Source organism: Ictidomys tridecemlineatus, chromosome 9, assembly GCF_052094955.1.
Source record: "Ictidomys tridecemlineatus isolate mIctTri1 chromosome 9, mIctTri1.hap1, whole genome shotgun sequence".
In the NCBI taxonomy this organism is placed as follows: domain Eukaryota; kingdom Metazoa; phylum Chordata; class Mammalia; order Rodentia; family Sciuridae; genus Ictidomys; species Ictidomys tridecemlineatus.
In genome coordinates, this window is record NC_135485.1 from 52,426,424 (window position 1) to 53,513,539 (window position 1,087,116).

The following is a 1,087,116-nucleotide window of genomic DNA, read 5'->3' on the forward strand; positions in this document are numbered from 1 at the left end:
TCACATCTGGGATATGGGTGTGGCCGATTCAGGAAGCTCCAGGGGATTAGACATGAGTTAGCATTGCTCACCCTGACTAGTGGCTGATGAAGAGTTCAGAATTATAGGGGAACAGCCACACAGAGGGGAGGGGGCTGGAAAACCTAAGATGACTAGTGTCATTGACCAGATATACAGAAGGATGATTTTCACTAAAATATAAAAATTATGTGGTAAAAACCTTTTAAACCTACAGGAAAGTGACAGGCAATTTTTGTGGTTGTAAAGTATATTCTACATGACCTGTAAAGTCTTCCTGTTCAACTTAAGCCATAGGCTGAAAATTAAAATGTCTAAAGAAGATTAATGATCGATCAAAATAGAAAATGAAAAACAATACTGCTCTTAGAAGAAACTGAATCATTTGCCATTAAATCTAAATAATTCTTTTAATAAAAAAAGACACTGTTTCCACTCATTTCATTTTTACAAAATTCAACTCTATTAGATCCATATCCAATTCCAGCTCCCAAAAATAACATAGAAAAAAAGCATATTCTATATTCTAGAATGTGCTTTAAAGTGGTATGTCTGTGTGTATGTGTGTGTTCACACATGTGTGCATGTATGTTAAGGGAAGATGGGAGAAGAAAACTGAGGACTTGAATAAGATTTCTTTATCTGAAAGTACCTTGAAGTGTCAAAAGAAGATCCCCAATCCTGGCAACACTACGGAAGTATCCCAGTGAACCAAGAAAAAATAAAAGTGAATATGGAAAGCTAGAGAGATTTTACATAGCATAAACAGCAGTACTGAATATCCCATGGGAAAAATAAGAATCACGCGAAAGATGTTCAAATTATGAAACTGATAAAAACAGAAATTGTTCTAATTGGCACAATGCTCTGTAAATGTAGGACAGAATCTTTTAAGAAAATAGATCAAAAAGCAAATTTTACCTTACAATTTAACTTCCTTCTTCAGTTTTCTTTTCAGTCAGTGGTACTTACTGTGATGAGTCCTTGGAGTCAGTGGTGGCCCTGAAGACTTCAGCCGTAACACTAGAAAGATAAACAAGTCTAAGGACAGATCCAACACAGCAGTCAGTGATAGCAGTCAGCGACTCCACAGGCAGTTACAATTTCAAGATTTCAAGAGTTTGAACTACACACATACACACACACACACACACACACACACACACACTAGGGCCCTACTGTCTCCACAGCTGGCAGAACCAGGAAGCCTGGGAAAGGAAATGGAGGAGGGTGGTGACCAGAAGTCAGCTCAGGCCAAATTTGATTAGATTTTAATTCCCCCACAGGATACAAAGGGTCTGAGAGAAACTCAGCTGGAAAACACATGAAGGGTGTGTCAGTGGATCAAAATGTTTTGCCTCACTACTAAGAATGTCTTGTAAATAATTTCTATTTTGATGAAAACTGTTTGTGCCGTACATTTATGTTTCATCTAAAAGAAACATGAGTTTCCAATATGCTGGAAAGATCAAGTGTACCAAATTTACACTGAAGATGAAAATTTATTTGTTTACTTGGAGAACGAAAACAGAGATCCCATGGTGCTTTTTGTCACCCTAATTATTTCCATAACCTCTCAACTTTTTATTTTTATTTTATTTATTTTTTTTAGTGTTGACTGACTCATAGAAACAGAGAAGGAGTAAAGTAGAAGCTAGTAGTGTGTGTAAAGGGGGGAAATTTGGGGCCCAGAAATATACTCTTGTCTTCCACTACTTCAGGTACCTATAAGTTTCCTTTTAGTTCAGTTGCTGAAAGGAATTCTTTGGTTAATGGCATTCAACATAGATTTAGCTACAATGACAAGCACCAAGCCATTGCCAAGTAATTAAACTTAGGTAGGCCCAGGGAAGTCAGGAAGCCCTGAAATGTCTTTTATATCAGCAATTTTATTTACAGATTCTTAAGAAAAAAATTTCAAGGGTGTTTTGTTTTTAAAAGACATTGCCAATTTATTCATAATTATTTGGGGATATTTAGAATACATTTTCCAAAATTTCTTTACATACTCTTTTATAACCAAAAAAAAAATAATGTATTGTAATATACACACTGATTTTAAGCTGAATTTTGCTATTATTGTAAAAAATTATGTTACTTTGGAATAATTTTTAAAAGTAAAATTATTAAACCAAGTGAAATATACTTGGAGAAATCTGTACTAATTTAAATTCACATCAGTGGAATATCAACATACCTTTATCCATCACAGTGATCAATATTTGATAAATGTGAATTTGTGGTGGTGTATGATCTTAAAAATTTTTTTCATCAAATTGTTTTAGATGGCTTTTTAAAGTTACATTCAAGCTGGATTGACTTATATTATTTTAATAGTACTTTTTAGGGAGTATGGAGAAAGCTGCTATTAGTCCATTCTTGTTTACTACTGAAACATATATGTTATTGTGATAGCCATGTGTACATGAAAGACTTTTATATTTTTTCTTCTGTTAATGGAATATCTCCCCAAGTTGCCATTTTCCTTTTATTTTTTTCATAGACTGTTACATGCAATGAGAGCCTGATATTAAGGAGAAATTTTAGTTTTTGTTATTTCTTTTTTAATAAAACAAATTTTTGTAAGAAAGGAACTATTTCTTAATGCTTTTATGAAATTGTATTCTTAAGGCAAATTTAAAGCAATAGCAATGCATGTTTGCTGGTTGTATCTGCATTGGTGAGGAAAAGGGCTCTAAATTTTAGTCACATAAAACTTTAATTATCATCATGCATACTTTTCACCCCATGATTTTTGCATATTTTTATATAAGACCCTGAGTAGATAACCTACTAATAATGAATGGATGGTCTAAATATTTTAAAGAGCAGGAAAAAAAGGAGTGTAAAGTAGAAAGAAGCCTTGAATCTGGAAATGCTATTTTTGTTATATTTAACTCAAGGCAAATCAATGATTTGCCTTGAGTTAAATATATACAAAAAAAAATCAGATTTGGGATTTTTTTTTCCTAGTTGTTGTTTATATTTTGAGTACATTTGGATTATTTTTCTGATCAAGTCACACACATTTTCAAGTCAGCATATGCAAGTTCTCAAATTTCTGTACAAGCAGCTTCTGCATGTCTCTCTCTCTCTCTCTCTCTGTGTGTGTGTGTGTGTGTGTGTGTGTGTGTGTGTGTGTGTGTAGTTACTCTTCTTATGAATATGTGAGTCCAAAAAAGAAGCAGTCTCTTACGCAATATTTGGCTCCATGAAATTTACTGAGTTCAGGGAAATCTGTTTCCTCCTGTGATAGAAATAATGGTGAGTCATGTCTTCTGAAGACAGAAGAAATTCGTCTTTGAAATTTCTTCTGTCTTCATGCCTCATCTACCTCAGAAGGCAGGGATTAGGATGGAGATGAATCTTCTTCCCTTTCAGAAGTTTGGCAGCAATCAGAGATGTCACCAGAATGCTTTTCCTCACATTCCTTTTCACAACCGCAGAGGTCCCTCATCTGCATAGTGACATCCTTGTATGCCTCAGTCTTCTTTAATGAGGAAGAAGGATGGCAAGAGTACAGGAATATTATTAGAATAATAAACAATGGATGTCTCCCAACCAAACTGTAGATCTTGTGGAAGGCTGGCTTTTTAGCTGCTGAGGAAAGAAGCCTTGTCTGAGGAGTTTGTGTTTTATATATTTGTGTGGCCTCTCATCCCTGGAAAAGGAAATAAAGTCCGTTAAACAATGCCCACCTATGCACAAGTTTCCATCCCACCTATACATACCCCATCCCACCCCAACATACATGCTTCTCTCTCTCTCTCTCTCTCTCTCTCTCTCTCTCTCTCTCTCTCTCTCTCTCTCTGTCTCTCTCATACATCAAATCCTTTTCTAGGCCCCAAAACAGGGGAAGAGATTTCTACTTTTAGGAACCAGATCAAGACAAATTCTGACTCAAAATGCAAGGCAGGCAGCCCCTTCTTGTTCTCCTTTGGGTGTTGGACACCTGCTCCTCATTCTAGGAAGAGGAAAGAAGCAAGTAAAAACCCAAGCTGGGTCTTTCTTCAAACTAGCAGCTTTGGCAAAGGTGAGTGTCTCCCTCCACCATCTATACTTCTGCCTGTGGCTGCTGCCTCCTAACAAAGAATGTGATGTGTCATGGGTCTGAGATCTCATATGCTGCATCAGGAAAGCACAAATTATGATACTCTTTATTATCATAGGAGTTGTGCTTCGACCTTCCCAACCTTTACCCCATCATTCCTCCCTCCCTGGGCTCTGCAGCTTTGGAGAACCTCTGATCCTCATCTAATCTCAACCTGATGAAGTGGGTAGTAGGGCAAGGGTTCCTATTCAATACATTGCTAGGGAGAAGTTTGAAAAAGCAAGTATTCAGTGGTGTAGGTCTTACATTGTGAAGGTCTTTGTATAAATATTAATAAATAAAATACAATGTAACCATTAAAAAAAATCTTTAGAAATTAAAACTTCATGGCTGAACAAGTCTTTAGAATATTTTTCTACTCTCTTACCTCTATCTAACTTCTGGATTTTTACCCAAAGTGTTTTGGCAGATAATTATATTCACTTATTCTTTTATAAGAAGTTATATTCATAATACTTTTGAGAACTTTTATTTTCACAAGTGGATAATGTAAACACATCAAGGAATGACTAGTCTTAAATGGTTGGTTTTAACTATTTGATATAAAAATAAATAATAGCTTGGGAGTAGCCCAGTGATATAGCACTAGTATACCATGCATAAGGCCCTGGGTTTGATCCCCTGAACCACAAGAAATAAACAAACAAATAATAAATAAAACCTTTCTTGGAGGAAATGCATATTTTTTTCTTTTGAAAGATAAAATATGATTATATTTTGGTTTTACTAAAATTAAGGTGATGCTATACATTATAGCTATTGACCTTTCCAAAGTTTATATTAAGTGTCTTGAGATCCAGGATTAAGATTTGTTTATTTTTTAAGAAATGAAGAAATGAGTTTAGAATTAATTTCACATCACCTGGCTGTAGTACAGTATTATAAGAGACATAGTTGGTTTAATATACACCCTGAAAATAACTCCATATGGTCATAAAATAATAAAGAATTTTAGCTAGGAAATAAACACAGAACAAGGAGTCAAACCTCTGCCCAAACAGCTGGGAGGCATATTTGCTATTCTTGGTATCGTTTTGAATCTTTCCTGAAGAGCTGTAAACTTTATGAGCTAGGATGAGTAGATTGAAAATCCACAAGGGTCAAAGCAGAGAAAACAGGATGATGCATTTCACTCACCCCTCACCCATGCAAGACATTCACGAGTCTTTCTTTCCAATGTATGCTCAACCACCCTTTATGTTTCCAGAACTTAATTTTTAAATCACTTTCACTTTCCCATTTGTGCTACTTTTTGCCAATCATATTAGAGATTAAGGTTTGAACATCAGAACTAAAGAAAGTTTCTATCTTGTTCTTTGTTACTTTGCTATTATAACTTGGCAAATATTCCTTAACTTCTTTAATATCAATTTCTACTTTGTAATATGTTGATTTAGAGTCAGGACAAAGTAGGATTTTACATGAAAGAATTGTCTAGCTTTTCTTTGATTTCTGCTTAGGCAGTAAATATCCCAAGGTATTACCTAGGAGTTTCTTATATGTACACACACACACACACACACACACTCACAATCATGTTTTGTCACTATATTCATTGAATATTTTACACATTTTATAAAAGTATATAATCACTATAATGGCCTTATTAAACATTATGTATTAGTAGATTATTAGTTTGCTGAATTAATATCACAAGAAAAGTGACTACTCCTACATTGAAACATTATAGGACAGCTACTTTGAGCAATCACCAACAATCTTAACCTTAGATATATATTTCTTATTTGTTCATTTAAGTTTTAACAAGTGACATGTGATTATACTTCAGATGACATCTGGGCAACTGTCTTATCATTTGTGATAAGACAGGTAATATGAGATAAATGTGAGACACTTAGAGTAAAACTACTACATTTTCTAATAAAGTTTATGAAGATGCATTCAAATGAACATTTCAGATAAGCATTAAAATGAACAGTTCATTCAATTGAACATTTCAGACAATTGATATGAATTTTTGACTGAGTACTATAAATGAACAATATTTAATATTTTAATGCCAACAGTGATATTTTGATTGAGATTAATTTTAACACTTGTTGGTGTAGTTCTGTCTTCTGAATGAAAATGCTGGCTATCTGTTCTAAAATTTACCTGCATATATTTGAGGAAAAGAATAGAAAATGTCTGAAATGAAAGGTTATGGAAAATCCAGGATGTGTGGTTACTAAAATTTATAATTTTCTTTTCCTTTTTGTTGAATGCTATGTTTAAAGCTGCACCACTCATATCTGAATGGGATTCATGGTTTAAAGTTTCATGACAGTTATTTTCTTTATTATAAAAGAACAAGTCATTTAGTTGTATTATATAACAGAACTCATTACTTTATAAATTAGAAAAATCATTTAAATTATTTGTGATGCATTATTTCCATCAGTAGAATACTCACAATTATTAAGAGTATCTGCAATGTAAAGAGAAGCAAAGGACACCTCCAGACCTAGGTAAGTCAAATGGAGAACTGAATACAGATTTTTAACAAGTTCAAAAAATTCAATTCATGCCATCTAATACAGATTCCTTCATTATTAAATCTCTACTGTGTACATCTGCCACAATCAAGTAAAATAAAAATAGCATGAAAAAATAGTGTTGCAGTTTTACTTACAGTTTATTAAAGCAAAAAAAATTGTTGTTTAAAATGAATGTCTTAGGGGGTTGGGGTTGTAGTTAAATGGTAGAGTGCTTGCCTAGCACCTGTGAGGCACTGGGTTTGATCCTCAGCACCACATAAAAATAAAAATAAATAAACTAAAAGTATATGTTTATCTAAAGCTAAATAAAGAAACATTGTATTCTACAAATAATTCATTGTCTTCCTAACAAACTTCTGCAATTTACATGATAATATTCTCAATAGTTATAGGCAGAATAGGCAGGGGTAAATGCAGGCTCATTAACAATGATGCCTTAAAAGCAAAAGCACATATGATGTTCCAATGCCAAAAAAAGATCTTTGGGGCATACAATATGCTGTTATTATAATAGTTGAAATATGGATTATAATTTGGTCATTGAGTGAATCTGAGATTTTATTAAAGCATTGCACAATTAAGTATTTTAATTTGCTTGCTAATTGGCAGTGTAATTTTCTTATTGTTAAAAACAATAAAGACAGCTTTCTTTAAAAAATTTTTTTAACCTGGAAGAATAAGTTTTCTATTCAATTATTGAATTTGAATAGATGAGCACAGTTAAATAAATCAAAGATAATGGAAAATATGACCGACAAAAATTATCTTTATATGACTGGTAGATAATTCTAATATTCTAAGCAGCCAGTAGAGAGAGTCTAAATTATTTTTGGAATTTTTTACATAAAATATGGCACTCTAAAATTTTAGAATTTGATGCAAACAATATTTTTGTTTTCTTCACAAACTACACTTTTGAAATAGGTAGTACATCTGATTCCATGTTGGAGAAACCCTTACATGATTTGCCTGAGAGGCATTTGTTTAAGGATGAAAAAAGTATATGTAACTGAGAACAAATAAATATTAAGCCTTGCCCAAGGAAAGAAGGAAAAGATTTAGTTTCTCTGACTTAAAAAACTTGGTCTCAATTTTATAGCATGGATATATTCTTTCCCTTTGGAACAATTTGAATGAAGATTGTTCTTTTTTTCTTCCTAGGAACTCAATATCTTTAATAAGCTTACATTAACTCTTTCTTCTGATAGGATATCAATAGATAAACCATTAGCTTACTACTTCACACATAATTGAATAACATTCAGCCATTAATGTAACATGACCAGGTGCCAACAGGTATTCTTCTCCTGTACTTGTTATTCTACAAACAACATCTAAAATTTCAAATACTGAGAAAAATATTTGACTCATCTTGCCCTCACATACAAGACATAAAAAAGGAATTGTTTACATACAAACACAATCTTTAAAGAAGTCAGACAATGAAGCCCAGAGTAATTAGAAAATAAATTCCATACAGTTATCATGTGAAACATGAGATAGGCTAAGGCTCCACAACTGTGACTGTCATCATCAGAACAAGAGATATTTTATCTTTTTATCTTTAGAAGAGAATATCTTGCTTTTATTTCCTGAGTAGACTAACTGAGCACTCAAGACACCACTTTACCCAAATATGACAGGAAAAGAAATAGGAACATCCTAAAGATCTGCCTTGACTTTGTGACTTTTGAGTAAGATAATAACTTATTTTTTTTTCTCTCTCTCTCTCTCAGTCCTCTCTTCCCATTTTGAAAAGACTATATGAGTGGGTTATTTTCAATATTCTGGGAATTCTAGGTCTTGAGACAGAGAGGCTAGCAGGATCTATGTCTGAGATCCTGGCCCAAAGGGACGAATAAAAACAAACCACAGAGGCATGGCTGAACATTGGGTTTGAAGGCTGGGCCCCCTACAACAAGTGGCTCTTCCCTTGCAGTAAGTCTCTTTTCATTGGTGGGTATTGGGGGCTTACTTATGGTTTTCTGCCTCACTGAGGTAGCTAAGGGAGACAGTTATAGAGGTGACTCATGGCCTATCAAATCTCCTTCAGCATCTTGAGATAGATGCTATATTGCTTATTGGAACAGAACTTAGTAATGTTGAAGCTAGGGCACGAGGCCTGTGGACCATGTAGGTGTAGAGCAGCACAGGGAATGCTCCTGCACACCTAGTTCCATGATGTGATCACTTTTGTTCAGCCAAAGTCCACAAAACTTCAGTCATACTCAACAGTCACATCTCACAATGTGCCACTCAAAATAAGTCTTCCACTCAACCCAGTAGTGTGGCGGAAGTTCCCTACTTGGTGAAGTTGTTGAGTATGTGACCTTTCATCCAAACGTAGTACCTGAATGTGAGTAGAGTCTCACATCCTGCACTCATAGCAACTCCCCTGTTGACTGGTGACAAGGGCAGTAATGCAGCTAGAATGATTATTTCTGTCTTGGTATTAGGAAGGTTGAGCCAAATGACAGATTTTCTAGGTACTCATTAACCAGTTCATGGGCAGGCAGTTGATGTCAGACAGAAGCATGTAAAGAATGCTAATGCAGTTTGTGGAATTAGGGAGTAGGTTCTCAGGGTAGAACTAACCTTTTATTACACTTGTGATATGGTAGCCTGCATTGTGCTAGTAAAGGTAGGGTTGGATCCCCATGTTTAATAGGTAGAAGACCAGTCTAATGGATTCCTCCCAGTGCTCTCAAATGATCTCCAGCATTTAGATCCTGACTATGGAATGTTGAGCTACCAGGGTGATATCCACATTGTCTGTAGCAGGCTCATACTTATTCTGTAGGAAGTACGTTGGGTTCTGTGCATGGTGAACTCAAGGACTAGAAAATTTTTTCATAGACCCTCTGCTATTCTTCCTTCTCTAAACCAGCACCTAGCACTTTGTTACTTTCCTTAAGCAGGAATTAGAAATAGAAAGGAGTAGAATCCAAGCATTTCACCACAGGGAATATAGATGTCTTAGATTATGGCAATGCAGTACCAACAAAATTAGAAAATATAGAATTGATTTACTGTAGAATTTTTTTTTTTAAATTCCCATTTCTACAACTCAGGAAATCTTTGGCCTTTAGAGTAATTGTATCACTAGGTCTAGGACAATCAAATGTATGGGTTTCTCCAAAGATAAGGGACACGAGCTTTTATGGATCCACTTTTGCTTTTTTTCAGCGAATCTTTAGCCACTTTCCAAACTCATTCACTGTTTCTTCATCTATTTCTGTAACATTGTTCACTTGGGGTAGAATCATCTTCAATATCTCTTCTGTTAAGCAAAAATCCTCTTTCTTATATACAATTCAAGTGTTCTCCATCTCTGAACTCTTTAAACACCACCATCACCCTGTTTTGCCCTTGGCCACACCAGAGTCAATCAAAATCAATGTATCAATTTCTGTGTTTATTGTTTTAATATTTGTCTGTTGAAACTAAAAGGATTATGAATCATTTAATAGAAGGGCATACGCTTCTGTATATCCCTTGGGGTTAGAGTCAAGTGAGTCATGTGCACAGATAGTTGAGTACCCAGTAACTAGCTAGTACCTTTCATTTCAGGGGTCCCCCTCTGCATGCTCTTTTATAAAGACTTAGCACTCCTTTAAACGGCTTCATGGCTTATTTTATTTGACAATTTTTTAAATTTCAAGTTGTAATTACTATCATTTGCTCAAAACTTCTTTCTATTAAATTAAGTTTAAGTCATTTTAAGACAATTAAGTATAAGAAATTTAATAAACTCTAGATAGGGCAAAGGAAAAAAGGGGAGGGAGGGGAAGAGACGGGGCATAGGGGTAGAAAAAATGGTGGAATGTGATGGTCATCGTTACCCTAAGTACATGTAAGAAGACACAAATGATGTGACTCTACATTGTGTACCACCAGAGACATGAAAAATTGTGCCCTATGTGTGTAATATGAATTGTAATACATTCTGTTGTCTTATATAACAAATTAAAATTAAAAAAAGAAATAAGAAAAAAAAAGAAAAAAAGAAATTTAAGATAATTATAAATTTCAAAAAAAAAATTGTCCTTTTTTTTGTACCAGGGATTGAATTCAGGAGCACTTAACCACTGAGCCACATCCCAAGCCACATCTTTTTTCTTTTTCTTTTTTTTCTTTTTCTTTTCTTTCTTTTTTTTTTTTTTGAGACAGAGTCTTAAAGTTGCTCAAGACCTTCCTAAGTTGCTGAAGCTAGGTTTGAACTTGCCATACTCTTGCCTCAACCTCCTGAGCTGCTGAGATTATAGATATGCACCACCAAATCTTGCTAAATTTTAAGAAATGTTAAAATAATTCACATGAAATTATACAAAGATTTGAAGTTCCTTTTACCAGAATTTCTTCTATGATAAACTATAAACAACTTACAAAACTATAGTATAATATCAAAACAAGAATATTATTAAAGTTAAAATATAGACTTACTCAATCACTACAGGATCCCTTGTGTTGTCTTTTTATAGCTCTACTTACTCTCCTCTAGTTACTTCATCAAATCCTGGCAGCCATTAATTAGTTCTTCATCAGAAAGTTTGCCATTTCAAGAATGTTATATAATAGAATCATATAGTATTTTACATTTTGGGATTTGTTTTTCTCATCAATATAATTTCCTGGAGATGCATCAAGATTGTTGTATATAAGCAGAACTCTTGATTGTTCAAAAGTGAGTCTTGGAATGGTTGATAGCAGAAGGGTCCATATTATAACAAATGTGGTCATATCTGGTCCAGAAGCCAATGAAAGAGAAGAGGTCTGACTGAAATATGATTCTTGTAGATATTCTTTGAGATGACCAAAATCTTGTTTAATATAGTAGACAAAAGAATGGTCAGTTCTAGGAATAATTTGAATAAATAGCCCCAAATGAAAATTTATCAAGCTGTGTACTTTAGTAGTCATGAAATTTTCTCTCTTAATGCTATATTTAAACAAATATATTCATTAAAATAAAAACCCAAGATGTATTCATAAATATTTACTGTTGTGTATAATTTATAGATTATAAATCTATGAACAATTCCATGTGATGTAGAAATCATAATTAATTTTCTGTATTATGAATTATAAATTATTTCTAGTTTTGTAATCTATAAATTATATGTAGTTATAAATATGATTGATTTTATATATTATAAATCTATAAAATAATGTATTTATATATTGAAATATATACATTTAGTTATAAGTATAAATATGATTCATTTTAGAAATATATAATTGCCAATCCATATTTGCAAATTATTGTTATGTGAAATATAAAGAAGCAGTCTTAGTATTATTTGCATATCAGTTGTTTGAAAGTATTTGAACAGTGATTAACAGGATTTAGCATGACAGAAAATATGACAAAGTCTCAGGGGTTGGGCATTGGATAAAATCCTTATCTCCTCATTGTTCACTGGTGCATTTTGATCTTAGAAATATAGTGGCTACATTGTTATTTTTGCCATGAATTATCCAAGGGTTCCAAACTCTCATCTAGTATTTCTGAATAATTAGTGAAAAGAAATTGTAACACAAGAATTATTTTTCTTTAAAATGTGCTACTTTGCAGTTATTCTTTCAAAATGAAGAAGGGAAGTTGAACAGGTATCAGACGTTTTTTCAAATCAAGAAGACTGTATGTTTTCAACTTTTCAACACTTATAAGGATAAAAATTAACAAACAACATTATAAATGGGGAATCATAAGGGTTATTTACAATTAAATCTAAAACTGTCTAAGCATTAATACCATTTTATGGTTTGATATATTTATATGGCTATGTGGCTCTCTCAATTCATGTATTCCTAAAATCTCCAATGAGATAACAAATGAATCCCAGTTAGTCAGACTGTTTTATTGCCAGTGAGTAAAATGGTGTAATTATTTTTATATGTATTTATGAAATTTTTCCATCTAACATCTCAATAAATCAGAAACAATAGGAGGTGGAGTCAAGTTTTCAGATGTTCCCTTCATTTATCTGTCTCTTTTTCTCATTTACGTTACCAAAAAATTGAACTAGAAAATTTCAAAATCCTTTCCAGCTCTTTCATATCCAAACTTATGACTGGATTATGCCATAAGGCTAATGATGTTTTAAAATGTTAATAATTCAAGACCAAAAATTTCTATAATCTTGCTCCTTTAATTTCTAAGTATCAGCTAACTAGTAATATATGTGATTCTATGTTGTATCAAACATTAAATTATCTTTATATAATGATAACACTGTTTAAATCTTGAAGAATTCCACATATTAAAAAAACTATGGCTAGGCACAGTGGCTCACATCTGTAATCTCAGAGGCTCAGGAGGCTGGGCAGGAGGATCCTGTGTTCAAAGCTAGGCTAAGCAACTTAGTGAGACCTTATTTTTAAATAAAATATCAAATAGGGCTGGGGATATGGCTCAGTGGCCAAGTGCTCCTGAGTTCAATCTCTGGTACATCCCCCCAACACACAAAAAAAACATCTATGCTATATCAAAATCTTCTCTATGTAGATATTATCTTTGGGTAGAAAGGAATATACTATGTTAATGGCACAACCAAATTCTGACTTTTCTGCTATAGACCCTTACAATTCAGCTGTCCAACTTCTTTCTGTTTTTCACTGTGACTCTGCTACACATCACAAAAAAAATAGGAGAATTTACTCCTATAGTGACAAGGACCATCCAGAAAAAATACCATATTTCATTTCAGTAACTGCAATATATGGCATTCTGTTTATATTTCTCTATATCGCCGTGGTTATATATCAAATCAAAAATTTTACTGATCTAAGAAAAAAATTAAAGAATCTCTAAATTCTTCTGTCAAAAACACCTGAGGTAATCAACAGAAATATTGCGTAGTTTCTAAAACAAAAAGTGTTATTTTTACTCCTTTTCCCTTCTCATTCTTGTCAATTGTGAACATAGACATATGTTGTGTGTATATTTTTGTGTGTGTGTGGTGTACAATCTGATTAAAATAATCACAGAATTAATATTCATAAATTAAGTAAAACCAGGGGTATTAAAGAGACTATGTAATAATGATAGCACATACTTCTGAGTAGAATGGGTGGAAGAAGCAGCTCACTTCAGTGAGACTATTGGTTCATACATTTCCTGTTAAGATAAAAAGGATTACTAGGCATTGAAGAGAATTTCAGAGAAAAATGTTCAACTTTTCTGGAGGATGAAAAAGTGAAACAAAGGGAACCTAAAAGTTTCATTTATGGTGATCAGTGTTCCATCCACAAATAGAAGACACTAGATCCCGATTAGGCATAGTGAATCAAGTCACTTTGACTTCTATGGTAGTGTATCTTACAGTCCTTTGAGAAATGGATCTAAAGTATATGAGGATCTGTTGAGGGCCACAGAAAAGTCAAGATGGTACCTGGCACTTTGCCAGGAGGAGTGGTTTGAGAAGTAACGCCAGTGAGCCATTAAGATGATGGAGATTCCTTAATGACTGACTGCTGTATCTAGATGATGTTAATTAAGTCAAGCTGTGTGTAATTATTAAGATGCTGAGGCTTCCTTAATGACTAATTGATGTATCTAGATGATGTTAATTGAAACAAGCTGTGTATAATGAGTTAGGTATAAATACCTCTGCTGTCCTACAATAAAGTGGCTCCTGCTGTTTCAATCTTCACAAGTTGCTTGTCATCCCCCCCATTCATCCCCCCTGTTTATGTTGCCCAGCCAGACTGTGACAAGGATATGGTCTACTTAAGTGCCTGTAGGATTCAGTAATCAGATTATTGAGTCAACACTAAAACCAATTATAGTTCATAGAAGAAAATTATCTTCCTAACTATTCTCATTGTTTTCCTCTTTAGCAAAGCTGTTCAACAGTTCCCAAATTGAATAACCAGAGGTAGTAACTAAAAATTTTTATGTAAATTAATCAATTTATTCAACTATGAACACAACATTTTTCTTTTGTTTATTTAATTGATTTTATTTTTTTAAATACATGACAGCAGAATGCATTACAATTCTTATTACACATGTAAAGCACAATTTTTCATATCTTTTTTCAAAAGTGATAAACACGTTTGCACCTTTGAATTGGCTCCAAACATTAGAATATCTTAGGCCCCTCTTTTAGTCCTTTCTTGTGGTCATTTCCTTTCTGCTTGTCCCTAAAACTTCCATATTCTGTCACTGACAACTATAGAAACAAGGAAAAAGGTGAGCTAATCCAATGAACATTCTGTGGCCTGATCTGGCTCAGGCTTAAGCCAGAATTCATTAAGGAAAGACATACCTAAATTCCTAAGTATAAGGTAACACATTTTCATCTTCTATGGTTAAAATTGTGGTCCATGAAATTTTGATTGAAAAACGAAATGACATTTTAGCTATTTTATATGTTTTGGGAAAGTTTGCTCCCATAATTTTTGAAAACAAGATTTAAAAGAGCACATATATACTTATTAAAAACTTTTAGTTCAAGGAGATAATTAACTTTAAACTCTAATAACAAAACTAACAAGCCTCCAATGTATTAACAACTTTAAGACAAGATCTCATCAGCTTGTGAAGGAAGAGAGAATCAACCAAATCCACCAGAAAGCATGTGGTTAAGCTATTTGTAACCACAAAGTTTTTACTATGTCAGAAAAAAAAAATCAACTTTAAAAGAGAATTTTCACATTATATTGCTAATATAATGGCATCTTTCAAATATTACTTAATGGTTTCCTGCTTTTAAATATATCCCCCAATACTGGAAACAAATAATATGTACTCAGTGTCTGGCTTGCCTCTTTAAAGCCTTATCTCAGCAAGGACAAGTACTTCTGGTCTTAAACAGTTTGGGCTTAGTGACCTGTTCAGAGAGCAGTGTTAAGCAGTGAAAAAACAAAGAGGCTTTGCCAAAAACAAGCTTTTTTTTTTTTTTTTTTTATATCCACACGTCTACATCAATCATTTGTTTATTTACTAATGGAAGGCTTTGTTCTCACGCACTGTTTGTGATTTGGGCAGATTAGAATTGCCTTGACTCTGGGCTGTCTCCCAGGATTTGTTGCGTCTTTGAAATAATATTTATAATTTTAAAAGAAGGTCAGTAGCCAATATAAAAAATTTATTTAAAACTTTTTCCTTTAAGGATGAAGGTAGAAATATAAAGGAAAGTTGATTTTAGAGTATTTATTAATTAGAACAATTGATTATGTGCTGAAATAAACTGAAGAATAAATTGAATGAGAGTTTCAACTCTATTCTTTCTCTCTGTTCATCTATCACTTGGTGAATCAGAAGACTATCCTAAGTAGATCTAAAAAATTGTTGATTCTTATTCAGTCATTTTATATTCTCCTTTCTGAGGTTACATATTGAATACAGAAATTATTTGATTTTGTAAATAAAATATTTGAACATTGAAAGGCATATGAATAGTCTATGTATTTTAGCACATACAAGCATATATTAAAATAGGTTAATATTAAATTTAATAAATATTGTATTTAATATATTCTAATATATACAATATATTCTAGAATATATGTATCCAAATCACTCAAACATACACATATGCAGATATAATTTTAAAAATTTTCATTTGAATTTTAAAAGGTAAACAAAACAATAACAAATTTTTCTCTCCAACTGAGCGCTATAGAATAAGAAGGGAAATTGAAGATCAGTAATCTTAAGATCAGTGACTTTACAAATATGGATTATTATCTCATCATCTAGTATAGACAAATGAAAAGTACTTGCCAAATTTGGGATAAGTGGAGATCATAAGGTCATAGGGTTAGGCCTCAAGATCTCCAAGTCAGACCGCTGCTCAATGCTGCCTCCAGAAAAAGGGAAAACCTTGAATATCCACTAGCTCTCTGCTGAAGAAATCCAGCTCCTTGTCCACTTTGAAAACCTAGATTTTACACAAAGTATAGCATACAAAAAATTAAAATAGTTACTATTGAAAAGTATTATTTGTATGTATATTTGACAGTAACCAATCAGAGTACTGAGTATTATTAGTCAGTGAAATATAAAAAAAAGTGAGATCTTACACAATTCTTTTTATAAATAGTGTTCAGACATTGCATAATTTCAGCATTTTTCATTTGTGCACTGATGCTAATTACTGAGACAGATTTCTGGGATATATGTTACAGTTACTGAAGTTTGGGATCAGGAGGAAAAGCTCTTAACTGCAGTGTTCAAAGTTTATTGTAGGGAGAGCTTGAACAAGCCCCATAACTCTTGGATATTCTTACTTGTACAACCAAGCATGGCCTAAATTAGAACATAACTTCCTTAAATTATAGATTGGAATACTAAATTCTTTTTTCTAAATTATTTAGAACAGGCCACAGGGGTGAGAGAAATGTATGTGTGAGATGGCAAGGTCTAACAAAGGAATTAAATGACAGAAAGGACAAGGTAATAAAATCTTAAAGGATGTAAAATCTTAGAGATACATAAGACATCTTGCCATAATGAAATTGTTTAGCATTAACTTGTGATGTATGATGTTATTTAATATTCTCAGTAAGGCTATAAATGAAGGTTTTTTCTTTTAACAATCAGGTAGAAGTGGAAGAATAAAATAAAGCTGAAGTCCTATTTCAAAACATGCTCCTCCACTCTGAAATTTAGCATGAACTGAGTGGTTAGTTTTATTTGCATAAAGTTTTAGTTCAAACTTCTAGCAAAACAGAAACTATCAAAAAAAAGATCTAAGGCTCTATATTAGTCACTTCTACCCTATCTCATTTAATATATACTTTTAAATAGTTTATGTATAAGTTATTTCACAATTTCTAATTGAAGTTCATTCTATAGCATGATAAAAATACATTATCAAAAGTAATTCAGCTTTATAAAACAGAAAACATAAATTTATGTAGTCTCCAGATTTTTTTTTATGTTCCCCAAACTGTCACCAGTCAAAGCTATTACCACATGGGGACAAGAGCGTGGGCTCCATTGCTGGATCCTTATACTCCACCAATCTTGGAGTCATATTGGTAGGAAAGTCAGTTTTATTCAAAGCCTACTATAGGTTTTTTGTCTCACATATGTGAAGAATGAGACCCATGGACAATGGAGGGTGAAAGTAAAGTAGCAGAATTTATTTTGAAATAGAAAGAAAGTGAACTCCCACAATGGAGGGGTCCTGAGTGGGCTGCTGTTGAGTAGCTGCTGTTTAAGGGTTTATATGATGTTGATGGAAGTGACCTTTAAAGCTATTGGCTCAAGACTAATTTTAGAGAGGGGAGTTGGAGTTTCTATATATAATCAGAATGAGACACTTGGTGATCATGCACCCATGTGCAACCAGGAAGTTAATCATGTGATGAACAAGGCCTTGATCACCTGCCATCTGGCTTACCTGATACTTTTCAGTGAATGTGGGCTTGCAGAGATAAGAAATATAGAATTGTTGCATCAAGGTTTTTGCCATGTCTAGCATATCATTTCTGGCTCCTGCTTTCACTTCTGAGGAATATAGAAGAAATTTTAATGTTTCAAATTTCCATATTCATCTTTGGAAAACTAAAGGGACCACTGCCCATCAACCTACAGTTATCACTCAGTACTTCATTCAGCTATGAAAGGATTAAAACAGCAAGTGGATTAATCCACTGATGAGGTCAGAGACTTCATGATTGACTAAAAGCCCCACCTCTGAACCTTGATACTTTGTGGATCATACTTTCAAACATAAGATCTGGGGAAGACATTTCAGATCTAAACCATAAAACAGATAGAATATCTACTTCTATGGGTCTTATAATATAGTGTAGCATTTAATAAACAAAGTTAGAATGGATAGTGTATCATATAGAAATAAAAACTATGAAAAAATAAAACGTGGTAAAGGATAACAACTCAAGAGTTAAATGGTAAGGGAAAAATAATAATAGCTACAATTCATGTATAAAGGATGAATAAATGAATGTCCACACCGATATATGGAGATTCTTTGGAAAACTGGAAATGGAACCATCATTTTACCCAGCTATCCTACTCCTCAGTTTATACCCAGAGGACTTAGAAACAGCATACTTTAAATGTTTATTTGCAGATAAATGGATGGAGTTGGAGAAGATCATGCTAAGCAAAGTAAGCCAATCCCCGAAAGCAAAGGCTAAATATTCTCTCTGATAAGTGGATGCTAATCCATAATAGGATGGGGGGCATGGGACAAGTGGAAGAACATTGGATTGGGCAAAGGGGAGGGAAGGAGGAGAGAGGTCATGGGGATAGGAAAGATGGTGGAATGAGACGGATATCATTGCCCTAGGTACATGTATGATTACACTAATAGTGTGACCCTACTTCATGTACAACCAGAGAAATGAAAAGTTGTGCTCCATTTGTGGACAATGAGTCGAAGAATTTTCTGCTGTCATCTATAACTGATTAGAACAAATTTTTTAAAATGTTAAAAGAAGATAAATGTTTTCCTCAGACAACCCTCTTCTCTGAAAATGTCTCTTGAATTGCAACTTCCTCTGGAGGATAACTAGAAGGTCTCAGAGACAATTGGACATTCTATATGTTACTAATAATCAATATTAATCTATATTAATCTGAACAAAAACTATGAATTCTTCTACTCCTTGATGAGTTAAAATAAACAATGCTGTGTTTCAAGGTATTTTGTGCCTTAATCATAAAAAAATATGATGTTAATCTGATGAGAATCAATACATTGTTCTCCTAAAAAGTTGTATTTTGATCCACAACAGATCCTTGATTTGGAATGGATTTTTATTAGCCCTTTTAATATACATAAAAGCTAATGTACTCCAATGATAGGGATGAGTATTTGTGCTGCATTTCTGAGCCATATATTGGGAGAGTGAGAAGCAGAGAAGCAGAATTTAGGTCCAGTTTTCCATAAAACAACACTATCAGGGGAGCAACTTATTTTAAATTTTTGCATTTTACTTGTCTAAAACATTAGGAAATATACAAAATGGTCATCCAATTTGTTAAACTTCTTTATTATACAACTTTAAATAAAATTAATGCTTTCTGATTAATAGGTCACAATAGCAGGAAAAAATGAAAGAAAAAGCAGTGGATACAATACATTTTTATTGCTGGAAAAGTCCATCTGGACGCCACTAGTTAAAATGATTTTATAAAAAAAATCAAAGTTTATACTTATAAAAGCAAAATTTTATAAACTTAAAAGTAATGTAAACATTATCCTTTGTTTTTCAAGAACCCTTCATTAGTTCATCATTGTGACAAATAACCTAACTACATTACTAGTGACTACTGCTGGTTTGTTGTTGTATACCTAGAAATAGGACATATTCTTTTCCCACACACTCTATATTCTAATAAAAAATCTTAATTTACATAAGATTATCAAATCTCCATCAGGGAAATGCCAATCAAAACTGTAATGAAATATTATCTCACTCCAGTTAGAATGGCTATTAAATGAATAAAGAGATACAAACACATATAAACACACACATGCACACATGCATACATACCCAAATTAAATGTTTTTCAGCTAAAATAAAGAATGAAATTCTGTCATTTTCAGCAAAATGGATGGGTCTCAAGGACATTATGCTATGTGAGATAAGCCAAACATAGAGAAAGATAAATACTACACCATCTCTTTCATATACAGAAATGAAAAATTTGACCTGTATGTAGAATAGTGGTTACTAGAGGTTGGGAGTGAGGTAAGGAGGAAGAATGAAAGAAGACTGAATAATGGGTACTAAAACACAGAGAGAAATTATAAATTCTGGTGTTTCAGAGCCCAGTGGAACTACAGCTCATGATGATCTATTATATATTTTAGGAAGATTCAGAAGAAAATTTTGAGATAGGTATTATCTATCCTTATTTTACTGAAGAAGAAACTAAAGCTTGGAGAAGTTTATGAACATTTCTCAAAGTCCAGTAGTCTGTAAGTACAACAATGAAAAATCAAAAACTCTGGAAAACATCTGTTTTAGTTTCCTTTACTTAACTAGTAGTTCATTTTCTTTTAAAAAAACATAATATAAAAAAATTAGCCATTGACATCAACTTTGGTCAAATAATAGAGATCTTAACATTTTTAGTTTTTGTCTACTAAATAATTTGTGTTAAATTATATAATGACTGTTGACTGAGCAGATTATTTTGGAAAAAATTGATTTTGACTTATCAATCAGTTTCATTTTAAAACAAATTTTAATTAGATTCTTTATGTTAATGTGCTGATCTAGCGTATATAAACATTACAATTTCTTTCATTTGGATTTGGTTCTGATTTTTTAGTTTCAAGCTGTGTATGCTTGTAGTTTAAGCATCAATGTGTGTATATATCTATACAAATGAATTCAATATCATTGTACATCTTAAATCTTTCTGTAAATTTAAACTGTTGTATATTAGTATTGTGTAGAATCTCCCTCTACATTTACATTTCTATCAGTTTTTCTCAGAATTTTAACACACAGGGCTGGGGATGTGGCTCCAGAGGTAGCGCGCTGGCCTGGCATACTTGCAGCCCGGGTTCGATCCTCAGCACCACATACAAACAAAGATGTTGTGTCCGCCAAAAACTAAAAAAATAAATATTAAAATTCTCTCTCTCTCTCTCTCTCTCTCTCTCTCTAAAAAAATTCTCTCTTTAAAAAAAAGAATTTTAACACACATAGTTCATGTACTGTAGTAAAAAATTTACTAAATAACCAAAATATTTTACAATTGCAAATAAAGAAGTTTTCAATAACAAATGTATCTACCTAACTTCTATCCAACACATTGTTTGGGGAAATCTATAGAAACATGCAAAAGCAGACTTTTTCAGTTTTTTCATTGCCTAGATAATGTTTTCACATTCTCAAACACAGATTTTTTTGAACTTATCCTGGCAGGGAAATGTACAAGGATAGTCCTCTAAAATGAACAGAAATACTGAGAAAATAGAAGAATAATAGCCTTTACAATTAATTTTATTGTTACAAACCTACAAATTAGTAGAGCAGACTACTTCAATGCAATTTTAATTATGGAAAATAATCCTGTATCTTTAGGATCAAAAATCTGGAGGTAAGAATTTGCAAATATTTCCCTTGTGCAGTGAAACATCCATATTATAATTTTTTGTTGTTTTTTATTCTGTAATTTTCACTTGTTGAAAATTATTCAAAAGCAAACTTGATAAATTACAAATGCTTGCCTTGAGGAACTAGGAATCTAGATGTAGTTTCTGATGCAATTAATTGATGAAAGTCCCTTTTTGTATGTTGCTTTAGTCAATAACAATTAATTTGTTTTATGTAATTTGGAAGGCAAAAAGTGAAGTCTAATGAGCGGTATGAAACCATTGACTAAGTAAGCTGTATAAAGTGCTGCTGGTTTAAGCATGGAAGGCTGAAGGGAAAATCACATGGTTCTTGGTTGCAGTGGTAAATAGAATAAAACAAAGAGCCCATGGAAGTACACCAAGCTTAGCATCTGGAAATACTACTATTAAATAGCCCTGTTTAGTAAATTCACACTCTTCATTTTCATGTGTTTCTTATTTCAACTGTAAGAGCAAAGCAAAACACAGATGCTCTCTTATGGTTCTAGTACTCCTATTAGAAACCTCCAATTAAATGCAATTTGTCTGCACCACTAAGACTGCATGTGCAAGTAGAAGAGCCAAGAGAATGTTACCTGTGAGGGACAAAGGGGAAAAGGAAGAGCAGCCAAGGAAAATTGGAGCACATTCTGTTCCTTAAGCAAAGCCTGCACCATCTAGAGTCAAGTTGCTCTATCATCTTTCTTAATCTCCTGTAATTCTAATAACATCTATTTCAAAATATAAAGAACTGACCTGAGGTTCTTTTCACTTTCTATATGACTGAGATATTTCTACAGTGATTCCCTGTTATTTCTAAGTTTAAAATTGAATTACAACAAGAAAAAAATTTAAAAATTTCCAAATTTGTCAATCTGTACTATAATGGAATTTGAAGCTGAATACTTCCATTTAACAAAACATGAAAATGCAATTATTTTGTCATCATTCTCTCTGAATATCCCAAACAAACTTTTTCTTTTTTGTTTTTGTTTTGTTTTGTTTTTTGTTTTTGACTGCAGTGGAGAGATCTTTGCCAGAAGCTGCGAATGAATTACAGGTCTCTTTGAACCATCCTAGGCAGAGGTTGAAACCCTTCCAGTATCTCCCAGAGTGAGACTACTCAGACCCTGGTGGCCAGTTGTTAAAAAGGAGTTCTGAGTATCACAGAATTTACTGGTTCAAATAGCCTTGGGTTCAAATGCCAGCTGTAGGGGGTGGGGGAATGGGAGATATGGGCATCTCAACAGCCTTAAGATGCCAGCTGGCCAGAGGCAGGAGACATATGAGTGTGAGCTGATAAGCTTTTAACTCCACTGTTCCTGGAGTGAACAATAAATCCCTTTGAATTTTTTGCCTATAAAATAAAGTACTTGGAGTCCCTCTCTCTGTTAGAGATCAGATCCCCACCAGGGTTGATCCATCCACTGGCCCTCTCTTTCTCTTCTATATTTGTGTATTTGTCTTTATTTCCAATCCCCTCATCAGCCCTAGTTTGGGGAAACTGAGAAAAAGTTATGAGAGATCTTGATTAAGATATTTTCTTAATGTGTTTTAGGGAAGAAACCAAGAAACAAGCTGAATTTCATGTTGTTATATAACTATAGTACAGAAAAAGCAATTGAAGGGAATTAAATAATTTCAAAGATTAATCTAATAAAGAAGGAATAATTATTTCTAGATTGCCTCCCCATGTGCCTTGCAGCCAGAAGAGGCTCCTCACACTTTCAACTTGATGCACATCTGTCTCTTGCAGATTGAAAATTTATGTTCTAAAAAGTTACAGCAGTTAGGGATTAACAGGTGTAAATTCACTAGTCCTAACTGTAGTAAAATGTCATTTCAAAAAGAGGGAAACTAGGAGATCATATCCTTCCAGCTAATTTGACTAAGGGATGCAGCTCATTTGATTTGCTTTTGTAGGAAAGAGGCAGGAAAATAATCAAGTTGATTTTACTCTCTTCTCTTGGAAATAAGAGGACCCAGGATTCTGATGGTCTAATGTGTACACACCAGTCTCCCAGAGTAAAGAATGGGATGTAAGAAGGTGAAGGGTGTGTTTTAAGAGGGTAAACTAAAAATATTTATCATAATATATGTAAATGATTTTTCAGAGGGTCTACTTTCTCAAACTCTAATTGTTCTTGACAGTTTGGGTAAAAGACATTTTAAAACTGTTTTTGGAAGAAAAAAATTTACAAATTTGCAGAATGTGTGTATGGTTGTGTGTTTGTGTGTGTGTGTGTGTGTGTGTGTGTCTGTGTCTGTGTATGTCTGGGCACACAGCATATAGAGACCAAAAACAAAACTGAAACAAATTCAAATAAATGTTCTGGTCTAAAGCTGAATTGTAATGGAAAAAAAAATATGTGTTTTTGATAAAATGTATCATACTAGCAGATTTCATTGACACTTGTCTGACTGGTACAAAACTGAATCTGAGGACAACAAGACATAGATTCCTGGTTTCTTCTGTTACACAAGTTTGGCAGTATGTATGTACAATGGATTTTTTTTTGTTTTTTTGTTTTGTTTTGTTTTGTTTTTGAAGGGCAGGTTACCGGGGCTTGAACTCAGGGACACTTGAGGGCTGAGCCACATCTCTAGTTCTGCTTTTTGTATTATATTTAGAGACAGAGTCTCCATTAGTTGCTGAGTGCCTCACTTTTGCTGAGGTTGGCTTTGAACTTCTAATCCTCCTGCATCAGCCTCTGAAACTGCTGGGATTACAGATGTGTGCCACCATGCTCAGATCAATGGATTGTTTTTTAAGGTGTGAAATTTTATGGTTTTGCTATGATCCAGGACTCTCAGATGATTCTAATACTTTGGGCCAAACATCAGCAATGTCAAAGACCTTAATGTGATCACTATGTGATAAATTCACCATCTCACAAGAAGAAACCAAGGAACTAATATGTACTGCATCAGAGGGTTAAAAAAAAAAAAGAATGAAAATGAGTAGCACTTGAACTCTTGAAAGCCAGTTCTTCCTCCAGGGTATCATATAGATAGCAAAAGCTCTGATTTGAAAGTCTACAAGATGGTAAGAGAAAAACAGGAAAGTTGATTATAATAATGTTGGCAAATATGCACTATAATTCCTTTGGACTATGGGAGGAGTATTCCCTCTCAGTTCAGTGACTTGAGACTTGACAGTATATTTGGTCAATGAAATGAGAGCAAAAGTGAGAACATGTCAATGATGCTCTAAGAGGAATTGAAATTTTCTGTTCCTTTCTATGTCTTGCAAATAAGCATTCACCTCAAAGATGCTGCTCCTTCAGCCTGGATCCTGGAATTAAAAGCTTAAGTATCAGTCACAACCTGTCTAAAGGCTGGAACCATGTGTCAGCCACAAAGTAACAAGAAGAGGGAATAAATAACCTTTGTTGCTGGAGGTAATGAGCGATTTGAAATATTTTTATTTCTTCAGAAGAGCTGAATAATAACAATCCCTTTTCACAGACAAAACCTTTCCTAAAATAATCACTAAATTGGAGATGTGGGTAATCTTTTACCTATGAGTAGCTGTAACTAAAATATGTATAATAAATCTTCCTCCTTCCAGACAACTTTGTTCCTGAGATTCAGAAATTGGCAGAAATGTACTGGACAATATTGCTATATTCCATTTTGGGGTTTTTGTTTTTGTTTTTTTAGGAGTTAATAAAAATGTACATAAATAACATTTTCTTTGCTAAGTAAGTAAGGAATTTCTAAAGTTCCTGTGAATAACAGAGGGGTACCCATATGCCTTGGTTGTCATTGATTTATTCATTCATTTGTTTATTCATCAAATATTATGACTACTTACTATGTACATATTCTGTTTTATGCACTTGTCAGTAAATAAGAACAAATTCACTGTCTTTGGGAGGCTTCATTTTATTTGGTTGAAGAGAAAGAGAAAATAAATGTGATCATCAGTCACCTGGTTAAGCTAGATTCTAATAGGTTTTTGTATCTTCATCTTGTATTTTTCTCTTTGTAAATGATTAGCATTTTTTAGAGAAACACAGATAATCTCTGCAAATGTACTATTTCACATTGAATTCATTATATTATCACAGGGTAGCAAATTACCTTAAAATACTTAAAGCAACAACTATTTATCATCTCACAGATTTCTAATGTTTAGGAATCTGAAAGTGTTTTAGGAGGGTAGCAATGACTCAAGGTCTTTCATGAGATTGTATTCAAATTATTTGTTGGTGCTCTAGTCATTGGAAGGCTTGAGGATTTGCTTGCAAAATGTTGCACTTGCTTGGTTGTTGGTAGAATGCCTTCGGGTCCATGTCAGCTGTTTGCCATATGCCAAGATCCTCTCCAGAGGGCTACTGAATATTTGCATAATACATTGGCTTTATTCATTTCTTTACAATCAATGCTTTTTCTTTTATTATTTACGTGGTTAGAAATTCTAGCACTGAGCTGAATAAGAATAATCCATCCTTGACTTGCTCCTGAACTTAATGGTAAAGAACTGAGTCTTTCACAATTAAGTATAATGTTAGTTGTACCTTTTTGTAGATATTCTTGTATTGGGTTGATGTAATTCCTATGTATTCCAATTTCTTGAGAATATTTACCAACATTGAGTGTTGGATTTTAGCGAATCCTTTCTCTAAAACACTTAATATTATATTGCAGAGTCTTTAGGATATTGCTGCAGAGTCTGTATGATATCCTCTGTTTCCATTATTAATTTTGGTGATTAGCATCTTTTATATTTCATCTTTGTCAGTCTTGCTAGAGGTTTATCAATGTTGTTAAATTTTTTGAGAACTTGTTTTGCTTTGTTAATTTTCTCTCTTGTTCTTGTTTTCCTGTATCCAGTTTCATTAGTTTATGGATTTTTTTTAAATTTTCATTGTTTCCTTCCATTTATTTGGGGCTTATTTCACATTCGAGAACTAATAAAAAAATTTTTAAATCTCAGGTCAAAATACAGAAGAAACAGAAATACAGAGAGTAGAATCTTGCTCTTCCCATGAACATTTTTTTATTTCTAAAAGTCATCTGAGAAGTTTAGTTAGAGCATTTGAGAATCCTGTGGGATAACAAAGATAAAAGCTGGATTTCAGGTGCTACCAAGGACTAGAATGGGAATAGGAGGGTCTTTTGTGATCTCTGTTTTTTATTAAAACTTGATGACATTAGACCTCAGAAATTAAGTGCAAATCAATCAATCTTCCTTCCTTCCTTCCTTCCTTCCTTCCTTCCTTCCTTCCTTCCTTCCTTCCTTCCTTCCTTTTTTTTTTCTTTCCCTCTTCCTTTCCCTTGAAGATGATGCCATGATGCAGGGATGTGTTCCTGGGGCTTATCAGACAAAAGTATGCCTGGGGGATTTGAATGTAATGTGGAGTCCAGAGGTCACATAGGCAGCAGGACAGAGGAGGTGGTCAGCATGGTCAGTTAATTGGGTTACACACAAGGTAGGAATTAAGCAAACAGGTAGTATCTTAAGGACAATGGGAACCACATGCACAAGTTATGAAAATGAGAAGATTAGGTAAAACTACTTAGATTTTGGATTATATTGGAATTATATGTATCAGTTTAAACCTGTATTTTTACAGTATATGTGGATAAACTTAGAAATTGTGTGTGTGCATGTGTATCTGTGGGGGAGAGAGAAGCAGAGAAAAATGTAGCTGTCTACTAAGATGGTCTAGAAGCAATGATAGCCTACTAACAATGAGCACACAATGAACTCAGGTCATGATTTCTAAATGTTATTTTCCACTAAAATAAATTTTAATTTCTTAAAAAAAACAACAGATTCCAGGGCTGGGACAACAAAATACATGATCAGCCACAAAACAAGTTCCCATACAATTATAGCAAAACATCAAAAGGTAGCAAGAATGTGGGCAAAAAGGTACACTTATTCATTGCTAGTAAGACTGAAAATTGGTGCAACCACTCTGAAAAACAGTATGGAGATTCCTCAGAAAACTTAAAAGTCTTAGAACCACCATTTGATCCAGTTATCCCACTCTTTGGTAAATACTCAAAGGACTTAAAATCAGTATACTGCAGTGACATAGCCACATCATTGTTTATAGAAGTTCAATTCACAATAGCTAAGCTATGAAACCAACATAGGTCCCCTTCAACAGATGAATGGATAAAGAAAATGTAGTACATATACACAATATAATAGTACTCAACCATAAAAAAATGACTTAGCTGGGCATAATGGCACATGCCTGAAATCCCAGCAGCTCAGGAGGCTGAGGCAGGAGGATCATGAGTTCAAAGCCAACCTCAGCAATTTCTCAAGGCCCTAAGCAACTCAGCGAGACCCTATCTCTAAATAAAATATAAAAAGAGCTGGGATTGTAGCTCAGTGATTAAACATCTCTGGGTTCAATCCTTGGTATCACCCCTCCCTCCCCGCAAAAAAGAATGACTTTATGACTTTTGCCAGTAAATGAATAGATCTGGAGACTCTCATGCTAAGTGAAATAAACTTATCCCAAAAAACAAAGATCGAATATTCTCTCTGATATACAGATGCTATTCATACAACAAGGGAAAAATAGAAGTTCATTGGATGAGACAAAGAGGAATGAAGGGAAGGGAGGAAGAATGGGAATAGAAAAGATAGTAGAATGAATTGGACATAACTTTCCTAAGTTCATATAAAAGTATACTACCAGTGAAATTGCACATCATGTACAACCACAAGAATGGAATCCTAATTAGAATAAGTTATAGTACTTGTATATATAATGTGTCAGAAAACATTTTACTGTCCTGTGTGTGTGTGTGTGTGTGTGTGTGTGTGTGTGTATATATATATATGAGAGAGAGAGAGAATAAAGAAAATCAAAAGGACCCAAAGCCAGTATTTAGAGACTCCCATTGGCCAGTTGTGAATACTTTTCCCGTTTGGATTTGTCTGATGTTCAATAACATTAGACAGAAGTAGAAATAAGAAACGGTCACATCCTTGGCATTTTGGCAGACATAGATCATCTAAGAGAATGAGATTACTTATTAAACCATTAAATAGTTTTTCAACCATATCTCATTAAGACTTTAAGATTTATGTTTTTGGCTATATACATTACTTTAAGTCAGTGATATAAATTAAGGGGAATTAAGTTACATCAATATAATTTAAGCCAGCAAGACTATTACTGTGCCCAATTTATAAGCAAAAACGCTAAACTAAAATTGAGAATAAATCAATGAGAGTAAATGATTTGACAGATTGTTCAGTCAGCAATGCAGTCCTCTGTTCTTTATGCCACACCAACACTTGCAATATTAGATAAAAAGAGAAAAAAGTATAGGTGGTTCTATTTAAGTGCATATTTATCTCAGGAAAATATAACTTCTACCAATAGGTTTTATTTCACATATAAAATGAAACACCATTGGATCAGCAATTAGGAATATGAAGTTCTACCTTTTGGGGTAAATTATTTTGGACCTAAATTTTCTTCCCACTAAATAAGCTGTGTCAGATCTACAGTTTCCGGTAGGTCTGATACTCAATGTTGCAAGAGCAGGTATGTAAAAATAAACTTCAGCATCTGTGGTTTTCCACTTAGTTCCCCAGGTACATAATAAATGCCAGCAAAGAAGGGTGCTTTTGAATGACCACTGTTACTGGTTATAATTCGGCTTACTGATCTCTTAATCAAGTCTCTCCATTTCCAAACAATTTAAAAGAAATCTAGTTTATTATTATTCTCATTTTAAAGTTCTTTGATAAAAATATTCAATTGTTGCTAAGCAAAAGTGAACTTTATTTTATATCAAAGCTATCTTTAGTTATACTATACTTTTCCAATTTCATTTACAAGTTTATCTAATTCTCTTTTCCTATTAGCTTAATAAATCTTTTGCCACCATATGTATGAATTTAATTCTGAATTTTCACCCCAAGTCTTTTTTTCTCCTATTCCTTCTTTCTTAAATGTCCTCTGTATCTCAAAATACTATCCATATTTTACAGCTTAGGTCTAGGTTCTCATGAGTCTTTTTTTCCTCACCCATTATGGAAAATAATACTGATCTCTCTTTCTCTAAATTCCTACTAGTTCACATCATCTCTATTTTGCCAGACCTTTTTAACACCCCCAATTTTTCACTACACATTTTCTCCTTTCTATCTTTAAAGAAAATCAAGTTCTTCCTTGAAGATGCAGCTTTTCTCTGCACCTTTCTCTAAAGTTATTAGTTCGCTCACAATCCACACGTGGAATTGTAATCTATCTTTAAAATTCTACTCTTGAAAGAGTGATAGTCAAATAATTCCCACCTCTCTTCTGATGCCTTTCTGAGTTTGTGGTCATTCCTTTGTTAAAGATTTTAACTACTACCTTCTGCTGTTATTCTCCTTTCCAAATCATTTTATCGTCCTGTGGTCCTTTTATTATATTGATGCAAGAGCCATCTGATTCACTAAGTTCATGGGCCATTGGTTTTTATTTTTATTTTCCTTCAGCCAATCATTTAATAAGAAAATCTTGAATTTTACCATTACCCTCAAGTTTCACTTTTGAAGCTCTGTACTGAAACTTGGTGTTTTACTCTAAGAAGGCCCTTCTTCTCCCTTGTTCCTCATAAGTCACTTAATATTCCCCCTCAAAACACTCCATTGCCCCAAATCTATTGGCCTTGAATATTTTTCTTATGATTAGCCTCTCCTTTTTGGTCATTTGAATTAGTAGACAAAGTAAAAATGATCTTTTCTCATCAATCACTGATGTGGACAGGCATCATCCAATGTTTAGGGTCTGACTAGCACAAAAATGGTGAGGGGAAGATGAATTCTCTCTCTTACTCTTTTCTTCATCTGGAACATCAGGGTTCCTGTTTCTCAGATCTTCAGATCCAGAACTTACATGAACAGATCCTCATTTTCCCTTTCCTTATATCCCATTCTCTCTGGCCTTTGGACTTGTACTGGGAGTTGTACTCTGTTCTGGCTTAGATATGTGGTGTCCCCCCAAAAGTTCATGTATGAGACAATTCAAGAGGTGAAATGGAGCTTTCTGTCTATCAACTGAGACCTCTGGAACTGAGAGCCAAATAAACTTTTCCTTCTCTTAAATTGTTCATCTTTTGGTCACTCTCAGCTTGCCTACTTCTCAAACTTTCAGATTCAAATTTTATTACTCTACCAGTTTCTTCTTTCTATAGCTTGCAGAGGAAATATGATGGGACTGTTCAGCCTTGGTAATCACATGAATCAGTTCCCATTTTCTATTAATCCTATGAATCATTGCTTGTTCATGTTGAGACTATTAATTCTGTTTTTCTGGAGAACCCAGATGAAACAGTCCTCAAATATCTAATCTTCAAACATAGATTATGTGTACAAAATCACAGAATGTTCTTTGTGTGTATTGCCACCATTAGATCAGAATGTTCCACTTAGTAGGTACTCTCTTATCTTCATTCCCTAAACTCAGAAGAGACAAACAGTGTAAGAAAGAAATGTTTCTTGTTATAAGTAATCTTTATAAATTTTGTTATTTGGGCCTAAATGCTGACCCAAAACTAGGGGGGTCCTGAAAAATAAGGCTATTTGTTTTAAACCTTCCTTACTCAATATCCAAATTAAAGCTCTCTCTTTCTGGGAACTGCCACATAGGACATGAGCGCCCCCTAGCGTCAAGTGATGGAAATGTGGAAACTGGCTTCCCTGCATGCAGAAGCAGGTAGATTCCCATCTCTGCTCAGCGGAGTAGTAAGGCTTTGGGAGTGGGCATTACCCAATGGGAGTGGGCTGCCTTCTTGTTTCTCTGTAATATTACCCTTTACTTTTTTTGGATGCAATGTTGTAGAAAACAGTGACAGTGACTGGGAGACCAATGTCTGGTTCCCTGATGACTTCATGGCTGTGGCATACTTGGTGACTGGGAAAGTTTCTGTGCAAAGGCACAGGTTGCCTGATTGCTATAGAGATGTCCTCCATGGTAGTCTTATCAGCTTCAACCTTATTTTCAGGCATGGCAGCTCCTGAGAATGAAGGAACTTCCTTCCTAAGAGTACCACAATTTTTCACCAGTTCCAGTTCTGCTGCTCCTGAATCTACCGGCAAATTAGTAACTTTAAGCAGTGGACTTTCTTGAGAGCTACACAATGCTCCTAATATTGCACATTGCAACTTAGAATGTAACTAAGGAAATAGCTGCATACTGTTGCTAACTGTGTAACTTTCATAAATACAAAGAATAATTCTTGCATAGTCTTTAATCCAATTTAGAGACATGTATAATAAAGATTGTTGGTGTAATTCTTAAGACCTGCTTCTCCACCAGAGAACAGTGTTCCACCTGACCTTAGCTGTTTTATCTTCAAAATCTGTGTGTGTGTGACTCTTAATTTTTTCTAATCTCCCATTGCCTCTTGCCGGAACCTGCTAGTTTGGCCACACTGATTGTGATGTGGCAGAATGTTCTATCGAATGGCTTTTCTCAATAAATAGGGCTCCAGAACGTGTTCCTTTATCTCTCTTGTCTGCCTCTCTTGCTTCCCTTGTGGGAGCTGGGGCTTAGGAGCCGTCACCTAAAGACCCCAAGAAAAGGTACTTTCTGCATTTGTGTGATTATTTGATAGTCAGCCCAGTTCACTTGGAGTGACCCTGACTGATTTAGTAGCAGGTCTCGACAATCTCAGAATCCCTTGCAGAGTTCTAAGAAGACTTACAGGTGTCCTGATGAAGATGATTCCCTCAATTCCATCTAAGCATAGCTAGCCATGCAATTATTCACCTCAGGGCAGTCTACCTTGCCCCAGATGGCTACTCTCATCTGTTTTTGTTTCTAAAGGAAAATATATGAACTTATTCATGCATATTCAGAAGGCCCAGTATGGGGGGGGGGGAGTACAAATTTTCAAAGAATGTTGATTGTATTTTATACTTTCCAATATCTCTCTTTTTTTTTTTTTTTTTTTTAGTATTCGGTGGACACAACATCTTTGTTTGTATGTGGTGCTGAGGATCGAACCCAGGCCGCACGCATGCAGGGCGAGTGCGCTACCGCTTGAGCCACATCTCCAGCCCAAAGTTTATTTATATGCGGTGCTGAGAATCGAACCCAGAACCTCACACATTGTAGGCAAGCGCCTTACCACTAAGCCACAACCCCAGTCCCTCTAATAGCTCTTTTAATATAATTATTTGAAGATCATATTATTGCCTGGCAATGATGAGAGGTGGGAGGGAAAGGGAGAAGGCAGGGAATGAGCAAGGATGGTAGAATGTGATGGACATCATTATCCAAAGAACATGTATGATGGTGTTAACATACTTTATATACAGAGATATGAAAAATTGTGGCATATATATATATACACATATATATATTACTATATATATAACAATAAGAATTGTAATGCAAAAAATACATGTATAAAGACATGAATTGGAGTGAATATACTTTGTATACAACTAGAGATATGAAAAATTGTGCTCTATATGTGTAATAAGAATTGTAATGCATTCTGCTGTCATGTATTTAAAAAAATAAAATCAATTAAATAAAAAAGAAGATTCCTGTGGGTTTTCTGTGTAAAAAATCAACCTCAAAATTTACTAGAATAAAAGAGCTATGTTATAATACTTACAATTTATGAGAGTTAGTAATATCCAAGGTACTATAAAAATGACATATCTGTACATGACAATGTGTGAATCTATTGCTGGGATGGGTCACGTGGCTGGAAATGACTAGAACAATGCTTCACAGGGTAAATATATTTGGGACCTTAGTTCCTGCATTCACTGGAGCCAGAAAATCTAAGATCCTCCTTCAAGCTCATTTTCAGTTTTAGTTTGAGATGAATGAAACACCGAGATGAGAACTAGCCAGCATCAGTCTCTTTCCACAAAGCCTCTTTGGGTTGCACACTTTAGGTTTCTGAGTAGGATAGACTCTAACAAGTTATAAGAGTCTCACATCAAAATTGTGACACTTCTTATGATCTAGCCTCAGAAAGCATACAGTATTATCTCTCAATTCTAATTGTCCAAAATGAGTCACAGGCCCATGGCTAACCAGAATGTTGATTTGTTGTGGCACCATTTTTGGAGATTAGTTACCTTACACCCTTAGGCCAAACTTTAAACTAGATGACCTTCTAGGAAATCCCTGAGCCTAATATTCTACAACCCTACAAGTTTTCTGGTATTTTGTCCAGGGCAAGTACAGAAATTTTTCATGACATTATTTCTATAATAAACATAGTTGATTTACATATTTACTATAAAGTTTATTCTACCAATTCTGTGGATCAATAAAGTGTCTTGTTATCTTCCAAAATCAGTATATTATTGAAATTTCCTAAGAGATAGAAGTAAATTTCAACCAGAGATATGAAGAACTATGCAGTATATGTGTATCATAATGCAAAACAGTACATGTATAAAGACACAAATTAGCATGAATACATTTTATATACAAAGATATGAAAAAATGTGCTCTATATGTGTAATAAGAATTGAAATGCATTCTGCTGTCGTGTATTTATATAAAATAAGATCAATTAAATTAAAAAAAATAAACAAGATTCCTGTGGGTTTTCTGGGTATAACATCAACCTCAAAATTTACTGGAATAAAAGAGCTATGTTATAATACTTACAATTTCTGAGAGTTAGTAATATCCAAGGTACTATAGAAATGACACATCTGTACATGACAATGTTTAAATATATTGCTGATATGACTCAAATGGCTGGAAATGAAACTTAAAACATACCTGTAAGCCACTCTTAATTTTTAAACTTTTCTAAGTAGCATGAGAACCCTACTTAGTAATAAGAATTGTAATGCATTCCAATGTCATTTATTTTTAAAAATTGTAAAAATAGATAAAAAATTTAAAAAGAAGTAAATTTCTAGAGTAAAGGGTACATTTTTTCACTTTGTATGAATGTGCCAATGTGTCAGCAGTGGCCTTGGCTGGCTGTAAGCTTTGTGAGCCAAATGACACTGAAAGTTCAGTCCCTAAAGGTTTTTCAATTGTGGGAACACAGTTTTGAGAAAACAGGAAAAATATGTTTTATTAATTTGTTGGTAAATGAGAAAAGCAGCAGACTAAGATTACAAAGGCTGCAATTCTGCCAGGGATAGCAAAAGGTATTTAAAAGGGGAATACAAACTCTGGACTTCAAGTGTAATTATTATCAGTACATACAACTAATGTCCAAATGATGGCCTTGAGAGAGAGCTCTGCCCTAAGAACCACTGACATAGTAACCTGCCTGAATTTCTTTACTCTTGTGTTCCTTGAGCTAAAGGACAGATAACTTGGCCTAGGATGGGAAGCATGTTCATCATGTTTCCCCTATGTTGGTGGAGGGGAAGAGGCAGAGGAGGAAGAAAAATAGAGGGAAAATATTGTCATTGTAAAAATAAGCCACCTGTGATGAAGCAGCAAAAGTTTATACTTAGAGCATGAAATGGCCTCCCATTATATTTTCTTACTATTGACAGCGTGGTGTTATTAACTCATATATCTCCTACAAGCAACCATTAATGTATTTGTCAAAACAGCTAAACCACATGACAAAAAGATGTCCCTGCTTCCTTTGTGTGATGGCTACCATTGCTATTTACCACAAGAGGTTAAAATTTCACTCTAGGGTCACACTGTGTCTATTCCTTGCCAATTCTGGTCCAGAGGTGGTTACTGGCTGACTACTGGGAGGATGGTGAGATACCAACTTGAACATCAACTTTATAACTATGACCACCTTAAATTTGGAGACCCCATTGCCAGCAGATTTTAATATGCCAGTACAACATGGTGATTGACTCTAACTGGGGTCCCACTGTCAATTGTTCCTGGGGTCATGTTGTAGCTTTTTCATTCAGAAACTTCTGGAGTGCCTCAATCCCTTCCCTTTGATGCCACTTCTGTCAAAATGGTCTTTTAATGGGTAGTGGTCCCTTCGCATTCTTTTCTTTGGGCTTCTTTGAGGATCCTTTTATTGGGGCTGTCAACAAAACATGTGTTGGCTTTAGATTTTGTTTCTTCTGGGCTTTATACAACTTACAGGAAATATCAACTCAGAGTAAGGTGTTTAAGTCAATTTTCCCCTTTACCTGCTAAAGTTTTTCTTTCAGTGTCCAAGGTATTCTGCCCAGTGAAGGTCATTTTGACCATATGGGAATTTTTAGGGGCTCCTGAGTCTTCATCAGTGTATTTTCTTTGTCCCTGGTAGATTGGCTCAAAATATTTGGAGGGGTCCTCACACTACTTAGGAAAGTTTAAAAATTAGAAGTTGCTTACAGGCATGCCTTAAATTTTATTCTTCGATTGTTGAGTTTGTCTCTGCAGAAACTAGCATCCAAGATACAAGTTCTTTCACATGTAGGAACTCCAGAAGGCCCTTGTCCCTCCTGGACTTTACTGGAAGAACATAGGGTACCACCCAGAAGTGTCTGTTGGTGGGCAGGAAGTGGGAGAGCACAGCATTCAGGGCTCAATTAGGTATTTAAGTGGCAAGTTCAGAAAGAGGGTTGCAAAGGAGACTTGCCTTTTTGTCTTCTACTATCCTTGTGCACTGGAGGCTGTGTCTTTGTCTACACTATTATCTTAGCTCCTGTTTAGGCTGTTTAGGCTCTTCATTAGTTAACTGCACCAATGACTGAATATACAGAATCTCTTTCTGTTTTTGTGTTCATAGGTGAAATAATTAGATGATGATAGCTATAATGTAATCAGGGTATTAATTCATTTGATGTATTAATAATATAAATGAGTTGCTGAATAGTAACTATAGGCAAGTGGGTCATGGCTAGAAGAAGTATAGAGCACCAGGAGCATGTCTTTGCGGTTTATATTTTGTCCCTGGCTCCTTGCTCTTAATCTTTGTGCTAGCCAGCTGCAACGATCTGAGCAGCTTTCTCTAACCATGCTCTTCCACTATAATGATGTGCCTTACTTTGTGCTCAGAGCGATGGAGCCAGATGACCATGGATTCAACTTCTGAAACTAAACCCCAAATAAACTTTTTCTCCTCTAAGTTATCTTTGTCAGCTATCTTGGTCAGAGCAATGAAAAGTTAATCAAAACATCTCCAAAGCATAAACCATCTTTAGAAGCTGCTGTAGTGCCTCAATCCCCCCCCCCTTTTTAAGTAGGATGCCACCTCTGTCAAAATTGTCCAACCTGAGGTAGATTTATCTCATCATCTAAGCCCTAAGCAGTGGACTCTCAACAAGCTCACCAGCCATCTTGCATCCTTGGCATGGATTTCTTGAAGTGCTGGACCAGCCCAAGAAGTCCAGAGGAGAGGCTGATCTTGGGTCCCATCTGGTCACCACCAATTCAATACTGAAAACTTGGTCTTTGTCCCCAGTGCCAGTTCAATAATGACAACAGGGCTTTGAGAATAAAGGAAAAGATGTATTACTTGCTAGGGAATGAGAAAAGCAATGGACAAAGGTCACACAAGGCTCAATTCTAACTGCCGGGGGTGGGGGGGGATGCTTCTTAAAGGGGAATGTGAAGACTGTAAATAAAAAGTATGGGCTTCAAGTATAATTATTATGAATAGATATAATTTATGTTCAAATTGTGGCGTTGAGAGAGCTCTATCTTAAGAAGCACTGACATCAGTAACCAGGCCTAGATTTCTTTACTCTTGTGTTTATTGAGCTGTTCACTGAACAGATAAGTTGTTCTACGATGGCAAGAATGCTAATCTTGTATTCCCTAAATGTATGGAGGGGGAGAGACAAAGAAAGGAGAAAAGAAAGAAAAAAAATGTTCATTTAAAAATAAGACACCTGTGGTCAAGCAGCAAGGTTTATAGCATGAAGTGGAATCCCCTTATACAAAAAGTGAACTTTTAACAGATCAAAGAAAATTTAGACATTCGAGTGAATGTTTGTTCTTGTTGCCTGGTAATCAACTGTCCATTTCATAGAGAGGAACAGAAATTTTAATCTCAGACACAGCAATACAAGGATAGAAAAGAAATCTTGACATAAAAAGCACTAATTCATTGAACTTGAGCTTTGAGCAAGCAGTCTTAAGAACACAGTCTATTAAACACGTTTCTAGCCTCTGTGAATTTGCTACTTTAATATCTGTCTTATGGGCATATGCCAGACTCATCTTGTTCTAGGCCACTTGGATAATATTCCTGAGTCATTTAATCTTGGCCTCCTCCCTCCTTTAGCACCACTTTCTCCTCAGAAGAGTCCTCAGGTTATATGTCAACACTGCTGGGGTCAGAGAAAGCTAGTTAAGGTATATTCCCTTCTGTAAGATAATTGCACTCCAAGGAAAATTATTACTTTATTATCTTATAAAATTCTATTGTCAGAAATGAGAACAAATTCTAATATTCCACATCCATGCAGACAAAGAGGTTCAGTAATTGTCTTTAGCATTCTGGGCTCTATTGCGTTAGGAGCTTCCTTGTACTTTTGTATTTGAAAACACAAATAGATTTTTTTCCAACCCCAAGAAAACATCACCTACCAAGGAGCATGGATTTGAGCATGATTTGGGAATCCATGCCCAGAGAGTGGCATGAATAGCATGATAAATGTGAGTAAAGAGCTGTAATGAGAAAGTGGGACAACTTTTCATGAAAACATTTTTAAAAACTTGTGAATAGCCTAAAAGTTGTTCTAAAAGGTTTGTATTGATAAGTGATACAGGCTATAGGATACTTGCCTTATTGGATCTAATCATTCTGTCCTTTCTAGCTCACAGGCTACCACTGACCAGAAGAAGGAATTGTAGTAGTTTCCATCAGTAAATGAATCTGGCAATCTTTCTTTTCATTTTCTTCAGGAAAAAGCAAGGAGCAAATTTATATTCATAGTCTAATAAGAAATAAAGGAATTTGCACATAATAAAAAAAATTTCTAATTTTAATTAGATTTAAAGTTCAATCTCTTTAACTTTGACCCTTACTCCCTACATTTAATTGATTGCAAAGTTTTATTAAAATAACTCTTGCTATGAATACAAATTTCTGTTGTTTTATCATTACAACTCTCTTCTTCCCTTCTATCTTGCCTTTTTCAATAACCTTTAAACTACTCTTCTTGTCCCAATTACTCTCCATTCCAATCTATCCTGCAGAATTTGCTTATTTACTTTATAATCAAACACATCTAGGGGTCCCTTGAATATCTCAAATTGCATATTATCTGGTGAAACAAATGCCAAGGACTTTTAGTGTCCATCTCTTTGCTATAATTAACCATTTATCTTATATTATTCTAATATGTTATCCCCAACTTTTTCCAAAATGATTCTTCTAAAGAGTTTCTTATTTACTCCACCTTTACAATCTATAATAGCTGAATGCTATTCCCTTGTTGTGTTCGAAAATCCATTCAATTATTTGAGGTCACCTGTTAGACATATCCCACTATGACTTCTATTAGGAAATAATTTCTTTCAAAACAACATATGTTTGTAGATCTCTTAAATATATTTATATTTTATCATTAAATTTCTATATCCTCTCTTCTGTGAAATAAATACTTATTCCATATCTATTGTGTGCTAAAAACATTGCAAACTGGGTACTACCAATAGTAAATAAAAACCACAGATTTCTGCCTTTTTGAACCTCTAGACTAAAACTGAGACAGGCATACAACAAATAATGGCCTTATTAACATATGTCATGATATAACATGGGAAGGATGCTGTGTTTGGAAGTATATTACAGGGTACATTAAAATAATCTAGTAGGGGCTAGGGCTATTGCTTAGTGGTGGAGCACTTGCCTGGCATGTGTGAGACACTGGGTTTCGATCCTTAGCACTACATTTAAAAAAATAAACAAATAAAATAAAGGCATTCTGTCCATTAAAAAATATTTTTTAAAAATAATCTAGGAATTATATACTAATGCACAGATAAAGAAGTTGGTTCCACAGAACAATAAAAACTTTTTCTAGGATATCAGCCCATATAATTACAAATGAAGAACAGATCTGAATAGCTTAGAATTTGGTGTTCTGAGGTAAGTTGGGCTCTGCCAGGTACTTCAGAATTTAAACTAGATATGGGAATAACAACATCAGATAAATGTTTCAAAAGATATAATGAACCTATACTTAGAAGACTCTAAAAACTCCACCAGAAAACTTCTAGAACTCATAAATGAATTCAGCAAAGTATCAGGATATAAAAATAAAACCCATAAGTTAATCATTATCCTATATTCCAGTGATGAATCTGCTGCAAGAAAAATTTGAAAAACTATCCCATTAATAATAGCCTCAAAAAATTTGGCAATAAATCTAACAAAAGAGGTGAAAGATCTCTACAATGAATACTATAAAACACTAAAGAAATTGAAGAAGACCTTAGAAATTGGAAAGACTCCCCTCCCCGATGTGAGGCAAAGCAATGCTTATAAATGAAGCAGGAGGCATCACAATACCAGATCTTATATTATATTACAGAAATACAGTAACAGAAAAAGCATGGCACCAAAACAGGCATGAAGACCAATGGAAAAGAATAGAAAACACAGAGACAGACCCACATAAATACAACTATCTCATGTTAGACAAAGACGCCAGAAACATACATTGGAGATAAAGACAGTCTCTAAAAAATGGTACTGGGAAAACTGGAAATTCATATGTAGTAGAATGAAATTTAATCCTTATCTCTCACCCTGTACAAAATTCAACTCAAAGTGGATCTAAGACCTAAGAATTATACCAGAACCCTTGAAGTTGCTAGAAGAAAATGTAGTCCTAACATTCCAACATATCATCTCAGGAACTCACTTCCTTAACAAGACTCCTAAGCACAAGCAAAATCAAACATCAATAAAAGAAAGAGCATCAAATTAAAAAGCTTCTTCACAGCAAAAGAAACAATGACGAGTGTGAAGAGAGAGCCTACAGAATGGGAGAAACCTTTGACATCTGCATGTCAGGGCATTAATATCCAGGATGTTCAAAGAAATATAAAAAACTTAACAACCTCCACCCCCCAAAATTAATAAGTGGACAAAGGAACTAAACAAATACTTCTCAAAAGAAGAAATATCACCAATCAACAAATATATGAAAACAATTTCAACATCTCTAGCAATTACAGAAATGCAAATTAAAACTAGACTGAGATTTTATTTCACTCCAATCAGATAGTAATTATTAAGAATACAAATAACAATAAATATTGGGGAGGATATGCAGAAAATACTCATACTTTGTTGGTGGAACTGCAAATTGGTGCAACCACTCTGAAAAACAGAATGGAAATTTCTCAAAAAACTAGGCATGGAACCACCATTTGATACAGCTATCCTACTCCTTGATATATATATATATATATATATATATACAAAAGATTTTAAATCAGCATACTACAGTGACATAGTGACATCAATGTTATAGTACCACACTATACAATAGCTAAGCTATGGAACAGACCTAGGTGGCCTTCAACAGATATATAAATAAGGAAAATGTGGCATATATAAACAATGAAGTATTACTCAACCATAAAGAAGAATGAAATTATGGCTTTTGTTGATAAATGGATGTAATTGGAGAATATCATGCTAAATGAAATAAGCCAATCTCCCCAAAACCAAAGGTCAAATATTTTCTCTTATATGTGAAAGCTAACCCACAGTAAAGATGGTAGTGGTGGATGGAAGAACAAAAGTTCAGGGCAGTAAATAAAAGGGAATGAAGGGTAAGGAGAAGAATACAATGAATCTGACATAATTTTCCTATGCACACTATGAATATTCCACTCTGAATCTCACTATCATGTAAATCCACAAAAAAATTAATTTTAAAAGGGTAAATGGCAAAAAGATCATTAGAGGGAAGGGAGCAGAGCTGGGAAGAGGGAAGAGGAAGGAGAAGTACTGGGATCTGAGTTAGAACAAGATATATTCCATGGTTGTATAATCATGTCAAAATAGATCCTACTGATATGTATAACACAAAGAGCCAATAATTTTAAAAAATAGAATAAGTCTGCCAGATACAAAGAATGTCTCTCCTAGAAAAGAACATTGTAATACAAGGTAAAAATCAAATGTGGACTGAGGGAAGACTTTCTTTGAAAGAGTTGTTTCTAGAAGGGAGGGGTTTGGGGAAGAGAGACCATTGCAATAATGGGAGGTGGACTATGGCACCAGAAGGAACATTATAACTATAAGAAACCATGAGCAGAACATCCAAGAATTATGGGATAATATTAAAAGACCAAACTTAAGAGTCATTGGGATACAGGAAGGCACAAAGCTCCAAACCAAAAGAATAAACAATCTATTCAGTGAAATAATATGAGAAAACTTCCCAGACTTGAAGAATGAGACAGAATCCAAAATCCTAGAAGCCTACAGGACGCCGAATGTGCAAAATCACAAGAGATCCACACCTAGACACATTATAATGAAAATGTCCAACATACAGAATAAGGAGAGAATTTTAAAAGCTACAAGAGAAAGGAAGCAAATTACATTTAGGGGTAAACCAATCAGGATAACAGCTGATCTCTCAACACAGACTCTGAAAGCTAGAAAATCCTGGAATAACATATTTCAAATACTAAAAGAAAATGGGTTCCAACCAAGAATCGTGTATCTGGCGAAATTAAGCTTCAGGATGGAAGATGAAATTAAAACCTTCCATGATAAACAAAAGTTAAAAGAATTTGCAGCTAGAAAACCATCTCTTCAAAAAATCCTTGGCAAAACACTACAGGAAGAGGAAATGGAAAACAACAATGAAAACCAACAGTGGGAGGTAGGACAATAAAGGGGGGAAAATAATCAAAGAGGAAAACAAATCAGGTTTAATAGCATTAATAAATAAATATGGCTGGAAGAATAAACCATAACTCAATAATAACCCTAAATGTTAATGGCTTAAACTCACCAATTAAGAGACACAGGCTAGTTGAATGGATCACAAAACAAGACCCAACAATATGCTGCCTACAGGAGACGCATTTGATAGGAAAAGATATACATAGACTGAAGGTGAAAGATTGGGAAAAATCATATCACTCATATGGACTGCAGAAACAAGCAGGAATGTCCATACTCATATCAAATAAAATAGTTAATCAAAAGGGATAAAGAGGGACACTACATACTGCTCAAGGGAATCATACACCAACAAGACATAACAATCATAAATATATATGCCCCAAACAACGGTGCTGCTATGTTCATCAAGCAAACTCTTCTCAAGTTCAAGAGTCTAATAGACCACCATACAATAATCATGGGAGACTTCAACACACCTCTCTCACCACTGGACAGATCTTCCAAACAAAAGTTGAATAAGGAAACTATAGAACTCAATAACACAATTAACAACCTAGACTTAATTGACATATATAGAATATACCACCCAACATCAAGCAGTTACACTTTTTTCTCAGCAGCACAAGGATCCTTCTCAAAAATAGATCATATATTATGTCACAGGGCAACTCTTAGACAATATAAAGGAGTAGAGATAATACCATGCATCTTATCTGATCATAATGGAATGAAACTGAAAATCAACGATAAAAGAAGGAAGGAAAAATCATGCATCACTTGGAGAATGAACAATAGGTTACTGAATGATCAATGGATTTTAGAAGACATCAAGGAGGAAATTAAAAAATTTTTAGAGTTAAATGAAAACACAGACACAACATATTAGAATCTATGGGACACATCGAAAGCAGTTCTAAGAGGAAAATTCATTGCTTGGAGTTCATTCCTTAAAAAAAGAAAAAACCAACAAATAAATGATCTCATACTTCATCTCAAGATCCTAGAAAAAGTAGAGCAAAACAACAGCAAAAGAAGTAGAAGGCAAGAAATAATTAAAATCAGAGCTGAAATTAATGAAATCGAAACAAAAGAAACAATTGAAAAAATTGACAAAACTAAAAGTTGGTTCTTTGAAAAGATCAGCAAACATTTTAAGAATTAGGTAGAAGATTGTTTTGTTTTCCAAGTTTTTGTTTTGTTTCGTTTCTGTTTTTGTTTTTTACAAAGGAGTATAGAGGTAGAAAGAAGCATACCCAGAAAAGCAGGAAGAAAGTGGAGCCTGGAGGGTCAGTAATCAGAGAATGTCCCTCTCCCAGGCCAGCTGTTCAGGAAGATTGGTTTGGTGGTTCAAGGTGAGGGTTGAACAAACTTCAAGGTTCTAGGATAAGATCAGAATCTGCTATTGTCTATTGTTTTGTTTTGCTTTGTGCAGCAATGCTTGGAATCCAACTCACTTCCTGCAGTCAGGGCAAGTACTTTACCATTGAGCTACACTTTCAACCCTAAGGAGAGGATCTGAACAAAAGGTTAGTTAATAAGTATTTTTGCTCCTATTAACAATTGGGGACAAGCAATTCAATCATTTACTAAGCAAAGAATGGGAAGTGGGGGGTTTGTGTCCATCTGCCTATGATAAAGGTAGATAAGCAGGTCATCTGGAAGTTTTATCTAAGGAATATGGAGAATAAATAAGATTTCTTTGCCATTACATGTCATTTTCTGGAACATGAAGGGGTGAATGGGTTTCTTGATGTTTGATGTTTTCCAGAAGCACCGGGAATACACAAAATTCAATTTTCCCAAAAATATGACACAACTGTAAATGTATTAAGATAGTAAATCAAATATCTGTCATCTCTTCCCCTTGAACCCCTTGTTGCTCTTCCAAGTGTACTGAGCAGCATGGAAGAGAGGATGAGGCCAGACCTGGTAGGCATCCTGCATGGTCTACTTATACGAGCTCAGTGACTCATAGTTAGTTCTTTTTTGTTGTTGTTGTTGTTTTTTAAGATGTTGATGGGCCTTTATTTTATTAATTTATTTATATATAGTGCTTATAATAGAACCCATTGTCTCACACATGTGAGGCAAGGACTCTACCACTGAGCCATAACTTCAGTCCTTCATAGTTTGTCGGGGCGCCATGCACACAAGGTAAGCACGCTCTCCACCCCCAGCCTTGAGTAACAGGAGGTATTGGACTGGCACCCCAGGCCAAATGCTGTTTAAAGCAAGTGGCCTTACCTTTGCTGTTGTTTTCCATGTCTGCAATTAAAAGATAAATCCCCAAAATTAAACTTCTGGGTCAAAATATATAATTTTTTAAAAATTGATAAGTATTGGTTACTTGTCTTTCTCAGGAGTAAAAATAACTTGTTATCACTATTTAGAACTTTGTGGCAATCTGATAGAAAAATGGTACCTGCACAGTTTTATTAACTGTTACAGTGAGAGAGGCTGAACTTTTCTATTCATATGTTTATAAGCCATTTGCATTTCTTTGTCTTAATTTAGTTTTTTATTTCCTTTGTTCAGTTTCTTATTCAGGTGTTGATCTTCCCCTAATCAATTTTTTTGAGTTATGCTATGAACTAGAAGGAGTGGAAAAATAGCTTACTTGTAAAGCCCTTGCCTAACATGTATGAGACCCAGGATTTGAACCCCAGAACTCAAAAAAAAAAAGTAGAATAAAAATTCAACTATTTTCTTCTGTTTGTCATTTACCTTTTAACTCTCTTTCTCATTCTTTTTTAATTCAAATTCTCTAAATTTATGTAATCAAATTTATCTAATATTTTATGTTCTGGGATCATGAGCACTTACAAAAGTCTTCCCTAGTTCCAATTTACTCAAAACAAAATCAAACAAGTAAACAGAAAACCTGGATGACAAACTAGTAAGAATGCTGTCCCACTCTAAAGGGTTTGTATAAAAATAGTTCAATAGCCAGATCATTTACAGAGATTCAGGCTAGATTAAAGGAAGTGATAAGGAACATGAGTCATCCACGAATTGCTTCTTCTGCTCGGAAAGGAAAAGAAGAAAGATGTTTCTGGAACCCAGTGAAAGCTGAAGACAGGGTCATCTTGAAGGAGGTTAAGCATGGCTATTCTTATTGACATCTAGAGGACCTTAAAATCAGCATGGGCTGATTCTAATTAAAATACAAAACAAAACCTTGGATTTATTCTTTTTCTCCCTTAGGAAGAAGTGTGATCTTTATAAGTTTGTGACTGCCTATGAGAAATTACATTCTTTCAACACTCAAGTCTTGGTTTTCATCCTTCTCTAGGTTTCATGACTTTTTCGTAAAAGTTGTGCAGGATATCAGCTATATGGTAAAGATATTTGAGCTTTGTTCTGCTTATTGTGTTGTTATTACTATTGCTTTTACAAATGGTTATTGTTCTGCAATATCTTCTCTAATAAGTTCAACAGTTAACTGAAAGACATTGCACTGGGAGTCACATTTCTCTTTTCCCTCCAGGACCCTGGGCTACTATGTGGTCACCCATGAGCTCTCTTTACTTCTTTTCTATCACATTTGGCAAATCTCAACTAATGCAAGCAAAGTGACACCAAAATGTCTGATTTACTCCATATTTATACTTTAATTTTAAAGTATATGAATGGTTATTGTAAAAAAATCTATAGAAACCAAAAATATTCCTCTAATATATGAAATGTAAAGAAACATCCATTCTCGTTCCTAGAAATAATCACTCATTTAAGTTTTATTCTTTCATGGCCTATATTTTTTTTCTAAATAGCCTCAAGTACATGGTCAAAAAAGAAGGCATATGAATAAATAAAAACCAGTCAAACTTTGCATATTTAGGCTTCTGCTTAAATCTTACTGTCTAGCAAGGTTTAGAGAGAGTTGGATTCCATGTCACTAAAAAAGTGACATTTTATATAAATATAAGCTCCTTCACAATTTTTTCATATTAATTATTTTATTTTTATCCACATGGTACATGTCTAACCAAATAAGTGAAATAATTTACTGTTGAAGATTTTTGGTCACCTAAAGATTTTGTGTCACCAGAATATTCTGAGGCATTAGATCTAGTTGGCAGTACAGGAGAATGCTGCCCTCTAGGGGCACATATAAATATATACAGCTAGGTTGTCCTAGCAATGTTTGTTCATTTTTGGATTTCAGGCTTGGAGCACAATAGAAATCAGATGTAATCAGAAAGTTTAAAGACAGTTAATTCTATTCACTTTATGATCTTTTAAAATATTATGTGAGATTGCATCACAATTTTATTTTTATTCAAATTATATTTAAATTAATATAGATTAAGAACATGGCGGCTGGCGTGGAGAGATCAGGCCTCCGACCTCTTTAGCTATGTGAGCATAGGGAATAGTAAACAACCTAAATTCTGTTTGCTCAGGATCACTAGGCAATGCTGAGCTGACGTGGATGTGGGGTGAACAGTCTGGGCCTCTCAGAACACACACTGAGCCCAGATAGGCTGAATTCAAGCTCCCGTTCGCCTGCTTCCCGAAGACAAACAGCTGTGACTCAGCACTAATCCATCCAGCTGAAACAACTGGTCAGCCCTTCTGATCCTACGGACGTAAATGCCAACTGAGCCTTCATAGGCAGTGGCCACAGGATTGAAACGGGGCTTGGGAGAGACAGTCGGGACCCACCCGTTGCATTGGTCACCCGGCAAAGGGAAAGGAACTGTCACCATTTGCAAGAGATACCAGGATGGCAGAGAACTGACATCAGACTGCGGCGGAGGAGATACCTTCATTGAAACCTGCGGCTACAGGTGTGTAATTCCCTAGTCTTCCCTCTCCATACATGAGGGAAACCTTAAGGGTCCCTCCCAGCTCCCCCAGACCTAGGGAATCAGACGTGGCACAGGACCTGTGGCACAGAACTACCGCTCCCACCAGAGCTGACAGCTGAGGTCTCTTGCACCAGCTACGGGGGCGTGGCTACCGGAGGGCAAGTAAAATTCCCTGAGGATTCTCAGCCCCAAGCTCTACAAACTTAGGGTGTGAGGGAAAGGCAAACTGGGAGAGTGTGCCCAATCGTCCATGAAAACAGGGCTCCCAGGAGCAGCCTGGCTAGAGGAAAGGTGGGGGAGTGACTAGACACAAGAGGAGGCCCTAGGCACTCAGAATTGGAGACTCGCCCATTCTGGGAGGAGGAGCTGCTGCACAGTGATTGGTTCCCGCCTATTGACAGGAGAAACTTGGCCTGGTGGGCACAGCGCCACCTACTAGAAGAGAAGTTAATCAAACTCTAAGACTGCATTTATTAGGTTTTTTTTTTTCTTTTTTCTTTTCTGTTTTTTTTTTTATTTGGGTTTTTTCTTTCATTTTTATTTTTCTTTCCTGTTGATTTTTTAAATTTTTTTTACAATTTTTTTTAATTTTTTCTTCTAATTTTAATTTTAATTTTTTTTATTATTTTTTAAATTTTTTTTCTTTTTTTATTTCCTATTTTTTTTCTTCTTTTGTCTTTTCATTTCTTTTCAATTTTCTTATCCCCCCTTCCTTGAATTCTACCTGCTCACTCTCATTCTCTTTAGTGACTTCTTCCCTTCCCTTCTAATACCTTTCCTCCCAAGCATCAAATAAATTTATAGGAGTAAACAGTAACTCAGCAGTCAAACAGAAGAAGAAGTAACATGAGCAGCTTCAAAAAGCAAGGAAGAAAAGGAGTACAAACAATGCAGGACAGCCTAAATATTCAGGAGGACCTAGAGTCAGAAAAATGGTCATATAAAGAACTCAAGGAACACCTTAGACAGATGGAATGGAACCTTAAAGAGGATACAAAACAGCAAATTCAAGCAGCGAAAGAACACATTGAGAATGAATTACATAAACAGATAAAAGAAGAAGTTAAGCATCTTTATCAGGAGATAGAGATTATAAAAAATAATCAAACAATAATTCTAGAAATGAAGGAAACAATAAACCAAATTAAAAACTCAATTGAGAGTATCACTAACAGAGTGGAGCAAGTAAAAGCCAGGACGTCAGATAATGAAGACAAAATATATCATCTTGAAAAGGGTCTAGCCAACTCAGAAAGGCTGATAAAAAATCATGAGAAAAACATCCAAGAGTTATGGGATAACATAAAAAAAACTTACGAGTCATCGGGATAGAAGAAGGTACAGAGATTCAAACCAAGGGAATGAGTAACCTGCTGAATGAAATAATTACAGAAAACTTTCCAAAAATAAAAAAGGAAACAGATATACAAATTGAAGATGCATACAGGTCACCGAGCACACAAAATCACAGTAGAACAACGCCAAGATACATTGTTATGAAGATATCCAATATACAGAACAAAGAGAAAATATTAAAAGCTACAAGAGAAAGGAGACAGATTACTTTCAGGGATAAACCAATAAGGTTAACAACGGATTTTTTATCACAGATGCTGAAAGCAAGAAGGTCATGGAACAATATATATCAAACACTGAAAGACAATGGATGCCAACCAAGAATTCTGTATCCAGAAAAATTAAGCTTCAGGTATGGCAACGAAATAAAAATCTTTCATGATAAACAAAAGTTTTAAAAGAATTTGCAGCCAGAAAACAGGCATTGCAAAGCATTTTGAGCAAAACACTACACGAGGAAGAAATGAAAAACAATAACCAAAACCATCAGTGGGAAGAGCCTCGGTAAAGACAGAGGGAAAGGGGAAAGGTAATCATGGAGAAACAAACTAAATTTTTTAGAAAAAAGGATAAATAATCAAGCATGGCTGGAAGTACAAACCATATATCAATAGTAACTCTAAATGTTAATGGCTTAAACTCTCCAATAAAGCGACATAGGCTGGTATCATGGATTAAAAAAACAAATCCAACAATATGCTGCCTCCAGGAGACACATCTGATTGGAAAAGACATACACAGGCTGAAGGTGAAAGGATAGGAAAAAATATATCACGCACACGGTCCTCGTAAGCAAGCATGGGTGGCCATACTCATATCGAATAAAATCGAATTCAAGACGAAGTTAATCAAAAGGGATGAAGAAGGACATTATATACTGTTAAAAGGAAACATTCACCAACAAGATATAAAAATTATCAATATTTATGCACCAAATAATGGTGTTGCGACATTCATAAAACAAATTCTCCTGAAGTTCAAGAATCAATAGACTACATCACAATAATTATGGGTGACTTCAACACACCTCTCTTACCATTGGACAGATCCTCCAAGCAAAAGTTGAATAAAGAAACTATAGAACTCAATACCACAATCAATAACCTAGACTTAACTGACATATATAGAATATATCAACCATCATCAAATGGATATACTTTTTTCTCAGCAACACATGGATCCTTCTCAAAAATAGACCATATATTATGCCATAGGGCAACCCTCAGTAAATATAAAGGGGTGGAGATAATACCATGCATTCTATCTGATCATAATGGAATGAAACTGGAAATCAATGATAAAAGAAGGAAGGAAAAATCCTACATCACATGGAAAATGAACAATATGTTACTGAATGATCAATGGGTTACAGAAGACATAAAGGAGGAAATCAAAAAATTCTTAGAGATAAATGAAAATACAGACACAACATATCGAAATCTATGGGACACAATGAAAGCAGTTTTAAGAGGAAAATTCATCGCCCGGTGGTCATTCCTCAGAAAAAGAAAAAGCAACAAATAAATGAGCTCACACTTCATCTCAAAGCCCTAGAAAAGGAAGAGCAAAAGAACAGCAAAATTAGCAGAAGGCAAGAAATAATTAAAATCAGAGTGGAAATCCATGAAATTGAAACAAAAGAAAATATTGAAAAAATTAACAAAACTAAAAGTTGGTTCTTCGAAAAAATAAATAAGATTGACAGACCTTTAGCCATGCTAACGAAGAGGAGAGAGAACTCAAATTACTAACATACAGGATGAAAAAGGCAATATCACAACAGATGCTATAAAAATACAGAAGACAATTAGAAATTATTTTCAAAACCTATATTCAAATAAAATAGAAGAAAGTGAAGACATCGATAAATTTCTTAAGTCATATGATTTGCCCAGACTGAGTCAGGAGGATACACACAATTTGAACAGACCAATATTAATGGATGAAATTGAAGAAGCCATCAAAAGACTACCAACCAAGAAAAGCCCAGGACCGGATGGGTATACATCGGAATTTTACAAAACCTTTAAAGAAGAATTAATACCAATATTTTTCAAGTTATTTCAGGAAATAGAAAAAAAGGGAGCTCTTCCAAATTCATTCTATGAGGCCAACATCTCCCTGATTCCAAAACCAGACAAAGACACCTCAAAGAAAGAAAACTACAGACCAATATCTCTAATGAACCTAGATGCAAAAATCCTCAATAAAATTCTGGCGAATCAAATACAAAAACACATCAAAAAAATTGTGCACCATGATCAAGTAGGATTCATCCCTGGTATGCAAGGCTGGTTCAATATACGGAAATCAATAAATGTTATTCACCACATCAATAGACTTAAAGATAAGAACCATATGATCATCTCAATAGATGCAGAGAAAGCATTTGACAAAGTACAGCATCCCTTTATGTTCAAAACACTTGAAAAACTAGGGATAACAGGAACGTACCTTGACATTGTAAAAGCTATCTATGCTAAGTCTCAGGCTAGCATCATTCTGAATGGACAAAAGTTGAAGGCATTCCCTCTAAAATCTGGAACAAGACAGGGATGCCCTCTATCACCACTTCTATTCAATATAGTTCTGGAAACACTGGCCAGAGCAATTAGACAGACGAAAGAAATTAAAGGCTTAAAAATAGGAAAAGAAGGACTTAAATTATCACTATTTACAGATGACATGATTCTATACCTAGAAGACCCAAAAGGGTCTACCAAGAAACTACTAGAACTAATAAATAAATTCAGCAAAGTGGCAGGATATAAAATCAACACGCATAAATCAAAGGCATTTCTGTATATCAGTGACAAAACTTCTGAAACGAAAATGAGGAAAAACAATCCATTCACAATATCCTCCAAAAAAATAAAATACTTGGAAATCAACCTAACAAAAGAGGTGAAAGATTTATACAATGAAAACTACAGAACCCTAAAGAGAGAAGTAGAAGAAGATCTTAGAAGATGGAAAAATATACCCTGTTCATGGATAGGCAGAACTAACATTATCAAAATGGCGATATTACCAAAAGTTCTCTATAGGTTTAATGCAATGCCAATCAAAATCCCAATGGCATTTCTTGTAGAAATAGATAAAGCAATCATGAAATTCATATGGAAAAATAAAATACCCAGAATAGCAAAAGCAATTCTAAGCAGGAAGTGTGAATCAGGCGGTATAGCGATACCAGATTTCAAACTATATTACAGAGCAATAGTGACAAAAACTGCATGGTACTGGTACCAAAACAGGCGGGTGGACCAATGGTATAGAATAGAGGACACAGAGACTAACCCACAAAGTTACAACTATCTTATATTTGATAAAGGGGCTAAAAGCAAGCAATGGAGGAAGGATAGCATCTTCAACAAATGGTGTTGGGAAAACTGGAAATCCAAATGCAACAAAATGAAACTGAATCCCTTTCTCTCGCCATGCACAAAAGTTAACTCAAAATGGATCAAGAAGCTTGATATCAAATCGGAGACTCTGTGTCTGATAGAAGAAAAAGTTGGCTCCTATCTACATATTGTGGGGTCAGGCTCCAAATTCCTTAATTGGACACCCATAGCACAAGAGTTAATAACAAGAATCAACAAATGGGACTTACTTAAACTAAAAAGTTTGTTCTCAGCAAGAGAAACAATAAGAGAGGTAAATAGGGAGCCTACATCCTGGGAACAAATTTTTACTCCTCACACTTCAGATAGAGCCCTAATATGCAGAGTATACAAAGAACTCAAAAAATTAGACAATAAGATAACAAATAACCCAATCAACAAATGGGCCAAGGACCTGAACAGTCACTTCTCAGAGGAGGATATACAATAAATCAACAAGTACATGAAAAAATGCTCACCATCTCTAGCAGTCAGAGAAATGCAAATCAAAACCACCCTAAGATACCATCTCACTCCAGTAAGATTGGCAGCCACTATGAAGTCAAACAACAAGTGCTGGCGAGGATGCGGAGAAAAGGGTACACTTGTGCATTGCTGGTGGGACTGCAAATTGGTGAGGCCAATTTGGAAAGAAGTTTGGAGATTCCTGGGAAAGCTGGGAATGGAACCACCATTTGACCCTGCTATTGCCCTTCTTGGACTATTCCCTGAAGACTTTAAAAGAGCATGCTACAGGGATACTGCCACATCGATGTTCATAGCAGCACAATTCACAATAGCCAGACTGTGGAACCAACCCAGATGCCCTTCAATAGATGAATGGATTAAAAAAATGTGGCATTTATACACCATGGAATATTACGCAGCACTAAAAAATGACAAAATCATGGAATTTGCAGGGAAATGGATGGCACTAGAGCAGATTATGCTTAGTGAAGCTAGCCAATCCATAAAAAAACAAATACCAAAAATCTTCTTTGATATAACGAGAGCAACTATGAACAGAGTAGGAAGAGCAGAAAAAAAAATGATTAACTTTAAACAGAGATATGAGATGGGAGGGAAAGGGAGAGAAAAGGGAAATTGCATGGAAATGAAGGGAGACCCTCATTGCTATACAAAATTACATATAAGAGGTTGTGAGGGGAATGGGAAAATAAACAAGGAGAGAAATGAATTACAGTAGATGGGGTAGAGAGAGAAGATGGGAGGGGAGGGGAGGGGGGATAGTAGGGGATAGGAAAGGTAGCTGAATACAACAGTTACTAATAGGGCGTTATGTAAAATTGTGGATGTGTAACTGATGTGATTCTGCAATCTGCATTTGGGGTAAAAATTGGGAGTTCATAACCCACTTGAATCTAATGTATGAAATATGATATGTCAAGAGCTTTGTAATGTTGTGAACAACCAATAAAAAAATAAAATTAAAAAAAATAAATAAAAATAAAAATAAATTAATATAGATTAAATAAACATTTTGTTAACACCTAAGTGCCAAGTAATTGAGCACACCCACTTCAGTGAGAGGTAGGCCTCACCTTTGAGCAGCTCACACTACAATATCACTGCCATAAAGTGTCACACTGCATATGATAGCAAAGCAAAAGAAAGTAAATGTCTGCTCTTGGCTCCCCCTATCCTTGACTAATTTGAGATAAAGATTTTCATCTATGGTGGTATTATTCCCTGCAGTACTAGAAATAAACTTGAGCTTGGTAGAATAAAAGAGAGACTTAAAAAGTAGTTTTCTAATCATAAGGTTATTCTTTAGAAAGCCTCCTTATTCACCATGCTACAGCTTCTTCATTAATGTCAAAAGTGCATCAATCCATACTATCACATGCGTGATTTGTTTCAGAGAACAAATTAAATGACAATATTTTCACTTTATTAATATTGCATCTGTTTATCAAGAGCACAATAGGTACAAAATATGGTAGTACATAAAAACAAATATCAATTACAATCTGTTGGGTTGAGACAGATGGTAAGGAAACAACAATACATTTAGCATGTCAAATAATGTTGAATTATCATTTTTTAAAATAAAGCAGGATGCTGGAAAAGAAAATAAGTTTATTTTAAATATCATGGTCAGGAAAGTCCTAAGAAAGACACATTTGAGTAGAAATCTGAATAAATGGGTAAGCTGTAAAGCTATTGTGAGGAAGAGAATTTCACATACACACAAAAAAAAGGCAGACAAGTTACAAATGTCCCAAGTCAAGGACATACCTTGTGTGTTTGGAAAAAAAGCAAGGAGGTTACTCTTGTTGGAGGATACAAAAAAGGAAAGATGGAAGAGATGAAATAATGTGATAAAAATAAACAAATCACAAGGGGTTTGCAGGCCACTGTAATTTCTATGTGTTTTTCTTTCCTTGAAAAATGCATCACAGGGTTATAAGCAGACAAATGAGAGATCAAACCTCTATTTTCCAAAAATATTTATCCTGGAAACAATGCTGAAAATAAAGGTGATATTGGAGGTGGAGGCAAGGGTAAAAGCAGAAAGAATGCTTGGGAGTTTTTTCCACTGTACAGGTAATGGACAATACTAACCTAAGTAAAATGAAAGTAATGATATGGATAGACCCAACAGGATCTCCTTATGAATGGGGAATTGTGAGAGAGAAAACTAAAGGATGACTCCAAAACTTTGGGCTGAGCAATTCAAAGAATGCTTCAGTTGCAGTTCATCTACTTGGAATAGAAGTTTCATGAAGGAGAGGACAAGAGTATAAAATGTTTCTCAAAGATTCATATGTTCAAGGCTTTGTCCCCAGTTTATTGAACTATTGGGAGATGGTAGAAACTTTGCAAGGTTGGAAGAAGTTGGGTCATTTCAGGATATTGGGACATCAGCCTCTACCTCTTTCTTTGCTTTTGGAAACCATGAAGTTGATAGACCTCCTGCACTATTGCTTCTGCCATGATGTATTATCTTACCATAGGCCTGAAGTAATAGAGACAAACATCCATGAATTGAACCCATGAAACTATAAGCCAAAATAAACTTTTTCTCCATTTGTCTTGACACAATGACAGAAAGATTACCAAACACAGGAAATTGGTACCAAGAACCAAAGTCATTATTATGACTATACCCGACAGTATGGTTCTGAACCCTTTAGAATTGGTTTCAGGAAGAATTTGAAAATTTGAGGGAAGCATACTGTGTGCTGTAAGTGGAGCATAAAAGGCCATTCTGATGAGAGCTCAGGAGATTAGAATGCTGATGAAAGAAAGATAATAAATATTATACACATGAGGTTTCAGATAGAAATATTCACTCTTTTAGAATTACACTAGATGACATTCACATTATATCCTGGTAAAAAACAAAACTCATCTATATTTTGTCTATGCTCTGAGAATTTTTAGAAGGCTGAATTTAAGGGTGATGGACTAATTAATTTGGTGGATTAATCTGCATTCAGGCTGTGTTATGGGTATTACTGGTTGCTTTTAGAAAAATTTACAGTGAGAATCAGGAGCAAAACGAAGAGCAGAAAAATAAGGAAAACTTGTAATTTGGTCATGAAAAGAGCATATTTGAAGTTGTGGATAATAAGAGTACAAAATTAGCTAGGTACCGTGGTGCACACCTATAATCCCAGCTGCTAGGAAGGCTGAGGCAGGAGGATTGCATGTTCAAAGCCAGCCTCAGCCAGTTAGCAAGGCCCTAAGCAAATCAGTGAGACACTATCTCTAAACGAAATATAAAAAAGGATTGGGGATGTGGTTTAGTGTTTGGATACCCCTGAGTTCAATCCCTGGTACCAAAAAAAAAGTGCAAGATTAGCACCCTTAAAAAGAAGCCAAGTGTTTTTGACCTGTACAACAAGGAATATTCCACTAGAGCATCTCAGGACCCCAATTTTTTACTTTACTTTTACACTCATTTCAAATACTTTCTTTTGAGACAAGAGCCCTTCAGTGCCCCACCTACACAGGCCTACCTAGGGAATTAGTTCTCTGGGATATGTTTCCCATGTTGAGTCTCCCCTGCAACTTTCCTCATAATTACTTTTACCATTATTAGTTTGTAGCTTTTTAATTTATCTTTTACTTTTGCTCTTTTCCTTGTTAGTTTTAATCATATTTATAGGTTTGGTTTGTTTCTGTGTTGTCATTGTTACCATGGTTCATTTTCTCCTTTTTGAATAGTACTAGTGATCATGTCCTCGAGACAATGTTAATCATTTAGAAGTATTAAGAAATATCCATTCCAACAGATGTTCCATTCTCAAAAGAAAAAAGAGAGAGATTTATAAAAATACAAGGCAATGTGGCACCTTTAAAAGTTCACAACTTTTTATTAACTTATTTCAAGGATATTAAAATGAATAAAATGCTGGGCAAAGTATTCAAAAGGTTGATTTTATAAATAATCAATTAAGAGGTAACAAATAAACTTCTGAATTAAGGTAGGCAATACAGGATTTGAGAGAACCTCAAAAATAACAAATACCTGTTAATAAACCCTTAATAAGCAGGAGAAAACATCTATAATAAAACTTATGAAAGGAGATGTTGGGAGCTGGCGACCGCACCCTGAAAATGGCGCTGGTTTCCTGCTTCTGCTTCTTTAGCAGTTAGAGTTGTTAGAGGTAAACAACTCCTTGTAAGGCTGTGGGGCTGGGCTCTGGCCTGCTTCCGCTGCGCTGTACCTATTAGACTTTTCCACGTGGTGCTAGTTCATTGGCGGGGCTGGGTACTTAAGCTAGGGCAGACCGACCGCTCGCATTCTTTCCTGTTTTCTTATCATGCTTCAAGGGTCCTGAATAAACTGCTGAAAGAAGAATCCTGTGTCGTGTTTCCCTTGCTGGCGAGGGGTCGTGACAAGGAGAAAAAAACAGGGGAAAGAAACTAAAGAGGCCATTAGAAGATGGAAAGATCCCATGTTCATGGATTAGCATAATTAAAAATATGAAATTATCTATACTATTAGAAGCCATGTACACATTCAATGCAATACTCATGAGAATACTAATGACGTTCTTCACAGAACTAGGAAGAACAACAATTTTAATTCACATGGAAGCCAAAAGACCTTGAATAATACAAGCAATCTTCAGCAAAATGTACAGTGCAGAAGACATTACAAAACCTAGTGTCAAAATATAATGGTGAACCACTGTAACAGAAAGAATAAGGTATTGGCATATAAATAAAGAGGTAGACCATAGTTAGAGAACTGAGGACTCAGAAATAAACCTACATATCTATTGCTATCTGGTTGAAGATAAAGGTGCAAAAAACTTATATTGGAGAAAAGATAGCCTTTTTAACAAATGCTTCTTGGAAAACCTGTACACCCACATTTAGAAGATTGAAACTAAATCTCTCTCCTCCTGTATAAAAGTCAATTCAAAATGGATAACAAATCTTAATGCAATACCTGAAATTTTGAAACAACTGAGGGAAAACAATTCTATATATGGGTATAGGTTATGAATTCCTGAATAGGACTCTAATAGTTCAGGTAACAATAGCAAGAATTGACAAATGAAATTAAATCACATTAAAAAACTTCTGCACAGCAAAAGAAACAATCAGCACAGTGAAAAGACAGTCTAGAAAATGTGAGAAAATCTTTGCCAACTATTTATCTTCAAATGTCCCAAATATATAAAGAACTTAAAAAATTTAATACCAAACTACATGAAATCCAATCAATAAGTGGGTAAATGAGCTGAACAGATACAGAAGTGCAAGTGACAGATAAATATAAGAAAAAGATGCTCAACATCTCTACCCATCAGGAAACTACAAATCAAAACTATATTGAAATTCTATCTCATCCTTCAGAATGGCTATTATCAAGAAAACAAAAATCAACAAATGCTGGTGAGGATACAGTGAAAAAAGGAACTCTTGGTGGGACTGTAAATTAATGCAACCACTATAGAAAACAGTACTGAAGTTCCTCAATAAACTACAAACAGTACGGCCATATGATCCAGCTATCCCACTTCTAGGTATATATCCTAAGTAAATTAAATTAGCATACAATACATAACTGGTATACTCTTATTTATTGCAGTAGTATTCACAACATCCAAGATGTGGAATCAATCTATGTGTCCATCAACAAATGAATGGATAAAGAAAGATGGAGTCTTATTTAGGCATAATGAATAAAATCACTTCATTTGCAGCATAGATAGAACTGGAGGAGATTATATTAAGTAAAATAAGTCACTCACAAAAATACAAGTATCACATGTTCTCTCACACATGTGGGAACTAGAAGAAAAAAAAATCTTGACCTGAAAGTAGACTGGTGATTCTTAGAGACTGAGAAATGTGCAGAGGATGAGGAGCAATAGTAGAAGAAGGCATTGGATATGATCAACATGTGTTATAAGTACATGTGGAAATATTACACTGAATTACAACAATATGTAGAATTAATATGTGCTAATAAAACATATTATATAGTATTTGCTATTTTTTTGGAGAAATTATTGTTAATCTTTTTCCATGTAGGAAAGCTAAGTTTTAGTTTAAATTATTAGTGTCTATGGTTACAAAGACAGCAAGTGAAGATTTTAATGCAAGTTTTCATCATTCTAAAGCTATTGATTTGGGAAGAATACATTTATATTTTTCTAATACATTGATTCTACTCATTCTACAGTTAACAAGATACTTTTAGAAATGTGTAATTCGATGCAATATCAACTGCTCAAATACAGTGGGTGAACAGCATATATTTGTCCTTCACCACATCTATCACAGTTCCTTATATTTAGCAAGTTTTGAAATATTTATCAAATTAATCATTACATAAATTTGTTTTTAATTGACAAAATTTCATTTTGGTATCTTTTTGGTATCATACCTTCATTATTCTTCTCAAATCTCTAAACACTTCTTGCAACCATAATAACAACATAGTTCAGAATTACATTGGTTAGGAAAAAAAATAGAAAAAAATTGCAGAGATCATAGTCAATAAATCCCTCATTGTCCTATCTACTAACAAACTTTATACACTTCTGGGTACATGCATTAAACTTGCCATTTCTTTCTATTCTGTAAAAGAGGCATTTCTTTTCCCATTAAAGGCCAGTCCTATGACTTGTGCTTTGACACTCCCTACTGCTTTGTTAGGGCAGACTGAATGTAGTGTGCTACCCTAGATGAGGCCTTAGGACAGAAGAAGGACATGATACAAAAATTAGGAAAATTTAAATACATTATGGACTTTAATTAATAATAATAAATCAATATTGGCTCATTAATTATAACAAATAACCTATACTAATATGAAATATTAGTAAAAAGGAAAACTGAATGTGGATGTAATATGGGATCTTCTTCCCATTTTGAAATTTCTCTGTAAGTACAAAAATATCTATTAAAAAATAAATGATGAGATAATGATTCAATCTAAAAGTTTGGATAAAGAATAATGTATCAGGATAAATACAAAGTATACAGAACTCAATATTAGAAACAGGAGCAAAAAAACAATTGGAAAAAAGAATAGATAAAATAGTTATGATTTTAAAAACTAAAAACTAAAATTGAATAAATTCAGGTAAAATGGGTTAAAGGAAAAGTAAGGAACATTTAAAATATATTGGAAATGATAAAAGTGATTTATAAAACAGGTGTTATAGACATTTATGAACACATTTGTCAATAAATTAAAAATATATAAAATGGAGATAATGTGGGTAAAATATAATTCTAATCAATAATTACTTCAAAGGAAAAATTAGAAAACACTGTTTTGATTATACTTCATTAACAAATATTAAGAGATTTGGCAAATAATATTACAAGTATTAAGAGACTTGGCAAATAATCCTCTGACCTTTAAAGAAATTAAATAAGTAATTTACTAACTTAAATATCAAATCAAAATGTTTCTATAGGAAATGTCTATTCAATATTGGAAAACATAGGTAACGTTTTATAATTTCTGAATGTTAAAAGTGATATTCTCATTGGTTCCAGTAGGAGGAGGTAAAACCTAAGGATTTTAAATGAAGCCCACAAGAACATTGAAACTCAGACTTCAGGATTTAATTACCAATATTTTTATGAGATGCACTCTAAGCTTAAGAGTACAAAGTTTTCTTGATAATTGCCAATCTGACTGGAATGAGATGAAATCTTAGGGTAGTTTTGATTTGCATTTCATATATTTGTTTATTGATTTTATATCATCTTGTGAGAAGTGTCTGTTCAGTTCCTTAGCCCATGTATTGATTTGGTTATTTATTTATTTATTTATTCATGGTGTTAAGTTTTTTGAGTTCTTTATATATCCTGGAGATTAGTGTTCTATCTGTTGTGCTAGGGTCATACTTAACCTCATACTGGCACTCCCTTAACTTCAAGCAATTCATACCAAATGGTACTGGAGAATAGACACCCAAAGCTTTACCACTTCAATCAGCAAAGAGGTAGAGCCCTCAGTGATCATATTCACCAATGTCAAATCCAGTACACTTGATTCTTCATGTTTACTCTATTTCTATTGTAATATTTTAAGACTGCATCTGATTGGAGGAATCTAGGTCACAAACCTCACTGAAATAGCAAGGGAGACTCAGAAGATACATTTTTAGGCTGCAACTTTGAGAAGAGAAGGAATTATACCATAGAAAATGCCCCAAATATAGGAATGGTGATTCAAAGATGTTGAACCTCCCTCAATCACATACACACATGCACAGCAAACATTTGCTAAAATGTTCACAAGAAACCTCTGACAATTCAACATATAAGGAATGGTGCGGAAGGAGGGCTATCTAAGGAGATCAAAGATAGAGTAGGAAAACCAGCAAAGATGCTTTATTAGAGATGGTGTAAGGAGAGAGTACTCATTGAAAATAGGAGTGTCAATAAATCAAATTTTGCAGAGAAATTTAATAGAAAAGAGTTTGAGGAGTATCCATTGGGAAACAGCAGAAACAAGTCATTAGTGTTCCTAGAATCAGAAGTTTTTCCCAGGCAGAAAGCATATTATAGTACACTAGTGAGTGAATGGGAGGTAAGAATGTAAAGAGAAAAATTGTTGAAAATTATTTCAAAAAATAAACTGATAAGAAGATGTAGTAGTATCATATGAGGTTAAGGAAGTTATTTTTCATATGTCACAACTTCAACATGTTGCATGGACCATTAGAGACAGAAAGGTTGGAAATACTGAGTGAAGAAGATAACCCTCATAGAGCAAAGTCTGTTTTGTGGTACCCAGGACACTGGAGGAATTGACTTAGAGAAATGGGAGGTGGGGCTCATTATTCTGAGAATGGAAAGAAAGGAAAGACAAACTTGCAGGTTTTATGGAAGTAACAGTAAGGGCAGTGAGGTTTTGTGGAGTAGAGAGCATTTGGAATAGCAGAATGGAAAATAGGAAATACATTTCTTTTTTTATGAGCAACATGTATGGTTCAAATAATTATGGAACTCATGAATATGTAGAGATAAAAATTTGCATGATTTTGTGATTTTCTTTGATGGGATTCAGTAGTCTAATTGTTGGGGCAGATAATTCAGAAATGTATCCAATAGGCACTATTCTTTATTATGCATTACTGTGTACATTTCAAAAGGTACCCTTAGTTGCCCTTTTCCAAACATGATAAAATAATGATTATCTTTCATATGAAAACACTTCAACTCCTTGGAGCAACTTTTAGAGAAGGTGACAAATGGAGTTTGAAATATTGATCTATTGTCACAATTGATGTACTTCCCTGTTTAAATGCTATATTGTTGACCTACATCTCATTCTTGTGTTCATACAACTCTTATTTACTGTCCACTTTGTTAGGCAAGGTGCAGTTAATCTCTTTCAGGAACTTACAACTCAATCCTGGGGAAAAAAATAAGTAAATTACCAACCTAAGTGAGAAAATGTGACAAGGACAGGCACGAAAAATATTTAGAAGAGACACCTGCTCAGACATCAAGGACTGTTTAGAATCAAATAGAAAATGTTTGTGAACTTAGTTCAGCCTAAAATACTAAGGGATAAATATAGATAAATTTGCCAAATGATGTTTTTAACCATGAGAGCCTGATATATCAACAATATTAGCAAATTAGAAGTAGAATATAATATATTAATAGATTATAATTTGATTAGATGATTTTCTAGTCCATTTTTTTTTCAAATTCACCAGTGATTTGAAATCTCAAATATAAACAACACAGGCAAAACAATTACAGGCTGCTTAAAGATGAAAATACAGATAATCTATGGATTAAAAGACTGGTTTGTTCTTTTTTCATATTTAGTTGGTTAATTATGTCTGAAGGAAGATACACTGGAAATCTTATGTCATGGAAATCTTCCCAGTAATGAATTTCCTGGGGCTAAGTTTACTTTAAACTAATTGACAATGAATTCAAAACCTTTCTAGGAAGAAGGTTTCTTTGTTTTCTGAACATTTTATCTGTAATATCTTAATTCCCTCATGTGCATTTTAGCACTTTTTATTATTTCAAGTCCATGTATAACTACATGTGAAAGACATAAATTATTGTAATCACCTTTTCCTTATTTAGAATTAACAAGTCTTTTAAACATAGAACTCACACAATTATAAAAATAAATATCTATAAATTTAATATGCTCAGAAATTATAAAGAAATTAATTCCATCCTGCTCTTTGGAATAATGACCACATTTGAATACTATAATTAAGTGAGGATAGCTGAAATCAGAAATAAAAACAAATTTGCAGGTTTTATGGAAGTAACAATAAGGGCAGCTCTAGAAAGTCTGGTACAACAATGCAATGTGTAATAATCTTTATGTTATTTAGTTATCTCTAAAGTGCTACTCAATTACCATTCTTCTTTCTTTGCAGTGTTGAGAACCTATTTACTGGGATGTATTGCCAGGCACATTTTTTTTACTATTTATGGTACATTAGTGGACACCCTTGTAAAGATCATATGGTACTAATATTATAGAGAAGCATTGGCAGAATCTGAATTATTAACCAATAAATTAAATTTATGTGTTAGGACCACGTGTGGTGGTGCACACCTACAATTCCAGAGACTTGGGAAACCAGCCTGGACAATGTAGAGAGATGCTGTCTCAAAATAAATAAATAAATAAACACATAAATCAGGCCGATGGTATACATCAGTGGGAAAGAGCCTCTGGATTCAACCTCTCAGTGCCAGAAAAGAAAAGAAAAATTATGCATTAGGTTAGACTATCATCCAAATATTAGACAGTTACTAAGAAAAGAGAGAGAGAGAGAGAGAGAGAGAGAGAGAGAGAGAGAGAGAGAGATATGAGAGAGAGAGAGATGAGAGGGGAGGGAGAGGAGAAGAGGAAAGAAGAGAGGAGATGAAGGAGAACAAGGAAAGAGAAAAAGAAAAACAGAAAAAAATTAAAAAGAAAAGGAAAGAGAGGAGAAGGCAGCTAAGGTAGGTTGATTTATTGAGAACCCAGGTGAGGTCTATTATGATGATTTATTACAGAGCTGTGAAAACTCATTGTGATGTAACTCATTGTGATGGTGAAGTAAGTTGCTTATCACTTGGTGTTTGTTAAATGGCAAATATAATTAGCTTTCTTTGCTATAATTTATTTATACTTAAATATAAATTTATAATTTGTACTTTCATTTAAGTGAGTAAATTTTAAATTTTTTTTCTTAAACAAGTATAAATAATATTTTCTTATTTAATATTTTCATATTTTCCACATGGACTCATACTTCAAAGGTTATTCATTTTACTTGTTTTTTTCCAATTAAAATGAATTACTGCATTTGAAGTGTTTTGTATATTTTTAATTTGGCACCAAAGACCTATTCCTGCCTATATACTATGATCTTTATATACCACAGGAAATTGATACCTCTTCAGAATATTGCTGAGGATTTCTAAACATTTTCAATCATTTTAAAGTATTGCTCCTGATTTATCTTGATTACCACAAAATTATAATTTCTCACAGTCATGAAATAATATAGCCTCTAGTCCATACCGGATGATGGAAATGTAAACATCTATAGTATTTGTAACTCTAGCTCTGTTGTCCATCTCACATCTGTGTTATAATATAGCCAAAGAACAATCTCTTCTTATCTCTTGACTTATAACTATTTTTCCTACTGGGGAGTCATCATGGCCTATGCATTATTGATGATAAACCTGAGTGACATTAATTAAATATCATAAATATTTGCAATCAAATATATACGACTTATTGATTATTCAGGCTACTGATTATTTCACTTATTAGCACAAATTAATTGAGGCATTTCTGTTTAGGTAGAATTTATATTGCATAAATCCTTAAACTTCTACTTTGTAGATGGGTCTGTCAATGGCTTTTAAGGATGTGGCATGTGTACATATCTTATTGCCTACAAATTAAGATGAAAGATCCAAATTCTAATTCCCCATTATATTTCACAGGAAAACACTTCGAATGCTTTTATATAGTCAGCATAACCCAATAGACAACCTAACCCCTCTCCTAGTAGTGTGAATCTTGACAGAATAACCCCAAAGTAACAAGTTTCAGTAGTTTACCTCAGCTCAAACCATTCCACCTAGACACCTTTGCTGTACTACCTTATACTCCTAAGAGCTACACTGATCATATAATGTTAAAATATTATTCATTAGTTTTGCATCTTTCTTTCCAATAACATTTTGTTCAAGATAGTCTGCCTGGTTTTAATGGCCCACAACTAAAAACCCTAGAACTTGTGATGTTAGAAATGTCCCTGGATTTCTTGTTCTCTAATAAATATGTTGGGGAAATTTAGATGCTTAAAGGAAAATGATGACTATGAACCTGATTCTGAGTAAAATGCATATGTCTCAAGTTCAGTATGTTTCTAATCTTTTTCTGACCACTTAGGAGACAGCATCGTAACACCACCACTGCTGTGGAGTGATAAATGAGGCCCCCAGAAAGCTAGCTAGTCCCTTTCACCATGTGAGAATGCAGCAAGAAATGCACCATCTTTGTGAAATGGGACCATACCAGACATCACACCAATTGGCGCCTTGATCTTAGAATTCCCAGCTTCCAGAACCAGGAGAATAAAACCTATTTTGCTTATAAATGACAAAGCCCATAGTATTTTGTCATAACAGTCTGAAGACTTTAAGTTGCCCAGGACCTCCTACTACAAAACACTCCCCCAAATCACCTGAACCAGGCACTATCTTCTGCTTACCAGTATTTCAAAATTTCTTCCTTCCTAACAAATTCTAGGTATCCTTTGTTTCTCACCAGCACAGTCTTATCTCTTCTAGGTTATCTATTCTGAAAAACAAAGAAGTGTTTTAGTATTACTGGTATGGAAAATTATGACTTTTTTTTAGAGATACACACAAGAGTTTATTTGTCAGAGCTGATGTTTTGATACTGGCTGAAATACAATATCTTTACCAAAACTCAGGATTAAAACAAATGAAGTTATGATTGTCAGGGTAGCCCTTGTTGTATCACATAAGCATAACTGTCTAGGATTGACTGGGCTTTTTTGAAAAGCAAATGTCAGAGCCCTCCATGGATTTCACAATGGTCCAAATGTTTTTATATCGGTAGACCCCTTTATTCAAAATTCTGGAAGAAATAAAGTTGCAAAATTAATCTACATAACTGATAGTGAGTGGAAAATTAAAAACTATAAATCAACCAAATGTATGTCGGAGTAAGAAGGGAAAATAACAACAAAAGAAGGTTTTAAAAAATAAAGGAAAGCCTTTTCAAGAAAGTAAGTCCATAGCCTGTTTCATTCCTTCTTTTTATTCTTCTTTGTTCATTTTATTCCCCTATTTTATTTGTTTGCTAATTTCTATTCTACATTTTAGAAATTTTTCTTTCTTATTTTTGTTAATATTAACATATGAAATGATAAAATCCAAAGGTGATAGATTTCCCAAAACTTTCTGATTAGAATATGGAATCATTATAAATAAAACTGGAAGTCTTGATCAATAACAAGATTTTTTTAAAATATATATTTAAAATATTATAAACTGTCAGACAATTCTGGCTTGTAGATGCCTATCCTGACAGTTTCTTAAGCCAGTTTTATTTTGAAACATCCTTTCCCAAGTCATAATTTGGAACTGTTATGTCAATACCCCACAAATACTAGTAGAAATTTTATGAAAATTATCATTTTTCAATATAAGACTTTAGCTAACAAAAAAAGATCTTTAGTATTCCTTTCAGGTGATGCCTTAAGTCTTGGTTTTCTCTTTCTCTCTCATTACTTTCCTCTTGTTTATATATTTTTTTTCTTTTTCCCCCAGGTTTATTCATCAGACAAAGGTTTGACCTCACTTCTGATGGTCAAACCATGAGAATTTCCTGGCATTCATCTCATTCCATATTTTCCCAAAAGCAAGAGCCCAAAACTAGATAAGTAAACTTGCTTGACCTAAAATAATTCCCATTGAAATGGATACAGAAGTATTCTCTAATTTCTCTGGACCTCAGTATCAGAAACTTCAAAGTGTCTGTGCTTTCACTCTATTGGCAAGCTCACGAGATAGCCTGCCATAGTTACAAGGATGCATGCAGCATGAGATGCATAGACCAAGGCAAAGAACTGTAGTATTCACAGAAACAGATGTAGACAGAGTAATAGCATTGGCACCTACTCTCTGAGACAAAAGACATTCTCTAACTGTTTGGATATTTTATAATTAAATCCCCTGGGTTTGGAAAAAATAATTTTCCTTCAATAAAAATAATTTTATTGAAGAAATATGATATTTTTAGTCCCCTAAAAGGATTCTCCATTTATTGTGTCAACTCAGTAGATAAAATAATATAGTTATGTAATTAAATAGTATGCTTAATATCTAAGAAAATACACACAGAAATAAAAACAGTATGTAACAAAATTTAGATTTGTTTGTGTAAACGTTGAAGTATCAGCACCAAATCTTCCATAACACTGAAAGTGTGAGGGTGTCTCATGAAAATGGAAGGGAGATAAGCAAAATAGAGGAAGGAGATGAGGGGAAGGGAGGAAAGAAGGGAAAAAGAAAATAGTGGGGAATGTTATTGACCAAATTACACTGTTATATTGTATGCATGTATGAATAGGTAACAACAAGTCCCACCATTATATGAAATTAAATGCACCAATAAAAATATGGAAAAAAGGAAAGACAGGATATGAAATAATTCAAGAGCAGTCACTGACAATGTATACTCAGAAAATGTTCAATCTTGCCTCTAATAAAAAATACTATACACTATTAATAGAATATAATTTTCTGTCTATAAGTTATGAAATATGAAGCAAGTAAATAAATATAAAATCAGATCAAAATAATTAATATAAATCTATTGGCCAAAATGGTACTTTCAAACATCATTTCTAATCTTATAAATGGGAAAAAATATCTTAAGGGTAATTTGAAATATTATTTAAATATCAGAAATGCTTGAGTTCTTTAATACAGAAATTTCCCTTTCCTTCTCCAAAAGTGCATAAAAAGACAATAATATAAAGTAAAGTAAAAATTGTGTACATATTTGCATGTTGAAGAAGAAAACAAGCAATCAAAAACAAACTCCCAATATGATATAAATGTCATTTTAATGGTGACTAATTACTGCTATAACAGTAAGATGAAATGTTATGTAATCATTCAATAAGATTATCTAAACCATGGTTTATCATCTGTCGTTCATAGACTTTCTTCTTGTTCCCTGGAAAAGAAAGAGGCAATCCTTTACTGGGGAGACAGTAGTTCAACTCAAAAAGTCTATATTTACCCTTTTTTATGTTTTGAACTTTGAAGAACAAGATTAATTGTTTGCAATTTATTGAAAATCATTACTTTATAAAAATAACTATGAGAAATTGATATAACAAAAAGTGAAACAAGGCAGTTTACTGAATCATGTAATATACTAAGCCAAAATACTTAAGGATATATGTCATATTTTCATTAATGATCATTTTTCCTTGTGTGATGAGTTAATACATAATTTTTACCAGTACATATTGTCTTATTTATTTTTAAAATGTTGTACATATTTTACTAATAATGAAACTCAAATCTATACTTGTTCCACCATAAGTAAAAGCATTTAACTCAAAATTTATTCCTTTCTTTATACATTGAATATAGGCAACTTCTAAAACTAACGTTAGTATTTTATCCATCTATTTGGTTATTAAAATTTAAATACTAAAACACAAAAATATTATAAAGTCATTTGGCAGACTCCCTGCCCAACTCTTTGTAAGTTTTCTGAACTGTAATGTTAAAAATAAAGCACTGTGCTTAAGAGATGGGGCCATGGAATTAACGAGCCTGATACAAATCCAGCTTAGTTATTTTTGCATCTACCTAGGAAAAAACATTTAATCTTTACTTTCTTCATCTCTAAGTCTGTAATAATAGTATTTACTTCTGAGGGTTGCGGTGAGAAAATCCTTATAATGAGAAAGGGCTTAAAATGCTAACAAAACGTCTGAGCACCTGGATCATTTTAAGTGCTTGATAAATGCCAGCGCTTTCTGTTGGGAACATCTAATTGCATTAAAGGGTTGGCACTATGATAAACAGTACTTTGTTGTGAGTGCCCTTCCTTGTCTCAGCTGAGTGCTTGAAAACAGGGGAAATGAGGCCAGAATCATGACAAGTGAATGGTTGAATCAAGGAAAGACCTAACCCAAATATTCTCTTCAGAGATCTATCTTCTAAGCAGAGGAAGAGGAAGGCCCCGAAGGTACCTCAGTTGGAACAACCCACCATCAGAATTATTTGAAAAAACAAGAGGAAGTTATGATATCCTGGAAATAACTGGGGTCAGAAGGCATGGGGTAGGGGTAAAGAACACCACACCTCAGAGATTCGGCTCAAGGCCTGAGGAGAGAGTGCCAACTTTTCAGGCTCATTTTAAGAAGGCAAATTTCCAATTCTTAAGGTCAGGCTCAAGTCCTTTTCATACTCTATGGTCTTCCATGTTCTGCTTTTTGACTATGTCACTCAGCTTTCCCCTACTAGCTCTATGGTAAAGTCGCCTCAAATCACTGCCTTTAGCAGAACTTCCAGCCTCCGTGTATGATCCTTTCCCTCTTTCCTCACTTCTTCACTTCACACCCTCCTACTCATATTTCAAGACTCTTTTCTGTATTTTCATGTTAAGAATAGCACTTCCTCTTTTGTAAGCCCCGAGTTTTATTATTACTCAATAAACACAGCACCTTTCAAAATGTTGAATTTATTAATTTGCTGATTTGTTACCCCAAATTAGGGTTTTGATTTTATGTCTCCAAACACCTGCCATTAACATTTCCCTCATCTGTGCATTCCTCTTCTTAATTCTCAGTATTTTCAAATTTTACCCAAACACCAAGTTTCTTTAAATTCCTGGCCTCCTCCTCCCATCATATGCTATCTGCATTCTGAACTTCTATGCATTGCTTCTTATGTAGGCTACTTAGAAATTAAATCCTCAAGTAACTCTTAGTTGTTAAATTTTTTTATGAATTCCCATGTGCCTCTGTAAAATTTTTCTACTATATTACATTCTTCTTTTCTGTAACTTCAAATCACCAGCCATGTACAAAAGAATACTGGCCTGCTATTGCCTCTTCCAAATTCACCTTCTCCACTTCTGAAATAGTCTGGATTCACAGGTTATTTATGGTCCCTTTCACTGTGCTCATTAAAATTTCATTCATTGCTAATAACCCCTTTCATCTCTTTTGCTTCCAAGAAAGACCAAAATTTGAAACTTGATATCCCTAACAAAACCATCCCATATTATAGCCATCTTTGGTGGGGGAAGATGTCCCTTCTGTTTCCACTTCTATATAGAGATCAGAGAAGGGGAAGGAATTTCATTATACTTTCACTTTGGCTTCCTGATTATCATTTTGTACCAAGTTCATTCAAGTGGACTTCTGGCCTGGAAGACTCTGTCATTCCATAATTAGCTCCTCTTTCCAGGCTCACTGCTACTATACAGAATCATTCAGGGTCTTTACTGATATCCTGATCAGAGGTTTTTTTCTTCATCCCATTTTCAAAATTGTCAAGGACTTGGCTCTCTCAATGCTCACAGAAAGTGCCCCATCAAATTGCTGATCACTCTTATGAACATAACCTACACATACTTGTTAAGCTTCTTATTGCCATTATTGAGAACCACTAAATCTTTAAATATTTTCACACCTAAAGTTCCCTTTCTGATCAAATATTTAGTTTCAGATATTTCATTTTTATATGACTTCCAGTCACTTTCTATTAAAGTTTACTTATGTAAAAAACTTCTTTTTTTATTTGTTCTTTTTAGATATACATGACCGGAGAGTATATTTTGATCTATATATACAGGGAGTACAACTTATCCTAAATAGGATTCCATTCTTGTGGTTGTACATGGTGTGAATTTCACTGTGGTGTATTTATATATGAACATAGGAAATTTATGTCTGATTCATTTTACTTTTTTTCTATTCTATCCCTCTTCCTTCCCTTCATTCCCTTTTGTCTAATCCACTGAACTTGATTCACCTCCCCTTTTCGTGTGTTAGCATGCACATATCAGAGAGAATATTAACCTTTGTTTTCTTGGGGATTGGCTTATTTCACTCAGCATGATAGTCTCTAGATCCATTCTTTTACCAGCAAAATTCATAGTCATTTGTTTTTATGGATGAGTAATATTCCATTGTGCATATATACCACTTTTTCTTTATCCATTCTTCTGTTGAAGGGCATCTAGGTTGGTTCCATAACATTGATATTTGGAGTTGAGCTGCAATAAATATAATGTGGCTGCACCACTGTGATATGATAATTGTAACTCCTTTGTACATATACCTAGGTGTGGTATAACTATGTCAAAGGGTGGTTCCATTCCTAGTTTTTTGAGGAAGCTCCATACTGCTTTCCAAGTTGGTTGCACCGATTTGTAGTTCCACTGGCAACATATAAGTGTACCCTTTTCCCCATATACTCCAAACACTTATTGTTATTTGTATTCTTGATAATTGCGATTTTAACTGGAGTGAGATGAAATCTCAGTCCAATTTTAATTTGCATTTCTGTAATTGCTAGAAATATTGAATATATTTTCATATATTTGTTGTCCGGTCATATTTCTTCTTCTGTGAAATGCCTGTTCAGTTTCTTTGTCAATTTATTCCTTGGGTTATTTTGGGTTTTGTTTTCCTAGAGTTCTTTATATATCCTAGAGATTAGTGCTGTATCTGAGGTGCAGGCGGCAAAGATTTTCCCCATTTGGTAGGCTCTCTCTTCATGCTCTTAATTATCTTCTTTGCTGTGAAGAAGCTTTTTAGTTTGATACCATTCCATTTATTGATTCTTAATTTATTGCACTTTAGGAGTCTTGTTGAGGTCATTTCCTAAGCTGACCAGCTGGAAAGGTCAGCCTATGTTTTCTTCTAGTAGGCAAAGGGTCTGGAGAGTAATGCCTTCATCCTTGATGCACTTTGAATTGATTTTTGTACAGGGTAAAAGATAGGGGTTAAAATTCTGCTATTTATGGATTTCCAGTTTTCCCAGCATATTTGTTGGAGAAGCTACCATTTGTCCAATGTATGTTTATGGTGTCTCTAACATGAGATAACTGTACTATCTGTATCTAGTATCTGGCATCTGTAACTGACAGATACAAGAGTCTGTCCCTTGATCTTCTATTCCATTTGTATTCATGCCTGTTTTGTTGCCAATGCCATGCTCTTATTTTTACTATAGCTTTGTAGCATAATTTAGAGTCTGGTATCATGGTTCTTCCTGCTTCACTTTTCTCACTAAGGATTTCTTTTTCTATTTGGGACCTCTTATTTTTCCAAATAAATTTCATGACTCCTTTTTCTATTTATATGAAGAGTGTCATTGGAATTTTAATAGGAATTGTATTAAATCTGTATCGCACTTCTGGTAGTATGACCATTTTGACAAATTTAATTCTGCCTATTCAAGAACACGGAAGGTCTTTTCATCCTCAGCCTTCTTCAAGCCTTCTTCAATTTCATTTTTTAGTGTTGTTCTGTTGTTTTCTTTAATAAAAAAAAATGAAATTTATTTTTTAGTTGTATTTGGACACAGTACCTTCATTTTATTTATTTATTTTTATGTGGTGCTGAGTATCGAACCCAGGGCCTAGCACATGCTAGGCACTCTGCCACTGAGCCACAAGCCCAGCCCTGTAGTTTTCATTGTAGAAGTCTTTCATCTCTTTTGTTAGATTGATTCCCAAGGGAATCTTTTCCTTTCCATTTTTTTATACTTTTGGGATAGTCTTCCTAATGTCTCTTTCTGTAGATTCATAACTGGAATAAATAAATTGATTATGTGTGTTAATTTCTTTTGTTAAGAGAGAGAAAATTTTTTAATATTTTTTAGTTTTTGGTCGACACAACATCTTTAGTTTATTTTTTATTTTTTTTTAAGAGAGAGAGAATTTTAATATTTATTTTTTAGTTATCAGCGGACACAACATCTTTGTTTGTATGTGGTGCTGAGGATCCAACCCGGGCTGCACGCATGCCAGGTGAGCACGCTACTGCTTGAGTCACATCCCCAGCCCCTTTAGTTTATTTTTATATGGTTCTGAGGATTGAACCCAGTGCCCCACACATGCCAGGAGAGCGTGCTACTGCTTGAGCCACATCCCCAGCCCATGTGTGTGTTAATTTTATATTCTGCTAATTTGCTGAATTTTATTTTGAATTCTAAATATTTTCTGATAGAATTTTTTTGATCTTTAAAAAAATGTCATCAGAAAATAGTGATAGTTTGAGTTCTTCTTTTCCTATTTGTATCCCTTTAATTTCTTTCTTTTGTCTAAATGCTCTGGCTGGAGTTTCAAGGACTGTGTTGAATAGATGTGGTGAAAGAAGTCATCCCTGCCTTGCTCCAGTTTTTAGGGGGAATGCTTTCAATTCTTCTCCATTTGGAATAATGGAGGCCATGGATTTAAAGCAGTTAGTTTTACAATGTTAAAGCATGGTCCTATTATCCCTAGTTTTTCCAGTGTTCTAAACATGAATGGTTGCTGTGTTTTGTCAAATTATTTTTTAGTATGTTAAGTAGTACGGGCTTTCTAGTTGTGAATTCTTTTAACTTTTGTTTATCATAGAAGGTTTTTATTTTTTCACCAATTTTGAAGCTTAATTTTGCTGGGTATAGTGTTCTTGGTTGGCTTCCTTTTTTTTTTTTCTCAGAGGTTGGTATATATTATTTTAAGACTTCCTAGTTTTTAGGGTCTGCATTGAGAAATCAGCTGTGATTCAGATTGGTTTCCCTCTAAATGCTACCAGTCATTTTTCATAGCAACATTTAAAGTTCTGTCCTTATTCTGTATGTTGGATATTTTCAGAATAATGGGACGTGGTGTGGGTCTGTTGTAATTTTGTGTCTTGTAAGCCTCCTTTATTAGGTTTTCCTTTTCATTCTTAAATTTGGGAAGTTTTCATTGAAAATTTTGTGCATGCTTTGTTTGGGTTTTTTTTTTTTTTTCCTCGTCTGATAAATCTTACATTTGGTCTTGTCATATTATCCCATATTTCTTGAATGTACGGATCATGGTCCCTTAACATATTTTCTCATGTTAAACCTTAATTTATTTTTAAGATTATTTTGTTTCCATTGCCTAAGTCTCTTTTCTTTCAGGAAATCTAACCTGCTGCTGATGTTTTTCATTGAATTTTTAATTTGGTTTATTAATTTCTTCATTTGGAATATTTCTGTCTGATTTATTTTCAGAATATCTATCTCTTTATTGTAGGTATTTTTCACTTCCTGTATTTTTTTCTCTGATTTTACTCCTTACATTGTTCTTTACCTCACAGATCAGTTTAATTATGAACTTTCTAAAATTCTCTGAAATTCCTTCCACTGTGTTGTCAATTGATTCTGTTATTGAATTATTTTGCTTTGTTTTGGGGAGTTTGTTCCCTTGTTTGTTTGTTTTTTATGTTGTTTGTGTGTCTAGCCACCTAAAATTTGGATCTGAGGCAGAAGAGTTTTTACCCTGTAGACTTATAATGTTCCTGAATGTTTCTAATATCTCACAATTTGGGGAAAGACAGATAGTAACAACCACCAATGCAATCAATATACAATATTAGATCAAATAGCTCCTGCTATGACCTCTACAGTGTTAATTGTCACAGTAAACAGAGATGATGTCATTAGTTATTGCCCACAGTAAGAATAATAAGTTTGCAGAAGAGTTTACAATTTGAAATTGTGAACAGGAAGAGAATAGAAAAGATGTAGGATGTGATGATTACAAGGATTGGGAAGAGAAAATAGAAGTAAATAATTAAAGGAGAAGTGAATGAGAGAATAAAGTTTGGCTGTTAATAGAAGAAAACAGAGAAACCAAATAAATAGAACAAGAAAAGTGAGAGAATCAAGTATACATAATAGAAACTTTAAAATACAATATAATAAAATAATAAAAAAATTTAAATACACTACTAAAAATCATAGCCTTTAAACCACCAAGTATGGAAAATCTCTGCCTTCAAAAAAATGCTACAAATGAGAAAAAAGAGAAAAATATGTATATGTTTAAGCATCCATGAACCATTCAGCTCACAATTAAATAAAGAAAAGAAAAAAAGTTATTGTTTTTCATGTAAAGTTAAAGAAGTTTTTCCATAGGAGTTTAAAGAATTCTCAGCTTCCCTTCTCAGAGTGTTGGGTAGAGTGGGCTGGAGTGTGATGTCTGCCCCACCCTCTGGGTGGGGATTGATGAAATGTTCTGTCAGACAAAATCCCATAGGCCCAGCTCCTGGAAGCAGTGTTTAGGCCTAGGTAGGCTCCAGGTTCTCGATTGAATGGGTGAAGATTTTAAATCAGCACAGTTCCAGGGCTTAGCAGTTGCTAGTCCATGCTGGGAGACTGTTTCCCCCCAGTAATCTCCCCTGTGTCCTAGTTATGAGGTGGAGGAGCCAATCCTTTGGTACCCCCCATGACACAAGGACCCCACATATCCTTGTCTCTCTGGTTCAGGGAGAACTAAGTGTACTCCAAACTCACTCACTCCTGCCTTAGCCCTTTCACGTTTCCTCCTGGGAACTCCTCTCCCAGCTATTCTGCAAGTGGCCAGACTCAAGGGAGATGGAGGTAGCCAATCTGTATTCTCCTCTGTAAACCCTTCTCCAAATTGGTTTACTCCTGATCACTAAGGCATGCTCTATGCCATGTAGCGTGAGTTTGTCAGGTCTTTATTTTGAAACCAGCTTGAGTTTGCCAGGAATCAGCTCTCACAGCTGCCAGTCCACAGGACATGGCTGGAAAATGGACCCTTCCTCTATTTTCTGCAGGCAGCCATGAGAGATGAGGCTTTCTTCTTGTATAACAATAGTGTGGAGCATACCTTTCAGGTTAGTCTGGCAGTGTTTTTGATCTCTGGTCTCTCTATACCCAGACAGTCCACAGGCCTCATAAAATATGGGTTTCTTTAATTCCCTTATCCCTTCACTTTGCTCTTGAGGAGGGGTTCCACTCCACTGGCACTGAAGGAAGTAATAGTGGCTTGAGGTATTTCTTCCTTATTATATTTTATCCAGTCTCCTGAGTTTATAATCTGCTTTGAATGTCCAGTGTTAATATACAGTGAAGTCCCCTTTTTTTCACCCATCTTGCTGAGAAGCTGCCTATATGCTTTATTGTTTTCATGCCACAGAGCAGTCAGGAAAGTGATCTCCTCTACTACGCCATCTTGAAGCATGGAAGAATTTTTAAAAATTATTATTGGTATTGTTAAGGTAACTAAAAGAAAAAGTGAATTATAAGATTATATTTGGATAATGTGAGATTTAGGAAATCACATATCTAAAAATCTGTGGACATCTGCAAAAATATTGTGAAGTTTTGTTTTTAGCAATCCAGTAACACTTTTTATTCTACTAGTTCTTCTTACACTAATACTTCCACTTAATGGTTTAAATATGTTCAACTTATATGTAGGACAAGCATTTCTCATTCTTTAAGATTTACTTTCTCTAACAACTATCCAAAACTATGTTACCTTGCATAGGCAAGTACTCTCAATAAGAGAAATAGTAGAAGAGCATAAACTCTGATGTTGGGAGAGCCAATTTATTATTTGTTAGCTGGTGCGTAGCTAACAAAATTAATTTACCGAAGTTTTGGAAAGTTTGATTTCCCTATGTATAAAAGAGAAATTAACACTTTCTTTCCTCATATTACACACATGTCGAAAAGGGAATAACTATAAGGCTTCAAACATTATAAAGGACCTTATTGATTAATCAATAAATAAATATATTCCATATTATCCTGCTAATAAATGGTTTATTAATTATTCTGGCACATTGTGTTTTTATTAATAATCTCTGTTATATGGATGATATCCCCTTAATATTGTTGTTAAATAAGGATACACAATGATTTTACCCAGGAAAGTATATCAATTATAAAAACTATATTCTGGTAAACCAGAAGAAGATATATGATTGATAAAAATCTCTTTATGTATAAAATCACACCATCTTTCATAAAGAACTTATTATAATAAAATAAATAGAATTTAGTTACCAGACTTAAATTTTGATCAAATTTTTAGGGGTGCATTGGGGAGTGGGAAGATTAATAGAAACAGGAGAGTGGTGACGTAAATATTATGTAGACAAATAATTGTGGGAATATCCTCCCTACAATGAATATTTAGAACTGGGTAAAGAAATATTTTATTTTTGCCACTGTTATGAAGTTAAATAATTTTATGAAAATATTATTCATAATTTTAAAAATATCTATTTTTGCTATAAGTGCTATATGTTTCTACAATTTTCATGTTCTTTTAGGTATTTTATAATAGTATTTTATATTTAAAAAACTCTTGCTATTGGGTGAGATTAAAAGGGAAAACTATCATTTTCAGAAAAAAAGAATAGACTCAGAAAGTCAAGGATTGTATGTTTTCTCTTATATGTGGAAGGTAGGGAAAAAATGGAGAAAAGGAGAGGAACTGTCATGAAAATAGAAGAGATAAGAGGGAGAGGGAGAAAAGTGAGAAGTACTGGAGAATGAAATTATGTCCCAAAGACCATCAAGAATTCTCATTTGAACACTTGTTAAGAATGCAGAATCTCAGGATGTACCTTGTCTAAATCTGTATCTGAGAATTAACAAGAGCCTGATGAATTTATAAGTGCATTAAAGATTGAGAAGGACTGTTTTAATCACTATTCTTTGAAAACATCAGAGAGTATAAAATTTCATCAAATCAAAATTCAAGAGTTATCCTTTCTACTCCCCTCTTATTTTCAATGCTAAACCTTCTTTGGTGGTCTCTTATGAATTTGTCTTTATCCTTCCACATGTCTTCAAGTTATATACAAATATAAATGTTTAACTCATAAATTGTCAAAGTTTCTAAATCCATGAAGCAGCAAAATAGTCTAGGAGCTAAATAGCATTTGAATTCATATACTAATAATAGAAAATTTGAAATCTCCACTTTATTTCGGGTACTCTTCTAAATGTGTGATCTCACTGGATGTGTATATTACTGAACATAAGGAAACACTGAGTCACTGCAATTTACCCAATATTACACAGCTATTCAGTGAGAGTAAGGAGTTAAACTTACAGCTTGACCCAGAAAAGCCTTGTCTTGTAATCACAACATTATACTATCTTAGACTGTGTGCTTTATTGTAGATCTCCACAGCCCTATTAACACAGCATCGCAAATTTTTAAAACAATTATCTAAATGCAAAGTTGAAATTAAGCATATGTCCTTTATATTGATGCTATCATACATGTATCTGAGATAAAACATTCCTGGAAACAGTTCTACTTCCCATTCTATCAGTTATTGGGTGCCAAGGTTCTATTTGTACAATAATTTGTACAATACCACAAAGCAGTTACTAAGTATCCATTGTCAACCCTCTCTTAGGTTCCAAGTAATATGTAGATTTCTAGAGAAAATAACAACAAAAAAATCTTTCACATGTCTCACTGTTTCAGGAGCTGCTTGTTGCATAATAAAAGAACATTTTCCTGGAAGACAGAACCATTTTTAGCCAAATGTCCTAGGAATGCCATAACAAATTACCTTTGAAATGTCTGACTCTAAGTTATGGACTGCTTCATACAAAATGAATTCCCCAAAGCAGGTTTAATATGGAGCAGAATTACATAACAGTGTACATAACATTGCATACTAAAATCTGCCTCTTGACATCTGAATATTTTTCCAAAAAATCTATCTACCACTAAAGAAAGTTTTCTTTCTTTTTGTACTAATGGATTTTCTAATGAGTACAAAATAAAACCTATAACTTTTCAATATCTAAAAGCTGGAAAACAGAGTTTTCTACTTAGCTGTCCCTTATCAATATGTTTCCACTTTTGTTTGGAGAATCTGATGAATTTCTAAAAGCAGTTGTGTGTTAAGACTAAAGGTGATCATGGCCTTGTTTTTCTGATTTATGTTCATTTCTCCATTATAATTAATAAAAGCCAATGTTTCATTATCAAAAGCATTCATTGTTGACTAATCATATGTTCAGCCTAAATATGACCTAATTCACTAGAAATTGATATTGACACTTAGGTAATAATTTTATTTTTCTTTAGTCATAGAAAAAAGGCTCAGCTGATCACAAATGTCTTAAATATATGCTTCAAGTTTGAGCTTTGTTAATGGTTGGAACTGATCAACTTTAAATGATTAAAACAAATAGAAAATTATTAAGATAAAGCAACTACATCTTAGTGAAAATCTTGCAGGATTTCACAAATCAACATTGAATGTACAAAACTAGGTTTTTACAAATAATAATGATCAGTTATATTGTACAATGACAAGTGTTTAAAAAATCACACAGATTTAATTAGTCTTGTTCAACAGTCAACTCAGACAAAGTAGAGAGATAATCCTTATCCTTATGAGATAAGGGATAGAGAAACCTGGATTTTAAATACATGAGTAGATATAAATTATCTAAGAGGTGGTTTGTCATATGATGTAGATAAGACATGTTAAAAAATCTGTCACCCTTTGATATGTGACTTTTTATTATAAATTCCATCTAAGAGGCCTTGTCTAGTCTCAGCTGTTCATGGGTACTCCCGAGGCCCTGTTTAAATGTCTATTTTTGGGCTATTTGTTACTGGTAAAAATTATTTGCTTCTTACATGTTAATTACCCCTATAACATTAGAATGGGCATTTTCTCTTACTCAACTTTTATAACCCAAATTCCTTGTTCAGGTTTTCCATCTCTCTGAAAGGATATATGAATAAAAAATGAATAAACAAATGAGGATACAGTAAATTTTCAAAGTCCATGATTCTGAGCTGGGAGTAAAATAAACCAACCATCCTGGGTACATACCAAAGACAAAATAAAAGCAGGGTATTAAGGCAGCAGATGGTTCTTGTTGTCAGCCCCTTGAGTGAATCAAATAGAAAACACGGTAAGTTGTTGAAATTGATGTGAATCAGTCAAAAAAAGACTATCCATTTTTTAATTTATTTTTTATTTTTATAAGACAGCAGAATGCAGTACCATTCTTATTACACATATAAAGCAACAATTTTTCATATCTCTGGTTATATACACAGTATATTCACACCAATTCGTGTCTTCATACCTATACTTTGGATAATAATGATCATCACATCCACCATCATTAATATCCCCATGCCTCCTCCCTTCCCCTCCAATACCTCTGCCCTATTATAGAGTTTGTTTATTCTAAAGAGAACTTCAACATGAAAATCCACAAACTCTTCCGATCCTCATTGTGAAGATCCTGAATCACTCTGAAGTTTCATTTAACACAGAAAAAGGCTCCTGAGATGACTGTGAATAGGTTATAAATGATATTATGATTTTTTATAATTTGAAATGATGGGTATTAGTCCTAGCAAAGTAACAATCAATGAAAATAATTCTTTTAAATGCATTCTATGTATGGCTAGTTTCTTCAGCATACAACTTTTTTCTAAAATGTACCTTGGTAGTTCTAGAAGTAAAAATGGGGATTAAAGAAAGGGAGTTTCATATTTTATCCTTTATTTGTTTTTTAATAGATGGAAAATTAGAAGTATGAATGCAATTTTGAGTAATAATTCATTTTAGTTGAATAATGGAAAAAGATAAAAAAGAGTGGATACTATCATAAACTATATTCATAAAATAGAACAAATAGCAAGTCTTATAATGAAGTTAAAATACCATCAAAATTTATAAGGAAGTTATATTTCCTTCTTAGAGAAAAGGATCATAGAACATATAATAAAAGTTACTTTATAAAGTAATTAATCAAATTAATCAAAGAATAGCAGAAAATGCATTTTATTAAAAGGTAAAATAAATAATAATACATTTAATGGCCCAGCACCTTATTAAAATTCAAAAATTTATAATCTGGTACATGCCTGTGTTCTCAGCCATTTAAGAGGTTGCAGAAGGAGTATTGCAAGTTTCAGGTCAGCCTGGCTAAATTAATGAGACTATGTCTCAAAATAAAAGTAAAAGGGGATGGAGAAATAGCTCAGAGGCAGAGCACCACTGGATTCAATCCCCAAGCACCACCAAATAAATAAATAAATTTGAAAATTTATGAAGACTCATTTTTGTCTCAAGAAATTCCTTTATAGGAATTAGATTTTTCAAAAAATATAAAAGAAATTATATTGACACATTAGTCTTTTGACCATTCAACATAAAATTATATTCCTACATAATAATCATATATCTGCACATTTTTGTATTTTAATTTTTAATAATACCACATTTCCTGTATAATCTGTTATCATCACATGAATCATTCCCTTATTGAAAACTTTTCTAAGAATTTCCTGGGAGAGGAATGGGGCAGAAAGTTCATTTCCTACTTGAGAAAATTTTTAGAATTTCAATCAGCCTATTGGTTGCACCAAAACCACAAAATTAGCATTTTACTAATCCCTGGGTTTAAATAGCTGTGAAGCCAACACATCTGCCATCATCTTGATCATCAATCCAGCTTGCTTCTTCCCATTCTTGGGTTCAAGGTATTGTATCTACATGTAGTAAAATTGTTATGATTTCACACTATCTAATCTCTCTCCCACTCTTTTAAGATATAAAACTTTTCTATGTTTGCAAAAGTATTAATATATAACATGATGGCAGTTTAAAAATGTACATGCAACTATTGATGCTATCTTAGAGCTTTAAGTGGGATACCAATAAATTTTTATAAAAAAATCATTTTCTGATAATTTTGTAATGAGAATATATACATTGAAAAACTAGATACATAATAACGATAGACTCTTGAGGTAATAAAAATTGAATTTATTTCCAATTATATGGAAAACTGCTATGCAAAATATTTTCTGGCCTTGATAATTATCACAGACCATTTGAAAAGAATACTGAAGACATTTTTGTTCCATATGATTTGGTTAATAATCTATAATGTGTATCAGTAAAACTATAGATATTGATAATTACTTTTATAAAGATAATAAAAATTGCACATTTATAAGAATACAAATAGACATATAGTAAATAAATTGGAGTTTAAAATAAGTCTTTCTTAAAGCATTTAGATTCTTTACTTTGTATAAGATATGCTAGCTGTCTTTTTTTGACTAGGGTATGAACAAATTGCATGTGTAATTTGACTTTTCACTCTAATGTTTCTGGAATCCATTTCCTCAGGATGTGTGAATGTTAGTATTTTGGGGGTTCTTTCAATTTGATAGAATTCTAGAACTCAACATGATAAGACATCTAGATCTATAACCTATCCAATTCAATCATCTTCACATATTAATGTGTTAGATGTGCAATGCAGCAAAACATAAAGTGATGATTAGATCCTTTTAAAAATTAATTGATAGAACTTAATGCTTTCTACATAATGAACTGACAGCATTTTTTTTCACAAAGATTCAAGGAGCAGGATGCTCTCAAATAGATTTAAAAGAGAAACACATTTTCAAAATTTTTCAGATAACAAATGCAAATTTTCAATGTGTTTTAATTTTTTCCCACTTCAGCAAATATTATAATCTAAGAAGAAAGCTTTTTATTAAACTATTTACTCTTGATGCTTCCTTATTCCTCTAAGGAAACCATATCACTACATTAAGTAGTGTTTTAAAGCATTAGTAATAAAGTGTAGGTAAGAAACTGTATATCTAAACAATATAAAAGAATAAAGATAACAAAACCAATACATTTTTACTTGGAGTAAATTTTATACAAATACCACTTTTCAAATACACTTATTTTATCAGAATTTGCCCTTATGTTGTAAAACAAGTTTGTTTGTTTTCATGGAACAAAATTCATTAATGTAAGACCTAATTTTTTCTTTCTTCTCTCTCTTTCTCTTAGAGGCCTTGGCAACCATGAAGCTTCTCATCCTCACCTGCCTTGTGGCTGCTACTCTTGCCAGGCCTGTAAGTACAATGGAAAATTAAGAAGGTTCTACATTCTTGTTAGGGTTGAACTGATATCCCATCAAACATGAGACACTGAGAATGATTATCTTGAAGCATGGGATTAACTCTGACTAGCTGGTATTGATGTTAGAAATATCATAATGCTTCCCATTTTGATCTTCAGATGTAGTTCATCCAAAGTCTTAACTCCAAATTAAATGTCTGAGCTGAAATATAAGCACAATATAATAAAAATTGAAATTAAAAAGTAAGAAAAGGAATAAGGTATCACATAACATAATAAACAGCATAAAAGGAGGATGTTAATAGGTATTCAATATTTCTTTACCAAATATAACATAAAATCACATGTTCCATTATACCCTCTTTTGATATGGTTTGTGTCATATTTTTCAAGAGATACAGTACAGTTATTCCAAACAAAGGTATTTGTTTATGACACCATTTAACTAACCATAAGTTTTGATTTCCACAGTCAAAATGCAGATTGAGATAAAGTGTTAAAACATTTGATGATAGAAATAAAATTTAAAGACTAGAAAAGCATAGATTTTGTCCCTGAGTTTGTATAATGCTTTAAAATGACATTTAGAATGTGATTTTATATTCAATAGAAGTAGTTCAGAATTTTTAATTGTTTTCTCAATTCTTTGCCATATTCTGAAAAAGGAAATGATTAATTAGCTTGTTAGTAAAATAATTCTGATTTTTTTCCTCCTTGATATCAGCAAAACTTGATCTGACAGTTTTTTCTATTAAATTAAGCACTTTTCTTAAACAGCAACGTTAAAATTCATAATATTACATGTATTGTTATGTCATTATTATCATTTTTATTACTTTTTGTTTGTGCATTACAATTCTTGCATTGTTTTTTTTTTTCACAGAAATTTCCTCTTAGACAACCAGAACTCTTCCAAGTAAGTAGACTTCACTCTAATCATGGCACTATGCCTTTTTGCTGAAGTCTCCTTTCTTCAGTTCAACTACTAACAGATACAATATTATTTATTCTCATACAACTTCTTAAAGAGTTGAGAGGACATGCATATATATAAACTTTTGAACTAATAAAAATCTTATAATTATTTAAGAGAAATAGTTAATTAACCAGAATGTTAACATGATTCAGTCTAATGTATTCTTGTTTCTACCTCTTTTACATGAACTCAAATATTTGATGTATAATGTATAATTTAGTCTCATTTAACACAAAATTTTGAAATAATTTCCTTTTTCATGCCCTACTGCAAGAGGCATCCACTCTCTCCAGTAACTGAACAAGTCTCATGTATTATTTTTGCTTTTTTTTTTTTTTTTGCAGAATCAAGTAGACAGCAGAGAGGTAAGCCATTTGTATATTCAAAGATACCTTTCCCTTACCTCTTTCAGTTAGCCATAACAAGTATTGAATGTTTTATTCATTTTAATTTAATTTAATTTAATTTTTTTAAAGAGAGAGTGAGAGAAAGAGGGGGACAGAGAGAGAGAGAGAATTTTAATATTTATTTATTTTTTCTTAGTTCTGGGAGGACACAACATCTTCGTTTGTATGTGGTGCTGAGGATCGAACCTGGGCCACACGCACGCTAGGCGAGCGCACTACCGCTTGAGCCACATCCCCAGCCCCTTTAATTTTATTTTTACCTTTAATACTCAAGTATCTGAATTATTCCCCCTCAATTCTATTTTGATGAAATCTCTATCCAATATCTTCTTTAGATATTTGGTAAATATGGACTCATTAAATCTATAGACTTCAAGAAGAAGCCATTTAAGGTGTTTTCTTTAGATTTAAAAATTACATTAAATGAAAATACAGGGGCTCAGGTTGTGACTTAGTGGTAGAATACTTATCTAATATGTGTAAGACCCTGGGTAAAATATCCTGCATTGCACAAAACACAAACAAAATTGTTGATTTTTTTTCCTCTAAGAAATCTACTGGTTTATCAAATTAAATGGAGCACTTGTGTTCAAATGGAAAAAAAAATGTTCATTTTTTTTTAGTATGCTTATTTTTTTCACATATTAATGGGATGCCATGTAATGTTTTAATGCATGGAATTGTTTATCACTTTTATAATTCACAATTTAATTTCTATAGGAAATTCTTAAAGAAAGAAAGCTTCACAGACTTTTTGAGGCAAGTATTATGTTAAAATACAAACACTCTGCTAAGAAAATTACTTTCACTTTTACAAATACTTTTATCACTTGAATTGACCAATTCAAAATTTTACTAAAGAGCTGACATAAATTTTAATTTACACCTAAATTGTGTTTCTTTCTAAAACATTTGTAATGTGCTTTACATGACCTACATGGAAATGTGTGATTTCCATAGTCAATGGACTATTTCTTCACTTTTGGTAATACTCCATATGTGTTGTGATTTTCTATAATTTTGTAACTGAGTTGTTAAATAGAAGAATTTCAAATTTTAGTTCAAAGTGATTATTTTAAAAATTTGATGGGTAACCCAACTTTGTCAAATGCATTTTAACATAATCATTCTTTTTTTTTTTTTTTGATAGACTACACCAGAACTCAGAGAGGTAAGAAGGACTCCCCAGGAAATACTCCAGAATTGAAATAGGGAAGCAAGTATTAACATCAAGAGACCTCAAAGTTGTGCTTAAGGAAAATGAAATGCAAAAATAACAAACCTGAGTGGAACAAATTTTAAAATATTTTAAATGTACAGTTACATACTGACAGCTCAAGCAAAGAAAGCATAACAAAGAAACATGGTTAGCAATAATATAATGAGAAATAGTAGAACGATGATTTTTTTTTTCATTTGCAGCATCATAATGTGAGGTACTTTCTTATAGGTTCTCATTAATTGATGTCCTTTTTCACTAGTATTGTTTCTCTCTTGTTTTCTATCCATATGTCCATAAGGAATATGTCAATGAACTGAACATGGTAAGATACATTAATAAAATTTAAGCTATTTTTAAAATATGCCATTTTAAATATGTTTTATAAGCTCTACTTCATTGATTTTTAACAGAGAGAACTTCTAAAAGAAAAACAGAGTGATGAAATCAAGGTATCAGTTTTTCTTAAAATAATGTGGCAAAATTATATAATCTTGAATTAGGAAAAATATTTATTTGGAATTTTTTTTCTCTCTGCTACTTACCCTTTCTTTGAACATCTTAAGTCACTCATTAAAATGACTAATGAATTTAGTTGAAAGTTCTAAAGACTACTGATTTTATTGGCATAACCATCTCTGTGATAAGACAAGGAATTAATAAGAATGAATAATAAACAAATAAAGGCAATCATGGCCCAGTCAATTGTTTGCAATTATCCCCAAGGTTGAAGGAATATTTAATTAATCAAAGGGATTATATAAAGCAATTTATAACTCAAGAATATTTTACATAGTCACAACTAATTTTTTAAATTGATTTTCTTACATCTGAATTGTCTTCTACTTTTAAAAATTAACATAGTATTGATAGAGCATACAATATTTAAAATTTATGAAATTAAAAACATATCTTTTTGACTGAGTGTCTTTTTGTGGCAAGTAAACACAGATGAGTTTTCTCAGGTAAGAGCTTTTGTTTAAAAACCATGGAATCCAATAGGAGAAAAAGAAACACATAATAACAAGTGTTTCCTTTAAATACCTACCCAAAGTACACAAATAATTCTCTAAAACAAAAGAGACAAATATCTCTAATTCAAAGAAATACAAGATGTACTGTATCATGTGTTGGCTAGAAGTAGTAACAGCAATATTTTGAACTTAAGTTCTGTGGATAATGGCACCACTTTTTATACGATTGTGGTCATGACGACTGAGGACAACATACTAGGGAAGAAAATGCATCTTTCTCAAGTATGTCTACACCACTGAACCAATGCTCTCCTTTTCTCTGGTGCACTTTTATTTACGATATCATCTTTAATCCAGTCAGTGCTTTTCCTTAATTTCCAGTAACTAAGTTAAAAAAAAAAGTTACACTGATTAAAGAAAAATTTTATCTTGTTAGTATAGTTCTTGCATTGAACTACCACAGGGTGGAGGAATTCAACTTGGTTTTTCTTAAACTCTAAAATGCAAATTAGGGAAGTGTATCTTTCAGTTAGCTCAGGCCAAAGTAGGTAGGCTTTTTTGTTTTACTTATCTAAGAGATAAGTAAATATCTTTCAGATATTGCCTCTGATTTCTATTCTCTTTGTCCTCAATTTTATTTGGTAATTTTGCATTTGACTATTTGTCATGAAAATTAAATTAATTCTCTTTTTTTTTTCCCCAAGGAACACATCATGGCAGATGCTGAGGTAAGACACTCTCATTCTAATGAACTATACACTTACATATCAAACATAGCATGTGAGGTATACTTCATTTTAGAAAGCTATCTCCTCAAACAATGTAAGAAATTGAATTTTGCACTGTTTGACTTATTAAACTTCTCTAACACAGGTATTGTGTCCCAAAACATACCATGTCATGCCAAACAAAGTAGGAAGAAGGACTTTAAGCCATTTAAATAACAATCAGTGAAAACATTGTTTACTAAAATGAACAGTAAAAAGCAAAGCATGTACAGAAGTTTAAAAATAAGACTCCAACAGAGCCCTGCTCTTATAACAGGTCAAAAGTTTACTCTTCCCACTGTTGCAGTTATCTTGGGCAGAAAGAATCTATTGCAGCAATTATCTATGATCAATGGGCTATCAATGCTCTAAAACATGGGAGAAAATACCTTTTTGTCTATTATCCATAGCTAATAAAATTTCCTTGGAGATAAACAGTCAATTGAATATTACACTCAATCCCTTAAAGTACATTTTTAGGAAGAAAATTATACATATATATATATATATATATATATATATATATATATATATATATATAAACATACTTAATTTAGAAGAAAGAGGAAATATTTCAAAGGGTGGATGTTTTCAAAATCTAATATAATTATAATTCTATCTTGAGATTGTTTGTTGTAATTAGTGATTCTGTTTTATTCATATCAAAGCAGCTTCAAGATGAGATGAGATTAAGTACAACCCAGTAACCAGCTTATTATGGCCTTTTTTTCAAGGTTTCCTTTTTTTAATCATAAAAAGATATGTAAATTTTGCATTCTGTAGAATAATATATCTATGTTTGTTTTATTAAGTAAAATATAATATTTTTAAGATTTTAAGTTCCTGGGAAAGTTATTAAATTTCCCCTCCCCATCCCACAATATTCCCTCCCCCCCAAAAAAAAGCATTACTGTGTGGTCTTAAATCTTTTCACACATCTTATTTTAATTCTGATATTCTGAGGGATAAGCAATCCCTATGATGGTATAGAACTAAGTTTTCTTCCGAATATATAAATCCAAGGTGGGGTCATAACATTGCTATCTTTTTTTTTTTTAGCAGAAAGAGGTCAGCAGCAGTGCATCAGAAGAGGTAAAATGATTTTGATATTAATTCAGAGTCCCAATTAATTAGAAGACATTTATGTAAAGTTGCTAATATGAACTTAAGTATCCTATATTGTCTCACCATATCAGGCAATATGTTTGTGGTATTATCCTAATTTTCATATGTAATTATCAACTCAAAAATTTAAAATGTAATAAAGCAACTGTTTGTCAAAGAAATTTACAGATTTATTTCTGGGCAAACAATACTTTCTGGCCAGCTATGATGTCCTGTTTTTGTTGTTGTTGTTGTGTGCTTGTTTTTCTTCTTTTTCCTTCCCAGATTTAGTTAGAACCCAATCTTATCATTAAAACTTCCGGCAATGATTATACTCCTAAACCAATGATGTATTTTGTTTTATATCCTGAGTATAAATATCTGATTCTAGATTAATACAATATTGCAGTCCTCCAACTACTGTCCACTCTTTGCCCCTTCATAGAGAACAAAGATGGAGGACCTAGCTGAAAACGAGGTTCCTTCTTTGACTTTGGAAAAAGAATTTTATCCCCCCCAAATAAAATAAGACAAAAAGAAAACTAGCCCAACAGGGTTGGGGAGGTTCTCTTAACTCAGTATGATGTTTACTTTCCATCTGCTTCCAGCATTCTGCATAACATACTGGTGAAAGCAGTGAGAAAGGGAAAGTCAGCTTGGATATAATCTCAGTCCTTCTGGAATGTGGGGCTAAAATCACTTTAGAATTATTACCTAAAATGTGAATTAATGTCATAGTATTAAAGTTTTATTTATTTTTTAATTTTTCTAAAGGAAGTTGTTTCCAATATCACCGAGGTGAGATTTGTTTGTTAAATTTGAAATATATTCCCCCAAAATTCTGTTGTTCAAAATAAGTCAAAAACTCACTTAACCTCTGCATATAAATTTTTTAGCAGAAAGAAATCCCAAGGGAAGCCATGCTCAACCAATACAATCTGGTAATACTTCATTTAATTTTTATTGAAAGCAAAAATTCCAAGGAATAAGTAAGAATGTTGTACTGATAAATCCTTTCTCCTTAATATCTTTTAGAATTTCATCCATAGTAAGTAGTCTGATGTACTTTTGATATTTATTCATTTCCCACAAAAAATAAAACCAATAATTTTCTTATCCCAAGTATATAGTTCTGTCATTTGAGGGTTTTTTTTATTATTTTATAGTCAACTTTTGAGTCTGAATAATGAAACATATAAGTTGGAGCCTATCAAGTTGGTCAGACTGGAGTTTGACTTGAAGATCTACATGAAATATTACATGGTTTTCTTATTCACCATAAGTCTATGACTTAAATTCTTAAAATGACGGAGATAATAAGAGATACTAAATGATATAAAGCAATTATTATAATTCATGGCAAATAGTAAACTCAATAAGCATTAGCTAGTGTTAGAAGTACCATTAACTTGGTTCATCTAGTACTCTGATTTAATTTGGACAAAGATTTTTCACAGTCAGAAAAAAAAAATTCCCCATTTTATTTATAATTCTGGTTTAAGACAAACTGTAAGTAGAATTGTCTGATACCCAGATTTATATTTGACTTCATTGTAATAAGTTTTTTAAAAAATTTGAAAGTAGTTTCTCTAATGCTTTAAAAAAGGAACAACTAAATTAGTTCAATTTATTTGTGGTAGAAATAGCCTTTTAGTAGGATTAATAGTTCCTTCTTCTTTACTCCTGGGAAAGTGCATTTTGGAATTCATTGCCTAAAAATGATGGGTCTGAATTGCGTGATATCCAAGAAATTGAAAAAAACAATTTCCTTTTAAAACAGGAACAGCTTCTCAGACTGATCAAATACAACCAACCTCAGATGGTAATATTTTCTTTATTATAATGCAAAATCATATCATATTTTAGAGTTAAAATAAATTAAATTTTAATTGGATATACTTTTAATATGTTTCCACTTTTCCTAAGAAATTATTTACTCAGGCCTTGACCTTTATTAATCAATAAATTATATTGACTGGGAAAGCTTGTTCTTTATATTTATGCCTGAATTCAAGTTGTATATCATAACCTTAATTACTAACTAGGGAGAAATTTATTTTTCTTTCATTCTATGTCAAATCCTTATGTAGCCTCCATAATTATACATTATATTCACGAATTTATCATGATGTTTATTTCCCTAAACTTAGTGCTAATTAAATGTCACATAAATAGACATAGCTATGAAATAGCTTATCTGTGAAAGCATAGACATGTCAAATAAGCTTTCCAGTTGAAGAAACAGTGTAGATTCTAGGGAAGTAATCAGGAATACTAAATTCTAGAATTGCTTTTATCAAAATTATCACAACCCTCTCATCACTAATTTCATGAAGTTTTTAACTTAGGAGGACAATTTTCCTTTCTTTTCTTTTGGCTACTAAATTTTTTTTTTTTTTACTGGTTGTTCAGCACATTACAAAGCTCATGAAATATCATCTTTCATACATTTGATTCAAGTGGGCAGCACTAAAAAATGACAAAATCATGGAATATTTTTTATTTAATTAAGACTTTAGGGAAAAGACTAGATCCCAGTTTAGCAAAATTGCATTTTTCACATTTGCCTTCTATTATCAATTGAGAAAGATGAAAGTCAATAATGGATTTAATTTGGACCTAAATTGTTACTCCAGTTTCAGTTTTTAAGTTGCTCATGTTTAAAATAAAATCCAAGTAAATTTAAATATATCAATATACTATAAGAATTTATCATTTCTCTTCTCAAAAATTAACTGAATAATATATTTTAGTACCTTAACTGCACTAACATTAGGCTATCCAATCCACATTTCTTGAACTACACTAGTCTTGCTCACAATTTTATAGTATTTCATAGTTGTGACCCAGTACTTGAAATAGTCTTTGAGTGAATGTAGATGACCTAGTAAATGTTGGTTACTCATAAACAGAATGACTATTCTAAAAGAAACAATTTGTTTTTTTTTTCCTTAGAATGTGGTCCATGCCCAGGTAAGATTACTTACTATATCTAAAATATATTAGTGTTCCTTTCACATTTTTTATAGCATATGCTTTTTTTAATAAACAGAAATACATTCCAAGAGAGAAAGCGGTCTACTACCCAAATATGGTAATATTTTCTTTTAAATTTGCCAAAGTTCAAAATTTATGGAATAATAATAACCAGCAATGCAGAATATAGTCTTAGACAGTTGACAGGTTATTTTTCTCCCAGAGAATCAACCTTATACATTCTTTAATTTTCCAAACCACAATGAGTTTGGCTTTTAGCTATTTTTATAGTTAAAAAATATTTTGGTGGTTTTTTTTATAATTCTATGATAGACTATATCCTGGTGCATTGTAAAATTAATGTGTCCTACCAGAAGATGTTTAAGTAAATGTATTCCATTTTATACAGGAGCAATTTCGCAGAATGAATGTACACAACCAAATCCTAGAGGTAATATTTCCCTTAATATGAGATAATCATATACTGATAAGTTTAAATATGTGTGCTTTTAAATAGCCTCCCACTCTTGAAGAAATTCTTTCTTCTCAAACATTTTTTCTCATTTCCTACTATTCAAATCATATAATGTTAATTAATCTGAGTGACAAGAACTACTTAGTCACTGTTCTTTGGAATGGGAACTGCTTGCAGCTATGTGTCTCTCAGCTGATAAAGGCAATACATTTGTAATGATGAGCAATATAAAGTATTCATCTCCAGGGTTACATTAATTTATTTTTGAACATGTTCCTTAGTTTTATAGTTTCATATTCATAAATTTGTCTGATTTTTAAATTTGACATATTTATAAATCTCACATTCAGTTAAAATTTTTCTCCTGTAAGCAGCACATATTGGAGATTTACTAGATTTGCTAGAATTTATCTTGACAGATTATCTCTGTCAAAATACTCTGAGCCTCTATTTTCTCATCTGTGAAGTGATTTGTCACTAACACAGAATAGACGCTGTTTCTTCCCCTCCCATACCTACCATTGATTCCACAGAGTTCTTGGGGCTTCTAATTTCATCACGGTAATAGCCAGTTACTCTGAAGCAGGTATTGCCATAACAGCTTATATTCTGTGAATAACTCGGTCAGTTTCATAGCATTCATGGGGCTGTCTAACCAGTACTCACCATTTCATAAACTTTGAAAGACGACTGAGGATTTTTTATGTGTCTTAGAAGAAAAAATGGCTCTACATAATCAAAATGCAATTGGCAAAATTAATGTTATTTACCAAATCTCTAACATTTAAAAAAATATTTCAAATAAGTTGTTTCTTCAGTCTTTGAAGCTTTATTCAGTCTTAAAAAGCAAATTTCTTTTTCTCTCCAGAAACAGCCCATGAGAGTTGCAAATGAGGTAAATCAATGTTTTTATGCATGCATGTGTGTGTATATATTAGTGTGTGTGTGTGTTTTAATACTGCTCTAAATACATGAGCAGTCAGTTCAAAAACAAAAACAGAACAAAACAAACAAAAAATAATGAATGGTGTCTATACTTGAGCTCAGTGGTAGAGCACTTGCCTGGCATCTACAAAACCCTAGGTTCAAACCCAGAATCACTACTGGGAAAAAAAAAGAAAAAGAAAAAAATGAAACTAGTGAACCACTGAACCATTAACTAGTGCTTTAGAAATATTTCTTATCTACAGACCAGTGTTTGTCTCTCCAGTATTATTGCTAACATTGCTATAGGAGATCAATTTTAACAAAGAACAATGAAAGGATAATTCTTTGTCCATCCCTGAGTGAAGATAGCTTCAGGCCATTCAATATCAAAATTGAGATCAAAATCTCAATTTGATGTTGCCTTTGTCCAGATTTGAACTTTTATTGTAGTACTGTGTAGTGAAAACACCTTGGTTTTAAATCTCGATTCTGACATTTTCTAATTATATGACATTGAACACATTGTGTATCCTCTTTGATCCTTGGTTTCTTATTTCTTATCTGTCTCTCTATTCAATCCCTTTCCCCAAACTCCCATATCCTGTTGTTTCAATGGTGTGTGTGTGTGTGTGTGTGTGTGTGTATGTGTGTGTGCTTTTAATGGTAGTAGCTGTGCGTTCAACTCAGTGACTCTGGGCCATTGAAGATTTAATTTATATATTTTATGACATGTTAATAAAAAGCATGTTATAAAAAGCATGTAAGAAAGCCATGGAGTTTTTTTCTACTTGAATATGATTAGGGGATAACTGTTCCCTAAGATTCAAAAGTTTGAAGTTATCGATTGATTTTTATGATAATGATTCTTCAATGTGCATCAAATTTTATCCTCCATTCCTTCTGAAATACTCCGATCACATTCACTGAGTAAAGTAAAAGCAAAATGACAGCAATTATTCACTTCGTTTGAGTGCCAAAGAGTGTACTGGTTTCAACTTTCCATGTGATTCTTTAAAACAAGAGTGTGGTAATTGTATATGTGCTTTTTTTCTTTTTAATGATGGTTTTTGGTAGCAATAATTTTGTCTCTCATTGTGTTCAATTGGATGTAAATCAAAAAACTGACTTTTTCTCCCTCTGTTAAGGAACTGGCCCAGTTCTATGTTGAGGTGAGTTGACTTTATTATATTTAAATTTATTTTATCTAAATATATTTTTTTTGTACTGGGAATTGAACCCAGGAGTGCTTAACCACTAAGCCACATCCCCAGCCCTTTCTTACATTTTAATTTTGAGACAAGGTCTCAATGATTTGCTTAGGGCTTCACTAAGTTGCTGAGGCTGGCTTTAATCCTCCTGCCTTAGGTTCCTAAACCACTGAGATTATAAGCATGAAATTCAGATGTCATGTTTGTTTTAATTTTGTATAGGTGTTCCCAGCAAAATATGAAATGAATTCTGCTTTTTATCTAATTATATCAAAGTAAACATATCTTTTACCTAAATGTGTAGATAATTATGTGTTTTAACATAGAAACAATTAAATGAAATGCCATAATGAATCAACAGAGGCAGCTATTCAGAAAGAAAAAATGATGTTTTGGTCCCTGAACTCTAGTTTTGGGAACAACATTATTCTAATAATTACTGAAATATATTTTTCCTGTTTCTGGCATTACTGAAAGTCTGCCGTGTTGACCCTGTGTGCGAGACCTTTATTCTTACCTCAGCGTCTTAAAGGAAAATTAATGTGTAGATCTCAAAGACAAAACAAAACAAAAGCCTTACTGGTGCAAATGCCCTGAATTTATAAACTAAGTAACAAGAAAATTCATGCTACTACTTTCTTCTGGTAATTGGACCTATGTGAGTATTGCAGATTCTTAGAGTTCAACATTAAATAGAGACCTTAAAGCAGTGATGAAATGATTCAATTTTTCAGAGTTTCAAAGCAACCATTGTAATGCACAGTTGCTTTTCATTTGTCTTTCTCTCTAGCCTCTCCAACAGTTCTACCAGCTTAACACCTATCCCTTTGCTGCTTGGTACTATCCTGTACAAATGCAGGACATTCCTCTCCTACCCTTCTTCCCCATCTTTGGACCCATTGCCTCTGAGAATGTTGAAAAAACTGTTATGCCAGTGTGGTGGTAAGTTCAGTAAAATTACCAGTTTTGGTGTTCCACAATAGGAAAAAAATATAGCTTAGAGAACATTCCATGAGGAAAGATCTAGAATGAACATTGCAAATAAATACTTAATGCATAGTACTAGCATTACCTGAAATAGAATATTGCCAATGCTTTCTGGCATCTGGGGCTCATATTCATTTCTTAGTAACATATGGAGGCAATGTTTTATCCATTCTGGGAGAAAAGTTCATTCTAATGAAGGTAGGGGAAAAAAACTCCCCAAATCAAAAATATGAAGACTTCTGACATGAAAATCAACATCATCCTCCTGTCAATTTTACTAATCCTAAATACTTTTCTTTTAGTTAGATATATGCTAATTATAAAAATGCTATGTAGAGGCATCCAGTTTGTGCATCCAGTAGTTCTAAATTCAAGACTTGACCAATTTTGCTTATTTGAACTTATTTGACAGTGCTTATTCTTTATAATCTTAAAGATGATCAAATGTAATATTCTTTGTTAAGTGTACTTATGGGAAAATATGTGGATAAGTAGTAGTCACTTTTTTAGTAGAATTTTATTGTTGATTGCCTTCATTATATGATTTTAACAATTTTTTTTTCCAGAAGAATTAAGTCAATTCTCAGGACTCCACAATTTTGGAAATTGGTAAGTTTGGAAGTTACATATATAACCCAACCCTTGATCCTACTTCCATTTGAAAGATTTTTTTATAGTGATAATTTATTTAAATAACAACCTAAAAGCACCTAATTTTAACAAATATAACCCATATTGGAAATTCCTATACAAGTATGGTGTGGATGCTACTAATTTTCCATGAGTATGGATGTTTCTGTCTTTGAAACTGGTAAAACCCATAGTGGGATTCTATTCTTAATGATCACTGTGATAGAAATCCATAGCAAGTCATAGAGTGGATTCAAGTGGTTTCCTTTTAACTAAAGTTGAGAAGGTCCACAGATGTGTTTTGATAACCTTCATATACTATACCAGAGACTCTAATGTGTGTGTGTGTGTGTGTGTGTGTGTGTGTGTGTGTGTGTGTGTTCCCTTTCCAATGGGTAGAATTCCTTCCAATGGGTCACATGAAGGAAAATGATAAAATTCTGAACTATGTGGAAGCAGTATCTTTGAATCATCTTGTCATACATTCTATGATACTACAAAAGTTAGTAGTACTACTTAGTAATATATTTTCTTCAATTCTTACAATCAAGAGCTATGCATATGTATGTCAGTAATACAAAAATAAAAATAACATTGTTATCTGATGTAATATGTATTATATTGTAGTTTTTCTTACTCACAAAATTATTCAATATAACTAACCTTATATTTCTATTTCTATTCACAGATGTGACTGAGATTTCCATTCTCTGAATTTCTTCTGTCTACCATGTGAAACCAACTGATCCAAAAGCTTTGGCTGCTATTTTAGAATAGAAAAACGCTGTTTTTAGGGCAATATTTCTTGAGTCATCTACTGTATTTTAGATAGCAATATCAGCCTTTCCTTAAGTTTCTCTAAACAGTTTATTGTCCAAATTCCAATTGAGTCATGACAATATGGAGGGTAACTAATCAGAGAATATTACAGTCTTTACTAAGTTGCTATGATCGAAATTTTGTTTTAAAAGTTTTTGAATTGTTTCTTCTGCAAGTAGCATCATTTCCAATAATTGTCTGCAGTCACTGAGATTTTCTCTTTCTTCTTTTCAATAAATTACAACTTAAGGCACAATCCATGTTTTCTGTCATTATTCCTTTCAGCAAGAATTTTTATAATTCTGTCAAGAATCTTCATGCGTGTGTGACATTTTGTTTTTGCTGATATTTATAACACTCTCAATCATATTTAATGAATATTTTAAAAAATATTCACCTCTGACTCATGCTGGAGTATTATGAAAGGCATTTGTAAACTAGGTCCAAGATATTTCATTTAATGACAACTTTTATAAAGTATCTCTCATATGGACATAGTTACAGTTGCAGAAAGGAGTAGCACTGTGGCAGTTTTGGCAAACTGGTCATTTGAACAACCAGGTTATGCAATTTATTTATGCCATCTAAGTTTACTGTGTCAAATCAACTTGATTAAATCTAAGTGTATGGCTAGAGAGATAGACGCTTTCAAATAGGGCAACTAAAAAAAAAATAGTAAGCTGGTTTCTGTGGTAAACTGTTCAGTGCTACCAACAAGGAGCTATTTCTCAAAATGGCAATTTTGTTAGTTGCTCTCATATCATCAAATTCCCAGGTAATATGTACCTTACACTAAGTTACCCACATAACCAGCCTGTCCTGAAATTTTAATGAGCTACTGGATCTACCAGATCACAGTATATTCGTGACAAAGACTCTTTCACTATAACTTAGATAATTTATATAATTTCCAGCTGTTCAGCATCTGTGTTAGTCAGCTGTTTGTCATTGTGACCAAATTACCTGACAAGAACATCTCAGAGGATAAAAAGTTTATTGGGGCTCATGGCTTCAGAAGTTCAGTCCATGGTGGACTGACTTCTTTGCTTTGGGCCTGAATTGAGACAGAACATCATGGCAGAAGAGCATTGTGTAGGATATCTGTTGAGATATTGGAAGCCAGGAAGCAGAAAGTCAGAAAGCATAAAGCACAGGAGCAATATATAATCCTCAAAGGCATGTTCCAGTGCCTTACTTCCTCCAGGTATATTACTTGGTAATACATTAAAATTATTAATCCATCAAATGGATTAATCCACTTATTAGGTCACACATCTCATAAACTAATCATTTTGCCTCTGAACTTTCCTGGATTACCTAACACATGAGCTTTTCAGGGGCTCCCTCATACTACCAAATAGATATAAAATACCTAAATATATGTTTTTGCCTTAAGATAAAAAAATTGAGTGTTGGGTTTCTTGATTTTTCTCTTACAAAGAGAAACAATTTGCTTTTCAATCTGGAGATGTTTTACTCAGAATATCGAACCTGCAGAAAATTAATGGAGGAGGAATTTCCTTGTGTCTATATAAAATGTGTCTCTCAGGTTCTGCATCTTGTTATTTTCCAAGGCACTTATGGTATTTGGTACTTTCATGAATCCTATAGGAATGAAGTCATAAACTTTATAGATGCATGATTAACCATGGGATGCTAAGAAAGTCGTGCTTTCTGCAAACTAAATTACAGTGTAAGACTAGAGTAGACTTTCCTTTGAAAATGTTCAATGAAGAGGAGGCTTCTATTTGTAAGACAAAAACAATTTAGTTTCTGGCACTATTTTATTCAATTTTTTCTTTATTTTTATAAGAATGAAGACAATGAATTTATGAGATTACTATCTGTAAAGCAAGTACCAAGAATATAACTGAAAATTACCACATTTAAAATATTACCTTTAATATGTATCGCTGCCTCATTAAACTTACATGATCTTTTGTTATTCTCTGAGAAGCAATTGGAAATAGAATAATATTATGAGATGATTCACAACCATTTCATCTGTTCTCTTTAACATTCATCATAATTTCCCCAGAAATGTAGTGTGCTTTTAATTTATTGCTTTAATATAATAGAAAATACATTAATTATTTATTATCTTTTTCTCCCTCGTTATTTCATACATCAGGAAAACAATATAAACATTAGATTAGTTTCTATAAACATTTAAGCTGGGAATTTATTATAAATAGTTTATACTCTATGTGATTTAAAAAGATTTACAGGACCTGAGCCTGTAGCTCAGTGGGAGAACATTTGCCTAGAATATGTGAGGCAATGGGTACAGTTCTCAGCACCACATAATAAAATAGATAAAATAAAGGCATGTTGTCCATCTACACCTACAAAAAACAAAATGGGACTTATGGGAGAAATTAGAAACGTGTATTGGCATATAAAATCTCTCAATTTTTACATATGGTGAATTTTTTTTAAATTCCATATGTAGCCAAAATATGGAAGAAAAAAAAAACATATGTAGCCTCTTTTTCCTCAAAAAACCTGAAATTCATTGGCTATATTCAGCTCATATGACACCAATCTATGTATCCTCTGCTGTAAATTAAATGAAGAATTCTATTGAGTTTTTAAATTACTACTTAGAATATACATCTAGATTGAAAACTTGTTACAGTGAAGCAACAGTGTGAAATGGAAAATTAAGTTAGTCATCAAAGAAAATAAACAAAATAATATGATTTCATCATGAAAAGAAGCGCAATGGGAAGAATTTCAGAAGCAATTCTGGGGGTTAGATATTCTCTAATACTTTCATATCTTCCAGTAGGCTAGACTTAATGATTGGGATCCCACTTTCCTTAGTTTCACAGGAGATCTACCAAAGCTGTGAATTCTGATGTCATTTTAATTGCTAGGGACATAGGTTGGTTTTCAACATTTTTTTCTCCAAGCCTTCGACTACTTTTTAATCCACTGGATCATTGTCAAAGAACGAAAACATACCTTGTCATGTTGAAATAGTTCTTAAAATTCTATCAGTATGTGTCCTGTATTTGGAATTGAAGCCCAATCTCTCTCCTTCTCTGCACAATCCCATTATGTGATACTATACCTGTAATAATTCTGAACAAAGTCTTCCTTTACTAACAAGTTTCATTGATTTTTTTCTTTAACAACTTATATCGAAGAATAGAACTATTCACAAGATATGCAGATGTTTATTTTTAACAAAGACTGACGTGTATCCAAGATATTTGTGCCTACTTACGTTTACATTCAGTAGTTGCCAAGCATTTTTCTGTGTGAATGCGTGTATGTGCATGTGTGTGCGTGCGCATGCCTACACTCACAGATGTGTTTGATTTTGCATTGCTTTTTTTTTTTTGATATTGCCAATTCTTTTCATTTTAGCCCATCTGGTGGTCTTGGTATTATATAGTAGCTGTAATTTTATTTTTCTGTGAACTGGTGATATTGAACATATTTTCATACATTTAATGGCCATCAGGATATCCTCTCTTTTTTTTGATGAAATTACTAAAAGCATAAAGACTTAAGCAGACTAACTTATTTCAACAGAATGTAAGTCTGGTGATAAATCCAGAAAACCCCTATAGGACTAGCTCATACTATTGGATTAGCCTATAAACTATTATAATGGTTATCTTTCTTACTGACTTGGGGTTCTGTGTATATTTTATATAATATATTGCATGGCTGGAGTTGTGGCTAATATCTTCTCCCTGTCTCTGGTTTGTCTTCTCATCCTTTTAAGGGCTTCTTGTGATGAACAGACATTTTTAATGAAGAACAATAATTAATATTTTAAACCAAAATGATATATTTTCCAATGTCATCTTCTAGAAATTATATTATTTTACCATTCTTAATTTGTTGTCTACTTTGCACTAATTTTTGTGGAAGCATTGAAACTTAATATATCCATAGGGATATCCAAAATGACATCTTAATCCACTCAATTTAACTCAAAGATGATAAGGTTCAAAACTGAGTTTCAATGAAAGTGATCTATTTTGGGTTCAAGTTTACTCTAAACATACTTCTTCAGTGACTCAACAAAAATCCTGAGAGTTTTACAAGTACCCTTCATCCTTGGGAGACTTGACATCCAGCCTCTTAGTTTTGCTCTAGTACTTACCAAAACCTTTATTTTAATAAAGATATCCATCCTGAACTTCTTTGGGGGGAGGTTTACTTCTTCTCTTGGATCTTGGTCTTATAAATATTTTCTGTCTTGCTAGATCTCCAAAGTTTTTCAAAAGATATTTTTAAACATTTAATTCATATTTTCCCATTTCTATTACCCTAAGGATTGGTTAAAATCATCCAGTCTACATTTTGTGAGATAAAAATCCATCTGAAAATAAGTTGTGAGAAAATCTTCTTTTCTATTTATTTCTTACATTTATTACTTATATTTAAGAAAATTGACCCTTACCTCTCAATTTCAAATACGCATACCATTACATTGCAAATAACACTAAAAATCTTAGTAATGAACTTGATAAGAAAGTATTGTTAATTCTTTTTATTATTTTATTTTGAAATAATAATAGATTCTCAACAATTATGAAGACATGTGTTTGCAAATACATGGAAATATGTTATGTGTATCTTATGAGATTGGCTTTCTTAGCATAATTTCCTTGAGATTCTTCCAGGTTATATTTATAAATAGTTCATTTCTTTTTATGTCAAGTGGTATCCTATGGTATGGATAATTTGTTCAACAACTGATCCATTGAAGTACCTCTGGGTACTTCCTAGTTTAGGACTACTCTGAATAAAGGTATGGTGGATAGGTGCATACAAATTTCCATAGGAAAGTTTTCATTTATCTGGGAAAATTGTCCATTTGTATAATTGTTGAATTGAATGGCAATAGCATTCCTCAGTATCTACAAATGTTTTTCAGACTGTATATATTCTTTAACATTCCCTCCAACCACACATCTGTGATTCACTTTCTCTGCATTATCACCAGCATTTGTGTTACCATATTTCATTTCTGCAAATTAGGAATAAAGAGAAACTTCCGTATTCCCATGACGAACATCTATATAAAAACCTACAACTAACATCAAACTTAATGGTGAAATAGTGAAGATTTATCCTCTAAGTTTGGGAATAGACAAGGGTGTCTACTCTCACAACTCATTTAGTAATAGAGCACTAGAAGTTTTAGACAGCTTGAAAAGCTGAGAAAAATAAATATAAGTTTTATAAATTACCTCTATTTATAGAAAAGATGATTGTCTAGATAGAAGACTCTAAGGAATCTATGAAACTATTATTGAACTAATAAGTGAATTTGGTAAGTTTGTAAGATAAAATATCAACAATCAAAATTTAAAAAACAACAACAAAATTTGTAACTACTCTGAAGAAGAAGAAATACTTAAGTATAAATCTTAAAACAAGTATAGTATCTATATGTGAAATTACAAAACACTAATGGAAGAAATCTAGAAACATCTAAATGATTAAATAGACTACTGGGTTCATGAGTTAAAAGATTCAATATAATAAGATACCAACTATTTCTAGATTGATGTTTATATTTGGTACAATTTCATTTTTTTTCCATGGGCGTAAACAAACTTGTTCTAAAATTAACATTGGAAAAGGAAAGTCCCTTGACTAGCCAAAGGAATTTTCAAAGAAAGAAATATTGGAGCAATCATTCTTCCAAATGTGAAGATTTATTTATTTATCTTCATAATAATGAAGATAACATGTCACAAGTAGAGGCATAGTCACATACATCAATGGAAATGATGAAGAATCTAGATATAGACCCATATAAATGTACACAATATAATTTTGAAAAGATGAAAAACAAACTCAACAGAATGGAGACAGACTTATCAACAAATGGTGTTGGAGCAATTGGACTTCCAGAGGCAAAAGCATAAGCCTCAATCTAAACCTTATAACTTATACAATGATTAACTTAAGATGGATTGACATAAAACTTGTAGACAAACAGAAGAAAGTCTTCATGAGGGAATAATAGGCAGAATCCTTTGAACCAAAACTCATGGTAAGAGGGAATTTGATAAATTCAACTTTTCAAAATTAAAAATATGCTGTAAGAGAATGAAAAGACAAATCACTGGCTTTGAAAACATATCTGTAAACCATACATTTGAAAAAAAGACATCTAGAATACATTAAAAGAGCTAAAAACTCAACATTAAAAAAAATCTATTAAAAATGGTCAAAAGCCAAAATCAAAGTTTTTAACCTAAGATGATATATACTTGGCAAATAAACATATAAAAAGAAGTTCAACATAATTAACCACTAGATCATGACACAAAATTATCATGAGCTATCACTGCAAACTTTTATAACAAAATTTTATTCTGATTGCTGGGTAAGAAAGAGGGGTGATTGTAATTCATTTAGGAAGCCATTTTAGCAGTAGAGAAATAGAAGATAATGAAGAATCCATATAAATATTAATTTTGGACGAGTGAAACTTTGGAAAGGTCAATACACATTTCCTAGTTGAGACATAGTGATAAAGTGAATGTGAAGGCAGTAACAAAGTACCACAAACAAAATGGCTTCAAATAATAGAAATTCATTTTTTTCACTATTCTGGAGGTTGGAAGCTCATGTTTACTCTAAAAGGTCTAGGAGAAAATCTATCCCATGCCCTTCCCTTAACTTCTGGTATTGCCAGCAACATCTGGCATTCCTTGGAGATAGGTGCATCACTCCAATTTCTGCCTCTATTGCACATAATATTCTTTCTCATTTTGTCTCTGTCTTCTCCTCTCTTCATAAGGTTAACAGTCACACTGAATTAAGGGTCCCTTCTACTTTAATATGATCTCATCTTACTTAATTATATCTGCAACGAACTGCTTTCCAAATAAGTTCATATTCTGAGGTCCCAGAAGGACCAGAATTTAGTTGTGTAAGTGATATAACCCAGTATAAGGATTGAAGAAAAGAAAGGACAGCACAATGACTTCTAAGTTTTTAGTTTGTATGTCAGAGTAGATTGTAGGGCCAGTTTTTGATGGAAAAGATTTAGGGAAGAGCAAGTGGGAAATGGACACAGTGAAGAGTTGTGATTTTCTATGCCAGTTATCGAGATATTAATCAGATACTTAGGTGTGGAGATAGGAAGGCAGTTAGTGCATGAGTTTGGAGCTTACAAAAGACCTAAGTGGGAGATATGTATTTGAAAGCCCTCAGCCTAAAGATATATTTTAAGTTGAGAAACTGAACAAGTTCAGCCTGGGTAAGGCTAATATCCAGATTACTCCAAAGCCTTGAAGCTTTGGAAAAGAGGGAAATGAAAGAGGAAGATTGAGAAGTGGAAGGCTGGAAGTTCATGTTCACTCTCAAAGGTCTAGGAGAAAGTCTATCCCAGAGAGTTAAGAGAGAAAACAAGGGTTTATAATATTAAAGGCTTCAAATGAAGACACATATAATATTTCAGGGAAGAGATGATCAGCTATACCAAATTCTATTGGTGGATTGAATAAAATGAACACAAATGAGCAAGATGAAAATTGTTGGTAACTTTGAAACACAGTTGTTTCAAAGGGGGATGTAATTTAAGAGAATAAATGAGATTATGAAAACAGAACCTAAAGAATTGGAGGCTCAGTGTTAAAGACAAATTGTTATCTTTGAAGATGGCAGTATTACAGCATAAATAGCATTTGCAATATGCTTATGCTGTAATAAGGAAATGAAAACATTGGGGAGATAGGAAGATGAAATTGTTTTCAGAAATGAGTCATTGCACAAATTTAGGAGAATGGAATCAAATGTATAAGAGAAGGAGCTGGTAAAGAAAGAGAGTTCATCACATAAAATGATTACTCCAGAGTTACTTCTCTGGAAATTTACGCCATGTAAACCAGCTCATCTGATTATGAAAGAACACTTGTTTGCTAGTGTTCCTGTTTGATAGTGTTGATAGTGTTAGTGGTGTCAGCATTGTGGAGCCACAAAGTATACCCATCATCCACTATGCAGTGTAATCTGTTACTAGTGTGTTTATGAAAACTTTAAGTCCTTTGCACCGAGTATTTTAAAGTTCTGAAACTGAGTACTTCTCCACAACATCAATAGCTACCATGTGATGGAGTTTGAAAACATTTTACATTTGAAGCACTTTTTTTAGGGTGATGACAAAATTTATCACCTAATGATGAATGCTTTTGAGAGTGAAAGGTACAGATATAATAACTACATATGGAAAATAGGTATAAATCAAGACTTTATAAGAACAAGTGGGGAATGCATCATCCTACATTTTCCTCCTCTTTTCAGATCCTTTAATAATCAATTCAAGATATTCAAATCAAATTCAAAACATTATCCAATAATTATTTGAACACCACTAATAGCCTAAAGTTAACATTAAAGACATATAAGGTATGGAAGATTATAATAAAAACAAGACAACTTAAATATGCCTAAAGGATCAATTTATTGAAATGACTGGAAAGGAAATAGGTTCTTGAAGACATATTGGTAAATCCAATCCCAGAAACTATTCTTATATACATTTTTGACATGTTTAGAGTATTTCCAACTCAACATTGAACTTACAATTTGGAAATTGCAAAGAGTTCATGAGTCTAATTCAAACTAAACCAATGACATAAAATGCATAAAATAAAAAGAATACAGTTTCATTTTTTCCAGGTAGTTCCATTCAAAAATATATATTTGGTAGCATGATACAAAGAAAAGATGTCTTGTTTCCAGTCTCAGTCAATTCTGTGGAATAGAGAACAAATATAGAATTAATTCTGTCATATGATAAAGCTGTTTACTTTTCCCCATTTGTATTAGTGTGACTAATTTTAAAAAAAAGAAATTATGCATTTCATTGAACCTTTCCATGGAGGCACACAAAGTTTGGATCAGATCAAATATAAGCTCACTAGGAATGTTTTAATAAGATGTCTAAGCTATCATGATCACAAAATGCTTTGTATCTAAGAATCTCAAACAGAATTTTATCTCCCCTTTTTAACACACATACCTAGACCAATAATTTTATTTTGACTTGTGAATTAAAAGAAACAGAGAGTTTTAAGCAAACTAAATACAAAGTTTATGAACCTGGAATAACAATGGAAGTTTTCCTTTAATAAAAGCTCAAATATATTTACATAAAAGTGAAAGAAAATCTATTTTATGGTTTTCTTAAATATGATGGTAATCAAATCTCAGGATATAGACCCTTGAAAACAAGTCAGTCAAATCTATCAATAACACATAAGGAAAATTAAAATTTTTTTGAAATTTTTCATGTTTCAGGTCAGTGGATAAGAGTAAACAGTTGAAAACAAAATGATAATTAGTAAGTAAGTTAACATGTTGATAGAATTTTTCACTATCTGTAGGAGAATGAAATAGAAAAAATAATCAACTATAAAATGAATTGGATAATCTCCAAACTTTTCAAACTTACCAAAAATAAGGAGCCGCTAACTTTGAAATCTTCTTAGACCTTGAAAGTAAACAAATAATGAATAAATAAATATATCACTTATCTTTTGACAAAAACAATTGCCTTAAGAATGTTCTAAACAATTAAATAAGCATCTCAAACTTTTCCCCTCATGTACAGATGGCAGAAATAAGGCATGATCTACGGCATATTGGGAATGCATGTCCATGAGGAAAACATTGAAAATAATTAGCTTTATTTTGCCAACCTCAATCAAACTATCAATTTTAATTTTGATTTTGGTAAGTCTTAATGCTCTTTAAATCAGAATTCTTATTTGCATGTGATAGAACATGCCTTCACTTCCAGTGACCTGGGAGGCTGATACAGGACAAGAGCAAGTTCAAGACGAACCTCAGTAAGTTAGCAAAAACTTGTCTCAAAAGAAAAATAAATAAATGAAAAGTCTATGGATGCATCTTAGTGCTATAGTGCCTCTGAGGTTCTGTCCCTAGAACTGCCAAAAAAGAAAAAAAAAGATATTGAATTTCTTAACAGACAAATTGATTCAGAATCCCTGCAATCTTTTCTTTCAACACAGTCTATTCTACTTAGACAATCAGAACAACTTAAGCAGACTCTATGTGGGTATGCCTAGGCATTGGAATTGTGAGAGGGTGGCTCTAGGTGATTCTATTGTAGAGAATCACTGATCTAAATTATAACTTTATATCTTTGTTCTTTCATTCTCTAGAAGTGCATATTCTAGAACTTCCCTCAACTTATTCTACCATCATATATACATCAGGAGAGAAATGGCAAAGTAAGTAAGTATGGACTTACAGTAACAGGGTTGGAAACTGGGACAAGTGGGTTAGTCACAGGGTAGAGTGGGCGAGTAGGCTGGAACAGAAGATCTTGGTATTCCAGAAAGGCTTGGACAGGCATGTCTCTCTGGGGAATGGGCACTACTTGCTGGGGAACAGGTGTGATTTTGGATTGAGGGATAGGCGCCTGGGGCTGAGGAAGAACTATGGGAATCTGAGGAAAAGCCTGGGGGACCTGGGGGATCTGGGGGACCTGGGGGATCTGGGGGATCTGGGGCACCACAGGCTGAAGCTGAGGCAGAAGGAGGTGCTGGTTTTGGAGGTCAGTGAGATGTGGGATTTGAGGGACAAATGAGGTTAGCTCTGTTGGTGATTTCAGGAAGGGCATGAGCTTAAGCTTAGAAAGAATGGTCTCTTTAGTTTTGGGGACTTCTGCTATCTCAGGCTGAAGGAGAGACAGCATCATAGGCAGCTGAGAGAGAGTCAGGACGTTCTGGGGAAGGAGGGTGTAAGGCATGAGCTGAGCATAAGGAAGTTGTGGCTGGGCAATGGGGTGGATTTTTTCTTGGCTTTTATCCTGAAAAAAAGAAGAAGAATCTTTCAGTCCATGATTTAACCATAACTGTCATTTACAATCTATGGGAAAACTACAATTGAGTGAAGACAATAAAAGAAAGATTTTCACTTATGTCACTTAAGAAATCATTTTGGCTCATGTAAAGAAAATGGGTAAAATGTTCCTTAAGAGATTTCTTCTTAAACTCCTCGAATTTGGGGTAGATCTGTGGTCCAAACTGAAATCAATATTTAGGAATTTTCTTGGATTTTTTACCTTTTCCTTAGTAATCAGGATAGTTGTAATTTATGTGCTTTGTTCTTTATAGAGCGCTGACTTTTCAACCTAAATATGCTAGCAACACACCAAATTATTTTCATATAATGAAGAGACATCAATTTTTAAAGACTTAGAAGGACAACTTGTGTATTTATTTTCACTTTCTTTTTATGAAAAGTCAGTCCTTATTTATGGCTAGATTCAGGGACTCATTTAACACTGGCCAAATTCTAGCATTACTTCTTTAGGTAAAAGGTAGTATAATTGACTCTTTAAAGTGCATTTATTTTTAAATTTTAATTGGTTTTAGAAAATATTTTGTATGATAACCAAAGCTTCTAATAATAAAACAGGAAGTGGAAATATTACAGTTAGGTAAATGTATTAACTGTAGAATTTTGTTATTCAAAAAATTCTTGATTTTTAAGCAAGATCTGCTACTTAATTAACTGGATTATGTGGTCACAGTGTGCACTCAATTCTTCTGGACCTCACTTCTCTCATTTTTAATGGAAATATCCTTAAGAATGTCATCATGCAGCCAATAAATATTGTAGTACAAGTGACAAAATCTTAATGTCAAATCATTGAATATTCAAGGCAAATCAGCTCATCAATACATCTGGGTAGATATTCTTAACAATATTCTCCATCTACACATGAAGAAAATGAAATACAAAGAAATTTGTGGCCAAGGTTATGTCTGAGAAACAGACTTACAACTTGTTGACTTTATTCTGTTTCATCATCATAACATCATAGTTCCCAGTTTGGAGGTGTTTTTACTAATTTGAATTTATTAAACAGATATAACATTAATACTATCATTAGATAGTTAATCTCTATTCTAGAAATTGATTATGCATTTAAAAAGCACATTGATAACATGGAAAATATATTTAACTTTGCCATTGTTTAATTTCTTATATTGATTGGTAGGTACGTGGCATTTACTTTGCAATTCTTAAATTGAACATATACATTATGAATATTTTCATGGATTATGTTTATTTTATTTATTATAATAATATTAGAAACAAAGTCATGAAAATTTACCTGTCTTTGCAGCAGTTCCACATGCTTAACCTTCTCAAGCTTCTCCTAAAAGAAATCATGCATTTAAATTTCATAATCTATGAAATTCTAACAGGAAATCATGAAAATAAGTACAGTTAAATATGAATATTTTACTTTAGAAAAATAAAAAAATTAAAAATCAGATTTAGTTTTGATTAATAATTCTTAGTTTTCAATATATATCAGAAAGTAAAGGCTTCAATAGGTTAATAGAGACACTTTCACTTGCTAATGTCTTTATGTTAGGATAATGACTGCATCTTTTATATTTAGATCATATTATGAAGCCTCTCATATCAAAAAAAAAGCCTGTCATATAAAAAAGTCGGATGAATATAGTCAAGAGAGAAAAGAAAATTGTTGATCATTGTGCAAAAATAAGCTTCTAATAGATGTTAATTTCTCTCTACAATCATGGTCCTTTTACTGATAACAAATGATGTCTAAAACACCATCTGATTATAAGAGGGGAAAAACTAATTGAAAACACAGCAAAACAGCACTTGGTGCATTATACTAGTCATTATTAATTCACTTGTTAATGTGTTCAATTTCAAATAAACTATAAGAAATCAATACACCCCCTAAAATTCTCAAGACTTTGTGAAGAGACAATATAAATTGTCAACACCACTTACTAAACAGATGACAACATTTTCAAGAGTGGTGCAAGGACAAATGTCCACCTGACTCTCTTGAGTAGATTAAGCTCTCACCAAATCCCACTGGCTTTTATTTATCAAAGTGACAACTCTAAGAAAAAAATGTGTCCTAAACATGTTTGCTTACCCACTACACTGCAAGCTCTTGGTCTCATTGACGTCCTAATCTTTAGTTTGTATCATAGCTCCTAATCAGTGTCTGATGCACAGAAATCACTCAATCAATGTTAAAAGTGAATGAGGTCAGAGTAGAGAAAGCTCAAGACAGACAACAGACCTGTATGATCCATAGGAAATGGGATGGGGAGGCAGTGACACAATTTCAATTAGGAAGCCCACTTAGAAAGTTCTAGAGTACTAAATTCTCCAGGAATTTTTTTCTGTCTTTCAACATATATAAAGGGAATTTACATCAGAATTTGCATGTCATATGTGGCTACATTAGCATAATTACTGTGATGTAACACAATACAAGGCACAGGATTTTATAGTTCTGCAATTGGAAATTGCCTCTGAAAATCATTCTTACCTCACTGCTTGAAGTCTGTAAAGAAAAAGAAAAAGAAAAAGAAAAGATCAGCATTAAATCTACTAGATCATCAGAAAATGTTTTTATTTTATGGATGGAAAAAATGTTTTCAAAAAAAACTTACCTCAGTGGATACACTGAGTTCTTCCTTCTATAAAGAAAAGTAACAAGTCCAGTTAGTGTCTGTAGATAATTCATTATTATACATTTACTCTTTCTATGCACTTTATATAGCATTCTTTTAAAAAGTTGGAGAAAGCTTTTTAAAATTTGCATGTCTTTGTACAGACATTAAAAGTAAACTTTTTATTATGTTTCATATTTAGTAAATATAAATTGGTATATTTCTCTATCACCTGAATTAAGAATAGATTTGGGAAGGATAACAGAATGTAGTTAATTTAATTTCTATTAAATACTTTTTGTTATGATTATGAGTATTCTTATGATTATGATTATGATTATTGCCTATATTCTGTCCTCTGGTAGTCTTTGGATAAATTCAATAAGAATTTGACCCACTTCTCTACTGCAAGAGACGTATATATTTGAACAGTTTAATAAGATATGTTTATATAATTTATGCATGCATAAAATTGTGTAATTCTACAAGTTATTTGCTCTTTTTCTTTCTTTCTTTTTTTGTCTTGTTTTGTTACTAAGTATTTGTTTGCTTTTCCTTTAGCTACAGGGGGACGTTGGAGTAGAAAACATTTGTCCCAGGTTTGAGACCCCACAGGAAAATTGAAAAAGTAGATAAGAGTGAATGATTTTCATAGACACCAAAACAAAATAACAAAAAAGCTGAAAATTCCATTATTTCTATGCTAACATTATTAGTGATATTATTTTCTACATTAGGAAGATCAACCCCTATATGTTAGTTTTTTAGGAATTTTCTCTGTACATACCTCCCTTGCAAGAGCAAGAGCCACAAGGCAGGCAAGGATAAGGACCTTCATGGCTACCACGTCCTGTGAATGGGGAAATGAGAGATGGCAATAGATTAGTCAATCAGATATAATTTGTTATTTAGGTAGAGTTACTTTTCCTTTAAAAAATAAAAAAAATATAATACCATGCTTTCCTTTTAAGGAAAAATACTATTGGAAATTCTATCATTGAACTAGTAAAAAATCTACTTTGGCTTCCTACACCTAAATATTAAATTCAATCCATTCAGATTTTTTAGCTCATGGATCTCCAGTCTTTTTATATTTAAGTTCACTCAGAGTGTTATATTTTGAGTTTTTAAATGTATAAAAATATATAAAATTTACAGAAAGATTTATTTGTTCATTTGCTATGAAATATTTACTTAGCACTTTAATTGCCAGACACTGTCTAGGTACTGGGAATAGAGCAAATCGCAAACTTGATAGAGCTTCAATTCTACTGAGAAGTACTCATTTCTACTGCTGAATAATTTTTATGTTTATTTTTCTTCTACTTAATAATGCCATTAACATTTAGTTTAATCACACCTTCTCAGGTCCAATAAGACTATTGTTTTCATTGTAGCAGGTTTTGTTTGTTTGTTTTTGTTACACTCTTCAGATAGATGCATTCTTGTGCAAATAGATTTGTTTCTTCTTCATTCATACTCACTATGCAATCTTGATCCTTACATATCTAATGTATCTTCTCCTGTGTGTCACAGGACACTGGAGATAATACATTATTTTACCTCTTTTTGTATAAAATGTGCTCATTAATATATTGATGATTGATCCAAAGGTCAAATTCTATTGCCCACTCTCAATGCCAACACTACCTCTTCTTATGAAATAAATCTTAACATTATTTATCAAATAAACTAAATGGCCTTTGTGCTTGATTTTTTTGTATTTCATATAACGAATTCCAAAAAACAATTTTTATGTCATAATATAATTTAACAGTTTTTATTTTCAGATTTTTAAGCTAAACATCTTAACTAAAACAGCTCATGAAATAAATGTTTCTAATTGTCTGCAAAACATTCTCTCCAATATTTGAAGACTGAAAATAATTCTTCCAGTGCAAAAATATATTTTCATATTTTTCTAATAGATTTTATATAATTCTGAATTAATTTTACCTTTCCTAAAGTCTCAAAAAAATTTCAAAATAATTTCAATTGTCAAAGTTCAAAAAAGTATGTAATACTCCATTATAGACTATGGTATGGAGAGTGTATCCCATTGCATTTATATATTTTATTCTCAATATTTTGTATATCAGGTTTTTAAGTCAGAATTCTATTATTCACTGAAATTATATAAGCTACTTTTCTTTCATTCATTTTCTTGCAAAATAGGACACTTTCTTTTTAGCTTACTTATTTTAATTTTACTATTTTAATATTGTTTCGAAATATGGTAGGCTAGATGATAAACTGTGAAGTTGAAGGTACTGGACAAGTTTGATGATTATGCTCTTCTTCTATAATGATGTTTATAAATATTTAAAGTATTGCATGTTCCTAAACCGCTAACTTCATTTCTTGACTCAATATGCTAACTCTATAAACTATTAGACAAGAGCTTTCCCAATAAATATTCATTGCCTCATAATATATTTAAATATATTTGGTTTTACAGCTGTGATATGTTGAATCAAATTGGAAGAATTAATTAAGAAACCAGTCATTAATGGGCTCTCAATACTATTAACTATTCTTATATTAAAGATATATGCTATCTTTAGTGTATATACAAGTGTGTATATATACATGTATACATAAAATATGTATCCACTTAGTGTGAATTACATTTTCTTGGACTCATGAAACCTATAGAGCCATTATAGTCTTTCTAGGCATTCCATCATTTCTAAAATAAATGTTAAAAATAGCTTCAGCACTACCTTAAATACCTTTATTTCCAAAACTGTACTCAATTACTTTATTTCTTTCCAAAGAACAACCTAGTGTGCAATAAATAATAAGGAAGGTATACTCAAAATTTATAGCTGAATTTCTTACCTTTTTCCAAAGTGGAGGATAGGAAGTGAAGGTGAAGCTGGGTAGATGATGGTCTATCTGCTTTTGTAGCTCTATATATACTGAATTTAATAACATGCTAATTTTGTGGTTTGAAATGAATTCAACATTGAGCTTCAATTCTAAGAAATTTGCATGATTAGAAAGTGATTTCTGTCCAGTATCTGTCCCCAGAAATTCTGGGGAGCATTGTAACAAAGGGGTAATTCACAAGCTGATAAAGGAAACTTGTCCAGGAAATGCAATTGCTCACTAACAATGACTGGAGCAGAGTGACACTCTGCCATAGTCCCCAAGTTATTGTGGGCACCATTAGATGTCTTAGGGTCTAATGGGGACATAAGATCACAATCATGGGGCAGTTTTACATGAACAAAATAGATACACAGGGCTTCACAAAGACCACAATTTCATGTTAACTTGAGCAGTTAGTGCTTTGTACTGCTGTGAAGTAACTAACAAGTCTATGGTGAGAGCTTAGTCAGGTAGGGAAAACTTTTTATCACCCAGGGGGACTTGACTTAGAAAAAAATATATAATTCAATTCAAGCCAATAGTTTGTTTACAAAAGAAAAAAATATACCTTCCCCTGTAGTGAGCAAATCAGAAACATGGATGGCTGGTATAGGCAAAATCCCCAGTAAAACTGTCATAGAAATTTTGCAAAATTTCATGAGGTCAATTCACCTGAAAAATATTGATTATATTTTCTATTTTAGGTTTAATCATTAAAATAATAATCATGGCTATCTTTTCCTTAGTATTAACCCTATACTGGGTCCTAAGTATTTCATAGATCAATATTTGTATCTTTCCCAAAACAACATAAGTTAGCTCTTTTTTACTTAATAGCAAAAGTAACATTCTCAAAATCATATTCTTTGTTAATAAACAAGATACATTTACATCCAGATGTGTCTAAGTCCCATAAACCATGTCTTACTTTCTGAAATTTTGTTATTAAAGTTAGCTGCCAATGTAGAATTTTGGCTTCAATGTGCAAAACTTAATTATGGCTAGTAGAGAAATGGGACATCTGTGTTATATGTAAGCAGGGGAGTTTGTCATTAAAGAGCTGCTGCTTTAGTTATAACTTAAATTACAAGTCTCATTTTGAGATGTGATTGAACTGCAATTCAGTAGTTTGATTAAAGTGAATAGATACACTTGAAGCAATGTAAAAACTGCAAGGTTACATAGAAGATGTAGAGTACAACTTAATATTGTAGATAATTGATGCAGTTATAACTTGGATACCTGTGAATTTCAAGTATGTAGGGTGACAAAATTCACCAGATACAGAAAAACATTAGACATTCGAAATAAAAAAAGGATTATGTAGTGTTTTGTATTTTATGTCTTTGTGTCCATCATCAAAGGTAATAGTTGTATGATGTTATTATAGTAGTTGAGTATAGGCATTTGGATGCCCTCAGTTAGGGAGATGGTGGTGGACATCTTGCACAACAGAAAGGCAAACATTAAAATAGAAGGAATTTGAAAACTTAGGAAAATTAATGAATTAACTATGTCAGTTATGCCAGCATGATTAAAAAGTTAACCATGTCATAAAACAAGATATGCAAAGGTAAAATTGTGAAGAGGGTAATAAATTAATCTTGTATGTGATCAGTTTGAGTTATCCAAGCTGAGGTATTGTAAATTAAATTTTATATTCAAGGGAGAAGTAAAAAGTATAATTGAGGGAGTAAATAAATGTCCCTAGGGAAAGACAAATAAGAAAAGAAATCATCTAAGAATAAAATTCAAGTATGCACAGGAGAAAACAGAGTATCAACAAAAGTGTACAGTCTCACACTTTCTTCTCCTTGATTCTTTGCATTGCTAGAAGAAGCAAGTGGGGTCAAAAGTAGCAATGAGTCAAGATGTGCAGCACATGACATTGTCAATTCAACTATTGAAATGTACTCTAAATGATTAAAAATTAATTTGTGAAAAATTAAATGTAATGCATGTATCCTGTTCTTCTGAAAAATTTAGAGTAAGAATTATAGACCATGAGACCATTTGGATAGGGACAACTGGAATCATAGGAAGGTGACTTTAAGATACGGAAGACTTATAACTTAAAGAGGTCAATAGAGAAACAGTTGAAACACAATAAAGGAGTGGGAATAAATCAATGGTAGGAATTTCTCCAGTAACACCAGAGCTGTAGTAAAATAAATAAGACCTTGATAACATGTACCAGTTTTCCAAAGAAAAGAGAAAATGAGGGAAAGATGAGTAAATATAATGCATATTTTGAGATATAAGGTAGAGAAACTGAAGTTAAATGGTCTTAATTTTGTGATTATTCAGAAAATGGGTTTCTCACCTGAAATTTGGGGAAGTAGTTATTAGTTTTGTGATCTCTAAGTGAAAAAGCCAGACACAAAACAGAAAAAGCACTGCATTATCTCACTTATGTATACAATCTGAAAAAGGCTGAATGCATAAAAACAGAGTAGAATGACGGTTATCAAGGTTTAGCCGGGGGAAGGATGTGAAGATACAAAGTCACAATTTTATGAATTAGTAGTCTAGAGATCTAATGTACAGCATGAATACTACAGTCAATTATATATTACTGTATCATGGAAAGTTTCTGAGAATAGAATTTTGGTCCCCTTACCTCCAGGGGAAAAATGATGACTGTGTGAGATACTTTTTATGTTAATAGGTTTGACTATAGCTATCATTTCACCATGTATGCCTGTATGTATCAATGTGTATTTCACTGCATATGTGTGGGTTTGTATGCCTTAAATATGCAAATTAAAATACTACTATTTTTATATTTTGGGTGAATATAAAAATAAAATAAACTGAAAGATTCAAAAGCACCAGTTATGAACTATATGAAACTAGATACCAGTTTTGTTTTTACCCAAGTAGATGTATGACAAGATGATTTAGTAACATACCAGAATACTAAAAATGAATTTGAATAACCAGAGATTGATACTTTTTTTAAGCAAAGAGTAGGCCTATTGAGAATGAACAGTCTTAAGAGGTACAAGATTTAAGCTCTTTATTACATAGAAATTTTGACATTAGAAATAAAAGAATTTCTTGACAATGAATAGATCCTAGAGATAACATGTGTGAAAACTGTTGAAAATAGGTGAGCATGAAAGTTGTCTGTGCTTTATCAGGCATTTCCTAGTTGCCAGAATGCAGCAATTAAAGAAAGTCAAGGAGGTCAAACAAAACTTTGATGGGAAAACAGATAGGAGAAACTACTTGTTGGGAAAAGTAATGCATATTTTAATAAATCTATGATAAGGTAAATGGGCAGAAGGGAAATAGCTAGCTCATGTTAGGTGATGGATAGGGGAAGAGAAGAAAGTCTCCACAAAGCCACAAGTCCTGAGCTGAATCTCAATGCCTGATGAAGAGTCTGACCCATGGAGGAAGAGAATTCTGCACTACAAGGAAGGATAGATGGGAGCCATGGATGTGAGAAACAGGCAACTACAACTACATCAGACTGTAACTCTGGGCCATGAAGTACAAGAAGGAGCAGTTGGATGTGAGAACAGAGAAAGATAAAAAGGCCCAGCAAGGATGGGTAAAGCACACCATGCTCCAAAGGCACATGTGTGGTGTTCTCTGCACAGTGGGGATCTGTGGAAGGTTTAGAAAGGAAAGTAGCATTTAGATAATGACTACTTCTAAAGAACAAATGACACTGGTATGGTTTTATTAAAACAGGACTGTCTAGATTTTGGGAGCCTGCTTTTTCCAGTGAGTAAATGTTTTTCCCTTAAGAACAGAAGATGGTGGCAAAAAAACTGAAGTCCAGAGGGAAACAAGGTCTTAGCTGGCATACCACAGTACAGGGTGACAGAGGCCTTGCTTTATGAACATTTACAAAAACAGGCTCCAAGTTTCTTTGCCTCTTTAGTGATTGATGTTCATAAAAGTTTTTAGCTACCTATATGTGATGCTACTCATACTCATAACACTCTCCTTTATTCACTGCCTATAACAGATACATGTCCTTTCAAAGTAAGAAAGCATAATATAGGCCTAATTGGTTATTCTTATTCATACTGTACCTTGCATTCATGCATGACAGATCTGAGGGGAACTGGGACATTCTAAGTTGTCATATACATTTTATATTGCATTAAAAACCCAAGTTAATGTTTAATGCATATTAGAATTGCTCATCTGATATGCGTTCTAGAAAAATATTCATCCTTAGCCAGGAGGAAGCCAGAAGGAAGCCAGGAAAAGAAATGATGGAATGGCTCCAATGTCCTAAGTCAGTTGGGAAAGGCCCTGGCTGCCCAATGTGCCTTTGTGCTTTAGCTCTTGGTTGCCAAGGCCACAGGCAACAAAGTAGGATTTCTAAGAAAATGAACAAAAGCAAACCTCCCTTACCCACCCAACATTTCCTTTTTATTTCTTAGCACAATGCTTTACATATTGTGCAATAAATACATCATTTCCTTGGGACTCTTACCAATTTTGAATTACATTCATCAGGATCCTTACAGATTTGATCGAGACAGAAAGTAGGCAAAACTATGATGAAGGAAAGCACTAACAATACACTAGACTAAGAAACATGCCCAGAGAAGAATTGAAGAGCCAGAGACTTATGATATAACCAAGTGCCAGGAACCAGAAAAGCCTCAAAACACAATGGAAGGTAAGGGGCTAAGTGCCATGTGTAGCAAGCCCACCTTTCAAAACTTAAGAGTTACCATTTGCAGTAGTGTAAAATGAGAATTGCACAAACAGAAATTCGATGACTGCCCAGATGAGAAGCAAGATGTAATCAATGCAAGATTCCTAGAACTATTTGTCATCAGTAGAATTTGTTCAGCTAAAGCTCTTTCCAATATTGAGTGATAGATCTGATATATACATGCATGAGATTTGAGTCAAACATAAAGGTAATAGTTGAACTGCATAAATAATATAAAGAAGAGAACAGATAGGAAAACAAGGTATGGAGTAATATAAAGGCAACAAAAATATTCAGAAAACAAAATCCAGAAGAGACCCTGGATATCATTCCATATGTTCTTCAACAGATATTGTAGAAAAAGGGGTAGAATTTAGACCTAAAAATTTACATTATTTCCCCAAGATACTATACTATTTAGAGATGGTGCTGGTACATTGAGAATGTGGCTCGGTAGTAAAGCATTTGCCAAGTCTGAGCAAATCCTTGAGTTCAATCCCCAATACAGCCACAGACATAGTGATGGTAGAAAATTCTGTCTCTTGAATAATATCTAAGAAACTGTTTATTAACTTCACCAAAATATAGAGGTAATGAAAGAAAATAAAATAAACAAATTGTATTTATTTATGTGATTCATCAAATTTATATATAGTATAACATATAATAAAGTTACAAATTATTATATGGAGAGGATACCTAGCACAGTAACCCTATATAAATGGAATATATTAATTCTTTCCATGATATTATGTAAATAGAGTAAAATGGCATCCTATTAGAAGTGTAGCCATGAAAATTGAATTCTAAAAGTAATCAAGAATCTTGGGCTGGGATGTAGCTCAGTGGTAGAGCACTTGTCTTGGATGGGTAAGGCACCGGGTTTCATCCTCAGCTCCACATAAATAAATGAATAAATAAATAAATAAATAAATAAATAAAATACACTGTGGGGGGAAAAGTAATCAAAAATCCTAGAAAAGCAAAAGTGTTTTCTATGTGGGCATCATGGAAGCATAAAGCCTGAGATGCTGATGCACAGGACACGTTTTCATCAGATCTCAATCACTCTTACTTTACTTACAATGACAAATAATTCTGATACATTTCTGGAGCACATACTACATGCTAAACTAAGATTTGTCAACTTGGCTCTACTGGCATTTCAAGCAGGAGATTTATTGCGAGGTTTGTCTTAATCACTGTGGGATACTTGTGAGACACTCTAGCTTCTACTACCAGGGCTCCACTAGCACAAGCATTGCCATTAGAACCAAAAATGTGTTGAGGAAATTCCCCTGTTCCCTGGTGTCAGGGGATCTCCAGAGCTACTACACTAGATGACATAGAAGACCACACAATGATAAAAATATGAAGATGATCTTGTTCCTGCTAATAAATTATAAATATGGAATAACATAATGGTATGTTCTGTGATTTCAGCACACTACAATCTTAATATCAAGCTTCCTAATCTACTTTGCAATAGCCCCTTCAATTTCCCAAAAAGAATTTTATTTGACCCTACCAGAACTCAGCTCCTTCCAATGATTTATCATTTTCTCACTTCCCTTATTATTAAGGGTTCCCTTTTTCTGACTTAGAATTTTATGGTAATCATTGTTACACACCTTGTTTTATACACTCCACTTGCCAAGACTCCTATTAAATATTCAAAGCAATAATACTCCTTGCTCCATCTTCATGTTAAACATGAAGACATGTAATTAACCCATTAGATACAGAGGATTTTCTTCTTATTGTACTGAGAAATTAGAGCAATCTGAAATTTTGAAAGTTTGCTTACTCTTCTCTTCCACACCTACATCTTTTCTCTGTATTGTCTCTGCCACACATGAGGACGTATTTCTTCTTTCAGCAGAACTAAACACTATACTTGCACAGAAGAAACCAACCTCTCCACTCCTGCCTTCACCAACTGGTGGACACTGCCTTGCATTGCATTGTCCTTTTTTCCTCTGTGTAATCTATCATGAACCTAAATATTGTAAAAAGAAACTCCTCATTTTCATCATTTTTCCTTGGTAATATTTCCCCATTTCTCTCTAACCCTTTGAAAGAGTGGTAAAAATAATTCTTTCAAAGTTCCCCATACTTGATATCTCCAATTTCTTTCATGCAATTTTTTTCTTCTAACTAGATTTTCACATCTACCACACCACAAAATTCTTGTCAAGGCCCAAACTTGCATAGGCTTTCTAAATCTAAAAATTATTTTTGATATTTCTCTTACTTATCCTATCACCAACATTTGACACAATGACATTTTTTCACTCAGTCATCCTTCTTTTCCTATACCTCTGGCTGTTCTTTCTCAGACTCATTGGTAATTTCTCCTCATCTCTGAAATATGTGATGAAAAAGTAGTGTAGAAAGATCTGTTTCTGGACTTCTCTTTTCTGCCTATATTAACTTCCCTACTGAGTTATCCAAGATCATGTTTTAAATTATCATGAGTTTATGACTTCCAAATTTATATCCAAATCTATTCTCTACCCTGAATTCTATACTTCTGTATCCAGTGGGTTAATTACATGTCTTCTTAGAGGACTTAGTAATTTCAAAGTTCACATATCCAACATGAGTTTCTTACCACCCCTCAAAACCTGGCCCTCTTATAATCCTTGCCTTTTAGTCATTTGAGCAAGAGCCCTGTGGTTCTATCCTATTCCTCTTTATCACACCACTCATCTGATCTATTAGCAGATAGGTTTGGCTCCATTTTCAAATGATATCCAAATCTGACACTTTCATCATCTTCACTACCACTCCATGGTTCAAGTTACCATTAACTATTGTTTGGATTATAGGAGTGGTCTCCTAACTTGTTTCACTGATTCTTCCTTTCAGGTTATCTTTAAATAACAATTCAGAGTGTTGCTCTTGAATGCAGTTTATAATCTCTCATGTTTCTCTTCTCCACATACAAGCCTCCAAGATTAAAATTCAAAGCCATTGAAATGACCTAAAGTACCTCACATGGTCACACCACCTTTCACTCCTCTAAACTCATGTTCTGTACTTTCTTTCTGTTCCTCTGAGAACTCTGGCCTTTTTGCTTTCCTTCCTTGAGTACAGACAGTAGGCAAGCTGCCACTTGGGAACTATCCATTTGCTGTTTCTTCACTGTGAAATTCTTTTCCTGGATTAAAAACATGATCCACTCCCCTTCTTCCCTCAGGTCTTTACTCACCTTTTCCATGAGGCTTTCCCTAGGCATGTTACACAACACTCCTGACATTTCCTCTCTCATTTCCTTTACATATTTTTCATACTAATGCATAATTTAGCCTATAATACAGTTCAATACTATATTTTTTGCCTCATTTTATCATGTTTTTGACTACCACTCTCCAGTTGTTTGTGTGTTCAATGTCTGTAATGCATATGAGAATGTAAATTTTTTGAGGGCTATGGACCAAGAGCCTAATATATTTGGCTAAGTTTCTATAAGTTCATATTGTTTATTTACTTTATTAAATAATTTAAGTAAATTTTTATGATACTGGGAATTAAACCCAAGGTCTCATGCATGCTAGGCAAAAGATCTATCACTGAGCTATACTCTCAGCCCCAAATAACTATGTTTTGAATGATTGAATGAATGTATAAATTAATTTATGTGATTGGCTAAAATAGTATCAATGTCAATACTCTGCTACTGAATGCACTGAGTGAACATGGTCTATACCTTTTAATATTCATATTTCAACTTATTCTTGGATAATATGTAGAATTCAATAGTCAGAAACTATAATAAATGACATGATTTTTCAGAAGGTATATGAGGAAAGATGTGAAATCATTAAAATATAGGCTATTTAACAAAAAACAGTTGTAGATGAGGCATAGAGAAAAGCAAGGGGTGAGGCCAAGTTATTTCCCAGGAATACCACTGAAAAAACCTTTTGAATGTTCTAACTGATACCTTGGGTTATACTCTGTGGATGATAGAAAGCTATCAAAATGTTTTTATCTTCTAAAATGATTTTTCACATATGTTTTTAAAATAACTAAGAATAGTCTGGCTAATAAATTAGAAAAAGTCAAAGAAGAAGTAGAAAAACCAATCAGGAAACAAAATACAATTAGACAGGATAGTGATAATAATATCAAGGAGGAAAAATTCAGCTGAATGCAGAATTCAAGCTGCAGAATACACAAATGTGCGTGTGTGTGTGTGTATTTTTTACTGTGCTTCTGATAATAAAGATTAAGAGATAATTTGACCTAGCTTTAGAGAGAGTTATGGGATGGTATTTATAGTGTAGAAAGGGGAAAATGGATAATTTGTCTATGCTAAAAAAGACCAGGGGAGATTAAGTAAAGATACCAGAGAGAAGAAGAGTAACAAGCTTGGAAGATGCATTAAGGATAGATCTACGGAAAGCCAATGACTGATGAGAGGGGAACCTCTGATGGTTCAAGGAATGAGCAAGTATGATTAGCAATCCCCAAGCTAATTCATAAGGATGCAAAGGGGAAGACAGATTTCTTGTCTTCAAGAGACAGATATTTTTGAATAGGTCCCTTAAAAAACAGATTTATGGACAGGATCAAAGGATATATACATATCAAAACAATAAAAAATTGCACTTTTAGCAAAAAAAATCCATATAACTTTAAACTAATCAGTGACTACAAATAGCATATATAATGGTTAATCTTTAATGCTTCTGAGAATTGTAACACATGGCATACATTTTATAAATCCTTCTGTACAAAAGTGTATTTTTAAAAAACATATTAATGGTTTAAAGTTAACTTTTGTGGCCTATGCCTGTAATCCCAGAGACTTGAGAGGCTGAGGCAGGAGAATCATGTTCAAAGCTAGTCTCAAAACTTAGCTAGGCCTTAAGCAACTCAGTGAGACACTATCTTTAAATACATTAGAGCGCTGAGGAAGTGGCTCAGTGGTTAAGTTCAAAAAAAAAAAAATGACCAGAGTTGATTATATACTGCTTCTTGTACCTTAAGCTTGTACTATCTAGGAAGCCACCATCCATACTTCATCTGACCATGTTCATATCCAGCTCTATGTTACTCAATTAAGTCATTTGCCTGGCTATTTAAATTTGTGCTTTCTAATTTATTATGTAACAATATTATTATATAATTTGTTTTTAAATGTTGTAAATGGTACATATGAATAGAATTGGTAGCCAGAGAAAAAGAGAAAGAAAGAGAGAGAGAGAGAGAGTCACCATCTTACAGATACAAAAAGTAAACACAAAGATATTTTCTCAATGTACAGCGCTAATACATAGTGGAACTGGGTTCTATTATGTCATTGTTATTCAGGAATACAAAGTTTTGTATTCAATAGATGTTGCCAAACTCTTAGGCTCTTTATTCATTATTTCTATTTTTAAATGAAGAAATAATAATTGTACCTATCTATATGGTATAATGTGGTATTTCAATATATTCTACTTTAAGATCAAATTAGAATACTAGCATATCCATCACTGCCAACATTTATTATTTCCTCTATGGTGAGAACATTCAAAAACCTCTCTTCTAGTTATACTGAAGTTGCATTATGACTAACTATAGCCACCCTATTTATTATGCAGTAGAACACCAGAATTTATTCCTCCTGTCTCACTGCAATTTTGTACTCATTGACCAACTGACACATGGTCAGTGTGCCAATGTCGTTTTCATATTATCTTTGAAAAAAATAAACAAAAATAAAATAGCTCACCATGTTTTAAATTTTTTATTAAGTGGGGGAAAAACAGGTCTATATATGGAGCTGGGATTTTTTTTCAAGTTCACATCTAACACTATTTTGAGGTAATTTTAAATATAAGGATTATCACTAATCTCTTTCTTGTTGAATTTCTCTGGAAATAAGGTATAATATTTTTTTTCTTTCACTTTAAAACAATAACTAAGCTGACAACTGTCATTTCACTTGAAATTATTTGTAAAAAAATATATATCTTCATGGAATAATTCCAATCTTTTGCAAATAGGTTGGTTTTCATTGTAAGGCAGGTTTCTACAAGACATCCATCATGTCCACAACATCAGCCTTGCACATTTCCCAGCATACAGTAGCAACCCAATACTATCCTTTTTTAAATGATATATAGAGAGAATTTTTTAATATTTATTTTTCATTTTTCGGTGTACACACCATCTTTATTTTATTTTTATGTGGTGCTGAGGATCAAACCCAGCGCCACGCACATGCCAGGCAAGCATGTTACAGCTTGAGCCACATCCCCAGCCCCCAATACTATCCTTTTTAACTGATACATGCAAATTATACATTTTTATCGAGTATCCATGTGTGTTTCCATGCAGACATACATTGTGTAATATTCAAATGGAGTAAACTTATCTATGTCCTTGAACAATTATCATCTTTTTAAGGTGAAAAGATTCAAATTTCTTTCTTCTAGTTTAATAAAGAAACACATATAATGTATTATCATTATGTATAGTTACTCTACTGTACAACAGAACACTAGAGATTAATTTTCTTATCTATCTTAGCGTAATATGTAAAAATTATTTAGCAAAGCAAAACCTAGACCAGACATTTAAGTACTTTTATTTCCACATCTTCTAGTTTGCCCTAGGCATGGGGCATAAACACATTTAATTCTGTTTGCAAAAAAAAAAAAATCCCTCTGAATAAATAATAATTTTCAACAAGATAGATTCTGAACAATGAAATAGTATGATCCACTTTGATTGAGATTAATTTGATTTTACTCAATTCCTTTTTTCCAAGCTGCATATGGAAAAGTATGTAGTTAATAGTATGTGTTGATTTCCATGAGAACTCATATCCTTCCACCTCATGTTTCTCACATTTAAAGTGAAATGTCTCCAGGAGTTTAGTACTACACATCTCTCACAGGATATTGATATTCATAATTGGGAATTTGATCTATTCTTTGAGTCTTAGGGGCTCATGTTACTCATCAGAAGCCATGTGTTAAATAATATTAGACAAAAATAAAATGTTTTTACTATTCCTAGGAAAATTGGTATAAAAATTCCTTTGCTTATTACTGGTTGGATAATTCATTACTAGGAACAGAATATTAGATGGGTGTCCCATAATATCTGGAGGCCTCCAGATCACCAGTGTGATCTGGATCCCTCGTGTTTTCCCCAGTCCATGGGAAACACCTAGAGGGAGGTTGGTCTCTTGGGTAGTAGAAGAGTGGTCAGAGGGTAGATAAGATATCTTGGCTATTTAGTAAGACATGATATGCACAACTGCTAGTGGCAGCTGTCTGGCTATTTCAAGAGTCCCTGGAAGACCAAGGTGTGTAGTACCTTTCAGCAAGGGGGAAAGAGGATCCAGGCTGGCTGAGCTCTCTCTCCAGGGAAATGCAACAGGGTGGTAACCTGCTCACTCCCCAGATGGGTTAAGGAATTGTAAGGACCACAGGCCTCTCCAGCAGTGAATGCTTTGCCTCAGGTGCCTCTGGCTTAAATGGGGACTGCCAGGGACTTTCTGATTACTCTTTCCCTGATGAATGGGGTCTTTTTTGGTTCAGGGTAGTCCTGGAGACAAAAGGGTCAGAGCCGCCTGTGTCTACCCCTTTTTGTGGCCACCTTGTATCTCTATGATCTAAATCAGTGCTACCAGATACCTATTGCAGTAGGTACTCTGTTTCATAGCTTCATTAAAATTGGTGTTATTTTCTCTTTTCTGGCTTTGTTTTGAGTGAAGCACACCAGGCATATCTACTCAGGCACATTTTTTATTTACCATATCATTTGATGTATCATTTCACTGTGATATCCCCCAAATTCTGCTTCCAATCACAGAAAATGGAGGATAAAAATGACACCAAATAAAAAGATACAAAAGAAGGAATGCAGGCAGGATTGGATAAAAATATTACTGAAGATCATTGCAGTTTTAAGAGACCATTAGTACATTATAAGTCAAGAGTGAGATGGCAGGACTCTATGAAAATTGAAAGTAAAAATTTTCTCTTCTCATTGGGTGTGATGGCACACTTCTTTTTCTTTTGTGTATATGTAGGAAAAGAATAGGCATATGTTACATCTACTATATTAACTATTCTCATTTAAATAAAAAAATCTGCATCCAATTCCGTATATCAACCTATAGCCTTACACTCATGCTGAGGAACCACAGAGATGTCCTAATATACCAAATTTATGAAACATTTATCTCTAGTCATGTAATAGTCAAATGAATAAAACAATTTACTTCTTTTGGACATAAAATTGAATCCATTTGGAACTACTATTTTAAGTATTCAATCTCACTCTTCTATGAAGGAATCTATGGCTCATTGGATCTCTAACTCTCTCCCTCCTGTTTTAAGATTCAAGGTGACCCTCCTGTTTGTTCAAAGACATTTTTGCTCTGTACTTTGTTTTTCATTTCCTCCATCACTTTTAAAGAATTGTTTTTATGAAGATCTTCTTGGAACTGGGGATATAGTTCAGGGAAATAGTTCTTGTTTAGCATGCTCAAAGCCCCAGAAAAAGAATATATTCTTCCCAATGAAGATTATGATGGTATAAATAATTATAATGCCTAATGTTTATATATAAGCAATTCCTATTTGCAGCATCCCTTATACACATTCTCATTTAATCCTACTCCAACTACTATGATAACGCTTTCCAGATGAGAAAACTGTAGTTTGATGACATTGAGAAATTTCAAAGCTCACTGAAGTCTTTATTTGTGGGCAATTAACTTTTCCTTCTTGAAATTTTGTCTCCTTGACTTCCACAATATACAAATTGCCTGGAAATGTTCTTCTCATCTACTATTCTTTTCCTTCTCTGAGATTGTCATGAACTTCTCTATTTTTTCTCACATATTACATTAAAAATACAGGGCATCTGCTTAGCCTACTGCTCTTTTGATTTGACACATCTTTTTTTGTACTATATATTCTATTGTCGAAGTTTGAATAAACTCAATAAGCTAAATTCCAAATCTAGACTTGTATTGTGCACACTCCTCTCTGCAGTTGAAATTCACACAATAAATTTCTGTTCCTGTACTTGCCTTAACTTTGTTTCAGGGGCTTATAGAATAAGCCTATGAAGGTCCGAAATATAGCCTGTCCCTGCTCTGTGCCAAAGAAATTCTATGGTTATCTAAGAGACAGTCACATATTTTTTCATATTGTCAGCTGCAAGACTTTTCAGTCATTCAAATAGATATATGGCATCCTGTTAAAAAATAAACAGGATGGATATTTGTCACAAATACAGAAGAAAGAGTAGGAGAGGAAAGTCCAGCACAAATATCAGTGGACTTCCTAATGTGATAACACTGGAAATATCTAATGTGATATTTCCCTTGTAAATGAACACCATGGCATTTTCAAAGACCGCAGTGTTGGTTATAGATAATAAGGTATCTGTTTTACTTAATTATAAAATGTCAAACACATTGTAATCCATCAGTCTTCTAAAATAATCTGCTGTCCCTGAGAATGGGATTATCATTAACACAAGAGGTTACTTCTGTTTTTATAGGACACTATTCTCATTTCTCACTGTCATAAGCAATCCCTGTCCTTCCAAAATTTGAAGGAGAAAATGAAGGAATCAATGCCTACATTCCAACTTAGATATACTTGATGTAAGTTTTCAGGATTTTATTGAGACTACTTGTCCTCTGGGAGGATCTTATTACTTGGAAGTGCCATGGGAGCATTAGTGTGTTTGTTCATTATTCCATAGATCTATAATAACAATGGTTAAATGAATGAATGAAGGAATGAATGAAAGTTTAGGATGGAGGGAAGGAAAAAAGAAGGAAAGGAATCAATGGGGACTTTAAATATGACTACAGTAAGGTTTATTCTTTAAAATCAGACATATTTATATAGTCACTGAACTCTGTTTATCTTTTGTTACATTGAAAATTACTAGATATTTAATTGGCATTCATATGAGAAGGAACCATAGATCTAGGATGATTAGGTCACATAAACAAAAAAGCAGGAATAACTTTAATTCAATGTGTTTCAAATTAATTTATTTAAGGAAACAATTTATTGTATGTTATCTTGAAGAAATATTGGTAAATACAATCCCAGAAACTATTCTTATATACATTTTTTGACATGTTTAGAGTATTTCCAATTCAACATTGAACTTACAATTTGGAAATTGCAAAGAGTTCATGAGTCTAATTCAAACTAAACCAATGACATAAAATGCATAAAATAAAAAGAATACAGTTTTATTTTTTCCAGGTAGTTGCATTCCAAAATATGTAATATTTGGTAACATGATTCAAAGAAAAGATGTCTTATTTCCAGTCTCAGTCAATTCTGTGGAATAGAGAACAAATATAGAATTAATTCTGTTATATGATAAAGCTGTTAACTTTTCCCCATTTGTATTGGTGTGACTAATTAAAAAAAAAAGAAATTGTGCATTTCATTGAAACTTTCCATGGAGGCACACAAAGTACGGATCACATCAAATATCAGCTCACTAGGAATGTTTTAATAAGATGTCTAACCTATCATGATCACAAAAGGCTTTGTATCTAAGAATCTCAAGCAGAATTTTCTCTCCCCTTTTGAACACCCATACCTAGACCAATAATTTTATTTTGACTTGTGAATTAAAAGAAACAGAGAGTTTTAAGCAAACTAAATACAAAGTTTATGAAACTTAACCTGGAATAACAATGGAATTTTTCCTTTAATAAAAGCTCAAATGAATTTACATAAAAGTGAAAGAAAATCTATTTTATGGTTTTCTTAAAAATGATGGAAATCAAATCTCAGGATATAGACCCTTGAAAACAAGTCAGTCAAATCTATCAATAACACATAAGGAAAATTAAAATTCTCTTGAAATTTTTCATGTTTCAAGTCAATGGATAATAGTAAACAGTTGACAACAAAATGATAATTAGTAAGTAAGTTAACATGTTGATGGAATTTTCCACTATCTGTAGGAGAATGAAATAGAAAAAATAATCAACTATAAAAGGAATTGGTCTAATCTCCAAACTTCTCAAACTTACGAAAAAAATGAGGAGCCGCTAACTTTGAAATCTTCTTAGACCTTGAAAGTAAACAAATAATAAATAAATAAATATATCACTTATCTTTCAACAAAAACAATTGCCTTAAGAAATAATTAAATAAGCATCTCAAATTTTTCCCCTCATCTACAGATGGCAAAAATAAGGCATGATCTATGGCATGTTGGGAATGCATGTTCATGAGGAAAACATTGAAAACTCTTGAAAATAATTAGCTTTCTTTTGACAAGCTCAATCAAATTATCAATTTTAATTTTTATTTTGATAAGTCTTAACATTCTTTAAATCAGAATTCTTATTTGCATGTGGTAAAACATGCCTGCACTTCCAGTGACCTGGGAGGCTGATGTAGAGGAAGAGCAAGTTTGAGACCAGCCTCAGTAAGTTAGCAAGAACTTGTCTCAAAAGAAAAATAAATAAATGGAAAGTCTATGGATGTATCTCAGTGCTATAGTGCCTCTGAGGATCATTCCCTAGAACTGCCAAAAAAAGAAAAAAAAAATGAAATCGAAACTCTTAAGAGAACAACTAATCCAGAATCCCTGCAATCGTTTCTTTCCAACACAGTCTATTCTACTTAGACAATCAGAACAACTTAAGCAGACTCTATGTGGGTATGCCTAGGCATTGGAATTGTGAGAGGGTGGCTCTAGGTGATTCTATTGTAGAGAATCACTGATCTAAATTATAACTTTATATCTTTGTTCTTTCATTCTCTAGAAGTGCATATTCTAGAACTTCCCTCAACTTATTCTACCATCATATATACATCAGGAGAGAAATGGCAAAGTAAGTAAGTATGGACTTACAGTAACAGGGTTGGAAACTGGGACAAGTGGGTTAGTCACAGGGTAGAGTGGGCGAGTAGGCTGGAACAGAAGATCTTGGTATTCCAGAAAGGCTTGGACAGGCATGTCTCTCTGGGGAATGGGCACTACTTGCTGGGGAACAGGTGTGATTTTGGATTGAGGGATAGGCGCCTGGGGCTGAGGAAGAACTATGGGAATCTGAGGAAAAGCCTGGGGGACCTGGGGGATCTGGGGGACCTGGGGGATCTGGGGGATCTGGGGCACCACAGGCTGAAGCTGAGGCAGAAGGAGGTGCTGGTTTTGGAGGTCAGTGAGATGTGGGATTTGAGGGACAAATGAGGTTAGCTCTGTTGGTGATTTCAGGAAGGGCATGAGCTTAAGCTTAGAAAGAATGGTCTCTTTAGTTTTGGGGACTTCTGCTATCTCAGGCTGAAGGAGAGACAGCATCATAGGCAGCTGAGAGAGAGTCAGGACATTCTGGGGAAGGAGGGTGTAAGGCATGAGCTGAGCATAAGGAAGTTGTGGCTGGGCAATGGGGTGGATTTTTTCTTGGCATTCATTCTGAAAAAAGAAGAAGAATCTTTCAGTCCATGATTTAACCATAACTGTCATTTACAATCAATTAATCTATTGGAAAACTACAATTGAGTGAAGACAATAAAAGAAAGATTTCACTTATGTCACTTAAGAAATCATTTTGGCTCATGTGAAGAAAAATGAGTAAAATGTTCCTTAAGAAATTTCTTCTTAAACTCCTCAATTTTTTGGTGGATCTGTGGTCCAAACTGAAATCAATGTTTAGGAATTTTCTTGGATTTTTTTGACCTTTCCTTAGTTATCAGGATAGTTGTAATTTATATGCTATGGTCTTTATAGAGCACTGACTTTTCAACCTAAATATGCTAGCAACACACCAAATTATTTTCATATAATGAAGAGACATCAATTTTAAAACACTTAGAGGGACAACTTGTGTATTTATTTTTAAATTTTAATTGGTTTTAGAAAATATTTTGTGTGATAACCAAACCTTCTAATAATAAAACAGGAAGTGAAAATATTGCAGTTAGATAAGTGTATGAATTATAGAATTTTGTTATTCCAAATATTCTTAATTTTTAAGCAAGCTCTGCTACTTAATTAACTGGATAATGTATTCACATAGTGTGCACTTAATTCTTCTGTACCTCACTTCTCTTATTTGTAATGGAAATACCCTTAAGAATGTCATCATGCAGCCAATAAATATTTTAGTACAATTGACAAAATCTTAATGTCAAATCATTGAATATTCATGGCTAATCAGCTCATCAATACATCAGGGTAGATATTCTTAAGAATATTCTCCATCTACACATGAAGAAAATGAAATACAAAGAAACTTGTGGCCAAGGTTATGTCTGAGAAACAGACTTACACCTTGTCACCTTTATTTTCTTTCATCATCATAACATCTTCAGATTAAGAAAGGAACATAGTTCCCAGTTTGGAGGCTTTTGTACTAATTTGAATTTGTTAAAACAGATATACCATTAGTAATATCATTAGATAGTTAATCTCTATTCTAGAAATTGATTATGCATTTAAAAAGCACATTTTTGACTTGGAAAATATATTTAACTTTGCCATTTTTTAATTTCTTATATTGATTGATAGGTACATGACATTTACTTTGCAATTCATTAAATTTAACATATACATTATGAATATTTTCATGGATTATGTTTTATAATAATATTGGAAACATAGTCATCATGAAAATTTACCTGTCTTTCCATCTGTTCCTCATGCTTAACCTTCTCAAGCTTCTCCTAAAAACAAATCATGCATTTAAAATGCTATTATCTATGAAATTCTAACAGGAAATCATGAAAATAAGTACAATTATATATGTAGATTTTATCTTGATATGTGTAATAGATTCCTTTAGAAAAATAAAAAAATTAAAATCAGATTTAGTTTTGATTAATAATTCTTAGTTTTCAATATATATCAGAAATTAAAGGCTTCAATAGGTTAATAGAGACACTTTCACTTGCTAATGTCCTTAAGTTAGGATAATGACTGCAACTTTTATATTTAGACCATTCTATAAAACCTCTCATATTAAAAAAAAAAAGCCTGTCATATAAAAAAGTCAGATGAATGGATGAATGTAGTCAAGAGAGAAAAACAATTGATGAACACTGTATAAAATAAGCTTCTAATGGAAGCTAATTTCTCTGTACAATCATGGTCCTTTTACTGATAACAAATGATGTCTAAAACACCATCTGATTATAAGAGGGATAAAATTAATTGAAAACACAGCATAACAGCACTTGGTGCATTATACTAGTCATTATTAATTCACTTGTTAATGTGTTCAATTTCAAATAAACTATAAGAAATCAATACACCCCCTAAAATTCTCAAGACTTTGTGAAGAGACACTATATATTGTCATACCACTTACTAAACAGATGACAACATTTTCAAGAGTAGTGCAAGGACAAATGTCCACCTGACTCTCTTGAGTAGATTAAGCTCTCACCAAATCCCACTGGCTTTTATTTATCAAAGTGACAACTCTAAGAAAAAAAAATGTGTCCTAAACATGTTTGCTTACCCACTACACTGCAAACACTTGGTTTCATTGACATCCTAATCTTTAGTTTGTATCATAGCTCCTAATCAGTGTCTGATGCACAGAAATCACTCAATCAATGTTAAAAGTGAATGAGGTCAGAGTAGAGAAAGCTCAAGACAGACAACAGACCTGTATGATCCATAGAAAATGGGATGGGGAAGCAGTGACACAATTTCAATTAGGAAGCCCACTTAGAAAGTTCTAGAGTACTAAATTCTCCAGGCATTTATTCTGTCTTTTAACATACATCAGAATTTGCATGTCATATGTGACTACATTAGCATAATTACTGTGATAATTATGCTAATGTAGTCACAATACAAGGCACAGGATTTTATAGTTCTACAACTGGAAATTGCCTCTAAAAATCATTCTTACCTCACTGCTTGAAGTCTGTAAAGAAAAAGAAAAAGAAAAAGAAAAAATCAGCCTTAAATCTACTAGATCATCAGAAAATGTTATTATTTTATGGAAGGAAAAAAATGTTTTAAAAAATACTTACCTCAGTGGACACAACAAGTTCTTCGTTCTATAAAGAAAAGTAATAAGTCCATTTTAGTGTCTGTAGCTAATTCATTATTACACATTTACATTTTTTATGCACTTTATATAGCACTCTTTTAAAAAGTTGGAAAAAGCTTTTTAAAAAGTTGCATGTCTTTGTACAGACATTAAAAGTGTAATTTTCATTATGTTTAATATTTAGTAAATGTAAATTGGTATATTTCTCTGTCACCTGAATTAAGAATAGACTTGGGATGAATAACAGAAATGTAATTATTTTAATTTCTATTAAATATTTTTGTTATGATTGTGAGTATACTTATGATTATGATTATGATTATTGCCTATATTCTGTCCCCTGGTTGTCTTTGTATAAATACACATAGAATTTGGCCCACTTCTCTACAGCAAGAGACACATATGTGTCAACAGTTATTAATAAGATACATTTATATAATTTATTCATGCATAAAATTGTGTAATACTACATAGTTATTTGTTGTTTTTCTTTCTTTCTTTTTTTCTTTCTTTTTGTCTTGTTTTGTTACTAAGTATTTGTTTGCTTTTCCTTTAGCTACAGGGGGACATTGGAGTAGAAAGCATTTGTCCCAGGTTTGAGACCCCATAGGAAAATTGAAAAAGTAGGTAAAAGTAAATGATTTTCATAGACCCCAAAACAAAAAAGCTGAAAATTCCATTATTTGTATGCTAACATTATTGGTAATAATATTTTCTACATTAGGAAGATCAACCTCTATATCTTAATTTTTTAAGAATTTTCTCTGTACATACCTCCCTTGCAAGAGCAAGAGCCACAAGGCAGGCAAGGACAAGGACCTTCATGGCTACCACGTCCTGTGAATGGGGAAATGAGAGATGGTGATAAATTATTCAGTCAGACATATTTTGTTATTTAGGTAGAGTTACTTTTCCTTTAAAAAATAATATAATAACATTCTTTCATTTTAAGGAAAAATACTATTAGAAGTTCTATCCTGTAACTAGTAAAAAATCTACTCTGGCTTTCTACTCCTAAATATTAAATTCAATCTATTCAGATTTTCAGCTCATGGATCTCCAGTCTTTTTATATTTAAGTTCACTCAGAGTGTTATATTTTTGGTTTTTAAATGTAAAAAAATATAAAAAATTACAGAAAGATTTATTTGTTCATTTTCTATGAAATATTTACTTAGCACTTTGATTGCCAGACACTGTCTAGTTACTGGGTAGAGAGCAAATCGCAACCCTGATAGAGTCTCAATTCGACTGCAGAGTACTCAGTTTTACTGCTGAATAATTTTTATTTTTATTTTTCTTCTACTGAATAGATGCCATTAACATTTAGTTTAATCACACCTTCTCAGGTCCAATAAGACTGTTGTTTTCATTGTAGCAGGTTTTGTTTATTTGTTTGTTTGTTTTGTTATACTCTCCAGGTTGATGCTTTTTTGGACAAATATATTTGTTTCTTCTTCATTCATACTCAATATGCAGTCTTGATCCTTACATATCTAATATATCTTCTCCTGTGTGTCCCAGGACATTGGAGATAATGCATTATTTTACATCTTTTCTGTATAAAATGTGCTCATTGATATATTGATGATTGATCCAAAGGTCAAATTCTATTGCCCACTCCCAATGCCAACACTACCTCTTCTTATGAAATAAATCTTAACATTATTTATTAAATATACTAAATGGCCGTTGTGCTTGATTTTCTTGTATTTCATATAACGAATTCCAAAAAATAATTTTTATGTCATAATATCATTTGACAGTTTTTTATTTTCAGATTTTCAAACTAAATGTTTTAACTAAAAACAGTTCATGAAAAAAATGTTTCTAATTTTCTCAAAAACATTCTCTCCAATATTTGAAAACTGAAAATAATTCTGCCAGTGAAAAAATATATTTTTAGATTTTTCTAACAGATGTTATATAATTCTCAATTAATTTTACCTTGCCTAAAGTCTCAAAAAATTTCAAAATAATTTTAATTGTCAGAGTTCAAAAAAGTATGTAATACCATTATAGATTACAATATGAAGAGTGTATCACATTGCATTTATATATTTTATTCTCAACATTTGTATGTCAGGTTTTTAAGTCAGAATTCTATTATTCACTGAAATTATATAAGCTAACTTTCTTTCATTCATTTTCTTACACAGTAGGACATTTTCTTTTTAGTGTACTAATTTTAATGTTACTATTTTAATATTGTTTCGAAATATGGTAGGCTAGATGATAAACTGCGAAGTTGAAGGTACTGGACAAGTTTGATGACTATGCTCTTCTTCTATAATGATGTTTATTAATATTTAAAGTATTACATGTTCCCAAACTACTACCTTCATTTCTTGACTCAATATGCTAACTCTATAAACTATTAGACAAGAGCTTTCCCAATAAATATTCATTGCCTCATAATATATTTAAATATATTTGTTTTTACAGCTGTGATATGTTGAATCAAATTGGAAGAATTAATTAGGGAACTAGTCATTAATCAGCTCTTAATAATATTAACTATCCTTATACTAAAGATATACGTTATCTTTAGTGTGTATACATGTGTGTATATATACATGTATACATAAAGTATGTATCCACTTAGTGTGAATTACATTTTCTTGGACTCATGAAACCTACAGATCCATTATAGTCTTTCTAAGCATTTCATCATTTGTAAAATAAATGTTAAAAATAGCTTCAGCACTACCTTAAATACCTTTATTTCCAAAACTGTACTTTAATCAATTACTTTCTTTCCAAAGAACAACCTAGTGTGCAATAAATAATAAAGAGGGTATACTCAAACTGAATTTCTTACCTTTTTCCAAAGTGGAGGATAGGAAGTGAAGGTGAAGCTGGGTAGATGATGGTCTATCTTCTTTTGTAGCTCTATATATACTGAATTTGATGATATGCTAATTTTGTGGTTTGAAATGAATTCAACATTGAGCTTCAATTCTAAGAAGTTTGCATGATTAGAAAGTGATTTCTGTTCAGTGTCTGTCCCCAGAATTTCTGGGGAGCATTATAACAAAGGAATAATTCACAAGCTGATAAAGGAAACTTGTCCAGGAAATGCAATTGCTCACTAACAATGAGTGGAGCACAGTGATACTCTGCCATAGACCCCAAGTTACTATGGGCATCATTAGATGTCTTAGGGTCTAATAGGGACTTAAGATCACAGTCATGGGGCAGTTTTACATGAACAACATAGATACACAGGGCTTCACAAAGACCACAATTTCATGTTAACTTGAGCAGTTAGTGCTTTGTACTGCTGTTTAGTAACTAACAAGTCTATGGTGAGAGCTTAGTCAGGTGGGGAAAACTGTTTAGCACCCAGGGACACTTGACTTAGGAAAAAATATATAATACAATTCAAGCCAATACTTTTTAACAAAAGAAAAAAATATACCTTCCTCTGTAGTAAACAAATCAGAGAAATATGGATGGATGGTATACACAAAATCCTCAGTAAAACTGTCATAGAAATTTTGCAAAATTTCATGAGATCAATTCATCTGAAAAATATTGATTATATTTTCTATTTTGGATTTAATAATTAAAATAATAATCATGGCTAGCTTTCCTCAGTCTTAACCCTATACTGCGTCCTAAGTATTTTGTAGGTCAATATTTGTATCTTTCCCAAAACAGCATAAGTTAGCTCCTTTTTACTTAACAGCAAAAGTTTAAGTAACATTCTCAAAATCATATTTTTTGTTAATAAACAAGATACCATTAACATGCTGATGTGTCTAAGTCCCATAAATCATGTTTTACCTTCTGAAATTTTGTTATTAAAGTTAGCTGTCAATGTAGAATTTTGGCTTCAATGTGCAAAACTTAATTATGGCTAGTAGAGAAACAGAGTATCTGTGTTACATGTAAGCAGGAGTTTGTCGTTAAAGAGCTGCTACTTTAGTTATAACTTAAATTACAAGTCTCATTTTGAGATGTGATTGAATGGCAATTCAGTACTTTGATTAAAGGAAATAGATACACTTGAAGCAATGTAAAAACTGTAAGGTTACATAGAAGATGTAGAGTACAACTTATTATTGCAGATAATTGATGCAGTTATAAATTGAATACCTGTGAATTTCAAGTATGTAGGGTGACAAAATTCACCAGATACAGAAAAGTATTAGACATTCGAAATAAAAAAAAGGATTATGTAATGTTTTGTATTTTATGGCTTTGTGTCCATCATCAAAGGTGATATTGTATGATGTTATTATAGTAGTAGAGTATAGGCATTTGGATGCCCTCAGTTAGGGAGATGGTGCTGGACATCTTGCACAACAGAAAGGCAAACAGAAAATAGAAGGAATTTGAAAACGTAGGAAAATTAATGAATTAACTATGACAGTTATGTGAGGATGATTAAAAAGTTAACCATGTCATAAAACAAGTTATGAAAATGTAAAATTGTAATGAGGATACTAAATTAATCTTGTATGTGATCAGTTTGAGTTATCCAAGCTGAAGTATTGTAAATTAAATTTTATATTCAAGGGAGAAGTCAAAAGTATAATTGAGGAAATTATTTTACCTCAAGGGAGTAAATAAATCTCCCTAGGGAAAAAAATTAAGAAAGGAAATCATCTAAGAATAAAATTCAAGTATGCACAGGAGAAAATAGAATATCAACAAGAGAGTACAAAGTCAGTCTCTTACTCTCTTCTCCTTGATCCTTTGCATTGCTAGAAGAAGCAACTGGCGTCAAAAGTGGCAATGATTCAAGATGTGCAGCAGGTTATGTGTACAATCTAAAAAAGGCTGAATATATAAAAAACGGAGTAGAATAATGGTTATCAAGGTTTAGTTGGGGGAAAGATGTGGAGATACAAAGTCGCAATTTTATGAATGAGTAGGTCTAGAGATCTAATGTACAGCATGAAGACTACAGTCAATTATATATTACTGTATCATGGAAAGTTTCTGAGAATAGAATTTAGGTCCCCTTACCTCAAGGGGAAACATGATGACTGTGTAAGATAATTTTCATGTTAATTGGTTTGACTATAGCTATCATTTCACCATGTATGCCTGTGTGTATCAATGTGTATTTCACTGCATATGTGTGTGTTGTATGCTTTAAATATGTACAATTAAAATACTACTATTTTTACATTTTGGTGAATATAAAAATAAAATAAATTGAAAGATTCAAAAGCACCAGTTATGAACTATATGAAACTAGATACCAGTTTTGTTATTACCCAAGTAGATGTATGACAAGATGATTTAGTAACATACCTGAATACTAAAAAAGAATATGAATAACCAGAGATTGTTACTTTTTTTAAGCAAAGAGTAGGCCTATTGAGAATGAATGGTTACAAGAGGTACAAGATTGAAGCTATTTATTACATAGAAATTTTGAATTTATAAATAAAATAATTTCTTGACAATGAATAGATCCTAGAGACACCAAGTGTGAAAACTGTTGAAAATAGGTGAGCATGAAAGTTGTCTGTACTTTGTCAGGCATTTCCTAGCTGCCCAGGATGCAGCAATTAAGGAAAGTCAAGGAGGTCAAACAAAACTTTGATGGGAAAACAGGAGAACCTCCTTGTTGGGAAAAGTAACATATATTTTAATAAATCTATGATAAGGTAAATGGGCAGAAGGGAAATAGCTAGCTCATGTTAGGTGATGGATAGGGGAAGAGAAGAAAGTCTCCACAAAGCCACAAGTCCTGAGCTGAATCTCAATGCCTGATGAAGAGTCTGACCCATGGAGGAAGAGAATTCTGCACTACAAGGAAGGATAGATGGGAGCCTTGGATGTGAGAAACAGGCAACTACAACTACATCAGACTGTAACTCTGGGCCATGAAGTACAAGAAGGAGCAGTTGGATGTGAGAACAGAGAAAGATAAAAAGGCCCAGCAAGGATGGGTAAAGCACACCATGCTCCAAAGGCACATGTGTGGTGTTCTCTGCACAGTGGGGATCTGTGGAAGGTTTAGGAAGGAAAGTAGCATTTAGATAATGACTACTTCTAAAGAACAAATGACACTGGTATGGTTTTATTAAAACAGGACTGTCTAGATTTGGGGAGCCTGCTTTTTTCAGTGAGTAAATGTTTTTCCCTTAAGAACAGAAGATGGTGGCAAGAAAACTGAAGTCCAGAGGGAAACAAGGTCTTAGCTGGCATACCACAGTACAGGGTGACAGAGGCCTTGCTTTATGAACATTTACAAAAACAGGCTCCAAGTTTCTTTGCCTCTTTAGTGATTGACGTTCATAAAAGTTTTTAGCTGCCTATATGTGATGCTACTCATACTCATAACACTCTCCTTTATTCACTGCCTATAACAGATACATGTCCTTTCAAAGTAAGAAAGCATAATATAGGCCTAATTGGTTATTCTTATTCATACTTAACCTTGCATTCATGCATGACAGATCTGAGGGGAACTGGGACATTCTAAGTTGACATATACATTTTATATTGCTTTGAAAACCCAAGTTAATGTTTAATGCATATTAAAATTGCTCATCTGATATGCTTTCTAGGAGAATATTCATCCTTAGCCAGGTGGAAGCCAGGAGGAAGCCAGGAAAAGAAATAATGGAATGGCTCCAATGTCCTAAGTCAGTTGCTTTAGCTCTAGGTTGCCAGAGCCACAAGCAAAAAAGTAGGATTTCTAAGAAAATGAACAAAAGCAAACATTTCCTTTTCATTTCACAGCAGAATGCTGACATATTGTGCAATAAATACACCATTTCCTTGGGATTCTTACCAATTTTGAATTACATTCATCAGGATCCTTACAGATAGGATTGGGACAGAAAATTAGGCAAAACTATGATCAAGGAAAGCACTAAAAAACCACTAGACTAAGAAACATGCCCAGGGAAGAATTGAAGTGCCAGAGACTTATGATATAACCAAGTGCCAGGAACCAAGTAAGCCTCAAAACACAATGGTAGGTAAGGGGCTAAGTGCCATGTGTAACAAGCCCAGCTTTCAAAACTTTAATAAGAGTTACCATTTCCAGGAGTGTAAAATAAGAATTGCACAGAATGAAATTCTATGACTGCCCAGATGAGAAGCAAGATATAATCAATGCAAAGATATCCTAGAACTATTTGTCATCAGTATAATTTGTTCAGCTGAATCTCTTTCCAATATTGAGTGATAGATCTGATATATACATTCATGAGATTTGAGTCAAACATAAAGGTAATAGTTGAAGCTGCATAAATAATATTAGGAAGAGAACAGATAAGAAAACAAGGTAAGGAGTAATATAAAGGCAACAAAAATATTCAGAAAACTAAATCCAGAAGAGATGCTGGATAGCATCCATATGTTGTTCAACAGATATTGTAGAAAAGGGGGTAGAATTTAGACCTGAAAATTTACATTATTTGCCCAAGACACTATAGCTATTTAGAGATGGTGCTGGTACACTGAGGATGTGGCTCAGTGGTAGAGCACTTACCAAGTCTGAGCAAAGCCTTGAGTTCAATCCCCAATACAGCCACAGACATAGTGATAATAGAAACCTCTATCTCTTGAATAATATCCAAGGAACGGTTTATTAGCTTCACCAAACTACAGAGGTAATGAAATAAAATAAAATAAGCAAATTATATTGATTTATGTGATGCACAAAATTTATATATAGTATAACATATAATAAAATGACAAAATATTATATGGAGAGGGATAGATAGCTTAGTAACCCTTACAGAAATGAATTATATTAATCATTTCCATGATATTATGTAAATAGAGTAAATGGCATCCTATCAGAAGTGTAACTATGAAAATTGATTCCTAAAAATAATCAAGAATCCTGGGGTGGGGTTGTAGCTCAGTGGTAGAGCACTTGTCTCGCATGCGTGAAGCACTGGGTTCAATCCTCAGCACCACATAAATAAATAAATAAATAAATAAATAAATAAATAAATAAATGATAAAATATATTGTGGGGAAAAAAAGTAATCAAGAATCCTAGAAAAGCAAATGTGTTTTCTAAGTGGGCATCATGGAAGCCTAAAGCCTGAGATAGTGACGCACAGGAGACGTTTTCATCAGATCTCAATCACTCTTACTTTACATACAATTACAAATAATTCTGGATACATTTCTGGAGTACATACTACATGCTAAACTAAGATTTGTCAACCTTGGCTCTACTGGCATTTCAGGTAGGAGGTTTATTGCGAGGTTTGTCTTATTCATTGTGGGATACTTGTGAGCAAATCTGGCTTCTACCACAGGGTTCCACTAGCTCCAGCATACGCTTTGTCATTAGAATAAAAAATGCATTGAGGAAATTTCTATGTTCCCTGGTGTCAGGGGATCTCCAGAGCAACTGCACTAGATGATATAGAAGACCACACAATGATAAAAATATGAATATGATCATGTTCCTGCTAATAAATTATAAATATGGAATAACATAATGGTATGTTCTGTGATTTCAGCACACTACAATCTTAATATCAAGCTTCCTAATCTACTTTGCAATAGCCCCTTCAATTTCCCAAAAAAGAATTTTATTTGACCCCACCAGACTCAGCTCCTTCCAATGATTTATCATTTTCTCACTGCCCTTATTATTAAGGGTCCCCTTTTTCTCACTTAGAATTTTATGGTAATCATTGTTACACACCTTGTTTTATATACTCCACTTGCCAAGACTCCTATTAAATATTCAAAGCAATAATACTCCTTACTCCATCTTCATGTTAAACAACAGAGGATTTTGCTTCTTATTTTACTGAGAAATTAGAGTAATCTGAAATTTTGAAAGTTTGCTTACTCTTCTCTTCCGCACCTACATCTTTTCTCTGTATTGTCTCTGCCACACATGAGGACGTATTTCTTCTTTCAGCAGAGCCAAACACTATACTTGCACAGAAGAAACCAACCTCTCCACTTCCGCCTTCACCAACTGGTGGACACTGCCTTGCATTGCATTGTCCTTTTTTCCTCTGTATAATCTATCATGAACCTACACATTGTAAAAAGATACTCCTCCTTTTCATCACTTTTCCTTGGTAATACTTCCCCATTTCTCTCTAACCCTTTGAAGGAGTGGTAAAAATAATTCCTTCAAAGTTCCCCATACTTGATATCTCCAATTTCTTTCATGCAATTTTTTTTCTTCTAATTAGATTTTCATATCTACCACACCACAAAATTCTTGTCAAGGCCCAAACTGGCATATGCTTTTCGAAATCTAAAAATCATTTTTTATATTTCTCTTACTTATCCTATCACCAACATTTGACACAATGACATTTTTTTTAACTCAGTCCTCCTTCTTTTCCTATACCTCTGGTTGTTCTTTCTCAGCCTCATTGGTAATTTCTCCTCATCTCTGAAATATGTGAGGAAAAGTAGAGTAGAAATATCACTTTCTGGACTTTTCTTTTCTGCCTATATTAACTTCCCTATTGAGTTATCCAAGATCATGTTTTAAATTATCATGAGTTCATGACTTCCAAATTTATATCCAAATCTATCCTCTACCCTGAATTCTATACTTCTGTATCCAATGGGTTAATTACATGTCTTCTTAGAGGACTTAGTAATTTCAAAGTTCACATATCCAACATGAGTTTCTTACCACCCCTCAAAACCTGGCCCTCTTATAATCCTTGCCTTTTAGTCATTTGAGCAAGAGCCCTGTGGTTCTATCCTATTCCTCTTTATCACACCACTCATCTGATCTATTAGCAGATAGGTTTGGCTCCATTTTCAAATGATATCCAAATCTGACACTTTCATCATCTTCACTACCACTCCATGGTTCAAGTTACCATTAACTATTGTTTGGATTATAGGAGTGGTCTCCTAACTTGTTTCACTGATTCTTCCTTTCAGGTTATCTTTAAATAACAATTCAGAGTGTTGCTCTTGAATGCAGTTTATAATCTCTAATGTTTCTCTTCTCCACATACAAGCCTCCAAGATTAAAATTCAAAGCCATTGAAATGACCTAAAGTACCTCACATGGTCACACCACCTTTCACTCCTCTAAACTCATGTTCTGTACTTTCTTTCTGTTCCTCTGAGAACTCTGGCCTTTTTGCTTTCCTTCCTTGTGTATAGATAGTAGGCAAGCTGCCACTTGGGAACTATCCATTTGCTGTTTCCTCACTGTGAAATTCTTTTCTTGGATTAAAAACATGATCCACTCCCCTTCTTCCCTCAGGTCTTTACTCACCTTTTCCTTGAGGCTTTCCCTAGGCATGTTACACAACACTCCTGACATTTCCTCTCTCATTTCCTTTACATGTTTTTCATACTGATGGATAATTTAGCCTATAATACAGTCCAATACTATATTTTTGTCTCATTTTATCATATTTTTGACTACCTTTCTTCAGTTGTTTGTGTGTACCATGTCTGTAATGTGTATGAGAATGTAAATTTTTTGAGGGTTGTGGACCAAGAGCCTAATATATTTGGCTAAGTTTCTATACGTTCATATTGTTTATTTACTTTATTAACTAAATTTGAGTAACTTTTTATGGTACTGGGAATTAAACCCAAGGTCTCATGCATGCAAGGCAAAAGCTCTATCACTGAGCTATACTTTCAGCCCTAAATCACTATGTTTTGAATGAGTGAATGAATGTATGAATTAATTTATATGATTGGATAAAATAGAATCAATGTCAGTATTCTGCTACTGAACACACTGAGTGGACATGGACTATATATATCTTTTTATGTTCACATTTCAACTTATTCTTGGATAATATGTAGATATTATATTCTTGGATAATATCTAGTCAGAGACTATAAAAGAAGACATGCTTTTTCAGAAGGTATATGGGTAAAGATGTGAAATCAGAAAAATATAGTCTATTTACCAAAAAAAAGTTGTGGATGAGGCATAAAGAAAAGCAAGAAGTGAGGCCAAAGGTATTTCCTAGGAATACCACTGAAAAAACCTTTTGAATGTTCTACTGATTCCTTGGATTATACTCTGTGGATGATAGAAAGCCATCAAAATGTTTTTATCTTCTAAAATGACTTGTCACATAAGATTTTGAAAAATAATTAAGAATAGTCTGGCTAATAAATTAGAAAAAGTCAAAAAATATGTAGGAAAACCAATCAGGAAACAAAGTACAATTAGACAGGAAAGTGATTAAATAAAGATACCAGAGAGAAGAAGAGTAACAAGCTTGGAAGAGGCATTAAGGGTAGATCTACTGAAAGCCAATGACTGATGAGAGGGGAATCTCCTGATGGTTAGAGGAATTAGCAAGTATGATTAGCAAGCCCCAAGCTAATTCATAGGGATGCAAAGGGGAAGACAGATGTCTTGTCTTCAGGAGACAGAGATTTATGGACAGGATCAAAGGATATATAAACATCAAAACAATAAAAATTGCAGTTTTAGTAAGAATAATTCCATATCAATTAAGCTAATTGGTAACTACAAATGGCATATATAATGGTTAATCTTTAATGCTTCTGAGAGTTGTAACACAATGCATACAGTTTATAAATCCTTCTGTACAAAAATGTATTTTTAAAAAAATATTAATGGTTTAAAGTTAACTTTCGTGGCCTATGCCTGTAATCCCAGAGACTTGAGAGGCTGAGGCAGGAGAATCATGTTCAAAGCTAGTCTCAGAAGCTAGGCCTTAAGCAACTCAGTGAGACACTGTCTTTAAATACAAAAGAGGGCTGGGGATGTGGCTCAGTAGTTAAGTTCAAAAAAAAAAAAATGACCAGAGCTGAATATATACTGCTTCTTCTACCTTAACCTTGTACTATCTAGGAAGCCACCATCCATACTTCATCTGACCATGTTCATATCCAGCTCTATGTTACTCAATTAAGTCATTTGCCTGGATAGTCAAATTTCTGCTTTCTAATTTATTATGTAACATTATTTTTATATAGATTGTTTTTAAATGTTGTAAATGGTACATATAAATAGAACTGGTAGCCAGAGAAAAAGAAAGAAAGAGAGGGAGAGAGAGAATCACCATCTTACAGATACAAAAACTAAACCCAAAGATTATTTTCTCAATGTACAGTATTAATACATAGTGGAACTGGGTTCTATTATGTCATTGTTATTCAGGAATACAAAGTTTTGTATTCAGTAGATGTTGCCAAACTCTTAGGCTCTTCGTTCATTAGTTCTATTTTTAAATGAAGAAATAATAATTGTATCTATCTATATTACTTTAAGATCAAATTAGAATACTAGCATATCCATCTCTGCCAACATTTATTATTTCTCTGTGATGAGAACATTCAAAAACCTCTCTTCTAAATGATTAACTACAACCACCCTATTATGCTGAAGAACACCAGAATTTATTCCTCCTGTCTCACTGCAATTTTGTACTCATTGACCAACCTCAGTTGACACACAGTCAGTGTGCCAAAGATCCTTTTCATATTATCTTCCCCCTCCCCCCCCCAAAAAAAAAAACTAAATAAAAATGAAATAGCTCAAGATGTTTTAAATTTGTAAGTAAGTAATGGGAAAACAGGTCTATATATGGAGCTGGGATTATTTTTGTCAAGTTCACATCTACCACTATTTTGAGGTAATTTTAAATATAAGGATTATCACTAATCTCTTTCTTGTTGAATTTCTCTGGAAATAAGGTACAATGATTTTTTGTTTCACTTTAAAACAATAACAAAGCTGACAACTGTTATTTCAATTAAAATAATTTGTAAAAACTATATCTTCATGGAAAAATTCCAATCTTTTGCAAATAGGTCAGTTTTCATTGTAAGGCAGGTTTCCACAGGACAGTGATCATGTCCACATTAGCCTTGCACATTTCCCAGCAAACAGTAGCAACCCAATACTATCCTTTTTAACTGATACATGCAAATTATACATTTTTATGGAGTACCCATGTGATGTTTCCATGCACACATACATTGTGTAATGTTCAAATGGAGTAAACTTTTCTATGTCCTTGAAAAATTATCTTTTTTAAGGTGAAAAGATTCAAATTTCTGTCTTCTAGTTTAATAAAGAAACATATATAATATGTTATCATTACATATAGTTACTCTACTGTACAACAGAACACTAGAGCTAAATTTCCTTATCTATCTTAGCATAATATGTAAAAATTATATAGCAAAGCAAATCCTAGACCAGACATTTAAATATTTATATTCCCACATCTTCTAGTTTGCCCTAGGCATGGGGCATAAGCACATATTAATTCTGTTTGGTGAAAACAAACAAACAAAAAACATTGTCCTTCTGAATAAATAATAATTTCAACAAGATAGATTCTGAACAATGAAATAGTATAATCTACTTTAAAGATTGAGATTTAATTTGAAATTACTAAATTCCTTTTTTCCAAGCCGCATATGGAAAAGTATGTTGTTAACAGTATGTGTTGATTTCCATGAGAACTCATATCCTTCTACCTCATATTTCTCACATTTAAAGTGAAAGGACTCCAGGAGTTTAGTACTACACATCTTTCACAGGAAATTTCTATTCATAATTGGGAATTTGATTTAACTCCTTGAGTCTTAGGGGCTCATGTTACTCATCAGAAGCCATGTGGTAAATGATATTAGACAAAAAGAAACTGTTTTTACTATTCTCAGGAAAATTGGTATAAAAATTCTCTTGCTTACTACTGGTTGGATAATTCATTAAGAACAGAATATTAGATGGGTGTCCCTTATTATCTGGAGGCCTCTATAAACATACCTAAGGGAGGATCCCCAGTGTTTTCCCCAGTCCATGGAAAACACCTAGAGGGAGGTTGGTCTCTTGGGTAGTAGGAGAGTGGTTAGAAGGGTATATAAGGTATCTTGGCTGTTTATCAAGACAAGTTCTGCACAACTGCTAGTGGCAGCTGTCTGGCTATTTCAAGAGTCCCTGGAAGACCAAGGTGTGTAGTACCTTTCAGCAAGGGGGAAAGAGGATCCATGCTGGCTGAGCTCTCTCTCCAGGGAAATACAACAGGGTGGTATCCTGCTCACTCCCCAGATGGGTTAAGGAACTGTAAGGACCACAGGCCTCTCCAGCAGTGAATGCTTTGCCTCAGGTGCCTCTGGCTTAAATGGGGACTGCCAGGGACTTTCTGATTACTCTTTCCCTGATGAATGGGGTCTTTTTGGTTCAGGGTAGTCCTGGAGACAAAAGGGTCAGAGCCGCCTGTGTCTACCCCTTTTTGTGGCCACCTTGTATCTCTATGATCTGAATCAATGCTACCAGATTCCCATTGCATTAGGTACTCTGTTTCACAGCTTCTTTAAAATTGGTGTTATTTTCTCTTTTCTGCTTTGTTTTGAGTGAACCACACCAGGCATATCTACTCAGGCACATTTTTTATTTACCATATTATTTGATGAATCATATCAATATGATATCCCCCAAATTCTGCTTCCAACCACAGAAAATGGAGGATAAAAATGACACCAAATAAAAAGATACAAAAGAAGGAATGCAGGTAGGATTGGATAAACATATTACTGAAGATCATTGCAGTTTTAAGAGACCATTAGTACATTATAAGTCAAGAGTGAGATGGCATGACTCCATGAAAATTGAAAGTAAAAATTTTCTGTTCTCACTGGGTATGATGACACACACCTATAATCCTAGCAGCTTGGGAAATTGAAAGTAAAAAGTTTCTGTTCTCACTGGGTGTGATGGCACACACCTATTCCTAGCAGCTCTTGATCCTCAGCAGGAGGATCAAGAGTTCAAACTCAGTCTCAACAAAAGTGAGGCACTAAACAACTCAGTGAGACTCGGTCTCTAAATAAAAATACAAAATAGGGCTTGGGATGTTACTCAGTAGCTGAGTGCCCCTGCATTCAATCCACAGTAAGACACCGCCCCCGCCCTCAAATTTTTCTCTTCTACATAATATTAAAGGATTGGCAGGTAGCACCGTGGAGAAAATGTAACTATTAAGGAGATTTAAACACATTGGTGTAAACACATTATTAAGAACATTGGAGTAATTTATTGAAGTGGTTGACTGTAATCAGTGGTCCCACATGTTTTATTGAACCAGAAAACTGTCAATAAATAGTAAATATCTAAATATTTTAATATTTTATGTCAATGTCTCGGCTTGGCACTGAATCAGGAGTCACCACACACCTTGTAGATTCAAACAGCAATCCTTTATTCTCGAACTCACACTGGCCTCTACACAAACATGTTCTGGGGAAATCCAAGTTCTGCCCCCAATTCACCTACTCCAGGAGGCTTTTTTCCAAATCCCATTCTTTCTCATGAGAACACAGCGGGAACTCAGGCAGCAGGCATGCCCTACTCCCAGCAGGAATAACCTTCAACCTGCAATTTCCCTAAACCCGGATTATCTTAAACCGGGAACGCCCTAAACTTGTCTTAAACCCGGATACTTCCTAAAACCTGCAGGATACACCCTAATCCTGGATCCACCCTGGTCCTTGAGCAGGGTCACCTTTCTCAAAGACACATGCAATGTCCAAGGCAAGTCCATTTAACATGGGGTACGCTGGCAAGGAAATATCGATGCGTCATTCCTACTTGGCAATGGCCCTCAGCATCTTTATCATTTTTTTCTTTTTTTTTTTTTGCTGACTAGAAATTGAACCTAGGAGTTCTTAACAACTGAGCCACACCTCAAGCTTTTCTTATTATTCACTTTGATACAGGGTTTCACTAAGTTTCTTAGTGTCTTGTTTAGTTGCTGAGGCTGGCCTCCAGTAGCATTTCTCCAGCTTCAACCTCCCAAAAAGCTGAGATTATAGGTGTGCACCACCCTTTACTAGGCTAACCATTTTTTTTTAATAAAAAGTGAAAACCTATCTAAAAGTTTGAAATACACTCATATAACTGATAGCTAAGGTCCTACCTTCCTTCTTTAGTCATCTAATCTTTTAAATACACTCACCTGCTGGGTGTGATTACTCACATCTGTAATGTAATATCTGTAATGCCAGGGACTCAGTAAGCTGAAACAGGAGGATCACAAGTGTGAGGTCAGTCTCAACAACTTGGCAAGACCCAGTCTCAAATTAAAAAATACAAATTTCCTGGGCTGTAGCTTAGTGATAAAGAACTCTAGGTTTTCTGGGGCTGGAGTTGTGGTTCAGTGCTTTGCCGCAACAAGTGAATAAATCTCACTCCAGGTGCATTGGGCTGGCATTAAATAACCACATAGACACAGAAAGTACCATTATCTTGGGGTTCATTGACAGCTCCTCTGCCCAGGCTCCCACAAGGGAGGCAAGAGAGGCAGGCAAAAAAGAGAGAAAGAACATGCCTGAAATCCTATTTATTGAGAAGACACTTGAGAAAATTCCACCCAAATGAGGCAAGGGATTGGATTTCAGAGGGGTGTAGCCCATTCCCATTGGGTGACTCCCATTCCCAGAGCTGTCATTCCTTGCTGATGGAAGGTGAGGTCCACCTGCTTTGGAATTGATAGGGGAAGCCAGTTTTATACCTTCATTGCTCAAGGCTAAGGGGATGTACTCAGCTCCTACATGCTCAGCACCTGTTCATGGCAGCCTTTGACAGTACTTACCTAGCATGTGTGAGGCACTGGGTTCTATCCTCAGTACCCACATGAAATAAATAAATAAAATAAAGGTATTGTGTCTATCTACAATTAAAGAAATATTTTTAAAAAGAAACTCTAGGTTCATTTTCAGTACCAAAAAAAAGATAAAATTTTCTTAAACCTACAATTCTCTCTTTCTTTTGTGTATATGCAGGAAAAGTATAGGCATATGTTACATCTACCATATTAACTATTCTCATATAATTAAAAAATCTGCATCCATTTCCATATATCAATCTATAGCCTTATGCTGATGCTGAGGAACCACAGAGATATCCTAATACATCAAGCTTATGAAACATTTATCTCTAGTCATGTAATATTCAAATGAAGTAAATTCATTTGGACATAAAATTGAATATATTTGGTACTACTATTTTAAGGTATTCAATCTCACTCTTCTATGACCGAATCTATGGCTCATTGGATCTCTAACTCTCTCCCTCCTGTTTTAAGATTCCAGGTGACTCTCATGTTTGTTCAAAGACATTTTTGCTCTGTACCTTGTTTTTCATTTCCTCCATCACTTTGAAAGAATTGTTTTTGTGAGAATCTTTCTGGAATGGGGGATATAGTTCAGTGAAACTTTTCTTGCTTAGCATGCTCAAGGCCCAGAAAAAGAAAATGTTCTTCCCAATGAAGATTATGATGGCAAAAATAATAATTATAATGTCTAATGTTTATATATAAGCAATTCCTATTTGCAGCATCCCTTATACACATTCTCATTTAATCCTACTCCAACTACTATGATAACACTTTCCAGAGGAGAAAACTGTAGTTTGACGACATTGAGCAACTTCAAAGCTCACTGCAGTCTTTATTTGTGGGCAATTAACTTTTCCTTCTTGAAATTTTGTCTCCTTGACTTGCACAATATACAAATTGCCTAGAAATGTTCTTCTCATCTACTATTCTTTTCCTTCTCTGAGATTTTTCATGAACTTCTCTATTTTTTCTCACATATTACATTAAAAATACAGGACATCTGCTTAGGCTACTGTTCTTTTGACTTGACATATATTTTTTGTACTATATATTCTATTGTCAAAGTTTGAATAAACTCAACAAGCTAAATTCCAAATCTAGACTTGTATTGTGCACACTCCTCTCTGCAGTTGAAACTCACACAATAAATTTCTGTTCCTGTACTTGCCTTAACTTTGTTTCAGGGGCTTATAAAATAAGCCCATGAAGATCAGAAACATAGCCTGTCACTGTGTATGCTCTGTGCCAAAGAAAATCTATGGCTATCTAGTAGACAGTCACATATTTTTCCATATTGTCAGCTGCAAGACTTTTAAGTCATTCAAATAGATACATGGCATCCTGTTAAAAAATAAACAGGATGGATATTTGTCACAAATACAGAAGAAAGAGTAGGGGAGGAAAGTCCAGCACAAATATCAGTGGACTTCCTAATGTGATAACACTGGAAATTGTGGTGAGCTGTTCCTGCGGACTGTGGTCGCCATTACATGATGGCGCTGGCTCCGTTGTGGTCTGTGAAGGACAACTCCATATCAAAGAGAGTTGGCGTGTTCCCAGCTCCTTATCAGAGAAAGTTGGCGTGTCATTTTCTAGCACCCTGTGAGAAGGGTACACGTGGCAGCTTTGCATTGGGGTTCGCGGTGCTTTATTAAGGCTGGGAGGGGCATCCGAGGGAGAGTAGAAGAATTATTAGAAGAATATCAAGGGCCTGAATAAACTGCTGAAAGAAGATTCCTGAGTCGCGTCTTCCTTGCGGGCAAGGGGGGTCGCGACAGGAAATATCTAATGTGATATTTCCCTTGGCATTTTCAAAGACCGCAGTGTTGGTTATAGATAATAAGGTATCTGTTTTACTTAATTATAAAATGTCAAACACATTGTAATCCATCAGTCTTCTAAAATAATCTGCTGTTCCTGAGAATGGGACTATACTTAACACAAGAAGATATTTCTGTTTTAATAGGGCACTATTCTCATTTCTCACTGTCATAAGCAATTCTTGCCCTTCCAAAATTTGAAGGAGAAAATGAAGGAATCAATGCCTACATTGTGGTATTCCAACTTAGGTATACTTGACGTAAGTTTTCAGGATTTTATTGAATCTGCTTGTTCTCTGGGAGGATCTTTTTGCTTGGTCTTTGCTTTGATCTTTAGTGCCATAAGAGCATTAGTGTGCTTGTTCATTACACCATAGATCTATAATAACAATGGTTAAAATTCTGGTTAAATGAATTAATAAAGAAATGGATGAAAGTTAAGGATGGAGGGAAGGAAAAGAAGGAAGAAAAGGAATCAATGGGGACTTTCAATATGACTACAGTAAGGTTTATACTTTAAAATCAGACATATTTCTATAGTCACTGAACTCTATTTATCTTTTGTACCATTGAAAATTACTAGACATTTAATTGGCTTTCAAATGAGAAGGAACCATAGATCTAGGATGATTAGGTCACATAACAAAAAAGCAGGAATAACCTTAATCCAATATGTTCCAAATTAATTTAAGGAAACATTTTATTGTATGTTATCCAGAGAATACAATAATTTTCAATAGTGCTCTACCAATAAGCATAAATGATTCATCTAATAAATGTTGTTTTAAGTATATTTATATAATTATAAATCATAAGTTCTGTTTATAAAATCAAGTCTAAAGACACATAATGCATTATATCAAATTGCCAACTTTATAGTTCACAGAGATTCACCTGAGATGTCAGTCAATGCATGTCCCTAGTGCACCCCAGGACTCAGATTTATCAAGGTTGGAAGGAGGGATCAAGAGTTTCCATTTCAAACATGTTCCGTCCTTGTGCTGATTCTGACCATGTGCTGTACCACATTCTGAATAAAAGTGAATTTATCCAAACATTACAAATGATTTTCCAACATTCAGTTCTGAGAAGAAGGATTATTCAACTAGTACCAAGAAAGTGAATGTTATTTAAATTTTCTTACAAATACAGTGAATACTTTTTTCTTTTCTTGAATTGTAATCATATAAACATATGGCTTCTGTCTTCTCTTGAGGAACATGAATCCCTAAAGACTCAATAGAAATTGCATTCCCAGTTGCTGTGTTAGATATATGATACTAAACTCCTGTGTTCACAATATGTTTGAGAACAGTTTTATCACAGAAGATTCCAAAATTACTGAATTTCAACAAATGTTTGCATCTAGTGTATGACTTCAAACATTCTCTAGTGAATGGAATAAGGTAAAAGTACATTTTAAATATAGATCTATAGGAAACCCATTTGAGATCAATAATTACTCAAATTCTTTCATACTGGCTATTATTTATTGCAGAACAGGTAAAATTTTGGTAAATGGTTGACTAACATTTTTGGCATAGCATCTTTACTAGATATCTGATATTTACTTTCTGAATCAAGACTGTTATATTAAATTTAGTGGTTGAATTCAGATTAAGTCGGAAAACAGACCTGGTTGTCTTTTGCCAAATATGTGGCACAATAGTGTCCAAGTTTTAAGTAAATTTTTAGGGTTAGTTTTTCTCCTGACTAAGCAATTTTAATAAGCTTTTCACAAACAGTTTTTAGCATGGAAAACAGATTTATTATTTCTTAAAATTAATACATTTTAGCAGACACTTTGTATTACCTATTCATTTTCTTGATATTTCTCCCATTTTATCTAGAAGTTGCCATAAAGGAAAATTTTGCTTATGTTTGTCATAATTTTTTTTAAGTTATAATTTTCAAACTTCTTAACTATAAACAAATGTATTTACATCCTTCTATGTTCAGTATATCTACTCATCCCTCCTCTATATATTTACCTGTCTGCCTATCTTTCTACTTATATATATGCAACATATGGGTTTCAAATATATATGTACATATGTACACATATATATGTTTACTTTAAATCCTCTCTGATCATCTGTCTTAATAATTACATGAATATAATTAAATTTCTCAAAATAATTTTGTGTATTTTTCCTGTCACTTCTTTTCAGTATGATTTTTCTCTTAATAATATTTTTAATATTCTAATTCTCACGATAGAAACATGGGTCATTTTCTATGACTTTACTATAAAGCCAGTCCCTATGACTTATTGTCCTACTTTGTAAATATATCTTTTTATTATGCCTTCTTAAATCTACCCCTCATGACATTATGTAAGTCCCTATGTATCGTACCAGTCTAACTGGTCATCCTATCTCTAACTCTTTCCCTGCTCACAGGCTGAAATATTTGCTTTTGACATGGTATCTTGTCTTTCAGTTTTGTCTCTTTGCAGACTTCCAAAATGTCATTTTCCTTATCCTGAATAAACTGAGTAAACTATAACTTTTTCTTGACCTTAATTTTCAGTTCTCTTCGTCTACTTCAGAAGTTCACTTGTGTATTTTTGTAACACTTTAGTTTTTTTTTTTTCACATCACAACACTCCTCTATACTCAAAAAATATCTGAGCCAATCACTATGTTCTGTGACATCAGGCCATGTATTTATTTATCTTTGAATTTCTAATATGTTTTGAAGCCCAGTTTGGTTGATATATGTTTCTGTGTGTGTGTGTGTGTGTGTGTGTGTGTGTGTGTGTGTGTGAATGCAGGAATGAAGGCTATTATTATGTATTCTCACTGTGCTTTCAGGCCAATATGAAGTTCCTCATTTTGGCTTCTCCTGGCTCTTATCATTTCCATGATCATCAGAAATTGGGAAGAATATGTTCTCCTTAATTATCAACAGGATACAAACCTCTAGGTTTTGAGACATTACAAAAATTTGAAAAAAGAACAAAGTCCATTACGTAACCCAGTTTTGCAGTACATCCAAAGAGGAATTCTCAAGTTGTTTCACACGCAGCCCATCTGCTCAAGTTCAAACACTCATTCCAGCCTTGCTCAAATAAAGCTTTTGTTTTTCATCCTTAAATAAGCAGTAAGTCTACCAAAGTTCCACTGCCCAGCTTCTGTTTTCTTTCAGTGGTCTGTGTCACTGAGAAATACTTTACTCACCTGGATGGAACTCTTAGTCTTTGTCCTCCTCCTTTTCTTCCTTCTCTTTTTCTTTATGTCTAGTGAATGGGAAACTTGCCAACAAAAACTAATAATACTTCAAATAACCCACTAATTCTATGATTATTTTAGACAACACGTTGCTTCTGAGAGTATCATTTATTACATTATGTTACAAAAGAATAGATTAGAAAAAAAATCTAAGATTGATGCAAAAAGACATAATAGCAGACTCTATCAGCCTATCATATATTTGAATAGAAATAGTTTTGAGTTACTTTTAAAAATTCATGTAAAATGTAAAATTTTACTTTTAATTTCAATTTCCCATCTATGGTAATTAATTTTTTTCTCTATTTCACACATTTAAGACTATGGGCTGAAGTGAATAGGTATTTCAATATACTAAATTGGCTACAGAAAATCTTCATTCCACTCATTTTAAAATGCTGTAAATAAAAATAAAAAACTTTGTGTTTCATGTGCTAAGATTTTGCCTTCAATTTGTTACAATTATAATTGCAGTAAATGGTGCATTTCATGCTCAACTTTGAGTTATAAAATTAAAATATTAACTAAATTCTTATTTTGTTTTTCCTCCAGAAAGCTGATTCATATGGAGGGTAAGATACATTCACTTGTTGGAAAACTGTATAATCAAACATGTATGGGGTTTTTGATTTTTGTTATTTTTAAATAAACATTTTAAGAATAAAGACAGACACCATGTGAATATTACTTTATTTTGTACAGTCCAAAATATATTTTATCCTGATATAGAATTCTATAAGAAGAAACAATACTTATGTCTAAAATATGTGTACATTATGAATGATTAATATGCACATTGATTTCATTAATTTATAATGCATTTGAGTATCTTGTGCAATTGTTGGATGCACATATAAATTAGCTCCAGAACTAAACTATCATCATCTGATAAATAATTGCCTTGGAGTAAATTATTTATCATATAAATAATTTTAAACATATTTAAAGTTGTAGTTCTATTAAATATAAGATATGCCTAATAAAGAGTAGAGGCAGGGAATGACATATATGATACATTAAGTTTCTACCTACTAATATTTTTAGGATTATAAATTTAATAGATTTAACTAAACATGGTAATTAAGAAAGTAAATTTAAATTTTGACATTTATCTAAATATGTATCTCAATTCTTTTAAATGTATTTTATGTTAAATGACACAGTAATTGCACATTCAAATGGAATATAAAATAACGTTTTTTTGTTTTTGGAATGGAATGTTGCTATGTTGCTCCAGCAGGTTTCAAACTCCTGGTTTCAAGCAAACTTCAGTCTGAGCCTGCCAAATGGCTAGGACTACAGATCAGATGTACCACACCAGTCTCATGTATATAATATGTAATAACCAGATCAGATTAACTGGCGTATCTATCACCTCATGATTTTTTTTTCTTATACAGGAACATTCAAAATTTTCTCTACAAGCTATTTTGAAATACCTAATTATTTATTGTCAACCATAAATATTTTAACATACTATTGAGTCAAAAGTGTGCACTGCACATCTGTACCCAATAAGTATCCTTTCTCCATCTCTGCCTCTCCGACACCCACACCCTTCCCAGTTTCTGGTAATGAGTATTCTCAATGCTATTTCCCTAAGATTAACTTTTTAGCTTTTACATATAATTGAGAACATGAAGTATTTGACTCTCTGTCCCTGACTTATTGCACTTAACATAATGTCCTTCAATTCCATTCATGTGTCTGCAAATACCAGAAATTTATTCTTTATTTATAGTTGGAAATATTACATTGTGTATGTACACCACATTTTCTTTATGCATTCACCGATCAATGAACACTTAAGGTGATTTCAGAATCAACTACACCACTATTGATAGCACTGTAATAAACATGCACATGTAGATGTCTTGTCAGTATACTCTTTCAATTCTGTTGAACATATACGCTTCAGTGGGATACATGGAAAATGTGGCTGTTCTATTTCTAAATTTTTGAAGAAACTTCTAACTGTTTCCATAATGGCTAAATTCACTTACATTCTCACAAATAGTGTGTGAGAGTCCTGCTTTTATCACATTCTTATCAGCATTTGTTCATTGTTTTTTAGACCAGTCATTCTAACATGAGTGAGATGCCATTTGATTTGAATTTGTCTGATGTTTACTGATGATAATTTGTTCACATATTTGTTAGCAATTTAAATACCTTGTTTTTAGAAATGTCTTTTCAGGTCATTCATATATTCTTAAATCAGATTATTTGCTATTTTGCTGTTGTTTGAGCCCCTTACATATTATGGAAGTTAATACCTTGTCAGGTAAAGACTTTGAAACTACTTCCTATTCTGTGAGTTGTCTCTTATTTCTTTTCATTATTTACTTCAAATTCGTTTCCTATAGATTATTACTTAAAATGTACTTATGCCTTATTCCACTGATTTTAGAATATTTTAAGTCATAAGATATATGTAAACATTTTCTGAAATTCCAAAAACTCTGGGATATTGTCTGATAAAATTATTCTCATATTTAAAGTAAAATGACCCTAGGTGTTTAGTACTAAATATCTAATACTGTACCTGATAGTAATGTTTGGTAATTTAATTTTATTCCTTTATGTCTTTGGTGTTCATAATAATTCATTTAAAAAGTCAGCCTTTTACGTTAGTAAAAGATCTTACTGTTAGTATTTATAAGAACAAGTTTAGGGCATTATTTTAAGTTTCCATAACATTGTCACATAAATGGTGTTTTAATCAGCTTTTTTTTTGTTGTGACTAAAAGAAAAATTGTAGAGGAGGAAAAATTTATTTGGAGGCTCACAGTTTCAGAGGTCTCGGTCCATGGACAGCAAGCTTCATCCCTAGGGGCTCTAGGTAAGGCAGAATATCATAGCAGAAGAGTATGGCAGAGGGAAGTGGCTCACATGATAATCAGTAAGCAGAAAGAGAGACTCTACTTCCCAGATACAAAATATATACCCCCAAACTACACCCCCAGTGCCCCACCTCCTACAACCACAATCTACTTGCCTTCAATTACCACCCAGTTAATCCCATCAGATGATTAATTCACTGATGGGGTTAAGGATTTTCCAACTCAATCATTTCTCCTCTGAACTGTCTTGCATTGTCTCACACATGAGCTTTTGAGGAACACCTCACATCCAAACCATATCAAATGACATTATTTAGAAAAACATATATGTGTGTTTCAATGTTAAATAGTCCAGCCCCTTAGTAAAATCTCTCACTGGCTAAAATCAATTAAAAACAAATTTTAAATTCCTTCATAAAAAAGACCCACGTTAGAATCTGAACATGATTTCAGGGACTCAGTTTCCTTCAGCTGATCTCAGAAATCATTGTACAAAACAAATAATGCAGAATGTGGAGAGAGCATGCATCTTCTTCCATGTTTGGCAGAAACTCCCACAGTTTTCTTATTTCTTCAACCATATATCTGAAATGAACTATTGTGATAACTGGTATTAAATATAATGTAAATTTTAAATTAAATGTAGATAATAAAATAATTTAACTTCTCTTTTTAGAAATGTATGTATTCTAGTGTTAAACTTACTTTTCAAATTACTATATTCTCATCAGTAAAATTTCCCTTCACCTTTTCATTGCCCTTTCTGCATTTAAAGCAGAACTCTTGTTCTGCAAAATTTATACTATGTAAGAGTTCAACTTTTCTACCTTATATATTCAATCTTCTTACTCCTATTTTGCTTGTCATTTAGCATATAAAAACCTTTTTATCATTTTTAATTTTTTATCATTGCATTTATTTGGAAATATTTTCTAAGCCTCTTAAATAAAAATGTATATATGTATCTGAAGATCTATTTATCTAATTCCTTATCTACCCATCCATGTATCTTTATCTACACATATGTATAAAAAGACTACTTAATTTCAACACATAAATAAAATAAAATTTAATTTCTCATAGTAATCACAAATACTTTCTTCGTTACTTCATTTCAATTTGAGTTTTTTATTAACAATGACATGGATATTTTAATTCTCAAAGAAAAACTTATATTTGAATATAAGAAATTACATGTACAAAGCCAACTTTTTACTCATCTTAACAGTGTCATTAAGCATTAATAACAAGCTAGTTTATCATCTCCCGATGACTTTGCCTTCAGTCTATGTAATCATAACTGCAACAAATAATGCATTTGACATTCAACCTTCAATTACAAAATTAAGATGTTAACTATTTTCTTGTTCTCTTTTTTACTAAGAAAGGTAAGATACTTTCATTCTCTATGAAACTTATTAGTCAAATATGTATTGAATTTTTAATTCTTAAAAAAGTTTCACAAAAATACCTTTAGTATAGAAACAAAAACTATGAAATAGTTTAATAATGTTGCACACTCCAAATATATTTTCTTCTCTGAGTATCTAATGTGTAAAAGGAATCAATACTTATTTTTAGTGTATCTATACCACATATGGCTAAAGTATACAATAAAATTGCATTTGTTTATGATTCACTGGTGCTTTTACCAAGACCCATAGATCTTCTGTAGTTATTTAGATGGATACTAACAATGCCATCCTAAAGAAGCCAACATTACTTCCTAACTTAATTGTCTTTGTCTGATAAATAATTTCTTGACCTAATCAATTGTTGAAATTCTAATTTTATTACTTATAACTTATGTCTAAAAGAGTATTATGCATGTCTACATACTTAACGTGGTGTGTTTCAAGCCTTCTTATTTTCTTAGGCTTTAAAGTCACAATGTTAAATTGACCATGTTAAATAAGATCAAATTTTTTTATTTATGTCACATTTTTCATAATTATTATTATGTGATTATTCTCTCTTGAAATGTTTGGCATGCCATATCAAAGTGAAAGGATCTCAAAAATTCTTATTACTACCATAATAAACAGAGGAATAAAAATAACACCAAATAAAACAGATACAGAGGAGAGTGAAGGATAATAGATTAACTGACTATTAAAGAATGTAGGAGTTTTAGGAAGTCAGTAAGATCACTGAACATCAAAAATAAAAACGGGCAATTCTATTTAAATTGGAAATATTGAATTTCCCTGTCCCTGTGATATGCAAAGATACGCAAAATTGTAGCTTGGATGAAATATTATGAAGTAGATTTAAAGTTCATCTGAAATGTTTGGTGGTAATCAGTGGTTCTGCATATTATAAAATAATAAAATTACCAATAAAGAGTAAAAATGTAAATGTTTTATCATATTTACATTTTTCAATGTTTTCCTCATAGAAATGAAAACTTATTTTAGAATTTGAGAACAAAAAAATGTTGCTGAATCATAAGCTTTTATCATCATAAACATTCTGTTTTTAATGGAAATTATTGTGAAATACATGAATAGGCTTTTTTTCAAATCTCTGTAATTTGTTCATTTTTGTGCATTTGAAAAATAAGTTTCCCTAAATATATACTTTACAGGATATCTATGATTGCCACAACTTCCATCATTTTTTTTTTCTCTCATCTGGTGATGGTGGCACACCTGGAATCTCAGCAGCTCTGGAGGCTGAGGCAGGAGGGTCACAAGTTCAAAATCAGCCTCAGCAATGGCAAGGTGCTAAGCAACTCAATGAGACCCTGTCTCTTAATAAAATACTAAATAAGGCTGGGGATGTGGCTCAGTGGTTGAGTACCCCTGAATTCAATCCCCAGTACCCCCTCATTGTTTCTCTATGCATATCATAACTCAGTAACCACAGGAAATGACTAAAGGGGAAGTTGAGTCTAGTGACATATTTTGTTTCCAGATGTATTAGTGCTGACAGTTGGAAGAAGAAAAAAAAATCAATTCATCAAACTAAATGTAACCTCACTTTAAAACTGTCTAATATATATCTACAGTAATATATTATTTACCTAAATCCTTCTGATAATCAGTTTCTGCTCTGCTCAGACTGAGACAGTGTGTTGTGAGGAGGGAATACCTGTGTTTGTGCCTGACCTGACAACAACTACTCATGACCTTGAACTATTCTGAATCCACTATAAATCTCAATATTATCATCAACAAACTAGGTATTATGATACCTAATGACCTTGTACAATTGATGAGACTAATGCAAGACGTGGTATATAAAACCATGATGAGAATGGTGTATGGGACTACCGCCCATCCTGCCACTGGAGCTGTGCCTGGATGTTGCTTAAAATTTTTCTCCTGAAATATCTTTGCAGAAGCTACAGAAGCTGTAAAAGCATAATCCGGGGACTTGTGAGAAATTCAGAGAGTAAAGTCACATTGAGAACAGTGGGGTCAGAATCTGCATTTTAAAAATATCCACCATGTGATTTGTAAGACAAGAACATTGAGAGGCCACAGCAAACAAAATTCAAATAAACAACTAGAAGAAGGAAAACTAATATTATACCAATGTGTTAGTGAGCTTTCCATCACTGGGATAAAATACGTGAGAAACAATGTAGGAGAAAAAGATTATTTGGCTCATCTTTCAGAGGTCTCAGCCTGTCATCAACTGGCTCCTAGGCAGAAACATTGTAGCCATAGAGCATCACAGGAAGCTGCCCACATCATGGCCATCAAGAACAGAGGGAAGGACTGAAAGAGAGTGCAAGGAAGGGGCCAAGAACAAGATTCACCCTTTCTAGGGCACCTCTCCAGTAACTTTCTTCCAACAAGTCACCACACTGACCATTTCTACCACTTCCAATAAAAATTTCAAATATAAATTCCTCAGTGAATTAATCTTTTGATGACATCAGAGACCTCATGATGCAATCTCTTTTCCAAAGCACCACTCTGAATACTTGTTTCTAATGAAGATTGTGATAATGAAAATCACAAGGACAATACCTAAATTTATATTTGAGCAATACCTATCTGCAGTGTAATTTCTACACATTCCCATTTAACCCAGATTTAACTAATACGGTAACAGTTTTCCAGAGACAACTGCAGTTTCATGACTGAAGCAACCTCCAAGTAGACTGCAACATTTGCTCATGGGCACTCAGTTTTCCTTCATGAAATTTCATCCCCTTTGTTTCCACAGTACACACCTTGACTGGTAATTTTCTTCTCTTCAGTTTTTCTTTCCTACTCACAGATTTTCATCATCTTCTCTATATGCTCCCACACATTACATTGGAGTGATATAGAAGATCTATCCTCAGCCTACGTCTTCTAAGGACTTGACACGTCAGTCCTGTAAAATCTCTATTTTCATAGTTTTGAATGCAATCAATAAGCTGACAAGTTCTTAAGTTATAGAACTAGCATGCACATGCTTTTCCCTAATTTAAACATATGTAATTAATCTGTTCCTGGATTTTGGTTTCCATAGTTACCTCAACCTTGTCTGCTTCATCACAGTTATACAGTTAGACCCTAACAATTAGGTACCCAGTTTGACACTGTAATGTAGTGTTAAAGGGGTTCTAGACAGTTACACACTTTTCAATATGGTGAACTCAGTATTTTTAAATAATTAAAACATATACATACATCATTTTCATTTTTTAGTTAAAAAGTAATTAGGGTGAGTTTTGGTGATGGACTGCACCACACTTTCATTAGAAGCTTAAATATTGGGGAGGGAAAGAAAACGTAGAATATGAAGTTTCAGGACAAACATCACTCTAAATATCCATTCTTGAGAAGCATCCTTAAAGCACCTATGAAACCCACACCTCTGATATGCCCCTGGGCCTTCAATGATATTTCCTTTTTAAATGAACACCAGGGCATATTCATAGGCTATGGCAGTTGGTATTTTCACATTTTTTTTCTTGTTTAGTCCAGCTAAAGATTTGTCAATTTTGTTAACCTTTTCAAAAGTCTCCTTTTCTTTCATTATGCATTATGTTAATTTTAGTCTCAATTTCAATTATTTCTCTTCTTTCTGTTAATTCTCTCCTGCTACTAATTTGGGGTTTGATTTGTCTTTGTTTTCTTGTTTATTCAGCTCCTTTGTAGGTAGTTTATTGAAATGTTTCTCTGTTTTGACATAGACACTTACTGCTATAAACTTGCATCTTAGTATGGATTTTGCTGCATTAGAGGTTTAAGTATGATGTGTTTTATTTTTTCTTTTCGATTTTGTTTCTTTTGTTTATATTGATTTTGTAAGAGTATTTTATTATCTTCTTCTTCTTCTTCTCTCTCTCTCTCTCTCTCTCTCTCTCTCTCTCTGTCTCTCTCTCTCTCTCTATCTCTCTCGATAGCAAGGGGTAATGGGATTTGAACTCAGGGGTATTCCACCACTGACCCACATCCCCAAACCTATTTTGTATTTTATGGATAAACAGGGTCTCACTGAGTTGCTTAGTGACTTAGTGACTTTTGTTGTTATTCTTTTCTTATCCATTTAGTCTGTATAAAATATTTAATTGGGAATTTGATCTGTTTATGCTTAAGATAATTTCTTTTTCTGAGGCTGGCTTTGAACTCATGATCTTCCTGCCTCAACCTGTAGATCTGGGATTATAGTTGTGCACCACTGTGCCCCACTCATTTTTTCATTTGTTTTCCAACAGAATGTTTTTTACTTCCCATGTATTTGTACTATTTCTAAAGCCTCTCTTACCATTAATTTTATTATCTTCAGAGAAGATGCCTGCTATGATTTTAACCTTTTTGAATTTTTAAGAATAGTTTTCATTCTAAGATGGCCTTTCCTGGAAAACATTCTATTTGCTGAGGACAAAAATGTATATTCTGTCGTTGTTAGATGAAACCTGTGCATTGTAATGTCTCATTGGCCATATATGTCTGTGAAGTCCATTTTATCTACAGTATCATTTTATTCCAGTTTTTCTTTGCTGACTTTGAATTGTCTTTGTCTTCTTTCCATTCATGAAAGATAGATAATTGACATACTGGATTATTATTTTATTAAAGTCTACCTGTCTTTTAGATCTAATAATGTTTGATTTAAACAGTTGGGAACTCTCTGGTGTGGTTAAAGAATATTTACAATTATTATTTCCCTTTGTTGAATTGACCCCAATATCATTATTGTGTGTCCATTTGGTCTCTTGTTATAGTTCTTGACTTAATGTTTATTTTATCTGAAATATTTATAACTACTCTGGCAAGTTTTTTGTTTCCAATGTCCTGGTGAAACGTTTTCTATCCTCTCACATTTAATATTTGGTTGTCTTTCTAACCAAAGAGAATTTCTTATAAACAGCATGTCATTGCTTTTGTTTCTGGGTTGTTGTTTTTTTTCTTTATGTGTGTGTGTTTGTGTATTTTGTTGTTATTCTTTTCTTATCCATTTAGTCTGTATAAAATATTTAATTGGGAATTTGATCTGTTTATGCTTAAGATAATTGCAGATAAATAGAGACATACTCTGTCATTCTGTTGATTAGTTTTATATTCTTTGTTGTCTTGCTCCTCTCTCATTTATCTTGGTCACTTTATCTTTTGTGTTTTTTTCCAGAATTTATTGCTAGGGAGTTACTGTGTTCCCTTAGAGTCATCATGTCACCTTGCTTTTCATGCTTTTTGCATCCTTATTTAGTATTTCTCTCTCTAGTGGCTCATTTTCCTCTACCAATTTTTTAGAGTATCTTTTGTAACAAAGGACTTTTTGCTGCTAATATGTCCTAGGAGATTGTTTGGATATATTGTGTTGGCTTTGGTCAAGATGGATGCATTAGTATTGATTCTGCATAACTTTTTTAAAATCAATAATTCATGTTGGTAGTAAGCTGTGCATCTCAACACTTAGACTGTAGGAAATTTGGAATTACAGTGCTAGGTGAGATGCAGCTCATACAGCGTAGGGCAGGGTGCAGTGGCAACTCTGCACAGTATACACAGTAGTGAATGTGAGATGCCCACAGGTTTTTAACTGGTTGATAAATGTATGGTGCAATGTCTAAGGCTTGTGCAAAGACCATGCAATACCAGGGGACCCAACATGAGTATCCACCAATGTATGAGATCTTAATTGTTGACTTCACAGGACCCCAGAGCCCAACTCAAGAAGTATTGCCAAATTGCTTCTTGTAATACAATGTGGATGGTCATGGGTAAAGGTCTTCTCAGGGCCTCAGTAAATATAGCTTCTAAGAATGGGATGCCCAGCTGCTTCTTGGGACCAAAGGAAGGAGGAGGGATATTTGATACTACTTGGGGACATCAATGTGGGTAAAGAAAATCAGGAAATCTAGCTGACTTCTTCCCAGTGTCATGGATATGTGGGCAAAGCCAACAGGTTATGATACCTAACAGTGTAATAGATGAAAGTGAGTGGCAAGACTGCCTGATTATTTCATGGAGAATCAGATTCTGTTTGCTTCCAGAGATGTGAAAATATGGATAGGACTACCACTCAAAGTGGTAGTCCTTAATTTTGGGGAAGGTAGGCAGGATTGCTTGCCTCTTTAGTAAATCTAAATTAGCAGTTTCTGGGGGTACCTGACTTATTAATCCCACAGCCCAGCAGTGTCTGGACTCCCCATACTTCTCCTCACACTGAAGGTGGGCTACAGGTTTTGACTCTTGAAATCTAATTTAAAATGAATACCTTTTATCTTTTATATTCCAAATATATTATTAATAGAGGTTTGTAATACAGATCAAATAATTTTGAAATCATTTTCAAGGATATGAACTAGTCAGTATTTTTGTTTTGTTCATTATTTGATGTCTAGATGTCTAGATGTTGTATATTGGTTTCCTCTCAGAATATACTGTTTAAAATATCACATAAATAAATGAAATATTAACAGTTTGACCAGTTATTTAATTAAATGACATTAACTAAAAGAACCTTCCTCATTTTAGAAAATATAATTTTAATTGTGTTTGGTTGTTATTAGTTACAGTGCTGAGGATTAAGCCCAGGGCCTGATAAATTACTAGTCAAGTTCTCCACCACCAGGCTAGACCCTCAGGCCCAGAAAACAGTTTCATTACTTTAAAAAAAAAAATATATATATATATGTATTGTTTTAGTTAAGTTGGACACAATACCTTTATTTTATTTTTATGTGGTACTGAGGATCAAACCCAGCACTGTGCATGTGCTAGGCGAGCACTCTACTTTTGAGCCCCAATCCCAGCCCAGCATTTCTTGTTCTTAATAGGTTTCATTATATTCATAGGCATGAGTTCATATTTATATATATTTTCATTTCTGTTTTCCATTCCACATTGTATGTGCCATGGTAAATAAATGCAAAAAATAGAAGTTAGGAAATGTTTACTGATTCTCCCTACTTCTTCAGAGAACTAAATAAAAATGAAGTGCCACACCCTTGCCTGCCTTCTATGTGCGGCTCTTGTAAAATGTGTATGTCTAAGAGACTGCTCAGCATCTTCATCATGACTTAAAGAGAAAATATCAGAACTTTTCACTATCAATATATGATAAGTGGTTTTATGAGGAATAGTGATTATATTTTAAGTCTGCTATCCTGAAGTATTAACTAGCAATTAAAGACAACTTTTTAGATTGTTAAAGTGCACCAACACCACTCCATTCTTGAAACATCTTTACTGTGGTTTTGGAGTTTCGGTTTTAGTTACATATGGAAAAGTATGCATTTTACTCTGTGTGTTGTTTGGCTTGAAAACTCACATTTCTTTGGCAGGCTAAATTCATCATGGTTTACCAAAACAATGTTAGTTTCATCATACTTAATAACAACAGTTCTGAATCCCTAATGTTTAGCTTGAAGACTAAATATGTAAAGAATATATGACTTTGCATTAGGAAAGACTGGCCAGGAGTTGTAACTGCAATTTACTAGCTCTGTTGCCGAGTGCAAAATACCTAAATTTGTCTGAGTTTCATTTTCTCTTCATATATTAGGAAGTAATATTAATTATAAAAAATAACATTATGAAAATGTTGTATACATTTCAAAAAATATGAGTGTAATTTTTCAACATATCATTTTCATTATTTCCTCAAAAAATATTACAGACATATCTTATTGTTTGTTCATTAATCTACAGAGAAAAAGAGCTCAGCTCTCCCCACTCTCACTCTCTCTCTCTCTCACACACACACACACTGCAGTTTGTCACTCAGTCTCCTCACAATTTCTAATAGTGCTCAGAGCCTTTGACAACTCATCATTCTATATCTCAAGCATGTATTTTGAAAGATTTGAGCACATCCTTAAATTTTTACCCAAGTGAAGATTAATTTCAGAAAATGAATTTATTATATAAAAATGAGGTAAAGTGGAGAAGAGTTCAGTGCATTCTAGCTGCTATATGAATGTCATAAACCTGTGTCTTACAAACAATAGAAATGCAATTCTCACAGTTCTGGAAGTTAATGATGGCCACTTGCATTTTTCATAAGTGCCCAATTATTTTCAGTCTCCTCACGTAGTAAAAGATGCAGAAACTTCTCTGGGATCGCATTTATAAGGCCACAAGTCTCATGCATGAAGGCCCTGCCCTTATGATTTAATCACCACCCAAAGGTTCCACTTGCAAGCACCATCATCTGGGGTATTTATTTGAACAGATGAATTTTTAAGCACCATCATTTGGGGCATTTATTTGAACAGATGATTTGAACATAGCATTCTGAAGCTTCTCCCTTTGACTGTTATATTTGAATTATTTCATGCCAATAATTAGCTTCCATCCTTTCTGTTTACGAAATGTGTTTACTCAGTAAAGCAAAAGAAATGATGAACATTATTTGATGATGGAGATGGAACACAACTTTTTTTCACCAGTTTCTAAGAAATCTAGGATAATACTAGATTATGTTGAATACTCATATCAGGGAAAATCATTTTAGATTTCACTTTTTACTTCTTTTTGCCTGAAAGAAGATATCAGCTAATTGATATGAATTAAAACTTAATTTATAAAACCAAATGACATGTTTTTCCTCTCAAATGCTTACTATTAAATATAATATCTATCAATAACTTTAGAAACACTTATATACATCCCATTCATTATTTGAATATGCAATAAGTATATTGTTTTTATTGAAAAGCTTGAGTGCCCAAAGAATTACAAACAATAAGAAACACAGTAAAAAGAATAGGATTTGCTCCAAAGATAGAAGTATCACATGTTTAATTTCTAGAACACGAGGAAAGTTTTGCAAATGAACCCACTTAAGTAAAGTTTTGTAAAGGTCATTTTCCAAATAAAAATAAAAACAAACAGGAATTTTACTTGCTCTTGTAAATCAACGAAATTTATAACACTTGTTATTTTTAATTTCTGTATAGAAGAAACTAAAATTCCTTTTATTTCTCAAGGTAAGGAACATTGTTAGCAGTACAACATTCTGGAGTCTAGTGTCTTGTAGTTCATTTTGTACACCCAATCCTCAATTGTTACAGTGTGCAATAGATTTGGAAAAAAATACACCAATAATATGTACCAGTTTCCATTGGGGTATTGTCAGCAACTTCAAAAATTTTGCTCATGTCTTTCTGGACATCACTGAGTAGTGGTGAAAAATATGAAATTACAATAAGTTTACTGTGAAGATTGACTTGTCTTTTATTTGAAATTCTAGTATTCAAACAGAGTGCTGTACAGTGAACATATATAGCTGAGCACATAAGAGTCTGTGACCTAAGAACTTTTTTCTTCCAGTTAGAAGTTGCTCCACTTACTTTTGGAAATAATGTCATATGTATGTATTTATATAATTCATAATACAAGTATAAAATCTTATGTATATATACACACAGGAAAGCAGCCATATGGATGAGCACCATAGGAAAGGAAGTCCCAGGAATAGTTCAGAAAACTGCAGTAGGGAGCATACCTAAGGGCTTCCAGAACCCAAGATCTCATAATTAGTAAATTTTTAGAAAAATTCACCTATACTCAGATCTATTAGATTCCAGTGTTCATAGTAACATTGCATATTTGAGGCAAGTTGCCTTTGTTACTTTTTTTTTTGCTGTTGTAACAAAGTACCAGAAAAAAAAACAGATTTGTTATGTCAAACCTGTAGGTCATATGTTGAAAATGGATGCTTTCAGAATAAAATTTGCACTCATTTCTAGAAGCTATAGAGGAGAATCTACTTTCCATTCTTTTCTAACTTCTGTAGGCTCCTTGAGATTTTTGCTCAGTGCCTGACTTCTTCATTTTCCAACCACTGATGACTACTTGAATTTTTCTTATTATCACATGACTCTCATCCTTCTGCCTTCCTCTTCCACTATGAAGAGTTTTTGTGATTACAATATTCTCACCTGCCTAGTCTCAACTTAAGATGATTAGCAACATTAATTCTATCTCCAAACGTAATTCCCTTTTTCATTATAACTTGACATATTCACAGATTTTAGGAATTAGAATGTGAATGTCTTTGAGGGTTGAGAAATACTTAGTCTACCTAAAACACTTCCTTATAATACAAAATATTTGCAACTGGTAGACCTAAGATCTGGCCTGTACTAGAAGGGAATGCCTTGCCAGTCCTAAGAGTTGAGATGACCCTATATTGTCCAAAGATATTTTGTCACTGCTTCTTGTATTTATTTCCTCCATTATTCTTAGAGATTTTTTTTTATTCAGGAATTTCTAATGAACAGTATGATGACTAAACCATAATGATAATACCTAAAGTTTACATTTGAATGATTCTTATCTGTAACGTAACATATGCATTCCCATTTAATTTGGATCCAATATTATGATAACACCTTCCAGATCAGAAAAGTGTGGTTTTGTGATGATAAGCAAACTTTAAGGTTACAGCATAATTAGTTTATGGGAATTAAGCTTTCTTTCTTGGTGTTTCATTCTCTTTGCTTCCATGATAAAACCATTAACCAGATATTGTCTTCCCTTTGGCTATTCTCTTCCTCCTCAGAGATTTTCCTGGACATATCTATTTTTTCTCACATAGTATATTGTGTATCCTCAGCCTACTTCCCTTCTGAATGAAACATCATGTACAATGTCTTCTATGTTCAGAGTGCTGAATACAATCAATAGACTGGTAAGTTCCAAAGCTGCAGCTCTAGTATGCATGTTTTGCTTCCCAGTATCAACTCATGCAATTAACTCACTTCTGCATTTCTGTACTATAATTGCCTTCAGCCTGTCTATTTAATCTATTATGTAGTTACCCCTTGAAGAACTGGAATACAGCTCATCACTGTGCCTCCAGTGCCAAAGAGGTTTTATGATATCCATTACGCAGTCACATGTTGTTTAATATTGTCAGTTGCTGTATTTTCTTTTTGATAATTCAAGAAGATAAATACTGTTGGTTTTAATTTTAGTTAAAATAAATATGATAGACTATGGTAACAGACTACACACAATACTTTGATCATAGGCAAATATAGGAGGAGAAGGAGGATGTGATGGAGGAGCATTCGGCACAAACATCACTCCAAATACCAAACTTGAGTAGCATTGCTAAAGCATCTATGTCATACCACACTTGTGATAGACCCAGGAACATTTATTGATATTTCCATGAACACCATGGCATTCTCAAAGACCATACTGGCATTTATATATGATCAGATATCTATTTCCCTTACTTACAATATATCAGATATGTTCTGGTCTATCAATCTAAATCCTTCTACTGTAACTGATATTAAAATCATAAGTAGCCCAGGGTTTTCCTTCGGTTTATAACCCACTGTTCCTGTTTCCCACTGTCTTATAGAATCCTTGTTCCTAAACTGCTGAATCAGAAAAGGAGAAAAATAATATGTACCATTTGACCTTCCAAACTCAGGTTCCATCATTTTAGTTTTATTGTAGCTTCAAACATGTTAACTTCCACTTGTAGCCTGGTAGAATATGGTTCTTTGGTGGTTCCTTGGAGCATGATGTTGGTAGTTTGCAAAGTCATGAATATCACAGGTCTAGTGCAATAGTGGCTAATAATTCTGGTTACAGGAATTAATGAAAAATAAGTGAAAGCAGAAAGTTATGGATTGAGAGAAAATAAAATGAAGGGAAATAATCATTTAATACATTCAAAATCACTAAAATCAGGTTCATCTTTAAAAATCAGTCATATTTTAATACTTAGTAAACCTTATATATGTTTTGTTCCACTGAACATATATTAGAGATTCATTTGGTTTTGCACAATAATATAAAAGAGCATGTGTCTAGGATGATTATACCACATGAAAAGTCATTTTAATTGAATTTGACTGTATTAATTTATTTAAGAACACATTTAAATTTATTGTATATCAACTGGGGAATATCCCTAATTCTCAATCTCAAGACACATAATGCATTGATTATATGGTTTCTCCAACTTTGTAGTTCACAATCAGTCACCAGGACATGAGTTCAAATGTGTGTTCCTAGTGCAGCCTCCGGAATTCAATCCATCAAATTTGGAAAAAAGGATCAAGAATACTCGACCAGTGTAATTCCACACCATGCTCAACCACAAGAATGAGATCCTAATCAGAATAAGTTACACTCTGTGTATGTAGTTATGTCAAAATATATTCTACTATAATGTATATCTAAAAATAACAAAACAAGCTAAATAAGATGAAATAAGAAAATATCTTCATGTTGTGGAGATAAAGAAAAAATTATTAAATAGCACAATGATCACTAAAATTTAAGTAATTTGCTGGTAAATTGGACTATATTAAATTAAGAACTTTTGTTCATCAAATGTCACTATCAGAAGAGAACAAATTTAGCCACAGAGAAAAAGCTACTTGCAACACATGTAAAAGATGGTCTTCTGTTCACAATATATAAAAAGTTTTTTCAATCCCATAAAAATATATACAGATAACTCAATATATCTTCTTTACAAAAGATATTATCCAAATAAATAATAGCCTATGAGAGGTGCTTAGCCTAATTAAAAATTAGAGAAACACTAATTGAAAAAAATTCTACCCATGTATTATCAATTCCAGCCCTGGCATATCCCCAGAGAAATTCAAGTATGTGTATATAAAAAGACATTTTCAAGAATGCATACAGCAATGTTTTTTGTAACAACAACAAATTTGAAGCAACTCCAATGTAGAAATTGTGGTGCACTCATTCAGTGAGATACTCTACAGCAATATTGATTGAAAAAAAAAATCTCAGAAACATACAACAGAAATAAATTCTGCAAACATTACTTTGAGCACAGAAATTCAATACAAGAGAACACATACTATGTGACTTCAATTATATAAAGACAGGAATAAGAAAAACTAAACTACATATTTGGAAGTCCACATAGCAATGAAATAGTGAGGAAATATTGTGTGAAGGGGAACTAACTTTAAAGATGATGAAAATGTCTGATTGGTTATAGTAATGGATTATAATGAGCAGTGTTCTTATGATATGTAAACTCTTTTATGTGTGCTATAATTTATATTTTCTAATTTAGCAATTGTTGGTGGGATTGCACATTATTACAACCATTATGGAAATCAGTATGGAGGTTTCTCAAAACACTAGGAATGAAAGCATATGACTCACTTATACCACTTCTTGTTATATGTGCTAAAGAATTAAAGTCATCATACTATAGTCATACATGCATACCCATGTTTATAGCGATACAATTCACAATAGCCTAATCATTAAACCAGCCTAGGATGAAAGGAAAAACAAAAAGTGTTATATGTTTATATGTATATATACACACACAGTAGAGTTTCATTCAACCATAAAAGAGAATGAAATTTCAGGAAAATGGAAGGTACTAGGAGCATAATGTTAGATCAAATACACCAAACTCAGAAAATCAAGGGTTGTACATTTCATCTCATGTGCAGAAGGTAGAAAAAAAATTGAGGGAATTTCCCGACAAGAGAAGCCAGAGGAATAGAATAGAGGAGAGGACCAGGAAGTTGGAGGAAAAAGGGAACGGGAAAATATTGGGGAATAATGAAACAGATCAAAATATATTATTATATTGTATGCATGTACAAATATATAAGAATGAATCCCACTATTATACATAATTGTAATGCACTAATACAAAATTCAGCAATGCCCTAAAACAAAAAACAAAAAATAGAATTTGCATTTCAAAGAAACTCCCAATTGCACTTATTCTGATGATCACATGTGTGACAGTCTTATTTAAAATGTCCTGTGCTATATAGTTTATCAAAATATTACCAATGATTTTCTGATATAATTTCTGAGAACAAGAAATTATCTAATCATCAGCAAGTAAGTGGATTTTTGCATAATTTTTCCTATGAATACTGTGAATATTTTCTTCTTTGTTCACTGTAATCATGTAAACACACAGACTCTGCTGAGGAACATGAGTCCTTTAGGAAGCAAAATTAGTAAATTAAATTTCCAATCATAAGCACGCAGTTACTGTGTGAAATATATGGAACACAGTGCCTAGGGTCACTGTCTACATTAGAACAGTTTTATCATATAACATCCCTAATTACTGAATTTCAGCAAATATTTGCATCTAGTGCATGACTTTAAGTTTTCTAAAATGAATAGAATAAGGTAAAAGTTTTAAACAATGATCTGTAGGAAACACACTTGAGATCAGTAATGACTCAAATTCTGCCATATTGTTTATGATTTATTACAGAACAGGTAAAATATTGGAAAATGGTAATTAACATTATTGGCATAGAATCTTGCCATCGTGGAATACATTTGTTGAAACAGAGAACATGATGATCTACCAAAACAGTTTTCATTATTTCAATCATTTTGTGCTCTGTTTGCTCCAGAATGTGTTTCCCATTGTCTTCTCCTCACAAACCTCCACTAACAGAGGGATTAACCTTTGTTGGGTCCATTTGTTTCTTGATCACTTGGTTTTCATGAACTTCTATTATAAAATCGCATTGTTAAATTGATGTTAGAATCCATAGAGACAGATTTCCGGTATTATTTTGAGTTTCCTTCTCATAGTGACCTCATACTGACATTATTTAGGAAAACAAAGGTGGCATTTCAGTGTCTTTAAATGCAGCAGCTCTCTAGGGAAGCACATCATCTCTTCAGCTCAGGTTCCACTCAGCTCTCCTGACTCTTGAGTCTCATCTTGTATACAGGTAGTGTATTTATGTACAAGGTAACACGAGGTCTCAGTTGAATCTTTTCAAACTAAAATCAAATACAAATAATCATGTGTATCATCTACTGATGATTTTTCATAAAGAAACAATTAAGGATTTGATGATTCCATGTCAGGATCTGAAGGTAAGTTGACTCAATTCCTCTGTGCTGACCTCAGCAAACATTGTACCAAGTGAGTGAGGTGGAATGAGAACCTGTGTGTTCCTTTTCCCTCTTTGGTAGGTTACTCAGAGTCTCCTTATTTTCTTGATTAGATATATCATGTTCACTTTCTCAATAATGACTTTGATATGTGCCTTAGAGAGTAATTTTAAAGTTGATAGGAATATAATGTAAGTTCTTCTTTTTTAAATGTTTTTGTCCATGTTGTAAGTAAGTTTTTCAGTTATTGTATTCCATCAGTGAATATTTTCCTTCATCTTTACATAGCCCTTTTCTGCATTGAAACAGATCTGTAATTCTTTAAAGTTAACACTATATAATAGACTTCTCTGTGTTTTATATTTGTTTTCTTTATATTTTGTATTTCATTTGCCATTTTCCATAAAATGATATTTTTTTACGATTTCAAATTTTTGTCATTGTGTTTTTTGGGAAATATGTTCTCAAACTCCTTAAATTATGTATCAGCATATACTTATAGATGTATATCTATACATCTGTTTATTTATGCATCTGTCCATCTTCTTCCATCTATACATAGAAAAAACACTTAGTTTTAATCTTCCCTTGATCCCCCATTTAAATTAACATGTGAATAATTTCCAGTCTCTCAAAGTAGCTGAAAATACTTTTTTTTAATACTTATTTTCAGTTTGAGTTTTCTCTTAACAATATCTTCAGTGGTCTAATTCTCAAGAAGGAAAACTGATTTGTCTTCAGTGACTCTAATATATTGCCAGTCCCTGTTGTTTATCGTGCTACTTTCTAAATTTTTTATATTTGCCTTTATAACCATCCATCATGGCATTATCAAAATTCACATAGTCTCACCACCATAGAAATGGTCTTCTTGCATCCAGTTCTGGCCTCCTCACCTGCTGCACTATTTGCACTTTGGCCTGGTATCCTCTTTCACATACTCTTATTTCATTTGTCTCCCCCAAAAGTCTCTACTCATCCATAATTAACTCAAATTTTACTCTTCTTGACTTTAATACTGTGATTATATTTGTCTATTTAAAATGTTAACTCGTGCTTTTATAGTCATTTAATGTTTTTATATCAGATTACACTTTTTTAGTCATCAGTGTTCCCTCCAATCCCTGTGTTCTTGATGTTGGGCCATGTGTTTCAAATTCAGAAATCTCTAGAATGTTTCTCAGTGCTTTGAAGCACAGTGGGAATGATAAATGCTTTTTACATGAGTGCAAGAATGAAGAGTTAACTGATTCTCACTTGTGCTTTCATAGGACCCAGACCAACATGAGGTTCCTGGTCTTTGCTTTTCTCCTGGCTCTCATGGTTTCCATGATTGTAAGTATGTCAGGCAATTGTGAAGAACGTGACTATTCAATGCTTCTGAATTATTCCTTGTGTTGTGAACTATTAAATCGCATTGATCAGAGTCTGACTTTATAAAATGAGTATTTTTATATGTCCAGATTCTTTGAATTAAGCTATTTAACTTAACTAAGGACATAAAATAAATCTTCAATATATCATCCCAGGCACTCAAATCAAATTGCTTTATATGAAGGCAAAAATATTTAAAAGTGTTCCAGAAATGGTGAAATGGAGAGCTCAAGTGAAGTGTAGGATATAAATCTCTAGGTGATATGGAGTCAGAAGATTTTTATCAAAGTCCATTAAAATGTAACACAATTTTGTAGAACATCAAAAGAGGAATTTTCAAGTTTTTACTCACATAGCCTATCTGCTCAGGTTCAGAGTCATTCCCCATCCTTGGAAATAAAATAAAGCCACTGTTTTACATCCTTAAATTAGCTGTAGATCTACCAAAGGTGCACCGCCCAGCTGTGTTGTCATTTACTGCTCTGTGACTCTGATAAATACCTATATCTGATAAAGTTGTCTTCGTATTCTTCCTCCTCCTCCTTTCCTCACCTCTTCTTTTTCACATAGTGACTGTGTACATGTTCTCTAAAAAATATATCAGTCACTAGTTCTATGGATGTTATAGACAATAAATTGCTTATGAGACCCATATTTATCACAATTTTTTAAAAAGGATATTTGAGTCAAAAATAAACCTCAAGAAAAATAGAGAGAGAAAGAATGATATACTCTATCAACCATTCAAATATTTGAATATTAGTAGATTTTGAGTCATGCAGAATATCTATATTAAAAATCCAAAGTTTCATTTTCAATTTTCATCTAATATCTGTGGTGATGAAATGTTTCTCTATTTCAAACACTTAGGAAATATGGACTAAAGTAAATAGATATTTGGATATAATAAATTAATTATAGAGAAAGTGTAGTTTACACTCCTTTTAAAATAGAAAGGTTAATGTATCATCTACTCAAAAATTTACCTTCATTCTGTTTAATTATTCTTGTGGCAAACAGGACATTTCTATATTAAATCTAGAATTATAAAATTAAGATGTTAGCTAATTCCTCATTTTCTTTACTTCCTAGGGAGCTGATTCATCTGACGAGGTAAGATAGTTTCAATTACTGGAACATTTTACACTACAGCATGTATTCTATTTATTTATTTATTTATTTGTTTGTTTGTTTATTTATTATATTGGGGATTGAACCCAGATTTGCTTTACTAGTGAGCCACACCACCAATCCTTTTTAAATTTTTTTTAAAGAGATAGTGAGAGAGAGAGAATTTTTAATATTTATTTTACAGTTTTTTCAGTGGACACAGCATCTTTATTATTTTATTTTATGTGGTGCTGAGGATCGAACCCAGTGCCCCACACACATGCCAGGTGAGTGTATTACCACTTGAGCCACATCCCCAGCCCAATTTTTGAGAGGGAAAAACTTAGTTGCTTAGGGTCTAAGTTGTGAGTTTGGTCTCAAATTTGTGATCTTCCTGCTTCTGCCTCCTCAGTTTTGGGGTTTACTGGTGTGTGCCAGTAACTGATGAGCATCCTCATCCTCATTCCTCATCTGGTTCATAAATTCAATTTTAACCTTTTTCTTTTTTCCCACCTTTTACAGAAACATCATAATCATAGAGGCAACCACCATGTAAGTATTTCCCTGCTATTTTTGCAGAATCCAAATATATTTTCTCCTGAGTGTCTATTCAATAAAAAGAATCACCTCTCCCTGAAATACGTGTATATCATAAAGATTATTGTAAATGCAGACTTTGTTCAATTATTACTCATTGGAAACCATCCAAGTATTTTGCGTATTAATTTAGATGGGCACACATAATGCAACTCTAAAGAAGCCAGTCATTCTCCTGGAATTTAACTCTCTTTATCTAATAGTTCTCTTTAAATAAAGACTAGTTAAAGTTCTCATTCTATGAAATTTACAATTTGCTTAATGAAGACTAGAGGGATATAACAACATATAGAAAGTGGTGAATTTCTGCCTTCTGATATTTCGAGGGTTATAAATTTAAAAGTTTAAACTGGCTACATTAAATGAGATAAAAAATTTTTATTGTCATTTATCTTTATATGTAGTTTCAATGACTCATAGTTTTTCTTGTTTTTTTAAATTTTTAATTGACATTAAGTAATTATACATATATAAGGGATACAACATTATTTTGTTTACTTCTTATTTTATGTTTTGCGACTGAGTCTTTCTGTGTTGCCCAGGCAGATCAAAAGCTCCTTAGCTGAGCAATCTTCTGGCCTCAGCCTTCTGACTAGGTGGCACTGTTGACACAGCCAGGAGTTCTGCCACCATGTGAACTTTCAACACATGTGTATACTGGGTAATGATCATACAAGGCAATTTAGCACTTCTTGTTTAGGGGACATTAATTTTTCTATTGTAGCAATTTTTAAACATGTAATTATTTGGTTTTAACCATAATTATTCTACCCTTTCCATTGCAAATCTGTACCCTTAACCATCCTTTTTCTGTCTTTCTATATCCCATATTATTCCCAAGCTCTGCTATGCTCATTTTTATTCCTTAAGTAAGATCAAATTTTTTAGCTTCCACATACAAGTAATAGATGCAGTTCAATTCTGTTCCTGGCTTTTTCGTCATGTCCTTTAGTTCTATCTATGTTTTTACACATAACAGAATTTTATTACTTGTTTATGGCTATTCTGGGGTGTGTGTGTGTGTGTGTGTGTGTGTGTGTGTGTGTGTGTGTGTGTATTCTTTTTCCATTCATCCATTGATGAACACATAGGCTGATCTAGATATAGAATATGGTGAGTCATAATCTACTAAAGATGTCAGTATTGATGTCTCTTTGGCATATTGATTTTAATTCCTTTGCATTATACCCTTTAGTGTGATAGCTAGAACATATGTGTGTTATGTTTCCAGATTTCTGAGGAACCATTGTACTGTTTTTCATAATGGTTTACTAAAATACATTCCCATCAGCAACGAACAAGAGTCCTCCTTTCCCCACCAGTATTTGTTTTTGTGCTTTTGAGAGTAGCCGTTCTAACCAGAAAGAAATGACATTAACTTCTGGTTTTGATATGAATTTCTCTAATCTTAGTTATGAAAATTTTTAATATATTGCAATTTGCATATTCAATTTTGAGAATTGTCTATTCTATTTATTCACCAATTTTTCTTCAGATTACATACTTTTTGCTGTTATTTAGTTCCTTATGTAGTCCAGAAATACTGTATCAGATGAATATTTTGCAAATATTTTCTCCTGTTAGGTAGGTTGTTCTTCATTATGTTGATTTATTTCCTTGGTTCTTCAAAATATATTACTTAGATGTAATTCTTTTCATCAACATAACTTTTATTACCTGTACTTTTAGATAGCCATACCACTATCCTGCAGCATTTCCACTATAATTTCTTTGAGCATATATTTGAAGCTTAAGTTTAGTTCTATGATGAGATTATGGATCTAGTTTCTTCTACATTTTCGTAAAGAGTTTTTCAACCAACATTCATTGAAGAGATTGTCCTAGGGGCTGAGGAGGTGGCTCAGTGGTAGAGCGCTTGCCATGTAAGAGGCACAGGGTTTAATTCTCAGCACTTCCTACAAATAAATAAAATAAAGGTCCATTGACAACTAAAAAAATATTTAAAAAAAAAGAGAGAGAGAGAGAGAGATTGTCCTACCTCCAATACATTTTCTTCCTGCCTTTGTCAAACATCAGCTTGCCACAAATATGTGGATTTGTTTCTGGGTTCTTTGTTCTTTCCACTGGTTTACACAGTTTTATTATGGCAATATCATGCTGTTTATGTTACTATCAGTATGTTTTAAACTCAAGTATTATAATGTCTCTGGCTTTACTTTTAATTTTATTCATTTGTTTGCTTATTTACATATTTTGCTCAAGTTTGCTTTCAATATTTGTGGCCTATTGTGTTGCATTATAAATTTTCTGATTGCATTTACTAGATCTGTGAAGAACGTTGTTGGTATTTTAATAAGAAATTTCATGGAATCTGTTTTGTTTTATTTTGTTCTTATTCTAATCAACCCATCTAAAGCAATTGTTAATTTAATCTCTATATTCAAGATTATGACTGACAGACATATGCTCTCATTCTGTTAATTTGTTTCTGATAGTTCATATTCTTTCTTCCTTATCCCAGTTACATTTCTTTGGTAACTGTTATCGGAGAGTTATGGTATTTCTTGGAAAGCCTCATGTCATCTTTCTGGGCAGAGCTACCCAATTTTTATCTAAGTACCTCTACAGATCAAACTGCTCAGTGTTGACCACCAAGCTATTTCCCTGATTAATGGTAATACCCGGGAAACATCTCTTGGCTGCTTAGCAAGACTGAAGGACTAGGGAACTGCTGGAGTGGGAGCTCAATTGCTTGCATAAATTCTTGGAAGGGTAGAGGTTTCAATATGGTAACTTTCATCGAAGGCTGGGTGGAAGAGTAGAAGGTTGGCTAGGCTCCCTTCTCCAGTCAAAACAAGAATGTTGTAACCTATTATCTCCCAATTGAATTGAGGATCTTTGAGGACCATAATGTTTTGTACCAGTGAATGTCCTAGCTCGGGTGACTCTGTCATGATCACAGACTGCCAGGGGACTCAGGTTTACTCTTTCCCTAATGAGTGAAGTCTTTAGTTCAGTGTTGATCTCACGAAATGTGAACGTAGAAGCTATGTGTGTTCTTTCCTTTGTAAGCCAAAATTACCTCTGTGATATGAAAAAATTCTACCATATGCCATGGCACTTGACACTCTGCCCCAAACATTTCATTGAAGTAGGTGTTATGGTTTCTTTTTTTTTTTTAATTGGTTTTCTTTTGTGGAGTGAATTGCTTCAGGCACGTGTAGTCATACATCTTTCTGAAGTCAATGTCTGATATTATGTGATTGGTCATGTCAACTCAATATTTCCAAATATCTCTTTATTCAATTATAAAATAGAGGAATAAAAATGACACCACAAAAAAAGTTTAGATGGAGCTTGAGGATATTTGGTTAATAGATTATGAAAGAGTATAATAGAATTAAAAACAGTAAATTCATTAGAATTAAAGAGGGAGGTGGAGGAATTCTGCAGAAGTAAGAAGCAGGACATTTCTCCTTTCTGAAATATTTATTGATTTGGCAAGGGACTAGGTTGGAGACAATATCATAAAGGAGATGTAATACCTGGAATAGTTGATGGTAATCATTAGTTCCACAACATTGTCAGTAAACAGGTCATATTAATGCTTTGACATTTTAAATGTTGTTTTTAAAAAAGAGAGAGAGAAAGAAAACCTAATGGAATTGTGAAAATACAACCGTGTAATGGATATATAATTTCTTATTGGTATTCATCATTAATCTTTACATGACCATTATTTTGAAAAAGTTTTACTAACATTGTCTCAAATATCTCATTTTTTTCTTCCATTCATATGCAGAAAAGGCCTCACAGAGATCTGAGCTCAGAAGACTCACCATTCCTACCATATCCAGAAAATATACATCCCAATTCACATTCCCAAGAATATTACCCTCATCCTCAGTAATGACTAACTTTAATTAAAGGGGTAAGCTGAGTCTTAGGACTTTGTTTTAATTTTCCTGAAGTATCAATGCTGACAGATAAAATAAAAAACACAACCCAGTTAAGAAGTGTAGCTTGGTAAAGCTCTTCTGAATACTTCTGAAAGGAAGTATGTGTTCTGCTCTGGTTAAGAGACTGAGTTGTAGGGAGGAGGATAGCTGGGTTTGTCCTGGTCTTTTAAAACTAGTCTCCTGACCCCGAAGGATTCTAATTGCTTCCTAAGCATCAGATCTGTCATCAACCAAATAAGAATTATAATAATATTTAAATAGTAGAACTGGTGAGACTGTCAAAAACACTCAAAAGCTCTTAACCCAATGAAGCAACTTTATATAAGAGGTCCCTGAAGTCAATTAATTCCATGCTCTGTCCTATTTCAAATTCTCGAAATATATGGCTCCCAACCTCATTATTTGACCTAGTTGTTCCAACATTTGATTTACTTCTTTATAACACAGCATGCATAGTAAACTTCAAGGTCCCCATATTTACTATCTCAGTCCTTACAGGCAAGGAGGAGACCCCAATGTTCCCTTCCAGTAGCAGGAAACACTGAGAGTAGATCCTATCCTGCCTCCACAGTGGTGTCAGAATGGACTTTGAGTACACAAGTATCTGTTGAGTGGCAATTATAACTACTGGCTGACCTGCCAAGAGAGCTGTCCTGGATGCTGTTGCAAACTGTTCCTCCTAAAATACAATCTTTGAAGTTGCTGCAGAAGCCGCATTTTACCGATATCCCTACACGATTCTTTACACAATCAGTGTGAGAATTAAGGAATTCAAATGATCAATTATGATGAACAAAAAGAGAGGACTCCCAAGATGGTATAGAAAGTTAATCCATTTGCTTTGTAGAATGTTTCCTATTTTATCTTTTTAGATGACCTATTAAAGTATACAAATTCAAAGAAAGATTAAATAAATACAAATTCTGCCAGATTTGTGGAGTTAGAAAAGGAATTTCACAGAATTTAAACATACAATGATCCATAGAATTTCAATAGTTAAATTGCATTTGTTTAGTTTTTGTTTTTTTGTTGTTCCTTTTTCATTTAAACTTTCTGTTGCCACTGGTGAAGTGGAAAAGAGTCAACATGACCCTGTTGGCTTAAGATAATGACACAAGCAAGGATATGTTAGAATATTATAGGGCTAAATAAATAATGTGTAAGTTATGTTTAAGGATGAAATGAACTAAGATAGTGATAGACCTAAGAAATTTTTAAAATATAAAACCTGGACGATAGCTTAAATATATTCAGATCTTTATTTAACAATATTCAATTGTCATCTTTGTGAGATATTCTTTTGGGCAATGGGTTTCACTCTATAAAATTATCTAATAATTGCTACTCAGCACTATATAAGTATATAAATGTTAAAATAGCTTTGTAAATTTTAGGGATAATATATAATTTTCTTTTCCTGTACAGGTTTGACAAGAAAATCCAGCTAATACATGAGGTTTTTCTCATCCCTGGTATCACAACATATTCCCTCCAGCTGTTGACAGAATGATCAAACACACAATGTGAAACTCTGAAAAGGAAAAAAAAAATACATGATTTAGTGTACTTTCTACACTTTATGACACTTGCCTTTCTAATTAATGTTTAATGAGACAGTTTCAATTCCAAACTGTTAAGCTGACTTCCCTAGTGATTCTGACTAACATAAATCCATTTCTTTTATCAAAGCAATAAATTTGGAGCATTAAATCTAATGTGTATGGTGTTTATTTCCATTTTAATAATTATAGGCTAAATTGACAAAACCATTATATTAATCACTCCCTTTTCCCAGTTTTAGTAGCAATGAAGAACTTTATATAAGAGATCCCTGAAGTCAATTAATTCCATGGTCTCTCTTATTTCAAATCCTCCAAATATATGGCCCCCAACCTCAACTACATTATTTGACCCATTATTCCAACATTTGATTTCTTTCTAACACAGCACGCATAGTGAACTTCCAAGGTCCTCACATTTACTATCTCAGTCCCTACAGGCAAGGAGAGGACCCCAAGGTCTCCTTCCAGTAGCAGGAAGCACTGAGAGCAGACCCTCTCCTGCCTTCATCACTGGTGTCAGAATGGACTTTCAGTACACAAGTGACAATAATTGGCAGCCACTTTCTACATAATACAGGCAGAACACAGAATAATATATAAAAGCCTGCTTTTGTGCAGTTTTGCTTTATATTTGAGAGAAGTGAACAGGTAAAATTATACATAGTTTATCAGGTAGTGATATGGGAGTTTAATGAGTAAAAGGAAAGACAAGGACACAGGCAAGATGCTCCATTTTCTGGTATAATGGTTGTTATGATCTGGATATGAGGTGTCCCCCAGAAGCTCATGTGTGAGGCAATGCAAGGTAAAAATGATTGGGTTATAAGAGCTTAAACTAATTAGTGCACTGATCAGTTTATAGGAAATAACTGCTGGTAACTCTAAGCAGGTAGGTTGTGACTGGAAGTGGCGGGTCACTCTGGTGTGCCTTTGGAGTATATGTATTATCCCTGTGGCCTTGTCTGAGCTGCTTTCCTTTGCCACACCCTTACACCATGATGTTCTGTCTCATCTAGCCCCTAAATCAGTGGAGCTAGCCATCTGTGGATTGAGATCTCTGAAACCACGAACACCAAATGAATTTCTTACTATAAAGTTCTTCTTGCTGAGCTTTTGGTCGTGGCAACAAAAAAGCTGATGCAACACTGACATTTTTTAAAGGATATAAATTTAGCATGTGAGTGAGCTTGGAGAAAGAAAATTCCACACAGAGCTAGATGCAATGGCACATGCCTGTAATCCCAGTGGCTTGGAAGGCTGAGGTAGGAAGATTGTGGGTTCAAAGCCAGCCTCAGCAACTTTACAAGGCCCCAAGAAACTCAGCAAAATCCTGTTTCAAAATAAAATATATAAAAGGTGTAGTGATTTGACTCAGTGATTGAGTGCCCCTCGATACAATCATTGGTACCAAAAAGAAAAAAAAAGAAAAAGAAAAATGCATGCAGAAGAGCAAGAACAAATGCAAATTAATTATAGTGAAAATTATTAATTCTGATGGTAAAATAATGAAAATGCTTAGTGTTTATATTTACATAAGTCCTATTTCAAAATGTGATTTACCAACATTATTTTATTTTATTTTGTTGGTACCAGGAATTGAACTCAGAGACACTCAACAACTGAGCCACATCCCCAGTCCCAGTTTGTATTTCTATTTAGACAGAGAGTCTCATTGAGTTGCTTAGCATCTCACAGTTGCTGAGGCTGGCTTTAAACTTGTGATCCTCCTGTCTCAGCCTCCTTAGTCACTGAGATTACAGGCATCCACCACCATGCCTGGCTCACATTCTTTTTTAATACTGCTACTCCTATGGCAACAGCTTCCAGATGAGAAATCTGCAGTTTAATGACATTAAGCTACATTCACTTCCAATGTAGCATTTGCTCATGGGCATTAAGTTTTCCTTATTGAAACTTCCATTTGGCTTCCACAATATACAAATTACCTGGAAATTCTCTTCTTTTTTCCTACTCTTTTCCCTCTCAGAGATTTAAATGGGTTTCTTGATATTCTTCACAGGAGGAGAAGGAAAATTCACCAGAAATCTGCACTAAAACTATCCCTTCCTTGGTTGCATCCTTAAGTCACAAATTTAATTTCACCCCTGTGGTACAGCAGTAGCTGTTTGGTGATCTTTCCATTGTAGTAAAGTTGATGTCATTTTCCAAGACCATGACATTTAGTGATAGAGATTAAGATATCTGCTCTACTTAATGATAGAATGTGAAGTAATGGTCTCAGCCATCAATTTTGTTCCTGGAGTAAAATGGTAACTCACACAAGGACTGTGTATTCACTTTTCCCATTTCCCATTTTCATACTTAATCTCTGTGTTTCCTAACATCTTGTAGCAGGAAGTATGAGCAAAAAAAAAATCCCCATTTTCTTGGTGTTCCAACCTAAATATGCTCTAGTTAAGTTTAACTCGAAGCCAAAGCATAATAATTTAATATTCAAAGCTAGATTCAGCAACTTAGGCCCTAAGCCATTATTAGTAAGACCCTAGCTTAAAATAAAAAATGAAAAGGGCTGGGGTGTAATTCAGGCTATATGATTCTGGGTTCAATCCCTGGCACCACAAAGAAAAATAAGTTTACTTCAGTGTTTAAATGTGTATGTTACCATTATCATGGGTTTTTTGTTGTTGTTGTTGTTTGTTTGTTTGTTTGTTTGTTTTATTTTAATGTGGTAAGATGCTGTTCTTTGTAGTGTCTTTGGAGCACTGTTGTATACTAGGCCATGAATATCAGAGATCTATTACAACAGTGCTCTATGAAGTTCATAAATGAATTAGTGAAGAATTAGTGAAGAATGAGAGAAGAAAGTAAAACATGGAAGTTAAGAAAGAACTTGACTTCTTGATTCTACTTCTACAGGACTGCCTGTTTTTCTTGGAAAGCATAAGAATAAGAAACTTTTCAGCATCTCTGTTCTGATTTCAAGACAGGGAATTTGGCAGGGGGGATTTTTTTCTATCAACAGATGACATGTGAGCAACACTGACTATATCCTAAATCTGATTTAGAACTAGTGAGCAGCAATTAAAGACAACATAACTACTTCCTTTTCAGAACATTAAAGTATGCTAATTCTATTGTATTCTTAAAATGTTTTTGCTCCTGTGTTGGAGTTGAAATTTTAGTTAATGAGAAAAAATATGCATTATACACTATGTGTTGATTTACATAAGAACCCATGTTCCTTTGGCAAGCTACATACATTATGGTTTGTCAAAATAATGTCATTGTTTCATCATACTTTTAACAACATTTCAGAGTCCTTGATGGTTAGACACAAAACAGCAATATGTAACAAACATGCAGCTGTGTACATGGAAGATCTTGATGCGGATTCTAACTTTGAAATTTAATAGCTCTGTTGCCTAATGAAAAAATACCTCAAATTGAGTTTTATGTTTGCATCAGATGTGAGAAACTAATAATAAGAAACTAATAATTATAGCAAATATTGAGTATTTAAGTAGATGAAGATTGGAAAGTGTTATGTGCATTTAAAAACTGTTTTAGTATAATATTTTAGTATTTTTGTTATTCTACTCAAAGAATATTACGGGCATATCTTAGAAAGTCTTTCTTTTTTAAATTTTTTTTATTAGCTGCACATGACTTTACAATGATCTTGACAATTCATACATTTGAATCAAATGGGGTATAATTTCTCATTTTTCTGATTGTACAGGTTGCAGAATCACATTGGTCATATAGTCACACACACACACACACACACACATATATATACAGCAATAATAATGTCTAGGAAGTCTTTCTTAATCTACAGAGTAAAAGAAAGTAAAACTTGTCACTCAAACTCCTCACAAGTTTTTAATGGTGCTCAGAGCTTTTGGTATGTTGTCATTCTATGCCTTAAGCACACATTTTGTAAGATCTGAGCACTTTCTTAAATTTTTAACCAATCAAAACTTGGAATTTTATTTCCTATATTAAAAAATTGGGTAAAAATGAAAAAATATCAGTGATTGATTTTTGACATCAATCAGTTTATCTATTTCCTGTCCCAGTCTATTCTAGTTGCTATGAAAGGAATGCCATAAAGCCGGTAGCTTCTTAGAAAAAACAGAAATCTCAGCTACTGAGGGCCACCTTCCTTTTCCTAAATTCCCAATATTTCCCTTGTGCTAACATAATCAAAAATGCACCTCTATGGTGTCTTTTACAAGCCATGAATCTTATACACAAGGGCTCCACCCTCATGATCCAGTCACCTCTAAAGGTCACACTTGCAATGCCACAATTTTGGGGATTAAATTTAAATATACGAAATTCCAAGGGATATAATATTCACTCTGAAATATCTCCCTTTTACTCTGTTATATTTTAACCCTTCTATCTTTCCTCTCAATAATTGGCCTCCATTATTTCTGTTCATGGAATGCTTTTTCATGCTAAATAAAAGGAAATAACTGAAATTTTTAAGATGAGAGAAACTGAATACCATTTTTGCATTAGTTTTTAAAAAGTTAAGAATAATTTTAGGTTATATCAAATATTCATATCAGGAATATAAATTTAACCTTAAATTTTTACTTCTATCTAAGATATGATAATTAAAAAATGCCATTAATTACAACTTAATTTTTAAAACTAGATAATATATTTATCCTCTCAGAAACTTAAGGTTATATCTAAAACACTTCATTTTTTGGCATGTTTACACATATATACCATTCTATATTCAAATATGTGACAGATATTTTATTTTTAATAAAAACTAAGTGCTCAAATAGTTTCACAAAGTAGAAAATTCAGTAAAACTTACTCCAAGTATAAAATTATTGAATATTTGTATTATAGAATGAACCCACATCAACTAACTTTCAGACAAGTTTACAATGGTCCTTTCTCACCAAACAAAATAAAAAACAAATTTACCTGTCCTTGTAAATGAACCAAAATTTAAATGTCTATCTAAAAGAAGGTAAAACTCCACCTCTCCAGTGAAGTAAGGAACATTGTTTTTAGTACAGCATTCTGGAACCAAGTAACACGTATTTCATTTTGTGAAGTCAAACCTTCAACATCATACTGTGCAGAAAATTTGGGGACAATACACCAAAGTTACATATATCAGATTATATAAAAGTTAAATATACCAGATTAAGCTGATGTACTTTAAGGATTTTCAGAAATTCCCCATCTGATTTGTACAGAACTAAATAGTAGTATCAAAAGACAAAATTGGAGCTTTAAAGATCAAACTGTCTATTTACTTATAGTTATTTAACCAGGCAACATTTCATTCATTCATAAACAGAATAAGTCGATTGAGCATGACAGAAGAGTTATTTTTTTGTATGGCGTTGTTAAGGAAACAACAATAGAAAAGAACATATTAGTTTACACCACATTTCTTGAAATTACTTTTCTTGGAAGTGTTACAACAGAAGGACTTCCTTATTATACTAATATTGAATGGCTCCTTTCCAATAGTTGTTGTGAGTCTCCTGATTTCAGGAAAAACTGGTCTGCCTGGGGTCTACTTGCTTCCTTGCAGTTTCAGTTTAAGTATTGTGGCACTTCACGTGGCAAGCTCAATTTTGGTTTGGACTGTTGAGGCCTAGTGGACAAACTCAGTCCAAAACAATGGCCTCCAGTGAAATTTGTTAAGTAGCAGTAATATCATCACTCCAACTGTGATGAAAGACCTTGTGAACATTGACAGAGGATATTCTGAAAAAAGAATCTATAACTGTCTTGTTCTGTTGAAGAGCTAATCTCAAGATTACTAAAGGGTTTGCCTTACTTTCTTGCCAGATATTTCTTCCCTTGTGAAAATAGAGAAGCAACTTGAGGGAGAATAAAATATTTCCTTATATGACTTATGCTGATTTTTTTTGTAATAGCCATAATTATTGCCATCATAACTGAGTCTGAGAAAATAATGAGTCTGTTATCCAAAATATTCCATGTTTAACAGGTAAAAATTGACCATGATCAAGTTTACCCTGTCATTCCAGTAAAGAATTTTATCTGCTATTACCTCATAATGACTATGGTTCTGTGCTTGTCATAGTCAGCTTTCTGCTGCTGTGACAAATGCCTGAAGCAATCAATTTATAAGGAAGAAAGGCTTATTTTAACTCACAGTTTCAGAGGTATCAGTCCATAGTCACTGGGTTTCATGCTTTGGATCTATGATTGCTCAGTAAATTATAGCAATGCACATAACAGCAGAACTTTTCATATAATGGCACCTGGAAACAAACAGAGAGACATACTGGAAGGGTTCTGGGTCCCCATTATTCTCTTCAAGGATACAGCCTCAGATATCTTACTTCCTTCCACCAGGTCTCAATATTTGAAAAATCCTTATGACTTGACTTCATGTTTTCTCTTTATCATTTGACATGTTCATTAAATATAGAATTTAAGAAATGATATGCAACTATTATGGATGGATAGCATACTGCCTATTCGCTATGTGCTGTACCAAGTGAGAAATGTTATAGAAACACTTATGAGCTAAACACCCAGAAAAGAAATATGAGAAGGATTTGGTGGTGACACAAAACTTAAAGGAGAATGACTACAAACTTGCCTGAAATCTTAATGGATGATTGCAAATGGAGTATGAAGGATGATGTTTAAGGGAAATCCTGAATAAATATGCAGGGTCTTTATGGGGCAATCAGTAGGTAAAAGAACAGGATCACCAAAACACTGAGTTTTAATTTTATCTTAAGGATATGTCCTCTTTAGTTACCAGAGGCTCTTTTTGTAGCAAAATAGGAAAATTAGTAAATAAAGATTTTAATTAGATCAAACTATTTAAATTTAGAATGTAGTAGGACATTCCAATGACTACAAAACTGCTGGAGAAAAATAAACTATTTAGCATTCTCCAATAAATATTTTATATTTTAGTCAGCTTTGTGTCATTGTGACCCAAAGACTAAACAAGAACAAATCAGAAGAGGAAAAGGTTATTCGGGCTTATGGTATCAGAGGCTCATTCAATGGTCAGCCAACCCCATAACTCTGGGCCAGAGTTGAACACAGCATCATGGCAGAAGGTTGTGGTGGAGCAAAGCAGATCATTTCACAACAGCTAAGAAATAGAGAGAGTTTTATTCATCAGAGACAAAATATACCATAACTAAAATAATCTAAAAGTAACCACCAAATTAATTCATTCAAGTGGATGAATCCACCCAATAGGTTACCATTCTCATAACCTAACAATTTCATCTCTGAACATTCTTGCATTTTGGGGGATAACACATATCCAAAGCATAACATTTGCTGAAATAAGTAAACAATTCCCATTGGTTGTATAAACATAAGCTTTCTTTTCGTACAATAAATGAAGCCTACAGATGATTTTTTAAGTTACTCTGATACTTACATAACAAGTATATATATACTTTGTGAAATACTCTATTAGCACTCACAAATATTCACAAACATTATCTATAAACAGCTACTTTTCAGCAACCCAGAATGTAAATGTATTTACAGAATTATAAATTTAAGAAATAATCTGTTATATTCATTTTATAAACAGATCAAACTGGATTTACTCTTGCTTTATATCATATCATTACTACTACCCCATTTTGGTTAAATGACCAAAAAGATAATGTGGAATGAAAGAAAAACAATGACTTAGTGTACTTGATGTATTTCCTTGTAATTCCTTCCTAATTGAGCGTTGGTTAAAGAGCTCACAATGCCAAGATTTTCTCTGTGCTGTTTCTAAGTAATATGAATTTATTTTTCCTCAAAGCATTAAATTTTAACTGCATTCATATGTGTATGTTTTTATTTATGTTTTCCATATTAAAAGACTAATATGGAAAACATAAATAAAGACTAAATTGACATCATCATTCTTTTGACCACTTCTTTTTCCCTGTTAGAGAACACTGAAACAATTTTCTATGAAGTCTATTACCTCTTTTAGTAGTTGTCATAGTAAAGTTATATGCATTTTTGGTATATAAGGTGATGTCTCAATACAAATATACATTGTGTAATGTTTAAATCAGGGTAAACTTTATATTTTCAAACATGTGTTATTTATTTGCAGTGAAATACTCAAAACACTTTCTTCTTCTCCTCCTCCCTCCTCCCTCCTCCTCCTCCTCCTCCTCCTCCTCCCTCCTCCTCCTCCTCCCTCCTCTTCCTCCTCCTCCTCCCTCCTCCTCCTCCTACTCATCCCTCCTCCTCTTCCTTCTCCTTTTTCTCCTCCTCCTTCTTCTTTTGAAATATATAGTCATTGTCTATAGTCACCTACAGTAGTCACTTAGAATACTGGAACTAATTTATTTTAAATATAAGTTAGTATATATTGACCAAACTTCAACTGTTCCTTCTTCCTACTTTCCCCAAGAAGTCAATTAATTGCATATTTAACCTGTCATTTTCATGCATCTCCAAATATCTCATATTTCCCAGAAGATTACCTTGATGTCATTTCCCAGAAGTAGGCAGGTATTGAGTACATAAAGCTTATAATGTCCCCAAGTGATGTCTGCAGAGATGTCTTTCAAGAAGTTGAGTGACACTACCTATCACTACCCCAATCTTGATGTTGCAGACATAGCAAGGGATAAGAGACAAAAGTCCTCCTTCAGGAAGTTTACAAAGTAATGAAGGGAAGTAAACAGTACTTATTATCTCAGACAGGATATTGTACTTAATAAATAAAAGAGAGGTCAAGGTATAGAGAAAATTTTTAGTCAGATGGTAAAGAATAATGACTCTGGTTTAGTTGCATTTTAGGAAGGACATTAATTTAGTACAGAAATGAGTATGGAAAACAAAATCCTAAACACAAGTGGAAATTTGCTGTGGTAGAAATATGTTTTCTGCATTGGAGAAAACTCAATGAGACCAGCAAAGAAAGATAAGAAAAGAAGTGGATAAAATAAATTATTACATAGAAAAAGTATATGCATATCATTAAAGCCATGTAGGTGAGGTTTATATTTTGGATTGAGATGGAAATTGTTGAACAAAGACATAATTTCATTTATAATTTGTAAGGTCTACAAAGGTTAAGGAACAGGGTACCATTACACTGTCCTCACAGAAACAACTAGGCTCTACATTTTTCCATGCCATTGCATGCTAACTATTTATTTCTTATTTTATTTCATTTTTTTTCCAATTCAGGACTTCATATTGTTCTTTCAATAAATATTTGCAATACCTTCAAGAAATTGAAGGAAACTTGGGATTTAAATAACCCTATTTGCTAAACGTTTAATCCTAAAAAATTCTTACATATATTTATATTTCTCCTCTGCTGAGCACAGTCAAATGTTCAGGATAAAAAGTCACTGAAAGTGTACTGATACACCATTAACTTTACAAAACATCCAAATTTCCTCAAGCAGTAATCAACTCCAGAAAACACTCTACCTATTTTCGACCAGAAATTGAGTCTACTTGGTATGACTATTTAAACCTCCCAGTCTCATTCTTCTGTGAAGGGAATCTATGTCTCTTCTTATTTGTAACTCTCTTGAGTTTTATGCGTGTCTTCCAAAGATATTTTCTCACCTTTCTTCCTATTTCATTTCCTCCATCATTCTTCTTAGAGAAATCATTACTTTAAGATGTGATTTTTTTAAGGTGTTGGTGAATTTTATTTATTTATTTTTACTAGCTACACATGACAGTACAATGATCTTGATAATTGATACATTTGAATCAAATGGGGTATAATTTCTCATTTTTCTGATTGTACAGGTTGCAGAATCTTAAGATATGATTTTTAATGAGAATTATTAAGATAAAAACATTACTGATAATATCTACTGATTACATTTGAGCAATTTCTATTTGAAACATGATAGGTACACATTCTTATTTAGTTCAATTCCAACTAACATAACACTACTCAGAAAGAAACTGTAGTTCCATGAGGTCAAGCAACCTCCAAGTTCACTACAACATTTGTTTGTGAACTTTAAGCCTTCCTTCTTGAAATTTTATCTCTTTGGTTTCCATAATATAAAAATTACATGGAAATTCTATCCTTTTCTTTCTCACATTTCTCTATTTTCTGTCACATATTACATCAGAGTAATTTAGGGGATCTGTCCTCAGCCTACTTTTTTTTTCTTCTAAATCTATAGTTACTTCATTATCTGTTCTATTTGCATAGTTTTGAAGGCAATCATTGAATTGGCAAGTCCAAAAACTATTGCATGTATGTACTTCTCCCAAGTTTAAATTCCTATGCTGAACTCTCAAATTTCTCTGTGTGATTTCACAAGTCATACAGTAAGCCCCTAAAATCAAGAACAGATATTGTCACTTTGTGACAATCTCTAGTACCAAAGAGGCTCTATGATACTTAGTAGGCAGTCACTCTTGTTACATGTTTGTTAGTTCTAGCATTTCTCATTTTAGATATTTTAGAATCTAGCATTTTTAGTTAAATAGTAAACACAATGTATTTTATAACATGATTTGGCATTACAAAAAAAATGAAGGAACAGGATAAGGAGAAGGAAGAAGAAAGATCTATTTAAATAACACTGTTACTCTCTTAAGCCATCAATATAAGGCAACAACAGTGATAATGTGACTCTTTTCTTGATATTGCTTTGTAAGTGAAGGCCACAGCGCTAACAAAGAACACTGTGTTAGACATAGTAAGATATCTGTTTTGCTTAATTATAAAATGTCAGGACATGATCTCAGCCATCAGTCCTCAACACTGACCTTTTGTTCTTGGAAAGTGGGACAATAACTCACACAGAAAGGTTACGTTTGTGTTTCTATTCTACTATTCCTGCTTCCCAATGTCATAGATAATCCCTGCAGTTCCGAACTTGTTGAAGCAGAAAAATGAATAAAAGAGTGCCTACATTAGGGCTTTGGAGCATAAATATAAAGAATTAAGATAAACTGTAGTGTTTAAATGTGTTTTTTGTTTTTATTTATTCCTGATAGATGCTGTTGTTTGATGATGTCTATGGAGCTTTAGTTTGTTTGTTGTTCACTAGGCCTGAACCCTCACAGATCTATCACAACACTAATAATGCTGGCCAAATGAATTAGTGAATAAATAAATGAGGGTAAAAAATAAGGAAGGGAGAAAGAAACAAATGAAGTGCAGCATCAGCCAACATTTTCAAAAGTACTAAAATGGGGCTTCATTTTTAAATTATATTTCAATAACTGCTGAACACTCTATCTTTTGTCTATTGAAAATGTACTAGAAATTGAATTCATTTTGCATATAATCAGAAACTATGTGTCTACAGTGCTTGAAAATCACATGACAATTTAACAAGAATAATTAACTCAAAATTCACTGGAATTATTTCATCTTAATAAAGCATTCATATTGTATTAACCAGAGAATGATTATAATATCAAAAGGGCTTCTAAATACAGATTCACCCAATAATGTATTCTTCCCTAAAACATTAGAAATGAAATAAAACCACAAGCTTATTGTAAGATATCTTGTGGTATCAATTTGAAACATACAATGAGAATGGATAAATTGTTGCTATAATTTTACGGTTCACAAGATTCTTGCTAAATTGTAGATTCCTGGTATGCCCTCAGGTTATAATTCAGCTAGTTTTGAAAGAGAAAATAAGAATTTGCATTTCACACAAGCTCCCAGATGGGGCTGTTCTGCTGTTCCCATGAGAAAATGCACTAGGATATACAATTTACTTTAAGTTTACAATTATCCAAAATTCAGTTCTAAGAACAATGACATTAACCTGAAGCAAGTCAGTGGATTTGCCTCAGAATACACTGAAAACAATTTTTTTTCCTTTTGTATAATGTAATATTGTAAACACATGGACCTCTGACAAATATAAACCCATGAAGACTAAAAGGAAGTGAATTCCTCATCATTAAGTAGAAGTTACTGACTGAGATATATTGTACCAAGCTCTTCAGTTCATTTCACTTTAATATCAGCACTATTTTGTCATACACTACCTAAAACATTGCTGAAGTTTTGCAAAGTTATTGCATCTATGCTATGACTTAAAATATTATATAGTCATTGGAATAAAGTTACAGTACAACTCAAATATTAATCTGTGGGAAACACAGTTGAGATAAATAAAAACTTCAGTTTTGTCATATCATTAGCATTATCTATTAGAAAAGAGGTAAAATTTTGGAAGGGCTATGAATAACCTTTTTGGCATATAGTGCACCACTTTGGACATGCCTCTGCTGAACCAGCTAACATGATCTCACAGGTGAAAGCAATGTGATGATCAGTAATACTCTTCATTCCTACACTTAGGCAAAAGCATTTATTCATCACTCCATTCCCCAAAGCATGAGAAAACATATTAGAGATGCAAACACAATTGAAACACATGGCCTGACATCACAGAACTTAGAGATTGGCTGGGAATAAGGATGAGTACAGAGGACAGCTTTGCTATGAAAACACCAAAGTGCCACAAAATACATAAAGTAAACTTCTTATAAGATGGCCAGGAAGGGAGCACTGAAGTAAAAATCAGCAAAGTTTGACTTGATTTATTCTGGATGAATAAAAAGGCATAAAGAGACTGCAAAGAACAAAACTAAGAGATGATAGCATGCCAAGTACAAATAGGTCTGTATGAAAGGAAGACAGAATAGGAAATAGCATGACCATTTAGATGTTTTTGTGAGAGTATAGGGGCTTAAATGATTCCATTAAACATGTCATTCATGCTTTAAAAGTATAAAGGAATATTTGCAAAGTAGGATGATAAGACATAGGGAGTAACTTAATAATTAAGTTACTAAAAATGAACCAGATTTTTTTCTCAAGAATCCCAACATTAATGATATTGTATAATGAAAACTCAAATTAAACAGAATGACAGGAAAATATTTGTAGCTACTTGTAGAAATTGTAATTTATTTATTACTTTGAAAACAGGGGAGCAAGGTGAAGATTAAAATTGTCTTCTACTTACAGGTAGCTCAATAACTAATTAGATAAATAGGTAATTAGATAAATGGTTAGATATATAGATAGATATAGGTTTACGTACATATATTTAAGGGATTTGAAAAACTATTTCTGAAAGAACACAGTGGTAAAATTTGAAATGGCAAAAAGTTTCTTTTATGCCAAATGACAAGTGAAATGAAAATGAAATAAAGTGAGTGAGACAGAGAAGTCTGTTATTTAGTGTTAATTCTGCAGAATAATATAATGTTGTCAGCATTTAAATAGGAAAGAAAAGGTGAGGAAAATGCTTACTGATGGGAACACATAACTTTGAAGAACTTACTTAAACTATTGACATTTGTTTCTTTACATATTCTGGAAACTAATTCCCTCTCAGATGAATTCCTTGCAAATATTCTCTACCATTGTACAGGTTTTCTCTTCACTCTACGGATTATTTCCTTGGCTTTTCAGAAGTGCTTATCTAGATTGATGTTATCCTATGTTTTAACTTTGTTTTTTTTTTCCTGTGTGTTTGGGGTAAAATCTAAAATTTTTGCTCACATCAACGTCCTGAAACATTTCCAGGCATTTTCCTCCAGTAGTTTCATAGTCTTGGATACATTTTGAGTTGATGTTTGTATATAGTGAGAGATAGGGGTCTAGTTGCTTCTGCATGTGCATTTCCAGTTTTTTTGGCACTGTTTATTGAAGAGACTATCTTTCTATACTATATGTTCTCCCTGCCTTTATCAAGAATCAGCTGGCATAAATACCTGGACTTATTTGTGGGTTGTCTTAAGTTTTCCTTGGGTCTTGTATCTGTTCCCATGCCAATACACTGCTACTGTTTCTTGCAGGCAGCATATTATTGGGGTTAGGTATTCTCAGTGCAGTTTTTTTCCTTCTAAAATATTTAGCCAGACTAAAATTTTTAATTTGGAAATTTAATCTGTTCATAATGTTAGTGGTTATTATAGATATGTAAAGTTATATTCTGGCATGTTCTTAATTTGACTCTGACTGCTGTGTGTATGCTTGCTTCTTTTTTTATCCTCTGGTTAATCTGTGGCACAATTTATCTATCTCCTTCCCTTTGCAATCTGTTGTGAAAGAGCACAAAGAATCCCAACAGGCACATTCAGTCAGTCAATCATCTTATTGATATCAATGTCTCTGATTATTTGATGTGTCTTATTAATGAATGTCTCAAAATTCTCCTTGCTACCATTGAAAAGAAAGGAATGAATGGCACCAAATTAAAAGTTAAAGACAAAGTATGGTGGTCCACACTTGTAATCCCATCTATGTGGGAAGCTGACGCAAGAGGATTACAAGTTTAAGTCCAGCCTAGGCAACGTAGCAAGATTTTGTCTCAAAACAAACTTTTGGGTTGTGATATAGCTCAGTGCTACAGAGCTTTCCTAGCACATATTCGATGTCCAGTAACTCTCTCTCTCTCTCTCTCTCTCTCTCTCTCTCTCTCTCTCTCTCTCTCACACACACACACACACACACACACATACAAGACCATTAATAAGAACAATGGAAAAAGAACAATAGATTAAAAAAATATTAAATAACATAGAAGGTTTTTTTCTTTCTCCTTTTTTGCTCTCAATTCTGTAGATTAAAGTCAGGCCCTTGGGCATGCTAAGCAAGCACTCTACCACTGAGCTACATGCATAAGGCCATGGAATATAGTACTTATTATGCATCACAAGTGAGATGGATTGAATGCAAGTTAATAGGAAATTCTACCCCATGTAATTTCAAGGAATGGCCAATATTAGCTTGGAGTTAATATTATAAAGATATTTAAAGCCCATTTGGAGAAGTTGGCTACAATATGTGGCCCCACATGTATTATTGAATCACAAAATTGTCAATAAATATTAAATATATAAATACTTTATCATTTTACCCTCTTTTAAACATTCTTCTTATGCAAGGTGCAAATTACAATCATGTAATTGCTATATAATGTCAGCTAACCTTTTAATGAAACTTATTGTAAAATATTTATACTGATATGGTCTTAGTGGTCTCTGTTTTTTCTTTCTTTTGTTTATATGCATACAATGTCCCCAATATATTCCATATGAATCATATTTATTGAACCCATTAAACCCACAAAATCCATTTACATAGCCTTACCCTATGTCTCCACATACATAGGACATGGTAAGAGAGGTAAGCTGGGTCTAATTCTGATGACACATACATTTTTTTTCTTTCCAAAAGTCTCATTGCTAAAAGTTAGAGGAAGAGAAAAAAACAAGTCATCTAATCAAATTCAGCCCCATTTTAAGAAATGTGTGATGGCTTGGTGCACTGGTACATGCCTGTAATCCCAGCAACTTGGGTGACTAAGGCAGGAGGATCAGATCACAAATTCAAGATCAGCCTCAGGGACTTAACAAGGCCCTAAGCAACTTAACAAGGTTCTGTCTCAAAACAAAATGGGGATGTGACTCAGTGGGTAAGCTCCTCAGGATTCAGTCCCCCATATAGAGAGAGAGAGAGAGAGAGAGAGAGAGAGAGAGAGAGAGAGAGAGAGAGAGAGAGAGAAGAGAGAGAGAGAGAGAGAGAGAAGAAAGAAAGAAAGAAAGAAAGAAAGAAAGAAAGAAAGAAAGAAAGAAAGAAAGAAAGGAAGGAAGAAAGAAAGATAGATAGATTTGATGAACCTCTTCTGAAGTGTATTTGTTTATCTAACTGCTTCTGAGAAAAAGTTTTCACTCTGCTCTAATTAAGAGTCTGGGATATGGGGAGAATAACACCTGAATCTGTGTCTTAGGTTAACACTAGTCTTCTGGTCTTCAAGCATTACAAGTCCTTTCTAAAACTCACTTCAGTAATCTACAAAATAGGTAGTAAAATAACAATCACTATGTAGAATTGATGAGAATTTTAAAAGACATATCACTTAATAGAATTGTGAATAATTATGACTGCAGGCTTCCCTGTCACTAGAGCTCTCTCCATTCTATCACCCTTCCTACAAAACAATCTTTGGTTTAGATGCACCATCAACATCTAGGGACCTGTGAGAAACCGAGGCTACAAAACCATATCCAGACCTATGGAATCAGAATTAGTATTTTAACAATATCCATATATGATTTATAACATGATGTCTTGGATGCCTTGCATTAAGGAATTCTAATGAGCAATTAAAATACAAAGCAATAACATAATACCAGAAAGAAAATATAGAAATACTATAATTTACTCTTTAGAAAATCATTTTTGCCAATTTAGACACCATATCCAACAATTTAAATTCAATGAAAGATTAAAAATTTTGCCAAAAAATACAGAAGTATTTTTGGAAATAAAAGAGAAATATCACAAAATACAAACTACTCTATAGAAATTCAATTGTTTTAAAATGCATTTAGATGTTTTATTCAAATTGAATATTATTTGTCAGTATTGAATGGAGATCTATATAAATGATCTCTAGGCATTAGGTACTAGTTGAAAATGTATAATCAAGGAAGTATAATTTGAATATTATATTACTTGGTGGGCACAAACATGTAAGAAATATCTAGGCTATATGTAAGGGAGGATTGAAATAGATTAGTGATAGTTTCAAAAATTAATATTGCAAAATGTGAAGGTTAATTTAAATTTACTCAGATTCTAATAATTATTTAATTGATAACTTCATGAGATACTATTTTAAAATCATCTATTAATTGCTACTCTGCACCAGATTGGGATATAAATGTATCATAGCATAATAAATTTTAGAGATTATCTGTTATTTTCTCTTTTCATATAGATTTAACTTGAAAATCTAGTTACTTCATGTGTTTTCTCATACATTATATCACATCATACTTCTATCATGCTTCAGTAGAATGACCAATACCACAATGTGGAGTTCAGAAATACCATAAGTTAGTGTATTCTCTGCATTTTATGATGACTGTCTTTCTAATTAATTTGTGATTAAACAGTTTTGAACCATTAAACTTATTTTACTAATGATTCTGAGTAACAAAACACATTTCTATTGTGAAAACAATAAATTACAATCAAAATCATATGCACACGTTTTTTATTTCTATTTTCATATTTACAGGTTATATTGACAACCCTTCCTTTAATCACTTTATTTTCACACTTTGGATAGCAATGAAGCAAGTTGATGAGAGGTCCTTAATGTCAGTTAATTCCAATTTACTCTATCATATTTTATATATACCAAATATATGTTCTGCAGTCTCAATTAGATTATTTGACAGATTTATGGCAACATTTGATTTGATTCTTTTTTAAACTTGTTTTAGCTTCTATCCTAAACCTCAATCCCTACATTTCCAATCTCAGTCCCCACAGATGAGAAGTAACCCCGATTCCCACTTTCCAACATCAGGTACATAGACACAGACCCTAAAATGCCTCCATCAATGTGCTCAGCAATAACTTGCACTCCACTAGGGCTTATTAAGTGCTACTAACTGTAGCAGATACAGTAAGAAGTAAAACATAAAAGTTTGCCTTTATGGAATTTTCATGGTATTTGAGAAAAGCAGAAAGAAGAATAAAAACAGTGTCATAGGCAGTGCAAAATACACTTAAGAAGTGAAAGAAAGGTCAAGGGCAGAGGCAATTTTACAAGGATGAGACAAGAATAGCCTGATTGATAAAATAATATTTTTAAACGGATACAAATTTAGTATATGAGCGAACATAGGGAAAGAACATTTCAAGCAGGAGGAGAAAGTGTAAGTTATATAATGGTCATGACATTCAAGGAAATTTTCTTGGACCAGTATATCGAGAGAAGGCATGCAGTAGCTAAAACTAAATTTCAAAAAAAGTGGTTTCCAAATCTTTGCAGGTGAAGTAGATCTGCGGTTAAATGGGCATCATTAAGGAAGGACATAATTTTCAAACAACAGTAAGTGTTGGCAAGGATGTAGAGAAAAAGGTACACTCATACACTGATGGTGAAACTGCAAACTGGTGCAGCCAGTATGGAAAGCAGTATGGAGATTTCTTGGAAAATTTGGAGTGGAACCACCATTTGACTCAGCTATCCCTCTTCTCAGTCTACCCAAAGGACTTCAAAACAGCATACTCCAGGGACACAGCCACATCAATGTTTATAGCAGCACAAATCACTATAGCTAAACCGTGGAACCAACCTAGATGCCCTTCAGTAGATGAATGGATTAAAAAATGTGACATTTATGCACAATGGAATATTACTCAGCAATAAAAGAATAAAATCATGGCATTTGCAGGTAAATGGAGTTAGTGAAGATAATGCTAAGTGAAGTTAGCCAATCAAAAAAAATGCTGAATGTTTTCTTTGATATAAGGAGGCTGATTCATAGTGGATAGAGAGTGGGAGCATGGGAGGAATAGAGGAACTCTAGGTAGAAATGGTGGAACATAATGATCATTATTATCCAAAATACATGTATGAAGAATTGAATTGGATGTCAACATACTTTATATATAAACAGAGATATGAAAAAAATGTGGTATATTTGTTTGATAAAAATTGTAATGCAAAAAAATCACAAAGTACATTTATATAGGCATGAATTGGCATGAACATACTCTATATAGAAATATATGAAAAAAATCAACTCTATATATGTAATAAGAATTGTAATTCATTCCACTGTGTATATTTAAAAAAATAAAATCAATAAAGCTGAAAAAAATCAATAGTGAAAAGGAGAATCACCATCTAATTAGGAAATAGTAAAATTGTCCTCCCTGTAACATGTGAAAATTAGTAGAATGTTAGCTTGACAGTGATGTTATAAGGGAGATTAAAGATTATCTACAAGCCAGCATGTTAGCTATATGCCTATAATCCCTGCCACTTGAGAGGCTGAGACAGGAAGATCCTATATTCAAGGCTAGCCTGCATATATATATATATATATATATATGACTGAGGATATAGCTCAGTTAAAGAATACCCCTAGGTTCAATCTCCAGTCCCATTAAATTAATTTATCCATTAATTAATAAAGAAAGTTCACTTGTAGTGGTTGGCTGTAATTACTGGTTCAGCATGTATTATAAAACCACAGAACTGTCAATAAGCAGTAAAAATGTTAATGCTTTATCATTTTAACATTATTTTCCTTATAGAAAAGTGAATGTCTAACTAAAATTTTGAGAACACAAACCTATGAATATATTTCTATCTATTTTAACAACCTAAACTTTTAACAAGAGCAATTGTGAAATAGGTTCAACCAACACTTTCTAAATTCTCTGTAATGTTTTTTTTTCTTTTTTTGTATGTATGCATAGAAAGTGTCCCCTAAATTTATAGGCTAAACAAGATTGCCATAATGTCAATAAAAATATTTTCCTGTGCATATCCAAAAGGGAAACTGGGTTGACTGACATATTTTTCAATTTAAAAAGGTCACAAAAGATTTCCTTTTCTGAGTAACTTGTATCCCTATTATCAAAATTATTTCAGGCCTGCATTTATCTGACAGATAACAGATTGTTTATAGTGGAATGTAACATATCCTAGGAGGGCAACAGGTAAATTACTTTTCAAAGGTGAAACCGTGTAGTGGGGTCATTTTATAGAATTTTTTCCTTAATCTCATTCTCCCTCCACTAACATCTGTCTGTCCCCCATCAAAATGGCTAATTTGAAGAACTGCTTCATGCTTGATACTTTCATGGAACAGAAAAATGGTATATGAGTAAAGATCACTTTCCATTTTAATATTTTATGATTCCTTAAATAAATTTGAATGAAAAAAAAGACATTGAGAAACAGTAAATATAAGCTGAAATAAAATAATTGTTCTATAATAATGATATAGATTTAATACTTCTATTTATTCTCCATCTAATTTTCTGAAACATAATATACATGCAATGGCATTCATGAGAAAGATATTGTATAGAAGGAGGAATCAAACGTTTCCACAAAAAAAGATCAATTTATATCTTAGCTCCTAAAATGATCCTGGTTTTATTTAGCACAACACATGTCCTATATGACCAAGGTTCTCATATATCCTTATCTCAGTACTTTCAGGCAAGATGTCCTCCTATGTTACTTTACACCTTAGACAGACACTGACAGCAAAAATTCTCATAGCCTCTATTAGTAGTGTTATGAGTGACTTTCAATCAACATGCGTATTGAATGACACTAGCTGCTGGGCACCATTCTACCTGCTACACATACTTAGCAAGGAAAGGAGAAACAGAAGCATTTTCAACCTGATAGTCACAAGACACAATTTTCAACCGGATAGTCAAGAACAGCTTCCCTGGTGTAGTGACATTTTAGAACGGATATGAATTTAGCATATGAAGAAGCATGGAGCAATACTATGTCAAGCAGAAGAAAGAGCAAATGCAATTTCATTGTGATAGGAATGTGTTTCTTGCATGTGGGGAAACTTCCGGGAGTTCAGCTTAGGTAGGGAAAGAAGGACTCGGACAGAGATAAATTACGTCACAAAAGAAAGTGAAATACACCTTTAAAACTGTGCCAGAAAGTTTAGTCTTTGAATTGAGATGGACACACTTAAGAACATGATTTAGTTTATATTTTGGAAGGGAGGCAAAGATACATTTCCTTTGACCCTACAGAAACTTCAAGGCCCTCAAGATTTCTAAAACCTTTTATGAAACCTATTATTTTTCTATTTAATGCCATTTTCTTCTAAACCAGGACTTGTGTTCATTATCCAATATGCATTTTCAATAAATGCAACAAATTCAGTGACCCTTGAATTTCACCGTGTTTAATAAATTCTCCCTCTGAGAATCTTTAAATTTCCTACAGTGCTGTTCAACCAAGAAAACTCAAATCTATAGGATAAAAATCTGCATTTTATGTTTTTTCTAGGTGTAGAGTACAATGTTGCTTACCAAATTTTCTCCTATAAATCTCACATTTTCCTTATAATAAACTGTGCTATTGTTACAGAGCTGAGGTCTGCTAGAAAACTGAGGTGGCATGGAGACTCCCCTTCACACTCCAGGAAGATTCCAGGCATGTCGCTCAGAGTAACAAGCTTAAGTTTATTGGAAGGAACAGGAAAGTGAGAAAGGGGACATTCTCAAGGAAGAAGTGTAGGTCCTCTCAGAGAGTAGAGGGACAGCGTGCCGTGCCTTTCCTGCCCTCTCTCTAGTTTTATTGTGGGTCCCAGGGAAATTTCCAAAGAGTCCTGCCCAGGTCTTCTCTTGAATTTCTATTGACAACAGGATGACATTAGACTTTCAAGTTCCCCATTGCCATGACAACTATAGTTCACTTTGGACCATACTGACCTGTTCTGATTAGAACTTGTTCTTAGAGATTTTATGGTTGGGGCAATTGTCCTTATCTTCCTGAGTGCTAGAAACTGATCTGTGAATGGGTCACGAAAGTACCCACCATACATATTTCAGGGTCACTTGTGTTCTTCTCATCAGCATTTCAGGCCTTCATTTCTCCGGCAGCTAAGAGGTTATTTCTGAGTAATGTGACATCTACTATTGATATAAGTCAAGGCTGCAGGTAAATTGCTTTTTAAAAGTAAAAGCATGTGGGGGATCATGACATTGGGTCTGTCATTCCCTTAACCTTATGTCGCCACCACTCATGTCTCTCTGTTACCTATTTCATCATTTACAAGGTTGTCCCCTATAGAACAGGAGCACAGCTTGCCACTGCAATCTAGTGCCAAAAAAGTTCTATGATGCACAACAGTTACATGTTCTTCAATATCGTCAGCTGGAGTGTATTTCTTTCCAATAATTTAAGTAGATATACCATTAGATTTGTTTTTCAGTTAACTAAGATGAATTTTGGCAACAATTTGCACCAGGCTTTCATCATAGGCTAGACATGGTAAAAGGCAGGGTGGAGGAGGAACATTCATAACAAATATCACGCTAAATAACCATTCTTGAGTAGCATATTTAAAGCACCTATGAAATACTACACCTATGATATACCAATAGACCTTCAATGATATTTCCCTTGTAAATGAACACCATGGCATTTTCAAAGACCACGGTTTGGTTACAGATAATAAAATACCTACTTTACTTCATTATATAATATCAGACACATTCCTATCTATCGGTTGTCTAAGATGACCTATACTGTTCCTGAGGTTAAGACTATGAACTAGAGCAGGAGTTTCCTTTTATAATGTACTATTTCTGTTTCCCACTGTCATATACTGTCCCTGTTCTTCTTATACTGTCAAAGTAGAAACATGAGGGTAATACTGCCTAGATTTTGGTGTTCTAATATCAATGATTTAAGATAATTGTAGCTTCAAATAATTTTTATCCTCAATTTGTTGGCTGGTTAAAATGTTGTCCTTTAGTGGTGCCTTGAAGCATTAGTGCTTAGTTACTAGGCCATGAATACCACAGATTCACCACAATGGTAACTAACCCTGCTATTGAAATGAATTAACAAGATAAAATGGAAGGAGGAAAGTTAAAAACAGAGAGAAGGAATGGTGAAAAAAGGAAGCAACTGGTTAATATTTTGAAAATGACTAAAGCTGGATTTATTTTTAAAAATTCAACATATTTTAATACTTACTGAACCCGGAATATCTTTTGTTCCATTGAGAATATACTCGATATATTTTTTTACTTTGCATATGACAAGAGAACATGTAACTAGGGTGATTATATGAAAAAAAAACAAGAATAATTTTAATCAAATTTGTTCTGAACTAATTTATTTTTAAAAAACATTTAAATTTCAGTGTTATGCAGGAAATAATTGTTATATTCTGTGTGTCAGTTCTAATATGGCATAAAAGATTCATTTAATAAACATTTCTCTATAAAATTTTAAGCAAAGTTAAAACATAAGTCCTATCTATGTAATCAAGTCTAAAAACACATGATGTGTGGATTATGGCATTTCTCCAACTTTATAGTTCACAGAGAATTACCTGGAGATATTCAAATGCACACTCTCAAGAATCTGACTCATCAAGCTGGAAAAGAGGGACAAATAATTTGCATTTTAAACAGGCTCCTTGGTTGTGCTGATTCTGATGATCCACTGTGCCACATTTGAGTAAAAATGCAGGAATTTATGTAATTTATCTACATATTACAAATGACTTTCTGACAGTTTTGAGAACAAATAATTATCCAACCAGTAACAAGCAAGTAAATATTTATAAACGTATCTAAGGAATACAGTGATTTTTTTGTGTCTATTATAATCAAGTAGACAAGGTTTCCATTAAGGAACATGAGTACCTAAACACTCAATGAAAGGAATTTCATTCCCAGTCATAAGTACCCAGTTATTATGTAAGATATATGATACTAAGCACCTAGGGTCACTATATATATGAGAACAGTTTTCTCATAGAATATCCCAAAATTACTGAATTTCAGTAAATATTTGAATCTAGCATATGACTTCAAGTATTCTAAAGTGAATGGAATAAGGTAAAAATATATTTTAAATAATGATCTATAGGAAATACATTTGAGATCAGTAATGACTCAACTCCTGTCTATTGGTTATTACATATTACAGAACGGGTAAAATATTGGTAAATGGTAGCTAACATTCTTGGCATAGAATGGGATATCTTGGAAGTGATTTTGTTGAAACAGATTACATAATGATTTACAGAAATAGTTTTCATCATTTCAATCATTTCTGAGCTTGCTTTACTCCAGAATGCATTTCCCACATCTTCACCTCCCAAGCCTCTAATAACAGAAGGATTAACTTTTGATGGGTCCATTTGTTTCCGGGTCACTTGGTTTTTACAAACTTCTATTGTAAAATCACAATGAGTTCATACAGACAGATTTTTGGACATTATTTTTAGTTTCCTTAATATGATCTCATCCTGACATTATTTAGAAAACAAAGGTGGTATTTCAGTGAGTTTAAATACACCAGTTTTCTAGGGGAGCAAGCACATCACCCCTTGAGTTCACCTTGGCCTCAGTGTCTCTGACGCTTCAGTCTCATATGTGTACAGGTAATATATTCATATAGTGTTTCAGTTGAATATGATATTTCAGTTGAATTTCTTCTTACTAAAATCATTTTTAAAAGCATTATTATGATGTGTGTTACCTACCAATATTTTTTCATAAAGAAGCAATTAAAAATTTGATGAGCCCATGGCAAAATCTGAATGTGAGTCTAGGACCTCAGAAATTGTTGTACAAAGTGAATGATGATGAATATGGTGGGTGAGTTTCTTTTCCCTATTTGGTGGGAATTGCCAATCTTCTTATCTTTTTGACTGGATATCTGATACAGACTTTCTGAATAATGACTTTTATATTATATTTAACAGTAAAATTCAAAGTTGGCACAAGTTCTCCCTTTCCGATATATGTATTTTGTTCATACTTTAAGTAACTTTTTCATAGTTAGTTTATTCCCATCAGTGAATACTTTACATCAGCTTTTCACAGCCTTTTTCAACATTGAACCAGATTTTTAAAATTCCCTAAAATTAACATTTTATTTGTATGTGTATGTATCATTTGTAGTTTGCCATAAGACACTTCTTTGCAATTTCATATTTTTATTATTTTTGTTCTTTGGGAAACAGCTCCTCATACTCCTCAAATATAAATTTATGTATGGACATTCATCTGTCCTCTAAATCTTTTTATAGGTAGATAGATAGATCTATCTATCTATCATCTGTCTAGCAATCTAACTCTCTGCTGGTTTGTCTATCTATCTAAATAGTAGAAGAATACTTATGTTTAATCATTCCTTCATCCTCAATTTTTACAAAATAAATGAATAAACTTCAGTTTCTCAAAGTACTTAAAAGCATTTTTCCTTTTAAATTTGATTTTTCTCTGAACAATAGATTTAACATTCTAGTTCTCAAGAAAGACACTCGGCTCCTTTCCAATGGCTTTATGTCCAATGGCTTATCATCCTACTTTCTAGATGCTTATTTATACTTTTGTACTCATCTGTAATGGTATTATAGAAGTCCTTGTAATCCTCAATAATCTATATGGTCGTTCTATGGCCAAACAGCCCTTCTTATATGCTGACAAATTTACGTTTTGGCCTGTTTTTTTTTTCTCTTAGATTCATTTATTTTGCATCTCCCAAAATGCCTATTACTCATCCATAATCAATTCAAAATTTACATCTCTTTATTTCATCTTCCCATTCTTTCAAATATCCATTTATGTTTTTTTAGTTATAAATAGACACAATAATTTTATTTTATTTATTTATTTTTATATGGTGCTGAGTATCAAACCCAGTATCTCATATGTGTGAGGCAAGTGCTCTGCCACTGAGCCACAATCAGAGCCCTCATTTATATTTTATAGTACTTTAATGTTTTCATATCAGAGCACACATTTTAGACATCAGTATTCCCTCCAACTCCTTTCCTCTGTGTAGGGCAATGCATTTCAATTGTCTTGAATCTCTAGGCTACTTCCCAGAGTTTTGGAGCACAGTGAGATCAAAAATGCTTTTTGCATGAGTGCAGGAATGAAGAGTTCAGTGATTCTCACTTGTGCTTTCGCAGGACTCAGACCAATATGAGGTTCCTGGTCTTTGCCTTTCTCCTGGCTCTCATGGTTTCCATGATTGTAAGTATGTCAGGCAATTGTGAAGGATGTGTTCTCAGTAACTATCCCAGATTCTGCCTTATTCCCTGATTTCTGGCCTATCATATTGCACTTATCGGAATCTGATTTTATGAATTTTAATGATTGTACATGTTCGTATTGCTTGAATACGTTTGTGTAAATTTACTAAGGACATCATCTCAGGCACTCAGATACAATTAATACAATTAGCTTTATGTTTAAAAACATTTAAAGTTGTTACAGAAATAGTGAAACTGAGAGCTTATAATATACACGGAAGTATAAGATATAGATCTTTCCAGGTCATATGAAATTAGTAAAGTTTTATAAATGAACAAAGTCCATTAAAATATAGCCTGATGCTTTCAATATGTCAAGAGAATTTTCAAGTCAATTTTTGTACAGTCTATCTGCTCAAGTTTACAAACACTTATTCCTGCCTTGCAAAAATGAAGCTGCTGTTTTTCACCTTTAAATAAGCTGCAGTTCTACCAGCTTGCTTTCACTTACTGCTCTGTATTACAAAGAACGTCCTTCACATCTCTGGAGGTGTTTCTTGATATTCTTCTTCTTTCTTTCTCCTCTTCCTTCCTCTCCTTTACATCTGATGATGAAAATGAAGTTCCAAAAATAATAATATTACTAAAATAGCACACTAATTCTATGAGTATTTTAGACAACAAATTACTTATGAGAACATCATTTATTACATTTTATCACAAAATAATAGAAGGGAAAAAATAAAATATTAAGAAGAATAGAGAAAGGTAGAATGGTAGACTCTATTATTCAATAAAATATTTGAATGTTAACAACATTTAAGCTAATTATGAATTATTCTTACATAAATAATCCAAAATTTTACTTAATAATCCAATTTTCACCTCCCATCTGTGGTCATAAATTTTTTCTCCATTTCACACATATAATATGGACAGAAGCAAATAGTCATTTGAATATATAAAGAAATTATGAAATGCCTAGGTTTCTCTCCTTTTAAAATAGCAAATTTAGTGTTTCAATCATTCAATATTTTGCCTTCATTATGTTTATTATAATTGTGGCAAATGGTGCATTTTATTTGAGAATTTTTATTTGAGAATATCTTGAATTATAAAATTAAGATGTTAATGTATTTCTTATTTCTTTTTCCAGAGTGCTGATCATTCTAAAGAGGTAAGATATGTACAATCCTGGAAAACTCTATAATCAAACATATATTGAATTTTAATATACCATTTTTATTTTTACAGAGGCGAGACAGACATCGTAATTATGTAAGTATTCCTCTGGTAATTTTGTAACTTTATATATTTTCTCCTAGTTATCTATTATATGGGAAAAAAACAATACATTCCTTTGAAATGAATGTTCATCATAAATGATCAATGAACACACTGATTTCATTTGTTGATGATGAACTGGAAAAAGACCTACACATCTTGTGTGATGATTCAGATGGAAATTTAGTAGCATTACTCTGAAAAATCCCATTTTTACCTTGTAACTAAACAATTTTTGTCTGATAAAAATTGCCTTGAAGTATAAACTAATTGTAGTGCTAATTATATCAAATATAAGATATACCTAATGAAGAATAAAGACAGATAGTGACATAAAATATATGATTTTTTATCTTTTGAGTTTTAGAGAGTTATAAATTTAATAGGCTAAACTAAATATATTAAATAAAATAGAAAATTTTATTTATTTTACATTTATCTTGATATGTAGTTTCAATTCTAATTATTTTACTATAGCTTTATTTTTTATTCACATAGTAAATATACATGTAAATAGGATACAATGAAACTTTTAAAAAAATTATATAGAGTCTTTTTATCTTACTGAGGATGATCTCAAGCTCCTGGGCTGGCTGATATTCTCACATCAGTCTCCTGAGTAGATGGGACTGTACACAGAGCTACTAGGTCCAGCTAAATATGACTTTTCATTGCATATGTGTAATGTGCAATGATCAAATCAGGGTAACTTGTATATCTGTTACCTCAGATGTTTATCATTTCTTGTGTAGAGAACATTCAAAATTTTTCTACAGTAGCAATTTTGAAATGTTTAATTATGAGTTGTTGACCATAGTTATCCTATTATATAATGGAACATAAGAATTTCTTTCACTCATTCAATTGCAACCCTGTACCCATTAACCATCCTTTTTCCATCTCCTCCTCCCTACACAATTCCCACTCTGTGGTAACCACTATTATCATCTCTGTTTCTTTAACATCAACATTTTAGCTTCACATATAAGTGGCAGATGCAGTATTAGTCTCTCTATTTCTGGCTTTTTCATTAGGTCCTTCAGTTTCCCTGTATGTTGTTACAAATGACAGAATTTCCTATTTATGTTTGGAAAATATTCCATTGTGTATGTACACCCATTTTCTATATCCATTTATCCACTGATGAACACCTAGTTAATTCTAGATCTTGAATATTGTGAATAGTACTCCACTGTACCAAGAAGTGTAGATGTCTCTTTCACATACTGTTTTCAATGTCTTTGTATATATGTTCAGTAGTGGGATAGCTGGAATATATGGGTGTTCTATTCCTAGTGTTTTGAGGCATTTCTAGGCTGCTTTCCACAATGTTTTTACTGAGTTACATTTCCTTCAGTAATTTAATGAGTCCCTCTTTCCTCATCAGCACCTGTTCTTTACATTTTTTAGATAGTTGTTCTGACCAGAACGAGATGATATGTAAGTGTGGCTTTAATATGAAAGTTCCTGAGGATTAGTGACGTTGAACATTTTTTAATATTCTTGTTATTAATTTATATGTCATGTTTTCAAAAATACCTGTTGAGGCCACTTACACATTTTAAAAAAAAATCAGGTTAAGTGCATTTCACTAGTTTTAGTTCCTAACATGTTCTGGAAATTGAAAAACAAATATGCTTTCTGCGGGTTGACTTTTCCTTCTGTTGATTATCCCCTTGGCTTTTCAAAAAATATTTTGTATATGGATGTAACTGTGCACAACAACTTTGCTTTTGTTTTAAGTCATTAATCAACTTTTAATTGATTTTTTGTAGATAATGATATATAGGGGTCTAGTTTCTTTCTTCTTCATATGCATAGTGAGATTTTCAGGCCATAATTATTAAGGAGACTTTCCTTTCTGTACTACATTTTCTTCCTTCCTTTGTCAAATATTAAAATATCAGTTTGCCATGAATATTCAGATTTACTTCTGTGTTTTCTATTCTTCTCCAATTTTTTTTCTGTATTTTTATGCCAGTATCATGATGCTCATGTTACTATCCGTACATTTTTAACCCAGGTATTATAATGCCTCCAGCTTTGATTTTGTTGTTCTCATTGTTTTTATTTGTTTGTTCAAGTTTGCTTTGTCTGTTTTGTGGCTCCTTGTGAACTGTGTAATTGTATTTTCTTGTTCTGTGAATAATGTCATAGATATTTTGATAAATTACATGGAATCTGTTTTGTTGTGTTTGGTTCTTAATCTATTCAGCCATCTAAAACGTTTGAGAATTTAATCTCTACTTGAAGATATGACAGAGAGATAGACATACACTGTCATTCTGTTAATTTGTTTCTGATAGTTCTTTATGCCCTTTTCCCTTTTTCGTCTCTTGTTCATTTGTGAAATTCATTTATTTACTTTGCTTTGGGATCTGTTGTTAGAGGGTTATTGTGTTCCTTTGGAAACATGCTATTACCTTAATTTTTCATGTTTCTTGCATCTCCACGTTAGTATTTCTACATCTGGTAGGTTATTTGTTTTTACTAATTTTATAGAGTATCCTTCATAGTGAAAGACTTTCTGCTATTGATGTGTCCTCCTATACTATTCAAAGATCGGCAAGGTAGTGCCTTGGAGGTAATATAAAAAAGATTCATTGCCCACTTTAAGTTGTTGGCTGTAATCAATGATCCCATAAGTATTATTGAACCAAAACATTTTTAGTAACAGTATATGTAAATGCTTTATCACTTTATCTTTCTAAAACTTTTTCATATAAAAAAGTTAAAACCTACACAAAAGTTTGAAAACATAATCATATAATGGACATATAAGGCCTTAATGATTTAAATCATGTAGACTTCAATGACAATTATTGAAAAGTACTTGCATTAATGTTTCAAATCTCATTTCTCTTCCATGTATATGCAGGGACGGTATGGCAGGGATCTGGTACAAGACTCACCATCATTACCATCATATCCAGAGAGTGCACAATCGGATTCATTTTCCCAGGAATTTCCTTACCTTCCTCCTCAGTAACCACTTAGATGATAAAGAGGTGAGCTGGGTCCTATGAGATAGATAGATGGATATGTAAATAGATAGATAGATACTTTTTAAACTTTCTGTGTCAATACTTACAGCTATAAGAGAATACAAAAATTAGACTTAAAATTGTTTTTCTTTTTTTAAAAAATATCCAGTTAAAAAGCTCTTCTGAAGTTGATTCATCTATCTAAATGCTTCTGAGAGGAAACATCTGTTCTGCTTCTGGCTAAGAATCTGGTTAGGGGTAGGGAGTGTCAGGATAGTGGCCTGACAACCACTGGTCTGCTGACCTCAAAGGATTCTGAATACTTCCTAAAACTCAGCTCGGCCATTAACCAAATAGGGATTATAATAATACATAATCATTGTCTGAGATTGTGGCTCAGTGGTAGAGCACTTACCTACCGTGTGTGAGGCACTGGGTTCAATTCTCAGCACCACATATAAATTAATAAATATATAATTATTATTATATATATATAATAAATTAATAAATAAAGGTTCATCAACAACTAAAAAATTTTTAAAATAATTATAATACATAATCACCATATAGAATTAGTGAAACTATTAAAAGACATACCACACAAAAGATTATGGCTACATAATACAGCCATTAGAGCTGTCCTGGATGCTGTTTCAAACTTCTCCCCCTAAAATTTAATATCTGGAGCAGCTGCACAAGCACCATTTGCAGACTTGTGACAAATTTAGAACATGAAGCCACATTTAGACCTTAGGAGTAAGAATCTTAATAATATCCCCTTATGATTCATAACCCAATAAATATGAAAGTCTTACATTAAGAAATCTAGGGAGCAATTATGACAGCAATTATGACACCCCCCAAAAAAAGAATACAAACAAGAAGTTATAGAAATATTGTTTTAATTTTTAGAAAATCAATTTTACCTCTTTAGATTCCACTTCAAATGTGCCAAATTCAATGAAAGATTAAATGTTTAAATATAAATTACATTCATATTTTTACAGATAAGAGAGAAATGTCACAGAATTAAACTATGAAACACTCCATAGCATTGCTTTTCTTTTTAATTGCATTGGAATATTATTTTTAAGTGATCTCCTATTGTCTTTAATGAAAGTGAAGAATTTGAACATTCGGCATTAGGTAGCAGCTGAAGATATTTATTCAGTAAAAGAAATATTAGAATATTATTTGGGGTAGAGAAATATAAAAGAAATGTCTAAGATATATGTTAGGGTGTAATGAAATATGTTGGCAATAAACCTAAACAAAGTTCAATTGTAGAAGTTGGATGATATCTTCAATTTCTTCATATTTTTACTTAATAATATTTCATTGTCATTTCTGTATGAGATATACTTTTGGACACTCGATTATACTCACTAAACTCATCTATATGTTGCTAGTCTACACCAGGCCAAATAAAATTGTTATTAAAGTATTATGAATTATAGAGATAATCTGTTATTTTCTATTTCTTCACAGGTTTGACTCGAAAATGCAATTACTACATGTGCTTTCTCCCTGATATCACAGTAAGCTCCCATCATGTGTTGGTAAATTATCAAAAAAGCTACAAAACCATGATGTAGTATATTTTCTTCATCATACTTACCTTTCTAATTAATGTTCAATCAGACAGTTTCAAATTATTAATCTGGTAATGCTCATGATTCTGTGTAACAAAAATTAATTTCTTTTCTCAAATCAATAAATTTCAAGCATCATCTTATATGTATGGTCTTCATTTATGCTTTCATATTTACTTTAATCACTTCCTTTTCCTCATTTGGGTAACACCAAAGCAACTTTAGATAAGAGGTCCTTGAAGTCAATTAATTCCATGTAGTCTGTCACATTTCACATTCTCCAAATATTTGCTCCCCAACCTCAAGTATATTATTTAACTTAGTTATTCAAATATTCAATCTACTCATTCATATTTTTTTCTACTGCATGTATCCTAAATCTCCATGTACTTTACACATTCTGTCTCAGTCCTTAAATGCAAGAAGATAACACCAGAATCCCCTTCCAGCAGAATGGCCACACTGAGAACAGACTCTACTACTTCCATCAGTGCTGTCAGAAAGGAATTTCACTCCTCGAGTGTTTGTTCAGTGACAGTCACTAGCTACAGGCAGAGCCTGAATATAAAACAAAATTCTGCTTTCATGGAGTTTGCTTTATGTTTGAGTAAAGTGGATGGGAATAAATTACTATGTTAGGAAGTGATATGTGTGCTTAAAACTAGAAGGAAAGGCAGAGGCACAGAGACAGTTTTACATAAAATGGCATATTTTCTAGTATAGTGACATGTTTGAGAGCATATGGATTTAGGATTGAGCAAGCATAAAGAAAGAAACTTTCATGCAAAAGCAAGAGAAAGTGCAAATTCGTTGTGGTAGAAATTACTTTGCTGAATTTAGGAAAACTTCAAGAAGAACAGAACAGGTAGAGATGTCAAGAAGTTGACAAAAATAATTTAGGTTTCATAAAAAGGGGTGTGCTGATAATTAAAGTTCTGTAGATGAAGTACAGATTGTGGGTAAGATGGACACCACTGGAGAAGGACATGATTTCATTAGTATTTTGGAAAGTAGGCAGGAGTTGAAGGAATTTTACTTACATTTTAGCTTACATAAACCTCAAGATCCTTAATATCTCCATATTGTTTCATGCTAACTACTCATTATTTATCTCACCTCTTTTTGGATAATCAAAGCCTTTATTTCGTCACTCAATAATACTTAAAATAACTGCAATCAATCACTAAACATCAATGAATCCATCTTCAAGTTTCCTATGGTCTATACCGTCTAGGTGTGACATCCTCCCTATTTTTACACAGCTCCTCTCACAAAGAAAGACAAATCTACAAGCAAATACTCATTTCATATTTTCTAAATGAGGAATACAACATTGCTTACAAAATCTTTCCTTGTATTTGGTCCTACACCTACACCTCTCATTCTTTTCCTCCAAAAAGTTGAGATAATACGTCATTAATTAGGTGAAGCAGCTAACACATCTGACTCAGCAGTCAACTCCAGAAAACAATCAACTTTGGACAATGATATATGTCTTTTTGGTATGAACACTTTAAGCTCCCAGTCCATTATGTTGTATAGAAATCTTCTATACAAAACTTCTCTCTCCTTGCATTCATGAGCACTAAGATGATACTCACGTGGTCCAAAAACATTTTCTAATTGATCTTTTGTTTTTCATTTTCTATATCATTCTTACAGAATTTTTTCATGAGGATCATCTTTCCAATGAAGACTATAAGGAGACAAATTAAAATCGTAATGCTAAAAATGACAATGATGACACTTAAAGTTTATACTTGAGCCATGTCCACTTGCAGTTTGATTTATACACATTCTCATTTAATACTGCTATACCTATCATGATAACACCTTCCAGATAATAAAACTGCAGTTTTATGACTTTAAGCAAAATACAAGTTCACTGCAACATTTGTTTGTAGGCATTAAACTTTTCCTCTTGAAATTTCATCTACTTGGCTTCCATAATATTAATATTAATTGCTTCGAAATTCTCTTCTCCTCTGCCATTCTTTTTCTTCTCAGAAATTTCCATGGGCTTCTTAATATCCTTTCACAATTTCATCAATGCTATCTGTAGGATTTATCCTAGGTTTATTAATCTGAATTTACACATCATTCCTGGATGATCAATAATCTGGTAAATTCCAAATCAGCAGCTGCAGAGTGAACCTTCTTCTCCCATTTTAAGTTCTTATCATTAACTTTCTCTTAGATTTCTCTCTGTGGTTACCTTTACCCTAGCCTGTTTCACCAATTATTCAGGAGGTTCTTCAAGAGATGGAATAGAGCTAGTCACCATGTATCAACAATGCCAAACAGTTTTGATATTATCTAAGACAGTCACATGTTATCTGTTACATTATTTTTCATTTTTGAAATTCTAGAAGGAAAATGAGATTGTTTTTCATTAAGTAAATAAATGTCATAGAATTTTTCATAAACTGTTCCCAGAAAATAACCATATTTTTCAATGGGGCTCCTACAACATAATGTATAAGATTTACTTAATAATTATTTCCTTAAAATATCTGATCCAAATTTAAACTACAGGTTTAGTTATGGCATTAGTTGAAAAGATAGGCAACGCATTTATAGTCCATTATGTGGTTACTTACTTCAACTTTAGAGCACACAAAAAAAATCACCTGAAGACATTGTTAAAATGCATTTTCCTGATGCATTTCTAGGTTTTGATTCAGCAAGTTTGGAAAGGAAGACTAGGAATTTGCATTTCGAACATGCTCCCAGGTTGTACTGCCTGGTATTCTCTTTCCCATGGGTCACAATCAGGTTATGTAACTTGCCTGAAGGTTACAAATGATTATTTGATATTCATTTCTGAGAATATTGACTGTTGGAAGGATGAGTATTTTTACACACATATGCTTTGATATATAGTTAAAAACTATATGTTTTTTTTTCTTTTTGTCTAATATCATGTTGACCCACGACTTACATTGAGGAAACTAAACCCCTAAAAAATTAAAGAAAGTAAATTAAATTTCTAATAGAGTTTCCTAATAACTACGTGACGACATATAATGTATTAGTCATATTTAAGTTTAATTATGAGAATGTTTTATCAGCTGCCACAGATGTCCCTTCTGGCCCTGACGTCATTTCTCTGGGCACAGTCAAGATACCTTCAACCCTATCTCCAAGGTCACTGCCAATGACAAACGGAGGTCTCATGTCCAATCAGCTGCAGCCTACACCACTACACCACTACTGCCATCACAGCTGCCTCTGATGCCACTGCTGCCACCTCAACATCGCCCAGAAGTCGTCTTTCTGGGTGCTGCTGCCCTTGCAGCTGCAACCACTCGCTGCTGCCACAGAAAACACCGCTGCCCCAGCCCCAACTGATGGCAACACCACTTCTGATTCCCAGAGATTGCCAGGTGATGCTGCCCCGACAGCTGCAGCCACTGCTGCTGCTGACCAGCTGCCTGCTGCCAACGACTGCCACTACTCCCGCTACCACCACAGCCTAGAGGACTGCTGCAGGAGACACTCCAGGTTTGGTTGCATGTAGCTGCATGCATTTTGGCACACCAGCCAGGGCCCAGGGGCCAGTGCCAGCAGGTTTACCAAAGCCTCTCTCTGGGGACTCCAGCTGAGACCTGCAGGTCCATTGTAGGGATGCCTGCAGGTTTGGAGGTTCCTGAGATCCTCCTGCTGTGAGTGCTGGTGGCCCCTGTCTTGTTGCTGCATCTGGGGTTGCTCCTTTACATGAGTGTAATCCTGGTGGTCTCTCTGCAAGTAGAACCAGCATTGAGATCTTGGGACTGCAGCATGGTGGAGCTTGAGGTATCTGAAGCTCAGATCTGTGGGATAGTGACTGGGTCTGCGAAGGCTGATCTGGGTCTGGTGATCCTGAGAGACATCAGAGACAGAGCTGAGAAACTTTTGAACACTGATGGAGATAGTTCAACTTTCCAGAGATATTTATTTTATTTTATTTTATTTTTGATTTGTTAATATCACTACCATATTTGGAACAGGATGTTTTTTATGCATCAGTGTGTGGAGGACAATGATATATGACTGGTGTTTTGAATTTTTGTTGTATTCTTATGTCTTTAATTTTTTCTCTTTGCTCATATTCTTCCTCTCTCTTCCTCTGTTTTCTTGGATTTTCTTTCCAACATTTCTTCAACCAACAGCCAATCTCTGTTGGCACTTCTTCCACACTTCCTCTGAATTTTTGCTTCTATCTTCCCTCTTCTGCCTAGGAAACATCACGTACTGTGCTACCTCTGTTCTCTCATCCACTATTTGAAATTTTAAACCATTTTAACAAATTTTCTGTTTATACTATACATAGTTATTGAATTCATCATTTTGGTTTAATGTGAGAAAGCAGTAGATGCCTTAGTGGGAGCTATTAGCTTTAAGGCTACACACACACTGGGTGATATTGATATTGGTCTCACCATTAAAGGTGAGGGACACTATAGGTCTACAGGGTAGAATTTGTGCTGCCTTAGGTCCATCCTTCTAGAAAGGAAAACACACAAAAAAAAAATGAAAAACAAGGGAATAAAGCACCCCAAACAAACCAAGATTCTTCAACAACAAAAGTCACTGACAACACAGTAGAAGAAATCTCCAAGAAGGAGTTCAAATGTTCATAGTTAAATTGATCTGTGAAGTACAGGATAGTATAAGGAGTGAAGTCAAAGAAAAGATACAGGAAGTGAAAGATCACTTCAATAAAGACTTAAAGAGTGTGGGAAAAAAAACAAGCAGAAATTCTCAAAATGAAGAACTCAGTAAACCAAATTATAAATTTAACAGAAAGCATCACCAACAGACTAGACCACTTGAAAGACAGAACTTCAGACAATAAAGACAAAATATATAATCTTGAAAGTAAAATTGACCATGCATATATCCCTAGTTTTTCTAGCATTGTGAACATGAAGGGATGCTGTATTTTATCAAATGCTTTGTCTGCATCTATTGAGATGATCATATATCAGAAACATACCTCAACACTGTAAAAGGTATCTTAAATATATATATATATATATATATATATATAATAATGATGTAAAAAGCCAACATCATTCTAAATGGAGAAAAATTGAAAACATTCCCTCTAAAAACTGGAACGACAATAATCTCCTTTTTCACCACTTCTACTTAACAAAGTTCTTGTAACGATAGCCAGATCAATAAGATAGATGAAAGAAATTAAAAAGATATGGATAGGAAAAGAAGAACTCAAATTATCACTATTTGCAGATGATATGATTCTATACATAGAAGACCCAAAACATTTCACCAGAAATCTCCTAGAACTAATAAATGAATTCAGCAAAGTAGCTGGATATAAAGTCAACACTCATAAATCAAAGGCATTTCTGTACAACAGTGACAAATCCTCATAAAGAGAAACTAGGAAAACCACCCCATTTACAATAGCCTCAAAAAAATGAAATACTTGGGAATAAACTCAATAAAAAAGGTGAAAGACCTTTTTTTTATTGGTTGTTCACAACATTACAAAGCTCTAGACATATCATATTTCATACATTGGATTGTAGTGGGTTATGAACTCCCAATTTTACCCCAAATGCAGATTGCAGAATCATGTCGGTTACACATCCACAATTTTACATAATGCCCTATTAGTAACTGTTGTATTCTGCTACCTTTGCTATCCCCTACTATCCCCCCTCCCCTTCCCTCACATCTTCTCTCTCTACCCCATCTACTGTAATTCATTTCTCTCCTTGTTTATTTTCCCATTCCCCTCACAACCTCTTATATGTAATTTTGTATAGCAATGAGGGTCTCCCTTCATTTCCATGCAATTTCCCTTTTCTCTCCCTTTCCCACCCATCTCATGTTTCTGTTTAATGTTAATCTTTTCTTCCTGCTCTTCCTCCCTGCTCTGTTCATAGTTGTTCTCATTATATCAAAGAAGACATTTGGTATTTGTTTTTTAGGGATTGGCTAGCTTCACTAAGCATAATCTGCTCTAGTGCCATCCATTTCCCTGCAAATTCCATGATTTTGTCATTTTTAAGTGCTGCGTAATATTCCATAGTGTATAAATGCCACATTTTTTTTTATCCATTTATCTATTGAAGGGCATCTGGGTTGGTTCCATAGTCTAGCTATTGTGAATTGTGCTGCTATGAACATCGATGTGGCAGTATCCCTGTAGCATGCTCTTTTAAAGTCTTCAGGGAATAGTCCAAGAAGGGCAATAGCAGGGTCAAATGGTGGTTCCATTCCCAGCTTTCCCAGGAATCTCCATACTGCTTTCAGATAGAGCCCTAATATCCAGAGTATACAAAGAACTCAAAAAATTAGACAATAAGATAACAAATAACCCAATAAACAAATGGGCCAAGGACCTGAACAGACACTTCTCAGAGGAGGATATACAATCAGTCAACAAGTACATGAAAAAATGCTTACCATCTCTAGCAGTCAGAGAAATGCAAATCAAAACCACCCTAAGATACCATCTCACTCCAGTAAGATTGGCAGCCACTATGAAGTCAAACAACAACAAGTGCTGGCGAGGATGTAGAGAAAAGGGTACACTTGTACATTGCTGGTGGGACTGCAAATTGGTGCCGCCAATTTGGAAAGCAGTATGGAGATTCCTGGGTGAAAGACCTTTACAATGGAAACTTCAGCATGCTAAAGAAATTAAAGAAAACCTTAGAAGATGGAAAGATCTACCTTTTTCTTGGATAGGCAGAATTAATATTGTCAAAATACTACCAAAAGCACTATACACATTCAATGCAATCCCAATCAAAATCCCAATGTAACCGATGTGATTCTGCAATTTGTATTTGGGGTAAAAATGGGAGTTCATAACCCACTTGATTCAAATGTATGAAAGATGATATGTCATGAGCTTTGTAATGTTTTGAAAAACCAATAAAAAAAAATCCCAATGACATTTCTCAGAGAAATAGAAAAAGCAGTCATGAAAATCATCTGGAAAAATAAGAGACCCAGAATAGCCAAAGCAATACTTAGCAAGAAGACAGAAGCTGGTGGCATTTCTATTCTAGATCCTGAAACTATACTACAGAGCAAGTAGCAAAATCAGCATGGTATTGGCACCAAAATAGACCTATAGATCATAGTACAGAATAGAAGACACAGAGACTAACCCACATACCTACAGTTATCTTATATTGGACAATGGCACCAGAAATGTAGATTGGAGAAAAGATAGTCTCTTCAACAAACCGTGCTGGGAAAACTGGAAATCCACATGTAAGAAAATGAAATTAAACCTCTATCTCTCACCATGCACAAAACTCAACTCAAAGTGGTTCAAGAACCTAGGAATTAGACCAGAGACCTTGTGGCCTAATAGAAGAAAAAGTAGGCCCAAATCTCCATCATGTCAGATTAGGCCCCAACTTTCTTAATAAGACTCCAGAAGTTCAAGAATTCAAACCAAGGATCAATAAATGGGATAGATTCAAACTAAAAAGCTTCTTCTCAGCAAAAGAAAGAATCAGTGAGGTGAATAGAGAGTGTACAGAATGGGAGCAAATCCTTACCACAAGCACATTAGATAGAGCAATAATCTCTAGGATATATAAAGCACTCAAAAACCTAAACACTAAAAAAAAAAAAAAATCAATAAACAGACCAAGGAACTGAAGAGATACTTCTCAGAAGAGAATATACAATTAATCAACAAACCTATGAAAAAATGTTCATCATCACTAGCAATTATAGAAATGCAAATCAAAACCAATCTAAGATTTCATCTCACTCCAGTCAGAATGACAGTTATCAAAAATACAAACAACAGTAATTGCTGTTTACCATTATGTATATAACATAGAAATGTTGCAAAAGTAGCTTTCAATTTTTCATTTTCCAGCCTTTGTGTTATTTTTATCATACATTTTATTTCTACATATTGAAGCTCAGAGAAAACATTAATTTTTTAAACAAAGTCAAATTTTAAAAAGTTTCATACATATATAATTTATATTTCCCCCACATATATATCATTTCTAATTTGCTTTCTTTGAGTAGATTTGGATTTCATTTTCTTTCTGCATGAAGGAATTGCATTAATTTTATGTCATGCAATACAATATTGAAAGATATTCTTTCAGTTTTGTGATTCTGAAAAAGTTATTTTTTCTTTACTTTAAAAATACTTTTTCATTGGTTATAAAATGTTTGACATTATTTTTCTTTCAGTTCTTGATTTTTATTTTTAAAATTAACATTAATTGTACATATTAATGAGGTTCAATGTAAAATTTCAACAAATATATACATTATGCATAATATTCAAGTCAGATGCTAATTAGCATTTCTTTCTTATAATTTCTTAAATTTTGGATTCCTCAAACTCCTTTCTTCTACAACTTCATAAAATACATAATAGATTATTGTGAACACTAGTAATTCCACTGGTTCTAGAAAATGAGAACTTATTCCTTCTAACTGTTTTTGCTACTCATTATCCAACCTCCCTTTATGCCTCCATTACCACCGCACTTTAGTAATTACTATTCTACATTCAGATTGACTTTTTTTTTTTAGCTTCCACGTTTAAGAGAGAGCATTTTTTATCTTTCTGAGTATGACTTATTTCACTTAACCTAAGATTTCCAGTACCATCTCTTTTGCTGCAGCTGGCAGGATTTCATTCTTTATGGATGAAAAAAAAAAAAACCATTGGTATATACACCAAGTTTTCTTTCTCAATTTATGCATTGATGGTTGACAACTTTGAATCTATACCTTAGCTATTATGAATGGTGTCACAATAAACATAGGTGTGCAGCTATCTCTTGGGCATGTTGGCTTTATTTCCTTTGAATATATTGGATATATGCACAGAAGTGAGAAAAGCTGGAACTATATTTTTTTGAGGAATTTTCATACTGTTCTCCATAGCTGTACTAATTTATATTCTCATCAATGATGTATGGAGCTGCTTTTCTCCTCATTTTCACCAACACTTGTTGTTTGTTTTGTTTCTTTGATAATAGCCATTCTAATTGGGGTGAAGTGGTAGTTTTGATTTGTATTTCCCTGGTGGCTAATGATATTGATCATTTTTTCATATATTTGTTTGCCCTTTTTTGTTTTGTTTTTGGAAGTGTCTATTAAGACCATTTGATCAAGTTTTAATTAAATTACTTGTTCCTTGTGGACATTTTTTAAGGTCCTAAGGTATTCTGGATAATAATCCTTCATCAGACAAATAGCTGGCAAATATTTTCTCCTATTCTTCAGGTTGTCTCTTTACTCTGTCAATTATTTCCTTTGCTATACAGAGCTTCTTAGTTTGATATAATTCTTTTTTAAATTTAATTTTTGCTTTTATTTCTTGTGCTTTGGGGATGGTATATAAAGCATTGCCTATAAAGATATTTTAAAGTTTTTTTCCCTAGTTTTCTTCTAGCAATTTCATAGTTTCAGATCTTACAGTTAAGTTTTTGGTCCATTTTCAGTGATTTGATACATGGTGAGAAGGATCAACATAATGAACTTTCTCATATCTTCTAAAAATGGATATCAAACACCATTTTTGAAGAGGCTGACCTTTCTCTGATATTTTTTAGCACCTATTTCTCCACTGTCTTCTGACTAATATTTTTATAATATCAAATCAGCTATCATTCACATATTTACTATTCTGTATATAACCATGTTTATTTTTCCTCTGGCTACTTGTAAATGTTCTCTTTATCACTGCTCATAAGCAATTTGTTTATGATGTACTTAGTTTTATTCATGTTCTTGTACTTGCCTAGTTTTCCTAATTTTAGAATTTTTTAAAGTTTTTTTAACCCTTCTTCTTCACCTTCAGTAAAAATTACATATGTCTTCTATTTGAGATTGTCCCACATATGTTGCACACTTTATTGTCAGTGAAGCATTATTTAGTTTTGTTTCATTCTTATTTTGATAGGTTTAATGCTGTATTTTCAAGTTCCCTAATCTTCTTTTCCTCATTATCTAGTAGGATGTTAATCCAATCCAGTGTACTTTTCACTTCAGATTTTATATTTTCAAATATAATATTCATTTTCCCTATTTAAACACATAATAATTATTAAGATAATTTTAATACCCTGTTTACAAATTCTATCATTAGTCCATTTACGTTGATTGACTATGGTTTCATTATAAACCATGTTTTCATTTTTGTTCCATGCCTAGTAATTTTTTAAATTATGTAGAAAGCATTGAGATTTTGTCTTTTTTGGGTACTGGATGTTTTTTTACTTAATTTAAATGTTATGGATTTGTTCTATGGATAATAATGAAGTTACTTTTGAATTCTTTTGCATTTTAGAGACTTTTAAGGCTTATTAGGCAATCGAGAGTACAGAGCCTTTTCACTTAGAACTAAACTTAACCTACTACTAACGCAAAACTTTTCCAAGTACTCCAACAATGGTGCATGTATTCCACCTGCATGCCACTCTCCTGTGTCAGCACAGTCTTTTCAAGTCCTCTTTCAGCTTCAGAAATTATACATCCTACTGCTTTCTAATATTCTTTCCCAAGCTTCATGGATTTTCTCCACATTTAGCTAATCAAAACTCTGTAGAATTTTATCTCAACCTTGAATAGGTCTCCAGAATTCTTTCTCTGAGTGATTTTCTCCTATCTGAAATTTACTTTACTTCAATGTTCTGGGTTAACTTTACACACTTGCCTCTACTAATTTCAATTATATCTTCCCAAGAGAATCACCTAGATAACCTACTCTCTTGATTCTTCAGGGTTTTTTGCTTGTTTGTTTATTTGTTTGGTTTGGTTTGAGTTGGATTTTTTTTTTAAGTTAGAAAATATCAAGGCTTTAAATTTTTTCTCATAAATAAGACTGCTTGTTGGATAAGTAAGACCGATGTTCAAAGTTCTAATGATTAAAGATTTTCCTACTTTGGGTACATACAATAATGCAAAAGAAATGACACAAAGGGGGTTGAGGTATATAATGCTATTTATGTTCACATAAAAAAATAAACACATAACCTAAATAAACAAGAATAGAATGGATTTAATTAATCCTGGGAATTCACTCAGGGAAAAGGCAATAGGACTTTAAATCAATCAGTAGGGGTACTGTACACAATAATAAGTCCTAAAAGGTTGAGGCCCCTGCTCCTTCTTAGCACTCTCACATGTGAGGTACACCAGTACAGAACCCACAGAGCTGGTAGTCAGCAGCAGGGACTCTACTGTCCACTGAAATTAAGCAGGCAAAGTCCTAAAAGGCCAAATAACCTGGGTGTTCTACATGCAGCAGTTTCATTTATGTAACTTGACAACACAATCAGCATCCATCCTCTGCACAGAAATAGCAAAAGGCTTAAAAGGGTACAATGTGAAGGCAAGGAGGCCTCAAAGTTTGTATCTCATGGAAATGCTCATTAAGTTGCCTGGATCTCAAGCTTGAGCAATGCAAAGTCCCATGCATAGAACCTTATGAGGTGTTCTCCACAAATCCTGGGTTGCTCTGTGACTGACACCCACTTGTCTTCAGAGCTAAAGAGAGGTAAATCCAGATAGGAGATACCACTCTAAGACTGGGTACGGATGGGGAGCTGACCCAGCAATCAGCTCACAATGTCTGTGTACTCTCTGTACTTGCATTTATCATTGTGTCTTTGAACTAGCATTGGATCTGGCTTGCAGCCTTATTGCTAGAAGCTGAGCACGGAAACTGGACTTCACTGTGCAGAGCAGCATTATGGAAGAGATCACAGAAGTTCCAAAGAACTCAAAAGTCCATAAACATATTTTCAAACACAGCAATCATCTCTGTTGTCACTATAGAGAATACCACAAAGAAATGTTACAAGAGGCTAGTGAGGGATTGTGAAAACACACCCTATACAATTTCTCTCAACAGCAATATCAGCAGCAGGTCAATGAGAGATCCTAGATTCAGCTGACTTTGTAGTTTACTTCTTTGCTGGCTGATCTGAGTTTCCAAACTAATACCTCAAGAAGCAATCTAAGGTGAATCTGTCACTACAGACTCACTGGTCCACTCAATAAATATGGTTTTCCTCCATAGGCTTCTTTTTCCACTTGTATAGCTGCTACAGTTGGTCAGAGGACAGGAAGAAGGACATCTTGGCCATTGCGCTACCATCCTGTTCTTCCTGGTATCCCAGGTATATCAGCAGCTGGTGTTTCAGGGATTGATGAAAGGATCCATATAGGGGTTGAACATGATTGTCTTGTCCCTTTGCATATCAGGAAAAGAACCAACACAGTGTCATTCTCATACCAAAAGCTGCCATGGTCCACACATCAGTGAACATGACTTCTGGAAGACAGTGATGGTCTTCCTCCTGCACTGACAATATAGCCAGGATGTTTTTCTAAAAGTACAGCCCTTGTTTACATGAAAGAACCACTTTTTTTTTTGCATTGAGTAAGAACATGTCACATAGTCATCAGTGGAAAAGTCAATGGTGTGAAGAGATTAGTCCTCTAGAGGGACCATGAATTGAAAGTCTCTGACTTATGGTTGCAATATGCCTCATAGAAAAAAGAGTAAGTCATCTCTGGGAGGATGGGCAGCAGAGCCTGCGATGACACACCATCAGTCATCAGTAAAGAGACAACATTCCATGTGCTCACCATTGGTAAGGTGCTGAAGGACAAAACAGATCAAAAGAGCCACCCAAGAAGACTGCTGGTCATTGCCATTGGACAGGATCCCCTCCCCATCCCACTTATATCTTTATAGTAAGTAGGTCCTCTATCCCTGCAAGTCCTGGCATTTACAGATTTCAATAGATGGCTGGCCATAAGAGAAAAGTAATAAAGCAGTGTCCATGGCATAGGAAACAGGGTGCTTTTCAACGTTGACAGTTGTGAAGTTGGAGAGGACTCCGGTGGACACGTACCTGGTGCCACTGGTTACCTACCTTCCTGAACTGATCCTTCATCATTCCAAGCAGTGAATGACATTTTGGTTTTGAAGTTCTCAAAATGTATTATTGGAAACATGATGATCTATTATCACATCTCTTTCAGGTTCAGCTAGTGGGTGGAAGGCAAGGGACACCCCACCTTGCTCTGTGTCCTCCTCCTCCCACCTCCTCATTACTCTCTTTAGGCCCCATATTCCTCAGCAGCCATGTGTAAATTCTTTCCAGATAATAAGCTTAAATACCCTTGTATTCATTTTGTTTTTTCCCTTTCTCCCAGGGATCACTCTTCTGCATTTCTTGCTTAGTAATATCTGAACATTTTCTTATCATATATTTTGTTATTCTTGTAATTCTTTAAAGTAACAGAGAAAATCCATTTTTCATATGTTATCAGGACTGAGGCTAAAATCCAGAGTAAATGGATTTTGAAGTCCTCATATTTCTTCTAAAAGTCCTCTATTATCTGATCCATTTGCTACTCTGACTTCAGGTCCACAAAATTTCTCACTCTACCTACAATGTCCTGTTTGTTATTTTTAAAAAATATTCCATACATGTTCTCATTACAAGTTCTCCAATGCCCTCTATCTGCCTATTCATTTCCTCATTTCCTTTACTTTTTTGTTCTTCTGCTCAAGGAGGGTTTTCTGGCCATAATCTAGTGTTGACTCTCTATCCCTACCAAGACTTTCTATCCCCCTTTTCCAATTTGGTTTTCTCCTTAGTACTTGTCACTAGCTACATATATAACTTGTCATCTTTGTTATGTCTCCCTTCTATATACTTTGCATAAAGTCAGGAACAAAAGAATTTTTCTTTTGTTCCTGACTTTATGCAAAGTATATAGAAGAGTTCCTAGGATATATTAGGAACTCAATGATTTTTACATCAAACAGTTTTATATTAGCATATACCTACACAAAATTTTATGCATTCTTTTTATTAAGTACATAGTGAATTGGACACAATATAAGGAACTGTGTTTGTATGAGATGCACAAGATATTTTTGTAGTTGTGTTCAAATTGCAAAATAATCTTAAAGGGCACATAGGAATTTATCATGCATTCCTTGTAAGAATGTGAAAGGACATTCAGAGCAAAGATAAAGATTTACAGAGATGTGAGATTATTGATGTGTTCAGGAAAGTGTGATTGAGGCAATAAGAGTAGCAGGAAATGAGATCACAAATAGTATGCTGTGCAAAACTTGATAATGGGAAAGTAGGAAATTAAAAAACACTATCTTGAATCAAAAAACTACTTCATGGAACAAGTGAATCTGAACTCATATTACAGATAACCATTATAATACTACAACCTCCTTCTTTCCTGTTATCATGTTCTAAATCAAACTTTGCTAAAGTACTCCTTGGAATCCATGGAACAAAAATTGGAAAGAAAATTTCTAATCATACTGACTTCTCAGAATTTAAATGAAATTTTAGGTACTTGAAACCACAAAATTACCATATCATAAAGGAACAAGGTTTAAATAGTTAAGTAATCCACAATCGATCATCCCACTGCCTCATCTTCTTGTCTTCCATTGGGGAAACAAGGTAACTTTTACATTTTCTTTCTCTTATACATGTACTTATGAAAAATATTTCAAAATTGTTGACATCTTCTGCACAATAAAAATAAAAATATTTGTAAAGATGTTAATGCCAGTGTATTATAAATTGCTTCATAAATCTTCTTTTAATTAATATAAGGTTGTGATTCATCTTCTATGTTTTTAAATATAGTTAATATATAGACCCTGGGGATTTCATTGTGATTGTCTCATGAAGTGCTCAGGTTTTATTTTGAAGGTGAGACCAAGATACTAAGGTTTCTAGAAATCTTGCAACTGCTTACTTTGTTTATGTTTCCTGAACCTCCTTATCATCTAAAAATTAGAGAATAAAATATTTACACAGCGACATACATGGTTATTCTGAAAATTACAGATAAGATTATGAAAAATCTAGCACAGTGATTGCCATCTATCAGTTGCTTAATAACGACAGCTATTTGAAATTTTCTTCCATGTCAAATTAATTCTCATTAAGAAGTAATATTTTCCATGTTTTAATTTGCTACACATAGGTAAGATATGACCTCTAAGTATAATTGATTAGAAAAATGTTAACTTCAGATAATGAATGAAAGGCAATAAAATATATCTGAAAAACTTAAAGCTTTGCTATTGTAAAATATCCTATGTATATAATATGGATGAAAATATGATTTTAATCTTTACAGAGTAAGTGAATATATTGTCAACATTATGTCGTTATTATTCAGTATAAAGATGAGATGTTTTATGCCAAAGAATTTGGAAACTATGGTAAAAATTATAATATACAAATATCAAGGCAGATAATTGAGTTCCTATATGTATTCACCCTCTATATTCACATGGATGTTAATCACAAAAAAAATTTAGGTATAGCTTGGGTAAAAAATAAAAATATTCTTTGTGAATTTTAAATATGCATATTATAAGGAATAAAATATATCAAAATTACGTTAGAATACCTTTATTTCTATTTTAATCATCTGTAGGTGGTCAAAAGGTCTGTAGACTTATAGCCATAGAATTAGAGGTCAATCTATCTGGAAAGTGATTTCAGAGATTATAACTAAGGTCACTTTTGTTAGATGTATTAAATGAGGCCTGGTGGAACTCAGGGGCTTGCTTAAGCTTCAGCAGTCACAAGGAAGCCTGATTCCACCAGGGTATTGTTTCCACCTGCACCTCTCTACAATTTGTAAGGGAACCTGGCTGCATGTCTTGACTCACCAAAAAAAAATGATATTGAAAGGAGTTCTGGTTGAATTTTATCTTTATGATAATCATTCATCACAAAATGCCCATCAGTGAAGATTAATCCTAGTAACTGACTATATCTGAATGGACCTTCCACATTTTAGCAAGGATGACTTAAAATTATGCCCTTTAGATGGGAAAAGTCTCTTTTGAAATAAACTATGATATTCATATCTGTAGTCATGAAATTCTCAAAACTATTTCCTGTTATTAACAAATTCATTGCCCTTTTCTCATCATTGAGTAGAAATATAATAATAGATAAATTAGTAACAGACGTAAATAAATAATATATAATTTCCAGAAGATAAAAATATATTCTAGATATTCTGTATGTTTCTGCAGGACCAAGTAGCCATGAAGTTTTTCATCTTTGCCTGCCTGTTGGCTGTTGCTCTGGCAAAGCATGTAAGTATATGGGGATACAAGGTTTTTAAATTTAAATCTATAAAAAGAGTGTGAAGTTTTTACTACATGAAAAGGATACGAACATTGGAAGTGATGAACAGAGACCAAGTGTGTGCCTTGTAATCTGTGATCAATGATAACATGCTCTGCCTACACAGAATATGAAGGTTAACAATTATTCTACAAAGCGTCTTTGCTGTAATGTTGTAGAGGTTAAAAATATAAGAAAAATAGGAAGAAGGAAGAATAGATAACTTATCCTCCATGATATGTTGTAATATAGTTCAGAACTTTCTGGAAAAACCATTCTCACTTCTCATCATGTTCCTAAGGTTTAAGATAGCTCTATCCCAAAGCCAACTGTCAAAGAAATCCAAATTCCAATGAATTTACCCAAGACACAGTGTTTTAAAATTTTATTGCCATTAGACAATAAAATTGCAGAGAAAGAGATCCACCTTGGCATTGCAGTCAATAAGTCATAAATTTGTGTTTGGTTTTTTTTTAATTATGTAGGAGATAAAGCCCTGCTTCTCCAGTGAGGTAAAGCACTAATTATGAAGACAGATGCTAACAACTAATAGTACAAAACAAGTCTCTGGTTTATCTCATTCCCAATAGTCATTTAATGATTGTGACATTAGTACAAAAATAATGGTGAGCACTCTAGATACTACACATTCAATTCCAATCCTTCTGGAATAAGGACTCATACACATCTGCAACTATATTTGGCATTGATTTCTGGATATGTTTGTACCCACACATACATAACAGATACCCAGATCTCTTCAGGTGTCACCCAAAGAATTGGTTGTTCTCTTGATATGTATTTTATATAAAAATCAAAGATAAAAGAAAACAAATATATGCAGAGGACAATTAAAATTTTTCCTTCCATCTTTGTTGTTGACATTTGCAAAAATGTGTGATGGGTTCTCACATAAAAACATTGACAGTACAGAAAAAGCTATTTTACTAGAAAGTAATGAGTTAATTATCCATGAGAGTAAAAGTTTGGCAATGTAGTCAAAGGTTAAGTATTTTATTCTGAATTATTGTATAATGGGTATGAAATAATGCTTTTTTGAATAGCGCCAAAAACCACAAATAAGGAATCAAAACTTATTATCAATTTCTTCTTCCAAGGAATCTGCCAGCATTGAGCAAGAAGTAAGTCATAACTTCATATGTTAAATATATTTTAAAATAATTTATCATTTTATATAGCTGGAAAAATGAATGTCATTTATTATTTCAGAAGTGTAAGAAGGACAGAAATGTGATCTTCCAAGCAAATCAGGTAAAATTGATCTATTTATGCCTTTGTGATGATTACTGAGATGTATTTTATGTCCCTTAAGAGTTATTTTTCCATTACCCATGTGAGTATTATTTTTTAATCTCTCTTAAATAGGTGATTTTTATTGTCTTAACTGCTGTGAAATAATATGAAAGATCTCAGAAAAACATATTTATATTTCATTTGTGACCATGTTTTCAAAGTGTCACCCATCTGAAAGAATTTTTACTTTTTTCAGTTGTAAATAGACACAATACCTTTATTTTGTTTATTTATTTTTATGTGGTGCTGATGATCAAACCCAGAGCTTCACACATGTGAGGCAAGCGTTGTACCACTGAACCACAACCCCATTGTATTCAATGTCAAAAGGAATTCTTATTAATGGGCCCTCATTTCGCCTTCATTCTGAACTTTTTAAACTACCATTTTATATTTTCTAAGCATTACTTTATGCCAAAAAATGCTATTCAGGAATTATAGGAAATTATAAATAAAGTCCTCTTTTATTTATAAATAAAATCCTCTTGAATCAGGATTTTAATTACCCCCAATTTTTTGGTTTTATTTTTATTTTCATTTATTTTTTTATTGGTTGTTCAAAACATTACAGAGCTCTTGACATATCGTATTTCATACATTAGATTCAAGAGGGTTATGAACTCCCATTTTTTACCCCAAATACAGATTGAAGAATAACATCAGTTACTCATCCAAAAGAAAAAAAAAAAAAACAAGAGAGTGAATTAAATTACAGCAGATGGGGTAGAGAGAGAAGATGGGAGGGGAGGGGAAGGGGGATAGTAGAGGATAGGAAAGGTAGCAGAATACTACAGTTACTAATATGGCATTATATAAAAATGTGGATGTGTAACCCCCAATTTTTTTTTAATTCCAGTAGGCATGCTACCTTGATTTCAAGTCTGATCATATTGTGTTCTATAAGTCTAGTTGAAATTAGCATAGATGAAAGTGTATTCAATGTCAAAGAAATTTGAAAACGAGGAAGGAAACAGGCACTTGCCCTTCCTAATTCAATGAACAATTCAATTGAAAAATATTAATTTGTCTATGAACCAACTAACCCACTAAATACCTCCCCTAAGTTTCCACAAAAACAGAGATTAAGTCATTTTGTGACTTTAATTATTTACATTGTTATTAAATATTTTTATTAAAATTTTCTCTTTTAAGCTTAAGTAAATTTGTTTTTTAAACAGGGAATACGGCCCACAAAATTCCTCCCTCATAGTACTTACATTTCAATTCACCATTCCCAACATGTTTCTTTCCAAATGAAATTTTTTATATAATTATACATACCCACAAAAAATGAATTATTATGCTTCTCTCTCTGGTAGATGGATTTTATCTTTATATTCAGTAGACTACATTTAAAAACAATGATATAAAGATATGTCTGATTCTTTTTAAACCAGGAAGCAACAAGCAAGATAGATGAAATGGTAAGATGCTTTTATTAATCTTAACATCATTAGATTGACAGCATTTATGCTTAATTTTAAAGATTAATAGTATCCCTCTTTTACTATACCAGAAACTAATACTTTAACCCTTAAAAATTATAATTTTACTCCAACTGCATTAGTTTTATTCCAAGTTTTCCCTTACTCTCACAATGGAGATACTGCCTTTGAAATAACAGATAATGCTTGCTTCTCCCATTTATGTTTCAAAGGTGATAAATAATTAGTACCTATAAAGCTTGATTTTAATGTTTTTATTTAAACCCTTTTGTTGAAGTTCCATATTAATTAATGATTAGGTAGATAATTAATATGGAACATACATAAAGCAGGTACCACTGATATTTGAGGAACACTGTTGAGGATTCCATTTCTTCTTCTTACCAATTTTTTTAATTTTTGTTTTTATTTTTGAAGGTATCATCCAGCAGTTCATCTAGTGAGGTAAGATATTATTTCCTTTGAAATCAAAAAACTTCTTTCAAGAAATAGCAGCTTTCCAATACTGTTCTACATAATGTGATGATCCCTAGCAAATACACATCTGAATATTTAGGGAAGAAATGGGAACAACTTGCAAATGAATCAAAACCATATTGGGGAGACTTAAGTTGACTATGTTCAGAAGAAACATCATTTATTCTACCTCTTATATTATATTATGTATCTGACTCCATAGGAAATTGAATTTTAAATCAAGTCTGAGCGAAATCAAAGGATTGTCATTTGCCTTAAGCATAGCTTTACATTGGAAATCTTAATGTTATTTAGAGGCGAGGTTCTCAAACAAGAGAGTGTTCCTTGATAAGTAGCATCAGCAGCACTTTCTAAAAAAACTAAGAGAAAAAATCTTGGGCCCTATGGGAAAACTTACAGAATGAGAAACTCTGGATTGGGGCTAAGCAATCTATTTTAGCAAGGCTTCAGATGGTACGGATACACATTAATCTTTGAGAAACATTTTTCTAGAAAGTTAAAAAGAGTTTGGGTTAGAAATTAATCAGATTACAAATACCTGAAACATCTCTGTTGATAGAAATAGGTTGCAAGGGAGTCTTGAAGAGCTGGCAGCAGCAGCATGGATCATGTGACCATGAGAAACACGTAAATTCTTCATAGTCAGTACCTTAGGAAGCATACCTCAGTTTCACCAATTTAAGTCTCACTTTACCAAGTCGGGTCTATATTGTTTCTCTCTTTTATTTATTTTTTGTTTGGGGTCGGGAGCAGTGTAACTTGGCCTTACTCCGTAAGACACAAGAAATTCTCTAAATAATTAAAATTTATAAACTTTTATTCACTTTTTATTCAAAAAGTAAATATATTTAACTCATGCTGTTATTTTGGCAGAAAGAGAATGACAAAGAGACCAAGTTTTAATAAATATTTAACTTACTTAATTATTAATAAATGACTTAATATCTTACTCCTAGCGGGGTAAACTGAATGTTTTTTTTTAATTGTCTCTAATTTTCTTGTAAAATTATTTAATGATAACTACTGCTATGCATTCAAGTAAAGCTACTTCTCATCTTGTTCCTTTAGGAATCTGCTGACATTGTCACTGAAGTAAGTAATCACAATTCAATTAAATTAATATCACTAGTAATATATTTGCTTTCTATTTCTCTTACATGTGCTTTGTTTTTAACAGAAAAAGGAGCAGTCTGAGGAAGAAAATGTCTACCTAAAACAGCTGGTAAGTTTTTTATGCAATTTATTACTTCAAATAAAACAATATATTTTACAATTCTTTCTCTTCAAGATGATCACATCATTTCTTCTCAATAAAAATATTTAGCACCAATTTTATGATAAAATTACTTTTCACTATTACGACTATGACATGAAAATGTAGTCTTAATAAATAATAATGAAAAGAGCATTTTTTGAAAAAAAATCCAACTAAACTTAGAAGAGTTACAAATCTCAGAAAACTATGTAAGTAATTTATTTGAGCCTCTACTGTTTTATCATACAATCACATAATTAGTCACTCAGCTTCTTTTTCCTCAATAAAAATTTCATGAGATACTTTTATTCATTTTTTATTCAAAGTTTTCACAAAATAATAGGACTCAGCTTCTTTTTAAAGTAGCAATAAGAATTGATTAGTTAAGGTCAAAAGCTACTAAGTGCTCTCATTCTAAGCCCTATGAAGTCATGTTACCTAGCTGCTGTGGACAAGAGAAAAGTGCAGTACAAGAAAGAATGAGACTTCAAAGTCAGGTAATTTCATTTCTGACTTCAGCTCCCCTTTGAGAAACATTTTTTTAGAACGTTAAACAGAGTTTGGGTTAGAAACTTAATCTCTTTAAAACTATGTTTTCCTTAAATGAAAATGAAGCTAGTAATAATATTTCTGCAGGCTTTATAGGGTGATGTCAGAAGACATACATTAATTATATAACAGAAATCTCAAAAAATGCATGAAAAGATAGCAATTATTATTAAATTTACATATATGCAGAAAATGTATTCTAAATCTTTTAAAACAGAGATAGCTTCATATTGAGTAGTTCAAAACAAAAACTCTAAAATAAAACTGTTGTACAGAAAACTAATTTCCCTATAGTTTTTTTTTCATTTTTTCCCTAAATTCTAATCAAATTCTCTTCTTGTACCACTGTCTAGCCAACATTTATGCCCAATTCTAAAAACATGTTGATATTCTACACACCAACTTACTTATCCATCTGTTTGAAGTAGAAGCAAAAATGAAAGCCATTTTAGATGATTCCATAATTATTACTACCATAACTGATGGTCAAGAAGCCATTGCCAAATCAAAGTAGGAGCACACTATAATATTTATTCAGCTGGACACACATGACAGGTGCTATACAAATCATTTGTCATGTCTTTCATACAAGACTTCAAGGTAAATGACGCTCATGAGAGGTCAACAACTAGCTCAGGGGAAGGAGAATATAAATTGAATTATCCCTCAGTCTAAGCACCAGCCTTCTTCATCCAGACATGGGAAAAAAATTGACAAAGTCAGATGAATTTCAATGTAATTCTCCACTTCTTTTCTTATACATTATTTTGTTTTTATACTTATTAAAAACCTTACTTCACTAGAATCCTAAATTATCCAGATGATTTGCTTCAATTCTGAAGTTCACTTTATTCATATTTATAGTGAATTTTATATTAAAAATGTCTTTTATTTGGTCAATTTGGCATAATTTAACTATTATCTAAATAAAAAATTTATTTGATTTTTTCCAGATATGCTCTGATCATATTTGGTACTCATAAGTACATTTCTTTCCTTCTAGAACAAAATCAAACAATTTTACCAGCAAGCTTACTACCCCCAATACCGTCAGGTTTATCGTCATCAGCAGAGAGTTTTGAACCCATGGAATAGCTTTAAGAAAAATGTCAATCGTGTTGTTTCCATTCCGGTGAGATGTTCATTTTTATTATTTTTTTTAAATAAGTTAACTAGAAGAAAAATATCCAGTCAGTATCAATGTAGATAGTAAAGCAAATTTCAATAACATTTTCTAAAACAAACTTTAAAGCAAACCTATTAGAAAGAACTAACAGTAATTACAATGTTTTCAACTGTCCTAAATATTCACTTATATGTCTTTGACTTGATTCTGACAGCAAGTCTCTGAAGTAGATAGCAGTAAAGAATATCATCTCCATTTTTAAAAAGGAACTTAAATTTTTAAAAACTGAGATCAGTTGCCAAAGTTTTAGTTAATATCTCCCTTTAATCTTATAGAGCCTTTGGGCTTAAGGAACTCTTTCAAACATGAGGAACAAGTTCTAGAGGAGGAAATAGAACATGGGGTCTAAATTACAACTTGAGATTTGGGTTCAGAATACTAAAGATTGGGTTCCACATTCACTAAAAGCCTAAGTGACCTTGGGCACATGATCTTCCCCTTTCTGTGCTTCCTATTTATTGGATATGAATGGCTTTCCTAGGTACCCCTTAGAAATTAAGGAACCACTATCATTAAAGGAAATATGCTTATACTGTTAGTTTGAGCATTAGATGACTAAGGAATATTATAAAAGTCAAAGTCTGTTTTCATCAAAAATAGAAAAGTAAGTAATCACAATTCAATTAAATTAATATCACTAGTAATATATTTGCTTTTTATTTCTCTTACATGTGCTTTGCTTTTTAACAGAAAAAGGAGCAGTCTGAGGAAGAAAATGTCTACCTAAAACAGCTGGTAAGTTTTTTATTCAATTTATTACTTCAAATAAAACAATATATTTTACAATTCTTTCTCTTCAAGATGATCACATCATTTCTTCTCAATAAAAATATTTAGCACCAATTTTATGATAAAATTACTTTTTACTATTACGACTATGACATGAAAATGTAGTCTTAATAAATAATAATGAAAACAGCATTTTTTGAAAAAAAAATCCAAATAAACTTAGAAGAGTTACAAATCTCAGAAAACTATGTAAGTGATTTACTTGAGCCTCCACTGTTTTATCATATAATCACATAATTAGTCACTCAGCTTCTTTTTCTCAATAAAAATTTCATGAGATACTTTTATTCATTTTTTATTCAAAGTCTTCACAAAATAACAGGACTCAGCTTCTTTTTAAAGTAGCAATAAGAATTGATTAGAGGGCATCCCTGTCTTGTTCCAGATTTTAGAGGGAATGCCTTCAACTTTTGTCCATTCAGAATGATGCTAGCCTGGGGCTTAGCATAGATAGCTTTTACAATGTCAAGGTACATTCCTGTTATCCCTAGTTTTTCAAGTGTTTTGAACATAAAGGGATGCTGTACTTTGTCGAATGCTTTCTCTGCATCTATTGAGATGATCATATGGTTCTTATCTTTAAGTCTATTGATGTGGTGAATAACATTTATTGATTTCCGTATATTGAACCAACCTTGCATACCAGGGATGAATCCTACTTGATCATGGTGCACAATTTTTTTGATGTGTTTTTGTATTCGATTCGCCAGAATTTTATTGAGGATTTTTCCATCTAGGTTCATTAGAGATATTGGTCTGTAGTTTTCTTTCTTTGAGGTGTCTTTGTCTGGTTTCGGAATCAGGGTGATGTTGGCCTCATAAAATGAATTTGGAAGAGCTCCCTCTTTTTCTATTTCCTGAAATAACTTGAAAAGTATTGGTATTAATTCTTCTTTAAAGGTTTTGTAAAACTCCGCTGTATACCCATCTGGTCCTGGGCTTTTCTTGGTTGGTAGTCTTTTGATTGCTTCTTCAATTTCATCCATTGATATTGGTCTGTTCAAATTGTGTGTATCCTCCTGACTCAGTCTGGGCAAATCATATGACTTAAGAAATTTATCGATGTCTTCACTATCTTCTATTTTATTGGAATATAGGTTTTCAAAATAATTTCTAATTGTCTTCTGTATTTCTGTAGCATCTGTTGTGATATTGCCTTTTTCATCCCGTATGTTAGTAATTTGAGTTCTCTCTCTTCTTCTCTTTGTTAGCATGGCTAAAGTTCTGTCGATCTTATTTATTTTTTCAAAGAACCAACTTTTAGTTTTGTTAATTTTTTCAATAGTTTCTTTTGTTTCAATTTCATTAATTTCCGCTCTGATTTTAATTATTTCTTGCCTTCTGCTACATTTGCTGTTGTTTTGCTCTTCCTTTTCTAGGGCTTTGAGATGAAGTGTGAGCTCATTTATTTGTTGGTTTTTTCTTTTTTTGAGGAATGACCACCAGGCGATGAATTTTCCTCTTAAAACTGCTTTCATTGTGTCCCATAGATTCCGATATGTTGTGTCTGTATTTTCATTTATCTCTAAGAATTTTTTGATTTCCTCCTTTATGTCTTCTGTAACCCATTGATCATTCAGTAACATATTGTTCATTTTCCATGTGATGTAGGATTTTACCTTCCTTCTTTTATCATTGATTTCCAGTTTCATTCCATTATGATCAGATAAAATGCATGGTATTATCTCCATCCCTTTATATTTACTGAGGGTTGCCCTGTGGCATAATATATGGTCTATTTTTGAGAAGGATCCATGTGCTGCTGAGAAAAAAGTATATCCATTTGATGATGGTTGATATATTCTATATATGTCAGTTAAGTCTAGGTTATTGATTGTGGTATTGAGTTCTACACAATGGAATACTATGCAGCAATAAAAAATGACAAAATCATAGAATTTGCAGGAAAATGGATGGCACTAGAGCAGATTATGCTTAGTGAAGCTAGTAAATCCCTAAAAAACAAATACCAAATGTCTTCTTTGATATTATGAGAGCAACTATGAACAGAGCAAGGAGGAAGACCAGGAAGAAAAGACTAACATTTAACAGAGTCATGAAATGGGAGGGAAAGGGAGAGAAAAGGGAAATTGCATGGAAATGAAGGGAGACCCTCATTGCTATACAATATTACATATAAGAGGTTGTGAGGGGAATGGGAAAATAAACAAGGAGAGTAATGAATTACAGTAGATGGGGTAGAGAGAGAAGAAGGGAGGGGAGGGGAGGGGGGATAGTAGGGGATAGGAAAGGTAGCAGAATACAACAATTACTAATTGTTGGGCATTATGTAAAATTGTGGATGTGTAACCGACGTGATTCTGCAATCTGCATTTGGGGTAAAATTGGGAGTTCATAACCCACTTCAATCTAATGTATGAAATATGATATGTCAAGAGCTTTGTAATGTTGTGAACAACCAATAAAAAAAATAAAAAATTATAAAAAATAATAATAAAAAAAAAGAATTGATTAGTTAAGGCCAAATGCTACTAAGTGCTCTCATTCTAAGCCCTATGAGGTCATGTTACCTGGCTGCTATGGACAAGAGAAATGTGCAGTACAAGAAAGAATGAGACTTCAAAGTCAGGTGATTTCATTTCCGACTTCAGGTCCCCAAGATCTTACTTAATCTCTTTAAAGCTATGTTTTCCTTAATTGAAAATGAAGCTAGTAATAATATTTCTGCAGGATTTATAGGGTGATGTCAGAAGACATACATAAATTATATAACAGAAATCTCAAAAAAATGCATGAAAAGATAGCAATTATTATTAAATTTACATATATGCAGAAAATGAATTATAAATCTTTTAAAACAGAGATAGCTTCATATTGAGTTGTTCAAAACAAAAACTCTAAAATAAAACTGTTGTACAGAAAATTAATTTCCCAATATTTTTTTCATTTTTTCCCTAAATTCTAACCAAACTCTCTTCTTATACCACTGTCCAGCCAACATTTATGCCCAATTCTAAAAACATGTTGATATTCTACACACCAACTTACTTATCCATCTGTATGAAGTAGAAGCCAAAAATGAAATTGCCATTTTAGGTGATTCCATAATTATTACTACCATAACTGATGGTCAAGAAGCCATTGCTAAATCAAAGTAGGAGCACACTATAATATTTATTCATCTGGACACACATGACAGGTGCTATGCAAATCGTTTGTCATGTCTTTCATACAAGACTTCAAGGTAAATGATGCTCATGAGAGGTCAACAATTAGCCCAGAGGAAGAAGAACATAAATTGAATTATCCCTCAGTCTGAGCACCAGCATTCTTCAACCAGATATGGGGAAAAAAATGACAAAGTGAGATGAGTTTCAACGTAATTCTTCACTTCTTTTCTTATACATTATTTTGTTTTTACACTTATTAAAAACCTTACTTCACTAGAATCCTAAATTATCCAGATGATTTGCTTCAATTCTGAAGTTCACTTTATTCATATTTATAGTGAATTTTATATTAAAAATGTCTTTTATTTGGTCAATTTGGTATAATTTAACTATTATCTAAATAAAAATTTAATTCATTTGATTTTGTCCAGATATGCTCTGATCATATTCGGTACTCATAAGTATTGAGATATTTCTTTCCTTCTAGAACAAAATCAATTTTATTATGTCCAGAAGATGGCAGAGTTGAGAATCAATGACTATAGATTAACTAGTGGATCTCAGCTCTTAATTAATAAAGGAAGTGGTGACCCTGTCATAAACAGGGTAAACAAGTCAGTTAACTATCCTTCATGTTTTATGAATTATATTCACTGGTGGTGAAATGCATACATTTTAGTTTTTATTCCTGGGGATTCATTTCCCTTCCAGGCAAATCCTGAAGCAGCATGAGCAAGGTCCACAGCTAAAATGGTAAATTTCAAAGTTAGCCTCTAAATCCGCATAGAATTTCACCATTTTGCTAATAATCATCTGAAATATTTAATAATTAAGAATGCATGAAAGTAATGAAATTAGTAAGCAAAAGTCTGGACTGACTTATAATTAGACCACTATTTGCAAAACAATTCTGTAATATTTATGAACATTATTTTCTTGTAAGAGGAGTAATTACAACTTCAATACATGATATAGGTAAGTAAGTGATTTTTTGATAAACAAAGAAACTATATGAAGTTATGTCAACATCATGAGAATTTAATGTTATATATATATGAAAAAGCCTAAGTAATTTTAGTGTAAATAAAATAAAAGTTACTGCATGCTAATTCCAACCCAGACCCAAAAAGTAAAATCTCAGAGTTTTGCTACTTCATTTATCTCTTAAAAAAAAAAAGAGAGAGAGAGAAGAGGCTAGGATTGTGGCTCAGCAGTAAAGTGCTCGCCTAGCATGTGTGAGGCCCTGAGTTTGATCCTCAGCACCACATAAAAATAAATAAAATAAAGGTATTGTGTCCACTTACAAATAAAAAAATATATTTTAAAAAAAGAGAAGATAGTTCAGTGATCAATTGTACGTATAGAACATTAGTTTCTTCTTTGATTGTACTAGTCTTAACCAACCTCTTCCTTAACTTTTTGTTCTGTACATGACCTCTATCACATCTTTTAATAAAATACTTTTATTTAACTAACAGTAAATTCCAGTTACTTGAAAGTAGCTAATATATTATTATTTTGCTATATTTATATTTTAAGTCAATTAATTATATCAAAAATGCTTGTTCAAAGCTTCTCTTTACTAGATACTAGAAGATATGTGCAGGATATTATTGTTTTCAGCATGTATTATAAAACAATGCATATTTCCTTATCAGAAAATATATAATATCTTAAAATATTGTGATACTCTTTAGCTGGTTTCCATATACAGTATTTTATATTTTTAAATGCAACAACTTAAAAATCTGTAACCTAACAGGTAATCCAGCTCTTAAATATAAGGGATATATTGTTAATCCCATAATTTTTGTCACATACAGAATCACATATTATTGCTATCATTGGAAAATATGAGATTTTGCAAAGAAAGCTCAGATTCAGATAAATTGTCCATGGAAAACAATGCATATTCCAGGTGGTTATTTGATTAAGCCCTAAAATTGAAACTTTTTTTTTTTTTTACATATAGAAAAAAGAGGAACACTCCTCCACAGAGGTAAGGTACTTTCACATGAAAATAAAATCTTTGCATCCAGTACCAGATATTAAATTCTGTATAAGACTGTCTTTAAATGATTTTATGCTTAAGGTTAGAGTAATAGAATTAGAGAACGTGGAAATTTAAAAATGTAGCAATGTTAAATGTAGTCATTTTAGGGGAGCAGCCTAAAACTGTAACAAAGTTAGCAGAATTATATTTGTGACCACCAGACACTAGCAAAAATGTTCAATACCATCTCCTTTACTGGAAGTCACTGAATAATCATATTACTTTAGGAGTCATGATGTCTGTTTTAGATTATATAAACTGACCAAGAGGGTCCCTTCTATGCTTCCAAAAAAGTAAGAACTTGAGTTCATACATTTAGTGCTAATTTCCAGAAATCTTCCTATCAATGCTTCAGAATACATGTCTAAAGGCATCCTGAATGTTACTTAAAAATTTGGCTAATTTTGTTGGGTTTTATTTTCCTTCTAAAACACCAAAAACAGCATGGTAGGAAACAACATTTGAAAAATATGTAATTATTTTTTTTCTCCTAAGGAACCTACCAGAATCTCCCAAGAGGTAAGTCCTAACTAATACAATTAAATAAATTTTAAGGAGTTTTAAAAATGTCATACATAATAAGCATTGTTTACTTGATTATATGCAGTACTTAATTGATGAACTAAATTCTGTTTTCCTGCTATGAGAAATGGAGATTTTATTATTTAGCAGTTTTAATTCTTATTAATTCCCAGAATTTTAAAATGTATTGTTACTCTAGCTGCTTAATTGTGTAAATATTTACCAAATATTTTTATGATATTTACTCTAACAGAAATTTTATATAAATCCCAAAACATATATATGTATGAATACTTTATTACAGAAATACCTATTTAATGAACTTGTAATAAACACAGTATTATTTAAATTCTTCTTTAATATATATAATAAGTTAAACTTATCAATATATTCATTTAAGAAGCATGCATTTAGCAAGTACTAATTCCCTTACATGATTCTATATCTTGAGGATTCAAAAATACATAAAAAGGCAAAATCACACTCCATGTTACATTCCATTAAAGTCATGAATATGTGTTTTTTTCTTTGGATAACTCAGTTATAATTTGAGCAATAAAAATAAACTAGTTATTATTTTTCTCAATTTTTTTTCTTGCTACATCCAAGAATAAAATCTGTCTTATCAATAAAGTGGAAACAATAAACAATGTTTTTAACTCGTGTATTCTTTGTTTAAGGAAACCTTAAAGAAGATTGTTGATTTGGTAAGGGTGTTTATTTATATACAACTATATTTGATTTAAAATTTAATGGGAAGAAGAAGCATGCTTACAAACTTCTTTTAATAAATAAAGAGATCAGTTTCACTGCATAAAAGCACAATTTTTATTAGGCCCCTTGACTACATTTTTCTTAATTGTTCTTAATTCTCTCAGTTAATGATTTCCATCTTCATATACATCTTGTCTACGTTTTACACTATTTTAACAAAAAATATGGAAATTTTAATTTTTTGAAGAAAAAATACATTTTTGCTGTCCCATTTTGTCCATTAGAATGATGATCTTGTTGATAAAGCCAAAAGTTCAATCACACTATTGTTTTTTGAAAAAAGTTTCCAAATTCAATTAACTTGGTCTTCGTATTTTTATTCTTTTTATTGTTCTTTTTATTTATCAAGGACACTTCTAGCAGCTCATCTTGTGAGGCTGGATAAATGACACTTTGTTTTAAGTTAAAGACTCAACTAATCCATCAAGAAATAACACGTTTTCTACTGCAATAATTTTTAGAAAATTAATAGCTGCCAGTTTTTAACAAAGTCACATCAAAACATATAATAAAAATAACAGAAATACTATGGATAATACATATTTACAAACTTATAACTCAAGTAATTGAATATATATACATGTATATAAAATCATAACTTTCTTCCCATGAAATATGGGAATAATTTCAAAATAAATTATTATTATTGCTGTGGTATGAATTTCTTTAAAAATAAATAAGGATCTATTTTTTAAGAAAAATACTTTTGAGCAATTATTGATTGATTCTGGAACACATGCAAATCTCAGAAATGTGTTTTAATTTCAAATGGACTAGATGAGATTACCCATAGAACACAACTGCATTCTTACTTCTCTTGAATACTATGATATGACTTAATTTCTCAAATTGTTTTAAGGTGTTTAAAGGGACTATTTTCAAACCAAAGGCAATTCTGTAACCAGCTCTTTGGTCCAAAGACATATGTGTCTCAGTAAAAAAGACATAGGTTTGTAGTCAGGCAATTTATATTCCAACTCCAGGTGTCCACTGCCTTTTCTATCTATGACGTTGTTTATTGAGTATTTTTACATGTCCATTTATTTCCCCATGAAAAACAAACTGAACCCATCTCAGAGCCTTGGTATTTGTGGAAATAATTATTTGTTATATATTTACCTTTTAAAATATAAGTAGTGCCTATTAAACACTTACCTTGTGCCAGGTCATGCCAGGTGCTCTGTATACATCACCTTTTTAAATTTTTTAAATATAACTGGTTTTTATTTATTCTTTTTAGTTATACAATACATTAGGATTCATTTCAACATAATTATAAAAGCATGGAATATAATACCTCTAATTCCATTCCCAGTACTCCCTGGGTTCCCTGCCTTCTACTCTATTGATCTTTTTGCTATTTACTTATAAGTTGTTTTTTTTAAATTAGTGCCTTATGGATATACATAATGGTGAAATTCCCTGTGGTATATTCATATATGTTCTGTGACATTTTTAAGTACTTAATTCCTGTTAACTACAGTATCTTCAACTGAAAAATGAATATAGTAACACTATTAATTCTAAAGACTTTTTGTAATGATCATTTCAGATAATATGCAAAGTCTACAACAGAATGCTGGGAATACAATGAATGTATTATTAGCATAGGCATTGTTATCATCATTAGGCTATACACTCTAGAAATTTCCTCTAAAACTTTTATACTAGAAGCAATATTTTCTTCACTGAAACCACAGTCCTCCCACATAAAAAGCTACCTTGCTTGGGAAAGTTCTGATTTCTGTGAAGACCTTTATGTTTTGTCAGAGTGTCTCCAAAAGCAGTCTACCATTGTATCCATTACTTGCCATCCATTGCCATGAAGCCACTTAACAGTCATTCCCTGGGGGTTCAAAAATATCTTTCCACTCACAAAAACTGAAAATTCAACTGTAGGAAGTTAGAAGTTTAATTTTGTATTTATCTCCTACAATAATCTATGATAAGGTAAATGAAACAGACTGTTAAAAAAGCTTAAACATGAGGGAAACACCTTGTACATATATTATGTGACAGGGACTACTCAGAATGCTCTCTGATTATTAACTACTAGAATTCTGCAATGTAAATGATGCTTAGAAAGATGAAGCAACTGCATCAGAGTCATTCCAGAGAGGGAAATCATAAGAAATTATGCTGAACTTCTCTGGTCCTAAAGATCAGTATGGTAAAATAAATGATAAAAGGATACACTTATCTTGCTTATTCAAAAAAAATTTTTTTTCTCACCTTCTTACATACACATTTGCTTTTTCTTTTCCTCTTAGAAATTTTTATATGAGTGCCTGAATTAACTAGAGAATTTCTTGAACTTTATAGTCACCCTACAATATAGAAAGGTTTACAGTGACTTTTATATTAGTAAACTGCTTTCATTAGGACCTACTTGGAAATTGCCTAAGTACCTAAAGTTATACTTAATTTGATTCTGTATAGATTTCTTATGAACCCTGGAGGACATTTAATGTGAAGTTACTGTTAATAATTGTATTTCTTTGCAGATGAAGATCAACCAATTTCCCACATTCGCCATCCCCAACTATTTCCAGATTATTCATCCACAGCGGATAGCTGTAAATTCTTGGGCTCACATTAAGAACATTGCCTACCCATATATTCCCATTGTGGTATGTTTGCCTTTTTTTTTTGCTTTTAAAATATTTTTTTTATTGGTTGTTCAAAACCTTACAAAGCTCTTGACATATCATACTTCGAACAATAGTTTCAAGTGAGTTATGAACTCCCAATTTTTACCCCAAATACAGATTGCAGAATCACATAGGTTACACATTCACATTTTTACATAATGCCATACTAGTGTTTGCCTTTTTTAAATCATAAAATAAAATTGTAATTATTATCTTTTATAAAAACAAAAACATGATGTAAAGAAATGAAATAAAATAATCCCACATTCTCACATAAAAATCAATTCAAATTGAAATAAATATGTCAAGGCCAGTAATGAAATAGAAAATATATGCTTCAAATATAATGATATATATAATCATAGCAATGGTGACAGAGAATTGTACTTATATTGGAATTTAATTTCCTAAATATCTTGTTAAATATGGAGTTCATGTATATATATATATATATATCCCCTAGATGATTCAAGTGACACACAAATATCTTTAGTGAGTTAAAATATCTCACAATTTATTTTTCTTTCAGAGGAACTTCTAACATTCTTGAACTAACAGCTGCTTCTTGAACTTAGGTAAGTCCCTTTAGGCCTGGATATTGAGTATCAATTCAAACAGGATTTTCAGCTGAAAAGACAACACTAAAGAAAAATCACATTTAAAAAATTTAGTTAAACTTTTAAGTCATAGTTTGATTTGTGAGATATTTTAACTTTTTCTATGAACTTTGATTCACAGATGGAAGGTATCTGTGTAATTTGCACATGTGAGCTTTTTATAAATGTTTAAAAGCAAATTACAAAAAAATTTCTTTTGTGGATAGATGTGTCCAGGCAACAAAAAGGTTCTGAGAAGAAATCTCCCTAAACATGGGTGGCCAAACTGGTTCATTCTTGACAGTTTCCTTTCACCTTACACCCCCTCCCAAACTCAAATTTTTATTTTTGTTAGGGAATGCTATGTGTGCATATCTCTGTATAATTTAATCCTATCTTTCATTTGGGTCTCCTGATAATAGAAAGGGGTCAGCAAATTTTCCAGATTATTAAGTTGAGAAAAATCATCAGAATCACTAAGGATGAAAGCTGAGATTTAAGTTTCATAAATCACAATATTCACTTTAATGGTATTTAGTCTTTCATTATTTTGCAATTGCTTATCATGGATCCAACAATATAAAACACTGAAATAATGACCCAACCTTCCTTAACCTCAGTTCTAGGAGAAATAAATTTACAAAGAAGTTTACTAGGTGCAATATTAGAATTACAAGCATAATATTGTAGTAGAAAGAAAAAGTTAATTGATTAAGGCCTGAACCAATAGTAAAACCAGAAGTAAACAAAGCAAAGGATGTCAGAATACTTTAAGACAAAAGTAAATGAAATTGGCAAAATATTTATGAAACTAAACTATAATAAAAAGGTTTTACTTTTGAAGAGTTTTGGTAAATTTTTGTGAAAGGACATTTTGCTAAACATAATTATTTGACAAATAATTAGTCCAAATAAGTCAAGAAATCATCAATTATTTTAGAAATTAACTATATTTTATGCCTAGTAAACTACTTAGAAATTAAGAATAATTAAAATGTTCAGTTCAACATTTTCTCAGAATTATATTTTCATTTAGTAGAATTATTAAATAGATAATTATTAAATAGATATAATACTGTATAGAATTAAGCTATTTAACCATAATTTAGTCACTTGTGAAACAAATTCTTAGTAACAACTCATTTGGTACTAGAAACCATTAATTAGTGATAACTATAAGTAATTACATTAGATCTGCCTATGTGTTTGATGTAGATGTATATTATATACATAAATATGTCTAAGAATTTTATATCTACATATTCCAGAATATACATTTTAGATAACCTAATATGTCCTCTTTATTCATAGATTTGACCAGAAAAATCATTTCTATATAGTTTTCTCATCTATCACATCATCTCCTACTATCAACATTTCTTGATGTGCTTGTTGAAAAGACAACAATATTGAGCTACAAGAAGTTTGTGTGGAATATCTTCTATATTGTTAATATTGTTTTTGGTTTATGTTGGATATGTCAGACCTGGATTGTGTGTTTATATTAACTGTACTGATGATTAATTGAGGTCTTTTCATCACTATCTCTGAGATATAGAACACAATAATGTTGCCAAAATATTAAAATATCAAATGCACTTTTAGCTGTGTGGTCTTTCTTCTATTGCTTAGACATAAAGACCAGGTCACTATTACTAGAATAACCTGTTCTCTAACAACTAATTTTACTTAACTTTGAAACTGGCTTGGATAGCACAAAAATAACTTTGTATATATTTGGGGTCCTTAGTTGCAAGTGTGCCTCTCATGCCTGATGTACTTGAATGCTACATATTTGGAGGCCTCAACCATAACTTACACTCTCAGCACCATTGAGGCAACTTCCACCAGAGTTTCAAGTCTCAAATCACAACCTATGCTTACAGATGGTAACACACAATATCACACCATAAGAAGAAGATCTAATGAGTACTGAAACATTTAGAGGCCATCTATCAAGGGTTTAGACTACTTTCAACAAACATTGAGCAGGCATTATTCTAGATGTCATATAATACAACTATGATATGCCAGGTATATTTCTAGATGCTTTATACTGGAAAACCAAACAAAGACCCTACTCTTTTATAAATGGGGTTTACATTTTAATCATTGGAGGAAAAGAACAAACAGGAAAAGAAGCAATACAGGAGTGCCATGTGATGATAACCACACTAAAGAATAGGCAATGGGAGGGTATTTTAGATAGCATCATCAAGAAAGACAATGGTGGCAGGTCAGAGTTTGAGCAGAGAAGTGAAATAATGTGTGAAAGAGAGGAATACAATTCCAATAGAAGACACAGTAAAAGCAAACTCACTGAGGCAAGTCCTCGAATACTGTGAAGGAAAAGTGCCAAAGAGTTGAGCACTGAGAGAACACCAGGGGACATCAGATAGAGCACTAATCTCTAGGGTATATAAAGAACTCAAAAAGCTAAGCACCGAAAAAAACAAATAACCCTATCAATAAATGGGCCAAGGACCTGAACAGACACTTCTCAAAACAGGATAACAACCAATCAACAAATATATGAAAAAATGTTCATTATCTCTAGCAACTAGAGAAATGCAAATCAAAACTACTCTAAGATATCATCTCACTCCAGTCAGAATGGCAGCTATTATGATATAAACAACAATGAGTGTTGGCGAGAATGTGGGGGAAAAGGCACACTCATATATTCCTGGTGAGACTGCAAATTGGTGCAGCCAATATGGAAAGCAGTATAGAGATTCCTTGGAAAACTGGGAATGGAACCACCATTTGACCCAACTATCCTCTCCTCGGTCTACACCCAAAGGACTTAAAAACAGCATACTACAGGGACACGGCCACATCAGTGTTTATAGCAGCACCATTCACAATAGCTAAACTGTGGAGCCAACCTAGATGCCCTTCAGTAGATGAGTGGATTAAAAAATATGTGGCATATATACACAATGGAGTATTACTCAGCAAGAAAAGAAAAGAAAATCATGGCATTTGCAGATAAATGGATGGAGTTGGAGAAGATAATGCTAAGTGAAGTTAGCCAATCCCAAACAAACAAATGCCGAATCTTTTCTCTGGTATAAGGAGGCTGATTCATAGTGGGGTAGGGAGGGGGAGCATTGGAGGAATAAACAAACTCTAGAAAGGCAGAGGGGTTAGAGGGAAAGGGAGGGGATAGGAGCTAGCAAGGATGGTGGAATGTGATAGACATCAGTTTCCAAAGTACATGTATGAAGACATGAATAAGTGTGAAATACTTTATATACAATCAGAGATATGAAAAATTGTGCTGTATATGTATAATAAGAATTGTAGTACATTCTGCTGTCATTTATTTTTTTTTAAATCAATAAAAAAATCATCAAGGATATCAGCCCCCCAGTCTGATCCTTCATGACTTATTTCTAAGTATGAGCATTGCTCCTGTCCTCAGCCACCATCTCTTCCACTTTTCACTCCCTAAGAAAGCTCTTCCTTTTCTTCATTATTACTCCTTTCACCACAGTCACTTATAGCATTAATGACCCTGACACATAAAATTTGCTGAGTAATTTTCAGGTGCAGTGTGACCAATATTCTATTGTCTCCATTCATTCTCACAGTCACTAATAATCACACAGTGGAGGCTATTGTAACTTATCCCAAGAGCACTACTGTATTTGGTCCTTTGTTAGAGTCTTAACAGCAAAGTAATGCTTACAATTCTCTTTCCTTGACTACTTCTTCCACACATGTTGAATTCACTGGTTTTTGTTTGTTTTGTTTTATAACATAGATGTTCTGTAGGGTTCTCACCTCATCATTTTTCTTTTCTATTTTTTTTTCTGACTGTAGCTATTTTTTTCCTATCCTTTTTTCAATTTAAAAATTGTAACCAGGTGTAGTGGTACACACCTGTATTCCCAGAGACTCTGGAGGCTGAGACAAAAGGATAGAAGGTTCAAGTCCAATCTCAGCAACTTAATAAGATTTAGCAATTCAGTGAGATTTTCTCAAAATAAAAAATAAAAAGGGCTGCAGATGTAGCTCAGTGTTAAAGCTACAAATCTTTAGGTATGATCCTGAATATTTACCTACCTATTTGGACTAACATACCACTTCCCTCTTAGATATTTCAATTTTTATATTTCACAAATTAAAATATAATCACCTTGAGTAACATTTCACTTGAATTCCTCTTACACAGAATGCATCCCTGTGAACTCACTTCATTATAAATTTTCAGGTTTATATTTTTATTATAATAAAATAAAAGAGGAATATATTATTCTAAATAGATGTTTTTTGCAGATAATAAAATAGTCTTTTAGGAATTGAGCTCTCTTCTAGGACTCTCTAGGTTCCCACTTTAATCATTAGTGTAGGTTGACAGTAAGAGATGATTTTCTACTCATTGAAGTAATTTTTAAAAATTAAAATACAAAGTTAGAATAAAATCTTGGCAATATTGCATTCTGTGGCACCATCCTTATAAAACTGCAATAGCTCTTCATTATGTATTTGTCTTTCTAACCAAAATAATGTTTCAGTTTCCAAGACATGGATTGGGTCATCAATCCCAGGCTCCCTTCTCCTTACCCCACTATGAATCAGCCTCCTTTTCCCCTTGTTGCAAAACAGCAGGACATGTTCCTCCCCGTATGTCTGCTAAAGCCAACTTTTCATGGAATATGAGATTTGGAAAAAAAAAAAAAACAGAAAGTATTCCGTTTACTATTATGCTTCTTGTTTCTGGCTGTGGATCATACTCTCACATTTTTATAGTGTGAATTAAAAAGAAGGAATAAATAATAATCTCTATTTTTAAAATAGGAATCTAGCTACATTCGAAATTGGCCATTAAACTTTTTCTTTTATAGAATAACAGTTCTTTGGAACTTCAATTCCCAAATGCCTCTTAGTGTCTTTGTTTTTATATTAGTTTCTATCCAAAAATATCACAAAATCTACATATGATGTATTTCCTTGAATAATGTTTGAGGACATATATTTCCTTGAGAGCAAAGTTATTAAATCATACTTATTAAGATGCTGATTTTTGGAAAGAGGTATATCTATTTTATTGTTATAAAGGAAAAATAATGAGCCGGGCATGGTGGCCCATGCCTGTCATCCCAGAGGCTCTGGAGGCTGAGGCAGGAGGAACGAGTGTTCAAAGTCAGCTTCAGCAAAAGCGAGGCACTAAACAACTCAGTTAGACCCTGTCTCTAAATAAAATACAAAATAGGGCCGGGAGGAGGCTCAATGGGGGAGTGCCCCTGAGTTCAATCCCCAGTATCCTCCCCAAAAAAGAAAGAAAATGAAATAGCAAAGTGTAAGTACTAATTTTAATAAAGTTATTCCCCTTATCAGCCCTGAACAATTGCAAGGGTGCTCCTTATACGCCTGAAAACCACAAAAGGGACGTTTGGGGGTCTAGCCAATACAAGCCAAGTCAGGTTAGAGAAGCGGAAGAGTGCAGTCAGGAGGCGGAATGCTTAGCCAGTCACAATTAGCCCAGTCACCCCAGTTACAGAAACAATGCCCCATTAGGTAGTTCCATATTCTTAATGGTTTCTATAGCAAAAGGAAAAGAACAATTTGCCCCAATCATGACCTTTCTATTTGGCATGGTTTTTACAAAATGGAGTTACTAAACAAAATGGAGTCACTTTGGCTTGAATATCACACTACAAGCAATGGAGATGCTTATGGAGAGAACTGAGTTTAATGATGTTAGCATTAAATGCTTTTACTCCGTAGAAGTAAAAATGGTGGCAGTGTAAGGGCAAACACAAATTAAAATTTAAAAGCTTAAATGTTCCTTGAAGGGAAAAAAAGACCTCTCCTTTTTCTTAGAACATTTAATTTAAAAATCTTATACGTTCTTTCTCTTTCTTTGAAATAATGTCAATCTTTGTGTGTGAGTGCACATGCAAATACATGAACCACCTAAACATTTTACCATTGTGAGCTACAATAGCAACCTTATTAAAAGCCAAACAAGACTCTTTCCAGCTTTACAAGAATAACTTTCTCAAGGATCTAAAAGCCATCACTGGAAATGCAATTATCAAGGAACATAGTACATATCTCCTAGTTTTTGTGAGAAGATGGGAACTTAACTTTGGCCATCTGCTTCCTTCCATGTTGCAAGACCTACCTTTAGTGATAAAGATATGAGAAGTTTATTTTTCCTTTGGCTCAATCCAACACTTTAGCAAAGATGATCACCCAATTACCAAATGAATTGGGATGAACTATGTGTGAAAAAATGGTGTCTTCAAATGGTGTCTTATTGAGGAATAGTTATCGTTTATCTTAAGAACATGTATGTAAACAGTTGTGTCTACCTGGCTCTGTATAAAGGTGAGATTTCTTTGCTTTTTTTTTTAAGGCAAAATCTTACTAAATTGCATAGGCTGGTTTTGAATCTACTTCAACCTCCCAATTCACAGGGACTTTGGACATGCACCATGATGCCTGATTGAGATTTCTTCTTGTCCTCTCAATTTGCTTAGTGAGTTGCCTCTGATGGATTTTATATTCTGACTTAAAGCTCATTGAATAAGAATCTGTTTCCTTTCTCTTATGGTTTTATGGAGAGGTTTCTGGAGTGACAAAAGATTTTGTTTTTATTTTACTTCCCCAACAACGGACAATTTTTAAAAATTTGAGATAGAGAAGGAAGCAAGCAACCAAATAAACAAAAAATATTCTCATTAAAAAAATGTGATCTGTTATATGTTTGACCACTCCATGAAAAAGTTGATGACTCTCTATGATTAAGAGATGGGTTCTAGAAGGAAAAAGAATCAGTTGTTCATCTTGTCTTTGATAGCTACTAGCTTAAAGATATTGACCAATAACTTATTCTCTTAAACCTTCATCTCCTCATTGAGAAAAATGGGCATAATATACTTAATCATATCATCAGATGGGTAAGAATATTAAAAACTTTAGTACATATAAACCTTTAATCAGAATTGTGTATAATAGCAGTTTTGGGATGCTCTGCCTCTAACTGTCCATGGACATTATTTAAAGGCTTCTGTCTAAAAGGTAGTGAGTTGTTAGAGCAGCAGCACCAATACCATCCCAACAGGGAGCATATTGAAGACTCAGAGTCTGAAATCACATCCAGACCTATTGAATCAGGATCTACGTTTAACAGGGATCCCTACATAATTCATACACAAGAAAGGTAGAGAAGTCTTTTCCTAAAGTGTTCTATGCAGAAATAAAAAATGGAAATTCTCAGAAAAACATAGTCACCTGCCATTTCTGTAGTGTGCTTATTGGTTTCCTTGGCTCACAGAAATTTTGGAATCTAGTTAAATAGAGGATTATAGCAGAAAGACTTTCAAATATAAATGCCAAGTAGGCTGATATTTAGAACTGAACCTCAGTTGAGAAGTGAAGCTTATAAATATCTGGTATATATGTATTCATTAACTATGTATTCAAATACTTATTGTAACAGTTTGAGCAGCTTCCATATAACTCATTCACAGCTATGGTGCTTAAAAACATGGGGGAAAGTTTTTTGAATGAATTAAAGAAGAACAGTTTTGATTCATGCTATGTTTAAGTGAGGTTTATTCCTGGGACATCAATATGTTTCATCATTTTTAAAAAAACAATAAATTTGGTTCAACACATTAGCAGAATGAAGAATGAAACTCATTTAGTTATCTCAATAGATGTGGAAAATACATTTGGCAAAATTCAAAATCTTTTCACAATAAAACCGTCAAGAAGTTATGTCTAAAAGGAATATAACTCAACACAATAAAAGTTACATATACCGAGGCCACAGCTAACATTATACTCAACATTGAAAAGTTAAAAGACTTTCGCCTGAGATCAGGAACAGACCAGAATGATCATCCTCATCACCGTTCCTCAGTGTAGTATGGGAAGCCCTAAAGAGAGCAATTAAGAGGAAATGGAAATAAAAGGTGCCCTCCAAGCAGAAAACTAAGGAAAAAATCTTGTCACACTTCTCACGGTTTGCAGATGACATGATCTTGTTTATAAGAAACATAAAGGCGACCCCCACCCCGCAAAAAAAAATTTACAGAATGAATAAACAAACTCAGTAAAATTTCAGGCTGCAAAATCACTATACAAATATCAGATATGTCTCCATACACAAACAACGAACTATCTAAAAAATAGATTAGGAAGACAATCCCATGTATAATAGCACCAAAAATGATCAAACATTTAAAGGATTTGTCTGGAAGGTTTAATGACCTCAATAATTTCCACAAAGGAAAAAGGAACATTATATTTTATTACTGAATGCAAGAGGAAGGCTTGATTGCTATCAGAATATACAGTTAATCTGAATGCAAACTTTCATAAAACATATTTTCATAAAACATGTTCTTAATGAATTTACAGGTAATAAAAGTAAGAATGAAAATATGTATCCTAAAATTCTCTGACCATTTTAATAAGCAATGGAAAATGTATACAATTTTCACAATTTATTTTTAAAACTATTACTATAACATCTTGCAGATGAGAAAATTACAGAAGAAAGACATTAATTTGCCCCTGACAACTCTATTTTATTCAATAATGTTGTTTTTCTGCTTGGTGATTCTCCTTATACAACTTTGATTACATTTTATCCTTCAGGTATTTTCATGGACCCTCTTCTTTCTTATATATAACATTAATGTTCTGTATTATTCTGACTCCACTACATTTCTTACCTGACTAGATTTGGGTGACAAGTTTGAGGTGGAAGGGCATTTGAGTTTGTTTTCTCTATGAATTAAGGAACAATTTTTAAGATATGGTTGTAATATTCTTCGAGGAGGATAACAAATGTGCTGAGATAATACAATAATTTAGTTTCTTAAATGCACACAACACTTTCCAATCCTTACCTACCATAATATTCAACATTTTCTATAAACATTAGTTTCTCACATCTGATCCAAAAATAAAACTCAATTTGGGGCTACAGCACTTGCCTAGCATGTGAGGCATTGAGTGCAATCCTCAACACCACATAAAAATAAGTAAATAAGATAAAAGTATGTGTCCATCTACATTAACAACAACAACAACAAAATACATAACTCAATTTGAGGTAGTTTTCACTAGACAACAGAGATATTAACTTGCAAATTTTCCTGTCAAGATATCCATGTACACAGCTGTATGTCTGTTGCAGATTGCTGTTTTGCAACTACCCATCAAGGACACTGAATTATTGTTAAAACTATTATGAAACTAGGACATTATTTTGACAAACCATGATGTATGTAGCTTGCCAATATAACATGAGTTCTCAAGAAAATCAGCACATAGTGTATAATGCATATTTTTCCATATTAAACTATAACTCCAATTCCAGAACAACAGCAGCAATATTTTAAGAACACAGTGGAATTAGCACACTTTAATTCTCTGAAAAGAAAGTAGTTATGTTGTCTTTAGTTGCTGCTCACTAGTTCAGGATAACAGACTTTCTTTGAGTATAATCAGTGTTCCTAACATGTATTCTGTTAATAGAAAATAATCCCAAGATTTTTTCTCTTGAGATCAAAGCAAACACGATGAAAGCTCCTTATGTTTATGCTTTCCAAGAAAAACTCGCAGAAGGGAAGCAGGGATGAGAAGCTTCATGTTAATTTATTTCTGTGGAAGTAGAATCAGGAACTCAAGAGTTTTCTTCCATTGTATGTTTCACTTTTCTTCCATTTCTTCATTCTCCACTAATTCATTTACTGAACTTTATGGGGGCACTGTTGTAATAGATCTCTGATATTCATGGCCTTCTAAACAACAATGCTCCAAAGACACTACAAAGAACAGCATCCTACCAACATAAAAAAATGAAAATGTTAATTATATATATTTAAACACAGAAGTAAACTTTTTATATTTCCTTTGGTACCAGGATGGAACTCAGCTGCACTTAACCACGGAGCCACATCCCAGCCCTTTTCACTTTTTGAGAAAGGATCTCACTTAGTGACTTAGGGTCTATGTTGCCAATGCTGTATTTGAATGTAAAGTTATCCTGCCTCGGCCATGAATTAAACTTAACTAGTGTATATTTAGGTGGGAACAACAAAATAGTGGGAGATTTTTTCCTTTGGCTCATACTTCCTGCTATAAGATGTTAGAAAATACAGTTATGAATGTGGGAAACAAGAAAAATGAACTATAAACAGAAATATGCTTCTTATGGTTGTTACAATTTTACTCCAGGATAAAATCTGTGGCTGAGAACATTACTTCACATTTTATAATTAAGTAAAGCAGATATCTTAACCTCTATCACTAAATGTCATGCTCTTAGAAAGTGCCGTCAACTTTACTAGAATAGATAGATCACCAAACAGCTACTGCTGTACCACAGAGGTGTCATTAAATTGGTAGCTTAAGGATGCAACCCAGGAAGAAATTATGTTTGTGCTGATTTCCACTGAACTTCCCTTCTCCTGTGTTTCTCCTCCTCTTACTGTTCCTTCATTGTGTCTGTGATTAAAAGCAGGTGCAGTGCATTAACATTCTGCAATCATTATTTGATTTTTGTTACAATTCTGTACATGACATGTATGAATAAATATGTGACATGTCTCTTAGATGACAAAGGCACTGGTGAACCCTGGTAACTAGTTCTATTCCTTCTCTTAAAGGACCTTCTGTACAACTGGAGAACAGGCAAGGATAAAGGCAGCTGCAGAGAGAAATCAAAGAGAAAGTTGATTATGAGTTTCAATTGGCAGAAGGTTCAACTTGGAGCTGCTGATTTGGGACTTCCCAGATTGTTGATCAGCCAGGAATGTTGACCTAGGGCAGATCCCATAAACAACATTGACGTAGTTGTGAAAGAATATCAAGAAACCCTCTGAAAATCTCTGAGAAGAAAAGAGTAGGAGAAAAGAAGAGAATTTCCAGATAATTTGTATGTTAAGGAAGCCAAAGGGGTGAAATTTCAACAAGGAAAACATAATGCCAGTGAGCAAATGTTAAATTAAATGTGGAGGTTGCTCAATGTCATTACTGCAGATATCTCATCACAGGTGTAGTCATATTAAAGAAAAATGTGTACAAATTACATTTCCAATAAAAATACTCAGATATGAATAATAAAGCATGATCATTATTTTAACCATTAAAACCATAATTTAATTTTTGCCATTAAAGTCTTCACAGTAAATTTTTTCTCTTTTACTTGGAATTGAGCACACAGGTATTGTGCCACTGAACTACATTCGCAGCCCATTTTCTTCTTATTATTTATTTTTATTTTGAGACAAGGTTTTGCTACATTGCCCAGTCTGACCTGAAATTTTCCATCTTCCTGCTTCAGCCCCCTGCAACGCTGGTGTGCACCATCACACCCAGCTTGGAAAGAACATCTTCCTAAAGCAATTCTTCAATAATTATGGGGAAAAAATGAAACAATATTTTTGGACAATATGAGTGTCATGTCATTAACAATGGAAGTCAAGAATTTGAAGTTAAAAGACAAGAATTATTCTTAAAGGGTGGAACTGGAAAGATTTTTGTAATCATACCAAGTGAAAAACATCATTTTTAAAGTTGGTTGTTCCTGGAATTGACTATTGGCTGAGATGTGTTAACTGTTTCACACAATTGATGATGTATTATCAAAACTCTTTGTGGGAAAAGGGTGAGAGATGAAGATGTGGGTCCAAATAAGAGGAAAGATTTTGTAAGCTATGTTGTATTCTTCATTTAGAAAACAGAAATGGACATTTGCCGGTAGATCTGAATTTCCCTGAGAGAGGAGCCATGTAACAATATGTACAATGTCAAGCCTGGAGAATGTGCCCATGGGAACTCGTAAAGTCTGAAGTTCAACGGATTGGTTAAAATTATTTAAATTATGTATTGAATGAAGAAATAAAGGGCTTTGTTATCCAAAAAGAAGTGAAATGAGGAATGAGTGGTTAGCATGAAAATATATGGGAATATTAAGTTCTTGTGTGTTATGTAAGGCCAAAGTATAAGTAAAACTCCTTCAAACCCTGCATTCCTTCAAAAATATAAACGAAGTCATGTTCTTTTCCAGTGGTTTCCATCTTACCCAAATCTGTACTTCATCTACAGAACTTTAATAACCTGCACAATCCTTTTATTAAAAATAAGTTAATTTTTATTGCCTTTATATTTCTCTCCTCTCTCTCTCTCTCTCTCTCTCTCTCTCTCTCTCTCTCTCTCTCTCTCTCTCTCTCTCTCTCTCATAGTGCTGGTAATTAAACTCAGGGCAATTGAACTTACTAGGCAAGTACTCTTCCAGCCCCCAAAATTTATTCACAGCAAAAGAAAAAAATCAAGAACATGTAAATGAATGCTACAGATGAGAGAAAATCTTTACCACCATTATCTCAGATAAGTCATTAATTTCAGTATATACAAAGAACTCAAAAAAACTTAACACCAGAAAAATAAGTAACCCAACCAATAAATTTAAAAAGGAACAAAACAAACACTTCACAGAAGAAGAAATACTAATGTTCAAAGAATATATGAAAAAAGTTCAATATCTCTAGCAATGCAAATTAAAATACACTGAGATTCCATCTCACTCCACTCAGAATGACAATTATCAAGAATATAAATACTAATGAATGTTGGCAAGGATGTGGGGAAAAAGGTATTCTCATACATCAGTGGTGGATTGCAAATTGATCCAACCAGATTGCAAAGGAGTATGAAAATGCCTTTGAACTGATTGGAATGCAACCACCATTTGACCCAGTTACCCCACTTCTCTTTCTATACCCAAAGGACTTAAAAACAGCATACTAAAGTAACACACCTACATCCATATTTATAGCAGTTCAACTCACAATAGCCAAGCTATGGAAACAACTGAGGTGTCCTTCATGAATGAATGGATAAAGTAAATGTGGTATATATATATACACAATGGAAAGTTACTCCACCATAAAAAAGAATGAATTATGGCATTTTTCAGTAAATGAATTGTACTGGAATATCATGCTGAGTGAAAGAATCCCAGAAAACCAAAGGCCAAATATTCTCTCTGATTTGTAGAGTCTAGCCCAAAGTAAGGGAGTTTGGCAGGGGGATGATAGAAATAGATTGGCAAAATCTTACTAAATTGCATAGGCTGGTTTTGAATCTACTTCAACCTCCCAATTCACAGGGACTTTGGACATGCACCACGATGCCTGATTGAGATTTCACCCCTGCAGAAGGTTATGGTCCTTAAAGATCCTAAATCCTATCAGGGAGATAGTAGGTTATAGCATCCTTGCTTTGACTACAGAAGAGAACAGCTAACCTTGTACTCTGCACCCAGCCTTCTGATGAAAGGTTCCATGTTGCCACCCTATCCTTCCAAGAATTTATGGAAGCAATAAGACTCTCCCTCCATTAATTCCACAGTCGTTAAGCCTTGCTAAGCAGCCAAGAGATGCTGCCTCTTCCCATTGATCATGGAAATACCTGGGAGGTCAACACTAAGCAGCTTGTTCTGCAAAGGCACTAATATAAAAATTGGGCAGCCCTGTGCAGCAAGATAACAGATGCTTCCAAGAAATGCAATAACTCTTCAAGCAATGGGTTCCAAAGAAAAGTAAATAGGAGGGAATAAGGAACATAGAATATGAACTATCAAAAACAAATTAACAGAATGAGAGCATGTGTCTGTCAGTCATATTTGTGAATATAGATTAAATTCTCAACTGCTTTAGATGAATTGAATAGAATAAGAACAAAATAAGGCAAAACAGATTCCATGCAATTCCTTATAAAAATGCCAGTGACATTCTTCACAGAACTAGAAAATACGATCAGAAAATCATAATGGAACCCCAAAAGACCCCAATTATCCAAAGCAAAAGTGAGCAAAATACACAAGTAAATACATAAATAATAAGTAAATAATATAAAAAAGATAAAGCCAGAGACATTACAATACCTGAGTTCAAAACATTCTAATAATAACATAAACAGCATTATATTGGCATAAGGAGGCTATCAGAACAAAGGGCAGAACAAAGAACCTAGAAACATAGCCAGATATTCATGGCAAGCTGATGTTGGACAAAGACAGGAAAAAAACTATGGAAAGTAGAACAATCTCTTCAATAAATGTTGGTTGGAAAACTATGTACGAATGTGCAGAAGAAACTAGACCCATACCTCTCATTGTATGACTCAGAATAGATTGAAGACCTAAACTTAATCCTTAAATCTATGAAACTACTAGAAGAAAGCATAGTGGAAATGCTTCAAAATACTGGTCTGGGAACCTAAAAGCATAGGCTACAAAAGCAATGTTGATAAACATTGCCATAAAATATATACACCTAAATAATATATCTTTGAATAGCCAAAGAATTAATCAACACAATGAACAGGCAACCTGCCTAATAGGAGAAAATATTTGCAAAGTATTCATCTGTATTTCCAGACTATGTAAGGAACTAAATAACAGCAAAAAGTATGCAATCTGATAAAAAATAATAACAATAATTGGAGAATAACAGGAAGAGACATTTCTCAAACAAGATATCCAAATTTTAAAAAATACATTAAAAAATGTTCAACATAGTTAAGATCAGAGAAATTCATATCAAAACCAAATATTAATAACACTTCTCTCTAGATAAAATGGCTGCTCTCAAAAACAACCAAAAAAAATTGGCCTGGTGTGGTGGCACATGCCTATAATTCCAGTGGCTCTGGAGGCTGAGAAAGAAGGATCCAGTGTTTAAAGTCAGCCTCAGCAGAAGGGAAACACTAAGCAACTCAGTGAGACCCTGTTTCCAAATAAAATATAAAATAGGGCTGGGGATGTAGCTCAGTGTTTGAGTGCCCCTAAGTTAAATGCCCAGTACTCTCCGCCGCCCCCAAAGAAAAACAGGTGCTGCTACGGAAAAGAGGATTCTTGTTCAATGCAGATAAGAATGTATTTTAGTATAACCATTATGGAAAACAGTGCAGAGGTTCCTCAAAAATCTGGAAATAGAACACCCATATGTTCCAGCTATCACACTAGTGGGTATATGCAAAGGAACCAAAACCAATATGCTAAAGAGACATCTGCACTGACATCTTTCATGGAGTGTGATTCACAATATTCCATATCTAGAATCAGCTCACGTGCTCATCAATAGATGAAAGGATAAAGAAAATATGTATATATACACAATGGAATATTTTCTAGCTTAATAAACAAATAATGAAAATCTGTCTTGCATAAAAATATAAAGGGAACTGAAGGACATGATGAAAAAACCAGGAACAGAGAGAAACATTCTGCATCTGTCACTTACATGTGGAAGCTAAACATTTTATCCTATCTTAGGCAATAAAAATGAGAATAATGTTTAACAGAGCTTCAGATCAGTAAGAGAGATGGAAATATGAAAACAGGATGGTTAACTGTACAGGTTTGCAATGGAATGAGTAGAACAGCTATAGTTAAAAACAGATATTTCAAAATTGCTTTGAAAGAAAAATTTTAATGTTCCCTAAACCAGAAGTACTATATGTCTTGGCTGATAAATATATCAGTCACCCTGTCTGATCATTACCCATATATATATAAAGGTCATATAAAGCAACAATGGTGGCTGTGCCTACAGTGCCACCTGGTCAGAAGGCTGAGGTAGGAGGATCATTTGAACCAGGAGCTTTAAATCTGCCTGGGCAACATACAAAGACCCAATTGTAAACATAAAAAGAGAAGAATGGAAAAACCATGTTGTATCCCTTTTATATGTATAATTACTAGGTGTAAAATCAAAATCAAAAGCATTTAAAACAAAGGGTCATGGGGACTACAGTTAAATGTTAAATAATGAAAATTTTAAATCATTTAATATTGTTAGTTTATAATAATAAATAATATATAATAGTATATAATAGTAAATAATAATAAATTTATAACCCCCAAATCATCAGAAGGTAGAAATTCACTACTTTCTATATGTCATTATACTTCTCTATTCTTCATTAAGCACATCTCGAATTTCATAGAATTTAAACCATTTATTACTTCAAGAAAACTATCAAATAAAAATAGTTAAATTCCAGGTGAATGTTTGGCTTCTTTTGATTAGCATTATGTGTGTCCATCTAAATTAATATCCAAGATACTTGGATGTGGACTAGGGTTGTAGCTCAGCAGGAGAGCACTTGCCTCGGATGTGTGAAGCCCTGTGTTGGATCCCCAGCATCACATATAAATAAATATATAAATAAATATAATATATATTTATATATTTTATATAAATATATATTTAATATATATTATATATATTTATATACTCCATATATATTTTATACATTATATATTTTATATATATTTAATATATATTATATATTTATATATTATATATGTATATATGTGTATACATATTATACATACATAATATATTTTAATATATTTCATGTATATTATATATGAAATATATATTTCAAAAATATTATATATGTATTTCATGTATTTATATATATTTATATAAAAATGATGAAGTATTTTTTAAAAAATATTTGGATCATTTCCAACGTGTAATAAATTAATGAAATCTGCATTTACATTACTTAGTCACAATATACACACATTTCAAAGAAATGTGGTTCTTTTTATGGAAGAGACACTAGGGAGAAAATATATTTGGACTTTGCAAAATTACCAGGGGAATACTTACATAGTGGCTGCCTCTGAGACTATGATGTCTCTGTAAAATGAGGAGGGGGGAAGAAAGTAAAAGATTAAAACTGAAATTATGAGCCAGATGAGCTAGATGTGGTGCACATGTATAACCCTGACAGCTGCGGAGGCAGAGGCAGAAAGATCACAAGTTTGAGACCAGACTCACCACTTAGACCCTAAGTAAGTTTTGTGAGACTCTCAAAAATTGAAAAGAACTGGGGGTGTAGCTCAGTAGTACAGCAAACTAGGGTTAAATCCCCAGTATAATAAATAAATAAACAAATAAATAAATATCATACATGCTGTAGTAAAATATTTTCAGTAATTGGAACTATCTTACCCCATCAGATGGATCAGCTCCCTAGGAAGAAAAGAAAAGGAGGAATTAGCTAACATCTCAATTTTATTAATCTAGATTTAATATAGAAAGGCATAATTTCTCACAATAATGATTAAGCAGAATGAAGGTAAAATTTTGAGTAGATGATAAACTCACCTTGTTATTTTTGTTCAATGTAATTTTAAAAGGAGCATAAACTAAGCTTTTGCTATAATTAGTTTATTATATCCAAATACCTATTTTACTTTAGCCCATATTTCCAATGTATGTGAAATGGAGAAACATTATAGCACCATAGATATGAGATGAAAATTGAAAATGAAATTTTAATATAGATAATCTACATGTAACTCAAAACCTACTTGTATTCAAATATTTGAATGGCTGATAGAGTCTGCTATTATGATTTTCTCTGTTTTTCTTAGATTTTAATTTTTCCTCTTCTGTCCTTTTTTAAAAATTTTGATAAATGGTGGTCTCATAAGCAACTTGTTGCCCAAAAAATCCATAGAACTAGTGACTGATGTCTTTTTTAGAGGCCATGCTACTTGTCACTAAGTAAAAAGAGGAGAGGAAAGGAGGAGGAATTAGAATATGAAGACAGATGTCTCTAGGTGCAGGACTTTCTCAGTGACACAGAGCAGTAAATCACAACACAGCTGGGCACTGGAACCTTGGTAGATCTACAGCTTATTTAAGGAAGAAAAGCAGCAGCTTCATTATATTTTATTTCCAAGGCTGGGAATGAGTGTTTGTGAACTTGAGCAGATAGGCTATGTGAAAAATGACTTGAAAATTCCTCTTTTGACATATTACAAAATTGGGTTAGATTTTAATGGACTTTGATCAAACTCTTCTGACTCCATATCACCTAGAGATTTATAGCCTACACTTCACTTGAGCTCTCTGTTTCACCATTTCTGGAACACTTTTAAATATTTTTGCCTTTATATAAAGCAATTTGATTTGAGTGCCTTGAATAATACATTGAAGATTTATTCTATGTCCTTAGTAAAGTTCAATTGCTTAATTCAAAGAATCTGGACATATAAAAATACTCATTTTATAAAGTCGGACTCTGATCAATGCAATGTAATAGTTCACAACACAAGGAATAATTCAGAAGCATTGAATAGTCACTGAGAACACATCCTTCACAATTGCCTAACATACTTACAATCATGGAAACCATGAGAGCCAGGAGAAAGGCAAAGACCAAGAATCTCATATTGTTCTGAGTCCTATAAAAGCACAAGTGAGAATCAGATAATTCTTCATTCCCGCACTCATGTAAAAAGCATTTAGCATTTCCACTGTGCTTCAAAGCATTGAGAAACATTCTAGAGATACCTGACACATGGTTGAAACACATGGCCCGACATCACAGAAGGATTGGAGGGAACTCTGACAACTAACAGGGTGTGCTCTGATATGAAAATATTAAATTACTATAAAAGCACATGAGTTAATATTTTAAATAGACAAAGATAATCAGAGTAAAATTTGAGTTGATTATGGATGAGTAGAGACTTTTGGGGAGACTGATATGAAATAAGAATACATGAAAGAGGATACCAGGCCAAAGTGCAAATAGTGCAGCAGGTGAGGAGGCCAGAACTGGATACAAGAAGACCATTTCTATGGTGGTGAGACTATGTGAATTTTGATAATACCATGATGGATGGTTATGAAGGCATAATATAAAAAATTTAGAAAGTAGCACGATAAACAACAGGGACTGGCATTATAATAGAGTCACTGAAGACAAATCAGTTTTCTTTCTTGAGAATTAGACCACTGAAAATATTGTTAAGAGAAACCTCTAACTGAAAATAGGTACAGAAAAAAAAGTATTTTCAGCTACTTTGAGAAACTGGAATTTATTCCCATGTTAATTTAAATGGGGGATCAAGGGAAGGTTAAAACTAAGTGTTTTTTATACATATAGATGAAAGAAGATGGACAGATGCATAAATAAACAGATGTATAGATATACATCTATAAGATAAGTATATACTGATACATAATTTAAGGAGTTTGAGAACATATTTTCCAAAAAACACAATGACAAAAATTTGAAATCATAAAAAATATTATTTTATGGAAAATGGAAAATAAAATAGAAAATATAAAGAAAACAAATATAAAACACAGAGAAGTCTATTATATAGTGTTAATTTTAAAGAATTACAGATCTGTTTCAATGCAGAAAAGGGCTATGTAAAGATGAAGGAAAATATTCACTGATGGAATACAATAACTGAAAAACTTACAACATGGAAAAAACATACATTTAAAAATGAAGAACTTACATTATATTCTTATCAACTTTAAAATTACTCTATAAGTAACATATCAAAGTCATTATTGAGAAAGTGAACATGATATATTTAGTCAAGAAAATAAGGAGACTCTGAGTAACCTACCAAACAGGGAAAAGGAACACACAAGTTCTCATTCCACCTCATTCACTTTGTACAAAGTTTGCTGAGGTCAGAGGAATTGAGTCTTGAACTCACCTTCAGATCCTGACATGGAATCATCAAATCCTTAATTGTTTCTTTATGAAAACTTATCAATATATGATACACATGATTATTTGTATTTGATTTTAGTTTGAAAAGATTCAACTGAGACCTCGTGTTACCTTGTACATAAATACACTACCTGTATACAAGATGAGACTCAAGAGTCAGGAGAGCTGAGTGGAAGCTGAGCTGAAGAGATGATGTGCTTCCCTAGAGAGCTGGTGCATTTAAAGACACTGAAATGCCACCTTTGTTTTCCTAAATAATGTCAGTATGAGATCACTATGAGAAGGAAACTCAAAATAATGCCGGAAATCTGTCTCTATGGATTCTAACATCAATTTAACAATGTGGTTTTACAATAGAAGTTCATGAAAACCAAGTCACCAGGAAACAAAATGACCCAACAAAGGTTAATCCCTCTATTAGTGGAGGTTTGTGAGGAGAAGACAATGGGAAACACATTCTGGAGCAAACAGAGCACAAAATGGTTGAAATGATGAAAACTGTTTGGGTAGATCATCATGTTCTCTGTTTCAACAAATGTACTTCCAAGATGGCAAGATTCTATGCCAATAATATTAGTTACCATTTACTAATATTTTACCTGTTCTGTAATAAATCATAAACAATATGGCAGAGTTTGAGTCATTACTAATCTCAATTGTGTTTCCTACAGATCATTGTTTGAAACTTTTACCTTATTCTATTCATTTTAGAAAACTTAAAGTCATGCACTAGATGCAAATATTTGCTGAAATTCAGTAATTAGGGGATAATCTATGATAAAACTGTTCTCATGTAAACAGTGACCCAAGGCACTATGTGCCATATACTTCACATAGTAACGGGGTGCTTATGATTGGAAATTTAATTTACTAATTTTGCATCCACAGGGACTCATGTCCCTCAGCAGAATCTGTGTGTTTACATGATTACAGTGAACAAAGGAGAAAATATTCACAGTATTCATAGGAAAAATTATGCAAAAATCCACTTACTTGCTGCTGATTAGTTAATTTCTTGTTCTCAGAAATGATATCAGAAAATCATTGGTAATATTTTGATAAACTATATAGCACAGGACATTTTAACTCAGATTGTCACACATGTGATCACCAGAATAAGTGCCAAATGGGAGTTTGTTTGAAATACAAATTCTGGTTTTTGTTTTTTTGTTTTAGTGCATTGCTGAATTTCTTTGTTTTTTGTTTTTTTGTTTTAGTGCATTGCTGAATTTTTTATTGGTGCATTACAATTATGTGTAATAGTGGGATTCATTCTTATATATTTGTACATGCATACGATATAATAATATATTTTGATCTGTTTCATTGTTCCCCAATATTTCATTGTTTCCCTTTTTCCTCCAACTTCCTGGTCCTCTTCCTCCATTCTATTCATCTCCCTTCTCTTGTCAGGAAATTCCCCCAATTTTTTTTTTCAATCTTCTCTCTACCTTCTGCATATGAGATGAAATGTACATCCCTTGGCTTTCTGAGTTTGATGTATTTCATCTAACATAATGCTCTTAGTACCATCCATTTTCCTGAAATTTCATTCTCTTTTATGGTTGAATGAAACTCTACTGTGTATATATATAAAACACATTTTATTTTTTCTTTCATCCATTGATGGACACCTAGGCTGGTTTAATGATTAGGCTATTGTGAATTGTGCTTCTATAAACATGGGTATGCATGTATGACCATAGTATGCTGACTTTAATTCTTTAGCACAGATAACACGTAGTGGTATAAATGAGTCATATGCTTTCATTCCTAGTCTTTTGAGAAACCTCCATACTGATTTCCATAATGGTTGTAATAATGTAAAATCCCACAAACAATTGCTGAATTTAAAAATATAAAATATAGCACACATAAAAGAGTGTAGATATCATAAGCACACTGCTCATTATAATGTATTACTATAACCAATGGGACATTTTCATCATCTCCAAACTTAGGTTCCCTTCACAGAATATTCCCTCACTATTTCTTTACTATGTGGGCTTCCAAACCTGTAGTTTAGTTTTTCTTATTCCTGTATTTATATAAGTGAAGTCACATACTATGTGTTCTCTTGTATTGAATTTCTATGCTCAAAGTAATGTTTGGAAAATTACTGTTGTATGTTTCTGAGATTTTTTTTTTTCAGTCACTATTGCTATAGAGTATCTCACTGAATGGTGTGCATCACAATTTCTACTGTGAGTACATTGGAGTTGCTTCAAATTTGGTGTTGTTACAAATAACATTGCTATACGCATTCTTGAAAATGTCTTTTTATACACAAATACTTGAATTTCTCTGGGGATATGCTGGGTCTGGAATTGATAATTCATGGGTAGATGTTTTTTTTTTTTCAATTTGTGTTTCCCTAATTTTTAATTAGGCTAAGCTCCTCTCATAGGCTATTAGTTTTTTGGATAATATATTTTGTAAAGAAGATATATTGAGTTGTCTGTATATATTTTGTGGGATTGAAAAACTTTTATATATTGTGGACAGACCATCCTTTACATGTGTTGCAAGTAACTTTTTCTCTGTGGCTAACTTTGTTCTCTTCTTTTTTTTTTAAGAGAGAGAGAGAGAGAGAGAGAGAGAGAGAGAATTTTTAATATTTATTTTTCAGTTCTCGGTGGACACAACATCTTTGTTGGTATGTGGTGCTGAGGATCGAACCCGGGCCACACGCATGCCAGGCGAGCGCGCTACCGCCTGAGCCACATCCCCAGCCCACTTTGTTCTCTTCTGATAATGACATTTGATGAACAAAAGTTCTTAATTTAATATAGTCCACTTTACCAACAAATTACTTAAATTTTAGTGATCATTGTGCTATTTAATAATTTTTTCTTTGTCTCCACAACATGAAGATATTTTCTTATTTCATATTATTTAGCTTTGTTATTTTTAATATACATGACAGTAGAATATATTTTGACATACATGGAGTATAACTTATTCTAATTAGGATCTCATTCTTGTGGTTGAGCATGATGTGAAATTACACTGGTCGAGTATTCTTGATCCTTTTTTCCAAATTTGATGGATTGAACTTCTGAGGCTGCCCTAGGAACACACATTTGAACTCATGTCCTGGTGATTGATTGTGAACTACAAAGTTGGAGAAACCAAATAATCAATGCATTATGTGTCTTGAGATTGAGAATTAGGGATATTCCCCAGTTGATATACAATAAATTTAAATGTTTTCTTAAATAAATTAATTAATGCAGTCAAATTCAATTAAAATGACTTTTCGTGTGGTATAATCATCCTTGACACATGCTCTTTTTCATTATTGTGCAAAACCAAATGAATCTCTAATATATGTTCAGTGGAACAAAAAGATATATAAGGTCTACTAAGTATTAAAATATGACTGATTTTTTTTCAAAGAAAACAGTTTATTAAAGACAATGTTCAGCTGGGTTGTAGTTCCTGCCTGCAACGCCAACACTTGGCCCAGGTTGGAGGATGTCCAGTGCAGGGAGCCACCTTCCCAAGCAGATCTCAGCAATGGATAAGGCTCTGGCAGTTCCCCACAATCCCAGTCTCCCTTGGGGGCCCTTTGGAAAGGGGGAATCAAAGGCACAGGGAACCTAGGCAACACTGAAAGTCTGTAACTCTCTGAATTCCTCTGTAGCTGAGGGTTAGGATTGGACACTTCTCCAATTGGAACATGAATGTCAAACCTACTGGCCACCAGAAATTAGGCATACTGAAAATGGCCTAGAGTTAAGGGTACCCAGTAATAATGCCTCTAGGGGAAACCACATTCCCATTTCACCCCTGCACATCCTCTTTAGTGGGCATCCTAGTAGCCTAATAGGGTCCATGAGACCAGGGTTCTCTACCACCACTGGCGACTCAATATGCTAGTCTTATCTTCATGTGAACAATTAGCTGAGGCCAGGGTGGGCATGCTCAAGGCTATAATCCCCAGAGGACGGCAGCAATAGTAGGCGAGCCTGGACAATTAGGCCAGACTGTCTCCAAGGGCTGGGATGTGGCTCAGTGATTAACAACACTGGGTTCAATTGCAGGAACCAAAGGAAGAAGAATTAGCTTACTCTGGGGGCATGAAGTCTTACTGAGGGCTGGATGAAGGTGCAGAAGTCGCAGACATCAAGAAGTGTGGCTGTGGCAGGTCAAAAGGCACACTGGCTCCCGGGAGTCCACCTCAGACAGCAATATGACTGATTTTTAAAGATGAACCTGATTTTAGTGATTTTGAACGAGTTAAATGACTGCCTCCCTTCATTTTATTTTCTCTCAATCCGTAACTTTCCTCTTTCACTTATGTTTCATTAATTCCTGTAACCAGAATTATTAGCTACTGTTGCAACAGACCTGTGATATTCACAGCTTTGCAAACCAACATGGTGCTCCAAGGATCCACCAAACAACCATATCCTACCAGGTTACAAGTGGAAGTTAAAATATTTGAAGCTACCATAAAACTAAAATGATGGAACCTGAGTTTGGAAGGTCAAAGGGTACATATTATTTTTCTCCTTTTCTGATTCAACAGTTTAGGAACAAGGATTCTATATGACAGTGGGAAACAGGAACAATGGGTTATAAACCAAAGGAAAACCCTGCGCTATTTATGATTTTAATGTCAGTCACAGTAGTAGGATATTTTAGATTGATGGGCCAGAACATATCTGATATATTATAAGTAAGGGAAAGAGATATCTGATCATCTATAAAGGCCAGCATGGTCTTTGAAAATGCCATGGTGTTCACGGAAATATCATTAAAGGTTCAGGGGTCTATCACAAGTGTGGTATTACATAGATGCTTTAGCAATGCTACCCAAGTTTGGTATTTGGAGTGATGTTTGTGCCGAATCCTCCTCCATCACATCCTCCTTCTCCTCCTATATTTGCCTATGATCAAAGCATTTTGTGTAGTCTGTTACCACAGTCCCTCATATTTATTTTAACTAAAATTAAAACCAACAGTATTTATCTCCTTGAGTTATCAAAAGGAAAACACAGCAACTGACTATATTAAACAACATGTGACTGTGTAATGGATATCATAAAACCTCTTTGGCACTGGAGGCACAGTGATGAGCTGCATTCCAGATCTTCAAGTGTTAAACAAATAATAGATTAAATAGACAGGCTGAAGGCAATTATACTACAGAAATGCAGAAATGAGTTAATTGCATAAGTTGATACTGGGGAGCAGAACATGCATACTAGAGCTGCAGCTTTGGAACTTACCAGCATATTGATTGTATTCAGCACTCTGAACATAGAAGACATCATACATGATGTTTCATTCAGAAGGGAAGTAGGCTGAGGATACATCCTTCATAACACCATAATATACTATGAGAGAGAAAATGAAGATATCCAGGAAAATCTATGAAGAGGAAGAGAATAGCCAAAAGGAAGACAATATCTTGTTAATGTTTTTATCATGGAAGCAAAGAGAATGAAACATCAAGAAAGAAAGCTTAATTCCCATAAGCTAATTCTGCTGTGACCTTAAAGTTTGTTTATCATCATGAAACTGCACTTTTCTCATCTGGAAGGTGTTATCATAATATTGGGTCCAAATTAAATGGGAATGCATATGTTATGTTACAAATGAGAATTGCTCAAATGTAAACTTTAGATATTATCATTATGGTTTAGTCATCATACTGTTCATTAGAAATTCCTGAATAAAAAAAAATCTCTAAGAATAATGGAGGAAATAAATGCAAAAATCAGTTAGAAAATACTTTGAACAATACAGGGGTCATCTCAACTCTTAGGACTGGCAAAGCATTCCCTTCTAGTACAGGCCAGATCTTAGGTCTACCAGTTACAAATATTTTATATTATAAGGAAGTGTTTCAGGCAGACTAAGTATTTCTCAAACCTCAAAGACATTCATATTCTAATTCCTAAAATTTGTGAATATGTCAAGTTATAAGGCAAAATAATTAAGGTTGGAGATGGAATTAATGTTGCCAATCATCTGAAATTGAGATTAGGCAGGTGAGCATATTGTAATCACAAAAACTCTTCAAAGTGGAAAAGGAAGGCAAAAGGATGAGAGTTATGTGATATGAAAAAAATTCAAGCAGTCATCAATGGTTAGAAAATGAAGAAGTCAGGCACTGAGCTAAAAAACTCAAGGATCCTCTAGAAGTTAGAAAAGAATGAAAAGTAGATTCTCCTCTATAGTTTCCAGAAATGCAGCTTTGTGGCTCCTTAATTCTATCCTGAAAGCATTCATTTTCAACATATGACCTACAAGTTTGACACAACAAATCTGTTTTGTTTCTGGTAATTTGTCACGACAGCAAAAAAAAAAAAAAAAAAAAAAAGTGAAACAGGCAATTTGGCTCAAATATGCAGTGTTACTATGGACTTTGGAATCTAATAGATCTGAGCATAGGTGAATTTCTCTAAAAGTTTACTAATTATGAGACCTTGGGCTCTGGAAGCCCTTAGGGTATGCCCCCTACTACAGTTTTCTGAACTATTCCTGAGACTTCCTTTCCTATGGTGCTCATCCATATGGCTGCTTTCCTGTGTGTGTATATATACATATGATTTTATATTTGTATTATGAATTATACAAATACATACATATGACATTATTTCCAAAAACAAGTGGAGCAACTTCTAACTGTAAGAAAAAGTTCTTAAGTCACAGACTCTTATGTGCTCAGCCATATTTGTTCACTACATAGCGCTATGTTTCAATTCTAGAGTTTCAAATAAAAGACAAGTCAATATTCACAGTAAACTTATTGTAATTTCATATTTTGACACCACTACTTAGTGATGTCCAGAAAAACATGAGCAAAATTTTTGAAGTTGCTGACAATACCCCAACATACACTGGTACACATTTTAGGTGTATTTCTTTCCAAATCTATTGCACACTATAACAGTTGAGGATTGGGTTGTACAAAATGGACTACTAAACACTAGACTCCACAATGTTGTACTGCTAACAATGTTCCTTGCCTGGAGAAAGAAAAGGAATTTTAGCTTCTTCTATACAGAAATTAAAAATAACAAGTGTTATAATTTTGGTTGATTTACAAGACCAAGTAAAATTCCTATTTGTTTTTATTTTTATTTGGAAAATGACCTTTACAAAACTTTACTTATGTGGGTTCATTTGCAAAACTTTCCTCGTGTTCTAGAAATTAAACATGTGATAGTTCTATCTTTGGAGCAAATCCTGTTCTCTTTACTGTGTTTCTTACTGTTTGCAAGTCTTTGGGCACTCAAGCTTTTTAATAAAATCAATACACTTATTGTATATTCTAATAATGAATGAGATGTATATAAGTGTTTCTAAAGATATTGAAAGATATTATATTTAATAGTAAGTATTTGAGAGGAAAAATATGTCATATGGTTTTATATATTAAGTTTTAATTCATATCAATTAGCTGGTGTCTTCTCTCAAGCAAAAAGAAGTAAAAATTGAAAGCTGAAGTGATTTTCCCTGATATGAGTATTCAAGATAATCTAGTATTATCCTAGATTTCTTAGAAACTGATGACAAATATAGGGTTCCATCTCCATCATCAAATGATGTTCATCATTTCTTTTATTTTGCTGAGTAAACACATTTTGTGAACAGAAAGGATGGAAGCTAATCATTGGCATGAAATGATTCAAGTATAACAGTCAAAGGGAGAAGCTTCAGAATGCTATGTTCCTTAAAAATTCATCTATTCAAATAAATGCCCCAGATGATGAGGCTTGCAAGTGGAACCTTTGGGTGATGATTAAATCATAAGGGCTGGGTCTTCATGCATGAGACTTGTGGCCTTATAAAAGCGATCCCAGAGAAGTGTCTGCATCTTCTACTATGTGAAGAGACTGAAAATAATTGGGCACTTATGAAAAATGCAAGTGGCCCTCACTAACTTCCAGAACTGTGAGAAGTGCATTTCTGTTGTTTCTAAGACACAGGTTTATGACATTCTTATAGCAGCTAGAATGCACTGGGACAGGAAATAGGCAAATTTAACTCTTCTAATTTTACTTCATTTTTATATAAAAAATTATTTTCTGAAATTAATCACTTGGTTAAAACTTTAAGGATGTGCCCAAATCTTTCAAAATACATGCTTGAGATATAGAATGATGAGCTGTCAAAGGCTCTGAGCATTATTAGAACGTGTGAGACAACTGAGTGACAAATTACAGTGTGTGTGTGTGTGTGTGTGTGTGTGTGAGAGAGAGAGAGAGAGAGAGAGAGAGAGAGAGAGAGGAGAGTTGAGCTGCTTTTCTCTGTAGATTAATGAAAAAACAATCAAATATGCCTGTAACAATTTTTGAGGAAGATAATTAAAATGATATGTGGAAAAATTACCCATATATTTTTGAAATATATACAACACTTTCATAATGTTCACTAAATACTCAATATTTTGTGTAATTAGTATTAGTTCCTCATATTTGAAGAGAAAATGAAACTCAGACAAGTTTATGTATTTTACACTTGGCACCAGAGCTATTAAATTGCAGTTACAACTTCTGGCCAGTCTTTCCTAATGCAAGGTCATATGTTCGTTTAGTTCGTTTAGTCGTGTGGCTAATCATTAGGGATTCAGAACTATTGTTATTAAGTATGATGAAAGTAACATTGCTTTGGTAAACCATGATGTATGAAGCCTGCCAAAGAAATGTGAGTTCTCAAGTCAAACAACACACAGAGTAAAATGCACACTTTTCCATATGTAACTAAAACCCAAACTCCAAAACCACAGTAAAGATGTTTCAAGAACGGAGTGGTTTTGGTGCACTTTAACAATCCGAAAAGTTGTCTTAAATTACTAGTTAATACTTCAGGATAACAGACTTAAAATATAATCACTATTCCTCATAAAACCACATTTAACATTTGTTGATAGTGAAAAGTTCTGATATTTTCTCTTTAAGTCGTGATGAAGATGCTTAGCAGTCTCTTAGACATAGACATTTTACAAGAGCCGCACATAGAAGGCAGGCAAGGGTGTGGCACTTCATTTTTTGTTTTTTTAGTTCTCTGAGAAGTAGGAAGAATCAGTAAACATTTCCTAAATTCTATATTTTTTTGCATTTATTTACCATGTCACATACAATAGGAAAAGAGCAATTAAAATATGTAGAAACATAAATTCATGCCTATGAATCCAATGAAACCCATTAAGAACAAGTAATGTTGGACTGGAGTTGGGGCTGAAGAATAGGGAGCTCACCTAGTGTGTACTCAGTGCTGGGTTCAATCCTCAGCACCACATAAAAATAAAATAAAGGTATTCTGTCCAACTGCAACTAAAACAAAATATTTAAAAAATGAAAAAGTAATGAAACTGTTTTCTGGGCCTGAGGGTCCAGGTTGGTGGTAGAACACTTGACTAGTATTTATCAGGCCGTGGGCTTAATCCCCAGCACTGTAACTAATAACAACCAAACACAATTATAATCATGTTTTCTAATATGAGGAAGGTTCTTTTAGTTGATGTCATTAAATAGCTTGTCTCTGGATAGGGCAAAAGGAAAAGGGGAGGGAGAAAAGGGAGGGAGTATTGGGGTAGGAAAGACAGTGGAATGAGATAACATCATTTCCCTAAGTACATGTACGAAGACACAAATGGTGGGACTCTGCTTTGTGTACAACCAGAGATATAAAAAATTGTGCTCTATATGTGTGATATGAATTGTAATGCATTCTTCTGTCATATATATAAAATTTAAAAATATGGAAGTAAAAAAAATAACTTGTCAAACTGCAAATATTTCATTTGTTTATTTATGTGACACTTTAACCAGTATATTCTGAGAATCAGCCAATACACAACATAATTCTAGGTATCAACTAATAAACAAAACCAAAATACTGACTAATTCATATTCTTGAAAATGATTTCAAAATTCTTTGATCTGTATTACAAATATGTTAATAATATATTCAGAATGTAAAAGATAACAGGTGTTTGTTTACAATTAGATTTCAAGAGAGTTGAAACCTGTAGCCCGCCTTCAGTGTGAAGAGAATATGGGGATTCAAGACACTGCTGGCCTGTGGGAGTCCTGCCTGCTCCTTCTCAACCCAGACCAGCTGTTGAAATGTGAACAGACCTCTGAATACTGCTGCCCTCATTTGAAATTAATGAAAGACTTGGTATATTTCTAAAGTTTCCTCCATGTTGAATAGTAACCATCAGTAAGTGATGTGAGCCTTAAAGAAGATTCAGTGATTCCTGAGGCAAAACAATACCTTGTCACCAACTCTCAACTTCCTTTTAACAGATTATTGAAGAACAAAATAGAGGAAAAAATAAAAATCAAAGTCATCTCAACTTTAAGATCGAAGCCATGAGAGACAGCGTGCTTCCCATGGAAATGTCACATTTGATTTTTAAGAAATGCTGAATATAGGATCACATTATGGAAGCTGAAAACAAAATGGACCCAACCTGTCTTTATAACTACCTAATCAGGTGATTTTATAATAGATTTGTGAACATCAAGATAGCAAGAAGCAAATACACCTATCAAAGGTTAATTACTTTGTTAATCTAGGCTTGGAAAAGACTGTAAATTCTTGATGAGTAAACCATGCACAGATATGGCTAAAATGCATAAAAACTATCTGTAGAACACTATCTACTGCTTCAAGAAATGCACAGTGAAGACGGTTGGACTCTATACCAATAATATTACTTACTTTCTTACCAAGGATTTCTCTATTCTCCAATAAAAACTCACAGCTACAATGGCAAAATTGGAGCCATTATTTCAAATTCTTTTCCAAAAGACTACTATATGAATTGAAGGTTGTCTTATTCCATTGACTTCAAATATTGAGGAAATGAAGTAGTTTTAAAATTTTGCAAATATTTTGGTCATTTATATGTTAAAAATTTTTCATATTTAAAGTGAAATGACTTACGACCTTTGTATTATAAGTCTCACATAGTAGCTGGGTACATATGATTGAGAATTTAATTTTCTTTCTTTGAGTTTTTAGGAACACATATTCTTCAATGGAAGCTTGTGTTAACATACTTCCATTAGGCAACAGAAAAGCAGTTTTCATTACGTTCCTAGGCAAATTTGTGTTAAAATCAAACTGCTTTTTAGAGTCAATGTTTTCATAATGAAATACCAGAAAATCACTTGTAACCTTTGATAAGTTGTATAATCTAATTCTTGATTACTCAGAGTATAACATGCGGGACCTGGTGTATGGGTACCATTGAGGAGCCTGTCTAAATGAAAATTCTTAGTGCCTCTGAATGTACCAGGAACCAATATTAAACAATATCATTTTTCTCCTTTCCCTCCCTTCCTCCCTGACCTAGTTTTCTTCTCTCTATTCCTCTGATCTTTCTATTTATTTCTACTTTTTGTTTAATTAGTGTCTTGTATATATGCATGAAGGCACGATTCACTGTGGCATCTTCACAGAGGAAAGTTAGGTCTGAGTCATTCCACCATTGTTCCCTTTTCCTGTCACTCCTCCCTCCCACAAGTCCCCTTACTCTAGTTCACTGATCTCTATTCTATTTTCATGTAGTTCCACCACCCTTTTTCCTCCTCCCTCTCCTCTCTTCCTTTTTCTTTCTCTTCTTCCTCCTCCTCCTCTTTCCCTTCCCCTTCTCCTTCTGCTATCCCCTTCCTCTCTTTTTCTTTCTTTTCCTATTTTAGCCTAGCTTTCACATATTAGAGAAAACATTCACACTCTGACTTTCTAGATCTGGCTAATTCTATGTAGCATGATGGTCTCAAGTTCTACCTGTTTTCCACCAAATGCCATAAATGGATCCCTCTTCATGACTTCATTATGTACATATGTCACATTTTCTTTACCTATTCTCCATTGAGGGGCATCTAGGCTGGTTTCATAGCTTGGTTATTATGAATGGTCCTGCTATAAACATTGATGTGGCTGCATCCCTGTAGTATGTTATGCTCAATTTAGATCTTTAGAATAAATATTGAGGAGTAAAATAGCTGGGTCTTTTGATGGTTCCATTCTTAGGTTTTTGAGAAATCTCCATAATACTTTCCAGAGTGTTCACACTAATTTGCAGTTCCACCAACAATGTATGTGTGGGCCCCCACCCCATTCCCACCACCATTTATTATTATTTTTATTCTTGATAATTACCATTCTGACTGGAATGAGATAAAATTTTAGTGCAGTTCTCATTTGCATTTATCCGATTGTTAAGGATATCAAATGCTTTTTCACATAATTTCTGTTTATTCTTTTGAGAAGTGTGTGTTCAGGTCTTTTGCCCTTTTGTTAATTGGTTATTTATTTTTTGTGTTAATATTTTTTAATTCTTTATATATTCTGGATATCAGAGGAGCAAGTGGCAAACATATTCTCCCATTCTGTAACCTCTCTCTTCATTCTTTCCATTGTTTCCTTTGCTATGAAGAAGATTTTTAATTTGATGATGTCTGACTTACTGAGTTTTGGGTTTATTTCTTGTGCTTTGGGAGTCATGTTAAGAAAGTCAACACCTGTGGAAATATGTTGGAGTGTCAAGCCTACATTGTCTTCTAGCATTTGTAGGGTTTCTGGTCGAATTCCTAAATATTTGATCCACTTTAGGTTGACTTTTGCACAGGGTGAGTGTGAGAAGTCTATTTTCATTCTTTCCCACATGAATATCCAAGTTTCCTAACACCAGTTGTTAAAAGGTCTATCTTTTCTCCAAGATACGTTTTTGGCAACTTTGTCTGGTATCAGATGACTGTGTCTGTGTGGGTTTGTCCTTTTGTTTTCTGTTTCATTTCATTGGTATTTATGTCTGCTTTCATGCCAGTATCATGTGTTTTTGTTTCTATAGCTATACAGTATAATTTGAGGTCTGGTATTGTGATACCTCTAGCATTGTTATTGTTGCTCAATATTGCTTTGTCTATTCTTATTCTCATATTTTTCAAATGAATTTTAAAACTTCTTTTATCATTCTGTGAGGACTATCAGTCATATTGTGATGCTGATTGCATTGAATCTATATAACAGTTTCGGTAGAATGGCCATTTTGACAATATTGATTCTGCCTTCCAAAAAAATGGGAGATCTTTTCATCTTTTAGGTCTTCCTCAATTTCTTTTCAATGTTCTATGGTTTTTATTATACTGGTCCTTCACCTCCTTGATTAGATTCTTCCTCAAGTATTTTTTTTGAGGTTATGGTGAATGGAATAGTTTTCCTAATTTGTCCTTTACCTGATTTATTATTGTAATATAGGAAATCAGTTGATTTATGTATGTTTATCTTGGTCTTGCCACTTTAATAAATTTGCTTATCAGCTGTTGAAGTATTCTGGTAGATTTTTTTGAATCTTCTAAATATAATATCATGTCATCAGAAATCAGAGATAATTTAACTTTTTCTTTTCCTACTTATATCCTTTTACTCTTTTCCTTTCCTGATTGCTCTGTTGTTTTAAGGACCATGCTGAAAAGGAATGGTGAAAGTGGACATCCTTGTCTTGTTCCTGTTTTTAGTTTTTGGCTGTTCAGTTTGATGTTAGCTTTGTGTTTATCATGGATACCCTTTACCATGTTAAACAATACCTTAAAATAAATTTTTTCGTATTTTCAGATTGGAGTAACCACATAATAACCCTTAAAAGCATGATTTGCCTTTTGATCCCATGCCATACAAAAACCAGTGGTTTGATTTTGCATCAAATTTTTAAGAACATAATATTATGTGAATCTTCTATGTCATGTTGTAGGAAAATTATGGTTATTCTTTTGGTAATATACAATACAATAAATGCTTTAGGAAGGCACATATGTAATATTAATCAAACTGATTTAATGATTCTTGGGGTAATTCCATGTGTCTTCAAAGCTTTATAGGTACATAGTCTCTTCTCATACACAAAGTCAATCTCTAGTATATTTACAATGTGAAAAAATGTACATAGGTTTCACTAACTATTGATATATGTCTGATATAAAAATGAAAATTGCATTAGTTATTTAAAAGTGTCAAATTATATGGTCTTCTTTCTCACCCTCCTTCACTTTCTTCACTCATTTATTTCTTCACTAATTCATTTAATGAACATGATGAGGCACTGTTGTGATAGATCTGTAATATTCATGGCACAGTGAACAACAAGCAAACTCATGCTCCAAAGACACTACCCCACAACATCCTATCAGATAAGAAAAATGGTGAGGATGTTTATATTCACATTTAAACATCATAATAAAACTTAGCTCCTCTGTATTTTGGTTGAAACACCAAAACGTGGACACTATTACTTTAATATTTCCTGCATCACCTGTTAGGAACTGCAGGTTTGTGCATAATAGCAGGAAAGAGGAGTAGTGGACTATAAATACAGGTAAGGAATCTTTGTGGGGGGAGTTACAGTCTCATACAGGAACAAAAGTTCATTTTAGAAGATTGGTGGTCAAGAAATTACTTGACATCTTAGAAGTTAATAAAACAGATATCTTATTCTCAATCACTAATTACCATGTTCTTTGAAAATATCACATAATTTCTTATGCAAGATAAATATCACCAAAACCTACTGCTATATCAGAGGTGTGTCATTAAATTGGTATCTTAATGGTGTACCCAGGCAGTTACAAATATGGAAACTGTGACTGGTTATAAGATCTATAGAATTTTCTTGGCATTGGAGCTTCATCATGAGAAGCAGGATTTCTTCTCTTAATTTTTTTTTAATTTTTATTACAAGTACTAGCATATATTAACTATACAAAATGGGTTTTTCTGTGATATTTTCATAAATGCACATAATACATTTGATTGTGTTCACCATTATTATTGGTTTAAATCTACCACAAAGAAATCTGTGCAAATAGAGAAGATAATGAGAAATGATGTATAGATTCAGAAAAGCAGTAGGCTAAGAACATGTCCCCCATATAACTGCAATGAAGTATGTAATAGAAAATAGAGAAGTCTATGAAAATTTGTGAGAAGAAAAATAATATTGGACGAAAAGATAATTTCATGGAAATTGTATATTCTGGACACAAAGGGAATAAAATTTCAATAAGCAAAGTTTTATGTTCATGAACAGATGTTGCATGGATCTTTTAACTTCTTTAATGCCACAAATCAGTTTTCTATTATGGAAGGTATTATCAAAAAGTCTGCACTAGATTAAGTGAAAATGTATATGAATTACATTGCATGTGGAAATTGCTCAGCTACAAACATTAGGTATTATTATCAATTTTTATATCAGGTTTTAATGTTTTACCCTTATAGTCTTCATTGGAAAAAATGTCTTTATAAAAGAATTCTCTAAGAATGATGAAGAAATGAAAAGCAAAGAGCAATGAGAAAAAATATCTCTTAAAGAGTTAGAAATTATATAGAGATAGTTTCCTTTATTAAAAAGAGAGAGAGATAAAGCGAGAGAGAGAGAGAGAGAGAGAGAGAGACTTAAAGTAGTCATAACAAATGCATACAATTCTTTAGCCAAAATAGGTAGCTTGCTTTCTGGTTTTGACTAATGAGCAGAATGAGTTCGATGCTTTAGAAAATTAATGATGAATTACCACAGGTCATTAGAGGGAAAGGGTAAGAGGTACAGGACTAAATATAAGAAAAGTTTGTATAAAAATTTGCATTCTTTTTAAAGAAAAATGAAATGAACATTTGCCTATAAATATGTTTTCTTCTTGTGAGGATTACTATAAGAATATATAAAGATTTCTAGCAATGACACTTGGGCCTGTAGAGTTACTTAAATCCTCATGTTCACCAGATTTGCTGCAATTATTGTTTAGTATATATTAAATGAAGAAATGAATTCCTGTGTAAAAATACGATTAAATAAATTAAGATAAGTACTGTAAAAGGGTATGAAAATAATAGGGGCCTAGAGGTTTATTTAAGGACAAAGGATCTTTTTTAAAACCCTTTCCTTCCTTCTAAAATATAAATCAAATGCTGTCTTTATCAAAGGATATTTATCTCAATCCAAATGTAAACTTCACCCACAAATCTTTGATGATCTGCGAATCCCTTTTTTGTGATTTAATTTATTTTTAGCCACTTTTCTCTCATCTATGAAGGTCTCTTTGAAGTTTCCCTAAATTCAGCAAACATTTTTCTACCAATTTTCACTTGCTCTTGCTTCACTTGAAATTTTCTTTCTTCATCTTCACTCATGTTCTCAATTCACATTCTAAAATGTTAGCATGCCAGAGAGGCTGTCATTTACCATCTTATGTAAAACTGGATCGAGTGTCCTTGAACTTCCTTTTACTTGTGAAACACACATAACTTAGCCTGAGACCCTGTGTGTTATTGGCTTACTTCTTGTCTACTTCCCTCAGGTACAATGTAAACTGCAGGGAGGCAGGCTTTTGTGTCTTCTTTGCATTCCCTATGACATCCTCAATAGTACCTGACAGCTAGTATTCTCAAACACTTTGCTAACTTTGTTGATGAAGAGAGTTTGTGTTCTCAGGTGCCATTGATTGGGGGTTACCTTCTTGCCTGTAGGTCAGTCCCTACTGACCTAGAAAGTGTGATGTTTAGGAAATGCACTATGGAAAACTTGAAAAAAAAAAAAAGGAACAAATCAGATGTTGACATAAATTGGTCAAGTAATCCAGTTACATTTGGGGATCATGTTTCTGGATGTTATGAAACATTAAGGCTAAATTGGACTTAATTGACTTGAACGCTGTATTGTATAAAGTTGTTTCAGTGTTACTCAAAGCAGAAAAACGAAATGATGAAAGAAATGGTTATATCAATTTAGACTCTAAATATTCGTAATGAAATAAAGAATGCACACATAAGGATACACTTGAAATTTATTGCTTTAAGAAAGAAAATGGATTTGTGTTACTCAGAATCATTAGTGAAATCAGCTTGACAATTTGAAATTGAGACTGTCTAATCAAACATTAGGTATCAGAAAGGCAGGTATCAGAAATGCAGAAAATACATGGTTATTGTCTTTATGTATTCCACATTGTGTTTTTAATCACTCTATGAAAAGTTGATAGAAGTATGAAGTGAGATGAAGGATGGAAAATGCATACAGCAACTGGATTTTCGTATCAAACCTGTACAAAAAAATAAAGGAGTAGATTATAATTTTAATGTTATTATAATTTATATTTGGCCTTGCACAGAGTAGCATTATAAATAATTTCAGTTAATATAATCCAGTGATCAAAAGAATAGCTCACACAGATGATATAGTTAAATAATTTTAAGTACCTGAAACAATGTAAATTATCATCATCTTCTACAATTTAAATTTCTTTTATGTCTATCACTAATCTATTGTATTCCACCCTCTAAATACCCTAGACATTTTATTTGTATTTATTTACCTAAAATAATATTCTATTGTACCTTTTATTGAATTAATATTTTCAAGCTTTAAATAATGCCTAGATGATCATGTTCAGATCTTTCACTCTATTAATAGCTATGGGGAACTCAACTGGAATAAAATCTCCAAAAGCACTTAAAATGATTAAAGTAGTATTCCAATGACCTATGGAAATACATCATCAATTTTCTGAGCATTCCAACTCATTCTGCTCATTGGTCAAAACCAAGAAGCAACCTACCTGTTTTGGCTAAAGAATTAAATGCATTTGTTATGACCTTTAAGTTTCTCTTTCTCTCTCTCTCTCTCTCTCTCTCTCTCTCTCTCTCTCTCTCTCTCTCTCTCTCTCTCTCTTCTATAAAGGAAACTGTCTCATATAATTTCAATAAATGTTTGAATTCTGTGAAATTCCACTTTTATCTGAAAAATATTCTTGAATTTCATAATGAAATACTTTTCGTAACGTAGCATTGGGACTGTTGTGTTTCAATAGTTAAAACTGGAATTCTATAAATAATTTGATAACATTTCTACATCTTGTTGATAATCTTTTATTGGTAATTGCTCATTAGAATACCTTAATGCAAGACCTCTTGAACTTATTGTGTAATGAATCATATACTGATATGCTAAAATTCAGATTCTGACAGTATAGGTTTTGATGTGGCTACTTTCTTTAATTCTAACAAGTTCCTACTGGTGCTTGTGCAGCTGCTCTAAAGATTACATTTTAGGAGGGAAAGTTTGAAACAGCACTCAGGATAGCTCTACCGGTAGGGTAGTCTGTAGTTGTGGCAGGGCAGCATGTAGTTATATACAACACAATCTGATCGAAGGTTTTGGGTGGTATATAATATAATAGTCTCACCAATTCTATATAGTGGTTAAATATTATTTTTATATGCTGAAATTGAGATTTAGAGGGCTATGGGTGTGGCTCAGTTATACAGTGCTTGCCTGGCATGCTTGCAGTCATAGATTCAATTCCCAGTACCAGGAGAAAAAAATAAAAAAGAGGAACAAAAGAATTGGGTTTAGAGAAGATTGGGAATGACCAGGATACAAACACAGGTATCCCCTTACTTAGAGCCCAGCTTCTTAAATAGAGAAGAAACAATTATTTTTCCCAAAACTATTTAGATAGATAAGTATATTTCATAAGAGCTACATCAGTTACATACAGTTCTTAAACTGATTTGATGACCTATCAAATCCCTTATTGGATTTGATTTGATGACTTTATTTTGTTTTCTTTTTTTAACACTCAGAATTTATATTTCCAGAAAGTTAAAAAAGAAGATGATGATGATGATGATGATGATGATGAAGTCACTAGACTCAGCTTACCTCTTTAATCAAGTCCTATGGTTACCAAGCAACAAGTTAAGGATATTCCACAGGGTTACGATATGGATATGGATTTGGATTTGGATATGGGTTAAATCCTTGGTATGGTAAGAATCCTGGGTTTGATCCATATGGATATTTCTGAAATTTCCGCTGCATATTCACAAAAGAAAGAGAAAATTAGATTTGAGAGAAGTTACTACAAATGTCTCACAATGTCACAAAAAGATTAGATAACTATAAGTCCTAAGAAAGTAAATATCAATTGCATGATTGTGTTTTCAAACTCTTAGTTTTGATTTCACTTTTTAAAAATAAGAAAAATGTTTAAAAGAAGATAAAATGATAAAGCACTTACATATTAACTCCTTATTGACAATTTAGTGATTAGACAATACGTTCCAGACCACTGATTAGAGTCAACCACTTTAAATGAGATTTCAATCTGTTATCATATTGCCTCTAAGCTAATACTTTGCCAATCCTTGAATATTACAGGGAGGAGGAATTTCCTACTTCCAACTTCAATAGAATCATGCCACTTCCCTTGGTAATCTATAGCAAATTTTGGACTCTTGAAATTTTCATATGTTTAATATTCTTTGTATAGAACATTCCTTATCCTTCCTTTTGTAAGTTTTTAGGGTGTCATTTTATTGCTATTTTTGTATGTTAAGATGGAGAATTTGGGGGATATCGTGTTCATATAACACATCAAATAAATGGGACACCAATAAGGTGACAGACTGACTGATTTGATGCTCCATGTTCCTTGTGTCTTCACTCCACAACAAAGGATCAAATAATCCCCACCCATTTTAATAAAGTTTTGAAGCAGATTATCAAGTGCAATGGAAATATGGGAGCATTTTTACAAATCATAGAGATACATGTCAGCTCATAAAGAGAAGGGCACATGTATAGCATCCACCTCTTGTCTCTTGAGAAAACCTTGAATGAAGAAAGACTTTAGTGAGCAAGGAAAGAGGAAGAAGGAGGCCCCTGACTGTCACCACTCATGTTGGTACCCCCAGAAACTAATTTAGATTTACTAAAGAGACAAGCAATCCTGCCTAACTTCCCTCAAATTAGGGTCTACCACTTTGAGCAGCTTAGTCCAGAGAAATCCCCAGAAAAGAATGGAGTGGCCCTGCCCATATTTTCACATCTCTGGAAGCAAACAGAATCCACTACCCTGATTCCTCATGAAGTAACCAGGCAGTCTTGCCACCCACTATCAACCATAGGTATCCTACTCCATTGGTTTGGTCTACATATCCATGATCCTGGGAAGTAGTCAGGCAGGTTTTCTGACTTTCTTGGCCCATATTAATGTCCCCAACTAGTATCAAATATCCCTCATCCTGTTCTGGTCCCAAGAAGCAGCTGGGCATCCCACTCTCAGAAGCTATTCTTACTGAGGCCATGAGAACACCTTTACCCATGACCATCCACCTTGTATCACAAGAAGCAATTTGGGAATACTTGTTGAGTTGTACTCTGAGGTCCTATGAAGTCAACAATTAAGATCTCATACATTGATGGATGCCTATATTGGATCCCCTGGTACTGCATGGTCTTTGCACAAGCCTTAGACATAACACCATACCTTTATTAACCAATTAAAACTTATGGGCATCTCACATTCACTACTGTGTACACTGTGCAAAGAGTTGCCAGTGAACCTTGCCCTACTCTGCATGAGCTGCATCTCACCTAGCACTGTAATTCCAAAATTTTCTGTAGTCTAAGTGTTGAGATGCAAAGAGATATCACCAACATGAATTATAGATATAAAAAAAATTAGATAGATACTACATTAATGCATCCAGCTGGACCAAAGCCAACACAATATATCCAACCAACCTCCTAGGATATATTATCAACAAAATGTTCTTTATTACAAAAGACACTCTAAAAATTGGTAGAGGAAAATGAGCCACTAGATAGAGAAATATCAAATAAGGATGCAGGAAGCATGAAAAGGCAAGGTGATGTGATGACTTTAAAGGAACACAGTATCTCTCTAGCAATCAGTTCTGGAAAAAAATGAAATAGATGAACTGACTAAGCTAAACAAGAGAGGAGCAAGACAGCAAAGAGTATATCAAACTATTAAGAAAACTAATCAACAAAATGACAAAGTATGTCTTTATTTATCTGTAATTACCTTAAGCATAAACAGACCAAATTCCCAAATAACACATATTATAGAGACTAAATGGATAAGAAAATAAGAACAAACACACACACAAACACACACACACACACACACACACAAACACACACAAATACACACACAAAAAACCCAGAAACAATAGCAATGATATTCTGTTTAAAAGAAACTCTCTTTGGTTATAAAGACAACCAAAGATTAAATGTGAAAGGATAGAAAGTGTTTCACCAGTACATTGTAAACAAAAAACTTGCCAGAGTAGTTATAAATATTTCAGTTTAAATAAACTTTAAGTCAAGAACTATAACAAGAGACCAAATGGTCACTATATAATGATATTGAGGTCAATTCAACAAAGAGAAATAATAATAATTGTAAATATCCATTAACCACACTACGGAGTTCCCAACTGCATAAGTCAAACATTATTAAATCTAAAAGACAGAAAGACATTAATAAAATAATAATCTGGGATATCAAAAATCTATTTTCATGAATGGAAAGAAGACAAGGACAAACAAAGTCAGCAAAGAAACACTGGAATAAAATGATAATGTAGACCAAATTGACTTAACTGGACATATTTGGTCAAAGAGACATTGTAAAATATTTTATGCAACAACAACAACAGAATATACATTTTTGTCCTCAGCAAATAGAGTATTCTCCAGAATAGGACATGTTAGAATGAAAAAAATTCTCAAAAATTCAAAAAGGTTAAAATCATAGCAGGCATCTTCTCTAAAGTAAATGAAATTAATAGCAAGAGAGGCTTTAGAAATAGTAAAAATGCATGGGAAATAAATAACATTGTGTTGAAAGACAAAGAGAGAATTAAATGAGAAAATGAGTGGGGCACAATGGTTCACACCTACAAGCCCAGCTCTGGAGGTTGAGGCAGGAAAAGCCAGACTCAGCAAAAGCAAGGCACTAAGCAACTCAGTGAGACCGTGTCTCTAAATAATATACAAAATGTTGTTGGGGTGTGGTTCAGTGTTCGAGTGCCCCTGAGTTTAATTCCCAATACCCCTTGCTGCCGGAAAAAAAAAAAAAGAGAGAGGGAGGGATGAAATACTGTTATAAAATTAATATAAAACAAAACAAACAAACCAAACAAAATCAGAAAGAAAAAATAAAACATACCATACTTAAACATCTAGGACAGCAAAATCAATACTAAGATGCAAGTTTATAGCATTAAATGTGTATGTCAAAACAGAAAAAGATTTCAATAAGCTATATACAAAGGAACTGAATAAACAAGAAAGCAAAGACAAACCAAACCCAAAATTAGTAGCAGGAAAGAATTAACAGAGAGAAGAGAAATAATTGAACTTGAGACTAAAATTAACACATAAATGATGAAAGAAAAGGAGACTTTTTGAAAAGATTAACAAAATTGACAAATCTTTAGCTGGACTAAACAAGAAAAAAGAAGCAAGATCCAAATAAATAAAATCACAAATGAAAAAGGCAGTATTAGAACTGATACTGTCAGGAAAGGAAGGGGGGGAGGGAAAGGAGAGATACTTAATAAGATTGATCAAATTACATAGGTGCATGTATGAATATGGCATAATGAATTCTATTATTATGTATAATTATAATGCACCAATAAAAATGTGAATGGCCTTTCTAGATATTTCTCAGAAAAGGGTACACAAATTGCTAACTTGTATATGAAAAACAATGTTCAACATCATTAATCTCAGGGAAATCAAACCCAAACCATACTTAGATGTCATCTCACTCTGGTTTGAATGAGAAAGAAAGAAAGAAAGAAAGAAAGAGAGAGAGAGAGAGAGAGAGAGAGAGAGAGAGAGAGAGAGAGAGAGAGAGAGAGAGAGAGAGAGAAAGAAAGAAAGAAAGAAAGAAAGAAAGAAAGAAAGAAAGAAAGAAAGAAAGAAAGAAAGAAAGAAAGAAAGAAAGAAAGAAAGAGAAAAGAAAAAAGGAAGGAAGGAAGGAAGAAAGACCACACCAAAAATACAAAGAATAACAACTGCTGGTGTGGAAAGACGGACTCTTTATAGTGATGATGGAAATATAACTCAGTAAAGCCATTATGGAAAACACCATAGAAATTCCTCAAAAGTCTAATTACTCCAGTACTGAATATATATCTAAAGAAATTAAATTCAGTATGCCAAAGAGACATTTACACTCCTGTGTTTAGGGAAGCACTTTTCACAATACTCAAGATCCAGAATCAACCTAGGTGTTCATTGATAGATAAGTGCATAAATAAAATACAGTATATACACAGAGTGGAATATTTTCTAGTCATAAACAAATAACGAAATTCTGTCAGTTGTAACATAGAGGGAAATGCAGGACAATGAAAATTTTTGAACAGAGAGACTATTAGGGCATCTGTTACTTATATGTGGAGCTGAATCCTTGACTTAAATAAATAAAGATGAGAATATTGGTTACTGGAGCCTGGGAATGATGTGGGGGAGAAGGAGATGGAGAAAGGATGGTTAATGAGTACAAGGTTGCAATTGAATAGGTGAAAGAAATTCTTATGCTCCATTGCAAGCTACTATGGCTAATAATAAATCATTAAATATTTCAAAATTGCTGCTGTAGAAAATTCTGAATGTTCCCTACACAAGAAAGTGATAAACATCTGAAGTGACAGATACTTCAATTTTCTGAAAAGTCGAATTTAGCTGTGCCTGGTAGCTGTGCCTATAGTCCCACATAGTCAGGAGACTAAGATGGGAATATGGACCAGCCCAGGAGCTTGAGATTAGCCTGAACACAGAAAAACTTGGTAAAAAAGGAAATTTGATTATATTGTATCCTGTTTACATGTATGTTTACTGTGTGTAAATTAATAAAATATATTTAAAATAGTCATTGAGACTACATGTTAAGATAAAGGTCAAATAAGTGAAATTTTCTTATTTAAAATATTTAGCTTAACCTATTAAATTTATATTCCTAAAAATGTGAGTTGGTGCAAAATTACCACATCATATGTGTCAAAATTAGCCTTTAGCCTTTATTCTTCATTAGGTATGTCTTATATTTAATATAATTAGGACTACAATTATTCTGTGCTTTATCAGACAAAGATAGGTTAGTCCCAAGGGAATAATGGGATTGTTTTAGAATAGCATTATGAGTTTATATTGGAATTATTATGCAGATATTGGGATCTTTTTTAAATAATAAATAAATAAATAAATGTGTACATTAGTCATTCATATTTCAGACAGAAACACTGTTTCTTTCCATAGACTAAGGAGGAATACTTACAAGGAATTTTTCTCGTCTCTTGAATCGTTTCTATGAAAATAAAACAAAATATGTTAAAAATTCAATACAGTTTGATTACATAGTTTTCCAGTGATGACATCTCTTACCTCCTCAGAAGAATCAGCACTCTGCGGGGGGAACAAGAAATTAATTAATATTTTAATTTTATAATTCAAGATTGATTATAAAATGACTACTTGCCACAATTACAATTAAACAGAAGGAAAGCAAAACTTTGAGTAGATGATACACTACTACTTTTATTATTTTAAAATTAATTATTACATAATTAATTTGTTATAGTCATGTACCTATTCTCTTCCATCCATATTTCTTAAATGTGTGATATGGAGAAAAACTTTCTTGAGCATAGATAGGAAACAAAAGTTGAAAGTGACATTTTTGATTTTTTTAATATGGATAATTTGTAAGTAGCTCACAAGCTATTTAGATCCAAATACTTGGATAATAGAGTATACCATTATCCCTCTCTCTATTCTTCTTATTATTTTATTCCTCCTTATGTCATTTTGCAATGAAAAGTGACAAATGCTGGTCTCATAAGCAATTTGTTGTCTAAAACACTCATAGAATTACTGTGTCACTGGAAGTAATATTATTTGTGACTTAATTCTCAGTCACTATGTAAAATGAAGAGGAGAGGATGGCATGAGGAGGAAGATTAATATGAAGACCTCTGTTGAATAAAGATTTCCAGGAATTTTATAAGCTATTAGTATCATTAATTCTGAAACACTTTAAGTGTTTTTATTTTTATATAAAGCTAATTACATTTGAATACATAAGATGATATATTGGAAATTTATTCTATGGCCTTAGTAAACTTTTATAGCTTATTTCAAGGAGTCTAAACCTATGAAAACATTAAATTTCTAAAGTCACATTCTGATGATTGCTAATATAGTTCAGCACACATAAAGCAAGACAGAATCTTTGGAAAGTTACTGAAAACACATTCTTCACAATTTTCTGATACACTTACTATCATGGAAACCATGAGAGCCAGGAGAAAGGCCAAGACCAGGAACCTCATATTGGCTGAGTCCTATGAAAGCACAAGTGAGAATCAGTGAACTGTTTATTCCTGCACTCACACAAAAAGCATTCATTCTTCACACTATACCACAAAGCTTTGGAAAATCCTAGAGAAACAAAGATGATTAAAACACAATGTCAGATATTACAAAACCTAGGGATTGGAAATACTGATGAGCAAAGAGGTGTGCTCTGAAAACACTGAGAACTACACAAACAAATAAGTATTGTAATAGGGGAAAAGAATGAGACATTAAAATAAAAAAGTTGACAAACTGCTATACAGTGTTAATTTTAAACAATAACAGATTTGATTCAATGTAGAAAAAGGCTATAAAAATATGATGTAAATTATTTACTAAGGGGATAAACTACTTTGAAAAGTTTACTTAAAGTATGGACATGATATATACATTGCGTAAGGGAACTTATGCTATTTTCCTACCAACTTTGGATTTAAACCTTAAATATGATATAAAAGTCACTATTTGAAAAGTAAATATCAGATATCTCATCAATAAAACAAAAGACTCTGGTAATTCCCACCAAATAAGGAAAAGGAACATGCCAATCCTTTTTCTACACATTCAATTTGTACAATGATTGATGAGGTCAGCTCTGAGGAATCGAGATTCTGAATTCACCTTCACATCCTGACCTGGGATCATCAAATCTTTTATTACTTCTCTATGAAAAATTATCAATAGATAATATGTATCATAATAAATGATTATTAATTAATTTTAGTAAGAAAGGGATAGACTGATACATCATGTTACATTGTTCCTGAATACATTACCTGTACCAAAACTGAGACTGAAGAGTCAAAGAAGCTGCAGAGGCTGAGCAGAAGAGACTGTGATGTAGTCCCCTAGAGGGCTGGTGTATTTAAACACACTGAAATATCACCTTTGTTTTTCTAAATAATGTCAGGATCCAGGAAACTAGAAAGAATGCCCACAATCTGTCTCTACAACTCTAACATCAATTTAATAATGTGATTTTTACTGGAGAATATTGTGAAGGCTATGTGACCGGAAAACAAATAGACCCATCAAATGCTGAGCTCTCTGTCAGTGGAGGCTTGTGAGGAGAAGACAGTGGGAAACACATTCTGGATTTCACGAAGCATAGAAATGATTGAAACGAGGAAAATTGTTTTGGTGGATCCTCAAGTGTTTTGTCCCAACAAATGCAATTTAAGCTTGTATCATGCCAAAAATGTTATTCACCATTTTATCAATATTTGACCTGTTCTGTAATAAATTGATGTAATTAACCTGACTTAATCAGAGCCATTGTTATGTTCAAATGTGTTTCCTCCAGATCATTATTTAAAATATACTTTTGCCTTATTCCATTTACTTGAATACTTGAAGTCAGAAACTAGGTGCAAACAGTTGATGAAATTCAGTAATTTCTAGATATCCTATGACAAAACTCTTCCCATGTTTATTATGACTCTAAGAACTTAGTGCTATATTTTTCTCACAGCAACTGGGTATTTATGAGTGGGAGTTTAATTTCCTTCTATATAGTCTGTAGGAACTCATTTTCCTCCATCAAAGCCATGTCTTTATATTTTTTAGACACGGAAAAAAATTCACTGCATTCACTAGGTACTTTGTATAAATATCCACTTTGCTTGCTATTGGATAATTAATTCCTTGTTCTCAAAACTGAATATTAGAAAATCTTTTGTGAAATCTAGATAAATTATATAGCCTTATGCATTTTTACTCAGAATGTGGTACAGTGCATCAGAAAAATCAGCACAACCTGTAGCATTATTTCTTTCTTTGAAATAAAAATTCCTGGTTCCTCTTTCCCAGTTTGATGAGTCAGGTTTGAGTATGCATTTGAATATCTCAAGGTGATTCTCTGAACTCTAAAGTTGGATAGATAATATAAACAATGCATTTTTGTCTTTAGATTTGATTTCATAAGGAGAAATTAGATTAACTTTATATTAAGATTTTTTTAAACAATGTTTATTAAATGAATTTTCTATGCAATAGTGGAGCTGACACATTGAGAATTAGGATTACTTTGGGTTGAAAAAAATGAAAAGTTTTCTTATGTAATTTCAGAACAAATTTCCTAAAATTATTGTATTTTGTTATGTGATCCAATCATTTTATGTACATGTTCATTGTTGCATGAAAAGTGAAACAAATCTTGAGTGTGTTGTGCATAAAACAAAGATTCATGGGGTTCAGTAACTATTCAAGTATGTCTGAATTTTTTAAATAAACCCCTGTTAATTTATTTTAAAAGTACTGATTGTTTTTCTTCTTTCCTTCTTTCTGTCCTTAATTTTCTTCTCTGATTTACTCTTTGTTAATTTATTCCACCAGCATGATTAGCCACCATCATGGTGGATCTACAGTATTCACATCAAGTACACAAGATAATAATGCTTCAAGGATCACCAAACAACTTCCCACAAGTTAACAAATGCAGGTTAAAAGATGTTGAGCTGGTGAAGTGACGGGCTCCTATAATCCTAGGCCCTCAGGAGGCTGAGACAGGAATATTGTGTGTTCAAAGCCAGCCTCAGCAAAAGTGAGGTGCCTAGCAACTCAGTGAGATCCTGTCTCTTAAAAAGATACAAAAATGGTCTGGGTATCAATTCTTTTTTATCCCTCAAATAAAGCATTTCATTTTTGTATTTGTTCTAATTAGTTACACATGATAGAAGAATACATTTTGATTCATTGTATACAAATGGAGCACACCTTTTCCTTTCTCTGGTTGTAAATGATATAGAGTCACACCACATGTGCAGTCATACAAGTACCTAGGGTCATGATGTCTCTCTCATTCCACCATCTCTACTACCCTCATGTTCCCTCCTCTCCCCTTTATCCAACCAAAATTCCTCCATTCTTCCTATGCCGTTTGAAAATAAAAAATAGTGAATGAAAGTGAAAAAAAATGGTCTGGGGATGTGACTCAGTGGTCAAGTTCAATCTCCAGTACAAAATCTCCAGTACAAAAAAAAAAAAAAGGTTGAATCCACAATTAAACTTAAATCATTGATATTGAATTGGAACACCAAAATATGGGCATTGTTCCCTCATTACTTTCTGCTTCAACAATTTAAAAAGAGAAGGGTCAGTGTACAGCAGTGTGAAACAGCTGCAGTGCACTGTAAACAAAGAAGGAAACTTATGTGCTATAGTCCTATACTCAGGAACAGTACAGATAATTGTGGAAGACTGATGGACCATAACACGTCTGATATTACATAATTGAGCAGGTCAAATGCCTTATTATCTATAAACAACATGATGGTCTTTGAAAATATCAAGTGCCATAGCCTGTGAAATGCCATGGTGTTCATTTAAAAGGAAAATATCAGTGAAGGCCCATGGGCATATCAGACATGCTGCATTTCATAGGTGCTTTTAGGATCCTACTCAAGAATGAATATTTAGAGATATTTTTGTCCACTTCCTCTTCCTCTTCCAAAACACACCTTATTTACTTTTTAACTAAAAAATGCTCATGATGTATGTATACGTTTGAATTATCAAAAAATACTGCAGTTGACCATATTGAAGAGTGTGTGACTATCTAGAACCCCTTTAACACTACATTACAGTGGCAAGCTGGGTATCTTATCTTTAGGGGCTAGCTGTATAACAGATGAAGCATACAAGGTTGAGGTAACTACAGAAACAGAAATCCAGGAACAGATTAATTACATATATTTAAATTAGGGAAGAGAGTGAGCATGCTAGTTCTATAACTTAACAACTTGTCAGATTATTGATTGTATTCAAAACTCTGAAAATAGAGATTTTACAGGACAGATGTGTCAAGTCCTTAGAAGACATAGGCTGAGGATAGATTCTATATCACTCCAATGTAATGAGAGAGAGAAAATAGAGAAGTTGATGAAAATCTCTGAGTAGGAAAGAATAACTGAAAAGAAGAATATTTCCAGTTAAGGTGTGTATTATAGAAACAAAGGGGATGAAATTTCATGAAGCTTAGTGCCCATAAGCAAATGTTGCAGTCTACTTGGAGGTTACTTAAGTCATGAAACTGCAGTTGTCTCTGGAAAACTGTTACCATATTAGTTAAATCTGGGTTAAATGGGAATGTGTAGAAATTACACTGCAAATAGGTATTGCTCAAATATAAATTTAGGTATTGTCCTTGTGATTTTCATTATCACAATCTTCATTAGAAGCAAGTATTCAGAGGTGGTGCTTTGGGAAAGAGATTGCATCATGAGGTCTCTGATCTCATCAACAGATTAATCCATTGAGGGATTTATATTTAATGGTGTTATTGGAAGTGGTAGAAATGGTCAGTGTGGTGACTAGTTGGAAGGTTACTGGAGATGTGTCTTGGAAAGGGTGAATCTTGTTCTTGGCCCCTTCCTTGCACTCTCTTTCAGTCCTTCCCTCTGTTCTTGATGGCCATGATGTGGGCAGCTTCCTGTGATGCTCTATGGCTACAATGTTTCTGCCTAGGAGCCAGTTGATGACAGGCTGAGACCTCTGAAAGATGAGCCAAATAATCTTTTTCTCCTACATTGTTTCTCACGTATTTTATCCCAGTGATGGAAAGCTCACTAACACATTGGTATAATATTAGTTTTCCTTCTTCTAGTTGTTTATTTGAATTTTGTTTGCTGTGGCCTCTCAATGTTCTTGTCTTACAAATCACATGGGGGATATTTTTAAAATGCAGATTCTGACCCCACTGTTCTCAATGTGACTTTACTCTCTGAATTTCTCACAAGTCCCCAGATTATGCTCTTACAGCTTCTGTAGCTTCTGCAAAGATATTTCAGGAGGAAAAGTTTTAAGCAACATCCAGGCACAGCTCCAGTGGCGGGATGGGTTGAAGTCCCATACACCATTCTGATCATGGTTTTATATACCACGTCTTGTAATAGACTCCTCAATTCTACAAGGTCATTAGGTATCATAATACCTAGTTTGTTGATGATAAGATTGAGATTTATAGTGGATTCAGAATAGTTCAAGGTCATGAGTAGTTGTTGTCAGGTCAGGCACAAACACATGTATTCCCTCCTCACAACATAGCGTCTCAGCCAGAGCAGAGCAGAAACTGATTCTCAGAAGGATTTAGATAAATAATTGTATTATTGTAGGTATATATTAGACTGTTTTAAAATGAGGTTATATTTAGTTTGATGGATTGATTATTTTTTCTTTTTCCAACTGTCAGCACTAATACATCTGGAAACAAAATGTGTCTCTAGACTCAACTTCTCCTTTAGTCATTTCCTGTGGTTACTGAGTTATGATATGCATAGAGAAACAATGGAAGGGTACTAGGGATTGAATTCAGGGGCACTCAACCACTGAGCCACATCCCCAGCCCTATTTAGTATTTTATTAAGAAGCAGGGTCTCATGGAATTGCTTAGCACCTTGCCATTGCTGCAGCTAGCTTTGAACTTGTTACCCTCCTGCGTCAGCCTCCAGAGCTGCTGAGATTACAGGTTTATGCCACCAGGACCAGCTGAGAGAAAAAAATAAAATGATGGAAGTTGGGGCAATCATAGATATCCTGTAAAGTATATATTTAGGAAAACTTTTTCTTCAAATGCACAATAATGAGAAAATTACAGAGAATTGAAAAAAATGCCTATTCATGTATTTCACAATAATTTCCATTAAAAACAGAATATTAATGATGATAAAAACTTATGAATCAGCAGCATTATTTTGTTCTCAAATTTTAAAATAAGTTTTCATTTCTATGAGGAAAACATTTAAAAATGTAAATATGTTACATTTACGTTTTTACTGTTTATTGATAATTTTGTAGTTTTATAACATGCAGAACCACTGATTACCACCAAACATTTCAGATGAACTTTAAATCTACTTCATAATATTGTGTCCAAGCTACAATTTTGCCAATCTTTGAATAACACAGGGACAGGGAAATTCAATATTTCCAATTTAAATAGAATTGTCCATTTGCATTTTTGATGTACAGTGATTTTACTGACTCCTAAAACTCCTACATTCTTTAATATTCAGTTAGTATATTATCCTTCATTCCTCCTCTATATCTGTTTTATTTGGTGTAATTTTTATTCCTCTGTTTATTATGGCAGTAAGAAGAATTTTTGAGATCCTTTCACATTGATATGGCATGCCAAAAATTTCAAGACAGAATAATAGCTATTATGAAAAATTTGACATAAATAAAAATTTGATCTTATTTAACATGGTCAGTTTAACATTGTGACTTTAAAGTCTGAAAAATAAGAAGGCTTGAAACATATCCTGTTAAATATGTAGACATGCATAATACTCTTTTAGGCATAAGTTATAATTTTAAAAAATTAGAATTTCAACAATTGATTAGGTCAAGAAATTATTATTTCTAACTGGCACTGTTAGTTAAAGTTAGGAAGTTATGTTGGTTTCTTTAGGACGGTATTGTCAATAGCAATCTAAAAAAGTACAGTAGATCCATGGATCTTGGTGAAAGCACCAGTGAATCATAAACAAATGTAATCAGTGTATACTTTAGCCATTCATGATATGGATACATTTCAAAAATAAGTGTTAATTCCTTTAACACATCAGATACGCAGAGAAAAAAATATATTTGGATTTTACAACATTATTAAAATATTTCATGGTATTTGTTTTTGTACCAAAGGTATTTTTGTAAAAAAATTTCAAGAATTAAAAATTCAATATATATATGTAGATATAGATACATGGATGGATAGATAGATAAGGGATTAGATAAATAGATCTTTAGATACATGTATACATTTTTATTTAAGAGGCTTAGAAAATATTTCCAAAATAATGCAATGATAAAAATTAGAAAAAAATTAGAAATGATAAAAAAATTTTTATATGCCAAATGACAAGAATAAGAAAATTAAATAGGTAAGGTAGAAAAGTTGAACTTATAATAAGAGTATGAATTTTTCATACTTTAAAGGCAGTAAGGGCAATGAAAAGGTGAAGGGAAATTTTACTGATGAGAATATAGCAACTTAAAAAAGTCAGTTTAACACTATAATACATACATTTCTAAAAAGAGAACTTAGGTTATTTTATTATTTACATTGAACTTCAAATTTAAGTTATATTTAATACCAGTTATTACAGTAGTGCATGTCAGACATATGGTTGAGGAAATAAGAAAACTGTGGGAATTTCTGCCAAACAGGGAAGAAGATGTATGCTCTCTCCACATTCTGCATTATTTGTTCTGTACAGTGATTACTGAGATCAGCTGAAGGGAACTGAGTCCCTGAAATCAAGTTCAGATCCTAATCCTAACATGGGGTCTTTTTTATGAAAGAATTTAAAATTTGATTTTTAATTGATTTTATCAAGTGAAAGATTTGACTAAGGGGCTGGAATATTTAACATTGAAATACCACATATGTGTTTTTATAATTAATGTCATTTAATCAATCACCTGATGGGATTAATTGGGTGGTAATTGAAGGCAGGTAGGTTGGGGTTAGAGAAGGTGGAGCACTGAGGGTATAGTTTTGGGGTATATATTTTGTATCTGGCAAGTAGAGTCTCTCTTTCTGCTTTCTGATTATCATGTGAGCCACTTCCCTCTGATATACTCTTCTGCCATAATGTAAATGGTAAATGCCTTACTTGGAGCCCCAAGGGATGGAGCTGGCTGTCCATGTACTATACCTCTGAAACTTTGAACCCTCAAATAAACTTTTCCTCCTCTACAATTGTTCTGGTTGGGTCTTTAAATCACAGCAAAGAAAAAGCTGATAAAACACTATTTATGTGATAATTTTATGGAAACTTAAAATAATGCCCTAAACTTGTCCTTATAAATACTAACAGTAAACATAATAGGCTAACTTTTTTATAAATTATCATGAACACAAAATAAGCAAGGAACAAATATACCCATCAAATGTTAATTTTCTTTTAATCCAGGCATGGGTAAAGAAGACAAAAGGAAATGGATGACGTAGTAAGCCAAGCACAGAATCATTGCATGATAAAAAATAATTTGTAGAACACCATCTACTCTATTTCAACAAATGCACATCCAAGATGGTATGGTTCTATGCCAAAAATGTTATTAACATCTTAACAGCATTTTACTTGTTCTCTACTAAATAATGGCAACTAGTATACCAACATTGGAGTCATTATTTACTTCAAATTTGTTTTCTATAGATTATTACTTAAGATGTGCTTTTGCCTTATTCCACTGATTTTAGAATATTTTAAATCATAAGATACATGTAAACATTTTATGAAATTTCATAAACTCTGGGATATTTTCTGATAATATTATAATTCTCATATTGAAATTCAATTCTCATATTGAATATTATTATTCTCATACTTAAAGTAAAATGACCCTAGATTTTTAGTACTAAATATCTCACACTGTACCTGGATAGTTATGTTTGTGCACTTAATTTTCTTCCTTAAAGTCTTTGGAGTCTCATGTTCCTCAGAGGAAGACATATGTTAAGATTTTCCAGTTAGGCATAGAAAAATATCAATTTTCCACCAATAAAAATGTTTGTCAAAAAAAAAGAAAAATAACAATTTTCACTATATTCCTAGGCAAATTTATGTTAAGAATCCACTTGTTTGCCACAGTCAATGTTCTCAAAATTAAATACCAGGAAATCATTTGAAACCTTTGATAAGTTATACATCTGAGTGCAGGTATACTTAAGAGTGTGGCAAATGGGATCAAGATAATGTAGGTCATAGGGAAGCCAGTGTGAAATGCAAATTCTTAGTGCCCATTTCCAAACATGCTGCATGCTGAACACAGCCTTGAGATGCACCTAAATCTGCATTAACAATATCTGAAAGTGATTCTTTTTGTATTATAAAAGTAAAACATTCACAAAATAAACCTTTAAACAGAATATCTAGGGTTTTTATAAATATGATACCATAAATAAACCAATGGTTTACTTTTGTATCCAGAGAATAAGGAAATAATTATTAGGTAAATATTCTGTACTATGTTATAGTAATCCTGTTAAAAATTAAGGTCATTCCTGGATGATATACAATACAATAAAATGTTTCATTAAGGAAAATATATAATTTTACTCAAATTCTACTTAATCATTCTTGTGCTTAGGTCATGTGATTTCTACCACAGTGAGTTTGCAGTCCTTTCTTCTGCTTTGGAATTTTCATTTTTCTACTTCACTCACATTCGGAAGTCATATACTTTCTAAAATATCACTACAGTAGAAAGGGTATGTGAAATTGTCTCTAGGCCCTTGACCTTCATTTTGTTAAGCAGACATCACTGCTTGAGATATTATTATACATTACTTATTTACTTTGTGTCTATTTCTCTCAAGTACAATGTAAACTCTTTGCAGGCTGGAATTTTCTATTTTATTCCTTGCTATATCTGCAACATGAAGAATGGTGCCTGACAGTAAATCTGACTCAATTAGCACTTCTTTAAAGTCATTGCTGTCACCACCAATAACGGACATTGGCACTCTGTATATATGTGTTCCTTACTCCTGTGATAGGAAATGGAGATTTTTTTTTCTTTCCTTAGGGATTGACCTAAAGAATTTTAAGACCTCAGAACTTTAGGATATGTTATATGGCAAACTTTAAAAAGGAGTAAATCAAATGTTGAAATAAGCTGACTACATAATTCAGTTGAGCAGTTGATATTGGAGACTATATATTTGGAAAATATAAAATTAAATTATTTTGAGGTCCTATTATGTAAAGTTATTTCAGTGCTATCCAAACTGGGAAGAAAGGGATTAAAGGAATGGTTACATCAATTTAGCCTGTGAATATGAAAACAGCTGTAAAGAACATGCACAGAAGAATGTGTTTTACATATTGCTTTTAGAAAAGAAATGGGTATCTCTTACCCAGAATCATTAGCCAATCAGTTTAATAGTTTAAAATTGAAACAGTCTAATCAAAATTAATTCTAAAGGGAGATATGACAAAGTACAGAGAATACACTAAATCATGATCTTTATTTTTTCATTTTGTATTTTTGACTATCCTACCAACTCTTCATGAAAGGAAATGTTGAAATAAGTTCACTACATAATTCAGTTGAGCAGTTTTTCCATACTTCCATATGAAGTATGGAAAAAATATATGTAGTGACTGGATTTTCAAGTTAAGTCTATACAGGAAAAGAAAATAATGAATTATCTCTGAAATTGAAAGGATATACAACTATATTTACTTTGGTTTGGTTCATAGTACCAATTTATGGATAATTTCAGTGTATATAATCCAGTGTCAAAAAGGAATCTCACACAGATAAGGAAATTTAATAACTGTTCAATAAATACTTGAATAAATGTGTTATCAGACATCTTATACAATATAAATATTTTTATGTCTATCACCAACCTATCACATTCATTCTGTAAATGTAACACCTACATTTTATTCATATTTCTCTTCAAAATAATATTTTAAATATATTCTTCCTTGATAAATATCTTCAATTATATTAATTCCTATAGGATCATGTTCAGACTCTTCTGCATCATTAGTAATAGATAATTTTGTTGGAATAAAATCTCAAAGTGCATTTAAAACATTTTATTTGTGAAATAAAACTAAAGTATCTAGAAATAAATCCAGGTATTCCCAAAAAGCTCCTTTTTGAAAAAGCAGGAAAAACAAGTAATGAAGAAAGGACAATATCTTCAATTGATGCTACCAGGAAAATTTCATAGCCATATGCAGAAGAAAGAAATTAGATTCCTGTCTTTCCCAGTATATAAAAATGAACTGAAAATGAATCAAATTCATAAACTGTCACATCAAGACTGTGAAATTACTATAAGAAAGCAATAAGGAAAACATGTTAGAACGTTGATCTGAGCAATTTTATTTTTGTTTGTTTTTGTTTTCCATGGTTAAGTATATTTATTTATTTATTTATTTATTTATTTATTTATTTAGAACACTGGAACAGTACAGTATATACACACATAAGCCATCCAACATATATAACATTGGGAAATATGATATACATTTGTACATTACACAATATACAAAGAAGTGACTTTCATGACCTGTTCGACAATTAATTTGAAGGAAAGAAGTAAAACACTTGAAACAAACAGTGCCTTACATTTTTGACAGTATGTTGCCAGTTTTACATGACATGGCTTGTTTTGACATCAGTTGCTCTTGCCCTTTGAGAATCATACAGCTTCTCAGGTCCTGGGGAGGAAGATTACCTCTAGATAGGGAATAGGGGTGGGAGGGAAAGGGAGGGAGAAAGGGAATAGCAAGGATGATGGAAGGAGATAGTCATCATTATACAAAATACATGTATGAAGATGTGAATTTGGCGTCAACAATTTTATTTTTGCATATGACCCCAAAAGCATAGAATGATGCCTGACAGCAAATCTCCCTCAATCAGTACTTATTTAGTTAAAATTATTTCTGTCACCACAGATGAAGGACACTGGCATTTCTTATGTAAGTGTTCCTTATTCCTGTGATAGAACATGGAGATTTTTTGGCAGAAAGTGAAGTTAACAAGTAGGATAACATCAATTTTAAAAAGCTTCTGCACAGTCAAACAAATAATGAAAAGAAATAAGAGACAACCCAGAGAATGACAGAAAGTAGTTGCAAAGTATTTGCCTGACAGGATATTAACTTCCATAATATGTAAGGAGTACAAACAATAGCAAAATAGCAAATAATGTGATTTAAGAATATATGAATGACATGGATAGATATTTCTAAAAACAGTGTATATAAATTGCTAACAAACGTGAAAAAATTCTCAGAAAAATTCAAATCAAATGGCATCTCACTCATGTTAGAATGGCTTGTCTCCAAAACAAAGAACAAATGCCCTGAGAATGTGACCAAAGCAGGACTCTCACACACTGTTTGTGGGAATGTAAGTAAATGCAGCCATTGTGAAAACAGAAGTTTCTTCAACAATTTAGAAATAAAACATCCACATTTTCCAGGTATCCCACCGAAGGGTATATGTTCAAAGGAATTGAAAGAGTATGCTGACAAGACATCTACGTGTGCATGCTTATTACAGCTCCATCCATAGTGGCTTAGTTGATTCTGGAATCAGCCTAGGTGTTCATTGATAGATGAATGGATAAAGAAAATGTGGTGTACATACACATGTAATATTTACAAGTATAAATAAGGAATAAAATTATGGTATTTGCAGACACATGAATGGAATTGAAGGACATTATGTTAAGTGCAATAAATCAGGGACAGAGAGACAAATACTTCATGTTCTCAATTATACGTGAAAGCTAAAAAGTTAATCTTATGTAAATAGCACTGAGAATACTCACTACCAGAGCCTAGGAATAGTGTGGGTGTGAGAGAGGAAGAGATGGAGAAACTATACTTATTGGGTACAGGGGTGCAGTTGGAAGGGTTGAATACTTTCTTTGGCTCAATAGTATGTTGAAATATTTATGGTTGACAATAAATAATTAAGTATTTTAAAATAACTTGTAGAGAAAATTTTGAATGTTCTTGTATAAGAATAAATATATATGAAGTGATAGATCTGCCAGTTAATCTGATCTGGTTATTACATATTATATATGTGAAGCTGGTATGGTACATCTGATCTGTAGTCCCAACCATTTGGAAGCCTGAGACTGGAAGTTTGATTGAACCCAAGAGTTTGAAACCTGCTAGAGCAATATAACAAAATCCTATTCCAAAAACATAAAAAAGTACTTTTACATCCCATTTAAATGTGCAATTACTATATCATTTAATATAAAAATACATTTTAAATAATTAAGATACATATTTGGACAAATACCAAAAATTTTAATTTATGTTCTTAATTATCATGGTTCATTAAACCTGTTAACTTTGTAATCTTAAAAATATTAGAATGTAGAAATTTAATGTATCATACATGTCATTCCCTGCCTCAACTCTTTATTAGGCATATCTTATATTTAATAGAATTACAACTTAAAATATCATTTGCTCCAAGGCAATTATTTATCAGATGAAGATAGGTTAGTTCTAGAGCTAATTTAGATGTGTATCCAACTATTGCACAAGATACTCAGTTCTTTCTCCAATTCATTATAAATTAATAAAATCAATGTGCATATTAATCATTCATGAAGTACACACATTCAGACAGAAGTATTATTTTTTTCTTATAGAATTATCAAGAGAAAATATATTTTTGGACTGTGCAAAATTATCAAGGGAATATTTACATAATGTCTGACTTTATTCTTAAAATGTTTATTAAAAAATAAAAAAATTAAAAATTCAATAAATGTTTGATTATACAGTTTTCCACAAATGAATGTATCTTACTCTCCATATGAATCATCTCTATGGGGGAATAAAAGAAAATAAGAAATTAGTTATATTTTAATTTTATAATTTTAAAATTTGTTAACATTTAATTTTATAATTTGAATATAAAATGCACCATTTATTGCAATTATAATTGTAACAAATTCAAGGCAAAATCTTAGCAGATGAACATTAAGTTGGTTATTTTTATTTACAGCATTTTAAAAGGGAGTGGAATGAATGATTTTTCTGTAGCTAATTTACTATATTCAAATACCTATTCAATTCAGCCCACACTTCTTAAATGTGTGAAATAGAGAAAAAATTCATTACCATAGATGGGAGATTAAAATTAAAAATAAAATTTTATATTTTATACAGATTTTTAAAAGTAGCTCAAAAACTACTTATATTAAAATATATGATAGGCTGATAGAGTCTACCATTATTTCTTTTTGTATCATCCTTAGATTTTTTTCCTAATCTATTCTTTAGTAACATAATGTAATAAATGGTACTCTCAGAAGCAATGTGTTGTCTAAAATAACCATAGAATTAGTGAGTTATTTGAAGTATTATTAGTTTTTGTTGGCAAGTTTCCCATAGTTTCACTAGACATAAAGTAAAAAAGAAGAAAAGGAAGAGGACAAAGAACAAGAGTTCCATCGTGGTGAATAAAGTCTTTCTCAGCAACATAGACAAATGAAGGAAAACAGAAGATGGGCAGTGGAACTCTGGTAGATTTACAGCTTATTTAAGGATAAAAAATAGCAGCTTTATTTGAGCAAGGCTGAAATGAGTGTGAACTTGAGCAGATAGGCTGTGTGTGAAACAACTTGAGAATTCCTCTTTGGATGTACTGCAAAACTGGTTTACTTTAATGGACTTTGTTCTTTTTCAAATTCTTCTAATTTCTTATAACCTAGAGGTTTGTATCCTATTGATAATTAATCAGAATATATTGTTCACAATTTTTGATGATCATGGAAATGATAAGAGCCAGGAGAAGCCAAGATGAGGAACTTCATATTGGCCTGAGTCCTATGAAAGCACAGTGAGAATGAGTAATACTAGCCTTCACTCCTGCATTCACACAAAAAAATATTTATCAATCCTACTGTTCTCTAAAACATATTAGAGATTCAAAGATAAATAAATATGTGGCCCAATGTCACAGAACATAGTGATTGGCTCAGCATATTTTTTAATATAGAGGATGTGAATGAAACTAAAGTGTTACAAGAATGCACAAGTGAACTTCTGAAGTAGATGCAGAGAATTGGAACTTAAGGTCAAGAAAAAGTACAGTTTACTCAGTTTACTCAGGATAAGGAAAATGACATTTTGGAAGACTACAAAGAGACAAAACTGAGAGATAGGATACTATATCAAAAGCAAATATTTCAGCATGTGAGCAGGGCAAGAGTTAGAAATAGGATGACCAGTTAGACCGGTATGATACATAGGGACATACATAATGTCATGAGGGGTAGATTTAAGAAGGCACAATATAAAGATATATTTAGAAAGTAGGACAGTAACTCATAAGGACTGGCTTTATAGTAAAGCCACAGAAAATGACCCGTGTTTCTATCTTAAGAATTAGAACATTAAAAATATTATTAAGAGAAAAATCAGATTGAAAAGAAGTAACAGGAAAAATACATGTAATTATTTTGATAAATTTAATTATATTCATGTATTTACTAAAATAGATGAACAGAAAAGATTTAAAGTAAGCATATGTGTGTGTGTGTGTGTATGTATATATATATGTTCATATATATATGAAACACATACAAAATCCTCATCCTATCAGGCTACAAGTGGAAGTTAAAATGTTTGAAGCTACAGTAACACTAAAATGAAGGAACTTGAGTTTGGAAGGTCAAAGTATGCATATTTTTTCCTTCCTTTTCTGATTCAACAGTTTAGGAACAGGGATTGTATATGACAGGGAGAAACAGGAACAGTGGGTTATAGACTAAAGGGAAACCTTGGGCTACTTATAATATCAGTCACAGTAGTAGGATATTTTAGATTGATGGACCAGAACATACCTGATACAAGTAAAGGAAACAAATATCTGATCATCTATAAATGCCAGCATGGTCTTTGAGAATGCCATGGTGTTCATTCTCACAGAAATATCATTAAAGGTTCATGGTTTTATCACAAGTGTGGTATTACATAGATGCTTTAGCAATGCTACTCAAGTATGGTATTTGGAATGATGTTTGTGCCGAATCCTCCTTCATCACATCCTCTTTCTCCTCCTATATTTGCCTATGATCAAAGCATTGTGTGTAATCTGTTACCACAGTCCATCATATTCATTTTAAATAAAATTAAAACCAACAGTATTTATCTCCTTGAATTATCAAAAGGAAACACAGCAGCTCACAATACTGAAGAGGCACAGTGATGAGCAATATTCCAGATATTCAGAGGGCAACTGCATAATAGATTATTAAATAGACAGGCTTAAGGCAATTATAGTACAGAAATGCAGAAGTGAGTTAATTACATGAATTGATACTGGGAAGTAGAACATGCATACTAGATAGAGCTGCAGCTTTGGAACTTACCAGAATATTGATTATATTCAGCACTCTGAACATAGAAGACATTGTACATGAAAGATGTTTCATTCAGAAGGGAAATAGGCTGAGGACACATCCTCCATATCACCACAATATACTATGTGAGAGAAAATAGAGATGTCCACGAAAAATCTGTGAGGAGAAAGAGAATAGCCAAAGGTAAGACAATATCTTGTTAATATTTTAACATGGAAGAAAAGAGAATTAAACATCAAGAAGGAAAGCCTAATTCCCATAAGCTAATTCTGCTGTGACCTTGAAGTTTGCTTATCATCATGAAACCTCACATTTCTCATCTGGAAGGTGTTATCATAATATTGGATCCAAATTAAATGGGAATGCATATGTTATGTTACAAATGAGAATTGCTCAAATGAAAACTTTAGGTATTATCATTATGATTTAATCATTATACTGTTCAGTAGAAATTCCTGAATAAAAAAATCTCTAAGAATAATGGAGGAAAAAAATACAAGAAGCAGTGAGAAAATATCTTTGGACAATACAGAGGTCATCTCAACTCTTAGGACTGGCAAGTCATTCCCTTCTAGTACAAGCCAGATCTTAGGTCTACCAGTTGCAAATATTTTGTATTAAAAGGAAGTGTTTTAGTTAAACTAAGTATTTCTCAACCCTCAAAGACATTCACATTCTAATTCCTAAAATCTGTGAATATGTCAAGTTGTAAGGCAAAAAGGAATTAAGATTGGAGATGGAATTAATTTTGTTAATGATCTGAAATTGAGATTAGGCTGGTGAGCATATTGTAATCACAAAAACTCTCCAAAGTGGAAGAGGAAGGCAGAAGGATAAGAGTCATGTGATATGAGAAAAATTCAAGCAGTCATCAATGGTTGGAAAATGAAGAATTCAGGCACTGAGCTAATCTCAAGGAGCCTCCAGAAGTAGAAAAGAATGGAAAGTAGATTCTCCTCTATAGCTTCTAGAAATGAGTGCAGCCCTGAGGTACCAAATTTTATTCTGAAAGCATCCATTTTCAACATATGACCTACAGGTTTAACATAAAAAATCTGTTTTGTTTCTGGTACTTTGTTACAACAGCAAAAGGAAAGTAACACAGGCAACTTGCCTCAAATGTCCAGTGTTACCATGAACACTGGAATCTAATAGATCTGAGAATAGGTGAATTTTTATAAAAGTTTACTAATTATGAGATCTTGGGCTCCGGAAGCCCTAAGAGTATGCCCCCTACTGCAGTTTTCTGTACTATTCCTAAGACTTCCTTTCCTGTGGGGCTCATCCATATGGCTACTTTCCTGTGTTTGTATATATACATATAATTTTATACTTGTATTATAACTTATATAAATTATATAATTATATAAATACATACATATGACATTGTTCCCAAAAGTAAGTGGAACAACTTCTAAGAAAAAGTTCTTAGGTCACAGACTCGTATGTGCTCAGCATATGTGTTCACTATACAGCACTCTGTCTGAACTCTAGAGTGATTGGGGAGAGTTGAGCTCTTTTTCTCTGTAGATTAATGAACAAACAATAAGATGTGCCTGTAAAATTTTTTGAGGAAGATAATGAAAATGATATGATGATAAATGATAAATTGCATTTATATAATAGTTTTTTTAAATGTACATAACACGTTCATAATGTTCACTAAATACTCAATATTTTGTGTAATTAATATTAGTTTCTCATATATAAAGAGAAAATGAAATTAATTGCTTCTTAATAGTTCAGGATGATGGACTTAAAATATAATCACTATGGCTCATATAACCACTATTATCATCTGTTAGTAGAAAAAACTGATATTTTCTCTCTTTAAGTCAGGATGAAGATGCTGAGGAGTCTCTTATACATGTTTTGCAAGAACAGCAAGTAGAAGGCAGACAAGGGTGTTTCATGTTTATTTAGTTCTAAGTAAAGTAGGGAGAATCAGTAAAACGTTTTCTAACTTCTATATTTTTAAATTTATGTATTTTGTCACTGAACTATTAAGTAGCAAATAAAGACAAATTTTTCAGATCATTAAGGTGCACCAAAGCTACTGTGTTCTTGAAATATCTTTTGTGTTGGAGTTGGAGTTTTAGTTTTACATATGGAAAAGTGTACATTTTACTCTGTGTGTTGATTGGCTTGAGAACTTACATTTCTTTGGTAGGCTAAATCCATCATGGTTTACCAAAGCAATGTCAGTTTCATCATACTTAATAACAATAGTTCTGAATCTCTAATGTTGAGCCAGAGGACTAAAAATGTAACACACATATGACTTTGCATTAGGAAAGACTGGCCAGGAGTTGTAACTGCAATTTACTAGCTCTGTTCGCTAATACAAAATACCTAAGTTTCATTTTCTCTGCCATATCCCTTGTTGATTTTTTAATTTTACTTCTCTGGTTTAGTAGTCTCAATGAAAAAGTCAGTTCCTAAGCCAAAAGATGGGGAATGTTGGTTCTACATATTCTCCTCACAGTTGTAGGGTTTCTGATCTAATTCCTAGGTCTTTGATCCACATCAAGTTGAGTAATACGCAGGGTAAGAGATGGGTTGAAATTTCATAATCCTACATATAGATTTCCAGTTTCCTCATTTTTATTCACACAAAGTATTTACAATCTAATTTTCAAATATTTATTTCTCATTTCAGCAAAAGATTATTATAGGAGACATTGCAACATAAACATTATATAGAAAAAGAGAATATACAATTTTATATTGCCAACTTGAGGGAAACATTTTCATCTGGAAAATAAGAGTTAAACTGAAGAACTCAGGGTCTAATATCATTAAGTATGATATAATTCAGGATTCTAATGATATTTTTTAATTCAATCTTATTAATTAATAATTTTATTTTTATTTATATATGACAGCAGAATGCATTACAATTCTTCTTATACATATAGAATACAATTTTTCATATCTATGGTTGTATATAAAGTATATTCACACCAATTCATGTCTTCATACACTTACTTTGGATAATAATCATCATCACATTCCACTATCATTTTTTAACTCCATGCCCCCTCCCTTCCCTTCCAACCCCTCTGCCCTATCTAGAGTTCATCTATTCCTCCCATGCTCCCTCTCCCTATCCCACTATGAATCAGCCTCTTTATATCAAAGAAAACATTCTGCATTTGTTTTTTTTGGGGGGGCGGGGGATTGGCTAAATTCACTTAGTATTATCTTCTCTAACTCCATCCATTTACCTGCAAATGCCATGATTTTATTCTCTTTTATTGCTGAGTAATACTCCATTGTGTATATATACCACATTTTTTTATCCATTCGTCTATTGAAGGGCATGTAGGTTGGTTTCACTGTGAAAACAGCTATTGTGAATTGTACTGCTATAAACATTGATGTGACTGTGTCCCTATAGTATGCTGTTTTTAAGTCCTTTGGGTATAGACCGAGGAGAGGAATAGCTGGGTCAAATAATGGTTCTATTCCCAATATTCCCAGAAATCTCCATACTGCTTTCCATGTTGGCTGCACCAATTTGCAGTCCCACCAGTGGTGTATGAGTGTGCCTGTTTCCCCACATTCTTGCCAACACTTTTTGTTGTTTATATGCATAATAGCTGCCATTCTGACTGAAGTGAGATGAAATCTTAAGTGGTTTTGATTTGCATTTCTCTAATTGCTAGTGATGATGAACATTTTTCATATATTTATCCTTTATCAGTGGTGACAGCAATGACTTTAACTAAATAAGTACTGACTGAGATTTGCTGTAAGGCACCGTTCTATGCTTTTGGGGTTATATGCAAAAATAAAATTGCTCAGATCAATGTCCTAACATGTTTTCCTATTGCTTTCTTCTAGTAATTTGGTTGGAATTTCTGAAGCAATATTTTAGATCTCAAAGCAATTTTAGAAACTCTGTCATGAACATTTATTAAAGAGACCAGAAAGAGATCCCTGCTCCACTGAGGCCTCAAAAGAAGCCGTGAGAACTCCAAGACCCTTCATTCAGAAGATCCAGACTGGTGGGCCTGTATATATCTGAAAAGTTTGCTCTGTAACCTGGCAAGATATCCACAGTATGGCTTACTGCTTGGATAATTTTCCAAAACATTAGAGAAGAAAATAAAAAGAAATATTTCTACCTCTGAAAGAATTTACTGAGGCTCAGAAGTCATATTGACCCTGAGGTAAGAGGCAAGAAGAAGTCAGGTCCCTCAAGGAAACCTGTCCATGTTCAGCAAAGGGGCATCGGGACAGCACCTGCGCTGGCCTCAGGAAGGTAGGAATTTCACATGGGAATGTAAAGGAGAGAGAGACTGGTGTCCAGATTTGTTGTTCACATCTCTTGAAAGAACACAGATTCTCAGAATTCAGTTCCTCTCTGTATAAAGAAGCACCTGAATTAGTTGGGTTTTTTTTCTTTCTCTTTTTTTCCTCAAGTTTTCATTCTTCTCAATTTCTAAAGTTAGCAATGTGACATTTTCCCTTACCGCTAATATACTTAAGTCATGATTTATTTAATAGTTTTCTTAAAATTTCTCTTAAAAAATCAGTTATCGTTAATAATGTGTTATATATAATCTCACTCAACTCACAGGTTTGATTATATATTTATTTTTAAATAAACACAAAAATATTCAAGTAGGTTGCCTTTCATTATTTGCTGCATAAATTAACTGTATTAATTAATTTATTACTTATTTAAAACATATATTTAGCACACACTATGTCCTCATATTTTTATATCTTAGAGATATAAGAGTAATTAAAAGAAGAAATACAAATGAATTTTTATTTATTTTTATTTATAAATGAAGGATTTTTATATGCACACCCAAGAGAAAATAATGTATAAACAATAGAGTGAAAACAATGTGTCTAATTCTTTTGTTTCTTTAAGGAAATTCCAAAGAAGAATATTGATATGGTAAAGTATTATTTTTATATAAAGCTTATTTGACTCGTATTTCTAAAAGCTAATAAAGTATTAATGCTCTTGAAATATTTCTCTTCTAATAATATACTTTAATAATATAAAGATAATTAATATTTTAACTGATACATAATTATACATATTTAAGGGGTGACATTCCAATACATATATACCTTGTGCAGTAATCAGAGTAATTGCATACTAATATTTCATATTACTTAAAAATGTGATTTCTTTCCACCCTTTAACTGTGGTTCTCTTAACTGACTTTAACAGCTTCAGTTATGACCTTTCATGTAAGAAAGACCTTTCCACAAGAGTCTAAGTTTCACATTTTTTCCAATGTTTCTTCTTTTGAAAAGAAAAACAGAATTTTATCATTTCTTAATCTGGGAATTTAAATCATTTGGTTTCTTTATACTAGTACCCCTAAAATATAAGAAAGGCCTTTAGTTCTACAGATATTAAGAATAGAATGCAGAAAATTCGATTTCGCATATCCCCAAGTCTTTATTATTATTACTATTTTTTTATTTGTCAAGGAATCTTCTAGTAGTTCATCTAGAGGGGTAAATGATACTTTCAAAATTAAATAATCAGCCAGTTTAGGGAATTTTGCTACTGTGTTTTCTTAATTGAGTAATTACTTTAATTAAGTGTTGCTAATTTTTACCAGAGATATAGATATATAGATATAGATATAGATACACACAATGAAAATTTTTAAAAAATTCTTGTAAGAAATACACATAGATGCAGTCAGGATCTGACTGTCTTCATAGCCAACAGTAACTGTTTTATGCCATTCCCTAAGATTATGAATAGCTGAATATTGACTCCTTGGAAACATGTATTTTTAAAGCAATCCAAATCCACATCACTACTCTCTAAATTGCCTTAATTATATCTATGCCCAGCACCTTCTCTCCTACAGTTATAATACTGGACTGAGTTATAAGTTGTGGATATCACAGTTGCAAGAAACACCTGTTGAAAAAGGAACACAATTGGGAAATGTCCTGGGAGAAGGTACTGCATGAAGGATGACCCCAGTCTTGTGCCTTGGGGCACAGCCCAAGGTCTTCCTCCTTGGTGCCTTGGGGATCATTCCTTACCTTTCCCTTCCATCTTTGTGAATAAAAGACAATGGTCTTCCAAGAAAAGTCATGCAGGCTTGGCCAAACACCACAACAAGCATCATTAGTTTTTCTCTTCTTTCTCCCCGAATCGCTTCAGCCTACACTTCATAGGAATTTGACATTTTATGAAGAAAGTGGATAAATAAAAATTTTTTAATGTAATAATTTTTAGTCAAGTACAATTATGCTAACAAACAGCATGCTCTGACAATAAATATTTAAACTCATTTAATACATAATACTTTCCCATAAAATTAGAACTTTGTTCTCTGGTAGTACTGACATGACCTTGAATAATCAAAATAATTATCTCTAACTCTCTTCTATAGTGATACAGAGAAAATTACTGGTGGATTATAAGACGAAAGCTGATTTTCTTTTTCTTCCCTAAGGAATCAACTGAAGTACTTATTGGCATGATTTTCATTAAATAAAATTAACTAAATATTATCCCATAACATTCTATCTGACACTAAGGATCAGGGTTTTCTATCAGACATGAAAAAAAAAAATCACAACCTGACAACATATATTAGTAAATCAGGAAATGATCTTCTTGCCTTTTTACATGATCTTTTTCATTTTATCTTTTTTTTCTACTTGAGCACTTGGTCTTAGGGTGTGAATAAACCAAAGGAATCTCTCAATTCCACTTCATTCTATGAATATAGAATAGAGTTAATTTTGTGTGAATAAACTTCCTTTCAGTTAGTCCCGTTTGATATCACTTAGAATGTATCCAAATAAAACTTCAATTAATATGCTTATACATGGGTCTGTTCTGACACATGGGATATTGGAACATTTACTTACATATTTTCCTAGAACAAAATGAAATATTATTTTCAGAAGGTCACCTGTCTCCAATACCCAAAAGTTGTTTACCAACATCAGAAAACCATGAACCCATGGACTCATTAATACAAATGCTTACCAAATCAAATTATCCCCATTCTGGTGAGTGTTCTCTAATTTTATTTATTTATTTATTTATTTATTTATTTATTTATTTATTTTTATTTTTTGGTGTTGAATATTAAACCCAGGGGTGCTTAGCCACTGAGCCACATTCTCAGCCCACATATATGTATATAATTTGGGTATCACTGAGTTGCTTAGGGGCTCACTAAATTGCTGGGACTGGCTTTGAACTCGAAATCCTCCTTCCTCAGCCATCTGAGCTGCTGGGATTACAGGCTTACACCACTGCACCCAGCTCTTTCTATTTTTAATTTAAAAATTTATTAACTTTTGTGTTAAATATAAGCTGAGGAAATGAAATAAATAGATAAAATTCCAACAAGTTCTCATGTACAAACTGAAACAAAATTAAAGTTTCTATACTAGAAATTAAATTGGAAGTCATATAATATAATACATCTACAATAATGATAATACTAGCAGGATGTGTGATGCATATCTGTATTCCAGTGACTCAGGAGGATCACAAGTTCAAACACAGACTCTTTACTTTAGGAGGAATACCCTGTTTCAAGATAAAAATAAAACAGCTCAGAATGTAGCCCAGTGGTAGAGGGTCCCTGGATTCAAGTTCTACTACCACAAAAAGAAAAAAAAATGATAAACTTTATTTACATTGGATTTTGTTTGCTTATAATATTTAATTTTTTCCTATTGAAATTCTCAGAGATAGGTCAAATTAAAGAATATTATCTCCAATTCACAAAGCATCTGAAATCCTAAAAATAGCTAGAACAACCTCTAATTAACATTTATACTGTAATTTATGAGAAAAAATCGATATAGGAAACATTTTCTCTAACAAAAGGAGAAAATGAGAGGAGATTAAACCCATAGAATTGGCAATTTAATATTCATAATAAGGAATTTAGAATCAGAAGACTTCATATAAATTTAACATTTGATTTTAGTCAGATTTCTCAGAATTTTCTTATAATTTAGTTTTTTTAGATATGCATACAGCATTTGAAGATATCTTCCATTTTATTAGAGAAAATAAGAATCTAGTACTGGTGGTTTGTATATAAGATGCCAAAAGAAAATCATAAATATTTTCATGGAGAAATAACTATTTTTTGTTTGTACCTTATTATAAAGAGTTGTTTAAAGTAAAATGTGTTCTTTTTTGGACTTTTAAGAGATGATTTGATCAACTGTTTCTACTTCATTTTTATGAGTACACCCATAGGCCTAGAATTTAAGCAATAATTTCAATGGGATTCTTACATGAAGAAAGTGATCTTAAATAATATTATTAGATAATGTACTTTCAACTTTAATGATATCATATTTTATCTTATGGTTAAATTTTGCTTGTACTTTTTTGACTCACAAATGCAAGTTATCAGTGTGTAATATGCATGTATGTGTAATTTACAAACTTAATTACAGTAAATTTTTTTTATAGCTAGTTATCCATTCAGCCAGAAACAATGGCTCTGGATGGAAATCATCACATGACAATGTTCACAGACATTTTCTTGTCATATGTAGTTGAGTCAGGAAGTTCAGACTCAGCATTTTGACTTGAAAATGTATGACATCAAGAGAGTTTCAGGCACAATTAAAGTCATTTTAAAACAAATTACTTGCATCATTTACTCTGAAGTAAAAAAACACCATTTTTTTTAATGCATAAAACCTTCTTTTTCCTAGTTTCTCTCTTTGACATTTTAATCAATGGATTTATATTCATAATGGAGACTTGAATAAATTCTAGCACACATCAGTGTTGCTTGTTCCTTGTGTAATCACATTTTACTTGGCTAATGTCCTAGCAGAATTCAGGTTCCCTCTTATCCCAAAATTCTATCTCAGTTCACCTTCTTTTATCTTTTTATATGTTTTGAATATACATTTGCAACATGAAAAGTACATTTCAAAAACACTTGTTGGGAGTGTAGCTCAGTGTTAGAGCACTAGCCTAGCATGCTCAGGGTTCTGGGCTTGATTCATAACTCCACCATAAAGAATAAAAGAACAGTAATAGTAACAATAACAATAATTTATTGAGGGTGTACGATTTACCAATCACAATTCTAAGCCCTTTGCCTATATAACTAACTTAATGTTTACAACAAACCTGTGACAAGTTAATACTATCAATTGATCCAAGATAAGGAATCAGAGGCCCAATGGAGGTTAAATAAATTGTTCACAGTAACTCTCAGAAAGCAGACAATCCAAAAATCAAACACAGATTTCTAGTTCTAGGGTCAAACCACTACTGATACCAAATCATACCCAAAGCCAGGTTGGGGACAGAGGGGCGTTGAGAGGCAATTTTTTTAACTTTAGATGCAGTGTGACAAACTTGATTTGCTTTTTCTTGTCATTTTGGCCCTCCTAATGATGCAAAAGGGTCAGACAACAAATAATTTCAAGTGATTTAAAAAAACATAACTATTATAGATAAGAGCTAAAAATAGTTATATTTTATAAATGGCAATATTTTATTTACTGTCATTATTCATGTTTACTCTACATTTTCTTTAAAATTTACCATGTGTCTCATGATGTGTGTGACTAGAGAGATACAAAATTAATAGACTGAACTTAACCGTTTTTAATCCCTGTTCCAGAGGGAGACACAGAAAGGTTAATACAGTGTACTAAATGCTAAGATAGAAGTAGCAGAAGGACATGGTAGCACAAGGTCAGGTGATGAACCAGAGAACTAGTATAAGAAAAAAAAAAAAAGCACTGAATTGACCGAAAATTAGAAAAGAAACAGAGAAAACCAAACCATGTACAATGGATTTTGAAAACTTTATTTTTAAAATTATTTCTTGAAACATAATCTCCAAATCATTTTATTATAATCTAGATTCCAACTAGATCAAAAAGTTTTAAAATACAAGAATAATAATATTTTGTATGACTAATAAGCTCTTTGGAAAATAAGAATAATTAAAACATTCCTTCAAAATTGACTTAAAATGTAAATACCATTCAATAAATGCATAGAAATGTTCTTTTGTATGTAACATTGAAGAATATATTAACTTTTATTCATTATTTTGTTCAGATTTGTCTAACCAGAAAACAGTGTCTCTTTATAATTCATAGATCTCATTGAGTCTTTTAAGCATAAACACAAATAGGTATTAAAATCCTTCTCTGTGTCAAATACCCACTCAAGCACCAGAAAATTAAATTAACTAGTAATAGTTCTAAATAATAAATTCACTTAAAAAACTATACCATACTAGGATGAATGAGTGTACATGTGTTCTGTATAAAAATAAACATTATCTTCCGGAATACAAATTCAGTATTGCCCTTTTTTTAGGTTTGCCTAGAAAATATATCTGCTACAGTTTTCCTTTCTACCATATTACTTCATTTTTTGATTTATATTTGAACAAATCTGTTGATAAAACAGAAATATTGAGCAGAATATCTTCCATATTTCTTATATTATTATTCTTAGTTCAAGTTGAACATGTTGGGTCTGTGCTATGGTTTCATATGTTCTGAGTGTATGACTTTTTAATATGTTTTCAGCACTCTGTAGTATAGAACCACATTACTGTACTTTTCCCCCAAAAGTAAAATGTTCAGTGTATTCTTTGGTGTGTAATAATAATTTCCATTGCTTATACTGACTCACAAGGCTTGTGATGCTAATACAATGAGAACTTCAACAAGGAACTTTTAACAAATTTTCACTACCATCAAAATAACTTTGTACACTTTTAGGGCTCTTCAGTTTAACTCCTCATTAACTGATAATCTTGACCATTACAAATTATGTTCTCCTACAACAGCTGGTTTAGCAGTACTGTTCAGCTGTTATTTTACCATATCTCTGATTTATTCATGCTTAAATTTGCCACAGCACTAATCCAAAACCTTCTCCTAAGCCTTTCTCTCTCATTCCACATTATCACATTAAAGTAGGGAGTCAGACATTAAGAACATAACCCTCTTAAGCCCCAGCCTCTCCACTAATGGTGTCACCACATAAGAAAGAGAAAAAGCAAACAATTAAATGTATGTATGAGTTATAAAGAAAAAATATAAGGGGGTACAAATGTCCAAAGAAGATAAGAGGGTTGGGGAAAACTGTAGGAAAATTCATAAGGGAGAGAGGGATAAGAACGTGAGTTATTTGAGCTTGGAAATTTTTGTGAAGAATTTGGCTGTGATGGGAAGGTATTAGTGGGGTTTTATAGGTAAGTAACACTAAATGTAATGCCTTTGAACAGTGAAAAGACAAAATTTAAAGATTTTATCTTTGACTCCATAAGATCTCCCAGTCCTTTAACTCTCCTATTCCAATTCTATCCAAACCCTCTTAGCCTGGCTTCCTTTCTTAAAGAGCTTCAACACTGAAAGACCTTTGAGGAGGGGAGGACATATGGTATATAGCTTGTAGAAGTAGAACAGGGAGAAGCTAAGAGAATTCTTCTTTGTCTTCATAGAACCTTCAGTCCCTTAACACTCTGATTGTACTACATTCTCTCTATTCGCTCTACAGGGCACACTTCCCTTGGACTTCATCCTTGACTAAATATTATCTTGATTGTTCGTATAACTCCCCTGCCCTTCTACTTTTAACCAACCTTACCTGGAAAACACTTGACCATGTGAGACTGAATTTAAGTCTACTACCACTCTAAGCAGCTGAATCTTAAAGTAAGTTTATGTTTATCCCTGGGTTACTAAGGATATCTGATCAAAACTACTTGGTGGTATTAGAGTTAGCTGTCTTAACTGTCCTTAAGCTTCAAACATTTATCTCACCAGACAACAACTTCCCTTTCTACTTTATCCATCTACCTTCTGGTGTGACATGTAAATAACTTGATCTAAATCTGAATATAACTTGAACTCTCTACTTCAAGTTTCAAAGGATATATGGTCTTTGAAGCTCATAGCTTTTTAGAAATATTTTAAAATTTCTTCTGTGTTCTATCCTTTTTATTGATGTTCATTTTGGCAAAACTAATGATAATGATTATACTACCTAAAACTGACCAAGTTCCATTGTTCAGGGTATGTTATATATATATATGTCTAAATTAACCTTACCACTATTAAAATTACTACTAATATTACTAATATAGCTATTAATATTATACCTTGTAGAAGAGAAATTACAGAAACAAAATGCCCTTCCTCAAGGGTATTATCCTATTTGGCTCTTTTAATTAAAACTGACTTCTTGGTAGTTCTTATAATTTTCTGATATTTTTATGGATTCCTAGATATTTTTCATAAATTCCTCTTCTTTCTCATATAAAAACCAGGTAGGAACCTGACCTCAGCCACCACTTATCTAACTTTAAACATGTTTCTTATAGGATTATATCCACTTTAATCATTTAAAATCAATTTTTAACTATTCAGATTAACCTCTAAATTTCTACCCCATCCAAAGTTCGATTGTCTCCTGAATGTAATATAAATTGAGGAATAAGTATAAGAATTTTGAGTACTGAATCTCCAGTACTCAAAACATTATCTAATATTTAGATAAATTCTCAGGTTGTACCTATATATTTTATGTATTTCATTATAGCAAATTAAATTGGAAGATAGCATCTACATAGCTCTTTTTTGCCATCAGTAAATAAGCATCAAGGATTTGTCAGACACCTAGGTTTAAGATTATCTCATTGGTATAGATGAGGGGGGCTAAAGATTTTTCCTATGATTGAAGGAGACTTAGAAAATATTAAAACATAAAACACATTATAAAAATTCAACCATGGGTTGCAGATTTATGGCAACATATTTAGTAATACATATTTGTGGAATATTTATCTTGTGAACTAAGCCCATTGACATTTTCCAGAGCATAGCAGTCATTTGTGGATGAAAAATGTCCTTTTTTCATTACTACAAAAAGGCAGTATATATCTATCTGGTCCATCAGTCATAAAAGCTGATATTTACAGAGTATGAGATTGCACCTAACAAAATAGGTTACTCATGTCCATATCATGTGTTCTTCAACTGTTAACATAATCCACAGTTTTTCATCATGTTATTAGGATTTATTCATATCATTTTTAAGATTCCATTCTGAAAAAAAAAAGGATCAACTAAGTTTAAATGCAGCTTATCAACTTCTTCATTTTCAGAAGGGAATATTTGGGCGATCTGAATTTCAAATACCCTGTATTAATTTTGTCCCTAGATTCCTTTTATCCACAAGAGGACATTTCTCTTGTATCCAGGGCCTTTTGTAGTACCCTGCAGTCATTGTTTCATCAACTAAGGAGGGCAGAGAGTGAAGGAACAGAGAGAGAGAAGAAGGTGAGGTAGAGAGAAAGAGAGAGAGAGAGAGAGAGAGAGAGAGAGAGAGAGAGAGAGAGAGAGAGAGAGAAGGAGAGAGAGAGAGAGAGAGGTATGTAAAAGGAAGAAAAAGGAAGGAAAATTCTTGGCCATTATTTCTTTAAAATTTCTTATGTGTTCTCTTGTGCACACGTGTCCTGCACCCCATCTCTCTTAGGATTACAATTATACATATATTAGACTATATTAGAACATATACTGTTTTTCAAGTTGTAATTTCTGTGATATCATCAGCTTCTGATTCTTTCCTGGGCTATGTTGAATATGATGAGCCATTTTCTCTGTTAGTGAACTTTTTAATTTCTAGCATTTCTATCTGGTTCTTTTGCTTTACATCTCTGTGCTAAAATGATCTCTGTAATCTTTCTTGTATACATTTAACACCAGAATCTTCCATATACTAATCAAGGTTATTTTAATACCCTTTTTGAGAGTTACAACATCTGTGTTAACAACCAACACTTCTGACTATTGCTTTTGTTTGTTTGTTTTGGGTGGTACTAGGAATTGACTCAGACACATTCTACCACTGAACTACATTCCCAGCCCCATTTTAAAATATTTATATCTTGACACAGAGTCTTGCAAGTTTCTCAAGCTCAGCTCAAACTTGCAATATTTCTGCCTCAGCCTCCTCAGTGACTAGGATTAACAGGTATATATATGCCACCATGCCCAGCAAACTAGTGCTTTTTTTAATCTTCAAACATTCCCTTCTTGCTTTTATGTATTTTTATAATTTTTGTTGAATGACAGGTACAAGTTTTAGTTCAATAGATAATAAGGTAAATGTGTTTACGCTTGAACATAATTACACTTTTTCTTCTGAGATATCATTAGTGTGGAAAATTGTGTTATTTTAGTCCACATGAGAGCAAAGGTGGACCACCCCTTGGAAAAATGGAGTACTCTCACCCCTGAAAAACACTACAGCCACTGTTACAATGCAAGAATATCAAGCTAAATCATTTCATATTACTCCAATGTATGACTTGGGCACTTCCAGCCAGTTCTTGTTTTATCATCATTTCTTATTTGTTACATATTATGAGGTATATTAGGTTGTCAATAATAAATTCAAAGTATATAAGAGTTATTTCAATTTTTAATATTTATTCATAGTAGGTAATTCATGTTTATAGCACAAATACAGGAAAGGAAGCCAAGCTATTGTCTAAAGAAGATATATTTATTATTCCATTATATTATATGCTTAATATAAGATGAAATAAAGCATAAATTTTTTTATCACCCTTTCCTACTGATGCCAAAATACATTCAAGTAATGAATATTTGCAAAGTGTATTTAGGAATTAAGTTTAAGATACTTATCTCTTTCTATTATGCTATGGAACTAACTTCCCTTGTTTAATTGTTCTATCAAATGAAGTAGTAATTCACACCCAAATTAATGGGCTTTTAATTATTTTTTCATATTTTATACTGATTATAAAATAGAAAAATAATCCTTTTGTTTTTAAAGGCCATTTTATAAATATACCTGGAAGAAAGAAAGTGAGACATATTTTTCAAATCAAGACTTAGGACTTCCTTCCTTCCTACCCTGGAAACAAGGTATCCTCTTTTCATATAAAGATGCTCTTGTGTTTTGTTGTTGGTTTTTTTTGTTTTTTTTTTTTTTTTTTTTTATTCTCTGCTTGATCTCAGTAAGACTCTAATAAGGTACCTATAAATTCAAGATGTATTTATATTCTCTTCAGGTTTGGAGATGTTGGAACACAGGGTATTGTGAATATCTAATATGAAACTGCCATTTCAATACTGCATAGGAAGAGACTTACCAAAGGAATTTTTGCCTCTAGTTTAGGCTGGACTTAGGCATTGGCAAAAAAACTAGAAAAACAGGCTTATCCTATTTAGAAAGTTATATGTTCTTCTGAAGAACTGTTCAATAGGGTCAAGTAAGCCCTTCTCTCTTTAGACTCTACTTGAGAAAAAAAACATACTGAGGAAAAGGGAAGGCAAAACTTCTGCTATGTGAATGAGACATAAATGTTTTCTTCTTTCTAGAGGGTTCTAAAGTTAGATGTCACAAGTGACATATAGGTAGATGATAAATAAATTGAGAGGCTGTGCAACACTGTCAGAAGATTTTTAAATGTCAAAAAAATCTGAGATTTTTTTCATTTCTGAAATTTTTAAGAACTCAAATTATAATTCTAGAATTCTTCATTATTAGTATTCTTAATAAAACATCTCTTGTTGAGCATTTATATTTTTCACATTTTGACATTCTAAATAATGTCAACTATGTCCAGTGTACACTTTTTGTAAAAATAGAGATATTTTATGCGTTTGAAGAAGGGAGAAGCTATACAGTTTAATATAGAGATTGGTTTTGTGTTCCCTAAAGAAAATTGAACACAACCTAGATACACACCTAAATATATGCCTGCTACTTTTACTCTTCAGAGACAAACAAAAGGTTTGGCCATCAAAGACCTAAAGTTTAACGCCACAGGGCATGCTAGCAAACAGTTTCAGACTAGAAATTTTTCCAAGTAGCTGATACCAATCTCACATTGAAGCCATAACAATAAATTCCAATAAAGCTCCCACAGAATGGCGACTTTTAAACAATTTTAGTTCCAGCTAAACCTTCCAAGACAAATTAATGACAAAATATGCCACTTTGTAACTGAGTTAACTTTGTAACTGAGTTTAACTTCTACTTAAAGACAGTTAGTTAGAAGTCATTTAATTGTTAAAGGAAAGTTACTGGAAAAAAATTTTTTTGGCGTTAGTGTCATTCCTGTTAGGTCATACTCACAGTAGTTAAATAGTAGGACCCAATTTCTGTTAAGGGTCTTCCTCATCAAACTAATGAAACCAAGTATTCTTTTGATTGTTTCTCTTTATCAGAGAAATAATTATAATATATATTCATATTTTCTGAAGCAACAAGTTTATAATCTTCCTGTTCATAGGGCCAATCAAAATGAAGCTGCTTCTTTGGGTTTGCATCGTGTGCGTTGCTTTTGCAAGGAAGGTAAGTAAAATGGACTTTTACAATCATACCAATGGTGTAACTATGAAATAATCATTGGAAAAGATTCATGCTAAAGATAAAATTATTGCCCTGTTTATTAAAAAAGCAGAGAAACATATTGATGAGCATGTGGTTTGTTGTATCATAGTCTTCGAAGGAAATTTTAAAAACCAAAATAATGACAGTTACAAAAACTAGAGCAACCACAAGGATAAGAGTTAAGTAATATAGGTGTCTGGAGGAGGAAAGAACTACAGAGAACCAGAATCCCATGTAGACAACTTTAGCAGAGTTTTATATCTTATAATTATAGAATGCTGAATTGGGACTTCTCTGGCAGAGAAGTTCCACTGCTAGAGGTACTTGTGCCAAGTCACACAGGATACTTGATGGGATAAAAGCAAATGAATATAAAGACCTGCAGTGTAATATAAATAGATAAAACTCTAGAGTCAAGATTATTTGAGGGCAAATTCTTAATCCTAGCCAGTGAGCAGTTAGTGTGCCGAACACCCTCTTTGAGAAAATAATAACACCTTCCCCCAAATAATTGTTTTGAATAATTATGTAAAGTGCTTAGCAGAGGACCTAGGATATAGTAGGAAATGATACACTACTATTATTTTGTCCAAATTTAAAATATTGTTCTACTTCCTAAAATTACCTGAATCAAGCTTTAACTCTTAAAATGGTAAATGATGAATTTACTATTCTCTCTCTGTCTCCTTCATACACACACACACACACACACACACACACACACACACACACACACACAAGCAAAATTAGATAAATAAGAGCTGAATGATCTTTCATATGATGAAAATTTATGTACACATAGGATATTACACACTAAAATTCATCTGGCCAAAACGAAACTTCCTGATATATGATGATGATGATGGTGATGATAAATAATTCATACTGATGATTACTATCTCAAAGAAACTATAATAATTATAAGGTTTTGCAAATTTCTTCATTAATAAATAAATCTGGGTACAGAATTTTCAAATAAATAACCCTACTAAACTTCTTTTTTTCAGAAGCGTTTTCCCTTCAATAAGGTAAATCTTTTTCATTTAAACATAAATATGTCTATTTTTACTTTAGACTTTGTTTTTTTGTTGTTGTTGTGTTGTTGTTTTAATTTTTTTTCAGTTGTTGATAGACATTTATTTTCATTTATTTATTTTTATGTGATGCTGAGGATTCAACCCAGTGCCTCACACATGCTAGGCAAGCGCTCTACCACTGACCCACAACCCCAGCCCATAGACTTTGTTTTATATTTAACAATTCTCTAATTACTTGACAATGTAATTTAATCACTGCTAATGATATTGAAATAGTACTTATATTTATCTTTTCTGATTTGATGGAAAATATTTACTAAATATAAATATACATGTCCTGAATATACTTATCAGCAGTTCTTTATTTCTTTTCAATGACCAGAAGCATTAAATAAATGCAATAATTTTGTGGTATAATAAAATGTTTGCTTTGCCCCGAGTTTCTTTGATGCCTGTCATATTTATCACAAGGTAGTTGAACAAACTACATAATGTATCCAGCCAGACTTTTCTTGCATGAGCTGTAGTCATTCTGAATGTAAGTAGAAATCTAATGAAAAAATGTCTTTCGGTGCTGTTTAATTTAAAACAATCATTGTTTTCTTTGTTTTAGAAATCTTTCTCATCCTCATCCAGTGAAGAGGTAAAATATATTCATATTTATTTATATCTAAGGATACTGAAATGTATCTTACATTATTCATTTTTTCTTTAAAATGGATTTTTTTATCAAATAATGTTCAGTGATTCAGATTATTATATTTTTCCTTGAAAAGCAAAGAATTTATTTAGGAACCTATTCATTTCTTTTCCTCTGATGGGCACATTTAAAAACACAAACAGAAATATAAACATATTTATATTTAAACATTCTATAACTTCTTATTTATACTGATATCCTGTCTAATTTTATTGCCTGTTTATTAGAATAAATACTTAAAAGTCAAATTTAATTATATAATAAAGTTTTACATTTCTAAAAGTATAGAAAAAGAAAGCAGTATGTTCCAACAAATACAAAAAGTGAGTCTGTTTATAAATTGCATCTATTATTGACAAGTAAACTTGGAATACATGTAAAAAAATAACTCCATAACACTAACATAAGTATACAAGAAATATTAATGTTGTTTATCATACTTTGAATTGATATTTATCAAAATTTAAATTTTCTTGAATTTTAATTGAGCTATACAGTAAGCAAAGACTCTGGGAGTAGCCTTCCCAGGAAAAACTGATAAATTTATGAAAAGAAATAAAACTTCATGAATATAGGCCAAGAAACATAATTTTAAAATGTAAAATTTTATAAAATTTTGTGGCTTTGAAACTCCCTATCTCACACATGTGTAAGAGACAAACCTGGAACAACCAGAGGCTGATATGGAGTTCTTACCAAAAGAAGTCATTTGAAATGTGATGATAAATTTATGAATAATGTTAATAAGGTAGTCATTTAAAATGCAAATTCCACAGGGACAATTCTGTATGAAAAGCCAATTGTATATCATCCACATGTTATGGGCCTACTCCCTTGATAACAAATTGAGAAGCCTGACTTGAAGTGAATGTGAATGGACACTTTGATGAAGGGGGAAAGGAGTTCAGAGATACAAATCTGAATTTGGGGACAAAGGGACCCTTGTCCCTAGAACAACAATAAAGGGGTGAAGAAATGAAGGCTTTGGGAGACAACTTTAGAGACGTTGGGCTAATGAGGACAGTACATGGGGTAGCGCAGAGAAGGCCTGGAAGCACCAATCCTACCTCCTTATATCAACTCTGTAGCATACATAAACATCTCTTAGTTTTGCCCAGGTCTACACTGGCATAATCTGCAGTCTATAACACTCTTATTTGTCTAAACACAAAATACTTTTCCCTCAATTTGGGTTTGTTCAATTTTTTTAAGTAATTATTATAAGTTACATTCAAAACTTATGAAAAGACTAAATTTGAATTCTTCTTTTAAAAAATCATTACTTATATAATATTACAGCCATAACATAAGTAATGAAAAGATAGAACATAAAGTTACTTATCATTTACTTCTTTGCTTCTTCCTTAGGATGTCAGTAGCTATGGCTACCCACTTAATCCATCTCTGGATATTCCTTATGGCTCACCAAATGATGATTTCCCAACTCGTCGTTTGCCTACTCTTTCCTACCCTCAAATGAATAGTGGAATGAATAGTGGCCCCAAATACCCTGTAGCTGACTCTGAATCAGGGCAATCTCCATATCCTTGGGTTCAGTCTGCTTCTGGCTCTCCCTATGTGTACCAAGTCCCTAGTTATTCCCCACCTCAAATGAACGCTCCTGAAGCTCCCGCTGCGGCTGGTCCTTGGGCTCCCTCTGCTGCTGCTCCTCTGGTTCCTCACCATTATCCTCCTCCACCTCCTCCTCCTCCTCCACCTCCTCCTCCTCCACCACCTCCACCTCCTCCTCCTTCTCCTCCTAGGGCATTTCCCTTTTCCCGTCCTTTAAGTATGTCTGCAGCATCTGCAGAACCATCTGGTCTATCTTTTGAATCTGAGGCAGTTTCATCTATGCCTGTAGCAGCTGAGCCTGCTGCAGAGTCACTTTCTTCAGAGTTGACTGCAGATACTCTTTCTTCAGTTGAGCCCGGTGAAGTCACAGATGCCCAGACTGCTGCAGCCAAACATGCTGCAGCCAAACATGCTGCATCCCTGTCTCTTGCAGTCAAACAGTCTGAAGTCCAGTCTGCAGCCAAACAGGCTGCCTCCCAGTCTGCTGCAGTTAAATATGTTGCATCCCGGCCTGCTGATGTCCCGTCGACTGCAACTGAACTTACTGGTGCAGCTATGCCTGACACCCAGTCGGCTTCAGCCAAATCTGATGGAGCTGAACGTGCTGTAGGCCATTCTGCTTCAGCCAAACCTGGTGGTAATAAGCCTATTCTAGACAAACCTGATATCTCAGAATCTCAACCCTCTCCTCTTGACCAGGTGGGTTGCCGGTACCTCACCACTGGAATGCATGAGATTTGTAGGAGAAGAAACACAACCTCCCCATAAGCAAACATTTAGAGAAGGTTTATTGAAATACAATTGACATATGCCAAACTGAGGGTACTAAAAGAGTACACTTTGATAGGTTTTGACACATGTATACATCCACAAAATCACTACCAGGATAATGAACAGCCAGAAATTTTGCCCATTCCTTTGTAATCCTAGGTTCCCCTTTCTCCCATTCTTGATTTGTTTTTGTTTGTTCATTTTGGCTTGGATTTGGTTTGAATTTTATGTAGGTGGAATAATACTGTAAGAATTCCTTTATTTCTGGCTTCATTTATTTTAGATAATACCATGAAGATGTGTAAACCAATAGTAGGGTTTGTTTGTTGGTTTTTTTTGGTGGGGGGGTTGTTTGTTTGTTTGCATATTATGATTTTATTATATAGACAGAACATAATTTTTTTACCCACTCTTCTATTGATGAACATTTTGGCTTCCAAATCGGAACTACTTATTTATGACTGTGTCAGCTTAATTCATTATAATGGTAAATGAAAGTGGCTAGATATTATCCCTTTTTCCTAATATTAAGGGAAAACATTAATTTTTCTCATATATGCACACAGACATATATTCAACATGTAATATACAATACATATGTAAGTTCTGGAAATTCTCCTCGGCTAGTGTATACCTCCTCCTCCTAGGGTTTACCTCCTTTGCTTCCAGTCTCTTAATAATCACCATCCCACTGAGATCCTGAAAGAGTCTTCCTCTTCCTATTTTTGTACATATTGTACTTGTTTGTTTCAGGCAAGAGAGTTAATATAGTTTCTGTTACTTACCTTGGCCACAAGCAAAGATTTTTAAACTTTTTTAAAAGCAGTTGTTTAAAAAGCCCTGTGTCCCTATATCTTGTTAGATATTTATTAGGTTATTTTATAAAAAGCAAATGTGATTTAAAACTGCACAGAAGGTACTCAAAACCCAGGAACAGACTGGAAAAAAAATAAAAGCTTAAATACATCAGTAAGTAGTACACAGTACACTCACCACTACATGAATATATCTAGTACTTATTTCCTAGAAGAAGATAGGAACTGTCCTTAAAGATAATCATCAAGGGATAAAATTAAATGTGTGGTTTTTTTGCATCTAGTTCAGATAAATATAAAGAGCTAGGCATATTCTCCATTGCTCCACACAATAAACATGCTAATTTGATAAACCTCTTCCACATAAGTACTTTTCATCTCCCAGGATATAACGATAGTCCCTGCTTCATTTGAGAGTAGAAGGGACATGTTAAAAAGTGAGAATAAGTTGAAGCAGGACATGATCAGAAGGGACCTTGAAACAGTTAAATGCCCTGGACTTCACCCTGTAGCCAAAGGAACTTATTAAGGAACTTCATTGGGGGGAGTGATTTGACAGATTCTCTGCTTTAGAAAGCAACTCTGGTGGCAGTATGTTTTAAAAAGATGAGTTTATAAACTTATAAGTAGGACACAACTTCTTAGAATGATTATTTAGAAAATATAGGCCAGAACTATTCAATGAAGTATATTTTGCTGTGTATAAAAAAATCTTTCTCTTTTTTTTTTCCTTTAGAGAAATGACAATTTCGACAGAAATGAGTAACATGCATTTGTTTCTGTAAGTCAAACATGATAATGAGATTTAGAAATCATAGTTTAAGTAGACCAAATCTCATCATCTGAAACTACTTTTGAATATATTTTTACTACATGAAAATGAGAAAGTGGGCTATGGAGAAGTGCTTAGCAGTCTACCACCCCAGAATTCTGAAATTATGAACTCAAGTCCTATGTAAAGAACTCAGGTTACTTTGGGAAAACTAGAAAAGTTCCTTCCTAAATTGATCCAAATTGATCCTGACTTAAATACTTTGAAATAACAGTGGTCAAAATAGGAAGAAATTTCCATAAGCAGAGAGGGAATTAAACTGTGGTTAGGAAGAGGCATTGTTGGCTTAAAGTTCTCACAAGTCATTATGTACAATGTCTACTCAGCCACCAGTCTTCCCACATTGAGAACCACTGTTTAGGAATCAAACAATTTAGACCTGAAGTTTCCCATTATCCACCAAATCCACCACCCTCTATACACCCCACATTACTCCCCAACATATATTTTCCTAGGAAGAAAGGCACTGACCAAAAGCTCAGCTGGATTCATTCCATCTTAGTCATCTGATGAGGAAATAAGCAAGATATTTGGTTACCTTAATTTCAAGTTCTCATTCCTTCAGCCTTTCCCAAAACTGTTATAATTTTACTGTTCTAAATACTCAGTAGACAGGAAAATGACAAGACTTATTTGATTGTCATCCAAATCAAAAACTCTACTGAAACAACATCAATGGCTCAAGTGGAATTGAAAAACAAATGTGAGGGCAATTATTATTGCTAGTGGTGCTTCTTAGTTGTAGCCATTGCCAGGGCCATTAAAAAGTTTCAGTTTTTATTGGAAATTCTGACTACTGTTTATTATTTTGGTTTTATTTATTTTACTGGTATGACAGATGAAAGGTTGGTTAGTGAATTATGTCAAGATATTGATACATATAATAATTTTATATATTCAGTATTTGTTGTATTTCTTACCATACTAATTATGTAATTTATAATAGGTAAAGAGAAAAGATACTATTTTCTGGAAATGTCTCCCTATTAAAACAGAAAAAGAATGGTGCTTGAAATCATTCAATATCAATAAACAGTGATGATATGAAAAAGTACCCACATTAAAAATCCTGTATAATATGGATATATTCATGGAAGGAAATAAATTATAACATTGAATTAATATTGCATTTGAAAATGAATTGCTATTAGAATAACATTGTTACAGGAATGTATAACTGTGGTAAGAATGCATAGTATTTATAAAAAGAAGAGAATCTTCCCTTAAATGTGTATTTATGGCATGGATTTTTACATGACTGTTATATAAAGTTCTTTAAAATAATCATAAACACAGAATAACAACTTTGCTATAAATGCAAGTGTTTTGACAATATAGTATATAAAACTAATATGTTGTTTTTCTCTTTCAGAGACTGGTGCAGAAATCAATGAAATCTAAAAAAAAAAAACTTTTTCAATTTCATTCTGTTATATTAAAATTCAGTCTTACCATATTCATTGATTTGTGATGGTTTTTCATTGGATCTAACTCATACTGAAAATAATATTCATGGTATACTTTTTTCCAATTTAAAATATAAAAAGCATATTTCATAAATATGAAATAATAATGGTCATAAATTTAAACATATTCTAAGTGCCTTTCTTTTGAACACTGTCTAAAAGTATGACACAAATCGGCTTTTATTTTTGTTTCCATATTCTTTTTCCTGCAAATAGAAGGTAAAGAAAAGATCACCTTAATTCATGATTTTTCCATCTCCTCCTTTCCAAAATGTTTCGTCAGCTTTTCAAAAAATCTATTATCAACTCACACAGCACTTTATAGTGCTAGGAGCTATTCTAAGCTCCTTACAAATATTAACTCATTAAGTCCTTATGATATGACCTTATTAAGTATAATATTATTCTCGTTTTAAAGAATAGAAATCCAAGTATAACAGAAAAGACAAATTAATTGCCAAAGAGTGAGAGGCAGAATGAGAAAACATACCAAGAGAATGGGGACTCAGTTCAAACTGTATTGGAAGATGAAGATGAAGCCAACTAACAGGAAGTTAAACATTGTGGTTATGGTGGTTGCAACAAATTACCACAAAGTTGATGACTTTGAAGAGCAGAAATTTATTCTCTCTCCATTCTGGGAGTCAGAAGTCCAAAATCAATTTTACTGGGCTGAAACCACAGTGTTGGCCTGGTTGTGCTCCCTTGATAGGCCTTGAAGGAGCCTCACCTCTTGGAGGTGTCTGCAGCTGCTGACTTCCCTTGTTTCTGCCCACCCTTCCCTTACTTAATAGGCAGATCCCAATGGAACACAGAAGAGAGCTGAGAAAAACTAGACTGGTGAATACATAGACAGTCTCTCCACAACTCCCCTTGCTAGTTCACATACCTCCATTTCACTCTTCCTCCCCAATGTCACTTTCTTGTCAACTATGACAAAATTCAGGATTCAGACTGTCTGCCAAGTCAGAATGTGACATTTCCTATTCCTGAAAATTGAGATAAAAGACAAGGTATCTGCCCACTGCACTCACTTTACAATGATAAAACTCAAAACAGAATAACCAAAATAAACAATTTAGAAACAGTCATGGCCATACAGAGCAATTCTACAAATCTCACTAAACACAGGAAAGACTTGAGATGGGAAAGGTTCATTTTTCTACAGATAGAAAAACATACTACATCCATTGTTTTCTTCAGTCATTTATCTAAATTCCTTGTTTCATCTTTAGTCTTTCAATGACTACCTTCTGCTGTGAGATGAAGGAACCACAGGAAGTAATTGCTTTACAGAAAACAAAAGGATAATTTCAAGGATCCAGGGGCTGGGAGAAATGGGGACATGTTGCCAAAGGGTATGAACTTATTGTTATAAGATGATTAAGTTCTGGAAGTCTAACGCGCAGCCTGGTGACTCTCATTAATTTTCATACACTTGAACTTTGCATAGACCTTAAATTTAGTCAGCACAAGGGGGAATAAAAGCAACTATGTTCACTGAAGGATATGTCAATAACCTTGATTGTGGCCATCACTTAACAATCTGTGCTTGTGTAAATATCACATAGTACACTTTGAAGATATACAGGTTTAGTTTGGTTTGGTTATTTCATCCAACTCAGACCATTTCATTTACTATCATCCTAATTGTAAAACTCTTCTCACATGTTGAATCATGGGTCCCATTTGTTACCTAACAAACATACTACATCTTTCCATGAAACTGTAGAAAATTGTCAGGTATTTTTAAGCCAACCATTGTGTTCCTTTATAAATACTCTTCTTTTTCAAGGTAAGTCTATGAATTCCTGCATCTTCTTTCCCATGGTGTAATTTCTAGTCTCTTCAAATTCTCATAACTTTTGTTTTGTTCTTTTAGTGATCAGTGAGTTTAACTTCTCACAGTCATTTCACGTCTTCATATTTCATTTCCCAAGGAACTATCTTCAAAAAAAATGTTGGGAAACAAAGCAAGTATCCTTATTTCCTTGTTTATTCAGATGCAGTAAGAGGATCGAGAGTTTCAATTAACCAGAGTGCAAAGAAGGTTGGTAACAGTTATGTAACTCTGTTCTATTCTTTCTTCTTTGTAGTGTGCATTTGCAGGTGTGTTTATTTGTGTGTAGGGATGTGTGTGTGTGTGTGTGCAATTTGATACAAATAAAAATAAATAGGGTCTGTTCAGTCATTACTATATAAGGAATTCTGCCTACTTGGTTATAGGAGAGGGAAAGTGATTATAGATTATCTGATAAGTACATTCACTTTAGGAATTTTCATGAAGTATCTAAAGAAAATTACCTATGGGTTCTATAAAGACAAATAATAAAAGTAATTGGTCCTTGAATTTAGTGGTGCCTAGTCATCATCTCTTAGCTTTAAATAATATGAGAAATAGATAAATCTTTATGAATAATGATTAAAATCCACTGAGAATTTTGTTGTTGTTGTTGTTAAGTAGTAGAGGCTAGATTAAGGAGAGTATTTTATCCCCTACCCTGATTTGGTCCTTTAGGTATCAGGTGGCAGACAACGTGTGTACTCAGATAAGCCAGCAGCTCTCAGGGAAGAAGTTGTAGAATACAACCTTTACTGTTTCTGTGTGATACCTGTTATCAGCTGCATATGATGAGGCATAACAGGAATAAATAAATTTAGGAAAGAACTCCTTGTTTTACTAGTATACATAAAAGTGAATAGAATAATTGCAGAATATTGGAAATTCACAGGTTGACTTCTTATTCACCCCAAACAATAAAATTATTTAAAAGACTGAGCAATGAAGGCCAAATAGATTATTTTAGTTGGATAAAGTCACTCAGGGGAAAGATCTGATTATTGATGTTATTTTACCATATATTATTTTCTGAAACCCTCATTGAACCCACCAGTGAGGTAAGAGACAGCAGCAAATAGGGACAGAAAATTATTTTCAGAACAGGATTTGGGTACAGTTACTGATAATGTGAAACTGATTGGAGCCACCTTCATCAAATCCTACCGTATTTTTATTGAAGTAAGTTGTAGAAGAAATCTTGAGCCCAAACCAAATTAGATCCTGTTATTGAAACTTAAATAACCTCAGAGGTGGTCTAATTCCTGTAGGAGTGTCCACTGCATATTTTCTGTTGTCAAAATTTTTTCTCTGTATTAAAATCGTTAGGTCATTTAAAAGGAAATAAGTAGCTAGGCACAGTGACACGTCTGTAATCCCAGCAGCTCAGGGGCTGAGGCAGGAGGATTATGAGTTCAAAGCCAGCTTCACCAAATTAGCAGGCCCTAAGCAACTCAAAGATCTTGTCTCTTAATAAAAGATAAAAAAAGGGCTGGGGATGTGGCTTAGTGGTTAAGAACCCCTGGGTTCAATCCCTGGTACCAAACTAAATAAATAAATACATAGATAGATATAAGCCACCACTTATATTATAAAAGATTTGGTATAGTGCAACTGCTCAAAATCATTTCTCCATATTAAAATATTTTAAGTCATTTATAATGACATAAGTCACCACGTATAAATAAAATAAAAATGAAGGCTATTTTCACACAAATAGTAAATATATATAATTAAATGCCTTCACCGAGTTTCAACTCTTTGACACAAATTATGTTTATATGACACAATCAAAACTCTGAAATTATTTTTTTTGGAAAAGGAATGAATATTAAAATGAATTAATTGTTTAATTTTAAAAGTTAATTACATTAATTAAATATTAAATTGTAATGTTATCATTTTTTTGACTTGGAGAAAAGTTTTTTGGGTTTTTTTTTTTTTTTTTGAGTATTCTCTCGAGAACTGAGACACTGGGACTATAGTTTAGTGGTTGATCACATGGTATGAGCAAGGCCCAGGTTCAATCCTCACCACTAAAAAAAGAAAAGGCAAAGTATTTCTCTTGAAATAGTCTATAAATATTTCATTATCAATTAACATTGAATGTTGCATTTAAGATTTTATAAATGCATTGACTAGTTTTTCTTATTTTAATATTTTTATTTCAAAATACAAGTAGAATCTCTTTTCTTTGAACAAAAAAATGGCTTTACGAAAAAAATTATTAAAGTAATTTTGTCAAAATGTCTGTTAATTTAAACTACATAGTCTTAAAAACTTCTCAATTTTAAAAATATTGGCAAGCAGCAATTTGGAATGATCTATATGCATTTTCACTCTGAGGGAGTTTCTTTAATAAAACCTTACAAAATTCACAATTTTCTGTTATGTACATGAGAATTTATTTAACATATTATTAAAATTTGTGATCAGAACCACTTTTTGATAGAATAAATTATGATCTCTATGGTTTTTATCTTTTCAATTAGCTCCACAGATTTGTAACACCTATAACTAAAAACGAAGGAGAATTCAAATGCTCTAAAAAAAAACTAATCTGAAAAATGAATAATAAAAGTATATTTAAATATTACATGTATTTCCCCAAATTTTCTGTTTTTGTTGTTGTTATTGTTTTTTGTTTTGTTTTTATACCAAGAATTGAACCCAGGGGTACTTAACTACTAAGCCACGTCTCCAGCCCTCTTTTTTGGGGGGTGGGGGACGGCTACAAGGTCTTGCTAAATTGTGTAGGGCCTTACTAAGTTGTTAAGGCTGGCCTCAAACTTGTGATCCTCCTACCTCAACCTCCTGAACCACTGGGATTATAAGCATGGGCCATCACACATGGCCCCAAATGTTTTCACTCACAAAGCCCAGAATTAAATACAAAAAATAAAGGCATTTTCTGGTGCTTTCCTTAATTTAGTACCTCCATATTTTTACAACATAACTTTTGCTTTATAGCCCAACAGCTCATACTATTTGGAAGTAAATGTGAGATTTTCATGGTAAACTTTGCCACTTTTGGGATAGGGATGCTACAGGTAGTAGGTAGTATGTCTTTTTCTGTTACATCATTACCCAACACAGACAAAGCAGTAAAATCCTATAAACACACTCAGTATTTCACTTTTAAAAGAATCAGAATATAAAATCACTATAATAGCATTAAAAATGTTCAAAAGGGTCAGACGTATTTTCCAAAGCTATTCCTTGGAAAATCTGCATTGCCTTTCCAAGGACAATTCATAAATATCTTCAATCCCTTAGAGGAAAATTCTTCACACTAATGACATTTTTTTAAACATACCAGTTTAATACCCTAAGATCCATCCAATGCAACAGAACATGCTAGAGGGGATGGTGGTGTTAGATGTGTAAGATTTCTCAGTAGACAGATCCTTTCAGTAAAGTTCTTCTCCCACAGTCTTCCTGAACAGTTAATTCACATCCAAGAAAGTTCAAGGTAGGAGTTTTTATCCTATCTGCCCATTACCCAGGACAAATCTATAAAGACTTCTGAGGAAGAAATATTTTTTCTTTTTTTTATTTGTTCTCTTTAGAAATACATGGCAGTAGCGTGTATTTTGACATATTATACATACATCAAGTATAACTTATTCTAATTAGGAGCCCATTTTGGTAGTCATACCTGATATAGGGTTTCACTGGTATTATATTCATATCTCAACCTAGGAAAGTATGTCTGATTCATTCTACTATCTTTTCTATACCCATCCCCTCTCCTTTTCCTTCATTTAAAGACTCCATAAACATATATTAGAAAAAAGATAGCCTCTTCAATAAATGGTGCTGGAGAAAATGGAAATCTACACGTAGTAGAATGAAATTGAACCCCTATCTCTTACCCTGAACAAAACTAAATTCCAAATAGATCGAAGGCCTATGCATTAGACCAGAGAACCTGTGCCTACTAGAAGAAAATGTAGTCCCAACTCTCCATCATGCTAGCTCAGGAACCAACTTCCTCAACAAGACTCATAAAGCTCAAGAAGTAAAATCAAAAACCAATAAATGGGATTGTATCAACCTAAAAAGTTTTTTTATAGCAAAGGAAACAATCAAGAATGTAAAGAGAGCCTACAGAATGAGAGAAAATCTTTGCCTACTGTACCTCCGATAGAGAAATAATCTCCAGGATATACATAAAACTCAAAAAATTTAACACCAAAAAAGTAATAATAATCCAGTCAATAAATGGGCAAAGAACCTGAACAGATACTTCACAAAGAAGAAATGTGAATTTCCAACAAATATATGAAAAAAATTTCCATATCTCTAGCAATTAGAGAAATGAAAATCAAAACTACACTGAGATTCCATCTCACTCCAATCAGAATGGCAAAAAAATCAAGAATACAAGTAACAATAAATGTTGGCAAGAATGTGGGGAAAAATGTACACTCATACATTGCTGGTGAAACTACAAATTGGTGTAACCACTAGGGAAAGTTGTAAGGAGATTCTTCAGAAAAATTGGAATAGAATCACCATTTGACCCAATTATCCCACTCCATGGTATATTCCTAAAAGATTTAGAGTCAGCATACTACAGTGACACAGCCACATCAATGTTCATAGATGCTCAATTCACAATAGCTAAGCTATGGAACCAAAATAGGTGCCTTTCAACAGATGAATGGATAAAGAAAATGTGCTATATATGCACAATGGAATATTACTCAGCCATTTAAAATGAATTTATGACTTTTGCTGGTAAATGAATCGATCTGGAGACTATTATGCTAAGCTAAATAAGCCAATTCCCCCAAAACCAAAGCCTGAATGCTAACATACAACAAGGAGTGAGGTGAATACAAGTTCACTGGATTAGACAAAGGGGAATGAAGGGAAGAGATGGGGAAGGGAGGAAGAAAGACAATAGAATGATTCAGACATAATGATTCAGACATATTCAGACATATGAATACTCAACTAGTATAACTCCACATTATGTATGACCACAAGAATGGAATCCTGATTAGAATAAGTTGTGTTTCTGTTGGAATAACTTTCAGTCACAGCTAGCAGCTCCAAGCAGCTCAGAAGTGCTTGAAATGTCCACTTTGGTTCAGGGCTGACAGGAGGGCCTGCAGGATGGGGTGAAACCACATCCTCAGCACTTGTGGTTAGCATTGCCAAACTGCCCAGCCAAGAAACTGAGAGTCAGGGGCTTCAGGGCATGAAACCCCTGACTCAGTAAGGGCTAAAGACCCTTCCAGATTGCTTTCCACCATGACATCAATATTTACAGTTTCTGCACAGTAAGGTTACATTAGCCAGAAGATTATTGGCTTATGGATATTGTCTTGCTTACGTATGATTGACAGGCATGCTCCACTCGAACCCTGTAACAGTTGTATGCATTCCAAAAATAAACTGAAGTGGGTCTCCAGCCAGTTCACTCAACACACAGCTCCTGGAGTCAGTGTGTTGATTCTGCATCTCTACCCCGCCCCCACCTCCCGAAAAGGTAGCCGGGCAACTAATTGATCACACCAGGAACATGACAGGAACCTATGCATGTTTCGTGTATGTATAATATGTGCAAATACACTCTACTCTCGTGTATCTAAAAGGAAGGGAGGGGAAGTTTCCTTTGCCTGCCAAAAGCTTATTTTCAGAAGTTACAACAACAACAACAACAACAAAGATTGAAATTATAAAACCAGAAGAACTTGAGTTTTGTTTTTATGATCCTTTTTACATTCTATAAATGCAACTCTAATATTATTGGTGTCTTTCATTTTACAGATATAGAATCAGAAATCAAAAAAATCTATATAAAAATTGTTCTCTCTTAAAATTCCATTTATAATTATACATGAAGTCATATATATTTTTACTTCTCTTCTTTAGTTGACTTAACTACTGAATTAATGACCATATATATGGATTTTTCAAGAAAAAAATATCTATTATATAACCATGAAAGATTAGAATTTAAAATGTACGAGGGCAATGAACTTTCTTGAAATAAATCTACTTCATTAAAAAATGTATAAGTTATTTTAATTAATCTTGATCTTTCCTTTCTTAAACCTTCTTCATGAGAGAGTGCAGGAAATATCAGGAGAGGAAGGAGTCATCCAGGGTGATCCTCCACACTCCCCTGAGCCCAAACCACATTTCCCCTATAGTGGAAGGGCAGGATCATCTTGGAGGTGGTCGAAAGTAAATAAGGAGCTTGACTTCATTTCCTGTCCACCTTCCTCCCACTCATGACTAGTATTTTCTATTCCTCAAGTTTCACCTCTCCCTTATCCATTTCTGCCACTGCATCCCACTAAGGTGCCTTTTCTCTGTCACTTGGATGTCTTGCTTGCCATCCCTTGCAACATCCTAGTTGCTCTTAATCTGATCTTAAAACACAAATTGACTGGAATATTTAAAATATTGAAATACAATATTCTTTTGGATTTCACACTCAATTTTGCTGTCAAATTTATAAGGACTTGTATTTTATTGATAATATTTGATAAGGTCTGAGATCTTATTTAGAGGACTTGCATATTCTGACACTTTGTTGAATTCTCTTTATTGCTATTTTTATGATATTTTATTGAATTGTAATCTACACAAAAAGTAGACAACTTACAATGTTGTAGTTCAATGAAATATTACAAAGAAGTCATTTTATCATTGGAATAAAATCTGAATGGCTCCCCTCTGGACTCCTGAAGACACGCATCTGTACTGTCTACTCACTCCTGTATCCCAGTAAATAAAACACTATTGGTCTAGTTGCTAAGAACAAAAACAATGAGGTCTTCCTTTGCTGTGACACACGACTAAATCAGTGCTGTGGTCACTCCAGGTGAATTGGGCTGGCACTAAATAACACACAGAGACACAGAAAATACCTTTTTATTGGGGGTTCAGTGATGGCTCCTCTGCCCCAGCTCCCACAAGGGAGGCAAGAGAGGCAAGTGAAAGAGAGGGTGAGCACACCTGAAACCCCATTTATTGAGGAGTAGATACTTGAGAAAGTTCCATCCAAATGAGGCAAGGAATTGGGTTAGCCCAGTCCCACTGGGTGACACCCACTCCCAGAGCTGTAAGCTAGCGAAAGCCAGTTCCACACCTTCATTGCTCAAGGCTAAGGGTACTGCTCAGCTCCTAAGTGCTCAGTTCCTGTTCATTGCGGACCCCAACATTCCTTGACTCATTTCTTTGTCACATGCCACACAGGAAATCATTTGTCAATTGTAATAGCCCTACCTTCCAAATATTTCCAGAATTGTCCATATCATCATCTACATTGCAAGAGCCTTGTTCAAAACCACTCTCATTCTCATCTGAATTTTACACTTGCCCCCAAGCTGAACCTCTTGCTTCCATTATTCCTCATTTTGAGTCTATTCTCAACATTATGGCAAAACTGATATTTTCAGAGTTTTAGCTACATTTTGTCACTCTTCTGCTTGAAACCTTCTATGAGCTCTCTGTATCAAAATAAAAGTTAAAGTCCCTTTATGTGTTGGCTCCTAAAATCTGGCTATATCTCCTAGTATTATCCCTTATTCCTTCTACTTATACTGGCCTCCTCTCTATTCTTTGGAAAAACTGGATATATCCTCATATCAAAGCTTTTTCACACCTGCAGTTTTTCCTCTGCCTGAAATGCTCATGTTCTACAATGTTTGCATCCTCACGTTCTCTAGATGTTCATTTATATGCAGAATTACCATATTTAGCAAAAATAAACAATGAACAAGATATCCAGCTCAATTTTAACTTCAAGTTAAGTAATAAATAGTTTTAAGATGAGATTGTCCCATTTAATATTTGGAACTTACATGTACCAAAAAAAATCATTAACCTTTTATCTGAAACTGGCTGAAATTCTTCAGGAAGAATGAATAAAAACTAACTTCTTCACTTTATCTGTTCTAGTTAAAATAACCCATTAATTACTTAAATAGAGTAGACACGATTTATGTGGTATCACTGTCCTCATGCCTGGATCCAGGTAAATCAGAAATACTTACAGAACAATTTTTGCACAAGGCCTATTTATATTTATATTTGATTTTGTTAACACTCTTGACACTCTCGCTTTCAGTTTCTCCATCGTGCCCCCTCTGGTACACAACTGTGCTCAACTACATTTACTTCAACCACTATCCTTGTTTGCACTATTATAGTTGTAGGTTATACAGTTTTCTTCAACAAAGGAGAGGATACAAAATTTTTCGGAAATAAAAAAAAGAATTAATGTCTGAAATTATTGTGAAAGATTAATGTTTCCTATGAAAATCTGCTCATAATAAATTTTTTAAATTGTAGTTCAATTAAGTGAACTCAGTTTTTCTACAAAGAAAGGAGTGGGTCCTGAGAGCAAACTACAGAGAAAGACTGCGATTAGCAGGTTTTAATGTGGGTAAAATTTTCAAGTAATTATGGAAAGGAGAAGTTGATCCATTCTGATGAATTCAATGGAAAAGAAGAACAATGCACAGGAAGAAAGAGAAGCAAATATGATGTTTGAAAACCCATGACTTTCCTTCAAATTTGTTACTACATTTTCATGGGCACAAAGCGATTGTCACATGAAAATATATGAAAAATGTTTTATATTGTCTAATTTGAATCCCTGCAGTTTCTCTGGTGGCTCTGGTTGTAATTCCTTTCTTTTGAAGAAAGAAAATAGTCCCCAGCAGTGACTCAAGAAAAATCTCAAAATCAGCTCTCCTACTCCCCCACTAGGAGGAGGCTGCTATGACAAGGAGTCCAAATCACCACTTGGTGCAATGTAGTTCCAAATACTGATAGTACCAGAAATACTATTTTAGTCAGGCCAAAATATCTTAATTCTTTTTTTTTTATTGTTGGTTGTTCAAAACATTACATAGTTAATTCTTTAACCTATACACAGAAATCAATTTTCCAGACATGTAATTGTCTTAATTATATCCCTGAGATTTCCCATAAATCCTTCATACACTTCAAATCTAGACACAATAATCAAAATTCTTGACCTTTAGTTTCCTAATTTGGAATAAAACTCCCTTATCTCAGGAAAGTTGTTCTTTAACTCCAACAATTTAATAGGTCAGGAAGATGATAATACACAAAAGGCAATCTTCAATAATTTATCAGCTCCAAAAATAATTATGAAAGGTCAAAGGGTGTTGTTAGTGTTCCCAGGCTAACAAGCCTGTTTCTTCTACTCCAAAACATGTTCACTCTCTTCTATTTTAGTCCCGTCTAATCCTGGTCTTTCAAAGTTACCTTAACAATATGAGGGATATTTTGCAAGGCTCCTTTTTGTCCCTCCTGGTACAGCCTGTACTTCCAACCCTAACCTCCTAAGATTCTAAACCCCTAGCATTTCTTCATGTTAAGTAAATGCTTACATATTCCTTTTCAAGTAAAGAAAGCACTTGATCAGACCAAAAACTTGAATATAAAAAAAATACAGATATCAAAAGCTCTGATAAAAATGAAATCTCACTTTTCTAGGGGAAATTCTGGCAACACTGAGAAGATGATAAACAGAACAGATGGATGGAAAAAAAAAATCCGATGCTTGAAATTGCCAAGCCACCTGAACAATGAGCGAAAGGACTGTTCAGTTTTGCCTTTGGGTATGAACACAGGTGGCTGGCCTCTGATCTGTCTTTTTAAGCCCGAGTGTACCAATAATGACATTGTCTATGAGATACTTTGAGGAAGCCTTTGGGTTGATCTGGGGTAGTTCCAGTTCTCCTGGCTTTTCTTCCTATCTTTATTTCCTTTGGCATTTCTCTGGTTGACAAACAAGGTGCCCCTGTTCCTGTGTATGAATGTCTTCATTGATTTCTGCTGTCACACTTATTTTCCTGGCACTAAACAAAACATTAATCCCTGGTATATGTCTTGGGTGAATTTGTCCTTTGTTGCTGTAAGTGATTTAGTAATCCTTTTCCTTTTTAGTGGAAATTCTGCTGAAGCTGAATACACCTCTTAATGTTTTCACATGACTGGAGGGTCACTCTGTAAGCTTCTGGGTTGGCACTGAATTTTCTTCTGGCATTTAACATTCTAAATATAAAAAAAGAAAAAGCACACAAGTATGCTTAGATTTTTAACTATTCACCCTGCAAAGGATATCACTCTATTGCTTTATCTTTCCAGTAGTCTTATATATTGACATTACTGAATTATAAACAGCAAAAAACAAATAGCAGCTATTCCTCAAATGTTAAATTGTATAGATTTCCATAGAGACAGAACCCTCTGACAGAAGCAGTTTGTATATTTTCTGATTTTTCACAGAAAAAGCATTTTATGTTCATCTACGTTTATGAAAAACAGTAAGCATTATCTGGTTTATCCAACATCCTATCAACATTTGTATCTGAGTCCTGAAATCTACAGACTTTCAGATTTCTTCAACATATCTAGCTGGCTAAGATTAAGTTTAAATTATCTACAGTTTTGGGAGATGTATTTCCTATGGCATGGATCCACATATGTGAAATGTACATGAAAATTGTAGTTCATTTTTTTTTTAATTAGAAAAAAAGCATAATACTAAATGTGGTGGGGCAGGGGGCGGGGGGGACACCAAATTAAGTATCTAATGCAGAGAGCGCCCTCATGTGGTAGTGCACCAAAAAGCGTTTGGAAACATTGACAAAGATATTTAAACTGCTCTATCTATGGACAATAGTTCTATGGTATCATGGAGCCCATAGTGTGCCCATTGCAGCCATTAAAATTGATTTGTCCTAAAAGTCCAGTTTTTTACTAAAAGTAAAAAATTTCAGTATAACTTTGTAAGTAACTACATACGGTCAGTGATGATAGGCACTTAGGATAAAAAAATTAGTGCTTTTAGTTAGCTACAAAACCATTCAGGAAAAACATCCAAAGTAATCAGATTCAGCAAGAACTAGTAAGACTCATTTGTTTAAGTCTCTTATTTCATTCACTTATTTTATTTAAATTTTAATATTTCTATGTGAAAATCTTGTCAAACAGAAAGAAAAAAAAGTCCTGCTACTGTAGCACATTACCAACAATATATTTTCTTTCTCATACACACATGTGTGCACATACACACATGTAGATCATTCTCATTAAGAACACCCAACAACATTTATTCTACCTTCACCCAAACAAGCAATATTTACAAATGGAATCAAATGGTTTCTGCATATTTCAGGAACCTGAAGATGTTGCATCCCAAACTAAAATTATTGACAAAATATGTCTACCCTGTATTCATTAGTGGATTCCCTCAAGTAGCTGATAGAGTTTTAAGGGTTAAGTTGTAAGCAAACATCATAAGGGGCTTTAGCATTGAGCTCACTATTTCATCAATGAGGTGCAAATAAGTGTGGAGATGTCAATAACAGAGTAACAAGACTTGAAGTTCAAAGGAATACTGTTTGGTCACTGAATAGAGTAAGTGTTACAAAAACTGAGTCCCTTGCATTACGAACTACCAGGAATTGAGAAGTTAAAATGAATGAATTGGGAATATTGCAGCATTAGTAATAATGAAGTTAGAGCTTCCTTTTAATCAGTACTCACTGTGTGTCAGATAATATACAAAGTCCTTCCTAGAATGTATTTTAAATTTCACAATACTCCCACAAAGCAAATACTATTAATTAATTTTAACTATTAATTAATTAAACTACTAAATTTAATTTTTTGTGGTGCTGGGGATTAAACCCACAGCCTTATGCATGCAAGGCAAACACTCTACCAACTGAGCTATATTCCCAGCCCCTTAAATATAATTTTAAAGATAACCAAAACAGTCCCTGAAGAGGTTAGGTATCTCGGCAGAAGAATCATAGGAAAAATATCACAAAACTAGGATGTTCCGGTGCCAATGAAATTTACTGCCCCCACTGGAAAGTAAGATTGGAGGAAAAAAATCTCAGGAAAGGGCTTTAGTACAAAAAAGGGGAAAAGTAATTTGTTTGGAATATAAGGAAGGATTAAGGCCAGGGAAAATTAAAAGCAGAAACAGGAAAACTTACTGAGATCAATGATTTATTTTTTTTTAACTTTATGTAAATCAGATACTATTATTCCCTGGGTCTAATCTCCAGGTCTGTATAACTGACTTTTAGAATTGGAAAAATCCTTATCCTATGAAATAAGTGGTCTCAGAGCTTAATAGTAGAAAAAGGCAGTGTCAGAAACAAAACAGAGGTTGGGTCCATGCCTTGACACACATTTCAGTGGAGTGTTTCCTTTGCAGTCACCTTGCTGAAGTCTGTCTAGAGACACTGCTTTAAGAGTGCTCTTGCAAAAATAAAAATCTGACAATAATAATGCAGTAACAATTCAAAAATCCCAGTGCTTGAAACTATAAGGTTTATGTCTTCCTTACACTATACTTTCACTGTGAGTCTATTTAATATCTTGTTCCACATTGTTCTCTGGGGAATTCAGTTGAGGAACTCAAGTTGATGGAAAAGTGATCATCTGAAACATTTCCAGGGCTCACAGCAAAAAAGAGAGAGAGAGAGAGAGAGAGAGAGAGAGAGAGAGAGAGAGAGAGAGCGCATGGGGCATTATTTTAAAGTTTCTGATCAGAAGTGGCAACTGCTGTTTCTTGCTCATATTTAACTAAAGCAAGTCAATTCAAGGGCTAAACATTAAAACTTAAATGTGCCCAAGAGGAGGAATGGAAATATTTGGTAGTCATTACTAATAATGGCTGACACATTTATTTCCTTGTTTAATTGACAGAAGCCAGCTGACAATGAGATAAAATTGAATTATCTCAATTTGTCGAAGGAAACCCTGTGATGTAGACCTCTACCTGCTGTACCTTATCTCCTATTGATTTATCATGGGTGTTCTATATGTTAATTATCTTGAATTAGTAATTATCCCTCAAATTGTCAAGTATGTACATTTGCACATGATGTACATACTTGAAGTGTGCTTGTAGTTTTCTTACCACCTATGTCTTATTGATGCAAACCTGCTTTTTCTTCAGGGTCCAGTTTGGGGACTTTCTGCACTACCAAATTTTATCAGATAACTACTTCCTCCATCCATACAGACCATGGCCTTATCCTTCTTCAACCCTCATCAGAGAGCATCACACTCACTGCTTATGAGTAATTCTCACTTATTATGTTGTGAGTGCTCTGCATGCAGAATTTCCAGATCATTGCTAGTAATAAATAATATTTGGCTGAATAAATAAATCCATCTGCATTTTAATAGAGGATACCAAGGTTTTCAGGTTTAGTAAATAGATAATAATAAGCCAAGAAGATCTGAAAAAATCAAAATGGAATAGCAGGAAGATAGGCATATGGGCTGCAGGTTTATTATTTTGTTTTGTTTTCTGTTACTTATAAAGCTAACATTTCTTTCTACATAATTTTTAAAATTTAACTTGGTGATTAAATTGGATGAGAAATTGGAGTGGAGGGGTATATATATATATGAATCACTTTAGAGGCTCTTTCAAATTCCATGAGGATGTCTCCTTGGAAGATCAAAGTGGATAAAGTTTCCCCTAAAATAACTTAATGAGAACCATTACTGTGCTGAGCAATGTGTTTTCTCATTTGGTGGTTTTGCTCTTCATAGATAACCTGATAGTATATAATTTGTCCCATTTTACAGGGGAAGAAATAGGTTCTGTGAAGTTAGAACTTGCCCAGAGTCACATGCCTAGTAAATACCTGAAATGGGATCCAGATCCAAGACTTTTTGATGGTGAACCCTTACTATCAGTACGCCATCTAAACAATAAATCATAGGTGGATGTTGTGAAGCATCTATGTACAAATGTATCACATGTATGCATCTGTGGGAATTGATATTCTAATGAGTCACCCTAACCTAGGTTCCATCAGAAGTCTTCTAACAATTTTTTTTTTCTAAATTGCCTTTATAAGTTGGAAACTTCAAACTTTTCCACTTACGCAGATAAAGGTTTAGAACTCACACTTTTTACTGAAGCCTTACTTCCTAAGAAGCTTCCATTTTTCCAGTGTTGAATCTATGCTCATCCTGGTGCTGTGTGGTTGTTACACATCCAAAGTCTCATGACCATCACATCTTCCTAGAACTGAACTCATCATTTGGATATATTTCTTTGAATTTTTTAGTACTTTGAATATTTAAAGAAAAAAAAACATACAATGTTTTCCAGAAACTTCTTCTACCATCAATTTCATAATATCACAAGGTAACTGCCAGAAGTTTCTCAAATACATCCTCTGAATATACACAATTAGTTCTGGGCCTGGTCTTCACAATTATTCTTTTCTGAACTCAAATTGTATCCATCTGTGCCAAAAGAATTTTTATCAGAAGGCTCATTTAATCTTTGAATCTAAAAAATAGTTCCTTAAAGTATCTATCAAATATAAAATGAAAAAAAAATTGTTTGGACCATTTGATTCTACAATCCTTCACAGACAGGTTTTATAGGAAAATATTAAAAGCATTTCCAAAACTTGTACTTAGAATAGAGATTTTACTCCTTTATTCCAACTTGCAGTGATATCCTGGGCTTTGAATTTGTGTGAAGGCTGCAAGCAAGTGCAAGTTGCTATTTTAACATTAAAAACACCCAATGAGCATACTTTACAGGAGCAAATAGTTAACATGACTACTTAGTGAATTTTGTGTTATACAGAAATCAGGATGAGTAATAACTGATGAAAGAGTGCCAAGTAGTCGGGCTATTCTTGACCTTGCAGACAAACAGACGAACATGTTGCCTCAAAATTATTTCCTACACGTTATTTCATTCCTCTTGGTTTTTAGGAGAGTCATTTCAACCTAACCTAAGCCTTATTCAAAGTCTAGGCTTAGACAAATAAACCATCCTCAGACATTTCATAAATCATTACATAATGTTTTTTTTCATTTCATTTTCATTTCATTTCATTGTAACTAGTCTCCTCTACAGAGACTAGTTGCCATTAGTGAATCTCAATGGTTAACACTTTTTGGTCCACTCGTACCTTCTAATTAGAACATATTTAATAACATTTCAAATTGATTTATCTCCAAAACACAACTTCTTTTCTTCTTCACCTAGTGAATAACTGCATAAGAAAATTATCTTTTCTAGTTTATTGTAGAGTAGGCATCTCAATAAAAGAGATATTTAAATAATAATGTATCAATAAAGGTTAAACATTTTAACTCATGTATGGATATTACAACAATTAAAGAAAAATACATTGTTAATATTGTAGGTTTATATCCATTAGAGCCAAAAAAAATATTTGACTCACTGAGTAACTTTTTTAAACAATGCACATGTTTGAAAATACAAATATGAAGATTATGGAATAGACCCTTTAAAATTAAATGTTTCAGGAAAGTATGATTTTCAAAAAGAAGACTTTGGAGTTAGACTTAATTCAGTTCAGACTCTGCCACTGGACCAAATTAACCACACAATCTTAGGAGGATATTTTAATCTTAGTGAGCCATATGTTCCTCACCTGTAAAATGGGAATATAAACATCATATCTAAATTTCAAAGTTGTGGTAAGGATTAGTAAAATTTTTATGTAAATGAAACATTTATAAAATACTTGGTACTATCTGCCTGTTAGGTAAACAATATATGATTTCTGTTCTACTTAACATTATCATTCAAATATGTTGCTGAGGGTGATGCTTCATAGGTGCATACAAGTAATTGCCTGTGTCTAGAATACATGCAGACATGTCCCATACATGAAACAACAGAGAATGTGAGAGTAATAATATTCTCTGGAAGATAATAGTACATACATTGAAAAACTTTGACGATGTTTCCAATGTAGTCATAAATTTGATGGAAAAAAGAAAGTGGGACACTGCAAGTACCTTCATTGTTATACAAAATTACATATAAGAGGAAGTGAGGGGAAAGGGAAAAAAACAAGGGGGAGAAATGAATTACAGTAGAGGGGGTAGAGAGAGAAGAGGGGAGGGGAGGGGAGGGGAGGGGGGATAGTAGAGGATAGGAAAGGCAGCAGAATACAACAGACACCAGAATGGCAATATGTAAAACAGTGGATGTTTAACCGATGTGATTCTGCAATCTGTATACGGGGTAAAAATGGGAGTTCATAACCCACTTGAATCAAATGTATGAAATATGATATGTCAAGAACTATGTAATGTTTTGAACAACCAATAATAAAAATTAAAAAAAAGAAAACAAATAATTGTAGTTATAGCTATATAGATAAACTTCCTATTGGTTCTATCTCTCTGAAGAACTGTACATAACAGCACTAATAACACATATTTTTTAAATCAAAAAAAAAATTCACAGGAAATTTTAATTGGATATAAACAAATTGGCAATTTTTTAAAAAATCTGACTGCTGAATCCAAAATACCAATTGTAACAGATACTTTATTTTACATCATGAAAATAAAATATTGGTGTTTTCACGGTGTTTTTATATTTTTATTAGCAGTGCCAATGAGGAAAGTTGTCTGTGGCACTAGTTTCTTAGTTCTCGGCTTTTGTTGTTTTAAGTGATTGTTTTTGCAGGTGGAAAAACCTCTTAGAAAAGTAATAGAGAAAATCAAAGTTCTTCCACTAAAATATGACCTGAACAATAAGCACTATTATGAGGTGACCTTCATGGTTGTTAATCTCAGTTTAGGGCACTTATGTTGTTGTCTAAAACAATCTGATTTTTTTCCCTCATATCAGACTGTGTTTCTTAAAGATCTTAAAGAAGCAGAGATAAATTATCTAGCTTGGTACCTCTGTCTTAGAAAAGTTCCCAAAGATCTAACATGAGTCACAGAAAATCTAGAAATTGGGAGATACTGAATACATGTTAAAGAAATATATCATTCAAGAGATCTGGGAAATCTACAACAAAAGATGAGAAAGACATGTTAATCAAAAGAGTCAAGAAATTCATTTAATTATTCTCAGAAATGCACAAAAAATTATCCAATATCTTGGTCCTTTGTAAATCCATAAAATACAATGTTGAAATAAGTACTTCTTTTGGAAAGAGACTTATGTTCTATTCTGAGCTCTACCAGTAAAGAACTATACCACCTTGGGAAAATTACTTAACCTCCCTGAGTCACAGTATAATGCTATTTTGCAGATGCTTATGAGAATTAATGGAAAAAAATGCATTCAGAAAACTTATCCAAGAACCTAATATATGACACTAAACAAGTGTTAGATTCACACAATTCCAAATACCTACATCCTCACCACAATCATGGTGGTGAGTATTATATAAGAAATATCATGTAATATATTGTGACCAGGGCAACAATGCTATATCATTTGGGTGATTTTAGCATTAACCATTATTATTTGTGTGATTCTAGCATTATCCATTGTGTAAAGGTAATGATATGCTCTAGAAGATAATAGCACACACATTGAAAAACTTTGATGCTGTTTCCAATGTAGTCATAAATTTGATGGCAAAAAGAAAGTGGGACACAGCAAGTAATATCTTACTATAGCTTAAGATTCAATACCCCAGGCAAGGGGGTATGTGTCTTAAGTGCTCAGCTACTTGGGAAACTGAGGCAGGAGAATCAGTAAAGCCCAGGAGTTAGAGGCCAACCTGGGCAATGTAGCAAGACTGTCTGTTAAAGAAAAAAATACATTCAGGAATTTTTAAAGTTCATTGTTAAACAATAAATTTAAATCAGCCTTAGTGGAAGTATTTACGCTATAAAGATTGGGATGCTTAAAATCAGGGGCCTTTATCAAATGAAATATATATATTTATGTATATGTAAATAAATAGAAGAAAAACCAGAAGTTTAAAGGAAGTGGAAGAGGGCGAGGGAAGAGGGAAGACAAAGGAAAGTACCTGGGAATGAAATGGAGCAAATTAGGCTGTGTGCATATGTGAATATGTTACAATGAAACCCACAATTAGTGTAATTATAATGTGCTAATAAAAACAAAAACTAATTTAAATTTTAAAAAGCACCATTGATTAAAAAATAAGTTCATGTAGAAAAAATTAACATGCAGTGTCCCCCAAAGACTCACATGTTTAAGATTTGCTCCCCAAAGCAGCTGTGTTCCTTGAACATGTGAGTCTCTGGGGGACACTTCATATCCAAACTGTAACAGTGAGTACCTTAAATTGAAATTCCCCCAGAAGCCGACTGAAGTGGAGATTAACATGCAGGACATTGATGAAGGGTCCTTGGAATTAACTCCCTTTGAAGAGAATGGAATGAAGCAAGAATAGGCAAAGGGAGAAGTCAAGCTTCTGTATATTCAGCAGAGTTCAGTCAGCTCCACAGGGAATTCTGGAGTTGGAAGAGTGACACACCAGAACCTTAATAGATCAGGTAGCGGATACTCACTGGCTGAAGAAGGGAGAATACTCTTGGAGGAGGCAGGGGAGGCAATTCCTGAAAAGGCTGCCTGACAGCAACACTCCCCAAAGCTTGGGCATAGTCCTTGAGTCTTCAATGGGCCTCTGGTGGGCACATAACAGTGTCTGCTGCAAAGACTGGTAGAGAATTGTGAAGAAGATGGAGAAATTAAAAATGGCAGATTCCAGCACTAATTCCAGAAGACAAAATGCTGTGAATATGGATAACCAACTGACCAATGCAAATGACAGAAATACCCTCACAGCAAAAGCAGCAGAATGACAGACTAGATCTAGCCACTTGTAGCTCTTTTACCCATACTTGTCCCCATAATATGAGTTTCTTAAACTGAGTGACTCCGAGCTTACAGCTCGGAGCATTATTCATAGCATTATTTTTCATAATACTGTATTTAATTTCTACTACATTTGATGCTGCTGACAATATAACTACATTTCTATCCTTTCCTCAACATTCAGATTTTACATTGTCTTATTTTCCAAGCAACAAATATCTATGTTTCCCCTTTTATTGTTCAAATAGCAAGTGGGGGAAATGTAATGTTTTTTTAAAAAATGCTGAAGTGTGGATTAAGATCTTCCAAATACAGAAAAATGTAATTACAAATTTCCACTCTTTCTTATAGAATTCCTCACATAAATACCAGAAATGAGGTCACAGATTCTATCACAGAGAAGCATTTAGATCAAGCTAGATGTATAATCTTTTTTGGAATATAAAGGATATATTAATAATGCATTAACAATTCTGATGCATTATAACGTGTCTATATGAAAAAATGGGTTTCTAGAAATAAGATAAATCATATTACGCAGTACAAAATATTTCTTGTCAAATATTCAAATAACTCAAAATTGCCATTGCTGTTAGTAATATTAATCTCATTATGTAAAATGGTGTCTTTGAATTTATAAGTCAGAACAATTATCATCTAGTTATTCAACAAACATCTGAGTGCTTATAATGGGACAAGTACCAGGGATACAGCAATGAACAAAACAAATATTCTGTTCTAACAAAGTTATATTCTAGTGGTGGAAAGTAAAATATGAAAACAAATAAATATGAATAATACTAAAAGAATAAATAAACAAATAAGTAAGCTAATGGATCCATTATAAATCAGTGACACATACTTTGCAGAGAATTAGGATAAGATAACATGACAGAGGTGTCGCTCTAGGTTGGGCAGTCTGGGAATATGAACTGTGATCCCCATGACAAAGTCATGTCAGGCACAGGAACAGTAAGTGGAAAGTCCTTGAGGCAGCAAGAAATTCATCACGTTCCACACTCAGAAAGAAAGCCAGCATGGCTGGAGCCTAAGAAACAAGAAGAGGAGTGAGAAGTCAAGTGGGAGAATAAAAAGAGGACCAGATCACTGAGGGCTTTTAAACCTGGTAGAAAGATGAAGAGGGGGGAAAATGGAAAAGAGGGGAAGGAAGAAGAGTAATGGGAGGGAGAAATAAAGGAGAGAGGTGGGGAAGGAGACAAAAGGAAGGCAAAATTGTTTTTTGTTTGGTTTTAGCAATAGAATCAAATATCATGGCTATCAGAAAATATAACCTCTTGTTAAAGAGATAGGTTTCAAGTACCAAAATAGGGGCACACTAGAATTCTAGGGGAGAACTAAGGCAGACTGACCTCCAGGTCCCACTGGGTTCCACTGAAAATTCACAAGAAAGTCCCATGACTAGATGGGTCTGAGAAGGAGAAGAATACCAGAAATTAGCCAAACATTGTGCATTCCCTCTCTCGTGACACCAATCTAAAAAAGTTGACTTACTAGAACTGTAAGATTTTAGTTGAAATAAAGTTGACTACGGTTTTGTTTTGTTTTTCTGGACATTGTAAGTATAGAAACAGGATTGAGGGCAAACTAATCACAGGCCCAAAAGCAAACATGCAAAACAGGTCTGAAATTCACTAAATAAATAGATAGATATATAGATAGATGATAAATACCACAAAAGCATTTCAGGCCAGGGGATAAAAGAGGAGATTTTCAGAGAAGGTTGTAATTGACATATCGTCAAGCCAGGACAGCTACTCCAAACAGACTGTGCCTTCCATTAAATGCTCTGCTTGCCACACTTAAGGGATCCACAAGCAGTGCTAAGAGCCATAGCTGAGTAGGAATGATGCCTGGCATTTTTGGTTGAAAGATGACGCCAGCAAGCCATTGAGATGATAATGATTATGTTAAGATGTGCATTCAATTGGATATTAGACCCCTGCTGTCCGCCTAGGCCTGCTACTTTGGAGCTCTCCCGGGGATTCCCGGAGAGTTCCCATTGGTTGGGGAAGTGCAGTAGGAGGGATTTCCGGAGGAGGGATTTCCTGTTGGTGTGGTGTGTCCTGGGAGAAGGCCGCATAGGTGGCATTCACGGGAGTTTTGGAAATAAAGTTTGTTCCTGCTTAAGTGGCTCCTGATTTTGTGCCCAGCCAGACTGCGGCATTTGGTGGCCCATATGGGGAACACCGGAATCTTGGGGGTAAGTGAAATTGCTTGCCCCTGAGGGAGATCGAGAGAATAGGTGACCATTTCAAAAAACAATGTGTTCTTGTTTTGATTTATTTTGTTTTTGTTTCAAGCTGCCTATCCCTAGAACTTTCTCAGGCAAACTGGGAAAAATGGTTGGCTCAAGGTTTGAAGTTGTTCGGCCCTGAGGAAGAGAAAATTGATACAATGATTTTTTGTTCCGCTTTTGTTTCATTTTGCTTCAGTTTTGTTTTGAGTTATCTGTTTGAGTTGCGTTATCCTTGTAGCAGAAATATGGGGTTGTGACTCAATTTGGCTATTGCTGGCCTCTCTCAAGTCCTCAGAAACTCATGGGTCCTTCTGTAAAAGGAAAAAAAAAAGCATAATACTTTACTTTTCTTAATATCTGTATTGTTAAAAATGCTACTCCTAGAAAAACACCTGAGAGTCATAATTTACATGCAAATATCTACAAAATCCTAAGTAAAATAAAACTAGATTAATATAATCAAGATAGAAACATTTATCTAGAGTGTATAATCTTTTTTTTTAAAGAGAGAGTGAGAGAGGAGAGAGAGAGAGAGAGAGAGAATTTTTAATATTTATTTTTTAGTCCTCGGCGGACACAACATCTTTGTTGGTATGTGGTACTGAGGATCGAACCCGGGCCGCACACATGCCAGATGAGCGCGCTACCACTTGAGCCACATCCCCAGCCCTAGAGTGTATAATCTTAGTGAACTTGTGATAATTAATGTCCAGTACTCACAATCTCAAACTGATGAGGGTACTTTAGTAAAGTCTCATAGTAGTTAAGCATAAACACCCATGTAATAGAAGAATTTAGGTTGAAAGCTTGCTTATCTAATCTCTCGTTTACTGTATTAGTTATTAATGAAATAATTCTTGACCCCAAACCTATTGACCTCATTGAGTTGAGATTCACAGTTCATCTCTGGCAATATTTAAGAACATTTTTATCATTTTTTTTAAGTTTTTAATTTTCTTTATCATGATACTATGTCACTTCCTTTCAAGTTATGTATCTTAATACCTTAGAAATACTACTTGATTAAGAATCAAGAGACCTGAATTCTAACCATAATTCTGGTACTTTTTTGATTATGGAAAAATAATAATTTCCATGGAGGTAGAAACTACATATATTATTATTAATACCAAGTTTTCAATGCCTAACAGAGATATGAGCTGGCACAATAACCATTTGTTGCATGAATAAATAAATGAGTGGAGTCATTTAACCTCCCGTTCCTCAGTTTTCTCATGGAAACAGAGGTGATATATGTATCTTGCCTATACAAGTGATATATGTTATCAGAAGCTCCTGGGAATCCGTTTATATACAAGAAAATTGTTTTTATTATAAGCAGTGCTAAAATTTAAATTCAATTATCATGATTCACCTAATATTGGTCTATTTTACAATGTATCCTATAAGTCTTTTAATTTTTTTTTAGGATAAAGGGGAAAAAAGCAAATGTAACATTTTGAAAGGATTAACATAAGCCATTACTGTTTACTCTTTGTCATTTTTTGTTATTGGAACAGAGCCAAGATACGATAATTTCACGAGTACATAATTCAACGGTCACATGTTCTTGGTATTATAATATGTCTTTGTACTTTTATTTGAATGAAATTTTATCTAGTTCTGCTAATCAAACTAAAACAAAATGATGCAGTGTTGGTGAGTGTATCTGGCTCAGGATTTCCTCATCTTGAACCCTGCACCTTACTCCATACAGAATGACATTACTCTAGATATGTCCCACTTGTTTTTCCTCTCCTGAATCTAATCACTTATTTTTAACAAAAATCAGTGAAATACCTAGTGAGTCACAAACAGAGGCAAGGAAAAATGAGTAAAGTCAACATAGTTTAATGAGAGAAACAGAGACATACCATATGCACATTATAATGTGATGAGAATTAACCCAGAGCTCCTTGTTATGTCCCCTACCACCCAGAAATAATAACCCTGCCTCTAATGACACAGGAACTTGGAAGCTATCAGATGTGGCATTCGAGGAAGTTTTGGAAATAAAGCCTATTCTTTTCCACATTGTTATATAAATGGAGAGTTTCAATTGCTTTTCTTTAATGAAAAATAAAAGCAAAAAAGAAAACAGTGACAGAATCCTGCCAGTTACCTTCAGTTTGAAGAATGTAGCTAAATGAAACTATTCATCATCAGGATATTTTTAAATTTACTGTGTTTTGGCTCCAGAACATAGTCCTGACCTGCTGAGTTCTTGGCCATGATGACTTTCTGGCTCAGTAATGGGGTCAGCTGCCTCAGACCCTACAGAATGCAAAAGGAAATCTCAAGAGACTGACAATACTCAAAATAGAACAGGTCACTTATTGCAAATATTAACATCATCAAGTAATATTAAATCTTCTGCCTAGTTCACCCACTCAATGAACCTGCTGTACTTTACAGTCAATAATTTGTCATGTCACCAAGCTTTAGTTAATTTTGCCATCAACATCTAGGGTGTTCTAACTATTTAATTCAGAAAGACAATTTTCACAAATTTGGGGAAAGTTCCTTTCTAACAGATATAAAATCCTAGTGGTAACTTCTCTTTTTTAGTAAAGAAAAAAGGTCTTGTTGTTTTAAATAATGTTTTGGTTGCTTGTGAGGTTTCTTTTGACTAGATAAATAACAAGTGGTATAATCATTTTAGTATGAGTGAGTCCACAAAATTTAAGTCTCTAAGAAAGTCACATTTATTGAAAGGCAATAACTTTTTACTACATTTTAAGACTACTATTAATTGTTCAAGTTTAAATTAGCTAAATAACTCTTTCATAATGGAAACTGAGAATACATTATCACAACACTTGTGATCATGGACTGCCTGTTAGAGTGGAATCAATATCAACAGCAACCAAAAAAATAATGAACTTTTAAGAAGAAAATTTAAATGATATTATACAGGTAGTAGTATTTAGTAATATTTTGAATGTTAGTTATATTTAACAAAGGGAATTTTTAAAAAATACAAAACATTGATTTGCAGTATTTTTTAGTACTTCATATTTAATTTATTCAAAGCAACACAATCTTGTGTGGACATAAATTTCATAGACATACAGAAATTTAGCAAATGTTTATGGCTTTATTCCATAAGGGAAGAGAGATGTACTAGTATTTTCAAAATCAAATCTAAATGAAACTAACTTATATTCACTTAGCCCAGTGTTGAAACTGTGAAGAATCTTGAGTGCCACAAACTACACTTTGGAATTTCTGTTTCTTAGACCTGTGACCTCTGTTTTATAATTCTGTATTTTACTCCAAAAATAAAAATATTCACCCATTTATCATTGAATTTAATAAAGAACTTCAGGTTATTCAATTAGATACTCATTTTAAAAATGGTAAGAGGAGTAGAATAAACTCATTCTTAAAGAGTTAGTCATAACCAAGGAAAATCCAGGTGTGATCACAGGAAAACATTTCTCGGGGATAATTTAAGAGCATTACTAAAAGTGTGGGAAGCCGTACCCCACCTGGATGATGAGGAAAGGGATGATTAGCTGAGCCATTGTCTGAAGCCCACTGAATCACTGGTTCCTTTTAAAAATGATTGGCTCTTTTTTCCTAAAGATGGGTTTTAAATTTTAAGAGAAATTTCAACCATCAGAGCTGAGAGAGAAAAAGAACACAGATCTTGAATGGTTCTAAATTTCTTAAGCCAGGAGTAAGGTAAGATATGAAATCTTTGCTTTCATAACTTTCAGAACCAAACTCAGTGAATTATGCTCTGAGAGATTACCAAAGTCACCCTGAACTCTTGGTTAGGTCAGTGATTTGAGCTATGTCAGGAGCTTTTTAATAAGGACCAGTTAGTTGATCCCAGTCATGGGCATCCCAAGTTCTGATAGACACAATCCCCCAGTGTAAATCGGCAAAAGGACGAGATCGTCTTGTTCACTAACTCATTCAACTACATCATATGCCACCAGCTGAGTCTGTTGGTCAAGCAAACAATGTTGGTTTCTATAAGAAGTTGATTTGAGAGAGAAGAAAGAGTTCTGTTATAAATATTTATTTTTATATTTTAAATCCTAAGATGTAATACTGAAGAATGTGCACAACTGTTCCTCTGATTGAACAATTTTATGTAATTATTTTGTCATGACTTTATTTTTGTCATGATTTTTAAGGAAAGAATTTTTAAAATTAAGTATTATAATTCATTTTCTAGGTATAATCATCTGAAAATGAAAATTATAATTTTTCTTGGACTCTTGGGAGTTACATTTTCAGCCCCGGTAAGTGTCTCATTTTACTCTTGATCTCAGAGTGTAAACCTATGGCTATCCCTTATTTTACCTTTTTTTTTTTCTATTCTTAGCTTATCCCACAACGCCTTTTGTCTGCGAGCAATAGCAATGAGGTTAGTTTCAGTAACAATATCTCCTGCATTTTTTTTCATAAAACCTCAGTGGGAAGAGATAAAAGTCTTCTTTCAATTTAGCCTACATCCATCCACTAGCAAGAGCATATCCAAATAAATTCCAAACTTAGTGTTTGCTACATACAGAAACTTGCCTATAAAATAAGCTTTGCCCCCACCTTTGTTTAATTATGAGTTCTTCAAAGGCAGAGACAATATCCTCTACATATTTTGTTCTAATAGCAGTTAATTCAAATGTTGATATACAAAATGACTATTTAAACCACTGAACTGGGATAAAATTGTGTAATCTCATATACAGCAGAGATGACGTTATTAAATCCCAACTTGTTGTTTTCAACTCTAACCTAATAGCTGTGATTCAAGCACATAAGTTTTGTGGAAATTACATCTGACTTCTAACAGGGAACTGGTCAACCAACTCTGACTTGTACTGTATTTGTAGTAAACATTGTTATTAATCATTTTACCACGTATAGTAATCTTTTCATATTTTCTTTCCTTTTCTAGTTACTTCTGAATCTGAATAATGGTCAGTTTTTGCCACTACAGCTTCAGGTATCTCCATCTCAATTATCAGTTTAAGGAAAACATTTTCCTCTGCTCGACATTTTGTATGAGAACAAAATGACATATTCTGATTCCACGAAATTTCCATTTTAGAAGTTATAAATTTGCTCCACATATTATTTTCTATTTGTTTGTTTTGTTTTGTACCAGGGATTGAACCCAGGGGCACGTAACCACTGAGCCACATCCCTCTGCCCCTTTTTTATGTTTTTTTGTTTTGTTTTGCTTTTTTGTTTCTAATTTTGAGACAGGATCTCCCTAAGTCACTCAGGGCCTCACTAAGTTTCTCAGGCTGGCTTTGAACTTGCTGTCCTCCTGCCTCAAGTTACTGAGATTACAGGAGTGCACCACTGGACCCAGCTAGTTCTATATATTCTAATTTTATTTGAAGATTAAAGTAAAAAACTGTAATCTAACTAGCATTTTTTTGAGAACTTCTTATATGCCAGGCACTAGTTATCCTACTATAAGATAGTTTAATTAACTATTTTACACAAAGTCATATCCACCTAACTAATGAGAAAGGAGGAAAAATCAAGATGTGAAACCAGTCTAGCAAGTACAGAAATGGCACTCTTTTATCTCCCTCTTTCTGCTCCATATTTCTCATGACCACTAAAAATGGAACACTGTTTCTGTGGCTCATGAGTCAAGATGTTGTCCTTTTGGTATAGCAGCATTGAAAATATAGAAATTGTTTAGATTTTGTTTTTTCTTGCTTGTGACTGATTTTAAATTCTTTTTGATCTAAAAGAGATGTTCTTTCTTTCTTTGGTACGATCCCAGGGCCCATTTAATTCATGGATCCCCCCCTTCTCTGGCATTCTACAACAGCAGCAGCAGGCTGGAATTCCAGGACAGCCGCAGCTCTCACTGTCAACTCTAGACCAGTTTGCTGGACTATCCCCAAATCAGATACTTTTCCCCAGACAAGTCGGTTTTGCCCAAGGAGCTCAAGCTGGCCAGCTGGGCCCCTCACAGCCTCAAGCACCGCCACAGACCCAGCAGGGCCCTAATCTTGTAAGTTGGGCCAATGTTCTTGTCCTAAGAAAAGAAAAGTGCACATGGAATGTGACTATGAAAATGAATCAGCTTTTGGAATAAAGCAGAAGAGATCTAGTCAAGAATTTTTTCATAAAACTCTGAAAGTTCTTCCTTATATTCTTTGATTTTTAACACACACATAAAAATATTATTATTATTATTATTATTATTATTATTATTATTATTATTATTATTATGTTAAAATCAGCTATTCTGGATATAACCAGAAATCAAAAGCATCACAAGTTTTAGAGAAGATAATTAGGAAAATTTCATTTTAAAAAGACAAATTTTGTTAATGATAGTTAATACGATAAGTCATCCTTTTTTGGTAGATACTTGGTAATGCAAATGATAAAAATTATATGGCTAGATCTGTAAATAGAAACTTGAAATTTTTAAGTAACAAAATTTAGTTTTTTTATACGGCTTTTTTTTTTTTTTTTTTTTTTAGCAGATGATGCCCTATGTATTTCCCTTCAAAATGCCTCAAGAACAAGCACAGGTGAGTGAAGAGAATACCATTACTAATACCACAGGTGGCTACTTATACCCTCCACTATGTTTTTTTTTTTTTATTCCGTAGCTCTCTGATAGCCAGGTTATAGACACTCACACCATGGTATCATTCTGTCTAAATACAACCATTGTTGAACTGGCATTATTCTGTTGATGATGGGCTCACTTTGCAAGTTAAGAACAGGCAGCTTAAAAGAATCTCTAGGGTCCCTGAATTCTCAGGAGATTGCTATATTGGAGATAAAGAAACTCACTAAGCCACAGGGGATGCTCTCTCTGCATCTAAAGTACTGGCATTTAAGAGTAAATGAAAAAGAAATCCAGGGGATGAATGCACAATTCTAAGTGTTGTTGCAGAAACGAGATGCATTCATATTTCTAGTTCTCCTAGAGCAGAGCTACAAAAACACACACCTACTAAACTGATAATATATGGTATGATGTAGAGATAAGAAACATTTTTCTATATTATTGGTAATTAAATTCTGCTGAAAACATATTCGGGTCCTCACATGCAGGATTTCCAGTTTGACTCAATATTATAATCACTGAGTTCCACTGAATAAGAGAAATTTTTTAAATGAATGTAAACTAATAGAATAATTATATTAATATGGAAAACTCTATCAGTGTTAGCATAATTTATAATACTGGAGTTCAAAGAAACAGGACTATAGATAAATTATATCATTCACCAGTGGAGGACTAATCTTTTTACCAAAAGTTACACTACTTGGCTCTTCTGTAATTACAATTATGTGACTTTGTCTCACCCCATTCCCATTGCAAAACAGAACTTAATTCTAGACATTATCTCATTCTATGTCAGAAGCACTTAGAGTCAAATATGTGACTAGTACAACTATTTCATTTCAAAGATCAGGAAAGTTAATCTTAATGAGATTCAATTTACAATCCCAATGAAGTAAATAGCTGAGTTGGAATGTAATTCTCCACCCTTTTTTTAACCACTAAACCTGTGGCTCATCACCCTAATTTTACATCAAAATCACTGGTGATAATTCTGAAAAGTACAAATGCCCAAACCCTATCATAGACTTTAATAAATCAAAACCTGCAATTAGAAGACAAACATGTTTATCTTCCAAAATGCTCAATTAGGGGATTTTGATTCTTAGCATGGATTAAGAACCACTTTACAAAATATACTCCTCTGGAACCACCATTGCTTATTGCTCTGAAATTTCATGTCTAATATAATCACTTATTTAATGATGCAAAGAAACAAAATAGAAGCTTTATGCATGTACTGTGATATGCATGAAGAAGAATAAGTGGAAGCTGATACATGATAAGGTGGGTGATGGGTATTTTGCTACTTGTCTATTGTTGGATTTTTTTAATATCATGAATGCATATGAATTATTTTAATAAAGTGGCAATTGTTACATTTTCTAATAATTTAATAAAGAATAATTGTTTTCACTCATATGGTAGGATTTTTAATATCATGTCCTATAGAATGATGATTCTCAAAAATATTAGGAAAATGTAGCATAGGTTATCCTCCTCTTGGGTATTCGCAAAGTAATTTGTGTTTAAAGTTTTTAAGATATACTTTTATTTTAAAAAGGCCTCTCTTAACTTGTTGAATCTGCTATATCCTGAATTGTTTTATTAAGTAATCTTAAAAATAAAGTTCAATATTATGTGTGATTTAAGTTTCAATCTTGAGGAGAACTGGTTTATCTATTCTTTTATTCATACCTAATAATATGAAACTGCTGTACATAAAACCACTTTAAAATAATATTGACATTAGAAGATTAAAAGTATGACATATGATGATCTAATGGAATCTCTTATATGCTTCTGTGATTATAAATAGATGCTTCAATACTATCCGGTGTACATGCTCCTATCCTGGGAACAACCTCAACAAACAGTCACTCAGTCACCCCAACAAACAGGGCAACAAAAATTTGAGGAACAGGTACTGAGAGTGTTTTACTTATTTTTATTTTTTTCAACTTTATTTATTTATGTATGTATTTTTCAGTGCTGGGAATTGAACCCAGGGCCTACTGCATGTGAGGCAAGCATTCTACCACTAAGCTACATCCTAAGACTTATCTGACTAGTTCTACCTGAGAATATACAGATTAAGGCAAATTCTCAGAGAAAAAGCAACAATCAAATGCAAATAATCAACAGCTTGACCTGGTAGATAAAAGAGGAGATATATATAGAGAGAGAGATATATATAGATATATATATATACATACACATACATATATATATGAATTCTAAATGAATGGATTCTAAATGAATTAAGTCAGTGAATGAACTCTAATAAAACCAGAGGCCAAAAGCTGAATCACCTCTGAAAATGAAGTTTTCTTACTTTAAAATCTGCTAGCATCCACCTTTATCTATATATATGCATCATATAGTTATTACTTAAAATAATAAAATAAAAATAATAGCAATCTTGAAATATCTCTTGACCACTAGATCTTGAGTTAAAATAAGATATAAATATATTTAATTTTGTGAGCCTACAGTGAACATTCAGAATTACACTGTAAATTTGGGTGGCCCATGCATAACTAGTATTCTTTTAATCAAAACAGAAATATCTTTTTTAATAGTTTAATTACCACTTTAAAATTTGTCATCACAAATTACAGAAAACTGAAAATTATACTTTAAATAACTGTTGATACTAATTCTAATTCAATCATGTTACTTTAAAGAGAGTTTCTATCCTAGAAATAATATAGTATTAAAAGGATTCTTGTTAATTTAATAATTGTTACCAACTGAAACACGAAGTTTTTAAAAAAGCATTTAATTAATATAAAAAATGTAATCTTAATAATTTATCACAAACTTGTAACAAAAATCATTAGTAAAACTAATGCATGTTTCAAAAATCCAACAGATACCATTCTATACTCAATTTGAATATATTCCACAACAAGAAGAACCTGTGAGTAGATGATATCTTTCTTTTTAAAAAATCCTTTGAAACCATTTGCTTAATTATTTATTAAATATATAACTGTCTTTCAGCTAAATATCACCAGGAACACTTCTCTAGTTGAACAAAATTGGAATTATCCACACATTGCTAATGAGGCGAACACACAGGAGACCCATGGGTTATCTTCATAGGAAGTTGTGAGCATGAACTCACAGGACTTGGATTTATATTAGATGTCTGGGAGAGAGTTCAGAGTTTGTTCTGAAGTGGGTATAGTCAAGAAGTTCTTTGATTACTACTTTCAGGATTCCTACCCAGAAGGCAGGATAATATAGCCAAGGCAAAGATTGTAATTGGTAAATGAGCAACAGTCATAGTATTTTCCAGGCTGTGAGGACACATGTACTTTTGTGACTTGCACAGTAACCTTGCAAGACTAGGAAGTTGTCTTGTTTTTCTAATTTCATCAAGTGCAGAGACAACCTTTTCTGGTGTTGGTGTCCTGAGACTGTTTGTGCTCATCAAGAGAATACCAGGTCCTAGCAAGAATGTCAGAAAGCAGAGCTTCCAGAAGTGAGGCAGAACTGGGTATCCAGCTAGGGCTCTGATATAAGCACTTACATCTCTCTTTCTCAAAACTAAACTCCTTGCTACACTTTTAAGAAAATAATTAAAGAAGTTGGGAGCATTTAAATGCTTTGGCCGAATAAGTACCACAGTTTAGACTTTTTAAAACTTTCTGGTTTTTCAGGGTGTACCAGGAGGACAACAGCAATTGGCTCTTGATACCCTCTTAGGCACAGCTCCTGAAACTATTGTGATGGTAAGACTCTTGACCACACTTTGCTAACAACTGGAAATCAACAACTGATGATTTGTAGGTTCCTTCACTAATGTTTGTTTCAATATAAACTTTATTATATTTCCATCAACAATTATTGGTTCTTCTTCTATAATCTTTTGCTAGTCAGGATTCAATTCAGTCCGTTCCTCAAATATAATCTATTCCAGTCACTTTTGTTTACCCTTATTTAAAAGCAGTATCAAGAGACCATATTTGTAGACTATATATATTCATAATCTTGCTAAAAATAATTTATGATACGGAAAACCAATAAAGGCCTTATTTATTGCTTTTTAACTCAACCTGTGGCTTTATATTCTTCCCAATTTTGATGTCCTACTTGAACCTACAACCATTTTGTTTTCATTCTCTTTCTATAGCCAGGAGGAGGAGTGCTACCATATTTACAGAAAGAAGTGATAAAATTTAGACATGACAGTGCAGGAGCTTTCATGCCTTCCACCTCACCAACACCCAGCAACACCAAGGCTTTTGCTTCTGCTCTAAATCCAACTATTGCCTCAGTGCTTCCAGAAGAGAAGGTAGGGTATCCAAAGATTCATTTAACATGAGAAATTTCTGTGTAATGGAAAACATAAAGCTAGTACTTCATTTGCAGACTCAGGCATGAAAATAACAATAAAACAGGAAGTGATATTGGCCAAATTATATGGTTATATTTTGTTCACATGCAAATATGCAACAACATATCCATCATTATGTACAACTATAGTGCACAAATAAAAAATATGACAAAAACAATATAATCAATACTATAGTAGAGTATATGGTCTTGAAGCCTCAATAAGGTGTCAATCAATCACTTCTGACTAACAGTTAATCAATTAATCAGACTGTAATTTAATTTTAATTTAATATGAGCTTCTTATGGAATTCCTTTTTCTCACTAGGCCAAGACTGATAACCTAAGAGAACCATAAGATGTTGTTGTAAGCATTCAGAAATTTTGGGTAGGTATTTGCCAAAAGTCATTCATCAAAAAAACTAATAAAAAATTCTTAACAAAATGATTATTGAAAAAAAAATCTAGTGTTTATTTCTACCTACAAAAACATAATAATTATGAGACTTTTAACAATTTTTAAAAATTAATATTGACTCCTGACTTATTGAATTAGTTTTCCCACTTCATTTCACTTTGCAAGCTAAGCATTTTAATAATGCAAATATATCCATATTAGCTTGAAGTAAAACAAAATCTCAAAATAATAAAGAAATTTCATAACAACCAGGAAATTTCAATTTTGATGTCCTTAGCAAACCATAATTGATTAATTGCCTGTCTCAATGAGCTTGGTTGGCTGTTATAGCTACAGTGGGAGTTTGATAGAAGGGCAGCAGTGGAATGACACTAAAAATTAAAAATACACATGAAAAATCCAACTATTTGACCCAAAATGAAAAACAAAAGATAAATATTTTGAAATCTCCTTCCTGCTGCCTGTGAGTCTCTTCTGATCCCTCCTTTCATGAAAAAAAAATATTCAGCATTCAGATAAAAAAATAGTACCATCAGGAGTGAGTACTATCCACATCTCTTTAAGAAGCCTTCTCATTAAGGTACTACTTTGCACAATACAAGTCAGTTTATTTAGTCAGAAATACTAAAGAGATTTCAGTACAGCTTGACTTTGCTTAATGTGAAATCAATACCAATGTAAGTAAAGCTTTCTAGTTCTTTAATAAGCAATTTACAAACATCTAGAAAAATTTACACAAACCATTCTAATGATACCAACATGCTCTTCTACCTTATTTTACAGAGAAAAAGATGCAGCAGTGTCCTGGATGTCAATTTAGACTATTAGCTTCCTCAATGCTAGTATCAGTGCTTTGAAATGTGCAAAATATCTTCACTCTTCTCCTGAATTTGTCCTACTTACAAATGGTATTGTAGTATTTAAATATGTTATTCAATTATGCAGTAAGTTCTATATTCACAAAACTTGATTTCTTTTCAAATATTCTATCATTACAAAATCTGAAGTATAATAACATGAAGAACAAAGCTAATATCTTTAAATCAATTGGAAAAATTGTATTAATAAAGGATGACTCTGGAAATTTGTATTATCCATGAGAATAAAGATATACTGTCAATTGATTTGTGATGGGTGTGGTGATTGAGACTGATGAAATTAAATATGTCCCTAGCTTTCATATGTCATTACCTCTCTATTTCTTCCTGAACACATTCAGTTAGCTTTCTTCTGTTGCTTTCCTTATGAAAACCAAATTTATTTGGTGACAGATGTTGTAATATAACACATCTTCATAGAGAAATAGATATCCTCTTCCAAAAGGATAAATTCCCAGGAAGCTATAGGCTTAGTCTGCCTAGGCAGCATTCTGTAGAGAAGAGAGCACTGATTTGGGGTTTCATCAGATTTTTCCTTGAACCTTTAAGTTTCTTAAACAATCTTAGATCTCTCAGGTATAAATTAGATATAAAAATACTTAACTTTCCCTATTTCTGAAAGAACTACTTGAAATAGCTAAAGATTAACTGGATGACTAATAAAACATTATTTCTGGATGGTTCTATGAGGATGTTTGGAAGATAAGAGTATTCAAATCAGTAGACAGTGTAAAGATCACCCTTACAACTGTGAGCAGGCATCATGTAATCTAAGGGCTTGACTAGAACAAAAAGGTAGAGGAAAGCAAATTTACACTTTCTGCTTGAGCTAGGGCAAGAATTTTCTCATACTGTTAAACATTGGCATACCCAGTTCTCCGTCTTCAGTCTGGGACCAGGATGTACTTTGGGTGTGGACTAGTACTTCCCAGCCAGCTTTCCTGGGCCTTGGATTTGCAGAGGGCAGATTGTTAATCTTAGCTTGCATAATTCCATTCTATAAGCCAATAGTTTTCTATGTATTCATATTTATATAATTACTTCTGTCTCTCTGGAGAACATTTTTTAAAATATATGGAGAGTATATAAATACAATGTCAATTATATAAGGGCATTAAATAAGTATGACATAAATAAAATATTAATAATAAACTCTCAGAAGCTTATCAAGAATAAATATTTTATTGAAAAAAATAACATCAAACGAAATATGTTGAACTCATTTATTTATTCCAGGCAATATTAACAGACCATTATCACCCTGGAAAATTCTAAGTGATCCAGTTGAATCACTCAAAGATCGAAAATAAACTACTAATCTTTGTTCTATACCAATCTGTTACAGAAACATGTTGAGTTCTGTTCAAGTATTCATCTGTAAAAATCAGGTTTGAATACCTGAATATTAGAATCACTGTCAATTAAATGTTCTTTGTTTCCAAAATATTTTATGAAAGAGCTTTAAATTCTATCATTTTGGCTACTAAAAGTAGGAAGACAAGAGGTGAAGCTCATGGAAACAGCATCAGAATACCTGCAACGAACTATGGTATTCGTTTGTCTTAACCCTGTCAACCCACCTCTCTCCCAGCCGAGATTAAAACAAAGCAGAAGCACTTATATTTTGAAAAGGTTATGACCAGAAAAATTCTATGTAGAATAATTTTTCTAAAAATCAACTTTGCTTTTACTTCAAAGGGGAATGAAGGGAAAGGAGGGAGGGTGGGAATGGGAAAGACAGTAGAATGAATCAGACATAACTTTCCTATGTGCATACATGAATACATGACCAGTGTAATGCTACATCACGTACTACCATAAGAATAGGAAGTTATACTCCATGTATGTATGATATGTCAAAATACACTCTATTGTCATGTATATCTAAAAATCACAAAATAAATAAATAAATACGTAAATAAAATACATTGCCTTCACTTTGTAATTCACAATAAAGTTTCAAAACTTTCCCTATCCACCTTTTTCCACTGGATTCTTCCTATCTAAATGTATTTTAACAGCATTAGTTCTAGACTGTAATACAGAATCCATGTATGACCTCACCTCCAGTATTACATCTGTTATTGAATTAAAATGGAGAGGAGATGTGAAGAATCCCCAAGAAGACAAAGTCATGTAGGCCTCATGATGACTTAATCTTGCTTGATTTGCAATCACAAGCCAAACAACTTGAGCTATTTTTTTTTATTAATGCTTATATTAAAGCAAAACAGAAATTCAGAAATCAATCAGAAGCACCAACAAACACAGAGTGAGTATGCAACGGGATAGACCAAATAAGGCAACTGTGTGTTGGTAACTAATGTTTTTGCTTTAACTCTGAGACATTGAAAAGTAGATCCTCCCCCTTGTGATTCCTCAGAGAAGCTCCCAGATCACTTATGGTTTGGAGCTACCCAATTAATTCATTAATTGCTATTCACTAAAATAAACTCTTAAAAGTTGTATGGTGCTTCCATTTAACTTTTTAACACATCCATATCCAATCTTTCATCATAACCTAATAATACTTTAAATCTATAAATGAATTGTACAGTTTGACAAGTCTAAATAAATATATATACCTTATAATAACCACCCCATCAAAAGAGAACAATTCTAACACCCCATAAATTTCTTCCTGCTCTTTTCTGGTCAATCTAATCTCCTTACTCTTATTTTAAGCAATTTCTTCTTTTATTTCTATCAAAATATGTTAACTTTGCCTATTTTATTTAAATCACACCCTATGCATTTCTTTGGTCCTGGTTTCTTCTACTCAACTTAATGCCTCTGTGATTCACTCACGCTTTTGCTTCAATGTCAATATTATATTGTAGGACTATATATCACATTTTTAATCCATTCTTTTATTCTGGAACATTTGTGGTATTTCTGTTACTGAAAAGCATGAATTAAGCTGCTATGAATATTTATGTACACCTCTGTTTGTAAATATGTGTTTTCATATCATAAGATAAGTATATGTAAGTATAATTTTAAATATGTGTCAGTGTAGCTGTACCATCTGCAACATGGTAAACATGTATTAAAAATTCTACTTCCTCCACCTTCTAGCCAACATTGATAATTGTTTGCCTTTTTTAAAAAAAAAATATTTTCCTGAATTCCTTTCCTGCTACACATCACTTAAATGATAATCTTTGCAGTTTGACCTCAGTTCTGTTTTTTTCTCTCTTTCAAAAACCACTGCATGAACATTTCTATTGTGACTTTAATAGCATTTATAAGGAATCATTGACTCCTAAATCTGAACCTCAGCATACTTGTAGTCTAATATATTAAATACTGTAGTTAAGATTCTGCCTTTAATTTTAGCTATTTTAATGAATAGAAAGAGAAGTCAATGACTTTTAATTTGCATTTGCTTAATGACTAATTATGTTACTTTATTGTCAATGCTTACAATTGGCCTTTTGTACATCTGTGTGTGTGTGTGTGTGTGTGTGTGTGTGTGTGTGTGTGTGTGTGTGTAGTGTGCTGGGGTTTGAACCCAGGGCCTCTCATATGCTGAGCAAGAGCTCTACCACTGAGTTACACCCCTTAGTCCCCAAATATCTTTTTTGAAACTTTTTTATCCCCACATTTTTGTAGATAAAATTTTCTGGTCATAAAATTCTTTTCTTCCCATACCTTAGAGATGTCATTACATTATCTTCTGGCTTCCACTCCTCTACTGGTTTGGATGAAGTTTCCCTGTACAACACAATGTGTCTTTTTTTCCTTAGTTGTTTTAAGCCTTCATGTATCTTTGGTGTTCAGCAGTTTGACTACAATAGACAAATTAGGTGTGGTTACCACTGTATGAATCCTATTTACACTGAACTTCCTGGATTTGTATGTTGGTTTTGATCAAATTTAGAAAAGTTTCCTTGTGATTCTTTTACTTGTTTTTTTTACTTGTTCCATTTTTTCTCTTCTCCACTCTCAAACTCCAGTTGCATTTATATTAGATAACTTGATATTTTTCCTCAGATCATCGAGACTTTGCTAATTTATTTTTCTTGAGTGTGTCAGTTTGGAAAATTTCCATTGACCCTCAAATTCATTAATACTTTCTTTATTATATTCATACTGCTATTTAATATCATCTACTGGGTTTCATATTCTGTATTTTTTTATTTTAATTCTATGAGTTCCATTTGATTTTTTAAATAGTTTTCTAATCTCTCCAGAAATTTCCATATTCTTCATTCAATGTATTAATCTTATATTCTGTCAACATTTAAACATGTTTATCCTAGTTGTTTTAAGGTTTTTGTCTGCTGATTTCAGTGTCTAGATTTTGAGTCTGTTTCTATTGACTTTTACTTCTGAGCATAGACACATTTCCTTATTTCTTTCACATATCTTTTTTGTTGTTGTTTCTTTTTTCAACTGTGGGTTAACATTGTAAATGACAAAACAGAAACTCTGAATTCTACCATTTTCCTCCAAAGAGTGTCCCTCTACATTGATTTTGTAGTGGATTTTTTGTTTTTGTTTGTTTGTATTGTTGTTTATTACTTATGTGTTTATATATTTATTTCACACTAGTCCTTAGTACTAGGGCAAAACTCAGTCCTATCAATATGGGCTTTGACCTGTGGGTTTCTGTTCTGGTACTCCAGTGGAAAGCCAGGGTGTCTATCAACCTAAGTTGGTAGAACTCTAACCTTGGTCTCTAGAGCAAAAGAAAACTGCTGAAATCTCTGTTTGGCCTTTTCAGATTTTTAACTGTTGTAAAACCCTGGGATTCTTAATATCTCACCATCCTCATGCATGGTTTGGAAGTCCATCAGTATTTGGGTGAAGAGTATACTCAAACTTTAAGGCTCCCACTTCAGAGTTTTTCTTCTTTATGGGACTTATCCCTTTAGCTTTTCCCAAACTTTCTCCTCCAATGCCTCAGGTTAAATGACTGGCTTCCTTCCTGTAGGATAGCTGTCCCCACACCCAGCATGTGGGGAATGCCTATGAAGGCAGTCAAACAGATGTGGCTCTCAACCTTATCACAAGAGCCTAATTTTCATGGGGTTTTGCCTACATTTGATCATTGTGTCTTCAAACTGTTGTTTTATCTTTCGTTCATTTATAGTTGCTACCAAGATAAAGTTCAGCGCAGTATAAGCCTCTTTATCACTGTCAGAGGACTCGGATCTGTATTCTTAGTGTTTTTATAGACACCAGGCTTTCCACTGGAATACCAGAAAGGAACCCACAGGTCAAAGCCCACATTGATAGGACTGAGTTTTGTCCTAGTACTAAGGACTAATGTGAAATGATTATATAAACAAGTAAGTAACAAACAACAACACAAACAAACAAAATCCACTACAAAATCAATGTAGAGGAACACTCTTGAATGGCCTTCTCTTCATTTTCACTGTCACCAGTTTCCTGAAGGTCACCATCATCTTTCAGGAGGATTAATAGACAACACCTACAAATGTGACAGACTAACAGAGTGATTGTTCGAAAAATGGAAGCCTGATTATGTCCCCACCTTGCTTCAAACTACCCAATACCTTCCCATTGACCTCTGTTTAAATGTCAAACTCCTTTACCTGGCTTAAAAAGTCCATCATCATTTGGTCCTAATGATACGTACATGCCCTTCATCATTGTACTCCTGCCGATGTCAACTCTTGTCTTTCATGGAAAAAGTCATGTACTTCTGATCTTTAAAATTTCAGTTTCTTTTTCCTCTTTTTATAACATTTTCCTAATCCTTTTAATTTGTCTAAAACCTTATAAACTTTTAGATCTTAATTTCTGTGCATTCTATGGTGAATACCATAAAATTTCCTCAGTCATTTCACACACAAAAAATATATATTCTTAATATTTTTTGTCTAATAAGCTATAGGCAAATTTTCCTGATTGCCATTATATAGTGCCTTGCACATAATTAAGGCAACATAAATACTTTAAAAATTACCAAAAGTAATCTGCTTTGGAAATTATCTAATTCTCCCATTTCATAACTTGAATGGCAAAGGCCCAAAACTGAGCAGCCCTATTTCTCTCAAAAAAAGAAAAATAAGATATGAAAATGCTACAGATACGCTTTGTATATAAGTCAAATTCTATTAGCAACTTTGCTTATTCTTTATATCTTGAAAATAAAAAAGTTAATATTTTCCTTCTAAGATGCCCCATTATGATAAAAATCATTTTATGGCTAGTTTCAAAACTTTTCTTATCCCAGTCAAAATGCATCCTATTTTTTAATTTAACTGCTTAGAGTATTTAAAATTAAAAGACTATATAATATATGTGTTTTGTTCAACTGAGTCTGAATGAAACCTCTTGTACAGAAAAACAATTTTTAAATAATGGATTATAAAGTTATGTAACCCCACTATGATTCACTAAGTGCATTTTTCCCTAATTCATTTCATGTTCCTTATGCTGTGGTTAGGATCTGACTAATTCTGAATTTAGTCACATAGTTTATTAGATTTCTAATCCTATGTTCTTAACTAGCTAAGCCCACTTTATTCATCTATAAAATAGAGATACTTTATAGTTTATCCCACAGGGCTATTGTGTGTGCTTACGTGTATGTATACAGTATTATTATGTATGTAGAGAAATTCACATAAAGCATTTGTCAGTTTTTAGCACATAAACTTTTTGGAAATGTTACCTTAAATAATACAAAGCTAACACATCATTTTCTAATTGCAAGGACCTTTATGATTTAGCTTAACTGGAATCTTTGTAAATCCAGAAATCTTACATTTTGATAATTCAAAGACAAAAATAAGGGTATAAAAACTTGAGATTCTGGACCATGATATGGAGATCAGATGTATACCTGAAGGAGACTATCAATTCAAGTACAAAACTTTTAATATTGATGCACTGTCATATAAAAACATCATTTTTGTTTTATTGTTAAAGCTAAAATTGTTAAAATTGTTAAAGCTAGGTGGAAAAGGGGGAGGGGAAATTTTGTAATTTAATGCTGAATAAGTGAGTGGTTATCAAAGGTCAAGAGACTTGTCCAAGTTAAATCAGCTGGTAGGTAGAAGGACATGATTCATACAAGGAAGGATGAGTATACAGGCCTTTTCCTAAACCTCTGCAAGAGGAGCTGAGAAATTTCTATTCAGAAGTCACAGGAGACTGTCTACAGAGCACCATGTAGTCAGACATGGTAGCAGTCCTGTAGACTGTGTTTATTTTAAAGTATTTATCTTCTTTTTAAACATTTCAGAAAATAATATATAATTTGTGTGTATATATATATATGTATACATATGTGTATACATATATATATATATACACATATATATGTGTATATATATATATATTATGATAGTACATAAAAGGAGGTGTTTAAAGAAATTATATGTTTTTGCAGAAGGAGATAGAAGTTCTATGTTAAACTACATACATTATGTTTTAATCTATGTCAAATATCATAATTTTTGTCTTTTAAACCATTTAATTATACATCAAATTATTAATAAAATTTGTTATAAAATTATACTGGTAAAATCATGTTATGTGTGGGGAGAAGGTAACAAACAGGGCTTTTCAGCTGCTGGCCTTTGGGCTATCAAGTATAACTGATAAAGAACATCAGGGAGGTCAAAACAGATGTTGAGCAGCTTAATTCATACACTGAATATGTATTTATTAAGCATATACTTGATGCCAATGTAAGCCGGACCCATTCCATCAAAAAGGGAGGTGAACATGGGCTTATCTGGTAGCAGCTCTAGAACTTTGTCATAGTAAACCTAAGTGAAAGAACTTTGAAACCATTTCCCTTTTTAATAATTGGTAGCCAAGTAGCCAAGGAATTGAAGAATTGACATTCACTGAGATTCTATGACATTCACACAAAAGGGTTCTAATTATTTGGCAGGAATTTACAGCCACTAAATTCACTTCTAGTTGTATGTATAATGTCTGGAGAGACTTTGAAGAGCATGCAATCTCATCACAGATTTTTACAATAAAAATTTCCCCCTTAGTACTGACAAAGAAGCCAACCTAGTCAAAGTTAAGATCATGTCTCATGATTTTCAGAGAAGACAGTGATGATTGTTTAAAAAATACCCATGTACTGAATTTCTACAAACTATCCAGGCCACTGATGTAGAATAAGATATTTATGCTCTCTTCTTGAGGTGAGAATCAGTTAATCTACTGCTAAAGCCCAACACACTGTGGTTTACAATGTACATTTCCCCAAATACTAATTCTAATCCATTAATGATAGTAGGGCTTTTTTACTTGGTTTATTGCTAAAACTTTCCAGCAAGTATTCTCATTCCTGTATCACCAACTCTAAAAGTATTATCGTTGAAAGGACAGAGAGAGGTAATCTAACCAATTCCATTGGCTACACAAAACTTCCTTTTGCAGTAATCAGTCAGTGGTCACCCAGCCTCTTCTTGACTATCCACAGAGAGGGGTGTTTTTACTCTTTAAGTAGTTTTTCCTTATAGAGCATTTTAGCATCTTGTCATATTAATTTTTGCCTCTGCCATCTAAGACCCATAAAATAAGCTTATGACTTCTTTATTTGACAATGTTTCCAACTCCTTTCATATGAAGCCACTCAAACCCTTTTGTCCAGGGAAAATGTCTTAGCTGCATGGATTGTACTTGTCTTTCAAAAACAAACATTTGCTGAAGACTTGGAGAGTGAACTGAGCATGCATCATCCATTACCTGGATCCTTCCTCATTTAGAATCTAATAGCAAAGAGAAAGACTTCAGAAACTAGTTTTCCCAATATTTTGAGTTTTTAAGCTTCAAATGTATAAGGATAATACACCAAATAACTAAATACATTCACCTAGATTGACCAGTCATTAATATCATGCCAACTTTTGATTTTTATTTCTTTATATTTTGAAGTAAATTTTGTGAGTCCCCTACTAGAATTTAGAATAAATAAATTAGGATGAAAAAGAGTAGAACACAATAGCACATACCTCAAAGTAAAATGGCATAGAGCATTTCAGCCTGTTCCTCTTGTAGCCAGATATGAACTGTTTTATAAAACTCTTGTATCAGGTGTGTGTATATGTGTGTGTGTGTGTGGGTGTGGGTGTGTTATAACATATGGGTTTTTGGTTTTGTTTTTGTTGTTGCTGCTTTATAAGAGCTTTATAGTTATACATAGTAGTTGGGTTCATCCTGACAAACTCATAAATGTATGGAATTCAATTTTGGTTCATGGTTTTCCGTATTCCCTCCCCCTTTGTGGTGACCATTTTTAAAACTTTGAAAGCCACTTTAGAAGAATCATTACAATCTTACCAAGAAAGATAGATTGGTATTGTGAATGTGCTGCCACTAATCGATCTTTCTCAGTAAGATTGTAATGATTCTTCTAATAGAACCAACCTAGAGGCCCTTCAGTAGAGGAATAGATTTTTTTAAATGTGGTATATATACATGATGGAATATTACTCAGCAATAAAATAGAGTGATATCATGACATTTGCAAGTAAATGGATGGAGCTGGAGAACATAATGCTAAGTGAAGTTAGCCAAAAAACAAATGCCTAATGTCTTCTCTGATATAAGGAGGCTGATCCATAGTGAGGTTGGGAGGGGAAGCATGGGAAGATTAGATGAATTCTAGATAGGGCAAAGAGATGAGAGGGGAAAGGAAGGAAATGGGGGTAAAAAAGATGGTGGAATGAGATGGATATCATACCCTAAGTAAACATATGAAGACACAAACAGTGTGAATATACTTTGTATACAACTAGAGATATGAAAAATTGTGATCTATATGTATAATATGAATTGTAATGCATTCTGCTGTCATATATAACAAATTTGAATAAAAAAATTTAAAAAGGGGAAAGCACTTGAGTCAGGGAATTCGACTAAAGAGCTAGTATAAAGTCCAGGTGAGAACAAGGAAATCAACTAAGAAAAGAGCAATGAGGATGAAGAAATTGACCAAGACTCTAGAGAAAGGGAAAATTTAAAGGCCCTTTGATGTGGAGGAAAGCACAAGGGAAGAACATGGTGGTCTCAGATCTCTTGCTTGGATAACTGAGTGACGGTTGATCACCAGGGAAGGGAATAAATTAAAATGAGGAGCAGATTTGAAGATAAAAATATTAAGTTTAGTTTTGAATTGGTTTAATTTGATGATCCCATCATACATCCAAATGGATTTTGACATTAGATAAATGACTGTGGGTGCCAGGAAAAGAGTTTTATCCGCAGGCATAGTTCAGGGAGTCAGAACTAGATTATATTACTTGGTGCAAGTGAAGACTAAGAAGATAAAAGTTCAAGTATAGTTAATTGAGGAAAAAGAATCAGCAGGCATTAGGGTTGCTATTAGAAGAAAAAGAACAGGAAATAGTGGCTTTAAGACGAAAAGAAAGAGAAAAATAGGTTTCCTGGATGAAAATAATTGCCATGATTGAACGTCAAAAGAAACAAAACAAGAGAGGACAGAAAAGCATTTCTGGCTTCACAATTAAGCAGTGATTGGCAACATTTTAGGGTAACTTTAGGTAAGTAAAGAAACCAAAACACAAGTTTTAGCAAAGGAGGCAAATAGTATGCTACATACACACACACACACACACACACACACACACACACACCTGTCATCCCTAGCCCAGGAGAAATCAACTCTGATCCCAGAGTAGTTCAAATGAAAACCAATATATAATACTAGAGTCATTAAATTAGGTTACTGATGAAATTGGTTCTCTTTAAGTCACTGAGATATGGTTAGATGTTAATTTATAGGTAAGGAAATTCTAATGTTTTTTCAGGGTTTGTGCGGATTTTCTAACCTCTTCAGTGACAGGATGATGCCCTGGGTAAGAGTGTGGAATTGAGAAGCAAATTGCTGGTCTTCGATAGTCTACATCAGTACACTAGTTATACTTCCTTAAACCAACTACTAATATCCTCAACTTCTCAGTATCTTTATCTGTACAATGGAATTATTTGATAATTATGCTTATAGAAAGCTAATTTAAGAAATTTAATTTTATTAAATTTCTCAGTGTATAAAATAGCTGCAATACTCCAGTACCAATAACTTAGCATTCCTCATAACAGCACCAGAGAGAAGAAACTGAGTTTTGAGGATGAAATAACATTTTATATATATATCACTGTGTTCGTGCAGTGATATGCTTCAAATATACAAGATATATAAAATATGAAAATAAAACCACAAAAGGATGTATTTCATAGTTACTCAGCTAGTTTCCACGAAACTGCAAATGTCAGTTATTCCCCAACTTCAACACGTCGCAATAGTGGATGATTCAACTGAGCAATAACTGATCCCAGGGGAGTGGCCTTCAAGCCACAGATCTCTATTTTATTAAATTTCTCAGTGTATAAAATAGCTAGAATACTCCAGTACCAATAACTTAGCATTCCTCATAACAGCACCAGAGAGAAGAAACTGAGTGACAAGTCTGAGGTAAGAAATGTTTTCAGTATCATTGTAAACTAAGATTATCTATATCTTCCATAGATATATATACACATATATACAGATATATAGATATATTTCTAAAAGCTGTTAAATTATTGAAACTATCATGTAATGGTTGCTTAAATTTGTAAACTTAGTAATTAGACAAAAATTTTTTGAGTATTTGCTTGCAAAACTTTTTTAAAATTGCATTCTGCTACAGTAGATTCATATTTTAGAGTGACCATAAATGAATCTTTGCAGGAGTGGGTGCTAATGTTTGGCGGCAGGGCAGGGTGGAGATTGAGGTTTACAGAGCCTCAAGGTCATCGTTTAAAATTTTATGGACTTCAAGTCAGCAAAGAAGAATACACACTCCTACGGATTATGTATGAACAATTACTGATTTATTTGTAACTTCCTGTTTTATCTTTAAAATGTATACAATATTTGTACTCCATTCTATTTTTATTTCAACATAATTTTCCTCCTAAGACTGGCATGCAATTGATGCCTCAGGACAATGGATCTGATTTATACAGAGCATCATTCATTCTCTTGCACACAGCAATATACTGCTGTGGCTTGAGAAGTAGAAAAACACAAGGAGCTTGCTGATAATTATGCTATGTCCTGACCAAAAGACACAATCTGAAAATGTCTGTGCTGTTGTTTATTTGCTTAACATGGTTTTGAATAGTTCTTGAATTCAATTAAAAATCATTATATTGTAATGGACCCTCTTGAATTCTGTTTTCTCCAAAACTATTTCTTCTAATCTGCCTCTTCCCTCTTCTGTGTGCTCTCAATGTTTTGTAATTTCTGTGTATAACATACATGACACTTTTCTGTACATTTTAAAAGTATTTATATGTCTTTTCTTCTAGTTTCCTGTTAAAGAAATCATGCTTTATCATATAGCCTTGATAGTGCCTAGCACTTTGCACATAGAAAATAGGATATGTGTGTGGATGTATCTGTGAGAGTGTGTGTGTGTGATTTTTACTGTTAATTTTCTATTTTACTGTTAATTTTCAATATGCCTATAGAAAGCTAAATTTAGAAAGAATTTTAAAGTCTTACTTTGTAAAAATACTTACATAATGATATTTTTAATTCTACTTAAGATTTTGATTTCTATAATCAAAAAAGAATTCAAAACTTTGCTACTTTTTCTTTTATATTTTATCCTTCTTTCTCATATATATATGTGTGTGTGTATATATGTGCACACACCTATATATGAAATATTGAGAAATAATGAAATCTTCCTAGAATCTCCATTAATCATCTCAAAGCCACCCCAAAATAATGAGAATGACATGAGAAATGAACATTTTCTCAATGTAAAATATTAGTTTCTATATTCTTTGGAAAATTTTATAATATACTGACCAATAACTGTATTAAATAATGTCTACAAAACAGAGAATTTTTCAAATACTCTATATACCCAAGTCTAGAATAATGTATCATAATCGTTTATGAATAAATGCTTTGTAAATAAATAAATGACCAACTTCAGGAGCATCTCTAGGCAACCCCCTTTCCACTTTTATTGCCTTCCCCAAACCTCCTATATATTCTCCTCCTATATGTTCTACTACATACACACCAAAGCAGAGCATCAGTCACTAATGATAACATCCCACAAAGAAAAGTGCCCATTATATTCCAAAACAAGTAATATACAAATATTTATTGTATTAGTGACAAAAATTTTAAAATAAAATATGTTTTATCTTTTAATGTTTATTACATGATGTAATTATTAAAGTATAATTATTAAAGTTTTATTTACCTCAGTTTTCTCAAATGCTTATTAATGCTATAACTGATGCATTATAATAATGTGTGCAATAGAATAAGAATTCTAAATGAAAATGAAAATAGAGAAAAGTGCTTTGCCCTTTAGGCAAAGATAGTTCCTTTTATAAAAAAAATTTTTGTAGTTATTGATGAACACACAATACCTTTATCTTACTTATTTACTTTTATGTGGTGGTGAGGATCAAACCCAGTGCCTCACATGTGCTAGGCAAGCACTCTACGACTGAGTTACCACCCCATCCCAAGGGAAAGATACTTCTGAACAGCATTGATTTAAGAGCATTGCCTAAAATTGATACAAATTATTCTGTCACCTAAATTAATTTCATGGACATTATTTTATATAAAATGTTGTTTTCAACTTCCTAGGATAACTAAATAACTGCTTACCCCCACCATAAAGCTTTTTGAGTAAACAAAAGCATTATTTCATTCCAGAAATTTTGTTAAGCAATTACAGAGAAGTATTATTCTTAAATAATGTTTTTAATTTTTAAAAGAATTAATGTAATGTAATTGTCAAACTGCAAAGAGTATTCAATTTTATCTAAAAAAATTATTCGTCTGTACTAGATCTGTATCTTATGCATTTGTGTTAACATTTAATATTTTTTCTGACCTCCAAGATATTTCTGAATAAGATGAAAGCTCTCATTCTCATTCTCATCACCGCCATCGTGGCAATAGCTGTTGGTGTCCCGGTAAATATCACTTCTGCATTCTAGAATATTTATGTACTTTTTATTCTAATTCATGAATTAGTTGTTTTTTTCTCCATATAATGTACTATACTTTATAAAGACATATAAAATGTACACATTTATCATTGTATTACAGAAAACATTATCAATCATATACTATTCAGTGCATAACTCAATAAAATCTTCATAAAGTGGTAAATTTGAGCTATTTAAAATATGTATTAACATTTTAGTTTTCACAATATTTTCTGAACAAAAAAATTCTAAGTTTTGTTTTGTTTTTTGTTTTTTTTTTTTTTTTTTTTTTTGGTAAATGGACTTTATATAACAGTACTAGTACAAACTCAAATTATTTCTCTCTTAAGTAGGTGTAAAGTCTTGTGTGTGTGTTTTCATCAGCATGAGTTGAATTAATTTCACTGTTTGAATTTTAGGTTCCTCAAGACCAGGAACGAGAAAAACGAAGTGTAAGTCAATTTTCCTCTTCTTTACCTATAGGCTTTCTGTGTGAAATAGTTATAACTTTAGCTAAAGGTATTCATATATTCAAACCTCCAAAACTTTACTGAGATTCTTAAATACTTTTGGGTATTAGCACTAGACAGAGGTTTAGACACTTCAGGGATTTTATCTCTGCTTTTGCAAGGAGAAATGTCTTCACATCCCATTCACCAGTGATATCCATATTGAAACATCACTCACTCTGTGATGAGCTGGTTTGTATTTTACTCAAATTATCTACCCTAATAAAGACATATGACTGGGGCTGGGATTGTGGCTCAGTGGTAGAGCGCCCCCTTAGCATGGGCGGGACCCGGGTTCAATCCTCAGCACCATATAAAAATAAAGGCATTGTGTTGTGTCCATCTACACCTAAAATATATATATTTTTTTTTTAAAAAAAAAAGACAAATGACTGTCCATGCTTCCCCTCTGCTTTAGTTCTACAATGCTCATTCCAGAAAAGGGTTTAAAAAATTAAAATGAGAATTAGTACATATGGATGTGTTGTCAGCTTTCTGTTACTATAGCAAATACCTGAGATAAATTGACTTAAAAAGAGGAAATATTTATTTTGGCTCAAGGTTTTGGAGCTTTCAATCCATGACAGATAGGTCTCATTGCTTTGAGCCTATAGGTGGCACAATACATTGGGATGAGACATGTGACAAAGAAAGCCTGTTCACTTTATGGGGACCAAGTACCGAAGAGAGCAAGGAAGAGACTGGCACAGACTCCTTCAAGAGCCACTCCCCAATTACCTAAAGCCTTCCACTAGGTTCCACCTCTTAAAAGTTTCTACCAACTTCTAACAGCATCAAGTTGAGGACTAAACCTCTAACATGGGGCCTTTGAGGACCCTTCAAATCTCACCTGCAGCAGTGGACCAACTTTGGTGATCCTACTAGTGGCAAACTCACTGAAAGATTGTTTTAGTCTAAACAGTTTAAAAAAAATGTTTAATAGAATTTGAAGAGAGTCTTATTTGGAGACTTGTTTAAATTTGTGGAAATCCTGTTACCTAAAAAGCATGTTTTTAAGGTAAAAATTATCAACAAAGTGTTAAGAATACAGAAATTGGTATGGATATGGACAGATATGGAGAGAGGGGTGGGGGCAAAGAAGTGAAACACAGAAAGAGAGATCATTTTTAATACGTTTTGGGTAAAAATCTAGTATGATATGAAGACAAAGAGAGAAAAAGTAAGGCATGTCAATACCTTCTCATCTTGACCTTAGAGATGTAAAAGAGATTATAAAAAGAGTTTATTTGAAATATAAAGATGTAGAAACATGGTTATCTCAATAATTTTCTAAAATAACGCAAATTAATCAAATCCCTATTCATAGTACAAATAGAAGAGGTAAATGATCTTTAGACATTTTAAATTATTTTTTTAAGAATGAAGACCCACATGCTAAAGAGCCATTCTATTTCTTCTCTTTGAAAGAGTAAAACAAGCCTTTTTCTTTCTTTCAACAGGTCAGTGATAGCGATGAATTATCTGTGCAGTTTTATGAGCCCCCTTATGAATATCCATTTGGCACATATCCTTCATTCCCAAATCAAGCATATCCATGGCCTAGATATTGTTTATTTCCTGTCCCGATACCTCTGTCTGACCCTCTGTCTACCCCTCCTCCTAATAGAAATTAAATGAGAGAAAAGTCTTCACAGTGCAACTTAAGATGAAATAAGTGGTAAGTATGCATATCACAAACATTTCGCTATTGTCGTTATTTGTTGTTTATGGATAACAATACATTATTCCATGAAAAAAAAATGATACAAGAGTGCCAGTAAGTCCCATTAAGTTCCCATTCTTTCAATGTTTTCTTCTGGTAGGAATTGTTGGCATTCCCTTTCAGAGGTCCATGTGTCTCCATGATCTAAACGGCATACCAGTTTAAATTCCTCATTCACTGTGATGTAATAGAAACAAGCCCTTTCTTAATTAAATATCTTTAATTTTTTTAACATTTTCTATGATGATCAACAACTGTATACCTTGAACTGAATCAGAGGGGTAAAAAAAGAAAAACTCTAATCCGGTATAGATCATAATAGATGCATTCATGATCTACCTTAGAATTGTCTGGGTAGACAGTGTTTCTCATTCCTTAGAAAATTATGTATCTTTTCTAATACTAAAACCCTAGTCCTATCCTTTGAGTGTGGCATTATAATAAAATCCTAAAGGCTGAGTGTTGCATCTGTAACAGAAGACCATCATTTCAGCCTACCAAAAACAAAGCAGATGGCCTGTCAAATACTGGATGAATTGAGAGAGCTGAACTTTACTGTACTGAAGTTTACATTAGAACCCATAGGAAGGACTGTTTTAGGAAACAACTTTCAGCTGATACATGCTATTAAAAGTTCTGACTTTTTTTCCTGCATATACTCATTCTTCTTGATCAGAAAGCTCCCTGGTTTTCTGAACTACCTATACTTTCAGGCCACTATTTGTAATTAAAATGCAAAAAGCTTACAAGTCCCCTAGAAAATAACCCACTGGGATTAATAAGCATATGTTTGTCATTTATTACAGGTACTGTAAAATGGAATATGAGCCACTTCCTTGAAGAATCTATATTCCTGTTATAACAGAAAAATAAATGTAATGTAGTAGCACATAATATTCTCTGGTCAGTGGTTTTCTTTAGTTAACATAAAAGAGAAGATCCTGGCTTCTTAATTTCTAAATGTGTATTAAAAACATAAACTATAAAATTTAACAGATTTAAATAAATATATCTTGATCACTTGACTAAAATCAATCAGCCCTGGAAATAGTCTAAATGAAAGTCTATTTAGCACCTTATGTTTGATAGTTGCACTGTATTGACATGAGCCTGAGGTTTATTGAATTTAATTCAAAAACATTTGAATAATTAGGTCTGTACTCTACGTGGTGTATTAAGCCTGATCTGTTCGTAAAGGATATTATAAACGAAGAAGAACTATCTTTAACTTCAAGAAACAGATAATGGACAAGATCCTTAAAATAGCATTTATATCATGCTTACGGGTTGCAAAGTGCTTTGTTAAGTTATATCACCAAATCTTCACGTAAGCTCTTTAAAGAAATAGTATTTAATTTATGAGAAAATTGAAGACCATGGTAGCCCTATGGATCTATATGGTATGGTCAGAGACATAGCATATAGCAGGAAAAAAATGCAAAACCAGGTCTATCCAACTGCCATGCCTTAGTTTCAGCAGCACTCTGATGAATTCTGATTCTAGCACTCTGAGATGGCAATTTCAAACTACTAGTTAGGTATTTTTTCCCTTTTTATGGGGAGGGGAAAAAAGTTGAACTTTATTTCTAATGTTTTGCAATTGCCCTAGAAGGGTTTTCCCCCTGCAATATAGACCTGTTTCCTCTGCATGGCAATCAAGGTGTTCACCATACTAACCTTGAGCTTATTTTCAAACTCCTCTGCCTTCATTCCAGATCCTCTTCTGTCCCCAGTACAGACATGCCAGGACATTATCATCCCTATGACCCATAGGGACATAGTTATGGCCCACATAGTTATGCCTCTGCTTATGGTGCTTTCTCCTGGTGAAGGGCCCATTCCTCTGTTGACTATTGAGATCCAAGTTTTTTTTTTTTGGTGCTGGAGATCAAACCCAGGACCCTGCACATGCTAGGCAGGCACTTTACCACTGACCTACACCCCAGCCCTCAAAGTTACCTTTCACCACTCAATCAAATGTTATCTTCTCTGACAAACTCTCTTATCTCTCCAAATAGAATCACCTCATTTTGACCTTCTCCCCTGGTATTTTATCTGGTATTTTTTTTTCTACTCTTTGTGAATCTTACTTATCTTTAAATAAAATAATTAATTTACATTTTTGTATCCTTTGTAAGTTTCTGGAATATTACAACAATATAACTATTGCCCAATAGTTGGCACTACTCCCTAGTACTTAGCAAAGTTAAAGGTATTCAGTGAATGTTTGATGGAATATTAATAAATCTTCAAATCTCTAATTTTCAAAAAAGAAAGTTTTTCATATCTCTGACATATATCAACACATAAGTGAGTAAAAGTTTCCTTATTTCAAGGAAAGTATCTTAAAATTAATATTCAAATGTTTACAATTCTATTCTACACAATTATAACATTGGCACCACCAATTGGGTAATTTTATGGCTACACATACTTGGCTGTAGAAATTGTAAGACACATAAAATATCAAGTCATGAATAAAATTCTTTGTCCCAAGACAATACAAGCATTATAATAATACGTATGCATATGTCTTAACATTTTTGTCAACTCTGAGAAAACCAGGCTCAGATGTTTTCAGTTTGACAAGTATTTATCTTCTTCCATGCAGATAAATACACATAGCAAACTTTTGTGAACTTTACAGAGGAATAATGTTCCTGGTCATGAGTTCCCACAAATCTCATGATGAACCCTTGAAAAGTAAAACCCTGAACAAGGAAAAGATAGCACGTGATGATGAAAATAAACTGTCCTGCAGTAATGGCAAAAGTCACCCAGCAATATTCTACTTGCATAATAAGCCTTTGTTTGTGTTACAATGGCTGCCTTTGACTCCATGAGTTAATTATCAGGAAATTTGACAATTCTCTTTGAACAAAGGTTACCGTTTTCCACCACAAGATTAAATTGTTCGCAGGTGAGACCTTTAGCATCAAGGATGGAAATTCTGCCATCATTCCTGCATAAACTGGCTAAAAACCAAGGCTAGTCTAATAAGCCACGAGGCATGACTTAGTAGGAAAACCACTGTCTCTCTTCGTCATTTTCAGGAGTTTACAGGTTCATCAAATATTTGAATAATGATTCCTTGACGCTAAAGTCAGTGATCCCAGTTAAAATTATGAAAGAGACAGCAAGAGGACCAAACAGTCCTCGACATAATACAGTACATTAATTTTATAGGGTTTGTTTTCCAGCCTTTCAGCTAATGGGTTAAAAGTTTTTTACTGGATGACCAGAGAAAGGCAGGCTAGAGAAAATAAAACCGAGAGCCCAGAGATGTGGGCAATCAGAGCCCTCTGGGGCCCAAAACGAATGCTGACTACTCTGAACCATGGGAGGACCAACTTTGCAAGCAATTTGTTCTCTTCCCTGTTTTTTTTTTTCCTTAAAAATCTTTGCTGAATATCTTTAAGTTGCAGATTAGACTTTTTATTTTTATCTCATCTCATATTATGTCACTCTAACTTTCTTGGAAAGAAAAGAACCTTGTCGTTTACTTTTAACTACTGGATTTGTGAAGCAAATATACTCTATTAAAATTAACCAGCTATTCCTTCAGTGAATTGGGGCCACATCTTTCATGTTTCAGACATCTTTGATTATTGTATTGGTAAGATAATTTCCCAATAAAGCTGCCAATCAAACCTCCATTTTCTTTTATAATTCAATGTTGGCTAATGGGTATAGGCCCACTAAAGCACTGTTTCCCAAAATATGCTTTTTGGAATACTGCTCTCACAGATGGCTCCCAAATATTCATCCTCAAAGTATTTCTTTTGAAGAGTTTTGGTCTACATAAATATAGTAACATTTTGGAAAAATACCTTAAAGAGTCATTTAAGTTTCCCAAACTAAATGACCATAGAATAATTCCCACATCATCTAAAACAGTTGATAAAATTAGTGTATCCCTGAACTAAATTATTTTATAATGTTTCTACAGAGATACTAGGTATCATTTCATGTAGAGTTTTTATATTAATAATTGAAAGAGGCCTTCATGGGAAAAGAAAAATATAGTTATACTGTTTGGTTAGTACCCTGAAGGAAGAACCCACATGTCCTCCATATCATCTTTCATATTCATTAAAAAACTGAATAGTCACTCCCAGAGTAGCTACAGACAACATAACAGACCACCAGAGATACCAAAAATCCATCTATGCTCAAAACTCTTATATAAAAGTGATATAGTATTTGCATATAACCTATGCACACCCTTCCATATACATTAAAGCATCGCAAGATTACTGATATCTTATACAATATAAATACTATGTAAACAGTTGTCACACTATAATTTTTACAGAATAATGATAGGGGGAAAGTCTGCACATGTTCAGAACAGCCAGGCATCACAGGCCTAATTTGCAGTAAATGAAGGAGATGGTGAGATGCTCTAATAACAAGAACTGGAGAGGGACTGAGAATCTGTGCAACCCCTTCACATTGACTCAGTGTAGTGCTAAGAAGTAGGCAAGTTCAAGTTTTGCTCTTTGAAACTTTCTGAAGTCTTTTTTCCCAGGTATTTTTATTTGAAGCTTGGTTGAGTCCACAAATGCTGAACTAGAAAATACAAAGGGTCTCTTAAATTGGTTTTGTGTCAGTCATCGTGCTAAAATCTGAAGATTTGGACAAAAAGATTTATTTTTCCCCTTTAATAGTATGACAATCTAACAGGGATATGTATATAATTTCATGTATATAATTTGTATATATGTATATAAAATGTATATAATTTCAGTAAGTGTAATAAGTGTTCCAATAAATTATTTGCAATGTAATTTCAAAAGATAAAGAAAAGGCGGCAGAGGGGAAACTAGCTCTGCCTACCTAAATTAGAAAATTATGCTCAGATGATTTTGAACTGAACTTTATTGACAGGTTGACAAGCAATATATATTTACTTAATAAATAAACTCTGTATTCAATAAATTGTTTGTTTTAGGGTGCTGAGTACTGAATCCAGGGTCCCAGGCATGCTAGAAAAGTGCTCAACCACTTAGCTACACCTCCAGCCATCAATATTTATTTTTAATGACTTTTAACTTCATTGGACAAAGTTTTTAAAAAGAGTTGAAGTTGGGAATAAAATACTTTAGACACTATTTCTAATAAATGGATAAAGTTCTCTTAACCTTAGAAATAGTCTCCATTATGAGAAGCAAAAGGGAAGGAATTCAATCTCTTTCTTTTCCTTGGTAAGTTCTAACATTTCTATTAATTTTTCATACAGATATAGAGATCAAATACCACCTGATGAGTAATTTCAGCTACTAACTATATCCAGAGGTGGTATTTCTCTAGAATTCTATGTTAATTCAGTCATGACCAGGCCAAGTTGAAACTTCTGGCCAAATATAGTGGGTCAAACAAGACAGCTGGAGGCAACTAACAGCAATTAGAACAGGGTGAAGAGCAAGGCATTGACATAATTGTCCTGTTCTCCATTCAGCTTAAGACAGTTTCTAGATCCCCTTCATAATGCAAGACTTTAGTTTGGAAATGAAATAAGAGCAGAGGGGCACACTGAATTCTAGTTGAAGTCACTTTGGATGGGAGTTCAGCTGAAGTTCAGCTTCCCCAACAGCCAAGGGAAGATCAGTTCTAATGCTCTCAGAGAAAAATTGATTCCAGAAAACTTCATCTCTTAACCACAAACACTAGTACATCTATAAAGTAAATTAGAATTCCTGGGGAAATAGCTAAAATGCCTGCCCCCAGTAGAAGCTCTTTTTTATCGGCTTCTAGCTTCATCCAGAAAAAAGAACTGATTCAAAAACGTTCATCTTGCACAAAAACTATACAGGTAATTGTTAACTATGTAGCTTTTCAGGGACATTTCCCCCCCCCCCAAAATTCTGACTCAACAGTGTGGGCTAAGGCAGGAATTTGTTCAAACAATATTTTAGTGTCCAGTATGCACCACACATATTGTAATGGTTTGGAAAACTTAGTTTCTATTATAAGAAGAAAGAAAACTAAGTAAATATATATTAGCAAAAAGTTCATATTGCGATATGAAGAAAATAAAAGATAAAATAAGGGAATGCCAAAGGAGAAGTGACTATTTTAAGAGTGCCAAAGAAAGCTACTCTAAAAAGGAAAGATTTTACCTGAAACCTAAATAATGAAAAGGACATTAATGAGAAGAACTAGTGCAAGAACATTCCAGGAACCGAGTAGAAATAGGAAGTTCCTGGTTCAGGAAAGAGTTTGGCACATTCAAGGAAAAGAAAGGTCATCAAAGCTGGCAAATAGTGAAAGAAAAAAGCAGCTCAAGATTAGGTAAGAAGGATCAAGATAAAATCACAAAGAAATTTATAGTCCCTGGTAAGGAGTTTGGAATATATTCCAAGTCCCATAGGAAGGCATTGAAATATTTTAAGCAAAAAAAAAAATCGTATCATATATATGTTCAAAAAAGAAAATTTTTATAAATGTGTGAAGAATTATTGTAAAGTGATTAAGAGTAAAAATAGACCAAAAAGGGAAGTACTGGGTTGATCCAGGTGTGAGACACCAGTGGTTGGAACTAGGGAAATAAAAAGGCAAGATTAGAAAACAGTGGCAAATTCATGGTTTATAAGGCTTATAACTCTTCTAATGGTTTATTGGGGGAAAGAGACAAAAGTCTAGTCAAGGGATTTTCTTCTGAGCCATTAGAAATATCGTAGCACTATTAAGAAAGCAGAAAAGAAACTAGTAGAAGACTAGTTTAGGAATGGAATGTGTTTGGAAATTAAAGATTTTATTTTGTTCATGATAAGTTCAGAGTATCTATTTTACATACCAATGGAGATGTTAAAGTAGCTGTTAGAGACCTGGACCTGAAGTTCTTTTGAAGTAGACGGCAAGCTGATGGTATTTAAGTCAATAGGAATGGATTAAGTCACAGAACAAATAATGAAGATTAAGGAAGAAAAAAGTAGAGGGATGATGGACTTAGAAAGAATCCTTGAAAGTTTTCCCAACTCAGAGTCTGAGAAAAATAAAATGAACTAAAAGAGGAGTTAAGAGCCACTAGTGATTTGTGAAGGAGACTTTGTAAGCAATGAAGACTAACCACCATGCCAAAAGCTGCTAGAAGATTGAAAGGAGGATATAAGCCTTAACTCTAAAGTGGGCTACATGAAGATCTTCATTGACTTGGCTGTCAATTTTGATTGATGTTGGAGGAATGAAAGACCTATTGGAATGAATATAGGGCAGAGTTAAGACAGTTTTCAGACCATCTTGGATAATGTATATGTAAATTGAATTTTTTTCTTGTTTATCCCTTGCCTTTTATTTGTGTCTTTATAATGGCTCCATAAGTCCTGGGATCCTAAAAATTACTAACGCCTGAAGTTATGAATGCACTGATGCTAAAGTCATAATGATATGCATAGATCCAGAAGCCATCTATGTCTTCTTCCAGCCTCAAAACAGTCACCTCTGTAAGTGTTCAGGAGAAAGCACTATCTCTTTAAATGTTCTCTGCAAGCAGAGATTGTGGCCATTATATTCCCCAAAACATCTTATTTACAATTAGAACTGTATATTGTGTATATTGCTGATTTAAGGGAATCAGCTACAGAAGAGCAAAATTTTGATATTCTATTTTGCTATATTGCTCACAACATTTTTAGAGACTTACACTATTTTTCCATGACTCACATATAGCAAAGATTTCTGAAGTATATGGATTTCTATGAGTTTCTGCCAATGTTCTGATGACTTACTAATTAAACATAGAAAACTATATTAGTTATTTATATTGCAACTACTGCTTCAAACATCTCACTTTAAGAACACAATAGAGTGTTGAGATCATCCTGGTACTGAGGTGGCAGAGAAATAAAATCAAACAAAAAAATAAAACTACATGGATATGAATATCTTCAAAGAAGGGAAAATAGATTATACATCACTAGTTATCAGGATTATAAACACTAATTATCAGGACCTAAACAAAAAGGAAGCCCTGCTAGTTCTCTTCCCATAATCCAAAGAGTTTGGGGGAGCAGGCTTTGCATCCTAAAAGGAATATGTCACAAGACCAAGACTGGTGATTTTTTTTTTCAAAAATCCTTAGTATTGGAGTCTTGTTCTGGGAGATGTAAAAGCTGGGAGTTCTTATCCTTTTTAAAATTTTCTTTATAAAACACTAGAACATTTGGGTAGCTCCATTTTGGAGTTTGCTTAGTTCATCTCAAAACTCAAGCTTTGTTCACTCAAAACTTTATTTAGTGCTTGTGGATTACCTTAGATCAAAATGTACAAAGAATATCTAATGTCATTAATATTCATGTAAATATTTGACAATGAACATTGCAAGAACAGGGATGTTTGCTTGCTTTTCTAACTTATCCCTTATGCCTCAAACATTACTTGAAATAATATATGTTTTGCAAAGTTTTGCAAAGACCCTACAAAAGCCAGATTGGTGTTGGAGGTGGATGGCTAATCCTGCTTTAGAAATGCTTTTTCTCTTAGTTGTGGGGGAAGGATTCCTACATTTCCAGCTGTTCTTGAAATGAATACATGTTTCTACTAAAGCAGCATTATTACAGTTTTAATATCTTTGGAACTTGGAAATTTGATAATTAAACACTCAGCTTAAAATTATTCCTAACTTAATCACTGAGAAATCACATATAGAATAGAATACCTTTACAATTTGGGAACTGATCATACTAAGTCTTCCAACTCTCACTTGACCGGGAAAACAGGGTAACTAAACAGCTGAGATGATGGCTGGTCTTGCTACTTTCACAGTATGTTTAGTGATTTCAAAACTTTGCCATCTCTCCCCAAAGGGCGAAAAACAACTTTCTGAGAAACAGAAAGTCTCAACTTACTCTGAATAAGCTGAAAAAGTATTATAGGATTCAGAACAATGTTCTCAATTTTCTAAGCCAGAATCAGTTCCAAGAAATAGAGAGGAACCCAGAAATATCTACAATGATGATAATATTTCTTATTTATATTCTGGCAGTTCTACATCAATTCCTATAAACACCTCAGTCTGCTAATGTCTTCACAGCCAAAGTAAAATCATAGCTAAAATTACTTCCAGAAAAAAGAAAATACTCTTTCCTAAATTTTTATGAAGACTACTTGTTTAGCTACATTTTACCAAACCATTCAACCTATCAGCAGCTTTATGATCTGTACTACAAATCAGAAGAAGTTTTCCAAGAAATTGAACAATTATCCCCAATTCAATAAGTTAATATTGTACATCCTAAATGGTTCACATACATTACTGAAATTTAAATGTAAAAAAAATTTATTATAAGAGCTTAACCAATTAGGATGTATTAAATGCTTATATCATAATCATACTGAAGAATAGATATCATAGTTCAAATGCAAATGACTCTCCCACTTTGTATTAAGACTTCATATACAGATTTAATTTGTAAAAATTGTACTCTTTGGCATGAAAGAGACAGTTTTCTCATTTTTAAAAAACAATAGTAATAATTCTGAAAGGAAAAATACAAACCATAGCCCATACTAAAAGTAGGGTCACTTGAAATTCAGTTTCTTTGACTTAAAAAAGAAAAAAGAAATTAAAATATGAAAGTATGTGGCTAGCTGTTTTTCGTTTTAACAATAGCTTTAAATTTAATTAGGCAAGATTAGTTAATAATACAATTAGTACTTTAAACAATCCTATATTTTATAAAGGATAAGATTATTTAATAAGATATGAATAGTCTTTTTTTTTTAAGCTTTGTGACTGACAACTCTATTTCCCCCTCTGCGTTTCATTAGCTAAGATTGACCTAAAGATGACCCTGCTGTCGTCAGATCTTCCCATTTTGTCATCATCTCATTGGGTAGAAAGTAGGAGGGAAATAGAATGGACTCAAGGTACTAATACCCTATAATTAGTCTTCGGTTATTTATCTTGGGCTTCTCTACAACCAAGAAGCCAAGGAAGACCTTACTGCCAAGCAAGACCTGACAGAAACAAGCAAAGGTAATTGTTCTAAACAGCTCAGAGTGATTCTCCACAGTAGTTAGTTGGGTCATCACCGAGTTATTTTTGAATGACATTCTCTTCCTTTTAGTCTTTATTGCTATGTTTGAATGTGTCCAAGCATTACTTCAACATTAATTTCTAACATAAACCCTCGTTTTTTTAATGGTGTTATGATTAAATTAATTTTAACTTTACTTTGGCTCAAGGTTTGATACTGGCTAAATTAGAGAAGACATCATGAATTCTAAATAAGAACATGCTTGAGACAATAAACCTATTGCTACAAACAGAGAGTCAAGTCAGGAAGATGGACCTCTGATAATAATCCTCATTGATCCACTAATTACCTTTGAATTTTGTTTCTACCCAAAGTCATAATTTTGTTATAGTATAATTATGTTTTAAAGTTATGTGTTTCATGTGCTCATGGAAGTTGAATAATTCTATAATTCCACAAACTATATCTTCTTTCCAAGTGATGAGGGCAAGTTCAAGTACTTGCTGGTTCAAGTACCTAAAATGTAAAGCATATTATCTCTGATTTCTATTTATGCTAAAAAGGGAGGAACTATTATCATTTTATAGAATGTTCTCTTTTGTATGTGTGGTATTTTATGTGAATTGAGAAGTCGTCTATGATTTATGAGAGAAAGATTATTTTTTAGTCAAGAATTTTCAAAGGCAAATAGAATCTGATCCGATTCCTTTTCTTTACCTGGGGCTTTAATTCTGTGACTTTTCTAAGGCTCACTTTGCAGTGACTCAAGTTTATTTAAGTATGGCAATAACAATAGTTGCAGCAAATGTACTTAATATTTACTTCACAAATATAATGTGAACCTAAAAGTTTAGATGTGACATTACTGTCTAAAATACAATTTATTAAAATTAAGAAGCAAATGTGACACTGTATCCTTTAAATTTTTTTTATTTGTTCTAATTAATTATACATGAATACAGAATGCATTTTTACATATCATACATAAATGGAGTGTAACTTCTCGTTATTTTGTCCACGATGTAGAATTATACAAGTCCTGTAATCATATACACACATAGGGTAATAAGGTCTGATTCATTCCACTGTCCTTCCCACCCTCATACTCCCTTCCCTCCCTTCCCTCTCCTGTCTCTAATCCTAATTACCTCTATTCTTTCCTAGCTCTCCCCCCTTATCGTGAATAAGTTTCAGCATATCAGAAAAAAATACAGGCCCTTGGTTCTTTGGGATTGGCTTATTTCACTTAGCATGATATTCTCCGCCTCTACCCATTTGCCAGTCAATGCCATAATTTCATTCTTCTTTAAGGCTGAGTAATATTCAGTTATATATATATAACTGAATATTATAGATATATATATCACATTTTGTTTACCCATTTATCTGTTGAAGGGCACCCAGGTTGGTTTCATAGTTTTGCTATTGTGAAATGAGCTGCTGTAAACATTGATGTGGATGCATCATTATAGTTTAGTATGCTGCTTTTAAGTCCTTTGAGTATAACTGGATCCTCTTTTATTTAAAATAAATAAATAAATAAGCTATTTTGTTTCCTTAAACATTTCAGTCAGTCACTGAAGTTGTCCTATCTATACTTATTAAAACAGTGAAATTAATCATATCACTTAGGTTTACTAGAGAAGTAGATTTAGATTATGATGAGTGCATTTTCACATCTTCCCACTCCTCTTCCATCCTATGTACTTTATGTACATTGATCATAGATCACCAAATTTTAAAAATCACTAAGATCAAACTCTTATGTTACAGGTAAGTAATGCAAAGTCTGGGAAAGGGAAATGAATTGACTGTGGTTACACAAGTAGGGATGAGACCTGGACTAGAATTCAGTCCTCTGAAGGAGTGTATAGTCTTATTAGTGTCTAGTCCAAAAACAAATGTTTTCCATTATTTACTAAGTAGTGCCTCATGCTTTAACCAGCGTTTAAGATCTCTACTTTTTCTGCTCTAAACTTTCTTCCCAACGTTGTCTTTCCCTTATCCTAACACTTCAATCAAAATGTCCATGGATATTTTCAAGGATTTCTCCTTTACCTGAAGTGTGTTCTTCCCCATTAAACTCCCCATAGGCAAGTTCCATCTATATGTCATCTGCACAAAGACTTTGCTGCTTCTCTCAACTGAAACTTTCTGTCAGGAGAAACTGTCTTTGTGGCATTTTATGTGTCAGCTCTCATCCCTAAAGAGAATGTTATTTTTTAGCAACATTGATATCAGTTTCACCTTGATAATCTCAATATTCGGCAGAGGACTTCATTCTTATTAGTTCTCAGAATATACTAAATGAACAGATGACTGAACTTGTAATAATGCTTTTATTAATATTATCAAAATTAAATTCAAAATTTTTTCCTCTAAGTTTAGAGTTTCTAATACTCTTAATAAAATAGAATTTCCACTTTGGCTAAATCTACCTACAAAATCAGGCTCTTTTTTCCTTAAAGCAAAGCAAAGCAAGCATTATATCAAATCATTTCTAAATTGTTATTAATAGATATTTTTAATATTTTATTTTTTAGGTGCAACAATGAAAGCTTTACTTCTGATTGTGAATGTTGTGGCACTAACCCTGCCTCTCTTGGTGAGTTAATTTAATTTAACCAAGAATATTTTATTTAAGGGTTAAATTTCTAAATACACTTATACCCCATAGAATAAAATACCTCCATGCTAGATATTTTAATATTTATTTCTATCATAAAAGTAATGTTCTAGATACCCATTTAGTTACCATAGTTTAAAAATCCCACTTAATCATGTATAAAAAAAGGCTTTCAAATTTTTATGCTATAAAAATATATATTCTGGGAAAATAATACTGAAAATATTTTAAAATTATAAAATGCTCTAAAGACAATTTATAAAGAACAAATACAGAAATAGAGTCATATATCTTCAATTGTTCTAATTAAATTCCCACTTCTCCCAGACTCCATTCTCCTTAGGTACTAAATCCTTAAATATCAGAGGTTTGGCTAAGCTTCTTTACTGAGACCTTGACACTCTGTCTCTAGCATTCAAATCATTATCTTGAGTTATACTCCACTCATGATGTCAACTAGCAGGCTCCTTCCCAAGGACACAGGACCATAAACAGTTCTAAGGTTGGCCAATGCCATTTTGAACTGCATGATATGTTTAACAGTAGGCAAAAAAATGGTTCTGCTTCTCTTTTGATATTTTAAAATTGTTTTTATTGTTGCTTTGGCTATTGCTCTGTTTTATTTTCATGTTCATTCAGGAATTTCAAACACTATATTTGCCACCAGCAAGAACAAAGAAGGAAGCATAGCTAATATTATAGCTGCTCAGTTAAGATTGTAAAAATTTTGGAGTTCTTCCTTCATTTATTACTAAATTTAGGCTTGCTTTAAGTTAAGCTCTTTTAAATAAATTTGTTATGTAAATTCTTTTTTTTTAATACTAAAGAATGAACCCAGAGGCACTTAAATACTGAGCAGATTCTCAGCTCTTTTTATTTTTATGTTTTTATTCTTTATTTTATTTTTTGGCACCATGGATTGAACTCAGGGGCCCACAGCCTCTGAGTCACATCCTCATCCCTATTTTGTGTTTTGTTTTGTTTTGTTTTTTGTTTTTGTTTTTTCTTAAGAGACAGAGTCTCACTGAGTTGCTTAGCCCATCGCTATTGCTGAGGCTGGCTTGCAACCCTCCTGTCTCAGCCTCCCAAACCTCTGGGATTACAGGCATGCACCACTGCACCTGGCTTTATTTTTTCATTTCTAGACAGGGCCTTACTAAGTTGCTTAAGGCCTGGCTTAGTTGCTGAGTTTGGCCTTGACCTTACAATCCTCCAGTCTCAGCTTCCCAAATTGCAGGTGTGCACCACCATGACCAGCTGTTATATAAACTCTTTTAGTTGTGTGTGGGGAGTGTTCCAGGGATTGAACTCATGGGCACTTGATCACTGAGTCACATCCCCAACCCTCTTTTATATTTTATTTAGAGAGAGGGTTTCACTGAGTTAGCACCTCACTTTTGCTGAGGCTGGCTCTGAACTCTCAATCCTCCTGCCTCAGCCTCCAGCGCCACTGAGATTACAGGCATGTGCCATGGCCTGGCTCTGTTATGCAAATTCTTGGAGTCAAAACTACTCTTAAAATTTTTGAATTACTGTGACTTTCACATTTCTTATTATTCCTTTAAATTATGTTTTATAGCTACTTGCATATTAAAAATTTAGGTAATAGGAGTATTCCCTAAATTTCTCCTTTGAATAATAGGAGTTAAAGTTCCAATCATAAAATGAGCCACAATTAACTGCTCTTCGCAGCTTCTCAAGCTATTAGAGCCTACTTTGTGCAAACTGTCCTTTGCATTTCAGAAAGGCTTCAAGCCCTTGGCGCATGCATAAATAATTCAAAAGGAAAATTAAACTTTGTAGATTTTCCATTAAATAAATTTGTTAATTTATTTAAGTTGAGTTATACTCCACTTATGTGCTAAATTAACCCTTCCTCAAAAATAAAAATACTGACATCATACACATTGTGTCTTCAATAAAAAAATATTTTTAAACTAAAACAGAGAATAAGAACAAATAATAATTTTAAAAACTGCCGTGCTTTTTTATTCAATTTCTCATTATTTATTTTTCTGTAACTCCTCAGGCTGCAGACGTACAAGACCAGGAAAAAACAGCAGTAAGTTTATCTTAATTATTTCTGTTAGACACATGAGCTCCAAAATACATTATTCTTCAAAGTTTGATATTCAAATGCTGTCTAAAAACTACATAAGCATTTGATCTCAACAAATAATCTAATGATCTTTTTTTTTAAAAAAAAAAAAAAAACCCTATCACTGCACTTCAGTAAAAGATAATACAAATCCACCTCAGACTTGTTCATCTGAAACTCTTGCTCTTGGTTCCATTACATAGCCCAAATCATGTATTTTTGTCTTTCTTGTGTATGCAGCCACAAGAGAAAACACTCTCAACATTTCACATTGAGAGGACATAGAAACAAAGTAAAACTTAATATCTCTCCTGTCTACATTTTAAGACTTGGGGGAAAGATCTCTCTGTTACCTGCCCTTGAATACTTATATACTTGTATTTGTTTTCCTTTTGTTTCCCAAATATATTTGAATTAATATATTCAAATTTGTTTCCTTTTATGAGAAATATTTGCTTTGCTGTATTGTTTTCTATTCATATAGAAATACAAATTTTTATGTATGCATATAATTTAATGTTCAATTAAAAATTGAAAATTCCTTAGCTCATCTTTTGTGGAGAAAATTAAACTTAAAGAAAAAAAGAATCCAAAGTTTAAATCCAGAAATCCTCCCACATTTTACTATTTTGCTATAATTAGTTTAGAGAAAATAAAGCTTACCATCTCTCAGGCTAAGCTCTAGATAAATAAAATTTGAGCAATTACAAATATGTGGTACAAATATGTACATTAGTGTATATGTGTGTTATCTGTGTTTGTGCATGATATGTCCAAGTTCCCTGTGAGAATTTTCAAGGTGTTGTACTCATAATATCCAGTATTTACTAAGTAATTTCCATATGTATCAAATCTGGGGCAATGTGGTTTGTATTGAGAATTATCTCATCTACTTTGTTTGAAACAAGTATTACTTTTAAATTATTGAAAATAAGATTTTATAATATATAAAATATTGAATTAAAAGGAAGGTGTATATATCCATATCATGTAAAATAATATGATGTTGAATTCCATACTTCAAATGTTGTATCAATATCAAATGATATTATTTCAAAAAATGCTCTACATTCTTCTATAATCATACTTTTCTACATATTTTATTCTTTTTTCAGTGCAACAAAAAAATTGAAAGGTTGTTTAATGAGAAGATAGTCTCATATGTCCCAATTCATTATGTGTTGAATAGGAATCCTCATTTTGAACCTAATTACTATCAACGTACACCAGTTGCATCAATTAATAATCCATATATGATTCATCCATACTCTACAAAAGCATTTGTACATATGTCACATGCCCAGGTTCCCCAATGGCATCTCATGTCAACTATCCCCCATCCTACCATGGTACAACCTCACCCATATCTACACCCATCATTTATGGCAATTCCCCCAAAGAAAATTCAGGATAAAACCACTATCACTGCCAATGATGTTAAAAATACCATTGAGCCTACACCAGTTCCTACTGATGAACCAGCAGTGAGCACCACAGTCATTCCTGCAGCTTTCTCAGAGTTTGTCAACACCCCTGAAACTACCACAGTGCCAGTGACTTCACCAGTTGTATAAAAGAAACAAAATAGAAGATAATATAGGTAAGTGAACAAAATATAAAATGAACAATCCAAACAAGAAGCATGGAACTATCAATACAATTGTAAAATCTAAAATTGTGAGAATGGATAAATTAAGTATGTTATGGGAGCAGGCAAAATAGGATAATTGTAATTTTATTTGGAGGACCTATATCACTATAGCACATCAATTAATAGATTCTGTTCCAACAAAATATAATCACACCTTATAAAATTAAGAATTTGGGAATTTTATTCTCAAATGCTTTTTCTGCCAACTGGAACACTCTTAGAATGTATTAGTTTTATTTCATCACTATTCACAGACAGCTATGACAGTGAGTAAAATACTATATATACTCTGATTTTTTATCTCAAAATTGAATTTTCTCAGATCAAGTTATTTAGAATATGAGTTTTAATTTTTTAATTCGATAACAATGCTCTTGTACTCTAATTTTGAGTATGAATAGATTGAAAGGAAATTATATATTTCCCAAGCACTCTTTATTTCAGATATTATTCCAGGAAGGTTCCATGAAATTAGGAATCACAAATTTCTTCTAAAATAAAATAGGGAATAATTACAATTCTTAGCTTCAAAAACACATAGCTACTAAAAGAATACTTTCATGATATCAAATGTAATATAAAAAGTTACTGCTTATTATTTGGATTGATGAATAAAAATAGAGTCTAAAATAGCTGAAAATTTTTAGGAAGTTATATTAATGAAAAGAAAATTTTATCCAAAGAATTAAATAATTTGGAAATAAAGGTACAAAAGTTTAGAGATTTGCAACAAAGTTTTTCAGTCCATTAAACTGTTTACATGTTTTATACCACACAATGGTCTGTGGTCTGATGGTACTAGCATAAGCCAGAAAAGGCTACTTCTTCAAAAACAACATGAAAATAAATTAATATTTAGTTAATATTTTATTCATCAAACATTATTATTACATAATTAATGTTTTTAATGGAATAATCTTTATTCAATAGTACGTTTCTTCAAAACTCGGGAATCTAGATTCCTGAATTAAAACCACTGTCTACCACTTATAAAGAATCATGTAAAGGACAGTTGTCTATGTAGATAAAGTAAGTAAAGTCCTATTGCCAATTTTAAATATTTAAATTAAAACACTTAATTTGATAAACACTGATACAGTCACAAAAGAAAAATAATGGAAGTTAAATAAAAGTTTACATATGAGAACTGTTAACATACTGTGAACTAATTTTAAACCATCCTTTTTGTAGGTCTTGCTGAAACCGAATGAATACTTCAAACTCTTCTTTAGCCATTTGTCTTCCTTCATTCAAGATAAAATGTGATTTAGATCCTTTTTCTTCTCCCCTTACTTTTTACATTCATGCCATGTTTAATTTTTTTTCGATTCTTGCACAATAAAGTCAATTGAATGCAATTACATGTTTTTACTTTAGAGGAGTTGTGGAGATGCTTCCGGGATCTTTGAAACCTTGACATTCCAAGGCAAATTCAGAATGCATTTGAGTACAGTTTACCCAAGGGCAGAGATCACAGTTTCATCAAGTTCTTAACGTGGTCCATGATCTAATACTGATTTAGAACTGTTCCTCTAGAACGGCACTGAACATTTAAACTAACTGGTACCAGAAAAGAACTAAGCCATGGTATTCCAATCTAGAGAGGACCACAAAGTGACTTTTAGGAACCTTACATTTAAGTGCCCAAATATAAGTCTAGAGCATTCATTCTAAGAGCAAATTTTGGACAAAGGCAAATTACAGATGAACACACTATGAATACATCACAAAATTCCAGGAGTTGATGAAGATTGTAAACATTCAGGATTAGTTTCCTCCAGACTGCAGGTCACAGTTTCACATGTGTCCAAACACAGTTCTTGTCCAAATACACACACACTACCACTACCACCATAAAAGGAAGCTTCTCGATTAGAGGTTCTTATGTATGGGGGGAAAAAAAGATGAATATTCAAAGTCTAAAGATATGACAAGATTTTTCCCTTAAACAAATGCTGCAAGGAAAATAGCAGGTCTATATTTAACACATCATTCCAGGAAAAATATAAATCACTCAGCTCTTACAAAGTGCTTATATGCCATCCATCTAATCTGTTCCTATAATCTTGAACAGATGTGCTATGATTAGAAGTAATTTATGGTCTTTTTTATTTTATTTTTTAATTTGTTATATATATATATATATATGACAGTAGAATGTATTTTGGTATATTATACACATATGGAGTTCAGCTTATTCTAATTCTTGTGGTTGTACACAATACCTTGATAATGTATTCAAATAGAAGGATAGGAAAGTTATGTCTGATTAATTCTACTGTCCTTGCTATTCCCCTCCCTGCTCCCTTCCCTTCATTTCCCTTTGTCTTCTACCTGCTCTCTCACTCATCAAATGCTAAAATTTGAGAGAGATGCATGGTCAGGAATATGGCATGACCCCTAAAAATATTATCAATTTCTGAAAAAGCAAAGTAACATAAGAAAGTGGTAAAATATCTTATTAATTTTAAAAGTGTCACCTACTATATATCAGGTATTACAAAAATTATCTATCATAGAGAAATGAACAACAAAAATACTTAATAATAAGGAATCAATCAGTGGTTATACATATTATATGCTAGTCAATCTTCTATTTGTTTATATGCATTTATTCATTTAAAATGTACTCATGGATTACATGTTGTTGTTATAAAGAGAAATGAAGTAATTTTCCCCAAGTACTATTGAAATCTGAACTTATATAATCCTGCTTTGAAGCCTGTGTTTCTTAAAAACAAACAGTCCAGTGGAACAGAATAAAAAAAAAAAAAAAGAAATAAGCCCAGGCATATACAGTCAACTAATTTTCAACAAGAACACCAAAGGAGAACAGCAGTGAAAAAAACCAGCTTCTTCAGAAATGGTGCTGGGAAAACTGGATATCCATATGCGAAAGAATGAAATTTAACCTGTATCTTATACCATACACAAAAATCAATCCAGAATGAATAAAATACCTAAACATAAGACCTGAAACCACAAAATTCCTAGAATACATTAGGGAAAACTCCTTCACATTGATTTTGGTATCGTCTTTCTGGGTATCACACTAAAAACTCTGGCTGCAAAAGCAAAAATTAATAAATGGAATTTCTGCCACAGCAAAGAAAATAATCAACATAATAAAGAGGAAGTCAGCATATTGGGAGAAAATATTTGTCACATATCTGACAAATGGTTAATATCCAAAATATATAAAGAACAAAACTCAATAGCAGAAAAACAACCTGATTTTTAAAAAAATAGGCAAAGGGCATAAAAGATATTTCTCCAATGAAGACATAAAAGTAGTGGACAAGTATTTGAAAAGATGATTAATATCACTAGCCATCAGGGCGTTGAAAATCAAAACCATAATTGGATATCACCTTGCACACATTAGAACAGCTATTGTCAAAAAGACAAGTGATAAAAAGTACTATCAAGGATATGGCAAAATGAAAACCTTGCACACTGTTGGTTGATGCAATCATGGCGGAAAAAAAAAAGTATGGAGATTCCTAAAACATATAAAATATAGCTGGCTACAGTTGGCACACACTTGTAATCCCAGAATCTCAAGGAGGCTGAAACTGCAAGATCACAAGTAGAGGCCAGCCTCAACAATTTAGGGAGACCTTCAGCAACTTAGGGAGACCCTCTCAAAATACAAAGGTAGAAAGGGCTAGGGATGTAGTTCAGTAGTAAAGCAGTCCTAGATTCAATCCCTGGCACCAGAAAAGAGAGGAGAAGAAGAAGGAAGAAGAAGGAGGAAGAAGAAGGAGGAGGAGGAGGAGGAGGAGGAGGAGGAGGAAGAGGAGGAAGAGGAGGAGAAAAGAAAAGAGAGAGAGTGGGAGGGAAGAAAGAAGTAAAAATAGAACTCTCATACTCCCCGAAAAGCCCTCTGGTGGGCATATGCCCAAAGGAATGAAAGGAACACTGTAAAAATAGCTGTAGCAGTATTATTCACAATAGTCACAACATGCAAACACCCTAAGTGTCCATCAAGGGATGAACTAATAAAGAGTCTATGGGGGCGGGGGGAGAAAGCTGCTATTTTTACATGTAAACAAAATACACTGATGAGTTGCTTATTTTGAACATGAATAAATTACTTGAAACACAAGTGTCCAAACAAGTGGAGGTAATTTGTGATGCATGAGAAATTAAATCTCTAGGATAAAAAATAAATCTGATAGAAGATTCATATGTAGTCATTCACTCATCAGTTACTTGCCCAGGGTTCACTATGTGAAATCAGCATGTTTGCTCCCTACTTTCAGGACCTCAAAGTCCAGGAAATTTTTAACAACCACTTGATTACTCAGTCCTGAAAAATACACATATTGGAAAATCCTAAGTTACTACAGAATTCAGCATTAAGTTATATAGCAAGTATTTATGTAAAACTTTAAGATGTATAAAATGCTTTCACTTGTCAACTTCTTCATCTTCATCAATTATCTCTTAAAGTAATTTACTATTGATCTTCATCTTGTATATGTGGAAACAAGAATGGTAAAAATATGTTTATATGGCATTCCAAGTATCTACAGTCTGCTTCTACCTCATCTTTGAGGTTATATTTACTGATACTTCTTCCCCATACTCTATACTCCAGTAGTAACTGAGTTTGCCAAGTACAGTGGGCAGAGAAAATTTTTGGAGTCATAAAATCTGTGTGATTTTTGAACCTAGGCTATTTATTATTATCTATCAACAATGTGACTTTTGGCAAAATTAGCTGACATCACCCCTTAACCTCTCTGATCCCATCTGTAACAGCGAGATAACAATGTGTACCAACGTTTGTGGAGAAGACTCAATGAAATAATGTATGCATAAGCCATATTTTGGGTGCATTTCACTGTTGTCCTATTTTGCCTAATATAATATGTTGACATATTTTCTCCACGTTTTAAATGCTACAGCACAGTTCTGTCTTCTTATCTATAAGTCTCACATAGCACTAATCAATCTCTTACATATGAAAATTGCTTAAAAGTGTGTTGAATTTTAAATAAAATGACAGCTTAACAATTCATTATCTGAATTTTGTTAACAACGTACTGAAGAACAACAGGTAAGGTAACCAATGAAATGTCCATGTGTAATTTATTTATTTTTATTTGTTTATTTGTTCTTTTTAGTTATACATGAGAGTAGAATGTATTTTGCCATACCATACATATATGGAGTATAACTTCTCACTCTGTGGTTGCACATGAAGTATAGTTACACTGATTGTGTATTCATATATGAACATAGGAAAGTTACATCTGATTCATTCTACTGTCCTTCCCCCTCACGTGTATATTTAAATGCATTTTTTGTGTGCTCATTGATCAAAATACAGCATAATAGATGGCTTCTAAACTCTCCTTTATACCATGTAACCATAATTCTGGCCATGGTTTTCTTGGATCTAGTGGCTATATATTGCAAGTGGATCCACTAGCTAACAAGAATGGATACTTCCATTTTCTCCTCCAGTGAAACTGCTTAATTGCTCTCTGCAGCTGTGCTCCCTTTAATGTAACAAACTTATTTATTCATAGTCAGCAAAAAATAATAAAACAAGCATCTATGCTGAGTAAAACTTTCTATAAACAAATGCTTCTCTCTGCCCAAGATAGTTTCTGGTTATAAGGTGGGTGTCACCTTCAATGCCTGTTTCCAGAAAGAATTGGCTATATTATTCCTTTAATACCCTAAAAGTATAGATTGCTATTTTAAATAAAAGTTCCTTTTTAAAAAATCACTTTTTTATTTATTCTTATAATTAAAAAACTCTAAGTTGTTAACCCTAATAATCACTCTGAATTATGCTCATATTATAAGGCATTTATAAAGGGTGCAGAAAACTCTTATCAGTAAATAATTCCATAATAGTGTTGCTGAATGAGAAGTCTCAATGTATACTAACATAATTATGAATAACATATTCATCCATCACTACATTATTAGTACTGATTCCCATACATATATATGTATATAATAATGTATTTTTGCTAGGGTCCATGAATCAAAATGAAGGTCCCCATCTTAACTATGGTCACCTCACTACCTTATTATTGATAAGTTTTTAGTGCATTTAAACCTGGAATTGTCTTTGCATTTAGAAAAAAGTAAAGGCATCACATCAACTATATGGCAGAAAACCATGTTATAGTAAAACATCTCTGTTTTTGCCCTAGGATAATGCATGCTTTGTTGCTTTAAAAAAATTATTATGCAACAGGCAGACATCTGCTGGAGCTCAGGCTCCAGCACAGGACTGCCTCTTCTGACAAGCAGACCACCCTAGGGGCTCAGGCCCAGCCCAGATTCACCCACACAAACATACCCAGGACCCAGGCCCAGGTACATCCGATTTCACCCCACCAACACCTGGGTGACTTTAACATGCCTCTTTCACCACTGGATAAATCTTCCAAACAAAAGTTTAGCAAATAAACTCTAGAACTCAATAATATAATCAATATCTTAGACTTAACTGACATATATAGAAATATTTCATCCTTAAACAAGCAAATATATTTTCTTCTAAGCAGCATATGGATCCTTCTCTAAGATAGACCATATATTATGCCACAAAGCAACTCTTAGCAAATATAAAAAAGTAGAGATACTACCCTGCATTCTTTCAGATCATAATGGAATGAAATTAGAAATCAATGATAAAAGAAGAAATAAAAGCTACTCGAACACCTGGAGACTAAATACTACATTACTGAATAAACAATTGGTTTCAGAAGACATCAAGGAGAGAATAAAAAAATTTTAGAGGTGAATGAGAACACAGATACAACATATCGAAATCTCTGGGACACTATGAAGGCAGTTCTAAGAGGAAAGTTCATTGCATGGAGTTCATTCCTTAAAAGAAGAAAAAAAGGTCAACAAATAAATGACTTAACATTACATCTCAAAGCCCTAGAAAAAGAAGAAGAAATCCACACTAAAAGCAGTAGAAGACAGGAAATAATTAAAATCAGAGCTGAAATCAATGAAATGAAAACAAAAGAAACAACTGAAAAAATTGACAAAAAAAAAAGTTGGCTCTTTGAAAAAGCAAATAAAATTGACAGACCATTAGCCATGCTAAAAGAGAGAAGGAGGGAGAAAACTCAAATTACTAACATACTTGATGAAAAAGAAAATATCACAACAGACACCACAGGAATACAGAAGATAATTAGAAAATATTTTGAAAACTTGTACTCCAATAAAATAGAAAATATCGAAGGCATCAACAAATTTCTAGAGTCATATGATTTGCCCAAATTGAATCAGGATGATATACAAAATTTAAACAGATCAATTTCAAGCAACAAAATAGAAGATGCCATCAGAAGCCTTCCAACCAAGAAAATCCCAGGACTGGATGGATACACAGCCAAGTTTTACAAGATCTTTAAAGGAGAACTAATACCAATACTCTTCAATTTATTTCAGGAAATAGAAAAAGAGGCAGCACTCCCAAACTCATTCTATGAGACCAATATCACTCTGATTCCAAAACCAGGCAAAAACACATCAAAAAAAGAAAACTTCAGACCAATATCTCTAATGAACATAGATGCAAAAATTCTCAATAAAATTATGGCAAATCGAATACAAAAACATATCAAAAAGATCATGCACCATGATCAAGTGGGATTCATTCCAGTGATGTCAGGGCAGCTCAACATACAGAAATCAATAAATTTAATCCATAACATCAATAGACTTAAAGATAAGAGTCATAAGATCATCTCAATAGATGCAGAAAAAGCATTTGACAAAATACAGCACCTCTTTATGTTCAAAACACTAGAAAAACTTGGGATAACAGGAATATATCTCAACATCATAAAGGCTATCTATGCTAAGCCCCAGGCCAACATCATTCTAAATGGAGAAAAATTGAAAGTACTCCCTCTAAAAACTGGAACAAGACAGGGATGCCCCCTTTCACCAATTTGGTTTAACATACTTCTTGAAACACAGGCCAGAGCAATTAGACAGACTAAAGAAATTAAAGGGATATGGATAAAGTAAACAAGAACTCAAATTAGCACTATTTGTCGATGATATGATTCTATACCTAGAAGACCCAAAACATTCCACCAGAAAACTTCTAGAACTAGTAAATGAATTCAGCAAAGTAGCAGGATACAAAATCAACACCCATAAATCTGTATATCGGTGACAAATCATCTGAAAGGGAAATGAGGAAAACTACCCCCATTTACAATAGCATCAAAAAATAAAATAAAATACTTGGGAATCAACTTAATGAAAGAGATGAAAGTTCTGTACAATGAAACTACAGAATGCTAAAGAAAAAAATAAAGAAGATCTTAGAAAATGGAAAGAGCTACTTTGCTCTTGGATAGGCAGAATTGATATTGTCAAAATGACCATACTACCAAAAAGCACTATACAGACTTAATGCAATTCCAATCAAAATCTCAATGATATTCCTCATAGAAATAGAAAAAGTAGTCATGAAATGCAACTGGAAAAATAAGAGATCCAGAATACCTAAAGTGATCCTTAGCAAGAAGAGTGAAGCAGGTGGCATCACTATACCAGACCTTAAACTATACTACAGAGCAATAGTAACAAAAATAGCATGGTATTGACACCAAAATAGACTTGTAGACCAATGGTATAGAATAGAGGACACAAAGACAAACCTACATAATTACAATTATCTTATATTAGAGAAAGGTGCCAAAAACATACAATGGAGAAAAGATACCTCCTCCTTCAACAAATGATGCTGGGAAAACTGGAAATTCATATAGAACAAAATGAAATTAAACCCCTATCTCTCACCATGCACAAAACTCAATTCTGAGTGGATCAAGGACCTAGGAATTAAACCAAAGACACTGTGTCTATTAGAAGAAAAACTAGCCCAAATCTCCATTATATCAGATTGGGCCCCAACTTCCTTAATAAGACACACCTATTGTGCAAGAATTAATATCAATAATCAATAAATGGGATGGATTCAAATTAAAAAGTTTCTTCTCAGAAAAAGAAACAATCAATGAGATACAGAGCCTACTAATTGGGAATAAATTCTTATCACAGGCATGTCAGATCTAACACTAATCTCTAGAATATGAAGAACTCAAAAACCTTAACACTCCAATCAATAAATGGGTGAAGAAACTGAACAGACAATTCTCAGAAGAAGATAGGCAGTCAATCAACAAATATGTAAAAAAATGTTTTTAATATAGTGTAATTTTTTAAGTATTTTAATTTTTTATTTGTTGTTTCAAGTTACATATGACAGTAGAATGTATCTTCACATATCAAACATACATGAAGTATAACTACCCATTCTTGTGGTTGTGTAGCATATGGAGTTACACTAGTTGTGTATTTATGAACATCAGAAAGTTATTTTCAATTCTTTCTACTATTTTTAAGTACTTTTATATAATCCCAAAGTAATGACAAAATAGACATAGAAGATAAAAAAGGAAATAGGCAGGAGTCAAAATATCTCCATATAAATCTATGAAACACATATTAAAGCAGTTTACTTAATAGTAGACAAAACTATAAGACATCAACGAAATATAGTGTAATTTAATTATGGTAGGGTATAAAAGCAATAAGGAAAGGAAATACTAACCTGACCATACACAGAGGCCTCAAAATATAAGAACCTCTTTTATGTTGAGAGATTTCATCAGATGTTCGACCTAAAAAATAATAATCAACAGAAGATCATATGTTTGAGGCCAGACTGGGCTACTTAGTGAGACCTGTCTCAAGTAAGGGTTGAGGATATAGCTCAGTGGTAGAGAATTTCCCTAGCAAAACACCAGGCCCTGGGTTCAAATCCCAGTTCCATGCTTGTTTGAAAAAAAAAAAGATTTTTCAAACACTCTGATATTAAGTGCAGAGATAAAGTGTTTACGATCTTGGAAGTCAAAGGAATAAGCTGTGGTTTTCAGATTCATTGAGAATACTTAGTTGACTCTTCATTTGATGAGGAAACCAAGAACATGTTCTATTCCTCCTACTTTTATTTTCTTAGGAGAGAGAAAAAAATGGACAACTATGTGATCATTTAGTATTTAAATTTAAATATTCCCTACAGGAGAAATACAGTGACATTTGATATGCATTTGTTCTTTATATTATTTCTCTTAATAACACACACACTTTTACAGAATAGAATCAGAAGTGGCAATTGGGACAACTATATAAGCATGTTATATACCCAGACAGACACAAATTTTCAAGTAAACCTTTTTGGACACATTTGATATGTAAAAACAAACTGAAGTATTGCATTAGGAAAAGTCAATAGTTTACAGGAGACTTACACTACTAACTGACATCTCCATTTCCTGAGATGTTCTATTCTATGGCAAAGGCATTTATGTCTCTTTAGCTCTGTTTTTGGCCTCTAACACTTTTTGTTACATTTATATTTGCTGTGTTTATCATTTAGTGTTTTGGATTTCTTTCAAGAAATATGTGGTATAAATTATTTTGCATATAAAAATAGTTAAGAATTGTTCTGGGGATTATCACAAATAATTTACAAGGAAAAATGTCTGCTAATTCAATTTACGAATTCAAGATACAGATGTACTCAAATATTATCAGTAGCTCATAAAGTAACCTCATTCAGTTGTAACACCTTTATTTCAAAATGGAATAAAATGGGGATCTGGGTAGAGCTCAGTGGTACAGTATTCACCTAGCATGTGCAAGGCCTGGGGTCTGATCCCCAGCTCTGGGCGGGGAAAAAGAAAAGAAAGAAAAAATATAGAAAAACCTTGAAAAAAAACTGAAACCAATGTTTATGCCAGAACTCCTATGAGGAGATGGGATCCATGAAGAAAGCATTAAACCTAAGATATATTTTTATTCCATCCTCTAAATTTCTCTATTTGCTTTAATTTAGTGTACACACTACAGTTGTCCCTCAGAGCACTGCTTTCAGGACCACCTGCAGATACCAAAATCAGCAGATGCTCAAGTCCCTTATATAAAATGGTGTAATATTTGTATATAACCTACAAACATTCTCCTATATACATTAATTTATCTCTAGATTACTTATAATACCTAATATAATGGCAATGCTATATAAGTAGTTTTTATACTCTATAGCAGAAAATGACAAGAAAAGACAGTCTGAACATATTTAGCACAGCTGCAATTTTTTTCTAATATTTTCTACTCGTGAGAGGTGAAAAATTCATGGATATGAAGGAAAAACTGTATACTTTAAATGATATATGTGCATAATTTATAAATAAATGGAGTTTATTTTTAACCAGGAATGGTGAATAGCTAAAAATGTTTAGAGCAAGATTTTACCCTATTTAGCTATACTCACCTTAGAATTCAAATAGGTAGAGTCACTATTTGTTCACTATGATAGGTTAAAAAAATGCTAGATTTCAAATCATTATTTTAAATACTAAATTACATATTTTGCTTCCTTCCCACCAGAGTCATGAGAAAATCATTAGAGGGCTCCCTCTTTAGAGGATTTTAAACATAAACAACATAGCTGATTGATTCTAAAGCTCTCTCTAGTCATCCTCAAAGATTTCAGATTTGGGGTGTTTGAAATCCATCTTATGCTTAGGAACAGTTTAGCTACTTCAGCACAAATTACCCCACAAAGAAGCAAAAGAAATAGAAAAATCATAGTAATATTATAAACTAATATATTTTAATCATGGATAAGAATAAAGATAGCGATGAAAAATGTGGAATAAAAGTATACAGAAAATATACTACTAAAGGAAGGAAGAAAATAAGGAATAATATATTCATTTCAAATTATTTACAATGAGAAATTAAAAACAATCTACTAATTGAACAATGAAAAAGAACCTGTCCTGTGACAGGTATAATCCTGGTACCATTATGAATTATTAAAATATGTTTATAAAGAGTTAATATCTAATAGAATTGAATGTATATGTAACATTTGGGATGTGAAAAATTGGACAATATTGCATAATCAAAGCAATTAAAATTTAAATATAATTAGTTGGCCTACTAAGTCTAAGGAAATTATCAAAGTTATGTGATAAGTGAATTTTTTACAATTTCAATTTTTCGTTTTGTAATTTGCTAGCATGACCATGAGTTACTTTGAGAAAGAGAAGAACCAACATGTAAAATATGTAATATTTGGTAAAAATATGTTAAAAATAACTAGAAGAGGTCTGTCAAGTCAGTAAACAAGAGATCCTTTCCTTTACTGAAGTTGAAGACAATGCGTAATGAAAAATAAGCTAGAGAATATTTCTTATATTCAGAGAATAAACCTCATGATATTTTCAGTGACTGGAAGAGCCACTCTGAGTTACTGACTTTCCAATAACCACAAATATCTTTGAGTTAAAAAAAAAAAAGTAAACTTGGGAGTATGAATAGTGCCAATATATAATTTTCTAAAACACTACATGACTTCACATAAATATATTGCATTCTCTAAAGATTCTAAAATCATCATTCTGGTACTTGAATAAACTGTGGTACTTTGTGTAAATTAAATGCCACCTGAAATTCTTATGCACTGAATTAGAAAAATATTCCATTGAGATGATGCTTTCAGCATGATCATGCTACCCTTGAATATTATCTAATTTTTGTTACTCTGGATCTTGAACACATTCCTCAAGCCATTATAATAAAATCGCATTTCTAATAATCATCATAAAAGCACTTAACGAGTATTCACTACTTAGCTATGTTCCAGGCAATGTGCTAAGCACTTCAGATTGATTTTACCCTTTAATACTTAAAACAAGCCTATGAAAATGAAGAAAGTGAAATCAGGGAAGAGAAACCACAGAGAGAAATGAAATCCCAACAGACTTACTTCCAAGCCTGAGCACTGACACCACTTTATTTCTAAATGTGTCTTTCTACATTAAAATTGCGCCAGGGAATGTGGCTCTTCCATAGTCAGCGGGTGGCCTTGCGGAAAACAGGTGGCAGGCTTCCAGGCTGCAGGGGCTTGGCCGCTGCGTCCTGGGTGGAAGTCCTTCCCGCAGCTACTGTGCTGCCCAGTTCCCCCGCGGGGCTCAGACTGTGCCGCTGCAGTCTCTTTTCTGCCTGGAACATTGTTAATAGAAATGGTCGTCAGTCCTTGATATCCACACATCACACTTCCCTTGTGTAGTACTGAGAAAATACGTGAAGAAATTTGTAATAGCGATCACGAATTCTTTGAAACCAAAATGGCAGTCTCAATTTCAATATCATGTCTGCAGTTAATGTTGCAAAAATGGTTTGAAAAAAGGCCTGGCAAAGAACGTCAGGGACGGACCATGAAAGGGAAACAAATTATAGCACCGCTGCAATTAACCAAAAAATAATTTGCCATTGAAATTCTCCATTGATCAGTGTCACACCAAATAATTTATTGTAATTTTCTATTGGTGTATACAGAAATACTTTTGGATTTTTTGTTTGTTTTTGGTACCAGGAAATGAACCCAGGGGCTCTTAACCACTGAGCCACATCCCCAGCCCTTTTTATTTATTTATTTATTTATTTATTTATTTATTAAATTTTGAGACAGTGCCTTGCTAAGTTGCTTAGGTGGACTCATTTTTAAAAGATACTTTATAGATGAATCACTTGAAGAAATGCCATAAAGGACTTCAAGTATATGTCAATTTACACTACATAACAAAATCTACCTTAATCTTCGACTTCATTTGTCAATATACTTTTATATTTATTTGTGGGAAGGGGCATTATTTCAAGGTTCCCCTGTTCTCCGAACCTTAATAATAGAACATATGAATAGAAACTGATGTTACTTCTGAAACTATTACTTTCATCAACAATAGTAATAACTCTGTAGTACTTATTGTACCTCTACTGAGGTAACTACTTCCCATACATTAAGTCCTTACAGCATTCCTGTGCAATAAGAATCATTGGTATTCCCAATTCACAGAGAAAATCAAGCCTGGAAAAGGTAAATGGTTTGTTTGAGATCACACCACTGATAGGCTGGGGGAGGGGAGGGGGGCGCGCTTGGGGAGGACAGCGACTAAATGACTAAATGCAGGTATGTATGGCTATGTAGTCTGTGGGTCTGACCCCTAACCAGCACTAATGTTCAACCTCAGCGTCCAACTAAAACCACATTCTAATATCAATTTAGGTTTTAAATAGCCTTTTCATTTTATAAAAATAAAATCAGTAAATAAGAATTGTTTCTAATACAGTGACATTGCATCAGAGACTATCTTCCTGGGGAAAAAGGCAAATAACTAGTTCAAGTTTCCATGATTCTTTTATATAGCTCACAGAATGCTTTCAGAATAAAAATAGTAATTAATATTGAATAAATAATGAAAGATTTAACACATTCTGCATTTGAAAAATCTGTTATCATTCGAAAGTCACAAGTTCTTCAATAAATGAGAAATTATTGAAAGTATTAAAACATTTTATTTAGGTGGGTAGGAAGAAGGTAGTGAGGATTAAAAATACATATAAAACACATTATAAGTTGGTTTTCTTTTTCAGGAATGGAAATAAAAGAATTTTATTTTATTTTTTGTTTTATAATTATAAATTATATTGGTATTTCCTAATTTATAAACTTATAAAATAGTAACATATGCACTTAAATATTATAATTTTTGACCTAAACATCTTACAATTCTGAAAGGAGACAAATAAATTATAGATACTGAACTCTCTAAAGGAAATTAGATAAGTACTATAAAATCATAAGGAAATATTTTAAAAATTAATTAGGAATTATTTTTATCTTTCTTTCAGGTCTTGTTCAAACTCAATCAAGCATTTTGTTATTTGATGAATATTTCTCAGTAGCTCCTTATCATCAATTTGAATATGATATATTTTTAGAACCAGGAAACTTTTACCCACATTTTGTCAATGTATTTTTCAAGTTTCTGAAAAGTAATTATCAACCATCAGTATAACTTTCTGAAAGCAAATTAATCTTTGAATGAAGTAAATTTAAATAACTGGGTTAAACTAAAATTATCTTTTTTGTGTCATTTATATTTTAATTTTTAAATATTCTTAGAAGAGTGATTCAAGTTTATTTTGAAATTTTAAAAAATAAAACAAAAAGAGAAAAGCAAAAACAAAATTGTTCTTCTACCCAGAGTGGGGGAAATACTGTTATAGAGCAACAATTTCCATGTCATTAGACAGCATTATGCAGGAAGGCTTCATGTTATTATTGCAGTAAAATATAATATAATATATATATATATGTGTGTGTGTGTGTGTGTGTGTGTACATATATATATATATATATATATATAATTTTTTATAGGGGGCAGGCAGATTTCCCACCCACTCACCCTTTTTTTTTCTTTATTATAAACAGTTCTATGATACACATTGCCAAGACACACAATTCTTTCCATGGGATAAATCCCTAGATGTGAAATAAATGGAGGCAGTACACATTCCATGCACAGATATTTGTCTATAGAGATCTTACAGTGCATTTTATATCCCAACTGTTAATTTGAGAAAGCCCTAAAGGGCCAATAGCAAATGTTAATCTTGGGATGATTGGGCCTGAAACCATCAAACACTTGCTATGAGGCCTTAGTCTGGCAAAGATTAGTTAAAAGGCCATTAAAATTAAGCTAGGAGAGAGATGATGGCTTGGAAGAGGAAGTTGAAAAAGGTAGAATCCTGTATATTTTTTAAAGGATATCAGGAAGGACTAGATATGAAGGGTAAGAGAAAAAGAAGATCACAATAATTATAGCTTTGGGACTGAAAAAAACTCAGAGAATGGAGAAGCCTATAGTATTGATTATAGAGTAAGGAAAATTAGGAGTTCCATTTTGAACTATGGAATTTGTGATGTTTATTTGGTGATTTAAATGGCAATAGCAAGCAAACAGATATGATAGTCTAGACTATAAGGAACAGTTCAAGAACAGTGAGGTTATACATTAAAGAGTTCATTGCATGGAAATGACATTTAAAACTATGAAATCCAGATGCAATCACAACAGAATGATTGTTGATAGAGAACAGGTCAAACACCAAGTCCTAGGACATCCTGACATTAAGAAGCTTCAAAATAAAACCATAAGTTATCATTTTAATTATATTTATTTGCAAAATTAAGTTTGTTCTCTTTAAGAGAGAATCTCTTTGTGTTAACACTGGGAAAAATATTTTTAAAATAAGTAAACATATAATTTTAACAGAAGATAATTTCTTTCACGAACATTGATATCAAGAGGGGGAAGCATTCTTATTTCAGAGACTAGATAACTCAAATCAAAAACTTTTTCTCAGAAAGTTGTTCAACAACAATAAAAAAGAAAAGAAAGTTGCTCAAAAAAAAAAAAAACCTCACTGTTTCTAATGTGTAATGACAAGAATTATTTCACCATAAACCGCCCTTGGGTATGTCCCCATATCTAACTACCAAAACTATAATTTTAAACTTCATGAAGGGAATATAGTGATTATTGTTCTGAAGCAAACGGAAAACTTATTTTGGAAAGAAAGCAAATCACATTATGAATTAAATCAGTGTAGCGGTCTTGAGTGTATGAGGCCTTTATGATTTAAAAATGATGACCTCAAATCTCATGAAAAGCTAGCATTATGTATTGTTCTGCAACTGGCACATTGACTATATGACATTGATTATCCAACAGGTATCCAATTCATAATCCACTTTGAAGAAAAGGTGGAGTAGAAGAATATTGAAAGAAGAAATTTCTCAGTTGAAATATGTTGGACTTACTAAAAGGGGTCTACCAGAAAAAAAGGATCATTCTTTTTCATCTGAATTCTTATTAATAAAGTTATTATTATTAATCAATGTATCTTCAGTACGAGTATAGAACCTAAAAACCAATAGTTATTAAATATTCTTTAATGAATAAAGGGCTTTATTATAATAAATGGTATAAATATGAAATTTAACATTACAATCAATATTTTTCATTGATTGTTTCATTGTTATAATCAATATTTTTCATTTCAATCAATATTTTTCACTTAAGGTAAGCAGTTATTATTTCAATATAGGTTCTAATTTGTTGATCAGATTTGAAAACTACAATGTAGTTTATGTACAAACATTTTAATTTAAAACTAACAATATCCTATATTTCTGGACTGAAAAAAAGTGTTTTCCTTTTTTCACAGATGAGATTAAATGATCTCTCTAAAGTCAAATAGCTACTAAGTGGCAGATAGGATTTAAACACAGATGTATTCTAAGGATAACTCTGTTTACCATATAAGAACTGCTTTACCATAATTACTACCATGAATTTTCAAATACAGTAATAAATATTTACACCTACATTTCCTTAGGCACAGTGTCTACTATCTGTCTTGGCTTGTAACAGTATACATCTATGTCAAAATGATAATTGACTTAAATAAAAAATAATAATAACCAGGCAAAATAAGCTTCATATAATTGTAAATATACTCAGAAGGCTCTGAAGTAATGGTAAATAAAGTAATTCTCATATTCAACTTCAAATAAAGGACAATAAAATGTTCCTGTATTTTTGGTTAAATAAAACTATTTTTAAGGGCTGGGGATGTGGCTCAAGCGATAGCGTGCTCGCCTGTCATGCATGCGTGCAGCCCGGGTTTAATCCTCAGCACCACATACAAACAAAGATGTCGTGTCCACCGAAAAACTAAAAAATAAATATTTTTTAAAATTCTCTCTCTCTTTAAAAAAAACTATTTTAAGAATGTTTCAATGTATTTTAAGCAGATGAAAGAATTTTTATCTGAAGTTTTTCCTTGAATATTTTCATACATTGATTTGTTCAATACTACAAAAAGATCAAGGGAGTAAATTATGCAAGTACCAAAACACTGCTGTAAAATTTTTGTTTGGAAACTTACAGGAGTTACCAGGACAAGATGAAAGTTTGAACATCTATTGAGTGGATCCTGATTGTTGTCACTTGTTTTGGGTAAAGATTCCGTACACTGGAAACCTAGAATCCCCCAATATTAAGGAATATATGATATAATAAATAGATTTTGAAGTGGAAAAAAATGGTACTGGGATTTAACAAACTGGACTGAGGTAGAAACTTCTTATTAAAGTAATAATTACTTCTTTCTGCATCATAAGAACATGAAGATCTGCTGTTTCTGTGGGTAGAAGATAAAAAGGATTGAACATAAGAATCAAGGTTAAATATTTAGAAAGTTTAAAGGACTAGCAGGACAGAAACACGAAGAAGACTTGAAATATTCTCTCACCAGGTTTGGAGGTCTAAGATTAAATTTGTGAAAGCAGTTAACACAGCTGTGCTTCCTTCCCCTCATTCAAGCATCAAACACTGATGTCCTCCCAGGACTGTTAAGGTTTACGTCTCAAACTTGTTTGCTTGTATTTCATTTGGTTCTGTCTTTAAAACAGAGAGAAATAATCAATTTTTCCACTCAAACATAAAGTACACAGTAGTTTCACCAGCAGGAATAGCCAAACTCACATTACATAACCAGATTATTAATTGCTTTTCTGAGATTGAGACCATTAAGTTTAAGTATTATGTTTTGTTTTTTAATATCTCCTGAAAGACTTATCAAATAATTTTATTATGATTCTTCATAATAAATTAGCATCATATAATTAGCATTATATAATTTTTGTAAGATGGCATAGTTTTCACAATTCCTATATTCTCTATTATTCTTCAACAATATGTGCAAATTCACATAGACACTCTCCATTCTTCAAGTTTGGGCACTTCTTCTTTCGTTTTATAGACAATTGTTTCCACAACATTGTAGCCTCATACAAGGTTTTGACTCAATTGAAAAGCAGTAATTATATTTTTTTGTTATAATTAAGAGTCTTGAATTGACTTCTAAACAAATTACTTCTTAATATATTATCATTTGACCATAATATTAACTTTGAGGTTCATATACTTACATGGCCTTATGATAATAATCTCTTTTCCACTCTATTTGGTCTGTCATATGCATATGATGTAAATATCTTATAATCAATTAGCAACGTAGAGACTAAAAATAAACTGCAAACTTCCTTGGTCACAGTAGAAAAATTTCACCAATTCAAATTGGCTTTGCTAAGCAATTCAAATTGATTTCTCTAAAATAGATTTCAAAACATACTGAATTGCTTAAGAAGGTTTACATCTCAAATTCTATAAGGTTGTTAAAGAGATTGGCCCAGATTCCTTTCATAATCCATTAGCCTGATCACTACTTATTTACAAAAGACAACATTATTTCTTTAACACAACATTTTCATTTTAATTCTGATCCTTAAAACTTCATTACTCTCAATATTAACCATAATAATAAAAGAAATGCTATTTTACATAAATACCAATGAAAATGTCACATGACGATAACAGCTTTTGCAGCAAACTCATCAACTCCTACTTGGCGAATTTCTGCCTCATAAACAATCAGGACCTACAAATCACATTCTCATAAGTCAAAAATCTCTGACAAGGCCAACAGGCCTTGAGAACATTACAACTGATACCCAATCAGTACAATCACTACTATCCCTGGAGTTACTACTAAATTTAGTCACTATCAATAGTTTTATATCCAAAAGCGAACTCTCTGTCATTTACCACAACTAGTTCAACAGCTACTGTAACTTGGGGATCTTGTGCAACAACCAAGGCAAAAGAAAACTATATTTCTCAATGACTGCCACTATAGCATTCATAACATCAGCCACTAACTCTACATCAGCTATTATATGCACAAAATCTGCCTCCACTACAAGTGCCCCAGCATCTGTGACAGCTTTGCAATCATCTTCAGAACTGCTGCTTCCATCACCACAACTTCCATAAACACAGGGGCTAACTCCACAGCCCTCTAACCTCTGCCTCCACCACTGCATCTGATTTTCCAGAGAGGCCTTAGAGGCTGAGGCAAACACAGCAGATGAAACCTTCCTCCTGGCCATAGATGATTCCCCCACTCAAGATGCCTCTCCACATCTGGAGGTACTGCAACACCTTCCACAACCCTAGGGCCAATGTCAAGGCCTCTAAATTGATAATTCAAAGAGGATAAAGCCTTAATTATATGATAGATGCCAGTTACATGTTATTTATTATTACCATTCACAGTACATGTATAATATATCCAAATTAAGTTTGGATAGATTGTGTGAGATTGGAAAAAATTTCTTTTGTTTTTCCACAGAAATATGCAATTGATTCTGATAAATTTACTAAAAAGGCAATCCTCTTTTTTCTTCTTTCTCTTTTGTCACAAATCACAAAATTATGTGTGTGCTTCTCCATTCCACAGATCTAATTGGCTATCTTGTACCAATAGCACACTGTCGTAATCAATATGTAATTACCTTGCCATATGCCCTTTTATTTTCCTGTGTGTGTGTGTGTGTGTGTGAAATTTTTATATACACAAACATATTGTCTTTGTCTTTTTTCATTCCTACTTCCCTAACTAGGACCTCCAATACAATATTTTATAGAAGTGGAAATCAAGCATCTGTTCTTATGCAGCAATAGATAAATAATGCAGAGTTTGAGTCCTGGAATTATGGTGCCACTGTCTCAAATATAGAAATGGCTTTGAAAAAAGTCAGTGAGCAGCAGTTGGAAAGCAATTAAAGAGCATGTTAGAGAAATCCTAAATTTATTTGAACAGACTTTCAGTAGAAATAGAGACTTAAAGGACAGTTGGTCATATGGAAGTGAGGATGCAATCATAAAAACAATTCCATTCTTAGTAGCCTCAAAAAAATGCCTAGGAATAAATCTAACCAAGAAGGTGAAATACTTCTACAATGAAAACTATAGAACACTTAAGAAAGAAATTGAAATAGACACAAGACAATGGAAAGACCTTCCATGTTCACAAATAGGCAGAATTGATATTGTTAATTAATATTATACCTCCAAAAGCAATATACACATTCAATGCAATCCCCAGCAAAACATCAATGACATTCTTACAGAAAAAGAAAAAAATAGTCCTAAAAATACCTTTGGAATAACAAAAGACCCAAAATAGCCAAAGCAATTCTAATCCAAAGTGTAATGATGAAGGCAATGTAATACCTGACTTCAAATTATATGACAAAGCTATAGTAACAAAAACATCATAGTACTGGGATAAAAAACAGACACATAGACCAATGGTACAGAATAGAAGACCCATAGACAAATCTACACATCTACAATCATCTGATCCTTGACAAAGGTGCCAAAAGCATTAGAGAAGAGTCAGCCTCTATAACAAATAGTGCTGGGCAAACTGGTTAACCATATGTAGAAGAAAGAGACTAGAACACAAAAAATCAACTCAAAATGGATAAAATACCTTGGGGTATTAGACCAGAAACTATGAAACTCCTAGAAGAAAATGTATCATCAATGTGCCAGCATGTAAGCATAGGCAATAACTTTCTCAATAGGATCCCTAAAGCTCAGGAAACAATGCCAAAAGTTTATAAATGGGATGGTATCATATTGAAAATATTCTGCACAGCAATGTAAATAATTAAGAATTTTAAGAGAGAAACTACAGAATGGGATTTGAAAATCTTTGCTAGCTACCCTTTTGACAGAGGATTAATATCTTGACTATATAAAGAACTCAAAAAACTTACCAATAAAAACCTCAACTAATAAATGGTCAAATAATTAAGCATTTCTCAAAAAAAAGAAATAGAAATACCCAACACATGTATGAAAATGTTCAACTTCATAAGCAATTAGGAAAATACAAATCAAACTACACTGAGATTTCATCTCACACCTGTCAGAATGGCAGTCATCAAAAATACAAACAGTAATAAATGCTATAGAAAATGTGGAGAAAAATGAACCCTTTTACACTCTTGGTGGAACTGTAAATTAATACAACCACTATAGAAATCAGTACGGAGGTTCCTCAAAAGACTAGGCATGGAACCATCATGTGATCTGGCTATACTAATTCTCAGTATTTATCCTAAAGAATTAAAATCAGCATACTATAGTTCTACTTGCATGCCTAGGTTTATAGCTACACAATTCACAATAGCCAAACTATGAAACCAGCCAACAGATAGATTAATCAAAGAAAATGTGGTATATATGCACAATGGAGTTTTATTCAGCCATAAAGGAAAATGAAATTATGTCATTTTCAAGAAAATAGATGGAACTTGAGACCATTATGTTAAGCAAAATAAGTGAAATTCAGAAGGTCAAGGATCATATGTTTTCCCTCATATGTTGAAGGTAGAGGGAAAAAAGAAAAAGAAAGGTGGAAGTGATCACAAGAAACACAAAGGGAGATCAATAGATTAGAGAAAAAAAACTGGGGATGGGAAGATGTGAGGGATGGGGAAAGTGCTGGGAGGCATATCCACCAAATTATATTGCTATATTGTGTACATGTACTAGTATGTAACAACAAATCCCACCGTTATGTACAACTATAATGCACAATAAAAATGTAGATAAAAAAGAAAGAAGGAAGTGAGAAGCATGTTATTGGGAACTGGAGAAAGTTATATTTGTTCTCTGAAGCTACTGCGATAGCAAAAAAAAAATACATCTAATGAATTGGACGATCTAGCTAAGATCTCCTTAGGTTGAAGGTGTATCTGATTTCTTTCTGCTGCTCACAATGAAATGCAAGAGGACAGAAATAAATAAACTACAAATTGAGAGACAGCCTGTTAGAAGGATACTGGATTTAATTGTTTTGAAAAGTCTCAGCCTCCGAGGACAGCATATTATGCTTAACTTATGAAATGACTTCCAAACATAGTTCAAATTAATGGCACATTCAGGAAAATATGGTCTAGATACAATACCAAAAGTATACCTGTTATATCTGTTAAAGACCTCAGAAAGCTCCAAAGTATTACAAAACCTGTTCCATCACACAAAAAGCCCTTTAAAAAAACTGAATGTGGACTTCAAATATCTTCTGAAACACTAAATCTCCCAGGGAGTTTTAGAATTTGGTCCCTTTGATCTCAGCAGGAATTCAAGGCAGTAAACGTCTTATTTCAACGAGATTTTTAGGTTCCACTTTGATCTAAAGAAGTAAACCCCAAAAGAGATTGATTAGAATGCCATGAAAATTTTGAAAACTGTATCACCTCCAACACTGACAGCTTAAACTGAACAGAACAGAACAGTTGTTCAGGTATAAGAGAAGAATGGACTGGAGCAACTGTCTTAAACAGCCATTATTATTTGCAATTACATTTTAAATTAATAGTCTCAATAATATGGGTGACTGCGAACCCCAACCTCTAAAGCCTGGGATGGAAAAGAGAATTTCAATTTAAAAAAATGTAATTCTGAAATTTTAGTTGCATTAACCATTTTTTCTGGATGTAATTCTAAAAGTGACATCTCTAGAAAGCATTCCTTGTAAAATGTTCCCTATAAAGATTATTATTCTTTACAAAATATATCTGAACTTATCATAGACATCATCAAGACTCTAAATACTTACAGTGATCCTAAAAACTACTTCATTGTTGTTTTACTTTCTGATTCTAATTCATCTAGACGTTGGGCTCCTTTTGCTTTAAAATCTGCATCATTCTCTTATCTGCCTGAGATATAAATAGGCTGACATTTGGCATTTGTTTTTTAGGGATTAGCTAGCTTCACTTAGCATAATCTGCTCTAATGCCATCCATTTCCCTCCAAATTCTATGATTTCGTCATTTTTTAGTCTACCTTAAGTAAAATTCAACATTGTTTAATAAATAGCAAAATAATCCCAAAAATCTATGACTTAAATATGGTGTTTTGGTACTTCAGAAAAAGCATGATACTGAGAGATACATGTTTAAATTCTGACTTATTTATCAATTCAGAAAACATTTAGTGACATGTTATGAACTATTGGGGGAACTATGTTTGCTTGATTCTTGAAAAGACCATAATTTTAAGATTGATTGTGGTAATAATGTTGAGTTAAATAATTATAGATAATTGCAAATGTAAAGCAGAGTAAATACTTCACATTGGAATTAACTGAAATAAAAATAATATTTTTATGGAATTTGAATATACATATATATGTGTATCAAAATAAAGGTATATCTACTTAATACATTTTATTGTTTCTTTTTTAAAAATCAAATTGTATACTTTATTTTTATGTGATGCTGAGAATCGAACTCAGTGCCTCGAAAGTGTCAGGTAAGCATTCTACCAATCTCAGCCCCATGGTATTGTTTCTTAAATGACTCTATACTGACAAATTCCCTTTTTTTATTTTTTTGAATACTGGAGATTGAACTCAGGGGCAATTGACCAATGAACCATATCCCCAGCCCTACTGTATATTTTATTTAGAGACAGGTTCTTATTGAGCTGCTTAGCAGCTTGATTTTTGCTGAGGCTAGCTTTGAACTCACAACCTCCTGCTTCAGCCTTTCAAACCACTGGGATTACAGGCATGCACCACCATGCCTGGCAAATTCCCATCTATTTTTGAATTGCTACTAGCTATTTGGAAATAATTTAAGATTACAGTTTCAATTTATATAACCATTTTTATTCTCCCTTCAAAATATGTATATTTATTTTTCTTTAAAATTTTCTATTACCTAATAATGTTATACTGCCTTGCTTTTTGAAACACTTTATTTTGGGACAAATGGGCAAGCTGATCTCTAATTGTTGAATATGAAATAAAGATTTAAAATAGCTGAAGAAGTACTTCCAAGGTCATGTCAAAATACTCAAGAATTTGACAGGAATATTTACAAGTATATAATATTTTATATAATCTTGTTGGTATAGGCAAATTATTAATAATCCCTTTTCTTCATTTGTCACAGGCTAATGACTACATAATTCATAAAAAAAGCTTGGTCTATGTTCCTAAAACTTTCTAAATTATCATTGAATTCACATTGGAGAAGACATAAATAATTTTAATATTTACATTAAACTTATAAGTTTATATGATTAAAAAGTCCACATTAAGAAATTTCATTACAAACTTGTTCATTAAAAACTCAAATTTCAAGATTATGTAGACAAAAATCCTTAACTTACAACAACCTTTCTAATATATGAATCAAAATGAAAACTATAATTAAAACTCCTAAAATAACATTGAATTTACAAAGGAAAAGATGCTATTGGTGTGAAAAGAGAAAGGAGGAAATTCTTGAGTCAAATCAGTGTAACAGTCATAAATATATATAATTTTGTTAACTTTAAAGTGATTACCTCAGATCTCAGAAAGAATAACATTGCATATTGTTGTTGCACAGTCCTTATTTTGATACTGATTATCAAGCACACACCAGTGATTCAAGCACAGCCAAACCCTGTCTTCTCATCTTCACAAAGTTCTTAGAAGCAAAGGTTGATGGAAAAGGTTGTCCAAGAAAAATACTTGAGTGGAAACCTACTTCTATAGCAACCAGGGATTATGAATCAAAGTCGTTTGTTTCTTTTTGTGTTATTCCTCTCCAGTACATCCTTAGCTCCTCAAGGCAGGAACTGCGCTTGTTATTATCTCTTACTGAATTCACAATGACTACCACAGAGTGATTATTCAATAAATATCTACTGAATAGATAAACAAATATATATCATTTGAAGTTCAATACTGATGAAATTTAAGGTTATATTAAATATACCCATAAAAATGAGTTACTAGAAAAATCTAATGAACAATAGGCTAAATTTTAAGTGTTTTTGCATAGAGCTTTAGAGTTTACAAAGCGTTTCCATGAATATTTTAATTCTGACATCAACTCTTGTTGTTTTATGTGAGTTAATTTAATTATGCTTATATTTTCCTTGACAGAAGAATTGTATAACATTGGTTCATATGTTTTTCCAATTCACACACTTTTCTCATCCTGCCCTCTATACTTAATTATTCATCCAACAGTAACATAATACCTTATGCTTATAGAACACACAATATGATCCTGGTAAATAGTCTCAGAATGAGTCTCATTTTACAAGTGAGAAAACAGCAGGTACTAAGTTCACATAATAATAAAACAACAGACCTAAGCTTTCTGTTCCTAGTTCAGTGCACGTTTTACTAGTCTAAAATTGTCTTAACAAAAATTTTGCATTTTGTTTTGAAGTCATTGGTGATATCTCATGGCTGTACTTGTTCAGAACCAGTGCATTTGTCCTTTGTTCTGGTGTGTAGTTTAACATAGATAAATATGTGAAAATGGTATATAAGTAAGTAAAAAATTAATTAAAAATATTATGTTGAATGAAAATTATCTACATTTTTCATATGTATAGTGACAGGAATTGAAAAAGGATTCAGAATATAGTAAGTATATAAATTAATATATGTTCTTCAAAATTTGGGGGATTCTAAGTCCAAAGAGTTGCAAGGGGATGGTGAAAGTTCAGTAGAATAAGTGTATTTCACACATTTCCATAACATTCAAATTTGAATTTAAAAGCTTAAATATCTTTGACCCAATGGTGGAAATTATTTAAATTATTTACATCCTCCAATTATTTCAATGTTGATCTATTTGATTGTTAAACTTTAGAATATTGAAGCAAACTATAAAAATGTAGTTGACCAAATCCTAAAATATTTGAGGTACTTGAAAATATATAAATTTTTCTATAATTACCAATAAGAAACCAAGTTTCTATAACTACTAATAAGAAAACCTAATTTTCTCAAAATCTGTGATAAACCTAGCCAAAACCCATAGTATTAATTTATAAATTTTTTAACAATGAAATTTCATCCTTATCCCTTCCAAGTAAAAGACTTTGCAATGTTTCTAGAAGAGAAAAATCTCAAAGGGTAAATTCTTCAGGATTAAACTTAATCCATATACACAATTGTTTTTTTCCCCTACCTTAACCAATAGGAGAAGAGTAGGAGGGGCACAAGAAGGCATAATTGCTTTATTAGATGCAAGAATCTTTCAATTACTTCTCCTTACATTTGTGGGAATCAAGTCTTAGAATTACTGATGGGTCATTAAGAAGCAAGTCCTGACCAAGATCCAAAGGAGACTCTCAACTCAAGGTAATTGCATGAATAGTGCCAATTTCTCTAGGGCACATTTACTATTTTTTTGTCTTCTTTTCTGTATTAATGTTTGCTTTCTTAGTCAAGAAGAGGTTAGAGGATATTATGAATTCAATTTTGGACAGGTCAGTTAAAAGTGCAATGGCACAACCAAAGATGCCCACAAAAGAGCTGATATACAAATCTTGGTCAAAAAAATTCAGATGCCATTTCCAACTGACTGCAGGAATAATACCATAGAGTGAAGGAAAGAGAACTAATATTAAAACATTAAAGAAAAAGAGAAAAGAAGGAAATTAAGAAAGAATTTTAAAGAAGTACAAAGCCAGGATAAGAAGAGGGAACAGCTCCTTATTAAACACTAGAGAGAATTTCATCCTGTAAGATAAGCATTATCTCTAACAATAAACATGTCATCAGCTAATTTGATTGGAGTTGTTACAATGTGTAGGTGGGATAAAAAGCCTTAATTCAGTTGTTGCTGTAGAACGTTAAAGTTAAAAAGACTGAGGAAGAAAAGAGTATTACAAACACAAACACACACACACATATACATCCATGATGTATATTAGAAAGATGTGACTAAAAAACAAAACAAAACAAAACAAAAACAGTGAGTGAAGGGCTACAAAGGGCCTTATAAGCCACTTGATGATATTCTATTTATTTATTTAGGTTTAAAATAACAATCAATGGAAAACCAATGAAAGGTTTTAACCAGGAGTCTAGAATAATAGATTCATATTTTATAAGAGCCATAATGACTGTAGTGTTGATTGAAAGCAAGCTTATGAGTCAGTTAAGAAACCATTTTGGTATTCATGAGAACAAAAACTACAATAATTGATCAGCGACACTGTATTCTTCGTCCTATAATCTCTGTCTCCCCAAACAGTACCCAGCACATAACTGTTTGAGGAGTTAAGAAATGGCCCAGAGGAGATATGATCTTAACTTGGATTGGAGGATGCTAGTGGAGACAATAGAAGTGAACTCATTCATAAGGTCTAGGAGGTAAAGTACCTAGAGAGTTCAGTGATTGGTGAAGATCTGGGGAGTCATCACCACTGACTCAGAATTCTGAACTACACCACCAGTCCACTATCATGCCACTCACTGAAATGGGGACGCTGAAAATTTTTCTGTTTCATGTGAAAAGCTCATGTAAATTGATTCAGTTCAGACTCAGATTGAAATACTGTGTTTCAGAGATTTTCTAATGATGATTCTAAACGTTGATCTTTTGCACCAAGGCCAGAGAAACTTAGGGTCCTGCAACCATTCTCACATGCTACTATAGACTTTCTGAAACTCATTATGCTACTTCCCTAGGGTCATTCCTAAGATAGATACAGACTTCTTTTATTTTCCATTTCCTTTCTCAAAATTCTAGGACCAGAAAACCTTTGTTGTACATACCCATCTCAATAATTTGGCACCATAGAAACACTGCATACTTTCCACCCGTAGAACTATCTAGTATTAGATGGAGCAACACTGTATTGTTCAAAATTGTAGTAGCACAGATCAGAAAGACTTAATTATTTAAAAACTTTAATCGTGATGTGTCCATCATCTAACAATGAGTTATCAATAAGCAAAATATTCAATGATCTTTTATAAAATAATTATAGAAGAACATGCATAGAATCTTATGACTAAAATATGTGAACTAGAAGGAAGAAGAGAGTCAAATAATATCACAGAATTTCAAGATTTCATAGAAGCTGTTCTTGTAACATAATAATACATGGGGTATCATTTCCCACATCAGGCTTCCAGAAGCTGAGTTCCATTGAGTTGACCTCTGAAGTCAAATAGCACACCATACACCTTTTTAGAACTCTCTTTATGCTACAATTGATGCAGTTTCCCTTAATGAATGCAGTTTGGGGAGAGGAGGACAAGAAGGATGTGTGTATATGTCTGATATTTATGTGTGCAGTAAGTGGATGATGGATAATTATGAAGATTCCTAGGTATAATTCCTAATCAAAGATAAAATTCTTAGGTGAGAATTTAAACAAAAATACTAATCTCAGAAAACTAAATGGAAATAACTTATTTTTTAAAAGTTATAAAAAATGGTAACTTTAAAATTAGTGTATATTTTAATTTCACATCCACATTTTGAGTTTAACCTAAGAAACATGTTTTTAATTATTCTCTTAAAATTGCCACCAAATTTTTATTTTGTATCCCTTGGATGTTTCTTAAAATATGACAATTCTCTCATTGTCAAGCATTTGGCAAATTATCTCTCTTGTTTTTCATAGGTTCTAAAAGGACAGGATGAAGGCTTCAATGCTAAGTGAACTCCTTCTGACTTTTGCCATTTGTTTTCAGGTAAAATTTTAGAAATATTTGAAAATCAAAGAACAACATAAAATTAAAGACTTACCTAACACTGAGATGGGGCTTAAAATGAGATCAAGGCATTGCGTATTTAAAAACAGGACATACTTGCATAAATAAAAAGAAACAGGAACAATTATCGTTTTCTTCCAACATACATAGAAACATGTCTATTTAAAAATCACCTGGAATTTGAAGAAAAGAAGCAAGGGAAAGGGAGAGATAGACAGAAAATAAAGAAACAGAGAGAGGTAAAAAATCCAAAGAGGGCATGACTATTAGTTAAGAAAGCTAAGGTCTGAGAAAATCTTCAAATAAATTTGGAGGAATAGAACTAAATTTACATTGAAATATTAGAACTTCTTCTTAATGCCCAAGTCCACCCATCACCTCTATTTGAAGAAAGTTTCACTCTGAATGTGCAAGGAAGAGATGAGTTTACTCATTTCTTAAATTTGTTTTTCACTCAACCTCTAGGTTTAATATTCATATTCTTATGATCAAAAGTTGTAATATATTCTTCCACTGAAGACAAGAAAACAATGACAGGGAAGATGGTCTTTTCTATTAATACCTAGAGTAAACAATCACATTTTTTGACCCATTTGACACATGATTTGTGCAACTAGATTTGATTTACTATTCTGAGTAAGCCCTGTGTCTCCAGAATATTATAGCTTTTACATCTCTTGCAGTTAAAAAAAGAAAAACTTCCTTTTCTTTTTATTAAATTACTGACTTCCCTAGCTCCTTATATTTCTTTTTGATCAGTGGACACACTAAACAATTTGTTTAGAACTATAATTACTCTTAGGCTGGAGATGTGGCTCAAGCGGTAGCGTGCCAGACTGGCATGCGTGCTGCCTGGGTTCGATCCTCAGCACCACATACAAACCAAGATGTTGTATCTGCCGAAAACTAAAAAATAAATAATAAAATTCTCTCTTTAAAAAAAAAAAGGAATTATAATTACTCTTGAAATGTCTGTCAGTGTCATTTAGTCTACCATTCTTTATTCCAAAATACGTTCTGCCTTATGTCATCACTATAATTTCCTGGTAGATGTTTGCCCATGGCAATTGATACCCGAGAGAAAAGTTTATAGGCAATAAAACTGAAAGCTGGGGCTGGGGATGTGGCTCAAGTGGTAGCGCCCTCGCCTGGCATGCGTGCAGCCCGGTTCCATCCTCAGCACCACATAAAAACAAAGATGTTGTGTCCGCCGAAAACGAAAAAATATTAAAAAATTCTCTCTCTCTCTCTCTCTCTCTCTCTCTCTCTCTCTCTCTCTCTCTCTCTCTCTCTCTCTCTCTCTCTTAAAAAAACTGAAAGCTTTTATAAGCAATAAAAACCATTGAAATTGATTTTTTTTAATTTTCTGAATTCAGCATCAAATCTCCCTCTTTTGTATAGTTTCTAAATCAGAGTTTAGCTGTAATACTTTCATTGAAATTTGAGTGATGTTTTACTGTGTGGTTCTTGTTAATTTATTAAGAACATGATAGTAATTTTTTACTCCACAGTCTAAATTTAAAATAGGTTTTAATATATTTAATGGAAATATTATACCAAACCAATTAATTTGATTTCCCCAAATTTCATTTTTATAGTTAAATAAAAGGTTTTTTTTAGTAAATATTCAAGTAATTACAAGGTTCTTTGTCTAAACATATTTTGCCCCATTATTTTAATTTTTAAAACTTCATCATATATTGACAATAACATATATCTTTATGGGGTAAAAAGTGATGTTATTATTTATTAATACAACTTGAAATAATAAGTCAAGCTAATTAACATATCACCTCAAATACAATTTTTTGTAGTGCAAGCATTTGAATTTTTTACTCTTAGCAATTTTGAAACGCTAATGTTCTATTATTAACTATATTCATCATGCTGTTCAATAGATCTTAATAAAAAAATAGTTCTTAATAAAACCCCACTTATAATTTTATCTGAGATTTTGTATGTTGGCCATTGTCTCTTGATTTTACTCACCCCCTCACTCCTTATAACCATCAGTGTACTTTCTGATTCTATTAGTTTGATTAATTTGATTCCACAAAAAAGTGAGAATATACAGTATTTGTCTTTCTGTGCCTGAATTGTTTTACTTAGAACAATAGTCTTCAATTCCATCAACATTGTCACAGAGGACAGAACCTTCTTTTTTAAAGCTGAAAACTATTCCACTGGGTACATACACCACATTGCCTTCATCCATTTATCTGTCAATGGGCTCTTAGGTTGATTCCTTAACTTGGCTATTAAAAATAGAAATCAGACATTTCTTCTATTCACCAATTACAAGTCTTTGGGGTAAATGTCCAGAAATGGTACTTCTGGGTCATGTGATAATTCTATTTTTATTCTTATTTTTTGAGGAACCTCAAATAGTTTTCCATAATGACTGTTCTATTTACATTCCCACCACAGTGCACAAGAAATCCTCTGCATCCTCACCAACACTATCTTTCATCTTTTTGATAATGACCATTCTGATAAATTCGAAGTTTATTACAATATGATTTTAATTTGAATTTCCTTAAAGATTAGCAATGTTAAACATTTTATTGCCCACCTATATATCTTCTCAAAAAATGTCTATCCAGGTCACTTGTCCATTTTTTAATTGAGCCGTTTTCTTGTTATTGAGTTGTTTTAGACCCTTATATATTTGAAGATTACCCCCTTCTTGGATGTATGGCTTAGAAATATTTTATCTCAATCTACTGATCATCTTTTCAATCTGCTAATTGTTTCACGGACTACACAGAAACTTTTTAGTGTGATGTAATACCATTTATTTAATCTTTATTTTTATTGTCTGCACTTTGGGGTCAAGTTTAAAATCATTGCCCAGACCAATGTGACATATCTGACCACCTACATTTTCTTATGGTAGTTTTACAGTTTCAGGGCTTACATTTCATTCTTCAATCCATTTTGAATTACATTTTGTATATGAAATAAGAGTGTCATTCCATTCCTCTGTGTGTGGACATACAGTGTCCTCCACATCATTTATTAATGAGACTCCTTTTGCCATTGTGGATTCTTGGAAACTTTAGCAAACATTAATTGAGCATATGCATGGGTTTATTTCTGGGATTTATATCCTGTTGCTTGGTCTCTGGCTCTACTTTTATGCCAGTATCATGATGCTGTCATTGTATTACTTTGTAGTATAATTTCAAATAAAGTTATCTGATGCCATCAAGTTTACTCTTTTTTGTTTATGATTACTTTGTCTATTTGAGCTTTTTTTGTGGATCCACATGAATTTTAAGATTGGTTATCTATTTCTATGAAAAATAACATTGGTATTTTTATAAGGATTTCATTAAGTTTGTAGATTGCTTCAGGCAGTACAGAAATTTTAACAATATGAATTCTTCCGTTGGACAAACATGGAATATCGTTTCATTTTTTTCTGTCTTCTTCAGTTTCTTTCACCAATGTTTACGGTTTTCAGTCCTGTCACCTCCTTGATTAAATTTATCCCTAAGTATTTTTGTAACTGTATATAAATGAGACCACTCTCTTGATTTCTTTTCAAATAGCCAATTGTTAGCATATTGAAATGCTTCTGATTTTTTTATTTTTATTTTTATCCTGTAACTTTTATGTATTCATTATCAGTTTCTAAGAGATTTTTGAGGATCCTTAAGGATTTTCTAAATATAAAGTCATGTCATCAGCAAACAGCAACACTTACTTTTTCTTTCTTTTCTGGCAAGGACTTCCCACCCTACGGTTAATAAAAGTGGTGAGTGTGCATCTTTGTCTTGTTGCAAGTATGAGAGAAAGGCTTTTAATTTTTCCCCATTAAATACAATCATAAATACAGATTTTATCATGTTAAGATACATTTCTTCTATATCAAATTTATTAGTTTGCATATGTTGAATCATCTTTGCATACCAAGGATAAATTCCACTTGATCTTGGTGAATTATTTTTTAATATTTTGTGTAGTTCAGATTGATAGTTGGGGATTTTTTATTTATGTTCATTAGAAATACTGGACCATAATTTTATTGTCTTGTAATATTCTTGTCTGACTTTGATATCAAGTATATCCTAGCCTCCTAAACAATGTTTGGAAGTATTTCCTCTTTGATTTTTTTGGAAGAGCTTGAGAAGTTTGAATACTTGTCCTATAAAGATTTGGTAGAATCCAGAAGTGAAGTCATCAGATTCTGTGATTAACTATTATTTTTTTCTAGAAAATAAAAATATAATAATTTTACAATTTATTTAATGGCAACTGGTAGTCACAAAATTTACCTACTTTGGTTGTAGGGAAATTTATATTTTGTATATGAAATAAGAGTGTCATTCATTCCTGTGTCTGTGGACATACAGTGTCCTCCACATCATTTATTAATGAGACTCCTTTTGCCATTGTGTATTCTTGGAAAATTTAGCAAAAATTAGTTGAGCATATGCATGGATTTATTATGTATTCCTTAGACAAGTCTGCAAATTAGCACTGATAACTTACAAGTTATTGTACCAGCTGTAATGTTATTTTTCTTAAAGTTGATCAAATATAAGCTGACTTGGTTTATTGCTAGCATTTATAAAACCACACATAGGAAAAGAACTAGGTCTCTGGGACAAATGCATGGTCTCAATATGGTGTATGTTTAGCCTGTTCTGATTATCACAAAATCAGAACAGGAAAAATATTCACAGCCCATGCTTTTCTTTGATAGGAGATGTTTTGTTATTAATTCAAATTTTCCTGACTCATTACTGGTCTGTTCAGATTTTCAATTTCTTCATGATGTAGTGTTGGTGATTGTGTGTATCTAGGAATTTATCCATTTCTTCTAGGTTATAAAATCTGTTGTTCATACTGGTCTATGATCTTTCAGCTGTATTCCTGTGGTTTCAGTTGCAATATTTCTTATTTCTCATTTTATTTAGTTGAGTGTCTGTTCTTTTCTTCTTAGACAAGTTAAAGTTTTAGCTATTTTGTTTGTCATTCCAAATAACCAACTCTTTGTTGATTTTTATATTGTTTTCTAGTCTCTATTTATTTCTGTTCAGAAAGAAAAATTTTTATTTTCTTCCTCCTGCTAACTTTGGGCTTAATTTATTGTTTTTCTAAGTCCTTGAGGATTAAATTTTTGTTTAAGATCTTCCTTTTTATGTAGGCATTTATTACTGTAAACTTTTATCTTATAACTGATTTTGCTGCATCCCACAAGTTTTGATAATTTAATCCACTGTGTATTAATTTTTTTGTCTCAAGATATTATTTTAATTTAATTTTCTTCTTAACTTTTTCATTGACCCATTGGTTGTTCAGGGGCATGTTATTTAATTTGCATGTATTTGTGAATTTTCCAAATTGTTCTGATTATGGATTTCTAGTTTTATATCATTGTGGTCAGAAAAGATATTTGATATGATTTTGATTTTCTTAAATTTGCTAAGACTTATTTTGTGGTCTGACATATAATTTTATCTGGGAAAATGTTTCTTGTGTGCTTGAAAAAAATTGTTGTTATTGGATGGAATGTTCCATAATTGTCTATTACATCCATTTGGTCTAAAGTTGTTGTTAAAGTGCAACGATTCCTGATCAGTTTTACATCTTAATGATCTGTCCATTCCTAAAGGTGAGGAATTAAAGTTCCCTACTATTATGGCATTGCAATCTATTGCTCCATCCAGATCTATTAACGTATGCTTTATATGTTTGTATGTTACTATGAGCACACATATATGTTTATAATCATTATATCTTCTTGGTAAATTACTCCTTTTTCATTATATAACCTCCTTTTTGTGTCTATCTTACAGTTTTTAGTGTAAAATCTGTTTTACATAATAAAATTGTAGATATCCATGTTCTTTTGGTTTTCATTTGTGCTTAATATCTTTTACTCATTCCTTCACTTACAGTCTAAAGTGAGGTGAGTTTCTTTTGTAGGCATCACAAAGTTGATTTTTGTATTTTATTTCTGTTTCTTATTCATTCTGTCATTCTATTCCTTTTTATTGGATAATTTAATCCATTTACATTCCAAGTAACTTTTTGATAGGCAAGGATTTATCATGACCATTTTGCTAATTAAGGCAAGGATTTATCATGATCATTTTGCTAATTATTTTCTGGTTGTTCTGTAGATATTATGTTTCTTCCTCTCTTGCTGTCTTGCTTTGTGATTAGATGATTTTCTGTAGTGAAATGCTTTGAATTCTTTCTGTTTTTGTTATGTTCTTCTATTAAATATTCATGATTCTTATTTCCCTGCATTATTGTTTGCCCATTTGAGAAGAAAGCTATCTCTTGTGACATTTACATCCATCTTTAGCAGAGAAAGATCTTCATTATTTATCCTATGGTTCAAAAGGAGCTTGTTGTGGGTTCCCTTGTTGGTTGGGCTACTGTCTTTTCTCTGATGTCAGATGGAGTTGCTAGTACTGGCTAGAAAATCTGCTATCAGGCAGAGTCACTGGCTGGGTACTGTAATAGCCTTCAGTCAGGCTAGTTACAGAATATATTCCATGGCTGGGTGATTCTGCTATTTGGGATCTGCAGTTGTACAGAGCTAAAGGTTGGGGTCTGAAGTTAGTCAGAATCACTGCTTGGGATGGGCAGAGACTATGCTCTGGAGAAATGCATGACTATTTTTGTCTCTCTCTATATATGGGGTCATCAGGTAGGTTTTGGCTGAATGAAGTCTATTTGGCTTTCTAGAAGAATCATGTTTACCCTACAATTCTCCAAAGTACATAGAAGTGAGCAAATCTCTGATTGGATAAGGCCTTAGGGAAGGCTTTTGGGCTGAGCTTAGCTGCTCTTTCTATCCCTTACACTTCTTTGAAATAAGTGGAGACAGACATCTCCCTACCTGGGCAGAGCTTTGAAGTAGCCTTTTGGCCAATGTGAGCCACTCTTTGACCTCCTGGCTTGAGTATAGACCCATTCTTTTCAAAATGCATGAAAGCAAGGATCTGGGTGTGGCGGGGAGCAGGGGTGATGCTTGCAGTGGATTCTGAAGCTGAATGTGGAAACTAACTCTCTAGGGATCCAAAGCAGGTTGAAATCTCCATCATGTTTTGAAAGCAACCAGCTCAATTTTACAAGTGTGCTACACAGTTGGATGGTGTCTGATGAGATGTCATAGCTAGCAGAAAAACAGAGGCAGCACCTAAGAGCCATGTGCTGGCCACTATAAGTTCAAACTCCTTGTTGACCCAAAAAGTGATCTAGCTATGCCCTTAGTACCTGGGCTCCCTATGAAGTGAGGCCAGAACAGCCTACCAGAAAATTCAGTGAAAGCCAGGAAAGTAGGAGACCATTTTTTATCCCCTTTTGAAACTATGTGGGCCCCAGGGAATTTCTCTCTGTTTGACACTGTCAACCTGGGGAAAGGAAAGGGTAGCATGTTCACAGTAAGACTATTATTCTAACACTTTTAATTCAGTTTAGATTAATTTTTGTGGATAATGTGAGTAGCTTAAGGCTTGTTTCCAAGATTTGCCAGTTCATAAATGGTTGGTTGCTAGTTGAACTTTCAGTGGAGGTAAGGCCTGAGATTTTCTATTCCCTCACCTCATTCTATTATGAATTTATATGTCAATTTATTCTAAATTTAAATACACTTAAAACATTTTTCAATTCAAACAGCAGACAAGTACCCTAACTAAAATAAAAATGAAAACCAATAATTGATTTAGTGTCTCACTTGGTGATATCATCTGTTCTTCCACTGCAGTTCAGTGAAAGCCAACAATCAAGGCACCATGCAGAAAAGACAAGCAACCGTCAACCCATCCGAAGCTCACCCATCAGGCCATCACAAAGCAGATCTCCATCTACCCAGTTCATTAGGAAACCTCAAGCCTATTCTCATGCTTCTGACCCAGCTGTCCATAGGTCACCCCTGAGGGCTTCATCATCACTTTTCAATACTCAAAAATCACAGCCTCTACCTGCCAGGGCTGCATCCCTTTCTGTACTGCCAAACAAAGCAGGTGGCCAGTTACCCTCAGATTCTAGAACACCAGGTGAGAAGAAAAAATCTGGCCAATCAACACTTGCTAAGTCAATACCTTCTAAGTTTCAGTTACCACTATCTACAATTAGAGAAGCTCCCCAAATATCTCTACCTAAGAAAAAACCACTAGAAACTTCAAAAAAAACCTTATCTACATCAACCAAAAACCAATCATCTAAGTCCGAAAGGAAACAACCAATTAAATCTAACAGAATTCTTCCTTTAATTGACAAGAAAAACTTAAATCAGGCATCAACAGTTAAATCAATCCCTGAAAAAGCTTTAACCAGAAAGAAAACTCTCAATCAGCAAAATAATGAGATAGCTCCAGTCAAAAAAGGATCTACTGAGACAACATCAATAAGGACAGCTTTCAAAGCCAAAGACAAAAGTCTAACTAAATCCAAAAAGATAACACCTATATCTGCAAAGGAAAACCTCGTTCAGCCAGGAACAGATAAAACAAAAAAGAAAACATCTACAGCTGAAACCAGAATGTTAAAGAAAGCCCAAAACCCCTTTTCTGCACCTGCCAAGAAGCAAGTAAATCAGTCTAAAGCACTTAAAGTAGGTCAGTTACCTACAAAGCCAAAAATATCTGAAACAAGCAGAAAAACTCTGAAAAACCCTACAAAAAATCAACTAACACTTGCCAAACAACCATTCAGTGAAACTAAATCAGGTCCAGAAAGTTCTCCAGCCAAGAAGAAAATCCAAAAGATATCTGTACCTGCCAAAAATCAGCAGAAATTGCCTGTAGCAGGTATAAAGTCTGCAAAAACACATCTTGCAAATACTAAATCTATAAAACCATCCCCACCTCTAACAGCAAATAACAGACTAAGCAAGTCTAAAAATAAACTATCTAAATCTTCTAAGAAGGATAAAAATCAGCTTAAATCCCTTCAAGGGGTAAAAAGACCACCTCCCTTAGCAGACAAATTTGTAAAGCAATCTAAAGAAAGGAAGTCTGCACTTGCCAAAAAGAAATTAGAGTTATCTAAATCAAAAGGATCTAAATCTATTCAGGCTGTAGAGAAAAAGTATACACAAAGGAAAGAGAAACCTTTCCAGAAAATCAAAAAACCATTTCCATCACATTCTCATCCTTCAGTTCCATCTAAATCTCCTTCATGCGGACTTGCTAAATTTCCATTTGATAAAACTAAACATTCTTGTTCATGGCCAAATAAACCTCATAAGTACCCAAGGCCAAATGGCCCACATCTCCATGAACATCCTCACCACCAACCTCACACATCTCATAAACCACCCTGCCATAAGCCAATACCTCAGACAACTCCAACAGGCGTTACAACTAAGCCAACTGACTTAAATGATACCTTGAGTACTGCTGCACCTAGAGTTACTACTAATTTGGTCACTATCACTAGTACTATAGCCAATAGCAAAACATCTATATCAGTTGCCTCAACTAATGCAAGTACCTCTACCACCAAGAGATCAGATGCAACAACCAGCTCACCGGAAACTCTATCTCATGTGACTGCCACCACAACCTTGATATCAGCCACTAACTCAACAATAGGAGCTGCATCCACAGAGCCTGCCTCCATCACAACTGCAGCAGCTTCTGCAGCTACTTCAGCAGGACCTTCGGCAGAACCCACAGTCCAAGTAACTACTGAATTCAGCACCACAGTCTCCATAAATCCAGGGGACATCTCCACAACCCTCCTAGCCTCTGCCTCTGTCACTGCATCTGATTTTACCACAAACGACTTAGAAACTGAGGCAAGCACAACAGTCACCCTCCCAGCCACAGATGATTCCATCACTCAAACTGCTGCTACAACTTCAGCACACACAGGTACCACATCTCCTGTCATCACTGCCACCACTGCTACAGCCACAACCCCCACACCTGTTGGAGCCACAACCCCTTCTACAACCCTAGTGATTGATAACACCTCAAGTGGTACTACCTTATCATCAGCCAGTGCAGCTACACCCCTTGCTTCTACTACCACAGAAATACCTAAAACTTCTACCTCTGCTTCTTCTAGTTCTGTTACAACTGCATCAGTTACCACAACAGCTGCACCAAGTTCTACAACTACTAGTGCAACTGGCACTGCCACCACAGCTGCATCAAGTGCTACAGTCACACCTGCGGATGCAACTACCACCCAAACAGTAGATAACACAACCACTGAGTCAGCCGCTTCCACTACAATACCACTTGATGGGTTCACAAGTGGTACAAGTGACTCCACAATCTCAGAAACAGACTTCACATCCACTGCCAACTCTACCACAACTGATGGATCCTCAACCACAGCATTTCAGGGAACGATTACCCCAACCTCAGGAATAGATACAACCTCCAGTGACACTTCTGCTGCTGCCAACACAACTGTAGTAGTTACTGCCACAACTGAACAACGTACTACCACTTCAACCTTTGTAACTTCTGCCTCTACTGCACAAACTCCTGTCTTGACAAGTCCAGGTGAAAACATCACCCAGGTTTCTACAGCTACAACTCCAGGAGAGGAGGCTTCCACTCAACAAGCAGGTAACACAACCACCACAGAAGCTGCTGCCACTCCACCTAAAGATGCCACAACTTCACCCACTGATGCCACAACCCCTTCAGCCAATTCCACAACCTTAAAAGCAGGAACCACATCTATGGCTGTTACTGCTACAACTGTTTCAGTTACAACTACCACTCCTTGACAGCTACCACTGCAATAGTTGTAACCTTCACAATCAATGAGTCCACACCAACAGTCTCAGGTGGCACGACTATTGCCAGTACCAGAGCACCAGGTACTGCCACAACAATCCCAGTTACTCCTAACTTCACTGCTGAACCTGATTCTTCAACTACTGAAACTACAACTCTAGTGAGAGAACCATGACTGCCATCACCATAAATACAGTCTCAAATACAGCTAAAGCCACTTCCACTGTTACCAGCAGCACATTACCACCTCCTGCCACTACAACTCTAGCCAATAATCTGACAACTTACATTCGCACTACTTCCTCATAGTTAAAACAATGCAAAGGTGCATCTCAATTAACAGATAAATACATTGAAAGAATTAGATAGAGAAATTCAAGCTGGGTGCAGTGGCACATGCATATAATCTCAGAGGTTCAGAAGGCTGAGGCAACAGGACCATGAGTTCAAAGCCAGCCTCAGCAACTTAGCAAAGCCCTAAGCAACTCAGCGAGACCTGTCTCTAAATAAAATATAAAAAATGGCTGGGGATGTGACATAGTGGTTAAGCACCTCTAGCTTCACTCCCTAGTACCAAAAAAAAAAAAAAAAAAAATCAATAGGGCCAAAACACCTTGAACAATGAATAGCTAATTACTTGTAATCTGACTAAATTTTGATTTTGTAATTCTATGAAAGAAGTTATTAATTAATTTCACACAGAAGGATACTGAAGGTAAAGACTATGCTCATATTCAGAATATAGGATAGCAAAACCAAAACTAATCCAAATGCCTTTATGCTTAAGCCAACTCTGAGAAAACGTAGGATTCTAGGTGAGTGTCTCAGAAGATAGTTGAATAGATGGTCAAATCACAGTCACTTGGCTTCTTTTTAAAAATAATGATCACTGAGCTCTACCATTCTAGAATCTGGAACAAGATTTCCAGGTGGTGTGGAGGTATGTGCTGTCTGAAGAAGTAACAAGTGTAAAAACACTGACCCAGAAGTACTTCATTTAGGGAAATTGTCATGTATATAAGCTCAAACATAAGAATGAGTAAGTCACAATCAAGAAATTGTTAAGTAGTTTTTCTTGACTACTCTAAGTCCAGATGAAAATGAGGATATATTTTATTAGTTGTATATAAGAAATAGAATTTAAAAAATTTCATAGACTTGAGATACAATATAATGAAACCTAATGTAGATTATACAACCACAATCTAAAACTCTAGAGCAGAAGGAGAACTCAGTGATAGAGCACTTGCCCGAGGCTCTGGGTTCAATTCTCAGTACCTTAAACAAGCAAAACAACAACAGTAACAATAAAAACAAACAAAAAATCCTCTAAGATAAAAGGAGCAAATCTAAAACTATTTCAGAGACAGGATTGCTGAAATATGTTTTCAAATTGTATTTTAGATTTTTTGTTGTTGTTAAAAGTGAATCAAATCAATCCAAGGTAACCCTAATGATGGACAAGGCCTTCAATCTACCTAAATAGATATGCTTTAATGAAAAAACATGTAATTAGGCATGATTTGCCCTAAAATAGAATTATCTGCTATAAAGAAAGTACAAGAGGGATTCCAAAGGGTTATATAAAATGGAGTATATTAGAAATAGAAATAGAAAATTTAAAACAACTAGACAACATTTATCACACTATAAATTAATTCTCAAGATTTCTTCTAGATTTTATTATTTCTCAACATTAAATTTCTTGCATAATTTTTGTCAGTATTGCCTCAAGCATTTACTGTTAACCTCTCCAGAAATGAAACCATTATAGAAATTCTGCATCTTTTACTTCTTACTTTTTAAAAGTTTGTTCACTTTTACTTTTTCAGCTTTTGTTCAATAAATCATTTTAAAACTTATTTTTTCCTTGTATACATTTTATCAGTCCCCTACATATTTGGAAATGAATTAAAAATATATATACTAGTATATGTAACTTTCATGTTTTCATGTGTCAATTTAAAAAATAAATTCATATGATTGGTTTCGTTAAAAAAAAAGCTCCCAATGATAAGCAATACTTAAACATAAGACTGAACAACAAATTCATATTTCTGGCAACTGTAGACTGATTTCTTCCTGATTCTAAGCCCCTGACTCCCTTTTCTTATAGTATTCCTTTTAAGAACCTAGAATAGTAAATTATTTCCCCACACCTTTGAGATGTATATCTCTTTAAAAAGCTTGTTGTCAGCTTTACAATCCAGGAATGTTTTCCTAAAAAACCTGGGAGCCCAATAACCCTGATCTCCCAGTCTCTTTGAGAGGATAAAAGGAACAACTTCATTAAGCATCAACCAGCAACCACAGATGGCCTAATCACCCAGAATAACATTTGCAGACACAATAAGGCAACATGCTTGACTCCTGTCATTGTTCAACATTCCCACTAACATTATCTCCATTACTATTCCACTAACTCACACAAATGTTGAAAACCCTCCCATCTTTTGTTTCAGGGAAGTTGTCCACAGCAATAGTCTAGAATGAAGACTTACTTAGCTGTTTTACTTTGCCATACCATTTTTGCTTTGATAAAGTAAACATGAGGAAGTCAAAAATTATAAGAAAATGAAATTTGGGTTAAAGCTTCCATCAGCTAAGCTTCATACGATGTCAAAGGAACCAAAAGGATCATAACCTCGAAAATGACCTGAAATGTCTTTCTCAGTTTGTTTACTTTTAAGACTATGGAAATAATATATAAAAATTGTTAAGACTAAGAAATTCTGAATGGAGTAAAATAAATATTATAGATTCTTCACAGAACAAAAAAAGAAAGAAAAGAAAGAGAAAAAGAAAAAAATGAATCCAGGGAAAAAACAGGGAGTCTGAGGCTGCACTAAAGAACATAATTGATCTTGGAAATATAGGAACTTAAATTTTAAAACTCACATTGAAGCCAAAATTAAAGACAAGCAGTTAGCGTAGATAGGTAATCTGGTGAGATGGGGAAAATGGAGGCTTGTTTGGGTCTGGGAAGTTGGAGACCCACCCTGGGAAGCTAGGATGTTAATACCTCCAGAGTGCTTTGATTACCAAGATTACCAGACTGTACTGCCCCTCCCAAAGGTTGTTAACTAAGCACCCCCAGAGCGAACAGGGAGCTGCTAATTAATGCCCTCTGGGCTGCCTCTCCCTCCCTGCCCCAGATCATCCCAGTTTAGCCCTTCCAGCCCACCTGCTTTTCACCTCTTGGCCATCCCACCGGCATCTCTGGGTTTAGTCACTTACATTGGATAAAGAGATAAGGGGAAAGAGGGAAGGATAAAAAAGAAAGTCTAAAATGTATAAAAGGGGCAGGACTGTCTCACTTCTTGGGATACCAGGATACCAGCTATGGCCCCCTTTTCCCTCCCAGGAGAAGTCTGTGTTACTATATATATATATATATTTTTTTTTTTTTTAACAAAACCTGCTTTATATGCTTGCCTCAGCACTTCTCTAATGTTCAAATGTCAACTTTTGAGGAGGCAGAACTCCTCATCAATAATCGGCAGTATTAACATGAGTGCAAAGTATAGGTCACTGGGTCAACTCCAGAAACAATTAAACCTAAGACTCAGCACATAAACCTGGGATCCTAGGAAGCTACATCCTTTAAACAAATTCAAAATCTTTGTAAATAGAAACAGCAAGCAATGTGCTGTACTCACTTGAGCTCTGAAAGATTAAAGAGTAGAGACATAGGGCATTGGTAATGCCTAATTTTCTTCCAATAAAATAATAGATATACTAAAAAAAATAATAGATACATGGGAACAGAGCAACATTTACAGATACAAGGGGTGATAAACTGAAGTGACTCCATTTTTGAGAAACCAGCTTCTACCTCAAGGCCTGTCCAAGGAAGAGAGCATGACCCTGGTCCTTGAAAAAACCCACAGAGCACTCCTAAGCACATACCCACCCTGCTGAGTTGTTTGTCTGTAAATAACAGGAGAGATCTGCACCGCCAGGTGTCCCTGACTCAGTTAGGCCAGGTGAGGACCCATAGCAACCCCCCTAGCAACCTCCAATCAGCTTGAGACAGGGAAAATACCTGGGATGCCAGATGACCTCCCAGTAGTTTATGGTGGTTGATAACGTGTTGGGAAACATGTTTAGCACATACACCCTCGTGGCCTAAACCAATCAGTTCAAATGAATCCCCTTCTTGTACTAACCAATCACCCCTACCCAGCTTGTTCCCACCAGTGAATGTGCTTAATCAATGTGAAGAGTCGTTGTTTGATTTTCCCTCAGTATGGAATGATTTGCTGTGTGATGTTGTGATGCATAGAGGATCCCCCCAAAACCTATAAAATCTCACTGAACAAAGGACAGGGACTGACTCCCTGGGACCCCTACATCGGGAACGGTTGTGAGTCCAGGCTCAAGCTTGCAATAAAGACTCTTGTGTGCTTGCATAGGATTCGGCTCCTGGAGGTCTATTGGGGTCCCAGGAATCTGACATTACAGGGGTACACTTCATTCACTTTTCTATTATAGAAACAAACACATAAGCTTTAAAGACCTGAATGAATCTTCCCCTCAAGCAAGATTTAAGTTATAACTGTCACAGAAAAGTAGGGAACTGAAACTCCAAACCTCAGTTCTTGTGTTCCCATGAAAGAAAATTTAGTCAGACACCAAAAGAACTTTATGATAAGTGAAAATAAAGTAAAAACAAACTGTGTGTGTGTGTGTGTGTGAGAGAGAGAGAGAGAGAGAGAGAGAGAGAGAGAGAGAGAGAGAGAGAGACTGTCTCTGAACAGAGAATGACAAAGGAGACAATGCTGTCTCCAAATGTATCACTGTTGGTTGTTTACCAGGAGAACTGGGGACCACCTTCTGTACTCTTTGCCATTCTGGTGTTTAACTCCTCCTTCATGTTGGGCAGTGGAGTTTTTGACCTGAATTGGTCCTCTCTGAACTGTTAAGGAGGCCATCCTATTTAGGGGGCTTTCATCTACAAGTTAATCCCATGTCAATGTGGGCACTGGGGTCAGCAGCCAGTCAGAAGTTTCCTTAGTGTGCCTGGCTACTAAAGGAATCTTCCTTTCCAGACAGAGACCCTTATAGCCATAATTCCTAGCTTTGATTCCTAGTCATTGGTCCCCATCAGCATCAACAGACCCTATCAAGATTTAATCCCATCAATCCTTTTCTTTTGACTGTATTTTCTCATTAGCAACTTTGCTTCTTTTTATTTCCTCAAATTAACTATCACACATTGCTTTCTCGTCTATTTTGAAAGTAGTTTAAAGTAGACTCTAAAGGAATTTAAAGAACACTTATGACCTTGACATGCATTTCACTGCTCATTGCTCGCTACTACATAACATAACTACACAAGAGGTTCTATTGGACCAAGTGTGACTCAGGGGTCCTCTCTTCACAATTAAATCAACATCAAAGGAATAATGTGATCACCCTGGAGGCTGAAGTATCATTCAGCTTGTCTCTGCATTTAAGGTACTCTCATGGTTACTATTTATAGTTCAGAATAGTAATAGCTGAAAATTTATAAGTGCTTATATGTGCTAAGCACTATATATGTTGATGAAATCTCATTTTATCATAGTAACAACCCTGAAAGGTTTGTTATGCTGTTAAGTTCTTTTTATAGACAAGAAAATTGAAGCCTGGAGGAATTAATGTTTTGCTCAAGGTCAAAGAACTAAGACGTGATGGTTCTAGCATTTATAAATAATTAGAATTAAGTGAAGAGTTAAATACAACTAGTTTATTTGCAGGTAACATCATAGTCCTGGAAAAGTTGTCTCAGAGCTTGTGAAAAAGTTGGAATCCCACCCCACCTCCCCCCCCCACCCCATCAAAAAGAAAGGAGAATATAAACTAAGGCATTTTTAACACATAAACCATAGCAAGCTGGCTCAGAGGATTATACTGGATATGGGATATTTTCACTTTACCAAAGGTCTAAAATAGGCAACTGAATGTAAAATAAAGTTTAGAAAAAGAATAGCATCAGGAAATTGTTACAGAAAAAAATCCACCACTGGAGTCCAAGTGACAATAGGATCTGAATCCACAGGTTTTTTCAATCTTGCCTGAAGAATTTCAAGTGAATTTCAAGTGGTCAGAGGTTATTAGAAGAGAAAGGGAAAAAAAATGGACACTTTCAAGGGAGAAAAAGAGAGAATGGGTCCTGTCAGGGAGGAGGGGGACAGTGCATCTTGTCTCCCCACAAGTTTTACTGGGGGGTCCCAGGAAAGTTTCTGGAGAATCCTTCCTGGATCTACCTTTCAACTTCTGACTCATAGTGGGATTGCACCAAACATTCAAGTCCCCATGGACTTACTCCACAGAGGGGAAATTTTACTGTTTATAATGACATGTTAAAAAGACTGCTGAATATCCAAAGGCAAACTCTGGGTCACCTTGGCCTGTGCTGACTGGTTGGAGTCTTTGGACCTACATTTCTATTGTGGATAAAAGGTTTTTTGCTGAGGAATATAGCAGATCCTGTTAACTTAAGCCAGGACAAGACCAGATGTCCTCAGAAAAATGCTTTTTAACAGAATGCTTTGAGCTAGGTGTGGTAGCTCATGCCTTTAATCTCAGCAGCTTTGGAGGCTGAGGCAGAAGCATCACAGGTTCAAAGCCAGTCTCAGCAAAAGTAAGGTACTAGGCAACTCAGTGAGACCCTGTCTCTAAATAAAATACTAAATAGGGCTGGGGATGTGCTCAGTGGTCAATTGCCCCTGAGTTCAATCCCGAGTACCCCCCATAAAAAAATGGGAGAGAGGGGTCAGCACTTAGGCCCAGTCTATAGAATAAACCCTTTAAATCCATGTTCTCACTTCTCATGTCTGTTTGCTACCTATAAGAAATTTTTACTTAGATTTTAATTTCCTGAAAGTCTGAAAAACCATATGAATTGTCTTTGAATGTGAGAATGTCAAAATCCAAAAGGCTCAAGGGCAAATCAACTGACCCCAGGACCAACTCAAAATAACAAAAGGCAAAAGGTAATCCTTTTCTAGAATGCAAACACACAGGAATTTTTAAATTAAATTCCCATTGTCCACACATGTGAAAAGAAGTATAATAAAAACAACTATTTCTAAATTGTATAAATTCACTTCTAACCCTTGTTGGCAGGGACATTAAAAAGGATGAAGAACAATCATAAGTGCACAATCTGATTTATTTTTCTAAGTAACTAGCTGGCCTCAGAGGAAGAACTAGAACATGGTAAGCGTGCCAGAAGTACCCCTCATGCTCTCTTGCAGTCACGACCTTGGATAAAAGATAAATACCATTCTGATTTCATCACTTCATTCTTGATCTCCAGATCTCCATTTCCATTGATTTGTGAACTACACATACCATGGAAATATCTCAAATGCTGCATGTTTAAAGGGAACATGTTACCTTTATCTCCCTCAGTTTTGTGCCCTTATAATCTCCATCTCTATCATCATTCACCATCTACTCAATTGCCCAAACTGCAAACTTATGTTATTTTGGGGTTTTTTTTAAATGTAATTTCTTTTCATTCAACCTCTTTTTAAAAGCTGCCGCAGTCTGGCTTGGCACAATTCAGGAGCCACTTGTCAAAAGAAACTAACTTTATTTTTAGAACTACAAACGCCAAACAAAACAGCTCCTCAGGGAAAAAACCCTCAGAGCCCAACTGCCACCACCGGCTTCCACAAGCCTCTCACCCCCACACCAGCCTCCCAACCTCCCACAATCCTCTTGCTCTTGAGGCCGATTGGCTGGGTTGCGTGGGCAGAGCCAAAGAAGTCCCCCAATGAGCAGCTCCGTGGAGGAGCCAATCAGCTAGATGTTGCTGGGGCCGCTGTGAGCCAATCATCAGCTGGCAGTCTGAAGGGCAGGGAAACAGCCCAATGAACATCACCGCAGAGGAGCCAATCAGCTAGATGTTGCTGGGGCCGCTGTGAGCCAATCATCAGCTGGCAGTCTGAAGGGCAGGGAAACAGCCCAATGAACATCACCGCAGAGGAGCCAATCAGCTAGATGTTGCTGGGGCCGCTGTGAGCCAATCATCAGCCGGCAGCTGGAAGTTTGCTGGCAGCTGGATCATCAGCCAGCAGCTGGTTGCTGGCAGCTGGAAGTTTGCTGGGGCCCCTTTGGCTGTGGCTCTCAACAAAAGCTTTATTATCTCTGATCTAAATTAGGTGGGTAATATTCTACAAACTAATCTCTCTACTTCTAATTAATCTCATTCTCCTCCTTCTTTTTTTATGGCCAAGAATGTACCACAAGAAGGTAACATGGTTGGAGCAGAGGTAGACAGAAGGAAAGAATAAATGAGCTCTGGGAGCTCCTAGATGACAATATTTTGTAGGGTCTTCAAGACTTCAGCTTTATTTTTAGTGAACCCAATGGTCACTGGATGTTTGGGGCAGGAGAGTGACATAATCTAATATTAAAAGAAATAATGTATCTTCAGAAACAAGAGGCTAGTTAAAATACTACAGCTGTAATCAAGGTGAAAATTGATGGAAGCTTGAATGAGGATGGCAGTAGTGGTAGAGTTAGTAAGAAGTAGTTAGGATTCATTATATTATGAAGGCAGAGCCATCAATATTTGCTCAATGATTGAACATTGAATTTACAGCAGAGTATGCAACAATGAACTCCACTTTTTTTAATCTGAGTAGTTGGATTGACTTTATGCATAAGCTATCATAGATGGGGTATCTTAAACAACAGAAACTTATTTTCTCAGTCTTGAAGGCAAGAAGTTTGAGATCAAGGTGCTAATTGGTTCCATTTCTAGTAAGGACTCTCTCTCTAGTTTATAAACAGCCATGTTCTCACTGTGTCCTTATACAAGTTTTTTTTTTTTAAGCATTGCATTAAAAGGATGATCAGAGTGATATCTCTCCCTCCCTCCCTTTCCTCTCCTCTCCTCTCTTCATCTTATAAGACCATAAAATCTTATACGATCTTATACGATCATAGCCCTATGATTTCATTTAACCTTAATCACCTCCTAAAGGTCATATCTACAAATAAAGTTATGTTATGCTGGGAATTATGGCTTTGGCATAAGAATTTTGGAGTACCATTACTCAGCCCATAGCAGTTTGCCAAAAAATGAAATGGGAAAATCTATGGGAGCATTTTTGTTGGTATTAGGAGCATATCAGAAGTTTTGTTCAGATATGTCATAAACATGTCTATTGAGATCCAACTGCCTCTGATAAATAAAAAGCTTAATGAAGTAGTCTGGAATTTAAGATAAATGTCTGAGCTTTTGGTGGTATTTATATTCAGACATATGTAACTAAATGAAATCACAAAGGGAATGAGTATCAATAGAAAAAAGAAGAAATTCAAAGATAAAATCATGTGTAAAAAATGTCCAACATCGTTAACAATTAGGGATGCAAATCAAAACTACACTGATATTCCATCTCATTCCAGTCAGAATGGCAGCCATTAAGAATATAAACAATAGAGGCTGGGGATGTGGCTCAAACGGTAGCTCGCTCACCTGGCATGCGTGCGGCCAAAGATGTTGTGTTCGCCTATAACTAAAAAATAAATATTAAAATTCTCTCTCTCTCTTTCTCTCTCTCCCTCTCTCCCTCTCTCTTTAAAAAAAAGAATATAAACAATAATAAGTGCTGAAAAGGATGTATAGAAAAAGGAACACATTTACCCTGTTGGTGCAATTGTAAATTAGTACAATCATTAGGAAATTTAGTATGGAGTTTCCTCAAAGGCTAGGCATGGAACCACTATGTAACCCAGCTTTAACCTCCCAAGTATTTATCCTACAAAATTAAAGTCATCATACAAGAGCAATAAATGCATACCCAAGTAAAACAACACAATTCACAATAGCCAAACTGGACTAGGCATCCATCAGCAGAGGATAGATAAAGAAATGGTTGTATATTTGCAAAATAGAATTTTATTCAACTATAAAAATATGAATGTGAAAATATGTTGTTTTCAGGAAAATAGATTGAACTGGAGAAAACACTATGTTAAGCAAAATAAGAAACTCAGTAGGGTCAAGAGTCATAAATTTTCTCTCACATGTGGAAGCTAAAGCAGAAAGAAGAAAAGAAAGTTAGTGGGGATGGGGAGAATTCCATGAAAATCAAAGAAAGATAAGCAGAATAGAGGGAGGAAGGAGGGATGGAAAGGGAAAATATTGAGGAATGATATTCACCAAATATTACTATTATATTATTTACATGTGTGAAAATGTAGCAACAAATCCCAACATTATGTACACCTATATTATACCAATAAAAAAGTATGGAAAAAAAAAACAAGATAAAACCATGGAGTGCTCCAAGTGCATAGAGGAAACGAAGAAGAAGCAATAATAAGTGTGATAAGAATCTAGTGAAACAGGAGGGTGAACAAGAGCACGTGGTAACCTATGCTAGAAATCAAAAGAAAAAAAATGCTTCATGAAGGAAGGTATGATCAACTTTATCAAATGAACTGATAAGTAAAATGAGGTCTTATGGACAGCTTTATTCAACAACATGAAGGCTTGAGCAATCCAAATGAATTGTTAGTGAACAACTAGGGCAGTTTAGGTCAAGTGCTAGAAGCAAATTCTTATGAAAAGAATGAGAAGGAGGAAGTGAACACAAATTTTTTGAATGATTTAATGATAAGAGCAGAAAAATGGGGCCATATCCGAAAGTCAAAAGAAGAGACAAGACTTAAAATAGTTACAGATAAATCCATGTCTTTAGGTTGCAAGAAATAGGCATTGTTAACAATTTAGGCATTGTTAAATTCATGGGGACATAGATCAAAATCTTCAGAAATTGGTGGGAGTTGAAACACATTAGGACAGAACAAAAGATTTGCAGAGCATTTTGGGAAACAGATTATGAAAAATAAGCAGTGACCAAGAGTCTGGTCCTTCTTAAAGAGACTAAAATAAATAAGAATAAGGGGCATAATAAGATTAGTCTTGATGGTCTCAAGGCAGATTATTGTATTGAGTTTAGGGATAGGAAGAGGTTGAAGTCTTAGAGCCTTGAATTCACTTCCATATAGTGAGATTTGGCCCCCTACTGGGGTCAGTCTTACCCTAGCCTAGTGCCTTAGATTCTACCTTGACCCCAATATGCAGAGTGACATTAGAAATGGGAGATTAATTTGAATGAAAGTTCCCAGGGCTTCCTCTAAATCTCTTCTGATCCAACACTTGACCCTAGGTCATAGATGCTAAGATAATTGGTAAAATCAGACATTCCCTCTTCCTAACTTCATTCAGCCCTGAAAAAAACCATTTCCGTGCCATTGTTTATGCCTTTAACTTCCCTAACCTAAATCCATCTCTCAAAATTTACCCAAACTTCAAAGCCAAGAACATTTCCAAAAAGTGTTTTTTTCCTTTTGCTGAAGCTGAACATTTATATTCTTTGATTACATAACCCACAGGTGATATTTTTTTTCTATCTTGTTCTCAATCCTATTACTCAAGATCCTGGTGCTACACTTAAAATTAGAAGGCATTCAATTAATACTTGAATGAATGAATAAATGAATGAACATGATCATAATCATGTACATTCCCTTGCTCTTAGAATAAATTACAATTTGAGGATAAATGGTGTATAGTCTACTTTTCTATTTCCAGAAATACCTTTGACACTCATTAAATAAATGTTGAGTTGATAGGCATTCTTGCCCATTAAACAAACAATGCTGACAAATTTAAGAGATTCCATAAAATAAAACAATCATCTGTAAAATTCAGATTAGAACTATGACAATGGACTTCTCAGAATTACATATAAAAAGGAACACTATAACCTGGTTCCTAATTTGTAGTTCTTCATTCAACATGATTATTTTAGTACATGAAAATGTGCTAATGAACCTACATGAACATAGAAAAGGACAATTTCTGGAAATAGTAAGTAGATCATGCCCTTTCCATATCAAAGCCTATGGAAAAATAAATGAATTGTTTATCTCAGTGAGAGAGGCACAGTGGATCAGGGCTTTGGGGTGTTAAAAAAAAAAAAAGAATTGCAAGATGAAATTTCTGAACATACAAAGCCTTGATTTTACTGTGCCAGATTCATGAAGCGGAAATCTTAGCTATCTTAGAGCTTATAAAGATGAATTTATGCCAGCTAGGGATTCTGCATCTATCGCTGGCGGCTTACTTGAAACAAAAAGACCTGTAAATATCATCCATAATTGAATGAGTATTTCATTCCTAAGTACATTTTGTTGCACTGATTTTCCAAACAATTACTTCAATTCCCTTGAATAGCAAGATTTAACGTCATGGGACGGGTATTTCCAAACTACAAAGAGATAACATTATAATTGTTCAAATCATATCTCATTGCTTTTGATATAAAGATAATTATTATGTACATAAATGCATCAATACTTGGCCTGTTTTAAAGAACAATCCAGTGACGTTCTTGGACATAACTAGAGAGATTTGGTATTTATTCCAATATGTAATAAAAGAATGTCAGCTCCAGAAAAGTATTAAGATGAGCCAAATGATAGAAAAAAATCAAGGAAGCCTAAAAAAACCAAAATGAATGACAAAAATATTTTCCTTTTTATGAATCTTTCTGTGTAGTAAGATTCATATATCAGAACCTTTATTGAATTTCATGGTTACCTTATGTGAAAGAAATATGGAGGTGTAAAAAAAGTAAGTAAATTTTAGGTGTCTTGGAATGAAAGGCATAGCAACGTAATTAAGTTCAGACTGAGAATAAACATTGTCTGATAGAAAGTATTATTGCACCATGCTTTGAATAAAATTATCTGAAAGTCAGTAGCAATTTCAGATTTTTATGGAGATTTTAAAATATGTACCAATGAATAACTCTATAACAAAAGACACAATAGGATAATATATTTTGGTTGATTCCATGTAAATAAATAATTAGCTTCAGAAACGGATTATAACATCTGTATTTGACCAGTATCAACTTTACTGAAGGAAATGGATGCCTGATACATCAATATGGTATTTATATAAATTATATAGAAAAAAATATGTATACAGTAGTTATAGACCACTTTTTAAAATTTCTTGGGGGATAGTAGGGGATAGGAAAGGTAGCAGAATACAACAATTACTAATAGGACATTATGTAAAATTGTGGATATGTAACCCACTTGATTCTGCAATCTGCATTTGGGGTAAAATTGGGAGTTCATAACCCACTACAATCTAATGTATGAAATATGATATGTCAAGAGCTTTGTAATGTTGTGAATAATCAATAAAAAATTTAAAAAAATAAAAATAAAAATAAAATTTCTTTATCTCCCTTTTACAAACATTTTACGACCTTGAAACAAACACAATTCTGTCTTTAAGAAAACCATAGCCTATTAGGGTGAATCCCCATGTAAACTAATAAATGGCAACATGTATAAAATGTTTTTATAGTGAATTAAAATTTGCTGTGGAAGCAGAGAAAGGAACATAAAGAGGAAAATGGCACTAGAACCTAAAGAGTTAATCTTTAGAAGATTTCATAATATTTAAAACAAGAGTGCTGCTCCTTCTGATTTGAAGATAAGCTGATAGGTCCACTCTGTGCCTGAGAGATGTATGCACAAAAGTCAAAAGACACGCCCTTTACTTTCTTTTGTTTTGGGATTAACTCAGAAAAGCAATCACTTTCATGTGAGGCTTTTTCCGTCTCCCACTAAAATAAAGAAGGACAGTCAAGGAGCCTGGGTTTCTTTCTTAGAATGAAACTTTCTCAGCCTGGATTTTGTCTTCATGGATTGCTGCACAAGGCTGATTTTATGAAGAGTTAAGGCTAAAAGACCAGAGAAAGAAAAGACCCCTTGCAAGGTAAATACTGGGTAAATCAAGATATTTGGAAACAAACACCTACTATTTTTATACTCCTGTTATTTAGGGATGTATTTGGATAGATTTTAAACTCCAACTGAATATTGTTTCATTAAGGTGACTTTTGTCTAAATGTCTCTAAGAATATGTAACAAATGGACAATAGTTTTTAACTTAAAAATAAGGGTGAATTTATATGGCAAAGTCCTCACTGAAGCATTTGTCCAAAATGTATTTGTAAGATATATTGTTTATTCCTTGATGCTCTATAAACTACAGAAAATAGCCAAAATTATTTCTATTCTCACTGATTGATTAAAATGATATTGGCCTTTACAAATAGAATGCATCCACATATTATCATTTATAATAATGTACCACAAATACCTAGATATCGTCTATCTTATTTATTAAGCTGGCATCTTAGATAATGTCAATGATAGTAAAATGTAATATAAATTATTTCTAGTTTTTATATCATCATTCATAGTTACTCAATAGGTAAATGTAACAGAGAACAATTTTGTACTTTAGTTCCAGGGAATCAATAGCAAAACAAGATGAAGATCTTAATCCTGACTGTGACCATCTTCAACTTTGTGATTTCCTTCCCAGTAAGTTTCAGTATTTTTTTATAAAAATATTCTTATAGAAGTAAAATTTAGGGACTGGGAATATAGCTCAGTGGAATAGCACTTTCCATTTGCCTAGTATGCATAATACCAAGCACTGTAAATTAAGATAAAGAAACTATATGAAGGTATAAATGGATTTAGATTATCAGCATACATTTAATGCAAGAAAAAACATTTTTTGCTAAACAAAATGTCATTGTATTGTTTTTATATTCTAGTTTCTCTATATAAATTTTCTTCTTTAAAAATTAACCATTTACATAATGAACTGAAGGTAACAAATAGTATAAATGCCCAGTAGTAAAGGATTTGATCGTGCTTCTCTGTACTATTTTATACTGTAAGACTCCTTCCTTACTGAAAGTTTATCATGGGACATATGATTTTGTATTCACAGAGGCTTCTTAACCTGAACATATCAGCTATTCTTTTTTATGGTGATACTGTGTATTTCTAACTTAATTAACTTAACAATCAATAGATAAAGAAGAAAGTAGAGACCTTCAGAATGTTGTTTTACTTGATCAATTCAATGCTGTATATTGATTTTAGGTTTTTAGTATAATATCTGCAAGGGGAACCTCACAAAAAAAATGTTGTACTTCTTTCCCTGTAGTATAATGGGAGTCAGGAGATACAAAATCAAACAAATCAGACTTTCTCTGCCAATCCACCTTTATTCAACCATACAGCAAGTCAACTGTCATCCATCCTAAATTCACCTACAGATGATTCGAATAGCTACTCTGAGTCTACAGATGGAATAACAAGGATCTCTGGTTCTCTTTTAGAAAGAAACCATACAGATATCCATCAAGCTAACTTATATAAATTTGGGGATGATGCACTAAGTAACTCATCAACTAATCTGACTTCATCTAGCTTTGCTTATGTTGAGAAAACAGTAGCCAATTCTCAGGCAGATCCTCCAAAGAACATTGCTTCACCTTCCACACAGGATACTTTTGCTGTTGGTACCACAGTTTCCAGCTCTGCACCTGACTCCCAAAAAACACAGAAAATGATGGCTTTTCCTAAGAAAACCAGATTCTCAGCACCTGTATCCATGACTAACTACCATTACAAGTCTGATTTCACTGATATTCCTCACTTTCAGACAAACTCCAAAACAACCCAGAGACTTGAATCCTTCTTCCCATCCATCAGCAAATCTAAACCATTCTTTGCTTCTCATCCTGTTATATACATCCAAAATGCTGAAGAGGAATTAACTGCCTCAGCAGACGAGGGTATTATTTCTAAATCAAATGCCAACAGCCTCTTTGGAACTGGTCCCACAACTAATGAGGATGAAGCAGGACCAGACAGTATATTCTTTTTTGATAACCTAGAGCTTATGGCAGAAGGCAATACAGCAAAAATTGATGCCACAGCCAATCCAGAAGAAGAGTATATAACGTTCTTTGATATGCCTGGTCTGGAAGACAACATAATTATCATTGATACAGCTTACCAGGAAAGATATGGCAAAACTATGAGCTATGAGCCCAACCTTCCAAAGAAAGACAATTCTTTTGTAGTTGATGCCATTAACCTAAAAAATGGTGGTGGATCTGCAGTTGATGCTCAAATACAAGGCATTTTCTCTGCAAAAACTAGCAATGACTTTGAATCTATACCTATTCTGAATACTTATGACAAGGATGATACAAAATCTATCATGCTTGCCATTGATAATGATGAATCTATTTTCAGTGTCAATTCCATTAATACTACAAACTATTTTCTTAATGCTAGAAAGCATAATGATAGAAATAGTGTTGTTAGCAATTCCACTAAGAGCAAAACCATGGTAGATGGAGCTAAGAGTGAAATGCACGTAGGGAACTTAATTATTTCCAAAACAAATGGCATCACTTCTACAAAGCATTATGATAATCCAAACAACCTGAAGCCAATTACTAACTTTAAAATAACTTGGCCTTCAAAGAAAAATACAATAACCAAAGGCAAAAACACTGTTCAGATGGAAGATATCATAATGTCCAACAATAACAATATTGCTAAAGCAATTGGATCTAAAATAGATAATTCAATAACTAACTATCCTTCTAAAACCCATGCCAATGTACATCTCCAAAATGACTGGGACAATTTTAAGTCTGTTAGCACTGATGAAATTGAGAATGTTATTCCTGTAGTTGAAGAAGTTGCAGATATGGACCAATTTGATGAAAATGTAGAAGTCCTCTTCATTCGGCCAGACACTTCCATAGCAGAAGTTAGCAGAAAATTTTACTCTCTTAACCCTGATTCAGATTATACCCAAGAAGTAGGAAATAAAATCACCCTTCCTTGGGACAACCCTATGTTCAATTTCCTGTTCAAATATAAAATGAAGCCCTTTACCATGGATAGCAAAAGCACCACTAACAACAGAGTTGACCATAGAAACTCCCCCATAATTACTTCAAATGATGCCAAAACCAAAATGGACTTTGAAAGAACTAAAACTAATGTGTTTAAAACAGACAATTTGCAGAATAATATCACCTCTATGGTTTCTATCACTCACCCTGCAGCTGCTAGGTCTGTTTATTTTAGTGAAGACAGTATACCTGACATGACTTCAGCTTCAAAGGTCAGTATTCCTTCTTCAGATCAATATACTTACTCTAGGGATGAAGCCATTAGTCTCTCTACTAATGACAACAATGCTGATGGTGTTGCAGGTCCTAATCCTGAAACAGAGTTTCCTATGAATTACATATACTTTCTTCCATCATCAACCGAATTGTCTGAAACAATGTCCAATGCCCTAAATAACAAAGCTCAAATTTCTTTGCTGAGTAAAGATGACTCTTTGACTGATTCTTGGAAAAAAATATCAAATCCCAGAGCGGAAAATCCTCATCTCACTAATGATGCCATTATACACAATAAAGCATTAGATCCTCTGAACATTCCACAGAAGGCTGCTTTTCCTACAGCTGATTTCATCTCTCCCAGCAATGACCATAATGCTATTGCCAGTGGAGGTAAGGGGAACACAAATACAACTGACATCTCTAAACTAATGATTAATAAGGCAACCACAGCAGAAGGAAGACCCATTGTAGCCAGTACATCCCTGCCTTCAAAGATAGTTGGAATTCTTAATCCAAGCAAACAATTTAGAAGTTTGACAGCCAAAGAAATGGCTAATGAAGAAAAATCAATTCCCTATACAGAAGTAGAGTCTGTAGTGGAGGAAGATGCTGTTGTGCAGATGAAAGAAAACATTCAGTCTACACATAATTTCAATTACTTTGATGCAGAAGTAATTGAAGAAATTGCATTTGAAAGGAATGGGGTTGTTGACACTGTAAATTCCCTTTCCCAGTTTAATACTATACCTACTACTGAAGTAATAAATGAAAGAGATCTTATAACTCCTGGGGAAGAAAATTTTAATATTGTATATGATGTTGCTGATCCTACAAATGACAAAATATACTTCAAGCCAATGGCTACCCAAACAATAGTTAATAGTCTGGGTGAAAGTGTAGGTATGAACCAGAATGTAGAAACTGCTGATGATACTGCATTCCCTCCACCCAGAAAGTCTATCCCCCAAACTGGAAGAACTGATTACTCTATTCTTCCCAACATATATTACAATGCCATCACTAACAATCCACTTATTGTCGCTAAAGAGAATCCAAGTGTTGCCTGGAACACTATCAAAAACAAACTGCCAATTTCCACAGTGGACAATGTTAACCTTGTTGGTCACAGAGATGACTATCAAACCCCTACTGCTATCAGTTCAAGAAATGCTAATAGGCTGGCCAATAAAGGGAAAATAGCTGGGACTGAAATAACAAATTTTCCTCTTGGCATTATGAATGCAGTAGGTAATATTTTCTATGAGGATGAAAATACTGAAGTGGTAACAGACTTGGCTTCAATAACTGCTGCCTCACCAATAAAGACAGGCATTCTTACTATGAATGAAGTTAACACTCTTTACAATAAACCTAATAAACTAGGACATGGCCTTACCATGTCCAGAGAAGATCCTAGTGTGTTTAGAGATGACACTACTGTATCAATTGCTGATTCCGATGCCTTTACAAAATCTGAGTCTCCTTTCAATCATCCTCAAGTAATATACCCAGTTAAAAAGACCTCCTTGGCAGATATTATAATACCTCAAACTTATTTTCATAAGACTACCCCAACAGCTTTGAAAGTAGCTGTCACCACTGACTCTCAAGGAGATGTTGAAACCATGTTTTATATCCCAAGATATGAACTGGAGAACTCTTTCCAGGAAGATGTAATCTTGAACAATGAAGCAGATATCCAGAAAGAGGAAAGCATTATGGCAGAGGAAGAAGATATAGTTGAAGAAAATGTTATGGATTATATTAATGTTATACCTATTACAAGTGATAATATTCCTAAAGGCAATAATGTGGCAGCTAAACATTATTCTACTTATTCTGATGCATATGACTCTACCAGATTCAGAGGAAAAACCAAAGCCAGAACTGACCAACCTGAATTTGAGAATATTGCATCATCCTATGAAGCTGAAGCCTCAAAACCTCTACTTGGAAAATTTATTCCTAAGGTTCAAAGAAAAATGATTATAAAAAATAGTAATAGTGGTTCTGATCATGCTGAATTCTTTGGTGGTGATATTTTTAATCCAATAATGAAAGAAAATATACCGAAAGGATATATCTTTACTCCTGGAAGAGAGTCTACCTTTTCAACACCAGACTTTAGTATACCAACGAAAGATAATATAGATCCTGGTAAAGTTACCAAGGATATAATCAAAACAAATTTAATTACTTCCCTTAATCTGGTTAATGCTGCCAACATACCACCAAATGCTACCATCATTTCACCTAATGTCTCTGCCTTTAAGGAAAGCAGTGAAAATAGTAATACTACCATGCCTAACATAGATGGTGTCCTTCCCATAAAATTGAAGTCCCTATTAATTCCCAATAAAAAAGTACCTAGAACTGAAGTTCCTCTCAATGAAGATGATGATTTTTTACCTGATACAGCAGCGACAACATTGGAGGCATCAGATCTACTGAGTGAACACTATACCATCATTGACCAAAACTGGGAAATTATTAATGAGCAAAATGACAATCAGCCCTTCTCCAATGTTCCTTTTTTTCCTCTGGAAGATCCTACTACTTTTTCAGAAAAACCCATCAGTGTAGCCACTGACACATACACCACTGGAAATGGAGGCATCAATGATAAAAATGACATCATGGCCTTATCTCCTAACATAGTCCTCCAAACTTTAATCCACAAAAAAAGAGGGATAAGTAAAACTTCTGGCTATGATGTAAGTCAAGCAGCTATCAATCCATCTGCAAAGGAAACTGCTACCTCAGGAACTGAGGCTAGCATATTCTTGGGTAAAGAAAAGGCAACTCCAGATGAGGAATCCTCTATTTCTGAAGCTAGTACTCCAGTGAATTTAAGAGGGCTAAATACAATGAAAGTGAACCCTTCCATTTTTAGGCCTGAAGCTATTTTCACTGAACAGAAAACACCTGGAAACTCAAAAGAAACATTTTATCCTGATTCCACAATGAGCACAACAAAGCTGACAGAGATCAGGGATAAGGATTCATTTTCTTCTGAAAATGATAACTTACAGCAGTCTGTCATAAACTCTCACAACAAATTATATCATATGCCCATGAAATCAACTCTTTTTACTACTGATTTTATTAAAAACAGTAATTCTGAACTTGATCCAGCACTGGTTAGAAGAGAGAACAACATTAGAATGACTGGTGACTCTATTATACCGAATGACATAATTGTTCTATCTGACAATGAAATCATTTCACCTGACAATATTATTTTTATTGAAGACATAAGGAACATTATAAATGATAAAGCATATGTAGATTCTGTATCAAAAGATCATCTAACTCAATATAAATTAATTCCTTTTTCAAATGACTTTTTAGCAGATTCAGATATAATTTTATTGGAAAGAGAAAACAATCCAAATAATATAGATCTAACAACCATCGATACTGATGACAGTACTACTGAGTATGTATCAAAGGAAGACACTTTTTATGCTAGAGAAGAAGGAATGAGCCCTACGAGAAAAAAAACTGTCTCTGCTCAAGGTGAAATCTATGGAGGATTTGGAGCTCCTGTTCCCTTCTCCATTGCACATGTTACTGAGAACATATTGAAAGAAAATCCTGGTCAACTGAAATCTAAACAAAAATATCAAGTGCTAATCTCAAGAGAAAGAAACCCTGATTCTGACTATAATGGTTCTTTTCTCCAAGATGATATCACCAAGGACTATAGTAAGTCACCTGACACCATGGCTACTCACTCTTTATCAAATGAAAAGGGGAATTTTTTCCCTACATTTTCAGATGACTTAACTCTGGAGAGGGGAAGCACAAGTACAAAAGACATCATCATTCCCTCTAAAAGCAAATGGATTGAGCTTATCCATGATCCAGACCCAGAATCAACGATACCCATGGGAAAAAGATGGATGTTGTCAAGGGACATCCCTGATCTCACCATGAGCTCAACTCCAATAAAAAACAGAGAACGGATTCATGGGAAAGGCATCTCAATCACCACTTACAATGCCCTGAGGGAAGCCAAAGACACCATGTCACCCAAGTCAGAACATAGTAAAGACAAAACTTTCAAGTCAGAGGGTTACAATTCACAGGATATCATTCTTCCTTCAGTTGCATATGTCAGTCTTGATAGTGAATTTCCCCCTGTTAGTGACAATTCTGAGACTAATAACTTTGGGGATTCAATGTCTTTGCCTGTGAAGTCAACCTACACTTCAGCGGATATCATTGCTCTTTCCCCTGAGAACAGTTATGAAGGGAGTGATTCTATGCCACCTCTTGAAAATAATGATAGGTCCAGAGAATTATCCCTTGTACTAACAACTGAAAGTATCATCCTCATTCCTAAAGCCTTAAACAAGAATTCTGTCCTAATGAGAGAAAACCCTTTGACTGGTTCCTCAAGGTCAAGACCAGTACTAGCAGAGGCAGGAACTAAAAACCTTGATCTCATTAATGAAACTGATATTTCAGAAAATCAAGGCACCAAAATGCAAAAAGACTTTCATTCCCACTCTTTGGACTCAATTATTAATTCCAGAAATTCAGCAACTTTTATCAGAAATTCCACAATTGATAATGATGATTCATCATCCACTGTGGAGAAAGAAACCATTGATATTTCTAAAGTAAAGGTAGATGCTCAACCTCAAGGTACAATCACAAAAATTCTTCCACCCAAACAAATGAACTCTTTCCTTGCTGGAACAAGGGAAATGACTAAACTATCTGTTGCAGAAGACACAAATGCTGATTTCAATATAAGTCACATTACAAATGCAGCCACTCTCATTCCAACATTGGAGACAACACTTCTCTCAACCTCTGAGCCTGGTATTCTCTCCAAAAGGAATAACAGTGAAGGGGAAAACTCTACTTCTGAAGCAGACAATTTTGTTTTAAGAGATTCACATACTTTGAAACACAATTCTTCCATTGGTAAATTTAACATTTCTGCTGGATCTCAAATTCCTCTCAATTTGCAAAGAATCCTTTTATCAGACTCTACCATGTCTCTGGAAAAGACTTTAAAGCCTAATGATAACAACAATTTGGCTTCTCCAAATGAAGACACAGGCACAGAAGGGTTGTTTCATAATGCTCCATCTGAATCATATGACCTAACATGGGAATCAATTCTTTCTCCTTCAGATGTCATATTCGTTAGTTCATCTAAATATCCTGAACTTGATCCGCTTGTCAAAGTGAAGAAAGATACCAACACAAAGACTAATAATCCTTTTGAGGAAAGAAAGAAATCAACACAGAAAGCCATTTCACCTGGTACCAAAAGAATGTTAAATACTATTTTTAACAGAAGATTTGTAGGGAAAGATTTAACCACTGAATATGAGGTAGTTCCTATTATAAAAAATATTTTAGACTTTACCACAGAAGGTAAAAATATTCCAAATAATGAGAATATAATAAGTATTGTGCTTGATGACAGAGATCTTGAGTATGTCACAAATGAACATGTCTTTGAACCACGGGAAGAAAAATATAATCCTGATATTAAAAATACTGCTCTCACTTATGATCCCAAAATAGTTGGAGCTCATCCATCTTACTTAAGTTCTGATGCCTCTGAAAATCTATCTCAAAGAGCCCCAATTGGAATCAAAACTAAGGAAATACTGCAAAATATGATATCTAGAGAAGAACCCACCAGTTCTGGCCTTGGTGCTATGATTTCTAAAAGTTCTACTACCAATTTCAGTTCTAAGGCTCTCAGATCTATGACTCACCCACTAATTTACAAAACAGAGAATGTTCAGAAGTTTATAGATAAAGCAACTCTGGAAAGCAATATACTAGGAGAAGATGATACCATCATTATTCTCCCTAAAGACAAAGGAATAGAGGATACCTTTGTCCCAAATCCAGAAATAATGGTAAGCAAAGTAGAGAGGAGGATGTTCTCAGATGAAACCATTGATCCTATTGTGATCAATCCTCCAATAAAAAATAAGAATCAGTTCTACAGGAAATTCATTTCATCTCCTATTTATAACACTGATATCCAAGATAAAGCAGGAAATACCTTATCATTCAGAATAAAAAATGTTAAAAACACTAATATGGTAGAGATGCCACATTCTCAGGACAGCATTATTCCTTTGGCTGAGTTCAGTGTCACCCCTGATGATGAACTTTCCTTCATCGATGAAGATACTGAAGTTGTAAACAACAGGGCTTCAATCTCTTTTTCACCTATGAATTCAATGCACACTATGGAAGATAACATCATTCTCTCCCCTGAGGGTAATTATGAAGGAAGTGATTCTATGCTGCCTGGAGAAGACAACACTAGGGATAAAGGATCCCTAGATATACAGATTCATGAAAAGCCAAAGCCCATTCCTAATGCCTCAAGGTCTGTGATTTATTCTCTAACTGATCCAAATTGGAAATTTTCACCGGAGTTCTTTGAAGCAGTTCTGGAAAATGATCCTCTAATTGGTGACAATACCATCATCTTTCTCCCTAAAGGCAAAAGAAGGGAGTCCTCACTTGTTCCAGACCCAGAACTAGTGTCAACAAAGGAAGAAAGCAGGATGTTCACAACTTATGCCATTGATCCTGCTTCAATCACCATCCCTATAGAACACATAGACCAACTCAATAGGAAAGGCATCTCCTCTGCTGTTTATAACAATGTTGCCCCAGATATGGCAAAAGCCACCATATCGAACAGATTTGGTGCAAATAAACATAAAACAAACTTGGCAAATACATTCTATTCACAGAACATTGTTCCTTTGGCTGTGTTTAGTGTCATTCCTGATGGTGATCTTCCATTCATCAGCAAAGATACCAATAAGGCAAAAAACAGAGTTTCAATATTTTCCTCATCTACGAATAAGGCAATCAGCACTATGGAAGATTCCAGTGTTCTTTCCAATGAAGGCAGTTATGTAGGAGCTAAGTCTATGTTACCAGAAGAAGACAATGTTGAATCAAAAGGATTCGAATCTCTATTAACATCTGTATTATTCATTCCTAATTCCTTAACTGAAAATCCTGAAACCTCTAGCCTAGTGAAAGATAACTCCTTTTCCAACCCTTCAATAACCATGTCAGAAGCATTAGGAAGAGTAACTGAATATGCCAATGCCAATAATGGAGATAATGTTCCAGAGGAGCAAGTCACAATTCAAACTGACATTCATTCCTATCCCTTGGCCTGGAATGTTTCTCCAATGGGATCCACTTTTTTAGATACTTCCTCAGATGGTGAAGTTGATTCATTTTTCCCTTTAAATGACCCCAATGATTATAAAACCAAGACAGACGAAACATATTTTAAATCTCAAAAAGAAATGACAAAAGCCTACTATCCTACAGAAGAGTTTCAAAATAGTGTCTACAAGACAAGGAAAATAGTTGATCTTTCTGCTCAAGAAGATCCAGCTGCTAGATTTAAACCAAGTCACATTAAAAATACAAAAGTTCTCATTCCAGCTATGGAGAAAACCTTTCTTCCATCAAGTAAGTCCATTCCACTCTCCAACAGTGACAACATGGATGAGGAATTTCATGTTTCTGAAATAGGAAGTTTATTTTCAGAAGAAACAAGTACATTGAATGATGATTCTTTTATTGATGTTACTTCTTCCAAATCTCAAGCACCTCCCAACTTAAAAGGAACCTTTTCAGCTAATTCTATATTAACTCTTCCAGAAGAAGCCAGGCCCAATGATCAAAGATTTCTCTCTCATAATAAAGTCACTAGCACTGGAGAGTCCATTGCAAAAACTCCAATTGGATCGTATGCCCTACAACAAAGGTCAGCAATTCCACCTTCTGATTATACAATATCTATGGGTACTCCCAAATATTCTGAATTTGTTCCTATTTTTACTAGAGGAAAAGATCCCCCAAAAAATATTGATTATAACATTCCATCTAAAGAAGAAGCTATTTCATCTGACCAAGTTATCGTTTTGCCTGTTAGCATTAGCTCCAAAAAAGACACAGCAATCACTTTTAAAGGGAATATATTTGAGTACAAAGATTTTATAGAAAGAGAGATAGCTACTGAGGATGAAATAATTGATCTTACAGACGACATTTCAGAAAAAGTGGATGACATTTCTTCTGTGGGAAAAATCACTCCAGCATATGTAGATCATATAACATCTGAGGACAGTGATTCTGAATATGTCTCAGACAACTATGTTTTTGAGTTAGAGGATAAAGTGAAGAATTTCTTTGTAAAAATGAGTACACCCAGCTATGCCCCCAATTCAAGAAGGTCTAATACACTATATACCACAATTGCTGTTTCAGACGGTCGATTTAAAACAACACCCTCAGAGTTCAAAGCCAAAGGAAATTCCCAAGCTATAATTCCCATGAAAGAAAACAAAAAGGTTGACATTACTTTTGCAAAGTCCAATGCCGAAGTCAATAACAAAGTTCATAGATCCACAAAGCACTCCCAAACTAATGCAAGTAAAAATTTTCTTTCTATATTTTCTGATAAAACATCTGTGGGGAAAGGCACAACAAATGGTGATGACGACACCATTATTCTCTCTGAAAGCTCTGACTTAGGAAACAGAATAATAACCAAGAATTCCATTTTTCAAGGCCTAACCCCCACGGTTAAAAAGAGGACATTCACAACTGATACTCCTAATCATACTATCAAAAATAGTTATAACTTGCTTAAGAAAGACATGTTGCCTACCATTTATGAGATATTTACACCCAGAGAAATAGACACTACCACCTCCAGTATATCTAATCTTGCTGAAGATGAAACAAGTTTAGTTGTAGCATCTGATTCAAGATTTAGTAATTTTCCTTTAGCTCAGTTTTACAGCGATGATATTTTCAACATAGAGGAAAATACAGAAGATGCAATCAACACAGGTCTCACCTCTTTTTCTCCTTTGAGAAAGGTGTCTGCAATTATGCCAGGTGTTCCTGCTAGCTCCATTAAGGACGAAATTGACGTTGGCCATTCAAGTTTTCCATCATCAAAGGGTGCCAGGTCTCTAAGATTTATACCTTTGGAACTACCTGAAACTCCCATTCTAACTGCTAATGCTCCTTCTAAAGAAAGCACAGACTTTAGACTGGAAAAAGGAAACCCATATTATCCTACAACGTTAATAACAGCAGCACCAGAATCTGTGTTTTCAGATTCAGTTTACTTCAATGATGGTGTGGTCTCCACAAGGCAAAATACTAGAAGTCAAATGATCCCAAAGGCTCTCTACTTGATCTATACTCCTTCTCAAGATGATTTCACTGGCTCTTCAGACAACATCAGAGATATTGAACCAAACACATCTGTTACTACTGACATTAGGGATAAATTTTTTTCTGCTGATGCCTCTGATGATCAAAATGCAAACCTCAAAAAAACAATTACCAAGTTTTATACTTTTTTTCCTAATGAACATATTGAACCAAATTTCTATTATACAAAAGAAATAAGTAAAGCCTCTACAATGAAAGACACAACTACTGAATTTGAAGCAAATCACCTCACAGATATATTAAGAAATGATAAAGTTATCAAGATGGAAACAAACCCTCTACAAGACACTGACCTAAATCCTTATCTTGTAAGTAAAAATCCCATTTCTGATGATAAATTGGTCAATAAAGATTATAACAGTGTCTCCAAAGCCATGTATTCAAGCTTTTCCATACCCAAGGATTCTCTCCCAGCTACATCTGTTTCTCACAAAACCAACACCTTGGCTAGGGATTTAAATTTGTTCACAGAAGTAATTTTTATTCCTGCTAGTGAGATATCTTCATCTTATCCAGAGATCATTTCCCTGATGGGAGAAAATTCTCATTTGCAGTTTAATATGGCTAATCTCAGAATACCAAATTCAGAATTTCAAGCTTTGGAAAGTAGGAACATTATTCATGAACCTATTGTGATAGAAAAAATATTACCTAGGTTTCAAGAAATTTCTACTGTAAAACAAACAAACAAGAAGGTTGAAGAAAACACTTTTTTTAGTGCTCATATTCCTCAGTTACAGGCAAACAAAATAAAGGCAAAGGATATTTCCAAGGAATCTACAAATGACAAAGCAGATATGAGGGTCATTACTAACCCTGCTGTAAATACCATCTTCCTTGGAAACAAAGAAGTAGTGACCCCACAGGACAGCAGGACATCCTTTGATTATAATTTCCTTAGTTATACACCCATTCAAATCAATGGAGGGAAAGAAGTAAAAAATATGAATGTTGACATGAGCAATTCTCAAAATGTGATTACTCCTTTCACTGTTTCTGAAGATGAGAATTATTTCATGATTGAAGATATTGAACAGGAAACTTCCTCAGTGACTCTACCATGACTAACCTCCTCAATTAAAGTTAATACTCTATTTCTCCAATAAATTTACAAAATCTGAAGATATATAAATTCTTTCTAAAAAAGGAATTCTAGTCCATAGGTGTTACCTCTTGTCTAACAGTTGATTCTTTTAAAATTACACGTGATCTGTCTTCTGATGAATCTCAAGATATTCACCATACAGAGAAAGACTCAATGGTGGGCATCACTCTGCCTTTAGCATTTTCAAAGTCTATTTCTAAAGATGCTTTTCCTAGTCAAGTATCCCTGAAAAACAAAATGTGTCTTTATGTGTAAATATATTAAGAAATGATTTTCAACAGTTATTGAGAAATTGCCCATTTTTGCTAATGGATTCCACTTTTTCACATAAGAGAGAAAAGAAAGAGTTTTTACCATGAACCTAAAAAAGTTAGTACTTAGATGAAGTCATAACCACATAGCCAAACATCTCAAAATATACAGCAAGGAAGGTAGCTGAGGACCAAGCAAGCTTTTGCTTCAGCAGCCAAAATAAGAAAATATGCACTAAAAGATATGTCAATAGACACTATTTTAATACTTGCCAGAGAAAGGACAAAATATGCCAATTATTGTGATAGATACTCCAAAAACCGACTAAGCCTATCCTCCAACAAAATAAAACTCACCTATGTAATCTTATTCCCTGTCCTTCATTCAGATAATACCTTTAAGGGCAATGATCTATTGGTCAAAAAAAGAGTGTACTATATTCCCTGAAGCTGATGATTCCAGTTTCAACCTAAGAGTGATTGCTAAATTCCTGGAGACCAACCAGTATTTTCATATATACTTCTTTTGTTTTTGTTGTTCTTTTTAGTTATACATGACAGTAGAATGTATTTTGACATATCATAGATACATGGAGTATAACTTCCCATTCTTGTGGTTGTGCATGATGTGGAGTTACACTGGTATGTGTTCATATCATATATATTTCTTATACTTAGATAACATATATTCAATCTGAAATGTCCTTTTTAAGGTCAATGGTTTAGAAAACACAGATAATGATAAAAACATTCCCCTAAAAGAGAAATAACGTGCTTCAATCAATGTGATTTCAACTCATAGTGATACTAGTAAAATCAGAGTTAGCATGACTACAAAATTAATCCTTGAAACGAAAGACTATTTGACAAATTAGTACCAATAAAGATAATATATAATCATTTTATCTGGCATAGCTAACTAGAACTTAAAGCCTCATAAAAGCGAATATTTTGTTCATGATTCCAAGTCTATTCAGTATAACAAATATGGAGTCCTAAAAACGTAACTTGCAGCAGTTAGGCAGCTTATATTTTCATCTTTTTTTCCTTTCTGTGCACAAAGAAATGTTTCCAAAAGGGGGGCCATCAGAGCTGTGTACAGCATGTCTTAATCTTCAATTAAGCTTCACAAATATTAGATGGTGGGAAAAAATTTTAAAACAGAAGTTAAAAAATTCCCCCATTAATTATCCAGTTCAGAGAATGATTTAACCTTGGAACTTCTTCTACTGCCCCTGGAACTGACAGTATTTCAATTTAAAAACAAAGAACCTGTGCTGATTACTAACTTTAGACTTCCTTCCTTGTCCCTGATGCTGACAGCATTTCCTATATCAATAAAGATATTGGAAACCTTAACAGTGATATCCCTTGAAGCAAAAACATTTCCCAAGAAGCTACGCATTGTCTTTAAAATGACAAATGTCCATCTTAAAACCTATTCTGACATTTTTAGAATAAGAATATATCTATGTCAGGCTATCCAGCCAGAGATGAAGATGTAAGTTTTAAGAATGAGACCATTGTAATAAAGACATGCATTTGACCTTGAGACAGAAACTACTACCCTGGCCGATGCTACTGACTTTCTCGTATATGTCTGAAAATTCCATTTCTTCTAACAGAACTGGGAAAAGTCTCATTTTAAAGTGTTAACATTAGACTTCACTCTCCTTTCATCTAAGTAGCTAAATTTTAAGGTTGATAATACAGTGATGATGTCTGACATGATTAACATCATTATAAAAAACACTCCTTATGAAATTTGAGAATATACATCTTAAATAGCTATTTCAAACCCTAATTCTTGATGCTGAGTAAATTTTGAGACATAATACTAACCTTATCAAAAATGAGGTTGAAATAATACTCCATCCAGGAAAATTAAACCTACAAAACTTGACACTTCCATCGTTACATTAAGTCAAGAAGTCAGAAAAGATCCAAATGGGCCCATACCTTATTTTTCATTATTCCTACTGAAAAAAGGTATTGAAATCTCTGCTAACTAATTACCTTCTGCAGCTACACTGTCAAAACTGCCATTTATTTTATTTTATTTTGCACTTAAATACCAAGAATCTCATGGGAAGATGACTTTACCTCAGAAAGACACTCCTACTTACTTGAAAGAGAGGTGACTTTAAGCTGATGCTGATAATTTATGATTCTGAGAGTTTCCCCTACTGACTCTAAACCCACAAAGCACTTGACTACATCTTTTCAAATGACACTAACTATCAGAAGCCATATCCCTTATAAAAAGAATGATATATCCTCAGTTCCCTGAAATTGAAATATTTGGTATAAATTTTGATTTTTTAATCAGAGAAGGCAACATTCTTTTCATTTAACATCAACACTCTTAAAAGTAGATGTCCAATCACAGCAAAGAAACACCTCCAAGGTGAGGCAGTGCCATTGTCCCTGTGGTTGATGCAACAATCACCATGATGACCAACACTTCAATCACCACTCTCCTGGCCAGGGATGCCACTAAGCCCAGGAGAAAGACCTGTGAGAGTGCACAGTGCCACTTCACCCCATGGCTGAGGATGGTTTGCCTAAAATTTATTCTCATCCTCCAACAGAAAGCAGTAAAACATCACCTGAAGCAACCATTTTCTTTGGGGCTGAGAACACTATTCCTAGGTCAGAAACAACTATTACTTCAGAAGGAGACCACATAACTTCAGTAAATGACTATATGCTAGAAAGTGATTTTTCAACAACTACAGTCAACAAACTTATGTCCACTAAGGAAGGATTCATATCAGAAGATGATATTGAGACCCAGACTAAGTCAACAACTCATCTGGAAAAAGAAGTTACTACTCTGACTGGCACTACACACTCCATAGCTAAGGATTCTATTACTGAAAATTTCATTCCAGTGAAAATTGGAAATGTTTCATCCCCAGTCGCTACAGTTTCTTTAATAGATTTTTCTGCCAGCAAGGCAAAAGAAGATATCGTCTTGGCTACCATTAATGCAGAAGGTGAAGATATCTCCATGATTGCCGAAGTCTCTGGCACACTACAGGACAGCACTGCCAGGGTTACTAATACCCCTGAAATAAAAGTTAGCAAGACTAATTCCTCAATCAAATCCAAGGTTCCTTCTGATGGGGCTGTCCCAGTTACTGATTCCTCTATTCCTGAAGATGAAATTTCTCGATCTACTGAAAAAAACTTCACCACCATTCCAGACATAACTGACCTTGCAGAAGAGAACATAACTGAAATTGACCTAATTGCTTCAGAGGATGACCCCAGTTCTTTTACTAAAGTCACTGACTCTGATGAAGAAAAGTTTATTACAGTGTTTGAACTTACTGCCTCTGCTGAAAAAGACAAAGACAACCCAGAAGATAATCTAACTGATGATGAAGAGTCTACTGATGAAGTCAATGTTTGGATAGAGAGAGGCATGGCAAATGAAGCAGAGACCCATTCTGTTTTACTTACTGCTGTTGAATCCAGATATGACTTCATTGTGCCTGCATCAGCTGCTATGAGCTTTTTGGGAGAACCAGCTACTAACAAAACAGAAGATACACCTGAAAATAATACAGTGGAATCTGTCAAGGTCACTGAGTCACTTTCTGGAATTACCCCTGAACTAGATATCACAAACCAAAAAGAAGACACTTCTGCAGATGAAACGGGTGTCTTTAAACTACTAAAAGAAGATCCAGATGAGTTCATGATTTAAAAATAGCAAAAGGGATGCCATGTAGAATTGTGCAATAATCTAGACAACTAGTCTTAACATCTCAGAAGTTTTTCAACAAGCAAAAATCTTAAATGAAAGAATATGGGCATTTCAGGCAAGTATTAGAGTTAGAAAATGCAAGGCTTATGAATAGAGTCACATAGCACAGTATATTTATGGAAATTTAAAGAAATGGCAGTAAACTAGTATTACAAAGTTTGAAGTCTGAGTTATCTAACAGTTATTTATCTCAATAAAAAATGCACTATACTAGCCCTCTAGGTATGAAGAAAGCAAGAAAGGAATTCTCTTCCTGCTATAATTAATTATCCATGCCATTTTAATTAATCCCTAATGTTACATTTTAGAATATGAAGATAATCAAATTAATAGCTCAAAATTACTGTAGTATTAAAAATGTTCTTAAAAAATCTTCTGAAGTGCATATTCTAAACATTTTTCTTCATTAGTAACCCACCAATAATTCTCTTCTATTAAAAATATATTTTCAACCTTGATGATATAACAATTAATGCTATTCAGTAATTAATACCTACATGTAAGATTAAAAAATAAGATAGGGTTCTTATATTGTATGTAAACTAAAACAAAATATTTTGCAAATATGTTCATTTATCCAAAATACTATGTATTAATATATGAATCAATTTAATTTTCTTCCTGTTAAAATGTGTATCCTGAATTTTTGTCAATTTCTTTCAGGTCTTAAACATTGAATATCGTCCTCTTCTTATGCTCTTGATTAGTAATTCAAGGACATATATCTTCATTGTTTTTTGACACAGACTTTCTAAACGGGTCTGTTTTTACTTTGCTAATTTTTCTTCAATAAACCTTTCTGACAGCAACTGATTTATTGTGTCCAAGTGTTTTTGATATTCTTGTACAGAACTCAAATTAGTAGAGGTATAGGGAAAATGAAATATTGTTCATTTAGAAAATATCTTAACAGTAGGCATCATAAATAGAATTATTTTATACAGGTTCATAATTTTATAGTATTAAGAGAGAAAAATTTTAAAAACGATCAAAACACTGAGTGAATAGTAAACATTATATATAGAAGGGGCAGTATAGGAATGTGAACCACTAGGTAGATTATAGATTAAAATAATTATGGTAGTTTGTTAAAACTCATAAATATATCATAACACAAATGTTTATTACATGATATTGTAAACTTTAAAATCATGGGATATTATAGTTAGTCTTGCTCAAACAATCTAATATTTAGGGAAAATGAAATGGAAATGCTTTTTAACCCAATACTCTAAAATTCTTCACAGATCATATGCTTTAATGTGAAAAAAAAAAGTATTTTAAAACAGAAGGAAAGACATCTGTGTATCTATCCAAGTGGGACTGAGAAAACCATGTAAATATATATAAGAAAAGGCAGGAAAAAAATCAATAGATTGAACACACACACAAAAAAACTAATGTAGAATAAAAAAGCAAATAACAGGGGAAATTTTTGAATTATGAGAAGATTTCTATTCTTATTCTATAAATGTTGCTACAAGGAAAGCATAAATTGTCACTAAACATTTGAAAAATATTCAATGGTTATATTCAAAAAGTAAAAACAAAAAACATTGTATACTATTTTAGCCATTCAACAATTGATAATGATCATTTTATTTTTTTTTATTTTTTTTTTATAATGATCATTTTAAATACTCACATTGACTAATTTTCCAACCTTCTTCCAAATTTCTCCAACCTTTCTATAAGGCTAGAATATATGTGAAACAAATATTTAAAATATTTAATTTTGTGTTTTAGCTATTTGATATATTTTACTTCTTAAGAATTTTCCTAAAAATCAGTGATAGTGAAACAATCAACAGTAATTGAGCTCTTTCTTATTACAGGTCAGGCACCACTGCAGTTAAGTTTAGAATAATACTTGATCTTTATGATTACTTTAGCAGAGAAATTATTAAATCCATTAATGAAAAAGAAACTATAAGTCAGACAAAAACGTTTGGAATTCCTCAAGCATTATTGTTAGTATGTAGCAGAGAAAACTTCAAACTCAGAGGGCTTTCCTCCTGAGTCCAAGCACTTTTAAGCACTATATTGGCTTTCAGATTTAATACAATGATGTTGGCAAAAATAATCAAGATTTTAGGGCTGGGTTGTGGCTCAGTGGTAGAGCACTTGCCTAGCACACGTGAGGCCCTGGGTTTGATTCTCAGCACCATATATAAGTAAATAAAATAAACATCTATTGACAACTAAAACACATTTTAAAAAGAATGTGATTTTATATGGGAAAAAATAATGAAAACAATTTATACTCCCAGTAACTTGGAATTGAGTACATGTTTGTCTATCCACATGAAGCCATAGTATGCATCTTTTAAACTATTTCTAATAGAATATTCAAATGGAGGAAATGCTCGTACAATTCAACAAAATTCATATAGTGTTATGTATGTAGTACACATATATAATTACAGAGAATGTTGCCTAGGATGATTACATATAATATCTACATATATTTATTTATATATCATATAATATAGATGATATACTTTATAATAGTATCATAAAGATATATATCTTAATGTGTGGTTTTATGAAGGAAAGACTATAGATGATTTTGTTTCATTCTCTGTGTTTTTATGCATTTTCTATCCAGAATATTAGACATACAGATGGGAGGGTAAATGTCAACACTGTCAACCAAAAAACTCTGACTCCAGCCCATATCTTTTATTCTCTTCTTACACCTAATAAAAATGTTAGCTACCATGTTTTTAATGTTTTATGCTTCAAACATTAAGTATTTTATTCATTTTTTCATTAATAAAACACATATTGTCTTCTAAGCATTTGAAAATCTCAAATGACATGGCCCCTGCCTTTGTGAAAATTAATCTACTGAAAAAGACAAATATTAATGAAATAACCATATGGGAAGAAATGCTGAGCTATAGGTTCTAATGAGTATTACAAAGGAAAATAGTAAGAATTTATAGTTGCACATCTCAAACAAATTTAAGGCCAATGAGGTAAGATTTAGGTGAAAAGACTGAAAAATGTAGATAATTGAAGAAACAACATGTTCAAACCCTTGAAGCTAGAAATTCCTCGAGTTTTTCAAGGAAATGAATACCTATGTCATCAGCTAGAAAATGAATCAAGATGAAGCTGGAAAGGTAGGCAAAAGATTAATCACATGGTGCTTGTTAAATGTCCTGCATCTTATCCATTTGAAAGCTATTAAAGGTTTTAATAATTTTATCCTCAATAGGATCTCAATACTGAGTGTGCTGGCAAGTTAAAAAGCTTTGTTGCTTTATAAACCGCAATCATTCCCTTTCAGGAACTTTGTTTAGAAAAAGAGCTTGGTGTAGTTCCCTTTGAGTGGTGCAGATAATGTCCTGAAGCATTAAATGAACAGTTAAACAATTAGAAAGACAGAAAGGAGAGAAGAACATTATTTTTTTTCCAAAGGGGTGACTAATAATCAATTTTAAATGATATAACTACAAAGTAGAGAGGTATTTTATTTGATTAAATATCCTGAAATTTGATTAAATATCATTAAGATGGTAGGTGTTGAGTATACAATTTTTTACAAGATAAGGAATAGGGGAGCCAGGAGAAACAACTAAAATATGAACTTATAGAATAGATATGAAACAGAGATTTAATTCTCAATTATTCTGACCAGTGATGACCCTAGTAAGGAGATAAGTGTATAGAGTGGATGGTCATTTTAAGCAGTCATATTTTGAAATGACCAAAATGAAACAAAAAGATCAATTGCCCAAGATAAACAAGATAAACAAGATCTGCTCCTCAGATCAGCTTGACCCCAAAGCTCAAGTTCAAAGTCACAATGCTTTGTGTGAAATGTGGAATGACGATTCCTTGCATCCCTTATCACAACCCGGTCTTCTCCATTCCCACTGCCATCCCTTATTTCATCCTCCCTGTCCCGTTGCTGCTAATCTCACCTTGGTCTTGTACCACGCAGATTACTTATGCCCTTCAGCATTCGTCTCTCCTTTAATTCCTTTTACTCACTCCCCACCATCTTCATGATAACATCTATCTCCTTAGGCACACAAGTACCTACATGTTTTCCCTCTGCCTATAACCCACTTGTACTTCTGTCCTCACTTTACTCACTACACTCTATAAGCAGCACTAGTAGAAAGTTCTGTGAGAGTTGGGCTGGGGATGTGGCTCAAGCAGTAGCATGCTAGCTTGGCAAGAGTGATTTAAGTGAGATAGATATACCTCACTCCCAATTCCAACAATAAGCTACCACTGTGGCCCTATGCCCTGCCAGTCATTCAAGAATAAGCACATGAACAAGTCAGAGAAAAGAGAACATGAGGAGGTGTTTGGGTACCAAGATGGAATGTCTGAGTAACTTCAGTCTTAAAACATTTACTGCCTGGTCCTGCTAGAGCCATTCTGGGACCATAAACAAGCAGTTTTCTTTCTTTTTTGCAGTACTAGGAATTGAACCCAGGGGTACTTAATCACAGAGCAACATCTCCAACCTGGTTTTTTATATATATTTTATTTTGAGACAGGGTCTCACTAAGTTGTTTGGGGCCTCACTAAGTTGCTGAGTCTTTTTATATTTCATTTTGAGACAAGGTCTCACTAAGTTGCTTGGGGCCTTACTAAGTTATTGAGGCTAGCTTTGAACTTGCAATTCTGCTGCCTCAGCCTCCCCAGCCACTGGGATTATAGGAGTACACTACTGCTCCCAGCCAAGCAAGCAGTTTCCTTAAGAATGAGCCCAACACTGAAGAAATCATAACCATGAAATATAAATTTAAAATAATAAAGAATGGGAATTCTAGTCACATCATATTTTAAACCTCCTGGCTTATCTACCTAAGGCAATACATTTTCTACTCCCAAAACAAGTTTGGGGTGAGTTTTCTGTTGTTTGAAACCAATCTGTCCTAATAAATAGAAGCCCAAGCTATTTCAAGTTCCTGTGTCTTTCTTCATCATGCTCTCTATCTCTAGAATTCCTTGCAGTCTCATTTGTTAATCATTTCTGAACATTTACTAAGAGCTATTTTTCTAATCACCCCTACTGTCTCCTACTAGATATACTCTTCAGTCATGCCATCTAAGATACTTAGAAGACCTTCTTTGACTTACAGGTTCAAATCATGTTTTCTTTTCTTTACTTTAGAATGGTGTAAAAACACTATACATTCAGTAGAAACAGTACTTTGAACTTATCTTTTCCTTATCTAGTGATGTAAAGTGTAATAGTCTTGCAGTGCTAGGCCATGGCAGGGAACTGCAGGTCCCAGCCATCCATGTAATCACAAGGGTAGCAACCCATACTCCACAGAGCATTGTATTGCTCAACTAGGTAGGGTAGGCGTATTAAATGCATTTTTTTTTTTTGCTTAGTCTTTGAATTTATGGTGAGTATGTCAGGATGTAGTTCCATCATGAGGTGAAGAGCATCTGTGTTAAATTTTCTAAAAGACACTCCCATGTTACAAGATAATACCGTCCACAGTTCCCTCTGACACAATATTATCTCTGATCAAAGTTTCCCTCTGCTCCAGGGAACCCCTTGTTCATAATCCCACTCATCTTTTCCCCATAGCTAGCTTTCCCATGGCTTAACACTCTCCTCTATATCACAAGAAATTCCTAATCATGATAAGAAAAGAACAAAATAAGTTTCAAAGGAAAAGACCCCTAAAGACAAAAAAAAAAAAAATGTTGTCCCATTGAAATTCTCTAGGCACCTGTTCAAGTAGCTAAACTAGATCTACTTGAAAATACATTAATGAACATTTGTAATGTCAGAATACCAAAAATACTGAAGAGATGGGCCAGTATGTTTGTGGGTAAAAACAACAAAGGATTCATCAATTAAATTTTGAGTTTACACTCTTTTTTTCATATACTGCTAGTGTGTTATTTTGGCTTTCTCACAGACAACTCAAACATAACAGAATTCTAAACTGAAATTGGCATTCACTTCCCTCAGTTTTCTCCTTTTCTAGAATTTTTCCATCTCAGTAGAGATGTCCAAGCCAACACTGAAGACTTGCTCTTCACTCCTCTCTCACTCTCTCTAATTCCTCATACCCAATAAATACAGATTTTCTCTTACATATCTTCATTCTCAATATCACAGGAATCCATTTGCTCCCCTTCTAACCAATACTTCTTTATTCTATCAAGCAGGAGTGACAATACAAAATGATCACACCACTTCTATTCCCATGCTCAAAATGCTCCAGTGACTTTCCACCAACTTTAAAGTCCAAAACGTCTGTGATATTTACCAGGTTCTGCTCAATAGAAAGACTGATTACTTATGCCACCTCATGATATGTCGCTCTTGTTTTTTACTCCAAAATCCAAACCTGTGTAGAACTTCTGGTTTCCTTAGAGCATCAAGCTGTATCTTGTCTTGGGATTATCAAATACACTGCACTCAACCTGAAATGTTCCTGAATTCCCACTTCAGAGTTTACACACGTCATTTTCTCAGTTATATCTTCCCTGAACCCTCCACCCAGGAAAGCCCTGCATTCTCCAACTGTGTTGGGCATACTACATGAAACCTTGCCCCATACCTTTTTTTCCCCATTTCCCCCAAATTTCCTGTTATGTTACTTTTCTCAGACTGCCATTACAAAGTACCACAAACTGATTTAAAACAGCAGGAATTTATTCTCTCATTTCTAGATGTTACAAGTCTGAAATCAAGGTGTTAGCAGGGCTATGATCTCTCTGAAGGTTCTAGGGAATAGCCTTTCCTTGACTATTCCTGGCTTCTAATTATTCTGGCAATCCTTGGCACTCTTTGCCTTAAAAGGTAGAACAACAATCTCTGCCTCTACTGGCACTCGATGTTCTCTTTTGTGTCTCTGTAGCCAAATTTCTATTTATAAGGAAACCAGTCATTGGATCTGTCCCAGCCTAACCCAATATGACTACATCTTAACTCAATTACATCTGAAAAGACCTCGTTTCTAAATGCACAGTCACATTGTCAGGCTTCAGAGGTTAGGGGAGCAGCATATTTGAGGAGGGCAAAGGACACTATTCAATCTGCAACACATTTTTAATGCTTATCTTCCCTGTTAGACTGTAAGCTTGTTAATCAGAATGATCACATAATTTATCATTAAAGTCATAACACTTTTAAGACTGAAAACAGGCACTATTAATAAAATAATTAGGATAAAGCAGAGTATCTTAAGTAATGAGAGCCATATGATAACTCCTTGTTCACTGATCAATTCTAAGTTCTTGGAACACCATAAATACTCAACAGATATCTATTAAATGGTTGAAATAAACAAGTGAATGAGAAGTGATTTTTTTCATTTATGAACTTCTCTCAGAGGATGGATAGTATAAACTGGATATTTGATGAATATGAATTTACAAGGCAAGAAGAGGATCTTTGGTTGCAAGCTAAGGGAAGGGAAAGAACAAAGATACAGAAACATAAAAATATTTGGTGTGCTCAATAATTTTGAAGTTAGACTAGGGTACAATGGATCTGAGTAATAATGGTAACAGATATATAAAATTATTAGAAATTTTAAAGCTTTTCAATAAAAATTATATTTTGTATATGAATTTGAATAAATTGTATCAGGCTGTTTCTATTAGGGTTCTTCTGAGAAACAGAACCAAATGGGATACCTAGAGAGAAAAGAAATTCATCCTGGAAACTCAGGTAAGAGTTGATGTGCAATATGAAACTTCCAGAGCAGGCCAGCAGGCCAGGAGCAGACAGCAGTGCAATCTTAAGAGAAACTTTAGTTCCCAAGAAACTTTTGTCTTCGCCCAAAGGCCTTCAACAAATTAGATGAGGTTCACACCCATGTTATAAAAAGGCAACCTACTTAAAGTCAATTGATTGTGAATGTTAATCACATCTATAGAAAAAACAAAATAGAACACCCATAGTAACACTTACACTAGTGACACACCATTGTTTGACCAAACATTGGGACACTGTAACCTAGCTAACTTGACCTAAAATTAACCACATACCATAGAAATTTAAATTTTCACATAACTAGTGGCTAATGTACCTGAACTAATTTCACTGAAATTAATTCATCTACCAGATGACAGAAACACAAAACTCCTAATAAAGAGACTCTTTTGTACAGCTTATTCACTATAATAATTAATCAAAAATTATCTCAACAGAAGTGAAATCTAAGGCTGGGGTTGTAGCTCAGTAGTTGAGTGCTTGCTTACCACGTGTGAGGCCCTAGGTTCAATCCCCAGCAATACATAAAAATAAATAAATAAAATAAAGGTATTGTATCCATCTACAAGAAGAAGAAGGAGGAGGAGGAGGAGGAGGAGGAGGAGCAGGAGCAGGAGAAGTTGTTAAATATACTTAAAAATACCTTGGTGTAGAGGAAAGAAAAAGCTGTGTAGACAAACAAATCTGTGTTCAAATACTGGATTTTGAAGCTATAAGGAAGTCACTTGTTTTTTCAACTCCTTCTGGACATATATATTGTTATCTATGTAAAATCAAATAGATCTGGATCTACATCTTGATTTAATTTTAGTTTGTTCTCATTCTAAGTGGTCATCCTAAAAATTTTTTAAGGCTATGAATAAATTCAAAAGCCAACAACCAAGGAAACATTTGCCTCTTGCCTTCCAATTCACCTTTGGATCAAAAGTCTAGAGGTTCTCTTCAGTTCTTTAATTCATCACAATGTGAGTTAATGCCAAAAGGATATACCATTGTTAACAGCTAACTTGAAAGAAGAGCATTGCAAATCTGATTATCCACCGGTAGGTCTTCCTTGTGATGTTTTCTTATCTTTCTGGTGATGAACACATTTTGATGGAAAGTCAAGTTCACTGACATTGAAGCAAATGTCAGACTTCTACAATGCTCACATTTTGTATTGTTCAATAATTGGCACAATTCTTACAAGAAAATGATGCAAAAATCTTCTGTAATAAGGAATTACTAGGAATCTAGGGATAAAAGTCTATGGTAAGGGGTATCAAAATGATTTGTTAGTCAACATTTTCTCATTTTTATGTCAAAAAACAAAAAAAGATACAATGCCCTGGAAATGCTAGATGTGTAAGTTGAGCTAATTTTATAATCATTAAAATTAACTTTCAGAAATAAAGTATTACACTTTAAAAATCTGAAGATGAAAACAAAAGAAACTGCTATGGTCAAATATTTTCTACCACTTCAGAGTTCACATTAGCATATAATAACAAAGTATTATATCGTAACTGGCAAGTTCATTATGAAATATTCATTAGATTTAGGATTTGTAATTAAGTTGCAATAATTACTATTTTACAATAAAATCTTAGGAAAATTTCTCAAATGAAAAGAAATTGACTCAAAGATCACATCTAAATGCTAAAAAAATTATAAAGCTTTATTCTTTCTGAAGCACATATAATTAGCCATGATGTCTGAGAAAAATGAAAAGGACAAATGTCAACTTTGGAAGATTATACACCTTGTTTCCGGAAATATTTCGGATTAGCCCAAAGCAAATGCTAAAATAATAATAATAATATTTTGCTTAGCAAAACAGAAAGAATAAAGGGGAGGGGGGGAATCCTTTATAAGGCCAGAGCCTGCACTCACTCTCTCTCAGCCTCCAGACTCCATAAACTGAGGTAAGGCTGACACCGTTAGACAAGGAGAAAGTAGTTCCCTTGTTATGGTATCTTTTTAAACTTTTGTAGGTTTAAAAGATGATTTTCTTTAGACTTTGATTATAGCTAGTTTCTAATCAGTTGAATTATTTTAAAATCTCAAATTTTGCTTTTTATTGACTATTAGAGTCCTAATGCATTTGAAAGGAAATAGCATACAGAGAAAAATACAGGAATTTCAGTAAAAATTATAATTAAAAAAAATAGCTTGTCCTCTGAAATCTCAGACCACTTTAAAACAATCTGTAAAAGATATAAATGCATTTTTTAGCTTTATACCTATAAAAGTGAAAATATTCTAAGTGGTAGAAAAATCAGGAAATTATATAGGAAATCACTGGGACTTTTTTTTTTTAATTAGTAGATTGTTTCCATCCCAGTTACCTTTTTATTACCAAGAAAAGGGAAATAAGTACTAAAATATGTCTCATATCTTGCTTGAGATTATGACCATTTCCTATGATGGAAATGTATTTATTAATTTGGCTGAAATTTAAAATTGTCCACTTTATTAAACTAATCACTTTATTTTTTAAAATTACGAAAGTAGGCCTCTGATAGGTTAGGTTAAATAACCAGGATTCAACAATTGCAACTCACCTTTTGAGACTATTGGTCAAGTGGTCTTTCCTTAGAGTCACAAAGGGGTGCCCTATGGAATAAAGCCACGGTTAGTAATTCTTCATCAATTATATTGTTTAGATGCTTTTAATGTTTTACCTTATGATTAAAAATTTTTTTAACCATTTTTCTTCTTTGGGAAAGGAAATAGTTGAATGAATGCTAGCAAAAAAATGATTCATTACTGAAGTATAACATGATTGTAGAATTATGTAGAAAGTATATTTTTATGATAGACTTCAAATAACTACAACTGGAGAGTTGTGAGGATTTTGTATTTTGTTCAGAGAATCTTGCAATAATGATCATAACAAAAGAAAATAAAAGAACTAGCAAGAACAATGAATTTTTAAGACTTATTTGTAGATAATAAAATGATAAAATTAACATAAGATTTTATCTAATGATTAATGATAAAATTAACATAAGAGTCTCATATTTCTAACTATGTGTATTTTAAGGTAAAAATTAATAGTTAAATTTTTCTGTATTTTATGTATATAAAGTCAAAACCCAGGACAGAAGAGTGTTAATAAATATTTTTGGCTTTCATTAAATGTTTAAATTATAAAATCAATAAAACACCATAAAATTTTTTACAACAGAAAATCCATACATAAATTATACACTGTACCACACCCATTTTTATTTTTTATTACATTTCATTTAATATATCTGGATAGTATAAATCCAATATGGTATTTAAACATTTCACTATTTAATATGGTATACAGTAAGCATTTTTTAAATTTCTACAAAGTCTATGTGATTTGTAGTTTTTTGTATTTTTATAATACCAAGTAACACTAGAATGATCTTTATTGGCTTTTGTTTGTTGGCTAATTTGTCAAGTAAAAATTCTAAGACTGAGATTTTTTTAAGTTAAAGTTATAAATATTTTCATCCTTCTTTGCATACCATCACATGGTTTTAAAACAACTAATAGAAACCGTGTGTACAGGATATCAGCTTTACCACATTCTCAATTATATTTTGGGTTTGTCTTCTTAAATAACCTTTTGTTAATTGAAAAATAGCTCAAGTGGTTAGTTAAGATGTGATTTTAACAATGCAAAAAGAACTGACTTTTATCCACATCGTTTTTGCACTTTATGTATTGTTCTGGGATTTACTATTCTTAAACTTTACTTAAATATGTTGGATTCTTGGTATTTTTCTTTTAAATTTGATATTGATTTGTCACAGATATGCTATAGTAGGCACAAACATCATAAAATTTTGGTTAAAACTTTATTTTCTTTTATTGGCTCATCACATGAAGCATCTCTTGCTGCTTGGTCTAGAGGACCCTAAGACGAGATGAAGACTTTGATATTTTTTGCTCTCATCTTTACCTTAACAGCTTCCTTCCGGGTAAATATAAAACACGCTACGTATATGTATTTTGTATTCAGTTTTTAATCATAAAATATATATTTAGCTCATTGTTTTATGCTAATGCAGCTTTATATTACACAAATGCTGTTTTGATTTTATTCTAAAATCTTAATTTAACTTTCTTAATGATCTTCTGTTGGCCTTGGCACATAATATTAATATGCTCCTTTTATTCTCATGTATTAGTTGTCTCTGGAATCCCAAGCATGTGTAAGTATTTACACACTGTAGTGTCCTAAATAGGACACTCAGGTTCAACCTCTACAGTAGTACTCTTTGATAAAATTGTCCTTGGCAAGCTCTCCAAAAAGAAAAATGTGTAAAGTAGAAAATTGATTTGTAAGAAACACTAGGAATAAATTTGCAATCATACAAATAATTTCACATGGATCAAATAAATTTTAAAAACAGACACAATATTAACTTCCAACCAAGATATGCACTTGGTTCTATAATATTGTTAATTTCTTTACTTAAGATCACTCCTAAGATATATTATGTAAAGGGTCAAGGAGACATGATCTAAGATTTATTTTTGAAGCAAACACAATGTAGGATAATTTCACAAGCCACCAGTGTCTTACAGGGACCACTAACTATGGGAATTGCCTCTTCTTCTGTTGCCCCAATGCTAAAAATGCAACAAAGAGTATTTACCATCCTATGAAAAATTTTTATTTAAGAGCTTCTCTGGACCAGCCATTTTCCTCTTCCATAAAATATAAGCTTTTCCTTACATAAAGTCCATAAAAGATGTTAATTCCTTGATGGTCTCCACATTTGGCACCTGAGTGACAAGAAAAAGAAGCCCAAATTTAGCTACTGAGAAACTTGAGACCAGTTGCTAACATGAATGTGGAAGAAGGAACTTTTTTTTAAAGAACTCCAGAAAAATAGATCTCCTTATTTCATGGCTATCTACTCTTTAAACTGTTGAAAATTTCCCCATATATGATGATGAAATTTTTAATTTGTATTCTGTTCTACTCATCCTAGCCTAACTACATTGCATCCTCACAAATAATTTACAATGAGTAGACTTCTCAAAATACCATACATGCCCTGAATCTAATTTTATATTTGTGTTCCCCATCTATTTTAGACTGCTGATGCCCTTAATCAGAGGAGAAGAAAAGTAAGTTTTATTGTATTTCTGGTTTACTCTTCATGTTTTCAGTTATAATCAAAAGCCAGTCATATCAGAGAGACAAAAGGAATAAATATATTCTATTATTCTCAACTTAAAAAAAAATATTAAGGAGAGCCAGAGAGTCAAAGTTTAGAAACTAAATGATTTACCAAAGTATGAGCTTTTCTATTTAGTAGATAGACAGGACACTGATTAGTGCCTAAAGTCATGAGAATACCAGATCTGAGGATTAGAAGTTTCTTCCTCCAATACCCTAAGGCCAATCTGAAAGATATGGCATCAGGGAGTTCTGTGACACAAAGGTAAACAAGAATTAACGTTTCGGGAAGAAGTGGAGTGTCACATTTAGAATCCCAAGGATTAGCCTATACCCGAGAAGATAAGAATGAGGGATCAGGGCCTAATTCAAAATCGAAGGCAATATCATGTTAAAAGTCTGTATGACTGAAGCCAATTAAATCAAAAAGTGTCCATGAAATTGATACAGTAAGATTTGCACAAGACACACATGTGAAATTTCCATGGTGAAGTAAATTTGGGAAATAGTGCATGTCCCTTGGATATGCTAATTATTTATTGACGTATTACACCAGTAATTAAGTCCTGATGTAAAAAAAAAAAATGTGTTTTACTTACTCAAAACCTATCCAGAGTTACTTGATCACTAAAATCATTTCAAAAGAGCATTTATTATGGAACACATTTTGGGAAAAGCTTTAATAATACTACTAGACTTTGAGAACAACAGAAATACAGTCTACTTCCCGTATATTTCACCAAAGATCATAATTGAAAACCTGTGTAAGATGGGCACATTATCTAATTACTTATGGAATAAAGTTAGAATAATCACGTAAATTTAAATGATTGTGTATGTGCACATTTAAAGTCTAATTTCAGTTTATGCATTCTACTTGTATAAAAATAATTTTTTTTTTTTTTGCATTCTGTCTCTGAAGTTCGATTTCAGTTCTGAAGAGAATTTTAAACCACTTACACAAAGAAGTCTTGGGAATCGAAGACATGTATTCCTTCAACAAAACCATAAAGCATCACCAAAATTTAGACCAAATTTTCTAACTTCTGGAATTCCCCCCCATTTCTTTGATTTTTTTGGTTTCCATAGACCCCACCGCCCTCCACGCCCAAATGGCCCTCACCATCCCCATCCTCCACACCACCCACCATGCCCAACTACAGCAGCTCCTGAAGATGTAAAAACTACTCCATTAGCTACTTCTGCAGCTGCAGCTGCTACCACTGCAGCTATACCTGACACTACACCTGTTACTGACACTACTCCGGCTGCTGTGGATGACACTACCCCAGCTGCTGCTGCTGACACTACCCCAGCTGCTGCTGCTGACACTACCCCTGCTGCTGCTGCTGACACTACCCCAGCTGCTGCTGCTGACACTACCCCGGCTGCTGCTGCTGACACTACCCCAGCTGCTGCTGCTGACACTACCCCGGCTGCTGCTGCTGACACTACCCCGGCTGCTGCTGCTGACACTACCCCTGACAATCTGCAACAAAAGCAATAGAAAATTCTACAACTGTCTGAGATCACAAATATATCTCAAGAAGACAAAAGCTAATCAAGGTAAAAAATATATATATATTTTTTCAAAATATTTGCTAACTACATGAGCAAGTTTGAGATGTTTTTAAATAACCAGGGTTTGGGATAGGGGACGGTTGGACACAAAGAGAAGGAAAAACGAATAGTTCATAATCTTCCAGGTGAATTAGAAGCTAGACTAAAGTTGGTCTCTCTGAATATTAGGTCATATCTACAAATCCAGGACTGGCCAATTCCTACAAAAAAAGAGACAGTCAAAGGTTCATCAAATGTGTATGTGTTTTGACCTGTTTCCAGTACAAAAGTATGTTTTATTTTCCTAAAAGGCTTACTTTTAATTAGAGCCTTAGCAAACTAGATTTGTCTCAAAGTTTATTACATCCCACAAAGTGTGCATTTTTCATAAACAATTATCAAGTCTAAAAAGGCTTTAAGAAAAGGAAAAATATTACAGTTATTCTTTAGAATAGAATGTTGAGCAAAATCACAACCTTTAAGAGTTCTCTTGCTATAAACATTGATTGACAAACCCACATCATGATGTCACAATCCATCAGAAAGAAAATGAAGAAATAGAACAATACCATAATCACTCTTGTTTCTGAATATAGGGTCTCTTAATTATGAATATGAATTAACAATGAATATGAAGAATTATCTTTACTATATAACATAAAAATTATGATGATATATGCTAATTGTTGACTAACAATATTTAAGATATTCTTCTTGCATTAAATACTTCTTTTACTGAATCTAATTTAATATGCATCCTAGTCCTGTGAAGCAGATGTCATTGACTTGATTTTAAAGATGAGGAAACAGGCTATGAGGATTTATGTGACTTTCTAAAAATTACAAAGTCATACATGAAAGAGAACAGTTTTCAAATGTACATCTACTTAACTCCAGTGATCAGTTTCAAATGTCCTATCCAGAATTTGGCTATTTTAAAGCAATTGGACAGGGAAGAGCTTCTGTACTTTTAATTGTGGCTTATGTTTTTATGTTTTGTCTTTACAGATCCCAAAAAATGAACATTGATAATCTGTGATCACCCTCTTTCACTGTTTAAACAAAAATATAGGAATGCAGATTCATTTCATTTCTCCTTTAGTCTAACTGCCATGTAAAAACTTTCAAACATAACTTGATTTATGCATTCGATCATGTGTGTATTGGTCTCTTCTTTATTCCTCTGTAGAATGACAGCACTATTATTGGCAACTTCATCCCATCAGGTGATCCTATAACACACAAAGTATGTGTCCAAAAATTATAAAGCTATTAAATTACTTTTCTTTTGATATGGAACAGAAAGGCTTTTATCCATAATCAAATAAATATATATGCAAATACATATATATTTATATAAGTATCTTTATATAAATTATATATACATATACATACATTTGTCCCTCAGTATTCATGAAGAATTGGTTCCAAAACCTCTCACAGATACCAAAATCCACAGACACTCAAGTTTTCTATATATAACAACATAGAATTTGTATAAAAACTGCACTTATCCTCCCACATATTTTAAATCATCTCTAGATTACTTATAATACCCAATACAATGTAAGTGTTATCTAAATCATTGTTGCATTGTTTAGGGAATAATGACAAGGAAAAGAAAGTCTACATATTAAGTACAGACAAAATTTTTTCTGAACATTTTTCATTCAAAAATATGGATCCATGGTTGTAGAACCTGTAGATATGGAGAGATTAATATATATAAAATTATTACCATGCCAAAGCTACAAAAAAGAAGTGCAAATGCAGTCCTACTCCCAAAGAGATCACAGTAATAGGATGTATTTTCAAAATTCATAGGAAGAAAAAACATTAAATTCCTCCAGAGCTGCAGATATTCTTTTATGAATATCTCGAATACTACTTTTTCACCTAAACAGCTATTTTCCACAGACTTTTTAAAAATTTTTTTTAGTTCTGGATGGACATAATATCTTTATTTTGTCTTTATCTGGTACTGAGGATCGAACCCAATGTTTCACAAGTGCAAGGCAAGCACTCTACCCACTGAGCTACAACCCCAGCCCTTCACAAAGGCTCTTTAACTGAAACTTTGTACTGTTCCATGAATCATTTCATCAGGATGTGTTAGATTCATATGTAGCTGGTAAATTAATTTATTCAAATGATGTAGTAAATTTCACCAGGTCTAGGACAAGGAACATTAGAAAACAAATATGTTACTCATTTACTATTCCTCAGAGGTTCAAATGGCAAAAATAAACAGAAATAAGGGAATCAATTCTACGAAAAGGAATCTCTAGTAAATATTATATTCAAGGCACAAATGCACATATAATCATGAGCAAACAAAGGAGGTAGATGTTTATTCCCCTAATAAAAAGAATATTAGGGACAATTATTGGAGACACAGATAATCACTATATTTTGGTATTAAAGAATTAAAAGTGACTCTCATAGCTAATAAGACAATCTAGTGATAAAGGAACAGGCAGTAAAAGTCAAGAATGTGCATAATTATTAACACCAAGATGAAAACTATTAGGATCATTAAAAATGATCCATTTAGTGTAAAATGTTACTGAGGAAACTATTTTTAAAAAGAAATAAATTGATTTCAATAGATAGAAAAGGGTAGGATGACTCATACTGAATGAAAACACATCAAGTACTTGGAGTAGAAAGAGCACATGGCACCTTTACTTGTACATGATCTGCTGTGGATGCAGTTCTTAGAATATCAAGACTCTCCTAGCCCAAGAAACAAAAGTCTTCCATGAATATAGAGCATACCTAGAAAAATGGAGCTAAAAAACAGAAAGAAACATTATAGTTATATATCAAGGGCAAGAATAAGAACTTTGGACTTAATTCTACAAAATAATTAATTAATTAATTAATTAATAAATAAAAGTTTCACTACAGAAGATTATTGTAGAAAATATACCTTACATGTGCCAATAAATAAAAATTTATTTCATACTAAGCTTGACCCTATAATTCCTATTATTACTGACAATCTAGAGATAAGAACACTGTTATATGCAAGCACAAATAGGAGGTGAGTGAAGAGTGGCAATTTACACCTGATTAGTGTATCCCACGTTATTTGCCTCTCTATAAAGTTTAATCTTCAAAAAACTTCTAAAATATCTGGAATTGAGAAACAAATTAAGAATCTAGCCAGGCATGGATACGCATGCCTTTAATCTCAGCAATTTAGGAAGGTTGCAGTGGAAGATCACAAGTTCAAAGTCAGCCTCAGCAACCCAGAGAGACTCTGTCTCTAAATAAAATATAAAAATGGCCTGGGGATGTGGCTTAGTGGTTAAGCACCCCTAGGTTCAATCCTGCCACTCTGCACCCCGCCTCCCCCACCACAAAAGAATTTATTGTGATGGTCAGTCAGCTTTGTGTTCCATTTATCCTTGAGTTTTTTTAAAGAAAAAATTTCATTCAACTAGAATTTCACAAACTTCACCTTAATGTAATTTCTGTTGTCTTTATCAGTAGCAATAGCTCAGAGTACAATTCTCTGTCCAACATAGTTCTTCTGTATAATGATGGGTACAAAGAAAAATAAGAGGAAGAAAGAGGAGAAGAAAGGCAGGGGGAGAAGAACAGAACCAAAGAGAGCAAAGTATGAAGAGGAGAAGGTCAGATAAAGGTGGAATCATGAAGAAAGATAGAAATCATAAAGAAGATAGAAAGAAAGTACTTAGAGGTGAAAGAATTAAGAAACCTTCCATAAAACCCTAGAGGAGAAAAAGGTTTATAAAAGAATGTTATTCTTTTTAAAAGAGGAAGAAGTAGAAAGAAATATGAGAAGCAAATGAATGAAATGTGTGGCAAAATATTTAGATATAAGAGTCTAAGTATTGATCAAATTATAAAAAGGGTGATAAATAAGTAACAACAAGAAGTTTCATATTAAAGAGACCAAAAGAGGAAGCCTGATGGCTTCTAAAAATAATGCAGTTAGGAGAAAAAAAATTATTAGAACTAAAAATTAATTTAGCTGAAAATGAAAAATTGAGCAATTACTTTTTAAAAAACATATTAATAAAACTATATTCCCAGAGAAAGCAGAAAGAATTAGAGTATCTTAAAAAAGATGCTTCTTATGAAAAATAAATAAATAGGACCCTCTCAAACAGAAGCTATTGACTCTTTCTCAACCCTCAAACAAAGGGAGTGAGATAATTATTGTCCTATTGGCTGCTGCGTCCCAACTGCAGCAGATGGTACAAGGGCTGCCAATTATTTATTTATACCTCTCTTATAAAAATAAAATTTTAAATGTAGCCTCAATGCCATAATCTTTGCCTTATGGCTTGGAGGGCCTCTCCATCTCTAAGCAAGAGTATAAATTTCTCACAATGTCATTGTGAATAGTTGTGATTCACTTTGACAATTGAAATGTGGCTTGCTTTGACCACGGAAGTAGTGGGAGGCAAAATGAAATTAGGAATATCAACACACTTGCCTTACTGTATTTGCCTTTAAGCTGTCAAAGGTGTACAACCTTAATAGAGACTGTTTCTTCAATTTGGGTCCTGGAATAAGAAGACAAATGGATCTTCAGAAATATGCTACTAACTGCTGCCAACACCTGACAGGAGAAGAACAAAAGTCTTTGTTAGTCACTAAGGATTTTGCTGTCATTACTGCATCAAAGTCAACTAATACAGAAGCTATTATTCTTCTACAAAACATCTCTGGTTTAAATAAAACCTCTCATTGAGTCACTCCTCTTTCTACATTGTATTGCTCTCAGTCTCTCAGTCTCCAAACTTACTCTTGGAAGAATTTTTTATCTACTATCTTTTTCTGTTTCAAGTGCTACATCATTCTGGGAAATGTCATTAAATGTTCATTAAAACTTTGATCTCTCCACTTTTATTGATTCATCTTGAATGAGCTTTACTTCCCCTTCAGTTACTCAAATAACATGAACCTTCTATCATCACACAGATATACCCCACATAAAAAGTCATATATCAAAACATAATATTATTCTCACATTTCAAGATGTATCACTTAGTTATTCTCACCATATGTTATTTAATGCAATTAAATATTTAATTATTTAGTTATTTAATTTAAATATTTAAATTATTTAATTATTTAAATATTTAGTTATTTAATGCAATTCCTTAACCATCCTTCTATGTCCCAAGATCACTTCAACTTTCTATCTATTGATGGTTCATCAATTCAAATGGTATTTTGCCAATATTTTCTGTTTTCTATTCATTTTTCTTCCCTTACAGTCTATTAACATGATAAAGTCTCAAAAGAACAAGAATCTCCTCTGAGTGTATACAAAATTTACCTTGTGCTGCCAAGCATAAAGGACACAACTTCAGAGACAGACATCAATAATATTTGAGGCCCCCACACTCCTCAGGCTCTCAAATTTGCCTCGCAATTCTACATTTTTCCTACTTTCCCCCTCCAATTTTGTTCATGCAAACATTCTCCATATAACAAACCTCTAAACTCAAAACCATCCACCGGAACTTGAAACATTCCTGATGATTCCTATTCATTTTTCACAGCAGAAATTCCAACTATTGCCAGTTATTTTTTCAATTTGCCTTAGAAATTGCATTTTTGCTATTAACCCATACCACTATGTCTCCCGTCCTAGTATCAGGGTTAAGTATGTACATTCCATCTTTGATTTCATTGCCTTGGTTCACTTCATCTTGAAATCTCTATTCAATTGTATCCCATATGTCTCATTCAAGTTCAACCCTCTTGTCTTAATTACCAGCTTCTTTCTGAACTCTGTACTCAACTTATTCCCATTAATCCAGTCCATCAAAAATACCTACTGACCTAAGTACGGATTCTTAAAGAATTAAAAAATCTAAAAGAATGGAAAAAAATACCTATTGATTACCTTCCTTAAAAATATCTTGATTCTATCTACTTTTTTGTAGCCCCCTTTCCACTATCTACATCCATCTAGATAACTTAAAAAACCTTTTAACAAATCTTCCTTCCCTGAGTTTCACTTGCTACAATCCATACTCCATACTGTTTCAAACCACTGTTTTGACCACTGCTCAGAGTGGTCAAAATTTTAAAATACCCTTTAAAGGAATAAATCTGATTGTTAAAATTAGGTACTATTCTTTCATCTAAACTAGCAGTCCTTAACTGGGGCAATTTTGTCTACCCAGGAGACATTTGGAAATGACTAGGCATTCCTGGTCATCACGATTTGAGGATACTATTGGCATCAAGTGGGTAGAGGCCAGATATCCACAACATAATCCTCCACAACGAAGAACTTCCTGACCAAAATATCAAAGTGCTAAGGTTTAGAAATTATTCTGATCTGGACTACACCTCATGTTGGATTCTTCAAAAATAGGTATTCAGACATTGGAGAAATCATGTTTTTATGAAATTTGAAGAAGTAGGAAACATTCACTACCATTGGCTAACACTGCATTCTCTACCATTCCAACCTCTTTGGACACACTTCCCCACATATTGGTGGACTTTGAATGGCTCTGCTTCATATTCCTAACCTTTGCTACAAGGTAACATAAATTGTATTCTTTTTTCTCAGAGTCAGCTCTCCAAATTATATGTTTCCTGTCTGTCACAGCTACCTCTTTTAATAATGGAGACCACAAGGAGTTATTCAGTTTAATGCTTATCATTTTACCAAGGAGGAAAGTAAAGTTCCAAGAGGTTAATGTACATTCCCTAGGCCACAGTATTAACAGAAGATAAAATCAATTCTGGAATTGAGGTCTTTTCTAGTTCCAGGAATAATATACAGCTCCCCTCACCCCCAAATAGAAAGCTGTAACTTAAGGCACTTGTACTAACTTTTAGGTATTATAAGTGTATAATTCATTACTTTAATAGGCTTTATTTTTAGAGTCTTTCATTATTTTTTAAGTAAATTCTTACTAGTATTTTTATTTCAGTAATAAATCTTATTAAACAAGCCTGACATGATCTTAGCACTAATTTTGCTCCTCTTTGAAGTTCTTTCTTCTCTTAAAAGATGTTATTGTCTTATCTCTAAGATGTTATTGTCTTCCTAATTATGTCTTAGAGTTACTGTATATACTAAGTGAAAAAAATAAATATGACATTAAATAATAAATTCATTACACCAATGTCTAAATTTTTAATATATTTGATGTAGTTTACAAAGAAACTTTTTATACAGATTTTTTTAAGAAAATGAAATTATAACAAGGGAAATGTGTTTTGGAAGTTATGATGAATCCAATAATACTCCCCAAAACACACCTTGAAAGAACTGAATTTGTTTGGGTATATGGTTGGAACTATCAGTCTAGCATTGTTTTTGATTACAGGGCAACTGTATACTTATTTACATTCATAGGCTGGGGACACTTAGGTTATAATCTGAGGACCACTTTCACATTTACTACAGAATAATACACTTCCTGATTAAAATGGGATACTTTCTTATGATTCTCAATGAAAAGGAAAGTTATATCTCTTAAGCACTTATCACAATTACATTTTATGAACATTGTGAATTCTTTATCTGATTTCATCGTTCTCTTAGCTTTGGCTTTTGAAAACACCTGGTAAAATGTATAGCTAACTTCCAAAAAGTTTTGAACTTTGTCAAATTGAGTCTGAAAGCATCCATACTGAAAACAAATATAGAAATATAAAGATGTAAATATGACTATTAAAATGTGTTTATATAACACAAATATACACACAACACACACACACACACACACACACACACACATATATATACATATAGTCAGAGCTATAGCTTTTCTTCAGTCGTTAACTTCTATTTTTAATCACATCTCATCATTCTAGACTTCTTTAACCCAATAGAATAAGTGTTCTCTCTGAGCCCAATGGAATCATTGACTAATCCCACACAAATTATTTCCACAGAAATTTTAAAGCATAATAAATATTTAAGGTGTCAAAAACCCAGAAACCAAATCACCTACCTCTGAATAATCTATAAGAATATTTATATTCTTTTCATAGGTCCAAAGAATACTATTAATTCTACATTTCAGCAGAAATAAGTGTCATATGATAGGGATGCAAACTTCAAATGTGTTAACTGTATTGCTGGGTTTAATTCTGAGAATTTAACTACATCAGAAAAATATTTTCTATCTGCCACGTAAGTCTATGTACTACAACATGTGACTCTGTCACCTTGAATTTCCTGTGACCAAAGATATTAAATCTTTTAAGTATTTTTTGAGAAAGCATTCAGTCAGGAATGTTTTGGATTTTTGCCTTGGGGGCGGGGGTTGTTTTGTTTTGTTTTGTTTTTGGTAAAAATGTTCTGCATTTGTTTTTATTTATTTATTATTAGTATTAGTACTATTGGTTATTGGTACTGGGGATTGAACCCAGTGGCACTCAACTACTGAGCCAAATCCCCAGCTCTTTTTTATATTTTATTTACAGATAGGGTCTGAGTTCCTTAGGGCCTCCCTAAATTGCTGAGGCTGGCTTTGAACTCCTGCTTCAGCCTTCCAAGCTGCTGGGATTACAGGCCTGTGCCACTATGCCCTTCTCTGCATTTAATTCTTAATTGGTGAAATGTTTCACTGTTATAGATACAGAAAATTATTTTTGTTGTTGCTTTTGTCCCACCAAGTATGGAACCCGGGGGGTGCTATAGCACTGAACTACACTCTCACCCCTTGTTAAATTTTATTTTGAGACAGGGTCTTGTTAAGTTTCTTCCAACTTGTGATCCTCCTGCCTCTTTTAAGTGTCAGCCAGGAATATTTAAAACCATGAGTTAATTAAAGATTAACTTGAATGACTGTTTCTGTTTCTTAACAGATGTGCGCTTCCTGCCATGTGGAATACAGTAAAGGTTAAATAAATATTAGCTATTATTATTGTACAACTTATATAAACTGAAATTTTAGAATCATCTAGCATAGAAAATGTTTTCTCAATGCCTATATTTATCAAAAAATATAAGGCTGTGACTTTCCAGTAGATTTCTAAGTAAAAATTTTTCTGTATAATTTCACCATAATGAAAAATTCATGTCATCATGTTTTTGTTTAAATTTCTCATGTTAATAATGGTAAAGACCACATAACTTTTAAAAACACAGTTGATCTCATCTCTTCATTGACAATTGGAACTTCCTTTAAAAATGTCTATATAAGGGTCTTTTCAATAACCTAAATAGCTTAAGATATTAAGAAATAAAATATAGTTAAGCATGAGAAACAAACTGAATGCTCTCTCACCACAAGATTTTTCTTTTTCACTATTTCCAAAACAGATTAAAATGTTAACCCAAGTACCCATTTTACTCATCCTTTAAACAAATTTGCTCAATGAAGGCAATATTATAAAAAATGTGAGAAATAATGCATAGGATCAGATACAAAATGATAATAAATTTGATTCTTTCACTGAAAAAAAAATGGAAAAAAATAAACCCAGAAGATTCAGCACAGTGATCCAAGCAATCAAGCAACATATTTTAGGTACACTGTATTTTACTGGCTGTGGCACTCTGGGGGAAGAGGAAGAGTCTGTATTTTTAGAAATGTCTATTTTATAGTCATTTATAATTTGAACTCTCATTTTTTCCCATATTCTCTCTAGATCATGTTAGAATTCAATTTAAAAATAATTTTACTCCCCACATAGTTTTTGAGATAAATTAAGAAATAACAAGAATAACACACAATAAAAGATGACCTATTAAAACTGATAGAACAGCTTGTGGCTTTTTCTTTGAAATAAAGAGAAAAAGGCATACAACAGGTTCCAGTTTATTTTCCTGAGACAAAGCAGCATCAAGCACTGTCTATATTTCCTCAGGAAAACCCTAAATATTGAATGGCTGATGCTCCTCAGAAATTGAAAATAAAAAAATAAAAATCTGCAGGAAAAAGACTGCCAAATTGGCAATGATGATTTTCCCATCTTTGAAAAGCATCAACTCAGAAGTTATTTTATCTTCCATCTGGTCTTTCTTTCATTGCCAATGGAAATCTATTGCAACATACTTAAGAATTGGAATTTTTTGACCTTTCTAATTTTCATTTGCTATCTTTCAAAACAAAACTGGCAAGAGTCATTTGGGGCAGAAGTTTAAACAACACTAAGAAGGATCTTCTCACAATGGTAGGTACTTGGAAATAGAAATTAAAGAATTTTCCCTTCATGAATTTTTTCTCAGACTTTTAAATATGGTATTTTAATGGAATTTTTTTACAGAATATTCATTTTCAGCACCAAAAGAATAAGTGCCTTATGCGACATCTTTAGTCCTAAAGTATATTAAATTTTCAAAAGTTCCTATATGTTAGATTAAGCATTCATATGGGACACTTGAAAACAGTTTTCCATTCAAATACACAATCCACTTTTCTCCACTATATCTTAAAGTTCTTTAAACTTCATAATGATATGATATTACTAGATACACTCTAAAAGAGAGAATTGTTTTAAAGCATGTATTTATGATTATTTTCACTTTTGCTTTTTAAACTTATATTTTATTATTATAAAAACATTTCTTAGGAATCAATGCTTAAAGAAATAGCCATCTTAAATATATTAAATTAAATATACAGTGATATTTTGTCCCTAAGATCCTTTTAATATTTGCATTGTCCAGCCAACACACTTGATTAATGGGCAAAGTTGATTGTCAGAGTTGACAAATCTGCACAATGATGCACAGGGTTGCTTTCCCAGAACTCAGGCTATCAGATACTTGAAATACAAATTTTTAGTCAATTGAAAGTAAAAATAACTGGACAACTCTATTTTCTCAGCTGACTTCAGACCACTCACTGTAGAATAAAATAATTTAGTAGAATATTGTTAAAACTATGATACATATTATGTGACTCTTATTATTCTTTGGCTAAACCTAACATAGTGTTGACGTTCCATATTTTTGAGGTGTGCTAAGAAATTAGGTTTATTATATATAAACCATTTTAAAGTTCATATCTCAAACACAAGTGTACAGAAATCTATAAAGTAATGAAACTTCTATTTTTTAAAAGTTCTAAAAATGTAAACAAGTATCCATAACAAAATTGTTACTTCTAACGCCAAAGACTTTACCTCTAAAAGTTTTTATTGTTCAGAACACTTTATGAACAACTCTGACATTATCTCCAGTGTCAGTTTACAAGTCAAAATTAAAAACTACTCCAATGTTTTATAGTCAAATTTAAAAATACTACCAATATTGTTCCACATTAATACTGAATCCAAAATAATATTAGGCAAATTTTTTAAAATCTACTATTATAAGAGGCCTGCACTACATTATATATCATGTGTTGAGACATGTTCCAAATAGTACTTTTTAATTTAAAAAAAAAAGGTACAGCTAATCAGCCATTTTGCCTATTTTTAGGGGCCACCATAAGGATGAAACTATTGTGTTTGATCTTGGGACTTTGAGCTCTTACAGAATGTCACTAGGTAAGTATTGTTAATCATTATCCCATATCTTCATACTTTTCTAAGTAACTAGTACTTAAGATTTCTTTTTACATTAATTATACATCTTTCCTTGTATATTAGCTATCAATCATTGATATAAAAAGACAGTTCTGGTGTTTTAAATTTAAAATCTAACTTAATTTAATAGCCACACATGGCTGATGGATATCATATAGTACTGCTTAGATCTATAACATCAGACTTCATTATACAGATATGCATAAGTAAGTGTAGGTCCCCATGCTCTAGCAATTGTACAAGTAGATAGAGCTCTATAAAATGTAACAGCTAAAACAAAATAGGTGGTTCATGAATTAGCTATGTTTTCATTTACTTTATCTATTACAAATGTAGTATTTCTGACCACAACCAAGACCAAATAAGAGTATAAAATAAAAGGACTAGGGAAGTGCATTTGTCCAAGGATCAAAGACAGTCTCTTCCTGCTGAATCTTGAGACTCTACTAACATCTATATTAACCTATCATTTATAAAACACTAAGAAAGTACCCTTTGAAACACTAAATATCACACAAAATTGCAAGAGATTTAAAAAATGAGCATTTTTAAAGAGTGGAATTCTATTCAAAATACAGATAGATTAATGCCAGTGTTAAGAAGAAGCGCTTAATTCCAGAGTAATTTCTACAAAAAACCTATAAAATCTATTATATCAAATGGGAAAAGATAACTTTTTTCTTCAGAAGACTACTGCTTTCACAAAGAAGACTACATAAAATTACATCACTACAAAATATGAAATAATGCCTCTTAAAAGTGCTTTTGGAAACTTAAAAAGCAAGCCATTCAAATATGACTGGGGTAATCTAACTTTGGCCATTTTACTGAGTGCATTATAGATGTGATATAATTTTCTGTATAAAACATATTACTGACCTGGTCTTAAAGATGATTTTCAATAATTTCATGTCCTCAGAATACAAAAGGAAAATAATTTCTATTTTAAAGTAGCAGTTTGGGATTATCTAAACAACTTTTTTACAAAATAAAGTTGGAAAAAAGAGCTTTCCAAAAATATAAGCAGTTGAACATAAACAGTACAAAAAGAAATAAGACTAGTTACCTGATTCATGATGATTAATAATTAATGATTGTAATTAAAATAGAATGTTCTTTACATATGGGCAAGGTAAGTAATAATACTCAGTCTGTCATCTCTTGAGTGTTTTCTGTTATAGTTTGTTCTCCAAATGCATTACATACATTATCTCATTTAATCCTGAAGTCAAGTCTGACAAAGTCTGACTACTATTACCACATTACAATGTATGTTTAATTTCAAAGTATCCATGTTTTAGCTCTGTTGTTCCTAAGCCAACAAATGTAGAAGATAGCTCTAATTAGAGCCTTTCAAGAACATAGTTTTTCTTCCTAAAAAAGGAATTCATTACTTTGTTCAGTTGTGAAAAAAAGAATTAATCACTGTGATTGGATTAAAACATTAGGAAAATAATAAATATTTTCTGTAAAGACTTTTCATTGAATAATATTCAGATCAATACTGAGAAATCTGTAGGAGGCAAAGTTACTTTCAGTTAATTCTCCACAATGAAAATTATGTGAAATATTTCCCATACTAAGAATTTTTTTCTTAATATTTAAAAATAAAGTCCTGAAATTTCATACATCATAACTAACCTTTGGAATGGTGGCCCTTGGGTCAAATGCCTTCCATAGCCAATGAACTGTCACTAGATGGAGAAGAAAAATATGAGTCCTAGTGACAGAGAAGAATCTCAGCATTTTGTCTATCTCATTGGGAATACCAAGAAAACAGTTATATTACATGTTGATGGCAGGAGCCAGGTTGAAGGGAGAGTGGAATGTGATAAGCCAAGTTGGTAAATTTAGACTACCCTTTCATAGTGCCTTCCTGTGAAGGAAAGAATTGAGAAGAGAGTGATTAAAATAGGATGAGGATGGTTGAAAGTGAACTTTTTAAAAGTAGGAAAATCAACAAAAAACAGCATGGTATTGGCCCCAAAACAGACTGGTAGACCAATGGTACAGAATAGAGTTCACAGAGACTAACCCACAAAATTACAATTATCTTATATTACACAAAGGTGCCAAAAACATGCACTGGAAAAAAGATAGCATCTTCAACAAATGATGCTGAGGAAACTGGAAATCCACATGCAACAAAATGAAATTAAACCCCTATCTCTCACCATGCACAAAACTTAACTCAAAGTGGATCAAGGACCTACAAATTAAACCAGAGACTTTTCGCCCAATAGAAGAAAAATTAGGCCCTAATCTCCATCATGTGGGATTAGGCCCCAACTTCCTTAATAAGACTCCTATAGCATAAGAATTAAAACCAAGAATCAACAAATGATGGAGTCAAACTAAAAAGTTTCTTCTCAGCAAAAGAAACAATCTATGAGGTGAACAGAGAGCCCATATCCTGGGAGCAAATTTTTACCCCTCACATATTAGATAGATAGATAGATAGATAGATAGATAGATAGATAGATAGATATACAAAGATATGATAATCTCTAGGGTATATAAAGAACTCAAAAAGCTAAGCACCAAAATAAACCAAATAACTAGTCAACAAATGGGCCAAGAACCTGAATAGACACTTCTCAGAAGAGGATATACAATCAATCAACAAATACATGAAAAAAAATGCTCATCACCTCGAGCAATCAGAGAAACGCAAATCAAAACTACTCTAAGATATCATTTCACTCCAGTCAGAATGGCAGCTATTATGAAGACAAACAACAATAAGTGTTGGCAAGGATGTGGGGAAAAAGGTACACTCATACATTGCTGGTGGGACTGAAAATTGGTGCAGCCAATATGGAAAGCAGTATAGAGATTCCTTGGAAATCTGGGAATAGAACCAACCACCATTTGACCCAGTTATCGCTCTCCTTGGACTATACCCAAAGGACTTAAAAACAGCACACTACAGAGACACAGCCACATCAATGTTTACAGCAGCACAATTCACAATAGCTAAACTCTGGAACCAACCTAGATGCCTTTCAGTAGATAAATGGATTAAAAAAAAGTGGCACATATACACAATGGAATTTTACTCAGCAATAGAAGAGAATAAAATCATGGCATTTGCAGGTAAATGGATGACATTGAAGAAGATAATGCTAAGTGAAGTTAGTCAATTTCAAAAAAAACAAATGCCGAATGTTTTCTCTGATATGCGGAGGCTGACTCATAGTGGGGTAGGGAGGGGGAGCATGGAAGGACTAGATGAATTTTCAAGATAGGGAAGAGGGATGGGAGGGAAAGGGAGGGGGCAGGGGATTAGCAAGGGCAGTGGAATGTGAACATCATTATCCAAAGTACATGTATGAAGACTCGAATTGGGTGTCAACGTACTTCATGTATAAACAAAGATATGAAAAATTATGGTATATATGTATAGTAAGTATTGTAATGCAAAAAAAAGTACATGTATAAGGCATGAATTGGCGTGAACATACTCTATATACAAAGATATGAAAAACTGTACTCTATATATGTAATAAGAATTGTAATGCATTCCGCTGTCATATATTTAAAAAATAAAATCAATAAACTAAAATAAATAAATTAATTAATTAAATTAAAATAATAAAAATAAAAGTAGGAAAATTGGCAGTTCTTTTTTTACAAATCTCTGTGTCGTTTAGGTAAGAGAGAAGCAAAAACAGGATCAGGAGATAAATCAAAAGGTCTTTACAATAATACAAGTAAAAACAATTTAGGGTATAAGCAACTGAGATGATGAAAAAGCTAAATTAGAATTCAGGGGATAAGGTAAGATTCAGGGGGATAAAATGTGATTGAACATAAGTGACAGTTGTGCATGGCTATTTAAGAGAGGCAGTTCATTTCTAATAGCTTGCAATGTCTTGGTGAAATAGGAGGAAAGCCATTTGGTGGGTATGGAATGTGTCAAAATTAGATAAAGAACTTTGATAAAATTGGGATCAACTTAGAAAATTACAGACCTCCGGGAAAGGATTACACCCAAAAGGATTACAGAGCAGTGTTGAAGGATAGTAAATTTGTAATGGTGTAGTGCTTATGACATCTTCTACACCGTTCAATAATTTGGAAATAGGGCCTGAATAAATGCATGGTTTCGATTAATTCTAAAGCTTGGGATTAGCAAGAATTATGTATCAGATGAACAAATAAATGAAGAAATTGAAGAAACAGTGAGTGAATGTAGTTGGGTGTCCTGTACGAATAATCTGCTCCAAGGAACCTAGACTTATTAGAACAGTAATGTAGGACTTATTCTTTCTTATCCTGTTATTATTTCATACTTTCCTTCTATTTGGCATGCCCCTCCTTGTTTAATATTTTTTAAGCCTTGTTTCAAATGCTACCCTCTCAGTGAGACACTAAAAGTAATCATTGTAAATTCTTAAAGTGTTTCTTTTACTACGTTTCTGCCATTTTTATTTCTAAAAATTACTCTTTATGAAAACCACTGTATTGTTAACAACAAATAGTAGCATACAATATTTATTGAGCACTGTCATAAGCATTATAAATAATTTTTCACAAAAAATCTGTTAATGACTCCAAGAGGTAGGGATTTTTATGAACTTCATTTTCCAGGTAAGGAAAGAGAGCCTCAAAAATGATTATATATGCACACCACCTCTATGTGGCAAAGGCAGAACTAAAATCCTGGTATTTAAATTCCAGAGACACATTCTTCTCCATTTGGACTGTGTTTGTATTATCTTGTTTTGTGACAACTTGGTCTTTAACTTACATAACACACAGCTCCTACATTAACATATTGCCCAAAGTAGATGCTCAATAATGTATTTTATAATTTTTGTATGTGTGTGTTTAAAGACTGGAACAACCCTGAGCTCTTGAATGAAACATGAAAACACATTGCCCCATCCTGTAAGGGCATTTAGTTCCATTTGTAGTTGACTTTTTTGATAGCCACTAAGACAAACACAGGATTTTTCCCATGATGTTTTCTTTCCATAAATATTATCCAGCTTTCATTAAAAGCCTAGGTATTCGGAAAGGAAAGAAAAACTTTTACAGTTTTTGATACTGTCAGACTTCATGACTTAAAAACATGTAAATGGTTTTCTTTTGCCACATAACAAATTATCAAAAATTAGTATCTTTTAAAAAACTCATTTATTATCTCATAGTTTCTTTGGTTCTCACTCTGAGCTTAGCTTAGTTGGGTTCTCTGCTCAGGGATCTCAAAAGGCTGAAAAGGTGTTGACAAGGTTTGTTCCATTCTGTATCTTAGGGTACTCCATTAAGCTTGCATGGCTGTTGGCACAATTCAGGAACTTAGTTGTAGGATATAAGCTCTACCTTCTTGGTGGCCATGAGCCAGAAATCACTCTCAGCTTCTGCAGCTCATCTTCTATTCACTTCCATGTGGTCCTTTTTCCACTACTGGGCAAATTGATTTGAAACTAATTGACCATTTGCTGCAAGCATTGAATTACTGGCTTCTTCTGTGTCTGATATTGAAGAACTTGTTTTAAAAGGGACAAATGAAAAGATCAGGTCAGTAGATGCTAGTGGGGAGAAGAGACCTTGAGGGCCATCTAAGAATTCTACCTGCCTCAGAAAGTCTATGCCCTAATGCTTGAACTTTAAAATATCAAATTTAAAATTGTTTATTTCCTTTACCAAGAGCCTGGTGAGGGTCATGGAGGACCCAGGAGACCATATCCACCTAGATCACTGCCTCCTCTTTTATCCACAACTTTCTCCTTTTGGACTAGGACCTGTTCAACAAGCCCTTCCTCTTTATGGTTCTGGGAGAATTCCACCCTTCCATCACTCTCCTCCTTATGGCTCAGGGAGACTTCTAGTACCTGGTCCAGGTTATCAACCCATCTTTCTAACCAAGAACCTATCCACCTGGACCTCCATTGCCCCCTGAAAAATCCCCAGCTTTTCTTCCTTTCCTACTCTTGGACCCAAACTACAAACAACTATAGCAACAGGTGCCAATAACACCATAACTACTTCTTCTACTACCCCAAATGCAAGTTTCAACACTACTTCTCAGAGAATTTGGAATAAAATCATTTTTATTTTTGGATAAGGATGAGATGTTCCCAAAGCTTTGAGCATTTGGGGGAAACAATCTGAAAAAAAAAAATAAAAAGCAACCTCCACAAACAGATATATCAACAAAGTGAAAATAAAGAGTTGTGAAATACTATGACACTTCTACTGTTGTCATGAGAGCTACAACTTTGTCCCTTGTTGTGTCATTCAAATGAAAATTGATGCTTCCAGAATCCTCATAACATTAAGAGAAAGAAATAATTAGGGGAAAATACAATGAGGTACCTGGGCTTGCAGTTTAGGGTTATGAAGAAAGAACAGGCAAAAAGATGTCCTCTTCATTGCCAGCCATCAAACAATTACAAAGCCTAAAATAACATGAATAAATGTTAAATCTAAATAATCTTAACCCTCCCCACACATGCCCCATGAAAATTCCTGAGTACTGTCTAATAATTATATTTGGCCTTCCACATCCCATGGGTTCTGCCTCCATGGATTAAACCAAGATTTCATTGAAAATATTCAAGAAAAATATCACATCTATACCAAACATGTACATATTTTTTTTCATTGCTATTTTCTAAATAATAAAATTTAAAAACTATACCACTTTACATTGATATAGGTATTATAAGAGATGATTTAACAGAAGGATGTGCACATACAAATACTACACCATTTATATAAGGGACTTGAGCATCCACAGATTGTTATATTCATGGGTCCTGGAATCAATCACCTATGGACACCAGAGGATGGCTTTAAATGAGCTGTTAAATTATAGAGAGAAATACTTTCATAGCAAATCTAAATATCTCAATGAGATATGTATTATTTGACTTCAATATAAAAAATTATTTTTCAAGCTAAGGAGAGTATAATGCTTTCAAATACTGATTTTTTCCAAGTTTCTATTGCTTCTATTAGTTGAGGTTTTAAGCAAAATTATTATAACTATTTATCAAATGACCTCATTATATCATGAAAATTCTATCCCTCCATTTTTGACTGAAGTATAGAACAACATTTTTCTTCTAATTTCCCATATTTCCATCAAACCAAACACATATGAATTAAAACCTCTTAAAGATACTTAAAGCCCAAATTTGTTTATATGTACTTTATGCTCTCTTTCATTCCATATATATCTTTCTGAAAGCATATCATGAACAGGGATTTTACTAGTAATTGAATAGAGAGTAATAATAATGAAAGGCAATTAGGTAACTTCCTTATGGAATTTACATTTTAGTATTACATTCTGTAAAAAATCAGATGCACATAAATTAAACTTATGTAAGGAGTCCTTTGAAAAATGATAAGGAAGGTATAGTAAGACAATGAATAGTGATGATTGGATGTTTCATTTGACATAATTAGAGAGAAATTCTCGCTTAAGTGATACAGGAGGAAGACCTGAAGAATGTTTACAAGCAAGATACTAAATGCTCTAGAGAGAGAATATTCAAGGAGTAGCAGTCACACATGTAAAGATCTAAAGTAGCAAGAGATTTCTGGGGAGGAGGATCCTAAGAATGTTGATGTGGCCCACATTCAGTGAGAAAAGAGGAGAGTGGAAGGAGAGAACCATGAAGATGGAAGATAAAGAACTCATCATAAAACGCTTTGGATTTTAAAATTTATTCTAAATGTTTTGAGGAGTAGTTGCATCTTTAAATTAGAGGAAAACATTATTTATTAACATTTTTCAAAATTTCATAAGTCTTGCTGCTCTATGGACAACAAACTGTTAGAAGAGCAAGAGTGAAAGGTATTTCAAGAACCCTGATGAGAGAGACAGTGGCTTGGACAGAGATGGGATTAGTGGAGACAGGGGAAAGGGGTCAGATGCAGGATACAGTCTTAAAAAATATATCCCAAAGTATTTGATGAAGGATTGGCCTTAGGATTTGATGAAAACAAAAATCTAGAAAAATTCTGATACTGTTGGCCTAAGTCATGGTGTGAATAATTTAGTCATGGTGTGAATCATTTAGTGAGAGAGGAAAGCCTGGAGAAGGATCAGGATGCAAGGGTTGGGAATATCTTAAGTTCTGCACTGGACATGCTAAGTTTTAACTCCATATTTAACTTCTATATTATTTTATATGGCTTTCATAAGACATTCTCACAAACAGCAGCTTAAAACAATACAAATTTATTATCTCACATAGATAGATCTCAATAGATCGGATTTTAGAAGTCCAGGTAACAGCATGACTCTGTTAATTTCTCTGCTTAGAGTCTCTCAAGGCTAAAATCAAGATATTAGTAGGACTATATTTCATTTTCGAGGGTATAGGAAGGAATCTGTTTTAAGACTCTTCTCTCCTACATATCCCTTCCTCCTAATTCTTCTACCACATCTCTGATGCTAGTAAAAGAAATTATCTATTTTTAAGACAAATTTCTAAAACCTGATTATTTTATAAAAGATAGACTAGACAGAGTTAAAATACAGTGTTGGTAATGATAATATCTAAGAAATTACTATGAGTGTGGTTGGGATAAAAGAAAACAGTATTGGACCTTGAAATCCAAATGTTGGAAGTCAGGGAATTGAGAAGTCATGACATTGGGTGAATAATTTACAGGGATGTTGAAGTCATCCAAAAGAGACAAATGAAAGAGCAATGAAGAAGACATGTATACAATTATGAGTGAATTAAAAGAATATAAAAAGTAAATTTTTGAAAGTTCTTGATATCCCACTAACTATAAATAACATGTCTCTAGGAAATTTTGCTTTCTGCCCTCATCCACATCTAGATCCTTCTGTTCTCATTTAAGAACTCCTCCTCTTTTAACAGCCACTTATCACCTTCATTTCCTTACCTAAGTCACAAACCAATCTCTAGAATATATCCCCATCCTCCTCAGTGAATTTTAAGCTCTGCCCATTATCTTCTTTCTGTGCCTGCTCTAGTCATATCTTCCATACATTAGGCCCCATGTTTTCACCCCCTTAATTCCTAACTTCAGAGTTCTGATCACACCACCTTCCATGACCCACTCAACATTACTTAAACCAATTACAAGAAGACTACTTCCTTGAGTATTAAAACTCCTTCATCTCAAACCTGAAATGCTAGAACCCTCTTCTTTTTTTCCTATCATTTAAAGTTGTCCTCCCCATCCCTTTTTTAAATACCCTTTTCAATCTCACTGTGATCTTGAAGTACTCCTTATTTCCAAGTCTATAATTACTATTTGGAGTTTATTTGCTTTCATTTTCGGCTGACATTATAATGTTGAAAACATATGTAATTACAGATAGGTAATTAAGTAATAATGCTTAGATTGACTACAAAATTTAATAATAATTACTACCAATTATTTTAAGCCTGTTCTGGGTTTGAAACTGATTACAACTACTGATTCAAAAATACAGACAGAAGGATAGATAACGACATAGAAATAAGTCAACTATTCTACAATGTATGAATTACTATTACTACTGCAATTAAGCCAGTTTTGTCCATTCCGTCTCCTCTATATAGTGAGCACTTCAAGACAAAATTTGAGATGATTCATTATTATAAATATGCAAATTAAACGCTCAGGTTTCTCGCAAATGAAAATAAAAGTAGGGCTACAGTTGTGGTTCAGTGATAGAGCACTTGCCTGGCATGTGTAAGGCACTGGGTTCAATTCTCAGCATCACATATAAATAAATAAATAAAGTTCCATTGACAATATAAACATAGAGATATATTTTTTAAAGAAAAGTAAACTTTGAACCTGGATCAGATGACAGTATAAATAAAACCCATGTATTCCCATTCTTCTTATCCTATCACTACATGTCAACTAAGTACATAAGACCTTACCAAGTCTATTCACAAAGATTAAAAAAATGATCTTACCTAGTTTCCTCCTGGGTACTCCTATTTCATTTACTGATATTACTGATATGTAATGCTTACTTCATAATGACAGCCTTCCAAGGGTTATGTTATACTATGATGTCATTCACCTCTACCAATTATAAACAATAGTGATACAATAACACCAAGCTGGATAGGGATTCAGAATATCTTCCATGTAACCAAAAACCCCAAGTTGCACTTGAAGAATCATTAGATAAAGGATCTAAGAAATCTATAAATATCCAGAAAATCCTGCACAATTATATATCAAAGAAACTTTATTGTGAAGAGTTATTTTTGCCAGACACATTGGTGCAAGTCTGTAGTCCCAGCAACTCAGGAGGATGAAACAGCATTATAGCAAGTTTGAGGACAGCTTTGGCAACTTAGTGAGACTCTGTGTCAAAACTTTTAAAAGAATTAATAAATAGAGCAAGAGGTGTAGCTCAGTGGCACAGTGCCCCTGGGCTCAAATCCCCAGTTCTGGAAAAGAAAAAATTCATTTTGAAGAAATCTTAAATCTCTTGGAGATTGAGAATTTAACTACCAAAGGATATCACAAAACACTAGATGTCATAGGAAAATTCATTTCTTCCTCCATTTTCTTCTTGTGGACACATAACTGGACTACATTTCCTAAACTCCTTTGCAACTATATGTAGCCATGTGCTTAATTTCAGCCAATGGAGTAGAAGCAAAAAGTGATATGTTACTTCTGTGAACCATAAAACCCTCTTATGTGTTCCTTCAAGATCTTTTCCCTTCCTGATATTGGAATGACAAGCCCCAGGGAAACCTTTAAATTCATATGTTAAGATAACAACTGCTACCATTCTTGTGCTCAGGATGACTGGGTATAAGCAAGTTTCCCCCAGCTTAACCCTGACAGACTATGATGCCAATAAAATGTTACATGGATAAGAAATTGAGCTGTTTTGAAATATGTTTTGGATATGTGTGTTCCTACAACCTTTTCTATCTAACAAAGAAAACTATACCCTACTTTGAAGTGAACTACGAGATTCACAAAAAATGATGGGGAGAGAGATAGAAAGATTACAAAATGCCTTCACTTTATTTTCAAAATGCTCCTTGGTATTTGGTGGATAATTATAATTGATAATTATTTTATTTTCTGCACCCTGAAAGAGATTATGAAGAGGCGTTATTTCGTATCTTACATCAGGGATTTTTTTTTTCTCCAGGATAAGATTTTTTTTTCCAGGATGAGAAAGAGTTTTGATGAAATACAATTAAATGAGATTAAATAGTCAAGGAATTGATGGAAATAAACAGAATTCATTGGAAAGAGATGAGTGGAATGGAATACACAGAATACAATGCATAACCCCTTGTTCTGATAAATATGTTCATGGGTATGCATAGTGGGCCTTGTTGTTCAATGTATCGCTTACTGTTATTCAACAATCAAAAATATTTAATACTTATCAAGTATATTTTTGAAAAATATTACTTTAATGTTCCATCATTTACTCTATGCTGATTAAAAAGAGGAAAAAGACAGAGAAAGAGCTGATAGATTGAGAAAGTCAAAGGATTCTCTGTGGTACTACTTAATATGTCCATATCCAATAATAAAAATTAAGGGGAACTGCAACAACCAAGACAATGTAGGACCCCTGAGGACTTAGATACTTCAGGACTGAGGGTTTAAGTCAGCCCATTAGGAAAAGAACTTGGGTCAAAGTTAAATCAGTTTGTGTTTTTCCAACGTTTGTGGAAACAGTCTCATTTAGTCATCTTGGATGTGTCAGGGACAATTTTCTAGTATTCCTTCTTACTGGACCAGATCTGGACCAAAAGGACCCATCTTCTACACTCAGAGATATCAGCATCAGCCAAGAAGTTTTGATTTTTCATAGATTTGTTTTTTAGGCTTTTTTTTTTTTTTTGCACTATTGCTTGCCACAGGATCCACCCCGTATCCCTGTTTGCCACAAGCACTTTGATTATCATTGCATATGCTGAGTCATGAGGCCCAAGCTAAACAGCAGCTGGTACTGTGACCTGGCCTTGTTGTGGAATGTCCTCTTTCAATAGTCCTCTCAGAACTTATAGCTTTATGTGTTACTCAGGAAATAGAAATCAGAGGTAGCTCACTCAAATATGAGAATGTTATCTCCAAAATCCAAAAGTCACAATAAGCTCTGTGCCAGAAAATGAAATAACATTTTTAAAGTATTAAAAGAAAGTAACTGGAGCTGGGCATAATGGCACATTCCTGTAATCCCAATGGCTGGGAAGGCTGAGACAGGAAGATTGCAAGTTCAAAGCCACCCTCAGCAACAGTGAGGCACTAAGCAACTCACTGAGACACTCTCTAAATAAAATACAAAATAGGGCTGAGGATGTGGCTCAGGGGTTGAGTTCTCCTTAGTTCCATTCCTGATACCTCCCCCCAAATAAATAACTGGAAACCTAGAATTATATACCCAGCAAAAACATTCCCGCAAAATAAAAATGTTTCAGACCAAAAAAAAAAGAGAGAGAGAGAGAGAGAGTTGACCAACAATAAGAAAAATACCAAAGGAAGACAGTCAGGTAGAAAGAATACAAAATGTAGGAAAAAATGAAAAGAACTGAAAAAGATAATTATGTGGGTAAATCTAAATAAATAATGACTTTTAAAAATATGAAAAAATCTTGTGTAGTTTAATATACATGTAGAACTAGGATTTATTGCAATAATAGCATAAAAGTTGAAAGTGATTAAATTTAGTTAATTGTTATAAGTGCCTTGCATTGTCTTGAAAATGATAAAAATACTAACAAGACAGATTTTGATACATCAAAGATACATGTTTTCATGTCTATATAATAATCAGTGAAATAATAATAAAAGAATATATTGCTAACAAATTAATAGAATAAAATAGGAATAAATCTTACCTTATAAATCCTAAAGAAGGAAAAATAATTAAAAAAATTTAAAAAGTAATGGGAAAGACATAGAAAACAAACAGTAAGGTGATAAATCTAACCACTAAGACACCAGTACCTGATATTTAATGCAATAACATCACATTCTCTAATAAAAACAAAGATATCAGACCTAATTTTTAAACATTATATACTGCCCAAAAGAGAATCTTCTTAAATATAAAGGTAGAATGATTGAAAAGTAAATTATGCCATGCAAACACTATCCAAAAGTAAGCTGGTGTACTATACTAGTAGTAGATGAAAAAATTTAGAGATGGTCTTACTAGAGATAAGAAGACACACTTCATGATATAAAAGGATCAATTGAACAATAAGCAAACAATTTTAAATTTTACACATTATGTACACAGCCTGTACATACATAAGAAAGACTAAAGAAAGAAAAGTGACTACTAAAACAGGGGAACAAACATAAATCAATGACTTTAATACTATTAGGTAAAGATTTATTAAAATATATATCTGCTAAATAATCATACTCACTAACAATGATAAGACTACATCAGCAATTTAAATTTCCTGTAACAAAAGACAATGGTTACTTTAAGTGCTGTATGAAAAAAGGACCCAGTCAAGATCTTGTAAAGACAGGTTTTAGTTAAAATTCTTCTTTGAGTAACAGTTTTTGTTTTTAAAAGAAGTATACTTCCGCCAACTTCCGACACTCTAATCTTTTGTTGGCTATGATCCTTGAGGAAATTATTTCAGTTTTGACAATGTTTATCCTTAAGTTCTGCATAGCCGGTGATCCATTACAAATATAAATCACTTTAAAACACTTGGCTAAAAAATATCAAGTTATCAAAACAATGTACAGCACCAAGCAAGGAAAAAAGTTGTTTCTTTTTCACAAAATGAGCATGTTTAGAGAAAGTAACAATTCAGGACATATGCAATATTAGAAGATCTTCTAGGTCACATAAAGTTACAGGATTGTGCAAAACATAATCAGCAAACTAACAATTGTATGTGAGTTCTAGTTGCCAACTAGTTGTCATTAGCAACAAGGCAAAAAAACTTGGTAGTTTAAGATCAATTCCAACTCAATTTCTTATCATCACCAAAAGTTTTTGGTCATCTTTTATTACACATAAATACAGTTTACCCTTTACTTACTAAAGACTCGTCATACCAGAATATGTTAAAAATTTAATAAGGAATTTCAACTGAGAGACTTCAATGACTAACATGGATCAGGTTTTTCTGTTTTAATTCAACAGAACACCAGAGCAATTCTGTAACATAGAACTATTACTATCTTATTTTGTAAATGTGATGTTATCATTATCTTTTGTAGAACCCAAAATAATCTGACATTTTTATTAGCTTTTTAAATAGTCCAGCTATTCATTAGCTACAAGAAAAATTGTTAAGTAATTTCCATACAGTTAATATTTTAAACAGTTCAAAGCATGATTTTAGTAAAATACATACCTAGAAAAGAAATCTTAAATTAAGATTAAAAATTTATCATTATACCCCATTTATGTATGATAAAGTACATAAATGCATTCTAGTGTCATGTACAACTAATTCAAACAAATTTAAAAATTTATAAAGTAAAAAAAGAAAAGAAACTATCAGAGGCTGTTTCCTATTTCTTAATCTCCCACAAGTAGATATTTCCTGTTATTTTCAAAATTGAGACACTGCATTTATCTCAACTGCCTCATTTTTCTATTCTTCAAAAATCTTTCTTCCCAAGTAAGTTTCTGCTCAGATAAGCCAATTCTCACAGTATTCATGTTAGTTCTGACACATGTGTCTCGAAATGTGGAAACCAAATTCTATACTATTTTACAGCAGTTCTCAAAAGTTTTACTTTGTGACTCTTGGGGTGTTTTTTAAAGTTCTTTTCCCATAACTTCTGACAAATTAGTCTGGGGAAAAGACTGAGAATTGGGATTTTTTTAAAGCTCCCTATATAATTATAATTTTCAATCAAGTTTGAAACCATTGTACAGTAGCATTCAACATGATTCCCAAGGTCTATTAAACAGTGATTGAATCACAGTTCCATCAGTGAAGCTGCCAAATTGGCAACTGCAACTATTATTCTTTGTTTCAGTAAAGATTATCAATACAGAAGTTCACCTTCTTTCAATCTTTCCCTTAACTCCAACAGGAATCCAAACAGCAGTATTTAAAAAGGGAGGTTTTTCTGGTGAAAGTTCTCTTTCTTCTTGAATTTTCAAACTGTGGCTACCTAAACTGAGTATTTGGCAAGAGTAAGGTTAATCAACGGTTTGATTGTTTCAGAGAAGATTCTCCTACTAAGGTAAGTACTTAGAACTATAGATGCAAGGATTTTGACTTTGGAACTCTTTTGTTCATATTCTCAAGCATATCAGTCTCATGACTTTTAATAGAAATAGTCATGTTCTCGAATACTCTCAGATGTGTTTTAAGAAAAAATATCACCAGTAAAGTTTGCCAAATATTTTAAATTTCTGAAAAAAAATCAACATCATTTATGTTGATTGTACAATTTACATCCAATTTCAAAATCTATTGATTTTTTGCTGATATATTTTGATGGTCTCTAAAGTCAATCATGAGTAGAAGAGTCTTAAAGATGTACAAAAAGACATTTCTGTTATTCTCATTTGAGTTGGATTTCTTATGTATTTTTGAGCTGCTTTTAAGATAGAATATTGGATAAAATAATTTTAAGGGGTAACCACAACTATAGAATCAGTAACTCTTTCATTTTGAATGCTAGTACAAATGATAGACACAACACTAACCTAACCCCAAGGCAACCAACCAGCAATGATGATAGATGAACTTTGTTTTACTGAACACAGTGGCCATGTACTTGTGATATATTATTGGAAATTGTAATCAAACTGAAGATAAAATCTTCTCAACACACTGACTGATAATAATTGACTTTGGAGAATTTATTGAAATAAAGATATATATCAGTGCACTAATACTTAAGTAGATTGACGTTAAAGGAAAAACACATATTGCACAATTCTTTTTCTTTCAAATAATAATAATATAGTTATTATACTAAAAAGTTATTTTTCACAATAGTCCTATGATAGGGACAATATCAAGGCAGAAATCTGTAAGTTTGACTAACTTTAAGTAAATACAACAAAAGTATACACAGTTATTTTACTCCAAAATAGTCACCACTAGAGGCAACAGGGATTGTTCAAAATTAATTTTTTATTTTCAAAATGTACTTTGAACAATTGTCTGGGAATTACCTTTCATAGAACAAGGCTATCATTTTATTTTAAGATATAACAAATGTAACAATATTGCTGTGATACATTTTTCCTTTCTGCAAAGTGACAAGCACAACTTTAAAAGGCTGTAGTGCTATTTCTTTATTATATTACATAACTAATATTAGAATATATTCTAAATTTTTATTTTAAATTAAGAAAAATACTATCAATAGATTTGACTAACCATGGAAAATCACTGGCCTTCTTTCAGGAACAGTAAAGGATGAAAAGCTTACCTTCCATCCTGGGCCTGCTGGCTCTTATTTCATGTTTCATGGTAAGTACCCCCAATCTTAAATGTCCTTTGTTTATTTCTTGCTAATCATAATGTCAAATAAAGTTTTGATACCAGTGATCATGTCCTTTATTATATAAAAATACAGTGTTAAGCTGTTGATCATTATGGACTCTTCTTATTTTCCTTTTTCTTTTCATTTACTATCACTAATCTTCTGGTCAGGGATAGTGGACATGAGAAAAGAGTGTACCAAGCATGAGGAAGACAAGGCAAGTAGAATCTAGGGAGTTATATCTTACCTAAAGTCATCTCTTATTTTTTATTTTTCAAAAAAAAAATTATAATCGAGGGACTGGGGTTGTGGCTCAGTGGTAGAATGCTTGCCTGGCATGTGTGAGGCCCTGGTTTGATCTTCAGCACCACATATAAATAAACAAATAAAGTAAAAAACCCATTGGCAACTAAAAAATATTTAAAAAGAAATTATAATCAAACTGACAGGGAAAAAGAACATAAGTTGACTAAATGCTTTAAAATTATAGAAAATGGTAATGTTTAAAGTTGACCCTTCATGATAAGTTTTCTAAAGGACAATATGATATACCAATGCACGGATTAGCGATTATAATAGTTTTTTTTTAAAAAAAATACCTAAACAAATAAAGACTTTAAAATGATAAGTCCTTTCTAATATATTTTTTATGGTTGAAATGTTCCTATGAATTGACTAGAAAGTAGAGGTGTTGTGGGGACAGACGAGGCAAGGCACCAAAGATAGCAAGAAACAGTTTTATTTGGCTGCAGCCAGGTTCAGAGGGCACAGCTTTTGCTGTAATCAGTCAATCAATCCCCAAAACCCTGAGTTCAGGGAGTTTCAGAACTTTATACCCAGCATATAAGGGGAGGAGATGAGAAGTTCACAGTCTGCAAAAGTTTACATAAAAGCAACTTTTTCTTTCACTGTTCTGGGCAAGTTAACACCTTCAAGAACAACTCCCCTATCTTTCTTCCCCCTGCCAGCTGTTACCATGGATGGAGCCCAATTGGTAACTTCCCTTATCTTAGAAATGTAGACATCTCTCTGAAGCTCCAGCTCTAGGCCAGAGGCCTTGTTTACATATTTCTACAAACTACTATACTGGATACATGTTTGGGAAAACAAGTAAAGGGGCATTCAGCACCTGGAGTGCTGATTTCTTCTTGGCCAGTGGCCAAGTAAAATAGAGCAATAGGAAAATAGGAAGCTTAACTACAATGAACTTTTTTGCAGAGACTCTTTTGCTTATAGTCTTAAAATCAATTATGCTGAAGATTTCTAGAGAAACTTAATTAAGATTTTTTTGTGGAGGAGGGGATGGCACTACAGAGTCCTACTCGAGAAACAATAAATCTGAAAAACAAAAAAGTCACTCAAGAAACACTTGTGTTAATTCAAACTTTTGAAAATATTTTTTAAAACACTTGAAAAGTTGGTTAGCTCTATAGCAGATACAAATATATAAATTTTATGTATTTGTAAATACATATATATTTATAATTAATAAAAATATAAATAATATACAAATGTATAATATATTTATATTGTATGTTATATATATCTATAATGTATAAATATATTCCTGATATATATTTATAATATATAAATACATATGAATAATATATAAATTTAGAATATATAAAATATAAATGAATATAAATATATGAATGAATATAAATATATTCTTTTCATAGATATATATGTATATATTGACAAATGATAGATACATAGCAAAAAAAACAAACAAAATAATAGGAATCTCAGTGAAACAATAGTTTTCTTAATGTATACTGGTATTGAAGTAGGTAGAAGTTTCAGAGGGGAGGACTCAGAAATTGTTTCTCTTCTCAATAATAATTGACAATCTACTGCACATTAAGCCTAGTATTAGATGATATAAAAATATCAATGTTCCATTAAATACTGAGATCTTTATAGATGGAGTCTTTATTGCATAGTACCTAACTTAAAGATTATTTCAGAATCAGTCTTTGTTATGCAGTGGACAAATATATATCAATAGATGCTAGCAATGATACAAAAAAGTAGTATTATCATTTTGAGGCATTTGATGAAATTTGTAAAAATATTCTTGGAGAAATTATTTTCTCTAAGTTCAGATGAGACTGCAGTAGAAGAGTATTTTGTTCCATAGGATGTCTATATCAGAAACAATCTGATTCCCTTATTAATAATGCACATTTCCAGACACTTTTCAGGACATGAGGAAAAAAAGAATACCTGGTAATAGGCTTGGTATCCTGCATTCCAGAAATTTCTTAGATATGTTGCATTATAAGACCATTTGAATTGATTTACTCAAAATTAAGTTCTTGTATTATTGTGCTATAGTTGCATAAGATATAGAAAGTCAACTTTTAAGGTAAATTCATCTAAACTTAATGCATCAAATGAAAAAGTCTGTGAATGATTATCAAGTTTATCATATTAGAATAAATACTTTTTGTGGCATTTCCCCACACTTAAGACTTCTCTAGTCATATTAATAAATTTTGGTTCAGACTTAATATGCTAAAAAAAAGGAAAGCTCCAAACTTGAGAAAATTGGGTAAAATGGAATAGTTTTATTCAAAGAGTACTTTTTTTACATAATAAAGGAAATGAGTCTTTTCTTTCTATAACCCTCTGATTCATATTGAAAATGGGCCTTATACAAATATCTTCTAAATTAATGATTTTTTTTCCTAGTAGCCTAAACTGCAAGACAGTTGCAACTTCATTTTTTTTTAGTTTGAAAGGTTGTAAAATTCTGTTTATATAAGAAGGATCTCATGTTCTAATCAGTATGAGTTTAACACATGAATTTTATCAGATTAGATAAAATCTAATAAAATCATATAAATATAAAATCAGATTAAGTACTCTTAAAAGAAAGTAATAATCCCAAAACATAATCTTAAAAATCACTCTAGTAACAACCTCTTATTATATTCATTGACTCACAGGGAGAGATTGTTAGACTAGATCTTTGTAGTTGTTAGCCTAACTCTTTGATGAGTTCTCAGTCTAAATCTTAACAATCTTAGTTGTTGGCATAAATTAAGAAACTTTATCCTACTTGGAATCTAGAACATTCAACATATAAGAAGAATTATCTTTAAGAGATTGGGTATATCTTGGATTTAAGTAGAAAGTAACCACTCATTTATATATTAACAATGTATCAAAGAGACTATAATGTCACCACCAAACCTCACAAAAATCTGGAAAGTCAGGCAAGTATTTATAATTTTCTAATAAATAACACAGAGCCAGATAGGATATAAACTTTCAATAAATAGTAGTTAAATGAAAAAAATGAGTGAATGGGTCGTTGTGTGGTTGACTCCCCAAAATAATGAATAGGTTCATTTATCCTAATATGCCATTTTTTAGAAAATCTGAAGTATGACATGAGCATGGATTATGATCAAGTATAACTCAAAGATAAAGGGATGTGTGCCATGTTTACAAGAGAATGAAGGCAGCACTTTTGCCATCCTCTGCCATTCATTCCTTAAACAGAGAATCCTTTGTGTACAATACAACCTGTGCACTAAGCAGGCTATTATAGTTGAGCTATCAGTGTGGCACTTCATAATTCCTAAGAACAAGAAATATAAGCTTTAAAAACATAAAAAGAGTAAAATAAATTTAAAAATAAAAGATATCAAATAACATATAAAATTAACTATGGTAATAGAATTACTAAGAAGCAAAGTAAAACTTTTAGTCTTCTGAATTAAACTAATTCAGCAGCTATCAAATAACCTAGGCCACTCAGCATTTTTCAAAACTCTATGAACTCTAAATACTCCAACAGGCAGACATACAAATCACTTGAGACTTTATAAAAATGCAGATTCTGATCCAGGAGGTCTGCAGAGATCTCCACTTCTAAGAAGCTTATTATAAATCCTCAAGTGATGCTGATGATGGTACTGGGCAACAAATCACATTTTTTTTACTGGTTATTCAAAACATTACAAAGATTGCAGAATCACATCGGTTACACATCCACATTTTTACATAATGCCATAATAGTAACTGTTGTATTCTGCTACCTTTCCTATCCTCTACTATCCCCCCTCCCCTCCTCTCCTATCTTCTCTCTCTACCGTAATTCATTTCTCTCCTTATTTTTTTCCCATTCCCCTCACAACCTCTTATATGTAATTTTGTATAACAATGAGGGTCTCCTTCCATTTCCATGCAATTTCCCTTTTCTCTCCCTTTCCCTCCCACTTCATATCTCTGTTTAATGTTAATCTTTTCTTCCTGCTCTTCCTCCCTGCTCTGTTCTTGGTTGCTCTCATTATATCAAAGAAGACATTTGGCATTTGTTTTTTAGGGATTGGCTAGCTTCACTTAGCATAATCTGCTCTAATGCCATCCATTTCCCTCCAAATTCCATGATTTTGTCGTTTTTTAGTGCTGCGTAGTACTCCAACAAATCACATTTTTAAGGCCATAAAACCAAAGTGAGAAAAACTGACAACTTCTAAAACTTTTTACGCATTTGTTCAAATGTTGCAATTCCCCTCAAATGTGTCTTATGCTCCTTACCTTGTGAAAGGAAGGAACTGGAAGTCTAAAATTGGGTAAGGAAAATTTGGGCTTATCACCAACTTATGCAAATTCACCATTTATTGAGCATCTGGTATATACCAGGTACCATTCTAGATGTTGTGTGAACAAAGCAGTTACTAGTGCAGAAAAAAAGTTAATAACCCTTATGGACCTTCAGAAAGACAAGCCATAAACAAATCAACTGAGTATGTAATGCAGGAAAGAAAAGAAGAAATGTTTATGGGGTGGGGTGGAATAGGCTGCAATTTTAGATAAGGTAGGCAGACATCAAATGGCATTGGATTAAAGACTTGAAGGAGGAAAAAAAATCATGCAAGCAGTGGAAACAGAAAAGTACCAGCTTCTGAAAGGAGGTAAGCATGAGCAATAAGGAATCTAGTATGGCTGGTATAGAGAGAGAGGGGTCAAAAGGAACAGGAAATGAAATCAGAGAGGGGAGGAGGGTTGAATTTCATAAGATCTCACAAGGCTTTGCAGAGCTCTGGTTTTTATTCTGAGTACTATGCAAAATTTTGGTGCACAAGGTCAATGCACTGCCTTAGAAAAATACAGTCTTTTCACACACATTCACTTTCCATCATTCATAATGGCTTGTGAAAAATAAAACCCCTAAAATATATAAATATTATCTATGAATTTGTTTTTTACCACTTATTGGAGGCATAATACAACTTCTCTGAAGACATAGGATAAATTGGTAACAATAGCCAGAGCAGAAGTTGACAAACTTTTTCTGAAAAGGCTAGTTGGTAAAAATCATAGACTTTGGTGGATCTCATACTCTCTGTAGCAACTGGTCAACTTGGCCAATGCAGCTTGAAAGCAGTCACACACATGCACAAACACACACACACACACAAAAAAAAAAACAGGATGTAACTATGTTCCAATAAAACTTTACCAAAATTGGCAAGTCACATTTGGCCACAACCTTAATATTCCAATTCCAGGATTACAGAGACACATCACAAAGTAAACTAGCATGCAAAAGCTTAACACTTCATAAAATAATCACAAAATTAACTCAATGTTTTTCAAGTGTTTGCAAAAAATAATATTTAATTTTCACTACGTATTTGTACATGCCAAATACTGTGATAGATTCCCTATGTCACTTTCATTCTTTCCCCTAAAGAACTCTGAGATAGATATTGTTACTTTCTGCTTTGTAAAAAAGGAAAGCTAATGTACAGAAAGATTAGATGACTTGCCCAAATTCACATAATTTGTAAAGCAATATACCAGATTTTAACCTGCCCTGACCTGTGCACATACATTCTGCCTTTTCTTTCATTATACTGGATGAACTGAAATCACCCCCATTCTAAGACTAATCTGTTAACTGATACACCAGATCCCACACCTCTTCCTGACACAGAAGTTTTCCTCTTGTAATTATTTACTCTAAGTATCTGACATCAGCATATTTTCCCTTACTTTATTGGTTTTTCCCACAAACACATATATGTGGTGATATCACCTTTTCGTTGATTGGTTGGTTGGTTGGTTGCTTGCTTGCTTGTTTGGTCAGTTGGTTTTAATTTGCCATTAGGCTTACTACACCTTCCACCACTATGGACCATTTAGAAAGAGTTATGTCTGCATATTCTCACATCTTTTCTAGTTTTCTCTTAAATTTACTTTAAACTGACTTTGCTCACATCATTTGAATTAAACCACCTGTATCAAATTATACCCTGAATGGCCATTTCTCATCCGTGTCCTAGTGATATCTAGTGGTATTTTACATGATCATTACTTCCTACTCAAAATTAATTATTTATTTTATTCTAGACCACTTTCCTGATCTTCACTGGTGACTCCCTCTTAGCAACTTTTCTCAATACATCTTCTTTTTCTGACTTGTAAATATCATACAATTTATCTTCTCCACCTATATCAACAAATCCAATTGTTCAGGCCAAATATCTTGAAATCATTCTTGACTCTTTCTATCGACTTCCAGATGAACTCCTTTAGTGAATCCTGCCAGCTCTGCTATAGAACAATTTGAATGACCATTTTTTGCCATTCTCCTGCTATAACTCTAGACCAAGTCATCATCATTTCTCACCTATTCTGCAACCATAGTTGTCTTCCATGGTTTCACTTTTGCCACTGCAGTCCACTCTGCACACAATAACCTGCAAGAACTTTTTACAAAACAATTACTACCACGTTGCTCCTTCCAAATCAAAATCTCCCAATGGTTTTTCATAATATTTAAGATAAGATACAACAGCCTTAGCCCAACCTACAAGACACTGCACAGTCCTCCCACCACCCTTAACTCTCAGGCTTCATCTCTGACCAACAAACACACCAAGTATTTTCCACAGTAAATGCCTCATTGTCTCTTGAACTTGCCAACCTGATTCTTATTTTAAGGTTCTTGATGAGTCTTCTCCTTCTAATGTTCTCTTCAATATCCACATGTTTATAGGTGAGTTTCAATTAGCTTCTTCTCAAACATTCCCTCTTCAGACTCTTTGTCTCAACACCTTTGTAACAGTGTTCATTCTCTATTCCTTACACTATTTTTTTCTTAGTTTATAGTCATTGCTTGATCTCATAAGCCAGTTTCTCTACATATATCACCTTTTGTTTGTTTCTTGTCTGCTTCTCCCCATTAAAATAAAATCTCCATGAAGGCATGGATCTTCTTTAGTTTATAGGTGTATACCCAATGTTCATAATAGGTATTCAACAAACATCTCTTTGAAGGAAAGAAGGGAGGGAAAGAGGAAGAGAGGACAGAGACAGAAGATGAAACCCAGATTTCTCAAATTCCTACATTTGAGTCAATATTCATATACAGTACTCTCATCAAAATGTGTAACTTTTGGCTACCAGTCTTATAAGACTAAAAAGATAGTGCTCACAAAACAGGAATAGTCCTATTTTGGATTGCTATTACCAATCCTGAGCATAAAATGTTGGTTCATTAATTCAGTATTAAAACTGAAGGTGGAACAGAACACTTGAAAACAGAAATAATGTTTATATATCAAAAGCTAACATTTTGTGAAAATTATATAAAATCATCAAACAATGAATCAACGGAGAAAAATAGAATTCACTCACTCCATCTTTATAATAACATTAAAAAACAGTATCATTTTATCTTAGTCAAACTGCTCAAGAATTTATAAACAATGCAACTCAAGAATGTTTAAACAATTAACTTACTGTATATACCACAAACTTTCTAATTATTTATACTTAATTTAAATATATACATATAAAATTTTTATGGACATTTCTGGAAGAAGAGATATTGGGAATGAAGATTCTTCATTGGATATAATCTTTAATTGGTTACAGGTATTCTTAGCAAATTCTCTCCCAATTATTTGTGTCAAAATGCATGCAAGATGAAATATTTTATCACACAGAATACTTGTTATTAAAGCTAATTAAAACTAAAATTCTCTAATATATTTCAAAAAAGTTTGAGAATTTCTCCACTAATTTATTACTAAAATGTCTGTGCTATTTATACTCTTCTCAATACACTAGATTCAAAACAAAGAGGATAATACTAACTATATTTCAGATGTGATGTGAACTACAGGACTAAAATTACCTAGGTGTCAAAGGAGAAAAAAAATTTTAATACCATACTAATAATAAATAAATTAATAAAGTGAAAGGGAAAAAACAAATACATAGTTCTTTGCACTAGTATTATTTTAGTATCAGTTACAATATCTCCTTTCTCATCTCTAATTTTATTTGGGTCTTCTCTCTCTCCTCCTCTATATTTTTCTTTTTCTTGGTCTAACAGTTTGTCAATCTAGTTTATCTTTTTAAAACATAACTTCATTTCATTGATCTTTATATTGTTTTTTAGTATCTTATTTATTGATGCTCTGATCTTTGTTATTTATTTCCTTCTAATTTGGGAGTTTGTTTTCTTGTTTTTCTAGATCCCTTGTATCCATTGTTGTTTATTTGATAGTTTTGCTTCTTTGTATGGGGCTTTATTACTATAAATTTCCCTTAGTACTTTTGATATATCCCATAAGTTTTGGTATATTATGTTTCCATTTTCATTTGTTTCAGGAACTTTTTTAATTTCTCCTTTGTTTTCTTCAAAGACCTACTCTTTGTTAAGTAGCAGTTTGTCAAGGCTCCATAAATGCATAATTTTTTAGGTTTGTTTTTTATTTATTTCCTAGTTTTATTCCACCACAGTCAGAGAAGTTACACGACATGATTTATATTTTTTTAATTTGTTAAGATTAGTTTTGTAGCCTAATATCTGATCAGTTCTGGAGAATGCTCCATATCATGATGGAAAGAATATATATTTTTCAGGTGTTGGATGAAATATTCTTTAAATACCTGTTAAGTACATCTGATCTGTAGTGGAGTTTAATGATTAGTAATTGGTAGTAGAGATTTTCTGAATGATGTGTTGTCCATTGATGAAAGTATGATGTTGAAGATGCCTACTATTATTTTATTAGTTCTCTCCCTTTAGATCTAATGATATTTGCTTTATAAAATTGGATTGTTATATAACTAGGTGCATATATATTTACAATTATTATATATTCTTGTTGAATTGATCCCTTGATCATTACATAATAACCTCTTTATTTCTTTTTACAGTTTTTTTGTAATTTTTTTAGTTGTAGATGGACACAGTAACTTTATTTTATTTATTTATTTATTTATTTATACTCTATATTTGTTTTGTTTTAACTTATATATGATATCAGAATGCATTACAATTCTTATTACACATATAGAGCACAATTTTTCATATCTCTGGTTGTATACATAGTATATTCACACCAATTCGTGTTTTCATACCTGTACTTTGGATAATAATGATCATCACATTCAACCATCATTAATAATCTCATGCCCCCTCCTTTCTTCTCCAACCCCTCTGCCCTATCTAGAGTTGTCTATTCCTCCCATGCTCCCGCTCCCTATCCCACTATGAATCAGCCTCCTTATATCAAAGAAAACACTCGGCATTTGGGTTTTTGGAAATGGCTGACTTCACTTAGCATTATCTTCTCTAATTCCATTCATTTACCTGCAAATGCCATGATTTTATTCTCTTTTATTGCTGAGTAATATTCCATTGTGTATATATGCCACATTTTTTTATCCATTTATCTATTGAAGGGCATCTAGGTTGGCTCCAGAGTTTAGATATTGTGAATTGTGCTGCTTATAACATTGATATGGCTGTGTTCCTGTAGTATGCTGTTTTTAAGACCTTTGGGTATTAACCAAGGAGAAGCTGGCTCAAATCATGGTTCCATTCCCAATTTTCCAAGAAATCTCCATACTGCTTTCCATATTGGCTGCACCAATTTGCAGTCCCACCAGCAATGTAAGAGTGTACCTTTTTCCCCACATCCTTGCCAACACTTATTGTTGTTTGTATGCATAAGAGCTGCCATTCTAACTGGAGTGAGATAAAATCTTAGAGTGGTTTTGATTTGAATTTCTCTAATTGCTAGTGATGATAAACATTTTTTTCATGTATTTGTTGATTGTACATCATCTTCTGAGAAGTGTCTCTTAAGGTCCTTGGCCCATTTATTGGTTGGGTTTTGTTTTGTTTGTTTGTTTGTTTTGTTTTTTGGGTTTTTTGGGGGGGGTTGTTTGTTTGTTTAGTGCTTAGCTTTTTGAGTTCTTTATATGCCCTAGAGATTAGTGCTCTATCTGATGTGTGAAGGGTAAAGATTTGCTCCCAGGATGTAGGCTCTCTATTCACCTCACAGATTGTTTCTTTTGCTGAGAAGAAACTTTTTAGTTTGAGTCCATCCCATTTATTGATTCTTGATTTTAATTCTTGCACCAAAGGAGTCTTATTAAGGAAGTTGGGGCCTAATCCCACATGATGAAGATTAGGACCTACTTTTTCTTCTATTAGACACAGGGTCTCTGGTTGTATTCCTAAGTCCTTGATCCATTTTGAGTTGAGTTTTGTGCATGGTAAGAGATAGGGGTTTAATTTCATTTAATGAAGTGAGTTTCTTGTGGCAGCCGATTATTAGGTCTTGTTTACATTCATTTAGCCAGTCTCTTCATTTTGTTGCATATGGATTTACAGTTTCCCCAGCACCATTTGTTGAAGAGGGTATCTTTTCTCCAATGCATATTCTTGGCACCTTTGTCTGATATAAGATAATTGTAGTTTTGTGGATTAGTCTCTGTGTCCTCTATTCTGTATCATTGGTCTACCAGTCTGTTTTGGTGCCAACACCATGCTGTTTTTGTTACTATTGCTCTTTATTATAGTTTAAGGTCTGTTATAGTGATGCCACCTGTTCCATTCTTCCTGCTAAGGCTTGCTTTAGCTATTCTGGGTCTCTTATTTTTCCAGATGAATTTCATGATTGCTTTTTCTATTTCTATGAGGAATGTCATTGGAATTTTTATTGGAATTGCATTAAATCTGTATGGTGCTTTTGGAAGTATGGTCATTTTGATAATATTAATTCTGCCTATCCAAGAGCAATGTAGATCTTTCCATCTTCTAAAGTCTTCTTTGATTTCTTTCTTTAGTGTGCTGTAGTTTTCATTGTAAAGGTTTTTTAATGTATTTTTATGTGGTGCTAAGGATCAAACCCAGTGAGCTAGTCAACTGCTCCACCACTGAGCTACAACCCCAGCCTCTCTTTTTATAAGTTTTGTTTTTAAGTCTATTTTGTCTGATATAAGACATTTATATCCTGCTTCCTTTGGGTTTCTATTTGCATGAATTGTCTTTTTATACCCTTTCACTTTTAGTCTGTGTTTACTAATGAAGTGAGTTTCTTGTGGCAGCCAATTATTAGGTCTTGTTTACATCCATTTAGCCAGTCTCTCCTTTAATTGAGGAATTTAGTCCATTTTATGCAAAGGTATTATTGGTAACAAAAGTATTGACTTCATCATTTTGTTAAATTTGTGAGTGTGTATGCGTGTATGTGTGTGTGTGTGTTCATGTTGTGTATGTTTTAAGATCCTTTGTTCTATCCTTTTTCTCTTTTTCATCTTTGTGTTTTGCTGGCTTACTATGTTGACATATGTTGACAAGGTTTGATTTTTTTTTCTCTTTCTGTTTTATGTATCTGCTCTTCCAATGAGTTTTAATACTTTCATGTGTTTTCATGATGGTTCTTATCTTCTTCTTTGAGTATGGGATTTCCTTAAGCATCTTTTGTAAAACCAGTCTGATAGTATGAATTCCCTCAGTTTACATTTCTTTTGAAAAGTCTTTATTTCCCCTTCATTTCTAAAGAATTGCTTTTCTATATATAGTCATCTTGGTTGGCAATAATTTTCTTTCAGAACTTAGGGTATATCATCACACACTCTCCTGAATCAAAAGCTTCTGCTTAGAAATCTGCTAAAAGTCTAATAAAGGTATACTTAAATATGACTTAGTGTTACAATTCTTAAAATTCTCTCTTTGTATTATACTTTTGGAAGTTTGACTATCATATGCTCTGGTAAGAATCTTTTCAAGTCATCTTTATTTGTATTCTTATAGGCCTTCTATACCTGAATGTCCATATTTTCTCAAGATCAAGGAGGTTTTCAGCTATTATTTCAAAGAAATAAATCAGATGCAGAAAGACAAATACCATATGTTCTCTGTCATATGTGGATATTATAAATGTCAAACAGAATTTATAGTTTTGATTACTAGATCCTGGGAAGAGTAGGTGAGGGAGAGATTAAAAAAAGGTTAACTAATGGGTACAAGAACACATAATAGAATTTATAAGTTCTAGTATTCTATATAACAATGGGATGACTGTAGTTTAAATACTGAAATATATATCTTATGAATAACTAAAGGAGAGGAGATCAAAGGTTTTAAACATAAGGTAATGATAAGGATGTTGAAATGTCAATTATCAGTACATATTGTATACATATATGGCAATATCACACCATACCCCAAAAACATGTACTATTGTTATGTTAATAGAAAATTTTAAATATTTAAGGTGGAAATATTAACTACTCTTATTATATTATTGTACACTACAGATAGAGTTATAATACTTTACCCTTATTAATTTGTATAATTGAAATAATAATAAAAATGTATTCACAAAAAGTATATATGCTAATATTTGAATTTGAAATGATCAAACTTAGAAACCTTGCTTTTGGGTTTGTTTTTTATCTCTACAGCCCAGTGAGAGTCACAGAGTACACAGTGGACCATATCAATCCAGCAAGCTGCCATCATCTTTTATGTACTACAGGCCAAGAAGGATTTCAGCAGGCTCCCCTCCTTTCAATCACCCAGGATATAGGCGCTTTGGCTCAATGTTCTTTCCTCCTCAACCCCTCCCACCAAAACCCATTAGAAAACCTCACCACTTTCCTGGTTATCCAAATCGACCTTTATACCCAAAACCACCATGTCATCCTTTTCCTGTACATCCTCCTGTTCATCCTCCTTTCCCTAACCCTAAACCCCCAGTAAAAACAACCACCACACCTACCACCACTGCAGAATTCACCACTGCCCCAACAACAACCATCATAGTTTCCACAGAACCCACTACAACAACAGAAGAACCCACAACAACAAAAGAAGAACCCACCACAACAACAGAAGAACCCACCACAACAACAGAAGAACCCACCACAACAACAGAAGAACCCACAACAACAACAGAAGAACCCACCACAACAGAAGAACCCACAACAACAACAGAAGAACCCACAACAACAGAAGAACCCACCACAACAACAGAAGAACCCACCACAACAGCAACCACCATCCTTTACACAGACCCCACCACAACAACAGAAGAACCCACCACAACAACAACAGCAACCACCATCCTTTCCACAGAACCCACCACAACAACAACCACCATCCTTTACACAGAACCCACTACAAAAGAAACCACTGCCTCCTCAACACTACCTACTTACCCAACAACAGAGCCCACCTCCACATTAGCAGCAACTACCACCACAGCATCTACTGAGGATACTACCCCAATTACAACCAGTCCTCCCCCCATCACAACCTCCAATCCAAATACATTCAATTTTAAAAAGTTTTTGGAATACCTTCTTTCTATTTTGAGTCCAAAATGGGAGAAATGACATTTTTCAAACTTCTCTGATTTCTTAGAAGTGAATGTCAATGATTTTGATGAAATCAACCTTGAATCAACTAGTATACCAAATAAAAACAATTTGAGCAATAACATGCATTTACTACTGTCATGATTACCATACTAATTTATATTTTACTACCTACCAACAGCTGATGAGCCAGGTACCCAGAAAGAAACAGATCCTTTTGTATATAGATATAGATGTGTGTGTGTGTGTGTGTGTGTATGTGTGTGTGTCACACAAACATATATATGAAGGGTCAACTTAAAGTGAGTAAGCAGAATTAAATAAATCCAAAAAGGTATTAATATTGAAGCCTTTAAAATCTAGCCATAATGAAGCTGGTAGGTAAGTAGATATGGTGAGGCAAAGAGAACAAATAGTGATACCAGAACCTAAGTGAGAGTAGAAACAGATGAGAAAAAACCACCCCAAATAACCTGTGGATGTGCAAGGATATAACTACTGCCAGAAAATGCAGCACATAGCAGGGAACAAGAAAGAATGTCACCCTACCTCTCTCTTGTCTATTTTATCAGCAAAAATTGACCAAAACCTCATAGACAAGGGAATTTGTCTATTACATTTTGCATGGTAATCCTCCAAGTATGCAGAAGTAATCCGAGAAGAATGGATGGCTAATGAGGAATTATGATAACATAGGTTCACATCATAAGTAGCCTGACTCAACATCATCTAGTCAAATGTTCAGGCAAGGAAAAATATGTGTTTCTAATTTCTTACACATAAAATATTAGAGATGGCTGAAAGATAAATCATATAACCTTTTTATTTCCTTTCACAAAGAGTTTAACATGTTTATAGGGGGAAATAGGTAATAAAATATAAGTAAATGATAATAGTTTAGATATGAGGTTTCTCCCAACACTCTAGCTACCAATATCTATGTTAGTTACCTTTTTGTTGCTGTGACCAAAATACATAACAAGAACAACTTAGAAGAGTAAAAATTTATTTTAGCTCATGGTTCTAGAAGTGTAGTCCATAGTTAGCCAGGTTCATTACTCTGGGAACATGGTGAAGCTGAACATCAAGGCAGAAGGAGCCCCAGGGAAGATAAACCCCTCCAGAGTATGGCCCCAGGCACCTACCTTTTCCAGTCATACCCCACTTGCCTACAGTTACCATTTAGTCCATTCATACAGAATGGACTCATTAGATTACAGCTCTCACCTCTGAACATTTCTACATAAACACAGGAACACAAATACAGGAACAATATAAACTAAAAGAAATGAAACATTAAAATACAAAATTATTTAAATTGAAATAATATATACATAAAGGTGTAAGTACAGATACAAAATAAATGTTAAATAAAATATATTTTAAAACTTTAAAGGTGCTTTAAGTATATGACTATAAATATAAAACATGAGAGAAGTGGGCAAAGCAAGATGGCACAGTAAAACTCTCTAGTGATTATCCCCTTACAGAAACATCAGTTTGAACAATGATCTATATAGAAAAAAATAACTTTACAAGTTCTAAAGAAAGAAATTCAGAAATCAGAATACCTTGGTGTATCACAGATATAAGATTCACTGAAGTTAGTAGGACAGTTTTAAATTACCTTCATCACCTCTCCCAAACTAAAGGCAGCACAATGCGGAGAAAGATGCTTTCTACTTTGGGGAAAGAGAAGGAAGTAAGCACAGGACTCTGCCTTGAACTCCAATACTGGGCCTGCCACAGTAACACTCAGGACAAGGCAGAACCCTGGGCCCCAGACTCTAAGATGGTATTCACCCAAAGTTCATAGCAACAAGCTTTAGACCTACATGGTGAATCTGATCTCTGATATTCTCTACAGCCAGACTGATCTGTCCTGAAAGCTCTCAGCAAAAGTTGGGCCCCAGAAGTCACAAGCTTTAGGCCAATCACTGGGATGTGGGCTCCAGACCAATCCTACCATACCTATCCAGCAGGTTCACACAAGTGGATCCATGCTTTAAGTCCCTGACTCAGGGACCAGGCCAGTGAGTCCCAAGACTCAAGTAGCAACCCCACCCATGGACCACACCAGGAAGCTTTCCTAGAATATCTGAATGGAAAATGAGTGTTGATGAATTTTTGCACACAAAATCAGTCTGAGAAGACTGAAATAGGTACAGACTTCTTCAATTACCCAAACTCCAATCAATGCATGAAAATTAAGGATAATGAAGGAAGAGATGGGACAAGATAGCAGGAATAAGACCTTTAAGCTATTATCTCTCCACAAACACATCATATTTGAATAGCTATTCATACACCAAACTACCGTCACAAAAGCTAATAAAACTAGATTAGAAACTGTGGTAGCTGTTAGTGTTTTAAAAAGGAAGAGGTTCATTGAAGAAAGCAGGAAAGAAGGAATTTCTCACGTTACCTCTACCTCAACTCCAACCAGAAAAGTGTAAAGGTCATGCCTCCCACTTGGGTGAAAGAGAGGGATTTAAATCCAGAATTCAGACTTGAAACCCAGTACCAGGCCCATCACATTGAATCCATTGCTGGGCATCCTACCTCAAGGGGTGTACCTGTGGACTGAGCCATTGGAACTGTGTTAGCCAGATGGCAAAGAATGCTAACATCCCTCCCAAAACTTCACACAGCAGAGTGGGGAGCAAGACCACCCACTGGGGACCAGAACATGAAATCTAACCAGACCTTTTCTTGGAGTTCAGTGCTAGGTCCACTATGGTGAGGCTTAGAACCAGGTAGAAAACAAAGGCTGCTATATTTAAGCCAAAGCTCATAGATAGAGCCTCTAGACCTGACTTGATATTAAGAAGAGACCTTCACACCATTGGTATAGTCTCAAGTTTTGCCCTGCATCATTGCCAGCCTTAAAATGGGCTTGGAACACAAACACTTGAGAGCTTGCCTGCAAGCACACCCATGGGCATATGCACACATATCCCTGTGACTGTGAGATTCAGGGGTAATCCAGCTTATCATCAGCCTTAGCAGCCAAGGAACTACATCTATCACCATCCTTCTCAGGCAGCTCACTTATCCCCATGCCAGTGCTCACAGATGGATACCATAGTCCTGTCCTGACATCAGGCAGAGACTTCAATAGAACAGACCTATTTTTCTAATTGCATTCACTGCCAGCTGCAGCATGGAACTTGGTGCACCCCTGAGATTATGCAGGTCCAAAGTTGCTTACCCAGATATCAACTTTGATGACCTAGTGATGACCTTGATGGTCAAGGAATGCCTCACTAATGCTATCCCAAACTCAGACAGCTTGGTCTAGAAGAAGACACCTTTTGATGGGAGTAGAGCAGGGCAGTAAGAACAGGACTTTGCCTTGGAACTTAGTACCAGTATAGTGATGCCAGATGCTGGGCAGACCCTAATGTTCCCAACCCCAGGCCTGTCTATGTGTGGATCTCTGAAATAGTTCCAACCCTTGGGGGAGATGCAGAGGTCTATCCAATTTCTATCCTGGCCAGCACCTGTTGCAGCAGGTTGGGTATGAGTGCTCTTCAGCAGTAGGTAGCCAATAGCAGTATAGGTCTTAGTCCTACTCTAGTGCTGTGCAAGTTGTGGTGTATGGAGAATGGTGACAGTGAATGGGAGAGCAGTGTCTGAAATTGAGGTCCCTGATGACTTCATGGCTGTGCCATGCTTGGTGCCTGGGAAAGTTTCTGTGAAAAGGTACAGGATGCCTAATTGCTATGGTAATGCCCTCCATGAGAAGGCTCTGTGCTAGAGTCTTATCAGCCTCAACCTTAATCTCTCAGGCAAACAGCTCCCAGGAATAAAGGAACTCTTCTGTTAGAAAATCACAATGTTTCACCAGCTCTGCTGCTCCTTATCTTGCTCCCATAACAGTAACTTTAAACAACAGACTTTCTGGAGAGCTACACAAAGCTCCTAACATTGCACATTGCAACTGTAGTATGTAACTGAGAGATAAACTACATTATATTGCTAACTCTGTAGCTTTCATGAATACAAAGAATAATGCTTGCATAGTCTTTAATCTGATTTATAAGACATATATAATAAAGATAGCTAGCATAATTTTTTAGAACTTCTTCTCCATCAGAGAGCAGCATTCCACCCAATCCTAGCTGTTATCTTCAAAATCTGCATATGTGAGTCTTCATTTTTCTAATCTTCCATCCCTCTTGCAGGAATTTGCTAGTTTGGCCTTGCTGATCACAGCTGTGGGGGCAATGTGCTTAAGTGTTTTAGAGCTTGACAGCATTGGTGGTCAGAGGCAGGGGATAGAAATCTGGGCTGATCTCTCCACAGTAAATCTGCCCAGAGTCAGGCCGAAAGCCATAATGCCCAACCATAGGTTGATGACTGTGAATAAGGCATCTGGGACTGCCCTGGGTCCAGGGAGAGGCTTTCAGGGATCAACTACACTTTGTAGGTATCCCCCGGATTCATTCTGAAAAACACATCAACTACAGATTTAAAAAAAAAAAAAAAAAAAAAAAAACCTGTGCTTGAATCACTCTCTACTGCTCAAATAATAACGACATACCTACAGCAAACTTGTGACAAGCCTGGACTTAGAGTTCCATCTAGTGTTGATATACTGGAAGTAAATACAGTCTCAGAGAAAATAAGCGGCATGCTTAAAATTTCTGGAAAGACTGAAAGAAAGCCAGATTACAAAGACTGGAATAAATAATTCTTTAATGGTCAGATGATGTTGCATACCAACAGGCATCAAGAGCTTTCAGGAAACCATGACCTCACTTAGTGGTCAAAATAAAGTGCTACAACAACAAGATGGTAACTAATATGAGAGGATTCGGAGATTTTGAAACAGCTGTTTTAAGAAAATTCTAGAAGCTTCAAGAAAGCATAGAGAAATGATTTAATACATTAAAAAGAAGCTTAACAGAAAAATGGAAATGATTTTTTTAAAACCAAACAGAAACTCTTGAGATAAAAACTATACCAAGTGAAATTACAAACATCATAGAAGGCATCAATAATAGGACAAATCAAAGAAAAGAGATAATTAGTAAGCTTGATGACAAGCTACTTGAGAATACACAGAGGGAAAAAAAGAAAATAAAATGAAAAAGCTTATGGGAATTCTGGGACATTAAAAGAGAAAATGTTGGACTTTGGGGTTGAAGAGTGACTTGAGAATGCCAAAGGGGTTAGAAAGCTTATTGAAAGAGATACTAACAGAAAACTTCCCAAACCTAAAAGGAAACAAATATCTGGGTACAGAAAGGTCAGAGGTCACCAGTTAGATTTAACCCAAACAAGTCTACTCCAAGACATATAACTTCCAAGGTTTTACAAGCAAGCTCTCTCAGAGGTGAAAGATAAAAATTCTCAAGGCAGCAAGAAAAAAGAAACAACACATAAATTTGTTCCAGTTCACCTGAAAGAAAACATCTGAGCAAAAACCTTTCAGGCCATGAAGAAATGGCATGAGATTTTCACATTACTAAAGGGGGGAAAAGTTACCAATAGAGAATTCTGTGGCCACAAAGCTGTCCTTTAGAAATGAAGAAGGCATACAAACATTCCCAGACAAAACCTGAGTGAGTATTATCTCCACCAAACCTGTCCTTCAAGAAATGCTATAGGGAGTTTTTTAAACAAAAAGAAAGAAACATTAATGAGTAAGAAGGAATAAAACTCACTATTAAGAGTCATTATGCAAATTCAGAATGCCTGATATTATTAACATAATGCATAACCATTCATATTTTTAGTATGAGGACCAAAAACCAAAACAATTAAAAATAATACAACGAAAGTAAAATGTTAAGAAATAGTCAATAATAAGTCTGGGTTGTGGCTCAGTGGTAGAGCATTTGCCTCGGGCTTGTGAGGCCCTGGGTTCAAATCTCAGCACCACATAAAAAATAAAATGAATAAAATAAAGCTATAAAAAAGAAAGAAATAGGCAATATTAAAAACTGCAAAATGGGATATCAAAAATTCAAAATGTGAGGAGGAAAGGAATAAAAATGTAGAGTTTATTAGCATATGTTATTTTTATGATTGTGTTAAGATGCTATCATTTCACATGACTTTGTTATAATCAAAATATAGTTTGGTAAGCATTGATCAAAAATCGAGATAATAAGCCAGGAATCAAATTATGCTGCTAGAGTAAGTCACTTCACCACAAGGAAGACTGCAGAAGAAGAAGGAAAAAAAGAAAGGAATTAAAATGAAACTAGAAAACAAGCTTTTGTAACTTGACTGTAGTAAGATTGTTGCCTATAAATAATTACCTTCAATATAAATAGATTAAATTCTCCAATGAATAAACAGAGTGACAGATTGGAGAAGAGGGAAAGTGACTCAGGACCATAGGGTCTTTGGCTTGTGGGACAGAAAAGAATTTCAGCACACACTTGTCAGAGGCATAGACATAGGGTTCTTTAGGAAAGTAGATACACATTCAAGGGAGAATGAGGGCAATCTCAAGAGAGAGATGCCTTTAGGGGAAGCCAAGGAATATGCATTCAAAGGAAAATATAGGCCATCTCAAGATTGAGAGGTGCACTTTTGGAACTGCCCATCCTTCTTTTAAAGGAAATCTGGTGAAGGATACTTATGGAAATGTATGAAGGAATGATACCAGGTGGTCTAGTCAAACTCCATATCCTTAGGTCTTCACTATCTGACCAGCAGATAGGACTGGAAAGTTCCTTAAATTACATATTGCTCAAAATACCATGTTTCTTTCTTCATTGGGGGATTAGTTAATAGTGCACAGGTAGATTTACAGATTTTCCAGAAATTTGGGAGTAACTGACCTGGGAGAAGATTGAAATGGGGAGTGACAGGTCTGGAAAAGTATGAGGAATTTCTAGATTAAAGTCATATTTCCTTGTTTTTCTTAATATCTCCTTTCAATTTCTTATTTCTTCTATCTTACCTCAGTAATAAAAATTACTCCCTGGCCCTATAGCACAAAGAAAACTAAGACGCACATTCTCTGACTAGTATAGCCTAGCTAAATCTATAGAACATCTGGTTTTGTTTCTTTAAATTGTAGCAACTTCAAGAAATCTGCAAAAGGGCTGCATCTGAACTCTATATACTAATAATGAACAACTAAAAACTGAAATAAAAGATAATATTTGCAACTGAATCCTAAGTATGAAATATTTAGGAATAAATTAAATAGAATAATTTACAAGAGCTGTATATTGAAACTATCAATCACTACTAGTGACATTGAAGAAGATTTGAACAAACGGACACAAATTCAATGTTTAGGAATTGGAAGACCCATGTAGTTAAGATTTGAATTTCTTAATTCATCCTTAAACTAAATGCAAACCTAAAGTCCCAGTATGATTTTTTTAAAGAAATATATTCAAAATTTTCTTTGTAAAGTCAAAGGAATTAAAATAATCAAAATAATTTAATCAGAAAAAGCTAATGTACTTACATTTCCTAATTTAAAACAATATAAAGCTATAGTAATTAACAAAACATGTAACTCTAATAGAGTTCTTTAGTCCATAATAATATAAATAACTCATATAACACAAAAATGAGAAGCAATGCTATAAGGGAAAAGGTGATAAAGATCTGAAAAGATGGGGTTGGGGTTGTGGCTCAGTGGAAAAGTGCTTGCCTAGCACATGTGAGGCACTGGGCTCAATCCTCAGCACCACATATAAATAAATAAATAAAAATAAAGATATTGTGTCCAACTAAAAAAAAATTTAAAAAAAATATCTGAACAGACACTTCATCAAAGATATGTAAAGAACAAACAAAGATTAGAGATATAACTCAGCAGTACAGTGCTTGCCTAGCATGTGTGAGGTCCTGCAGTTTAATTCCCACTACTAAAAAAACAAAAAATAAGCATGTAAAAAATGATTATCATTCATTATAAGTAAAATGTAAATTAAAATTGCAATAGCATCCCATCACACCCATGAAAGTATAATTATTGGCAATACCAAGGAATAACTAGAACTTCCATATACAGCATCTAAGAATGGAAATATATACATTTTTTGTATATATATATTTCCCTTATTTATCTTGTTTATTCTCTCTTCTTTCATTTATATACACTCAATGAGAAGAATGTTTTATTTACTCTATCCTTAATACCTAGAACAAAATAAGTATAGGTTGAAAAAAATGCCTACTTTTCTAGTTCTTCTAGAACTCAGATCTATGACTTGCCCTGGTACACCCACCCTCCTGCTAAATCAAGTCCAGTATACTTTGGAGCTCTGTTAAGATTTACTCTCCTGCTGCTGCCTTCCTGTCAGCCTTCACTTCCAAATGATGTCTGTTCCCTTCTGGATTTTTGTATTGCAGGTTCAGTTATAGAGGGGCCTCCCAATCAACTGGAGCCCTTGGTGTAACTGCTTGTCTATTTTACATCTGCTTGTTGACCATCCTTTCAAATGTCATGCTCTACCTTCCATCCTGGACTACTTCTAAAAAAATGCAACTAGTTTCATCCCCAAGTAATCAGTCTCAGTGAGTATATCAGATCCAAATTCCTACTCCTCATAACCACCCCATCAAGTCATTTAACTGAACCATGCCTGGATATGCCCTAATATATGTTGATACCTAATACATCAACCAAATCTGTTCACTGACACAGAAACTTCACTAAAAAATTCATGAAATATATTTAAGTTACTATTAATCATAAGCTTCTGCTTTTAAAACATTTGTCTAGTTACATTTTCCTCCAATACACAGGCCCGTTTATAAAATTCTTGCATCGTAACTCCACTCTTCTTATTGAGCTTAAAAGATTTTTCATCTAATAAAGCTAAAAGTTTTCCATAACTTCATTGTTCTTGTCCCAAGTCAGTCTGGTTGAGATGTGCCTTCTTAAAATTCAGTTTAGGGGGTTCACTTCAAGTACAAATAAAAGGAGTTAGTTTCCTTGATAAGTACCATAAAATATTGGTTGTTTGCTTCATTCAATTCAAAAAGATTTTTTTTCCCATATGGTGCTATTTTGGAGGTTTTTTTGTTTTTTGTTTGTTTGTTTGTTTGTTTGTTTTTGCATATTTCCCTGCTGGGAGCTCTGTACCAACTTCTCTAGCCAGTTGCATTTTCTACACACCTATAAAAATGTTGTGAGTTAATTTCCACAATCTTGAATTTAAAGTAAGTTCTTGAATGGGTTCCAAAATTAATATGAGTTTCTTCAGTGAGCAGAAACATGGTTGTGGTTACTATAAATTTACGTCCTCGTTGCCATAATTCTGAAATTCTGACATTTAACTGGTTTATAAATAATAGTACCTAACAGTTATTGCAAGTTTACTTTGTGTCAGATACTAAGCATTTAATACTGATTATCCCAGATAATCTTCAAAAAACTCCCCAACTAGATCACATGATCATATATTTATGATGTAAAACTACCTTTGTAATCTTTCTATTTCTCAGATAGAGTGGAATTCACACAGTTTTTTCAGCAATTGCTTAGAAAAATATTCTGATTTTTTTAGATTCTATTATAAAGAAGCTGAAATGAAAAGCAGCTTAAAATATTTATCACACTTCATTATCCCTTTCTAAAAAAATAATTGATGTTTAAGGATAAAATATGTTTCAAGCAAAATTTTTAAATGACTAATCCATATTTTTAAAACATTTTAATCACAGAGATTAATTGACCTTCCTCTTGTGCTCTAAAAGTAAGACTCTACACTTTATAAAAATTAAAAGGATTTAAGAATATACCAGAAAAGTAATGCTGTCAACTACTATAGACTTATGTATGTTAAATGACAAAGTCATAAATATAAATGCTGTTAATCTACTTTTAAACTCAACCTGAGAAATTCTTTTATGGAGAGTACTTAGCACAGACAATCCACTCTTGTGTGTGTCCACCAACTCTGCTAACCACTACAGAATTATATATTTCTTCCCTGCACTTTTTTTTTATTGGTTGTTCACAACATTACAAACTTTCTTATCCTAAGTCTTTCCTCCTATTGTAAATCAAAATGCCATCTTTAAAGTAGACATATAACTTTAGAGGCAGATACGGCAATTACAAAAATAATTGTATTTGCTGCCAATGAAGAAGAACCTTACTCAATAGAAAGACATAGAACTCTCTGTTTACCCTTTAAGATTTGCAAATTAACTTACGCTTTACTGAACCCAAGCCAAGAGGAAATGATACAGGTGAAATCCTGAAATTGAAAAAAGAAAGAGAGAGAAAGGAAAGGTTTTTAAGTTTAAAAAAAAAAAAAAGGTCACTTTAAGAAAATTGAAGCCAGAGGTACACAGCCAATACAAAGTTATAGTGGTAACAAAGAATGACTGACAAGCTGACATAAGTGGGAGAAATGGAAAATACCAAATGAGTCATTTTCCTGGAAAGTACAAACTATTTATCTAACCTTATCCAAATCAACAAACTTAGAGGAAATATTATTAAGATTTCCATATCACCATTATCCATTGTTAGCATAGCTATGTCTGTGTCATATTAGCAAACCTTGCTCCTGTCTTCCAGATGTCCCAAATAAAGACTGAGGGGATAAATTCTGGAGTCAGATAATAAACTCTTTAAAAATAACAGAGTTCTAATAAAGAAATATAAGATTTGCAAATTAACTTACACTTTACTGAACCCAAGCCAAGAGGGAATGATACAGGTGAAATCTTGAAATTGAAATCATCTTTATTAGAAATGAATTCCAGGTTTTTAAGTGGTAATAAAAATAGGTTAGTAACTTCAAGTGTAATATTCAGAATTATACTTTCTTGTATAACCTAAATCACTAATAGCTATGAACTATATGAAAGGATTTTGAAAATGAAAAGGATGTAGGCACATTTAAGATATTAAGACTGATAATATAGTGAAATAAATCATAGGAAATAAAAACCTAAAGAAGACTCATATCCATTTTCTTTTTTCTTTCATATATAGACATAAATTAAATCATATGGTAACTGCCAAGACTAATTAAGGCTGAGACATTTTTCAGGCCAACGTTCTGTTGATAAATTGTCAAGTTCTCCTACCCATAACTCCAAATTATTTCTCAAGCCTGGAAGTGGATTCCATAGACTCTCTCATTCTGCAAAGACCTCAAAACCCCAAAGAAAGTCAACACACAAGTTAGAAATAACAGAACATTTAATTCAAATGTTTCTTTTAAATCTAAATATGGATATCATGAAAGCTGTCTTGATCAACTGAAATAATTTATATTCTCCATATCCTAATAGTACTTTACAGAGGAATTAGAAAACATAAAAGAATCTGAAAAATCCATGGGGCTAAAGGATCAGGTAGGAAGCAGGTTGTCAAAAGCCTTCTACTACAAAGTCTACTGTAACAGACTTTTCAATTAACCAACCAAGCTCTGGTTTTGCCTGAATCAGATATATTTCTTTTTCTTTTAGTTTTTGTTTTTCAACTATCAAGCATTTTGGTGTGGAGGTGATGGGTGTAATGAAGAGAGCAAAAACAGCTGTAATTTTTCTGATCCAGAAAATCAGAACTCAATTTATGGTTTCCTGTGAGGTTATTATGTCATGTCTCACATTACAAAGCCCAGTACTATTTAAAATATGACATAATGGTGATCTGTGGTCTGTAGGCCAGTCATTTCATACATATCATTTCCATATGTCAAGACATATGTGCCCAACTATGAGTCCCTAAAACTCCAAGGGGCCCCAACACTGATGAATAATTAAAAGAATAAATGTTACCCATTATTTAGTGAAAAATAAACCTGAAAGACACTGCATTGAGTTACAATATGCCTAGGCACTTTTATGTTTTTTCCAAGATTTACAAAAATTAATCTGTAAAGCAATATACAGATACAATGCAATCTCCATCCAAATGCCAATCGAATTCCTCACAAAATTAGAAAAAAAAAATTTAAATTCATTTGGAAGAATAAGAGGCCTAGAATAGCCAAAGCAATACTAAGCAAGGAAAGGAAAGCAGGAGGCATCATACTGCCTGATCTGAAATTATATACAGAACTTTAGTGACAGAAACAGCATGGTAATGGCATCAAAATAGATATGAAGACCAAAAGAATACAGCAGAAGACACAGAGACAAATCCACATACGATAGCCATCTGATATTTGACAAAGGTGCCAAAAGTATATCTTGGAGAAAAGAAAGCATTTTTTAACAAATTAGTGCTGAGAAAACTAGATAGGTATATGAAGAAAAATGAAATTAGACCCCTATCTCTCACCCTGCACAAAAGTCAAATTGTAATGGATCAAAGACTTAGGAATTAAACCAGAAACTGTACAACTGCTAAAAGAAAATACAGGATCAACACTCTATCATATAGGTGTTGGCACTGACTTCCTTAACAAAACTCCTAAAGTTCAAGAAATAAAACCAAGAATCAATAAGTGGTGTGCCACTCAACTAAAAATCTTTTACACAGTAAAGGAATAAGAGCATCAGGACAGCCTACAGAATGGAAGAAAATCTTGGCCAACTACTTCTCCAATAGGGGATTGATATCCACATTATACAAAGAACTCAAAAACTTAACACCAAAAAATAATGATAATGATAACCCAGTCAATAAATGGGCAAAAGAACTAAACAGAAACTTCTCAAAAGAAACACAAATGGATGTGTAGCTAATAATTTTTTAAAAAAGAAACACAAATGATCAGTAAGTACATGCAAAATGTTTAACATTTCTAGCAATCAGAGAAATGCAAATCAAAACTACACTAAGAAAGAGTCTAGTCAGAATGGCAATAATCAAGAATATGAACAAAAACAAATGCTGATGAGGTTTGGGGGAAAAGTTTCACTTAAACAATCCTAGTGGGACTGCAGAATATACAACCAATCTTGAAAGGAGTATAGAGATTCCTCAAAAAACTAGGAATGGAGTCACCATCTGAACCAGCTGTACCACTCCTTGGTATTTTCCCAAAAGATCTAAAATCAGCATAATATAGTGTGACAGACACATTAATGTTTATAGCAGCACAATGAGGAGAGGAAAAAGAGCTGTTAATTATTTTTTTAAATATTTATGTTTAACTGTAGTTGGATACAATACCTTTATTTTATTTATTTATTTTTATGTGGTGCAGAGGATTGAACCCAGGGCCTCACATGTGCTAGGCGAACACTCTACCACTGAACCACAACCCCAGCCCAAGACCTGTAATTATTGTGATAGCTAAATTATGGAATCAACTCAAATGTCTGTCAATAGATGATGGATTAAGAAATTGTGATACACACACACACACACACAAACACACACAATGGAATTCTACTCAGACAAAAATAATAATAATGATGAAATTACGGCATGTGCTAGCAAATGGGTAGAAATGGAGAATATCATGCTAAGTGTAATTAGCCAAACTCAGAAACTCAAAGGTTGAATGTTTTCTCTCATCTGCAGAAGATAGAGTACAATAAAGGAAAGGAGGAGGAAAGAGTAGGATAACATAAAGAACCATCAAATATAAATTAATATTTGAGTGAAAGACTAGTGCAACAAAGGAAAGAGAACGGAAGAGGTAAGTAGGGACAGGAGGGAAAAGGGAGAAGGAAAGAGGGTTATCATGAACTGAAATTGATTTCCATGATGTATGAGTTTGTTGGGATGAACCCAATTACTATGTATAACTATAAAGCTCTAATTAAAAAAAAAGAAACATAAATAAAATAAAATAAATTACTCTGTTATTTCCAATTATGAGTTAGGACTGGGTAAAATCACACATTTCTGGAAATCCTATCAATTCTTTCAAATCATTACAAATCATCACTAAATAGTCAATAACAAGGTGATTTGAAAAATTTTTAATGCAACTATATACTCAAAAAAGCTTGCTTTACATCAGTAAAAATTATCTTCCACAATTTTGACTGTAACAAGCACATAGAAAATGAGTATCTATAGTAATTAACAAAAATAAAAAAAGAAATTGGTATTATAACCCCTATCTACTAGCTCAGTTCTTGGCAGTATAACAGCTGATAGTTTCTAATTTACAGGCACTTTGTCAGACCCTCTAAATTATCTAATTTTCTATTCACAATAACTTCATAAAGTAGGTACAACCCCTACTTTTCAAATAGAAAACTGAGGCTCATTAAAGTGAGATAATTTGCTAAATATTACATAGCTACTAATCAAAGAAACAGAGAATCAAACCCAAAGAATAAAACTTCTGAACCTGCTCTTAGAGACCATGTGTGCAAAAGAACAAATGGCGAGATGTAATCATGAAGTGAAATCATAACTTTAAAATTGCAATCCAGGTTGAAAATTTTACATAGGAGAAATTCTTAATTTCCAGTTTCTAATTTTGAAACCTGCATAAAATGGTTCTTAAGTCTTTTTCCTAAAAGTAAGTATTTATATGACAATTTGTCTAGTCATTTAAATTATCAATATCATGGAGAAACAGACATGAAAATGTCTAATATAAAAGAAAGTAACAGTCCTTGGGAGGAGGGGGTTCTTAATTAGAACAAACTGACCAAAAGTATTTTTGGCAAAACTGGGAATTTATGATTAAATTTAAGATTACCATTTGTGTGAATTATTCATATTAGAGGTTGATGGTGCATTATGAAAGTTTTTAGTAATAAATGCTGGAATAAAAGATATTAATTATCATGATTTTTGTAATTTACATTAAAATACTTCAACAAAATAATCCATTCAGAACGTAGAAAACGTTAACAATAGTAACATTTTACTTTGCTCTTTGCCTTTCAGGATGTGTGAATTCAAAAAGTAGTTCAAATTTTTCAAATTTCTCCTATTAAAGAATTTAACGTTTATTTCTCAATTTTAAAGAAATTTTACTTTTACCAGTATTTGACACTGGGTTTTGTTTTGTTTTGTTTTCCTAATTCTCTGACCTTTGCTAATTTGTACTGATTGATAGACGGAAAATGGTGTTCTGTCACATTAACAGTCAGAAGGCAATCACTGTTTACCTAGGCCAAAAGGAAGACTGGAAAATCTGTTCCTGCTCGGAAGCTTGGGCCATGGTTATTGGTATCTCAATTAGTATCATCAATCACTATCATGCTTCTCATCAATCAAGTATATTATTCATTGAGAATCTCCCATTGTCACCATCTTCATCAGGAAGAAGTGGATGTACAAAGGACCACTGTCACCCCCATAAAATCACAACTATTCTTTGTCTTTAAAAGCAAGTTCCTTGATAGAAATGACCTTATCCTAAATCCAATAAATTTCCTAAATCTAAAAAATCGAAACAAGAGAGTTATAAAACCTGAAAATTCTCTTTGCTTTGTCCCTTTTCTTCCAGTTACCATCCTGAAAGGGTCATATGAAGGCAAGGAATTGGATTGAACATCCTGAGGACAAAGTTTCACACAATATCAGGTATGTGGAGATATATTCCAATGTAAAATAAGCCAATTTCAAGTTACATATTTTCATTGAGTAATAACAATAATTGGTCTAATACAGTTATTCCCCTCTCCTCTTGTGAACTGCTAAACTAAGTGATAACAGATCAAACTTGTCTATTAATAGATGAAAATATGATTAATGGGAACATTTTTAAAGGTGACAAGCTGATATGTACACACTGTGCTCATGATCACAATAAGAAAAATAAAAGGTCACATCCTTCCTTTTATCTTTCTTCCTACAACCTATTGCCAAAAGTACAATTATCTTCGGAAGTAGTTATTCAAACAATATTTTAAGACTATACTATGTATTAGATATGATTACATAAAAATTAATAAAACAACATTATCTTGTCCTTTGGGCATTTAAAAAAAAAGGCATCAAATGGCAAAACTTTCAGGAGAATAATGCTTGAAGAAAAGTGTGTTTTATATGGTTTTTTTGTTCTAAGTAATAGCCTCATACCACAGTCAAGAAACATCTTTGCATATAAGAACATTCCAACAAACATTTATAAATCTATGTGTAGTAAGTACCAAATAGTTTATATAGTTCTCTAAACAAGATGATTTCTTGACTCATTATACAAATAAAAAGAAAACTATTTCCTTCTCTTATTGCTAAACTTACTAAGATCCTGACTTTCCTAGGTAATCTCTATTATCAATAGAAAAGATCTATGCTGCAAATTAGTGATAAGAATAATTCTTTTGTCTCTCCTCCAATGCTTCCTCTCTCAAAGAATGCATTTTAGACTTAAAGCAATTTTGCCTCACCACTCTGGAGTAAAAATATATATGTAATTTTAATAATATAAGTCATTTAAGAAAGTTCACCCTTCTTTCACAAAATTATAGCTAACACTGAACCACTTTTCTGCTTTTCCCAAGAGCCAGTAAAAAAAGATGAAAACTATCACTGCTTGTATGCATCTTTGTGCTGAGTGCTTGCTTCCCAGTAAGTATCCACCTCATGTGTCAATAACAAATATTTAGCATGTAGACTTAAGATCATTGTACTGTCATGTGTAACTAATTAAAACAAATTTTTTTTAAAAAAAGAGTTACAGTTAGATAGGACCAAGAAGTTCTAGCATGCTGTTGCACAATGAAGATGACTCTAGATAACAATTATGTACTATTTATTTCAAAAAGCTACAGGGAAGGATTTTGAATGTTTCCACCACAAAGAAATAACAAATGTTTGACGAGACAAATATATTTACCTCAATTTAAACAATAATTGATATATGCATGTATTAAGGTATCAATATTGCATGGTACCCATTAATATGTACATTTTTTCTTATTCTTTCTTTTAATTTTTTTATTTGTTTTAATTAGTTATACATGACAGTAGAATACACTTTGGTACATCATATATAATGGAGTATAATTTCTCATTCTTCTGGTTATACATGATGTAGAATCCCACCCGTCATAGGGTAATAATGTCTGATTCATTCTATTTTCCTTCCTACCCCCATACTCTCTCCCCTCTCATCACTCCCCTCTACCTAATCTAAAGTAACTGTATTCTTCCCTAGCCCCCTCCCCACAATATGTACAATTTTTACATTTTTATGTGTCAGATAAAATAAATAACAAATAAAGTGAAATCAAAGAAATTTTTAAAAAGTGTCGCAGGCAATTTATATGTTCAAAAGCTCAAACTATATTGTTTTCTGTGAAACAAAAGAAAATATTTCATTAAACACAAGTAAACAATTTCATTTCATCAATATCTATAGAGTACCAACTTTATAATGAGTGTGGTAAGCTCTTTCAGCGATGCAGAAAACAGATCTTACAGGCCTTTAGGCCTTGATGTGGAATATGGGGTTTTGATTTAAGTATGTCAGGAAACCTTGGGATGATGCTCCCAGAGTATTACATAACTCAGGATTCTAGGGAGAAAACAGATGGCAGGGGACAAAAATTGAGATCAAGAAACTAGTCAGAAAGATATGGTAGCGGTCCAGATAAAAGACAATGGAGATTTGCACTAACTATCAGCACTTAATATAAAAGATGAGGGTATATTTATATATATATTTTGGCAACTGAGTCTACTATACCTTCTGATGGCTTAGGTATGTGATAAAAGAAAGAAATGAACAAGGAGTCCTCTTTTAGATGTTAAATTAAAAATGGCTATTAGACTTGTATATTAAGATGTCAAGAAGGCACTTGGATATACATTTTATGAATTTCAGAAAGAAATCAAAGGTAAAGTCCATAGTTTAAATATATTTAAAGTTATGAAATCCTACAAGATCACCTAGGGAGAAATCATAGGAATTTTAGAATGGATAAAGAAAATGAAGGAACCACAAAATGGGACAGGAATGTATGGTTTCCAAAACTAAAAGAAGAATACAAAGTGGACCCTGTATTTAGAATCTACAGGGAAAGCAAGATTAAAATTAATAATGATCCCTGGTGATATATTCTACAATAATCTCTCTCTCTCTCTCTCTCTCTCTCTCTCTCTCTCTCTCTCTCTCTCTCTCTCTCTCTCTCTTTGTGTGTATAGTGCTGGGGATTGAACCCAGGGCCTTGTGAATGTGAGGCAAACACTGTCACAATAGATCTATATCTCCAGCCCTAACCATATTTCTCTCTAAGACTATATACTTTTAAGTAGATGAAAACATTTACTGTATGTTTATTTACTGAATAAAGAAGGAAAACCCCAGAATATTATGATGGTAGTAAAAACATAGAGGAGGGAGGGGAGCTGATAGAGTGGGTAAAATTTACTCTTGGATAATCTCATAATTCCCATTTATCACATAATTCTCTCCCCCCACCCAAAACCTTCTTAATCTTTCCCCCTAAATCCTAATGCTCATTTCTGTAATTATAACAGAAAGAGTATTCAACTGAGCTCAGAAAATGTCAAATTAAGCTCATGTCTAAACTGACCATCCAAATTAATCTTCAGCAAATTAAAATCTGTTTATAGAGCTCCAATTTCCCTATGTACAAAATAGTAATAACAAAATATGCTTTACATATAAAAATAATATGATCTCTATTTATATACTAGTTGATAAGGCTATAAGGTCTGAATATGTACAATTATATCCACTTTTTAATAAGTTTACGTTTAATAAGAAACTCCTAGATATCAAATACTTCTATATTAAAAGAAATGGTGGCACTCCAATCAACACAAATCATTATTTTATTGTAGAATTACAAAATCTGGGTTGTTATTTTGAGGAGGCCCTTTCTGGTGCTTCCCACAAATCCAAATATCTAATGAATCATCCTTTTCCCAAGCTCAGGTTAAATAAAACTCTTCAAACTGTCCAAATATCAGAAAGTTTATAGAGAAAGAGTTTCCAAATAACTTGAATATATAAAAAGGTAGCACAGAATTGATTTGTTGAATCCTCAGAACATACAGTGATATAGCAGAAGTGACAGCAACCCACAGCCAAAGATCAGCCCAAAGTTCTAGCAACAAATGACATGTGGAATGATTTCAGAGAGTGGATAATGTGGCTCCTCTTTTCCAGATGCCTCAAAGAAAGATTGAGGGGATATATTCTGGAGTTTGTTAAATATAACATTTAACATGCTGCTTCCTTCTTCACTAGAAATTGATTACAGGTTTTCAAATGGCGATAAAAATAGGCTAGTAACATCAAATGCAGAAATTTAATGTGCTTTCTAGTTTCAAGTATATGTCATCTTGACCTTGCACTCTTCTAGTCCTCTTCCATTCTGATTCTTTTTCTTTCATGACTAATTTTTGCCTCCTTTTCCTTTCTTAGAAGAGTTTGCATTACTCCTATTATTTTAACAATCTGCTGCTTCCTTCTACCAACTCTTTCTGGCTCCAAGTGTCATGTGTCTGTCTCCCTTCCCGCCTCCCTTGACTGCACCCAACTCTCTACTTCCTCTCATTTTCTCCCACTCCTCTGCCATTAAAAGTGCAGTTTGCATACAGAGACATATTCTCTTAACTTAATTTCTCTGGAACTCAGTTTCCTCATCTATATAATAAAGATAATAATAGCATCCACTATGATGTAGCTAAGGAACTAAATAAACTTGCATTTAGAATTGGGCCTGACAAAAAGTAAGTGTTATATATGAGGATTTTTAATAAAAATAAATCACAGATAGCAACAGGCAGTTAAAGATCAATATAGTTAATGTGTTCTTCCTAGCACATTTATACTTACTATAACTGCTGTACACTTCAGTCATCTAAACTCAGAACCTAAGAGACATGCTTTCCCTTATATGCTTTCCCTTCTCAAATTTCCCTAGATTCAATTCAATTAACAAGTTCTATCTATTATGGCTATTTGTAACTAACAATAATAATTGATTAATAATTATTAATATATTTTAAGTAAATCAGTCAAACTGGTTATTTGACATAGGTTCTATAGTAAACTAACATAATTTATAGTATTTTAATTAATTTGTTTTCATCTAAAATTGCCATAGGTATTATTTGGCCATTTTTAGCTGAAACTATTTTACAACATAAGTAAAATATTATTAAATGCTAAGATTTTATTCAAAAAGAAATTTAATAATAAATTTATTTATTAGTCATTATCAATTTTATGCGCTCCTTCATTCAATAAATATCTAGTGAGTATCTGCTGTTTGCCTACCATCCATTGTTCTAGGAATTGGGCATACAGAGATGACAAAACAAAATCCTTCCCTCATGAAGCAGACCATCTGAAAAGAAAATTAACAGCATAAATATTTTAAAGTATTGAGGTCATAGAATGAGACTTGGGTATGAAGTTTAATTTGAATTGTTTCATAAATGAGTAGACAAAGATCTAATCAGATTATGTGACTTATCTAGTCAGTTATTTAAGGGTGGGCACAAGACAGATCCAAACTTTGGCAATGTTTCAAACATGCTCCTCCAAGACCTGGGCATTCTTCTTAGTATCCTTAGTGATCACTTGAAAGGGGGAGAGTGAGCTAGTGAAATGTGAGGCTGAGTGAAATTAGCAAACTAATCACTCGATCTAATCCTAAAACTTCACAAATACTGTTATTCTATGGTCAACAATGAAACTTTAGTTGATAGATCAATGGACTTTTTAACTCTTTGAACTTTCTTTTCTGCAGTTCAGTGAAAGTGGAAGAAAGAATCACAAATCACATCACAAAACACATATTCAACAGTCACCTAACCTTCACAAATTACCACATTGTTCTGGATTACCATCCCACCAGAATCAACTCAGTAAAAAGTATTATGTTCTTCTACACAAGTTATCTAAGTATAGGCCTGCACATTCACATACTAAGTGTTCAGTCAAAAATAACACTGTGGTCAACAATAACAATTCAGAGACCACCACCCAAATACCATCTTTGAATTCCATATCTCCTTCCACCAAAATTACTACCACTTCAGGTGTGAGTCTTCCCACTCAGAATGCTGTTACTACATCTGCAAGAGAAAATATCACGACTGGCTCTTCTGTAACTACACCAACATCACAACCTTCTTCAGCTCTACCAGAGACCACAGCTGCCCCACCTACATCTTTCCCAGCTACAACAACTCCACAACCTTCTTCAGCTCTGCCAGAGACAACAGCTGCCCAACCTACATCATTCCCAACTACATCAACTCCACAACCTTCTTCAGCTCTGCCAGAGACTACAGCTGCCCCACCTACATCTTTCCCAGCTACAACAACACCACAACCTTCTTCAGCTCTGCAAGAGACAACAGCTGCCCAACCTACATCTTTCCCAGCTACAACACCACAACCTTCTTCAGCTTCACCAGAGATAACAGATGTCTCACATGCCACACCTAATTCTTCCCCAGACACTGTTGCACCTGAAACTTCTGAAACTACAGCTGCACCAGACCCCAGACTACTCCGCCAACCACTAGTCAAACTGTTACTGTCACACAACCAACTTCATCTCCCAATAAAAATATATATCTTAAATTTCTTGCAGGCTTACGATATTGGTTTAATAGTATTTTTGATCATTTAGAAAGGATTCAGTAGTACATCATACATTGTGTAGTGTTCTGTCAATTATAAAACATGATTTATGAGTATAGAACTTTCATCTTTAATTTTACCATGAATCCCAAAATGAACTTATAATATCACTTAAATTTCTAAGTATTATCACTAATCCTTGAATCAAACTATTTTTCCACATGACCTATTAATGTCACAAACCACTTCTATCTCATAAACCAATTTCACATCTAGGATTCAAGATCACATTTTAGGACCTACTGAGGGAACAGGAAAATCTTTAGATAAAAAGGACAAATTGTGTAGGTCATCTACCATTCACTCCCCTAAATGTTGGAAACTATCATCATTACTTTGTACCACCAACCATAAATAGATAAAACTCTTTCTACCTGAACAAAACATCTAAATATCAATATATTGATACATATATGATTTATCTTTATATCTATCTTTTATATTTCCATTTATATTCATCTATATATACATAGTTATGTTATTATATTGCCAATTAAGGACTAAATCCTTTACATAATCATTATAAGTTTTAAATAAAATTCCACTCCACAAAATGTGAGCTAGAAAAAGGGAAAGATTTGAAAAGAATGAAAAATGAAATCTGGCAGCCAAGCACAAACCAACACTCCAGCACTTCATTTTTAAGAGCATGTAATTGTTTAAGCCTTATGATTGACACTGACTATATTACATCTAATTTAATTTATATCTAAGGTATTTGATTCTAGCTTCTGTGAACCACAGAAGAGTTTGTTGTATATACACAAGTGACATATAAAAATTCACTATTAATTCAATTAATACACATTAAGTCAATATAAGATGTGCTTGACAGTAGAATTCTTTTTAATTTAGTCACACATTTGAATGTGTTTAAAAGTAAACCTTACTGCCCTAGTGCCAAATTTACAAAATTGTCTCTGGAAATAAACCCTAATTTTAGTTGGCAGAAGAATAAAAATCATATGCTTGGAATATAGGAATAATGTTAACTTGGGACATAGAGTTATTTTTATTTTCTATCACTACAACTAAGAAATCTGGTGATTGTATTTAGAGTTTTTGCTCATTAATAAATACATCACATGGCAATTATTTTCATTGTGTGTATTTGAAAGTTTTTCGTCTTCCTGAGGCTCTGAGACTGGTGAAAAGAGGCCCAAATAAAAATGTACATTCTCGTCAACTCTTCCTCTAATAAGCCAAATGATCTGGGTCCTCAATATCTCTGAATAGCAAGTGTTTTCCATTCTTCAAACAAAGTGGTTAATATAATTACATTAACTTTATTTTAGTTATTTATGCATGTTTTCAATACAAATTTCGTGTTTGTCCTATGCTTTTCAATCCATCGAATAAAGACCTCATACCTCTTGCTTACCTCTGTTCTTTCCAGGATCATTTTGGAGCAGTTTTATGACATTTGGGATTATTTAAAATAAGAATAGCAACTAGTTCTCTCCATGGAAATATTTCTTGGTTTCAGAAATGGCCAAGATATGCCTTCTTGAGGCTGAAGCCTACATCAGTATCAGTATAAACTGAAATATATGAGTTGAAATTCTAAGTATATGGAATGAAATGGAAGTGGAATGGATTGGAATGGAATGGAATAAAGTATTCATCACATTATCCTCAATAAGGACTTTCTACATTACAACAAACATAAAACTCCCTTGCCTTGAGCAATATTAGAGAAAGCAAAGGGAAATTGATTGGTATAAACCTATAACAAAAGTTAATTATTTGGTTTAATGCTTATTACTATTGACTTTTGCATATGATTATCTGTTTTATCAGTATAAAGAGAGGATTAAATAATTATGCAGTTTTATTTTTTACTAATATAGCTTGTGGTTAGTTAGGAAGTAAAATCAGAGAAAATCTAACCCTTGTTGACAAGTGTTTAGAAATTTCACTATTTTTTTATAAAAGAGGATACACAAATCAACACTTTAAAGTTTGTGATGATTTTAATATTCTAGTTGAAGCTGTATAATTTGTCCTTAAGATGGCTAATTTTATTAATAAAATGATGATGTAAAAAACACAGATGCATTTTTCAGGTTCAATTGTTAAACCTGAAAGTATAAGTTGATAATTTTGAGAAAAATTTAGACTCTAATCAATAAATTTCAACTAAAACTTGAGACCCACTAAGGGACGAAAGCAAGATGTACAAAAGGTAATGAAAATGATTCACCATAATTTAATGCTCATAAAGATATTCCTGAAAATTAAAGCTTAAAACCTTCAACTTTAAATACACTGGAATATAGAATGCTTTACTTCTTAATTAACCCACTGAATATCTTTGAAGAAAGAAAAATATGAATCTAGGCACAATATCTTAGTGTTCCATGACTGACAATGAGAAAAGTTTGTATCTTAATCCATTAATGCTGCAATAACAAAATTCTAAGACTGGGTAATATATAAGAATAGATATTTATTTCTCACAGTTTTTGAAGCTAGGAAGCCCAAGATCAAGGCATTGGCAGGTTTGGTGTCTTAGGAGGTTTAGTGGCTGATGAGCTTTCAAGATGGCACTTTGAAGGCAACATTTTCAAGAAGGAATAAACACCGTGTCCTCATATGGTGGAAGGTGGAAGGGCAAAAATGGGTGAACATTGTGTCCTCACATAAAGAAGAGCAAAAGAGAGTGAACCTTCTATTTGGGCTCTAATACATCTATGAGTGTTTGACCCTCATGATTTAACTTTTTATATATTTTTATTAGTACACTACAGTTGTACATAATTGTGGGATTTGTTATTACATATCCTTACATGCACATCATAGACAATATAATTTGGCCAATATCATTCCCCAGTATTTTCCCTTTTCCTCTCCTCCTAACTCCCTCTAGTTCCTTTCCTCTACTCTACTAATCTCCCTCAATTTTCATGAGACCCCCACACACAGATTTCTCTTCCGTTTTTCTCTCTAGCTTTCACATATAAAACATCACTTCACTAATGATGCTGGACATTTTTTCATATGTTGAATATTATTTCATATATTTGTGAGACATTTGACACTGAGTCAATGGGATCAGGTGTTGAAGTATTGTAGGCTATTTGAATAGCTTATTCTCTTGCCTCTTCATATTGTTCGTAAGTCTACACATCTGATGCAATGATTATCACTTCTTTTATGCAAGAGACTATTTAGTGAACTTCTTCCTCTTAAATGCTTCAGGTTGGTTAAATATTCAAGTTTGATACTCCCACTCAATGTGTATCTTCTGCTGTGTCTGGTATCAGTACATTCCAAGATAAGATACTAAACTCTATTAACCACAATCACTTCAGAGAAAATCAATGTATTAATAAACATTGGGGGGGAACCTTATTGAAAATACTTTCCACAGTTCCTCTAATTTAGGTATAAAATTGTAGCAATGTTCTCAAATAGGTTGAGAAAATAATTATTAAAAATAAGTAAAATTACTATTATTCTTCACAGGGGTTGAAAAGGGAGAAGAGAAAAATGAGCCAATAAAGGAAGATAAAAGATATAAAAAAAATACAAACTAATATATATAAGAGTAAAAATGGAGTACTGAAGTAGAAACACATAATGTAAGAGAGAAAAGAAAGACTAAAAAAAGCAAGTGTAAAACTGAGCTAGGAAAACAAAGAATGATTCTAGTTAATACCTAGAATCATTAACTAGAAATTCATTAAATAGGTTGAAGGCTGCATTTTTAATAATAAGAGAACATCTATCAATTCAATACAAAAGGTAATATCTTAAGATTAAAATTGATATTAAAGCTATTTATGACAATCTATGCTGAGGTGGAGGCATCTCTTATTGAGTCTTCCTGATTGAGATTTCCTCAGAATTTGGGACTTATAGAAAGAAGAGGCTAATCACTCCATGCCTTCACCTCTAAGTTTACCTGGATATAGAGGTAGTGATCACACCAGCTTACCACTGATACAATTTCAGGAGGACCCCTCCAATCTTTGGTGGGTCCAAGTACCTACTAGTTTTCTGTTGAGTCAGAAGAGCTGGTCCCGAATTGTTTTTTAGAAGTCAGGTTATTCGCTGTTAGGGATGCAGTCTTTTGTGCCCTCCTGATAGGATAGGGTGTCATTTGGCCCTACTGAATAAAAGCTCCATGTATCCAGTGCTGTCAGATCCATTGTGAGCTCCCCCATGTATACTTCAGAGAATGCGTAGTGTGACAATCTAAAATAGAGGTATTATAGTCTGTTTGATGTGGTGCTGGGTGATCCATGAGAAGGGCTGTGTCCCCTCTAGAATAAATGAGTCATTCGTTGGTGGACTTGTATCTGAACATACAGGGTGGGGACTGGTGTCTGTGGAATGGTCCTCTGTAAGCCACTTTTTGTGGTGTACTGCCAATTGTGTATGTGTGAGATTCTCTGCTGGTTGCTTAGTTTTATTCTTGGGAATTGCCTTCTGTCAGTTGGTACATCTGAATTAGAATTACATTAACTAGCAATTCCAGGATTCACAGCTGTAGCCAATCCTAGAGGTGCTGGGACACATAAGCTACTTTCCTGGTTGCTATGATTTTCTCATCAGCCAGCACTTGTTCCTCAGCCAAGAAGCCCAAGTCTGCGTGCTTGAGGATGCTGCATCTACTGGCTGTTTCTTGTGGGGTGGGATGCAGGGAGTATGGCTATTTCCAACTGCTGAACACTGAGCAAAAATAAAATGTTCCCCTTTGCAGGAGCTTCTTTATAGCAGCATAGAGCTTGGTAGCCATCTGCAGCTGTGGGGGTCTATGAATGCAGGCTTTCTGTGGGTAGAATGTAGTATGGAAGACTCCACCCCAGCTGATATATATTGCCAGGATACCATTCTGTGACTAGGATAGGATGTCATTTGGCCCACCTTTGAGTCCCTATTGCTGGATGGCAGTTGTGAATCACTACGGGCTCACCCACCTCCACTGGAGCTTCTTTGTAGAGGCACTATCTAAGCACTTGGTGGCTGTCTGCAACTGTGGGGCCTGTGAATACAGGCTCACTGTAGGTAGTCTGTGGCTCAAAAAACTCCACCCTGGCTTCTGTGGATCACCAGGACTTTACGTACATTGTGATAAGAGTAAGGTATCAGTTGTCTTCACCTGAGTTTTGACAGAAGTTGTGGAGAGTGCTGAGTTGGGGTTAGTACTCCACAGGAGTAATTTGTTCTTGCATGAGCTTTATCTCACTCCCCTTTACCACAGTGATAGGGAGATGGTAGTAGCCCTCGGCTAATACAGATACCTCTATGAGTTCCTTCTAGGTGTACTGAGACAAGTTTGCACTCTGGTTTTATTTGTTACTAGCTGTAGGTGGGGAAAACCTGTATTGATTTAATTTTTCCTAGGGAGGCTTTCTAGCTATGGATGCTACAAAATGGCTATCTTTCCAGCACAGCTTTCTGCCCACACTTTGGGCTAAACTATGTCGTCTCCTCCACTGTTTTTGCTGTTCTTGTCTTATTTTAACATGTTCTGCTTTTATTTCCAACTGTTGTTAAAGAAGAAAGCTTATAGGCTCTTCTTATCCCTCTTTCTCTCTTTGTTACCCCTGACCCAACCTTATTCTGATCAGAATTCAGGATCAAGGAATTTCATCCTTATTTTTTGCTCAAGTAACCATGTTCCAAGTCCCTCCAAGTTTCAAGCTGTCTGATATTGAGTTTTAAAAGTATTTATTCTGTCACCCACCTCTCTGGTCAGCTGTTCTTTCACTGCTTTATTTCTGGGCTTTGGAAAAATTGAGGGCTGCTGCTTAAATCTACTCCACCATCTTTCAGCTCTCTGTACTTGCTTTCTGAATACTGAGAACCAAATGCCCCACTTACACTTTACTTTTCCCTGGATTAATGGGTGCCCAAACTATGAGTCCAGGCCCAGGAATAAGACTGTAACAAAAACTACTGGGAAGTTCTAGGTGATTGGAGCTGGAGCTGCCAAATTATGAGTTTACAAAGTGGAAAAAAGTTAAGGGCACTTCTATTTGAAATTGGGGGTCTGAACTCAGATCAGTAGTGCAGCTGAAAGGGGATAGAATGGGGAACATATCAAGGTCCCATGGAAAGTAATAACCCTGAAACATCCTACCACAAAGTCTGTGTTACCTTTCCTATATTAAGAAGAATATAAAGGATAAATTAAAGTGTCCCACAAACCTTCCCCCAGCACACAGACAGACTCTCAGAAAAAGAGGTGCAACTCAATCCAGATCAATCCAAAGACTTCATGGGCAGGAGAACTGGCCAGCAGCCCTACCAGACATACGTTTCCACCCCTGATCACAGTAGCAAAGGCATTTTGATGGTTAAGTCTTCTCTGAAACAGACAATGCTCCCCAATTAGATGCTGCCAGTCAAGGAGGAGGCAGAGGTCAGTGTACAGATTCCCCTAACAAGTTTGGCAAGTTTGGGTGGGAGCTGAGAACAAATAAACATCAAGATAATTGTGTCACACAAACTTGCTCATAGCCAGGAGATTCTAAAATCAAAACAGAAACGTCTCCATTTTTAAAATCCCAACAAGAAGAAAACCAAATGTCCTGATGGCTGTTATTGCTTTAGCTGATTTCTATAGTCTTTCCATGTTCTGTTTTTTCCCAAAGTTCTAATTTTGGGTATTTTGTCAATTAATTAGATCCTCTCTCAATACTTCTTTTCTTCTTTTTCACCTCCATTCCCCTACCCTCCTGTTCATCCTTCTTTCTCTTTTCATTTCATCTTGTCTCCCTTCCCTCTCCAAGCTTTTTTCTTATGTTTTCTTTTTCTGTCTCCATTTTCTTCATTTTTTATTCTTTCTTCCAATTCAATTCAGTATATTGTCATTAATGCTTATCTTTTCAGCCCATTACATACATTTCTCATCTATTATATATTCTTTCTCTTTGGTTAATAGAACTGTAAAGATAATTACTAATAACTTTCATAGCATATGTTAACATATGGTTTGGTCCTAAATTATATCTGTTACTGGACATTACTTTCTCTTCTCAAAGTAGTGTGGTGGTTGAAATTAACACTTTGATTACATTGATTGGAAATGTTGAAGCTAAGATATACCTCCAGCCCATGGCTCATTACAAAGAGATACTCATTAAAGGGACCTCACAAAAAATAGAAAGAGGAATCCATCCCAATAGATGCACAGAGGCTAGGAAGATGGCAAAGTGGAACAAGGCAGCAAGTCTCTACTCTTCTGTGGTCCTAAGTCAAAGCACTGAGATAACAACTAATCAGAAAAGTGAGTGACAGAGGGAATAAATTAAGATATAATATTGGAAAGTCAGAGACTTGTTAAGACTTGGAAATTCTGGATATTGGAACAGGGGATTGCCACAAACACAGTCTCTACCAAACATACACATTCAGGAACCTGCTGACAATATGTCCCAGCAGTTGGCATAAACAGTGTAATTCCCAGAAACTGACAGAAGCACCCTATACCCCAGCAGTACCATAAGACCCACAGGCCTTCAGACATGTGTCTCACAGAGTCTAGCCACTGCTGACTGCACTCAGAGTGGGTCAGCCATTACACATGCTCTAGCAGCTAATAGGAGGCATATGAGACCCAGAAGCACCACACATACCACAGAGGTCAGTGACCTGCAAATGCACACATGACAGACATTGGCTACCACCAAATATGCCCAGACACAAGCTAGACTGTTGGGGTTTAAGTGTGCAGAGTTTAGCTCCTTCAGCCTGACTTTTTGCAAGGGCTGTGCCTGTGATTTAGGTCAGCTGAGGTACGCCTCGCTAGGAGGAGGAAAAGTTTTCTTCCCCTTATCGCAAGACACAAGCTTCTGCATGGTTTGGCCTAGAGGAAGAAGCTTCCTGCATACTGGACCTAGGAACAGTACATTTGGGGATTAGATAATGTTTACAAAGAACTTTGGGAGGGTACTTATCAAATGAACAGGAACAATCTGAATTTAGCTCTGTGTACCCGCTGAGACATGATATTTGGGCAATGTAGATGAAATGTTATTGAAGAATTGCTTGCTTTGTTAGAAGAAGAATATAAAAGGAACTTGCAAATAAACCTCAGCATGCAGTTGCAATTGCTGCCTTGGCTCTGCATCCCCTGTGTTCAGGTGATTTCGCTACCCTTACCCAGGGACCTGAACGCACTAGACGTTCACACTAGACATCACATGTGCCCTGGTAGCTGACAGTTGCCATTCAAGCCACAGCAGTTGGGAAAAGTTGTCTGCACCTCAGTAATGCACTATGCCACACAGGCAGCCCATAGAACCATGCTCCAGACACCAATTACCAAAGAACATGCCAACTCAGGCCCACTGATGTGCCTACCCAGCCAGGAGTGACTACACTGAACCTCCCAGACCACTGAGAACCACTAATCCTGGACTGCCACACCTCTGCCATAGGCCATCACATCCCATAAATCCCAAAACCTACTGGAGTTTGGGGTTCTGTTAATTTCTTATAATAATAATTATAGCTGATATATTTGATATACTTATTACCTTCTCATGAAGTTAAGAAGTTTTGCTTTACTTTTATTCTAATCATAAGAAAGTGATGCTTTATTTATCTAGAGTTTTTCAAGTCTGGTCAATCAATCATAGATTGTCAAGGAATCCTATTGTCAATTGTACTTCTGTTGTTTTACTTTCTAATTTACTATAATTTTTTAAGTTTTGATTAGTTATCTTTGAATACAATGTATCAATTCTTAAAACATTTAGCAAATAAAAATATCTAAATTATAAAAAGAAAAGATGTAGAACGGCAGAATGAGTTTTAAAACAAGACCCTAATATGTGTTTCTCCCAAGAAACACACCTCACAGGCAAAGACATTCACAGGCTGAAAATAAAAGGATGAAAAATGATGTTACATTCAAATGGGGACCAAAGTGAAGCTGAAGCAGTTACTTTCATACCAAAGTATATTCTAAGTAAAAATTAATCAGAAAAGACAAAGAAAGTTGTTACATACTAACAAAGTGAACAATTCAACAAGACGAAACAACAATAGTAAATATTTATGCCCCAAATGTTGGTGCACCTAACTACATAAACAAAGCCTACTTGACACAAAACTCAGAGAGATCACAACACAATAATATTCAGTGATTTCAACACACCTCTCTCACCAATAGGTAGGTCATCCAGATATAAAATCAGCAAAGACCTAGAAAATACTATAAATTCAAATGGACTTAACAGGCATCTATAGAATATTTTATCCAACAACATCTGAATACACTTCTTTCACAGCTGCTTGTGAAATTTTCTCCAAAATTGATAATATTTTAGTCCACAAAACAAGTCTTAGCAAATACAAATGAGAATTGATAAAATTTTAGCATGTTATCGGACCATAATGGAATGAAATTAGAAATCAACAGCAAGAAAATCCAGGCATAATGGCATAACTCTGTAATTTCAGTGAGTCAGGCATCTTAGACAGGAGGATTGCAAGTTTGAAGTCAGCCTCAGCCTCTTAGTGAGACCCTCAACAACTTAGCAAGACCCTGCCTCAAAATAATACTGGATATGTATTTCAATGATAAAGTACCCCTGGGTTCAATCCCTAGTATAAGAAAGAAAGAAAGAAAGAAAGAAAGAAAGAAAGGAAGGAAGGAAGGAAGGAAGGAAGGAAGGAAGGAAGGAAGGAAGGAAGGAACCACAAATAAAATACATAAACACATGGATATTGAACAATGTACATTTGAGCAATGATTGGGTCATAAAATAATTGTAATTCTGTTCATAGAGTATCAAATAAGAATAGACATACAACATCTCAGAATCTCTAGGATGCTATGAAGGCCGTTCTGAGAGGAAAATTTAAAGCTACTCTTATGAGTGCCTACATAAGAAAATCATAAAGAAATAAGTAAACAACCTAATGATACATCTCAAGATCCTATAACAATAAGAAAAACAATTAAAAAACTGGTATAAATAAGGAAATATTAAGATTACAGCTAGAAATAAAAATACAAGATCAAAAACAACTCCATCAGAGGACTTATAGATCTTAAAAACACACTCAGCAAATAAGCAGGATACCAAATTAACACATAAAAACCAATAAATTTTGTGTACACCAATAATGAATCCACTGAAAAAGAAATCAGGAAAATAATTTTATTCATAATACCCTCAAAAAATACCTAGAATTAAATATAATGAAGGAGATGAAAGACCTTGTTTCAGTCAGCCTTTTCACTGCTTTGACCAAAAAAAAAAAAAAAAAACAGATAAGAACAATTACAAGAATACAAGTTTATTTGGGGGCTCGTGTTTTTAGAGGTCTTAGTTCATCAATAACCAACTCCATTCCTCAAGGCCTGAGATGAGACAAAACATCATGGCAGAAGTGGATGGCTGAGGAAAGCAGCTAGAAACATATCATCAGGATGCAGCTCACCAAGTCATGCCCCTAATGACCCACCTCCTCTAGCCACATCCTACTTGCCTACAATCACCATTCAGTTAATCCCTATCAGGGGATTAACACACTGATTGGGTTAAGTCTCTCGTAACCCAATCATTTCACCTCTAAAATTTCTTGCATTATTTCCTACATGAGACACCTAATCTATACCATAACATTCCAACTTTGGCCCCCAAATATTCATTCTCATCTCACAACACAAAATACATTTAGTCTATTTCCAAGAGTCCCCATAGTCTTAACAGTTTCAAGATTGAAAGTCTCTACCAAGGCTCAAGACAAATTCTCAGCTTGAGCCCTTGTAAAAAGCAAAAGCAAGATATATATACCCAATATATAAAGGCACAAAGTAAACATTTCCATTCTAAAAGAAATATATAGGGCATAAGAAAGAAAGGATTGGGCCAAAGCAAGACTGAAATCCATCTGGGAAAACTAGTTCAGTGGCTCTAAGCCCAGCGTCTGGAACACATGGCAACATGAGGATTCTCCAAGGGGCTTGTATTGCTTCATCCCTATGGTTTTGCTGGTTGCAGCCCACATGGCCTCTGTGTTGGCTAGTCTGCTTTTCCTGTAGCTTTCCTTGGTAGACTTCCACGTTAGTGGCATTTCTTAATCTCAGGGCTCTCCACTGTAGCTGCAGCTTCCTCCTCACATCTCCATGCACTGCCCACTTAGGGGCTGATTGAAGGAAGTCTGATCTGGGACATTTTTCCTGGCCTCCCTGGCCTTCCTTTGAAATCTTGGTGGAAGTCTCCATGACCCACTAACTCTAGCATACAGCATTCTTGAAGAACCAGCACCATGTGGTTCCTGCCAAGGTCTGCGACAATCTCAAGCAGTATCCAAGCCTCCAGGGACCCTTCCTATAACAGACTCTCAGAGCCTGGGTAGCTGAGCATGCTGAAAAAACTTCCTAGGCCCCTCAGTGCATGCAGTGTGACCCACTGGTCTCTTCTCAAAGGAATTTTTACTTTCATACCCTTGAGCCTGAGATGGGTGTGGTCTTGCCAATTCCTGAGATGCTTCAAGCCATCTTTCTTATCCTCTTTGGACAAAGACTAGCATTTCTTTGGTGACTGTAATGTCTTTAACCACAGATTCCCTAGCCCATTTTATTCACAGTTTTCTAGCTGAAATGCAAGTTTTTAAAATCTTTCTGCTTTGCTTTCTGCTCCTGATTATCACAATAAACTTGGCTAAAAGCCACAAGCAATACCCATAATAACATCTGAATGCTGTTATCACAGGAAAGTAGGGAGCTGAAACTCCAAACCTCAGTTATTGTGTTCTAATGAAAGAAAATTTAAAGTCAGACACCAGTAAAATAAAAGCAAAGTGAGGCTTAACCAAAGAGCACTCTCAAGAGAGAGAGTGGGTCATCTCCCAGCAGAGAATAATAAAGGAAACAAAGCTGTCCCCAAATTTATTAATGTTTGATATTTACCAGGAGAGTTAGGGACCACCTTCTGTACTTTATGCCATTCAGGTGTTTAACTCCTCCTTCACATTAGGAGTTGGAGTTTTTGGTCTTAGTTTGCCCTCTCTGGAACTATTAGGGTGACCATCCTATTTAAGAGGGCTTCACCTACAAGTCAATCCCATGCTAATGTGGGTGCTAGTGTGCAGGTCAGAAGTGCCTGCACTACTAAAGAAATCTTCCTTCCCAGACAATTGGTGACATGTATAGCCATATTCCTAACTTCACATTAACCTCAGTGGATTCTGTCAAGAGTTAGTACCATTAATCCTTCTCTCTTGATGTGATTTCCAACTAGCTCCCTTACTTCTGTTTATTTTCTACAAATTAACTACCACTCTTTGCTTTATTGTCTACTTTGGAATTAGTTTAAAGCTAACCCTAAAGTAATTTAAAGAACACTTATGACCTTACCTGCATTTCACTGCTCATTGCTAGCTACTACCAAACACTGTAATCCCTAGAAATTTCCTTCACCAAATTAAGTTCATCACCTTTAAATTTAGCCTCACTAGGGCTGGGGATGTGGCTCAAGCGGTAGCGCGCTCGCCTGGCATGCGTGCGGCCCAGGTTCGATCCTCAACACCACATACAAACAAAGATGTTGTGTCCACTGAAAACTTAAAAAAAAAAAAAAAAAAGAATATTAAATTTAGCCTCACTGAAAGTCTCAGAACACAGGAAAAAAAAAAAAAAAGGAGACAATTTCTTAGCCAGAACATAACACAAATGGCCTCTAGTCCAATTTCCAATAAAGTCTTCCTCCTCTGGAATTCTTGAGGCCTATCTTTACTGTCAACAGACCTATGGGCATTTTGGTCTTCTGAGTTCCACCCGAATTGTCCATCAAGCTCCACTTACAACAACCTAAAACTTTCTCAGTTTTCATTGCAATACTTTCCAAAATTCCCACAAATTTCAAAAAGCTACAAAAGCTTCTGAACCACATCACATTAGTCACAGCAAAAATCCTACTTCTCAGAACCAATTTCTATTTTAGTAAGCTTATTCTCTACTCTGATCAAAACCAAACCAAAACAAACAAACAAAAAAAGAACAATTTAAGGAGAAAATCTTTATTCTTTATTTTGGGGCCCATGGTTTCAGAGGTCTTAGTCCACAGATAGCCAACTCCATTTCTTAGGGCCTGAAACAAGGCAGACAATCATAGTAGAAGTGTGTGGCTGAGGAATGTATCTGGGAAAATGGCACCAAGAAGCAGAGAGAGACTAAGCTCAACTCACAAAGAAAAAATTTAAAAAAAAACATATCCCAAAGGAATACTACCAGTGACCCACCTCCTCTAGCCACACTGAATGGGTTGATGCTCTTCTACCAATCATTTCACCTCTAAACATGCTTGCCTTATTCCCCACATGAGCTTTTGGGGAACACCTAATATAAACCATAACCGGCTTCTAAATAAAAATTATAGAACACTGAAGAAAGAAATTAAAGAAAATGGAAAGATCTCTCAGTTTCATTGATAGGCAGAATTAATACTGTTATAATAGCCATATTACCAAAAGCAATCTACATATTCAATTAATTTCCCATGAAAATAACAATGACATTCTTCACAAAACTAGAAAAAAAAGTCCTAAAATTCATATGAAAGTATAAAAGATTAAGAATGGCCAAAGCAATACTAAGCAATAGAGTGATGCTAGGGGCAACACAACAACCAATTTCAAATTATACTCCAGAGCTATATGGAAAGGAAAAAGTACTGGCAAATCACCAATGGAATAGAATAGAAAGCAAAATGAAAAACCCATGGAGATTTAGTCATTGTATCCTTAACAAAGTTGACAAAGACATGTTGGAAAAGGGCAGTCTTTTTAACAAATGATGCTGGGAAAACAGGATATCCATATATAGAATAATGAAAATAGACCTCTATTTTCTGACCCTGCACAAAAGTCAACTCAAAGGGGATCAAAGATCTAGGAATTAGGCCAGAAATTTTGCAACTTCTAGAAGAAATATAGGAACAGCCCTCAATATGAAGGCACAGGTTTTGACTTCATTGTTAGAATTCCTAAAGCTCAAAAAATAATACCAAGAATTAATAAATATGATGTCATCAAATTTAAAATCTTCCACACAGCAAAGAAAATGAGAAGGTAAAAAGAGAGTCTACAGAATGGGAGTAAATCTTTGCCAGGTACTCTTCTAACACAAAACTAATATCCAGAATACATAAAGAGCTCAAAAAACTTAACACCAAAAGAAAAAATATCCCAATCAATAAATGGGCAAATGAACTAAGTAGTTCTCAGAAGAAATAAGAATGATCAACAAATACATGAAAAAATGCTCAACATCTCTAGCAATCAGGGAAATGAAAATCAAACCTACCCTGAGATTTCTTCTCATTCCAGTTAGAACATCAATCATTAATAAAACAAGTAATATAAATTCAAGAGAGAATGCAGCATGTAAAGGAATACTTACATACTGTTGTAAACTAGTATAATCACTATGGAAATCAGTGTGGAGCTTCTACAAAAGACTAGAAATGGAACCTCCATATGAATCAATTATACCACTTCTCAGTATTTATCCAAAAGAATTAAAGCCAGTATACTATAGTGATAGATGCATACCCCAAGTTAATAGCAGCAGAACCTCCTTATTTTAAAAAATAACTTTAAATCCTAAAGCCAAAGAAGAAATGACTGATTACACAAAATTCTAAATCTTCTGTAGGATTAGTTAAAAAGAGAGAAAGGAAAAAACAAAGAACAAATAACAAAATGAAAAAAATATATTTTTTTTCCTTGATTTTTGTCATCAAACCTGTGTAAAACTATAGAGAATAAGTTTGTATGGTTTTAAACCATTAAATTTGTGGTAATTTGGTAAAACAATAGAAAACTAATAAAATGTGCCACATACATTCCTCTTATACTTTCTTGGGGATATTAAAAATGGTGACTTTAGGGGAAAATATGATAATTTATCTTCTTTTAGCTATATGTACTCTTTTCACAGCAACCCCATTTTTAAAAATCTATCCTAAAAATATACTTGCATAAGTACAAAATTATATATGCATAAAGTTATTCATTGTTGCTCTTAAAAATGGCAAAAGAATAAGAAATATCCGTGGGATTAGATATAAGGTCTTTGTTGAAATAAACAACAAATTTCATTTGTTATATCCACAAAATGAAATTCTATGTAAGGTATAAAAACAAATGAGGAGGGTCTGGGGCTACTGCTCAGTGGTAGAGTGCCTGCCTAGCACATGTGAGACAGTGGGTTCTATCCTCAGCACCACATAAAAATAAATAAAGGTATTATGTCCTTCTACAATTAAAAAAATTGTTAAAAAATGAGGAAAATCTTGTGTTCTGACTTGGAGAGATCTTCAAGATACATGATTAGGTGGGGAAAAAATCAAGAGATAAAATAATACATACACCACATTTTGCATAAGAGTAGGAAAAAACACATAAGACTATATATGTATATATTTGCTTGTATTTTTAAAAAATATAAATTTCTAGTAATTTTTTAGAAATTAAAAACAGTTAGCCAAACATAAATGAGAAAGGTAGGCGGGTGCATTATAGAAACCAGACATTTCTGTTTATACCTTTGCAAAATAGTTTAATATTTTGAACTATGTCAATACATTATTTATTTTTAAATATATTTTAGTTGAAAATATGATAAACAATAAACATAGCAACTATGTAAATCATAGAGTACATTATGTGGTATAATATATGAGTTTTCCATTGTTAATATAACAAATTATCACAAATTTAATGGTTTAAAACAATACAATATTATTCTCTATAGTTTTGTAGGTCAGAAATTTTACATAGGTCTAATGACTAAAATGAAGGTATTATTAGGGCTGAAGATATTCTGGATCCACTAGGGACAATCATTTCCTTACTTTTTCCAACTTTTAGACAACCACTTTCTCCATCTACAATTCCAGCAATATTGTATCTTTCTACACTTTTCCTCCACAGTCATATTTCCCTCTCTCTTCTGCCTCCCTCTTCCATGTTTTTTTACAGCTTTTTTTCATTTTTAAGAACCCATGTAATTATATTTAGCCCACAAGATAATCCAGAATATTACCTCTATTTTGAGGTTGGGTGATCTTCATCCATCTGCAAACATTTGTTGCGTAACCTAACATATTCGTGGATTCTGGGGATCAAGATGTAGACATCTTTTGGGGGGGGGATGGGGTCATTATTCTGCCTACCACATATATCAAAGGCAATAATTGTATACAAAATGTGGAAAAGAACAGAGTAAATGCTGAAAATATGCTGCAACTTTAGGATGTAAAGATAAACCTCACTAAGAGGATGACATTAGAGAAAGATAGGAAGGAAAAGTTAATCTCACCCATTCTCTTTCTCTTGCTCTTCAAATGAGGCACACTGTGACCTCAAGACCTATGCATAATTTGCTCTATGCCTAGAACTACTTTTTGCCAGATATGGGCATGGATGACTATTTTGCTCAAAGATAGTTTTAAAAGGTGGGAGATATTTTAGTAACCAAGTTTAAATGGATCATATATTTTTTCTTCTCATGTTCCATGGACCAAAATTAGACACAGACCCTTACATGCAAAGATAGTGGTAAATTCAGTTTAGTTGTGTTCTCAGAACCAAAAATGGATTTGGTGAACATCTAGCCAATATTTGTATTTTCTACACAATTCAGTGTGCTTTTGATGGACTTAGGATATATTTATACCTGTATCCCTGACTGTCTGGAAAGCTAATTAAATCCTATGGATATAAAGTTGCCAAAAGCAACTCGGCATTATAGTATTAATGACAGTGAGAATCCAATGAACCAAAAGAATTTACATAGCTTAATCCCTTGACATAAAATTCAGTGGGAGAATATGACTCAAAGAATCACACTGTTCCTCACTAATGAATAAGCATGGAAAAATCTGCTGCCAAACATTATAACTACCATTTCTTTGTGTAAATAAAGATTATCAATGCAGAAGTAACCCTCTTTTCCAACAGAACTTTATCCTATTGCCAACAAACACTGAAGACTATAAGAAGGATGCCTCTTTAAAATCTTTCTTATTTGATTCCACTGCAATCCTGAGAATAAAACAGCAACTCACCACCATCAAATTTCAACAATGTCCTGACCTATGCATGAGAAGATATATACTTTCCATAAAGGTAGGCACTGGAATTCCAAATTTGAGACTTTATAATTCTATTTTAACTCAGATCATTTTATGTAAAAGTCTTGCAATGTTTTATGATTTTTTCTTTTTTTATTTTGAATATAGAGAAGTTTTATCCTGAAAAATAAATTGGAAAAAGAAACTCAGTCTTCAACTTATGGAAGCCAACAAACCAAAAATGAAAAGTACATTTTCTTTTCAGAGATTCAAAAATGCCTAGAAGAATTGCCCCTAGTCACCTGGCAGAGTTACAGGGAAGGAAAAGTCTTAGTGGATAGAACACATTTGAGGATGCTCTGGAGTCAGACTAATAAACATACCTCCATGCATCTACAATAATCATGTTTCCTTCTGCTTTTATTAGAGGTAATCTTACACATGACTCTTATTTTGGACATTGACCTTCTTGTCACAGGAAATTTGCTTTAGAAATTTCTGAATCCCCTGCTGTGCCCAGCAAAAGCCTGCCACAAACAAGTCATGCAAAATATCTCCCAAATAATACAAGCAGCTGGGGATTTGGAAACTGATATCTGAGATGATTATAACATAAGGGCCAATCACTTTACAGCTCTCAAAGTGCTTTCACATTATTCAGTCATTTACTTCCTACAGTGACTCCACAAGAAAAATGTCATTTTTTCATTTTACATATAAGGAAACATTTTAGGTCCTCCCCTAATCCCTACACTGGAGAGTGGAGTGTAGGAAGAGATTGCTGTTCTCTGCTACTATGATAATCTGAACTCTACCAATTCATGAACCAGACCCTCTAAAAATGTATTGTATAGATTCAGGACACATTTCTCTTCTCTGAAACTCTTACATTAGAAACATAAAATTATTCACTTTGTATATTTTTTAAGGAAATATTTTTTTTTTTTGTTTTTTGGCTTTTTTTAATGCAGTGCTTAGGATTGAACCCAGTGCTTCACATGTACCAGGCAAGCACTCTACCACTGAACTACAGCTATAACCTTTTCAAAGAGACAATAAATAATGATTTTTATAATGAGAATCACTTATATCACCTGAACATAGGATAATGATTTTGTTTATTCATGTGTAAGTTCCTATGAAAAACTATGATAATTGTACTGTCTAGGAAAATTTAAAATGTTCTAACCCTAATTTTACCAAAATCCCTTTTATTATTTTTAAAGAAACAATATGAGTATTTATTTATATGGTAGCTTCATTACTTTTTAAAGTGGAGCATTTCTTTTATGTAAAATCCCCAAATGTTTTCTCAGCATCGTTATGCAGAAGGCTTGAGGATTATATATAAAAATGTAATTTTATCAGTTAAATAATTTGAACCTAAATAATGTATCCACGGACGTGGCTAAGAGGGATAACCATCTGACCATTTTTAGGGAATAACAAGAAAGGATGAAAACATTATCACTGATTCTTAGACTTTGAGTTCAAACTTCCAGCTATTGGTAAGTCCTATCAATCACAATCCTTCAACCTTTTTCTTCTATTCAGGCCATCTTTGCAAATTCAGTGATAATTCTTAACTTCTTTTGTGTTCTCTGAACTCTCCAAATACTAGATATTTTGGAAGTCCATTGAAAAGTATTGAATTTTATCCATAACTGAGCTATTGTCACCTGCAATTCAATGTTGCTGTTTGAGTAAAACTTTTATACCCCTACATACTCCCTTTAAGAAGCAAAGGTAGATGTTCACGTTTTAAAAAAAAAAAAAATCATCTTCCTTTGGTGCTAGCTTGATACTCTGCCATGCCTCTTCTCTTACTAGAGTCTTACTGGTCCTATATGATATTGGATGAGAATAATATCACATTGCTTAGAGCTCTCTCAGAGGTTCAGATTAAGCCAAAGTACTATTAACAAAGATCCTCTGACCTACAGTGTAATTTATTTTTGAAATGAGAGTTTGATTGCAATTCTCATTTTCTTTCCCCTTATTTATTTAATAAAAGAGTTTGAGTCCATAATTTGAATATAAGCTTTCCCCTTCGTTCTCAAGTCTGAATGAATCTTCTCTGTGAACATTCATAAATAATTTACATTAATTTATACTGAATCTGGAGAAGTTATAATTTCCACAATTTACAATGATGTATAGGTGACTAGCAGTATGCCATATTCACTTACCATCTTAACATCTAGGCTGACTGGTAGCTGTATTCTTATTATTGACACAAATCCGTCAAGCTATCCCATATCAGTTAAGTATTAGATTTGAAAAATTCTATTTTTTACCAAATAAACACTTGTTTCTCATATTTACAAGGAGCAAACATTTTGGCCAACTTCCATAAGTTTATAAATTACTGTACATTAATAAATGATGTAGAGTTACATTAAAAAAATAACTTACTCTAGAACTAAAGGGAACAACAAAAGCAAAAAAAAAAAAAAAGTGTCTCTTTACCTTAAGTAAAAAGTATCCAATTTGTTGATGAGGCCAAGAGAATCAGAAAAAGATCAAACAATGTAGCAAAATTTAGTTTCTGTGAATTCTGTGAATAAAGTTTCCTTCACAATGAAAGAATGAAGAGTAACTGTTTAGAAAAGTATCTAAATTGAGCAAGAAAGAGACAAATAGAAGCTTGTGACAATAGGAAAGAGGAGAAGAAAAGAGAAGCTCAAAAATTTTAGGTCCATAATTTATTAACACTTCATTATAAAAAAATAGAAGAAAGAATCCTAGAGCCACAGAAGTAGGAAATTCATTGTGCTTCTCATAGAAGCTGAGTGTAGGAACGGTGGTTACCAGAGACTGAGGAGAGTACTGGGGAAGAGGATCTGAGAAAAGATTGATCAAGCTACCTTTACAGTTATAGAAGCAAGAAGTTCTGGTATGCTTTTGCACAGTACAGTGATAGATACCAAAAAGGTATCATAGATTTAAAAAATGTTAGAAGAAAGGATTTTGAAAGCTTTTGCATTAAAAAAATTATAAAATAGGAATATTTGATGATGTGATAAATTATGTATGCCTTAGGTCAGAGATAGCGTTTTTTCTCAAAGGGAAAATATAACATATTTTCCAGAAAAAGTCTGGATCTAATAATGTAAATAGACTGTACACAAGTAAAACTAAACCAAACACTTTATAAAATCAAGATAAAAAGAAAAAATATATATTTTTTTGAACCAGAAAAAGGTAGATATATAGATTCTCATTTCAGTAACCCAGTCCATATTTCCTTTCCCCACAACAAGGACTTGGTGGTAATTCTTTTCCTGGAAGGCTGACCCATACCTTTATTCCTAAAAAGTTAGTGATTTTAACAGTTTGCTATATTAAGGTAAAATATCTACTGATTTTACCTGAAGATATGAGAGGACAAAGAAACATCTAAGGAAAATGTATCTATGAAAGATGTTTAAGTTCTCTAAATCAAAAACTATAAAGTACTATGGAAATAATTAAAAGTCTAAGTGGAAGAACATATATTGTTCATAGATTAAGCTATTCATTACTGTAGCCAGGTATGGGGACCCATGCCCACAATCCCAGAGATTCGGGAACCTGAGGCAGGAGGATCACAAGTTCAAAGCCAGCATCAGCAATTAAGCAAGCCCCAACTTAGTAAGACCCTGTCTGAAAATAAAAAATAAGTAAATAAAAAAAGATTGAAGATGTGGGTAAGCAGCTCTGGGTTCAATCCCTGGTACCAAAAAAAGAAAAGAAAGAAAGTTTAGCGAAATTGCTGTATTAATTTTTAGGACTTATTTTGAAGCCATAGTACTTATAGTACATAATTTTGATAAGAGATAAACAGAAACACCACTGAAATGAAGCAAATGGCCTAGATACAGTCCCACAGATAATGGGACTAATTTATAAGAAATGTGGCATTACAGATTAATGGGGAAATAATGCTCTTTTCAATAGAGATACTAACTTAATTAGATATCCAAGTTGGGGGAAAAAATATAACTCAAATAGATATTATTCCACCTCTCCTCCTCCCAAAAAAAAAAAAATTTAAAAGACTAGTGAATTGTAAATCTCAAAGTAAAAGACAATACACTCTAGTGTCTAGAAAATAACAGGCTATCTTTAAGACTTTGGTTATATTCACATAGCTAATAAATTACATATAAAAAAATTCAACCTCATTTGTAACTGGGAAATGCAAATATAAACCACAATTGAGATACTACTACAGGCTTATAAGAATGGCTAAAAAATACAAAGACTGACAATACCAACTAAAGATTGGAGCAACTGAAATCTTACATACACTATTTCTGGCAGCACAAGTTAGTGAAATTGCTTTAGAAAACTGTATGGATTTCTATACTAATATTGAAGAGATACATGCTAAGAAATCAGGTATGGATATATACTCAATATTAGTATATTTCCCACAAAAACTCATGTACACCTAACAACAACAAATATGTACAAGGATTTTCATGGTGGCATCATTTCTAATGAAACAACACTAGAAACATTCTAATGGTTCATAAAGTACAGAATGGATAAATTTGTGGTGAATTTATAGAAAAGATTAGTTATTCTACAGTGACTTAATAAATTAATTACACTTACACTCAATATGCATACTCTCAAAAACAACATTGCACAAAAGAAGCCAGACATACAAAAAATACTGTTTTATTCTGTTTATATAAAATTCAAAGACAGATCTACACAAATGTTAAAAGTATAATAGTTAACTTTAAGGAGGAAGGAGGGTGAAAACTGGAAAGAAGCCAAGTAGCTTTTGGTGAATGGCAATGGTCTATTTCTTTATGTTGTGGTTATAGAGGTATTTGCCACCATTTTTTTTTAAACTGGGGAGTGAATCCATGGGTGCTTAACCACCGAGGTATTTTTACAGTCTAGAGAAAGCCAAAATACAAAACACAGTACTCCTGCAATTAAAAAGTAGGGCAACTGCTCTTTCATCTTTTTCAAAAGATCCTATTAATAAATTTAGCATTGCTCACCAAAATTCATTTCCACACAGAACACAGAGGTATCATGAGAAAAATGGAGACAAATACATAGAACAAGAGGTCTACCTAGGGAAGCTTGCAAACTAGTTCTAAAACCATCTTCATGCCATGCAATTTGTATTAAAGAACCTGTCTTACCAAATGGATTTTAAAAAGTCCCTCCAAAAATTCCTTCAACCAAGACTGCTTTTCTGTCCAACTAAATTGCTATGAACATTCTAGATTAATCTACCACTCTTTCATTTATTATTTAACCAATTACAGAAGCTTCTTCAATCAACAATGAACCCCATACACACTCATAAGTTACCTCAAAACCAAAAGTTTTGCTGCAGAAGTTACCTGCAGCAACCACTAAAGCTAAAAATGTCATGGCGATGACCCCTGAAGCTGAAACTACCACATTATGACATCAGAACCCAAAGCAACTTCATTTGAAAAATGTGTCAGAAAACAACACAACAATCACATCCAAACTTGAAGTAATCAAACCACCTGTAACTCTTCATCCACCACAGGGACTACCACAGAGTTTGAAAACAGTCTGGCAATCTCTGCTGAATCTCAAACCACTCCAATAATCTCCATTGAATGGATCATCCCTGAACCCCTAATAACCACAGCAATCACCATTGAAATTGAAAACACCCCAGTGACCACCAGGAAAACTGAAACAACACAAGGATCCACCCCAAAAGTCACCAATCTGAAACTGTGGAAAGTACTGCTGAACTCAGATTCATACCTAAGTCAACTTCTAGATCAAAAACCACCCTGGAAAATTGTTGATCTTGAAATGAACACAGAGACTATCACAGAAAGTGAAACCATTCCAATGAATATCACCAAACTCCAAACTACTCAGAAACCACCCACAGACTCAAAACCAGCCCAGAGTCTTCCACTGAACCTGAAACCATCCCAAAAACAATCACCACTAAACTCCAAACTACCTATGAAACTCTACTAGTCCCAAAATCATCCCCAAATTCCTTCAGAACATAAAATCACCCTAAGAACTTTCATTAAATCCCCATTAACAATAGTGAACATGAAACTACTACAACAAACACTACAGAACTTAAAATTTCCCTGGAGAACACCACCATACCTGAATCCATCCCAAAAACAATTGTTAAACATAAAACAGTTTCATACAATACTATCAAATCAGAAGTAACCCATGCTTAACCTGAAATATCCATTCCCCAAGGCACAGTGGCCTCAACCACAACGAAATCAATCCAAACCACTTCTCTAACCATATTTCCTTCTAATACAACAAACACAGCTCAGGCTCTGATTACTTTAACCATCTCTACCACTTCTTTAGCAATTCCATACAGAATAATAACACAACACTTCAATTATGAAATATCAGTTTCCAAAACTCTTTTTCCTTCTTAAAGCATTCCCCAACTTAAATCATTACTATTAAAATTCCTAAGTTAAACATATAAGCCACAAAGTGCTTTCAGTGGAAAGCATCTATAAGTATAAAGGGCAATCTACAATTTCTACTATTACTAGTATACCTAACTATAAATGTTAAGTATTTATCTATTACAATTACTAAAAGAAAAATCACTCAAAACTTAGAATAATATCCCTATTTACTTATTATAGTTACTGACACCAAACTATCTCCCTATAATCTAAAATCTAAACTGAATAACACTGTCCAGAAAGCTAGATATAATCATTTGATGGAAAGTTGTTAGTCTAAATTTTATTATGAGTTATCATTTAAAAATTTAAGCCAGGCATGGTGGTGTACACCTGTAATCCTAGTGGCTCAGGAGGCTGAGACAGGAAGATCTCAGAGTTCAAAGCCAGTCTCAGCAACAACAGGTGCTAAGACTGGCTTTGAACTGGTCTCTCAGTAAGACCCTCTCTCTAAATAAATTACAAAATAGGGCTAAGGGTGTGACTTAGTGGTCAAGTGCCCGTGAGTTCAATTCCTGGTATCCCCCAACCAAAAAAAAAAAAAAAAAAATAGATATTTGAGTCAGCTCCTAGAATAGGAATCACTTAGAAAGAAACTTTTCTGCCCTCCTACGTCCTGGAATGATCTGTTCAGCCTGATGGCTTTAAAATATTCATAAAAAACATGAATTCACTGTTTGAGTACTTTTTTATTTTTTGATTTTCTATGAACTCAATGATAAATAACAAAACCTCTAGCAATTTTTAATAAGATTGGAATGTTCCATTAAGAGTGTAAAAATGGAATATGTTCATGTAGAAAATTTAATGAAAATCTGGAGGCTTTATTCCAATATAATAGAAACTAGTAAAACCAAGAAGTACAGGTTGTTGATAGGCCAAGTTGCATCAATCACAAATAAGGTTTTAATCATCTTTTTTCTCACCAAAACTACTGATATTGTTTTTTTCTAAAGTATTTTTTTATTTGTAGATGGACACAATACCTTTCTTTCTTTATTTATGTTTTATGTGGGGCTGAGGATAGAACCCAGTGCCTCACACATGCCAGGCAAGCACTTTACCACTGAGCCACAACCCCAGCCCTAATATTGGTTTTGCTAAAGTATTTTACAATGCAAATTTTCAATATTTGCAGATGCTATGAAGCAATTATACAAAGCAATTATTAACAAACTCAACCCACAGAATTAAAATATCAAGTGATAAGAGCTTATATTTTTCTCAAAAACACATAATTTTAGTTACTAAAATTGTCTTTATGGGGGCTGGGGATGTGGCTCAAGTGGTAGCCCGCTCGCCTGGCATGCATGCAGCTGGGTTCGATCCTCAGCACCACATACAAAGATGTTGTGTCCACATAAAACTAAAAAATAAATATGAAAAAAATTCCCTCTCTCTCTCTCTCTCTCTCTCTCTCTCTCTCTCTCTCTCTCTCTCTCTCTCTCTCTCTCTCTTTAAAATAAATAAATAAATAAATAAATAAATAAAATTGTCTTTATGAACACTTTCTCACAGATCTTCACCAATTCAAAGAATTCACTGCTAATCATACTGTGGCTTGCTTCCAATCCTCCAAAAGCTAATTTTAAACAATATATCTTTACAGAATAAATGTGATATTGTAAGAAATACTATATTGAAAACTATGTAGTCATTCTTTTCTTTAAATATTTCTGATAGCTAGCTATGCAAATATTAGTTTTAATTGTTCTATAGGAAACAAATACTTTAAAAGAATCCTGTGTACATGTGTACATGTGTGTGCATGCACAAGTATGTGTGTGTGCATGTGCGTGTTTAGGTTGGTAGATTTCAAAAGTATGAGTGAAAGGTATAATAATATTTTCTTTAAATGACAAAAAGTCTTTCTCCAAAATTCTCTGAGCTATTGTAAAAGAATCGATGTAGTAAACTAAATTAAATGTAATAGTTCTAATTCTCAGGGAAATTAACATAAGGAAGAAAATCAAACTTATTGGAATGAAGAGTGATTAGTGTTCGTGGAGGATATTACAAAACTTGATAGGTGGTATTGTATTTCACTATGTGCAAATTACCTATCTGATTTGTGAGACTGAAATAAGATGTTTGTAAAATGCAGTCTGGCACATGGTAGTACTCACCGATATTGAGCTCTCATATTAGTACTCACATGGTACTCATTAAACACTAGTGGCACCCTCTTCTGTTATTACTTAGACAAGTCATGGGTACAGTAACCAGGTCAAAATATATGTTTGTCAGTCCTTTAAGCCTAATTTAAATGAACATATTTTGCACTTTATTCAGATGAACTAAAGTCAATTTTACCTAGAAGGCCTATAAACAATGAAAGTTTTTTAATAAAAATTAAGCTCTTCCTATCCCCAGAAATCCCCCATCTTATCCCCCACAATCATGTTTCTAACACAATATACAAATTTTATCTTATTTTATTTATTACATATCTCTACCTACTAAAATATACTCTTATTATTTAATAATTTCTTATTAAATAATTGACTTTTTTCCCATCTCCACAGAGTAGATTTTAAATATTCTCCCCACAAAAAAGTATGTGAGATAATTATATGCTAGTTTGATATAGTCATTTCACATATATCCATATCAAAATATCATATTTTATACCATAAGTTTATAAATGTTTGTCCATTTAAAATAAATAAAAAATAAAAAATCAGTTTCAATGTAAAGTCAATCATATTTACCCTTCAAGAAAGTAAATTTCAAGAAATAATATGTTTTGTGTTTCTCAAAATATATTCCACAGAAGAGTAGTACAAGACAATAAGTTCTCCAAATAACTTTGAGATATGGTAGAGGAAACACATTCATTTATTCTAGGACTTCTGGGAGGCTTGAACATGCCAAAAAACATTGTGACTCTGCAAGAATTCTTAAAATATACAGCCTCATCCTGAATTTTATTCAACTATGAATTCCTTTTGTTAGAGAACATCCTGTGGTATAAGTAGCTAATGGCTAAAAATGATATTATAATTTATTCACTGAGCTCTTTCCATGCACTAGCACAATAATAGACACCTATCATATTCTCTACCCTCTTGCAATTTGGCTCTGCATAGAGACCCTGAGAAGTGAAATTAGGCAAGCTATTCTTGTAGTTTTTGTGCTCTCGAGCAAAGAACAATCTATAATGAAAGTCTCTAAATAAATCAGGAATCCCAAAATAAGTTTGAGTAGTCTACCTTCATATTTTTTTAGTAAATTGTATGAGTCTAACTTTTAGAGTGAATTCTGTTCACTGCTATGATTCCTAGGAATAGAGGTCCTGAAGAAAAATCAAAGGAGATGGCAGTATCATGCCCAGATTAAAAATAAGATAGGCCAAACTCCCCTCTCTCCTTCACTAAGAATATACAGTAGCTAAACAGTGCCTGACACATAGAAAGAACTCAGTAAACATATACTTGAATTATTGAGTCCAGTTGATCACCATTTACCATGAAGTCTGACCCCTGACAAGAAAGGAACAAATGACTGGAAAATCCACCTCACCACAGGGAGTTTGACAGCATGGCTTTAACAGAGGTACCCTCTAGTGGCAGCTCCACTAAAGTGCGAATTCTGTTTAGTTTGTTTTCTAGGTTATTTTACATATTCATTTATTTTGTTTGAACTGTGACCAAGACTTTTTAAAAGTATAGTTTTATAAAAATCTAAAACCCTGAAGTGTAGAAGTGACAATAAATGCCACAGTGCATCACATGTTAAGTTACTATGACTCAGTAGGTACTTTGATCTCATTTTTTTAACTTACTAACCTACAGTAGCACATAAAAGAATATAGAATATGGACAGTACTAAAATAGAAAAACTACAGTAGCATGCTACACCAGCAAGAGACTTAAACATAACAAAGAGACATTATCCAGACATGATTTCTGAAGATCAGCCACCTGAGAATATAAACAGCAAATCACAGATCCCTAATCTTCCATGGGAAACAGATCAACCCTGGCGACAATGGTGGGGGACAGAGGGTAGCAAATAGTCCTTTACCTCAACAAGGGACCGTGGAGGACAAAGAACATCAGGAAACATCCTCACATAGTTACTATGGAAAAATGGCACAAATTTATCAGATAATTTCCAAAATTGTCCTTAAGGAACACCTTAATATTTTAAATATATTCTCCACTTTACAACAGTGTTTAAGACATATCAGGGACAATACGCATTACCGAATGCTTAGATTTTTTTCTCCACTAAATTATACCTGCACAAGGGAAGATATAGTTTATTTTTTATTTCTGGCTGAAGTTTGAACTCTTTCCACTATACCAATTATCTCATGCATTGTTTCAATAAATATTTATTAAGAGTGTATTGTGCACCAGGCACCAAGATAGCAGTGGAGATGACAGCTCTCCCACTTTCATAACCATTTCATTCTCATCAGGAGAGCAATACAATTTGCAAGTGAATCATACATAATAAGATAATTAGTGGTAATGATTACTGTGAGGGAAATAAGCAGGGTGATATTTTAAAAAGTGATGAAGAACACTTTCTTGGACACTGGAGTGATCTAGAAAAGGCCTCCTTGAGAAGACAATTAAGTCCTGAAGGCTAAAACAAAAACGGGCTAGACAAACTAGGGCCCAAGAATCTCAGACAGAGAAAAATCAGGAACAATGGCCCTAACACGTTTAAGGAAAACAGAAGTCAGCATGGCAAGAACATAATGGGCTAAAGGAAGACTAGTACCAGACAAGGTGTATAGAAACTAAATTACTTTAAGATTTTGTGGACAATAGTAACAAGTTTACATTTTACTCAAAATTCAATAAAAAGCCACTAAAGATTGCAAATAGGTCAAGACATTATCTGATAGACATTTTATATGTGGACTGGGTGGAGAATGAACTGCAGGGAAATCTGAGTAGAAGCAGGGAATTAGTTTTAAAGCCATTACTGGAGCCCATGCATAGATGATGATATCTGGGACCAGGAAGTAAAGGTAAGAGGCAGATTAATTTGAAGGCTACTGCAGCAATTCATCTTAGAGTTAGTGGTGTCTAACACTAGATAAGTGGTTCATAATGAGAGATGATGCTGTTCGGTCTCACTTAGTGGATATTTGGTAATGTCTAGAGACATTTTTGATTGTCACCACTACACGTTTCTGGGGGTAGAGGCCATAAACACTGTAAAACATCTTACAATGCACAACAGTGTTCCCTGCAAAAAAAAAAAAGATACAAGTTCCATAACATCAATGTTGACAAGGTTGAAAAACAATACTTGGAGAAATTTTTTAAAAATCAGAAAAGGAAAACTGGAGAAAAATTGAAAGATGTAAAGTATATATTAGGAGTAGTCCTGACAGGACATGTCAATTACTTATTAGGAGGATTAAATAAAATATAATTCTGAGATATCTGACGTTGTACAGCCGGGTATGGTGGTATGCCTTACCAAGATAGTGAAGATTTGAGAAAAATGCAAGTGCAATCAAGTGTTTGGTTATTCCAGATGACCACCAGATGTCCATATGAAGATGGCTGTTATGCATAAAAGTTTTTAACTTATAGGAAAAATCTGGGGGAAAAAATAAATTGATAATTGTCATCATTTGAATTTTACTTAAAGACTTAGAATTGAGTGCAATCACACAAGAAAGATGTTGAAGAGACAACAAGAAATGAGAAGGGAAGAGAATGAAAAGGATAAGAAATAAAAGACAAAGGAAGAAACCTGAGACTAAACCTTGAGGCACTCAAACTTTTCTAAAGACAAAATAGAAAACTTTCTAGAAAGAATAATCAGAGGCATAAAAGAAAAAAAAAGGAAGAATGTCATGGAAGCCAAGATAGAAAAGACAGTATTTAAAAAAAAAAAAAGTAGTGATTAATGGCACAAATGCCACCAAAAGGTGAACAGAGACCCAAATAGTGTCTATTAGCTCTGACAATTTGGAGATCATCTGTGACCTCAATCAAGAGCAGTTTCAGTGGAATGGTGGAAACTGAAGCTACTGTGAAATGTGTTTATGAGGTGAAGAGTCAAAGAGGAAATTTAGACAACTCCTCTGAAAAAGAATTATGAAATTGGGCACCTATTGCATAGAAATACAGAGTCAAGAGGGTTTTCTTTACTTTTGCTTCTGAATGTGAAGCATGCTGGTGTGTTGATGAAAATGATCCAAAAAAATGAAAAATAACAAAGTCAAGTCCTTAAGGAAGCTAAAAATAACAGAATCGAAAATAAAGGAATTGGGGGTGGTGTTGTAGCTCAGTGGTCAAGTACTTCCCTAACGTGTGAGACACTGGGTTTGATTCTCAGCACAGATATAAATAAATTAATAAATAAAATAAAGGTCCATTAACAATTTAAAAAATATTTTTTAAAAGTAGAGGAATTATAATTAAATAATAAGAAGAACATTTTTTCCACTGTTGCAATGATTTGGATATGAGATGTCCCCTAAAATCTTCTATTAATGCAAGAATATTCAAAAGAGAAATGATTACATCATGAGAGCTATAACCTAATCAGTCCATCCTAGTTTGAGTGGACTGGCTGGTTGTTAACTACAGAAAGGTGGGGCATGGCTAGAGTAGTGGGGGCAGACCCTGGGAGGGTTGTTCTCCCTGTGACACCTCTTTCTCTCTCCTCCCCCTTCCCCCAATCCACCTCATTGCAGCTTCCCTTCCATTCCCCCTTGATATGCTGGGGCCCACAGCAATGGATTCAGCCATTTATAGACTTGAGACCTCTGATAATATTAGCCAAAATAATTTCTGCTCCTCTGAGTTGTTCTTGTTGGGTATTTTGGTCACAGTGATGAAAAGCTAACTAAAACAATTTTAATAAGGAAAGGCTGGGTCCAGGAGCAAGTAGGTTGAGAGGATAAGAGAGTTCTTATATAATGACTTTATTTTTTCAATGTTGCCTCAGGTAAGGAAATCAACTTGGCGGAGAAGGGAAGAGAAAGAGATTTGAGGAGGAACAATCCCAAATAAGGATATCTAGCCAGTTCTATACTCACTTTAAAGCTCTGACTTCTCTACCAAAGATTTTTCAAGGGTCCAAAGTAGTAAAGTCATCCCACTAGAAGCACAACTACCTAAACCATATCACTGTAAACAAGATGCTTAAGGTTACTGGAGATGATCACACAGCAGAAAATCTGGAATTACTCCAGATCACTAGCCTCTTGTTAGCATGTTCACCCACACTCCAAGATTTTTCAGTCTAAAATCTTGGTCTCTTTCCCTTCTTCCCCAACTCTTAGCAAATGAACTTACTTAATACATTGCAGAGTAAACAGAAATCATCAAACTGATTCCTTCAATCTACCATCACCATATCTACAAATATGACTGCCGAACCCATATTTTTCTCTTTTATTCCTGTTACAGTGGCCTAGTCAAAGCCCAATCCCTCCATTTGTGCTCTAAATTCCAAAACACTCTTTCTTCCCAGAGCCTTTATTTCTGCAGATATTCGTCTGTTTTATATGTTTGGTCATACCTTCTCTTTGGGAGGCTCCCCATTATTATTTAAATGTATTCTAGTGTATTCTTATTTTGAAGAAGGAAGAGAGAAAAGGAAATGAGGAAACAGAATTGGGAGGAAGCAGGGGTTGGGGTGGGGAGAAAAGGGAGTAAAAGAAAAAAAATCACCATATCTCCCTTTAGTTATTACCCTATTTTTCAATAATTCAGTTACAAGTCTTGGAAAGGTTGTTTGTCTACTGACATTATATCATCTTCTTTACTTCCTATTCACTATTCAACATACTCTAATTCCATTTTCATCTTCATAATTTCAATTCCTCAATATATCAAGGACCTCTTGTTGCAAATTTAAACAGACACATTTCAGTTGTCCTCTCAGCAGCTCTCCACACTTTGGTCATTTCGTTGTTTTTAAAAAACTTTCTTACTTTTCACCATGTAAAACAACCCTCTTAAAGCTTCTCTTCAGTTGCTATTCCTTCTCAATCTCCCATACTGACTTCTCCACCTCTATCCACATTCTAAAACACTGGACTTCCACAAGACTGAATCTTAGGCTTCATTCATTCTCATTTTCCATCAGAGTTAGTTAACGGACAGCCTCAGTCCTCAATGTCTAGTACAATGTCTGGAAAATATCGAACACTGAATAGATTATTTATTTAAACAACTAATTAGTTACAGGACAAAAACTCAGTTGGGCTTAGGGTAGGAGGAAGAGGACATATTGTTAAAGAGGCCACTAATGCAAGTTCTTAAGCAATTTCTCTCTACTATACATTCACAAGTTCTTCAACCAATTAACATAAATTCTTTATGTTGGACAATTGATCAAGGATCCAATAATTGACACTTGAGCACCTTCTTGACATCTGGTGATTTACAAGTAGGAAGTTGGAGTATTTGGGGTCCTAAATCATGGATCAGATTAAGGAAATTATACATATAAATGATGCATGATCAAGGAAATCATACAAATTATATAGACAAATGGTAGCTTCCTAATTAAATGAGTGTCAAATAAAAACACTACCATCAATTTGTTCACTCAATTTTCTTCTATGACTCAGTGATGGTTTATGATGTTTACACTTCTCTCTTGTCAATTCAGGGACATTCAACAAAGAAAAGCCAGGACAAGATAAGAAATAGTCTTGTCTGATTTTCCTTTTTTCAGTTTAATTTAATTTCAATATAACTCTGACCAAACTCAGCATCTTCCAAAATCAGCAAAATAGACCCACCCTAAAAGTCATACAGAAACACTAGTTCAGCTAAGAACTGGCCCAATACAAAACCAGTGAAGACCAGATAATCAACAAGAACTGTTTCATCCTTAACAGCTATTTCTCAAGATCTAACTCTATACAAACTTATCTCAAATCAATTAATCAGAAAAGACCTTTCTTGTCCAAAGCTCATACAAAGACAGCTCTTCCAGCAGGATCTAGCTCTATGCAGATTCAAATTCATCCCAGACAAACTGATCTACAAGAAATTTGCTTAGCCAAAAAAAGTATTAATCTGGGGACCACCTCTAAACAAACTCCTTTGAAACAAGTCAAAACACGAAGAGCTGCACCATCCAAAATTCATCCCAAAACAGCTGCCTCTAAACAAACTCATCTGAAAGATGTTTCTGGTTGCTAAAGGCTGGTCCAAAAACAGCTATTCAGTTATGATCCAAATCAATATAAAACTACTCAAGAATAATTAAAAATAAAAGAGCCAAACCATCTAAAATGTATCCAAACACAGTTGTTTCATCAGGTGTTGCTGTCAGTCTGAAGCAGGCTCTCCAGAAACTTATATAAAATTCTGCAATCAATTGAAAAGCTCATCTACCAAAATATTTTCCAAAATACAGTATTCACTAAAAAAATCGTAAAACTCAATCTTAAACAAAGCTACCTTTAAAAATATCCTATCATACCAAACTTCATGCAAATCCACAAATCAAAAGACCAGGACAAATCTACTCAAATCAAAATTAAGAGTTTTTAAGGGGTTTTTTTTTTCTTCCAAGGCTTCTCTATATACACACCCAAATTTCTTTTCTTTTTTATGGCAGATTTATTGAGATATGATTCATATGCCATAAAATTCATCTTCTGAAGTGAATAATTCAGTGATTTTTATTACTTTCATAGAGTTGTGCAATGATCGGCATTGACTTCAGAACATTCTCATCACCTCCAAAATAAACCCATGCCTGTTAGTGTTTATTCTCCATTCCCCTTTCTCCTTTCTTTTTTTTTTCTTTTTTTTTTAATTTTTTATTTTTTTATTGGTTGTTCACAACATTACAAAGCTCTTGACATACCATATTTCATACATTAGATTGAAGTGGGTTATGAACTCCCAATTTTACCCCAAATGCAGATTGCAGAATCACGTCGGTTACACATCCACAATTCCTTTCTCCTTTCTTTAGCCTTTAACAACCGCTAATCTATTTTCTATTTCTATATATTTGCCTACTCTGGACGTTTTTTTCCCTATCCCCATGCCCCATCCTCTTTTCTCTCCTCCCTTTGCCCAATCTAGAGTTCCTCCACTCATCCTATGCTCCCACACATCATGGTTTAGCATCCACTTATCAAAGAAAACATTCAGCCTTTGGTTTTTTGGTATTCCTTACTTCACTTAGCATAATATTCTCCAACTCTATTTACCTGCAAATATATCTGCAATATACCTGCAAATACCATGATTTTATTCTTTTTACTGCTGAGTAAAATTCCATTGTGTATATATACCACATTTTCTTTATTCATTCACCTTTTGAAGGGCATCTAGATTGGTTCCACAGTTTGGCTATTGTAAATTGTGCTGTTATAAACATTGATGTGGCTGTATCACAGTAGTATGCTGTTAAGTCCTTTGGGTACAGATCAAGGAGTGGGATAGTTGGATCAAATGGTGGTTCCATTTCAGGTTTCTTAAGGAATTTCCTTACTACTTTCTAGATTAGTTGCACCAATTTGCAATCCCGCCAGAAATGAAATGAGTGCGCCTTTTCTCCCATGTCCCCATCAACAATTATTATTGCTTGTGTTCTTGATAACTGCCATTCTGACTAGAGTGAGATAAAATCTTAGAGTAGTTTTGATTCGCATTTCTCTTATTACTAGAGATGTTGAACATTTTTTCATATATTTGTTGATCGACTGTATATCTTCTTCTGAGAAGTGTCTGATTTCTAAGCTCTGACTCTCAAATCTAAACCAGTGCTACAACTTTCACTATCCCTGCTTGCTACTACTTCTAAAAGCTACTTCTAGCACCACCAACACATCTACAACTCCAGCTTTTACTCTATTCCCATGCAATACCTCCAACCATAAAACAAACAATACCATCCCACAACATCCCAGAAGCTGATACCCTACAATGACATTCAAACAAAAGAATCTCACTAAACCTTACACTGACTCTTCATCTAACTTTGAAATGAAAGAATCTCCTTATAACACCACAGAATCTCATATGACCTTCCATTTGTCTTTGAAACTATATATTTTCCTGATTACTCTTACAAAATTAGAAGTAACCATATGTAAATTAATTCCTTATACTTGAACTATCTCTTTTATCCTTCCCTTCAGTCTCTTCATTTCTTACCCATTTGCAAGATATTTTTCCTTATTTGAAAAATCACATCAAAGCCTATTTTTAATAAGTTTGTACTTCTCATTGAGTTGAAATATTTCTATATAAACAGAGTACAATGTTATCATATTTTATCAAGCTTATTCCTATCACATATGGGAATCTGATAAACTATATCCACATTTCTAATGACATTTATATACTAAACTTGTTCACCTATGACAAGGGCCAACTTGTTCTGGCAAGAAACCTAGACATATTTTCCATATATTCCCTCTGAAACGAAACTTTAAGATATTAGTAAAAGCATGTATAGTTTTATTCTATTTAGTAAAAGTTTAGACACACAAAATTCAATGTTTGTTTGGCATCCACCAAACTACTTCATAGAGAACTGACTCTTCTGTAGTCCAGATGTATGGTCAAATATTTCAAGTATTTATATGAAATTGGAATGCCAAACAATTATAAATTCAGTTCAACTCATACTTATAAATTTATCCCATGCAAAGTATTATGCTAGGAACTATAGGCATTATAATAGCTGATCAAGATACATAATGTTCCTTGAAATTATAATATCTCAAAACATTAACAAAAAATAATAGCATCTATCAAAGTAGAATAAGAGAAATGAGAAAGTCATGGGGCTTCAGGAGAAGAGGAGATTGACCTCAAATGAAGGGAACAAAGAAAGATTTAATGAAGTTGCTGGAATAAAGAAGGATTTTTATCCAAGCACAGTGGCACACACCTGTATTCCCAGCAGGTTGGGAGGCTGAGGCAGGAGGATTGTGAGTTCAAAGCCAGCCTCAGCAATGGCAAGGCACTAAGCAACTCAGTGAGACCCTATCTCTAAATAAAAAATACAAAATAGGGCTGTGGATGTTGCACAGTGATTGAGGGCCCCTGAGTTCAATCCACATTACCAAAAAAGAAAAAAGAAAAAACGATCTGTAATAATGAACTAATGAATAGAAAATTGACAACCAGAGATGAAGATGACTCCAGGCAGAGGGAATACCATGACATGAATAAATGCAGATGAAAATATACTGCAGATATTTTCTTATCTCTTATGTACAGATTCACTTTACCTGCATTACATTATAAGATGGTCAGATATCTGCTTCACTTCCCACAAGAATATCAGCAGGAACTTTGTCATTTTTTCCATTTTATTTATTTTATTTTATCCTAAATTGATAATAATTTTGCAAATGAATGGGGTACATTGTGGTGTTTCTATATGCATATATATTGCGTAGTGATCAAGGTAATTTGTAAATCCATCATCGTAAACATGGATCATTTCTTTAGAGTGGAACATTCAAAACTCTCTTCTAGCTACTTTAAAATGTTTTATTGTTAAAACCAGAACTTATTCCTCCTCAAATTGTAATTTTGTACTGTTGAACAACTTTTTGCTTGTATGTGTTTAGGGATTTTGTCTTATTCACTTTTTTACCCTAGCACCTAAGCCAGGGCCTCACCCAGATATTATAATTTCAATAACTTAAATGTATATTTAATAGATACCATTGAATTAGAGTACATTAGGAAATTCTAGCTAGTATTTCCAATTTTTTTTCTAAATTTATTCAATCAATCACTATAATTAATAGGAATAATGTATCTTGTATCCTTGTGAAATGGAGATTGAGTTGTCAAGTAGTGAAAAGAGATAAGAAAATTTTTCAGTCTGCTTTATCCTTTCATTGCTGAACTGATCCTCTTTAATGAGGATTCACAAAGAGTGTCTTGAGTCTGGGTAATTCTAAATCTTCCTGTATCCACTAGGCATGGTACAATTGGGAAGAGAGTGCATTTGTTGGCTTAAGACATACTAGAAAGCTCAGGAATCACACAAATCACTGGAACATTCCATCAAGATTACTGTAAACCAGACATTCTTAACTTAGATCTTCATAGTAACACTCTCAGAGAATCATGAAACCTCTGTCCTTGTCTGATAAACATTATATTCATAAGTATATGCACATTTTTCTAAGGAAGTGGTACATAGATACATTTTTCAAAAGGGTTCATAACCCAAAGAAACTTAAAACGAAAACTAATAAGAGAATCAAAAACTGCCTAAGACTACAGGGCTAAAAGATGTCACTTATAGTTCATAAAACACTTTATGAATCCTGATATCCTAAGTAATTTTAAAAACAAAAATTATCTCCCTGGTTTTTGCTGATGTATGTTGTTTTGGAATGATTTAAAATTTTTCCTCATTTATAGTATATATTTCTTGACACCAACTCCATAATTATATTGTTGCAAGTTATCTGCTTTCAGACTTAAAATTTCTTGTCTAAGAAATTACTCAGCCTTCTTAATTTTGCTTGTTATTTTGTCCTAATCCCACTGACTGCTCAGTTTCCTGGAGAGGGCATGTCCTGTTCAGCTTGGGGTTGGAGACATGTCTACAGTAGGTAAATACACTCACTGTGAGGTCCCTGAATCACCTGACGCCCAGACAGTTGCAAACAATGTTTCAATTTGAATGAGCTATTCACTAGAACCATACTTTAGACTGGTAATAGAACACAAGTCTCCACACCAAACTCAATTTTGGTCTGTCTCATCATAGCCCAGAAACAACAGTGGCATAAAATTCAACTCTGCTTGTACCAAAAAGAAAAAATAATTTCATAGGAAGACCCTCACTCTACATTCATTTAAAATAAAGCCCAAGAGAAACAGAAAACCAATGTCATAGGCTGTATGTTATACAATGAGGCTGTTTAATATTGAATATCTCCCCCACCCGCAAAGATACACCAAAATGTAAGCTCCACAAGGGCAGGGAATTTTATTCTAAGGAACTGAAATAATAATAGGGAATATAGAGTAGATATGTTAAATGAAAGGTTAAAAAACTAATTGACTGAATTAAGGGGGGTAAAAAACAGAAAACTAACTTACCTGTGGAAGTTCATCAGAACATAAAGTTGCTTCCTTCCCAGCATTTACATTCCATTGCTCCTCTCACTATCAATCTTTACCATGCTATTCTCCATCTCATTAATCATATTTTTTATTTCTTTTTGTTGACATTTATGTTTTCATTAATCATATTCTCCAAATCCATCTAATGATGCATCCCTTTTTTGAACACTTAGATTGTTTTAATATTCATTTTTATTATAAGCAATGTTGCCAGTAAAAATTTTTAAGAATTTCCCAAAGGAAATATCTCCAGGAGTGGAACTGCTTGGTATTTTCAATTTAACAATATACTTCTAAACTTTTTTCCCAAAGTGATCAGACACAGTTACATCTCCTACACCAATGTATAATAGCCCTTAGACTTGCATCTTTACCAACTCTTAGTATTATCAGATTTCTTAATATTGATTAATTAAGTGACTATAAAACATTACCTCTTTGAGGCCCTCATCTGCAAGTTATAGACTAATAATAAGCGCCAAGCAATTCTTTCATATTTTATTTGCCATTTAGGTATACTCTTGCAATGCATCTCTTCTTCAAAGTCCTTGCTCAACTCAATTTTGATCTGTCTCATCATAGCATATACTCTTACCATTTGTTAATCAACATGTGGTTACTGTGTTGTGTTTTGCAATATTATAAATATAGAAGACTCTAAAAAAATTTAAGACAAGGCTTCAAGAACTCTCCATGTAGTTCAAGAGAAATTTCTGGAAATAATGAAGAAGCTATACCAAATAGTATTCAATTTAATGTCAAAATAAGTAATAGAAACAAACCAAAAAAATAGTTTTAACTAGTTAAATCAGATATCTCTCAAACCTTATCTCCCACTGCTTCCCTCACCCCATTTTTTCCCAGTTTCAGGGAACAATAATGTCACTCCATATCTAGACTCTTGATCGGCCTAGATGTCCTATTTGCATTCTTAATAAATTTATTTTTATTCTTCAAAACCCAGCTCAAGGGTGGCCTTCTTGATTAGGCCTTCCCTGCCTTTCTGTCCCAAACCAAATTAACTATTTTCTAATTCACACCTATGCTTACTCCTATTTAAATTCCCACAGATGTTATTACTGTTAGCCTTTGTGTTTCCCTAGAATAAGCGACAGTAATCAAAGTTGATTATGTAAATGAACTGTATAATTTGAGGAAAACTTTGAAAAATGCTTTATCATCTCAATTTACTATTAACAGACACTGAACTGGGGGCGGGGGAACTAGATCTCAGATAGGATTCCATGTGAATCCTCTGATGACACAGATTCATTATTGATTTGGTTTCAGAAATTGTTGAACAGACCCCACCTGCCTCTGTGAAGGCCAGGACCTTGGACATGTGGGGTAGTACTTAGCTGTTGTTTTTATGAAGAAACTCTAATGGACCTCTTGTCTTTGGCGTAGATCATAGTATTTTTTTTCCTCATTTGAATTAAAGCAAACTACTCAACATTTCTAGAAGGCAATATGGTTATGCTTACTGGAATTCAAGATGTACATATCTTTTATTATAATATTTATTGGAATAACATCTACAGAAATAATCCCACATGTGCAAAAAAAGTTGATTTGAGAATGTTCATTATAACACTTTATAATTGTAAAATACAATTTAACTGTCCATTAAAAGGAAAATGTTAAGTAATATAACATAATGATTAAATGAAACTAATCTGTGTATTGACATATAAGCTTTTCTATTATTTCTTAAGTAAACAAGATAAGTTACAGAGCAATATCCAAAAGATAGACTTCATATTTTAAGTGTACAGAGAAACCTATATTTTGGTGTTTGATTTATATATTCATTCTTATATGATAAAACAAATAGCTTTGGGAAATAGTTTGGGAAAGATAGTGGTAAAAAAGGATTTTAATTTTTTTCTGCACTTTTTTAATTACATAAGGGATGTCTCCTTAAAATACCCTCTAGTCATATAGTAGACATTGGGTAATATAATGTCTGTAACTAATAACCCACTTAATGAAGTGTTGGGAAATGAAAGAAACCAAATGATTTCACAGACAGCTAAATCCTGATTGGTCTCTCAAGTTGCCAGTCTCCTAGAGCTGAGTTTAAATTCCTTCTACAAACTCAAGTCATCAAAGGATAAAATTTTTCACCAGAGTAAACTGGAGAAGTAATCTGGATTTTCACTATTTCAGCTTACATTTTTGCCTGGTGAATACAAAGGTAACATTAATTGACCATGATTCAAGTAGAACATTCATTTTTTTAAAGCATAATCTTCTCTTAAAAGAAAAAAATAGATTGAAGGAGTAACACTATTTTGTTCTTATAGGTAGAAATTTGAAACATGAAGACTACGATTCTACTGTTTTGTCTTCTAGGATCAACTCAGTCATTACCAGTAAGTGCAATATGTTTACTTTTATGTACCCACCAGTCTCAGCAGCATCTCTAGTTGCAGACCTTTCTCTCTTCCTGCTCTCCCCAAACCTGCTCTATTTTGTGACCCACTTTTTAGTTTACTGTTTTTATTTTCCAAGGCAAAAGATGATAAATTAATAAGGTGTTGGTACATATTTCAACATATTTGAATTTTAAAAATTCATGTACTATATCATGTAATAAGTTATTATTTGGGCAAAGCAATAGGGTAGAAATGAGGGACAGGGAATGCTTTCAATTTTATCTATCCAAAGTTGATAATTATTTTATATTCCAAAAATAAAGTAAGATTTTCTCAACAACCAGCTATTTGCTCATGACTAAAACAGTTAACTACATGTTCTGATTTTTCTAATTGAAAACACAAGCTATCTAGATTATGTGAACTCTAAAAAGGCTACCAAATCATATAAGACCAAAAGTATTTAATAGAGTGGACAACATTTTCTATTAGAATATTGCATTACAAGCTGTGTTCATGTCTAACGGGCTTTTGAAAGAAAGGACTAGAATTCCACAATTACTCCAGTTGTCCCACATTATTTTGCAGACATAGATATGGGTTGTTGGGATGTATAAGTGGACTTTTCCTTGAAATATCAGAATAAAAGAAAGTATTCTTGGTTGAGGCTCAAGTGCACTTGACATGTCCACAGTCAGACATTGCACTACTTGCTGAATATACAATGGTAAGAAAGACATAATCCCTCATGGTATTCACAGGACTGCAGGTATCAATCAAGTAATTATATTAAGGAAATGTTAATTTATAAATAATTATGAAGGAAATGAATAGGGTGAGCTTGTGGAAGGATGAAACAAACATGAAGGACCAACCTCCCTCTTACTTCATCCATATATACGTACATATGTTCTTGAAAGAAGCTGTCTGTGCAAATTTCATCTTCAAAACAAGGTAAAATAGGAAGTTAATTTTTGAAAACAGATATTTCACTTCACTAAACAAGTTTACCAAAAGCATCTTCAAAATAAAGTCTCTCTTTTATGTTTAAATTACCATACAATTCATAAAAATTCAAGATAAATAAAACTTTGCAGGAATACAGCTCCCATGCAAAATGGACTCAAGAATAGAGTATGGGCAAATGCAGACTGCTATTGGCCAATAATGTGAGATCAGCTAGATAGTTAATGGGTAGGAGATAGAGAGGTGACATTGAAATGTGTGTTAGGTATAGAAACAATATTTATCAAATGAAAAATCGTGACATATGGAAAAGGTATATCTTATTTTATGAAAATGTATTGAATTATAAAGGCATACAAAATGAAACTCAGTGGCAAATGCAAGGAATTAAAACAGCCTAGTGATAATTTTCAGTAGATCAAAAGTTTGAATGCAGGTGACATATGACAATACTACGAGTAGAAAGAGAGGAAATAAGAAGAATCAAAGTCATAGAAAGTGGATGCTGGAGAAAACAAGATTTAATTCTTTCAATAACTATTTTTTGAGTATCTACTGTATGCCCAATACTGATTTATCTGTTTGGGATTATCATTGAATTAAAAAAACAGCCTTTCTAACCTTGCGAAGTTTATATTTTGTCAAGGAAACAGATGGTAAACATCCTGAATCATAGATTACATTCCTATTAAAAGGTAGCAAGCACTGGGGAAAAATCACAGAGCCGAGTTAGATGAAGCAAGCCTATGGGTAGCTGCATGCTGGCAATGCATCAGTTTGCATACACAGAAGGCTGGTCATGGTAATACTCAACAAGAAAGAGCATCCCAGTAAAGACTTAAAGCAAGTGAGAGAGTAAGCCAGTGTCTGGAGGAAGAGCATTCCAGCCAGAGAGAAGAGGTGGAGGTGAGATCCTGGGAAGAAGTGGACTGCACCTACCTGAGAAACACCAAAGAGCCTATATGGATGGAGTAGAGAAAGCAAGAGGAAATGAGGTGGGGCAGAAGATCAGAGAGGCACTAGGGCACCAGAACATGAGGACCTTGTAGCCATTGTAAGGTCTCTGGTTTTTATTCCCTGTGAAATTGGCAGTCATCATAGGCACTAAACAGAGGAATAACAAAAGTAGGCAATCGTTTTCAAAGGGTCACTCCAGTTGCTGGGTTTAATAATAGATTGCAGCAGATGAAAAAAAAATGTTTACAGAATATACATCTTCATAATCTTAACACTGAAAAGAACATCCAAGGACAGGTAATGCTAATTGCTCTTCTTACAACAAAACGGGAAAGTCCAAAGTGAAATCAAGAGTTAGTGGCTGATTGCTCCAGAGTAAACCAAAGAGAGCTATGCAGTGCTAGGGTGCCACTTCTCCCAGCCCTCTGGCCACATTAAGGACAAAGACAGTCTGAGGTCATATGAGTGGAGGAATTTATTTTTTGAGAGCCTATAAGCACAGTGGAGACCCTGATACTAACTCTGCCACTCACTATGTGACCTTGGGCTTCTCTAATCTATAGAATAAAACCATGCAAATAGATCATATGGGTAGCAAGGACATTTTTAATACACTAGGAGAATATACTGGCCAGGAGGGAAAATGAACTTTCATTACAGGATTAACATGTCAGGCACAAGGCAAAGGTGGGAAGCTTTATGAAAATGCAGTAGGATTTATGGCAGTTTAAGTCAAGCATTGGGAAAAAGTAAATATGCACAGAACTAAGATGTAGAGTGTGTATTCCATATCCAACAAAGGAAGATAGAAGCTACGAAAAGAAATGAGAGCCAGGAACAACCTCGCCCTTTCCTCTTCCTCTTTCCCAAGGCCCCAACCACCACCACCACCACCACCACCACCACCTGTTTTGGGTGGTTGTTGTTGCTGCTACTGCTAAGGCTATAGTTAATTTTTTTATTTTGGTTTGGTTTTGTATTTTTTCAGTACTGGGGATTGAACCCAGTGCCCTGCCTTGCGCATGCCATGGTAGGCATGCTATACCACTGAGCCACAGCCCAACCCTCCACATCCTTTTTTTTTAGGTCCTCCACACCCTTTTTGATGCAGCATTTTTCCATTCTAGCATTCTGCTTCTGCCATACACAAAATATTCCAGGGATTAAAACTGTTTCAAAATACATGAAGCTTAAAGACAGACATTTTTATTGGGACAACCTGCTTTCTTCTGGACATAAGTGGATATAAAACCTCAAACACATTCCTGACTTATCAAATATTTGTATTCACAGAAGCAGTTTAATTTGGGACTTGCTCCAACAAAACCAGCTCCAGATCAGGCCTCACAACTAAACCAACAGCAGCCAAATCAGGTAACTGTTTTATAATAGGGAAGATTTATAAACCAACAAAGGAAACATGTTAAGACTGGTGGATTTAAAATCAAGACTTATATAGTCTTATGATTGAACAAAAGAGAGGCTTTTCCTTTGAGAGAAAAAAAAGCCAAAACACTTTTTTTAATATATAAATAAAGAAAGTAAAGTGTTCTCATTCTTTTTCTTTTGCCTGAATAGTTGGTTTAACAACTAACTCTAGTAAACTTTGAAAAGCAATAACAACACCTTTTTACAAAGCTTGGTCATGTATGCCTTTGAGATACTCTGACATGCTGTGTTGAATTTACAAGGATGGCAGAGATCAGGAGGTAATCCATAAAAATAACAGCATGTTTCTTCATGGCTTTCTTAAGTTTTACTCTGTTGATGAGCTGATGCGTTTCTATAGAATCTGTTTCTTCAAAGCATATTTAAACATTTTTGAAAACTCCATGAGCTTGGTTACTGTACTCCCTGGCCCTCCAACTTTTTGACAATATATAAGGGCTCTGCCTTACCTATATATAGACTTTGTGAAATAGTACAGTCAGATAATACTAAAATCTAAAGTTTTTTCTTTAGTCAATGGACATTGTAAAACACTCTAATTAGGAGTCAATCCTTTTCCTTAAGGAATCTGAAGCTTATACAATTTCCAAGACCCTCTTTAAGAAAAAGATTACAAAAATCAATATGTAAAATGAGGTACTGATAAACACCATAAGTGTGAACATAGGACACTTCCAAGGACCAATCCACCTCTGATAGAAGTATAGATTACTTGAAGACATCTACTGTTAACAGAGTAGAAAAAAAAACAGATAATCTCTAGTCTAATACACCAATTTCAATGCCCTCTAGGTCTTCTCTTCTTTAAGTCTAATACCATTAACACAGTTGCTCACACTGGGGGCAGATCTGCAACTGGTAAGTAATCTTTTATGTCATTACCCATTATTCAATAAACATACTACCTAATGTTCAGCATGGAGGAGAGACAAGAACACATGGAAATGTTCATCCATAAGTGAACATACACATACTCACTGTAGATAAATTGTAAAAGAGGAATAAAAGGATAGTCAAAGCATTGGATGCAATCAATGCATTCCAAAAAGATTTTCTTAATAGGAGTCTCCAAAGAAATTGATCTAACTCAAATCTTAGTTCTCCAACTCCTCCAACCTCTTCTGCAAGATTCTTTCTCCATTCCTCCACTATAGAATTCCCCCTTAGAATGTCTGAACACTATGATCACCATTATTACCCCAATAAGAGAAAACTAAAAAGAATAAAAAGATCTTGAGTCCTCTCATAGAATATCTGTAATCTATTCAAGAATAGAAAAATCTTTCCTGATTGATATGGATTTTTTCCAGTGTTCAGATTTAAATAAAGCATTAATTCATGTTCCAGCCAAGATATTTAATTCCAAACCTCTCAATTTTCAAGAGGATAGCAATGAAGGAATTAATTTCTTTAGGAAAAAAATTCTAAGAGCCATTAGTGTTGTAATCAGATGGAGAAAGAAAGGAAAACATCACCTAAATAATTCTCAAATAGATGGAATTAAATGCCAAAGAAAAACTTAATATGGAAAAAGTTAAAAATAGATCTTATAGGTATACTAGCAGACTAAACAAGTCTTTGGATTTCATTTCTTTGTCAAATTACACACACAGTAGAATACTATGTTTATATAGCAAATCCTCCATTTAAATATATATTTACATTTAGTAAATGCATATTAGTTTCCCAAATGTTGGAACTGAAAGAAACACAATAAAAATCTCCTGCATTATCCACAGTTTAATCCTGCTATAGGAATGGCACCTGGTGCCCAAACACTGCCATTGACCCTGGGGGCATTGAATGGACAACAGCAGCTGCAATCACAAGTAAGTTCAAAAACTGGACTTCAGTTCAACATTAGAGAACATTTTCTCTCAGATGAAAGCTTACAGAATTCAAAGAATTTTTTAAGCTTTCTTGAAAAATTGAACAAATAATTTGCGGATGTTATGTTCTACTAAATGTAGAATAGTATTTGATAATTTGATTTTTGTTGAAAACACACCCCTAAAACTGAGAATACTGCCCAATAACCTCCCTAGAACACATTTTCAATGAGTAACAAGAAACCATAAAAAGTTGGGGAATATTGAAGAGTGAAGAATATAAGGTCAAATTGAGAGAAACCAGAATTATTTCTAGCATATTCTGTTTTCTGTTGAATACTTTCCAGATGACCAAGACCATCCCAAAGAAAAACTAAGATATGGGTAAAGTTTTACCTCCATTAAATCTAAATTTTTTTGTTCTCTTTTTTTCCATGCCACCTCAAAAGTCTCCTAGGACTTTTTAGTTACTATATTCTTACCTCCCACTATCATTTGCTTTCAGAAAAAAATTCTGGGATACCCTCTCACACTAAGATAAACATAATGTACTTAAAATATCACTCTCTTTAGAAGCATTCACTTTTAACACTAAACAAAGACAAAATTCTTAATTTCTTGAAATGTCTCTAAACAATTTAATATTCTCTAAAGAAAAATGCAATTGTCTATGGCTGGACTGTTGTTTTGGGACAACTTATTCTTCCCAGCAAGTGATCTCAGCCCCAGGAACCCACCAAATGGTCTAAGTGTTTTGTAGAAACATTGATTATTTATTATGTAAATAATATGTTAATTATAAAAATTGAGAAAATACATACAAGCAAAAAGAAGTAATAAAATTCACCCAAAATCAAACACTATATAGGATATGTCTTTCAAATCCTTATTCAATAGCTATATGTACATTTTTTTAAGAAAACATATTCTTTACCTAATGTTATGTAACCTGATTTTTTCTTCTAAATATATCTTGAATAATTTTCATGCCTTGAAATATTCACTTGTAACTTTATTTATAAATGACTGCTTAATATGCCATTTTATACCAAATTCCATACAGTGAAAACATGGAGGTTTTTCCAAACTTTTTGCTTCTGTAAACAATGCTACAGAGAACATCCTTGTAACTAAGTCTATGATACATCAATGAGTGAGTGTTTCCTTTGGATCTATTCTTAGGAGAGGATTTATGGAACTGAAGACACATAAAATGTCTTCTTAATAAAAATCTTTTTTTTTACCTTTATTTTATTTTTTATGTGGTGCTGAGAATCCAACCCAGGGCCTCCAATGTGCTACATGAGCGCTCTACCGCTAAGCCACAATCCTGGCCCAATAATAGAAATCTTGGTTAAAAAAGCTGAACCTCTGAAAAAGACTTGAAAAACATGCAAATAAAATGTGACTCTCTTTAATACATGATTCTGGTATACTCCATGTTCTGACTACCCAGGTTCAGTTTCAATTGTTGCCCTGCTCTATTTTAACCTTGAAGACAGACTTAGTACAACTTATTCCCCAGATTACATACCCACTTCAGTCAAAGTATTAGTGGGCTCGGTAAATGTTACAAAATTTTCAGTATAAAGTTTGCCATTGCACACTCCCCTGCATGCAGAAATGCAAATCCATCTCCATTCTCTAACAGGACTCTTTAATTTCCCTGATTCTTCTACCAACAAGGGTCCCCATACATGATCTCCTAGGCAGTTCCAGTCTCTCAAAATCCTTCCTTACTTTCTCTGGCACAAAACCTATAACTGTTGGCAGCTCCCAATTATCAAAGAACCAAACTGATCAAGCGTACACTCTAGAGCCCTTTGGAGGACACTATTCAAACCACAGCATCATCCAATGTATAACTTCTACCTTCTAAATGTATTGCTTTAAATGTAAAACAATCTGGGTCTGATCTTATTTTTACACACTACGTAAGTTTCAATTGCCATCTAGCTCTAAGATTCTGTATCTATGATGATACTTAGTAACAAGCATTGGTTAAACAGATATTAAATCCTTTCAAGGAAATTTCAAGATTTATACCATCTACCAGAACTCATTTTTGAATATACATTTTTAATAAATTTTTCCCTTTTTTTCAGATGTTACCAATTATTGTAGCACAACTCGGAGCCCAGGTAAAATTATTTTAGTATGATTTTGTTTTAAATCACCTTGGTATAAAATATTTAACCTCTTTCCAATTCATCAGTCACCATGTTTCTGATTTACTTTTTACTGTATGGCCACTAATAATAAAAGCTAACACTTACTGAGCAAATACATGCCAAATACTGTTCTGAAAAGTACTTTGCATGTGTTATTTCATTTAATATTTAAAACAGCCTCTTAGCCAAGCACGGGATCATACACCTGTATTTCCAGTGACTTGGGAGGCTGAGGCGGGAAAATCCTAAATTTGAGACCACCCTGGCTGAGGAAGACATTGCCTCAAAATAAAAATTAAACAGGGCTTGGAATGTAGTGCAGTGGTAGAACTCCCCTGGGTCCAACCCCCATCCCCCCAAAATAAAAATAAAACCATCTCTGCAGGCATTATTTTTATGTCCAATTTAAAGATAAGTAGAGATAGTAGCAGTTACTAAGCTATAGTTGCACCTATAGTAGCTGATACATCAGATGAGGCAACTAGTCAATCTTCTAAACCAAACTGTTAAAAACGAAATAAATTAATGGGATTAATCTTATTGTTTGTGATTTGGGGGATTTTTTATCTCAAATTTATTTTTTAACTATATATACTTAAAATTTTTTTTTACTTTCTTTCCCATATTCCTATCTACTTTAGTGAAAATAATTCTTGAGATCACTGATAAAATTACAAAGGGCCAGTAGCAATATCAGAATAAGGTGACAGCTTTTACTTCTAAAAACAGAGTCAAATATAAAATTTCTAACAACTCAATCCCATATGTAGGACCATATTCTACAAGAATTATTTGAAATATAGCAAAGGTTTATGTACAATATATTCATCAAAATAGTATAGAGAAAAGTATTGGATATACCTTAAATTTAAGACCCCCTACAAAGAAAAAGGTTAAGCCATGCAACATAAAAGCAAATACTATGTGCCATTCAGAATTATACATATTAAAATTTATTAACAATACAGTTAAGTGATAATTAAGGAATGCTGAAATAAAAGGCAAGAAAGACAGAAAACTGTATAAATGACATAATTTCTATTCTGTAAAAAAAATTGGAAGACATTTGGAAAAAATACCATAAACTGAATGGTGAGAGTATTTTTTTCTCTAATGCTTTCTGTATCTTTAAGTTTCCTCCAATGTATATCTATTACTTACAAAAAATATATAATTTTTAAAATGTAGGTGACCTCACATTATTCAAATAATAAATGTTAGCAGTCCCCATATCATAAGCTGATGTCAATTTTATGATACAGATCACAAAGACAGTTTAACATATTGTGGAAAACAAAATATCTCTTTATAATATTTAAAAGTATTTTGAGTTTTTAAGTTATGATATGTATCTTTATTTATATATATATATATATATATTTGAGTATATTAAACTTTGTCTAATATCTTTTGTTTAAAATTTTGTTTTTAGGGTACTATCCTAAGCTCAGAGGAATTGGTAAAAAAAATTTTTTTTTGTTCAAAACTATCATTCCAAACTCTTTTTACTTCTACCACAATGTTTTCTATCATCTCATATACTCTTTGGCCACAAACCTGAATCTGGGGTATAGTAAACTGAACATTTTTATACACCTTTGAATTATATTATTCTCTCTCTGGGGATTTTATCATCATCTTGCAGCTACTTTTCTGTTATGATGACTTAGTACTGGTCTTTCACACATTGCCATTAGGCTCAGTTCTATGGTTCTCAGAGACCTATTACACATTTTTAACTCTATACTGATCAAAATCTATAATTAAAAAATATTGAAATGAATGCAAATGTAGAATAATATAAATATTTACTTTTTGTATTTTTTAGTTTTATGAGAAGAAAATATTTTCTAGCATCTGATAGTGATAAATACTCTTTCCTATACACACAAGTAATAGGAGGCCTAGGCCTAAATGGCATTCATTTTATATATATTAGGTCTTTTAGTTGTAGATGGACACAATATCTTTATTTTATTTATTTATTTTTATGTGGTGCTGGGATTGAACACAGTGCCTCGTGTGTGAGGCAAATGCTCTACCACTGAGCCACAAACCCAGCCCCTAAATGGCATTCTTAATAACACAAATACACACTAATATCTAGTCATCCATAAATCATGTTTTAAAAAATGACTTGAATCCATATGATATATAAACATGACAATAGAAATAAGAAAGCTAGGCAATATCTGAGAACACAGTTTTTAAATAGTTTTCCTATTATGAAAAAGGTATTCGAGATTTGCTGTTTTTTCCATAAATAATAATCAAGTAATGGGAGTAGTGTCTTATTTTTCCAACACTGATACATGAACTTCCACGTCTACCAGTTATTGGACCTTCTACATGGCAAGCACTTAAGTGGATCCCTTACATACATGGCCTTTAACTCTCACCAAACTACAAAGTCAAGACCTTGGACACAGCTGAAACTGAACCTTAGGTCTAAAAGACAACAAAAGAAAAGAAAAAAAAAAAAAAGACTACATCCAAATCCAAAACCACTTTTCTATCTAAGATTCTGGTGGTTTTCAAACATTTTTTGGTTCAACTCATAGTTAATATTGTGTTTTTATGCCACTCAAACCATATGCACACATACACACAATATTCCTCTAACTGCCCTATGTGGTGGCGCATGCTTATAATCCCAGCAGTTCAGGAAGCTGAGACAGGAGGATTGCAAGTTCAAAGCCAGTCTCAGCAAAAACGAGGCACTGAGCAATTCAGTGAGACTCTGTCTCTAAATAAAATACAAAATATAGCTGGAGATGTGGTTCAGTGGTTGAGTGCCCCTGAATTCAATCCCCAGTACCAAAGGAAAAAAAAATTCCCCTTACTGTATGGAATGTACCATGGTAATTTATAATCTATTCCATTTTATTTTTTAAAAGATGGATGCCACCCACTTTTCTTATTTCAAAGCTGTGGTTGTCATAATTCTCAGTTTAAAAGCTTTTCCAGTGCACTCTACTCCTATATCATCTGGTATAAGTCTAATTCTGATTTCAGTATCTATTAAATCTAAGACAGTATTTCTCAAACTTCAGTCTTGGCCACCAATTCAGGATGACTTTGAGAACCAGTTTAAGATGCAGATTCCTGAGTTCTGCTGAGACTCACTCAATCAGAATCTTTTTAACAGTGGAAAACTTCAAGAGAAGAGTTTCTTCAGTAACCTCAAAAAACACACTAGCAGCTGAATTGAAAGAACCTTAAAAGGATGAAGATGATGTTTGGTGAATCTACCAGAACTAATTTTTCCACTTATTTTTAATTTCCTAAATTACTTTTTTTAAAAAAAAAAACTTTTATTGGCAAAAGAAAGTCTATTTTTAGGTCAATAACAGAGTTATCACCATTATTATTGTATGAGTTTTCTCCTTTAGTATTATCTCCAGATCCACCTGATAATAACAAAGCATATATCATACCTCTTCCTGTGACCAGTTTGATTCTGGTTTTCTCATTCTGAGGAAAATAGAGCACAAACAAAGAACCCCAATAATGAAACCAGCATCCGGCTTGGCTTTGGCAAGAGAGGCATCTTCACTGAGGAATGGCAAATCTTTGTTTTCTTCTCTGACTTTGCCCTCTCCTTCCTACTCACAACTTGCTGCCCTCCAAAGAGACAGGCTCATTGACTAATCATAAAATGTGTTTCTTTTGACTTTGTTTTCTGTTTCTTTTCCTCATTCTAGCCATTGGCCCCACAAATCTTCACAGGCCTTCTCATCCATCCCTTGTTTCCCGGAGGCATCCAGCCCACCAATCAGGCAGGAGCTAATCCAGATGCCCAGGATGGGGTCCTTCCTGCAGGACAAACAGGAGTAAATCCTACCAACCAGGGAACCCCAGCGAGCCACCTTGCAACTCCTACTGGCATAGATGATGATGAGTTTGGAGAGACTACCCCTGCAGGCATCAGAAGGGGCACACAAACTACAGACGAAACCACCACAGAATCACCAAATCGTAAGTTCTCTCATCTTGGAAAATGTCTTCAGCCATGAAAGTCATTCACAGAATGGGAGACAAGAGTTCTTTGTCTTTTTTGACAAATGCAGATTTTGTTTTGTTTTGTTGTTACCAGAGATTGAACCCAGGGCTGCTTAACCAATGAGCAACATCCCCAACCTTTTTTTAAATTTTTTATCTTGAGACAGAGTCTTGTTAATTGCTTAGGGCCTCATTAAATTGCTGAGGCTGGCTTTGAATTTGTAATCCTCCTGCCTCAGCCTCCTTAGCTGCTGGATGATTGTGGATCTTAATAAAATCAGAAATCCCTCTTTACTCAATTAGCATCGGTTCAAGTAATGTGAAGGAATGGTTTTATTGGGCCACCAACACTACGGTATTAACTCTGAAAGAGACATGTAACCTTGGCATGCTGTATTTCCTATGTTAGATTAGAGCCAGAAATATTTGGAAGGAGACAGTGCTCCTTTTTTTCTTGTCTCCTACAACACCCTATCCCCCCCCCCACACACACACACACACAGAAGCCTATACCAGATACACTTTAGTTCATAATGATTGAGTTTCAACTTACTGGTTAGAATGAGACTCAGAACTTCCTAATACACTATTGTAAGCAGCCACTGGTAATAGAGTTAGCACAGTAGATAAACCTAGCTGCATTCCCCTCTGATAAGACTTAAGAAAAGTTGCAAAAATAAGCTCTTCTAGCACCAACTAGAAAAGAAGTGTTAACATGTGGGGATGTCCAGAGTCAAATATCCTTAGATAATATAAGAATGACCTCATATTGACACTCATATTTCTGGAAGAGAATTTGATCTCAAGTAAAAATGTTTAAACTCCATATGCTTTTATCTACCTTTAAGAAGTGTTTTGTTTTCTTCCAGGAATTCATTAAACTGCTTCAAAGTTTTTCAACTAAATATCCTCAAATTTGGTGGTGATATATGTGAATCTTTTTCATTGATCATATTATGGAATAGATTGAAACACAGCGGAGGGTCTCTGAAGAAATTCTCAGTTTACCTGAAAACTTCCTTGGTATTTTAGAAATTATATTAAATATAGAGAATACATTCCTTCTGAATCTTTTTCATTGATCATATAATGGAATAGATTGAGACTCAGCAGAGAGTCTCTGAAGAAATTCTCAGTTTATCTGAAAACTTCCTTAACATTTTAGAAATTATATTAAATGTAGAGAATACATTCCTTCTGAAAAAGATAATTAAATGGATTTATTTGTCTTCAAAATATTATTTTATGCCATTTCAAATCTGGATGATATAGCTATTAAAATATATTTTAAAAACTTACTCTTTTCTTCTTTGAGGACAGAAGATATTGGATGCCTTCAGAAACTGTGCTACCTGAGGACATTTACATGACATTCTATATCTGGGACTTTGGAGTAGGCAGCACTTCTATCAAAGGAGAGGACACTCAACAATATGAGCACAAATTCTAATCTCCTCACAACTACCTAAGGATCCACTCTTCCATAAGAGACACAAATTTAATTTTCAACAAGAAAATTATTTTGTCATCTATAACACAATGTAAACAAATAATTATAAATTATTGCTTGTCCTCAAGCTGCTTTATAGTCAAAGCTAGTGATCATGGCATTTAATGTTTACTTTTGATATATCTGAGAGTGGGAAATGGCATTGACAAAAATAATCACTGAAACAGCCAATCTGATATTCTTGCTTCATCCACCTACTAGGTAGATCTACTTTAAATATAACCCAGAACATTGCAGTTCATCCAGATTGGAAGGAAATGAATGAGGTCAATAAACTATAGCAGAGCCCCCAAAAAGGAAGAGATCAGGTTAATTACATTTCTCACTACATATATTTGGCCACATCAGTATGGAACAAACTTAAATATATACCCATGAAATATATTGCACAGCAAGTTTTTCAGGTAAAGTTTTACTGCTGTTGAAGATATATTATCCACAGTATTTCAGATTTACAGAATCTGAATATTATATATATGAATCATCAAATTTTTCATGGCCAAATGAGAGTAAATTAGGATTCAATCTTCTGCAAATATTTTGCTATTAGTGCTACTACTTTAAAGTGTCATGAAAAGACTTCCTAGAAAAACAATTTCCTATTTAAAAAATTCTGAGGGACTGGAACTGTAGCTCAGTGGTAGAGTGTTTGCCTCGCACATGTGGGGCACTAAGTTTGAGCCTCAGCACCATATAAAAAATAATTTTATAAAACAAAGATATTGTGTGTCCATCTACAACTAAAAAAATATTTTAAAAAATTCTGAGACATTTTTCTTATCTGTAAAATGCAGGCAAAAGTCCTCTTCATGGATATTTCATAAGGTTAGTATGATCAAAATAGATAATACATGAAGATGTTTTGCAAGCTCCAAACCACTATATAAATTCATTTTATTTCCAATATCCTTCAAACCATTTGAGGCTATCTGTCCTTCCAGTTCCACAACTTCTGCCCTAAACTTTTACAACCATATCTCCATGACAGTAGGAACATGCTGTACTTATTTGCTTGGGTATGATTCCCATTCAGACCACCCAAATCAACAGTACTCCAAATGGAGTATGCTACTGGTAAGGGAATCAAGACTTTCCAAGTGCTGTAGGCTGACAGTTTTAAGGACTCAATCTCCATTCTCAACTCCCATACATGTACTTTCCTAAGAAATATCTTCCTGAAAACTTGTACTCCTTTTCTTCCTCTTCCTTCATAGTGACCTTTTCTCCATCTTAAAAGAGATCTATGTCTCATCTTTCACTGACCTGACTGTAGTAGTTTTTTCTGGAATAGAAAACCTCTAGGACATAAAAACTATGACAAATTGGAAATATTTATGATGGTATTAAAATAAGAATGGATAGATTTGGCAACTCAGGTAGTCAGTTTTCAATAAAATTAAATAAGTACCTAATGGAATTATCAGGTAACTATTACAAATAATTTATTATTTTAGTTAGAAATTAAAACTAATAAATTAAAAGTATTTAATTATGAATTCATCTTAAAATATCGAGAATATTTAAATTACTTGTAATTTTTTTTGGCAACTCAGGGGCACTTATCCACTGAGTCACAATCCTAGCCCTTTTTATATTTTATTTAGAGACAGAGTCTCACTAAGTTGTAAGGGCCATTCTAAGTTGCTGAGGCTGGCTTTGAACTCAAAATCTTCCTGCCTCAGCTTCCTAAGCCACTGAGATTACAGGCATGCACCACCCAGTGAAGTAACATGCTTTTCAAATGAAAAATAACTATGTTTTTAAAACAATTTATAAAATGTTTGGTTTCACATATGTAGGTGATGGCAAATTTCGTTCTTAACTAGAGAATGAAAAAAGGAAAATAAAATGTTTCTATTACTACAAAAATAATTTTACCTTGCCAGCCTACCCAAAGGATCTAAAAGACCCTCCAGTGATCCTCATCAAGCTTTGAGAACAACTTTGAACAATGCCACATATATTTATTTTTATTCTCTTCTGGATTATATATATTGAAAAGTCACATGATGATCGTGTGTGTGTGTGTGTGTGTGTGTGTGTGTGTGTATGGCTTCACACACAGACATTTTCTTTGCTTACTATATATTAAAGGTATTGCCCTACAAACATAGTAATTCCAATAAAGTCAGTTTCATTTAATTCCCACCAACAAAAGAAAAAAACTATAGTAAATGTGTAATTATATTGCTGCAATATCAAATATATTCCTAACAGAAGAAATTTTCCTGTTAAATGGGGCATCAATCAAAATTGAAACTCTTGCTTCCAATTTTACTGTCTAATAATTGGCAGAATTTTCCAAAGACTAGTTTCTAGCTTCAAATATTATAAACTCTTTTTCTCTTCCATTCACCACATACTTCTGCTACCAAGCACCATAAGACACAAATTGTTGATGTCTCTGGACTTTCACCTTGGTGTTCCAATACCTGGTACTTTGAAACACTGGGGAGTGATTGAAGTATTCCTGGGAGCCATTTTTAATACTGAAATGGCAGAAACAACTATTCACAAAGCACATAAATATATTCCACGAAACTCAAACTAAAGATGTCTCCAACTCAACCTTTCTTAGGAGGATCCCCAAAATATCTATGGTCATATCAATGTAATTTGACACTAGACAAGGCATTACAAAAAGTAAGTTGTATTGGAAAGAGAGGTCATAAGTATTTGGTAAAGGTATCTTATTTTTTCAAATGCTACAAAATGCAGGATCTGTGAACCCATTGCTAATATGATCTTACAACCTGAAAGAAGCCAATACAAGTAAAGAAAAATGAAGTTTAAGCTTGAATTTTTTTTAGATTCATAATACATTTGTCTCTGCTTCCTTACCTTTATTCAGTTATAGCCATTCAATTTGCCCTTCCTTTCTCTGCATTTGTTTTATTTTTGCAATAATCCTATTTATGTCCTCATTTGAAGGCAATAAGGTCATTCCTTTTTTTAAGTGACAAATTTTGCTTACAGTACTAATCAAAGGAAAATAGCATATTCTGAGAGTATTTTATGTGGAAAAGTATAAAATAATCTTTGGAAAATTAACCCTAATTTATTTGGACATGAAAACTTTGACAAATTGATGTATACCAAAATCTAGAGAAATGCTATCCAATAGAAATGTAATGTAAGCATCATGTAGGTTTAAATTTTTTAGTGACCACATGAAATTAATCCCAATAATATGTTAAATCCAAAATATAATTTTTATATACATACAAAAATTATTAATGATTCATTCTATTTTTTCTTGTTACTAAATCTTTGAAATCTAATGTATATTTCCAATTACATCAGAATTTGAATTAGCTTACATTTCAAGTACTTGATAGCCACATGTGACTAGTGGCTACTGTACTGGAAAGTACTGGTCTAGATTTAAGGAAAGAAGAGCCATAAGATTAAAATTAGTAACCTGGAATACAAACACATAGGTAAAAACTAAAAACCTGAAAAATTCTAATAAAATAAATCAAAGAAGATCCAAATTAATAGAAAAATATTTCATACAAATGAATAGTAGAACTCACTATTATCAAGGGGCTGGGGTTGTAGCTCAGTGGTAAAGTGCTCACCTTGCATGTGGGAGGCACTGGGTTGGATCCTCAGCACCACATAAAAATAAAATAAAGGTATTGTGTCTATCTACAACTAAAAAACTATTTTAAAAAAGAACTCACTATTATCAAGATGTTAGTTTTTCCAAATTTGGTCTAAGGAATCAAGTCAGTCCATTCAACCCAAAGTGGTGATGCACTTCTGGAATCCCAGAGACTAAGGAGGAGGCTGAGACAGAAGGATCACAAGTTTGAGGTCAGCTACAGCAATTTAGCAAGTCTCTGTCTCAAAAATGAGGGATAAAAGGGACTGGGGATATCATTAAATGGGAAAATGTTTAATTCCTACTACCCCACCCAAAAAAAAACACTTTTATTTTGTGACTCTTTACAAACTGGTTCTACAGTTTATATGGCAAGCCAATAAACCAAGAATTGACACTACCCAACTTCATGACTGGCTATAAAACTACAGTAATCAAGAAGGGTGATGTTGGTAAAATAATAATTTTTAAAAATATACTAACGGAATAGAATAGAAAGTCCAAAAATAGATCCACACAAATATAGACAACTGACTTTTGACAAAGGAAGAAAAGCAATTCAGTGGTGAAAGAATAATCACTAGACATTCATATAAAAAAAAAAGAGAGAAGAGGAGCTCTAGACTCTAGACAGACCTTACACCTTTCACCAAAATTAACTCATAATAGCTCATAGAACTGAATGTAAAATGTAAGACCATAAAGCTCCTAGAAGACAAATAGAAGCAATCTAGGTGGCATTGGGTTTGGTGATAACTTTTTAGATGCAATACCAAAAGCACTTCCATAAAAAAAATTAGTAAGTTGAAGTTTATTAAAATGTAAAACTTCTGTCCTGCCTAAGACTGTATTTTAAAAAATGAAAAAAGAAACCATAAACTGGGAGAAAAGTTTTTGCCAAACATATATCTTATAAAGGACTGATATCCAAACATATAAAAAACACATGAAATTCAATAATAAAAAATTAAACGAGCCAATTTTAAAATGGGCAAAGAATCAGCATAGATGGAAAATAAGCATATTTTAAATGTTTACTATTTCCAGGCACACTGGTGTATGCCTGTAACCCCAGCTACTCACAAATTCAAGGGTGGCCTGGGCAAGTTAGCAAGACCCTGTGTCAAAATTAAATAAAAAGGGTTAGAAATGCAATTCAGTAGTAAAGTCTTTGCATAGTATGTGCCAAGTCCTAGGTTCAATCCTCAATACTTTTTAAAAAAATGTTCTCCATCATATGTTCTCATTTCTTAAACTTCTCTCCAACATTCCGCATGAGCTGTGAAATTTGAGTTTCCCTTGCATGAAATGTGCTGGTTCAGAAATAAAGCGAAAAATCACACGACACAGAAATAATTTTGACAAGCAAGGGCAGGATGGCTCTGCAGCCTTAGGGGTCCTGCTTCCACACCAGAAGGGAGAGAGGAAGAAGAGCCTGCATTTGCTTTATATATACAAGGGGATTCAAAGGATTTCAATGGAATGTTCTTTTGCCAAATAAGGTAGGAGAAGGACTGTCCAAGCCCAATGGGTAACGCCCAAGTCCAGAGCTACAAAGCAGCCTCTCTAGCCTAGTGAAAACTGAGGTTACCGCATGCTTTGCAAAACTGAGGTTACTACATGCTTTGCGTAATAAGCCACAAAATGACTTGCTCCAAGGCCGAGTAGAGGCTATTCAAATAGCTCAGGCATGGCTCCCCCAACAAAATGTCAGCAAGGAATTGCAAATTCAAAAATTAATAAGACACTAATACACATCTATTGAAATGACTAAACCCAGAACACTGATAATAATAAATACTAGCAAGGAGGTGGAGCAGCAGAAACTCTTGTTCATTGCTGGTGGGAATGCAATTGGAAGAAATTTGGCAGTTTCTTAAAAAACTAATATACTCCTAACCATACAATCTAACAGTTACATTTCAACCTAAATGAGTTGAAAACTTATATTCACACATAAATCTATACAATGAAGAGCATCTTTATTCATAATTGTCAAAGCTTGAAAACAACCAGGATGTCTTTCAGTAGGTGAATGGATAAACAAACTGCAGCATATCCAGACAACAGAACTATTATTCTGTGATAAAAAGAAATGAGCTGTCAAGTCATGAAAGGATATAAAGTATACTTAAGTGTATACTGGTAAGTGAAAAAAAAATCTGAAAAAAAAAATACATACTGTATGATTCCTGTTAGATGACATTCTAGAATAGACAAAAATATGGTGTTATAGTCTAGAAGTGTCCCCCAAAGGTCATGTGTGAGATAATGCAAGGAAGTTCAGAGTAAAATTATTGGGTTATGAGAGCCTAAACCTAATCAGTGCATTAATCCATGATGGGTATTAATGGGATAGGGAAGGAACAGAGTAGGGTGTGGATTGAGGAAATATGTTACTGGGATGTGCCTTTGGGGTTTATATTTTGTACCTGATGAGCTCTCACTTTGCTTCCTTCTTACCATGTCCTGAGCTACTTTCCTCCTCCACCTCCTTCTGCCTTGATGTTCTGCCTCACCTCAGGCCCAGAGCTATGGAATCAGCTGTCTGTGAACTGAGGCCTCTGAAACCATGAGCCCCAAATAAACTTTTACTCCTCTACATTGTTCTTGTCAGCTCTTTTGGTCACAGAGCAAAAAAAAAGCCGACTAAAACATATAATAATAAAATGATCACTAAGGCCAGAGGTTTGAAGGGAGGGTACAGTATATTGTAATAATAGATATGTTATTATACATTTATTTGTTTGAAAACCCTGTAGAATATATAACACAACACAAAGAGTGACCCCTAATGCAAACCATAGAATTTAATTAATAATAATGTATCAATATGGGATCATTGATTGTAACTGGTATACTAAACTAATGTAAACACTGTTGAGAATAGAATGAACTACAGAGAAAGAAAGAGATGATAAATAGAAAATATCTATAATTCCTCCTCAATGTGTATGTAAGCCTATAACCACTTTAAAAAATTAAATCTATTAATTTTTTTACAGTACACACACAAGTAAGTCAGACATGGTGGCTTACACCTGTAATTCCAGAGACTTGGGGGGCTAAGGCCAGAGGATCAAAATTTCCAGGCCATCCTCCATAACTTAGCAAGACCATGTCTAAAAACAACCAAAAAAAAAAAGGGGGGGGGACTTAGGAAATACTCAGTGGTAAACAGCCCCTATGTTCAATCCCAGAACAAAAAAAAAGTACACACACAAAAAAACTAATAGTTAATATTGGAAATTTTAATCTATACTGTTTGCAAATTGATATGATTTGCTAGAAATCACCTCCCCCTAGTGGCCCTAAGACAGAAAAACTGAAAGAGTAGTAAACTAGATAGATCCAATGAAAAAAAAGCAATACAGGGAGAAAAAAAAACTACTAGAAACAAATCATATCAAATCATAGCAATCCATGAACCCAAGTAATAGGGACTACAAGTAATCAGGAAGAAGGATGACTAAGGATAACATTTAGGAGAGTATATGAGCAAAGTAAAAGAGTAGGTGATACCTATAGTGCCATGGGAGTGACTCAGAAAGAAGGAAACCAAATTCTATAACTCCTTCAAGTGTTTAAGTGTCCCTTAAGTCTGAAGGCTCCCCTGAGTCAGGAAAAGAAGTCACAGTTTAATGGCCATAGACATATATTCATTTTCTCAATGAATTCCTGACAGACCTGACCAGTAGAAATCTGATTTAAGAAACCACATTCACTGGGACTAAGAATATACAAGTTGGACTTTTAATTGTTCATATAATTAAAACTTTAAATTTGCAAAACTAAAGTGGGTAACTATAAGTTACCCAGTATGAAGTGGGTATATGATAGATTTTAGACTAATACATAGACAAATATTTCCAATAATAATTAATTTGAATCAAAAAAATAATTCAACTAAATTTGAATTAAACATCTTTTAAATGTATATTCTCAAGAAAACATTACATGTAAACAAATCTCAATAAGTAGTATACTTATGTCCCAGCTAGAATCTACTAAACATTTTTTAAAAGAGTATAATATTTTATTGAAGAGTCTATATTTTAAAGAGACTGCTAGTTTATTTCAGTGTTCCTAAGCAAGTAAAAACAAAACAATATGAGAAATCATGGAAGGAGGTTAACACACATGAGCTCATTTTCTTTTCAGATATTTGCACTCGCTCCTCATTATCTTTCCAGATGGATAGGCACCATTGGTTTTATGTACATGTTTATGTTGCAAATTACATCCTCAGTACTCTTGAGCACAACCTCCTGAATGACTATATATATTGCTAAAGACTTTTATTATCATTCTATATATTTGTCTTTTATCAGTGCCCTATAGTTCTACATAATATAGGGTTTTTAATATTGGGTTTATTCTGACAAAATCATACATGCACAGAAATTGATTTACTCCCCCTACTTTCCCTTCCCTCCCCACTTCCCTTATTCTCTTTCCTCTACCCTACTGGTATTCCTTTCACTTGTTTATTTATTTTTAATTGGTGTTTTACAGATAAACATAAAGGTGAATTCACTGTCATACATCTATACATGCACATGACATAATTTTGACAAATTGATTCCTCATTTCCTCCCTTTTCCTGTCCCTCCTCCCCCATTCCCTCTCATTTGCCTTCTATTCTACTGATCTTCCCTCTTTTTTTCTAATGTTAATGACTTTTTTAATATCTTTATTTTTATTTGGTGCTGAGGATCGATCCCAGTGCCTCACACGTGTGAGGCGAGCGCTCTCACTCTGAGCCACAATTCCAGCTCCTTCCCTCTATCTTTATGATATCTGATCTCTCACCCTCCACTTTTTCCTTATTTTCTCAAGCTTCTGCATATGAAAAAAAAAACATTCCTTGATTTTATGAGTCTGGCTTATTTTATTTAGTATGATGTCTTCAGTTCCATCCATTTACCAGCAAATGCATAAGTTAAATTTTCTTTATGGATGAGTAAAACTCCATTGTGTATATATACTGTGTTTTCTTAATTCATTCACCTGTTGAGGGTCACCTAGGTTTGACCATAACTTGGCTAATTTGAATTGTGCTGCTATAAACACTGATGTGACTATATCACTATAGAATGCTGATTTTAGTTCTTTTGGATAAATACTGAAGAGTGGGATAGCTGGGTCATATGTTGGTTCCATTCCCAGTTTTTTTGAGTAATCTCCATACTGCTTTCCAGAGTGGCTGACCTAATTTGCAGTCCCACCAACAATCTAAGAATTTCTTTTTCCCCCACATCCTCACCAGCATTTATTAGCATTTGTGTTCTTAATCATTGCCATTCTGACTAAAATGAGATAAAATCTCAAGGTAGTTTTGGTTTATATTTCCCTGACTGTTAGAGATGTTGAACACTTTTTCATTCATTTGTTGGCTATTTGTGCTTCCTCTTTTGAGAAATATCTGCTTAGTTCTACTTTCCATTTATTAATTGGATTACTTGGAGGGTTTTTCAATGCTAAGCTCTTTTATTTCTTTATATATTCTGGATATTAACTACTTGTCAAAAGAGTAGCAGGAAAATATTTCCTCCCATTCTGTAGGCTCTATCCTCATATTCTTGTTTCCTTTGCTGTTTAGAAGCAGCTTTTTAATTTGATACCATCCCATTTGTTGATCCTTGTTTCATTTCTTGAGCTTTAGCAGTCTTATTAAGGAAGTCAGTGTCTACATCAATATGATGGGGTGTTGACCCTTATGTTTTCTTCTAGCAGTTGCAAAGTTTTTGATCTAATTCCAAAGTCTTTGATCCACGTTGATTTGATTTTTGTGCAGGTAAGAAATAGGAATCTGATGTCATTCTCTTAGGTATGTATATTGATTTTCTTTGCACCATTTGTTTAAAAAGCTATCTTTGGGACTAGGGTAGTGGCTCAGTGGTAGAGTACTTTCCCAATATGCATGAGGCACTGGGTTTGATCCCCAGCACCACATAAAAAATAAACAAATAAAATAAAGGTATAAAAAAATCTGTCTTTTCTCCAACATAAGTTATTGGCCTGTTTACCAAGTATCAGAAGACTATATCTAGGTGGGTTTGTCTCTGTGTCTTCAATTCTATTCCATTGGTCTTCATGTCTATTTTGATGCCAATGCAATGCATTTTTGTTATGATATCTCTGTAATACTGCACAATAATTCAGTAGTTTTTCCCTTTGACCCTCCCCATTTCTAGAACATAATAAGTACCCAAAGTAAAAGGTAAGAGAAGGAAGGGAAAGGAAGAGGTTTTAGGAATAACATCAAAATGGAGATAGGATAAGAAGAGGTCTAGTCTAGCCTTGTGAAAGATCTGACTAGCTATAGGCATTCTATCCACAGGATAAAATCCCTTTAATCAACCCCAGCAGTGGGGAATCAGACAAACATGGCAAGTTGCTCTGAAAATCTGGAACAAGAAAGTATGAGGCACTAGATTAAAGGAATTTAGCAGCCATGGAAAAGTCTTAAATTCAAAGGAAAAGGATTTTTTTCCTACAAAGTATAGAGTAATTAATAAATAAATGCAGACTTATTTTCATGAAAATTATAGATCTCTTATCTGTAAATGACCAGTGAGGATGAGTGAGTATGCCTATGCCCCTGAGGACTCTGTGAGTTTAAGAGAGTATTCAGACTGAAGACTGCTCTGTGTATGAGCTTGATCAGCTGACATAAGATTGTTTATTAATGTACTGTCTCTTCTCACCCTCTTCCACTCCAAAGGATGTAGTTGTGGGGATACAGATAAGCAAAACCCATTTACTATGATTGGTACCCACACATTTATCACTACTCAAATCAGACTTTGTGTCAGCAAGCTTCACCCAGTTAATTACCAATCATTTACTCCCTCCACACCCTGTCTGTCCCACATGCTATAATTGTGATCTCATTTGCTTTCAAAAGAATGTCTCACCAGACTAACTTAAGCAAGTTAGGCCAATGAAATCATCAGAAACTTGCTTAGGGAAGCTTTTACACTGCACCAAGTAAGTAGTTACTAGATAAGTCTGCTCAAAGTTATGAGCTTATAGTCTCATATCTGATCAAATCTCAGTCTTTGAAATCATTACAAGAGTAAGCACATTTAAAATTTTTTATCCTGAAAAATTGGTCTGTGTTTTAAATAAGCCCAAAAAAAAGGGGCATAGTAAAGAGTTAGTAGCATACACATGAAATATTCAAAAATGAAATAATCTTCCCTCATGTTCCTCTTTCTGGACTCTATTTTAGTTAATTCCACCATATTCCACATTATTAAAACTCATAATCATCACAAACCTTTATGCTTCCCTCTTCTTCCCATCCCATATAGTCAGATGTCAATCTTCTCCATGTCGGCACTGACGTCCTATTAAAATTATAAAGAACATTTTGTTAAATTGGCTATTTTGAAAAAACTCGGCAAACCCTCTAGTATATTGTTAAGATTAGAATAAAGCCTGGCTGTTATTATTTATTGCATTATAAGTATTACTCTGGTTTTTGGCCCACAAAGGCAAAAGAATTTTACTTTCTGCTTTCACTTTCAAAAAGTATAGGAAAGTTTCAAGACATAGTGCCAGTTAATAACTTGCTCTGTATCCTTAGACAACTTGGCATCTTAGAGCTTATATTTTGAAATCTGGAAAACACTGATGGTAATAATAATTTCTCTGTTGTATAGGAATAAAATGAGATATGAATGTTAAACTGCTTTGCAAAATATTAATCACTATATAATAATTTCTATTCTTTCCATTAATTACAAAGTAAAAATAAGCAAGTTAGACTACATGATAAGTCTAAGATAAAACTCTATTAGTTATGAAGAGAAGTTTCAGAAAGAAATATTCTACAGAAAATGTCAAGAAAGATTCTATAGAACAGAAGTTCATTGAATTAGACAAGGGGAATGAAGGGAAGGAAGGGAAATGAGAATAGGAAAGACAGTAGAATGAATTGGACATTATTTTCTATGTTCATATATGAATGCAAAACCAGTGTAACTCCACATCATTTACCATATAAAAGAATGGGATTATATTCTATGTATATATGATATATGAAAATAGATTCTACTGTCATGTATAACTAAAAAGAACAAAATAAAAATGTTCTACAGAAAACTTAATTTTCATCTCATAAGAACAATGATTTGCAGACCTGACAATGAAGATGTGGCAGCTTACAGCCAAAATTGCTTCTGTATCCTGTAATGAAAGTATCACTTTTTACAAAAGGAAGTCCTAATCATATTTATTTTTTAATTCTTTTTTCATAAAGATATTTAGAGTTGCAGTCATGCTAAGAACTGAATCAAGACAGAGGCATAGTAATTTTTTATTTTGTAGCATAGTTTATGTGTTTTAACTTTATTTGGAAATAATTTTAGACTTACAGAAGCATTAAAAAGATAACATAAGGTCTGGGGCTGTAGCTCAGTGATAGAGCACCTGCCTCGCATGTGTGAGGCAATGGGTTTGATCCTCAGCACTATATAAAAATAAATAAACAAATATTGTGTCCATCTACAACTAAAAAGAAAATTTTTTTTTTTTTAAGAGAGAGTGAGAGAGAGAGGGGGACAGAGAGAGAGAGAGAGAATTTTAACATTTATTTATTTTTTCTTAGTTCTTGGCGGACACAACATCTTTGTTGGTATGTGGTGCTGCTGAGGATCGAACCCGGGCCGCACACATGCTAGGCGAGCGTGCTACCGCTTGAGCCACATCCCCAGCCCCAAAAGAAAATTTTTTAAAAAAGATAATCCAGTGAGTTTCCAAATGTTCTCCAACAAGTTCCCTGCAACGTTAACATTTTACACATAGTGCAGTTATCAAAACTAAGAAATTAACATTAGTACTATTAACTAAATTACATTGTTTTCTGTTCCAGGATCCCACATTTCATTTAGCTGCTGAATGTCGTTAGCCTCCTCCAATTGGTGATAGTTCTTGGGTCTGTCTGCCATTATTTTAATGACCTTGATACTTTTGAAGAGTATTAATCAGTCATTTTGTAGACCATCCCTCAGTTTAGGTTCTTCTGATATTTTCTCATGATTAATTTAAGGACATAGATTTTGAGGATACAACAGAATATGCCTTTATCAGTGCATCATTCAGTGGCAAATAAAATTAATGTCTTATTACAGTGATGCTGAAGTGGTGTCTGCCAGGTTTCTCTAATATATACTTATTATTTTTTTCTTTTGAACTAATAAATATTTCAGGAAGATACTTTTATGCTATGCATATATATTGTTTATGCTTGAAATTCTGACCACTAATGGTAGCATTCATGCATGAATCTTGCCCATAGCAATGAAAACTGTTATATTCTAATAGTGATTTTCTATTTCCCTCTTCCCTTCCATATTATTAATTGGAAATCTTCTGTAAAAAAAAGTTGTCTTTTCCCCAAAAAACGTTTTTTATTTATCACCCATATAATTATTATTCAACTCTTCTCATGTTTTATGATCCAAAAGTCCTAACTGTCTTATAGGGGTTTTACAGAAATTAAATAAGATAAAACATACATTATAAGCATGCAATTATGGGAAGTTCCATTCCTTCCATTACTCATTGCCTAATATCTAGATGACCCCAAGGTCTGAGTAATCCAATTAGCAACCATAATCAATAAATTTTTTGTCATTAGTTAACTTTGCAAACATATAACCATATCAAATAAACTTAAGCTTCTAAGATGAGCAAATAGGCTTCTTATGGCCACGTAGACTCACAGCACTAAGTACAGTATGATATATAGGATCAATCAAAAAAGTGTATCGAGTGAATGGACAACTGGGTATTTGATTTAGGGAAAAGTCCTAAAAGAGGATTGACCTAAATGTTCTTCCTTTGTTTAGGACATTTCCCCTATCCTTTTTTGTATCATCTGCTTCTAAACAGATTTAAATTTCAATGTTAATAGATCTCTATTTCATAGTTCATTCATATCCTGTTTCAACTCTATTGGGTTTTTCATATATTTGCACATTTCATAATTTAAAACAAACAAAGGATAGGAATGAACAACTTTTGTAAAAAGCCAGAAGTGAACAATTAACTATGAAGGAAAAATTTTACCTTAAAAGTTGAACTTTTGTAAGTTCAAATAAAAAGATATATATTACTTCTTCTCAAATTTTAGCATGTGTTCAAATCATCAGAATATCTTATTAAAATTTAGACCCTGATCCAGGAAGGCTGAGAAAGAACCAGAGATTCTGCATTTCTCATAATCTCCAACTGATGATAAACCTGAAAAACCTGGAGACAACACTTTGAATACTCAGACCAATTGTAACCATAATGATGAATTTTAATAAAAATTGCTTGTGTTATATGTAACTAATTCTGTTGTGAATACTACAATCTTTTTTAAAAATAACTTGGTTATGTAGTTTACAACAATGTTTCCCAGCCCTAGTGTATGTTAAAAGTTCCTGGCAAACTTTACAATATATTAATGCCCAGATCCCATTCCAGATCAATTTTTTAAAAATCTTTAGAGGTAAAGCCCACTAATTTAATTTTCAATAAAAAATACAATTAACATTTTATTGAAAAGATAAAGTTGATTATGTAATTAAGAAAATGCATGTATATTAAAAATAAAATGGAAAAATAGTTGAGATGGAATGATAAGATAATTATATAAACTATTATATATAGTATAATTTTTTAATAATTGGTTCATTAATTCAACAGCTTATTTAGTGCCCATGTGTGTAGCTACTATTCTAATAAATACTTGGAATAATTCAGTAAATAATACAAAAATCCCATTTCTTGAGGAACTTAAATCTTAGTATCTAAAAATAAAAGTAGGTACAGCCAATTTGAATCAAGGTTAGTTTGGGGCAATCTTTATTTTCTTCTTTAAACTTTTTGGTAGTTCCATATTTCAAAAACAAAAATGGGTATTTTCCTCCAATATATTATTTACATTGTGCCAAGATTAGTAGCACTCTAAAAGTTATCTTTTATTGATATACTTAAATTGACCTCTTGGCCATTTAAATTCATTTGTTTCCTTTTTGACTCTTGTATTTCTTTTTTTTTTTAAATTTGTTTTAATTAGTTATACATGACAGTAGAATGCATTTATGCACTTTGATATACCATACATAGATAGGATATAATTTCTCATTTTTCTGAGTGTACATGTTGCAGAATCATATTGATCATAATCACATATATTCATACCTTAATAATGTCTGTTTCATTCTACTATCTTTCCTATCTCCACACCCCCTACCCTACCCTCCCATCACTTCCCTCTACCTAATCTAAAGTAACACTTATCTTCCCTAGTACTCCTTCCGTTATTAGCATCTGCATATTAGAGAAAACATTTGGTCTTTGGTTTTGACTCTTGTATTTCTTCAGCTATAAATTTCCCGGGCTTCCCAGTAGGGTCTCTGATCCTAAAATGGATCTTGGCCTCCCTCTACTGGCCAAAAAGATCCTCAGGGGAAGACTGAGAATAGGCCAAGAAAAATCAAAACACAGCCACCTCCAACATACACATTTATTTGTTATTTCATTCAATCAAAGACCTGTACTGAATGCATATTAGGTGCTAGAATATGTACTGAAAACAAAATAATAAGACACATCCTTGTCTTTAAATCACCTGATATTTTTCTCCAGGAAACTACCAAGTCCCAGAGTTCTTGTGCATGGGATTAAAAAAAAAAAAAGTGCCAACTCTACAAGAAAGAGGATTGGTATTTAACTCGGCTATGAAAAGAATGTATGTCTTCATGAATAAAAATGAATACTCTATGCAATAGTTTCTGGAATTTACTGAAACATTTAAACCAAGTTTCCATAAAGTTTACAGGCAGTAAGAAATCTGACACTAAAAAATAGAGAAAAGTGACCCAAGTCATGGATCAGAAGTCATGGGTGAAAATGTAGTCAGATGTACCCTCCAAAATATCAGGTATTTTCTTGATTATTTTATAATTTACACATGATTGAAAGATTCACATCATTGGAAGACCACAAAATTTCACACATTAAAAAAATTGGCAGACACTGTATTATTACTCCTTTCACTATCTAACCAATAGTCATCTATTTATTTGATGTGGGTAACAAACATGATATTCCAGGAATGTCATTCCTACGATGAATATTCCCCACAGTTCCTCACAGTTGATGTTTAACCACAAATGACCATGGCCGATAACAGATTTGAAGGTTGCTTAAGCCTCTAGTAGCAAGCCAGTACCATTTATAAACTCACTATTGTTTTTTTTTAATCCAAGAGGAGTGTTCCTTTTGATATCTATTATGGTATAAAAATTACAGAAACATGAGAAGCTATAAATTTGAGAATCTGGGGGTAAGTTAAGACATCAGAATGTCCCAACAGATCCTCAATACTTTTTAAACAATATCTGCATTTGTATTTGTTTCTGTTGGCTCTACCCAACAGAAGGACCTATCCTTTCCCTTTCAAATCCACTATAATGTGTTAACTTTTACAGTGTAACTTATCCCATGCCTTTTTCATTGCTGTAAAGTAATAGGATCTCATAATATAGATGAGACTCTCATGGGGGCATTTTGGCAACTGTTTGGACACATTTGGCTGTCACAATGATTAGAAGTGAAGTTGACATGTACTGGCAGGGGGTAGTGCTGCTAAATGTAAGTACATAAGGAAATGACAAACAAGGAAGATTTGGCTCATATCCTGCACAACTTTCAAATGCTCCACCAGAAATTCATGTAGGTGAATAAAAAAAATTTGTTTATCTAAGCCTAGTATCTAATTCTTTTTTATCTGTAAAAAATGTGTTTTTACACAATTTAATATACATGAAATGCTTTAAACCTGACTTCCTTTTAACATGAGAAGAATTGCACTTTGCTTTTATTCATACGTTTCCAGGAGCTGTTCACCAGTATGGAAAACGATGTCCCTAAAAGCACCACTCATGGCATTTGAGCCAATAATAGTAAAAATTTGCATCATCACATTTGTAGCTGAGGCAAATATTTTTCAATGAAAATTTAAGACATCATTAGTGTTTGTTGATATACATAATATGCAGTTTTCATATTTTTAATAATTTAATAATTCTATTATTTTCATTTTGTGATGTAAAAAATCTGTTATGAAAATTACAACTTGAAATTATTTGAAGTTGCCTATTTTTTTCAATCAACTTCTATTTTTCAATTTTAGTTCCCAGATCTACTTCAAAATGTCTCTATTTCCCCCTGCACTGCTATTTTGTTTTTCCTTTAATCTCCAAATTCCTATTAAGTGTCAAAGCATATGATCACTTTGGTCCTTTTAGATACTCAAGAAAGAATGTGTACCTCAACATGTGGCTTCAAGATAGAATTTGTTTTCTGGAATATTCTGTCTCATCTCCATCCCACATAAGACATGGAATTATTTTGACACATATGCATAAATAAGGTCCAGTTAATTTGGAAGAATGCCATGCTTCCTTATTTCTCATGTTGATAATCTATAATTTATCTTGACATGGTATCCCTACTGCAATTACAGGTATTTCCCTCCTTCTCTTATCACACAGAGACATGTCTAGTCTACCATTATTTACCTTAGTGATAGTTTGTATTCCAGTGTCCAACGTACCTCTGCTCTTTCATTTTCCTCTACTTACTCAGCATGGCTTTTAATTTTGCTTCTTCTAGGTCCTGTCTTAGTCATTACAAGTAGATGCAAATGTCTATTTCATTTTGGCTACTTGTGTAGTCATGCTTAAGCATTATGTATTGAAATACACAAATCTTTATTACACTTTTCTTTCTCCTTTAAATTATACTAAGGACATTATATTTTGTGTGATGTAATTTAGATTTTAAATTATGTGTGCAGGTAGGCTATGCCATGAATTTAATCTCAGAAAAGGAAATATTTACTCTAAAAAGAGGACTCTGGGTCTGCAAAGAACAGAAAGTGGGTGCTATATGACCAACCCCTACAGCCCTAAAGCGCTTTCTTCCTCCTGTCTGAGCTGTAGACCAATCTGCTTCTCAAAGCTCTTTCAAGATGCTTTACAATTATGTTTTGAAGGTGTTCCTGTCTATGAATTTTCTTTTCTGAAACATCTTGAAAATGTCTCCTTAAAACATGGCTCTATTTGCAATAAGGAATGGGTACCTAATCTTGGACTGCCTTAAACTATAACAGCTGGCTTGCGGTATGTGTGTGTGTTTAGGCATCTCACTACTAGATTGTAAGCTTCTAGAGGTTAAAATTATTTGCCATGACTAATGCCCTACCACTACTCTACAGAAAGTTAGAACTCAATAAAGTCTGGATGAGTACATAACTAACTCCTAGATTTTATGTGGAAGCATAATTCTTGGATCCCTCTACCATACCATTTGACAGACTAAACTTTACATGTCTAACTCTCTCACAAACTGGTATCTTCTTGAGTAAAGGGACCATGATTATTCACCTTTGTAATCACAGCATATGAGCAGACTGACTAGTTAATAGAAATCAGTGAGTATTTATTAATGACTAGAGAAATGCATTAAATTCATAAAGGTTGTTTTTTTTAAGAATGAAAAGTTTATTTGGCACTCAGGGCCTCAGAGGTCTCTGTCTATAGATAGTTCACTCCATTCCTCAGTACCCAAGGTGAGGCAGGACATCATAGTGGAAGAGCATGGTGGAAGAAAGTGGCTACTGACAGAGCAACACAGAAGCAGAGAAAGAACTCTGTTCCACAAGGACAAACATATACCCCAAAGGCATGCCCCCAGGGATCCATCTCATCCAGCCACAACCCACCTACCCACAGTGAGACTACCCCATTAATCCCTGTAGGGGATTAATGCACTAATTAGGTTAAAACTCTCACAACCCAATTGTTTCACCTCCAAATTTCCCTGCACTGTTTCACACATAACATTCTGTCCCTGGCCCCAAAAAGCTTATGCTCATCTCACAATGCAAAATACATTTAGTACATTTCCAAGAGTCCTCATAGTCTTAATAGCTCGAGGATTGCCCAAAAGTCCAAGTCCAAAGCCTCCAAAGAGACTCAAAACAAATTCTCAACATGAACCCCTGTAAAACTCAAAAGCAAGTTATATATATCCAACAAATAAAGGCACAGAGTAAACATTTCTGTTCCAAAAGGGGGAAATAAGGACAAAAAAAAACAAACAAGAAGGGATGGGACCAAACCAAGATCAAAATCTAGCTGAGTAAACAAGTCCTATAGTTCCATGGCCAGCATCCAGAGCACAAGGCACCATGAAGTTCTCTCCAAAGGACTTGTTTTGCTTCGCCCCTATGACTTTGCTGGTTGCAGCCCACATGGCCTCTGTTGGCTTGTCTCTGCTCAATTCCTGTAGCTTTCCTTGGTATGAAGTCCACATTACTGGCATTTCTTAATCTCAGGGGTCTCCACTGCAATTTCTCCATGCATCACCCTCTCAAGGGCTGCTTTCTGGGACACTGACCCTGGGGCACTTTAATTGGCCTCTCAGACCTTCTTTAAAATCTTGGTGGAAGCCTCCAGGAACCCCTAACTTTAGCATTCTGCAATTCTGAAGAACCAGCACCATGTGGTTGATGCCAAGATCTACCACCATCTTGAGTAGTAGCCCAGCCTCCAGGGACCATGGCTATAGCAGCTGCCAAGTGCCTGGGCAGCTGAGCATAGTGAAATAACTTCCTAGGTAACCCTGTGCAAGCAGAGTGCCCCCATGATCTCTTCTCAAAAGAATTTTTACTTTTCCACCCTTGAATCTGAGGCAGGTGTAGCCTTGCCAATTCCTGAGACACCCTCAAGCCATCTTTCCTCTGGTTTCTTGGTTAAGGATTTAACAGCATCTCTTTAGCAGCTATAAAGTCTTCAACAACCACACCTCACTTAGCCCCAGTTTTACTCACTGTGAATCTTTCAGTTCTTTCTGCTTTACTTTCTGCTCCTGATTATCACAATAAACTTGGCTAAAAGCTCCAGGAATGTCCATTTCACTGCCTGAATGCTGTGCCACCTAGAAATTTTGTCCACCAGATTAAGAAGTGCATCACTTTTAAATTAGCCTCACAGAAATCTCAGAATACAACCAAAATGTAGACAACTTCTTAGTCAGAACATAACATTAATGATTTCTAGTCCAATTTCCAAAAGAGTCCTCCTTCTCTGAAATGTCATGAGCCTAGTCTTTGCGGTCCACAGCCCTGTCTGCATTCCTGGTCTTCTGAACTCTCACCAGAATTGCCTATTAAGGTCCACTTACAGTATTCTGAATTTTTTTCAGCTTGCATTGCTAAACTTTCCAAAATTTCTCCCACAAATTCCAAAAATCTTCAAAAGTTTCTGAATCATATGGTTAGGTTAGTTACAGCTGTGACCAAATGACTTGATGAGAACAATTTTAAAGAAGGAAATGTTTATTTGATGCTCAGGGTTTTGAGGTCTCGGCCCATAGACTGCTGGCTCCATTCCTCACAGCTCAAAGTGAGGAAGGATATCATTGCAGAAGAGGGTAGTAGAGGAAAGCCACTTAGGACATGGCCACCAGGAAATAGAGAGAGAGAGCATGAGAGGAATTCTGATGTATGGAGCCAGTTAAACAGGAATGAATGCAATTAAATTCACTGCAGTATAGGAAACCTCAGAATACAGGTTCCTAGAATTTTATCTGATTCACATTATTGCTTTGTTCTGACACCATATTTAATTTTCAATCCTTTTCTCTGGAGAAATTTTCTCTACAATGAAATCATTTTAAAGAGATCTTAAAGGAAAAAAAAAGATTAACTTCATCCTGGAGTTAGAAAGATTTTTATCCTCTTTTTTAAAAAGGAGGAAATGTAGTCAAGGCCTAAATTATGTAGAGTTGAAATTAATCCTAAATATTTGAATGAATTTACTCTCATTTTCCTACATATTACCACAGAATTAGCATGTGCTATTGTTTAAATAACACCTAATGTCTTTTTGTATTTTAATGATAAAATAATTCACACTGAGCTGGGGCTATGGCTCAGTGGAAGCGCACTTGCCTGGCATGTATGAGACACTGGGTTCGATTCTCAGCACCACATGTAAATAAATAAAAAATAAGGTCTATCAACAACTAAAAATTTTTTTAAATAATAATTCATATTCATTATGTTGAAAAAAAGAATATATTCAGATTTAAATCATCCATGATCTACCAAAGATTAACTTTGTTCTGTGTATTTCTTTCCAATTGTTTTTCTATATATCTGAATTCTACGTTTTTACAGAATTAGGATCACATTACATAAATAGGGGGTTTTCCAATTTTTAAATTTTATCAATGTTTTCTTTAAAAACCCTGTTAACATAAGTTCTCAAACTTTTTGGTCTCAGGACCCCTAGCCAACCAAGACTCCAAAGGTTTTCATAAATTAAAACTAAAAACATTTTAACACATATATTAAATTTTAAAATAACAATAAGCCAAATTACATCTTAATATAATTAAAATATTTACATGAAAAATAACATATTTCCCAAAACAAAACAAAAATTGTACAGTAACTTTTTTTCCATTACTAGGCATTAAATGCAGAGCCTCTCACATGATTGGCAAATACTCTACCACTGAGCTACATCCCCAGCAAAACAAAAATTATAGTAGTAATAATTACATTGATTTTGGGTATTTGTAAATCTCATTATTGTCAAACTAAAGTAAAGAGAGCTAAAGCCTCACATCTGTTTCTGCATCCATCTGTTTTTATATTGCATATCATGTAGCCTTTGGGAAACCTTCACTCTGCAATCCTTAAAGAATGAGAGTAAAAAGACCTAAGTAACATCTTACTATTGTTAAAAAACTAATTTTTACCTCCGGACCCCCTGTAGGGTCTTAAGAACCTCCATGTGTTCCCAGACTATACCTGAGAACCACTCGCCCACAGTAGTGGGTGTGAGAAAATGTTAATAGGCCCCTATTTTAAGGGCAGGTTGCATTCCATAGAGTTCCGTATTGGTTTTGTTTCCCAACTAAATGCTACAATGTTGGTCTTGACTATAGTCACGTCACAATCTTGGGAGACAGTTATTTGCAGTAGACTACCATACTTCAGATTCCACAACCACAATGACACAGTAAACAACCAGAGACTTGTCTGGGATGAGTTGAATTGGTTGAAGTGCCAAGGAGGGTCATATATTATTTTTACAATATAGAAATAAAATCTTTATGTTTATCTTGAAAAGAAACTAACAATTCTATAGCTAAAATAAAAATACTAAATGCTATCTGTAATGACTAATGTTGTATATTAAATTGACCAGGCACCACGTTGCTCAGATATCTGGTAAAATATTAATTATTATGAGTATATCTGTAAGGATACTTCTGGATAAGATAAACATTTGAATCAAAGACTGAGTAAAGCAAATTGCCCTTCCCAGTGTGGGTGGTCTTCATCCAATCAATCGAAAGCTTGCACAGAACAAAGCAGCAGACCATCAGAGAACTTCTGTTTGACTACATAAAAACTGGGGCATTAAGTTTTTCTTACTTTCTGACTTCAGCTGAAACATCAGCTGTCCTGGGTCTCAATTCTGCCATCTTGGAGATTAGAGCTACACCACTGGTTCTCCTTCTCCAGCTGGCCAACCACAGATCTTAGACTTTTCATCCTCCATCATAATATGAGTCAATTCTTGATAAAAGATATATATACATAATATATAAAAATATATGTATATAAAAATATATGTGGGTATATGTGTGTGTATTGAGATGTATTACACACACACACACACACACACACACACACACACACACATACACACACATACACATATATCGTCTTATTGTTTCTGTTTCTCTGGAAAATCCTGACCAACATGCCATCTTTAGAAAAAGGCAAGTCATAAGGGCTAGGGATATGGCTCAGTGGTAGAGCACTTTCCTAGCATGCTCAAGGCCCCAAGTTCAATTTCCAGCACCACAAAGGAAAAAAGAAAAGAATAGAAAAAGGCAAGTCATAGAGAACACCACTGGCAGTGTCTAGTCAAACATCACCTCCTGAAGGAGAATTTCCCAGTGAACCAAACCATTTGTAAGGCCATCTGTAACATGTGAAAGATGCAGGAATTTGAAGCTAAGGAACTCCATGTAGTCCAGGCCTGGTGGATAAGTCCATCTCTATCTTGAACTATATATATCCTTCACATAAGCAATATGTCAATCTTTTGATGTCTAATATTTACGTTCAAATAGAATTATATGATTACAATTTCTCTTAAGTCTTTCTCTAGGGAGACATGAGTAATATGATGAGTAGTTTGGCTATATATAATGAGAACTCTGCTGCTCATTATAAACTGCTAAAATTGTCTGATTTTAACTTTTTTAAAAAATATAATGATTGTGTCAAGAAACTTAACCTAAACAATCCAAGAAAAGTATGTAGCAGTTTTAATATACCTGCTAAGACCACTTCCCTTGTAAGAGATTTCTTAATCATGTCTATACCATTTTACTCTGCCTCCCTGGCTACAAATGTCTGGATTAGGGATGCATACTTTACCTGGCCAACAGTCTATGAGATACCCTCACTCAAAAGCTCTGCTCAATACTGGCCTCCTACACAAAATGGTGACTAGTTCAACTAGTTGTGCTCCTCTCTTGGAAGATTCAAACTGGAGACTTAGAAATAGTTGGTAACAACTGAATCATTTAAAATGAAACAGAGAATAGCTGTGTCTCTATACTAGTGGCTGTCAGCAGAGGAGAGAACCACAGTGCCTGCAAAATCATAGAGCTGCTGGCAGACATCACAGCAATTACACAATCTTGGCTGACATCCTGTCTCCATGAAGACTGACAATTCATCTGCCCCTATTTTGCTTTCAAAAATTAAGAAGCATATTTTATTCTTACAGTTTATAATGGTAAAAGCCACAGGTTGTTATGTTAATGGAAAGAATAATTTAGCCACAGTTATCTTGTATGGTATAATGGGAGATAAGGGTAAACTCTTAAGATTTAGAGCATGTATGAAAATCTAAAATGTCTACCCAGACAATAGTAACATATGTGAATAAAGCCACCGAGGTATAAGAAAGTAAAAAAAAAAAAAAAAAAGGACATTTGCCCTGTTGAAGGGAGCATTTCTTCCCAGGTTTGGTCATAGTTATCATTTAGAAGGAGAGATGCTGCTAACCAGAACTTCCAAGTTGTAAATGAGATAATGCATATCAAGTGTTTAGTATGTTCCCAACACCTGTAAGTGCTCATTAATATTAGTTATTATTGGTTTATATCATTTATAATCATTAGCTGTCACATATCTAAAGGAATCATCTGGAGAAATGAACCAACGTGGTAATTTATATTTCATAATTTTTTAGCATGTTTTTATCTCACAAATATTAAAAAGTTTCTAAATGGTGTCTTAACTGATTCATGAAACCCCTAAAATTTAAGATATGCTGACTTTTGGCTTGCTTCTACTAATGATCCATTGGTTTGAAGGAACAAGAGCCTACCCATTTCTTGGTTTTAATGACCTATATTTTCCCTGGATAATTACCCCCAAAGACACCTTCAGACATTGCCTATCAGAAAAAAAAAATGCATATTGGCTAAAATGTGATTTTCAAGTTGGTTTAGGCCTTTAAGAAGAGACTACTAGTTCTGACCAGCTCTTACAAAACAAATCAGTGATTTCTCTTGTCTTTGACAGTTTAAAAACTGAAGTTAACTAAGAAATGAGTGAGGAGACTATCTTCCAAAACAACAAAGTAATGCAATATGCACACAGGCCAAGGACTTTCACATTATTTACAACTCTAGACTTTAGAATGGTAGCAACTGATTTGTTTTGTTGTGTTTGTTTTATAACAAATTGAAGAAGGACTCATCACTAAGATGAAAGTTAATTGTGGACTTCCTTCTATTTTACCAACTTGTACAACTGAACATTCTCAACATATTTAAATCACAAGAAAGTTTCAAATTATATAATGGTGTATTGGGAGAGTCCATTCAAATTCAGTTTCCTGCCTATGAGCAGTATGAGTAGAGCAGAGCATACATGGATTCTGGAGTCAAACTAACCTGGATGCAGATTCTGACATGCTTATCAGATATGTATCTTTAGTAAATTCCTTAATCTGTCTGAACCTGTGTTACCATCTCCAAAGACAGAGACAATAAGTTTGACTTTAAGGCTGATATGAAGATTAAATGAAAACAGAAAAAGTATCTTTCCATTGTATTTTTCAGACACTTAATAAATGGTTACTTTCTCATTTTTATTCCATCATCCTCCAGCACAATGTGAGGATCAATCAAGTTATTCAAACATTTCAGGAGAGAAGGAGAGATGGCATAAATGTCCTTAGATGCAATACTGAAGGACAAGGGTTCTTCCCCCTCACACTGTGAGTTATTGTGCTACCCCTTCATCCCAGGTAGATCTGTTGGAGTAGCTGGAATAGAGATGTCAGTGTTTGTCTACTTGCTACTTATTTAACAAACTTCCCAAGACCTCTTATATGATAGGCACTGAAGATAACTGATAGTAAAATATTCCTCTAACTTCAAGGAGCTCTCATTTCAGGTCATAATAGTATTTCCTAAAGGGTATTCCAAAGGACATCAGTTCCACAAGTAAGCAAATGTTATAAGAAAACTAAGTTTGGGGAAAAGTTTTTATATTTTCTTTACTATAAGGTTTTTCAGAACCAGTAATTTGCTTAGGTCTTAAAATGCAGTGCTCTTTTTGATCACAGGATCTTTTCTTCAAGGAGTATTTCCAGAGGCTAGCAGTATATTTCAGGAATATTTTGGGCAGAGTAGACCTATAGAACTGTGGAAGTTTCCCTATCTAGTGCTCTTGCAAACCCTCTAGGGAGGTGGGTGGGAAGCAGGCCTTTTTTTCCCAGTGTTTGGGTAGTGAATCTCCTTTTCTAATAGGGATCATAATACCTGCCTCCTAGAGTTCTTGGGAAGAATAAATATAATAACATAGGGAAATAAATAGGCCTAGAGTGGAAGTAGAACCTAATAGATAGTCTTCTCTTCCTCCCTTATTTTATGCTAGATTTTATTATATCCTGAAAACCATGGTACAAACAGTCAGAGATAAATATATCCTGCTAGTTGAAAGGGCAAAAGCATATGCTTCATCATCTGTACTTTCTCTATCATTTTGAATGCAGTTTTGTACCTCTTTGCATTTCTGTGTTCCAGCCAGAAATGCTGAGACAACAGAAGAGCAAGTATGTCTTCATCAACTTGTCCAAATAAGAAATTCTGACTGCCATTAAAGAGAAGTAGATCTTATATTTATACATCAATTGGTTCAGAGTCCTACATTTTTACAACCAACCATTACCTTGCTCTATCAAACATTCACTAAAATCCTCCAAACTTTTTCATGGCCAAAAAATTCCAAAAGCGGGGGTGGTGGGGATGATATATGTGATGATATTTAAGCCATCCTTTCATATGTCCTGAAATGCAGTGTCTAAGATTCATAATAGAGATTCCTCAATCATTACTAGAATCCATGTCTGTTAGAAATAGTTCAAGTGTTTTTTTTGTGATAAAGTTAAATCTGAAAAAATAATCAGGAAAAACATAAGCCTTAATAGTACATTTACGGGCTGCGTTGTAGCTCAGTGGTGGAGCTCTTGCCTAGCATATGCAAGGCATTGGGTTCAATTCTCAGCACCACATATAAACAGATAAAATAAAGGTCCATTGATTTGTAGTCAACTTAGGCTAACTTTGAACTTGTGATTCTCCTGCCTCAACCTCCTGAGCCACTAGGATTACAGGTGTGCTCCACCAAACCCAGCACTATTCTAGAAACTTCTATTATTGCTTTTATTGACCTAAAATGGAAGCTTGAAATATTGGCCATTACCCAAAATGACTATACTCTCTTCCCATTTTTCCCTTCTACTCAAGCTTATACATGATATTCCATCAGATTCTTTCCCTGAAATACTTAATACTTATCTATTCAGTCACCAACTATAATTGAATATCTTGTTGAATCTCATCCTTCCTCCAAAGACCAGGTTGCATCTATTCTCCTCACACCTAGCCCAAAAGCCCCAAAGAATTTCTCTACTTCCAAAATTATAAAGCATTCTTTCCTAGAAGTTCCAAATCTCATGACATTTGGAACTGAACTATTGACATTTGGAGCAGAATGTTTTTGTGCAGGGCTGAACACTGGCCTCTATTCACTAGATGCCAGGAGAAAATCCTCTCCATTCTTCCAACCCAGGGCAAATTGTGACAGTTAAAAATCTCTTTCCAATATTTCTTAGATGGCAAATTTTCCCTGTGTGGGCAAAAATATTCCCTAATTTAGAATCACTATCCTGTAGCATTCTTATTTTGAAGGTTAACCCACATGAGTTTACACCTCTGATAATATATGTTTTCTAAGTTATTAATTTATTAGTACTTGTATATTTTATTAATGATTTTTGTATGTATCATCTTTTTGTAAGTATCTAATAAAACCCCTATAGACAAGTGAATTTTCATCTGCATCTGCCAATGACTGATAGGTCCCTGTCTTTAACTTGGTGATTGAATTAATTTTGAAACTGTACATAAGAGAAAAGGCACTGGATCCAGATGCCAGAGTTCTATTGTTCATAAAAGGATAAAATAGAAACTTCTTTATAAAATTCTTATGAGGATTAAATTAATATATGTAAAACATCCAAACTAATACCTACTCATAGTAAATACCATCCAAACATTAGTTGTTACAATACACATAGAACAACAAAAGATACAACTTAGTAGAATTATTTCAATATTACAGGAATGTTTCATAGCATTAAAAAGAATGAAAACTATATCCAAAACATTAAAAGACAGTAAAGAGAATAAAATGTTAAATATCTATAATAAGCAAACTGTCACAACATAGTATATAAATGCCAAATTAATGATAAAAACATTGAAATTCAGATGGACATCTAGATTCAGGAGGCATTCAGCAGCCCAAATAGAGAAGATCAAAGAAGACCCTCTCTATGATACATGGTAATTAAAATGCCTAACACACACACACACACACACACACACACACAGAGAGAGAGAATTTTAAAGCCTCAAGAGAAAAACATCATGCTACATTGAGAAGCAAGCCAATCAAAATTACTTCTGATTTCTCAGCACAAACTCTAAAATCCAAAGGGAATTGGAATGATGTTTCAAGCCCTGAAAAAAATAACTGTCAAACAACATTGCTATATCCAGCAAGGCTATTCTTCAGAATTAAAGAAGAAACAAATACCTTTAAAATAAGCAGAAACTAAATTAATTCATAACTACTAAGCCATCCCTACAGAAAATATTGAGAGAAATAACTATACACAGAAGAAATAAAGAACAAATTCCAGTGTTTGTAAATAGACAAATGTCATCTAAAAGATAGCTAAGCAAATGAGAAAGAGGTCCAAATTAAATATTAAAAATAAATCAAAATACCAGGAATTAATAAACATCTCACTGTAATAATGATGAATGTAAATGACCTCAATTCTCCAATTAAAAGACATAGGCTGGCAGAAGGGATTAATAAACAAGACCAAATATTCTAATCAAACATCCTATGCCTCAAAATACTGACTCATGAAAAATAACTGGCTTCAAAAATGCTAGAAATTAGAAAAAAACAAATATGAATATGTATAAGCATGAACCAGTAAGGTCACAATTAAACAGAGAAAAGGAAAAAAAAAAGATTTCTATGAAAAGTTCAAAAATTGTTTCCATTGTTCCACTGGAGTTCAAAAGATTCTCAGGTCCCTTCTCAGCAGTGTTAAGTGGGTCATCTGGAGTGTGATAATTGCTCCACCCTTGTAGTAGGTTGTTGGAGTAAGAGAGATAAACTTGTAGGCAGAACTCCCGGAAACAGAGTTTAGGCTTAGGTAGGCTCCAGGTTCTTCACTGAATGCTAATTAGTCTGGAGATTTTCCAGTCCACTCTGGAAGACTGCAACCCTGGGTTCCATTTGTGTGGTGGAGGAGCCAATTCTTAGCCTACTCTGTTACCTACAGACTGCATGTTTCCTAGTCTTGGGTTTAGTCTCCAAACTCAATCTCTCCCACCCCTTCCCTTTCAAATTCCAGGAGCATCTCTCCCAGCCCAGCTGGAGGCAGCAAGATTAGGGGATAAGGGGGAGGGCTAGTGGGTTTCCACGACCAGTATTCCCCTATGTAAACCCTTGTCCATATTTGATTTTCTGGTCACTTAGGCACACTCCATGTTGTGCAGTATGTATTTGCCAAGTCTGTATTTTGGGGCAAACTCTGGTTTGCCAGGAATTGGCTGGTCTCCCAGCTGCTGGTCACAATACTGCAGCTACAAAATGGTTCCTCCCTCTGTCCTTCACACACAGTCAGGAAAGATGGGGCACAACACAACACAAGGATGTTGTGCAGAATGCCTTTTAGTCATGCAGTCTCCCTGATCTCTAAATTCTCCATACACTGACACATCTCAGGTCTCCTAAAATTGTGTGTTCCTTTAATTCCCTTATCCTTCCATTTTGCTGGTGGGGGGACTGCTTTGCCTGGTACCTCCTGCAGCAGTGGTGGTACTGGGGATTTGTTCCTTACTTTATTATATCCAATCTCCTGAGTCCCCAATCTGCTTTGAATGTCTAGTATTAAATCCCAATAAAGTCCTCCCCTGTCCTTTTTTTTTTTTTTCACCCACCTTGATGAGAAGCAGCCTGTCTGCTTTCTGGGTTTCCTACCATGGAGCAACCTTCTCTATTCTTTTTTTTTTTTCCATCTAACAACAAACCCTCTCTTGATGCCACTTTCTTCCTTTGGTCCCAATTAGCCTGTCTTTCTAGCAACAATCCTTGAGAGATTTGTCAGAACTAGAAAAACAGTCCTAAGATTCATTTGGGAAAAATAAAAGACCCAGAATAGACAAAACAACTAAGCCAAAAAAGCAAAATCACAATGAACAACTTGAAAATATACTCAGAGCTATAATAACAAAGACTGTATGGTACTAGCATAAAAACACATACACAGAACAATGAAACAAGAGTATAAGAGTCAGAGACAAACCCACATAGGTAGGATAACATGATCCTTAACAACAAATACCAAAAACATACATTGGCAAAAAGAGCCTTTTTAACAAGTGGTGCACAGAAAACTGATTATTCATGTGTCAAAGAATGAGCTATATCCCTCACTAAAGTCAATTCAAAATGTATCAAAGATCTAGGAATTAGACCAGAAACTTTTCAATTACTAGAAGAAAGCATATGGCCAATACTCCAATACAGGCACTGGCAACAACTTCCTCAACAGAACTTCTAAAGCTCAGGAAATCATATCAAAAATTAATAAGTGGCTAGGGAAGAATAGAAGTATTTTGGATGAGCAGAGAGTAAAAGGAGGGAAGGAAATATGGAAGCAGGTGTGATAGTAGAATGAATCAGACATTATTTCCCTATGTTCATATATTATTACACGGCCAATGTAACTCTACATCATGTAGAACCAGAAGAATGAGAAGTTATACTCCATTTATGTATGATGTGTCAAAATGCATTCTATTGTCATGCATAACTAATTAGAACAAATAAAATATAGGAAAAAATAATTAACAAATGGAATCCCATAAATTAAAAAGCTTCTGCACAGCAAAGGAAACTATTAAGAACAGTTAATATTCTTAAGAGAGAATTCTGAAGAGAAAACCTATGGAACAGGAGGAAATATTTGCTAGCTACTCTTCTGACAAGGATTAATATCCAGAATACAAAAAGAACTCAAAAAACTGAACACAAAAAGAAAGCAAATAATCCAATTAATAAATGGGCAAATGAACTAAACAGACATTTCTCAAAAGGAGAAATACAAATGGCCAACAAATATATGAAAAAATATTCAACATATTTAGCAATTATGGAAACACAAATCAAAACTATACTGAGATTTAATGTCATGCCAATCAGAATAGCAGTCATCAAGAATACAAGCAATAATAAATGCTGGAAGGGATGTAGGGAAAAGGAGCACTTTTATACTGTTGAGAGGACTGCAAATTAGTACAACCAGTACAGAAATCAGTATATAAAGGTTCCTCAAAACACTAAGAGTGAAACTACCTTATGATTCAGCTATACCACTCCTTGGTATTTAACATAAAGAATTAAAGTCATACTATATTGATACATGTATATCCATGTTTATACCAGAACAATTCATAATAGCCAAACTATGAAACCAGTTTAGGTGTTCACCAAGAGATGAATGGCTAAAGAAAACATGGTATATATACAAAATGGAGTTTTATTCAGTCATATAGAAGAATGAGCCAAGCACAGGGACACACGTCTATAACCTCAGCAGCTCAGGAGGCTGAGGCAGGAGTATCACGATTTCAAAGCCAGCCTCAGCAAAAGTGAGGTGCTAAGCAACTCAGTGAGACCCTGTCTCTAAATAAAATACAAAACAGATCTGGGGATGTGGCTCAGTGGCCAAGTGCCCCTGAGTTTAATCCCTGGTTACACCACCACCCCCTGCGCCAAAAAAAGAAGAATGAAATTATGTCATTTGCAGGGAAATGGATGGAACTTGAGAACATTATGGTTAAGCTAAGTAAGCCAAACTCCAAAAGCTAAGAGTCATATCTTTTCATTCATATGTGGAAGCTAGAGAAGAAAATAAGAAAGAAATGTGGAAAGGGTGGATCTCATAAAAATCAAAGGGAGATCAGAAGAGAAAGTGGTGTCGGGTAATAGGTAAATACTATGGAACAATCAAATTAGACTGTTATATTGGGTGCCTGGATGATTATGTAACAACAAATCCCACTATTGTATATATTAACAATGCACCAATAAAAATATGGAAAAAACAAATATTTGGAATTCAGAGAAGGGAAAAATCACAGTGGAATAGAATGGTTAGAGAAGGAGTTATAAAAGAGGTAAAATCTAATTAGAACTTTAAGCAATAAGTATTAAGAGGGTAGAAAAGTTGGAAAGACCCACCATGTTCATAGCAGCTTTATTCACAATATCTAAGAATAAGATAGATAGCAATAAGATAGAGAACAATCTAAATGTCTATCAACAGATGAATGGGTAAAGAAAACATGGTATATACATATAATGGGATATTATTCATCCTCAAAAAGAGGGAAGTCCTGCATGGACAACAATGTAGATGAACCTAGAAGACATGCCAACTGAAATAAGCTAGTCACTGAAGAACAAATACTGCATAATTCTACTTATATGAGGTTTCTAAACTAAACACACACAGAAGCAGGAAGTAGAAGGAGGGAAAAACGGATAAAAGTTATGTTATTCATCTACAAGATGAATAAGTTCTAGAGACCTACTGTACAACATACAGTAGGGCCTATAGTTAAGAAAACTATATTGTGCACTATAAAATATGTCAAGAACCAGGTACCATGGAGCACACCTGAAATCCTAGTGACTCAGGAGGTTGAGGAAAGAAGATGGAAAGTTGAAGGCCAGCCTCAGCAACTTAGCAAGACCTTGTCTCAAAAGTAAAATTTTAAAAAGGGCTGGAGAGTGACTCGGTAGTTAAGCACCCCTAGATTCAATTCCAAGTACCACAAAATATGTTTAAATATATTAAGATAGACCTCATGCTAAGTTAATTACAAAAATAAAAAAACGCCCCACAGAATAACACAAGGAAATTTTTGGAGGTGATGGATATGTTTACTGCCTTGTTTGTAATGATGATATCATGAGTATGTATACACTAAACATGTGTTACTTTTTGTACTGATATACTTTTTGTACTTATTTTCTACCTCAATAATCCTTTAAAAAGTCCAATATGAAGTACACTTAGCATACATGTTTCTTTATTTCAACAATAATAATAATTCATGATCAATAGACATCTTCTGCATACTAAATATGTACTTAATATTTATTATTACATTTAAACTTTATTAAACTAATGTTGACATCATAAATCACATTTTACAAATGAAAATATTAAATGTAAGTAACAGAGGGAATTTAAACAGATGTATTCTTAGTCACTCTACTAACATCTTCTGCAGGATCTCCTTGCCCTAGAATTTTTCGTATGAGTTTTTCTGTAGCATATTACATAAGGGGTTTTGTTTGTTGTTCATTTTTGCTGTACTCTGGATGCAAGCATATTATAGCTTTTTATCAGCACTCTGATTGTTCTTCATATAGGTACAGTCATGACCAACATTATTTGTCAGCTGCAGTTATTGCCTCAACAACTATAATGACTAGAAGAAATTAATTTTATACTAATTTCCAATTTTCTTGTAATTAAAATATGATTCATAGAACTTATTAGGATACTTATCAACTTTCCCAAAAACATACAGCTAAATGAAACCAACTCCAACTGATTGCAACAGTCATTATTACTGTATCAATGCACAGTAGCTCACATAAAGTGAGAGAAAAAATTGTAAAGGTAAGTTGAAATGTTAATTTAACTGTCTAATTACAGAGAGTAAATTTTACATGATAGCCTTAAGATCCTTAAAAAGTTTGTGAGTAGGGCAGCGAAGTGCTGAAACCGGTATTTAAGAAAACTTTGCTGTTGGTATGCAAGATATTGGAAGAGAAAAAAAAAATACCAGGTAAACATCTGAAAATGAAGAATACAGGAGTAAGCATGAAGGACTTTTGAAGATAAGAAGAAGCAATATCAACTATGATCTATTGGATATTTTGCTTAAGAGCAAAGTAGAACATATGAATCCTACCAAAACAACTTCATCACTATTCCATAATCATGCTCATAACTTGTAAAACATACACATACCATCATTCCCCATTTTAGCAGTCTCATGGATTCAGCATCAATTTCCATACAGAGGAAATGCCTACCACTGGGTCTCTCCTTTAACTATTCTTGGAGTTCATACCACCTCCTCCCACACACACATACACACACACACACACACACACACACACAACACACACAAACACACACACACACACACACACTTCAGTGTCCTTGTGGCCCCCTGTTTCAAGCAGTTTCTCCCACAAAAAGGACAGTCAACACATGTATTAAGCATCCACTGTTTGGCAACTGTTACATATTCATCATCTCAGTGAATTTTCAAGACAAGCCTGTGGCTATAAATTATTAGCCTTATATTATGAAAAAAGAAACCATGGCTCACAGAGACTAAGGGACTTGATCAAGCAACAGAGTTTGGGGCGAGTGGGGAGAATAACACTTTTATTTCAATAATATCTTACTGTTTACAAAACACACTGATATTATTTCTTTGCATCCTAAAGATAATTTTATTATAAGTGGGAGAAATGGTTTTCCAAGGACAGCTTATTAGATAAACATTATTTGAAGCTATTAGACCTGTACTTGGTTATGGAGATGTCTTTCTTCCAAAATACCAGTTTCCTCCATATTCCCTATAATTGGCAAGATCTCTACTTCCTTAGAGTGTACTGAGTCATCCCTTTAGAAACTGTTCCTTCTGTGCTTAAATCACACCTTTGGAAAGACTAAGAGGGGCAGAGATGTAACAAAAGCAGATGATTTTCTATCTATAGCTACAATATTTTTATCTATTCATGGAGAAAAACCCATCCATGTTGATGTTAACCTTTCAAGAGACCCAAATTTGCCTTATTAATCTGGCTTGATACCAATGCCTAGAAATGGATTTATCTAAAGAGTGAAGTGAGAGTTGTGCCCATTTATCTGATTGGTTCATGGAGAATCTTCTGAATCTTGCTCCCCTCCCCACAAAGAATATGCACTCAAAGCCTTACCCAAAGTGATTATTGCAGAAGGTTGAATTAAAATGTCTTACAAAAGCTTGATTTTCTCGAATCAGTTATCTTTGGATATGAAAATACCTGGAAAATTCTATGGGAAAAAAAACACAACACTTTCATTATCCATCTAATATTTTCACCTTCTCTTTCAAACCCAGAAAGATACTTTAGTGTTTACCTCGAGAGTGAATATCTGTTGGAGGGAAGGAAAGGAGTTACTTTTACCACAATAAACCTGAGTTTGAAACTCCTGAGATTGCTGGCACTGGGTCACTAGCTTTATCTACAGATAAATACTTGCACAAAACAGATAATGGCTTGTTTTGCAACTATTTTACGTATATTTCCCTCAACTCGCCAAAATGATTGTCTTTAAAACCTATGTCCGTTTTTCCCTTGCTGTTTTCCCTGTAATTCAGTTCTCTGAATAAACACAAGGGTTGAGTTACAATTAAAAATAATGAAACCCTACAGGGTCAATGTCCTTGCATGCAATAAAAGGGTGTGGGCTAATTGCAGGAGCAGAGATTTTTTTTTTCCTGCATTTTGCTTCACTTTGATTGGTGGACCACCACTTTAAATAAAGGTTTCTGATCTTCCCTGAATGAGAGGTACAGAGCAAGTCCTAGGCACAGTCCAGAAAAAAAAATTTAATCTTCTTTCCTTAGAACTATCTTGATTAGCATCAACAGGCCCTGAGAACACAGTGAATGTCAGCATCTAAGGTAAAATGTGATTTTATGGTTTCCATATATTTCCTGTAAGTTCTTTTTTCCTATCTTCAGGCAACCTTTTTAAAGAAGATTTATCTTCATTTGTCACTAGATGCTGAATAATAGCTTATTATAATCCATTAGCATGTTTCAGAGAAGACATAACTAATAACTATCCAGCTAAGCAAAAAAAGACTCAACTATAGACCTTTTCTTTTTACTATCTGTGATTATTAGTGACAGTACCTAATTTAGAAAAGTATTAGGAGATAAGCAAATTTATTTATTATTCAGATCTCCACTTATGTAAGAGCAAAGAGCCTTTTGAGCTTACAGAATAAATTTAGAAAGATAATTCATTTTAGGAGGAAAAACTGAATTGGGGGACACATATTCGACTAAAGCCAAAAGAAATTAAAATATTCCATTTACTCTAATTTGACAAAGATAAGTTTTGGCATGCTTATGTAGATAATCTAAACATCAAATGATATATCACATACATCTGCAAATAAAGGTTTATTGAAATTGTATTATAAATGTATTTCAAAATTTGTCCCAAAGTTTAAGCAAACTATAGTTTTCTGTTAATAGTACTTGATAGACCAAGATTTCACATACTGGAAGGGATTTATTTATAATTTGTTTTATGAAATGCAGCACAGAATTTAAAGAATATCCTTAGAGGTCATTCCTAAATTGTCATTTAGATTGTAACTCCATAATAAAGTGTTTAGATATTTTTAATTGCTTGCCAATTCATTCCAGGAACAACTAAATTACAAATCTTTTTGGATATTTTTTTAAAAATTGATTATTTTGGAAGAGCATAGATTCAGATTCACTTTTTTAAATGTCTTTTAGCCATGATGTAAAAATTTACCTTATTTAATTCTCCACCAATTGTGTTTTAGATTTCATTTTTCAAAATGAAAGACTTGATACTGATCCTGTGCCTCCTGGAAATGAGTTTTGCAGTGCCGGTAAGTTTATCTTCTAGAGTATACACTACATGGGTTCCTGATAGTTTGATATCAGGCAACACTGAAATGACATTGGCTAAGAGTCCTTACATGAACTCATTTGATTTAATTCATTGGTATAGATTCTACTGAATCAAAGTCATGCAGCTCACATTTCAGCTTTATTATCAAAATGCAATAAGTCCGTCACATATTTTTTCTATTCCAAACAATACTTAAAATATCCCAAAGACAATTTCTAAGTTTTATTTCATTCATTTGAAGTTAAAAGAATTAGGGGGCATCCACAATACCATGGCACAATTTTGTTATTAACTCCTTGCTATATCATTATGATATTTAATGGAAAGAGAAAATTTCTCTGAAAAAAAGTATACTTCTTCATTTTAAAAAGGACAATATTGGCCAAATTACTTTGGTTACAAAACTAAGCTAGGTAATTCTAGTTAAAGTTAGTAATTAAGTAACAAATTTACCTTTTAGGGGTGAAATTGTGTGACAGAGAGCTGCAATTTCTCAAAACAGGTCGTGGCAATGGGGCTAAGTACATGTCATCTGATCCACACAATCATATAGGGTAAGGATCTCATACAAACATGATCTCTTGGAGCACTAAACTACTTCAGTTAAGCATGCAATTCTGATATGTCAAAGACTTTATTCAGTTGCTATATGCATTAGCAATTACACACAGACTACATGCAATTACATGCACACACCATGCATCCAGCTATGAGGTAGGCACTGGAGACATGAAAATACATTAAGCCACGATCTCTTATCTTGAGGAGCTCATAGTTGGCCTCAAATGAGCTTCAGAATATTTTAATTCCTTGAGAGAAAAGGTTATAACTATTTGGGTTCCTTAAATGTTTTAAAGAGGATGAAAACTAATTATAAGAATGAAAATTTCAATTTCCACAATAAAAGTAGAATTTCTGTCCTATCATGCAAGATGAATTTTAAATGAAAGAAAAATTGAGGTTGCCACCCTCACTTAACTTTATATGGTACCAACATTAGGGTCTACCTCAACTATCTATTACATTGATACTATGAACCTTATCTGATCTATACCTTAATCAATCAGGCCCACTCTGAGGAACAAGACAATTCCTTACAATTGTCCATCAAATCAGATATTCGTCTCCTTTTAATTCCTCATTGAAAATGTATTTTTATTTACATTTATGTAAATATTGTTCCTTAATTCATGCCTTGGAACATATAGAAATATATGTTCCAGAATATACTCATATTTTGTCCTGTAGTTAAACTTATCTGTGTTATTTGTATTCTGACCAATGGGAAGGAAGAAGACTGCACTCTTACAGTCCTCTCAAATTCTGAACAGTCTGCTGTATTATACATACTCATACCCATATATACACAGGTACTCACAATCATTCTTCCTATCTAAACAACTAACCTCCTTCTCTACCCAGAATGTCTGCTACACATTTATAATGTCCAAAACTAAATTATTTAGAAAAACTTTCACCACAACTCAGAAAGTGGGATTTTACTTACATGAAAAAGTAGAGAGTAAAATGATATGGGGTACAATTCCTGAACTTCTTACTTCTAAAGGAAAAAATAATCCCAATATATTTAGTAGACATTCCATAAATATATGTAGTACAAATGAAAGAAAGAAGGCATTCCTTGACACTAGAAATGTAAATATCCAAAGAACTAAAAACTTTAAAAATCCATTTACCCTAATTCCTACTCTTCTATTCTCCATTTTGTGCCCTGGTATTTGCACATATTAATATGTAAAAATATAAGGAAGGCTTAAAAAGGAAATAATTAAATTTTTAAACTAATTTCTGCAAATACATCTATAATTTTAACAACTTTCAAGTGAACATATTGAGTATAATAGCACAGTACCTAGTGCTAGAATGCTTATTATTTAAGGAAAACCAGCCTGGATGTGATTTAAGAATACAAAACACAGATCAACAGGTTGATAGAGTAATCATCCACTAAAGATGATAGAAAACTTCTTAAAGTCCTTTGAATGGGAAGCAAGTTAGGTCTTGCACATGATTTTTCTCAATGCCGTAAACCAAAAACATGGAGGTTTGTTGAAATCACATGAAAATTCAGCTCATGTGTAACCCCTTTGCTTTTTATGTAATATTTTTAAAGAAATTTTGCTTTATCTATCTACTACTATTACTTCTATCTATTTTACTACTCTTTTGTTGCTTTACTTCTTATTGTGTTTAGCTTCAAATCAAATTTTGCTTTTAAAGTAACATAGGAGTAAGCTATGCACAAAAATAAATGATGCATAGGTAGCAAAATTATTAAATATTATGGTAATTTTCCTAAATAACTTAAATTCTTCTTCATTCTGTCCAAAATACCAATTCATTTGAGTAATAAACCAATATGGTGGCCTCTCAGCTAGCCCGTATGTACTGGGGCGATTTTCTATTCCCAACACACATTTAAGAAAGTTTCTAAGAGAACTCAAAATTATTCTTATTTCAATTTAGATGTTTCCTCAGCAACCTGGGGCACCAGGCATGGCACCTGGCATGGCTAGTTTGAGCCTTGAGGTATGTATTACTAGAGTTTGTATATATAATATTTACATTGGCATGTCTCTGATCATGGAGAAACATAATAAACTGTTTTTAGTTTTCCTAGACAGAAGTCTGTGACTGTCATCCCGAGCAGTTCTAGATACATTAGTGAGATTTATTAGAGCTTTATTCTATCATTCTGCAATTTTAAATTTGCAGGTGCTTTAAGCTTTCAAACATAATCTATATGTGAATCAAAGCAATAATTATAATTAATACCTTATATTATGTACACATTAATGTAATTATGACATTAATTAAAACACATTGCTCTATAGTCACAAATGGTTTATATTTAGCCATGCCACTTATAATTTCTTACATAATAAAGTTTTCATGAAGAAAACGTACCTGCACAAATTTCTTTGTTCAAAAAAGTACTAAAATCAGCATACTACAGGAAAACAGCCACATCAATATTTAATAGCTGCAAATTCACAATAGCTAAATTGTGGAGCCAGCCTAGATGCCCTTCAGTGGATGAATGGATAAAAAAAATATGGCATATATACACAATGGAATTTTACTCAGCAATAAAAGAGAATGAAATCATGGCATTTGCAGGTAAATTGATGGCATTAGAGAAGATAATGCTTAGTGAAGTTAGCCAATCCCCCAAAAAAAAATGTCGAATGTTTTCTCTGTTATAAGGAGGCTGATTCATAGTGGGGAAGGGAGGGGGAACATGGCAGGAATAGACGAACTCTAGATAGGGCAGAGGGGTGGAAGGGAAAGGGAGGGGCAGGGAGTTAGCAAAGATGGTGGAAAGTGATAGAAATCATTATCCAAAGTATATGTATGAAGACACAAATTGGTGTCAACATACTTTATATACAACCAGAGATATGAAAAATTGTGTTGTATATGTGTAGTAAGAATTGTAATGTATTTGCTGTCATTTATTTTTTATAAATAAATAGCATTTGCATTGTACTATAATACCACCTGTATAGCCTGTATTTCCCTTACTGCAGTTCTCATAAATAATATTTGGTCTGAATAGACAACCCCCGAAACATAGAAATTTCTGACCATACAATAAAACATTTACAGCTATAAACAGAAAGTTAGGAGTTCATAAATACCACAGTTTCCACAAGGCATTGCAAAATTTCCTTCTTTCATAACAATCTGAGGTCAGCCAGTAGGTATATGGGCTAGACGTTTATCTCACATAGAAGCTCATTTCTTCTCACTTCTCACTTTCAAGTTAAACTCATTATACTCTAAATCTTTTCCCATTAAAAAAGTAAAATTGACTTTTTGTTGATATAGTCACATTCTTAATAATCTATCCAGATGTTTCTTCCAATGTATTTTATACTTATGTTTTTGAAGTCTTTTTTCTTGGGAAAAAGTTGAAGATTGGTTTGCTTTGTTTGGTGTGTCTATTTTTCCAAATTGTTTTTCAAATTGAATGTGTTTAAGATAAAGTAATTTAAGTAGGGGGAAAGATTTAATGAAGCAATACCCTCACAATTACACTTATATTTCAGTTGAATGAGCCATTTTTCCATGTTTAATGTGACCCACACACACACTTAACTGACACTCTTCCTCCTTTAATTAATGATAAAAGCAAGCTCATTTTTTATTAGAATAACAATAATGGCAAATCCACACTTTCACATGTACATCTCTCAGTATGATTTGGGTCTACTCATTTTTTTTATTCAAGTTAACCCATCCCACACTTTATCTTGATAATGTTAAATGTCATGAGAAATCAACTGGGTCAAAAGGCAGAAAATTATAGACATCATTATCCAAAGTACATGTACTAATGTGACAAACACTAATTTTATTTTATTTTTTTACTTAATAGACAATGAGGCAGTTGGGAAGTCTCCAGGGATTGAATGCACTTTCTCAGGTAATCATATTTTCAAAAATTTCTAATTCAGAAATTAGTGGTGGTGATGATGGTGGTAGCAACAGCACCATAATTCAAAAAATTTGCTTATGCATAGATAATATCCTAAATACTGAAAAAACAAATAAGTAACTGAGTTGCCAAAAACAAAATAAGGTGGGTGGCAGGGGAAAACAAACACAATATTGAATTTTCTTTAGTAAAAAAAAAATCCTGGGCTGGGGGTATAGCTTAGTGGTAGAGCATTTGCCTACCACATGGGAGGCACTGGGTTCGATCCTCAGCATCACATAAAAATAAATAAATAAATAAAGGTATTGTGTCCTATCTACAAGTAAAAAAAAAATTAAATCCTTTTTTACATTATCGGTTTTATTATATAGCCCAAAACACATGTGCTTAAAAAGCTGAATCTTAAACAAATTTATAGCAATACTGCAGTCTTACCCAGAATGAAATTTTTGTCTGTTGGAAGAGAGAATTTACATTAACCAATGTTATTTTTACTTTTTATTTGTATTCCATAAGATTGAAATGTAAATATGTTTGTTTTGTTTTTTCTCCATGTTTATAGTTTTCTAGATTTGGCTTTGGGAAATCACTTAATTCTTTGTGGTTGCATGGTCTCCTTCCACCACATTCCTCTCTCCCGTGGCTAAGACCAACAGAACATGAAACTCAACAGGTAAGCATGAGTTTGTTTGAAATTTCAAGCTTTAAAATCTTTCCCCACTTGTCTTCTTTATGTTATATTAGAAATAAGAAAACTAGCAATTTACCATTAATTATTCTAATACCAAATAAAATAAATCTTATAACAACTGTTATTAATTAGGAAATTTAAATTTTCAACCCATTTGCATATGTATTTCACATAGAAAGATAATGGCCTCCAAAATACAAAAGATCTGGGGCTTAGGTTGTGGCTCAGTGGCAGAGCACTTTACTAGCTCATGTAAGGTACTGGGTTCAATCCTCAGCACCACATAAAAATAAATAAAGGCATTGTGTCCATCTACAACTAAGAAAAAAATTTAAAAAATACAAAAGAGCAATGTTAAAATTATTAGCAAGGATAATAGATAAACAATCCTTGGAATTAAAAACAGATTATAGTTTGGACTATTTTCATTTTTAAAAATTATCTAAATATAATTCCCAAAGGCTAATTTCAAATGATGACAAACATCCTTGTTAAAACACAACAAACCCTATAGAAGTCAATAAATATACCAATCTGTTAATCATTATTTGTTGGGTGCCTAACAAGTATAAAGTTAATCAAACTGTGCTTTGGGATAAAAATAAATACATTTTAGAATGACTCCAAGCTTATAACATTTCAAATGTTATGGAAGACAACATATTACAAGGTGCTAAACTGCATTGTAGAAGTAATAAATAGCATGAGAGTTTACACATGTGCAATAGTTGAAGAGGCAAAACAGAGCCAATTATTATTAGACTTCCATGCCAGTTTGAGGAATTTGTAACTAATCTACAAGAAATATGGAGCCACTCAGCACAAGTAATTTCTAAAAGAATCAAACAAACATGGTGGTTTTGACAGTATCTTTTAATTCCAGATGGTCTTCCTCATCAGGAGCATTATAGGACAGTCCACATTTAGTAGTCAATAAATTATGATAATGGTGATTGTTTCTTCACTTGAGTAATTTTTCCAAAATGAACTTCATGATGAAGGTATTTGATGTGTATTTTATTTAGTTAGCTCTTATCTTTTCATTAACTCACAATTTATTAAGTACCTACCATGTGCCAGACACTTGTTAGGAACTAGGTTAATATGTTAAATACAAGAGCTATAAAGATAAAATACATTATTTTTTCTCAGTTACCAGGAGACCAAAGATTTATGACAAATAATTATAATGCAGTGAAAGTAGTAAAATAAAAATACACACAGGTAGTCATAGCACCCAGAGGAGGAAATGAATGATTCATTCCATTAGGAAGTTCAAGTAGCTTTCCATCTCCCAGAGCAATGTTTATCCCAAAGGAGGTAGAAGAAACAAACATACCCAAAATCTCTTCAAATAAAATCAGTTCTGCTTCCTATGTAAATACTGCTTTAAGTCCCCTAACATTCCTTCCAAACAAAAACCACCCAAGTCTTTTGCTGTAGAAATTCTAGGCACCACATCCCTTCCTGACACTCTTTTCAAATTTTTCTACAGTATGAATATTCTTTGCCTGTGCATCCCCCACCTCTCCCATCACAGCCATCCCTGCAGCCTCAACAGTCAGGACTGAAACCTTTCCTCCAGCCCACTGCTGCAACCGCTATCCAGGCAACAGCCCAGAAGGGTGGTCCTCAACCTCCAATGCATCCAAGGCAGCTGCCCCTGCAGGATGGAGAACCGCCAGCAACTGAGCAACAAGTGGCACCAACAGAGAAACCACCAACATCTAAGGTAATTCTTTTCTCTATATTCAGATCAGGATCACCTACTAACCTAATGAAAGAAAACTAGTTAGCTGGCCAATTCTAAAAATCGCAGCCTTCAGAACTAATACACGAAAATATAAATGTTATTGATCAGCCTTTCATTTTGAGGACTATTTTTTAAGTAAAACATAAATATTCATTTGTACCCTTTACCACCAGAGATAAGACACATTCAAAAAATATTCTGTGCTTTTAAAACTTGGCTTCTTAGTTGCAAAAGGTGAAAGTTTTCATAGGATACAGGGCAGCCCAGAGAAGTCCAGGCAATCTACCATCATTTTTTCATTTGTTAGAAAGACAGAGGAGAGGATTAATCCTTCAGCATAACAAGTAGGATCTTACATTATAGCCTCTCTGCAGAGATGAAAACCAAAAGTACAGAAGTACCTTTTAATAAGGTATCTTTTTTAATAGATTTATTTATTTTTGCATTACAATTCTTAATATGCCATTATAACATAATTTATCTTATCTCTGATAAAGTATATTTAATAGAGAAAAAAAGCAATGGACAGAAAAAAAGGAAGATATACCATGTAACTATTATGCTGGAGGTATTTAACATTCTCCCATGTCTCCCTGCCTACAATCTAGAAAGATAGATGTACAACATAAAGGTCATATTATAAAATATATATATGATCATCCCTTTTAATAACTATAAAGATAGATATGATTATCCCTTTTAAGGACAAGATAGACTTAAAGAAATTACAGAATTTGGCCAGGATTACATAAAATCAAAGTGGCAGAGCCAGAAATCAAACCAAGTATGTTCCAATTCCAAAATTCATTACTTTTTATTCTGCAAGATATAGCAAATTCTGGCCAGACACACACACACAATAAAATTTAAAGGAAAAGTGAATTTTAGATCTAGCAAATTGTCCTGCCAGGACACTTGAGTCACATTAGTAAAAGACAATTGTAAATTCTTGGGTCATCCCCTCAAAAGACTAAAAAAAATAAGAGAGAAACATATTTTAAATTGTTTTATTGTAATCGTAAATAAGTGTCTGTTCAGTTTGTTGATTTTGACTGGTAATTTTAATCCTTATCTATGATATAGCTCCTGGTAATGGATTTTGCTGGTCCACAGGTTCCATCAGTAAGTATAGATTTCACTGAAATACTTTCCTAGGAAAAATATATCTGTATTTCAAAAAAAATTTAACGAAATTTTTAATTGTTCCATTTGTCCATAAATATAAAGTATTATAGGTTCTGTTGTTTCCTGAAACGTTAAGTACCAATTCTTCATAGTAATCCATCTGAAAATGTATTTCATATAATTCTTATATATTACTGTAGTGGGATTTGCCTATGTAAATTATTTGTTTTATTTTTATCACTTAAAGTTGTTCCATATAGCCCGTGTGATATCTCGGGGACCACTGCCACAAAACAAACCATCTGCAGTAAGTTTGTTTGTTTTTAAAATATAGCTTCTCTGTTTGCAATTTGATTTGAAAGTTCTTTCCTTGGAAAAAGCATTTTGTGATAACCATTTTATTTTGTGTAGCTTTATCCAGGAATGTTTTACACATCTTATGGAGCAAATCAACTGGTAAGTTCATATTCTATTAAAAGTATATTTAATTAAATATTATCTTGAGAGCTAAAATTATAAAAATCCAGACCTCACACAAGATATTGCAAATAAATATTCTCTAAGTGCCTACATTATCAACTGAAATGGTAAGGAGGCACAGTTCCCTATTTGGATAATTCTGGCCAGACACAACAATTAGCATTAAGGAAAAGTGAATTTTAGATCTGACAAATTGGCTACATTTTTTCAAGAATGACTGGACTTTCTGTTCTGTCCCTGGATACTGCATTAATATTAAGCCTTAAGGAAATGCTAAATGACTTTTAACTTTGTTTTAGTAGATAAGAAGGTAATAAAAGGCAGCTGGTTCATAATATGACGCACTGTTTCTCTTTGAACAGAATGCTCCTACCAGACTTGGCATGATGAGTTCAGAAGAAGTGGACGTAAGTAATGTCTTCTAACTCTTCTTGAAATAGTGACCAAGAAATAACAGTCATAGATGACTAGCTACAAAAGACACTAACCAGGAAAGTAGTCAAAAGATCACAGGACTTAGATTTTTCTACTCCCAAACCAGAAGCTTGACTCTGAAATAGTATCAAAAGATTTCATCGCATTTCCTATAGAGGAATTCCTATGTTTTTAAATTTTTTCTTATAGTTTTAGAAGGACAGCATGCCTTTATTTCTTTGGTTTTTTATGCAGTGCTAAAGATCGAACCCAGTGCCTCACACATGCAAAGCAAGTGCTCTGCCACTGAGCTACAGCCCTTGCCCAGGAATTCCTATATTTTTTAATGATAACCATTCTTGAGTATAGGGTTCTGCCTCATTCTTTGTGTATGATCAGAAAAGACACCTCTCCTGAAAGGGCATCAGCAATGAACTGCAAACACTTTTGTATATGCAGTTCATACACAATCCCTTTATTTCTAGGACTATTTAATCTCCTAAACACTCAATTCAATAGCAGCAAAAAATAATTCAGATCACAAAATTAAAAGATCAAAAAGGAAAAGAAAATTAGCCAAGTTTAAAATTTGATTATTATAAACTTTAAAGTGCCTAAGTCAAGGATAGTATATTCTTATATTCACATCCACATATGAAGAGTACAGTTTAATATTTGAAATCAATAAACCCACACATCTTAACATTTTTTTCTCAGAAATTCCTGTTACATATTTTAACAAAGATAACAAAACAAAAGTTATATTAAATTAACAAGGTATTGTCAACTATATATACTATCAAATTAATAAATATACACAAATGCTATCACTAAAAGAAAACTCACAGCTCAACATTTTTGAGTGCCTTTTGTTTGCTATATGCATAGAAAGATACCATAAATAAGATAAATAAGATTGCTTTTACAGAATGAATAGAAAAGACAAGCACGTGCAGATAATGTGAAATTCCTAGGATAAGGGCAGTCACTGTCTTATTAGGGAAAGAAAGAAGAAGAAAGGAAATATAACTAACCCAGACCAAGGATTCCCACCAAGAGCTGAGACTCAGAACAGAGTCAGAGAAGGCAGAAGTAAAGAGTGTTGAATCTATATAACATGAACACAACTGGCTGCAAATTAAAAATTCAAATTAAGTGCTAATTACCATCTTATACTATCAATCAAGTTATTTATATTCTGACTCATTCCCAAGAGATTTTGTAGTGGCTTATGAAAAACACACAATAAAATAGCCAAAATAAATTGAAGGTAAGATTTAAAGTAAGTCAAAACTGTAAGGAAATGAGAATACAAACATGAGTCACACATTGCTGAACACCACAAACATCCCAGATTACCTTGTAGTAAAGGTAGAAAAGAAACATAAGTTATGGAATTCTATTTTAGTTCCTTCAGACAAATCAAGCTTTTTTAAAAATTATACTTGGTTAGAGGAAAGGAGAGAAGGAAAGAAAAGGAGAAAAAGAAAGAAAAATTCTTACATGGGGCTTCATTCATTTGAGGAATACTTTGAAATGCCATTGACAAGATCTTCCAAAACATTCTTCAACAAACACAGTTACAGATTTCAGTTTTTGTTTGTTTTCTGATGGTTGTAGCCATTTCAGCTGTTTGTTGTTTTCCTAAAATTAAATTCAAACTAACTTTTTCTTTCTTCTGCCCTGTGCCTGCTGCTCTCCTCACCCTCCAGCCAAGCATGGTAAGGAGACTCTATCTACCTTTCATCGAAGTTGCCTTCCCCCACTTAGATATGTGCAGAATCCTTTCTGTTATATTTTAAAGCTAGATCAATGAGAAATATGTTTACACAAAGCTGTCAGCCAGTTCCCTGTTCTCTATCAATTTTTTCCTAAATTCTCAGAGAATATGATCAGGTATAATTGTGTGACATTGCTAATAGAATGTACTAACGGTTTCCTTGATAAATGTTGGTTTTTCCAGGGAGGAAGAGGAGGCCCCATGGGCTATGGAGCCATGTTCCCAGGATTTGGAGGCCTGAGGCACAGCCTTAGGAGAATGTCTCCCAATCCAGCCATGGGTGGAGATTTTACTCTGGAATTTGACTCCCCAGCGGGAACAAAAGGTCCTGAGAAGGGAGAAGGAGAGGCACAAGCCTCCCCCATGCAGGAGGCCAACCCAGCCAATCCAAAAAACCCAGCACTCCTTTCACAGATAGCACCTGGTGCTCATGCAGGACTCCTTGCTTTCCCTAACGACAACATTCCCAACCTGGCAAGGGGCCCTGCAAGGCAGAAAAAGGGACCCCTCGGGGTCACTCCATCAGCTGCTGACCCACTGATGACCCCTGAATTAGCTGAGGTTTATGAAACCTATGGTGATGATGTTACCACACCCCTGGATACAGGAGAAGCAACCATGGATACCACAATGACCCCAGACACTCAGCAAACATCAATGCCAGGAAACAAAGTCCACCAACCCCAGATGGTACATGATGCATGGCGTTTCCACGAGCCCTGAACACCTTGAGATATCAACTACTTTCTGTATGCACAAGCTTCCCAGTTTTGTCCCCACAGTCTACCTTTTTGCTAAAACACTTAATACCTTCTACAGCAAAGGCATTAAACACGCTAAGCATGTATTAATAAACACAAGTGGCTAGAAATAGTGTAGGTTCCCTTCTTGCTTTCATTCTCTTATTGAAATAAAATGTGTTGACTGTCTCTGTGATTTAGAAATACTATTAACAGCAAGTCTAAGAGTCTCAGCATTTGATAATCTTGTTTCTTAACTCTCTTCAGCATTATAGGATTTCTCCTACTAGCATGACACTATTATATCCAGGAAATGCAGCACTGCTTTCTTTTTTCTAAGCAAGAAGCACATAGTCTCAGAATTCAAAGCTGTTTCATTTAAACTTGATTAAATTGGAATGCGTAAAGAACCTCTCCCTGGTATTACTGGGTTTCATACATTGGATTTTAAATTCTTATTTTTAGAGTATTTTATTTAATCTAAAACAATTAGCCTATTTTAAATAAAGATTTTTTTCTCATTGAAAATATGAGGAATTGTATGCTTATTATTTACATATTTGAGTAGTTAAGAAAAGCATACTCATCTCTTACCTTTGCTAGTCATTAATTCATTTTATTCAATTCATTTTTTTTTCAAAGTTTAACTGAATATCTACCTAAGTCCTACACAGTGTGCAAGGCACCAGGCATACAGTCCCTTCCTTCAAAGATAACAAGGGGCATGACCAAAATGTAGATAGAGATTCACAATGTTAATTTAAAAAAACAACCACTCTAAGCCAAGATCAGCTACTTTACATATATTTTCTCACATCAATATTGCAAAATAGATACCCTCAACCCTATAGTACACATTAAAAGTGCTATGAAAAGACCAAGCACAAAGTGCTCTTTGAAATCACAGAGAAGAGACACCTAAACCAGCATAAGTGGCATGGAAGACTAGGAGGAATCAGACAAGTATTCTCAGAACAGTATCAAAAACTGCAGAACAAAGTCTCCAAGAGAAAGAAATACAAGAAAAGACATGAAATGAGTTCAATCCTATGAAATATAATATAGGAAAGGAGGTATAGAAAGTGACCCTTGCTTGTGACAAAGGTCTGATATGTGTATGTATGGAAAATATGCCTAAATTAAGAGATTATAAATCCAGATTTGGTTATCCCTGAAAATTGGCCTCCTATTTTACTCTCTCCACTTTCTACTAAGTTGCCCAACCCATTCTTAGATTCCATGGAACTCAGACTCTCCTCCATTCCCTGATGAAGACTTTAGGAATACAACCAAGGAAAAAGATCCCTGAGATGCTTCCCAACCTGGCATACTTCAGGAACCTTAGCAAGAGCATGTTGCCACAACTTACTGCCTTCCTCTTTTTAGGCAAGGCTCTGTTCTCCCCATGACTAGAGCTAGAAGAGAGATGCAGAAGACAAAAACTCAATTTACCTATCTTGGTGACTCCAGCAAAGGTGAAAAAGCAGGAGAATGACTTCCATAGTAGCCAACAGATACTCACTTAGACCCATTTTAGACTACCAAACAATGTCCAAAAAAAACATGGTAAGAGATATACTGACAGATCTGTGTTCAAACCTAGACATCACATCTGAAAATCGATGAGCCTTTAGATGTGAAACTTAATCTGTGTGTGTGTGAGTGTGTGTGTGTGTGTGTGTGTGTGTGTGTGTGAGAGAGAGAGAGAGAGAGAGAGACAGAGAGACAGAGAGACAGAGAGACAGAGAGACAGAGAGACAGAGAGTGATTTCTACAGTGGGGCTACTATCTGGCTCACAGGGTTAATGTAAGAATAATATGAAATAAAGTACACAGATGAAATTACTGAATCATAACAGTGACCTTCTTTTCCAGCTGATCCATTTCATAGCAAAAATGGATTATTCCCATAATCTAATGAATTTGTGTTTATCCATGAACACTATACACATTGCCCTTTTGGTCCTTCTTTATAATTCATATCATGCATTTGTGAGACCACATGTGCTGGCAAATGTTGTAATATCAAGGGTCAAAATTTGCTTCTGCTATTAGTAGGCTGGGAGCCTAACAGTGGTAAAAGTTCAATCAATTTTGGTGAGGAGTAGTATCATATAGAGCCCTTGAATGATCTCTCTCCCCAACACCACAATCATTTCAAACACTAGCACATTGAACAGACAACAAGGTAGCCAGAGAAAGAGGCTAAATATCACTATCAGAGACATCTTAATTATTGAGCATTCCCTCTAGCAGACATTTTCATGAGAAAAAAAATATCCTCATACAATGTCCCATCCTGAGAGGCCTATACAAATAGACTTTTTTCTGGACCCTCCTTACCACCAATCTTCCAATTTTATTCTTTCCAAATCCCTGGTGACTAATATGGAGTACCCTGATTAAGTATAATTCTGTACCTTAGATCATCTCTCTTTCCACACAAAATTAAAAAACAAGATACACCATTTAAAGTTCTGCCCCTTGAGTACATTGACTTTGCACTTTCAGCTGATTCCACACTACCCAGGCAGAAATTCATGAGACAGGAACACACTCTTTCCTCTCCATAAACTGGTTGCAGGAAGGGTGGCCATATAAGTTATTCTCTACTGGGACATTTTTGACAATGAAAAGAAGTGTCATCAATGATTATGCTGGACAACAAGTATAAACTAGTACTACCTAAGACAAACCTACTATCTGGATATTCTAGTCTCATGAAACTCCTATGACACATGAGTAGATTGAAGAAAAGTCATCAAAATTATAAATAATAAAAAATGTGGAAGTCTGAACAGTTGCTTCTGCGATTTAATTATGCCCTCCAGACCAGGTGTCATATTTATCATTTCCACTGTTGTCATTTATGTTCATTTTTACTATGATTCAATGAATCATATACCAACTAGTCCAAGATGGGTATGTCAGATGGAAAAATCACTTGACCTCCCATTGTCTCTATTCTATTAGAGTCTAATAAAAAAAAAAGCAAGAATTATTTTCACAAAGAAAACCTTACAAGTTCTATGTTGTTATTCTCCTTTCATGGTTTGTCATAGATCCTATACTGCTACAGATACTTCTAACAAATTTGAGCCTTGTGGGCCACAATGCTCAAGTGGTAGGAAAGCTTAGGCTGGATCTTTTTCATGCTTTACGTCCTACTCAAAATTGTCAGCCTTTCAAGTTATACAGTATGTGATATATGTTGTTTTCAAAACACAGAGAAATCCAAGAAGCATTGCATTTCATTTTTTGTATAGGATAATATAAGAAACAACAACTTGCCAACAACTTCCGCTCTCCCAGTATGCCTCAAACTACCCCTAGAAATGCCATCACAGTCCACAGTCCACAGACTTTTACAGTATTTATGTTCCACCCTATGACTTTTTACTCCATGTTAATCAAATCCTGTTGCATTAAGTCTTCAATGCCTGGACAGTCATGAATGTCCTCTGGAATATAAAAATGATCAAGTACCCTCAGGACCATATTAGGACAAACTGCAGGATAGTTGATATAATCCTAAAGCAAAACATTAAAAACTGGTATTGTTTGTATACTTTACAATCAAACTGCTTCTGATTTTTATTGTGGATTGGAATAGAAAAAAAAGCATCTGCCAGATCAATAGATATATACAAATGCCATAGGCTACATTATTTGCTCCAAGAAGGTTACATCTGCAAGTACATCTGCAACTGGCAACACTACCTGATTGAGTTTGAAACATTCCAATTTAATACCTCATAATCCATTTAGCTTTTTACTAGTCAAATAATGAGTTAAATGGGGAAGTGTTAGGACATATTTCACTGTATCTCTCAAGTCTTCCATGTTAACACTAATCTCCACATTTCACCCATAGTACTTACTACATTGTTAGGAACAAAGAAGAAGGAGTATAGTTCCACTTGTTTCTTCCCACTACAGCTTTCATTCAACTGATGAAGGAATCACTGTGGAATCCTGCCAATTAGTAGGTACAACTATTCTTACCATATATTCTGGGACTAGGGAAATTACCACATGATAGATCCACAAGATCCACTGTTAGATGAATAAGAATCAAATTTCCATCAGCACTGTAACGGATTGTTCATCCATTTTTTCTAGAGTCCTGTGACCAACTAATGATCCAAACAGAACACTACTTGTCAAATATCCTGATTATCACTCCATTATAGTTCAGAAAGAACTACGTTATGGGGACTAGTCACCTCTGCTGGGCCAAGAAGTCGGGGACATGTCCTCAGATGCCACATCTCTTCCTTGGCAATAGCCTCACTACCACCCAATTGGTAGATTCATGTGACCTTTTAATAATTGAATAATGTCAAAAAATGATCCAAAATTAAAAGTGACTTCTCTATCAAGCAGTAGAAAAATTTTCATACCACCATCCAGTAGCTGAATTCAGTTTGGGGCAGAAGTATAACAAGTGAAACAGAAAACTGAAGATAAGAAAATCTCACTTTGAAACTATCTTTCTCCTTGACTACTCCTCACCCCCTATCTTTCTACTTGTTTAAATTTTGTTCTGAATTTATAAATAGTGAAGACCAAAGAAATAGAACACACATTTAGGAGCTTTATACTGAAAAATTGCCTTAAAACCTGCTATTCTGTGGGGGTGAAAGTATCAAGTTTCTGTCTGATTCTTTTCTAAAACAAGATTTCTTATATCTTTATCTTTTAAAGATTAAGACAAATATGAGCATATCTGCACATGTTGTGTAAAAGTAACAGCATTGGTGTTTTAAGAGCTTTGTTGAGTGGTTGTTTTGCCACTGGAGTTTACTACTCAGAAGATCTTTTCTAGAGTTTTAATATTATATTTTTGAACTATTACTTGGATGGCACTACTTGTCCATACATGAGGCCAACTGTCTTTCTTGCTATTACCTTGTTATAGTTTGCACTCACTGTACAAATGTCCATGTATTACCTATTTAGGCAGCATCATGGTGCCATTATTCAAGGAAGTTGAATGTGGTGAACATAAATATAGTTCTTTTCCCTGAATCCGATTTTCAAATGTGACAAATACTTTTATGTTTCCCACCCCTTTTGGAAGTGTGTGGTTTAGGGTAAGTTACTGAGGGGACTGAGAGTGACAGCCACATAAAGCAGGGCTTCTTTGTGTTTCATCACAAGGCATATTATCATCCAAACTATTTCAGTACCTTTTTTAACATGAAAATGTCATGTGATATCCAAGTAGTAGATTCAAGGAGTTCAGAAAACAGAGGTTATACTCTAGGATCCTGTCCATGAGGTTGGATGCCTCACCTTGCTGAAAACAGACAATGGGCCTAAATGTCATAGCATGACTCTGTTTCTGTTTGGCTAAATTTTGTAATACTCCAGCCAGTTAAGTCACCTCCAGCCCGCTTTGAAAAATATGGAGAGCACCCACCCCAAAAAAGAAGGTAGATTTGCTGTACCATATGCACCTCAGATAGAGGATTAATCTCCAGGATATACGAAGAACTCAAAAAACTTAACACCAAAAAAATATAACCCAACAAATAAATAGGCTAAGGAACTGAACAGACACTTCAAAGAAGAAATACAATCAATCAACAAATATATGAAAAAATGTTCAACATCTTCAGCAATTAGAGAAACACTAATCAAAACTACTCTAAGATTTCATGTCACTCCAGTCAGAATGGCAATTATCAAGAATACAAGCAACAATAAATGTTGGTAATGATGTGGGGGAAAAGATACACTCATACATTGCTAGTATGAAAAGTATACGGAGAGTCCTCAGAAAACTTGGAAAGGAACCACCATTTGGCCCAGCTATCCTACTCCTTGGTCTATACCCAAAGGACTTAAAATCAGCATTCATCAATGATGCAGCCACATCAATGTTCATAGCAACTCAATTCACAACAGTTGAACTATGGAACCAACCTACGTGCCCTTCAACAGATGAATGGATAAAGAAACTGCAGTATACACAGTGGAATATTACTCAGCTTAAAGAAGAATGAAATCATGGCATTTGTTGGTACATATATGGAACTGAAGAACATCATGCTAAGCAAAATAAAGTCAATCCCAAAGAACCAGAGGCCAAATGTTTTCTCTGATATGTGGATGCTAATTCACAATAAGGTGGGGGTGCAGTGGGCTGCGGGGAGCAGGGGGCTAAGAAACAATAGAGGTACTCTGGGTAGACAGACAGGAGTGAAGAGAGGGGAGAGGGTATGGGAATAGGAAGGATAATAGAATGAATTGGACATTATGACCCTATGTGCATATATGATTACACAACCTGTATAATCCTATACCATGTACAACCAGAAGAATGAGAAGTTATACTCCATTTATGTATGATGTGATAAAATGCTTTCTATTGTCATGTATAACTAATTAGAACAAATTTTTTTAAAAGAAGGTGTATTTGGAGTGAGGTATCCACACAGTTCCTTTTAATAGCTTTTTTTAACAATTAGTCACTATGACCTACAGGAGATTCCTGGCACCAGCCCTCCCTGTTCCACCATGATCCTGTAGACTCTGGTATCTCTAAGGGAGCATATCCTGAAATCACAGGAAACCTTTCTAGTTGGCACAGTTCCTCCCAAAGTCATGATGGAATGAGACAGCATAGTGGAGGTGGCACAGGGAACCACTGACACTGGAATGGTAGATTCCTTTCCTGGAAAGGCTGTGCCTTTCAGGAAAACCCTACCTACAGAGATTAGGGAAGAAAAGAAAGAAGACAAGGAGGAAAAGTTGCAGTTACAAGAGGAAAAATTTCCTTCTTTGAATACAGAAGCTGGCAAACAGAGTCAGTCATACAGACCTATTGGGACCCCTTCTGGAGTGTGGAAACAATCACATAGTGCAAAGCAACCCTCCAAGACATTAGTTTTCAAAAAAGTTTCTAAAGAGAATCCTGTTGCTGCCTTCTCTGCTACATTCACCTCACCAAGATCTCACCATGCAAATGGGAACAAATCATCAAGCATGATTCCAAGGGTCTATGCCTGCACCACCTCTTTCTAAGCCTGATGCACGGAAACCTAACAGACTAGAACCCAAATAAGAATCCCTTTCCTCTAGCCCAAAGTCTGCATTTACCAATCCAATCTGCTCCAAAGCAGTGGTACTAGCTAATGGCATAGTTCTAAGCTTTTCCAAGGAGATTCCCTCCAATATCACCCCTCCAATTAAGATCAGCCTCTCTCATCTGACCAAGTTGACACACAAGACCACCAATAGGAAGAGTGAGTGTCTGAAGACTCAAGGATGACCAGAATGGAGACTTCTCAAAGAAAAGAGGCTGAGGCAAGCTGGAGGATTTAAAGGACAACAGCATATCTGAACCAAAGGAAAATGGACAAGAAGGCTGTCTTTAGAACTGTCTTTCTCTCCATCATGGAAGGGGTATCCTGTCATACTCTCTAAAAGCAGAGCACATGTTATTGAAAGCAATGGGATGGCAGAAATATCCTGAAAATGATGAGAATTTCTTTCCTCTCCCAGAGAATGTGTTTGCAAAGAATGGCTTCTTGCAAAGCTGCAGCTCCAGCCTGCTCTCCCGCTGGAGAAGTACCTATAAAGCAGAGTTTGATGTCTCAGACATAGAAACAAATGAAATATCAGATGACAATGCCCAGAAGTAGACATAATAAAAATGAACATAAATGAAAACCATGGAAATGATAAATATGACACCTGGTCTAGAGGGTATCAGAGTAAATGCCACAGTAAATTTGACCCAGCAAACTTGTCTTGTATGTTTAGGGAAAATACAAAGAAAATGTTCTTTTCCTTTACTTTTTGTTTTGTTGCTGAATACTTCATGTACAAGGAAAATAATCATGTCCCAAAGAAAGAGCAGTAGTTTTGTTTAGCTTTTGTTTTTGTTCTTCATTAGAGTTTGTGTGATGGGAAAGATTTTTTCAATGCACCCACACAGTGTATATAGAGGAGGAGACACTGCAGCAACAGCTTCTACAACCAGTTCTTAGAGTACTCAACCCTGTGCTCAAGCAATCATTGTCAAAGACAAAGTGACTATTGAAGTTATAACTGTATTAAATTAATGCTAATAATTTGGATATTTTGTTTTATTTTGGGCTGCTTGGGTAACTTTAGTCCTTACAAAGCATAGTGGTTTGGGTTTTGTTTTTTTTTTTCCTTTTCCTTTTTGGGTATAGCTGTGAAATATTTGGATATAGGAAATGTTGTGTTATTCTTGCAGCCTTGATAATCAGGGTGCATTGTAAAATATAAACTTTTGTGAGATTTCAAATATTATTCTGACAACATTATCTATAAATTTAAAATATGTGGTTAGCATAAGTCTATTGAGGGGGAAAACTACTATATAAAATGACTAACTTGGAATAAATATTTGCATCAGTTAAAATAAACAAACTCCATCCTATGGCTTCTTATGGTACTTGCATCCTCCTTGTCCTTAAGAGATAAGCCCAACTATCTGACCTCTATTTTTTCTTATCTGTTCCCCACTTTGAAAATCCAAAGAAAATCCTTCATTATACCTGACCACAAAGATTTTTGTTTCTTAATGTTTGGACTAAGGAATATTTTCTGAGCTCTTCTGGAAAGGAAAGGGTGAAGAGCAAATGTGGACTGATTAATACAACATCTCCATGATACCAGAATATCAAGTGCAGCACACCCATCAGCTGTGTGAATAATCTTTGTGGGGGTCGGGGGTAGGTACTAGGGGTTGAATACAGGAGTGCTCTACCACTGAGCTACTTCCCCTGCCCTTTTTCAATATTTTTTTTTTATTTTGAAAGAAGATCTTACTAAGTTTTCTAGGCTGGCCTCAATCTTGTGGTCCTCCTTCCTCAAGCTCCCAAGCAGCTGGGATTTTAGGAATATATCACTAAGCCAGTAAGACAATAATATTTATGATACATATGCACAAATGACACTGGTTTTCCACTTACAGATTTAAAGAAGAGGTTCCTTTTGAAATAAGTTTTTTAATGTTTTTATGAAAGAAAAAATATTAAATAAATAATCTAGGTTGTAACTGGATATGGCAATAACCATAAAGATGACTATGATTGTGCACATAAATAATCTTGGGGAAAACACTAATTTAATTTAATCTTCTCACTTATGATTGAGGAGACCAATGCCAAGACTTTAATAATTCTTTAAACATTCTTATAAATATTATTTTGGAAGATTCTGTATTATGATACATCTGTGACTAAAAACAGTAAGACATAATGGAAATATATTAGTTTAATTGTAGCTTACCCTATGGTTTTCAAACTCCATTTAGTGTTAATATGATATTAAATGAGAGGAAGCAAATACTAAAACTAACCTAGACTTACTGTCTACATTTTATTAGAACTTGAAATATTATATTCAGAAAAATAAGTCTCAAACACATTAAAGCTTTGAGTTTCTAAGTGTGTTCCTCTTCTATCCAAAACTGCTCAGCACTAAAAAGTTGACTATGGTAGACAGCATGTGACATCAACAGACAGCAGTGATGCATTTTACAATGGGGAGCCCAAACCAGAAGTTTAGACAATTTCTTTTTTCCATAAACATTACAGACTTGGAGAAAAGTAGAAACAGCAGCAACCACACTTCATAGAAGCCAGACATTAGAAACAAAAACTTCTAGCTTTGAGAAATGACCATTATCAAGCTGTCTGTCGAAACAACTTTTGCTGATACTTCAGTTCTCTCCCAGTACTTTCATCTTTCCCCTAAGGTTCAGCAGCTTTCTACCCAGAGACCCAGCTAATAACTGGTTTGATAATGACTTAACGATAAGCTGCAGTGAGCACAACAAAGGAAATGAAGGTGAGTTTTTTAGAGTGGATGGGGACTTACATTCTAATTTATTCACAAACTAGAAATGCATGGGTGTTGAGTATGTGTTTTGGGAAAACTAGCATTTAAAACAAGGTCAACCCTGGAGTTATGTGTCTAGCACACTTTGGATATCATTCCTATATGACTGTCTAAGACTTTGCAACCGCCACGAAACAAGGAGGACAGATCCCCAAAAGACAGAAATTTAGCACCTCTATCCTGACAGGCTACTGATATTCCTCCACTCATAGGGAAAAATTGAAGGAAGAAAGAAAGAAAGAAACACTGACAGAGACTGACTTTCTGTTTTGGTTCTCTAAGGCTTTCATTTAGATCTGTCCAATGGCCAAATATACCAAGTCAACTTCTGTCAAGCCAAGTTCACAAAATGTAGTTTTCCCTTTGATGAAAGATTCTTTAAAAAAAAATGTTTTGAATACTTTTCTACAGTTTTGGGATTATTAGTTCCAAGCATATATTTTTGTGAAAGATCCCATGTGGGTTCTGAGGGTTGTTACCTATCTCACTCTCCTGGAAGACATATTTGCTCAGGAAAAATCCAAGTAAATTCTACATACTAAGCACTATTCTAGGCATTATGAAAACAGTAGTTTTTTTTAAATCAAATCTATAATACAATGTGAGGTTATGATAAATTCTGTGGCGAAAACTAAAAAGCACAGTGGGAGAAGAGAGAAGACGAAGAGATGTGGACTGGTCAGGGAGATCTCCTTGAGGAAGTGACATTTGAATGCAATGATTTCAAAACTGAAATATCCTTAAAGAACAGTTAGTCAAACACACACATTTTTTCAAAACCCAATTGCTAAATAACTTTCTTACGGTGGTCTAGAGAGGATAACAAGGCTCACAATTAGAAGTCAGCCTGATGTCTTCCTGACTAAAGCATTTTCAGTCTGGTTTCTGGGCTAACATTTGCCACATACTGAAGTATCTTCTTGGTTTTAGTGTTTTCTGATGGGGAGAAAAATTTTTAATTGACCTGGACTCCATACCTGATTTCATTAGAACTTGAAAATATTCTCTCTTATATAAGCACTAAACAGAAATAAAGCACAGTAGTTTAAATTCAAATTCTGCCTTCACCAACCCGTGGCCCTGTTACTTAATTTTTCTATGCCAAAACAAAACAATAATAATAGAACTCAATACTCAGGGCAAACAGAAGTAATAAACTAAACATGCAAAGAACTTACACCAGTGATTTACATATATGAAGACCTCAATAAGGCCAGGCACTGTGGCACATGCCTATAATCTCAGTGGTTTAGGAGGCTGAGGCTGAAGCAGGAGGATTGTGAGTTCAAAACCAGCCACAGCATTTTAGTGAGGCCCTAAGCAACTCAGCAAGACCCTATCGCTAAATAAAATATTAAAGGGCTGGGATATGGCCCTGGATTCAATACCCAGCACACACACACACACACACACACACACACACACATACACACACACAAAAAAAAAACCTCAATAAATAGAAGGTATTACTGTGCTTTTTCAGAGTTACTTACATTTACACTATTGCCTATTATCCCAATTGTAAAAAAAAGAAAAAGAAAAAAAAGTTCGGTAATATTTTGAAGATTTACTACCCTATTGTTTATCTTGTTTACCTTAGTGTCCCCAAGCCCTACAGTACTGACAAAAATGCATGCTCAATATTTTCTAAGTTAATTAATGATTTAAAATGCACAATTTCTGAAATCATTGGAAAGGAAAACAAAGCTGGTAAAAAAAAAATGTATACTATTAAAAACAACCAGTGGACACTGACTTAAAGCTGTAATTTAGAACTTGATATTTGTTGTCACAAGGCAGAAGTCTGAGCCAGGTGCAGTAGTGCACACCTGTAATCAAAATGGCTTGGGCGGAGCTGGGGATGTGGCTCAGCAGTAGCGCGCTCGCCTGGCATGCGTGTGGCCCGGGTTTGATCCTCAGCACCACATACAAAGATGTTGTGTCCGCCGATAACTAAAAAAAAAATAAAATATTAAAATTTAAAAAAAATAGCTTGGGCGCAAGTTCAAAGCCAACCCCAGCAACTTAGCAAGGCCCTAAGCAACTCAGTAAGATGCTACCTCAAAATAAGTAAATATATATATATTTATTTAAAATATCCCCAACCCTTATATATAAATAAAGGGTTTGGATATTGCTCATTGGTTAAGTGACCCTGGGTTCAATTTCTGGTACCAAAAAAAAAAGGGGGGGGAGAAGTTTGGGTAAGAAGTAACCTAACTTTATTTTATATAACCAGCAAAGTGTGCATGATCCCATACTTCCTGCCCATAACCACTTTTTCTAAGAATTCAATTCAAGTAAGTTTGTGTGATTGGTCTTAATTCATTCAACTAACATATTTTGGAAACTTCTAGGCCCTAGCACTGTGCTAGCCACTAATGATGCCACAAAAATTGGAAACATAAACAACGTGGTAAATGTTACCACCAAGACAGAAAAGCTTGACTGCTGAGAGAGAAGGGGAAAGTTTCATAAAGGGGATTTTTGAGTTGGCTCTTAAATGATGTAGAGAAATGTTCATGTAGAAGAAATGAAGAGAAATTTTAGGTTCAGTAAACCACACATGTGTAGACAGACAAATATGTAGAAAGATCTGAAGAATCTGGAAAGGGAAATGGAGCACTATGACATGAGTGTCAGATATCAGGGAAAATTATGTGGTACTGTGTTGAGAAAAATAGGAGGAAGAAGTGACTTGTATGCCAAGCTAAGAATCATACATTTTTGTTCTATAGCTCCTAGGGAAACTCCAAGGGTGTGATAGAATCATAAATAAATCGGAGAAAATTAACCCAGAAATAACATGGAAGATTGAAGATTGTACCTGGATCAGAAATAGTTAGGCATAAATATAGTTAGAGCTATCTCTGTCATTGTCTTCTTTTTTTTTTTTTAGTCTCTGCCTATCTTCCTGACTCTGTGTATATATGATATTTTCATTATCACTCTTCCTCTCTTGTTGTCTCTGCTTATCTCAGTATTTGGTATACTGAGTCTTCAACATTTAATATAACATCAATTGTTAAGAATTGCTCAAGCTGGGCATGGAGGCACATGCTGAGGCAGGAGGATCGCAAATTCAAAGCAAGCCTCAGCAACTAAGTAACTCAGTGAGAGCCTATCTCTAAATAAAATACAAAATAGGACTGGGGATGTGGTTCAATGGTCAATTGTCCCTGAGTTCAATCCCTAGTACCCAAAAGAAAGGAATTGCTCAAAAGAAGATATCATGTGGTGAAATGCACATTAAATTAAAAGTCAGCATCCTTACTATGACCCTAGCCAGCAGTGGATATGATGGAAAATCAATCATTCTCTCTAGAGCTCAGTTCCTCTTCTTTTTACAATAAAAGAATTGAACTAGATTTTATTTAATTCCACAAATATTTTCTGATCACCTATATTCTAGGTGCAAGGAATATAGTAACAAACAGAACTTCCCTGCCTTTATAGAACTTACATTGTAGTAGAAAAGATAAACAACAAAATTTAAATTAGAAGATATTTGTGAATGGGGGATGAATACGATAGAGAAAAATAAAGCAGGAAAGGGGATTAAGAAGAATGATGAGGTTACATTTTCAATAGGTACGGCCTTGCTGAGAAGGTAGCGTTTGGGTGAAAGACCTGAAGGAGACAAGAGGCATACAGACTTTGGAAGACAAATGGAGACAAGTCCAAAGATCCTAAGAAGCATGCTTAGTATGATCCAGATAGAATAATGAGGCCTATGTGGCTGGAGTAGAGAAGAGATTGAGAATTGTAAGGGCTGAGCCTCAGAGAGATTGGATCTGATCCCAAAGCTTTAACATAGATGGCAATAGGAGCGCCAGTGGGGGAGGGTATGGTCTGACTATGTTTTTAAAGTATCATTGACTGCTGATTTGAGGATAAACTACAGAGGGAAAAGAGGAAGTGGTACTAGTAAGACGGTTAATATTGAACCACAGTGGATGGCCATTTGTAAATTGGCCTCATTCTGGATTTATCTTGACAGAATTTGCCTGAGAATGAGAGAAGAGAGGAATTTAGGATGACCCCAGGGTTTTAGGTGATCAGAACTGGAAAAACAGAGACACATAAGGTCTTTTCTGACTGAGTTTCTGATTTGTAGAAGCTTTTTCTCTTTCTTCATTTTGGAATGTTTTACTTATTTAGAAGTAAGTTATTATATACTACCTCTTTTAAATTCTTTTCTCTCTTCAGAAAGATTTAAAATATAGTAAAATTCTTTTTATAAAATACTGAAAGAAAAATGTCCATTTAAAAAAAATTCAATCTTTTACAGATACTTATCTTTTGAATGCTGAATTGTGCTGTGTTTCCATATTTCCTTTAGATGAGGCTGGTAGGTTCAGAACAATCTTGTCTTGAGAGGAAGACAGAAGAACCAGTTTCCACATGTGTTAAATACCTGTTGTTCAGAGTTGGGGAAAAAAAGATAACACATCTGTAGTATGAAATGTTGGTGTCCAAGGGCACAGGAGGAGACTAACATTCTAAGGGTGGGCTTATGAGAGACATTCCCTACGAATTTGGGTGGTAAATGGTGGAAAGGAGAACCCATATAATACAAAAGCCATAAACAGAGGGTTGTTTCCCATGAATATGGGCCTGTTTAGGAAGAAAGGCTGAACTGCATGCATCATTTGAATGGAGATGTGTCAGTGTATGTGCTAACACTTCTGGAAAAAGTGATTAGACAGTGTCTGGCCAGAAATGATGTCATAGACTCAATAAGCATCAACTTACTCAATTATCCAGTCTGCCATAATTGTTTATGTAAAGTTGGCTTATTCTGCCAGAATGTACTCCATTTCCAATACCAAGAGATTATTTGTTTGTTTTTCAAGGAAAGCAAAGCTTTTCATTTTTTCACTTTCCATGCAATTGGACTTTTAAAATATCTTAATTCATATCAGTATTTGAAACTGAAATTTTATAAACCAATTTCATTTAAGTTCACATCCCACTTCATTTTTTTTAAAAAAATCTTATTGGTTTATATTAATGATAAAGAATAGATTTCATTGTGGCATATTCATATACGCATATAACATAATTTAATGGATTTCACACACCAGTACTTCCCCTTACGCACCTCTCCCCTCTTCAAGTCCTGATCCCCTTCCTCTACCCTAAAGATCTCTCTTCTATTTTCTTTTTTATCAATATTTTGTTTGTGCATTATAATCAAACATAATTGTGGGAATCATTATTACATGTTCATATATGCAAACAATAAAACAATATAATTTGACCAATATCATTCCCTAGTATTTTTCCTGTCACTCACCTCTTCCCTTCCCCTGGTCCCTTTCCTCAATTGATCTCCCTCTTGGTTTTCATGAGACTTCCTCTACCTTTCGTTTCCTTTTTCCTCTCCAGCTTCTACATGTGAGGGAAAACATATGATCCTTGACTTTATTAATTTGGCTTATTTCTCTTTTATTTTCATGAGATCCCCCACTTTTGTTTTGTTTTGTTCTTTTTTCTCTCTAGTTTCCATGTATGAGAGAAAACATATGACACTTGTCTTTCTGAGTTTGGTTTGTTTTGCTCAACATAAAGCTCTCCATTTCCATCCATTTATGCAAATGACACTATTTCTTTCTGTTTTATGACTGAAACTCCATTGTGTATATATACCACATTTTCTTTATTCATTCTTCTGTTGACAGACACCTAGGCTGATTCCACAATTTGGCTATTGGGAATTGTATTGCTGTAAACATGGGACTGTATGTATCTCTAAAGTATTCTGACTTTAATTCTTTTGAAAAGATACCAAGGAATCGTATAACTGGTATAATTTATGTTATTTCCATTTTTAGTTTTTTTGAGAGAACTTCATAGTAACTTCCATAGTAGCTGTACTAATTTACATTTCCACCAATAGTGTATAAGGATACCCTTTTCCTTGCATCCTCACCAGAGTTCATTATCATTTGTATTCTTGCAGACAGCCATTCTAACCAGAGTGAGACAGAATCTCACAGTTTTTAATTTTTATTTCCCTGATTGTTAGAAATGTTGACATGTTTTTCTTGTTGGCCATTTGTACTTCTATTTTTTATATTTTATTTTTTGAGAAGTGTCTTTTTAGTTCACTTTTGCCTGTTTTAGTTTTGGTGTTAAGTTTTTTAAGCTCTTTATAAAGTCTAGATATTAATCTTTTGTTGTTAAAATACCAAAGAATTTCTCCTATTCTGTAGGTTTTTTTTCCCTTCATGCTCTTGTTTCCTTTGCTGTCCAAAAGCTTTTAGTTTGAGGCCATCTCATTTATTGATTCTTGCTATTATTTCCTGAGCAATAGAAATCTTATTGAGAAAGCAGCTCCTATGCCAATATGTTGGAATGCCTCCCCTATGGACAGTACACTTCAATTTTGCAGAGAAGACCTTTGTAGAATACTGGTATCCTGACATGACTAGTAAAACATCTATAGCTCTACTATCTCGATGCAGTGAAATGACTCTTCGAAGGCAGATTTAAGCTCAAATTCCTATTTTATCACTTACCTTGGGCAAGCTATTCAACTTCATTAAGATTCCCTCTAGGGCTTGTGGCTCAGTGGTAGAGTGCTTGCCTCACATGTGTAAATCACTGGGTTCAATTCTCAGCATTAATATAAATAAATGAATAATATAAAGGTACATTAATACTAAAAAATATTTTTTAAGAAAAGATTCCCTCTATCTAATGTTCCTTTTATCACACTTCTAAAATCAAATGGTCTTAGAACAATCATGACATTTTGAGGAAGCTGAGGAGATATATAGTTTAGATATAGTGGAATATATATATATTATTCTCAGTCAAATTCTATATATGGTTAAAATATTGCTAGACATCTCATGTAGGAATGCTTTTCAGGAATTTTCCTCTCTCCTTCTTTATTCTCAGTAACTATTCACTTGGCATGTGACCCAAAGATGTAGGACCAGATGTTATATTGCAATATGAATGTGTCCTTGACAACTGGCACTTATAAACATGTGGGAGGTTAGAGGGAAATGAGGCATAGAATCAGAATAAAGGTGCATCAAGCAATTACAAAAATATTGTTTTTCTGGATTTAGTGGTATTTATACTATTTTTCACCTTTTGAAAATCTGAAAATTGTTGCAATTCCTTATCAGAACAAATATTTACTTTCTTATATAATACTGTATTCTTTTTCTTAAAGAGATCATCTAAAATTTTATTAGTTTAGGCCTCATATAACCTATATCCACTGTTAATTAGGCATCAAATTTAGCTCTGAGTTTCCTAATAATAAGGGTAATAGAGAAAGACAGAATGTCACATGGTTGTTTTATAGCAAAGGAAGAAACAAAGTTATGAAAAAGTGATAAAATATATTATTTCCATGATGAGGTGTCATAACCATGAAACACTTCCTATGAGTCAAGTGCTATTGTAAGCACTCAGTATTTCCTACCTCAAGGCCTATGTTCTTACCAACATTTTCTTCCCAAGGTGAAAAGAGAAGATGGAGAAGAAGATACTCTTGTTTGATTCTGAATTATTTTAAAGCTGATTTTGAACATATATAAGAGATTTTTTTAATTGCTCAGAGCTCCAAGAAGTAAATACTACCTCTGAGGGTGGTCCAAATAAATAACTACCCACCAACAGTTACTCACTGACTTCAATGAGTCACTTTGCTACTTGTAGACAAAATGCTGAATTTAAATTGAATAAAACCTGATAAACTTTATGATCTAGTTTCTTTTTCCTGTGTTCTGTTGGTGTAGGTATTTAGTTGTTCTTTTAAAGGTTTTTTGTTTGTTTATTCTTTTTTCATGAATAAATAAGTACAGTGAGGAGAACACGCTTCAGAAATCATGAGGAAACTTGTCAGTGATGAATAATAAAGCAAATATTGAGAAGCACTAATAAGAACAATAACAAGTAACATTTACTTATCTATTTATTTACCTATAACATTCGTTTGAACTATGTGCTAAGAACTTTGGAGGGATATTGTTTGCTTTTTGTTAGGGTACTGGGGATTGAAACCAGGGGTGCTTTACTACTGACTTATATCCTCTTTTTTACTTTTTATTATGAGACAGAGTCTTGCTAAATTGCTGAGGGCCTCCCTAAATTGCTGAGGCTGGCCTCGAACTGGCAATCCTTCTGCCTCAGTCTCCTGAATTTCTGGGATTACAGGCATGTGCCACTACTCCCATTTTATGTGCTAAGACATTAAAGTGAAGTATCTCATTAAATTATCAACAAACCTATAAAAGGAATTTTGTTATTATCCCCCATTTACAGATGATGAAACTGATTTTAAAATAAGTAAGTTGAAAAAAACAGAATTTGAAGCCCCTACTTAGAAAATTTCCTACCCTAATATCCTGTGAAGGGTGGGCAGACACCTAAGCCAGGGGTTTGTGTGAAGTAGCTGCTCAGCAACTATGGTATAAAATATGATTACTAGCCATTTAGTCCATGAGAGATTAAACTATTCTTCCTCTTCTGTTTATTAGAAGAGTTTCTGATACTTAGGTCCTGAAAATATACTGAATGGTTTCAGAGAGAAGTCAAGGTTGTGGACCCTTTGACATTATTTGGCACCCGTAATGGAAGCCTTAAGTACTACTTAGTCTCAGGCCCTTCACTGAGTGACCCTTCTGTGGCAGAATGCTCTGCTAATAAGCCACAGAACTTTGATCAATACCTGTGCTTAGAAGAGGATCTATTTTCTCTGAGAAGTATGACTTTATTTATTACTTTTAAATCATTAGTAAATCATTAGTAATCATTACAAGGTAATAACGTAAAATCACAAATACCTTCATAGATTGGTCAATCAGATGCTGATACTTATCTACTACTAAATTCAAGGCATTTTACAATATTATTTCATTTATTTAGTATGAGTCTTGATAATGTTACCCCCATTATACTGAACAGGAAAGTAGGTAGTTGGATAATTTGTGAAAAGTTTAAACTCAAGTCTGGTAACTCAAAAACCAGTCTCTTTCTACCATAACTAAAACCAAAAAGTCCAAAAACTTTTCTGTTCTTAGAAACTCACAATCTAAATCAACAAGGGAATGCTAACAATTAGAGGAACAAAAAAAAGGGGGAGAGATCATAGACCCTTGGGGATATGTTTTCTGTTTCATAGCGGGTATGCAGTACATTTACACATAAACAGACTAATTCTTATACAAAATTTCTTGGGTTAACAGATCCCAGGTTGAGAAGCCATGTTTTATGGATAAAACACAAAATGGATCAAGGACTTAAGAATACAACCAGAGACCCTACGTCTAATAGAGGCCCTAAGTAGGCCCTAATCTCCATAATGTGGGATTAGACCCCATCTTCCTTAATAAGACTCCTGTGGCACAAGAATTAAAATCAAGAATCAATAAATGGGATGGATTCAAACTAAAAAGCTTCTTCTCAGCAAAAGAAATAATCTGTGATCTGAATAGAGAGCCTACATCTTGGGAGCAAATCTTTACCCCTCACACATCAGATACAGCACTAATCTCTAGGGTATATAAAGAACTCAAAAAGCTAAGCACCAAAAACAAACAAACAAACAAACAAAACCAAAACAAATAACCCAACCAATAAATGGGCCAAGGACCTGAAGAGACACTTCTCAGAAGATGATGTACATTCAATCAACAAATACATGAAAAAAATGTTCATCATCACTAGCAATTAGAGAAATGCAAATCAAAACCACTCTAAGATTTTATCTCCTTCTAATCAGATTGGCAGCTATTATGCATACAAACAACAAGATGGAGAAGAAGATACTCTTGTTGGCGAAATGTGGGGAAAAAGGTACACTTATACACTGCTGGTGGGACTGCAAATTGGTGCAGCCAATATAGAAAGCAGTATGGAGATTTCTTGGAAAATTGGGAATGGAACCACCATTTGACCCAGCTATCCCTCCTCTTGGTCTATACCCAAAGGACTTAAAAACAGCATACTACAGGGACACAGCCACATCAATGTTTATAGCAGCACCATTCACAATAGCTAAACTGTGGAACCAACCTAGATGCCCTTTAATAAATGAATGGATTTTTTTAAAAAAGCGGCATATATACACAATGGAATATTACTCAGCAATAAAAGAGAACAAAATCATGGCAATTGCAGGTAAATGGATGGAGTTAGAGAAGATAAAGATAAGTGAAGTTAGCCAATCCCAAAAAAACAAATGTTGAATATTTTCTTTGATATAAAGAGGCTGATCATAGTGGGATAGGGAGAGGGAGCATGGGAGGAACAGATGAACCTAGATGGGGCACAGAGGTTGGAGGAGAAGAGAGAGGGCATAGGGTAATTAATCATGGTGGAATGTGATAATCATTACTATCCAAAGTACAGGTATGAAGACACGAATTCGTGTGAATATACTATGTATACAATTAGAGATATGAAAAATTGTGCTCTATATGTGTAATAAAAATTGTAATGCAATCTGCTGTCATATATAAATAAAAAATTTACATAAAAAATACAGATGAAAAACAACAAAGAATATATTTAAAAATTTTTAAAGCTAAGTTAAAAAACATGTTCACCAATGGTTTTAAATTGTTTGGAGACAAAAATAATTTATAAAATAAAAAGCGATGGTTGGAATAAAGGGGGAAAAGTCACAAAGAACTGCTTCAAAACAGTTCTTTAGTTTTTGGGGTTTCATTTTTAAGAAAAAAGCGCTTTGGTTATTTTCTGAATCCAATCCAACAGTGAAAAGTTCACTCACTAATTAGCATGGATTTTAGAAATATGAATTATTTCATGACAACCAATAACTCTTGTGGCAATGGAAACAAAAGTAAATAGAAAAAGCAGGTAACAGTGAGGTTTAATAGCAACTCCCAATAACCTAATGTATGCTAAAGTCAAAATTAAAAATCTAGTTTACATGAATGGTACAGGCATATAGTAGGGTCATCTAGCACCAAAAGTTCCATTCATCTCTAAGAATATACTGTCTCCTAGGTGTCCTACCACTTGCAAATTCATCTCAATGTAAAGTATTATAATTGCTACTCATTTCTACAAAACCAGACAAAGGCAGCCACATACTTGAAGCAGAAACACTTTGAATATCTTGAATACATACAAACTTAAATATTTCTGGCTTAAAAGTGATTGTTCTAGCACAATTTTATTCTTTGTGGTACTAAACTTTGGGAGCAGGACTGCTAAGAAATGCAATATTATTTGGCCCAAAATAATAGACATGGCACTTCTCATGTCTTAGAAGAATAGCACCATATACAAAAAACTGGTTGAACTCACATATACAACATTACCAAGTAGAAACCAGCTTTTGGCATCAAATTCAATTATTCTCAATTTGTAAAATACCAGCATTAAACTAAGCAAGCATCAACATGACAAACATTTTATCTCATGGAACTATAAGGAAACAACAAAGTTCAATAAAGATAGCAAAGTTTGCTTTTGTCAATGGAAAGTATAATTTGACTTATTTAGAAGTGAAATCTTTCTGATGAAAAATCAGAGTGCAGAAAAAAATCCATAACATAACCACTTCAGTGAATTTCTTTGTTCCTCTTTTCATAGGGTTGTACTGTCACGAATAGCTGAGAGTTCACTTGCCATTTTAACCAGTTTTTTAAAAATTCTAAATCAATGACTGAAGTATATTTGACTTTAATAAGAAACTAGGGCCCTGGGGTTGTAACTCAGTGCTAGAGGGCTTGCCAAGCACGTATGAGGCACTGAGTTCAATGCCTAGCACCACATAAAAATAAATAATAAATAAAATAAAGGTATTGTGTCCATCTACAACTAAAAAAAAACATATTTTAAAATGTTTTTTTAGAAAAGAAACTAGGTCCTCATGGTCTTAACATAATACAAATCAAATCAAGTCATTGAGTTATAAATGGATATAACATTGCAGTTCATCCTGATTATATATTAAACAAATTAAATTTAATATTAAACATATTAAATTAAACATATATTAAACATATTATATGTTGTTCTGCCTTCTAGTGATTGCCAGTGATTGATGACAATACTAAATAGTTAATATTCACCTTTGTTCCCCAAATATTTGAATAAATGATGTTTCTATACTTCAAAACCAAATTCACAAGGAAAGCATCTTCTAAATCTTACTACTGTAAGCTCATTTCCCTGAACTGTAATTATATATAATAAGAGACTTGATTTGACAACTCCTGTAATAACATGTGTGATGTGTGTGTATGTGTGTGTGTGTGTGTGTGTGTGTGTGTGTATTACCTTAAACTCTTGTGATGGCAAAACCTTTTTCCTCAAAGCTGATTGGTTATACATGTCTACAACAGTGCTTAAATGTGATCTTGCTATGCCAAGCTTTCTGTGAAGGAGGAATCTTTTTTATTTTAAGCCTTTTGGTACTGAACATGACATATTCATGAAGAATTTTTGTTTTATTATTTAAAAATAAATTTGTCTTGCTCCTTGGATCTCCCTGGCTTCAGCAATTTATTTTCATTTCCACTATAGATCATTAGGAATATATTTCAAAGACAGGCAAACAAAGTTCAAGTAAACGCTTATTTTTTTATATATTGCAGTTTCCAACCGGCATTGGGTGAGTATTAGATATTGTCAACATAAATTTATAGTGCCAAATAATGAACTGAATTCATAGATGTCAACTGATTTCCTTATTGCATTTATGTTGATTGTACCATCATATTTGTAGACTAATCTTCTGATAAAAAATTTAACTCTTTGGTTTATTTGGTATGTTTATCTATGCATTTTCTTCCTAATTATTTAGAACTCCTTTAATATTGTATCTTTATACATTTCCCCCATAAGAAAGTCAAGCTTTGTCAACAATGTACTACAAGTAATCTCAAAAATACAATGCCTATGTCATTTTCTCTCTCATTGAGCTCTCATCTTAATCTTAAAACAACAGACGATTAAGCTTGATTTTGAGGATCCTCTAATAAGGGTGTGATTGGATAAAATGGTTAACATGACATGTGCTTCCTTAGAGGTGAAGCTTTGCTATTGTTTGTTTCTTTGTTCCGCTTGTATATTTGAGTTTCTTTTCATACTTTATCTTTAATTTTTCCAAAAGCTTATGAAAATTTTGGTGAAAAATGTTGCTGCTTCAGTACAGGAATGGAGCCTCTTTTCCTAAGTTATATAACTTGGTGAGTATTTTCACTTATTTTTCCTAATATCTATCTTATGAAACTAGACATTACCAGAAGTATATTTGAGAGCACAAAACACTATTTAATTACATCAGAAAAACCAAAGCATATTGTGTTCACAGACGAAATGGAAAAACTTAAACAGTCATTGTACTTCATAGAAATAAACCACTATCATTTTCAATTCAAAAACTATCATAGACTTCCATCCAATTATGCACTTTTAGAGGTAATGTGGATATTAAGAATCATCTAACATAATACATCAACTTTGCAAAAGAGAAAGTAAGTGGCATTTTATATTAGTAAAATAAAATTCCATATCTTCCTTCATGAGTGTGCAGAACTAGCAAAAACCATTGACAGCTACAACACAGATGAAATGTATGATTGAGAAAAATTAAACAAAGGTTCCCCATATCTTGATTTATTATCTTAGAAACATTTAGAAAGCATCCACTTGTTGTAACTTATACTAAACACAAGTCACAACTGTTACTTATCTAATGAAGAGATAAACTTGCATGTCTGCCTATTTCTTCCTATTTTCCTGACCAGCCCTTGAGCAGAAATGATTTATTATAATAAAAAATAAATTACTTATTATTTATTATTTTAAAAATAATAAAATGAATAATAGAGGAAAGAAGAAAAATAGGATTTTGGAATATTCCAGTTTCATTTGAATATTAATTAACTTCTATATAATGGAATGTTGTTTATAACATCTTAATAATACAAAGTCCTAATGGATACTCATTGAAATTGAAATTATATTTAAAGCGAATGTAGTTGGATATTATTATGCCTTTTTAATCCAATTTAGATCTAGAAATTCAAAACTGTAAATATTCCTATTTTAGGTTACTTCTTAATTTCTAATTTCCATATTTTAATGTTATGAACCGTCTTCCAAAGCATCATTATTCTTTTTCTCTTTCTCACTCTTGCTCTCTCCTATCTTTCCTTTATAATCTGATACTTTGGACAACTTGGAACAGTACTAGGTAATACTGATTTCTTAACATAAGAAAGAGCAGAGACCCCTTGTATTTCTGTACTTTCCTTGACAGATAAGTTGATTGGCAGTTAAATAACTGCAGAGTGCCCTAAGCACAATATTTCACAGTACAAAAATAATATTCAGTTTTGTATTCTAGGTATCAAGTGGAAAAATGAAGATTCTCCTGGTCTTTCTAGGTCTTCTTGGTAATTCTGCTGCTATGCCAGTGAGTATTTTTTTAAATATTAGGCCTTTTCTTTGTGTTCTATTGTTACATAGCTTGGGAATAGCTGTTGGGCTTATTTCAACTAAGGTTCTGCATTTGTCACTGATATTCTCTCAGTTCCAGATGCATATGCCCCGAATGCCCGGATTTAGCAGTAAAAGTGAAGAGGTATGTATGCTCAGTATGAGGGGAAAAGTTTCCCAGGGCCTTATCCTCTTAAGTTCAAAAAAAATAGAGTACTAGCAAAATTTCTCATGAATTATGAAATTCTTATTAAAATTTCTAATGAAAAAGGTAAAGGGAGGAAGCATTGCAAGTATTAAACTCTCAAATCAAGGCTAATTCCCTCCAGCATGATCCTATCTGGTTGCTTCAATATTTCTTTTTAAGTTAAAGATGGATTTATGTTAAAATTTAGTTCATATCAGCTTTTTGGATAATTTTGTTAGCTAGAAAAAGTAGTCACTTGTACCAAAGGTTGTTAGACAGTAGATGCTTAAGCATATAAATATCTTTTATATACACATACAGGGATCACTAACCAAATTCAATGTACATCAAGAAGAAGAATCATCTTATCAGAGAATTATCTTGTTCTCAAATTCTGAACTTCAAATTAAGAGAACAGAACATTTTAAAACAACAAAGTAGACCAGATGTTTATATCTATCATTCTATATTGATTCTTCTGAAAATTCTAACGTAAAATGCCCTAAAAGTTTTTATATATACTCATTTTAAATCTGTGTGTAACTAGTAAAAGACATTATAATTACTGTTCCTTAAAAATCAGAAATTCAACTTGCTTATCAATTGTGAATTAACTAAATAAAACCTTTTCCACATTAATGGATCCCTTTCATTGCAGATGATGCGTTTTGGTCCATTCAACTTTATGAATGCCCCACATGTAAGTTCTTCTTTATAGCATTTCTGAGGATTTCTTGTTTAAATCCAGATAACTACATTATAAGGTTTTACTTAGCTAATAGAGACATTAATAGCTACATACATTTTAATTACCATATAATTGCTATAAAAGTTTCAAAGGGGAAAGTCATTTCATTTGTCCCTCCTTGGTAAATTTTCCTCCTTTTAATTACTATTATTCTCCCATAAATCAAAATCATCCAGTAATTACAAGGGTTCTTCATATAAAAAATTGGTTCTAGGAAAATATCACATATAACATATTCACAATAACAATAAAAATAGCATAATAAAAAATAACATAATAAATATTTTGGGGGTAGTAAATTTTATTTGTATTGTCTTGACAGATAACACTAAAATTGTGAGTTTTTTATTTTATTGAAATAAACGTGGATTATTCTTATCACTGTGCTAATTCTTAGAAAAAACTAGTACATGAATCAAGTGTCAGTTGTATATTTTAGTGTAATTTTCTAACAAACTTGCAAAACAACCCAACATGTCACTTTTGACTTTTGTGGCATGATGATGATGGCCATTGATGGCATGGGGGGGCATGAACTTATCCAGTCATTCTCTCTTGAAGACCTTCACCTAAAATCATCATCATTTTCAATATTCTCTCCCTCAATTTCTCTTTGGTCTAACTTTTTCACATCCTCATTCTTGGTTTTAGTGCCTTCCATCAATAACCTTTGTTTGATTGTATCATATGCATTGTCATATGTAATCATCCAGCAGATAGTAAGAGACTAATTAATGAAGACTGGAGATAGAGACTGGCATTAAATCAGGGAGGAAATCATGGGGATTGATATTGCAAGACTAAAATCAATTCATAAATAATCATTTTCAGATTATAATGACTTTTGCTTTCTTGTTCAACCCTGTAACTGGGGAAATTCTGAAAAAAGCAGCATTAAAGAGTTTCCGTCTATAATCAAGAAATATATGCATCATATAAGGGTGTTTACACAGAATTTTAATTATTTCTGTTTGGGAGTTCTTGTTCTTGTTGTTGTTTTGTCCTTTTTGCTTGTTTTTCTACTTTGCATTATAGTCACACTTACTTTATTTTCTTTTTCCTTTTTGTTCTTTTTATCCTGCTTTATTACAAGTCACACTGGGTTTGAGTTTGATATCAAACTCCCTGAAACCTAACTTGTACACTTCTTTGTTGTTGTTGTTGTTGTTGTTGTTGTTCTAATTAGTTATACATGACAGTAGAATGCATTTCAATTCACTGTACACCAATGGAGCACAACTTTTCATTTCTCTGGTTGTACACGATGTAGATGTACACTCTACATGTGCAGTGATATATGTACCTAGGGTTATAACATTCATCTAATTCCACCAACTTTCCTGTCCCCATGCCTGCTATCCTTCCCTCCCTCCCCTTTGCCCAAAGTTTCTCCATTCTCCCCCATGCCCACCCCTCAACCCCCATTATGGATCAGCATCCACTTATCAGAGAGAACATTCAGCCTTTAGTTTGGGGGATTGGCTTACTTTGCTTAGCATGATAATCTTCAACTCCATCTATTTACCACAATTTTATTCTCTTTTAATGCTAACTAATATTCCATTGTGTATATGTACCACAATTTCTTTATCTGTTCATCTGTTTAAGGGCACCTAGGTTGGTTCCACAGTTTAGCTACTGTGAATTGAGCTGTTATGAACATTGATATGGCTGTGTCACTATAAAGTATGTTGATTTTAAGTCCTTTGAGTATAGACCAAGGAATAGAATAGTTGGGTCAAATGGTAGTTCCATTCCAAGTTTTCTAAGGAATATCCATATTGCTTTCCATAGTGGTTGGAAGAATTGCAGTGCCACCAACAATATATGTGTGTACCTTTTTCTTCACATCCTCGCCAACACTTATTATTGCTTGTATTCTTGATAACTGCCATTCTGACTGGAGTGAGATGAAATCTTAGAGTAGTTTTGATTTGCATTTCTCTAATTACTAGAGAAGTTGAACATTTTTTCATATATTTGTTGATCCACTGTATATTTTCTTCTGAGAAGTGTCTCTAACTTTACACTGCTTACCTGAGTCAGGATTTCAGAGTTAGAAAATTATCAAATTCTGAAATAAACTTCTCATTGAATTCTGAGCTTTGGTTAGTTTGATTTTATAGAGAAGTTCATTTATGTAAAAAAGTTCCTGCTAAAGAGTCTGAAGCTTCCATTGTAGAGCCAAGTTCCATAGAATTTTTAAGCTCCTAGGATGGGTTTTGAAGACTAATATTAGAGGGTAGGGACAGTCTAAATATCAACCCTAATGTGGTTTCACTGTTTTTTGTTACTCTTTCAGATGGCACATATGGGCCTTTATGGAAATGGTTTTCAAATCCCTCAGCCATTTCCACAGTACCAGATGCCCATGTGGCCTCAGCCACAACCCAATGCATGGCAGAATCCCCCAGAACCCCAACACCAGACCAAGACTGATCAAACCCAAGAGACCCAGAAACCCAACCAAACCCAGCCAAAAAATCCACCACAAAAACAGCCTTTAAAGCAGCCACCACAAGCCACAACTCAGGGCAAAGAAGAAACCCAACCTCCTCAGGTAAGGCTCACCCATAAAAAAAATCCCAAATCAAAGTCAGTAAAAGCCATAAAATGTATTTGGAGGTCCATATCATCCCTGAATACACACTTCCTCTGAAACTTAATACAGGTTCTATTATATGTAATATGATATTGAGTTCTGACATTTATCCAAAACTGTCTGAAGAGTCAACTCCAACCTTGTTTGGTTCAAAATTATTCAAATACATTGACTTAAAGAAGATCCTTTTAAAATACAGAGTCAATATGGTATAACAAAAATGGCCTCGAGAGTAAGAGTCAAGAAACAAAGGTTTAAGTTCTACCCCCAAGTTTTATTGGTTTATGATCATGAGAAAGTCACTTTACCTTTATTGACAACTGTTTCCCCATGAATAAACTATATGGTCTGTAAGTCCTTTCTAGATCCACACTTAGATGACCTAAAATACTGCTCTAAAATAAATACTGCTTCTAGTATTTCAGATGACACAAGTGCAGTCCTGAAATAAGACAAGAAGATGTGCAATTGTTTTCTCAAAATCTCAATCAATGGTTTTGGGTCATTTATTATCACAATTATAATACAGGAAATACAAAATTGAATAAAAAGACACCACTGGATTTGAATCCTGGTTTCAATCATTCCCCTGCCATGAGAGTCTGGGCAAGTGACTTACCTTCTATGAGTCTCAGATTCTTAAATAAAATGGAAATAATGAAGTACCTATCTTCCATGGTTATCTGAACATTATATGAGTTTAACAATATATAATGTTAAGCACAGTACTTGAAACATAAAGGTTCAATATAGTAATTATTATTATCTCTGTCCTAAAATAAACACAGTTTAATGCAAAAGGAAATAAAAGTCCCCCAAGATTCAAATGTTCCCCAAGATTCAAATAATAATATTCATTTTAAATTTATTTTTCTCACTTCCACATAACTCTGATTCTTTCTTTCTCTCAAGGCATTCCCACCATTTGGCAATGGACTATTTCCCTATGGCCAACCACCCTGGCCAATTCCACAGGTAAAAAATGTTTTATCTTGACACTAGAAACAAAAAATAATATTAGCAAGTTATATCTTAAATTAATACAAGTTCAGATGCTATAATAGAATGCCACATTCTAATCAATAGAATATGAAACAAAAATTATCACATCTGTAACCATGCAGGAAAATGATAATTTTTGAATGAATTTTTTTTGTTCAGACTAATTAATGGCATGAACACTGCCTAAATCACCAAACAGCTATGACCCCACTTCCTTATGAGATTACAAAACACAATGACTGTCTTCATTTAATGTAATGGGGAAATTGACTATAAACAGAGTTTGAAAAACATAGGGTAAGCTAGGATTAAGCTAAGATCTTGGGGGTGGGTTGTTGCTCAGTGGTAGAGCATTTGCCTAGTGTGTGTGAGGCACTGTGCTCAATCCTCAACACCACATAAAAATAAATAAATAAAATAAAGGTATTGTGTCCATCTACAACTAAAACTACAAGATCTTTTCATCATACCTTAGTGTTTCTAGTCACAGATACATCATAATACAGAACCTTCCAAAATGATATTTATAAGAACACTTAAAGAATTATTAAAGATTTAAAATTATTAAATATTGAAATTATGTCATAGGCATTAAAAATATGGATGGCAAAATAAACTATCTGAATTAAGTTAATAGTAAAGACTAGTTGTCTTTAAAAAAAAAAAAAACCTAAAACAACATCAAGAAATACTTGGTGACTGTACATTCAGCTATACCATGGATTTTTTGTTGTTGTTCACAACTCTAATGGAAAGAGCTTATCAACAAGAACAATTAATTCCAAGGAGTATGAGTTCCTTTCTTTTGTTGTTTTGTTCTACTTTTTGTTTTGTTTTTGATTTTTGCAGTACTAAGATTGAACCCAAAGGTTCTCTATCACTAAGCTACATCCCCAACCTTTTTTATTTTTTATTTTGAGACAGGAACTCCCTAAATTGTCCAGGCTGGTCTTCAATTTGGGATCCTCCTGCCTCAACCTCCTGAGTTGCTAGGATTACAGACATGCCACCACACCCAACTGAGTTCCTTTCCCCCACCCCCTTAAAAAAGCAACTTCCTTTTACTGGCCATAATAAACTAAAAAAATTAAAGCAATTCAAGGTAAAGATTTTTAAAATAGCATGATTCTCATGCCAAAGTAACTATTAATCTCCTTTACATAGAACTTCTTGAAAATCTATCCCCCTACATGGCATATGCCTATAGTCCCAGCTACTTGGGAGGTTAAGGCAGGAGAATTACAACTTCAAGGCCAGCCTGAGTAATTTAATAAGACCCTGTCTGGAAAAAAAAAAAAGAGAGAGAAAGAAAGAAAGTCTATAGGAACCAAACTACTTTTCTAAACCCTCCCACTTTGCAAATCACTGAGCAGAAATTCATCCTCCAAATTTGATTAGGAAAATTGACCCTAAATATGATGTACGCATTCTAAAAATAACATTATTCAATCTCTATTACTAGATGTTCAAATATGAATGTTTAATATCACTCAAATCTCAATTTCAATACCTTTATTTTTCCTCCCTCCCTCTCTCTCTATCTCTCTCCCTCCCTCCCCTCCACAGTCTCCCTCCCCCTTGTGTGGAGTGGTATGTTGGCAAGGTGTGATGAGGGGGTGGAGGTTAGGAATGCTGGAAGTAGCAGGGTGGAGTGATGGCTAACATATGTGGCTATACAAGGTATTTTGAGTAGGATAACTCTTTATAGTTAGTGAGATCTAATGACTCAGAAGCTAAAAGTTCATATTATGAACATCCAATACTGACTTGAGCTAATTTAACGTACCTTCAGTCCTATAAACAAATGGCAGCATAAGGGGGTTTTCTCTTGTATTCCCTGTGTTTTTCACCTTTCAGAGGGTACCGCCACCACGTTATGGACGTCTACCACTCAGCAATGAAGAAGGAGTAAGTTACATTCTCTATTAGAAATTACAGTCTATTAGGTACTATTTTTTAAATATTTTTTAGTTGTAGATGGACACAATACCTTTATTTTATTTTTATGTGGTGCTGAGGATTGAACCCAGTGCCTCATGCATGTGAGGCAAATGCTCCACCACTGAGCCACAACCACAGCCCCAGTCATAACCACAGCCCTAAGGTAATATTTTTTAATCTACATCTAGTAAGAAAGCTCAAATCCAACATATGAACTTTCTATAGCTCACGTTCCCAAATTTAAAAAAAAAAAAAAGTGAAACAAATCGAGTTAGCAGTCTAAGTAAAATGTGACATATCATTTCTCTTCTACATGCATTGAAAGATCTCCCTCACACACTTGCTAAGAAAGCTAATAAGCTCAGACATAATAAACAGAGAAGGAAGTTAAGAGCATCATACAATGTTATTTTCAGAATGGAATTTAATGATCATTTAGATCACTCATTGTATAAATAAACTGAAGTCCAGACAAGATAAATCACGATTTAGTTTTGTCTACTTACTTAGTGGATGAACTGGACCCAGAATCTAAGTCTTTTGATATCCAGTCCAATCTTTTTTTTACTACCTCACACTCTGTCACAGGTAATATTCCAGCACCATGTCATCAAAAATGTCATTTTAGCAGTTATGGCATAAGACCCCACCCCTAGAGCTTATTTCCTCTTTTTCCCTAAATATATGATATGTGCTTAGTGAAATGCAGAACAGTTTGGTGAGGAGAGAGAAAAAGTGTCCTTAAACTAGTTGATAGTGAAGATTATTAAGTCAATGATGATATATATTTAAATATTAGGGCAATGGTTGTAGCTCAATGGAAGAGTGCTTGTCTAGCATGTATGAGACACTAGGTTTGATTCTCAGCACCTCTTATAAATAAATAAAGCTATATCCCCAACTAAAAATTTTTTTTAAAAAATAAAGTAGTTTAAATATTATAAAAACCTAAAATAAAAATGATGCATATAATTACATGCAATCTAACCTAAAAATTGGTACTTCATATTTTCACAAATATAACATGAGAAAATGAAACAGAATAATCCAGGCAATTAGTATAGACATTAAGTCCATATTCTACCAGTTGGGGCCACTGCCACCATCGCCAGAATGATGGGGACTTCTTATCATTCATCTTTCTCATCATCTCTATACACAAATGGGGATAAAAATACTTTTTCTTGGAATTAAATTTGTTTTAAAACAAAAACTAAGTTACCTAAATGCTTCACAAATGTCTAGAAATTTACAGTTTATGATGATTAAATCATTAAATGACCATTTATTACACACTTCCTACTGTGCTAGATACTGGAAAACTAAGATGAGAAATATGTTTCATTCAAAAATTTCACATGGTAAAATCAAGTGGGAGAACCCAGGAATATAAGCAACTGAAATTCAGTGGGATGATTATTATGACAAAAATTGGTATTGCTGTGGATACCTGGCAGTAAAGCCTAATTCTGCCCATGGAAGTCAATACAGACAGTCAAGTTGAGTCCTGAAGGATGAGTCAAGTTTGCCAGAAAGGATAAACGTGTAGGTGGGAGAAGGTTGGATATAAAGAAGCCATGTGCAAAGGCATGAAACATTTATGTTCATAAACAGAACTGAGTTTCCAGAAAACTAATAGTAACAGTGATTTACAATTGCATTAAGTACAAGAAGGAGGAAATGAAGCTGAATGTAATACTTATAGCTCAGACAATCATTAAAAATTATTGTTGTTATTATTATTATTATTATTATTATCATCATCATCATCTTATGTATAACACTTATTATCAATTCCCAAGTTCCAGGCACAGAACTTTATACATTTTGTCTCGTTTGACCCTCATAACAAGCTATAAAGTTGATATTATTTTATTATTATCTCCACATTACAAATGAATAAACTGAGGTAAGTCAAGAGTCATAGTACTAACACTTGTAGAATACAGATGTTAACCCACATCTGTCTACAGCCCCATTTTTTAGCACTAAGCTGTACTGCTTTCTAGTTTATGCTAACGGGTTTATATTTTATCCTGTAAGGTGTAAGGAACTTTAAATACATTTATATTAAAAGAGGAAAGTGGAAGGATTTCCAATGCCCATCCCTAGCCTTCACTACTCTGATAGCAATTAAGAGGCAAGATTAGAGGAAAGTAAGATTACATATAGAGCAGGCATTAAGAAAATCATTAAAACAGTTCAGTAGTACTGGGGATAAAGATGAGACAATATGAAAGTTTAGATTTTCTAGGACTTGGTAGTTAATTGGGGAAATAAGGGTTAGAGCAGAAATCTGGGAACTGGGTTGATTATACTTCTTAAATATAGAATGTTGAAGGAGGTTTTAGAGGAGATGATCCCAGTTCTAGGTATATTCAATTAAAAGTACTTACAAAATCTTTAGTGAAGCAGCCTCGCTGTCTTACCCTCAAGAGAAAGTGTTGTAGGCCTTTGGGGGTTATCAGTATGGATTCCTACTGGAAGTTTTAGCATGCACTCTGCTCCAGGTATGTGTGTAAAACAAGAACATCAGAGTAAGGAGGATAAAGTATAGAACAAAAAAAAATTTTTTTTAACCCTCAGATTTAAAATCTAGGCCTAATGGTCAGAAAGAATACCAGAAAAGAAAACCAAAAATGGGCAGACAGGGTCATGGAAAAAGAAGAATCAAATTTCAAGAAATAAAACACAGCCAATTAAGTTCAGAATGTGGCTGATAAGATTTCCCTATTACACTATAAATTTCCAAGCAACACCATGGTAGGAAACAAAGAATAATTATTGATTTCCATTTCCTTTCCTACAGAATCCTTATTTTGGATATTTTGGATATCATGGCTTTGGAGGTCACCCCCCTTATTATTCAGAAGAGATGTTTGATGATATTGAAAAACCCAAAGAAAAAGATCCTCCTAAAGCTGAGAGCCCACCCGCAGAACCCTCAGCTAATTCAACAGTTACTGAGACTAATTCTACCCAGCCAAATCCTGGAAGAAGTCAAGGTGGAAATGAAACCTTCTCAATAGGAAATAATGCCCCGGTACCCAACACTGGGAGCAACCCTACAGCTCAAAATGGTGTCTTCCCACCCCCTTCAGTTAATGTTTCAGGCCAGGGAGGGCCCAGAAGTCAAATCCCATGGAAACCAAGTCAGCCAAAGATTCATGAAATTTACCCAAATCCTAACATCCGAAATCCTCCTACTGGAAGACAATGGCATCCCACTGGTACTGCCATGGGACACAGACAGTATGGGCCTTTATACCGAAATCAACAAGTTCAACGGGGTCCTCGGTGGAATTCCTTAGCTTGGGAAGGCAAACAAGCAACTCGGCCAGGAAATCCAACTTATCGTAAAGCTTATCCTCCCACTTCAAGAGTCAATTACCCCAATTATGCAGGAAATCCAGCAAATTTCAGAAGAAAGCCTCAGGCGCCAAATAAACACCTTATGGGAACCAATGTCATACCCTTGGGCCCCAAACAGGCTACTGTTGGCCGCAATGAAAAAATTCAAAATCCACAAGAAAAATCATTAGGCCAAAAAGATAGAATGATCAGTCCTACAAAGGATACAGCTGGTGTTTGGAAAACCTCTCAACATTATGGAGTTAATAAACCAAATTATAAATCACCTCGCCCCGAGGACAATATGCTAGGTCCAAATTTTAATTCTATTAATCAACGTGAAAATTCTTATTTTCCAAGAGGAGATTCCAGAAAAGCACCAAGTTCTGATGTACAAACCCAAAGTCAGAATTTGCCCAAAGGTATTGCTTTAGAACCAAGAAGAATCCCATATGAATCAGAAACTAATCAGCCTGAATTAAAGCACAGTACACAACAGCCTGTATACCCTGAGGAAATTCCCTCTACTACAAGAGAACATTTTCCTACTGGAAGAAATACTTGGAGCAACAAAGAAATTCCTCCATACTTTAAGGAAGATCCTGGGAGGCAAGAAGAACATTTGCCACAGCCATCCCAAGGCTCTAGAGGAAGTGTTTTCTACCATGAATATAACCCCTATTATCCCAGGGAAAATTTACCATACATTAGAAGCAATATCTGGGATGAGAGAATTGATTCTCCCAATACTATAAGACAACCAGAAAATCCACGGTACTCTATGAATACTCTAGTCCAGAAAGAGACAGTCCATTACAATGAAGAGGACCCAAGAGATCCAACTGGAGATGAATCTTTTCCAGCACGAAGTAAATGGGGTGAGGAAGAGTTGAGCTTTAAAGGAAGTCCAACAGTGAGGCTCTATGAAGGCGAGCAATATGCTTCAAATCAACCAAAGCAGTATCTTCCCTCTTCCTTAGATAATCCATCAAAACCCAGGGAAGACTTTCCTTATAGTGAATTTTATCCCTGGAGCCCAGAAGAGACTTTTCCATCATATAATCCAGGTCCCACTATATCACCACCTGTGGAGAACAGGGGCTATTATGGTAATAATGCTATTGGAGAAGAAGAAAGCACTTTCTTTCCTTCATGGAACTCCTGGGACCACAGGATTCAACCCCAAGGACAGAAAGAAAGAGAGTCATATTTCAACAGAAATTTCTGGGATCAGGCAACAAATTCACAGAAAGCTAGTCTACCAGACCAGAAACAGAACAATCCCTATTCCAGTAATACCCCAGCCGGGCTTCAGAAAAATCCAACATGGCAAGAAGGTCAGAATTTGAACTATGACATGCAAATTACTAGTTTAAATTCACCAGAGAGACAACATTTGGCTTTCCCAGACTTCATTCCTCAAAGCTACCCATCAGGACAAAAAGAAGCACATTTATTTCACCACAGCCCAAGAGGTTCTTGCTGTGTTAGTGGCTCCACGGGACACAAGGACAATCCACTGGCTCTTCAAGATTACACTTCATCCTACGATCTTGCACCAGGGGAGAACCAAGCCACCAACCCTATGTACACAGAAAGTAGTCTTACTAAGCATACAAGACCTATTGTCTCCCCAACAAACATTCTCCCTGGTCAAAGAAACAGCTCAGAGAAGAAACTGCCTGGGGAAAGCCAAAACACAAGTCCTTTTAGAGAGGATGTGTCCACTCTGAGAAGGAATACACCATGTTCTGTAAAGAATCAACTGGACCAAACAGGAATGATGTCCTCTTCTGAGACCAGCTCTCCTCAATCAAAAAATATACCATGTCTCAAGAATGATCTTGGAGGAGATGGGAACAATATTCTAGAACAAATTTTTGAAGGAAACCAGCTCAATGAAAGATCTGTTGCCCTTACTCCTGAGCAACTTGTTATTGGTACCATTGATGAAGGCTCCAAGCCTGAAGACATTCAAAATGAAGTCCAAGAAAATGAGGGTGAGAGACAGCAACAAAGACCACCTAGCATCCTGCACGTACCATGCTTTGGCTCCAAATTAGCAAAGCTTCACTCTTCCAGCACTGGAACTCCATCTAGCAATGGAAGGCAAGGCCAATTTGATGGGGATCTAACTATACCTACTGAAAATCCTAATACATTGCTTGGGTTAGCTACTGAGGAACCATTTAAGAATATAAATGTAGACCAACTTAATGCAGATGAACACATTCCATTTGAATCCTTTCAAAGAGGGACCAATCCACAGGACCATACACAAGACTGCTTATTACTTCAGGTCTAGGAATTATTTTAATCAAATGTTCTTGGGGAAGGAAAATAACTAATATTCTATACCAATGGTTCACAAACTTCCTCCCCAACCGAGACTTAATTATATGACCCTCTTGGTGATCCTTAAGTTTCTCCCATAAGTAGGAATAGTGGCTCAGGTGAAGTTAATGAGATTGAGCCTCTGGGGATAGTTGGATCCAGCACTTTCACATATTAAGTGCTGACATAAGAAAGAGCATGAAGGTCATGACCACCCCTGCCCTGAAACTTGGAAACCACTTCTCTAGATTTGTTCCTTTTTTTTTTTATGATTCTTTTTTCTCCTTACTTACAAAATTGTCTGGTTTTGCATGTCTGAAAGGCAGATGAACTTTTCATTTTATATATGGAGATCTAAATATCAGTTTAGTTGTGATGCACTCTATATTTCTTTTGTGTGTGTTGGTTTTTGTCGGATTTTTTCCTAGTTAATATTCTTGGCATTTTTTAAATTCCAATGCCTCTCTCTTTACCTTTATCATTTACTTTCTTACCTTTATTCTTTTCTTTCTCCTTCAACCATTCTATATTTACCTTTCTAATTTTTCTTCTCCATCTTTTTCTCTATCACTTCTAACATCCTAAGAAGGCTATCTTTAACCATTATTAGCTTCTTCTTTATGTTCACCTCCTCCATTATATGTTCCTTTCTCTTCACTTTCCTGTCTTGCAATGTATCACTTGCCAATTAATCACTGTTCTCTAACTCCTTTCTTCTCCTCAATTTCTCTTTTTCCTGCTATGTCATTTTCGTATCTTAAGACTGAATGTCACTTCCCCACTTTTTGTATCTAAATTCTACACTAATTTTTTCTTGGCTAAGCCAAATTGTAAGTGTAGGGTATATTTAGGAAATCACAGACACTGATACCTACTTATGTTTTTAACTTTTTATGATCTCTATCAGGTAGTCAGCTCAGTTAGAGAAATATATTCCAGGAGAAGGGAAGACAGGTTAGTTACCAGAACTAGCAGCCTAGGGGAAAGGATTAGAAAAGTAGAGAATGAAGAATGAAAAAATTGTCACTCTGGGACTATGCATCCAGAAAAATAGAGTAAGTTTGCCACACGCCTATCACCAATTTGGAATCTGCAAGATCTATATAGGATATTTCAGAAACACTATCTTATGCAGATAAGACACTAAATGTTTAGTTTTCTTTACTAGTGCAGTATAAGTGGTTACACCAGCATATACTACCACTAACATGCTTATTCTCCATGTCCTTGTAGAATTATTCACAGGCACAGTTTCTTGGTGTTTTGATTAAATAGTGTAAATTATTTTGTAAAGTAGTTATTTCTATATTGCCTTGCTTAGAATACATCTGAGTTTTTAAATTATTATTATAATATATTTGAATTTTACTAAAGGCATTTTGGCCTATTATCTGGATGGTGCTTGTGTAGAGGAATAAAATTCTCAAAATTACCTAGAAAATTAACTTCTAACCCTAAGGAGTTTCTTGGGAAAAAAATTCCCAGAATATATTTCATAAGATCTCCGAAAATTAGGGAAAAACAATGTTAAAATTTCCTGAGAAAAGAAACTTTGCACTTGAAGTACCTAGCACAGTATCTTGACTGTAGAAGGTATCCAGTAAAGATTTTTCCATTGACTGATTTTTTTAATGGTTTTTCAACACTTGCATGAAAACACTGTAGTCTACTTTTCCTGCAGGTGAAATGTACGGGATGCTGAATACGGATACCACATTCTGTAGCTTTATACATTCAGCAACATTTGCTTCATAGAATTACAGATTATGTATGCCATCCACTAGTTGCTAATTCCTCCCCATGTCACTAGTTTTACACTATCAGATATTAAAAAGTCATTAACTTAATCTGTATAAAACTGTCTTTTGAGAATTACACTCTCAAAAAACATTTCACCACTTTTTTAAAACAATTTTTATCTCAATGTGAATACTTTCACTGTGAAATATATTTCATCAAAACATGAGTCACATAGTTATTTTGGTAAATAAGTTGACACATCTACATCTGTAAAGTACTACTGCTTAAGTTATCATCTGAGATGTCTGTAAGGCAAAAATGGAAAAGCACTGCGTGACTAAAAATATCTACTGAATTTGAGAATATACTGTAAAAAGAAGGGGAAGTGTTCCTGTAGAAAATGACTTTATCTCATGTTTCTGCAAGCCTCAATACCAGAACTGAGTTATTTATATTTTAAAAAATTAATCACTGTGTGCCCTAAGTTAGGGTGCACACAGTAAAGATGGAAGGCTCTGAAAACAATCCCCTTGCTCAAGCATCCCCATCCTGCCACTACAGCCCCACTATAATGGTGAGTTTCTACATCTAGCAGTCATCACCTGCTGATTTTAAATGACTGGTTATAACCTTTAGTCGATAAAGTAAATAAAAAGAAGAAGATAATATCAGAGGATTACAAACACAGAAGATAATACAGCAAGACTAATATACACCTTGCCTTATAATGTTTCTGTCACACAGTCTGTGATGGACTTTTCTAGAGGCATTGGTCCTGATGATGAAGAAATCTTTCTCTCTGTCACTCTATGTGAGGTAGGATGATGAAATGTAGGGTTCCACAAAACCTCTGAAATTTAGCCTAGAAATCACTTTCATGGAGATTCTTTCTTTGGCTTTTTGAAGCACCTAGGGATGCAGATAACAGGTCTTACTTTGTTCATTCACAGCGGTCTTAACTTTCCACATCTCTAACAAGAACTTTGAATTATTTATTACTTACTTGCAAATCTTTACCCATCTGTTTCCTCTTTCGTCACTTACTCCTGTCTCCTTCAGTCATGACCATAACAAACCTAAAAAAGACCCATCTTGCCCTTTGGAAACCAAACTTCATTTCTAAGAATCAGAAATAATATACTTAAAATCAACAGGCCTGTCCCTCCTCCACAAAACTATAAAGGTTCAGGGTGACTCAAGCCAACAGCTAATTAAGACTCAGAAGAAAACTGCACTTGATGGAAAATAGAATATCACCATTTCACAAAAGAATATAGTATTTGGTTATACCCACCTGTTCTTCTTTGCCTCTTCAAATCACTCCATTCCAATACCAGTCACTGTACCTTTTTTTCCCTTTGAATTTATAGTTAATGCAATTTAGAAACAATTCATCAGGTAACAATGAAAATTCCAATTCTAGCAGCAGGGAACTCTTCAAATGAAGAAGCAAGGAGGAAGCCAAACTATAATTTGATACAGACAAAAACTGTAAATAGATCAAGGTGACTGGTCACCTCCCCATCCAAAGTTCCCTGCTCTTAAAGTGTCCCCTTTCATCTGCCTGAGCAACTAGAACCCTCCCATTTCTGCATTTCATCAGAGCCTATATATTAATTACCTCCGAACTTATCCAAATAACCATATCTCCTTTCTTTCTGCACTGTATGACACATGTATTTGCTGTAGCTAAATCTGGTAAAAAGATTTTTCTCAAGTGTTGACTAGTATGTAGTATTCCCATATCATCCACTATTCCCTTAAAGAGTGTGTCTAATCATAATGTATTTAGTGAAGGATAACTGCAGATATTTTTGTTGGTAGAGGACCTTGTCAGTACCTTAGTTATTAAAACAAAGTGGCAATTGCCTCCTTTAACTAGGATTTAGGCTGTTTTCTGACAGTGATGCTTTCCATACCAGCATTTCTCATGTTTTAATGTACACATGAATCTTGGTAAAATGCAGATTTTAATTCAGGAAATCTGGAACAGGGTCCACTGTTCTGTAGTATTAACATGCTCCCTGGTGATGATGGCTTAACCTGTTAGTAGATAAAACTTGGCATCGCAAAGTGCTAGGCGGTTTCCCTTAAGTACGTAATAACTGCCCATTTACCAGGGAAGAGACAGAAAGGTCTTGATCACTAAAAAAAACTAAATAGCATCAATTTGAGAGGAAGTGTATAAATGAAGCATAAAGTGAGAAATCTAATAGATAACAAAAAGAAAGAACAGGGTGACCCTCTCTATATTCCTACATCTATGTTATACTTCCTCCTGGCTCTTTGCCTAGCTCATATAGTTCTAGAATTTTCTACTCTCATCTGTGAAAATCCTATTCAGTTAAAATATTTTCCAAGATTATCCCAACCCTAATATCCTAGGTTTCCCTGAAAGTTCACAGTACATCATTTTTATATTTAATTACATTTGTCCTATATCATGTGCTCATTTATTCCTGTTAATTTTGCCTATAGAAGTAGTAGGATAATTTCTAAAAAGTGAGGTCAGTTCTTATTTCTCTTATGTATCACTCATAGCTACCGGCACTGTGCTGGGCACAGAGTAGAGGTTAGGTAAACTTCACCTTCTCTTTAAATACATAGGTAAATAAATAAAATTTTATAATTTCCCCAAAATTAATAATTGAAATACTAAAATTAATAATCACTAACGTTTTTACAATTTAAAATATACACTGTTTGTAGAACATCTAGAAAATACTAAGAAGTAAAGGGAAACAAAATAACATTTGGCCTATTTCCCTCAAGTCATTTCTTATGTATGTGTAAGGTGTTGCTCCTAAAGTCATTCTTTTATGTAATATCCTAATTTATCTCTTTGCATTGTATAAGCAATTTCTATAAGATTAAAAATTTTTTAATTTCATTTTTATTATCTGTAAAATATTCTCAAGTATATCTATATTATCATTCCCTTATGATAACATTAAAGCTACTTATAAACTTTTGCTGTCATAAATAATGTCATGATAAATATCTCTTTACCTCTTTGTCAGTAATTCTGGTTATTTCCTCAGAATTACTAGGGGAAATTGTCTAAAAATGTGTTCAGAAAGGATAATTGAGAGCACTAACTTTTACAGTCTTGAATCCAATCATCAGTTCCCCCTATACTACTTGAAAAACTTTAAGCAAGTTAATTCTCTTCACATTTCAGTTTTATCATTTGTAAAATGAAGATAGTGAATTTTTCATAGGGCAGTAAACATTAGTTAAAAATGCATATACATTGTACTTCATAAATTAGCCACTAGGTGGAAGTGGAAGATTATAATTCCAAAGCCAAGCAACTCCCTACTGCAGCAGAAGCAATTTCTCCAGCTGCACCACAGAACAATTTAATCACCATGTCTGGGGGTAGGATTCAGTAATCTGCTTTAATGAGTCCTCCAAGTTATTCTCATGCCACTTTAAAGCTTTAGGATCACTGATCTAACACATATCTACATTTTTCATTGGTTTGTTGCTTTGGCAGAGACAAAAAACAACTGAAATATAGTAACAACTGCAATTTACACAGTATTATTGACTGCTATTAACAGCTGTACTGTCACATACAAACATACACACATACAAAAATACATGCATACATATGTATTTGTAAAAATCTGCAAGATATTATTTTTATTTCCATTGTTTAAATGAGGAAACAACTTTCAATTGAATTAATTTGCCCAATGTCATTTAGTCTGTATTCCAATTTAGGCCATGGATTTACCCACTAGACTATATAATACACTGCTACTCCAAAACAAAGATCTGGAAGGTCCATTAAAGAGTAATTATTCTATCTCACTGTTCTCAGGTCAAGAAGTATGTGCATGTCTACTTATGAGGTGCATACATCTGTATATTTGTGATTGTACAATTGAAACTATGGTTCATTTTTAATATCAAGTCACATAACACCATTAAAAATGACAATAGTAGGGCTGGATTTGTGGATCAATGATAAAGCATTTGCCTAGCACTTGTGAGGCCCTGGATTCAATTCTCAGCACTACATATAAATAAATAAAATAAAGTTCTATCGATAACTAATTTTTAAAAAAAAATAACAGTCTTAAACTGAAAACTGGGTGTTCGGCTTGGCACAAAGAAGCATTACTCTAATTGCTAATTCATTTTTTTTAATCTGGCTGGTGCTGAGAATGCTCATTGGACAAACGGCTTACTTATAAAGCCTATGCAGATGGGAAAAAAAACACATTTCTTACCAAAGGTACCTACTTTTGCCTGTCTTTTAAAAATATCATCCATTTAATTCAAATTTTAAAAGAGCATATAGAAGCTGGGCATGGGGTGCATGCATGTAATTCCAGCTACTCAGGAGACTGAGGCAGGAGCATCACAAATTCGAGGCCAGCCTGGCAACTCAGAAAGACCCTGTCTCAAAATTTTAAATAATTTTTTTGAAAGGTGGGGTGCTGAGAATGAATCTCAGTGGTAGAGTGCCCCTGGGTGCAATCCCCAGTAAATGCAAAATCAATCAATCACAAAAAGTGCACAAATGATGATAGACTTAAGGACAAGTAAGTGAATTGGGTGCATTAACCTCAAAATGCCACATGAGTTGCATGAAAATGTTACAGAAAACATGACTAAGAACCTCAGCTGATGTTTGTTAAAATATAGGTGAGTAAAGAAATAAATAAAGTATAGGAGAGTGGTTGAGAATTATCATTATCATTTACTAGACAAGTGAACAAGTCAAACTGCTACTTACCCACTGAGTTAGCTTTCTCCTTTACAATATGAAAGTAATATCCCAAAACTTATTATAAGGATTAAATGAGATGACATATATAAATTATTTGGCATGTGAAGAATGCAATGTTAAATATCATCATTAAATCAGATAGATCATAATTAGGTATTATGTTAATTCAAACCCTGCAGATATCAATTGTGAGATAAATTTAAAGGTATAAGAGATCTTATAGGAAAATATCTGTCAGGAAAAATGGGGAGGCAGCATTAACCCTCATTTAGGAGGCATCAGCTACTCTGGATTTTTAATGAATGAGTAAATATTTATAAGGAACTTAGACTGATACTTAATGCTAAATTGTTATTAACTGGGTGATCTTAGAATTTAACTGAACTCCTGGGGCTGGGGCTGGGGCTGGGGCTGGGGCTGGGGCTGGGGCTGGGGCTCAGCGGTAGTGCACTTTCCTGGCATGTGTGAAGCACTGGGTTTAATTCTCAGCACTGCATATAAAAAAATAAAGGTCTATCAACAACTAAAAAAATTTTTTTTTAATTTATCTGAACTTCTGAAAGAAAGAAGACTTGCAGGATTATAAATTTGCCATCCATTTCCATCTAGCATTTAATAAGGTAAAAATGCTAGAATAGGATCATTTATACAAGAATTGACAATGTAATAGCAAAATAATTTCCTATTGTGTACACAGAGAAACTACAGCAAAGATGAAGGGAGAGTAGAAGAACTTCTTAAAAGCAGTATTCCATAAATTCTCATAACATTTTGGAGTCTATTTCTTTGACTTTATCACCTTCTGCCAAATAATTATAATTCTTTATGTACATATACTGTCTCAACACATGTTCTTCATTCATTCAACAAATACATATTTAGAGCCCCTATGTACCAGACAAAGTTCTAGATGCTAGGAACATAAAAATGGGCAACATTAAACTGCCTGCCCTTGTGGAGATTACACTCTAATAGGGGGAAACAGACCAGAAACATGCTAAATAGGTAAACTATATAAGTCTGCTTGAAGGTTATAAATATATGGGAATAATAAATCAAAATAAAAGAACGAGAGGCTTTTCCTAATTAAAATTTTAATTTTTTAAATAGGGTGGCTCTCACAGAGAAGAACTGAGCAGAAATCTAGGGAGTGAGCAATAATGGTGACTCTCTTAAGCTTAATCACCATAGAACATTTTTGTGCAATAGGTTAATAGTCAAAAAATGTTTACTAATTAAATGAAATCCAAAAACTTAGTTGCAACCACATTTTAGATCAAAGTTCAATAAATAATGGATGTATCTTTAGTATATGAAAACTATTATTCCTACTGACAAACCATAGTCCCATCCTTATCCCTAAAGAAAAGCTAAATATCAATATAATCACAATAGAAGTTACCAAAACAACTATCATTATTTTTAAAAAGGAAATAGGGCTTGGGTTGTGGCTCAGTGGTAGAGTGCTTGCCTAGCATGGAGGCACTGGGTTCAATTCTCAGCACCACATATAAATAAATAAATTAAGACCCATGGACAACTAAAAAAAGGAAACAGAAGACTGCCTCTTAGAGAAACTGACTTTTACTAATCACCCATCCACTACTTTAAATAAAGACTCAACATTTACTTTCCACTGAACCCTTAGATAGGTATAACATTTGGCCCTAGCTCTTGCCATAAAGTTTTATGTGCCATGAAGACCTTGCCTTTTTATTAATTGTAGGTGTAAAATCACAAAGCCACCTCAAATATGTACAAATATGAATTCAGTGATTAATGCATCATTACATTGTACTTATACACTAATTGTTCATCAAATTGTATTTAATTCACATATAAGAAAGTTAACACAAATAAATTTTTTTAATATTTATTTTTTAGGTGTAGATGGATACAACACAATGCCTTTATTTTTATGTGGTGTTGAGGATCGAACCTGGGTCCCACCCGTGCTAAGCAAGCACTCTACCGATGAGCCACAATCCCAGCCCCTAAATGTTTTCCAAATAAATTATTTCACACAGGTACATGCTTATGAATCTATTTAATTGTTCAAACTGTACTAGAGAATACATATTTTGGAATACATATTTCATTAAATTCAGTTGCAACACAGATGATTTCTAATGGGAATTTCTTACACTAGTCAGATTGTCAAAAAAATTTTCTTATCAACAAAAGAAAAATTGTTTTACCTCTTGCAAAGTCTATGTGTCATATCAGAACACGTTTTTCTTTTCTTTTTTGGTGGGACTGAGTTGGTACTGAGGGCCTCATGCATGACAGGCAAGCAGTCTGCCACTGAGTCTCATCCCCAGCCTTCAAAATAAATTTTTCAACGATGCATTTAATTATATCACTTTTAGCAATCTTAGAAATAGCAATTTATATTATTTTATAACTGGTTCCAAATAATTGGTTTTCCAATTATTTTTCTACTAAAGGCAATATAAATGACCTCTGTTTACACATGTATTTTCTCTACACAGTGAAACTTTTAAAAAAGAGAATAGGATGTGCAAAAGCTCTGACTCTCCAAGGCAAAGCAAAAACAAAACGAAGCAAAACAAAAACAATGAAAGGCATTTAATTTATGCCTCTTGATTTTTATTTTTAGTCTTCGAGTTTTATTTTCTCCCTTCATCTATTTTTTTATCCTTTCAGAAAAATTATGATAATTGACTGATTTTAATACTTAGAGTTGAGAAGTAATTACCTAATAAAATAACAATGTTATTATTTCAGTTATTTTGAGGGAAAATTGGTTTACATCACCAAAAAAAAATCTTAATTTCAAATTTATTGCCAGTAAATATACTAAATTTCTGGATCAAAATGGAGAGCCTCTCAAGAAGAGTTGTGCAGTCAACAATGACTTAAATTAGTCAGGATAGCAGGAATCTGGAGTCAAAGCTGTTTGTACCATTTTGGTCTTACCACCATATGTAAGTGGGACCATAGCTGTATAGCATTTGTTTCTATCATAAGTGTAGCAGGTCTCTGTAGCACTGTCTTCTTCACAGATATTGCTCTGAGAGGCAGTAACCACCTGATTATCCAGCTCCACTTCTGTGGGATCACATTTTTTACAGCTGAAAAACAAATAGAAGTCCCCATTAAATCCTATCTCAAAATATGTATGACTATGCAGTTTTATCTCAAATCAATTAGTTGTTGCAGCTGACTTCTGATAAAGGATGACTTTTTTCAGACCTAACCAGCTCTACAATACAGAATAGTATGAGATTTTTCAACCTTGATATACAAAAATTAGTTGAAAATAAACAATACATTTAATTATATCTACACCATACAGCAATTTTTACTATGTTAAACTTATTCCCAATTGTATATTTATTTAGATGAATTATTAAGAGTGACAAGAATATTTTTTAAAAACTGTTTGATATTGGATTCTATCATTTCCAAAGAAACATCTGCATGTTAATAAGCTGAAATTCACTTCTTGAACTATTAGGTTACACTGGACATTCCTATATAAATGGAGATAATTTTTTTTAGAATAAATTTATAGGTACTTTTTATATGTGACAAAATTTTATGAAGTTATAATATCTAATAATTAACACATGAAATAATGTATTCAAAATTCAGATTTTCAGAAACATTAACAAGGTAAATTAAAAGTTATTAATTATGAAGGAAAATCTCTTACAGATCAGACAAATGGTACACAAATTTGGTTCTCAACGGTGAGGTAGGATCAGAGATATTCTCCCTGTTGTTGAAAGGAACACTAAAAAAATAAAGGAAAGAAAACAAATCAAAATAATGGAACACCAATATTGCTATTTATGGTAACAGGTATAATTCTAGAACAATACTTATCATGACTTTTAACCACTGTATGGTAATACTATCACTCAGGTTTTGACAATAATTTGCTGTATTTTAAATATTTCCCACTTAAAATAAGCCTCAAAGCAATTCTTCTGTCAACTCTCTTTGCTTACTTGGCAAAATCCTGCTTTTCCTTTAGAACTAAGCTCAAATTTTATTTTGATCTATTTCCCCTCAATATACTTCATTCTTTGTAGTCTCATTAAAGCGCCTATACATTTATTATAACAATTGACGTATAGTCACTTGTCTATAGTTGCTTTCCTAGGCTGTTTAAGTTCTTTAGGCAAAAACACTTTTGTAATCCTAGTGCCTAACTTGATATCTGACATGTGGAATATGTTCAATACTTGTTAAATGAATAGGCAGATATTATTATCCACATTTTAAAGATGTGAAAATTGTAAATGAGATGGGTTAGTAACCTAACCAAATAACGTAGCAAAACTGAAACTTTTCCATGATGCTGTGCCAAAAAAAACTTTAAAGATTATCAACTAGTTCACATTATTTCATTAACTTTATTTTTTTAAATAACAATTAGATTTGAGTTTAATACCAATCAGATTTTTAAAAAGAACAGCAAAGATAGAACAATCTCTACAAAGGAAAGAATTTCTGTCTGGCCTACAGCTATGTTTAAAATGCTGTCGGCCAAAGATGAGGGCTCTGTAGGATGAGTAAATATCACACTGCCAGCGGAGGTATTCAAATAAGTTACAAGCATTATGAAAGCAAATGTTTTGGACACAAGCATACCTAATACAATAATCTGAAAAAAAAAAAACAGGCTTGAAACATTCCTATTTGAGGGTGCTCAAGAGGGCATACAGGCGGGCTTTCCACTATCTAATGCCATCTCTTTTGTGATCCTCCACGCACCTGCCATTTCAAAGGTCATGAAAAGACCATTTAAAAACTAATCATGTGTAGAGCCAATAGATTGTGGACTCTATTGTGTTAGTGACAGCCTCTACACAATCTCAGAACACCAGTTCTTTTCTCTCTTCTGAATAACTTTGGCATTTACAACTACCTCACCTCACCTAGTTACACACCCCATTATGTGACTGAATTAAACCCAGACCAACCCTTACAACAGTAAAGACATTACTGTCTTCTCAGTGAATATGCTAAGCTTTGAAGTACAAATTTTACTTCTACACCAGCCCCTATAAAGACATTAGGTGTTTGAAAAGAGTTTAAATGTGAAACACTGCATTTAGTTTTAGGAACTTGGCTATGAATGAGATCACTATTCATTTAGTAGTTCCCCAAATGAGTTAGAAGAATATGTAAAAAGAAAGGAAGGTCCCTTGGAGACTTGCAATTCTGCAGTAGCACAATACCATCTTCTTTGTTCAAGAAGACTGTAGTTCATTTTCAGAATTCACTCCAGAATCCAGTGATCTTGGGATGTCAGCAAACCCATCAGGGCAAGAGGTACATGAAGTGGAAGAGCACCATGTCCAGGAGCACGAAGAGCCAGAGGTCCAGCCAGTACGAGTGCTTCCTGCCGTGAGCTCAGGGACTGTCACTGCCTCGCGCCACGGCTCAGGAAGCAAGACGCGGGCGGAACCATTTCATTAATTTTAAAATGTTTCACCTACATCATTCCTCCTCATATGTGCCCCATATGAGGGGTACCAAAAGAAACAAAGAAAAATGTGTTTCCTAACTCAATATTTAGCAATACCATCCTCATAGATATCCAAGTCAAAAACCTGGATACCGTCCCCAAATCCTCCTTCCTATCACAGACTATATCTAATCAATCTCACAGTCCAGTTGAATCTACTTTTTTTTGCATATGTGAAAATCCATCCACTTGTCTCTTTTCTCATTATTACTGCCTTTGTTCAGGATACCACCATTGTCCTACATTGTAGTGACACTCTTTTGTCTTGACCCTCCCAATACACTAGTCACATTATTGCCCAAATGGTCTTTCTAAAATAGAAGCCCAATTTTCTTCTCCACCTAACCAATAATATAATCTCCATGGATAACAGGGTATTATTAACATAGCATAGAAGGCATTTCAAAATATGCCCCTAACTCTCCAGCTTTCTCTCTCTCAATGCCACCATGTCCCTCTACATGCCATCATCTATAAACAACTGCTTGCAATTCCACAAACTTAACATGGTTTTCTCATCTCCAAATCTTAACCAGTTAAGCAAGAAACAAACACTAAGTACTTACAGTGTACCTGGTACTATACTAAACATATTACATGATAATCTCATATAATTCTCAAAGCAATCTGTTTCCTTTTCCTGGAATGTTTTGCCCCAACTATCAACCCTCTCATTCCTCATATGTATTTAATCAGTCAACTACCATTCAGCTAATAACCATCAACCATCCCACGACTTACTACCAACACATTCTTCTGCCTTCCACTGTAGCTTCCTCCTGCCAAAGTGGACTGAACGCCTTTCTACAGGGCTCCTATAACATCATATGCCTATTCCTTTCATAGCATTTACACAGGAGTGTTGTAATTGCCTTTTTTGGGGGGCGGGGCAGGTAACCAAGGGACTGAACTCAGAGGCACAAAACCACTAAGCCACATCCCTATTCCTATTGTATTTTATCTAGAGACAGGATCTCACTGAGTTGCTTAGAGTCTCACAGTTGCTGAGGCTGGCTTTGAACCGGCAATCCTCCTGTCTCAGTCTCCAGAGATGCTGGGATTATAGGCATGGGCCACCACGCCTGGCTATAATTGCCTGTTTAAATCATTTATTTAAGGTTTTCCATTAGACTGCAAATTATTTGATAGAATGAATTAGTTTTATATAGATTGTTGTAACCCCAGTACCAACCCATAATATTTGGCATTCATTAAACAATTATTTGTTGAATGAATGAATGTATCTGTTCTTTATTAGATTATAGAGACTCTTATAAATTGTTTTAATAATGAGAAAAGCATGGTCTAAATATTATGAGGGTCTACTCTGAGTCGAACACTGTCCTTTCACAAATTATTATATTTAATCCTCAGAATTCTATATATATGTATAACTAATTTGAGCCTGTTCCTAAACTGCAAAACAGGATAAATGTATGTATAAATAATATATACACATACATGTATGTGTATAAATATACATACATAATGATTCCTTTGTTACAATTTAGGAAATAGGCTCAAATTAGTTAAGTTACTTCCCCCAAAGTCACATTATTGTAGTAAGTGATGGAGTTGGGAATAATGCCATATTTATACATCAATGGTAATATACTTTCAGAAATAAGATTAGGGAAAATCAATATACCTCAGGCAAAGATGCATGAAGTAACTGAATTACCTGATTTCAGTGAACAATATGATAAAAAGAATAATGTTATAAAAAATGATGAATTAGAGAATCATGGAGAGTTATTTGAAAAATGTCTCTGCTGGGTGTGGTGGCACTCTCCAATCCCAGCTACTTGGAAGGCTAAAGAAGCAGGATCACAATTTTGAGGTCAGCCTGTACAACTTAGCAAGAATCTCTCTCAAAATAAAAAATAAAACAGGCTGACATAGTTCAGTGATAGAGCATCGAGCATCCCTGGGTTCAATCCCTAGTATGGCAAAAAATAAATAAATAAATAAATAAATCTTCTTTTCCTTACATATAAGATTAACACTCTTCTTTAACATGGTTTAAATGTCAATGTCATGGATGCAATTCCTTTCAGTTACAAGCCTCTGCAATTGTTCCATCCCTAACAGAATAATGAAAGGGATCTAAGTGATCAAAGAAAACCTGGTATAAGAAGTAATGGCTAGGCCAGACATGGTGGTAGGTGTCTGTAATCCCAGCAACTTGGAAGGCTGAGGCAGAAAGATCAGAAGTTCAAAACCAGCCTTAGCAATTTAGTGAGGTCCTAAGCAAATCAGCAAGACCCTGTTTCTAAATAAAATACAAAAAGGACTGAGGATGTGGCTCAGTGATTAAGCATCCCTGGGTTGAATCTCTGGTACTGAAAAGAGAGAGAGAGAGAGAGAGAGAGAGAGAGAGAGAGAGAGAAGTGATAGCTAAACTAAGATAAACAGTGTAAAGAAGAGTTAACCAGACTGAAAGGGAGGGTAGAAAGAGTTTTTTCAAACAGAGGAACCAGTAAGGTATAAAAACAAGAGAAAAAAAGCTCTATGAATATGAGGAAATAGAGACACTGAAGAACTGCTAGATTTTTTAACATAAAGTAAAAATGGCAATGAATGATCTTGAGAGTTATGCTAAGTTATGAGATTAAGCATAGGAATTTGAAATATGCCCTAATAATAATAATGGAGAAACCATCAAAAGGGTTTTGAGCAGGATAGTGGCAATGATAACTGACACATAGGTTAGATAAATGAATAATAGCAAATATTTTTTAGTGTATGCCAGGAACTATATAAGCTCTAAAAGGAAAAAACTTCTCAATTTATTTTACAATAACACTATGAAGTAAACACTATTTCCCCCTATTTAAAAATGAGAACTCTAAAGCTTAGAGTGGACAAGCAGCTTGTTTATAAAAGCATGCATTTATTACATGACCCAGTCAGCACTTGGAAAAAATATTTTTAACACAGTATACTTTTCCCATGAATTGAATGGGATTGAACACTGTGTTCTTTTTCTATGATAGGTATTTGATGTGGGGGTGGGGAGACTATTAAGGAGTGTTTAATAAGGAAAATTTACTACTGATTGGATCTAATAGGAATCTCATTTCTCAAACATTTTTAGTATTCTTGATATTGAATACAAGCTACGTAACATATAACTCTGCAGTATGTGTAAGGTGAAATGAATACCTAAAGTCCACTCTACAATTGAAGACTGAATCAAATTAGATAATTTGACCACTCTGTTCATCTTAATACAGACATCTGAATAAATGTAAAATACCCAGCTGCCTATATATGGTACAAATAGGGCTTTTAATCGTAAGTTTCAGTTTGAACTGATTAAAGACAATTCAAAGTTCTGATTTAAACTGAAATACAGCATATGTTAATGACTAGATCATTGGCTAGAATTTTATTTAACTGATTTTTTGATTGTCTGGAACACTTTGTTCCTGCCCTCAGCTTCTACAAAACTGCCTCAAGCTCACTAACATGATTCGACCTCATGTAAGGTATTACAAGTCAAAAAAGAAGTAAAGATATAGATATTAATCTAAATAATGCTTAGTAACATAAAATATTTCTGTGTACAACAGAGAAAAAAGCAAATATGGAGTGTCACGTACATAATTCGAATATTTCTCTCCACAATGTCCTCATTAGGATCTTCAGCAGAACGGATGATCCTGGTAGTAACACGAGCACATTTACATTTGTTGTCAGCAAGAACAGTCCTCTCTTCTTCATCTTGGGCTTGAAAGGTAAATACATTGTCAAAAAAATAGAAAACAAAAGTCTGTATATATAGCTTCTATTGAATTCGTTTATATTTCTTGCCTGCAAAAAAATTAACTTTATTGTTAATCAATCCCAGCATTTTCTACTTGCTGTCTTTCCTAATCCTAAACAGCTAAATTGAAGCTCGGTGTGGTAATCCTGTAATCCCAGTGACTCAGTGGATCTCAGTGAGGAAGGAGGATTGCAAGTTCAAAGCCAGCCTCAGCAACTTAATGACACCATAAGCAATTTAGAGAGACCCTGTGTCAAAATAAAAAGGTCCAAGGATGTGGCTTTGTGGTCAAGCACCCATGGGGTCAATCCTCAGTACCAAAACAATAAAATAGTTAAATGGAATCTCACATCACAGTGAAAGAAATCCAAATGTACTCTGAAGGGAATTTTCTCTTTTATCCTTAGATCAATCTATGAGAACCTGAACTAAAAGAATTCTAGTTTTCATGTAATGCTTCTAATAGAAGCACAGGTCTTTGAATGACACAGCCTTATAAAAATCAGGGCTAATAGTTACAAAAAAAACCAAAAACCTAGATTTTTCCCCAAAGTAATTCATTCAATGTAAACAAAAATAGCATTTGTCTTTTGAACCTTATTTAAAATATCACATCCTAAAAAAATAAACATATCCTTACCCTTCCTTCCTCAACTCAAAAAAAAAAATAGTTTGGGGGCTGGGGTTGTAACTTAATGGTAGAACCCTTGCCCAGCACGTGTGAAGCACAAGATTTGAGCCTCAGAAGAACATTAAAAAAATAAAAACTCAGTCTTCATTATTAAAAAAAAAAAAAAGTTTTCTTTTTTTTATTTGGTTGTTTTTTTGCTTAAATTGCATTACAGGTAAGAACAGGCATGTTTTCTCCTAAGATAACCTTATTTCCTAAAACTTTTAAATATTCTCCGCCATAATTTTCCTAAACTAATTATATTCTGTTTACAATAATAATCAGATTATCATGATACAATGATTAAGTCAAATCAAATACATAAAGGTTATATTAGTATTTCTTGTATAAATTATTTTCAAGGATAGAAAATATTCTATGATATTATGATATTAAAGAAAATATTCTATAATATGAATATTCTATACATTTGAAAAATAATTTAGAAAATATTATGAGGTACTAGCCATGCTGTATAATATGGCAGTCTACAGGAAAAAATGAATTAATGAATTAATACACAAATGACCATTAAAAAGGTCCTTAACTCTTGAATGTCAAAATATATAAGCTAAATATCAGACAGAGAAGTCTGATGTTACAGAATAAACAAAGAAAATTTCTTATTTTCTGGATTTGGATCAATTAACAAATATTTAAAGAGTTAAGAATATCATTAATTAATAGTACTAACTTTAAAAATTGTTAAATATCAATTACATTCTTTTTTAAAATATTTTTTAGTTGTAGATGGATACAATACCTTTATTTTATTATTTATTTTTATGTTGTGCCAGGGATCAAACCCAGCACTTCACCCATGCTAGGCAAATACTCTACCACTGAGCCATAACCCCAGCCCCATCTTTATATTCTTATAATTTCAGTTAAGTGGCCTTTAAAAATTCCTCCCAGTATGCCTCAACTAAAAATATGAAAATATTTAGCATATAAATTTTAAGTTATAAAGGCTGTATGATTAGGCTAGATATGATTATAACTGGAAGTCTAATTATTCCTGAAATAATTCCCAGAGCAAAGATCTAATTGCCACATTTCAATCATAATGATAACAGCTATTACAAAAACATTTAAAGATCATTGTTATTTTCCTTATAATTGCTTGAAGTACTCTATAATGCATTATTATCCCATTATTCATAATATTTTAATAAATCTGTCCCAAGTCTGTATGGTATTGGAGAAGAAGCATTACGAAATCAATTCAAGATAGTAATACAAATCTTAATGTTCTAAAAAGAGTAAAATGATTCGGATGATAGCTTCTTCCCTACTTCTGTATCCATAACTCTCAAATTTTTTTTCAATTAAATATAAAAACATTTAATGCCTGACTAAAAACATACATTGAGTCAAGTAAAAGGCTTGACTATTAAATACGAAATTTTAAATGTCCATATTCTATATGGCATGTAATTTATTTCCTTACCAGAAATCAAAGAAGAGATTATCATTACTGTTATTTTATAAAAATATTAGGCAGTCTAATAGATCTACCAGAAAAAGTATAGATACTTTCAATTCATCAACCCTTGGATTTTAACATTCTCTCACAGAAAGACAGTAGTTTTCCTAATAAACCTGTTATTAGGGATTTGCCTTACTTTATTCTAAGAGGGCCTGAGAGACTTAGTAAGTGCTCAATAAATAGTTAAGTTTAATTTAATTCAACTCAAACAAATAAGAAAATACCTATATAACAATGCATTGTAGATAGGACCACATGAGTTTACTAAAAGGTGGTTTCTCTTATGCATGCAGAATAGGGTAGTAGTTAGAAGCATGGACTATTGGGTCAGATTTTACCTATCACTTGCTGCTGTGTGACTCTGGGTTTAAGCTATTTCACTTAAGTTTCAATCACTTCAACTATATGTTGGAACCTAGCCTCATATCGCTATTGTGGAAATCAATGGAATGTGTAAAGCTGTTAGCATAATACAAAAACAGTATTCAATAAGTGATGCTCATTTTATATATAGCTTCATATAGTTTCATATATATACTTATAAGGTATATAAACATGTTTATAAACATATTTTACATGTTCATGTATATATATTATATATGCTTTATTACTAATATTTTATATTTTAAATATTATTTTATTTTAATGCCATTATTAAATATATATATGTATACATATATATATGTACAATGGCTATTCTTAATTACATTTTGGTTATGCTCTGTCTAGAAATAAAAATAGGCTCAGTAAGTGTTAGAATTAAACTGGTCAAATTATGTCATTTCTAATTCATATGCCCTAGATGAAAACAACTTAACATAGTACTTCCATATCCAGAATCTGATCATTTTCTAAGTTGTTTGAAAAGTCAATAAACAAAATACCAGGAGTGCAGCCATCAAGATACCAACCTGTTTTAATGTTAAACATTGTTAAAGGATCATAATATATCTGTAGCCCAGATCTAGGAAAGTTGTTAGAACTAATACCATTCACTCTGAGTAAATAAAATCACAATGTATTCTACGTTGTGCTTATGGTTATCATTACTTCATTTCTCTAGAATATTAAGAGACAATAGGATGAATAATTTTTAAGAATCAGTGTGGACATTCATATGATATCTACAGTTAGCCAAAAAAATGTACATTCTTGTTCTAAAGATTGTAGTAGGCAAACAAGAGAAAAAAGAACAAGAAGAATCACACCAAGTTTCATCTGTATAAATATCACTATCCATATAAAGATTAAAGCATGTTAGAAGAAATTAGCTGGTTATCTGACCAACCAAAACATAAATATAAATCTTCAAATCTGAAAAACAGATGTATAGTATATTTTTCCTTTTAGCTGAGTTTATTATATAAATACTACATACCTGTCACAAGAACAGCCTTAACAAAAATGGCAAGAACTCCCCAGAAAAGCAAATGGTTCTTCATCTTGACTTCACTTCTTTTGCAAAAGTTGAACCAAAAAGTCAGGGTTAAGGTGTGTGTTCTCTAAGGAGTGTGCAAATGATGCTGCTTCTGCTTTCTTAAAATAACACTCCCTGCAACTAACAAACTAAAAACAATCACCACTGCGGTTGAAGTCTGAACTTTAAATGCTCCAGTGGAAAGAAATGTATGATTCATATTAAAACATTTTCTTCTAAGGCATCCCCCCCCCAAAAAAAAAAACCATGATTTGATGCAATCATTTTTATTCTGCACTAATGCTATATAAATGTGTAAACCAAAAACAAATAATAATGTCAAGTTAGGAATCTATTAAAAATGATGTTCAAATAGGGGTCCTCAACTTTATTATCTAGATACATTCATATTAATCTTCAAATCAAATATCTGACGTTTGTTTTAGCTAGAACCATTAAATTAAGGGAAAGGAAGGAAAAAGGATGAAGCAAAGGAATAAATGAAAGTACTTTAAGATCTCCATTCTATTAATGTCAATTTTTCCTACTAGTCTTTAACCAATTTACCAGACTTAAACATCTACGTATATTTTCATATTACTTTCTGTTATTTTATAAGTCCAAACATGTAATTAGAAGGAGAAATTGATGGGCTAGGGCTGTGGCTCATTGGTAGAGTACTTGCTTAGCATGCACAAGGCACTAGGTTCAAGCCTCAGCACCACATAAAGATAAGTAAAATGACAATATTGTGTCCATATATAACTAAAAAATATATTTTAAAAAAGTAGAAGAAATTGTTGAATACTGGATTAATCAATTGCCACATTTTAATTTAATAGCATTAAGGCAGACCTGTTTTCCCATCTAGTAACATCTTTCACAATTGTAAGCTCATGAGATTTTTTTTAATGAGATGCCTCAACAGAAAACTGAATTGTTGAAATATTTGCTTAAATTTTTTCACTTAATTAGCATTAAAAAAAGACCCTGAGCTTTGGGACAGAGCACCCCCTACCTCTATTTCAACATGCTAGAATTTCCTATGCCCTAGGACTGGTTCCAGTAATATATTGGTTACATTTATATGCAACAGCATCAAATCTATCACTTTTGATTCCTGGGGTCTCCTAGAATTGTAAGAGGTAGTAACACTTCGAGATCATAAGTAAGCAAACTGGAAGTCAAAAATGGAGAAGGAGAAATTAAAGGTTAGCATATACTTGCATTCCTTCAAAGAATGTATATTGAATGTCTAGCAAGAACAAAGTGCCAGCCACTGGAACATACAATATTACTCTAACAACAAAATTTATTCTCATTTTATTTCTACTGTCAGTAGGACTTAGAAACTACTTAGGTTTAAGAGAAATATACTGAAATCACATGAACAATTTTCTGTATTAGAAAAACAAACAGAGCCAGTCATGGTGGCACATACCTATAATCCCAGATATTGGGTGGTAGTGGGGGAATAAGGCAGGAGCATCTCAAATTTAAGGCCAGTCTGGGCAACTTAGTAAGACCCTGGTCTCAAAATAAAAATTTTAAAAAGTGTTGGGAATGTAGCTCAGTGGTAGAGCACTTGCTTAGCATGCATGAGGCCCTGGGTTCAATCCTCAGTACCACAAAGACAGAGAAAGACAGAGAGAGAGAGAGAGAGAGAGAGAGAGAGAGAGAGAGAGAGAGAGAGAGAGAGAGAGAGGGAGGGAGGGAGGGAGGGAGGAGAGAGAGAAAGGAACAAATTCAAAAGCACATTATTACTTCAGTTTGTGGTCAGGATGTCAAAGAAGTATAAATCACTCTAAGGGCTCCTTGCCCCTAACTATAGTTTCTAAATAACTGATTTATTCTATAGTCAAAGAGAGAGAGAGAGAGAGAGAGAAACCAAAAATTAAATGCATACTTTTAAAAGTCATTAGTTCCTTGAAAATATATTCAATGCTTGACTTCCTCTCCAAATACCTGGGGACAAATTAAAGCTTCCCTCAAAGTTTTTTTTTTTTTAATAAAAGCAAAGATTATTTAATTCATAATTACTAACCTAAAAAAAGCTCTAGGGCTGGGGTTGTGGCTCAGTGATAGAGCACTTGAGTAGCATGTGCAAGGCCCTGGGTTCAATCCTCAGGACCACATTAAAAAATAATAATAATAAATAAAGGTATTGTGTCAAACTAAAAAATAAATATTTTTTTAAAAAAGAAGAGCTCTATATTTTGTATTTCCATTCTTTTAATTTTACAGTTTTGTATTTCTATTATGTAAAATGTTTTTAAGATAAACTATTTTAATAAAAGAAAGATGTGATAATTTTGTCACCAGAAACGAGTGGCCTATGCAGGCAATATGGGGTTTAGAATCAGTGTTTTACCTCATGTGGTCTACAGATCACCTGCCTAGAATCACTGAATGTATTTGTTAAAATATGGATTTCTTGGCTACTTACATAGTAAGAATTTCTGGAGATCTAGCCTTGGCGTATGTATTTTCAAAAAGCACCCCAGTTGATTCTAATGTACATTAAAGTTTGAAAACTGATGGACAGGAAGCCTGTGGAATAATGGGGAGTGACTAGTAGCTTTAACTATGAAAGAGCAAGATGTTAATAAAGATAACTTAAAAAAATAGGCTCATACTGAAGACAAATTAACTGAGATTTTTATTTACATTTACAATTCTGGAATATAGGTAATTTTTCATATTCTTTTTTAGCATTAACTAAATAATTTATGTCCCAATTTAATTTTTTACATGTATAATATAAACATATATAATTGTTTCTAAATTATCAAGTTAAATTTCATATATATGCATTAGATCTCCTTAACCAATTTAATTTTTAAATCATTTCATCTCCAATATCAATTATGTTCTTCCCACTAAAAAATGCAAAATGTGAATAGCAGGACCCTTTAAATTCAAGTGAATTATGTGAGAACTTAACTACATGTTCTAAATACATCACCAAACAAAGGCTTATTTTTACATTCATATTTAAGATTCATACAATAAGAGACTTTGTGACAGACTCATCTAGAGAAAAGATGTCTTAAGGGTAATTTAGTTACTCCCACTCAAATTTTCTTTCAATTTCCAATATAACAGACATTTTGAGTTCAGAATTTGTTTGAAAACAAATAGCTGGATGCTTCACTCTGGACACAACTTACTATATTTTAGGATATGCAAATCATAATAAGATTTTATTTTCTTGGGACACTGAGAACATACTCCCCTTGTTTTCCTCTTGTCTCATTGGTGACTCCTCAGTCTCTCGGTGAATCTTCATCTGAATATTGAGGGAACCAACAGTTAATTCTCTCCTTTCTTTTTGCTCATCCTCTACCTAATTAATTTGATTTTATCCCATGGCTTTGAATATAGGATATGCTGAGGATTTTCAAATATATAATGCTAGCCTTGACTTTGCCCATGGAGCTTCAGATTCCTGTATCCAACTTTCTATTTAGTATCTCCATCTGACTAGCTAATCAGTCTCTAAAACTTGATTAGGTAAAACAGTTCTCTTGATGACCAATTAACTCTCACAATACTGTTACCGCTGTTGACCGGTGACGAGTCCTTGCTTCCCCGATGTTGAAGAATAACACCAAAGAAGCATGCCGAGGCAAGGTCAGAGTAGAAATTAGAAGTTTATTAAAGGACAGCAGAAAAGACTTCTCCCGGAGGAAGAAGGGGACCCAAGAGGTGGAATCCGTGGAAGTGGGGTTGTTTCCCCTTTTTATAGTTTTGATGATGGAATGTAGGTTTGAAGGGGTGGGACACAGTTGGGCCTAATTATCACCTTTTGGGATGGGATTATCACTTCTCTGGGATGGGCTATTTCCAAATCTGTTGGGGCTGTTGGTTAACACTTCTTTGAGGTGGACTTTGACCTAGGGCCTTTTCGGACTTCATTAACATTCCATGAGTTGTAGTGTTTTCCCTGAGTCATTCCCAGCATGGCCTCCATCTTAGATTTCACTCGATATTATACCCGATTTACCTAACTACACTGGCTACCTAACTTTAAATCTGGCTTCAATACTATACCAATCTCTTTCTATCTCAAATCTTCCGCATCTCAGAAAATGGCACCTCTTTCCCCCTGTTGCTCAAGCCAAAATTGTCTTCTTCAACTCCTTTCTTTTCCTTGCTCCTATATCCCAACTACCATGTTGGCTTTACCTCCAAAGTACATTCCAAATTCACCTGATTGTCTCCCTTTCATTACCACCCGAGTTTAAGCCATCATCCTCTGTCCCAAACTACTATAACAGCCTCTGTAATAAAAAGTAATTTTTCCTTTTCCCATGGTGGGACTAGACACACAGTAAATAAAAATGACTAAGTACCCCAAATTCTAAAGTGAGCCAGACACTCCCTCCAAAAGAAGGAATAGAAAGAAGCAATAGAACTCAACTTCAATTTACTTCCATCAATCACCACCTCAGCACTCCCATACTCTCATCCTGTCATTAGAAAACTAGAGAGAAAAAAGGCAAGTCTCATCAGAAGCTGTTGGCTTTGTAAACAGAGACTCCCTCTCCAAAATCAGGTGAGAAAAGAGTTTAAGAAAATCACTCAGAGATATCAGTAATGCTGAAAGAAGGGGAAATTGAGACATTGTATAGCATAGTAGCTAAGAGAAAGGACCTTGAGCCTGACTAATTGGGTTTATCTCCCAATTTGACCACTCTCTAGCTGTGTGACATGGGACAACCCTTAGAAAAATCACTTAACCGGAGTTCCCCTATCTGTAAAAGAGGAAAATAACAATACATACTTCATAGATTTTGTGAGGGTTCATATGTATTACTACATATGAAGAAGTTAGAACAGATCGAAACATACCATAAGTGCTATGAAAGGATGCACATCATCATCACAAACATCAACATCATCATCAAGTCTGCAACTTTTTGTTGAGTTGCAAAAAATACAAACTCACCTGTAGGTAACACCTGCAATGAAGCTTAGGAAAGCATTCCTGAAAGAGTTTAACATGTCTCATGGCCATGAGAACACGGTTGCAGATATGTAGGAATACAGAAATGGATATATGCTGATGCTACTTAAGGTATGAATGAAAATATTTATAGTATTTTTTTAACTTGGGGTGTTCAGGGGAGGTTAGAACACTTGGAAGAAATGTTAACTTTGTTTGAAATAGGCTAAAGCTGGAAACAATCTAAATGTCTAGAAACAAACTGGATAAACAAATTGTAACATATCCATAGATGAATCTCAAAATAATTATTCTGGGTGAAAGTAGCCAAACAAAAACTTGAAAAGATAGTATCTACTATATATAAAATAATACAAGCAAATCTACAATTGGCAGAAAGCAGGTTGCCAGGGAAGGTAGGGAAACAGAGAGAAGGAATGGAGGAATACAAGGAAATGAACAAACTTTGGGGATGATGGATATGTTCACTACCATGAGGGTAATAAATTCATGGGTGTACACATGTCATAATTTATCAAATTATATAGTTCAAATATGTGCTTTTCATTGTATGTTAATTATAACACAATCAGGCTCTTAAAAAGTTCATATGTTCAGAATTCAATTTTTAAGTAAGATAAGTTTCTCTTGGATGCCCTTTATTAAGTTGAGGAAGTGTCCTTCTATTCCTAATTTGCTGAAAGCTTTTGTCAGAAATGGATATTGGATTTTATATTATTTTCTCTGTTTATGAAAATAACCATATGATCTTCCTTTTTATAGTTTATTAATATGGTGAATTACATTGATTTTTATTTTTTTTTAAACTTTTTTTTATATTTTTAATATTTATTTTTTAGTTCTCGGCGGACACAACATCTTTGTTGGTATGTGGTGCTGAAGATCGAACCCGGGCCGCACGCACTCCAGGCTAGCGCACTACCAGTTGAGCCATATCCCCAGCCCTACATTGATTTTTAAATGTTAAACTGACCTTTCATTCCTGGAATATAAACGTCACTTAATCATGATGTAATAGCCTTTTTATAAATTGCTGGATATGACTTACTAAAATTTTGTATCATAAGGAATATTGATTGGAAATGTTCTTGCAATATCTTTGTATGGCTTTGTTATTATAATAATGTTGGCCCAAAATAATGAGTTTAGAAGTATTTCCTCCCTCCAATTTTCTGGAGAAGTCTGTGTGAAATTATTATTTGGAAGAAATGCCAGGGTTTGGAACTTTCTCTAAGGCAGTAAGTTGGGGCAATAGTAGTGGTCTTTTTAATTTTTTCCTGTCTTAGAAATCTCCACCTTTCGTTATCCAATGTCTTAAAACCCATTTCATAAGTTTTGTCAATTCTTTTAAGTTGTTTCAGGTGGGAGGGTAAATCTTATTTCTTATTCCATGTTATCTGGGACTGAAGGTTGGAGACATGAGTTAAAAGTCAGTTTGAGAAGAAGCTTTTACACTGAGGTAGACTTTTAAAATAGGCTTTATTTTATAGTAGTTGTAGGATCATATCAAATAAATAAAACTCTTAATAGTGGAAAATTGTGGAATCTTAAAATATCATCAAGAGAAAGCAAAGGAAATTTTATTGTAGTAATTTAGAATCAATATAGGGAAGAATATGGTTTCACATTTAAAACTATTCAACTATTAATTACATCAATTTTTCAACCTCACAAATCATCCACTAAGCAAAGTGACCTATTCAAAAGGTAAATCACATCATATCTGACTTAAAATCATCCACTGGCTTCTCATTACATTTTTTTAATATTTATTTTTTAGTTTTAGGTGGACACAATATCTTTATTTTATTTTTATGTGGTGCTAAGAATCGAACCCAGTGCCTCACGCATGCTAGGCGAGTGCGATACCACTTGAGCCACATCCCCAGGCCATCATTACATTTAAAAGAAATTAAAATTCATTATCCTGCCTGATTTCCCACAACTCTCCCTTGCACTGATCATTCCTCAATCTTCTTCTACTCAGGACCTTTCTGCTTTCTAGATCCTCTGCCTGGTACTCTTTCCATATCCTTGCACAGCTGGTTCCTTATTCAAATATCAAGTCAAATGCCATTGCCTTGGAGAGAACTTTTCTGATTGTTATCATCCCAACTAATCACCAGTCACTGATGTATTACATATTTTATCTTTTTTATGGTATATTTAAAATTCTTTTCATGGTGTTTATCATTATTCAAAATTCTAATTCAACTTATTTAGTATCTTATTAGAATGCAAGTTCCTTAAAAATAGAATTGTCTTGTTGCTCACTTCTGTTTCCAAGTACAAGTAAAGGAATATCAAAAAATATATTGATTGAATCAAGGATGGAGAACATATTAATAAGGAATTGAAAGTTCCATCTATGTTTGCGTCCTCTAACAAATATTAATATCTTTTTTAGATAGGCACCATATTGTCAATGTACCTTTTAAAATGTAGTATCTAGATAGGTATACAATAGTCAAGTGTTATCCTACCAGTACAAAATATAGCAAAGTTAAAACATTTGTTCATAAATGCTACTTTTAAAATGATAAAGTCTCTTTTTTTGGTAGTCACGTTATACAACTGGCTTCAATTAAGTATATAATCAACAAAAAACCTCTTTTAAAAAAAAGAGTTTCCATGCTCATGCTGAAAAAAGAAATAGAAGAAGATACCAGAAGGTCGATAGACCTCCATGTTCATAGACAGAAAGAATTAACATTGTTAAAATGGCCATATTACCAAAAGCAATCTACAGATTCAATGTACTCCCCATCAAAATACCAATGATAGTCTTCAGAGAACTAGAAAAAACAATACTAAAATACATATGGAAGAGCAAAAGATGCAGAATAGCCAAAACAATTCTGATCAAAAAGAGCAATGCTGGAGGCATCACAATGCACAATTTCAATTATATTACAGAGCCATAGTATGATATTGGCATAAAACACGTGTAGATATATAAAATAGACTAAAAGACACAGAGACAAGTCCACATAGCTACAGTAACTTGATTCTTGACAAAGAAGCCAAAATTATACATTGAAGAAAAGACAGTCTTTTTAACAAGTGGTTTTGTGAAAACTGAATATCCCTATATAGAATTACATTAAATCCCTATCACTCCGTATAAAAATCAACTTAAAACAGTTCAAAGACCTAGATATAAAACCAAAGACTTTGTAACTGCTAGGGAAAAAAAGGAAAAACACTTCAATATATAGACACAGGCAATGCCTTCCCGACTAGGAACTCTATAACTCAGGAAATTAATAGCAAGAATCAATAAGGGGAAAGGCATCAAATTAAAAAGCTTTTGCACAGCAAAGAAAAAAAACAGTGCAACAAGAAAACCAATAGAATGAGAGAGAATCTTTACCAGCTACTCTTCCAACAGAGAATTAATATCCAGAATATATAAAGAACTCAAAAATCTCAACACACAAAAAAAATGGGCAGATGAATTGAACAGGGACTTCTCAAAGGAAGTACAAATAGCCAAAAATTATATGAAAAAATGTTCAACATCTCTAGCCATCAGGGAAATGCAAATCAAACCTATAATCTGAGCCCAGTCACAATGGCAATCTACAAGCATATCAAAAACAATAAATGCTGGTGATGGTATGGGAAAAAGGAACTCTTATGAACTGTTGGTGGGAATATAAGTTGATAGAGCCACCATGAAAATCAGTATAGAGGCTCCTCAAAAACTACAAATTTAACTACTTATGGTCCTGTTATATTATTCATCAGTATTTATCCAAAAGAATTAAAGACGCATGTATACCCATGTTTACTGCAGCACAATTCACTATAGCCAAATTATGAAATCAGTCTAGGTGTCCTTCAACAGAAGATAAAGATAATGTGGTATATATCCACAATGGAGTTTTATTCAGCCATAAAGAATAATGAATTTATTTCATTAGCAGTAAAATGGATGAAACTGCAAAGCATCATTAAATGAAATAAGCTAGACTCAGAAAATTATCATCTTTTCTCTCTTTTTATATACTTATTTTTTAATTGTAGATGGACACAATACCTTTATTTTATTCATTTAATTTTATGTGGTGCTGAGGATTGAACTCAGGGCCTTGCATGTGTAGGCAAGCACTCTACCACTGAGCCACAGCCCCAGCCCACTCATTTTTTTTTTTTGGTACCAGGGATTGAACCCAGAGGTGCTTAACCACTGAGCCTCATTCCCAGTCCCTTTTTAATATTTTATTTAGAGACAAGGTCTCGCTGAGTTGCTAAGTACCTCACTAATCTGCTAAAAAAACTGGCTTTGAACTCACAATTCTCTTGCCTCTGCCTCCTTAGTTACTGGGATCATATACATGTGCCACCACGTCCAGCCATCTTTTGTCTTAAATGTGCAAGCTAGAGGGACAAAAGAATAGAAGGAAAATCATTATGGTAGAGGAAGAGGAAAAGGGGGAAGGAGGCAAAGATACAAGGATAAACCACAGAGCAAAATTACTCAAATTATGTTCCATGCACATAATGAATATGCCACAATGAAACCCTCTATTCTATATCATTAATATGTACCAATTAAAAATAATAAGTAATAATAAATAAATAATGACATTTAATACTTAAATATTTATCTGGGATTTGGATATAAGATTTAGCATTGGTCCCTACATTTTACCTTGCTAACCTCAGCACAACATTATAACTTATTAGATTCTTCTTTCATCCAGATTCTGAAACTGCACATACTAGTTATTTCTCTCAGCTTCGCAGTATCTGCAAATTTGACATACATGCTATCAGATCCTCATTTAAGTCATTAAGAAAATTAGTAATGTAATGCTTGAGATCGATTTCCATGGCATACATCTAAAGTCCTATATATAAGCTAACAATAATCCATTAATAAGCCCCCCCTTTTTTTGGTACTGGAAATTGAACTCAGGGACACTCAACCACTGAGCTACATCCCTAGCCCTATTCTGTATTTTATTTAGAGAAAGGGTCTCAATACTTAGTACCTCGCTTTTGCTGAGGCTGACTTTGAACCCTGATCCTTCTGCCTTAGCCTCCCAAGCCACTGGGATTACAGGCATGCACCACCACACCCAGCTAAGCACATTTTTTTAGTATAGTAATTTATTTCTTATTTAACTCATATATCCATACTACCACACACTGATATTCCCTATTTCATCCATAACAACAGCATAAACATTTATCATTTTTAAAAAGTCTCTGCTTCAACCTCTATCTTTAATATCATCTAATTTCTCCCCTTAAAAATTTTCTCTAAAATAAAAGATAGAGCATCCTGGCATTTTGTCACATAAACACTTAAAAGATGATGATATTTGTATTGACTTTCTTGGCTTCAAATCTAAGATGTAGCCAATTTTCCTCTTAATGGATTAAGTTCTGCATATAATGTAATAATGCATATTTCTCATTTGTCCTTGAATGTGAAATCAAAAAAAAAAGTTTTGGTAATGAAGAGAATTGCCCAATCAACTCCCCCCCAAAAAATCAGAAAAAAAGTGAAGTCTACCTTAAACCTAAAATTAAATGTCAATCCCTAAATTCCAAGTAATCTAACAGTCTTTTAGATTTTAGAAGTAACTTCTTAGTGTTTCCAAAAGTGCCACAAAAGAATAAATATATATTTGTGTACAAAGCCCTAAATATATTTGAAAGCATCATGGTGTTTATCATAAAGGATAAATGAAATGAGAGTCATCAATCCTGAATCTTTAAAAATTATATTATTTCATTTCCTTAGCATTTTCATGAATAGACTCCAGAATCTCTATTGATTCCAGAGTAGGATAAAAAAGTAGTAATTTTAAAAGACTGTAAAATGTATACTTGACATAAAGATTTTATATCTGAAATAGTTACAGTGTGATACAGAGAAATTTCATGTTTAGTTTTATAAGTAGGAACACATCATCACCTCAGAAACCCAGAATTAATTGACACTCCCACAAGAAAGATATATGGGGGAATTGATTTGAGAGGGTTCTTCCCCAAAATACAGCTTCCCAAATTTGTTAAAGGCTAAAAGAAAAACAAATGAGAAGGAGCCTATGTTGGCTTAGATTACCACAGATTAAATGGTTTAAAACAATACAAATTGATTATATAGAAAGCTCTTTTAAGTCAGAAGTCTGGGTAGGTTAGGCTAATGACTCTACTCCAGTTTTCACTCCAATATGGAAACCAATGTGTCAGGCAACCTGTGATTTTTACCTTCTACATGGACATGGAGCAAGGAAGAAAACTCCACAGACGGAGCAGGGTGTTTTTAGGGATGGGGGAAGCATAGGAGATGACACATGTACTTGTAGAATAACCTTTTTCTATTTAAATTGTACAAATTAAGAATCTATTCTGAATTTTAAAATCAATCTTAGTCATTTTAAAGCTAAAGATAAAGTAAAGGTCTAAATTCCAGTCCTTTTTACTTCCTGCAATACCAAAAGCCATTAAGACTATTTTTTCACAACTGTGTGGAGAAATTTCTTCTAATTGCCTTTTTTCTTAACCCTAAACACTTTGGTTCTTGCATGCAGAGATTACAATATTGACCTTTATCCATTACAGCACATGTAAAACTTATATATAGATATCAGTAGGAAAAAAACTAAATATAAAAAGAATTCAAACCAGGATGAAGAAACTTTATCCCAAATTCTTTAAAAATTAAAAAATTAAGACAAACAAAAAAGCTAATTCTTTTTTTCCAACAGCTTTCCACATAGACTCAGGGCAAAATTTTGTGGTTAAATGTTTATATGGAGAATTGCACCTGCACTGTGGTCTGTTTTTAAATAAACTTGCACCTGCAGTGGCTTTTCATAACTGCTATTTGGGATACTACACGTCAGTTGCTTGACCATCACACAAAGCTATTTCCCCCACCACACTACCTTGTAGACAGGTCTTAATTTTATAAATGGCTTACTCCAAAAATTCAAAATACCTGTTTAGATTTCATGATCATTTCTCTAGAGGCACAATAATAAGCAAGGTTTTCAGGAAACCCCTCAAACAATGAAAACATGAATAGTTCATGAACTTTAACAGTTTGATCCCTCTCTGCTTTAAGGAAACTTCTAATCCATTTTGGGGAGAGGCTTCTACTGTAGTCAAATGTCTGTTTTCTTTTTCCTGTGTATATGATTTGCTAATTCCTGTTTCATAATCTTTTTATTCTGTCAATTTCCTTATTATAAGTTTATCTTTCTTCCACCCAATTCTCATCAAAAATCTTTAATTCTAGTAAGTCCCTGCTTAATGTAATCCCATTTAGTTCATTCCTTTATTCTAATTTCTTCATAATTAATAAATTCATCTGATATCTCCATATACCATTATATACAGATTAGCATATTATTGTACATTTTTATTACTTTTTTCACATGTATTTAATTTTTCTCCTATACCAAATAAATGCTTTCTAGATTCAGAGAAATAATCAGAAAGAACAGTATCAAATGACACCCAAAAAAATGAAATGCAGAGACACCAAAAAGGAACTATAGAACTACCGGTATAGTTCAGTTGATAGACTGTGCCCTAGCATGGTTGAGGCACACACACACACACACACACACACACACACACACACACAAACTTTAAAGACATATTCATCAGGGAAACAAATGATAAAATAAAATTTTTCTTGTTTTAACTGTTCTATTCAGTGTTTACATCCCTTGTAGTGATTTAGCTTGTAGGTGCCCTACTAAATCCATCTTCCTTAATAACAAGGAAAAACTGTAAATTTATGGTGGAAAATACTGGGTCAATTATTTACAAAATGTTGGATGCAACTATAAAGATATGTCTTTTGTCTTAAAGTATTTTATTGGTTCTTTTTAGTTATACATAACATTAGGATTTATTTTGACATAAATATAAAAGCATGGAATATATGTCCCCAGTACTTCCCATTTCTTTTCCCTTTTCCCTCCCCCTATTCCCTTTTCTCTACTGATCTTTCTGATATTTACTTAGCTTTTTTAAAATTAGTGTCTTGTGGATATATATAATAGTGAGATTCACTGTGGTATATTCATACATGTACATAGGAAAGTCAGATCAGATGCATTCTATTGTTCTTCCCTTATCCTGTTCTTCCTCCTTCCCCCTCAATCTGCTTCCTCAACTCCACTGATGTCTTAAGAGACACATGTACTCAGTATTCCTACTCAAAGAAATAAAAAATATTTGTTTTAAACCACCAAGTTTGTGATAAATTATTACAACATCAACAGGAAACATACATCCATCTTTCTGACTCATAATTTCCTTGTATAGTTGGGGCAACCACATATTTTTACTTAAAAGAATTTCTCTTTAACACAAACTAAAATAAAGTTTCCATTAAGGCAAATGTGCAATATGGCCCATGAGGCTAAGGCTGCTTTCCTGACCCTTAATTCAAATGTTTTTTCACTAATTTATTATTTCATTGAACAAGTATACATTGGCATTTACTCTACATGGCAGGGACGCAAGTAAATAAAACATATATGTCCTTCAGATGCAAATACAGTATACTTTGTAATAAATACAGTCTACTCAATAATAAATACATTTTCATGATAATGTGGTATGTTGTGCCACAGAAGTAGAAAGTAGGGGCAGGTAGACAGGGTCAACTCCTCTCAGAGAAAGTGATATCAAAGCTAAGACAGTAGGTTGAGTGAAAATCTGGCAAAAAAAAAAAAAAAGATGAATATGTTCAAGTAGAGACTACAATATCATCCAGATTTTATGTTAATATATACCTACTCTTAGTCACTTAATACAGTGATGTATGCTATGGAAAACTAAAATTTATTTCATCTAGATGTACATTTGGCATTATTATTTTATTTGTTTGCTTTTTTTTTTTTTTGAGGTTGTACTGGGGATTGAACCCAGGGCCTTATGCATACTAGGCAAACACACTTCCACTGAGCTTATCCTCAGCCCCAAATCTATACTTATTATATGATATGGTTGTGGAATAGTAATTTTATAGAGATGACTATAATGTACACCTTATTATTTAATACTTTCACCCAGTTTAATTCATTATCAACTTAAAATAAGTTTTCAAATATAATATCAGAATATTATTAATTATTTACATTTCTCTGAAAACAAACTTCATGCATTCACTGTTATTTTTTTGAGGGGGAGGTGGGGAGAGGATACTGGGATTGAACTAAGAAGCACTCAATCACAAAGCCACATCCCCAGCCCTATTTTGTATTTTATCTAGAGACAGGGTCTCACTGAGTTGCTTACCACCTCACTTTTGATAAGGTTGATTTTGAACTCGAAATCTTCCTTCTAGCCTCCCGAGCCACTGGGATTACAGGCATGGGCCACTGTATCTGGCTTCACTGTTATCTTAAATGTTATATACTAGAACATTAATTATAGTAGTTAGTAATTACAGTATGAAGTAATGTTCTGATATGACAATCAGGATAGACAAAAATACATTGGATGAAAATAAAGTAATTTATAGTAAATAAACAATCTTATCAAAATCAGAGGCAAAAAGCAAGAACTAAATATTCCCAAATTAGAAGGAACAACAAACCAATCTCTGAATAATAACCTCTGATTACACATTATGATTTTTTTGCCTATACTCTGACCATATCTACTACAAACATGATTTCCCAGGCTCCAAAACAGAACACGAAAGGTGCAACATGACTGATGCTCCCTAATTCACCTATTTTATACCATTATACTGGTTAAAAATGATACTATGTCTTTGAATAATCTTAGTAAACCTGAGGGTTCAAATTGTTTCAGTACACACTGAAACAGAAATACATTTGTCTATGGGCCTGACAAGTTTTTCATCGGTGACAACACACAGACTAGTAATAATATAATTCAGAAGTTCAGAAAACCAACCTTAGAGTGAGATATACTTGGTTTTAACCACCAATTATATAACCTTGGGCAAATAACTTCACATTCTTGAGCCTCATATGTAAAAAGAAAATGTTAATGGCACCCTTCTCATAGGTATGTTGTGAGAATGAAATAAGATAATGGACTCAAAGTAATGAGCACAACCTGGCACATAAATAATGCCTGAAAAAATAGTCAAATGTTATTGACTACTGATAACAACTGAAGAAAGCCCAGACACTATTAAAACTTCCGGAGGTGGGCTGGGTTGTGGCTCAGTGGTACAATGTTTGCCTAGCACATGTGAGGCATTGGGTTTGATCCCAAGCACCATGTAAAAAAAAAAAAAAAAAAAAAAAAACACTAAATAAACAAAACAACTAAACATATTTTTTTAAAAAAACTTCTGGAGATAATAAAATTTGAACTAAGTAGACATGAATGCTTTATTCATTTTTATTCAGATGTATTTTTAGTCAATAATTTTTCATAAATTTAATTTCACAATGTTAGAATTCTTAAACTTGAATAGGTAATTACGTATCATTTATTAATCCAAGTCTTTTTAATTTGACACTTGGAGATTGCTATAGTTTGAATCAATGTCCCCCAAAGGCATGTTAAAGGTGTGGTACCCAGCCTGCAGTGCTATTGGGAAGTGGTATATCTTTTAAGAGTTGAGTCTAGTGGGTGCATGCTCATGTGCTTGTTTTAGTCATATTCTATCTATCTATTTCTCTATCTATCTATCTATCTATCTATAGCTCCTGGCCTCTATAAGGTAAGCAGCCAGGCACTGTCTATGTACTCCCCACCATGATATGCTGCCACACCATAGGCCCAAAGGCAATGGAGCCAATTTTATTATGGACTAGAACCTCTGAAACTGGAATTCAAGAAAACCTTTTCTTTTTTAAGTTGATTATCCTAGGTATTTTGTTAGAGTTATTACTGAAAACTAACAAAAAGAAACATAGTCCTATAACTATAGTGGCAAGTATATAACTCTTGGTGTGATAGTTCATATGTGCAAGAAGTCACTTCTGTAAACAATCCAAAATCTTATCTTGTTTGTTTTTAGATAAATATCAAATATGGTCTCATGTTCCAACTGAATTTGAAAAACTGTAAAATATCTCCCTCCCTCCCTCCCTTCCCCACCCACTGTCGTTCAGATTTTTTCCCCAGGCTTCAGACCTTTATATATCCAATTGTCTAAAATATATCTAGACCCTTGAATATCTTCACAGACACCTGTGAAGCATGTACAAAATTTAACTTTCCATATTTGCTACTTGCTTCTAAACTCTTTCCTCCAAAATCTTTCTCTCAGTGGAGAATACATCATCCACTCAGTTTTCCAAGAAAATCTGGGAGTGACTCTAACTCCCATTCCTCATACTTAATCAAATATTAAATCCTATAATATTATCCCACAATCTATGTATTTTCTCATATTCTTATTTTCAGGGTCCTAGTTTAGATATTAAAATTCATCCTTAGATGATTTTTATAGTTTCACAGTAACTTTCAACCTATAAGTTTTCACCTTTTAATCAGTTCTCCTATCTTTCCCCATTTAAAATCCTCCAATGGTTCCCCTTTGTTTTTAGGGTAAAGTCTAATTTATCTCTCAATATCAAAAATACAGATCAAAATCACTTCTGCAAACAGTTTATTAAATACTTGAGTTGTTTTTTAATAACCTCTAATACCTTATTGAAATTTAAGAATTCAATATTTATCTCATTATTTGATCAGTTATTGATCAGTATTTACTACATGTAAGTAACCATATTAGATACTGTAAGTTTTACAGAGAAGAATGGTAATATATCTAGCAGAAAACAAGTATATTAGTCTTAACACTAGAAAATGTTTAAACATGCCTAACATAGGAAGTGTTAAGGGACCATTAAAAGTTATTGGAAGGAAGTATATCAGAGAAGACAGCCTGGAGATAATAATGATTTTAGGTGGAGATTTCAGACCATGTAAGAACTAAGATAGTGGGGCTGGGGTTGTGGCTCAGTGGTAGAGCACTCACCTAGCATGCATGAGGCACTGAAATTCAATCCCCAGCACCAGGTAAATGTAAAATAAAGATATTGTGTCCACCTAAAACTAAAAAGTAAATATTTAAAAAAAAAAAAAAGAATTAAGATGGTGGCAGCCTAAGCAAAGAAAAGACCAAGAGAAAGAAATCTGAAAATGAGAAAAAGAACAATGAATACTTTAGTTTGGCTGGAATGCAGACCTCAAGAAGAATAGTAGTAGGAGAGCAACTGGAAAAATAGTTGCAGGCAAATAAAAGCAGGTCCTGAATGTTAGGCTAAGAGGTAAGGACTTTATTCCATAAAGAATGAGGGGTAACTAAAGAAAAGCTTTTTTACTTAAGAACTTTATCATCAAAGATATAATTCTCATTGGATTAGTAGTTAATATACAAATAATGGTGTCTATAAGTTTCCTCATGATTAAAATAATATATAAAAAATGATTATAGAGGGTTTTTAATATTTATTTTTTAGTTGTAGTTGGACACAATATCTTTATTTTATCTATTCACCTCTGTGTGGTGCTAAGGATCAAACCAGGTCCTCGAACACACTAGGTGAGCACTCTACCACTGAGCTACAACCCCAGCCCCGATTACAGAGTTTTTAATTGGATTAGAGTTTAGAAGAAAATGCAATGTCACAATTTCATTAAATTCTTCATCTTGTAATTAAGAATATCAAGCCAAGTCATTTTTACATAAAAGCTTATAAATGTTCAAATGTTTATCATATATTTCAGTAGAAGTTTCATATCTTATTTCCAAATAACTTTTGTACCTTAAAATAGATACAGCCCCAATTTGCAAAAAGAATCTATTACATACTGGTTTCAGAGTAAGTGGTTTCTGACAGAAATGAAAGCAGATGGCAACTATACTTCATCTCTTCCATTTTCTTTCATACGCCTAAAAATAATTCTTCTTCCTTTTTTGTACCAAGAAATAGTTTAGTAAGTTCCTGTGAATATTCTGTATAAATAGCCATTAGCACCAAAAATACATTTTTCTATTATGACTCTCATATCAAACTACTATTTTTATTATTAATATCTCATAAAATATTCCAAAGGAAAAAAAGCTATTTCTTTTTGACAACTTCAGTCATCCCAACCATTAAGATAAGTCTATAATGCTGGGATAAAAAGTAAATATGCAGCTAGGGTTGTGGCTCAGCAGTAGAGTGCTTGCTTAGCACGTATAAGGCCATGGGTTCGATCCTCAGCACCACATAAAAATAAATAAATAAAACAAGGTATTTTGTGTAACTACAACTAAAAAATAAATATTAAAAAAGTAAATATGCATTCAACTATTATCTTAAATTTACAAGAACTGTATATCAAATATTTCACTTTTAAATGTTACTTTGAAACTTAAAAATTTAAAAACTTGTACTGATAACCATAGAATCTCAAAAGACACTGAACTGTTAACTTACTGCTTTGAAATGCTATATAGTATAGAAACATACACCACATTGAATACAGAGGCATATTTACCTGGACTGGGCTGAGTCTCCACTGTTCCTCCATCCCCACCAGGAAAGAATCATATAATCTAGCATCTATCTTGGAAATCATAACCTTTGGACTCTGAGTCTGGACTTGGCTATGGACACAAGGTAAAAAAAAAAAAATTACTGTCCATCTGAACAACATAATTCAAGCATAGTAATGCACAACTGAGACCCTAACTATACCTATACATAGTAATCAAATGAACCTATTTTTTAACCAGTTTCTGTAAAAATTGTCCACACACAGCTATTCAAATAGTGAAGTGGCATAAATTTATAAATTAATTTGTCTTTTTTTAAAATTAGGGATTGAACTTAGAGCTCTCTTTACCACTGAGCTACATCCCAGCTATTTTTATTCTTTGAGAAACAGTCACATTCAATTGCCTAAAGCTTCACTAAATTGCTGAGACAGGCCTCTAATTTGCAATTCTCCTGCCTAGCCTCCCAACTTAATTGGGATTATAGGCAAGTGCTACCATACCTAGATAATTTGTCCATTTAAAAAAAAAATTCTTGGTTGTTGATAGACCTTTATTTTATTTATTTATACGTAGTGCTGAGAATTAAACCCAGTGCCTCACACATGCCAGGCAAGAGCACAGGCTGTTCCCTGATTTGTCCATTTTTTTATGTTTATACATAAATATACTCCTACACAGGAGTCAGGCCATAAGGCTCATGAGCTTCTTCCTATAAACTCTGGGAACTTTGTGAAAGACTTTTAAGTTAGGGATTGATACAGTTAAACTTTTTGTTTGCTCGTTATTTTGGGGTTTTTTTTTTTTTTTTGGTTTTTAAAAAATACTTTTTAGTTGTAGTTGGACACAATACCTTTTTATTTTATTTATTTATTTTCATGTGACGCTGAGGATTGAACCCAGGACCTTGCACATGCTAGGCAGGCACTCTACTGTTGAGCCACTACCACAACCCCTGCTCATTGTTGTTGTTGTTTTTTTTTAATTGAACCTCACATACAGTGAACGATGCTCTACAGCTGCTGACACATTATCATTACTGGTCCATGAAATGTTCCTCTTCGATTCCTTCTGATAATTCACTCCTCATACCATTCTTTGCCCCTCCTTAAGCAATTGTTCTTTTGTGTTTATATTACTTTGTATATGTTATCATAAAATGCATATTATTATAGTGTTGCATGTTTATTTTATGTGAATGGCATCCTATTACATATAACATACTATTTTTTATTTTTTGCCCTTAGCACATTTATATTGCCATGTGGATATACAACCCACTGCTTCCAATTACTGAGTGGTTAAGACCATAAGTAGGATAGTAAAATGACCATAAAATTGTATGTTACTTTTATGGTAAATGACCATAAAATTTATCATCTGAACCATAAAAGTAAAAGGTGCTCTCAATAATTACACTGGAATAACAGTTTTAAAGGGCTGTCCAGGGCAAATCAAAACCATGGTCATCCTGTGCTCCTAAAATCCATATTGTTCATCTTTGACATTTTACTGAACTACTCTTCCAGGGATGGTCATCCAGATTATCTCCAAATTCCTACCATCAAAAAAAAAAAAACTTTTCAAACATTCTAATAAAGACCCCCTTATAAATAGACATGAATGAGAATTCTAAACCAAAACATTATCTGTAATAATTTATAAATATCTGACACAGATCACTACTAAATGTCAAAAAATGAATAAAGTGATAAAGAAGTAAATTACAATGTTTGGAGAGTAGAGAAGTAGAGTAGTTAGGTTAGTATGAAAGGTTTTCTTAGGGAATTAATGAAAGGTATGGATGAAAAGGATGTTGTGGGACAAGATTTTAGGAAGGCCATGTTTGCTGTGAATTTTATCTTGATATGAAATGAGAGTTACTGAATGTTTTTGAACAAGGGTATGGAGTTGACAGAAATGGAAAATACTGGAACTTCTGATACTGATACTAGGAAAATACTGAATCAAATATAGCACAGACACTAAAAATTAGGAGACCTAATAAGGGAATATTTGAAAGCCAATACAGAACAGTAATTATAGAAGAGCATGGATTCTAGAGCTAATACTAGTGTGTTTGTTTTAGTACTGGAGATTTAAAGCAATGGCACTTTTACTAATAAGCTATATCTCCAGTACTTTTTTATTTTTATTATTATTATTTTTTTTATTGATTGTTCAAAACATTACAGAGCTCAAGACATATCATCTTTCATACATTCGACTCAATTGGGTTTTGAACTCCCCAAATACATAATACAGACTCACTTCTGTTACATACTCACATTTTTACATAATGGCATATTAGTGACTGTTGTATTCTGCTACCTTTCCTATCCCCTACTATCCCCCCTCCCCTCCCATCTTCCCTCTCTACCTCCTCTGCTGTTGTTCAATTCTCTCCCCTTTTTTTCCCCCCACCCCCTTGCCCCTCATAACCTCTTATAATTTTGTGTATCACTGAAGGTCTCTATTTTTAAGACAGGTCCTCACTAAGTTGCTGAGGCTGGGCATGAACTTACTATTCTCCTACTACCATGCCTGGTACTGTGTGGGTTCAAATCTACTTCTACCACTTAACCAGTGTCACCACATCATTTAAGTTCTATGTGCCTCCATTTCTTCAGGTACAAATTAGAGATTATAATAGTACTTCTTCCACAGGTTAACTATAAAGACTTTATGACAGAACTTCGCATGTTATAACTACTCTTAATGTTAGCTAACAATATTATTGTTTCAATAGTCCAGGAAGAAATACAGATCAATTTAAACAAATCTGGTGGAATGCTTTCAACACCCAGGATACATGTCCTTAGGGAAGTACCCAAGTATCACATTATGTGTAATTCATAGAATCCTATCTTTCACAATAAGACAATACCTTAAATGGCTTAGAGTAAGACAAAAAGGAAATTTGTTGGTCTCCATTATTGCTAACTCCTGAGTCACACATCATAAAAATAATCATTCAAGTTAATGACAAATTGTAGATGCCACAAATATAATAGCTAAATTAGGCTCAATGGTGCATGCCTGTAATCCCAGCAGCTCAGAGGCTGAGACAGGAAGATTGTGAATTCAAAGCTACCCTCAGCAATGGCAAGGCACTAAGCAACTCAGTGAGACCCTATCTCTAAATAAAATACAAAATAGGACTAGGGATGTGGCTGAGTAGTCAAGTGACCCTGAATTCAATCCCAGTACCAAAAAAAAAAACAAAAAACATTATATACACACACACACACACACACACACACACACATATAAGAGCTAACTGTCAAATGTTAATCAGTATTTATTCATTTTCTATGGAGACTCAGTGTTTTTCTTTTTAATTGTCATAGGCTTATATCATAAAGCCATAAACCCATCTATTCAAAAATACAAATTTTCAACAACAAAAATTCTTTACCTAAGTGTTCAATAATTCTCATATTAGACTTAGGAAAAGTACAACAGAACTGCTAGAACTGAAGAACTGATTTCTAAGCTATTCTTTATTAAAAGTAAGACTATTAGAATATAACACTTTCTGAACATTCATTAAATATTGAAACTCTGTTATTTAGATAGGAAATATAAAACTTAGTGTAAACTAACTAAATAATATTAGAGCAATATGATCATTCCCATTTAAAATGTTCAAAATAGTTTCCAACTTATATATAATAATATGTGTATTCTGATCCAAATATGACTATACATTCTTAAATAATTTGCATAAAAATGAACAGAGCAATTGGTATTTCTTTTATGTGACTAAATAAAATAATATTTAGGTATAAGAAAAATTTACATATTTAGAGCAAGTATATAATTATAATCCTAGTTTAGATGCAACATTCTTTAAGCAATATTCCCTAAGTAACAACCTAGAAGTTTCTTATAGCATTGGGTTTAAGACACACCCTGCCCTATTTTAGTAATCTGTATATGTTTGTTATTGGGATTTTTTTGTGATAGTTTGTTTTTTGGTACTGGAGATTGAACCCAGGAGCACTAAACAACTGAGCCACATCCCCATCCCTTTTTATTTTTTATTTTGAGACAGGGTCTCCCTAAGTTGCTTAGGGCCTCGGTAAATTACTGTGTCTGGTTTTAAATTTGCAACTCTCCTGCCTCAGCCTCCCCAGCCACTGGGATTACAGGCATGCTTCATCATGCCTGGCTGTATATGTGTTTTCGTTTCTACCTTGTTTTAGTACTGGGGATTGAAACCAACCACACTTGGGGTGCTCTTTGAGGCCATGTCTTCTTTCTACTTCATTAAATGCTCTGTAACTAATTTGGTTTTGGACATACTACAGTAATATATTGTGCTACAAATAGTAAGTAGTTAATATATGCTGAATGATAAAAATTAAAACTTAACATTCAAAAATTAACTTCATAGCCCAACATGGTGGCATGCACCAGTAATCCCAGCAGCTCTGGAGACTGACACAGAAGGATAACAAGTTTGAAGCCAACCTCATTAACTTAGCCAGACCCTGTTTCAAAATAAATTTAAAAAAAAAATAAGGGTTGGGGATGTAACTCCATGGTAAAGTGCCCTGAGTTCTATCCCACTGCCAAAAGAAATTTTTAAAAGTATGTCATGTACATTTCTATTCACATTTTCTATTCATTAAACTGTATTTTGTAAAATCTTATACAGTTTTAAGAATGCTGAAGACACCATTAAGCAATTTTAAAACATTAATTCTAAATGTCCCTTTTCTAAAATTTTGTATTGTTTTTCTAATGACACTATACTTTCTGCAAAGAAATAGTATGTCACCAGAAGTTCAGCTTCCAAAACATGTGAAGGTATTATTAATTTTGAACCCATCATATGCAATGTCTGTAAACTTAAACATTAAATTGCAAGGCAATTCTTTTGTATCTCTAGCCCTGACAATACTTCTGAAGACCATTTTGACTATTTCTTCCCTTATTATCACCTTCTTCAAAATACTTTAATCTGTGCTCCTGGGGTTTTATCATCCACCAGCAAAATCTACCCTCTGGAAAAGAACATAGACTTACCTACACTTTCACTCACTTATGTAAAGAGGCAAAGGAAAGTCTGGTGTAGGATCTGTCTCTGGTTTCTGTGTTGGATTTCCTTATGTATTCTTGCCAAGACTCTGTTTCCACATGTATAAAATTAAAGTCAAAATTAATCATTCCAGGGCTGGGGATGTGGCTCAAGCGGTAGCGTGCTCGCCTGGCATGGTGCGGCCCATTTCGATCCTCAGCACCACATACAAAAAAAGATGTTGCGTCCGCCGATAACTAAAAAATAAATATTAAAATTCTCTCTCTCCCCCCTCCCTCTCTCTTAAAAAAAATTAATCATTCCTGAATCCGTTCTAGCTCAGGTTATCTCCTTTAGACATGTTTATAGTTGTGTGCACTTATCATTCATTCACTCAGCTTTATATAGCACCTAAAATAGGTAATCAAATACTGTTATTTTAATACTTACTTGTTAACTGAAAACCTATTTTGTGCCAAGCATTGAACTAGCATTGAAATCTAATCATAGAGATCCACCCAGTGCTATTGAGGAACTTGAGAGAAAAACAACTGAAGAAGAGATCAAAAAGGCGAATATAGCTAAAATTCCCCCAATTTGGGCACAAATGTCAAATCCTTTTAAATGTGGCTGGTAAGTACAGGGACATAAACACTATATTGAGTTTTTAGTGTTGAACTCTGGCTAACACAGGAATGTGTGCTTATGTATTCACAGTACATACCCCAATCATAATGTTCTCTATGATTCGTCGATGAATGTGAGTCCCCTACCAGACCCCAAGAGCGGGAACAACATCTGCTTTAGTCACCACTGTTTTTTCATTGCTAGATATGCTGGCCGGCATGCCTTTGACGCTTTACGTTGAAAAAGCCTCACTCTATGCACTTTCACTAAATGTTACAATTCCACTCTAAACAATAAGGGATCTATTCTTTAATAAATACAGTCTGCCCCTGAAGGTTAGAATATGATTTCCCAAGCATCTCGGACGACCATGTTCATGTTTTTCCAGCTCAAGGAAATGCCTTTTCCCCTAAATAAAAGAATAGACCCCGGGAACCCACCGGAGTTCCTCAGGAAGAGTTAAGCCCTATAGCGGTGCTTGACTCCCACCGTCACCCCTTAGGTCACCTAGGATTTTCAAATCCTTAGGGAGTGGGGCAGTGAGACCTGCGGGCAGGGAGACGCAAGATGAGCTCAGCCCAGAGGAGATCACCAGCCTTCGCTCTCGCGGCGACACGGCCATGAGGATTCAGTAGCCCTTTGGCGCCGCTGCCTCAGGCTGTGGTGCTCAGGAATACGCCGGTCCTGGACGTGGGAGAACAGCGCCCTTTACTGGCCGTGCGAACTCGCCTCATGGAGCTGTCACGATTCAGAACCCTCCCTCCCCAGCCACGCCCAGGCTTGAGAGAGAAAGTACGGAAATCTCCGGAAAGGGCTCTGCGGAACGGAATTTCCTCAACATGTTGTTCCTACACGGAAAGATTTTAATTCGCCGGAATCAACTGGCATTAAGAGGACACCGCGAAAAGGAAAGTGCTATCAATGTGACTAGGCTTACTGGACAGACCGGAAGTCCTAGTTGACACGCCACGCGGAGAGCATCCTGGGACCGGAAGGAAGTGAGAACTCCAGCAGCCGATCTGGACGTTCGTAAAGTCGCGTGGTAAGAGGCCCGCGGCGGTTTAAAGCTGCTTGCTGCTAGAACGTGTGGCTCGTGTGCCGAGGCCAGAGTGGCCGAAATCCCGGTGTCGCTGCAGAACGTTAAGCCGAGGGAGAGCCATGGTTGGGAGATCCCGGCGGCGGGGAGCGTCCAAATGGGCAGCTGTGCAAGCCAAGGCAAGTGGCACCACCGCGTATGAAAATGAAGATTTAGGATCGCCACCCTCACCTGGAGACTCCAGCTACTACCAGGATCAGGTAGATGATTTTCATGAGGCACGATCTGGGGCAGCCCTGGCCAAGCGCTGGAGCGAGGTTGAGAGTGGGGATGAGGAGGACGGTGATGATGAGGAGGAGGTGCTGGCCTTAGACACTGACGACGAAGATGGAGAGAGTGAGGGGGATGAGGAAAATGATGATGACGATGGTGATGATGATGATGGTGATGATGATGATGATGATGGTGATGGTAGTGGAAGCTCCGTGCAGAGTGAAAATGAGGCTTCCGTGGATCCCAGTTTGTCGTGGGGTCAGAGGAAAAAACTATACTATGACACAGACTATGGTTCCAAATCCCGGGGTCGGCAGAGTCAACAAGAAGTAGAGGAAGAGGAAAGAGAGGAGGAGGAGGAGGCAAAGGTAATTCAGCGGCGTCTAGCCCAGGCCCTACAAGAGGATGATTTTGGAGTTGCCTGGGTGGAGGCCTTTGCAAAACCAGTGCCTCAGGTAGATGAGGCTGAGACACGGGTCGTGAAAGATTTGGCTAAAGTTTCAGTGAAAGAGAAGCTGAAGATGTTGCGAAAGGAATCACCAGAGCTCTTGGAACTAATAGAAGACCTGAAAGTCAAGTTGACAGAAATGAAGGATGAGCTGGAGCCATTGTTACAGTTGGTGGAACAACGGATTATTCCACCCGGAAAAGGAAGCAAATATCTGAGAATCAAGTATAACCTCTACCTGAACTATTGTTCCAACATCAGTTTTTATTTGATCCTAAAAGCTAGAAGAGCCCCTGCACATGGACATCCTGTCATAGAAAGGCTTGTCACCTACAGAAATCTAATCAACAAACTGTCAGTTGTGGATCAGAGGCTGTCCTCTGAAATTCGTCATCTACTCAAAGGTGATGCTTTAAAGAAAGAACTGAATGCAAAAGCAAAATTCACCAAGGCCAAGCCAAAGTCTGTTTCAGAGGCTTCTGCTGCTTCAGCTATAGATCTCTCTGATGGTTCTGATACTGATGAAGAAAATGCACTGAAATTCTACAAAGAAATGGATGACAGGCAAAAGTTGAAGAGAAAGATAGAAGAAAATAGCATTGAAGAACAGGCTCTGGAAGATCAAAATGTAAAGAGAGCCATTACCTACCAGATTGCCAAAAATAGGGGACTTACACCTAGAAGAAAGAAAATTGATCGCAACCCCAGAGTGAAACATAGGGAGAAGTTCAGAAGAGCCAAAATTCGAAGAAGAGGCCAGGTTCGAGAAGTTCGTAAAGAAGAGCAACGCTATAGTGGTGAATTATCTGGCATTCGCGCAGGAGTTAAAAAGAGCATTAAGCTTAAGTAAAGTTTTTCCTGAACTTACATAAGGTTTTTGGTAGTAATTTTAGATCAATAAATTTTTGTTTTAACTGAAGTGATTGTATTTATGTATACCATATAATCTTTCAAAAATGTTTGTCAACAGGGATATTTTGCCTGAGTTATTGATTAATTTATATGCTGTTTGATTTACATTAAAGTCTTACTAAGGAACTGAGGGAGCAGTATGAAGATGCTTGGGGAAAGATATTGTTGAAAAAAGTTCTCCAATATTTTGTCAGGTATTAGCCTAAGAAAATTTCCCAGCTGATTGTGGAACTTTACTGAAACTTATTTATGTAACTTTTCACACAACTTATTTGTAACATAACCTATAAAATAGTTCTGGTGTATATTTCCTTTACCCATCTACAGTTCTTGAGTAGGATTCTTATTAATATGTGGGTTTAAGGTTAAACTGAATTTTGCACATTCTGTGGTAAAAGCATGGGAATAAAGAATTTTAGCTAAAAGTAGAAAAAGATATACCTAAATTATAGCAATTTGTGAATACTTTCTAGTAGTCTTTCATGTGGTAAATAAGGCAAAAGTTCCATTTTCCCCCTTTTTTTGTGGTGGTAATGTACAGTGGTTGCTGTTAATATTCATATTCCCTTTACTGAAAATTTGTTATGATTGCTAGTAGGTAAGTGATGGCTTTAAGTGGCAAAAAAGTTACAATTTTATTTATAGTTATTCTGATCTTCATAATTGAAAAATATTGTTAGTGCACCTAAAAATACTCAGGATGATACCTGGGAAGAAAATGAGAATATATTGAAGGGAAGCACAAAAAAGCATTATCACTGCCACTGTTTATTCATTAAACATTATGTTAGGGATGTAGCGTGGATCTATAGTAAACACTTGCCAAGTAACAGTTGTGTATCACCTCATCTAATCCTTAAGTAGTACTATTCTCTCAGTATCACAGATGAATATGCTGAAATTCTAAGTCAGCTTTCTAAAGGATACCGATGTGAACCCAAACCAACTTAAGCTGAGCATTTGTTCTCAACCTCTGGTTTACAGCTGCTTCCTCAGGGTAACATGCCAGTTTATTTTCTTATTTGTCTTATAATGAGATAAGTTAAAAATAACCGTAACACTTACTACTGACTAAGGTACTTTTCTGAACACCTTATTTGTACTTATTTCCCTACTCCTCAACAGTCTGATGTGATAAATTGTATTATTCACATTTGGAGATGAGGAATATTAATTTTCTCAAGGTTACACAGTCACAGGGTTTCAACCCAGCCTTTCTGACTTCAAAGCCTAATCCAATACTTCTTTTCTGCTAAAGTAGAAAACACGGGCATACAGGTTTGGAGTTAACTCACCAGGGAGATTTTTGTAGTTTCTTGTTGGGTTTTTTTTTTTTTTTTTTTTTTTGTAGACTGGTCCAGACTAGGCTGTCTGTATAGTTTGTCTAACGTATATCAACTGAGCTACATCCCCAGCCACCAGGAGAATTTTGAGTTAACTGAACTCAGATGAATAGTAAGGGCAGACTATAGTTAAGACTACTCAAATTCCTAAGCCAGCTCCATCACTAGTACCTGTGACTTTTTGGGTAAGTTAGTTGGTATCTGTTCCTCAGTTTTTTCCATCTAAAATCTGAGTAATAACAGTACTTATTTTGTGGAGGTTATTATGAGGATTAATTATGTCAAGCACTTAGAACAATATCTATTACATAGTAATCACACAAAAAGTGTTAGCTTCTCAGTAAAAAAGTTAACACCTGAAGTTTTGGGAGAAATGAGGGGAGTATTGTGTAAGGAATACTAGATTTAGAAAATCTGGGACAGGGCCAAAAAAAGGACATGAAGTTGAAAGACTGAAAGAATGGTTAAGAACAAAATGTTTTTAAAGGAATAAAAATCTCTGATTTAGGAAAGTGGAAAAAATTAAACCTGACATTTAACAACACTTTATAAATAATTCATTCTGGAATAGACAGGATGTAGATGGTGCTATGTATCCTATATTATAAACACAAAATGTAATTGCTGGGTTTAGTATTTACATCTCCAGAATTTTTAACATTTAAAGTAGCCAGGCAGGAGGATCACAAATCCAAAGACAGCCTCACTAACATAGCAAGACCCTGAGCAACTTAGTGAGACCCTGTCTCAAAAATTTAAAAATGGGTTTTAGGATGTAGTGACCCTGGGTTCAATCCCCAATATTTAAAAAAAAAAAAAAAATACATTTAAAGAACACTGAAATGGGGGTGGGGCTGTGGCTTAGCGGTAGAGCCCTCACCTAGCCTGTGTGAGGCCTTGGGTTCAATTCTCAGCACCACATAAAAATAAATAAAACAAAAGTGTTGTGTCCAACTACAACTAAAAAATTTTTTAAAAATTAAAAAAAACAACAACACTGAGAAGTGCTGAGGACTATTCTGTTTTCATTTTTCCAGTATAGGGGCTTGAACCCAGCAGTGCTTTACCACTGAGCTTCATCCCCAGCACTTTTGCACTGAGGCTGGCCTTGAACTTGCAAACCTCTTGTCTTAGCTGTCGCTGAGATTTCAGGGACCAGCATCCCTGACTTGAGTACTATTCTGAGGTATGAATAATAAATTGCTACAGTGTGGTGGTCATTTTTCACAGTAATGAGTGTCAATATAAAGCACAACCTGTTTGGTTGGTTGGGGTGGTACTGGGGTTGAATCCTGGGACTCATGCATTCTAGGCAAACACTACCACTGAGCCACATTCTCAGCCCACAACCTGGTTTTATGATAGCATGTTAAAATACGGACAGCTATGGGAAATATTAGACAAAAATGTCAAATTAGTGATCCAGCACCTTACTCTATTGTTAACCAGCTGATTGGTTTTGGACTAGTTTTTTCTAAACTGGTTTCTTAACAATATTCTTTATAAGAAGTTAAATAAGCATGCTCCTTTTGTATAGAAATAAATTTTATTAACCTAAAAACTACCTAATAGTAATGTTTGGAGAACTAGAAAGTTACCTTTTGTAATCTTAAGGCTAAAATTAGCTTACAGCTGGGCAATTTGGGAGGTTGAGGCAGGAGGTTTCCAAGTTTGACAATAGCCTTGGGAACTGTCATTGAAAATTCTTTAAAAAAGGATAGGAGATATAGCTCAGTAGAAGGCAAGTGCCCTAGGGTTCAATGCCCAATACCAATTTAGGAAAGATGAAACAGTATACATGTCAGGGATCACAATGATGAACATTGAATAGATGATCCCCCCCAAACGCAGGATTTAATTAAAATTTTAAATCATGAAAGCTGATTTTTTTCTGGTATAAATTATATAATTTTTTCAGATACTCATCCCCATTTGTTGTTGTTACTTTAGCTTTGTTTTCCAGGTGATATATTTTCTTGATTCTTTAAGCTATCCTTGAAAAAGTGAAGCTTTCAATAACAGTAAATATAAGAATCAACATTTGTTAAACTATGAAACAAAAACTGACAGAAACTAGTAAAATGTTTTGCCTTTAGAAAGACACAGGTAGGGTAGCAATTAGAAGCTTGTTCTCTGGAGTCAGACTGAGTTCGCACTTTTGCTTCTCTAGTTTCATCGTTTGTCATGTGTCTTTGATGTACTTATTAATCTCTCTGCCATTTCCTCACTCTGAATAACATGATCTTTATGTTCATTTAAGTAGTTAATCCATATAACATATTTAGAAAAGCACTTGGAAGGTAATATGTAATTAGTTACTATTAATCCATTTTTTAAAAACTACTTTGAGTTAATTTCTCCTTGAGTCTACCATAATCTAATTTAGAATGCCCAAGAATCAGTTGGTAAATTTAAAATGCAGGTTTCTAAGGACAGGCATGATGGAGCACACCTGTAATGCCAGCAACCTAGGAGGCTGAGACAGAAGGATCTCAAGTTTGAGGCCAGCATCAGCAACTTGGCAAGAGACCCCATCGAACCAAAAAATTAAGAAGAGCTGGGAATTTAGCTCACTGGTAAAGCTCCCCTGGGTTAAATCTCCAGTACCCCAAAATAAAATACAGATTCTTATGCCCTATCTCACATTCTTGATTCAGCAGGCCTAGTGTGAGGTCCAGGAATTTCTTAATTTTAACAGGCACTGTACAAGATTCTGATCCAAATGGTCTGTAGTAAACACTGGGAAAGGCACACTGATTTTTAGAGTCTGCTGAAAATAATGTCCCTACACCACCAGAGCCATAGGATGGGTCTAATCAACATTTTACATTCCATGTCAGTAGGTTTCTGGACTTCCTGAAGCCAAGAGTCCATGAACCTTAGAAAACCTTACACTCAGGGAATATTATTTTTTCTATGGGTAGAAGAAGGAATTATTCAAATTAAATGACAACAAAATTTTATTAAGTGATCTTTTTAGCCATATTTTACACCACATTGAATATAAAAGAAAATTTAAGTCAAATAAAAATAAAACTTCCCCAGATGGCCACAGACGGAATCAAAGAACTTGGATAGGATCTTAGGCATTTGAAAAATGAAGGAGGACTGGGAACTACTTAGAGGAATACGTTTGTACACTGTAAAATGGAGAAGATAGGCCTATTATAATTAAAGCAATTAACTGCTTAAATAAGATGCTATTGGAACCTCAAAAAGAAGCATGTAGGGAGAATGAAGAAAGTTTCACGATATATTCAAGCAGAATCTTGGCAGGAAGAATGAAAAAGTGGCTATGGCAATAGGGGAATGCCAAACAAAGTTTTAGCCAACAGCTACAGAAGTAAAGCAAGGTAGGAAGATAACACTGGAAAGCTAGGGGTTAGATGACGAAAATCCTCCTAGGTGGTTAAGGAGTTTATATTGTATCCCAGATAAGGAGAAACCAACCAAGATTTTTGAGAAATGGTACAACGTATTGGTCAATCTTCAGAAAAGTAAATTATACTACCCCTAATAGCTGCTGTAGGGAAGGGAACTAGGATGCATTAAAACTAGAGGCAGAAGGGCTGGGGTTGTTGTGGCTTGCCTAGCATGTGTGAGGCTCTGGGTTTTTCTCAGCACGGCTTATAAATAAATAAAGGTCCACTAAACTAGAGGCAGGAACCAGCTGAGTCTTTTGCAATAATATTAGCAAGCAAAGAACAAAGCAGAGAGAACAAAGGGATATTTGATAGAAATCTGGAGAGCATAAGAATTGAAACAAAATAGATGAAGTCATTAGAAGGAAAGTAAAAGCAACCAACCAGATGACTTCAGCGACGTTATTAAAATATTAAACATTAAATAGACACAAACTCCTATGGGTTTGGGCCTCTTAATACCCAAGGAACACAGCCTTCCTGTTGGTAAATCTTCATTAAAGATATAATTATTTATTAATCAAAATAGCATTTCAGCTGGGTGCCCTGGCACACATCTGTAATCCCATCGGCTGGGGAGGCTCAGGTGAATCGCAAGCAAAATGCGAAGTGCTAAGCAACTCAGTGAGCCCCTGTCTCTAAATAAAATACAAAGATAGGGCTGGGGATGTGGCTCTGTTGTCGAGTGCCCCTCAGTTCAATCCCTGGTACAAAAAAAAAAATAGTATTTCAACACATTTTCTAATATAAAAGTAACATCCATTTTAGACTGCTTGTAAAGATGAAAAATAGAAAAATACATCCATGTTTCTACCACCCAGAGAAAACTGCCATTAGTTGATCGAATTAAATATATTGCTTTTATTTCTTAAGAGTACAATAAACAGGAAGTACAACTGGCTAATTCATGTTTTAGAAAAATAAGTTAATGAGTCATCAAAATTTAGTAATTCAGAAGTACAGTGGACTCAAACAGTTTTCACATTTGAGGCATTGTTTTAACTGATATAAGTAAACTACATTTATTAAAATTAATTTAAGTTTTGAGGATTTGGGGAGCATGTGTTTTGGTACCAGGGATTGAACTCAAAGGCGCTTAACCACTGAGCCACATCCCCAGCCCTTTTTATTTTTTGAGACAGCCTCCAGAGCCACTGGGATTACAGGTCTGGGCCACCATGCCCAACTTTCACCCAAATTCTTAAATTGAGTGCCTTGTTTTCAAATAAGACTTTTCCCAAGTACCATACTCTCAAAAGATTCAAGGAAACCATTATCTCATCATCATAATTATTCTTATAATGAAAAAAGTAAATCTACCCTTCTCAAGTGGTATCTTTTGATTCACAGCATTAAGTAGCTTATACTAAAAACATATTATTATCCATGACATTGATCTCTAAAAGGTTTTTGATATATTCTAAAGATCACCAAAGGATGTTTAAAAACTAAACATGGGTAACTAAAACTGCAGTTAAAAAGGCACTCCCTGCTTTTTTTCCACAAGAAAATTAAGAGCTTGATTCTCAGTTATTATGCTTGGATTTTGTCACTATAAAATATACAGGAAGATGTTCTCTGCATTTTCAAGAAGGAACAACATGTTTAGCCTTTTTTTAAAATCCTGGCTTTCTTAAATGTGTGTAGCAGCTGAATCAGCCCTTTACGTCACTAACACTAATGCAGAGCTGTGATTATATTATTGACTAAAACCTAAATGCATAAGAAATTAGGAACTTGGAGTACTATCACCTTGAAAGAAAAGTTTAGTCTTGCCTATAAATTTTAAACTAGTAGTTCAGTTGATTTTTTTGTATTCATCACACTGCCAATGACAATAGAACCATTTTTAAACAAGAGAGGCACAAAAAACAAAACACTGCAAAATTCCACAGTATATATCTACACCTCTGTAAATATCTTGGCTTAACAAGAAAGGATAAAGCTGGCATTTAGTCTAGATAGCATTTTATAACTTGGTGACCTCCTTGGCTAATTAGATTGGCCTTTCTCAGGAATAATTTTCAAGAGATCCTAAAGAACCTGGCAGGGGAGTGGAAGGCAGTGACAAGAAGCTGATGGTGACAAATCATGAAGGCCAAGTATACGAAGATGAAATAGAGTTGCAATAATCTTCAAGTCTACAGAAATGTATGTCATCTAAAGTCAAAGTGGTGGCACATGCTTGTCATCCCAGCAACTCAGGAGGATTGCAAGTTCTAGACTAGCCTGGGCAATTTAGCAAGACCTTGTCTAAAAATAAAGTAAAAAGGGGGTGAGAGTGTGGTTCAGTGGTAAAGGGCCTCTGGGTTCAATCTCCAGTACCCCACACACAATAAATAAAGTCAAAGTTTAAAAATAGGGGGCGGGGGGGGGGAGGCTGGAGTTGTGGCTCAGGGGTAGACTGCACACCTACCACGTGTGGGGGTTGGATCCTCAGCACCACATAAAAAAATAAAATAAAGGTATAAAAAAAGTTCAGGAAGCTTCTGATTTCTTTTCCTTTACCTACAATTGGGTAAGCATAGACTCTTTCCAGACTCTTTACTGAAACACTGCAAAACATCTTTAGGAAAGAATCTGATAACAATATAAAGATCCTGCCTTGCACAGTGGCAAACCCCAGTAATCCAATTGACTCAGGAAGTTGAAGCAGGAGGATCACAAATTTGAAGCCAGCCTCAGGCAAGTAGCAAAATCCTGCCTCAAAGTAAAAGATAAAAGGAAAGAAAGACAGGCTGGGGAAGTAGCTCAGTGATAAAGTGGCCCTGAGTTCAATCTGGGAGGAGGAAGCGGGGCAGGGATTCACACACACACCCTTTGGAATTTCTTAATACAAAAACAAAATGAAAGATGCATTTCAGGAAGGTATTAAAGTCATATGTCTAGAATCTTTTCATTTTTCTCTTTGAGAACAGACACAACTCCTGAAAGAAATGTCTTTTAACTAAGACTCACTCTCATCAAAAAATTAAAGTGCAACAAATCTCCATGCCAAAGGATGATGAAAAAGAATTTTTTCCCAACTCAGTTTTTTATTTTTGAAAGTTACATGCTGGTTTGTCAAAATGGCTAAATATAATTAAAAATAAGTATTTAACCTTATGTTACATAGTGTTTTAAAAGCCTTACTTAAATTTCTTACTTAACCTTCACATGATCCCTACAAGTTATATAATCATTTTAGAGAAGAGGGCAAATGACTTGCTCAAACAAGGCAGTAGGACTAGGATCAACAGGTCAAGGAAATGCCAGAAAAAAGCTACAGAAGAAATTTTTAAAGATTGCTCGAAGTTAACTTCTTGTAAACCTTTCCTTTTTAAATGCTTCTTGTTTCAAAGAACGGTGAAGAATAGTATTTAGAAGTCTCACCATAATCTCTGGTGGTAATTCAAGAGTGATTTACAATAAAAAATATAGATAGATATAAAAAGGTTTACTTTTCCTTTCAGAGAAGTGTACAAAGGGAAAAGACTGAAAAGAGGAGGGAAAAACAGGTGGGCAAAATGTTACACAACAGTGATTTTTAACTATGAGTCAACATGGAGTCTGTGCCAGCATTTTGCAACCCAAACACAAAGCTAACAGCTAGGAATCCAGGTTAAAGAAAAATGAAAACTGGAAATAGTCTTTCGTAGAGAAAAATCTGTTTACTTCTGGGATTGGTTTAAATATTCAAAATAAAGCAACGGTGGTCAATTGCTAGCATGACACAAGCCCTTTGAAAGTGAAATTGTCGACCTGTAATAGACAAATGCCATATAAATTCTAAACTGCTTGGCTTAAAATGTTCTCCCGCACGTCCGGAGTACTGGAAAACTAAGGAATTAAAGTCAAAACAAACACAAGATTTCTATACAACGCAGACAAGGAACAAAAAGGGGAGCTGGTTGGAAGACACGTTTCTCTGGTTTATCGTATACAAAGCTCAAAAGAATCAAAACCGTGAATCAACGGTTCAAGTTCCAGTATACGGATAGTAAATGGTACAATTTAGTGCCTAGGAGAAAGAGGCTCCTTTTAAAAAAAAAAAAAAAAAAATCAGTGTCGCCTCTTAAACCCAGCTCTTTGTGCCTTCGTGCTACCGACAAGTTGGGGGTTACACATAAACACCCCTGGATATCTCGCCTAGTCTCCCACCTTAAGCACCAAGGGAGAAACACATCTGGCCTCCTCAAGACGGTGCCGTAAGGATCGGCACCAAAGCCGTCTCCTCCCAAGGATCGGGAGGGAAGCGGAAGGTGGGGAGAGGAGGACGCTGCCCCCTAGGGGAGCCGAGTCGCAGGCTGGGGGCCCGGGCGGGAGGGGCGGGAGGGGCTGGAGGCGGCCGGTAGGCAGGCCGCGCCGTCGGGCGGGGCGGTCCCTCCAGCTGGCGCGGACCCGGCGGGGCGGGCTGTGAACCTAGCGGCGGAGCCCAGGCACCCGCCCGCGGACAGGGAGAAAGGTGGCGACGGCGGCGCGGACGGGACGGGGCGGCGGCTCCTCGCCGTGACCCTCTGCCTCCTACCCGGGCTGGGACGCGAGTCCGAGGCGGCGGCGAAGCTAGGAGAGCATGGCTGAGACTCCGCCGCCGCCCACCGCCGGTGCTGAAAGTTGCTGCGAGGAGCCGAAGAGGGGCGGGGAGAAGCGGCCTGAGGAGCTGCGCAGCGTTGCCGCGGGGGGTGAGGACCCAGAAGGCGAGGCGGGGCCGCCGCCGCCGGTCTCTCCCTCCGGGCAGTCCGAGCCCGACTCGCCGGTGGCCGCCCCCTTCTTCCTGCTCTACCCGGGCGATGGAGGCGCGGGCTTCACAGCGCGTCCGCCGCCGCAGCAGCAGCGCTCCTGGAGGACCCCGCCGTCGCCGGGCTCCCCGTTGCCCTTCCTGCTGCTGAGCTACCCGAGCGGCGGCGGCAGCGGCGGCGGCAAGCACCGTGAGTGGCGGGGGATGGGGACGCCGGCAGGGAAGCGGGCAGTCGGCCGGGAAGGGCCGGCCCGGCCCCCATGGAGCTCCGCCTCCCGCTGCTGCTCCGCCAGGCCGGCCGGGAGGCGGGGGTGCTAGGGGCGGCCTTCGGGAGGTCCTGTCCCGGGACGCCCGGATGTGGGAGACGGGGATGACTGTCGTCCTGCCGTGGGATTATTTACCTCCGAGTGTCCCCAGGCCAAGGGCTCCCGCCCGGCCTGGTCTCCCTCCCCTCTGGGGCTGGGCGCTAGTCCTCGCAGCCTCCCACGTGCTCGGGCGGGGGCGTCTAGCCGCCCACCAGCCTCCATCCCGGCTTCCTACCTCCGCCGGCCGGTGGATTGGGACACCCTTCCCGCGTGGAGCCGAGGAGGGGCGGCGCCCACAGCCCCTGCGGCCGTGCTGGCCCGCCTTTCGCAGGTTCCCGGCGCAGCTACAGCCAAGTAGGTGTGGCTGCCGCGCCACCGAGGCCCCAGCGGCCCCAGCGGTTCTAGTGAATTTTTCACGAGCTTACACTCCATACCCGTAAATATGACAGATGCGCCTCCCCGAAAGGGAAGAAAAATCCGAAGCGCGAGGAAGATGATGAGAAGGGAAAGTGTGGCTTACTTAGGAACCTGCCAGTTTTTCATCTTTTGTCAGGAAGAGGCCTCCACGTTTGAAAGCCACTGTCACACTTGAGCCCTCAGAATGCAGGGAACCCTTTTGGGTGCTGAATTAGTCAACAAATGCATATTTCTACTGGCAATGAGCGGGCCCCTAGAGTAGGTAATGTGAGGATTCTTGCAAGAGTGTTAAATCTGACATAAAAAGACAAAATCTCAAAAGTATGAAAATGTGGCTTACAAAATATGCTGTAAATGTCAGATACCTTGCTTGGGATGAGTGTTCCTGTTTTCTTTCTCTCCCACCCCACCCCCCACCCCCAGATCTTTCCTTATAAGTGCTCAGCACTGCCAAGAAAGTCTGACTTTGCTTTTTCTGCCTCCTGCTTCAACCCCTAGGAAAAGTTAAGCGTTTGCTGAATATTTCTTATGTGTATGTGCTGTGATTATCATGGTTAACATGTCTCTGTGAGCCAAATATGATGCTTTTCAGATGAGGAAACTGAAGATCAGAATAAATTATATGATTTGTCCTCAATAACAGCCAAAGAGAAGGAATGAAGTTGACCCAGATTCCTGGTCTACCAAGACCATACTCTTTAATCAAACATCAGAGATCCAAAACTGAGATATGGTTTATCAGGTTAACAGTGAGAGTCTACTGGATTCACCCGGTGGTCGTTCAGTATTACTTCACTTTGTTACTTACTTGGAAATTGGATTCCAAGAGGAACCAAATTCCAAGAGGAACCATTAAAAATCTTAGTAACAGCAGTGTAAGTGTTGGAATGGTCTGCACTGTCTCCAGATAGGAGTGTCTCACCTTAGCAGAAATGAATCTTTCTGTATAGCAGAAGAGGTAAAAACAAAAATATAATCAACACTGGCAACATTTTTCTAAGGAATCTGCTTTCTGCTTTGTACTTAAATACAGACTCTTTTTCTTCTCTTCACAGTTTTCTATTTCTGTGTAATTTGCTTATCAACCACATCAGTATAGTATGACACTCTTGTCAGTTTTTTGTGTAAAGATTATGTACAAGATACCATTGGCCAGTATCAGTTGTTTATATTTGAATTTCAGTTACTTGATTTGATTTTTTTTCTTTTTGATAAACGTTGACTTTTATTTTTTTAAGTATTGTTAGAAATTGGGGCCTAAGTGTAATGGTGATCAGTAAATGGAAAACTTAAAGCTAAAATTTCATGAGTATAATATTCTAGTTGAGCTTATAATATTCTAGTATGGAGTGATATGCTAGCATATAAAAGTTCTAGAATTTCTTCATGGTCTTTTTTTTTGAAAGTTCATTGATGTGTAAGTGCTCAGAAAAATTGCTGGAAAAATGCACAGGTCTCATTTCCTCTGTCTTTAAAGACCAGTCACTAAAGACATTCATATTCATTTAAAAAATTAGTGTTACATATTTATTCAAATATAAAATTGACTTTAAAGTGTTTTTTTTTAATTTTGAATTTTTAGTTGTATGTGATATTTTTATGTACTTTAAAACCCAAATCTACTTAAATATGAATACTCTAGATGTGAATGAAAATACTTCCTGGTTGCCCTTAGAGCCAATGCAGTATTGCTTTCTACAGTGTACCTAACCATCAGAATTCTGATTCTCCTGACTGTTCATTTAAGAAACTGAGATTAAATAGTTTTAAAAGACTTTTTTTTTTTTTTTTTTTGGTACCAGGAATTGATCCCGGGGGTGCTTAAACACTGAGCTGAGCCACATCACCAGCTCTTTTATATGTTATTTTGAGATAGGGTTTCACTGAGTTGCTTAGGGCCTCCTTAAGTTGCTGAGGCTGGCTTTGAACTCATAATCCTCCAGCTTCAGCCTCCTGAAAGACTTCATTTTAATTAACAGGATAGTACTTAAACCTAAACTCAACACCAAATAATATGGGAACTAAGATCTGCTTCCTGAGCACTCAGTTTTGAACTCCTTGATGTATATGCCAAAAAATATACTATACATAACAGCATGGAAAGACTGGGTAGTAAAGTAGTATTCTCTTTTTACTTCAGAAATTGTGACTATACTCAAACTTTTTAAATTAACGTTTACATTTGAGTTTAGAAGCTTTGTTTTTAAATGACAGTGCTAAAGCATAACAAAGAGGTGTACAGAGAGGTAGCCTAAACTTTTTAGGGTTTATGACATGTACAAAATTTTGTAGGATACAATGTTCTTAAAAATCAGCTTTCATAAATACAGTATGAAAGAAATCTTCTGATGTGCTTTGTCTTTTTCTGAATCTTTGAGTGTCGCATGTCTGCTCAGTTTTTTTCTAATTTTTAAATCTGATATTCTCACCAGGCAAAGTAATACATGTCTATAGTGCCAGTGGTTCAGGAGGCTGAGGCAGGAAGATTGCACACTTGAGGCCAACCTCAGCAATTTTAGTAAGACCCTGTCTAAAATAAAAAATAAAAAGGGCCAGAGGCTGTAGCCCAGTGGCAAAGCACCCCTGGGTTCAAAAAAAAAAAAAAAAAAATACTCATATTCTCTTCTCTACCATACCTTTTTAAAATGTATTACATAAAAATTATGAGTAATAGTAGCACATAGGGCTACTGTGATTGACAAGATGTTTTACAATAAAAAAAAATACAAAGGCTAGGAATGTAGCTTTTTTTGTTTGTTTGTTTTGTTTTCAAAAAATAGAAAAGTAGACCTTAACAAAGTACTTTACTCTTTATGGGCCTTAACACATCCCCTAGCCACTTGTTTCTTTTTGAAGGTACCTGTTTCTAAATTTGAGTTTGCTTCCCAGACTTTTTCATGTATTCACAAACACATGAGTTTGTATTTCATGGTGCCAATTCCCTCTTGGTGTATGAAATTCCAAGCCAGTTCTCATCAGCCATCTGAAAAGGAGCTATATGCATGCCATGGTGCAGTACCTTTTTTGGTGGTGGTGTGGTGTAAATCAAACTCACGGCCTCACATGCTAGGCAAGCAGTCTACCACTGAGCTACATCACCAACTTCTGCAGTACTTATAATGCCTTCCTTTTCCATTCTAATATTACAAGTCTTCTTGTGAATAGACAGTACGGACAAAAAATGGCTTCTCCTTAGAGTTGTACGGGAGAGGCATTCCTGCCATTTGTACTGTTCATAGATTTTATTTACAGCTATTTTTCCAACTCTCAAAGCTACAGCCAACATTTATGTTTAAGGCAATAGCCCACATCTCTGTCCTTATCTTTTCTCTCCCAGTTAAAGCAGTGTACAAAATGTCCCACTCGCAAAGAAGCAGTTTTCTTTCTTATTTGTATGTGCTGTTTTGAGATGGGAGGAGGCCTAGAAAAGGAATAAAAAGGGGGGAAAAAAAAAGAATCTAACAGAGAGTGCCAAGGATAGTGCAGAGAATGAGGCTCTTGAAGGAACTGATTATCTCTCACAGAGCACTTGAAGAATCCATAATGTGAGGAAAGAACTGCCAAATTACATGTAAACCCAGGAATGTGTTTAAGGGCAGAAAATCAATTTTATGTTTACAGTTTTATGTGTGTGTAAATAGAATAAAGAATATATTTGTTCTTCATATATTTGTTGTAGTTTATCCTCCATGAATATTTCTGTTGCTTTCAACTTTTTTTTATCTTTTACTTCAAGACAAGATCTTGCTAAGTTGCTTAGGGCCTCTGTATGTTGCTGAGGCTGGCCTCAAACTTGCAGTCCTCCTGCCTCTGCCTCCTTAGTCTTTGGAATTATATGTGTGCAGCATCAAGCCCAGCTCTCTTTCTTTTATATATATGTTTTTTGTTTGTTTGTTTGTTTTTATGTGGTGCTGAGGATCAAACCCAGTGCCTCACATGTGCAAGGCAGGCACTCTGCCACTGAGCCTCCGCCTCAGCCCCAGGCCCCAGCACTCTTTCTTATTTTTTTTATTTCTTAATAGTTCTCTAAAAAGTTTTATTCCTAGTTGGGAGCTGAAGATGCATTGATCCTTTCATCTGCTGTATGTTTTTTTTTAATTTTCAAAAGATGAAAATTTATTTGATTTTGTAAATATGGAATGACCTGCCCAAGCTGGGTGATATGGGAACAAAGATCAGGTCATACTAGTATAGTTCACCTTCATACTAATAGTTGTGGTTTTGTTTTGTTTTTAAATATTTTTTATAGTAGATAGACACACTACCTTTATTTTATTTATTTATTTTTATGTGGTGCTGAGGACTGAACCCAGTGCCTCACACATGCTAGGCAAGTGCTCTACCAACTGAGTTACAGCCCCAGCCCTGTTTTGTTTTTTTCACTGCTAGTTCTTGAAACAACAAATTGATCTGTGCCTTTTTAAAAGACTGTCCCTTGATATGTTCAGTGTAGATTGGTGCCTCTGTCTATAATATTATTACTCATTAACAATTATTCATTAATCTGTTAGTCTTCAGCTCTTTTTAAACACAGCCCTTCCAATTGTGTTTAGAAAGCAAAACACTGGGGCTGGGGATATAGCTCAGTTGGTAGAGTCACTGCCTCACAAACACAAGCCCTGGGTTCAATGCCAAGCACCACAAAAAAAAAAAAAAAAAATATCTCTGAAAAGCAAAGCACTGTCTGACCCATTAATACAATTTTGTCAAATGGCAAATAGAAGCACCCATACCAGAGAGACAACCCCTTAGAAATGTAGCACCTTCCAACAATATATAATTATAGATAAATGACCACTAGAGAACTGGAGATTAGCCCTTTAGAGTGTCTGAGTACATATGACTCCTTTTCACACACAGCTGAAATGACCTGGGACACTTGAACCTCTGAGGGTAGCTGGATCCTGCTCCAATTTCCTTTCTTGGGACTAAACTGTCTACTGTTTGCCTTCCTGATTCTTTTTGTTACCTCTCTACCTAAACTATCATAGTTTGTGTTCCAACCAACTTGTCCCCTTCTTTTCTGCCTCCTTGCTTTTGTTTTACCCACTCTTCTGGCCTGGGAGTATCAAAAAATCAAATCATGGGCTGGGGATGTGGCTCAAGCGGTAGCGAGCTCACCTGGCATGCGTGCGGCCTGTGTTCTATCCTCAGCACCACATACAAACAAAGATGTTGTGTCCGCCGAAAACTACAAAATAAATATTAAAAAATTCTCTCTCAAAAAAAAAAAAAAATCAAATCATATTCTGATGGGCAGAGCAACAGTTTCAGAATATTAGATTTACTTTCTGAATCTTGACTTTTTTGGGCTGCTCTCCTCCTATTAAGCATAGGTTAATTTTTTTTAATAGATGGACACAATACATTTATTTATGTGTTGCTGAGTATCTAACCCAGTGCCTCACATGTGCTAGGCAAGTGTTGTTCCACCACTGAGCCACACCCCTAGCCCCAAGGTTCATTCTTATAGACAGAGTTTTCTATCTTAGCTTCATTTTGGGTACTACAGGATCCTAAAAGACATTTCATTATTTAACAAAAAAATTACTATAGTTATGTAACCAAAACAATTACCCATAAAAAATATGACCGGGGGGCTTGGGATGTGGCTCAAGCAGTAGCGCGATCGCCTGGAATGCATGCGGCCCGGGTTGGATCCTCAGCACCACATACAAACAAAGATGTTGTATCCGCCGAAAACTAAAAAATAAAATATTAAAAAAAAAATGACCGATAAGATAATAATAGCAGTGTTATCTAACCCAAGTTTATATGCTTATCCCATGCAAAAAAATCATTGTCTAACAGGCAAGTGTTTGAAAGAAAGAAAGGCTAAGTTCATTCAGTGGCCAAAGAATGAAGAGGAAATTTGCTCACAAATCAGCTTCTCAATTCCAAGGGGATGAGGGATTTCAAATAAGGAATAGGAATAATAAGGGAGGGACATAGGCTAACAAAGGAGAGAAATATTTATGTCTTTTTGGGAATAGGTGAAGGAGATCTTCCAGGAACTTGGGTGCTACCTCTAGTTATTTCTTCATGGTAGCTGGTAAGTATCTTTAACTAAAGGAATAGCAGAGAAAAATGGCAAAGAAAGCAACTTTAGAGAGTAAAAGACAAGTATTGGAACCTGGACACAGTAACATACACCTATAAACCCAGCAACTTGCCTGCTGAGGCAGGAGGATCCCAAGTTCAAGGTCAGTCTGGGCAACTTAGTGAGACCCTGTCTAAAAATAAAAATATAGGGCTGGGGGTGGAGTACTAGGGATTAAAGCTCCTGGATTTAATCCCTAGTACCAAAAAAAAAAAAAAGACAAGTATTGACTTTAAAAAATATTCACCTGACAATATTCTGTCTTGCATCTTTTTGTTTGACTTTCACAGAAATCTGCATAGTAAAGGGGTGGAATTCTATCAAGAACTTAAGAGACCATGTTTTTCTGGGGTAGCTTATAGGTAGCAAAAAGTCTAGATCAATGATGATGAATGAATAGCAAAACTAACTGGATTTTTCTTTGTTGGATTTAATATTTATTTTTTAGTTTTTCAGCAGACACAACATCTTTGTTTGTATGTGGTGCTGAGGATCGAACCGGGCCGCACGCATGCCAGGCAAGCGCACTACCGCTTGAGCCATATCCCCAGCCCATTGGATAATATTTTTGAAAATTCCTTAAATAAATGAGTTGATTAAAAGATTGCTGTCCCTCCATAAATATATAACAGGCAATCTCACAGCCAACATAATTAAACAGAATTCCATTGTAATGAATTTTATGGGATATCACACTATTATATTTATATCCACGCCTTATTATCTTTTTAATTTTTTTCTTGTAGATGGGCGCAATACCTTTATTTTATTTATCTTTATGTGGTGCTTAGGATTGAACTCAGTGCTTCACACATGCTAGGCAAGTGCTCTACCACTAAGCTACAACTCCAGACTTATTAATATTGAAACTTCTTCCTACAGTGCAAAGTGGCTCATGTTTCAGTTTTAAGATTTGTTTGGAGAAGTCAGTAATGCACCATTAGTATTAAATAATTTGAAATCATAGGAGGGGGGATAGAGTGTAGCTCAGTAGTAGAGAATGTGTTTAGCATGCCAGAGACCCTGGGTTCAATCCCTAGTACTAAAAAAGAAAAAAGAAAAGAAACTTTATGAAAGGAAATATTTTTAGAATTACAAAGCAGTGGTACTTGAGAAGATAATTATTAATATGATCATGGCCTAAACTGTTAGCTATATTTGAATAATTGTGAAAAAGTCCATAGTCTACCTAAAATTTAAAGGACTGCTGGCCAAGGTTGTATTCCTCCTGGCAAAGCCCATTTTAGTAACTGCCTAGCTCTAGACTTACTCAGTACCAAGCACACATGACACTCAGTATCTGTTGGAAGGAATGGTGGGGCCAGATGGTTTGAAAGAAAGTCATGGGAACCTTGAAATGGGTAGAAAAGAAGAGGTTAGCAGGACTAGGCTGTAAGAGGCACATGGAAGGCAAAAAGTTGTTTTAGCTTAGAGTGTGGTTCTTTTAAATTTAGAAACTCTTGAGGGACTCTCCAGACATTTTTCTGCTTCTGCTATCTTTTTTAAGAACTTAAGAAATCTGGTCACCTAATGTGAATGCTTGGTAAAATTCTGACCCATCATACTTCTTTCTTCCTCAGAACCCAAGAAACACCACAGTATGCCCTTTACTCAGATCTCCTTTTGACTTTCCTCTGTCTCAGTCATAAACACTGATCCCTTAAAGACCTTCATTTCATGTTGGGTTTTTTGTTTTGTTTTGTTTTCTACTCTCAAAGACAGAAGCACTTATTATAATAATGATAAAAGCTGACATTTACTTACTAGTTACTTTGCTAAGCATTTTACTTACATTACTTCATCTAACTCTGAAGAAGTTAATTCTGCCTCCATTTCATTGCGAAGAAATGGACACAGAAAAGTAATTTGGTAAGGTAGTTCAATCTCTAAGTGGTAGGCCTAGGATACATCCTGGGCATTCTGCCTCTAGAGTACACTTGCTCTTCTGCTATGATCCTTCATCCCCTCCCACAACAGGAGTCTGGTCCTAGATTGAAGCTTCCTTTGCAGGCAACAGCTGTCTAGTTCCTTGTTCTACTCACTAAAGCCCTATTTTCTAAAAATAAATGAATGAATGAAACTCACAAGTCACCAGTTTAATAAAGTAGTTGCGAGTATGAACAGGACATAGGAATTTCATAAATACCTGTAATTGTTTCTTATCTATTGCCTTGTTCTGTGTCTGTAATGATTAACACATACGTTTCCTATATGTATTAAATGAATGAATCTATTATGTATATATTCTGTGTTGAAATGACCTGTTTTGAGATCTAAATATAGTGGTTTTATAGAACTGGGGATTGATTTTCAAAGTTAAAGTAAAACGAGAATAGAGAGTACCATTGCAAGAATTTAGAGCACTTTAGAGTTATACATCTATACCAACAAGCATCCGTTAGGAGTCTGGTATTTGGTAGGTACTGTTTTGAGCAGATGCATAAATAACATGCAAAATAGACAGTTGCTTATGGAGAATATGCTCTTTGTGAAGCTAGTTATTTAGTTTCACTTTGCAGCTGAGTAAATCGAGGTATGAGGAATATAAATTTCTCAGGGTCATTGAAGTAGTCTGTAGCTTTACATAAGTAAATCATTGCTTACTGCTACTCATCAATAAAAGCAGTTTTACATTTTTTCCTCTACTTTTTAAAAAATATTTATTTTTTAGTTGTAGTTGGGCACAATACCTTTATTTTATTTATTTTATTTTAATGTGGTGCGTGCTGAGGATCGAACCCAGGGCCTTGCATGTGCTAAGCGAGGGCTCTATCGCTGAGCCACAACCCTAGCCCCTCTACTTTTTTTATTGGTGTATTATAGCTGTATATAATGGTGAGATTCAATTTTCCTTTTTTTAATTATTGCATTATAGTTATACATAGTTAGGTTCATCCTGTCCAAATCATACATACATAGAATTTGATTTCAGTTCATGATCTCCCCCTTTCTTCTGTCTTCTCTCAAGTCCCCCATTCTCCTTCATCTAGTCTGCTAGTCTTCCTTTTACTTATTCATTTTTTCATATTTGATTCTTTTTAATTATATATAGAGGTGAAATTCCCTGTGGTATATTTATATGTGTCATAACATGATTTTAAGAATTCATTCTGCATTGGCCCCCCTTTCCTATCCCCCCACTCTTGCCTCTTGATCTCCTACTTCTACACTACTGATCTTCCCCTTTATGATATTCCTTGGTTCAACTTTTTAAGGTAGAAATTATCTCTAATATTACTCATACAGTGATTTATTTAACAAGTAAGAAGATAATGCACTGTAGTAGTACTGGTTTATTTCTCACAAAATAATTAAAACTCATCATTTTAGTTATAGTGAGCCTGCCGAGTGCAGAGACCTCAAATTAAAGAAACCTCAGAATAAAAGGTAGTTATAATGCCCTTGGGTTCTGGAAAAAGAAAGGTAGTGGGAGGGAGGACTGCATGTGAAATCATGATCTGGGCTTTCCACCAATGTCAGCATGATGATACCTCCTGAAAGGTATTTTTTCATGCTGTAGCAATAAGAAATTCAAGAAGTCACCTTCAGGGCTGGGAATATAGCTCAGTTGGTAGAGTACTTACTTTGCATGCACACAGCCCACACAGTTCAATCCCCAGCACCACACACACACACACAAATAGTTGCCTTAAAAAGGAAGACAGGAGTTCAGAAGCATTGAACGCAGTGCTTCACATGTGCTATAAATCATCCACGTAAGTTGTTGGTCCATTTCTCCAGATGGTTTCATGGATACTGATTCTTTTTTTTTTTTTTTTTGGCGGGGGCGTATAAAGGGATTGAACTCAGGGCCACTGAGCCACATCCCTAGCCCTATTTTGTATTTTATTTAGAGACAGGGTCTCACTGAGTTGCATAGCTCCTCACTTTTGCTGAAGGCCAGCTTTGAACTTACAATTCTCCTGTCTCAGCCTCCTGAGCAGCTAGGATTACAGGCATGTGCCACCATGCCCAGCCTGATTCATTCTTTAAAGCATTAAATTATGTGTTGAGTTTGCTCCAGGTGTGTGTGTGTGTTACTAAGAATTGAATCTAAGGCCTCATGCATTCGGGCAAGTAGTCTACCACTGACCCATATCCTCAGTTTGAGTAGGCTCTTTAAAGTAGGTCTGTAATTAGTTATTTTACAAAATTAGTTTCTGATCTACAATTAGTTATTTAAAAATTATTATCCCACTCATTTATTTTTTCCTATTTCTGATATTAAATTTCTTAATATTGAAGTTCCAGCTGAGTGACTAAATGTGGCCATAACTCGTGAGATGGTTCTTTCAGCTCTCCCCAGAGTAGTAGAAAAGTGAATCAAGGACATTGTTCTTTATGATGCTTGGGAAGTGTTGGGTTTACTCTTGCCAGCACATAACAGGAAAAATCTGTGCTAGGTACTCAGTTTTTCAGAAAATTACCACTTATGAAAAACCCGAACTAAATGTGTAAGTTGTAGAGCAAAGTGGAAGATTTATTTTGTGAAGCATTAAGGTATAAAGTATGAAAGATAAAAACTGGAAAAAAAAGTCTTCAAATCTTTTTCTGAGTTGAGACTCATTTTTAGGAAATCTTGTGAAGCTTATGAGAACAAAGTCTGGGATGCTGTGTTTTGCTTTGTTCATTTCTTTTTATTTTCTCTGAGTAAAATTTAGTTTGAGGGAAGAGTTGGGGTAGAGTGCTGAAATTGCAGAGTATACAAGAAAACAAACTTTGGGTGCGTCTACACAAAAGCAGTTTGGAATGACAGATCTGCCACTTGCTAATTGTATGATCCTGGAGCAGGTATTTGTATAAACATAAGTTTCCTTGCATGTAAGAGGAGATATTCATATCTACTTTGCAGCATTTTTGAGGGGAGTTGATGTTATTTGCAATGCACCTAACAGAAACAGAAATATAAATGATGAGTATCTTAATAATTTTTCCACACTGTGAAACAGGGATATTTTGGGACCTGATAAATCAAGCTTTGCCTTATAACAGTATCAGCTGAGTATCAATATACTTTTAAGAGGAATATAACCTCTGGCTTTGAAACATAAATCTTGTTTGCTTTGAATCAATCATAATGTGGAAATTCAGGTGAGGCTAGCAGGTAAAACATAGTAGATAGTATTTTGGGGATTACTCTCTTGGATTTGAACTTCACCTGGCCTTCTAATTCTATCTTAAGGCCATAAACTGCACCCCTGCCTTCCTCACAACCATCTTACAAATATGTGCCATTATTGGCAAATGAGGTCAAATGAGAAAGTAGTTCAATACAGTTTATAATTAGTGTGTATATAAGGAAAAAAGTTGAGGTTTATATGTCTTACTCCTGACTTAACATTATTTTTATATGTGAAGCTAATATATTTACTTAGTGAAGACCCAATGTAAAAGTAGTACTAAGCAACATTTAGAATCATTTTTATTAGTCTTCTACAAATAGTGCCTTTTTCATAGTAAATCAATTGCTTGTGAATAATGAGTAACTGTGTTGAAGAAAAAATAGTGTTTACCTGAAGAACAGATATGACTCTTAATGGAAGTATAGGTTTTCTTGCCCACTCACTCATTTCTTACTTCTGAAATGATTGTTGAGCCTGCCATAGACTGATAGATGTAGAAAACAAAGGTAATCAGCTTTTTGTCTCCTTGCCAAAAGTTTCAGTTGCTTTAGGCTTCTCTCCCTGTATCCTTTACCTGGAGAGAAAGGGATTGGAAAGGATCTTCAGAAGAGATGTAAGCCAGGTTTCTTGCTTTATAACCTGGATATTCCTGTTGTGCTGGTATGTTGTAATCAATCCACAAATGCTGAATGCAGGTGCAGTTGCCCTCTCTTATCCATGATTTTGCTTTCTCTGGTTGCATGTACCTTAGGTCAACAGGGGACCAAAATACTAAGTGGAAAATTACAGAAATAATTCATAAGTTTTAAATTACATGCTCTTCTAAGTAGTGTGATGAAATCTTGTGCCTTCCTACTCCATCCTACTCAGAATATGAATTATTCCTTTGTCCAGTGTATCCATTCTGATGGTGCTACCCTCCCATAATTAGATCAGTTGTCCTGATATTATAGTGCTTGTGTTCAAGTAATCTTTATATAGTGTTATAACACTCACAATGCTCCCATCATTCACCTAATCTGGACATTGTATCATCTCACATAATCACAAGAAAAAGTGGGATTTCATTGCAAGATATTTTGAAAGACAGGCCACATTCATGTAAATTTTATTACAGTATATTGTTGTAATGATTCTTTTTTATTAGTAGTTATTGTTAATCTCTTACTGCTCCTAATTTATAAATTAAACTGTATCTTAGCTATGTATGTAAGCAGGGTTCATTCAGAACTATTCTTGGCTTTGAGCATCCTCTGGGAATCTTGGAGCATATCTCCTGGATATAGTGGGGGGCTACTGTATTGGATCCCGGGCATTCAGATTCATTCGTGCAGTAGTTGTTCCCTATTTTAAGAATATATGGGTTACTTAGAGTCTTGATGTCACAAGTACAGATAGTCAAGGCTGTTTGAAGTTGTGTTTCCAAGAACTACATTCAGTGTAATTTAAATGTTTCAATGACCATTTACTATGTTTTGAAGTATCAAATGGCATAAAGTGAAACTATGAACTGTCTACTTTATGCTTTAGTGAATAAGAAGGAAATAATGTTTGGCTAGAAAGGAATTACAATGTACTTAAATGTGAATGTGCTAAATGAAGACCCATTCATTTGGATGTGTAAACTCTGCTGCCTCCAAAAGGTGAGTCTGTCTTACTACTATATATGTTCAGTATCTAGATAACCACCTGGCATGCAGAGCACCTGTCAATGAATATTTGCTAACATAAATGAATGACTTTGGGTCCACATATAGGATAGTATTGGGATGAAATGAGATAGAAATAAATAAACCAGGAGTATTTTACAAATATTTTTATTTATTTATAAATACTTTATTTACAAAGTATATAAAGGATTTATAAATAAATAAAAAGGAATATTTAATTTTCCTTAATAACTTGCTGATTTTCATTCCTAATTATAAATAAGTATTATATATATATATATATATATATATATATATATATATATATATACAGATAGTACATGATTTATTGCTTGTCAAGTTTACAGTGGTATAAAAGTGATATATATCCAGCAGAAATTGTACCTTGAATTTTAAATTTTAGTCTTTTCCCAGCGATATGCAGTTTGATATTCTCTGGAGACGCTGGGCAGTGGCAATCAGCTCTAGCTCCTAGTTAGCCGTGAAGTAACAAGGGTAAACAACTGATACTCCACAGTACACAGATGCTCCTTGACTTACAATGAGGTTACATCTAAATAAACCCATCATTACTTGGTAGTATCTTAAGTCCAAAATACATGTAACCTTGTGATAGAACAAGGTGCTTAGTATACATGAGGCCCTGGATTCAAGCCTCAGGACCGAAATGTGTTTAATACATGTAACCTACCAAGCATCATAGCTTAGCAACAGTACACTGTAGAATATTACTTGTATCCCCTTGTGGTCATTTGGATAACTGGGAGCTGTGGCTCACTGCCACTACCCAGCATCCCAAGAAAGTATTGTACCAGCATATAATTAGCCCAAGAAAAGAGCAAAATTCAAAATTTGAAGTACATTTCAACCAAATGGATATAATTTTTGCATGATGATAATATTGTGCATCAAGCCATTGTAAGCCAGGGACTGTATGTACTGTGCTTCAAAGCTATGATGTTTGATAGGTTAGATGTATTAAATACATTTTCAACTTAAAATGTTTTCAATTTAGGATAGGCTTCCTAGGATGTAACCCCATCAGAAATCAGCCTTTGCATTTTTATCTTGTACCTATTTACACTCCTAACAATATGAAAGTGTCTATTTAACCACAGAATCTGGTTCTTAGCATTTTTTCTTTATGCTCAATTTCAATTTAAGTTGAAGCATTTATAAAATTTTATTATTATTCAAGGGAACTTTTTTCTTTTAACTTTCAGAAATTAGGTAAATCAAGATGTCTCCCTGATAATGATGGGAAACAGAGGCAAGTGGTGAGAACAGAAGGTTAAGGGAATAATTCTGTAAAATGGGACTACAATGCTGACCCCCACATGCTTTCTTTTCCAAGAAGAAATTTAAATGCAAACCTGCTTAAGTGGACAGGATATGTCACATTCCTCAGCATATTACTTCTTATCTTTAAGAGAGCTGCAGGCCTGAAATAATGTCAATAGAGGAACCCAAATTATCCTGAAGAGGGAGACTTTTGTGACCTTTTCACAGACCAGATACTGGAACTCAGGGAGATAAGGATTATTCTTTCTAACCATAAAATCTGTAAGAATTTGTGGTTAAGAATCCAATTAGAACCCGCCAGCATGGCCTAAAATGACTTAGAGTTGTCATGGCTGTAGGTCAAAAACAAAAAATAACAACAACAACAAAAAAATAGTCAAGAGGTGGACCTCTCTAGAAACTTCTCTGTGATTCCCAATAAAATAAGTACATAAGAGGCACATTGTCCCTCTCCAAGAGGACCCATTCTCTCCCTTGAGTGTCCCCCTTTCCTGTTTCCCATCCCTGTAATAAACTCATTCACTGCCTGTTATTGGGAGTGACATCTGAAATCTTTATGACTTGATTGTAAGAATCTAGGTTTGAAGAGTGGGACAGGTCTTCAGGCTGCCTCAGTTTCCCAGAAGGCCCCAAGCTATTACAGTAAGAATCCCTAGAGCCAGGGGCAGTGGCACATACCTGTAATCACAGTGACTCAGGAGATTGAGGAAGGAGAATCACAAGTTTGAGACCAAACTCAGCAACTTAGTGAGGCTCTAAGTACTTAGTGAGATCCTATCTGAAAATAAAAGATAAAAGGGGCTGGGGATGTGGATAGCAGTTAAACACTCCTGGCTTTAAAAAAAAAAAAAAAAAACCACATTAAATTAATTCATTTTTTAAAAAAATCTCTAGAACATAGCCAGGCTCAGTGGTGCACACCTGTAATCCTAGCAGCTTGAGAGGCTGAGGAAGGAGGATCACAAGTTCAAGACCAACCTTGGCAACTTAGTGAGATCCTGTGTCAAAATTTTTAAAATTTAAAAAGAGCTATAGATATAGCTACATGGTAAAGAACCCCTAGGTTCAATCTCTAGTATCACCAGGAAAAAAAAAAAAAAAAAAACCTAGAACAGAATAGTCTTACTTCTGTTTCTTGAAATTGTATGTTTCTTCTTAAAAGTGGAATCTTTAAATAAAAAAAAAAAAGTTTTCAATTTTCAAAGTCCTTAGCCTTCCTCTCCTTAATACTTACATAGTTCAGAAAGTGAATACCTGCCCTTTTGCTGTCAGCTATCAAGGCCTAAATACCTCATTAGATGATGTAAATGTGTGTGAATATGTTTTGTGTGTGTGTGTTAGTTGATTTAAGAGAATCTGATAATGTGCCTTCAGTACATTCCAGGATGGGAAGGTTTTATCGTTTCATTTTTCCTGCATATTGCAAAAATTTGGTAAATATAGCAATATTTAAAAGAGGAGATTGCCATTAATCAGGAAAGATTTTTTTTTTTTTAGCCTTCATTTCTTCACAGTCTAGAAATGCCTTTGTACTTTGGAGAAGGAATTATGCCTGAAAATAAGTTATTTAAGTTAAAAACTTACCTTCAGTTTTCTTAAAATACCACCTTTTTATAGTATTTTAACAAATATGTATGTAAGGGCTAAAGAGATGAATTATATGCTTGATTAAAAATCAATCTAGTTGCCTCTTTGCCATCTTTGCAATGAAGTATTATCCAGTATTAACTGTCCTCTGTTATTCAGCCCTTCTATCACAAAGTGAGGGGAATTGATGAGGATATGTGCATTGCATTATGTCTGATCACAGTTTGACTAGCACAGTCTGGAAGTGGGTTGTACAGGACGAGAGAAAGCAGCTAATTGCTCTCCCTGCATCAGCAGCATCTATAAAGCATCCTGGGAATTGCTCCCCCTACGTTCAGAGCAGCTGGTCACATGAGCCTGAATTTTCAGTTCAGTTCATTAGTCAGCCATTTTGGTCAACACCCTGCTTACTGCGCACAACCAATCCTGTTAGAACTCAGCATCCTGGCTCATCTGAGCAGATCCTGGAAGTGATTTCTGCAGTTTGGGATTTTTTTAAAAGCTAAATTGGAAATATAGTCTTATTTTTCATTCTTTTTTTTTTTGTTTATATATTTTTTGTTTTCCCTGCACAAAGAAAGGATTTCTTCACTTATTCGTGCTAAGACCAGTTTTTTAAAGCCAGCTAAGGCATTGGCAGATTTGAAGCCTATAGCTCAGCTAGAGAAGAGGGTAGAGAAGAAAAGATAAAAGGAGAGGACGCTGGAGAAGACAAGCATCATTTTATTTTGCTATGTGGTAGGAATTGTCAATAAGAAAAGATAGGGTAGAATTATTTTTCTTGAGCAGTTGGTTTCCTTGTTTTTTTGTTTTTTTAATTTTAGGATTTTTTTGTTTATTTGTTTTTAACCTCCCCCACCCCTTTTCCTGAACGCTTTGTTTCAGAGGTTCAGATTCGGGGATTTTTGGTGAGGAGGTCTTATTATATTTCCTGTGTGTGTGTGTGTGTGTGTGTGTGTGTGTGTGTGTGTGTGTGTGTGTGTTGTGGTCCCAGCTGAGTCATCATGTCTGCTCTGACTCCTCCGACCGATATGCCAACCCCCACCACTGACAAGATCACACAGGCTGCCATGGAGACCATCTACCTTTGCAAATTCCGAGTGTCTATGGATGGAGAATGGCTCTGCCTTCGAGAGCTGGATGACATCTCACTTACACCTGACCCAGAACCTACCCACGAAGGTATGGTCAGATCTCCATCCACTAGTGTCTCTACAGTATCCTCATTGTTATAGGGGTTGGGAGGGTCAAGGAGAGGTGGGAAGAACGTGCATGCTAAATTTTTAACAATCCTGAAAACCTTTCATCCTTATTTACTTTCTCTCACAGTGAAAAAATATTTTTCCCACCCGCTGAGGTCTCATTTTCAATGATGCTGGTGCATTCAGAGTTCTTTGTCTTTAAGCCTCTAAGGAGAAATTTGAGGTCACTTTTCATGTGTGATCCTAATCAATAATGAAAAAGCTATTAATTTTGTTCACATATGAAAATAGTATAGAAATTGCAGTGATTCTTAAAAGTAAATTGAAATAATATGACTACAATTATAGGATTGTACATGATCACTATAGTAGAAACACTAGAGGGGTATCCTGTCATCAGGATATAATGTTAAAGAGCCTATGACATCTAGAAAACATTTGATAAAATGTTTTTTTCTTTAATAATAAGTATTAATTCAAAAGAGAAAGCAGTTTTATATTTACTTTTTTAAATGACTATGGACCTTTAAAAGTAGGTTAAACATGATTAATATGATAATCCCTACCCATGGACTTTATGGGTCATTGCTTTTTATAAGTTATTTGTGTTAACTATTATGATTCATTTGAAATTTCCACTGTCAGCTTCTTTGAAATCTTTTGTTATCTCTTGACTTACTTTCTCCTAGAACCTCCCTTAAATTGTTAGATGTTTTTAGCTTCTACCCCTTAATTCTCTTAATACCAAGGTGGAAATGATTTTGTTTTTAATACACTGGCTTCTCAGATTGTGTTTACTCTACTTTAAAATGATTTAAAGATTTAAAAATGCTTGCATATGAAGAAAAGTTCTTTATAAACATCTGCCAGGTATTTAGGCTTATCTACAGGACAAAAAGGGCCCTGAAGTGAATTGCCCTTAGCAGAGTTAGGAAAAAGTGATTCCTTACCCTTGACCTTGTTGCAATCTTATCATGACTCAGATTTCACCCATTGTATTTGGTAAGGATTTTATCTTCCCAGTTAGACTTAGCCTTAAGAAGTTTTGGAGAGGTTAACATCACAGAACACAAAGCAGTAATTTTGTATTTATCTTAAGAATAAAGTTTAAGTAGTCTTGGACCTTTTGCATCTCTTAACAATTGGTTTGTCAGTTAAACCGCTTCCTTCAGCTGTGCTTCAGAATGTGCCCAAAAGTTAGAAGACATCAGCTGAAATTCCATACAGTGCCACTACTGTTTAAAACAGCCTCAAAGCTTTAAAAATCTTTGGGTAAGAAAATGATTTTAAAAGGCTATCAAGAAGTCTTTTAGCAAATACCTAAGTTTACATATTTTGTTTGAAAAAATAAATTTATTTTTATTAGTGCATATTAATGGTACAGAATAATGAATTTTATTGCATCATATTTGTATATGCATATAACATATTTGGATTATTTCTACTCCTCCAATCCCCAACCATTTTGAAAGTAATGCAATATGAAATATTAATTATAAAATCCAGTTTGTCAAAATAATTTTAATAATTTAAGTACTTTAAATATACAGTTGTTTTTTGAGTAAGAGGCCAATGGGTGAGCAAAAATGAGCTGTTTGGCTCATAAGCATTTGTGTGGTACTGTTTGAATTCTTCCAAGAGAAATCTGTTGCCACAGATATGAAAACAGCACTATGGGAAATGTATGAGAGCTACAAACTAAGCTATAAGGGGCACATTCTTTGATGAAGGAAGTCAGACAAATAAGTTTCCAAAACTTTCAATCAACTATGGAGGATTGGAAGAAAATAAGAGAAATACTGATGTTGAATTTGAGGGGTTTGCCTTGGTTAGTCAAAAGAAGCAATTATTTTAAGTGATTTTACAAATGAAAATGATCAAAGAAAGCACAGGCCATGAAAGTATATATCAGTATAATGATCTAGGAATCTAGGTAATACTTTATGAGTGGTTTTATTTCCTTCTTTTACTGGTAACTCTAAGAGTCTAAATAGTCATATGGACCCAAGAAATGTCTGTTTTAATACCAGTGTTAATACCACTGTTAATACTAGTGAAAAGTATTAGATTTAGTTTAGCTGTAAGCATTTGAGTAGTGGATAGTGATTATGTGAATCTCACCTTATTGACAAAATGGAGCCCCTGATGCCTGACACTCAGGAATGTCCAGACTTCCTCCTGGCTGTTTCACAGAGAAAAATTGACAGTACAAATCCCTAGAAAAGAAAATGGACAAGGAGTTCCCTCTTAAGATGATGATATAGACTGTGTGTCCTCAGCATAGAAGCTTTGTTTTCTAAACAGTTTCTACACTTCACTGTGCAGTCCACAGTGTGCATAGGCCTGGACCAATTATTTCTGCCTAATCTTGTTAAATGGGAATAAAAACATTCACCTACTCATCTCAACATTTATTTGTAGGCAGTGTGATAATCACTCTCTTTTGTTTTTACATATTCTCTTTTTTAAAACCAGGGGCAAATTTACAACAACTTTGATTGCAAGTATATTTCCCCTAAAGACAAGAGCCCAGGATTGAGTCCACAGGAAAGGAGAGGGTAGGAGTCAGGAGAGACTTCATGGAATAAGTGAGTCTTGATACAGACCTTGAGAGAGAACTTGATGATCACTGGATACACATGGGACAGGGCATTTCAAGTAGAATCTGGTAAGTTAGCCAAGCCTGGGAATAGTAAGTGGTTAGGAACATAGCATGCTTGTGTTTGGCACAGCAGGGTATAAGGCTAGAAAGGACAGACTGAGAAGCCTGGGCTTGATGCTAGTGAAAAGCTACTAGTTCTTTATGTCTGAACCTGAAATAAGGTTTTAAATATGGAATGATCACCCATTATCAGTATTAGTAGATGGATCAGAAAGACAAGCTCTCTTGGACCCCTTACCATGATGATTAAAATGGTCCAGGTCACTGATGATAATCCCAAACTAAAACCATGAGAGTGATCACAAAAGAGAAGGAACAGTCACTGAAAAAGTAGAATGTGTTTGATGACTAAGTGGCTGAAGGGCTTGAGGATGAAGTGAGGCAGTGCCTGCCTGGGTGACTGCCAAGTGTTTGGCTGCAAGTCCTGGGTTCCCTTCACCAATAGGGAATGCAGAAGGAACAGAAGGTATTATGAGTCTCTGATGCTAATATGTTATGACTTAAAAAAAAAAACAAAAACCAAAACACCATCTCTATTAGTTTAGCCTTCTATTCACTCCCACAGAAGTATTAAGCAGGTTTACACTTTACCAGGTTAACCTACCCTGGCTTAATACAACTTCTTTTTTTGTGTGTATTTATTTTTTAGTTGTAGTTGGACACAATATATATTTACTTTTATATGGTGCTGAGGAGCAAACCCAGGGCCTTGCCCATGCTAGGTGAGTGCTCTACCGCTAAGCCACAACCCCAGCCCCTTAATACAACTTCTTCAGAGTTGGGTTTTTACTCAGGGTGTGGGACAGAAAAGGGGAAAGAGTGAAACTTAAATGTACACGTTGAGCAATTTGAGATGTAGCTCACTTTCCTTTTGTCATGTCAACACTAGAGGGGCAGCCTAATTTATATAAAATTTATTTTGCTTTTTTTTTTTTTTTTTTTAGAAAAATATGTGCTATCATTGCAATTACCTGCCAGAGACATTCTTTGAGTGTTTTTGGTTTAAACAACAAATTAGTTTCTCATGATTCTGTGGGCTGGAAGTCTAAGATCAAGAATTAGCAGAAGATAGCAGGATTGGTTTTTCCCAAGGCCTTTCTCCTTGGTTTACAGATGTCTACCCTCCCACTATGTACATAATGGAATTTCTAAGAAAGGGAACTTTTAAAGCACTTTGGAGTTTTTAGAGAATAAATGCCCTTTGTTTTTCTTAAGAATAGAAGCAAAACACTTCAATTAGACTTTAAAAGCATCATTATAATTATTTCAGAAATTGCACCATTGCTGAGATTAAGTGATAGGCTTTATATTATAATGGTTTGTGCTCATTTACATGTGGATTTTTGGAGTAGCATTCTTACAATAAGTATATATAATTCCAGGATCAGGAAAATAATAAAAAGACTTTTTTCAGAAATTCCTCATAAATTATGTGTGTACACATGTGCACACACATGAAGAACAGGCTCCAGTATTACCTCCTTTTATAAAATATTTAACAGCAAACAGCTGTAGTTGTGACTTGGTTTAAAAAACGTTACCCTATAATAAAGTTACATAATTAGCAACTTATATATTGAAAAAAAATCTTTTAATGTCTTAAAGAGTATCTTTAAAGAATGAAATGGTGGGGGGCTGAGGTTGTGGCTCAGTGGTAGAGCACTTGTCTAGCACATGTGAGGCCCTGGGTTTGATCTTCAGCACCACATAAAAATAAATAAATAAGGGACTTGGGCTGTAGCTCAATGGTAGAGCGCTTGCCTAACATGTGTGAGGCACTGGGTTCTATCCTCAGCACCACATAAAAAATTAAATAAAATAAAGTAATTTGTCCAAAAAATAAATAAATACAATAAAGGTATTGTGTCCAACTAAAAAAATAAATTTAAAAAAAGAAAAGAATGAAATCCTGAGCCTTTTTTGTTTTGTCTTTTATGTACCTTAAATTGAAATTATCTTAAAAGATGCCAATAGTGTTGTATTTCAACTAAGAAAATCATATTGCCTTTACTCTGTTAAGTGTTCTCATCCCCCACACACACACCTCCCTATCTCTCTCTTTCTCTCTCTCTTTCTCCCTCCCTCGCCCCCTGTCTCACAGGTACTGGGGATTGAACCAGAGGAGCTTTACTACTGAGCTCCATCCCCAGCCCTTTTGAAAGAAGATCTTGCTAAGTTGCTGAGGGTCTCATTAAATTGCTCAGGTTGGCTGACCTTGAATTTGCTATCCTCCTGCTTCAGCCTCCTTCCAGGCTTGTAAAGTATTCTATAGACATTTTAATAGGATTTAGGGTATAAATTCTTATAGTTCTTAAACTAATGTCCAGTTTTTAGCTCATTTCCCTTTTTCTTTCACATTCCTACCCTCTTTTATCATATTTGAGATATCTGTATGGTTTAAGTATCTGGCCAGTTATTTAGATCTTTATTTAAAATAATTCTTTTTTTTCTTGTGTGCTTATTAAAGTGGGTCTAAGTTGGATATTTTATTTTATTTGGTACTGGGGATTTAACCCAGGTACCCTACCAGTGAGCTATTACTCTCAGCTCTTTCTTATTGTTATTCTGAGACAAGGTCTCACTAAGTTTCCCAGGTTAACTTCCAACTCAGGATTCTCCTGTCTCAACCTCCCAAGTCACAGGGATTGCAGGTATGGGCTACCACGCCCAGATAAATTGAATTTTTATAGTAAGACATTTTTGTGACAATGAAAGTATATTCTTTGTGGAGAATTGAAAATTTCCAAACAGAATTTTGGCACAGAATTAAAAATGATCATGAAGAATTCTGCTAGTACTCAATAAGTCTAATCAAAATTGGCTGGATATTATGGTATGCTCAGTAGTAGTGTTTTGTTTTTGTTGTTGTGGTTGTTGTTTTTCTGTGTACTGAACTTAAGGGCACTTTACCACTGAACTACATCCCCAGCCCTTTTTTTTTTTTTTAATTTTGTGACAGAGTCTCACTATATTGTCAAGACCTCACACCTATTGTCCTCCTGCCTCGGGTCTCCTGAGTCGCTGGGAATATAGGCATGCACTATACCATGCTTGACCCAGTGGTAGAGTGCTAGCTTAGAATGCATGAGTCTCTGGGTTTGATCTTTAGCATTGCAAAAGAAAAAAAAATAATTGGGTGGATATTAATTAAGTTATAGAAAACTATAGTATTCTCAAATTAGGGATATACTAAGAACAATAAAGGGATTATTACAATTATGGGAGTGATTTGGTGCTTTAAGCTATGGTAGTTAGTAATTTAGAGATGATATAGGGTAGTGGTTAAAAGTGTAGATATTTGTGTCTTCCTTCTGGATTCATTTCTTTATCCCACTACTCAATACTCATGTGACCTTGCTCAGGTTATTAAATCACTCCTTACCTGAGCTTCCCTCCTTTCTTAACTGGTGGTAGTAACTACTCCATATGTTACGATTCAGTGAGACCACTAATGTAAAGATCCCTATAAGCAGCAGCAGTTCCCATTAGTAGTTCTGAAGCAATATTTGAAGCCACAACAGTTTAAACCACATTTTTAAGCACATTATAATCTAATTTACATTTCTGTTTTTATATCTAATCTTAAAAGAGTAGTCCAAACTGGTTGTTTACCATACTAAAGGTGAACATTAGTGGCTTAGACTCAAATTTTAGTCTTGAACCTCTATGAGTAAGAAAAATAATTAGATAAAAATAAAACTCAATTAATCAAGAAATATGTGCATCTCTATTACCATTTTTAGGGAGAGAGAATCTGACAAGAGATATGATACTCAAATGGTCAGTTTAATATAGTAAAATATGCCATTTGGTACAAAGGCATCTATAAGCTTTTAAATTACTCTTTTACTTAGAAAACTTTTCTTAAATATAGATAATACGAAACAGACTATGAAGACATTATATATATATTGGGTGGACATGTTAAGAAAAGAAACTTTGCTGAGGTCTTTGTCTTTAGAGTTACTGTGAAGAAGAGCATATGATAGCAGAATTCACAGTACTGTTATTGCATAACTCACTTCCCTTGGTATTTATTCTGGTGCCCTTTTAGACATCTAGCATTTGTATGTTTATGTGTAAAGAGAAGCTTACATGTAACATGAATCTAGTACTGATAGTGCATTACACGCAAAGATTTTATTTTGGTCTGTTAGTTGGTCAGAAATATTTATTGAATATCCCATGATACAAATGGAGAAGGGGATAAGAAGTCAAGAGCCCTTCCTCTCTATGAGTTCAAGATCAAGGTAAAGAACTGAAACATATTTTAAATTTAAGCTCTTTTAAATAAGATTTAATAAGAATAGTTCCCCTCCATTTAATAGAAAAATAATAAGACAACTCAATATTGACTGATAGTTTTCTTTTATGAGTAAACAAGAAACAATGCTGTTCATTTTTAGGGCCTAAAAGAGGTATATTTGTGCTCCATTTCACAACATCCTCTTTTGTCTTATTTTCATTTCTATAACTGCCAAGATCTAATCATGCCATATTCAGATTCCTACACCCGTTTTTTAGCTTTCTCCAAAGCTATGTCTCTTCCCAGATGAGTCTCATGACCATATAAGAACTTTTCATTCTTATACAAGAGACCTATTTGAGCAGCCTTCTGTATTGAACATAGAATATTCCTAGAAGAAGGGTGACAGTAGTTTAGCAGGAGAAGATAATGTCACTTGCCAAGCAGTTACTTTGTGTAAGAACTGTTTGATCTGAGTGTTACAGATTTATTATCTTCTTTAATCCCTTTAGCACCCCTTAAGCTTAGGTACAGTTATTATCTTACTTTACAAATAAGAAAATTGACCTTACATGATGTATTAAGTGGTACAAAATTGGGCAGCCAATGGCTCATCCATCCATAGTATTCATGTCGCAGAAATTCAGTAGACCTGCATTAATAAGGAAAGTCTTCCCGGTCTCTGATGACTCATTTCCAGCAGTTTTTACATCATATATCATAGTATTGTGCAGCTGAAGTCCTGGGAGAATCCAGATGAACCTAAAGAATGCCATTTGAGGCATTCTTAGTAATTGCTGTCAATTAAATTGAACACCCCAGTTTTCTATTTATTCACTTTCTTTTTTCTCTTTTCGTTTTTTATAAAGTGCACAAAAATATTTACATAGTGCCACAGATACTGCCAAACAGCAAAAATGGTACGCTTCTGAAACTGACCAGACTGGCAGGCAGCACTTCTGTATGCTAAATTTAAAGTATTTCTCACATGAAAGTACAAAGTGATCCAAAAAGCTGTTCATGTTAGCAGTAGTGTAAATCCTTACTCTTTAGCCAAGCATTCCCATGGTTTTCTACAGGTAGTTTTATTTATCCCCTGTTTTCAAACTTCTCTTCAACATACTTTCCTATTCCAACCAGGCTATTGGTTCTGTACTTCACTAAAACCTTGATCATTCTTGTTATACTATTCCCTCTCGAGATTCTTCATGCCAGTGTTAATTTGGGAAAGGGAAAGGACCTCCAATCCCTTCATCCACAAATCCATCTCTAACAAAGCTGACACCTTCATTTCCTGAGTCACTAGGTACTATCTGTGTCACTTGAAATTATTCTCCAGTTATTTAGATTTAATGAATGATTCTTCATTTGAAATAATATAGGAAGGGCTGGGGATATAGCTCAGTTGGTAGAGTGCTTGTGTTGCATGCACAAGGCCCTGGGTTCAATCCCCAGCACACACCCCCCCCAAAAAAAAGAAATAATATAGGAAGTTTGTTGGGGCAAAACTTCTTTTTCATCCTGCAGAAGGCTTCTGTGTACTGTTTGTGGCAGATATCCAACAGATTTCAGGTAGACTCAGTTATTCCTTGTAATCCCAGAAAATAATTCATTTAAAAGAAAAGATTATTAGAATACCTTCCCTTTTTTATATACAATTTGACTTATGGTTTCTGTTTTATTTGGGGTTTTTTATTTTTTATTATTTATCTCATGTTCTGAACTCACTGTCATATTTAGAAAATAGACGTTTAGTATAATTAATAATTTGCTATTTTTGCTTTTTAATATATCTACTAATACTACTAAGTGCTGGTGGAAGTATGGGAGGAAGACATGGGGCTCTGACAGTAGAGAGTGTATGTTGAAACAGGCTTTTTGAAAATCACTTTATCAGTATGAATCAGGGACCTTAGGAAATTAGTTCCCAGTAACTATAACAGGCATTTATTCTAAGGAAATATCAGAAATACGGGCAAAAAATTTGTGTATATATGTGTGTGTGTGTGTGTATCAAAACATTCCAACTTAGAGTAGCAAAACCTTGAAAGCCATTTAAATAACTTAGGAGGAAAATTATTTACTAATTTGTAAAACATACAACAAGCACTAAAAATGGTGAAAGAATATTTAATGGCATACAGTAATGTTTAGAATATAAGAATTTGAAAACTGTCTCCCAAGCCACATATACACTATGATCACACTTGTTTTAAATGCAAATACACTTAAACACAAGTCAAAGGAAATGTACCAAAAAATGTAAAAAGTGATTATCTCTGATTGGTGGAATTAAAGGTCATCTTTATGTCTTTAAATACTCTACAAGAGGGTGTGTTATTCTGATCAGGAAAAGATTTTTTTTCCAAAAATTTATGAAAATTAAAATTGAGCATTCATTCATCTGTCTTGCTTATATCATATACCAGTACCTTTCCTTGACAAGAGTTTCACCCATCCACAAGTAGAAACAGTCTCCTGAAAGCAGAGGTACTGCTTCAGATTCAGTTTCCAGTGTGGTGTTTTGTTTTTTTTTTTTATATTTCCATTAAATATTTTTAGTTTTTCCAGGTCACAGACCTGTTGATTGGCATGCTTTGTTTTTGCAACCATCAAAATGCTACATGCAGTGCACAGGGGTCCACCGTGTATCTAGACCCAGTATCTAGTATAGCATTGGATTTATTCCCTTTGTAAGTATTCAGAAAATTTCTCTCTCCCTCTCGAGTGCTCTCCTTCGTTCTCTCTCTCTCAGAGGTGGGGTTCTAGGGATTTAATTTGGGATGCTTTACCACTGAGCTACTTCATCAGTCCTTTTTTTATTTTTTATTTTGGGACAGAGTCTTGCTAAGTTGCTGAAACTGAGCTCACACTTAGAATTCTGCTTTCTCATAGGCGTGCACCACCAATGCCATACTGTCAGGATTCTCTTTGGCACAATATTGTGTTATTACTCTTTGCTTTGGCTGTGTATCCCCCACTTTTATAATCAGTCCTTATGAGATTAGTTTAGGAATATTTGTTGCCACTTACACAGATACCCTCAGATTGACATTGTCAGGTTCCCAAAATTGTGATTATGTATGCACAAGGCAGTCTGTGAACTTTTCAAAGCAAGAAGGTTGTAGCTTTAATACAATCTCAGAAGCCTAGAGGGCAAAGTTCTTTGGACAAGGTTCATCTTTTCTTTTTGCTGTGCTTTGAGAACAGCCTGGCTAGTCACCCTTTCAAGGTAAGTTTTACCCACCCAGCCTCTGGAACTTTGTAAAATCTAAAATCTGGGTGGAAAAAATACTAGTAGATTTGTTCTTTAAATATATATATATATATTAGTTGTCAATGGATCTTTTATTTATTTATTTACATGCAGTACTGAGGAAAGAACCCCAGGCCTCACTCATGCCATGCAAGTGCTCTACCAGTGAGCCAATACTCCAACCCCTTAGATTTGTTCTTGTACCCAGTCTCTACCTAAACCACAGAGAAGGTGCATGATGTCTTTGAGACTAAGGTGCTGTACATAAGTTCTGTGTGGAATTTCCCATTTCAGGCCTATTTTCAGTTTTTCCCTACTGATATTCCCGCACTAGTGTCTGTTTTAGTGCAGTGTCCTTAATCATAGTACCTTATAGTCTTTACTTTCTAGTGGTAAACTTTTTCTGGAACTTTCTTAGAACAGAGTGTCTACTTTAATCTTTAGCTTCTGCTTTCCTTTTATATATGTATGTATGTATGTGTGTATATATATATTTATATATAAAATATAGTTGTCAATGGAACTTTATTTTATTTATTTATATGCAGTGCTGAGAATCAAACCCAGTGCCTCATACATGCTAGGCAAGTGCTCTACCACCGATCTACAACCCCAGCACAACTCTGTCTTTCTTAAAGGAATTCACATGAACTTGTCTTTGGGTTGTCATCTTTTCAAATGACCCTGAAGTCATTTTTCCTAAACGAATTATTGAAATAGGAATAATTTTCCAAATGTACCAGATTAGATTAATGGTGGAGATCAGATGAAAACCAGAGTCCTGAGCCTGGTTACCAAGTACTGGCTAGAAAGAGAGCAAGCACTGTGAGTACACTGGTATCCTCTGCTTTCCAGTTAGGGTTCTATATTTTGTTTTTTTCCTGGTACCTTTCTTGGCAGGTAAAGAGTTTAAAAGGAAGCATTTTTTTTTCATGTGGCTCCTCAAGGCATCACCAATCTGCTGTAACTGCTGTGAAGTGCTTTTGAGTACAGGGGAGTAAATATTAAAATTTGTTCCTTTATAATTTTTGTTATTTGAATTTTTCCAGAGAACAAATAGAAAGATCTTAAAAAACACTTTTGTAGAGGAACAGTGAAACAAATGTGTCCCTAAATGGCCTCTTGAGTAATCGTTTAATTTTTATATATTATATATTCTCAAATAAAAATTTCTTTGATATTGTATTGAAAATAATGGGATATTTTTATTATAGAAAATGTCTTTAGTATTGGTATATATATTTTAATAAAAACAACATTATTTTGCTAGTTATAGCAATTATATATTTGTATTGAAAAGTTATAGAATATAAAAATATAAAGTACAAAATAATGCATTTCACATAAAATTCTAACACCTTCAGCTAACTACTATGAAATATCTACATACAATATTTTGCATTCATGCAATGTTACGCATGTAGATCTTATCATTTCTGTGTCATGTGACCTGCCTTTTTTTCTCTTATAGTATCTTTCCACACCAGTAAATAGAAATCTCTACCATTTTATTTAATGCCTTCAGTTGATTGAACATGCCATAATTTCTTTGACTATTGCCTTACAGACATTTGGATTGTTTCTAAATTTTCTTATCACGTATAGTTTTGGTAAATAGCAGTATGTACAACTTGAACATTTTACCAGTTTTAATTTGTAGAACTGGAAGTTCTAGATCAAATAGGAATACTTAAGTTTTTTGTTAACATTTCCAAGGTCCTTGAAATATTTTAAAACGTGTTTAATAGCATGGTATTATGAAATCTCATACTGGCTACTCCTTTACAATTTTATTGATTGGTTGATTTTGTCTTTCACTGCTGCAATTGGTTGCATTTTCCCATATGTATTAAAATCTAAACATTCCAAATGATACAGTTGTGAGTTTTTCTTTTTAAGACAGTATATTCAGCTTGTGGAGACTTTACGTTTTTTTTTTTTTTTTAAGACTACTAATAGGGCCCTAAGCAGGAAATACATTTTGCTATTACTCGTGCCATGAGAAATTTTACACTTTTTAAAAATCTCTAGTTTGCTTTCTGAGACAAGGGCTGTTGGGATTTTCTTCCCCTTTCTTGGAACTATAGAACTTAGGCTATGTATGAGATGTACTACATTTCACCTCGGACTCGTACAGTGTCCAGTCCTGAAGGCAGCAGCTTCCCAGCTTAAGTCTCTCAGAGCTGTCTCTACCAGTGCAGCCATTCAGGCAAGAGGGCAAAGGGTCTACTGATGGGGCACTTTTTTCTTAGCCCCTCACTCCCCATCAGGCCCTGTCCTCTTTAGGCTTCCAATGTTATCTGCTAGACTTAATCTATTTTATCTTCACTTATGTTTTTCATTATTAATTCCTTTTTAACTTGGTGTCATAGTTACTTAGATCTCCCCAAGGTCAGTGTCTTCTGCTGCTTTCTATAAAATCTTTTGCTCACCATAAATATGTAATCAATATTAAATGGTTCAAATGTTGATAATTTAATGTTTTATGTTTTCTAAGACCATTTGTAAATCCTGGCTGATATTTTTGGTTTTAGTATACTATGGGGAAAAGATAAACCTTGACCTAAATTACTGATTTATTAGAACAGGACCTCTTAGCATTAATGAAAATTAGCATGACAATTCCTTTGCTAATTTTTGCTATTATATTACCAAGCTAATTAAAGTATTTGTTTAATGGCACCTCAACTGTTAAATTTTTTATTTCGCTTACTTAATTTGGCATGTTTTTCCCTGTGTTTAATGTTTAGCTTAGTTTTTTTTTTTAAATCCCTTTTACTTATTTTCTTTTATTATGGCCAAAATGCTTATAAGAATCCAGTTTGGGGCTGGGTTTGTAGCTCAGTGGTTGAGTGCTTGCCTCTCATGAGTAAGGCACTGGGTTCAATCCTTAGCACCACATAAGAATAAATAAATGAATAAATAAATAAAATAAAGATATTGTGTTTGTCTACAACTAAAAAAAATATTTTAAAAAAAGAATCCAGTTTGTAGCCAAATAAGAGCACATAATACATATTACAAATGGTTTCTTATAAGCCTAAAGTTGACATTAAGTACCTATGATGTGCTAAGTTCTTAAAATTCATTAGTGTTTAATTTTTCAACAGCCCTTAACGGAGTTTTTGTGATCTGTCAGTATTTGGAGCTTCAGCAAGGCATTTCCCTGAGAAACTATGATACATTTGTAAAAATTCACATTCTAAATCAAAAACTTGTAACCTCTAGGAGACAAGCTAACTCCCAGGCCTTGTAAACTTTAACTGTAACTTCGCTGTTTATGGTAACACTGCTAAAGGAAGACTATATCAAGATGAGAGATTGCACAACCCTGGGTACATAAACAAGGGAGAATCACTTTTTGAGCCCATTCAAGTACTTCTCTGGAAGGAGAGAACTTAAGCCATATCCCTCATCCAAAGGAAAAAAGAAGCAACTATATAGGGAACATGGCCATGTTGGCAAGGAATGTTTCCCAGCCTTGTCTTTTGCCAACACCACAGGATGAGCCAGTGACCAATAGCTCATCCACTGTCCACAGAGCAGTGCCTGCATCCCAGCCCTGTCTCAACATCAAAGCCAGGGCCTCTCTGTCAGACCACACTGCTGTCATTAATTGAGTTACCATTTACCTTAAAAGCAAATAGTTAACAGCAGACCTGATTAAATATTTTCAGAGCTATATAATTAGTCTGCTGTTTCGTTCCTCTTAGATCTAAAACAGAATAATAGCCAGGAAAATAAGTAAGCCTTAAATAAACTGTGCTTCCTAATTCAGGGCCATTGTACAATTCCAGCCTTGTCTCTGAATTTCTTGACTAAAAAAAAGGTCTTTGTTCATATACACTTTTTTAAAAAGATTACTAAATTGTGTTAAGTGCACCATTTTAATCCAGGTGTTTGGAGTGGTGGCTGCAATGTTTCAATCCAGTCACATGGCATTACACACACTGCAGAGATGCTGCTTTGCCTAGTCAGTGTTTTGAGCAGAGATTCTGAGGCTGTATAGGCAAAGTAACTTTAGAAATTTCCCTTAACCATGTGCTTTAACATTTCTTTTATACATCTGGCACAATTCTGATTTGTGCAACTATGAATTATTAATTATTTCTAGAAAAAAATATTTATTAGAAAAATTTTAATCCAGACCTGTCTGTGGTAGGGCTTTAGATCTTTAGATTCCTCTTCTCTGTAATTTGTTAATGCGTATTATTATGATACAAAATAATGTTGATACACTGTGTGTGTGTGTGTGTGTGTGTGTGTGTGTGTGTGTGTGTGTGTTTTATTGGGGATATAACCAGGGCATTATACTGCTAAGCAAGCATTCTACTCTGAGCTACATTTCCAGACCTTTTTATTTTTATTTTGAGTGCAGAGTCTGGCCTTGTTCTTGAGATCCTCCTGCCTCCGCCTCCAAAATCACTGGGATTATAGGTGTGCACCATCATGCTCAGCTTGCCGTGCACTTCTTTGACTAATATATTAGATGCTGCCATTATTGTTTTAATAATTTGGATATATTCCAAAGGCACAATTTTAAAAATATATTTTACTAGCCAGGTGTAGTGGCACACACCTGTAATCCCAGCAACTCAGGCAGCTGAGGCAGGAAAGCTACAAATTCAAAGCCAGCCTCAGCAACTTAACAAGGCCCTAAGCAACTTAGTGAGACCCTATTTCAACAAAAATAAATAAATAAAAAGGACTGGGGATATAGCTCAGTGTTTAAGCACTCCTGGGTTTAATCCACGGTTATACACTCTAAAACTTAGCTATGCCCTAGCTCCTGATATCTATTCTTTATTACAACAAAATCCTGAGATGCTAAAATAAAGAGAAAACATTAAAAGGAAAAGACAGGTGAGCACCATAGCACATACCTGTAATCCCAGTGGCTGGGAAGACTGAGACAGGAAGATCATGAGTTCAAAGCCAGCCTCAGAAAAAGTGAAGCAACTCAGTGAGACCCTGTCTGTAAATAAAATACAAAATATGACTGGGGCTGAGGCTCAGTGGTTGAGTTACCCATGAGTTCAATCCTCAGTACAAAAAAAAAGGGAAAAGATAGCCCTTTTACCTTTCTGGGAGAGGTAGGTTCTCAACTGATTTCATTACCCTGAGAATCAAAACTTTATAAACTTAAAAAAAAAACAAACAAACAGAAAATGTGTCTGATAGAGATAGGCAAGTGCTCTAAATGGGACTTGCCAAAGGAAACGTCAGAGAGATCTCTGGTACCCACTACACATTTTTAGGTACCTACCTAGAAATTCACTTTCCAGATCTTTCTTTAACAAATCTTAGAGGATCTTTATATTTTGCTTTAGTAAGTAGGATTTTATTTGATTAGATGACAAGTATAGCTTCGAATTCAATAAAATAAGGAATAAAATGATTTGTAAAGTGACATACTTTTGACTTGGAAGTCTGTAGAGCAAATGATGTATATAGTTAAAAGTACATTCTTATGGATCTGTGATCCTACATAATATAGATCTGTAGCATATTATATTGTCTGAGGATTTTACCTGAAAACCACCTATGCAAAATGTCTAAATATATGTCAGCACCAATTTACTATAAAATTATAGTAGCCAACATTTGTTGTATTTTTTTCTGTGTAAGATAACTTCTAAGTGCTTTACATATATAGATCCATGAATCCAAAATTGTTTTTAAAATCTGTGGAAATCACAACCTATTTTCACAAATTTGCCAAAGCTCATTTGGTGAAAAAACATGACTAAATTTACTTGAGGCTGTTTGTAGTTCTTGTCCAATTTAATCTGAATATTCACTTATTTCTTGCAATAATATTAATGTGTTTGATTATGGGTGCTGCCTCAGATCATAGTAACTCTGTATGCTGAGTAAACAGTTAGCTTTATTGAATTTTAAGTGCTTTATTTTGTGTTTCTTCAAAGCAGCATCCTTTTCTTTTGTGTTTTAGGAAAGGACAGTGTAGAGGTGTTATTTTATTTGTTGTTAATTTAAGAAAAGTCACTCATTTGCATCTTGAGATTTGTCCTGGTTCTAAAAAATATTCAGCTTCACTGAGATGATGAAAATAAATGTTGAATGATGTTAATGTTGAATATACTTAGAATACAAAGTGTTTAATTTGGTTTCAGTAGAAAAAAAATCTCTGTTGCTGTTTTATGAGATATGCATTTTTCTTTATGTTAGAAACTTTTAAATTACTAATCTTATCTTTGAAACATATTTAGTAATCCTTGTTGATATCTCTGCGTAGTAGGTTATATTCCCAGACTTTTTCAACTGTTAATCTTTGATGAACTAAACAGAAAAAGTACTAAGAACTTCCCTTTCAGTTATCCTTTTGGAAATCTTATTTTAATAGCACTTTTCTTTCTTGGCTTGCATGACATTTTATCTTTCTTTTCCTTTCTTTTTGCCGTTTGCAAAGACTCTTGGGAGGATTTGACAGATTTGGTGGAGCAAATGCGCGATGATACAGAAGGTGCGTGCCACACCAACATCTTTCAGCTTTTTTCTTTATTTCTTTTTTAAATTTTCTAACCACCTTTTAATTGTTTTCCATAAGAAGGAGTGTCAGATTTAGGTTTTATTTTCCATGGCAGTAACTGAGAAAACTATGCTTGTGATTCCAAGTAAAATAGCATTAGTGTATATTTACACTGATCTTTTAGGATATTCATTAAATAACATGTTTAAAAGGGACATTATTTCAAGATCACATCAAGTTTTTCTATGGCTTTTTTTACTGGGAAGGATAAAATTTATCATATATGTATATGTACGTGTGCGTGTGCATGTGTGTGTGTGTGTGTGTGTGTGTGTGTGTGTGTGTGTGTGTGTGTAAATTTCACAGTGAAAAACAGATCCCAGGAATCTAAAGTATTCTGGAATGTTACTATGATTTGCACATTCCCAAGGTATTAAACACTTTCAGCTTTAACATATAAACAGCATTACTTTCTAATGGAATTATTTTGACAAGTAGCACATATTTTATAATACATGAACATTTCCCAAACCAAAAATTATTTCTTCTGTAATTCTTTCATATAAATATAACTGTATCCAAAACCAAGCTTACTTTGACCCTTTTCTCCAAATCAATTACTCAAATTTTTATTTCTGTCTATAGCACACCGTTCTAGTGTCACTGGGCAGAAACTTTGGGCCATTTTTGACTTCTCCGTTTCCTTAACAGATCTTCTCAATTCAACCCTTTCCAATTACTTCAGTTCTTCATGGCGAGCCATTTGATTCTCTTCCCCAAAATTCATTTTACATAAGTCTCTCAGATAAATCATCCCTAGTAAATTTTAACTACATTGAATCCCTGTTCCAAACTTATAATAGATCCAATGCTTTTGTAGGAAACAATAGGAAAGTTTCATCTCTTGTAATTATCAGCTACATAAATAGCCCTAAGACAGAACCCAGGTATCAGGGCCTTTCAGGCTTGATATAAACCAGTAAAGACATGTAGGAACACAAGAGGTCCAAGAGGCATTGTTTCCCCCACCATTTTACAGGTGAGGCACAGAAGAATGAGGAATTTTTTCCAACATCCCTCAAGGAATATGAGAGAGACAGATCTAATTGTTCTACATCAGATATTTAATTGTTCTAGGTCTCAGTGATGCCCTCTAACATCTGTTTAAATTACTTGTATGGAATAAACTGAATAAACGGGGAACTCTTTGTATTTCCCACCTAAATGTCTTATGTTGTATCAAAAAAGAAGTTTGACTATTGTCCCAACATGTTTCCAGAGATATTTCTAGGTGGTGTTTTTTGGCATGGAATTCATCAGGTAAAGATACCTAAAGAAGTTTGGAAAACTCCAAAAAGTAAAATTGATTATATTATGATATAGCAGCCCAATGAAGAAATCAGTATGATTTCATAGGGAATGCTAATACAAGCTTGGATTATGAAAGAACATCTACTAAAGATTAAAGAAATGTATATCTAGCCAAGATGTACAAAAGAATGGTTTTGGCAAATAAGTCACCAAATAAGCTCACTCAATGCTAAATCCAGTTGAATGGGCTTTTTTAATTTTGTTTGAATATAACAAGAAAACAGTACTAGTTTGTTACTGGAGGCTAGCAATTAAACCATGACCTGAAGCAAGAGAAGGAAGAATTTCCTTTTTACTTTTAGTTGTGAAACTCTTTAAAGTGTATAAAATAGAAAAAAATAGCATGATGGATTCTCTACCTCTATAACCTAGCTTCAGTAATTGTCAATATTTGCTGGTCTTACTCTGTTTCCACAGCTTTGTTTATGGAACATTTTAAACTGCAAATTTTACATCTTATCATCTATAAATACTTAAATACCACATCTAATAAAATTAGCAGTAATTCTTAAAAATATCTAATACTCAGCCCATTTTCAAAATCTGTTGATTGTCTCAAGTAGTGTCTTCCTGTTGGCTTATCTGAATCAAACTCCATGTAGGATATGCATTATTAAGTCTCTTATAAGTCTCATTAGTTTTTTTAAAATAATAGTTCTATTGAGATACAACTTATGTACTATAAAGACTATCACTTTAAAGTGTACAGGTCACTGGTTGTTAGTCACAAAATTGTGTGCTTCTGTCACCACTCTCTAATCCTAGAATATTTTCATCACCCTATAAAGATATCCCATACATATTAGTAGCCACTTTTATTTCTACTTCCTCTCAAGCCCCTGACAACCACTAATCTATGTTCTATCTCTATAGATCTGCCTATTCTGGACATTTCATATGAACAAAATCATAAAATATTTGGCCTTTGTGTCTGACTTCTTTCATTTAGCAGGTTTTCATTATTCATCCATGTTGTAACATGTATCATAACTTCATTCCTTTTATGACCGAATAATATTCTATTGTATGAATACTCAACATTTTGTCTATCCATTTATCTATTGGTGGACACTGGACTTGTTTCTACTTTGGGGCTAATTAGGAGAAATGATATTTTGAATAGCAATATGCGAAGTTTTATGTTTCACATTAGGACTATATCTAGGAGTAGAATTGTTAGATCAAATGGTAACCTTTATGTTTAACTTTTTGGAGGACTGCCAGTCTATTTTCCAAACAGCTGTACCATTTTCATTTCTACTAGCAATGTACAAGGATTTTAATTTCTCTATTTCCTCACTAACATGTTTTTTTCCTTTAAAAAAAAACTATAGTAGAGATTGTTTCTGGACTCTGAATATTCCATTAATCTATGTGTCTGTACTTAATAACAGTTCCGCATCATCTTGATTACTGTTGCTTTGTAGTAAGTTTTGAAATCAGGAAATGTGTCATCCAATGTTATTCTTATTTTTCAAGACTGGCTATTCTGGGTCCCTTGCATTTCCACATGTACTTTACGACAAGTTACCAATTTCTGCAAAAATACATCTGGGAGTTTGACAGGGATTGCCTTGAATCTGTACATCAGTTTGAGGAGTACTGTCATCTTAGCAATATTAAGTCTTCTGATTTATGAACATAGGAAGTATATTTATTTTGATCTTTTTAAATTTTATTCCACAAGATTTCATCATTTTCAGTGTATAAAACTTGCATCTCTTTTGTTAAATTTATTTGTAAGTATTTGTTCTTTTTGCTGCTATAATAAATGGAATTTATAATAAGAGATTAATAACAATAAAATAGAATAGTAATAAAAATATACTCTAATAAAATTAGGTGAATATGGTTGCCTCAAATGTTTTATTGTATTGTATATCTTAGCATACAATTTTTTCAGTTTTTCTTTTTCTTTTTTTACTTGTTGAGAACTTTTCACTTTTTCATGTAAAGATCTTTATAGCTTCTCTTTGGCATATACAAATAGCCAGCAACACTATTCTGACTTTGGGACCATTCTTAAGTAAGATGAGGGTTACTTGAGGCAATAGCACAAGATTTCATCACATGACTCAGAAAAGTCAGTATATGATTTAAAACTTACAAATTGTTTATTTCTGGAGTTTTCCATTTAATATTTTCAGACCACAGTTGACATCCTTCAGAAAACAAAACCTCAGAGAAGAGGAGATTGCTATACAATTCAGTTTTGTGTATTGATCTTGTACCCTTCAACCTTGCCAAACTCATTTATTAGCTAATACTTTTTCTGTGTGTGTGGAGATCCCCTCCCTGGCACCGCATACTGGGGATAGAACTCAGAGGTCCTCTATATCCCCAGCGTTTTTTCTTTCTTTTTTTAGATGATGTATTGCCAAGAGGCTAGCCTCAAACTTCTTTTGTACTGCCTCAGTATCCCAAGTCTCTGGGATTACAGGAGTATGCCACCATGCCCAACTTGTGTGTGTAGATTCTTTTGGGAATTTTTTTTAATATACAATATTATATCAACTACAAATGATTTTACTTCTTTCTTTCTTTTATTTTTTATTTTATTTTTTTTTTTTTAAAGAGAGAGTGAGAGAGAGGAGAGAGAGAGAGAATTTTTAATATTTATTTTTTAGTTCTCGGCGGACACAACATCTTTTGTTGGTATGTGGTGCTGAGAATCGAACCCGGGCCGCACGCATGCCAGGCGAGCACGCTACCGCTTGAGCCACATCCCCAGCCCCTTTACTTCTTTCTTTCCAGCCTGGATGCCTTTGTTTATTTTCTTGTCTAACTGCCCTTGCTAGACCCTCCTGTATAGGGTTGATTAGAAGTAGGGGGAACAGAAATCTTTGTTTCTAAACTTTGGGAAAGACTTCAGTCTTTTGTATTACTTTTTCATGGATGCCTTTTACCAGGCTAAGGAAGGCCTCTTTTCTTCCCAGTTTGTTGAGTATATTATTAAAGGATGTTGGATATATCAAATGTTTTGTCTGAACTGAGCATGGTGGTTCATGCCTGTAATCCCAGCTACTCTGGAGATTAAGGTATCACAAATTCATGGTTAGCCTGGGCAATTTAGCAAGACCCTGTCTCAAAATTTAAAAATTGAAAATGAAAAGGTTTGGGTGTAGCTAAGTGATAGCCCCAAGGTTTACTCTCCCCATACCAGTCCCCCCCCCCAAAAAAAAGTGCTTTACCCTTTTACCCTATTGAAATATCACAATTCAAATACTGTTTGTTCTTTATTCCATTAGTTTAGCATATTACATTGATTTTTATATGTTGTACCAACCTTGCATTCTAGTACAAATCCCACGTAGTCTTGCTACATAATCTTTTTTGTATATTGCCAGATTTGGTTTGTCAGTATTTTGTTGAGGATTTTTGCATCTATAGCCATGAAGAATATTGTAATTTTCTTATGTTCTTGTTTGTTTTGGATCTCAAAGAAATCCTAGTCTTATAGAATGAATTGGCAAGTTGCTTCTTCTATATTTTGGAAGACTTGTGAAGGACTGATGTTAATTCTTTAAATGACTGATATATTCCAGCAGTGGTTCTGACTTGGTCTGTGTTTTTGTTTTGTTTTGTTTGCAGTACTGAGGATTGAACCCAGAGCCCTCTACCACTGGGCTACATCCTAGCCCTTAACTAGCTCCTTTAACAGGTTTCAACCCAGAGAAAGTGTTACTTAAACAAATTTTCTCTTTATATCTATTGTGTAGAAGTACATAACAATATCTTAAATAGCATTAAGCAGAAAAGATAGATATGAATATAAATATATAGATAATCTAAAGGTCCTAAGACTCTGACATTTTTAGTAAATGAGAATTGATAAAGGTTCTCATACAAATAAATGTAATCAAACTAATTATTTTTAATTAAATTTTTTAGTACTTTAAGTTACATCTTTCACAATTAATGACAACTCATTTATGCCCACTTACATTCTAAAACAATTCTAGCAAAAATTCAAAATAGATTTACTTAGGAATTATTGATCTTTAGTTATTCCCAACATATAGGGTAAGTTTTCCTCTGTGTATTTTTCTGTTAGTGATTTTAATTTCATATAATAACTCCCAGGTATTATTGAAAAGCCTGAATAACAACTGTTTTGTTTCTTATATAAGATAAAGCTTTGATCTGACAAATAATCAGAAATTCTGAGGAATAACTGCTATCACGCTTCATAAATTATTCCCACTTGACCAGGAACTGGGTGTAATGTAACATACTGAATACTAGCATAATATTAAATATACCTTAGTTTCCCTTCAGTTATTTATAAAACGTTTGAAGACTGTGTATGAGCATTAGTCATTGCACTAGGAGGTGAAATGAGGTCTTGTTCAGATGAGTGGTTTTCAGAACAGTGTGATTCACCATCATTCTTAGTCGTGACTTTGGACTCAACTTTGTCATCACTATTAACTAAATGAGTTGTGTGACTCTAATTATATGGAAATTTGCAGTTCAAAAAGATGCAGTAGTCACATGGTCTTGAAAGAACTTTGATTGGAAAACCAATCAATGTAGCCTATTATTCTTTTTTTTTTTTTAAAGTATGAGGGATTTAACCCAGGGGTGCTTAACCACTGAGCCACATCCCCATCCCTTTTTATTTTTTATTTTGAAACAGAGTCTTGCTGAGTTGCTGATGCAGGCTTGAATTTACAATCCTCTTGTCTCAGCCTCCTAAACCACTGGGATTACAGACATGCGCCATTGCTCCTAGCTCATTTTAGCTTATTATTCTAACTGTATTCCCTACCAATGTGATTTGTACCAGCATCCATCTAATCACCAAAACTTGAAATGTAGAGATTATTTCCCATTCTTCAAGTTCTGCCTTTTCCTACATGTGCAAATGGTCATTGAGTCTTGAAATCATGACATTTTACCCCAGAATGCCTCTCAAAGCTATATCCCTCTTCTCTATACAGCATCCTCTATTGTAGTTTCATCTTTTATTACTCTGCTTAACTATTGTAGTAGTCCCTTTCTTACTCCCCAACTTTAGAGTTCAGGCTCCTTTTCAATTCATCTTCAACAAGAATGCTAAAATGACGTCTCAAAATTTCAAATTTTGTGACATCACACCTTACGTTAAAATCTTCACTGAGTTTAAGGTAAAAAACATACTCCTTAAATAATGTCCTTAGCAATCAATCCTGTCTCCGTCTTGTGTCATCCTCAACACTTAATGTGAATCGTAACTCCTGGCATTTTTTCTGAGTATGCCATGTTCTTTCATATTTCTATTTACCCAGTCTGTTCCTTCTATCCTGTTCCCTCAACATCTCTACTCCTATCCCTTCCTAACCTAATTTATTTTTGTCCTTTAATATGAACTTAAAAGTGTGAACCTCTAAAAATGTATGGAAACATATCTGCCCCTTAAATTTGAAGGGAAAATAGAGAATCAGGTCAGATGTTCTTCATCTGTATATATTCCCATAGCATCCTATGTATAGGATTTCTATTTGTAGTGATTTTGCAGTGCTTCTCAAAGTTGGAAGTACACTCAAATGTAGAGAAAATGATATTATACTTGCAGCCTGCCTGAACCCTAAAATGATGTCATTTTCTACTATATTTGCCTTAAAAATATGGAAAACTTACATTCAATTCTATAAATAGGCATATTTTATTTAATATAAAGACATGTAAAATTATTTTTCCTGGAATAAAACTGATCACCGTTAAAGATGATAATGTTTATCCTGAAATGTCTAGTGTTCACTATACACTGCCCCCTCCTGTTCTCCAGAAATTTTTATTAGCCAAGTTTGAAAAAGAGAAAAGTAAGCACTTTGATGGCAGGACACTAGGCCTGTTAACCTCTATATTCCTAGCATTAAGCCATGTCTAAGCACAATAGATGTTCACTATTAATTAAAAAGTAATTAAAAGAAAGTTCAGCATTGGAATAACAGTGTTAAATGTAAGCACTGTGAAATTTTTAAATTTTTGTTATTATTCTTATAGAAAAAATAGGACTAATAACACTGTGAAAAATTATACTTTTTTTTTTTCTTTTTTTGTGCAGCTGAGGATCAAACCCTGGGCCTTACACATGCTTGGCTAGTGTTCTGTGACTGAACTACAACCCAACCAAAAAATTATGCGTTTCTTAAAAAAATCATTCTGTCCTATACCATGTGACAAAATCTTTTTTTAACTTTTTGTAAAGCACAAAATACATAAGAAGACCACGTATGTAAGCTTTCACAAACTCAATAAACTTTTGCATAACCAACATCCAAATTCACAACAAAACTTTACCTCTGCTTTCCCTCTGTGCTTTCAAGTCATTGCAGCCCTTTTTATAGCATAGATGAGTTCTGCAGAGTTATTTTATACTCAAATACATTTTAAGACAAGTAATAAAACAGAAAAAGTTTAGTAGTTACTTTTAGTAATTTACTAACTAGGAGACATAATTAAAAATTATTTATTACTGATCACATTATTATTTACTGTCTAACACAAAAATGTTAATAAGCATTAAATAATACTTATTGTAACTTCTATGTTAATTAACTATGAGAAGTACATTCTTTTAAGCTCTTATGTCTAGTAGTCATATTACCTGGTTCTTGTTTGACTTTTGTTTGTTTAAACTGGCAGTTCTCAGCAGGAGGAGGGGCCTCCATTTTTTTTTTGTCTCCCAGGGGGCATTTGGTAATATTTGAAGACAGATTTGGTTGTCATAACTGAAGGATTCTACTGACATCTAGTGGGTAGAGGCCTGAACTACTGTGAAACTTACTGTGACTTACTGCTTGTCACAGTTTACAGCCTGCTTCTAATCTAGTGAGAATTAGTCCCATGGGGAAAGCTAGATTTGAAGTAAAAAAACATGCCCCCCATCAAAAATAATTTCCTACATCAAAATGTCAGTCATACCAAGGTTGAAGGTAGAGTTTAATAAAGAATGGTGGCACTAATCTTTCTATAGCCTGTTCAACCCAATCCCAAACCACATGTTCAACATTTTTGCTACTGATTACAAGAGAAACAAAATGAGACAGTGTAGATGGGTTGGTGTGAGTACTTCTGCAAAAACCTCTCAGCATGATATTAACTTCAAATCTGGCTCTCCCCATGGGACTAATTCTCATGAGGACTAGAAGCAGGGTTGTAAACTGCCACTAGTGGCATTGTTAAATTTTGTTAATTAGTTTGTGAATTAAAGGTCTACAGGCTTGAAGCACAGCAAGTGTAGCCTTATAGGCAGCCAGTTATCCCAGTCCAACAGCAGTTTCCCTGCCACCTATTGCGAGGGGTTAAGTGGGGAGTCAGTTGTTCTCCACATTCATGCCCATACACCCAGTGATTAGAGAAAGTCTGAAACATAGTAATACACAAACGTGCTGGTAATAAGTAGAAATTAATATTTGACAAAGTTATTCTTCATGGCTATCTTTCAGAAAATAGTTTTGTGTATATTTCACTATGAGCTTATTCTACCTTGTATGTTTTTGTGCTGAGGCTCAAGCTCACAGTCTTGTGCGTGCTAAGCAGACACTCTACTGCCAAGCTACACCACCAGTTCCTTCCTGTATCCTTGACAAGTTGATCTACCATGACCCAAGAGAGCTGCATTTGAACCGTAGTCCTAAAACATTTGTTTATATGTGAGAAATAATTAATTGGAATGTGGATAAATTTTTACTTTCATATAAAGTATTTCTCTAAAAATATTACCTGAAGGGGTGGGGTTGTGGCTCAGTGGTAGAGCGCTTGCCTAGCATGTGTGAGGCACTGGGTTCGATCCTCAGCACCGCATATAAAGATATAAAATAAAGGTCCATTGACAACTAAAGTATATTTAAAAAATATGTATATTACCTGAGAAAATACTAAACATACCAAGATTTGTATAGTTGGAACTATAAATGTGGATGCCCTTAAACTTAACGGAGAAAATTAGATTAGAATTTGGCCATTTGACTCTACTCATTTAACTGTGAAAGCAGATATAAATGAAAACATTGTGTGAACAAAATTATTTGGGATAATTTTCGTAAAATAGTTTTATATTAACTGCATTATCTGTGTTATGAAAGCACATGATTTAATTAGTACTTTAGTTTTCCTAAGAAAAAATGGAGTGTTTCATAGACCTCTGGGCCTTTTTTAGATGTTGTGTGGGGGGAGGGATTTTGTAATTGTTATTTTGTCTGTTTGGGGTTGTTTTGTTTTGTTTTAGGGAGTCAGGGATTGAACCCAGAGGCACTCAACCCCTGAGCCATATCCCCAGGCATTTTTGAGACAAGATCTCGCTAAATTGCTTAGGGCCTTGCTAAATTGCTGACACTGGCTTTGAATTCACAATCCTCCTGCCTCAGCCTCCTGAGTCGCTGGGATTAGAGGTATGGGCCAACATGCCCAGCCTTTTGTAGTTTTTAATAGAAATTTGATGTTTTGAGATACATGTAGCATAATGGAAAGAACATTTGCTTTCATGTCAAATCTAAGTTCAAATACTGCCATTTGTGAACTGTTGACTTTGAACCACTATACTCTTCTGTGCCTGCTTCAGTATCTGAAAAAAGGGAGAATACTTAAGTGGTAATAGCAAAGTAATAAGTAAATAAGGTAATCATGTAAAAGAATGATCATGAGGAGGAAAGGATAAACATTATTTGGAGTCATAATTTTATTTAAAGGTAGATCATAGTGCTTAAGAGCACATGGTTTGGAGTTGGACACATGGGATTTGGACTCTGGCTTGATCACTGATGACTCTGTGTGCTCATGGACCAGCTACAGCTATTCAGTAGACATGGAATGTGATGTGACTTGTGCAAGATCGTATATTGAGTCAAGAAAGAGCAGTTGAGGCTTTACTCTCTTTGTAAGCTTAAGTTAAGCTTTACTCTCCCTGTACAGTGCCTTGCACAGGTTAAGCACCAATAAATGAGGGTGGTAAGTGCCTAGACTGTTCTGAGTTCTGTCAGATAAAATGTGGTACTTAGTCACTTTCCTCAGATAGATTACCTTTGGTTCTGAGAACCACACACTATATTCTAAGTCTTAAAAATTCAGAAGTTCTATTACCATATTATACTAATAATGTTGATACTTCATTTAAATAAAAAATGATGATTAGTATAAATACTAATAATGCAGTTTAAGTACTTTATTGTTTTTTCCTACATTGGCTTTATTTTTAGAACACTTAAGAAACTGTAGAGAGAGGGGCAAACTAGAGTGGAAGCAGAGAGACCAGTGTGAAGGCAGCACAGTAGTGAGCTATGATGGGTGCCCAGATGGGGTGGTGGTAAAAATATAAAAAGACTGTACTTAAGGCTAAAAAAAAAAGTAAATTTTACTGCTTCATCAAAGATGCTCTAAAGGGCAGTAAACATCTTATTTTTTTCACAGCAAGTACGTGGCCAAGAAGAACATATAAGTTTTATAGTATGGTGCCACTTCCTTGCTTTATCACAAGTCACCACCAGTATTACTTACCATTGCTTATATACCATCAGTGCAAATATCACCATGGTGAAATCCCACTGGATTTTACAATTCCCAGTAACCAAACTTCATTCTCCCCCCTTTGGCTGCAGATCCAAATTATCTCATGGCTAATGAACGTATGAACCTGATGAACATGGCCAAGCTGAGTATCAAGGGTTTGATTGAATCAGCTCTGAACCTGGGGAGGACTCTAGACTCTGATTATGCACCCCTGCAGCAGTTCTTCGTGGTGATGGAACACTGTCTGAAACATGGCTTAAAAGGTGGGTTGTGGCCTCAAAATGTAAATGTGTATGCAGCTGTTTCCTAGCACTACATAGTCAAAAAGAAAGTATTCTTTGAGGAGCTAAAGCATAAGACTTGAATTAATAAAATTAATCCACTGGAGTGCAACTTGTATGGGAGCAGAGCTATGGTTGTCTTAAAAGACTTATAGGGCTTAAAAAATACAGATTTTTAAATGGTAAGAATTGGAACCGCCATTATAAGTAATTAAATCTAATACAGCAGTTCTATCCAATTGGCAGGCAATATAGGCCTGCCTATAATGGGTCATGACTTGCCCAAGGTCACACAGGGACAGAGCAGGTGCTAAAATTCAGGTTTCCTGACTTTTGTTTCACTACTCTTTCTATTTAACTACAGGTTTTTGAAGCAGAACCTAGACTTGTTCACTTTCACTTTCTCCCTTCTCAATATTCAGTTTGGGAAACAGTCTTTACCATTGGACTACTATTTTTTTTTTTTTTACTAATACCACATGGTTTAGTAATTATTAAATTTTGGTATTATGAGGCTAGGTCACAAATTCTTTCTGAAAGAATGACTGTGTATTTTAGGAAATAGAGAATATTTTCACAAAATTTTATGTATTCTCAAAGCATGAATAATTTTATAATTGTCTAATAGCCTAGGATTGGATTCCTGAAAAAGACATCTAATAGATAGGAGGTATGTAGTGGGGTGTATAGTGAGGGACTATTTATGTTTTAAAGAACATTTAAAATACTGCATTGTTTTTGTCACCTTAGCCAAGAAGACGTTTCTTGGGCAAAATAAATCCTTCTGGGGTCCTCTAGAACTGGTAGAAAAACTTGTTCCAGAAGCTGCAGAGATAACAGCAAGTGTTAAAGATCTTCCAGGACTTAAGTAAGTCTAAAGTTGAACTCTGTTTCTCAAGAACAACATTCTTATTTCTTGAAGAATAATACTAAAGATAATAATACCTATGATCATTTTTACAACATTACAAAATGCATAATGTTATGAGTAAGAGAACTGGAATGTAAAATTTTCTTAAAGTGTGCTCTTGAAGGATAATCATTCATCTAGAAGAGGTTGGCTTCATGTTAAAATACCAAAGTTCTCCTCCACCCCCCACCCCAATACTGGGGACTGAAATTAGGGTTTCACACCTGGTAGGCAAGCACTCTACCACTGAGCTATACTCACAGCCTAACATCTTTTAAAAAAAAAAAAAAACCACTTGTGAGAATCAGTGAGTCTCAAGAAATTCAATCTAGGGAGTTGACTTAGGGAAATAATGTATTTGATGGGGTTCTAAAGTCAATATTAAATCGGATATCAAGTGAACCTCGGGAATTGACACCTACAGCGTGTCTTAGAACTTGAAAAAGAGTAGTGATCACCCTCCCATATGAGATTGGTTTAATCTTAATCAGATAGAAGTTTAAATTGCCTGAATTCACATTCGTGTTTGGTCCTTATATACCCCATACTAAATCTGGGAGTATTTATCAATACTAATCTGATGGGACATTTCTAGTTGGGCTTCCCAGAAGTAAGTCTGGGAAGTAGTCACATTAAGTAATTGTTTATTTATTTATCTCTCTATTTGTTTGTTTGTTTGGTGATGGTGGTAGTACTGGGGATTAAACTCAGCTTTGTACATGTTAAGCAAGCACTCTATACTAAGCTACAATCCCAGTGCCCTCATTCAGTTATTAATTCTTTGTAAGAGCATTTATCCTAAACACACCCCTGGATCTTACTATTCTGCACAGAATTCCCAGTATAGGACTGTATTGAGACAGGATATGAGGAACACCTCAATGTGCTCATTATACTGGGAGACCATTGGAAAATGAAGTGAATCTGTTCCACAGTGACCCCTGCCTCTGTTGCTTACATTTTTAGTCATTTTGTCATTTTGTCTCTGTTCTTATAGGACACCAGTAGGCAGAGGAAGAGCCTGGCTTCGTTTGGCATTAATGCAAAAGAAACTTTCAGAATATATGAAAGCCTTGATCAATAAGAAGGAACTTCTCAGGTATGAACACCTTTTTGAACTTTCTTTTTCCCTTGATGTGTTCTGTCATAAAACTGAATCATACAAATTTTTCATTTTATAAGAAATACTTGACTCATAACAATTTCACTAATATTTACTATCACACTTCACATACTTGTATTTCCAAGTGGATGTTTTATACTATGTGTGTTCTATCACTCTGACATACATGGTTTTTTGCAGGGCATTCCAAATCTTAATACCTCCAGAAAACAGAGAAGACTTTGACACCTTAGTGTGTGCCCAGGCTCAGTAAGATAAGAAGTTGACATGTATCATTAAATTTAAAAACAGCCCCAAAATTCCAGATGGATCATAGATGTAAGTAGGAAAGACAAAACAATAAAACTTTTAAAAGAAAAAGAAGGCAAAATTTTCTTAAGATGCAAAATTTTGCTACTTGTAAAGGGAGAAAAATGGATAATTTGGGCTACATTAAAATGAAGAACTTAGATTCATCAAGATACTCTTTAATATTAAGAAAGAGCCCATCTTTCACAGAGTGAAAGATGATTCTAATACATAATACATATATTCAACAAAAGTTTCATATTCAAGGTGTATTTTAAAACTCTACCAATCTAGTAAGAAAACACATATAAGCAGTATAAAAATAGGCAAAAGATGGGCTGGGGTTGTGGCTCAGTGGTAGAATGCTTGCCTATCATGTATGAGGCACTGAGCTCAATTCTCAGCACTACATATAAATAAATAAATAAATAAATAAATAAATAAATAAATAAATAAATAAATAAATATCCATCAACAACTAATAAATTATTTTTTTAAAAATAGGCAAAAGACTTGAACAGGTGTTTTTAAATCATTTTCAACCTATTATGCATGTTTGCTCATTTTTGCTAATTAAGCAAAAATTAATATATATAATTCATCTGTTCACATTTGTAAGATGCTTACTTACTGCATTGAAGGAATGTTATTTTTAAATAGAATTAAAAATTAAAAAATTTTAAGAAGGTATTAACTTTTAAAAATCAAACCAGGGCTGAGGATGTGGCTCAAGTGGTAGCATGCTCACCTGGCATGCGTGCGGCCCGGGTTCGATCCTCAGCACCACGTACAAACAAAGATGTTGTGTCTGCCAAAAACTAAAAAATAAATATTAAAATTCTCTCTCTCTCTTTCTCTCTTCTCTCTCCCTCTCTCTCTCAAATAAATAAATAATAAAATAAAAATAAAACCAAATAAAAATTTAAAATGCATAAAAGATTTCAGAAGTATCCAGTGATGCATCACAAATATAAATATATCAGAAAAATCTAAATACTCACTTCAATAAAAATGCCATCTGATCATCTTTTTTTCAACCAGATCACTTGTTATCTGAAGAGTCTATTCGTGCACCTGCTATCTAAAATAAAATATTTATGAAACACTTTCTTCTTTTAAAACTTTGTCACTATTATCATAGATGACCATATTAACCGTGAGGCAAGCATTTTTCTCTTTCCTTCATGATTATATCATTGGATTTTTGAGGTTTTATTATAGTAGAATATTCTGTATTTCTCTTACAGTGAATTCTATGAACCAAATGCCCTCATGATGGAAGAGGAAGGAGCTATAATTGCTGGTCTATTGGTGGGTCTGAATGTCATTGATGCAAATTTTTGTATGAAAGGAGAAGATTTGGACTCTCAGGTATGGAAATAATACTCATTTAACCAAGTGTGTCACTTTGGGTTCTGTTATCTCAGGAATTGGGTTAATTAGATTATATCAACTAAGAGGAGAATCATAAATGGGATTTCCTTTAGTTTTGATGTATGAAAAATTAGATTTTTGTCTTCTAGAATATTTTTCAAATTTATTATCTTGGCTGTAATTGCTGTTAAATATATTTAAAAGCCAGTAAAGTGGCACACACCTGTGATTCCAGCAAGTTAGGAGGCTGAGGCAGGAGAATCCCAAGTTCAAAGCCAGCCTGGGCAATTTAGTGAGACCCTGTCACAAAATAAAGAATTAAAAAGAGCTGGGGATGTAGCTCAGTGGTAGAGTGCACCTAGGTTCAATCCCCAGTACCATCCAAAAAAAAGCAACCCAGTATAGCATGGTCTTTAAGATTAAAGACTCTAAAGCCAAACTGCTTAGTTTTAAATTGTCTTCCTCATTTTCTAGCTAAATAAATTATGTAGGTACTTAGTTTCTTGGTGCCTCAGATTCCTTGATATAATGTAGGGATTTTTTTTTTTTTAAGAGTATAAATAAGCTAGGCATGTTAGCCTATAATCCCAGTGACTCAGGAGGTTGAAGCAGGAGAATCACAAGTACAAGGCCAGGCTCAGCAATTTAGGGAGACCCTAAGACACTACCCAGGGTTCAATCCCCAATACAAAAAAAAAGAGAGAGAGAGAGAGTAATTAATGGGGTTTTGTGGGGAATAAAGAAATTAGTACACATAATTCACTTAGATTTAGTCTTAGCACATATTAATTGCCCAGTAACTGCTTTTTCACTATTATTATTTCTTACCTCTTCTGTGTGAAATATTATGATTAATTTCTCTTAGGTTTTACTCTGAGAAAATATAAGACAAAATATGACTCAATCTTGATTTAAAAAAAATTTATACTAAAATATTCTGAATAAGCTGAATAATTAAATAGCAAATCTTGAAAAATGAAGATATGTGTATCAATGAAGCTTTGAAAGAATAGACACCACAGGGAAATGTGCATTATTTTTATAATTTAACTTTTAAAAACTTATCCCTAAAAGCAAATAGAAATTCAGTAGCAGAATGCCTGAAATAAGTAAAAGAGAAAGAAACTTTAAACCTTATATACATTAAGTATTCTGTTGACTGTCTCAGTTAATGATCTGGTTTCCTAGTCCTATTGATATAATCTTGATCCTATACTTCTAACTCACAGCAATTCTTGATTATATTAAAAGTAAAACATTAAGGGCTGGGAAGTATCATTGGTAGAGTGTCCTGGGTTCAATACCCCATGCTGAAAGGGGAAAAAAAGCAAAACATTGTATTTGTATTAAAAATTTCTGGTGATTATCACGACTATTTTATTATATTGAGTGCCTAGAAAGAGACATTTTGTTGTTGTTTGTTTTTTGTTTTACTCTTATAAAAAGACATTGTTTTATGCCTTGGAAAAAGAATCAAAATTTGTATTAAATTCTGAAAATTCTCTCTGTAGGTTGGAGTTATAGATTTTTCAATGTATCTCAAGGATGGGAACAGCAGTAAAGGTAGTGAAGGGTATGTGCAAAGAAAATTAGATTTCTTTTTTCCTTTGTAGTATTTTTCCCCCCTTTGGTCATATTTAAAGTTTATAACAATACAGATTTAACTGACTTGCCAAAAGAATTTCTGATGATATAGCTTTAAAAATATCTGACTATTTGTGCCTCCTACTAAATCCATTTAGTTTAAATAATTTTTTGTTGTGTGGTTCAGGCAAACAAAATTAAAATTATGAAATTATCTAATTCTTCATCTCTTAAAGTAATATTTGAAAACATGATCTTTTGATCAAAGGAATTACAATGTCAGTTGCTTAAAATTTGCAATATGAAATATGCAGCATGGGGTTATATAAAATATTAACATCGAGGGAATTGAGTGAAAAGTATATGGCAACTCTATACAACTTTACAACTTTCTTATTAAGCAAATATTATTTCAAATAGAAAAATTTAAATACTGCAGTTCTTGCTGATTAGAGATCAGAAGTATACCTTATATCCTTTATGTATTTAGCAATTGAAAGCATAAGTAGTCTGATATTTTTAATCTTTGACTTTGAGTTTAAGCTTATGTTATCTGTAGGAGCTGGGGATGTGTCTCAGTGTTAGAGCAGTTACCGTAGTGCACATGCGTAGCACACAGGAAGCCCTGAGTTCGGTCCCCTGCACTGCCAAAAGAGAGAAAGAAAAAGTATATCATTTGAACTTGTGCCTTTTATAGGTTAGTTGGTTCTAAATGAACCTCATTTTTCCACACTTTATTTCCCTTGTAATAATAAGCACTTAACCTTTACAAGCCTTTTTTACCACTTGCTTTGAATAAAAATAGCACTTAAAGGTAAATATATAGCCTTTGGGAACAGCTACATTATACTATAAGTGAGTTTAATTCATTTCCTATGGGGAATAGAAAATTTTTACTATGAATAATACTAGTGAAGCTGAAAAAAATTAACTTGCAAGAAAAAAACTTTTTAAACTTAAATGCCACTGATAGAGAAGTTTATGGCCTATAACCTAAGTTATTAAGATTTATAAGCGGGCTAGGGTTGTGGCTCTGTGGTAGAATGCTTGCCTAGCATGGTGAGGCCATGAGTTCATTTCTCAGGACCACATATAAATAAATAAAACAAAGGTCCATTGACAACGAAAAAAATATTTAAAAAAAAAAAGATTTATAAGCTATAGCAGGGGCTTTATTAATATAGACTTTTATTTTTAAACTTCCAAGTTCTTCTTGTTGATATGTGGAGAGGGTTATTATGCATCATGTTTATTTTGTTCACTATATGTGCCCCAATTTTCTTCTCATGTTTTATGAAAAGATGAGATGGGTGGTGTTTCTATCATTATTTATTTTATTTTTATTACTTCTCTTTTTCTTCCAGGGATGGTCAGATAACTGCAATTCTGGACCAGAAGAACTATGTAGAAGAACTCAACAGACATCTGAAGTAAAGAATGAATAAATAATATTACTTTACTGGGATTTTGTTGGGAGAGAAAGGAAGTATAAAATGATAAGCAAGGAGGATAAATTCAGACAATGTTCAACAAATATATAAATATAGAATTCCTGATTGTCAGGCACTGAGTTAGACATTAGATAAATGAGATTTAACTGTTTTGGTGACCCTTAGTGAAAAGCAATATAAGAAACTATAAAACAGTAATTTAGTGATTAAGTAAATAAATACATTCAGTTAAGAATTTTAAAATGTGTGGCACAGATATTTGAAATTGGCAGCCCACTTGGTGCAGTGATAAAGCCACATATTTTAATATTAAACTAAATTCAGTAATTTAGTTCCTATATATCTCTGGGTCCCTTGTGTTTCTCAATAATACATTTGAATTGAGATATTAATTAACCCTCTCTTCACCATTACTGCCATTAATTTATCAAGCATTCACCAAGGAGTTTCAGAATTCTTCAGAAATGAAATTTTCCTCTGTCCTGAGGACAGTAATCTAAAAACTATTGATATTCTGAAATATGTTGATATTCTTGTTATTGTAAAGACTGCTTAATAATTCCAAAGAATAATTAGTGCATACAAAAATTATAATTTTTGTAGTTTGTAGAACTTTTATAAATTCTGTTATGAAAGCCATTTTTAATTTGACTTACAATGTGATTATATTTATACTAGTATCAGTATAAATTTTGAGTAGTCTTCATTCCAGCTAACAAATTCAAGAGCAATGTATTTTCTTTGGGGACCAAGAAATAATCATGACTATAATGAACTATGGAGATATCACCCAAGCAAAGATACAGTTACAGCTGATAATAAAATATAAACATGACTCTTACATTAAATTATTTATTCTAATTTCCATGCCTTAGTTTCTTTATCTTTAATTGGAGACACCTAACACATAGAGCTGTTGAAAGAATAAAATTATGCAAGTGAAATAATTTAGAACAGTCCTTGGTACATATAAAGCATTTAATTCATATAGCCTATCTGTGCTTTATATAGGTAAACCCTGAAATTTACATGTAGCTCATTAGCTCTTTTTTTATTGAACAAATACTTAATACGAACTCTAATGCCAAAGATACAGCAGCTAAGGCAGATACAGCCTTTTGTAAGCTGTCTTAGAGCCTAATAGTCTATCAAAAATTATAGACATTAGACAATGAATGAATGATAAGTATGGGTGTTTCAAAAGGAAAGTTCAGGGTATTGTTTTCAAAAGAGACCATTGTTTTTCTCTTGGTAGTGCTACTGTAAACAACCTTCAGGCAAAAGTAGATGCATTAGAAAAATCAAACACTAAACTCACAGAGGAGGTAAGTGTTTTGGAAATTCTTTGACCTATAAAATTTAATAATGTATATTAATGAAATCAGTAATTTCTATGTAACCTTAGAAATGAAGGATTTGACTTTTCAAATATATCTACTATAGTATATAACTCCTTTTTTACCTGATTGGTTAGTTGGCTTATCCTGGGATTCTCATTTAACCCAGTTAGACTGCATAGGCATGTTTTCTAAGTATCTTTTATGCAAATGTTTTGTCTGAGCTGTCCTAGAGTAAATATTTAGCATATAGCATGATATTCATCATTTATTCATTCAAATAACATTTTAGGCACTAGGTGCTATAATTACACAAAGATTTATATGTGTTAGGCATTGATTTATATGTTTCAGACAGGCAAGCTTCTTACTCTCTTTATTCTTATATTCTTCTTGGGACAGTAAGATAAAATAAAGATCACTGGTCAAAAGACCAATAATTTCTGCTTACTTGTTAAGCTATTTATATGTCATGTGCTCCTGAGTCAGTTGACCTCTAAGAGGCCCAATTCCCTCACTGGCAAATGGAGTGTTTATACTCCCCCTTATAACCTCACCATTACTTAGAAGATCAGATAATAATAGATATGTGAAAGGTCTTAGAATAAGTTCCTGAAGAAAAAAATAACCTCATATGTTCCTTCTGATTAATGAAGCTATTTTCCCTAATTTGCCAAAGACTAAGCTACAATTTTTTTTCTTTAATAGCATTAGATGTGTGTGTGTGCGTGTATGTTTGTATGTGTGTGTGTTTTGCTGGGAATTGAACCCAGGGCTTATGTGTTCCAAGCAAGCACTCTAAAATTGAGCCACATTGCCAGCCCTTTTTATTTTTTATTTTTAGACAGCGTCTCACTAACTTGCCAAGGCTGGCTTTGAACTTGCAATCCTTCTGTGTCAGCCTCCCAAGCTGCTGGGATTACAGGTGTATGCCACTGCACCCAGCAGCATTAGATGGTTCTATGAAAATCCTCAAGTAAAATTATCCAAATTATTGCAAAGAGCTTGTCTTCTCTGTTTCTAATTATAATGGACCTGTTGTATTCAGTGAGATAAATTTGGTTAAACAAAATCAAATTGATGCACTGATCAGGAATATACTATTTCTTCAGAACAAACATTTTAATTTTAAATGCCTGTTTCTCAGCTCTGTGGGCTTTAATTTTGAATGAAGAGTATATATATATGAAACTTTAATTTATGGATATGACCCTTAAAATCTATCCCACAAGGTTTTAAGCAATCCAGCACAAACATTTCTACTGAGGTTCTTTTGCTGCTGTATTGAGGCAGTATGGCATAGCAATCGAGGCACTAGGTTCAATTCTTAGCACCATATAAATAAATAAATATATGAAAACTTTTTAAAAATCAGCAATAGGAGATTTTAAAATATATTTTTAGTTGTTAGTGGACCTTTATTTTATTCATTTATTTATATGCAGTGCTGAGAATCAAACCCAGTGCCTAGGCAAGCACATGCTAGGAAAGCACTGTACCACTGAGCCGCAACCCCAGCCCAGGAGATTTTTTTTTTAACCTACATTAAAGATATTTCTCCTGAGTTCCTTTTAAGAACATTTTTCATTGGGTTATAAATAGTTTCTTTATTTCTAAGACTATTCAAGCCTAAAAATTGTTGCCTAGCAGATCATAAATTATTTTATGCTATTAATACAAAAATAAATAAAATTTCACCAACAGCTTGCAGTCGCAAACAACAGAATTATTACCTTGCAAGAAGAAATGGAACGAGTTAAAGAAGAGAGCTCCTACATATTGGAATCCAATCGAAAGGTGAATATTAACTGGATTTATAAAACATTCATAGAGTGTATGTGATGTATTAGCAATAGAGGGGAGTGTCTAGAGGAGATGCAGACATTTGCATATATCAGGCACAGTTTTTACCTTGTCTCCATGCATAATTGAGTGCATGATAGAAGGAATGGAGAGGTTTTGCCCTTTCCCTTACATCATGCTCCTTGGCTTCACTCTACCTACATAATGTTTAACTTCAAGAAAATCTAATTTTGTTCCTTTTTTGTTGTTGTTGTATTAAGGATTTGTACCATAATTAATTGATATTTGTGATATTAAATATGCCATTATTTTTATGCTGTTACTGTTTTGTTAAGTGACTCTTCCTTTATATCATATCACTGGGAGTTACCTTATAAATGAATTTTCTAGATAACTATCTCCTAAAGGACCAAATTTTTATACATGTCTAATTAATTTTTGTAAACCTTGGTACTTTTCCAAGCTACCTTAATTAGAGGATATAATTTATATCCATAATTTTAAATTATTAAAATTGTTCCTAACAAGTAATTTGCTCTGAGTGGGAACAAAAGCAGTTTTGTATGTGTAGGTTCTTTGACTAATGCATAGACTTCAAGAAATTACTGTGAATGCTCAGAATAGCCTTTGATGACCTATGTATTTTTAGCTGTGATCTCCGGATACTTGTAAGACACTAAATATGAGATCTCTGGAGAATTAATGTAGTATCATTTGAACCTTTAGCCCAGCTCATGTTTTAAAGTGAATATGTTATTTTAATTTAAAGACTGATTTTTAAAACACCTAAGACTTTTTTTTTTTTTTTTTTTTTTTTGTGTTTTGTTTTTTAATACTGGGACTTGAACCCAGGGGAACTTTACCACTGAGCTACATCCCCAGCCTTTTTTTTTTTTTTTTTAAGTTGTAGATGGACACAATAGCTTCATTTGATTCATTTATTTTTATGTGGTGCCAAGGATCGAACCCAGTGCTTCACATGTGCTAGGCGAGCACTCTACCTACCACAGCCACAACCCCAGCCCCACATCCCTGGACCTTTTTTTTTTTTTTTTTTAAGACATTGATAGACCTTTGTTTTATTTATTTATTTATATGTGGTGCTGAGGATTGCCTCACACGTGTTAGGCAAGTGCTCTACCACTGAACCACAACCCCAGGCCCCAGCCCTTTGTTTTTTTTTAAATTTATTTATTTGTTTGTTTGTTTGTTTATTTATTTATTTTGAGACAGGCTCTCACTCAGTTGCTGAGGCCTCAAACTTATGATCCTCCTGCCTCAGCCTCCTGAATAGCTGGAATTATGACCTATACCACCATGTCTGGCTCTGTCTCATTAACTTATCTTAGGATTTTTAAATAAAGCAGGAAACTTCCAATTCTGCCTGACTTTTTAAATGTACTTGACTTCTTCAGTTTCCTTACTGTCTTCATTCATTGTTATAAGTGCTTAGGTATGATCATTTTTAAAAGGTTTTTACAAATATTGTTTATTTATTTATTTTTTTTAAAGAGAGAGTAAGAGAGAGGGGGACAGAGAGAGAGAATTTTAACATTTATTTATTTTTTCTTAGTTCTCGGCGGACACAACATCTTCGTTTGTATGTGGTGCTGAGGATCAAACCCGGGCTGCACGCATGCTAGGCGAGCGCGCTACCGCTTGAGCCACATCCCCAGCCCAAATATTGTTTATTTTAATGAAGCTGATACAATGCCCATTTAAAACCCATATCCCAGGCCAAAAGTACAAATAAAATCAGAGGAGCAGTGTTCTGTTGTATACACTTCTGCATGAATAACTTTATTAACTGCTAATGAAAATTAGAACTTTTCCAAGGTCGTCTGACAAGATTGTTGTTTTTGTTGGTGTTAATCTTAAAATGCTTTCTCTTCAGTGAAGCCATCTTTGGAGCTCGTCATTACTCTCATCATATCTGTCATCTTGACTCCAAAGTTTTATTCCTCCTCTTTTGGTCCAAACATTCAGATTTTAAAAGTAGCATCAACTTAAGGAAAGGTCATTTTCCTACAATTCAATTCTCTGAAAAACTTCCATCTCCCACTGAAAGTCACAGTCCAGTAATGAAGCAATCATGTGCTAGAACTTCAGGGCCAATTGGAAAGTCATTATAGGTACTCACATTGGTCGATCTTATTTACCATCACAAGCCTGAAAATGCAGTCCTGAAAAAGGTGGCCTCTCTGTGTACATGTGTGATTTTTTAAAAGGAGAGGGCAATACGAAGGGAGCTGAGGTTTGATCACCAAAAAATCAGCACAGTGAAAACAAACAATGGTGGAGTAGTGCATGCCTGTAATGCTAGCAGCTCCAGAGGCTGAAGCAGGAAGATTGTGAATTCAAAGCCAGCCTCAGCAGGGGGCTGGGGATGTGGCTCAGGCGGTACCGCGCTCGTCTGGCATGCTTGCGGCCCGTCTGGCATGCATGCGGCCCGGGTTCGATCCCCAGCACCACATACCAACAAAGATGTTGTGTCCGCCGAGAACTAAAAAATAAAATATTAAAATTTCTCTCTCTCTCTCTCTCCCCTCTCTCACTCTTTAAAAAAAAAAAAAAAAAAAAAAGCCAGCCTCAGCAAAAGCAAGGTGCTAAGCAACTCAGTGAGACCCTGTTTTAAAGAGATGGGTGCCAGTTTTCAATTCCATTTGAATACCACAGTACAAAAGAACTACTTTTAAAAATAAAAAAGGATTGAGGGAAAAGAAAAAAAATAAAACAATATCTAAACCATTTAATGACTCCTTTTTTATTCCTTATAAACTTCAATCACATCTTCTTCCTCCATTCCCAGTTCTTTTGGAGTATGATTATCAGCAATTCTCTGACCTTCAAAGAGAAACCTGAGTGAATTCATTGGAACTCCTTGTCTTTGACAGTATGATTCTTTGAGTTTCTTGAGATGTGTTGTCATTTTCACTTTAAAGTGAATCTCAGTGTTATACTGTCCAATGGCTTTGAGTTTAATGTATTATTGTTCTCCAAATCCTCGACTGAAAGTTTTGCTTCCTGATCAGACATGGGGATGGTGGCTTCACCCAGTCTCCACACAGCAGCGACCTTGGGTATGCAGAACCTGACTCCAGGGTTTACAAATTCGTCTCCCATCCCCACAGCCCAACACCATATCTATCATCATTTTTCTTTACTAAATAGCAATGCCAGTATCTGCTAATGCTATGTAGGTTATTTAAATCCCTAAATATTCAATACTTTATTTCTTTTCAAGGGTCCTAAGCAAGACAGGACTGCAGAAGGACAAGCACTAAGTGAAGCAAGAAAGCATTTAAAGGAGGAGACACAATTACGATTGGTAAACTTTGCCTAAGTTCTAGTATTTCAGGAACACATGAAATGGCCTAAGAGATTTTACCTTATAGACCAAGATCTGGAATATTAGTAGTATTCTATGTATAACTTTTTTATAATTCTGAAAACTGTTTCTTAACTTTTTTTTTTTTAACCCACATTCCCTGTATGGCTTTCTCGAAACTAGCCCCTGCTTTTTTTTTCCTTCTTTATATTTCAGTTTATATTTCAGGAACACTAGGTATATAGAACTTACTTATCCCCACTCCTCCCTCAGTCCTCACCACTGCAAAGCTTGACATCGTCCCCTTAGTAGGAATCATGAATGTAGATTATCTTATTTTTACCTATTATTCCTGAGTTTATTCTCACTCTAATATATATAGAGAGAAAATTTTATTGTCCAGTATTACTCTTAGAAATTAAAATATATATGTGTAGTATGTGTTTAAGATTCATAAGTATCAATAAACCTTGCTATTAGCATATTAATTCTTCCTGAAGTTCAGATAGGATGACAAACAAAAGGACCCCTCCCCCCCATAGTGTCTCTAAGACTAGGGAAAAGACAAAAAATAAGGGGTGATTTAATATGTAATAAAAAGTTATTACAAATTAACAGTGTACAGCAGAAATTAAGATTGTCTGAAAACATAGTAATGTTATTTAGTATCTGCCTTCTATGTGTTTGTAAATTTATCTCAAAATACTTCTTACAAGGAAGATCCTAGAAATAATATGTCAGATTTTCAGATATAGCATGATTCATTTTGTGCTAATCATGTTAAGAGGGGTGTCTCAGTTAAGTAGCACATAATAAAAATCTTAAAATTTTTGTATTCTTTTATCATAATAAGAAATAAGATAAATATTTGTTAAGAAGGCAAGAAATAGGCAAGGTACTAGATATATCTTAGACACAACTCAGGTCTCTGTATCTTTGCTGATCTGAATAATGTTACAGTCATAATGGTTGAAACAAAAAGGAGTTTCATGTTAAGTGAAACTAAAAATTCAGTTAGCTGTATTGATAATTCCTAATAATTGAGATGTTATCCTTAGGGACCCAGAATATACTCTGGGTTCCTTGGGTTCTTGAATATATCAACATTTAAATTTGAGAGAATTGCAACTACTTCAATTTGTGCTTCTACTATAACACTTTATGTATATTTCTATAATAGGACTTATGCATTGTCACAGTATCCCAAGTGTGTGCATATTTTGACCATAAATAGCATTGTCTTTAACCTAGTAATTTTTTAGATTTGTACATTATCAAACAGATGTTATACTTAATTGTTCTTATTGTTAATGTCTCTGAAAATGAATGATGGCTTTTGGCTGTTATACCAGAATATTCAGACCTAAGGGTTTTGGTTTACCCTTCCTGTGAAATTTTATGGTTGTACTTAGTTGAGGAAAGGGAGTATAATCAATTCATTTACCTCTGGTGGCAGGATGTTGAAAAAGAGTTGGAGATCCAGATCAGCATGAGACAAGAGATGGAATTGGCTATGAAGATGCTGGAGAAGGATGTCTGTGAGAAGCAGGATGCCCTGGTGTCTCTGCGGCAGCAGCTAGATGATCTCAGGGCTCTCAAGCATGAACTTGCTTTTAAGTTGCAGGTAGGGGAAATATGAGGAATAGATTAACCAGCTTTCTGAAATAGTGGAGCTCCCCTCCATCCTTCTTGTTCTGTAGAATCACACTTTAAGAGGGAAGAGTCACTAAGCACTGACACAACCCAGAATCCCAGCTGAGGGGAGGCTGAGACAGGAGGATCACATTTCAAGGCCAGTCTGGGCAACATAGCAAGACTGTCTCAAAATGAAATTTTAAAAAGGACTGGAGATGTAGCTTAGTGGTAGAACACTTGCCTAGCATGTATGAGGTTCAATCCCTAGTATTACGTACACATACAAAAAAAGGATCAGACTCTCATAAGATTCTCTATTGTGTTCTGAAAAATCAAGCCCACTTTTCATATTGCAAAGCTGGTTGGGGTCTTTTTTCATCCTACAATTTATACTCTCTATCTTAAGATGCCAGCTGAGTTATGTATTCCATTAGATTTTAAATGGAACATGATAAATTGATGAACCTTCTGATATTATGATAAGGTTGCATATAAATAATTCTGATTTTAACCAAATTGCTTTTGGAGCTTTGGTTTGGGGATTTGGGGTTTGTTTTGTTTGTTTGTTTGTTCCTGTTTGGAAATGTATGAGCATTTATATTTCTCTATTTTCCCCTTACTATCAGGTTCAAAAAGCATATGTGATTATAATTAAGAAGTTTATGTTATAGTCTATAATTATTTTCTATACAGAGTTCAGACTTAGGAGTAAAACAGAAAAGTGAACTAAACAGTCGCTTGGAAGAGAAGACTAATCAGATGGCTGCTACCATTAAACAACTGGAACAAAGGTAAAAAGTGCTATTCCTTTAGTGAAATACTTTGAGCTGCGAGTGCTAAAAGTGAAGAGAGTATGCTCTGCTTTGGGCAAATAAAAAATATATGAAATTCTTCCAAACCTAATCAGCCATGCCTGGAGAAAGAAAGCCAATTGAATTTTATGTGTTTTAAGATGTCATTGAAAATATTGTTAAGAAATGTCAGTCAGCCTGTCCTGACTACTTTGAATATTAGAAATGGGAATTTAACCCATTTCACTGACGAGTCTTAGAAGTATACTTTCAAGAATGAAAGAATTTTTAAGTATGTGTTTATAATTGTGTGATTTTATTGTTCCTCCCTAAAGTCTTGGAATACTTTGGCACTAGGTGACCTAGGGGTTCCAAAAGGTGGTTTAGAAATAGAAATAGAAAGATCTATTATGGATCTTTCCCTTCTTTAACCCTTTTTCTCTCTTCTCTCCCATCTCCCATTGCTGTCTACTGGCTCCGCAATAGTTGTTTAGCGTCCACTGACATCTGCAGTGTGTGTCTCCTCTCTGACTTCCATCAGGAGACTGGTCTTGAGTTTTCTTCCTCTGACCACCATCTCCCACCAGTCTTTCAGTTCTCTGTGCCCAAAGCATCTCTCTATGATATGTTCTTAATTCTCCATTTGTCTGAAACTACTGTTGGTGACTCAGCAGCCAAGAGAAATGTGGCTAAGATTTCAGGACTGAACACAGCATGGCACCCAGGGTCATTCAGTGTTTCCACCTTTAACACCTACTTATCAACCTTTTTGCACTTGAAAAAAACTAAACTATGGGTTCCTGGATATGTTTTCCCCTTTTTTCATCCATTGCTTTGCTGAGAGTTCCATCAATTAGAAATAACCTTCTCCTTCCTGCTTCCTTGTTCTTCAGTTACATTTTTTCCATTCAAGCACACTCCAAATCTGCTTTTTTTTTTTTTTCTTTCAGTACTGGGGATTGAACCCAGGGGCGCTTAACCATATTTTATTTTGAGACAGGGTCTCTCCGAGTTGCTTAGGGCCTCACTAAATTGCTGAGGCTGGCTTTTAACTCACAATCCTCCTGCCTCAGCCTCCTGAGCTGCTGAGACAAAGCTTCTTCTGATACCTATTTTCAGCTAGAAATAGCGTTATATCTGTCTCTATCTTTACCACTTAGTGGCATTTATTACTGTCTGCTTTACCTTATAGTCCTTTAAATACATACCTTCCTTTGAGAGAATAGGCTCCTTGAGATTAATTAACAATTTTTCCTTTTTTTTTTTTTTTTTTTTTTTTTGGTGGTGGTGGTGCTGGGGATTAAACCCAGGGCTTTGTATATTCAAGGCAGGCATTCTGCCAACTTGAGCTATATCCCCAGCCCTAATTAACAAATCTTTTAAGATCTTTTAAGCTCCCTCATTGGGAGGGCTGGAGTTGTAGTTCAGTAGTAGAGCACTTGCTTACTGCGTTTAAGGCCCTGGATTCAACCCTTAGTACCACACACACAGACACAAAAATGTTCCCTCATTGGATCTGTCAGTACCTTAAATGTACAAGGCATAAATTTGGTAGATATGTGAATGAATGGATGAATGGGTGACTTCTTTTATTCCAATGATTCTTAATGAGGGAAGGTACTAAACAACAGTGCATATTTATTGTTAACTTAAAAGTTAACTGCAGATTTATAAATAAACTCAAAACCTCTAATATGGGTGATAAATAAAAAGTATCTATAGAAAAAAAAGTAAGCTAAGTACTTGCTCATAGGCAATTATATGTTTATACCAAATATATTTTAGTATTTCTAAATTGTACTTTTGAGATGTATCACATTTTTCACTCATTTAGACTTGGCATTTAAAGCAGAGAGAATAAAATATGACTTACCTCTCTGAATATCAAGCTGACTTATTTCTCTTGCTATCTTTGTGTTTCCTGTTTATTCATTTCCCTTTCACTTCGTTTTCATTTTTATTTTATTTCATCTAGTGAAAAAGATTTGGTGAAACAGGCAAAGACCTTAAATAGTGCAGCAAATAAACTGATCCCAAAACATCATTAGGCATTTTGCAGTTGGTCACCTCACAGTATCACAAGTCAATTGTAAAAGGAAGAAATCTGAAAGTTATTATGTTTAAGCTCTGATTCCATAAAAATGTCACCAAAAGTTGACTTTGTATTTGTTGGACTTTTAAAAATAACAATTGGACAAATAGGTTGGGGTTTTTTTCTTATTATTATTTTCTCCCCAGAGTTAGAAATTTGGTGCAAATTTCTAATTAAATGACAAATAAACTGAGAAATTACTTCTGAGTTGACCAATAAATAAAAATAGCATTTAAAAAGAAAAGCCCAGAGAATTGAGGCTTTGTATATATATATATTAATGATGCCTTTACAACCCATTCCTTGGTAATATCAGATTCTAGGTGCATTGTTAATGTCTGTATCAGCAAGCCTGTTCTGTCATTGCAATGTAATGAACTAGAGGTGACTACCATGTAAACTTGGACTCTTCTAAAGTAGTTGTGTCTCTTAGACCATGACCCCTTTTCAATTTTGTTATGTAGGTTTAATCCCCAAACTAAGGATAAGTGCTTAGTATTTCATTACAGTTCTATTCTCAGTAACCAAGATTGCTTGCAACTTTTTTGCCTTAGTGATTTTGAACAACAAAGAAAAGCATCCTTATATTTCTTTAAAGTACATAGAGATAAATTTAATAATTAGGTAACTTATGATAACATCATATTATGGAAGCTTGAGAAAAATCTCCTAATATTTGTCATCTTCTACCTCTGCCACTTTTTCTGAAATTCCACTTTAGCTCAGAGAGAAAAAATTTTAATAAAAACACTCTTCTCCTATAAACAAAATGCACTATGCATTTTTCAGTTCTATCCTGCTTTTCCTACTGGAGTAAAGAGGATAAGGCGTATATATGAATAATGATTTCCTGCCTGTTATTCCTTAGTTTCTGTTATTAAGAATTTCTGTTACTTTTTGTTTAGATGGGTTTGCTAATGGTTCTGGGAAACTAACAATTTAGTTATTAGAAAAACATTTCAGATTAAGAAATAAATGATAAAGCATATTCTTTATTATTATTTAGTATAAAAATAAAAGTTCCCAGGGCTGGGGTTGTAGCTCAGTGGTAGAGCACTTGCTTTGCATGTGTGAGGCACTGGGTTCGATCCTCAGCACCACATAAAATAAATAGATAAAATGAAGATACTGTGTCCATATAAAAGTTCCCAGTAGGTATCCACAAGCAATATTATCAGGGCTTCTTTTTCTAAATGACCACCAATCTAACCCTTTCTATGCTTTACATTGTAAATAATTGTATAAATACCATGATTTTTTTTTTTTTCTTAAAGTGACTTTTGATTTGGGGATACAGGCTTTTTTAGTAAGCCTTCGTTCTGTCAAAAGGTCTTGTCAAAATATTTGGGATTTTGTTTGCTTGGGTTTGTTTTATTTTTTTTTCCTTCATCTGGTATGCTTCACAGCATTTCAGCTGCTAAGGTAGGGACAAAGACAACCCATGCTTCTGGCTCTTGAAATTCTTTACATTCTACTTGGCAAAACCAGAATTAAGAGAGTAAGATAGATTTCATATGTGTTTATGCTTACACAGACTCGAACCAAAATCAAATTGAAGAACATGTTAGAGCCAACTTTATGAAAGATACTAGGCTCTTGAGCTTATATTAGTTCTTATCATTTTGCACCTATATAAATAAAATGCTTACTACATTCTTATCTGCATCAACCTTTTGTGCTGATGAGTTGCCTTTTCTATGGGCATTTGGAGGGAGGACTCAAACGTGAAAATTAAAACATTTAAACTACACATAGCATGCTTCTAAGTTCCTTTATATAAAGCTCCAAGTGTTTTGCCTTCTAAAACATTATTCTTATAGGTGCAAAATTATAACTTTAGAAGAAAGCATCCATTGGAATCATCCAGAGAATGTGGCCAGGGGTCTTATAAGGCCCAGTGCTAAATTCTTTGTCCACATAGTCACACATGACTTGGTAGAAATGGAATGGAAAGAGTCAGCCAAACTCTGAAAAAGGCTTTTCCTTGTACAATAACCTGAAACCTGGTTAAAGGTTGATGTATAATGTCCTATGATTTAATATATGTGGTTTGAGGAAAGGACCAGAAAAATGTTATAATTCCACTTATTAAGATAGTTACCCAATTACAAGTTCCAGTTATGTATGTAAAGCAAATAAAAAGTACCAAATCAAATAGGAAATAAAAACAAAATATGAATTAAACTCAAATTACTATGTACTTGAGGTTGGCTTTGGATATGGATTTTCTAAAAAGTGATGTTTTATTGTTGATCATCTAATGACTGTAAACTGTAGTGCTAGAATAAAAAAAAAAAATTGGAAAATTTTCCTCTGCCTGGTTCACCTTCATCTTGCTTTTCTTTAGAATTTGTTTCTTCTCCATCTTTTTTTTCCCCTCCTAATATTTTCCCCTGTGTCCTACAAAGTTTTTTTTCTTCTTTCTCTCTCCATGCCTTCCTCCTTGGGTTATTTTATTTTGTGTTGTGAACTTGGTCTTCCTCCCCACCATGGCTTTTGTTTTTTATCACAAGTTCATATGGCTCACATCCAGATTGCGCCAGGCTGAGCGAGGCCGCCAGTCTGCTGAATTGGACAACCGGCTCTTCAAACAGGACTTCGGAGACAAGATCAACAGTCTACAGCTGGAAGTGGAGGAGCTCACCAGGCAGCGGTGAAGGGAGGGCAGCTTGAGCTGACAGGGTGGTCATGGGGAGTTCTAAGGCCAGACAGCAAGAAGGGAACCTCAGGACGTACAGCCATCTCAGCTACTGTCTTTTTCCCTGGATTGGAATTCCGTTAGCTTCACGTATATCATCATTCCCTAAATCCTGTCAACATCCTTTGTAATTAAAGAATTAGGAAATTTGAGTGCAGGGTCCTAGATAAATAGTAATGAATAGCCAACATAGCAATAATAACATTAGTTAGTATTTCCTGCATTCCTCCTGTGTGCCGTGTGCTTTACAGAGCTCTTCACCACACCCAGGGTTTTCACAGCAATCCTTTTAGTAGTTTATATTGTTGCCCCCACTTTCAGATGGAGTTAAAGCTTGGGAGGGTCAAATGTGTCTAAACTGACAGCTAAGCTAATAAGTGACAACATTATCATTCAAAAATCTATTTCTCTGACTCCAGCACTAACCACTGTTCCATATTATATTTCAAATGTGACTCACTTTTGTGCATAAATCACTGATTCCAAACAAATAGAACTTTGTTGGATATAAAGCTTATAGCAACAGAGATCAGTAGTGTTTGAGGGTAGAGTACATAACTTTAAGAGAGAACAACTAATTAATATGAAATGTATCTATAATAACCATACTTTGATACTATATCTTGCTGAAATTTTATAAATGCTGTCTTTTGGTTATGGCAAATACTATTGTCATTTCAGTGACCACAACTCTTAATGAAGAGTTCATATAAAATACCAATATTCAGGAGTTGCCCTTCAGGTACTGGGCAATCCTAAAATATATCCATAATTATCCAAGAAAGATTAAGCATGTTTTATGTTTTTTAATATTATTGGTTTTATTGTATTTTAGTACTTTAAAGCTTAGTTGTCCATATATGTGTGGTAACTTTTAATTCATCAAAACTTAATTACTGGCCAGGCATAGTGACAAACACCTTTAATCCCAGCTACTTAGGAGTATGAGACAGGAGGATCTCGAGTTCAAAACCAGCCTCAGCAAAAAGCGAGCAACTCAGTGAGACCCTGTCTCTAAATAAAATACAAAGTAAGGCTCAGTAGTCGAGTGCTTCCTAGTTCAATACCCCAAAAGAAACTTAATTACTCAACTTTAAGAGAAAGATTTGGCAAAAAAAAAAAAGTTGAAAAAAAAAGAAATATTTAAAAAAGAAAAGAGTTTGGAATGTGAATACAGAAATTCAAATTTTCAATCTTCCTTTCCCACCTATCCCAGGAACCAGCTTGAGTTAGAACTAAAACAGGAAAAAGAAAGAAGATTACACAACAGGATCACCCCAGAAAAGAGTCAGAAGCCAGAAGCCAAGGTGGTAATGTTTGTTATTCTCTTGTTTATTTACTTTATTTTAATTTTGAGAGGCTACCTTGATGAGCCCATGGATTTCATACCTTATTGCTGTGGCCTCTGGTATACAGACAGCAAATGAGCTGGACTGGAGAGATGAAAGCTTTATTCCGAGTCTTCATGGCTTCATTTGGAAAGGGGATTGTAATAATAATTTTTTTAAGATTTTTGTGGTAGCTTAACAAAAACATGCTTCTTGGATTTCTGCTAGTATTTCTAAGTCATGAGGATTTCAGTTTGAGCATACTCTAGGAATTTCTTTTAGAAATAATTAGAGGGAACAAAGCTTAAGGAAGGGAAAGTAACAGAGTGGTTTTAAAGAGCAGAAATAAAAATTCCTACCAAACATTCTTAAAAGGAGGGTCATCTAGCACCTGCAGTGGTGAGGAGGCTAAAATTGGATAAGATATCTCTGGGACTAGGAAACAAGAGCCAATTTCTTCAAGTAATGAAGTCCAAAACGCATGAGGTACTTTTTGTATCAAACACAGAGAAGAAATTGGCTCCTTTATGTATGTTATTATATATAATAAAGTAAAACCTATATACGATTCTTATTTAAAGTTTCTAGAGAATGAGCTGTTAATTTGCCAAAGAGTTTGGGTTGTTTTTTTTTTTTAATGGGAGCAGCTCAGGAGTCTAAAGCAGGAGGATAGCAAGTTTAAGACCATCCTTGGCAACTGAGCAAGGCCCTAAGCAACTTTGAGAGACCCTGTCTGGAAATAAAAAATTTAAAAAGAGCTGGGGAATGTGGCTCAGTGGTTAAGTGCTCCTAGGTTCAATCTCTGATACACACACACACAAAAAAAATGGTAAATGTAAATGCATTGTAATAGTAACCACCACTAATGTTTTAAAGTATGTAAAGAGCCATTTTATATAAGCATGCTATCTTTATTAAGTTTAGTGAACAAAATATGAAGGAGTTACAAAGGTTTACTTAAGTCTTACCTTATTTTATCAGTGAGTTTAAGTTTTTCAATCTAGAATTGCCTTGTAGTAGAGTTTCTAGAAGAATAAATAGTACATTAACCTCCCTTCTTTGATAGTTGAATGGTCTGAGAACACAGATTCTACTTTTGGAAGCAGATGGACTGCAATTTAAGGCATGCAGCAGTGCGTATGTGTACACATATATGTTCTCATGCCACAGAATTTGTCCCTAAAAACTGCCCAGACAGTGCTTAAGAGCATTGGTATCACTATGCAGGTGGAACTTTACTTCATTCTTCAGAGTAGAAAACTCTCTGAATACATAGGCTGTAGAAGTTGTTGTAGCATTCAGGCATCTATTTGATTGAATTCCCAGAGGATTACATAGGTCTGCTAGATACATTTGTGCTTGATTTTACCAGTTATGCAGAGCTCAGTCAGGGGAAAAAAAAAAAAAACTCATAAGAAGTAACTGATATATAGGTATTTTGAACTTACTTTACTCATAAATAAGATAAATTTTGAAATTGGGCTATTTTCTTTTGGCAGGATGGAAAGTACAAAATTCAAGAGGAAAATGATAAAATTAAAAAGTCCTTGGAAGAAAACCGCAGGTGTTTGTTAATTAAGTATTAAGTAAGATACAAAGTCACTTGGGGGCAGTGGGAAAGAAGGAGCTTATTTAATATACATTGGCACTGACACAGGCAAAACACTGACTTTTAATATTAATATGCCAGAAAGACATTTGGAGGAGAAAGTGAATAAATAATAAAACCAGATAACAGTATTAATTAAACTAAACTTCTTAGGTCATTTCAGAACAAAGAAGGGTAATCAGGCTGTCCTCTGACTCTTAATTGATTAATTCTAAAACTCAAATTATCACTTAAAGATTAGTTCTCATTTATACTGAATTGGTGTCCCAAGAGAATGTAGCATAAATCATAGCATTTCTTGGGTTCTTAAATGTTCCTGAATATGACTTCTTTTCACGTATGTGCTAAGTTTCAAATAGATATTCACATTTCCTGCTCTCTTATTTCTTTTTCTTAAGTGTCTGATATAGCTTAACTTCATTTCCGTTTCTTAACTTTGTGTCTGATCTTCTCACTATGTAAAACAGAATTATTTCAAGGAAGCTGATTTTTAGCAGTAATTTAGCAGGTTAGAAATATAACAAAATATATAGTGCCACTGCATCAAAAAATGAAGAAGCTCCAACTCTGTGACAGTCTAGAAAAGGCAAAGCCATGGAGACAGTAAAAAAAAAAAAAAAAAAATCAGTGGCTGCCAGTGGCTGAAGGGAGAGATGAAATCATAGAGGATCATGAAGCATTTTTCAAGTAATGAAGCTATTCTGAACACTACTGTAATGGTGGATACATTTCATTACACATTTGTCCAAACCTATAGAATGTGTACCACCAAGAAATCTAGACTATAAACTCTGGGTGATGATGATGTGTTGATGTAGACTCATCAGTTATGACAAATGTACCCACTGTGGTGCAGCATGTTGTTATTAGGGGAAGTGGGGAGTGCAGAGGTATGTTGGAAGTCTCTGTACTTTCAATTCTGTTTTGCTGTGAATTTAAAATTAAGTATATTTAAAGCAGGGGGAGAAGTTAGTGATGAGAAAAGAAAACCATAAAGGATTTTGGAAAGACCTCTATAGTGTCCACTCTGGAAAGCTTTTGATGCCTTAAGAATGAGGTAGAGTGTCATCTTTGCTCTCTCTAAAGCATAGGTAGCTGCTGGGGAAGTTAAACACATAATCCAATGGTAAGTTGACTATCACAGACTTAGTCAAAATATCCTTTCCTTGCCTCCAAGGACAACATAATTTCCAAGTCTTTAGTTGTGCTCGTAGAGAACATGGTTTAATACAAGACTAACCTTAAACTTCAGTCAATCTAGCCCAGAGAAGTGATCCAAGCTTGTAATCCCAGCAGCTTGTTAGGCTGAGGCAGGAGGATCACAAGATTGAGACCAGCCTTCACAACCTAGGAAGACCCTGTCTCAAAATAAAAAATTAAAATGGGCTGGGGATATAACTCAATGGTAGTGTCTCCTGGTTTCAGTCCTCAATAGCACACACAAAAAAAGAACAAACATGTATTTCTATATAAAAAAAAGATACAGCTCATCTGACATTACAGATTAGCATAGGCACAGGGAAGGGTACTCGGCTGTAAAATTGGCCTTCCAAGTACCTTTCAGGGTCAGCCTACTAGTGGTCTAAAATCCAGTTATTAATTGGAATCATCAAGAGTGTCTATTAAATGCCAAGTACTGATTTAGGCCCTGGGAATATAAGTCAGTGCTTCCTTATACTATCTGTATTGTGCTCTGTGGCTTAGAAAATGTGTTTCACATTCAGTATCCTTCTACATTAAATTCTCTTTCAAAAATAAAACCATCCATTCCTACTTTACAGATGAGAAAACTGAGTGTCACAGAGAGACTAGGTGACATAGCAAGTTGCCTTTGCTTATCACATATCTTCTGTTTTTAAGTCCTTTGTTTCTATACAACATAATGGCAACTTCCAGGGCCTATTCCAGCCAGAACTGCAATCATGGAACCACACCAGTCCTCTTGAAATTGTGATCCAAGGAATATTTGAAAATCTCATCCCCACGTGGTATAACCTAGTCTTGTAATCACACTGCCATCAATTAAAAAGAAATGGAACAATTATCAACCTGTGGCACACTTTCCCCACAACTAAAAGTACCTGGGCTTTACTTCTCTACTTTAGGTTCTGCTCCAAGTAGGGAAGTCAGGATTAGCTCAATGTAGTCTACTGAAGAAATAGAACAGCTTGAATGGACTTTCATGTGACAATCTCTTTCATTTCCCTTTCCCTGATTAATTTGCTAAAGCTAACATTTTATGAATATTTGGGAGAAGAGACTGATATATGACATAAGATAATTGATAGATTTCCATTATAATGGATAGAAAAAAAGCTATTAAATATATGTCTAATGGGCCACTGGAATTTTACATGTTAGAAAACATTAATGTTGGGCTAGGAATATAGCTCAATGGTAGGGTGCTTGCCTAGCATACACAAAGACCTGGGTTCTGTTCTTAGCAACATGAACTAAAAGGAAAAAAAAAAAAAGAATGCTATTTTCTTGGTAGATAAGAGGAAGTATAAACTATAACTCCAAATCTGTTTGTAAATGGGAACCATAATGTAAGTCAAGTGTCAGATTCTAATAATAGACTTAACCAAAATGTCCAAAATCTGGGAGTACAAAATTAATAATTCAATTGTTCCTAGTAATATCAAAGAACTCCAGTATTGCTTATTTGACAAACTATTTGTCTTCTGAACATTTACTGAGATGATATAAATGGAAATATATTAAGTTGATATTTGTTATGATTTTTTGTTTTTATATTGTAGGCTGCTGTCCCACCCTACAGATGAACAGGTAACTGAACCTCCCATTTTTCTAAAAGTATGAAGTTGGGACACTATGCCTAGCCAGTAAACAGTATGGGAAAAAGATAAATGGTATATCCTCTGTGTACCAACCTTTCAACAATGTACTAAATAATGGATTGCCTAAAGTTTTCATACATGTTGGAAAACATAAATGCCAACTATTTTCTTGCTAGTAAAAAGGAGATGTAAAGTATAAGTCCAAATCTATTTGTAAACAAGAACCATAATGTAAGTCAAGGGTCAGAAAGTAGCACAGCCTTGAGCAACTTGCTAAGAAAACAGCAGTTCTCACTTCTCTTCACATACTGTGAGACCTCTGTTCTCTTTCCTTTAGTTTTTCCTTATATAAAATGGAAAGGAAAAAAAATGATCAGTTAGAAATAAACTAACATAAATGCTTATAGAATACAAATATAGTCTGATAACACTACAAGAAAGACCATAGATGCCTCTGTGCGTGAGTTACTCTGTGACTTAGCTATTAGGATATAAAATGAAGCCCACTGCTCTCTATTTTTGATGGTAGAATAAACAAGGATGGGGCAGTTTTTAAAACTTTTTTACTTTATACTTCTCTGTGCTTAAATTTTCTATTTAGAAGTATAACCATGTTGTTTTATTATAAAAATTAAAAGCTGTAAGGATAGTGTTAGGGTTATATCAAAGGTGGTAGGACTATGTAAATTTTGTTTCTTTAGTTTCCAGATAGTCTGAGTGTGGCTACAATAGCTAAATATATACATAAAGGCATTTTCCAGCCAGGCACCATAGCACACACCTATAATCCCAGGGACTCAGGAAGCTGAGGCAGGAGGACCAGAAGTTCAAAGCAATTTAGTAAGGCCCTGTCTCAAAAAATAAAAAGGTCTGGGAGGATGAGGATCACTGGTTAAGCACTCCAGGATTTAATCCCCAGAACCAAAAAGAAAATGCATGTTCTGAAAGCATTCAAGTTTCTAGTGCTGAGGGAAAGTAACTGACTCACTGTGTGCTTTAGGATCAGCCGCTGCTCTCTGAAAAGCCACAGATATGTCAGCTATGCCAGGATGACAGCCTATCAAAGGTAAGTGGAGAGAAATGAACAGGTTCTTCATGAAGATGTTCTTTGCACCACTAGCCCCTTTCCAGGAATAGCAGGAACTTTGTTGTGTAGAGCAGAGTGCCAAGAGTCAGGTAGGAAGCCAAGGGAGCAAGCATCTATCAGATACCTTTTTTTTTTTCAGTCATAGTAATTCATGTTGGCAAATTATATGAATAACTATACATATAATTTTAAGCAAATAATTTATTTAAACGTACAGCATTTACCAAAGTGACTTCTAGTATTTCATCCAGCTCAGAACAAAGGGAAATGAGCTCTTCCCGTTGGACCACTTGTTTTTCCCGTGGTCCTTAGGTCTCTGCCTGAGTACATTTCCAGTTTATTATAGTAGAATGTAGACAGAGTAAAGGAAGCATTCAGAAAGGAATGTCCTCAACAACTGGGACTGCATCTTGCTAACCACAGTATCCTCAGCGTCTAATATGGTACCCAATTTATAGTACATGCTCAAGAAATGTTAAGTACAAATGACTATAAAAAAAAACAAGTGCTTGGAAGACATGAGAATTTTGCCCAAATTCTGGATTACATCACCATTTTTTATCATTCTGAATTTTAGCAAACAAAATTATTATTGTGACCTAGTCTTAGCTTAGCAGAACCAGATAATGGATGAACTGCTTTTATAGATTAGAAGTTGCAGTTACAGAAAGATGTGCCAAAAGAGAAGAAACTACTAATCAAATTCCAGCTTTTCTGAGCCATTCAAAGTAACTTCAACATGTCATAGGAAAAGGTTTCTCAGGCTTTCAGATGAAAGTGACCCCCACCCCCACTCCACTGCACCCTCAGGAAGATTGCTTGGGATGAAAGCAGTATTTCATGGGGGGAATTATTCTTCACAACCTTTTATGATGAGCTCTATATCTCCTGGTTGCAACCTTAGCAGTGACACTGCCATAGTGACAAACATGACTTCCAGTGCTTGGCCACTAAAGACTCATAGAGATGAGTTTCCCTATAAACATGATGGAGCCAGCTATGGGCCTGTCTCACTGATATCCCAAAGGATGTGCTTGTGGAGCATCACAAGAATGCATTAAGCACATGAGTGTATTCAGAATCTTATTTTCGGTTCAGAGTTAGCAGTTTTTTTAATCCTAGGCTGTTCACCAAAGCCATTGCTAGGTCACTGCCTTAGTGCATGTGCTTAGGTACTTGCACTAAATTAGCCCCGCTGAAAATCAATGTTTGTAGATCAGAACTAAATTTAGTCAGCTACTACCTGGTACCTAGCAGACATTCAGCCTGCACTTGATTAGGCATTGAGCACTTAGAATATTCAGCCTTTCTATCCCATGCATTCTATTCCTTGCTCTTCTTTTTCCCACCTAATCTCCTCTTCTCCTTGTAGAATGTATGTAAGAACTGCAGAGGAACCTTCTGTAATGCTTGTTCAACAAACGAACTGCCTCTTCCCTCAAGTATCAAGCCTGAGCGAGTTTGCAATCCCTGTCACAAACAGCTGATGAAGCAATATTCCACCAGCCCTTCATAAGACTGGAGAAGAGACCTGAACCAATCACTCACACAGGTGCATTCTGTACCTGTGTTAGATGTCAAGACCCCTAAAGCCCAATTCTTAAAATCAACTAAGTTGATAGGAATAATTTAGGTAAACAAGGTCCAGGGGGAAAAAGGCAGTGATTGGGTTTGCTGGAAATTTTGCTTAATTTCCCTAATATAAATTTTAAAAAAGTTACTGAGTTGAGCCTTTCTTCTGTAAATCTAAACAACCCCAATTTGAAGGGGTTATTTTATTTTGTACCTTTGGAAAGGCTATTTTTATGAGTATGGGGTTGATATAATAGGAAGGGTGCAAGCATGTATGAATTTAAAGAAAGGGGCTGGAGATGTGGCTCAGTTGTAGAGTGGCTGCTTAGCATGCACAAGACTCTTACTTTGATTCCCCAGAACAGCAGGGTGGGAAAAAAAAAATAGAAAAGTGATCATCTCCCTCTATTACATTTGCTGTTTCAAGAAGGAAAGATAAATGTTAACTGAGGTCAAAATGATGTTACCTATTTTCCCAGGTGCTGCTAGACATAAACATTGTTTCCTCTTCACTCCCACTAACTACCTCTTCTTTACATATCTCTACCAAACTGTGAACCCCAACTCAGGGAAATTAGAGAGTAATATAAATTCTGAATGTACTGAAAATAATATTGTGTAATATATTATAATTTCAGGATCAGAATTTTCTGGTCTTGACCTACAAGTATTTTCATTATTAGAACAAGAAAGAACATTGTTGTTTTTCCACTTAATGACTTCAAAAGTAAATATCTGCCTTTTTCAGAGTCCCCTACCACAAAACAAGCCATCTCTCTCCCAGTCCCTCCTTCCTCTCCGTGTCATAAGGGAAATTGTAAGCAGTATTGTAAGCAAAGCTAAGTCAAGTATAAAGCAGGTTTAATTTGTTGATGGCTGAGAACAGTTAGTTCATATTTATTAAATTATTCCTTGAATAAGGAACTCCTTATTCTGAACCAAGAATCAGAACTGGCAGACTGGTTTCTTGGAAAGGGCGATACTCAGACATCTCTTAGTAACAGACTGGAAAAAGTCAAGTGCACTCATCAAGGAAAGAAATGATTATGTTATATATGTCTAGATTGTTTGATTCCAGTTAAGACCTGAGAAGAAATTATTCTGTGGCTGGTTTAGAATTCAGGAGTAAAAACATCCTGGAACCATGTTATTTGATAAATTCTATCTCTGAAAAAGGTTACAGTCTGGGAAAGAGTTGTTATTCCAGAAGTCTAGACTGTTACATGGTGAAGCTAAAGTTTAAGAATACCTGAGGAAAATAAAAATTAATAATTCTAGTTTAGTTTGTTGTCTCCTTTTTCCTTTAAATAATTTTGTGTGTGAGAGGGCCTTCCTTTTTTAGTGGGGGAGGTGGGTGGAATAGGGTATCTGTATGAGCCAGCATTGTTTTAGGTGCTGCACACAGAATGAGGGGAACAAAAGTGAACAAAATGGGAATTATCCTTAGTTGGCAAATGTTATTTTATAATTAAGTTTTGCATTAAATTGAAAAGAGGCAACTCCATAATTAGAAATATACTCAAGAATAAGTAATTAACTAATTGAGTTTTCGTTTAGAATTGCACAGAGCTGCATGCCAGGATAATGGCAGCTCGTGAGGCTGAAGCAGGAGGATCAAAACTTCAAGGCCAGACTCAGCAATTTAGCAAGACCCTGTCTCATTAGGATGCAGCTCAGCAGTGGAGCACTCCTGAGTTCACCAAAAAAAAAAAAAAAAAACGGTTTTTTTGCACATAGCTAGTTAGCCTTTTTTTATACACTAAAATCTACAAAATGTTGCCATACAAAATGGTGCAGTGACTGGGAACAGTATGACAGTTTCTAAAATTAAACAGATTGCCAGTAAGCTCATTTCTGTGTATATATCCAAAAGAATATAAAGCAGTGTCTCCTAAAGATATTTGTATATTCATGTTCATAGCAGCATTAGTCATAGTAGCAAAAAGATGTAATATATATAACATATACACACACAGTGAAATATTACAGCCATAAAAACAAAAGAACCAGACATGATGGCACACACTTATAATCCCAGTAACTCAGGAGGCTGTGGCAGGAGGATCACGTTATGTTCAAGGCACCCTCAGCAAATTGAGGCTTTTATCTCAAAAAGAGTACTAGTGTACCTCAGTGGTAGAGTACCCCTGGATTCAATCCCCAGTGTTGCTAAAAAATAAAATAAAAATAAAGGAGCCAGAGGAGAGCTGGGAATATAACTAAGTGGTAAAGAACTTGACTAGCATGCACAAAACCTGAGTTTGATCCTCAGTCCCACAAAAAAAGAAAATTGAAAAAGGAGTTCAAGGGCTTCTCTGAAAAATGGCTGGTTCCAGGTCTGGGGCATCTTGTATTGCCTGAAAGTAAGGAAGTATACACTACAAAAAGGACAAAAGAGTCTACTGAAGAATCTCCCAATGGCCAAAAATGAAACATTCTGAGCAACAAAGTAACATTATAGGAGTATAGCCTAAAGACAAGTATCCTGAGTTCACATTGATATAAATGACCAAATAAAGACATGACACATCTCCCATACAGAAAATTTTCAATTTATGTAAGTAAATCCATCCACTTCAAGGTGAATGGGCTTAATTCCCCACCTCTTGGGTATGGATTGTGTTCAGTAGGTTCCTTCAAAATATTAGGATATGGCGAGAAGAGTAATTATAATAACCTGGTCAAGGTCATCAGAATTTGCAGTGACATCGATAATATGTACCCCTTAATGTGATATGAAGAGAATGGTCTTCCCAAAAAGCTCCAGGCCAAGCAGAAGAAGAAAAAAAATACCTATGTGAGAGACATTCTACAAAATAACTGACCTTTGCTCCTTCAAATCATCAAAGTCATCAAAAACAAAACATCTGAGGTGTTTAAGGCTATATAACTAAATGTAATGTGAAAGTCCCTAAAATGAAAAGGGTATTTAGAAAAAAAGCTAAGAAAATTTGAAGTGTGGAAAAGTAATTTGTCAATGTTGATTCCTTAATTGTGACAGATATACTATATAACAGTGTGATAACAGTAGGCAAAACAGGTAAAGTATGTAGGAATCCAACTATTTTTATGTCCTATGTATCTAAAACTCTTCCAAAATTAATCCTTAGTACCAAATCCTACTATTTTTATGTCCTATGTATCTAAAACTCTTCCAAAATTAATCCTTAGTACCAAAAAACAAACAAACAAAAAACTAAGCCAGGCACAGTGGCTCACACCTATAATCCCAACAGTTTGGGAGCCTGACACATGAAGATCCCAAATTCCAGGCCAGCCACAGAAAATCTACAAGACCCTGCCTCAAATGTAAAAAGGACTAGATAAAGTACCCCAGGTTCAATCCCTAGTACAAAAGAGAATTTTTTTTTTAATTTTTTAAACTGCTTTCATATATATCTAACCTTATAAAACCCGACTAACCTCACTGAAAGCAATTTATGTCCAAATAGGATCTAAGGACTTTTCAGGGTTAAGTAGATGTAGAAATGTGATGATTAGAATCATTTATATTAAGTTATAAAAATGTATTATGGGGACTCGGGATGTGGCTCAAGTGGTAGCGAGCTTGCCTGGCATGTGTGAGGCACTGGGTTCAATCCTCAGCACCACATTAAAAAAAAAAAAAAAGATATTGTGTCCACCTAAAAACCTAAAAAATAAATATTAATAAAAATAAAAATGTATTATGAAACTCTTTAAGGGAATTTACCCATTCCCTGAAAGGACTCCAGATATGGCCTAGTGGTTTTTAAGTAGTTCTCTGGGCCATTGTCCACTACAGCTTCATTCAGCTTTGATAACAAAAAAAAAAAAAGTAAAGTGTTTTTAAAGAATTATATTTCAGAAGTATAGTAAGTGGCCCTGTTTGGGTTTATAGTACAACTTCTTTTAAATAACTTAGCTTAATATAGTTCCCCAAATGTTCTCCAAGGTCAACTCTCACTGATTCTTAAAAATTTTCTGGCTTGAGAACTGTCAAACATTAAGGTCTTTTATTTTATTCTCAACCTCCTAAGGACAGGTTGATTTCATGTTTAACACACTGATTACCTTTGTGTTACTTTTGCAGCCAGTCAATATACCAAATCAGAAACTAAATATCTGACAAGCACAATTTTTACACATAAAGACACAAACTTTATTCAGTTTATTATCTTTGAAATGTAAAATTAATTTAAAAATAGAATCCATAAGTAATTATAAGCATTGCTGAAGATATCAATTCCCTAAGAGTTAATTTTAAGATGGTAAGAAGTAACTCCAGCCTCCAGTGGGCAAGCAGATTAAAAGGCTACACAAGTCTCCAGGAAGCATTAATGCCTTACCTTTGAGGATATTGCTTTCTAACACAAAAGTATCATTCATATTCAATGATAAGGTTAATCACAAATAAGACATTCTTATAGGTAAGAGCAAGTTAAAAACTACTATGATACATCACCTGTATTCCCTGACTTACTTACTTAAGAAAATGAGGAATGAATGGAATTACAGGCAGCTGACCAGAAAACCTACCAGAAATTATGAATATCTCAAGTCTCTTAACTCTAGATCTTTATTCCCAAATGTTTGCCATTTTCTGTCAAATGGTAGAAGAAAGCTTTATTTCAGTTAGAAGCAGATGTTTTGGGATCAGAAGTCTTTGAACATACCTATTAACTTTACCTGTAGGCTTCAGAATAAGATTCTTACCCCCAACCACCACTACCCATCCAACAGTGCTAGGGATCCAACCCAGGATCTAACCTAGTGTATACTAGTAAGCACTTGGTTATCCTTGTGAATGTCATTGAGCCCATCCATATTCTAATCTACCTGGCTTAACACATTTATGCCTTACCACCAGACACCTTCAGAATCATTTCACTGAAATATCTAATTCTGACACAAAACCAGAAATCATAAAAGGGGATATTTATGAATCTATGCCAGACATGGTGGCATGTGCCTATAATCCAATCACTCAGGAGACTGAGACAGGAGAATCTCACATTCAAGGCCAGCCTGGGCAAATTAGTGAGATTCTGTCTCAAAATAAAAAGGGCTGGGGATGTAGTCCAATAATTGAGTGTGGAGGCCCTGGGTTGTATCCACAACACCACAAAAAAGGAAAAAAAAAAAAGTTTCAGGCATGGACAATTCCTGACACAATAAGAAATGAGAACACACTAAAAGCAAAAGGTATTTAAAGCTCACTACAGTAGTAATAAGGGACTCTTGAAATTAAAACACCAAACCCAATTTTAAAAAGGGATCAATAAACATCAAACAAGCAATCAGTAAAATTCAGACTGTGGAAATTTACAGGTTAATCTTATTCAACAAATAAGAAAAAATATATGGGGAAACATACCAATTAAGAAAAATAAACAGGCATTCAAGTTCACTAAAGGCCCCAATAAGGTTATGAAAAAGGGTTCATTATCAGTTTTAAGAGAAAGTGAATTAAAAACATACAATACAACATACAATGGATAAACTTATAGACTAGCAACACCCAACAGTTAGAATGTACTTAGAATTCTGTGGGAATATAAAATAGGAGGGCCACTATAAAAAAAAAAAAGCTATGTAAGACCCTAATTTAAAATATATCACTCTTGCAACTCGAGTTCTTCTACTCCTAGACATTTACCCCAAATAAATTAAAATGAAAGTGCACAAAAAGGCTTGTAGAAGATGTTCAAAGCAACTTTATTCATAACAGCCAAAACCTGGAACCAGCTCATCAACTGCTCACCTAACAGGTAAAAGTTCAACTGTGGCATATTCATATTCATATAGTGGAATACTAATCAGCAATGAAAAGGAACAGAGAGGTGAAACACACAAAAGAATCGCAAATGCTGAAACTTACACAAGCATACACATCATATATAAGTATATGTACTATGTGATTCCAATTAATTTCTAAAATAAACAAAACTAATCTGTGGTCAACAAAATCCTAACAATGGATACTTGCAAAGGAAGAGAACAAAGTACAGGAATGGTACAGGAACTGACCAGGTAAAAAATTTTCTCCAACAACGCTAAGGTAGGAGGATCAAGAGTTCAAAGCCAGCCTCAGCAACTTAGAAAGATTCTGTCTCTAAATAAAATATAAAAAAGGCTGAGGATGTGGCTTAGTGGTTAAGCGCCTCTGGGTTCAATTCCCAGTACCAATCAATCAATCAATAAGCAAAATTCTAATGTGATGGAAATGTTTCATAGCTTACTAAGGGCTTGAGTTAAATTGCACAAATACACAGAACACAGGCTGAACACAGCAAAAGTGAAAGAGAGACCTGTCTCTAAATAAATATTTACAAAATAGGGCTCAGTAGTCCAGTGCCCCTAAATTCAATCCCTACTATTAAAAAAAAATGACATGTATACTGAAAAGTTTAAGTATAAATGTCTACAATTTATTTTGACATGGATAAAGAAGATGGCTGGACATGGTGGCACATGCCTGTAATCCCAGTGACTCAGCAGGCTGAGGAAGGAGCAGCACAAATTCAAGGGCAGCCTGAGCAATTTAACAACAAGACCCTGTTTCTAAACAAAAAAAATGTAAAACTCAGCTAACAGAGTTGGTGGTGGAGCATCCCTGGGTTCCAAGCCCGGTACCACAAAAACAAAAAAGAAAAACTGAGGGATGAATATGTACATGATAAAGTATGGCAAAATGTCACTAGCAGAATCTAAGTGATGGGTAAAAGGTATGTTGATGATCCAAAGTGTATGTTTCAAATTTTTTGTAAAAGATTGCAAGGAAAAATATGCATACTCAACTGTAATGTGCATGTGGATTGTCTGCATTCTGATTCAAAGAAATGACTGGGTGTGCGGGTGCATGCCTCTAATCCCAGCCACTCAAGAGGCTGAGGCAGGATTACAAATTGGAAGCCAGCCTCAGCAACTTTTTAGCAAGACCCTGTCTCAAAAAATAAAAAGGGCTGGATATGTAGATGAGCATAAAGCATCCCTGGTTCAATCCTCAGTACCACCAAAGGGAAAAAAAAAGTTTTCAAAAATGATAACCGGCTTGGTCACAAGAAATTGTATTTTTATGAAATGAGTTGGTTTTTTTTAAAGTGCATTCTGAAATATTTACAGGTGAAATAATACTATCTAAGTTTAAAAATTAATGAGGAGAGGGCTGGGGCTGTAGCTCGGTGGCAGAGCACTTGCCTAGCATGCATGCGGCACTGGGTTCAATTCTTTGCATCACATACAAAAATAAGCAAATGCTTATTGTAGTTGCAGGTGGCATGCTGTCCACCTGCAACTACAAAAAAAACCTACAAAGCCATTAATTTTTTAAAAATTAATGAGGTGGGGGAAAGCCATGTGCAGTGGCAAGCACCTTCAGAACTGGCACATGAGAGGCAGAGGCAGGAGAATCACTCAGGCTCATAAGTCTGGAATCAATTTGGGCAACAATGTGAGACTTGTGGTACTGGGAATTGAACCCAGTGGTACTCTAACACTGAGCTACATTCCCCCCACCCCTTTTTCCCCCCAATTTCGAAACAAGGTCTCACTAAATTGCCTTGCCTTGAACTTTCAATTCTCTTGCCTCAGCCCCCAAATAAGTGGGATTAAAGAAAAAAGCCAGACTCAATAACATATAATCCCACTTCTCAAGAAGCTAAGGCAGAAGGATTGCAAGTTCAAAGCCAGCCTCAACAACTTGGCAAGACTCCGTCTCAAAATAAAAAATAAAAAGGTTGGGCAATGTAGTCCATAATAAAGAGACCCTGGGTTCAATCCCCACTACCACAAAAAAGAATAAGTGGATGGGGATGAAACCAGGCTACCCATAAACTGATAATCATTGGTGATTTAAATGGGAAGGTGATTATGCTATTCTATTTTTGTATGTTTGAAATTCTCCATAATAAAGGGGTTTTTTTTAATTGGAAGAAGATATACAGATAGTTCACACTGCACAATCATTGACAAAGAACAAAGCTGGGCACAGTGGCTTACACCTGTAATCCCAGCAGCTTGGGAGGATGAGACAGGAGGATCACAAGTTCAAAGCCAGCCTCAGCAATGGCTAGGCACTAAGTACCTCAGTGAGACCCTGTCTCTAAATAAAATACAAAATAGGGCTGGCTGAGTGTCTGAGTTGAATCAACAGAACCATAAAAAAAAAAAAAAAAAATGAGTGAAGATTTTGTATACTAATATAAAACAACCTTTAAATTGTTCAATTGGGGGAAAAATGCAGACCAGCAATGTCTAATAATTGCTTAAATATATATACAGTATGTTTACATTAAAAATTGATGATAGGGTTGCCTGAGAAGGGGAAGTGGCTAAATTAATAGAATGGGAGGAAGGCTATTCACTACATACTTTCTCCATCTCTTCATTTTCTTCAAAAAATATAAAGAATTTTTAAATTAGCCCCATTCTTCATTTTCATATCATCAAAGTTTAAGACAGACTGAACATTCCTTTATCTCTTTTATGAAACTCAGTAAGAAAACTTACCAAAAAACAGGGCAGAAGATCTAAACAGATACTTCACCAAAGATGAAAAAAGGCAACTAAATGTATGAAAAGATGTTTATTATTGCACTATGGAAATAACTTCTTTATGGAAATGGAAATCAAAACAATAAGGGTTGGGGCTATGGCTCAGTGGTAGAGCGCTCACCCAGCACACATAAAGCACTGGGTTTGATCCTTAGCACCATGTTAAATAAATAAAGGTATTGTGTCCACCTACAGCTTTAAAAAAAAACACACATTTTTTAAAAAAATGAGATAACACTATACCCCTACTAGAATAGCTTAAATCCGAAACACTTAACTCCACCAAATGCTGGTAAGGATGGGGAGCTACACAAACTCTTGGTGGGAATGAAAAATGGGATAGCCACTTTGGAAGACAGTTTAGCAGTTTCTTACCAAACTAAAATTAATCTCTACCTAAGGAACTGAAAATATGTCTACTAACAAAAAACGATAAATGAACGTCTACAGCAGCTTTATTCCCTTCCTAAAAATTTCAGAAATTATTTTCTAATTTGTTAAACTCAGGAATAGGAACATATTTCTACTACTTGAGAAGTCTTGTTTTATGAAAGCCTCTATTATTTCAACCTCCTTCTACTCTACAGCTGAGGTAAACCACTCTACTTTGGTCCTATAAATTGAACGAGAATCCTTTCACATAATGTATGGGAACTTTTCATTACTATGGAGTGTTTTAAATAATAAGGTGAAGAGGATGTTAACACAGAAGAAAAAAAAATCTCCAAATAAAAACCTACTAACCTACTCGGGATTGTTTAGAAATGCTAACAGAGCATGTTGGCTAATAAGAGGGATCTTTACATACCATGTCACCTACAGGGAAGTGGTTTTCTTATGCTTCTCCACAGTGCAGTAGTGAAAAGGACATAGAATCTTCTGACCATACCTAACTTGGATGCCATTGCCAACTGGGTATAAAGGAACACTGGCTCAGTTTCAGTGTCCAGAATCAGTGAACACACTACATTGGATCACAATCTTCAGGAATTTTCTCCTTTGTGTTTATATAATCCCTATCAGAGTTTTTCTCCCTTGCACTAACTTAAGAAACAGCTAAACCAAAGCAGGATATGGGGACTCTGACCACAGACTCCAACCCCACCATTTTTGACAGTTTTACAACAAAGATTATAGACATAAAGAAATCACACAGAAGATAGAAATTCACTCATTGCTTCCTTCAAAAGCAAATAATAATGCACAGCCAAGTTTGAACAAAAAATTTTGAGACACAAAAATGTCCTGTGAATGAATAAGAACTTTTATTCTGTTATGTGGATCTCCTCCTCTCCTAATAACTACATTTGCCTTATCAATCAATCACTCACTCACTAGCCTAAATTATGAACAAAAACTAATAAGTAGAATATATGAATTCATATGGTGACTTCCCAAAAATGAACCTGTTTTATACTGAGAACTCAGTCTTTAGTGAAGCAAGAAGACATATTCCTTCAAGTATTTTAATGCTCTTGCTCTCGTTCTTTTCCCAAAAAAGTGCAAATGAAACTCATTAGCTGAAGACAAAGTACAAATGAATGAATTCCTCACTAAAACCCAATCCCAATAGACTCTACAGGTGTTTTCTAAAGAAAATTAGATACCAATTATGAATGGGATTGTTCAGACCCTGAACAAATGACATAAGTACGGACACCAGTTCTCACAACTTGGCACATTCAACCACATATGAAAACATTTCCATCTGAGTAGTACATCTCTTAGATTAAGTCATGTACTTACAGGAGAATTTTTTTAAATACAACTGAAAATTAATCATTTCTTCTTACATTAATATACCAGGAATTGCTGTAATAAAATATATAAGCAACTGACTCACATACTCCAATAATAAATACTCTCAGGTAATCTTCAGGCTAAAGTGAGCCTCCATTTATTGACTGCTTACAGTACAGTGATTTTTGTATCTTAGCTGGTAATCAATGATGATTATATATTAAGTGAGAGAAAACATCATCTCTCTTCCAGATATCACCTCTCTGAAATCTGGGAAAATTCAATTTTAAGGACTCCGCATCTCCTGGTGGCAGCTGTCACCCTGAGAACAGGAACAAGGCAAAGAAAGTATACAGAACTTTGATTCTCCTACACAGGTGCACATAAAGTTAGTTTATTAATGACTACATTTTGAAGCCAGCCATTTTGTCCAATATTTAAATAACAAGCTGTTAATATTAAAGCAGAAGGTACTGCCACAATGTGGCAGAAGTAGCTTTATCCATAAACCCTTCACACAATTATACATTAAATGCTATTTTTATTTAAAGCAAGGCACCCCTACTTGTTCTAAAATATGGGATGTGCTACTGCACTGAAAAGCAAATGAGGAGACAGATTTTTTTTTTCCTGTCTAGAGCTGGTTTAAATCAAGTGAAGCCATTAATGTCCGTATAAGTCTGGACTATTGTGACATATCACTTTACAGTTTCAAGACTAACAAACACCCTTAAGGTTTACCCAAAACCAAAAAAAAAAAAGAGGGGGGGGGATCAACTTTTAAGTTGAGACTAGACTTCCCCCTAAACAGACAGGCACCAATGTTAAATGCCTTTAACCACAAGGTTTAGAAAGGCAAAACATTTCTAAAGACATAAAACTGCCAACTTGTCATTTATACTCACTAACCTGTGGTATTTATTTATTTTAATCACTACCCCTATCTAAATAATCAAATATAGCTAAAATTAAAACTATCTGCCACACCATAGTGGTTTAAAGGTCTGAAACCTTTTCTTGCTTTGGTGAGTGTTTGGTTACAATAAAACATTATTTCATCCATAAGAAGCTTTACATCAGAGCTCTCAATTCATAGGCAAAATCAAAACTTTGAACAGATTATTTTTTAAATGAGAAAAAGATTTTTTAAAGATAGTACTGAATAAAAATATGTAGTCTTTACAATGGGTAACATATCCTCTATAAAAACAAACTGCTAATTATATAAAATAAAGAATTAATCAGATTTTCTTAATCAGATCCTGAACAGTTTAAACAAAAATTTAAGATTTGTGGTTTATTTCATAATACCAAATTGAATCTTTCTCCTTCTCAATTGTTCACTATGAATTTTTCTTAGAAGCATTAACCCCAAACCCAAAATCCTTTCTCTAGCAGTTTCTGCCAATAAACAGGAACTTTATAGCCCATGTCCAAGAAAGATGTGCAAATGAAATGCTTCTTGTTTCATCCTGAAAATAAAACAAAAAAATGTTACACTTTTGTTTTGCTTTTTTTTTTGGCGGGGGGCAGTACTAGGAATTGAACTCAGAGGCACTTGACCACTGAGCCACATCCCTACCCCTATTTTGTATTTTATTTAGACACAAGGTCTCATTGAGTTGCTTAACACCTTCTTTTTGCTGAGACTGGATTTGAACTTGCAATCCTTCTATCTCAGCCTCCCAAACTGCTGGGATTACAAGTGTGAGCCACTGCACCTGGCTGCACTTCTGTTTGAAATGTAAAAAAAAAGAAAAAATTACTTGTGTTTACATACCATTTAAAAGTACAAGTTCATTTTTTTTTTTTTCTTCCTGACTCAGTATAAGTTATCTGACAAAATTTAAGTCAGGAGCGGGGCATGTTGGTACACACCTATAATCCCAACATTTCAGGTGGTGCATACCTATAATCCCAACATCTCAGAAGATGGAGGCAGGAGGATCACAAGTTCAAGGGCAGCCTTAGCAACTTAGAGAGACCTTATCTCAAAAATAAAAGGTATTAGGGATGTAGCTCAGTGATAAAGCACACCTAGGTTCAATCATCAGTACCATCAAAACAAAACAAAACAAAATTTAAAGTAAGGAAATTAAGGCATTAAGGTACCTAGCCTTGTATGATTTCTGGCACTGAGCACAAAATACATTTCACATAGAAATAAGGTAATAATTGGGACTGTGGAACTTTATATCCAAAAATAACCTACAACATCTATAGTAACAGAATGTGTTTTACTACATATGGAGAAATAATTGCAATACAATATATGAAAACAATTAATGGAGAAAAAAAAGATATTACACATTTAGTCAAAGGACACTGAGATATATTTAGCAGCCAGGTGCAATGGTACACACCTATAATCCCAGCTATTCAGGGAACTAACGCAGGAGTATCACCAAGTTCGAGGCCAGTCTTGGCAACTTAGGGAACTAAAAAAACATTTTAAGAGGGGCTGGGGATACAGCTCAGTGGTAGAATGCTTGCCTTGCATGCACAAGGCCCTGGGTTCAATCCCCAGCACCACAAAAAAAAAGTATGTAGCTTGGTGGTGCTGCACCCCTGGGTTCAATCCCCAGTTCTGAGGGAGGGAAGAATATATATATTTATTAAATATGTCACAGATAAGTTAACACTATGAAACTATGTTCTTCCTAAGACAAAAAATCATTTTCAAAAGAAAAAGGAAGTAATGACAAATTAACTGCATATGAATGACACACCCTGATTTCATATATAACACCTTTTATATATTGTAAAAATATCTCACAACTTAAGAAATGTGTTTACATTTTAGTGGGAAGAAAAGCTAATACAAGGGAAACTTTCCATATATTATAATTTACAGCTACAAAAGATAGCTATACAATTTATGAAAGGGCACAGCATGATAAATGTTGGGAATTATGAAAAAAATTTTATGCATGGATAATGCTTGAAAGCACTATACAATCAAAATGAACTTTTATTCTTTATAGTGTTACTTTAACTATCACTAGAGCTTGATCTTTATTAAAAAGAGAATGGTTTCTACCATATTACAAATTAGTGAGTTAATGATTATTCATCTATTTGAAAATAATTTCCATAATTGGACCTCTTAAATTTACTTTACTTGGGCTGGGAATATAGCTCAACAGGGCACTAGCTCAGCAAATGCAAGGCCCTGGGTTCAATGCATGCACAGTAAGAGAAAAAAAAAAAATTACCTTACTATCTGGAGTCCCTGGAAGTCTTATTTTCCTTTTGGACATGAATTCAGAAACAGTTCAATATACCTATGCTCTGAAAACAATAGAAAAATATTAGTTTTTAAAACCTGAAAAGGCAGAAAAAATACTGCAGCCATTTTTCTCATAATTTAGATGATAACTCAAACATTTTTCTTTATTGGGGGGAGGAAAAAAAAAGAGGGCTGGAGTTGTGGCTCAGTGGTAAAGCGCTTGCATGTAGGAGGCCCTGGGTTTGATTCTCAACACCACATATAGAGAAATAAATAAAGGTCCATCAACAATAAAATATTTTTAAAAAACGAGGCTAGAGAGGATGGCAAACACCTATGGTCTTAGCTACCAGGAGGCTGATGCAGGAAGATCACTTGAACCCCTTAAAGTTGAGACTAGCAAGACCCCATTGCCACCCAAATTTAAAATAAAAACATTTAAAAAATCAAAAACAAGTAGGCAAAAGCAAAATTAAAACAAAACCCCAACTCTGGATAGAAATATAAGGAAACTGGCAGTCAACTAAATGTTTTTCTTATAATACAGTGTTTTATATTTTACCTTTATTTTCCTTAGGAAAAATTCTAGACCAATCCCTAAATAAGGAAAGATATTTGTAAGGAAAGATAAGCACTGAATATAAGGAAAACCATGAGCAATACTTACGAACATGGGACCTATCCTTGAGCATAGCTGCAACAGCATCCTCATGAGTATCGAAGTGCACATCAGCTTCTCCAGTAGCCTTTCCACTGGAACTGTATTCCATGGTGATTCTCACAGGCTTCAGGGGAGCAAAAAACTAAACAGAGGCAAACAAAAAGAATATAACTGAACTAGGACCAAGCTTTAGATGTCTGGTGGCTCTACTTTTTTTTTTCTTGCAGCACTAGAGTTCAAACACAGGGCCTCATGTGTGTCAGGCAAGCAATCTACCCCTGAACCACATCCCCAGCCCAGGTAGTGGTGGCTCTGCTTTTGCTTTCAGTCATTGATTCATACACCTGACACAGTGGTTTTTAGAAAATCCATTAAGCAATAAGATAGTTACAAATCTACCATCTCTTCTGGTCTGAGTTTTCTCAGACTCAAGATTACATTTCAAATATCTATTATCAAAGAACCTCAAACTACAGATCCTTATACAAATGGTTCTCACACAATTTTTCATTTCTCCCACACACATCTGTTTCTAAAGAATATCTATCAAATATACTTTATTCCTTAGTAATACATTTAATCAGATACGTAGCTATCAGTTTTCAGAAATACACAAACTGGGCTACCACACTAAATGATTATCATTCCAAACCAAAGCAACAGCACGTTTCTTCCTTTTTTTACTTGTAGATGAACACAATATCTTTATTTATTGTTATGTGGTGCTGAGGATCGAACCCAGGGCCTCACATATGCTAGGCAAGTGCTCTACCACTGAGCCACAACTCCAGCCCGCAAAAACAAGTTTCAATGAAAACTTCAATTGGGTAAAGATATAATTCCTAATATGCGCCTTTTTTTTTTGTACTGGAGACTGAACCCAGGGGTCTTTTATCACTAAGTTACAACTTGAGTCCTTCATTTTTTGAGTCAAGTTCTAACTAATTGGCTTAGGACCTCACTAAACACTAAACAACTGACACTGGCCTTGAACTTGTGATCCTCCTGCCTCAGACTTCCAAGTCACTAGGACTACAGACATATGTTACCATACCTAGCTCTTAGTATGTTTTTTGAAATAATGACAACTCTGAGGCTTCACTAGTAACCAAAGACTCTACGTTTGGATCTATCTTTCATACATGTTCTCAAGTTCATAAAGTTGAGAGCTTTGTAGTTTTATGTTTTATTTCATATAGTATCTATTACTAAATAAAAAAATGTATTTCAAATTTACTTTCTCAAATATTAGGGAATCCCATTTCATGAAGGCTACATGGTATCTCATAAAAACTCAAGCCTAGATTTTTGTCTAGTACAGATGTGCCCTGAATTTGTAATGGTTAGATGGTTCCAGTTATGATTTTTCAACTTCACAATTGTGCAAAAGCAATCTAAATTAAGTAGAAACCATAAAAAATTTAAAAATTTTTAATTTTTCCCTGGCTAGCAATACAAAGTAAGGTACTCTGTTGAGATGCTCAGTAGTGGCAACAAACATCTCCCAGTCAACCACAAGATCACAAAGATAAACCACCAACACTCTACAGTATACTGTGTTGCTATGATGTTTAGCCGATTAGGTATATTAAATGTATTTTCAAATTATGATATTTTCAATTTATAATGGAACACTGAAATATCTGTATATAACTGCTCTGTAAAAAAATAAACAAAAAAACCTCTGTAATCATATGCTTTAGTGTCATTTTCCCAAAGTGAAAGATAAGTTGAAGTCGTTTATTCTAAAACCAAATTTTCCTACTTTATTAATAAATCTACACCATTTTGCTGTGCATTTATAAAATCCTCACCTGATTTTCACAAGTGTAATAAAAAGCCACCCCCACCCTTTTAAGTTGTGGATGAACCTTTACTTTGTTCTTATTTATATGTAGTGGTGAGAATCAAACCCAGTACCTCACACATGCTAAGCAAGCGCCCCTATCACGGAGCTGCAACCCCAGCCACACCCCACCTCCTTTTTTTTTAATATATTTTTTTTTCGTTTGACACAATGCCTTTATTTATTTTTATATGATGGTGAGGATCAAACCCAGGGCCTTGCACATGCTAAGCAAGTGCTCTACCGCTGAACCACAACCCCAGCCCTGGCCCCAGCCCCCACCCTTTTTTTAAGAGAACCAATCCACCTACAATCCACAAATTGGCCTCAAACTCCTGGATTCAAGCAATCCTCCTGCTTATCCTTGAAGTAGTTGGGACTATAGGCACAGACAACCATACCCAGATATCCTACACTTTTCAGCTACAAAAAATTAAACAACCTTTACAACAAGAGTTGCTATCTCACTATCTAAAGATACTCCAGAAATACAGCATTTTCTTCTGCACCTTCCGCAAACTAATACAAGTTCAATTTTAGAACTTCAGTTCAAACCTATTGAGAATGGATATCTTAATGGCACACACATTGATAATGTCTTGGGCATTAGCTTGAAAAGGTAATCCTCTCATGTGGACAAAATGCATTGAAGGCGTAGTTCCAAAATCAACAGCTTCTGGAAGCTTTTCTGACATCTCCTTAGGCAATTCTGAAGGAGAAACAAAAAACACCATCAAGGACATAAAGCATCAAGAGTTATTAACAGATTATAATTAGATATGGCCTTTATATCAAAATCTTCAAATCATCTTGAACCAGTAAGGAAGGGCTTTAAAAGCCAAAATAATCTGAATTTTTGCTATTTAACAAATATCACCTGAATATCCATAAGTATCTAATACTTGAATCCATTACTAAATTAAGAACTTAATTTTCTGTTACAACAGAACGAAGGTAAACCAGTCATGAACTAAACTATAAAGGAAGAGAAACTTTCTGGGTTCCAGGAGGAAAGGAAAGGAAGATAGAAAAATATAGTGACAGGATAACTGCAAAGCGCCAACTGGAAAATACTTAACAAATTTCAAAGACTCCAATGTTGCTTCAAGGTTAGGAATCAAAGAAATTATTAAATCCAGAGGCAAACAAAATCCTTAATATCCCTGCTCTATATAACTATCTTTCCCTATCTTAGTTTAAATGCTGACATTTTACTTCCTTTCATTACATTTTTAGTGTCCAGCTTTTAATAGACTACAAAATTAAGTTAAAAACATAACCAAATAATTAAGCCCTTCAGTATATATTCAAAATACATACTACAGAGACATTAAATCTTTAACTCAATTTCCTTGTCTTGCAATCTCACAATACAATATGATTATTAAGAAAAATAGTTTAACAAAAACCAAAACATACAAGATAGACCCAATGAGTCTCAAAAGGAGATAGGACCTTACCTATCTCCTTCTCATTTTCAAAACTTGTCATGGGTCGAATGTCTTCATTTACTTCATGTTCTTCAAAGACCATTTCTGGCTCAGTTATATACTTAGCAGTAGGAGAAGATGCCATTTTCTTTCCTTTATGAGAGCCAACATGGGTTCGAACTTCATTCCTTCTGCTTGGAAATATCTCTATATACCTAGGTCAAAACAAAAACGAATAGTCACAAATGATGCAAAATAACTGTACATTGAACCCATTTAAAATAGGTTTTAAGGGGTTGGGGTTGTGGCTCAGCAGTAGAGCCCTCGCCTAGCACATGTGAGACGCTGGGTTCCATCCTAAGTACCACATAAAAACAAAATAAAAGTATTGTGTCCAACTACAACTAAAACATAATACTAAAACAAAAAATAAATAAAATAGGTTTTAAGATATTTCCAATAGCTTATAAAATACATGTATCCAAAAAAGAACAGGAAAGGGAAAATTTAACAGTGACTGCAGATATTAACCCATGAAAACAATACTCTGAACAGATCAATAATTTAATCATTTTGCCTCACAGTTTTTGCCCCAAAATATATTTTCATATACATTTTAACAATATTTTTTGCTGTTTTGCTTTATAACTATCCTCGTTGTAATTGTGGGTACAGAAACTAAACTTTTTTTTGGAATGCAAAAGGTTTGACAGATTTATGGATTTTTTTTTTTAAAAAGAATCTTTACAAGGTTGCTGTGGCTTAGATGTTTCCCGCCTCCCAATTTCTTGGTTAGGAGCTTTGTAACTGGAGTGACAATATTGGGGGATGCTGTGAAACTTTAAGATGGTCTTTTACTCATTTGGGGTACTGCTCTAAAAGGGAATCCTGAAGTTAATTCTCAGAAAAGTAAGTTGTTATAAAAGCCTGAGTCTACCCCTAAAATCACTCTGACTTCTTGTTGTGAGATGTGATTTCTTCTTCCCACAGGTAAGCACTCATACCATTCACAGCAGGGGGGACCTTGTCAATGCACCACACTGTGTGGACTTTCAGCATCTAAAACTATGGGCTAAATAAACCTCTTATTGTTATAAAGTTAGACTGTATCAGTATTTCATTACAGTAATGAAAAGCAAACCAAAACAAAGGTTTTTTTGGTCTTCTTTCCATAGCTGCTTATCAACCTGTCGAAGCCCTGCAATTGAATTCTTTGAAAATTAGTCACATTTGTAAAAGATGGTCCCAGTGTAGCCAAGTGCAGTAGCACACACCTATAATCCCAGCAACTCAGGGGGCTGAGGTAGGAGGATCACAAGTTCAAGGCCAGCTTCACAGACTAAGGGAAACCCACAACAATTTAGTAAGACTCTGTCTCAAAATAAAAAATTCCCTCTATAGTCCATCACTGGTAAGAAAGCTCAGTGGTAAAGTACCCAAGTTCAAACAAAAGAGTCACAGGATAAGAAAAGCTACCTTTTCTAGAATTTCCCTAGGAGGTAAATAAGAACCTAAGAATTCTGACTTGCCATTATAGTGACGGTGGGACTAAATTAAATCCAAGCTTTTTTTCCCTCAACACTGTTACTCCAAACTAGCTTATTAAACAGGAGCTGTAAAAAAATTATTTGTACTTTTACCACTAAATAGGGAAGAAAGGGGGGAGGGAAAAGGAGGAAGAAGGGGAGTTGCACAGAAGACGGAAGGAGACCCTCATCGTTATACAGAATACATGTATGATGTTGTGAGGAGAATAAGAAAAAAAAAAAGTGTGTCACATTAGATTGGATAGAGAGAAGTGATGGCAGGGGAGGGGAGGGGAAGGGGGGGATAGGAAGGGCAGCAGAATAGAATAGATTTTATGATTGTTGTATGTATATAGGTGACTCTATGACCAGTGTGATTCTGTAATCTGTACAATCAGAAAAATGAGAAATTATGCCCCAATTGATTCAAATGTATAAATTGCCAAGATCATTGTAATGTCATGTGTAGCTAATAAAAATAAATAAATTTAAAAAAAAGTGAACAAAGCCAAGTGCAGTGGTACACTCCTGTAATCCCAGTGTGTTGGGAGGCTGAGGCAGGAGGATCATAAATCCAATGCCATCTTCAGCAAGGGTAAAGTTCTAAGCAACTCAGTAAGACTCTTTATTTAAATAAAATAAGAAATAGGGCTGGTGATGTGGCTCAAGGATTGAGTGAGCTAATAAGTTTTAGAATGACTTATTATGTAGTGACAAAAAAAAAAAACCTCACTCACTATAGCCTGGACACCAAGAGTCAGTCACAAGTTCCACAGAAATCATATGGAAAACAGCTGGTGTCCTGTAGATAATGATTTAATTTTTCTTCATTTAAATTTAAAGTTGACTCTCTTGGTAGGCTGTATTGAATTATAGACATAAATGCCTATTTGTGCTAATATTCTCATAGTACCCCATAAAAAACAAAAATCAGACATCATAATCCTGCCATTAGGCTCAAGGCAAAACGCAAATAAGTTCTCCTTTAATTGCTTATACTCTAGAGTCAAGAGATCGTGACAGATCTAAAGATCTGGCACCCTCCAACTCTTTTTCATTTTTAGTATTAATACTAGAAACTTTATAATTTTACTTGTGTCTCATTTTTTTTGTGTGTGGGGAAGTAGGGAAATTGCATATGAGTTTAACTCTCAAGTTATTTTCTCATATGACCAGAAGAAAAATAAATAATTTTTTAAAAAATTATTTGTATTTACAGACCTAAAACAATTAAATGAGGGACTAGGTATGTAGCTCAGTGGTAGAGCACTTTGCCTAGCATAAATGAGGCCCTGGGTTTGATTCCCAGAACCTAAAGGGAAGAAAAAATAATAATTAAATAAAACATTTTTTTGAAACAGAGTCTTGCTATATTGCCCATACTAGCCTCAAACTCACATCCTCCTGTTACAGCATCCCAAGTAGCTTGGATTACAGATGTGTCACTGTGCCCAACTCAAGAACCACTTTTTTAAAAAGACCTATGAACCCATTCTATAAGGAGATTCTGAAATAGTCAGCTTTTGGAGTGGCGCTATTTAAAAAAAAAAAAAAAAAAAAAAGCTTCGAAGGAGCTAAATAAAAAGGCCAGAAAACAGCAAAACAGAGATTTAAAATTTGACAATTTCCTATGCCTCCAAAATCGAAGCTAAGCACAAATCACCTACTTCATTACATGCATCCTGATGTGATATAAACAGGAGACACTGCCTGACCCAATTTCTTCAAAAGTCAACTGCATTTTTAAAAGGGAAAAAGAATAAAAAATAAAGAAGGGAATTTGCTCTATTTTAAGAGAATCAGAGTCATATTAAAAGCAAGGTGCGGATTTGTCTGGATTCTGGCTCAAACAAACGAACTACAAAAAGGTATTTGGGGTTTAACTGTGAAAAGATTGTGGGTTATTACTGGATAATAAATTATTGCTAATTTTGGATTAACAAATTATTGACATTTGTTATGTTTATTTCATCTGTTTATTTTCAGTATTTGTCTTTTAAAAAAGGTATTTTCTTTTTGTTGTGATACCTTTTTTAAAAGACAAATACTGAAAATAAACAGATGAAATAAACATAACAAATGTCAATAATTTGTTAATCCAAGCAATGGATGTCCGGTGGCTCCTCATACTATTCTACATTTCTGTGTCTGAAAACTTTCAGTCATATTAGAACACACTCATCAAAATGACTTGAAGTGTGATGCTGCTGCATCACTAGTATCTGTCTCACTCACCGGTTACCAATTTCTTCCCTGTGTTTCAACAAGGCTTGGTTGGCCATTTCTGGTTCTTCAAACTGCACATATGCTTCCCCTGTTTTTCTTCTCCCTCTATAGTCCATTACAAAAGTAATGTCCACTATATTCAGTCCTAGGATACAAAAAATTATTCCAAATTAGTGTTGCTACCAGGAACTTTTTATAATCTTTATAGTTAACAAATACACTAATAAAACTTGTATGTGGTTTTGCCAAACTCAAAGCTGGATACATGCTTAATGGGTAGAAGTTATTATGCAGCCAGAAGTTATTAATAAATATGTATTTATATTTTCAGAATGTTGATGGTCCAACTAACCAATCTTTTTTCAATACTAGGAATTGAACCAAGAGGTACTCTACTACTGAGCTACACCCAAACCCACCCTGCTACTGAGCTACACCTCAACCCACCCTGCCTTTTTTTTTTTTTTTTTTTTTTTTGAGATAGGATCTCGCTATGTTGTCTAGGCTAACCTTAAATTTGAGATCCTCCTTCCTCAGCCTTCAGAATACCTGGGATTATAGGTGTGCAAAACCACGCTCAGATCCAAGTAATCTATCATAAACACACCATTCCCTCAATTTTTTTAAACTTTTTTTGTCATTAATTATATTTGAAGAGACAACAGAGATTTAGACTAACATTACTACTAATGGCACATATTTTATAGCTAGAAATTAGATAACACTTTGAAATCATATAAATGGTTATTGTATTAGACAAATACGGCCACTATTTAGAGCAGATATTTTCTTCTATTGTAAGACAAACCCTCATGAAATTCTGAAATGTGACATCCCCCAAAGATCTGCCTATTAGATCAAAACACATCTAAGATATAGAACAACAAGGCAAGGGGACGGAGTGTGGGGGGAGAAAAGAAATAAGGACCCAAACATGATATGACTACAAAGCACCTGCAAAGAAGTCCACGATATCTTTCTCATTGCAACTATAAGGAAGTCCTCTTAATCGAACTACACCATCATTCACCACAGGTGACGACTTGACCTGTAGGCTCTTCATTAAGGCATCCACATCTTCATTATTTATCTCATATACTACAAAGAAAAAGCACAAAAATGGATGTAAAATTTACATAACAAAGGACACCACTTTTTTTAAACCTTTATTTATTTATTTTTATGTGGTGCTGAGGATCGAACCCAGGTCTTCGCACGTTCTAGGTGAGTACTCTACGGCTGAGCCACAACCTCAGCCCCAGAAGGATACTACTTTTTAAAAAAGAAATCAAATACACTAACACTTGGTAGATTATCCAAGAATTAAAATACCAATGGTTTTAATCTTTTTGCACATCTCTGAAGAAAATAACATTTATTGAATATTTATTATGTGCCAATCATAACCTATTTAACTCTCACAACTTTAAGATAAACTTGGTCAATACTTTCAATCTATAAAAAATTCTGATGATCTCTCTAAGCTTCATTTTTACAAGTTGTAAAATAATGCATTCATAATATTTAACTATTTCACTATTGTTAACGAGTCCTGCAAAATTTAAAATCTAATGCAAGATCATAAAAAGCCAGAATCTAAGGAACATACCTTCCACATATCGCTGACCCATGTACATGCGGTGCTTTTCTAAGGCTTTCTGCACATCCTGCTCTGACTCCATTTCAATTAAGGCATCACCCCTTCGTTTCCCATCTCTATTTAAAAGGAAATGTATTCCATTCTCACTATTACGGATTCTGCAGTCTAAAAGTATATGAATAAAGTATATAAATAAAGTCAATTAAAAACAGAAATCAAACATCAAGCTCAATTATACAAGTCATTAGAATGCAATTTTCCTACAACAAAGGAGGAACCAAAATGCCTGTCACATTCTTTACACAAATCCCCATCACTGAAGTCATCCAAACACTAATGAGGTAGTGGTGTCTAAAATGTTCCAAGCAGAAAAGATAAGTAAACCTTGGCTCAGAAGCTTAAGATCTTCTGACCATTAAATGTCAAGTCAGGCTGGGTGCAACTCAAAATGCATTATGTCCATTCCAAAGTTTATATAACCGGTTTCAAATCACTTAAGGAATTAAAATAATAGGTTTAATTTCTATGAATAAAATATCTCCTATAAAAATAATTCTGCTATGATAATTTAACTTTCCCCATTTTCCATTATAAGAGAGGTATCCCCATAGTGCACATTTCCTACAATGCAAGTCAAAGATGTAAGTGGCAATTGGCTTTATAAAATGCGTGACTCAATATTATGAACATTAATACATTAAGTCACATCTTTTTTTTTTTAAGATTTTTTAGTTGTTGATGTACCTTTAGTTTTTATTATTTACATGTGGTGCTGAAGATCGAACCCAGTGCCTCTCACATGCTAGGCAAGTGCTCTGTCACTGAGTTACAACCCCAGCCCTTCAGTTACATCCTTTTACCACACTTGAAAGTGACATCTACTAAAAGCCCTTTTTTAAAAATTTTTCTTTTTTTAGTTGTAGATGTACACAATACCTTTGTTTTATTTTTATTTTTGTTTTTTATGTGGTGCTGAGGATCGAACCCAGTGTTGCACACATGCCAGGCAAGTACTCTACCATTGAACCACAACCCCAGCCCCCTAAAAGCCTCTTGAAAGGAAAATTAAAAACTACAGTCAGATATAGAAACTAAAAAACTAAGGACTAGTAAACCTTGAAATATGTTATTAAAGGAACTTTATGCAAGTAATCTTGCATTTAAGTTCATTTACTACATAAACAGCTACTTTCAATCCCACATTTCCACTAATAGGTTTGGCTTTTTGTTATGTACACAGTAAAACTTAAAAGAAAACTGGCTTCATGTCATGTCATTTTAATATTATTTTTGTTGCAGTCAATCATTAAATATGATACATACCACAAACGGTATCATGATGTCACTTGGTATTGAGTGTAAAACCAGCCAGAACAATTTCCTATCATCAAAGACACTGTCTCCACCATAGCTATACTTGGGATTCTGTAGATCAACCCTTTACTCAGACAAAATTACATATTTAAAATACAATAAGATTTACCCGAGAAAAAGTTAAGTACATCTTCCACAGTACATGACCAAGGCAATCCTTGAGCTCGAATGAGATAAACATCGTCCACCTCCTCTCCTAACTTGGATGGGGCCAATTCATACTCAGGGAGTGGTGGAAGGTCCTCCAGGTAGGTAGTTTTGGACTCCTTTCAAGAGAAATGAAGAAAAGACAACCAACTTAGTGCTTATTTCTTCAAACAGATGTTCTAGATATTAAGATTATTTCAGAGGTCAGAAGTAAACTTCACAAATCTAACTTTCCTGTTTTGGCTTAAAATTGAACATCCTAAAGCAATAAGCAAATATATCCTAGTCATTTAGCAGTGCAAATTTTCTTCGGGACTTATTTTTAAATTCATCAACCCCAAATTATAACTAATAATAATGTTTTAGTTAGGATAGTACAAGAAGGATTCCTTCAGTATGACAAAAATATTTTAGAGTCCCCTACACAGAATGCACCACATTAGACCCTCATTTCAAAATAAGACACATACAGAAGACAAGATGCTTCAAGTGCTATAATTAAGATACAAAATACTATAGAAATTAAAAATAAAGCCCTAACAGAAAAAGAATCAGAAGTGATCAAAGATGGACCTTGCAGAAAATATAAAAGTTTGAGAAATATAAAAGTATTCCAGTTTGAGGCGAGGGGAAACAGCAGTCCAAACAAAGGTGCATTTGAAAAATAGCAATTAATCCCATTTGTCTTGCAGGGTAAAAACAGAGCCAAAGATGATGAGCTGGCAAAAGGAACTTGGGTACTATACAGCAGAAGGCCTCTGTGTCCTTCACTTGGGTTAGCAAAGGGAAGTTAATAAAAAGACACTGAGGAGTGGGTAAAACAACAAGACAGCAGGAGGCCTTGGAAAGATTAATCTGTTGGACCAATTGAATAAGGGAAAGATCTTAACAGGCAACAGCAGAAGTGTGAGGTAACAGGAGCCTGAGAAATACCTAAGTAGACTATAACACTGAGCCCAAACTGGAATGTAGAGAGAATCCAACAAAGCACTACAGCAGTAAATTGAGAATGTAAATCAAGCTTTAAGACTTGCAATCTACTAAGCTAAGGACAGATATCTGTGTTCCAGTCAGGTTTTCATGAACACTTAAAGTCCAATTTTAAGGCGTCAATGATAAGTGTAGGCAAAATGTCTAACACACAACAGATTTTACAAGAAACCAGCTCACAAAGCGATTCTTTCAAGACAACTTTTTTCTCTTTTCCCAGAATTCCATAAGCATCATAAGATTTTACAGGAAAAAAGCAAGATAAAGTATTGGGCCAGTATTCAAATCAATTAGCTCAGCCATAAGCAGACAGCAGCCTCCCAAATTCCATAAATTCAAGGAGAAGCACAAACTGAATTATGATAAATATGACCCAAAGCATTAGCGCGGTAGGTAGTGAAAAAGTGAGCTGGCACTTCTCAGATACCACGTAATAAGCAGAAGAAAAAGCTCCATATACAATGCATAGAATAGTTGCAATCTGGGTTCTTCAAATACACACTTTAAAAGATAAGAATGGAAAAAAGTAAAGGAAAATATTCCCAACTGGGGCCCCAAATCGTAGCCCACTAGACGCTCCTACCCCACTCATCCCCTCCCCCAATATCCAAGTGTTCTCCCAGTGGACCGCAATCGACAGTCCTAAAGGACCTTCTGTCAAAGGAACTGGAGTTGCAGAGGTGACCTTCAGTAAATTGGGGCAGCCCGCCTTTCCCCGGGGAAACGAGAGAGAGGGGCGCGCTGGAGATGCGGCTCCTTCCCAAGCCAGCTCACGCAGCTGTGTGGCGAACCTTAGTATCAGTGGCTACCGTGAGGCGCCGAGGGCCGCCCGGGCCTAGTGCTCTGGCTGCACCGAAACTCCCAACCCTCCGCGGGGTCCGGCCTCCCAACTTCACGACCAGCGGGCGGAGAGCTAGAGGGATGCGGGGTTGGGGGCATCAGCAGCCTCACAAAACCTACCATGGGCCCGGCGGGAAACAAGGCCTCAACATTCACCCCAGCCACACTTACACTGCCCAACCGACCAGAGACTCGAGGGGAGAACAAAACAAGGAGAAAACCCAAGGCCTGGGAGAGCGTCCCTTGTTCCCGTGCCCAATAGGAGGACGGAGCGGGAGGGGGGCGGGTGTGCGGCGCCTGCCGCGGATACCCGGGCGCGCACGCGAGGCGCACGCGAAGAGGCGCGGGGACGCGTGCGCGCGTCCGGAGAGGGGTCCAGTGCGCAGCCCCTCACAGCGTCCACGTACCTGGCTGTAGCTCCGCGCGGAGCCCGCGGCGGCCGCCAGCGACTGCGGTAGCAGAGGAGCGCGCAGAGCCGGGTAGGAGGCGGCGGCCGCGGCCGCCGCTGAAGTGGCCGCAGGTGGAGGGCCCGCCAGTCTCCCGGCGGGCGCAGGCCCGATCTGGAGGCCCCGCGTCTGAGAGGCGGCGGCCGCAGCGGCCCCGAGTAACAGCAGCAGGCGGCGGCGGCCCGAAACGCCCGAGGGGAAGGAGCCAGCGGCGGAATAAAAGGGCAAACAGGCAGCGCCGGTGCGCCGGCAGCTGCTGCAGTTACAGCCGCAGCCCCGGAGCAGCGCCCCGAGTACCCAGCGCGTTCCGGCCATGGACTCCGGAGGCGGCGCGGGGCCTGGAGGCAGCTGCCGCTGCAGCGCGAGCGGAGGGGAAGTGGAATCCAGGGCCGGGGAGGGGGCGCTGGGCACATGCGCCGCGGGCGCCAGGGGCAGTGGTGAGTCGGAAAGAGGCGGAGGAGAACGCGCCGCTCCGCCCGGTCTCCGCCCTCAGGGCGGGGCAGCCCGCGGGTCGGGAGGGGCAGCGGGACGCGGGAAGACCGCCCCACTGGTCTTTTGCTTGGGAAACAGTCCCAAAGAGAACTCTGCGAGGGCCTTCCAACTCTGCATTGGTCCCTGACCTGAAGCGCAGGTCTGCTGCCGCCTCACACTGTATCTCCGAAACGTGTGATGTAAGGAGCGAAAAAACTATTTCTGGAAAGAATTGTGATTCTTGATTATAAAAAGATTCTGGGGTAGTATCAGAGGTTTGGTACCACCACATGAGATGTTCAGGAAGCCAACTTTCTTTGTTTTAAAAAATCAAATATTTATGCTTAGAATGTATATTACAAAGATGAAGCCTCCCCTAATGAGACAGTGTAGTCACAGGGGACCTGCAGAGATTTGCAAATAAAAAATAATGATCGGTTGTGTAGTTTCCTATGTCCTGTATTTGTCAAGGCTGTAAGGATAAATGGAATTCCTAGAGTTAAAAATAGAACAAAGCTAACATCTTAAAAAACTTTAAAACATGAATGAAGATATGGCTAAGTGGTAAAGTGTTTGCCTAGCATACAGGAGGCCTGAGGTTCAATCCCCAGTACCATGGTGGGGCGGGGCGGGGGGAGTATTATTATGGAAAAGCTCAAACATAGAAGAATACAGTGAACTTCCAGATCTAAAGAAATTATCAGGGGCTGGGGCTGTGACCTCAGTAGCAGAGCAATGGCTAGCCTGTGTGCGGCACTGAATTTGATCCTTAGCACCACGTATAAACAGACAAAATAAAGGTATGCTGTTCATCTACAACTACAAGAAATTATTTTTTTAAAAAATTATCAACATTTTTAAATGCTTCATCCATCCCTGCTGCCACACCAAGTTTTTTGTTTTAAGACAGGGTCTGCCTATATTACCCAGGCTTACCTGTATCCTCCTGCCTGAGCCTTCCAAGTAGCTGGAATTATAGGCATTTGTCATAGCTCCCAGCCAAATATTTTTATATATATATAATAATTTTTATTTGTCAGCCAAATATTTTCTTTTAAAGTAAAGGGTGATCATGTCAGTTACCCTTTCAGTCAGTATTCATCTTAAACTAGTAAGGACTTTTTTTTTTTTTACATTCTAGTCAGTTACTTTCTAGATAATGAAAATTTTTTTCATCTGAAGTTTGATATGCTCCTCCGAACTACTTTTAGGTAATGAAAGCTCAGTACTTCCCAGAAAATTCCCTGCCCCAAAAGCCAACAACTGGGAAAAAAAACTTTGTACTTTGGCTATATAAACCTGAGCATGCAAGATTTCAAAATCCTATAGGGTTTTGTTGTTTTTGCTTTTGTGGGGTTTTGTTTGTTTGTTTTGTTTTTGTTTTTGTACTGGGGTTTGAACCCAGGGACCCTCTACCACTGTGCTACATTCACCAGCCATTTCACATTTTAATTTTTTTAAATATCTTTATTTTTATTTGTTTATTTATTTATTTTTATGTGGTGCTGGGGATAGTACCCAGGACCTCATGCAAGGCAAGATCTCTACCACTGAGCTACAACCCCAGCCCTTACATTTTGATTTTGAAACCCAGTCTCCTTAAGTTGCCCAGGCAGTCCTGGAACTTGCCAACCTCCTGCCTTGGTCTTCAGAATCGCTGGGATAGGCCGGTGCCACTGCACCCAGCTCTTCTTTTCTTTTTTTTTTTTTTTTTTCCTCAGATCTTATTTTCTTAAACTTCTCTTTCAAGGAAAAAAAAATGTGTTAGCCCCTCATGACAGATTATCAAAATAAAATACAAGTTGGCCAGGCACAGTAGCACACCCCTGTAATTCCAGCAACTCCAGAGACTTGAGGCAGGAGGATCACAAGATTAAGACCAACCTCAGTAATTTAGTGAGGCCTTCCCAATTTAGCAAATCAAAAAATAAAAAGGTCTAGGCATGTAGCTCAGTGGTAAAGAGTCCCTGGGTTCAATTCCCAGTAGCAAAATAAATAAAGTACAACTTGTAGACACATTGGAGAGTCTACGTTATTTATTCATGCCTTGATTTTCTTAATAGCAGCAGCCATTGTCCATAAAGTATAAATCTGAATGGACTAGAAACCTAAATTGATAGAAAGAAACCTTGGACTTTATAATCAGGAATAACACAAATGTTCAAATGGAAAGCTTTAATCTTTACCTAGAGAAAGTTGAGGAGACTATAAGAAATACAAAAAAGTGAATAATTATTCATCTAACAAATATGTATTATGTATTTTCTGTTCCAAATACTGTGCTCTGTACCCTGTGCATTCAGGGATACAATAGGCTTACAGCTTAAATATAAAAATGATATAAAAGTATATGTATATCTGAATATACAGAGAGAATAGCAAGTTTTGTAAATGAAAGTAATCATTTATGGAACACCTGGTTTTAAAAGCTGTAGTGTTGGCAGACATGGCAATAGGACAAGCAGTTTGTGCCACCACTGAGGTTCTATGGTCTACCAACTTCAGTCAACTCATGATAAATGTGCCTGACCTGCCAAGCAGAAAAAGAAATAAAACTGCAGTGCCAATGCTAAAAGATTAAATACTACCAGGACTGGTTGAATGAGGCACCTAAAAATTATACAGTGTACCATAGATTTAGGAGTAGATTCCATTAAGAAACATCATCTAAACCGAAGGAGGGCAGGTATTGCAGGATCCATCCAGTTCATCTTAAGAATTTCAGTGCTAAGTCATGCAAGCATTGTTCTGGTTTTTAAAAATAAAATTGTAGTATTAATAAGTAGTATTCTATAGCAAGAAAAGGAACAAATAGGAAATTTTAAATGCTATACATCTCTAGTGAACTGTTAATTTAAAATAAAAGTAAAATTTACGTATTTTGTTTTACAAAAAAAAATCTTTATTGAATATCCCACACATACTGCCATATATAAGGGGACTACAGAGTTGTATCCTTGATCTTAAATAAATTTTGTGCAGAATTCCAAACATACATATTTACAACTAGTACTTAAGCCAGAACCTGATATTGATTTAGGTTAGAAAGTTATGCTGAATGCTAATGTTGATGCAAGTGAGACAAAAGAGTGAGTAGGGCCAGGGTTGTGTCTCAGTGATAGAGCGCTTGCCTAGCACATGTGAAGCACTGGGTTCCATCCCCAGTACCACATTAAAAATAAGTAAATAAAATAGTGAGTGGGAACATAACGTAAAATCAGATATTGTGGAAAGTATGAAAATATGTTTAGGAATAAACATGTTTCTATTAAGCCTAGTTTGTGTACAGTATTTACATTTTTCCAAATTTAATATCATCAATGTTTTCACTTCAAAGTTAGCTTTCAAAAATTCATGTCTAAAAAAGAAAATTTTCCATACGTATTATTGGTATATTGTACATATTGGCAAGATTTGTTGATACATATTCATACCGGCACATAATATAACAATATAATTTGGCCAACATAAAAAAGACAATTTTTTTAAAACTCTCAATGTAAACTGTTAGGTTGCTTTCCTAAAACTACAATCCTATCAGAACTATGTAAAAGTAAACATTTAAGTAAGAAAATCTGTGTTTATTTGATAGGAAAAGTTGTGTCGAATAGTTTCATATAGACATATGAGACATAAACAAGTGTTAAATCCAATTTTGTTAAGCCAGTGGACTTTGACCTCAAAGTATTAATCTGAGAGTTGTGAATATAAGTACAGTTGCTAATTTGGTTGAGATTGCCTAGGAAAAAATTTAGAGTGAGAAGAGAAGAAAAGCGGAGAAACCAGATGTGAAGTGTTTGAACTGTTAATGCTCTACAGATGAAAATGAACCTGAAGAGCAAGAGAGATAAGAGGAAAATTAAAAGGCATCAACACAGTGTTTCTAGAAGGGGGAGAATTCACAGTGTCAAGTCCTTACCAAGATCAATCTTGGTCACCAAGTGGATGAGAACAAGAAAATAGTGTCTTGGATTTAGTAATGTGGAAGGCTTTTTCTAACCTTATCCACAATTGTTTGAGCTCCTGATAGCAGAGACCAAAACAAAGCATAGGTGAAGAAATGGAGATGTAAGTGCAAAAAAGTGATTTTATAGGTGAAGAAAAGGACAAAGCAGGGGCTGGGGTAGTGGCTTAGATGTAGGGCACTTGCTTGGCACCTGTGAGGCTCTGGGTTCAATTCTTAGCACCACATACAAATAAATAAAGGCCCATCAATGACTAAAAGAAATTAAAATTTAAAAGGACAAAGCAGTAAAGGAAGTATACCTCTAAAGTGACTTTGTTTTCTTTGCATTAAATTTGTTGGGATTAAAGCATGTTGAACTGATATTGGGAAGGATTTAATTGATAAGCACTAAGTAACCAAGAGAAGATAGGCACAGTTGCTGTGTAGAAAGAAGGTAGAAAAGAAAGCTGGAAGAGGATAGGTATCAAAGTTCAAATGCAAAGATTGGCTTACTTTTTTTTTCACTGAGAATCTAAACCAAGGATGCACTATCACTGAACTATATCTTCAGCCTCTTTTAAAATGTTATTTTGAAACAGGGTCTCCCTAAATTACAGAGGCTCACCTCAAACTTGCCATCCTCCTTCCTCAGCTTCCCAAGTAACTAGGATTGTCAATGTACACCACCACACCAGCTCAGAGATTAGCTTTAAGTAGAGACAGCTCCACCAGCTTTTCTATAAATTGTTCTTCAATTGTTCTGATATAGTCATTTAGCATGTATTATAATAGTATATAAGGCATAGCACTGACAGGTTGTCAGCTGACTTCCCTGATAGTTTCTGTTGAAGACACTCTAGATTTAGGGGAAAGTAAGGAGAAAGAAGGAGAAAAACCTCCCATTTCTAGTGAAAAATATTAAAAGAAGTCCTCATAGGTCTAAAGAACACACTATTGTAAGCTAGGAGAGGATCTAGAAGGGGATCCCTGTTCTGATCACTAATGAATAAGTTAAGGCACTTATTTTATTATCTGTGCTCTTCAACTGTGAGAAGTGAACATACTTTTGATATTCAATGAAGCCGGGTTAATCTCAAAGGATTCCACCCCATAGCCTTTTTTGCATTTGAAAGAAACTAAAAATCATGAACCATAGATGTCAACAAACCTAGGGTGGCGAAAGGAAAAAGGAATTAAAGTCAAGTACCATAAAGAAATGGTGCCCATTTGTGTAACCTGTGATTAAGGTGCTATTCATCATCCAAGATTAAAGGAAGAAGTTTATTAGGTTGAGTAGATGCCAGAGAGCTACAGGAATTGAGGCTATCAGTGATTTCCAAGGAAAGACAAAGAAGTGCATTTTATCACCACTACCACTACCTCATTCTTTTATCTGACAAGAAAAACTGATCCACTACAGCCACAAACTCAAAGATCTGTTTTTGCTAGAAAGATGTTTCTTAGGTTAGCTTGTCAGTTGGCCTATATTCACTATTAACAAGTGCTAAATGCTAAACAGTTTTTATGTCTCTCCCATAGAGTCCTTCTGTGAAGGAATAAAATGTACTTGTATGATAGACATATGACAGAACAATATACTTCCAAATACTGAAACTTCTTCACTTGTTAAAATAGTTCTCTGGAAAAGAAAGTAGCTGATTAATTATTTAAATTAAATGTTTGGTCAAGAAATAGTAATTTCAAGGCCAGTTGTAGTGTCACACACCTGTAATCCCAGTAACTCAGTAGTCCTGAGGCAGTAGGATCACAAATTTGAGGCCCACTTGAGCAATTCCGCAAGATCCTGTCTCAAAATTTATAAAGAACTGGGAATGTAACTCAGGAGTAGAACACTTGCCTAGTATGTGCAAAACCCTGGATTCAATCTCTACTACCATTAAAAAAGAAAGAAACATGAAATAATAATTTTAACAAAAAGTAAAAGATAATATCATACTAGGAGATTTTGTTTGTTTCTTCTTGAGACAGAGTCTTATTATGTCGCTCAGGCTGGCCTTGAACTCCTGGTCTCAAGTGATCCTCCTTCCTCAGCTTCTTGAGTAACAGGGACCGCAAGCACATGCCACCATGTTCTGATAAAGATTTTTTTTTTAGTTGTAGATGGACACAATATGTTTATTTTTATGTGGTGCTGAGGCTCAAACCCAGGGCCTCAAGCCTTCGAGGTAAGTGCTCTACCACTGAACTACAACCCCAGCCTAAGATTAGTTTATATTAATAGTACATCAATCCCCCACTTCAGCAAATGATGATTTAAAGATGAACAAGACTAGGGAAGGAAGAGAGGTGAGAAAGAGGAAGTACTGGGAACTGAAATGGAGCAAATTACATTCTACACATTAAAACCCACCCCAGTATTATGTATTTCTATAATGTACTAAAAAATTTTTCAAAAATGAGCAAGACTGAAAATGTAAACTGTATTCCTGAGGGAGTTCTCAGAATACAATGTCAATATGATTGTATTACAAGAAGTAGTTTACTCCATATACATGAAGCAAACAGAAAACTGAATTATCTATGAATGATGAGTCAGAACCTCTATGTGAGGCTCAGTCTGAGGATGTTTAGAAAGTAGAATGATGGATCATGGCATCTTCTAGGCATATTTACAAAGGTAAGGTGGTAGAGTGTTCGATTGCTTTGCTATCCAGCTACTGGATAGTTACATCAACTAGTTTTTCCTAGAAAGGCAAAAGCTAAGGTGCAATCAGAACCCAAGGATAAGAGCATCAACTAACACAAGGTACAAAACAGTCATGACTCTTGTTAATAGGCATGATTCTCAACAATAATTTCTTTAAAATAGGTAATACATAAACGTAGTGTTAATGTATTAATCAAATCATGCAAAATTATATCTTTTAAAATATTTTTTTAGTTGTAGATAGACACAATAGCTTTATGTGTGTATTTATTTTTATGTGGTGTTGAAGATTGAACCCAGAGCCTCACACCTGCAAGGCAAGCGCTTTACCACTGAACTATAGCCCCAGCCCCACAAAATTATATCTTAACACATGTACACGAATGCCAGTATGTGTCCACACACACACAGAGTATGTTTGTCTCAAAACACTGTACTCTAGTCATTCAGTTCTCCACAGTATTGTTACCTATTTCTTCTGTATCATTGCAGAGATGGTCCATGTAGTGTTTTATCACTTTTAAATTTGGTAATTGTGCTGTACTTGGTATTTTGACAAATTTTCCACCTGTTATGGAAGTATATAGTGTTCCTAAATTGAGAGAAAAAGGAAAAGGAAGCAAAATAGACAGATCCTGTGTCACCAAAAAAAAAAAAAAGACACTGGGGGGAAAAGATATGAAAAGGTAAATCTTTGAAAATATTTGGAAGAATAATTCCCCCTCTCAACAACATAGCTAAGTTAAAGTTGAACTTCACATTTGATAGTCTATTTTTCCATAGTATTTGCTTCCAAGGAAATTCATTTTCCTTAGGGAGGAAGTTTCCTAAATTCCCTTTAGCACCAACATAGATTATAAACAAATAAATATTTAAGTGGAATTGGAGAAAAGAAACATACACTTACAACATAAGATTTCATGAGGGTTGGGGCTATAGCTCAGTGGCAGAGTGCTTGCCTAGCATGTGTGAGGCACTGGGTTCAATCCAAGGAAGGAAGGAAGGAAGGAAGGAAGGAGGGAGGGAGGGAGGGAGGGAGGGAGGGAGGGAAGGAATTCTGTCCATCTCCAACTACAAAAAAAAAAAAATTAAAAAAAGATTCTGGCTGTGTCATATCTAGCTATGTGACCTTGGGCCAAGTTATTTATCTCTGAACTTTGTTTTCCTAAATTATAAAAATGGATATAATATTAGCTATTACAGAAATACCTGTGAAATATCTGGCACATAGAAAGAACGTAATAAGTGGTGACTATTATTATTTTCTTAGCTGTTGTTTAAAGGAAATGATAATTGTTGTATTTATATCTGTTTCTTTCCCCTAATTTACCTTAATATTTATTTTTTATGATCTTTTTTGGCTCTGAAAGGATATATGGCAATTTCCTCCCCAAGGAAGGTAAGTTTTCCCTGGAATCAGATTCTATGAAAAATAATAATAATAATCAAGTTTAATTTAAGCTCTAAAAAGCCTTTTAGGCATATCCCAGGGAGTAGAACAGGAATATATCCTGCTGGTGTGAAGGACCTCAAAGGAATCCTGGTTTGTAACCAATCCCTCTATTTGACCAAAAAGTAATAAAAAGCAAAAAAAAAAAAAAAAAAACAGTGGCAAATTAGACATTGGGTAAAAGTATTCTAGTAAATATAGAAACCTATAGTATTTAGAAACCTATATTCTAGTGAATATAGAAACCTGCATATGTGTTTTTAATTTGACTGCACTTCTAGGCTCCATTTATAACAAACATTTCCTAGAGGCTGCTAAAGTACAAATATGACATGTAATTTACATTGAGTTTATTTAACCAAGAACAATTCATTATCATTTATATAATAGCTTGGGAATTGATTCAACTGATATATAATTCCATTATGAAAATTGTTATACTTAATTTATACTATATTACTAATTATTCTAAATGGGGAGGGCACAGAGGATTAAACCCAGGACCTTCAGCATGCTAGGCAAGTGCTCTATCCCTGAGTTACACACTCAGCCCTTTTACCTACTATTGTAATCACAAATTAATCCTCATGATTTCAAGTGAGGAGAAGGTCAACTCTAATTCATAGAGCCTACCTTTTAGGTTCTCTTCTTTGTCTTCCCCTCCTCTTCTTCTTCCTCCAAGTAAGAGAATGGGGCCATGCATGGTGACTCATATCTGAAATCCCAGTTGTTGGGAAGTTGAGGCAGGATTGAAAAATTCAAGGCCAACCTCAGTAATTAAGCAATTCCCTGTCTGAAAATAAAAAATAAAAGAAGGAGCTGGGGATGTAGCTCAGTGGAAGAGTACTTGTCCTGGGTTCAATCCCTGACACCTCAAAAACATAAAAGAAAAATAAAAGGGTTGGGAGGTGTGGCTCAGTGGTAGAGTGCCCTTAGGTTCAATCCCCAGAACTATGGGAACAAAACAAAATATAGTACAGCATAGTTGGGAGTTTAGGCTATCACAAGAACTATTTCCAGAAAACTACAAGAAAATAATTGCATTCCCCACTATTACCACCAATTATGCTTTCATTCCATGCTTTTCTTTACAATTAATGGACATCTCCATAGGTTCTGGGTCTTTGTTCAGAATTTGTATGCTGATGTTGCCAAGGCTGGGTTAGAATTCTCAATCCTTCTGCCTTAGCATCCCAAGTAGCTGGAATTACAGGTGTGCGCCACCATGTGCAGCAGTATGCCCTCCCTTATGTAGTCTGACCCTAGGGTTATTCCCTGCACAGGTTTTATTATTTTTCCATTCATTACATTCTGTTGTTGACTGTGTTAGTTGACTATAAATTTGACCTCATGCTTTATAATGAAATCAAGTTAGGATTCATCTATTTTTAGGGTCATTAACTTCAGAGATATTTATTATGTGCATTTTCTGTGTGTTAGAGAAATCTATAAATGAAAGTTATCCTTACTTAAAGGTTGTCTAGTATGGAAAACATGAAAATCAGCTGCAGCACATTGTAATTACTACTACAGTGACGGTATATCAGGATATCATTGGACTTCAATAGAGGAACACTTAATGTAGTTATGGAATGAAAGGTGACAAAAAGTTGACTTCAAAATGAAAGAGCTACTGCTATCCCAGGCAGAAGGAACAGTTTTTGCAAAACAGAGGCTTAAGAAAACCTGGAGAATTCAAGAAATTACAAATGGTTTGTAGAAGGAATACTATCATAATGAGAATTTTGGAAAGTCTAATGGATATCAGATCATTAAAAAGCCTCAGGCATTCATTTTAACACATTTGAACTTTATCTGGATAATGATGGGTTACCCACTACAATAGAAAAGTTATATAAACAGATTGACATTTAGAAATTCAATTCTGGCAAAGTTTGAAGGAGGGATTGCAGAAAGACAATAGAGCAGGGCCAGGGAGATAGCTCAGCTGTAGAGTGCTTACCTAGCATGCACAACATCTTGTGTGCAACCCCCAGTGTCACACACACACACACACACAAAAAAAAAAAGACAAGAGACCAGACATAGTTAGAGGACTGATAAAGTAACTTAAAGAAGAAAAGAGCAGGGCCTGGACCAGAGGAGCAATTTCAAGAGCTATATGGAGTATCTATAGAAACATTACCATTCTGAAAGGCCCTTTCTAAGTATGGCAATCTGGACAAGGGCTCCTAGGAAAAGATCAAACTAAAAGCATCTAACATACACATGTAAAAAGTAAAGAATTTAATCCTACTTGTCATAAACTGGAGAAATATCTGATGAAGAATAATAATCTTTGCTATATCAAAGGAATAGAAAAAATTAATTAAAGATTATTGAAAGATTCTAATCCAATTTAATCCCCTTTGCAATCTCCCTGCCAAATGGAAAGCCAGAGTATGTTGAATAATTCCAGTGAAAGTAATCCTCTATTCGCTAAGAAAACTCTCTCGCACACCTTTAATTAAAAGAAGAAAAAAATGAAGAAGTTTTGTTCAATAGGGACTAGCAAATAGTCCTGGGCTGGGGTTGTAGCTCAGTGGTAGAGCACTTGCCTTGCATGTGTGAGGCGCTGGGTTCAGTTCTCAGCACTACATATAAATAAAAAAATAAAATAAAGGTTCATCAACAACTAAAAAAAATGTAAAAGAAAAAAAAGATTTCGGGTCCTATCTAGATTTTCTGTTGACTTCATTTGCACCACCTTCTTGAAATTCATCTCTGTAGAGTGAGGCATAATTTATATGTATGGCTGACTTTATGGATAGGTAAAAGGAAGCTATTCCCTAAGTAGTCATTTGTGGGGTCAGGAAACAAAGCCCTTCCTCTCTCAACCACCCCCACCCCAGGCTATCATACAGTCTCAAATCCCACCATTAGCATTTCTGAAGAAATAGCACATTAAACTAAGTCACATTAGGGTGTCAATGACATATCAGATAGACTTCATCCTGACATTGGGGACCCTGGGAAATACAGAACTACTAGCAAAAGAAAGAGCACTTAAAAGTGAATAAGAGGGAAACAATACTAAGGCAAGGTGAACCAGAGGTTGCCAGTGGTCCACAGACAGAGGGGCTTGATCAATTGACTGCATAAGAAGAACCTGAAATTTGTTCAAATACTGTTGCTGAGGATTCCTCCTTGATTATTTTTTTTTCTTTTTCCTGGTACTAGGGATTTAACCCAGGGACTCTCTACCACTGAGCTACACCCTAACCTTATTTATTTATTTATTTGTTTTAAATTTTGAGACAGGGTCTTGCTAAGTTGCCAAGATTGACCTCAACTTTTGATCCTCCTGTCTACGCATCCCTAATAGCTGGGATTAAGTGTGTACAATCCTGCCAGGTGAGGTGTTCCTTCTAATATTATTTTTCTCATTTGTCTGGGGTGGATTCCTGGAGGATTATAATATGCAGCTAAGTTTAGGAACTGTTAACTGTGAATCCACATCAAAAAAATAACAAATAAAAAACTCCCACCTCACATAAACATGTAAAGTCAATTGTCCCTAATCTTCCCAAGGCTATCTCAGCTTGTTCATGCAAAGGGCTGTCATGCTGAACGCTGAGGGAAAGGTCATGGGAAAATTTAATGGCCGTTAGGTGCCTGATCAAGTTTGTCACTGATTATTTAAGTTTCTGTCTACTTGAGCCAACAGGTAGATTTCAGTAAGCAAAATTATGCTAATAAGTGTAACTTTTGGCAGTTGGGGGCTGGGGCTGTGGCTCAGTGGTAGGGCACTTGCCTAGCATGTGTAAGACACTGGGTTCGATTCTCAGCACTGCATATAAATAAATAAAGAAAATAAAATTCCATCAACATGTTAAAATATATATATATATAAATATAAATAAAACTTTTGGCAGTTTGAATATCTATGTCCCCCAGGATCAATTTTATGAATTTGTAACATTAAGTCATCAGGCCTCCTAGTAAGTTTGAGAAATAAATGGTTGTGATTTTTCTTTAGAAAATGGACAAGGAGAGCTGGGGTTGTGGCTCAGTGGTAGAGCGTTCACCTAGCACATGTGAGGCCCCTGGGTTCGATCCTCAACACCACATAAAAATAAATAAATAAAGGTATTGTGCCAAACTATAACTTTTAAAAAATTTTTAAAATATTTTTATAAAAAGAAAGAAAATGGACAAGGATGAGCTTTGGGCATAGCTTGTGGTAGAATCCTCATCCAATAAGTCAAGGCCTTGGGTTTAGTCCCCAGCAATGCAAGAAAGAAAAGAAAAATGAATGAGAAGGTAAAACTGGGCTGGGGTTGTAGCTCAGTGGTAGAGTGCTTGCTTAGCATGTGTGAGGCACTGGGTTCAAGTCTCAGTACTGCATGTAAATCAATAAAAGTCCACTGACATTATTATATTTTATAATAATGATAATATAAAATATGTATATGGTAAAACTGCATATTAGTATAGCAATTTTAATTTGTGTATGTTGGGGGAGGGTTAGTTTTCAAATCCAGGGCCTCACACATTCCAAGTTAACATTCTACCACTAAGTTATATATACCCAAGTCTAATACTTTCACATTCAATTGCAGTTAAAGAACTGTAAATATAAAATTAACAGGCTTTTTTTTTTAAAGAGAGAGTGAGAGAGAGAGGGGGACAGAGAAAGAGAGAGAGAATTTTTTAAATATTTATTTAGTTCTCGGTGGACATAACATCTTTGTTTGTATGTGGTGCTGAGGATCGAACCCTGGTCGCACACATGCCAGGCAAGCGCGCTACCACCTGAGCCACATCCCCAGCCTAACAGGCATTTTTAACACCCTACAATTTGTAAAACTCATTTTTATATTTGATTCTTTTCTTTGGTAGGGTAGGTAATAGGGATTGGGGATTGAATCCATGGATGCTTTATGCTACATCCGCAGTGTTTTTTTGGTTGGTTTTTTTTTTTTTTTTTTAATTTTGAGACAGGGGCTCCCTAAATTGATGAGAGTATCACCAAATTGCCAACACTGTCCTCAAACTTGTGATACTCCTGTGTCAGGGCCCCAAATTACTGGAATTATAGGCGTATACCACCAACCCCAGCTATTTGATCTTTTAACAATCCTCTGACATACATAGGCTAGATTTGGGCTTTTTGTTTTGTTTTTTGGCACTGGGGCTTGAACCCAGGAGCACATTACCCCTGAGTTACATCCCCAGAGCCCTTTTTATTTTTTTTACTTTAAGACAGGGACTTACTAAGTTATTTAGGGCCTTGCTAAATTGCTGAGTCTGGCCTCAAACTTGTGATCCTCCTGCTTCAGCATCCTAAATCGCTTTGATTACAGGCATTTACCACTGTGCCCAGCTATAGGCCAGTTTTGAACCAGTCATTTTATAAATGAGGACTTCTCAAATGTCAAATTTTGAGGAAGCTTGCCTAATATCTATAAGAACACTCTATGTTTTTTTGTTTTGTTTTTTATTAAAGCCAGTTATGGGCTGGGTATAATGTTGCAAGTCTGTAATCCCAGCAATTTGGGAGACAGGGGCAAGAAGATTGCAAATTTGAGGCCATCCAGACGGTTTAGCGAGATCCTGTCTCCAAATGAAAAATTTGGGATTGTGACTCAGTGGTATAGCGCTTGCCTAGCATATGTGAGGCACTGAGTTCGATCCTCAGCACCACATACAAAAATAAATAAAATAAAGTTATTATATCCATCTACAACTAAAAATATATTTTTTTTAATTTTTATTGTTGGTTGTTCAAAACATTACATAGTTCTTGACAAATTATATTTCACACTTTGATTCAAGTGGGTTATGAACTCCCATTTTTACCCCGTATACAGATTGCAGCATCACATCGGTTACACATCCACTGTTTTACATATTGCTATACTAGTGTCTGTTGTATTCTGCTGCCTTTCCTATCCTCTGCTATTCCCCATCCCCTCCCCTCCCATCTTCTACCCCATCTACTGTAATTCATTTCTCCCCCTTGTTTGTTTTCCCCCCTTTCCCCTCACTTCCTATTGTATGTAATTTTGTATAACCATGAGGGTGTCCTTCCATTTCCATGCAATTTCCCTTCTCTTTCCTTTTCCCTCCCACCTCTCACCGCTGTTTAATGTCAATCTTCTTCTCATGCTCTTCCTCCCAACTCTGTTCTTAGTTACTCTCCTTATATCAAAGAAAACATTTGGCATTTAAGGGTGGGGATGGAGCTCAATGGTAGATAGAGGGTTCCTGAGTTCCATCTCCAGAACTGCTAAATAAATAAATAAAATCCAATTATGAGCCAGAGTTTCATACATTGCTTTGTGTTTTCTTAATAATTATAATAAATAATACAGAAATTATAATAATTAACTCAAAGTCTAATTACTCCTGGACATATGTAGTATATAATATATCTTTTATTGAGCTCCTATTCTAAGCCAAGCACTGTGACAATTGTCTCAATCCTCATAATATTACTATGAGAAGTTATCTTATTTTGTAAAACAAGGTAATTGAGACTCTGAGAGGCTAAGTCAGGCACCTAATGCTTATTAGGTGATTTCCTCTCCATAGGGCCAACTAGTGCCTCTCTTAGGAAAGTAGCAATTTGGAAGAAAACCTGGCATGCTTAAGATCTTTGGGAAACAGAGGATACTTGATTTCTCTTGCATTTCTTTGACTGCCTACATGTATATTTAAGTCCCTCTGATGGATCATATCCTCAATTCAAAGGATGAATTTGCCATCTTTCTTGACATAGGCCAGAAGCATTGATGTGCAGCAGGTTTCTGTAGTCATCAACTATGACCTTCCCACCAATAGGGAAACTACATCCACAGAATTGGTCAAGGTAGGTGTTTTCAATGAAAGGGTGTGGCTATTAACATGGTGACAGAAGAAGACAAGAGAACTCTTCGAGACATGGAGACCTTCTACAACACCTCCATTGAAGAGATGCCTCTCAATGTTGCTGACCTCATCTGAGAAGGGTTGTCCTGCTACCTAGTTCCAGCCAGGGTTCAATCCTAGGGACTAAGGAGCAGATAGAAGAGAGGGAAGGGAGTCAAGGGATGGACATCTTTTCTTTTTTTTTTTTTTTTTTTGGTCTTTTTTCTTTGAATAAATGTCACTTTTTGAGGCAAAAGAAGGAACCGTGAACATTTTAGACACTCTTTTCTTTGGGGTAGGCTCTTGTCCCAGGCGCTCTCTCCTACCAGAAAACATTAATCCATGCCCCTAACCTAGTCACCTCCAGATCCCAGAGGCTCTCCCACCCCACTTGAATCCCTCTGAAAATGATTTAAGGAGTTATAACGTCACAACCTCATTTGCTGGACCAGATCTGCATGGAGAACCTCTAAGTAAGGTTGCTCATGGGATTGTCCTCAGGTGAGAGAAGCAGGGGAGAGAAAATGGTAGCCATTTTTACATTGTTTTGTATAGTATTTATCGATTCAGGAAACAAACACAAAATTATGAATAAAATGACTTGGAAACTGGAAAAACAAATATTATTATCTTGCACAGCCAGTTTTTAAAGCCTCGTTTCTGATTCCAAAATTGTTTTTATTAACAACATTGTTAAATGATCATAAGGATGTTTACATACAGTCATCTTTTTTTTTCTGCAGTGCTGCAAATTGAACATGTGGACTTAGTGCATGCTAGGCAAGCACTCTATCACTAAACATCCCACAGTTTTTGCTTTCTTTTAAGTTTTTTTATTTTAGAGAGATCCTGTCTCACTAAGTTGCCTAGGCTGCTTAGAACTTGTGATTCTCCTGCCTCAGCCTTCTGGGTACCTAGAATTACAGATATGCACCACTATGTCCTGCTATAGTCATTAACTGATTAATCACCCATTTATATATATGCAGTGTTCATTTATTCTTTTTTTAAGAGAGAGTGAGCGAGGAGAGAGAGAGAGAGAGAATTTTTAATATTTATTTTTTAGTTCTCGGTGGACACAACATCTTTGTTGGTATGTGGTGCTGAGGATCCAACCCGGGCCGCATGCATGCCAGGCGAGCGCGCTACCGCTTGAGCCACATCCCCAGCCCTATTCATTTATTCTTATAAACCATAACACACTGAAAACTTACTTTTTTCCAAGATAGAGTATTTCTAAAATCTGGACATTACCGGAGCACTGGCAAAAGGCAGGGAGGGAGGGAGGGAGGAAGGGAAAGGAAAGGGAGGATAGAAAGAAGGAAAAAAAAAAGAAGTGAGGGAGGAAGATAGAATAACTACATGGATTTTGTAGTCTAGCCTGAAAACTATATCAGTGAACAAATAACTGTAATAGAGGGTGATGAGTACTGCACTAGAGACATTTATAAAGGACTATGATTACTAATAGGAAGCCATCCCTGCTTTAGATAGACTTTTAAAAATATTTTTTTAGTTGTTGATGGGTCTTTATTTTATTCATTTATTTATATGCAGTAATGAGAATTGAGCCCACTGCTTCACGCATGTAACACTGAGCCACAACCTGAGACCTACTACCGCAGCTATATGTTGATGTGCTAATTTGAATGTATAAAATATTAAATCAAAACTTCTAAGCTGGGCACAGTGGCCCATACCTGTATTCCCAGCAGCTCAGGAGGCCTAGGCAGGAGGAACTTGTTCAAAGCCAGCTTCATCAAAAATGAGGCACTAAGCAAGTCTAAATAAAAAATAGGGCTGGGGATGTGGCTCAGTGGTTGAGTGCCCCTGAGTTCAATACCCAGTACCCGCCACCAAAAAAGATACCTCTATTCAGGTGCAATGGCCCACACCTGTAATCCTAGCAACTCAGAAGTCTAAGGCAGGAGGATTGCTAGTTCAAGGCCAGCCTCAGCAACTTAGTGAGATACTGTCTCAAAGAATAAAAAGGGCTAGGGCTGGGATGTAAAACTCAGTGGTAGAGCACCCCTGGTTTTGATCCCCAGTACAAAAAAAAAAAAAGCCCTCTAGCAGAGGCTTTTTAAATGTTAACCAACATTTAATTGGTTTATTTTAATATTATGTAATGTGCTTAAAGATAATAAAAGGGTAGTTTTTTTTAAGTTATTTTCCTTAGAGGAAGGGGGTCAGGAAGGAGGAGAAGGAGAGGGAAACCGTAAGTACAAGGGATTGAAATGGAGCAAACTATGTTACATGCATTTACAACTATGTCCAAATGAACCCCGCTATTATTGTATAACTGTGATGCACTAATAAAAGTAAAACATTTTTCTTTTTGGAAAAAATCTAAGTTCAAAAATAAATCTCAGAAATAAGTAAATTCTATAACACATTCACAGGTTCGTGTAATCACTAATGTGTTCAGAACAATTTTTTCAGTTTAAAACTGGTGACTACCATAGTCTTCACTTTTTTAAAATTTTATTATAGCTACTATGGTTTATTTTTAAAATTTATTTATTTTATGTGGTGCTGAGGTTTGAACCCAGGGCCTCACATGTGCTAGGCAAGTGCTGTACCACTGAGCCACAACCCAGCCCCATAGTCTTCACTTTTATGAATGTCACCTATCACAGCAGACATTTATAACTGCTAATCATGTCATAGTCTCTTTGCCTTCAAGAAGCGCTCATCTGGTAATAGTTCCTTGACTGGTAGGGTGACCCAAACCTTCCTTTCTGAAGGGTCTGGGTCATTAGCAGTCCTGTCAGAACTGGGTTGTCCTAGTTTCAACCTAGATTTTAATCACAGGACATGAGATTAAAATCTAGGCATTCCAGATATCCTCTACACTCCACACATACTTTTTCCTAACCCCTTTGTGCAGTAGCAACCCAATTTCCCCCTTGTAGTCAAGGTCAATCATTCCAGCAAATACAGTAACCCCTGTTGACCCATTGGCATGCAGAACTCAAAAGTGACCAGATGGTAGTCTCAGCTTCCAGCCTAATGGAGTAATTGTTGTGTCCTCTGGAGGGAGCATTCTTCCTTTGGAACTAAGACTTCTAGACTAGAAGAATCCAAAGTCTCAGGAAAAGGAAGCAAAAAGTTTACTAGTGGATCTCTGGGGATAATATTGAATGAGGTCACCTTTATTATCAGCCCTTAATCCCAGACCCATGATTCCAGACTATAGAATAAAGTGTACCAACTATATCATTGTCAAATATATATTGAGTTGTGGAGGACACTGCCTCAGCCTCACAAGGTATGCCATATGTCAACTGGTGCCATATATGACTCTTTAAAAGGCCATCCTACTATTTTATCAGACCAGTGACTTCTATATGAGGGCATAAGGTAAAACTTGTGAGTTCTATGAGCATGGTCTTACTACTACACTTGATTTTTTTCTTTTTAAGATAGGGTCTCACTATATAGCCCAGGCTGGCCTCAAACTGGCAGCCCTCCTGCCTCAGCCTCCCAAGTAGCTACGATTACAGATGTGTCAATGCACCCAGATCACTGTGCCTCATTTCTACACAAAGACTTCATTGGAATGGGCAAGGATATTTTGGACAATATCACAAAAGTAAAAATCTGGATTACATTAAGCTAAAAAGTAATAAAAGAAACACTAAAATTAAAATAAGGAAACAACCTACAGAATGACAGAAAATTTATAATCCATACATCTCAAAAGGTTGGTATTCTGTTTATATAACGAACTACAAAAACACAGCAACCAAAAAACAACAACAACAAAAAAAAAAACTTATTTTTTCTAAATGGTCTGCTAATGGGTAATAGGCTTAAGTATATACTTCTCAAAAGAAGGCATATAAGGTATATGAAATAATGTTTAATATTACTAATCATCAGGGAAATGCATATCAAATCCACAATAAGATATCTGCATGCCAGATTACTCTGCGGCAGAGGTGGGAGGAGGGTTATGCTGGAGTTGCATGCACTGAGCACTTGCCTAGTGCATGCAAGGCCCAGGGTTCAATCCTCAGCACCACAAAAAATAAATAAATAAATAAAGATATTGACAAATACAACTAAAAAATCAATATTTTTTTAAAATGATTACTCTCAAGTTGGGTATACTGGCACATTCCATTAACTCTAGCCCCTCTGGATGCTGAGGTAGGAAGATTGCAAATTCAGCAATTTAGTGAGACCTTCAGCAAACTATAAGACCCTACCTCAAAATAAAAAATAAGGGGCTGGGGTTGTGGCTCAGCGGTAGAGCGCTCGCCTTGCACATGCGAGACCCTAGGTTCGATCCTCAGCACCACATAAAAATATATGAATAAAATAAAGGCATTGTGTCCAACTACAACTAAAAAATAAATATGTTTTTAAAAAAATAAATAAAATAAAATAAAAGGTCTGGGGATGGGGGACCAGAGCTGTGGCTCAGAGGTAGAGCGCTTTCCTAGCATGTGTGAGGCACTGGGTTCAATCTCTAGCAACCATATAAAAATAAAAACAAATAAAATAAAGGTATTGTGTCTACCTAAAACTAAAATATACATATAGATGTATAAAAAAAAGTCTGGGGATGTATCTCAGGGGTAAAGTGCCCCTGAGTCCAATCTCCAGTACTAAAAAGTGCTGAGGGCCATTACCAAGTAGGAATGACGCATCGAAATTTCCTTGCCAAGCGTACCCCAAGCTGCTTAGAGGACATTCGATGGGACATTGCATGCATGCTTTAATAAGGTGACCTTGCTCAAGGACCAAGGCGGATCCGGGTTTAGAGCTGATCAGGTTTGAGGAAGTAACCGGCTCCTTGAGTTTAAGGCGTTGCCAGTTTAAGATAATGGGTTTTAGGGAAGTTGGAGATTGAAGATTATTGCTGGGATTAGGGTGTTCCTGTTGCTTGTTCCCGTTGAGTTCTCGTGAGATTAAAATGGGATTTGGAGAGAGCCTCGTGGAGTAGGTGAATTGTGCGGGAGACGGCAGAACGTGATTGTCCCTGGACCTGTGTGGAGGCGGTGTGAGAGCAGGAATAAAGAATTGCTGTTTGAACCTACAAAGGTGTGTGGTGGCTCGTGATTCTGGTGCCAAGCCGAGACCTTGGCAAAAAAGAAAAAAAAAAGATAAATGTTTGAGTAGATAAAATACATTGAAGTTGATTTGAATGCTATGCATACATGTGATCAAAACAACACACAGTACATCATTAATATGTATAATTTTAATATGTATCAGTTAAACAAATGATTTATATATTTATCTTTAAACATGGTCAGCTCTGTGTATGTATTTGTGTGTAAGGCTAGGTATCAAAACCAAAACATTGTAAATTCATTTTACCACTAAGCTCAACTGGAGTCCTGTAAATAAGAATTTTTTAAAAAATTTTTTAAAGAGAGGGAGAATTTTTTGTTTTTGAGACAATCATTGACATCTGGATCAGCTGCAGAAGGGAGAATTTTTTATTATTTATTTTTTAGTTTTCAGTGGACACAACATCTTTATTTAATTTTTTTTATGTGGTGCTGAGGATCAAATCCAATGCCCCGCACATGCCAGGTGAGAGTGCTATCGCTTGAGCCACATCCCCAGCCCAAATAAAGAATTTTTAAAAATAATTACAAAGCTATTGTAACCAATACAGTGTGATGTTGGCAGGAGGAATATATGAACCAGTGAAAAAGAATTAAAAGTCCAGAAATAGATGTATTCTCAACTGGTTTTAACAAGAGTTCCAGGTAGGGCTGGGGATGTAGCTCAGTGGTGGAGTGCTTACCTAACATGAGTGAGGCCCTAGGTTAGATACCCAGTCCTCAAAAAAAAAAGAAAAAAAGTGCCACACCATTTAATGGAGAAAGAGTGGACTACAACAGATGATACTGGTAATTAGGTAAAAATGAGACCATTATAGGGTAGGCCCTAATCCAACCTAATGACTGTCAGATTAGGGCACACAAAGTAATACCAGGGAGGTGCTGGCAAAGGAAAAGCCATGTCAGAAGCCAGAGAGATGGCCATATGCAAGCCAAGGAGAGAGGCCTCAGAAGAAATCAATCCTGATGGAATCTTGATCTTGGACTTTCTCCAGAACTGTGAAAAACTAAATTTGGTTTTTGTTTTTTAATGCCATTCAAGCTATGGTGTTTTGTCATGGCATGCACAATAATCTGATACACTACGGGTTATCTTTTCACTTTTTGATAGTATCCTTAGAAAAGGGAGTTGTTTGGGGTTTTTTTGTTTGTTTGTTTGTTTAACTCTGATGAAGCATATTTTGTATTGTGCTTTTGGTGCCATGTCTAATAAGTCTTTGCTCTAACCTAGGTCATGGAGACCTACTTATTTTATCTGTTTTCTTCTCTAAATGTTTTCTAGTTTTAGGGGCTGGGGATGTAGCTCAATGGTAGAATGCTTGCCTTGCATGCACAGGCCCTGGGGTCCATTGCCAGCACTGGAAAAAGAAAAAAGAGAGTTAGAAATTTTCTGGTTTTAGCTCTTACATTTAAGTGTATAGTCTATTTTGACTTAATTTTTGTGTATGGTGCTATAAAAGAGTCATAGTCCATTTTTCCCCCTGCAACTGGGCTAGAATTATTAAGGAATAACCTAACACTGAGCTTTAACTCCAGTTCTTTTAATTTTTATTTTGAGACAGGGTTTCACTAAGTGGCTGAGGCTAGCTTCAAATTTGCAAATCCTTCTGCCTCAGTCTCCAGAGTCTCTAATATTATAAGCACGTGCCATTACATCTGGTACTAAGTTCGCTCTTTTTGCATGTTTATATCCAGTTGTTCCAGGACCATTTGTTGAAGTTACTATTTTTTATCCCATTGAATGGTCTTGGCACCCCTGTTAAAATTCAATTGACTATAAAAGTAAAAGTTTACTCTAGTTTTTCTGGAGTCTTAAGTAAAATAAAGAAAAACAAAGCCAGGCATGATGGTATATGAGCGCTCCTGGTTCAATCCCTAGTACTGCAAAAACAAAACAAAACAACTTCCTTTTATAGAAGTGATGCTATGTGTGAAATATTATGAGAGTGAATAAGCCATTCTGTAGGTGCCTAAATGGTGGTTTTGGCAAAAGCTTTATAAACAGGGAAGGAAAATCCATATACACACTATCCATTCCAGTGGGGACACACTGCCACACCTTCCATGATAAAAGTTGCCCAACATAATAAATCTGCCACCAGCTAGGTGACAGATATCCCAGAGAATGATTTTATGTAGCTCTTAGTTGTGATTTTTCTCTAGTTACCAAATGACATGAAACAGCAGCTCCAGCAGGAATCATTATTTGCTTAAGTTTATGATAACCAATAGTCATTATCCGAGATCCCTTTGTCTTCTGCAAAGATTGAATTAGGTAAGTTGAGTGGGGATGTGATAGGACTCACCATCCTTACATCTTTCAAGTCCTTTATGGTGACACTAATTGCTGTACTCCCTCCAGGAATGCAGTATGCATTTTATTTACTGTAATTACAAGAAAGTGTGGTTCTAGTAGCTTCCACCTGGATTTTTCTACCATAATATCTCTTACTTCATAGGTCAATAAACCCATAAACTCTGCTAATTGTTGGGTACATCTATTACAATTTTACATTATGGAACTGGTAAAATAACCCACAAGATAGGTAGGAGAACTCCCTAGGCCCAGTGTGAAATAAATCAGAACCTAACTTCCATTGATCACCTGACTTCCATAAGCCCTTACTGTGACAGGGGGACTACAGTGAGTCTGGTTATATGTCTACAAACAATAAGGCACTGAGAACAGGTCTTGAAGATGCTTAGTAGTCTCTTACAAGGTAGCTACCTCATGAGAACCCATTATAGGCAAGGGGAAACTAACCATCTCAGACAAAGGTGGAAGAACTGTCTTTACTAGCAAAGAAGGCTTGTCAGAAATTAAAAGTTCAAAGGTCTCCAGCTTAAAGTTGCAGTTGTGGCTCAGTGGTAGAGCACTTGCTTAGCATGTATGAGGCACTGGGTTTGATCCTCAGTACCACATAAAAATAGGTAAAACAAAGGTATTGTGTTCATCTGCAGCTAAAAATATTTTTTTAAAGTCTCCAGCTTTAGACTTTGATTAACTGTACTCATCCTAATTTTTAGGATTCCATTCCTTTCTCATCAATGTCCTGGGGGTGTAGTTGTCCTGGGGGCAGTTGCTAAACTGCCCAGGCTGAACTCAAACTTATTATCTTCCTGCCTCAGGCAACCGAGTCACTGGAATTATAGGCATGAGTCACTGGAATTATAGGCATGCACCACCATGCCCAGCCTCACCTCCAACTTTAATGAGGTAAGTATCCTACAGATGCAGCTGGCATCCCTCATCCAGAAGCTAAACATTCACTGGTCCAGGAATCAGATAAACTGAAGGAGGTAGTGAGGAGACACAGAAATGTGTGCCACACACCAAAGACGGGCAGAAAAAAGAGTGACACATGTATAAAGTGCAGCAACTCTTAATGCATCTGATTTGACCATCTGAGACTGAAAACCATGTGGCTGCTGCTTCCCTTCTGCCTCCCAGATCTCAACAAAATCTCTCTTGTGACCATTCTACAAACATACAGAGAAGACAATTGGGGGAGATGTGGTTCAGCTAGCCAAGTTGACACATTAATATGTCGTCAGAGAAGACAAGAGTTATGGAGAAGGGAAATAGTGCAGAATAAGGGAGACAAGCACTAGAGGAAAGGGAAAATTTCAGCTTTTAGTGGTGACATAAACATTTATAAGAAGGTAATATTGAACAAAAATTGGAAGGAAGAAAGGGGATAACCTTGTGGATATCTGAGAAAAGAGCATTTAAAGTAGAAAGAAAAACCTTTGCTCTAGGTTCACGATTTATAAAAGGAGAAAAATAATTATACCCAACTCACTATTGTTATGAAGATAAAAGGAGTTAATACATGCCAAGCACTTTAAAATGGCTACAATATAAAAATTACTTACTATTAAATGCTTGTTAATATTCAGTGGTTATCGAGCACTATTATTAGTGCCTATGTAGAATACTATTATGTTTATACATTCAGTACTATATAATTTATAAAATCCATACTATAAAAGTACAGGTGAATCCAGGAAAATGATCATATTATTGTCATCTCATTACCACCAGATCCAAGCTAGCCAATGATTACTTAGAATCACTTAAATCTACCAGATTAGTGAGACTTAGATTTTCAAAGTAAACTTTATAGTTCTTACCAGGTGTGGTGGTGCACACCTTTAATTCCAAAAACTCAAGAGACAGGAGGATCTCAAATTCAAGGCCAGCATGGGAAACTTAGTGAGACAGTGTCTCAAACTTAAAAAAATTTAAAAAGGACTGGGGATATAGCTTAGTGTTAAAATGCTCAGGGGTTCAATCCCCGATACCAAATAAATAAATACTCTCCCCACCAAAAAACTATACAGTTCTCCAGCTGCAATTCCTTTCTGCATCTTTTTTTAAAAAATATTCATTTCTTAGTAATAGGTGGACACAATCTCTTTATTTTATTTTTATGTGGTACTGAGGATCGAACCCAATGCCTCACAATATGGTAGGTGAGCACTCTACCTCTGAGCCACAACCCAACCCCCTTTCTGCATGTTAATTTAAAATTTTACTCTATTTTTAGATTATGTATTATTATAGGGTTACAAAGTGTTACCTTAATCCAGTGGTCAATTTCAGCTTCACTGTTAGTGAGACAAGATAATGTGTGTCCTACTGTGATATGAAATAAACCATACACTATCATTGTATTATATACAAAAATGTTTAACTTGGATCTCTGCAAGCCTTATCTTGAACTTCCATTTTACAGGGGGTAGAAGAACAAGCTAAGTGACTTCATGAGGAAGCCATTGGACAAATTCTAAATGGGGCACATTCTGTAGGACACTGGATCCCTTCATCAGGTCAATGTCATGGAAAAAGAAAGGGGAACAAGTCTAGATTTAAAGATTATATCAAACACCCTTCTTTCTATCTCGTGGCCTTTGGCCACTTGTTCTGACTCAGAACAAGAGAAGAATTGTGGCAAGCTGTAGAGAGCAACTCCACGTAACACTTACATCAGGACAGTCTCACATATATCCCACCTGACCACAGTTTGTTGTGCTAGTGTTTCTCAACTGATCTCCTGTCCAGAGCTCTCCTGTGATAATAAGGCATGAGATGCTTTGGTCTGTTGGGCACCTGTGCATTTGTAACCTAGAAATCAAGGGTGGTAATGCCTCATGGTACAAATAGGAAATAAGAACTGGCAGATATATTCCTCCTTGTTCCCTGATGGACTTTCCTGAAACACATTTGTTCATCCAACCTCCCAGAAGATGGCCCCATAGGAACAAGAAATTAGTCACCCTTGATAAAAGTGATGGTTCCTTTGGCAAATTCACTTCCCAGTTTCCTTGCCTTTGCTTCCCTTTTCCCTCACTCCTGTTGCCCTGGAATTGAACTGTCTCACAAGGTGGCAGCAAGTAAGGTTCAGCTTTAAGTATTGCTTTCTGGTTAAGGGAAAGAGATATATAGACATAGCAACCAGATACTAAGCATGGTCCTATAAAAAGATTTTGGGCAATAACTGGAAAATTTTCTTCTAAAATTTACAGATTAGGTTTTAGATTGTACTAAGGAATTTTTTTATTATGTGATCATTTTATTTTGGTATACAGGAAATATTTTTCTTAGAGATGTACACTGAAACAGTGGACTAATATGCTCTAATTCACTTTGAAATACTTTAGCATTAAAAAATGATGAGGGCTGGGTATATAGCACAGTTGGTAGAGTACTTGCCTTGCATGCACAAGGCCCTGGGTTCACTCCTTAGCACCAATAATAATAATAATAATAATAATTAATTAAGAAGAAAATTATTGAGGCTGTGGTTGTTGCTCAGTGGTAGAGTGCTTGCCTAGCACATGAGAAGCACTGGGTTTGATCGTCAGCACCACATTAAAAAATAAAAACATAAAATAAGGGTATTGGTCCATCTATAACTAAAAATATTTTTTAAAAAGAAGAAAAATATTAAAAGATATTTTTCTATATATGGTTTTGTGAGACTAGGCTAATGATTTTTAATTAAAAAAAAAAAGACAACCAATAGCTGGGTGTGGACTGTATCTGTGCCTACAGTCCCAGATGCTTGGGAGGCTAAATCAGGAGAATCATTTTAGCCCAAGAGTTTGAGATCAGCCTTAAGCAACATAATGAAACTCTGTCTCATACACACATGCACACACAAAAAAAGTAGGATAAATTTATTGAATGCAAACTTTTATATATATTGGAGCTTTTAAAAAGAGGACTTTAATATATATATATATGAAATATAAAAATTCACAGAAATTAAAGTAACTTCCAAATTTACATAACAAATCAATAAGAACATTAGTAATAAAGTGATAGTCATTAAGGGTTTTGTTTTCGTTTTTGTTTTGGGGTACTAAGGACTGAACCCAGGGCCTCAAGTTTGCTAAGCAAACTCTGTACCACTGACTTACATCCCCAGCCCTCATTTAGTTTTCCATAAGACTACACTTCCAAAAACTTAGAAGGAAAATAGGAAACTTGGAGATTATTTTTCTTTAAAGTACTACTTGGGAACCCCAGCCACAAAGGAGAAAAGAAAGAGCTATAACTACTTATTTATAATGATGATTAGAGTTTCTTATGCACTTATCTTTACAACAGTCATACAAGTTAAATATTAACCCATTTGTTAAATTAGAAAACTGAGATTCAGTGGCATTCCCAAAGTCCCATAGCCAGTAGAGTTGAGCAAGGACTGAAGCCAGGTTTCTTACTACAAATGTCATTTTTAGACCACATTAGTGTTTCAGGACTAATGTTCAAACATTATATTTGGCCCCTTATTTTTTGAGGAAATATATTTGGAAAGTTTACATGTTATACTAACTTTACAATGTTTCATGAAGACCCTGGTTATATAAGTTAAAAATAAAATAATAAAATAATGAGGCTATATACCAATAGACATGATCTTAATGAGGGAAGAAACCATGTCAAAATAGTTCATTAACATATATTTACTACCTATAGAGTATGAGGTACATGGTAAGTGCTCAGGAAGTGTGCATGGAATGAACTAAAGGAGTGAAGTCGATTATTTATTTATTGGTAGTGGGGATAGAGCCCAGGGACACTCTACCACTGAGCCACATCCCCAGATCTTTTTATTTTTTATTTAGAGATAGGATCTCACTAAGTTGCCAAGATTGGCCTTAAACTTGTAATCCTCCTGCCTCAGCCTCCCGAGTGGCTGGAATTACAAGTTTCTGCCATTGCATGCAGCTAATGTCAAATTCTTAACCATTCTCCTGACACTACATGAACATCCATGCACTGGTAATTATTGTGCTGTAATGATTAGTGAGCAGGCTAAAAGGGGGCTTTCTTTTACTGTCAAAGATACAGGCAAATTTGAGTTTTCTAGCCTTTTGTGTGATACATACATATACATGAATAAATGTTAAAAAGAATATAGGGGGCTGGAGTTGTAGCTCAGTGGTAGAGCACTTGCCTAGCATGTGTAAGGCACTGGGTTTGATCCTCAGCACCACATATAAATAAATAAAATAAAGGTATTGTGTCCATCTACAACTAAAAATATTAAAAAAAAAAAGAATATAAATTGTAGGGCTGGAGTTATAGCTCAGTGGTGAGCACTTGCCTAGCTTGTGTGAGGCCCTAGGTTCAATTCTCAGCACTGCATTAAAAAAAATAAATAAAGGTCTTATCGACAACTAAAAAAAATTTTTTTTAAAGAATATAGGCTGCAGTAAAGAAAAGAAATATACATTAATAAAAGGAGGCCTTCAACAGGATAATTACTAAAAAGCAGTCTAGAGTTTAGCAGCTTTTCTGAAGCTGAGTTTTGTTTCTTTGGTAAAAGTTCCATCTATTTATAGTTTCAGCTATTTAATACTATAAAAGCATTTTACAGTGTAGCCATTCTATGGAAGTTTTATGAAGCCAGCTAGTTATCTTTTTTTTTTTTTTTTCCCTGCGATAGATGAGCTCAACTGCTGAACTCAAGTGAAGAAAAGTGACTTCCAAATCATTACCATATTCAGGTCGTTCCAGTGCTTCATTGACAACTTAATCTTGTTTTTTGATCAATTGCTTTGGTTAACTCAAACTAACTCGAATAAATTTATTTAAAAAGATGCTTATTGGGGGGATGCTTATTGGGGGGCTTTTATACAACAGGATTTGAAAATCAAGAAGTGAATAAGATTTTCTTTTCTCATGAAAGATGTTCCTGAACCCATGGATATACATTCATTTCCTCCTGATATTGACAAATACCAGTAAATTTAATCCCAACAGCTCAGGAGGCTGAGGCAGGAGGATCGTGAGTTCAAAGCCAGCCTCAGCACTTTGAAAAGCCCTAAGCAACTCAGAGAGACCCTGTCTCTAAATAAATACAAAATAGGGCTGGGGATGTGGCTCAGTGGTCAAGTGCCCCTGAGTTTAAAGCCAGCCTCGGCAATTTAGCAAGGCCCTAAGCAACTCAGAGAGATCTTGTCTCTAAATAAATACAAAATAGGGCTGGGGATGTGGCTCAGCAGTCAAGTGCTCCTGAGTTCAATCCCTGGAACCAAAAAAAAAAAAAAAATGTCAGTATGAGGTAGCCAGGTACAGTGGCAAACACCTCTAATCCAGCAGCTGGGGAAGGCTAAGGCAAGAGGACCCCAAATTTGAGGCCAGTCTCAGCAACTTAGTGAGACCTTGTCTCAAAATTTAAAAATTAAATAAAAAGTTCTGAGGGTTTATTTTAGTGGTAGAGCACCCCTGGGTTTGATCTCTAGTAGTACAAACAAACAAAAAGAGTAACAAAAATTAAAAAAAAAATCAGTAAGAGGTTATGATAAATTTATGAGTGCATCATAATAATTTGGGATGCTAATTTCATGCCAACAGATCTTGTTCAAATATCAGCTTTATCATTTATTGACTGGTGATCTCAGTTCCCCAACTACAAAATGGAGATAATAATAGTATTTACCACATAGTGGTAGATCAGATCAAGCAAGGTAAAAACAAAACAAAACAGTGCTTGGGTATAAATCTTAGATAACTGCTAGATTAAAGTTATTCAATCTCTCTGAAACTTATTACCCTAGTTTAGCATGTGTGATAACAACAATAATCCACCAAGAAAATATATGAGAAACTATTTTTTAAGCTGCCAATTTTTTGGTAGTGGGGATTGAACCCAGGACACATGCTAGGCTAGCGCTCTATCACCAAAATATATCCCAGCCCTTAATCCCGTTTTTTCCCCTTCATTTTATTTTAAGGCAGGTCTCACTAAATTGTCCAGGTTGGCCTGGAACTTGTGATTCTCTTGCCTTGGCCTCCTGAGTAGCTCGAGTTATAAACATGCTTGTGATTGTTTTAAAGGAATAAATCACCCTAAAAAGCTATTTTGAAGCAGGCAAAACATGGAGGGTGTTTATAATAATAATCTTTTTTTGGTACTGGGGATTGAACCCAGGGGAATTTTACCACTGAGCTACATCACTGGCCCTTTTTATTTGTTGATTTTGTCACAAGGCCTTAGTAAATTGCTGAGGCTGGCCTCAAACTTGTGATCCTCCTAGTTCATGGGATTACAGGTGTGTGCCACCACACCCAGCAATAACTTTTTGTTGTTATTGTTTTGTCTACTGGGTACTGAACTGAAGGTTTCTCACATGCTAGGTTAATGCTGTTTCACTGAGCTATACAGCAAACTACATTCTTAGCCCCAAAATAATCCTGAATCATCAAAAATACATTTAACTAACTTCACAAATTTAGTCCACAAATATTTCCTAAGAAACATTACTTTGCTGTAAGACCAGACCCTGATGGTCTGATATTTCTAAGGACTTGTCAGTCTGATACAGAATATTTCAAATATTGGGCTGGGGTTGTGGCTCAATATTTGAGCACTTGCCTCCCACACATAAGGCACTGTGTTCGATCCTCAGCACCACATAAAAATTTTAAAATAAAATGAAGATATTGTGTCCATCTACAAATAAAAATATATTTAAAAAATCCATTGGTGACTAAAATTATTTTTAAAAGAATATTTCAAATATTTAAAATGTAACATTAGAATTACTATAATACATGATAGGAGAAGAGAAAGTACCGTGAAGTTATTTACAGAAATTATAATTGAATTAAGTAGTTATTTAAAGTTCAAAAAGAAGTTGCCTCTTTATATAAGTAAGAAAGCATTCTAGATAAGTATGGAGGACTAAAAAGCTGTAATTTGTCTTTGTAATTTTCTATTGCTATAACAGAATACCACAGACTGGGTAATATATAAACAATAGAAGCTTATTTGGCTTACAGTTGAGGCTGGGAAATTGAAGAGCACAGCTTCTGGTGAGGGCCTTCCTATTTCATCATTACATGGCAGAAGGGCAAGTTAAACACATGCAAAACAGGAAATCTGACTGAACTTGCCCTTTTAATCAGGAACCACTCCCACAGTAATGGCATTAATTTACTCATGAGGCAGATTATCATTATCGAATTACTTCTTAAAGGTCCCATGTCTTAATATTGTCACAGTGGCAATGAAATTCAACATGAGTTTTGGAGGGGCCATTCAAACCAGATCGGCATGTTTGTGAAACTATGAAAAATCCAGATATATATTAAGGACGAGGTAGACAAGAGAGAGGCCTAAGAAAATAAGGTGGCACCTTGCTTGGCTTTCTAAGAGGCTTGAGTGCTATCTGAAATAAGGGCTTTCTGTTGCAAGAAAATGGTTGGAGGAAGAATATCCTTGAAGAGCTTCATGGGACTCATAAGATCAGCAGGAATCTGAGAGTAAGACTAGGAAAATAGAAAAAAAGAAACAAAAAGAACTTCTCCCAGTCAAAACCCACAAAGTATAATAAACATTGTTTAGTTAGAGCAGAATGGTCTCCCCCATTTTAGGGATGCTTCTGTACGTTCCTATGAATAGATCTAAGTGCTCTCTGTTTTCAGGGGAACTGCCTCCAGAGTCAATGCCCTGGGCAGGATGATCCAGTTTCTTCCCTCTTGAATTTCCACAGTAAAAAATGGATCATGCTGAATCCTACCAAAATCATACATAATATCAGATTTCCTTCCCCAAAATAGGAAGGGGAGTTGGATAATTGATAGTTTAAAAACTAAAACAAAACAAAATGATTTATACAGAATATTAAAGAGGCAGTGACAAGATTAGATTCAGACTTCAATAGATGAAACTGGTAATCTCAGTTACCCTATCTACAACATGGAGATAAATCAGGGGCTGGGGTTGTGGCTCGGTGGTAGAGCACTCATCTCACACGTGTGACACCCTGGGTTCAATCCTCAAGACCACATAAAAATAAATAAGTGAAATAAAGGTATTGTGTCCAACTACAACTAAAAAGTAAATATTTCAAAAAAATGGAGATAAATCATACTACTTAGCACAAACTGGAAAGGACAAAATTAGATACAGCTAACTATTTTAATGTATAGGAGATGGATATGAAATGACTTAAATGATACCAAAGGGATACACTGGAAAATAATTATCCTGTGTACTTTTTCTTTAACTTAAAAAAGTTTTATTTTTCATAAATGACATCCTAGAATTACAACAAAATCATTGAGGTATTAAAATGAAATGTACAGGGGCTGGGGGGTTGTGGCTCAGTGGTAGAATGCTTGCCTAGCATGTGTGAGGCATTGGGTTTGATTTTCAGCACCACACATAAGTAAATAAAAAAATAAAGGTCCATCAACAACTAAAAATTTTTTTTTAAATGAAAATGAAATGCACAGTAACCTCTATTACCTGGTGGATGACTGAAAAATGGGATGCCAATACAGAGAGCCACAGGGCTTTCTTATGCCAATGTGAGGTACCCTGTGCACTTCTGATCTTCAGATTGCTATTTTGCCTTCCCCAAAATGTTTTCCTGTTTTCTTGCATAAGCAATAACATATAATTTCTATGTAGTTTATCATTTTGGTTGCTTAATGATTAGTTTATTTCTTTTTTGTGTGCTCATTTTATACCCAGCAACTCTTAACAAATTATCCCATTGCTTTCAGTAGTTGATTCTTTTTAGTTCATCAGCTTGTCTGGTGTGACAGGTATAATAATGGTCCCCCAAAGGTGTTCATATCCTGCTCTTTGGAACCTGTCACTATTATTATTACTTTATATAGCAAAAGCAATTTTGTGAATGTTATCAAATTAAGGCTTTTAAGATGGTGAAATTATCCTGGATTGTCTGGGTAGGTCCAGTGTAATTACAAGAGTTCTTAAAACACAGAAGAAAGAGAGAAGAGTTGGAGAAGGAGGTGTGATTACAGAAACAAAGTTATGATTGTTAGAATGATGTGGGACCATAAGCCCAAGGATTGCAGACAGCCTGTAGAAGCTACAAAAAGCCAGGAAATGAATTCTCCTCTAGAGCCTCCAAAATGCATCCCTAATAACACCTTGATTGTAGCCCAATGAAATCCATTTCAGATTTCTAGTCTCCAGAACCATAGAAAAATAAATTTGTGTTGTTTTAATCCAGTAAATTTGTGGTAATTTGTTGTTGCAGCAATAGGAAACTAATATACATGGTCTTTCAAATACTACCCCTTCCTTATTTTTTGACAAGTAATAGACTGCTATATTATTTTTCTATTTTGCTTTTTTCTTACTCATGTACCTGAAAGATAATTTATAATCAATTTACATAGATCTGTCTCATTTATTTTATAGCTACAGACTATTTTCTTTATTTACTTTTCCTTAAAATTGTGTTGCAATCTTTTGTCTTACTGAATTACAAGAGTTGTTTATATAGTAAAGAAATTAGCACTACATATGCAACATATTGCAAATATTTTTTCCAATTTGTAGACAAAATTTTTGTTATTTTTTTATTATCAACCATATTGTTTTCATGTATAACACTTATTAGTATCTGGTGTATATATGTGCATGGATTTCAGATTTTGGAGTTAGTTTAAGCTTGGAAAGCCTTTCTTTTTTTTTTTTTTAAAGAGAGAGTGAGAGAGAGGGAGAGAAAGAGAGAATATTTTTAATATTTATTTTTTAGTATTTGGCAGACACAACATCTTTGTTGGTATGTGGTGCTGAGGATCGAACCCCAACCGCACGCAGGCCAGGCGAGCGCACTACCGCTTGAGCCACATCCCCAACCCGGAAAGCCTTTCTAATAAGATTTAAAATTCTTCTAGCTGAGCCTGGTGGCAAATGCCTATAATCCCAGTGACTAGGAGGCTAAGGCAGTAAGATCTCAAGTTCCAGACAAGCCTGGGCAATTTAGCAAGATCCTGTTTCAAAATGAAAAGGGCTGGAGGTGTAGTTCAGTGGTAGAGCATCCCTAGGTTCAGTCTCCAGTAACACAAAACAACAACAAAAATTCTTCTGGGGCTGGGGATGTAGCTCAGTGGTACAATGCTTGCCTTGCATGTAAAAGGCCCTAGTTTCAACCCCAGAACCAGCAAAAAAAAAAAAAAAAAAAAAAAGCAGAAAAACAAAACAAACAAACAAACAAAAAACAACCTTTGCTTTTCCATAGTTCCATATAGAATTCTATTTTTTATGTTTAAATCTTTGATCATTTGAGGTTTCATGTTCTAGAAGAAATTAAAGAAGGACTAAAATTTTTCAGGTAGCTATCCAGTTGTCCCAGCACCATTTATTTAATAATCTATTTTCCTGCATTAACTATTTTTCTATTTCTCTCCTTTGTATGCTTTCCATTGATCTTGCTTTCTTTTCAACCTTTTAAACATTGTAACTAAGTAATGTATCTGGTATCTTCTTTTCTCCCTTTCTCCCCTTATTTTTTAGAATTTTCCTAGCTGAATTTGTATATTTCAGCTTTTCTGGAAATTTGGTCAATTGTTTTTTGAAATTCCCATCCTGTGGGTACCTTTGTGGGTTAGGGGATTGCATTAAATTTATACTTTAACTAGGCAACACAGATATTTACATATAATAGTAATATATTTCCATTTATTTAAAATATCAACTTTGATTTCAAGAACACTGTATAGCATGAAATGATATTCATTTAGGCCATGAAAGACATTATTAATGAAGATCAGGAGCAGTCTCCTCACAAACTGACCACTAGCCTCTGATGTGGCCTGGGTAAAGGATTCATCCCTTTAGATGAGGAGTCATTAGTTAGGTCACTGAGCTTATCCACCCAGGCAATTTAGATTACAAATGCAAAAATAATTTTGTTGTTTGGGGTAGAACAGAAGAAAGTAGGAACACCTCTTCTAACTAGATCAATGCAGAGTACAACTCTGTGTCTGAGTGTTCCAGAACAGCCTGGAGTCTAGAATCACCCACCAGACCTTTTAAAGACATTTTTGGGCCTATTAAGACACCAGATTTTGCTGGTCTGGAACTCATGATCCACCTGCTTCAGCCTCCCAACTCAGTGGGATTACAAGCATGCACCACTGTGCCTGGTCCTGGCTCCTTTTTAAGTTGTTAGAATACTTTTAGTTTTAATAGGAAACTTAGGGTGTATTCATAAACCAACAAGTACAAACAGTAAATTCTTACTTTTAGCATTAATTTTAGAATAGCATTGACTTAGAGCAGTGTTTTCCAAACTGCAGGTATTTCCCATAATACCTTTGGATGTTTGTCATCTTGAAATACAACATGTGCCTGCCCCCGCCTTACTGGGATTGAACCCAGAGGTACTTTCCATTGAGCTACATATCTTTTTTATTTTTTATTTTGAGACAGGGTCTTGCTAAATTGTGATCCTCCTGCCTTAGCCTCCTGTTTCTGTGGGATTACAGGTGCACACCACCACACCTGGCTCTAAGTACAATATAAACATAACATTTTCCTTTAAATCAGAAATTCTCAATCTTGGATGACGTTGTTTCCTAGGAACATTTGACAATATTAGGATCTGTGTTTGTTATAACTGGGAAAGGGAGCAAGATAACCATGTATTGGATAGAGATTAGAGATGTTAAACATAACTGATAAACAGCACAGCCTCTACAACAAGGAGTTATCTGGTTCATAATATCAGCAGTGTCAAGGCTAAGAAATCCTGATTGAAGACGATTCATTTTCTTTTTTTTTTTTTTGGTGGGGATGTTCTGGGGATTGAATTCAGGGGCACTCAAACACCAAGCCACATCCCCAATACTTATTTTGTATTTTATTTAGTGACATGTTTTCACTGAGTTACTTAGTGCCTCACTTTTGTTGAGGCTGGCTTTGAACTTGTGATCTTCCTGCCTCAGCCTCCTGAGTCACTTCATTTTCTTATAAACTTCATAATAACTAACACTGAACAAACACATATTTTAAATATTGTTCTAAGTGCTTGAAATAAAATGCAATATTTCTTGGAATCTACATATTTAATAGATAACTGCCATCAAATTTATCTTACAAGTGTGGAAAACAAGGGTTAATTAACTGTTCAATTTCAAGTAGCTAGTAAATAGCTGAACCTGGATAACAGGACGCTAGAAATTGGAGCTTGACTTATCTGCTATACTTTATATCACTACTATAAGTGGAAACTATAAGTATCACATGTGCTATGTAGCAGGAAAACATAGGAGTAAATTCAATAAGAGTAAATAGTAATATTTACTACAAGAGCTGAGTTGCTTAGGGCCTTGCTAAGTTGCTGAGGCTGTCTTTGAACTAACGATCCTCTAGACTCAGCCTCTTAACTGCTGGGATTACAGTTGTGTGTCACTGCACCTGGCCTATCAGGATTTAAAGACATACTAGCATCAAACCAAGACCTTCTCCATCATGTTAAGGAAATTAAGCCAGAAAGACTCACTCTTATGTGAAAACTAAAAAATCAATCTCCTAGAAAAACAGAGTGGTGTAGTAGTCAGTAAAGACTGGAAGAAGAGAGCATGGGGGAACAGAAAGCAGTGAGATAAAAGGCACCAGACAGAGGAAGTTCAGGTTTTCTACAACTTGGTAGGATAACTATAAGTTATAATGATTCAAGACAATATATTTCAAAATAGCTACAAGAGTATGAAACTTCTCAACACAAACAAATGATCAATGTTGGAAGAGATGATATTATTTATTACTCTGATTTGTTTATTACACATTAAATACATGCACCAAATTATTGTACTGTACCCAGCAAAGATGGGTACAGTACAATAATAAAATATTATGTTTCAATGAAAAAAAATCACCTTTCTTCTTGATATGATCAGAAGAAATGAAAATAAATTTTAAAGGAAAGAACTTACCTAACTTATGATTTAGTATTATACTGCTTTTTTAAAATATTTTTTTAGTTGTCAATAGACCTTTATTTTATTTTATTTGTTTTTAATATTTATTTTTTAGTTTTGGGTGGACACAATATCTTTATTTTGTATTTATGTGGTGCTGAGGATGGAACCCAGTGCCTCATGCATGCTAGGTGAGCACTTTACCACTGAGCCACAACGCCAGCCCTTGGACCTTTATTTTATTTATTTATAAGTGATGCTGAGAATCAAACCCAGTGCCTTACACATGCTAGGCAAGCGCTCTTCCACAGCCCCAGCCCTACATCTGTTTTTGTACCACTTAAAAATCCAAATTCTTGGTTCCACTGTTTAGCAATTGTGAATTGTGCTGCTATAAACACTGATGTGGCTGTGTCCCTGTAGTATGCTGTTTTTTAAGTCCTTTGGGTATAGAACAAGGTGTGGAATAGCTGGGTCAAATGGTTTCCAGGTTTCGAAGGAATCTCCTCCATCCTGTTTTCCATATTGGCTGCACCAATTTGCAGTCCCACCAGCAATGTATGTATAGCAGCACAATTCACAATAGCTGAACTGTGGGACCAAACTAGATGACTGGATAAAGAAAATGTGGTATATATACACAATGAAATATTACTTAGCAATAAAAGAGAATAAAATCATGGCATTTGCACGTAAATGGATGGAGTTGGAAAATATAATGCTAAGTAAAGTTAGCCAAACCCACAAAAACCAAATGCCAAATGTTTTCTCTGACATAAGGAGGCTGATTCATAGTGGGGTTGGGAGGGGGAACAAGGAAGGATTAAAGGAACTCTAAATAGGGAAAAGGGGTAGGAGGGAATGGGAGGGGGCATGGGGTAGAAAAGATGGTGGAATGAGATGGACATCATTATCCTAAAAATTGTGCTCTATGTGTGTAATATGAATTGTAATACATTCTGCTGTCATATATAACAAATTAGAATAAAAAAATTAAAAACTCCAAATTCTTCAATAATAAAATACTCTAAGATAGTTTGATTCTACATTAATTAGATAGACCTAGATCTACTATTTACAATAGGTCTCGTATTAGATGTAATTAAATTTCGTCATCCATAGAACCGGGACAATAATATCTGTGTCACAAGGTTGTGGTGAAAATTAAATGAGGCATAAAGAGTCTTGCAAGATTATTGGCAGAAAATTATATACACAGCAGAAAATAAATATTAGTTCCTTTCATTTCCTGAAGATTCTGTGGTCTCTTTCCAGAATTGGCTTAGCTTCTCATGTGCTTCCATGATTACGTAAGCTCTCCATGAGCCCTGGCAGGACAGGCAGCCACAATTGGCCCCAGGATATCACAGCAAACAAAGAGCTGCTTTCAGTCCTATCCAGAGTAACCACATAAGGTCTCCTGGGAGGAACTGGCCTTTTGAGCCATGTTGTGGTACTGTGAGAGATGTTGATGATCCAGGTAAGATTTATGGAAATTACAAGCATGACAGCCCTGTGAGAGTGACTCTGATAGATGATACCAGGTCCCTGGAGGTTGCCAGAGGGAGGCAGGAGGCAAGGGAGAAGGGGAAGAAGGCTTTTTTCTTAGAAACAGAGTTATGGGTCCATTTTTACTTTACCCCCACATACAAATACACATATACCTGCTTTAATTTTAGACCTGCTAATTTCCATGCAGTCTTGAGTTCACAGCTAAAGGTTGTATTCTAGCTGTATTTAGAGTACCTCCCATAGGATTGGATTTGTGATTTTTTGTTTTCAGCAGAAGCAAGTTCAAATGAACATTGAAATTATCATCTACATGGTGGTTAGAAGGTCTTTTATCTCTACTTCCTCCACTTTGTTTCTAATACTTACACACACACACACACGTTTGTGTGTGTGTGTGTGTGTGTGTGTATATATATATATATATACATTCCCCCCTACACCGCTAGACAAGTAGGTAAGTGCTCTACCATTGAGCTATAACCTCTATCCTTTTTTTTTTTTTTTTTTTTTTTGAGACAGGATCTTACTAAGTTGCTCAGGCCTTGAACTTGTGATCCTCCTGCTTCAACCTCAAGTGTAACTGATATTATAGGTGTGCACCACTGTACCCAGCTTCATATTTAAAAACATTCCTTTAATAAGGCTTGGCATTTTCATGCCATAATTACTGATAATTAAAATGTAAATACAACTAGTGAGTTTATACACTGACTTAAATTCAGAAAATCTTCTCCCCACTAGAATGTAAACTTCTTAGGGCTAGAGCTGTTTTGTAGTCTATTAAATATCCCCAGTGGGGCTGGGGATGTGGCTCAAGCGGTAGCGCGCTCACCTAGCATGCGTGAGGCCCGGGTTTGATCCTCAGCACCACATACAAACAAAGACGTTGTGTCCACCGAGAACTAAAAAATAAATATTAAAATTCTCTCTCTCTCTCTCCCTCTCACTTTCTCTTAAAAAAAAATATCCCCAGTGTTTACCCAAGTAATTGCTATATAGTTAGTACTTAGAAATATTTGTTGAATGAATGAAGGTGTATGTGATTCTGGCAGTCAACATTTTTTTTTTTTTTTTTTTACTGTACTTGTTTTGTGGGGTGGGTGGGTACTGGGGATTGAACCTAGGGGCAATTGACCATCAATTTTTTTCCCCAACCTTTTTATGTTTTAATTTGGGTTAGTATCACTAATTTGCTGAGGCTGGTCTTGAACTTATGATTCTCCTGCTTCAGCCTCCTGGGTATGTGGTTACAGGAATGTACTACTAATGTACTACTAATCTTGGTTTATATATGTATTTTTGTGCCCCTGAGCTTTACATTGTTACATTCTTTCTGCAGTGCCTTCTCTCTGCCTTTACTTTCCATCACCCCTTCTTTACTTGCCGAAGATCTAATACCTCTTATGACAGCTTTATTGGTAAAACTCTCCTTGATTCTTATCTTTCTCAAAGTAACCTCTTTTCACTAGTTAGTGTCCTGTAGCCCTTTGCATATAATCCTATTATAAGAGGGATTATTTTTTCTGTAAGATTTCTATTCCAGTTTCTGCTGCTAGATATGAATTCCTTGAGGTTATGATGTGTATTTCTTTTGAATTCTCACTCTTAGCATGGAAACTGATTTGTGGTAGGTGTTTATTAAATGTTACTGACTGATGGACTGACTGAATCTCTGGGAAGGTGTCAGAAATTTCTCTTATAAGAAGGGCACTACAAGAGCCAGGCATGGTAGTGCATGCTTGTAATCCCTGTGGTTTGTGAGGCAGAGGCAAGTGGATCGTGAGTTCAAAGCAAGGTTCTAAGCAACTCAGTGACACTCTGTCTCAAAATAAAATACAAAAAAAGGCTGGGGATGTGGTTCAATGGTTAAGTGTCCTTGGGTTCCATCCCCAGTATTGTGTGTGTGTGTGTGTGTGTGTGTGTGTGTGTGTGTGTGTGTGTGTGAAAGAGAGAGAGAGAGAGAGAGAGAGAGAGAGAGAGAGAGAGAGAGAGAGAGATGCATTACAAGATCCCTTCCTTTAAAAAAGTTCAATTTTGGATAAGAAATCTTTTTTCTATTATAATTTTCATTTACATTTTATTCTGTATTCAAATAAATGATTCATGTGAAACCAGGGTTCAGTCTATAAATAAGGGATTTGGAAGTTGGTTAAATTTCAAGGTGGTACTTAGTTTTTTGCCCTGTGGGTGCTTCCTGGTTGCTTTGATGCCTTATCAAGGATAGTGATATTTAGGTAGGGTTAGACTATTTCTCCTGAGGCAAAACAAATGGTTTGACTATCTGGGACCAGATTCTTGTTGGTGCAGGACAGCGTAATTATGATGTATAAAGCAGTATCTTGTGTCTCCAGCTATAAGAGGATTGTGGCCTGCTCAGGTTGCTATGGTTATGACTATGACAACTATGGAAAACAAGAAAGAGATGCCAAGAAGTGGGTGTGGTAATGGCTACAGGCAAGAGAGAACAAATGGCCAAGACTAGAGATGGCTAGGGGACCTTGAATTCCAGCAGTCTTATAAGCAGGAATTCAAAACCATGTACAGAGATCTGACTTCCACATTTCATTATTTACATTGATGCCAACACTGCAGTGTTTTTGACTGATATTTTTCATTCCTCCACTCTGCCTTTTGTTTCTGAGGAAGGCAATGGAGTAGGGGATGCAGCATAAGTACCTAGGGTAAAACTTAAAAGGACTACAGCTCTTAAGAAATATTTAATTAAGCCAACTGAGAATCTGTGTGGGTGAAAATAACAGCTGCTGATTCCTAGGATATTTTTAAGTTGCACCCAGTTGGGATACTCTTTATGTCTATATATGGTCCTTCAAGCTAAAGGACCTTGTGGAGATGGGTGGACTCAAAAAAAAAAAAAAAGGCTCCCTAAAACAACATCATCATCATCTCTTGATCTTTGACAGCACATCAGCAGCCTGCTCTCTGGGAAACTTCAGCAAGGTTAAAAGTTAAGCTGCTCATCTGACAAACTCAGCAGTGACTCCTTCATCCCCCTACATTGTTGCTAGACTTTTATGAGATTCAAGAACAGACTTATTTGTTTAGTTTCCATATACTTTCAAGCTGCTTAGTTACCGTGTCTTGTGCACAACATGCACTCCAAGCAAACAAACTTTTTAAGAGCACAGAGGTTTGAAGCAGCAAGCAAGCCCAGCAGATTGAACCCCCTGAGCCCATGAACTATATGAAGCAAACCAAAACACAGCTGGTAGAGTTAATTTTAGACTTTCTGACCTTGGCAATGTCCTATCAATTTGAGAAAAGCAGCTTTGAATAGGCTCAAAAAGGACCCTCCTTCTTTCTCCCATGCAACTTACTAGCTACTATACAAGTTGCTAGGTGATTTTAAATTAGCAGGGAAAACAATTCATTGTGGGCAATATAAAACTTGAAAGATCAAAAAATGTAATTCAATATTTAGTGAATAAGTGCAAGGTCCATGCAAGAAGCCTTTTATAATTTTTGCCCTATGGACTAAGATCCTCACAATTATACAGAAAGTAGAACTTTCTAAAAAGTTCTTAAAGTGTGGCTCCCCCTACTAAAAGAAAAAAAATCAGTGTCTATGCTATTCTTATCCCCAAAATAGGTGAAGTCCCTATAATATATACTAACATACAACGTGGACCTTTTCCTCAATAATACTTAGACAATTTCGAATTTTGCTTTTATTTATTTGATTACCTGTATTTCCCAATGATATACATAGGATTTATGAGACAAGGACTATGCCCCCCACATCCCAGCCTCCCCTTTTTTCCACAGAGACCCATAGTAAACACTCAACAGATGCACATTGAGTGGATAAACAAACGGTCTGTGTCTTTATCATTCCCTAAAATCTAGCCATTCTATTGCACAAAACCCATCTTCGAAGAACAAATAGCTAGAATGGAGAGGGTATTCGGTTAGCTTTGTGGTCAATGGAAGGTTCTTTCTTCCATTTTAAACAAAGAATTACTTTAAGAAGTTTTTTGTTCTGATGGTTTATGGGTTTTAGTGACAAAGAAATGCACTGATAGACCAAGTTTCATGAATCAAACTTTTGTGATTTCCTTATTTTCTGAGACAAATCAATCCATCCTTGAGAAGCATACTCCCCTTCTCCTGTCCTAAGAATTGAACCCAAGAATCCCTGCACAGAGCTACATTCCCAGCCCTTTTTAAAATTTTATTTTGAGACAGAGTCTTGCTTAAGTTGCTCAGGTTGGCCTCAAACTTGTGATTCTCCTGCTTCATTCTCCCTAGTAGCTAGGATTACAGGTATGTACCACTGTGCCCAGTTTGAGAAGCATTTTTTTTTGAATTTTTTAAATATTTATTTTTTAGTTCTTGGCGGACACAACATCTTTGTTGGTATGTGGTGCTGAGGATCGAACCCGGGCCGCATGCATGCCAGGCGAGCGCGCTACCGCTTGAGCCACATCCCCAGCCCTGAGAAGCATTTTTAATTGACATTGGTTTGTCTTTGATGAAAAAAGATAAAGAATTAAATCTAAACAGCATTGATAGGGATCAGGTTGAATTTCTTATTTATATGAAGTGAGATTGGGTAGCATTCCAAAAATCATTTCAAATATATTCATTATAATATATAATAGGGAGACAGAAGGGAAATGGTGTTCACTAAATTCTGATTGTACTTATTAGTAACTTTATTGATCTTGAACAAGTTATATAATCTCTCAGCACCACTTTCCTTATCTATAAAACAGGCAAAACAACACCTAATATCAACTTCATAGGATAATATAAGAAATAAAAAATTGAGACAAAATATACAAGTTCTAAAGGTTATTGGCCCATAGAAATAGTCCATAAATGGTAGCTGGGAAAAAACAGTCTTATGTAATGAACTCAGATGAAATAATTACCACATCAATCTAAATTATGCAATCAAAACATTCCTGTATAGTATAATGCATTTCATCAGGTTACCCAGGATTTGCCACCCAGGTATAACTTTTCCAGTATTGTTGTTCAGGTGTCTGTTCTACCAGGGTCAGATCACATTTCTAAATCAGAAGAGAACAGCTTCTTAAGAACTTCTGAGGTGGATTTATTTGCAGGATTGGAATGAGAATTTCTTCCCTCTGACATTAATAGTATTTGCTTTTGGTTTATTTATTTATTTATTTGGTTATCCATGGGTACTCTGCCTCTGAGCTACATCCCTAGACTCCACCCTGCCCACATTTTTGCAGGGAAGGGAAGTACTGGGGATTGAACTTAGGGGTACTCAAATACTGAGTCACTTCTCCAGCCCGCTTTTGTATTTTATTTAGAGAAGAGTCTCACTGAGTTGCTTAGCACCTTACTTTTATTGAAGCTGGTTTTGAACCTCCTCCTGCCTCAGCCTTCTGAGCTGCTGGGATCTCACGCTGCGCCACCGTATCCAGCCCCTGCCCACTTTAAAAAATATTTTTTGAGACAGGGTTTTGCTAAGTTGTAGAGTCTGGCCTCAAACTTGCAATCCTCCTGCCTCAGGTGTGTGCCACCAGGCCTGGCTGCTTTTAGTTCTATGGGTGAATGACTATCTTTACCTATAAACAGAAAAAAAGCTGGGTAATGTGAGAGCAAAGAAAGTCTAGTGTATAAAAATTTTTCTTCATTTTCAACACATTTTAAATTTCCAATAATTAACAAACTTTTTTTCCCCAGAAAAGTGCCTATTGTTTTTCTTTTTGAAAATTTAAAAACTAAACAAAAGTATACAACATCACATAATGATGCCAATTACTGATTATTTGCCTTCAACAGTTATCAACTCATCTTATTTCATCTATATTCTCATTTTCCCATTTCATATTATTCTGTAGTAAATTCTTGCCATTTTACTTCGTCGGTAAATATTTTAGTACATATTTCTAAAAGACAAGGGCTCAAAAATCATAACTACAGCATCATTACCACAAAAATATCCAGTGTCCACATTTCAAACGTCTCATAAATGACAAACAAACATTTGTTAATGCTGTTTTTCACATTGCTTATTTGAATCAGGATGCAAATGAGTCTACATGTATCAATTTGCTGATTTTTTTTTCCTTACATTTCTTTTGATCTCTAAGTTTCTGCTATAGTTTGGATCTGGAATATCTCCCAAAGGCCCACATGTTAAAGGCTTGGCCCTCAGCTTCATGTTACTGGGAGGTGGTGGAACCTTCAGGAGGCCCAGTGGGAGGGAGTTAGGTCTTCAGGAGCATGCTCTTGAAGGGTATGATAGGACTCCAGTTTCTTCCTGTTTCTCTCTTTGATTTCTGGCTGCCATGAGGTAAGCATCGTGCTCTATCACATGCTTCCTATGATGTACTATTTGCCACAGACCCAAAGGCATTCCAACCAAGTGACCTTGGACTGAAACCTCTGAAATCCTGAGTCAAAATAATCCTTACTTCTTTTTTAGTTGATTATCAGTTATTGTCAAAGTAATGGAAAGCTGAATAACAGTTATTTCTTCAGCTCCATTTTTCTTTTTGCAATTTATTTGTTGAAGGAATTAGGTTCTGTATAATATCCCTACAGTTTAGATTTTGCTGACTGCATCCGAGAGGCATAATTGCAATACGCTTTTTACTATGTTCTTTTTCCCCTGTATTTCCTGTAAATTGGTAAATGGGATCTAGAGGCTTGATGGGATTTAAATTCTATTCTGGGAAAAGAAATAAATATGAAACAGACGTTTGCTTCATCTATTTTTTGAGAAGGGTGGGGGTGTACCGGGGTTTGAACTCAGGAGCACTTGACCACTGAGCCACATCCTCGAATCTATTTTATATTTTATTTAAAAGCTGCTGGGAGTACAGGTGTGTGCCACCGTGCTCGACCTCCTGTTTTATTTTGAGCCTATAAATCTTCTCGAATTATCCCAGTGAATAGCAGGCTATTCCAGAAATAGGAGTAGATTCCAACATTTTTTTTGTTTAATAAAATAACATAACTTATCATACCAATAGAATATAAATCCTTGTTCTGGGCTCCTTAATTATGTGAGACTGAAAGTCCCTCTATAAGTAGGATTGAATCATTTCTACCTTCTAGGAAGTTTTGTGTATCACTGCTTATAATGGGCTCCATTAATTAATCAGTGTGGCCACTGATGACTAGGCTACCAGGCTGGAGTTAAAGATGGACTGACCTCAGCTCTCCTTGGCTATCTCAGTTTCCCCAGCTGCTCAAGACAGCCTAGCTTGCCTAGTAAGTGACTTACCCTAATTTCCTCCTGATTCAGTGTTTTAAAATGTGCCTATAAAAATAACAGACACCGGGGCTGTGTTGTAGCTCAGTAATAAAGCACTTGCCTAGCAAGTGTGAGGCACTGGGTTTAATTGTCAGCACTGAATATGCATATAGGTTGTAGCTCAGTAGTAGAGCACTTGCCTAGCAAGTGTGAGGCACTGGGTTCAATTCTCAGCACTGCATATAAATAAATGAATAAAATAAAGGTCCATCAATATCTAAAGAACAAAACAAAACAGATACCTTGAAAATCCACTTAGTCCCTTTCTTCTATTTTGGCAGGACCACACCCAAACCATTCCAACCTGGCGAAACTTCCTCCTATTTTTAAACACCAGCTCAAGCAATTCCATTACTTTTTGTCTTTTGTTGGGCACTCACTTTGGAAAAAAAAAAAATCTCTGGTGGTAATCTCATCACTCACTACAGGACCCTGACATCCTGGAGTCGAAGCCCACTTCCTCCCTGACTGCTGAAGGGCAGCTGAGAGGCTCCGAGCATTATGCCCCGACCCTTAACCCAGCTGACAGGAGAACCCAGGGGCCGCAAGTGGCCTGGGTTGTAAAGGTGACCAGAAGGTGAGGGACGGCGGACCGCAGCTCCCGCGGGGGAGGTGGGCGCCGCCGCTCTCGCGAGAGCTCGCGGGGTTGGGGCGGCGGGGGGCTGGGGAGGACTTGGGGCAGCTGCTCCGCTACGGTTTTCCGAGGAGCCGGCTGGCGGCCCTTTCCCCGCCTCCCTTTTCTTCCCCTCCCATTGAGTGATTCAAGCCGTGCGCTTCCCACTTCCGCCCCCTCTGCCTGCCATTGGAACTAGCAAAGCTGAGCAAGTTGCGACCGCCGAACTGCTGGCACTCCCCTTCTCTTTCTCGCCTCGTCTTCCTCTCGCCTTTTTCTTTTCTTCTTTTTTCCCTTTTTTGGGGCCGCCACCTCCGCGAGGCCTCGCGACCGCCGAGCCCGAAGCTCACGCCGCGGCCAACATGAGCTTCTTGTTGTAAGTAGCCAGGCCTTGTGCGCCCGCTTTGTTCCGGCGCGACCTGGGCCGCGGGCCCCCAGCCGCCACCCGCGCTCGGCCCAGCCGGGTTGGGTCGGCCTGGCCCAGCGCCCGCCCGGCCCGGGCGTTCCCGCCGAGCCGGGCTCCGCGGACTGCCTGACTGCCGCCACTCCGCCACCTCCGGCGTGCCAGGGCCCTCTGGCCCTAAGGAGCCTCTTTCCCCCGTGTCTGCGTCCGGATTTCCCTGTCATCCCAATCTCTGCCTTCGCTGTTATTCCTCGGTTGCTTTGCACGCTCTTCCTAGATGCCTCCTACTTTCCCGCATGACAGGTGTCCCACGCATGCTGGGTTGCCTCTCCCGGTTTCTGCTGCCCACGGCTCTTTTCTGGGTCTCAAGCATAGAAGATGGATCGTTCTTTTCCCCTTCACCAGGACCCTTTTAACTTTTCTCTTAGATCTTAGGGGTGGGAAGTCGGGATGACAAGTCCTGTGGTGGTAACACCGAAACAAGGCTGCTTGCTGACGGCTTGGGGACATGGGAAGGCCATCTGGAATAGCCCCTTGTTTCCCTGAGGCACCTCTCCTCCTTCCCTAACGAGTACAGGTTTTGTCGTTTAGGCCACCACCAAATAGGGCCTCGAGAGTGTGCCCTGGGTTGATTAGGTCCAATAGGGTGTTGTTTTGCACATCATCTGTTAATGCACCAGTTTTAGCGTTACATTAGTGCTGGTCACTGTATCACTTATCTTTTATTCCAGACGAGTTTTGGGCGAGGATGGGGCATCGGGGTGGGGAGGGAGAAGCAGAAAGATGGGATGGTCAGATATGGTTATGGAGGCAGCAGACAAACCTCAGGTCCTCGAAAATCAAGGGTTATACCCTGAAGAATAACTCCTTTGAAGACTATTGTGATTCATCCACGTGTTTAAAAAACTAATAAAAAACTTGGAAGCTGTAAACCCACCATATACGCTCCTTTACTGCTGTGGCAAAAATAGCTTTTAAAGAATATTTTCTGTTCAGGTTACTCTTTTCTCCTCACTTCTCATAATTTTTAGTCATTGGTATCTGAATCCTAAGTACTTAATTCACCCTTATTTTCATATGATTACATTTAGAAAATTAATTCTGTTTTAGGGTGTTTAAGCAAAAATGAGCTACCATAGAAAGCTAAGTGCCCAGCAGACTTACTCTTATTTCCAGTAGGCACAAGGGGCATGTTTTGCATTATTCTGCCTGATACATTTGAACTAGTGATCTGAGGTTCATCCTAGAAGTTGATTCTGATTTTGTCAGATTGAGGTAGTGCTAGATCAGGGTACTGGATGTCTTTTATTCTTTGTTTTGTATTTTAATTCTAATCAGTATATCCAGATATCTCAGCTTGAAGATTCTCATCTTGAATGTAATTTTACATTGCCTATATTCTATTCTCAAAAATTCAAAAACTGAATTCAAAATAGCAATGTAGATAATGTTCATGTATGCTGCCTATGGGAACTTATAGACTAAATTTGTCCAAGCAGGCAAGAGCCATATTTGGCTGAAACTGGGGAATGGAGAAGGTTGTGGTGCTATTTTCTGAATATAAATACAATAATGTTGTACTTATATACATGACTTGGTATTGAATAGATTCAGAAATGTGTTGGGTTCATTAATTTCTCCTGAAAGATATTAGCTACTTAAGAAAATCTTGCGGGCTGGGGATGTGGCTCAAGCGGTGGCGCGCTTGCCTGGCATGCGTGGGGCCAGGGTTGGATCCTCAGCACCACATACAAACAAAGATGTTGTGACCACCGAAAACTAAAAAATATATATTAAAAATTCTCTCTCTTTAAAAAAAAAAAAGAAAATCTTGCTATAATATATGTATAACACCATAGAGGGTTTGCTCTGTTTGGGGTACAAATTTTCAGACAGGTCACATGTAGCAGCTAATGTAATTTCAATGTATTTAGCGCATGTGCTTGACAATAAAAAATAAAACAACATAATCTGTTAATCTTAGTTTTGCTTTTGTCTACTAGTAGTTTTAAATCCAAAGTGAATTCATTGGAAGTGAAAGAACAAAGTTTTGTTTGTTTGTTTATTATTTGGTATAGTTTCCTGAACATTATTTCTGTACCAACAGATAGCAAAGAAAGTTAAGTACAAAATTTTTCCTTCAGGGGGGCTGGGGTTGGGGCTCAGCCATAGAGCACTTGCTTCCCACGTGTGAGACCATGGGTTTGATCCTCAGCACCACATAAAAATAAATAAGTGAAATAAAGGTATTGTGTCCAACTACAACTAAAAAATAAATATTAAAAAAATTTCCTTCAGTTCTTAGAAGATTATTGGGAAGGCTACTATAAATGGCTAGAGCAGAGGAAATAGGTCAGTGAGAGATAGGGTTATAGAGGAGATGAGTCATAACTCTTGAAGGCTGTAAGATAAGAGAATTATTGATTTAAAAAAAGAGCTTTCACTGTGTCAGGTACTGATGCCAACACTGGTTATTGTGACAAGACAGACAAAAATCCCTGTTTTAGTGGAGCTTGTATTCTGGTAAGTGACCAATAGTAATTATAGTTGGAAGAAAATTATAAAGATTATGAAATAGAGTTTAGCAGGGTGAAGAGGTTTTAAAGTAGGGAGTTATGGTAGCTTAAGATAATAATTCTCAGGGGTGCCCAGATATCTGCAAGACTAATACCTTTGTGTAGCTTTTGTACAAATGCTCAAGATAAGTTTACATTGCGTATGTGTATGTGCACTGCAAAGCTTTGGTTTTGCTGCACACTGGCCTTTGTATATCTTCAAATTAAGCTAAAATCCCAGATGGTGGATACAAAAACATCATAGGAATTTAACTTAACTTTGTATATTTAAATCTTTAAACACATCCTCAGCATTTGCTGCAAGCCAGACATTGTGCAAGATGTGGGGACTACAGAGACAGTAGATATCAAAGTCATCACCTATATTGATGTAAAATATAATCAGGGGGCCCAAAGTGTTGGGAACAGTTTTGTTCTGTTTAGGTTGTAGAAAGGTTTTATGGAAGAAATGGGTGGTATTTAGTGGAAGGTGAATAAGTTCTCTAAGAGAGCAAGGGGAAATGGGACGTTTCTGTCAAAGAAAACATAGTTGAGGCATGAAATTGCCTGTGAATTGTCCATTTTCCAGTTTGTACAAGAAGCTGTAGAATTTTGAAGTTAGATAGGGTCTACCAGTAGCATAGCCTATTTACCTTTTTTTTCTAAAGAGACAAAATGATCAATTTAAGATTGCTAACCTAATCATTGATTTGGAACCCAGTCTCTTAAAAAAAGTTTTCCTTTCTTGACATGTTATGCATATACAATATAGGGAAATTTAAGATCAATTTTTTAGCAATCATTCAGAAAGTATATTAAGTATTCTCTTTGTTTCTGGCATTGCCTTTTCTGAATGATGGGATTCCACAAAAACGGTTGACATGGAAGAGACCAAGGTGTGCTTTCCTAGTGAATACTACTTGGTTAGAATACAGTTAAAATTAATACTTGTAAGTGGAAGTTTTAAAAAAGGTGATCTAGGGGTGAGAATAAATGTAAACCAGGTCTATTTCTTCTTTTTTTCTTTTTAAAGAAATTTTTAAATATATATATTTTAGTTGTTGATAGACCTTTATTTAATTTATTTACATGTGGTGCTGAGAATTGAACCCAGTGCCTCACACTTGCCAGGCAAGTACGCTACCACTGAGCGACAGCCTCACCCCTAAACCAGGCCTATTTCTCTACAGGAAGAAATACAAATGTGTTGGGGAAGGAAGGAAGGAAGGAAATATTTATTGAGCACTTCCATTTGTCTTTTATCACACTAGCAACTTAGGAAAAGAGACCCAGGATTTCAGTCTAGTTTATATGTGTCTGTCTGTTTCCCTTTCTTCCCTCTACTCCCTTTTCTTTCTCCCCCAGCCCCACCTGCAGACAACAACAGCAAAAACCAAAGCAATATCTTTGTGAATGATTTAACTGATTTTAGTGCTTCAGGGTCCTCACTTGTAAAATAAGTTGATAATAAATAATAATACCTTGCTGAATGCCAGGCACTAAGTGCTTTACATAAATAATGAACTCAGTTCAATAACTAGCAGGAATCCCATTTTATAAATGGGGGAAACTGATACAGAGAAATTGCCTTATGATAATGCAAATAGGCCTTTTTCCCTTCACCTCTCCTAGGCCTTGTTTTTAAGAGCATTCTATGTTTCAGTGCTACCAGGTGTCATTGTCACACTACTGGGATCTTTTTTCTGAGATTCACCAATTCAGTAGTAGAAGAGAAAGTAGAAACTTATGTAATACTTTAAAATTATTTTAAAAATGTTTCCTTTATTCCTTTTTTTTTTAATATTTTTAGTGATGGGGACTGAACTTGGGCCTTATGTATGCTGAGAAAGCACTCTATCACTGAGTCTCAACCCAGCCCTTACCTTCTATTTTTAATGTAAAAAAGTAAACTGTTGAAGATATCACAAAATACTGATAGAAAAGAAGGAAATACAAATAATTCATAATCGTACCTTCAGAGTAACTATAGTTCATATTTTAGGATATAACTTTTCTTAATCTTTTGTCACATTATACATATGGATAATTTGTCACAAATATACAAATGTGGGCTGCGGATGTGGCTCAAGTGGTAGCATGCTCGCCTGGCATGCTTGCGGCCCGAGTTCGATCCTCAGCACCACATACAAACAAAGATGTTGTGTCCACTGAAAACTAAAAAATAAATATTAAAAATTTTCTCTCTCTCTCTTTCTCTCTCTCTTTCTCTCTCGCTCTCTCTTTATACAAATGCATCTCTACTATATCTAGAACATGTTTTTCACTTGTAAATTTCTTATAGCAGTACATATACTTTGACAACATCATTTTGAGTGTCTTGACCAAGTGTTATCCTTCTGTTTTCTTATCTGACAAAATTATTTAATATGTTTTTTTGGGGAGGGGGTAGTATAAGTAAGTATAGTCACCTTTTCAGATAGTAGTTTGGGGAATTGCAGATACCTGATTTACTTTTCTCATCTAACATAAAATTGTTTCTGTTTGATATTCCTGAGTATAAAGTCAACATGTAATTACTACTACCATTATTGACTTTTTCCCCTAACTGCAGTTGCAGGGTTTTTTGGGGGTGAGGGTGGGTACCGGGGATTGAGCTTAGGGGCACTTGGACCACGGAGCCACACCTCTAGCCCTATTTTGTATTTTATTTAGAGACACGGTCTCAGTGAATTGCGTAGCGACTCGACTCACTTTTTGCTGACAATGATTTTGAACTCACGATCCTCCTGCCTCAGCCTCCTGAGCCACTGGGATTACAGGCATATGCCAGTGCACTCAGCAGTTGCAGAATTTTTGTATTTTGTATTTTCCAGTTTATAAAACACATGTAGTATTGCTCTTCAATTGTATATTTGATTAGGAGGTAGTGAGGCAAAATGGCTATATGTTACTTCTTTTTAATTTTTTTGGTACTGGCGATTGAACCCAGCGGTGTTCTACAACTGAGCTACGTTCATAGCCCATTTTAATTTTTGAGACAGGATCTTGCTAGTTTACTTATGGCCTTGCTAAGTTGCTTAGGCTGGCTTTGAACTTGATTTTCCTGCCCAAGCCTCCCTAGTAGCTGAGATTGTAGGTGTATACCACCTGGCTTATATGTTATTTCTTGAAAAATATAAAATAATGGAACCAGTTAACATAATGCCAAATCAAATCCTGTAGAGAGCTTTTAAAAACTCCTTTTTGTCTCACATTTCCATTTTTGTGTTTACTAAATGTATTAGCTTTGTCTTACTATAAGGAAATACCTGAGGAAACTTACTTATAAAAAGAAGAGTTTATTAGTTTACAGTTTTGGAGGTTCGAAGGCATGGCACCTGCGTAGGCTTAGTTTGGTGAGGGCAGCAGGTGGCAGTGGTGGGGCACACATGCAGGAGCAAAAATTCACATCTCAGGACAGGAAGCACAGAGAAGGAAGGAGCAGGTGGGGTCCACCTTTTAAAGGCACACCCCCAGTGATGTAAGGACTTCCCAATTGCCCCTTTTCCAAAGGTCCTACTGCCTCCCAGTAGTGCCACTGAGAGGATCAGTCCTTTAGCATGTGTACGTTTGAGGGACACTACCCATGTTCAGACTACAGCACTCACCTAAGACTATTTCTTTACAGTACATATAATTAAATATAAAGTGTAGATATAAAATCTGTTTATTGCAGAAATGATTAAAATTTTACTTTGAAAGTTTTCCAAATTCAGTAGAGAATAACAAAGAATTTCCATATATTCCTTTTTCAGAGACCCCATCTGTTGCACTAACAATGTTATCCTCAACAAAAGGATCCAATTTGAATCATTTTTTTTTTTTTTACTCATTTACATGTCTTTTGCAAATTCCTCTCCATCCCTTTCAGTTCTGGGAGTGAAATGAAGATCCTTACACATACTAGGCTAGTGCCCACCACTGAGCTACAGCCTTAGTCCTGTAGTATTCTTCAGCTGAAATATTTCCTCAGTCTTTCCTTGACTTTAATGACCTTTACTGCTTTGAGGAATACTGGTCAGTTGTTTTGTAGATTGTCAGCTCAATTTGAGTTTGTCTGATGTTTCCTTGTGCATTTAGATATTTGGGGCAGGAATATCATGGAAGTGATGCATATTTTTCTTATTTCATCTTATCAGGTACACATAGTGCCTACTTGTCCACTATTATTGATGTTAACTTTGGCAGTTTGATAAGGTATCAGGATTCTGCCCTTTAAAGTTATTTTAGCTTTTTTTCTCTGTAATTAATATTTTATGAGATATTTTGATACTATGTGTAATAATCCTTATTTCATTTTCACCAATGGTTTTTATTTCCAGTGAGACTTCTTGTTTGAAATTATTACTATGATGATCACTAATTTTGTAGTTGCTTCTGAATTTATTTAGCAAGTACTTTTATTGTAAGGAAGAACTTATTTTTCTTCCCATTAATTTATTTACAATATCATTTTGTTTTATGATCTTAATGTTTTTGTTCCTCTAAAATTGATTCATTAAAATTTTTTTTACCATTCATTTTTAAATTCTTTTTTCCCTTTTAAAATTATTTATTCTAATTTGTTATACACGATGGCAGAATGCAACTCATTTCATATTACACATATTGAGCACAATTTTTCAAGTCACTGATTATTTTAACACCATTTGTGTATTTTAACACCATTTGTGTATTTTAACACCATTTGTGTCTTCATATATGTACTTAGGGTAATGATGTCTAACTCATTCCACCATCATTTCTACTCCCTTACCCTCCCTCCTCTTTGCCCTACCTAAAGTTTCTCCATTCGTCCCATGCTCCCCCTCCATCACCATTATGAGTCAGCATCCTCATATCAAAGAAAACATTTGGCCTTTGGTTTTTGGGGATTGGCTTACTTCACTTAGCATTATATTCTCCAACTCTATTCATTTACCTGCAAATGCCATGATTTTATTCTCTTTTAAGGCTGAGTAATGTTCCATTGTGAGTATACATACCAAAGTTTCCCTATCCATTCATCTACTGAAGGGCATCTGGGTTGGTTCCACAATTTAGCTATTGTGAATTGTGCTTCCATGATATTCCTGCCCCAAATACATTGATAGGCTGTGTCCATGTAGTATGCTGGTTTTAAGTCCTTTGGGTATAAGCTGAGGAGTTGGATAGCTGTGTCTGATTCATTAACATTTAATCACCAATATGTGTATAAAATTAGAAGGTAGGGCCTTTGGAGGTGATTAGTACCCTTATAAAAGAGGTCTGGGAGCTTGTTAACCCCTTTGCCCTTCTGACACTTGAGTACACATAGAAATGTACCACATTTAAGAAATGGGCACTTACCAGACACTAAATCTGCTGATACCTTAATCTTGTATTGCTCCGCCTCCAGAACTGTGAGCAATAAGTTTTGGATTTTGTAAATTACCCAGCCCAAACTGACTAAGAAAATGTGGACACATAATTCCTGTTATTCAATGAATTAGACTCTTAACTACCTTTTATGTTATTTTGATGCTCAAAATTGTTAAAGTTCTGGCTAGTGGAAACTATTCATACTGAGTCTGTGTCCTTTTGACTTGTTTCCTTCCTTTTCTTTCCCTTTTTCAGCATTAGAAATCAAACTTTACTACTGAGCTACATCTCCAGTCCCCCTTTTTAAAATTCCACTTTAATTTTTTAAAAAAATTTTTAGTTGTTCATAGACCTTTATTGTATTTATTTATATGTGGTGCTGAGAATTCAACTCAGTGCCTTACATATGCTAGGCAAGCATTCTACCACTGAGCTATAACTCCAACTAATTTTTATTTTAAGACAGTATCTCACTAAGTTACTGAGGCTGACCTCAAACTTGGAATCCTCCTGCCTTAGCCTCCTGAGTAGCTAGGATTACAGGCATGCTCTACTGTGCCCACCTTGTTTCCCTTTTTCTAAGGGTACATTCTTACTTCGTGGAACAAGATATTCCATTTTAACTGATACTTTCTCTGCCTTATTCTAGGATATGACAGTTTAAGAACCTGTTCAGTGGAGAATAGTATTTATTTAAAAGAGAGAGGATAGGGGGAGGGGGAGAAAGAGAGAGAGGAAGAGAATTTATTTATTTATTTTAGTTATTGGCGGACACAACATCTTTGTCTGTATGTGGTGCTGAGGATCGAACCCGGGCCGCACGCATACCAAGCGAGCGCGCTATCACTTGAGCCACATCCCCAGCCCCGAGAATAGTATTTAGAAACCAAAATCTAGGTGATAGATATGCTTATTACTATAGATATGTTGCTATTCCTACGCCTTCTTATTGGACACTGCTAGAGAATACATACCCACATGCATTTATTTCCACATTTTAAAAATCTTTATCAGTATCTGTTTTTTTTTTTTTTTTTAAAGAGAGAGTGAGAGACAGAGGGGGACAGAGAGAGAGAGAGAGAGAGAGAATTTTAACATTTATTTATTTTTTTCTTAGTTCTTGGCGGACACAACATCTTTGTTGGTATGTGGTGCTGCTGAGGATCGAACCCGGGCCGCACGCATGCTAGGCGAGCGCGCTACCGCTTGAGCCACATCAGTTCAAACCAGTCTTACCTATTTCAAACCAATAGCATAGGGTTCATTCTACCTTTGCCATTTCCATGTGTTTTTACTTCCTCCTTTATTATTTGGGAAATGTGATACTTATGCACGTGCATATGCTATTGCTTGCACACTCTCTATACAGACACACACACACACACACACACATTCTCTTGACCTTGCCCAGCTCCTCTCCTTGGGGCATGAGTGGGCCCCTGCTGCAGCAATTTTAGGATGAAAGCAGTGTGAGACTTAGTTATGTATGTACTTGTGTGACAGAGGTCAGTTTTTTTTTTCCTTAATATAATCTTGTGTTTAGGGCCAATACTCTAGGAATTTTGGAAGCATTAGAGATACTGAATATAAAAGGCCTCAGTTCAATAAATTGTAGTTATATACAATAGTGATACCAAATTTAAACAGTGTGATGATTAATGACAACCTTTTTTGAACAGTCACCATTTCTGATTACTTAAATTATAGCCAATTTCTGTAGGCTTAGTATGGTACATACCAAGGGTACTCTGATTTTCTGAGGTTAGAACTTAGAAACAAGACTTGAAAGGGAAGCAAACATTATGTGGGTACTATTCCTAATTATGTCACAGCCAAGTAGCCTTATTGCTATTATTTGTAATGGAAAGGTTAAATGTTCTTTTATTACTACTCTTTTTTACCTTTCTGCCTAAGTCCTTTTGTTGCTCTCAAATTAAAATTTGATGAGAATAGTTCAGTAGTTGTACTATTATAGTATCGAGTATTAGAAGTATTTTTTTTTTTTTGTATGTGTTGCTTTGTCGAACTAAGTAATGGTATAACATGAAGAATAAATAGAAATAGTAGGGGGAAAAGTATTTTAAGGCAATTTTTCTGGCATCTCTGTTGCAGCTCAAGTTCCAGACTGATAGGGCACTATGACCCTCTTGCTCTTTAGAGAACCCATTTGTGTTTGCTGGAGCCCTGTGACATTAGATTTAACTATTGAAATCGTTCTCTGTAAAAAATTCCCCTGGTTTTCACTCATATACATGTGGTTCCATTTCTACCATCACTTCCCCACACCCTACCAAATATTCAATTGGCTCTTATTTTAAACTCTTAGAAATGGAAATTTTGAGTTAATGAATATGAGGAGGCTTGCTGCTTGTATCATTAATTTAATGTTATGGACTCCCTTTTTGGGTTTTATCAGTCAAGACTTTTCAGCCCTTTAATCAGTCCTTTCAACCTTATTATGTGTGTGTGTGTGTGTCACACACACACACCATACACACATGCATTTTTGAGCCTGAGTCTTGTTTTGTTGCCTTGGTTGGCCCTGATCTCCTGGGCCCGGTGTGTGCCACTGTGCCTAGCTAACCTTTTCAGTTTATTTAAAAAATGGTAAGCCATCAAGAATGAAATTAAAAAAAAATTTCTAATTGTAGTTAAAACCAGTCTTTACCAAAATATATATTTCTAAATGGCTAGACATTTGGAACCAAAATATGTCTTAATTGAGTTCTGTCAATTTTTAGCTTTCTCTCAAGTGGGAATATAATTATAAGGAGTTGAGACTAAATTGTCTAGTGATAACTATAATTAGAGATATCTTTACCTTTTTTTATGTCATTTGACATTTAGGAAAAAAAAGTACTTTCATTTTATGTGGCAGAAAACTGTTCTTGGCCCCCTGATGACAGAAGGCACCCCCAGACTAAGGGTATCGACATTTCTATATAACTATAATCCTTGAGAAGTGTACTTTAGACCCTTAAAATGTGGAGTTTCAGCACCACCTACAAGTATGTTAGAAATGTAAGATTTTAGGCCTCCAACCCTGGATTAGAATGTGTTTTAATGTGATCTTAGATGATTTGAAAGATCTTCCAATTACTCAGCAGTAAATGATGGGTACCTGTATATTGATTTAAATGATTCATTAACATTTATGTAGAAATTATTTTAAAACTTTTTTTGTAGTTATCTGTGGACATAATACCTTTGTTTTACTTGTTTATTTTTATGCAGTACTGAGGATCGAACCCAGTGCCTTACACGTGCTAGGCAAATGCTCTGCCACTAAGCTATAGCCCCAGCCCCCTATGTAGAAATTCTTCTTTTTTTTTTTCAAATATACTTCTTTTAGTTGTTGATGGAACTTTATTTTTATTTACTTATAGGCGTTGCTGAGAATCGAATCCAGTGCCTCACACATGCCAGTCAAGCACTCTATCACTGAGCTATAACCCCAGCCCTGTAGAAATTCTTTAAAAATGTTTTTTTTTTTGTTAACTATTATTGCTAATTTCTAATTCTGTTGATATATGTTCAGGGTATGTAGCCTTAATGTTTCCTGCTTTTCAGAATTTATTGACTATTTTGTAATTTCATACACAATTATAGTCAAAGTCTAGACATCCTTTATGTTTGCTTGTTGGATACATTCATATACAAACCTATTGTATACAACTCATTGTGTTATCTAAGTTCTCTAGCTTTTACTCAAAATAAAGAAGAAAAATCCTTGGAATTGAAATTCTTTTTTTTTCTTTCTTTTTTTGGTACTGGAAACTGAATTTAAGGGTGCTTAACCACTGAGCCACATCCCCCATCCTTTTTAATTTTTTTAATTTAAGGCAGGGTTCATTAAGTTGCGTAGGGCTTCCCTAAGTTGCTGAGGTTGGCTTTGAACTTGTGATCCTCATGCCTCCGTGTCCCTAGTCACTGAGCCACCATCCTTGGCAAATCTTTGGGATTCAATATAAACTTACCTTTGTCCTTGACAGGAGTCTTTTGAGGCCCCTTAGTGGGCCAGTCTAGGTCCCCTGTTGCCTTTGCATACTTGTAATTATAATTTCACCTTCTGGACTGTTTTGTGAGAGTTTTTTTTTACCATTTTATTTTATAGCATGTGAGGATACTTCTTGGCAAATTTATTTATTTACTTTTTTTTTTTAAAGAGAGAGATAATATCTTTTTTGTAGATGGACACAACACAATGCCTTCATTTTTATGTGATGCTGAGAATCGAACCCGCGTCCCGCCCATGCTAAGCTAGCGCTCTACCACTGAGCCACAATCCGAGCCCTATTTATTTACTTTTTGATTTAATATTAATTTTGGGGCACTTAACCATTGAGCTCCATCCCCAGGACCCCCCCTCCTTTAAAAAAATTTTTGTTGTTTTTAGTTGTAGATGGACACAATACCTTTATTTTTATTTTGTTTTATTTTTATGTGGTGCCTGGGGATCAAATCCAGTGCCTCATGCATGCTAGGCAAGCGCTCAACCACTGAGTCACAACCTAACCCCCCCAGCCCTTTTTTTGTTTTTTATTTTGACATGGGCCTTGCTAAGTTGGTAAAGCTGCCCTTGAACTTGGATTCTCCTGCCTTAGGCTCCTGAGTCCCTGGGTAACACACATGTGCCACTGTGCCCAGCTTATTTATGTACTTTTTAATTAACTGAAGATTGTCATAGAAGAGTGACCTATCTATGAGTGAGACCTGGGTTTCAGAGTCGTTGGTTTGTCTCTGATATGGGACCTTGGGCATATGACATAATTCCTTAGCTTCAGTTTCCTCTGTATACTGGCGAAAGGAATGCTTACTCTGTTAGGTCAGTGTGTGTATTGAATGACAATAATGTTTTATTAAATGAAAACATTTAATAAAACAAAGAGTCCTGTTTGTAAACACTGTCATCATCCTTGCTTGTGAAATTCACAAGCCTACTTCTGAACTTTTTCACACTTTAAATTTTGTTTAGCTATCTTATGAACACTTAGCATTATTGCATAATGCATGAAACATTTTTGGACACCTCCTATGTATAAAGTCAAGGGCCAGGTACTAGTGGAGATGGGGATGGGGAGAAAGTAGGGCTTCAGAAATAAGTAAGATGTGATCTCTGTCTTTGAGAATCTTAAAACGAAGACCAGCATGTTATGTGGATGAACTTTTATTTTTTTAATTTTTAAAAATTAGTTGTAGGTGGACAGCATGCCTTTGTTTTATTTGTTTATTTTTATGCAGTGCTAAGTATCGAACCAAGTAGCTCTGCTACTGAGCTATAGCCTCAACCCCTGAACAAACTGTTTTGAATAGTTGTTTTAATTCACTAGTTTCAAGTTCACCTTTGGTGGCTAAAGATCCTTGATGTTTCACACAAATGTACAAACTTCTGAATTAGATGTATATGTTCAGTAGTTGCAGCCAATATTGATAATAGTAATAAAAATGTGTATAGTATATTAATTTATTCAAAACAGGAGGAATTTTGCAGATTTGTGCTTCTGTATTTTTAGGTAGAGACAGTTTTTATTGGGTGGATTCAAGGGCCTATTTTGCTTGTTCTTGGTGCTGCTGCCACTGCTGCTTATCTCTAGCACTGAGTTGTTTTTTTTTTTTTTCTCCTTAAATAAGGATAGGAGGTGGCTGAATCCTTTGAACCACCCCCTTCCTTCAGTTCATTTGGGCTTTTCAGGTAAAGACTGGAATGGGCTGAAAATGTTTGGCCAAACTCCAGGCAGAGGACCTCCATATTGTTTGCTTACCACTCACTCCAGCCTCATCTGTTCCTTTGTACAATGACTTACCTCTTTAACTGTACTCAGCTATTTTATTTGCATTTTTTTCAACTTGAATTTCTCCAAAGACAGCCTGCCTTTGTAAATGCTATTCCTATTATTCTAGCTAGACTGCTTTTCTCCTCATACCCATTTTTTTAGTTTAGGATCAACTCTTTTCCTGGCCTGTATCCCTTTCAGTTTGTTAGATACCATTTCCATGCTCTTCATAGTCCTTATTATATCCTTTTTTGAAAAGATAACTGTGATCCCTGTTCTGTGGATCCTTTGAAGTTGCAAAAACTATTTGTTTTTTACTTAAAAAAATTTTTTTGTTGTTGTGCTGGGGATGGGACCTAGAGCCTCACACATGCTAGGCAGATGCTGTACCACTAAGCTACCTCCCCAACCCTTAATACCTTTTGTTTTTAATTGTTACCTTGTAGCATAGTGGCTAGTATAATTTATATAGCACTAAAAAAACAGTTTTTTAAACAAATCAATAATTTCATTTTTTTCATGGCAGAAGGTGGGGGTGTGACTGATTTGTTGTTGTTGTTCTGATTAATTTTCCCTCATAAAGATTTTAGGGAAAATATAAAAAGGTGGCTACTGTGCACAGAAAGATTTGGAACATCTGTTTATTGGGCCACTGTCACACATTTTTCTTAATACCTTTATTTATTTATTTTTATGTGGTGCTGAGGATCCAACCCAGTGCCTCACACACATTCTAGGCAAGCGCTCTGCCACTGAGCCACAATTCTAGCTCCTATTACACAGTTTTATAGAGACCTTATAGAGACTTTTGTTTCCTTCCTTATTTCCTATAGTATGTACTAGGGATGGAGTGCAGGAGTGTGTTAGGTAGAGTTCAGGGACACCAGGATAGTGGAGGCAGGGTATAAGAAGGATGCCACTGGAGGACAGGACAGGGGAGACAGTCATATAGTCATGTTCCTGTTTAGGATAAGTCCCATTACCATGATGGCTCCCACCACTGAGAACTTATCACCATAACAACTCTTGCCTACAGCTTCAGTATTTTAAAATGACTAACAGGGGTAAATTGGACATTCTAATTAGGTTTTCTAAAGTAACCAATAGGAGAAAATTGCAAATAATCTAATCAGGTATCCTAGGGTAACCAATGGGGGCAAATGGGGTTAAGGTCTTTTATCAGGTCAGTATAAGGAAGAAACTGCTTCACAGCTCAACATATAAAACATTTTATTTCCAGACATCAGAGCCTTGAACCCCTCATCTCTTGCTCAGCCCACTCCACTCTACCTTATGAAGTGCTATTTCTACTTTTACCTTCAATAAATCTGTACTTTGCCTGTTACTTGTGTGTGCCTTGCCCAATTCTTTGGGCCACCAAGGACTTGGGATCCCAACTAGACACCCTGATGATAACAGGGTACTTTACCACTTAGCTATATCCATAGCCATTTTTATTTTTCATTTTTAGATAGTGTCATGCCTGGCATAGAGACCTTTTAAGAATTAGCATGTGTCAGGTGTATGATTACTCTCTACCCCATAAATTGTGTTCCCGATACTAGTGAAGTAGTGCTCATTACCTGCATCCCTACCAGCATTGTACCACTAAGAAAACAATCATAAAACTTCTTGGATTTTTTTTTTGTAATATTTTTTTAGTTGTAGATGGACACAATATCTTTATTTATTTATTTTTTTTGTGGTGCTGAGGATTGAACCCAGTGTCTCACATGTGCAAGGCAGGTGCTCTATCATTGAGCCCCAGCCCCAGCCCCAGCCCCAGCCCATTGGACTTTTTTTTTCTTTTTCTTTTTTGTGGTGCTAATGATTAAACCCTGGATCTTGCACATACAAGGCAAGTGCCCTACCACTGAGCTATATCCTGAGCCCTGGATAATTTAATACAAGCTTTTCCAAGGATATTCCCCCCCCCACACACCCTCGCCCCTGCCACTCCGTTCCAGGGATGGAATACAGGGTGCTCTCCCACTGAGTTATACCCCCAGCCCTTTTTATTTTTTATTTTGAGACAGGGTCTCCTTATGTTGCTGAGGTGTTTGCTGAGTTACTGAGACTGGCCTTATACTTATGATCCTCCTGCCTCAGTCTCCCTGATTGATCATTGTGATTATAGGCCTGTGCCACCATTCCCAGCTTGTTCACCTATATTTCTAATGACATAGTAAGGGAAATTGCAGCCTTTGTCATTACTCCTTCCTTGGTTCCTTCCCTCTCCCTTTTATGCATGCTAATCACTCTATCACTGAACTGCATTCCCAGTCCCTTCTTCTATTTTAAAAGGAGAAAAATATATGCTAACATTTGGAATGAAGCTCTTTAATAAATGAAATTAACAATTTCATTTAAAAATGAAGTCATGTGACAGGTAGAGGATAGAATATAATTTGAAAATCCTTTGTCTATAAATGTGTTTTACAGTTAAAAAAAGAAGTTTAAAATAACTTACTTGGAAAATGTTTCTCTTTTTTTTTCTAAGATAGGCAAGTAATATAAGTTAGTAAAGCAGACTATTTTTTACAAAGTGAGATATTTGATTCAAATTGTATTTCTTTTTTTTTTTTTTTTTTTTGCAGGGGGTGTGGGGGGCAAGATGCTGGGGGTTGAACCTAGGCCCTTGAGCATACTATGCATGTGATTCACCACTGAGCTATTTCCCCTGCAGCCTTATATTGGATTTCTTTTTTTAAAAAAATTTATTTATTCTAATTTGTTACATATGATAGCAGAATGTATTACAATTCAAATTATACATATAGAACACAATTTTTCTTGTCTCTGGTTGTACACAAAGTATAGTTACGCCATTGTGTCTTCATTCATGTACTTAAGATCATGATGTCCATCTCATTCCACTGTCTTTCCTACCCCCATGCCCTCTCCCTTCCCCTCCCACCCCTTTGCCCTATCTAGTGTTCCTCTGATCCTCCAGTGCTCTGCCTCCAAACCTCATCATGAATCAGTTATATTGGATTTCTTATTATCTTTCTGATATTTAATTCAGGAAATAAACTGATAATTTAATGCAAATAATAAACATGTTTGGGAGGCAGATGACATTTATAGCTATAATAATTATGTATAGATAGATTCTGTTTGTCTTTTTTTCCCCTTCTGTATTCTAGTGTGTATGTGTGTATGTGTATGTGTGTGGTGGGTGGGTGTGGTAGTGAGGGGATTGGGTGGGTCAGATTGAACCCAGGGCCTCACACATGCTAGGCAACCTGTCTGTCACTGAGCTATACCCAGCCTTGGCGTAGGAGTTAAAGCTCTTTTTCACTTATTGTCTTGTATTTATTGCTTTTCTCATAGGGTCTGATTAGAAAGCTATGCCACGTTTTTTCTTTCTGGATTATTATTATTTTTTAAAATATTTATTTTTTAGTTGTAGTTGGACACACACCTTTATTTCACTTGTTTATTTTTGTACGTGGTGCTGAGGATTGAACCCAGGGTCTCGCACGTGGGATGCGAGCACTCTACTTCTGAGCCACAACCCCGGTCCCTCTGGATTATTTTAAGGTGGAAAATTCTTTTCCCAGTCACTCCTAAAGTATGAGTAAACTGTGATGTTCAATTGCTTTTGCTTGTGAAGAGTATGCATGTATGCTATGTTCATTGATTTTGAGCATTTATAAATGGAACTATTATAAGCATAAGTTTATGTTAGGGCAACCTAGAATACTCTTTATCAGTAAATATATGCAAACCCTGCTAGCCTCATGAACTTATGCCTTTAAAATTAAAAAAAAAATATATATATATAAAGGTATATATATAACCCAGGACCTTGAGTATATAAGCACACTTTCACTGAGCTACACCTCCAGCCCCTGTTCTTTTACAGCATTAAAAAAAAAAAAAGTTTATTTATTTATTTTTTGCAGTACTAGGGGTTAAACCCTTGAGTGCTCTATTACTAAATGCTTTTTATTTTTTATTTTGAGACAGGATCTCCCTAAATTGTGATCGAACTTGTGATCCTCCTGACTTGGCCTCATGAGTTGCTGGAATTACAGGTGTGAGTCACCATGCCCAGCTCAAGTATTCTGATGATTTGCAATTGTTCACATGTCTGGATTCTGGGTAGGCTCTTATAAGTCAGGCTTAAAAAAACAGAGCTTAGAATTTAGGTAGTTTCAGTATAGATTTTATTGCAAAGTCATTGTATTTTTTGTCCTTGTTTTTCTTATTCGTAAAATAAGGGTTATAATTTGGCAACCTATAGTCTTTCTGATATTTAGGTGTTAAGATTTATGGTGACTCGTGGAATTGGTAAGAATATGATCAAACTTCTGGATAAATTATTTACTTTTAGTCATTTTTGTTTTTAGGTCAATCATTTGAAGCTCTAGGGTCCTGTGATTTTTTTTTTTTTTTTAGGTATTTTCTATTATTTTGCAGTTGCTTATTTAAAATGTGAACTACTTAGATGTAACTTAGCTTGTCTGTGGAACAAGTTGCTAGTTACCGAAAGATATGGTGCAACTATATTTACTTGATATTAGTTATTGAGAACTGTCAGTGTACCTTTAGTATTCTGTATATCTTTACATACTATTTAATTTCCAGAACCATCTGCATGGTAAATGATATTCTTGGCAATTAGAACAACTAAATAGCTTACCTAAAGTCACATAACTTCTACCAGACAGATCAGTTCTAATCCAGGTTACCAAACTGCAAAAATCAACCTTTTTTGAGAAGGTGGGGGGATTCATATGAAATAAATAATGCTTGAATTAAATAATAACAATGCATGGAATTCCCCCCCCCCCCACCGTACAAGGATTAAACTCAGGGTGATACATCCAGCCCTTTTTATTTTTATTTTGAGACAGGTTTTCTCTAAGTTGCCCAGGCTGGCCTTGAACTTTTGATTCTCTTGCTTCAGCCTACTGAATAGCTGGGAGTATAGGTGTGTGCCACCATGCCTGGTACCATCTTTTGATTAAGCATTCAATTTTTTTTTTAAAGTTAAATTTTCAAATTTTAAAAATTATTCGTATTTTGTCAGAATTACACATTACATGGTTTAATTTAGGATCAAATAGTTCTGTAAGGCTTTTGATAAAAGCAACCTCCTTTTTCTATTTCCTAGATTCAGCCTCTTTGAATCCTTTTACTTGATTGTTTTGATATTTAATTTTATATGTTAAAAATAACATGTTTATATTGTTACTTCTTGATTTCCTCATTTTGGGGCATTAACTATTGAATTTTGTGAAAGAAAAGTATATTTTACCTCATCCTTACTACCAAATCTCACATTCATAATATGTCCCATCCTACTACCTTCTCAATATACTTAGTACTAAATAAACACTGTGGATAGTTGAGCTATGTACTATGTTGTAATTTTGTTTTTCCTTTTCAGAACAACTTTATGCTATTTTTGGAATAGTTTTATTTAATTTTTTATGTAGTCATTCCCCAAAACTTGCCCCAGTTAACCTTCAAATACATTGAGATTATTTTACTTTATCTTTTTTTTTTTTTTTGGTACCAGGGATTGATCCCAGGACCACTTAACCAATGACCAACATACCCAGCACCATTTATTTTTTATTTAGAGACAGGGCCTCACTTGAGTTGCTTAAGGCCTTGCTAAATTGCTGACACTAGTTTTGAAATTGCAGTCCTCTTGCCTTAGCCTCTAAGCTGCGCTGGGATTACACTGTGTGCCACCACACTGAGCTCACTTTATTTTCTGGAACATATTTCTGTGGAGCTTTCTGGTTTTCTCTGGTCTATATTGGTTGATATTATCTAGTCCTGCTGCATTGCTGTCAGTTTTGAAATTTCCCTTTACCTTCATCCTAGAATTCTCCTTGCATAGTTCTTGAGTTAAATTTCTTATCTTTTGGATTCATGTCTTCTTCTTTGATTTACTCCTTTTAGTGTGGCAGATCAAAAAATGTTTTGAACCTTTATATATTTATAAGTTTATAATGTGTCCATACTTGATTGGTATCAGCAAAGGCCATTAGAATTCTAGATTGGAACTAATTTTCCCATACAATTTAGTTTTCTTTTGTCTGAAGTTCAAATTCTCTTTTTTGTTGAGAATTCTAAATGCCTTTCTGGTTCCTGATACTGTATGAAACTTTTTTAAAATTTAATTTTAAGATCTTTACATTCATTTCTTAAAATTTCATAATGGCATTTTCTGGTGTGGATCTATTTTCATCCACTGTGTTTGGTGGGTTCTCCTTGAGGCTATAGGGTATTTTTAGTTCTTAGAAAATTCCTGATTTGTTTCTTTGATTCAAAAATATTTTCTGTTTTCTCTGTTATATCTTTGTGAATTCCCTATAACCTACTTATTGATTGGATCTCTTGGATTGGTTCTTCATTTTCTTTTCTATCTTTTTGACCACCAGTATTCTGGTAGACTACTTCAGTTTTATTTCCTATTCCTTTTATTTTATTTCTGCTACCTTTAAAAAATTTTGAGAGTCCTAATTAAATTCTCTTTTTCATATCATATTATTTCTTGAAGCAAAAATAATTTTTATTGCTGAGGATATTATTATTATTATTATTATTATTTAATATTTATTTTTTTAGTTGTAGTTGGACACAATGCCTTTATTTCATTTATTTATTTTTATGTGGTGCTGAGGATCGAACCCAGGGTCCTGCAAGTGCCAGCGCTCTACCGCTGAGCCATAACCCCAGCCCCTGCTGAGGATATTACTGATTTTTTTTTTTTTTTTTTGTATCGTTTGTCCTCCAGTTGCTTTGTTCTGTCAATTTTGGTGTGATCTATGTAGAAGCTTCCTTCATGTGTCTGGCAATCTTTTTGCGTTTCTGCTTTTATTTATAAGCAGGATCACTAAAAAACCAATTGGATCTCTGCATTGAAGTGTATGGAAGGCATAGGCATGTCAGTGTCAGCTTTGCTGAAGGGCAGTATGGCTAGGCTGTTTCCTTGCGGAACTCCTGGTATTTTTTTCCAGGATTTTAATTTTACATCTGGTATGGTTACATTTGCCAGAAAAAGCTTTTCTGCTCTTTGTTTGGAGGTTGTTATCCTGGCTGCAAAGCTTTTGGGGTCCTGATTGCGGGGAAAAGACAGGGGTCTCAACATTGATTATTCAAACTCGCTTTTCAGTATTATGTGTGATGTGTGTGCCTTGCCTGCAAGTTTACCTGTGTCTCCCAAGCCAGAGACACTATGTTTGATCTCTCCACAGAATAAATCTTGAGTTTCTAGTCTTTTCTTAGGGTAAGGTTAGTATAGAACCCTTTTGTGTGGGTATCAAGTGTGTCTGGGGATGTAACTGCTTCTGCTGCTTTTTCTGGGCGGTAGGGCAGTACTGGGGTTTGAATTCAGGATCTTTGCATATGCAAATGCTTTATCACTGAGCTACACGTGAGATAGAGTCTTGCTAAGTTGCCCAAAATGGCCCCAAACTTGTGATTCTCCTGCTTTAGCCTCCTATGTAGCTGGAATTACAGGCATGTACCACCTCACCTAGTTTTTACTGCGTCTTAAAACAGGTTGTTGAAAGTCTTATTTCATCTTGACTCTCATTTCTGGAGTATTCTACTTCTATAGGTACTACTAATTCCTGAACATTTTATGGGAGTTATGATATAAATTAAGTTGTTTCTAACTTTAGCATTAGAATTAGGTTTTCTTAGATACATTATGCAATTATTCATCTTTATAGTTTCCAAAACTTTATTATTGTCTCCTCTTTTATTCTTTATTTTTAGGGGAAAATGTTTTTTTTTTTTTTTTTAATGTACTGAGGATTGAACCCAGGGTACTTAACCACTGAGCTACATCCTTATTCCTTTTTTCTTTTTAAAATTTTTTCTTTTTAGTCATATAGGATAGTAGAATCTATTTTGATATGTTTATACAAACATTGAATATATCCTATTCTAATTTGTTTTCTAGTCTTGTGAATTACATGATGGGGAGATTCACTGTGGTGTATTCATAAACATACATAGTAAAGTTATGTCAGATTCATTCCACTGTCTTTTATTTCTATGTTCGTTCCCTTCCCTTCATTCCCCTTTGTCTACTCCACGGAACTTCTATTCTTCCCCTTCCTTCCTCCTTGTTGTGGGTTAGCATCCACTTATATCAGGAATAATATTTGACCTTTGGTCTTTTGGGATTGACTTAATTTCACTTAGCATGATAGTCTCCAGATTCATACATTTAGTGGCAAATCCATAATTTCATTCTTCTATATGGCTGAGTAATATTCCATTTGTGACACGAACCATATTTTTTTCTTCATCCATTCATCTGTTGAAGGGCATCTTGGTTGGTTCCATAGGTTAGCTATTGTGAATTAAGATGTTATAAACATTGATGTGGCTGCATTGTTGTAGTATGCTCATTTTAACTCATTTGGGTACATACAAAGGAGTGGGATAACTGGGTAAAATAGTGGTTCCATTCCAAGTTTTCTAAGGAATTTAGATACTGCTTTCCAGGGAGGTTACACCAATTTGCAGTCCCTCCAGAATGTATGAATGTATTCTTTTCTCCACATCCTTGCCAACATTTATTGATACTTGTATTCTTGGTAATTGCCCCTATTAGCTGTTGTAGTCGTCATTGTGTATAGTGTCATCCTTCGTGTCCCCCCACACACACACTTTTTTAAGTTGCTGAGGCTGGCTTTGAATTTGCAATCCTTCTGCCTCAGCCTCCCAAATTCCTGGGATTACAGGTGTGCACTACTGCACCAGGCAGATTATGATTTCTTTTTAAATTTTTCTTTTTTAGTTGTGGTTGGACACAATATCTTTATTTTATTTATTTATTTTTATGTGGTGCTGAGGATTGAACCCAGCACCTTGCACGTGCTAGGCGTGTACTCTACTGCTGAGCCACAACCCCAGCCTCAGATTATGGTTTTTTAAAAATTCACTTTATTGGCTACTTTTAGTAAGGAGTGAGAGAGGCTAATATATATTTCAGCCCATCATCTTTAACTTTTTAGCCGTTGTTCTCAAAAGTTTTCTTATAAGTGCTAATCTATTTTTATTTTATTACCATGTTCTGTTAACCATTAACAACTGTGTCATGTCTAAATGCAAAGAAATTATGTCATTGTGTTGACCTACTTTGTTTTTTGAATTGTCTTTGCTTTGAATTTGTCTGCTGTGTGTTAAGAGTGAGTCTAAAAATCTTTTTCTTTTCAACTAACATTTCCATAGTTCAAGAATTTTTTATAAGAAAACGGAATATCTTTTATGCATCTTCACAGTTTGCCAGTGTTTTAACATGGCAATATTAGATAGCTTAGAGGATTAAAGATCTGTTTGTCATCATTGTTATCAGTTAAATGTCAGTTAAAAGTCTGATTTTAGGTAGGTGAATAATTTTCCTTTTGTTTTATTTCCAGATTAATAATAAAAAGTATTAGGCCTAAGGTTGGGGATGTGGCTCAAGCGGTAATGCGCTCGCCTGGCGTGTGCAGTGCGCTGGGTTCGATCCTCAGCACCACATAAAATAAAGATGTTGTATCCATGGAAAACTAAAAAATAAATATTAAAAAAATTCTCTCAATCTCTCTCTCTCTCTCTCTCTCTCTCTCTCTCTCTCTTTCTCTCAAAAAAAAAAGTATTAGGCCATTAAAATGTTAACGAACCTTTAAAAGTATCTGAGCTTTGCATTTAGAATTTGGTTAACTAAATTGTATAGTATTTTGTTTGAAGCTTAACTGCAGTAGTAGATATTTATTGCTACATGTATGTTATCTAGTTTTCTCTTAATTTGTTCTTGGTTATCAGATCTCTCCTTGACTATTTTGTTTCTTAACAGACTATTTTGATATGCCACATGCCCTTTTAGATATGAAATGTCTCAGTACTGTGGTTTAATAGATATGAAATGTCTCAGTACTATGGTTTAATTTCTAGTTACCTCTCATGGAATTTCTCCCTGTCCCCTTTTTATTCCCTTCTGTCCTTTTTAAGATTATAGCATTTCTCTTTAGTGTGTCTTTCTTTTGTTCAGAAGATAGTTTAGTCCCTTTCATGCAAAACTAACTGTTGAAATCACAGATTGCTTGGTATTTTCCATTTTATCATATGTTTAAGTTAGATTGATATACTTAATCTGTCAGAAGAATGGATAATTTTAAATTAGTCCTATAATAAGAATTTTGTTCCTGAATTTCTTAAAGCTCTTGATTAGAATATTTTAATAGTTGTATAAAGCATTGGTAAATTTTAGAACTTAATTATTACTTATCAGTATTCAATGATGTTTTATACTAATCTGATTTTACTTCAGAAGATTTGCTGTATAGCAAATTTAAGTCTTTAATGTCTTTGACCTTTATTAATTGGTTAAACTTTAATGCCAAATCAGGAATGACCCCTATTTTTTTTTAACTCTTAAAAAAAAAAGTTGCATTTGAAATCTAATCAGCTGCTTTTGAATTGGATTTGTAAGAGAAAATGGTTTTTTAAAAATGTTTAAATTCTAATTAATCATACATGACAGTAGAATACATTTTGACACATCATACATATATGGAGTATAACTTCTCATTGTCTGGTTGTACATGATGTAGAGTTATATAGGTCATGTAATCATGTATGCATGTTAGGGTAATAATGTCCTATTCATTCTGCTATCATTCCTATCCCCATGCCCCCTCTCCCCACTTTGCTCTGTCTAGTCCAAAACCCCATCACCCATTGTGAATTAGCATGGAGTATCAGAGAAAACATTCTCTGCCTTTGGTTCTTTGGGATTGGCTTATTTTGCTTTAGCATAATATTGTAGAAGAAAATGATTTCAACTTTTATATTCACATTGCCAATATTTTTTATGTAACTGCCATTTAATAAAAGAAATAAGAATATCTTCTGGGGGGGGTTGGAGTTGTGGTTCAGTGGTCGAGCGCTCACCTAACATGTGGCATCACATAAAAATAAACAAAATAAAGGTATTGTGTACAATTAAAAAATAAATATTAAAAAATATATTATGGGATAGTATCTATTTTTATTGTCATCAGCATTATTTCTTTGTTTTTAAAAAAATATTAATCCAGTGAATTTATTATAAATGAAGATAGTACAGATTATTTAATGAATATGATGAAAACTTTCTGCTATTACTGTTTAATAGAAAAATTAATAGAAAAATTTTTAAAAAGAATAAACTATAGAATATAACCTACTGTGAGTGTTTTCATTGAATAAAAAAATCTGAGGGCTGGGGTTGTGGCTCAGTGGCAGAGCGCTTGCCTAGCATTTGAGGTATTGGGTTTGATTCTCAGCACAATAAATAAATGAATGAATAAATGAGTGAATGTCCATCAACAACTAAAAAAAATATTAAAATAAAAGCAAAAATATCTGAACTTATTTGTCATGAACTTAAGAGTATGATTTTATCTGAAACATACGTCTATAGGATTAGAAAATAAATGTGGAGCTCAGAATATTTAGGGAAAAAAATTAATGTTTTCATAATAGCTTTAGAGAGGGAGGATCTTCTTTGGCTACATTTATGAATTAGGTTTCAGCACCTGCCTGAATTCCTGTATGCAAAATATTGTTTTTTATGTCTCTAAAGAGAAAGTCCATACTGTCTTTCATATTATCAAAGGCTCAAATACACTAAGAATTTGAGACCAAGAGATTAGTAATGAAAAAAATTATTGTATAAATGTTTGAGCATTGTGGGACTTCCATAGTATGTAGCTTAGAGGTGTGTCTAAGGAGTTTACTGGTGTAAGTTATTTTTAATTTTATTGTATTCAGATATGATCTACATATAATGAAATGCTCAAGTCTTAAATATATAGTTTGATTGGTTGAAACAAACATACACTTGTGTAACCCACACATGTTTTAAGGTCTAGAATATTTCATTCACCTCAGAAAGTTCTTTTAACTTAAAAATAAAACCAAGGGGCATTCCTTTTGGGTTTTGTATAATATAAGCATACATTTATACTTCACAAAGTTCTAAACATTCCATTAACTAAATTAGTAGTTTATCTTTTATGGAGGAGGAGCAAGTAGTCCTAGCTCCTGCTGCTTGCATTTGTTGCTAGTTTTTTTTCTTTTTTTCTTTTTGCTACTGGCAACAGAGCTGTTTTAATGATGATTTTTTATTTTATTTTATTATTTTGGTACTTCAGATTGAACCCAGGGCTTTCTACTTCTGAGTTATATCCCCAGCTTTTAAAATTTTTTATTTTGAGACAGTCTCTCACTAAGTTTCAGAGACTGACTTAGAACTTGTGGTCTTCTTCCCTTAGTCTCTCTGGTAGCTGGGATTATAGGCTTGCACCACTGTGACCAGCTACAGTGATCATTTAGATGAGCAAGGAATTGGGATGGCACTTACTTACTCAACTCCTAGGTCCTTAAAGAGAATAGCTCACATCAGTTTCATGTCATTTCTTTCTTTTTCTTTTCTTTTTTTTTTGGCCTTATTCAAGATTGAACACAGGGCTTTGTGCATGCCAGGCAAGCCTCTTACCACTGAGGTACATCCCCAGCTTTTTTATTTTTATTTTAAGACAAGATCTTGCTGATTTTCCCAGGCTGCCCTTAAACTTGTGATCCTCTTAGTCTCTTAAATGACTGGAATTACAGGAGTGTGCCTCTGTGCTTGGCTCCTATCCATTATTATAGTTAACTCTGTTCTCCACTTAAAGAGATTAATAAACATCTGCTATAAGATAGTGAAACAGCTTTAATAAACTTTCTTAAAGCTAGATTAGTTCAAGGTAACTTTTTAAAATCAACAATTATTGATCATTTATTACATTCCAAAGTAGCTTCTGAAAAAAATACACAAATAGATTGATAGGACCTGCCCCTAAATAATACATAGTGGTAGGAGAGACAGTTGAGGCTACCATACAATTTTCATTGCTAGATAAATATAGTAATAGAAGATTCTTTAGAATATAACAGTGCCTAATAGAGGAAGATTGTTATTTTTTTTTTTAGGGGATCCAAAGGTATTTTTCTCTTGAGAATGTATCAAAGCAGGTTTATGTGATGAAAATTGAGAGAATCAGTTATATCACGTCTACATTCCAATTTTCCTTCTTGTAGTACCAGTAGTGAGCCTTCAAATTCATAGAGACTAATCCAGATTCTAGGGACCCTCTTTGAGAAAAATGAATAAAAATTAAAGTAGAAATTAGAAAGTGAACATTTATAATGAGAAAAATCACAAGTTTCAAATTTAATAAAGCCAACGAAGTTACTACATTGCAGCTTGAATGATCTTTCCCCACTGTTGTTATCGTGGCTTTTTTTTTTTTTTTTTTTTTTTGCGGACACAACATCTTTGTTTGTATATGGTGCTGAGGATCGAACTCGGGCCGCACGCATGCCAGGCGAGCACATTACCGCTTGAGCCACATCCCCAGCCCCAATTATTGTTTATTTTAATTTTTAGTTTTGTTTTGCAGAATTGGGGATTGAACCCAAGGGTGCTGTACTAACAAGCTCATGCCCAGGCTTTTTTTTTTTTTTTTAAATTTTGAGACAGGGTCTTGCTAAGTTGATCAGCTGGCCTTGAACTGAGATCTTCCTGCTTCAGCCTCCCAAGTTGTTGGGGTTACAGGTTTGCGCCAACATGCCTGGCTATAAACCACTTTTTATTTACCCATTTATCAGTTGATGAACACTTGAGTTGTTTCTACATTTTGTTTATTCTGAATAAACAAAACATTGTTTTTTAGTTGCCATGAACATTAATGTATAAGTTTGTTTTTTTAAAAATACTTATTTTTTTTAGTTATAGGTGGGCAGAATATCTTTGTTTTATTTTTATGTGGTGCTGAGGATCAAACCCAGTGCCTCATGCATGCTAGGTGAGTTTTCTACTTCTGAGCCACAACACCAGCCCCAAGTAAATTTTTTTTTAAATGTGAACATTTAAAAAAATTTTTTTTGGGGGAATATACCCAGTAATTGCTCATCCTCCTGTCTGAACCCCTGTACATTTACTGTCTCTTATTTTTGCTAGAATATTTGGATTCCTAGTATGTCGACTTTTTAAACTAACTCATTCACTTAGCAATATTAAGTGAAGTATTCAGGTCATTTCGTGACTTGCTCATTTCTTTTTATTACTGAACAGAACCATTGTATGGGCGTGCTACAGTTTAACTCTTCTTGTATAAGGGTATTTGAGTTGCTTACAGTTTTGGTGATTATGATTAAAGCTGCTGTAAATATCCGTGTGCAAATTTTTGCATGGATTTAGGTTTTCAAATGAAATGCTTACTAGATTGAATGGAAAGATTATGTGTAACTTTGTAATATACTGCCAAAGTGTTTTCTAGCTTTGCATCCTTATTGAAAGGAAAGTGACCACAACCCTCAAGCAACCAAGAGATTTTTATTGCAGCAGTGTAAAAGAGGAGAAAAAGAGTGGGAAAGAGAGAAGAAGGAGGGAGAGCAAAGAGAGAGAGGAGAGGAGAGAGAGAGGGAGAGCGAAAGCAAAAGGAAGACCAAGAGCAAGAGAGAGAGAGAGCAAGAGCAAGAGCAAGAGAGAGGGGCCCGGTAGGAGGGAATTTTTTATAGTCCAAATTTAATGGGGTCTCTGGGTCTGCAAGCTGCCTTGTTGGTGTACAGTGATTGGATCATACAGTAGTATCATCTTCTGCCTTCAGGCAGACAGGACAGGCAGAGGCTAGATGTGGGTTTCCGTTGCACCAGACAGGTGGGGGTCCAGTAGTCAGCCTTGAGTGGGGTTGAGTGTTCAGACTTGACACAAACAGGTTTTAAAGGACCAGACAGAGAGGGGTTTGAGTGCGTGGGTTAGCCACATTCGTTCAGCCTGCCCTGCACCTAACACTTGTCAGCATTGGTATAGTCAGTTTTGGATTATAGCCATTTTAATAGGTGTGTTGTAATATGTCATTGTTTTAATTTGTAATTCCCGATGACAAATGATGGGGTGAGCATTTTTTCATGTTCTTATTTACCATCTGTATATCTTTGAGGGAGTTTATCTTTTTTGCCCATTTTTTCATTGGGTTGTTTTCTTTTTCTTTTTTTTATATTGGCTCTTTTTAATTATACATGACAATAGAACATTTTAACATAATTATAAAAGTATGGAATGTATCTTGTCTAATTCAGTCTTCAGTATCTCCCTCTTCCCTTCTCCCACTCCTTGCTCCCTTTCTTTTACTCTCTTGTTCTTTCTGCCATTTACTGGTAAGATTTTTTTTAAATTAATTTCTGTGGATGTACACAAGATGAGATTCTTTGGGGTGTATTCATATACATACATAGGAAAGTTATGTCAGATTCATTGTACTATCTTCTTTCTCTTTTCCCATCCCCCCTCCCTTCTCTTCATTCCCCTTTGTCTATTCCACTGAACAACTACTTTTTTTTTCTTGCCCCCTTCTGCCTTATAGTGGATTAGCTTCCACATATCAGAAAAAACATTTTATCTTTAGTTTTTTTTTTAATATTTGTATTTTAGTTGTATTGGATACAATACCTTTATTTTATTTATTTATTTTTATGTGGTGCTGAGGATCGAATTCAGGGCCTCACACATGCTAAGCAAGTCGTCTACCGCTGAGCCACAATCCCAGCCCCTTGACATTTAGTTCACTTAGCATGATAGTCTCCAGATCCATCTATTTAATGGCAAAAGTCATAAAGTCATTCTTCTTTATGGCTAACTAATACTCTATTGTGTGTATAAATACCACATTTTCTTTTCGTATTTTTGAAGCAGGGATTGAACCCAGGGCCACTTGACCACTGAGCCACATTCTCAGACCTATTTTGTATTTTATTTAGAGATAGGGTCTCACTGAGTTGCTTAGCACCTCACAATTGCTGAGGCTGGCTTTGAACTTGCAATCCTCCTGTCTCAGCCTTCCCAGCTGCTGGGATTACTATTACAGATGTGTGCCATCGTGCCCAGCACCACATTTTCTTTATTGATTCATCTGTTGAAGGGCACCTAGGTTGGCTCCATAGGTTGTTTTTCTTGTTATTGAATTTTAAGAGCTTTTTGTATATTTTGAATATAAGTCTTTTATCATATACTATATGTGGTTTACAGAGATTTTTCTGCTAGTCTGTGGCTTGTCTTTTTTTTAATATTTATTTTTTAGTTGTAGTTGGACGCAATACCTTTATTTATTTATTTATTTATTTATTTATTTTATATGGTGCTGCAGATCGAACCCAGTACCTCACACGTAATAACCACTGAACCACAACAGCAACCCCTTAATATATCTTTAGAATCTCAAAGGGGAAATAAATAATGTTGAAATTTGAAAAGGTAAATCATATTGGAAGAGCATAAGAGAAATGTGTTCAAAACTGTAACTAGGACTGAATTTTTTTTTTTTTTTTTTGATACCAGTGATTGGACCAGGAGTGTTTAACCACTGGGCCACAATGGCATCTTTTTTTTTTTTTGAGACCTGTCTTACAAGGTTGCTTACGCAGGCTTCGAACTTGCAATCCTGCTTTAGCCTCTAAACTGCTGGGATTACAGGTGTGCACTATTGTGCCTGGCAGGACCGAGATCTTTACTAGATAAACCACCCTGTCTTAATCCTCCCAATTTTTTTGCCTTCAAAGAGGCGTAAATGGATCAGGGAAAACAAACCTGAGTATATAGTATGTTTATTTAGAAAGTGATTGCTTCAGGATATTTCCAAAAACTATTAACCTGGCACTCCTTATATATAGTGATTGCATTATTCATATTTCATTCAGAAAGTTCTAAATTCTTTTGATTCTGTGTTGGGGGCTGAAAAGAGAAATTAGCAATCTAATTCCTGTCCCCCTAAATAAACTGCTCTAGGACTTGTTATTGGAATTTTAAAAGGGTGTAATTTACTTGGGGGAAGAATAAGCATGATACAAAGTTTAAAAGTGTACATGCCCTTTAGTACCCCAAGTCTAGGAATTTATCCTGCATCTGCAGAATTGTTTGCAGTAGCAAATGACTAGAAACAACATAGATGTTTATTATTAGAGGACTAATTAAACCATGATATATCCATGTAAGAAATAGTTATAAAATCTGAAGGAATTTAGAAGGAATATGGTAGACTTACTTATACCTTAGTATACAACAATCTTCTAGATATATTAAGTAAAAAACACTATTTAGTATATATACTACAGTATGGCTACAATAGTGTAATAGCCAATGAACATTCTTATGCTTGGATAGGCATGGACTCTACAGAGATACACAGGATACTGGAAACTGTGATTTCTTCTGAGAGTGGAGTGAAAGGGCAACTTTTTTGAAAATTTATTTGAAGGTTTGCATTTATATATCTTAAAATGCTGTGTAAGATACATGGGTTTTGCCATACATTGTTACTATAAGAACTTGCATTTATTGTTGGACTTTTGTGTCCATACTTTGCTGTTTGTGCTTTTGAATTTAAGGGCTTTTATCATTGGTCTTTAGAGGTGGGAATGAGGAGCAATATTGATCACCCCTTCCAATGTAGGGTAGATTCTGGTAGGAGAAGCTGCAGATAAGAATTGAGTAAAATGTCTAATAATAGTTTTTAAAAAGAATATCTTAAAAGTATTGAAGTTAGGATATTCTGCCTGAATTAATCATAAAAGTCAGATTTCCCCTCTAGATGGGAGGGAATTAGATAGAGGACTTATTTTGGAGGTATGAATGTATGTAGAAACAGGACAGAAAAGAAAGAATTAGGAGTCTGCAAGGAACTAAAAACATTTTATAAAACATCTCTAAATTATACTATTTTGTACAAAGTCATTTTCTAGACTTTTAAAAAACAAAACAAAACAAAAATTGAAGAGCAGGTGATAATTTTTGGTTTCCTATGTAACAGAGGAAGAAAATAGCAAAATGAAGAAATAGACCTTCATTTTCTTGATTTCCAATATAGCCCTGAGCTTATTCTGAGGTCACTTGAATCTTGATGCAAGTGAGCATAAGGAAGAGTACACACACATATACATAAAACAGAATTTTTTTAAAAAAATCTGCTTTGAACTTGATATATGAAAAGCTATTTGTTTTCATATTATGGTTATATTTCCCCCCATCTATTCTTAGTGGATAGGGGTGGGATTGGGTGCTGAATCTAGCTTTGTGTATTGCCTTATTATTTCTTTTCTTTCTTTTTTTGAGTTATTTTGATTTCAGAAAAGGGAAGGTAATGAAAATACTAATAGTTGCATAGTATTTTACAGTTTTAAAAGCTTTTCATGGGGCTGGATTTGTGGCTCAGTGGTAGAGTGCTTGCCTAGCACATGAGAGGCACTGGGTTCGAGCCTCAGCACCACATAAAAATAAATAAATAAAATAAAGGTATTGTGACCAACTACAATTAAAAAAGAAAAATATTTTTAAAAAAGCTTTTCACATGTTATTTTTTCACTTTTGCTACTTTTCTATTATATAGGTATTGGTGATGTTTTGTTATTTTTATTAGGCTTTCACTGTTAAAGATAGGTAATTTGCCAGAGATAATATAGCCTTATATGTGTCAATGCTGGGCTTCATAAAATCAGTCTCAGATTATTTTCTTCCTTTCTTTCTACCAAAATATAAAATCTTATGAGGTAGACTGGTAAAAGATTTACTCCAAGAGAGGGGCATTGATCAAAAAAACATTCTGAAACCTAAAACTTGAGGACAGAGAGATTTGATTAGTAGAGGGTTTGGGGGGCAGATGAGCCTCTGACCTGCCTAAGTACTGGCATAGCTGATGTCTTTGAGGTTCTTGGGTACTATTTATAATAACCCTTTTCAGAGTTGCTTGTCACATCTTTAGTTGCTGGATCCAAGCCATCCAAGTGGTGAGTTAATTAAAGGGAGTACAGTTAAGGTTTATATCACATTAGTCATAGGAAAGATATTTTTTGTAATTGATCACACATAAATTAGTAAAGTATCTTTTATAAAATAGACTGGTGAAGTACATTTGTTTACATAAATTAACTAACTAAATTTCGGGTTTTTCATACTAGATTTGATGAAAGGAGAGAACGAAGAGGAAGGTGAAATAAGCCTCAAGCTTGGAAGGCTTAATTATATTTATATATCCCTTGATATCCATTAGGGATTGGGCCCAGGATCCCTCTCAGATACAAAATTGCAGATGGTTAAGTTTCTTTTATTAAAATGGTGTAATATTTGCATATAACCTGTCTACATCCACATATATACTTTTAAAAAAATAATATTAGTTTTTATTTATTTTGTGTGTGTGGTGCTGAGGAGTGAACCCAGTGCCTCACACATGCACTCTACCAGGCAAGCACTCTACCACTGAGCCACAACCCCAGCCTAATATACTTTAATCTCTAGAGTATTTATAATATCTGATACAATGTAAGTGCTGTGTAAATAACTGTTATGCTGTGTTTTTCATAATAATGGCAAAAAAATGTGTCTTTACATGTTCAGTACAGATGGAATTTTTCTCAAGTATTTTCTTTTCTTTCTTTTAATACCTTTATTTCACTTATTTATTTTTATGTGGTGCTGAGGCTCGAACCCAGGGTCTCACACGTGAGAGGCGAGCGCTCTACTACTGAGCCACAATCCCAGCCCCTCAAGTATTTTCAATTGTTTGGTTAAATTCACAGATGCAGAAACCATGGATATGATGTGCCGATTCTATGTATATGTATACATACATGCACTATGTGTCTAGATACACATTCAGAAATTTGAGCAAACAAGCCATACTGATATTTAGTTACTTAACCCTTTAGCCAGAGTTCTGCATTAGATGGTGGCTGATGCTTTCTATAGTTGGGTAGAAAAATATTTAGCTTTTTTCCTTGCTCTAGAATTTTTGTGTTTTATTGATATAAAATTGCATATTTATGCTTCTTATAAGAAGGAAACACATTTGTATTAGAATGAGAGAGTTGTAGATGAAAAAGGAATAAAACGAGAACAGATTATCATGGAAGTACTTTTTCTGTTTTTATAGATTGCAGTCTGTAATCCTGAGTCACTAATTTATTGTGAGTAGCTGAGTTGTAGTTAAAAGGTCTTTTCCTCCTTGGGAGTTAGATTAGGGAATGTAGAGAAAATTTGTTGCTATTTTAAGTAGAGAACATATTATTTACAGCAGTTTTATTGCCATTATTTAATGTGGCTGATATAAGTTTAGGTCTAATGCTGAGTGGGGAGGGAAGCTAAGGGTATATTTGCTGTTAATTTGTGGATGTGGATGTTTAAGATCACTTTCTTTTTGGTACCAGGGATTGAACTCAGGGGCACTCAACCACTGAGCCATATCCCTAACCCTGTATTATATTTTATTTAGAGACAGGGTCTCACTGAGTTGCTTAGCTCCTTGCTTTTGCTGAGGCTACTTTGAACTTTCGATCCTCCTATCTCAGCCTCCCAAGTTGCTGGGATTATAGATGTGCGCCACTGTGCCCGGCAACCTCTATTATTTTTGTCCAGTAATACAGGGTACTAGCCTGTATTGAAGGTCTTGCCTTGAATATTGAAGTGTCTTTTTTTCTTTCTTTTTTTCTTTTCATAGTGGTAGTCGCTCTTCCAAAACTTTTAAACCAAAGAAGAACATCCCAGAGGGGTCTCACCAGTATGAGCTCTTAAAGCATGCAGAAGCCACACTTGGCAGTGGCAACCTCAGAATGGCTGTCATGCTTCCTGAGGGGGAAGATCTAAATGAATGGGTTGCAGTTAACAGTAAGTAGCCTCTCTATTTCTCAGTAGACTCTGAATTAGGTTTTAAGCCTCACTGCAGGTGAATATTGAAGCACTATCTATTCTAAGCTCTAGTTAGCAATCTGTTAAATGGTAGAGTTAAAATATGTATCTCTAGAATTTCATAGCCTGTACTTTAATCATTATGGTAAATTTCTTCCCTCAGTAGCATACTGTTGTCTTGACTAAATTCTACTTCTTCTTTTTCCCTCCCCGACCTTTTTTTGGTATGTTTGTGTTATTGGGGATTAACCCAGGTTGCTTTTTTTTTTTTTTTTTTAAAGAGAGAGTGAGAGAGGAGAGAGAGAATTTTTAATATTTATTTTTTAGTTCTCGGCAGACACAACATCTTTGTTGGTATGTGGTGCTGAGGATCGAACCCGGGCCGCACGCATGCCAGGCGAGCGCGCTACCGCTTGAGCCACATCCCCAGCCCCCAGGTTGCTTTTTTTAAGATATGTTTATTTTAGTTGTAAATGTACCTTTATTTTATTTATTTATATGTGGTACTAAGATCTGAACCTAGGGCCTCATACATCTAGCAAGCATTCTACCACTGAGCAACAACCCCAGCCCCATTTACCCCCAGTCTTTTAAAAATTATTTATTGATTTTTGGTATCAGGGATTAAACCCAGGGATGCTTAACTACTGAGCTACATCCCAGCCCTTTTTATTTTTTATTTTGAGACAAGGTCTTGCTAAGTCACTTAGGGCCTTGCTAAGTTACTGAGGATATCCTCAAACTTATGATCCTCCTGCTGCAGCCTCCTGAGCCACTGGGATTACAGGTGTGTGCAACTATGCCGGGCACCTTTTTTATTTTTTATTTTGAGACAGAATTGCTAAGTTGCTGAGACTAGGGTTGAATTTGCAATTTTTTCACCTCATCCTCTAGAGTTGTTGGAATTATAGGCATGTGGCCTGTACTTATTTTGATTATAGTCTAGTAGTGATATTGTGAAATTAGTATAAGATAAGTTCTAGGAAGAAAAAAACATGTAAATAAAAAGTAAATATACTCTTGGGAATTAAACCAGAGAGAATTGGGGATTGAAAGGTCCAGGGTTTTTCAACATTAGTGAAATAGTTTTTATAATTGAAGAAAATTTATGTGAATTGAGTAAAAATAAAATGAGATTTAGTTAAAAGCATACACTGAATGTTTAGGCCTTATTTATTTTATTTATTTACTTTTTTTGGGGGGGGGGGTTGGTGCTGGGGTATTAAACTCAGTACTAGTGCTGTACCCTGAGCCACTTCCCCAGCCAATGTCCAGGTTTAGTTAAGGAAAAGTAAAACACTATTTTTCTTATAATAATTAATGGTATCTTAATATAATTTAAAATGTCATGTTATTTATATATTATGCTGCCACTAATTAATAACATAGGAAACAGAAGTATTTTATTGGCATGTCTTAAAACCTTATTGCAACAACATTTGGATAAGAACTATATTATTATAATGTGATCACAGATGATATTCAGAATAAATTTCCAATATGTGTACATTCTTTTTTGTACATTGGGGCCTTTGTACCATTTATTTGAGAGTTCACTTACTAATTTTTAAAATGCAAGGATGGGTACGTAGAACTTCTGTATAAAAGATTCCCTCTTTTAAGGATAAAAGCAAATAATCATTTTCTGTCTGTATTGTCTCTTTGTCTCAGTTGTCACAATTATGTATAGTATTGAAATGTCTAGAACTTTGATTCAAACTTTTAAAATTTCACAGATATTCCACACTTATGTTCTAGCTCGACAAAAATTACTTTGGACTAATACATTAGAACATCTGCTTAGAAGACAATTCTGTTTTGTAAATACAGTATTTGATTGAAATATTGGACTCTAACATTTTCCTTATTAATACTAATCCTCTGAAATTATGCTTGATGGGGTTACCAGGGTTTGAGACTGAAGAGGTATTTCCACTCATTGATAGTGATTAAGTAAACATTTTGAGTGCATAGTAAAGGGAATTGTTGATAAGATTGACATCTTAATGGCCTTTTGACTTCAGTACATTTGTCAAATGAAGAAAAATGGTAAGAGATGAGAAATTTTTACAAATTTAATGGCTAGTCTAAGAACCAGAAACCAGAGCCTGATTTGAAAATTCTGCTAGTAGAAAGAAAAGGGAATGATAATTTTTAAAGAAGATAGGAAGAAGGTTCAGTGTTCTGGAAAAAGAAGGGTGCATAAATTATAAATAAATTATTTGTCACAGAATTCTGAGGCCAAATCTTGGTTTAGGAGGAAACTAACACTATTTTTTAGTACTCTATGATTCATCCAATTTTGAAGGTAAGTAATTGAGGTTCAGGGAGATTAAATAACTCAAATGTAAGTAAAGGAGTTGGACTCAAACCTGTCTATCTTATTTCAAAAGCCATGAATTCTTCTCTATTCACGTGGAGGACAATTTAAAAATTATTATTACAAAGTAATAATTTACTATTACTTAGTAGATCTTGGCATATGGAGGAATAGAGCAGGGGAAAAAAAAACTTTTAGAATTTTAGTATAATAGTCCTGCTCTACTTTCTTCAATATTTAAGTTTGATTTCTTTTTTATGTGGTGCTGAGGATCAAACCCAGTATTTCACATGTGTGAGTTAAGTGCTTTACCACTGAGCCACAATCCCAGCCCTAAGTTTGATTTTTTTTTTTTTTTAAGGTCACCTTTTCCTTTGGCTGCTCTAGAAAGTCTGGGTTTAAAAAGCATGATGCTGTTCATGTAAAATTAATAATATGACAAAGATCTTAGAATTATATAAGTAAGAGGGAACAGAGGCTGAGTTAAGTCACCATGTTCAGTGTTTGTCATTAAACATATGAGTAAATGCTTTTTTTCTGCCTGTGATATTTGAAAAGATATATTATCCTAGGAGTACAGGCAATAGATTATTGAAGTCTGGCTGGAAAAGATGTAGGTTATTGGAACATTCTTTATGCTTTCTTTGAGTTAATTTGCAGCAAGTCTTTACTGATTGCTTTGTATCAAAGAAGGGACACACTGAGGGGAAGCTGTTTGCTTCCATAATTTAAACTCCTTTATGAAAAACTCAAGTGATCTCTTTACTATACACTGTAAACTCAATAGGACAAGGGATAGAATCAGTTTTATTCCTCACTGTATTCTTAGAGGCCAGCATATTTTTTAGGACTTGTAGGGCTGTACATTGTTTGGCAAGAGGTAGAAATTTTTACTTTTTTTTGAGTTTTTGTCAAACTAAGAATGCTTGCTCTAAGCTCTAGGGCCAGGGTTAACAATCTTTCTGTAAAAATTCAAATAGTTAATATTTTAGCCTGCCTAGAAACTCTCTTGCAACTATTCAGCTCTGATGCTGTAGGGAAAAAGTTATCATACACATATGTAACTGAATGGGTGTGACTGTATTCCAATAAAATTATTTACAAAATCAGAATGCTAGATTTGGCCAATGATCATACTCTGCTGTAGGGGTAGGATTAAAATAATAGTAAATGAATGGATAATTAACACAGCTAATAGAGGAAAAAAATTCTATAAAGAGCATAGGAAAGAAAATAATCATAATTAAAAAATAGCAGATATTAAGACAGTAGTTTGAAATTGAAATATTAGTAATTATATTAAATATAAAGAAAAAAATTCCAATAAAAAGACAGTGGTATGGGCTGGTGTTGTGGCTCAGTGGTAGAATGCTTGCCTAGCATGCATGAGGCCCTGGGTTCTATCCTCAGCATCACATAAAAATAAAGATACTGTGTCCACCTAATGCTAAAAAAAAAAAAGACAGTGATAGAGTGTTTGCCTAGCATACATATATGAGGCCTTGGGTATGATCCCCCACATGGAAAAAAAGTAAAAAGGGCAGTAATAATGTCAAGGAGGTTATAAATCAGAACAAATTTGCTGCTTTCAAGAGGCATGTTTTATACATATATGAAATGCTTGAAACATTAATACAAAGATGGCTGACAATTATTTCAGATAAAGTAGACTTTAAAACAAAAAACAGTAAAAGCGGGAGATTTAAAAATAGTAAATGATTCACTTTACAAAGAATATATAAAACTTGAAATTATATGTTTCTAATAACACCTCAGGGGCTGGGGTTGTGGCTCAGTGGTGGAGCACTCACCTAACACATGTGATGCACTGGTTTGATCCTCAGCACCACATAAAAATAAATAAATAAATGTATTGTGTCCATTTACAACTAAAAAAAATTTAAAAATATTAAAATCAGTTGACTGAATTAAAAGGAGGAGTGGACAAATCCATATTCATAATGAGAAATTTTAGCATTCCTCTGTCAGTAACCGATGGAAATGTAGAAAATGTAAAAGCTGGGTACAGTGGGGCAATTCCAATAATTCCAGTGACTGGAGGATCGCATAAGTTCAAGGACAGCCTTGATAACATAGCAAGACCTTCAGCAACTTAGCAAGACCCTATTTCAAAACAAAAAAGGCTGGGGATATAGCTCAATGTGTAAGTGCCCCTGTGTTTAATCACAGCACCCTCCCCCCCCCCACAGAAAAAAATCAGTAAGGAATTAGAAAAATTTGAGCAATAAGATTAGCAAACTTGACCTGAAAGATACATGAGCTAAACCTAAGATCATAATTCATGCACATTTTGAAAAATCAGTACATTTCTTTGATCACAATGGAATTTCACTGGAAATTAATAACAAAAAACTTGCAAATCTGTATGTTTGGAAAGAGTAAATACCAATGAAGAATTAGAAAATTTTTGTACTGAAATATAATAATAGATATGTTTTATTAATTTATTTAGCTATTTGTTCTTTTTGGTACTAGGAAGTGAACTTAGAGCTGGGTTTTACCACTGAGCCACATTATCAACCCTTTTTAAAAAATTTTTTATTTTGAGTCAGGATCTCGCTAAATTGCTTAGGGCCTTACTGAGGCTGGTTTTGAATTTCTAATCTCTTTCCTCAGTCTCCTTAGCTGTTGGGATTATAGGCGTGCACCACCATGCCCAACTATAAATATATTTTAGATGGAACCTTATGGATAATAGCTAAAGCTATGTGAGAGAGAAATTTAGAGCCTTACATACACATATTAGGAAAAGAAAACATTTAAATTTAATGAATTAAGCATCAGAGGTTAGAAAAACAACAGCAAATTAAATTCAAAGGTAGTAAATTATTAGTAAAGATAAGAAATTAATAAAATAGAAACCATACAATAAAGAAAATGAACAAAGCAAAAAAACATGTATTGAGTCTTCCAAAAGTCTATTGAGGGGCTGGGGTTGTGGCTCAGTGGTAGAGCGTTCACCTAGCTTAATCGAGGCCCTGGGTTTGATCCTTAGCACCACATAAAAATAAATAAATAAAATAAAGGTATTTCATCCAACAACAACTAAAAAAACTTTTTTAAAAGTCTAATGAAATTTATAATTCTCGGTAAGACTTATCATCAAGAAAATTGAGAGCAACAAATAGTCACTTTTTCATTACTGAAATTGGCTATCACTAAAGATCTTTCATAGCCTAAAATTAATAAAAGAATATTGTGAATAAGGGGCCATAAATATAAATAATTTAATTGAAATGGAAATATTTCTGTAAAAATTCAACTTAAAGTTAATAGTAGGATTAAAAATGTGAATAATTTTGTATTTTTTTTAAATGGTAATCTAATTGAAAGCCTTCTCAAAGTAGAGATCTCCATTAAACATTTAAGGAAAGAATAACAAGCCTTTGGCTCTCATAGAGAATGGAAACAATGTTAATTTTATAAGCTTTTACCAGGACAGTAAAAGAAAGGAAACTAGGTCATTTAACTTAGGGAATAACCTTAATTGTAAAAATTCTAATGAAATATTAGCAAATTCAGTATAATAATATTTAATAAGTATAACATATTGTGACAAAGTTAAGTTTATGTAGAATTACAGAGTTTGGTTTAACATTTGAAAACCAGTCATTGTAATTCATCACATTAACTAAAATCAAGGAGGAAGAAAACATGATCATGTCAATACATGTCTAAAAAGTATTTCATAAAATCCAGAATCAATTTATTATTTATCTTTAAAAAAATAATTTGGTACATTATAATTATACATAATACTGTTCTTCATTGTGACATATTTATATGTGAATGTATAATTTAAAAAAAATGTATCAAGGAAGTAATGGATGAAAGCTTACCTTTTCTTTTTGTTGGTCCTGGGAATTGAACCCAGGTTCTCTCCCATGCCAGACAAGTGCTCTAGCCTAGTACAAGAAAGGTAATTGCTAAGCTATATTCCCAACCATATTTTTTCATTGTAGATGGACACACAATATCTTTATTTATTTTTATGTGTTGCTGAGGATCGAACTCAGTGCCTCACACATGTGAGGCAAGCGCTTTACCACTGAGCTATAGCCCCATCCAGTTTCCCAACCCTTGTTAAAAATTTTTTAGTTTCAACAGGGTCTCACTGAGTTGTGAGGGCTGGCCTTAACATTTTTATCCTCTTCCCTCTGCCTCCAGAGTAGCTGGGATTACATGCATGTACCACTGTGCCCTGCTGAGAATTTACTTTTGATAAAGCCTATCTGTGCTAAAAGAGTTGCAAATAACATCATAATAGTGAAATGTTGAAATTTTTCCTCAGGTTAGAAAAGGGTCAAGGCTATCCAACATAACCACTTAACAGACTCAGCCAGGAAAAAGAATAAAATAGTAAAATAGTAATAGTAATGACTGAAAAGGAAGAAAGACTTTTTTCATTAATAGCCATTGTGGATATAAATATGTTGAAAATTTTTAAAAAACATGATTGTTAATACTATACCATGGTTATTCTTTTTTTTTTAATTGGTTGTTCAAAACATTACAAAGCTCATGACATATCATCTTTTATACATTTGATTCAAGTGGGTTATGAATTCCCATTTTTACTCCAAATACAAGTTGCAGAATCACATCGGTTACACATCCACATTTTTACATAATGCCATATTAGTGACTGTTGTATTCTGCAACTTTCCTATCCCCTACTATCCCCCCTCCCCTTCCCTCCCATTTTCCCTCTCTACCCCATCTTCTATTATTCAATTCTCTCCCTTGTTTTTTTCCCCCCTTTCCCCTCACAAACTCTTATATGTAATTTTGTGTAACAATAAGGGTCTCCTTCCATTTCCATACAATTTCCCTTCTCTCTCCCTTTCCCTCCCACCACTCATCTCTGTTTAATGTTAGTCTTTTCCTCATGCTCTTCCTCCCTGCTCTGTTCTTAGTTGCTCTCCTTATATCAAAGAAGACATTTGGCATTTGTTTTTTAAGGATTGGCTAGCTTCACTTAGTATAATCTGCTCTAATGCCATCCATTTCCCTACAAATTCAATGATTTTGTCGTTTTTTTAGTGCTGTGTAATACTCCATTGTGTATAAATGCCACATTTTTTTATCCATTCATCTATTGAAGGGCATCTAGGTTGATTCCACAGTCTAGCTATTGTGAATTGTGCTTCTATGATCATTGATGTGGCAGTATCCCTATAATATGCACTTTTAAAGTCCTCAGGGAATAGTCCGAGAAGGGCAATAGCTGGGTCAAATGGGGTTCCATTCCCAGCTTTCCCAGGAATCTCCATACTGCTTTCTATATTGGCCGCACCAATTTGCAGTCCCACCAGCAATGTACAAGTGTACCCTTTTCCCCACATCCTCGCCAGCACTTATTGTTGTTTGACTTCATAATGGCTGCCAATCTTACTGGAGTGAGATGGTATCTTAGGGTGGTTTTGATTTGTATTTCTCTGACTGCTAGAGATAGTGAGCATTTCTTCATGTACTTATTGATTGATTGTATGTCCTCCTCTGAGAAGTGTCTGTTCAGGTCCTTGGCCCATTTGTTGGGGTTATTTGTTATCTTATTGTTTAATTTTTTGAGTTCTTTGTATACTCTGGATATTAGGGCTCTATCTGAAGTGTGAGGAGTAAAAATTTGTTCCTAGGATGTAGGTTCCCTATTTACCTCTCTTATTGTTTCTCTTGTTGAGAAACAACTTTTTAGTTTAAGTAAGTCCCATTTGTTTATTCTTGTATTTAACTCTTGGGCTATGGGCGTCCTATTAAGGAATTTGGAGCTCGACCCCACAATATGTAGATCGGAGCCAACTTTTTCTTCTATCAGGCGCAGAGTCTCTGATTTGATATCAAGCTCTTTGAGTTAACTTTTGTGCATGGCGAGAGAAAGGGATTCAGTTTCATTTTGGTGCAAATGGATTTCCAGTTTTCCCAGCACCATTTGTTGAAGATGCTATCCTTCCTCCATTGCATGCTTTTAGCCCCTTTATCAAATATAAGAAAGTTGTAATTTTGTGTATTGGTCTCTGTGTCCTCTATTCTGTACCATTGGTCCACCTGCCTGTTTTGGTACCAGTACCATGCTTTTTTTTTTACTATTGCACTGTAGTACAGTTTGAAATCTGGTATTGCTATACCTCCAGATTTACACTTCCTGCTTAGAATTGCTTTTGCTATTCTGGGTCTTTTGTTTTCCATATGAATTTCATGATAGCTTTATCTATTTCTACAAGAAATGCCATTAGGATTTTGATTGGCATTGCGTTGAACCTGTAGAGAACTTTGGGTAATATCGCCATTTTGATGATGTTGGTTCTGCCTATCCATGAACAGGGTATATTTTTTCCATCTTCTAAGATCTTCTTCTATCTCTCTCTTTAGGGTTCTGTAGTTTTCATTGTATAAATCTTTCACCTCTTTTGTTAGGTTGACTCCCAAGTGTTTTATTTTTTTTGAGGATATTGTGAATGGGGTGGATTTCCTCATTTCCATTTCAGAAGTTCTGTTGCTAATATACAGGAATGCCTTTGATTTATGCGTGTTGATTTTATATCCTGCCACTTTGCTGAATTCATTTATTCTAGTAGTTTCTTTGTAGACCCTTTTGGGTCTTCTAGGTATAGGATCATGTCATCTGCAAATAGTGATAATTTAAGTTCTTCTTTTCCTATTTTTATGCCTTTAATTTCTTTTGTCTGTCTAATTGCTCTGGCTAGTATTTCAAGAACTAAATTGAATAGAAGTGGTGAGAGAGGGCATCCCTGTCTTGTTCCAGATTTTAGAGGGAATGCCTTCAGTTTTTCTCCATTTAGAACGATGCTAGCCTGAGGCTTAGCATAGATAGCTTTTACAATGTTGAGGTAAGTTCCTGTTATCCCTAGTTTTTCTAGTGTTTTGAACATAAAGGGATGCTGTACTTTGTCGAATGATTTTTCTGCATCTATCGAGACGATCATATGGTTCTTGTCTTTAAGTCTATTGATGTGGTGAATAGCATTTATTGATTTCCGTATATTGAACCAGCCTTGCATCCCAGGGGTGAATCCTACTTGATCATGGTGCACAATTTTTTTGATATGCTTTTGTATTTGATTCGCCGGGATTTTATTGAGACTTTTGCATCTATGTTCATTAGAGATATTGGTCTGTAGTTTTCTTTCTTTGAAGTGTCTTTGTCTGGTTTCGTGATCAGGGTGATGTTGGCCTCATAGAATGAATTTGGAAGAGCTCCTTCTTTTTCTATTTCTTGAAATAGCTTGAAAAGTATTGGTATTAATTCTTCTTTGAAGGTTTTGTAAAACTCCACTGTATACCTATCCGGTCCAGGGCTTTTCTTGGTTGGTAGTCTTTTGATGGCTGCTTCTATTTCTTTCTTTGTTATTGGTCTGTTTAAATTGTGTGTGTCTTCCTGATTCAATCTGGGCAGATCATATGACTTAAGAAATTTATCGATATCTTCACTATCTTCTATTTTATTAGAATATAGGGTTTCAAAATACTTTCTAATTATCTTCTGTATTTCTGTAGTGTCTGTTGTGATATTGCCTTTTTCATCCCGTATGTTAGTAATTTGAGTTTTCTCTCTTCTTCTCTTCGTTAGCATGGCTAAGGGTCTGTTGATCTTATTTATTTTTTCAAAGAACCAACTTTTAGTTTTATCAATTTTTTCAATTTTTTTTTGTTTCGATTTCATTGATTTCTGCTCTGATTTTAATTATTTCTTGTCTTCTGCTATATTTGCTGTTGTTTTGCTCTTCCTTTTCTAGGGTTTTGAGATGTAGTGTGAGTTCATTTATTTGTTGGTTTTTTCTTTTTTTGAGGAATGAATTCCAGGAAATGAATTTCCCTCTTAAAACTGCTTTCATTGTGTCCCATAGATTCCGGTATGTTTTGTCTGCATTGTCGTTTATCTCTAAGAATTTTTTGATTTCCTCCTTTATGTCTTCTGTAACCCATTGATCATTCAGTAACATATTGTTTTTTTTCCAGGTGATGCAGGATTTTTCCTTCCTTCCTTTTATCATTGATTTCCAGTTTCATTCCATTATGATCAGATATGGTGCATGGTATTATCTCCACACCTTTATATTTACTAAGAGTTGCCCTATGGCATAATATATGATCTATCTTTGAGTAAGATCCATGTGCTGCTGAGAAGAACATGTATCCACTTGATGATGGTTGATATATTCTATATATGTCGGTTAAGTCTAGGTTATTGATTGTGTTATTGAGTTCTATAGTTTCTTTATTCAGCTTTTGTCTAGAGGATCTGTGTAATGGCGAGAGCGGTGTGTTGAAGTCACCCATAATTATTGTGTTGTGGTCTATTTGACTCTTGAACTTGACGAGTTTGTTTTATGAACGTTGCCGCACCATTGTTTGGTGCATACAAATGGATACAAATTGTTGGTGGATGGTTCCTTTTAACAGTATATAGTGTCCTTCTTTATCCCTTTTGATTAACTTAGGTTTGAAGTTGATTTTATTTGATATGAGTATGGCCACTCCTGCTTGCTTCCGAGGGCCATGTGAGTGGTATGATTTTTCCCAACCTTTCACCTTCAGCCTGTGTATGTCTTTTCCTATCATATGAGTCTCCTCAAGGCAGCATATTGTTGGATTTTTTTTTTTAATCCAGGTTACTAGCCTATGTCTCTTGATTGGTGAATTTAAGCCATTAACATTTAAGGTTACAATTGAAATATGGTTTGTACTTCCAGTCATGTTTATTTATTTATTTATTTTAGTTTGGCTAGTTTTTCCTCTTTGGTTATTTTTCTTCCCCTTTACTGAGATACCTCTCACTGTTAGTTTTGGGTGCTATTTTTCAATTCCTCTTCCTGTAGTGTTTTGCTCAAAATGCTTTGCAGTGTTGGTTTTCTGGCTGCGAATTCTTTTAGCTTTTGTTTATCATGAAATATTTTAATTTCATTGTCAAATCTGAAGCTCAATTTTGCTGGATACAGTATTCTTGGTTGGAATCCATTATTTTTCAGCATTTGAAATACATTGTTCCAGGATCTTCTCGCTTTCAAAGTCTGTGATGAAAAATCAGCCGTTAACCTAATTGGTTTACCCCTGAATGTAATCTGCCTCCTTTCTCTCATAGCTTTTAATATTCTCTCCTTGTTCTGTATGTTGGATATCTTTATAATTATGTGTCTTAGAGTTGTTGTATTACGGTTTTGAATGTTTGGGGTCCTGTAAGCTTCCAGGATTTGGCAATCCATTTCATCTTTCATTTTTGGGAAGTTTTCTAGGATTATTTCATTTAATAGGTTGTCCATTCCTTTGGTTTGGACCTCTATACCTTCTTCTATCCCAATGACTCTCAGTTTGGTTTTTTTATGACATCCCATATCTCTTGGATAGATTGCTCGTGAGTTTTAAGCATCCTTTCTGTGTTGACTATATTCTTTTCAAGTTGATAAACTTTGTCTTCATTATCTGATGTTCTGACTTCTGCTTGATCTAGTCTATTTGTGATATTCTCGTTTGAGTTTTTAATTTGGTTTATGGTTTCCTGCAGTTCTAGGATTACTGTTTGATTTTTTTAAAAAAATCTCTGTCTCCTGGTAGAGCTTGTTCTTTGCCATTTGGATTTGTTTATTTATTTCGTTTTCAAAATATACTTTCAATGCTTGGACTTGCTGTCTCATGTCTTCTCTAATATTCCGTTCCATCTGAGTTAGGTATGCCTTGAGTTCTTTCTCTGTCTATTTTCCTGATGCCTCTAGGTCCTCCTGTAGATTTAAGTTGTCCTGCATTGTTTGTAATCCTTTTTTCCCTTGTTTTTTCATGTTGTTCACGTTACTTTCTAGCTCTGTTTGACTGCTGTGTTTTTGCTTTCTCCTATAAATTTGTTTTGGCTTTGTATATCTCTGTTGTCTCTCCTTTGTGGTGGGAGATTATGCCTAGAGATGTTGGGCTTTATTGTACTTTAAAGCTGATTCATTCAATTTATAAAAGACTTCCGTATTCTGTATGCATATAGTGATTTGTTGTTTGTTCTTAGGACTTTATGTTTAGGTTAGGTGCTCTGAAGGTATAAGGGTTAGTATGTCTTGGCTACTTTAGAAGGTTGCTCTACTGAAGGGCGATACTAACCGTCGATTGGATCAGGGTGTTGGTAGTAGCTAGGTATTTAAGAGCCCTGTAGACAGCCTTGAAACATTCACCTATTTGCATTTAGACAATTACACGTAATGGAGGACGTAATGCTTGAGATGAAAGTTGGAGGGTAGGGGAAGGAAGGTGCTCTTAAAAAGAAAGAAGGAGAGGGAGATAGATAGAATAGAGGAGAATGGAAGGAACAATAAAACTTTAAAGGGGAAAGAAAGAAGGAAAAGGGGAGAGAAAAAATAAAATAAATAAAATAAGAAATAAAATTAGCTCTTAGAGATCCATTTTATTCTCTTCCGGTAGGCAGAGCTGTGCCCTCCGAGCTGAGCTTCTGCCCTCTATGTGTCGACAGCAATCCCTGTAAGGTGGCTTCTGGGAGTCTCTCAATCCTGTTAGTCCAGAGCCATTTCACTTCTCCAGCCCCTCCTCCCCTTCCTCCTGCCAGCCAGCCAGGTCCTGCTCACCAGAGGCGGTTCCCCAAGGATCTGGTCACACTTTCAGCCCCACTGCGTTCTCTATTTCCCGAATGACTAAGCACTCTCTCTGTCATTCATCTAAGCCCCAGTGCTGTGGAGCTGTGATCTGGGAGTCAATAGTTTAATTTTTCCGGACCCCTTTGGCAGGCACGCCCTCGGAAGCTGGTGGCTAAGACCTTGGGTGTCACCACTGGTTGTAATGGGAGTTGGGGGTCGAGAATCCCCTCTGCTTACCTCAGCCCCTACAATCACGACGACTGCTGGCGGTAGGAGGAGTTGGGGGTCAGGAGTGCCCTCTCTTTCCCTCCGCCCCTACCGCCATGCCCTCTCCGTTGGCGGTTGGGGGAGTTGGGGGTGGGGAGTCTTCTCTGCTTCCCTCCACCCCTACAGTCACGCCCACGCCACTGGCGGTAGGGGGAGTTGGGGGTCGGGAGTCCCTTGGCCCTTATGGTCATGCCCATGGAGAGATTTTTGAAGTTTCCCGGTTGTTTGTATCTGGTGTGGGTGGGAGTCACACACCTGCTAAAGTAGATTCCGCTGGGAAGGAATCTGGTTGGCTGAATTCTGGTGACTTCCCCTCTCTGCTATGGCGGGCCCCTGGCTCCTTGCCGGAGTGTCCAAAGGGAGGGGTGGGACTGGCTTGTCTCTGGTCTGACTCAATCTCTGGTGTTAGTTCCCGGTTCACTATTTCATAAAGGCTTGGTTAGAGTCCCTTCACGTCGCCTCCTGAGCCGGGCATGTGGGGGCCGTTTGCAGAGCCGGGCCGGTGGCGGCTGTTCAAAATTTTGCCTCAATGGGTGGGCAGCGGCCACTCGGCACCGGCAGGCGGGACTGGACCTCTGTGCTGCGTGGCCGAGATTCACTCGTCTGGGGCAAACTGTCACCTCCAATAAACTTACTAATTTCCGGCAGGTCTCCTTTCAGCAGAATTTTGCTAGAAGTTTCTCAGCAGGTAGAATCTAGGTGTATTAATGCGTCTCTCTGATCCCGTTAATGTGGAGGTACTGAAAGTGCTGCCTCCTCACCGGCCACCATGATGGGTCATGGTTATTCTTACTAATAGGTGAATTTAATAAGGCATTTGAGGTGAATATAAAAATTATCAATAGCATCAAAAATGTGAAAAACCTAGGATTCAGTCTGCTTAAGTTATGAAAACTATGAATATAAAAACTATTCCTTTGTGATTAGCTTGTTGCTCTTCCATATATCCGTGTCATAGCTAGGTGTGGTTGTACACATCTAGGCCCAGCAACTTATGGTGCTGAGATGGGACAGTTGAAAGTTTAAGGTCAGCCTCAGCAACTTAGCAGAGATCCTAATAAATAAAAAAGGCTGAGGATGTAGCTTAGCAGAACAACACACCTGGCTTCAGTTGCCCGTACTACAAAAGATAAAAAAGTACACACCAAAGATCATGGACATATGTTTTCATCCTCTTTTTTTTTTTTTTTTTGTAGTTGTAGATGGACAGTATGTCTTTATTTATTTTTATGTGGTGCTAAGGATCAAACCTGGCGCCTTACACGTGGTAGGCAAGTACTCTACCACTGAGCTATAGCCCCAGCCCCCTCTTTTTTACTCTTTTAAATTTCACTGTCTCATCTTTCACATTGAGAAATATAGTCCACTTCAAACTACTTTTTGGGTATGTTGTGAATGAAGAATGAAGTTTTAATTTAAATTTTTTTCCATAGCAATAAATAATTGACTCAAATATTTATGAAAAGATTGTTTTTGCCTACTGTTCTACCGTGATGGCTTTGTTGTAAATTAAGCGTTTCGTCTGTGCTTGCATTTGTTTCTGATTTTTCTATTCTGTTTCCTCATTTTAATAAGATCACACTATTCATTGTGTTTTGTAAGTCTTGATATATACCTTCTGATTCTTTAGGAATGTGTGAATGGTCTTGGTTCTTTGCTTTTTAAAATACATTTTAACATTTTGAGAATCTGTTGAATAACATTCCACTATCATTTAAATTTGCAGTTTTCATGTTTTTTGCCAACATATTTTCATAGGGTATTTGACTTACAAGAAATTTCTTTTGGGGGCTGGGGATGTGACTCAACCGGGTAGTGAGCTTGCCTGGCATGTGTGCGGCCCGGGTTTGATCCTCAGCATCACATACAAACAAAGATGATGTGTCTGCCGAAAACTAAAATAAATAAATAAATAAATATTTTTAAAAAATAAAATCAATTAGCATAAAGGGATTAGGTTTTAAAAAAAATGAAATTTCTTTTGTGAAGTGACAGTTTAGGTTGTTTCACATTTTCTAGTGTGTCTGTTCTCCCTCCCTCCCTCTCTTTCCTCTCCTTCCTCCTTTCTTCCTACCTTCCTTCCTTCCTTATTTTCTGTGCTTGGGAATGAACCCAAAGCCTCACACATGCCAGACAAGTGCTCTATCACTAAAGTCACACACCCAGCCCTGTTTTCTTTATCTTACTCATCTATAGGAGTTCTTTGTGTATTCTAGATAAAAGATTTTTGTTGTTTGTATGTGTTGCAAAGAATTTTCCCCACTCTGTTGACACTTTTGCTCTATTAAATGGAATCACTTGATGAACACAGGCTCCCGATTTCAGCATAGCCAGATATTGGAGCTTCTGGGTGTGCTTTGTGTTAGTTGTTCTTTGTGGGGAAAAGAGCACAGATATGCTTAAATAAAATAAAAATTTAATTGTAACCATTATATTTTACTTATAATTGCTATATACTTTTCAGCTGTGGATTTCTTCAATCAGATCAACATGCTTTATGGAACCATCACAGACTTCTGTACAGAGGAGAGTTGTCCGGTGATGTCAGCTGGACCAAAGTAAGACATGGTTAATGATTAGTTCTCATTTTATTTATAGTTTTTAGATAAGAACAAAGCTTCTGATTATATATTTTCTCTACTTAGCAACTCCTTCAATGGTTTGCTAATGACTATTTTATCAAGCCAGATTCCATAGCTTGAGCTTTATGATCCTCCCTGTATTGTATTTATTTAGGGACTTGCTGCTTAAATTAAAAAAAAAAAAAACAGAAGAAGAATTTATTCAGGGTCTTGCTGAATTTTTTAGGGCCTCACTAAGTTGCTGTGGTTTGCTTTGAACTCGTAATCCTCTTGCCTCATCCTTCAGGGCTGCTGGAATTACAGGAGTACACCACAGCTCCCAGCTTAGCCTTGTTCTTTTTAAAAAATATTTTTAGTTGTAGATGGACCTAATACCTTTATTTTGTTTATTTAGTTGTTTTTTTTTTTTTTTAATGTGGTGCTGGAGAATGAAACAGTGCTTATAACAACAATGGCAGCTACTATTTAGTGGTACCTATATGTAAGGCCCTTCATATATTATATGTTTTACTTCATACCACAATATTCATCGCAAGAATATTGCCTCATACATTGTCATGAATGTAAAGAATATAGTCAATGACTGAAGAGCTCGGAACAGAGATATTAGAGCTCAGGAAAGGAATTGGGCTAACATATAAGGAGGTTAAATATAAGCTAAATTCTTAGTAAAGAGAAAGGAAGATGACACTGGAAAGGGCACAGAGCTGAACTTTTACTTCTTTCTAGCCCACAGAGATAAGTAGCTGCAGTTATTAAAAATTCAGTGCCTTTCAATTCCCTGTTTCCTATAGACCTCTTCCTATTGAGTTTTGTTCTGTGGTTTTCAACCCTCAGGACTGTTGACTTTGGAGAATCGTGGTCTGTGGACTTTGTTGTTGCAGGTGTCTGTCTTGGTCTTCCTTCACCATATTTGAATTTATGTGAATTATGTAGTTCTTTGTTTTTAAATACTGTGGTTCAGAGATACAGGTGTTTCCTCAAAGACAAAATGAATTTCTGTTACTTGTTATTTTGGGAGGTTTTCTTAAAGGAAAAACGTCGTTTAAAAATGAAATCCCTTGGGGCTGGGATTGTGGCTCAGCATTAGAGTGCTTGCCTAGCATGGGTGGGGCCTGGATTTGATCCTCAGCATTAAATAAAGTATTGTGTTGTGTCCATCTACAACTAAAAAAATAAAAAAGGTATTAAAAAAATGAAATCCCTTTTAGTACATCTTAATTCTGATTAATATTATTGGTGTTTACTTAGAGTGTTTTAAGTTTTACTTGTGAAAACAGATATTTTTAATTGTGTTGTTATGTAGTTAGCTATGCATTGAAAACACCATGTTCCTTTATTTGAGAGCTGTGTTTGTTTCTGCTTGTGTGTGTGTGTGTGTGTGTGTGTGTGTGTGTGTGTGTGTGTGTGTGTGTTACTGCCTGCCTTCCTTCAAGCCTGTCTGCCTCCCTCTCTGTCTTCCTTTCTCTTTCTTTTTCCTTTTTTTTTTTTTTTTTTTTTTGGAGACTGGACTTTTGGCTAGTGATAATGCTAAGAAGACCTAGTTGTTGTCAAGGTTCTTTATTGGCAGAGGCAAGACTGTACCAAGAAGAGGTAGTTGTTAATATAGGTTAAGTATCCCTTACCTGAAACACTTGAAACCAGAGGACTTTAGGATTGTTTTTGATTTTGGAATATTTGCATACACATAGAAATATTTCAGGGATAGAATTCAAGTTTAGACATGGAATTTATGTTTTACATACTCCTTATATACATATCCTGAAGGTAATTTTAGGCAATATTTTTAGCACTTCTACATTTTAACTGCAGCTTATCATGAGGTCAAGAGTGGAACTTTTCTCTTTTGGCATCTTATCTGCACTCAAAAGATTTCTAATTTTGTAATTTTATAGATTTTGGATTAGGTATGCTCAATCTGTACTTGGCACTGGCCTCTTCCAAAGTAGTATTAAACAATACCTCATAGGACTTGGTTCTCAGTTTCTGTTTATTATTATTATTTAAAAAGAAATGGTATAGTTTACAGGTTTGTATAGTCATAACAAAAATTTAAAAGAAGATTGTCAAAGATGGAATAAAAACAATAGATGGGGTAAGATAGCTACAAAATGAAGGAAGTCATCTTAAATATAAACATAACAAAAGAAAAAGAGAAGATAAAGGAATCAGTTGTAAACGATAGGTGTGAGCAACATAGAGTTGTCTTATTTTTCAGAAAGCCTTATGATATTTAAAGTTTTAATTGTTTTTTTAAATTTAAAATATTTAGTATGATTTTTTGATTAACTATGTGTTCTTTTGATTTTTATATTTAAAAGTGAACACAAAATACCTGAAAACTTTTAAAAAGATAAAAAAGAAAAACATGTTGTAAAGGAACAATAAAGATGTTATGCTATCTTAAAGGAGAAAACATGGATGAAGTCCCCTTCTCTAAGTGAAGAATAAGGATGGCTTAAAGTTCTACCATTTATTATCTGTCTCCTAAGAGGATCAAAGAAGAAGAAATAACTTAAATCACACTAAGTACTTTAATTTTATAATAGCAAGATTCCTTTAACTGTGAAAGTGATTAATCATTGCAACAAGGTCCCAAGAACTGTTGGGAACTCTCTGAGACCTTCCAAATGGACTTGATAGGTCATTTTTTAAAAAAACCTTTGTTCTGTTTATTTGCTTTTTTGCTTGCTTGTTTGTTTATTATTTATTTATTTATTTATTTATGGTATTGAGGATCAAACCCATGCCTCACACATGCTAGGCAAGTGCTCTACCATTGAGCCACAACCCCAGCCCTTGACAGTCATTCTTGTCGTCTAATTGTTGGCAATAGATCCTCCCAAAAAGTGTGTATTCAGACACATCTTGTTTTGGATTATTGTTCAGTAACAAGTAGTTGTGATTAGATAGAAAGTATTCTAATTTATTCCATCTCAACATAATTTTTATCATTTAAAATACTCTGTGGTATCCTGCCTTTTTTCTTTTTCTTTTTTGCTAGACTCTCAGACATACCAGTCAGTCCAAACTCTGGGAACAAGGTTAGAAAGCACAGTGTTGCTTTGAAGATTGAAGCAACAGAGGTAACTTTTGGAAGCTAAAAATCTAAATGCTAGGAGGTTCAGTTTAGAGAGATTTATATTTGTAGTGTTGACTGTATGATTATTTCTGATGTTAAAATTCAGGTTGTGTGTGTGTGTGTCTGTAAAAGAAACACACACACACACACACACATGCACAGTGTTAGGGTTCATACCATATTGTTTTTACTTGTTCATTTGCAGGTCTGTCTTTCTAGTAAACTGTTCTCCTTGGAAGTAGGAAAAGAATCTTTTTAGTGACTCTTGTTCTTAATTTTGTGTCTTTTCACATAATAGGTGCACATTAATTGTTAAATCGGAATATAAGTTTCTGATAATACCCAAAACCTGTGAACGTCTTTCTTTGAGTTGCCAGTTTTCTTTAAAGCCATATTTAACTCTTCAGCCAAATGTACTCAGATATCAAGTCATTTTCTTTATTCTTAATCTTATTTTGGAGTTCTGTGTTTATCTTTAACTCAAAATTTAAAGTGTCAAGATAAAAAGAATTATACTGCACAGGAGAAATGTTTTTTAAGGAAGAAAGCCATAAAATTCAAAGATGATCATTATAACTCTGAGTTATGATACAGTTTTTTTTAAAACAGTAGAAATTTGCTTATTTTTTCTAATTATTTATACATGACAGTAGAATGCATTTTGAAACATTGTATACAAATGGAGCACAACTTCTCATTCCTCTTGCTATATGTGGTGCAATCACACCAGTAGTGTAATCATATCATGTATATAGGGTAATAATGTCTGTCTTATTTCACTATCTTTCCAATCCCCACAGCTCTTCCCCTATCCACTCCTCTTACTCCCCTCTGCACAATCCAAAGTTCCTTCATTCTTCCCTTTGCCACCTACCAACTATGGATCAGCATCCACTGGTCAGATAAAATATTTGGCCATTGGTTTTTTAGGGATTGGCTTATTTCACTTAGCATGATATTCACTAGTTCCATCCCTTTACCTGCAAATACTATACTTTCATTCTTATTTAAGGCTAATATTTCACTGTGTATATGTACCATATTTTCTTTATACATTTACCTGTTGAGGGGCATCTAGGTTGGTTCCATGGTTTAGCTATTGTGAATTGAGCTGCTATAAACATTGATGTGGCTGTGTCACTATGGTATGCTGATTTTAAGTACTTTGGGTGTAAATCAAGGAGTGGGCAGCTGGGTTAAATGGTGGTTCCATTTCAAATTTTCTGAGGAATCTCCATACTGCTTTCCAGAGTGGTTGTACCAGTTTGATCCACTTTGAATTGATTTTTGTGCAGAGTGAGAGAGAGGTTTAATTTCATTTTGCTACCTATGGATTTCTAGTTTTCCCAGCACCATTTGTTGAATAGGCTATCTGTTCTCCAATGTATGTTTTTGGTGCCTTTGTCTAGTATGAGATAACCGTATTTATGTGGGTTTGTCTCTGTTTTCTATTTTGTACCATTAGTCTACATGTCTGTTTCGGTGCAATATCATACTGTTTTTGTTACTATTACTTTGTAGTATAGTTTAAGATCTAATACTGTTTTACCCTTCTTGCTAAGGATTGCTTTGGCTATTCTGAGACTCTTAAATTTTTTTTTTTTTTTTTGTACCAGGGATTGAACTCAGGGGCACTCAACCACTGAGCCACATACCAGCTCTATTTTGTATTTTATTTAGAGACAGGGTCTCACTGAGTTGCTAAGCACCTTGATTTTGCTGAGTCTGTCTTTGAACTCGAGATTCTCCTGTCTCAGCCTCCTGAGCCACTGGGATTACAGGCGTGTGCCGCCATTCGCAGCTTTGGGTCTCTTAATTTTCCAAATAAATTTTATGATTGCTTGTTCTAGATCTGAGAAGAATATCATTGGGATTTTAATAGGAATTACATTAAATAAGTTTTGGTAAAATGGCCATTTTGACAATATTAATTCTGTTTATCTAAGAGCATGGGAGATCTTTCCATCTCTAAGATCTTCCTGAATTCTTTCTTTAGTATTCTATAGCTTTCATTGTAGAGGTCTTTTACCTCTTTTGTTAGGCTGGTTCCCAAGTGTTTTTTTTTTTTTTTTTAAGGCTAATTTCCTAATTTTTCTTGCAGTGGATTTATCATTTATGTATAAAAATGCATTTGATTTATAGGTATTGATTTTATATCCTGCTACTAGCAGAATTCATTTGTTAGTTCTAGACATTTTCTGGTGGAATTTTTTGGATTTTCTAAATATAGAATCATATCATCAGCAAATGGTGATGATTGAGTTCTTTTCCTATTGTATCCCTTTAATTTCTTTCATCTGTCTGATTGCTCTGGCTAGAGTTTCCAGGACTATGTTGAAAAGAAGTAGTGAAAGAGGGCATCCCTGTCTTGTTCCAGTTTTTAGTGGCAATGCTTTCAGTTTTTCTCCATTTAGAATGATGTTGGCCTTGGGCTTAGCATAGATAGCTTTTATAATGTTGAAGTATGTTCCTACTTCCCTAGTTTTTCTAGTGTTTTGAACATGAAGGGGTACTGTATTTTGTCAAATGCTTTTACTGCATCTATTGAGATAATCATATTATTCTTGTCTTTAAGTCTATTGATTGATGTATTACGTTTATTGATTTCTGTATGTTGAACCAACCTTGCATCCCTGGCATGAACCCCACTTGATCATGGTGCACTATCTTTTTAATATATTTTTGTAGGTGATTTGCTAGAATTTAATTGAAAATATTGACATCTATGTTCATTAGGGATATTGGTCTGAAATTTTCTTTCTGTGATGTGTCTTTGTCTAGATTTGGTATCTGGGTGATACTAGCCTCACAGAATGAGTTTGGAAGGGTTCCTTCCTTTCCTGTTTCATGGAATAATTTGGTGTTAATTCTTCTTTGAAGGTCTTGTAGAACTTGCTGAGAACCCATTTAGTCCTGAGCTTTTCTTAGTTGGTAGGCTTTTGATGGCTTCTTCTATTTCTTTACTTGAAATTAATATGATACAGTTTTTCTACTATAATGTAGAATTCTACTTTGTATGAAGGAAACCTGTGTAAGAAAATTCATACATGTTTCAAAAAGTGTGTAAACAAAGAGTGAGTTTTATGTGCTCTGCTTAGTTTGAACTATGGTAAATACAGAATAGTCCACAGGCAATTGAAAAATGCACTTTATTTGGAGAAACACTGCTTAATACATGCTTATGCATAAATTAATAATATACATAGATATAAATATGAAAATATGTGCTTTATGTATGTGTTTTTATCTTTCCATTGCAGATATGAGTATCATTGGGCAGATGGAACAAATATAAAGAAACCTATCAAATGCTCTGCACCAAAGTATATTGATTACCTTATGACTTGGGTCCAGGACCAGTTGGATGATGAGACATTATTTCCATCAAAAATTGGTATAATTATTTTATGCAATCGGGATCCATCATAATTTATCTAATCTTATGTTTCTGGTATTGTCCTGACTCTTCCTACACTATCCAGTTGGACAGTTCTATAGGGCTATGTTTATTGAGTTCCCAAGAGGAGGCACAAAAGTTTGTTAACCCAGCCATAACATAAGGAAGATATCCTATGTAAATTGATTTTCTTCACCCTTTAACTTAGTGTCTTCAAATACATATTAGTTGAAAGAGGCTATGTATATCGGTTCATTTTATTTGCTAAATTTTAGTGGCACTCCAGATTAAAAAATGATTGAACTTACTTATAATCAGTGAGGGCTTTGGGGAATTGTGGTATGTGTTATTTTCTTGAGAATTATGAAGATCAAATATCCTTTCAGTAGAAAATACTAGATAAAGGCTTAATCATATTCTAGGAACCACATTAGTTTTATGTCTACCAAAATAGTTCTAATCTTGTGCATTTAAGAACACCCTTTTCACACCATGGTTGTTATGAACATTGAGGTAATATAATCCTTCCTATAATTTTCAATGATGAGAAGATGAGTAATTGAGGATAGTAACAAAATCTGATTTAAATTATAGGAAAAAAAGAAAATGGAGCTAATAATATCTATAGTAGCTATGTTTATTTGGGAGAAGAGTTTATGTTTCTGTCCAGTTTAACATTGTATTTGTGGCAAAGAGGGAGTTTCACTTTATGATGTACAAAATCTTAACAGATGTTGAAATCAAGCTGTGTGCGAAGAAAATAAGTTTTGAGGGGTTGGCTTATTATCAATTTGAGTGACTTTTGCTTTTTTATATTTGTCTTAAAGGGCAGACTTTTTAAATGGAAATAGTTCACATCTAGATAGCTCATATATATTTACCTTTTCAAATGTTTTAGAACTGTTTTTCTAAAACAGTTAAGAGTTTGCTCTTCTAATATTGTTAGAACAACTTTTAGACTACATGTAAGTAGTTACTGTTCCAGAGTATTGTAAACATTTTTTGAATATGAGAATCATTTTGGAGCTTTTATAATAAAACGATTTTTAAAGGCTGCATTATTTTAATACATATTGTCACGATGATTTTGAATGATTGCCTCCATCTTATCTCTTACCTCCCATATTTTGAAAACTTTATTTAATTTTAGATATTTAGAAAAATTGCAAAAATCCTACCAACAATGGAATAAAGAATTCCTTATTCTAGATTTTTAGTTTTTAACATTTTACCACTTTTTAATTTTTTTTTTATTTTTATTTTACCTCCCTACACTACTCTGAATATATGTGAGGTCATGAAATATTTTTCTTTTTGTGTGGTTTACATTTAGCATAATGTCCTCCAAGTCCATCCATGTTGTGGATGTAAGAGGCAGGATCTCCTCCTTTGTTTAGGCTGAATAATGTTCTTGGGTATGTGTATCTCACAGTTGCTTTATCCATTCATCCATTGACAGACATTTAGGTTGTTTCCATATCTTGGCTTTTATGAATAATGATGCAGTGAACATAGGGGTGCAGATATCTTTATAATACAGTTATTTTATTTCCTTTGAGTGTGTATTCAAAAGTGAGATTACTGAGGCATATGATAATTTTATTTTTAATTTCTTTAGGAATCTTCTGTTTTCCATAATGGCTGTACCAATTTACATTTCTACTAATAGTATAAAAGGAGTGGTTCCCTTTCCTTTCCAGGGATTTTGTATTTTTCTTGTTTTGTATCTGTTTAATGCTGTAAAGTACTTTTTAACTCACAAAACAAGAAGCCTAATTAAACAGAATTTAGTTAATTTTAGAACCAATTATGGACTTGGAGTAGTAATGAAGTAATTTCTATAGAAAAAAGTATAAAATGTAAGCACTTTAAATAGAACTGAATTTGGCAAATACATTACTTGTTTTCAGCACAAAATGTATTGAGGCTTGATGTTAAGAAAATAAAAAATCTGTTTTGATGAAGTGGTGGTAATACTAGAGGCATAACAGGCTATAATGAAGATTAGTTCTTTTTCCATACATGCTGTGGAATTTATTTTTATTTATGATATGATGAGAACTTCTGAAAAATATAATGGATATGTAAAGTATTAATTCATAAATGCTGATTCTTTTTACCCTTGTTTTGGTCATTTATGTTGCCATTTACTTTGTTCTCTTACCTTTACTAGGTGTTCCATTCCCAAAGAATTTTATGTCTGTGGCAAAGACTATACTTAAACGTCTTTTTAGGGTTTATGCTCATATTTATCACCAACATTTTGATCCTGTGATCCAGCTGCAGGAGGAAGCACATCTTAATACATCTTTCAAGCACTTTATTTTTTTTGTCCAGGTGAGTTGGATTAGGAGGCCTTTACTGCTTAGTGTAATCACTTATTTTCAGAGTTCTGTGATAAATACTGCATACACACTGTCAGAATAGAATTTTCTCTATCTCACTAATCTGCATCTTTATATTTTTCATGACAATAAGGCTGGCCTTTTGTTTTTGAATTTCATTAGTATCCAAGTTCATGGCAAGTAATTCCAAAATGAATATTACATTGGATATTACATTCAATTGCCATGCCATATGGAGGAGCTGAATAAGAAACTTGACTAGTTGGGCAGAATTCATAGATGAATTTGGTCTTTTGAGCATATTGGCACGCCTTTGATTCCCTTAATCCTCCACTTTTGTTTGCCCTGGATCTTTATTAGTAGACTCTGTCTTGGAAATATATTGAATATAATATTCTTCCGTACTCCCCTTTTATGGCCATATTCTAATAATTTTTAAGTTAAGGACTGCCATGTATGGGGAACAATATGCCACAGAGAGTGTTTTTGATCTGACCTGCTAGTTGAACCCCCTTTTTGTTTAGTCCTCAAAGAACTAGACTTAGAATTATAAGTCTAAAAGCATTGAAAAAAATTTTTGTTTTTGGTTTGAGTGCTATATCCAAAGCCCTTTTTAATTTTTATTTTGAGACAGTGTCTTGCTAAGTTGCTGAGGGTCTTGCAGAGTTGCTGAGTCTGTCCTAAAACTTGTGATCCTCCTCCTCCCAAGTTGCTAGGATTATAGATGTATGTCACTGTGCTCCACTAAGAATATCCTTACCTAATTCTCTAATTAGATCAATAACAAGCAAAAGTGAAAAAGAGTTGGAAATGGAAGAGCTAACCAGCTTTATTATTTATTTTTACAGAGATTGAGAGAAGGAGGGTGGTGGTCAAAAGAAATCCAAGTTTTGTGGGAGTTTTTGATTCTTTTTTTTGAATAGTGATGGTGATTGAACCAACCCAGGGCCTTGTGCTTTCTCTGCAAGTGCTGTACCACTGAGCCACACCCCACACCCCAGCCCCCAACATTTGAATTTACGATGTTTTTATATATCTGTGGCATGTTTATAAATGCCCTTTCTACGTCCCATTTCTCTTAAAGAAAAATGTGCCCATTTTCCTCTGTATATGCTCCTCACACTGAAGACTCCATTTTATATTTCAATTTCACCTGTAAAAACACATTAAAAGATTGTAGTTTCCCAAAACTCTTGTCATGGTATACCATCTATGGAGCCAAAGAAAATGTAATTCTAAATCTATATTTTTGATTTACACAGAACATGATTGCTAAAGTTGTGGTTTAGGAGAATGTTTCTCTCTCCAGAAGGTTTAGTTTTACTTTACTCTGTAATCTTAAAGTACAGTTTCTGTTAGAGTCTGTAAACAAGTCAAGATGGCGCCTGGCATTTTGCCAGAGGGAGTGGTTTGTAAAGTAACACCAGTGAGCCATTGAGTGTGGAGATTCCTTATTGGTTGACTGCTGTATCTAGTTTATGTTAATTAAGATAAGCTGTGTGTGTGGGGCTGGGGATGTGGCTCAAGAGTTAGTGCGCTTGCCTGGCATGTGTGCGGCCCGGGTTCCATCCTCAGCACCACATACAAACAAAGATGTTGTGTGCGCCGAAAACTGAAAAATAAATATTAAAAAAAAAAAGTAAAATAAAATGTTAAAAAAAAAATAAGATAAGCTGTGTGGTATGTATATATACCCCTCCTGTCCTACAATAAACGGCTCCCACTCCTGCTGTATCAATCTACACAAGTTGCTCATCACCCCCTGGTTATTTTGCTGCAGCTGGACTGTGGCAAGTTTCTTAAATTCTAGCAAATAGTAGGGGTTCAATGTATTACATTTCTGCATCTGATCGTGCTTAACATCTTAGGACACTCTGAGTTTCTTATTAGTTACACAGTACAAGGGGAATGTCTGTCTTTGGGCCCCACAATTTAGAGAATCTTGTTTTGAGCTTTCCCCAGCTGTGGCTTTCCCCACTAAATGAGAAATCCAAAGGCCAAGAACTACCTACCTATATCCCTCTGGTATGTTCTTGGGTACCCCAGACTCTAGAATTCCCTGCCCATATGGTGCCAAATGTATTGCCAGATGACAGCTGTTTGTAAGGGTATATGAACATTAGACATATGTGCCAGCCAAGGTGTCCACTCTCATGAGTGAGGCACCTTGTAGTGCAGGTTGGAGCTGGGTATAGGAAGAGCATAGAGTTTTGTTGAGGACCAAAGACCTGGGGATGACTCTGCTCATGATTTCTAGTGTAAAATCCTAAGTCTGAATTTGCTATCCTGGTTATAGTGAAGGTACATTTGTCAAGATAGCAGGATAGAACATTTTTATTTAAGAATTTAAATTGTGCAGTGTGTATCCATTTCTGTTCCTAAACCTCAAAAATCTCACGGATGATTCTGATATTGAATGCCCCAAATGCTTCTCCAAAGTTCTAACTGTAGTGTTTTGCATTTGATGGATGCTAATGAATTGGGAATTGAGAATGCCCCACCCTGGAAAAAGATTTAGAGTATAGACAGCTTTTATTTATTAGCCTGTTTGTAGAACTGTTCAGGGGAAATCTATATAGGAGTGACTTTCAGAATGACAAGGGTGGAACTATACCATGCACATGCTTGAGCATGTGTTATACCACTGAGCAACATCCCCAGCCTAGAGGAGAAAAGCACAAATTAGGAGCTAGGAGTATAACTCAGTGGTAGATTTAGGAAGCCCTGAATTCAATCCCCAGCACTTTTAAGGGGGAAAAAAAACCAAAACAAAACAAAACAAAAAATCCCACAGCAGTAGCACTGATTAAATCCAGGTGTTCTCATTTGTCTTTTGTAGGATTTTAATCTATCATTGTATACACCACCTTATGTTGTTCACATACCATTTAATTTTAATTTTTTTTTTTTTTTTTGGTGGTGCTGGTGATTGAACCCAGGGCATTGTGCGTGGGAGGGAAGCAACTGAGCTATATCCCCAGCCCCTCACATACCATTTTTTGATAGCCTACAGATTCAAGTTTTCCTAATATGCTAAATTTTTTTGACTATATATTTTAAATGGTGCCCAGGTTATTCCTTTCAATAGGAAGGAATGTCACTTTATGCCAGATATTACATAAAAGGGTTAACATCCTTTATTACATTTATTTATTTCCCCACAATAATATCATGAGATAGGGTAATTTTTCCTAATATTATTGATGTAAAAACATAACATCAGGCCTACTAATAGTATTGATAAAAATATTATTAATGTAAAAACAACATCAGGGGCTAGAGTTGTTGCTCAGCGGTGGAGCACTTGCCTTGTATGTGTGAGACACTGCGTTCAATTCCAAGCACCACATATAAATAAGCAAATAAAATAAAGGTCCATCAACAACTAAAAAAATATTTAAAAAACAAAACAAAACATAACATCAGGCCTCTTCAATAGATGAATGGATAAAGAAACTGGGATATATACACAATGGAGCATTACTCAAAGAAGAATGAAAGTATAGCATTTGCTGGTAAATGGATGGAATTGGAACACATTATGCTAAGTGAAATAAGCCAATTGCAAAGAACCAAAGGCTGAATGTTTTCTCTGATATGTGGATGCTAATTCACAATAAGGTGGGGGGAGAATAGAAATATTTTGGACTAGACGAGGGGGAGTGGCGGGAGTAGAGGGGGTATGGGAATCAGAATGATAGAATGAATTGTACATTATTGCCCTATGTTCATATATGATTACATGATACGTATAACTCTACATCATGTACAACCAGACAAATGAGAAGGCAGAATATTTATGTATGATGTATCAAAATGCATTCTACTGTCATGTATAATTAGAATAAATAAAAATAAAATATTAAAAAAAACATAAACATCAGGTCTAAGACAGATAATGAATAGGGAAAAAAATCAAATCTATATTTCATGATAATCTGCTTTGGAATGGGATTCAAATAATATGTTTTTGCTGTTCTTTTTTTCTGCATAGGAGTTCAACCTTATTGATAGAAGAGAACTTGCTCCACTCCAAGAACTGATTGAAAAACTCACTTCGAAGGACAGATAAAAAGGATGCAGAGCTGTGGAAATTGTTCTTCAATTGAAGCTGTGTGGAGTGTATTTGGGTTTTGCTATATTTTGTTTTTTTCTGGGTTGTTTTTATCTTAGGTTTGGGGGGCTTGTTTGGGTTTCCTTTTCTTTATTACGAATATATGAAACCATATTCTACTGCTAGAGGAAACCAAGAACCATTCTCTACATTTGAAAAGGTGTGAATTTTGTCTTAGCAGCATACAGTATTATTTTTAACCTTGTTTTGGTTACTTGAAGAGTTTTTAATAATATTGTGTGCTAGAAGAAAATGCTTTCTGACTGAACTGCTAATGGTTGGGTTCTGTGTTGTGTAAATTGTGGCCCATTTTGAAGTCCCCAAAAGACATGTTTTTAAAGTGCCTTGGCAGGCCCACTTCTGAGGTGCAAAGCACAGACATAGGACTGAGCAGGGCTCAAAATAATATTAGGATTACTACCCAGGGCACTTACTGGTGCAAGTTGTAAAATAATCTATGATAAAAGCCATAGTTGACCTAAGTTGGTGATCTCCAGCTTTTACTACATTGAAGAAACATAATTTGTAAAGGTGTGCATGTAGAACATAAAAATTAGTATTTCTTAATTATTTTTGATATTGATGGTAATATATTTCTGTTCAACAAATGCTTAAAGTTCTATGAGCAGATATTTTCCATCTCTTGATATCTGTGATATTGAAACTTGAGGATTTTGAAATGTAATACCTATTGCATTTTGACTTCTTTCTACATGTTAACTGCACTGTAGGTGTAAAACTTCAGGTTATATTAGGATTGCCATCTTCAGAGGTGATGTTAAACTGTGAGGTTTCTTAGCAATTGCCAAATGAGCCATAAGTCTACAGAATCCCCTTCTGTTTCAAAGAGGAGGGGATTGAAGCGTGTTTGGTTGGGAAGGGGTTAATTTCTGTGAGGAGTTAGGGATGGAATTAAGTGGGGAGTCAAGTTCTAGAAAGTCCCATTTTAAAAATCTTTGAATAGAACAGTGTGAAGATTTTAATCAATTATTTTTAAACAGAGTCTTAGAGATTTTTTTTTTTTTAGGAATCAGCTTCCATGAGAAGTTAAAAATAAATCATTAATTTTAGGTACAGACATTAAACATTGAATTTAAGGACTTTAGGGAAATTAATCACTTTGTAGCATTTCCATTCAGTGAATGGAGCTAGTATTTGCCTATCATTTTAAAATGATATAGTACTTTTGCTTATTATAGGCCCAGATAGAAGCATTCTGACTTCTGGTTTTTCCACTGTGAAAAAAATCATTTCTTTACAGTGATATCAAACAACAAAAATGCTCATCATTCAATAGTTATTTTTAAATTTTATTTGTCATGACTTTCTAGTGAATTATTACCACCAGTAAGTTTAAAAACATAGTTTTTAGAATAAATATTAATTTGCTTCACTTCAGATTTGTTCTTGAGATTGAGAAATACCTTTTCAAACTTTGTTTTAATTTGACATATTTTGGTAAATCTGCTTCCTTCAGTTAGAACTATATACCCTTCTCTTGGTAGAAACATACCTTTTTCCTAAAATAGAAGAGAATAGAAATGCTGCTCTGGAATTGTGTAGATTACAAAGGCTTTGTGGACAAAAATCTAAAATGAAATAAATTTATTTGTTTTATTAACAAGAAGAACAGTGATACAATTTAATGCCCTTACAATTATGATCACAAGGGAACTGCCTTTTTCTCCATTTCATTTCTAGCAGTTATTCACCAAGTACCAATAGTAGAAGTAATGGAAGATCTTGGCAGGGGTAAATATATTGGACATTTATTGGTGATGCTTATTAATAAACTGCACTGAGAGCTAGCTGACTTCCTTAAAACAAATATTTCAGTGTACAAATAGACAATATGAATCATTATGGGTTGATTCAGAAATAAAATTGGGTGTCATGAGTTTTGAGTCCTATCTATGTGGGAAATGAAAGACACAATTACTCAAAACTTTTCCATATTGCATTTGACTTTTTATCATCCTATAACAAATGGGTTGCAATAGTCATGTGTGGAGAGAATAATAGAAAGTTGTTCTGAATCTTTTAAACCTTACATAGTTGTACACTGTAAAAATGGAAAAATATAACTCTAATATTTGATAGTAGTATTTACCTTTCCACAGTACGTAGATAGAAGTTTGTTTTCACTGTGCCAGAATCTCAGGTACCTGTGTCTGAGTGTTCACTTAACAAGTTATTGGGAAACAAGGAGATATGTATGTGTGTATATATGATAATGAAGTATAAAGTTCTCCCAGAGAGAAGCCTGGCATTGTACATGGTGTTAGATGGTTACAAGTAAGGAAACACCAAAGCCAGTAAGAAAGAACTGATTCTATTAAAAAGTTACTTTGACTTGTTGATTCCTATGAGAGTTAGACACCCTTTATAAAATAAGGATCAAAGCTTGATTTTTGAAGCAGACTTGCTTACAAAAGTCTATTATATTCTTTTCAGATTTCTTTATTTAATTAAAAATAGCCAAGACAATTATTTCCCCTTGCTGTTTATACAGAGCTACAAAGAAGTTGTTTTTCTCATCCTTTGATAAAAGCATCCTATAAAATGTAAAGTAGTAAGTTAACATAGTATTATTGTCACTCATGATGTTTTGGTTAAAATGTTGATATGAAGCACATTTTAGGAATTATTTTAAATGATGGAGTAATGGTGGTGGACATATGATAACAAAAAGAGTAAACAGTTTTTAGTTAGCAGTAGATGGTACTACTGGCTTTCATTATTCCATTTTCCATAAAAACCATGGTATTGAACTATACTAAAATAGTAAGCATGTATTAGTTAGCTGGTTATCATCCTATAACAAATGGGTTGCAATAGTCATGTGTGGAGAGAATAATAGAAAGTTGTTCTGGATCTTTTAAACCTTACATAGTTGTACACTGTAAAAATGTCAGTATACCTTAAAATGAAAGATTTAGATTTCTGTCTCTTTCTACTTTCCCTGTGTTAGTTATTTGTAAATTCTAAATGGTCAGCATAAAATGTATTAAATAACTGAAGATATGTATAATATATTTCAGACTGAATTATTTCCTCCACTATCAGGATGGATAAAGCACTGCAATCTCTTTATCAGGAAATAGAGATGATGTGTTATTTTGCATATGTAATCTCCAGACTCCATTTTATGTATGGATATTTTCCTTGCTTGTAGGAAAATAGAAAAAGGACAGATTTCTTTTACAGCTTTGTCTACACCCTCTCTGAGAGAGGTTTTGATAACCACTGAAATAGTAGAATATGTGCCATACAATATTATGGTGTAGAACTTTCTTTTAAAATGATTGTCATACCTTAACATCCAGTGAGAGTTGATCTTCAGAGTAGTTCCCTTGGGAGCGCTACTTATTCCAGCTATGCTACAAAAGTGTAATGTTTTTGGAATTCCTTTAGAGATGCCAGGAGAACTGGCTTGTAACTATGCAAGAAAATCAATTTCATCATCTTTTTTGGCAGCTTAATATTTATCTGTCCTAATCTCCAAACCAAGTCTAACAACTTGGCTGTTCTATGAGAACTAAGCCAACAGGGAAATTCAAAAGAATGTGTCATAGGATCTGACTCTGCAGAAGAGAATGTTTTAACCATTAACTGCATCATTGAATAAAGGAATTATTTTCCTAATGTGACTATTTTGAAGTGGACAGTATCATTTGGATGTATAGATTTAATTTTCTAAATTTAGTTGAATTACTTTATATTTAAATATAATACTATTTTTAAAAAAATCCCAGAGCTTCCTTTAGAACTTACTTTTTATTTTTTATTTCTTTTCCTGAAAACTTTTGAATTCCATCTTGACTATTATAGGATAGTTTTGATCAAATGGATAGTATGGAAAAATGAATCCAGTGTTTAAAATAGCAGTAGTTTAAGGAAACAGACTCTTTACCTCCATTCTTTTTTTTTTTAAACATGTTTTCATTTAAGTTAACAGTCTGACTTTAAAGACTAGAGGTTGTGTGCAAAGAAATTGGAACGTTTTATGTATTAATTATGCTAGATTTTAAGTCTGTCAGAAATAATATATTTAGAATTTTATAACTATTTCACATATAATTTTTAACCTTAAAGTTTGACTTGTTTTGAAAAGATGGGGGCCAAAATATATTTGTAATTTTGAAATGTGACTGCATACAATCATATTTTGAAACTTACTTAGAATATTAAAGAATATGCCAATTCTTAGAAACACAGAAGATCTACACTTTAAGGACCATTTCTAAAATAATTAAAATGACAAAAAGAGTTTTATCATTATGTTAAGATTTACCATAGGAATCACTGTTGTTCAGCTATCAGCTTAATTGTGTATGAGATGATACATGGCTAGAGGTAAAGCTATCTCAAGATTTAATGAACAAGTATAATTAGAACATGTAACAAAATTCTGACTGCAGATGATTTGAATTTTAAAACTTTCCTAATAAGTTAATAAAAGCAAATTTGTTTTGAAAACATAACAGTGCATTCCATGTCTGCCACTCATGGCTGAACTTTATTTAGACAAAAGAGAAAAAATAGATTAAAATAGGGGTACTCAATTTTATAAGCATAATGCAAGTCTATTTGCAAATAGTGTTATATAATAGAAAACTCTGGACTATAATTCTCAAAGACAGATAGTGAAATCACTGGCCTTTTCTAGCGGTATGTTTTCCTATTCTCCATCTTCTGTTTGAGACATATATACACACATAACAAGAAAACAAAGCAGTTAGGTTGACTTTGTAGGTCTTCATTGTTAGTGATTCTTTAGTGCTTACTGTCAGAATATAGGTTTCTGTTTGTTTTGGTTGACAGCTTTCTTTAAATTATGTCACTGAAAAGGATATTAGTTGTATAAAATCAAACAAAATATTTAATTTTTATTATTATTAAATTTTACAGGTGGATGTTTCTTACAGGTTTTTGCTTTTATTTTTTTCTGAAATACTTAATTGTGCAGATTGTAAAACAGATTTGTGTATTTTCATTTAGGAACACTTTTCTCCTTAAATTGTTCTGCAGAAATGACTATTTTTAGGGAAAATAGTTTTTTATAGCCACTAAATTGTATTTGTTATTTTTGTACATGCATAACCAGGGTGGTGAGGAAGTAATATTTTATGGAATACTTTTGTTCTATTTGGATTTTTCCTATACATTTATTACTTAAAATTATCACTAAGAACAGTGTCATGAAATCTAGGTTGAGAGTGAATACAGTAAATATGAGAACATGTAGTTCTAATAGATACCATTTCTGAAGACAAAGGGAGAAAAATATTGCCACTGCAAAGTAATGGAAGTATAAGGGCAGTGTTCACATTGTGCAAGTATTTAAGAGAATGTATAAAGACAAAAATCTTACTTTCATGGATATAAATAGTTTCTCAAAGTAGCTGGAAGGGGAAAAATAATCTAAAAGACGAAATGCAGCATGGACGCCATATTGTAAACTGTGCCAAGATTATACAAATTGTAGTTGTTATTGATCAGAGTTTAATTATTTCATCATTTTTACTTTAATAGGGGATAATGAATGTCAGAAAATCTGTAATGTTTTATTTGAAAGATGTAAATAATGTATACAGACTTATATGTGGTGGGATGGGGGAAGTATTTAAATTCTAGGTTTTTTTAAAAGGAAGAAACTGAATGTTTATAAGAAAATTAATAAATAGTTACTATGTTTGGCCATGACCTGACTTTGCATTGGTGTTTATTTTTACTCTAGGTATTCCTACACTGAACACATTCCAAGGGAAATTGAATATACATGGAGGATGTTTAACATTTCAGATTTATTAGGTATTATTTTCTGTAATGTTCACAACCCTAGAAGTTAGTAAATCTCAAATGTTTTATATCCTAGAAAACTAGAGCACAGAAATTGTAAAACTTATTGATGCTATTTTATTATTGGTCTAGGGTTCAAAAACCCTTATATGCCTGAACTTGAAACTAATGTTTTTTTTTTCTTTAATTGATAACAATTACAGTGAGAACAATTTGCAAAATAGTGACTTGTGGACTTTTCCATTAATCTAAGATATTTAATATTTTGTCTTCATTTTAGATAATTAAGGAATATCAGAGAATCATTTACTCTGATACCCATATTTCAAAAGGAAATGTGTATTTTTGAGTAATATGCATATTATTATAGAGAGGTATTTATGTTAGAGGCATTTGTGCTTGGATCTTCAAGTTGAGGTAGCAGCCACAATTTTTTAAAATCACTAGTAGTATTTGTGGAGAAGACAAGGAGTCAAAATGCTAGTCAGTGCTGATGGGGACTGTGCATGCTTTAAAAACACCTTATTAGGGCTGAGGTTGTGGCTCAGTGGGAGAGCACTTGCCTAGCACGGGCGAGGCCCTGGGTTTGATCCTCAGCACCACATAAAAATAAATAAATAAAATAGAGCTATAACTAAAAAAAATTTTTTTAACCCACCTTATTATTCTGCAATGAAGTATTTATAAAGCATCTACTGTGTATAAAGAAATAAACATATATACAGTAAAAATTAACTACATTTTGATAATTATGTTAATTGACCTCCACTGTACTAAATGCATGTTATTAATTCCCCATATAACACTGTCAGGAATAATGCTTTTGGCAATGTAAATTTCTACATAATTATTCCTTTAAGGCTTAAGTACCTGTATTTAATAGAAATTTACCAAAAGATTGTACATGCTTTTGTTTTTAAACAGTATCAGTTCAGGGTCACATTTTCCTGATGATCTCCATTCATCTTTATAAGCATGTATCAAATAGCTTCTTTTCCATAAAACTATATATATCTGGTGGCTCCTATATTCTTAAATGCTACTATACTTTCACATGTCAGATTATTTAGAAAACCCTGACTTCCCTGCTCCTTTTTTTAAGATGGCTTCTGTATCCCTCTGTTTCTAGGCAATTGAGAAGATTACAAGTGAAATTTATAATGAAGCTTAGTTGATAAATATTCTTTTATAGAAGTAGTTGGGCTGGTATGGGCAATTCCATGGGTTTTATGGCTACTACTTAAGATCAGTATTCAGGACCTTTTATTTTTTCTGCCTTTGCTCTCATTTTCAGTTAAATCCTGCTTCCTGTCTTTCCCTCCCTTCCTCCCTCCCTTCTTCCTTTCTTCCTTCCTGACAAGGTCTTACTGTTAACCAGACCAGCCGTGAATGTCTGAGCTTAAGTGATCCTCCTGCTTATATATCATGAGTAGCTGGGACTACAGGCACACAGGTCTTCTCTCTTTTAGTTACACTAAAATTCCCATAGGAGAAACAAATCCCCAAATTGAAGGAGTAGTAAAATTTCTGGCAAGTTCAGGGATACATTCCTAAGTGGCTTCATGCTCCTTGTCCTATTTCAACTCTTTGAAGTTCCAAAACTCTGAAAATGGAAAGTATTTTCTTGAATTAGGAAAACAAAAACCATTTACTCAGAGTGCATCTATCACAAAGTTAACAGTCTTCTTCCTTCTTAAAACTATATATCACTGCAAATAATTATTAGTGCTTTTGACTTAACACCCCTATAGTGGGGTGGGAGTAGTTATTTATATACAAAATATGCACTATTTCTTTTATAAAATTTTGAACTTGGAAATTGTGAATTCCAAAACATCTGGCTGCAAGGGTTTCACATAAGGTATTATGAACCAATATCAAGAAGGTGTCTTGAAAAATGCTTTTCTCAGGTCTCTTCTTGGCTATCCATAAGATTTTCAAGAAAATGGGAAATTATGCTGAACTAATTGCTAAGAGAGATGCCCTATTTCTTCCATTTACTTCGTTTATAATTTTGAAGTATACTTTTAAACTTACAGGAACTCAAATTCTCACTGCTGGAAACTAGCAAAGCTAGAATGTGAAAACAGTTTTTAATTTTTTTCCTGTGCTTAAACTCAAATACTGCACCATACTGCGTTTGTATGGAAACCACACTTGGAGACTTCTACTGCTCATCTCTCCATCTGATCCATATGGAACTTAAGTTGTTTTCTCCTATTGAAGATTTTGGAGGCTCACCTTGCCTTACTTTCTCAGTAGCTGTGAATACTCATTATTTCATATGTTCCCCCTAAGTTTGGGTGTGGAATATGACACTTAGTAGCTTCCCCCATTACGTTTTCCCCAACTTCATTGCCATACTTTGATGACAGCTACTTTTCAGCTTCAAGGCTCTAGTAGCTAACCACTGTGAAAAGATAAATGAAAATAAAATAAAGGCATAGCAAGATTATACAGGGAAGTGAGGCTGGAGTTGTGGCTCAGAGGTAGAGTGCTCACCCAGCATGCGTGAGGCACTGGGTTCAATCCTTGGCACCACATAAAAATAAAATAAAAATATTAAAAGGAAACAGCTTTAAAGAAATTACATAAGGGAGTTACAAAGGAGAATTTTTGCTGTTTTCCAGAGTTCCTCCATGGACTTGTTTTAATTTCTGCTCTTTAGTTTTGAGAATGGAGTTACCATCCACTCTCCCCTTCTTCTAGCTCTACTTTCAGATGCATTTCAGATCTGACCATAGCTGCAAGGTAAAAACTAACCTTCTGATTACTTGTAGATAATTTGAATTTGATTACTTCCAGGAAGCATAATAACCTGGTATAACCCATCCTAAAAATGAACAACTCTGTAGTTGTCCTCAGCTAGATTAGCTTCCGCAGAGCACATGGCATACAAATAGACATCCTAAAATCAACACACGTGTTTTAACTGTGCCAGGTGATGGAGTCAAAAGTTAATTATGCCATTGTCATGCTTAAAAGAAACCTACCTAGTCTTGCGGTTCCCTACACAGCACTGAAGGGCATCCAATTCAGATGGAGAAGGTATGGAATCTGAGAATAGTGTCTGACCACCCATTCTAATCCCAGTTCCACAAGCCCATTTCAGGACACGAAACAGCTTCTGGGTGCCTGCTTCCTCAATGGCAAATGGGGATAACAGGATCTAGCACTGGATCACTAGTTAACTCGAAAAGAGCTTAGACTTAACCAATGTGTTTCTATAATAACCTATGTATATATGCCTATAGGTATATATTGTATATAAGTATACAATAAACATTCAAGTTGTAGGGAAAAAAAGAAAAGCGCTTATAAAAAACTGCCTTGTAAGGGCAATGCATTTCTTTAAAAGCCTTTGCTGATGGGTCTTACAGGATAACAGAGGGTAAACATTTGACTTTACATCACTGATTTTTCTCCCCTAACGAGTTCAAAATTTCAAGTCTAATTTTGTCCTGACGCTTCGGTTTATTCCCAGAAGCCACTCAGAGAAGCACCGCGTGACCCGTCGTGACGTAGGCAGCGGACCGCACCGGAGGTGGGAGAGGGCCGACGGAACTGTAGAGGGCTTGGGGGCGGAGCCACCCTACTGGCCCGCCCCCGTCGGCAGCTGCCTCCGCGCGCGAAAGTCAAACCTAGGGACCCGCCGGCGGGGGAAACCTAACTGGGTCAGATCTGGGCGAGTTCCGGATCGTGCGCGCGTCTGTGCTCTCCTCCTTGCCCGAAGCATTTGGGGCAGCCAAAGACCAAGAATGGCCACCCCGCCCAAGAGAAACTGCCCATCTCCCTCCACTAGCTCCGAGGGTACCCGCATCAAGAAAATCTCCATCGAAGGGAACATCGGTAAGAACCCCTGGTGAATGTTGGGCTCAAAGCAGGGGGAATCACGGTGGCGTCTGAAGGTCCCCTTCGCTGCCTCTAGCTGCTATTAGGTGAGGGCTTTGCCTCCATCCAGTCTGGAGGTGCGGACGCGGCCCCGGCTTTCTTTCCCGCCCGAAGCATCTTTCCCAGCCCTCCCCCGCTACCCTCCTGCGCCCGAGGCTGGCAGACGCTGGTCCCGCTGAGCGCCGGGTGGGCGGGCTTTGTGGGGCGCGCTTTGGACCGCTGCACGGGTCTTTTTTGGGCACTCGAAGAGGGAAGGGTATCTTTTGATGGTGGGTCGGATACAGCGGATTTCTTGAGGTGTGATTTAGGTTAAGTTACATTCACCGTTTTAAGGTGTACTGTTCTATGAGGTCTCAAACATAATGCCTTTTCACATCAATATAAAAAACATTTCCATCGCCCCCAAAAGTTCCTCTGTGCTCCTTTGTAGCCAACATCCCCTCCCTTCCTCTCTTTCTGGGAATTGCTGACCTGATTTTTTTTTTTTAATTCCTGCGAGTTATGCCATTTCCAGAATGTCATATAAATAGAATCAGAGTGTCTAGCCTTTCGTGTCTTGTTTCTTTTAGCATAGCGCTTTTGAGATTCATTCATGTTTTTTCTGTAGTTTCTTTTTATTGCCGAGTAATGTATTATTGCAAGGATATACCATGATTTATGTAGTCCCCACTTGTGGATGTTTGGTTTGTTTCTAGGTTTTAGCAATTACTGATGAAACTGCTATACACCTTCAAGTTCAAGGAAAGAGGCTTTTAATGTTCTAAATAGCATGGAGTTCCTCAACTCTACCTAACATCCAAGCAGTAACTAGAGTACGATTCAAAGACCACTAACGTTTCACTTTCTGGTTTTTGGTGGTTTTGTGTGTATGTGTGTGTTTGCCATACCAGGAATTGAACCCAGAAGCCCTCTCAGACTTTTCTTAGGTTGCACTGGATGTGGGTGGCTGGCTCTAAATTCTGATCCTCTTGCCTCAGCTTCCTAAATTGCTGAGATTATAGGTATCTGCCATTGCCCTGGACAGGTTTTTGTTCCAACTCTGTTGGAGGCAAACCACATCATGCATATCATTGTGCAAGGTGAACATGAATTTCCTACTATAGGAAACCTACTCCTGACACTTCCTGTTTTGATATAATTTTTTTGGTTGTAGGTTGGGTACTGGTCATCCATGCATACAGTATAGGTTTTCTTAACACATTCAAAGCAGTGTTCCTATAAAAAAGCAAGGCTAGTAGTTGCTTCACCCATTCAGAATAAAACTGAATACACCCTCAAGAAGATCTTATTTTATTGCTGCAGGTTTAAGGCACCAGTGGGAAAGACTCTTATTTCATCTAAGCAGTGTAAGTTCTATGATGATGCATGTTTGCTGGTATGATGCATGTTTACTGGTATGAGTCCTCTTTGTGGAGAAAGATCATCTGTAAAGACAGGAAAAAGCAGTTAACAATGCCATCATAAAAATGTATTTGAACAGATAACACCTCAGATCGATATCACAATGTATTAACCTTCTTCTCTCTTCTTAAATCCAGTTAGGTAACATATCATATCTAGAAATCTACTTTCCCTGCAAGCATCTGTAATCTTCTCAGCACCTGAAATAATTTCCTAGTGTGTTACTCCATTTCCAATTTCTCTTAATTACTTGCAGAGCATTCATTCTATATACAGATGGAATCATGTTATAACCTGCTTAAAATTCCTGACTTCTCTATACTGAAAGGATCTGCAAACTGATGGCCTGCATTTGTACCATATTTTCCTGCTGTGATTTGGGTAGAGGCAGGGTGTTAGTTACTAGAATTTTAAAAATTTGAGATTCCCCATAAACATCTAGGTTCTTGGCTTATGAAAAATCTAAAGATCTCCTAACACTGGGCCTATGTTTCTATGTAACAACGATTTGTGTTTAGATGGAGTGCGTTCCTCACCATTTACTGTCTCCTTTACACTAGGCTTTGTCAGTTGATGTTTATTACTGCTTTTGCACTGTTGTTCATGTTCCCATCCACCTTATTTGACAGAGTCAAACAAGCTATCACTGTATAAATTTGTGGCTGGATGCTATGGCACATTGTTTTAATCCTAATGACCTGGGAGGTTGAGGCAGGAGAATCTCAAGTTTGAGGCCAGCCAGCCACAGCAACTTAGCAAAACTGTGTCTCCAAAAACAAACAAACAAACAAACAAACAAACAAGTAAAAATAAAGGACCAGGTTTGATCCTCAGTACTGAAAAAAAAAATACTATTTTTTCTTTATGATTCTGTTTCTAGAATTTGAACTTTTTATTTTTATTTTTCAGTGCTGAGAATCAGATTCAAGGTTTGCATACTATGCAAATGTTTTACTAACAGAGAACTGTACCCCATCCCTACAATGTAAATTTTACCTGGTTATTTTAGTTTTGTACTAAAGTAGCTCATTATCTCATGTTCTAAGTTATTAAAATACACCCTAATGTTAGATTTATGGAGCCCTTGGCCAGACATGGTGGCACACACTTATGACCAGCAGTTCAGGAGGCTGAGGCAGGAGGATTGTGAGTTCAAAGCCAGCCTTGGTAATTTAGCAAGGCCTTAAGCAATTTAGCGAGACCCTGTCTCAAAATTAAAAGTAAAAAGGGCTGATGATGTGGCTCACTAGTGAAGGCCCTCTGGGTTCAATCTGTGGTACCAAAAAAAAAAAAAATGATTTATGGAAGGCTTACCTGCTTCTTAATACTTTGTTCAGAATGACTTTTATCATCTTAATGCTTGTTTGACATTAAGAATTCAGTTAGTTCCTGGGATTTTTATAAAGTATTAATGTGAATATCTATGGTTCCTGTTCTCTTTTGCCTTTGTCCTTGGTAGAATATTTACTTATTGATTAACTTATTTTCTAGTTCCCACTCCCCCCACAAAATTTAAGGAACTAAACTAGGACTAAGTATTGTTACTCTGTGTGAACTAAATGTAGCTATTATTACATTTAAACTTTAAAAATAGACTGCATGATTCTGCTTGTAGGCAGTATCAGAGGGAAGCTGAGGGCTGGTGTTGTGGTTCAATGGTAGAATGCTCGTCTAGCACATATGAGGCACTGGGTTCAATCCTCAGCACCACATAAAAATAAAAATATTGTGTCCACCTACAACTAAAAAAATTTATATAAAGGAAGTAGAAAGTGGTAGCCTTCAGTGCATTCAGACTCTGAGCTGATGCCTTGGTGCTCTTTTCCTTTGTTCAGTGAATATTCGGTGATCATATAAAACCATTCTTCTAGATGCCTTACAGTCCCTAACTTGATCACCGTGCTTTTCTCATGACTAGTCACTCTGTTTATCCTTAGAAAGTTTTTCTTCTCTTCTGGAGATAATGTGAATATCTATTTTACTTGTCTCACTGTTCTCTCTGTGTCAATTTTTTATTTAACTCCCTCCCTTTGCTTTGTGTGATCCTTTAAAGTTCTTATATATATATTTTCCCATTTATTTATTTATTTATGTGATACTGGGAATTCAACCTAGGGCCTTGTGCATGCCACACAAGTGCTTTGCCACTGAGCTACATCCTCATTCCTTTCATTCTTTTCTGTTGCTCTGCATAATGTCATAGGTTTTGAATATAGTTCTGCAAGTCAAAGGTAAGTTCATCCTTGCCTGCCTGTTTATAAGGAAGAAGAAGCTTTGCTTGCAAAGATGTTAAAGTTATATATGGGTTTGTATGTGTAGAGAGAGAGAGAGAGAACATTATGCTGATCAGCAATGTCTAATATAACCACATTTGGTGACATTAGATAGAAAGGATGTGGTAGAGCTGGGCATGGTGGCGCATGCCTATGATCCCAGCAGTCCTGGAGGCTGAAACAGCAGGATCGAGAGTTCAAAGCCAGCCTCAGCAAAAAGCAAGGCACTAAGCAATTTAGTGAGACCTTGTCTCTAAATAAAATACAAAATAGGGCTGGGGATGTAGCTCAGTGGTCAAATACCCACTGAGTTCAATCCCCAGTACCCCCCCACCACCACCAAAAAAAAAGAAAGGGTGTAGTGGTCATTGGGAGTACCCTGTGAGGTTCTACATCAAGACTGTCCCTACTATTAAATATAATATATTCCTAGGTAACTTCAACATAGTAAACATTGTATACCCTAATTATACATGAGCTGTCCCTATGTCCCCTGCCAACCCCATATCTCAGAAACTAATGAGTGGTCAGAGAAAACTAAAGTACATATTTTTTATTTATTTTTTTTAAGGTTTGATAGAAAACACAGAACCATGACAATTACTGCTTTTAGGAAGTATTTTGAAGAAAGGTTTTATAATATTTACTAGTCATTGTGCTTATTAGTGTTAGTAATAATCATATTATTCTTTATTCTAAAACCCTAGTCATTGGATGTATCTTCATATTGATATTATGGTTACTTGTGTGTTCCTTAATTAGTTTTAGATAGGAGAAAACTGAGCTTCTTTGTAGACTTGAGAGAGTGGAGCTGGTAGACAGGAAGGTTCTAAAAATCTGAGCCTGGAATGAATAATAATATAGTGATAGTTTATTTGTTATTACAACAGTTTCCATGAAGAAAGTACTATTATCTTTTTTGAGGAAACAGGCTCAGAGAGGTTCAGGGACTTGCCCAAATTCACACAACTAGTTTTAAGTGGGAGACTAGCCTTACTGTTTCCCAGAATTGCTTGGCTAAGGAAAATATGTCTTGGAGTTGAACCTTTTTCTCCCAGATATAACATCTTGCCTAAAACTTCACTAGAGTCTTATTTCCTCTGTTCTCTGGCTTTGCTAAGCTAAAAACAGTAACAAGTGTGCTCTGCACACTTGAATAGGTACCCTTTTAATTTCTGTTTTTTTAAAAAAAGAAAGTTTAAGAAATTGCATTTGTTGCCTGTTATAAATCCTGTAAAAGCCGATGATTATCTTTATTTTTTTTCCTGACAAGTTTTCTTACCGAATTTTACCTTTCCTTTCATAACAGCTTCAGGGAAGTCAACATTTGTGAATATCCTTAAACAAGTCTGTGAGGATTGGGAAGTGGTTCCTGAACCTGTTGCCAGATGGTGCAATGTTCATAGTACTCAAGATGAATTTGAGGTATGAAAATAGAGTTTTAAATGAATAAAATAAAAATCTTTTGGATTAGAGGACCAACATCTTTTTCTTTTCCAATAAAAATTTCAAGTCTGTATCTTCATTGTGGTGGTGTTACATGAATATTTATATAAATATATACATAAAGCTTTGTTGACCTATGCTTTTAAGATTTACTATTGTATCTAAATAAAGTTAAGTGTTTTAAGAGTTTAAAAATTAATGAAGCCTTAAAAAATTGAATTTCAATTTAAATTTCTCCAAGGGCTTTGTTTTTGGAGCGGGAGAGTACTGAACTCAGGGGCACTTGACCATAGAGCTACATCCCCATCCCTATTTTTGTATTTTATTTAGAGACAGGATTTCACTGAGTTGCTTAATGCTTCTAGTTGCTGAGGTTGGTTTTGAACTTGCTATCCTCCTGTCTCAGTCTCTGGGATTATGGTGGAGCTGATGGGATTATAGGCATGTACCTTCACTCCCTATTCAAAGGGTTTTATATTTTGATTAAAAACAGGCAAACAAAAAAATTTTTTTTAAATCTTAGTTTACCTTTTAAGACCTTTGTCATAGAGAAAATAGTTTATTTCAGATTTCTTTTTATCATTACTATCATTCTTAAGACTTCTATTATAGGGCACAAGTGTCATTTTCATTGCCTTGCAAATGAGAAAGGAAGGAAATAACAGTTACATTTCCTTTTTTTAGTAAAGAATTTTTGGTTGTGTGTATAGGAGAGAGTGATTGCTAATATTTTCATTTTTGGAGAATTGGGAATTGAAATTGAAAGAAGAAATCTTCAAAAATGGAAATGCATGATAGAAACTTACTTTAAAAAGAGCAGGACAGAAGAGTGAAAAAATATTTTTAAAAGTTTAACTGTTGGTAGGATTTCTGTGAATAATTGAATATTTAAAATATAAATCACATACACAAATAGGAATTACTAGCAGGATACTCTGTAGACTTTAAATATATATGATTTTAAATTAGTAAAAAATATTTTATTAACACTACCTTCTATTTGCTAAGCATAGTTACTTTAGGTCTGGGGCCAATTAGGTATACCCATCTTTATAATGTCTAGGACTAAATTTAAAGGGACTTCCTCCCTAGATGGACCCTATTTTCTAAAGAAATTGATGTCTCCTATCTTTGAGGAAAGGTAGGATTAGTCTTAAAAAGAACTTTAAAGTGGGTGAATATATTTGTTTCTTTAACCATTTTTAATTGACATGTAACTATAAAAGTGTATGAAGTCTATGTATAGTCTAAAGAACACTTCAAAAAGCTAACATCTTTGTAATCATCATCCAGGTCGAAAAAATAGAACATTAATTATCATTTTAGAAATCCTGCTTGTCCAATCATATCTCTAAACAAGGGTACAAATATGTGAGGTGCTTCTAGTTGAAAGTTATTGCCCTGTTAATATTGAGAGTATATTGCACCCTTTACTAATGTTGCAGAGAAGAGGTTGAAAATTGTATTAATATACTTGGGAAGATAATTTATAATAAGAAGATTGTCTCTTGAACTTGGAATCAGTTCAGAGAGATTGGTTAGATTTAGTGACTGACATCATTAGACTATGACACATTGATGTATCTGTCACCATTTTAAAACTATATGTCTTCATGAATATGGCACTTATGTTTATGGGCTAGGACATTTTCTTTCCACGTACTGGAGTCAGAATGCCAAGCTGGCATTTTTAAAGTAAGTAGTATACATATGATCCTGTTATCATGGGGCTGGGAGGAGTACTAGAGATGGAATCCAGGGCCTCTTTACCCCTCTGCATCCCCAGCCCTTTTTATTTTTTTATTTGAGGGTTTTGCTGAGTTTCTGAGGCTGACCTTGAATTTATAATCCTGCCTCACTCTCCTGAGTTGCGGGATTATAGGCATGTGCCACTGCATCAAGCTTGATTATCTTTGTTGAAATTTGATGCATATTCTTGGACGGTAGCTTTAATTTTGTGTGTGTCTATTGAAAGCTGTTATATTATTAGTCTTCTGTACTTCCAGGCAAAGATTCAAACAATGTGGGAATAGTATTTTGGGGTAGATTGTAGAATGTCAGGGAATGGGTAGCAGAGTGGCATCCTTCTTCTTTTTTTTTTTTCCTGGCCCTCCACTATTTTCAAGAAGTGGGGTTTTCTTCATCTTAGATCAGTACTTCCCCAAACCCATCCCTGATCTATTTCTTGGAGTTATGTGACTCACCAACTGTATAAATCTTAGCTTTCTTAGAATATTGTCAACAATGGGAAATGGACTGTTTTCATTCCAGTCCTGGCCAGCCCAGTCCTACTTTGGATGTTATCCATTTGATTATACTGCTTGGAAGTTGTAGAACTGGAAGAGTGGCTATTAGTAGATGTTGTCTTTCCCTGATATTTAAATATGCACCTGCTTATTTAGCTTGTTCTGGGGTTTTTTTTAAAGCTGTCTTTTTTTAAACCTGCCACCTAGTGGCTGAAATGTTGCTGTACTGTTAATAGGCTACCACTATTTTTTTTTAATTTATTTTTTATTTATATATGACAGCGGAATGCATTATAATTCTTATGACACATATAGAGCACAATTTTTCATATCTCTGGTTGTATACACAGTGTATTCATACCAATTTATGTCTTCATACCTGTACTTTGATAATAATGATCATCACATTCCACCATCACTAATTTTGATATAATGAAGGGGTGAAATAGTTTAAATGATTACATAGTCTCCTCCCTCATGTGATAAAAATGATCTTTAAAACTTATCACCTAGATGATTTATCAAATTTTGTATTAAAGGCTTATTTCCAAATAATAATATATTTGCTGATTTGATTTAATTGCCTCCTATTAGGTTTTTTGTTTTCTAGGTTTTTTTTTTTTTGTAGATAGACTTAAGGAGATCTCTCCTTTTTTGTTCTTTTTCATTGAGCTGAATTTTTTACATTTATAAATCATTTAATATACAAAGTTAAAAACTATTTAGAAGCTGAGTGTAGTGGTGCACACCTGTCTCCCCAGTAATTTAAGAGACTGATGAGGAGGATTGGAAGTTCAAAGCCCACCTCAGCAAGGCCCCAAGCAACTTAGTGAGACCCTATCTCAAAATAAAAAAAAGAACTGAGGATATGGCTCAGTGTTAAAACACCTGGGTTCCATCTTCAGTACCAAAACAAACAAAACCAAAAACCAAAACAAACAAAAACACTATCTAGAATTTTACATTTTTAAAAGAATATCTTCTAAATTATTCAACAGAAGATAGAGATCATATTCCTTTGTCTGAAATCCTGGGGCCAGATGTTTCAGAATAAGAAATTTACAAGGGCTGGGATTGTGGCTCAGTGGTAGAGCGCAAGACTTTCGCGTGTGAGGCACTGGGTTCCATCCTCAGTACCACGTAAAAATAAAGGTATTGTGTTCATCTACAACTAAAAGAAAAAAAAGAAATTTTTAGAATTCAGAATGGTAAATCAGTGTACATACCATACTACAATAATACTACACGCGCGTGTGCGCGTGTGTATGTGTGTGTGTGTGTATTTTTTGCCATTGGGGATTGAACCAGGGATGCTTAACCACTGAGCCGCATCCCCAGCCTTGTTTTTTATATTTCATTTACAGACAGGGTCACACTGAGTTGCTTGGGACCTTGATAAGTTGCTGAGACTAGCTTGAACTTGCAGTCAATCCTCCTGCCTCAGTTTCCAGAGCTGCTGGAATTACAGGCATATTCCACAGTGCCCCACTGAAACCCTCAATTTTTTAACTCTCAATGTATATACCATTCTACATTAACCTTCAATCAATCATGTATGATTATAGGGAGGGACAGCAGCCCTCCTTGCATAATCAAACATGTTAGTACTTTTGTAGTAATATAAATGCCTATTCACACCAAATGGGTTAAATAGATGTCACTGTCAGTTCATATTAGATTTGTAAGCAAATGAATTTTGTCATCAAGCTTATGAAAATTTTGTTTTCAGAACTTCTTCAATTTTGAAATTACAAATTCAGATGAGGGAATGCAGACCTTTATAAACTTGTGTGACAAGACATGAAAGATTTTTAAAAAGCATAAGCTTTCAAATACATTATAAATTAACAGGCATCTTCTCTTTGATTTTATTAAATGTACATCTTAAATATAGGTACACATAGCATACAATATGATTTATGACAGTTGGTATTCAAAGGCACAGGTTCACTATTCTGTAAGAAGGGGATATTGTTGAATGTGCAGTAAAATTAAAAATGAGATTAGACCTATCATCTTATAGCATCACGTATACACTTTGGATCCCTAACCTTCTTATGGCAGATAAATGGCTGCAGATGATGCAGAAAAGGCTTATGTCTGGTAATACATTCAAATGCCAAGGTCCTAAAGCTCCAGTAATTAACAATGGCTATATAAGGCTTATTCTCAAAGATCTCTGGGGTCACATACTATAGTATTCCCACAAAAGTTGTAGCAAGACTTCTTTGATCAGTGCCTTTGGCGTATCCAAGATTAATTATTTTATTCATTATCTTTCCACCAACATACACAAGAACTACATATTTAGGTTTTAAAACTGAGAAATAATTTTAGTTTTTGTGCAAATATCAAATCCCAGACCTTCTATCACTCAGTAAAGAAATCATCTGGCTTAATCTTTAAGTCTACTTCAATTTTCTGGTTTGTTGAGTAGCTTCTGAAGACCTCCAAAACAGTATTTCATTGCTAGAAAAGGCATATCATTAATCAGAAAATTCAATTCCTCAGGAACATCATAGGCCTTTACAACATTGGCATGATTCAGCTTCATGCTGATTTCATGTCACCACTGTTCTGTTTTTGGTACTTAGCTCTAGGTGATGAGATTTATTTGCTATTTTGGGGTCAAGTTCCCAGTGCTGGTACAGATAGACATTCCCAGAGCTGTCAGTGTCAAGTTGCTCCCAGATCTCTCAGGGCCCACCTCTACCTGGCCACATTTTAGGAGTCAGCTTTATTGGGTGGAAGGGCAAGCAGTGTTAGGCTCTGACATTGTTCCTGAACTGAATTTTTTTTTCGGCGGTGGTGGTGGGGGGGTTATTGCTATTAATTGTGAAGCATTATGTCACTTAAATTTATTTTTTTAAATTTAAGTTGACCAATGAAACATTTATAGTGTACAACATGATGTTTTGAAATGTATATATGTTGTAGAATGGCTGTCAAGATAATTAGCATATGTATTACCAGTGCTATTTTACTTAGTATTATTAATACTAAGAAACCAGTGAGAAATTAGTAACTGTGAGAAAGGAGGTATATATTTGTCTTTGAAACAACTTATTTTTTTCTTTTTTTAAACCTTGATATTTTTTTCTCACCTACCAATAATCTATACTTTCTATAAAATAGTGAAATATTCTTTCATGAAGTAATAGTGGATATGAATCAGAGAGAACAGAATAAAAACCACTATAATCCCATCATTCTGTATGTTTCATTTATATAATTGTGATAATAAATTACTAAATCCAGTTTGGGTAACGGTAAATACAATTTTTTATTTTATAAAATAATACCACTTCACAGTTAAGAAAATGTTGGATTATCCAAAGAGGGAAATGAAGCTGGGAGCGGTAGTCCATGCCTATAATCTCATGGGCTTGGGGATTACAGGTTTACACAGGAGGACTGTGAGTTCAAAGCTAGCCTCCACAATGGCGAGGCACTAAACAACTCAGTGAGACCCTGTATCTAAATTTAAAAAAATACAAAATAGGGCTAGGGATGTGGCTCAGTGGTTAAGAGCCCATGAGTTCAATACCAAGTACCAAAAAAAAAAAAGAAAAAAAAAAAAGAAGGAAATGAAACTTACCTATAACCTTATTACCCAGAGATAAGTGCAGATCCTATTTGATACAACAGTATACAATTTTGTACTGTTTTTCTCAGCTATAATAACCATTATGACTTAACAATTTAAAATGTCATTAAAATTTTTCTGTAAATGAAAGACAGCTTAATTAATTGTATTTATATACTTAATATAATATAAATACCTAATAATAATGCAGTGATAGCCTCCTATTTACCTAGCACTGTGATAGACAACTTTTCAGTTAAATCTATATTCTACATTATTTCTTTAAAATAAAATTCTAAAAGTGGACTTAATGGGGCCAAAAATTACAGATTTTTTTTTAAAGTAGCTAAATTGCTGTCTAAGTGTTATACCTATAAAATTCTATTACAAAGTTTTGCTTCAGTTTTAATTTATGCATTTGTATTTTTAGAACTAGCTGATTATCATTTTTATAACTAATGAGTCAGGATTGATCCTCTGAGTTCTTTTAATATAGTAGACTTTGGAATTACTTTGGGCAAGAGAGATTACATTTATTGGGAAATTCAAATAAAAGGTATATGATTTTGTTATTAATTTTTAATTTTTATTAAAACATGAAATTTTACCATCTAAAATGCCTTTTTAGGTGTACTGCTTTGATAGTTTTAAGTACATTTACAGTGCTATAAAACAAATCTTTTGCATCTTTCACAACTAAAACTATGTCTATTAACCACTCCCTTTGCCTGCTCTTCCCAGCCCCTGGTAAATGGCATTCTACTGGGTATAACTTAAGAATCTGACAGCTTTTTCACTTCACATAATGTCTTATGTTGTGGTCTTTTTAAAAAAATCTTTAATATTATTATTGTTTATTTTTATGTGGTGCAGAGGATCGAACCCAGAGCCTCGCGTGTGCGAGGCAAGCGCTGTAGCTACCACTGAGCTACCACCTTAGCCCCTTATGCTGTGGTCTTTTAAAAAATATAAATACTTATTTAGAAATGAAAAAAGTACCTATTTTAATGGATATAAAGAGATGGGGAACTCAGATTTTTAAAACAAATAGCATTGTAAAAGAAAATGTGTATGTATAGTTACAGTAAAAGAACTAATAAAAGATACATTTTAAAAATAGAGCTAATGTGATGCTGGATGCAGTATACTTGTAATCCTTGCTGAGCCAAGAGGATCAAAAGTTTGAAACTATCCTGGGCAGTTTAGCAAGACCTTGTCTCAAAATAAAATTTCAAGAAAGAGGTTGGAGGTATAGTTCAGTGGTAGAGCACCCCCCCGTGTGTTCAGTTTCTAGAACCAAAAAAAGCCCTGAGCAAACAAACCAGTTAATATGAGATGTGTAGTGTTCATTATCATCAGATGAATTGTTTTCATCTTCCTGTTCACTGTTGACTTACTCTAGCTCAAAAAGTTTCAAATTTCTGCTCACCATCTATTCATATGGTCATATTTATCTCTTTGGAGTTCTAAATGTCACCAGTTCCTGAATGTGCATTTTATTCAGAAGATTTGGGAAATTTTCTTCTATTATTGCACTGAATGTTTTTTTTTTCTTTTAAAGAATTTTACCTTTGTTTTATTTGTTTTTATGTGGTGCTAAGGATTGAACCCAGTGCCTCACGTGCTAGGCAAGTGCTGTACCACTGAGCTGTGTGGGTTTTCTGTGCCACTGGCTTGTATCTCTACTTTTTCCTCAAGATCTGTGGGTCTTAAATTTGATTTTCTATTGTCCCAGAGACTGTATATTTTGTTCAACAAAGCCCTGGTGGGGAGAAGTTGGGAAATCTTTTCTGTAGATTTCAGTTTTTTAGCATTCTGGTTTTAGGTTTGGTGGATGCTTAGAGGTATATACTAAACTTGTGGTTATATTCTGAGAGTTTTTTTTCTTTTTCTTTTGCAGTTTTTGGGAATCAAACCCAGGGCCTTGTGCATGCTAGGCGAGCATTCTCCCACTGAGTTATACCTCTAGTTAAATTGTGAGAGTTTTACTTAATAGTCATGAGGATGTTAGGTTGGATACAAAGGTTGAAAGTGAATGGCTATTAAAGGGACTAAGATAATTTTGGCTCTTGACCCCCAACAGTCCATCTCTTCACAATCATGATATCCTCAGCCAAGGTCAAGCAGTCTGCAGAATTTTTACTCTAGGTGCTACTCTTCAGAGAACTTCAGTTCCACATCATCATAAACAATTTGTGTTGGGGGTGTTGCCCCAGTCTCATAATTTTTTTTTATAATTTTGAAATCAGAAGCCAGAAAGCTTCACATTGCATTTGATTGATATGTCTTTTCAATTTTAATATCTTAGTTGCCTCTTTTTATTTTTTCCTTTGCAATTTATTTGTTGTAAGAAATTGAGTCATTTGTTCTATGCAGTTTGCCTTCTTCTGGTTTTGGCTGAATATATCATTGTGATAAAATTTACCATGTTTCTTAGTTCTCTGTATTTTCTACAAATCAGTAGGTAGACTTCCATATACTTGATTGGATTTATTTCTAATTTGGGGGGAGGCATGATTCCTAAGTGATGATGTGTATTTCTGTTTACCATTACATTAGGAGGATGTCATTTGTTAAAATTGGTCAGTTACTTTAGGTGGTATCAGTCTAATTTGTCATGGGACACTTGAGACAGAAGTTTCATTGAGTCCTAGAGTTTGAGGTCAGCCTGGGCAATATGGCAAAACCACATTTCAAAGCAACAACAAAAATAAGTGAATTTTTTAAAAAAGAAAAAAATCCCTGTTTGTCCAATCATATCTCTGAACAAGGGTACAAATATGTGAGGTGCTTCTAGTTGAAAGTTATTGCCCTGTTAATATTGAAAGTATATTGAATTATTTAGTAATGTTGCAGAGGAGAGATTGAAAATTGTATTGGGAAGATAATTTATAATAAGAAGATTGTCTCTTGAACTTGGAATCAATCTTATGTTTGGTAGGTTAGGTTTATTCAATACACTTTTCAGTTTACAATATTTTGAACTTATAATTGGTTTATCAGAATGTAATCCTATCTGAATCGAGGGGCATCTATGAATTAGGTCTGTTTGAAAATCATCTGGGAATAGTGGGGACTGATAAACTGGAGAGTATGTGTCCCAGTTTATTTTTCCAAGAAGAAATAAAAGGATAATGTTTCTTGGCTTTCCATTTTAAAAAGAAAATGTAAATCCAGATAATTTCATTTAGCTTTTAAATATTGACAATTAATTCAAAAATTTTTAAAGTCCTACTTTAGCCAAATAATTTCTTTCATAGCTTGTTAGTTTGTGACCTCTTGTGAAGATTTGAAGATTTTTCAGACTTCAGATAACTTAAAATACTGGGGAAAAAGTATAAGGAAGGGGACTTGACTTGGTTTTATTAATCATCATGCATTTATTTGTATAGCTTTTTTTGGAGCCTTAAAAAGTTCAGATAGCTCATAACGTTGCTTTTTTTTTTCTTTTGCAAATTCAAAATAGGAACTGACAACGTCTCAGAAAAGTGGTGGGAATGTTCTTCAGATGATGTATGAGAAGCCTGAACGATGGTCTTTTACCTTTCAATCATATGCCTGTCTCAGTCGGATACGAGCTCAGCTTGCCTCTCTCAATGGCAAGCTCAAAGATGCAGAGAAACCTGTATTGTTTTTTGAACGATCTGTGTACAGTGACAGGTATATATAAATGGTTTATACTTGGTTATCTGGAAACTTGGCTTAGAGTTGGACATTTTTTTTTCCTCCTGTTTCCTGTGAATTAAAGTAATAATAGAGGCTGAGTTGAGGAATTAAGATACATAATGGCATTTAATCTCCTCAGCATTCTGGTATTAACATCATTGAGAAGTTTTAGCATTTATAATTTCTGGCTTCTGTGGAATTGGTAGGGAATAGTAGCTATTTAATCCAGATTTGTAGAGAAGTTTTAAAATTCTCATCTGTTCTGGTTAAATCTGGTTCTATATCCTGTGTCTCACCTGAACCAGTGAGATAAAAATTTCCAAGGGAGTTTTAGAATTTTCCTGCTTATGTCAGATTCTTTGAATCTCCAAATTAATTCAGAATAGTTTCCAAAACTTTTTGGTTTCAGGACCCCTTTCTATCCTTAATGATTATCCTTGTATCCAAAGTGCTTTGTATCTTACTGATGTGTATATCTTGTTATAAATTTAGATTGAGAAATATTTTAAAATTATTTATTCATTTAAAATTAGCAATAAACCCATTTCATATTAACATAGATAACATTTTAATTAAACATTATATTTTTCTAAACAAAAAGTAGTGAAAAAATAGCAGTGCTTTACACTTTTGCATGTTTTTTTCTGACTTAATAGAAAAATTTGAATCTTCATTTGTGCTTCTGTATTCAGTATGTTATATCTTCTTTTGGTTGAGATGTAGTAGTATGTGAAGTAATCTGGCCTCTCATAGAACTTCTTGAAGAATCTTTGAGACTTCCAGTGGTCCTCACATGATATTGGGAGAACTGCTGACCAAGAACATGTAGCCTATAGTTGAAGAAACTCATGGTTTTTTTGTTTTTTTTTTGTTTTTTTTTTCTGTTATCTGAGGCACTATCTGCCACAGGATTTAGGAGAATATTTCATATTCATTTAATAGATTTATTTTCTATTTCTTTGTGAGTTTTTAAAAAAATGACGTGTATTGATGAAGCCTCTCTTTTAGGTATATTTTTGCATCTAATTTGTATGAATCTGACTGCATGAATGAAACAGAGTGGGCAATATATCAAGACTGGCATGACTGGATGAATAACCAGTTTGGCCAAAGCCTTGAATTGGATGGAATCATTTATCTTCGAGCTACTCCAGAGGTGAGAACCAATAAAAATTCACTTACTCCATTGAAAATTTAAAGTAGTATTTAGAAATCTTTTCAGTGGTGTTGTTGAAGGCAATTTAATTCAACTCCAGCCCTCCATGTCTTCATCTCCAAACTCACAACTTTATTGATAGAATTGTTCTGTTTTCTTGGCAGAGTAGAAGCAAGACTTGTCAAGTAGCACTTTTAGAACCTGCTCAGTTCTCTTTTATTTTTCATCTTTATTTCTTCCTAACTTGCAGACTTTCTCATCCCATTTTACTGAAGTAACTTCTACAATATAGGCTGCATATGAGGTAGGACTTAGGATATTTTAATTACCGTACAATTTCCAATGCCTAGGATAGGGTCTGGGTATACAGTAGGAGATAAGTAAATATTTGCTGAATGGATGGCAAAGTTGGAGGTTCATTTCAAGGAAAATCTTTTATAATTATAACTTGAATGAGTAGATAGTAACCATTAAGTTGAAAAGAGACTTAGTTAAAGGAGCTCCCTTGAAAATATGCCCTTTATGATAAATTATAACTGCAATAGCTGTTCTGTTTACATCATAATATATTATTATTGATCCAGGAAGATCAAGTAGATGCTTTTCATGAAATCAACCTAAATAATAGGATCTTACATTTAACAGGAAGCTTTCTGGGTTTGACACTTGCATTCTCATTGTCTCTCTGTTTTTTAAATTTCTACTTCTTGGGTAAGTCAAAAGATCTAGGTTTCTGATTACAGTAGATTATTTTGTTCCTTTTTTTAAATGTCAAATAAGCCAGGATTCAGCAGTTATAATAATATTGAAATTCACTTTTATTTTTGAGAAGAATCTTTTTGAATACGAATGTTAAAAAAGAGCATAAAGAATACTAATGAAGCTAGCCAATCCCTAAAAAACAAATACCAAATGTCTTCTTTGATATAATGAGAACAACTAAGAACAGAGCAGGGAGGAAGAGCAGGAAGAAAAGATCAACATTAAACAGATACACTAGGTGGGAGGGAAAGGGAGAAAAAAGGGAAATTGCATGGTAATGGAGGGAGACCCTCATTGTTATACAAAATTACACATAAGAGGTTGTGAGGGGAACGGGAAAATAAACAAGGAGAGAAATGAAATACAGTAGATGGGGTAGAGAGAGAAGAGGGGAGGGGAGGGGAGGGGGATAGTAGAGGATAGGAAAGATAGCAGAATACAACAGTTACTAATAGGGCATTATGTAAAAATGTGGATATGTAACAGATGTGATTCTGCAATCTGTATTTGGGGTAAAAATGGGAGTTCATAACCAACTTGAATCTAATGTATGAAACATGATATGTCAAGAGCTTTGTAATGCTTTGAACAACCAATAAAAAAATAAAATAAAATAAAAAAATAAATTTCCATCCTTTCAAAAAAAAAAGAATACTAATGATTTTATTCTGCTGGAAACAGTTTCTTAAAGACTAACACAAAACTACTGTTTTATCTCATCAGTATTTTTTTAAAATATTTTTTAGATGTAGATGGACACAATACCTTTATTTATTTTTATGTGGTGCTGAGGATCAAACCCAGTGCCTCATACATGCAAGGCTCACGCTCTACCACAGAGCCACAACTCCAACCTCTCATCAGTATTGTTTATGATATAGTTTGACTAAATGTTTAATTATTGAAAAAGAGAATTTATAATAGACTTTGAAAGACAGTTTTTATGCTGCTATAGGCTTATGCATGTTATTTAGGTTGAAGGTTTCCCCTCCCCCCTCTGTCTGTCCATCCATCTATTCCTTCTTTCGTTTCTTCCTTCCTTCCTTTTTGTGGTGCTAGGGATCAAACCCAGAACCTTCTGCATGCTGCACAGATGATTTACCACTGGGCTAGGGAGTTTGGAGGTTCTTATGTCTTTGGATACATGATAAATTTCTGAGGATTTATGAATCCCCACAAATTATGTGAATTTTTGTATGTATGTATGTTTTCAGGGGAAAATGATCTAGAGCCATACTTATAATGTGACTATTTAAATTATGGCTCTTAAAATTAAATAAAATTTTAAAATTAAGTTTTTTTTTTTTATCACTACACTAGCCATGTTTCAAGTGCTTAAAAGCCATAAGTGGCTAGTAGCTACTTTATTCAATAATGCAGATATAGAACAGGCACAAAACATCCTATGTTCTTTTCAGTTGTGGTGATCTAGAGTTATCATCACGTTAAGAACCACTGCCTTTGGTGATTTTATATTAACTGAACACAGATGTTCAAGTTCGATTAACAAAAATGTAGGATTGAAAGATTGCTGGACCTTTTAGCTGTTCTATAAAAATTTTAAGTAGATGTTTAATAAATTTTTCTCCCTCTTTTTAACAAACTTACATTGGTTAGTATATTTCATATGTGGAGAGTGAAAACTAAAGAGTTATTTTGACTTATTTTTGAAAGTACTATTTCGTATAGTGCTATCAAATGGCTGAAAAGCCATATGGAAGGAAAAGTGAACTACTTCAACTTTCTAGAAGAAAGAGAATTTGGCTAGCATAACTTAAGAGGCACAGAAAAGAAATTTTGATGGCAACAGAAAAAATAATTTCCTTGTCTTTTTTTCTTATTGCTTGCTTTTAGAAATGCTTAAGTAGAATATATTTACGAGGAAGAACTGAAGAGCAAGACATTCCTCTTGAATATTTAGAGAAGCTTCATTATAAACATGAAAGTTGGCTCCTGCATAGAACACTGAAGTAAGACTTCCTTATTCTTATTTATTATTCATTTTGAATAAATACCTAAATCAAATTTTAATCTAAAATTCAGAAGATATGAATAGCAACTTGTAAAGTTTTTCATTTTTAATCATTTGTTTACTGATATCTTCTAGAATTAGTTTGGATTTTGATTCTCTTGATTGTAATAAGATCTCATGTCCTTGAAGTTTTTTTTTTTTTTTTTTTTTTTTGTGGTGCTAGGGATTGAACCCAGAGCCTTGTACATTCGAGGCAAGCACTCTACCAACTGAGCTATAAAGGCAAGCATTCTACTAACTGAGCTATATCCCCAGCCCTCTTTGAGGTTTTATAACTAGTGTCACCTAGTTACAAAATTACATTTCATTCAATTGCTTAAGAATTTATCTCTTTGTGCCTTACGTAGGTACTCTCTTTTAGAAATAATTTTTAAGATGCAGCAAGCAGTCCCCCCCTATCTGATATTTTGCTTTCTACAGTTTCAGTTATCTAGCATATTAAATGGGAAATTTCAGAAATAAATAATTCAGAAGTTTAAAATTGCTCGCCAAGCCAGGTGTGCAAGTAAGTTCCAGCTATTCAGAGGCTGAGGCAGGAGAATTGTTTAAGCCCAGAAGTTTGACACCAATCTGAGCAACATAGTGAAACTCAGTATCAAAAATTAAAATATTGAAAGGCAGCAGAATACAACAGACACTAGTATGGCAATATGTAAATCAATGGAAGTATAACTGATGTGATTCTGTAATCTGTATACAGGGTAAAAATGGGAGTTCATAACCCACTTAAATCAAAGTGTGAAATATGATGTATCAAGAACTATGTAATGTTTTGAACAACCAACAATAAAAAAAATTAAAATATTGTTTACCATCCTGAGTAGTGTTATGAAATCTTGTTCTGTCTTGCCCTGTCCCATCTCATCTGGTACAGCACAGACCTGAGTCATCCCTTAAGACCTGCCTGATAGTCATTTAATTGCCATCTCTGTTATTAAATCACCTGTCATAGTATCATGGTACTTGTGATCAAGTTACCCTTGTTTTACTTACTAATGGCCCTAGACTCCAGGAGTTTTGAATGATACTTGAATTTGAGATATGCCAAAGAAAAGCCATTAAGAGCTTCCTTTAAGTGGAAAAATGAAAATTTTCAATTTAATGAGGAAAGAGGGTTTAAAAAAAATCCACTTTTAAGATAGAAAAAGCAGGGGCTGTGGTTATAGGTCAGTGGTAGCATGTGTGAGGTGCTGGATCCTCACATCATATAAAAATAAATAAATAAAGGTATTTTAAAGAGAAAAATCATTAAATTTGTATATGCAAGTATAAGAAAAAAAACATAGTATGTAGGATTTGTATATCTGTATTTTTAGGAATTTAGTGGAAGACTTGGAATGTGTCCTTAATCGAATGGGAGGACTAATGTAATATTTTTCAAGTTTGTTTCATGAAACATGACTTAAGAGGTAATAAAGCATAGTTGTTAAGTTAAATACATAGACTTTGTCCTTACTCAGCTTTTGGCTTAAGTCTAGTCTCACTTATTGGTACATAACCTTAGATAGTCTTTGAGTCTCAGAAAGACTTCTATGAGTTTTCCTTTTTTTTTTTTTTTTGGCAGTTCTAGGGATCAAACCAAGGATGTTACATATGCTATGCAAGTGCTCTACCTCTAAAAGCCACATCCACAGCCCTTTTTAAATGTTGAGACAGGGTCTCACTAAGTTGCTTAGGTCTTTGCTAAATTGCTGAGGTTGGCTTTGAACTTGTAATCCTCCTGCCTCCGCCTCCTGAGCCACTGGGATTACTGGCATGTGCCACTACACCCAGCTTAAGATGAAAAAATTTCTAATTTATCCTATTTTCTGTTTCAGAATCATATGTCACAGTGCCTGTATGTTCTTATATCTTAATTCTTTCTTTACCTACAGTAAGTCTACATGAGAAGAAAGAGGCTACTGGTTTTATTACTTGCATGATAATTTTAGTGTAAAATGTTGATAGCATTTTGATTTTTCATTGATAAAGTGCTGCAGATATAGCTCAATGGTAGAGCACTTGCTTACCATATGCAAAGCCCTGGTTGGATACTACCAAAAAAATGCATTTAAAAATTTTCTCTTTAATTCCTTTTTTAACTTTGTTCATCTCTCTCCTTTTAAACAGAACAAATTTTGATTATCTACAAGAGGTGCCTATCTTAACACTGGATGTTAATGAAGACTTTAAGGACAAACATGAAAGTCTGGTTGAAAAGGTAGATTTAGACAAAAACTATACACTAATATTTGTTTGCCTTACTTAAAACAGTAGTAAAAACTTCAGAAACTTTTCGAACAGGAAGCTTATATAAAGTTGCCTTAAGAGTCAGCTTTAGAGGGCTGTAGACTATTTAGATTTAAATCCTGACTAAATTCTAGTTTTGTAGCCTGAAGAATCTTGTTTGTCTTTTTCTTTCTTTATACGACAGGGATAATTGCAGTGATATGTTCTTTCTCACCTCCTTCCCTGCTTCTTTCCCTTTTGTTCCCCTTTATTCACACCACCAATATTTAGGTGAATTAATAATAAACTGCTTATAAAATTAAACTTTTTTCAACTAAATTCAATATGGAGGATATTTACAGTGGAAGGATATGGATTTCATTTTTAGCTGAAGTTTTGAGATTAAGAGATTAGTTTGAGTTTTGATGGAACCATGTTAAGGGTGAACTGACATTGCCTAAGGTAATAACAATAATAATTGTTATTATTATCTTATTCAAAATTATTTTTTTTCCTCTGATAATTGGAAATTGATCATATTAAGTGAGTGGTGCCATATTGATAAAGGAATGGGGAGAGAATTGTCAATAAACATTTGAGCCAATAGTAGGGGTAATTATATAGGAAATATTCCTATACCCACATGAATAATCTTGGTGATCTGAGGTCTAAAGAGAAACCACAATTTTTTTGTTGTTTAGTTTTGGGAGTATCTTTGACTTTTTTCTTTCTCCTGTCACAGAATGTCAGCTGTTTATTATAAATAGGGATTTGATATTTTTAAGGGAGTATATAGTTGTTATATGTTTTCCCCATTTATATGATGTAAAACATATCTGTAAAATTTAAGTGACTTTTTCTTACTATTAGTGATGTCAAAAATATAGGATAAAATTCATTTCTGATAATATTAAAATTGTCATTGTACTAATAGCTAAACATCAATATTATTGAGTCTGTAAATCTACTTGTTAATTTTATCTAACTCTTTGTTTTGACTAGAATCATTTTATATTATTATTTATATTTATTTTTATTAATATTATTAACAGTTGTATTTCTTTTTTTAGGTATGTTTACAAGGCAATAACCTCTGTCTTTTCAGGAGAATTTTTGTATAGTCTAGAATACGTAGAGATTGAGAGTCCTGCATTGTGGTGTTGTTCAATTAGCTAGGTTCAACTCAGAACTTATATAACTTTCTCAGTACACTAACATTGCATAGTATGACAGAAATTTGTGCTTAAGAAATATTACTTATCTACTCCTTGTCTGATTTTCAAAGCTTGTTTAAACTATTGTGATTATTATTAAAGCTACACACATTGCTGTTCTTTGGTATTTGAATAAAGGGATAAAACTAGTGTTATGGCTATTTTAGAACTGCATCAATCTTAGATATAAATTAAGTAGTTCCTATAATGATCTTTTAGGTCATTGATCTTTTACTACAGAACTATTTAACAATATTTCTTGGGGAAATAAATGGTATGGTATTGTAATAAAGTTACTAATATATTTGGGGTCTTCAGCTTTTACATATACTTTAATGAAGACAAATATTAGATATTTCAAATTAGTTAAAAAATTATGTTAATATTTTTTTTCTTCCCTCAGGTCAAAGAATTTTTGAGTAGTTTGTGATCTTGCCGAAGACTCGAGATAGCCCATTGTTTCCAAATACTTCAGCTTTATGTGTCTTCATAGCTCAATATTCATAAGTCTCAAGTTTTTAACCTTTTTTTTTCTTCAAGAAAAAGTGTTTTTGTATGTTTTATGAATCCTATGTAAAACTTTCTCTCCCTTCCTCCCTTCCTTTCTTCAATAGTTCAAAAATCAAAGATGTTTAATTATCTCTTATAACAGGAAGTCTGGAGGTAGATGGTTCCAAAATCTGAATAGTGGTTCAACTATATTATAAAAGACCTAGCCTCTTGTCCCTCTGTCATCTTCCACAGGTTAACATTTTCCCATAGTGTTTTTCACCTCAGGGTTGACCAGTTTCTTAACTGGAAGCATTAATGTTACAGAGTAAATCATGTGTAAATTAGTGTACCTATTAAAAGTTGAAAAACAGAATTTCAGAATTCCTGGAATAAGGATTCTGAAGTGAGTTTTGTTTTGTTTTAATTTTTGTTTGTTTATATTGTTTTATTTCTAGAGGTGCTAGGGGTCAAACTAAGGATTTCATGCATTTTAGGCAAGTGCTCTACAGAGTTGTACATCTAGCTCCTGAAGTTTTATTTGGAATATTTTTGATCAGCTGCCTCGCTTTCCATCCTAATTTATGTTAAAGATAAAACTAAGTTTAGTATTTAATCACTTGATATTTATCAATGTATCTATAATACATTTATAGGGAAGCAAGTTAGACCTGATTCCCAGTTTGGTAATGACGTAACCTATTTATTTTATAAATCATTTCACCTTTTACCTTTGTTTCTGCATCTGTGATCCATTTTTTTTTAACATGGGATTTTAGATGATTGAGGAGAAAAAATTTTTGTATCTTTAAAAGATAGCTGAAAAGTTATTACCTGAGTATAAAGATTCAGTTTACCAGGAGTTTAAAATAGCTACCTGCTTTTCCCTTCTCAGACTATTGTTTTAGAAATGACAATTCTTATTACAATTAAGAGATTTACTTAAACTGTGTTTTTCCTTAAATCATTGTAGGTGGAAGAAAAACTATGTTTTTCTTAAATTTCTTTTCATTTTTATATCTTTTGTTGTGTGTATGTGTGGGTGGTGCTAGGGATTGAACCCAGGGCCGTATTCACACTAGGCAAGTACCCTACCACTAGGGTACACTCCTCTTTTCATTTTTGTAGGAAATATTAGTAGAACATAGTGAATAATAAGTTTTTCTATTTTATTCTGTATTGTTCCTGCAGTGGAAATGAATAATTTTTGTCTATCTGCTTGGTGAATATTCAAACAAGAAACTGAAGCCAAAGTGGAGTATCTTAGCAGTTTTGTCTGTTTAACCTCACCTCTTATATCTTGCCTCATTCTTCTTTCCCTACTCTCTGAATTAATTAGGCAGCATGTAGTTTCAGTTTTAAATAAATCATGTATTTCTACTTTGAAAACATTATTATTGCTTTTTGCTCCACAGTTTGCTTTGCTTTGTAGAATTTTGACCTAAATTTTTTGTACCTTTCAGAGAAATCACAAATAAAAATGATTTTGGTTTATATGTAATATATCATGAAATCATTATCATTTTTTAATTTAAATAAGGAATAAAATTAACAAAACTTCCTTAATAAGGCAAACTTCTCTCTAAACTACTTATGTGAGTAGTTGTAAAACTTTGCATGTTTTCATCTTAGGTCTGTATATAAATAAAGAGGTTTTATTCCCCCCTAGATATTTAAGTTAAGGTATGCGTGTTTTTTCCCATGTAATTAACCTTTCTATTTTATACTTTAGAAAAATTGTACATTTTTTTGAAATGAGAGGAAGAGATACTTATTTTAAAATTGTAGTTTTCTTTTTATGTCACTTTTTGCTTTTGGTTTCTTGTTAAAAGGTGATAATTCAGTGGATTAACCAATCCTGATGCACTGATCTTTGATTAGGGGACTTGATTTCAAATCAGTAATAAACATAATAATTAAATTATATCATGATATGTGTGAGCTTTTTGGTTGTTTGGTATAAATGAATTTGTCTATTTACTTATATGTCAATAAGTAAGTTTGAATTTCACAGACTGCTGAAGGTAAACTCATTAAAATGATTACATGTTTTTTTTAGAATTTACATTCTACTTTTGAATAAAAAATTATGAATTTAAAAAGTTTAAAGTGGTCTGTAAATTACATTGATTTTATTATGAAGCTTATAATTCAGTGTTCTTCGCTGACCTTTAAAAATGTTTAGTAATTTTTAATTTGTGGAATTGAAAAGATGCTAATAAAAAATTTGTTATTTCTTTGTCCTAGTGTGATAGGTTATTAAGAATTAAGCATAAATAAAGATTATATCTCTTTTTTTTTTTTTTTTAAATATTTATTTATTTTTTAGTTTTTGGCGGACACAACATCATAGTTTGTATGTGGTGCTGAGGATCGAACCCGGGCCGCATGCATGCCAGGCAAGTGCGCTACTGCTTGAGCCACATCCCCAGCCCAAGATTATATCTCTTAAAAAAAAGGAATTGAGCCTAGTAGTCTGAATTATTTCTTGAATCGAATCTTATCTTCCATTAGAATATATGTATTACTTTTTTAGAAAAATAAATTTTTAGTTGTAGATGGACACAATAACTTTTTTTTTCATTTTTTATGTGGTGCTGAGGATCAAACCCAGTGTCTCACATGTGCTAGGCAAGTGCTCTGCTGAGCCACAACCCCAGTCTATGTATTTTAATAACTTTCTCTTCCATGAAGGTAACATATAAGACTTGTTTTCTTCATCCAGAATTTTCTCTTCTGCTATGCCTGAAGCTTAGAACATTATATCCTGAGCCACCTAGATATTTTAGGTGTCATATTTTAAAGAACAGAGTTCCAAAATGTTTTTAAAATGGAGATATAAATTTTATTACCTCCAGAAAATTGCTAGCTAAATTAAAATATTAAAGGGTTTATAAATTTTGGGGATGAGGGTGTAGCTCAGTGGGAGACCACATGCTTAGCATGTGCGAAGCCCTGGGTACAATCCTCAGCACCAAAAAGAAAAAGTTGACAAATCTTAGTAAATAATAATCTTCACATAACAAAATTTTCTCTCTTTTAAAAATTTCTTTGAAAGAATTTTAGAGTCACAAAAGTTGCAGAAATATAGTTTTTGTGTACCAATCATTGAGCTTCCTCCAATGATGACACTTTATTTAACCACTGTATATTAAAAAGACAAATTAATTTTGGTGCACTATAAACTACAGACCTAGTTTGGATTTTACCTTTTTAAAAAACTCTGTACATGTGGTAAATGGGAGTTCATAACCCACTTGAATCAAAAGTATGAAATATGATATGTCAAGAGCATTGTAATATTTTGAGCAACCAATAAAATATAAATAAAATTTAAAAATCAGTAAACATTAAAAAATAAAATTTTTAAAGAACAGTTTTAGGTTCATAGCAAAATTGAGCAGAAAATGAGAGTTCTCAGATACTCCCTTTACCCTTTACAATTCGCCCCCACTATCAACATCTACCAGAGTTGGTATATTGATTATAACTGATGCACCTACTTTGATAGATCATTTTCATCCAAAGTCCATAGTTTATATTAGGGTTAATATTTTTAAATTGGTAGTTGTAGATGGACAGAATGCCTTTATTTTATTTATTTTTATGTGGTGCTAAGGATCGAACCTAGTGCCTCAAACATGCTAGGCAAGCACTCTGCCACTGAGCTATATAACCCCAGCCCTAGGGTTCATTTTGGTCGAATATATTCTATGGGTTTGATAAACATGTATCTACCATTACTTCACTGCCCTAAAAAAAAAAAAAAAAACAACCTCTTATCTGTTCATTCCACCCAACCCTGATAAACACTAATCTTTTTACTGTTTCCATAGTTTTACCTTTTCTAGAAGTTGGAATCATATGATATGTAGCCTTTTCAGGTTGGCTTCATTCATTTAGTAATATATATTTAAGTTTTCTCTGTCTTTTCATATCTTGATAGCTCATTTCTTTTTAGGGCTGAGTAATCTTCCCTTGTCTGGATATATCAAATTATCCACTTACCTATTGAAGGACATCTTTGTTGTTTCCAAATTTTGGCAGTTTGGGATAATGTTGCTATAAACACCAATTTGTGGATTTTTGTGTGGGCATCAGTTTTCAGTTCCTTTAGGTAAATATCCAGGAGCCCAATTGCTTGATTGCATGGTAAAGATATTTTTAGTTTATTGTTTTATAAGAAACTGCCAAACCATCTTCCAAACTGGTTATCCTGTCTTGAGTTTTCACTAGCAATGAATTTGAGTACCTGCTCCTCCACATCCTTTTCAGCTTTTGCCCTCATCAGTGGGTTTTGTGGGGTTTTTTTTCTTCTTTTCCTTCTCTCTTTTCTCTCTCCCCGCTTCCTCTGCTTCCTTCCTTCCTTTCTTTTTCAGTGTTGGAGATTGAACCCTCATGGACACTAGGCAAGTGCTCTCCTACTGACCTTTACTCCAACCTGGATTTTGGCTATTTTTATGGGTCTGGATATTATCTTAAGATGTTGAGCATCTTTTCACGTTCTTACTTGCCAGTTGTATGTCTTTTTTGGTGAGGTGTCTATTTAGGTCTGTTTGCCCATTTATTAATTAGATTCATTTTCTGATTGTTGACTTTTAAAAGTATAAGTTTTAGATAATATACCTTTATCAGATTTTTTTTGGAAGCATTTTTTTTACCTGTTCTTGCCACAGTCCGGCTGCTGCAAAATAACCGGGGGATAACGAACAACTTGTGTGCATTGATACAGCAGGAGTGGGAGCCCTTTATTGTAGGACAGGAGGGGTATATATACATTCCACACAGCTTATCTTAATTAACATAAACTAGATAACAGCAGTCAACCAATAAGGAATCTCCACACTTAATGGCTCGCTGGCATTACTTCACAAACCACTCCCTCTGGCAAAATGCCAGGCGCCATCCTGACTTGTTTACAGACCCTAACATTTGCCAGGCGCCATCCTGACTTGTTTACAGACCCTAACATGTTCTGTGATTTGTCTTCCCATTTTCCTGATGTTCTTGATGTTCTTTCACAGAACAGAGGTTCTTAATAAAGTCCTGTTTACGAGTTATTTCTTTCATAGATAGTGCTTTTGATGTTTTAAGTAAAAAGTTACTGTTCTACCTAATACCTAAGGTCATTGAGTTATCTTCTAGGAATTTTATAGATTTTAATTTTACATTTAATTCTTTGAGTTAATTTTTAAAATGTTATAATTTCTATGTCTAGGTTTTGTTTTCTTTTTTCTTTTTGTTTGTGGATGTCTGATCTGGGCACCATTTGTTGAAAAGATTGTCTGTTCCATTGTATTGCTTTTGCTCCTTTGTTGGAGATCAATTAACCTTATTTATATGGATCTCTTTCAGGGCTTGTCTTTCTATTCCATTGGTTTATTTATTTTATCTTTTGCCAACACCACACTGTTGTTTACTGTAGATGTACAGTAAGTCTTGAAGTGAATGCATAGTGTCAGTTTTCCAACTTTGTCTCAGTGTTGACTTGCCTATTCTGAGATTTTTGCTTTTCTGCATAAATTTTGAAATCAGTTTATCATTTGCAAAACAAGTTGCTGAGATTATTGATTAGAATTTTGTTGAATCCATACATCAGGTTGGGAAGTACTGCCATCTTTTTTTTTTTTTTTTAAACATTTATTTATTTTTTTAGTTTTCAGCAGACACAACATCTTTGTTTGTATGTGGTGCTGAGGATCGAACCCGGGCCGCACGCATGCCAGGCGAGCACGCTACCACTTGAGCCACATCCCCAGCCCCACATCTTTTTTTTTTTTTTTTTAATCTTTATTTTTTATGTGGTGCTGAGGATCAAGCCCCAGTCCCTCACACATGCCAGGTGAGCACTCTACCTCTGAGCCACAACCCCAGACCAGTACTGCCATCTTTACAATATTGATTCGTCCTGTCCACAAACATGGAATATCTCCATGTATTTAGTTCTTTGGCATCTTTCATAAGAATTTCATAGTTTTCTTTGGTATAGATCTTGTATATACATTGTTAGATTTATACTTAAGTATTTCATTTTTAAGGTGCTAAAGTATAGTATTCCACTTGTTCCACTTGTTCATTGTTGGTCTGTAGGCAAGCAGTTGACTTTTGGTGTATTAATCTTGTATCCTGCAGTCTTTTACTATATCACTTGTTTGTTTTAGGAACTTTTTGTTGTTTCTTTTGGCTTTTCCACTTAGATGCTTTCATCATCTGTGAACAGATATATTTTTATTTTTATTTAATTCTTTCCAATCTGTATACCTTTTATTTGTTTTTCTTGTTGCATTACATCAGCTAGGACTTCAGTATGATGTTGAAAAGTACAGTGGTGAGAGGAGACATTCTCGTATTGTTTTTTATCTTAATAGGACTACTTTGAGTTTGTTACCCTTAATATAATGTTTGCAGGTACTTCGTTTCTCCATTAAGTTGAGGAAGATTCCCATCTATTTCTATTTTGCTGAGTATTTTTGTTAAATCCTTGCATTTTTAAAAATAGCTTTATTTTATTCATATATATTGCTGAGAATCGAACCCAGGGCCTCACACCCCAGCTACTCATAGATTTTCAAATGTTGAATCAGCCTTGTATACCTGGGCTAATCCCATTTATCACAGTGTGTGACTCTTCATACATTGTTGGAATCAGTTTACATATATTTGGAAGATTTTTGTCTCTGTGTTCATGAGAGACATTGATCTAGTTTTCTTGTAAAGTCTTTGATTTTGATGTTAGGAAAATACTGGCTTCACTGAATAAATTAGGAAGTATTCCTTCCATTCCTGTCTTTTAAAAGAAATTGCAGAGAATTAGTATCATTTTCCCTTAAATGCGTAGTAGATTTCATGAATGAATCAGTCTGGGCCTGGTGCTTTGTTTTGGAAAATTGTTGACTCAATGGGAAAAACTGGATCTCCACATTCAGAAGAAAGAAATTGGACCTTTATCTGATACCATATATTTAAAAAAACAAGTCAAAAAATTTAAATGTAAGACTTTAAACTATAAAACTACTAGAAGAAAACAAGAAGCTCTGTAACATTGATCCTGGTAATGAGTTTTTGAATTTGATCCCAAAGGCTTAGGCAACAAAAGTAAAAATACACACATGATTACCTCAAGCTAAAAAGCTGTACAGCAAAGGAAACAACTGAGTGAAGAGATAACCTGAGAGAAATATTTGCAGTCCATACATCTAATAAGGAAGGGGTTAATATCCAAAATACATAAGGAACTCAATAACAACAAAAAAAAACAATAAAAAAATCAACAAGGATATGAACAGACAGGTCTTTTTAAAAAAATTTGTTCAAATTAGTTATATATGACAGAATGCATTTTGACACATCATACATAAATGGAGTATAACTTTTCATTCTTATAGTTGTACATGATATAAAATTACACTGGTCATATAATCATATATGCACATAGGGTAATAAAGTCAGATTCATTCTACTATTCTTCCTATTTCCATATCTGTCCCCTCTATCTAATCCAAAGTACCTCTATTCTTCCCTAGTCCCTGCTCCCTTATTGTGAATTAGCATCCACACATCAGAGAAAATGTTCAGCCTTTTGGTTCTTTGGGATTGGCTTATTTCATTTAGCATAATATTGTCCGATTCCATCCATTTATCAGCAAATGCCATAATTTTATTCTTTTAGGCTGAGTAATATATATATATATTATATATATAATATATAATATATATATATATCACATTTTCTTTATCCATTGATCTGTTGAAGGACACCTAGCTTGGTTCTGCAGTTTAGCTATTGTGAATTGAACACTGATGTGGCTGCGTCATTGTAGTATGCTGTTTAAGTCCTTTTGGTATAAATCAAGAAGTGGGATAATTGGTCAAATGGTGGTTCCATTCCAAGTTTTATGAGGACTCTTCATACTGCTTTCCATAGTGGTTTTACAAATTTTCAGTACCACCAGCAATGTATGAGTGTACCTTTTTCCCCACTTCTTTGCCAACATTTATTGTTGATTGTATTTTTTTCTTTTTTAAAAATATTTTTTAGTTATCAATGGACCTTTATCTTTTTTATTTATGTGGTGCTGAAAATTGAACCCAGTGCCTCACACATGCTAGGTAAGCCCTGTTCCACTTAGCCACAACCCAGCCCTCTTTTAAAAAAATTGTTTTTAAAATATGTTTTCTAGTTGTTGATGGACCTTTATTTTATTCATTTATTTATATGTGGTGCTGAGAATTGAACCCAGTGCCTACCATAAGCAAGTGCTCTACCATAAGCCACAATCCCAGTCCTGACAGATCTTTTTCTAAAGAAGGCTTACAAGTGGCCAGTAGAAAAAAAAATACTTAATGTCACTAATCATTAGAGAAATGCAACTTAAAACCACAAGGAGATAACGCATCTGTTAGAATGGCTATTATCAGAGTTGATAAGGATGTGGAGAAAAGGGAACCCCTGTACCCTGGTAGTGGGAAGGTAAATTGGTATAGCCATGGAAAATAATAAGTTTCCTAAAAAAAAAAAAAAAAAACAAACAAAAAAAACAAAAAAAACTAACTAAAAATAGACAATATATTCCAGCAAGTCCACTTCTGGGTATATAGCCAAAGGATTTGAAATCAGCATAATTGAAGAGATGTCTGCATTGTCATGTTTGCAGCATTATTTACAGCCAAGATGTTGAATCACCGTAAGTGTTCATCAACTGATGAATGGTTAAAGAATACACACACACACACACACACACACACACACACTGGAATACTATTTCACCTTTAAAAAAGAAGGAAATCACTGGGGGTAGTGGTGCATATCTATAATCCCCATGACTGGGGCTGAGGCAGGAGTATCACAGCTTCAAAGCCAGCCTCAGCAACTTAGCAAAGTTCTAAACAACTTAGTGAGACCCTGTCTCAAAAAGGGCTGGGGAGGTGGCTCAGTGGTTAAGCACCCTGAGTTCAATCCCTGGTGCCAAGGAAAAAAATGATCCTGTCATTTGTGATAATGTGGTTGAACCTGGAGGACATTATACTAAGTGAGATAATCCAGTCACAGAAAGACAAATAATACATGATCTCACTTATATGTGGAATGTAAAACAAACAGAAGTAGAATGGTGGTTACCAGAGGCTAAGGGGTAGGAAGAATGGGGAAATGTTGGCCAAAGGGTACAAAGTTTTGTTCTGAAGGGAATGGTGAAGTTTTTTGAGATCTGTTGTACAAAACAGTGACTATAGTTAATGTGTTGTTATGTTTCAAAATTATTAAGAGTAAATTTCAAACATTCTCATCACAAAAGCTAGTATTTGATATATGTTAATTAGCTTGATTTAATTATTCCACATTATATACACATTATATCACTTGTACTCTACGTGTGTGTGTAAATGTATATATATATATATATATATATATATATACACACACACACACATCCATGTACAGTAAAAAATTATATTTTAGCAGGGAAAAAATCAGTAGTTATACTCATTTGCCACATGAGGTCATTATATACTTGATTCTTTACTGTGCTCTGGCAATAATCTAAGCATCATTATTTTAATGATGATTGGTTGGCAAAAGATAGGAGCTGATGAGAGGACTTTGTATTGCCAGACTAAAAGCCTTACTGATTAATAAATACTTCATTGGGTATGATTTTATGTGTATATATGTTCTAACTTGAGCGTTTAGATTAAACATGGGCAGACAAAAAGATGGTCTACTACAAAACTCCCAGCTGCTTCTCTAGGTATTAGGTTGAATAATATTAATTGTAGGGGTTTTATGGAATAGTTCTAGATTAGGTAATTATGCTTAGCAGGTTGCCAGGAAATTTAATGTTCTAATGGTCACTCATTGAAGACTGAATATTAAGAACTGTCTTATAAGACTTTACCATTTGCTTAATAATCATGTATGAAAAGAATCTTGTTATTTCTGTTATTCTATGAAACTAGGATAGATAATTATATTTTAGGAAAAAAGACTTACTTAAAGCTGTTGTCTAGAAAGCCAGTAACAGAGGTAGGAAAAAATTTGATCTTTCATGGACCCAAGAATATCTTCTGAAATAACCTGAACAGTAATTCCCTGGTGTTACTTCAAAATGTTGGTGGTGAGGAATCATTTTGTGTTAAAAAAAAATAAATCTGATCCCAGTTACCTGATCAGGAGGCTGAGGTAGGGGTTCTTAACATAAGTCCCTGTTTCAAAATAAAAAATAAAGAAGACTGCATATGTAGCTTAGTGGTTAAGCACCCCTGGGTTCAATCCTTGGTACCAAAAAAAAAAAAAAGATAAATTTGAAAGTTATCTAGTATTATAATTTATGATCTTGGATCTGTAACACTTGATATGTCATGCAGTACTTATCAAATTAACAGTTTTGGAACAGAATAGTCAATATGGGCATAAATTATTTTGTTGATGGTTGATATGGACTACTAAATTGTCTTATCCCATTTTATACTACTTTAACAGAATATTACAGACTGTGTAATTTATAGAGAACAGGCATTTTTTTTTTCATAGTTCTGGAGGTTTTGAAGTCTAAAATCCAGGTCTTGGAAGGTTTGGTGTTTGGAAAGAGCCAATATCTGCTTTTGAGATAGTCCCTTGAACTCTGTCCTCCATAAAGGAAGAACACTTTTTCACATGGCGGAAAAGGGAGAAAAGAACAAACCCAGTCCATTAAGCACTTTTTTTTTGTTGCAGCACTAATCCATTTGTGAGGGTGGAGTCTTCAAGATATAATACCTCTCATTACACCCCACCTCCCAACACTGTCACATGAGGATTAAGTTTCAGCATGAGATTTGGAGAGTACAGAAACTTCAAACCATGACATAAATGAAATAAACTTGTAAAGTATGGTAGTTGACTTTTACCAGACGGACATTAAACTGCCAATTGAACATTATCCTTTTCAGAATGGTTACTTTCATTTACTATATGTGTATTTCAAACACTGTATCATTAGTTAAAACACTATTGGATCTGAATTTATTTAGAGTCTATATCACATTTTTTTACTTATTTATTTATTTATTTTTAGTTTTCAGTGGACACAATATATTTATTTTATTTTTATGTGGTGTTGAGATTGAACCCAGCACCCCACGCATGCCAGATGAACGCGCTACTGCTTGAGCCACATCCCCAGCCCTATGTCATATATTTTTAAAGAGTGGGGGGGGCGTTAGATTTTAAAAAATGGTCATAAATCACTTAGTGATAAGTAAATGGATAAGATATGTGTCAAGGTTGAAAAAAAACTGTTTTAGGTTCTAAAAAAGGTATAATAAGGCACTAAGATCTATTTTCTGGTTCAGTATATGTGAAGGAAATTCATACTTGTTTTACTAATTCAAATGTTTTTGACTATGGCAGACTCTTAAATTGAATATATAACCTCTCTAGATGCTTACTTTGAAGCCACTTTGAAGTATAGACGATTCTGGGAGAGTTTTGTTTTTTGTTTTGTTACTGGAGATTAAACACTGAGGTGCTCAAATAAGCTACATCCTGATCCTTTTTAAATCCCCAGCCCTTTTTTATTTTTTATACAGAATCTCTCTAAATTGCTGAGGCTGGCCTTAAACTTGGAATTCTTCTATCTCAGCCTCCCAAGTCACTGGGATTTAGGATGGGATGGGCACCACCATACCCTGAGAGTTTTTTTTTTTTTTAATTCTATTATGTTTACAGTTGGTATATACCAGCAGTCATTGTTAAATAAAAATTTACCTATAATACTTTTAACATCACAGAGGCAGCAGTAATTTTTTTAAATGGTACTGGGGATTGAACCCAGGGCCTTGTACATACAAGGAAAGCACGCTACCAACTGAGCTATATCCCCAGCCCAAGGGAGTAATAATTTTGAACATAGGCTACCAAGACAAAATGGTGACTACAAATCTTGATCTTGCTACTTACTGTCTTAACCTTAGGCAAGAATGTCTTCCAATTTCTTTATCTGTAAGAGAGCCATAAATAAGTACCTACCTGTAAATAATGGAGCTCAACAGGGCTGGGGATGTGGCTCAAGTGGTAGCATGCTCGCCTCGCATGTGCAAGGCCCTGGGTTTGATCCTCAACACCACATAAAAATGAAATAAAGATATTGTGTCCACCTAAAACTAAAAAATAAATATAAAAAAACCCCTGCTCAATAGGCAACAACTTTCTCAATGTGACAAAGCTCAGGAAATAATGCCAAGAGTTAATAAATGTGATGGCATCATATTAAAGAGCTTATGCACAGCAAAGGAAATGTGAAGAGAGAACCTACAGAATGGGAGAAAATCTTTGGTAGCTACTCTACTAACAGGATTAATATCTAGATATATAGAAAATTCAAAATACTTAAGACCAAAAAAACAAATAACCCAATTAATAAATCGGCAAATGAATTAAACAGACACTTGTCAAAAAAAGAAATACAAATGACAACAAATACATGAAAAAATATTCAATATTATTAGCAATTAGAGAAGTGCAACCAAAACCACACTGAGATTTCATTTAACACCAGTCAAAATGGCAGGCACCAACAATACAAATGATAATAAATGCTGGAGACAATGAAGAAAAAAAAAGGAACAGTTTTATACTGTTGATGGGATTGCAAATTAGTACAACCACTATGGAAATTAATATGGAGGTTTCTCCAAAGACTAGACATGGAACCATCATATGACCCAGCTATACTACTCCTTGGTATTTATCCCAAAGAATTTTTTAAAACCATCATACTATAGTGATATATGCACACCTATGTTTATAGCAGCACAATTCACAATAGCCAAACTATGGAACCATCTAGGTGTCCATTGATGGATGAATGGATAAAGAAAATGTGTTATATACACAATGGAGTTTTATTCAGCCATAAGGAAAAATGAAATTATGTCATTTGCAGGAAAATGGATGGAACTAGAGAGCTTTATGTTAAGGGAAATAAGCCAAACTCAGAAAGTCAAGATCTTCTGTTTTTCCTCATCTGTGGAAGCTAGAGAGAAAAATGAAAAACAAAGGTGTGGGAGGCAGGAATCTCATGAAAATCGGAGGGAGATCAGTAGAGAACAGAGACCAGGGGGAAGTGGGGAAGTGCTGGGGAGTGATATTGGCCATATTATATTGTTATATTGTGTGCATGTGTGAATATGTAACAACAAATCCCATCATTATGTACAACTATAATGCATCAATAAAAAATGTGGAAAGAGAAAAATAAAATAGTGCTAGCCATTATTATTAGTATCATTATTTCTCTTCACTTAATATCTTAGATAATACAGGTATCTGGATGATTTGTAAGTTTTGACAGTTAAATAACTGTGTTAATAAGAGTTAATAAGATAGAAGTGTAGTAAAGTATCCCAATCTATTTTAATGTGGAAATTGCTATAGTATGATGTCATTTTTCTTCCTCAATCCTTCCCTCCCTTTCTTTTTCACGTGGATGCTGATCTATGATGGGGGGTGGGGAGCATGGGAAGAATGGAGGATCTTTGGATTGGGCAAAGGGGAGGGTCAGGAGGAGTTAGGTGGGTAGGAAAGATGGTGGAATGAGATGGACATCATTACCTTATGTATGATTGCACGAATGGTGCATCTGTACACTGTGCACAACCAGAGAATAGAAATATTGCACTCCATTTGTGTACAATAAATTGAAATCCATTCTGCTGTCATGTACAACTAAGCAGAACAAGTAAAAATCAGTCAATAAATAAAACATACATGTAGAGAGGTTCATTCAACTATTTTGGTTACCCTTGGGGAGTGAGAATATTGTGGTTGAGTATCTTGGGAGAATGTCTTTGGTATAAAAATTAAACATTAGGCAGTTCATTTAATATTAAATTCGTTCATTTGCAAATATTGAGCTCCTACGGCATAGCAGGGACTGATAAAAGAAAAACTGTTGTTAGTAATTATACTTCCTCTGAAGGATGTTTAAAGCTACATAAAGAAGAGTAGATTGCTTTTTCAACATTTTCCTTTATTTTCATTTTCTGTGCTTTTATGCTTCAAATGGTGCTGAATATAACTTTTTTGTAGTTTTATTAATGTTTCAGAAAATTATAATTTTTCCTATGTGAATGTAAAATTTCTAATTTTTAAATATAAAAATATTTTATTCTTTTCAGATTATAAAAATTATAAATATTTGTTGTGAAAAACTCAGAATTTAATACTACATAATTCCAATACTAAGAAATCTTCCTTATCTTGGAAAGCACATGGGTTTAATAGGCTATGATTTTTATCTATTTTTAAGCAAGGTACATAAAGATCTTTGTGTCTCTTTCTAGAAGATAGGTAGCAACAAAAAGAACACTCTGCATCTATAAATTATCTTGAAATTATATTTGCTTAGAAATTTATTACTCTGTTTTGGAAAAAAAAAAAGCCCATTAAAGAATATGGTCTTTGGTGGAATAGTGCAGGTAATACCTGGGTAATACTTCAATAAGGGCTGAGAAGAGAGAGTGAGACCTTAGATTGCTCTGTTTCTTGGTTTCCTCCAGTTTTTATCTTATTATAAAGAAACAAAGATAAAAAAAAAAAAAAAAAAAAAAAAAAAAAAAAAAAAAAAAAAAGAAACAAAGATGAAGAAGAGAAGGGAGGCATTCCTAAATTAATAGGTCCTAATGCAATATTTAATATGGAACATTAAATAATTTGGAAAATCACAAAGAAAAAAGTACCGTCTTCTAGAAATTCCACTATATCCTTGCATTTTGTTGTGCATACATACTACCAAAATATATATACCTATTTTCTGTGTATTTAGAAATCTTTATCCTCAGAAACCAAAATCCTGAATTCTGTATTAGAAATGAAATAAAATGATTTTTATACTGAGATTTGATTATCAGCAAAATTTATTGAAGCTTAACTTTTACACTAAATGAGAGATATCTCTACCTAACTTAATAGACAAACTGGAAGTTTAATATATTAGAATATGGATATATTAATATTTTCCATTGATTTGTAATTTGAGATCATCTTCTTTCTTCCATTTAATCTCCAGTTGGCAATAACAATAAAAGTAAGTATTTTTTGGTTTAAAAAAATACAATATGCCCTTTTAAAACAATCTGGAGATTGCAAAAATTTTCAAATATGAAAATGGCTCCCTGGATTCCATAATGCAGACAGAATATTATTCTAGCCAACTATTGCCTTCCAGATTTATGTATTTACATTTACAAAGAAACATTTTTCCATTTTACCAAGTTGAAATTATGCTATAGATTCAATTCTATGTCCTGCTTTTCCCCTTTAGTTTACTGTGAAAACTTCTTATATCTAAGTTACTCAAATGCATTTGATTCTATAATTTTTCATTTCATAAAGTTTAACAAATACAGAAAATATGAGAAGGAAAAAAAATCCACTTACACATTACTATTTTTTTTCCAAGTTGTGTTTCTTTGCTACTATCCTTCAAACAAAACTTAAGTGTTGGTAGCAACTCCTTACTTAATTCTTTTCACCTAATGAATAATAATCTTGAAAAATGAATCTCTTTAAATAAATTTTCATTATTTAATTACTATGATTAGGAAATTCATATTTTTTACATGTTGTATGACTTTTTTCTTCTTTCTTTCTGTCTCTTTCTCTTTCTTTCTTTCATTTAACATTAGGGTCTTTTACTACTTGTCTTAGGCTGGTCTTGAACTCGTGGGCTCAGGTGGTCCTCCTGAAGCCTTTCAAGAAATGGACCTACAAACATATGTCATCATGACCAGATTTGTAGAACTTTTGCATTTGCAAAGGACCACTAATCTAAGAAAATTTATTGTAATATTTTTACTATAAAATATATTTGTGAATGTTAGCATGTGTCTATTAGGTGAGCCCTAGCTCATAGTTTTTTTTTTCAATATGTTTTTAGTTATAGATGGATACAATATCTTTATTTATTTTTATGTGGTGCTGAGGATCAAACTCAGTGCCTCACATGTGTGAGGTGAGTGCTCTACCACTGAGCTACAGCCCCAGCCCGCTCATAGAAATAATCTGTGAGGTGAACAGAAAGCCTACATCTTGGGAGCAAATTTTTACCCCTCACACATCAGAACACTAATCTCTAGGGGCAGGGGATTATCAAGAATGGTGGAATGTGATAGCCATCATTATCCAAAGTACATGTATGAAGACACAAATTTGTGTCAACATACTTTATATACAATCAGAGACATAAAAAATTGTGCTGTATATGTGTAATAAGAATTGTAATGTATTCCGCTGTATTTAGTTTTTTTTTAAAAAAATCAATAAAAAATTTTTTTATTTTATTTAGCTCACAGTTTTTGATGGCTTGTTTCCATGTAGAGTATCATGACTTAATCATGGCATAGGCCTGAGTCATTCTTGAATTTGACATTCCACTTTTTTATTATTATTATTTTTAGTTGTAGATTAGACATGATGCCTTCATTTTATTTGTTTATTTTTATGTGGTGCTGAGGATCGAACCCAGTGCCTCACACATGCTAGGCAAGAGCTCTGCCACTAAGCCACAATGCCAGCCCTTCACTTTTTTTTTAACCCATAAACTTTATTTTCTAGCTTATTTATTTATTGTGGTGCTGGGGTTTAAAACTAGCGGTACTTTATCACTGCATTATGTCCTTAGCTCTTTTTAAAATTTTATTTTGAGACAGGGTCCTGATAAGTTTCCCAGACTGGCCTTGAACTTACCATCCCTTTGCCTCAGCCTCCTGCTTTAGCATCCCGGGATTACAGGCATGTGTCACCATCACACCTGATTTTTACTTACTTTTTGTTCTTTGATCACCAGCTGAAGCATTTAGCTTTTGTTCTGAATTATGACTGCTTAAGGACATTTTCATTATTTTTAAAGTTACCTAATATAAGATTAGCTGATAGTGTTTTTTATACGCAGAAGCTGTGCTAAGCATACTCTGTAAATTACTTGCTCCCACACCTTACCCTTACAAAATTTGTGCTTTGGCAAAATCACAATTTTTCACATATTAAGGGCTTTATAGGTTGCCATCCAATTGCAGAACCTTTAAATGTTAGATCCTTAAATGCCTGTTTATGTTGGAATCTTTAGTGATATAATTATGAGACAGGGTGGGGAAGAAGGGAGAGAGAAAGAGAAAGGTGGAATTTGAAGATCTGCCTCTCTTTACCTGAGCCTTGGATAAGCTTTTAACTTTGGTGAACCTCAGTTTCCTCATTTTTCAAATTGTAATGCCAGCACCTTTCCAAGGCACAGGTTTGTTATAAGGAACAAATAGCATAAGATCTGTAAAAGGACTTTGTAAATTATGACATGTACACCTTAATAATTATTATTCAAAGAGCTCCAGGAAAGATAAATGAAAGGCAAAGTCAACTTGATTTTCGTGTTATGGTCAGTTATTTTTTCAGAACTAATGGAAGTTGGGCATGTTAATCTTCCTATAAGAAATGCAGAAATAACTATGTCTGGGCTTTCACATCTTTTGTAGTCTAATGAAAATTTTTCTGACCACCTTTTTAGATCTTAGGGCACAGGGAATATAATTCTTTTTGTATTGTGTTAATTTTGAACAAGAGGTGTACCTAATTCTTAGGGGGAAAAAAAAGAGCAAGGGAAAGATGGTATATCTGGCCACTACCACCTGCTATTTTTAGATTGGCTAGGAAGCCCTATTTGGCTGCCTTTACCCATCTTATTTGGCAACTCTTGAGCCTGCATCTTTCAGAAAATATAAGAAGCTTAGAAGGTGGAAAGTGGATTTCTTTGATTTTCCAGAAGCCATTGCTGAAAAAACATCACCACAGACAATTTGAAGGACATTGACTGTAAGTAAAATAGTAAGTGTTTTCATTTAGTGGAGTGGGCATACGCAACACAAAAGAAATTATGTGATTCTACCTTTCTGCGTTCAGAGGGGGTGAAGAGGCAATGAACCTTCTGTGCTAATTTGATTTTCATCCATTATCAAGAGAAATATTAATTTAGAGAAAGAAGCAAACACTGTGCATACATACAGAAACTCATACATTTTTATGGCTTTTTACAATAAAATCCTTAGGAAAAACGGTAACAATGTGAATGCCAAAGAAGAACACAGAAACCATCATGGAAATAACAGATCTTAAGATTAATGTATTAAGTTCAATGAATTTAAAAGATAAAGAATTAGAAGATAAATTGAAAATTTTAATTGTCCATTTACTTAGATAAAGGGCATACATAAATGGATCAGTTTTAAATGAGCATATATGTGAGCATTTTACAAATAATAAAGTTTAAAAATTTTATTTGTAGTTTATACAAAGTTCTAAAATATTTTGTTATTTGGTATAGTAATGTACCAAAAATATCTCTTTTTAGGTTTTATGTGCCTTGAAATGGAGTATCTTTTTACCTATATTATTATTTTATTAGCTTCCTACACTAATTTTGCTTTTTGTTAAATAATTTTTCTATAACTGAAGAATTTTATTAAATGAGTTAAATGCTAAGTGCTCAATAAATATTACTATAAAGTTTTCTATGATAATTGGTTGTACCTGGTATTTTTAACATGTGCAGAAATTTTAATAAGATTATATTTGAAAATCCATTTAAAGCCAGTCCTAGTCTAAGTCATATAATTATTTTACATAATTGTATTTAAGATAAAATTTACTTTTTCATAGCAGTCCAAAATTGATAATTTTCCTTCTTTTCCCAAGGAGTTTGAGAAAAACTTTCATTGTAAACTGAGTTTTATGTGTAGTAGTAATATAAAATAATTTTGCCTACTAGGAGAGGTTATGGATATATTGCTCTATTTGAATTTGTGACTATGACATCAGTGATATGTAACAGAGTATCTACTTAGAATGACTTAAATTCAAAGACCAATTTTGTTTTACAGACTACCTTGCTTGTAAAAAAAAAGGTTCAGGGAATATTTGTAAAGTCTTTTATTGTTGACAACGGACGTTTACATCCTTTAATATTTAGTCTTCACAATAACCCTTGGAGGTAAATAGTAGTATTTTTTCTCTTATAAGTAAGAAAACTGAAGTTTGGAGGTCACATTTGTATCTGACAAGGTTTTTAACAAGAGACTGGATCACTAGAAAGAATTCTATAGAACTGATGTCTTCATAGAGAAGGATAAAAAAAAAAAATCCTAGGTGGTCTTTTGAAATCCACGTGTCTGTGATTCTGAGTTTTAGAAAGGCAGTATGGTTCGTAGAAAGCCTACCAGAAGACCTGTATTTACTATATCCTGACCTTGAGCAAGTAATTCAGTCTCTGAACCTTAATTCTTTATCTGTAAAACAAGGATGATTTTTTAAATAACTTGAATATTACTGAAAAGATGAAATGAGATAATATAGAAAAGGGCATGCTCTAACTGCTTAGCAGTAAAGCTATTGTTCATAAGAACAATTCCAAATACAGTAGTCCTTCCAATATCCCTGAATTACTGCATAAACCATTAGAGTCATGTCTTTGAAGGGGAGTATAATGCTACTAATCAACACATTTTTGGTGAATTAGATAAAATGAATGGTGCATTTGTTGAAGATTTTAAGTATAGAGGAGGGAATTGGATAAAATAGAACTTGTGGATATATTTTGAAAGGGAAACAAAAATCACAATTAAAAGGAGTAAGAAATAAGCCAGAACCTAGCTTGGAAGCAAAGAATGTGAGAACCATTTGGCTAAATCCTGGGCACACAGTTTTAGGACCAACTACATATCAGGGATGCTTCCAATAATCTGGTGGTTTGTGGACATGGACAGTTTCAGCAGTGGTGTGGAATGGCTCACATTGAACATGGGCTTTACAGTCTAACTGTCCTAGGTTAAATTTTGGCTGCATCACTTGTTAGCTTTCTTGGACAAGTTACAAGTTAACATTCGTATGTCTATTCTGGAGAATGAAAATGATAAATCCTATCTTATGGATTTGTTTTGAAGATTTAATATGATACACATACAAAGTATTAACTTGTATTTTCTGCATATTACCTCCTTTGCTAACAAAAATATATGAGGTGTATAGGCAGGACCTTGGTTTTGTCTCTGCACCTGGTATATAATAGTAGACCCTCAAATATTTGTTGAATGACTCAACAAATGAAATTTATCAAGAGTATCTGTATATCCATAGACCTCGCTGAACAATGTGAGAAAAATACTCCTAATGTACAGTGGCATATATAAGATCTTTATCATGATCCCTTGTTTAAATTTCTATTTCATCTATTGTCTAATCATTTAAGTAACACTTAAATGTTTTATGTCATTAGAGTAGACAGTGGTATTTATCCATTATCATCCAGTCCAATGCTATGCTTGTAGCAGCACTTGACTGGAATAAGAATGTATTCTATGATTTACTGAACAACATAATCAGGAACATGTATTAGATAATGGTGATTGGTGAATGAAATTTATACTTGGTAATAGTAGAATTTTGGCTAAAGATGTTGGCTAAAGATGAGAGGTTAGTTTCTTCAATTAATATTTATCAAATGAAAACCTGAAAAACATATTAATAGTCAAGGAAAAGAAAGATCTATATGAGAATATGATCTATTCATAGAACAAAGGGTACATGTTGGTAGATATTTTGAAGTAATCTTTGATAGAAATGACATCTCTTGATTCTGATCTTTGCACTTACCTTTGTCTGGAGAATTTCCCTTTCCCTTACTTCATTTTTTTTTCCATTTGCCATATCTTATTCCTCTCTCAGTTTTCAGCTAAATGTCACTTTCTCCAAGAAACCTCTGTGACCAGGTTGAGTCTCTCCCCTAGGTTCCCATAGTGCCACATACTTTCTCTGTTAAAATACATATGAAAATATGCTCTAATTGTCTCTTTAATTTTTTTGTGTCCCCTACCAAGTGATAAGTGCATGAGCACAGGAGTTATATATGTTTTATTCATCATTATACTCTAATACAGTGCTTGGTACTCAATACACTTTGAATAAGTGAATGAAAAATGATAAATGAGAAAGGAAAAAAACCTTCAAAATAATAGTTGTCATTTACTGGATATCTTTTAAGTGACTAGGCCTTAAAAGATGTTAATATTTAATCCTTGCAACAATTCAGATGGGGTAAATGAGGTTGAAAGGATTTAATACGGTCAAAGCACTGCTTTGATTTGAGCCAGGATCTCTCTCTATATCTATGATCTTTTCCATTTGGTGATAATGCCTTTCTCATACTTTACATCAATATAGGTAATTAAAGATTGCAAAACTTCTTTACTCCTTATAACAGTCTTGAGAAGCCAGTATTACTTCCCCGACCCCCCACCCCCATCCATTTTTATATCTAGTGAAGCGAAAGCCATGGCTTTCCAATTAGATATTCTGGATGTGGATGATTTCCCTTTCCATGATAGCACAGCTGTCTCATTCTAACGGATTCAAAGGTCTAAGGCCTTTAAAAAATGGTGAGGTGGTGAACGTTTAAAAAATAATTTTAAATTCATAAACAAGTGAAATCATTCCAGTTAGAAATATTTTAGCAGGGCTGAAATAATTTCTGTATTTTCTTTATCATTTTTTTCCCCAAGAGACAAATGAAGTTGGGAATAATTGCTATTAGTACTATCAAGTTCTTTGTTCTCTTTGATACCTGGTTGTTTCTTGGTTTCATATTGCTATAAGCTCAAAATATACTGAGTTCTTACAGAAGAGTCTACTGCTTATGGAGGAAATAGTGCTCTGGGTGAATTTGATGCAGCACCTTCTTAATTGGCTCTCCTTGCATCAGTTTGTTTTGCAATTACTCTGCTAATCCCATACTCCCCAAATTGCCGCTTCTGGCAAGAGGAGGCTTAATGGGAATGCCCAAGAGGTCATTGACTTTGGCCACCCTTGGCCTATGACTTGGCTTTGCTTTTTAACCTTCCACCAAAATTACTTCTGTTTAGAGGAAAGGGAGTAGGAATGAGGTTAGTGAGGAGAGTGGTATTTTTGACTGAAAGAAGAGGAGGCCTAAATCTAAGGGAAGCAATTTTCTATTTCTTCCCCCAAATGGAGAAGTCCCTTACACATACAGAGAAAAGAAAATTAAGAGTGAAAAGAAAAACAAACCTATATTCTTGGTGTTGTCATAGTGTTTGGCAGCTGCTTTACCACATAGATCACTGGACTGTAGGACAATAAAAATACCAAGTATCAAAAGTAAAGAGTATTTTTTAAAATTTCAAAACCCATTTTGAAAGCAGATGATAGTTTTCTAAAACTACAATTAACCAAATTATAGTATAATCTCTTAAGAAAACGTTAGATTTAAATAAGAGCCTTACAAACAATTGTGATTTGAAAATACATTGCTCTAAAACAAATATAATCTTAACATATATCTTGATTATTATATATTTTGTTCTGCCTTTTACTGTTCTGTAAATATTTGATGAAGCAACAGTTCATTATTTACTTTTCTTTGATCTCCCCACCAGCTAAAAATATTTGTGTTTCTGTTTTCCTTGTGACTTTGTGTTTGTGCTATCTGGCATTGAAATTTTGTTGAATCTGTGTATATCTGTGGAGGAAAAAGAGAGGAAAGTGGATAATGTAGGCCCAAATAGGTTGTGGTTGAATAGAAGGAAATCCAAGGCTAGGCTGAAAGAATTAAGATACAGGGCTGGGGTTGTAGCTCAGTGGTAGAGTGCTTGCCTCACGTGTGTGAGGCCCTGGGTTTGATCCCCAGCACCAAATAAAAATAAAATACAGATATTGTGTCAATCTACAACTAAAAATTTTTTTAAAAAATTGAGGTACAATTTATATAAATTCTATAAATCTATATAGAATATAGAAAATTTTTTAAAAAGAATGCAGAAATAAATACTTTGAGATTCAGTTCCACCATATACATAAAATCACTTATGATGTGAGCCTCAACTCTCCACCTCCTTTCCAATCATTTTCCTGCTTCATTTTAAGAGATATTTCAAAATTCTTTCCTAGATGAAGTTTTTCCCTATGTCCACAGGCTGTTGGTTGCTCTCTTCATTATTACAGCAAAATATTTGTTCACGTATCTGCCATAGCCATTATCACTTAACTTTAAATTATTTGTTCATATATTTCTTTTTAAAGCTATATCATGAATTTTTGAAAATATGAACCTAATTTTAGTGCTGTCATCCTCAAAGTCTAGCCAAATTGTTTTGATTTGTGAGTGTTGTGTTTGGACAAATAGGTTGAGTTACTAACAAGAGGACTATATATTTTTGAATATCCCTTTTACTTACTTGAAAATAAAAGATGCTTTTGAATAATAAACTTAGACTAAAAACCACACAGTAGAAAATAAATCTGTATATTTGGTGCTATTTACCTCTCTTAAATGTTATCATTCTTTGCAGTTTCATCCTTTGCTATTGCTTTTTGTATTTAACACATGCTGTCTATGACTATATTCATTCCTGTGATTTCAATTACTTTTCTATTCTGATAATGCCTTTGGCTGACCCAGCAGTGGCCTTCACAAATACTAATACTCTCTTTTTTCTTACTAAAAATAACCATTATTTCTGTTAGGGCAGGTATGTTGATAGTTAAATTTTCACCTCCCCAAATGTCATTACAAATAAAAGTAGTCATGTGACCAGTTCTGGTTAATAAAAGGGGAAATATCAGAGAGAGAAGTCTTTCCAAACAAGAGCAACAACAACAACAACAAAAAAAAAACCTCACAAGAATCAGATTTTTACCTTCTTGCTTTTCTATATGGACCATGAATGCAGTGTGCAAAGGTACCTTATTAATTGTGTGACCCTGGGGACAAAAACAAACAAAAAACTACATATTAAATATGACAGAACAGGGGCTGGGGTTGTGGCTCAATGGCAGAGCGCTTGTCTAGCATGTGTGAGGCACTGGGTTTGATTCTCAGTACCACATATAAATAAATGAATAAAATAAAGGTTCATCAATATCTAAAAAATATTTTTTTTAAAATGACAGAACAGGGCTGGGGTTATGGCTCAGTTGTAAAGCACTTGCATAGCATGTGTGAGGCACTGGGTTTGATTCTCAGCCCACACAAAAAAATAAAAATAGTGTGTTCATCTACAACTAAAATAAATGTATATTTTTTAAAAAATGACAAAACAGGTTAAAAAATCATTTCCTTGATAATACTCCTGACAAGCTGCATTGGCTTTGGTCCACCTATTTCTGGGTTTCTTGCCACATGAGGAAATTAACTCTTGTTAAGTTACTGTTTATGGGTTTTTCTGTTATTCACAGCTGATTGCATTTCTACCGTTTATCTCCCAAATCCAGGGCTTGATTGGGACTTTTAGAGACTACGGACACTGAAAAGATTTTTCTTATTGAAATCAATTTTTCTCAGCATCTTCATTATTTATTTCACATAGTGACTTAAACCCAAAAAATGTGGATTGAAAAATATTTAACTTTTATTCCTGCTTTGAAAATTTACAACTGATTTAAACTAGAACAGTGATTGTTGACATCTCTAAGTACTCACACATCTATTAGTTTCTGAACACTTCTGCAAAAAGTTAAAACATTTAATTTGATTTCTTAATTAATAAAATTAATTTTATTTTTTTAGAATTGATATAATCTTTTTCAAATATCTAGATGGGGATGCTGAAGGAATAGAAATGGGAACCAATTCCTTTAAGGATTTTTGTTCTCACAGATAACCCTTATGAACCTGTCATTAGATAAAGCTTCAGACTAAAGAAATGTCCCCCTTTGCTTTTGTTTCTTTAGAGTCTAGAGAATTAAATGGTGCATAGAAAATACTTAATGAATGAATGATGAATTTACTCATATATAATGTAGTAGATGTCTCTGTATCAGTCAGTATAGGTTATATTAACAAACTACAAAATCTATTTCTGAATTACATGCCATAGTAATGTGGGTCACATTGGGGAATTCTGTTTATCAGAGTTACTTAGAGACTCAAGGTGAAAGAACCTTTACTTTGTCAGATGTGTTTATAATTGCCATAGGTGGTAGGGGGAGATTGGGATTTATACATTGACTCCCCCCCACCCCACACACACACTTGGTTCTGGGGATTGAAGCCAGGGTCGCTCTACCACTGAGCTCCATCCCCAGCCTTTTTAAAAGTTTGAGACAGGGTCTCGCCAAACTAGTCTCAAACTTGCCAAGGCTGGCCTTGAATTTGTGATCCTCCTGCCTCAGCCTCTCAAATCACTGGGATTATAGGCCCACACCATCTTACCCAGATATGAATTAGCTCTTAAAGTGTTCTCCCTGAAATAACAAATAACACTTTCACATTTTATTTGCCAAAGTAGGCCTGATGGTCAATCCCAGGTCATAGAGAAGTAAAATAACAACTCTGAGCCTAGATAGATGAGAATTGGAACATTTAAACAGCTCTAATAATTGGGTGTGATTAATACAAAATTAGGGATACTCATTTTTAAGTTTGGTTTCTAGAAAGTGGGCAAGGGGTCTGGATTGCGCATCATTCTAATTAAAAGCAAATAAAAAATCTGACCTGAGTTGGGCGTGGTGGTAATCCCAGTTACTCAGGAGGCTGAGACTGGAGGATCACAAGTTTGTGGTCAGTCTCAGCAATTCAGTGAGACCCTCAGCAACTTTGCAAGACCCTGTCTGAAAATAAAAATGACTGGGGATATAGCTCAGTGGTAAAACACCCCTGGATTCAATCTCTGTAAAATAAATAAATAAATAAATAAATAAAAATTTAAAAAAAGAATTCTGACTTGAATGTAAAACAACTCCTGAATGCTTCCACAAGCAAAAAATAAAAAATTTTAAAAGTCAAGATGAATGAAGATGGAACTTCAAGATTAACCTGCAAAGAAAACTGCCTTTTGAACTTTGGTGCTAAGTAGGGTAGGAGGCTGAGGGCAGAAGTTCTGTAGGAGGACTCAGCAATCTGTATTTAAAAAAAAAAAGACTATCCAGTATTCAGGTTTGCAAACAGCTATAATCCATTGCTTCAGTTTCTCAGTTTCAGAAATCCAATAGCTAGATAAAACATGGAAAGGTTTGACCTTTAAAAAATAAGTTGTTTTTGTTCTAAATTTCAGTAGAAAATATAAGACCAGAATCTAGATTTTCTTGTTCCTGTCTAGCAAATTAGGAAATATGTTTCCTTCATTTCCATAGTTTGGTGGCCATTAATATAGATTTTCAATAAACATATTTATTAATTTTAATATTAAAGTATTAACATGTTATTATTTTATTTGTTGTGCTGCAGGGGATCAAATCCAGGACCTTGTACATGCTTGGTCAGCATACTACCATTGAGCTACAAACCTAGCCCAAAATGTTATTTCTTCACTGTTTTGAATGGACACTATATGTGTATAGTATAAAATTCAAAATATAAAATATATTAAGGAACATAATTGAAATTAAATTTTTAAAAATTATCTGGTCCTAGTTCCCTTCTTAGAAGCAATCATTCCACCCAGCTTAAGTTACCCTTCCAGAGATGCATGAATTTGTGTGTGTATATAAACCATACACACACACATACATATATACACACAGACACAAATGGTAGCACACTAAGTTCACTGTTTCTTCATTTAACTCTATTATGCTGGATATCATTCAATTTTAAACCATATAGATTTGACTTACTATTGGAAGTTGGCACATGATCCAATAATATGTCTCCCATTTATTCTAATATTTTGATATTTCAAATACTGCTACATAAATATCCTTTTATATGGCATTTCTCAGATGTCAATAAATATATGGAGTAGATTCCTACAGTGGAGTTTATGAGTCAAGGATATATTCATTTAAAATTTTAACTTTGGTCTGGGGTTGTGGCTCAGTGGTAGAATGCTCACCTAGCATGCATGAGGTACTGTTTCAATCCTCAGCACCATATAAATATAAAATATATATATATTGTGTCCACCTAAAACTAAAAAAAAAATAAATATTTTTTTTTAAAATTAACTTTAATAGTGTTTAATTGCTCTTAACAAAGCTGGTACCAATTTATACTTCCACTAGAAATGTATGAATATTCCTTTGTATCCTTGTTGAAAAATTCCTTTAAAAAATTTTTCTTTTCACTATGTGGAAATTTTTAATTATTACACATTTGAATTCATCATTTAAAAAATATTTCATTAGTTATTGATGAACTTTTATTTATTTGTTTACATATGGTGCTGTGAATCAAACCTAGTGCCTCCCACAGGCAAGGCAAGTGCTCTACCACTGAGCCACAACCCCAGCCCTAAATTCATCATTTTTTCATGGTTTCAGTGTTTTATGTAATTCTTAGTAAAGCCCTTCTTACTCTATGTCCCTTAAAAATTCTTGTTTCAAGTGCTTTATGTTTTGTTTTATTTTTTATTGTTTAAAACTTGTATATTCTAAAAATCTACCCAGCAGCTCCAATTGGGCCGTGCACCCCAGTGCCTGGCTGTGGCTGTAGCCACAGTGGGCACAAGGCCACGTTCCTCCCCTTCTTTCCCCACTGATGGGGGCTTCCACTTGTCTCCTTGGGAGAAACAAAAGGGTCAACAATACACAGATGTCATCCCACTATGTCCTCTGCAGCCCACAGTGGCCAGTTGAAGATGCTGGCCTTCCGTGACACTTGTGTTTTGGCACGAAGGAGCGACATAAACATTTTTTATAGATGGCTAATATAATTGTTCTAAAACTATTTTCTTAATAAATCATCATTTCTCCCATTGATATGCAATGTCATCTTTAATAATATACTAAATTCCTTAATATAATTTTTTCTATTGCTAGATCTTCTATTCTGTCATTCATTCTTCACTCATTGACTAGTATTATATTGTTTTAATTGGTGAAGTTTCAAAATAAAATAAACGTAGGGTTTATTCTGATCATTAATTTCATTTTTTAGAGTTTTCAGTCTTTTTTCTTCTTTTTTCATATGCATTTAAAATATACTTTGCTATTTCTCTTACCAAAAATGTGTTGTTATAATTATTGAGATTGCATTGAATTTATAGATTTCAGTTAAGTAGAAAGGATGTTTTCATGATATTGAGTCTTCCTACCCATGAACCAAATTTTCATTTTCATGTGTTTAAGGTTATTTTTCATATTCCTTAGTTGTTTCAAAAATTTATTTATAATTCTTGCTATTGCTTGTCAATTTGTTCTTAAATATTTGCCTTTTTTTGTTTGCTGATAGTATAAATGAGGTTTTTACCTTCCTTTATATTTTTGACTGTTGCTTTTGCTAATATATTTGATGGTAATTAATGTCTATATATTAATTAATTTTATAGTTGGTCACATTGCTGAGTTTTCTTTTAGTAGCAATTGTTTTTTCTCCTTAAGTTGAAACAATTGTAGATAATCTACAAATTATGAAGCATATTTCCTCCTTTGTTATTTTTTATGTACCTAATTTCATCTATCGACTAATTTCATTGGCTACTATCTCTTTCAGGATATTTTTAGATGATAATGGTTAGAACACAATCATCTTTTGAGCTAGCATAATTATTTTTGTGTAATGTGATCAAGAAGGCTATATAATATGCTTCCTTAAACTTGCAAAGCCCCCCACCAGAAAATATGTTTTGAGAAAGGAAATGAAATCAAAATGCTTCCTGGAAGCATGTTTTTTACATTTGGGTCTTTCACATATTTGTTCAAATGTACCTTTTCAGTGGGATTTTCCCTGCTCCTTAAATAAAACTGTATCCTCTTCTCCGTACCCAGCTCTTTTTTTTTCCCCTCTGTAGAATTTACTACTATTTCACAAATTGTATATTTACTTTTTTTTTAAAAAAAAGTATGTTTTTCTCCCCTGGAATGTAAACTTCATTAGAGCAGAGGATTTTTTACCCTTTTTTGGATACTACTGTATTTTTAGCACCTGTAATTGTATCTTGCACATAAAAAAATGCTCAATAAATACTTGATGGATGGAATTTCCTAAGATAATCCAGGGAAGGTGTTATAAGGACTGACTTGACGCCAGTTAGGTGTCAGTATATAGTAGGATTTAAATACCTGAGCACTTGGTGGGTTTAAGGTACCATCATCACATTTTCAAATTTCTGTTACCTTATCTACTTCTCCATAGAGATGAACCATATACAAGACTCCAAATCTCAGCAGGCCTGGGAACATAAGGATCCAAGCAGTAGTAGCCATGGAGAGGGGAAAAGCCCCAGATTCAGGATTTACTCCACAGCTCTCCACTGGCATCTGTTTTAAAGAATAAATTTTTTTTCATCTGTTTTGCAGAAATAACCACAAAAATATTTCACTAGAAAGAGAATTCACAAGAATTGGAGCTCTGTAGAACAACCTTCATAGTGTTCAAAACAGATGTTCTTTATACCTAATTTACCATTAAAAATAAACACAGCAAAGGCCTTTCATGAAAGCAGTGAGGAACTTTATATCCAAAGGACTTGGGCCTAGGATACCACAATTATTATTAAGAAAAAGAAAGGAATAGAGAGAAGGAAGGGAAGAAGGGAGTGGGAAGGGAAAGGGAGAGAGAGAGAGAGAGAAAGAGAGGGATTGAAAGTCAGAGAAAGGGGTAAATTTTGAGATTTAAGCAAAGTAATTGGTGAAATTGTGTGAAAATTCTGTTGGAAAATTATTCTGGTAGCCTGGATATGGGGAAATGAATTGCCAGCAGGGACTGCTAAAAATACAGCAACGAGAAAGAAGTTACTTCATGCCAGCACATTGCCCTGCTAGTGCTTGGTATTTCTTTGTTCTAAATTCTTGTTCTGGTACAGGGTCAGTGCCTCTCCTTAAAGTGTGCTCACCTCAGATAGGGATTAATCTAAACCTGAAGGGTATGAAACAAAGCTTAATTCAGAAGCAAAAACTAGGGATCTCTAGCTCAGAGACACTCTTCATGTTTATGCTATTATTAGCACCGTGATTAGGCTGAATTTAGACTAGCATTCCTATTTCACCTGAAGGGAAAATAGGAGGTTACTGCATTTAGACTGAAGGAAATCACGAACGTCAGCCTGCTATTAACAATGTTTTCAGATAAAAATTGTAAGAACCACATGCTATGAACTCAAAGTGGGCTTCAGGATGTTGTTCATCAGGACCAGTCTCTTCCTTCCTAGGTATTAAGATTCCTGTTAATGGATTCCTTTCCTTCCTTCACTTCATCCCAAAAGTAAATTAAGGACTGCCTTCTTCAGTTGAGCAAAAGAAATGTAATTTCACCTTTTGCCTTTTATTTCAATTAGAGAAAAGACAAAAGACCTTACTTACCCCAAGGTATTTCAGGATCCCAAGGTCACTTCCTCCTTGCTCCCTTCACACCAGGCAGGCCAGCCTCCCCTGTGCAATAAGTAATATGCCCAGCTCACTGGGTCCCAGGAACTTTCCCTTGCTGTCCCCTCAACCTGGGCTCCTTTCTCCCAGATTTCTCATGGCTCACTCCATCACTTCTTCCCAGTCTCTACTGGGAGAAAGTGAATACCTTCTCATGAAATAGGCCTCATCTGACCATTCAGTCTAAAACAGCACCCCCACCTGCCTCATCTGCCCTGTTTTCTGTTTGCTTACTGCTTTTATCATCACCTGATAAATTACATATTTATTTACTATACTCCATAAACTATAGAATGTAAACTCACAAGGGAAGGGTTTGCTGTTTGCTTCTGTGTGTAGGATGGTATCAGGAAAATGATGATATTTGATAAATTTCAGTTCAATGAATAATTTACTTTATTCTTGGCACTTTAACATATAGGTTTATTTGTTTTATTTTCTGTATCATACTTAATATCTTCTGTGGCACATAGGAATGTATTTGTCCTTTGGCATCAGCATTTATTTTTGTAAAATGGTTCATCGATATTAACAAAATATAGGATATTATAAAAGTTCTGTATGAAGCTGGTTAATTAAAATGGTTTTGGATTTCTCAGGCTATATATTTTAATTTTGATTTCTATCTTCTACTTATCACATTTCATGTTAGTTACTTAGGCTTAATGATACCTTAGCATTTGAAAGCAAGAATTACTATGGATCACTTGCCTCCAGTGTTTCCTCCTTCTGCACTCCTCTTGTGTCTTCCAACAAAAGTAGATTATTGATTATTGATTATTGAATTTCCATCTAGCAAACTATACTTAATGAGAAAATGTGTCATTTAGTAAAATCAGTACAAATATATTTTAATCAAGTATGAGGCTCAGCAAAATGTGTGTTCAGATACAGTAGGTCTTTTTTTTCATTTCAAAATCTTGATGAAATTCTACAAACAATAAGAAAAAAATGTGTTCCAAGTAGAAAATATAGCACAAGAAAAGAGTTGGATATAGAAATATTAGTATTAGGATCTCATGAACTGATTCTGGAGATAACTAATGTGTTGTGGGACCCTCAAAACTATCACCAAACTATCTTTGAAAGTACGATGAGAATTCATTTGTTCATTCATTCATTCATATACTTTTTACTTATTTTTATTTTAAATTAATTAAGTAGTTTGGGGATTCAACCCAGGGCTTTCAGTCCCTTTTAAAATTTTCAATTGAAACATAATAATTGGACCCATTTATCTGGTACAGTATGGCAATTTGATACTTGTATGTAATGTGAAACAATCAAATCAGGATAATGAGTTTTTCCATCTTCTTGAACCTTTATAACTTCTTTATATTGGTAATCTTCAAACTCCCTTTTTCTAGTTCTTTAAATATATAATAAATCGTTTTAAATGATATTCTCATGTGCCACAGAACATGAGAAGTTACTATCTAACTGTATTTTGGTACCCATTGTTATCTGACCTCTCTCTACCCTCCCTGCCCTTCTTACCTCCTAGTGATCAACAAGTAATATGCCCAGCTCACTGTGTAAAAAAATTTTAACATTATTAATCATCATAGAAATGCAAATCAAACCCAGAATGAGATATCATATTACCCAAATTAGAAGAGCTATAACCAAAAAGACTAAAGATAAACAAATGCTTGTAAGGATGGAGAGAAAGGGGAACCATCATACCCTATTGGGGGGAATATAAATTAGTATGGTATTTGTGGAAATCAATATAGAGTTTCCTTAAAAAACTAAAAACAGAACTACTGCATAATCTAGTTATTCCACTACTGGGCATAAATCCCAAGGAAATGAAATCAGTTTACTAAAAAGATATCTACACTTTCATGTTTATTGCAGCAATACTCACAATATATAAGGTGACCATCAAAAATTGAATGGGTAAAGAAAATGTGGCATGTATACAAAATAGAACATTACTTAAAAAAATGAAATTCTTCCATATGTGGCAACACATATGGAACTGGAGGTCATTATGTTAAGTGAAATAAACCAGACACAAAGACAAATACCACATGTTCTAACTCATTCATTTATTACCAGACATTAGCTACATGCTCACTGTGGAAGCCTCATTCATTTATTTACCAGACTTTAGTTGCATGCCCATCATGTGCCAGAAGTTTTTTGTATTGCTTTTAAGAATACAAAGTTCAATAACAGGTCCCTACTCTGATGTTATGGGAGGTGATAGATTTGGCTGAGAGAAGGAAATTATCAAATCCAGCTGGTTAGGATTTTCTGAGGAGAGCATGGGGTATTGGAGTCTTGGAAAGGTTTAGATACTTTGAATAAATAAGCAAGAATTGGAATAATCTTTTAAAAATTGATCAAAAGACATATATATATATATATATATGCACACACACAAATGCTGATGAGTTCTGTCTGTGTAATATATATATTGTAATATATATATATTCTTTGTAGATCATCAAAATTAAAAAGTGTGTGTTTTGAAGGGCACACAGGCATTCTTCATTTAATTCATACTCATTCTAGCTCCCATGAATCTTTGGGTGCTAGGGATTCTTTGAGAGTAAAGTCTCAAGGAGATGTTTTCATGAAAATCTCTGGCACCTTAAGACACCAAAGCATTGCTGCTTTTAGGATCCATAAATAATTTAACATTGAGGTCATGAAGAGCCACTTTGGTGGAATTGTGACATGATATTTGTTCTTTGATAGTCATGGCAAGGCTGAGAGTCTCTGAGGCCTAGGCAGCCATCTTAGGGAGCTAGGAAAGCAGGAAATGGTGAGCAGAGAGCTGTGATCATCATTACTTGAGAGACACTCCTAGGGAGGAGATAAGGCATTTGAAGATTTGCCATGGGTCAGCCATTCCTACCTCAAGCCTACTATTTGTTGGAGACAGGGGAAACTTGGGATCCATGCACAATAGTTTGAAGACACTTATGGCTGTAGAAGGGACATGCTCTTTTCTGTTTCAAATCTCAAGTATGATATTTCATTCAAAGTTTTGTAGTCAGAATGATCTCCAAGTGTCATGAAACTCTCAAGTCCTATAACAGGATTTCAATCACCAAAAGGAAGCGCTGCAATTTGCTTTAGGATCACTTTTCATGAAGGCCAGGCTGTCACCAAGTTATCATATGTCACTATGTGGATACAGATTCCTCTGTGAGAATGACGTGTTTGTTGGAAGCAGTAAGAAGATGTGAAGTATGACTATGGAGTGTATCCCCCACAAGAGCCAAATGCTGATAAGGAGTTCTGCCAGTGTGCTGCCAGCAACACCCCTCTTCCTGGGGGATTAATACATTGACTGGCCCTCTGGAGGGTCATGACTCCCCCAGTGGGAGAAATCTGGTTAATCCCTTAGTTTCTCTGAGGGCAGGCCCAGAAGGATCTTGTTGCCAGGAATCGAAAGTAATTGTTACCTTGACAGCAACAGTGCAGCGTGCGTGCGTCTTTCCTGGTCCCCATGTGATCCCTCACTGTGATTCTTGTGTGTTTACACCTGTGCATGACTCAGGAAGGTAGAGACAGCCCACGTGTCCCCATGTCCTCTTCAGGAGGCAGGGCTGGGCCTGCTGAGGTCAGCGTGCATTTTCCCTCTGCTGCTCTCCCAAATGTGAACTGATGGAACCGCCTAAGCCAGAGGGGTTATCTCAAGGAAGACAGCATGATTCCTGATAAGGACAAAGTTCTGGGTAAGTAGGAGTGGCTGCACCATCAATGATCCAGTTGCTAAAATGCTTCTCAGTGCAGGGCACATGTAAGAGGATGGGTATTTTCTCTTTCCTGGTGGCTGCTTGCAAGTGTTCAGGGGTGAGTTGGTGGCAGTTTGAGATTTGAGGCAAATTTTCTCATCAACTGCTTTTGCTCTGCTCCTCCTCATTTCACCTGAATCAATGTGTTCAGTAGTCCCTGCTTTGGAGATGTGGTCATCTCTCCTCTGGCACTTTCAATTTGCAGAACGAAGCTCTAGTTACTACACAAAGCTCCATTTACAACAAGCTTAAGTATTACACATTTATCATTATTTACAAATGAAGATATTGTCATTGTAGCATATGGATAAATGGGTATATTTGATTATTTGCAGTTTCTCCCATCCCTACCCCCTCAACCCTTTCTTAATTGAAAGTTGCCAAAGTCAATGTCTCGGCTTGGCACCAGAATCACGAGCCACCACACAGCTTTGTAGGTTCAAACAGCAATTCTTTATTCCAGCTCTCACACCACCTCCACACAGGTCCAGGGGCAAACGCGTTCTGCTGTCTCCCGCACAAACCACCTACTCCACGAGGCTCTCTCCAAATTCCCCTTTTAATCTCACGAGAACTCAACGGGAACAAGCAGCAGGAACACCCTAATCCCAGCAATAATCTTCAACTTCCAACTTCCCTAAAACCCATTATCTTAAACTGGCAACGCCTTAAACTCAAGGAGCGCCTTAAACTCAAGGAGCCGGTTACTTCCTCAAACCTGATCAGCTCTGAACCCGGATCTGCCTTGGTCCTTGAGCAAGGTCACCTCATTAAAGCATGCATGCAATGTTCCATCAAATGTCCTCTAAGCAGCATGGGGTACGCTTGGCAAGGAAATTTCGATGCGTCATTCCTACTTGGTAATGGCCCTCAGCATCTCCCCCCTTCTGATTAATTAAACAACAAGCAATGTGGCTTAGGACCGTGCCTGGTAGGTTGTCCAATTCAACATATGGTTCTTACCCGTCATCGGATGAACTGACCTCTAGGCGTCAGTCCCCTGTCTTAGGTTGAATCCACTGCAATCAGATCAACCCGTCGCTGACTACCGGTCCAGCATTCAGCCATGCTTGTGGATAGGCCTAAGCACCAGTGGGGGGGTGAGGTTCTTGCCTCACCTCTGTTGGCCCCCAAATTTAACCTTGGTGCCAGTGGGGGGGTGAGGTTCTTGCCTCACCTCTGTTGGCCCCCAAATTTTAGACCATCACTAGTAGAAGGGAGGAAGATACAGAAATGCCACAACACCAAGCCAATTGACGGCTCCTTTGGAAAAATTGCATCACTGGTGACACCATCAGCAAAGATGTCAGCATTACCACAATTAACATGGGGTGCGCTGGCAAGGAAATTGCATCACTGATGACACCATCAGCAAAAATATGCCAGCAGTACCACAATTCGCTGCACCAGACGATAGTTCACAATGCATGCAACTGATATATAGTCCAGGCAAGTTCTGCAGGCAGTTCAAATCGGAGGAGTCTATCAATATGTCCATTTCCTCCCAAAGTAAATCAAGTCCTTGATTGAGCTTTACTTGTTGAGTTATATTCATTGATGCATCAGTTTATACAGTTTACTGTGGTAGCTATCATAGAAGCTGTAGTTTGGTTTTCTTTGTCTTCACCGGCACTGGGATGGAGATGGGAATTCTGGCAATGATGTTAAAGAGACATTATCCTGAACAGAATTATTAAATATGATGAAAAGGAAAAGTGAAAGTAAACAAACAGATCTGTTAATCACCTTTAAAAACAATAGTAAGCAAACAGATCTATTAACCACCTTTGAAAACAATCATTAACAGCTGTTTACCTAATTAGATTAAACCACTTAAATCACGTGAATAAAAAAAAAATTCGGATCCATTTTTTCATGAGCGCTCCTCATATAAAAATATGGACATACACACATACTGACATGCAACACAAAACAGGGCACACATAACATACAACATATAAGACAATAATAACGGCCTTGTAGCTTTACCTAGGTAAAATCTCCATTGCAATGTTTAAAAACTCCACAGTCAAAAAATAAAACATAGTCAAAAAACAAAACTGATCAGAAAAATATTAACCTAGGTTTGTATGAGCTCAAAAAATAAAATAGAACTTTACGATGTGGGAAAAAGCAATAATAAAATAGATATTGAAAAAAGGCACCGTGGTTAATCACTGTCGCAGATGTAAGAATAGCCAAGCTGGAGCTCTGGATTTCAGCTGTTATGGATTTCAGTCAAATCATCTTCTTTTTCTGTAGAAATTGTTTTGGTTAACCTCTCTGGAATCCAAATCGGCTGCTGTTCTCCCTGTGGGAACACACAAACGGAACCCCGACTCCAGACAATAACTGGGTCGGGACCTTTCCATTGTCCTGTTAGAATATCTTTCCAAAGTACCTTAGGCTTATGTACGTTTTTCGGATACATATGTCTTTCCGCAGCACTAAGTCCTGATGAATCCAAATTTAGAAAGTTTAGAGTAAAAAAGGGTTATTTTAAGTTTATCTTTGGGGGATAAATACCCCTTTAAGATCCTTTTAAATTTAAGTCTTTCAAAAGCATTTTGCCTTAGTTTTTTAGAATTACTTTAGTCCTTTTAATTTTTAGATGTGGTTTTAAACCATAGTTGTCTTAGCCTTTTGCATTTCCTATTTGAAATACCTATCTTATTTCTATCTTCTAGTTTTCTTCTAAGGCTTTTATATTTACCCTTAGTTGCTTTCTTTTCTCCTAGTTTTCTTTTGTTTCCTATTTTGTGGGTTTAAAATTCTTGTCTTTCTACATCTTTTTTATCTTCCTATATCTTTTTTATCTTTCTACATCTTCTCTCTCTCTCTTTTACCTTCCTGTACTTCTGTTTTTGAAGTGGAAAACTTCAAATTTTTAATCTTCTTTATCTAAATATCTTTTATCTTATTATCTTCCCATTTTCATGTTTTTTTTCTCCATCATGAAGGCATCTTAACCACCTTCAATTTAACCTTTTAAAGTCTTTTACAACTTATTTAGACATTTTACAACTTTTTACTTTACCACACAAAGATTATCTCATCTCCCTCTTTTTGGTTTAATAAGTACATTTTAATAGTTAATAGTTTGATGAGTAAAGCAATCTTTCCCGCCATGAAGGTATCTCAACAACCTTCAATTTAACTTTTTAAAGCATTTCATATATCATCTATACTGTACTTTTAAATGTACTTTTTCACCACCTACAGCTTCACTCTTTTAAACGAGGCTTAGATTTTGTTTAAATCGCTTAATGTTAGTTTACATGGCTGCCCTTCAACCAAAGGCTTTTTACTCCATTAAGAAGCTTTGTCTCAATCTGCCATGTACAAATACCTTTTTTCTTCTTTCTTCCTTTCTCAAGCTTTTAAAGTAAATCTAGTTTCCTCAAAATCTTTTTAAATGGCATTTTACAACTTTACCACATAGAGATTATCTCATCTAGAAACATTTCTTTAACCTTTAACCTTTTATATTAAAATATATTTCCACATCTTGAACCTTTTTATATCCCTTTTTTAACCATTAACACTTTTTATAAATTCACATTCTGAAACAACCCTTATAAAATTACTCCACTTTAATAAGATGAAATACTTTTATGTTTTCTAAGGTACTATTATACTGTAATTGAAACCCAACTGAAACTTCTTATACTCTCTGTATATAAATTACACATGATAGAATCTTAACTCTTAGTAACCTTGTTTAGCAAAGACACAGACCAAAGCAATATTAAACTTTTTTTCCATTCACCAATTTATGAAAACACACATAATGTTTAAATATATTACCTTATGGAACTTAAAAAGTAAAGAGTACTTGATTTCATATTTAGTGGTTGACATTTTAACATTTTAGCTTTGTAAATTAATCAGATGTCTGTAAAAACCAAAATCTTAGACAAATGTAGTAAACAGAACTAGCCATCTCTTTCTTGTTGAAGAAAAATCCTTCTACAGGTTACCATGATGGTCCCATTGATATACTTAATAACTCGTCTTTAAAAAGCCATGGGCTACATTTTTGTATTGTATCAACATATGCCCTAGCTGTTCTTGGTTTCACTGAGGTGACTTTTTTCTCTAACAATTTCTCTTCCTCGGAGGCGAACAACTTCAAACCTTGAGTCAACCATTTTCCCCAGTTTGCCTGAGAAAGTTCTAGGAACAGGCAACTTGCAATAAAAACAAAATAAATCAAAACAAGAACACATTGTTTTTTGAAATGGTCACCCATTTTTTTGCTCTCCTTCAGGAGCGAGCAAATTCACTTACCCCCAAGCTTCAGACATCCCACGTACGGGCCACCAAAATGCCAAAGCCAATGTCTCGGCTTGGCACCAGAATCACGAGCCACCACACAGCTTTGTAGGTTCAAACAGCAATTCTTTATTCCAGCTCTCACACCACCTCCACACAGGTCCAGGGGCAAACGCGTTCTGCTGTCTCCCGCACAAACCACCTACTCCACGAGGCTCTCTCCAAATTCCCCTTTTAATCTCACGAGAACTCAACGGGAACAAGCAGCAGGAACACCCTAATCCCAGCAATAATCTTCAACTTCCAACTTCCCTAAAACCCATTATCTTAAACTGGCAACGCCTTAAACTCAAGGAGCCGGTTACTTCCTCAAACCTGATCAGCTCTGAACCCGGATCTGCCTTGGTCCTTGAGCAAGGTCACCTCATTAAAGCATGCATGCAATGTTCCATCAAATGTCCTCTAAGCAGCATGGGGTACGCTTGGCAAGGAAATTTCGATGCGTCATTCCTACTTGGTAATGGCCCTCAGCAGAAAGTTCTGTTAGATTCAATATCTTGACACGATTCAAATATATTGGGGAGAATTATCTAATTCAAATTTGCTTGATTTTCTTCTGTTTTTTTTTTTTTCCTCTGAAGAACAAAGTCTTTCATAAAAATGCCATCTTTTACAGCAGTAAGTTATGGGACTTGCACATCTTGGCTTTTCCCACCTGGGAGCACAAAAGGACTCAGATTTCAGTTGCTCTGCCCCCCTATTCATTATGGTTCTTTGTGGAATTTCCCCAACAGATTGCTTTTCATTTATCCACAAAGAACCTGGGCCAGAGCTCACCACTGGTGCTTCCTAACCTAAGTTGCCACAGCTGCCAAAATGAGAACTCTGCAGTCTAGCTGCTGATCCCAGAGAAAGGCTTGGTAGTGCTGCCAAACTGAATCCAACTGCTGCTGCATCCTTGTAGGCATCCTAAAAAATAGCTGCCTTGGTGCAGTGCTTGCCTCTGGCACCTCAACCAGTGATGCTTTTGCAAAGTGAGAAAAAGGATGCCTCCTTGCCCTATGTTCCAATAACAATCTAGAGCAGGTATGGTTAAGCTTAAAGCATGACTTAGATTACAGAAAGCTTTCTTTTGACCTAAGCTGCATTGCTCCAGCTGGAACTAATCTAGAAACTCTGATGTTGCAGCTGCTTTTGAGCTTAGTACACCATGACTTTGCTACCACCAGCACCTTCTCATTTGGGATCCCTGCTAATATCTTGGCCAATTTTTGTTTTTGAGAATAAAACAAAAATTGTTTGTTTTTGTTTTGGAAGTGGTGGGAAGGCTTCTATCCCAGAGCTTCTAAGTTGTGAGACAGCTGGAATGCGGGTTTGGGGTTCTGCTATCATTTGCTAACCCTGTTGTCTCCAATCCGTGGGTCTTTTTGCTGAATTTATTATACCAGACACTTTGCTCCTTTTGGTAAATTTTCTGTTGTTTCTCCTTGTACCTTACTTATTTGGGATTCCTCCAATTAATGACATATATGAAACCTAATATGGATCAAGATTTAATTATTTCCCCAGGAGGATCTGAAGTCTCAAGTAATTCCAATTCTATGGCTATAGCAGGGATGAGGGTTTGCTTATTCTCCCCAACTTGGATATATCTGAGTCTTAGCTCCACCCCAACCCAGCCATGACACTACGCATTTGCAGTCAGTTATAACTCAAGTTTCAAAATTCTTTACAAAAAGCACGCAACCCCCCACCCATTGGACACTATATCTTTTCACCCTCTCCCTTTCTCCTCCTATACTCTGTGTGATCATTACTTTGACATCTTTCTCCTCCCTAACCTGACTGCTAAGAATAGCCACCAAACATCAAACATTCATAATGTTTAGTGGATGGTGGTCATCATGGGGAACTCATCTATCAGATTTTTCCCATGGCCTTCTTTCTTTTTCCTTTGACAGTCCCTCTGTTTGTCTCTTCCTCTTTCAACAATGCATCTGGAAAATTATGTTAAAGGAAACTATTTCAAACATTCGCAAAACTAAAGACTAATAAAACAAATACTATGTAGTCACCACCTACATTGAACAAAGGTTAACATTTTGCTAACTTTGCTTCAGATTTTTAAGTTACTGTAATATTACCTATATAATCAGCCTTCTAATTTACTTCTACCCAGCCCGTAACTCCCTAAGTTCCACAGAAGTAACATTCTTTCCTTAGGGGGGGCTTCCCCTTCCCACAAGTGTTTTTGTGCATTTTGTCTACATGTGTATATTTATCTACATCATTATATAACATTATTTTATGGATTTAAAAATTAAATGCACGATATTATTCAGTACATGATATATTATAACTTTATTTCTCCACTCAAAGGTTTTTCAGATTTTTCCATGTTCACACATTAAATATAATTCATTAATTTTACAAATACTATCAGACTATATTTGAGACAATACTACAAGTGATATACCCAGTGCTCCATTGATAGGACAAATAACTACTTTAAGTTCTTTTTTTCCCTACTCTTCCAACTTTTGCTTTATAACCTCTGAAAGATTTCATTATTGGTTCCTTATTCTGATGATCCATTTGTTTCTAGAAATCTTACCTTATTTAACTTCTATGTTGAAGGAAATAAATTAGTATCTGAACTAAAAGGCATGGAAGCTTAAGGACAAGAATGGAGTACAAAGCTATGAGCTCTGAAATGACAATGGAAGATTTTCTGAGATTTTTATTAAATGAAATTGGAAAAAATGCTGTGACTGGGACAGCAAGAGCATGGGGCTCAGGGACAAGACAAACCTGAACTTGAATTCCAGGTCCAATCCCTTATAGATGTATGAATTTCTCTCTAAATTTCTTAAAACTTCTCTAAGCCTAAAATTCCTAATTGAGAGCTTACAGAGTTTTGAGTGTTCAGTAAAATAATTCATATCAAGCTTGTAGCGCAGTGCCTGGCACCTGGGAACTATTCTGTTCATCTTCATTTTGAGTAATGGTGGATAGCTTAGTTGAAAGTGCACACCTCTATTTTGGTAATGGGGTCTACGTTGGGACCCACTTCTGTCCCTTGGTTTCAGCTGTGTGTGCGACTGTATTTGTGTGTTCAAGAAGGAATGGGAAGGCAGTGGCTGTAAAGCTCTTATAACCTCAAGACCCCCTTGCTCCTGCTTCAAAGGCAAGTTGCCCTTTTTGATGTGTTGAGAATTCTATATTAATTCAAGGGAATTCTACATTAATGTAGAATTAGCTAACAACTTCTAAAAGCATTTTTAATAATGAGATATAAGGATTGCTTTGAAATACACAAAAATAACTTAATATAAGGATTGCCTTGAAATACATAAAAATAACTTAAATAATTCCACTGCATTAAATATAACTAAGAGTGGTCTTTTGGGGAGGGTGCTGGGGTTGTGGCTCAGCGGTAGAGTGATTGTCTAGCACATGCGAGGCACTGGGTTCAATCCTCTGCACCACATAAAAATAAGTAAATAAAATAAAGGTATTGTGGACTGGAGTTGTGGCTCAGTGGTAGAGCATTTGCACAGCACATGTGAGGCACTTGGTTCGATTCTTGGCACCACGTAAAAATAAAATAAAGGTTATTTTTAAAAAAGGCATTGTGTCCAACTACAACTAAAAAATAAATATTAAAAAAAACCGATCTTTTCATATGTACAATTTAACTTATCAGAGGCCTCTATGAATCTATTTAAGCCTACACCTAAATAAAACTTTTTATTAGGAAATAAAATGTACATATGCAAATTAAGGTGAGAGGTCATCAGTTAGGGTGGGGGACTTTGTGACCTGAGGGATTTTAGTGACTTCACCTTTGTTCTTACAAAACTGTTTTTGCTTTCTGCTCTTTGTAAACAAACCTGAAAGAGACAAGGTTTGTTTTTGCTGGGAAAAATTCTAGGGCTAAAGGCAGAGCGGTAGGGCTAAAGATTGAACCTCTTCAGAGTGACCCCTCCAGTCTGAAATAATTAGTAACTATTGGTCAACGATTGAGTATTTTAAATGGCTCTGCTAAGACAAAACAGTTACTGTGAGGATTATAGCCAGAGATATATAGAAGGAAATGGGGCCCAATAGGGATGTTGGACACCAGGAAAATTCACACAGAAGACTGTTCATATTGAGGGAATATTTTAAAATACTAAAGCACTAATCCTGTGAATGAATGGAGAGGACTGTGTTGGTTAAGTCCCAAATTGTCCCGTAGGTCACAGCCTGCTCCCAGTCAGTCGGTCATTATTTCTTTATTCTATGGGCATTCTGAAAATTTCATTTCTTTTACGGAACAGAAAATAAAAAAAATTGCCAGGCATGGTGGCTCACACCTGTAATCCCTGCAGTCTAGGAGGCTGAGGCAGGAGGATCACGAGTTCAAAGCACCCTCAGCAACAGGGAGGCGCTAAGCAACTTAGTGAAACCGTGTCTCTAAATAAAATACAAAAAAAGATCTGGGGATGTGGCTCAATGGTTGATTGCCCCTGAGTTCAATCCCCAGCACCAAAAAAAAAAAAAAAAAAAAAAAAAGGAAAAAAAGATATAGGCTTTGGGAAACACACGATTTCTATTCTAAGACTCATTTTAAGTATATTTTTTTCTTAAGGAATCAAAATCCTCGTGGTTGATGGATTTCAATGGATTTCTATTTTTCAATCAGTTAATGTTTTTGTTACAATTTTATAGGAAAATTTTTCTTTTGACAAACATATAAAATAGTTATTTGTGTTTTTTCAAATACAAATAGATTAGTAGATAACCTTTATAGATTTTAAATTTTGGGGGGTACTGGGATTGAACCCAGGGGTGCTTTACCATTGAGCCAAGTTGCTGAGGTAAGCTAAGTTGCTAAGGATGGCCTCCACTAGACTTTCTTAAGGGGGCATTTACTGAGACAAATTTCCTACACATTTTCTAAAAAGAAATTTTCAATTATAAGTATTTTATCAATTAATGGGTATTTGAACATTATGTTGCATCAGTGATAATAGTACAGAAATCTAAAAGCAGAATGCTGAGAGTAGAATCTGAAAGAGGGGCAAGAAGAAAGATTCTTATGTGGATTCAAGTATCACAAGTATTTTAGTATCATCACTTTAAAAAAAATGTTATTTGAGATTCAATAGATAATTGTTATTTTCTTTTTACAGATACCAACGCTTATTTCATAATCTCTTCTGCCTGTAAACCTGAGCACCGATGCTTGACCTTTTGTAAGTCAAAAAGTCATGTGTGGAAAAGAAACAGTCCTGTATTTTAACCTCTTTTCTGTTTTACTTTTTTTTAAAAAAGATTTTAATTATAAAATGGTTAGGAACAGAAAAGACTTTTTGTTTCTGTAAGCAAATGTTCTGACCTTGTTCTAAATTGATGAACTGCCTAAGTCTAGCTTTACTAATTTAAATTCTCAGAGTTCCTCTTGTGATACTGGTGGGTACTCAATAAATCATTGCTATTGCTGCTGCTGATATATATAGGTAATAAAAGAATGTGGAGATGCATTTTTCTCCTCTGTGGCTCAATATAAAAAATGTCCTTTTCAAATCATTATGGGGAGGTATCTACTTGTTGATCTTACAATGGTTTGTCATTTATGCATCTTATTGTAATTTGGTCCAAATACAATAGTTTTTATCTTCAAATAGAAACAAATTAGAGAGAAGTAATGAGACACCATTTGGGATTGCTGGCAACTTGAAATGTTCAAAAAAACGAAATCACACAAGCAAGAGAACAAAAAGCTTCATCCTGGCTTATTAGATGATTTAACCAGCAGTTGGTATTGGCACCAAATTATCAGCCAGACTGGTTAAAAAAAAAATCTCAGGGCTGGTAACTCTGTCCTCTGTGGGGAAAAATCTAAAATGCACTGCTCATCAAATCTTTTGGTACATTGATATCCCTCATGAATTTCTGACAGGTAGAAATAGATGAAGAGATGGCATTATAAGGGGAGCCAAGAGTGGGACACACAGTAATAAGATGCTGTGGCCACTCTGTAAGTGTCTATCCCTTTGCAGTTTGGAAGACAGTTGGAGTATTAAGTTTTGCATTCTCAAGATGTCTCATTCTGCCTGGATCTAAGCATTTGTGCTTTAAGTCTTGATGTATATAGAGAAAAACTCTAGGAAAAATGGAGTGGAAAAGAATTTGCATTTATTGCAAGAGCCTGTGTAGTGTAAGGTGGCATATACAGATCCTCTCCAAACATTAAGCAGTGTCTGTCTGTTTTTGGCATCACATCATAAATAGGGCTCAGGCTTATTATGATACAGAAAAAAAGCTTTCAAAGAGATTTATATTCATCTTTAGCATGTTATAACATTGAAGGCTGCAGTATATTTTTATAGGCAATATTAAATTGCTAGTGAGGTTTATTAGCTTTGCAAGTTTTAGCTCTTAGTTCATGTAAGGATATGTGGTCAGGGGAAGCTCTCTGATGAATTCCAATATGTTAATAGAGATTATTAACTATACAAACACTATGTTTAATGAAGTTCTCTATTCCCTGTTTTGTTTTTAGTTTATTATTTCACACTTTTAGGGGACTATAAGAAGCTGGATGTTTTGTGCTAAAGTATGTGTCCAGTTCATGTGAGAATCCACCTTCTCCCAGGACAGGAAAGGCTTCTTTCTTTTCCTAAGTTTTCAACAAAGTCCTTCAGAGCCATGCTATATATTTATCAACTTGATTCTGTTGACTTTTGTTTTATATATTCCCCACCAATTTTCCACGAACAGGTTAAATGGCAAATTTTTTAAATTCATGGAATTGGACGTTTCAAATTATTGACCAGTAAATCCATATGTGCTAGTTTATATATATATATATATATATATATATATATATATATATATATATATATATATATACGAGCATTCCATTTTTTCAACATAAACTTTTCAGAGAGTGCTATGAACCTATGTTGAGGATGGATTCTAAACTCTTTTAACATTTTTTTTTTTTAGTTGTCAATGGACCTCTATTTTGCTTATTTATATGTGGTGCTGAGGATCGAATCTGGTGCCTCACACATGCTAGGCAAACACTCTACCACTGAGCTACAACCCCAGCCCCTCTAAGCTCTTTATGATGGATTTTGAGATCTAGAAAACTTGAATTTCTTCCCTACTGCTGGGCAAAGCCATTCCATACTTGTCTTTGGTGAGATGCAGTTGCCAGCAAACAGCAAGTAAAATCTTGCATCCTGGAAAAGATCAATGGGCAGAGAATTTGATAACAGAAGAGAAGAAATGAGTTTCAGGAGGGATGCTAAAGGCCAGATGGCCCTGCAGGGTCTGCCAAGAAGTTCAGAGGCCCCAGGATAATGAAGCCAGCAAATGGGCTGTGCTCTGCCTGTTATATGAACAGCCCCAGATTGGGAGTTCTGGTTATTTAGCAAAAGAGGTGAGTCAAGGATTAAGAAAAAGTGGGACTTTCTAAGTAGCTACTTCCTATCTGTGGTTGGACTTTGTGATCTCTGCATCTGTTGCCTTTCACTTACTTGTTCAGTTGCTCATTGACTGTATAGGTTCTCTTTGGATGGTATTTGATCTTCATTGACTGCCCCTTCTCTTACATAATTACTTACTTAGTGTGTCTGGTAATTATTAAGCACTGTGGTAAGCCTGGATATAGAATAGTGAACAAAATGGACCTGGTACCTGTTCTCATAGAGCTTATGATCTAGTGAGAAAAATAAAGAATGGAAAATAGTTGTAATACAAATAATTAGGGATATAAAAGAGAAGAAGGTATGGAATTCTATAGCAGGGGATCCTAATGTCATCTTGAGGTCAGAGAAGGTCTCTCTGAGACAAATATGTGGACTAAGACCTGAAGGGTGAGTAGATGTTTTCTGGAAAGTATGGAAATATTCCATGCAGACAGGAAAATGCATAAGGAGTTGTACAATTGAGAGAGATTTTGGCATATTTTGCAACTGGAGAGTAAAGGGCGGGGAGGGGGGAGAGGGGGGGTTTGGGTGAGTGCAGAGACTTAAATTTTGGCAAGATGAAATACTTCATTGGAAGTGAGCAGTATTTCTCTGGAATCGCATCACAGGAACAGGAATTGACTGATGCACAAAAGTCGAGGGTTGGGGTCTGAGGGTTAAGTTCTCCTTCTAGTGTGGTTGGAGGGTAAAGTGAAGAGGAAGCAATTTGAGAACCAATAGAATATAGAAGTAAGTGAGATAACCCAGGTGACATGTGTAAATAAAGGAGAGAAGTCCTGAAACAGAACTTGGAAAAACTGACATTCAGTTGACCAACACTGGAAGAGGTGCCAAGAAGACTGAGGAGAATCTAGGAAGTCAGAAGAAAAACCAGTAAATTATGGTATCACAAAAATGAAAGGAAGAGAATCTTTTAGGTCTTTTTGCTTTGACACAAAATTTAAGGTAGTGCTGAGAACTCAGTAATAAATAACACTTAATGCAATATTTTAAAAAGCCAAAGTTAATGCCCAAAACCCATGAAGAACAAAATACCAAAATTTTAAATGAAGATGGGATTGGAATTCTTGAAATTTTTTTTTTTTGCCTAAACCTCCAATATGGCCAACAAGACATTATCACCCTGTATATTTAGAAGTTTGATAATAATGTTCATATAGAAAACAAACAAATAATAGTGTTAAATGTGGCTGAGAGGTTTGGGGATATAGCTCAGCTGGTAGAGTGTATGGCTTGCATATGCAAAGCCCTGGGTTTAATCACAAGCATCACAAAAACAAAAAATAATGTGGCTGAGAAGTCAACTCAAGATGAGGGCTGAAATGAGTCCACTGGATTTAGGAATAAGCAACTCTCTTTGGGTCTTTTCTCTACTTGATTTTAATAAATCAATAGTTATCTTATTGATTCTGCAAACATAATTATTACTTTCAAAAAACAAGTCTTTTTCTTACTTAGAAGATTGAATAAAAACAAATAATTTAAATGTTATGAATAAAAACATTTTTATTTTTTCAAAATTTTAATTGTGACAAAATACACATAACATAAAATTTGCCATATTTACCTTTTTTTAACTCTACAGTTCAATTATATTAAATATATTTTTGCATTATTTTTAATTTGTTCTTTTTAGATATATATGACAGTACAAAGTATTTTGACATGTTATACATACATAAAGTATGATTTTTTTTCTAATTAGGATCCCATTCTTGCAGTTGTACATGATGTGGTATTTCACTGGTCTTGGATTCATGTATGAACTTAGGAAAGTTTGTCCGATTTGATTTTGTATTATTGTGCAGAGATCACCACCATCCATCTCAGAATTCTTTTCATCTTAGAAAATAGAAAGTCTATTTAAGAGTCATTTTTGATATAAAATCTATTTTGTTTTATAATACTATAGCCACTCTGCTGTCTATTGGTTACTGTTTGCATGGAAAATGCTTTTTTATCCTTTAATTTTGCTCACCGGATCTGAAGTGAGTGTCTGGTAGAGAGCACGTGGCTGGATCATATGTTTTTATCCATTCAGTCAATCTATCTTTGGCTGGAGAATTTAACCCATTCATATTTAAAGGACTTACTAATAATTTTGCTATTTGTTTTCTACATATACTATGGATTTTTGTTCTTAATTTCTGTTTACTTCCATTTTGGAGTAAAACATTTAGTTCTCCTCTTATTTCCTTTTGTGTATATTGTATAGCTACTTTCTTTATGGTTATCACAGGAATTACTTTTAACATATAAAAACTATAACACTTGAATTTATAGTGCCTTAAATTTAGTAGCATACAAATACTATTCCTTACAGCTCATTTCTACCCTTTCTACTTACTGATGTCACAAAAATTATATATTTTAAACTATGTGTCCAAAAACACAAACTGATGACTGCTTTTAAAAGATGATTTTTTTTCTTTCTTAAATTATGTAGAACACAAAATGTATTGTAATCGAAGTTACAATAATACTAGCTTTTACAGCAGCCAAGCATTTAACCTTTATGGTGATCTCTGTTTCTTCATGTGGCTTTGAGTTACTGTCAAATGTCTTTTTCAACCTGAATGTCTCCCTTAAACATTTCTCGCAGGGAAGTTCTAGTGGTAACAAATACCTTAGTTTTAATTTCAAAATGTTTTAATATCTCCCTCATTTTTGGAAGACAGTTTTATCACATGTAGGATTCTTGGTTAACAGTTTTTTTCTTTAAATACTTAAAATATATTGTTCCACTGCCTTCTAGTCTTCAAAATATCTGATGAGAAATATGATGCTAATCTTATTGAGGATTCCTTATATGTGATGAGTCGCTTCTCTTTTGTTGCTCTCAAGAGACTTTTTTTCTTTTTCTTTTGATTATAATGTGTCTCAGTGTGAGTCTCTTGGAAGTTCATTGTACTTGAAATTTGTTGAGCTATTTGAATGTTTATATTCAATTGTTTCATCAAATTTGGGAATTTTCAGCCATTATTTCTTCACATGTTATGTCTGTTCCCTTTTCTCTCTTCCCCTTTTGGAACTCCTATAATGTAGATGTTGGTCAGCTTGAGATGTTCTACAGGATCATTAGGTTCTGTTCACTTTTCTTTAGTCATCCTTATTTCTACTTAGACTTGATCATTTCAATTGTCCTATTTTAATCTTTATTGATTTTTTTCTTCCTGCTCAAATCTGTCTTTAAATCCCTTGTGTGAATTTTTCATTTTAGTTATTTTACTTTCGGTTCCAAGATTTCCTTTGGTTTTCTCTTTAAGTTTTCTATCTCTTTATTGATATTTCCATTTTGTTCATACATTATTTTCTTGACTTTATCCATGTCTTCCTTTAAGCATCATTAAGTTGGTTTTGTGTCTCAGTAGTGATCTGTTCCGGGCCTGGTAACTGCTACACCAGTGTTTTCTCACTGAGCTATATCCATGTTTTCCAACACAGTTTAAAAAATATCTTTGTCTAATAGACCTACCATCAGATCTTTCTTGAGGCCAACTTTTCTTGGTTTACCTTTTTTCTTTCAGTGGGCGATACTTTTCTATTTCATTGTATGCCTTGCATTTATTTGGTCAAGATCTGGATATTTTAATTAATAATGATTCTCCCTTTGTTCAAAGTGGCCTGTTCTTTGCTTGATTTTGTTTTGGATTGCTGTAGGCTGTTAAGTAATCAGCCCGAGGTGTAAACTTGAGGTTTTTCAAAATCTTTTCCAAACCTACATTTTCTCCAGGAATGCATGATGACATTCTAATTTTCTCTATCATTACAGTTCTAGTCTTTAATGTCTGGCTCCCAAAAGAGGAAAAAGAGAAAAATGAATGGGGAAAAATGCATCAGTCCTTTATATTCCTTGGGAATCTCTCTAGCCAGAAGGGGAGGGGCTTAAAACAAGGAGAGGAGATACAGCAACAATGGCTACTGTCTCTTTGTTGCACCCCTGAGACCCGAAGCAGAAATCAGTGATCAGAGTACAGAGCCCTGATATTTTGAGGACAGGGCACTTTGCCTACCCTGGTTCCCACAAGCTGTGCATAAGCTGCTCCAGAAATACACTGTACAGCTCTCTGCTCCAGGATAGTGGTAGGAAGAGAATAGGAGGAGCTGAAATTGACCAGAATAAATTGCAATTTATCATCCAAGCCTTCCCTTGGATATTGTGACCTTCAGTAGACTAGAGTTCCAAAATAATTGCATCAGACACATTATTCTAGTGTAATCACCCATTTTCCCAGAATCCTCTCCCACCAAATATTTATTTTTAACCTCATGTCACCTTTCATATTAATGTTAAGGCAAATTGAAATAATTTCTTAATTTTAAGAATTTATTTTTAGAGGTTCTCTGGGTGGATCTTTGTTTAAGTTCATGGGTCAGTCATATATGAGGGTCAGAAATATAGGCTACAAAGTTAGGTAACTAGGTATGATTGCTAAGCAAATCCATGAAAGAAGTCAGTTGGTGTTTTGATCACAGGTCTTTGTATGTATTTAGGGAGGCACTAGATTCTTTTTGAATAATTTGCTTCCTGATGGGAAGTTTGAAGTACTATATATAATTTAATTCTATGTACAATAAAACCCTCAGGTTCCTCTCTATCTAATAAAAATGTTTATCTACATTTCTCTTTATGTGCTCTATTGTTGTGGATTCAGCTTATACCTGAGTTTAAAAGGCCAGATCCTTTTCCTCTCAGATGGTTGGAAAGTTCAGAAGTTTGGAAGTGACTTGTCATGTCCCAGACACCTGTCCAAAATCTAGGAATTCTAGCTTTACCTCTTAGTGTCAAAAAGTTAACTATATTTACAGGGTTAAAAAAAAATCATTTATATTTCACAAACTCAACCTCAGGCCCTAGGATGACCAGACATCCCATCCTAGTTTTACTCAGACTGTCCAGGATTTAGCTCTGAAAATCCTCTGTCCTGGAAAATTCGTCAGTACTGAGAAAACCTTGGTAACTAGTCACCCTATTTGGCCTAGAAACATTTCCTGCTCTCCTTTATTAAAGCCACCTGATGCTTCGAGGTATGAAGATAGCAGGCAACTTTGCTAATGTTGCATGTTCGTTACTGCTACATTTCTTAACATTTATGAACTGCTGGGATTTTGAGCAAGAAGGAAGTTGAGAGATCTTGCTCTACAACATCTCATTTTACAGATGAATAAAATCTCAATTGCATTGGCAAGATTAAGCCATCTTCGTTCCACTCTGGCTGCTGTGGTCCCAGATTTCTGTAATGTCTTCAAATATCTCCTTTCCCACTAATTAAAAACAAACCATTATGTTGGAACATCAGCTACAGTAACAGGAAAAAGTAGCAGTCAGTTAGTTTTAAATTGTCCAATAATCTTTTTCTAACGCCTCTATTTGCGTCATAGGCATTTTAACTTCCCTCGTGTCTAAAGTTCAGTGTCTCTCATGGATTACTCATATTATCTGAGTGTGAAAATAAATATGGTCAGGTTAATTAGCATCAATTTTAATAAGATCCCAAAGTAATTTTACACCATGCTTCCTGGGGAAAAAAAGAAATTAAACATGATAACTGGAATGATGGCATCTAAAATAGAAACTCTGCATGAAAGAAAGAAAATAAACATAGTAAAGGAAGGAAGATATTGGGTGTATTATATATGATTTATAGATAAGGCTTTCTTTTCAGCATTGTTGCAATAGGGCTTTGTAGTTTTGCTTGCAGAGGAAGTCAGAGTCTTGGTTCCCCAAAACAGACCAACTTTGAGGGCTTGTTGAAACATCAAATGCCTGGCTCCTATACTTGCTCATTTCTGATTCAGTAGATCAGGGCTAGAACCTGGGGAATATGTATTTTTAATAAGTTTCAAAGACTATTTAGATGCATTTGGCCAATGAAATTATGTCTAGGAACCATTTAACTAGGCTATTTGAAAAGCCTTCCATATTTTTCACTTAAGGAAAAAATATATAGTGATCATTTCTCAGACTTTTTTGAGATGGCAGGTATCATGGATCATCCTTCAAAAAGGGGAAAATTGAAATCAGAGTCATATTTTAATGTAAAAATATAAGAAGTGAGAATCTTAAAAAAATCATTTTAGTTATAAATTACAGTAGAAGCCATTTTGATATATTTATATAAGTTTGGAGCATATCTTATTCTAATTAGGATCCCAGTCTTGTGGATGTACATGATGGGGAGATTCACGATAGTGTTTTCATATACATACATAGGAAAATTATGTCAGATTCACTTCACTGTCTTTTCTACTCCTATATCCCCTGACTTCCCTCCTTTCCCTTTGTCTACTCCACTGAACTTCTATTCTTTCCCTCCCCACCCCCTTGTTGTAGGTTAGCATTCACATTTCAGAGAGAATATTTTACCTTTGTTTTTTTTTAGATTGGCTTATTTCTCTTAGTATGATAATCTCCAGTTTCATCCATTTACCAGTAAATGTCATAAAAGCCATTCTTATTTATGGCTGAGTAACATTCCATTGTGTATATATACATCGTAATTTCTTTATCCATTCATCTGTTGGTGGACATCTGGGTTAATTCCATAGCTTAGCTATTGTGAATTTTGCTGCTATAAACATTGATGTGGTTGTGTCACTGTAGTATGCTGATTTTAATTCCTTTGGGTATAGACTGAGGAGTGGAATAGCTGGATCAATGGTGGTTCCATTCCTATTTTTTTGAGGAATCTTCATACTGGTTTCCAGAGTGGTTGCACTAATTTGCAGAACCACCAACAATGTATGAATATACCCTTTTCCCCACATCCTCACCAACATTTATTGTTACTTGTATTTTTGATAATTGCCACTCTGGTTGGAGGGAGGTGAAATCTCAGTGTAGTTTTAATTTGCATTTCTCTAATTGATGTTGAATATTTTTTCATATATTTGTTGATAATTTGTATTTCTTCTTCTGTGAAGTGCCTGTTCTGTTCCTTTGCCCCTTTATTGATTGGGTTATTTGTTTTTTTGGTTGTTAAGCTTTTTGAGTTCTTTAGTATATTCTAGAAATTAATACCTTATCTGAGATGCAGGAAGCAAAGATTTCTCCCATTCTGTAGGTTTTTTCTTCACATTCTTGATTATTTTCTTTGCTGTGAATCTTTTTAGTTTGATATTACCCCGTTTATTGATTTTTGCTTTTACTTCTTGAGCTTTAGGAGTCTTGTTAACGAAGTTGATTCCTAAACTGACATGTTGGAGTATTGGGGCCTACCCTTTCTTCTGGCAGGTGCCTGTACCTGATCTGATCTTCTTGGAGTTGAGTTTTGTGCAGGGTGGGAAATAGGGATTAAATTTCATTTTACTACATATGGATTTCCAGTTTTCCCAGAACCATTTGTTGAAGAAATGATCTTTTTCTCCAATGTATGTTTTTGGTGCCTTTGTCTAGTATGAGATAACTGTATTTGTTTGGATTAGTCTCTGTATTTTCTATTCTATTCCATTGGTGAGAAGTTAGAATCTTTATACTGCACTTAATTTTTTTTTGTAGTTCTAGATGGACACAATGCCTTTATTTTACTTGTTTATTTTTATGTGGTACTGAGGATCAAACCCAGTGCCTCATGCATGCTAGGCAAGTGCTCTGCTGCTGAGTCCCAGCCCTACCCACCCTGCATTTTTACCTCTAAGAATACTTTAAGATCCTGAAACTAGACCTGCTATAAAGTATGAGGATGTAATCCACCAGAGGGCATATATTCGGCACTGTGCACAACGATTTGTACATTTTGCACTTGACAATAATAAAGAGAGAGTAGAGATAACTCCTAGAAACTTCCCAGAGTCCAGCATTTTTCAACCTTGTCTGTCTTGTGCTATAGAGATTGTCCAATCACAGTCACATGGAGAAATAATGGCTGGAATCTTTAATTCACTCTCTGTTATGGAAGTACTTCTTCTTAAGTGTATGTTTACATGGCCAGGTGCATATACCCACATACCCTGAAAAGTCCTTTGGGAAACAAACACAGGGCCCAAAGTTCTTAATTAGCAGAGTGGATTCCCCAGCTCTGTCACCTAATGATGGAGCAGAAGATGTGCTTGGTAATTAATTGGGTGAACTGTAAAACTGGAATCCTGACCACTTGTGGTCATTAAAGATCCCAGGGTACTTTCTTTATGGCAGGTGGAGTTCTGGACAAATTCCAACTCTAATAATTAAATTACATTCTGCCCAGCTTCCTTGTACACATTCAATTGGACTCTGTTCCTTTTCTGTCCTTAATTGTAGTGGACTTGTATATTAGTAGAGAAACACTGAATGCCTGCAGTATACTAACAGAATCCCCTAATTTATGGAGTGGGATTCACTGGGTTAGCGATCAAGAAGCACATTTTTGGGGGCTGGGATTGTGGCTCAGTGGTAGAGCACTTGCCTAACACGGGCGGGACCCGGGTTTGACCCTCAGCACCACATAAAAATAAAGGCATTGTGTTGTGTCCATCTACACTTAAAAAATAAATATTTTTTAAAAAAGAAGCACATTTTTGTCTAAAGGGGGGGAATTGTTGAATTGGTGTCTAAAGACATGGTACCACTCCTGAAAAAATAAACCTATTAAACATTTCAGGATATAATAGGTCATAACCTATTAGCTTTTAAAGGCCATTTTTTGCCTGTACCTTTTATAGAAGAAATATATAAATCAAATAATTAATAGACATACTTTATTAACAGACCAAGTCCGCATGTTTAACAACAAAAAAATCACAAAACTAAAATGATACCAGTCACTAGAATAGAAGTAGAGATAAGAACACTGAGATAAACTGAGAATCAATTGATGATTTGAAATTTGTTGATGCTGAATTTGTCCTCATGTGTTTCATTAAAAATAATTAGTCTGCTTCTAATCTATTATGTTTTCGCAAAGTGAGGAAGGCAAATGTGTTTTCTTTTGACAGTCATATTTTGTTGTTGTTGCCAGTTGATTTTACAAATAAAAATGCTTTTTTCTTTTTTAAAGTAAATTTTATTATATATATAATATATATAATATAAATATAAAAATAATATATATCTCCATCATGAGGTACACATATAGTGAAATGATTACTGTATTGGAATAAATTAACAATCTCATATAGTTATCCACCCCTGCCATAAGAAGAGCAGCTATAATCTCCTCATTTCATAAAAATCCAGAATAAACCAGACTATTTTAAAAAACAATTTTTTAGTTGTAAATGGATGCATTACCTTTATTTTATTTATTTATTTTTATGTGATGCTGAGGATCAAACCCAGTGCCCCACATGTGCTAGGCAAATACTCTACCACCAAGCCACAACCCCAGCCCTGAACTACACTATTTTTAAAGATATCTTTTTTATCTTTTATTTGTTCTTTTTAGATATACATGACAGAAGAGGGTATTTTGACGTATTATATATACATGGAGTGTAACTTATTGTAATTAGGATCCCACTCTTGCCATTGTACGTGATGTGGAGTTTCAATGATGATATATTCATATTTGAACATAAAAAATATGAAACGCTTCATGAATTTGTGTGTCATTCTTGTGCAGGGGCCATGCTAATCTTCTCTGTATCATTCCAATTTTAGTATATGTGCTGCTGAAGCAAGCACCAGAATGAACCACACTATTAATTATAGTCCCATATTATACATTAGACTTTTTGACTTATTTTGATCTACTTTGTTCCTTTTGATCTAAATCTCCCCTAACCCTCTCCCTAACACTAATTATGTTAACTAGTGTTTTATTATCTATCTCCATATATTCAACTTTAACAAAAGATTTCATTTATAAGTGTGATAACTTTCTTTCTATGTCTGGCTTGGTTCACTTAGCATAATGTCCTCCAGATCCATCCAATGTCATGGAAATGGCAGGATTTCTTCCTTTAAGAAAAAAAAGATGAATAATAATTCTCTCTCTCTCTCTCTCTCTCTCTCTCTCTCTCTCTCACACACACACACACACACACACACACACACACAATCTCCCCCCACACTCCAATTTCTTTACCCATTTATCCATTGTGAATAATACTGCAATGAACTTGGAAGTACAGATGTCTTCAGTAAGTGGCGATTTCATTTCAATTGGATATGTACCTAGAAAGGGGATTGCTATTGTATGGTAATTCTCTTTCTAATTTCTTCAGAGTCTCCATATGGTTTTCCACAATGGCTGTACCAATCCATATTACCACCAACACTGTACAAGTGTTCCCTTTTCTCTACATCCTCATTAACATTTGTTATCCCTTGTCTTTTTGATAGTAGCCACTCTAACAGGTATGAGGTGGTAACTCATTGTGGTTTTGATTTGTGTCTCTCTGATGATAGATACTGGTGAAGACCTTTTCATGTACCATAGGTCCATTTTTATGACATTTTTGGAGAAATGTCTGTTTAGTTCCTTTGCCTATTTTTAAATCAGGTTATATGTTTTCTTGCTCTTGAGTTGCATGAGTTCTTTATAAATCTTGGGCATTAATCTCTGATATGTAATGTGCAAATACTTTTTCCCAGTGTGCAGGTTGCCTTTTCATTTTGTCGATAGTTTCCTTTGCTGTGCAAAAGCTTTTGAGTTTGGAGTAGTCTCATTTATTTTTATTTTCTTTTGTAGTTTGAGCTTTTGGTTTTATAGAAAAGAAATCATTGCCAAAGTCAATGTCAAGGAACAGCAATAAATTTAGCCAACAAGGTGAAAGATCTCTACACTGAAAACTGTAGAACATTGATGAAAGAAATTGAATAAGAAAAAAATACATAAATGGAAAAAGTATTCATATTTATGGGTCAGAAGAATTAATATTATTTAGATGTTCATACCACTTTAAATAATATATAAATTCAATGCAATCCCTATCAAAATCCCAATGGAAATTTTCACAGAAATAGATTAACAATCTTAATTTGTGTGGAGCCACAAAAGATCCCAACAGCCAAAGAAATTCTGATGAGAAAAACAAAAACATATTTTGTCACTTCTTGACTTAAAATTATATTACAAACCTATAGCAATTGAAACAGTATCGTACTAGCATAAAAACAGGCAAACAGACCAGTGGAACAGAACAGAGAGCCAGATGTAAATCCAAATATATATGGTTAACAAATTTTCCACAAGGGTGCCAAAACAGTGGGAACAATTCCTTCAATAAATTATAATGGGAAACTGGATTTACTCATAGGAAAAAAAAAACACTATACACAAAAAATTAACTTAAAATGGATTTAAACCCTAAATATAAAACTTGAAACCCATAAAACTCTAACAGAAAAAAAATCTTTTTAAACAAACAAGAAAGCAGTGACTTGTATATTTACTGAAAAGAGAGTGCTATTAAGTGGTGAACAACCACCCTTATTATTTAGCAGGTTGTCCATTTCAGGGAATCAAAATTGTCTCAAAAATATTTTAAACATATGAATGAAATATTATATTCTCATTGCTGATTCCATTTAATATGTACTTAATGTACACTCTGGACCAAAAAAGCCCTTTATTTGGAATACTGAGTAACTCATACATATTCAGAAAAGCAAAATGTACTTCCCAGTTTATGTGGTTTGTCAACATGTTTGAGAATAAATCCAGTTGGAGATGGTTTTTGTTTGCTTTTGTTTCTGTTGTTAATCTAATTTTTGTTTTAGATAATATACCTAGCTCAAAATTTTCCAACCTTTAAAACAAAAATAAATCAACACACACTCACTACCTCCCCATGCTTAAATTTGAGAATTTTGTAATCATTTTCTGTGCATCTTCTCTCTGAACCACAGTAAATATTGCTTTATTATACTAGATTAATGAAGGAAAAAAGAAATCGGAATCAGAAAGTAGACAACAGCTGGTTTTCATTGTAAGGAAAGTGGTTTTATTACCTGGGTTAATGTGAAAAAATTTTTTGAAACTAAATTAAGAATGCTTATGAAAATGTTCTAAGTATAAATGTATTCCTGTAATAGAAAGAGATAAATTTTTAGCCTTAGAAGGTCTTTAAATAGGGAAGTTCTAAGAAATATGACTTGTAAATGATTTCCTGTGCTTGAAACAAAATATATGTAGTAGTGATTATTTGTTTGTTTTAATGGAACTTAAAAATGCATACAGAAAGGGGGGAAAAGGAAGAAATAATATATCAGATTATGCTATTTCTGTTAGCTTTTGTGGAACTGGGAATTGAAACGAGGGATACTCTACCCCTGAGCTACATTTCCACATTTCCAGCAATGTACGCCCCCCTATTTCTGAGACAGGGTTTCCAAATAGCTGAGGCTATTTTTAAACTTTTGATCCTCCTGCCTCTGCTTTCCTAATAGCTGAGATTACAGGAGTTCTGTGCTGTTTCTTATAAAGGTTTAAAATGACTTAATGGAACTGTGTGTGTGTGTGTGTGTGTGTGTGTGTGTGTGTGTGTGTAATTCTGTAGTTTAAAATGTTTTCTAATTTTCATTATTTTTTCTTCTTTGACTCATGTGAAATTCAGAAGTTTATTTCTTAATTTAAAAATATATTTTCTAGTTATCTTTTTATTATTAATTCCAGCCTAAATTGTGTTTGGATATCATATACTGTATTTCTTTTCCTTTAGTGGTTTCCCTAGAAATTGCAACATGAATAATTTATCAAGGTCTAAAGTAAGTTGGTACCTTTATCTCTTTCTTGGACAACTTAAGGTCCTTAGGTACCTTAACCTTGTTACTTTACTCCTGTATTACATCATATTGTTGTCATGAATTAATTAATTACAGAATATTACCATTATTGTTATTATAAAGATAATGTTTATTTCATTTTATCTGCATACTTAACCCTTAATTTTGCTCTGCATTTGTTTCCACTCTAGCAATCTATCTGGGAATACTTTCCTTTTGACCAAAACATATCTTTTAGAATGTTTTTTACTGAAAATCTATTTGTGATGAAGCATATTTATTATTGCTCATGTGAAAAGATCTTTATTTGTCTTTGTGAAACATTACTGAAACATTACATCTTTATTTGTCTTTGTGAAACATTGTACCATTCTAATTGTCAAAAATTTTCTTTGGCATACTAAAGATATTATTTCATGAGATGTGGTAGAGCATCTTGCCTGGCATGCATGAGGCCCTGGGTTTGATCCCCAGCACTACAAGAAGAAAATATTATTCCATAAATTCCGATTTCTTTTCATTTAAAAAGTGCTGATCACTTTTTAATCACACTGTAACTACACAGGACTTCAGAGGAAGGAGATAGGAGAAGGCTTTACAGACCAATTAGGATTTGATTTTGTTACAGAAGGATAGGCAAGGTATGTCTGGAAGAGCAGACAAAGAGTGAATTTCAGAGAAGTGGAATGATGTGTCAAAAATAATTGTAGAGCACAGAGGATTTTGAGGTTAGTGAAACCATTCTGTATGATACAATAATGGTAGATACATATCATTATACATTCATCTAAACCCATGGAAAGTACACCACCAAGAGCGAACCCTAATGTAAGCTTTGGGTGACAAGTGGTGTGCGAGTGTGGTTTGATTGTAACAAAGGTATCACTCTGACATGAAATGTTGGTAGTGAGGGAGTCCATGTATATGTAGTGGCAGGAGGTATGTAAGAGCTTCTATACTTTCTGCTCTAAAAGTAGTCTATCAAAGAAAAAATATACACAAACTTTTATATATCACAGTGTTACTATTATAGAAGTTAGCTATTATCCTATTATTCATTTGTAGTTAATTTCCTTTTTTTCTGTACAGCGGGTTGAACCCAGGATCTCATGTATGATAGGTAAGTGCTCTACCACTGAGCTACATTCCCAATCCTTTTAATTTTATATTGAGATAGGGTCTCTTTTTTTTTGTGGGGGGTGGGGTACCAGGGATTGAACTCAGGGCACTGGACCACTGAGCCACATCCCCAGCCCTATTTTGTATTTTACTGAGTTGTTTAGCACCTCTCTTTTGCTGAGGCTGGCTTTGAATTTATGATCCTCCTGTCTCAGCCTTCTGAGCCACTGGGATTACAGGTGTGTACCACGGCACCCAGCCAAATTACCTAGGTTGGCCTTGAATTTGAATCCTCATATCTCAGCCTCTGAATAGCTGGGATGAGAGATGTATGCCACTGCTCTGGACATAATTTCCCTTTTATCTCTGCATGCTTTTACAATATTTACATAATCCCCATCCCTTTTATTTGTTGTGGTTGTAGTTGGGAGTTCTGCAGTTTCATCAGGATGAATATCAGTTTGAATTTCATATTATTCTGTTTGAGACTTGTTTGGCTTTAATCTGAGGATTAATATCTTTCATCAGTTCTAGGAAGTATTGCTTCTTTAATATTGTGAAACATTCTCACTTCATTTTCTGTTTCTTAAACTTAATAGCAGGTTTAGTATTTTCATCTTTACATTCCTCAATAATTTCTTATAATTTTACTGTCAGCTTTATCTAATCTGCTTTTAAATGGATCCATTGAGTTTTAAAAATATATTTTTAGAAGTTCTGCTTGTTTCTTTTAAAACATTGTGCCACTTGCTTTTTATGTTTTCCTCTTCTGCTGATGTTTGCAAGCTGTTTTTCTGTGTCTTTAAACATAGTAAGCCAATTTTTAAATAATCGTGTCTGATTATATTGGAAATTTTTGAATTCTTCTCATGCTTATTGTCTTTACTATTTTCCTTTCATGAAGTTTTTCTTTTATTATTTCTTTTTGTTATAGATTGTTGATATCTTAAAATTTTATTTATGGAGATATAAATTAAGATATAAGATTAAAGTGCTGCCCCAAGAGAAGTTTTGCATAGCTTCTGTCAGGCAGCAGCAAATTCTAGGCTGGGATCACCTTAACCATATTATGGATATTTTCACTCATGGTTCCTTCTTCCACCTGGGTGATTGATCACATTTTACTCTGGTCTGAAGTTGTAGTCCTTTGGACTTCAGGTTACTGAGAAGTATTTTTCCTATTAGAATCTCCACAGTGCATGGACTGTTGGATTTGACATTATTTTTGTCAAATGCCATCAGAGCAATACTGCTCCAGAGTTGGCTTGCTTTCAGGTCTGTTTGCTTTTGATTTTGTCCTGATAATTGCTTAATATCTTGTGATTTGTGTGTGTGTGTGGGGGGGGGGTACTGGGATTAAACCCAGAGGTACTCTATCACTGATCTAATCTGAAAGTACGATCCAGGCTTGCCGAAGGAGAAAATGCCCATTTATTGAGGAACAGCTCTGCATATTTATAGAGCCGGGGTGGTTTGACAGTTATGACAGTTTAATGGTTGAACGGTTTGACAGTTGGCTGGGGTGCTTTCTGATTGGTGGGTAAGGATCATGTGAGCCAGCAGGGATAGTCTGATTGGTGGGTAAGGATCATGTTAGCCAGCAGGGCTCACCATTGGACAGCTCTTCTTGGGGGATGGGGAAGTTAGTCTTTGGAGCCCAGGTGACTCCCAACATAATCCCCATCCCTTTTATTTGTTTTTTGAGATAGGGTCTTGCTAAATTGCTGAGGCTGGCCTTGAATTTGTGATCCTCTTGCCTCAGCCTCCCAAGTCACTGGGATTACAAGCATGAGCCAAAATACCTGCCTCTTGTGATCTTTGTGATGTTGGTTTAAAGAAAATTGAATCAAAAATTGATCTTGAAATTTCAGTTATTTCCAGACAGGATGGTCTGAAAAACTTTGTGGGGTGTGTATGTGTGTGTGTGTGTGTGTGTGTGTGTGTGTGTGTGTTTGCGCGCGCGCATGTGCACACGGGCGCACATGCACCATTGTTGGGTACTAGAAAGATTTCAACAAAATTCTGGAATCAGAAATTAGATAGAATGGTGATAACTGGTAGAACTACATGATCAAATTCTAACAATGAGTGTTTCAGAATTGTGGAATTTTGATTGAAGCATGCTTCCACAGAACTTCATAAAGGCTTCATGTTCAGAGATGTAAAAAGACAAAACAAAACAAAACAAACAAACAAACAAACAAAGAAAAAAGAAGAAGAGGTGGAAGTGAGATATTGGGACTAAAAGAGACTGATGGTTTCATCACACTTTGCCCCAAGTGCCTACCCCCAGGTGGCAGATAGGTTTCTTCTCTGAAGAAACTAAACTATTCAAGATGTCCATATGCTGGCCTTGAAGTTTCCCCAGGTGATTTCTCTGGTCATCTTCTTGTCTGCCTACCACAAAGTAAATTCATTGATTAAAACACTGTTCCTGAACACAGGGCTTTAAATCATTTTTTACACGTGTGTGCCTCATACTACTTTGAGCAAGTAACTAAAGAGCAGGAAAGAAGCTGGATGTGGTAGTGCATGCCTATAATCCCAGCCATTTGGGAGGATGAGGCAGGAGGATGGCAAGTTTGAGGACAGCCTCAGCAACTTAGAGAGGCTCTAAGCAACACAGGGAGACTCTGTCCACAAAAGAAAAAAAGAAAAAAAAAGAACTGGGGATGTAACTCAGTGGTAAAATACCCTTGGGTTCAATTTCCAGTATTCACCCCTGTACACCCCTCAGAAAAAAGAGACAAGAGAATAAACTTAAGAAAGAAAGAAGATTGGGATACAAAAAAACTAAAGAAGAGTCATTAGTGCCATAGTCTAGAATGAAATTAATCAAAATTTCAGTAAGATGCCTGAGAAGTCTGGGAAGGAGTTATTTTTTTCCATATCTTGTAAAACATTCTATAGTATTTCTGATACAATGGAGCTTTTAGAAATGAAATGAGAATTAGCTGGTGCCGTAGCATACACATGTAATCTCAGCTACTCAGGAGCCTGAAGCAGACAGGAAAATTGCAAATTTAAGACCAGACTGGGCAACTCAGACTCTGTCTCAAAAAATAAAAAGGCATGTAGCTTAATAGTAAAGCACCCCTGGGTTCAATCACCTAGTCCCACAACAACAACAAAGGAGAATTATTATGGCAAAGATTCTGCAGAAGAAAATAAAGAAAGAAACCCTAGGAAGAGCAAACATTTATCCAAGAAAAATTGTTATTAGGCTCCTCAGTGGACAACATTTATATGTTCATGTCATGAAAATATTGCTTATTAACTTAATAAAAATAATTATATAACCAGTGTTGTACAGATAAACGTTAATAGCTCTCAAAGTGCACATATTTACATACATACATTTATTATAAATTTTACTTCTGTGAAGGTATATAACCCACAATTTAGAGATAATAATAATAAAATACACAAAAATTTTTATTGTAAATTCCATATAGTAATCAATTCTCACATAATACTTTTACTGATTTTTCCTGAATTCTTGAACTCCAAGACAAGCAAGGGCTGTAATTGACAAATGATAATACATCTGATGTGAATGTTAGTTGAATTTGCATTTACCTCAACAAATAATAAAAAGTGAAACAATGAAGACGTGTGTCAAACCTTCATTCATTCACCAATGATGTGAACAAATTCTTTGTTGAAATGAATATTTTTTTGAATAAGTGGAAAAATATTCCCTCACTTTTTATCTTATTCATAATCGAATGGGCACAGACATGACACACTTTCAAGTTTGATGTATCTAAATTATTAATATTTTTTCTATTTTCATGATTTGAATGCCTTTACATCCACAGAACCATAAATCAAGCTCCGATTTGTGGTATTTGCTGATTTCTGTGGTGAAATAGTACTCTTATTGATATTGAGCTACCAATCTGATGTCACTGAACACAGAATTGGGAAGATATGAATGAGAATACCATACCGCATTTCTGCCATGCAGGTAGAATAAACTTAAAGAACCTCAGGAGCCTGGATAACAGTACAATTCAGTAATATAATTAGGAAATGTAAATTTTGAATATCTATTGCCCTTTCTCTATACAGTCTATTGTATTGTAAGTTTGTGCAAATTTTTATAATGACCATGTTTAACGTCTGACTTGCAAAATTCCTGAAACAATTGACTCTTGCAATCTGGCGGGAGCTGACTCTATCCTACCACTGGCTAGAGCTCTGTCTGGTAGTTGGAGGAAACTAGGTTGGCAGTGATATGAAACAGATGAATCTTCATTTTTCATAGCATAATGTGAAGATACAATGATTAAAGATGTTAAAGAAAAAAAGTAACAGCTTTTCTAAAGATTTTTATGTAATCACTAAATTACTTAATAATTATAGGGAGAAAAATGGGAAGCTGAGTAGTTGTAGGGAGCAGGACAGATGTTAAAAAAGTTGTTTAATAATATATGAATTTTAAATTCTGTGAGATGGTTTTATTCCTCGTATTTTCCTGTTTTATTTACTGCTCAGGTGTTTTGAGGAGTATGATCTAGTTCACCAAAGACTCTGCATGAAATCACTCTATGCATCTAAGTTTTTAAATAACCTTTTGGATATTAAAGAATTTAGTATTTTTTGATTGAAAGCATCACTTGGTATAAATGTAAGATGTTTCTACTTTGAGCATTTAGTTTGCTGCTGCCTTCTGGCGGTCACTGAACTCTTACAGTTTAAGCTATTGGTGGCTCACTAGGATTTTAATTAGGCAGATGAATCCCATATGTTTATGTGCACTGCTTTAATTTTTCTAGAATGTTTATATGGGTAGTTACGGCACTTTACCACCCGGTTTACCCAGGGGACACACAAACAGTCTGGTAATTTGTTATGTGATGTTATCGAAGGACACATACCATATCAAATATTCTAGTCCTACACTTTTAAAACCTAAGTGATAAATGAATGCTTTGCAAATTACATACATTCTTCTTCATCAGATCAGTTGCTCTTTTTCCTTTGTTTCATTCTCATTTCTATGATACTAATTTTTATTGATAACACCTCATTTTTGCCTTATTGTACTGTCTCCTAGCTAATTTTTCCATCTTGCAACTATAGCATTCAACCCATCTTGAAAAGCAGTGCTAAACTCATTTTCCAAAACAGTGCTTTAATGTCTCTCCTCTACTCAAAAATCTTTAATGATTCCTCCTCCTTCTCCTCCTTCTGCTTTTCTCTCTCTTTTTTTAAATTTTTATTGTTGGTTGTTCAGAACATTACATAGTTCTTGACATATCATATTTCACACTTTGATTCAAGTGGGTTATGAACTCCCATTTTTACCCTGTATACAGAATCACATCGGTTACACATCCACTGATTTACATATTGCCATACTAGTGTCTGTTGTATTCTGCTGCCTTTCCTATCCTCTACTATCCCCCCTCCCCTCCCTTCCCCCCCCTCTCCCCTCCCCTCCCATCTTCTCTCTCTACCCCATCTACTGTAATTCATTTCTCCCCCTTATTTTTTTCCCTTTCCCCTCACTTCCTCTTGTATGTAATTTTGTATAACCATGAGGGTCTCCTTCCATTTCCATGCAATTTCCCTTCTCTCTCCCTTTCCCTCCCACCTCTCGTCCCTGTTTAATGGTGATCTTCTTCTCATGCTCTTCCTCCCTGCTCTGTTCTTAGTTGCCCTCCTTATATCAAAGAAGACATTTGGCATTTGTTTTTTAGGGATTGGCTAGCTTCACTTAGCATAATCTGCTCTAATGCCATCCCTTCTGCTTTTCTCTAAATTAAGTTCCGTAAGCTAGTAATCTCCAAAGTGAGGTGAGTAGACTCAGGGGCAAGCCTCTGGAATAGGAAGACTACAGCAGAACATTTTAAAAAATTTCTGCACTCTGTGTGTGTGTGTGTGTGTGTGTAAAATAACCATAAAGGAAAAGAAATTAAACTTTGCTAATGTTTCACACAGATTAATACAGGATCTATCTTTCAGCTTGTGTCAGATGATCATGTGTTACTTAAGGTACCTGAAATACCTTGAAGTAATAGTTGGAGTTCCAAAGTACTGAGGGGTAGCAGTAGTACCCTCATTTGTTTCTGGTTAACTTCCAGCTTGTTGTGATGTTTTTCTATTTATGTTAATCTGCTTATGGATTTATTAATTATGTGTTTCCATATGGATATATAGTTTAAAAAATACATGAAAGAAATCAGATTGTGTTTATGTTCTTATTTCTGTAGCACTGAGGATTGAACCCAGGGCCTCACACATGTTAGATAAATATTCTACCTCTGATTTACATCCCTAACCTTAAGAAATTGGATTGAAAAGAATAGTAATTCAGGTATAAGAGAACGGCAATAAAATCAAGCTGTTACTTTTATTCATAGTACCAATGCTTTTTTCCCTCTTGTTTGTTAGTGCTAGAGTTTGAAACCAGTACCTTTCATATGCTAGGCAAGTACTGTACCACTGAGCTGCATCTCTAGTCCAATATATATACTTTTTAAGCCACATTAGGTACTAAAAATAATGCAACTAATCTGGTCTGACAAGAATTTGTCCAAAAGGATTCAAAATTATTGAAATGACAATTTGAAATTGCAAATGCATTCTATTTAACAACTTTTACTTTAGGTGTATATTATGTCTGATTCTTCAGTTAGTGATAGTATCAAGGCATTCAATTAGCAATCACCTGAGAAAGACAGGTGGAGCATGAAAACTGAGCTGATTTTAGGGGTGGGTTTTCTTTAAGAGAAAAAAAATATACAAATTTGCAAATGCAAGCTCAGATGAGCATTTATTTAAAATGAGAAAAGAAGTCACAACAGATTTTTTAAAAAGAAAAGATTTAGAAAAATAGCACAACAATTTTATAAGTCAATTGCTTTCATCCCTTAGAAATAATTTTTTTCCTGTATTTTTTAATTGTATCTTCTTTGATCACATTTTCATATGATAATTACTTTGTAATATTTTCTAAAGATAGAAAGATAACTCATACTTCCTTTAGCATTGCTGATCAATACTTGTTTTTATTTAAAAAATAATTTGCTATTAGTAATGTTATGCAAACTTGGGGAACCTCTATCACATTTATATATAAGCTATAAAATTTTTGACATACATATTTTATCATGAATACTGACTTTAAATGCTTGTCAAACTAACAATACTAATTAGAGCAAATTTAAGTTTTTAAAAATGGTTGACATTGTAATCTTCATAATTGTATAATCAAATTAATAAATTACACATTTTGACTTGATAAATACATGTAGCTATTCTGTAATAGGAACATAGATTCTTTTTTTTTTTTTAGAAAGATTGACATTTATATTTTAGTTTTCAAGGAACACAACATCTTTGTTTGTATGTGGTGGTGAGGATTGAACCCGGGCCGCATGCATGCCAGGCAAGCGCGCTACCGCTTGAGCCACATCCCCAGCCCTGGAACATAGATTCTTTATATTATGTTGGTGGCAATTTGGTGTGTCATTTTATCTAAAACTACCCAATTTCATCAGGGCAAGATACTGAGAAATGCTAAAATGTTGTCTGATAAACTGGGATACATAAAACATATGAGTTCACATGTAGATATGTTCACTGATCATAGTGTCATTAGAGATTTATGTCTTACAAACACAGGGATTATGATAAATTTTGTTTCATCTGGTTACAATTAAAATGACTAAAATTTATGATTTATTAAAAATTGAATATGTTGATAGGAGAGAATTTCCAATCAGAACAAGATCCCTTGCTTGTAATTTTATACATCTGATGACTACAAGAATTTTCCACAGACTATCTTCTGTTCTATAATTTCAAACCTTGTTTCTCTTTCATTTCCTGCATACTATAGAATATATCCATATATGATATGACCTATGATTCTTCACCTTTTGTCACTACCACAGTTGAAACAGATCCCGAAGGATCCCATCTCTTTGGCTAGCCTGAATTATTCTCAACCCCTCATACAAGTGTTGGTATTCCTATGTTCATGTGTTTGTCCAAGTAAATCCTCCATCCTCTAGCTTAGAAGTACTCTCTTCTTCTGGTTTACTCAAATCTTATCTATTTTTAAGTACCTGTTCTTCCACCTGACTTGTTCAGGCTTCCAGGTCCTCTTATTTTGTTAAGTGAAAGCATATTTTCAGTGTGTTCTTAGTTCTTTAAGGCATCTCTTATGTTGTATTTGTTCTAATACACACATATCCTATTTTTGCAGTTTAAAAACCCTTTCATTTTTGCATCCCGATATCACACTCAAGTCTATGCAAATATTAAATCCTCTGTGAATATGTGGGAAATCAAGACCTTTTTTGGAAAAATTAAATTGAGGGGAGATATCTTTGGAGTTCACAGAACCCTCTGTGGGAGAAGGGTGTGTGAAAGAAGTCACGATGACAGCCTTTTCTTCCCAGTGACACAGTGGAGGACATTTCTCCCCTGCATATGCTCTCCCATGCTGAGAATGTAATTTCTATGATGAATATCAAGGGAGTGGTGTACACTAGTTCTCAAACTGTGACACTAAATGGGAAAGGATGACATTATGTAGAGTCACAATTGCAATTAGTATGTTCTCTTTCCCAAACTAGATAATTCTGTCTTCTCAACAGCTTACTTTTCTGTAGTATTCATCATAAGATCATATTTGTTAGCAATGGCAGATGGGAGAGTGGGGATGTGTCTGTCCATCTCATGCTAATTTGGCATCTCTGTAGAGAGAAAACATTGATAAAAAATAAATCCTGTTTTCTTTTTAAGTATCATTCTGGTAGCTCTTTTTGATTTTGCCTTTTTTTAAAGTGCACTTTTGCTATCCTTCCAAAGATGTTGGTTCTTTTTTAACAGCAGAGGTCCTCCTTGCTCAGCAGTCCTCCAGGATCAAGAAGCAACTCATCCTAAAAGCACCAGATAGTTGGGAACTTCGTGACTTAAACAGATGATTAAAAAGCCATTGTCTGTGCAGTAGCTGGGTTTATGATGTCTTTTCATCTCGACACCTGCCAACATCTCAAGTTCTAATTAGCTGCCAATCAGGGGGAAAAGCTCAGAATAAGCCGCATTGTGCCTGGAATTACTATGTGGAAGTATATGCAAATGACTTGGGTTAAAGATAAGAAAGAATCTGTACTTCAGAGAATGAAAAGCTATATTAATCTAGGATTATCAAACACTGTAATGGATTCCTGACCATGTCGTGATGTCAGACAGAATAATACTGTGATCCAGAGACAGTCCAGCACTCCTGGGCACAGGTGAAACATGCTGTCTCTGATCTGGCTCATCCCTTTGGAATAGCAGAAAGTGGAAAGAACCAAAGCCTCTACAGCGTGGCTGGGGTCCTAAACCCATGCGATCAGGACGAGTTCTACCCTGTGCCACCCACCTTTTCCCATCTGTATCCATCTCCCACTGTGTTATCAGACGCTCCAGATGGAGCTTCCTGTGCACTTGTTAATTATTATTATTATTTTTATCTCTTCACCCATAATGTCTCTAAATCTTCTGGCACTGCAACTGTTGTCTTTGTTGGAAAGAGATGATAGCCTCCTGAATGGTGATGGTGGCATCTCTTTGTGAGCTCCCAGGAGCAATGTGGATACTATTTAAGTTTTTTAAAAAATAATAATTACGTCCTGACACTTAAAAAAAAGTGAATTTCTTTGTAATCAGTTCTAGTGTTTAGGATTGCTTTGAAATTCAGTAGGGTTCTTCCTTTAAACAGGGAGAAAAGATACAGCTTGTTTCCCTTGTTTGGGATCCTTTGGGATGAAAAGCACTATAGAAATGTAAGCTATTATTAATCCACCCCTTCTCCAGACACATGTCGACAGGGGCTTTAAAATGCATATCAGCTGACGGTGGTGAGACTTGGCTCAAAGTAAGCTGCAAATTTTTCAAAAAATTTGCCCAAAGTCTGTCTGTTTCTGTGGAAATAGAAATGGCATCCTGTGGCTGAAGCTTTTCTTGGTTTTAGTAGTTACCACAGATTCCGCTGGATGGGTGTTACCTCCTGGACAATACTTAAAAGCCTTTGGATGTAGAAGGATAGACAGATCTTTGCAGATTTCCTCCAAAGCCTATTCCATAATAGAACCTTGAAAACTGTGGTTTATCTGCAACTCCATATTGATATTTTATAGTAAGAAGGGAAAATCATTGGGTCTTGCCCATGTACCTGTACCACTGTGCCCAGTTGAAATTTTCTGCATAGTACTTTTTCCAATGTTATCATCGCTGGTGTTGACTTAATCCAAGCAATCTGAAAATCATGGTCTCTGCTATTGGAATAAGTAACTGCATGTGTGCCCACTGTGTCAGCTACTGCATACCCCCAAACAGATAAATATATGGGGAATGTGGTGAAACCTAAGAAGCTCTGAACATCAAAGGAATAGAGGCCACATATTGCACTGCATACCAGTTAACGTACACAGATTTAGTGGATTTCTGTTTTTACTAAGGTGAGGTTTATAAAAATCTGGAATTAAAAAAATTTTTTTTTAAAGTTATAGGTGGACACAATGTCTTTATTTTACTTTATGTGGTGCTGAGGATCAGACCCAGTGCCTCACGCATGCTAGGTGAGTGCTCTATCCCTGAGCCACAACACCAGCCCAGGGTGTTTCATTACAATTTGGAAATGGGTGGTAGCATTAAGCCTGTTTAGTTTATGTTCCTGAACCCCTCAGGGAGATTTAGGAGCCTTAAGTTAGTAACAGGGGAAGCATCAAGACATCTTCTTAAGGTCCCACTTCCACCCTAATTTGTAAATATTTCTGTGAAGCCCAAGCTTTATCACAGGTTTGTTATCTATTTTCCTCAAAACTCAGTGGCTCAAGCAATAACCATCTATTTGTTCATGATTCTTTAATTTGGCTGTGACTTACAAGAATAGTGTGAGTCTGTCCCATGTGGTGCCAACTTCCAAGATGGTTCACGAACATGGCTGTCAAATTGATATTCAGTTGGGATAGTAAGCCAAGGGCACTTCTGCTGGCAGGATTCCTAGGTTCTTGTCCATGTGGCCTTTGCATGTGACCAGTTTGGGTCTCCTTCTCTGGTTCACAGAAGTCAGTTTTCCTACATTGTGATTAACTCTAACTAGCGTGCAAAAGCAGAAACTGCCAGACCTTGCTTAGGCCTCCTCTTGAAACTAGGACAGCACCATTTCTGCCAGTTTACAGGGGCAGCTCAGATTCAAGGGGAAGGGCTACAGAGGATGTGAGTAGCAGGAAATGTGATATATTGGGGGCTATATATACAGTAGTCTCCCAGTTTGGTTCCTTGGTTCTCATGGCTCTTCCCTGATATCTCACTTGGCACCCCTATCATTCGAAATTTGAGGGACCTGCCTTCCTCTTTCTAGAACTCTCAGACTGAAATTATTCTTTTCAAACTTTATCTTCTTGGTAGCTATCCCATGCCTTCTGGCACAACCATTGCTTTCTCCCATGAAGTTTTCTAGAGCCTTCCTACTAGACTGCCTGGCCCTTCACTATACTTCTGAGTCTCAAACAGAGGCCTGAATACGCCTACATACAGGGACATGGGCCAAGGAGTGGGGAATTGTGAGACATATATATGAATCATCTTCCCTGAAAGATGACTTGACTTGAAAATATAGCCTTAAAAATTCTCTTTGCAATCATTATTTTTATATAAACCTTTTATATATATGTAAGAGCTAATGTGAACATGCTATTGAATAAAACATGGAATTGTATTGAATGTTTTTTAGATGGAAAAAAGGGTTCCAGGACATTTGAAGCTTATTGTGTTTGCTTCAAACTATACCCCAGACTCCTGGGGTGTGAGTGTGTTCTTCCATGTCACTGCAGGTCTGTTCACTTTTTGTTAGCAGAAATTCCCCTACTGGTCTTGCTTTTCCTGCCATGATCCAGGTCCAGATGAGGTTACATTATTACATGGGCCTTGACTGTGGCACATAAAGTGCTTGTTGCCTACTTCAACTTTCCTGTGAAGGGAGAACGCTATTTGGTAAAAGAGGAGGAAATGTTCGTGACTTCTGTTTCCTCTTTCTGGGGTCTAAAACTTGTTCTAAACTTTGCCTCACTGAAAGTTAGGTAGCTAGGTAGCTCTGTGACCTCTCTCACTGCTTGATGTCCTGCCTCTTAGTACCAGGGAATGAAAGAGTATTGTTTGAATGGAAGCTACAGCACCTGTGGATCCCCTTTTCTGCTGCTGTCCTTAGTATGGCAGAAATATTCTTGTGGTGCTGCAAGGAACTTTAGTAATTCCTGTATTCTGATTCCTTGGTCTTTTGTGTTGTCTCAGAGGCTGTGTTATCACATAGGCTGAGCTGGTTACTATGGGCCCCAAGTCCTTTCTCACCAACAGGGCAAGATGGTGCCTGGAGAGTTTGCTGGTGAATTTAAGCCGGGCCTCAGGAAGCTAGCAACCTTCATCTCTCTTGAGTACAGTGGAGACTAGGGCCTTCAGCTGCATGAGCCAGGATGATGAAGCCTCCTTCTAAAGAGGAACAGTGTGGCAGTGGACCATGGTCAAGACTTGCTGGGAATTACAGTTGCTTGAGTCCATTGCTGAGCTCCCATAGTCTTTAAATCACTACAAAGTAATAAGGTTGTTCTTTAATATGCCTCAAATCTTAGCCTAACTAAGCCCATGATATATATCTATTCTCTAGTTTACTATTTCTTTTTTTTTTTTTTTTTTGCTTGGTTGTTCTGCTTTCAAGCTTAAAGGCAAAGGACTACTTTAATAGAAAGTTTCATTCACAAAGCAATTTCATTAAATATGTCCTGATGAAAGTGGCTCCTGACACACAGACAAAATGCACTGGGGATTTGTTATTTTGTAGATATTGGGCCCTAATAGAAAAAAAAACCTTGTTAGATATTTCATAGAATGTTCCATGGATATATTTTCCAAATTCATTTTTATATTTAACAGTGTCATAGCAGGGCTCTAAAAGATAGACTTCAAGCATTATATTAATGTGCCCTTGGAATGACAAACCAGGTAGTTAAGATGATTAATGGAAGCTATGTTTATTCACCACTATGACTAAAATGATGCCAGAGGGGTCAATAAGTGAACTCTTTGTGAAGGCCAGTGTTATCACTCCTATTAAAATATTAACATTGTCCCCGTTCCGTGGCTGCTTCACTGATCAATTTTTTTTAATATATATTAATTTAGTTTTCAGGCTAAGTGCTTTCCTAAATCTTGTGCAGGCAAATAAGATAAAACACAGGTAACATAATAATGGTCTTGGTTAGTGTCAACTTTTTTGCAACACTGTAAGCAAGGACTATGGGAGAGGACCGTTCTTAGCAGGAAAAGAGGGCTGCAACCCAGGGCACACCAAGAGTTTGCATCTTTCCAGCTTGAGAAATCACTGCATAATTAAATCTCATTCAATTCATACTATCTCTAAAGATCTGTACAGTCAGTGAGCAAAGTTCTCTTGAACAAGCTAATCTCAAGGTTCACAGATTATCCAAACATCATTTCTTTTCTGGACTGACTGTATCTTTCATTTTTGTCACAGTGATTCACATTTCCCTGTCAGTAAAACTGGATTTTCTATTTTGTAGGAGAGAAGGAGGCTGGTGAATTTGTTGGGGGGCCAGAGCAGGGGATACAGTTTAGGAATCAATGAGTCAATGATGGGTTCATCTTTCTTTAACCACCAGCGATCATTCAGTTGGGAGAGCAATGGTGATTAATCTAAATCATAAATCTAAGCTGGCTTGTGTGTGTATTTCTGTTCTTTATTGAAGAGAAAATAAAAACTGCTTGTTACCCACACCTGGCACTGGCACTTTATATCCATTAATGACACCTGCCTTGCCCCACCCTTTGTGCCTGAGGTTGGGTGACACTAGTTTTTCGTACTAAACCCATAGCTAATGTCTATCAGGGAAACTTGCAATTCCTAGGATCCCAAATGCTCAGGTTGAAGTGGCTTCAACCTTATGGGTCTCTTAGTAGACCTTATAGGTGAGCTAAGTCCGTATGCCTTCGACTTTTCAGGATGCCCCAGCCTACTTCTGACCTTGGGTGTCTCCATGTCTGTAAATGAGGGTATTTTTTTCCCAAAGCCATACAGATCACTCTGGCCATGAACATGCTAAACTGATTCTTTTTGAGATAATCAAAGTTCTGCTTTTCTGAGTTTTCATTGTCTCCCTTTTCTTTGACTATCTAGTGAGGCTATTTTTAAGTGGGTTGTTTTGAGTACAACATAGCATCTAATGGCATTAAAATCATCACTGTGAATGACTGTGAAATTTATATCTCAAATTTGACTTCTCTGGGATCTCTATACTTCTAAATTTAATTGCTTTGGATTTCCAATTTAATTTGTCATAGGTATCACAAACACATCGTTTTGATTTTTTCCCTCCAAAGTCGTTCCCCGCCAAAGCCCCAGCATGCTCATATCAGCTTCATTAAGTTGCTCAGAACCCCAAACATAGGACTAATTTTTGATTTCTCTCTTTACTTTCTCATGACCATCTTATGGTTTACTTTCAAAATATGTATCAAATATGGATAATTTTCATCACCTCCATTCCTAGTACTGTAGTTCAACACACGTCTCATCATTTTCTCCTCTGTACTACTGCAAAGACTCCTAAACTTCCACTCTTGTCCTCCTTGAGTTTAATTCCAAGACCAAAGTGATCATACTGCTTCCTTGCTCAGATCCCTTGCAGGACTCCCGTTGCCAACACGACCATGTCTGCAATGCGGTTATGATATTTTTTTCTTTTTCTGTTTTGGTACTGGAGATTGAAGCCAAGGGTGCTTTACCACTGAGCTACATCCTTAATCCTTTTTACTTATTTTTATTTTGAGATAGGGTCTTGCTTAAGTTGCTGAGGGTCTCTGAGTTGCTGAGGCTAGCTTTGATCTTGGGCTTCTCCTCCCTCAGCCTCAGAGTTGCTGGGATTACAGGAGTATACCACCATGCCTGGCCCTTAAGATCTTTTAAAGCTCATTTTATACTACTTTATCTCGATCATGATTCTCAGTTATATGGCCACAAACATTTCAAGACTTGTCCCATTTCAGAGGTTGGGTTTTTGCTCTTTTCTTCTCTTAAGATGTCTTTCCCTTAGACAATTGCCTGGCTCGATCTCTCTCACTTCTCTTGGAGTCATTTTAAGCTCCAGTGTCTTCACCCCTTCAGAAGTGTCTTCTTAATGGTGATTAAGATACATGCCATAATGATACATAAATTTTAAAACTTTTTATATTTTGTGTTCCACAATGGGAATAAATTCCAAGAATTTATTCAGGAACCTGTTTACCTTGCTCATTAGTGTCCCCAGCAATAAAACAACCTGGAACATATATTGCTTACTAAGTACTTAGTGAACAAAATAATCCATTTGTATGTATACTGTTATACTGTACTGGAGACTCAACTAGAGAGAATTAAATGAATTAAATGGATGATCAGCAAAGTTCTCAAGCTAGGGTTTGGAGACTAATAGGAGCATAATAAAGAAGACAATATTGGTAGCTAAGGTAGCTACTTTCTAACTTTTCTCATCCTTTAATCAAAAAGCTGAAACTAGGGCTGGGGATTTGGCTCAGTGGTAGAATGCTAGATTAATATGAGTGAAACCCTGGGTTCAATCTTGAGTACCACAAGGAAAAAATAAAATATAAAAGCTTAAACCATAAAGTAGCATTTATGGATAGTTTTTTATTTATCTTTTTTGTCTATTGCATGGGCGAGGTGAATATAAAATTGCATAATACACAATCCCATACACGTGTATGCATGTGTGCCTGTGTGCGTGTGCGTGTGCGTGTGCGTGTGTGTGTGTGATAATAGGGATAGGTCTTAGTAAAAAAGGAGTAAAAAACTTCTATAAACTATAGGTACTCATTGTTTTACAACCAGACCCAATTCATAAAAATGCTGTAATATACTTTTCAGCAAGCAATATAAGCTGTAGGAAAGAGCTCAGTAAGTTGGCCAGTTATTTGTGGGCCTCATGAGTAACTTTCTTCTTTTACTAAAACCAAACAACATTAAAACTAAAACTAAACACTGTGCCTAAAAGGAATGGGGAGCAATCAAACTCAGAAGAGAAAGAGAACTGTAATGTAACTGGGACCTTGTAAAGGTCATTTCCAGGGACCTGTGGCATTAGAACTCAAGTCAGAAGGTTCTTGCTGCATCCTGTTTGGAGAAAATAATACCTCAGTGATTCCATCAATGTCAGTCATCCCCCAGGACACCACAGAGGCCATATCTTGTCATAGGGAATTCACCAACCTGTCTCAGCCCCTTTGTGGCACCTTCCTGTTGTTCTCCTTGGAGATGATATTTAGCAGTTGGAAATATGGTAGCATGCACTCAGCTTTCTCCAATCATTCCAAAGGAGTATTTTATTTTTTCTGGAGAGAATTATGGGGTTGAGGGCAGAGAGATTGGGAATTTTGTGGATTCTGTTTTAAGAAGCCTTTCTCTTCCTCTCCTTTCATATTTTTCTTCTTTAATTTCTTTGTTCTTCTTGCTCCTCCTCTATGTGTTCTCCTTCTCTTCCCCTGTCTTTTCATGTTCTTTTTTTGTTCTCCTCACCTCTGTCTGCTTTTCCTAACTCTCCCCAGAGGTGGTGGTTAATGACAGTCACTGAGTAAGAAGCAGCCAGAGACATGGATGCCAAGGTCAATGCTGGGGAACCAAACCACTTACCACAGTGATGCTTTTCCTTCCTTTTTCCTTGTTCTTCTCCCCTGGATGGACCAAGGTCGTGGGCTTTTCTGCCATTATGCTATGATGGAGTAGAGTCAGAGAAAGAGGAAATAGGAAACAAATGGGGCTTGACTTAATCACATCAGGAGTTCAGTTGTCGGAATACCAAGTTAATTTATGGTATCATGGCATGGAAAATTATATTTCAGGATGCAGAATTAAATCAAGTCATATCTCATGGTTTTTCAGATACAGTCTTCTGAGGAGGGGACTAAAGGAGACATTGCAACCCTCTGTCTGCCCCATAGCCAGAAAAATAGTTGTTTTCCAAATTTCCAAGGCCTGGTTTGTTTTGGCTGAACTCCATGTGCCTGGTAATGGACTGGTCTGCCCTGGTTGTCCTAAGGGAGGATCAAGTACTTCCCACAGCAGTGACTCTAGAGGGAACGGAGCTGATCTCAAATAAACCTCTGATCTTGCCAATAAGAAACTCAGTTCTTTCTTCCCCACCCCTCCTTCCCAGTGATATAGTAGTGCAAGCAGGTGACTAGATTCAGAAGCTCATTTCCTGATGCTGGAAGGCGACTTTCGGAATCACAGAACCTTAAAAAGGGAAAGGATTTTAGGGGTCATCAGTACTACCACTGACTGGTGTTCTTCCTTGTTCTCTGCTTTTGCCCTCTTCTAAACAGCAGCAAGGATGTGTGAGGTAGCACATGAGCATCTATAATTTCTGAAGCAGCTCTGAGGACTGGAAAACTCTTCTTCCTATTGCGTCAGCATCTCTCTTTGTTGTAGAGTTTTTTTCCATTGGTCACTCTTGGGGCTCTTTTAGGACCCCATGAAACAAATCTTAGATCTAAGAAAGAAAGCTGGGTCTCCAAACCCTCTAAAGGAATTAATTCCTTGAGGATCTTAGGAGAAATAGCCTCAGATCCTTGAAGCCGATGTGAAAGAAAGTGGGTAAAGCAAGATGTGTCATGAAATCAGTGAGTTTTATCAGAAGGCTTATTTCTCTTTCTTGAATGTTCTTATTGATTCTTTAGAAGATGGCATGAAGCCACTCATTGTTATTATTATTATCTGAAAACCAAGGGTCTAGAATAGATTCAATATTAAGAAAAAAATTATAAGGAAAGCCCTTAAATTAAACAACAAGAAGTATTGGAAAAATGATAAGTCTTCCTGAACTCCTTTCTGATGTGATTTTAGAGCATTGGTTCACAAAAGTCATAGAAACCAGCTCTTCTAGCAGGAACAGGAGGTCATACATTTTGTATGTTAAAAGTGCTAAGTGTTAGAGTATTAAAATCCTTCATCTACTGGATCTAGCTAGAGAGGAGTCCTCTGAAATCCTATCAGGTGTGAATCAAATTCTATAACTACTCTTGGGTATGAAGGAAAATTCTACTCAATTTCTCATCATTTATTTGTTCAACAAATGTTTGCTAAGCACTAATTGCATATTGGGCACTGTGTTCCGTATGGATGGAAGTTGAAGGGAAGCCTCTTTTACTCTCTGAGGCTTAGCTTGGAACTGGTTTTGTCAATTCTGCTGATAGGTTTGGATGAGATTCACTATTCCCTAATGGCTTTTCTTTTTCTAGCGGTATGAAAATGCAGGTGGGGTCAGAGTTTTACTGGCCTACTTTCAATAATGGCATTATTTTTTGATTCATCAAATGGAACCCCCAAATCCAATTAGTCATCTGGCTTAACTCAATTGTTTATCGATTAAGTGTGAATTCCTATTTATATTAATATATGTACTTATAAATGCTTACCTATAGTATGTGTTCATAAACCATTTCAATGTCTCAATGCTCCTCACATTTTATGGCTGAAAAAGAGAATTTATTGTTAACCTTAGGTGTTGTTATGAAAATAAATGTTAAGCCCTGAGAATCCTTGGTGTGCAAGAGCAGTGAGTTTTTGTACACAGTGATGTTGCCTAGGGAAACACATATCTGAAAACAGAAGAACTGAACTTTAGTTTGGGGAATAAGTAGGTAGCAACTAGGTTCTGGGGAGAACCAAGAGCCATCTGGTAATATGTGTGGGGAAATGGATGTCCTTCTCAAAAATGGAGATGGTCTGCGAGTGCTGTTCCTTTGGGACCTAAGGTTTAGGTTCAGCCAGAAATAGTGGTATGTAAACACCCTGATTCCCTCATGTGCAGGCAGAGAACTGAGCCAGTAAATACAAAGAGCCTTTTTTGGTCAGCAGAAGTCAAACGAAAACTTAGTTAACTGAGTTTCTTTCTTTTCTTTCTTCTTCTTTTTTTTTTTTTTTTTTACCTAAATGGAAAGGTAAATTCAATTTGCAAAATGTTATAAAGGTCCTGCCATTCAGCGTGACAAGCAGAAAAGATGATTTAGAAAATGAAATCCTTTGCCTTATTCCATCATGACATCTGACTAGCAAATTCTTCAAATAAGTACACAGAGATCAAAATGAGAGAGGCGTAGGTGAAAGAGTGCTTTGGGCCTTCTGACCCAAATTCTCCTTTGACAGCTTTGTCTTTCAGGTTGCTAAGGGCCTTGAGACCACCCTCTGGCTTTGCCCTCCTATTCCTTTTCAGACATTCGCTTCAGTTTGCTTCTCTTGTGTTTTTCTTCTATCTTTTCATAAGTCTGAAGAAATCTGGGGATGATGAGGAAGAATTATAGTGTGATAAGAAGTGTTGAGGGAGTATATTCTTCTGTTTGATAATTCATGTCTCAAATTGTTCTTGGTTGATTTTATTTCATTCCTGATTGGAAGGAGTTGAAGATATCCTACATCGTCCAATACAGAAGCCACTAGACACATGGGGCTGTTTATATTCAAACTTACAGTAATTCAAATTTTTTTAAAATTTTAGTTCTTTAGTGCACATTATCCACATTTGAAATGTTTAATAGCCGCATGGATGGTGAGTAGTTAGAATACATCCAACATCACAGAGTCTTCTGTTGGATAGCACTGGAAGTCTAGGTCTAGTGTAGTCTGGTTTACTGCTGATCTCTTCCATCTCCCAGTATATCCTCTGAAATTACTATTGGTCAATCCTGGCTCCTAGTGTTTTTGTATTTTAATGCCACTTCTATAATTCCTTCCTTCTCTTCCCTCAAACACACACACACACCACACACACACACATACACACACACACACACACACACACACACACATACCAGGCACACATATAACAATAAGCACACACTTTGAGAATCAAGAAGAGCAAATAAATTCAGCCTGAATTGAGTTTGTTAGGGTCTACCTAGTTTGGTACATGGGATAAAAATATTGCCTCCCTAACGCATTTAAATTGAATCTATGTAAAAATAAGGTTGCTTGAAAAAATTTGAGGATTCAAACAGAAATACACTCTTACCACATATGACTAACATTTTCTGGGTGTTTGACTTACCCATGCACATTTTTTGGGTGTTTGACTTACCCATGCATTCCTAATAACAAACTTCTTACTCATTTTAACAATAAATGCACTCTCTATCAAGGGGCAAGTTGTGTGGTTACTAATCTCACTTTAGCTGTAGAGTCTATCTCTGGCAGCTAGATTGGTGAAGTCCTCCTGTCCTGCCAAGCTAACCCTCTTTTGGATGTCCAGGGTGATCTCTGGTGAAATCTTTATGTGTTCTCTCTGACAGCCTTTTTTATTTGTGCATTTATGACTTACCCCTTTTTAAATATCACCTTCTCTTTCCTCTGTTTATTCCTTTCCTCCTATTTTTTAGTCCTCTATTCCTACTTCTGTGTGTTCTTATGTATATTTTTATGCTTAAGAAATATTTCTTTCAAAGAAGTTAAAAAACTTTAAAACTATGTATATAAGGGTATAATGTGTATATATACAGTTTAAGAAAATAATATAATATGCACACAATTTCCTATCAAGTAGCTAAAGATATGAACTAGATGTTTGCTGTTGTGTTCTTTCCCTACTGCATTCCCTACTCCCTAGGGATAACCATTATTCTAAGTTTTGTATTAATATCTTCATATTTTCTTTTATTTTTAATACCTTTGCTCCACACACATATACACTTGTAAATACTATAGCATATAATTTTCCCTACTTCTTGAACTTTGTATATGCCATAATGTTTTATACATTTTTCCATTACTTGCTCCTTTTCCCCCTCTCAACATTACATTTGGGAAATTCTTCAGTGGTATTGTGAGAGTTGGTTCTTTTACTCAGATTTAGGTTTTTGAGTAACAATCATGTTAGTGTGTACATCTGTAGTTCATTATTGTTATGTATGTGCCAGAATCCATTGTATGAGAATGCCACAATATAGTTACCTATTTTATTCTTGATGGACATTTAGAGTCTTCCCATTATTTATTTTGCTGTTATAATGTAAGGTACTGTGGCAATCATATATTTCTTGCTGCACTTATGAATGACCTCTCTGATATATTTACCTAAGGGTAGACCTGCTTCACACTTTCTTTGAACTTTTTTCTATGCTCATTTCACTTTCTCCCTCCTCCTCATCTCATCTCTATACTCAAAGCACTCTCCATTGACTCCTTCACTAAATAAAGAGGATAATTATTTTCTCCCCAGAACAGTGTCATTTTGGAGGAAAACAATGGGTTTCCTGGAAGTACTAGGAAGTGCTGAACAGACACATCTGGCTTTAAAACCCAGTTTCTCTATTTATAAAATGTATGACCATTGGCTAGTTATTTGCCTCATTAAGTTTTAGTTCTTTCATTAGTAAAATAAAGGATAACGCTTTTTGTAGAGAGTGGTGTCAGAATTAAACAAGATAACACAAGGAAAACCTTTAACCCCTGGATGGAAGAAAATAGGCAGTCAATGTGTCTTGGCTCTTTTTTCTTCATCCATGTTGGAAATAAAACCTTCCATTGTCTACACAATGCCTTTCAAGGAGAAGGCTAGAGTCCCCATCCATTCCATTGATCATTACTCAGTAAAGACACAGATGTGTTATCACAGCTACTCATTCACCCCCAGTGTTTCTCATTGGCTCTCTAGTTCCTGCTCTTGCTCTGACTAACAGTAGGCTGGAGGCATATAATAAGGATAGGCAGTGAGCAATGTGGGAGCATCAGTGGACACCTGTGTAATCTAGTACAAATGAAAGGTGATGAGCAGCCAAGTGAATGAAACAATGGAGTACTCTTGGTTATCTATTCAAACCTACCACAACCCAGCACAAATACAGATTCAGAATAGGTATGATTCAGGTATTCTTTTCGGGAAAGATAAACCTTACTGGGTCCATGTTAATCTCAAGTAAGGGGCTAGAAATGGCCAAAGTGAGGGATACTTGTGAGGGTCTGCATTGGTTCAAGGACCTTTGCCTCTATGGATTTGATAATAACCTTTTTATATCCCTGGAAATGATCTTATGCCTGTAGTTCTTCAAAGGCTTGATAGCTATCTCTAGTTGGAGAAGTTATGGTTTTGCACTGAGAAGCATGCCTGTAGGCATGCTGTAAGGAGGGAGTGGATGTTGGTTACAAGAATAGTGTAGAATCTTTCATTTGCAAGAAATATGAAAATTAGGACAAACAAAATGAGCTATGTGGCATACATTGCATAAGAAATCACTAGTCAAATTCATGATATGTTTTAGCAAAAGGAGGGGAGAAAATGCTTGTACAAGAAAAAGTATAGTTAGGAATTATTACAGGAGTACCTGGCCTGTCAGTGCACGATCAACAAAGAATTCTGGGTAAGTTAGTTAACAATTGGGGTTGACAGAATTGGGAAATCATTATGAAAATGTGTATTGGACTTGGCTAGAAGGAAAAGAGGAAGAAAATAATAAATAATCTATTGACACTCCAACGTAAAGTAGAAACACTAGAATACATTAGTGGCAGTCAGGAAGATAAAGATCATAATGGTATATAATAAAGAAAGAAACTGGGGAAAATGCAAATTTATGCTAATTAAAGAAAGTGGTTGTAAATAATTGATCATTTCTTAGTCATACATTTGTGAAGAAAAATTTGATGATCCAAATTATGAAAAAGATTAACATATAATATGAGCCTATTTTGTATATTATTTTGAAAATGAAAAAAAACCCCTGAATTTCATCCATAAATCATTTCATTTGTTTAAATTGTCGATGGCTATAGTAAAGCCTAAAATTTCAAACTGTGGATTATAACTCTTGTAATGGATCAGGTAATCCATTTAGTGGACCATATGGGGCATTTGAAAATATAGCAGTATAGAAATTATCAGAGTGTCTTTCATAAAGTAAGGGGAATTACTGTTTTGTTACATTATTGTGTGTGTGTGTGTGTATGTGTGTGTACACAATGGGTTTGTGTTTGTGTGTGTGTACACAGTGGGTTTCAAAAGTTTCAAAGCCACCAACACAGATGACTTCTCATGTACCCTTGCAATGATTCTGTATGTTAAGCAATTTGAGTTCTGTAGATGGAAATAATTTTGTTGGGTTTCCCATAATTCTCCCATCTAGGAATATTATTCCTTCTGTGTTGCATAGAGTTTTAATTGAGCATCTCCCTTTTAGATTGCAAAAAGTTGTTAAATTATTAAAAACAAACCAAACAAAATAAAACAACAACAAAAACAAAGAAGAAACACTATGGATCTCCTTTTAAAGTTGTTCCAAAGCTGTGGAGCTTGTAGTCATGATTAAGGGAAGCTCCATGATATGAAAACATTTTTTCCATGCTTCTCTTCTTTTGTTTCATAGCATGAGTTCATCAAATGATCTGTTTAATTAGGGGGTACTCTAAGTGCATCAATTAGAATTAAATGCCTGTGTTTTTTTTTTTAAAGTCCATTTGGTCTTGCAGGTATTGGAAGCTTTTCTTTGCATTTTTTTGGTGATAAACGTATGCATAAACCTTGCACGTCATGATTCTTTATAGAGCAGTTAGTACAGAATTTACAAGAATACACATGATCTTTGCTGGCTTTTCGCACACTGACTTAATAAGCAGGAGCCCAGTGCTACCCTTCCTTATTATGTTCCTTTGCTATTATCCATAAAAGCCCAGTTTTGGACTTGTGGGAATGATGAGAACTGTCTCAACAGGCCAACTCTGTAGCTTGTAATTCCATAGAGTGCTGCCAACGAACTGCTGTGGTGGGAAGTGAGTTAGGTTTCCATATAGCCTGTTCTCTGCATTGATTGGAGATTTTGGTGAACTTCATGAAGGTTTTTAACACCTGATCACTGTTTGAAGAGATGAATGAGGTTGTTTTGATCTGTAGCCCTAACAAAAAATTCATTACTTTGTGAGTGTGTTTTTTTCCCACTCTGTGCACAGTTAGGTGTACACCTCCTGTATACTTGACATGTTTTTGGTCTTTGTCCCATTCCATGGTCATGAATTTTACAAGTAAAAAATTTTAGGGTTTTAATCACAATTGACTGATATTTATCATTGGTATAAAAACAGTAAAATTATACTTTGAGAGCTGCTAGCAATGACAAAAAAGCACACACATTGTATTCTTAGGCAACTGATATTAAAAAAAAAAAAAACCTTATCAGAAGAGACTTAACAGTCCTTGAACAATTTGAGGCTTAGAGTGAAGCCATCTTTGCTACTACTAATTTTCTTCTATGGATTTCTTGCATTTCACTAGCAGTAGTTTTGGGCCTCATTTTAGCAATGCTGAGGTGACATTTTCTTTCTGCTCTAAACACTTAATGGTTTTAATTAATGGTATTTATTCAGCTCATGCTTAGCAGTTTTATTTTTGCAAAGTGATTTATAATAATTTTTATTAGTTATTCTAAATTGAGATTTAGCATGTCATAAAGGAAATATTTTAAGAAAGGAAGCTATTCCTACCCAGCATTTGTCTAAACAGCATAATTATAACTGCATTACTTATGGATTGTTTAATTCCTTAATCCATAGAATGTAAATATATTACTCCAACCTGCAATTATGAAAGGTCTGCAAAGCTGGAATTGTGAAGTTCAACTGATTTCTATAAGAATTCTTGAAATCAAGATGAGGATTTGTCTATGGCTAAAACACTATTAGAGAAAAAAGAAGTTGGAGTAATCATATAAATTATTAGACAGTAATGACAATCGACATTTAGTAGTGCATTTAATTAAGCCATACCATTTAGAAATCAAGAGTATCAGAATAATGGTATCACTTTTACTCCTGGAAGCATATAATACGTATTAATATGTTTGCAACTAGACCAAGCTGGTAATTGGAAAATACTTTTGGCATGAAATAAAGCAAAATTCTCATGGGCATGTTCATTTTTGAATTAAATATTCTAGGTTTTGTATATCTGGATCTTTTGTATACCCAAAGGACAAAAATTTAGCATAAATAGTACATTATTGAGTTTGCATTTATTACTTTTGTATACATTGTAGAATGTAATGCGCAAATGTAAAGTCTGGAAATTAGAAAATTTGGAATGAAATGTGATATTCTAAAGACATTAACTCAGTACATGATTTTCAACTGATTTTTCATTATTGAAAGACAATCCAGTCTTTAGATTATGTGTTCTTTAGTTTGCCTTTTTGTCTCTGCTTTGGCTGTTACACTACGTGTGTATGGATCTCCCCTAGAGAAGGCTTTGCCATGGGAGAAGGGACAGAATGCTGACAGCTTCCCTGATTACCAGTGTTTCTGAGTAAGGCAATGGCAGGAAGAGGGAAGTAAAGCCAACTAAAAATGCCAGGGAAACTGCCACTCATTTTATATAAAGCCATATTTTTCAGAATTTAAATGCAAATTTTAGGCTACCAAACAATGAAAAATGAATTTTATGAAAAATTTCTTTTCCTGGTTACTATGGTATTTATAAGAGAAAGAAACCATAAACAACCATCTAGGTTTATGGGAAAAGACCCAATTAAAAAATCAGAGGGGGGATAGTACGGGATAGGAAAGGTAGCAGAATACAACAATTACTAATTGGGCATTATGTAAAACTGTGGATGTATAACCGATGTGATTCTGCATTTGGGGGAAAATTGGGAGTTCATAACCCACTTCAATCTAATGTATGAAAATATGATATGTCAAGAGCTTTGTAATGTTGTGAACAACCAATAAAAAAAAAAAAAAAAAAATCAGAATGTCAGACAAGCACATCCTTGACTCAGTGTCTCTCCCTCTCTCTCTCTCTCTTTTTTAAAGGAACATGTAATATAAACATGTAGCTACACAGCATCTGCATAGATATTAAATATGATAAAAAGATTTACGAATGTACAACTGTGACCTGAATGAAAGGGCATGTCTAAACACAATGAATCCAGTTTTCTGCTTACACTGGCAAAGAAACCAACTACTGTGCCTAAAAAAACAGTTTAGTTTTATTAGCTAAATAAACAGACTAATCAACACCACTGATCCCCTGTTCCCACTTACTCAAAGCTTTTTGAAAAGCTGGGATGTTTCTCAAAGGCAAGCTACGGATTTCTAATGCCAAAAGGAGGTTTTAAATACTCCAAAATTCAATGATGGTTTCCATGGTGACTCCCCCCAGCCACTTACTTGGAACGGAAGAGTGCTTCCCCTTCAAACATCAGATCCCCAAGTCCCTTCAGTCCTGTAGCAAAGGGCTGAAAAAAGGAATGGCTGACTTTGAGAAAGGTATTTGGTGTTGGCAAGCTCTTCTTATGTCAATATAGATTTCATTTCCTCATTAGACCAGTTTCTGGATGTTCTATTGGATCTCGTTCTTTCTTTGCCACCCATGATGTTTGTGTTCTGGTCAGGGCAGAGGGAGAGTATGTATAAAGTGTGGGTGGGCCAGCAAGGGATGCATTGGCTTGTGTGTGCTTTTCAGATTCACCCAAAGGTGAATCTGATGTGAATTGGAGAAGAGAGTGCTGAAGTGGCAGGTTTCATTATTTTTTACCTGGGACACCTTAAAGGGCCAGCCTTTTTAATCTATGAAATACCTGGGTGGATTTCATGGTATTTCATATGTAGTTTATCAAATATATGTGGTTTATTAATAACAAACAAAAAAGATTTTTTTAAAGTAGAAAAACATGGAGATAAAATGTGTGTGAATATATAATATAATATATATATATGTATATGTATAGCTTTATATAAATTTATATAATGAAAATGGAACCATACCTAAACTTACCCCTCTGCAGCTTCCTGATTTTTCTTAATATTGCATTGTGAATAGCTGAAAGGATGGACCATATCATGTTTAACTGATTCCCAGGTGGTTTTCAGTTTTCTTATTTTATAACTTTAAAGAATGATGTGGAGTATATCTTTGTGTAATATTCTCTTTCTGTTGACTTGGGGTCAATATTCTCCTGGGAAAATTCCCAGAAAAACCTTTTAAAGTTTTTAAAAGGTTTACTTTTATTATTAGTCTTTTAAAAAAAGGTTTACTTTTATTATTAATCTTTTCATTAACTATAAAGACACAATACTTTCTGTAGAGTCCTTTGTGTCTAAATGGTGATCATTTAGACTACATGAAAATGTTGATACAGCTTTCCCAGGCATATGCTTTGATCTTTCTACAGAATTAGAATTCAGAAAAGAAGGATTTGGATGTCTGCAATATGGAATCTGTTATAATAACTAATATTTATTGAATGTTTACTATGTATCAGACTTTCTGAGCACTTTGCATCTACTTATTCACATACTTCATACAACAAACTGATGAAGTTGATACCTTTTACTAATGTGGAAAGTGACACAGAGAAGTTAGCTCACACTAACTTCTGACTAATTGTGACTTAGGTCAAAACAACTAGTAAATGACTAAGGTCATACAACTAGTAAATGGAACCTGTCATGGTTCAAAACAATGTAATTTGAGTCTAATGTGGACAGTTAATCACAACCCAATGCTTTCTTTCATGTTGACCATCTCTAGTTGTAAGGAATTAAACACACTTGCTTTGGTTTTACCTTATACGTACTTGGGTAAACGATAACTCAACCTGTGTTCCCCAGGGTCACAGGGGCATCCAATTGCAAATACCAATTTCTTTTCATTGCCATTTTTTGAGGCTTGATAAAATTGTAATTCTTCTACTGCACACTGATTTGTTCTCTTGTGGAGCATTTTATTTCTACATTTGATTTTAGCTAACAGGCTGAGAAACAATTCCATTTTATTTCTCTAGCAATTCAATGAAACATGAAATGGTGGGGGAAAAGACAATAATGTCATAATTGAGGGAGGCATCATGAGACAGAAGGTAGAAGGATCAGGGCAAGGGTGGTAGTTGAGAAAAAAAGAAGAGAACTATATAAAAAAGCAAAACCAAAAGCCCTGGTTTACAGATGGTGCATAAATCAAGAGTATTTATCAAAAATACCCACATTGGTGGTGTCTAGGAATACATATTTTTGCCGCTCTTGAAGTGTCAAAACCAACCAGTAAGCAAACCCTGATAATTTTGAAAGAGTGTTACACTAATTTTCCTACTGGCACACACTCTTTTATATACTGGCTAGTTGATTAAAATGAGGATTTTTTATTTTTATTTTATTTTATTTTTTTTAAAAGAGAGAGAGAGAGAATTTTTAATATTTATTTTTTAGTTTTCGGCGGACACAACATCTTTGTTTGTATGTGGTGTTGAGGATCGAACCCCGGTCGCACACATGCCAGGAGAGTGTGCTACTGCTTGAGCCACATCCCCAGCCCCTAAAATGAGGATTTTTTAAAAAAAAATATTTATTCTAATTAGGTATATAGGAGTGCATTTTGATACATTGTACACAAATGGAGCACAACTATCATTTCTCTGATTGTACATGACATAGTGTCGCACCACATATGCAGTCATACATGTACCTAGGATAATGATGTCCATCTCATTCCACCATCTTTCCTGCCCTCATGACCTCCCTACCTTCCCTTTTGCCCAAAGTTCCTCCATTCTTCTTATGCTCCCCTCATCCATTATGGATTAGCATCCACTTATCGGAGAGAACATTCAGCCTTTTGAGTTTTTGGAATTGGCTGACTTCACTTAGCATCATATTCTCCAACTCCATCCATTTACCTGCAAATGCCTCCTTGGTCTATACGCAAAGGACTTAAAATTAACCACATCAATTTTTATAGCAACTCAATTGACAAATAGCTAACCTGTGGAACCAACCTAGATGCCCTTCAATAGATGAATGGATAAAGAACTGTGGTATATATACACAATGGAATATTACTCAGCATTAAAAGAGAATAAAATGAGATTTTTGATGAACTCTGAAGGAGGATCTAAATTTTGGAAAAGGAGAGTACCTTCGATGATAAATTTACCCTCCAGATCAATATTAGAGCCTTAAGAATGCACAAAATTGCAAAACTCACACATTTCTCCGATACTGATTAAGGCTCTGTGTTTGAGCAGGGATATGTCCATCAAGGGCCAGGAGGAGGGGAGACTTCTGGTATTTCCAACTCAATTTTTTTCCCTTATGAAGATGAAAAGGGAGTGAGCCAGGGGGTTCTGATATAGACATCAACCTGAGCTCTTCTCCACAAGCAAATAGGCTTTCCACTGTGCATTAAATAAACAATTTGTGCCATTTCCCTAAAGGCAAGTACAGTATTATAGAGTGGGAAAAGTTGTCATGTGGCAATCTGATTATTTCATTAACTTACTCTATAAGAACATTTATTGCCCCACCCAAGCAGCATCATCCACATCCCATTGTTATGTTTTACTGAGGGGATGATGTCAGTGGCAGGGAATGTGGAGATAGGAAAGTTGTCTGCAGCTGCCCATTCCTTTAGGTATAGAGGTGATGGCTCACCAGACTTCCACAGGGCAGATTTCTAGCTTGTCTCCTTCAGTGATGACTGTTGTTTAATCTTACTGTAGCTGGTGTATTGACTTTTTGTGTAATCGTTTAATATTGTTCTTCCATAGAAATTCTTCAGTAAGTTTCATGAGGGCAAAGACTGTACCATGTCTTGTTAACTGGGGTTTATCCCCACTGCTGAGCATAGTGTTCAATACGTACTACATTCTATGAATTGTTGAATGAATGAATGCTGTAAAACAGGCTAGAAATATGGCAGGTGGTAAAAGACAACTATAGGCTCTGAGTCCTGCACTCTGTGCTAGGATAAATTTGTTAAGACATTTTAAGATATGAAGAAAGACAAACGATGAGAGGGAATAATGGATACCCATGTGGGTTATAAACTCTGTTCTTGGAGTTTAAGAAAGGCATAAGAACGCAAATTAAAAAGCAGATCTGTTCCTCTTCTCTGTAATTCTGATCATTCTCCCACTCTGCCTCTACTAATTGGGTATTGGGTTACAGTGAGATTTGCAATTTCCTAGGAAATAAGGAAATGAATTAATAATGAAAATTATTACAGTATTTATTTTCATGTCAAGCAATGTCCTTAATCAACATCACTGAAGAGATAATAGTCTTGGCTTACACAGTTGAAGTTAGAATATAGATAGAGGCATTCAATATGCTGGTGGACTGAGAGGTTATTCAACATTATTTTGGTTCTGTAAATTGTGTCCTCATGAGGTTATTGAACTACACAGCAATACCCCCACTTCTACAACCAGCACCAATATTGCTACCACTACCACCACAATAATAGAAGTTACCCAGAGAATAAATAGTAGAACCAAGCTTTGAACAATCCTAGGATTGTCTGACTTGAAAGCTTATGCTCTTTCTTTTATATTCTTGTTATGAAGTGTAGTCTTCACAGGCAGGTCATCCTATAAGGAATAGGATAGTTTTATCCCTTTTGATACCACTACTGACAGTTAGGTATGTACACAATTATTAATCAGACAATTCCCCTTATTTTAGTGGTCTCAGTTCATGGCTAAGCAGCAGAGTTCAAATTCTGTTGCTCTTGCCCTGATCTCTTAACTTTCTTTCCTTATCTTTTAAGTGGAGCCATAGTTCAGGAGAGTGAGGTGTGAATCACTAACAATGCAGAGGATAGGGGAAAGTGGACTCAGTGGGGTAGCTCAGAAGGAACTAAAGATTACCTCCATGAAAGGACATTTTATCTTTATGCTTGATTTTGCACCTAGGTGAGTTCAAACTTGGAGAGGCTATGAAAAGGAAAAATAATTCTTAATGGCTACCGTGTATGTTCAAGATTTGATCATGTAAAGTTAGAAAGACAAGACACTCAAGGACCCATCAAATACACATATTTGAAATTTCAGTTCCACTTATTTTTTACTGACTTTATTACTCATTTTGTTATATATACTATTTTGATAATATTATTTTTCACTAAAATGATATTCCTAAAATACTGTGGTCCTTTATAAGGAATAAATTAATATTTGGCAATAACTAAAAGACCAGAGAGCTAGAAATCAGAATCATACAAGTAGAAGGAAGATGATGTTTTAAAAAATATATTAAAATAATAGCAAAAGGTTTATTATATTGCCATTTCTTGGCCCATAGAGGAAAACTATTTTTAATTAGTTTATTTGTTCCTTTTGGTACTTAACTTCTGAATTATATATCTATATGATATAGTTGTTAATTTATTTCTAGGTGCTGCAGTACGGCTGCAGCAAAAAATAACCGAGCCACCACAAAAACTTGTAGATTCAAACAGCAACTCTTTATTTCCAAACTCTCCCCGACACTCTACACGCACATTCTGGGAAAAATACACTCCCTCCACCGGGCTCTGCGTACCAATTCTCTCAGAACCTCCAGAGAACTCAATGGTAACTCTAAAGGAGCGGGTGCCTGAGGCAGCAGGATACGCCCTATTCCCAGCAGGATACGCCCTATTCCCAGCAGGATACGCCCTATTCCCAGCAGGATATGCCCTATTCCCAGCAGGTTCCACCTTAAACCTGGAGCCACCCTAATTCAGCAGGATCCACCCCAAACCTGGAGCCACCCTAATTCAGCAGGATCCACCCCAAACCTGGAGCCACCCTAATCCAGGAGGATCCACCCTAATCCCTGAGCAGGGTCACCTTTCAAAGTAAAATGCCATGTGTCATTCCTACTTGGCTATGGCTCTCAGCACTAGGTATTTCAGTTTAGTTATTATCTACTGACTTTCTAATATGGAATGGAAAGGAGATAACTTTTTTAGAAAGTGTTTGGTACATAAGCTGGGAAAAAACCAAAAACTTTAGGCCAGGTAAATAACAGATGCATCACTTGGCCATAGGAGTACATTATACACTTCTCTGAGTGTATAAAGAGGAGGCCATTAAGTGCTTTTTAAAATAACATTTTCTATTATTTTTCTTCACTTTTACTTCCTAATGAGCATGTTTAAGGTGTGGGCTTTTCTCTTGTCACTCCAGTTTTATGAGGGCTGTCCAATTAAGTGAACTGGGATTATCTACTTCACTGTGTGATAGGAGTGTCTTTGAGGAGTGTACTTCATATCAGCCATGGTTTAATTTAGACATATCAGTACAAGATAATAGACAGCTAAACATCCTGAACTAGTGTTTTTTACATCTCCCTCCCACTCCAAAATACCAGATACAGTCTTTTGAGCTGTTTCTTTCTGCGGTGGTTACCCAGAGTCATTTTGTAGCATTCCAATCATTAATGTAATACAATAATTGACTTATCTCAGTCTGCTGCAACATGGGAGGATGGGTTGAGTGAAGATACTTGGTATAGTCTGAAATAAAATGAAACAATATATATAAAGGCACACCAAGAAGATTTGAATGGTAGATATTGTTACATGTAAACCTGATTATGTTCCAATAGGTTTAATTAATATAGTTGCCTTTAGTTTAAACCAGGAGTTGGCAAAGTGTGGTCTTCTGGCCAAAACTGGCCACACCCATCACTTGCGTATTGCCTACAGCTGCTTTCTCACAGACAGAATATCCTGTTGGCCAAGCCAACATTTACTATCTGGCTCTTTGCAGGAAAAGTTTCTTGACCCCATGGTTTAAACCAATATCTTATCCCATTTCTAATTGTGTCTACTTTCCTGAAAAATAAGCCTCCAAATCCAAACTCTTCGCAAAACAAAACAACAAAACACATTGGTTTTGTATCTCTTCTTGTTATAGTGTATCATTTAAAAAATGAAATGACCCTAGTAAGTTCCAAAATAAAAATTTCCCTTTGGCAGTTTGAATAGTCTCAGTCTTTAAATACTAAACACGTTAGTTTGTTTCATTGGAAGGAAGTAAAAAAAATATTTAAACATATGTAATTACTATTTTGGGAGAGCTTCCAGAATCTTAACACTCTAAATAGAACATAGTAATATTGGTATTATCTATAGGGCATAGTAGTGAAAGCAGAAATAGAGCCAAGAGCTTTGAGTTCAGTTTATTTTGTCCATAACGGACAAAAAGTTTCATATTGATTATGCATTTCTGCAAGGGTTTTAAATCTTATTGGCTTACTAGCAAGTAAAATAGTATTAAATAGCCACTCTGTCAGAGCCAGGAGTCAGTAGCTAAAATAACTGCTATCTTGGGGGATATTGTTTATTGTTAACAATTGCTCAAATGGAGTGTTCAGTATCTATTTCTAATTGTTGTAGAGGCAAAATAGATGGTCATTATTCACTTATGGAATAAAAAGTCCTAATTACTAGGAAAATAATTTACTTTCAAAATTTAATATAATTACATTAAAATAGTTCTCAGATCAACATATTTCTGGAAAAAAAAACCCATTCTAATTAGCCAAGGCCAAATTCTTCCATTTTACACTTCTTGTAAGATTGATGAGGAGAAAATATTAGGTGTTAAAAAGAAAAAAATACAGAGAATTGTTTTTGAAAACAAACAACTTTGTGTTTCAATTCCCTAACCATCTGTCATGCATACGAATTTTATCCATAGCAGTCTAATTCTATTTGTAGCTCCACTTATGTGAACTTAGAGATATGTGCAGGAAAACTACTTATGGAATGTAAGGGGAATCAAGAGATTTGAAATATGCATCAGGGTTTTAAAATATGCCTTCCTTTTACTCTAGCTTTTATCAAACTTGAATGTACTTTACTATCAAACATAATTTAGAAGAATTAAGTGCCAAATTTATGTCTGAACTTCAGATTCCTTGTCTTTCTCATAGTTACTACTAATACAGTTATTCAACCTTCATTTGAGTAAGTGAAATAACATTTGGTTTGAACATCTTGCTAAGGATATCATTGCTGCTATCAAAAAATGTAGGGGCTTACATTAATAATCACTTTATTATCCTCATGGGTTCTGTGGGTTAGGATAGGGCACAGCAAGATGGCTTGTCTCTGCTCTCTAGTGTTTAGGATTCCAAGCTGAGAAGATTTGAGGGCTGGTGTGGTTTGATGGCTGGGGATCAGAATCATCTGGAGGCTCCTTTACTCACATGTCTGCTGGGAAGACCTGAAGAATTAGAACTGCCAACCAGTCTGCCTGTATGTGGTGGTTTCTCCCTGTGGACACACTCCAAGTGATTTAGGACCAGGCATGGCAGCTTTAGTGTATTTGGATCTTTACAAGGCAGCCAAGGCTCCAAGCATGACTGTTCCAGCAAACACACAGCCTTACTTTTGCTGCTCTGTTGGTCAGAGAAGTTTCAAGCTCACTCCTATTCAAGGAGAGGAGAATTAGACTCTGCCTCTTCACACAGTGGACTGGCAAGGTCAATTGGAGAAGAGGATGTGGAAATGGGACATGTTGCTGACATTGTCTTTGAGAATATAGTCTGCCATGCTGGCCAAAGAAAAAGTGAGTATGTAATTGGGAGAATGTGTAACTAGTAAAATGGCAACTTTTTGTTGTTGTTGTTGTTGTTGTGATGTTGGTTGTTGATTAGAATCGAATGTCTAAAAGGCATCTCATACTTACTGTGTTCACAATAGTGTTGTCTTTCCCCAAAATCAAAATAGTGATTTTTGTTTTCTCCTAATTTTCTCTTCATCAGGTGCTTCCATCTTAGACTATGTCACCATTTCCTGGTCAAAATTTAAGTCATTCTTATATTTTTGTTCTTTGAACTTTTACATCTAATCAATTAAGTCCACTTAGTTCTACCTCCAAAATGTCTCTCAGATTTATCCATTTCTGTCCATCTTCAGCCCTCACCTCCTATCTTGTCTGTTTTGTGCTACTGTAATAGGATTCTTGAGACTGACTAATTTATAATAAACAGATAATTATTGGCTCACAGTTCTGGAGGCTGGCAAGTCTAAGATCAAGGTGCCAGCATCTTGGTGAGGGCTTTCTTGCTGCCTCATTGCATGGTGGAAGGCAATGAGCAAGAGTGACCTGAACTTGCTCTTTTGTGATATTATCAATTCCATCTCAGAAGGTGAAACCTAATCACCTCCTAAAGGTCCTACTTCTTAATGCTGATTGTTACAATGCTAAATTTCAGTTTGAGTTTTAGAGAGACAAACATTCAAATCATAGCATTCCCTAACCCAACTCTCATTCATCTCCAATCTGTTCTCCATTCACTTTTTTTTTGGGGGGGGGGTGTACCAGAGATTCAACTCAGGGACACTAAACTACTGAGCCACATCCCCAGCCCTATTTTCTATTTTCTTTTGAGACAGGGTCTAACTGAGTTACTTGGCACCTCTCTTTTGCTGAGGCTGTTTTTGAACTTGTGATCTTCCTGCTTCAGTCTCCTGAGACACTGGGAATTCAGGCTTGTGCCACCACACCCGGCCTCTCCATTCTCTTCTTTAAAAAAAATATATATAACTTTTTATTTTATTTATTTGTTTTTATGTGGTGCTAAGGATCAAACTTAAGGCCTTGCATGTGCGAGGTAAGTGCTCTACCCCTAAGCCATTACCTCAGCCCCTCCATTCACTTCTGAGAACGAAATTCCCAAACCCTAAATTTGATCATGTGACAACTTTATTTAAAATTGATCAGTAGCTTCTGATTGCTCTTAGAATAAGATCTGAATTCGGGCTGGAGATGTGGCTCAAGCGGTACCGCGCTTGCCTGGCATGCATGCAGCCCGGGTTCGATCCTCAGCACCACATACAAACAAAGATGTTGTGTCCGCCGAAAAAACTAAATAAAATTCTCTTTCTCTCTCTCTCTCTCAAAAAAGAAAAAAAAAAATCTGAATTCATTCTACAGAGCCCTACAAAATCTGGCTCTTGCTTCCTTCTCCAAACCTCATGTCATTACTACCTTAGTCCTTCCCTAACCAGCAAATCTCAAGCATTGAACCTCATTACTTTCATGTGAACCACACTATTAATTTCTACGGTAGAGCTTATCTTATTATTTTATGTTTACTTGTTTATTGCCTCTCTTTTAAACTAGAATTCAAGCTCCATGTAGCCAGTAGCCTTGGCTGTCTTGCTTTTACTCTGTTTCCAGTACTTCACTGGATCTTGTGCATAATAGGTATTCCACAGCTATCTTTTGAATGAATGGTTTAAAACAAGGAGCAAATTGTATGTATAAGTCTAATTCCTCATGAAAACATCCTTATTTTACTCAAGTCCATGACTGGACATAAGAGATGACTTTTACATTAATAGTCACAGAAAAATAAAGACTTCCAAGTGTTTTGGGGTTCAAACTGACTTTTCAAGGGGGTTCTCTCTCTATTTGAACTAATTTATACAATAACTTATAGTTGTTAACTAACTAAATCTAACCTTAACTTATTCATTTTTTTTTTTTTTTTTTTTGCTCCTAACATACTTTATTTGGTAGAAAACTTGGCCTTCTTCATCTGGTCCTCCAAGAACCAGAGAGACCTTAAAATAAGCAGCCAGACCACATGTCAGTGCACATGCAGGTACCCACCTGCAAGGGAGGCAGTTAGAGCCCTGCAGTGTGAGTGCAAGGGCACTCTGTGGTGCTATCTCCCCACCTTTGTTCACATTATGTCAGGGCCTCTGCTTGACCATGTCAATGTGGGTTTCACATCTGTCTGCATGTATGCTTTCCATGGCCACTGCCTCAAATGGACCTAGCACTGGGATCTGCCAGTGGGCAGCAAGAAGAGAAAGGGGCCCACTTCACCCAAACATGTCCCTACAGAGAGGGGATTAGAGCAACATGCCTGTCACCAATCACACCTGCCTGCAGCTGCCCCCTGGGTTCTCTAAGGGCAATCCAAGGGATACAGTTCTTTGTCTTTCCTTAGAAGATCATTGTACATCTGGTCATATGTAGTTTTGAAATCATAGACATTGGGCTTGTCAGGTGCTGGTCCTGGGAGCTTCACGTGAATTCCTGTTCCGAAGGACCGGACGCTGAATCCCCGCTTGCTGAGGATGTTGTGCACCTCCATGCTCTGATTCTGGTTAGTCAGCACACCACCGCCACCCGCAGCAGCGGCGACGAAGGCTTGGCGAAGGCCATACCATCCACCGAACCTGCTCAGGGGCTCCCACCCAGCCTTGGGCTTCTTATTCATTATTCCGTTTATTTATTCAGTTTTAAACAAGTGCCCATTGTATACAAGGGACTGTATTATAGGAGATTAAACAATGTAAAAATGTTTAAGACACATTTCCTACTTTTATAGAGACTACAGTTTAGTGAGAGAAAAAAGGAAAATATACCAAAAGCCTCAATACATGGTGATGGTATAAGTGACATGGAAGTGGCCCAACCTAAGGTTACCAGCAGGGAAGAGATAGAGGCCTTTAGGGCTGAACTCATCAGAGAAGATAATCAGGATTAGGTTGCAATCTGAAGTGGATGTTTAAAAACAAGGCTTTCAATAGTTGGAGATGGAGGAAATAATCCTGGTACGATAAATAGCATGAGCAAGGGACTGGGACCCAGAACATAAAATATGTGATTAAGAAATGGTGAGAAGTCCTGCACATGGGATCAGTGGCAAATACAGCCAGTTGAAACCAGGTCATGGAAGGTTACTAACTTCAAGCTAAATTACTTGGACTTCTTTCAATGACAGAGGAAGAACTATTAAACTTTTCTTGTTTGTTTGTTTTGTTGTTTGAGGGAGGGAAGGAAGGCAATGAAAATAGCGTTTTAGGGAAATTAACCTGGCTTTGAGTGCAGGCTAAACCCACTGATGACGAGGGTGTGGGGAGGAAGGAGTGTGGAGGGAAGCAGTGCAGACACTATCCAAGGACCAGGGACCAAGTATTCTCAACTTCCTCCATGTGTCTCCAAGGTGTATAATGAAGACAATGAATTTCTTGTTCCAGGCTCCTAGTGGATAGAGCATAGACTTAGACCATTCAGAATCCTGGCTCTATAACATTGGGACTTGGATGACCTGAGGTCAGTCACTTGATATTGCTGAGCCTGTTTTTTTCAACTGCATCATAGAGATAATTTTTGTACTATCATGCAAGGTTTCTATGAAAATTAGGAAGGTCTTGATAAAAGTAGCTATTATTAATTATTGAGTGCAGCATTGAGTTTACTGGATTAACTTTTTTTTTTTTTTTTAGTATGAAACTGGACTGTTTCCATTTTTCTTGCCTGATGTTCTATGCTATAGGAAGACTATGAAAGCAATTTGTTAGCACAGCACCACTTCACCTTGTATGTAATGTTTTCTTTGGTATTCTCTGAAAAATCACCTCCATCTACTTGATTACTCTGTACTTTATTCCAAATAGTAACTGCAGTGTCAGCAGAAGCTTTCGAATAGTTGTTTCCCTAAGTGAAATGTCTTTTACTCTTGCCAGAATAGACAAAGTGTTAAGTAAAGAGTCAATACTTTTTGTATATTAATTTAATTAAAAAAACACTAATAGAGTTTGAGGGCCACTGACTGGGCAGAGAGAGCTGTCCAGCATTCTTAGACTTTGCTTCATTTGCATCTTATTCTTTTTTCCTCTTTTGAGTTTATTTTAACACTTTCCCTGAATTGGGATGCTAGGCTATTGGTTCCAAGACATTGCTAAACCAAATTGAACAAATGTCAGTTCCATGAAGTGATTTGGGGGTTCCTTTCCTTGGATCAAAGTTACTCAAATACTCAGATAGAAACTTGAGAGAAAAGGAATTTATGTATCAATAATTTTAGAATAATCTCCTTCTTTTGAGTTTCTGACTTACCATGACATATGCTAGAACAGATATGTTCTGACAAAATTTTACTAAATTCTAAGCTTTTTTGAGTTTAAATAAGAATTACTGAATGAAAGGAGATATGTTGGCATTTGTAGCTAATTTCCCTATAACTCTAAGTGAAATGTTATTTTTTATAAACAAAGATAAAAGCCTCAACATTTAATTTAGGGATGAAGACTTCTTGTTCCAGGCCCACTAACTAGATACCAAAACAAGATCTTCAGTACTGGGTGTGGTGGTGCACACCTGTAATCCAAAGAGCTTGGGAGGCTGAGTCAGGAGGATTGTGAGTTCAAAGCCAGTCTCAGCAACTTGGTGAGGCCCTGAGCAACTTAGCAAGACCGTGTCTCATAATAAAAAATAAAAAGGGCTGGGGATGTGGCTCAGTGGTTAAGTGCCTCTGTGTTCAATCTCTAGTACCAAAAACCAAACCAAACTAAAACAAAAAATCCAAAGCAAGAAAACAAACCCCTCCAGAACACCAAGAAGATTTCCTTTCCCTACTTCTTTTAAAATAAAAATCAAAAGTTGGAGAGTTATAGTATAAGCAAATACTGTAGTGTTATTGGTTCATGAGACAATATTAATGTCCTTCAAATCTATATGTTGTACATATACTATGTGCCCCATGGATCATGGATAGAAAGCACATAAAGGTAATTTTAGTTTGAAGAAAACACCACCAAAATCTCATTTCAAATAGCCATAATAAAATGTAGCCATGAAAATAAACAAATAAATATTGTTTCCAAGCACAGTATCTCCAAAGTCCAACATTCTGTTTCTGGACAGCCAAGTTCTCAGATGTTGATGTAGTTATATATGTGCTCTCAGGTTCTGTTGAAATTTAAGAGGTAGATATAGTTTAGGTCTGATATTGTATGGATTTCCACAACAATTGGCTCACTCTTCTGGATCAGATGTTTATGTTCCCAGAGAAAGGCCAACTGCAACTCCAAACTTCTTCAAACTCAATCTGAAACAGAGTTGACCATGTATAAAACATAGGGAATTTTGAAAGCCATGTAGCTTCTTCTGAAGGTGAGAGTGATAGCCACTACCAACAATAGGTATTGTCAATATTGGATGAGTTAATTCATTAGAATAGACCCTGGAACGTGGCAAAAGTACTGTAGGTGCTGGTTATTGTTATTGTTAGTGAGGCTATCAATATTTTCATTGCTAGATAGTGGAAAATGCTATCAGAGAGCCTATTCCTCTGAATTTTCATAAGTTAAGGGCAATTCTGGAATTGTGCTAAGAGTGCAGTAGTCTTTAACTAGATCTGAAAAGATGAAACCAATTCAGATTAACTACCTTTTTTTCTAGACATATTTCTTTTTTCTTTTCTTTTTTGCGAGGGGAGGTTACAGAGATTGAACCCAGGGGCATTTAACCACTGAGCCACATTCCCAGCCCTTTTTATGTTTTATTTTGAAACAAAATCTCACTAAGTTTCTTAGGGCCTCACTAAGTTGCTGAGGCTGACTTTGAACTCATAATCCTTCTGCCTCAGCTTCCCAAATCACTGAGATTACAGATGTGTGCCACCAAGCCCAGCTCTAGCCATATTTCTTAAAGCTTATGTTTTAGGCCAAGAGAGATTGTTCTTACTCAAAATTACTCTCAACAACCACACCAACATTTTAATATATATAATACAATCAGTCAACCAAAAGCCAGAAATGTAAATCATGCAAAGAAATGTTATCAAAATAGAAATGGTCTTCTCTGAAAAGGATAGTTTTCACTACAATTCCATCTGTTTCTACTTTATAACTTTTAAAAATAATGAGACTACATTGCTTTAATAATGGAAAAAATAAATTTTGATTTTTTTGAAAACTAACCTGCTCTAATCAAGTTGCTTGATAAAATGTTATTTTAAAATTGTGTACAGATTTTATTTGTGCAAGAAAAGGTAATATCTTTTTGTTTGCACACTCAAATTTGAGTGGAAGCCAGGCAGGCACTGAGGGAATAGTGTCGGCACTCAACAACATCCAATAACCATGAAAGGGTGAGACATTCGAGTCTTGTCACTGGCATCTCACCAGCCATAGTTTCAAACTGTGTCACAGTTTGTAAAGATATTAATCTCACTGTCTATCATATGGATTACTGTTTAAATGAGTTATTCACACATTTAAAAATGTCTTTAAGCATGTAACTTGGGTTATTTATATATTTTAATTTCAAATTTAAACTTAAAAATAAGCAATCTATCCACATGGTTAAAATTCAAAAAAAGTACAAAAAATTCAATGAAAAGTGTGAACTCCACAGTCATCTATTTTCCCTCCCTGGAGGCAAATAGTGCTTTTATTTGCTTGTGTATCCTCTAACAGGTATTTTATGCACATGCAAATAAATATGTAGTTATAGTTTTAAAAGTTATCAGGTAAGAAGAATGATGTCTTAAACAATTTGTGGCATCTGAAATCTGTCTTAATAAAATATATATTCTGGTTAAAAAGCCTTTCTTCTTAATTAACATTAAAATGTTCCAAAAAAGAATAAATGTGATCAATCATCTTACAAGTAATGAGGAACATATTAAGTTCCTACTATGTGTAAGGCACTTTCAGGTGCTGTTTGTTCTGCCAAGTTGCTGTCAAACATTTTCATATTTACGTTTCTGGTCATCCGGATTTGTGTGCAGCCATTGTCCCAGAGATGGCTTCCTTAACAACACTTGAAAGCAGCACTCTCTTTCCCCATCAGCCTCCCTCACATCACTGTGGTTTATTTCTCCTAGAACTGGGGTGATCTAAAATTTCTCCTCAATATTTCACTTTTGATCACGAGGGGAATTATCATTATCATTTGAGAACAACAAGAGGAATAAACTAGGGCTGGAAGCTGGGATGGCTGGTCATGCTCTTTGCAGTACGTATGCCGCTTCTTGGCATTTAGCATTTGAAGGTAGTGGAAATGATCTTGTCCATTTGTTTACTTGTCAGCTCCACAAAGCAGGAACTTGGCTTGTTCTAGGAACCCATTAACTAGAAGAGTCCTTGACACAAAGGAAATAGTTTCTTAATAAATACCTGTTGATTGTGTGGATGACCCAAACCTGTTCCATGTTCTGTGTGGAACTGAACAGTCCTTGAGCAGCAGTATGAAACTGGAAAACCATAAGAGAAAATTGGTCCAGAATGTTTTTTTCCCTAAAGAGAGGGAGGAAAAAGGAGGCAACTTTTTAACATTCAGATTTCCATCCTTCAGCATTTCCCATAAGCTCATCAGTTTGGCAGATGTGTACTTGAAGAATCATTTGTTTTGTTACTTGCAAGGAGAGCCAGGTGTTGTGGTTTCCAGAATAGGTCAGGTCTGAGGAGCAGATCAGTGGGATGTGAATGGTTACAGTCCAGTTTGATCCAGTGGTGGGTCAGCCCGCAGGGAAACCTGTTTCCAAGCAGTGGAACAGTTGGATCCACATGACTCAGTCCACAATCAGAAAAGGAAGAGCGGCTTTAGAACAGCCTGCCATCTGGGTTTATTCATCTCCCAAGGAGGTGGGAGGCCAGCAGGATACAAAGGAACAAGCACCTGTCTGTGTCTGGGAAGCTGCTGGTGTGAAGACACACACACACACACACACACACACACACACGTTCATCCTGGCAGAGAAGTCTGACATAATTCTCCACTATCTTACCTTAAACCAGACAATCTTTTTAACTAGGAACACATGTATGTTTTAGTGGCTTAGTAGCTTGTTTTATGTGTTCCTTTCCCATTCCAAACAGAGAGACCTGTGTCCTGTGTTATTGTGATCCATGGGAGAATTCCTGTAGGAGGAAGAGGCTGAAACACTGGCCTAAGGTTACTAAACAGAATATTCAATGACAAATGCATCAGTAACACTTCTGAAATATTTGCATGTTTCTCTATCACTGTATTGTTCAGATTTTATTAGAGGAAATTATTCTGGTATCCTACTAGAGTTATTGAATTCTGGGGTAACTGAAGTCCCTTGATTTTACTTCTGAAGAAACTGAGGCCCAGAAAGGTTGAATAAATTGCTTGACATTAACAGAGATAGGCTCCCATTTTTTAGAAGTCTCTTCTAATATTTGATTTTAGGCATGTGTTTTTAAAATAACAGTTGGATATGGCTGAGAGCTTAGTTGTTAAAACTGTGAAGCAACTTATGACACATGTTTAGCCAAATAAAATTATTTCTCCAGCTCATGCCATGCTGACAGCTTGCAAAAGTGTTTTCACTTTCCTTCTTGTCTCATAAAAAGGGGTTGCAGCTATTTTTAATTCTTGGGTTTGTATAAAGAAATGTAGATTATAAATTTAGGTTAGTTGAACCTAAATTTCAAGAATTTATTCAGGAATTTGGCAGGTTGATATGAACTTTCTGGAGTATAAGTGAAATAATAATGAGGCCTTTAGTGATCTATCTACCTATTTATCTACCATCTATCTATCTTCAGTGTCATCCCAAGTTATTTAAAGAATGAGAAAAAAAGTGATTTTTTTTTCTGACTCTTAGGTAATGAAGTGGTTGACTAAATTGATATAGGATGACAACTTCAATGATCATTGTTATAATATTGCTTAATAACAAAACACGTACAAGTCAAAATAAATATGGGCACAAAGAAAACCTCTATTTTGAATAGCAAATATGTGTCAGAGTTCTACCAATGAGTCACATATTTAACAAGTACTTGATATTGAGAAACATTTCGGATCATTCTTTCAAGTCTATAGTAATATGATATAACATACCTAGTACCACCTTTCTATTTAGTTTCCAGTATGAAATGTATATGAATGTTATAATTTTTATAACTCCAGGATAAACATGCAATGATGTTTTTACTTTTTGTCCTCATAAAGCAGAATAATGAAAAAACCATTCAAATATAATAGGTGTGTTTATGGATTTTGCTATATGTTGAACAAAGTGCTTTACACATATAATTATTTAGTTACAGACCATTGATCTTATTTTATGTAATGAGGAAACTTAAATGCAAAAGTTTTTAAGGACCTATTTAAAAAACACACAAATATTGAGACATTTTTGTAATAATAATCCTATCTGCAGTTCAGAGCTACACCCTACATTTGTTAAATAATCAATACAGAGTTTATGAGTTATGTTATTTTACTACATACAACATTCTTGTTTTAGAGTCATAGAATACCATGTTTATATGAGACCAAGAATGCTTTTGATACCTATGAAAAAACTTTAGTCAGTGTAGTTGTAGCTCTGTTGTCAAGAGGCTTCATCACTGGCTACCACTAGATGGTGCCTGTTACTGAACCAAAGGTTCTTTCTGTTTTCCTTAGGTGCCTATTAGGACTTTGGAAGATAGGAAAGAAACTTGATTAATAAGCTAAATAGTGGGTGGGTACTGCAGCAAGTCATTAAGCACAGAGAGTTATTGATTAAAAAGTAAACAAACCATTGTTAGTAAAGGTTACTTATAAGCTGTTTTTTCTACTGCCATCAATATTTTCTGTTCATTCTTTTTGTCATCAACCGATGTGAATTCCTAAACAAAAAGAACAAATAAGTCTTTCTTTGGACTTATGAGACTCAAAGTCCATAACACAGGTTTTAGGGTTGGTGGAAAAAAAGATCTTGGGATTCATTGTTCTCACCCGGAAAAGCAAAAGGAAAGGTGGCCACATGCAGAGTTAACAGGAAAAGTTAATCAATTACCTTTCAAAGGAAAAACACATGTATCTCAATTACTGAGCAATAATCAATAGGAAAGGAAATGGAACATGCTCTTTTAATTGTGGGATAGCAAACATCAAGTAGTGAGACCGATAACAGAGGTTTCTGGATCTTTGCCAAAGACAACTCTTTTCCTTATTAATTTAAGACCCATTGCAAATCTCCCTCCAGAATGCCCTCATTCTCTTTTCTTCCCATCCTACTTCACCAACTATGTATCCCTTTCAGGGTAAAATCTTGCCAATCTTGATAGTGAAATGCCTCCCAAGTGTTACCTATCCAGTTTGTTTGAAGACATCTTGACAGATTTTGCAGCAGAATGCATGGAAAATGTGTTTCTTGGACTTTTCCTTTCTCAAACAGTCACCAAAGCTTACTATTCATGGCTGGTTCAAGATTATAATGAGAAATTGCCAGCTATGTTGAAATACATAATCCACAGTGTGAAAAACTTCTTAATAGCAGTGGCAAATTCTTAGTACAAAAGTGATTTCTTTTTGCCTGTGAACTTACTTTGGGGTTGCTGATTCTTACTGTGTCCAGGAAATGACAGTTAATTTTAACAGTAGTCTGGAAAGAAAAGAAAATGACTTAAGGGAAAGTTTTAAAGCTCAATTTTCTTTTATGTTTTGAATTTCCCATGTCATTGCAGTGGGAAATGTAGAATGTGTGAACATACATGTGATCCAGATGTGACAACAGCTCAACATATGACATAAGAGCATTTTAATTTCAGACATCAGGCAGCTTAGTGTTTCCTAGTATTTTTGAAGCATTGATTAGGGATTTTAAATATATAGGTTTTTGAAAACTAAGAACTCTATATCTGCTTCCGAAGCCCTTTTGAGGCATCATGGATCTCTTCCAGTTTGATATATTGAAAAAAAAATCTCTTCCTTAAATTTACTTCTCTTCTATCCAAGTATTTCCCTCCCTGCGTCTTACTATCTATAGCTTTGTATTGAAGAAAGTTTTGGAACCAGGAGCAGCCAGTCAGTATGGAAAATTATTTTTCTTGGGCTTTATGTGTTTTGGTGGCTACAATTGAAAGTGCAGTTTGATCCGTGACCTCCAAACATATATAATGTGCATTAATAGAAAATTCATATGCACTTGAATCATACATTGTGGCTCAAATCCATTAAGTGGCTACTTTGTAGCAGTTTTCAGAACATTAGATTATGTCTGTGTTGCCAGTCTGTTCATCTCTTTTGAAATACCTTTATTTTATTTATTTATTTTTATGTGGTGCTGAGGATCGAATCCAGTGCCTTACACGTGCTAGGCAAGTGCTCTACCACGGAGCCACTACCCAAGCCCAACCGTCGTCTGTTCATATCTTAATGGCTTACTTAACTGATCATAATGGTGCTGGGTCACTGATATGATATTATTATTATTTGCTTGGCAAAGAGTACTTAAATCTCATTAATTGGACTTGAGAACAGAGTAAATAGTCAAGATCATTTTGAAATTTCAAGAACCCCCTTGGATGACTAAGAGTGTTAGGAATCCTAACTCCAGAAGAAGACAGAAGCGATTAGTGACATAAACGAAGGTCAAGCCTGAGAACCGCGATGTGCCCAGACATCCTTTGCTGAAGATTTAATGTTGCCTATACTGGGTGCTGGCAGTACTCTACCTTCCAATACACTTCAAGTTTTATAAAGTAGCTTCAAGAATGATCTGGGGCTGGGAAATGCTTGCAACTTCAGGCTC

The 1,087,116-nt window shown here is 34.4% G+C and overlaps 18 protein-coding genes, 4 long non-coding RNA genes, 3 other non-coding genes and 5 pseudogenes across 51 annotated transcripts in view; 18 read left to right on the top strand and 12 right to left on the bottom strand.

The window, feature by feature from the left end:
• The window catches only part of LOC101972700 (sulfotransferase 1B1-like), an 18,995-nt pseudogene extending 17,823 nt beyond the window's left edge, over positions 1-1,172 (bottom strand). Inside the window, exon 1 of the transcript XR_013425803.1 lies at positions 1-1,172. This exon is cut by the window's left edge and continues 1,479 nt beyond it. The product of XR_013425803.1 is annotated as a sulfotransferase 1B1-like (transcript).
• A 42,688-nt stretch (positions 1,173-43,860) lies between these two features.
• LOC144366511 (uncharacterized) lies at positions 43,861-84,598 on the top strand. The gene is made up of 5 exons (XR_013425572.1): positions 43,861-43,975; positions 82,383-82,447; positions 83,338-83,370; positions 83,775-83,795; positions 84,558-84,598. It is a non-coding gene; the product is annotated as an uncharacterized LOC144366511 (long non-coding RNA).
• A 393-nt stretch (positions 84,599-84,991) lies between these two features.
• On the top strand, positions 84,992-96,169 carry Csn1s1 (casein alpha s1). The gene is made up of 16 exons (XM_040292154.2): positions 84,992-85,008; positions 85,358-85,381; positions 85,470-85,508; positions 86,735-86,758; positions 87,857-87,889; positions 88,676-88,699; positions 88,798-88,842; positions 89,682-89,723; positions 90,857-90,874; positions 90,954-90,995; positions 91,287-91,328; positions 92,221-92,247; positions 93,425-93,448; positions 94,278-94,429; positions 95,041-95,083; positions 95,793-96,169. Coding segments are annotated over exons 2-15 (516 nt in total). The 5' UTR covers positions 84,992-85,008; positions 85,358-85,378; the 3' UTR covers positions 95,042-95,083; positions 95,793-96,169.
• An 8,181-nt stretch (positions 96,170-104,350) lies between these two features.
• LOC101959845 (beta-casein) lies at positions 104,351-112,332 on the bottom strand. The gene is made up of 8 exons (XM_040292153.2): positions 112,237-112,332; positions 110,183-110,245; positions 109,396-109,422; positions 109,272-109,286; positions 108,060-108,104; positions 106,185-106,745; positions 105,363-105,401; positions 104,351-104,662 (listed from the first exon to the last, which is right to left on the bottom strand). Exons 1-7 carry the CDS (start codon positions 112,330-112,332, stop codon positions 105,396-105,398), a joined length of 813 nt encoding a protein of 270 aa, XP_040148087.2. The 3' UTR covers positions 104,351-104,662; positions 105,363-105,395.
• A 15,659-nt stretch (positions 112,333-127,991) lies between these two features.
• On the bottom strand, positions 127,992-132,805 carry LOC101959548 (beta-casein). Its single transcript, XM_078020762.1, has 6 exons — positions 132,747-132,805; positions 131,953-131,979; positions 131,829-131,843; positions 130,588-130,632; positions 128,822-129,382; positions 127,992-128,032 (listed from the first exon to the last, which is right to left on the bottom strand). Exons 1-6 carry the CDS (start codon positions 132,795-132,797, stop codon positions 128,027-128,029), a joined length of 705 nt encoding a protein of 234 aa, XP_077876888.1. The 5' UTR covers positions 132,798-132,805; the 3' UTR covers positions 127,992-128,026.
• Positions 132,806-223,918: 91,113 nt separating this feature from the next.
• On the bottom strand, positions 223,919-224,459 carry LOC144364667 (DET1 homolog pseudogene; annotated as a pseudogene).
• A 205-nt stretch (positions 224,460-224,664) lies between these two features.
• On the bottom strand, positions 224,665-225,573 carry LOC101959261 (DET1 homolog pseudogene; annotated as a pseudogene).
• Positions 225,574-241,505: 15,932 nt separating this feature from the next.
• LOC120892258 (uncharacterized) lies at positions 241,506-244,932 on the top strand. Its single transcript, XR_005736854.2, has 3 exons — positions 241,506-241,531; positions 242,215-242,241; positions 244,813-244,932. It is a non-coding gene; the product is annotated as an uncharacterized LOC120892258 (long non-coding RNA).
• A 36,958-nt stretch (positions 244,933-281,890) lies between these two features.
• On the bottom strand, positions 281,891-661,284 carry LOC110598920 (uncharacterized). 12 transcript variants are annotated; one of them, XR_013425807.1, is made up of 18 exons: positions 658,387-661,192; positions 609,983-610,052; positions 481,168-481,297; positions 479,092-479,143; positions 415,514-415,662; positions 410,118-410,353; positions 406,890-406,959; positions 354,615-354,766; positions 351,606-352,803; positions 351,098-351,283; positions 349,929-350,077; positions 306,188-306,334; positions 301,402-301,512; positions 290,229-290,291; positions 289,333-289,353; positions 289,226-289,255; positions 283,786-283,938; positions 281,891-282,163 (listed from the first exon to the last, which is right to left on the bottom strand). It is a non-coding gene; the product is annotated as an uncharacterized LOC110598920 (long non-coding RNA). The 12 variants fall into 12 exon arrangements; XR_013425804.1 differs by lacking the exon at positions 301,402-301,512 and having other exon boundaries at positions 658,387-661,284; XR_005736982.2 differs by lacking the exons at positions 281,891-282,163; positions 283,786-283,938; positions 289,226-289,255; ... (2 more) ...; positions 301,402-301,512; positions 306,188-306,334 and adding exons at positions 340,658-341,657; positions 415,365-415,402 and having other exon boundaries at positions 658,387-661,125.
• Positions 321,020-327,505, top strand: Prr27 (proline rich 27). The gene is made up of 4 exons (XM_078021378.1): positions 321,020-321,100; positions 322,474-322,535; positions 323,582-323,602; positions 325,680-327,505. Exons 2-4 carry the CDS (start codon positions 322,485-322,487, stop codon positions 326,649-326,651), a joined length of 1,044 nt encoding a protein of 347 aa, XP_077877504.1. The 5' UTR covers positions 321,020-321,100; positions 322,474-322,484; the 3' UTR covers positions 326,652-327,505.
• Positions 356,687-364,834, top strand: Odam (odontogenic, ameloblast associated). The gene is made up of 11 exons (XM_040292334.2): positions 356,687-356,748; positions 356,832-356,873; positions 357,405-357,452; positions 358,251-358,484; positions 358,963-359,013; positions 360,877-360,981; positions 361,933-361,980; positions 362,726-362,797; positions 363,199-363,360; positions 363,730-363,789; positions 364,603-364,834. Exons 1-10 carry the CDS (start codon positions 356,698-356,700, stop codon positions 363,757-363,759), a joined length of 843 nt encoding a protein of 280 aa, XP_040148268.1. The 5' UTR covers positions 356,687-356,697; the 3' UTR covers positions 363,760-363,789; positions 364,603-364,834.
• Positions 375,986-381,806, top strand: Fdcsp (follicular dendritic cell secreted protein). Its single transcript, XM_078021379.1, has 5 exons — positions 375,986-376,140; positions 378,591-378,665; positions 379,100-379,132; positions 380,650-380,867; positions 381,719-381,806. The coding sequence occupies exons 2-4, from the start codon at positions 378,606-378,608 to the stop codon at positions 380,821-380,823; spliced, it is 267 nt and encodes an 88-aa protein (XP_077877505.1). The 5' UTR covers positions 375,986-376,140; positions 378,591-378,605; the 3' UTR covers positions 380,824-380,867; positions 381,719-381,806.
• Positions 393,444-397,336, top strand: Csn3 (casein kappa). The gene is made up of 3 exons (XM_078020722.1): positions 393,444-393,497; positions 395,548-395,580; positions 396,711-397,336. Exons 1-3 carry the CDS (start codon positions 393,444-393,446, stop codon positions 397,188-397,190), a joined length of 567 nt encoding a protein of 188 aa, XP_077876848.1. The 3' UTR covers positions 397,191-397,336.
• Positions 431,208-431,340, bottom strand: LOC120892472 (small nucleolar RNA SNORA72). Its single transcript, XR_005737190.1, has one exon. It is a non-coding gene; the product is annotated as a small nucleolar RNA SNORA72 (small nucleolar RNA).
• Positions 465,923-469,214, top strand: Cabs1 (calcium binding protein, spermatid associated 1). The gene has a single exon (XM_005333273.4). It carries the CDS (start codon positions 467,605-467,607, stop codon positions 468,772-468,774), a length of 1,170 nt encoding a protein of 389 aa, XP_005333330.2. The 5' UTR covers positions 465,923-467,604; the 3' UTR covers positions 468,775-469,214.
• On the top strand, positions 482,623-484,409 carry LOC120892348 (uncharacterized). The gene is made up of 2 exons (XR_013425812.1): positions 482,623-483,263; positions 484,266-484,409. It is a non-coding gene; the product is annotated as an uncharacterized LOC120892348 (long non-coding RNA).
• On the top strand, positions 586,150-597,594 carry Amtn (amelotin). Its single transcript, XM_021731622.2, has 7 exons — positions 586,150-586,203; positions 589,423-589,503; positions 590,371-590,436; positions 591,318-591,407; positions 593,513-593,548; positions 595,011-595,037; positions 597,283-597,594. Exons 1-7 carry the CDS (start codon positions 586,150-586,152, stop codon positions 597,592-597,594), a joined length of 666 nt encoding a protein of 221 aa, XP_021587297.2.
• On the top strand, positions 635,151-646,818 carry Ambn (ameloblastin). Its single transcript, XM_078020723.1, has 9 exons — positions 635,151-635,204; positions 637,715-637,777; positions 640,252-640,362; positions 641,876-642,112; positions 643,217-643,255; positions 643,506-643,565; positions 643,670-643,714; positions 644,101-644,145; positions 646,116-646,818. Exons 1-9 carry the CDS (start codon positions 635,151-635,153, stop codon positions 646,653-646,655), a joined length of 1,194 nt encoding a protein of 397 aa, XP_077876849.1. The 3' UTR covers positions 646,656-646,818.
• LOC101956971 (vasculin-like protein 1) lies at positions 649,591-654,324 on the top strand (annotated as a pseudogene).
• An 8,409-nt stretch (positions 661,285-669,693) lies between the features above and the next one.
• On the top strand, positions 669,694-683,138 carry Enam (enamelin). Its single transcript, XM_005333299.3, has 8 exons — positions 669,694-669,747; positions 670,911-670,979; positions 671,103-671,147; positions 671,848-671,889; positions 674,240-674,497; positions 675,452-675,514; positions 677,399-677,449; positions 680,292-683,138. Exons 1-8 carry the CDS (start codon positions 669,694-669,696, stop codon positions 683,136-683,138), a joined length of 3,429 nt encoding a protein of 1,142 aa, XP_005333356.1.
• An 8,545-nt stretch (positions 683,139-691,683) lies between these two features.
• Jchain (joining chain of multimeric IgA and IgM) lies at positions 691,684-702,816 on the bottom strand. The gene is made up of 4 exons (XM_040292331.2): positions 702,461-702,816; positions 698,760-698,886; positions 693,331-693,411; positions 691,684-692,746 (listed from the first exon to the last, which is right to left on the bottom strand). The coding sequence occupies exons 1-4, from the start codon at positions 702,522-702,524 to the stop codon at positions 692,536-692,538; spliced, it is 483 nt and encodes a 160-aa protein (XP_040148265.1). The 5' UTR covers positions 702,525-702,816; the 3' UTR covers positions 691,684-692,535.
• Positions 702,817-705,135: 2,319 nt separating this feature from the next.
• Positions 705,136-739,510, bottom strand: LOC144366706 (uncharacterized). The gene is made up of 3 exons (XM_078021391.1): positions 739,275-739,510; positions 720,933-721,041; positions 705,136-705,788 (listed from the first exon to the last, which is right to left on the bottom strand). The coding sequence occupies exons 1-3, from the start codon at positions 739,469-739,471 to the stop codon at positions 705,690-705,692; spliced, it is 405 nt and encodes a 134-aa protein (XP_077877517.1). The 5' UTR covers positions 739,472-739,510; the 3' UTR covers positions 705,136-705,689.
• Utp3 (UTP3 small subunit processome component) lies at positions 727,551-729,259 on the top strand. The gene has a single exon (XM_005333269.4). It carries the CDS (start codon positions 727,742-727,744, stop codon positions 729,188-729,190), a length of 1,449 nt encoding a protein of 482 aa, XP_005333326.1. The 5' UTR covers positions 727,551-727,741; the 3' UTR covers positions 729,191-729,259.
• Positions 738,364-814,326, top strand: Rufy3 (RUN and FYVE domain containing 3). 13 transcript variants are annotated; one of them, XM_078021380.1, is made up of 19 exons: positions 738,365-738,924; positions 773,035-773,088; positions 784,047-784,220; positions 784,989-785,106; positions 786,146-786,247; positions 787,807-787,930; positions 789,445-789,506; positions 790,882-790,947; positions 792,224-792,293; positions 794,010-794,102; positions 797,353-797,436; positions 798,893-799,060; positions 799,765-799,862; positions 804,488-804,607; positions 805,869-805,959; positions 807,480-807,544; positions 810,352-810,379; positions 811,391-811,456; positions 812,850-814,326. In XM_078021380.1, the coding sequence occupies exons 1-19, from the start codon at positions 738,570-738,572 to the stop codon at positions 812,991-812,993; spliced, it is 2,082 nt and encodes a 693-aa protein (XP_077877506.1). In that variant the 5' UTR covers positions 738,365-738,569; the 3' UTR covers positions 812,994-814,326. The 13 variants fall into 13 exon arrangements, 12 of the variants coding, with proteins under 12 accessions (XP_077877509.1, XP_077877506.1, XP_077877510.1 ...); XM_021731658.3 differs by lacking the exon at positions 738,365-738,924 and adding an exon at positions 755,587-756,420; XM_078021383.1 differs by lacking the exon at positions 804,488-804,607 and having other exon boundaries at positions 738,364-738,924.
• Positions 796,838-797,144, bottom strand: LOC106145126 (small ubiquitin-related modifier 1 pseudogene; annotated as a pseudogene).
• Positions 814,327-822,827: 8,501 nt separating the features above from the next.
• Positions 822,828-840,067, bottom strand: Grsf1 (G-rich RNA sequence binding factor 1). 2 transcript variants are annotated; one of them, XM_078021389.1, is made up of 10 exons: positions 839,601-840,067; positions 837,326-837,482; positions 835,852-836,007; positions 835,197-835,340; positions 834,252-834,387; positions 830,521-830,705; positions 829,648-829,769; positions 827,221-827,356; positions 826,540-826,615; positions 822,828-824,796 (listed from the first exon to the last, which is right to left on the bottom strand). In XM_078021389.1, the coding sequence occupies exons 1-9, from the start codon at positions 839,952-839,954 to the stop codon at positions 826,566-826,568; spliced, it is 1,440 nt and encodes a 479-aa protein (XP_077877515.1). In that variant the 5' UTR covers positions 839,955-840,067; the 3' UTR covers positions 822,828-824,796; positions 826,540-826,565. The 2 variants fall into 2 exon arrangements, with proteins under 2 accessions (XP_077877515.1, XP_005333323.3); XM_005333266.5 differs by lacking the exon at positions 839,601-840,067 and adding an exon at positions 839,314-839,547.
• A 14,619-nt stretch (positions 840,068-854,686) lies between these two features.
• LOC120892476 (small nucleolar RNA SNORA67) lies at positions 854,687-854,829 on the top strand. Its single transcript, XR_005737194.1, has one exon. It is a non-coding gene; the product is annotated as a small nucleolar RNA SNORA67 (small nucleolar RNA).
• Positions 854,830-885,740: 30,911 nt separating this feature from the next.
• Positions 885,741-954,914, top strand: Mob1b (MOB kinase activator 1B). 2 transcript variants are annotated; one of them, XM_078021392.1, is made up of 7 exons: positions 885,741-886,073; positions 903,742-903,809; positions 920,307-920,473; positions 936,153-936,246; positions 942,613-942,746; positions 944,923-945,086; positions 949,089-954,914. In XM_078021392.1, the coding sequence occupies exons 2-7, from the start codon at positions 903,790-903,792 to the stop codon at positions 949,164-949,166; spliced, it is 657 nt and encodes a 218-aa protein (XP_077877518.1). In that variant the 5' UTR covers positions 885,741-886,073; positions 903,742-903,789; the 3' UTR covers positions 949,167-954,914. The 2 variants fall into 2 exon arrangements, with proteins under 2 accessions (XP_077877518.1, XP_005333322.1); XM_005333265.5 differs by lacking the exon at positions 903,742-903,809 and having other exon boundaries at positions 885,742-886,073.
• A 3,513-nt stretch (positions 954,915-958,427) lies between these two features.
• On the top strand, positions 958,428-983,306 carry Dck (deoxycytidine kinase). Its single transcript, XM_005333264.5, has 7 exons — positions 958,428-958,859; positions 963,885-964,000; positions 973,320-973,513; positions 974,528-974,675; positions 977,292-977,407; positions 979,579-979,669; positions 981,295-983,306. Exons 1-7 carry the CDS (start codon positions 958,769-958,771, stop codon positions 981,319-981,321), a joined length of 783 nt encoding a protein of 260 aa, XP_005333321.1. The 5' UTR covers positions 958,428-958,768; the 3' UTR covers positions 981,322-983,306.
• A 53,413-nt stretch (positions 983,307-1,036,719) lies between these two features.
• On the bottom strand, positions 1,036,720-1,036,826 carry LOC120892448 (U6 spliceosomal RNA). Its single transcript, XR_005737172.1, has one exon. It is a non-coding gene; the product is annotated as a U6 spliceosomal RNA (small nuclear RNA).
• Positions 1,036,827-1,087,116: the final 50,290 nt, after the last annotated feature.

Bases quoted from the DNA above. Each gene is read 5' to 3' on its own strand.
- Csn1s1 (XM_040292154.2), top strand. The intron at 90,996-91,286 runs GTAATATTTTCT...CATTTTATACAG, and splicing joins CGGTCTACTACCCAAATATG to GAGCAATTTCGCAGAATGAA. The intron at 92,248-93,424 runs GTAAATCAATGT...CCCTCTGTTAAG, and splicing joins CCATGAGAGTTGCAAATGAG to GAACTGGCCCAGTTCTATGT.
- LOC101959845 (XM_040292153.2), bottom strand. From the start codon at position 112,332: ATGTTATTAAATTCAGTATATATAGAGCTACAAAAGCAGATAGACCAT. The intron at 110,246-112,236 runs GTAAGAAATTCA...CCCCATTCACAG, and splicing joins ATCCTCCACTTTGGAAAAAG to GACGTGGTAGCCATGAAGGT. The intron at 109,423-110,182 runs GTATGTACAGAG...TTTTCTTTATAG, and splicing joins CTCTTGCTCTTGCAAGGGAG to AAGGAAGAACTCAGTGTATC.
- LOC101959548 (XM_078020762.1), bottom strand. From the start codon at position 132,797: ATGAAGGTCCTTGTCCTTGCCTGCCTTGTGGCTCTTGCTCTTGCAAGG. The intron at 131,980-132,746 runs GTATGTACAGAG...TTTTCTTTATAG, and splicing joins CTCTTGCTCTTGCAAGGGAG to AACGAAGAACTTGTTGTGTC. The intron at 129,383-130,587 runs GTAAATTTTCAT...TTCTTTTTTCAG, and splicing joins AGGAACAGATGGAAAGACAG to AATGAATGCCAAGAAAAAAT.
- Prr27 (XM_078021378.1), top strand. From the start codon at position 322,485: ATGAAGCTGCTTCTTTGGGTTTGCATCGTGTGCGTTGCTTTTGCAAGG. The intron at 322,536-323,581 runs GTAAGTAAAATG...TCTTTTTTTCAG, and splicing joins GCGTTGCTTTTGCAAGGAAG to AAGCGTTTTCCCTTCAATAA. The intron at 323,603-325,679 runs GTAAATCTTTTT...CTTCTTCCTTAG, and splicing joins AGCGTTTTCCCTTCAATAAG to GATGTCAGTAGCTATGGCTA.
- Odam (XM_040292334.2), top strand. From the start codon at position 356,698: ATGAAAATTATAATTTTTCTTGGACTCTTGGGAGTTACATTTTCAGCC. The intron at 356,874-357,404 runs GTTAGTTTCAGT...TTCCTTTTCTAG, and splicing joins CTGCGAGCAATAGCAATGAG to TTACTTCTGAATCTGAATAA. The intron at 362,798-363,198 runs GTAAGACTCTTG...CTCTTTCTATAG, and splicing joins CTCCTGAAACTATTGTGATG to CCAGGAGGAGGAGTGCTACC.
- Fdcsp (XM_078021379.1), top strand. From the start codon at position 378,606: ATGAAAGCTCTCATTCTCATTCTCATCACCGCCATCGTGGCAATAGCT. The intron at 378,666-379,099 runs GTAAATATCACT...TTTGAATTTTAG, and splicing joins CAATAGCTGTTGGTGTCCCG to GTTCCTCAAGACCAGGAACG. The intron at 379,133-380,649 runs GTAAGTCAATTT...TTCTTTCAACAG, and splicing joins AGGAACGAGAAAAACGAAGT to GTCAGTGATAGCGATGAATT.
- Csn3 (XM_078020722.1), top strand. From the start codon at position 393,444: ATGAAAGCTTTACTTCTGATTGTGAATGTTGTGGCACTAACCCTGCCT. The intron at 393,498-395,547 runs GTGAGTTAATTT...GTAACTCCTCAG, and splicing joins CACTAACCCTGCCTCTCTTG to GCTGCAGACGTACAAGACCA. The intron at 395,581-396,710 runs GTAAGTTTATCT...CATACTTTTCTA, and splicing joins AAGACCAGGAAAAAACAGCA to CATATTTTATTCTTTTTTCA.
- Cabs1 (XM_005333273.4), top strand. From the start codon at position 467,605: ATGGCTGAGGATGGTTTGCCTAAAATTTATTCTCATCCTCCAACAGAA.
- Amtn (XM_021731622.2), top strand. From the start codon at position 586,150: ATGAAGACTACGATTCTACTGTTTTGTCTTCTAGGATCAACTCAGTCA. The intron at 586,204-589,422 runs GTAAGTGCAATA...TTGTATTCACAG, and splicing joins GATCAACTCAGTCATTACCA to AAGCAGTTTAATTTGGGACT. The intron at 593,549-595,010 runs GTAAAATTATTT...TTTTGTTTTTAG, and splicing joins TAGCACAACTCGGAGCCCAG to GGTACTATCCTAAGCTCAGA.
- Ambn (XM_078020723.1), top strand. From the start codon at position 635,151: ATGAAAGACTTGATACTGATCCTGTGCCTCCTGGAAATGAGTTTTGCA. The intron at 635,205-637,714 runs GTAAGTTTATCT...ATTTCAATTTAG, and splicing joins AAATGAGTTTTGCAGTGCCG to ATGTTTCCTCAGCAACCTGG. The intron at 644,146-646,115 runs GTAAGTAATGTC...TGGTTTTTCCAG, and splicing joins TGAGTTCAGAAGAAGTGGAC to GGAGGAAGAGGAGGCCCCAT.
- Enam (XM_005333299.3), top strand. From the start codon at position 669,694: ATGTTGCTGCTTCAGTACAGGAATGGAGCCTCTTTTCCTAAGTTATAT. The intron at 671,148-671,847 runs GTATGTATGCTC...CTTTCATTGCAG, and splicing joins TTAGCAGTAAAAGTGAAGAG to ATGATGCGTTTTGGTCCATT. The intron at 671,890-674,239 runs GTAAGTTCTTCT...TTACTCTTTCAG, and splicing joins ACTTTATGAATGCCCCACAT to ATGGCACATATGGGCCTTTA.
- Jchain (XM_040292331.2), bottom strand. From the start codon at position 702,524: ATGAAGAACCATTTGCTTTTCTGGGGAGTTCTTGCCATTTTTGTTAAG. The intron at 698,887-702,460 runs GTATGTAGTATT...TTACCTTTCAAG, and splicing joins TAAGGCTGTTCTTGTGACAG to CCCAAGATGAAGAAGAGAGG. The intron at 693,412-698,759 runs GTACGTGACACT...TTATTTTTTTAG, and splicing joins GAGAGAAATATTCGAATTAT to TGTTCCTTTCAACAACAGGG.
- Utp3 (XM_005333269.4), top strand. From the start codon at position 727,742: ATGGTTGGGAGATCCCGGCGGCGGGGAGCGTCCAAATGGGCAGCTGTG.
- Rufy3 (XM_078021380.1), top strand. From the start codon at position 738,570: ATGGCTGAGACTCCGCCGCCGCCCACCGCCGGTGCTGAAAGTTGCTGC. The intron at 773,089-784,046 runs GTGCGTGCCACA...CTTTGGCTGCAG, and splicing joins AATGCGCGATGATACAGAAG to ATCCAAATTATCTCATGGCT. The intron at 811,457-812,849 runs GTAAGTGGAGAG...TTCTCCTTGTAG, and splicing joins AGGATGACAGCCTATCAAAG to AATGTATGTAAGAACTGCAG.
- LOC144366706 (XM_078021391.1), bottom strand. From the start codon at position 739,471: ATGGAGTGTAAGCTCGTGAAAAATTCACTAGAACCGCTGGGGCCGCTG. The intron at 721,042-739,274 runs GTAGGAAGCCGG...TTGTGTCCATAG, and splicing joins CAATCCACCGGCCGGCGGAG to CCAAGTCCAGACTCAGAGTC. The intron at 705,789-720,932 runs GTAAATATGCCT...CTCAATATTCAG, and splicing joins GGAGACTCAGCCCAGTCCAG to ATGAAGATTCACCGAGAGAC.
- Grsf1 (XM_078021389.1), bottom strand. From the start codon at position 839,954: ATGGCCGGAACGCGCTGGGTACTCGGGGCGCTGCTCCGGGGCTGCGGC. The intron at 834,388-835,196 runs GTGCTTTGTAGT...TTTGTATCCTAG, and splicing joins TATCGTGGACTTCTTTGCAG to GACTGAATATAGTGGACATT. The intron at 830,706-834,251 runs GTGAGTGAGACA...GTTTTGACCTAG, and splicing joins AGGGAAGAAATTGGTAACCG to GTATATAGAGATATTTCCAA.
- Mob1b (XM_078021392.1), top strand. From the start codon at position 903,790: ATGAGTTGCTGGAATTACAG. The intron at 920,474-936,152 runs GTAAGTAGCCTC...TATACTTTTCAG, and splicing joins TGAATGGGTTGCAGTTAACA to CTGTGGATTTCTTCAATCAG. The intron at 945,087-949,088 runs GTGAGTTGGATT...TTTTCTGCATAG, and splicing joins ACTTTATTTTTTTTGTCCAG to GAGTTCAACCTTATTGATAG.
- Dck (XM_005333264.5), top strand. From the start codon at position 958,769: ATGGCCACCCCGCCCAAGAGAAACTGCCCATCTCCCTCCACTAGCTCC. The intron at 958,860-963,884 runs GTAAGAACCCCT...CTTTCATAACAG, and splicing joins CTCCATCGAAGGGAACATCG to CTTCAGGGAAGTCAACATTT. The intron at 979,670-981,294 runs GTAGATTTAGAC...TTCTTCCCTCAG, and splicing joins ATGAAAGTCTGGTTGAAAAG to GTCAAAGAATTTTTGAGTAG.